The following is a 1,153,433-nucleotide window of genomic DNA, read 5'->3' as shown; positions in this document are numbered from 1 at the left end:
TGTGCGACGAGCAATAATAGTTATGCTGACAGGCAAATGAATCAGTCTGTAGTGAGTTTCTTTCTGGACCAACAGTTCTTTTGAGACCCAATATCAATGTCCACCAGTTCCCTATGAGTACATGTCGGCACTGACCCCTCAGCTCTGGATGGTGGACAAATGGTGGTAATGCAGGTCCGACTCCCTCTGGTTTGGTCTCGGCCGGACCCAGGGGCACTGCTTCACCCGGATCCAGGGGCCCACGGCCTCACCCGGACCCGGGGCCAGGCTCACCCGGATCCAGGGGCCCACGGCCTCACCCGGACCCGGGACCCAGGCTCACCCGGATCCAGGGACCCACGGCCTCACCCGGACCCGAGGCCAGGCTCACCCGGATCCAGGGGCCCACGGCCTCACCCGGACCCGAGGCCAGGCTCACCCGGATCCAGGGGCCCACGGCCTCACCCGGACCCGGGGCCAGGCTCGCCCGGATCCAGGGGCCCACGGCCTCACCCGGACCCGGGACCCAGGCTCACCCGGATCCAGGGACCCAGGCTCACCCGGATCCAGGGGCCCACGGCCTCACCCGGACCCGGGGCCAGGCTCACCCGGATCCAGGGGCCCGCGGCCTCACCCGGACCCGGGGCCAGGCTCACCCGGATCCAGGGGCCCGCGGCCTCACCCGGACCCGGGGCCAGGCTCACCCGGATCCAGGGGCCCGCGGCCTCACCCGGACCCAGGACCCAGGCTCACCCGGATCCAGGGGCCCGCGGCCTCACCCGGACCCGGGGCCAGGCTCACCCGGATCCAGGGGCCCACGGCCTCACCCGGACCCGGGACCCAGGCTCACCCGGATCCAGGGACCCAGGCTCACCCGGATCCAGGGGCCCACGGCCTCACCCGGACCCAGGGCCAGGCTCACCCGGATCCAGGGACCCAGGCTCACCCGGATCCAGGGGCCCGCGGCCTCACCCGGACCCGGGGCCAGGCTCACCCAGATCCAGGGGCCCACGGCCTCACCCGGACCCGGGACCCAGGCTCACCCGGATCCAGGGACCCAGGCTCACCCGGATCCAGGGGCCCACGGCCTCACCCGGACCCAGGGCCAGGCTCACCCGGATCCAGGGACCCAGGCTCACCCGGATCCAGGGGCCCACGGCCTCACCCGGACCCGGGGCCAGGCTCACCCGGATCCAGGGGCCCGCGGCCTCACCCGGACCCGGGGCCCAGGCTCACCCGGATCCAGGGACCCAGGCTCACCCGGATCCAGGGGCCCACGGCCTCACCCGGACCCGGGGCCAGGCTCACCCGGATCCAGGGGCCCGCGGCCTCACCCGGACCCGGGGCCAGGCTCACCCGGATCCAGGGGCCCGCGGCCTCACCCGGACCCGGGGCCAGGCTCACCCGGATCCAGGGGCCCGCGGCCTCACCCGGACCCAGGACCCAGGCTCACCCGGATCCAGGGGCCCGCGGCCTCACCCGGACCCGGGGCCAGGCTCACCCGGATCCAGGGGCCCACGGCCTCACCCGGACCCGGGACCCAGGCTCACCCGGATCCAGGGACCCAGGCTCACCCGGATCCAGGGGCCCACGGCCTCACCCGGACCCAGGGCCAGGCTCACCCGGATCCAGGGACCCAGGCTCACCCGGATGCAGGGGCCCGCGGCCTCACCCGGACCCGGGGCCAGGCTCACCCAGATCCAGGGGCCCACGGCCTCACCCGGACCCGGGACCCAGGCTCACCCGGATCCAGGGACCCAGGCTCACCCGGATCCAGGGGCCCACGGCCTCACCCGGACCCAGGGCCAGGCTCACCCGGATCCAGGGACCCAGGCTCACCCGGATCCAGGGGCCCGCGGCCTCACCCGGACCCGGGGCCAGGCTCACCCGGATCCAGGGGCCCGCGGCCTCACCCGGACCCGGGGCCAGGCTCACCCGGATCCAGGGGCCCGCGGCCTCACCCGGACCCGGGGCCCAGGCTCACCCGGATCCAGGGACCCAGGCTCACCCGGATCCAGGGGCCCACGGCCTCACCCGGACCCGGGACCCAGGCTCACCCGGATCCAGGGACCCAGGCTCACCCGGATCCAGGGGCCCACGGCCTCACCCGGACCCAGGGCCAGGCTCACCCGGATCCAGGGACCCAGGCTCACCCGGACCCGGGACCCAGGCTCACCCGGATCCAGGGACCCAGGCTCACCCGGATCCAGGGGCCCACGGCCTCACCCGGACCCAGGGCCAGGCTCACCCGGATCCAGGGACCCAGGCTCACCCGGATCCAGGGCCCCACGGCCTCACCCGGACCCGGGGCCAGGCTCACCCGGATCCAGGGGCCCGCGGCCTCACCCGGACCCAGGGCCAGGCTCACCCGGATCCAGGGGCCCGCGGCCTCACCCGGACCCGGGGCCCAGGCTCACCCGGATCCAGGGACCCAGGCTCACCCGGATCCAGGGGCCCACGGCCTCACCCGGGCCCAGGGCCAGGCTCACCCGGATCCAGGGACCCTGGCTCACCCGGATCCAGGGGCCCACGGCCTCACCCGGACCCGGGGCCAGGCTCACCCGGATCCAGGGGCCCGCGGCCTCACCCGGACCCGGGACCCAGGCTCACCCGGATCCAGGGGCCCGCGGCCTCACCCGGACCCGGGACCCAGGCTCACCCGGATCCAGGGGCCCGCGGCCTCACCCGGACCCGGGACCCAGGCTCACCCGGATCCAGGGGCCCGCGGCCTCACCCGGACCCGGGACCCAGGCTCACCCGGATCCAGGGGCCCGCGGCCTCACCCGGACCCGGGACCCAGGCTCACCCGGATCCAGGGGCCCGCGGCCTCACCCGGACCCGGGACCCAGGCTCACCCGGATCCAGGGGCCCGCGGCCTCACCCGGACCCGGGACCCAGGCTCACCCGGATCCAGGGGCCCGCGGCCTCACCCGGACCCGGGACCCAGGCTCACCCGGATCCAGGGGCCCGCGGCCTCACCCGGACCCGGGACCCAGGCTCACCCGGATCCAGGGGCCCGCGGCCTCACCCGGACCCGGGACCCAGGCTCACCCGGATCCAGGGGCCCGCGGCCTCACCCGGACCCGGGACCCAGGCTCACCCGGATCCAGGGGCCCGCGGCCTCACCCGGACCCGGGACCCAGGCTCACCCGGATCCAGGGGCCCGCGGCCTCACCCGGACCCGGGACCCAGGCTCACCCGGATCCAGGGGCCCGCGGCCTCACCCGGACCCGGGACCCAGGCTCACCCGGATCCAGGGGCCCGCGGCCTCACCCGGACCCGGGACCCAGGCTCACCCGGATCCAGGGGCCCGCGGCCTCACCCGGACCCGGGACCCATGCTCACCCGGATCCAGGGGCCCGCGGCCTCACCCGGACCCGGGGCCAGGCTCACCCGGATCCAGGGGCACACGGCCTCGCCCGGACCCAGGATTCAGCCTCACCCGGACCCAGGGGCGCATGGCCTCGCCCGGACCCAGGGGCACGTGGCCTCACCCGGACCCGGGGCCCAGCCTCACCCTGACCCAGTTCCCAGCCTCACCCGGACCCAGGGGCACGCGGCTTCACCCGGATCCAGGACCCAGCGGGGTTTCGTCTTCTTGATCCCAATTCCTGTTGGTCAATTCCCTCTCAGCAATTCCTTCGGCCATTTTCTCAGAGTTCCAGGGCAGCCACCGCAGAACTCGTTGGGCGGCGGGCTCGGCGAAGCTCCAGTGTGCCCGGTGCGCGGCGGCGGGCTGGTCCGGGGTGGCTGCGTCGGCCCTTGGGTCTGCAGCGGTGGCCGGTCGCCGAGCGTGCGCACCTGGCCGCTTCCGGGGCGTTGAGATTCTTGAAGGACTCGGAGGTCAGCCAGCGCGGAGTCTCCCACCCCATGACTCCCAGGGGCTCGTCTGTCCGTGCTCGGCAGCGAGTGAAGCCTTCCCCTCAGCCGGAGACCGCTGGGGGAACTGCGCCGAGCACGTTCCAGGCCGCCATTGTGTCGCCTGAGCCGTAGTTTTTAAAGTGTGGTCTTTGGGTCACCGGCATCAGCTTCATCCCGCGTACCCCTCTCTTTTATTCTAGTTGTATAGCATCCGCTCAGTTAGCCCTCCGGTGGTTCTGGATGGTGTCTGCTCTGCTCTCCCGTCGTAGTCTCAAAACCGTTGTGGTAGGCAGCAATCAGGCTTCTGCCCTATGCCTCCATCTTGGTCCTTGTTTGTATAGTTAAGTCTTGATTGTTGTTGGTGTCACTGGGAGGAATTGTCCTCCAGGCCTATTGGCCGTGCGGGCCCTCTGTGTCTATAACGGAAGAGTTGCTGTGCGGGAGACACACCTATGTGCCGGGTCTTGGTGCCACAGGGCTTCGGCTCTCACTGCGTCTGCCTCTTGAATGTGTCCCTTATGGGAGTGGTCGAAATCTGGAGTCATCTCACACCGACCACTAGATGCCCTCGTTTCTGGGTCTCCCATGGAGTGTAGGTCAGCTACTGCCTGTGGCCCCTCAGCAGGAATTACAGCATCCCTTATATTCGTGACCTGTTTCGGTGTCTTCCCCTTTTGGCTGCCTCCCTATCGCTCAGCTTCCCCAATCTCCCTAGGTGGTCGCTCTTGATACCCCCCTTTGTGGGCCGAGTGCAAAGTCTTGGTGTTGTTAAGCCTTGATTGCTGTTGGTACACTGGGAGGATGTGACCTCCAGTCCAATTGGCTGTGAGGATCAGCTGTGTCTATGCCGGGAGACAGCCCCATTCAACTAGACTTGCAAAATTGTAAAAGCCTCTGTGTTCAGCTTGGATGGGGCGGAGTTACAGGGCGGAGCCTACCGCCTTGGCTTCCCGTCAGCCCCGCCCTATGAGGTTCCTGTGTCCCTCTGTACTCCCAGCAAACACCTCTGAGAGAAAAGTGCCCTGGAGTTTCGCGCGCTGCCAAACAGTCTAGTCTCTCCCCCAATGAATCTGGATTCCCAGATTCTCTCCCAGAACTGGGTTTCCGTGTAGTCAGAATTGGGGCTCACCTCAGTCTGGCGCTTTTGTCTCCTTCCCTCCAGGGCGACTCAGCGGCACAGTCAACAGCCCATCCTCCGCGCACAATCCCGTGCGCGCCTCCGGTGCTCTGCTCTTCGCCGCCTCTCTGCATATCTGCCCCACAGCCCAGCTTTCCCCAGTATGAGCATGGCTTCCCCAGGTCTTTCCCGGAACTGGGGTTCAGTGCAGTTGGAACTGGGGTTCAGCACAGTCCGGAGTTTTTGTCTCCTTCCCGCTAGGGCAATCCAGCGGCACAGGCAACAGACCCTCCTCTGCGCACATTCCCGTGCGCGGCTCTGGCGCAGCTCCTCTGTGTCTCCGTCCCACAGCCCAGACTCCCCCAGCATGAACCCGGCTTCCCAGGGTTACGCCGGGAACTGGGGTTCAGTGCAGTCGGAGCTGGGGTTCAGCACAATCTGGCGCTTTTATCTCCTTCCCGCCAGAGAACGCCAGCCAGGCCGCCAGCCGCCCCTTCCTCTCCGGCTCTGTCTTCCCCGCACGCGCGCGGGCTCGTGTCTCCGCCTGTGTCTCCATACCTCAGGCTTTTACAGCTTCTCTGCTTTTCCTTGTGGTTTTCTTTTTCCTTCTAGTTGTGGGCATTTCAGTCAGCCAGCTTTCCTGTGGTTCTGGATGATGTCCGTTTTGACTTTTAGTTGTGTTTTTGATATTGTTGTGCCCGGCTGTAGGTTAGGTGTTTAACCTATGCCGCCATCTTGGTTTCTCACCAGGGATGACTATTAAAGGACAAGATGAAGCAGCAACCACAACACTCACTCTAAAATAGCCCGCCACTCTCTAGAAAATGGACCTTTTAGTCCCTGCATAGAACTGAGTGTAGCTTCACATTTATCTTGTTCATTTATTTATTTATTGTTGGATGTCCTCATGCAAAGGTAAGCCACATGAGTGTAAAGACCTTGCCCATTGCTTCCCTAGGCTATTCCCTGACACATAGTAGGTGCACAGTGAATATTTTTTAAGGAATTCATGCATGACTGTGCCCACATGCATGCCCATTCTGTCTGGGTACACTAAGAGTCATCTGATGACTCTTTATTACCCAGTGTGGTAGTTTTATATTAAACTCAATAAGCAGAAAAGTCCACCAAAACTAATCCATCACCACTTCAATGCCCATAACTTAGGGAGACAGCCACTAAGCTCATAGAACATGTCTTTCATGATTTCAGCAAATCTTTACAGGGGACTGAAAACAAAACAACACTTTTCTCCTAAATTTGGTCCTTCTCTAGTACTTTCTCATTCCATGATGATACCACTACCTGTTCAGATGCTCAAGACAGAACCTTAGGTATCTTCCCCACTGCCCCTCCTCCTTTATCTACACACACCCCAACATCCAACAGTCAAGTCCTGAAGGACTTGAAAATTCATCCCCTTCTCTCCATTTTAATGACATTGTTTTAGTTAGTGCTAAATAAACTCTAATATCTTTGTCAACTTAAATTCCTATGATACTTTTACTTCTATACCCTTATTTTCTAGGACCCAACATTAAAACACAGCTATCAGACAAGGATCAAGTTTATTATTATTTTGAATTACCATAATATAAAAAATATACTTCATTTTTGCTTTTTCCATCCTCAATTGGTTTACTTTTGAGAGGACAAGGAGGGAGAAAAGTTAGTGTTAACTATTACTTAACAGTGGCCATTTCTTAACAGTGGAGGGAAAACTAGAGCATAACTTAGAGTGTTCAGCTTGGTATTCAGCCATTTGTGCAGAGTCCAATCCTATAACAATTCATCAATATATAAAATAAATCAAACCAAGATAGGCCAACATTTTTATGACTCTGGGATGTTAGTCATGGAGACCTTTTTGCATTCAAACACATATCATAATTGTTGAGATGATGTTAAAGAAAATGTTTGTACAACCTGTGATACATTCCTTTGTCTCCCAATGGAAAAGTCCATCTAGGCTCTGAATTCCCAGAATGCTTGACGTCGTACATTCATTCTCATCCTCTCTAGTATGTGTTAAGTTATTTCTGACTTTATTATATTTCCCCAAATGATCTATGAGCTCTTTGAAGATAAAACCCAAGTGTATTAGGGAATCTTAACTCACTGGGGTCATATACATGAAACTATCATCCTCTTTTCCAACTGCTGCTTTTAACGATACTTTGTTGAGTCCCTCTCTTCCATCCCTTGTTAACATTTGAGCAGAATACATAACTTCAGGGTTACTTTCAGTAATTAAAAGTCCTTTGTATTTCAAAACTTCAACCTCATCACTGATACAGTTAACCTCCTCTGTCTCATGGGCTGGACGTATGGTTTGAGAGAATTTAAGAAGAGGGGGTGTTTAGTCTGAGTTTTCACTTACTCCCCCTTCTCCCTCAAGAAAGACTCTTAGCTCCTTAATAGCTGAGAATAGAGAGGATGACTGGGGTAATGGGAAGGGGCAAAGGTCTTCTTACTCGACTAGACATGATTGAATCCTGTCTTTACATTCACTGCTTTGGATCACTGATGCCCTTTATATGGCGGGCATCTATGTGCCAGCTCTCCTGAGTAGCTTCCTCTAGGGCCTGTGAAGTCTCCCCAAAGCACAGGTCCCTCCCAATGGGAATCTATATTGGCCTTTTCAGTCTCCCACTGATGTTGCAGTCAGTCTCTCCACCTAGTAAACAGCTCAAGTTGATCAATCCCAGTATGTTCTGTGGCATCCTTCTAACCTCCAGGAAAACCACCATTTGGGCCATGTCAAATGATGAGAGTGATGATTGCCCAATTTACAGCCTTTCTTAAGCTTTACCAACTCACTCCCATCCCCTTTCCTTTTACTCAAGAGGCAGATCCACTACTTAAGTATAGGTGTAACTAAGGACTAAGATGATCATCACTGCTCCTTATGGCTGGCCCCCATCATACAAGGGATTCTCTGTAGCCCCTATTAACTTGAGTTATCACCTTGACCTTGAGGGAACAAGGGTGAGGTAGTCACTTCTCACCTGAATGTTTTCCATCAGTCCAAGAACCTCAAAGACACTCTCCCTACTTCTACCCTGGTCTTCTCCTTTATAGACTGGGTGTGGAACCAAAAAGTGGTTATTTTGAGGGTCTCTCTTGCCCCTTAGAAAATGTTGGAAACTCTCTTTAGGTGGAGGCAATCATTGCCTCATTGCCCTCAACTCTGGGCTGTAGTTGCCTAATCTGCAGTCACAGGAAAATGTCCTGCTCAACATTCAACATTCTTTTCCACATGTATGTTTTCTATTGCTGCATAATCGATTGCCATAAAGTTAGCAGCTTAAAACTAAATACATATATATATACTAGCGTTCCCGTTGCAGGAAAAATCCTGCAATAGGATTTCCTGCTGCACTCTACCCCGCCTCCGCTCCCCCCTTGTCGCCTGCCCCGCCTTCTCGGCCAGCCCGCCGGCTTTTCCCTTCACCCCCGGCCCTGCCTTCGCTCCTCCCTTCTCCTCCCCACGGCTTGCTTGCTTCTCTGAAGCTTTACTCCCTTCTGCAGCTCTTGGGTTCTTTGACGCTGTCTTAATATGCAAATTAGCCGCCATCTTTGTTGGAGTGATTTGCATACTCGTCCTGATTGGTTGGTGGGCGTGGCTTGGTCGTAGCGAAGGTGCAGTCAATTTGCATATTTGTCTATTATTAGATTATATATATATATATATATATATATATATATATATAAAATCTCACAGTTTTCATGGGTCAGGAGTCCAGGCCCAATTTATCTTGATCCTTCAGTCATGGTCTACAGCCTCAATCAAGGTGTCAGCTGGGCTGCATTCATATCTGGAGATGGGACTGGGGAAGGATTCACTTTCAAGCCCACTTCAGTTGTTGCCGAATTCATTTCATTACAGATGTGTGACTCAGTTCTGTATTTTCTTATTTCAGCCAAGGTCTACTCTTAGCTTTTAGAGGCCACCCTCAGTTCCTTGACACATAGACACTCCTGCAAATTAAAGATCACCTTTTCAAAGCCAGCTGAAGTATCTCTCACTCCCCCATGCTAAGACAGGCTTATATAACTTAATGCAATAATGGGCATTGTCACATTACATTACATTTCCTGTTGTCCAGAAGCAAGTCATGGGTTCCACCCACTCTCCAAGGGAGGGGACATCCAATGGGGCCACCTTGGGGTATGTTCAATACACACAGAGGTTTTCCTCTTTCCTTCTATCTGTAGATGGCCTGGTATGTGCAAAACACACTAAATGAAACAAAAATGATGAAGACAAGCCCATCCCCAAGGTCATATACAAATGGAGAGACAGCTCTGTCAATGGCTAAATTGTAGCTTGTAGTAAATGCCCGAATCTAGTTATGTAAAGGCACCAGCCCAGAGCCAGAAGCCCTAATTTTACATGATGAAGATAAGAAGAGTTCCTGGAGGCAGCGCTGTTTGCCTAGGCTTTTGAAAGGAGAGGGACGGTAGAGGAGGGCCCACAACATTTAGCACAGTGCTTTACCTGTATCAGACACTCAGCAAATGTGCATTAATAGAAAGCTAATGAATGTAAACAAGGAACTAATTTTCCAAATGAGCAGTATAAAGACTTGGGGAGGCCTGACATGGCAGCAATCCCAACATAAAAATTAGTGCATGGATGGTGTTGAAGGCCTAACGGGTCACATACAGCACAGACCTCGAGAATTTGAAATGCTTCCAAAATCAATCTCTTTGTTGCATACCTGTGAAGCAGCTTAGGTGGTTCAAGAGAGCAGAGCAAAGAAATGAGGTCTCAGAGCCAAAAATAGGTGAGTGGAGGGATGGAGCTGAAGGCAAGCAGCTCGAAGCTGTGGGAGAAGAGGACAGAGCTGTCCCAGGACTGCACCTGGACAGGGGGTTCTGGGCCAGTGAGATACAGTCACCCACTTCCAAAATGTCTACTTTCAGACAACCTGCACTTTCGTACACCACATGCTGATACCATAAGCTGCCTTTGATAGACCCAAGAAAGACTTTCCTCCATGAACTGGTGAATGAACACTTTGAACTATTTAATAGTAGTGCCTGCTGAGATCCTTTCTGACAATATCACCACCTTGGGCAGTACAAAAGTGTTTAATGCACAAATATGAATATAATGTTGCAAAGATCTTTAAAAGGGGTTCTGGGAGGCCCCTGTGTCCCTCTCCATTATCATTGATATTGCTCCATTTCTATGTGTTGTAGATAAGAATCCTGGGAAGATTTTAGTTGAAGGGAATTCCACTGTGTGGTTATTTTTATTTCCCTCCAAAACCAGTTTTATTATATTTTGTCTTTTTTTAAATAAAAATGAGAAATTTAAAAAATGATAAAAGTTTTGACACAAGTGATAGGAACCATAAGCATATTTCAATCAAACATATCCTAACCAAACATATTGCATATGACAATATAAACATATTACAATCAAAATGAACATGGAAATCTTTAAGCACACCCAAAGCAGCAAAGCTCCACTTCAATGTTGAATGTTTAATGACCATAGCAATGGGTCAACCAGACACGCAATTAATTGTGAAGGGAAAGAAAGCTTAACATACCAAAAATATCAATAATATATAGTTGAAGATTGTGACTGAATTGAAATGTAATTAGGGATTTTATACTATTGTGAGCTCTCTGGAATGGAGTTCCCATCCTAACATGGATGTGTGTCATGCATTTGAGGTCAACTTTTAGGAATTTGTATGTACAGAACCAGATAATCTGTAAAAACAAAGTGTTTCCATTAAGTAACTCATGAGTTATTGACTGCCCCCAAAGTAAGTATTTTGAGTACATTCTCATCAGTATACACACCATATAACATATTCTTGCTTTTGGTTTTACTTTCACTTTCAATATCCATCTCACCTACACTTAGTTTCAATCCAAATCTGATTTCTTTTATTCTTCGTTCTGGCCTTTGCTTTTACTGAATTCTATCATTTTGCTAGCATTTTAACACAGTGAGGAAAAAAGCTTAAGAAAATCATGGCAAATATTTTTGAGACTGGTCCTGCCCTTCTTTCCTGCCTGCTTCATTTCAAATTATTCAAAGCACAGAGAGTTTCTGATCACCACAATGAGAAGCCAATAAAAGGGCCTTGTCATTAGGCAATACAGGTAATGGAGATCCACTTGACCTTGGCAGTGGCAAACCAAATATTAAAGCAAATAGAATCCCTATGCAGAGGCATGATCTCCCCCTGTAAACATTACAAGAATGAGAAAGTGAAGAAGCCTTAATGGGCAAATACTTTGATGGACAGCATTTTAAACCTACTCTCCAGATTTTCACTCTGTTCTTAGTGACTGTCTTGTTGCATTTCTTTATGTTCTGAATCCTTTCAGCAAATAGCCTTTCTCTCTGCAAATATTCAGCAATCCAACAACAAGCATGAAACACCCGTCATGGGTATTACACTGTCCTAAGTGCCGTGGAAGATACAGAATTGGGCTTATCTGGGAGTTTATAGTTTAGCAGGGGAGCTAATTCACATAATCTAACAACAAATAAATAAACAGGTGCTTAACGAGTGACAAAGGTGAGGCTGTTTGGAGAAGGCAGTATTTGAAATGGTTCTGAAAGATTGGTAAGACTTAGACACGCAAAAATGAAGGCATCCCTAGTAAGGGAACTCATGAAAAAAAACATGCCAAAATCATAAAGCATTAAATAGTTCGGAAAATAAAACCTAGAACTTGGGTTTGGGGGACTGAAAGACTCAGTTTCAAACACTAGCTGATTAAGCCAGTTCAAACATCTTCTCAGATGGCACAAAGGACTCTTTTGTCTGGGCTGTTGAAATGTGATATTGGTACATTGAGGCAACACAACCCCGCATGCCCCATTCTTTTCTCCTCTCTGCCACCTATCTCACCATGTTTGTGCTTAGTTACATAAAGCACCTGCCCCAGGGCACACACATTTCAGAGCCTGGATTTAAAGTGAAATCGCTCTCATTTCAAAGCACCCACTCAGGCAAGATCAGCTGCCTACATCCCCTCACCTCCCCCACTAGAAGCTGTCTCCTCCAGTTTTAACCATCCTGGGAGCCCAGCATACACGCATCCCACCCACACCTAGCTAGGCAACCAGCAGCATTAGAAAAAAGAAGCACAAGTTTAATTCCACCAATTGACCTTTGTTCTTACTACTTCTCTGAACCATTTAAAGTATTAAACAAATTAGTAGCCACTATATGCATTCATTGCCTGGGTCTAAGCTTGTCACACATGTTTATAATAACACATGGGAAATGCCAACTAGACAGCCAACATCTTGGGTACAGTAAACTAATGAAAAAAAGAAAGATATTTACTATCACAATGATCTACTTTGCTATGATGCATCACAATATTTTCAAGCTCCATTTAGGAAATATCTCCCCAGCCATGGTAGGAAAGAGAGAAGAGAAATGAGTAATAAGCTACTACATAGTGAGAGAAGTCATCTTCTGTGAATGCCTGTGAACCCATGAAGGCTGGGCCTTCCTAGGCATCATCAACATGATATCTTAGCCAGGGCTGCTGTAATAAATTACACACTGAGATCTTAAACAACAAATGCTTATTTCTCACAGTTCTAGAGGTTGGAAAGTCCAAGATCAGGATGCTGGCAGATCCATTGTCTGATGAGGGGCCACTTTCTGGTTTACAGATGTGTGTCTTCTGGGTGTATCTTCACATGGCAGAGAGGAGAGGGAGGGAGGGAGGGGGGAGGAGAGAGGGAGAGAGAGAGAGAGAGAGAGAGAGAGAGAGAGAGAGAGAGAGAGACCTATCTCTTCCACACCCTCAGAATCTAATTACCTCCCAAAGACCCCACCTCCTAACACTATCACTTGGGGGGTTAGAATCTTAACATATGAATTTTGGGGGTGGGGGGACACAAATATTCAATCTGTAATGCATGGTCTTTACCATTACTCTGCAATGAAGATTTTTTTTCATCCTGTTTACATGTGAGAACTCTCAGCTTTGTGACTCATTCAAAAGGAACCACAAACTCCTTGAGCATAACACATGGTGGGAGTTGATCTTCGCGTGAACAGTGGCTCAGTGGAAGCACAGCACTGGGCCTGCCCCTCACCCCCCAACGCTGCTGTAATGGAGGACGTGGGCTTTTGGAATCCCAATCAGCCACTTCTAACTAGTGGATACTGGGCTAATTATCTTAAATCCTCACAGCTTTAGTGTCTTCATCTGTAACAACCCATTGCCACAGCGATCACAAAAAGACCTGTTCTCACTTGGCAGGCATTGAGGAAGACAATGCAGGTTAGAGTTTGAGGACTTGACTCCACCTCTATGTAAACTAAATTCCCCAGCGCATCCCTCTCTCATCTACCTAGTGGGCAGATGCATCCTCTAAACAGATCTGAGGCCCCTGGAACCGCCCCTTCCCCCCACTGGTCTCACCACTCTCATCACACACTGCCATCCTCTCCCTCTGAGTTCACAGCAGTGACCTCTGCTTTGCCCCTTTTCCTTGCCTCTACCAATTTATTCTCCACTCTGATTCCAGATGGAGTGCTTTTAAAGTGCAAATCTATTCATATCACTTGACTACTTAAAATTCTTCCATCGTTTCCTCTTGCCCTCAGAATCAGTTCAAACTCCTTGGAGAGAATTACATGGCCTGGGTACTGTCACCCCTTCATTTCCTGCTCTCTAGTCACAGTGAACATCTCTTGGTTCCATTAAGGGGCCACACTCTCTTGCCTCAGGGTTCTCATGAGGTCTCTCTCTGTTCCTAGAATGGTCTTCTCCCCTGCCCATCCTCCACCCCCACTCACTCCTCATCTAGTTACCTCTTTCATGTCATTTAAATCTTAGCTTGAACCTCACTTTAAAAGATGAGCCTGTCCTCACCCCACATGCCAACCTAAGTCACCCAACAACAGGTGTCAAAGCTGCTTGTACCTTCGTGAGATTCAGCCCATTTGGAATGACTGATTTGGGAGATTTCTTGCTTCTAGACTGGAAGCCCCACTCAAGAAGGAACCACATCTGACTTGGATCCTGCTATTTCCTTGCACAAGGGGAACCAGAGGCAAGTCAAAAATTCTATTTATTCATCCACTCATTCATTCATTCATCAACTCTTTTTACTGTGGTGGATGGGCATTTCTCTTCTCTTTCCATCACCTTTTTTCCCTGCTACCTCCAAAGATGGCATCTGTAAGAGAGGGCTGTGCCTTGTCACCAAGAGAAGAGAAAGACTCTTAGATTCTTTAACCATAATCGCATAGCAGTTGACCCTCACAGTGCAAGAAGCTAAATGTCTCTGAGCCCTGAAGTCAGACCTTGGTGAGGACCTCTTCCAAAGCCTTCCCTACTTCTTCCGGCAGGATATGAAGCCCCTCGCTCTACCCCATATCCCTTCCCAGCAGTGGGACCAGGTGCAGCAGAGAATGACTAACAACACAAATTTAAGGCAAGACACTGGGAGAAAGCAGAAGCTTAAAGAAAGAAGCAACAGGATAAAAATGGGCAAGGGGTTGTGTGGGAGAAGAAGGGAGAAAAAACAAGTTCTGGGTGGGTCCTGAGAGACCAAGACTAAGCCTCCCCACCTATCATTGGACTAGAGAAGCCATGGGAACCTCTACCACCCCGTGGAGTCTGGATGAGTTGGAACATATGTATTGCTTAAGCCTGCAATAAAGAACTGATTAAATGTTTGCCCAAATTCCCTTGTATGCCTGTAAATGGATGATCGTTTTGTGTGCAGTCCTCCTTTGGCAAACACTGGTGGCTCTAAAAGTTGCAAACAAGAACTCCAAGCTTATGAACTCTCTTCAAACCCTAAGGGTCTATGGTTTCAAAGGTAAAGACATCAAACAGATGCCTGGCACACAGACAGAGCCAGGGCAGATAACACAGGGAAGCTGTCCCCATCAAACCTGTGCTGGGAGGAGGCAGCAAGGACATGTATAGAATGGAAAGGGAGTGAGGACATGGGAGCCCCTAGATTCTGAGAAGTGGGTGGGGAACAGGACAGGAAATGAGAGGCTTAGGAAGAGTAGTATTTTATCTTGCCTTTTTTTTTCTTTTTGCTTCGTTTACATTTGCACCTAATTCTTTTGCTTTATATTCTCCAGGAGATGGAGAAAAGAAAGGCACCCCAAATTCAATAGGACTTTGCTGAGCACTGACCCTCTGTCCAGCAATGAGCCACCAACGAGTGCTAGATCTCATCTTTATCCCCAGGGAACTCTAATGTGCAACAGGAAGTCTCACCTACAGTGGACTTTATAGTGGACTTGAGGGGAACCTCTGTGGGTGGATTCTGGACTCTCTGTTGTTTGAGCCTCTCCTTGAGTCACATTAAGACATTTAAATGAGACCACCTTGTGAAATGTCTTCCATCTAAAAGCAAATGTTTAAATTATGGGATCAGAGAAAAGCAAAAGCCTGAGAAACTAAATCAAACATGCAAATCCAATTAAAATATAGCAAAGAAAGCACTAGCTATGGAGGGTCATGGGGGAAAATGAAGTGTAGTTATCTATTAAATTGCTTTATTCATTTACTTATTTACGTGGCCACCTTGGTACAAGACAGGCTTTAGAAAAGAACCTGTGTGTCTGTAGGTGAATCAAGCACAGGAAATAGGATAGAATAAGGGGCTTACTAAACATTTGCTAAATCCCAATTGATTTTCCTAAGAGCTAACTCCTCTTTCTCTTACCCAACTATAATGCAACCTGCAGTTTTGAGCTCAAAGCACAGGCTTAGCCTGGGGCTACAGAAAGAGCAAGGTCAAGGTTAATTGGGATCAGTTAAAATTCCCATAATGATAGGATTATTCCATGGAAGAGAGAACAGGAGCCTCCAAAAAAACCCAAGAGCTTGCCCATGGCTTGGATGGAGGTGGTGGTGGTGGTGGTGGTGGTGGTGGTGGTGGTGGTGGTGGTGGTGGAAATGTTGATAGAATCAGTTAGGACAACCAGGTTTCTTGGGGAACTTTAGTTCTATGCCAAAGCATAGAATATTTACCTGGATTTTAAGATAAGAGCAAATCGGGAAACAACACTGACCACAGTTTCTTCAAATGCAGTGAGTTCTCCCTCCCTGTTCTGCAGTCCCTTCTCCCACTGGCCCGGCAGCAGAGGAGCACAGGGACAGTGACAGTGACAATCACCTGGCAATCAGCAGGATGTTTCCCCTGGAAGGGCTGGACACAGGCTGCTGAGACTCAGATCGTATCCAGACAAGATTACTCGTCGGATCGATAGCATCATTAGCAGGGGTCCCCTGAAGGAAGCTGCCTACCGCAAAGCCAGCATTTCATCTGTCTCAGATGGTTCCACGTACACTTGTAAAGAAGTCAGATCCAAAGAATGATGGGCCAGGAAAAGAGAGGGGGCTAGCCCCACCTGAGCAACAGGGAGGTGACACCAAAACTGTGGGAGTAATGGCAGCAGCCGGATCATGCAAGGGGGCTGTCAGGACTGTAACCTAAAGGAAAATTTGGTCCCTGCCCTTAGAGCCTCTGCAGACATCAGCTCTGACCTTCCAGTAACCACTGCCATGCTGTGTTCCCAGCTCTGTGGATAAGGTGGGAAACAGCACAGTCTTGGGAGAGTAGGGGCAGTTCCAGGAGCAGCTCTGTCATCTAACCCACAAGGCAGGATGCAAAGGTAAGTAGTTGCCCGTGCTAAGTAGTTTGAACTTTCTCCTGAGGGTAATGGGTAGCCATGGCGTTCAAAGCATAGGCGTTCCCTAGGTTTAGGGGATTTCTCTGGAGGCTGGGTAGAGCACAGATTAGCACAGTGGTTCTCCGAGTGAAGGCAGTCCCCGACCAGCTGTATCAATGACACCTGAGAATTTTTTAGAAATGCAAACTCATAGGCCCCACTCCAGGCCCAATAAATCAGAATCGGGCAGGGGCCTCACACTCCGTGTTTAATGAGTGTGGAAAACACTGGATTAGACACTAATCTAATTGATGGGGACATCCATTAGGACGCTTCTTCAGGGGCCCAAGAGGGTGCTGAGGAGACCTGAAGGTGGACGGTGGTGGTCCAGGGAGCGGAGAATGTGAGTAGCATTAAGAGGCCAGAGGAGCAAGTCACGGTGACATAGGGAGTAAGGGCAGAGGGGGCGCAGTATCCTTGGTTGCTAGGCTGGTGAGGAGGAGGTGCCATTTGCAGAGAAAGGAAACATGGAGGTGGCTGGGGGACAGGGGAGAGAAACAAGTTTGTATAGGGGGCTTCCCCACCCTGGCTCCCTAGGCCCTCATTCAGTTTCATCTCTGAGGAGCTCTAGATGACCTTGAGGAGCACAGGCAGGACCCCGGTGTCTGGGTAAGAAGTCATCCCGGGGAGGCTGCAGGCTGTGAACACTCAGGAGACGATCCTGCCCTAGAAATAAACATTTGAGACTTACCAGAGGGTGTGGTGATTACAGACCAAGCTGGGGAGCTGCCTTCCCGGACTCAGGATTTCTGGTCTACCATTGACAAGCAGTGCGACCTCGGGCATGTCTCTCAGCCTCCACTTCCGCATCTATAAACTGGGAACAGCAAGTAAAGGTCACCCGTTTTTAGACTATTGTGAGGACAAAATAAGTTAGTAGCATTCAGAACAGTTCCTGCAAGGCGGTATCAGTATAAATTATTAGTTACTATTATCGTCGCTATCATTTTTATTATCCCTCAAAGTGGAGAGATTTGAAGGAACAGATCAGGTCCTCTGAGATGGGAGGGCTAAAGGAATCCTTCCCCCGTCCTATGTTAGCAACCTCAATGCCAGTCCTGACTTAGGGGACCGGGGACAGGCGCTGCCCTCCTCCTTCTGTCTTATGTCCCATCCTTCCAACCCCCTTCTCTGCCTGCCTCCCCCTCCTCAGGGCTCTTCTCAGCTGCAGTCAGTTGAAACAAAGTGGGATCGGATCTAGGGCATATCCAGCAAATGGCTGGGCTGGAAGAGGAATCTTCAGGAGGAAAAAAAGAGCTTTAATCCACATGTGTGTTGTTCACCTTCAGGGCAAAAAAAAAGCAGGCCTGGGAAAGAGAGAGTCCCTGACCTCCAGGCCCTCCGGCTGGAGACTGAAATGTGAACGTATGAACAGACCATCAGTGCAGAATGAGAACAGCGAGGAGGGGGTACAGAAGGCTCCAAGGAGAAAGCTGTTATCTCTAACTGGAGTCCCCCCCTCCTCCCAGAGTCCACATAAAAATTTGTGTTCTTGCTCTGGAATTCTCCAAGCCCAAGAAATCTGCTATTGGGAAAGAAAATGCCAAGATAGCACCGACTCATCTTTTTAAAAAAATGCCCCATCTTTTCCAATCTGAGTTTTGGAAGCTGGGCCCGTTGGCAGCAGGAAAAGAAGCTACATCCAAGCTCAGAGCAGGCAGTTCTCCAGGGAGAATGCATTGTGGGAAACAGAAACCATCAGGGCCCCCCCCCACCCCACCCCCAAGGAGACAACAGGGGTAGACCTAGAGCTGCTGCCTCCAGTGGTGGGACTGACTGCAGTGCCTGGCTTCAACCGTGGTCAGTTGGATAGATGGCTGGACAAAAATAGAATCCTGGAATGGGGTCCGAGAACTAATAGAGAAAGGCCCGGAGATAGGACCCCCCAGAGATAGAAAGGTTGTGCAAAGAGGAGGAGAAACACCGAGAGGAAGAGAAAAAAGACCCCAAATGGGAAAACTTCCAAGGAGGAAGGGCCTACGGGACTGGTGAATGATGGAGAGAGCTCATAACGTCTTTTTCAGCTAGTCCAAGGGGGCAGAGAAATTTGATCAGGAAAACTGGTACAAGAAGCTCGGAGAAGGGTCAGGAGAAGATGGTATATCTGTGACCCAGCCTTAGGCATGGAAATACTTGATGATTCTCCCCAACACAGCACAGAGGTGTGTGACCCTGTGATTAGGAAAGAATGTGTTCTATCATCCCTGCAGGGCAACCAGCATTAGTTTTTTGTTTTTCCAAACTCTGCAAAACGATCCCCTCTCCCCACAGGTCCCATCACCCTCTCAAGTATCACTGGCGGCACAGGAAGGCTGTTTTCACTGAGACACATCTGGGCAAACCAGAGACTTCAACAGCATCTCATAACAGCACAGGCTCTTGATGTGGGAGAAATAATGAAACACCTTATTGGTGAAACAAATATCAAAGTGCAAAAGGAGTGCTCAGGCAGAGAACACAGGGAAATTGCTTCCTTCTGCATCCAGCCCCCAAGCACAAGTCCTTTCCAAATTGGGTGGGGGCTTCCTTTTTTGTCTTTTTTGTTTCTGTTGAGAATTTAATATGCACGATGGTTGGTAAATTTCAAAAGTAACATATGCTCCTACTATTGATGCAGAGTAACTAGTGAGTATGTCCCCAGATCAGCAAAAGGGACTTTCCTCCCTCATTCCCCTCACCTTAAAAGATAAAGTGTATATTTTACTTAAAAAGATAGCAATGCACACTATAGGAGAAAAAAAAAGAACAGAAGAAAAAAGGAACCAACCCTAATCCTACAACTCAAAGAAAATTGCTTATATCTTATTAAAATTCTTCCCAGTCTGTTTGTTCTTGTATACTCACTCTTCTCTTCCACTATTAAATTTCTTTCCTGAACAATCAGTCATCATAATAGAGATACAGTGAATTGTTTCTAAAGGACATAGTGGGCATGGGCTATTCTTGGCTGCCTAGCAGCTGTTTCACCTTTGATAATTGTGCCCATACTATCTTTTGGGTATTACTTTTCCATTGAATATACCTGGTGGGAATGTCACTTGGAATGTCCTGTGTTCCCCAACAGCAGAGAATGAATATGACTCAAGTCAGACCAATCAGATGCTCCCTTCCTGGACTTGGAATCTTGAATAAAGTGACGAGAGGAGAAAGAAAGAAAGAAAGAAAGAAAGAAAGAAAGAAAGAAAGAAAGAAAGAAAGAAAGAAAGAAAGAAAGAAAGAAAAGAAAAGAAAAGAAAAGAAGAGAGAAAAGAAGAAATCCCACTGCAATTTCTAAATAAGACTGTTGCATTGTTCTTGCCACCTCTTTGCCCCACCCTCCTCAAGAAATGCCTTGGTTCCTGAGCCTGCTTCTCCAACTTCTAGTCAATTTTATGAACTCCTCCATACCCTTTCAGCAAATTTCCTTTTTGCTTAATGCCAAAAGAATCTGTTTCTGTTGCTTGCAACCAAAGAATCCTGAATGAAAAATCAGTCATATCTCATTGAGCCCTTCTCATTTCAAATGATGTTCCTAGATGAGAAAGCCATCAAATGTGGAATATCTGGTTTCCAGATACATCTAACAAAACACATCAAAATATCCTGGAGAAACTGAAGGAGTGTGGGCCTGTGCATGTAGAACTTGGACACTTTATAATTAGTTAATTGTCAAGACCCAAAAATTCTTTTGGCCCATAGCTATAAGCTCTAAAGGCAGTCTCTGGTATGCCCTGGCCGGTGTGGTTCAGTTGGTTGAGCATCCTCCTGTGCACTTAGAGGTTGCCTGTTCAATTCCCAGTCAGGCCATATGCCTGGATTATGGGCTCAATCCCCAGTGCGGAAGGAGAGAAGGGGGAGCATGCGGGAGGCAGCCCATCTATGGCTCTCTCTGATTTATGTTTTTCTCTCTCCCTCTCCTTTCCCCTCTCTCTCTCTAAAACCAATAAAAACATATTTTAAAAAATAAAGGCAGTCTCTGGTATTGTACCCCCATGGGACAGCAGCCTCTTCAGGCCTGTTGCTGCTCTATATCAATGATTTGGATGACAACCAAGACAGTATTTCATCAAATGCATGGGGTTTTCAAAGATGGAATTCATAGGTGAGGTAAACTCTAAATCATTTTCCTGCCTACTCCCTTCAATAGCCACCTTCCTCTTATAAATGAAATGTTAGAGCCGTCTTCCTCTTCCTTCATGTATGCCTCTGAGTCAGCTCCCCCCATGCCAGTGTCATCGCTGGTGCTGAGAGGACCCTCTGGCTTACAGAACTTGGCTCCGCATTTATTCCCCAGAACACCACTCACAGGAGACAACTGTGTGTAGCCAATTTTTACTGAGGCTTTGGAGGTAGCAGAGGGCATTTGCATATTAGAACAGAAAACAACTTCAAATTAAAAATTAGATATTAAACCCCTAGAAATATATTTTCTTTTCCCAGCCACAGAGAATGCCTTCTGGCTTTGTGGCTCCTCCCTCTGCCCCAGCAGCCTGCCAAGTCACTCACATTCCTCCATGGCCCCTACTCTACATGCTGGGCCCCCATAACTTCGCGTCTTGATTGCAACTGGATATTCAAAATTCTGCTGCATAGGTAGATCTCTACTGACCTCATCTTTACCCATCTGTGTGCCTAGGGTGGGGTGTGAAAGAGGTAAGAGGGGGCTTGCCTTCTTCAACTAACAGGCCTACCAAGGAATTTTCCTAAACTATAGACTCATTTACAGAAGGGATAAATTTTGCCTAAAGCACACAGTGGGATTTGAAAGGTCTTCTCTGACTGGGATTCTATGATTCTGTGGTTTTCCTTGATTTGTCTTCAAATGGTTAAATGCTTAAGAAACAATGAGCACAAGCCACACACACCCCCAAAACACACACACACACACACACACACACACACACACACACGAAGGTTAAGGTCCACAGTTGTGTGGATCAAAGGTTCCTAGTATATGGTATTGACCAGCATGCATCTGCAAAACTCATTTCTTCATGCATTTATACAAACTTTAATATACTCTCATCTCCATTCAATAAACAGAAGCTTAAAAACCAGTAGAAGAAGGAAGCAGTGACAGAGGATGAAAGGCAGTAAAAATGGTTTGGAAGAAAAAAAATTTAAGCACTGATCTACAGCACAAAGAAATAAAATGTCCAGGCCAGAAAAAGGAGTGGACTAATAAGATTCAGGATTCAAGTACCAAAATATCCCTCTCTCCTTTTCCATCCTGTTCGGTGCTGGTGGGGAGCCACGAGCACTTGCAGCAGATATTTGCATGCTCTGAGTGTTCCGCTGGGGAAGTGGGAGTTAGATATCAAGACAGATGGCTCTAGTAAGTGTGGGTGAGTCTGACATCAAGCTTATGAGCCAAATGGTGTTTTCCAAGTTCTACGTCTCCAGATCCCACACATAACAGACCCACAAACTCACCATGCCCCGCCTTTGAAGCTCTCCTGCCCCTTCCATCACAGTCCATTTGCTTTCTTCTGATAATAACAAATGACTCCTGGAGGGTAAGCATGGGCTGCCCTGTGAAGCATTATGATTTAAGCATCATCTTCCACAGGTGTAGTTCCTTGAAGGCCACGTGACGGCCTTCTTCTCTCTGTATCCAGCCGACCCAGCATTTCTTCATTTACTCAGCACATACTTAACACCTGCATGTGCCAGGCAGTGTGCTTTGCCCTAGCGAACCAGCATTGTCCTAGAGAAGAGCAATAATATAGACATAAATAAAAAGAAGGAATCTAGCTCCTGGTTAAAAACCTATGTGTCATGATTTCTCAGGACCAACTGCAAAAAAAAAAAAAGGGTGGGAAACCTTGAAAACAAAGTTTTTCACTCTGAGTACTCAGTATTTTTCCACTCCTAGCCCTCCCTGTCATTCTCCCCCTGACCCCAAGGTTTATAAAACAGTTGGGACCTTTAGTTCTAGGTTTCCTCAATAACCAGACAACCCCCACAGCTGTGCTGACCACCTGACCTTCCCATAAAACCACAGTGCTCCTCCCTATCTCTGTTCGGTAGGACTTTAAGTCAAGCTTGAGCCTAGAAGTACAGAAAACACATTCAGTTGGACGAGGATCTGAAATTTTGACATTAAATTGGACTAGGCTATTTCATATCTAAAAACAAGATGATTTATTACTCAAAATTATTGTAAAAGCTACAAGATTTGCTTGCAATATCATCCTTGGCAAATCCTTCCCAAGTAGGTTTGAAGTTGTGATCGGTAAAAAAAAAAAAGTTATTTCCTGATCTGATCTTACCAAATATAGTTTGTTCAAATGCCAGTTAGTGAAACAAAAAGGAAGCTGAGAGGCAGACAGACCAGAATGAAATCTGCATTAGAAACTGGGAAAGCTGAGGAGGTAACTGGTAGTGAAAGAAGATATCTGTTCTGTGAAGAGAATGAGAAGTCATTTCAGGCTGAGGGAGGGTTATGTGCAAAGGCCCTGAGGCAGAAAAGAGGAAGCAGTAGAACTATGAGGTCAGCAGCAGGGCAGAACACACACACACACACACACACACACACACTTCCTCCCTCGACCACCAAAAAGTTCAAAACTTAATTTCATGTCCTAGTATGGTAATTTCTCACCTTTTTATCAGTTTCTAATCTCTCCTTTAACATATTTTCAACACAAGAATGTACTTTTTGGTTCTTCATGAGCCACTTCAAATCCATTTTAAAGATTTTTTTTTTGCACAGCCTGCCCCAAAAAGAAGAATGCGATTTCTTTCATAACAGTTTAGAAGTCAGGTTTTAAAAAATACTGCCAATTATCAAAAATGTTTCGATTCTTTTTCTCTGCAACAGTTACATGGAGCAATCCACCCTTTAGGACAGCTAACCTATACAGACTCACTGCCAGCCCATGAAGATAAGCTGCAAACACCGCCTAGGGTTTGAGACATTTCCCAAGAAACCTCACCACTCTATACATTTCAGACCAATTTTAATAGCTATTATACACTGAGCCCTTTGTTCTGTGCCAGGCACCATGCTAAGCACTTTACATATATTATAATAATCCATCATCACAAAAGCTGTTTAAGGTAAGAACTATTATTATATACTAGAAGCCCGGTGCACGAAATTCGTGCACGGGGGGGGGGGGGGGGGGTGTTATCCCTCAGCCCAGCCTGTACCCTCTCCAATCTGGGACTCCTGGAGGGATGTCCGACTGCCCGTGGGATCGGGCCTAAACGGGCAGTCGGACATCCCTCTCACAATCCAGGACTGCTGGCTCCCAACTGCTTGCCTGCCTGCCTTCCTGATTGCCCCTAACCACTTCTGCCTGCCAGCCTGATCACCCCCTAACCACTCCGCTGCCAGCCTGGTTGATGCTTAACTACTCCCCTGCCAGCCTGTTTGCCCCCAACTTCCCTCCTATGCCAGCCTGGTCACCCCTAACTGCCCTCTCCTGCAGGGTTGATAACCTCCAACTGCCCTCCCTTGCAAGCCTGGTCCCTCTCAACTGCCCTCCCTTGCAGGCCGGGTGCCTCCCAACTGCCCTCTCCTGCTGGCCATCTTGTGGTGGCCATCTTGTGTCCACATGGGGGCAGGATCTTTGACCACATGGGGGCAGCTATATTGTGTGTTGCAGTGATGACCAATCTGTATATTACTCTTTTATTAGATAGGATAGAGGCCTGGTACAGGGGTGGGGGCCAGCTGGTTTGCCCTGAAGGTTGTCCCGGATCAGGTGGGGTTCCCTTGGGGCGTGGAGCGGCCTGAGTGAGGGGCCTGTGGTGGTTTGCAGGCCGACCACGCCCCCTGGCAACCCAAGGGGAGGCCCTGGTATCTGGAATTTATTTTCCTTCTACAATTGAAACTTTGTAGCCTGGAGCGGAGCCAAGCCTGCTGCTCCCTCCGGGGCGGCAGCCATTTCTGTGGCAGTTAATTCACCTTCTACAATTGAAACTTTGTAGCCTTAAGCGGGTGAGCCCGGCCAGGGTGTGTGGAAAGCTTTGCTTCCCCTGTTGCCGCCGGCAACCCTGGCCTGCTCTCTCAAGCTCCATTCTGCCGCCATTTGTTTGAATTTGTTTACCTTCTATAATTGAAACTTTGTAGCTTGAGTGGAGGCTTAGGCCTGCAACGGCTATGGAAAGCTTGGCTTGCTCTGTTACCTGGGAAACCTTGCTCACTGTGGCTGTAGCCATCTTGGATTGGGGTTAATTTGCATACTCGCCCTGATTGGCTGGTGGGTGTGGTTTGGCTGGTGGGCGTGGCTTATGTAGCGGAGTGATGGTTAATTTGCATATTACCATTTTATTAGAGAGGATTCCTACTTTATAGCATAAGAAACTGAAGCAGAAGAGTGTTAGTAGCATATCCAAGGTCAACCAGATGGTCAATAGTGACACCAATGTTTTCACTCTAAATCTATCTGCTTCTGGTGCTAAACTTTTGTGATTGAGACCCTCACCTCAACTCCCACCACAGCCCCACCCTGATGGGGTGTTTGGCTATGTCCTCTCTAGCTCATGGGCCTTGTCTCTCTGCTATATGTACTAGCGTACCCCTTTGCCTACCCACCCACCATCACCTCCCATGGGAAATCTCAGGCTTGGTTCAGGCCCTAAATGACCACTGTTTCCTTGTAGGGGTAATGGAATCAAGACAGACAGTGCTGCGCTAGATCAACTTATAAAGGTTTATGGGAGCCAGTCATGTGCATTACCTCTCAATTATGCATTCAGTGATATCATATTGCTAGCTTGAAATCAGGCACAATGGGAGTATTTACACCACAGAAATTGGCAAACATCACAAAGATGTTTTGGGAAGGAGAGCCTCATTTACCAGCACGTCACTTGAGACAAACATTAGGGATAATAACAAAAGCACTCCTTAGACAGTCTTTTCTTCACAGCCCTTTATAAACAAATCATTCTGAACCCCCAATACCCCATCAAAAGAAACTCAGCTGAAATTGTACATGTCGGAGCCAGTTCTTCTTGCCCAGGATACAAATCTCCTTCCTCAGCCTGTGCTGCTTTCCTTGCTGAATTAAGAGAAACAGGCTAGGAAACTTTTTCATGCTTTCCTACATTCTGTTGAGCTTGCAGTCTTGCTGGAAGGAGGAAGCCAATCTCAGGTGCTGAACATCAAATTGGTTATTGGAACAGCTGCTGCTTTCAGCTGAGTAAGCAGGACATTCAGGGGTGGTGCTTTCTACCGATGGTGCTTCAGTCAGTGAAAAAATTAGTGTTGTGGATAGAAAATAAGAAACAAAAGGAAAACCATATGATGGTTTGATAGGAGCCATGTGTTTACACTTTTAAACACTGTAGCATGAAGGGAACGATGTGAACACTAAAATAAGAAAGACTTACATTTGAGCTTTCACCCTTCCACTTGCTACATGTTCTGATGGGACAAAAAGGTAGGAGAAGAGAAAGAAACGGTGTAATGAGTATAAGAGAGCCATCTGCAGTCTGAAGAAACAAAGACTCTGCTAGGACAGGAATCCGGTGATGATTCTAATACATCATCCATTCACTTGCTTATTCAATATTCATTGGGCACCTACTATGTGCCATGAGATATGCTAGATATCATTGTGACCAATAAAGACACAGCTCCTTCCCTCATGGAGCTTACAATCTACTGGCAAGTAGAAACATGAAACATGCAGTACTAAAAAAATGTAATGTTTGTCATGATAAAGAAAATAAATGAGCCATGGGAACATAACAGGGTGGAACTGTGGTTGACCTAGTCCAGGAACCAGAGAATCAAGTCCTACTCACCAAGTAGAAGGGCAAAGTGGCTTGAAAGCCAGAACACATGGGGTGACAGCATGACTGACCTCATCACCCTTGTAATGGTCTTGTAAGAGCTCCAGGGTGGGCCAGACACTATGGGTTTGGAAGTCAGAGACTTGGGTTCAAATCTGACTCTACTACTGACAGGCTGAACAGTTACTTAGCCTCAATGAGCTCTGGACCTTCATCATGTGTAGGGACATGAATACTCCTTACCTTCCAGACTTACTGTTTGGATTAAGTTAGTGGGGAGGGGGGTGGGGGTAATAGGACCCAGCATGGGGCATGGCCTACGGCAAATGCCCAATAAATGATAGCTATCCTATCTAATAAAGAGGGAATATTCTAATTGACTGTCACACCCTCACAAGTGGTGGTGCCCACAGCCAATAAAGAGGGAATACGCTAATTGACTATCATGCCCTCATAAGATGGCAGTGCCCACAGCCACAAGATGGTGGCCCCCAGTCCCCTCAGCCCCGCCTCATCCAGCCAGAGTCCCCCAGTCCCCTCAGTCCTGCCTCATCCAGCCATCATCCCCTAGTCCCCTCAGCCCCGCCTCATCCAGCCAGAGTCCCCCAGTCCCCTCAGCCCTGTCTCATCCAGCTGGAGTACTCCAGTCCCCTCAACCCCTCAGGGGAGGGCAGTTCGAGGCGATTGGGCTGGCAGGGGAGGGCAGTTGGAGATGATCATGCCATCAGGGGAGCAGTTAGGCATCAATCAGGCCAGTAGGGGAGCAGTTAGGAGGCTATAAGGCTGGTATGCAGAGTGGTTAAGGGCAATCAGGCAGGCAGGCAGGTGAGTGGTTAGGAACCAGCAGTCCTGGATTGTGAGAGGGATGTCCGACTGCCGGTTTAGGCCCAATCCCTGTGGGCAGTCAGACATCCCCTTGAAGGGTCCCAGATTGGAGAGGGTGCAGGCTGAGCTGAGGGACACCCCCATGCACAAATTTCATGCACCGGGCCTCTAGTATATATATATAAAGATTAATCAATGAGAATTGTATTTTAAAAATTGAGGATCTCTTAAACTGCACACATGGGCCACTGGGTGAGTAAATGCCTAAATATCTATCAGCAGAGAGATTTAATGAGGTTTCGCAGTCCTGTCCTGCACAGTAACCTGAGAGTTTGCACAGCAAGAGGCTTCGAAAGTGCGTGGATGAAACACATGCAGAGTAGTCAGCATTTGCTTTCAGCATCAGAAGCAACAGACACTCTCCTTTCCAACCCACCTTGTCTTGCTTTATCCAGCATGTAGTTCCCACCTGCAGTGACTCTATGCCTAGATATTCCCAGGTGAGTTTCCATTTCATTCTTTCCAATAAATAGCAATTGCATAAATGTGGTTTCATGTGTTTGCCTTTGTAAAGCCTTTCTTTTAAACAAATTCACGGATCCGGGGGAAAATCCATTGTCTAATGACGTGTGCCAACTTGATGGTAGAGAAAATATGGTCATTATAGAGATTTCTATAAGCCTCTTGAAAGTCTGAGTTGGAATAGATCAATTCAATTGCTACCAATAGCTTCCATGAAACGTGCTGCCTTGTTTTTCATCTCTCTGGTGAGGTATGTGAATTTTAAACATCTGCAATACTTCTGTATGCTATATTTGTTGCAGGGACGATGGGCTGCAATGCCTGGTCTCCCTTGCACCTTTGCTTGCCTTCAACATAAATTCTCAAAGAAGGTAACAAAATGCAAGTTGATCCGTCTCCCCATTTTAATTTAGCAAGACAGGTTCTAATGGCTTTGTTCCTGGGCCAGACATGCCAGGGAGCTGTTTTCATATATTAATGTGACATGACTTGGAGGGTCATAATAACTATGACAAGATAAAGGAATTAGTTAAAACTTAATTAAAACCACATGGATAACAAGTAGAACACTGTATGTTTAGTACCTTGAATTCTTTGTTGCTGGATTGGCAAGAAAAAAAAAAGTGTGTGGGGGGGCGGGGAGAAGATACTTCACAGCAAGCACAAGGGCCCCAATTAATAAAGAGCATTTCACCCTGGTCTGAAGTGACCCGATCAAAATCCGAATCAAAGGAAATGAAACTGGCGATTCTGATACCTGTCAGCCCTCTCTTGGCCCACGAGTGACAGGAGAAGAGGCCAGGGATAGAGTTCTCATCACACCAGAGATCAGAAACTCTATGTCAGAGGTTCCAGCACTTTAACATGCTTATAAAACTTGATTTGGGAATCTGCCCCAGACATTCTGATTTGCTGAGCCTGGTGTGGCAAACCTGAAATTTTCATTTTTAGCTCGCACATTTCAGTGTGAAAGTTACTTCTAATAAAAATGTATTTGGTTACAACAGGCTACGTGGGGAGATACTCTGAGATTAAGATTATGTAAAATCCTGCTCTTCATTAAACTATCACCCCCTAGTGTTAGCATCCATGGATGAACCCATTATTACTCTCACGGTTGCAAAACAGTGACTTTTCTAACTCCTACATTTAGAAGTGGGCATTTATTGTTTCTTCCTTCTATATCTATTAGCTGGGATATATTATTTCTTCATTGTTCCTTTCTACATTTATTAGTTGGGATTTTCCTATAGGAAAGAGCTCACTCATTGACTGAGGAAGATATTTATTTTCTTCCATGGGTGACTGATCCATTCCTGTGGTTTACTGGCAATGTTCATCTTGTCTCCCCAGCTGACCAGAGGTAGCCCCCTCAAACTGGTTCCTGGAAGCTTTCAAGCACTTTCTTACTTTCTGGGCAAGAAGATGTCCCAGGTTCATGGGTTCTCTCCCTGCCCAGCCTTAGGATCAGACATTCCTCTAAGGAGCCCTCGTTTCTCTAATTCTGGGGAACAATATCCTATATAATAAAGATATAATATGCAAATGGTCATTACGCCTTGAAGCGTAACGACCAACAGCGTAATGACCGGATCACGGATCAGCAGGAGGGTGGGGCAGTGAGCTACAAGCAGGTATCGGAGAGCTGCAGGAGAGGGCAGAGCAGCAAGCTATGAGCGGGAGGGGGGGGGGCTACAGGAGGGCAGGGCAGCAGGCGGAGAGCTACTGGAAGGCGGCACCAAGCTACTGGCGCATGAATTTGTGTGCAGGGCTACTAGTTTGAAAATAAATTGCTGTATTCAGAAAGAACCGGCAGCATTTCTGTGGCATTCCTGCCCAAAATGCATATCCTCAGCTGATAAAAAATAAACATCAGGCAAACCAAAATCAAGGGCTGTTCCACCAAAACAGAAACCTGTGCTCTTCAACAATGGCCATGCCCAGAAAGGCAGAGAGAAACTAAGGTAACATCCCAGATAAAAGGAGGCTCGAGAGGCACAAAAAGCAAAAGTAACCCATGATACTGGTTTAGATCTTGATCAGACTCTTTAAAAAGGCTATCTGAAGAACATTTGGGGGAGAACGGGTAAATTTTGAGTAAGGACTGTAGATTAGATAATATTGTACTAATACTAAATTTCCTGATTTTGAGAAAATGATAAATGTTGTACACAGCACATCCCATAGAAGTTTGTTCTTTCCTATGCCCTCACTTGCTCATTTTCTAAAGGGGAAGTTAGCTAAAAGGTACTGAGGAAAGCCAACCAAAAGCGGAACAAAAAGATAGTCTAATTCACAGCTCGACACTAGAGGTTCATTAGGGTCAAAAGAAGATATACTTAAGCCTAATTAAGATAAAGGATTCCTCATTAGGCTGAGAGAAACTCTACGAGTAAAACCTCAGAGGACACGTTGACTTCTGTCTGATCCCTGTCAGAAAAATGTTCCATCAAGGAAGCACACAGACAACATGAAGAGAGACAGTCCTGACTGTAATTCTGAAGGCATCTTTACTATTATAAAGCTCAGAAAACAATAGTACCGTCATACTGATCCATTGTTTTAAAGTTTATAAAACCCTTTGGCATGCACTAATGAATCCCATTCTCACTTCTTAATCTGCTATTGTTCTATTCAAATTGGAGGCTATGAACTCCTCCAGGGTAGGGGCCTTATTCATATGTGTATCCCCAACATTGGGCAGAGGTCTGGCATCTAGCAGGCATTCGACAGATACTTTGGTGAAAAGATTTTCCCCCCTGGTCCTCAAAGACATCATTTCCCCTTTCATTGAATGGAAGCTACCATCAATTATATGATACACTATTATTTTATGTATCTCAAAGAAAGAAAAAAAATGCTTCCTTTGAAACCTTGTGCACCATTGATTATAAGATTTATCCCAGTTTCAGAGATGTTACAATGTGGAGAAGAAATGTACTTTTAGAGTTGAGAGACTGCAGCAGGTGTAGTTTTCTAGAGGGTCACCTACCCAGAGCAGACAGAAAATGGTTAATGGCAAAACATTGGGATTGCTGAAGAAACCATGGGTAAGGAGGAAGACAAATAGGGACAGGGAGGTGTTTCTTTATAACATAACTAGAGGCCCAGTGCACGAAATTCATGCATGGGTAGGGTTCCTAGGCCTGGCCAACGATCAGGGCCAATCAGATTCCCTGCCTCCCCACCTCCCCGCCTCCTCCTTCCCTTGCACCCTCAGTTCCCCACTGCTGGTCATCCACCATGTTCCGTGCCACCCCCTGGTGGTCAGCACACATCATAGCGAGCGATCAAACTCCCGTTATCCCAGTCAAACTCCCAAGGGGACACTTTGCATATTAGCCTTTTATATATATAGATATGCATCATACTTTCAATGACTTTGGGTCAGGTGGGATCTCTGTCAGATTGCAGTCAAGTTGGCAGCCATCTTTTCTCAGGAAAAATACTAGTGGACCCTTGCCTTTAAAGGGAAAAGCACAGACCAAGGGAAGATCAGAATCCACAAGACAGTGTTGTAAAGCTAATGGTCCTTTAACAGAAAGCATCCTGAAGAAGTGGGAGGTGGAGGAGAAGGAAGAGGAGGAACAGAAGGGATGTCATTACTTTCTCAAGTGACACAAATCTTTGTAGAAGCAATCAGAGGTACCCAGAGCTATAGAAACCCAGTGAGTGAGGCTGCTTGGAGCAATTGCAGAGGAAATGACAAAGAATTCTCAGTCCCTGGTATAAATGCCTCCATTCAGAGCGGGCACTTTCTGCTATGGGTCAAGGAACCATATTTGTGTTGTCAAAAGAGGTTCTCTCAACAGATGATCATATTGAATGCTACACTCTAGGGCCCAGTGGGACAAATGAAGAAATCTGAATGGTCCCCCAGTTAGCTTTCCCTACCTGGGTGAGCTGCATGTCACCATAAACCAGAGTGACAGCAACACGCCATGTACTCTACAGCTGCCTTTATTTGAGCTGAAAGGACATTTGTGAAGGTCAAATTACTCTGTGCCTCAGCCTCCTCATCTATAAAATGGTGAGAGTCCTGGTTCTCACCTTCCCCTTGATATGAGGATGGAATAAGTTCATACATGAGCACCTTTGGAACAGTTTCTGATATAAGGCAATCCTTCAAAGGGTGTTACTTACTTTTACTCTTATGATCTGACATATAGTTGTTCTTAGATTAACACAATGACATGACTCACGGTTAGTGATCATGCAACAGGTCACATCGGCTGGCAGTGTTCCCATTGTTTAAAAAAAAAAAATCCCAAATTTAAAAAAAAAAAAATGTTGGACTTACACAGGCAACAGGAAAATGGCACGTGGGGAGGGGGAAGGGGATGCCTTCTAGAAAGAATCCAATTCCAGGAAACCAGGAGCCTGGCCTTCCAAGAACCAAGACTATGCCAATTCCCATGAAGCCGGCTTGCAGCTACGACAACACAGAGACCAGGCTGCTGGTGGCCCTGCCTCAGCCCCGTGTCTCCTCTCAGGATGCAGACCGTGTGCTGTGTAATCTGTCTTGGCCACAAAAACATTAACCTCTGGAATCAAATGTGTCTGTTAATAAACCAGCGCACCGCTCACGCCGCCAGCCCCTCGCGGGTCCCCGCTCTGGGGCCGCATGGCAGACACATCTCATGCGTCAGCTGGTTCAACTGCTTAGACACGATATAATTTGGAAATGTGAAAGATCCCAAATCATCTCATCCTGAGGTGACAAAGCAAGTACAGTGCCCACAAGCCCGGGCAGTTTACACACCAAACAAACAAGGCGCACCAGGAGCAAGGATATCAATCTCAGAACAGTTTAGGGAAAAAACAAGTTTCTCTCTTATCTGCAAGATTAATGAACCCGGCCGTAACCTCGCCTCTAATTGTGGCTGCAGAGAAATTAGGTGCTGTTTTTAATCTATTCTGCAGTAACATAATAATGCCATGTCCCAAAAGTTCATAAAGAGAAGGTCTACACTTACCTCTGGAATTATTTAAAATGCCCACAGTCTAGCCGCTCGTGTGAAATTAATAAAAATTTTCTCAGATATACTGCTGTTTTTAAGAAATTAGATGTGGGCAAACTAATAACAACATCTTCGTACTAAATAAGACTTTATTTTCCTACTCTAGACACAGCTATAAAGAATATTTATTTATATGGCATATTACGGGGATACTTAAGCTATTGCTATTGTATATCTTTCTGACACTTTGCTCAACCTCTTTGTTCCAGTAGCTCCTCAGTTTATTTCTGCCACTTGATTTTGAGTGAATATCTATGTTATCTGAATTTAACCAGGCCCACTCACCCTGATTCCACATCTGAGCTGGGACAGAAGCCCGTGAGAAGCTGGGGTGAGGAAGAAGGAGGAGAAGGCAGAAGTGATTGAGGAAAGCGAACTCAGAGTCCTTAGGACAGATACCCACCAGGGCAGACTGAGAGCTCCTGGAGGCTCAGGCACAAACTCCAATGCCTCTTCCATTCCCAAATTCTGCCCAAAACATTATACAGTTCATGGAACTTCACACGGTTAAAAATAGGCATAGCCAGTGAGCTTTTTTCCACATGGAATGTATTTTTCCTTAGAATTCCATATTCCACCAGCAAGACGCTGAGTGAGTACAAGGGAGAGACTCATTCTGAGGAAAAATCCAGTTTCTTAGAGAGGCAAGGGCAGGTAAAGCCTACAGAGAGGCAAAGGCGCCATTTCCCAGGAAACCCCCAACCCGGGAGATGGGCTGGAAGCGTGGGCCGTGGCTGCACTGCTGACTTGGGCAGTGGCATTAGGATTCAAGTTCAAGTGGGCTTGTCCTTGTTATACTCATGTGTAAACTGATTTGAAAGGAAAGTTATAATGAACCAACACTGAAGTTTGCTCACCTAACAGCCCAGGATGTTCTAGACTAGGCACATGCAAATGAAATGATCTTTTAGTGTGAGTGTGTGAGTGTGTGTGAGTGTGTATGTGTGTGCGCGTGTGTCTGTTTTCAATTGAGGTATTGTTTCACGTCTAAATTATCCAAGTTATGCATATTCAACACATAGTAAAACAGGCCTTTTTACTAAGGGGTAGATAATCAAATGACTAAAGGACATTTGATTTAAGAGAGAACAAAAAAACTAGAGTGGGAGGGAGGCAGCCCAGAACCCATTATTTCTTCTTTGTGACTACCTTACTTCTTTTTACTTTTATTGATTGATTTTTAAAAGTGATAGGAAGGAGGAGAAAGGGAGAGGGGACATCGATTTGTTGTTCTGCTTATTTATGCATTTATTGGTCAATTCTTGTATGTGTCCTAACCAGGGATCGAATGATGCTCTAACCACTTGGCTACCCAGACAGGGACCACCTCATTTCTTGTACCAGAGAAACCTTCAACAAGTGTAAGGAGACTGCACACCACAGGTTTCTGACTACCTCCCAAAGCTTCAGTCTGGGAACCCTTGTAATTCTGGGATGTTGCTAGATGCAGCTTTCTGGTCAAACATTTCTTAATCTTATGCTTGTTGGTGAAGGATACAAAGTCTGATTCTGCTACTGGGAACAGAGAAAAGCATTCAAGTACTGAATTCCCTCTGTTCATGGCCCTGAAATCTTCCCAGTGACTAGAAAGGCTTGAGAAATCCATGGAGTGGGCATATTCCTTTCTTCTCACCAATGATCAGATCCAGAGAACAGCCTCATTCCTCACTAATAATGACAATAAGGAGTAATATTTAGGACCAATATAAACACACTGGGATAAGTGCCTCCCTAAAAGAATAAGAAGACTTCACACAGCTTAATGGGAGGGAAGATCTGGAAGCAGGTAATTAAATACAGAGGGTTAAGTGTTAAACTCAGATAAATGAAAGTACTGTGTGACAGGAAGTCAAATGTTTACTACTGTGGTAAAAATGTAGAGAGAGGTATAAAAACAAAAGAAAATGTTATTCAAACATCTGGTACTAAAGTTTTTCTTAGCAGAGAAACTTTCTTTGGGGAAAATCACATATTGAGTTTGGGTGTACACTGATACTCTAACATGTGTATGGCAATGGCCCCCCAAACTTCAAAGAAGGAGAGTTAAGTGTTCTTATTCAAACAAGAAGATGAATTTTTTTGTTGCTGAGAAAGAGATAGACAGAGAGAGAGAGAGAATGGATGATTGAAGAGAGGCAGAGAGGCAGGCTGGGATGACAGGTGCTGAGTGGGCCTGGCCCACAAGAGGGACCTTGATCACAACATGAGCAACCTGGAGAACAGACCATGGTTTGTGGTGCACTGTCCCCATGAATTTCAGCTCTTAGATAATATTTTTGGTGGTGGGCGGGGGGGGGTCCTCAGGACTGATGATGAAGGGGCTAGAATTCATGTCTGGATTGACATGTCAGACAAGAAGCTGCCTGAATAGAAGCAGGAAGCAGGAGGCAACCAGTTTTTCCATGATTTCAAGGGGCAGGACAAGGATAAGCCGGCTCAAATCTGGGTTACCAAAAACCCTGAACACAACTTCACCCACTCCCCTGCCCGCCACCTTCCTCTTGGTATAGCTAAGATTGTCTCCTTTAGGATAAATTTCCAGAACTGGAATTACTGGAGAAAAGGTAAAATGATTTCTAGCAATTTGTAGTCCCACCTTTTTTAATGGGAAATTCTAAAGAATAAAGCAATGCTATTTGTAGAAATGGTTGTCTTAGATTACAAGTTCCAGTTCTTACACACTTTAGAAGTACACACACCATAAGCCCTTAATAAATGATACTTGAATTAAATTCCCACCATTCCTGGTGCTTAAAACTAGCCATTTTTAATATGGACATTTTCTGCCCATCTCTAAGAAGGCTGCTGTATGTCTTGATTTTTTAGATCATAAGTCCTTCATCCCAATACTTGCAAATATCCCTCGAGCTTTCAAACTCATGTGTGTTTTACAAGAATCTTGGTTGTGTGGATTTTCCAATTCTGTTAGTCTTGTTTTTTAAAGTTCTTAACACCTGTACTCCAGATTAGCATAATAAGCTCACAGTGCTTACCTAAATCTTTCTGGAATTTAAGTAAGATTTTGTCGTGTTTCATTTTCTAAAATGTGGCATTATTTTGAACCAGTACTTGTTATTTCTTTTTTTCTACCAAATTTGGTCCTCCTCTTTAATATTTGTTATTAAAAATTTAGGCAATATGCTGGGCAGAAATAAAAATAATAGAATAATAATTTCAGAATTTATCAGGGAGTCATTCTTTTAGACTCTGTTGAGCTTTCTATTTCTTAGAAAAAGAAATGGGCTCTGAGATAAAAAATAAATAAATTTAACCTGTACTAGCCATTTTACCCTCTATTTATACTTTATCAATACATTAAAGGGTGTGTTTTTTTTATCAAAATTGTTCTTTCTGCAATTGATCACTTGGCCTGATACATTAGTGGTTGGGTTAGAGTTTGACCATATAATGTTTTCAAGGGCACAGCAATGCCATGTTAGAAACTTATCCTACAGTTATACTCTCACAAAGATTTGCATACAAAAAGGTTTATTGTGACATTGTTTGTAATATCAAAATGCAGGAAACCGTGTAAATCTCTAACATTAGGGGACTAGTTAAATAAATTAGTTAAATTGCAGCCAATAAAAAAAGAATAAGACATAATTACATGTGTCAATACGAAATGAATTCTAAGATATATTTTTAAGTCAATAAGACAAACTACAAAACATTGTGTATAATATATGCTTTGTATGCTTAGAATATTTCTACTGGGTTACCCAAGAAATAATAATTGCTGTTTCTGGGGGAAGGCAGTGGGAGACATGGTTATGAGATGGAAGGAAAATTTCATTTCATTTTTTGTTGAAATGTTTTAATTTTTACCATGAGCATATATTAATTTTTAGCTAAAAGTAGATAGTAAAATGGGAAGAGGAGGAACCTTGGGTCTATATTTCACCCCAAAAAATCAAAATTCCTATCAATTTTAGTTGATGATAATCTATACAAATTGCAAATTACCTTCTATCAGCAGCATTTCAGCATCTCACCAAATCTTGCTAAGAGTTTTAAACACAGGCTGAACAGTCATTGGTATAGTCATTCATTCATTGAATCATTCAGTTCACTCTCACTGTGGACCTGTGCCATGCCAGGCCCTATACCAGGATGTAGGAACGCAGCATTGAGCAAGAATAAAGATAGTCCTGACCTCCTCGAGCTCATAGTCTAGCAGGAAAGACAACCTTCAATCTAAGTAACTGGAGAAATGTTGATGAGAGTGGGGGAGCACTGAGAGGAGCTTACATCAGTCTAGGCCTCAAGGAAGACCTCTAAGAAAGGAACATTTAAACTAATACCTGTAAGATATGCAGGACTTCCCAGGTGACAGAAAAGAGAAAGGCTGTTCTAAGAAGAAATGAGCAGCTATGCTGTACACATAAAACTAACATAATATTGAATGTTAACTGTAATTGAAATAAAAACATTTTTTTAATTAAAAGAAGAAGAAAAGAGGGGCAAATGGTCTCTAAGAAGAGATGGCTCCAGGGTAAGAGAGAGCTCTGCTTGGAGAAACTGAAGGACATGAAGTTCAGAGGAAAGGATGGGGAACAATGAGACTGGAGAGAACAGGAGGGAGCAGACCTAGAGGACTTGAGCAAGGTTACAAATCTGGACCTCACTCTGATGACAAGGAGAACCACAGCAGGATTTTGAGCAGAGAGGTATTAGTTTCCTAAAGCTGTGGTAACAAATTATCACAAACTGGATGGCTTAAAACAACTGAAACTTACTTCCTCATGGTTCTGGAGGCTAGAAGTCTGAAACCCAGGTGTCCTCTGGCCCATGCTTCCTCTCAACACTCTAGCCTCTTCCTAACTTCTGGACGTTGCCAGCAATCATTGGTGTTCCTTGGCTTGTGGACACGTCACTCCAATCTCTGCTTCTGACTCACATGGTCTTCTCCTCTCTGTGTCCAAATGTCCCTCTTCTTATAAGGATACTGGTCATATTGGATTTAGGGCCCACCCTAATCCAGTATGAATTTATCTTAATTTGATTACATCTGAAAGACCTTGTTTCCAAATAAGGTCATACTCCCAGAGTCCACATGAACGAACAGGAATTCTGGGAGGATACTATTCAACCCAGCATGGCAGGAAATGCATAATCTGATTTACATTTTAGAAAACTGCTCTGAAGATAAGAAGGTTAAAGACAGGAAGGGTTCAAGACTGAGAGGATAGAGATTAACTTTATATACATCTTTATTATTTTTGAAACGTGAGGTTTCTCTTGAGGTCCTACAGCATCGGACATTGAACTAAAAGCTATTTCCATGATATATCATCACTTAGTCCTCACATGCCCTGTGAGAAAGAGAGGTGACTTTACTGTCCACAGTCATGCAGTACAGCTTCAAACCCGGGTCTCACGGACTCTGGAACCCCTCAACTTTCCATCCCAGGCCCAAAACTGAAGATTTGATGGAGGCAGGGGGAATCCTTTGACTCATCGCCAGGAGGTGGAAATTACCAAGCACATTCCTTATGTAAAGCCAGGGCAAAAGGTGAACAGCTAACATGTCTTAAAAAGCAGCCCGGTTGCAATGCCAGGAAATCTGACGGTTCCAATCACACTACGCCGGGTCTGGTGATTCAACGCTAGGTCAAAAATGGTTCTTAGAAAAAAAAGACCTCAGTAAAATTCGTGCTTCACAAACACAACCTCATATGAAAACAAGCCTTCTTTTTATAAGATGAACAAACTTGAAGCTATTATCTGAAAATTCAGACAACAGAAATGAATTTAGGGAAAAGAAGTTAATTGGTGGGAGTCATTCAAACTGATAGCTGTTATTGATCAGAAACAGAGAGCTGGACCCTTTTCCCTGCTTTGCTCCAAAACCCAAAATTTTATTTTATTTTTAATATATTTTTATTGGTTTCAGAGAGGAAGGAAGAGGGAGAGAGAGAGATAGAAACATCAATGATGAGAGAGAATCATTGATTGGCTGCCTCCTGCATGCCCCCCACTGGGGATCGAGCCCACAACCCAGGCATGTGCCCTTGACCGGAATCGAACCTGGGACCCTTTAGTCCGCAGGCCGATGCTCTATCCACTGAGCCAAACCAGCCAGGGCCAAAACCCACAATTTTAAAGGTGGATTGAAATTTTAAGAAAAGACAATGAAGACCAAGGTTATTCTCTCTTGATCTCGGTATTGGGGGGGGGGGGGGGGCAGGGAGAAGATGAGTATTCTGGTGTAGGCTACAGCTTTCATTACCTATCAGAATTTTGGAATCTCAAAAATCTGACCAGAGCACTCAACTTTCAATTGTTGCTTTTTAGTCCATGTCTTTTCCCTGTGATATTAAGCAAGGAAGTAAGAGAGGGAAGGAGGAATGGAGGGAGGGAGTGAAAAAAAAGAAAAGAAAATGGAAAAAGAAGAAAGTAAAGAGGAGTCCAAAGGGGAGGAAAAAAAACAATGGTCTGATCAATTATTCTGATATCTATTACTAGTTAAAAACAATAAGAAGAAAAAGCAAAACTGTAAATCAAGGTTCTACTTTGAAAACTGCTTCCTAAAAATAAAGAATAAATGTGTTAAAAAGCAATTAATAAGCAATTTTTATCTAGGAGTGAGTGGTTTTGTGCAAAGGAGGCGGGGGGCGGCGGGGGGGGGGGGGGGGAGAAAGGCTTCAGGCTTTGCCCGTCTCCTAGAAGTATCCCATATTCTTAGATGTGACGTTGCCTTGGTAACCACAACTTGGTGATCTCGTTATTTCAACCTAATCCCGCTTTGAAATTATAGTTGCTCCACCCTTTTGCCTGGCTAGCCTGATAACATAATCATTGTAAATGAGGATGGGGAAAACCCAGCAGGACACAGTCCCTCCAGTGACATGGGACCAGTCTCACCTTCTCACGGAAATAGACCAACAATTAAGCGGCATGAATCTAAAACCCTAAAAGTGGATTTTCTTCTCTTTTTTTTTACAGGGTTTGTTATGCTTATTTTCGAAACCTACTGGTTGACTCAGCGTAGCAGGGTATCTGGATATTACTGTATGAAAATGGAAATTTCCTGTTTATGTTAAAAGAAAAAAATAAAGGAGAGCTAACCTGTCAAAGGTGACGTTCTTAATTATGCATTCGTTTTGCCCAACAGCGAAGAGAAACAGGGATCAGAATATAATTTTTTAACAAATAGAATGGCAGGATCCAGGTTTGTTTGCCCGGCTTAACGTCCTCTGGCTAAAGCCCCACAAATCCTGTGTCATCTTGAATTTGGATTCCTCTCATAAGGAAGGGGTCTTAGGAGACAGTACTGCTTAAATTCCGAATGCTGCAAGTGTAAATACAGTTTTAAAGGACATGTAATGAACTCATTTGTTTCCATTTTAATCTAGGTGCTTTGAGATCTCTGTTCTGCTGGGAAAGAGAGGGAAAATCTATTCTCTTTCTCACTCATTTCTCCTCCTCCTCCTCCTCCTCCTCCTCCTCCTCCTCCTCCTCCTCCTCCTCCTCCTCCTCCTCTATTCCAAAATGACCAGGGTAGAGGAGTGCTGGGTTCAGCTCTCAATAAAATTTCATACTGCATCCAGTTCATACAATCTGGATAACTGTGCGACCCTGTCTCTTAGGATCCTGAGCTCCCAAGCATCCCCTCTAGAAGTCCCTCCCTATCTCTGACTACCACACACCAGCTTGTCTAGTGTCTTTCCAAGAGATCCCCAAGTGTTGCACTTGGGGGGAGGGGAGTTGTGTGACTTGGCTATACCCCCACCACTTACTAGCTGTATCACTTGGGTGTTACTTAATGTCTCTGTGCCTCAGTTTCCTCATCTGCAATACGAGGTAATACTCATTTTACAAGATAGGTGTGAGGGTTAAATCAGTTCATATATGCAAACTATTTAGAACAGGGTGAGTACATGTGAGTGTCACATGAGTTGACCACTATTATCCTTTTTCAGGATGTAAAAGGGTAAACTCAATGAAGAAGGGGAAGTAGAGAAAGCAGGGAGGACAGATAACCTGCAGAGAGAGGGAAGAATGGCAAAGGGCTCTAAGTTGCCAAGTGAGTCGGTCAGCAGGCTCTCTGCATTGGTCCATGAGTGATGGGGGAGGATTCATAGTGCCTGGCACTGCCCGATGGGTTAAGGACAGACCCAGAAGAATTAGATGATGTGGCCTCTATCCCCTAAGACATTAGATTCAACAAGACTAAACACAAGAGCCCTAACCAGTTTGGCTCAGTGGATAGAGCGTCAGCCTGCAGACTCAAGGGTCCCAGGTTTGATTCCAGTCAAGGGCATGTACCTTGATTGCGGGCACATCCCCAGTAGGGGGTGTGCAGGAGGCAGCTGATGGATGTTTCTCTCTCATTGATGTTTCTAACTCTCTATCCCTCCCCCTTCCTCTCTGTAAAAAATCAATAAAATATATTTTTTTAGAAGACTAAACACAAGAAAGAATTTAAGAAGTATCCAAGACAGCATGTAACTAGTGCAGACCTAGTGCGGACTAGTGCCAGACTCCAGTGATAAGACCAAGGAAAATATAAATGACGTTATCTGTGTGTTTACAATGTGCCAGCCACAGGGCTTATCACTTTATATGTTTTTCTGGCTCCGTTTCAGTTTACAAATATTTGTTATGTGACTTTCTTCAATGACAAAACCTCCAGGAGATTTCAAAGAATGAAGAGAGTGGCCAGAGGGCCTCATGAAGGCAGTATAGCTTGAGCTAGGCCTCGAAGGTAGGAAGGAATTTGAATAGAGAGATGGGTGAATTAGGGACAGGGCAGGGTTCATCTGATGGAAATGTAATGGGAGCCACAAATACAAGCCACATGTATACTTTCAAATTTTAATAGCCACCTTTTTAAAATTAAAAGGAAACAGATGAAATTAATTTTTTAAATGTGTTTAACCCAACATATGTGAAGACATCATTTCAACATGTAGATGGTATAAGAAATTATTAATGAGATATTTTAAATTCTTCTGCCCTTAAAAAAAGTCTTTGAAATTTGATGTGTTTTTCACACTTACAGCACTTACCAGTTGCAAGTAGCCATGCGGCCTGTATCCAATAGCCACATGTGGCTGATGGCTACCATCTTGGACAGCACAGGTCATGAGGGAATAAATAACTGGCACCCCCCTGGATTCAGAGGAGGGGAGGAAAACAAACAAACAAACAAACAAACCTTTCCCTCTCCAGATAAATAGAAATTGAAGCTCTAACACTGCTTCTAACAGCAAAGCTACAAAGGCATTGCAGGAGGCATATATTTAACTTGTGTTGCAGGAATGAGTAGGATGATGAAACATGTGGGGCTTCTCAGGCAGGGGAGCAGGGCTCCCTTACACCTTTCTCAGGCTCAATTTTGTCATCAATTACTGTTTCTAAAACTATTAGGTGGGGGGGAAAGGGGAGAGTATAAAGAGAATGAACGGTAATTTATGATCTGCAAAGGGACAGCAGGAGTTTGAAATCTGTCTCCATTAGGACCTTTTCCCTGTGCTCACTGGACCCCCACGCCACAGCATCCTGTGGGAAAAGGATGTTGATACTCGCTCCTGGCAGGAGAGACGCTTGCTTTTCCTTGTGCCCAGAGGGCAAGTTCAACCCACTTTCTGCTGAGGGGCCTGCCTGTGCTGAGCATGCTGCAGGGACCCTATTCCCAGTGTGGGAGAGATACTGAGCTTTTTGCATTTTTGTTTTATTTTAGTTCTTGTTCAATGATCCTTCCCCAATGTCTACGGGGGGGCCTCCAAGCCTGACCATCGCCCACCTCAACCATCAGCAAAGCCCAGCAAGAAAACTGCCCAGAGACACACTGGTTGTCAGCTCTTCAGTGGGAATGTTTTCATGCTTCTGTCTTCCACAGTTCCAGATTCTTCCAGACAAAGGGTTACTCTACCATTGAAGGCGTGTTATGCCATGCAAGTTCACTTTGCAGCACCCACTTTTCAAGTCAAGGAATTGCAAAGCCACAATATGTAGCAACTTGAGTTGGAGTCCCAAAGGAGAGCCAGCTGCACCCCAGAATTGTTGTTCCTGTCTTCTTCTTTTCTTTTTTGGGGGGTGGATATTAGGATGTTGTGGCCCTGCTCTGGCTCTGAACACTGCCTCTGGTCCACTCAGGTTAATGATGTGATCAAATCTTTGGTTAAATTCTGGCGCTAAAGGGAGAGGACAAAAAGAAAATTTCATAAACCACCCCCGGAATCCGTTAGCTGGAGCACATTTTCTTTTTTTTTCTTTTCTTTTTTTTTTTCTTCACCAGCCAGTCTCTTAGATCACTAGCGACCCCAAGTGGCCGACTTAAAATAATGGTAATTTTTTTTCTGCAGAAAAGAAATGTGTACTTCAAGATGTTTCATTTCCAAATCCTTGTAGAATTTAAAAACTACAGAGCTGGAAGGACCATTAATGCTACCTGACCCAACCACCTGGTTTTACAGGAAGCACAGGTTCAGGGAGGTAAAGGGGGATGCTAAAGGTCGCACAGCATGTTAGGGGCAAGTTAAGAAGCAGTACAAGGAATGGCTCTGAGAGTTCCTTAATGGGAAAAAAATTTCCCCAGCCCACAAAAGAAATATGGCTATTACAGAAGAATCACTGTAATTGGCATGTTCCAACAGATCCAGCATCCCATCAGGTACGCATCCACTGCACACACTCCTTTCTTCCTCTTCTATGTCCAAACTGACAGGGTGCATTAAATTGAATCACGTCCATTCTGATGCCAGCATGGCAGAAAAGGGGTCGTCAGCATTTGGCAAATGTGGAGTAGATGCTTGTTCACAAACCCTGGGCCTTGAGTAGAGAGAAAGTTTGAGTTTGGTTCCCACCCTCATAAGCACCATTATTCCCATTTTAGACAAGAAAACCCAGGCTCAGGGAAATTAACTAACTTGCCCAAGATCAGTCAGCTACTAAATTGCAAAGTCAACACTCTGCATGACTTTGCTTATGAAGGCCTTGATTTGTCCATCCATCAAATGGCATCATAAAGTCAGCCTATAGAATTAGATAATGGTGATGTAGAAAGCGCCCTCAGAGGAGCGTTTCTTCAAGCAAAATGGACCTCCCAGTTGATAAAATAGACAAAAAATGATTACTGTCTACTAGTATTTATGATAAAATCAAATCAAAGAGAGCATGGGTGTTGTTGTCATGAGCACCAGAAATCCCACTCCTCCTAAAACAAGACGAGACTCTCCAAGGTTTCACTCCAGGTCAAATCTCTACTCTTCCCCCATCTGTCACCTTCCCCTTGAGGTGTCCCCCTCGGTCTCCTCCTGCCCTCAGGAAGCTGGACCCAAGCAGGACACTGCTGTCACTTGGCAGCTCTGTCCCGAGCATGGAGGGAGTTCCTTTTGCTGCCGGCGTTGAGCACCATGGAGACAGTCTGGAATTTCCCCAGTGCTGTTCCTAAAATTGCTGCAGAAGAATAGAAGGTGCATAAACAGAGGGGGAGAAGCCTAAAATCGGTCAGATTTACAAAGCATGAAATTCTGACTTCTCCAGAGCTAGCAGATCCCGCTCCTCTCCGGGAAGGGCCGCATTTAGAAAGTAAATTGTTCCCTCCCCTCAGAAAAGGAACGCGGCACCGCGTTCCAGGATCTGTGAGGCATTCCTACCCGTGAGCCCGGTAATTCCACTCGTAGCAATCCACTTGAGTGAAATAATGAGAGTGCAGGCAGTAACATATACACAGATGATCATCACTAACTTGCTTATAATTATAAAAAAAGGAGGAGCAAATTGTACAACAATAGGGCTTATAATGTAACCAGAGAATAGAAGATTACATGACCATTCAAAATTATATTTTCGGCCTGGCTAGTGTGGCATTGACCTATGAACCAGGAGGTCATGGTTCCATAGGGGGCATGCAGGAGGCAGCGTATTGATGATTCTCTCTCATCATTGATATTTCCATCTCTCTCTCCCTCTCCTTTCTCTGAAATCAATAAAAATATTTTTTAATTATGTTTTCAAAGCATTTTTTATGACACTAAATTTAAAAAAAAAACATTTTAAGTGACAGTAAGTGGGGGGGGGGGAAGCAGGGTGCAATACTGGTACACCTTATGTGATCAGATATTTTAAACCATAACAAGAGAAATGTGAATATGTAGAGAGAAAAAAAAGGAGAGAAATGTTTACTCTCCAAAATGTTCACAGTAGGTATGACCAAATGTTGAGATCAATGTTAATTTCTTTTATAATTATATTTTGCTTTAGTTTTACAATGGGATTGCATTAATTTTTAATCTGAAAATAAAATAATTTTTTTAAGATATTGATCCTGTCGCCCAAAATGCTGATGCGTTCCTCAGTCCACACCCTCCTTACGGCTGCTCTGTGCCCAACTTGCTGCTCCACCTTGGCGCCTTCTCCACCCGCCTCGCCTCTGCCCTCCTTTCTGCTTGTCCATTCATGACCCAGCAGTGATGTGACCCATTAAGGGACCCCTCGGGTCACATTTGTCCAGATGCTAGTGCCCCTTCTCAATTTTGTACCATTAAACAGGGGAATCCAGTGGGACCTACATTCCCTGGTCGTCTTAGAATGCTGTTTTCCTTCCCCCTGGTTGAAAGGCAGGGTCTGTGTTAATTTGGAATTCACTCAACTGCTGTTTCTTGAGTGTCTGCTATGTGCCAGGCTCTGTTCTAGCAGAAGGCGAGAGACCAGGCCCCTACCCTCAAGGAGCTGGACAGGTAACAAGTAATGGTGCAAATGGAAGCAGGATCAGCTCCGAGATGCCAGGCCAGGAGTGACTGGGCGGCTCCCTGAGATGGCTGCGCATCAGATCTGTGAAGGCAAAGGCGGGAGGGAGCATTCAGGATGCACCTGGAGGCCACGATGTCTGGAGAAGCCCCCCTTCTCCAGGGCTGGGCATTGGTGGTGAGTGTTAGACGAGGCTAAGAACTGGCGAGAAGAGAGCTGCAGGAGACTTGGGAAGGCAGACGTGTGCGCAGATGTACACTGGGGGTGCCAGCTGACTACTCCTGCTTTCTGCTGATACTCCCCCTGCCCCTGGCATTTGATGAGGTTAGGAGAGAGCCTGGAGAGGACTGTGAAGGGGTGTTTGAGGCTTCAATGTCCATGCCTTGAATGTCCTGGAAATGGCTATAGGTACCCTATTGCTTACTTCTCCTATGAGTTGTTGTTGTTTACCAAGGAATAACAGAAGTTTTAAAATCACTATTATTGCCTGGCAAGCGTGGCTCAGTGGTTGAGTGTTGACCTATGAACACCTATGAACCAGGATATTATGGTTCGATTCCTGGTCAGGGCACATACCCAGGTTGCAGGTTTGATCCCCAATGTGGGGGGTGCAGGAGGCAGCCAATCAATGATTCTCTCTCATCATTGATGTTTCTATCTCTCTCTCCCTCCCCTTTCCTCTCTGAAATCAATAAAAAATATATATTTTTTTAAATCACTGTTGTCATAATAGCTTCATCTTCATTAAGTTTCATCAGTGACTACCTTAGAGTCTGAGGTCCTATGTACAACAGATACAAGAAACCGGAGAAAGTAGTACAATGACAGTCCAAAGAGGAGAGAGAATCTCCAACTCACTTCTGCTTTCCCAACACCACACTGCAACACACACACACACTCACACATACTCACACATATTCACTCACTTAGTCATACTCACACACACACTCTCTCACACACAACTCACATTCACACACACTCACTCATTCACACACACATACACACTCTCACTCATACACACACACACACACACACACACACTCATTCATACACACTCACTCACACCTGTCCACCAATCCAGATCATCTATGGTGTCACCTAGCCTCCATTCAGAAATTTTTCCAACTTTTCTGTAATTTACATAACACTTCTTTCTGGACACAAACAGGGATTTCCACTGGGCAGAAAGCCATCACTAAATCACCAAAATACTCATCAAGCAGCAAACAACAGAGCGGGAAGTGGCTTGAAGCTGATCGTAAGAGATTAAGGCAAAAGGTTCCGTCCTGAGGAATCGCTGTTTCAACAGGAAATCAAATGACCGAGGTGATTGCTGGGAGAGGGAGCGGACAGGCATAAATCAAGGCAACAGCCCAAACCCTGCTGCTCTCGGGCCTGTGGAAAATTTTTAGAGAAAACTCAAGCAGATGAAAATGGAACCAGCCCCAAATATATCCCAGATGTCCACTCCCCACTCCCAAGAAGCGGGAAGGGGAAGGGGAATGACCGTGCTCCAGCTCTCCTAAAAATATTTAAAATGCAAAGGGGCCCCTGGAATCTGTGCCCACTACGCTGGCCTCCAGAATTACCTCCTCTAATTGCTGAAACCAAATAGCAAATTGACACAAGCTGATGCTGCTTTGTTCTCGAAATGGGTCAGTGTCTGCTGTTTCTGCTGCTGCCTTAATGGGCCTTGAGGGTAGAGCCAACGTTTGCACTCACCGTGGCTGCTAGGAGGTGTCCAATAGGTACTTATTGATTGACTGAATGACAAACCTTTAAGATGTGGGGGTCTATAGATACATATTACCTGTTAATAAAAGGCACTCAAGCAGCCAGACTCTGTGGAGAAAGTGTTTATGAAGCTATTGGCAATCACAATAATGGTAAATAAATACCTCTTTCCCGTTTACAAAGCACTTGCATAAACTTTATCTCTTAACTCCCAAAGCAGCCATGTGAGATAGTATTGAGGTTAATTCTCCAGCCCCAGCACCTTTCCGAGAATATAACCAGATGGCCTAATTACTCAGTTCATAAAAGAATATGCCCACTCCACCCCCAGGAATCCCCGATAGAGCTGTGTTAGCAGAAGCGGACGGCAGTGAGCCTTCTCGCACATCCTCACAAAGACACAGTCTGGGCAGCAGCTATAAACGGCACAATGCATTCACCTGGGAAGGGAGACTGGGGACTTCATGTTTCATGTTTCTACCATCGTGGGCTCATTTTTTATTTGTGGGGATGTCTTTGTTTTATTTCCTTTTTTAACATAACTTTTGATCAGCATAACCCCTTGCCCCCCAAATACCTAACACTCAAATAAACAAATAAATAAATACACTAAAATGGGCTGGCGGAAGAAAAACTAGAGAATAGTTCATGCATCTACCTACTCCAGCTCGATTTACTTTATTTTAACAACAAATCCATAGCTTGAACCAAGAAACTCATTAATAAACCTATTATTACATTTCTACACCAATTTTCCAATTTCTAAAGGCTTTGAAAAGTGAGTTCAGGATTGTACGGTCCTCCAAATTTTTCAGACTTTTCATGTTATAATACCTATAATTTATATTAAAGTGTATCAGTATAGGAAATGTAGTGTGTGTGTGTGTGTGTGTGTGTGTGTGTAAATTAGTTTTCATCTACCACATAGAATAGGTTAGTTAATACTTGAGGAACCCTTACCAGAAATATGTATCCCAGGAGTGTTAATTAACATTTGAAAGATCCTAATTAGAAGTCCTAACCCCAGAATCAGGAGCTCCATGACAATCACTTCAAATATCAAATTCTTAGTCTGTAATTTAGGGTTTATTCAGTGAGCATAAGGAATATTTGAAATAATTTCTCACTGTTGAAATGCATAGTGTTCAAACACACAGATTGGGTTGAAATGCCACACAGGTATCTCCACTACAGCATGATGGAGCATAAACGTCTGAGGAGCCCAACACTCGACATCAGTGGGACACCCTGGCTTGCTCTACCTTTCATACTGTATTGCACCACTTGCCAGAGAATTCTATTGCCTGGTCCAGCTGGAAAGCTGGCTAATCCGACCTTTAGATGGGATATTGCTACATCTGCCTACAGTATACCTTTCTTGCAACGTGCTTTTAAGAGTGTCAAAGAGTAAAGAATCAGAACGCCCCCAAGATTATAAGCTCAGACCCATGACTACTGGGTATCCTGCTTTTAATTTGTTTGCACAGGCAGCAGAATTCAATGCCACCTCATGGTAAGATATCACCTGATAGCAAGGTTATGGGTGAGGGGACTGTGTCTCTGCCTACCTATGATTCTTGGAGGCAACCAATATCCACCAAAACATGTCAATTCTGAACAGCCAATTTGACTTAGGAGAGTCGACATAGCTCAGCTTAACTAACCCTATGTGAAATATGTTAGGAATAGAACAGTGGTTATGCTTCTCTACCTTCCTTGCAGCTCTCTCTCTCTCTCTCTCTCTCTCTCACACACACACACACACACACACACACACACACACACACACACACATACACACGCGTCTCAAGGTTCACATTTAGGCCTAAGCTATGTTCTCCAATCCATCTTTCATGAAAGATGGGTTCTTGGGAGCTTGCCTGAGCATCGCTTCATAAAACAGACCTTCATTCATCATCGGCTATTGATCCCTAGGTGTATATTCCACTGGTCAGAAACTCAGAGAAGAGGGAAGATGTGTAGCACTGCAAATCCCTACCAGAATGCTCTACACCCATCAAAATCAATTTTTTCTAATAATATATTTACAATATTGTAAGAAAAAAAGCTTAGGGCTCAAGAGGATGTGGAGTATGGTTTCAGTTTTGTTTTATATATGAAAGGATAATGGACAAAAAATCTCCAAAATGCTTATCTGCCTATCTCAGAGAGATGACACTGTTGAAGATTTCTATTTTTGAGCATGTTGTCAAAATGCTTTATAATAAGCAAAAATATTCATATTCAGTTAAATATATATAATTTACTATAGCCCTGGCTGGGTGGCTCAGTTGGCTGCAGTATCACCCTGTACACCAAACGGTTGCAGGTTCGATCCGCCATTGGGCCACATATGGGAGGCAGCTGATCAATGTTTCTCTCTCTCTCTTTCTCTCTGTCTCTCTTTCTCTCCCTTCCTCTTTCTCTAAAATCAATAAACATATCCTCAGATGAGGATAAAAATATATGTATATATTCACTGTAACAACTTAAATATTTGCTCTTACCAGGGAACATGTTATACCAGTGAAGTCCAACAAGAATATAATACAAGCCACAGATGGTTTTTAAGTTTTCTACCAGGTATGTTTTAAAAGTACAAAGAAAAAGGTAAAGTTAACTTTAATAATACATTTTATTTTGCCCAATATACTAAAATACTATCATTTGAATGTTATATTATCATTTATATTACATATAAAAATTATTAGTAAAATAGTTTTTGAACTAAGCCTTCAAACAAAATGTTGGGTATAGTGTACACTTAGAGCACCAGCTGTATTTCAGACTGGCCATGTTTCAGGGCCTCAATAAGACACATGTGGCTAGTGGCTCCAGAAATGGACAGCACAGCTCTGTACACTAGCAACAGAAGAATCAACATGGAAAGCACGATCCTGGGAGAATCAAGGTCTCCCCTAGTGTGCTCTGGACCTTGACATTCTCATGTCGCCATATTTTAAAGTTGGGACTATAAAGGCCCCTGTTTAGAAAGTAAACATTCATCCTTTCCTCATCTATTGCTCACTGAGCCATCACCACAGGTCAGGCACTTGGCTGGTGGCTAAAGATGATGAGGTGAAAGAAAGAGAGCCTCACTCCTCTGGTAGCCCACTGCCCTGTGGGAGAGATGGACCGTGAATAGATGATAACGATGGCACATGTAAATATGATGATTACACACCATGTGTGATGGGGAGATGATGACAATGGCATTGATGGAGCACAGGTACTGACAGGAGAGGAAAGCTAAGTTTGTCCAGAAGATGAATGGAGAGCCTTGACAGAGGCAATAGCGGGGGCAATGGGCACAGATGCATAAAGGGGCAGGCATCTATCCAGGAACCGGGTGAGGTCAGGGGTGGCTGGGTTGCAGGCTGCATTGGGAACAATGGTGGAGCTGGGAGCAGAGAGAGGGTAGATGCCTTGGGTGGGAAATAAATAAGGGACACATGATTAGCTTTTTGTTCTAGAAAGACCACTTAGGCTGCTAAATTGAAGCCAAAGAGAGACTGGCGATGTGAAGACCAAATAAGGAAAAGAACTATGGCCAGAGGAGAGCAGAAGGTGCCTGGACCACATAGTGGCAATAGGGAATGGAGATAAGTGAACAGGGGTAAAATTAACATAACGTGGCAAGCAACATGAGATGGGGATGAAGGAGACAGGAGAAGGTTTCAGTAAAGGTTTACTTCTCTTGTCCAAGTTTGGCTCCGTTGGTGCACAGTCATGACTGTAAACCGTGGGAACTGTGTTATCTGCATACAGGATACTGGGGACCCCTGGGGATCAGCAACCCCTGCCCAGGACATGGACCCAACCCAAGGAAGAGGAATGAGCTTGAGCCTCTCTCCACCACCACGCAGCCACCCCGGCAGGGTCCGGTGCTCCTCGGGACTGGGCCCCACCCTGACCCCTTGCCTTGACTTGGAGATCCCCTGTGGCCTAACCCACCTCACCAGTCCCTGCCCTAGTGCTCCTGGGTGGACAGAACCACAACTGACTATCCACCCATCTGCCTTCTTGAATTTTCTCTCCTACCAGGAGGGGAGGAAGGAGTCATTCCCAGTCATTCCCCTTAAATATTCTTTCTTCTCAAATTTAATGTCAGACTGACTAGAAAAAGTAATTTAGCAATACCAAAACACTCATTTTCCATCTAGTGCCCAAAACATTTTCCAGGCAATGAAATTCCTTATACTAAGTACCAATGTCCAGCATATGCCAAAAAATATCAGTAATGTTATTCGTTTTAGAGCACTTTTCATTTCCAAAGCTCTCCATTGGCTCCCCATTTACTCTCAAAGCAATGTCCCAATCCCTGTCTGTGACATGCCAGGCTCTTCATGACCTCACCCGCTCCTCTCTCACTGGCCCCTCTCTCACTGCCCTGCTTCCCAATCACACCCACAGCTCCTGGACTGCTTCACACACACTCTCTCTCACCTCTGTTTGCACCTCTGCCTGTGCTATACCTTCTACCTGGAAAGCCTGCCCCCACCTCGTTCACCTCGTTCATCTCTTTTCTACCTACACTTTCAAGCCCATCCCAGCCCCACCCAAGGCAGAGTTAGGAGCCCCCTCCCTTGGGCTCCTTAGCAACTCTCACACACCCTGCCCTAGGCCTGGCCACACTGGATCCGAAGGGCCTGCCTGCATCTCCATCTGCCTCAGGCCCACTAGACTGTGAGCAATATGTGGCCACGTCCCATGTCTTATTCATCCTCTTATTCTCCTTGCACAGAGTCTAGCACAGAGTTGAATGGATGAACACTATCTTATTCTCACTCTTGGTAATAAGAGCATACTAGGTTAAACAGTGACTCCCCAGAAGACACATTCAACATCTAACCCCTTTATCTGTGAATGTGACCTTATTTGGGAATAGGCCTTTACAGGTGTAATGAAGGGTCTCTAGATGAGATCATCCTGGATTTTGGTGTCCTTATGAGATGAGGAGCAGCCACACAGATACAGAGAGAAGGCCACAGGATGATGGCGCAGAGATTGGAGTGATAAGTCCACAAGCCAAGGACACCAGAGATGACTGGGCACTCGTCCTACCTCGTGAAAGGTAGGAAGAGACAGAAAGGATGCTCCCTCAGAGCCTTTGGAGCGAGCACGGCCCTGCCGACATTCTGACTTGGGCTTCTGGCTTCCAGAACTGTGAGAGAATAAACGTCTGTGTGATAAGCTACCACATTTGCGGTGGTGAGTTACAGCAGCAAATGTGGTTCCTGTAGGAAACCAATACAAGGAATCACTATGAAATGGAAGATGAACACACATGTGATGCTAAATGCTTGAGCAAAAAAATTGCCTGTTTATGATATGGTTTGATTTTGGAAATTTCCATAAATGTCTAACCTGCTTCACCCTCCACACCCCACCCCACCCCTGCCAGCAAATCATCCTTCTAGAAATAAGCAAGTTCATTTTCTTCACTCTACTTTCCTGTTCTTCCTCTCCCCACACTCCATCACACAACACATCCAACAGTGGAGCCCAATTGGAATCTGTGACCCTGTGTAGCCCTGGCCCCCGTCACAGCTTTTCTTTCACCCCCCGTCTTCAACTGCTGGGTCTGCTTTCTGACACCAAGTGCTACAGGGTCTTCCTCTGGGCCATACTCCTCCCCTAGGACAAGTTCCAACATCACCCCATTCCAACCTTGAACTTGCCTCTCTCCCAGGTCTGTACGCCACGCATGGCGGACTCCTAAACACAGAACCCGTGAGCGTGTAATGAGCCAACACATCTTCCACAGTTTCCATGCACCATCAATGCACAGATAACAGTGGTAATTGCTACTTTAGAGCAGCATTAATTAAAGAAGGAGGATCTTTTCTTGTCTACCTACAACACATTTTCAGCTTCAAAATCATACATGTTTTCTTTAAGGATGCCATTGGTCCTCAAGGTGTGTTCTTATTTACTCTTTCCGCTGAAACTTAGGAGCTGTCTGACTAAGTAGGAAGGTATGCTGGCCTCCACAAACAGAATCTCTGTGATACATGGTTTTAAAAAGTCAATATCTAATCCTGCCATAATTTAGTGGCTAATTGTACGAAGGTAGGTAATAGTCCTACTCATTGACTCAGCCACCCCCTATACCCCCAAAAAATTAGATTTCAAAAATGCAGTGCCAGCAAAGCAAATGGAGAGAGTCCCATTCCTGGAACACAGCAGGGGCTTTGTTATCAGGAACAGGTCTGGGTGCAGAGAAGGGGCGCAGCGAGAAGCAACATTAGCCGGTCTCTCCGTGATGCGGGAAAGGCACCGTTGAGGAGTCCAGGATTTATTTTTGTAATTTTGACACAATTCAGTAATTTTCCAGAAGGTCAGAGGGCCTGAAGCAGATGGCTGGTTCCCTCTGATTTGCAACAGTAACGTCCTTCCTGGCCGGTCTTCTCACCCTGGTTCAGCGCCTCGTTGTCTGCCCTCCGGCTATTTCTAAAGCCTCCAGCCTGGCCATTCTGCCCCTTCCGACAGCCTCTCGGGCCCTTAGTCCTGAGATACCAGGGCGCCTGTCCAAAGTATGTATTTAAACTTGCCGTGTCCTCTCACCGTGGCCTTCGGGATAAAATCTGATTTCTTGGCAGGTGTCCGAGGGTCCCCTTGACCCCCCACCTGCAGCCACTGCAGCCTCGCCCTTCCTCTGGCAGCAAGAGGCACCTGAGCGCCAACCACATTGGAGGCGTTTGAATTTCTGGATCACTTCTCTCAACGCCAATTTACAGTATTTCCTAAACTAAAGGGGTGGTTTTGTGGTTATCGGGCACGAAGCGCTCTATTTCATTTACGTTTGAACTCTTCAGTCACCTTCGCTTCAAATTTGGTTACAATTTAAACTATTTACTTTCCTTTGTCTTATTTTTATTGTCTTTAAAATCCCAAAAAGACCAAAAGAAATAATAAGTTCCTCACAAAGGCAACAGCATGTTAAAGGCAAAAGCAAGTGTGCTAATGGTCTTGTGGCTACATAGTAGAATGTCCTCATTCTCAGGAGCCCCCTGTAGGAAAGTTAGGCTAAGGTGTCACGTGTCTGCAACATTTCCTCAAATGATTCAGTTACACAAAAAACGTGAATATGAGAGGGTGAAAATTTTTCGAAATAAAACGTTGGGCCCTAGTTGGTTTGGCTCAGTGGATAGAGTGTCAGCCTGCAGACTGAAGGATCCCAATTCAATTCCGGTCAGGGCACATGCCCAGGTTGCAGGCTCGATCCCCAGTAGGGGGCATGCAGGAGGCAGCCTATCAATGATTCTCTCTCATCATTGATGTTTCTATCTCTCTCTCACTCTCCCTTCAATCAATATATTTTTATTGATTTCCTCTCTGAAATAAATAAAAATATATTTTTTAAAAACTATTTTTTAAAAATTTGGAGGGGGGGAAGTAGGTTGACTTTTAAATTCAGCTGGTTATGGGACGAATGAAGCCTAAATGAGCTGGCTTAGGGTAAAGCAACTGTGACCTCTAAACGTCCTTCACACCCCATTCTGCTCCCTGCACCTGAAGCCCTTGGAAAGTCCCCAGGTCAAACACTTGCTCCTCCATGCTCACTCCATTACAATAATGCTCTGTTGTGAATTCTCTTCTTTCCCATAATGGCTGCATTTGGGGTTGCAGTCAGCTTCCCGTGAGGAATTTGAGAGCTCCTAGTGCCTAGGACGAGGCACACAGAGGGGCTCAAACATGTTTTCCTAGAGAGGCAGTGAAGAGGGGAGGAGATGAGTGCAAAGATACCGTCTATTTTGTACAGAACTATACTGTATTCTTTTAACACCACCACCCCCTTCAGGGCACTTGGATAAATGAGGTCATAGGAAATTCACTGGGCTCATAGAGCTTAGATGTTAGGAAGCCAGAGGATTTGAGAGCCTGTGAGAGAATCAGGTTGTAGGAATCGAGTTTGTTGCTGTGTTGGGATGAGCAACATCCCAGCACCAAGCAGTGGGGACAAGTTCTCAGGATGTGGGGGTACCAACACTGGGCACCAGCTGTGGGGCTGTTCTCAGCCCAGCCAGCCATGTCAGGTGTGTCTAGAGGAGCTGGCTTCAGCCAATCCAGCCCAGGTGATTGGTTAAGCAACCCCTGAGGCCATGGCTACTAGTCCTCTTTTCTCTGTGGACCCACTACATTCACAGGGAGCTCCTCAGAGCACTTTCCCATGTCAAGTTCACATGCACACGTTACAGCAAACCCGTGACAAAGAACAGGGCTCGCACAGCCGAGATCGTCGGCAGCCCTGAAATGAGAGAAGGTGTGGAAATGCAATCTCCACCCTCCGGGGGAGCCCGGGGGAGCGGATTTTCCAGCCCCTCACCACAGACCATCCACTCACCTACTCTGTTCACGCCATCTTTACACCATCACTCCCTCCAATGACATCTCTTCTCCACTGTGGAACCCCAACACATCATAATTCAAAACACTTCGGACCTTAAATTGGCTTTAAAAAAGCATTTCCAAATTCCACAGTATCTTTCTTATTGTATAACCTATGGAGTGTATGTACATCACTTTCCATGTCTTAAGAATCCCCATCTGCCTTCAAATTTTTAAACTATTTTTTAATGTGAGGTTTTGGGAACTGAATCATAATCTGGATTTTTACTAAACCCTTCTGTACATCTACGGAAGACATAGGGGAGTGAAAAGCCCACAGCCCTTGCAGACAGACCAAACTATGTGACTTTTATAACCGTCCGTTATCTCTCAAAATGCCAGATTCCTCTATTCCAATAGCAGCAATTATTTCAACCTCAAAGATGACCTGAATTGTCAATGACATAACAAATGCTGATTGCCCAGCCTGATGCGTGATACTCAGATTCCAGTTCCCTTCCCCCCCATTACAACAATAATAAGAGCTGGTGTTTACTGAGCACTTACTCTGTGCTTTATGTGTAGTAAGTCATTAGTCCTCACAGCAACCCCATGAAACAGGTGTTATTTTATAGAGGAAACTTGAGGGGGGCAAAAGTTGAAAGTGGCAAAGGTGAGCGCTGTAGAGCTAAGGAATGGAGACACAGCCAAGGTGATTCTATCTCAACAGAAGAACCTTGAGCAATCACACTAAAATCATTTTCAAAAGATTCGAAAAAGGCACTGAGGTCAAAGAAATAGCAACAGGTGAGAGGGCCGAAGCCCTGGGCTCCTGTCCTGACTCCATCAATGACCAGGTCTGTGACTCTTGTGGGCAACCCTCCGAAGGCCCAGAATGGGGTGTGAAACCATTGTGTTTCTCCTTCTCCTGGGCATAGTGGACTTGCTAGAGGGGGCCATTGAGCTTGAAAGCAAGGATTTCCCCGGTCCTGCATCTCTTCCTGAAAGACACGCTACACATCTGCAGTGGGAGAGGAAAATAAATAACATCTGCAAATGTCCTGCCTCAAGAACCCCTTTGTTTAGAAAGCTGGCTTGCTTACATGTGTCCCCAGAAAGGCAAACTGTAAGTTCCAATCAGATGTTGACTTGGGCTCACAATTTATGATCTTAGGGGGGAAAACTTAAAGGGCAGCTGTATAGCTCCTACCCTTGTAGGGCCAGTCCCTCCAAGGTCTTGGGTGTAGGCTTCAGGCAAGATCCCACTGATGCTCTCCTTACAGCCCCCACACTGAGCCACTGTGGGACTAGGAAGCATTTGACATGGGAAGATCACACCCCCACCCCTGAAAGAGTTAATAACTGGATACTATAGTGTGGCACTGTATCCATAAGGCCCTTTGACCAGCCTCCACCTCTCAGCAATCAAAATAACTAATCAAGGTCTAGTACAGGGAAGAGAGATTTGAACTAGGCTTGGTAGGCCCTGGGACAATGACTTTGAATTGAGTGACTTAAGTTTAGCAAATCTTGAGTTTCTTCTCCAAAAACATGACAATATCACATCTATCATGACTTTTTCAAAGCCCATTGTGAATATTAAATTTAGGAGGCAACTGGACAAAATGGTGAAGAGCTCAGATTAGAAAGCCAGACTACCTGAGTTCAAACCCCAGCTCTGCCACCTACTAGGTGCATGACCTTGCGCAAGCAATTTAACTTGTGCAAGCCTCAGATTCCTTATTTGAAACCGGAAAAATCAAAGTTCTCACATCAGAAGGTTGTTGTGAGGATTAAATGGGATAATACATGTACAGCATTTAGAGTGGTGTTTGCCATATAAGTAGTTTGGCTTATGTTACCTGGTAGTTATTATTATGTGAAAGAACAAAAAGCAAAAGCAGTCATCCAAAGATACTGGTGCACTGTGGAATGGGCTTTACCCACCAGCTTTCTGTTAACTTCCTAACGAGAGCCTAGAACAGTGATGGCGAACCTATGACACACGTGTCAGCACTGACACGCGTAGCCATTTCTGATGACACGCGGCCGCTGAGGCGGCCGCATGCCCAGGATGAAACATTTGCTGCTCCTGAGGATGAAACATTTGCGAAATAATGTTTTTTCCTCAAAGTGACACACTACCCGAGTTATGCTCAGTTTTTTGGCGAAGTTTGACACACCAAGCTCAAAAGGTTGCCCATCACTGGCCTAGAAGTTGGCTTTTAGAGCATTTCAAAATATCCCTTACCCAAGTCACCAAGTCCCTGGCAGGCCCCCGCCCTGCTTTCTGGCACCCTCAAGCACCCACTTTAATTAAGCTAGAACGGACTTCTTAAGGATGGTGATGAGGACTGGAACCACATGGGATCATTGGATAGCATTTTACAGCAGTGGAAGCATTAACCCTTCAATGACCACAACCAATTCACAGATCATCATTCTCTACTGCCCCCTCTTAGAGACAGACGTTAAAAAGTCTAGATCATAGAAACCACATGCCAGTGATACAAAGAACCTCCACTATTTCTGAAAAATTACTGTGACGTTCATCCCCAAACCCTCACTGAATCAGTTCCTAGGACTCAACATCTAATTATTCTATCAATTGTGACCTGTCTCAACAAGTTAATGGCTTAAACTCCAAGACACACACACAGAGACAAGCCATGCGTGTACAAATCTTACTGGATGATGTAATGGGGGAGACACGGGTTAGCAACTGTCTCAGACACCGGATGGACATTTGATCATCGCATCTGTAGGTCACATAGCACATTACCTAACATGCATACCGTGAACACGTTAGAGTTGGGGTTTCCGAAGCATCTTCACATAAATCACATGGCTTTTCAACCTCAAACCACTCTTCACAATAGGCATTTTCACTTACACTCAACTCACTTCACAGTTAGTGAACTTCACCATGAAGTGCCTAATGGTTCCAGGATTTGCCCAAAATGACACCACATTTAATAAACGACCCAAATGAAACCCATTCCTTCATCTCCCGATCCAAGGCTAGTGTGTGCAATGCTGCTGGATAAGTATAAAGAGTTCAGAAGCCACATGGCACTGGAATTTGTTTAGATTAGAAGGCCACACACGCACACACACACACACACACGCACACACACACACACGCACACACACATGCACACACCCCTATAGACCTTACCATGACATATGCAGTTGTAGCAAAAATACATTTTTTGGACTTCAATCAAAATGTGGCAGTATACCCGAGAAGGCTGACAATATGCTAGCAGCCAGCACACTGAGAACCTTTGTCTCAAGAGGGAGATTTGTCAGGAAAGGGAGAGGGTAAGCGGGGTTCCAGGAGGAATAAAGGCAGTAGGAGGTAAGCATGTGAGCCCTCCTCCTCCCCCCCTTTGAGAAGCCCTGCCTCCATCGGGGCTCCCTCCAGGCGCTCCCTTTCCTTTCACTTCCTCACTTCTCTGAGGTCGTGCTGCCTCTCCGCCCCCTCACCTCCCACTCACTTCAATCTGCTTCCCAGCACCGCTTACAAAACTGTTCTCTCTGGTGCAAAAGAATCATTTCCCTTCATTTATGAACAACGTTAGTATGACAGAACATAACCACTGCTCTGTCCTTTTGTTATTTCAATAAATAACTAGTTTGTATTCATGATTAACTGGAAAAATAGATATGAAAATTTAAAATTATTTAATTTTTATATCACCCAGAATTCCACAACTAGAAGATAATTACTGTTAATATGTTGGTGTATATCTTCCCAGATTTTTCCCAGCATATTAACATATATTCTTACAAAACAATACCATAATATGACTATTTTAAAACCTGTTTGTGTTTTTTACTCAACAAGCTATCATGCACAACTTTTCATGTTAATGCATAAAAACAGGTAAGCATCATCATGATTTGGGCATAAACTATTTAATTAGTTCTCTATTGATGAACATTTAGGTGGTTTCCAAATTTTGATATTTTAGGCAACACTTATATGAGCACTATTAAATATATGTCTTTGGACACCTGATTTATTATTTCTTTAGGATAAATGCTAACAAGTATCTAATTAGCTCACTTATCATTAGGAGATTTTTAATGGCTTGATTTTCTAGAATAAATTTTGATTTTTAGGATAAAGTACAAATGCATTAGCTTAGCCCACTCTTAGTCTTACATCCCTCCGTCCCTTCCTTTCCTCACATCCACTGTTGGTACCGTCTGCTGTTTTTGACCTTCTGTTCCTATCCTCCACTTCACTTATTCTTTCTCTCTTCTTTCTCCATCTTTAAAATTCAAATGAAATATCACCGTCTCCTAGAAGTTTTCCGTCATCCTGGTCCTTCATCAGTACAATTAAAATTTTACTTCTACCACTAGTCATCACCATCATCATCATTACATACTTGAAGTACATATTTTGTGCCAGACAATATTCTAAGCATGTTACATATACATCATTTCATCCTTTCAATAAATCTATGAGGCAATTACTGATACCCCACTTTTACAGATAAACAAATGGAGAATCAGATGCTATGTTAGAATTTCTGAAACTATGAGTACTTATGCACAATTTTAAAGTACATAAACATATGTGTATGTGTGCTGCTCTAACTAAAGCTATAACTTTAGCTATCTATGTTGATGAATAAATTCTTTTTCAGAAACACATAAAACTGGTGTCATTTATCTAGAGGAAAGAACTATAAGATGCAATTAAAGAAAACTATGCAGGGGGCTGGGTGGAGCTGGGCAAAGGGGGAGGGGAAAGTCGAAGACATCTGCAATAGGGTCAATATTAGAAATTTTTAATTAAAACAATATGCAACTGAAGGTGAAGCTATTTGGATAAAAAATAAGAGATGAAGGTGAATTATGAGTTTTCTAGATTAAAACTCAAGCCCCAGAATCTGGTGAACACTTTAGTTGCCTTTGCACATCAATGAGAATTGGGGGAAATACAACCTATGTGCACCATTTCAGTATAAGTATTGGACCATTTTGTCGGGTAGTTAACATCCTACAATAGAAATCAATGTTATTACTTTATTTTACCTAGTTGGGCAAAAAGAAAACTGGAACCCCTACCCCTAAGAAAATAAAATTCAAAACAACACCACATTATAGTTAAGCATTTATATAAAGCACATTCCTTCTTTGAAGTATTTGATAAGTAATTAGTTGAACCTAAAATTAGATTTGTTTTTATCATCATAATGCGCAAGTCAACCTACTACTGAATAAGTTATTCAACTATTAACCCTTGACAACCCCAAAAAATTTATTAATTGTTTAAACTGCTATAAAATGAAAACTTTTTTTTTCTTTCCAATCAGCTAGCGAGGCCTGTGTGGCACCCACTAATTCACTTAGTTTCTCACTGAGTGTGTAAAGTAATACACACTCAGTGGAGAGGCTGGTCGTGCCTGTCAAAAGGGGGCGGAGCCTCTGAACTGAGGGCTCTGTGTCTGGTGATGTGAGAACGCGTGATAGACGGAATCAATCTTCCCAGGGCATCCATTTTTCTAATGATGTGAGAAGATAAACATATATTTATTCCAAAATGAGCACAGTTACACGATGAAATCAAACAAAATTGCATGAATTTTGAAAATAAAAAATTATCATCTACTTAAATACCTTCGTTTTCCCTTTACAACAAATATGCCTTCTGCACCATTATAATATGTGACCTCTTAGAAAAGTGAACTTTTTAAAGCTATAACATTGGAAAAATAATTCAGAAAAACTTAAATAATTGTTCTTGGCACACCTGAATTGGTGGAGAATTCCCATCTGCTATGCCTGTGTGTTATCGGTGGGGTAGCCTCCGTGTCCCCACTTGTCACTGGTGGAAGTGAGCTGCTTGGGGTGCCGTAGGAACAATAATTTCCTGAGGCCCCCATGGGAGGATGATGTATCGTGGAAAGCTTTATTTCTGTGGAATTAAACCCCTCAGCTCCCAAGGTCTCATCTCCCTCCGTCGCAGCATGGAAAAGTCCCCTTTTGTCTTCAGCAGAGCTAGGATCGAAGCCACTGCCCAGAGTCCACTCCATATTTGCACAGTGCAGTCCACACCAGGCTAGGTCAGCTTGTGCCCCCAGCAGCCGTCCAATGCGTGTGGGGTCCCCATGGCCATGGGCCCTGAAGCTTCTAGGGCCATATGGCAGGCTACTGCAGGTCATGGAACAAGCAAGAGCAAGGAAACAGGAACACAAGAGCAAATAAGCAAGAGAGAGAATTCTTGGTTTCTGGGACTTTAACTAGGAGCTTATCCAAGGAATCCTTCGGGATTTTGCGTGCTTGCAGTGGCTCCATCCCCTCTAGCCAGTTATCTTTTTCCCAGGCTAGACTGACAGGCAAGCACCTTCCCTACATCACCCCAACTTCACTGGGCATGTGTCCATCTTCCCCTTTGTTGGACCTCTTCCCCCCGCCCCCCCCCCCCCGCCCCCGTGATCTGCAGGAATGGACCTGTGGCTCCCTGTAGAGTGTAAAGTTGCAGCTTCCTGGTGCAGCTGCCCAAAAGGCCATGCTTACAATGTCTGGCCTTCCCTTTGCTCTCTTCCTATTAATAGTATTAGCCAGATAGTTATGACAGTAACATGTACAACTGCAAAGATTGTCCCTGCCCAAAATATGTATATTAATCTCTCTCTGTCTCACAACACTTGTAGTATTTCTTAAGGTATCCACAGAAGAATTGCCAATAGCCAAAATAAGCAAAACTATCCACCCTCTCTTCACTCCAAAGACATGACCCAGAGGAGCCACTGGAGATACTAAACTATTTTTTTACTAAATATTTTTGAAGTCTTGGTTTTTTTTCTTTATGTCTACTAATTTGCTTTTTTAATTTATGTTTGGTGTGTTTAGCTTTTTCTTGACAATTTAAATTCATTTGAATAGTTCAAAAAATTCTTAACAAGAATAGATATAAACTTTTCCCCTTCCCCCTCAGTCCCCATCACCCCATTTCCCTCCCTGAAGTCACCATTGTTGAGAGCTCCTGTGACCCCCTCCAGAGTTCTCCTTAAATCTGACCCTGCCCCCGTCACACCAGGCTGGGAGAGTGTAATCTTAGCCATGTTAAAGGATACACTTTTGGAAAAGGTATAAACATGCCTCCCATACAAATACAAAATGAATATATGTGAATATTTTATAGAACTCATAAGGAGAGAGCCAGTAAGGTGTTAGAACCAGGCTAGCAAGCACGTGGATGGGAGAGCGTTGGCTGGCCCCGGAGACTCTGAAACCTGTATCCGAACCTTCGTGCCCCTCACAGCCTCCCTCCTCTGGGGTCCTGCCACCGCTGGTCCCAGGTGCTGTGAAGGGACAGGACATGACTCACGACCCATCAACCCCTGTCCCTTTCTAGTCCCCGGCCTGTCCTCTTAGAGAGCTGATCTCCCTACTCCCAAAGGCACCCTCTTCTCCCTCTAATTCCTGGTGAGACTACCCAAAACCAAAGGCTCAATACCGTGGCGCCTTCCATGGACATGGACGCACGTTTCCCTGGAAGAATGGGAAGCAGAAGGCGCGATTGCCTTCTGGAAACAGAGAGAGAAAGCAAGAACACACACAAGCTCGAGTCTCAAACTTTACCCTGCGTGCAGGCACTCGGCTCCGAGCTGTTTGGGGAGAAGGAATGGTGAAAATACGGCACCCCTCTCAGCTACTGAGATCTGATGGGTTCTGCTCAAGACTCCCCCGCCCCCGTGTTTGGAAGGCAGGTATTTCCCACATTGTCCCTTCCTCCCCAGCCCAGAGCCAGAGTTGGCAGATTCTCCTCCACCCAGGACTGTGAAGAGGTAGTTATACCTCCTGCCTTATCCGCACATTTCACGTTCTCATTATTTTAAAGTTAGTTTACTCTTCTCTAGTCTACGATGAGAAATGAGAGGAAAAACCACCACAACCCTGCCTCCTAAGACCCATTTTAGGATGAGAACACTGAGGTCCAGAGAGGTTAAGAACTGTCCCCAAGGTCACAGAGCTCCAGTAGGAACCAGGGTTCAAACCTAATCCATCTGACATTTCCCACTAGACCACGGCAGGTACTTCCTCTATTAAATCTTAACCGGCTTTCATCCCTTCCAGGCTAAAAGTTTATGAGATGACGAAAACAATGGAATTTCCCCTCCATCTTTTCAAATCCTAGTCAGGGAAGGTTTGAGATCCTCAAGGATGATGGTGACAAATAGAAAATAAAGCTTAAGAAAATTTATTGCGTCTGTTAGTGGACATCAAAGTCAATCTGCCATGTTCCGGGAAGTCACCTTCTGCCACGTGAGTCACATGTTAACGTGACACTCTTGGTAAGAACAGTCTCCGGCGGCCTTCAGCGGGCCGCACAATGGCTCGCACCATGAAACAGTATTTCACCTGTTTCCTCTTATGCTCATGGGAGGAAGTGATCATAGTGAAGAGGTCAGAGGTGTGGCTGACAGAGCAACCGAGGATGAACAACGCGACCCTGACAAGCCCTGCATGCATTCGGCCCGTGCTTACTGCACACCTGCTATGTACCAGGCTCTGCGGGGCAAATGGCCCCGACCCACAGAAACCATGACACCTTCAATGTGTGTTGCCTTAAGCGAGTTGGTGGCAGTTTGTTCCGTGAAAATAGTAAACTATACCAAAACCGGTTTGGCTCAGTAGATGGAGCATCGGCCTTCGGACTGAGGGGTCCCAGGTTCGATTCCAGTCAAGGGCATGTACCTTGGTTGCAGGCACATCCCCAGTAGGGAGTGTGCAGGAGGCAGCTGATCGATGTTTCTCTCTCATTGATGTTTCTTAACTCTCTATCTCTCTCCCTTCCTCTCTGTAAAAAATCAATAAAAAATATTTTTAAAAAAGGAAAATAGTAAGCTAACACAAAGCACAGGATGCTTGGAGGGAGCCCGGGAGAGACTGCTGAGACTAAGTGGTGAGAACAGGCCTCTCTGAAGAGCCACATTTTTTTGTTGTTGTTGTTAATCCTCACCTGAGGATATTTTTTCCATTGATTTTTAGAGTGGAATGGAGGGTGGGAGAGAGGGGGGAAAGAGAGAGAAACATCGATGTGAGAGAGACACATTGATTGGTTGCCTGCTGCATGCACCCTGAGGGGGCTGGGGATCGAACCTGCAACCCAGGTATATGCCCTTGACCAGGAATTTAACCCTCGACCTTTCAGTGGGCAACACTGGCCAGGACTCTGAGGGGCCAATTTAAGCAGAGGCCTGAACGAGGACCAGGAGCCAGCCAGGGATGGTGGGGGAAGAGAACTCCAGGTCCCTTAACCTTAGCTGAGCCCCAAGATTTTCAGATGGAAAATGAGAATTTTCTCTAGGTGCCCACCAACAACTGCCTACCTCTGACAGCTGTTCTGATGACTAAGTAGATAATGTGTGTAATGTGCTTTGGGTGGTGCAAACAACAAACCCAATTACAGCGACGGGGGATGGGGGTGTCATTACAATCAGTGTTTTCTGAAGAAAGTACTATGACTGAATGGCACCCAATGCTCAAAAACTACAAGAATGAGCATTTCCTGCCCACAGATTATATACTTTGTGAAGTTCCTCTGGCTGCACGTGCCCTTGCCAGCAGGCAGGGGGAGGAGGCTGGGGAAGCCCGCTCCCTAACCATTTTGCAGATGCCTTCATTTCTCTGTTGCAAACCACTGTGGCACGGCTGGCTGGCTCTCCTCCCAGCAAATAGCAAATAATTCCACACGTGGCTCTGGCAGCCCTGCCTTCTGATTCCGTTCACCCCCATCTACCTAATGAAAATGCGCTCCCAAAGGCGGGGTTGTAGCATACGCCCCTTTATGTTTTAATCCCATCCCCACCGCCTCCTCCCCCCACACCAATGTCCAATGGACCAGTTGCTAATAACCCTGCAAACCCCAGCTCAGAAGTCGCAGCCCCTGAGAAACCATCTTTCCCCTCCCCCGGTGATGGAATTAATCATCTCGCTCCTCTGGACCTTGAACCTGCTTCTATCATTGCACTGATCAGAATGTATTGTGATTGATTTATGGGTGTTATCTCCTCAACTAGTAGCTTCTTGAGCTCTGGCAGCATATTTTAGAGCCTACTGTGTGCCAGCAGCAGGGGATACAGTAATGAACCCAGCCTGTCCTATAGGGAAGGCAATAATGAACCCAACACAGCCTGCCCGGGAGGGGAGGAGGATGTAAACAAGGGGGCTGAACATAATAGGGCTAGTGCTCCAATCCATGTGAATCCAGGTGCTTTCAATCTGAAAGGGCAGGAGCTGAGTCCTTGACCAGCCCCCTAACCCCCAGAGAATCTAGAAAGGCTTCCTGAAGAAAGCAGCGGGGGATCTGAACTCTGAAGGATGGGAAAACTTTGGGCAATGCTATGGACTGAATTGTGCCACACGCACACACATGCATACATACACACACACACACACACACACACACACACACACACACACACAGACAAATTAATATGTTGAAATCCTAAACCCCAGTGTGATGGTACTTGGAGATGGGGGTTTGAGGAAGTAATTAGAGCTAGATGAGGTCGTGAGGGCGGAGCTCTCACAATGGGATTAGAGCCCTTCAAAGAAGAGACACAAGAGAGCTTGCTCTCTCTCCCTGCCATTTGAGGACACAGTAAAAAGGAGGTTGCCTGCAAACCAGGAAGAGTCTTCACCAGAAACCATGCTTGCACCCTGATCTTGGATGTTCCCACCTCTAAAACTATGAGAACTAAGTTTCTGCACTTTAAGCCACTCAGTATGGCACTTCTTTGTGTGTGTTTGGTTAGGGGATGAAGAGTTAGAGATTTATAACAAAGGTATTTTCCTGTATGAATTTCATTAATAAAGGCATAATTTTAGTTGTATAGACATTTTATAAAGGCAAAAATGATAAATTAATTTTTTAAATGAACAAAAACAAATCTAAACATCACCCAAAGTCACCACCTTTTTTAGACATTCTGATGATAACTCAAATTATAGAGTTTGAGTTTGGAGGTTTAAAGATGATCCTAGCTCAGTCATCTCAAAGAACAAAAGTGAAACAGACTTAGAGAAATTGAGTGCTCAAGACCAGAATCTAAACTGTAAACCAGACTCTGCCTCTCCCTCATGGGTACCATCCTCTCTCCGCCCTGGGATTGGAAAGGTGTTGATAAGAACAGAGTTGGTAAGATGATAACCCAAACCAACTCATGTCAAAGCTGACAAAAATCCATTGGGCTATTTGACTTTTATCATTGGTTTATTAAAAGAAGATTTCCCTTAATCTCGATGAAAGAGGACATTTCCCAGAAAGAAAAGGAACGTCAAGGTATGCGTTACCTTGGCAGAGCCCAGTTCGAGCACTTCAATAGTCCACAACCAGATGTGCGTTTAGAGAAACCATCTGCTCCATTCAGGATACAAAATAAACGGCAAAAAAGGGAACTCTCACTCCCAATCCCTCTCTGAATGGGAAGAAATAATCGGGCGAACCATAAACAGAAGTTGAGAGGTAGATAGGTAATTAGATGAGTAATAACACAGTGAGAATTGCATTAGAGGGCAACAGAAGTAGGTGCTTGATAAAAGTTGGCAGACAAAACAGGTGTTCAGACTGTGGTTCCATGTGCTTCAGGTAGAACATTTTCAGTAAGTGAGGCTTGGGGGAAAGTCTGGCAGGACGGAAGCTTTCACCCACAGTCATGTTCACTCCACAGACACCTACTTCAGTATTTTTTGGCCTATTGACTTCACATTCTAGCTCTCTCTTACTCCCTATTATTGCTAAAAAGTGTAGTCTTTATTTAAACAAAAATTCACCTTGTTTGTAGCTTGTTCAGGGAAATAAATACCAGAGAAGCTGCATTTGGCTTGATAGGAAAGCTGCTTTTGGAAAGCTCTCACCACACCAGCACTCTGTTTAGACCTCTTTCCATTTTGATTTTATGCTGGTCCACTGGAGTATGGCTTCAACAACTCAGTATTCACCATGTGGAAAGTTCTCTTGATACCTGATGAACTCAATGTAGCTATGAATCCACATCCAAGAATGGGGAACAGATTTAGTTTTTTGCTCAAAATCCCATTTCCCACAAACGTGTCTCAATGGAAAGATGGCAATATGATGACTAGTTTCCTGAGGAATTACAAGAACTCTCTTCCACTGTTTTGATGGTGTGTAGGCAACCATCCATGCATTCTTTCAATCAACATTTACTAAGCACCCACTTTGTGCTGTACCCTGGGTTCAATGAAGAAGATACCTAAATTATTCATAGTCACATCCACAGCTCCTGTCTCCAGAACTCATCAATTAATACAGGGCTGGTGTAATAGGTAGACCCTAAGGCCATCGTCTGCCCCCCATGACCCTCACCTTCTGTAATATATATAAAATACCATAGGTACTATATGTATTATATTACATATTGTATAATCTCCTGCCCTTGAATGCAGGCAGGATCTGTGACTTGCTTCTAATCAATACAATATGTACAATATGGCAAAGCTGATAGGCTGTCACGCCCTACGATTAGATTGCATTTCATAAGACTCCTCCTTTCTGGCTTGATGCAGCCACGTTGAGGAAGCCCACATAGCAAGCAACTGCAGCTGACAGTCAGCAAAGTCAGGGGCTTCGGTCATACAGGAATTGAATTTTGCCAACAACCTAGCAAGTAGATTCTTGCCTAGTCAAGCCTTCTGAAGGAAACATAGCCTGGCTGACATCTTGACTGTAGGCTTTTAAGACTCTAAGTAGAGGAGCCAGCTAAGCAATGCCTGACCTCCTGAACCACAGAAACTGCGAATTAATAAATAGGTGTTATTTTCAGAGGCTAAGTTTGTGATGATTTGTCACACAGCACTGGAAAACTAACACAGCAAATGACAGCCCAGGGGCCAGCTCTGTTCTGCTACCTGTTTTTGTATGGCCTAAGAATGCTAAGAGCAATTTTTTGCATTTTTAAGTGGTAAAAGAAAATCACAAGAAGAATATGTTACAACATATGAAAATTATAAGAAATTCACATTTCCGTGTCCATAAATAAAGTTTTAGTGGAAAACAATCAAATCCATTCATTTATGCATCCTCCAGGGCTGCTTATGCACTACAATGTCACAGTTCAGTAGGTGTGACAGAGACCAGATAAACTGAAAAACCTATAATATTTACTATCTGTCCCTTTTTAGGAAAAAAAAATATATATGTGTGTGTGCTGGGCCTTGATGTAATGGAAGGGACAGATATATAAACAGATGACATACAAGCCAAATGGATAAAGCTCAAAAGAGGAGCGGGGTCCTGATACTAAGAATTTTCCAGATGGAAAGTCAAGGAAGGATGTCCCAGAGGAGGAGTCAGCAGTGGCAAGGCTATGGAGATAGGGCAGGGCTCCATCATCCGGAAGCGGGGAGGAACTCCCAAACGCCTGGAGTCCCACCCACCATTCTACAACACTGTAGCGTTCTGGAGACCCACCCGAGTGCCATCAGATCCAACGTCAAGCTTTGGGAAGTTATTGCCTATAACAATATCAGCAATTTAATCCATATCTCTAAACTGTTCCTGTGGTTCGCCTGGAGCTCTTGGCCACATCGTGTCACACATGCTCCTGCCTAAATGAGTTGGGTGATACAGCTGCCTCCCCACTTCCAAGGGCCATAAAATCCACACAGTGTTGGTTTTCAAATCGGAAAGCATTACTATTGTACTGCCATCTTTGTTTGGTGTGGGGGGTGGAGAGAAACACATCTCTTCGGCTTAGTAGCTACAGATCCTAATCTGTTACTGGGTTATTTAAGGGATTGAGTTTCACCTCATTTCCTTGAGTGTTCTACTCCTGTCTTCTCCAAGACTCACGTCACTTCATGTGTAGGTGCCACTGAAGTTTGCAAAATAAAAAGCAGGAGGTGAGAGCATCGCGTGGGGCAGATCGGCCAGCTGGCTCCAAGAGACCTCATGAGGCGAATCAGTCAGGATCTGGCCTGCAGCTTCTCGGGCCCAGAATCTCTTCATTAGAGCTCTCTTTCTGTCACCGATGTTGTCGTTATTGCTACCACCATGACTCTCTGATTTTATCAGCGGGTATGCCACTGTGTGACTCCAACCTACATGACCCCAAACCACTGAATATTTTGTGACTGAATATTATGAATTTTCTGTCCCCTTCGAGTACTTGGGATGGGCGGCACCTCTCCATTGACTGCCTATCAGTAGCCTCCACACTGTCCATTTCCAATTGCTGAGAGCTTAAGAAGAGATAACATAGGTCTTTAAATTATGTGTAAAACAGCCTAGTTGGTATGGCTCAGTGGTTGGGCATTGACCTATGAACCAGGAGGTCACGGTTGGATTCCAGGTCAGGGCACATGCAGGAGGCAACCAATCTATGATTCTCTCTCATCATTGATGTTTCTATCTCTCTCTCCCTTTTCCTTCCTCTCTGAAATCAATAAAAATATATTTTTAAAGGAATATGGGGCTCACCATATTTTAAATAAATAAATAAATAAAATTGTGTGTAAAACCATCTATAGGCAAAGAGTAGAGCCCTAAAGAGCTCCACAATTACCTAAACTGCATGACTGCAATATATTCCATTGGTGCCCCCTCTTTGGCTGCTCAGAAGCCCATTTTCCTACCACTGGGGTATCCATTGCATTCCAGGCAGCAAAGTTCAGTATAAGTTAGCAGTTACCACTTTGCTCTTAAAACACTCATGGACAATAGAGTATGCACGGCAAGAAAAAGCAAAACTCTATCATGCAAAATATTTATTTATATTCATTCACTGGGTACATAGCTGTCTACAGATCAAACTATCTACATTATATATTGTCAGAATTTCTCCTTAATGTCCTTTCGCCTAGACCTAAGTTTGAGGAATTCAGAAAATTGATTAAACTAATCAGTGGCCTCCATCCTGCCAGGGCTGTGGGACATTTTCAGCGGCTCAGCAGTTACTTACATAGAACAGAATCAGGGCTGTCTAGTTGCTAGTGTCTTCAGAGGGTCACCCTCCTTCTCCCTCCCATTTCTCCCCCTGGGCCCAGCACAATGAAACTGCCCTTGTTCTGGAGACAGAAACTAACAAGATCTCACTAATTCGTTTAAAAATATGGGAAGTAGGACAGAAAAGGGGCAGGACATTCTGTTCAAACAAATATGGCAGTAGTGAGCCACTGTCCTAACAGGCCCTCAACTGGGGGTGCTCCCAGGATGTGGGAATTTCAATGCTAAAAGTGGGAAGAATCCAGGCAAACTGGGATAAGTTGACCACCTTCTACAGTGTATTCATTGTGGCTATGGTTTTCTTACAAACCCATAACTGAACTGAAAAGGGAAAAGGAAGATGAATAACCAGCAGAAGTCAAAAGAAGGCACAGTAAGAAGCTCCTGGTGTTCCCACTGATGGCAGTTTATCTGTGAGCATGGGTTCCTCTTGGCTGTGTTTCATCAGAGGTGAGGCAACGGTAGGCACAAAAGCCAAAGCTGTTTTTGTTTCCAAGTCCTCTTCAATTCATTTATCCAAACAAATGTTAAATACCTCCTAATTGCCATACACTCCTTTGCCGTGCACTTTGCATATACAGAGGGATGGATAAGTGACAGTCCCCCACTCGTAAGGAGCTCGTGATTAATGGGAAATGCAGATATATGCAGAATTAATTATGATGCCCTCTATTAGGTATAATTATTAAGATGTTCACAGAGCATCAGTATGCCACTGACATAGAAAACAAAGGCAAAGCCTCTAACGTAGCAGAAATGGTACTTCATCAGCCGGTCCCTGGCTGCTAGCCGGCCCCATGCTTCTCTTTACCCGATGAAACTCAGCCCCACACAATTCTCTTCAACTTCTGAGCACTTAACTTAGGATAGCACTTCTGAGTACTTAGGTAGGATAGCACTTAATTACTATCCTACCCAGCTTGGGTAGGATAGTAATTAAGGACAAATTCTAGAGTCCAGTAATCCAAATTCCAATCCAGGTATTTTTCCACCTCTTACTAAGCTCTATAACCTCGGACCATTCATTTAACATACATAAGTGTGTTTCCTTAATGGGCAAAATAAAGGTAGTAATAGTACTTACCATATAAATATATATGTGTATATGTGTGTGTGTGTGTGTGTGTGTGTGTGTGTGTGTGTGTTATTTATTACATGCCAGGCAATAAAGGTACAATTCAGATCAAAATAAAGTTTCTTATGTGTTAACAAATGGAGACAGACAATAAATATTCAACCGACAAATACTATAATTCCAGATAATGGTAAGTGGTACAAAGAAAATACACTGGGGCATTGAGAGAGCATGATGGGTAGGTGGGATAACCTTAGATAAAACCCTATATAATAAAAGCCTAATATGCTAAGTGTCTGGTCGTCCAGTCGTCCGGTTGTCCGTTCAACCAATCAAAGTGTAATATGCTAATGATATGCTAAGGCCACTCAACCACTCTCTATGACATGCACTAACCACCAGGGGACAGACACTCCAACCAGTAGGTTAGCTTGCTGCTGGATCCAGCCAATCGGAACTAAGTAAAACTGGCCGGGCAAGCCCTGGAGCCCTCCCGCAGTCCCTCCCCGGCTGGCCAACCTCCCACGTTCCTCCCCGGCCCCCATCGTGCTTCAGTGGGGTCCCTCGGCCTGACCTGTGCCCTCTCACAATCCTGGACCCCTTGGAGGATGTTGGAGAGCCGGTTTCGGCCTGATTCCACAGGCCAGGCCGAGGGACCACAGTGATGCACAAATTCATGCACTGGGCCTCTAGTTGCAAATAAAAGCCTCATTGAGGAGGTTAAACTTAATCTCCTAAACTACAGAGAGTTTTGTGAAGATAAAACAAAATAAATGCATGTAAATTTCTGAAAAGTGAATATAAATATTGCAAATATTCTATAGTTACTGTTGCTATTACAGGGAATCCCCACTAGAGGGCACAACCATTCATTGAGTACTTGCTGTGTGCATGGCTCAGGGCTCATCATTTTACATGTAATTTTCATTTAGCCTCTCCACAGATACAACTTGAAGCACAGGTATTATTGGCTCCATTTTCCATTTTCCAGAGAAACTGGCCCTCCAGTCACACAGCTGATAAGTGGCAGAACCACGCAGGTCTGTGCGACATCAAACCTGTGCTTTCTCAGTTAAACCACGCTGCCTCTTTCTTCGTACCACTGACTTTCCTCAAAGACAAAGAGAAGAGCGCAGCAGTTGAAGATCAATAAGTAGGAGGGGGAAGGAGAAAGATCTAAGGAAGTTCATGGTTCACAATCTGGGGTCAAAAGCACGGGCAAGCCACAGAATGAGCATGCCACTTACATCAAGGGGGAATTCTTCAAAATGCTTTCAGAGAAAGTCCAGCTTCCCGCCCCATCCTGGGGCTTCAGAACTCCGAGAGGCCCATGAAATCAAAGCTTAAAGTGACACTTCGCAGCCATGAAACAAGGACAGAGACCCTTCCCCCAACCCCCCTAAAGGCAGAGGGGGTGGGAAATTTCACACCGTGAACCCAAAAGATTTTGCTCTGTAAACAACTTTCTGGGTTTCCCTCCTGACATACAAAGACTCCGCTCAGAGAAGCAGATAAAGGGTCCCACATGCTCTATTTCAGAAATTTGGAATGTAAGGAGGCACCTAGAATTCAATCAATGTCAGATTTTACAGAGCCAGCCGGTAGAGAGCCCGGGGCAAGAAATGGCAGGAGAGCTCTGCTTCGAGGATAAATTAAAACCTGTGTCATGAACACAACCAGTCCACACTAACTTTGGGGATCAGACTATAAAAAATGGTTCATTCAGTCCCCCAAACATTAACCACTAACATTGTGTCGGTCTAAGAAGGACATTATTATTCACACTGTTACTTTATTTGCCTTTTGGCTAAGAATAAACCCAATTGTACAATATTTATTGTAAAAATACATTCTGCATTTTCTAATTAAAATCAACACTGGTGTGCTGATAAAGGTTTACCAGCTGTCCCTGTAGGAGTGGGTGTTAGGAAGCCTGATTGTTAAGATTCGCCCATTCCCCTGGTGTAAATATTTCCACCAAGGCCAGTTTTAAGCTATCACTGGGAAACCACTGAAATGAGGAGTTGGGAAGAGATGCAAGAGCCAGTGTGAGCCAGTGTGAGCCAGTGTGAGCCAGTGCCAGCACACCAGGGGCTAAGAGACATTCAATAGAACGGGATTGAGGCAGCCAAACTCCCTTTACTAGTGGCAGCAAAGACACGCAGACAGTGAAATAGCTCCCAAGCCTCAGAAGGAAGTTGGTGAGATTATGTGGCTTCTGTGTTGCTTTTCTTTACCCCCGAGTTTGATGCCAGCCACCAGGAGTTCAGGAACCCAGTCTAAAGCCCAGTCAGCAACCTTGTTTTAAAAATACTTGGGGAAAAAAATGTAAATTAGAATTTATTCCCAAAGGAAAAGATGATCACTTTAAAGTGACTGCATGTTTAGCCAATTCTTTCTAAGGAAACTGCATCCTGACTCTTAGAAGTGAGATGTAGTCTGAGAACAAAGACACAGCTCGAATACTTGGTGCTGTTGGCTCCGCCTCAGAGAAAGAGAAGCTTCCAGCAAAGTAAATGAAGGTGAAGACATGTGCGAAATAAAATTAGCAAGGGGAGATGAAAACAAATTAGGGAAGTCAGTTTAGAGTTTGTTTTTTTATTTACGTACCACACTTATGTTTAATCATTTTAATCATTAATTAATCATTATTAATGGTTTTCACCTCCCATGGTCCTAGACAAGATCCATGTGCCTTCCCTTGTCTTGCCATAATATTTAGCGATAGGGAAAGGAAAGCCATTCTTCGCAGGGGTAAAACTAGGAATTTACCTAGTTCTTTCTAATATTTATTCCCACTTAATAAGAATTGAGAGGTATTTGCATGAGTATCTCAGCTAACCTACAATAGATTGGCATTCTTCCAAATGTAAGCTTTCTTATAAAACGTCTAAAAAACAGCAATGAAGGAAAAAGAGTACTGATGGTCCCTTCCCTCAGGAAAAAAAATAAAAGATTAAATAACACATCATGGAGAAACATGTCACCAAGGAAAACCATGTGCCTTTGTTTCTACATTAAGCACAAGATCCTTACGTGAGTCCATTTCCTGCTCGGACCTACTGAAGCACGCTGTCTTGGATGGAAGTTCTTTCTATTGAAATCAAGATCAAGAAACAAATGGCTCTGAGATATATACAGTATAAAACTTACAGGTTCTTCCGCCACAAAGGCCAATGTTGGGGGCAGGTCCTGGGCTGGCGGTCCCTTCCTGTGGGGGTATCTCCACGTTGTTCTTGGAAGCAGGCTGCTTTCTTTACTACTTCCATTTGAAGCAGCGTCCTATTAGCATCCGCCACAGTCAGAAGGGAGCATTTTGGCCCTCCCATTCATCACACCAACAAGCCACAAGGGGCACAGATCATTAAAGGAATTACAGAATGGTGTTAAGTGAGCTGATTATGGAGGCAAACTGTGTGGGTTTGAATCCTATTAGCAGCTGTGGGATTTCAGGAAACTAACTTAACCACTCTGGTCCTCAGTTTTCCTATGTAAAAGTTTGCAGGACAGTAATACTCATCTTAATATTCATCTTATGGTTATTAAATGGCTCAATTTATTCAAAACACTTGGACCAGTGTCGGCACTATGTAATCATTTCTGATCACAATTCTTTCTTTTTTTTATTTTTTTTAATTTCTTTATTGATTAAGGTGTCACATATTTGTCCTCATCCCCCCATTCCCATCTCACACCCCTCCCCATGCATGCCCCCACCCCCCTGTTGTCCTTAACCACTGGTTAGGCTCATATGCATGCACACAAGTCCTTTGGTTGATCTCTCCCCTATATTCCCACCCTCCCCTAAATTCTTTCTTTTTCTACTGCAGGAAAGAGACTAAATGCTTGTTGATCGGCCCATTGACACGATAGGGGACACAGTAAATTATTAAAGAACTAAGGTTCCCATGATCTTACATACATGCCCAGTCTCACGTCTGTGCTCCACCCTAGCTGAGCCTCCTTCAGTTTCTTAAACTCTCCGTGTTCTCCTTACATTTGACCTTGCACCTGATGTGCTTCTTCTTGGAAGGCTGACACCCACCTCCCCCACCACGGATCACCTCACTGCCTCCAAGAAGCCTGCCTTGACCCCTGCATTAGTTCCATTAAGGATGTCTCCTTATGAAATGGGAGTGTTCCTTAAAGTGACCTGGTTCCAGCTAGAATCACACTTTCTGTCTGACTGACACGGAGTTGAGAATTTGTAACACTCATCAGTATACTACAATGTCCCACTTGGCTACTATAATGTTCAATTTATTTGATTTCTTAACTGATTTCACACTTACTAGAAATTTCACATTATGGTCACACTGTTTCTATTAATAATCTCCCTATAATACCAGGACAGATAGGGGGAAATAGATTTTTGCCAGAGACTTTTTTTTTATTGCAAAATACAGATTTTTATGGTATCTTATCACATCTCTTTCTCTCTCTCTCTCTCTCTCTCTCTCTCTCTCTCTCTCTCTCTCTTTCTCTCTCTCTCTCTCTCTCTCTCTCTCTCTCTCTCTCTCTCTCTGTGTGTGTCTCTCTCTCACACACACACACATGCTCTCCTATAAAACTAAAGCCATCTTATTTTGATATATAAATATATCACATAATTTGTATCTTTAATCAACACATTTAATTTGACTAATGCACAGGGTGACTGGGTGTCTCTGTGCTAATACCAGTGTCTGAGTGCAAAAGGCTGGGGAATGCTAAACCCCCTGAGAACAGACTTGGATTAGCTATGAGCACTTGCCTCTTAGCTTTCCTAGAACTGTTAGGTTTCACCTCCATATAACCTTGACGTTTATAAACCAAACCTAAAGACTTGACAAATAGGGACCCGACTTAAACACAAAGCAGAATGCCAAAAATCCCACATATATTCCCCCAAGAGCATAAAAGGCAAACCTGAATGAAACCATCTTCATTTAATATCTTGTACTTTGTCCTCATCAAGTAAAGATGATTCAAGAATCAAATAGTCCTCTATTAAAAGGAGTTCTTGGTGGGTAAAAGAATGAGGAGTACTTGATTACCATAAAACTATTCAAGGACTTCTGTCCTTGAAGAAATGATAAATGTCACATTTACCAAGTGTTCTAAGTAACATCATCCAGCACAATTCTGGATGAATGTAGAGTTCTATTTTCTAATAAGTTGAGAATAAATAAATTATTGAGTATATTATAGCCCCACCCACCTCTGAGTTTCACATTATGGATCTCTATCTTAAAGGCTCAAAAAACTTTCACAGCAGAGAAACCTAGTGATATTTGGTTCATCTATTGTTGTCTACATTGATTTGCTCATAGTATCATTTTTTTAGCAACAAAATTTTGGGATGTTAGTTAAATGAAAAATAACGGGTTGGGGGGCGGGGTTGAGGGGATCAGGACACTTAAAAGCTAAGGGTAGCTCTCCTTTAGTTAACTATACAACCTGGGGCAAGTCATTTCCGTTTAGTTCATGCTTTGAGAAAATGAAAGGGTTGGGCTAGATGAGCTCTGAGGTCTCCTCCAGCTCATAAATTAAATGATCCAGAGACAGTCTAATGAAAACGAAGTTCAGAGGCTGAAAAAATATTAGACATCACTTCAAGGACTGGGAAAAAGGAGGTGAGAAGAACGACCAGGTGGGTCAAAGGTATGAACTTGGGCAAAGTCATTCCCAAAGACTTCAGCAAGCAACTTGGGGGAAGGTCCAGATCCTCATCAAAACATGTCCAAGTCAGACACAGGAAGATAAGACCTTGCAACAGCAAGTAAGTGAGAAAAAGATAGAAAGCAAAACTCAGCCAGAAGCATGGATGGGGTGTCCGTTGTATATGGGATGAAAGGAGGTTCATGGACTAGTTCAAGGTGAGGGGTTCAAAAGTGAGACCAAGAGCAGAGACTTGGCAAGATGCCACCTTTTTTATAGATGCACAATATTCTGGGACTAACCTGGACAAAAGCAGCCACAATAGACTGGACAAAAATTCAAATATAGGTCACCTTTTCTGCAACAGTAAGTTGGTTCTTTAGAGCTTTTGATACATTTTGAATGAAATTTACAATTTAGTAAACAAACAAACAAAAATACTGCGGTTAAATAAGACCAAAGTTTTCCAACCTGGAGTCCCTGGGTTGTTACAGTTTGCAAGGGTCATAAAGGGGGTCCAAGTCACCCCTTTGTAAAGAGAAGTGGGATGAACCCTAGCCGGTTTGGCTTAGTGGATAGAGCATCGACCTACAGACGGAAGGGCCCCGGGTTTGATTCCCTGCCAGGGCACATGCCCAGTTGCAGGCTGGATCCCCAGTAAGGGGTGTGCAGGAGGCAGCTGGTCAATGATTCTCTCTCATCATTGATGTTTCTCTCTCTCTCACCCTCACCATTCCTCTCTGAAGTCAATAAAAACATATTTTTAAAGCTGCTTTCTCAGGATGCTGGTCCAGAGGCCATTGCCTGGGGTTGGAGTCCAAGGGGATGCAAGTAGGGCAAGAGGTTAACATTGGTTAGGGAAACGCAAAAATACAAATGCTAAGACCAGAAGAACAAGGCAGAACAGAAGCTCGGGTTGAATGGCCAAGACAAAGCAACAAGCAGCACACCTCTATTTCACATTCCATAATTTTTTAAAATTGAATATAACAGATACCTGCACTGTTTGCAAATTTTATATGTATAAAGCTGTACTGTCATATGCATTACAAAGTACACACAGAAAAGTTTAACCAATGAGAGAACAATAAAGCTCTAACACTACATCATTCCTGGAGTGAAAGCCGCCACTTTGGAGAGTCTGATAGGCAGATGAGAACAAGAGGAGAGAGATGCAGTGAGAAGGGGACCCGCCAAGGTGATGGCTGCAGACAACAGTGGGGGGCTCACTCTGGGGGAGTCTTCAGGCTGGTTTAAAGAACTAGAAGAAGGAATGGCAATCGGACCTGAAAGTCCTGCTCAGAAATTGAAGACTTAGAATGTAAAATATACCCTTACCTGTGATAAGGTTACCAAAACTAAAAATAAATCATAATAATTGTTTTCTTTTAATCAGCTTTATCAAGCTAAATTACATTTTAAAAATTAGCAATTTTATGGTATACATTTCTCTGCGTTTGACAAATGTATATGCTACAGCACATTTCCACTGCCCCTCAAAGCGTCCTTGTTCCCTGGGTGGTCATTGCGGACCCCAGACCCTGGCCCCTGGCGACCACTGAACTTTCTATGGCTACACATTTGCCTTTTCTAGCTTTCATATAAAAATTAAGAATAATTTTTAAATTTTGTCTAGGATTGTATCAACTCAATGCAGTCCTATTTTACCTCCTAACAGGTGGCATCCCATTTGTTTATGCCTTAAATTAGCAAGTGAGGGGAGATAGAGTCTATTATTTAATAAAAACCCTGTAAAACAGAACTTTTTCAAATCAGAAAATATACATAGGTTCTTAGAAGTAAAAATGTTGGGATTACTGGGCTAGAGTGTCTCTGATTCTATGATTTTTGAGGTCACCAATGTGGCCACTTTCCTTTACCAAAACTATGCTCAAACTGGAGAACCATCTAGATCAGCGCTGTCCCGCAGAACTGCCTATAGTGATGGGAATGCGGCAGCCCCTAGCCACCTGTGACCACTGAGCACTTGAGGTGTGGCTAGTGGGACAGACAAACCGAATTTTTCATTTTATTTCATCTTAATTTAATTTAAATAGTTACGTGTGGCTAGTAGCTACTGTATCCAATGGTACAGTTCCAAAATAAAGTACCAAACAAATACATAACCATCAGTTACCAATAGCAACCAACATCGTTCATGAAGATTTGGGCAGACTTGCTAAAAGTCCACTATATAGCCCTAGCTGGTTTGGCTCAGTGGCTAGAGCATTGGCCTGCAGACTGAAGGGTCCTAGGATAGATTCTGGATCAAGGGCACATAGCAGGTTGCAGGCCCGATGCCTAGTAGGGGGCATGCAGGAGGCAGCAGATCAGTGATTCTCTCTCATCATTGATGTTTCTATCTCTCCCTCTCCCTTCCTCTCTGAAAGCAATAAAAATATTTTTTTAAAAAAGAACAAAAAGAAAAGGGGAAGTTCAATAACTCTAAATCCATTTTGTTAAATCCACTATATAATTTGTCAAGTTGACTCAAACCACAAAATCAAGGATGCATGTGTAATAGGAATTAAATATAAGATATTAGACTGTAAACCAAAACAACGAAAACCTACAGGTACAAGAAGGTCGAGGACCTACATAGACACAGAAAGAGAATAAAGCCCACAGAACCACAATGGACACAAATGGAATGAGTCAGAAGTGTGTCTGTGAAGATCAGAGGGGCCGAGCTGAGCCATAGGGCTATGACAGGGCCGGTGAGGAGTCCTTCCTTGGAACCTGGCTCACAGTTTTTAGCCTCCTGCAGGTACAGAAGGATGAGGGGGGGAAATGGAAAAGATCCAAGGAAGAACAAAATGATTCAATTGTTGGATCACAGAAGCACAATGGGGCAATATTGGATGTACTGTGGCTTTTTAATCCAGAGAAATCGAATTTCAGGGTAACGATATCTGCCTTCAGGTACCAGAAGAGACACAATAAGTGGCATTTGCCAGATGGTCCCACGCACACGGAGAGGAAAATGACACTTAATACACATCAGGAAGATATTTCATTTAGCCAGAAGTGGGACGTCTATTGAGAGGTAATGGTTTAACAAGAAAGCAGTTTCACTTGATCAGGGATATGGAGCGGTGGGGTGTGCTGGCACAAAGCCCACAACAGAGACAAGACATGCGCCCAGAGCACCAGGAGCCCCATCTGGGAAGGTGGGGAAAGGATCCGCTGCCTTACGCTACCACAAAACTCTGAGATGTGCTCCTTAGGAAGTGGGCTGTTGAATCTACACTCCTGCCTCCCTCCCCTCTCCACAGAGGGAGCTGTACACTCAAGCCACCAGGAGAAAACAAAGCACGCCATTATTAATAGAAGGGAAAGCAGCTGGAATCACGTAACACCTCACGCTCAGATAAACGCTGCATTGGAAAAGTTGGTTCCTTGCCCTGAATCTTGGATGGCAGGGTCTGTGGGACAGAGCATCCCCAGCTTATCCTCTCAGGTGCCGGGGCCCAGGCAGGACCAAAAGATGTGGCAAGCCCTGTGCAGGTAAGTTTGCCACCTAGAAAAGAATGCACAAAGAGTGTGGTACCCTCAAGGGGTCTTGCTGCTAGTGAGTCCTGATGGGGGTGACCACCTGGTGGCTAAGGGGGTGGCCATGTGGTAATTAATCAGGGCTGTCCCGGGAAAACTGGACATAGGGTCACCCTCCCCTTAAGGCACTGTACTCTCACTTTGCCCAATCAAGGCTGAAACTCTACCCAATCAGAACAGCATCTCTCTTGGGGAGAATGAGTGAAGGCTCCTGCTAACTATTGCAATTATATCACAAATACAATCGAGCACTAATAAGAAATCAGAAAAGGGAATAACATAAAAGGCAATTGCATATTATGCGACATTAAATTAATTTGAAAGTCTGTGATATTAATAAAGTCCCAACTTATACACAAAATTTGAAATTATGCAATTTTCAAACTGTTGTTTAATTCATCAAGAATTGTTTATTCTCAATGCTATTATGCCAATGAATTGTAGGCAGTGTTTACACCATTACTACTTGAGCTGGTAAACAGAAATACCTGCCATCAGAAATAGTTTTGTCAGATTTGTGAGAAAATGAATCTTTAATTATGTTTGTTTTGAATTATGTAAATTCTTTTTAAAAAATCTATCCCTCATAAAAAATGTCACCTCTGTGTATGAGAGCAGCAGAAAGACAATTCAGGAAGAGATAAAAATGATTTGCAAATACACAAAGGCAAGAAAGAATTAAAGGAAGGGAGGGAGAAAGGGAAGGAAAGCAGCAAGCAAGGAAGAGGGCTTGGAATATTCCAAAAACAAAACCGTGAGAAGTGGGGGAGGGAAAAATGACCCTGGAAAAGATTAGTTGTGAGCCTATGATTCCCAAAAGCCAGTCTTCATTCCAGTATCAGTCCATGATGGAGTTTTCATAGACCCACAGTGAAATGAGGAAAACATGGACTTTTCTATAAAGCTAAATACATAAAGTATTTATCCAACTTTTCAAATTATACTTTATTATATCCTCCTTAATTTGTTGGCATTAAAGTAACCTATCTGTTATGAATGATGGCAATGGAAAGTAACAGATAACAAGTAGGGTTGTTGTTTTTTAATGTCCTTATCCTATCTAATAAAAGAGTAATATGCAGATTGATGATCACTGCAACACACAATATAGCTGCCCCCATGTGGTCAAAGATCCTGCCCCCATGTGGACACAAGATGACCAGCAGGAGAAGGCAGTTGGGAGGCACCCGGCCTGCAAGAGAGGGCAGTTGGGAGGCACCCTGCCTGCAAGGGAGGGCTGTTGAGAGGGACCAGGCTTGCAAGGGAGGGCAGTTGGAGGTGATCAACCCTGCAGGAGAGGGCAGTTAGGGGTGACCAGGCTGGCAGAGGAGGGAAGTTGGGGGCAAACAGGCTGGCAGCAGAGTGGTTAGGGGGTGATCAGGCTGGCAGGCAGAAGCGGTTAGGGGCAATCAGGAAGGCAGGCAGGCAAGCAGTTGGGAGCCAGCAGTCCTGGATTGTGAGAGGGATGTCCGACTGCCCGTTTAGGCCCAATCCCACCAGGATCGGGCCTAAACGGGCAGTCGGACATCTCTTGAGGGGTCCCATATTGGAGAGGGTACAGGCTGGGCTGAGGGACAACCCCCCTCCATGCACGAATTTCGTGCACCGGGCCTCTAGTTTAAAAAATAAAATTTGACAAGCCTGTATAGACCCACAGTTTATTTTTCAGAAATATTACTGTTTCATAAAATGCAAGAGACCAGGAACCACAGCCCCATGGTAACAAGTTTAGGTAATTTAACACAGTAGCAGATTAAGCACATCCTATCTAATAAAAGAGTAATATACAGATTGATCATCACTGCAACACACAATATAGCTGCCCCCATGTGGTCAAAGATCCTGCCCCCATGTGGACACAAGATGGCCACCACAAGATGGCCAGCAGGAGAGGGCAGTTGGGAGGCACCCGGCCTGCAAGGGAGGGCAGTTGAGAGGGACCAGGCCTGCAAGGGAGGGCAGTTGGAGGTGATCAACCCTGCAGGAGAGGGCAGTTAGGGGTGACCAGGCCAGCAGAGGAGGGCAGTTGGAGGTGATCAACCCTGCAGGAGAGGGCAGTTAGGGGTGACCAGGCTGGCAGAGGAGGGAAGTTGGGGGCAAACAGGCTGGCAGGGGAGCAGTTAAGCATCAACCAGGCTAGCAGCGGAGTGGTTAGGGGGTGATCAGGCTGGCAGGCAGAAGCGGTTAGGGGCAATCAGGAAGGCAGGCAGGCAAGCAGTTGGGAGCCAGCAGTCCTGGATTGTGAGAGGGATGTCCGACTGCCCGTTTAGGCCCGATCCCAGGATCGGGCCTAAACGGGCAGTCGGACATCCCTCCAGGAGTCCCAGATTGGAGAGGGTACAGGCTGGGTTGAGGGACAACCCCCTGCTGTGCACGAATTTCGTGCACCGGGCTTCTAGTTGAAAATAATTCTAGATGTTGATTTTTATATATTTTAAATGTACTAGTATATCAATAATTTCTAAAACCTACTAGAAGAATAAAAATTGCATGCTTGTATTCCAAAGAACTAGAGAAAAAAGTGTAACAAAAACATTATAAATGCAACAAAGGGAAGAAAGAAAAATAAACTAAGAGAGTATAAAATAAGATAGCAAGAATAAGCCCAAATATATCATAAATCACAACAAATAAACTTGGGTTATAGTCATCACACAGAAACTCCCAGATTGGTCATGAAAACCAAACCAAACTGAACAAACAATAAAACCTATCTGTATGCTTTTTATAAGAATCACATTAAAATAAGACCTTGGAAGTTTAAGAATAAGGTGTTGGAAAAAGATAAATCAGACAAATGCTCGGTACTATTCCCCAATCTGTCCTCCTCAAAAGAAAACAGTATCACAATGTTAATTTCAGGTATAATAAAATTCAATGGGGTGGAACATTAAGGGAGACACAAAATGTTTTATGTTGATAAAAATTAAAATCCACCAAATATCTAACAACATAATTATGTACTTAACAACATAATTTCAAAATATATAAAGTAAAGTTGTTAGAAAAACAAGCAGAAACTGACTAATCCATAGAAGCACTAGGATGGATTAATAGATAATCTCTTTAAAATTATTGTATTTCTATATGGAAGTGGAGAACTGAATTTCACAATTGATGGGTTTAATCAAATCACAACAGATAATATACATTTTTAAACACTTATGAAACATTTAAATATAAAAGTGACACTCAAAATCTCAGTAAGTTTTAAAACAATTCAATGGCAATATATATTTACATCAAAAGAAACCAGCAGCATCCAACCGCAAAATAACTATTTGGAAATTTTAAAGAGCTCTTTTCAATAACTTCTGAGTAAAGGTAGATATCAATATCAAAATTATAGATAATTTCAAAATTAACACCAATGACAACACTATACAACAGTGTCCCAGTTTCCTTGTCTGTAAAATAGAGAAACCAAAACCTACTCTCAAGTGACATAATCAACAGGAAAAGATGTGGTTGGCTCTTAAACACACACACACACACACACACACACACCAGGGTTGAAGAAGCCCTCAATGCTTTCGTAAGAGAATTCAGCCTCATGTTGAGAAAGTCTTTCAATATCAATCCTTTCTGTCCTTTGTTAGCATTTGGTTTCTTGGAGGAAAGACAGCAGTTCGAGCACAATCATGAGAAATCCAAATGGCTTTATAGATTCAAGCTTTTAATAAAAGCGATATTTTCATATCTTTTTTAAAAATTGGCCTAGATTGTCTTTCTGAAATCAATATGCTGCATTCACAGAGACACTTTAGGAAAAGAGAAGTGGCTTTTCTAGGATCGATAGTAAGTGACTTGATTCTTACCCAGGCAATGAACTCACCAGGTGATCTCCTGGGAGCTGGGAGAAGTCATCCTAAAACCCACGCTTGCCCGGTCTTGCTCATCCCTGGAGGCCCAGCTTCTTTGCCACTTTTAATGGCATCAGGTGGAAACGTTTCCAGCACTTTTTAACTCTGTGCTCTGGAGCAAGTTGCTCAACCTCTTTAAGCCTACACTTCCTAATTTGTAAAATGGATTTAATAAAATATCAAAAAACACAGGTTGTGGTTTGGATTTTTTTTTCATGTGTCTTAGGTCAGGTTTCCCATCTGAGACTCTAAGACAAAGACTGTGGGCAGAGAGTTTTTAGAGAGTGCTACCCAAAGCAACGCCTGTGGGGTAGTGAGGGATGCAGGATTGATTGACAGGGGGGAAGAATGAAGTCACAACAGAGCCCTCAGCTGATCCCTCAGGGAGCTCTGGAGCTGGGATAGCCCCTCCCAGTTGTCTGGAATTGAGACAAAGGATTGGTCCTTTGTACCGTTCATCTACTAATCCCTGGAAGCAGGCTGCCCCCAGGAGGGAGAATAACACTACATAAGGTGGGGTTCTTTAGCCAAGGACCATTCCTGTGGGCCAGCAGCTGTCAACGCTGGCCAGGAATGAGTGCCCGTTCCCGCAGGGGTTCTGAGTGGCACAAGGCAACACCCACTATCACATATGAAAGAAGTTAGCCCACCAGATTGCAAACACCACAAAAGTAACCGCCTTCTCTGCAATTTGCTGCCTCTTCCTAATGTCTAGAATAGTTCCCATCATATAGTTTGTGCTCAATAAATATTGGTTGAGTGCAGAGAATGATGAGTGTTAGCTACTATTATGATAAATAAGCCTTCCCTGATTCTTCTTAATAGAAGGTCTCCTGTACCCTCATCACCTTAGTCCTGTTGTGCCCATTCGCTTACTTTATCCTACCTTGCTACCCCACCTAATTTTTTTATTTAATCATTAGTATCCCACACCATTCTGCAAAAGATCAGCCCTTAATTTTATCATATCAGGTATTATCTGTCACTCTTCAGCTGAAAGAGAGAAGGCGTAAGACTCTTAAGTGAACTATGGGTGGGAGGAAACCAGATTTCTAACCCATCTCTTCAGGGAGCGAGGGAGATAACACCTGTGTCTGTGTAAGAGGTCTTGGAGATGAAAACTTTGGCCAAGCCGAGACCGGTTTGGCTCAGTGGATAGAGCGTCGGCCTGTGGACTCAAGGGTCCCAGGTTCGATTCCGGTCAAGGGCATGTGCCTTGGTTGCGGGCACATCCCCAGTGGGGGGTGTGCAAGAGGCAGCTGATCGATGTTTCTCTCTCATCGATGTTTCTAACTCTCTATCCCTCTCTCTTCCTCTCTGTGGAAAATCAATAAAATATATTTTAAAAAAAAAAAACTTTGGCCAAGAGTGGAAACATGTTTCGGGGAATGGATCCCTTCCTTTGCCCCTCACGAACTCCTAAGAGGTGAAGTCCCCGTTGTACCTCCACTGAAACAATCCTCCCAACACTCAGCACTCTTGGAGGTGCCCCTCTGTTGTGAGGTCTCCCACTAGACTACAAGTGAGTGGGACCCGGGACCATCTGATGCCGCATCTGGGGCCCAGACCAAGTCAATGCGCACACATATGTGCACACGAACTACATACAGCAGGCGTCCTTTCTGCTTGGCCTGTTCAGTTCTGAATGCTCAGTATCCATTCCATAGCAGTTGTCAAGAATTTGAAAATCACCCTTTCTTTTACTTGCAGGACTTAACACGAATCCTGACACACAGTGGGTGCCTATTATACGCTGAATTGTGTGTCCCCCATAAAATCCGTATGTTGAAGTCCTAACTCGCAGGACCTCAGAATGTGACTGTATTTTGAGATAGGGCCTTTACAGAGTTGATTAAGTTAAAACTAGGTCGCTGGGACTCAGAGCGAGAGGGAGATGCCAGGCAAGGGCAGGATGGTCATGTAAAGAATCCCATGTTTCGGGGCTGCCCCACTGGGTGTAATGCTTGATACAGATGGCCCATTATCCCTAAGGCCAGGTGCATGGGCCCCAGACCATAAGGGACAAATAGAACTTGGCCTTGCCCAGATCTGTCTTTTCCGACCCCTCTGTCCCTAGGCTCCCATTATCTGGGGACAATGAGAAGATTTGTAGTGCTCTTGGTCATTTAAAGCTTTAAAAAGGTCATGCAGCACAGGAACAGCGCTCCGCAAATGATCAAGCAAATTGAACAGAGCGTCCAGTTGACACTGAAAAAGCACAGGCAACAAATCCGGTTGCCTTGGTAACAAGGCCAATGAAGGAAACTGGACATAAAGGCAGCATTTGGCAATTAGCTTAGGAAAGGGGCTTGGAAGAAGTCTGGGAGTGGGTGTGCAGGGGCAAAGCATGGGGTGAGGAGCAAACAAACTTGCTTGTCAGTATCAGCACTGTATCGAGGTCCATGAGTTTGAGAACTTCTTAGGTTCCACAATGCCTCTTCCGTTGACAAGGTTGCCGTGAGTGTAAGTAACTTAAATGCCTGTGAGCCCAGAGCTCCTCAGGGCTTTCCCACCACCACCACCACAGCAAGCAAGAAAACTCCGAAGCCTGAGCCAGAGAATCCCTGCCCCCAGGGGGTGTTTGCAGATAGGCCTGAGTTACTCATTGCTGCATTGATTAAACTCCCATCCCTGCACCCATTCCAGAATGCTGAACCCACCGAAGGAATTTAGGGTGCATATAAGGAGAACCTAAAAGTTCTCTCAGCTTAGAAAACACATTCCCCAGGTTCCCCTAAAACCAAGAGACCCTCGCCAGCTACTGTTTCCGTTTCAATTTTAAATAATTCTCTCTTTTCTTATAAAATGATTCTTATATTTAAGACTCAACCCCTGTAATCTTTTAAAGATAAAAGCTAAAGCTAGAGCAAATGACAATTTATACGCTTCACCTAAACATTTTTCTGATCAAAGCTTCCCTTCTCTTTCCAGCCTATCCCCAGAATGACTTTTCCTTATACCTTAATTCAATGTTTCTGTTATAAAGTAAATAAGTGGACACAGGCCAAGCTCCTGAGCATGTCAAGAACCAATGATAGAGCTCAGCAGGAAATAGCTCACAGGTAAAATATATGAGCCACACATGTTAGGAAGGACTTTGAGCTAAAAATCTGCCCAACGCCTTCCTTCCCTGAAGTCAAGAAAATTAATAAAACAGCCATGCATGAGAGTGCTCCATTAGGAAGAAGGGAAACTTAGTGCAAACATATAACCTGAAGGTTTGCAAAGAGTCAAAGCAACACAAAACCAAACAGTAATGTCAAGTCCTAAGACATTTGTATTCCACTGGCTGCCGTGAAGCGAGTGCACCCCCGTTAATTAAGTCACTAAAGTGCATGGTTCCCTCTCAGCATGCAACCTTAAGGAAGTCTTCTGTTTAATCTGGCTTTCCCAATCTTACTGATTGGGGTCATGACAAAACCAATAGAGGTTGAGGAAACTGGTTAGCTAGATCTCTAAGAGAGGCAACGTGGTATGATTTTGAGGATGTAGGCTTTGAAGTCAAACAGATCGATGTTCAAGTCTCCTGGCCTGTCCCTCACTTTGTGACTTAGTATACGATGCTTAAGCACTCTGAGATGCAGGTGCCTCGCTGCTGAGTGGAAATAAGAATGTCTGGTTTGCAGTGTTGTAAGAGTTAAATAAGATTATACCTCTAAAGCCCGGGTCCGGGCGAGGCCGCGGGCCCCTGGATCCGGGTGAGCCTGGGTCCCGGGTCCGGGCGAGGCCGCGGGCCCCTGGATCCGGGTGAGCCTGGGTCCCGGGTCCGGGCGAGGCCGCGGGCCCCTGGCTCCGGGTGAGCTTGGGTCCCGGGTCCGGGTGAGCCTGGCCCCGGGTCCAGGTGAGGCCGTGGGCCCCAGATCCGGGTGAGCCTGGCCCCGGGTCCGGGTGAGGCCGTGGGCCCCTGGATCCGGGTGAGCCTGGGTCCCGGGTCCGGGTGAGACCGCGGGCCCCTGGATCCGGGTGAGCCTGGGTCCCGGGTCCGGGTGAGGCCGTGGGCCCCTGGATCCGGGTGAGCCTGGGTCCCGGGTCCGGGTGAGGCCGCGGGCCCCTGGATCCGGGTGAGCCTGGGTCCCGGGTCCGGGTGGGGCCGCGGGCCCCTGGATCCGGGTGGGCCTGGCCCCGGGTCCGGGTGGGGCCGCGGGCCCCTGGATCCGGGTGGGCCTGGCCCCGGGTCCGGGGGGGGCCGCGGGCCCCTGGATCCGGGTGGGCCTGGCCCCGGGTCCGGGGGGGGCCGCGGGCCCCTGGATCCGGGTGAGCCTGGCCCCGGGTCCGGGTGAGGCCGTGGGCCCCTGGATCCGGGTGAGCCTGGCCCCGGGTCCGGGTGAGGCCGTGGGCCCCTGGATCCGGGTGAGCCTGGCCCCGGGTCCGGTTGAGGCCGTGGGCCCCTGGATCCGGGTGAAGCCATGCCCCTGGGTCCGGCCGAGACCAAACCAGAGGGAGTCGGACCTGCATTACCACCATTTGTCCACCATCCAGAGCTGAGGGGTCAGTGCCGACATGTACTCATAGGGAACTGGTGGACATTGATATTGGGTCTCAAAAGAACTGTTGGTCCAGAAAGAAACTCACTACAGACTGATTCATTTGCCTGTCAGCATAACTATTATTGCTCGTCGCACATTCAATTCTTATAAGTATATCTCTAGTGACACATGATTTCGCTCATCTAGGGGAAATGATGAACAACATAGACTGATGAACAAGAACAGAACCAGAAACAAGGAGGCATCGATCGGACTATCGGGCCTCAGAGGGAGGATAGGGGAGGGTGGGGGGGAGGGGGGAGAGATCAACCAAAGGTCTTGTGTGCATGCATATGAGCCTAACCAATGCTTAAGTTCAACAGAGGGTTGGGGCATCCAAGGGGAGGGGTGTGGGATGGGAATGGGGGGATGAGGACAAATATGTGACACCTTAATCAATAAAGAAATTTAAAAAAAAAAAAAAAAAAGATTATACCTCTAAAGTACCTGACATAGCATTGGACAGAGATGACTCCTGGGGAGTGTTAGGAAGGATGATCCTAACAATGGCAATAACGACCACCGTGATGGTGATGGTGATGGTGATGGTGATGGTGATGGTGATGGTGATGGTGATGGTGATGATGATGGTGAGGATGAGGATGGTGATGCTGAGAGAAGTTCATCTGCACACTCCCACTGAACTGGCTCCTCAACTCATAGAGTTAAAAAAAAAAAGAGTAAGCATGTGCCAAACAGTCACCGATCCCCACCCAGAGTCAGGACAGGAGGGAGATCAGAGAGGGACACATCATGCACATACATGGCAATGAGAACTTCACCTCCAGTAAGTCCATCTTCTCGGGCAATGCCCCCAGCACGATGCATTCATGGGTCAGAGCTTCTAACCATGGGCTCACTCCATGGACCTGTCTACACCACAAGGCAGGCATCATGTGCCTGGACTCCCATCTCGTTTCAGCCCAGATTGGAAACTGTCGGTGATTTCCCAGCCGCCTGAGCCATGGAAATCTACCTCAATAATTGTAAAAATGAATCTTTGTCACCTGATTCTTACTTTTTAGTGTTAACAAATGAAAACAGGACTGGGGCTCTTATTAAATACAAGACTCCATGGAGGATGAGGGGTGGAAGATGAAGGGTGAGCTTCACTATGAGGGGGTGGGGGTAAGTAAACATCACCAAGTAGGAAATATTCTAGCTCTATTCCCAGAAACCAGAGACAGTGCTCAAGGCAGAAAAAATGACAGTAACGCCTTCACTCAGAACTGTCAGCATGCATACATTGGAGCATTGAGCCCTACCTGTAGACCCGCTTTCAGATCTCATTTCAGCAGCCTCCTTCTGGGAGCTGGGATCCCCTCCTTATGCCTAGAGGCTAAAGGTAAATTCTGCCTCTGCAAAAGGTAATTCTTTTCAGACTTTCCCTCGAGTTGCACACAAGCTTTTCAAGTCGACCTGGTGAGTTACCAGCCACAGGGAGGACTGAAGGGCAGACAGTGTCTGGCTCAGGGCCTCTCTGCTTCCAGTGGTTATTGTGTGTGTGATGTCTCCCCACTCCCCACCCCCAGACCCGGCACATGCCAACCTGGGCTTAAATCATAAACCTGTGCAAACCACTGCTCAAGCTATTCCAAGTCACTAAGCTGGCCTCCTCCGTCACGCTGGCTTTAGGACTTCATTGGCAGAGCGTGCTGGTGTATGTGCGTATCTAGGAAAATGCATTCCAACTTTGTCGTACTGAAGGAGGGGACTGGGCTGTGTCCAGGAAAGCTCAGTCTCATAGTGCAAATGCTAAAGAGACAGAAAGGCATTTTAAAAAGTGTCATACTTTTGAAAGACAAACTATAAACAGTCTTTTACACTGTGGAGTGAATTTTAAACTTTTGGATTTGGTAACAATCAAAACATTAGAAGGATCTAATGTTTGAAGGATCTTAGTATTCCCAAGTTTTAAGTCATAGCAATAGAAGAAAAAAACTATTCAGGGAGACCTTCGCTGCTCAGAGGACACTCTGAACATTGTCATCCTCTGAACTTGCATGTAGAGACTCAGTGACCAGGCAGTGGCTGGTGATGGGGAAGGCTGGGGGAGGGGGGGTGCGACAGAGAAGAAGCATGAGCAACAGGCCCATCCCTCCCTTATGATGGCCCCTCTCAAAGTCCCAGCACAACTCCCAACATCCTGCAAGAGTATGACAACACTCAGAAACTTGAACGAAGATGAAATAGAGTAAAGGAATCAAGAAGAGTAAGTTAGCCCTGACTGGTTTGGCTCAGTGGCTAGAGCGTCGGCCTGTGGACTGAAAGGTCCCAGGTTCGATTCCGGTTAAGGGCATGTACCTTGGTTGCGGGCACATCCCCAGTAAGGGGTGTGCAGGAGGCAGCTGATAGATGTTTCTCTCTCATTGATGTTTCTACCTCTATCCCTCTCCCTTCCTCTCTGTAAAAAAATCAATAAAATATATTTTTTTTTAAAAAAGAAGAGTAAGTTGTGGAATATGTCACAATTCCATTCATCCCGACATAGTGTCAATATCATGATTTGTTCAAGATTAAGACCAAAAATAAACATAAACCAAGTGCACCATCTCATAGAGAGATAGGCCTTCATCAGACTGGCTCCTAACCCAGCTGTCAAGAGGCCATTTTCTCAAGGACACCTTTGCCCAGCGCGACCTCACAGCTTAAGGGACATGTGAGGAACACACGTTCATTCTCCCCTCCTTAAGCCCCCACACAGGGGAGAGATGCCCAACGTCCCCTCAGGGTTCTCCGGAGAAATAGAACCAATGGCATAAACATAGACATGCAGGAAGAGGTTCATTTATGAAATTGGCTCGCGTGATTATGGAGGCTATGTCCCAAATCTGCCTTCTGCAAGGTGGAGACCCAGGAAGGCCAGGGGGCAGTTCAAAGGCCTGAAACCCAAAGAACCAATGGTGTAAATCCCACTCTGAGTCTGAAGGCCAAGGACCAGGAGTGCCAAGGACAAGAGATCAGTCTTGTAGAATGGTGCCCTTAACCCTTGGGTTCTGGCACTATCACCAGGTAGGCAGTTGAGTTGTAAGACACCCAGTCAGAGAATTGATTGCTGGCATGAGGAAGAGAGGGGGCGGGAATCCCCACACTGGAATTGCTGTCTGAATCCTATTCCCAAAGGTACCCTGGCTGCCTCTCTGCCGGAAGGACTCATGTCCTTCCATGTTTCCAATGCACATCTGAATTCTGGCCCTGTCTGCTCCCAAAGGCCCTTGTCCTTGCTCCGGGGTCTCTTTGATGAAGGGTGAGCTTCACTATGAGGGGGTGGGGGTAAATAACCATCACCAAGTGGGAAATAGGAAGACTTTGCGAGACTTCCTGCCTCTTTCAGTCCCAGTTCCTTCCAAGGGTCTTCGTGGTCATTTATGCAGAGACCAAGGAAACCACACCTTCGCACACAAGGTCTTTCCCTCCTGGCTGAAGCTGTGCAGCCAGCCAGACAATCTGTCTTTGAGAAAAAAATGCTGAACTCCTCCAAACCACATGAAATCTAGGGCTAAAATCCCGACAGTAGGGAACACAACATTCCACAGTAATTATTATCACTCAGTGCTTTTTTGAACATCGAAAGTGCCATTCTCTGGTGAAGCTGCAAGTCCTTTACTGACACCACCACACATGCCTGACATCAAAGGCCGCAAACATTCTTCCTGATCAACGTTTTCCAGCAGGGACGCCAGGAGCTTCTGCGGCTGTTTGGTGAGTGACTTTGCCAGGATTGGGAAACACCTCAAAAGAATTACACACAAAACATGAAGATTAAGAGCAGGCAAAAATAGTTTTATCCTGCAGGGACAGTGTACCACACATTTAATGGCTTAAACAACACAATGTATAATCTTACTGTTCTGGAGGTCATAAGTCTAACACAGCCTCCCTGGGCTGAGGTCAAGGTGTTGGCAGAGCTGCGTCCCCCTCCAGAAGGTCCAGGGGAGAATATGTTTCCTTGCCTTTTCCAGCTTCTAGAGGCTGCCTGCATGACTTGGCTCCCTCCTCCATCTCTGAAGGCAGCAATGTTGCATTTCTCCAACTGTTCTTCCATGACTACGCTGCCCTCTCTCTTTTCTCTCCCACTTATAGGACACTTGTGCTGACATTGGCCCACCCAGACGATCTAGGGTGGTCTCCCCATTTTAAGGTCAGATAAATAGTAACCTTGTCCCTTTGCCAGGTAATCTAACGTATTCGCAGATTCCAAGCGTTAGGACATGGACATGATTCTGCCTTCCACAGGAAGATATCATGTAGGAGTAAAACAGACCAGACACGAGCTGAAAAGGGGATGCTAATTTTTTTTTAATACATTTTATTGATTTTTCACAGAGAGGAAGAGAGAGGGATAGAGAGTTAGAAACATCGATCAGCTGCCTCCTGCACACCCCCCACTGGGGATGCGCCCGCAACCAAGGCACACGCCCCTGACCGGAATCGAACCTGGGACCCTTGAGTCCGCAGGCCGACGCTCTATCCACTGAGCCAAACCGGTTTCGGCAGGGATGCTAATTTTTATGTGAAATATTTTGCTTCTTGAACTTTAGCTGCTAAGTCAAGCTTAACCCCAAACAAACTCTGTCCACATCAAAGTCATCTATAGGCCACGTTCGCCTGTGGTCTGTAGTATACAACTTCTGCCTTATATTATGGAGCAGTGACCACTTACCTCTTTTTTTTTTTTTTTTACCACCAAAAGCCCCATTTTGATTTCTCCTACTTAGATCCCAGGTTTTGATAGATTCAAACTAGTAAATGAATTCTGTTTGTGAAGTAATGGCTCATTTTCCAAAGTTTTAGACAAAGACAGAGATAAATATTGATCCTCTGTAAGAAGAGCATAAGGTAAGGCTGATAAATAATGAGACCAGTGTGAAATGAGCACCCATTAACTGCCTTGTGCTATGCTAAGTGACTTCTATGCATTGATTCCCTGAGTCCTCACAACAATTCTATAAGATCAGGACTATTATTTCTCCCATTTTATCAATGAGAAAAATCAACGCTCAAAAAGCTATGCCCCCAAAGTCACACAGACAATGAGTGGCCGAGTCATTCAAACCTAAATCTGATTTCAGGAGCCATATTTTTTAAACATGTTTTTATTTATTTCAGAGAGAAGAAGGGAGAGGGAGAGATAGAAACATCAATGATGAGAGAGGATCATTGATCAGGTGCCTCCTGCCCGCCCCCTACTGGGGATCAAGCCTGCAGCTCAGTCATGTGCCCTGACTGGGAATCAAGCCATGACCTCCTGATTCATGGATCAATGCTCAAACACTGAGCCACACCGGCCAGGGCAGGAGCCATATTTTTTATCGTTATGTTATTCTGCTGATACATTTCTAACAAGAGAAAGTAAATTTTATGGTCTTGTGTGTCTGCACCACCTAAGGGTAGACTATGGACATGAGTTTCTTTGAGGTGTTGAGAATAATATGGTTTTGTGCCTCTATTGCTTCCTTTGGTGACTCCTGAGGACCACCCAGCAGTGGGGTTTGAAATAATTCAAGCAATAGAGTGGTGACACACAGATCCCCTTCTATCAGATGAAGCAGTCACCAAGATAATCTGAAAATTATCACTTCAAAGCAACAAGAATGCATAATAGATTGGGCATCACACACAGGAGACTCCAGCCATGCAAACAAAAAATCTTGAAAAGAAATCTGATTTCCTGAGAGACTTTCCACACAGTTTGAATTTCCTTTTGAACAACTGACTTCCTGGCAGCTCAGCTGCCCCTCCCCAGCCTGGAGCAGTCCTGGAGACCACTGCACCTGGAGCAGGTGCACCTCATCAATCTTAGAGTTACACGATGCACAGCATGATTGAAAATGTGGTACAACACTGTATGGTCAAGCACAAGCACAGTCATTAATCACCCTCAGCCTCCCTGGACAAATGCAGCCTGGTCCAGATGTTACACTTTCTGAATTTAGAGTGTGGAACCAAAACAAAGTCCAGTTCCCCAGTTGTCTCTGGGACTCTTGGTCAAGGCTTAGACCTACTCTGGCCTCTAACACCAATCCTGAAGACAAATGGGAGGGAGGGAGGGAGGGAGGGAGGGAGGGAGGGAGGGAGGGAGGGAGGGAGAGAAAGAAAGGAAGGAGGGTGAGAAGAAAGGAAGGAAGGAAGGAAGGAAGGAAGGAAGGAAGGAAGGAAGGAAGGAAGGAAGGAAGGGAGGGAGGGAGGAAGGAGAGAGGAGGGGAGGGGAGGGGAAGGAATAGGAGGGGAGGGAGGGGAGGGAAGGGGAGGGAAGGGGGAGGGAGGGGAGGAGAGGAGAGGAAGAGAGTGAGAAAGGATCTTACTCCAGAAATACAATGTGTGTCTCATATCCAGGTTTCTTCTAATTATAGAAGGATCACATTTTCTTACTGTCTTTGTAGGTAGGTGAGATCATGTGACAAGTCTGCTTTGAAGCATAAGTGTTTGATGGCTGGTGCAGTTCCTCTTTGTTCTCTTCCTCTCCTGGGGTGATCATACGGAAATCGAAGGTCATGTGATGCGATAGAAGTGACACAACACTGACAACTTTGTCTTGGAGAATTGTCCACATGTTCAGTGGACTTGAGTGAACAAGAAATAAACTTTGGCTTCTTAAGCCAAAGAGGTTGGGGTATTTTAGCTGCACACTGGCTAGGACTTAATCGGGGCTCAATAAATACTTGTTGAATATTATATGAAGGGTTTCCTCAACCACTAATTAGTGATGCCTTATCTCGTATGCATAATATTCTTCCTGCTACTCTCCACCCCTCACCTTCCATCTTCCTGTGCTTTAATGACTGTCTCAGAGGATTGTGAAGATTCTGTGAGATGATCCATCTAAAGAGCTTTCAACAGTATTAGCACCTTATGAGTACTCAACCAATGTTAGCTACTGGTGTTGTTAGTGTCTTGTGACTCCTCCCAAACTTCATCCTCACTTACACTTTTCATTTGATCCTTTTCTCTTCCCTCCCCCAAATCCCTGTGCTCATGGACAGTTGGCCACCTGAGCAAAGCTGTCCACCCTGTGCACTGGGCCCCAGGACCTTCATCTCTCCCTCTTGGCCCCAATGCACTTGAAGACTTGGTGTTCTATTTTAGCCAGTTTGTGCAGTTCTAGGAAGTAGATGTTGTTACGCCCACTTTATAGAAAAGGAAACTAAGACCCAGAGATGTGAAGTCACTCAGAGAAGTCACATAGCCCCAGAGTGGCAAAGTCAAGACTCCACCCCAGGCCAATGCTGCTGAGTCCACCGTTCTCTTGGTGCACATGGTTTTCCTTTGGAACATGAGCCAGGCACATCTCCCTCTCTAGAAATCAGGAAATGCGTCTCTAGCTCTCTTTGAAGATGCTCTGCTGAACCCTTCAGGAATTAACATCTCAAGTGTCTGAGTAACCGCCACTGGGGATATGCAATCTTTATTAAATTAGCAAAGGGCCAACCCAATAAAAGCCTGATCAAAGTGGTTCATAATGGGCCTTCTGCTTTCCATAATGACATTTCATGTGTCCCTTCCTGGAGAAAGCTTGTGTCCGGGTAAGAGGTGGCCAGACTCACTTGTGTTTTTCCCCCAGGAAGACCCACTTAATACAATAAAATCTCAGACCTGTCAGAGTCTGAGTCCTGCTTCCTGGAAGGATTTTTTTTTAAGTTCTATTTACATTAAAATAACCTCCACCCCAACTCTCAAGGTTACTTCTCACTGCAATTGATCAGGGGGCTAGAGATATACCCCAACAAAAAGAAATCAGAACGCATCTGGCTGATGTTAATCTCCCACCTGTATACTTGCCCTCAGGGGAGAAAAAGATAAAGCTGCTTTTTATACTCCACTATTGTCAAGTTTGAATACGTGCACAGTCGTCTTGGCTTCATACATATTAACAAAACATCCTGGAAGGAACATTTCAGACACTCTATCCCCCTCACTTTCCTGGAATTCAGTTAAACCCCTTACATTGAGTATTCATGATTGGAGGCTAGAACCATCTCACACATTAAGTAAATGAAATCCCCATAATCATAAACACTTTTCACTCCTCCTCATTCATTTCCCTAATTTCACTGCATTTCTTACTCCTTAGGCTTGAATAAAAGCAAATATTATTTTTTCAACTCTATCTCTATTTTTGGTCCTTTAATAACTTCTGGGCTCGACCCTGTGTGATCAGAAGTCAGACATCGATGGTCCCGCTCACTGGGGCCGGGCTGACTTACCTACAGGTCCTCTACAGGTGCTGGGCTCACTCTTGCCTTCAGTCCTTAACCACTGCTCCTCCTTCCGCCTAAAACAGGACTTTCCACCTCCCTCCTCCCAATGTGACTTCGCTAATGCCTGCTCACCTGGCAATTTCTATTCAAGGCGCCTTCCGGAGCCTCCCTCCTGCTCTCAGGGAATGGTGTCCCCACAGCACCCGCGCTTCCCTCCCTGGTGGCACCATGAGAACAGTAGGCACACGGTGTCTAGGATGGCTACTGCGGATTCAACAAAGACAAATTCCCTTCTGTCATGTTCTCTGGTTATAAAGTTGCCTTGGGTAACTGCTACCATGGCTCTTTGGGAGAGTCATAGTGGAGTTAACAAGGCAGAGGAAGGAGGTGAATCCTTCATCCGGGTCTAAAACTACATTTATGGAGCATTTGCTACATGGTAGGGCTTGTGCTACTGCTTAATACAGCATTTTATCAGATCTTCAAACCACACCAGGAGGGAGGCGTGGCTGTGCCCTTTTCACATGGGGAAACCTCGTCTGTGAGGTGAGGCATCTGCCCTCAGCCAGCAGAGATGGAGCTGGCTTCAAGCTGGGGTTCAACTCCAAAGCTCGCACACACCTTCCATATGACTGCCTGCAGATTCATTAGTCACAAGAACCCCCCTACACATTTGGAATTGGTTTGTTATATTATTTAAGACATTCAATTCTGCTAGAGAAAATCAGAAGCACAATGAGAAAAATAAGTATAGAAGCAAATAGCTTGGGAAACACAAGCAGAATTCATTAGATGTTATAAACTAGTGACCTGTGCATGAAATTCATGCACGGGGGCGGGGGTGGGGGGTTCCCTCAGACCAACCTGCACCCTCTCCAATCTGGACCCCTCAGGGGATCGGGCCTAAACCGGCAGTCGGACATCCCTCTCGCAATCCAGGACCGCTGGCTCCTAACTGCTCACCTGCCTGCCTGCCTGATTGTCCCTAACCACTCTGCCTGCCAGCCTGATCACCCCCAACTGTCCCCCCTACCAGCCTTCTTGCCCCCAACTGCCCTTCCCTGCCCGCCTGATCACCCCTAACCACCTCTGCCTTGGCCCCGCCACCATGGCTTTGTCTGGAAGGATGTCCGGAAGGTCTCCCGGAAAGTCTCCCAATCTAATTAGCATATTACCCTTTTATTAATATAGATAAGTTGGTTACATATGGAGACATGTTAGCATGGACAAAGGAAGTAGAGCATGTGTGTGCTGAACATAGAAAGGAATAAAAGACGAAGAGGCAACAAATATTCATGACTCACTAAATATACATGAGGCACCTGAGGTTCCAAATCATCATAAAACATGTAATATACATGAGGCACTCGACCTGTATGAGTTCTTAAATCAGCCACCCAGTGGTGACTCCCAGTCCAGCCCAAGCCCTCTGCCAAGTGAAACCCAAGCTGCTCCTCAGGGTAACTGCTGAGTTACAATTAGGGGCCAGACCTAACGGCCCCTGCATCTCTCCCCTAGAGCCAGTACACCATGTTGACCCCAGGACCTTTCAGCTGCCAAGACCCTTCTTCCACCTCAACTCTGCCCCTTGTCCTCTCTCCATCGTCAGGGAATACGGATGTAGCAGACAGGGGGCGCACAGGAGCTTTGCATAAGCCAGGGTCCAGGCAGTGCGGTCCTTGTCCCCTGCTTGTGCCTGATCCTCAGTGCACCAGCTACCCCAGCCCCCATCCCTCCGGCTTTGCACTGTGTGCTGTCCATCTCTACACTAAACCATGCGAGTCGAGCATCTTAACTTGTTCCTTGAGCTTTTCTGTTACAAGAGCTTTGCGGTAGCCTTCCTTCCAGTTAGCATTGTATCAAGATAATTTCCCATGGGGCTCCCTTGGGCAATTCTTTTCTCCTCCAAGGATGCCCTTGACGTGGTGGTATAAGGAAGCAAGCGGTGGATTTGGAGTCAGGCTCCTGGATTTAATTTAACATTGCCTCAGCCACGCTCCAGCTCTTTATGCTTTCATCCTCTCCAGATCTGTCAAGTGAGAATGGTAATCCTTCTCTCACAGGGCTGTTCTTAAGATTGAATGATGGTATTTGTAAAAATATTTTGCAAAACCGTGAAACCTGGATGACTTTTTCTTTGACACTCTGATCGAATGTGTCTTACTTGGTATCTCAGCATCGATGCGAATCTTAATCCCAGTCTTTGGGTGGGCGGGCTTATCCTCACGTGGATGTGTGAGGGTCCCAGGGCCTTAGCAGGAAACTAAGAGGCCCCCGAGATGCTCACTCTTCGAGCCAGCATGGTGTGACGGGAGGTGGACATCTCTACTGCCCATAGGACTCACACCCTTGGCACCAGACTCAGTTCTCGGACCTTTGCTGAGGCTGGCTCAAGGCTGCATGCTGGGTGTCCAGTACCTAGACGGTCTGTGTGCTGTTTGGGGGAAGGGCCACAGAGTCCCCACCTCTTTATTGCCCAGATCCAACTCTCCCTGGGGTGGAGTTCTCTCCCCTTCATCACCCTGAACATCGCCTTCCCTGCAACCAGCCCCAGCTCCGCCATCTGGTGCAATGCACACAGACGGGGGTGAAGGGTCACAGGACAGTGTCAGGGTCCAGAGCAGAAGGACAGTGCCGGTCCTGGCCTTGTCACTGCATGGCCTTAGGCAAGTTATGATTTAACCTCTCTGTGCATTGATATCAGTAAAATGGGTTTAATGATAGAACTCAGCTCATTGAATTGCCATGAGGATGAAACAAATTTAAAAATGCTTAGAATTGGGGAAGGGAAATGACTAGGAAGAGAACAGAGGATTTTTAGAGTAGTAAAAAAAAACATAAAAATAAAAATTAAAAATAAAACAAGTACCAGAATGATTGATAGATGCCATTACACATTTACCCAAACCCATGGAGTGTACACTAAGCATGACTCCCACTATAAACTATGGAGATGTATGATGTATCAATGTAGGTTCATCAGTTGTAACAAAAGTACCATCCTGGTGGGGGATGTGGATAATGGGGGAGACGTTGTGTGGGAGGGGCAGGGAATACATGGGAATTCTCTGCATCTTCACCTCAAGTTTTTAAAATATATTTTTATTGATTTCAGAGAAAGGAAGGGAGAGGAGGAGAGAGATAGAAACATCAATGATGAGAGCGAATCTTCTATCGGCTGCCTCCTGCACGACCCCTACTGGGGATGGAGCCCATAACCCAGGCATGTGCCTGGTGGGAATCGAATTCCTGGTTCGTGGGTCAATGCTCAACCCCTGAGCCACACCAGCTGGGCTTCACCTCAATTTTGCTGCGAACCTAAAACTGTTCTTATAAAAAAAAACAATTTAACTAAAAAATCCTTGGAACAATGCCCAGCATAAGGTATGCATTCAGAGCTAGCCATTACTTATTATTATTATTAACTTTTCTATACTCAAAGAAAATAAAACACAACTCACTTCTTTCCCTTTTAAAGTATAATTTACATACAATAAAGTGTGCAAACCTTAACTGTACCAGGAGACCATCAGGCTCAGGGCAGACATTTCCACGTCCCCAGAGAATCCCCCACCTTTTCCCAGCCAACACCCCACCCACCCAGATAACACTGTTCTGACTTTATCAGCGTAAAATAGTGTTGCCACTTCTTGGATTTAATGCTTCATTTCTAAACCAGGTTATCCTGTCGTGTGATAACAGGCTTCTCAGGGGCTACATTTCCTGCGATCACGTGTTTCCACGGGATGTACTCAGAGAAGCATCGTGAGAGAATGGGGAGGGTTGTCAGTGTGACTTGACGTGCCCGCAGCCCCGCTCTCCAGACCCCCTGCTCCTGGCTCGGCCCAGCAGGGCACGAACAGGGGCAGAAGCCACAGCAGAGCTGAGCTGAGATAGCTAAGAAAGATGACCGCCCCAACCAGGGTGTGATCAATAATTGATTCCCAAAAATAAAAAAATAAAAAATAATTGATTCCCAGACTATGATTTTAAGGGGGATGGAGCTGTGGTGTGCGGACCTGAATCCCGGCGTCCTGCACCAGGCCGTGCAGCCTCAGGCGATAGCCCAACGCAGGCCTGTCAATAATTTTAACTCATGTCACGTGCACAGCTTGTTTCACCCCCAAATAAATTAATTATGGAGGCTTTAAAGGATTTTCAGAGGGAATCTCATTACTCTCTGCACATTCCGCCCTACCAATCAATAGTCCTTTCATTTTTACATAGCAAGTGGGAGAGAAAAAAAGGGTTTAGAAAAGGAAAACTTCTTCCAATTTCTCATCTCATCATCTCCAGCCTTGGCGCTTAATGAGTGCTCTGCAACATGCTCAAACTCCCAGTCTCCGCTGTGGCACCTGGAGCAACTTAATTAACCTCTCTGAGCCTCACCTTTAAAACACCTTTGCTTTTTTCCCTCCACCTTGAATGCTCGTCATGCTTGTTGGCCACGTGAGAAACTCCTATTCATTCTACAAAACCCTATTGCATTCATTATGGGCAGGATTCGGCGTGGTGATAAGAAGACCAAAGGTTAGAGTGAGACAGTCCTGGATTCCAATGCCACTCCAGCACTTACTAGCTAGGGTGACTGTGGGCAAGGGACTCGAGCCCCAGTCTCCTGATCTGTAAAATGGTGCCAGTACACATGCCTCACCGGTGGTTAGGTGGAATAAGTGATAGAATGCACAGGGCTGACCACATAATAGGTACTAAGTACCCATTGGCTCTCATCATTATGCAGATGTTTACGCCACATCTATCTGTGGGAAGTCTACTATGTGACGTCCCTGTGTTGGGACAGAAGACTTCCATGAGCCACTGCCCCATCTAAACAACCTCTGTGGACTGCGCATGGCTCCCCTGCTTTGTGCTCCCCCGTTACCCTGTGGGTCACATTCCATATTAGATTTGTGGGTCAGCGGGTCAGCTCTTAGAGGGCAGGCACCAGTCTCACTTGGCTGTGCACCCTCGGCGTTTAGCATCGTGTGTGGGGCACACAGGAGGTGCTCAATACTAGATGAACTGTTGGCATTTAAAGCCCCGTATACAGGCGGGTCCACGGTGCTACAGGAGCACCAGGGAGAAAGGGCATGACATGTCTTGAGAGGCGGAAAAATGCGCTAGGGACGGTGCCAGCTGAGCCAAGTCTGGGAGGATGAGCTGGGGTCAGGCAAGATAAAGGAGAGGAACTGCTTGGCCACCGAGGTCCCGGAGATGCTGCCATGAGCCCTGCCTGTGGGTCAGCTCTCAGCTCCAGCTCTCGGTGTCCAGGAGAGAAAAGCTGCAGAACGGGCCACTGGAACCCCGGTGCCAGCCCACAGCACCCCGCAGGGCCCCCGGCGGCAGACACTGCCTGACTCTGGCCTGGAGATGGCCCAGGGCTGGAGGAACCCGAACTTGCAGGACTTGGTGCATGCTAAGGAGCAATGAAGTTTTGGGAGGAGGGGTGCTCCTAGAGGGTTCCAAGGAGAAACATGTGCTCACACCGACTTTCCGAAACAGATGCACTGGGCAGCCAGGAGGACCGGCCTGCGGGAGAGTCGCTGAGGCTGGAGGAGCCGTGCAAGAGGCCCACGGCTGATTCCGCTCGTGGCCATACCCCCAAGGTCTGGCACCTGGGAGATGCTGGGTAAATAGGCTCTGCAGGAACAAGGAAGCATAGCTCCGAACCTGGAGGTCACTCCGGAGATGGCAGTGGGTGGAGAAGGAGAACCTGCGCCCTCGCCGGTTTGGCTCAGTGGATAGAGTGCCGGGCCTGCAGACTGAAGGGTCCCGGGTTCGATTCCCGTCAAGGGCACGTACTGTGGTTGCAGGCTCCTGGCCCTGGTTGTGGGCATGCAAGAGGCAACCAATCGATGTGTCTCACATCAATGTTTCTCTCTCTGTGTGTCTCTCCTTCCCCTCTTCTCTCTTTAAAAATCAATGGGAAAATATCCTCAAGTGAGCATTATGGAGAAGGAGGAGGAGGAGGAGGAGGAGGAGGAGGAGGAGGAGGAGGAGGAGGAGGAGAAGGAGAAGGAGAAGGAGAAGCTGGACCAGTGCTGTCCAGGAGCACTTTCAGTGATGATGGAAATGTCCTGTCACCAAGCTGCCACGTGGTGGCCCAGCCATTGAGGAGCTAAATTTCATTTTAATTAATTTAGATTTAAATAGACACCTATGCACCTATGTCTATCACCGTGCAGCCCCATAGTAGGAAAAGGACGGCATGAATGGCGAGGCATGAATGGCGAGGAGTATCCCCTGTGGTTCCCCTGCTTTGAAATGTCTACACTCCCAAGCTGTGTGTAAGCAACATTTCTTTTTACACATGTTTGTTACTCACAATGCCAATTAGGGCTTCTGACCGGCATAGTGTAATTCCCAATGAAGCTGGGCCCTGCAGGCGGGGAGGGGTAACGGTGCGTTTCTGAGGAACCGCCGCAGGCCCAGGCGCAGGAGCGGCTGGGGCCCGCGACCTCAGGATGGAGCCAGGCGGCCTGGGCTTGAGAGCCGGCCCTGACAAGACAAATTCCGTTTCCTTCTCTGTGAAATGATAGCTCCTCTTTCAGGAGATTGTGACAAGGATTCAGTTGGTTCGTACCCATTTTTAAAAGCCTGGCGCCTACGTGCTTAATGACACAGGTGAGCTATGTTCGTGCCTTTTACACACGTTGCCTCCACAACCCTCTCAATGACCCTGCGAGGCGGCTGTCATCATGCCCATTCTGCAGGTGGAGCAAGGCGCCCAGTGAGGGGAAGCAATGGGCAGGTTTCCAGTGTCGCCCTGGTGGCAGCACCGGGGCCAGGAATCAAACCCAGGTTTATTACCTCCGCAGCCCTGAGCTAAAGCAGCCGGACACCCCTGGGAAATGACAGTTTTCCTGGCCACCAGGTGCGTCAGAAAGGGGAAACCAGCAGGGGGAGCCCTGTAGCTGCCCCAGCTTACCCCTGGGGGAGACTTTCCAGGCTGCCTGCAGGAAGGGAGAGAGGGGAGAAGGCCAGCAGTGTCTGAGTTGACTGGATAAAGCTGGGAGTCAGAGGGCGGGGGATGGGCAAGGGAGCCTGAGTTGGCAGGTCAGAAAGGAGAGGGCTTCACACACAGAGACAGTGACAGAGACACAGACAGAGACAGAGACACAGACACAGACAGAGACACAGACAGAGACACAAGAGAGGAGAAAGAGAGGGAGAGAGAGTTCCAAAGACCTGCGGGCACTTCTTGTTCACAGAAGCTCAACTCGAGCTCACTTCCCCTCGAAGGGCTATTTTAACCATTCTTTTCTCTAGGGCCTCGGGAGATCTCTTTGAAGTGGTATCAGAGGAATAACTTGCAATTAATACTGAACAAGTAGAATGGGACTGCTGGAGATCGATCCCCTTTTCCTCCCTTACCTTACCTTATCATTAATGGAGTGACTACTTTGCTTTGGCAACCACAGCTTACTACCGGGGTTGGGGGGGGGGGGGGGGGGCAGAGTGGGAGTGAAATATACCAGTTATAGATGAAGCATTTTGGAGTCTCTTCTCGTTTTTCCGGAGGCTTTGTTTGGACTCCGTTTTTACTCCCGTTGCTGAGAACCATGCTTGAAGCATAGGAATCTGCTTTGCAGTGAATTGAGACATGTGCTTGTTGTAGCTTTTAGAAATGTTTAAAGAAGAAACACACCTCTCCGCTGCTGGCTGGCACGAAAGGGAGCCGTGCTCTTTGGAGCTGCCCTGAGGGCCATGGGGAGGAGATGTTCTACCCTAAAAGAGTGGGGGGTAAGGAAAGTGAAATTCGGTCCCAGAACATCACAGTCAGAAAACAGGAGTCCCCGCCCCTGGCCACCATGGCTCAGTGGTTGAGCATTGACCTGTGAACCAGGAGGTCACAGTTAGATTCCCGGTCGGTCAGGGTACATTCCTGGGTTGTGGGCTCAATCCCCAGTGGAAGCGGGGGGGGGGGGGGGCAGGGGAGCATGCAGGAGGCAGCCAATAAAATGATTCTCTCTCATCGTTGATGTTTCTCTCTCTCTCTCTCCCCCTTCCTCTCTGAAATCAATAAAAATTTAAAAAATAAAGAAAGAAAAGAAAACAGGAGTCCTGACCTAGGACTTAAGGACATGTCGCTGGTTTTGCCTACATAGCATCCATTCTTACTAGTATTTCCCTGTGGGGAGACCCTCATCGCTCAATCTCCTTGTTGGATTCCCAGGGGACTGAACCCTCCCACCCTAGAATGGCCTTATAATTTACCCTTCAAACTATGGCCTCCTTTTAGAGTAAAAAACTTTTTAAATTAAAATTGTATGATTTTTTGACAGGGGGTAGGGGAGGCTGGGGGAAGGTCAATGGGGAAAAAAAGGAGATATATGTACTAATATATGTAATATTTTAAATATTTAAAAAAAAATTTAAATTGTACGATTTTTAAAATATATCTTTACTAACCAACAAATTGGTCTCATTAAATTGGTTGACCTATAAAATAGTTCTATTCAGAAACAGCTTTCAAAAGTAAGTCTTTTCACCCTAGCTGGTTTGGCTCAGTGGATAGCGCATCGGTCTGCGGACTAAAGGGTCCCGTGTTCAATTCCAGTCAAGGACACATACCAGGGCTGTGGGCTAAGTCCCCAGTAGGGGGCGTGTAGGAGGCAGCCAAACAATGATTCTCTCTCATCATTGATGTTTTTCTCTCCCTCTCCCTTCCTCTCTGAAATCAATAAAAATACATTTTTTAAAATAATAAAAAAAATTTAAGTAAGTCTTTTCTTTTAAAAAAAATATCGATGACCATTAGAACAAAATGGGAGGAAATTTTCTTTATATTGATCTTCTGAACATTAAAATAACACACAGAATAATTATACATCAAATACTTCAATTTATACATCAAATACTTCAATTTATCTGTCTATAGTACAATTTCAAACGTATTTTCTAAAGAATTAACGGTTTTATCATTTTTAATGTTTTCATAAAATTGCCTACACTGTTCTTTCAAATTGCATTTGATGTTGAATAAATTTGAAATTGTCGAGAACTTCGACGGACTCTTTATAAACTCCAACATTTTTAATACCTGATTATTAGTAGACAGCCTAAGACAAAAAGCCATGATGGAGGGGTTGTGTTTTTTGGTTGTTGTTTTTTAATCCTCACCTGATGATATGTTTTTATTGATTTTTAGCGAGAGAGAAAAGAAAAGAGAGAGAAACATCTATCGGTTGCCTCCCATACGTGCCCCCACTGGGGATCGAACTGCAGCCTTTTGGTGTGCGGGATGAAGCCCCAACCAACCGAGCCACCTGGCCAGAGCTAGAGAATTTTTTTTAACCCAACATTAGCTTAACCACAAACATTTTGTAGTTCAGTTACTCAAACTACATATGTATAAAAAATTGTATACAATTTGACAGGGAAAGCTCTATGTTAATTAAAGTATCACAATTTGCAAATTATATGCACAATACAACCAATTCCAAGTTCAACTTTACTCCATGGGTTTCATAATTTAGTAAAAATACTGTTTTACCTTTACACTGTGTGGCACCCAAAATTATATTTGTACTCTTATGTTCAGACTAATTTTATCTCCAGTGTTGAACTTTTTAACTTCATTGACAACATGCACCATAATGTCAGATGTTTTCCCTTCAACCGAATGAATTTCCAAATTTCTTTTGTTTCCAATAGTTGGGTGGAAAACTCGAATCATTATAGAAATTAAATAATTTTCTCTCTGAAGCATCTCAGGACATGGCTCTAAACCCAGCCCCATTTCACTGTTTGCAAAGTTCTTCTTCATGGAGAACTCTAAACAATGCCCCAGGGCCAAGAAGGAGGACCCAAGTCAGGACCCAATCAAAGGGCCCCACCCAAGGCAGGATCCAGAGAAAAAAGTGTGTCTGTAACTTAGTAAATAGCCAAGAAGAGCGGAGGGTTGCTAAGGCTGGTCCATGGTCTCCGGATAAGCAGGAAGTACCGAGGGGTGGGCGATGGGGTTGTCTAGGCAGCGACAGCCCCGGTGCCCGTGTCCACATTAGGGGGACTGTGGGGCAGGGGTGGGGGTGGGGGGCGGAAGGGGCTGGGCCAGGACTGTGAGCTCGCTAAAGAAAAGCCTGCGCTGAGCTTCCAACTGGGGCTGAGTGTTGACAAAGGTGCAGCCGAAGCAAAAAGGAACCAACACGCCCTAACCTGTTTGGCTCAGTGGATAGAGCATCAGCCTGCGGACTGAGGGGTCCCAGGTCCCATTCCCGTCAAGAGCACGTACCTTGGTTGCGGGCACATCCCCAGTAGGAGGCGTGCAGGACGATGTTTCTAACTCTCTATCCCTCTCCCTTCTTCTCTGTAAAAAATCAATAAAATATATTTTTTTATAAAAAAGAAGGAACCAACACAGCAATCTGTTCCCAGGAAGAGCATCCTGTCCTCCTGCAATGTCCCTCTAGCGCCCCCTCCTGACAAAGCTTAATATGTTCGCTGTGAAAGCTGAACAGCTCCGTGATGGAGCCAGTACTGTCCTCAGGAGCGAATTTGGGACTCGGAGGTAATAAATTGATAGCTGGCATGCTGATTGAAAACACAGCACATAAAGCTTTTTTAAAAATATTGCATCTATTTATATTTCAAATAATGTTCTGGGGCCCACAGTTTAAGAGACGCTGGTCTTTGTGTAGCAGAGAGGATTTGCTCAGGGGCTTTTATCCCCCTTAGATGCATTCGTTGTTGTTGAATTCCAAAATGTGTTATGTCAACAACCACATCTGTGAAACACACTCCGCTTAGGAAGGCTGCCAAGGGCCAGGCTGGGTGCGTATGTGTGTGGGTTAAATTCTGCAGCGAGGATTTTTTAATGCAGGAAGCAAAAAGATTCAATGAATCATTAATCAGAGCAATTTAGCAAAATACATCAACAAGTTCTTGCATTCAGTGACAATGTTATGACTACCTTCCCATTAGCCCAGATCTCTGGTTACATGGGCTTTGAAAATGCCCAAATAACACATCTCCTGAGCTAGCACGGAAATAAAAATCCGAAAGGCTAGAGATAGGACTCTGGCTGCTTTTCACACCCACAGAAAATCCTCAAGTTCTTTCTTGTCTTTCAAGTACCAGCTCAAGCGTAGACTCTCCCCAGCAACCCCCAAATCAGAATGAGTCTCTCCCTCCTGCGTGGCCTGGTTTTTTGTTTGTGCCTCTATAGAAGCGCTTCCCCGGGCTAACTTGTGGAGCTAGTTATGCCTGCATCTTTCTTTCTCTCGAGGGGAGGGCGCATGCCTCATTCATCTTTGTATCCCAGAGCCAAGCACACGACTTGAAGTGGGAAGCCCCCATCCGTACATGTTGACCCAAATGTGTTCACTTGGAGTGAAGGAAGAACATAGCTTGAAGTCTCGTGATTTTCCGTCCCAGCTTGCAAAGGAGCTCGGCCACGGGCAGGCACCTACTAATTAGCTGCTTTCTGCTGTGAGCTGTCTTCAAAGCATCTGGCAAACACTGGTCTTGAGGGGGGCTCTTTTGAGATCGAGTGGAAAATTTATTTGAGAAGTCTGGAATCCAGAAAGTTTACAAGCTAATTCAAGTTCCAGAAAAAGTCATCAGACATTATTTTCTACTAGAGGCCCAGTGCACAAAATTTGTGCACAGGGGAGGGGGTATCCCTCAGCCCAGCCTGCACCCTCTCCAATCCAGGATTGCTGGCTCCCAACTGCTCCCCTGCTAGCCTGTTTGCCCCTAACTGCCCTCCTCTGCAGGCCTGGTCTCCCCCAACTGCTCTCCCCTGCAGGCCTGGGTCCCCCCCAACTGCCCTTCCCTGCAAGCCCGGTCGCCCCCAACTTCCCTCGTCTGCCGGCCTGGTCACCCCTAACTGCCCTCCCCTGCAGGATTGATCACCCCCAACTGCCCTCCCTTGCAGGCCTGGTCCCTCCAAATGTCCTCCACTGCTGGCCTGATCGCCCACAACTGCCCTCCCTTGCAGGCCTGGTCTCTCCCAACTGCCCTCCCCTGCTGGCCATCTGGTGGTGGCCATCTTGTGTCCACATGGGGGCAGCCATCTTTGACCACATGTGGGCAGCCATCTTGTGTGTTGGAGTGACAGTCAATTTGCATATTACTCTTTTATTGGATAGGATGACAATTCTATTGCAGCTCACCTCGATTCGTTGCTTGCCTTCTCCTCACCTCTCACTTCAAGTCTTGCTCCTGCACAATGTAAGACAGGACCACTTGTCTGGCACAGTCTGAAGATATTTAGTGGGTGGCATGGAATACTCTACCCCACTCCAACCCTCCCTGAAGAGGTCAGATCCACTAGATTAGAGGCAGTAACCAACAGCCCTATGTTCCAGTGCCTTCATGCTATAATAGTTTGTTTCTTACTTTTGCAAAGTCCACTGTGGGTCTAAGCAGCCCTTCAGGGCCACTGTGCCCAGGGCAGTAGCTCAGTGTTTCAGGTGACTCTCACCTGGTGCCTCTGACACCTCAAGACGAGGTGATGAAGAAGAGAGAGCCGAGGATCTCAACTCTGCGTGGCAAGTGCTATGGCTCAGAAGTGACATGTACTGCATGAGCCACAGCAACTCTGGCCAAAACCAGACGGGATCCCCACTCGTGGGTAAGGAGATGAATATGCATGCATCCAGAGTAACAAATCTTAGGCTTCAAACAGGTACTCATGGGACTGAACGTGATCAATTGTGTGTTCAGTTATGGGAGAGCAAAGACAAATTGAGCAGAAACATCCTGAACTGGCAATGTATTGGCAAAACTACAACTAAAAGGCAAGATGTAAGTAGAAGTTTTATAGTATTTTTAGCTCTTTGAGAACAGGCCTTCCCTTATATAAATAAGCCTAATGTTTAGACTCTTACATTTGATTTTTCTCCACATTTTCAGGACACATTAACACACAACATCAGAATAATGCCAGTGTGGGTTGTTGTTTTTTTTTACAATAGGTCTAATTTGTTCACTGTATCTCCAGCATCCAAATCAGTGTCTGGCATACAGTAGGCTCTCAGGAGGTATTTGCTGAACAAATAAATGCCCAGGTCTACATCACTAATATACATGGCAATGAGCGGAAGAAACGTTCCAAAAGCTAGACCTGAAGACATGAACTCTTTGTCGGGAGAGAACTGCTTTTTTTTGGGTAGTAATTGATGGGACTTTTATGTCTGGAAGGATGACAGACCAGGTACTCTGAACCACCTTTTCGTTGAAGAGTCACTAAAATACTAAAAGAATTTTTTTAAGTATCTTCAAAATGCATCACTAAATAAGCTGGTACAAGTTTAAGGAGCGTTCAGAGGCAAAAACAAACAAGTAAAATTGTCTCCATACAGAAAAGCTCATGAACAAATAGCTCAATTAATTCACACAAGGTGAACACATCTAAATCACCGCTACCCGGATCAAGAAATAGGCTGTTACTGGAAGTCCTTGCTGCTTTGGCTGTTTTCTGATGCCTCCAAGCAGCTGTTTTGTCATTTTTCCAACTTGTATATTGTTGTCATTGGACAGGGTTGGTCTATTCCCAGCCATCCCCTTCCTCCTCCTTAAACAGAAGTTTATTATATTCTACTGAATTCTCACAAATGCTGTGAGGAGACATTATTATTCTAATTTTCCAGATGAGGATGTTGAGTCTCAGAAGTACATACTCTGCAGAAGAATACCAGCTGGTAAGTAGCAGAGATAAGTGCCGGAAGCCAATTCCAGCATGTCAGCAAGGGCTGAATCATCTGGGATGGCTAAAGGCATTTCCCCAAACCTGGAAGGGATGATTGCTTGCTGCCAGACAGCTCAGGGCATCTCAGTCTACATGTTATTGCCTCCTGTTGGCCAAACACCTGAACAGCCAAAGGCAATTCCCCATTCTGTCCATGGATTCCATACCTAACCCTACCCTTTGATGTGTATATCTCCACCTTGCCTTAGGACAAATTGTGTTAATAAAAAGCAAGGGGTCCCGAGACAAGGAGACCTTGGTTTCTTTAGCCAGGCTCCTCTGTCCACCCCCCCCCCCCCAAATGCCTTTCAAAATTATGTTTTATCTCTGGACTCTTATTTAATTTATGCACAGCCCCTTCTCCAGATTTCAGAACCCTTCTAGATGCCAGATCAAGACCACCGGCGTTAGATAAGGTTTAAACTCCCAGGTTAACACCAAGCTCACCCACTTCACCAGGATGCTACATCCCTTGTCTACTAGACATGGCCCTGTGCATAAAGAGTTTACCATCTATAATATATATGATAATATTATATGTAAATCTGGGTACCAACCCTTTTATATATTATTTATACATGTGTATTATATATATACAATATACAGATGAGGAACCTGAGAATCCCATTTTACAGATGAGGAACCTGAGAATTACAGGGTGAAGTAATGTCTCCCAGGTCACATAGATAGAAACTAAAAGACCTGTGATGCGGGATCTCTATCCACTTCTCAGTCACCCTCAATTGTGGACCTTCCCCAGTCTTCTGGAACCTCAGAGCCTCGAGGCTATAACTGTCTTGCATGACCAGGGTACTCCTTGGTGCCGGCACACAGGACTCCATCGGAACCAGTGACTAGATCCCTGATGTTCAAGGCTAGCATCATGCCACCTCCCTAGCAGCTCACTTCCCATCCTGAGATGACTCTTGATCTGTTTGTCCTCTTGATAAGTACTCGCTGCTTCGAACTCAAAGTTCGCCCATTTTTTATCCTTCTGCCCATTGGGAAAGGCCACTCATTTCCTGGCTCAGACAGCCGGTTTAGGGAATCCGTACAGAGGAAACAGGAACAACTTGTCCATGGAACTGCCAACGGGGAACACACGTTCTATTGGAATTCTCCGCACAGGAAAATGCCCAGCCTGCTTACAAAGCAAGGGAGAGGCCCGGGAAAAACCAAATCCAACGTAGTCCTTTTCTTGTGCTGACTCCCTCATTTACATTCTCACCATCTTAATTCTCTTTGTTTCATCCTTAACTGAAGCAGGAAAGGCTCTCGGGCAGTGCAATTCACCTGTATTAGACAGCCCCAACATGGCTCAATGCTCCTAATTCCATCTGCTGATAAAAGGCAATTTGACACCAACCCTAAGCTGTTATTTTTCAAATAACAATGGTAGCATTTCATTAGAACTTAACCTGGTGCTTGTTTCCACATAACAACGCACAGCACACTAACACTAATAATTTCCTGACTAAAGGAAGGACCGACGTCCAGCGCAGTTGCCACATTTTAAACGAGCTGCACGCGAGGGGTGTCTAATTATGCATAACACTTTGTCGTTAATTGTTTGTATTTCAAGCGGCTGGAAGGGTCAGCTGGTCTTTAGTCCTTCCGAGTAGGACAGCAGGTTAGGTTAAGTCTCTGTCGGGCTATCACAATTGGTTTGTAAAGATGACGTGTATAGCCCGGCCGGTGTGGCTCAGTAGTTGAGTGTCCACCTATGAACCAGGAGGTCATGGTTCAATTCCCATTCAGGGCACATGCCCACGTTGTAGGCTCGATCCCCTGTGGGGGTTGTGCAGGAGGCAGCTGATCAATGATTCTCTCTCATCATTGATGTTTCTATTTCTCTCTCCCTCTCCCTTCCTCTCTGAAATCAATAAAATATATTTTTAAAAGAGAGAAAAAATATTTTCTTATTTCATTAAATAGTTCAAAATACTGTTTGTTTAAAACAATTAGAATATCTGATTCTAAAGTAAATTTTTTTAAGTTGTGGCATTTAAATCACTTGGATTTTACACATTATTTTGATAGTAATTAACTTTTCCTTATTGTTCAAAATGTTATTGACAAGTATCTAATGTCGTATGTTAGTTCAATTTGTTGTGGAAATGTTACCTATATTAAAAGTTAAATACTTGTAAAAATAAATAAATAAAGTGAAAAATAATAAAAAGAGAGAGAGAAAAGCTGCTTCACATTTGCCCTCCTCCACATTGGTGACCCTCCATCATCCTCACACGGAAATGGCAGGAAAGCTAGCAATCCAGTGTGGTTTAAGGCGGGAATGCTGGAGTTCAAGTCCAAGCTCTGGCTTAAATGATGGCTCTGTGACCCGACAATATCGTGACCTTCGCCTCTGTGAGGCTCAAGTGCCTTATTGTAAACTAGTAGCCCTGCGCATGAATCCGTGTACCAGGAGCTTGCCAGTAGCTCACTGCCGCCCTCCAGTAGCTCTCCGCCCACTGCCCTGCCCTCCTGTAGCTCCCTCCACCCCCCCAACTCCCCTCATGTCCGACTGCCCCCTCCTGTAGCTCTCCGCTGCCCGCTTGTAGCTCGCTGCCCCACCCTCCTGCTGATCCGTGATCAGGTCGTTATGCTTCACAGAGTAACAATCATTTGCATATTACCTCTTTATTATATAGGATAGGGAAGCACTTTCCTACCTCTAAGTAGTAGTGTGAAGATTCAGGGAAATAACTATGCTCAACTTCCAGCACCATGCCCGACACAGCAGGAATCCAGTCAAGGCTAGTGAGGCCTCCATTGCCGTCAATAACCATCTCCTGGTATGCAGGGCGCTGGCACCTTTGCAGGGACTCTGGCATAGAGACAGGGATAGACCTTTCCCAGTGGCTGTTGTACATTCTAGTGGTCTAAACTGTGGTGGTGGTGGCAGTGGTGGTGGTGGTGGTGGTGGTGGTGGTGGTGGTGGTGGTGTTTTTGTGTGTGTGGTCATCTGTTTGCATGTGGATTGGGCTTTAACAATGTTGCAAGCTTGATAATGTTTGGGAAGCATCTACCACTTTTCTGAACCGACTTTCCATTTCAGTGAAGAAAGGAAACAAGAGGAATGCGAGGGGAAAAGGGTGAGAGGAAAGGAGGGAGAGAGAAAAAATGAGAATGAACAGCGGCAGGTCTCCAATGCTTGAGGTTACTGATCGATCTTAGAGCTACTCAGAGAGCTGAGCAGAGGCCCCAGGAGGCAAAGAAAACTGAACCAAGTTTCTGCACGCTAGCTGGCTTTCCACACCGCTTTTCTCATCCATTGCCAACGCCTGCCCCCTTGTGGACAGTCCTCAGGTGCTTGTATTTTCTAAAATACCGGGAAACGGAAAGGCTCACAAGGAGAAAATGTGTTAGGCTTTCAGAAGTTCCCCGTTGCCTGCAGGGTAAAAATTCCTAGACAGAGATCCTTCGTGATCCGTCCCCTGCAAACCAAGACAACTCCTCACCGTGCCAGCACTTTATGCTCCAATAATAAGCTTCTCTAGTCCCCCAACAATAGCGTTGATAAGAGACCAACCGGGTGATGGGGCCAGAGGTCAAAACCCGACTTCTTTTCTCCCTAGCTGTGTGACTCTGGGTAAGTTACCTAACCTCTCTCGGCTTGTACCTCATTTGCAAAGTGAGGATAACAGCCCCTCTCCTAGAGTTGTAGAGGTGATTGAGATAAAACATGAGAAACATCTCACAGATGCAACACCCTTCACCTGCTATTTGTGAGCTCATAGTGTTCTTTCCATTTAATGAGCATTTATTATGAACTATGTGAATGACAAGGCACGGCTTTTAAAGACCTTATAGTCAGCTGGAAGAGAAATAACTAAAGATACATAATTATTCTATTTTTTTTATTGTGGTAAAGGCAGTAGTAAAGTTGAAGATAGTTGGAGATTCCCCCCAAAAGCAAATCTAAGAGAAGGGATCATAGGCTTTATTTTGGGAAGTAGTCCTTGAATGCCACCTCCTGCCTGTGACAGAGACGAGATCCGGGAGAGAGTACGGGAGAGCTGGACTTTTCCCCTCTCCCTTCCCTCTCAGAGAAGGGGCGGGAGGGGAGGCAGAGGCGTGTGCTTGCCTACAGGCCAGATGGGGCCCAGGTGGGAAGGAGCCAACCTCGAGCCACCCTGAAAGGGACATTGGCCAGCAGAGTGACCTAGAAGGACCAGTGACCCCGCACAGGTTTACACCTGCCAGAGGAGAAAACTGATGTTCAGGGTTGTGGGCAGTCCCCCAGGTGATGAATTCTTTGGAACTAGACAGGGCTGGTGGTGACGGATCACGAACATACCAAATGCCACTGACTTTTTCACTTTAAAATGATTAATTTTATGTGATGTGATTTCATCTCAATTTTTTTTTATTTTTTTTTTTAAAGAATCAAAAAAGAGCCTGGCCAGAGTGACTCAGTGGTTGAATGTCGACCTATGAACCAGGTCATGGTTCACATCCCGGTCAGGGCACATGTCCAGGTTGCGTGCCCAATCCCCAGTGTGGGCGTGCAGGAGACAGCCAATCAGTGATTCTCTCTCATCATTGATGTTTCTCTCTTGTCATTGATGTTTCTCCCTCTCCCCCTCCCTTTCTGAAATCAGTAAAAACATATTTTAAAAAAAGAAAATCCGTGGTACAGGTCTTTATGGACAGCAGTCTGGTGCCCAGGGTTCTGGGCTCAGTTCTGCCACCTACTGGCAATGAAGATGCTACGTCAACTCGGTTTCCTCCTGTGTAAAATGAAGGGCAGGGTCCATCACTGGTTCTGTGAGGAGCAGCCTGTATCGTCACGTGGAGTGCCGCTTCCAAAGGTAAGGGCCAACCGGCCGGCCACCCTCAGATTCCGACGCGCCCAAGGGAGGGTCACGCCTGTCGCTGTGTTGAAAAACGTACTTCAGGCCCTGCCCGGGTAGCTCAGTTGGTTACAGCAGTGGTCACCAACTGGAGGTCCGTAAGGTCTGTAAGGTTGGTGACCACTTGGTTAGAGCACTATCCCGATATTCCAATGTTGTGGGTTCGATCCTCAGTCAGGGCACATATAAGAAGCAACCAATGAATGCATAAGTGGAACAACTAATCGATGTTTCTCTCTCTCTCCCCCCACCTGTCTTTCTAATATAAAAAAACAAAACAAAATGCATTTCAGGGTTTGAGTCTACCCCCTTGCGAATACAGCAGACTAAAGCCACTAGCAGCCCATGATTCTAGTATGTAACTGTGTATAAGACATGCTTTGATTAGAGAAGATAACAAAGTGCATTTATTAAGAAGATAACTCCAAGTAATCACGAGTGGTTCTCGCCCACACTTGGCGACCGCACAGGGAAAAGATGCCGGACAGAGTCCATGGATTTTGCTTACACCACAAAAGGAGTTTTAAGGCAGTTTAATTCAACGCTGCAAAAACTACATCTGTGACAGAAACGTAACACTCAAAAATAACTCGGGGCCCCAAATGTCCCCAATACCAACAAATCTCTGAACCAGTCAAGCCGACAGCCACCTGTAGGCCTCCCCACACACAGTTTTATTTCACATGAACATTTTACATTTACATTTTGTCCTAGGAGAGCAAATGCACATTAAGGTGAGAGAAAAACAGGTGTCGCTATCTCGAACCACAAACAGGATTACAGAAAGCACGAGGCCAGACGCAGCTACACTGAGATACGTTGACTTTTCTGGCAGGCACTGAGATGAAGCTTAAAAATACGCAGGGGTAAGTTCCGTCTTTCCCTCTGTCGTCACCACCTGGATTAGGCTCCCTGAGCTTGGCCGGTTTTTCTCTGTGATCCAGTCATGGAAGGTTCTAGAACAAACAAGAAAAGTGTTACATTTTAAAAGCAAAAAATCTGACATGTGCTTATATTCCCATCGATGGCTCGGGAGCCACCGTGAAAAGCCACTAAGGCATCACGGACACATAACCAGGTCCCCATGATGTCAGCACTTCACTCCTTCCACTTTCCGAGTGGCAGGAGCTGGCGAGATGTGAACGTTCACTTTTGTATTTTCCTGCATTGTTGGAATATGTTATAACACAGTGGTATGATTTCACATAATTTTAAAAAAGCAGTTTAGTTCATTCTAAAAGATAGGCACATGTGTAACAATACTTCATACGCTGCTATATTACCTTCCCAGAAATTTGAAATAGAGAAAGAAGAAACTCATTCTTTTTTTTTTTTTTTATAGCAAACATGTATGGAACACCTACAGCTGTATCAGGCAATGGAAAAAAAAGTACAAAAAATAGACTTTTACAATAAAATACATTAAATGCTAGAATAGGGGCATTTACTAACTCTGTGTGGGGAGGGGCAACCAACCCTCCTTGAGGGCGGCAGGGAGAAAAGGCTTAAGAAACCCAGGAGGGCCCTAACCGGTTTGGCTCAGTGGCTAGAGCGTCGGCCTGCAGACTCAAGGGTCCCAGGTTCGATTCCGGTCAAGGGCATGTACCTTGGTTGCAGGCACATCCCCAGTAGGGAGTGTGCAGGAGGCAGCTGATCAATGATTCTCTCTCATCATTGATGTTTCTAACACTCTATCCCTCTCCCTTCTTCTCTGTAAAAAATCAATAAAATATATATATATTTTAAAAAGAAACCCAGGAGGTTGAACACATAGCTGATGCTTTTTGAAACCTCTCCTTCAGCTGTTGAGTACACCACCCCTCTAACCGTCCCCCAGCCGGGACTCTGCACCCCCTTTAACCGGACGGCACTCAGAGTTCCGGGGACATTCCTGAGTGCCAGGCTGTGCCTTCCGGACCAGAACTGAGGTTCAAATGCCACATCTCCGGAGCTCCGCCCGAGTGTCCAACAAGCCCGGGGGGTTGGGGGGACGGGACAGGATCCAAAAGCCCAGCGCCGCTGAAACTCCCTAACCTGCTGCCATAGGTCATGACCCCGTCTCCAGGGGCAGGGCTGGGGACACTCTCCCGGCCCATGCGCCCCCCCCCCCCCCCCCCCCCACCATATGAGATTCACACTGACGTACCACGTACACTCAGAGGCCAGTGAGCTCCCAGGCCACCTGTGTGGCTGTGTGCGCGTCCCCCAGCCCGGGGCACCGCGAGGGGCTGGAGCCGCCGGGCACTGGCATTGGTATCTGTGATACTCACTGCACGAGGAACTCCAAGGGCGTCCAGGAGCTGAAGTCGGCCTCGGGCATGGACTTCCTGTTCATCGGGGTGTCGAGGGTAATCCTGCGGTGCAGAGGTAAGCCTGTCATGTGTGTCTCCCCTCGGCAGCCCGGCCTCCTCGGCCAGGAAAACACACCGAGGGCCTCCGGCACCACGGGTGGCAGCATCGCACGTGGAGAGATCACGTGGACAATCAGAGCAAGGCCAGGAAGCCGCTGCACACAGAGGTCAAGTCCGAGTGTAATTCAGGGAGGCGCTTTGTGACCCCCCCCCCTCCCCCCCCCCGTTACGCAGACAGGAACCAAATGAAAGAGCCACATTTTGCTTTTTTTTTTTTAAATACAGTCTTGCCCAACTGGCATGGCTCAGTGGTTGAGCACTGAGTATTGACCTATGAGCCAGGAGGTCACAGTCAGGTCAATTCCTGGTCAGGGCACGTGCCCAGGTTGCGGCTCAATCCCCCGTAGGGGGTGTGCAGGAGGCAGCCAATCAATGATTCTCTTTCTTTCTTTTTTTAAATACATTTTTATTGATTTCAGAGAGGAAGGGAGAGGGAGAGAGAAACATCAATGATGAGTAAGAATCATTGATCTGCTGCCTCCTGCACACCCCCTACTGAGGATGGAGCCCACAACCTGGGCATGTGCCCTTGACTGGAATCGAACCTGGGACCTTTCAGTCCGCAGACCAACACTCTATCCACTGAACTAAACCAGCTAGGGCCGATGATTCTCTTTCATCATTGATGTTTCTCTCTTTCCCTCTTCCTTCCTCTCTGAAATCAATAAAAATATTGTTGTTTTTTTAAAAAAAGACAGAACTACAAGTGTTCAAATAAAATGTGTGGACTAAGCTTAATCAGGGAGAAGGGGGAAACAGATGGGAGGAAGGAAAAAAAATAAAACAAGAAAGAGGCAAGACAGACCCACCCATCAGCCAGTCCACCACTCTGGCCGCCAGGCTCACCCAGCACCGGAAAAAGGCTCTTCAGGGCCAGGGGTGAATTGTGGAGCCAAGGTCCCTGGGAAACAGCTCTAGGCCACGGGGACTCTGGGCAGAGGGGGCAGAGGAGACAGAGGGGGCAGAGCACTTACGGCAGCACCGCGATGGCCGCAGCCCCGGGCGGCATGCCGCTGTTCTTCCCCGCGAGGCTCTGGCAGAGCTGATGGACGGCGCCCTTGGCCATGCCGTAGCCGATCATCCCTGGGAAATGGAGAGGAAACAGTTCAGTGAGCACTGGCCACCGCTGGCGTGTCCGAAGACCACCACCCAGGGACCAGAGGAGGCCGGGAAGAAGGGCAGGATGGGCATCTATGGAGAGAGCGTGGAAGGCACGTAACATTGCAAGCGCACCTACTGCCACCTGACCGTTAACGTTTATCACAAAAGCTGTAAGCTGAGCCTATTTTTATTTTTATCGTTGAGAACATCAAGGCTCAGACAGGGTGACACGCCCAAGCTCACACACACACACACATTGCACTGAGCCCTCCCGCCCCCAGAGGTGAAGGGTCAGGAAAGAGCTGGGTTCTGAACCCCCGGATTGTTAATTACCTGTGAGCAAAATGGAGCTGTCATTTGGAGTCAGGCTGCACCGGTTCAAATCCGAGCTCTTCCACTTACCACTAAAGAAATCCTGAGCTAGTTCTCATTGCCCTGCTAACCTGTGACCCCATCGGTAAAATGGGAATGAAGTACTTACTTCTGAGCTCAGCACACAGTAGGTGCTCAACAAATGTTTCCCATCAAATTCAAAGAAGTAACACGCCCAGGAGTCCATCTCCCTGGGTAAAGTGTGAGCAATGCTGACATATGTACACAACGCTGCCCACTAGTCTTCCTTTGCCCCCACTGATCAGGGAATGCTTGCTGAATGAGCAAGGCGTGCCTTTTCTCAGGACAGGTGTCTGCCTGCTCTGCAGACAGGTGGCAGGAACAGGGTCTCTCCCCTCCACAGTCCACCACACACCTAGCTGTGGATGCTCACTAAATGCTGTAAACACCTCTCCTCCTCCACACAACTTCTTCAGGAGTCAGCAGCCTCTTTAAAAGCTCCCGGCAAGCATGCTCTTTAAAGCAAAACAGCTGAGGAGGCAGCAAAGGTCCAGAGGGAGGTGGGGATCACAGCCCAGGCGAGGGACCAATCACTGAACCGCTTCCACAGCAACCTCAGATTGCAAAAGCAGGTCAAGGTCTCAAGTGGTCATTTAGAAGCATAAGCAGAATATTTCACCATCCCAGCCTTCTCTGTTTAAACAGGGGCCGGGGGCCACCAGTGGCAGAAAGATCAGACAAACTCTGCAGGGGTTCAAAGAAACCAGCTTATGAATCTCATCCATCCAGCCCCGACCCAGCACACTCCAGGGCTCACTCTTCATTCCAATCAAACAACATGAGACAGGATCTGATGAAGAAAGAAACAAGCACCCAGCTGGTGTGGCTCAGTGGTTGAGTGTCGACCTATGAACCAGGAGGTCATGGTTTGATTCCCAGTCAAGGGCACATGCCCGGGTTGTGGGCTCGATCCCCAGTAGTGGGCATGCAGAAGGCAGCCTATCGATGATTCTCTCTCATCACTGTTTTTCTCTCCCTCTCCCTTCCTCCTGAAATCAATAAAAATATATTTTTTGAAACAAGCAACCCGCAACCCTAATGGTTTAATTTTTTTTAAAATATATTTTATTGATTTTTTACAGAGAGGAAGGGAGAGGGATAGAGAGTTAGAAACATCGATGAGAGAGAAACATCGATCAGCTGCCTCCTGCACACCCCCCACTGGGGATGTGCCCGCAACCAATTACATGCCCTTGACCGGAATCGAACCTGGGACCCTTCAGTCCACAGACCGATGCTCTATCCACTGAGCCAAACCAGTTTCGGCCCTAATGGTTTAATTCTATAAAATTCTACACAATGCAAGTAAGGAGATCATTTGCAAGAAATGGGAGGGAAAAAAAGTATTTTATAAGAAGCTAAGTACTTTCTTCCCAATTATAAAATGATCAAGGTAGTCCCTCAAGACTGCTTTCCAAACACAGCGAAACCAAAGTGGTCACTAGCATTTAATACAGTTTATCCTCCAGAAAGTGACTTACAAATACAACCTTGGAAATAAGAGGGTGGGGTTTTCTCAGTATGTTTTCCTTTTGAACAACTTTTCTCGGGTTTGAAGGACTACTAAGCCTCCTCGTCATTTACTTTCAAATTATACATAGAATTCCCCAGGTTTTTCTAGGGTCTGAACCAAAGCTGAAAGATTTCATGACTCAAACAAATTTAACAATACCTAACTAAGACCTTAAAAATGAGCACAGCTATGAGCATCTACAGCAAAAGTAGCTGAGCAAGAGTAAGTCTGAAATAATCATGCCAGCTCACATTTACTACTGACTCTGTCACTCCTTTCTAAGCCACTTGCATCCATTGAGATGTTTGCAAGTCCTAACTGCCATACAGAATATTTTATTGTTTATCCCCATTTTACAGATGACACTACTGGGCCTTAGAGAGGTTAAGTAACTTGCCAAATATCACACACTAGGTGGCAAAACCACCACAGACACCCAACCGGTGTAGTCCCAGAGCCTGCGCTCTTAACCAGTATCCAAAACTATGAACAAAGAGATATTTTTGTCCTTCAGAAAAATTACTCTTTCAGGTCCTGGGGTTTTCTTTTTTAAATGCCAAGCTGTTACTCATTTCTCTACTTACTTCTGCTCTCCGTCACCTTTAATAAAAATCAGAAGTCAACCAAGCTAGCACCTGACATTTACACAGCTTTAATGATTGCAATAGACACGGACGGGTAAGATCATAGGCTCTGAGACGCGTAGTAAAAAAATAAGAGGCAAGAAACTGTTGATTCGCAAGAGCCTCGCAGTTCAGCGAGTTGCATTCAAAAGGAAAAAGGTGCTCAAGCTCTCCAGCACACCAAAGAGGCCGAAAAGCAGCACCCCCTTTTATTAAAGAAGAGTTCCACTTAGGTAGTAGAGGTGGACACTTCCTGCCTCTGTGCTGTACCCCCCAAACCACCACTTACATTCCTTTAACCCTACCTGAAAGGGAGTGTTTTGGGTTGAATTGTGCCCCCCAAATTCATATGTTAACGTCCTAAACCCCCGTACCTCAGAATGTGACTGTACTTGGAGATGGGGTCTTTAAAGGGGTGATCACGTTAAAATGAGGTCATCAGGGTGGGTGCTACCATAATGGGACTGGTGTCCTTATAAGAAGAGGAGACTGAGACCCAGACTGGCACAGAGGGCCGACCGTGCGCGGACACAGGCGAAGACAGCCATTGACAAGCCGAGGAAAGAGGCACCAGGAAGAAATCCTGCTGACACCCGGATCTTGAACTTCCGGCCTCTAGAATCATGAGACGAATGTCTGTTGTCTGAGCTGCAGGGGTTCTTGGTTACGGCAGCCCTAGCACACTAACACCAGGAGCAAAAAACGCCAAGGGAACTTGGATCCGCCTGAGATCCTGGGAAAAGCGCACAGTTTAGAAGTGACGGGGGCTCTGGTTCACAGTAAGGCTACAACTTACTTGCTGCGGAAACCCGGGCAAGCGAGGTAACCGCGCTACGTCCTAGCTCCCTGACCTATAGCCTGAGAAAGATCACGAATGCCCTCGGCCCCAGGTGCCCTGAGAACACACAGAGGTGCAGTGGCCCATGAGGAACGGGCCCTGAGCTGGGCGCCTCGCACGTGGTAAGGCCTCCAGCGCTTACAGCTGCTCCTCAAGGCAGACGCTGCTGTCACTGGTTACAGGGACTCGGGCAGAAGTGTGGTCGGGTACGTGATCTGTTCCAGGCCACCCGTCTGGGACGAAGAAGGCACCCCAGCCTCTCTCAGTCTATCACCCACACTATTCTCGGCGGCCGAGCTGCTTCCCCGGGACACACGAGCACAACGTGATGGTGACCATACACGTTTATTATCTAATTTGTACCTATTCCAGCACCCTTCATGCCCAGAGTGGATCGTGGGCAAATAAACCAGATTGGAGGGGGGGTCAAGGGGCAGATGGCAGCATTCCTTAGCCACCAGGAAGATGAGGAATTCAGGCCTAAAGGAAGCAAAACCCACCCACACAAAGCACCCCAGAAGGGAAAAGGCTTCAACATTCCCCGTCTCACCGAAGTGCCCCGCAGCCCCCGCGAGCAAGCATTAGCAGCGCTCCCATTTCACAGACGGGGAAGTGGAGGCTTACCAGGAGTCCCGTCCAGGGCGGCCTTGGCCCCCGCCAAGGTCAGGAGGCCTCCTTCCTTGAGGTGCTTGGTGGCCAGGTGGCTGGAGATGGTGGACGTCCACATGCTCTGCTTCCACATGAGGTCGCAGTTTTTGAAGAGAGCTGCGGGGGGAACAGGTGGGCTCAGCCTCCGCGGGAGGAGCCCACAGCCGGGTCCCTCGGGGTGCGGACACCGGGGAGGCACCAGCCCCGACGGCAGGGTCTGGTACGAGCAGCGAGGGCTCTGAGGTCAGAGACGCGGGTTCGAATCCAGGCCGCCAGTCCCAGCCTGCTCACCTGCAAACCGGCCACAGTTCAGCCAGGACGTGCGGACTGTGACCAGTCCGCGGGCCGGTCCGTCAGAGAGGGGCCTGCTTTGTGAGGGCGTTAGATTTGTAAGGGAACCTGCATGTCTAAGTCAGGTTTGACTGATGATAAGCCGAGGGACCGTTACCACAAGGACACAGAGGGCTTTTACAAAGCTGCATTTTCAAGGCCAAAAGTTTAACGCTGGCTTTAAAGACCCTTTAGAAGAAAGCTGAGCCCTGGCCGGTGTGGCGCCATAGTTAGAGCATCGGCCCACACACCGAAGGGTTGTGGGTTCGATTCCGGTCAAGGGTATGTACTTGGGTTGCAGGTGCGCTTCCCCCCCCCCTCCCCCCCCCCGTCCCCCCACCCCCCCTGTTGGGAGGCAACCAGTCGATGTGTCTCTCTCACATGGATGTTTCTTTCTCTCTCTCCATCCCTCCCTCTATTCCACTCTCTCTGAAAAGCAACAGAAAAAATATCCTCGGGTGAGGATTCACAAAAACAAAAAAAGCTGAAATGACAACATTTCACACTTATTTTAACTCTCTGGCCTCGCTAAAAACGCAAGAAGAAACGAGTGGTGACTTTGGCAGCTGGGCAGCCGTCCCCTCCCCCCTCACAAGGCACAAAGACCCCAGTGAGGCTGCGCCCATGACCAGGAAGAAAGCCCCCATCCAGCAGGGGGTCACCCCCCAGGGACAACCAGGGATCGCGTTTCCCTGCAGAAAAGGACTGGAAAAACACTGACGGAGCACGCTGACCACGTCTTGTTCCCAAAATACACAAAAGGCCATCGGGGTGTTCTGCCAAAACCCCACAAAATATCAGTTTCACATTCGAGTGTGGTTCACAGAAAATCGATTCCTTTTTACAAGGCTTTGGCTAATCCATGGAGAAGGAATGACAGAATTAGGAAACTCCATTCTCCAACCCCCACGGCGATCACTGACTCAGGCAGGGATCATCCATGGATGCCTGACACCCTTAGGCTACAGAAACCTGGGATTCTCAAGGTGTTTGGGAAGAGGATATGCACGCACAATGCAAAGCACCGTCCCACGGGTCGCTTACTAATTGCAAACAGAAAACAGACCTTTACAATGGAAGCCTATCGGCTACCCCCTTAACCCATCGGCAAACGGGGCATCACCGGGGGCGGTAGGGCCATCTGACACGGCGACAGTCCCACTGGGATTAGTAAGAAGTACACACGACTCAGGAGGAATTCTCGCCTCCAAGATACTTAACCTGATCCTAAGCAAGTCCCAGACCTAAATTCCAGTGCACTGGAAACACGCGGGCTAGATGAACCAGGTGAAGACAGAAACAGTGAAATACATTCATATGAAAACTGCCCTGCCTCACCAAGTCTATCAGGGAGGGGGGATTCTGCATTAAGAGACTAAAAACAATAAAATGAGGCATAAACTCTGATGCTTAGGGGGAAAAGAACTCTAAAAGCTCTGGAATAAATTGGGGAATTTGAACGTGGGTTGGATCTTATTCCTCTTACAGAATGACCATTACTTTCCTTAGCTATGGTAACAGTATGATGACGATGTGGGGAAATGAGCATATTCTTTGGAGATGCATGCTGAAATCAGCAAAGGGCTAAGTGGCTAACAGAAAAATGCCCACACAGGGCACCCCTGCAGAGAGCGAGGACAGCAATGTCAGCAGTTGCCGAATCCAGAAGGAGGGGGCGGGTGCTCCCTGAACTCTTCTCCCAGCTTTTCCGGGTGTTTGCAAATGTTCTTAATAAAAAGTTGGAAAATGTACTCGGCATTGCTAAAAGCTCAATGTTGAGTCCTTTTGACCCGCGGAGCGATCTCTCCATGTCATACGCATCACCCGATCCCCAGGAATGAGCCCTGTGAGATTAGGGCTGGAACAATGCTGCTTCCATCCTGCCTTGACACCTCAAGCTCAATGTCCCCTCCTCTAACCCCGTGTATGGGAAGCTGTTTCCTCAGCTGTGAAATGGGGTGGCCGTCCCCACCTCACAGAGCTCCTGTACAGAGCCTGGGACACACGCAGGAAAACATCTGGCCTGGCACACAGAACCGGCCTGGTCCCTGCCCCCCGGACAAAGAGCAGAGCCGAGTGAATGATCAACTCAGAAAAGGACTCACACTTGGACTTGGCATTGCCCCCGGCCCAGCCTCCAGCCACACAAAGGATAGCGTCCACCTTCTCTTCACCCAGGAGCTTCCCGACCTCAGCCGTCACCTGAACCGAAAAGGACGAAAAGAGGCATAAATCGGCGGGGAAACCTCAACAGGACGACGCCTTCGGACACTTCAGTTTATTTTTCACTTTCCTGGAAGACGGGTAACGGCACCTGGCAAGGAACACTCTGACAACTAAATGTAGGACGAACCTACGATGACCATTTGGGTTAGGAAAGCCCACCTACACTTCAATGCGATTTTTATAAAGTAATCTAGAATCTTCTCTTTAATTTTTATTTTTATTGATTTCAGAGAGGAAGGGAGAGGGAGAGATAGAAACATCAATGATGAGAGAGAATCATTGATCGGCTGCCTCCTGCACGCCCCCTACTGGTGATCGAGCCGAAACCCCAGCATGTGCCCTGGCCAGCAATCAAACTGTGACCTCCTGGTTCATTGGTCAATGCTCAACCACTGAGCCACACCGGCTGGGCCCTCCCTTCATTCTTCAGCCACGTCCTGTTGCCAAGAGCCCAGAGCCCAGCTGCCGGAAGTTGGATCACCTCCCCTGACATCTGTTCTACTTTTTAGGAAAGCAGGGAGCCCACAGCAACAATGAAACTGTTTGACTTTAGTTTTTTTTTTTTTACATCTACGCATTTTTTAATTCCTCCCCCTTAAATGTTGCTTTCTGCCCAATAGTTTTCTATAAATGTCATGCCTTCCTGGCTTCTGCATCTCTTCACTGTCACTAGTGAACTGCCGCCCAGGGGGCCAATTTCATATGTATTAGGGTTGAATTTCCTCTTCTAGAGCTTTACAAACAAAAACTGGATGTTGAGCTATTGTCCAGAAAATTCCTAATTGGGGGGGGGGGGTGGAGGGGGAGAGAGGAGAAGTTAAAGAGATTAAAAGTTCTGTATAGCCAAGTCTCAGATACAAGCAACTTCACATTCAAAAAGCACATAGACATCAGCACCGGCAACCAACAAGAGCAGCAGACACTGACTGCAGGAACCTCTGCCCGCGGCTCTCAGAGCCCGGGGCTCCCCTGCACGTAATTCCAGCTTCGGTTACTTTATTCGCACGGAGCTGCTTTGCTGCAAGGCAGCTTAGCATGCAGTAAGGAGAGCAGGCATCCAACCCCCACTGCCCAGTTCAAATCCTGGCTGTGCCACCTCCCACCTGTTTGACCTTGAGCAAATACCAGGGCCTCTCTGTGCCTCAGACTCCCCATTTCTAAAAGGAAGATAAATTAGAAACTTTGTTCTGGGGTGTTACAGACATTCAGCAAGTTAATGTGAATAAAGCACTTAGAATGATGCCTGATACATAACAATGCCATGTCCATTAAAGCCAATAATGCAGGAAACTTCGGGACCATATTATGACAAGTTAAGAACAGAGGCCTTGGCCGGTGTGGCTCAGTCGGTTGAGTGTTGTCCCAGGCACCTAATGGTCACTGGTTAAATTCCCAGTCAGGGCACATACCCAGGTTGTGTGTTCAACCCCTGCATACAGGAGGCAGCCCATCAATGCTCCTCTCTCACATCAATGTTTCTCCTTCCCCCTCCTCTCTGTCCAAATTCAATCAAATCAAATAAAGACGTATTTAAAAAAGAGAAAAGTAAGAGCAACAAAAATCTACCTTCTGGAATAAGGCAGCTGGCTTTTTATATTCTAGCCTATGTCAAACTGATGCTTTAGAAATGAGCAGGACAGTATGCTCATAGGTGTTTTTTGGTTTTTTTAATTTATACATGTGCATGTCTGGAGGAATGGACTGAAAGGAAATCTCACAACATATTAACTGCATAATGGGACTGGACACCATTGCCCCCTTCTTTTTATTTTACTCTATTTCCTACATCATACATGCATCACTTAGAACAGTGGTCAGCAAACTCATTAGTCAACAGAGCCAAATATCAACAGTACAACGATGGACATTTCTTTTGAGAGCCACATTTTTGAAACTTAAACTCTATAGGTAGGTACACTGTTATTAACTTAATTAGGGTACTCCTAAGCTGGTCTTTGCTAAAAACTCAAGGGGCCAAAGAGCCGCCTGTGGCTCGCGAGCCGCAGTTTGCCGACCACTGACTTAAATAACATTTTTAAATGTGGTATGAAAAATCGCTAAGGACCACAAAACCTTGGGGCCCCAACCGTGTTTAGATTACCAGGGGGAGGGCAACTAAACAAAAAAACGGGGCCTGGACTTATTCAAGTTGTTCATGAGGCGTTAGCAAGTGTCTTGTTAGGCGATTCATGCTCCCCCCCCCCACCCCCCCGCCGCCACCAAACAGCTTCTTAGTGTCTGAAACTCAGTCCCCTGGCTATAAATGGGGCTGCCACCCCGGCCGCCTGCCTCCCAGGGTGCCTGTGTAAACACAGCCCCTCACACAAAGAAGGAGGTCACTTCCTGGGGGATGTGGGCCGGAGCGCTGGCGCCAGGACCCCAGGAAGCGTGTCCTTCAGGCAGTCTGTGGGAGCCACTTACCAGCATCTCAGCTACTGATACCTACACACCCACCGAGCTGTTAAGAGAGCTTCCTGCTGGGGAGGGGCACTGTCTTGGGGTCACGGGGGGATTGCACCACTGACTGAAATATTTACAGAGTTTTTGTTTGATTTCTTGTATTACGATAAGCACGTCATCTTATTGTAAGATGAAACAGAGGGCCGGAGACCATGGGATACCAGGACACAGGCTTTATTGGAGATCACCCTGCCAGCGGCCTTCCAGAGGGGAAAAGGGAAGAGAGAGAAAGAGAGAGAGAGAGAGAGAGAGAGAGAGAGCGCGAGAGAGAGAGAGAGAGAGCGCGCGCACGTGCCGGGGTGAGAGTGCCTTTTAAGGGGAGGAAAAGAGGGGACGGGGCTTAGGGCACTCAGCACACGCTGACTGGTGGTTTCATGTAAGGCACATGATTAGGCACCTAGGGACTTAGGAATCGGGGACTTAGGAATCGGGGGCTTAGGGTATTTGGCAGGTGCTGATTGGGGGTTCAATGTACAGTCCATATAAGGTGTTCAGGAATGTCCGGCTGCAGGTGGAGTTTACGTCATACTCCATCCATCAGTTGGGGGTAGGGAGGATCTATCACTTATAATTCAAAATAACCTGTTTCACTGGTATTCCTGCTTTGAGCTAGGGATCGCCACTTGTTTAGAAGGCACCCTAAATAAATATTCGGGGATGGGGACAACGACGATCGCCACTTGTTAATAGTAAAAGTAAAAAACTGCAAAAAAGTTAAATGTACACGTGGAAACTAAGAAAATTGTGGCCAACCCACAATATTAAAAATTACATGTTGACACAGAGGGTTTTTATTTTTAAGAGACTGAAGAAGTACTGAAATCAAACAAAATTTTATTTAAAATTTTTAAAAGCTGATCATAAAATATAAAACACAGGATTATTTCAACCTGTAACGCTAATAGTATCCACAGGAAAGACTAGAAAATCGGCCAAAATGTGAATGCTCAGCTAGCTAAAACAGATTATGGGTAATATATCTTCATTATATTTTTTCCACTTTTTCCAAATTTCCCTCAATGGGCACACATGGCTTTCATAATGAGAGAAATAATACTCGAAAAGGGGAAGAACACATGGCCAGTGGAGACCTCTCCCTAGGGCTCTCCCCCACAGGCTTGGCGGTGGGGGGGGGGGGGGGGGGTGCGGGGGGCCTTTTCTGGAATTACCTGGTCAGCCTGCTCCGTAAACGAGTCTGTCATTCTAACGACGACACTCGCGCTGGCCTCTTCATTCTCCACCACGTCGATGCTGGCCACCCACTGGAGTGAAGAAGGAAACAGCTTTGGTCAAGAGATAATAGTTGTGATTCCCTTAAAGATCTATGCCCAGAAATGGGGGCGGGTGAGGGGCGGGGGTGGGGGGGCAGGTGACAGGCTCGGAGGAAAACCCACTAGAGAAAGGATCTAGCTACTGACCTCTCCCACTTACAGGAAGGTTTGACCTGAGCCAGTCTACCCCAGCCCAGCCCATTCCGCCTCCAAACTCCTCATCTTCCTCTTCTTCCACTCTCACCTCTGAAAGCCAAACCCTGAACTTCCAGAGGACCCCTGCCCCAACCAGGGTCCACAAACTTTTTCTGTAAAGGGCCAGAGAGGAAATATTTTAGCCTGTGCTGGCCCTATGGTCTCCGGTGCAACTGCTCAACTCCGCTGTTAGAACGGGAGAACAGCCACAGGCCACAGGCGAACGCATGAGCGTGCCTGTATTCCAATAAAACTTCAAGTGCCAAAGTATGAATTTCATGTGATTTTCACACGTCACATGATATTCCTCTCATAACCTCTTTTCAACCATTTAACAATGTGAAACCAGTCGTAGCTCTTGGGCTGTACAAAAACAGACGGCAGGCTGGATTAGGCCCGTGCAGGGCGAGAGTTTTGGACCCCTGCCCCCAGCACAGCGGGTTTGAATCCTGCCTCTGCCATGCAGTGGCTTTCTCGAGCTCATGCTCTGCAGAGGGTCCTCGCCTGCCCCGTGGGGTTAGCAATAAACACGGTTAGCGTGAGAATTAAATGAAACAGAGGAGACCCTAACCCGTTTGGCTCAGTGGATAGAACGTCAGCCTGCGGACTGAAAGGTCCCAGGTTCAATTCCAGTCAAGGGCATGTACCTTGGTTGTGGGCACATCCCCAGTAGGAGGTGTGCAGGAGGCAGCTGGTCGATGTTTCTAGCTCTCTATTCCTCTCCCTTCCTCTCTGAAATCAATAAAAAATATTTTTTTAAAAAAGAAAGAAAGAAAGAGAGGAGGCTGCAGCTGCCAGCCCAGGTGACATATGGATCTTACTCGGAAAGGGCCAGGGCCCTGAGCTCTGAAGGCCCAGAGATAAAGACCTCTGCCAAGCTTTGAAGAACACAGCCTCCATTCAGGAACGCTCACTACTTCTGTCACCAGCCATGGGAGAGACTGAGACAAAGAAAAGGTTCCATTCCAGAGCTCCCAGGAATGAAGGGGGTGGGGACAGTCCAAGGTAAATCAGTTCACAAATCAAAGGTAAAGTAAAGTCCCCCCCCCCCCCCCCCCGCCAAGGGAAACCACAGTCCTCGCATCTGTAACATGTGGATACCAACAGGACTCTGTAGTAAAATGATCGCGTAGAGTAAAAGAAACAAAGAGTACGTAAGAGATCTGGTATGCAGGAACACAGTGCCTGGCCCGGCTGGAATCCTTAAACTTGACAATGGCCACCACCTCCCATCGATGCAGACTTCCTAGCTTCCAGAGCAGGCGTGCGGCAGGAAGGGGTGGTGTGTTTAGAATTCCTTAGAAGCGTACTCCTATGCCAGAGTCTGAGCCAGAAGAAAACCCTGGGACCCTCTCTCTCTGGGCCCAGGGCACCCTCACCCAGCAGCTGCTGCTGCTGCGCTAACGGATCCCTCAGGAAAACTCCCGAGCTCCAGCGTGGACTTTGAGCAAGTGACAGCTGCAGCAGGAAGACACAGGGCAGAGTCTCCTCCGGGAACGCACTGATCCCCGCTGGGAGGCTGGGGTCAGGGTTCCTGGCCTGCGCCCAGCTCAGTTCCTACATGGCCACCTTCAGGGAGTGACCCTGATTATGCAAAGTAGCTGAAATCGTCTTCTAATCAAAGAAGCCTCCAGTATTACATTGGAGTATCAGGTCCAAAGGAGGCTAAAGGAACAGGAGTCTAGATCCGTATCTCAATAACAGGGGAGAGAGAAACTGCTCTACCCTTCTAGATTCTTCCAGCTGGCCTGGTAATGAAATCAACATGAGAGATTAACAAGGGAAAACAACTAAATTGAATTGCATAGGTACATGTGGGAGCCCCACACAGATAAGGTCAGAGGCAGAACGTTAAAATGAAGCATAAGTTAGATTCTGAGCTAAGGATGAGGTAAGGCACCTTGGGGCCCCAGAGGGGAGAAAGGTCATTCAAAGGACATAAGGAAAGCAGATGTTCAGTAATTAGTTTGCACTGCCCTACACATAGGTCCTAAAAGTATTTTTCTGGTGGTGACTCTTATTACGGGCAAGACCCCTAATTTAAAATTTTTAAGGGAGAGGTAAAAGTGTCTCTTGAACCCACAGGGTCTCCAGCCTTTGGTTCAACATAATTCACGTGCCAAAGTGACATACCTTGGGGAAGCCTCTTGCGAACCCCTTCAATATACAAAATAAACATATCAATAATAGCTAACATTGAGACATCTTTTACCTGGAGTCAGGTAATTTACACGCGAGGACACCAATGACCCCATGTCATCCTCACAACTCCCCTAAGGGGCAGAGACTAGCATTATCCCCATTTTACAGACGTGGAAACGGGTTCGTGGAAGTGAAGCAATCAGTTCACGGTGGCAGGACTAGTAACCAGAGTCAGGCGGTGTATTTCCCAATCCTTCCTCCTTCTCTCTCCCTGGCCCCCCACCTGCGCTCCTCTTCCTCCGGCTCTGCTGTTCTCCCCTGAGTCATGCCGGGCTTCCCGGCCCGGCGGCGGCGGAGACCCAGGGGCAGCCGCCCCCTCCCGCTTTGAGCAAAGGCCGAACCCAAGGCCCGGGTGGGCGCGCACGCGGAGGCAGGAGCAGACATGCAGACTCGCGTGTGCACTTTCAAGCACCCGTGTGCGGGGTGCACATGGATCCCCAGCTTCCTCCAGACCGGCCTCCCAGGATGCACCGGAAGGCCCCCTGCACCCCCATCACCATCGCCCCGGCCCTCCACCCAGGCCGCCCCTCCAGGCACAGCCCCGGCGCCCCGCCCGCGCACTCACCCAGTCGCGGGCCCGGAACGCCTGCACGCAGCGGGAGCCCAGCGCGCCCCGGCCGCCGTACACCAGCACCCGGCGCGCCTCGCCCGCCGCCGCCGCCATCCTGCGCCTCCCGCTGGTCCCGCTGCACCGATCGCCCAGCCCGCACGCTGCGCCCCCGCGCGCCCCGGCCCGGCCCGGCCGGCCAACCAGCCGAGAGGAACCGCGCCCGCGCGCCCCGCCCCGGCCCACCCGGCCAACCAGCCCTGAGGAACCGCCCCCGCGCGCCCCGCCCCTGCCCGGCCGGCCAACCAGCCCAGAGGAACCGCCCCCTCGCGCCCCGCCCCGGCCCGGCCGGCCAACCAGCCCAGAGGAACCGCCCCCGCGCGCCCCGCCCCTGCCCGGCCGGCCAACCAGCCCAGAGGAACCGCCCCCTCGCGCCCCGCCCCGGCCCGGCCGGCCAACCAGCCCAGAGGAACTGCCCCCTCGCGCCCCGCCCCGCCCCGCCCCGCCCCGCCCGGCCAACCAGCCGAGAGGAGTCGCGCGCGGCCGCGCCCGCGTTGCGCCCGCTGCTGCCGCCTAGCGCGCGGCCCGGCTCGGGGAGGAAGGAGACCCAGAGGGGCGGGCACTCTCGGCCGCGCCCCCAACCTGGCGGGCCCGCCCCGGGACGGTGAGTCTGCTGAGCCCTGCAGCCTGCCCCTAGGTACGGGGTTCGGGCGTATAGGGCGCGGGGCTAAGGCTGGAGCGGTGGAGAAGAGCAGGAGTGCGGGAGTGGGGATGGCCCGGCCATCATCTCAGCATCAGAGAATGGGAGTCTATTGGCGAGAAAAGACAAACCACGAGTGAGAACTTATGAAATACCTTCATCAGTAAAGAAAGAAGAAGAAAAAAAGTACAAATTGACAGTTACAAAACAGTCATGAGGATGTAAATAAAGTACATCATAAGAAATATAGTCAATGATATTGTAACAGCTATGTTGTACACCTGAAACCAATAGAATATTGTATGTCAACTGTAATTAAAATTTTAAAAATTGAATTAAAAACTCAAAAAAAAAAAGACAAACCACTAGTAATATAATTTTTCTCTAAATAGGAGTGAAGGCTACTGCCTGGCCACCCTGTTGAATAGCCTCAATCTCCTCGCCAGTGAAAGGGGAATACTAAGCTGCCTATGGCTTCGGAAAGGGTTTTAAAAGCTAATTCTAGAGCTGTGTGGCTCTAAATAGTAGTAGGAGTTCAATAAATGCCGATTGAGCATTATTAATATTGACATTTTTGCCAATACTTACGTTACAATTCATTGGGCCTCTTAGAGATTGTGAGTTCCAGGCTTCTTGCATTTTGGGAGTGGGGGGGGGGGATATTTTAATACCATTTGGGGGGGGGCATATTTAAGCATTGACATTTACCAAACCAACGATACAAAAATTGTAGCATACTGTAGTTTACGTGTTTGTATCTCCCAAATTAATGCTTTTAATGAAAATAAATACTGCTTGCTTAAAAATATGAGTACATAACAGGCCTCTGGTCTGGTAGGAACACAAGTTCAATGGTGTCAAGTCCTATAATACTGTCCTTGGACCTCTGTAACCGTGTGTAAGCCCCCACCAAACGGTACCACCTGCCTCACCAATAGAGCCTGGCACTTTCTCTCTTGCAAATAGTTCACTCTGCGCATGGCCTGTGCCCCTCATACAGGGTTTCTCAATCACAGCACTGTCCGTTCTGTGCAGGCCATGGGGGGGGGGGGGGAGCGGGGTCCTGTGCCTTCTAAGATGCTTACAGCATCTCTGGTCTCTACCTCCTAGATGCCAGGCGCAGCGCCTCACACATAGTCACCACAATCAAAAATATCACCAGATATTTCCAAATGTTCCCAGGATGGGGAGGCAACATCACCCTTGGTCGAGAACCGCTGTCCTAACACTGTTGTAAGCTTGCCAGCAGGATCCCATATCACACATCTTTGTGTCACCCTCCACCCAAACACAGGGCCTTGTCCCCAGCACACACACAAGCTTAGGCAGACACGGCATGCAGGAATACGTCATGAGAGAACAGGCTGCATCCTGCAACTCATGTTATTATCAGACGCTTCATTACCAGAAATAGAATTACTAGGAGACTGCGGGGGAGAACACCGGTTAAATAGGGCCCTCTATATGCCACGCACGTGCTAAGGGATCTGCGTGGGCCATTTCATGTTACCTCGCACCGCAGTCCTGTGACAGGTTAGGAAACGGAGTCATGCGAGTCCCAGACACGCGCCCAGAAGAGTGGGAATTTGAACCCAGGTCTTTAATGGGCCTGCTCAAGCTCATCTCCAGTGTCATGCCAAGGGCTTGTGGGGAATCAGTTGTTTCCCAGAGAGTTTTTCCAAACGTAATTGCTTCACCTCTGAAACATCCAAAGTTGACGTAGGTACATCATTTGGGGCCAAAATGTGATACAAAAGTATTGCACATGCCCTGCCTCTCAAAGCATGCTTCATGTTAAAACAGAATGTCATTATTGGCAAAGTATTCATGTGCCAAGAACTCTTTTTATTTTATTTTATTTTATTTTCCAATTACAGTTCACTTTCAATATTATTCTGTATTAGTTTCAGGTGTACAGCATAGTTTACCAAGTGTTCCTCCCGATATTTCCAGTACCCACCTGGCACCGTACAGAGCTGTTACAGTATTATTGACTGTGTTCCCTATGCTGTACTTTGCATCCTCATCACAATTTTCTAGCTACCAATTTGTGTTTTTTTATTTTTTTAAATATATTTTATTGATTTTTTACAGAGAGGAAGAGAGAGGGATAGAGAGTTAGAAACATCGATGAGAGAGAAACATCGATCAGCCGCCTCCTGCACACCCCCTACTGGGGATGTGCCCGGAACCAAGGTACATGCCCTTGACCGGAATCGAACCTGGGACCCTTCAGTCCGCAGGCCGACGCTCTATCCACTGAGCCAAACTGGTTTCCCAATTTGTGTTTTTTTAATAAATCTTTATTGTTGAAAGTATTACATATGTCCCCTTTTCCCCCCATTAACCCCCTCCAGTCCGCCCCTGCCCCCCCCCAGCACTCTTTTATATGTAATTTGTTATTTATTATCAGAAAAACACTATTTTAAGGTCATTGTGATAAAGATGAGCTATTTCAGGTCAGAGACCTGACCCCCAGTGTTCTCAGGAGAGAAATGGCTGGAATAGTCAGTACATCCCCCGCCCCGCCCCACCCCCATCCCCGCCTCCCACAGAGGGTTACGGAGCATCAGGGGGGAAGCCCAGGGAAAGCCCTCTGCCGGTGGTGGAGCTCTGCAGAAGCTTGGGGGGGGGGGGGGCTCTTCTTTGTGTTCGTTGTGGAGACACCACAGACGTGAACCCCAGTTATAGGGAAGGAACCTGGCTTTCCATTCCCCTGTCTGCTTCCCCCTCGGCACTCTCCAGCTGAGGTCCCTGAACCTCCTGTTGGTTAGCAAGGAACCCTGGGGACCCCCCTCCAGACTTCTGTGACCCAAAAAGGAATTTTTCCGTGACCCTTCTGCCCAATCTTGCTCCCCAAAGCCATTGCCAGTCTTACAAGATGTTAAGGTGGCATTTAGGCAATAGACCACAAGTCAGCATTTTTTTAAAATATATGTTATTGATTTTTTACAGAGAGGAAGGGAGAGGATAGAGAGCTAGAAACATCGATGAAAGAGAAACATCGACCAGCTGCCTCCTGCACACCCCCCACCGGGGATGTGCCTGCAACCAAGGTACATGCCCTTAACCGGACTCAAACCTGGGACCTTTTCAGTCCGCAGGCTGACGCTCTATCCACTGAGCCAAACCGGTTTCGGCACAAGTCAGCATTTTTAAAGCCACAGTATAAGATGGAAATAAGGGACTGTTTCATTTCTAGTGGCTGCAGATTAAAAGAAAAAAAGAGGAAGAGCCGGTGGGGGGTGGGGGGATGGGGGGCGGGGGGAGCATTATTTGCTAACACGTTGGAAAATCACGTTCCTTTCCCATTTCAGTGATGCTACAGGCAGGGGGCAGCAGATTCACCCAGGGAGAAATCCAGGAGCCACCGTCAAGCCCTGTTCACACACTTCAGTTAAAAGCCTTCAGCACAGAAGTCATCTCACGGTATTTCTGACAGCGGTGACATCTCAGAGAGAAAAGCGCCCTGCCCGCATCAGAGTGATCAACATTCGACACCATGCATTGTTGGCGATATTCAAGTGCCAATCATTCCACTTTTTTCCTTCCACCCTACGCGTTTTGGGTGATTGTTGGTGTCTCTGTAAAGTCAGATCTGCCTGGTTTTGCCTGCCAATAACATCTTCGTCATGAGGTGGTCCACACCAGGGTTATTTAAATACTTGAAACGGGGAACAATTAAGCCCTGGGCTGAAACATTAGTCTAGAGGGAGGTGTAGGGTTACTTCCTTCAGTAACACACTCGTCTACCCTGTCAGGTGGAGACCTCTCTCAGAGGCTTAGGGACGTGGTTGTAAACACCGGCCCTGGACGCAGGCGCTGAGGGAGGACCGGGGGATGGACTTGGGAGCTTGAAATGGTGGGTTTCGAAGAGCCGGCCTTGGGCCAGAGGGTCGCCCAGTGCCCGGAAGATGTCAATGGCCCCCCCTGCGGCTCAGACGCCTGGGGGATGACCCGCACCCACTAGGATGCCCGGATGGTTCAAGAAGGTGTGGTACGGGCTAGCATCTCTGCTCAGCTTCTCCTCCTTCATCCTCATCATCGTTGCCCTGGTGCTGCCCCACTGGCTGAGCGGGAAGATCCTTTGTCAGACAGGAGTGGACCTGGTCAACGCCACCGACCCAGAGCTGGTCAAATTCATCGGGGACATTTACTACGGGCTCTTCCGAGGGTGCAAGGTGCGGCAGTGCGGGCTCGGGGGCCGCGAGTCCCAGTTCACGAGTGAGTATGTTTGGGGCAGGAAAGATGCTTTAGATCCTAACACTTATTTTTCCAAATCTGGAAGGGTGCTTTATGTCTACATGTGGAGTTTGACTTCTGCCTCGCCCTGAGGCACAATGACCAAGTCCACACTCACCCAGGGGTTCTTGTTCAGCACTAAGAAGAGACCTTTTTCCCCCTGTGAAGGCTCGTAGAGACATTAGAAATAGGGATTTGTATTCCTTTTCGTTTACCACTATTAACAATAGCCACTAAAATATTGAGTGGCTTACACATGCCAGACATTCTGCTTGTGTTTCACACGGCTGGTCTCTTAAGCCTTACAACAAATTCATAAAGAAGGAATTATTAACGATCCCATTTTGCAGAAGACTACACTGAGGCTCAGAGAGGTTGCATAACTAGCCTGAGGTCTCCCAGCCAGGAAACAGCAGAGCAGGGAGGGACTTCATGGCCACGCCCCCCGCCTCGGGCACTCTCAGCCAGTCCACAGGCAGGTGCAGGAGGCTGCAAGCAGAAACCAGCCATCAGGGAGCGTGGCAACTGCTTCCACTGCTGTTTATATAAAAGCTTGGTGTCTGCCCGGCTGGTGTGGCTCAGTGGTTGAGTGTTGACCCATGATCCGGGAGGTCCTGGTTCAATTCCTGGGCAGGGCATGTGCCCAGGTTACAGGCTTGATCCCCAGTGAGGGGCATGCAGGAGGCAGCCGATCAATGATTCTCTCATCATTGATGTTTCTATCCCTCTCTCCTTCTCTTCCTCTCTGAAATCAATTTTAAAAAAATTTAAACTTCGTAGTCTGAGAAAAGCAAATGGGCTCTGTGCTGGGCTCTGGAATCAGACTAGCCCGGTTCAAAGCCCAGCTTGCATGTTTGCTGGCGGGAGACCTCAGGCAAGGCTGCTGGCCTTGAACGTGGGCAGGCACGAGCATCGGCTGACAGGCACAAGTGTTGGCTGGCATCCAGTGTCACATCAGAGCTGCTCTGGATGTAAGGAGAGTAGGACTCCAAGACTGGTCTTCTGGAAAGAAAAAACAAAAACAAACAAGACAATATCCTGCAAGCCTTTGTAGTCAGGTCGCCGGTGAGAACAGCGTTCTACAAAATCAAAATTACTCAACATATTGCTGAGAATAAGGAATTTTATTCATTATTTGATTTTATAGTTCAGAATTGTAGTTCTTAAGAACTTGACCAGGGTTAGTATCTTACTAAATGTATAAAGACAGAAGCTGGGCCGTTGACAAATACTCTAATGCAAATTGACATCATTTAAATACATGAAAAAAATACATATTTTGTTATGTGTATTCAAGAAAATAGGAATAGTTGCATTTACCCGGCAATTAAATTAGAATGGGATATTGAAGATATTGGAATATATAGCTCTATTAAAAACATAACAGCCCTGGCCAGGTGGCTCAATTGGTTGGCGTGTCATCATGTACAACAAAAGATCAGGGGTTCGATTCTAGGTCAGGGCACATACCTAGGTTTCAAGTTCGAGCCTCAGTCTGAGCACGTATGGGAGACAACTGATTGATGTTTCTCTCTCTCAAAATCAATTTTAAAAAAACATATCCTCGGGTGAGGATTAAAAAAAAACATAACATAAAAGGCTGAACACACACACATATGAACAATGAAATAAAAATAAAGGACAAGTTAAAAGGAAACACCCCAGAGAATCAATTTCCAAACCAATCATAGAGAAAATCAAAGAACTATACGGTTAACCCTGGAACAACATGGGGGTTAGAGGTGCCAGTACCCCACAACTGTAAGTTTATGCCATCTGTTTATAAGATGAAAATGATCAGCATGCAAGTGCACCTGTGAAGTTCAAATCCATGTTGTTCAAGAATTAACTGTAGCCCTGACTGGGTGGCTCAGTTGGTTAGAGCCACGTCCTGATACGCCGAGGTTGTGGGTTCCAATCCCAGTAGGGGGCACATACAATAATCAACCAATGAATGCATAAATGAGAAGAACAACAAATTGATTTTTCTGTCTATCTCTCTCTCTCTCTAAAATCAATCAATCAATAAAAATTTAGGGGAGAAAAGTCAACTGTACATAACAACCAGTTAAGATCCTTTTTCATACCTGAGGACACATGACTAACAATTTCATCTTTTGGTTTTGGAATGAATATCCAATATATACAGCTTTGAACATATGTGGGTGTGCTCTCGTGAAATCGCTTTGATAGAGTTACCAAATTACCCTCTCAGGAGAGTATATGAATTAATATTCTACACAGTTTGACACCTTTATCAACACAGTGTATTAGCAAACTTTTTTGTCTTTGCCAATCACATAGTGATTCTTTCCTATTTTAAGTGTTTGGTGAGGATTGCGATGCTAGTGTGTTCTCATGAGTGCATTTCAAGAAAAGGGATAATGAGCCCAGCCAGCGTGGCTCAGTGGTTGAATGTCAACCTATGAACCAGGAGGTCACAGTTCGATTCCCAGTTGGGGTATATGCCCAGGTTGCGGGCTCGATCCCCAGTGTGGGGTGTGCAGGTGGCAGCTCATCGGTGATTCTCTCTCATCATTGATATTTCTATCTCTCTCTCCCTCTCTCTTCCTCTCTGAAATCAGTAAAAATATATTTTAAAAAGGAAGAAAGGGATAATGAAACAAGTAGGTCACCAGGCAAAGCTACTATGTTTGGAATAAAAAGGGGCTGAAAGTGTGAAAAGAAAACAAATGTATATTAGGACACTGAGATGAGAGGGAAGAAAAGGAAGCGAGAAGCCTTACGCAGGAAAATTCCTTGGAAAGGAGTTTATTTTCCAGGGTCAAGTTTCCAGTGCTGATGTGATAACTGGTGGAGATAACTATAAATGGAAACACTTCCAGACAGGAAGTTAGATCAAAACTAAGGACATAGACACGGAGTGTCTGGAAACTTCTGAGTGGAAAGGACCCCTTAAAGGAAGACGGGCCAAAAACGCTCGCCCTCAGGCGTGGGAGACACCCACCTTCCATGAATAAAGGGAGGCCGTGAGCCAGCAAAGGCCCAGAGGGGAAAGGATTGGGGGTTGTGGGGTGAGTGGACCCAGGAGAGCTTTGAGTCCTGCATCCTGAGGGGGACAAAGAGGTGCTGGTCAGTGGTATCAAATGATGAAGGAGGGACTTTGGAGTTCAAAGACGGACCCCAATTTGACCAGGAGGTGTTCAGTGGAAACCCTGGAATAGCTGCAGAAGAGTGAGTATGCCCATCTCTAGTTTTCCATCATTTTAAAGGCTTCATTTATAACTACTGAACATAGTGATCTAAACTCTGTACGCTATAGAGGACTATAATCCTATGTGTAGAGTTCAGGGTCACCTTACCCAAAGATAAGGGAGGTAATGTCCCCAAACCTGTGGGGAAAAGGGGTTCATAAAGTCAACCTCCTATCCCTGTCACAAGGGTTAAAGGAGAGAACAAATGTAAAATGCTCGGCCACTGACTATGCTCAGTAAATGCTGACTACCCCCAACTCACACACTATGCAGGTAGCATTATCCCCATTACACTGATGAGGAGACTGAGGGTCTGCGAAGTCAGAGAGTAAAAATAGTAACAGAAACAACCACAGCCACCCTTTTGAGGAACTGACTTTTTCCCAGGCAATATTTAAAATACTCTCTTATGATATATCATTTAATCTTCACCGCTAGAACATGGTGGCAAATATAGAGAAAACAAATACCAATGAATATTTCACTCAATTATCCCGCCACATGTATATGGATATTTTCAAAGAGTATTGTGCAACATAAGGATTGAGTGTCCACCAGGCACAGGGAAATAATGTCTACCTTGCTGAGTCGTTATGAGGGATGCACAAGGATGCTCCTTGCTTCCCATAGTGCCCAGTAGTGGGCGCTATTACCATCCTTACACACTTCACTTGATCCACTGGACAACCTTGTAAGATGGGTATGAAGGGCAGGGTTTAGATGCAGGGGTCCTCAAACTTTTTAAACAGGGGGCCAGTTCACTGTCCCTCAGACCGTTGGAGGGCCGGACTATAGTTTAAAAAAAAAAAACTATGAACAAATTCCTATGCATACTGCACATATCTTATTTTGAAGTAAAAAAACAAAACGGCAAAAACACCCGCATGTGGCCCGCGGGCCGTAGTTTGAGGACGCTTGGTTTAGAGGATCCTACTTGACAGTTGTGGCAAATGAGCAAAGCTGGGATTTGAACCCAGATCTTTGGGTGCCAGATCTAGGCTTCACTCGGCTACATCCTGCTACCCTGTTCACAGATATGCCTGAGACCAATCCTGATTTAATGAAGGCAACTCTCTTAACACATATTCAAGCTTTGCGATCGTCCTTCTTTCACTGACTCTCTTGCCAACCTCTTTTGCCAAAGAGATGCCATCTGCCCAGCCAGTGTGGCTCAGTGCTTGAGCATCGACCCATGAACCAGGAGGTCACGGTTCAATTCTTGGTCAGGACACATGCCCAGGTTTCGGGCTTAATTCTCTCTCATCATTGATGTTTCTATCTCTCTCCCTCTCCCTTCCTCTCTGGGTTTATATGCACCAGCTCACACCAGACCCCAGAACTGTGCAGTCAATGCACTTTAAATTGCCAACAGGACACATTTAGATGTTGCATTCTTCCCGAGGAAGAGAGGATGGTTGGGCAACCAACAAGTGGCAGACGCGGGGGCCATGACTTTACCTCTGGAAGGCTCCAGCTCTTTGAAAGCCCAGCACTTGCTGCCCAGCCCTCACACCCTCTAGTAAAGCTTCCATGGTGAGCAAGCGTGGGCCCTAGGAACTTGAGCCAAGCTCTGACGTTGAAGTAACAGCCGTGTCCCCTCCGCAGTCTTCCCACAGCTGGTGAAGGAGCTCAACGCGGGCCTGCACGTGATGATCCTACTGCTCCTCTTCCTGGCCTTGGCCCTGGCCCTGGTCAGCATGGGCTTTGCCATCCTCAACATGATCCAGGTTCCCTACAAGGCGGTCAATGGCCCCGGGGGCATCTGCCTCTGGAACGTCCTGGCAGGTAAGGAGAGCCTCTGCGGGCGGGGGGGGGGGCAACTCATGCCCTCGCCATCACTAGGCTGAATTTCAAGAAACTAAGTGGAGGGTGTGAGGGAATTAACGTGCCGCCTCCGCCTTCACTTCCCTGGGTCTATAGCCTTCCCGACAGGCCCGGATGTCCTCCTTACTAAACGAGGCAGAGTCTCTGTCACAATAAAGGGCCAAATGGTTAGTGCGCATGAGTAGGGGCTGCTGCTGGGAGGAGCCCTCACGGATGACAGAAGAGAAGAAACCTGGGGATTTCAGCTGCCTGTTTTGTTTAAACCTCACAGCCTCCATATAAGGGATATGAAGTGTTATTAGCCCCCTATTTACAGATGAGGAGCCCGAAGCTCACACAAGGTCACACAGCAGCGAGTAGCAGAGGTGGGATTCGGACCCGGGTAAAGCTGAGTCCAAGCCCTTTGCCTTTTCATTAATCCTTGGTCTCATTGATGACCATGGCGCTCTATTTTCCAAGCCAGACCAGGGCCTGGGCCAGGGAGGAGCCTACAATGGAAGTGGATGCCCTTGACCGGAATCGAGCCCGGGAGGGACCCTTCGGTCTGCAGGCCAAGGCTCTATCCACTGAGCCAAACCAGCTAGGGCATGTAAGATGTTCTTATATCTCCCCACATCCCCCTCAGGGTCTACATCCTAATCCCAAACGATTTAGAAATTGGACTAATCCAGATGTGCACACCCTAGAAAAGACGGCACTGGACAGGGGGCAAATTAGAGGGGTCAAGGGTGAAAGCCCATCCGATCTGAAGCTTATCCTCTTTCTGCAACACCTCTCACCCCTCACACCGTGTGGGCTATCGGCCGCTTTAAGAAAGCAATTTAAAATTTGTGTCTCCCTAAGGGCTTTTTTAAACCCAAAGCGAGCGTGTTGCCTGTGCCACAGAAATGCCACCTCCCGTAAAGTCGTTACAGCTGACGGAAGGCGCTGTGAGTGAGGGCCGCCTTTCTGGGTTGCAGGTGGCGTCGTGGCCTTGGCCATCAGCAGCTTCATGGCCGCCGTGAGATTCCACGACCTGACGGAGCGCATCGCCAACTTCCAGGAGAGGCTCTTCCGCTTCGTGGTGGTGGAAGAACAGTACGAAGAGTCCTTCTGGATCTGCGTGGCCAGCGCCTCCGCCCACGCTGCCAACTTGGTGGTGGTGGCCATCAGTCAGATTCCCCTCCCAGAGATTAAGACCAAAATAGAAGAGGCCACGGTCACGGCCGAGGATATCTTGTATTAATAGCCTTCTCCTGGCCACACCCTCTCCTAAGTCAGCCTGGTGCGGGAATGGAGGCCTCGTCTTGGTTGCAGGCTTCGCCATCCAGAATGGCCATGATTTTGGCAATGAGAAGAAGGCGACGGGAGGAGGGAGGCTGGTACCTGGGCCAGAAGAGAAAACCGTTCCCGGATTCCTGGCATCTCTGTCCTTCTCTCTCCATGGCCTTGGACTTGGAGTTGGAGTTGGAGACTTTGCACTTGCCAGCTGTGTGACATTGGACAATTCATTTCACATCTACTTCTCAGTTCCCTCCTCTGTAAAATGGGGATAAGAATGACCTCACATGATGTAATGGGCTGTCATGTTGCCAGGCTTTGGCTATTGTAGAGCATTCCACGAATATAAGACACTGAACACTCCAATAGAAGCCTATAGACCCTGGTCTATTCCATGCATTATGGTGGGGGGGGAGGTTTGCTGATGTCCCTGCCCTCCGGAAACACTGAATCTTTCCACCTGGCACAGGAACCAGAGAGCAACAGTAACATTAAGGATGAAAATAACTGCCTTTTTAAAGTGATTACTACATGTAGAAAGTTGTTCTTAGAGTTATAGGTACATTAGGTTCTCACTACAACCATAGATTGTCAGTACAACTCTCTATTTCCATTTTATAGATGAAACTAAGGCACGGAGAGGTTGGGTAACTTGTGAGGTTGTTGGGGGACTTGAACCGTGGAAGCTGGAGCCAGGGTTTGCATTGGTAAGCACTTTGCTAGTCTGTTGTCTGATGCGTAAGCAGTTGCAGCGCAGTGTGTGTGATCAGCGCTGTGACAGCACAGACGTAGAGGGGCGAGGAAGGAATGAGTTCTTCGGGAAGGGAGGAAGGGACGTGGGATTAAAGAACGTGTCACACCGGTGACATTGGATCTGAACTCCGAAAGGTGAGCAGTTTTTCCAGTGGTGAAGGAAGCAGGGTTAGGCAAGGGCCTTCCAGGATGTGTCCATGATGAGGGGAGGCACAAGGTATGAAATGACAAGGAGGGCTTGGAAGCCTGGGGATAAGCCAGTGGGATTAGAACTAATCCACCCGGTTGGAGAAGCCCAGCTGTTTTGTGTTGGGCTTGGACTTTTCCTAAGTGGCATTGTGATGGTTAATTTTATGCGTTGACTTGGCTAGGCCACGGGACCCAGATGTTTGCTCAAACACTATTCCAGATTTTTTTGTGAAGGTATTTTGGGGATGGGATTTACATTTAAATTAGTAGACTCTGAATAAAGCAGATTGCTCTGCATATGTGGGTGGGCCTCATCCGATCAGTTGAAGGCCTTAAGGAAAAGACTTTCCAGTCCCAAGGGAGAGGGAATTCTGCCAACAATTGCCATTGAACTTAAAATGCACCTCTTTCCTGGAACCAGCTTACCCTGCAGATTTTGGTCTTGCCAGTCTCCACAATCTTGTGAGCCAATTTCTTAAAATAAACCTCTCTCTCTCTCTCTCTCTCTCTCTCTCTCTCTCTCTCTCTCTCTCTCTCCATATTTATATAATGCACATACATTCTACTGGTTCTATTCCTCTGGAGAACCCTCTCTCACTCAGTCGTATTAATTTATTAATTCCTGGAGTGGATCTTCTCCCAGGTCTCCTGTCTTCATGCCAAGTAAACATTATCTAATCCCCCAAATTAGCTCCTTCTTACATGACACCCGATTTGGACTCTCTCTGCCTTTGCTTAATGCGAAGTGTCCATGGCATTGTTCTGTCCTAATTGCTTATGACCCCCGTGGGGCCCATCTGTCTCTTCCAGCCCTCTACCCCCATCCCAGACACAGCTGCAGTCCTAGTTAGTGGACTGATGTCACTCATCAAATATGCAGATGGCACATGGCTGGAGGGGATAGTTAACTCGATAGGCGATGGATCCAAAAGATAGTGGCAGACTGGAGCGCTGTCTCAAACACATGGAAATGTCAGTGTCCCACTAAGTTTAACATGAAGTCCTGCTGACAGTTAAAAACAATCAATAACATAAATACGGGAGACTCGGGCAACAGGTTATATGAATAACATCTGAGGATCTGGGCACATTTATTCATTCAACAAGTATTGGAACTGATCGGGTGCTGGGAGTAGAGCAATGAGCAAACAGACAAAAATCCCTGCCCTGCAGAGATTCCGGTCTCCCAGCGGCTGGGGATGACGTGCTGAGAAAGCGAGTGATGGAGCCACGAAACCCTTAGCCCAGCCAGACTCTCAGCCTGATGCTGACCTCAGGTATGTGCAGACGGTCACGAAGGGACAGGGTGGGTTTGCTTCTGCTCCCAATAGCAGAATTACCTTATCAAGATGGTAACCTTGGTCGGATGGAGGTGTTCCAAGGAGCCGAAGGGCAGGCTTTCGTTTTGTGCGTATTTCTGGCGAGAGAGTTCACAGCTTTCGGAAGAGTTTCAGAAGTGTCTGTAGCACCTTAGGAGTTTTAAACCACGACCCATCAGGGCCCGCTGCAAGGTCGCTGGAGCTAATCAGGTCAACGCAGTTCACTCGCATGGTCACCCAAGTGTGGAGAGAAAGTGTAGCTCCTTCAGTTTGACTATAGCTAATGACCTGGTCATTCATACGATCTCTCCAGGGAATGCTAAGCCTCCCCGGGATACAGCGGCTGCTCGTCACTCGCCTTCTCCTGAAGGTGACTCTCAGGTGATGGAAGAGGAAGGCACCCACACACATACTCCTGGCCTCCTGCTGGCTCGGGGGGAGTGGGGGGAAGCTAGGTTCCTGGCCCCCTGACTGCCGCTTGCCCTGCCAGCCTCCCCAGCGCTGTCTGAGGCTGGAATAATTCGTGAAACGTTCTTTCAACTGGTCCGAGTCCAGTCACTGCTGGAAGGCTTGTCCTCATCTTGGATCCTGCGGGCCAGGGGACCCCTGAGTGGCCAGCAAGTCCTCGCTCGCTCCAGCTCACCTGTCTGCTGTTCCACGCCCAGGCTCTGCTGCAGTCACCCACCTGCCTCAGCAGCCCAGGAGCCCTGCCTGGTGTCAATTCAGCATCCTGTCCCCAGGCATGGGGGTGGGGAGGGGAGAGGGGGTCGTCCTGGGCTAATCTCATTTCCTCTTACAAAGTAATTAAGGTGATTCACAGACTATTAATCTCCCCTCAAATTGCACTTAAGTTTCCTGCTGCTAATATGATATAGTCAAATATGAAATAAATTCTGTTTTAAAAATTAAGTCTCCAGACTTAATTAAAAATGTAAAAGTTAAATCACAGAATAGTCTGTAATTGGTATGGAATAGTATATAATTGGTATGAAAGTAAAATCTCACCCTAACCGGTTTGGCTCAGTGGATAGAGAGCGTCAGCCTTCGGACTCAAGGATCCAGGTTCAATTCTGGTCAAGGGCATGTACCTTGGTTGCGGGCACAGACCCAGTGGGGATTGTGCAGGAGGCAGCTGATCAATGTTTCTCTCTCATCGATGTTTCTGACTCTCTATCCCTCTCCCTTCCTCTCTGTAAAAAATCAATAAAATATTTTTTTTAAAAAAAAGAAAGTAAAATCTCACACTCAGAGCCCATTGAGATGGTTATATTCCCCCCACACCTGGAAAAAACATCACGGAACTCACTTCCTCCCTAGTGCTTCAAGCGGCCTTGACACTGGCCGCAGGTTGATGGGGGAACATGACTCTGTGCCTTAGGTGCCGCCCAGCCCTTTCGAGGTCACCATTTCCTCATTCGGAGAATGAAAAAGTTGGACTGCGTGCTAACGACCACCTAGTGTACTTGACGTACTTCCTTCCTATGTCTGACAACAATTACTGAAGATACATAATACTGCCTTTATTTTACAGACTCCAGAGAACTTAAGTAGCTTGCTCAAGTCGCATTACTACTAAAGAATGGAGGAAGGGTTCAACCCCCATCTGCATAGTGTCAAGACCACCATTCTCCCACTACCCCATGCTTGCCTTTCCTTGTTACAGAAGACCGGAGAAAACCCAAGCGACGCTTAGAGAAATGGAGTTACACTGCTTTATTACACCGACGGTCTCAGTGGAGTCACCTCCCAAAAAATCTGAGCAAAGCAATATGGTGGGAGCTTTCCTTTATGTTCTGTTGGTCTCTTTGTCCCCCAAATATGGGTTTTTCCGGGCCTTTAGCAGTCTTTACAAAGAGCCCCATGTAGATATTTTGCAGGCAGCTTGTAACCTTGAGCACAGCACAACTTAGTGGATAACTAACAGGCACCTGGTATGGGGGTGAGTAGAAACAGCAGCAGAGCGGCTTGCAAGGTCAGACAGTTGAATTCACAGGACAAAGGACTATTTGTACATAGTGGAAATTCAAACAGCAGTTTTTACAAATAGAGGTTACTACATTATAGAGAGAATTAGCCTTTAGCCTTCTCATCCTGAAAGACTCGGGGGGCTCCTTCCAGGGTTTCTGCAGATGGCCGTGCAAGTTGCACCCAACCAAGGGGTATCTGCTCAAATCTAGTCCATGTTCCCCTGGCTTGTCACAGCCTGAACGCTCAGGGATGCTCCCACCCAGAGAGGGAGTCTCTTCCTTATGCTCACCAAGGTGTCTACTAGGCTCACAGTGCTTCATCCCCGTCCATGTAAAGTCCAAATGTTCATGATAATATTAGTTTATGACATGGATTATAGCATGATAACGATGATTACTTTTCATATGTCCCTTAAAGGTATCACATCATTGATAGCTTATCCCTTCTCCTCCTCCTCCTCCTCCTCCTCCTCCTCCTCCTCCCCCTCCTCCTCCTCCTCCTCCTCCCCCTCCTCCTCCTCATTTTCCTTTTAGCTGTGCTTGTTAAAATAGGAGTAGGGCTTCAGAAGAAACCTGTGTTACCATGACCTACATGAAATTATTGCCGAATAAATGAGGGTTTATGCTCTCCCTTGCTCAACTGCAAGGCACCAGTGAGCCAGCAGGTCACATGCCAGGCTTTGTGCTGAGTTCTCCACACGAATCATCTCATTTCATCCTCACAAAAACCTGAGCAGTTACTCTGATCACCAGCTACTGAGTTAAAGAATTAGAAACCTAGTTTTCTCCCTTGTAAAATAACCAACTTGAATAAGATGATCTCTGATTTTGCTTTTCACTCTAAAATGTTTTTTAATCTTATTTTAAAAACTGATTTTAGAGAGAGAAAGGGGGAGAGAAAAGGGAGGGAGAGGGGGAGAGAGGGAGAGAGAGAGCTGAGTCCTTTGCCTTGAGGGCTTCCATCCAATTGCCAAAGGCGGGGACCCTAGGGTGCATCCCAGGGGAGGATATTCATCAATAGAATAGTCATCATCTTTTCAGGTGTGTCCTCTCAGGGTCATGGTCAGGGGGTCATTAGTCAGTGCAGCTGGCTCTGAGGTCAGCCACTAGGACCTAGATGCACTCAGAGGACAGACCTTGTGGAGATCCAGGCCGTCTCCAAGCCAAGGAGGCAGGCCTCAGAGAAACCAGCCCTGCTGACACTTTGGACTCAGACTTCCAACCCCTAGAACTGTGAGACATAAATTTCTGGTGTTTAGAAACTGATTCTGAGGCTGAATGACTTTTCAAAAACTGAAGCGCTGTGATCGCTTTTCACCACTAGGGGGAAGCAGTCCACCGGCTCTCATCGCATTGTGTCCTGGGCTGTGACCATTGGCTGGACAGGGGACCTTGAATGGTTCTTCCAACTCAGATTCAGTCTGATCCTAATATGCAATTCCAAATTTCAATCAGATAGGAAAAGCCCATTTATATCCTATCTAATAAAAGAGTAATATGCAGATTGATCATCACTCCAACACACAATATAGCTGCCCCCATGTGGTCAAAGATCCTGCCCCCATGTGGACACAAGATGGCCACCACAAGATGGCCAGCAGGAGAGGGCAGTTGGGAGGCACCCGGCCTGCAAGGGAGGGCAGTTGAGAAGGACCAGGCCTGCAAGGGAGGGCAGTTGGAGGTGATCAACCCTGCAGGAGAGGGCAGTTAGGGGTGACCAGGCCGGCAGAGGAGGGAAGTTGGGGGCAAACAGGCTGGCAGTGGAGTGGTTAGGGGGTGATCAGGCTGGCAGGCAGAAGCGGTTAGGGGCAATTAGGAAGGCAGGCAGGCAAGCAGTTGGGAGCCAGCAGTCATGGATTGTGAGAGGGATGTCTGACTGCCCGTTTAGGCCTGATCCCACTAAACGGGCAGTCAGACATCCCTTGAGGGGTCCCAGATTGGAGAGGGTACAGGCTGGGCTGAGGGACAACCCCCCTCCGTGCACGAATTTTGTGCACCGGGCCTCTAGTTTTATATAAAATTGCTGGCTAATTATTATGGGTGTCATTTCTCAGGGGGGTATGGCAGGACCCGTGAGGACAGAAACTGCTAGAATGTTAGGTCTTCTATCTTCTAAGTCATCTGTAAAGTCACGGCCACAAAAGGTTTTCTTTTTAGTCGTCTGGGGGGACAACAATAAAATACTTGGTTAACTGATAACTCGTCAAGTATAAAAAGAAACGGGGCAACCCTGATTGGATCCATTTTTTTTTAATCCGTAAAGGTTCACTCTTTAAAAGTTATTATCATTATAATAACACACACCAAGAAAATTTGGAAAACACAAAACTATGAGAAAGAAGATAAATATTAACCCAATATGGATATTTTAATTTATTTTCTTAAATGATTGATATCTTAAATCTTTTCTGGAATAAGGAAAGCAGATGGATGGATGGGTAGATGTATGGATGTATGGATGTATGGATAGATGATTACACAGGAAACATCTCAATAGTTTATAAACCTGAGCTTTAAAAAACTAAGTAAGAATCTACTGGGGCTGGGGAGGAAAGAGGATAGTAGATTCCTGTGTGTGTGTGTGTGTGTGTGTGTGTGTGTGTGTGTAAATGTGTGCTCTGAGTTCTCCAGTTGAAAGTTCAGACTTGGCATTTGGGAACTACTGATGTACTCAAGTTTGTGGGTGGTGCCACAGAAAATATTCAGGGCCTGCAAGGTTAAGTTCTTAAATTTCACTAACCCAAATTGTGGAGGCCAAATTGGAATTAAAGTAGTTGTCAAAAAAAGAAATGATTTTGCAATAGGAAAAATTGCTGAAAGCATGTATTTGACATGTTGACACCTAATGATATTTCCTTTTTTAAGTCAGTAATATTTCATCAGAGGAAGGAGTTTATCTGAAACCGCCACTGCTCAGAACAGTTTTTCACTGAGGTATAAAGAGAACAAACTGCTGAACAAGGAATGAGCGCTATCGCTCTCTAATGACCTTCGTTCACATTACAAGGAAGATTATTCTCCAAGAAGATCAAGTTCGGGGATTATTGAAGGTGGATCCCAGACCTGATAGTGGTGAGAATAAGAGAAGAGGATTCAGAGATGCAAATCAAAATGACAATGCGGTAGCATCTCACACCTGTCAGAATGGCTATCATCAACAAATCAACAAAAGACAAGTGCTGGCGATGATGGGGGGGGGGGGGGGCGGAAAGGAACCCTCGTGCACTGCTGGTGGGAATGCAGACTGGTGCAGCCACTGTGGAGAACAGTATGGAGTTTCCTTAAAAAACTAAAAATGGAATTCCCATTTGACCCAGTAATCCCACTTCTAGGAATATCTCCCAAGAAACTAGAAACACCAATCAGAAAGGATATATGCACCCCTATGTTCATAGCAGCACAATTCACCATAGCTAATATTTGGAAACAGCCTAAATGCCCATCAGCAGATGAGTGGATTAGAAAACTGTGGTATATCTACACAATGGAATACTACGCTGCTATAAAAAAGAAGGAATTTTTACCATTTGCAGCAGCATGGATGGTCCTGGAGAGCATTATGTTAAGTGAAATAAGCCAGGCAATTAAAGAAAAATACCACATGATCTCACTCATTTATGGAAAATAAAGAACATTATAACCTGATGAACAAAAAGATCGATACAGAGGCAGTAAAGCACAGAACAGACTGTCAAATTACAGCGGGAAGGCTGGGGAGTGTTGGGAAGGTGGGGAAAGAGATCAACCAAAGGACTTGTATGCATTCATATAAGAATAACCAATGGACACAAGACACTGGGGGGGGTGGGATGAGGGCATGAGACTGGGGGCGTGGGATGAGGGCATGTGACAGGGGGTGGGATGAGGGCATGCGACAGGCAAACTCCTTCCTCTAATAAAATATTACTGACTTAAAAAAAGGTTTCAGATAAACTCCTTCCTCTAGTAAAATATTACTGACTTAAAAAAGGAAGTATCATTAGGTGTCAACATGTCAAATACATGCTTTCAGCAATTTTTCCTATTGCAAAATCATTTCTTTTTTTGACAACTACTTTAATTCCAATTTGGCCTCCACAATTTGGGTTAGTGAAATTTAAGAACTTAACCTTGCAGGCCCTGAATATTTTCTGTGGCACCACCCACAAACTTGAGTACATCAGTAGTTCCCAAATGCCAAGTCTAAACTTTCAACTGGAGAACTCAGAGCACACATTTACACACACACACACACACACACACACACACACACACAGGAATCTACTATCCTCTCTCCTCCCCAACCCCAGTAGATTCTTACTTAGTTTTTTAAAGCTCATGTTTATAAACTATTGAGATGTTTCCTGTGTAATCATCTATCCATCCATCCATCCACCCATTCACCCACCCATCCATCTGCTTTCCTTATTCCAGAAAAGATTTAAGGTGTCAATCATTTAAGAAAGTAAATTAAAATATCCATATTGGGTTAATATTTATCTTCTTTCTCATAGTTTTGTGTTTTCCAAATTTTCTTGGTGTGTATTATTATAATGATAATAACTTTTAAAGAGTGAACCTTTACGGATTAAAAAAAAAAATTGATCCAATCAGGGTTGCCCCATTTCTGGGGGAAGGTCAATGGAAGAAAAAAAAAAGGAGATATATGTACTACTATATGTAATACTTTAAACAATAAAAAAAAGAGAGAGAGAGAGAGAAGAGGATTCATCTTTACTCTTTGCTCATGGAGGCAGGACAATGCAAGAAAACTCTTTAAAAGGCATGTGGGCACACCTTCAAGTATAACGACCTTGAGATTCAGGTCTTGTAAGCAGGACTAGATTCCCTTAAGGCTGGATGACAGGGGAGCTGGGAGGGGGAGGCCAGTCACCCCAGGTAGATTCCTGCCAAAAAAGCTGATTAAGACCAGAAATGTCATCCGGCTAGCGTGGTTCAGTGGTTGAACATCGACCCATGAACCGAGAAGTCATTGGTTCAATTCCTGGTCAGGACACATGCCCAGTTTTCAGGCCAATTCCCAGTAGGGGGCGTGCAGGAGTCAGCCAGTCAATGGGGTTTCTCTCTCATCGACGTTTCTATCTCTCTATCCCTCTCCCTTCCTCTCTCTCTAAAAATCAATGAAAAAATTTTAAAAAGATCCGAGGGACAGAAAGTTCAAGTGGGCTTGAAAGCTAAGACAAGAACTAGCTGAGGTCACAGCTGAGACCTGAGTCAGGTAAAGCAGTGAGTCAGGTATGGGAGGGAGAGGACTGTTATGATTCACTGGCAGCCAACATGGCATTCACATCAGCAGCTGCTGGGAGCAAAGTCCACGTGGGCTGTCCCCCTGCCTGAGCCAGCAGCCTGGCTCAGAGGAACCCAGGGACCACGGGGCCTCAGAAAAGCCTCTCTGGAGGTCAGAAGTGAGACGGTGCTTCTGAAGCGAGTCTGCTGCTCACTGTGGTTCACGGGCCAGCATCATCAGCATCACCGGAGAGCTGGTTAGAAAGGCAGAATCTCAGCCCTACTCCAGACCCACTGAGTCAGAAAGTGCGCTTTTACAGGACCCTGGGGCCATTCTACATACTCGAGGTTAGGCGTTCTAGACCACCCAACCGTAGTAGCGGTGAGTCAATGGCACCAAGAGTGGCCACGGCAGACTCATTCATTCATTAACTTAGGAAGACGCCCAGCCCGAGGGGTCCTGATGTAAGTGCAGAATTAGCAGAATCAATAGGTTAAAGGCTACCCTCCCTGCAGATAAGAAGAGTATGCGGATCTTAAACAGACTGCTCAAGGTACAGAAGTGTAGCGTTACATCTATATTCACTGGTAGAATTGATCAAAATGAAACAAATCTATTTTTTGTGTATTTCACTTCTCAAAGGCAAGGCAAAATATTGCCTTAACTCCAGGAAAATCACGACTACGGGTGTTGCAGGCTCACCATGCTTTGGGCATTTTCTCTCGCACTTCACAAATCTCTTCCTCGCATTCAGTCCCTACATAGATTGAACTGGCCTCCACTTCCCCAAACTGCATTCCGCTGCAATTACTGGGCAATTTTTTAACTCTGGAACTAGATTCTATGGGACTCAAAAACACACATTTCGACTGTTCTCAAATTTCAGAATCAGCCGGTTAGCTTTTGAAAAATACAAACTTTCAACTCACCCGCTTCGAGATTCTGAGTCAGAATGTCTGGGGTGAAACCCGGAGCCCCCCGTCCCTAGAAGCACCCCAGGGAAATCTTACACACATGGGCCACAACCGCACCCTGAGAAACATGGGTCTAGTGATTGATGATCGCTTCCTACCCTGAGGCCTCCACTTCCCCAGAGGTGAAGAGGGGTTAACTAGAGCAGCCCCAGAGATGCGCTGGCTTTACAAGCGCTTCTGTAACACCAGTGATGCCAATGAAACCGGGTTGAAACAGGGCAGAACTTGGACTGACTTGCCTGGCGATGCTTCCCTGGCAGAACGGGGTGCCTAGAACTTGAGCCTCTGCCATCCGGAGAGAGAACAGTGACTCACAGGTGAAGCCTAAGAGGTTAGGGATTTTGTATTCTCCAGTAATTCCCTCAGAAAACTGTCCCAATATAATCCCGCTAGAAGCAGCGGATTGCACAATGATAATTTTTATTTATTTTTATTTTTAAAATATATTTTTATTGATTTCAGAGCGGAAGGGAGAGGGAGAAAGAGAGAAACATCAATAATGAGAGAGAGTCATTGATCGGCTGCCTCTTGCACACCTCACACTGGGAATTGAGACCACAACCAGGGCATGTGCCCTGACCGGGAATCGAACCGTGACCTCCTGGTTCATAGGTTGAGGCTCAACCACGGAGCCATGCCTGTGGGGCGATGCTGTGATTGTTATGTAAGGGGATTAGAAAGGTGTCAATATTGTTGGGTGAAGGAGAGTACAGCCACGATCCTTGCAGGTCGGTCAGGCAAGAATGCCTCACGGTTACTATGGGAGGGCCGGGTCCTATTTAATGGGGAGGCACCTCACACTGGCACGCGTGGTCTCTGCACTAGGAAATGCGATGGCAGGTACATCTGCGACAGCCACTCTGATGAGGAAAGTATCTAACTTCTCTGCATCAAGCATTCACCTTTGCAAATTCAGGGGACACAGAAGAATTACTAGCCTTGGTTGGACCCTGTCGATGTATAAACGCTCCACTCAAAGTAGTTATCTGTACTGATTAATTCTCCCAACAGCCCTTAGAGGTGGGTACACGGAGGAAGCAGGCAGGGAAGCATTGCATAATGTGCCCTAAGTCACAGCATCAGGTGGCTCTGAGGTGAGCAGTCTGGCGCTCGAGCCCAGTTTACTACGACAGTGTCTGCCTGCAACTCATTTACGGTATTTATTTGTTCTGGATACAAATCCTTTGCTGATTCCATGGACTGCAAATACCTTCTCCTAAACTCCGGTTTGCTTTTCCACTTGATATCTTTTTCTTGAACAGACGTTCTCCATTGTAATGGAATTGGGTTTAGATCTTTTTCTTTCTTGTAGTGGTTTTTGGTTCCCTATTTAAGACAGCTTGGCCTACCTCAGCTTCACCAAGATCATCTCCTGTGTTAGCTCCTACACACTGACTTGGAAATGAGTTTTGTGTTTGATGTGAGGTAAGGGTTGAAACTCTCTTTCCCCCTCATGGATATCCAGTACAACCAGCTTCATTTATTTAAAAAGACTGCAATAACACCGCTCTGCAATACTACCTTTACAATAAATCAAGTGTTCAGATAAGAATGCTAACTCACTTTTCAATATCAGTTTGGCAATAACTAGTGCACAAAATAAATGATATTGGAATACTTTTTCAATTTCAGGAGATTTTACTAAATATCTGATCACGATACTCTAATCCCACCTGTATTTAAATTTAGATGTATGCCTCCACTGGTGAAATTCCATGAAGGTTTAATGCAGCTCTATCCTAGCCCAGAGCTTTCCAACGTTGTGTGAGGAGAACATTGTTCTCTGGGGGTGGGGGGCGGAGGGTAAGGGAGAGCTTAGAAATAAATGCAGAGAGGAAACATATGAATCCTCCACCACATAAACTCATTTGTTCAGGCCAAAGAAAATCACCAGTTTCTTTCCCCGCCTGGGATTTTTCTGGACTTGTAATGTGCTAACACCTAGGGAGCTGCATTAAGAAGCATTTCCCCACCTCGTCAGACCATTAAGTCTTTTGATCTCAGAGCACAGGGCCTCCATTCTGTTTAATGAGGAGAAGAGAAGCCGTTCTGTTCCTGCCCCAAACCTGTAAAGTCACCTGCGTCTGACCTCACTCTTTCCCTCCTCCTCCATTCCTGGGGCTCACCCTCCAGCCTAGGGGCGTCCCCTCCCTCCTGCTTGTTGTACACTAGGGAGAGCTTGTACTATGTGGTGGCTGAAGCAAAGGAGAGAGGCAGAGAATCCCCATGCTGTTAGAGGTGGAATGAAGATGACTTGGTGATGGGCTGCATTCAAGAGTGAGGGAAAGTGAAGATTTAAAGGTGACTCCTCAATATCTAGCTTGAGCAACAAAGTAGATGTCCTGCTTTAAAAAATATTTTTTAATGTTTGTTTTTAAATATATTTTTATTGATTTCAGAGAGAAAGGGAGAGAGAGATTGAACCATCAATGATGAGAGAGAATCATCGATTGGCTGCCTCCTGCAAGCCCACTATTGGGGACTGAGCCCACAACCCAGGCCTGTGCCCTTGACCGGAATCGAACCTGGGACCCTTCAGTCCATAGGTTGACGCTCTATCCACTGAGCCAAACCAGCTAGGGCTGCTTGTGTGTTTTTTTTAATTGATTTGAGAGAGAGAGGAATGGAGAGGGAGAGAGAGAGAAACATTGATGTGAGAGAGAAACATTGATCAGTTGCCTCCTGTATGTATATATTTAGATGAATGTATTTAAATGCATGCCTCCACTGGTGAAATTCTATGAAGGTTTAATGCAGCTCTATTCTATCCCAGAGCTTCCCAACGTTGTGTGAGGAGGTAGACAGACACCTGGGTATGTGCCCTGACTGGGAATTGAACCTGCAACCCTTTGGTGTATGGAGGACACCCCAACCCCCTGAGCCACATTGTCCAGGGCAGATATGTCCTGCTTTTAACTGAGATGGAGGACACAGAAGCAGAAGCCGCCCTGGTCGGGATTAAGGAAAGAGGCCGCAGAACAAAACAGTTCCTTTGTACACGAGTGGAGTTTGAAGGACTTTGAAACACCCAAGGGGAAATGGGCACTAGGCAGCTGGATGTATGGGTCTGGAGCTTGGCTGAGTCATCCTGGCTAATGATACCGATTTTGCCAGCAAAAGCATATAGCTGGAATGGAACTAGGGGAATGATAAGATTGGCAAGTAGGGTATTTATGCTTGGATGATATGAGGGCCATTGGATGATATGAGCGCCACACACCTAATCTTGATGAAGGCCTACCAGGAAAAGAGACTGGAAAGGTGTGGCCTCAGAGGTAGGAGATAAAGATACTTGTTAGAGGACAAGAGTGGTCAACAATGCATATAAGCATAACCAATGGACGCAAGACACTGGGGGGTGAGGGCATGTATGGGAGTGGGGGGGGGCAATGGGAAGATATGTACACATGTAATACCTTAATAAAAAAATGGAAAAAAAAGTGGTCAACAAGCTAAAATGCTGTTGAAAGGCCAGTGAGCAAGAATAAGGACTGAGGAGAGTCCAGTGGATTCTGCAAAGCGGAGATTATTTACCTTGGCAAGAGCAATTTCAAAGGTCTTTTCCATCTTCTTGTAAAAATGGAAGTTAGTCATGTCACTCCTCTGCTTTTCGGATTTACAATGTCTGAGAAGGGATCTGGTCTCTCCACTTCCAACCAGTCATCTCCTGAGCTCCTGTCCTACAATTCTCTGCTCCTTTCACACTTGGCTCCTTGTTGTGTCTTTAAAAAGCCAGGAAGGCTCCTGCCACAGGGCCTGTGCTCTTGCTGTTTGCTCTGCCAGAAGGGATGCTCCCAGATTTCTGTCACACTCACCCCTTTGCTTCCTTCAGGTCTTTGCTCAAATGTTACCTTTCAGTGAGGCCTTACTTGACACTCCATGTAAATCACTTTTGTTTCCACTCAAGCCCTTTCCCTATTTCCTACTTTATTTTTCTTCATAGCATTCATCTCCATTGACATACTACCTATTTAATTGACTTACTTTACTGTCTGTCATCCTGTCCTCCTTCAAAAGTCAGTTATATGAGGGAAGAGATTCTGTCCACTTGTGTGTCCCCAGAACCTAGAACAGCACATATAACATAATGGGCACCTACAAATATTTGATGAGTAAATTAATGCACTAAAGTTTTCAGCTGATGAAACTGGTTTATCCTGATATCCCTGAGGGACCTTTCAGGAAAGGTTGGTGGACTGAGGGCTGCTCATTTCTTTTGAGCAAAATAAAGAAGAGCTGCCACCATTTTCTTCCATGATCTTGGTTCAAACACCTCTCCCTCTTCGTATGTCACCAGGACCTGCCCATCCATGGTCTGCGAAGTTGCACATTGTGTCTCTGCACCCCCTCCTTTCCTTTCTTGCTGTTACTACCCCGTTTCAGATTCATGAATGGAGTAATGATGCAGGAAAAGGTAGATTTGGAGAACATAAGCCAGAGAAAATGCTTCAAATAAGTTTGGCTATAAAGAAGCAGAGAAAGAGGCGATTCCTGGAGGGGACTGTGGACACCAGCTGAGATGTTTTTGTTTATTTGCTTGTTTGGTACACTCTACCATTTTTCCTTTTTTTCTTAGCTTTTTACTTTTAAAAAAGTATTGCTTCACAGAAAATTGGAAAGAACGTACTACGAGGTTCTGTTTGCTCATCACTTGGTTTTCCTACAAATACATAACCTCAGCACAATATCAAAACCAGGAGATCAATGGTGTGTAACCTGCGTGTATAGCTCCCTGCTACTCTGTGACATGGGCAGAGGGCAGTTTGCTCATCAGATCAGTCATAGGCAGGACTAGGGCATTGTTTCTGGAAGTTCTTTTCTCCAGCCCTCATGCCTCCCTTTTAATACACCCTTCTGCTGAATCAGCCATGGTTGGCTTCTGCTGCTAACAGCAGCCTCTGTTAGCCTTTCAAAATCTTCCTTTATCCAGCATCACTGTCTTTTATGACCACCTTTTATTCCAGGCCTGACCCTTCACCCCAAGCCAAGCCAACACCTTCCCACACACCCCTCCATGTCCTGATGTCCTCCTTAATCATCTGCATCCTTTTCATCCTACTGGCTCGCTTCACGCTTTTTAATATTTTGCATTTATTAACTGAAGTGGGACCTATCCTGTTCTTTAATTATCAATGCTACATCTAGTAGGCCTTGATCATGCATTCATTCAAACATTTTATGAACGCCGTGTGTGTGTGTGTGTGTGTGTGTGTGTGTGTGTGTGTGTGTGCGCGCCAGCCACAGTCTAGATTCTAAGTGTCATTTAGAGATGAAAGTCTGGGCTCCCAAGAGGCCTCAGGGTAACAAACAATGAGCACACAGGTGATTAGCACTTTGAGACAGGCTGCTCTGGGGGCAAAGGGAGGGCACGTAACCCAGATGTGGAATATCAGTGAAGGTTTCCTGGAGGGCATGGCATAGACCAAAATCTTGGTCAAACAGAGAAGGGGGCAGAAAGAATTGGAGCATACACACAGGTGACTGTATGAACACTGTCGGGTTTTTTATCTCTTTATAGTCATCCTATATCTGGTCTCTACTAGATCATAAAGTCTTTGAGGCCAGGGACACAAATTCTGTTGTATCCCACGGTTTCCCACAGAAAAATACAGTGAATACTTTGTAGTTAGAGTTTGATGGATGACTTTTACATCCCAAAGTGGACAATATACTCGTAATGCTGTTCAGTAAGGACAAAAGTTTTTTGGAGGCTGTGAAATCTCTTTCTCCCATACCCTGTTAGGCACATGGAAATGCACATGCTGTGCAAATGAGGATGTGCCAGGAAGCAAGTTATTTCTTGTGGGAGCAGCAGAGAAGTAAAATGAAGGGAACCAACTCAGTTGAGTGGAGATAGTAACAACTCTGCATCGTGGTCGACTCTGAAGTTCACAGACAAGGTTGGGAGACAGGTTTTAGCACTTAATTTTTGGTTGTGGAAACTGCAGCTTGATCTCATTGAAACAAGAATAGAGTTCTAAAGTGTTTACAACGATTTCTCTCTTTTTAAAGAGAATATAGATGAATTCTGGAGAGTTTACGGAGTTTATGATGCAACTCTTCTTTAGCTATCTAAAGGAGGTGGAAGCCAAAGAGGACTATCTTCACCGACTCTCGTCAAATCTCTGCGCGGCCAGCCCTCTTAATAGACAGTCTCCTTTCTGAGACTCAGACCAAGGCAGAGAGTGCGCACTTGGGTTGTGTATACCGCCTACCCGCCCGCCCTGAGCTAGAACCAAAGACCCAGTTAAAACTAGGATCAGGTGTAACATGTAGGATGGCTTTCATATGCCTCCTTGAGCTTCCCATGTTCTCTGAATTGCCTTCAACCGTGTACTTTTTTACCACACAATATTTTAAACACCTTTTAAAAAATAAAATATATTAAAACATTGAGCACTATTCACAAAGCTCTGTTGTGGAGCGAACGCGAGTGAACGACCACTGGAGTCCAGACCAAATAAAATTTAGGGAGCCTTTATTAGCCGGCCGGCCAGCCAGCCGGCAACTGCTCTGCCTTTCTCCACACAGGGAGTCCAGAGAGCAGCAGCAACCCTTTGTGTAGGACCACTTTTAAGCACATTTACCACATCCTGTTTTTGCAGAACAAGCAATCCAAGACAAAACAGTTTTTCCCAAGCAACGTCAAAGTCATGCCATTGACGACCATGTTATTTACAGGGTCATCCTGTTCTTCAGAAAGCTGACAGTGTTCTATGAAAGAAGGCCTACGTGCTGGGAAGGGGCCATGAGACAGTATCCCAAGGCCTGGCCTGGTGTCAGCACTGACAACTCTATCTGGGGCATAGTCCACAGCCTCAGTAGTGCTCAAAAATTCCCACTCTCTAACAGCTCCTATCTTCAAAACAGTATTTGGGTTAACCGCCCTACAAAGTTACACCTTTGGACCAGATGTAAGTTCCAAAAAACTGAAGAAAACCAATAAAAGGGCAGGAACTAAAAACAAAAACAACTCTGTAGGAGCCTCGCTCCTACAATAAGACCTCTACTGTAGAGCCAGGAGCATTTTCTATTTCCGGGTGTTCCCCAGAGCCCCGCCCCCATCCCCGCGCCTCATTACGTGATAGCCGAGACCCCACCCTCGCTAGGGAGCTTGGACCAGAGCCCCGCCTTTCCGATCCCCACGGCACGTGCACGCGCCCATGGCAACCTGAGTCCCAGCCACAGCCTCGTGCCCATCCCCCGCCCTCCCTCCCTCCCCATCACCCAGGCTTTCGGGGCCGAAACGCTAGCCCCGCCCCTACGTACCCGCCCCGCCCCTAAGGCGCGTCCTCGCCGGCCGGCATTCTAAAGCCCCGCCCCCAAACGCCCTCCTGCCCCGCCCACTCTTTGGTATCTGCCCCGCCCGCCGCCCCGAAAGCCCCGCCCCCACCGCTCTCCTGCCCCGCCCCTGGCGCCCGCCCGGCCCGCTCATTGGTAGCTGCCCCGCCTCCCGGGCGCGCGCCCGCCGCCCCGAAAGCCCCGCCCCCAGCCGCGCGCCCGCCCTCCATTCGCCACGTGCTCGCTGAAGGGCGGCGCTGGGGGCCGAGCCGAGAAGATGTTCTTGCTGCCTCTTCCGGCCGTGGGGCGAGTCGCCATCCGACGTCTGGGGGTGAAGCGGTTCTGGAGCCGAGGTTTCGGCACCGCAGACATGACGAAGGTGAGAGGCGGCGGCGGCGGGGACCGGGGCCGCCCCAGGAGCCCTGCCCGCGGGCGACGGGGGCTGCGGGGTGGGTCGAGGTCGCGGTGACCCCGGCTTCTGCACCGAGTTGCCAAAATGGGCACAAAAGAAGAGGTCCCTCCCTGGGCACGGCGGGGGGATGGGGGCTGCCGAGCACCCCGCGCATCTCCAGGCTGCCATGGAAGCGGGCTAGGGTCCGAACTCCGGGCGGGCGGGCGGGAATGGCCACAGCTGCCATTTCCTGGGCTCCCACTGTGTCTTGCCCTGCCTTCATTATGGGGTGTAGTCCTCGCAGTACCCCCGGGAAGCACGGTGCCGGTGTTGTTCCCCCCTCAGTTGCACCCAGGAGGGAACCCAAGTTCGCTGAAGTGAAAGGTCATCTAAGGCCCCGGAGTTGGTCAGGAGGGCTCCCCACCCCACCGGGTCCTCCTCTGCCGAATTTGGCCGGGAAAGCCTTGGGTAAACTGCCCGAGGGGGTTTGTACGGTGACCCAATGCCTCTGGGGAAAAGGGCTTTGCAGAGACACCCATCTCTGCGGGAGATTAAAAGGAGAGTGTTTCCCGGGAAGAAAAGCCTTCTTCACCTAATTGAACTCCAAAAAATTATGAGGATCAGTTGGGCTGTGGAGGACCAGGGAAGGGGAATGGCTGGGTGGAAGGTGCACAAGATTGGGAGTCATGCTTGAGGACCAGAAACAAGCGACTGTCCCTGGCGAGGACTGTTCTAGAAGGGCTTGGGCTCAGGGCTCAGGCTGTGTCAGAGGGCAGGGGGACCAGACGCCCGTCCATGCGCTGCCCAGGACCCCGCGCCGTCCTCCCCAGGTAACATCCCCGTCCCGGCTGCAGTTCCCCACTTGGTCCCATGGAATCCCAGGAACAGCCGTCTTAGGAAAGCTAGAACCCGGAAAGGTTACAGCACCCAGGAAGCCCATTTTCTCTGATGCAAAGGACACGATTTGGTCGAAGTGCCAGTGTGGTTTTGTAGAGAGGAGGGAGGGCTGCGAGGAAGGTGTCAGGATTCTCGCAGAGCTCAGTTGCACCCAGGCTCGTATGTCGGACCAGGTTTTTGGTTTCCTCATCGGTCAGGTGAGGAGACCGCACATTCTTTCCATCTCTCAGAGTTGCCTTCAGGCAGAAAACGTGTGTCAAGTCCTAACTTGCCGGGCAAAGGCAGATAGTGATTTCTGTGTGTACGTCCTTATTTCACTTCCCTGAGGCCCTAGGGGGCGAGTCGCTCAGTGTGGGGCAGGATGCTCTGCTCCGGCCCCTCTTTGAGAAGTTGCATCCTTTCCTCTTTTTCCAGTCTATGAGCTGGGCCGGAGTTCTTATTCGTATTGGCAGGTGCAGCCACTGGCTTTCCTGGGACAGCACCCCCGCATATCTGAGATTTGCCTTTGAAGGTCGTAGGGGAGGAAAAACTTCCTTTTTGCTCTCCTGGATCCTGTGGCTGGACCGAAGAATTCAACAGACATAAGATGAACAGGAGAAAAGCATACAAGTTCTGTTTGGTATTTTAGTGGATATGGGAGTCTTCAAAAGGAAAATAAAGACTCCAAAGCCTTTAGGCCCCAACATGGACATACCTTTTTAAACAGAGGATGAAACATTGTGGGACAGTGATAGACGAAGTGGCTTGGGCTAGGGCAGTGGTCGGCAAACTCATTAGTCAACAGAGCCAAATATCAACAGTACAACGATTGACATTTCTTGGGAGAGCCACATTTTTTCAACTTAAACTTCTTCTAACGCCACTTCTTCAAAATAGACTCGCCCAGGCCGTGGTATTTTGTGGAAGAGCCACACTCAAGGGGCCAAAGAGCCGCATGTGGCTCGCGAGCCGCAGTTTGCCGACCCTGGGGCTAGGGCAGTAAATTGTGACATGGTGACTAGGAACTATGTGGGAGAGAAGGGTAATTTCAGTAGGTTTGTTCATACAGGTCCATTTTGCTGTCGACTCCCAGTCTCTGGTGATAACAACGTCCTCTTTGCTAGTAAAGGGAGAGCACCTTTCTCCTGGGAAATTTCATGACCTGCTTTTGGGTCGGAAGCGGGAGGTCAGAGAGCCCTTCCTAAGTCTGTCTCCCGGCACCTGCAGCTCAAAGTTCGGCATATTGTGGAGCGGCGTGTTCTGAACCCCTCTGACCTGGTTACAGATGAAATTGGGTTTTTTAAACAAAAAACCTTTCTGCTCTTACTTGAACATAAAGGAAGGCCCTTACATTGTGAGAACCTTTGGGAAAGGACCACGAAGCCCCAGGATATGCAGTAATTCCCGGCTTGCTTAGGCAGGAATTGGAAACATGAGGGCAGGATATGAGTGTAGCGGACTCCCAGCACCTGCATTTTTGGCTTTGTTCTCTCTGATGGGGACACGGTTTGCGTGGAATTATTTGCTCCTTCCGGAATTTGGGGACTCAGATTATATTCTTTTGTTTCCCCCCTGCTTATTCTCAGGGACTTGTTTTAGGAATCTACAGCAGAGAAAAAGAAAATGATGTGCCACAGTTTACAAGTGCAGGAGAGAATTTTGATAAACTGGTGTCTGGGAAGCTGAGAGAAATTCTGAACATGTAAGTATTTGCCTACGGGTTCCAGGTTTTAAAACGCCTTGAGATAAAATGGAATATTTCTTCTGTGCTCTATTGTTAGCAGATGAAAATTCTCGGAAGCGTGCGGGGCACTGTCTGCCCAGTGAAAGTGAAAGCGTGCCTCAGTATGGGTGGGTCCCCAGTTCTGGGAAGTCAGGCCACTTCAGCCACATCACAGAGTTATTGTGACAGACTGACCCAGAAGGGTTTGGAAAGTACCCGGTTTCCTCAGTTGACCCTCCGGCCTCAGATTCATTTCCTCTCACCCTCATCCTACCCACCAGATCGCCTCCCCACAGCCTCTCTTTCTTCCTTTAATTCCCCTTTGCTTATGGGAGACCTGGGTTGCTGGACTAGGTCAGAGCAGCCTAAGGGGGCTGCACCCTGCATTGCTTCTCTGGAGTTCTAGGGCTTCTCGAATGTCACAGTACATGCAGGTCACCTGAGGGCGCGGCAAGAATGCAGGTTCTCACTCAGTAAACCAGGTGGTCCTGAGATTTTGGCCTCCCTTGGGTTAGCCAGCGTCTAGAGAAGGTGGGGAAACACTGGGGTTCCCTAGTCCTGAGCTGCAGGAATAGAAGTATCAGCATAAGCCTCTGCAACTACATCTTGTTCAGATGACAGATAATTTCTTGGGTCTAATACATGTAGTCTTAATAATGATAGAAATCGTCTGATCATGGGATAACAGAATTCGCACCTCCACTTAATTTTTAGCAATCATCCACTAGCGGACAGCCTTCCCCTGGGCCTTGATTAATTCATTAATCCCAAAACTGACCTGTTAGAGCGCAGAATAGCCTGGCCTTCCTGACCGATAACTCTCAGCATTGCCACCTGGTTGGTTTGGAAATTGCCTGGTATCCCATTTGCAGATTAGCCCCCATAAGTGACCTCCCACCAAACACGCTGCAGTCAGCCCCGCCCCTGAGGTTGATGTCTTTATTAAAAAGAATTAGTGTTCTGCTCCAGTGCTCCGCTCTCCTCTGCAGCCACGCACTGTCCATCCGTGGCATTGCTTTCTGTGTTTGTTTTCAGGTAAGTTTGTGTTCAGTCTAATCTGTGTGCTAAGTAGTTTTGGAGCTAGAATTAGAAGCGCTGCATCTGAGAAATCTGGCCTGAGAAAATTCTGTATTTTGATAAAAACGTAAGTGCAGCAAATTCACAGAAGCAGCAGAGTATTTTTTTTTTTAATTTAAATTTTTTTTATTTTTAGCAGCAGAATATTTTAATAATGCTAAATGTATGCAGATGAAAATTCTCGGAAGCATGCTGGGCACTGTATATATCACTTCTCAAAGGAACAGAGCAAACTCATATTTTAAACAACTATTTCTTGTTTCAGATCTGGACCTCCGCTGAAAGCAGGCAAAACCCGAACCTTTTATGGTCTGCATGAGGTATGAGATGAAGATAGGTTTGGCAAACCCTTAGTGAGCACCTACTAGATGCCAAGGACTGTGATTCATGGCCGGGCAGAAAATGTATCGGATTGTGTGCATTGTTCTGTCCTAGTATTAAGCCTTACGTATTGTTTAAGATTGTATAGAGGTGACTTGCTGTCAGAAAGTATCGCCTCTCTTGTATCGCTTAAATCTGTAGGGTTTTTTTGTTCGGTTGTGGGAGTTGGGGCACTCTTACGTAGAATTATTTGCAGGATTATCCTCAGCCTCTACTTTTCAAACACACATTATAAAATTCAAAGTACAAGACTCAAAAAACCCAGCAACCAAATTTGATGCTGATTTTGCCATGTGCTAAGGTTATGGTAGTTGACCTCAGAGAGCATTCCCTGTGGTTTAAAGATATAATGAATGCTTTAAAGATATAAAGTGCTGATTTTGTGTGTTTCCGGAACAGGACTTCTCCAGTGTGGTGGTGGTTGGCCTCGGCAAAAAGGGGGTTGGCGTGGATGACCAGGAAAACTGGCATGAAGGCAAAGAAAACATCAGAGCGGCAGTTGCAGGTTATTTTCCTTTTGAGGTTTAACATTGGTGGAGATTTCTAAGGATCTACTCTTTAAGATTACTCTGTCTTCCCTCTTTTGGTCCCCTGCGGAGCTGAGCGTCAGGACGAGGCCCCGCCGCAGACGCTGTGAGCAGCATTGCCGGGGCGGGAGAATTGGCTCCATCAGTCTTTGGCCCCCCGTGTATCATATATGCTTGTTCAATTTACTTTCAAAGTTCATGGTGACTGATGATGTCATACCTTTGATTTGGGGGTTTTTGCTGACCTGGTCTTAATAATAGACTTCGCCCAGTCCCTGGATAGAATTTCCATCTCATCATTTGGTCATTTTTAATCTGGCAAGTTCCTGGTGATTAGGACACTTGGCTTCACCAGGAAATCCTGGTGTTTCAGAAGTAATACTAGTTAGTAATCAGAGTAGCTCTGTGAGGAGCCAGACCAGTCATTTTATCCGTCAGCCTGTCCTTTCTGACCTTTAAGGTGTGTGTGCACACCCTCATTTTATCTCAGAGGCAATGGAGGCTCACAAAGGTCAAGTGTCAGAGCTGGGATTCGAGGCCCAGTCCTGCTCTTTTCTCGGCACACCGCACCGTGCCTCTGCTATTCAAGTTGTCTCTGACTGACTCCGATTTCCTGGTTCCTCTGTCCTTACGAAGCGGGGTGCAGGCAGTTTCAAGACCTGGAGATCTCTTCCGTGGAGGTGGATCCCTGTGGCGACGCCCAGGCGGCTGCGGAAGGGGCAGTGCTCGGTCTCTATGAGTACGACGACCTGAAGCAGAAGAAGAAGGTGGTCGTATCGGCGAAGCTGCATGGAAGGTGAGGGAACAAACCAAGATCGGGGTTGCATTCCCAGTGTTCTGACAGCGGGGCCTCTTGGATAGGAGCTGCCTGCCCTTCAGTATCAGGCGCTGCTGTGTGGCCTGTCTGCAATCTCCGCCGTCACCGTGGCCATTTTAAGAGTCTGGTGCCCGTCCCCGCGTTCTGCTCCTGGCTTTCGTCATATGCGTGTCCCCCCCATGACTCCCTGGGCCCCTCCATCCTTGCTGGTTACTAGGAAACCACTCCAGGTTGGCTCCCCAAAGAGAGAGGGAACAAGAGGCCAGGTCCCAGCGGGTTCCCATTTCACCAGCACCTGCTGGCACTGTGCTCAACACCAGAGCTACACACATGAAGGGAGGCAGTCCTGGCCCTCATCTCCTGGAAAAACTCGCCTTTCAGGAGATTTATTGAGAACCTTCCACCTTCCAGCTCTGTTGTGGGTTTTGGGGAACAAGGTCCCTGCGGTCAGGAACAGACCCTGTGAGCCCTTCAAGGGATGGTGCTGTGGAGTGGGGATCCTGCTGGTTGGCAGCTATGCTGTCGCGGTTAAGAGTGAGGGGTCTGCAACCCATCAGCCTGGCTCCCCCACTTACTGGCTGGCACCTCCGTTAAGTGCCCGAAGTCTCGGTGCTCCGTGCTCACTTGCTTAGTGGCATCGTGATTCCGATTTCATAGGGCTCACGACGATCGAAAGGCACAGCTGGCGAGTAAACCCAATCGATGAGCTCTTGTTCTAGCCATGCTGCTCACGTGCATTCCTGCTGTGCACAGGAAGAGCTGGGGTCGAAACATGGCCACATCTTTTCTCTGTCAGAGCTGATTCTTGCCCTCTGGAGGGCTGGCGGTCAGAGGTTCAGAGCCCTTCCCAGGCAAAAATTGGGCAGATGGGCCTTCAGCTCCCCATCAGCATTGAGCGGTACGCCCTCTACAGTTAGCCCTCGGGGCGGCGTCACTCCTGATGCAGAGGAGGGGGACAGAATGGCTTTGCTGTGGAAACCTCTGTCATCAGCTTGTGTGGTGGATCAGGGCCTCCAGAGTCCTTAGTCCAACCCCTTTTTTATGCTGAGGATCCTGGGGTGACCTGCTCGCCCGGATCTCCCAGCTCGCACAGTGGAGGCTGTGTTTTCTAGCTCTTTGCACCACACCGCGGCCCCTGTGGGTCAGACCCCGGACAGTGAGTCCGGTCCCCCGGGTCCACCGTCTGTGCAGGCTTCCTCTTTCTTTTACAAGCTGCGACATGTCAGTGTCTCCAGAGGTTGTCTGACAGTGACCCCGTGCTTCCTTCCGCCAGCGGCGACCTGGAGGCCTGGCAGAAAGGGGTCCTCTTTGCTTCCGGGCAGAACCTGGCACGCCAGTTGATGGAGACTCCTGCCAATGAGATGACGCCAACCAGATTTGCTGAAGTCATCGAGAAGAATCTCAAAAGTGCTAGTAGTAAGACAGAAGTCCACATCAGGTAATTCAGGATGATGTCTCAGACTCATGGGACGCTACAGCCAGGAGGAGCAGGGGTGCAGAGACCCCCCGGGAAACCACAAGGCTTGTGGCGGAGCAAAGGGCAGCCGGCAGGGGCAGGTGGGCGTAGTCTGACCCATCAAACTAGACACTGCGCCAGACCCGGTCGGGTGCAGGCGTGTACACAGTGCTTCCAGAGGGCAGCACTTTCATAAAACATCCACGGCTGAGTCTGTGATTAAAAGTCCCCACGTGATGCAGCCTTGCTGCTTTTGAAGTGATTTTTTTATTGCCATACCTCCCATTTTTATATTCTTTAATATATTGGTATTGATTTCAGAGAGGAAGGGAGAAGGAGAGATAGAAATATCAGTGATGATAGAGAATCATTGATGGGCTGCCTCCTGCACGCCCCCTATTGGGGATTGAGCCCACAACCCGAGCGTGTGCCCTGATCCGGAATTGAACCTTGACCTCCTGGTTCATAGGTCGACGCTCAACCACAGAGCCACACTGGCTGGGCCATTTTTATGTTCTTTTCCCTCTGAAATTCAGTGGCCACCTCTCCATAACGCAGTCCTACTTTAATAGTTTCAACAAGTAGATAAGCAGTCAAGAGGAGCGTTCCTTGGATGTGGCGGCTCTGGTCGGCCTGAAGGAGTGTAGGATTTCTCGGCCTAGTTACGGTGGACAGAAGGCAGCACAGAGCCCTTTTGTGCCCCAGCCCAGAAGAATAGCGATGCGGCCTCTGTGGTCTGATTGGCACGCAGGACTGTTCCCATTCCCTTACCCTGTGGGTCCTGTGCTTGGGAAGTAATAAGTAATTAGTTTCTCTGCTGCAATCAGACATCTGGAACTGGGATTGAAACCGTGAGAAATAGTGTGATGACATGGAAAAGACTGGATTCCAGCAATTGTAAAAACACAAAGAGAGAGGATATATTTATATAAACAGAAAACAATAAAGTATAGCTTTGCTGTTGTGGGGGTGTTTTTTTTTTGTTTTGTTTTTTTGTTATTGTTGGTTGATTGTTTTTGTCTTTTTTTAGAAATACCAAAAAGTAAAGCAGTGGACCTCTTAACTATCTTTAAGCACCCTTTATGGTCTCAGAGCCTTATCTTTACACTAAAACTTTAAAAATATGTGAGTAGGTTAGGGGGGTGGAAATCAAGTAATTATTTATTGACTATGCATTATTATCTGACATTATATTATGTACCAGGGATGAATTCCCTTAGTAATTCTGTAGCTAATCTTTTGATGGAGGTATAATTGACCTAATTTTATAGATGAGGAAACAGACTCAAACAAGTAATTTGCCAAAAAATGAGAGCAACTAGGACATGGTAATCGAAGCACTGATGTACGCTTATTTTAACAGCTTATACATTAGACTTTGTTAAACTTGGATGAGCTTTTTCTGAGTTATTTTGAAATAGAGACAACAAAGTGTATTTACCTTTTTCCCTTTCTACCCTGTAGACCCAAGTCTTGGATTGAGGAACAGGAAATGGGATCATTCCTAAGTGTGGCCAAAGGGTCCGATGAGCCTCCAGTCTTCCTGGAAATCCACTACAGAGGCAGCCCCAATGCAGGCGACGCACCTGTGGTGTTTGTTGGGAAGGGAATTACCTTCGACAGGTAGGTCTTCACTGTATCTGTGCTTTGTGTTTTGGTGAATGCTTTGCATGCACTGGTGTTATTTGGTGTATGGTTCGCTTCAGAAGCATAGTGTTTGGTCATCTCGTATCTGTTCACTTTCTTTTTCTGTTTATTTTTTATATTTTTTTCATATATGTTCACTTTGAATGTGTCAAGCTGCCATTTATAAAATGTTTACTGTGTATTAGAGACTCTGTGAGGCATTTTACATATATTAGCCCTGACCTTACCTCTAGGAGGGAAGGCACTGTGAACCTTCTGCAGGTAAGAAATGTGCTTATTGTCCTAACTGGCTTGGCTCAGTGGATAGAGCATCGGCCTGTGGACTGAAAGGTCCCAGGTTCGATACCGGTCAAGGGCATGTACATTGGTTATGGGCACATCCCCAGTAGGAGATGTGCAGGAGGCGGCTGATCGATGTTTCTCTCTCATCGATGTTTCTAACTCTATCCCTCTCCCTTCCTCTCTGTAAAAAAAATCAATAAAATACATTGGGGGAAAAAAAAGAAATGTGCTTATTGGCCATTGGTATGTCTTCAGTGCAGTGTTTGTCAAATATTTTGCTCTTCTTAGAAACGTTTTTTAATAAGTTTTTAAAATTGTATTCTAGATACAAGTTCTTTCTCAGATATATACATATTGAAAATACAGTTTTCCTATTCTGAGGCATGCCTTTTCATTTTTCTAAGTGGAATCTTTCAAAGAGCAGTTTTAAATTTTGATGAAGTGTAATTTATCCATTTTCAGTTGTATAGTTCCTACTTCTTTTTCCGTTTAAGAAAAGATTGCCTATGCCAAAGTCTGTGTGTGTGTTTCTGTAAGTCTACGGTTTTAGCTTTTCGGCTATGAGCCATTTTGAATTTCTGTGTATGGTGTGAATGCATTGAGGCTCTTTTCTCCCTTTTTTCTTTCTACATGGATATCCATTTGTTTCAACACCATTTGTTGAAAAGACTATCCTTTCCCTGTTGAACTCTGCTGGTACCATTGGTGAATCAGTTGACCATATAGTGGTTGATCTCTCTCTGTTCTGTGTCCTTCCATCAGGACCTTGTGACCAAGTATCTTGATTACTGCTGCCCTGTCCTGAAGTCTAGTAATGGAGTCCCTCCAGCTTTGCTCCGATATTTCAAAATTACGCTGGCTGTGTCCTTGGCAATTTGCATATCAGTTTTAGAATCTACCATTTTTTTATACACATCCGCTGGGATTTTGATTGAGATAGACTTTTTTTATTTTATAAAAACATGGTAGTTGTGTGGGTAATGAAATGAGAGGATAAGACTGATATAAGGAGACCTGAGTATGGAGGGCCATAGCACACATCTGAATGACAGGCAATGGTAGCCTCAACTAGGATGGATGCAGTAGCAAAGAAGTGGATGCATTCCAGAGAGATCTAGAAGATGAGCAAAGATAACTGCTGATCTTTGACTGGTTACTTTATTTTTTCATTTTTAAAAAATATTTTTTATTAATTTCAGAGAAGAAAGGAAAGGGAGAGAGAGAGAAACATCAGTGATGAGAGAAAATCATTGATTGGCTGCCTCTTGAACGTCCCCTACTGGAGATTGAGCCTGAAATCCTGGGCTGGGAATCGAACCATGACCTCCTGGTTCATAGGTTGATGTTCAACCACTGAGCCACACTGGCTGGGCTGACAGGTTACTTTAGAATGAGAGTCCTACAAATAGAGAGTGGAACTCCCAGACCAGAAGTTGCCTTGAGAAAAAAGTGGCAAGTAGGTAGGACACCCTGATGAACCAGCGTGCTCCCTTTGCCCCCAGGGGGCTACTCCTGGACTTCTTGGACCAAGAATGTGGTTCTTATTCTGAGTCAGTGGGTAATCATTAATTCTAGGTGTAAGTGACAGCCATCTAACTGTCGAGTGTTTCTGCGGTGAGTGAGAATTAGGACCTGATTTGTTAGGAAAGAGACCTCCATGCAGGGAGTAGACTGTCCAGAGTCACTAGGACAAGTCAGCAGCAGATCCCAGAACTCAAAGTCAAAACCCCAACTCTGCCCAGCGTGCAAAGCAAGTGCTTTCTGAGTTCTTACATCCAAAGTAGAAAGTCACTAGTTCCTTATAGAAGTCTATTTGGGGAGTGGTTTCAGTTTCTTGCTGGTTGAAACCCTTGTCAGCTCTCATGTGTGAGCGCTGTCCCTGAGGCTTTGGGTCAGCATGTTCCTTGAGCTGGTGCCTGGTTCCAGTTGTATTTTGCCATCAGCAGGACCTAGCACACCTCGGGGCGTTGGAGGGAATTGTTCTCCCGTCCTTCTGTGGGATAAAATCCTCCCCGTCTTCTATCAGTTTGTCGGCTCTCCTTAATAGTGTGACTTTCAGGGTCAGTGAATTGATTTGAGTCATAAAATTTACTGAAGAGACAGATCTATGTGGGGCCAGGAGTTAATGAGCCAATATTGAGGTGGAACTTGTGCTGCATTGATTTACACGACATAGTAGTGTTTTAGGGGCACCGCTTAAATTTCATTCAAATAGAAACAAAATGAGCTAAGAGACCCTTCTGTAGTTTTATAAAGACTGCAATATCATCTTTTAAAATGTTGAAGTAATTCAGATTCTCGATTTAGAAATTTGAATTTTCTCTGCCAGGTAGATGGTGCTTTTGTGTGTTAGCTAACCCTCTGTGTATGTACTCTTCTTTAAGACAGTGGCCCTCTTCTTTGTGTTAACATTGCACGTTGTCCTTTCCCCCCATAGTGGTGGCATCTCCATCAAGCCTTCCGCAAATATGGACCTCATGAGGGCTGACATGGGAGGAGCTGCCACCATCTGCTCAGCCATCGTGTCCGCCGCCAAGCTCAGCCTGCCCATTAACCTCATCGGTGAGTGGGCAGGGTGGAGGGGGTGAAGGGCGGTGTCCTGGAAACCAGTCAGTGGTAGAACTGACATAACACACATGGTTTCCTCGTAGCCAAACACATCAAGAAACGGTTTTGAAATAGCTTTTCATCAAGCAGAAGCTATTTAGCTGGAGTAAGTCTTACCTGAACTGATTGAGTTAACTGTATTTTGCAATCATGGGCTGTAACTAGAATTGATCTGTTTTACTTCTGCACAAAGTGGGTAGCAGTCAGGGGCACATCAGGTCAAGTTTGTGCTTTCCTCCAGCAGAAAGTGCCCAGTCGTCAGGGTGGAAGGACATGGATGAATCATTTAGTGATTACAACATAGGGTTGTGGCTGATTAAATGCCACGATACACAGAAAATGCTTGAAACTGGAAAAGGGCTCTGTGCACGCAGCTCTTTGTGCAGTACAGGATGCCGGAAACAATGCTGGGAGTCTGCCGTGTTTCAGGGAAGGGGAGGAGGGGAGACCTGCCCAGTGTATCACCTCCATAGCACAGAAGTTAGAATGGGGATCCAGGTCTGTCTGACATCTCCCAGCCCCCTTTAATATCATAGTCGCCTTTTTTTTTTTTTTTCCAAACTGTAAGTAGCAGACATCCTGACTTGTCACCCCTGAATACTTCAGCATGTGTCTCTCAACAAGGACATTCTATGTAATGACAATATCATTATTTCCAAAGATTGATACAGCAACCTAATTCAAATTTCCCAGTTGTCTAAAAAATGTTCATTGTGTGTGTGTGTATATATATACATACACCTATTTATTTCTATTTATTTTTTGAAAACTAGGAGCTAGAGAAGGCTCACACATTGCCTGTGGTTGCCATGTCTCTTTAGTTTTCTTTAATCTAGAACCCTAACCTGCCCTTTGTCCCCTCTTTCATGACATTGTCGTTTTGAAGGGTCCAGGCTTGTCTCATGACATTCCAGGATTTGGGTTAATTTGGTTGTTTCATGATAGAGTCAGGGTAGGTGATGTGTTCTTCTGTTGCTGATGCGTATGTCACTTGGGTCATGGGTGATGCTACATTTGATCACTTGGTTAAGGAGATATGACCTCCTTAGAAGCCTGCAAGTTAGAGTAGATCAGAGTCCTTTTCATGGGTTTTTCTAAAGATATAATTTACCTGCAAATACATCAAAGTAACGGCTGTAGATGAATGACAGAATTTAAGAGTGGCATGGCATGCCTCCGATGGCCCACCAGGGGCATCCCTCCTGTGGGTGGCATATTTAGACCCAGCACATTCCACGGTCCTTCATTTATTTTTTTCCCAATAGGTTTGGCCCCTCTTTGTGAAAACATGCCCAGTGGTAAGGCCAACAAGCCTGGAGATGTCGTTAGAGCCAAGAATGGAAAGACCATTCAGGTTTGTAAATGGAAGACACAGCCCTCCCCATTCTGGCGTTCCTAAAGGAACCCCCAGCAGCCACACAAACACACCGTGAATGGGTGCAGAGTGCAGACTCCATGTAGCGGGGAGGTGTCTTCATTTCAAGAGGCTTTTCATGCAAATTGAAAAGTATTTCTTTACGGGAATTCTAAGAATGTTTTCCTACCTTATTCCTTCTACATCCTGTCAACTATACACACAAATTACCATGAATTTGCAGCGAGCCCCACAGAGCACAGCAGAGCAGTGAAAGTGTGGCTGTTTTTTAATGCACCTGTGCCATGATCAACTCTCTCCATGTAGGTGTGTGTGTGGGGGGGGGAAGAGCAGGGGAAGACACTGTCCTGAGTCACAGGCACTGCACTCCTGGGCACATGGGTGTACACACACTAACCATAACCATCAGGCCTTTTTGAAAGAGGGAAACCTGGTGTATGTAAAGTTGCTGAAGCAGCAGAGTTCTCGGGTTTGGAGGTTCAGGCTGCCACCTCGCTGTAATTTTCTTAAAAACTTCAGCTTATTTGTTTTCGGAAATCCTGAAATCTTTACCCCTTCTGTTAGAAACTGGTTGATATATCGGACCAGACACTTTGTATTGATTTCAGCTTCCAAAGTCATCAGCTCTGGTACAGGGGTTATTAACTTACTAGAGGCCTGGTGCACGAAATTCGTGCAGGGGGGGGTGTCCCTCAGCCCAGCCTGCACCCTCTCCAGTCTGGGACCCCTCTCACAATCCGGGACTGCTGGCTCCCAACTACTCGCCTGCCTGCCTGCCTGCCTGCCAGCCTGATTACCCCCTAACCACTCCCCTGCCAGCCTGATCGATTCCTAACTGCTCCCCTTCCGGCCCGATCCCCCCAACTGCCCTCTGCTGCTGGCCCGATTGCCCCAAACTGCCCTCCCCTGCCAGCCATCTTGTAGTGACCATCTTGTGACCACATGGGGGTGGCCATCTTGTGCAAGGGCGTGATGGTCAATTTGCATATTACCTCTTTATTATATAGGATATTTGCTCTTCAGATTAATCATATGCCTTATTCTAACTGAAGTAGAAGCATGTTTTTGATGCTCAGTGAAAAGCATTGCACCAGCTCTTTCTCACTTTTGATGTGAGTGTCTAGGTTTGATTCGTACTTGTGCTAGCTAACTCTCTTTTACCTTCCTCTTTGCAGGTGGATAACACCGATGCTGAGGGGAGACTCATCCTGGCCGACGCGCTCTGTTACGCGCACACCTTTAACCCAAAGCTAATCATCAATGCCGCCACCCTAACAGGTCAGACAGCCTGCTCTCCCTGCCTTTGTGTGAAGAACGTCTCCTGTGTTGATGCAGAGCACACGCTGTGCTCAGGGCAGGGTTTGCTGAAGTTTGCATTCAGAGATCTTCCACCAGCGCAGTTGTGTGGCAGTTGTAAACTGCTTTAAACATGCCAGACTGTAGCTTTAAAACAAGAAATAACAAGTGGGTCAGATCAGCCCTTCCAGAGTGACATCTAAAAATGATACTAAGAGTCGTTTTGTTATGATGACCATTTGATACAGATCTGAAAAGATAAATCCCAAAATCAATAGTTTTTTTGAAATTAATCATGATGTATCTGATGGCACTGAGCTCTCTGAACTTTTTGTACTAGAGGTTATACGGAAATAAAGACATTGTGTGTGTGTGGGGGGGGGTGCGGGTAGCAAGATCCTCATTTAACAGAGGCAGGGCTGCGTGTTGTGAAGCAGGTTGGCTTTAAGGCCAACCCAGGGTGACTCCCAGCTGTGCCCCTTACTAGGCCGTCAGCCTTGGGCAAGTTACTTGACCCCTTGAGCATCAATACCTGAGGGCACGTTTGTTTGCGGAATTGTGAAGGATCAATACCTGGGGGCCCGTCTGTTTGCAGAATTGTGAAGACTGGAGGGAGTTTTGGGCAAGCCCCTTTAATATAGTGCCCGCAGAGTGGGTAAATTCCTGAGGGGCTGACAGCGGGCCTGGCCTTATTGCAAAAACCCTGTGTTCATAATCTTTTCATCCAACAGTTCTCTTTCTGGGGATTCATTCCATCTGTGCCTCTTTTAGGATTAACATTCAGATCATTTTTCATCCTTTGTTCTTGTTCTTCCCCTGGTCACGTGAGCCTTTACTTTAGCAGAGCTCTTCACCATCTGTGTGCGTCTGGCAGTGGTGCACGGATGTACTGCCGAGTCCTTTTTAAAGCTGGCATTATATTATGTAACTTCCTGGTCTTTGTTTCCCTGTTCAGTTCAGCCAACACTTCAAGCTGAATGATGGAGGTGCTGGGGTGGGAGTTTGGAGGCCGTGATGAGGTGGGTGGTAATACATCTTCCTGTAAATGAGGAATCACAGCCCCCCTTTTTTCCAGCCTGAGGGTTTGAGAAGGTTTGAAAGTTGGCCCCAGGTAACTAAGGGCAACCTAATGGGTGAGCCCTCAGATCTCCCTGGCCATTGCCTTGGCTGAAGGCTGTATAATTCACTTCAGTGCCCCAAGTACTCACTGAGCTCCTTGTAAGTTTGAACTGGGGTCAAAGGGGAGAATGAGAAACAGTTTCCAACCCCGAGTTCATGGCAGAAGGAAGTACATAGTCTTTAGAGAGAGAGAATCTGATTTTTAAACTTGCTCTCTTCTTAATAGCATGCAACTTTGGACAGTTACTTCATCTGTAGAAGAGGTATAATAGCCCCTTGTTCATAGAGGGGTTTATGAAGTATATCTAAAATCATCTTTAGAGTCCTGGTCCCAGTTGGATCATCCTATGTATTAAAGAGCTAATATGCTAATTAAACCTAACAGCAGAAGAACTGTCTGGACGACCTTCCGGATGAAGCTGGGGCTGCAAGGGCCAGGCGAGGCAGCCAGGGCTGGGAGGGCCGAGCCCCTTGCACGAATTTCATGCATTGGGCCTCTAGTATTAAATATCAAGTTATCGTTTTCTATTCCTTTAAGAAAACATATCATGTTCTTGTTTGAGGTTAGTGCTTATCTTTCTTTTTATTTTTGCTTTTTAAAAAAAAATATTTACTTTTCAAATATATTTTTATTGGCTTCAGAGAGGAAGGGAGAGGAAGAGAGAGCTACAAACATCAATGATGAAAAAGAATTATTGATCGGCTGCCTTCCGCACACCCCACTTGATCCTGGGACCTTGGGTCCTCTCACCCTGGCATGTGCCCTGACCAGGAATTGAACCTTGACCTCCTGGTTCACAGGTTGATGCTCAACCACCAAGCCACACCAGCCGGGTGAACATTTATTACAGTATATGGTTTAATTGTTCTATTTTATTATTAGTTACTGTTCTTAATCTCTTACTATGCTTGATTTATTAATTAGACTTTGAAATAGGTATGTACATATAGGAGAAAACATAGTATATATAAGATTTGATACTATCCATGATTTCAGGCATTCAGTGGGTGTCTTAGAATGTCTCCCCTCAGATAAGGGGGGAGGATGCATGGATCTAGGTGGGGAGGATAAGAGCATAGTGCTTATCTTTCTCTGAGACATTTAAACACTGATGCAAAACTTTTGGGGTGGATAGGAATGTTTTGAGGACAAATGTATAAGTATGGAAAAACCACTGACTTCGAAACTAAAGCATTAATGAGTGTGTGTGCCCAAGTCACGTAGGCAGAGATTAGCCAACACCTGTCATAGTAACGGGCATGCAGCGGGTACATATTTAACTGTTAGTGGCTGGGGTTAGCGGTGGGTCAGAGCAGATGGGAGGCGGCTGGGAGTGGCAGTCACAGTTCCTCTCACTGACAACTGAAGTTGCAGGTGCCCAGCATAAGCAGTGGAGTTAAAAGGGGCGTGGGAGCCTGTGCAGCTGGGGATTTGGAGGGCTGGGAGGTCAGGCACCTTGTCTGAGAAGCACTGGGATCTGACGGAGGCGGCATCACCGAGTGGAAGAGGGAGGGAAGGAAGCGCTCCCAGCAGCTAAGGGCACATGTGTGTGGGGGCTCACGGGGAGCAGCGGTGAATGGGATGGAGAAGAGCACATTTTGGCTGGGGCGTGCGGTGGGTGACCCATGAGGCCGACGTGTTGGTAGGTGCCAGACCCAGGCTGGCCTTGGCGTGTTGCAGGGTTCTGTCCTGAGCCAGTGCAGCAGGAAGTACGGAGAGTGTTACACATGCAGACAGTAAGGTCATGTTTGTGCCATGAAAGGGACCCTCCCTGCAGTGTCAGAGCGGACTGGAGAGGGCCAGTAGGCTGGTGAGCCGTGTGTAGTTGACTTTGGTGGATGTGTAAGTGTGTGAGTTAAGGATGAATATTACAGTATCTACGATTGCCTTCAAAATCTGTTGGGTATGGGGTGTAGATGAAACAAGTCTGCTTATGAGTTGATGATGTTGATGCTAGCTAATGGGTAATCTAGAGGTATATGATGGTCGCAGTCGTGGTGGAGAGAAGTGAACATAGGTTTGAGAGAATTGGGAGGTAAAGAGTAACAAACCCGAAAGAACAAATGACCCAAACAGACGCAAGTTGAAAGTGTCCTGCAGAATCTCAGGTTTTTGCATAGGGTCACCACGTCAAAATAGTGATTTGTTTTAAATTGTCGATTGTTTGCAATTTCCTCTATGAACTAATTAGTAATGTAATTTACTTGTGATTTCTTCGAACAAATGTACAATCCAACATCCTGAAGGCACAGGGGTATCTGACACTGAAGGGCTGCTTGCTTCCCTGGAGACGGTTTAATCACTGTGGTGCTGTGTGGTCAGTGACAGTAACCACATTCACAAAGTGAAATGATGGCTCTAAACTTTATTTCTGAAATCAGCCAATGGGACATAGCATTGTTGGAGGAAAAAACAAAGATGAAACGAATGAATATGACAAAATAATAACAGACTTCTTAAAAAGATGCATCAAACTCCTATAGCAGATACTTACTGCGATGTGGTTTGAAATACTGAAAAATTAGATGCCTAAGTACCCAAGAATAAGTAAATTTTGATATTTCTACCCAGTGGACTTTTGAAATCATTAAAACTACTTTCAAACATTTGTTTATAAAAGGAATGAATGTTTAAAGCATAAAAGGAAGAACATGTATTTGGACATAGACAGTGTGGTCTTAATTATGGTTTTCTTTAAGTTTAGAAAAAGTCTGAAAGGAAGTATTAAAAAATGTGACTGTTATCCCTGAGTGGGGTTATTGGTGATATTTAATATTATTTCCTTTTTTGCATTTTTCTCTAATAATTGAAGGTGAATTATGGCTTGAGAAACTGGATAGTGTAAGGATTTCCTAAGGTTATCTATTTTTGGAAATGAGGGAGACATTTAATAGGGTTAGAGCTAAAGTTTTGGTGGGAATAGCAGAGAGACCCATCGTGTGTGAAGAGACAGAACACTGATCCAAAGTGTGTGTCTTACAGGTGCCATGGACATAGCTTTGGGCTCTGGCGCCACTGGGGTCTTTACCAATTCATCCTGGCTGTGGAACAAACTATTTGAGGTAGGAATAATACACAGAGACTTAAATTGTGGAGATGGTTACTCTAGCCTTAGAATGATCAAGTTCTTCAACCACTGTGTTAGAGTGATTTTTATGCTGTAGATTTGCCTTTGAATCGAAAATTGGATTCATTGTGCTTTGGGTTTTCTATAAATGTCTCAAAATAATGGGTATGATACCACCCTCATCCTCTCCTCCAGTAGCCTCACAATGATGTGACAGTGACTCCCAAAATACCATGGCCATAGAGTCTCTGAGGTAGAAAAGGTAATGAGGGCAGCTTTGTAAAGGAAGGCGTGGCCTTTAATGAATGTCATGAGCAAGGCAGGCAAGCATATAAACAGGGCTCGCCTGGCCCATGAGTCGGGGTGATAAGGATGCCTCCAGCTGCGGTGTCTGTGCCTCCTCTGTGCCCTTCACAGCCAGCCTCTCCCAACAGCTGTCTCCTGTCACCACCAACCCCGTCCGGCCCCAGGCTTTCACTCACTGCCATCAGCTTTCCCTGCCAGCCCACTCTGTTAGCCTCGCTTAGACTGTGTAGAGGCCGCATGTGACTGACCTTTTGGTGACACCCATCTTGGCTTCTGTGATCATCTCTGGTCCCTTTCTTCACTCACTTCTTTTTCAGCCTCCTTTGCCAGTGTTTTCCTTGGTCTACCCCTTTGGTGGGTGTACAGTCACGGGCCACCTGCCCTTCTTACTGTTCACAGTCCGAACTGGAAGCTCATCTATTCCGTGGCTTCAGCTCGCCCCTTCGCTGCTTAGTCCCCTCTCCCCCCTGAACTCCAGGCCCTGCATCCACTTGGCTACCAGACAGCTCTATGTGGCACCTCATTCTTTCAACAAGTAGCTGTGCCAGTAGGGAGCAAATACAAATGTCCCTGACTACATTCTTGATGTTGGTTTAAGGTCCTAAACTTTTCACCCTAAACTGCTCCCTTTCTATCTCTGTCTTCTCCCCATTTGTGAATTCCCCCCCACCCCCCACCCCCGTGATATCAGCTCAGTTGCCTCCTTCCAGGCTGGGCCATGGGCCTCCCCTCTAGCCTCCTATGCATCCAGTGTCTCTATCTTAGCACCCACAACACTGTCAGGTTTTTTAAAATATGTAGGCAGTTTTGAAAAGAATCGAAGTGGTATGTGCAACATTATCTAAATAACTGAGACCCTTAATATTAGTTTGATATTAGCAAATGCCCTACAAATTTGTGGGGTTGTTTTATAGCATACTTGTTTCTTCTTATAATTCTTAAGTAAATGTCTTAATTAATAACAAAATGATTCTGGAACTTGCTATGTAGCTTGATGCTTTAGAGTAATAGGTCAGAACAGCTCTTTTCTTCCTGCATTGAACATCCCACATTGAGAGCCATGTTTACCCAAACCCTTACTTCATCCACTCTTCCAACTCTTGTGTCTGTTCCTTCTTTAGGCCAGTGTTGAAACAGGGGACCGTGTCTGGAGGATGCCTCTCTATGAACATTATACAAGACAGGTTGTAGACTGCCAGCTTGCTGATGTGAATAACATTGGAAAATACAGGTATGTAAATAAGCTATAAAAGTGCATTAAAAAAAAAAAGTGCATTGTCCCCATTTTCAATTTTAGTTCTGTTCACAAAAGGTTTAACTCTCCAATTTTCTTTGGCAGTAGTGCTCATAAGCACTAATTTCTAATGTCTTTAATTTTAAGGCATTTCCCAATTGGCTCTCAAAATTTTGCATATTTTCAAATCTAAAGGTCATTTTTGACAAATGATAAGGGAAAGAGTTGGATAATATAGGAACTCTTTACCTTGGGAAAAAGGGAATCAGGAATTTACCCTTTACTGCTTAAAGCTATATCGAAAGCCCTGGCCGATGTGGCTCAGTTGGTTGGAGTGTCATCCTTACACCAAAAGGTTGCAGGTGCGATTCCTGGTCAGGGCACATACCTAGGTTTCAGGTTTGGCCCTCGGTTGGGGCACATTTGAGAGGCAACCAGTCAGTGTTTTATCACTTGGATGTTACTCTCTCTCTGTTGCTCTCTCTCCCTTCCTCTCTATAAAATCTATAAACATATCCTCAGGTGAGGATTTAAAAAAATTAAAGCTATGTTTGAAGATAAATATCTGGAAGTGATTTCTGGGTTAACTTCTGAATAGGTCTCATAAGCTTGACTTTTGCTCTCTGGTCATAGACTCTACTTAGTAGCAAGAATGGAGGATCTTAATAAAATGTTCTGTGCACATTTAGATGAGGTAACAACCATTTCTGTCTTTTCAGATCCGCAGGAGCATGCACAGCTGCAGCGTTCCTGAAAGAATTTGTGACTCATTCGAAGTGGGCGCATTTAGACATAGCAGGTGTGATGACCAACAAAGATGAGATCTCGTATCTGCGGAAAGGCATGACCGGGAGGCCCACGAGGACCCTGATAGAGTTCCTGGTTCGGTTCAGTCAAGACAGTGCTTAGTTCAGATACTGTAAAACTCCTTCATTCCATCTTACATGGGCAGTTGAGCTTCAAAATATTCTGCAATGGATGAAAATCCTTTAAAAGGAAAAAAGGATGATGTTTAAAAATGTAGAACAAAATGAAATTTGTATGCCTTGATTTGTTTTCTCATTTTTATGCAGAGATTTAAAATTGTAAAGCTAGTATCTTGCTTGGAAAACATTTTTAAAATATCCTATATATGATGATTGAATTTTTAAAAAACTACCTAATCACTTTTCAGAGTATATGTTTTTAATTGAGGAGCAAAATTGTATTTCAGATTTGTGATGCCAGGAACATGAGTTACTGTGAAGTTGTCAGAAACAATAAATCTAGCTTTTTGTGCTCCTTGGTGTGGCTCTGGTGTTTCTTTATGTGTTACTGCTATAAACCCAGTGATGACTGTAACATAACCCATCTCTTTGGGCTTTGTTATGTGAACTAAGTAAGTTGAGGCACAGTGAAAAAGGTATTATCTCAATGTGAATCATCACTTTAGGGTACTCAGTGGTGAGCTTGTCAGTTTGTGATGAGGTACTATCATCCCCATAGAACAGATGAGGAAAACGAGGCACAGAGAGTGTTAGTAACATGCCAACGAGGTCACAAGCTAGGAAGTGGGGAAGCAGAGATTAAAACCCAGGCAGAATGCTTTCTTTCAGTTCAGTGATTTGAATGAATGTGGAATTCATTTGAAATACTGAAATGAGAAACAAGACCATAAAAGGGACTGTCAATAGTGTGGACGAAAGGAGCCACAGGCTAACCTGACAAGCTCAGGGGAGGCCTGCGTGGCAGTCTTGCAAACTCAGAGACCTGGAATAACCACAAAGGATGGTTTGAAAATTAAATATTTAACTACAAACAGGTTATAGTGGGCAGTCATTCCTAAGCTGATACCTTCCCTGACAAAGATCAACTTAGATCTTCTTTCCTGAGCCCATTTGCCTTTTTGCCTCTGAGATAACATATCTGTGAGATGTCTGGGTAACTTGTAACTTCCTTCTTTTGCTGGAGCCCCTGGGGCACAACCAAATGTGGTAGGCGCCAGGACAGATGCCTCAAATTCCTTCATTATCATGTTAACTGTTCCTGCACCCACCTAAGTATGTGTCCATCATTTTACTTTTTGTCCAATCCCAGGGGTTTCCCACCATTTGACTTTATCCAATGAATTTCATGTAGCCCACCTATGTCCCTCCTTTGATGGCAATGCATAAATACAGATGTAACCCACCATTCTTCGGAGCATAATCTCAATTCATTGAGGTTCTGCTTCCCGGCATATGTCGACAGTTTGGCTCAAATAAACTCACTAAAATTCTTTACAGGTTTCAATGGTTTTTTTTCGTTAACAATAGGTAAACTATGTGCTTACGACCTGGGACTGCAGCCAATCAAAAACATCCCATTTGTGCAGATTTTGAAGACAGCTTTCCTGTTTTATTTTGGCAGGAGGTGAATCAAATTACCATGAATAGGATGTGTGCTTTTTTTTTTTTTTAAGACTTTGAGAAGTTTGTCAGGAAAAGCTGTTTATGGAGTTATTTTTAGTATTTTAAAAACTTGACATCTAAGGTGAAGTTATGCGTCTAAACTGGTTTGCAGACAGGGAATAGAAATGGCCATGCATAGTCATGCTATTAGAATTAAAACCAGGCAGTAAAGGTCTTCCACCAGGTATCCATGTCCAGAAAGGTGAAACTGAAAGGTAGAACTACTGGTTTGTGAAAAGAAACTAAAATCATTTAGATTCCTTCTGGGTGATTCAGAAGGCCAGGCAGCGATATGATGGAAGGCTTTCTATCAAAGGCCTTTTAGAAATAAAAGAACAATGGAACTCCTGTGTTTACTACAGCGTGGGATACAAAAGGCTAGGCATAGCCCTGGATTCATGGGCTTATCTAATCTGGTTGATGCCCATGCATCTAGCTGCCAGGTATTTCACAGACCCTTGGCTGATCCTCAGAGCCACGATCGGAGGCAGGTGGTATCTGAATCGGTTTCAGCGAGGACTAGGCATGGCTGTGGAGAGCAGCAAATCCAAAGCAGCAGTGGTTTAGAACAATAGTGTTAAAAGGTGGTTGAAAAAGGGAATCCAAAACTCAAGCAGCCCCACAGGCTGGAATTGTGCGTCACCCCCACGGCCTCAAGCTCCCTCAGTCCCAGGTGGCTGCTGGGACTGAAGGCTGCATGAAGATGAGGAAAGGGGTGGGAGGAGCAGGGATGAACATATTTTAAGGAGCTTTCACTCAAGTCCCACATAACATGCTTAGATCATCAACCAGAGTAAGTGATGTTATGCCAGGGATTTGGGGAGATGAAGATTAGCTGATGAAGGAAGGGGAAAAGAGGACAAGAGACTGGTAACTAAGTCTCTGTGACACCATTGCAGAGATGAGGAAACTACATCTAGTGACTTGCTAATGTTTGTGAACTAGAAAGTAGAAAAAAAGGTTAGAACCCAGATCGATGGATCTGCAAAGCCCAGCATCTGCAACCCAGCACGTGGCCTTGAAAACAAGAAACCATTACTGAATATAGTGCAGTATCTAAGCCCTTGCTATAAAGGGACAGTGCACATTGTAAGTGCAGTAAGGGCAGGTACCAGGTCTCTATTACTGTATCTCTGCTTATAGTACAGGAGTGTCAATATTGGTTGAATGGTTGAGAAAGGACAATGGTATGATAAATGAACTTGATAAAATCTTGGCAGTTAAAAGGTTTTAAGATTACAGTGGAGTAAATCAAAAATGCCCTTAACCTGCATGGCTACAGAAACAGGAAGTGTTGCTGTTTTGAAGAATTTGATCCAGCAAACGTTTACCCTGTGCTTAACCAGCTTAACATTGTAGAAGGTGGTTGGGATAGCAAAGTAGACAAGATGTAGTTCCAGTCCTTAGAAAAATCACAATCTAGCCTGGCTGCGGTGGCTCAGTGGTTGAGCGTTGACCCATGAACCAGGAGATCACAGTTCGATTCCCGGTCAGGTCACATGCCCAGGTTGTGACCTGACCCCAATAGGGGGCATGCAGGAGGCAGTCGATCCATGATTCTCATCATCACTGATGTTTCCGCCTCTCCCTCTCCCTTTTTGAAATCGATAAAAATATATTTAAAAAAAAAAATCATAGTCTAGGACAGTGATGGGCAACCTTTTGAGCTTGGTGTGTCAAACTTCGCCAAAAAACTGAGCATAACTCGGGTAGTGTGTCACTTTGAGGAAAAAACTAACTCCAAGACTCTAGTCGGAAATGTTTCATCCTCAGGAGCAGCAAATGGTTCATCCTCGGCATGCGGCCGCGTGTCATCAGAAATGGCTACGCGTGTCAGTGCTGACATGAGTGTCATAGGTTCGCCATCACTGGTCTAGGGCTTAAAGAAATCACTTGGTATGTCAGTTAGTATTGGGCTGGCCACTTCCTTGGGCCCTTTCTCTACTGCCCGCCATATTCTTGAACTTTGGGCTGGCTACTCCCTTTCGTCACGATCCTGGGGAAATGTTAGCCTAAACCCTGATACTGTACAAATCACACTAGTCTCTCTGTGTGTGGATTACCAGTTTACTCTTAGATTACGGCCTGGTTAGTCCTGCCTCCATTTGCTTACCTCTGCTTCTATACTGGGGAGAGATTATTTTTAAATGAATTATATCATTTCACTTGTCTTTTCTCACTGGTACTCAATCTATGCCAAGCACTGTATTCAACTCCCTACACACATTATCTCTTCTCAGTAATCTTTCCAAGGTAGTGTTCTCCCATTTTTTTAAACGAGGAAATGTGTTTTCAACAAAATCCAAATGTGCTCTATTCTGAGGTGAATCCAAGAGAGGTACCACTAACCACTGAGGCAACTTACTCATGGTTAGGTAAACAATGGGTACAGTCTTTTGAGCCAGACATTCAAGGATTTGCAAAAAATTAAAATGCTGCCACTCTTCTCACTAATTCATTTTTGGTTCTGGAAAATATTTATATTTTTAATTAAAATAATATTTATGTTACCCAGCTGTGGCTCAGTGGTTGAGTATTGACCTCTGAACCAGGAGATCAAGGTTCAATTCCTAATCAGGCCACATGCCCAGGTTGTGGGCTCGATCCCCAGAAAGGAGCATGCAGAAGGCAGCCAATCAATGATTCTCTCTCATCGCTGACATTTCTATCTCTCTCTCCCTCTCCCTTCCTCTCTGAAATCAATAAAAATATATTTTAAAAATATTTGTTAATATGTGATGTTTTTAAATAAAATTTTTAATTTTCCGTTTTAATAGGTAAATATTTTACCTATTCTCAATTTGAATAGGTAAATATTGGCCAACATAATCCATATAAACAAAAACATTTGGAGTCCCCAATAAAATTTTGGAATGTAAAGAAAAGGATCCTGAGACCCAAAAAGTCTGAGAACTGCTGAAGTAGACTATTTCCCTCCTGGCATTCTATTTTTGTTCATTCAATCAACAAATATTTATTACTAGTGGCCCAGTGCATGAAATTCATGCAGGGGGGGAGCAGGGGGGGTTGTTCCTCAGCCCGGCCTGCACCCTCTCCAATCTGGGACCCTTCGAAGGATGTCCTACTGCCAGTTTACAGGGATCGGACCTAAACCGGCAGTCAGACATCCCTCTCGAAATCTGGGACTGCTGGCTCCTAACCGCTCACCTGCCTGCCTGCCTGATTGTCCTTAACCACTCTGCCTGCCGGCCTGCTCTCCCCCACTGCCCCCCTACCAGCCTGCTCACCCCCAACTGCCCCCCTGCTGGCCTGCTCACTCCAAACTACTCCCCGCGCCCCGCTGTCCTGATCATCCCCAACTGACCTCCACTGACGGCCTGCTTGCCCCCAACTGGCCCCCCTGCTGGTCTGCTCACCCCCAACTGCCCCCTTCTCCCCCCCCCCCCCCCCCGCCAGCCTGATCACCCACAACTGCCCTCCCCTCTTGGCCTCTAACCGCCTCTACCTCGGCCCCGCCACCATGGCTTTGTCCAGAATGTCCGGAAGGTCTCCTGGAAGGTCTCCCAGTCTAATTAGCATATTACCCTTTTATTAGTATAGATGTCTATTTTATGCCAGACACAGTTCCAGGTGTTGGGAATACATGTGAAGATAGGCAGGCCCTGATTTCATGGCACTTGCATTCCAGTTGGTGTGTGTATGTGTGTAAGGCAACTTAGTCAATGAAGAAGAAAACAGGTGATTGCAGATGATGTTTAAGTGTTGTGAAGAAAGTTAAATGGTAAAGTGTCTGAGAGTGTGGGTCTAAGATTGAGGCTAGGAAGAGGACCTCTGACCTGAGACTGATTGGCAAAGAGAAGCGCCTACTTTTTCTCTGACCATTTCTGTCCTGCCTCACTCACTCTGGCCCTGCTGGCTTTTCTGTGATTCCTTAAATATGCCAGGCAGGTTCCTTCTTCAGGGACCCCTCTGCTTGAAAGTTTCCTGGCTGAATTTTCTCTCCAGTCACTACAGTCCACTTCTCCCTGGAGAGGCCTCTTCCAACCACCTATCTCAAATCCATCACTAGCCATCTCCTGACCAGGATACATGTTTTGCCTCAGCATTTATCTCGACATGATATTGCTATATATACGTATGTGTTTATTTGTGTCTCTCTCCCACAAAAACAACAGTAAACTCCCCAAGGGCAGAGACTTGGAGTGATTGCTATAACATGCAGACCATCAAATGGTACCTAGGACATGGAGGGCTCCATAAATGTGTTGTATGATCACATATATAACTAAAATTAAACAATAAAAATAGATTTACCTTCTGAAAAAAATGAACAAACAGCTGTTAAAAGCAAGTTATTAAAATCTTAGCACAGTGACTTTCTCTCTGATATAACAACAATTATCTAACGGAACAGTGCCAGGCACATAGATAGGGAACCTCAACAATGTTAGTCATTTTTGTTACCTGTCTCTCTCCTCAGAAAGAGCTGTCCTCAGTATATCCACAGAGGCTGGATTAGTAGCTGGTGCACAGTAAGCTCTCAGTAAATGTTTGTGGAAGGAATGGTACCTCCAGCTGTTTGCAGCGGGTAAACAGAGCCCGAAGACTCTCGGCCAAAGTTACTCCAAAAGTTAAGGGCAAAGTCCGGCCCCGCCCCGCAGCATCCAGACTTCCGCGGGAGGGCTCGGTCCAACGAATTTAATCTCTTCACACAACTGTGTCAAATGAGGTCAAAGCCCTCGATTCTCCAGAAGAAAAAAAAAAAAAAAAAAAAAGGAAAAGCCAGACGCCATGCGCGGAAGGAAGGAGGAAGAGACCAAATCCCAAACAGCCGGTTTCCCTGACGCCCAACGAACAACTGCCGGCGCTGGGAACTGCCACGTGATCGGGGCGTCACGTGATCCGCGGACCAGCTGCTGCGCAGGCGCAATAGGCATCTTCCTGTCCTTTCAGAAATGGCGGCTCCGCTGGGAGGTATGTTCTCCGGGCAGCCACCCGGTGCTCCGCCCCCGCCGCCGGGACTCCCGGGCCAGGCCTCGCTTCTTCAGGCCGCGCCAGGTGCTCCGAGGTCTTCTCCGAGTACCTTGGTGGATGAGTTGGAGTCATCTTTCGAGGTAAGAGGAGACGTGGGGGCGGAGGGGCGCCTAGGTTCCCATCCTCCCTCCAGGCCTGAAATGTAAGCTGCGCATGCGTCAGCGATTCCCGCACCCCGCTTACCAACGGGGAAACTGGCTCAGAGCCTGTCAGTCACTTGCCTTCGTCTCCACAGTGAGTGGTGGCCAGTGTTCTACTCAGGGCTGCTGGCGGAGACGCGTAAACGAGACGTCTCTGGTGGCACGTGGGCTTGAAGTTTGCCCAGCCCCAACTTGAGGGCCCTTCCAGGTTCCCACCAACTGATCCCGTCCCACCCGGTTCCATTTCCCTGGAGCGCCCTTTCCCGCATCCCTGCGTGTTTAGTACGGGGGCGCCCCGTTACGCCGGCCACGTCCTGCGCCCTTCCCGCTGGGCCCCACCTCTCAGCGATGCTGAAGTAATGGGGCCCGTGGAACTGAAATGGACTTATTGAAAGGTGTGCGGAGCTCCATACTAGGGTCGAGGAAGGAGGGAAGCTGGGGGTTAAGGAGGGAGGGACCCTGGCAGAGATGACCCCAAATGGGAGTTTGGCCCAAGGAGGACCCTGGAGCCCCCAAATCCAACAGGAGTCATCATTCAAAATGTCCCGCGGAACGGGGAGTCTTTTTCTGATTTATTAAACGGTTACAGGGATTTGCCTGAGGGAATATTGTGATTTTTCTCTATTAAATCAAATGGTGGCAACTGCAGGCAGAAGGGCCCTCCCATCTCGTCAATGGCCTAAATCTGGGCCCAGGTCTACCTGCCTCATACCAAGGGCGTTTGCTTCGTGCTGGCAGGGCTCTGCTCTCCTGAGGTTGGAGGGTTCCTTTCTGACCCCTGGTCCCCCCACCTCCCATCCCGTTCTCTTTCTGGCCCCGCTGCTGTGTTAGGCCTTCTAAGGTCATAGAACTGCCTGGCTGAGTCACATACACAGCTGGATCGTGGTCCCTTTAGGGAGAACTCCTTCTTTGGGACTTGTTTTTCCACGTGAACCAACCTGGTTCTTCTCTTGGGCCCTCCAGTCCGTCATTAGCTCGAGTTTATTGAGCATCCACTTTGTGCCAAGCAGAATTCCTGCACTGGGCGCATAGTGAACAAGGCGGACCTCCCACCTGCTAGTAGGGGGCAGCAAATAATGGACTAAAAGCATGGATTAATGTCATCGAAAAACAATACTGCTGGGCTTGGTGATAGAGGGCAAACAGGAGGGATGGCACTTCAGAAGAGTAGAGGGAGAGGGTCTCTCTGAGGAGGTGATGGTTCACCTGAGTCCTGAATGGGTGGTGCGGGTCATGTGAGCATAGGAGGGAGCAGCTGTGGGTAGGACTGGAGTAGGGTTCCGGGCCCTGGTGTGGAATGAGATAGTGGGGAGAGGAGTGCGTGGCAGGAGAGAGAGCAGATGGGGTGCTGACAGATTCCAGCCGCCTCACCCACTGGCTCTTCCTCCGTGGGTCTAATGGAGTCAGTCAGTTTACTACATGTCTTCATTGGCATCATTGATGTCTTGTCGGGTGTGCAAACCAGATGCTATCAACTCATTGAATGACTTCAGGAGGAGCCATATCTTACCCTAAAGTAGGATTTTTGATGTGTGAATGACATTTTTTTTTCTTTTGTGATATGTTTTGGTCACACAGGCTTGCTTTGCTTCTCTGGTGAGTCAGGACTATGTCAATGGCACGGATCAGGAGGAAATTCGGACTGGTAAGCATGCCCTCTTTTTAGACCTGGTTCTGATGGCTGATTTTACACTTGATGTGTTCCAGTCCTGCTAGTACCCTCAGAGAACCTTTATGGGGAAGAAGACTTATGCAAATTGTTCGTATACTGCTGGTTCTCTGTTCCGTTTATTACTTGACATCTTGTGTCATTCATGGTGAACTTTTCATAGCGGCATTAGGACAAAGACCAATAGTGTGTACTGCTTTTAAAGTAAGTTTTGTTTAGTTTTTGAATAGGTGTAAGTAACAGTCTCTTGTGCTTCCTTCTCCTTGCCCAAGTTCTGTCCTCAGAGGTAACCAGTGGTTCTGGTTTCTTTGTACTATATTTTAAATGTTACGTTTTAATTGGAATCATGCTGGAACTCTGGATTGTTTTCCTTCAGAAGAAGTGTGCTGTAGTAGGTCTCTTATTCACCTGATAAAAGTACAAATTTATCTACTATCTAATGTTGGCTAACACATGGAAGGCTGGGGGGTCAATATCATTGCTGTGGCCAAATTTAAAATCCCAAATTACATCTAAGAGAAGGTGATGTTTTGATATTCTGACTGTTCATATGTGAGGGAGATTTTTATGTCGAATATTTTTCTTGATTTAATATTTCTTTTTTTTTAAGGTGTTGATCAGTGTATCCAGAAATTTCTGGATATTGCAAGACAAACAGAATGTTTTTTTCTACAAAAAAGATTGCAGTTATCTGTCCAGAAGCCAGAGCAGGTTATCAAAGAGGTATGAGCTCCGTTATCTCCTCAGCTTTAGGAAGAGCACATGTTGTCAGGGTTCCATCTCTGCTTTAAATGAAAACCCTTGTCCATTTGCTATAGTAGGACTTTACAGATTGAGTACGAATGTTGCGAGTTGTCAACGTTCATGACAACCTGGACAAGTAGTAGAGGAAAGGGGGTGGGGAATAGGGCTTCAAACAGAGCATTTTCATATGCTGGCTGTCATGGAAGATGTTTCTTAAAGGAAAGGTACTGTTGCTTGAAAAAGGTTGAAAAGCCAGTCATGGAACTCACTTTGGACAGGAGCTGCGATCTGTGCATCCCCAGGCACCTTACCCAGTGCCTGTACACAGGAAGGGCTTTGTCCAGCTTTGTTCAAGGAACCCAGAATTAGTGTTCCAGCCCCGGCTCCTCCCAGCTCAGGACTTCATCATCTCAGTCGTGTGAAGCGGGGGCATTTGAAGTGTGTGGGGGTTGCCAGGATGACTGGAGAGCTGCCGTGGCATTTCATGTGTTGGGCCAGGACCTGCCCCCTGCAGTGTGGAAGAGGGAAGAATCGTCCGCCCAACGGCCAGGGGTGCCTCTAATGAGAAACACTAAATTGAGATGAACGTTTTGTGGGCAGTGTTTGAAGTAACTACTTCCACAAGCTGACCAGTTAAAATATTTTTGTTCAGTATCCCTGTTGAGAAGGTGAATGGTGAGGTGATCCTCTCATAGTTCATTACATCAGATCAGTTCCTGATTTGAATACTTCAGTAGTAACATAGGGGTGTTCAAGGCCAGGTCTTTTTTTTTTTTAATATATTTTTATTGGTTTCAGAGAGGAAGGAAGAGGGAGAGAGAGATAGAAACATCCATAATGAGAGAGAATCATGGATCGGCTGCCTCCTGCAAGTCTCCCACTGGGGATCGAGCCCACAACCCTGGCATGTGCCCTTGACCAGAATCGAACCTGGGACCTTTCAGTTTGCAGGCCGACGCTCCATCCACTGAGCTAAACCGGCTAGGGCATCAAGGCTAGGTCTTGATAAAGAATTACAATGCTAGTATTCATTAGAAAAACTCTTGAAAAAGAGATCCTAACACTTCATAATATGAAATGTTAGAACAGCGATTGTGGATTCTTTTAAATAGTTGTTACCATGTGTTTCAGATTCTCACTGTTTTTTAGGTTCTCAGCAGTAGCCTTTGGACAGAAAGGTTGAACCAGGGTGGGAAAGAGATTGATTTCTTTTTGGCTGCTCTTTGATACTTTGGAATATTATAACTTGGGAATTACTTACTAAAAGAAAATGGATTAAAAATAAAAACTCTCCATGTTAGGCAGACATTTGCCATTGGAAGAGTTGCTTTGGGTTATTCAGATAGTGGAGCCAAGCAGCGTAATGATTGGGCTTAGTGTGGTTTAACGGATTTTCTTTGTTTTGAATTTACTTAGTGCTCTTAATTATTCAGGAACTGCATTTGCTTCTCACGAGGTTGCTCTGACTTGGTCACCTTCACTTGCAGGATGTCTCGGAGCTGCGGAACGAGCTGCAGCGGAAAGACGCTCTGGTCCAGAAGCACCTGACCAAGCTGCGGCATTGGCAGCAGGTGCTGGAGGACATCAACGGGCAGCACAAGAAGCCCGCCGACATCCCGCAGGGCTCCCTGGCCTACCTCGAGCAGGCGTCTGCTAACATCCCCGCGCCTATGAAGCAGAACTGAGTCAAAGCCGCAGGAAAGGGTCGCTTCTCGGTGGCATGACATTTTGGAAGAACTCTGCCAGAGAACGAGACGATCTTAGTTGCATGCTCCCACCTAAAATGTTCCCCGTTTTGTTTTTGTTTTTCTTGTTTTTTTTAAAAAATATATTTTATTGATTTTTTTACAGAGAAGAAGAGATAGGAATAGATAGTCAGAAACATTGATGAGAGAGAAATATCAGTCAACAGCCTCCTGCACACCACCCACTGGGGATGTGCCCGTAACCAAAGTACATGCCCTTGACCGGAATCGAACCTAGGACCTTTCAGTCCGCAGGCCAACGCTCTATCCACTGAGCCAAATCGGTCAGGGCTCCCCGTTTTTTATAAGCTCTTACTTTATAACTTTATAAAATGTTCATCACTTTGGTAAACCAAGTAAATATTCTTGTTTTTAGCAAAATTTAGACTGTTAGTGTGATGCCACTAACATTGCTTTTTATGTTTCTCTTTTTGCTTATTTTTTATGTTTGTGTAACTTTTAATCTGTTTGTGTTTCCAGTTTTAGATTAGTTTGTATCATGAGGGGAAAACTGTCTGGTCTGATCTGTGAATCAAAGGATGAGGATTTGGGTTGTAGACCTTTTATCTTAATTAACCCCCAGTGGCAGTAGGTAAAAATATGTAAATTTGCCACGTTTCTAGACTTTGAACTACCTCAAGAAGAGGAATCTAATACAGCAATGTTTGTAATGCGTCCAGAGCTCTCAGAATGAGATCTTTTGTAAATACTCGGAAAAGGATTGTCGTAGCCTAGGTTAGTGCAGTGATATTACAGTAGGATCCTTAAGTTGATGTTGACTTTTATTTGTGGTAAGTTTATATTTTGTGTGATGCTTGTGTACTTTTTGGGTTGGAAGGCTGCAGGAGGAGCAGTGACATGTAAATTTTGTCACATTCTGCAGTGAAGAATCAGTCTCAATAGCAGACCCTGTTCCCACTAGCACGATGGGCAGAGGTGAAGTGTGAGGGTTAGTCTCTTTTTGTTTTGAGTTTTGTTTGTGTTGTTTATGTTTTGCTTTTGTGGAGCAGAAATTTCCCATTAAGGAAGGTTCTTGCTAATGGGTGGTGTCGATTCCAGGGGACGGGGCCTCGGGGTGGGGAGCGGCCTGCAGGGTGACTGACCCTCGGTGACTTACTCTCCACAAAGAGCCTCAGCATTTGGGAAGGTGGTTTACCCTCTCGGTGGTCACACAGGCCAACACGATTCTTGATGGATCTGCTGCTGCTGAGAAATACAGACGGGTGCTGTGTCTGGCTGTCCCTGAACGAGGCTTTCCTTTCTGGGTTGTTTAGTCTCTGGCTGGATTACATCCCTTTACCCCAAACAAGCACCACTGTCTCCTGAAGAGGCAGTGCCTCTGGGGCTCGATATCTTGACTTGTTTTGTTTTTTCCAGCCTTGAAGGCCCCTCCCCATAAGCACTGACATCTGCTCGTGGTGCCTGGATGCTCCCTAAAGCCTCCAAATGCCCTCCCTGCCTTCCCCCTCCCCCCCCCCCCCCCCCCCCCCCAGGACACAGCACTTCCTGTCTCCTATCAGCCTTGCTTGGTGCTCTCTTGAGGGTTAGTAATTTGTATGTGTCTCTGTGCCCCTCATGAGAATTAGGCATTATTTTCCTCTGAACATACAGAGATCATGTATTATTGATCTCTTCTGCATAGAACTTACTACCCATTGTTGTTTGTGCATGTATGGTATACAGCTTGAGGCCACTTAGTCCCCTCACTGAACATGTGTGAGTTAAACAAAGCTTCAAAAAAAATTTTTGTTTCAGATAACATGACTTCAGGGTTGTTAACCTGGCCATCTCATGCTAATTAGAATCTCTGATTGGCAGCTTTGGATTTCTTCATTAAAAACCCAAATAAACTGATTTAGGCATCTTTCAATAATAAAGCGGTTCTTGGTGAAAAGTTCAGGAACTGTCCTTGGTGCTTAGTGAAAAGACTTTGAATTAATGTATATATCAGTTATTGCCATTTTTTATTAAGTTCAAAAAATTTCTAGCAAATAAATAATTTTTCAATCTTCTCTGTTTGTAAATATCATTTTCCTTTTAACGACATCTTGCTGGTTGGTTGATGATCATAGAAATCCCTCCTTCAATGAGAAATAAGCCATCAGCTGGGAGTTCCCTTGTCTCCTCACTCCCATGATGATAGAAGCTTGCAAAGACTTAGTTAACATGTATGTAATGATTGGGTAGGATCTAGAAATTTAACAAGATCTTTCACTCACCTGCAATAAGAAGGGAGTCCAAACAGATGCAGAGTCTTGAGTACAATCCTGTCCCTACAGCAGGTGTTGCACTGAGGTAGGGGACAGCAGAATGAAGGGAATCCTGCTTTGCTAGTCAGGAGCTGCAGGGTGGTGGGAAAAGATTTCAGTCAACAAAAGTAGAACTGGTTGCAGTGTTTAAAACAAGATATAAAGTCCTATAGTGCTCACTAAGCAGGAAGCAAAAGACAACTACAAAATACTTGATACTGAAAAATAACACGGCGTGCTACAGGTATGGTAACAAGTATTAGCAGTTAAAAAATCGGGGCCATGTGTTTTGATTAGATAGTAAATTTACCTTTAAGTTAGGAGTTTTGAGATGTAATGCATTTCTCTCAAAAGGACATAAGTATGCAAGAGGCCACTTTTTATTTGAAGATGATCCGATTGAGGTCAATGTGAACTTTCCATTTCCAAGTTCAGTCTTTATCAAATTTCACCCTTCTTTTGGAAAATCAATACAAGTCACAACCATTTTTATCACCCAGTTGTTTAAAGTTTTATTCAAAGAGCAAAGATTTGACAGTGCATAGAATAAACAACTGTTCGTGGGCCACCTTGCTGGGCCAGCACCAGAGGACTGAGAATACATTTTGCCCATTAAAAGATGTATTACGTTTTGTCAAATCACACTGCTCCTTCAGAGGGTCCAACAGTTCAGTGTGGGCTGAGCAAGGTCAGCACCGTGGATGGCCACGACCTGTCCCCTTTAACCTACCAAGCATCCATGCAACGGGGAAGCAATGCATCATGAGGCAAATGGCCCAAACCCAGAGACCAGAGGTTCAGTAGATCTTTGACTTGAAAGAACAGATAATCTAGAAACCTTCACAAATGGCCAAGTTGACATTGCAGATTGAAACAGAGGTATGGCGGGGCGGGGCTCAGTTATCCACAAATCCTGGCAGTGCTTAATTCGAATGTGTGATTGGGATCATTACCATAAGTTGCTTAATCCTCATAAAGCCCCATTTTGAGGTAGGTGTTATCCCTCTATTGGCTACTTCATGTCCAGAATTAGGAAGTCCAAGTGTCAAGGTCTTTGGCTGTTCGGTCCTAGTAGCTTCAATTTGCTTGTTTTGTGTTTAAATCGGCTTTCCTGGTTATTCGGACCTTTGTTTTATTCCTCTTCTTAATGAGGTTAGATGTGCATCTTAAATTATATCACTGACATAGAAACACTTTTCAAGTGGATTTGAGTTGCATCCTGGAAAATGAAATCCCGTTAAAAGTAGACTGCGGAAACCACAAAGCGGAGCGCAATCTATGGGCACAAAATACTACAGGCAGGTCATCAGTAACATTAACAACATTTTCCTATGATGTTTTCAGGTAACACGGGTTCCTTTTACCCTAACGTCAAGGATTTGTCATGAACGGTGCCACAATGAAACAGTATGAAATGTCAGTGCTGAAATTCGTTTAGCTATTGGATGCAAATCCTATTACAAAGCAGGTTATTTGGTTGATTGGTTTTGTGGTTCATTCCCTCAGTCAGATGTTTTAAAAGAAATGTTTTTCAAATGTCCTTTCTGTGATGGACCCCAAGGATCACTTTAGAAAGAAAAGTATTTGGTGAACCATTCCTGGTGGGCAGAGCCCTGTTTCTGCTGCACCTCTTTGGGTTGGGCTGTTTCACCATCTTGTGTCCTAAACAAAAAACAACAACAACAAGGATTAGATGGTTTTGAGGTTTTGAAAATTACTCAGAAAACATCTTAAGCCCTAACCGGTTTGGCTCAGTGGATAGAGCATCAGCCTGCGGACTCAAGGGTCCCAGGTTCCATTCCAGTCAAGGGCATGTACCTTGGTTGCGGGCACATCCCCAGTGGGGAGTGTGCAGGAGGCAGCTGATTGATGTTTCTCTCTCATCAATGTTTCTAACTCTATCCCTCTCCCTTCCTCTCTATAAAAAAAATCAATAAAATATATTTTAAAAAAAAAGAAAACATCTTAATACCCCACCATCTTTTCAGGGAAAGAGAACTGCTTCTTTACCCTTTCAAAAGTGCTGGAACGTGACTGGCCAACATTAGCATCTGGAAACCAGTTGTGAAGGTCAGGGGTTAAGGGAATGTCTAATTCCAGATTTGAAAACCAAAGGTTCTCCATTGTTTCACATAAGATCATGAGGCATATTTGCAACATTTATTCCAGGAACAAATATATATATATATATATATATATATATATATATATATATATATATATATATCCTATCTAATAATAGAGTAATATGCAAATTAGCCATCACTCCGCGACAAAAATGGCGGCCCCCATAGCCACAAGATGGCTGCCCCCAGTCACCTCAGAGCGGGGAAAGCAGGGCATGGCGGCTTCCGGATCGCGGCAGCCGGGAAGCCCCAGGCCCTGCAGACAGAGCGGGGAGAGCAGGGCATGGCGGCTTCTCGATCGCGGCAGCCGGGAAGCCCCAGGCCCTGCAGACAGAGCGGGGAGAGCAGGGCATGGCGGCTTCCCGATCGCAGCAGCCGGGAAGCCCCAGGCCCTGCAGACAGAGCGGGGAGAGCAGGGCATGGCGGCTTCCCGATCACGGCAGCCGGGAAGCCCCAGGCCCTGCAGACAGAGCGGGGAGAGCAGGGCATGGCGGCTTCCCGATCGCGGCAGCCGGGAAGCCCCAGGCCCTGCAGACAGAGAGGGGAAATGGCGGCTTCCGGATCACAGCAGCCGGGAAGCCCCAGGCCCTGCAGACAGAGCAGGGAGAGCAGGGCATGGCGGCTTCCCGATCGCGGCAGCCGGGAAGCCCCAGGCCCCGCAGACAGAGCGGGGAGAGCAGGGCATGGCGGCTTCCGGATCGCGGCAGCCGGGAAGCCCCAGGCCCTGCAGACAGAGCAGGGAGAACAGGGCATGGCGGCTTCCCGATCGCGGCAGCCGGGAAGCCCCAGGCCCCGCAGACAGAGCGGGGAGAGCAGGGCATGGCGGCTTCCGGATCGCGGCAGCCGGGAAGCCCCAGGCCCTGCAGACAGAGCGGGGAGAGCAGGGCATGGCGGCTTCCCGATCGCGGCAGCCGGGAAGCCCCAGGCCCTGCAGACAGAGCGGGGAGAGCAGGGCATGGCGGCTTCCGGATCGCGGCAGCCGGGAAGCCCCAGGCCCTGCAGACAGAGCGGGGAGAACGGCATGACAGCTTCCTGATGGCGGCCTCAGGCTCTGCAGACAGAGCCCCGAGAGGAGGGCATGGCGGCTTCCGGATCACGGCAGCCGGGAAGCCCTAGGCCTGCAGACAGAGCCCATAGAGCAGGGCATGGTGGCTTTCTTAGAGCAGAGGTGGCAGGAACACCCCAGGTCCAGCAGACAGAGCCCAGAAAGCAGGGCTTGGGGGCTTCCTTAGCAAGATGACAGTGGGAACACCCCCAGGCTCTGCAGACAGAGCCCAGACAGCAGGGCATGGGGACTTCATCTCCATGGCTGCAGGGAAACCTCCAGGCCCTGCAGAGAGCAGAGAACCATGGGGAGTGGGCCTAAGCCATCAGTAGACAACCCTGAGAGCTCCTGGATTGTAGAGGGTGCAGGTTGGGCTGAGGGACCTCCGTGCACGAATTTCGTGCACCGGGCCTCTAGTATATATATATATATATCCTCTCTAATAAAATGGTAATATGCAAATTAACCATCACTCCGCTACATAAGCCATGCCCACCAGCCAAGCCACGCCCACCAGCCAATCAGGGCGAGTATGCAAATTAACCCCAATCCAAGATGGCTACAGCCACAGAGAACAAGGTTTCCCAGGTAACAGAGCAAGCCAAGCTTTTCATAGCCGTTGCAGGCCTAAGCCTCCACTCAAGCTACAAAGTTTCAATTATAGAAGGTAAACAAATTCAAACAAATGGCGGCAGAATGGAGCTTGAGAGAGCAGGCCAGGGTTGCTGCCGGCAACAGGGGAAGCAAAGCTTTCCACACTCCCTGGCCGGGCTCACCCGCTTAAGGCAACAAAGTTTCAATTGTAGAAGGTGAATTAACTGCCACAGAAATGGCTGCCGCCCCAGGCTACAAAGTTTCAATTGTAGAAGGAAAATAAATTCCAGATACCAGGGCCTCCCCTTGGGTTGCCAGGAGGCATGGCCGGCCTACAAACCACCACAGGCCCCTCGCTCAGGCCACCCCACGCCCCAAGGGAACCCCACCCTGATCCGGGACACCCTTCAGGGCAAACCAGCTGGCCCCCACCTGTGCACCAGGCCTCTATCCTATCTAATAAAAGAGTAATATACAGATTGATCATCACTGAAACACACAATATAGCTGCCCCCATGTGGTCTAAGATCCTGCCCCCATGTGGACACAAGATGGCCACTACAAGATGGCCATCAGGAGAGGGCAGTTGGGAGGCACCCGGCCTGCAAGGGAGGGCAGTTGTGAGGGACCAGGCCTGCAAGGGAGGGCAGTTGGGAGGCACCAGGCTTGCAAGGGAGGGCAGTTGGAGGTGATCAACCCTGCAGGAGAGGGCAGTTAGGGGTGACCAGGCTGGCAGAGGAGGGAAGTTGGGGGCAAACAGGCTGGCAGGGGAGCAGTTAAGCATCAACCAGGCTGGCAGCGGAGTGGTTAGGGGGTGATCAGGCTGGCAGGCAGAAGCGGTTAGGGGCAATCAGGAAGGCAGGCAGGCAAGCAGTTGGGAGCCAGCAGTCCTGGATTGTAAGAGGGATGTCCGACTGCCTGTTTAGGCCTGATCCCACCAGGATCGGGCCTAAACGGGCAGTCGGACATCCCTCCAGGAGTCCCATATTGGAGAGGGTACAGGCTGGGCTGAGGGACAACCCCCTGCCGTGCACGAATTTCGTGCACCGGGCTTCTAGTATATATGTATATCCTAATATGAAAATAGACTGAACGGCCGAACAACCGAACAACCGGTCACTATGACATGTGCTGACCACCACGGGGCACACGCGGAACATGGTGGGCATCACCAGCTGGCAGCAGAGTGCGGAACATGGTGGGCATCAGCTGTGGCGGGATGGTGGAGCAAGTGAGGGGGGGTGCCAGACCAAGGCGGGGCACTGGCCACTATCGTTGGGGTGAGCCTCTGGTGGTTACTGAAAATTCTTTGCTCCCACGTGCCATGGTCCGACCCAGTGCTCACACCTGCTGCTAGTGCTGGAGCTGCTGCTTGCACCCACTGCCGGCGCCGGCCCCACTCACACCCGCTGCCGGCGCCCAGCACCGATCCCGATCTCTTAGAGCCATCAGCGGGTGCGAGCGGTGACTGCCTGTTCTGATCACCCCTGAAGGCTTCTCCACCTCCCCCTGCTCCTGAGGGGTGATTGTGGGCAGTAGCCACCGCTTGTACCCACTGACAGCGCTGGCCCTCGCACGTACTGCTGGCGCCAGCCACAATGGCTCCGCGCCATAAGCGGGTGCAAGCGTGGCCGGCGCCGTCAGCATGTGGGAACAGCGGCAGCAGGGTTAGGGCTGCCAGCAGACAGGAGCCGTGGTGTGGGAGGGGCCAGGCAGGGGCGCGAAGGATGGGCCAAGTCCCGCCCCTGTGCCCACCGCAGCCTCGCAGCCCATAGTTCCTTTCAAGGTACATGAATTCGTGCACTGGGCCCCTAGTTAATAAACCCCATAATAAAGGTAAAAGAGGAGCATTTGAGATCTTGCTCCCTGGCATATGTTGTCAGTTTGGTTCAAACAAACTCATAAAAATTCTCTACAGAGAAGAAAGAAATAAAAGAAGAAAGAAAGAAATGGTTGATCAACACAGCATTACAATTTATGGCTTTTTTAAAAGTTATCTACTGTGTTCCAGCATCACAATGAGGCTGTGAAATTAGCCTCATGAATTGAAAAGGGGAAATAGTTAACAAGCAAGTATGGTGTATACTGGATGAATGGTCTCTATCTGCAATTTTGGAGCTTCATATACAGCAACTAGAGGCCTGGTGCACAAATTCGTGCACATTGAAAGGAAATTAATTATAAGAAATATTTTAATATTGCTACTTGCCCTTTCTCCATAATAGAAGTGTCAACCAAATTCACGATAGACAATGACAGATGGAAACACATGCATGCGATTGGCGCCAGCGAGAGCTTTATATATATAGATAAACTTGCTTAATGAGACCTGCTTTCTGATTTAGCTAAACTCTTTCCAGCCCAGTGAAGCACCCCAACTTCTCTTTCAGGTAATTGTCAGCAACACAGCAGTAAATATCAAGATGAAGCAGATTATTATTGTAGATCATGCAGGAGAACAAAGGGTCAAATATTTAACTGCAGCAGTGTTTGACTATATTCTGCGCAGTGAGAAAACCTGAAGTCATTTTCAAGTTCCACCATTTCTTACTTCTTTTCAGTTGGGTCAAATTTCTAAGCTTTCTAAATCTTCACTTTCCAGCTAATGAAAAGAAAATAGGATTCCACCGAGTCTCCTATCTACTTACTCCAGGACTTCTGTGAGGATCAAATGAGATGAAGCATGGGAAAATGCTTCACAGACATTTGGTTAAAGTGTGAAATGTTTGTACCTGGCTATAAAGCAAGTCGTGTTCCCGGGCTGAAGAAACTCCAAGGAGGCTAGTTGCTAGGGAGAGGAAGCCGGGCGCTATGTGACATCATTACCCGGTGCCCATAGTGACCGTTTCCAGGCTAGGCTGGGCTGGGCTGTGGGCCACATTTTGCACCCTGGGGTCTCGGCAGCATTGGCTGCGATTTGGTGGGCTGTTCCTCCGGGGTGGTGGCGGGGCCTGTGTCCCACTTGGGGGAAGCTGAGTGTTGCTTTGTGGGCGCCAGGTCCGCAGTGCCGTTTCTCTGTAAATGGCCAGTGCGCATCATGGCAGCTCCTGCGCTGAGTGTCTGCCCCCTGGTGGTCAGTGCGTGTCATAGAAACTAGTCGGACGGTCGGACACTTAACATATTAGCTTTTTATATATATAGATGGGAAGATAGCCTTAAACAGAGGTATACAAGTATGAGATGAACCCGAGAGCTGGCTCTAGCAGTTAATACAGGGATGTGCTGGGGGCTCCAGGCCTAGGTTCCTTAGCTGTGAAACAAGGGCTGGACTCATTCAATGACTGATCACCAGGGGTTCCTTGCACCCCAACACTCATCAAGATGTATGCCGCTCCATTTGACCAAACAGCCGCGGGTAGGCAGGGCCTTAGGAAAAGGAACATTTTAGGAGTGGCCCTTTCTGAAATGCAAACTTCAAAGCCCAGAATTAAAAATGTTGCCTCTGAATGGATTCAATGCCTCTTGTCTAACCATGAAAAAAAAAGGGGCGGGGGGTGGGTGGAGGGGAGCTTCCTGGAATGTGGTACCAGGAATAGTCCCCCTTCTAAAGAATGGCACATTTCTCTGCTCTTACACAATCTTCCGTTTGGCGGGACTGCTGTTTTCCCAGGCAGGGTTTGACCTGCTGCTCTTTGTATCCGTCCCAGTGCCGGGGATTGCACAGGTGCCAGAACGGAATTCCAGTTTTCCTCCTATTACAGGAAAAGGAATCACAGCGCCTGCCCCTACCTGGTGGCCGCTTTCACATCTAGAGACTGGGTGGGCTTGTAAGGCCGGCCACCCCCGGGGCTTGGGTCCAAGCTGGGGGACTTAGTGATTGGCGGGGCGTTGATCCTGGAGCTCAGGTCACCGCTCAGAAAGTTCTTTGCATAGGAGGCGAGGTTGGGCACGCTGACCACTCGGCTGGGCACATCCTCCATCTTCTTTTTCTGATCGTGTTAAAGGACAGGCCTCTTAGCATCGCCCCAAAGAGGTGTTATTGTAAAAGTAAATAAGACCCACCCACCCGAAACCATGCGCGTGAGGAGGCAGTGCTTTTATTTACGTACTTCCATATTATTTTTCAGAGCATTTTCCCCTCTAATCTATTTTGTGTTTAAAAAACACACACATATGTCCACAATCTCTTATCTGAAATTCCTGGGGACAGATGTGTAATTCAAAGATCTTTGTTTCGATTTCAAAAGGCCACATAACACCCCCAGCAGGGGCTGGACCCATCTTGTCCTCAAATGCATGACTATTTCTGAAGTGAAACTTACATTTTGTCACAGTAAGAAGGATATATAAAAATCATAAATGATCTTATATCGGTTCAGCTGAGATTAGGTTTATTGTTCTGCGAGCTATTAAAAAATACTAATTTTTTTGAGCTTTTAGGATTTGTGATAGCAAATGAGAGATTTGGTGAATATTCTTATTGTAACAAATTCCATAAGTATATAAGGAAAAAAATGTTAAGAAGTGGAAGATTCCTGCTCTTCTCACCTTTCTTCCTATCACCAATTATTGTTAGCGCCACTATTAATAATGACACATTTATTTACAGAAAATTTGGAAAAGACAAAAAAAAAACATAAAAAATAAAAATACACATCGTCTTCCTAGCCAGATAGAAACACTGTTTAAGCACTTGGGTTCTTTTCTGTGGGTCTTAGTGAGCATCCTTTTGACTGTCTCCCAGTCGTTGGTAAATACGCTGCAGGTGCCTTAGGCAAACGAAACCAGTAGATCGTGCGATGTACCAAACCCAGCAGAACCGACCTACCTTCATGGAAGGGGTCAAATACCCTGGGTGCGGGTTGAAGGAGAAGGACCGATTCCGATGGGACATGGCGCTGGGGAATGCTGCGTAGTGAAATCTCCTCTCCTCCTGGCAAAACAGCACAACTGCGTCTAAATGAGCCTAACCACATGGCACTGGGTGGCTGTGTGAGGGTGGGAGACAGAGAGAAGGAACGTCCTGGGGAGGGAGGGAAGCCGGGGGGGGGGGGGGGGGGGGGAACCGAGCTGCCATCCAGGGAAGCTGGGAGGAAGCATCTTTACTCCTGGGGTCTTTGTGTCCCCATCCCCCCTCGTAAAGCAATGGGCCAGCTTATTTGGAATGCCTAGGGAGGTTAGAGATCCAGGTGCTCTCAGCCTCTGAGAAGGGTACTTGCAGACAGTTAACAATTAAGGTGCAGAGTGTTAATAAGGAGGCAAAGCAAGCAGACCCCCAGGTGCAATCCCTATCTGGCTAATGCTCTTAATGTGTGCCACTTTTTCTTGCCTTCTGCATTATCCTATATAATAAAAGCATAAAATGCAAATCGACTGAACAGCGGAACAACTGGTCGCTATGACACGCACTGACCACCAAGGGGCAGACACTCAACGCCGGAGCTGTCCCCTGGTGGTAAGTGCACTTGCACAGGAAGAGCGCGGCTCAGCTAGCAGCCAGGCTCACGGCTGGCAAGTGCCGTGGCGGTGGTGGGAGCTTCTCCCGCCTCTGCTACAGGCGGGCGGTAAGGAGCGAGGGGTCCCGGACTGCGAGAGCCCCAGACTGCAAGAGGGATGTCTGACATCCCCCGAGGGGTCCGGGACTGCAAGAGGGCTCAGGCCGGGCTGAGGGGCCCCCCCACTAGTGCACGAATCTTGTGCACCGGGCCTCTAGTTTTTAAATAAATGGTTACCAGGCCTTGGTGGGTGCCTGATACAAGAAGCAGAGAAGAAAACTTTTCTCTTTAAGGGCCCCGGGGGTGGCTTTGCTAACTGGAAAGCAGGTGGCCATTTTTACAGAAGATCGATATAGAGTAATTGGCTTGCTTGAATCTACTGAAATTCAAACGTAAGGCGAGCCATTCTAGATCTTCCCAAATTCTGTTGGCTAATAAAAAACAGAGTGATATCAGCCATGGGCAGATACTGTGGGGCCTGGGAGCAGAGAGACTTCTTTGCCTTCTATTTTCCTGTGTTAATTTTTTTAAGTGAGTATGAATTCTTGTGTACAATCGAAAAATAACCAAGGCTCTTTTGTAAGGTTGTTTTATGGTTATCAGCCTTGAAACTTGAGGTGCCCAGTGAAACGCCAGGTGCAAGTGAATGCCGCTTTCCCTCCCCCCTCCCCCCTCCTTCTTTCCCCTCCCCCCTCCCCCCAAGGAACTCCCAGGCACCCACGCAGGGCCCCCTGGTAGCCAACAGCCTCACCGTGAGCTGCTTGATGATCTCCTCTCTCTCCTTCAAGCGGGTCTGCAGGCGGCCTATGAGCTGCACGTCCTCCGGCCTGGACGCCCCCTTCCCTGGCTTCTCTCCAGACTCCTTCAGTCTGTTTCAAGCAGACATGCAGTGAGCCCCTCCCTGCGACTACTCAACCACGAGCAGGGAGAAGAGGTGATGGCGTGGTAGGGACGCCACTGGTGGTCAGCCTGGCCAGCCACTCTCTCTGTGCACAAAAGGGGAAACTGAGGCCCAGAGAGCTTGCCCAAGGTCACCCAGTGAGTTGGCTGCAGAGCTCGGGGTGCAGCCCAGGACCCCAACTCCCAGTGTGACCTTTGTCAGTCCCCTCAGGGCTGCACGGCCCAGGAACCAATGGTGAAGGTATGCACACAGATGCTGCCCTCAGTGGGGCTTCCAGAACCAGGGATGTTTGGGAGAGGAGGCCTCAGCAGGTAAGTGCCCCCACCTGGCAATGCCCAAGGCTCTGCTAATACCGATGTGGCTTTGGCGCCATCTGCTGGCCGACACGGTGTGTGGCATGTGCAGAGCAGTGAGGGCAGCTGGTACCCACAGCTCTTTCAGCCTGAAGCTCTTTCTGCCTGATTGCCCCTCCGACATCCCCTAAGGGGTCCCGGATTGCAAGAAGGTGCAGGCTACGCTGAGGGACCCTACCCATGCATGAATCCGTGCACCAGGCCTCTAGTCTGTCCATAGGAATAATAATTTCCACCTTGCAGGACTGCTGTGAAGATTAAATGAGATGACGTGTGTTGGAAGAGGGCCAATGCTAATAAGAAAGGTAGCCTTGATCCTTCTGATTTCTTCCCAGTGTGAGAACCAAACCAAGCCCATGAGGCAGTCTCGCTCCTCACCGATTCCCAGGGCCCTGCACGAAGGAGGACTGTAGTGTCATAACATGACAGGCGACCAACCATCCCAGTTCCTCCGGGGCTGAGGTGCTTCCTGGAACTCAGGGTTTCTCGTTTTAAAACTAGGAGAGTCCCCTCATAAAATGGCACCTCTACTCTTCCCCGCTAACGTGGGGCAGAGGCCTCACTTACTCGGTTTCCAGGGCAGCCAGCTGGGCCTGGAGCCGGGCTTGAGCGCTGCTGAAGTCGGCCACCATGGCCTGCATCTCCTTCCGATGTTCCTGGCGTAGCTTCTCCACCTCCCGGGCCTGCTGGGCTTGCTGGTCCTCCTCCAGCTGCCTGCAGTGGATGGAAGCACAACTGGGCTGACCCAGCTCTAGGGACCCACCTTTTGGGCACTGGGGTTTCCCCCCACTTCCGCTGGGTGGCCAGGTTTGGAGACAATGGGTCCAGGTAGGTTATGCATCTGAGGTCAGGACACCGTGGGAAGGAGCGTGTGAGGTGTGGGGTTCAGGATAAGCCCCCTTGGGGAGCCCCTTCTCAGCACTCCCACCCCAGCATTCCATGAGCGAGAAACCTCCTCATTCTGTGAAGAACAGCCTCCAGGGGGCAGGAGTCGGGGGCAGCTCTGGAGGGAAGCCCTGGGAAGCATTCCCTCTCGGGGCAGGTGGGGAGGCCTGGATGCAGAGCTTCTGAGGCAGAATTACTGACAGTTGGACTCCGAGACCTGGGAGATCCCCAGTCCAGGAGGAAAGGCGGGGTGGGTGGGGTCAGGAGAGCAGCGTGTAGAGCCAGGGTGCCATGTCCGTCTGCTGCCGCGTCCGTCACTTCCCATCTGTGTGGCCTTGGGCAAGGTATGCCCGGCTCAGTGTCTTCATCTGTTAAGTGGGGGCGACCACTGTGGCCACCTTACAGGGCTATTGCAGGAATGACCCTGTTCAGACATGTCCGGAACAGGTGTCTGTAGCCCAAAGCAGGTGTCCAGCCATCAGCCATCACTTTGCTTAAACCTAGGTGTGGGGCCCTACGGGGCCTACAGACAAGCCACAGGGGTGTGTCACGCTCAGAAAGTAGGCGCATGTGTTTGTGTGACTACATTCTTCTCCCAGGGGAGGGACCCCCGTTTTCCGAACTGGAGGGGGCTGTCCCCCAGAATGGTGAGGAGTCCTTACCCTGCTCCCACCTCCTTATTCAGTGTCGCGGGGCGAGTCCCTAACTGAAATGGAGGTGTCCCACCTTGGCCAGGTGGGCTCATAGCTGCTCTCAGATGAGCGTTTCACTGGCACAACTACTCTCACTGGAACAACTGCGATAAAACGGACAAAACCCTTGGAAGACAATGAACTGCCCAAGCTCCCTCGAGAAGAAACAGCCCGGAAAGTCGTACAGCTATTAATGAAGTTAAAATTGTACTCATGAACTTTCCGAGAAGAGGCGGGGAGGGGAGGGCTGTGAATTCAGGACTGATAAGGAGCTGTCCAATCGGGAGTAGGTAATGGTAATGCACAGTCTGTGAGTGCTCCCCCATGCCAGGGGCCTCTCACACACATTCCCCTGCCGTCCCAGCAGCCCTGCGAGGCGGTACCATCCCCACTACAGAAGAGGACAGTCTGGGAGAGGTCAGCGGACTCACCCAAACACAGCTGGTTAAGGGCCCACAGCTCTGTCTCCCTAAGGCTGGTTTTGAGGACACCTTTGGTATCGGTTAGGTCTGATTCCATGAATGCCCTGATTTGCAGAGGAATTGGGTTCCTGCCTCTATTTCAGGGCTAATCCCTGCGTCAAGGTGAAGTGCTAGCGGGTTAGGGAGTATTTTCTTTGGGAAGGTGCTCTGGGGGGATCCGAGGCTCCCCAAGCGGCCGTGGAGGGAGGGGAGGGAGGGAGGGAAGCTCTGAGGCCCGCAGACAGACCTGCGCTGGTCGCGGAGCTGCAGCGCCTCCTGCTGGTGCTGTTCCACCTCGGCCTGCAGCTGCCGCACCGTGTCCTTGAGCTGGGAGTTCTCCCAGAGGAGGCACCCCTCGCTGGGAGTCTGCTCAGCGGTGCCCTTCGGGGAGCCTGCGGGGCCCGCGCCGTCCCCGCCCTGGGGAGAAGGAAGCCAGGAGAGATGTTTTCAGGAGGCGCAAAGGCGGACACGGCCCAGATGCGCCCCTCCCAGCCTCCGGCCTCCACAGCAGCGGGGAGCCACGGAGGGAGGGCGATGTGCCAATGCACTTTGTGAGTTCCTGAAGCAGGGCTGGGGCGAGAGGCCTGCGCTCCTAGGAGCTCACTGTGCTGCCCGGCTCGGTGGGAATCACGGATGAGCAAGCAGGGGCCCATGGCCATGTCTGACCAGGACGCTCATGGAGAGTGGGCTCTGAGCTGGGGTGAGCAGGGAGGTCTAGACGGGGAGAGGAGCTCAGAGACATAGCCCTGCAGACCCGAAGGCGGGGAGGGGAGGGGAAGGGCGCAGACTGGCCGCCTCTAAGCCCTGACTGATACCAGCACCCTGAGAGGCTGCTGTGTCTGAATTAAAAACAACATGTAGAACTCGAAGCCTGTGTTTTGCTTTGCAAAGAGGGGAGTCTGCAGGGTCGCCAGAGACCCCCTAGCGGAAACAGAAGGGTCCTCCCCATTTCAGACAAGTACCCGGCCTCTCCTTTAGGAGTTTCCGGTAGCCTTCACCGCTTGGAGAGGGCTGGGGTGGGGGCCAGGGCGCTGACCTCTGTGGTGCTGGCGTGGCCCTCGCTGTCCCCTGCACACGGGGTGATGGGCTGCCGCCTGTCAGAGCTGCCCAGGGCCCTCAGCTCGGCCTGCAACGCCTCCAAGTCCTTCTGGTGCTCAGAGCAGGCGGCCTTCTGCGCCCACAGCTCCTGCCTGAGGGACTCTGCAGAGGAAGAGCAGCAAAGGTCAGGTGTGCGCAGTGAAGGTCCGTGAAGGTCAGGGGCACTCAGCAAAGGTCAGGCGCACGGGGAGGCTGACGACTGTCCTGGGGTAGGCGCTGCGGAAGGCTTTGGGTCAAGTTCTCCAAACTTATTTCACGATGACAGTAACAGGAGTTCCATTTGCGGCGCTAAACCCCGGCGAACTGTTCACGGAAGCCCTACAACCATCCTATCCAGCACTACCCCTCCCCTTTTTATGGTGTGGAAGCTGGGCCTCAGAGAGGTTGAGCGAGGAGCCCAGAGCCACACAGCGAGGAAGTTGTGGAGTCAGGATTCCACGTGTCCCGTGGTTCTTCCCTCTGCACCACCTCGGAGACACTGCCGGGTGTTAGGAAGGTGGCGGGTTCGGGCGGGGCAGCCTGAACCAGCACTGAGCCCCGAGGCAACGCTGGGCCTCAGCCCCAAGTCCACGGACCAAGAGGAGGACAGGGAGTTATCAATGACCAGGGGCCTCTTCTGGGGTTGCAGGTCGCCAAGTCTGAAACTTTGACATTTATGCCAACACTTAAGGGGATAGAACATGGGTTCCCCTTCCTCTGGGTGTCAGGTCTTGGCTGGGATGTGGGGGCAAGAGATGGCACATTATCCCAACAGAACCAAGTAAAACCAGAACCACCCGAAGAAACAGACATGCCCTCCTCCACTCAGGGCAGGCACAGCCAGGAACTCCCATGTCTCCCCTGAGGGTGCTGGTTTCTAGGGGTGCGCTGCTGTGATTGAAAGTCAAAGGAAGCAATCCTTTCCAAATGACTATTTTTGGATAGAGTGCACGCTATTCAGTGACCTATTTATTTTTTTAAAAAGAAGGTAATTTTTAAGGACTAGCAAATTTAATACTTTTCTGTTATGCACTTTTGAGACTATATTTTAGTTATTGCAAGTGACTTTTGAAATATTGTTCCAATAACTCCATAATCTATAAGATAAGCACCGGCATGGGCCTCAGTACATAGCAAGTGCTCAGCATAAACTTGTGAAATAAACGAATGATGTTTAGAATGAAAGTCAATGATATTGTGAAAGTGTATTAGTTGTGAAAGGTTTCCCGTATGCCTACTAAGCGTCTCTCAAAGGTATAGTATATTAAACACATATAAGAGCTTAATATATTCTGATGACATTATGCTGAAAAACTTACCTGGTCATGTTTTCTCCTCAATAGAATTTTAATAAAGCAACTTCTATAGCTTTTCTTAAAAGAAAAAAAATCCAGACACTGCCCCATTTTTTGAAATCCATTATCACAAAACGGCAATAAAACCCTTTAGCAAAGCATGAACTGTAGTGTATTCATTACCTTCCCCTCTTCTCCCACCCCTCACCCAACCATCCACTTATTCATCCATCCATCTGCCCATCCATCCATCCGTCTATAAACCCAGTTATCCATCTATCTGTCCGTCTGTCCATCTATCCCCCACCCATCCATCCATAGATCCACTCATCCATCCATCCACCCACCTATCCAGCATGTCTGGGTCCCCACCCCAGTGTATCACTCACCCTCTCACCCCTCGCCCACTGACCTCTACTGCAGGCCAGGTGTGTCTCACACAGACAGGGAAGGCCTCAGCCCCCCAAGTTTGCAGAAATCTTCAGAATGGAATGAGAGGTTGAGGCAATCCCAGAAAGTCCAGATATGTTCAATAACCATGAGAATGATCATTCACTGGGCTCATGCTGTATGTTAGGTGTTCTATATGTAATATCTCACCAAATCCACATTACACCCCTCTGAGGTAGGGCAATGGTAACTCCATTTTATGAAAAAGGAAGATGAGGCTGAGGGCGACCCACCCCAGGTCCCCAGGTCCCCAGGTCTCACAATAGCTACTGGCAGAGCCAGGAGAGTTGCCCTGGCCTGTGTGCCTCCTCCACCCCCTCGTACCACGCCCCCCCCCCCGGCCTCCCGCTGCCCCTGGCTCCCCATGCGGACCCCTTAGGGGTGTGGCTGGTGTGTACCTAGCAGCAGAGCCTGCTGAGCCTGCATCCTCGCCTGCTCCCCCTGGACCTCTTGTCGGACCTTCTCCTCCAAGGCCTGGCGCTCCAGCCGGAGTGCCTGCTGCTGGATCTGGAGGCCGTGGCCGGATTCCTTTTCCAAGAGCTCTTCTGTGGCCTGTGGGGAAAAGCGGGAGGAAGGAAGCATAACATTGGGCACAGCAGGGGGGACCTGTCCCGTCTGCCAAGTTCCTCCTCCGAGCTGGCACCGGCTGAGCACTCACCACTCCCTGGTGGGGGGCGTACCAGTCTCCTCTCCAACCTGCCTGGGATGGCAGCGATGGCCTGGCCCAGCAGCCATTCTGGACCATGTGAGCCCCACCCTGGTGCACAGCTGATTGGACTAGAGGGCCCCTGTTCCAAGCCGGACCGGTCAATGGGAATTTGGTGTTAGGAGGCAGGAGGAGAGAGAACAAGAGAAAGAAACACACACACACTGACTAGATGCCTTCAAAGTTGACAATCTCAGGAAAACAGCCCCACCAGCACCTGATGTGAGGACTTCTGCCCTCCAGAACCGTAGGATAAGAGCGGTATTGTGCTAAGCCACCCCGTTTGTGGTCATTTGTTACAGCAGCAATAGGAGACCAGTGGAGTTTCTTTCTCTTTTTGTGGCAACAGAGAGTTCCAGCTAATACGTTTTAAAATGAGAAACTGAGGCTAGAAGAGATAAATTCGCGTTTCCAAGGTCACATAGAAAAGATGCAGGACTCCTCATCCCCCCGGCCTCTCCTTTTCTTTTTACAGAGGAGGACACGGACTCAGGAAGGTGAGGTGGCCTGACTGAAGATAGGTGGGCGGGGTGGTGGAGCAGGACATGGTGGAGGCAGGAGGGGTAGCCATGGGCTGCAGTGTCCACTCCCTCATGCAGCCTCTGGGAAAAGTGAGAAACGGGATTTCACCAAACGCACGAGGCTCCCCTGAGAGGGGCCAGAGCCCTCCTGGAGCCTGAGCCAGCTGACTGAGTGCCGCAGCGCCTGGCTTTGCCCATCCCGAGCAAATGGGGAGACGCGGTCTTACTCCTCCCAGGGGAGACTCGGTCCTCTGGGGTGAGTTTACTGAATAAGGCAACAAAGACTCCCACTATTCAAACTCCGATTGTTCCTCCTCTTGCTGCAAGACTCACAGGACTCCAACTGGTGACATTCCCATCCCCTTTGAAACAGGAATGGAGAGGTGGAAGCAAAGCTTTGCAAAAGACCTTGTTGGACAAGCTGATGACGGCAGCTCGCTGGTGGAGGCCATCTCTGGGCTGTGTGAGCCAGAGCTGGTCCCCAGTTACTGGAGAAGCAGGAAGAAGCCTCCACAGTACAGGTGAGCCCAGGTGGGTGGTGGGAAAAGCCCCGGCCAGTGTGGCTTTCGGGCTCAAAGGCTTGGAGAGAGAAAGAGCTGACGTGCAAATTGACACACAAGACAAGAAAAATTAATTTTGAAATGATGGGGGGAAGCCAGGGAAAAGCTTAACTGTAGTAGTTAAGTTCCACTGAGTCTCTGTTCCCAGCTGCCTTTTATTTACTAGAAGACACCATTGCCTTTCAGGAATGCAAACAGACATATCAATGGTAATGTTTAGTCATCAGTAAGATTATCAGGTTAGGGGGGAGTTTGCTTTAGGCCACTGAGTCAGCAGTAGGGAATAAAATGCAAATTCACCCTGTGAATATCAAAGGAGTCCAAACTCAGCCTTCTGGTGGACTTCTCACATTTATATTCATTACTGTTGATCTTGGTTTCCAGCAGGGTGGTGCTCAGAGAGCATGGAGCACCAATGCGGGCCTGAGGGCTGGAAGGTGGGCTGTCATCAGAGACCTCCAGGAAGGTAGTCATTGAGTTTGGACCAGGACTCTGAGGTCACCGTGAGGTCACCGAGGCAGAATATAACCTGGTGTCACACATCACTGTACAACTGTGCAGCAGAAGCCAGAACCAAAGCTAAACGTAGCCGCCAGAACCAGGAAGAGAAGCCTTCTTCCTCCCACACGGTGCCCCCAGCCCTCTCCTGACAAAGCTTACACTGTGCTCTTTGCAAAGGAGAAATGCTTCAGGGTCCAGATCATGATGGCAGGACAGGCGCTGAAGGGTGAGTGGGGGTCTGAGAGGCAGTAAATTGAGAACAGAAGGCAAATCTTCTGGTATTGGATATGTCTGATGACTTTTACTTCCTAGTATTTGATGTCTGATGACTTCTATTTAATTCTCACACCGTGTTGGCACGACCGCCTGCTGCCAGAATCAAGGCCTCGCTGGGTGTGATTTCACACCGTGTTGTTACAAACGTGCTGCTGAGAAGCATGTACACAACCAACACTCAAAGCCAACCTGAGAGATGAAGGCTGTTTGCCATGTCACCAGGGAGGTGGACTCAGGAATCCCGTTTCTATTCATTTGTTTCCAGCCGCCAGGACACAGAGACAGGGGCATTCTTCTCGAAGAAGGAGACGAATTCCCTCTCCCCAAAGTAGTTAGGGACCCCAATGTTCTTCCTCCAGCCAAAGCACACGTTTGAAGGAGTTCCTCATCTAACCTTCTAACCACCAGGACTCAGAGGGGTGTCTCCGTCTATTTGTGCAGCTGTCATGTCAAGTATCAGTTTATGTACATGAGGAAGTGCTAAACATCAGCCACATGCAGGCATGTGAGGGGCAGGAAGGATAAAGATTAATAAAAAACAGTTATTTTAACAAACTTATGGTTCAGTATGGGGGACCAACAGGCCACATAAATGACAAAAACATCCCTCTCCTCTCTCTCTCCTACACATTGTTTACCTGGCATTTTGGACCAAAGCACAGCATTCAAAAGGAGCTGGGTGCTATTTAAGTATTTCGCAACGGCCCTAGTCGGTTTGGCTCAGTGAATAGAGCATTGGCCTGTGGACTGAAGGGTCCCAGGTTCGATTCCAGTCAAGCACATGCCCGGGTTTTGGGCTCAATCCCCAGTAGAGGGCTGTGCAGGAGGCAGCCAATCAATGATGCTCTCATCACTGATGTTTCCATCTCTCTCTCCCTGCCACTCTGAAATCAATAATATATATATTTAAAAAGAAATAAATAAGTAAATGCTTCACAAACAGGCTTGACCATGGAGATGAAGAGTTGGCTAAAAGGCTTTCAAGCCCATCAATCCTTATTTCAAATGTGCACTCCGCTCTGAATTCCAAATGGAACAGTCCGTCTAGCTGCCCCTCTTCTGGTTATTTGCCTGGGACCCTCCCAGTGAGCTCTCCCCCCTGACCTCCCCCAGGGCCAACACTGGGTGTCTCCTGAGTCACCCACCCCTAATCCACACTCTTGGGTCCCCTCCCTCCACCCCCACCCCAGGCATTTTCTCAGGTTCCGCTCAGTGCTGGTAAAGTGACCTGGGTGTAAACTGCACAGAAAAATACAGAGTGCTGCTCCTGCTCCAGCCACCCACTGCAAAAGCCTCCTCCTGCTCCTCCTGAGCAAAGGGCGGGTTATTTTCAACCTGTGTTCACATTGGTCTTCCTCTTCCAGGCAGCTCACCTCTTCCGATTGCTTCTATTTTAAAGGAACACCCACACCCAGGAAATCCCCTGGAAGGGAGCATTCAAAGTCATTCATTCTCAAGGGCAGCTGACCACCTTTCAAAGGTGCATGATGTACATCTTAAAATAGAACACCCAATGCACTGGGGTTTGGCTGAGAGGATTACAGGGGACTGTAATAGATACTATAAAGTCACTTACATTTATAGAATGTTTAATAGTTTTGAGAAGTGCCTTCATGTGCTTGGAATCTCCCCAAGGAATGCATCTCCAGGGCAGCCTACCGTGTTCCCTGCTGGATGGGACCGGACCCCTCAGGCCACACCTGAGAGAGGGTAGCAGTCCCGTGTGGTCTAGGGACACTCAGGGTGTCAGTGGTTAAGGGCTCAGTGATCATTTGTCTGTTGACTCCCAGGACACTGCCGCCCTCGATTCATATGATCCTCCAGGTGTGGTTCAGGGTCTTCCCGTGAGCAGGGGGCGCTTCTCAGGCCTGGGGGAGTTTTGGGGAGCCCTTGGCTCCCTTCCCACTGGCCTCAGGGTTTTCGCCGCGGGACCTTTCACTGTGTCCTCCCCTTCCTTGTCCGTTCCTGGTGAAGTCACATGCTCCCTCCGTGGCCAGGCAGGTGGCAGCAGATGTCACTGAGACTTCTGGATTCCCTGGATAGAACTTCCCTCTCCCACTCCAGCCACACAGCATCTTCCTGTCAGTATTAAGCATCTGTCACACAGGTTATTAAGGACACCCATTCCCCCACTTGACATCGAGCTCTCCAAGGCCCAGGCCCAGGCCCAGGCCCAGGCCTCATTCCCCCGGCATCCAGCCCCTGCCTCGCAGAGTAGCAGCTCACACCCGTGCCCAGGTGAAATGGGGTGAATGATCATTAGAACAAACGACTCCCCTTTTCCTCTGGAGCCGGGGCAAACAGGGGGATCTAGGAAAACATCTACCTCCTTTGCCCCGAGTTCAGTGTGACCAGGCACCAGAGGAGTCCTCCAGAGAAAAGTTTCCCTTCGGAATTACCAAGGCTGGACCGGCTTTCTGGGAACCAGTGAATAAAACGATGACCCCAAGAGAATCAAGGAGATGAGACAGCAGAGACCAGGACAAAAGGCTCAGGGAAGTCGCCGCTGACTCTGGTGGGACCGAGACACACCCAGGCTTGCAGCCTGCCCTGGGCGTGTGCTGAGAGCCGAGTGAGAAGTCTGCTCTCAGTTGGCGTCATTACTTAAATCCTTTTTGACTCACGAAAATGCTGTGGCAGAACAGCTGAGGGCCTCAACACAAACTCCCGAGTCTTGAGGAAGCTTTAATGTCATGGCGCCCGATCCAGCAAGACTGTCACTGGGAAGCTGTCCTTTTACACCCTGTTCTGATGTCCGTTTCCACCCCCAGATCAGCCATGGGTTGTTCAAACCCCACTCAGCCTCCTCCTTTCAGACTGGCCTGCCCTTTGCGATGCCCGGGGTCGGGCTGCTCACACATCATCCGGTGACCCTGGGAACTTCTCTAGGACTCTGCATTTCCAGGGCCCAGGCAAAGCTTCGGCTCACTGGGCTGGCATATCTTTGGCTTGTCACCAATATTTTTTTTTAATATTTTTGTATTGATTTCAGAGAGGAAAGGAGAGGGAGAGAGAGATAGAAACATCAATGATGAGAGAGAATCTCTGACCGGCTGCCTCCTGCACACCCCCTATTGGGGCTCAAGCCCACAACCTGGGCATGTGCCCTGATGGGGAATCAAACTGTGACCTCCTGGTTCATGGATGAACGCTCAACCACTGAACCACACCGGCCGGGCTTGTCACCAATATTTGAAGAAATTATTGGGACCCTCCGATAATGGGATCCTCCGATTGGCCAAGCTCAGAAAGTTTTGTAGCTCAGTGTTGGCAAGGTTGTGGGGCAACAGCACGCCAGAAGGCAGTGTGGCAGGCCTATCGAAGTTAAAAATGCACGCACCCCACCTGGAAGTAACACTTGGTAATACTGAATGTCAGCTCTAACTGACAAAGAAAAGCACCCACGTGCATCGGACCCAGCAAGTGCTACCACTGAAAGAATTAGCACCTGCTGAGCATTTGCAGGTGTAGATGCTGCCTCCAACACGGCAGCAGGTTAATTCACTTAGTCCTCACAGAACCCTCAGAGGCAGGCGGAGCATCCGCCCCATCTCACAGACGAGGCAGCTCAAGCCAGGGGCCTTCAAACCACGTGTCCAAGGCTCCCCCGCCAGTAAGAACACAGGGGCCTGGTTCGGGGGTGAGCTCGCGTAACTACTGCACTGCCCTATACCCCTCCACAGTTCTGTACTGTCTATTACCATCGAAGTATTTATTGTCTATAATAGAGAAAAACTAGGATGGCCTACATAGCCAGCATAAGGGAAGGTTAAATATCTTGTGGTTTTTCTGTTCAAGGGAAGACCAGACAATTGTTGTTGTTTTTTTAAAGAAAACCATAAGGTTGATATTTGACATGGAAGTGTACTGATGTGTTACAACCTTGAAGCTATAACAGTGTAAGTTAGAAAAAGCAGAGTGCAGGAGAGCATACTACCATTTGTGGGGGGAAATGCCCGCATAGGCACGGTATGGCTCTGCCAGTAGAAATCAAAGTAAAGAAGTCATTTTACAAAGCAAAACAAGTAGGCAGGGCACTAGGGGGAGGGGCGTGCTTTTCGCTGTACACCTGCTACACCTGTTGAACTCTGCACTGTGTATGTGGATTACCTGTTTGAAAAGAACAAAACAAAACTGATTTTTTAAAAGCACAAATGACAGCTGCAAAGTGCGTCCTCGTGGCCTAATAGAAAACACAGCACTGGAGGGTTAACTCTATCGCTGAATGTCCACATCTCGTTAACACTGCCTGTTTATGCGGATTCCTTCCCTGTGCCGTCTGCTCAGAGGTGCCAGCCTAGGACTCCACAACCGACTGGGGAAGGAAGGAATGAATAGCGTGATGCGAAGTTGAACCGAGTGGACCTGACATTCATGAGGTTCCCCGCAGCCCTGAGGAGCCCAGCGGTCTGTGCCTCCCTCTGGAAACGGAGCTCCGAGAGGGAGGAGCGGGGAGAGGCGTGGAGCAGGACCTCCCTCGGAGCCCCAGGAGGAACCAGCCCTGCTGATGACGCCTTGATTTCGGGCTTCTGGCCTCTGAAAGTGTGAGACACCACGTTTCTGTCTGTGCTCTAAGCCACCAAGTGTGTGATGGTTCACGATGACAAACCAGGAAGGGTATACAGCCACCGGAGCCGAACAGAGACACCAACAGGCACCAGTTTCAGCCCTGGAGCAGCATCCCTAAAAGGGCAGCGAGTGAGCAGGCTAGCCTGGAGCAGCTGATGACAGGGAGGCGGAGGGAGGCGGCCTGGGCTGGGCATGTTCTGACTCTTAGGCTTCGTGCTGAGCAGAACCAAAGGCCCTCTGGGTCCAGGGCCCCTTTTTCCACCGCCGCCGGCAGGCTGCTCTCAGCAGGAGAGAAGACTCATCTGACAAGCCTGCTCTTTTCCAGAGAATTGCTTAGGACTCTATTTTGTTCATGGCTTTCGCAGAGGGACTTTGTAGTGATTTATGTTTTCCCAGGCGTTTTGGCAGCTCTGAGGGGGACAGTAAAAAAGCCCATTAACGCCAGCGTGTGCCACCGGGGACGCTGCAGTGCCGACACAGAGAGACACCCTTAATTAAAGCGGAAGGAGCCGGGGCTCACCTGGGTCTCCAAGTCGCCGCGCGGCGGGTAGTCCGGCTCCGGGGGCCCGTCCTCGCCTCTCCGGGGACATCCCTTATTCTGTTGGATGAATTCTTCCAGCCTTAAGACCTAAAAGAGAGGAACAGAAATGCTTGGCATTGACACGTGTCTCCTGGACGTGGCCGTTAATCTGGGAGTTTCTTCTCCTGGCCCCTTGGTTCTGGGGACAGTGCCCCATTACACAAACGCAAACATGCTTCCAGAAAGGCCATTTCTTTTTTTTAAAATACTTTTATTGATTTCAGGATGGAAGGGAGAGGGAGAGATTGAGCCCGAAACCCGGGCATGTGCTCTGACTGGGAATCGAACCAGGACCTCGTGGTTCCTGGGTGGAGGCTCAACCACTGAGGCACACCGGCTGGGCCAGAAAGGCCATTCCTAGCCAGCTGGCTGTGTAGTGGTCCCAGAAGAAGCCGAGCCTGCAGGTTTGCAGGGGTCCACACCTCCCTCACATTACTTACACACGCCTGGCTATCCTGGGGCTGCTTTTCACTGGCTTCCACACCATTTCACACGATTTCTTTTCTTTTTTTAAAGTTAATTGGTAAAGAAAAGAAACACTATGTAATAATTACACAGATAAATTGAGAGAAGAGTAGCTGGGAGGTGCTATTACATTGTAAAGCCTTAATTATGATAATTATTATCCACCAACTAATTGTCAAGTGTCAGTTTAGCAGGCTGGCGTCCCTGCCTCAGACTCTGAGAAGAACGAGGCCAATAACCATCAAGGAAACTCAGACACGGCTAACAGGTCTTTGTAGAAAACCGAAGACTCCGCGGGCTCCGTGCTAGGTATGTGGAGGGGAGAGGAAGGGAGTGAGTGAGAGCAAAATGGTAAAAAAAATATCATCCCTGCTGTCAAGCTGTCATCTTACAGCAAAGGCAGATACATGTTTCTAATCACAGCACATGTACAAAATAATAATAGTACCATTAATGGTGTGTTGGCTCTGTGCCAGGTCAGGACCTAAGCACTTTACAGTATCAGCTCTTCTAATCTTCACAACTACTATAAGGTAGGTACTACTGGGTACTGTTCCCAAGAACTTACAACAATACACTCTGTCCGGGGGAGTCCAGGGCAGCCTTGGGGGCAGTGAAGGATGAATAGGAGTCCGTTAGTGGCAAGGGTGAGAAAAGGCATTCCGAGCAGCAAAGATCGCAGGTGTAGGGGTGGAGGGTGGGTAGGATGTGTGTGAGGACTGAAGGAAGGTTCCATGTCAGAAGGCCTCGTACAGCCCTGGCCGGTTTGGCTCAGTGGATAGAGCTTCGGCCTGCGGACTGAAAGGTCCCAGGTTCAATTCTGGTCAGGGACATGTACCTTGGTTGCAGGCACATCCCCAGTGGGAGATGTGCAGGAGGCAGCTGATCGATGTTTCTCTTTCATTGATGTTTCTGACTCTCTATCCCTCTCCCTTCCTCTCTGTAAAAAAATCAATAAAATATATTAAAAAAAAAAAAAAAAAGAAGGCCTTGTATGAAGTAGACAGGAGGGGGAAGAGTCCTAGAGGACAGTGATGGTAAGTCTGAACTGTGAAAAACATGGGAATTAAAGATTTTAGGGGCCTGGCTGGTATGGCTCAGTGATTGAGAGTCAACCCATGAATCAGGAGGTCGTGGTTCAATTCCCCTTTGGGGGCTCAATCCCCAGCGGGGTAATGCAGGAGGCAGTCAATCAGTGTTTCTCTCTCAACGTTGATGTTTCTATCTCTCTCTCCCTCTTCCTCCCTCTCTCTGAAATAAATAAAAACATAGCCTACTAATATGCAAATTGACTGAACAGTGGAACAACCAGTTGCTATAATGCGCACTGACCACCAGGGGGCAGACACTCAATGTAGGAGCTGCCCCCTGGTGGTCAGTGCACTCAGCCAGAAGCTGGGCTCACGGTTGGCAAGCGCAGCAGCAGTGGCGGGAGGCTCTCCCGCCTCCACGGCAGTGCTAAGGACCCTTTAGTGGATGTCAGCCTGACGGCTTAGGCCCACTCCCCCAGGGGCTCCTGGACATCCCCAGAGGGCTCCTGGATTACTAGAGGGTGCAGGCCAAGCTGAGGGACCCCTCACCCCAGAGCACGAATTTCGTGCACCGGGCCTCTAGTTTTTAACAAAGATTTTAGGGAAAGAGGAGTAGACCTTGAGCAGACTAGGGTTTTGGAGCACTATTCTGGAATCGGCTGACCTGGGAGAATGGGGAGGCGGGCCTACAGGGCAGGCTCTCAGGAGACTCTGGAGACCATCCCAGAAGAACTGCAAGGCCATCAGAATGTCTTCTCGGCTTTACATGATGAATATTTGGGGAAGGGATATTTAAAGACTATGAAACCACTTACACTGCATCTTGCTAAGGCTTATGAAATATTTAAGTGAGCTCTGTGAGATTTGTGTACAAGCAGGTAAAGAGAAAGGAGCCTGGGTGAGCCATTCTGAGGGTCTTGACCAAGGCATTGGTGTAGAGAGGGGAGAGGACCTAGGGGCTTTCGTGGAAGGACCCATAGGACTTGATAACCTGATTGGATATGATGGTGGGGCAGGGTGGGGACTCAGGCTGAGGACAGCAGAGCAGGAGAGTGGATGCGGTCAAGGGTGACCCTTCCATTGCTGGCTTTGGTAGGCGGGTGGATAATGACACCATTACGGTGGCAGAAGAAATGGAGGCTGAAGATCAGCCTGAGGCACTCTGTCCACGGTCAATCTCCAGGCCATGCCCAGCTGTCTGTAAACACTCATGTTCTGAATGATGCTCGGTCATCACAGAGGCCACATGCTACACTAGAGGAAGGGTTAGCATAGTGGTTAACAGTGGGGTCTTCAGAGCCCCATCACCTGGGATGAATCCCAGATCCACTACTTGTTACCTGTGTGACTTTGAGGAAGTGATTTACCTTCTCTGTTCCTCAGTTTTCTCATTTGTAAACCAGAGATACTAATAGTACAATGGTTGTAAGGTTTACAGTTAGCAGTGTAAACTGCTTAGACAGTATCTTAACTGAGTAGGTGTTTAACACAGGTTCACCATTGTTATTTTAAACAGAGAGGTTCTTAGGGGACCATTAGGTGATGGTCCAGGTGTCCAAGTCAGAAGCAGAACGGGGCTGGTCCCACACACATATGTGAAACCCTCCCGAGCTCTGCAGGGCGGGGTGGTCCAGATCCCATATGAAGATGGCAGTATAGGTCAACAGGGAGGAGGGAGGAGAGGAAGAAAGGGAGTGAGTGAGGAAGAGAGAAAAGGAGGAGAAAGGAAGAGAGAGAGATGGGCCTCTTTGCTGGACAGCCCACCTTGGGCTGAGATGGAACAGAAATCTCTATAGCAGAGACTTCCACCAAGACCTCACCTCTAGAGCCCCTGACATACCAAGTCATGGCATGCTCATCTTTTTAAAAATATGCCAATTTGTGAGATAGAAAAACGGTTAGAGCCCGGCTGGTGTGGCTCAGTTGGTTACTGGTTCAATTCCTGGTCAGGGCACGTGCCCAGGTTATGGACTCGATCCCCAGTAGGGGGCAGTTGATTGATGTTTCTCTCTTATCCATGTCTGTCTGTCTGTCTCTGTCTCTGTCTCTGTCTCTCTCTCTCTCTCTCTCTCTCTCTCTCTCTCTCCCTCTCCCTCCTTCTCTCTCTAAAAAAAAATCAATAAAACATAGTTTTTAAAAAAGAAAAAGGTCAGAGAAGAACAAAGTGTGTGCTCCTCACTCGGCTGTAGGAACAACACCTCACAAACACAGAGGCAGCTCCCGTGTTTCTCCTGCCCATCAGCCTTGCTCCCTTCTAGAACTAACCACTGCTCAAGTCTGGTTGCGTCCTTCTCATGTGTGTCTCTGAACTGAACTCCATCACATGTATCCTGAACATCATTATGGTTTTGGACATGGCTCTGGATTCTTCAAAGCTCCCCCAGGAGGCTGTGATGCCCGGCCTGGGCTGAGGAACCAATTTCACGGGCTCCTGTGGGGTGGTGGGCGCAGGGCTCCCCTGGAGGGTGTGAGGGAGGGCAGCGGAAGGAAGGAACCCTCTTCACAGTTTGGTTTTTGTCTAATCAGGCTCAGGGGTGACCTCTGTTTCCAGCCCCTTCTCCTTAGTAACATGGCAACAGCTCTTTGAAACTTGGGCCTTGGTCTCTGGGTGGTCTGGACAGAGGGGTGGGCCCATGAAGCAAACTGTTGTTCATCTGGTCTACATCCAATGCCTGCCCCTTTCTCCCTCGCCTGCCTCCACCATGGAGGCCTGACAGCTGAATCCATGCTTTCCCAGGCTGGCCACGTGGCACAGGTGTTACCCACGGAGGCAGGAGTCCGCTGGGTGCTGCGATCGCTCTCTGCTGCCGCCTGCTGAAGCGAGCAGGCCTGGTCACCACTGCTCCCCCCGCTTCCTGGTTTAAATTTGGACCCGACAACCGGTGTGGCAACAGACACCAGGAATCTGAGCCGACTTCTCCATTCGAGGCAGCAGGCTCAGTGCCCGGGGCCCACGATATTTTTAGGGGCCATGAAAATATTTCAATTTCTTTCATAATCACAAGAAAAAAAATACAGCCTGGCTATATTCATCTTTATAGGGATGCTGTCATAAAAATAATTTTTAATTTTTGATAAAGGAAAGGAGCCACGACAGCAAGCGTGTCTAATGCCCACAGAAGTGATAACGAAGCCGGGGTGAAGGAGCGATCAGAACCGCAGATGGACCAGCTTGGTATCATTTAGCCACATAACCAACACCAGCAGCCTCCTGCCTCCTTCTCTCACGTGAGACAGTAAGTGCCTCTTTGATAAGCCTCCATAAATCAGGCTCTCTGCTAGTTGCGGCTAAATTTATTGTTGTGCTGAAGTCCTTTTGTTTCTTCCGAGAATGCTGAATGTGATAAAGTCGGGGCAGTTCCCTGAGATTCCTAGCATCTCAGTTAACCAGCAACTCCCACACCCTGCATTGATTTGAGACTTACCTGGAGCAGAGAATTCTGGAGCTTCACATTTAGGGCCGCTTTCTCTTCTTCTAGCTGCTTTATTTCATTTTCTGATTTCTTCTTCACTTCTTCCAACTGTTCTTCTACTTCCTAAATGGTGATGAGGAGAGTTAGCCACACAAGGCACAAAAACATGGACTGGAGAACCATCACTCTGCTACACCCACAAGCCACGCCCACCAGCCACGCCCACCAGCCACGCCCACCAGCCAATCAGAGCGAGTATGCAAATAAACCCAACCAAGATGGCTACAGCCACAGAGAGCAGGAGGGAGGCTTGGGTTTCCCAGGCAATGGAGGAAGCCAAGCTTTCTGCCTGCCCTTGCCAGCCTAAGCCTCCACTCAAGGCTACAAAGTTTCAATTATAGAAGGTAAACAAATCCAAACAGAAATGGCGGCAGCCACGGAGCTGGAAAGAGCGGGAAGCTAGGGTTGCCCCTGGCAATGGAAGAAGCAAAACTTTCTGCACACCCTGGCCGGCCCAGGCCTCTGCTTAAGGCTACAAAGTTTCAATTGTAGAAGGTAAATAAATTCCAGATACCAGGGCCTCTGCTTGGGTCGCCGGGGGGCGTGGCTGGCCTGCAAACCACCACAGGCCCCTCGCTCAGGCCACCCCATGCCCCAAGGGAACCCCCACCCTGATCCGGGACACCCTTCAGGGCAAACCAGCTGCCCCCCACCCGTGCACCAGGCCTCTATCCTAACTAATAAAAGAGTAATATGCAGATTGACCATCACTCCAACACAAATTATGGCTGCCCCCATGTGGTCAAAGATCCTGCCCCCATGTGGACACAAGATGGACACCACAAGATGGCCAGCAGGGGAGGGCAGTTGGGAGGCACCAGGCCTGCAAGGGAGGACAGTTGGAGGCAATCAACCCTGCAGGGGAGGGCAGTTAGGGGTGACCAGGCCAGCAGAGGAGGGAAATTGGGGGCAAACAGGCTGGCAGGGGAGTAGTTAGACATCAATCAGGCTGGCATGGGAGTGGTTAGGGGGTGATCATGCTGGCAGGCAGAAGCGGTTAGGGGCAATCAGGAAGGCAGGCAGGCGAGCAGTTGGGAGCCAGCAGTCCTGGATTGTGAGAGGGATGTCCGACTGAATCGGGTCTAAACGGGCAGTTGGACATCCCTCGAGGGGTCCCAGATTGGAGAGGGTGCAGGCTGGGCTGAGGGAAACCCCCCACCCCCGTGCACGAATTTCGTGCACTGGGCCTCTAGTGAGAGTCATAAAATACTGAAAGGAAGAACAGCAAGATGGTAGACAATGATAATTACATTAAATGTAAATGGTCTAAATGACCTCCAAAAGTCCGAGGCCAAAATGAATTAAAGAGTAAGACCCAGCTATACCATCAAAGCTCTTTGAATACAAAGACATAGGTAGATGAAAAGTAAAGAAAAGGATTGAAACAGACCACGAAACACTGACTATAAAAACAATAGAATGACTATATTTGTATCAAAGTAGACTTCAGGACAGCAGTATTTCACAAGTGATTAAAGGGCCAATTCATTCAAAAGACGTAATAATCTTTATCTAATAAATAAGTCTGAATTTGTATAAAGCAAAAGCTAAGGAGAACTATAAAATGTGACAGTTTAAATGTGATATTTCAGTACTCCTTTCTCAGTAATCAACAGAACAAGTAGAGAAAAATTAATGGGGAAATAAAATACTTGAGCAAGACTATCAACCAACACAACCTAATCAGCACTTATAGAACACCCATCAGCAGCAGATCCATATTCTTTTCAAGTGCACAAGAACCATCCGTCAAGACAGACCATGTTTGAGCCATAAACAAGATGAATAATTGAAAAGGTATGAAATTATAGAATCCATTCTTTGACCACAAGGGAAATGAATTAGAAATCAACAGGAAAGATCCCAATATTAAGCAACATATTTCTAAACAACCAAGAGTATTTTTGGAGTTGATAGAAATAAAAAGTATCACACTACATGACTTCAAATTAGAAAAAAAAATTTCCAGCAATAAAACAATTTGTTTTAAATCATGTCCCATTCTGAGTAGTGGGATGAAATCCCACACCATCTCACTCTGTTCTGCTGGGATGGAACTCACCCCTTGGTCTAGCGTCTCCACACTGTACAAGCTCCCCGCCCACCAGTCACTTAGCAGCTGTCTGGGTCATTAGATCCACTGCCATGGTGTCACAGTGCTTGTGTTCTGAGTCCCCTTTATTGTACCTAATAATGACCCCAGAGCTATCCACATAACTTTTATTACAATACTAGAGGCCCATTGCACGAAGATTCATGCAATAGGCCTTCCTTCCCCTGGCTGCAGGCACTGGTTTTCCTCCGGCACCTGGGACCCAGGCCTTTGCTCTGGCCACCACCTTCCGTCTTCGCTCCAGCCAGAGCGCCGCTCCTATAGCTCCCTCCACCCCCCGCATGGCCCCTCATAGCAGGTGTCCTGCCCCACCTGGCCGCTCCGCGCCTGCATGTGTGCTGCCCAGAGGCCCAGAGCGGCTGGGGGGCGGGCCACTGCCAGCTTTGTTGAGTTAATTTGCATACTCACTCCTGATTGGCTGGTGGATGTCATGAAGTGATGGTCAATTTGCATGTTTCTCTTTTATTAGTGTAGATATTGTTGACTTGTTCTGTTTTATTATTAGTTATTGTTGTTAATCTCTATCAGGTCTAATTTATACATTAAATTTTATCTTTGGTATGTGTGCATAGGAAGAAACATAGTGTATATAGGGTCTCAGGCATCCACTGGGGGCCTTGGGATGTGTCCCTCATGGATTAGGGTGATGACTGTAATTAAAGCTCCACCTATGTTCACAATAATACTTATCGTCTTCTAAAACATTCATGTAGGTTATTTGCTTTCCCAGCAAATGGGAGAAATGAGGCTTTGTGTTCCTCCTTAGCAGAAAGCCTCCCCTTTGCTGGGAGGTCGGAACAGTACCCAGAGGCTGAGAATCTCGCACACTGCCAGACCTCCATGAAGTGCCTGCACCCACGCAGTGCTTATGCAGCCCCAGGCACGAGCATATGCTTTGTTTTTTTCACATGGATTACCTCATTTAATCCTCATACTCTATGGGGTGCTATTTTCATCATGTTTTATACACGAGGAAGCTGAGGCTGGCAGAATTTCTCTCTGAGGGGGCCCAGGTTAAATAACGGCTCTGGCCACAGAGCTAGAGGGTGGCAGGGTTGGGATGTCAGCCAGGCCTGAGTGTTTGCTTCATGTTATTTCTCTCTGTTTTTGCTGAGTAGAGTTGAATTTGCCTGTTAAACGCTCAGATGACACAATTCTAGCCCATGTCAATGGCTCCAGGCCCATGGTCTTAGGGTGTGATAGGGAGGACTTACAATCTGCAGATAGAGCACCTGTATTAGTCTGAAAAGTAATCATATTATTTTAAATCTTAGAACACATATACATATGTAAATAGGGGGTTAAGTTTTTCTTAAAATTTCCTCTTCATGTTTTTTAAAAAATATTTTTTTTATTCAATTCAGAAAGGAAGGGAGAGGGAGAGAAACATCAATGATGAGAAAGATTCATTGATTGGCTGCCTCCCGCATACCCACCACTGGAGATCGAGCCTGCAACCTGGGCATGTGCCCTGACCAGGAATTGAACCAGTGACCTCTTGGTTTTTGGGCTGATGCTCAACCGCTGAGCCACACTCGGCTGGGCTTAAAGTTTCCTTTTCAAGGCCTGTGTGAAGCGATTGACTCAGCTGTGAATTCAGCAAGCAGAGCCCATAACCATGGTCAGGCCGTCGACCCACCAGGAGTCAAAACATATCATCTTATCAACATCATCTCATCGGCATCATCTCATCGCCTGATGACTAATTACAATAGCGGACGTGTGCGGACCCCCAGGCCTGCACGTAGCTGCACTCCTCACCCCAGCCCCTTCCCCTTTATAACCCTGTCCCCTGAATCTAGCTGGAAGGCAGGGTTTGATGCTTGTAAACGCCCTGTCTTCTTGGTTGGTTGGCCTTCTCAATAAACGCCTAATATGATTCAACCCTGCCTTCGTTATTGGACACAGCGACAGGCAGCCCGAGCCCAACCGGGGGTTTCCCGGTAACAGGTGTCGTCCCCATGCCCTCCAAAAGACCCTGAACCTCCTTGGGATGGAGACCTAGCTCAGATCTGCACACGGCAGGAGCTCAGTCAATGTCTGAGGAAGGAAAGGGGAAATAAAAGAGGAAAGAGGGGGGGAAAGAAGAGCACACGGAAGAGCATCCGTGAGAGCGACCTCACCATCCGCAGCCGCTTCCTGTCGGCCTCCGCGGCCGAGCGCACCGACTTGATTTCCGCCTTGTGCGTCTTCACCAGGTCCTCCAGGCGCCGCACCAGCTGCTCCTTCAGATGCTGCTTCTCCTCCTCCGCCTGCTGTTTGAGTTTACGAAGGTCCTGTTCGTACTGTTGCTTCAGGTATTCCGTCTCCACACCCGCCTCTTTCTCGGTCTATAAAAAGAGGGCCCTGTAAACCTGCGAAGCGGGGTGACGAGCAGGGGACCGCCGTTTCTTTTTTGTGCAACTTTTACAATGTTGATGTACTGGTTTTACAGCCTGTTTCACAAGGTGCAATAAAGTTTATAAGACTGTATATTTGATATTTGTAAGAGACTTGACTTTATGCACCATCGGGAAAGGGCTCTTTGGAATAATAGTGTGTCTACTGTCACAGGATCAGATAGTCAGGCCCACACTATAGAGCAGGGGTGGGGACCATCCGGCCCAAGGGCGGTATGAGGCCCGCGAAACCATTGGGTCTGGCCCTGCCAAGGCATTAGGGGTGAGTTAATTAAATGTTTGACCAAATATAGCAGGCTGGTTTTTAAGCTGATAATTTTGTATGGCCCACGAATGATGTTATAAATATCCCAATGGCCCTTGGCAGGAAAAAGGTTCCCCACCCCTGCTTACAGGTTCCTAAGTCAGTGGTCGGCAAACTCATTAGTCAGCAGAGCCAAATATCAACAGTACAACGACTGAAATTTCTTTTGAGAGCCAAATTTTTTCAACTTAAACTTCCTCTAACGCCACTTCTTCAAAATAGACTCGCCCAGGCCATGGTATTTTGTGGAAGAGCCTCACTCAAGGGGCCAAAGAGCCGCATGTGGCTCGCGAGCCGCAGTTTGCCGACCACTGTCCTAAAGAATGCTTTCTTTGTTTGAACGAGGAACATACAGAGGGGGCACTAAGCAAGTTTCCAGTTTCCCAGGAGTCCATGATAAGGAGTTTGGAAAATTCTGCTACATTCTCAGTCTCCTAGTTTCAAACGCCATGAAGTCGGTGGGAAGTTAGCTGGAATCCAGACCCACATGTCCACCCCTGGAGCCATGGCGCCTGCTGCTTCCAGGTGGATCGTCGTAGCTGGGGACTGAGGTCTACCTGAAGTTCATTCTAGCAAAGCCCCATGTCCCCACCCCGGGGCCGGGTCACACACACCTGCGTATCTGTGCCTCCTTTCGTACACGGACACTCCTTGGGAAGGTTCTGATCCTGCTGAGGATGGGGACTGCGGGCTTCCACGTCGTTGGCTTTCCCTAAGACTTCATTCTCCGAAATGCGCTCTGTCTTCATGTCATCTACGAGCAAAAGGTTCAACATCGTTTGGAATGCCCTTGGCCTTGACCGCAGTCTGAGGCCTTCCGCCATTGAGTGCCCATGCTGCTATTCAACAGTTTTGCCCACCACTCCCTATATAATCCCTGCTCGGTGGCCTCCTGACCCTCAAGCATGGTCAAGGTGGTGACTGCCATCTTTGCTCAAGCAGCACCCTGAGTTCAAACAGTTGTCCTGCTCTCCATTCTTAAACTACTCATCTTTAATTTTTGTGATTGTTTTCCGTAAGTTACAAAAATTGAACATGTTCCTGAGTATATGTACATTCAAAGGTTTTAAGCTAAAAGGAATTTAAAGGATAAGACTAAAAATAAATATAACTAAAATTGCTCATTTTCTCCCCCTATTCCCCTAGGTACTCATTCCCTACTTTAGAGACCACCGCACTCTAAACCCTCCACACCCTCAGGTTCCCACTGAGACCTCTCCTCCTCTGCACCTTTCCAGGCCTCCGGGATTTCTCCTTTCCCTGACACTGCATCCTCCTCGGCCTGGGCCATGCCCCTGAAACCAAAGCTGTGGGCTGGAATGTAACTGTCCTCGATGCCCGCTGCAGGCAGAGCCCCTGCTATGTGCCTTCGTTGTCTCTCCCAGTCAAGCTGGTCACACTGCAGGTATTAGAGAACTTTCTGATGAGGGGGCCCAGTGGGAGGCACGTAGGAATCAGATATTCTTAGACACAAGCACCAGCTCTATCACCAGCCAGTCTGGCTGGCCTTGACCTAGACATGTTCCCTTGCTCAGACTCAGTTCCTCAGCTGTGATGCTGACACCACCCAGCTCACAGAATTATGGGGAAGACTCAATAAGGTCACGGTGTGAGATAATGTTAAACGTGTAGTGTGTGTGGTGGTTACCAGAAGAGAAAGGGGGTTGGGGGAGGATGAAGAGGAGAAAGGAAGATGAAGAGGGAAAAGGGGGCCAAATATATGGTGACAGAAGGAAACTAGACTTCAGGTGTTGAGCACACAATAAAGCAGGGGTCCTCAAACTTTTTAAACAGGGGGCCAGTTCACTATCCCTCAGACGGTTGGAGGGCTGGACTATAGTTTAAAAAAAAAACTATGAACAAATTCCTATGCACACTGCTAAGTCAGCTGCTAAGCAGGACAGGCAGCAGCGGCAAAAACACCCGGCGGGCCGGATAAATGTCCTCGGTGGGCCGCATGTGGCCCGCGGGCTGTAGTTTGAGGACCCCTACAATAGAGTATACATATGCATTAATGAAGTTGTACAACTGAAATTTATATAATGTTATTAACCAACTAGAGGCCCAGTGCATGAAAATTCATGCACTGGAGCGGGTGTCCCTCAGCCTGGCCTTCCCCCTCTCACAGTCTGGGAGCCCTCAGGGGCAGGAGGCGACCCAGTGATCAGGAGAAGGCGACACCCCATCACACCTCTGCTGCTGCCACTGCTGGCAGCACAAGCCTCAGCCGGCCCTGGTTACCTGAGCCTTGGGCGACCCTGAGTGGCTGGGCAGCCGCCATCCAAGGCTTGTCTGCGCCTCGGGCTGGCCCTGGCCGACTGGGGCGCTGAGAGAACTGGGGGACTCCGGAGGCAGGCACGCGGAGTGGCTGGGCCCGCCTGGGGGTGGGCCTGGCCTTGCCGCGCACCTGCCACCCTGGGGGGGCTGTGGAGACTGGGCACTGTCATCTTGTGGCTGTGAGCACCGCCATCTTTGAGGGTGTGGCAATCAATTAGCATATTCCCTCCTTATTGGCTGTGGGCACCGCCATCTTTGAGAGCGGGGCAGTCAATTAGCATATTCCCTCTATATTGGCTATGGGTACTGCCATCTTTGAGGGCAGGGCAGTCAATTAGCATATTTCCTCCTTATTGGCTGTGGGCGCCACCATCTTTGCGATGGCGCGAGAGTCAATTAGCATATCCCCTTTTTATTAGGTAGGAGGATATCACCTCAACAAATTAAGATATTAAAAAGTACATAGTGTTGTCTAAGTGTGGGGGCAAAGCCAGTGCTGAGAGGTGTGGGCCTGGTGGTGGGCTGGTGGGGCAATATTTGGGAGCAAGGGGTCCTTTTGTTTTGTTATTTTTGTTTTTTTAAAATGTATTTTATTGACTTTTTACGGAGAGGAAGGGAGAGGGACAGAGAGCCAGAAACATCGATGAGAGAGAAACATCGACCAGCTGCCTCCTGCACACCCCCTATTGGGGATGTGCCCGCAACCAGGGTACATGCCCTTGACTGGAATCGAACCCGGGACCCTTCAGTCCACAGGCCATCGCTGTAGCCACTGAGCGAAACCAGTTAGGGCCAAGGGGTCCTTTTGATTCACACCTTTTAGAGGTCTGGCCTGCAGCAGCGCAAGGTGCTGGCTCACCTGTGTTTTCCCTGGACCGGACTGGCCCACCAGGTGGGGCAGATCAAACAGCCCTGCCCCTCCACTCTGCTCCCAACCAGGCGGCTAACCTTCCCCCTGCAAGTAATCGTTGTAGGGCCTCACCTGTTTTCTGTGCCACGTGGCACTCCTGCAGTATTAGTCTGTCTTTGGCCACGGCCAGCTTCTCCCCAAGTTTCTTTGCAGTGCTTTTCAACTCAGAGTTCTCCTGTCGAGCCTCCTTGAGCTGCACATCCAGGTCCTAAACAGACAGAAGGTCTCATGTCTCTGGTTACAGTTCTGGGTAGAGACACCCTCTGCACACAGAACCCACATCAGGTCTGAATGGTGGGGAAGCCCTTAGTCTCTGGAATTCAGTGGCCCAGGGCTCATTAAATCCCTACTCATCCTCTGATTGGCTGTGTGACCTTGGGCAAGTTACTTAACCTTTCTGTAGTGAGGATCAAAAGAGATGAAGTGTCTGGGACAGAAAAAATGCTCGGGGAGTATTAGGAATATCAGCCATTGCTACTTGTAGGGATAGGGGCCTGTAAGTCTGTGGGGCTCCCATAACTGATTTAGTGGTCTGGCTCCCTACAAATACAAAGCCCCAAGGATTTTAGGATAGGCAAGTTGTTCTGGAATGAGCAGGGTCTTTAGAATTAGGCTGACCTGAGTTCAAAAACATATTAGCCGTGTGCCCAGCTAGGCCAGCCCTTAAGATTCTCAATTTCAGTCTTATCATCTGTACACTGGAAGTCTAAGCTCTCTGAAGTCAGGGGCCAACATGAGCTCACCACGTGTCTCCTGCCCATAGCCCTGGCCTGGCACATAGTAGGTGTTCAATAAATACTTGCTAAATACATGTGGTTGGACTCAGTGGAGATAATAAAGCTCATTTCAGTATTAGTCGAGTGCTTCTCACAGTGCCTGACACATAGTAGGTGTGCAAAACTAGGGGCCACGTTTGTGATCCCCTTGGGAAGGTGGGAAGGGATCTTGCTCTACCTGAATCCTTTCCTTCAGCTTCTGGGCGTACTTCTTCAGGTCACTGATCTTGCGGCCTCTGTGCTCCAGGTCCCCTTCCAGCTTCCTGACCTGGGCCTGCAGGGCCGACTCCTGCACCTGGAAGTTCTTGCGCAGGTCGGTCTCCTTCTCCTGCCACTGCCACAGGGCCTCGCTCACCGACTGCTGCATGGCCTGCCGGATGGCCTCGTTCTCCCGCTCGTAGGTGGCCTGCAGCTCCTCGGCCTTGCGGGCGTAGTCCTTGCTCAGCTGCTGGTTCTCCCCCCGCAGCCGCTCCACCTCCAGCAGCACCTCCCGCATCTCGGGCCCGGAGCCGGGCTCCGCCTGGGGGTCAGGGCCCTCCTGCGGGAGCCGGCCCCACGGGGGCGCCTCCTGGCTCACCAGGCGCCGCAGCCGCTTCTCGTAGTCGGCCTTGAGCTCCAGCATCTCCTTGGACAGGGAGAGCACCCGCTCGGCGTGCTCGGCCTCCGCGCGCAGCTCCCGCTCCTTGGTCTCCAGCCGGCACGAGGCCGACTGCGCCAGCGCCTCCTGCGTCAGCCGCCGCTGCAGCTCCAGGGCGCCCTCCAGCGCCCGCACGCGCTGCCGCAGCGCCTCCTCCTCCGCGCGGCCCTGCTCCTGCAGCAGCCGGGCCTCGGCGTCCGCCACCGCCTGGCGGAGCTCCGCCTGGTGGGCTTCCCGCAGCGCCTCCATGCCGGCCTCGGCCTCGTCCTGGCGGGTGTTCAGGGCGTAGATCACCTGCGGGAGGAGCCGCAGAGCCAGTCAGTGTGTGTGCGGGCGACCCCTAGAGTAGCACCTGAGAAGGGGGTGGGTGTGGAAGTGATTTATTAGAAATCGGGTCCAGCCCTAGCTCAGTGGACAGAGCGTGGGGCAGCGACTGAAGGGTCCCAGGTTGGATTCCGGTCAAGGGCATGCCCCGGTTTCAGGTGTAGGAGACAGCCAATCACAATCAATGATTCTCTCTCATCACTGATGTTTCTATCTCTTTTTCTCTCTCCCTTCCCCTCTGAAATCAATAACATATACACTGAGTGGCCAGATTATTATGATCTCTGAACGCATAATAATCTGGCCACTCAGTGTGTGTGTGTGTGTGTGTGTGTGTGTGTGTGTGTGTGTGTATTAGAGGCCCGGTGCATGAATTCGTGCATGGGTGGGGTCCGGCCAGCCTGGCCAGGGGGAGGGGACATGGGTGGTTGGCCGGCCTGCCTGCTGGTCGAACTCCTGGTCGAGGGGACAATTTGCATATTAGCCTTTTATTATATAGGATATACACTGAGTATATAAGGGAGCAGGGGCGTGGGACAGGGTGGAAGCAAGAAGGGGGTGATATAACAGAAAGGGTGTCCATGGCAGTGTTCCCTAGGGACTTCCCAGTGCTGTGGGAATCAGCGAGGGGTTCAAAGCTCTAATTTGTTCAGAAAGAACACTTTGGGGTGCAAAATACAGAACATAGAATTCAGCTATACATAGAAAGAATTCTACCCCAGGATCAAGGGGGGAATGCACCTCATACACCACAGTAGGTACTCATGCACAATAGGTACTCATACATATTAGGTACTCATTTCCCAGTAAGGTACTCAATCACAGTAGGTACTCATACACGATAGGTATTCATACACCTCATACACTACAGTAGGTACTCATATATAGAAGGTACTCATACACAGTAGGTAGACCTGCCACATGAACATCCAACTCATGTGTTTATAAAAAATCTTATATTGTTTATAAAAAATCTCCATTTGGATACATAACGTGCATCTCAAATTTAATTATGGATTTTTCCTTCAAAACCTGCTCTTCCTACAATATTCTCCATGGCAACTTCATGGCAACTCACTTCTTCCAGTTGCTTAGCTCAAATTTTAGAGGGGACCAATAAGCATGTGAAAAGATGCTCGGCACCACTCATCAATGGAACTACAGTGAGATACCACTTCACGTCCATTTGGATAGTTATTGTAAAAAAGTAATAAAATCAGCCTGATGAGGATGTGGAGAAATTAGAACCCTGTGCACTGCTGGTGGGAATGAGCAATGGTGCAGCTGCTGTGGAAGTGATATGATGAGTCCTCATAAAATTAACCACAGGATTGCCAGTAATCCAGCACCTCCACTTCTGGAATTTCAGTTCCCAAACAACTGAAAGAAGGGACTCGAATAGATATCTGTACACGCATGTTCACAGCATGATTCACACTAGCCAATAGGTGGGAACAACTCAAGTGTTCATCAACAGATGAACGGATAAACAAAATGTGATATGTACACACAATGGAATATTATCCAGCCTTTAAGAGAAAGAAATTCAGACACATGCCACTACACGGATGAACCTTGAAGACATCATACAAGTGAAATAAACCAGTTACAAATGGACAAATATCATGATTCCACTTATATGTCCCTACAGCAGTACCATTCACAGAAACAGAAAGGAGGATGGTGGTTGCCAGGGTCTGCAGGGAGGAGGGAATGGGGAGTTCATGTTTAATGGGTATAGTTTCCCTTTAAAGGTGAAAAAGTTCTAGAAATGGTGGTAATGGTTGCATAACAATGTGAATGTAACTAACGCCACAGAACTGTATGCTTAAAAATGGTACATTTTATGTAATTTTATCACAATAAAAAATGATCTAAAAATTTATTCAAGTCACCTGTCTCTCACACCCGACATCCACTCCATCAGCGTTCCACACTCCCCTTAATCTGGGCCATGAGCGCCTCTGACCCGGACCACAATGGCCTCTTCATCCTGTTTCTGTCTTGCCACCTCGAGTCCGCTTAAAGTCAGTCACCTTGTGTCCTGTCAAAACCTCCTGATGGCTGCCCAGTGCACTCAGGAACAGCCAGCGCCCTGGGCTGGGGGGTGGAAATGCCCGGGAAGGGCAAAGGTCACGTGGTTGCTGTCCCTTCCTTTATGGAAATGGCTCGGAACCGGGCCCACACGAGGCTGGGCTCCTGCAAGCAAATGGGCTTGGAATGGATTTCTAGATGGAGTCCAAGACGCTAATTAAAAGCTCACATCACCCATCAGAGAGCTGTTGCTAGGCGCCTGGCTGCACAAGGCATTGAGCTGTGAGGCATTAGCTTCTGAGTAATTGAAGCCCAACTGTCTCCCAAACCAATTTCGATGGAGATGTAGCTGGAAGGTAGGGGCTGTCTCTCCACAAGGCTCTTCACTAGAGCCCCTCCTCTTACTAGCCCAGGCGGACACTCACACAGACACAGGCCGGCCTGCCTTCCAGCGAGTTTCAGCAGCAGCTTCAGATGAGGGACCTGGAATGATCTCGAATGACTTGTTTCAGCTTTTGGAAGACCAAGACTAGCGATAGCTCCCTTGGTTAGCCAATCTGATCAATAGCTATGCATGTCGAAACCGGTTTGGCTCAGTGGCTAGAGCGTCGGCCTGCGGACTGAAGGGTCCCAGGTTCGATTCCGGTCAAGGGCATGTACCTTGGTTGCGGGCACACCCCCAGTGGGGGGTGTGCAGGAGGCAGCTGGTCGATGCTTCTCTCTCATCGATGTTTCTAACTATCTATCCCTCTCTCTTCCTCTCTGTAAAAAAATCAATAAAATATATTAAAAAAAAAAAAAAGCTATGCATGTGTGTTAGTGATACTTCTTCTGTGAATAAAACCAGTACAGAGGAATCTTAATGCCACTCACAGAAAATATTTTAACAGGGAAGTAACCCAGGTAGGAGCCGCAAAATCCGGGAAGGCAGGCCGGCCTGTGTCTGTGTGAGTGTTTGCCTGGGCCAGTAAGAGGAGGGGCTCTAAGGAAGAGCCTTGTGGTTGAACATCAACCTATGAACCCAGAGGTCACGGTTCAATTCCAGGTCAGGGCACATGCCGGGGTTACCATCTGGATCCTCAGTGGGGGGGCATGCAGGAGGCAGCTGATCAAGGATTCTCACTCATCATTGATGTTTCTATTTCTCTCTCCCTCTCTCTCTTCCTCTCTGAAATAATTTAAAAAAAAAATTGCATGAACTCAAAAGCAGAAATAGCCACTCCTCAAGTTTACCAGGCTGGCCTCCATGTTCTGGTCACACCAGACAGACAATTAAACAATAATTGGGTTTGCCCCAACAGTTGGCCACTGAGTTCCTTTATTATTATTATTATTATGCACCAAATTTGTGCAAGGGGCTTGGCCCTCACAGCCCAGGCTTCGGCCGAAGCTCGTCCGGAAGGACGTCTGGAAGGTTGTTCGGCTGTCTGGTCTAATTAGCATATTATGCTTTTATTATTATAGATGATTATTATTATGCCAGTTAATATCCCTCATCATTTATTTTGGGATGTGCTAGGCCCAGGAGAACAAATGACGAAGGAGCTCAGGGCTTCCAGCCCCTTCTATGGGCAGTCAGTGCAGGCAGGTCCTGCGGGTGGACGGGGTGTGCACTAGGCAGAGCGAGGAAGAGTTCTGGGAAGACCTGGACCGAGGTGTGCGGGGGAGCAAAGGATGCCATGAGAGAATTGGGAGAACTACTGATTTAAGCCTCAGAGAGCAGATCTCAGCATGCTAGTGTAGTTAATTTTAGGTGGTCAAATTAGAGGGGATTTTAATTGTTAAAATTTTTATTTTACTGTTTTGCATTTTCTAGCTTCCTACAAAATATGTATTACTTGTTAAATTAAGATGATCAAAGAAAAGGGAAATTATAAAATATTTTTTAAACCCCAAAATGATATGAACGATTTAACCATGAGACTTTTTTAATTTATTTATTTATTTTTATTTTTGATTAAGGTATTACATATGTGTTCTTATCCTCTCATTGCCCCTTCCCCCCCCCCACTCATGCCCTCATCCCCTGGTGTCTGTGTCCATTGGTTAGGCTTATATGCGTGCATACAAGTCCTTTGGTTAATCTCTCCCCCTCTCCGCCCTCCCCTACCTTCCCTCTGAGGTTTGATGGTCTGATCGATGCTTCTCTGTCACCATGAGACTTTTCTATATTTATTATTGTATTTGTTAAAAGGGAAACTTATTCGCATGAATAATAACTTCGAAGGCTTCTTCCTTAGATGCCTGTCATTGGCATTCTTTTAATAATCAAGGAGTAAATGTAAGGATGACAGCTATAAAAAATAAACCGTTCTCAACTCAATGTTTTATCTTCCCTCATTGCTCCTGATCTCAGTTCAGGTGCTCCGGCCCCAGAGAGAATGCTGAACTTGCAAAACCAGGGGCGCAGCGAATGCCACGCTCAGTCAACCTGCAGATGACGTTACAAGCAGCACAGATGCAAAGGCAGCAGGTGTCCATAGGACACAGACCCATGCAGGCTGCTGAACTCATCGTATTGTCAGAGGCACAGAGAGTCCCAGAGCACTGAATTCAGGATGAATTCGGAGCGCTGTATAAGGATGACTATTGTTATAGTTTCCAAAATCTGGGATACTCAGCAGCCACTTTGAAAAGGGCATAAATAGCCGTAGATGGTTTGGCTCAGTGGACAGAGCGTAGGCCTGCGGACCAAAGGGTCCTGGGTTCGATTCCAGTCAAGAGCATGTACCTTGGTTACAGGCTCCTCCCCAGCCCGGGCCCTGGTCAGGGCTCACGCAGGAGGCAACCAATCAATGTGTTTCTCTCACATCCATGTTTCTGTCTTTCCCTCTCTCTCCCACTCTCCCTAAAATCAATGGCAAAATATCCTCGGGTGATGATTAACAAAAAATCCTACATAATAAAAGGGCAATATGCAAATTGCATCACTCCGCTACGCCCACGATTGGGCCGGCTGGAGGCGCGGGGGGCGGGACTCAGGGTGGCCGATTGGCTGGCAGTAGGAGCGGGGGGGGGGGGGGGGCGGGGACTCGCGAGTCCCCGTTCCCCGCTCCTCCTGCAGGCCTAAACGGCTGGTGCTGCGGGCGGCAGAAGACGCCGGTGGCGGTGGTGGCCGATTGCGTGGCTGCCAGCACCAGTTTTCCGCCAGCACCAGTTTTCCTCTGGCCACCGCCCCCCATCGGAGTGCCTCCCGAGTCCCGCCCTCAGCCTTCAGGAGGCGCTTCGATCAGGGGTGGCCAGACGAAAACTGGTGCTGGCGGAAAACTGGTGCTGGCAGCCAGGTGAAGGAAAGTCTATTGCACGAAACTTCGTGCAACGGGCTTCTAGTAAATAAATAAAAGGACGTAACTAGACGATAATGATGGTGCTGACAGAGAGGATGATCCTGATAATACTGGTAATGGCAACTTCCTTGGAATTTACAAGATGCCAGGCACTAGGCTCACAGCTTAATACACCCTTTCTCATCTGATTCTCACAATAACCCCATAGCAGGTAAGTCTCATCATTGCCCAGTTTTACAGATTGGCAAACCAAGGCATGGAGTGGTTGGGTAATGTGACTGAGGTTATGGGGCTGGTTAGCAACTAAACCAGAACTCGTTTCCATGATCACTCTAGAGCCTGTGTTCTTAACCACCATGTAAACCATCGAAGGAAAACAGGAGTACCAAATAAGTAAAAGTAAATCCTAATGTTGTGATTGGTAGGATCTAGGCTAAGCTGATACAAAAGACTCCCCCAAGTACAGAGGGTTAAATAAGGTGGAATTTATTTTTCTCTTTCTCATAATAGTCTCACAGCTGGTGGTGGTCAGATGTGGGTGGGAGGCTCTGGTCTCTGATCACTCAGCTCTGCCACCTTCCACCTTCATCAGTCCTCAACCTGCAGGTTCTGTTCTCTGGGCCACTGTCATGTTTGTTGACTTTCCCATCAATAAGAAAGGGAGATAGAGGAGGTCCAAGGTAAGCAGCTTGTGCTTAGGCTGGGTATGAACTGGTGCATACATCACCCTTCTCACCTCCCATTGACCTGCACTTAATTCCATAGCTGCAAGGGAGGCTGGAAGATGCAGTCTCTGACTGGGCTGCCATTTGACCAGTGAAAGCATAGATGGTTCTATTACTAAAAAGAAAAAGGGAGACAGGCTGTTCCCCCCATTCCAGTGCCTTAAAAAGTTAAAGCTAGATCTTGCCGTTCACCCAATCTACACCAGCTGTGTGTGTGTGTGTGTGTGTGTGTGTGTGTGTGTGTGTGTGTGTGTGTTTAAAATATATTTTTATTGATTTCAGAGAGGAAAGAAGAGAGAGAGACAGAAACAACCATGATGAGAGAGAATCATTGATCAGCTACCTCCCACAAGTCCCCCACTGGGGATTGAGCTCACAACCTGGGCATGTGTCCCTGACCGGAATCAAACCTGGGACCTTTCAGTTTGCAGGCTGACGCTCTATCCACTGAGCCAAACCGGCTAGGGCTACACCAGCTGTGTTATGTGTAAATGAGGAAGCTGAGGCTCAGAGAGTTTAAGCAATATCCTTCATCTCCTCAGGGCAGAACTGAATCTAGAGCGTGTCCCCTGATTTCTAGTCCAATGTTCTTTTATTCTAAATTGAGTCTTCAGATTAAGTTGAAAAGGTTACCATCACATTTCTAACTCATGCCAGTAAAACGCAATGACCTTTAAAAAATGATACATGACTGTGACATTGCTCGAACGTTGAGCTGAGTTTCAAAAGGAGTCAAGAAATGTTGAAAAGGAAGATGAATATATTCACAGAATTTTAAGATTGTAAGCACAATATCACCAAGACCATATCTTCCTCATTTCATAAATAAGGCAACTTTGGCCCCAGGAGTCTACTGATTTCTACACGGTCACACAGCTTCTGCGAAAGAGCCACAATTGGGCCTTTATCTCTTCATTTTTGGCATTCCCTCCACTGAACCTCAAAGTCCCTCATGAGAAGGATAAAGGGCCTCAGAACACCCTACAATTGGAGCCCCTAAGACTCCCACGAAATCCCACTTCTATCTCCTTGGGCGTTAGCTACAGAATCTTTTGTCCTTTGAACTGGTTCATATTCAGAAACCAGCTAGTTTCAATTCAAGGAGATTCTTCCCTTCATCAAGTACCATGCTAGGGGCAGAGGGATGCGGAGATACAAAAGCCCTGGTCCTTGCCCTGGGAGCTTACAATTTAGTGGCAAATACATAAAAACAACCATGAAGAGGAGTGAAATGACATAGTGCCCAGATCTTGCATGGTGGCTACTGTATTTATTTTCCCAGGAAACACTAATCCATACACCATCATTGATGGACTCTCTGTCCACAGGGTAAGTAGGTATTCTTGGCTGGGCTGGTGATAGAACCCCAACCAAAGTGATTGACACCTGATGGCTATATGATCCAAGCCAAGCCAAGCAGAGTCCTCCCTGGGACTTTATTTATTCAGTTTGGAGAGAATCTCTCTAGCTGATTGGGTCTGAAGGTGGGAAGGATGTGAATTCAGAGTGACCTGTCATCTTCTTTTCTATAATATGGTAAAAGCCAATTAATAGGAAAGAATGAATGACTCTGCTATACAGACCAATGCAGAGAGATGAGTGGGAGAAAGAGTTAAAGATATCTGTCTAAGAGCAAGAAATATCTAGGTCCTTGTGTATCATCCTTATCTCCACATCCTCATTATCACCACCACCACCATCAGCATCATCACCATCATCACATCCTTATTATCACCACCACCACCACCACCACCACCATCATCATCATCATCATCATCACCATCATCACATCCTCATTATCACCACCACCATCACCACCTTCATCAGCATCAGCATCATCATCATCTCCATCTTCATCATCATCACCATCATCACATCCTCATTATCACCACCACCAACACCTTCCTCCTCATCATCATTATCAGAATTAACATTTGTAGTGTTTGCTTTATGCCAGGAATGGTAATGGCTCACAGCACTGCCTGGGGGGCTCCCCACTGCCCACTGGATAACAGGGTGCTCCTTCAGCCCCACATTCAAGGCTCCACACAAGCCAGTATCAAATCCTGCCACCATCCTCTCAGACCCCAATGATGGCGACATTGGCTTACACGCTGACGCCTAAACAAACCCCACTTTCAGACCCTTCCACTTCCGCTCACACTTCTCCCTCTGTCTGCCCCCCCCCCCCCGCCCCCCATGCCATTCTCTCCCTGGTGAAATCCTCTTCAAGTTCCAGATCCAATGTCACCTGTTTTCCAAAGCTCCTCCCCGAGCGTTCATTCATTTACCGAGTCCCTCAGCACGCAGCTGGGCACCATGAATTAGCCCTCCTAACCTGAGGACAGGTCTCCTAACCAGCAGACAGGGACAGAGATGAGCATTCTCTTCTTGGTATTTCTTTCTTTTCCCAAAGAGGTTGGCGTAAATTTAGACCTCCTTCTCTGCCTCCCCATGTCCATTCCTCTTTGGAGCCTCCTGTGGCACCAGATCCTGTTCTGTGGCAGAGACCACTCATGCTGGAAAGGCAGTCTCATGCATGCAGTCTTTCCATCCCTGTTCGACGCCTAAGATAGGGCCTTGGGCCTGGAACACCTCCTTACCTAAAGACCAAGGGCCCACATAGCCTGGGCAGGGCTTCTCACCTGTGTAAACAGGTCTCTCCCGGTTTAGGTTTAGGATCCATGGGGGCTCGTTAGTTCTGCTGAAGCTGTGTGTCCATAGCCCTCAGGCATGCTCCCAGCTGTCAGTATTCCCGACTCCAGGAGGGAGGGAGGGAGGGATCCTCCCAGGCTGCACAATGGCCATGCTGGCAGCTGGAGCATTCGCTGGACTGGAGACCCACACACACTGTTGGAGCTGATCTTTCTCACTAAAGCATTGGCTGTCCGATGCAGTGCTTGATTGAGCTGTGTTTTCCTTGGCAACTCCAACCACAGGACTTTGTGGGTAGAAGTGTTTGGACTTCTACGCCTGGTAGCTGGCAGAGTGAGGATCTTCTTTTCTCCACAGAGTGGGAGTCCTCCCTGGCATTGGTAACCAGTGAACGGCATTCTGCTCCACAAGCTGCCTAGCCCTAGAAGCTCAACTTTTAGTTGATGTCCTGCTAATATACTCCATTTTCTAGAGTCTCTGGCAGCTGGTTGTGGCCACATGGCTGGGTTTCTACTTAAGAAAATCTTAGCAAGAGTATTCTGTGGGCCTCCAAGAGGCCTCCTTGGGTGGGAGGGATGGTGTACCCTTCTTCCCCCCACTTGTCCCAGCAGAGTGGAGAGTGGGTGCCATGGCCAGCAGTTCTCTTGGACCATGAGGTGACCTTGAGGAGGAAGCCTTGCAGCTGCCACAGCAGAGCAGAGAGATAGAAAAGCAGGAATCCTCCACCCGGTAACTGGGCACCTCTTACACGTAAGAGAGGAACGCACTTTCATTTGTTTGGGTTTTTCTGTTGTACGTGGCTGAGCCTGACGTGAGATAATAAAAAGTCCATGTTTTGTCTTGCTCACTTTTGTATCTCCTGTACCTTGCACGGTGTTTGGCACAACAGAGAACTGTCTGATCAGCCGTAAACCAATTGGGTATGTGTTTAATAGCCCACACCACAAAGACAATAGGAAATGGATATTATGCCTGAGTATATAAAGCATATGTAGGTATTTCTAGTTCAGGGAACATTTAGGGGGTAGCTAACTGTTCCACTGTGGCTCTTAGGACCCAGCTGGGCTGTTGTTCACACACTTCGCTTCTTGAGATAACACACACCTTGCTTTCCGGGGCGCCCTGCTGCCAGGCGGGCCTCAGTCAGGTCACACCAGATGGACAGGAGTGGTGGCAGGAAGCTGCCTGGGGGAGGTGAGGGAGTGGTTTCAGGATGATCCTTATTTAATTGTTACAGAAGATAACTGTCACCAGGAGCCAACCACCAGGCCCCTGGGTGCTTTGTAACACAGATAAAAAACCTGCGTTTTACATCATGTGTTTCTTTTCCAACAAAGTGGGCTCCACTGTTGACTCCGCATGCACAGCCGGCTGTGAAACCACGTTGTCCCCTGCCCTGCAGTTTTGCAGCTAGTGGGAACAAACAGCCAACTGACGGTTTTTCTTAAAAAATATATTTCCACCACCAATTTCTTTTAAGGAGAAATTGCTCTTAGGCAGTGAAATACACTGAGTGGCCAGATTATTACGATCTCTGAACCCATAACAATCTGGCCACTCAGTGTATATCCTATATAATAAAAGGCTAATGTGCAAATTGTCCCCTCAACCAGGAGTTCGACCAGCAGGCAGGCAGGCCAACTACCCATGTCCCCTCCCCCTGGCCAGGCTGGCCGGACCCCACCCATGCATGAATTTATGCATCAGGCCTCTAATATATATATATATATATATATATATATATATATATATATATATATATATATATATATATAATCTGGCCACTCAGTGTATATCTCTCCTTATGCATACATTCCCCTTTCATTCACCCATTTAGAGAATATTTGGAAGAGCCTACGATATGCCAGGCACAGTTCACGGTAGTGAGGGTACCAGCATGCTAAACACAGACCCAAATCCTTGTGCCCATGAAGCTTAGCATTCTGGTGAGTCAGACAATCCGCATGTGAAATAAGTAAAATAAACGATTTGTTAGGTAGTGATAAGTGCTAAATAAAAGAATAAAGCAAAGAAGGAATGTTTAGGGGGTGGAGTTAGCATTTTATATGGGGCACTGAAGGAAGGCTTCATGAAGAAATTAATGTGTGAATGAGGGCTGATGAAAATGAAAGAGTGAAGATGAGGCGTCCAAGGGAAGAGCACTCCAGGCAGAGGAGAAAGAGTCCTAGAGGTGTGTGTGTGTTGGGGGGAGGGGGGGAGGTGTCGGTTCCTGGATCATCAAGGAGGCCAGTGTGGCTGGGTCAGAGTGAGCACTGGGAGAGCAGCAGAAGTGAGAGAGGTGGGGCCAGGTCATGGAGGTCCCATAGATCATCGAAGAACTTCGGTTTTTACCTCTGGGAAATGGGAAGCTAATGCCGAGGGTCTTAATCCAGCATCTTGAAGGGTTCAGGAATCTGGAAAAGGGGCTGCTGTCAATTATTAAAAAGTCTAGAGATGAGCCGAAACCGGTTTGGCTCAGTGGATAGAGTGTCGGTCTGCGGACTGAAAGGTCCCAGGTTCGATTCCGGTCAAGGGCATGTACATTGGTTGCGGGCACATCCCCGGTAGGCAGCTGGTCGATGTTTCTCTCTCATCGATGTTTCTAGCTCTCTATCCCTCTCCCTTCCTCTCTGTAAAAAATCAATAAAATATATTTTTAAAAAAAGTCTAGAGATGAAACATAATTTTGGAAGGCATTTTGGGGAGCCAGAGAAGATTTAGCTAAAGGAACCAAATCCTCCTGGTCTCAGGACCCCTTGCTTTTTATTAACATAAACACAAATTGTCCTAAGGCAAAGTAGATATACAGATCAAAGGCAAGGTTTAGTATACAGAATCCATTGTCAGATTTGGGGAACTGCCTTCGGCTGTCCAGGTGTTTGGCCAGCAGGAGGCAATAACATGTAGATTGAAATGCCCTCAGCTGTCTGGCAGCAAGCAATCATTTATGCATCCTTTTCAGGTTTGGGGAAATGCCCTTAGCCATTTCCAACAGGCAATAATGTGTATTTTCCAGCCCTTGCTGAAGGCTCAAGGTCCACCAACCTTTTAATGAACTCCTTGCATTTATGTCCTGTTGGGATTAGCTTCCAGCAGGAGCCCTAGAGAACTCAGAGCAGGGCAACATGATCTGATCCCCATTTTCTAAAGATCACTCAGCTGCTGTGTTGAGAATGGGTCCACCTTCTACCAGCCATTTCCCACATTCTCCGTCTTCATTCCTTTGTGGATCTTTTCCCCAGGCCACTGCAGAGCCGAGAGCCATCTTGTGCTCCTTCTTGAGCTCCGCATCAAAATGCATTTTTGGACTGTGTATGCCTGGTGTCTCTGAAGCTGAGATGGCAGCCAAGCACCCCCTCTCTGAAGAGTGTAGGGTTGCCAATAATCACCTGGCATCTTATGAGCTGCACATCAGGGATGCTTATTCATCTATGGCCCGTTATCACATGGAAGACTCAGTAGGTCCGCTTTTTGCCACATTCTTTGAAAAGCAAGCTGAGGTGAAGAGGGGCCATGGAAGCAATTTCTAAGATACCTAAGAGGATGTGAGAGTAAAATCTGCCTTCTGGTGATTAAGAGGCCTGACAGAGGTAACCGGGGAACCGGTATTCAAGCTCTAGAGTCTGTCCTGGAGTTGGAGAACCAGCTAAGCAAGCTCCTGCTAGACCTGAAGACCACAGCTTCTGCCAACCAAGTACCTGGCTGAACAGAAGAATGAAATAAACCACCTGCAGTGCCAACTTGCATGTCAGAAGGAATTAGAAAAGCAGGCCCGGGAGGAGGAAGACCCGTTGAAAAAGCCTGCGGAAGTGTTAGGTAAATAGACCCAACACCTGAAGGCAGCAAAGCAAGTCTTCCCATTGCAGTAGGTCCCCAAATCAGCTACTTAAGAACTTTAATTGTCTCCATTTGACAGAAGACTGCTTTCCTTGGTTGGTGTGTGTACAAATAAATCCTTTTTTGCATTTAAAAAAATACACTTTTGGATTCTTCCATCATAGTCAGCAACAGATGGCATTGGGAACAGATTCATTTTTAAAAAAATATATTTTATTGATTTTTTACAGAGAAGAAGAGAGAGGGATAGAGAGTTAGAAACATCGATGAGAGAGAAATATCAGTCAGCTGCCTCTTGCACACCCCCTACTGGGTATGTGCCCGCAACCAAGGTACATGCCCTTGACTGAAATCGAACCTGGGACCCTTGAGTCCGCAGGCCGACGCTCTATCCACTGAGCCAAACCGGTTTCGGCATGGGAACAGATTCATACCCAAGAAAGCAGACTAGGTTGTGGACATTCTCTTTGTTATTCTGTCTCCCCACAACTATCCAACAGCTCTTCCTTCCCTTTTTCTTTTTCTTTTTTTTTAAAAAAGTATTTTGATTGATTTCAGAGAGAAAGGGAGAGGGAGAGAAATATAGAAACATCAATGATGAATGAGAATCATTGATTGGCTGCCTCCTGCACATCCACACCGGAGATCGAGCCCACAACCCGGGCATGTGCCCTGACCGGAAATCGAACCGTGACCTCCTGGTTCATAGGTCAATGCTCAACCACTGAGCCATGCCGGCCGGGCCTTCCTTCTTCGTTCTTAAGAGAACCCCAGTTATGTTCAAGCAGCTGCTCCCCCGCACAGTCTGGGAGACTCCGGGTAAGCTGACCCCATGCCCAGCTCCTCCAGCAATGGGTCTCCGTGGGCTTTGGCCATTTGATACAGAGCAAACACAACCCGAGACTCAGCTCTAACCTCCTCATATTTACTGAGGCTGTCGCCGGACAACTTGATAGGCTTCCTCAGGACACACGGGCCCTGCTCCAGGGGCTGGGACAGGAATGGCAAGTCTGGACGGACACACGCTGGCAGCCCGAGGAGGAAAGCTTTGCGAGATGAATGGCGCAGTGTCGCTGGCTCTTCCTGCTGGATTAACTTCTCCTTTAGAAGAAAGCTGACCCATTTTTCCAGCCCACGGCTCTAATGGGCTTTTTATTCAGAGGCTATCCTTCCCGCATAAAGACCTGCATTGTATTTAATGATAAGCCTTTTAATGGAATTTGCTATTTCTGGGTCTCTGGGAAAGTGCCGTTAACGAGCTTGCAAGAGCAAGGGATGGCAGAGGTTGGAGGGGCACGCTTCTCCAGGGCGGGCTACCCCGGCAGGAAAATGAACAAAACCCAGAAGCAGGTTCTTTTTTCACTTCTTGGAACTGGTTTGACTTAACTGCAATTGTGATGTGGACACACTTTCAAAGACAGATTGATCTCCCCACAGCAGGTCTCCTCACCTCACACTCCAGTTTCTTAACAGGCACTGGCCCACGGCAGGTTGTAGGGTGACCGATGGTAGCCTGCTCGGTTTGCCCAGTGTCTTGGCCCAGCTGTGCGCTCCGCTGATGACTTCACTCGGACTGGGGTACCGGGAGCATTTGTGGATGACAGCCCAGTAGGAGCATGCACGGAGGACGCTGGGGGAGGGGGTGTAGCATGAAGAGCGCTACATACCCTGCACCATACTCTTTCTTTCTGTCTTTTCAATATATTTTTATTGATTTCAGAGAGGAAGGGAGGGAGAGGTAGAAACATCAATGATGAGAGAGAAGCATTGATCAGCTGCTTCCTGGATGCCCCACAATGGGGATCAAGCCTGCAACCTGGGCATGAGCCCTGACCAGGAATCGAACCGTGACCTCCTGGTTCTTAGGTCTCCGCTCAACCACTGAGCCACGCTGGCCTTACTCTTTCTTTTATTGCTTGGAGCAATACAGCTCTGCCCCAAACCTAGCAAGACAGAAGCTTTCTGGTTAACCAGTGGTGCCCTCCTTCACAAAATACTTTGTTGCTCATCTTGTTACTTCACAAGGTCCTTCCAAGTGGCACCTCCATCTGGGAATGGCTCATGGAACCACATGGAGTACTTAAGGTGGGTTCTGCAATTTCGGCATCATCCCTGGGCATTTGCTGTGATGCACTGGCATCCAGCAATTTGTTAGCATCCTTATAGATGCAACTTTGCTGGCCCACCCAGCATTTAATATGGGTGGGCCAGCAAAGTTGCATCTATAAGGATTTAATATGTCTCCTAATGGCACCTCCCTGTTTCCTGGCACTAATGGAGGTGCTAAGATATATAAATAAGGTACAAGGTGAGGTCCTTGTCCTCAAGGATTTAACAGTTCAAATTAATCCAGCTCATATTATTGAATGTTAATGGGAACAGGGTGCTAGGTGAGAAGCCCTTAAAAGTTCAGAAACGAGGAAGACAAAATAGAATCCAGATTATCTTTTCTTTGTTGTTAATTCTCACCCATGGATATGTTTCTATTGATTTATTTTTAAGTTTTATTTTTAAAACATATTTTTATTGAATTCAGAGAGGAAAGGAGACAGAGAGAGAGATAGAAACATCAATGATGAGAATCATCGATTGGCTGCCTCTTGCACGCCCCCTACTGGGGATCAAGCCCACAACCCGGGCATGTGCCTTCGACTGGAATCAAACCTGGGACCCTTCAGTCTGCAGGCCGACGCTCTATCCACTGAGCCAAACCAGCTAGGGCTCTATTGATTTTTTAAAAAATATATTTTTTATTGAATTTTTAGAGAGAGAGGAAGGGAGAGGGAGAGAGAGAGAAACATCAATGTGAGAGAGAAACACTGATCAGTTGCCTCCCATACCTACCCCGAATGGGGATTGAACTTGCAACCTGGATATGTGCCCTGACTGGGAATTGAACCCACTGAGAACTTTCAGCAAGGGCTGATGGTCCAAGCAACTGAGCCACAAGGCCCAGGGCAGGTCCCAATTCGGCCTGCTCAGACTGGAGTCCGCAGCACCACCTGCACTTGTTTAGAATGCAAATTCTCAGGCCCCACCCCTGACTGACTGAATGACAAATGCTGCAGGTGGACCTAGCCATTTGTGTTTAATAACATTTGAGCAGAACAGGCCCACAGAACTTCTAGTAAAGTAGAGGGAATAAGACAAACACACGGTCTCTCAGCTACCCGATGGGGTGATGGACCAGGACCTAGCACACACACCACGCAAGGGCCAGGGGCCTGCGACAAGAGTTTTCGGCTAAAGTCACGGTCACCAGTGGAGTTTTGAAAACGCATAGTTGCCTCAGCTCCACCCAAAGGTTTGAATTCACTGGTTTTAATCCCTGTTAAAACTGCTCCCAAGCTGACTGACAGTTATCAGAGGAGAGCACCCCAGTAGGAGTCTGAGAAGGAAGAAGCGTGTGGTGAAGGTCTGAGGATGTTGTGATAGAAAGTCAGCGTATGTGATTCCTGTGGATGTCATAACAATTCTCCACACATGCATGGTTTACAGCAACAGAACGGGACTCTCTCACAGTCCCGGAGGTCGGAAGTTCAAAGGCAGGGTGGCTGCCAGGCCTGAGGCCCGGGGGGAGCACTTGTTCTTTTCCTCTTCCAGCTTCTGGTGGCTCCAGGTTCCGTGGCTTGTGGCCGCATCACTCCAATGTCTCTCTGCTTTGGTCTTCACACAGCCGTGGCCTCTTCTGTGTCTTCTCTTCTGTCCCAAATCGCCCTCTGCCTTCCTCGTAGAAGTATAAGCACAACCAGGTAACACGAGCAATGTCATCCACACACGTAACTCAGTCATCTCTGCAAAGACCCTTTCCCAAAGAAGGCAGCACTCACAGGTTGGAGGGATTCAATAACTTTGGGGGTTGGGGGGTGGTGGCGGGGGGTTGGTGGTCTCCCACAGCGACGATCAAGAGAAGACAGCATCTGCCAAGCGCACAGTTAGCACGAAGCAGTGAGAGGCTGAGCAGTCTCCTGGGCTTTGGCATTTTAAGAAAACAAGAGCGAGGAGTAAAAGTATTATGCTAGCTGTTCAGGATGCGCAGGCAGGGCCACATCTTTTCAGGAAGATCTGACACCCATCCTGCCTCAGAAGACGGGGCACACCACTATTTCTGAGGATGATGTCAAAGGTTCGCGGCAGGTCTTTCTGCTTGGAGTGCTGCAGGTTGCACAGCTAAGGAAAAAGCTTCCTCGTGAGACAGGGACGAGACGGCGTGCTGTTGGGTCCCCCAGACCCTGAGCTGGGGGAGAGCTGCCCGTCTAGCTGATGCCTTGAGCAACCTGGGAGCATTTCCCAGCGACATCCTCCTGCCCGGAGGCTCAGAATACAGCAGTAGCTTCAAATAGGTCCATTACACAGTCCTAATGGGAGCTGACAGCCTGAGCCTGGGATTATGTCACTGCAGTTTGAAAATAATTACCCCATTGTCTCCTTAACGATGAGAGTTCCTCCCACAAAACCGTGCCAGTGTTTGGATTGTAGGAGAAAAGCTTGTAGTAAAAGCCTTTTAAGACGGCAAGCTTTGTAGTTCACAGCTCAGGACCTCTGTTCATCTTGTCTGTGAGGCTGTTTTCAACGGGTCGCTAAACACTCCTCTCTCCAGGTCTCTCTCCTCCAATCTCCCTGATACTCTTTCTCGAGAGTCTGTCTACCTGTAACAAAGGTGAGTGCTGCGCACGGAAACTGATCTGAAGGAAATAATCTAGCAAGTGTGCAGGGATGCCGCCTCAAGAATGCCAGCACCATCCTGTATAATAAAAGCGTAGAATGCAAATTGTCCCCTCGACTGGAAGTTTGTCCGGGAGTTCAACCAGGGGGCAGGGCCAGCCGGGGAAAGAGAGGGAGGCCCCAGCCAACAGCCGGCAGTCGCTAGGGACCCTACCAGTGCACAGATTTCATGCACTGGGCCTCCAGTGCTGATTATAATAATGGAAAACTGGAATCAATCAAAATGCCCACCAGTAACTGTCCCTGCCTATCTCAGGGAACCTTCCTTGATCCCTCCGATTGTTCAATGTGTTTGTACTTCTCGCTTGGCAGCACATCAATATGGCAATTCACTTTTTTTTTTTTAAATCCTTACTTGAGGATATTTTTTCCCATTGATTTTCAGATAGAGTGGAAGGGAGGAGAAAGGTGGAAAGAGAAGGGGGGAAGAGAGAGAGAGAGAGAGAGAGAGAGAGAGAGAGAGACATCAACGTGAGAGAGGCACATTGAGTTGTTGCCCTTCTCATGTGCTGCGACCAGGCCAGGGATTGAACCCGCAACCGAGGTATGTGCCCTAGACTGGAATCAAACCCGAAACCCTTTGGTCTTTGGGCCTACGCTCTAACCACTAAGCAAATCGGCCAGGGCAGTAATTCACTTTTTGTATTAAAACAGTAGAAGCTCTTGTAACCAGTCTCCATTCAACCAACATGTGGATAATTTAATACCCTTCCTCCTTTTGCTGGAAAACTACCACAAGTCTGCTCACATTAATGATCCCCTGTTAATGCCAGTGGTATTGCTATTGTAATTATGTAACTCAACACCGTACTACATCAATTATATATGAATGTCAAAGTAAGGTGCTGTTCCTATGGAAACTGGTGTGAATGCTTTGGAAAGACTCAGTAAAGGTGTTACTAAAGAAAAAAACATAGTACCAAATTAGGTGTGATAGAGAAGGGAAAGTTTTAAAGGTTCGGAAGGATTCAGAACTCAGGTTTGAATTACATATGACTTTCACATGTAACAAAATATTATTCTTCTTTTTGATATTTTTTCAAGCATTTAAAATTGTAAAAACTGTTCTTGATTCACAGTCATACAAAAACAGGCTGTGGTCTGGATTTGGCCTGTGGGCTGTAGTTTGCTGACCCTGTTTTACATTAAGAATATATATATTACGTTTTGTATGTGTTAGGTTTTTCTTTTATGATTTTCATTTATAATTATTCAAAATGTTCAAATAACATTAAACAAGAAGGCTGCTATTTTGTTTGGTCTTATTCTTTCTATTTCTCTTGCTTATAAGATCCAGCCATGATAAGGGTTTTTACCTGGCACACAATAGGTACTCCAGAAATGTTTCCTAAATGAATGAAGTGAAATTATTCAATATTCATACAATGGAGTACTAACACCACCATTAAAAATTATGTCAGAGAGTTCAAGATTCATTGTGAAGGGAGAAAAAAAACACAGGTCACACAATAATACTGCATAATATAAGCCTATTTAAGAAAGCTCTATGTCTATATATGTCTGGGAAATAGTACAGTAGAATATATTAAAATGTTATTAGTTATAGAACTACTAGAGGCCCAGTGCATGATTGAATCATGCACGTGTAGGGTCCCCTACACGCTTTCGCTTTCAATCGCAGTGGAGCTGGGTGCCTGTCCGCTGGTGCACCAGGCCTTTCGGAAGTCTCCGCTGAGCTGGAGGCTTCTGAAAGGCCTGGTGCCAGAGCAGACAGGCACCCAGCTCCCCCGCTTTTGATGGTCCGCGGCGGGACGTGAGCTCGCTGCCCCAGAGGCCCCTTCTGTTCCGCAGTACAGCCATGGCGCAGACGCTGAGCTCGAGCCGCCACTGGCAACGCAAGCTCAGCGTCCTGCCGGCCCAATCGGCTACCCCGGCCACCCCGAGTCCCGCCCCCTGCGCCTCCCTCTGGCCCAATCCTGGGCGTAGCAGAGTGATGGTAATTTACATATTACCATTTTATTAGGTAGGATAGTTACCATAGGTTTGGGGATGCTTTAGGGTCTTTTTCTTTTTCCTTACCGTATATTTGATTTTTCTTAGATAGGTATTTTCTGTGTATAACTGGTCACTGTTATTTTTTTTCCTTATAACGCTGGTGTCCTGAAGGAATTTGCATCTGACCAAATGGAAGCTCCAGTTTGGCCAAGCCCTGCGTCTGTGGTCAGGGGCTGGGTGACCAAGTCCGATGTTGGCCTGGGAGGGGATGGGGGAAGCCACCTGCTTGCCACATAGGTCCTTCTCCACTGCGCTCAGAAAACCAGGAACTCCTGAGCCCTGGCCTGAGCAAGGGGCTCCCCACTCTCCCAGGAGATGACCGTGCGCAGCCACGGTTAAAGTGGCGTTTTACCCGAGGAGAAGCAGGAAGTCCCGGAAGTGTTTTGTTCATTAGCCTCTCAATGAGCTGGGTAGCAACCTCTAACCAGGCCCCGTGCTGGGAAATGGAGGTTCAGGAGCGAACAAAGCAGACAGAAACCCCTGCCCTCATGGAACTTCCTCTGGGGAGAGGAGAAAGCAGTAACCAGGTAGCGGGGCAACGGGGACAGCAGGGGCACCGAGGGAGCCTCAGAGGGCAGGGGGCCCCGTCTGAAGAGACGTGAGCCAGGCCCAGTCGGCAGAGCCAGCATCCCACATGCTGGAAGCCGCCCATTGTCTTCACTAGCAGAGAGGTGTGGACAAGGAACCCGGAAGGCTGCTGACCCTTGAGCTCTGACAAAGGTCAGGGCTGTGCACCCACTGTTTAGTCGAGACAATGGTAGCTGAAGCAACTTCCTCACCAGACAGTCATGTAAATCCTTACTGATAAGATAGCCTGCCTGTTCCTGGAAATCGCCTGCCTAAGGGCTATAGGTATATCCCAAACTGAATAAAGGGATGGCAGGGCTGGAGCCCAAGCTGAGTCCTTCCTCTTGAGCTGGGCTCCCGCCTGGTCCCCCAATTTTTCCAAATTATTGTTTCTTGTCTCTTTCATTTGTGTGCCGCCCCTCTTCCAGAGCCCGAACCCTGAACCACGTGGGACGTGGGACCTTCACACCGGCAGAAGAAACCAGGAGGACAAGGTCCAAGCAGCACAAGCCAGCCACACGCAGGCCTGAAGGAAGGCAGGTGTGACCCGGAGATGATGCCAAGAAGCGGACAGCAGCCACCCCGAGGGACCAGGGCAGAGCATTCTCTCCAGGTGAACAGCGGCATCCAGGTGGCATGGCGGCCATGGTGGCTTTAAACAGGAAAGTGAGATGCTCTGGCTTACAGTGTAAAAGATCGTTCTCGTCCCTGTGCGAGAGGGCAGGGGTGGCCCACCGGGCCGTCAGGGCCACAGCAGGGGGGAGGGGGCCTGGACAGGATGGCTGTGCAAATGGGGGAGGGAAGGGGGGCTGGTGTATGAAACCACCAGACGTGTTTCAGAGCTGGATTTAAACAGGAGCAAGACAAGATTCAGCCTGTTTATTTCATTTTAAATTTTACCTACATAATTTTTATATCTGTACATTACCGTTGGCCCAGTTACTGTGTACAAGTCAACGTTTATTCCCAGAGTTGTATAGCCATCGCTGCAGCTGACTTTAGAATATTCTCATTACCCGCCAAAACCCTGCATCCCCTAACCCCGTGGTCGGCAAACTGCAGCTCGCGAGCCACATGCGGCTCTTTGGCCCCTTGAGTGTGGCTCTTCCACAAAATACCACGGCCTGGGTGAGTCTGTTTTGAAGAAGTGGCATTAGAAGAAGTTTAAGTTTAAAAAATTTGGCTCTCAAAAGAAATTTCAATCATTGTACTGTTGATATTTGGCTCTGTTGACTAATGAGTTTGCCGATCACTGCCCTAATTACTCTCCCCACTGTACTTTCTACCACAGTTATGTACCCATTCAACGGATGGACATTTAGTTTACTTCCATTTTGGGGGCTGTTATGGATAATGTTGCTGTGGAAACTGTGTAGCAGTGTTTGTGTAGGTGTATGCTTTAATTTCTCTAGGGTGTGTACCTAGGCATGGAGTTGTTGGTTTCTATGACAACTCTCTGTTTTACGTCTTGAGGAACGGCCACACTGTTTTCCAAAGCGGCTGCAACGTGGTACATCCCCACCGGCAGTGTCTGAAGGTTCGAGTCAGGTTTGTTGTTGTTTTAATGTTTTTATTGATTTCAGAGAGAGGAAGGGAGAGGGAGAGATAGAAACTTTGACGAGAAACATTGATCAGCTGCCTCCTGCATGCCCCCTTCTAGGGAGGGAGCCCACAACCCGGGCATGTGCCTTGACCAGGATTTGAACCTGGCGACCTCCTGGTGCATAGGATGACGCTCCCACCAACTGAGCCACACCAGCCAGAGGGAGTCAGTTTTAAGACCACACTGGCTGCTGTGAGGAGAACGGATTGGAGGAAGGCCGTGTGGGCGTGGGGGGAATGCAGAGACCGGAATGGGTATGCAAAAGTGGTGGCATTTTCGTAGGATTCAGAGATACCCCACTTACGGTGTTCTTCATGCTGTTTATGGCAAACATATTTTTAGCTAGATAGTCATCTTTGCATCATGAATCACATTGTTAAATTAACAGATTCCAACGGAGAGGACTTGTTAAAACAGATCTGCAGTTTTCAAATCTAGAATCCTAAGGCAAACTGGTACAGAACGGCTTACACATCTCCCCGAACAAGCTCCTGCAAGCAGCTGAGGGAGTCGGGGTGCAATAAAACCTCCACACCCCCAAGCCACGAAAACACGGGGCGCGAGCGGCCCCCACTGCTGAGGACTCCAGCGGCGACAGGGAGGGGCTGGCCTCGCTCTAGGCTGCTGGTTTTGACAACCGGGCCGCTTTCTGTCCCTTGTAAGTTCCTCCACGTCAGGAAGCAAAGGCACACCAGCATCCGCCAAGCTCACCGTGTGCCGGCCCTGGGTGAAGGGCCCCACGTCCACGCCTTAAGTCTGCGAAACCTCACGGCAAGTCCCCGAGGAAGGAAGAATGATTGTTCCCGATTACAAGGAGAGCCAAGTGGGTCCCTTTGGACGGAAGGTGATAAAGGCCTCTCTGAAGAGATGGCATCTTAGCTGAGACCAGTCATGTGAGGACCAGGAGGAGGAGCATTTCAAGGTCAACCCCAAAATCGTTCATTAGCTTTCCAGGCGTCTTCACTCTTATTCACAGTTAATTTCTTAAAAATACATCTTTATTGATTTCAGAGAGGAAGGGAGAGGGAGAGAGAGATAGAAACATCAGTGATGAGAGAGAATCATTGATCGGCTGCCTCCTGCACGCCCCACACTGGGGATCGAGCCCACAACCCAGGAATGTGCCCTTGACCGGAATCGAACCCAGGACCCTTCAGTTTGCAGGCCCACGCTCTATCCACTGAGCCAAACTGGCTAGGGCCACAGTTAATTCTAAATCTATATGTTTAGAACAAATAAGAGTAAGAAGTATCCCTCTAGAAATAAGTCAAGTTTAAATTCATTTAAGAGATAACTTTCAAGCCCAGCCAGAGCGGCTCAGTGGTTGAGCGCCATCCTGTGCACGGAAAGGGTGCCAGTTCAATTCCAGGTCAGGGCACATACTTAGGTTGTGGTTTTGATCCCCAGTTGGGGCAGGTACGGAAGGCAAGTGATGGATGCCTGTCTTTCACACCGATATTTCTCTCTTTCTCCCTCTCTCCCTTCCTCTCTAAGCATGTGCTTGGGTGAGGATTTAAAAAACAAACAAAAAAGGTAACTTCTAGTAGAGAGTATAAATCTTTTTCCTTATTATTTATAACTAGAGGCCCGGTGCATGAAAATTCATGCACTGGAGGTGGGGTCCCTCAGCCCAGCCTGCCCCCTCTCACAGTCTGGAAGCCCTCAGGGGCAGGAGACGACCCAGTGATCAGGGGAAGGTGATGCCCCATCACACCTCTGCTGCTGCCACTGCCGGCAGCACAAGCCTTGGCTGGCCCTGGTTACCTGAGCCTCAGGTGGCCCTGGGTGGCTGGGCAGCCGCCATCCGAGGCTTGTCTGTGCCTCGGGCCGGCCCTGGGTGGCTGGGGGGCTGAGGGGACTGGGTGCCGCCATCTTGTGGGTGTGAGCACCACCATCTTTGAGGGCATGGCAGTCAATTAGCATATTCCCTCCTTATTGGCTGTGGGTGCCGCCATATTTGAGGGCGTGGCATTCAATTAGCATATTCCCTCATTGGCTATGGACTCCAGCATCTTTGAGGGTGTGACAGTGAATTAGTATATTCCCTCCTTATTGGCTGTGGGTGCTGCCAGCTTTGTGATGGTGTGAGGGTCAATTAGCATATTCACTCTTTATTAGATAGGATTTTATACTCAATGCCTGTTCTTCATAACAATATCCCCCCACCCCATCTCTACCACCTCCCTATACCATTGTTTCTGCTTATTATGTGTCTTAGTAGACTTTGGTGAGGTTCTGGGACATGGCAGACACAGCTCCCTTGATCTGGTTGTGCTGGAAACAATGGCTTTGACCTCTAGAACTCCCCATGAAAACAAAAGTATCTATGGATACAGGAGTCCCCCCTTATCCATGGGGGTTACGTTCCAAGACCTCCTGTGAATGTCTGAGACTGCGGACAATACCAAAACCTGTATGTACTATGTTTCTTCCTATGCATGCATACCTGTGATGAAGTTTAACTTATAAATTAGGCACAGTCAGAGATCAACAACAGTAACATAATAAAGTAGGACAATTGTAACCACAGACTGTAATACAGGTGTGGGAATGGCTTTGGGGTCACCATTAAGTGAAATCAGGGTGACCTGAACACCAGCAGTGGCAGGTCAGTCGACCTCATAGCCTGGACTGCTCCTAAGTGGCTAGCGGGTGGGGATGGATCTGGAACCTCCTGTTGTCCTAAATGACTCCTCTGTGCCCACTTTACAGCTTACAGCTTCAGTTGTTCTGAAACAGTGGTTCTTACGCTGTGTTAACGTTAAGAGCTCTTTAGGGGCTTTGGAAAAACAGGAATGCCTGCCACCACTCTCCCTCTCCCTCTAAGATGGGGCCTGGGCCTTACATGCTTTTGTTTTTTAGAAATATTTTAAAACATGGCGGGGGGCGGGGGGTGGGGTGGGGGGAGGATGCGAGAAAAAAAAATAGTACAATGAACATCCACATACCCTTTACCCAGATTCATCTATTTTTAATACCTGGTTCCATTTGTTTTATCATTTGCTCTCCTTCTATATTTTATTTTTTCTATTTTGTTTATGAAATGCTTTGAGAGTAAGACATCATATGCACCTCCTTAAAAGACATTTTCAACGTCCATTTCTTCACAATAAAGACATTTTCTGACCTCGCCGGTTTGACTCATTGGATAGAGCTGTGGTCGGCAAACTGTGGCTCGCGAGCCACATGTGGCTCTTTGGCCCCTTGAGTGTGGCTCTTCCACAAAATACCGCGGCCTGGGTGAGTCTATTTTGAAGAAGTGGCGTTAGAAGAAGTTTAAGTTTAAAAAATTTGGCTCTCAAAAGAAATTTCAATCGTTGTACGGTTGATATTTGGCTCTGTTGACTAATGAGTTTGCCGACCACTGGGATAGAGCATTGGCCTGCAGACTGAAGGGTCCCGGGTTCGATTCTAGTCAAGGGCACTTACCTCAGTTGCAGGCTCCTCCCAGGTCTGGGCCCTGGTTAGGACGAGTGAAGGAGACAACCCATTGTGTTTCTCTCACATCAAAATTTCTCTCTGTCTTTCCCTCTCTCTTCCCTCTCTCTAAAAATAAAAAATTTCCTTGGGTGAGAATTAAAAAAAAAAAAAAAGACATTTTCTTACATAGCCACAGTATAGTTGTCAATGCCAGGAAGTTTAACATGGACACAAACACTTGTATTTTCTCTATCATCATATTCCAATTTCTCAGTTGACCCGGTAGCATTTTTCCATCTAAGATAGAATCCAGTCTGGGATTAGACATTAAGTGCAGTTGCTGTCTCACTCGTGTGCTTTCCAAAGCTCTCCAGGAGGATTTAACGTGTGTCCTGCTATTTATTTACTTGCATGTGGTAAACATGTATTAGCTGTTACCACGTGCAAAGTATCATGAATAAATTAAGGAGTTTCTTATTTTAAGGGCTATACTATATACCAGCAGTTTTCAACCTTTTTTGCCTATCAGAGATACAAGTAAAATAAAACTTATAGAAAGAATAAATATGAAGAGATGAAAAATATGCGATAAGTAATCAGTAGCCAAAAGAAAGGGGGTGTTTCAATAACATTATCAAACACGTCTAATCTAAACAATTAGCATGAAAACGGTGAAAAGAGGCACAACAGAGTAAGAATCAACTGTGATTTCCAATGCAGAACAGACTTTGAGACATGCTGCCTCCTACGTGCTAGGGACCATGCCTGCTTTCTTCAGTGCTTGGCACATAGTAGGTGTGCCATCAATATTAATGAGTGAACTGATTGCATTATATTAAAATGCTCTGTTTATGTTTGTCATACCACAAGGATAGGACCTGGCCCTATCTTACTCAGTTTTATGCCATCACTACTCAGCACATAGTATGCATTCCCTAAATTCACTAAATTCAAGGCTCACTTCCCCCACAAAACCTCTCTGCACTGCTCTTACCATAGCGACCTGGTTTCTACTTCTATAGAACTGATCATTTGAAATGTCCAATTTAGCAACTGATTATATAGTAGTGTCTTTCAGTTTTTTTATTGTCTGAAGTTTTACACATGTCTCCTTTTTCCCCGATTGACCCCCTCCTGTGTCTTTTAGCTTTTGATCCAACCTTGTTTCTCCAAAAATATTTTAGAGATGATGGCTTACACTTTTTTAAAAAAAGGTTATTTATTTATTTTTTAAAAATACATTTTTGATTTCAGAGAGGAAGGGAGAGGGGGGAGAGAGAGAGAGAGAGAGAGAGAGAGAGAGAGAGAGAGAGAGAGAGAAACATCATTGCCAGAGTGAAACATGGATCGGCCGCCTCCAGCACACGCCCCCGTGGGGATCCAGCCCGCATGTGGCCCTGCCTGGGAATGGAACCGGTACCCTTTCAGGACACAGGAAGATGCCCAAGCAACTCAACCATGATGGCCAGGGAGCCTTATCCTGTTTATGGTACCTTGAGTCAAGAATATCAATACTGCCCTAGCTGGTTTGGCTCAGTGGATAGAGCATCAGCCTGCAGACTGAAGGGTCCCAGGTTTGATTCCGGTCAAGGGCACATGCCCGGGTTGCAGGCTCGGTCTCCAGTGGGGGGCGTGCAGGCGGCAGCCGATCAATGATTCTCTCTCATCATTGATGTTTCTATCTCTCTCCCTCTCCCTTCCTCTCTGAAATCAATAAAAATATATTAAAAAAACCAATATCAATACTTTTTGGAGGTTGATATCACTACTTGATGAATGTAGGTTAGATCAGTGGTGCCAAGGACTATCTCCATCCCCCTTTTCCATCCTTGACTAAAGAGATCACTATTTACAGACAGGCACGTGTGTAAGAATGTGGAGAAGGTACCATGGGAGTTGGGGGTGGGGGAGAGAAGGCAGCTAACCGTCCAATTCCTGATCTCTGTGCTCTCCCGCTCCTGGCAATATGGGAAGGAAAATGCCTGCAATCCTACAAAAAAGTGGGTGTGGGAAGTGGGAGGGAAACAGTCAGGGAGGAGGGCAGAACCTAGAGTTTATGATGAGATCAAAAGGAAACTCCAGGGGAAACAACTAAATCCAGGCTCTGGGGGCCTTGGGTAGAAGGCAGAGAGGGATGTTGCTCATCTACCACAAGGCACAGCAGGGGGACCTACCACCAGGAGCTCCTAATTGGGAAGCCACAGGGGTTACTGAAGGGCAGAGTGGGATCTCCTTGCTGGTCTTAAGGAAGGCACCCCAGTCCGTGGAGGTCAATCAGGGCCCTGGGGTGAGGTGAGGAGATGGGTTGGCTGACCTCCCAACGTCCTCTGTAATCCCACAATTAAACGGTGAATCCTGCACTTGCTTATTTATGCTCCCACTCACGTCCGCACCCAGTTTGATAGTAAGTCCCCTGGGCTGCCTTCCAGGTTTAGTTACGGCGCCACGCAAGCTACTGGCAGTCAACAAGCGACTCAAATATTTGTTGAAAGAAAGAAAAAAAATGAATCAAGTGTTTAAATAGAGCGCACATGACCTCCCCGACTGTAAAGTCCGGCGATGAATAAAATCACAACATTCCGGGCACGATCACTTGAGCAGAGCGGGCAAAGGGAACACACACACACACACACACACACACACACACACACACACACACACACCAGCACTGATTCAACTGGATCCGCATCCCCACCTTGGGAGCAGACCACCTGCTCAGCGCGCAGGCGGTAGGAGTTTCCTTGCCAAGGGACCTCTCTCGCAGCTGCTCTAGGTTGGTGCCTCCAGAAGGTCAAGTCCCCAAGATTTCGGACCGCTTCCCTCGCAGGGTGGCCTCCGAGACAAAGTTTCAACCTGGATGGGGGCCTGGCCCTCCCCTGGGCGCGCCCGCACTCCCCCCGGACCCGGGGAACCCCTGGAGCGCAGCCCGCCTGCTGGCAGCGGCGCCCCTTACCTTGGTGAGCTGGGCGATCTTCTTGCACATTTTCACGTGCATCTCGGGGTCGCAGTCCATTCCCCCGCGGGCGCCCCCGTGGGCGTCAGCGTTGGAGCCCGGGCCAGCCCCGGGCGCGTGGATTTTGCTGTTGGCCGCAGAAGCCATCGCTGAAACGCGTCCGGCGCCCCCGGGCCCCCCGCTCGTGTGCTCGCGGCCCACGGTGTGCACGTGCGTGCGCGCGCGGGCGTGGGAGCGTGTGTGGGCTTTATCGGGAGAGGGGGCACTGCAGCCCGGCGGCCCGCCCCGCCGCGTGGCCCCCGCCCCTGGGTGGCCGCCTGCCAGCCACCCGCGCGCCCACTGGCCGGCTCTGCGGGCACCCGCCCCCTGCGGCGAGGCGCCGAGGACCCGCACGGGCCGCTCGCGATCTGCGCGCTGCTCCCGGGCCGTGCGGGTTTTGCTGGCAATGGTAGAGCTGACGCCAGCGGGAGACACTGGCCTCGGAGAGGTTTGCGCTGGCGGGGCGCGGCGCTCTCGGGCACGTGGGTGGTGCCCGGCTCTAGACCCCGCCCGCGGTGGGCATCCCCGGCCAAGAAGGGAGAAGAGCCGGCCTCAGCCTCGGGCAGCCGGTGCGCACGGTTAGCGAGGAGCCCCTGACGGTGTGCTGCTGGGTGAACGGGGTGACGGGGACCCCGGTACCTTCCCCAGCTTACTCAGCCGGCGGCTTTGGGGCCTCGGACCTCGTCTGAGGGCGGAGGTGGGGGGCGGGATGCCCAGAGAGGGGCAGGGAGGTGAGAGCGAATATCTGGGACGAGAGGAGACGCGGGGGAGCGGGGTGCACAGGGTGGCCCCCACAGGAGATGCAAATGGGAGTCCCCAGCTCCCCCATCTTGGGGAGGAGCCCGGGCGTTGCGGGAGGATTGCCAGGGATCACCAAACAAAGGGGCGGCGGAGGAGCTGGTGACTGAAACCGGGACGCACAGTGCGGGAGGCAGGCGGAGCGCAGAGAAAGTAAACGGGAAGGTAGGAAGGACGGTGGGAAAGGGGGAGGTGAAGAGGAATGGAGGAACTGCGTATCAGATGGAGCTGAAAGCCTAAGTAAATCAAGCCCAGCGAGAGTGAAGTGGCTCGTCCTGATCCTTGATCCTGGATTACGAATTTGTTTGGGGAGTGGAGAGGGGAGGGGACCAGTGGCTCGCGTTCTCTGGTTACAAACCGTGGGCTTTTAGGGAAGCGACAACACCCCATCCAGATTCTCCGAAAGTGTGAATAATAGCGTCATCATCATAATAAGCAATTAGCATGGTTAATATAGTTCCTTTTACAAACTGCCTTAGACCAAGAGTTTTAATCTCGACAAAGCAAGCAAGCTTCAGAGTCTCAGAAACCACAACCCCATGGCTTTGCATTTCTGTGAAACATCTATATAATTTTATTTCTGAAAACTACAGTTTTCTGTTAAACATCTCTTTTTTTTGAGTGAACAATTCAAGAAATGAATACACAGTTTAAATAGACACTATGCCTTTATTGTAATCCTAACACACATGAACTAGTGCTGGGGTTGCCGTAATGGTATATCAGGCCTTCCATCTCATCTCCAAGGAGGAAAATAAACATGAAACATACCAGCATGGGCACTGTGGTTATAGTATATCGACATGATACCATGGAACATGACATTTTGGAATACAATGTTTTGTGGAAAATTATAGCCAGATTATAGTAAACATTAATATAATCACCATGAGCTCCATAATGCGAGTCTAAGAACTCTAGCATTGACAGTCTTTTTTTTTTTTTTCCTTTCATATTCCTACCTAAAATTGTTAGTGGTAACAAAGGTGCGAAACACAGGGATGAAAGGGGGAGTACATGGCTAAGAGCCACGGCACAAGCAGTCTTTCCAATACCTGAAACATTTAATAACCAATTTGCACAGGACATTAGATTTCAGCTTGGGCTAAACAGGCAGGGAATGAATCTGGCAGCTCAATACTGTTGTCCCTCAGGTCTTTTTCTAGAGTTCAGAGGTGATAAATCATAGAATTCTCCAACATTCAAAAACGAATGGAACAAAGCTTTTAAATTCTGTTTATTACAAAGCAAGAGTATTCTGTACTTAGTAGTAACCTCAAATGGTTTTAACTGAATTAAGTTTGGTAATATGGATGACCTATGTATGGTTGAATATTTCAACAAAGCCATTTCTCAATTTCCCTTTCTGGAATTGACCACTGCTCTCTTTTTTAAAATTTTAAATCACTTATGGTGCTCATGCAATACAAATTTAAGTATTGTCCACGGAGCTAGAACTTCTCAAATTTTGCTAAACATAAAAATTATCGGGAGCTTGTTAAAAATATTTATGACTCACCACATCAGACATTTTGATTTAGTGCATCTGGGTAAGGCATTTTAAACAATCGCTTCAGTGATGCTGTTGTGGATGGTACCAGATCCCACCTTGAGAAATGCTTTAATAGTGCAACCAAGCTTTGTCATGTCCCTCTATGTATTTTTGCTTTATAATCTACGTTATGACACGGCAATTTGACTCCTAGATATTATACCCAAGAGGAATGAGTACACACACCCACCAAAAACACAGGTATAAGAATACTTATTGCAGCTTTATATATAATAGCCAAAAATTGGAAAGAACCCGAATGCTATCAACAGGTGAATAAATGAATTATGGCCTATTCACACAATGGAATAGTCAACAGCAATGAAAATATGGACCACTGATACATGCAAACACCTGGATGAATCACATATGTTACATTGATGAAAAGCTAAGCATAAAACAATAATGATCTCATTCATATGAAGTTGAGAACAAGCACAACTGATTGCTATTTAAGAGAAGAGTGGCTATTTCTGGGGGAGGTGCAGATTGGGAAAGGGCGCTAGTAAAAAAGAAACTTTTTGTTCTTTGATTTCAGTGTATACATCATGATATGAGTGTATCCATATGTGAAAAGCCATCATGTACACTTAGGATTAGCGTACTTCATGTACTTCACTGTAGATTTATTATTCCTTACTTTAAAAAAAGGGCAGATGGACAAATTGGTCTGGCATGGTTTCCTTAATGGATTTTTGTTGTTGTTAATTCTCACCTGAGGATATTTTTCCATTGATTTTTTTAGAGAGAGTAGAAGGGAGAGAGAGAGAGGAGAGAAACATCGATGTGAGAAAGATTAGTTGCCTCCTGCACCCACCCCAACCAGGGCCAGGGAATCTGCAACCGAGGTACATGTCCTTGATCGAAATCAAACCCGGGACTCTTCAGTCTGCGGGCTGACGCTCTATCCACTGAGCCAACCATCTAGGGCTCCTTAATGGATTTGATGACAAAGAAAAAAACATCACCACACAATCATGTGCAATTAAATAAAAATTTATTCCAAGAATACATAAGCCTCTGTAATAATAAAAGGGTAATATGCTAATTAGACCAGCTGTCTTCTGGACATCATTCCGGATGTCCTTCCTGATGAAGCCGGGGCCAGGGGAAACCCAGCCCCAGTCCCGGATGCCTGCGGGTAGCCTGGGGAAGCAAGCCTGGGTCCCATGTGCCTGCTGGTGGCCAGAGGAGGGAAGCCCAGATCCCAGGTGCCGGAGGAAAGCCGGTGCCAGCAGCCTGGGTCTCGGCAGCCGGGGGAAGGAAGGCCTACTCTTGCATGAATTTTCGTGCATCGGGCCTCTAGTATATAATAAAAGCCTAATATGCTAAGTATCCGGTTGTTTGTTCAACAAATCAAGGCATAATATGCTAATGATATGCTAAGACTGCACAACCACTCGCTATGACGTGCACTGAGCACCAGGGGCAGATGCTCCAACCAGTAGGTTAGCTTGCTGCTGGGATCTGGCTGATTGGGACTGAGCGAGACAGGCTGGACACGCCCTGGAGCCCTCCTGTGGTCCCTCCCTGGCTGGCCAATCTCCCACATCCTTTCCCAGCCCCGCTCATGCACCCATGAGGTCCCTCTTCCTGAGTGCATGAATTTCGTGCACCGGGCCTCTAGTAATAATATAAACAAAGTATAGAAAAAAACCTCAAACATAAAACTCATAGGAAAATATCTAAAGTGCTACATAGGAATATATTATGAATCTGTCACTGGATTTAACTATATTTTGATGGCAAAAATAGTATGGAAGATAAAAAATCACAAAATTTCAAATTATTATTTTTAAAGTCAGAGATAATTCATTATGCTTTTGAGCCCACAAAGGTAAAATTGAAATGAAAAACTTGTTGAAATGACTGCTGTAGATTATAGATCTTTTTAAAAAATATATATTTTATTGATTTTTTACAGAGAGGAAGGGAGAGGGATAGAGAGTTAGAAACATCAATGGGAGAGAAACATCGATCAGCTGCCTCCAAGGTACACGCCCTTGACTGGAATCGAACCTGGGACCCTTCAGTCCGCAAGCCGACGCTCTATCCACTGAGCCAAACCAGTTAGGGCTGGATCATTTTTATAAATAAAAATTTTTGAGACTTGCCTAAGCAAGGGACAGTTTCTTTTACAAAATAAATTATTAAATAATATTTTCTGAAAAAAATTTCTGCAGTGCACACCTTATTGGAAAGTGAGGACCTTTTGCAATTGTGTTGTATGATGCCTGAGGATCAATTTGCTCACAACACTACATCTGTATTTTAAAGTGTCTACTAAGTCTTACTACTAAAACTGTAATAATTACATTTAAAAAATAAAAATTTCAGACTTACTTTTGTGATACAGTGACACTCATCCAAAAATGTGTATTTGGTATACTTCTAATTGTCTCATTTTATTACTAACCTAGTTTTCTATGTAATTATCTTCTTTTCCCCTAATTTCCCAATATCTGTCTCATTCTTTTCTACATTTTCCATATACTCACTTTGTCCCAAGTTTTCTAGAGACCTACTTCCTGAAACCCCTATCCTACTTACTTGACACAGTAGTCATCCTGGGATTTTTCCTTCGTTGTATTCCTTTGTGAGATCTTATGTTTTCAGGATCCCACGCCTTCTTACTTAGATTACTCCTTTGTTTTGGTGAAGCACATCCTCCAGTAGCCTCCTAAGAAAGGGTACATGGTAAGGTAAAATTTTGAGACCATGCAAGTCTGACCTTTATTTTAGCCCCATACTTGGTTGGATTGGCTGGATATAGAATTCTAGATCAGAATTTTTAAATTTGAAGGCCTTGCTTTCATAGTTGTCTAACATCCAGTGTTGCTACCAAAAAGTCCAAATGCCATTCTGAAAATACCCTTTTCTGTAAACCTTGTTTTCCCCCTTGGGAAACCTTTAGGATCTTTTAACCCTGGGATCCTGAAATATCATGATGTGCTTTTGTATTTTTTAGTTCATTGTGACGGGCAATCAGTAGATCCTGTTAGTTTAGGAGACTCATGTCCTGTTTTGGGAAATCTTTTTTTCTCTCTTCACTTCCTTTCTCTGTTCTCTCATTTTGAGGCTCTTATTAATCAGATGATGCATCCCATTCCGATCTTATTTTCCTATTTTTCATCTGTCTTTTTATTCTACTTTCAGAAATTTCTTCAACTTATCTTCCAACACATCTACTGAATGTTTAATTTTGGCTTCCTTATTTTTCCCAATACTTTTATTTTCTGATTCTTTTTTTTTTTTTATAACATCCTGTTATTTCATGGATGCAATATATTCTCCTAAGTTTCTGAGAATATTATAGCTTCTTTGGGAGTTTTATGTTCCCTGCACTATTTCCCGTTTTCCCCCCCAGGTTCTTTTGTTTTGGTTCTCATCTTTCATTGTTGAAGGTATCCTCAAATGTCTAATGATTCTTAGCTATCAGTTCATGGTGAGTTCAAGTGACTGAAAGCCGTGTCTGAATGAGCAGGATTTCACTGCAACAAATAATCAAGTGGCCAGCTGGGTGTGTTTTTTTTTTTTAATTGTTCATCTTTCTGGATTGGGTGGACAGGGCTGGGTATAAGCCTGGCTGCCAGATTATGTAGCTGGTGGACAACAGGGACTGATGGATCATAATGTTCAGAATACAGACATTCTCTCATCCTGTTTTCAGGATAGTATCTCACTACCACTCTCCCCCAGGTCTCAGTTCTTAGTCTTACTGGAACTTTGGTTCAGTTTCTCCAGAAATAAGCCTCCAATCTTTGGCTAGAAAGAGGTATAGTCACCTGGCTACAAAAGGAGGGCACAAATAAACTTTTCAAATAATCCCCTTGCTTCCAACTCTGCTCCTCAAACTCACCTTCCAGGGTACTTTGTGCTTCTAATCCTTGTCTTTTGGGGGCTCTGGAAGGAAGAGATAGGTGATCCAAATTTGTGGACCTTTCCTGAAATGAAGAAGAGCTGCCAGAACTGTGCTACTTATCAAGTAATAGAATTAAAAAGTAATACTTGGGCAGAACCATTCTGTTCTGTGGGAACAACTACATGACTACAACCCAAGCTGTATCAATGCTATGAGTACATGTATAGTGCTGCTAGTTAAATTTAAATCTCAGAAAAATCACTTTTTTTCTAGTATATCCCATATTTCACTGTTTATCTAAAATTGAAATTTATTTGGGTGTCTTGCATCTTTATTTGCTAAACCTGTCAACCCAACACATTTAAAGAAATAACGTGTCATAACCAGGCATGACCAACATTAAAAAAGAAGAAAAGCCCGTATTCACAGAAGGAAATTGGGATCTGAACCAAAGCATTCAAGTCACTGGGAAATTCCACATTACTTCCAGGCAGGTAGCCAGGGCCAACACCATATAACCCACTTTGCGGTTAAGTACTCACAGAATGCATAGGCTGTGCATTAATGCTTTCAGTTTATACAGAAATTTAATTCTCTGGCTTGTGATTGGCCTCTAAATGGTGTCATCAGAACCCTTGCCACCTTACCAAGTCATTCTGCTTGCTCAGGGTGCAATCATAAAGCCGATCCAGGGTCTTTTTTGATGGAACATGGCCATACCCCTGGAGTGTTCCAATTGTCTGGGGACCTTCCAAAGGAGGTTGCCCCTCCCTAATGGACAGTCTCCCATGTTCTAATCAATACATTGTAAAACACTAGTTGATATATTGGAGCATCAGGTTCCACAGCTGAAGCTATGTCTGGAAAGGTAACATTGATCAAGGGTTTAGCAGCTAACCTAATTTCCCCCACATACGAAGACATTACCAGATCCTTAATTTACAAACTGTAGGACTCTTCCATCTGGTTTCTGTTGAAATCTAATTGGACACGATGCCAGTTTGGATTTTCTGTGTATACTAGAAAACTCAGTTTTAATCTTGCTTGGCTGATCAGGATCCCGAGTCTCCTAGATCAGAGGTCGGCAAACCGCGGCTTGCGAGCCACATGCGGCTCTTTGGCCCTTTGAGTGTGGCTCTTCCACAAAATACCACGGCCTGGGCGAGTCTATTTTGAAGAAGTGGCGTTAGAAGAAGTTTAAGTTTTAAAAACTTGGCTCTCAAAAGAAATTTCAATCGTTGTACTGTTGATATTTGGCTCTGTTGACTAATGAGTTTGCCGACCACTGTCCTAGATGATTGCTATGTCCTACTCCAGGGAATAGGGCATCACTTTCCAAATGATCCCAGGGATTTTCATGTCATGTATTAGGGTCATCTATGTCTTCCCAAATACTAGTAAATTGCCCAAACGCTAGTCAACTGTTTTATAATTCAACCCTCAACTGTTGATAACATTTTAACACCTGACTCTCTTTGTAAGCACCAACTCTGTACCATCTGCCTCCCACACCACTTTAAAAATCAGGCAATCCTTTCCCATGTCTCACCGAAAAGAATTTGTCACCGCTCTCACAGCACAGGTGCTGAGTAGCTAGCAAGTGTCAGGTCATTGTGGTACCCTTTTCCTTCCATTTTCTTGGTTCACTTCAAAAACTTTTATATAATCCCAGAGCTGCCACCAGTCGAAAGAACATGGGAGACTGTATACAATGGTCACTCATACACAAAGCCATTAACTTTGTTTAAAATGGCAGAAATAACAGATTTCCCTTTTGATAACAGCAAGTCGACACAGAAGAAATACCTAGTAGTTTATCACCTAGTATAGCTCCCTCAATTTTCCCTCAGGCTAATGGATATTGCTCATTGGTGGACTCATATGCTGGTGGCTTGCACAAAGTTGTCTCATGAAGTCAGAAGTTACCCACTTTCTGGATCTCTCTCTTTCTATATATAGATATCCCAGCCATATGAGCAAAATACTTCTGGCCTGTCCTTTGTATGCCATTGTCTTGTGAACTTAGCATACACAACTTAAATCTGTGTAAAATATCTATTTACTTGATATCCTTGCTGATTTTCCTTTGTGGGGCTTAATTGTTGGAGTGTACCTTCCACATGAATTTATACATTTGTACGGCTGCCCTACACTAAGATATTTAAGGGCCAGTATAAGGATTAAGCTTATCCTACCTAATAAAAGAGTAATATGCAAATTGACCCTAACTCTGCTACACCCACAAGCCACGTCCATCAGCCAATCAGGAGCAAATATGCAAATAAACCCAACCATGATGGCTACAGCCACAGAGAGCAGGAGGGAGGCTTGGGTTTCCCCGGCAACAGAGGAAGACAAGCTTTCTGCCTGCCCTTACCGGCCTAAGCCTCCACTCAAGGCTACAAAGTTTCAATTATAGAAGGTAAACAAATCCAAACAGAAATGGTGGCAGCTACGGAGCTGGAAAGAGTAGGAGGCAAGGGTTTCCCCCGGTAATGGAGGAAGCAAAGCTTCTGCAGCCCTGGCTGGCCTAGGCCCCCGCTCCAGGCTACAAAGTTTCAATTATAGAAGGTATATCAATCCCAAGAGAAATGGCTGCCGGCCACGGAGCGAGCAGGAGGCTTGGCTCCGCTCCAGGCTACAAAGTTTCAATTGTAGAAGATACATAAATCCCAGATACCAGGGCCTCCACTTGGGTCGCCAGGGGACGTGGCCGGCCTGCTAACCACCACAGGCCCTTCACCCAGGCCGCCCCACAGCCCAAGGGAACCCCCACCCTGATCCGGGACACCCTTCAGGGCAAACCAGCTGGCCCCCACCCCTGTACCAGGCCTCTATCCTATCTAATAAAAGAGTAATATGCAGATTGACCATCACTCCAACACACAATATGGCTGCCCCCATGTGGTCAAAGATCCTGCCCCCATGTGGACACAAGATGGCCACCACAAGATGGCCACCAGGGGAGGGCAGCTGGGAGGGACCAGGCCTGCAAGGGAGGGCAAACAGGCTGGCAGGGGAGCAGTTAGACATCAATCAGGCTGGCAGCGGAGTGGTTAGAGGGTGATCAGGCTGGCAGGCAGAAGCGGTTAGGGGCAATCAGGAAGGCAGGCAGGCGAGCAGTTGGGAGCCAGCAGTCCTGGATTGTGAAAGGGATGTCCGAATACCCGTTTAGGCCCGATCCCAGGGATCAGGCCTAAACGGGCAGTTGGACATCCCTCAAGGGGTCCCAGATTGGAGAGGGTGCAGGCTGGGTTGAGGGACAGCCCCCCTCCGTGCATGAATTTCATGCACTGGGCCTCTAGTTTAATATGATCAGAGAACAGAAATAGTATCAATAGCCAAAAGATTTGGGATAATTTATCTTGGGTCAATATATTTTAAAATTAATCTTTTATGTATATAGTATCTTATTTAATTTTGCACTCCCCGTATCTGGATTATAATCCCTAACATTATTAGATAAATGACTAAATTTCTAACTAGAGTTATTTAAAACTAATAGGCTGCCCCATATACATTATGCATATATGTATAACCCACGGACACAGACAAGTGTGGTGAAGGCCTGGGGTGGGCTAGAAGGGGTCAATGGGGGAAAAAGGAGACATATGTAATACTTTCAACAATAAAGACAATAAAAAATAATAAAGTATTTATGTATCAATAAAAAAATAACCCAAGTGACTTCTAAGGTCCATAAATTGCTCTAACAATCTACTCTAATATTAACACTGTTTTCATCAGAGCAGTTTTTTAGGTAGATAGCTGTGATAGGAACTCTGGAGGATAACCCCCCGAAGCTGACCTAACATCTGTCCTCCTCCTGCAATGCATTGATGTTTTTTTCTTAGGAAGCTGATGGGTTTAAAATACATGATGTGGTCTTCTGGGCTCAAGGTATCTGGACGTCAACAAAAAGGAGGCGGCTTATCTGTTCTGTGAGAGAATACCTTTAACATTAATGTCCATTGGTTGTTTAGAAATCCTGTTTCCTTAGTCCTTTGATAAGTATTTCTACAGAGAATAAATGTGCCCTTCTTTGTCCTAATTATGGTGACTGTACTTGACCAAAGGCCCATGTAGGTTAAGTATGAAAGTGGTAAATTCACCCCTACCCCCACATCCACGACACACACAAAGAAGTGAAGGATTAAGGCTTATTCAGGTGCCTATCCTTTTGTGCAACCTGGGATTACTTAATGTGCAAACAAATGGGTTCAAATGTGGGTCTTGACATCTCACATTATCTTCTTCAAGTATGTTTCTTTCCTAGAGTTGCCAAGTCACCTCCTATCAGAGACACTGTATAGACATAGACACTACATCTACTGATTTTACTTAGCACTTGGTGAATGTTGAATATGCCTTAAGCACAGCAGGATCTATTGCATTTGTTGAGAATAAATGACCATACTCTGTTCAGCATGTACAAAGCTGTTGGTTTATTCAGCTGCAAAGTTGGGGAAAGGCTTCCCTTAGAAGTGAATAGCAAAAATGGGTTTATGAGCAAGCCATTTTTACACATACACGCACACACACAACACACACACACAGAGAAAAAGGAACATATTATAGTTACATAAACAACATATTTTAATTTTTTGATTTCCCTATCTTTCCCATCTCCCCTTAAAAAAACAGGTTGGAACATTTAAAAAATCAGTTTCACAGAAAACATCTACATAGGAACAGTTTCTGATACATTCAGTTACACTAACAGTGTGATACGGGTTCAGTTCAATCATTTTCTACCAACAAACATTTTTTCTACCAGTTACAATCCCATCCTTTTTTTCTTTAAGACAACTAAGGCTCAGCAGAAATACCCATTAGGTTATAAACATCCTTCTCTCTCCTAAAGTTGCTACACATTTATAGAATTTGTGATTCTTTTAATGCTTTAAGGTTTTGATGCCACATTGTAGACAGCACTTAGTTATGGAGAATAGGAAAAAGCAAAACTAAAATAAGGGGGTATAAGATAAATCTTTAACAATCTATTTTCTGAATCCTTTAGATGCCGTCAACCAGGATCATAGACAGGTTTCAGTCTTTATGGTGTGAAAAGATCTAACGGTCTCATGCATTTTATTTATGTTGACTTCTACATTTTGACTCATCTAAATAAACACTGCAAGACCCATTTACAAGAGTACATATACTTCCTTGTTCAGATAGATCTAAAGCTAATCTATGTAGGAAAACAATGATACTAAAAAACTCTAACTTCAGGTTATATTAGGCTGACTTTCCATACTAAGGTTCTTTACATTTAGAAGCGATCCTGGAAAGTTTGCAATGGATGGGAAAGTGCATTAAGTGCTGTACCAGGAAACATACAGACTGAAATACTTTAATCCACTAGCAGTTAGTATAGAAAACATAAATGCTCTCTTAATAATCCTTTCTCTTTGGTCTTTTGGAATGTATTTCATTTCCTCTTGACTAAAGTCTGGGTGCCAAGATGCAGGAAATATATTCCTTATAGAACAGGTGCCTGTTTAATGCCATATGCAGCCCTATCCATATAAAAGCTGTGAGATAAATCATATTCCCACCATTTTCTTTTTTGTCAAATTACTCAATTTTAACTACCTCCCTAAAAATGAATGTCAGAGAAGAGCATGCTTAGGAAGGTACTATTGGGAGTAGCTAACCTCCCCCTTTCCACAATGGCTGCTGTGAAGGCTGGGTAAGAAAAGAGTTGCCTGCCCTGTCCTTCCCATTAGTCATTAGATACCTAGAGTTAGAGTCTATTCAGTTAGGCAGAGTAAGTTGGGGGGGAGAACTGAAGGTGGAGAATAGCCAATTTATTTTTTGCAACACTGTTCCTTTTGACGAATTCTCTATGAAGTTCTTGTTTTATCCACAGGGTCTATCAAAGTGAGTGCTCACAAAGCATGTTTTCTGTAGTTGATTGATGGGCCTCTTAGATATTCAGCTTGTCAGGACAGGGCAGTTTGGTTGAGAAGGCTTTCCTTTCTCAGCTCTGGGCTGTGTAACTTGTATTACTTTCTCAATCAGAAACATAGGAGATACCAGAGCAAATGGTGAATCTTTACAGTGATGCAGTTAGGAGTTTGTTAACTGCCTTTTGGAAGTCAGTGTAAGAGTAAGTGGTGTTGATGGGTTCAGTGCGGGTTGTTTCCTTAACTGTTTTAGTTAACCAGCCACAGCAACAACCAGAAACACATGAATTAGGGATCTGTTTTAGGAATTCAGGGATGGGAGTGGCTCTACTCAAGGTTCGGCTTAACTGTTTGGTGGCAAATTGCAGTGCTCCATTTAGAGTGGCGTGATCTCTGGAAAGCCGGCTGGGACTTGTCAGCGGCTTTTGAAAAGGTGGGACTCCACAAGAAGCCAGAGGTGGCCACTCAGGAATTGGTTCCAGTTTGGGTACACAATGGGAGCAATGGGAGAGTCTTAGACCTATCTCTCGAAGTATATGGACCGGTGTGCTTGGATCTAAGAGTTTAGCATGATATAACCAGGAATTAGGATTTAAAGGTCTCCATGTAGTTGAATATTTTAAAAGGCACTTAACCTGCCAGGCAAGACTCTCCAGAGGTGTCAGGTTGGGCACCACAGGGTCCTCTTCTTCAGAGGAATCCCACTCTTCCCCAGAACTCTCATTTAGGTAGTTAGCGTTTTCTTCTTCCTCACTTTCTGATTCTGATAAGGGACCAGGAGAGGGGTTTCTGGGACCCATAAGAATAGAAAAGAAGGAACCAGAAAAAGGTAACAATTGAAGACAGCAAAACACTAACACTGGCAAATAGAACAAAAGATGAAAAATCCTTTCAACAAGATTAACTTGCCTGTTTCTGAGTCCATTACACACACAGTATGCCTCTGGCTTGCACCACTATGCAGTTCTTCGAGATTATGTTGTATAGTCTTCACTTACAAAGAAGACATCTCGGTTCTCAGGACCAGTTCAGGTGTAAAAGTTAGTCACTTACCAGCGGCACAGGTCAGAGTCTCTCCTTTAAATCCTGGCTACCCAAGAAGAGAAGGAGTCTTCATATAGGCAAGCTGATTTTCTTAGCGTGGTCTCAACTGGCCGTGATGCTGTGAAGAGACACTTGTGTCCTCTGTTTTGTTGTCAGGGATATTATATCTACTTGGTAATGAAAAGAAGCTCAGTGGTTGGCTTCATAGTCTGCTGGTGCAGCAAATGTTGTGCAGGGGATGGTGGGATGAGTTGTCAAGGACATCTGGTGTGCACGGATCCGACGTTTTCCATAAGTGGTGCAAATGCCCTTGGAAAATGGTGACTTGGCTGTTGGACTATCTGGAAAGGTAGCCTTAACCTGTAAATGAGAAGACTAGACACATGATACTAAAGCCTGAAAGCACTAGGTAACATTATTGTCTATCTATGAATATCCAAGAACATGGATGCTGAACAAGTAATCTTCTTGACTTTCCCATCTCTATTTCATAGGCTTAGGCAGATTTTCCTGTTGGGAATGGCTCCTAAAATCATAAAATTGGGAAGGAGAGCCTGGGCCCATTTTAATCCTTTGTTGGTACATATCTGGGCCAGTTTGTTTTTACATATGCAGTTCTAGCCCAGAAAATTACTTCCACAAAGCAGATCCCAAACTCCAAGTAGAGAGCTATAAAAACTATTTTATTTATATCTTTTTTACCTTTAGATATGCTTGGTGGGATTAGTTTTAAGAGACTTGTGTCCTGCTTGTAGAGCTGCTAGATATTAGGACTTTTGGTGGGACCCAGAGGTGGTGGTCATATGACCCCACTCTACAGGTAGTTGAAGATGTCAGGTATAAATCTTAATACAATAGGAATTACACTGAATGTAAACAGGTTAAGCTCACAATTAAAAGGCAGATACTCAGACTGAATTAAAAAAACAAAACAAGATTCAATAATATGTCGTTAACAAAAGACATCTTAAAGCAAACAAAAACAACAAAAAACAACATAGAAAGGTAAAAGAAAAAAAATGATGAAAAAAGATAGCAATTTTAACATACAACAACAATAACAAAAAGATTTTAAGCCAAAATTTATAAGGGACAGAGATGGAAGTGACCCTGAATGAAACAATGTTATTCGATGTTATTTGAGGATTTGCTGTTCTTATCATATATTCACCTGAAAACACATACTCAAATTTTCTCAAATAACCACTGATAGAACTGAAGGGGAAAATATAAGCAGGGATACAAAAAGCATGAAAAACAGTTAAAATATTAATATATTTTGAGTATTACATGAGTAAACAGAACAATACCACACACACAAAGAGATCACGCATAAGGTTATAAAGTATAACTAGGGCCATTTCATTCAGACTAAATCTCTGACCACAATGCAATAAAAGTAGGTATTAAGTGTTACTTAAAAGTAATCCCCTGGGAAGGGCGGGTTCGGGGTAGAGGTCAATGGGAAAAAACCACCACAAAAGGGACATCTGTAATACTTTCAATAACAAAGATAAATTAAAAAGAAAAAATAATCCTATGCTGAGACATAAATGATTCAGGGATTAAAATGGAAAGTATAAAGATTATTAAAAATATTAACACCGAATAATAATATTAGACTACCTGCAAGGCATAATTTATGGGACATGGCCAAACAAGTACATAAAAGAAATGCATAGCTTTGAATACACTGATGAGAAAACAAGGAAATTTAAATATCCACAAGCTTAAAAAATAAAATAAAGACCCACAAGTTAAGAATTCAATTCAAGATAATACAAAAGAGCAATAGCAAAATAAGGCAGGAAAGAAATAATAAAGGCAAGAATGAAATTAGTATATAAAACAGTAATGAAGACTGATAAAACTAAAATATTTTCTGAAAATATGAAATAAAAACAAAACTGGTGAGACTTATCAAAAAGGTTTAAAAATAACAAAGACTAAAAAAACCCACAGGACAAACATGCTAAAATAGGAAATTCTAAATGAAATGGCTAAATTCCAGAAGAACATAAAACATTGAAATTCATACAGGAAGAAAGAGATAACTTCAATAGAATAGATTAGTAAGTATTAAAAAAAGGTAAACACTACCTATTAAAATATCAAGACCCTATGGTTTTATAACTGAGTCCCACAACTTCCTAGAAGATTCATATCTATTTTACATAAGTTGTTCCATAAAAAAAGAAAAATGTGTAATAAACCGACTAACTCCTTTAATGAGGATAATAAAATATTAATTCCAAATCTAGATATAAACCAAATAAGTATAGGCTCGTTTCACTTGCAAAAATTCCAAATATCACCCAACAAGACTAAAAGTGTATCAAAGAAAAGAAAAATATGTTATAATCAGCTTATCCAAGGAAAAGAATATACCAGCTTAGAAAAATTTCTAAAATGAGTCAATAAAGCAAATAAACAACAGATGAATTTATCAACTGTGGATATTTAATCTTTGTTAGTTCCTGATCAACACCTATTAATGCTTTAAAAAACAAAGTAAAACATTCTTACCAAACTAGCAAAAGTTACTTTCTCAACTTGGTAAAGGTTATTTACCAAAATCTTCCAGCAAATATCCTAAATGAGAAACTTTAGATATATTCTGTTAAAAAAAATGAAATTAGATAAGGATGATGATTGATAATGACTAAGAACCAAAAGTTCTAAACAATCCTACCTAATAATAGACAAATATGCAAATTGACCGTACCTTCGCCATGCCCACGATTGGCCAGGAGGTGCGGAGGGGCGGGACTCGGGGTGGCTGATTGGGCCGTCTGCACCATGGCTGTGCTGCGGCACAGAAGGGGCCTCTGGGGCAGCGAGCCCACGACCCGCTGCGGACCATCAAAAGCGGGTGAGCTGGGTGCCTGTCCGCTCCGGCACCAGGCCTTTCAGAGGCCTCTGAAAGGCCTGGTGCACCAGAGGACAGACACCAAGCTCCCCCGCGATCGAAAGCAGGGAGCTGTGTGCCCGCTCCGGCACCAGTGGACCCCCTGCCATCAAAAACGGGGAGCAGGCTGCTAGCAGTGTCCGCGGAGCGTGCTAGGCTTTGCGGGGCAGCAGATATAGCCTGGATGGCAGGTTAGGCCTAGGGGACCCTACACGTGCATGATTTAATCATGCACTGGGCCTCTAGTGTTATAATAAGTTATAAAAAAGACTAACATGTAAATAATTAAAGCTAATTAAGAGCTCAACAAAGTTTCTGGATCTGAGATTAACCAGGTATTGAATAGTCATTAATTTATTTATATAGCACTTATTATTTGCTAGGTACTATTCTAGAAACTGCTTAAATGTTAACTCGTTTTAAAATCTCCTACAAACCCTATAAGATAGGTACTTTCATTGTCCCCATTTACACAAGGCTTAAGCTACTTGGCCAAGGTCACACATCTACTGATAGTCAGAATTTGAACCCAGGGCACTCTTAACTTCTATACCAGTAATACTAACTAGAAAATGCATTACAGAAATACCTTTCACAAGGTAAATTACAAGGTCAAAAAAAAAGATGAATTCGATCACATCAAAATTAATTATTTCTTGACTGAACTAAAGACATTAAGAACAAAGTTCACAAATCAACAATAAGAAGTAGCAGCCTCAGTAAAGAAATGGGCAAAGGACAAAAATATCCAATTTACAGAAGGGAAAAGCCACAAGCTATTAGCCATCTGAGTAAAGGGATACCACATTATTCCATTAGCTTGGCAAAAAATTAGAAAGCTGGACAATGTCAGTGTTAGTGAGGAGACCAAAGGAACCCCTTTAGAAACCAACAATTATAGACTGGGAGAACCTTTCTGAAGAGCAATTGGCAGCACTACTTAGCCAAACTATTTGCACACCTCACCATCTAGCAATTCTACTCTTGGGTAAATAAAGCAAAGGAATTCTCTTAAGACCAACATGCATTCTGATGCTACATCTTTGATGGTAAAGAATTAGAAGCGTTCTAGGTTTCCATCACTGGAGGAGTGGCTAGGTAAAATGTGGTGAAAGCACATTAGAAGTATACATTGCAAATGACTAGACTAAAAACATAGCTCTAAATGGAAAAAGCAAAATCCAAAATAGCAAATCCCATTTATGCCATTCTGTAGGAGTGATTTTAAAAATGAGTCAGCAAGCATCTCTAGTTTCAAATACACACTGAGTTGTAGTAATAAGGTCATATAGTATGGCTTCATGTCAGTATTAGTCCTCTAAAAAATATTTCTCTGTCTTCTATACATTCTATTTATCTAATTCAGAACCCATCAGTGTCTGGCACATATTAGGGACTTAGCAAGCTTTTTGAAAAAATTGATGAGGGAATGATGAAGGCCTGCTGTAATTATACAAATGTGTTCTATTTTTATTTGAGGGAGCTAAAAATTCCCAAATTATACTTAACTGACTTGGTAATATGTTGGTCAAAGACACATTAAACAGTTTTTTAAAGCAAGATCAATAAAGATGATGCTACTAAAGCAATATAAAAGGAATTGCTTATAATTTCATCTTTAAGAGAAACAAAGCAAATAGTTTTAAGTTTATAATATTATTACCTAGTTCAATCTGAAAAAGAAAATTCAAAACATACCGTAAATCTTTATTTTATTGAGACAGGAGAAGCTGTTCGCTTTTAATTCTTCTGTCCTCTTACATTTTTATTATTTTTCTTTCAACCAAATTCCATCTGCAAGATCGAGTACATTTCAGTTACTGTATTACTCAAAACATGCTGTAAAAGGCTCACTCAAGTAGAAATAAGACAAAGTCGTTTTGCAGGCATATGTAAATTCTAGAATGAACCCATTACTGTTTTTTTTATATCCCATGTGAAGTTTTCCCATATCAAAACTGAATTACCACACCTATTTTATATATGCTCATGTATAATTTACCTTTAAAGAATGTGTTTTCTGTAATTTTGGAACTAAACAGCCTTACCATACAAATTCTTTAGTTCTGTTATTTCTTCAACTAAGTTTCCCAAGGACAGGAAAAGATTTATTCCCAAAGTTGCTATTATTTGTTCTTTTCCCCCATAGCAAAAAAGTAAAATTCAAGAAATAGGCTAAGCTTCAAGACAGTGAAAATATGGTGTTTAAATTGTAATGCAGCATCTTTTTTTTTTTTTTTTTTTGGTTTACCAGCTTTATTCAAGTATAATTGACAAATGAGATATTTGAACATGTATGATGTGATATTTTGATATATGTATTCACTACAATTACCACAAACTAATTAACATTATCACCTCAGTTACCATTTTTTGTGGGTGGTGAGAACACTTGAGATCTACCCTTCTCAAGTTTCAAGTATACATACTATTAACTATAGTTACCATGCTGTACATTAAATCTCCAGAACTTACTTATCACTGAAAGTCTGTGCCCTCTGACCAGGATCTCTACATTCCCTCCACCTTCCAGCTACTGGTAACTTCCATTCTACTGTTAAGACTTTGACTTTTTTAGATTCCACATGTAGTGGGATCATGCAGTATTTGTCTTTTTGTGTTTGCATTATTTCATTTAGCAAAATGTACTCCCAAATGACCCATGTTTTTGAAAATTGCAGGATTTCCTTCTTTTTAAAAGACTGCATATTCCATTGCATGTATGTCACATCTTTATCCATGCATCCATTGATGGACACTTAGGCTGTTCCCACATATTAGCTACTGTGACTAATGCTGCAATAAATGTGGGAGTGCAAATATATCTTTGAGATAGTGACTATATTTCCTTTCAACATATACCCACACGTGAGATTGCTGGATCACATGCTTGTTCTATTGTTAATTTTGAGGAACTTTCATACCGTTTTCTATAACGGCTGTACCAATTTACATTCCCACCAACAGGTATAAAGTTTCCTTTCCCCACACATCTTTGCCAACAGTTTTCTTTTGACTTTTTGATAATAGCCATCCTAACAGGTGCCAGGTATTATCCTATTGTAGTTTTAATTTGCATTTGCCTGATAGTGATGCTGAACATTTCAAATACCTGTTGGCCATTAATACATCTTTTTTGGAAAAATGTCTATTCGGATCTTTTGCTCCCATTATAATTTTTTTTTTTTAATATTGAGTTGTATGAGTTCCTTATATATTTTGGATGTTAACCCCCTTTGAAATAAATGGTTTGCAAATATTTTGTCCCACTGCAAAGGTTACCTTTTCATTTTGCAGTATATTATCTTTTAAAAACTTTTCCAGCCGAAACCGGTTTGGCTCAGTGGATAGAGCGTCGGTCTGCGGACTGAAAGGTCCCAGGTTCGATTCCGGTCAAGGGCACGTACATTGGTTGCGGGCACATCCCCAGTAGGGGGTGTGCAGGAGGCAGCTGGTCGATGTTTCTCTCTCATCGGTTTCTAGCTCTCTATCCCTCTCCCTTCCTCTCTGTAAAAAAATCAATAAAATATATTAAAAAAAAACTTTTCCAGATTATAATGTTCAAAAAGTACCAAAAATGTTATTAATCCTAAAAATAAAATAAAATAAATAAAATATAGTTAGGCGGACGTCTGGTGGCCAGATGCCTCATTCTTTGGTAACTGACAAAATTGTATGAAGTTGCCCTAGCTAGTTTGGCTCAGGGGATAAGTGTACACCAGCGGACTGAATGGTCCCTCAGACTGAATGGTCCCAGGTTCAATTCCGGTCAAGGACAAGTACCTTGGTTGCAGCCTTGTTCCCAGCCCTGGTTGGGAGACAAGCCATTGATGTGTCTCTCGCACACTGATGTTTCTCTCTGTCTCGCCTCCTCCCTCCCACTCTCTTTAAAAATCAATGGAAAAATATCCTCGGGTGAGGATTAACAACAAATAAAGTCATTTCTCATTTGTGGCGAGATAGCCAACTAAAACACAGTAAAGGAAATAATATTGTTAGAAACTTGAAACAAAGCTACGAAGGTAGCAGGCACCCAAAGCATGAAGAGAGCTGAGCAAGTAAAGGCCATAAAAGAAGAAAATGCCTCCAAATATTAGTTTGTTCTAGTTAGTTAGTTTACCAGTTGATTGACTTTACATAAAAAACAAATGGTACATATAGAGGTTCTCAAAGTAAGAATAGTTCTGTACTATCCGATACTGTATTCACTCCCTTTAGGTGTCTACTGAGCATCTGAAATGTGGTTAGTGTACAATAATGCCCAATTTCAGACTTAGCAGAAAAAAAATTATCTCATTAATTATTTATGTTAACATGTTGAAACGTTGTAGGTATATTTGGTTAAAAAGTGAATGCCCTTTCTAGGCTTCTTTCACCACAGCTGTCTGGGCAGTCTACATTTGAGCTACAGTGAGTTCATAATGTTATCAGTATCTTCCATGCATTCTGAGGCCTCCACACGTTTTCTCTAACTTATTAAAAACTAGAGGCCCAGTGCATGATTTAATCATGCACCTGGTGCACCAGCGGGCTGGCTGTCCGCTGGTGCACCAGGCCTTCCGAAAGCCTCCGGCGCAGCAGAGGCTGCCGGAGCAGACAGACAGCCAGCTCCCCTGCTTTGGCTTTTGACCGCGGGGGAGCTGGCTGTCTATCCGCTGGTGCACCAGGCCTTTCGAAAGCCTCCGGCGCAGCCATGGCACAGAGGCTGAGCTCTCGGCGCCACTGGCGCCGCGAGCTCAGCGTCCTGCTGGCCCAATCAGCTACCCCGGCCACCCTGAGTCCCGCCCCCTGCTGGCCCAATTGTGGGCGTAGCGGAGTGATGGTAATTTACATATTACCATTTTATTATGTAGGATGCTTTGTCAGAACGTAGACATCTTGATCATTTTGAAATTATGGGCAACCCAAAGGCTTTCACATTAATTACTTTGAATACCTAAAATGTTTAAGGAATTAGGAATATGAAGAGAATGGGTGAATAAATTATGGCATATTTATATAACTATAGCAATACTATAGCAACCTGTGCCTCAGTTTCCTCATCTTAAAAGAAGATAAGTTACTTCACAGGGGTTGTTTGTAAAGATTAAATGAAGTAAAGTGCTCACACCCGTGTCTGGCACCTAAGTGTCCACAGATATAAGTTATTAGGAAAATATCAATATGCGTAAACCTCAAAAAACGGTACTGATTGAAAAAGGGAAATTGTATATTTGAATATTCATATTAGAACATGGGAACAATAGAGTATACTTATTCAGAGATGTATTTATAAATTATTAAATATATAAAAATTAACAGTGAATTCAGAAAATTCATTACAACTGGCTCTGACAGTAAAGTGCTCAAACCAGTGTCTGGCACATAAAGGTCCACAGATGTAAGTTATTATTATGAAAATACCAACATGAATAATCCTCCCTCAAAAACAATACTGATTGAAAAAAGGAAATTAAAAACTTGACTTTTCATATTAGAACACAAAACAATCGAGTATATTTATTCAGAGATGTATTATCTATTATTAATACATAAAAATTAAGTGAATTGAGAAAATCCGTTACGCTAGGGAGGGAAGGTGATTCAATAGGAAAAAAGATATACGAGCCTGTAATCTACACACACACACACACACACACACACACACACACACACACATATATTTTTCATTGATTTCAGAGAGGGAGGGAGGAGAGGGAGAGAATCACTGACTGGCTGTTTCCTTCACGCCCCCTACTGTGGATTGAGCCGGCAACCTGGGCATGTGCCCTGACCCAAATGGAACCCTGATCTCCTGGTTCATAGGTCGAGGCCGGGCTGTAATCTATTTCTTTAGATGGCTGTGAGTACTGAGATGCTCACTCTGGTCTGACATAATTAATTCCATTAAAAAAAAAGTTGAAAGGCTTAGTTCCCCCTGAAGGCAGCACTCCACATTTCTTCACCTTGACTCCCCTGTGAACTTTGGTGTCAGTCCGTTCTCCGTTGAGCACACGGTCGTCCCGCACCTGTTACCGAGGCCTCGAAAGGAGGCACACTAGAGCAGGCTGTATCCACACTGAAGAGTGCCTCTCTGCGCGGAGGGGCCCCGCCTGCTCCCCTCCTTCGCAGACCTTCCACCAGCCCAGGCCCCGGGCTGACAAAGACAGCGGCCGCCTCCATCTGGAGACCTCGGGACGGTGGCCTCGGCCGACCCGCAACGTCTCCCTCCGCGGCAGCAGCCAGGCCGCGGCCCTGCCCTCAGCACCCGCTCTCTTTCCCTTCTCTACGAGCTCCAAACGAACCCCTCCTCCCAGGCTGCCCTGCTCCCCTTCCGCTGGATTCCCCGTTCTCACCCAGGGAGAAGTTTCTTTTCTTCGCCTCACGCCCTGCCGCACGTCCAGGCTAAGCCCAGCGCCGCCACTCGACTCGCCCTCTCCGTCCGGTACTACTTCCGGGCGAGCCTTCGCCCCGCCTCTTCTTAGAAACGCCACTTCCTACCCGACAACGGCTGGACAAACCCTTGGCGCATGCGCCCAAACCGCAATGTTGGAGGTGGGTGGTCTTCCCGCCCCGGTCTCGGCAGTCTCGCGATAATAGCCTCTCCCGCGGGAGTTATTTAAACGCTCGGGCGGTAATCGCGCCCTGCGAGCTCCGAGGCCCGCAGAAGGGAGTCAGAGAGGACTCTGTGAGTTCGGCTTGTGTTCCGTGGGTCGAGCTGCAGCCGAGCGCTGACAGGACTTGTCCTCGCGGAGTCCGCCACCATGGGGGCCGAGAAGAGGCTGCTGCCCATTAAGGAGGCCTTCCAGCTGGCGCAGCAGCCGCACCAGAACCAGGCGAAGCTGGTGGTGGCGCTGAGCCGCACCTACCGCACGGTAAGCGCGCCCGACCCCGAGGCCCCCCTGGCGGCCGCTGCCCCTAGCCCTCCCGTAAGCCTCCGGACTCGGCGCACTTCCGACCCAGCCTCCTCCAACCTCCCGACCTGCGGGAGGTCGCCGCCCCCCGCCCCCCTCCCCCCTCCCCCCCCAGCGGCCTCCGGTGCGGACCGTTATCCTTTGGAGGCGCTGAACTCGGAGAGAAACGTTTATGGGCACCGAGGCGACCTGGCACAGTGTTGGGTGGATCCGAGCTGTGGTCCACACCGCCGGCCGTCAGCCCACCCGTTCTCACCCCTCCCCGTGGTTAAATGGAGTCAAATCACCAAAGAGCGAGTTAATTATCAGGACCTGGCTCTTCCTGTAAACGTAAACACTGTTTGTTTTGAATGGAGCCGTGAAAAGACTAGGACCATGAATTTCGGGGAAATCAAGTATTCTGGCGTCCAAGAAACATTGTAAGTCCGTATAATACGAGTTGAAGATAGGAGACAGGTGTGAAAGTTATAGCAAAAGGAAGTTTCTGTGCAACAGAAAGGCTAAGTATGACGAAGTATTAAAGCCACTGGTGATCTTGAGTTCATGAAGCATACTTTTACTAAACTGGTACCCAGGCATATTGAGAATGAAAGGATGTTGAGGGGAAAAAAAAGAATCCTTTCATTGTCAGAATTCATGCCCCCCCCCTCCAGGAGAAATTAATATCTCAGGAGAGAAATTTATGCAAATTTTATTTCCCTTTTGATGGTTTGGATAATTCAGTTTTCTAAATGACTTTAGTTTGTCTGCGTTATGGCTAATGCATTCAGCATTCTTAGAGTAATGCTGGTAAAACAAGTATTTTATCTGTGCAGTTTGTGAAGGTTTCGTTTGTGTTTCAGATGGATAAAGCAATGTTTCACGAGGAGTTCGTTCATTACCTTAAATATGCGATGGTGGTCTATAAACGTGAACCTGTCGTGGAGAGGGTAATAGAATTTGCAGCGAAGTTTGTTACTTCATTTCACCAATCAGATGTGGAAGACAATGATGAGGAAGACGGCGGACTTTTAAATTATTTTGTGTACTTTTCTGTTAAAGGTATGATGAAAACTAGAACTTGGGGGGCGTAATTGCAGAACATTTATATATATATAAATTTTTTTTTAAAATATATTTTATTGATTTTTTTACAGAGAGCAAGAGAGAGGGATAGAGAGTTAGAAAACATCGATGAGAGAGAAACATCGATCAGCTGCCTCCTGCACACCCCCCACTGGGGATGTGCCCGCAACCAAGGTAATGCCCCTGACCGGAATCGAACCTGGGACCTTTCAGTCCGCAGGCCGACGCTCTATCTACTGAGCCAAACCGGTTTCGGCACATTTTACTATAATAAAAGGGCCAGGGGAGTTTGTATATTTTAGAGATTGAAATACCTGGTAAATGACAAAATGTCTGTGAATGAATCTGCTTTTTATAGGAAACATTGAAACTGTCATTAAGATAAAAAGGTGGATCTTTTTTAAATTTTTATTTTATTATGTTGGGGTGATACAGGTTAACAAAATTATACAGGTTTCAGGTGCACAGTTGTGCAACACAAAATCTGTACACTGCGCCCTAACCAGTTTGGCTCGGTGGGTAGAGCTTTGGCCTGCGGACTTAAGGGTCCCAGGTTCCATTCTGGTCAGGAGTATGCACCTTGGTTGCGGGCGCATGCCCAGTGGGGAGTGTGCAGGAGGCAGCTGATCGATGTTTCTCTCTCATGGATGTTTCTAACTCTATCCCTCTCCATTCCTCTCTGTAAAAAATCAATAAAATATATATATATTTTTAAAATCTGTACACTGCATTATGTGTTCACCACCCCAAATCATGTCCCCATCCATCATCATCCCTCCCCATGCCCTATAAAAGGTGGACTTTTAAAATAACATCAGATTTAAATTTTTAATGACCTCTCTAAACCAGTTCTTCCATATATTTAACTCGCTTGCTTTTTTCTCGATTCCTTTATTCTACTCGGGATTTAATTTTTAAAATACCCCAGATTTTACAAAGCACGGCAGTAGAATAAAAAACTGGAGTTTCTTTTCATACAAACTTATTTATTTGGATTTTTTTATATTTCAAATTATTCATTCAAAGAGTAATTTTAATCTCTATAATTTTTCATGGTGTGATATTTTTTGAAACATTCACCCACATGAAGACCTGGTTTACATTCACATGTTTCGCAAATATAAATCGTCTCTCTTCTTCCTCCTTTGATTTTTCTGTTAGAACAAACAACACAATCTTTGTGTTTTTTGTTAGGGTGAGGTGTGATTATATGGAGCTTTCCATCTAAACGTTGCTCTGAGTTAGTGGATAATAATCTACCCCTGGAAGTTAGTGTACCATCTCTGAATTCTCCAACAAGATCATGTACTAGTTCCCTAATAAATTTCACATGCGTTATCGGTTTTTCATTTTTTCTTTTTTGGCATTCTTTGTACAATATATAGGAATTTACAACACTGACATCAAGCCCCCAGAAAAACAATTTACGCCACCATTTTAGAGTCTTCCTCATAAAACAGTATGTGCCTGTGTAGTGATCAGCTATATCAACACCCCTCATAAACTTTGTATAGTTGGTCACGACCTTGGGTTTGAGAACTATTTCCTTCCCACCACCACGCACTCTCCTTTCCACAGACTCAGTCTCTGAAGTGTCCCATGTACTGAGCATTGTGACTATCCTCTTGTCTTTCCACGCAAGAAGCACTACATTTTCATCCCTGAAAGCCACCACCTCTCCTTTCATTAGCTTTGGATGTTTGATAACAGGTGGATTATCTTTCCTATTGGGCATTAATGTCCCTGTCAAGTGTGTTTTTTCCTTGAACAATTCCTTTGCAAGAGTGACACTAGTGTAATACCTGTCAGTGAAGAAATGATAACCTTGAGAACCAGGTACTGAGTTCTTCAATCTTTCATGAAGCTCTAAAACTATTCTGCTAGTAAAAGGGAGATCAGGTCTCACCAACGTTTCAGATGTTATTCCTCCATAATAAGGGACAAATGAATGTATGTAACCACATTTTGAATCTGAGAGGACATATAAACGAATACCCCATTTTGTTGGCTTTTTAGGATTATATGTGATGAAGTGTATCTTTCCCTTGAAACCAACAACAGCCTCATCAACAGCAATCTCTCTTCCAGGACAGAATCTCTCCCTAAATTTCATTTCAAGGTATGACAAGAAGCAGTTTACCTTCTCGGTTCTTGTTCTCAAATCTTTACTTGACTTTTGGTCATGTTTCAAGTGTAACATCCAAAATATTTGCAAGAACCTTTCTCTTTTGAAAACAGATCGAAAAAATGGTATATGAGACTCAAAATCCATGGACCAATAACTCTGCAAGTTGGGGTGATTCAAAACACCCATATTTAGTATTACACCAAGAAAAGCCTTCATTTCCTCTATCGTCACATCTTTCCAATTATTCCAAGTGGATCGCTGGGATAGTTCTTTCTGGCTAATTTTATGCCTAGCATACTCATTTGTCTCATCCGTTATATTTTTTATCAACGTCTCAGTAAAAAACAACTGAAAAAAGTCTATTGGTGTGGCACATCCAGAAGGAACTTGAGGTCCAGCATGTAACTGACCAGTGGAGAAAGGGATTCTGCTAGGCTCTTTGTCATTCACAGATGTAGATGTCCACTTTTCTTTTTCCTGTTTTCCCCTAGAAACGTAACTTTCACTGGGTCTTATACCCGATTTCTCAATGATGTCACCTATATCTCCATCACTCTCATTCGAATAAACAATTGTGCGTCTTCGTTTTGCCTTTATGAATTCAATGTCACTGTCAGTACTTTCAGCCAGATCTTTGGGCAAAGCAAGGGACTTTTTCCTTTCTGTCGTTCCACTAGGACCAGCGATTTGTTCATCATCTCCACTCGCATCCTTGGAGAACTCACTTTCATCACTATTACATTTTTCACTTTTTTCTTCGTTTTCGAAGTAAAATTCATCATCGCTGCTTTCTATGTCTTTGGAAAACTTATCCATCCTGAGGAGGGGAAATTCACTCAGAACGTGCGACTGCTAGGGGGCAAACCAATCATCCAACTAAACCCTGTGTCATGAGACAACATCTGTGATATGCTAATAGAAACCTAAACAAACCTAGGAGAAGAAAAGATAAGGAAGGTTCTTTACCAAGGGAAGATGATGCAAGGACTCATGCCTTAGACCCTCCAACTCAAGATTGCTGCCTATGCAAAAGATAAGCTTAGGTGGTGGCATCAGTTGAGATGGCATTTACATTTTACTTGTCCTTTCATGCTAATGAAAACAAGAAAAGATACTGGAAAAATAGACAAAAATCCCTTCTCCCAGCAGTGAAACTACTTGTCTCTGTATCCACTGAGGCAAACCGACTAGGGCCATTGTGAAATATTTAAATAGCACCCAGCTCCTTTTGAATGATGTACTTTGGTCCAAAATGCCAGGTGAACATTTTGGACCTGTGTAGGAGAGAGGAGTGGGATGTTTTGTTATTTACATGGCCTGATGGTCCCCCGCACTGAACCATAAGTTCGTTAAAATAAAGAACTGTTTTTTATTAATCTTTATCCTTCCTGCCCCTCACATACCTGCATGTGGTTATGTTTAGCACTTCCTCATATACATAAACTGATACTTGACATGACAGCTGCACAAATAGACGGAGACACCCCTCTGAGTCCTGGTGGTTAGAAGGTTAGATGAGGAACTCCTTCAAAAGTGTGCTTTGGCTGGAGGAAGAACACTGGGGTCCCTAACTACTTTGGGGAGAAGGGATTCGTCTCCTTCTTTGAGAAGAATGCCCTGTCTCTGTGTCCTGGCGGCTGGAAACAAGTGAATAGAAACGGGATTCCTGAGTCCACCTCCCTGGTGACATGGCAAACAGCCTTCATCTCTCAGGTTGGCTTTGAGTGTTGGTTGTGTACATGCTTCTCAGCAGCACGTTTGTAACAACACGGTGTGAAATCACAACCAGCGAGGCCTTGATTCTGGCAGCAGGCGGTCTTGCCAACACGTGTGAGAATTAACCTTTTGCACTCGGATGTCGAGTGTGACTTGACATGGTTAGCATTGGTAGCAGCTCGTATGTCGAATTGTATTGAATGTATCAATAATTTGAAATATAAAAAAATTCAAATAAATAAGTTTGTATGAAAAGAAACTCCAGTTTTTTATTCTACTGCCGCGCTTTGTAAAATCTGGGGTATTTAAAAAATTAAATCCCGAGTAGAATAAAGGAATCGAGAAAAAAACAAGCGAGTGCAAAGGGTTAAAGTCATAAGACATCAAATACTAGGAAGTAAAAGTCATCAGACATATCCAATACCAGAAGATTTGCCTTCTGTTCTCAATTTACTGCCTCTCAGACCCCCACTCATCCTTCAGCGCCTGTCCTGCCATCATGATCTGGACCCTGAAGCATTTCTCCTTTGCAAAGAGCACAGTGTAAGCTTTGTCAGGAGAGGGCTGGGGGCACCGTGCGGGAGGAAGGAGGCTTCTCTTCCTGGTTCTGGCGGCTACGTTTTGCTTTGGTTCTGGCTTCTGCTGCACAGTTGTACAGTGATGTGTGACACCAGGTTATATTCTGCCTCGGTGACCTCACGGTGACCTCAGAGTCCTGGCCCAAACTCAATGACTACCTTCCTGGAGGTCTCTGATGACAGCCCACCTTCCAGCCCTCATGCCCGCATGGGTGCTCCATGCTCTCTGAGCACCACCCTGCTGGAAACCAAGATCAACAGTAATGAATATAAATGTGAGAAGTCCACCAGAAGGCTGAGTTTGGACTCCTTTGATATTCACAGGGTGAATTTGCATTTTATTCCCTACTGCTGACTCAGTGGCCTAAAGCAAACTCCCCCCTAACCTGATAATCTTACTGTTGACTAAACATTACCATTGATATGTCTGTTTGCATTCCTGAAAGGCAATGGTGTCTTCTAGTAAATAAAAGGCAGATGGGAACGGAGACTCAGTGGAACTTAACTACTACAGTTAAGCTTTTCCCTGGCTTCCCCCCATCATTTCAAAATTAATTTTTCTTGTCTTGTGTGTCAATTTGCACGTCAGCTCTTTCTCTCTCCAAGCCTTTGTGCCCGAAAGCCACGCTGGCCGGGACTTTCCCCACCACCCACCTGGGGCTCACCTGTACTGTGGAGGCTTCTTCCTGCTTCTCCAGTAACTGGGGACCAGCTCTGGCTCACACAGCCCAGAGATGGCCTCCACCAGCGAGCTGCCGTCATCAGCTTCTCCAACAAGGTCTTTTGCAAAGCTTTGCTTCCACCTCTCCATTCCTGTTTCAAAGGGGATGGGAATGTCACCAGTTGGAGTCCTGTGAGTCTTGCAGCAAGAGGAGGAACAATCGGAGTTTGAATAGTGGGAGCCTTTGCTGCCTTATTCAGTAAACTCACCCCAGAGGACTGAGTCTCCCCTGGGAGGAGTAAGACCGTGTCTCCCCATTTGCTGGGGATCGGCAAAGCCAGGCGCTGCGGCACTCAGCTGCCTCAGCCTCCAGGAGGGCTCTGTCCCCTGTGAGGGGAGAAATGTGAGTTTCTGGCTGTGCCTGCCCTGAGTGGAGGAGGGCATGTCTGTTTCTTCGGGTGATTCTGGTTTTACTTGGTTCTGTTGGGATAATGTGCCATCTCTTGCCCCCACATCCCAGCCAAGACCTGACACCCAGAGGAAGGGGAACCCATGTTCTATCCCCTTAAGTGTTGGCATAAATGTCAAAATTTCAGACTTGGAGACTTGCAACCCCAGAAGAGGCCCCTGGTCATTGATAATTCCCTGTCCTCCTCTTGGTCTATGACAGTGGTCGGCAAACTCATCCGTCAACAGAGCCAAATATCAACAGTACAACGATTGAAATTTCTTTTGAGAGCCAAATTTTTTAAACTTAAACTGTATAGGTAGATACATTGTTATTAACTCAATTAGTGTACCCCTAAGCTGGCCTTTGCTAAAAATGTCCTCAATCTGAGTGAGGTACGTTCGCTGAGGTCGACCCCTTCCAACTCTCCCATCCACACTTGTCTTGTATACTTGTTTCGTCTATCTCCTGTCGTTCATCCTCTCTATATGTCCAAACCATCTCAACATACCTGTCTCAATCCTCGACAACGTTCCCTAAAATTAACTTAATAAACTTTACTTAAAATTTTAAGTCTTAAACTATAGGTACGTTGAATAAAACTTGATATCATACTTAATAACGATATTATTTATTGATAAAATTAAATTCCTTACAATTTACCTTACAATATACATAACATTAAATCATGACAATGACTGACAAACACTAATGTGAACAATGGCCTTGCATCTCCTTGGAAAGTTTGGGTAAGTCAGGTTTGTATGTTGTTGTTTTTAATTTTACACGCGATTCCAGGTTCTCATCAATAAGACGACTTCTCAATTTACTCTTGATAAGGTTCATGCTTGAAAATGATTGTTCGCATAAATATGTAGACCCAAATAAGGAAAGAACAGCAAACGCTAGTTTTTTCAGTTGATTATATGAGTCAGGAATACTATTCCAGGTGTTAAAAATCAACATATCTTCCTTCTCCAGGTCTTTCAAAGCAGACCACTTGTGCTGTGAACTAAGTTCACATTTGTTTTTCTCCAATATTTCTATATCAGCACAAAGACGTTCAAATTTCGAGCTCCACAATTCTTTGTTTTTTAAATCCAGCAGTTGCATTTCAAAGTTGCCAATGTCAATATTAAAGGGAGAAAAATTTAATTCTGTTACAGTAGCATTAAGAGGTTTTTTAACAAAGGCTAACGTTGCTTTGCTGTTTCTTAATTCCTGAAACCTGTTGAGAAAAGCTTCCCTCATATTTAAAAGTGTTGTTTTGAAATAGCAAATGTCAATATCAGAATTATTTTCTTGGCGATGTTTCAACAGGCTTGGAAAGTGAATCAAAGTTTCTCTTTCAAAATCTTTAGCAAAAAGAGATAATTTATTTTCAAATGAAATAACTTCTTCTAACATCGAAAAAATTGTGTTTCCTTCCCCCTGTAGTTTACGATTAAGCTGATTTAGATGAGATGTAAAGTCTACCATGAAATAAAATTTTTGGATCCACTGATCATTCGTTAGTTCTGGATAGTGAACACCCTTCTCAAGGAGAAATGCTTTAATTTCTGTTAATAAGGAAGCGAAATGTTTCAAAACGTTTCCTCTTGACAACCAACGAACCTTGTTATGCAGCAGAAGATCTGCGTACTCACTCTCCATTTCAACTAAAAATTCTTTAAATTGGCGATGATTAAAAGCTTTAGCTATAATGGAGTTGATAATGTTAATCACCAATTCCATAACTTTGCAAATTTCTTCTGGAAATGTCTGCGCACAAAGCGCTTCTTGATGAATCATGCAATGGTAAGTAAGTATCTCGTGATTAATTTTTTCTTTCAAAATAGCAACAAACCCGTTTCTTACACCAGTCATACTTTTCGTCCCATCTGTTGAAATTGAGACAATTTTATCGAGTGGAATATGATGTTTTTCAATGCACTCTATTACAGCATTTGCTATATCCTCTCCACGTGTGTGACCTTTGAGTGGCAATAATCCTAAAAGTTCTTCTTTAGGACCTATAGATGAAATAAATCGTACAAAAAGTGAAACTTGCGCTGTATCATTTATGTCACAAGACTCGTCAACTGCTATTGATAAAGCTGAAACCAATTTAAGATCTTCAACTTGCTGGTCGGTTATATTGGAAGACATTTTGACTGTTCTATCTTTCACTGTTTTAGCAGACAATGGTAACTCTTTAATTTTTTTTAGAATATCTCCTTTGTTCTTAAAGTCCTGAAATAGCTTTTCGGATACATTTATAAAACAACTTTTTATGTATTCGCCGTCTGTATATGGTTTTCCTCTCTTAGCAATCTCTTGACTAACCACAAAACTTGCAATATTAACATTGTTGGAAGATTGAATCCCATAATTAAATACAGAACTTGATTTTTCTTGACTCTTCTGAAGTTCCTCAACTGCCTTCTTCCTTGCATCACCGACAGGATATTTAGTACTAAATGACACGTGTTTGGTTGTAAAGTGTCTCTCCAAATTTGATTTCTTGTTATGTGCCAATTTTTCCTGACAAATAAGACAGGTCGGAAGGCCATTTAAGTTTTGAATAAACGCGAAAGTCTCGGTCCATTCAACTTTAAATTCACGGTTTTCGTCTTCCGTTTTTCTTTGCTTCTTCTTTGTAGCCATGTCAAACAGGGCACCTAAAAAAAAGTTTCATTTTATAATAATAAAGCCACCAACACAAAATAATTACAATTCTTAAATTGATGACAAAAATACCTGTAGGATTTGCAGATGGTTGGAAAAATACAGGTAACTTTATGCTTCAAGTAGCTACTTTTGTCACTCGTGTGCGATTTGCGGATGGGACCAGCACTAACCACTGCACAATGAGACTGCTGGCTGACCAGCTCACTGAACTCGTGCATGAATCGCGCCAGCCTCCCCCGCACTGCGTATCCCGCGGCCCGCCAGCTCCGCGTCTCCCCTCGCCCAACCGACCGACACCCCCACTTCTTTTAACACCACTTCTTCAAAATAGACTCGACCAGACTGAAAACTGACTTCTGCGCATGGGCCACGAAGTTTCAATCGCACTGTATGTGCGTGCCCGCACGTGGTATTTTGTCGAAGAGCCACATTCAAGGGGCCAAAGAGCCGCATGTGGCTCCCGTGCCTTGGTTTGCCGACCACTGGACTAGATAAACAGGAATTAAAAAGAACACTGACATTTTAATGTCAAGTAAGCATACTCATGCTACCAAAGAAATAGCTGATAAATGCTATTAACTTATTCTAAGGATAGTGTTACAATGTAATATGTCTATCACTTATTTAACATGAAAGAACATTTGAAGTCTTGAGAACAGCAACAAAATTAGGAAGACCAGAAGCATAAAAAATGTATACCAACATTACCTTTCTTTCGAAAGAGTGCATTTAGGTAATTTTCTGCTTGGCATTCAATCTTTTCAGTGTTGGACTGGCCCTGAGATGATAATTCCTCTGTTGGTGTTGGCTGTGAAGAATCAAGAGATGGTATACAATCCTAAAATTATATATAAAACAAAAACACACCAACATTAAAAAAAATCACCTTCTAACTGTGGGATTCCATTAAAAATGGCAAAAAAAAAATAAAAAAATTTAACTCTCTAAATGCTCATTTGTTCTATCTTTTAAATATATAAAATTATACAGAGAATATTACATTTGAAACAGGAGTCAGGAAAAAAGAAATTTAGCTCTGATAGAGGGCCAAATTAGCCTTATTCTTTAGCAAAACTATAAGAGCAGCCGAGGCCGGTTTGGCTCAGTGGATAGAGCGTCGGTCTGCAGACTGAGGGGTCCCAGGTTTGATTCCGGTCAAGGGCATGTACCTTGGTTGCGGGCACATCCCCGGTGGGGGGTGTGCAGGAAGCAGCTGGTCGATGTTTCTTTCTCATCGATGTTTCTAGCTCTCTGTCCCTCTCCCTTCCTCTCTGTAAAAAATCAATAAAATATATTTAAGAAAAAACAACAACTATAAGAGCAGGTAAGATATATTGCTGAATAATTTCACTATATAACATGCCAGCAATGAGAATTTTAAACAAAGCAGTTATGTTTACCTACTAATCTAACCAAAATAGGTACAGGTTCTTGAGTTCTCATTTCCTCTCAGACCTCTCACAACAGTACACAAAGAATTAGGATCCCACCATACAAGAAGATGCTGCTTGTCTAGTTTATACCCTGTCTACAGTAGACACCAATATTTAATAATTTACACAGGAGAAAATTACGATATCAAAGACTTCAAGAGAAAGAAAAAAGTTAAAACGTAGTACCACATTATCCTCCAACTACTGATTCCTAAGAAATCAGCCTGTAGGATGGTCTTAGACCAAACCAGGCCTCCAAGATCATCAGCCTTGTCTATGTAATACAAAACAGATCTGAACTGATTTCATGAGTCAGGGAGCTATGAGAAAGAAATGTGAAATAAGCAAAAAAGATGAGTGGTTTGGGATTTCCACCTACTAGATAAGCTAAATGTTAGACTTCTAACATGAGACTTTAATATTCTTCTCAGTACCAAAATCAAGTATTTATATTCTACTGTAAGTCACAAAACTTCAAAACAAATTAAGTTTAAAAATTGTGTTACAATTGTGCAAATAGTTTAGAAATAATTTCATAGCACTAAAACTTACACTGACTGCTTCTCTTTGTAGGTTACAAAATGAACATTTTTCATCCATAGACCAGTCAGTCAGTTCTTCTGGTTCACAGTCTTTAAAAAAGGGAAAAATATTCATTAAATACACTAACTTTATTAAAACAAATAAAAATATCACTCTCCAGAGCAATGGCTCATATATATATAAAAAAAAACTAACAGGGAAAACACCTAGAAACAGAGAAGGCTGTAAGGAGAGTATTTTTGCACTATTATGGGACAAAGTAGCAAGAAAAATGAGCTGGTTATAAATTAATTTTCTAACTATAGAGTTCATCTGGCCTTCTGAAAGACTCTATCATTGCCTATTAATTTTTTATTTTCACTATGAAATAAATCAGAACAGAGAGATATGGGAAGAAAGGAATAAATTTTGCATATTATGAAAGAGAACATAAAACGGAGAAATGAAGTAAAGCACCAGAAAAGCCAACAGATTTGAGAACATGGAATGCTGTCCAAGAAAAAAGTAGAAATCCACAGCTGAGGGACCCCCCTCTAGTGCATGAATTTTCATGCACCAGGCCTCTTGTTTAGCAATAAAAAAAAAAAGAGCTATGAAGCCATGAAAATACAGCGAGGAAACTTAAATGCATATTGCTCATTGAAAGAAGTATAAAAAGGCTACACACTGTATGATTCCAAGTATATGACATTTTGGAAAAGAAAAAACTATAGAGACAGTGAAAAGATCAGTGTTTGACATGGTATAGGAACAAAGGAGAGGACTGAAAAGGTGAATACAGGTGATTTTTAGGGCAGTCAAACTATTGTGTATGATACTCTAATGGTGAATACATGACATTGTATGTTTGGCAAAACCGAAACAAATGTATAACACACATAGAGTAACCTAGTAAAAATTATGGAGGCTTTAGTTAATGCATCAATATTAGTTCATCAATTTTAACAAATGTAACACTAATGAAAGATGTTAATATGGGGGTACCTAAGACAAGGGGAAGAGGGAGTAGATGAGAACTCTTCATACTTTCTACTAGATTTTTCTGTAAATTTAAAACTGCTCTCAAAAATACTATTTATTTTAAAAATGAGAATCATATTATGCACATGCTTATTTATCACAAATACTTTCCATCTCAAATATACTTCTATATCATTTTTAAAAGATAAATATAGTCCATCGAAGAGATGCATTTAACTTATTTAATCAACATCCTATTGTTGGCTAATTAAGCTTGCTTCTCTAATCTTGGCATTATAAACACCATGATGAATACATTTGGAGACATGTTTTTGTACACATTGACAGGAGCTAATAATATAATTTATATAAGTAACTTTAAAATAGTATTAGATTCTCAATTTATATTAGAAAACTACCAAATTTTGACAATACAAGGCCATGAGTTCCTAGTAGGAAGAGATCCTATTTATTCTTCTTTCCTCATTGCTTATCACAGTTCCTAACACAAATTAAGCATTTCAAATAGTCCACACAATAAATTTTATTAAAAGTTGGTTTTGATGTCTACATCATCATAGTGTTAACACTTAGAAAAAAATTAAGCCAAAAAGATTAAATTTCAGTCAGTGGTATAAGCCAGGAGTCAGCAAACCTTTTCTACAAACCACGAGTCAGAAAATATCTTAGGTTTTGCAGTCCATGCAGTCACAACCATTCAACCCTACTGCTGTAGTACAAAAGCAGTCAACAGATAAAGCATTATTAACTGGATAATTAAATTTGAACATTTTATAATATTCACCTTGTGAAATATTAATCTTTAGATTTTTTTCAACTATTTAAAAATGTAAAACCCATTCTTAGCTCAGAGTTCTTCCAAAAACAGTCAAAGAGCTTGATTTGACCCACATGCTATAGCTTGCAGACAGCTGATACAATCACCCTTTGAAATGTGGACACACAGAAAAAAAACAAACCAAAACAAAACACAGTAAGGATCTTAACAGCCAGTTTACATAGGCCTATTGCAGTCTTAATATTTTTGTAAAATATCCATAGTCAGGCAATTAAATGAGATGATCCCATGGATGAAATAAGCTGGCGCATCAATAAGATAAGAAAAAGAATTGACTAAAATTCCAGTGACAGCAGGAAAAGTGAGTTTTGAGGAGATGGAGGAGAAAGAAAGGCAGAACACAGAGAACTTTTCTAGGAGTACATAAAATTGGGAAGTTTATGACATTCAAATTTTCTTTGGAGACTTTACTTCAAAAAGAAAAAAGGTATGTTTTCCTCAAAAGGACAAAAAGTCATGACAACAAATCAAAGAACAGAGAAAGCTATTTTGTTTCCAACAAAATAAAAATTAGCAGTACTCGAAAGCTTTTTTCAAAACCATTTAATCTGAAGGTAGATCTGAATCAAATTAAAATATAAATCTCTCAAAACACCATTATATGATACAAAAGTATTAACACACTGTTTGCCAATGTTGGTTTTTAAGGTAGCAGTATGAAATTTAGAGTATTTTTTGCATAGAAAATAATAGCAGGTTTGTGATGTGGTTCATTTAACTTAAATGTATTATAAAACTTAAATAATATGCATTTAATTTTATAAAAAATTTAGAGTAATATAGAAGAATCCTTTGCTATCCAGTTTACTTGGTTCCTGAGTTTGGAAGTAAACGGGTTCAGATGTCCAATGATTTAAAAACATACACTAATCTATTTGATTCCTGCAAACAGATATGTATAGTGAGAAATACCTATACTTGTAGTCCTAGCATCTAAATATGAAACCATTTTTAACAATGGTAACAACAAAGAAAGCACACTTATTTAAAAGAGGGTAAGAAGTTGGAGCTATAATAGATAGCATCTACATGGCTTTTCAAAAGGCTCTACACTTTGATAACACTGGTTTAATTTTCCTTAAAAACATAGCTGTCTTCATCCTTACAAGATACAGATTTATTACAATAATGAAATTCATGCACGGTGTGGTCCCTAGGCCTGGCCGGCGATCGAAGCGCGAGTGTGTGGCGTGGAAGGGCATGTCCCAGCTGACCTCTGGGCCCTGGGCAGTCCCTGGGCCTCGTGTGCCTCCCTCCCCTCTGCCTGAGTCACTGTGCCCAAGTCCCCATGTGGAGATGGGGTGAGTGTGGCCAAAGGCCATGGGCCGGGGCGCAGTGTGGGCCTTGGGGCCGCCCAGCGGTGCTACACAGAAGCCAGGCGGGCAGCGGGCTCTCTCCTGGCCAGCCTCGCAGACCAGCTCCTGCGCGAACCCACAGGGAGCCTGACAGGCCCCTGCAGTCCCGGCCCAGCTCACCCAGAGGAGGCTGTGCGGATGCGGGGCAGGCTCCTCACAGGCGCCCCGCAATTGGAGCCTGAGTTGGGGACAATTTGCATATTAGACTTTTATTACATGGGATTAGTGCAATCATACTTAAGCAACTTTAATTAGAAGTCTTTTTAATGAAAAAAAAGAAAAAAGAATTTTCCAATTAAACTTGGAAAAAAGCTAGAACATTAGGGATGAAAAAGGGCAACGAAATTATGTGCCTATATAAGAGAAAAAGATTGAGTTCCAAAGCTTAGCTCATTTTATAAATACCCTACCAAAAAAAAAAAAAAAAAAAAAGAAAAAGAAAAACAAATACAAAAGTGGAGATAAAGTACAAAATCTATTGGAATTAAAAAATAAATGGAATAAGATATATAGCAGTGGAGTATGAAATTAACTAGTAAGTTAAATCTGTTATAATAGATCCACAATGTAATACTGTGCAGCCATTTAGAATAATGATCAAGAACTTTATATACCCAAATGATATACTAGTGAACAAACATAGTAGGTATAAAAACTATATACTATATATGTAGTATATACTACTTTAAATACAAACATATTTTAAACTTATATATAGAAATGTTAAAAGTTATCTGTGGGGCATGGATTAATTTTTTACTTTTCGGCTCATTTATCTTTTATAATTTCCTAAAATAAACATGTGTTACTTGTACACAAAAGAAATAATAGTCAAAAAATAAAATATGGGTATTTATTTCCTTAGAACATTCTGCTCTTTGTATAATAACTAATTTCTGAAGGAGCATAAATACATACATATATTCATAACTGTATATGTAAACTAGAGGCCTGGTGCACGAAATTCGTGCATGGGGGGTGGTGGTGGTGTCCCTCAGCCCAGCCTGCACCCTCTCCAATCTAGGAACCCTTGAGGAATGTCTGGCTGCCCAGTAGGATCGGGCCTAAATGGGCAGCCGGATATCCCTCTCACAATCCAGGACTGCTTGTCCCAACTGCTCGCCTGCCTGCCTTCCTGATTGCCCCTAACCACTTCTGCCCGCCAGCCTGATCACCCGCTAACCACTCCCCTGCCAGCCTGATTGATGCCTAACTGCTCCCCTGCCAGCCTGATTGCCCCTAAATGCCCTCCCCTGCAGGCCTGGTCACACCTAACTGTCCTCCCCTGTGGGTCTGGTCGCCCCCAACTGCTCTCCCCTGCAAGCCTGGGTCCCCCCCCAAGTGCCCTTCCCTGTAAGCCCGATCGCCCCCAACTTCCCTCCTCTGCCACTCTGCCAGCCTGGTCTCCCCTAACTGCCCTCCCCTGCAGGCTTGATCACCCCCAACTGCCCTCCCTTGTAGGCCTGGTCCCTCCCAACTGCCCTCCCCTGCTGGCCATCTTGTGTCCACATGGGGCAGCCATCTTGTATGTTGGAGTGATGGTCAATTTGCATATTACTCTTTTATTAGATAGGATAATTGAAAGCAAGAGACTACAAATCACAAGCTGGACTTTGGGTTATCAGAAGGCAATTAAGTATAATGCTGCCTTCTGACATGAATGAAAAACAGCAGGCTGAAGAAATACCAAGCATAGGTTAAACTCTTATTTCTTTAGATTTTTCCTTTATTTATAAGCTCAGAAAAAAAGGTGAAACTATAGTTTTGCTTAAAAGTATAACAGGTAAAAATATTTAATTTAGTGTTAAGCTATGACACAGTGAGAGATGTTGAAAGTTTAATAAAAGATAGAAGATAAAGATCTTAGCCATAACAATGATACAACATTGGAACGGGTATATTTTGGAGTCTTGGTCCTTATTGTCATATTCTGCATGGATATCATTCATCTGATTGAAGATGGGTGGTTGGGACAAATGATCTTGCATAGATACTGTCAGCTCTATGATTCATAGCTCAATAATCCTCAACATTAACAAAGAATGAGCAGGAAACTTCTGACTACTCCAACTATCACCATAACTACCTCAACTCAAAAGACTTACATACACAGAGAGAAGGACTTTTAAGTCTATTAGATAGGACTTTGGACTTAGTAGAATGGAAGGTACCAGAGTAGGGCAGAAGGTAAAAGAGTCAGCATTAAAAAGTGACAAGATACAGAAATAATTCAATCAAAATCAAAGTAGAAAATCTATTCTAGCATTACCCATTTTGTAAATGAACTGCACTATAAAATTTCACATGCCTACAAAAATGCTCTCTCCTAGTGCTCTATGTTTCCAAGCAAGCAGTAAAACAGCTAAACTATGCTACCACAGCAATTATATCACAGATCAGAATCTTACAGCAGCATTTATACAACAACATTTGGAAGGGTGGGCTATAATAAATAGAGGAGGCTATACATAAATAGAAAACTCTGAACACATATGGCAGGATTTCTCAGTGACAATCTGAGTTTTAGACTGCCTGTATCATAAGCAACAGGCAACCTGAACCCCTTTAAGTCCTCTTTAAGAATAAGTCAGGGAATGTAATGTATAAAATGACAAAAACCAAATTTTACCACTGAGCCAAAACAAACTTCATTTTCAATTTTGATCAGTGTACTAAATTTTTTGAAGATTATAACATCATTTAATAATAGGAATATTTGGATCACTTTATGTATTCATTTAAAATATTTTCTAATTAAACAATGACACAAATTCACGTTTAGTATAAAGTTAGCGCAGAACAACCATTTCTCATTTGTTAAATGGGAGAGAAGGTTAAAATTTTGAAATAAAACATTACCTTCAAATAAACTGAGGTCTCTTCGTAGCCGTGGTCCATAAAGCCCTTCTAAAATACTCTCAAAACCTGTGTTATTAAAGAAAAAAAAGAATATTAACTATGAAACAAAGCTCAATTTTACAACAAAAAAACCATAAACTCTATAGGAATCAGCAAATTTAACACTATAAGGTGTACTTTCTCCTATAGTTAAGTTAATTTGAACTAGGCAATACATAACATAAGCCATACTATAATTATCAGAAATTATATGATTATAAAGAAATATTCAAATGTAAATATTCACTACTAAAAGAGATAAACATTTTTGTCATTTAGAAATATCCCCAGGTTAAATTATTACAGGCAGATTTCTTTTGTAATAATTTTGTAGAGAAGAGAATAACTAGAAAAGATGTATAATTCTGTTTATATCTGTAACAACGTATGTTAGCTTACAAAAAATAGCATCTTTAACCTCAATTACCAGAATGAGTAAATGAGTGTCAATGGGGAGAAATTCTTGCTATGAAAAGTATGATGGCCCGGCCAGGTGGCTCAGTTGGTTGGAGCGCCGTCCAGGGCACCAAAAAAGGCTGCAGTTCAATTCCAGGTTGGGACACATAACTAGGTTGCGGGTTTGATCCCTGTGGTGGCACCTACGGGAGGCAATCAAGTGATGTTTCTCTTTCACACCCATGTTCCCCCATCTGTCTCCCCCCACTCCCCTGTCCTCTCTCTTTCTAAAATCAACAAACATATCCTCGGGTGAGGACTAAAAAAAAATATGAGGTATAAAATGTTAATCTACTTGTAAAAATCATGACATAATAATTTATTCATGGGTATGGACTGTTTTAAAAAATAATGAAAAAACCTTGTCAAGTTAAAAACCTCGTTCACGAACTTACATAGTGTTCTACTTTCTGGATATACTAATTTTAACATTTTGCAATTTTCTTTTTGAAATCTGTATTATATTAAATTTTGAGCAGATTTTTGATAAACTACAAGGCATCCAAGGGAAAATGATCAGAATGGCAAAATAACTGGGAAATTAAGAAAAGGAACTATTTAACGAATGCTTACATTAGGGAGGGAAAATATTAAAGGTAGAATGATAGATCTGAAAAATGAAAGGCAAAGGATAGTTTCTCAGTGATATTCCTAAATTGTAAAAATGCAGAAACACTACTCTAGAAATGTTCCATAAATCATGCTTTAAAAAGACATGTTAACATCTCTATAATCAAGATGCATATTCAAGTCAATGATGTGTCATAGTAAAAAAAAAGTAACATTTTTTTCACATAGAACATGAAGAAATGATGCATCTTATCCTATATAATAAAAGGCTAATATGCAAATAGACCGAATGGTGGAACAAGTGGTACAACCGAACAACCAAACAACCGGTCGCTATGACATGCGCTGACCACCAGGGGGCGTGCGTGGAACATGGCGGGTGTTGGGCGCGGCGGGATTGTGGAGCAGGTGAGCAGGGGTGCCAGACCGAGGTGGGGCACCGGTCGCTGTCGTCAGGGCGAACCTCTGGTGGTTACTGAAGATTCTTTACTCCTGTCCTCCATGGTCCCGCCCGGCACTTGCACCTGCTGCCGGCGCCCATCACTGGCCCCAATCATTCGGCGCCATCAGCGGAAGCAAGGAGCAGCTGCCAGCACCAAGAGCCCCTCAGGGCTTCTCCACTTTACCCCTCCTTCTGAGGGGAGATCAGGGTTGGCAGCCACCTCTCGCACCGGCTGCCAGCGATGGCCCCACTCACACCCAGTGCCAGCGATGGCCCCACTCACACCCACAGCTGGAGCTGCTCCTTGCACCCATTGCTGGCGCCAGTCCTGATCGCTCAGCACCATCAGTGGGTGCGAAGGGCCGCTGCTGGCCCCAAAAGCCCCTGAGGGCTTCTCCACCTCCCCCTGCTCCTGAGGGGTGATCGGGCCAGCAGCTGCCGCTTGCACCTGCTGCTGGCTCCAGCCCCAATTGTTCGTGCCTTCAGGTGTGAGCAAGGCTGGCGCCATCAGTGTGTGGGAGCGGGGCTGCGGGCAGACAGTTGACTGGGGCTGCGGCGGGAGGGGGCGTGGAGGATGGGCCGAGACCCGACCTTGTGCCTACTGCAGCCTTGAGGCCCACAGTTCCTTTCAAGGTGCACGGTTTTGTGCACTGGGCCCCTAGTAACTTATGATGTCTTGGATTGGACATAGTAGTTATCATGGAACTTAGAAAATATGCACTTAATAAAATCTTTGTGAAATGATTCAGTACTAGTTCCTATGAGTGGACGTTTCAGGCAGAAAAGTGAATGAACTAGAACCTGAGAGTGCTTTCAAGAACACTATCGAAAAGACTTTCCTACTGGACAAAACCTCAGACTGAACAAGCCCCAAATCTCTTTCTATTACTAAGATAATCTAATTCTATTTTCCTATGATCAATGGTCTCTAAAAATTAACCATGCAAACAAACTATTTTAGGATGTCATTCTATTGAACAAAATATATAGCCTCTCCCTATATAAGTTTCCTAAACTGGATTTCTCATAAATTGCTGGTGGGATGCAAAGTGGCACAACCATTTTATTTTTAAAATATATTTTATTTATTTTTTACAGAGAGGAAGGGAGAGGGATAGAGAGTTAGAAACATCGATGAGAGAGAAACATCGATCAGCGGCCTCCTGCATATCTCCTACTGGGGATGTGCCCGAAACCAAGGTACATGCCCTTTACCGGAATCAAACCTAGGACCTTTCAGTCCGCAGACCGATGCTCTATCCACTGAGCCAAACCGGTTAGGGTTGGCACAACCATTTCAGAAAAGTTTGACAAGCTCTACTAATTTAAACAGGCACTACCACATGATCAAACAATCCCACTCCTAAATATTTACCAATATTTACCAAACAGAAATGAAAACTACATTTACACAAATACACAAGTATTCATAGAGTTTCATTCACATTTACCGCAAACTGGAAACAATCCTTAAACCATTGAATGAAAAAACAAACTGGTACAATAGAATACTACATAGCAAACGGAACAAACTACTGATACATGCAGCAACATGGATATATCTCAAAAGCATATTGTTAAATAAAAAAAGCCATACTCAAAAGCATATACTTTATGATTTCACTTATTATTCTCTAGGAAAAGCAAAACTACAGTGTCAGAGCAGACCAATGGTTGCTAGTACCAGGTTACCTATGTAAGGAAATAACTACGAAGAATCACAAAACAACTTTTAGGGATAATGGAACTGTTTTCTATCTTGTATATTGAGGAGTTGGTTATCCAATTGTTTGTGTGTCAAAACTCATGGAACTGTATTCTGTAAATTTTATCTTAATAAACCTTGCTAAAAATAATTTTTTTTAAGAAAGGCGGAAGAGATGGTTTCTGCAGCAGAGAAAGGTGAAGGTCAGTAGATGACTTGATGGGTTATCCTTAAGAAACAAACAAGCAAACTAAAGTCAATCATGAATAATAGGGTTTAGAGTAAAGATGGAAGACTAAAATTTAGGTGTCAAAGTCATCAGTAAATGTAATAGAGAAAGGTAATTACAGACACATGAAAACATGATCAAAGTCACTAATTATCCGAGAGATGCAAATCAAAACAACAATGAGGTACCATCTCACACCTGTCAGAATGGCTATCAACAAATCAACAAATGACAAGTGCTGGCGAGGATGTGGAGAAAAAGGAACCCTCACGCAATGCTGGTGGGAATGCAGACTGGTGCAGCCACTTGGAGAACAGTATGGAGTTTCCTCAAAAAACTAAAAATGGAACTCCCATTTGACTCAGTGATCCCACTTCAAGGAATATATCCCAAGAAACTAGAAACACCGATCAGAAAGGATATATGCACCCCTATGTTCATAGCAGCACAATTTACCATAGCTAAGATTTGGAAACCGCCTAAGTGCCCATCAGCAGATGAATGGATTAAAACACTGTGGTACATCCACACAATGGAATACTACGCTGTGGTAAAAAAAAAAAGGAATTCTTACCATTTGCAACACCATGGATAGAACTGGAGAGTATTATGCTAAGCGAAATAAGCTAGTCAGAGAAAGATAAATATCACATGATCTCACTCATTTGTGGAATATAATGAACAACATAAACTGATGAACAAAAACAGATCCAGAGACAGAGAAGCATTGATCAGACCGTCAAACCTCAGAGGGAAGGCAGGGGAGGGCGGAGAGGGGGAGAGATCAACCAAAGGACTTGTATGCATGCATATAAGCCTAACCAATGGACACAGACACCAGGGGGGTGAGGGCATGAGTGGGGTGAGGCGTGGGGGGGGGGCAATGGGGGGATAAGAACAAATTAGTAATACTAATCAGTAAAGAAATAAAAAGTAAAAAATATAAAACCATTTAGCTCTATAAAAAAAAAAAGGTAATTAGCTGTCTATATGCTCACAGCATTACTAAAAATTCCATGATCCTCAAAAATAAAGAGCTTTTTTAAAAAAAATAAAAAAGAGCCGAAACTGGTTTGGCTTGGTGGATGGAGCGTAGGCCTGCGGACTAGAGGGTTCCCGGGTTCGATTCCGGTCAAGGGCGTGTGCCTGGGTTGCGGGCATATCCCCAATAGGGGGTGTGCAGGAGGCAGCTGATCGATGTTTCTAACTCTCTCTCTCCCTTTCTCTCTGTAAAAAATCAATAAAATATATTTAAAAGAATAAAAAAAGAGCTTTTTGTATCGGATAGAACAATGATTTGAAAGCAAAATCATGATACAGATTACACAGAAAAACTGTATTTGGAAAAAAAAAGCTTTTGAGACTAAAAGGATAAAAAGACAAACATAAGGAAAATGTGATATGTTCATATATATATATATGTGAGATTTATAGAAGAGTTTATCAGATGATCTTAATCCCCTCCCTGATAGGGGAAATCAACTTCTGTATGTACAGGTAGAAATTAGAAGAAAATCAGAAGAAATACTATTTGTAAAAATGAAAGACTAAAAAGATAATTTTTGAGGTTATTCCACTTTACATAGCCAAGCCTCTTTTACCACTAGTCAACCCTCTACCTTGTTCTAAGAACAACCCATATTTGTGTCTTGCTCAGTTTAGTGCTTTTTCTATTTCTTAAAATCTCAAACACTTTACTTTTAGTCTAACTTCCTCTTTCTTTTTTCTTTCTTTAATAAATCTTTATTGTTCAGATTTTAACAATTGTTCCTCCTTTTTCCCCCCATAGTTCCCCTCCACCCGGTTCCCACCTCACCCCACCCTCTGCCCTTACTCCCGCTGACTGTCCTCATCCATAGGTGGACCATTTTTGTCCAGTCTCTTCCCGCACCTCCCACACCCCTTTCCCCCAGAGAGAATTCTCAGTCCACTCCCTTTCTATGCCCCTGATTCTATTATATTCACCAGTTTATTCTGTTCATCAGATTTTTTATTCACTTGATTTTTAGATTTACTTGTTGATATTTATTTGTTGTTCATAATTTTTATCTTTACCTTTTTCTTCTTCCTCTTTTTAAAGAATACCTTTCAGCATACTATCTAATAAAAGAGTAATATGCAAATTTACCATCACTCCAACTCACAAGATGGCTGCCCCCATGTGGATACAAGATGGCCACCACAAGATGGCCAGCAGGGGAGGGCAGTTGGGAGGGACCAGGCCTGCAAGGAAGGGCAGTTGTGGGCGATCAGGCCAGCAGGGGAGGGCAGTTGACAGGGCCTGGGCCAGCAGAGGAGGGAAGTTGGGGGCGACCGGGCCTGCAGGGAAGGGCAGTTGGGGGGGAGGGGGAAACTAGGCCTGCAGGGGAGGGCAGTTAGGGGCAAACAGGCTGGCAGGGGAGCAGTTAGCGGGTGGTCAGGCTGGCAGGCAGAAGTGGTTAGGGGCAATCAGGAAGGCAGGCAGGCGAGCAGTTGAGAGCCAGCAGTCCTGGATTGTGAGAGGGATGTCCGACTGCCCGATAAAGCCTGATCCTACCAGGCCTCTATTCTAATTCCTACCAGGATTGGGCCTAAACGGAAAGTCGGACATCCCTTGAGGGGTCCCATATTGGAGAGGGTGCACGCTGGGCTGAGGAACAAGGCCCCCTGTCCCCCTACCCCCCCCCCCCCCCCGTGTACGAATTTCGTGCACCGGGCCTCTAGTACTGTAATAACTACGTATAATGCCAGATGGGTACCAGACTTATCAGGGTGATCACTGTGTTAAGGCATATAAATGTCTAATCAATATGTTGTATACCTGAAATTAATATAACACTGCACTATCAACTACAATTGAAAAACAAAATTTTAAAAATTCAATATGTGACAACTTTTGAGGGAATAGCTTGTAATTTTCTCAAGGTTACACAGTTAATAAGTGACAACTATAATATAAGGTACTCAAATTCACAATCCACTACAAAATCTCAATTCAATATATTTTATATAATTGTAACTTTAAGCACACAAATGGCAACAGTACATTCCCTTCAACTTCACTAAAATTAAACTAAAGTACTTATTTTTTTAAAAGTCTCCTGGAATTATCAAAATTGTTATTACTAAAGGCAACTTACACAAGTGTGTGTATCCACATAAAATCTAGGTATCTATGAAGATATATCTATCATTCTGTTTTCTAAAATTCAGATTTTCCAAGAGAAATTTATTTGATATGGGTTTTTATTTTTTATTTTATTTTTTAAATATATTTTATTGATTTTTTACAGAGAGGAAGGGAGAGGGATAGAGAGTTAGAAACCTCGATCAGCTGCCTCCTGCACACCCCCTACTGGGGATGTGCCCACAACCAAGGTACATGCCCTTGACCGGAATTGAACCTGAGACCTTTCAGTCTGCAGGCCAACGTTCTATCCCCTGAGCCAAACTGGTCAGGGAGCATCTAATTTTTTTGACTCAATATTTTTTTACTATCAAGTCTCAGTTTAAGTAAACATGAAATATCATGAATAGTATTGAGTCAAAAAACGATTCCTCATATTACCTAGCATTGTAAATGGTATCTCCCATCTAAAAAAAAAACCACCCACAAACATTCCTAGACCCAAGAACCTTTCAATTACTACTCCATTAATCTATTCTTGCTCAAAATGTAGATTCTCAAATGAGTAATCTACTTCAAATGTCATCTTTACTTATACACTTAGTTACTTTCTAACCTATTACAATAAGGCTTCCATATTCCCACCACTCTGCTGAAATTTATAAGATCACCTAGAATTTCATGTTGCCAAAAAAACTATCCACTTCCCTGTTTCATATTAAGTGACACCTCATCAACACATAACAATCCCTCCTTATTATAACACTAGGGGCCCAGTGCACGAATTCGTGCACCTTGAAAGGAACTTGGAGCTGGGAGGTTCTGGCGGCACAGGGGTGGGTCTCGGCCCATTGTCAGCCCTCTCGGCCCATCGTCAGCCCCCCCGGCCCCTGTCTGCTGGAAGCCCCGCTTCCACCGCTGCTGCTCCCACATGCTGACGGCATCAGTACCGCTTGCACCCACTGATGGGCTGACGGTGTGGAGCGATTGGGGCCGGTGGCTGCAGTGGGTGCTAGCAGCGGCTGCTGCCCCGAATGCCCCTCAGGAGCAGCGGGAGGTGGAGAAACCCGCAGGGGCGATTAGGGCCGGCAGTTCCCGCTTGCACCCGCTGATGGCACCAAGCTATTGGGACCGGTGCCGGGTGCTGGCAGCAGATGCGAGCGACGGCTCCAGTGCCAGCTGTGGGTGTGAGCGGGGACAGTGCCAGCAGCGTGTGCAAGCACTGGGTGGGATCATGGCACGCAGGAGCAAAGAATTTTCAGGAATCACCAGAGGCTCACCCCAATGACAGTGACCAGCGCCTTTCCTTCGTCTGGCGCTCCTGCTCACCTGCTCCACCATCCCAGTGCAGGCAACGCCTGCCATGTTCTGCGCTCTGCCACCTGCTGCCAACGCCCACCGTGCTCATTGCATGCCCCCTGGTGGTCAGCGCACGTCATAGCAACCGGTTGTTCCACTGTTAGGTCTATTTGCATATTAGCCTTTTATTACATAGGATACTTCTCTCTTCTTAGATTTGGTGATACTACTCTCCCCTGCTCTTCTATTTAGCCAATAGACTTATTTTCCAGTGTAAAAATTCAGCGGCCTTACTGAGTAGTTTTCTACTTAGCCAATAGGCATATTTTCCAGTGTAAAAGTTCAGCAGCCTTACTCATCCTTTGCCCCCAAAATGTTAAGATTACTTAAAGCATGGAACTTTACTTCTGTCATTATACTGTCTTTTACCCCTGTGTGATCTCATCTATTTCCATGGATTTAAACATCATCTTTATGTTGATAATTCCCTATCTTATATGTTCAGCAGAGAAACCACAACTATGTAAGTATTACAGCTCCTTTCATTAAAAACAAAATGTAGTGAACACATGAGGACCAATATTATTCTAGTTTCAGATTTCCATCTGTGGAAGGTGAAATGACTTGTGCCTAAGGTTATGATGATGGAGTGTAAGAAAGGAACTATGCTCTTTCAATTCTTTATTCTACCATTTAGTCCCTTGTTTATTTAAATACCAGAGGCCCAGTGCACAAAATTAGTGCAGTTTGGGGGGGGGGTCCCTTAACCCAGCCTGGGAGCCCCCGGAGGATGTCCAACTGCGGTCTTAGGTGGAGGCAGGCCTAAGTCGGCAGTCGGACATCCTTAGTGCTGCCGCAGAGGCAGGAAAGGCTCCTGCCACCACCGCTGCACTCACTAGCCGTAAGCCTGGTTCAGGGCTTCTGGCTGAGCAGCGCTCCCCCAGTGGGAGTGCACTGACCACAAGGGGCAGTTCCTACATTGAGCGTTGCCCCCTGGTGGTCAGTGCGTGTCATAGCAACTGGTTGTTCCACTGTTCAGTCGATTTGCATATTAGCCTTTTATTATATAGGATGAAGTCTATTGCACAAAGTTACTTCTTATCTACACACACCATACACATATCCATCAAAAAAGAATTGGATTTGAATTAATGGAGAAAAAAAATCTCAAACTTGTTTTTCAATAAATACTCAGGACTCCAGATTACAACTGAATTATAAAGGTGAGTATGTAGGTTAGGAGATACGACTAAAAAGATACTCAAAATTTTGGGGCAATGGGTATAATAGAGATGTAAAAGTAGATGCAAATGGTTGGACTTTCTAAAGAAGAAACTAGAAAAACAAATAGGGAAGAGTGGACTATGATCAACTAATTGAAAATGGTTAGGAGCCTTACTTGATGAAAAAGAACAAATGGGAGATAGTACTGCTTTGTAAAGTATAAAATCAAAGCAGTTATTCCAAATAATGATTTAATGTAGGGTTATAAGCTAGACTGAAAGACAGTAAAACCAGCAATGCAGATACTGATATACACCAGAATCTTACCTGAATTTGCTCAAGTGCACTTACTCTATTAGAAAAACTGAATCCAAGAGATATTTTAAAGAAAGTAATAATATTTGTATTTGTAACAATACTTTCTTTAAAATAATGTGGCAACAATATTAGGGTAAAGAAAAAAAAAAGAAGCAAATATAAGTAAGCAGGATAGGGTTGTTGCCAATTAGGAAAAACTATGAATGGAAAGGAAAGGAAATGAGATGTTTAGAAAAGGGATTCCAGTCTGGACAGTGTGACTCAATGGTTGAGCGTCAACCTATGAACCATGAGGTTATGGTTCCATTCCTGGGCAGGGCACATGCAGGAGACAGCTGATTGATGATTCTCTGTCATCACTGATGTTTCTTTCTCTCTCTCTCCTTCTCCCTTCCTCTCGCTGAAGTCAATAAGAAAACATTTTTTTTTTTTAAAGTGATTCCTCATAAGTTTTATTGTCTAGAAAACACAAAAAAATCTGAAAGCAACATTTTTATTTAGCTTTAATTGAAAACAAAGTGCCATTATTCAAATACAAATATGATATTGTTACCTTAGTTTCCTAATGGAAGCAGTAGGTTGGTCTGAGCCTATTCACATTCTCCTATCTATATTCTGTGGTGGGAAAAAAACAACAACCTTTTGAATGAATTACTTGATAATACGGTACATTCAAACCCAGTATGGACTCTCATAATACAAAAGTTAAGTGGGTCTCCAAAATGTTGAATCTATGAATTTGGTGCTCAAACCAACTGTTATCTATCACCCATGAATGCTGGCCATTTGATAAGGATTATTATCAAAAAAGAAACTCCACACATAAAAAAATGTAGGTTATTATTATTGAAAGACTGGATTTACTAATAAGGAAAAAGAAATTAATATCCAAATATCAGCATGTCTTTGTTGCTCCTCCCAGGACAGCACTGTGATAGAACCACCAGGGTTCAAAGTCATACAAGTCAGGGGAACATACAGGACACAATAAACACCAACTTGTCACTGTGCAAAGCCGAACAGGAAGGTATACATGCATGCAGTCAGCCAAGGAAAGCAGCATGAGCATGAAGAGACAGCTCCACGCTATACTATGCTCCAACCAGCCTGTAGCCCGAATCTAATATCTTCAAAAACACAAAATTCACACAGGTGGCAGAATTTTACACTTCCAAGTATAAAATAATTCAGGAGTACTCAGAATTTTAAATCTTGCATGCAAAATTCATTGATAACTTATTTTACAGAGATATTTGGATGTATATCTTAACCATCCAACTACTTCTGAGTCCATTTGTCTAATGCATGCTATTAGGAAGTGTCATATATTACATCTTTTTAAGTGGATAAAAAACTTGCTAGTGCTTGAAAAAATAGTTGTATAGCCAAGGTTTTAGGGTAGTTGGCCCACCATACCAGTCCTTACCAAATCCAGATTTCTAAGTGAATCCACGCTTCTGGGATTTATATTGCAACAGTGACAGATGAGCTAGACATTAGTGGAAAGTCAAAAGAGGAGAAAGCCAGAAGCAGTCAGAAAGAGGTATTAGGTTGATTATCTAGAATTTTATTTATGGCCTATTCAATGGTTAAGTATACAGCTCTAGGAAGTACTCTTATATAACTTCTTCAGAGGTTAAAAAAAAAAAGGAAATGAACATTCTCTGACATTGATATTGCTGATTAAAGATGGGCCAGGTAGTTTGGAAGAAAGTCCATTCTACAAACACTTGCGGAGTGCAGATCTCTAAGACAGTTATGAGGTTACCAGGAAAGTTACTTAGAATGTAAGGCATCAAATGTCTTTTGGTCTCATATACCAAAAGCTAGGGTTCGGCTAAGTGAAACACTGTGATTCTTAAACTATGACTCTGACACCATAGAAAACAGATCATTCAAGCCCTTACCATCTTTTCCTCTAACATGCCTCATGATCTTTTTATTGTTCATCAGCATTCCCACCAGAAAGAATCTACTGGCAAAACTGTAAAGCTCAAACCTGCTAATATCCTGTGTAAATCAACAATAATAATAGCAAAATTTATGGAATGCTATGTGCAGACACATATTAACTTATATATTTCCCCCAAATTACATATTGATTACAAAGGGTAAGTGATGACTTTCAAGGAGAAATATGGGGAATAATGCTTTAACCAAATTTTCAAAGCTACCAACATGAAGCTCAAGATATGATGTACTAGTATTAAGAAGCACAGAACATCTCTTCAGAGGTATTACTGGCAAAAAAAAAAAAAAAAAAAGGATAACCAATCTCATCATAAGAAAATAACAGACAAATTCAAATGGGGAGACATTCTTCAAAATAACTATCCTGTACTTTTCAAAAATGTCAAGGTCAAAAAATACAAGAGAAGCTGAGAAAGTGTTGCAGATTAAAAGAGACCAAAGGGATGTGACAACAAAATGCAATGCATGATCCCGGACTAAGGAAAGGAGAGCTTACAGATAAAATAGAGAAATACATAAAATTTGAATTTGGTTATGATTGAGATAACAGTATTATGTCAATATTAAATATCCTGGTTTTAATAACTACACTGTGGTTAGGAAAGCACAATGCCTTTGATTTTAGAAAATATACACTGAAGAATTTAGGAGTAAAGAGGTACAATAGCTGCCAACTACCCTCAAATTATTTCAAAAGAAGATAGAAGGATGAATGGATGGATAGATAGAGAGGTAGACAGAATGATATGGATATAAAGCAAGAATGTTAAAGCAAATGCAGCAAAGTGTAATATAATTAGTGAATGTGGATAAACATATATGAGTTCCTTGTACTATTCTTCCAAATTTTTGTGTAAGTTTGAAATTATATCAAAATTAAAAGTAAAAAAATAAAAACAATAAAAATAAAAAAACTTGGCCTATCTCCCAGATCAAATATCCTAACAGACTATACAAGTTCTGATAATATTTAAAATTTTATTAATGCATTTCTTTTCTCCTGGTCTTTACTGTGTTTTCAATTTTGTAACTTATCAGTTACTAATGATATATATGCTACAAGATTCAGGACTATATGTTATGCCTCGATACTATACCGAGCACTAAGATACTGTTTACTGTATCCAATAAGCACTAAAACATTTGTTAGATGAGCATACTCAAAATTATAGCACAGCATATGATGATTACAGAAAAATAATTAAATTATAAAAAGTACCACATTGCAAATAGAGGTATTGAGACATAGGATATATAGGACAACTCTTAAATTATAAAAAAAGAATAAATCATAATCATAAATCTAAAAAGATGAGTTCCACAAATAGAGACAAGTAAACATCATTTTCCTTATCAAGAGTTATACATCTTAGCTAACAGCAAGGATGATGAACTTTCTCCTCATAAAAGTAGATTATATATGTTATAAAAAACTGAATCAAATTAAAGACTTTAGGAATTGAGATTTAAAACATTACTACTGGGTTAATACTAACTTGTGGCACAACCCTAAGACATTGCTTACAATTTCCTTATTTAAAAATAATGCTTTTGAATAATTTTCTTCCCCAAAGGCAGAAAGGATAATATTTTACATAAACGATTTCAAGTCGTAATAGCACTGGATATGCAATACAAAAATTTATATATACGCATATAGTATATTCACAAACATGCAAAGGAAAAAGAATGTCGGTTTACAAAGTGAAATATTGAATGTAAGCACATTAACAGCAAAAGATAAATTAAAAGAAGTACACAAACTACATGTAATCCCAATTCACACTATGAATGGATACTTCCCATACAGGGTACTGGAAAAAAAAAACAAAACCCAACCAACAAGTGTATATCCGGTTTAAAAGAGTTTCATTGTTTATTTAAAAATAAGGACAAAAACAAAAGTATGAGATGGGTCTTACTAGGTCTCCTGACTAGGACTGGGACTGTGGGGGGAAATTCACAATATAGTTAGAGCCTCCCCGCCGTCCAGACTTCCAAAGAGGGAGGAAGAACTTCAAATCCCAACCGTCTGCGCTCCAGCGGCTCCTTCTTAAAGGGGTACACACAGCGCCGCCGCCGAGCGCGAGAGGGCAGAGTAGGGCGCCGCCCCCGCTGCCCCGAGGCCCCGGCCCGCGAGCGCCTGGAGGTGGGGGGGGTGTCGCCCGGGATGCCCTCCTCTGGAACTCGGTGGCGGCGGCCGGCCCGGCCCCCGGCGGCGAGAAGGGGGTGTGTGTGCGCCCGGTGGGGGCGCGGACCAGCCCGCCTTTCTCCCGCCGGCTCCCCTCCGCCCGGACGCCGGCCGCTGGGCCGCTTCCTCCCTCTTGACAGGGCGGACGCCGGGCGGCGAGAGGCGCCGAGGAGTTTGGGGGACAGCGCGAGCGAGCGGTTCCGCCCGGGGCTGGGCGAGCGGGTCCGAACTAACAGTTCACGGGGAGCCCAACAGCTCCGAAGGGGAAGGGGCGCGGACCGCGCCGGGCCAGGAGCCCCCAGACAAAAGGCGAGCCCGGGCCGCCGCGCCGCCGCCGCTCCCAGCTCGCTCCCCCATTGAACTGACCCGAACGGGAGATTCAACTCAGCCCCTCAGCCCCAAACTCCTCGGGTCGCGGCGGACGGCGCCGCGCGGAGCCGCGGCCCCAGCCCGTGTCTCTCTTACCTACACAGTGCATGAGGCGGTGGCGCCAGGAGTCGAGTTCCCGCCGGAATCCTCTCCTCTCCGCCGCGCACCGAGGGCTCCGGCACTGAGCGGCGGCGGCGGCGACAGCGGCCATTCCCTCTCTTCCCTACTCCATCTGCGTCTCGCGTCACGCGCCCTCATTTACATACGAGCGCCGCTAACACCACGCAGGGGCGCGCGCCCCCCGGAGTGGGGTTCCTTGACGCGTGTCAGTACCTTCCCTCGGCCCTGCCTTCCCCCTCCCACCGCTGCCTCCGGGGAAGGCGGGGGGGGGGGTGGGGGAGGAGGGAGGGGGCGCGAGGAGAAGGAAGCAACCTGCCGCTTCCGCCGACGCCGCCTCCCCCCGGAGTTTACTCAAGCGAGCCATACTGCTCCCGCCGCCCGCGAAATCCCTCAGCGAAAGCGAGAGGCTCCGAGCCCGGCCAGGAACCCGCGTGCGATGGAGCGGACTAACAACTCCTCCCTTCAGCCTTCCCAAAGCGACTTGGGCTGCACGGAGACTTCACTTCCCAGGCTCCGTTGCGCCGGAGTCCCAGAGCGGAGCTGGACGCCGCGGCGCCATGCATGCTGGTCCTTGTAGTCCAGCAGGGATGGCCGCTCTTCACTCCTCCCTGCACACTGGAGCTTAGTCCTTGGACTCCTTTGCGCTGCGCCTCCGGTGGACTTGGCCTCCAAAGCCCTGCGCCCAGGACTGCTCTACTCTCATTGCCCGGTCTGATCGAGACTCAACTTCTTTAGGTTCTACTATAGAAGGGCGGTGAAAACCGCAAGAGTAGACCGCTCCTTGATGGTTCAAGCTACACTTAGTGCTTTAAGTGCTGGAAATTTTAGGGGGTCGCTGTCATCCCACCACTGCAGGGAAAAAGCAGGCTGGTCATTGGGCTGCATCCCAAATAACTGCAACATATCCAGAGAGATCCCGCCCTAACATATGTTTCCTGGGCGAAGAGATTTCGGAAACTGTGAATATGTTTAAGGCTAAAGATGCGGGGCTTTTCACCGAAAAAGGAGGGCATTGAGTGTGACTGGATGAAAAACTCTCAAAGAGGAAACTTTTTATCCTTTGCAAAATGTAAACTCCTGGAGGACAGCGACCCATTGAGACTTCTGTACTGTGACATCTTTCACTTACCTGACCCTACTACAGCGAGTGGCGTGGCACTTTATAATTATGGAATGAATTCTACGCTATGCTAGAGAAAATATTTTTTTCTTCAGAATGAGCTTTTCATTTAAAATAAACTTCAGTGACACTTTCGACTTTTGCATCACAGCAATTGTGCATGTGTTTCTGTATATGTGCAGGGGGCCAAACCCAAAATTTACTAAGAAGTTCTGGTGTATTACTGAAAATTTATGCACAAGTATGTGGGAAATATGTGTTAATTCTTCCTGGAAACTCCTATGAATTCTGAGTTCAGTGCTACCCTCCCTGTTTTGTAGTTTATCCTTATCCATCTTTCCTTGCTTTTTTTATTTCCTACAAGGAAGTATTTCATTGCTCATCACTACCTCTCAACAGTGAAGATACATTTCTACATTTTCACAGATTAAGAAAACGAAGTTTTGCCCTGGCTGGTTTGGCTCAGGGCATAGAGCGTCGGACTGTGGACTGAAAGGTCCTGGGTTCGATTCCGGTTGTAGGTTCAATCCCCAGTGGGGGATGTGCAGGAGGCAGCCAGTCAGTGATTCTCTCTCATCATTGATGTTTCCATCTCTCTCTTCCTCTCCTTTCCTCCCTGAAATCAATAATATATTAAAAAAAAAAAAAGAAAAAAAAGAAAACGAAGTTTGAAATCTCAAAATCACCTTTCTAGAATGGTCACAATTGGAGAAATAAAATCTCTTGTGAAGGTGCTTTAGGAATTATCAGTAGATAGTTTCAATTACTGATCCCACTTATAATTGCCAGTGATCAGCATTTGTAGTTTTCTGATCACTTTTACAGTAATTGACATTAGTTAGGATGGTCTAGTTTATGGTGCAGCAATAAGCCCTAAGAAAGGGTCCAAAATTTTGGGGGTGGAGCTTCAGAGCAGGTCCTTGTCACCAAGCAACCTGATCATTTAGGAGAGACCCAATCATTGTAACTTCCCCACTTGCATGATAGGTCCAAGAAAGATGAATGACAAATTGGTTCTTCCTGAAAGTGATACAAGTCAATTCCACTCACGTTTCTTTGATAAAAGCAAATTATACAGGCATGCCTCTTTTTCAAGGGAGCTCAGAAGGGCAATCCTCCTATTTTTCCAGAAGGAAGATAACCAGAATTTACTAGTGAAGAGCACCAATGATTACTGCAATCCATCTTTCTAGTCACCAATTTACAGTTCACTCTCTTTACACTACAAAATATATTCACCCCGATCACAAGTGAGACAATCCAAAAGTTCTATTCAGTAATGGCATTTATCTCAGTCTAGCATCTCTGGGTGATTGCTGATGGTCCCTATATTAGAACAGGAATGAGCTTCTATTGTTAGAAGGACCTCAAAAGACAAAGAATCATCCCTCTCTGCTTTTACACACACACACACACACACACACACACACACACACACACACACACACAGACACAGACACGCACTCAATGTACAGTGGTGGGACAGAGTCAGGATAACCACAGTAAAGGTGAAGAATGGAAGACTCACATATTTTACCACAGCTAACACGGATTACTATCTTTCCAGCCTCTAACAGTTTCCTTGCCACCACCCATTGAGCCTCTAAGTCACAGCCAAATAGTTTAGGTTCTCCATTGTCATAACTCTACTCCTTTCTATATAGTCAGAATGGGCTAGATCAGTGGTTGGCAAACTCATTAGTCAACAGAGCCAAATAGCAACAGTATAACGCTTCAAATTTATTTTGAGAGCCAAATTTTGTAAACTTAAACTTCTTCTAACGCCACTTCTTCAAAATAGACTCGCCCAGGCCGTGGTATTTTGTGGAAGAGCCACACTCAAGGGGCCAAAGAGGCGATCTGCGGTTTGCCGACCACTGGACTACATTATTCTCTAGTAATGGAGACTCAAAACCTCAGTAGCTTAAAACAAAGATTTCGTTTTAACTTAAACTCTGTGTCCTTCAAAACTCAGTGTGAAGGAGGGTGGGGAAAACTGTTCCATGTCCATTCAGGGACCCAGGTTTATGGAGCACCACCACCTGGAACCTCCTCAGTCACCATGACAAGAAAAAGATGTGAAATCCCTGTCCAGCTTAAATTAGTCTGAAAACTTGACTACTATTTTACTGTCAAATTTAATACTCTATAACAACAATCTTATTTTACCCTGTAATTATTAGTGAAAAGGATTATTTGCCTTCTTGAGTAGGCCTGAGCATTCCTGGTACTAGGTTGGATTTAGATATCAAAAACCCACTTTTCCACACCATGGGTACAAGACAACTCAAACAAGTCTTGTTGCAGTTCAATAATTCCCAACTATATGGTAATTACTCCTTTCTGTGCTCTTAAGACATTTTATTTATATATCTCCCCATTGCTCTTCCAGTCTTCTATGTATTATAATTGCTGTCTTTGTGAATGTACTTTATTGTTTCATTCTCCAACCTTGAAGATTGTGAAGTCAAGGCCTGAGGATTCATCATTTCTGTATGCCTGCATTCTACAGTTATGTGGTAACAAAGACACTTTTGTTGGATTAAAATGAAAGGGATTTTTACAATAAAATAAGAAAGATATAGGTCTCTCACCCATATACCCACCATCATTCTATTCATAAATCTAAACTTATTTTTCATCCCTGATGTTAAGACAATGACAAAAATAGATGTCATGTTTATAATTTACAGAAATTATGTTCCAAACCAGAAATTAACATTATTTGGCCTTTCTACTTGTTGAAATTCCTAATATAAAACAAACCACAATGTCTTATATAAATAAAGCACATGATTTTACTTACTAAAACATTTTAGGGAAAAGAAATATAAACAATTCATGAATTTTAAAATGGTTTTCCATGCTATTGATAATCTTTGGGTTTGGTCATAAAGTGTTCAAAGAGAATGATAAATACACATAATGTAGTCCACCAGTCATTTGAAGCATTTAAAAAATTATACATTTCAAAGCAAAATATAACCTATGTGGTGCTAACATTTATTTGAATGTTATATGGTGAGCCCTGTGATAAACACTCTATGTATATTACTGTATGTGAAATAGATATTTTCTGCCTTGTGTGTATAAAGATACTGAAACTAAGTGAAATGAAGTAATATACCTGTGTTCCCATGACCAAGTTTCACACCTGGGATAGAAACAGGTTTGTATGATTCCAGAGGTCATGTCCTTAATCATGCCACTAAGTGGAGTGGCGTGGCAACATGACTGTTTGAATGGTGACCTCAAAGCTGAGCTTGCCATTGATATAACACACTAATCTCTCATCCATTTGCTATTGAATCATTCGCACCTTGCACCATTTTACAGTTTCATGCTACTGGATCTTTGCCACTTACAAATGCAGTCAGATAGGGCTCTGTTTATGTTTACACTGTGATTATGTTTAGAATCTTTGGAATAGAATGATTCTTAGTACCAGAAAGTTTATAGAACTTTTGTAAAACATGGAAACCTCTCCCCTCATAATTCGGTTGTTTCAATTTAAACAAACTTGTACACTGCTTTCAACAAATTTCCAGAAACTAGACCAGAAAATTGATAAAAATCATGTATGCAATGATTTATGTGGCTGTACATGTTTACATATATGCAAAATACATCTTTATCTTTAATGCATTTTAAAAAATATATATTTTATTGATTTTTTACAGAGAGAAAGGGAGAAGGATAGTTAGAAACATCGATGAGAGAGAAATATCAATCAGCTGCCTCCTGCACACCCCCTACTGGCTATGTGCCCACAACCAAGGTACACGCCCTTGACCGAAATCGAACCTGGGACCCTTCAGTCCACAGGCAGACGCTCTATCCACTAAGCCAAACCGGTTTTGGCTTTAATACATTTTAAGTCTACAAAAAAGAAAAAAAACCATTCAGAAGTCATCATTTCCCCTCTCCATAATAATTAGTTTTGGACCTGTTAGACCTCTTGGGTCTAACATTCTTGGCTGTATAACTTAAGTGTTTGGCCTTAGGCAAAATATTCAACTACTTTAAGCCCCCGTTTTCTCTCTGCAGTGAAGATTATAATTGTACTTTATTGAGTTCCTAAAGAGATAGGTCTGGAGGTGCTGACGGGCATAGGAACTGATCAATCAGAACCAAAGGTGGGTACTGTGGGGAACCAATGGCTGCCTAGGAGGCGGAGCTTCTGACACTGACTGGCATAGGAACTGACCAATGAGAAACACAGCACCCACCTTTGTTTCTCATTGGTCGGTTCCTATGCCAGTGAGCGTCAAAAGCTCTGCCTCCCAGACAGCCATTGGTCCCCCATAGCACCCAGATTTGGCTCTGATTGGTCGGTTCCTATGCCAGTCAGCGTCCAAAGCTCTGCTCCTAGGCAGCCATTGGCTCCCCACAGCAGCCACCTCTGGGTCTGATTGGTCGGCTCCTATGGCAGTCAATGTCAAAAGCTCCGCCTCCTAGGCAGCCATTGGGTCCCCACAGCACCCACCTTTTTTTCTCATTGGTCTGTTTCTATGCCAGTCAGCATCTTCAGGCCTATCTCTGGCCTGACCAAAGAGGCAGGGCTTAACTGCAGCCCTCTTGGAGGCAGGGAGAGAAAGAAAAATCTGGCTGCTGGCGAAGATCAGAAAGAAAGAGGGAGAGAAAGATACAGGTAAGTACACTGAAGAACAGCTTCCACTGAGGCTGCAGATCAGACCCTGACTCACTTTTGGGGGTCTCAGCCAACTGGGCAGTCAGTGCTGGGTTGACAGGCTGCAGCTAGGCCGGATGGTCTGCGTTTGGTCTGCATTTCGTCGCAGGCTCAGTCCCTTCCCAAGCCTCAGACTTTAGGTTTGGGAAGTGCGCGCCCCGCCCCCCGCTCTGCCCCTCCAATCGCAGGCTCGGCCCCTCCCTCCATGGCCGGCCGGGAGTGACCTGGGTGCCGAGGAGGTTCCCAGGACCCAGGTATGTATGCAAATTAACCTCCATCTTTGTTTGGTTAATCTGCATACGCACTGATTGGTTGTGGGCATAGCGAAGGTACGGTCGATTTACATGTTTCTCTATTATTAGGTAAGATGGAATAAGACTGCCAGCGAACAAACAACCACATCCCGAGTCTGGGATACGCTTCGGCAAGTGCTTAACCTACTTCCCTATACCTTTAAGGAATACAAACCCCACACCGACAGCATCAAAATGCCAGGCAGGCTGGGCCCCCAAAGGCTCCTTTTCCAAAACCTCTGGAAGCCACGGTTGAATGTGCCATGACCCTCTCCCTCTCTGGATGGCACTATCATTGAAGCTGGCATCATCGGAGTCTCTTGTTCTGTTGGCGTGCTACCTGGAAGATTCTTCTGTCCTGAACAAGAGGAATTGGAAGAGCATTTTATGTTTTAAGAACAGGCTGACAAATAGCAGCTACGACATCAGCTTAGATCACTTAATAAATGGTGCTAAACTATAAAAAAAAAGATGCTATTTTGATAAATATAATGTAATCTCATTTAAGAAGGTAATTAACTCATACCTTGTCTGTTGTTATGCATTTCCTTCAACCATCATATGGAATGTCTATTATTATTGTTTCTTTTTTAAAAAATATATTCTTACTGATTTCGAAAAGGGTGAGGGAGAGACAGACAGAAACATCAATGATGAGAGAGAATCACTGATCAGCTGCCTCCTGCACACTCCACACTGGGGATCAAGTCCAAAACCCGGGCATATGCCTTGACTGGGATGTGACTTCCTGCTTCATAGGTCAACGCTCAACCACTGAGCCACGCCAACCTGGCATTGTTATTATTTCTAAATTGGAAAAGGAATCTTTGCTGCCTACTCCTTCAGAAGGGAAATTATCAATTATTTAAGTAAAATGCAAATCAATCCACTGAAAACACTACAAAGAAAGCTAGTTTGCTTCTTCTCTCTCTTTTCTTTCTTCCTTTTTAAATTTCTTATTCTTTTTTATTTTTAAATTAAACCTGCAGGTGGCTAATGCTTTGGAAGCCCGTGGTTTCTTTGTAGCTTAACACACTACTTTTAGTCTGCACCCCAAGGTCTGGAATTCTCATATTGACCCAGATGACCAAATTTTCCTTTTGACTAAGCTGTTAATGAGACAGGATACAGAATTCTGTTTCTACCTTTCTCTTTGCAATTGCTCTTGTGAGATATTAAGTATCTATAAATAGGTGATCCAGAAAACAACAACAAAAATCACCTTATGATGTTATAACAGATTAAACAAGTAACTGGTTCTGCTACTGTTACATAAAATATTTCCATTTAAATCGTCAATAAAAAAGGCACAGCTTTTAAAAAAAAATGTTTTATTGATTTTTTACAGAAGGAAGGAAGAGGGATAGAGAGATAGAAACATCGATCAGTTGCCTCCTGCATACCCCCTACTGGGGATGTGCCTACAACCAAGCTACATCCCCTTGATTGGAATCAAACCTGGGACCCTTCAGTCTGCAGGCCGACATTCTATCCACTGAGCCAAACAGGTCAGGGCGAAAAAAGTGCAGCTTTTAATTGGGGTTTTAAAAAATATGTATTATCTGGGGCCAGAAAAAAACAATGGCAGACTACAGGGAAGAAAACCACACAGGAAAACGGAGAAATAGGAAAGAGAATCATACCAGCCCTCTTTCTACTCCCATTTGCCACATGGCCCTCATTACGAGGACACTTTGCAGATGAAAATTAATATTGAGTTGTATGAGTTCCTTATATATTTTGGATGTTAACCCCCTTTGAAATAAATGGTTTGCAAATATTTTGTCCCACTGCAAAGGTTACCTTTTCATTTTGCAGTATATTATCTTTTAAAAACTTTTCCAGATTATAATGTTCAAAAAGCACCAAAAATGTTATTAATCCTAAAAAATAAAAAAATAAAATTAAAATATAGTTAGGCTGACCTCTGGTGGCCAGATGCCTCATCCTTTGGTAACTGACAAAATTGTATGAAGTTGCCCTGGCTAGTTTGGCTCAGGGGATAAGTGTACACCTGCGGACTGAATGGTTCCAGGTTCAATTCCGGTCAAGGACAAGTACCTTGGTTGCAGGCTTGATCCCAGCCCTGGTTGGGAGACAAACCATTGATGTGTCTCTCTCACACTGATGCTTCTCTCTGTCTCGCCTCCTCTCTCCCACTCTCTTTAAAAATCAATGGAAAAATATCCTCGGGTGAGGATTAACAACAAATAAAGTCATTTCTCATTTGTGGCAAGATGGCCAACTAAAATACAGTACAGGAAATAATATTGTTAGAAACTTAAAACAAAGCTACGAAGGTAGCAGGCACCCAAAGCATGAAGAGAGCTGAGCAAGTAAAGGCCATAAAAGAAGAAAATGCCTCCAAATATTAGTTTGTTCTAGTTAGTTAGTTTACCAGTTGATTGACTTTACATAAAAAACAAATGGTACATATAGAGGTTCTCAAAGTAAGAATAGTTCTGTACTATCCGATACTGTATTCACTCCCTTTAGGTGTCTACTGAGCATCTGAAATGTGGTTAGTGTACAATAATGCCCAATTTCAGACTTAGCAGAAAAAAAAAAATTATCTCATTAATTATGTTAACATGTTGAAACGTTGTAGGTATATTTGGTTAAAAAGTGAATGCCCTTTCTAGGCTTCTTTCACCACAGCTGTCTGGGCAGTCTACATTTAAGCTACAGTGAGTTTATAATGTTATCAGTATCTTCCATGCATTCTGAGGCCTCCACACGTTTCCTCTAACTTATTAAAACTGCTTTGTCAGAACTTAGACATCTTTTTTTTTTTTATATTTTATTGATTTTTTACAGAGAGGAAGAGAGAGGGATAGAGAGCTAGAAACATCGATCAGCTGCCTCTTGCACACCCCCTACTGGGGATGTGCCCGCAACCAAGGTACATGCCCTTGACCGGAATCGAACCTGGGACCCTTGAGTCCGCAGGCCGACGCTCTGAGCCAAACCGGTTTCGGCAGAACTTAGACATCTTGATCATTTTGAAATTATGGGCAACCCAAAGGCTTTCACATTAATTACTTTGAATACCTAAAATGTTTAAGGAATTAGGAATATGAAGAGAATGGATGAATAAATTATGGCATATTTATATAACTATAGCAATACTATAGCAACCTGTGCCTCAGTTTCTTCATCTTAAAAGAAGATAAGTTACTTCACAGGGGTGGTCTGTAAAGATTAAATGAAGTAAAGTGCTCACACCCGTGTCTGGCACCTAAGTGTCCACAGATATAAGTTATTATGAAACTATCAATGAGTAAACCTCAAAAAAACAGTACTGATTCAAAAAGGGAAATTGTATATTTGAATATTCATATTAGAACATGGGAACAATCGAGTATACTTATCCAGACATATATTTATAAATTATTAATATATAAAAATTAACAGTGAATTCAGAAAATTCACTGCTACTGGCTCTAACAGTAAAGTGTTCAAACCAGAGTCTGGCACATAAAGGTCCACAGATGTAAGTTATTATTATGAAAATATCTTCATGAATAAACCTGATTGAAAAAAGGAAATCAAAAACTTGATTTTTCATATTAGAACACAAAACAATCGAGTATACTTATTCAGAGATGTATTACCTATTATTAATACATAAAAATTAAGTGAATTCAGAAAATCAGTTACTGCTAGGGAGGGAAGGCGATTCAATAGGAAAAAAGATATACGGGCAGCTCTGTAATCTACTTCTTTCTTTATATATATATTTTTCATTGATTTCAGAGAGGGAGTGGGGGCGGGGGGAAGAGAGAGACAGAGAGGGGCAGGCTTAGTTCCCCCTGAAGGCAGCACTCCACATTTCTTCACCTTGACTCCCCTGTGAACTTTGGTGCCAGTCCGTTCTCCGTTGAGCACACGGTCGTCCCGCACCTGTTACCGAGGCCTCGAAAGGAGGCACACTAGAGCAGGCTGTATCCACACTGAAGAGTGCCTCTCTGCGCGGAGGGGCCCCGCCTGCTCCCCTCCTTCGCAGACCTTCCACCAGCCCAGGCCCCGGGCTGACAAAGACAGCGGCCGCCTCCATCTGGAGACCTCGGGACGGTGGCCTCGGCCGACCCGCAACGTCTCCCTCCGCGGCAGCAGCCAGGCCGCGGCCCTGCCCTCAGCACCCGCTCTCTTTCCCTTCTCCACGAGCTCCAAACGAACCCCTCCTCCCAGGCTGCCCTGCTCCCCTTCCGCTGGATTCCCCGTTCTCACCCAGGGAGAAGTTTCTTTTCTTCGCCTCACGCCCTGCCGCACGTCCAGGCTAAGCCCAGCGCCGCCACTCGACTCGCCCTCTCCGTCCGGTACTACTTCCGGGCGAGCCTTCGCCCCGCCTCTTCTTAGAAACGCCACTTCCTACCCGACAACGGCTGGACAAACCCTTGGCGCATGCGCCCAAACCGCAATGTTGGAGGTGGGTGGTCTTCCCGCCCACCCGCCTCTCGCCTCCCGCCCCGGTCTCGGCAGTCTCGCGATAATTGCCTCTCCCGCGGGAGTTATTTAAACGCTCGGGCGGTAATCACGCCCTGCGAGCTCCGAGGCCCGCAGAAGGGAGTCAGAGAGGACTCTGCGAGTTCGGCTTGTGTTCCGTGGGTCGAGCTGCAGCCGAGCGCTGACAGGACTTGTCCTCGCGGAGTCCGCCACCATGGGGGCCGAGAAGAGGCTGCTGCCCATTAAGGAGGCCTTCCAGCTGGCGCAGCAGCCGCACCAGAACCAGGCGAAGCTGGTGGTGGCGCTGAGCCGCACCTACCGCACGGTAAGCGCGCCCGACCCCGAGGCCCCCCTGGCGGCCGCTGCCCCTAGCCCTCCCGTAAGCCTCCGGACTCGGCGCACTTCCGACCCAGCCTCCTCCAACCTCCCGACCTGCGGGAGGTCGCCGCCCCCCCCCCGCCTCCCCCCTCTCCCCCCAGCGGCCTCCGGTGCGGACCGTTATCCTTTGGAGGCGCTGAACTCGGAGAGAAACGTTTATGGGCACCGAGGCGACCTGGCACAGTGTTGGGTGGATCCGAGCTGTGGTCCACACCGCCGGCCGTCAGCCCACCCGTTCTCACCCCTCCCCGTTGTTAAATGGAATCAAATCACCAAAGAGCGAGTTAATTATCAGGACCTGGCTCTTCCTGTAAACGTAAACACTGTTTGTTTTGAATGGAGCCGTGAGATGACTAGGACCATGAATTTCGGGGAAATCAAGTATTCTGGCGTCCAAGAAACACTGTAAGTCCGTATAATACGAGTTGAAGATAGGAGACAGGTGTGAAAGTTATAGCAAAAGGAAGTTTCTGTGCAACAGAAAGGCTAAGTATGACGAAGTATTAAAGCCACTGGTGATCTTGAGTTCATGAAGCATACTTTTACTAAACTGGTACCCAGGCATATTGAGAACGAAAGGATGTCGAGGGAAAAAAAGAATCCTTTCATTGTCAGAATTCATGCCCCCCCCCCCCCCCCCGGAGAAATTAATATCTCAGGAGAGAAATTTATGCAAATTTTATTTCCCTTTTGATGGTTTGGATAATTCAGTTTTCTAAATGACTTTAGTTTGTCTGAATTATGGCTAATGCATTCAGCATTCTTAGAGTAATGTTGGTAAAACAAGGATTTTATCTGTGCAGTTTGTGAAGGTTTCGTTTGTGTTTCAGGTGGAGGATAAAGCAATTTTTCATGAGGAATTCGTTCATTACCTTAAATATGCCATGGTGGTCTATAAACGTGAACCTGTCGTGGAGAGGGTAATAGAATTTGCAGCAAAGTTTGTTACTTCATTTCACCAATCAGATGTGGAAGACAATGAAGAGGAAGACGGCGGACTTTTAAATTATTTGTGTACTTTTCTGTTAAAGGTATGATGAAAACTAGAACTTGGGGGAAGTAATTGCAGAACATTTTACTATAATAAAAGGGCCAGGGGAGTTTGTATATTTTAGATTGAAATACCTCGGAAATGACAAAATGTCTGAATGAATCTGCTTTTTATAGGAAACATTGAAACTGTCGTTAAGATAAAAAGGTGGATCTTTTTAAAATTTTTATTTTATTATGTTGGGGTGATGGTGGTTAACAAAATTATACAGGTTTCAGGTGCACAGTTGTGCAACACAAAATCTGTACACTGCATTATGTGTTCACACCCCAAATCATGTCCCCATCCATCATCATCCCTCCCCATGCCCTATAAAAGGTGGACTTTTAAAATAACAGCAGCATTAAATCTTTAATGACCTCTCTAAACCAGTTTTTCCATATATTTAAAGGAGTTCTCTACTTTAGAAGTAAAGTAAGAGTTCCTACAAAGAGGAATATGCTCTTGTAATTCAACAAATACTTCAGACTGTTTTTTTGAGAACTTATGTGATATATTTTTAGTATGCATGTATCCTTTGTAGGCGGTGAACTTGGGAGAGAAGTGTTTAGGGGAACCGAGGCGACCTGGCACCGGTGTTGGGTGGGGAGGGGGCACGTCGGGTGGTTTAAGGAGGTTGGCTTGGCAGTGCGCAAGATCAAGAGAACATAGTTTTTCTGTAAGTATTGAATTACTGTTGTAATTTTTTGAATTCTAAACATACAGAATTGAATGATATGTAATTATTTAGTAATGGAATGTGACTACATTTTGGTTTGTATCCATTTCAGTCTCATGAAGCCAACAGCAATGCTGTTAGATTTAGAGTATGCCAGCTCATAAACAAACTCTTGGGAAGTATGCCAGAAAATGCCCAGATTGATGATGATTTGTTTGATAAGATTAATGAAGCCATGCTTATTAGATTGAAAGATAAAATTCCAAATGTGAGGATACAGGCAGTTCTGGCTCTTTCAAGACTTCAGGATCCCAAAGATGATGAATGCCCAGTGGCTAATGGTATGTGTTGCTACTAAATCCTTTTTCAGTTTTGTTGACTTTGTTAAATTATCAGTAGATGAATTTTTTATTATGAACTATATATATATGTGGAAGTATATACACACACATATATAAATATATATATGTATATGTATATACATATGTATATGTATATATGTATATGTATGTGTATATATATATATATGTATATATATATATATGTATTTATATAAATGATTAAAAAAAAAACGTCCTCGCTGGTTTGGCTCAGGGGACTGAAGGGTCCCAGGTTCGATTATGACCAAGACACATGCCTGGGTTGCGCGCTCGATCCCCAGTAGGGGGCGTGCAGGAGGCAGCCAATCAATGATTCTCATCATTAATGTTTTTATCTTTCTATCCCTCTCCCTCTCTAAAATCAATAAAAATATATTTTAAAAAAACCCAAGGAGATACCACCCAACTTAAAAAAATAGAGCATTATCAATAACTTTGGAACCTAACTTACATCACACCCACTTACATCACTCTCTCAGAGATAATGATTATCCTGAAATTTTTGTTAATTTTCCTGTCTTTTTGTTTAAACAATTAACTACATGTGCATATCTAAATAGTGTTAAACTTTGCCTATCGTTTTGTATGCTATTTGTGTCATAAGTATATTTTTATGTGCTTTCAACATTATTTTTAATTGTAACATTCATTCATGTTGAGCTATATATTTACTGTTTTATAGAATTCTGTGATATGAACATAACACAATTTATTATTTCTAATACTAATGGACCTTCTGGTTTTTGGTTATTTTGCTTTAAAAAAACTGTTTCTATGAACTTACACGTGGTTTTTAGTAGACAGATTAGAATTTTTCTAGGCTATATATGGCATTCAGCTTTACTAGATAAGATACAAGTGTTCTGTAAAATAGTTTACCAATTAATAGTCCTAATAAAAGTCTTCATTGGTCTATATTCTCTCCAATGTTTAGTATTGTCAGATTTTAAATGTTTTATTTATCTGGGTGTATGATATACTAGTATGTCATTGGGTCCCATATTGGAGAGGGTGCATACAGTTGGGCTGAGGGACCCCCCTTCCTCCCCCCCCTGCATGAATTTCAAGTACATGTTTATTAAACACTAGAGGCCCCGGGCCTCTAGTGTTTAATAAACATGTACTTGATTATGAACCTGGGGAAAATTTGAGATGTAGAGGTAAATACATATTTAAACTCAGGAATGGATTTTGTTTAGGTGAGTAAAACCAGAAGTTATTTCTTTTTAGAACTCATTAAAAATCAAAATAGTAATGGCTCTTCATAAAGCCATATCAGTTTAAAAGTAAACTGCCTGCTATACTAGACATTCTTCTAAATCTTGAAGAGTAGCAGCTTCATAATCCTGATGGTGGATTTTCCATGATCTTTAAGGCTGTTTGTTTTTGCTTTAGCCTTCATGCTCAATCCATTGAGTAATTTCCATTCTGTCCTTACTAAGGGAAGTTGACAGAAGAAAATCTTCAGCTAGAATAAATATGTCAGACTAAAAGGTGATATTTTTATCATTTTAAAGATACTATTAAATATCAAAATGTGTGATCTTATGACTATGGTTAAAGAAATATTTATTTAATGTACTAAAATATATTGTTCTATTTTTAGCATATGTTACTTTGATTGAAAATGATTCAAATCCAGAAGTTAGGAGGGCAGTGCTATCATGTATTATACCATCAGGAAAGACTTTGTCAAAAATTGTAGGACGCACCAAGGATGTGAAAGAGGCTGTTAGAAAGCTGGCTTATCAGGTAAATAAGTTCAATATCTTGTGTAGGCATATTCTTAAAAGACAAAAAGCCATAATTTTAAAATGCTTTGAAAAATATTTGGCAAATAATAATGATTTCTTTAATTGAGATTTTTTTGTTCAGAGAGCATAGGTAATTTAAGTAGAATCTTATTGCATTAACTGTGTTACCAGATATTAATTTTTTTGGAGATTTTGGGTCATTTTCTTAGATGAAGGTGTTATTGCTAGTTATGAATTGTAAACTATGTTGAGTTTAATGACCATTTTAATATTATCTCTTTAAGGTTTTAGGTGAAAAGGTTCATATGAGAGCCATGTCCATTGCTCAGAGAGTAATGCTCCTTCAACAAGGTCTTAATGACAGAGCAGGTAAGATAGACATCTTCATATACAAAACTTTTGTAGGTTTTGAGTTCAGACTTAAAAAATTTAGGAAACAGGTGTCCTAAATTAAGTCAAATAAGCCTATTATTCCACAGCCTGTAAAAATTCATCTTGGTGTATTGTATAGAAAACATTTTCTAAAGTTAGAGCTCTTGATACTTAAAAGGAACAGAGTTGGTTTCAATTTTCCTGTGTTTTACAGATGGGAAGGTTATAGAGCTAATTTACATCAGAAATAGGGCATGATCTCTTTTTCAACTCTCCTTTATTAAAATGCTATCTTGCCCTGGCCTGTTGGCTCAGTTGGGTGGAGCATCCTCCTATACACAAAAAGGGTTGTCATTGGATTCCCAGTCAGGGCACATATCTAGGTTGTGAGTTCTCCAGGGAGTGGGGGGTTGAGGTGGGGAAGCAACCAATTGATATTTCTCTGTCTGTCTCCCTCCCTCCTTCCCTCCCTTCCTCTAAAAACCTAATGAAATCATATCCTGGGGTGAGGATAAAGTAACAATGCTATTTATCCTCTTTGTGTGTATCTTTTTTTTTTTTTTAAATATATTTTTATTGATTTTTTACAGAGAGGAAGGGACAGGGATAGAGAGTTAGAAACATTGATGAGAGAGAAACATGGATCAGCTGCCTCCTGCACACCCCCCACTGGGGATGTGCCCGCAACCAAGGTACATGCCCTTGACCAGAATCGAACCTGGGACCCTTCAGTCCACAGGCCGACGCTCTATCCACTGAGCCAAACCAGTCAGGGCCTTTGTGTGTATCTTGATATGAATGTTTTCTGTGCTTTAGAAACAACAGTCAGGAATGGTCATCCTATATAATAAAAGCCTAATATGCTAAGTTTCCGACTGTTCGACTGTTTGACCATTCAACCAGTCGCTGTGATGTGCACTGATCACCAGGGGGCAGATGCTCCAACCAGTAGGTTAGCTTGCTGTTGGGGTCCGGCCATTTGGGACTGGGCTAGACCGGCTGGACACACCCTGGAGCCCTTCTGCGGTCCCTCTCTGGCCCCATTTGGCCCCGATCGGGATTGGGCGAGATGGGCTGGACACATCCTGGAGTCCTCCTACAGTCCTCCCCGGGCGGCCAGCCCAGATTGGGACTGGGCAAGACAGGCCGAACATGCCCTGGAGCCCTCCTGCAGTCCCTTCCTGACCCCAATCATGCACTGGTGGGGTCCCTCGGCCTGGCCTGCACTCTCTTGCAATCGGGGACCCCTTGGTTTTGGCCCAATCCCTGCAGGCCAGGCCGAGGGACCCCACTGGTACACAAATCCATGTACTGGGCCTCTAGTACTAGTATAATTTTCTTAGTTTTTTTTTGTTGTTTGTTTTTTTCTCTTCCTCTTAAAACTAGAGAATCTGTTTATAGGAATGATGAGGAATAATCTAGTTTAAATTTCCAATCTGTATGAGAAGGCTAAGGTAGCTTAATTTTGCTCTAGCAAGAAAATCTGAGTTTGAAAACATTTATGTCACAGGACTAATGATTAGGGTGACTTTAAAAATAAATAGGTTTGTTCAGTGATATATGCTTGTATGATTCACTACTGCAAATAGCAGCATGTGTAATAGATAAGTCAGTCAACAAGTGAAATAATAGGTAGTATTATGTAGTCTAGACTAAGACCTGAAGTTCACTGAACCCAGGGAAGAAAGAATACAAGATTGTGATAGTGGTTGTGTATTTGATTCTAACCTTTTTCATTTTATTCAGAAATGAGCATCATAGTGATTATCGCAATATCATTGTACTTGTGTTTTTTTCATTGGCATGCTTTATTCTGCCTCTTAGTTTCTTTCTATTTTTATTGTAAATGTCAACTTTATGTTAACACTGATCTGGTAAATTAATTAAAATAGACAAAATACAGGAAATGGAAGCTAGAGGGAGCCTCTGTTCACCTGTGTTTCAAATGACTTAACAGAGGCTGTGAAACAAGCAACACAAAAGCATCTTCTCCAAGGCTGGCTGCGTTTCAGTGAAGGAAATATATTAGAGTTGCTTCATCGGTTGGATGTGGAAAATTCTTCTGAAGTGGCAGTCTCTGTTCTCAATGCCTTATTTTCAGTGACTCCTCTTAATGAACTGGCAGAAATCTGTAAAAATAACGATGACAGGTATATAAAGTATTCATTGTTTGAAATGTGAGACTGATAAACTTCTATAATAAAAATTAGTCCTCTCTCCCCCATTACTTCAAATTGCATCAATACTTTTTAATCCCTCTTATTTATTTATTTATTTTTTACTCTGGTGGACATCCCCCCCTCCCCTTTTTCCTCCCTTGTGTAAGAACTCACTACTTTTTCATAGACTACTTTAGCTGCATTTAAAAATTTTTCCCCCTTTATTGATTAAGGTATTACATATGTGTCCTTATCCCCCCATTGCTCTCCACACCCCCACTCATGCCCTCAACCCCCTGGTGTCTGTGTCCATTGGATAGGCTCATATGCATTTTAGCTGCATTTTTTATTGTTTTATTTTGTTACTTGATTTTTGCATTAACCTACCATGGAAAGTTGAACAACATGCATCCTATAGTTTGCTCATTTTATTTTTATTTACTTATTTATTTTTGTCTAAATATTTTCATTCTTTTTTTGTAATAACTTAATGATTTTGCAGTTTAAAAGGATGGTGGTTTTAAATCAAGTTTGCTCCTTATTATTATTTTTATATTTAGTTCAAAATTTTAATTGAGAATTAAGATCATGCTTCCTTTTATTTTCTCCCTTTCAAATGAAGGAAATTGATTCCAATGGAAACATTAACTCCTGAAAATGCTTTGTATTGGCGTGTCCTTTGTGAATATTTGAGGTCAAAAGGAGATGAAGGTGAAGAATTTTTAGAGCAGATTTTGCCAGAGCCTGTGATATTTGCAGAGTATTTACTGAGGTAAAATTTTTTCCTTTGGTTTGGAATGTACTTGTGTTGCCATCCATGTTAGTCTTTCAGCTCCCTCCCTCAAAGACAGGCTTGATTGGGAATAAGTTGAAAACCATATTTTTGGATAGACAGAGATAAATAGGTATGCACATTGAGTCTTTCTGAAGAAAGAGTAAAGTCAATATGTTTAGGGATATTTCCTGAAAACTTAAGATGTGATTATGTACATTTCTCCATGAAATTGATGATGATGTGTTATTCTGAAATTGGTTAGAAATCTTAGTTCTAAGTGCCAGATAGCAAATATATGAGAGTCTGTGGGCTGTCCTGTCTCTGTCACAATGACTCAATTCACTGTGAATAAGTGTTAACACTTTCATCGATTTTATGGATGCTGAAATTTGAATTTCATGTGATTTTCACATGTATATATTTACACATGTATATATTTTCACGTATATATTTTAAACTACTATTTAAAAATGTAAAAATCTTAGCTTGCAAGCTATAGAAAAACAGCCAGTAGGCTGTATCTGGTGCATGGGCCATAGTTTTCCAACTGACAGGGTAGACATTTGTGGCCAGTACTTAAAACTGTTACTGTTTGGCTTTTTATTTTCAATTTATTTTCTTAAATTATTTGAATTAGTCTAATTTTTACTTATTTTGCTTTAAAATTATACAAATAAAATATGAATTAATTCTTGTCAAAATTCCAATACAGAGATATGTAGAATAACAATGTGGAATTTCCTCTTTTATCTGCTAATTCCTCAATTAGTGATTTCCTTGGGTTAACAATTAAACAATTTGGGGTGTATACTTTCAAACCTTTCTCTACATTTACATACATGTATACTAAATGCAGAAATGCTTTTTTAAAATATAGTGCACTATACATAATTGTTTATTTGGTTTTTTTAACTACTGGTGTCTGAGATCATTATATGTGGGTGCATATAAATATATCACAGTCTTAACAGTTTATAGTGTGGTAGTGTTGTTTGAATTTACTCCTCTGTTGATGGACATTTTAGGTGTTTACGATTTTCACTGATGTTATAAGTGTGTTAAACTTCCTTGTACATTTTTATGTATGTTTGAGATTTTGTGGGGTTGATTCCCAGGGTGGAATTGCTGTGCCAAAGATTATATATATTTTCAGAGATATTGATGTGTAGATTTTTAACTTTATGTTTTTGATTCATTTATAAAAGCTTCTATATAATATGGATTATAGGCCTGAATTTTCTTTGCATAAAACATACTATTCTGCTTTTGCTTATAAAGGTCTCACATAGAAATTAGGGAACAAAGCTCTAAATGAATTTGAATTTCACATGGAAAATATTAAATACAGGATAAATATCTTAAATGTGAGCCAATATGAAAACTGAACAGTTTGAGCTCATAATAACATTATGAAAAACATGTGTAAATTTACTAAGTGTTTTAATGGTAATTATTTCAGGCTTTAACATTTAGTTAGAATATCCTAGCTAATAAAGAGGGAATATGCTAATTGACCGCCATGCCCTCACAAGATGGTGACACCCAAGCCAATAAAGAGGGAATATGCTAATTGACTGCCACACCTTCACAAAGATGGCAGTGCCTGGTCCCCTCATCCCCGCCTCATCCAGCCTCAGTCCTCCAGTCTCCTCAGCCCTGCAGGGGAAGGCAGTTGGGAGCAATCGGGCCAGCAGGGGAGGGCAGTTGATGATCATGCTGGCAGGGGAGCGGTTAGAGTGGTTAGGGGAAATAAGGCAGGCAGGCAGGCAGGCAGGTGAGTAGTTAGGAGCCAGCAGTCCCAGATTGTGAGAGGGATGTCCCAGATTGGAGAGGGTGCAGGCTGGGCTGAGGGACACGCCTCCCCCATCCCCCCCATTCATGAATTTTATGCACCGGGCCTCTAGTCTAATACTAATAATAGAGGAATTTTCAAATTGGCTGGAACACCATCACGTAATGACCAATCAGGACAGGGGCGGGGCCGCGGCGGAGAGCTCTCAGCACGCCTGTGCCAGGGGTCCAAAGGGCATGGAGAAGAAGGGAGAGCAGATAGACATTTAGGGTGATCAGGCAAGGAGGGGAGAGCAGATGGGAAGTTAAGGGGATGAGGCCAGGAGGGGAGCGCAGATAAGCATTTAGGGGGATCAGGACAGGAGAGGAGAGCAGATAGGGCAATCAGGCTAGGAGGGGAGAGCAGATAGGCAGTTAGGGGGGATCAGGCCAGGAGGGGAGAGCAGTTAGGCAGTTAGGGGCATCAGGCAGGCAGGCAGCTGAGCGGTTAGGAGCCAGTGGTTCTGGATTGTGAGAGGGATCCCAGATTGGAGAGGGTGCAGGCTGGGCGCAGGGACCCCCCCCCCCCCCGCCCCTTGTGCATGAATTTCATTCATAGTGCCTCTAGTTCATTATAATGCTGTTTGGGTCATGTTGAAATGTTTCCAAAAGAAATGGGTTTGATGTAATGCTTAGTAATATATATTAATATAGAAGTAATAAATGCTTATAAAAGATAGAGAAAATATTAAAAATATGAGGAAATGTTAAATATTTAAATAACATAGAGGGGAAACCTCTTATCAAAGACTGCTTCACAAATTGATTCTTAGTTAATATTGACATGTATAGAACGTGGTTACTTATGCTTATATTTCCTTTGTCATTTAATCTGTGAGTTTTATAATAACTTTAATCAACTTGTTTTTTTATACCTACAGAGAAGAAAACTTTAAAAATTGTATTTTAATTATTATTGAAAGAATACTTAAGAAATAGAATGCTTTTCTTTTTGGAGCAAAATTACTAGGTAGGATTAATATACTCAAGTAAAGAAACAAAATTAAGTGGAAAATTGTTTCATGATACTCTCAGGAATATATTTTCAGGCATTTTGTAGCAAGAAGAGTTAATTACTCAAGGGTAGTTGATGGTGCTACTCAATAGCACCTACACTAAAATAAGAACAATACAGAGATTAATAGAGCTCCTAAGCAAAGATAATACAAATTAATGAAGCTATCTGTTTTCCTGATTTTTAAAAGGTCATTGTATTCATGGATTACTTGTGTAATCACTATTATTATTACTACTTTTCTTTTAAACAAAATAGTGGTTAATTAGAGATGATGATGGAAGACTAGCTCTTTATGAAACTGGATTTTGGAAAATGGATTCAGAACTTTAAAATTGAGAATACTAGTGACATATACCTGAAACAAATATAAAATACTGAATATCAAGTGTAATAGAAAAATAAAAAGATTAAAAATAGGAGAATACTATTGACATTGAAATAGTTATCAGTTTGAGAGCACTAAATATGTACCTCTTGAAAATTTCCCATAGTAAATTTGAATCTTCACTGAAAATGTTTTTCAAATTTTTTTGATTCAAGTCAATAAATTTTTGTGCAAAAAAGTTCAGGATGATAGCGTAGAATTTACTCTGTAAATCAACTGAGTACCACATGGTATAAACATCTATATATTTGTATTACTGTGAACTGAAAAAAGACTCTTTTGTCACCTAATGGGGAGCTGTTTAATGTTTCTTAAAACATCCTACATTTATTCATTTTCTTGTTTTAGTTATATTCAGAGCATTCCAGTTGTTGATGATGAACACAGAAATGATTTTTCTTACATTGAACATTTGATGACAAAAGAGTTCATAGGTCAACAATTGATTCTAATAATCAAGTCTTTGGATACTAATGAAGAAGGAGGAAGGTATGTCTAAATGTTAACCCTAGTTCTAATTTGTTCTAATTCTATATTGAAATATAGTCTTGTTATATAGAGTGGGCAATTAAATATACAGAGTGGGCAAAAGTAGGTTTACAGTTGTTCCTATGGAAAATAATAGAATAATTAGTAAAAACACAAGAATAAACTATTTCATGTACTCAAAATTGTAAACCTACTTTATCCACCCCTGTATTTAACCTAGTTCTCTAACATGTTATAAAAAGTATTCTCTCTCCTCATATATATGTAATATTTAAAAGGAAACATACCCTTCCCTTCCTCCCTTCCCCCCCTCCCCCGGAGTGTGTGTGCATATAAAATATATGAGGTCTTTTTTTTTTCATGAGGATTCTTTATTTTTCTTTATTTTTTGTTTACTTTTAAATTTTATGAGGTCTTAATTCAATTTCTTTAGAATAAATCAATGAAATTGCAGGTTTATGCATAAAAATATATTTGTCTTCATGACAGGGCTAGTAATTCTATCTAAAAGGTTTTATTCACTTCTGGTATTTTGTCATTTCATTATGTTGATTTATAAAAGATTATAAGGCCATTTATAATTTTTTTTTTGCAGAGCATAAATTTTTGACCTAAAATCTCTTCATATATTTTTTTGCCTATAGTGATAAATATAACAAAGAACTGAGATAAATGTGATTTAAGTCTGCAGAAGAGGAGAAATGTTAGAGATAAAATGTGTTTCTGCTGTCATATTTAAATTAAAATAGTTCTTTTTGAATGCAGGAAACGACTGCTGGCTATTTTACAGGAGATTCTTACTATACCCACAACCCCAATGTCCCTAATTTCTTTTCTTGTTGAAAGACTGCTCCACATCATTATAGATGATAATAAGAGAACACAAATTGTAAGTAATTTTCTTCATTGTTGATAAAGTTAAGAGGTTTTGGTCAATGACTGAGGATTGTCTTTTTTTTTTCAATACTTTTGCTTTGTCTTTAACTTTTAATTTAGTCTCTATCAAGTTTTTAAATTTAAAACCAAATCTCTCTCTCTCTCTCTCTCTCTCTCTCTCTCTCTCTCTCTCTCTCTCTCTCAAGAGGTTTTGGTCAGTGATTGAGGATTGTCTTTTTTTTTTTTTAATACCTTTGCTTTGTCTTTAACTTTTAATTTAGTCTCTATCAAGTTTTTAAATTTAAAACCAAATCTCTCTCTCTCTCTCTCTTTCACACACACACACACACACACACACACACACACACACAAAATATCTCCTCCTCTTAGATACTTACCATTGTGTTGTATCAATTTGAAATGGAGCCAGTTAAGGAAGAGGTGACATTGGGCATGGTCACTAGAGTATTTGAGAGCTGGCTCAAGTTATACATACCTGGGTTCAAACCCCCTCTGACATTTTCTGGCTTTGTGATTTTGAGCAAGTTATTTAATTAAGATTTTTTACTTGTCTGCAAAATAGAATAACAATAAAATCTACCTTTCAGCCGAAACCGGTTTGGCTCAGTGGATAGAGCGTCGGCCTGTGGACTGAAAGGTCCCAGGTTCGATTCCGGTCAAGGGCACGTACATTGGTTGTGGGCACATCCCCGGTAGGGGGTGTGCAGGAGGCAGCTGGTCGATGTTTCTCTCTCATCGATGTTTCTAGCTCTCTATCCCTCTCCCTTCCTCTCTGTAAAAAATCAATAAAATATATTTAAAAAAAAATCTACCTTTCATTATTTAATGAAATAATGTTCATGAACTGCTTTGTAAATACAGAAATAAATGTTAGTATAATATTACTGTTGCTAAGTGTTATTTTCTCTGGGGTAGCCAAAAAAGACAGACCTTTATCATTGCTTTTCGTGTAAAATCATAAGTTAATTCGCAGGTTGTCTTTTCCAACCCCTCCTTATAAATACATACTTATACATAAGTCCAATTCTATGACATTCCTAGTTAGTGGCTATCCAGTGTCTGCTTAAGTACCCTCATTTAGGATGTAGCCTTTTCCTGAATTGGCTAACTCCAGTAGCTCTGAAAGGAAAGTCTTTAGTTATGCTTTTATTATTTATGCATTGTATATCCAGAAGAACAATAAAGAATATTCTATTTCTTAAATTTAGCTCCCATGGAGCTGAATAAGGGAGGGAGGTGAAAATTTTAAGCAGAGAATTTTAGTTTTATGGTACCTGAGGTTAAGCACTATATTCATTTTTTCTGTTTCTCAAGCAATATTTGAGAACTTATCTTTAGTATCTATGTGCCTGTTATCTTCCATAATATTAGTTTTTGTCAGATGTATTTGGTAATTTTTTTCTAAACTTGTCTAGCAAATAGAATGTGTACCATTTTTACTTGTATATTTTGCTTTATTTTTCAAGAGATACTAATGAGTTGTATATAGCAGTTTAATGTCATTTTCTGAAATAAAGCATATATGACAGCATGTTTGCTGAATTATAACTTTACTTACCAGGTTACAGAAATTATCTCAGAGATTCGGGCACCCATTGTTACTGTTGGTGTTAAAATTGATCCAGCTGATGCAAGAAAGAAAGAACTCAAGGTAAATCTCTTCTGAATTAAAGAAATACTTGAATATAATGTAGTTCTGCAAGTCTTTTATTCCCCCTTGCTGTACATTTTCAGAATTGTTCTCACCAGGTTAAATTATTGATTACTGAGTGAAGCACCCAGCCTGTTCTGTCTTCCGGATGGAAAGTATAGTGTCAGTCACTGGTGACTGACATGGGGTTTAACATGTTAACTATCTATACTAATAAAAGGGTAATATGCTAGTTAGACCGGACATCTTCGGGACATCCTTCTGGTCATCCTTCTGGACAAAGCCACGGTAGAGAGGCCAAGGTAGAGGCAGTTAGGGGTGATCAGGTTGGCAGGGGAGCTGTTAGGGGCAATCGGGCCAGCAGGTGAAGAGCAGTTGGGGGCACTCAGGCAGGCAGGCAGAGGTGGTTAGGGGTGATCAAGCAGGCAGGCAGGTGAGTGGTTAGAAGCTAGCGGTCCTGCATTGCAAGAGGGATGTCCCGGATTGGAGAGGGTGCAGGCTGGGCTGAGGGACCCCCCGCCACCCGTACAAGAATTTGTGCACCAGGCCTCTAGTCCTATATAATAAAAGACTAATATGCAAATCCACTGAACGGCAGAACGACCAGTTGCTATGACGTGCACTGACCACCAGGGGCCAGACGTTCAATGCAGGAGATGCCCCCTGGTGGTCAGTGTGCTCCCATGGGGGAACGCCGCTCAGCCAGAAGCGCTGGGCACATGGCTGGCAAACACAGTGGTGGTGGCGGGAGCCTCTCCTTCCTCTGTGGCAGAGCTAAGCCATCAGTTGGACAACCCCCAAGGGGTCCTAGACTGCAAGAGGGCGCAGGCCGGGCTGAGGGATTCCCCCCCCCCCGCCCCCGAATGAGTGCACGAATTTTGTGCACCGGGCCTCTAGTTAAGCTATAAAAGTATCTAAAATGTTGTCAGATTATGTCAATGAGAAAGATTTTTGCAGGTCTCTTTTTCAGGAAGACTACAACTTTGTATATGCCTGGCTGATTAACTTCTGGGACATTGAGATGTTATATTGTACTCTTCAGTTTGCTACAGATTTTCATATTAATAGTTTTTGTTTGGTATTTACACTATCAATTTATATCTTTCCTAGATGGCTGAGATAAAAGTTAAACTTATTGAGACAAAAGAAGCTTTGGAAAATTGCATTACCCTACAGGATTTTAAGCAAGCATCAGAGTTAAAAGAAGAAATAAAAACATTAGAAGATGCCAGAGTAAACCTATTGAAAGAGACAGAGCAGCTTGAAATTAAAGAAGTCCATGTAGAAAAGGTATAGATAACTTCTTTATACAAAATTTCAGCTGATATTTATCTCAACTAAATCTGGTGTTTTTAAACCCAGAAAGCTGCCAAAATATATTTACTTTGGAGGGCTTTTTCATAGTACCATGAATTAATATGAAAATACTTTTCCTCTCCACTTCCTTTCTATTTTGGACTTTGAGAGGCCTTAATTAACTTTAATTATTGTAGCTAGGATTTTATTTGCCCCCTTATGTGCTAAAGTCTTCTGCCCTGGCTGGTGTGGCTCAGTTGGTTGGAGCGTTGTCTCGTACACTCAAAGGTTGTGGGTTCTATTCCCGGTCATGGCACGTACTAATGCTGAATATTTTGTGTTTCATTTTTAGAATGATGCTGAGACATTACAGAAGTGTCTTATTTTGTGTTATGAACTGTTGAAACAGATGTCCACTTCAACAGGGATAAGTGCAACCATGAACGGCATCATTGAGTCTTTGGTATGTTGGTGGCCTTTGAAGCTTTATTTTAGTGCACTCCTTCCTCACTTTATAAGTAAGATTTTCTCTGGGATTCAAAAGAATGAAAAGATGACCATTTTAAATATCTGGTAAATATAAATGGTAAAAAAATGCAATGGCTACAATCATATTATGAAGATTAAATTGATGATAATGCATGTAAAGGACCTGGTATATAGTAGTTATTCCTTTAAACATTGTGAAAAATTAATTTATGCTGGAAAGAGATATTGAATATTTTCATTCCTTTAAGTACTGGAATCTTGCTATATAGTAAGAGTAGGAAAAGATACATGGTGAGCCCTGTATATATATATATATTACTATATATTTAAGAGACTTTTTACTAAAGTAGCCCTTCATAGGTAATCTCCATTTTACTGAGCTTAGGGACATAAATACTGTAAGACTCCAGAGCAGCATTGTCTGATAGAAATATCATACAAACCTCATGTGACTTTAAATTTTCTAGTAGCCACATTTAAAAAATAAAAAAGGAACAGGTGAAATTAATTTTAATATCTTTAACCCGATCTACCCAAAATATTATAACTTCATCATTTACTCAATATTAAAACTATTGAGATAGTTTAAATTCTGTTCTGACATACCAAGTCTAAGAGCACATCTCAGTCCAAACTAGAGACATTTCAAGTGTTCAGTAGTCATATGTGGTTAGCGGCTACTGTCTTAGACATTGCAGCTGTGGAGTCTTCTTTTTTAGTTGTGTACTCATCCAAAGCAAATTTTGAATGTGTTTACGTTCTTCCAGGATTCTCCCAGAATTGTTTTTACTTGGGATTACTGAAAAACAGCTAATGAATGTGATCTAAAATTTACATTTTGGGTTGTCATGAGTTTCTTAATTCAGTAAAGAAGACCAATTATCCTATATAATAAAAGCCTAATAGGCAAATTGACTGAATGGTGGAATGACCAGTCGCTATGATGCGCACTGACCACCAAGGGGCAGATGCTCAACGCAGGAGCTGCCCCCTGATGGTCAGTGAGCTCCCACAGGGGGAGAGCTGGTCAGCCAGAATCCGGGCTCACAGCTGGCGAGTGCAGTGGCGGTGGCGGGAGCCTCTCCCACCTCCAAGGCAGTGGTGAGGAGAAGTGAGCCAAGCAGTAAGGAACAGCGAGTAGGCGGGCGGTAAGGAGCGAGGGGTCCCAGATGGCGAGAGGAATGTCCAAATGTTGTCTTAGGGCTGATCCCCGTGGAGAGCGGGCCTAAGCCGGCAGGCGGACATCCTCCAAGGGCTCCAAGACTGCTAGAGGGCAAAGGCCAGGCTGAGAGACCCCCACTCCCCCCCAGTGCATGAATTTCATGCACCGGGCCTCTAGTTGTTAATAACGGCTTAGAGCTTTTGATTAAAACTAGATTCTATTAAACCATTGGTTCTCAACCTTTCTAATGCCACGACTCTTTAATACAGTTCCTCATGTTGTGGTGACCCCCAACCATAAAATTATTTTCGTTGCTACTTCATAACTGTAATTTTGCTACTGTTAATGAATCGTAATGTAAGTATCTGTGTTTTCCGATGGTCTTAGGCTCTACAGCAGCGGTTCTCAATCTGTGGGTCGGGACCCACAGGTTGAGAACCGCTAGCAGGGTCGCTCTATCCACTGAGCCAAACCGGTTAGGGCAGAATGTAGTATTATTTTGAGTGAAGCAGATGTAATCAGTGAAAAGAGATGCTTTTAAAGTTCTGTTTGCATACTTCATGTCTAGTAGTAATTGAAGTAGTAAATACATACAATGTTGAGGGAAGAAAGAACACAAAATTGAATGGTCATAATGATTTTAAGTATATAAAAACTATCTAAAAACTGTCTAAAGATTGAAAGAGACTATAGAAGGATGTAAATGAGTAAGATATTTAGATACAAAATTTAGAATATTTTTATGAAATTACTATTTTTTACATAAAATAAATTAATTGAGCAAATATTTAGTGAACCTCCATTATGTACTAAATACTGGGGATAGAGTATACATGGTATACGAAGCATATGTAGACTGCCCTCATGGAAACATCAATCAAATAAGAAAGTAGAAGCTTATACTGTTGATAATGGCTATAAATAAGAGCTGTATGAGCATATGTAAACTTACAGTAGTAGAATTTGATGTGTTCATGGAAGGTGACTTTGGTCTGATATTTGAATAGACATTAACTATGTGCATGAGGGAGGAAGAATGTTCTAGATCTGCTCTCCAGTACAGTAACCACCAGCTACATGTGGTTATTAAAAACTAGTTTAAACTGAGAGGTGCTATTAGTATAAAAATATTGGGTTTTGAAGACTGTAAATTACCTTAAATTTTAAGTATTGATTACATGATTTATGATATTTGGGTTATATTGACTAAAATATACTAAGATTAGTTTCACTTTAATATGACTATTAGAAAATTAAAAATGACATACGTGGCCTGCATGTTCTACTGGACAGCACTGAGTGGGAGGCATCACAATCAGGCCAATTAAGTGAGAACAAGGGATAGCATAATATAGGATGATACTGGGAAGGAGTTCACAGTGAGAAATTTGTCATATTAAGGCATTTTCTCTTTGTTCTATGAGCATTGGGAAGCCATTGAGAAAGTTTCAGCAGGTGGAAGAGGAGTCTCATGATCAGATTATTTCACTCGGGCTGTATTCTTCTGTTTAGCAATTTAATACTTACCTTTTTAATTGAAAATTGAATTACTTGAGTTAATAGATAATATGGAAATGCTGGTATACAAAAATTATTTTGAACATATTTTTAATATAATATTGTAAACTTCTTTCCTGGTAAAAATTATAACCTCTAATTCATTTTAGATTCTTCCTGGAATAATAAGTGTTCATCCTGTAGTAAGAAATCTGGCTGTTTTATGTTTGGGATGCTGTGGACTACAGAATCAGAATTTTGCAAGTAAACACTTCGTATTGCTCTTACAGGTATGATTTATCTTGTGACAAAATCTTGATTGTTTTTTCTAATATACTCAGAAGCTGTGATGATAATGCTAGTACTCTAAATTTAATATTATTGAAAATGATGATTATCATGACTTTGAGACAATTTTTATTTTTTGACTTTTCTTATTCAAACATCTCTGTAGAAAAGGGGTGAAATGTCAGTTATTTAAGGATTTTTAAAATTAATCAAACAGTAAATATTTATTGAGTGCATATTATATGCCCAGTATTATTCTAGGCTTAGAAAAAAATAAGATAGGACGGTACATTTTAGAAGAGAAAGTACAATGAAAAATAAACAATATATAGTATGGTAGGCATCAGTGATTCTGCTAGTAATTCTAAAGGAAGTTCTTGTTTACTATTGTGAAATGTAATGGCTTTTAGGTGATCAGGAAATAAAATCCTCCATTTTCAAAGAGATTTTGCTAAAAAATTAGAACAGAAAGTTCTTGACTTGTTTCCTATATTTCTAGAAGTTTAAGGTCTTGAAGTGTCAGACTGACCCTGGTTATTACTTTTATTTTATTTTTAATAATTAAAAAATTTTATTGGGGTGACATTGATTAATAAAATTATATAGGTTTCAGGTGTGCAGTTCTATGATATAGCATCTGTATATTGCATTGTGTGCCCACCACCCGAAGTCACATCTTTTGTTACCAGATATTTGACCCCATTTACCCATTACCTAAGCTCCCCAACCCCTTTTCCTCTGGTAACAACTACACTGTTGTCTGTGTCTATAAATTTTTGTTTGTTTTTCTTGTGTTCATTTGTTGCTTTCAGTTTTATATCCCACAATTGAGTGAAATCATGGTTTTTTTACTTTTTCTGAGTTATTTCACTTAAGCATGATATTCTCAAGATCCATTCACGTTGTTGCAAATGGCAGTGTTTCATCTCTTCTTATGGCTAAGTAGCATTCTATTGTATATATGTACCACATTTTCTTTATCCAGTTGTCTATTGAAGGACACTTGGGTTGTTTCCATGTCTTGGCCACTGTGAATAGTGCTAGAGTGAACAAATGGGTACATGTACTTTGGAAATGAATGTTTTCAAATTTTTCGGATAGATACCCAGAAGAGGGGCTGCATTTTCTTTTTTTTTTAAGTGTAAGGAAAAAAAAATCTTAGTAGAATATTTGATAGTGAAGGGTTCATTTATGTCTAGCTTACTAAATAGTTCTTTTTGGCTCTAAAACTGAGGTAAAATATTCTTTAAAATTCCTATATACCGTTGTGAATGCTGCTGAAAAATTATAAGTTGTTGTAGTCAAGTTGGAACTCTGACAGAGGAGATTGACAGTTATGTAAAGTTTCTAGTACGGCAGCAAAGGCAATACCATTGAATTCTTTTAAAAATATTTATGTTCACTTGACCTTTATAGAGGAAATGTGAATTTTAATCCTTTTAACTTTTGCTGACATAATATCAGTAATAATAATATGGTTTGGTCATTTCAGACAGAAGAAATGCAATATGAATTTAATGTTCAAGAGTGTCCTGGAGCATTTTGAAGTGATATAATACTAAGTCACCCCTATGAGAGAGAGAGAGGGAGGGAGGGAGGGAGATGCCCTGTGGGAGCCTTGGTACTGTTCGTTCCTAAGGACTTGTCAAAGTCAAGTTGATGTGGAAGATAAACAAATATTTCTTATCAAGACTATTCCACAACTTTACCTTCTTTGAAATCAAACCAGTCAAGAGCAGCCTAGTCATGGAATTAAAGTTATAAAGAATTATGTTTATTTATTTTTTTAGTTTAAACAACTTTGATCTCTAAACTTACTTTTTTCAGGCATTTGCTATTAATATTTGCTTGAATAAAATAACTATTTTTTAAAATTAAAAATGTTTGTGAATGCTAGATTCAAATGAAATAAAGTGAGTTAGTTACATGTGGAATTTTGTGCACTCTAAAAGTAATCAATATAGTCTAGTAGTTTATCACTCACCAAAACTTAAGTCATTAAAGATTATAGTAAATCTCTATAATAGAAATATTCAGCTCTATTTTTTTCATGGTTGTGAGGTTTGCTGTGCAGGAATTCAGTTTTCTTATATGAGGATAGATCACACAAATTGCTGGGCTTTCCAGATCACCTCCAGTCCAGTTCACTGAAAATGGAATTCACTGTTAATGAAATCTGAACTTAGCTAAGAAGAGAAAATCAGAGTTGAACATTTTTTTTTTAAATAAAAAAGAACAAGTAATATAATTCAGCCTAACACTACTTCCAGACTTTTTGATTGAAGATGAACTTCTTCTGAAGGAAATATAACTGTTATGGTACAAATAAATAAAAACAATAACTAAAAAATAGAAATTTCAGTTGGTTTTGAAAAATGTTTTATGTAGGCTTGACACTGTTATGAAATTAGACTGAGAAAATAAGATACATGTTAATTTTATGCAGCATAACCAAAGTTTACTGAATTCCCTTTTTTTGTTGGGGGATGTTTTAATTTAGGTTTTGCAAATTGATGATGTGACAATAAAAATGAGTGCTTTAAAGGCAATTTTTGACCAACTGATGACATTTGGGATTGAACCATTTACAACTAAGAACGTGAAAGCCGTTCAAAGTGAAGGTGCAGAAATAAACACTGATGAAGAGCAAGAGTCAAAAGAAGCTGAAGAAGTGACTGCTACAGCCAAGAATGTTCTGAAACTTCTCTCTGATTTCTTAGATAGTGAGGTACGAAATCACAGCCCTGCTATTCCGAAATGTCCTTTTTAGCATGTATGTTTATGTTCCTTATAATATTTAGGCTACAGTTTAAACTTGGCTGACATTTAAACATTTTGCCTTTTGACTATCGTAATTAAATTCTACTTTCACTTCCAGTATATCTAGTTCCTTGCTATCAAATTTTATGTTCCGAGAATTGCAGTGTAACAAAAATGAAATGACTATTGGAAGGGGTTCCTATCATATTTTCATCTTTTTCCCTGTCTTTGTGATTTATGACTTAAAATACTTTTCCCCCAAGAGTCTTAAGAAATAATTTTACATTGGGTGGGTGGAAGATGTAAGATATGGTATGGAGTTGCATGTTTTTTCTTAAGGTATTCTTGAACTACATTTTCCAGCATATGTAAACATTTAATTAAATTTTTTAATATTGATTTTTTTTACTAAGGTAAAATTGACATAACATGAACTAGCAATTTTAAATTGAACTATTTATTGGCATTTAGTACATTCACAATATAGTACAAGCATCACCTCTAATTTTAAAAAATGTTTACATTATCCCAAAAGGAAAGTTAACCCATTAAGCAGTTAGTCTATTTCCCTTCCCGCCAGCCCCTGACAACCATGAATCTGCATTTTGTCTCTACAGATGTAACTATTCTAGATATTTCATATAAATGGAATTATATACAGTGTGTGACTTGGTGTCTTTCACTTAGCTTGTCTTTGAGTATCATCCATGTAGTAGCTTGCATCAGTACTTTATTTCTTCTTATAGCAGAACAATATTCCACTTTATATACATACCACCATGTGTTTAGCTGTTCACTACCTTTTGGTTATTGTGATTTGATAGTTCTGCCTTTAACAAATTCATAATAACATGAATGATATTGGATAGTTCATATAAAAATATTGTAGGACAGGCTACATTTTAAGGCTTAAAAAGGAAATACAAATAAAACATTTCTTTTAATGAAAGTCATTTTCATTAGGTGTCTGAACTCAGGACAGGAGCTGCAGAAGGACTAGCCAAGCTGATGTTCTCTGGGCTGCTGGTCAGCAGCAGGATTTTGTCTCGTCTTATCTTGTTATGGTACAATCCTGTGACGGAAGAGGATGTTCGACTTCGACATTGTCTAGGCGTGTTCTTCCCCATGTTTGCTTATGCAAGCAGGTATTTATTTAGCCATATCAATGAATCAGAATCTGATTTGAAGTTAAATTCACACTCCCCAGGATCATATCTGTAGTATTGTTTTGTTTATTCTTTTTCTTCAGTGTTAAGTGGTGAAATAAGAAATTAGAGTTTATCTACCTGAATTATTTTTTTCCCAGATGAAAATGTACTGTGTCTTGATGGGATGAATTTTATACATACTAGAGGCCTAGTGCACGGTGCGGGGAGGCACTCAGCCTGGCCTGCCCCCTCTCACAATCCGGGAACCCTCGGGGAATACCCGACTGCCGGTTTAGGCCCCATCCCCGCAGGCCTAAACTGGCAGTTGGACATCCCCCAGGGGATGTAGCAGTGCACCAAGTGGCAGGTTGCTAGGGAGGAGCCCGAGCCGAGCCGGGGTCAGGCGCTGCACTGCTTGTGCTCATCTCGGCCTGCTGCACCTGCTGCCACTGCTCAGTAGTGCTGCTGCTGTGTCGGGAGAGGCTCCTGACCCCGCACTGCGCTCATCAGCCCTGAGCCTGGCTTCTGGCTGAGGGGCACTCCCCCTGTGGGAGCGCGACCACCAGGGGGCAGCTCCTGTGTTTTGCTTAGGCTTTTATATAGACACATTTTTAAGAATCATGTGCTTTTTCTTTGACAGTATACTTTCAAATTGTTTTTCAATAGGACTAATCAGGAATGTTTTGAAGAAGCCTTTTTCCCAACTCTGCAAACACTGGCCAATGCCCCTGCGTCTTCTCCTTTAGCTGAAATAGATGTCACTAATGTTACTGAGTTACTGGTAGATTTGACAAGACCAAGTGGATTGCATCCTAAGGCCAAGAATTCCCAAGATTTTCAGGTGGGTGTGAATATGTCAGCCTATGGATGGCAGGGCTGATTAGGATGCAGGTCACTGTTTTTTGTTTTTTTAAAATAATCCCTCTGAGAGATTCCTTGAAATAAAAGATACATTTTGATTTTGAGATTTCTGGGAAGAAATACGTTAATAGGTTTTAGACATTTTGCATTTGGGATGAAGGCAGATAGTTGGAAATGTTTGTTAGATGTGTAGGACTGTAGTATAATCATACCATTTTCAATTTTCAAAGATTTTTCTCTTGCTTTTCCAGGCCTTAACAGTTCATGACAATTTGGCTATAAAAATTTGCAATGAGATCTTAAGATGTCCATGTTCACCAGAAATTCGGGTCTATACAAAAGCCTTGAGTTCTTTAGAACTCAGTACCAATCTTGCTAAAGATCTTTTGGTTCTGTTGAATGAGATTCTGGAGGTAAAGTAGTTTCTAATTACTCTTATTATGTATATATTCTTATCAAAGTAGAATTTACATGGCTGTATTAAATTATACATGTTAGCATACTGTGACTTTGCTCATTTTAAGTAAATATTTCCTTCATAAGTCTAATAAAATTTTAGAATCTTTAAACAACTTGATATCAGAGTACAGCTCTTTTGCAAAATTAGAAAATCCTGTATTTAAAAAATGTTAATGTTTTCTATTATAGCAAGTAAAAGATAGGATATGTCTGAGAGCTTTGGAGAAAATCAAGATGCAGTTAGAAAAAGGAAATAAAGACTGTGGTGAGCAAGCTGTGGCAGCACAGGATGCCAGCACGACCACGACTGTGTGTGGAAACGAAGAGGGTAACAGCAAACTAACCTGAATAAAATTATTTCCTTCTCATCTTTACTGAGACACATTTTTTCTCCTGTAACATGTGGTTGGGTTTCAGAAATGAAAAGGAAATTTTTCTAATTAATCCCTTTGGGAAAGCATATAACTGCTAAGTGTTTATTCTAATTTTATAATTTTTTGGTGTACATTTCTCACCATAGGACTGGGAGTTTTGCTTACTTACTTGCCAGTATTCACATTTTTGGAACACTGATTTATGATAAATTTTCAATAGCTGCTAATGGGACTAGTTGTGATTATGAAAAATTGACTTAGACCATTTAAAATATTTCGTGAGGCTATTTTTTATTTACATTGTTGCATTATTTCCTGTAATAGAAAAGAATAAAGAAGTATGTGTAACTCCTCTCAAGGATGTAAAAGCAACCGGAGCGTCAAAATCCACTCAGCGAAAGCCTGTCAGAGGTAGTGCTTGGATTGACTAGTTTTATAATACAACTTTCCAAGTTTGTTTTCCAGTGAACTACTTACTTTGCAAGTTTCCTTATCTTTGTTTCCATAGGGAAAAATGTCTTAGGTATTCTTTACTTTTTAATTCTTTCAGCTGATAATTAGGTTTTGCTGTGTTTTCTAAAAGATGGTCGGTGTTGCTCCAAGTGCTTTGGTTTGAAATATGATGCAAAAGATCATATTGCAAAGGATTATTTGGGTTAAATGGATTTTTATCAGCAAATGATCAGTGATGATTTTATATTATTAGTTATGTTGTAGTCTTTCTATGGTTAAGCAATTTTATCCCTTTTATTTGCCTAGTATTTTCCTGGGTTTCTGTTTTCCTTTTTTTCCATTTTATTTCATATTTCCCCAACATAATTTATTTCCCAAGGGATACCAATAGGGGACTTGTTGGAATAATGTAAATGTTGACTATCAGGGGATCACTTGGGAAAAAATCTGTAATTCAAGACTTTTTTTATTGTTTTATTTTCTTATTACAAAAGAAATGCATGCTTATTACAGAAAATCAGGAAATACATCCAAGCATACCAATATAAAGAACACTAATAATACCATCAATGAGCCAACAATTATTTTAATCCTTGAAAATGTTTTTGAGGTCTTTTTCTTATGCATTTTATGTTTTTGTAAATAAAATCTACCCATATTTTGTAGCTAGTCAGTTAATTAAGTGCTAATTGCTGGATGTCCCAAATTAGTCCCATAATATTGGGTATTTTCTTGGGGATAGTTACATTAGAAGTTTAAAAGTAAATATGTAAGGATTATTGGTGAATTACCAACAAGTCTCACATGAAAAAGTTTACAAATTTCAACCAAATGATCATATGAACAATATAGCTTTGATAAGATTGCTTTTAGTTAGATACTATCCATTAGACCACCACCTTTTTTTTTTGATAGCTCAAACTTTTAAAATCTATTTTGTTTTATTTGTTACCGTAAATGGGGAGCATCCCAGGCTAAACTGTCTTTTTAACCTTGTAAATTTCTAGCAAGTAGAATTTTTGCAACTTCCAAAAATAACATATAAAGACTAATTTTTATACTGAAATATGTTTTAGAACATATTTGGATTGGCCATGTATATGTTTGAATATTTCCTAAGAAGCCATTACTTTCTTGATTCAAGTTCTGTTTCTTTAGGATCTGTTTATGGGCTTAACCTACCTACCTTTCTGCTTTAATTTTCATTAGCTTCTCCATACACTGTACTATAACCACTTTACATAGCATGTTTTTCACATGCTTCTTTCCTAATATTTAACTGAAATTTGCCTATTTATAACTTAGTATCCCTATTTTCCCTTGCCTATTATCAGAGCTTACAAAAGAAATTAATAAATTTTTAATCTGCTTAAGTTCCTTTTCTCTGTGGTATTGAAATTGGTATCAAGGAGGAAATGTGTTAAAGAGGGAAAATAAAGGACTTAGGTAGCCCAGAAATAGATTAAAAACAATAAGCAATTGATAATTTTGATAACAAACTGTCTTTAAGGACGGAGAAAAGTGACAGCTTCAGCCAGGATTAGCAGGAGACGACAGACTTCTGAGGCTGACTCGGAAAGGTATGTTATGCATGTATAGTGTATGTGGAGGTCTACTTTTTTTTTTTTTTTTGGTCTAGAAGTAGAAAAAATTGTATGGTGCTTCTACTGGGACAGAAAAACTCAATATATAACAAGATAAGCAGTGAAAACCATACATGGCTATGTCTTGGATTCCACTGTAAAGAGCATTTGACTTCCTATGGCTTATTTGCTTTTCCCATTAGTTGGCATGGCCTTTACTATTAGGTAGTCATCTTTAGTATGTTCCTTCAATTTATATTTCCGGGTATTCTTCTAATTACATGGTCGTGTGTGTATGGCTCCTCTAATTTTGAATTAGCAACTCTTGAGATTTAGGTTTGGGTTCTCTACATTTATAGTTACAGAATAATTCTGCCTATAATTAGGGTATATTAGTGGTATAGTGTTTGTATTTGGTTTCTGCCAATAGGCACTGTTGGAAGCTGACAGTTGTAGCTCCTTGCATTCATTTTCGTTGTTAAAAATGTATACTTTCAGCACATACCTTTAGATTAAGTTTTGACTAAATTTAAAAATCTTTTGGGGAAACATGCTGTTTATAGTGTTTTAGGATTTTATTGCCTTTTTCCTTCCATTTCTTAAAATTCTCCAAAAAAACTCTTTTGGGCAGTTGTTATGGTCCCTGTTTAATGACAACCTTCATTACAAAAGTTTTTTTTCTTTCTTATGTATAACACTAGGTTCCACATAGATATAAAAAGAAATTAGCTAGGTTTCCCATGCTTTCAATTTGCTGGAGAGCCAGTCAAAGTGTTTTGGTTTTGGTTGAGATTTTAGTTTTAAGCTTAGTGGAATCAGGTTATCAATTACACACTATCAGAAACAAAAAACGTTTTATTTATAAATAAACTGTGGTTTTAAAGCTTGTATTTAAATTGATGTATTTTCAAAATCTGTTTAGTGATCATGAAATTCCAGAGCCAGAATCAGAAATGAAGATGAGATTACCAAGACGAGCCAAAACAGCAGCACTAGCAAAAAGTAAACTGAACTTGGAGCAACTTCTCAATGAAGAAATGAATTAGGGGAAGAGATGATGGAGGTGGAGTCCTTTTACAAATGTCTTTTACAATTATTTTTAGTCCTTTGCCTTAATAAACTTAACCCTTGTGTCAACATTAGAAAAATTTTGCCTGATGTCTTATAGGACTTTCTGCCAAGTGGTTCCACGTGACTTTGGCCTGTATGAAAGCATCAGGACACGTCTGTCAATGCGCTCCGCAAGCCATCTGCATCAGTCACGGGGATTGCATCAGAATCTAAAGTGGGCCCAGGAACCTGGTTTTTAAACTGGCTTTCCAGATGATGCCTATGAGCTCTATGCTTAAATCACGACATTGTGGGCAACTTTTAAGTGTAACTAGATAGTAGTTTGCATTTGAGAAGCATATGGCAGATCAAACACAAATGAACACATTTCCAATCTCAGAACACATTTAAAAAACAACACCCCAAGGGCAAGTGAAGTACCACAAACTTGCTAGAAATGAGTTCACTTTCAGAGCGGACTAGTAAAATGAACCAGAGTACTCAGCGTCCAAGTTAAACAGTTCTCATTTTGATTTTGTTTTGCATTTCTTATATTAAAAACATTTTTGATATGCTATCTGAATGGTAATTTTTTTTTCCTAAAATGATGCTGTTCCCTGGCCTGGGCTGGGGAGATGTTCATATGTACATATTAATCATGGACTTGCTTTCTATTTTTTTGGCATAATAAAATACTTATGGTGGATAAAAAATACTAGTGGGAAAATAATGTGACAGGAAGTCCTCTATATACTAATTTATGGGCACTATTTTTTCATTATCAACTTCACTTATTCTCTGAAATTGGCATTTACCTGACTTATGAAACATGTACTGTATGAAATCAGTCCCCTTTCCTCAGGCAACACCCAACAAAACACCTTTTCTTATCCATCTGATAATTGCCTTTTCTCTTTATTATTCATAATAGAAATGCCCTAACTTTGGATCTGTTTTAATAATTGTGCTTTATTTAACAGAGGCCATTTACTTAGTGATGTTCTAAGATGGAGCTAAAGATTGTTGTGCTTTTAGAACCAAATTGCTATATTACATACATATAAATGCACTTTATAAAACTCAAAAATATAAAAGGAGCCTGAAAGTTACACAATAAGAATGCTTATTAAGCAAAAAGAAAAGGCAGATATGGTGGTGATATAAGCAATGAAAAATAGGTGAGTTCCATTCTGTTGGATCTGTCTTTTTCTGTGCTTCAAATTCTTTAAGTCTTCTTTTGTTAAATCCCTGTTTAAAAAAAATTTGAGGGGGGGGGGGTGGAGTAGGGAGAAATAAGGACTTAAAATGTCCACAAACTAAATTCCATTTACCTCATAACCAGGCTATCCAAAGAGACTACCATACTTACATGGACCACCATATCAAAGCTTTCTTTATCTGTCTGGGAAAAACAAATTAAGCACCAAACCTTTAGTATTCTTACTGTTCCAAGTTTTAGACACGATCACATAAGCCATTGCTGAAATTATGCTTTTGCACTGTTAAGAGTTAAAGGTAAGGAATATCTTGATTAAAAAAAAAATCCCTTTACACTTTAAAATAAATGGCTAAAATACAATAAAATCAGTAGATGTAAATCCATTTACCGTTTTTTTTTTTCCCAAAACTGATAACTTACAGAAACCAAATAGTATTGTCTGTAAGAGGCACAAATTTGCTGAAGAGTAAACATGCAGTTGTGCTATTGTTCTCACAGACTTGAAAGGTTTAAAAATACAGAGAAAGAGAACTGATCAGCTCAAATTCTATGAATGGAAACATGCTACTTGATAAACTGTGATCAAATTTTCTCTCTATAACTTTGAAAATAATATACTTCTAAGAGATACCTTTGCCTTTCACCAATTCGAGGTAGTTGGTATCCACCAGCTTAAAACTGTTCATGGGTCAGGTCATCATCACAAATCTTTACACTTCCAAATCACGCAGTATGTCATATATTAAAACTTTGTGCACAGAAATAAAATTGGGGACAACTATGTATTTAAACGTAGGGCATACAAATTTCACAAAATACCATTAAAGAGAGAAACATCAAAATCCATTGTACTGCAAAATTCCACAATGGTCTGATGTAAGACATGTAAAAAACATACAAAGAATATAATCAAAGTGATTAATGCTAATGATATAAAGACAAATCACAGGACTAGAAATATTTCAAGATCAATTGGTAAATGCTTATTGTTCAGCAGAATATTGACGTACAAAATAAGGATAGTGCAAGAAGAACTGCAATCTATTTCTCTTCACTTGTGAGATTTTGGTTTTGAACTGTACAGCTTGCTAGAGATGCTGTCAAATTCAGATTCCATTCAGTGGGATGATTAAGGCACATCTTAATGGGACTCAAAGGGCTACTTGCTGTATTCCCATCAGACAAATTCAGTTTCTCATCATTTTTCATTTGTAGCATGCTGGAAAAAAAAAGTGTAAAGCATTTCAGTTTTACTTCAGTTTCAAAGAAATTATCAACCTTGTAAAAGAAAATTTAGTTTTATTATTGGGACCTCTAAACATTAGAGTGGATAGAGCATGTATTATCCTGAAAGTATAAGTATTTTTTTGTTTATAACTCCTGCCTCCTTACTGAACTGAATACACAATAAGCCAGGTACTTGAGCAGCCAGTCACTCAGATACCACTGGATAAAGAGCACTGCATTTACAGATTTCATCAGTATATCTCAGAACTGCACTTGGCAGGGTTCGTCCCTTTGAACTTGTCCTTCAGCCTACCAATAATCAGAGCCACTTTGAGACAAGAAGGAATTAACCTTTGTTGAATGCCTACTAGGCACATTCACATGTATTATCTCATCTAAATTTCATAACAAGCAAGGTTATTATATTTATCCTCATGAGAAATGATAAAAATGAGTCTTGGAGACTTACGTACAAATATGCCCGAGGTTATAGTCACTGGGCTGGAATTGGACTACAGTCCCTGCTCTGCCCTTATGCCTGCCTATTAGCTCTCTGATGAAAATCTTTACACTCAGAAACTTGAGCGTCCACTCGACATGCAATGCACATGTAATCCTGACCCTTAATGAGAGTCAGTTCACATCTTCAGATGTGACCATTGTTTATAAACTAACAGCTCGCTATACATTAGCTCAGTTGATATTTCCTAAGCTTTATGTAACCACACAGGTCTATGATCCCATTAGTAAAGAGGAAAATGAACTGTGTAACTAGAATTAAGTGACTTGGAGTTGGTAAATGGCAGCAGCATCCAGACTTCAGTAGCATTTCGTGATCCTTGCATCCTCAACGAAATGTCTCATTTGCTATTCAATAATAAGCCAGAGATTAACCTGTTATACCATAATTTAACATTGTGTTCTGAGTTCTCCCCAGGCAAACAGTCCCAGTTCCAGCGAATGATATGGTTTCTATGTATATGAAACAAACTGTAAACTAGCTTAAAAGATTACTCATTTAAAAATAGTAAATCAGTGTTGGTGAAAGTCAGGTGGGGTGAGAGCCTGGTGGAGGGGGAGGAAAGGGAGAAAATGGGGGACATCTGTACTATTCTTAACAATAAAAATAAAAAAATAAAAACAAATAGTAAATAACTTAAGCCAAAACAGATGTGAATAATAGGATTCTATTTAAAGTAAATCATGGCCTGATATGTGACAAATCAGAGATCCAAAACAACATTTTGATTCATATTAGAAATTTTAACTGATTTTTGATAATATTTACATTGGTTACTATTAGACTGGTGTGTCCGCATGGATCTCAAATTCTTTTATTTTTCAAGCTGGCAAAGCTCAGATAAAGCAGTAATGTTTTCCTTTCCTCCAAGGACTCTAGTCTTCAAGTTTTTGTGTTTACAAAACAAATCTGATGTACACTTCTTTGAGAAACTCTAAGGCAGGCCATGAAAATACAATTATATTAATTGTGGTGGATAAGTACAGCAAGTATCCAACAAATCATGGTCATAAAAAACTTGTTTTCCATAAGTTAATCGATTGACAAAGGTGTATTCATTACAGAAGAATACTTTAATAAAATAACCACATGATTCTTCGCGATACTGTAAAGACAGTTTTTTAAAGAAAACTTTTCTAGAGAGTATAGTCTAAATTTGGGCACACAAACTCCAGGGAGGCACAAAACTACACATGCATAGGAAAAAAACAAAAAATAAATGTTGGCACTAATACAGATTAACATGTATAATTAACAAATATACACTTAAACCTAGGATTCTATAAAAAACTCAGCAATAGTGTATACAGTAGCATTCTTGAGAGTAAAGATTTAGGGGAAAGAATGTAAAGACCTGGATTCTAATTCTGACACTAATAATAATCAGCCTTATTGACCTTGGACAAGTAACCTTAGTCCCCTTCAGTTTAATTTTCCTCATCTGTAAGAAAAGAAAATGACAACTTCCTTGCTTACCTTCTATATTCCTGATGATCTAATGAGAGCCCATTAACATGCTCTAAAAACCACACAGAGCTATAGAGAAATGCAAAGGGTTAGTTAACACTTCATATTTTGGTGAAAGGAGGAAGAAGCTGGAAGAGAGGCTTTTACTGTAAACTGATGGTAGGTGAAAACTGAACAAGGGCAAGGGGTGAAATGATTATCTCAACATCTATTTTTAATATTTCAGGGTTTTAATCTACCCTAAATGACAGCTTCTATACCATTTGAATGGAAGCTTATAGAATACTAAGGCCCGGTGCACGGATTCATGCACTGGTGGGGTCTCTCGGCCTGGCCTGTGGGGATTGGGGCCCAAACGGCTCTCCAATATTCCCTGAGGGGTCCCAGATTGCGAGAGGGCAGTTCTCGGGTGATGTACCCCAGAATCGGGCTCCCTCCTTTCTTGTTCCAGGTGCAGCACCTGGAAACAGCAGCTGCCAAGTCACCGCAGCTCAGCAGCTCCTGCATTGAGTGTGTTCCCCCTGGTGGTCAGTGCATGTCATAGCTACTGGTCGGAGTGTCTGCCCCCTGGTGCTCATTGTGCATCATAGTTACCAGTCAGACGGTTGCTTAGGCTTTTACATATATAGATATGCATTTGCAAAGTATGAGATGAAAATCTTTTGTGGGTCATAGAAATACAGTTATCATTTGTGACTTAATGGTTACTGGTAATTCTAACAAAAATAATGTTTTAAAAATCCAGCTCTAATAACTTAAACTTGCTTTATTACTGGAAAAATGTTATGGTTCATTTCTGTCATACAGACAACACACTTTAATGCAAGCTAGCAACTGTAGGAAACAATAAAATTTAGTGTGATTAAGGTCTGAAAATAATTATGGAGCAGTTGCTATATGTCAGGCACTATGCTAAAAGTCTTTTTTACATTACCTCATTCAATTCTAACAACAACACATTGAAGCTCAAAGAAGTAAAATGACTTATCCAGGTCACAGAACATAAAGTAGAAGTTTTCAGGGCCTATGATCTATGACTACCCTGCATACTAACCTAACTCTTGGGTTGTAATTTTGTCATGATTCTCCATGTCAATATCCATTTATATAATACTTAAAATCCGATGTGTCTGATCTGCAGATTTTAGACAGAAAGGTATCTCAAAGGGCTACAGCAATAACTATCTAGGAGAGGTGTATATTTAGAGCATGAAGTTTCCTCATATTTAACTAAATAAGGAGCTGCTAGTCATATCTTTCAATTTCTCAAAGCACAGAAAGTGTTAAGGCATAAACTGATATTTTTGAGAGCTACCATTTAGATTGGGTTTCACAAACATATTGATCTTTTCAAAGGGAGAAAGAAGTCAGCTGTATGGGAGGAGAAACTGAATTTTGTGTTGGGATTTGGAATTGCAATAGCTACTCTAAAGTAACTGAAACCATTGAATTTGAACTCATCCATTTTAACTTCAAATTCTGGAGTTAGGTTACTTTGATGAGTTACTCTATACTTTTGCTATCACCATTTTCTTCTCTCTTATTCCTAACCCACTCCAATCTGGCTTCTAGGTCTTCACTCCATAGAAATAGCACTTACTAAAGTCACCAATGATGTCTAAGGTATGATGTTTAATTTTCAACTTTTTTGCCTTCCTAAAAACATTAAACACAGTTGACCATTTCTTCTACTATGGACTTAACTGTGTTTATATGTTCAAGCCCTAACTCCCTATATGAAAAAATACAGGGCCTTTAGGAGGTATTTAAGGTGAACTGAGGTCAGAGGGTGCGTCACTGATCTGATGGTATTGGTGTGTCTCTAAGTAGAGGAGACACCAAAGAACAGAAAGGTGGTCATCTGCAAGCCAGGATGAGCGCTCTTACTAGAAACGGAACCCTCCAGACCTTGATTTGGATTTTCCAGCCTCCCAAACTGTGAGAAAATAAATTTCTGTTGCTTGCCATACAATAGATTGTTTTATTTATTAAATAATTTACTACTTTTTTTTTATGGCACCCCAAGCAGAATAAGACATCCTCTTTCTTAAAATTTTTTTTTTTTTCCTTTTGAGACAAAACACAATTATTGGCTCTCCTCTGCCTCTTCTTTCTACTGCATGTCCTGCTCCCTCTGGCTAATGAATGTTGGAATTTCTCAAGGCTGACTCCCAGGCCTTCTTTTTTTCTTATTCCACTCCACCACCGCTATGCAATACTTCTTCAGAAAGCATTTTCCTGAGCACTCAACCTAAACAGCTCCCCCAAGAAATTCCTTATATCTTCTAATTTCATTACCAGAATTTACCACTGTCTTGTGTTTTCTATTTTATTTTTTCTTCCCACTAAAACAGAAATTTGGTGAAAGTAAAGATTCTTGCTGGTCATATTATTTTCAGCACCTAGCATATAGAAACTGGATATTTATAAAAAAATAAATCTGGGACTTCCAGCCACGAAGAAGAACTGAATTTTATTTAAGCAACTTACAAAACCAGACACAATATAGAAAACACTGTTCTTTTTTTAAGACTGGGTGACAGAAATTGCACGATGACAGTGATCCCTGAAAGGAGGGGCGCGAGGGTGTAAGTGCTGAATTTTCTCTGGCTACTGTTTGGCGAGTTTCCAGGCCCCAGTCTAGGGAGAGGAACCCAAAACAGCTTAGCTTGGAAATCCTCCTGAAATGAGAAGACACACTTTGGAGGTGAGGGAGTCCACATCTGCTAGATTTTGTGGGGCAGAGCACAGGGGAGAGAGCTGCACAGAGAGCTCCAGAGATCTGTGTAGGGTTCCCCTGGCTCCTGTAGATGATTGTTTCCCAAGGCTTTGAAAAAGACTACTGAAAAGGACCAGGCAGAAAAATCCCTAGATAGAGACCGTATAGGATTAGACACAATCTGTGTTCCCACCAGCAAGAATGGAAAGACCTAATACATGGGCAGGATACAGTCTTCAGGTATTGGACTTGCCTACCTAGTGGTGTAAAATTAGTCCTAGGACAGGGTTTCTCAACATTGGAACTACTTATATTTGGAGTCAGATGATTCTTTATTGTGGGGGCTATTTTATTATACATTGTAGAATGTTCAGCAGCAACCCTGGCCTCTACCCTTTAGGTGTGGCAATAAAAAATGTTTGCATACATTGTCAAATATCCTCTGCAGGGCAAAATCGCCAGTTGAGAAACACTGTACTAGACTAAAGGCTATTCGGGCTCTGTCTAAGAATGCTCAAAAGCAACATTTGAAAGAAAAAAAATGTTTCTCAAAAGTTAATGATGCCCAGAATAGAGCCCAAATACATTGAAGGCATTGCAAAAAAATAATAAAAAAAAAAATCCAGCATACAATGTAAAAGTGACAATGGTTAGCATCTAATCCAAAATTTCTAGGCATGCAAAAAAACAGGAAAACATAGTCTATAATGAGGAGAAAAGTCAATCACTAGAAACTGACAACACATATTGTAAAATCAGCACACAAGGAAGTTAATGCAGGTTATTTTAAATAGACTCCACACAGCAAGAAATTGAGGAAAGCACAAATATGAGGAGGATGTATATGGCAGATACAAAGAATACTAAATCTAAATTTCTGGAGGTGAAAATACAAATGTATGAAATGAAAAGTACCCTGGAATTTATCAACAGCAGATTAGACAATGCTAGAGGAAAGGTTAATAAACTTAAAAACATAGAAATAGTATAATCCAAAGTAAAACAAAAAAATTGTACAAAGCATATTTAACAACTGTAACTGAATTAAATTATAAATCAGGAGACATTTTTGAAAGAATAAGTTAATGGGGTCTAAATTTCTATATTTATATAACATAAAAACAAAGTTAGAAACAAATAAATTTTCTAGGTTGCCTGGAATTGGAATTGGGGGGAGGGAGAAGCCAAGGTTTTGTTTAAAATTAAACAAACGAACAGAAAAACAAGATAAAACCTGGCAGGATGAAATTATTCAGATACCTACTCTGCTTTTATTTTTGTAATTAAATGACAGGCACATTCAGCAGACTTAACATAGTAATCACAGAATGCTCAGCTCCACCACAAAGAAAACTGTATAATGCCTAGGAAAATGAAGTGGGGAGGGATGATAGCCAGTAGAGCTGAACTAAAATTTTGAATTCCTATGTGAAGAAATAGAAAAACAAAAATGGGGAGGCGGGTAGAAAAAGAGAGAACACTTGGGGCAGGAACATAAGGTGTGAATCACCAAGATCAATATCTTTCCAAGAGGTGGTAGGGCCTGGTTAAGGAAAAGAAGGATGACCCTTGAACTTACCTCATATAGACAAAGCAGGACTGGAGGCTGCAGGGAGAGAATAAAGATTTACAAAACAATAAAACTGGCACTCATGGCTCCCCCAGCATCACTCTGCTGGATGCAGACAAGTCTGGTCCCACAGAGAAGACACCACGACCTGTCAGAAATGCACTGCACTGTATGGGAGGAGGGAATGGACAATGGGAGGGAGTGGAGGGTGTTGGGTATGAACTGGATGTAATAATATTAATCTACTAAAAAAAAATCCAATGACTTTTTTTCTAGCCACTCCATATAAAAATTCTATTGATATGAAAAGGGGTGAGCACACTTTTCCTGCAAAGGGCCAGGTGAATATTTTAGGCTTTGGGGGCTCTATATGATCTTTGTCGCAATTACTCAGCTCAGCTCCTGTGGCACAACACAGCCACAGAAGACATGTCCATGAAAGGGCACGGTGGTGCTCCAACAGAGCTTCACTTACAAGTGCGCCATGGGCTAGCCTCCTGATTTAGGGAATTAATATTATCTTTAAAAATAATTTTATACTCCATACCCACTGGTATGGAAAATCAGCCAAATTATCTTTCTTCAATTTATACTTAATTATGTTGCCAAAGTAAAAACAATTTGAAATATTTGTTGATTAAAGGGAATGGTTTTCAGTGAAAGACTGGGCAATTAGTGAAGCAGGATATCCTAAAAAAACTCAATAATGGTTGACAAAGTAATGGGATATAAAATATTAAAGAAGTCTAGAAAAAACATCAAGACAAGGGATTCTCAAAGTAGCTGATTTATCCTCCTATCTAATAAAAGAGTAATATGCAAATTAACCATCACTCTGTTACACCCACAAGCCACGCCCACCAGTCAATCAGGAGCGAGTATACAAATTAACCCAACCAAGAAGGCTGCAGCCACGGAGAGAGCAGGAGGGAGGCTTGGGTTTCCCCGGTGATGGATGAAGTCAAACTATCCGCACACCCTGGCCGCCCCAGGCCTCCACTCTAGGCTACAAAGTTTCAATTATAGAAGATAAATAAATCCCAACAAAAATGGCTGCCGCCACGGAGCGAGCAGAAGGCTTGGCTCCACTCCAGGCTACAAAGTTTCAATTGTAGAAGATAAATAAATCCCAGATACCAGGGCCTCTGCTTGGGTCGCCGGGGGCCATGACCAGCCTGCAAACCACCACAGGCCCCTCGCCCAGGCCGCCCCATGCCCCAAGGGAACCCCCACCCTGATCCAGGACACCCTTCAGGGCACACCAGCTGGCCCTCACCCATGCACCAGGCCTCTATCCTATCTAATAAAAGAGTAATATGATTGACCATCACTTCAACACACAAGATGGCTGCCCCCATGTGGTCAAAGATGGTTGCCCCCATGTGGACACAAGATGGCCAGCAGGGGAGGGCAGTTGGGAGGGACCAGGCCTGCAAGTGAGGGCAGTTGGGGGCGATTAAGCCTGCAGGGGAGGGCAGTTAGGGGTGACCAGGCTGGCAGAGGAGGGAAGTTGGGGGTGACTGGGCCTGCAGGGAAGGGCAGTTAGGGGTGACTAGGCCTGCAGGGGAGGGCAGTTAGGGGTGGCCAGGCCTGCAGGGAAGGGAAGTTAGGGGCCAACAGGCTAGCAGGGGAGCAGTTAGGCATCAATCAGGCTGGCAGGGGAGTGGTTAGGGGATGATCAGGCTGGCAGGCAGAAGCAGTTAGGGGCAATCAGGAAGGCAGGCAGGCAAGCAGTTGGGAGACAGCAGTTATGGATTGTGAGAGGGATGTCCGACTGCCCCTTTAGGCCCTACGGGATAGGGCCTAAATGGGCAATCGGACATCCATTGAGGGGTCCTAGATTGGAGAGGGTGCAGGCTGGGCTGAGGGACACCACCACCCCCCCGTGCACAAATTTCATGCACCAGGCCTCTAGTCTATATATAAAAGCCTAAATGATCGTTACAACCACTTGACCAAACACTATGATGCACACTGACCACCAGGGGGCAGAAGCTCAATGCAGGAGCTGCCTCCTGGTGGTCAGTGAACTCCTATAGCCAATCTCCTGTGGCCAGCTAACTTCCCGCGGATCCTCCCCCCTGCCATCCCCGATCGGCCCCTATGGGGTCTGGCCGAGATGGCCTGATTGCCGGCCAGGCTGAGGGACCCCACCCATGCATGAATTTGTGTACCGGGCCTCTAGTAGTTTAATAAGTATTATGGTAAAAATCAGAGGCTTTTCAAGACCTAAAATTCTTTACTCAGTTCCTATGAAAATGACAATAGGGACAAAATTAAATTGTAAAGAGAATAACTTCTTAAAAATTCCTGATTTCATTATAAAACTTTAAATAGTTTTACCTAAGGCACTGGCCATTAGCAAAGTGGTAATATGAAGCCCATATAAAAATGAATGTCAATGAATTTACTAATTTTTACATTAAAATATCTATCTTCCTTTCATCTAGTTCTGACTAAATTAAAATTGTGGATTGAGTTGAAGAGTCACTGATCTCGTATTTATTTAAAAAAAAAAAATATATATATATATATTTCTTTATTGATTTCAGAGAGGAAGGGAGAAGGAGAGATAGAAACATCAATGATGAGAGAGAATCACTGATCAGCTGCCTCCTGCACACCCCCTACTGGGGATCGAGCCCGCAACCCAGGCATGTGACCTTAGCCAGAATCGAACCTGGGGCTCTTCAGGCCGCAGGCTGACGCTCTATCCACTGAGCCTAGCCGGCTAGGGCTGATCTCGTATTTAAATTCACAAATTTTCTCATGATTTGCAATACTGATAGTAAAGCCACCTGAATGCACTGCTACCACACTCTGCCTTTAACTCAGCATGAAATAAAATCTAGTATATAAAAATGAAACTTACAAAATAGATTGACCAGAATGTGATCATCTTTGGCTTATAGGTATTTACCAGAGTCCTTTTAATAGTGAATCTTAATAAGGCACTTGCAATTTTGATGACTCTAACTTAATTTATATACAAGAATAAATCTAGTTTGTAAACTAAGTTACATTTTTATAGTCATTGCATTCTTTCTGGAAATATCACAATAAATAAAGAGAAACCCTATTAGGAAACCCTGTTAGGAAACTATGTAGAGCAACATTTTCCAGTTTTCGTTCCGCAATAGGATATAAAAATTTGCATAAACATAAAGGTTGCAGAATACAGTCTAACAAGCTAATGGGGCACTCACTGTGATTTCAGAAGCACAGGAAAGAGAACAGAGCATCCTCAGTGTTGTGATACCATGGGATCCTCTGCACACAGAACACCTTGGAAGACTAGTATTTCTTAGGGTGACTGTGAACCATTTGAAAACTGTATTTTCTGATCAAAATGAGATTTAGAAAATCATCTATTCTAGCTTCATAGTTTTTCCATTAAATGATAATAATGATACTGAATAATGGCACATGAAGAAACTCTGAACTTTAAATTGTATTAAAAATGTTTAAGAATATTCTGTGTCAAGGGTTGCCTCAATCACACAAATTTAAAAGAAAATCTTGAGTTAGGATTCAAAAGATGTGGTAAAATATTCAAAAGCAAGACCAGAGGATATATGGTTCATTAGTCTGGGTTTCAGCTTGTTGAAGAATATACTGTTAATTAAAATCACCTATCAGTTATATACCTGTGTGAAAACCAGCATTTGAAAAGAAAAATGTATATATTCAGTCATTTTTAAGGATAGATGACAAAACAGGAGAAGCTGACAAACTGAACATTTTTCAGTCATCTCAGAATGCAATTCAAAGTGCCACCTTGAATTCTGAACTTTTATGGGAAAATTCAACGTTTTAGAATGAGAAACATTAATTTAGTAGCTTCAAGTCCACATCAGGTTATTCTAGTTTTAAAATTTCCTCAAAGGTGTCCAAAGTCAGTTTATTTATATCCACATATCTATCAATTAGGAAAAGGCAACACATTTGCTTTGGGAACTCAAAAGAAAATACTTGATATTTAAAAAGCCTACATTATTATTTCCAATAGTCATACTCCATTATCACATCAAAAATCATGTCTTGTAACTAGCCCTTCACATACCCCATTTTGTGGTACCCCTCAAATCTATACTGCATGCTACTATTCGAAAATACTCTGTAGAATTACATCTTGATCATATAGTTTCTCATTATTCACTGAATGAATTCTTGGCTTGATCTCTTTGTCCTTCTATTATACCCACTTGGTGATTCCAATAACTATAAAACCTAAGGTCCCATCTTTCTCCATGCTTACACTCTGGCTGCAGAGATAAAATCACAAAACTGTTCAATCCTGTTATTTCTTGAGACAGTATTTTTAAATCTTAATCACATTATCAACATTCGCTATAGAACTCTTGATTTATAGAAAATAGACTCTAATAACCTCAACATTTTGCCTATCCTATATAATAAAAGCCTAATATGCTAAGTGTCTGGTCGTCCGGTTATCCATTCAACCAATCAAAGAGTAATATGCTAAGGCCGCCCAAATGCTCGCTATGATGTGCACTGACCACCGAGGGGGGGGCAGACAGTCGACCGGTCAACCAGACGTTATGACGTGCACTGACCACCAGGGGGCAGACGCTCCAACCGGTAGGTTAGCTTGCTGCTGGGGTCTGGCCAATCGGGATTGAGCAAGATGGGCCAGACATGCCTTGGAGCCCCCCCGTGGTCCCTCCCCGGGTGGCCAACTTCCCGTGTCCCTCCCCGGCTGGCCAGCCCTGATCAGCCCCAATCGGGACTAGGTGAGACAGGGCTGGACACGCCCTGGAGCCCTCCCGCGGTCCCTCCCTGGCCCCGATCATGCACTGGTAGGGTCCCTCAGACTGGCCTGTGCCCTCTCACAATCTGGGACCCCTTGGGGGATTTTGGAGAGCCAGTTTCGGCCTGATCTCACCAGCCAAGCTGAGGGACCCCACTGGTGCACAAATTCGTGCACCGGGACTCTAGTGAATTTATGAAGTGATTTGTGTCCTCATATATACCACACTCTTCTTATGTTTTAGGAAAGAAGTGACCCTTATGGCCAAGGCTAATCTTGCTAATGATGCCTCATAATATCTAATCATCAACTCAGGGGCTTCACCCCAACTTTCACTGCTTGCCATCTCATTTTTGTATCTTCAATCTTTCATTTTCCACTGATCTTCCTATTAGCATCTAACATTTTTAAAAAAACCTGCCATAAACAGGGCTTCCCTTTCTTTTTTTCTAAATATACATTTTTTCTTTATTGATTAAGGTATTACATATGTGTCCTTATCGCCCCATCCCCCCCCCCCCTCCAGTCATGCCCTCACCCCCCTGTTGTGTATGTCCCAGGGCTTCCCTTTCATTACCTCTCTCTCTCCTCTCCAATCATAGCCATTTATAGTTTTCTGTGCTAATTTCCTTCATTTCTTCTTCCTGCATGTATTCAATCATTAGGTTCCTTGCTCTGTTCGCCCACCAAAACTGCTCTTTCCAAACCAACTATAATTGATCTGTTATCAACAGTTCACACTGCTATTTTCCCCACTGTTGTGACACATTTCCTTTTCACCACCCTCCCCTGGTGCCCTTTCACCTCCTGACTAATCTCATCAGTCTCCTATTGTACACATCTTTTCTTTTCTCCATATTTTGGGGCTCTGAGATGTTAGGCTCTTCCCATTTCACCTGAATGATCTCTCTCACTCTCATGGCTTCAATGACTTGCTGAAACCCAAATCTTTTATCTCTAGCTCAGCCCTCTCTCCTGAGCAAAAAGGTCCTATTAACTAATTGCTTCCTAAACACTCTTTCTTGGATATCTCACTGAATACCTCAAATTCCTTATGTCTAAAACCGAATACCCAGAGTGTTCTTATACCTCAGTGCATATTACTACCATTTGCCCAGATACTTAAGCCAAAAACCTGGATGTCATCCTTTAATTCCTCTACTCTCTACGATGTATTGATTCTACTTCACAGAATTTTCTCTCAAATATATCTATTCTTCTCCATTAATGTCACTTTAGGGCTCAAACCATTTTTTTTTTTTTCATGAACGTACAATTTGGGCAAAGTTTCCCTAGGTAGCTTTATCTTTGCCATTTCTCCATTCACTCCCTGCCCCATCCTTAATCCCTATTTTATGACTCAGCTATTTGGACAAAATTGCTTACTGTTTTTAACAAGCCTTCTTTTTGTCACCCTGATTTTCCACATGCAATTTGCTCTGCTGAAATACTCTCCCAACTTCTTTCAGCACCCTTCCAATCTCAGCTTAGATGTAACCATATAGGAATCCTTGCCCAATTCTCCAAACCTGGGTTCAATTTCCTTCCCATTGCTCCTACAATTCACCTTCCCCTGCAATCACAGCACTCATCTTTCCACTGGAGTTGCCTATTCTCTGTCCCCCAAGAGATGATGAGCTCCGTGAAAGCACAAACCATGGCTTTAACCCTTTAGCCATTAAAACATATACTATCCCTCTTAAAACATAAAATACACTGTATTTGTTGGATAAATAAATGATGTAGGTCTTGTTTATTTACTTAAGTAGAAAGAGAACTTTTTGAACCTTCTACATGCCTAAGAGCATAGTGTAGGCATTCATTAAATATTTGTTGAACTAAGAATAGAATGGAATTGTATTTCTTCTTCCTCCTTCCCATAACTACAGATACATAGTAATACAAATGTAGTAAAGTATAAATCTTAAAACTCCTATGTATTAAACTATATCTGAACAGTTAATTTTAAAATGTACAAAAATAAGACATTCATTCATGGTAGAAGCAAAACTTTCCATCAATAGAAATATTCTATACTACATTATATACACTGAACTAGAATCTTTCTAGAAAATCCTATTGTTAAAAGTCTCTCAAGTCTCCACTCACTAATTATTCTATGAAAATAAGAACACATATAAAACTAATAATGAATTTTAGTGTCATTTCCAAAAAGGCAAAAAGAAATATGAAATACCAAGTATCATGAGAAAAAAAAATAACACCTCAAGAAACATTTAAAAATTAGACAAATATAATATTGTTTCAAATACAACTTTACAAAAATGTCCTTGATTAAAAAAAAGAATGTTAAAAAATAAAGAAGGAAAGTTATCAGTAAAAGATAAATAAAACTTTAAGCAGAACAGGAAAATAGTACTAATAATTTTTATCTACTGAGCCAAACCGGTCAGGGCCAATACTAATAATTTTTAAAATGTAAAAACAAATCTTGCTCTGATACTAATTTTTTTTTTCTTTTACATAACACAAAATGATTTTGAACTTAATTTGAAAAGTAATAATTAGGCATCTTCCATCTTATTTTTCTAGGGTAACCTAATATTTAGTGCGATGAAGAATCATATTAAAGTAAGTTTTATATTTAGACCTTAGGAAGATACAATGGCTAAGAAGCTGATAAGACAAAATACAGTTCTGTTGTAAAATGAATTAATGCAAACTACCTTTGGTAAACTCAAAAAGCATGAAATGAGGATGTTATGAAGAATTAAAAATGAAAGACTACACTTTATTCTCCACTCATGACAGTCTTTTAAAAAGATGTGTGTATATTTAGGTGACTTGTGTTGTTGTTTTTAAATCACTATCAAGCTTCCCTTTTTTTCCTGACATACTATTTGTTATAATGTTATTTTTAGTTATCCTGAAGGTAGAAAACAAAAAGTATAATTTTAGATTTGATCCTTGTTTCAGAATGGGAAATAATTTAAAAATTTTAATCATTGAATTTTGTTAACATTTTTAATCACTGCATGTTAGGTATTATTGAAACAAGTATTTTAAAGTTACCTCTTTAGTTAAATAATAGAATATAGGGGGCCAGAAAACTCAAGTTTATTACTGCTTTTAATATTTTAATGTAAGATCTGATAGTACTTTTTTAACTTACAAAAAATGTTTTAAAAGGTAAAAATAAAGCCACCAATACCTCCCTAACCCCAGAAAAGTCCCCTAAAATATACAATGTAACAATGCAATTATATGAAAAAAATCCTTAAATTTCCAGTGTAATCTGGCACTCTTTTGTGTCAGGAAAGAAATCTACAAGCACTACCATACTTCTACTTATCTTATCAATAAGCAGAGTTAGAAATGGCTACATTGGCAGCGACAGTGTTCATAGCCTATTTCCGCTAGGTTCTAAGATAACAGTTTCCCTGAGGCACCAATGTCAGGTTAGTATAACAGAGGAAAGCATACAACTGCTTGACAAAGTAATTTCAGTTTGCATTACCTTAAAATTATCTATATACGACTTTCTTCCTAGATAGGCTATGGATTATCTTTGGAAAGAAATCCTTATCTTTATATCCATGCAATCTAGTTCAGAGTCTAATAGAAATAAATCTATTCAACAAGTTTGATTTGTTGAAAAAAATTTTTGTTCCTTGACACTATTTAAATAAGCTGAGTATTAAAGTGGTTCGCGAAGCAGTACCAAAGGGCAAAATGACTTAAGGGTGAATGTGAGACTGATATCCTAGAATAATTATATATGTTATAGCCTTTATTAATTTAGTAATGAGACAGAGTCTTTACTTCTTTTCCACACGTCTGGTCTCAAAGCCATTATCAGATGATAAACATATATTAGTCTGTAGTATAGTCAAGTTTTAGATTGTTACTTGGGCATATTTATCGAATTGTTTTCTGTATTTTAATATTAGATTATATTAGATAAAATGCAAAAGTAGATAATATAACTTTTATATTAATGGTACATGTTTAGAGGCTTTCTATGTCTCTACTAAACATATTTTAATTTGCTTGAAATACTGGACACATTATATGTGGGGAAGTGCACTGGTACATTTAGCAGCACCTAATTTCACGAGTTTCATACTAGGTGCCAAGAAATTAGGTTGTCCAAATATTTTGGAAATAAATGAAAACTCAATCAGCTGTTTCTTTTCTACCCATTATCTTATACTTTACTCAAGGCACCTACAATGAAACTTTAAAATTAAGTAGAGAAAAACTTACCTAGTTGGGATTTTGAATAATAGTTTGCCATTTGTCCACTGTTGCAAGACTGTCGTTTATGTCTTTTTGTTGAAATTTCTGTGGTCTTCCATGGTGGTCTTTTTCTTTTCTTCAATTTGCTAAGAACTTCAGAACCATCAGAAGGAGTCTTGTCATAATTAACACATTTATTTAATTTACTACTGTCAAGTTGGCCAGGAAATTGATCAGCTGCAGGACTATTTGCCTTAGCATTTTCTAATTCTTTAGATTGCTTTTTAAAAGAATTTTGCTTAGCAGAATGGGATCTTAAGGTAAAGCGCTTTGATTCTTCCATATGAGTCTGATGATTATTTCCACTGTTAACAGATTCAGGAGAGTAAATGATTGTATTTAGCTTAAAAGTATTTCTGTGTTCAAGGTAGTTGATCTTTCTCAAAAATATTCTACAATCTTTTAAGGTTTTTGACCTCCAATTACTTGGACATACATTCCCTAGTCTTGGTCCCTTTTCAAAATCTTTTTGGCTGCAATTTGTTCCATTTTCCTTTGCTTCTGACTTATATTTATTCTCTAAACTAGCATGTGTTTTAACATCAGACACTGCCACCCTCTGTTGCAAAAAGTCATCCCTGATCTCAGGTGGCAAAATAAACTGGTTACCTACTGCATTTTTTCCTTGGAGTGGGATGTCAGCATTTGGTCCTCCCTCACTCTTACTTAAAAATTGGTTCTGGCAGAAAAATCTCAGGTTCCTCCTTTTAGAGATCCAATTAACCTTTCCGTGGTTGTGCAGCTTTCCCTCTCTTCTCCACCTTTCATGTCGCAATCTCTTAAACTCAGTTCTTTTGAATCTACCTAGTGTTAAATTATTTTTCACATTTAAGAGTGGAGAGCTAACCATTTTATGCAGTATATGCAACTTCCCTGATTTTGAAGGAGAAGATAGTGCAAATTTTTTAAAGTGCTTTCTGAAGGGGCTGGTAGTAAAATCAGAGTATTTGGTCCCTAATTTAATTCCTTTGGTATTTATTACTTCCAAAGGGTTTCGAGCATTTGCTTTTCTAACTAGTGAAAGAGACTGTGTTTCTGTCGTTTGCATAAACCAGGTACAGAGTTCATTCAAATCATATTTTTTCCGAAAAAGCATTTTTACAGGTGAAACTTCAAGTTCTACAAGACAGGTTTCCAAAGGGTTTGCTATTTTGAAATTACTTTTAGTGTCTTCCCTTTTTGTATGAACATAATTTTCAGCTTCATCTCCACTGACTTGCACCCAAGCATTTGTAATTTGCTCAAATCTATTGTTTAACGCCTCTAATAAGGAATCGTTTGAAGCAGAAGCAGCCCACCACCTGAGCAAAGGGTTTGATGAAATTATAGGGTCCAAAGATACTTCAGAAATGGGTATTAATTTATCTTCCAAACATTTTTTTGCATTCCTTAAATTTCGAGTTCCTGGTGTACCTTTGGGAGCTATTTTTAACCTTGACTGCCTATTTTTTTCCTTCTGACTTTTGCCTTTCTGCAAATGGAGTTTATATGATTTATGAAGCAGAGTATTTCTATAAATAAGTGAGCTAGAAGATGCTAATGAATGTAAGAAATGCAGAGATGGTTTTCTGTCCCTAATGGAATGTCTCAAAGGTATAGCAGCAACCATACTTTTTGATCCATTCTTGAATATGTCAGCTTCAGCGTGCGTTGTATCCATTTTATTGCATTGAGAAGCATGTTTTTCTTCAGGCAAACTTTTTTCTAACATAGTCTCTTTTTCTAAAGGAGGTAAACAGCTGCTAATACTCACTGCTCTCTCCTGAGGTGAAATTCTATTAATAGTTACAGATATACCAGAGATTTTCACTTTTGCAGGTCTACCAGGCTTCCTAATTATTGCCAAAGGCTTCTGATTTGGTCGAACAATGTTCTTAGAAGGTTGAGGTATCACAGACTTGTTCTTGATAGGTCTAACATATTCAAAGCCCAAGATCTCACTTTCAGTTGTCAAACTTGAAATGGCACTTATTCTTTCACTCGAGTCAAGTTCAAATTCTCTAATATTTCTGAGACTATTACATTCAGTCGGAAAGTCAGTAACCTTACTGTTTAAAGATGTAACATTGCTTATGCTTACACTTCCTTCAGAAACATGCCTTTTAGTTCTTCTTGACCTTCCATAAATAACAGTTACAGTAATAGTCTTTTTATAAATACCTTCCTTTTCTTCAGATAGGGGAGATTCTGGGCTTTTCTTTCCAGCACTAAAGGACTCATTTTGACAAATGGTAATGTCTGTTTGATCAGTTTTCGGTTTGGGTGGTCTTCCAATTGGTCGCTTAATCTGTTTCACAACCTGGGGACCTATTTTTTTAGGTCTACCTGGTTTTCTTTTAAAAGATGAATCAATTGCACTGTTTGAATTTTCCATAGGTTCTTCCTGTGGCTTATCACTATTTGTATCATCGATAAACATTTCAGAAGATTCTGCTGTTTCTTTTGCACAATTTAATTTGTTTAGTTCTTTTTGAAGGGTGTCACTATCATTAAGATTAGAACTAACATTTTCCAAGTTAGCATTTGGAATGTCCTCATTTGTTTCTGTTATTTTTTCAATTATATTATGGTTTGGCTGTTTTTCAGAAGAAGGAAAATCAATGTTTGATTCAGAATTGTTGACTGAAGTTAAAGTATATTTGACTCCTTCACTGCTTTTAACCTCAGATAAAAACATGAGTTTGATAGGACTAGAATAATTGGAAAAAGAAGTGCTTTTGGCGGCTTCATATTTTGTTGGTATATTCTCAACAGAGGAAATCAAGCTACCTGTCTCTAAAACAGATGACTTTTTCAGATTATCAAGTCTTTTGTTATTCAAATCTATTGGCGGTATATGACTGCTTTGGATATTATTGGATACTGCCACAGATTTTGATAAACTCTGCTCTTTGCATGTCATTCTACTTACAGTAAGAGTTATATTTCCACCAGTATTTGGATCTTTACCATCAACTTCTTTCAATTTTTTGGATGCTTTATATCCTTCCAATAATGACTGATTATTCCAAGACTTCTTGGCCATATTTATTGTATCTTCCAAACGCTCCACAATAACTTGTAAATTAGAATTCATTGCAATTTTACTTAGATCTATACTGTGTGAGCTTTCAGTTTGAGTATTTTTCACCTGATCTTTTTTTTTTGTAGATTCAGAAACCTTTTTGGCCTTAGGGGATTTTTTGAGAACATAATTATTTGTTACATATATAGAATACCATCCTGGAGGCACAATATTTCGTTTAGTTCTGTTCAAAAGTCCAGGAACATCACATTTCAAAGGAGTTTGAGTATTTTCTAGTTTTGAATTTTCATGATTTTGCAAAAAAATTTTTCCAGCTGCAGATTTCTCCTGTGAATTTCTTATGCCCATTTTCTCAGGGGTAGTTGTTTTGAAGCTTTCTGAAAATGTGTCAAAAGCCAAGTTAGTATCTAAATTATGAAGGGGTAGTTGCAAGGATTGCAATGCATAATCTTGTGAAAATGATATTTCTGCATGATTGCTGTCTTGAAGGCTTTTAGAATTTTGTAAAGAAGGTCCTTGGCAATTATAGAATTCTTCTTTGTCTGTTGAAAGTATCACATTATTGCATACCAATTTCCTTGAAAATTTTTCACTGCATTTTTTTCTTACGAAGTTTTCATCAAGACTAGCAAGTTCTCTTTTTATCTGTAAAGCCTGCCTTCTAAACATGGGTGAATCAGGAGAGTGGTGCATTGCAAATAATGTTTCTTGACGCTTTCGAAATCTTGTCTGAATAATTTTATTTTCTAGCTTTTTATCATGTTGACTCAGTAATTCCATAAAACTGTAATCACTGGCCTTTGCATTATGCAAGAGGGAGGTTATTAAATCTCTAAATTTTAAATCATTATCTGTATTACAATCACTGCTAGACAATTTTATAAGGTTTGTTTTATCTGTAGTTTCTATTGATTTTAATTTTTCATTAATACGGTCCATTAAATCTTGAAAAATTACAGTAGTCTCACCTTTTTCATAATTTGTAGTACAATTATTGTTGCCTTCCAAGAGCAAAGAATCAGAGTTACTGGATAGTTTGGTTTTATGTATTTTACCTTCATGATCATCTTTGTCATTACTTATTTCTGCTGGTGTGAGGAATGGAGGTTGGTTAATATTTGTTTCAAGTCTGTTATTTTCTAAGGCTGAAAGCTCTGAGATGACATCTTTCAATTTTTCAAATCCTTCAGTCTGTACAGGTGATAATGGTGGGGGTGAGGGACTTCGAGATCTACAAATATCTTCAAGACTGACTGAAACATCACTGAGTACTTCCCTTGATGAAAAAGGAGTATGAAAGGCCGATTTTGTAGAGTGAATGTTTGGAAACAGTCCAGAACAGCACCTGTGAGAAGTATAACTGTTTGCAATTCCTCTATTCACTACTGTCTTAATGTGTTCAATAGTTACAGTTTGGCAAGACAAACAATGTAAATCTTTAATACAGACTGGCAGAGGCACAAAACCAGGGCTTTGTCTTTCATTTTGTAAATACCCTCTTTCTGCCAGCCTATATTCACAATGACAGAATAGACCATGTATATCATCTTCAATTAGAGGCTTTTGAGATTCTGAAGACACAGTATAAGATGTATTACAACAGCAAAGAGAAGCAGCATTCTGCTCTTGGACTAAAAATTTCAACATAGCCAAAACTTGTTGCTGGTGATGTATGCACAAAGATTCCAAAACTTTGCTTAATGCTGATTTTCCTTTTTCCATTTTAGTAGCTTCCTCTGATTTTGCATCAACAGTTGAACTAAAAATAAAAATCAAACAAAAAATGAATTACAGTAAAAATATCAATATTATAAGGAGTTATAATTTTAACAGAGTTTGAACAAAAGATATTTTGATATTGCTGGACTCCTAATTCCTATAGAGCTGCAATAATGGCATCTTGATTATTGTATAGCAAAAATATAATGAAGCACTGATGATAATTTCCTACGACAAATATGAGTCAAAACAAAGCCCAAATTTTGGGATATAAAAGCTGATGATTATAGATATGATTATATTTACAGATTGCTAATGTTTAGTTCTTTGAATATATTAAGAATATTTAATGGAAAGTGCTTCACCAGGAGTTAAATTTTTTGTAAACATTTTGTTATTTTGATAATTATCAGTCTGTATTACTGCAAATAAGAAAAATAAGATGTACGAGTAAAAGCTTATCTTTATTTAAATATATATTTTTTCAAGGTAGTGAAAATAAAATTATTAATAAAAGCTTTGCCACAAGAAAAATTAAGGGATTTAGATTTCATAAATAACAAAATATCTTTTCTAAGTTTAAGCTGCAGGCATTTTAACCTATTAAGAAAATAAATAATTTAAGCTATTTAAAAATGAAATCTATTTTTAATTGATTTTAAATACTAAAGTAATTACATTGAAACTAAAGGCATTACTTACCTAATTATTTAATTTCAAATGGAAAATGTCCACTTCAGAAACTAATATACATCTAATTTTAGCTAAGACTCATTATTACTTAGAAACCAATGTATAAGTCTAAAAATTTTTTTAAAATCCGACTACCAGCAGTAAGAAGATAAAATATATAAAAGAATTCTGTTTCAGAAAAGTATCCACTTAAATTAAACATATCACCAAACTCTGTACATGAAAATAGCCTCCTACTCCTGACTTCTTATATTTGTTATTGCTAGTAGCTCCTGGTTTGTAAAAATTTAGGGTTGGAATTGGAATATGCTGATTATGAATTGCTACAGAAGAATGTACTTTATTTAATAAAAGGTTATGTTCATATATATTACAAATTAGAGAATTTTTCTTTTAAAATAAAAAGTGACATTTTTTATTTTGTTCCCTAAATATCACTTAATTTGTTTCAGTTAAGTATGCAATATTTTATCAACAATTTTATAAAAATTGTTATTCAAATAGGAAAAATACCAAAGCAAATTTTGAACATTTGATCAATTTTTTCAAGGAAAAACAACAACACTTTATTAGATTCAACCAATATTTCACTAAAACTAGCATATGATTTAACATAAAGTAGTTATCAAAGTGAGAATAGATATGAAATTACAATAAAACTTCTTAAATCCACTGCCACCTCTAGACAGATGAAAACAGGACATGACCCCTGTAACTTTTCCTTTCTGAAAATAAATTTTCATAAGTTTTATCATGGTTGGGAGTGTAAAATGATGCAACCAACTCCCAAGATTCAATATTAGATCATTTAAAAAATATATGTAGGGAATAAAGGCAGGAGAAAATGTTAGCTATCAAATATAAATAAAATTATGATCTTTTTCAGCAAATTAAAAATTATAATTTTCACATAAGCAAAAAAAAAACCCACAACAAAAACCCACAAAAGTTCTGATAGGCACACTTCAACAGTTTCTTTAGTTATGTTACGGCCTATTAAACATATCTGTGACTAAACAGATTTTATATGGTTCTAAAGAAAATATATTACACTGTATTTTAAATATTAATATGCTTGCCTAACAGTTCCTGAAATGCTTAAGTGATTTTTTCTATTAGTAAAGTCAAGTAAAATGTAGAAATAATAAAAACTAATGACTAGTGTTAACTATTCTGAAAACCACCACAAGATTTTTGTATTTCTCTTCTGACATTCTAAGGAAATCTATCTTTGAAAAGAGTTTCTTATTCAGTTTATTACTTCTATTAATGACATTAAAAAAATACCACAGTGGCTAGTAATTTCCACCTAATGCTATATGAAGAATAGCTTCATAAAGTTCCTAATTATTCAGATATTAGATTAGATTCAGTTATTAGATAACTCGGTTCTCAAATCATAAAACTACACAATATGCTAACTTGTCTTCAAAATTCTTTTCCATATTTAATGCATGTTAAAATCTCAAAGAAAAACCTAATATATGAAACCTAATATAAAAAATAGTTGAATACACGTAAGTCTACAATCTAGAATTTATTCCCAAATGATTACATAAAGGTTCTAAGATTGTACCTCTCATAGATGCCTTTTTTTGAATGCTAAAAAAGTTTTTAACCTTTTCCTATTTGATTTAGAAACCAAATACCCTGCCTATTCTTTGTATGTTACTATCCGTTTTGCCCATTACAAGTTTTGTTGTTGAGATAGTTTTGGAGAAAGTCAATTTCTAATATTTAATATTAATAAAACTGCTTCCTAAAATGAATTAAAGAAGTCAGTGTAGTCAGTCTTTTTCTTTTCTTTTCTTTTTTTTTCTTTTACTGAATGAGTAAATCAATCACACACAAACAGTGTTGTAAATTTAAGTGCAAAAGCATTGAAGTGCTTTACTACAAATTACAACCTAGAAACACGTTAACTGAACAATTAAAATTCATACAATCAGATTTAGATATATAACAACACAAAGTAGAACAGAATTACAGTACATTACAACACAAGACAGATACATGAATTCATTAGAAAATATTGTAATAAATAATTCATGAATTATAGTGCAATTGATTTATGCATAAATATAACTAATTGCCTAACAATCAGTTTATATTAACAAAATCTGTCAAAATCAAGGCAGCACAGAGTTTTACTAAATTACTGCGACAATGAAAATACTGCAATTAAAAAACAAATACAAGTATTTGTACTGTAAACAACTAAAAAAATCAGTCTCACTAAAGTTAGTATACAATTTAATATAAAATTGTCATTAGCTACCAGAAGTGGTTTAAACAACTTTACTGAACAGTAGTTTTCTAAAAACAGAGGCACTGTTTTTTTCTTTTCCTTCTTTTTTTTTTTTTAAATATAAAATACTTGAGGAACATTCAAATAAGTAGAAAGCACATAAGGTTTGCTTTCACCTTCATTAAAAGTCTGCTGAAACTGGATATTTCAGAAAATTGTTGATTGATAAATAGTAACTGGTAACTAAATTCATAAAGTACTTTGAAAGTTTAACATAAAGAACATTTTAATAGAATCACTGGGGAGAAGGGGAACCCATAAATTTCCCTGCCTTTCCTAGTTTGTATAATCAAAAGTTAACTCAATAATTAGAAACACTTTGTTTCTTTTAAAAGTCATGGGTTATTACCTATAAACTATCAAAAAATATTTAATTTACTATTTCTGACCAAAAATAAATAATACAAGTACTAAAATGCTGCAAATTAACTATAATATTACCTATAAAACTACTGATCACTGTGAAGTCAATAGCAAAATGATCCCTGATTTTATGAATCCTGTAAAGTTTTTGGTCAGGTCATCTTTTAAATGATATAAAAGAGTTCTGTTAAGTATCCGTTTACTATAAACTTCTCAATCAATTTGTTAATGTAAATATACTGTGAGGAATAAAAAAGCTCAATACAATACAAATATTATGTAATGCATTCAAGCCCCCAAATTTTTGCAAGTAAAATTCTGTATAAAGAGGTCAATAAAATTGTGTTGAAACATTACTTTAACTTTGTTTTTTAGTAGGGAGTGGGGTAATAGATTAAATAATCCAAGTTCTGGCCCTCACAAAATATGGCTTAATTCTTTAAAAAGAAAGATGACCCTGACATCTGCTGTTTTGCAATCTATTATGTATACTTTCTTGGAAAAGAAAAGAGCAAGAGGATTCATCATACCCTACTATGCAGGTAACATTAATAGCTAAAGAGTGTTCAATATAGATCTAAGAGACCAAATAGCTACTTGTTTAGTTCCCACTCTTCAGTTTCTTTAAACATATGTAAGCAGTTTTTAAATGTAATAGCTGAAAATCTCTTTAGTATTACATGTATATGTGATTATTAGATACACACAAACACAAGTGTAAAAACACAAGTATTTGACAAGGTGCACTTTTTTTTTAAATTCAGCTTTTGGATTTACGAAAAGTGGCTTAGGGAAATGATTACAACCTGAATTTTAACAGAGAAAAGGGGCACTCAGAGAATTTTGAATATATGAAGCAAATCCCCATTCTTTAAATGGAGGCACATGCTTTATAATATTTTACTACTAAAACGGCATACTCCATAAAACCAACATGGATACTCTGAACCACATTTTAAAACTGCTATATAAAAATTACTGGTCTCTCTATGAGTCTGGTAAAAGTTAAAATGCACTGCCCAGCTTCTAACTACCCAATTAGTAGAGTTTACATTACTGAAAGTTCAAAACAGCTTCAGTGTTAAATATTTGTAAATCTACTCAAAACCCTGAACAAACTGCAAATTTGGTTATTAGCAAAATGATAATGTTTCGCCCACCAAAATGAAATCTGTAATTCATTTTGATAAACTGAAAATGTTTTGAAATGTCACAGCAGCAAATATATTAAAGTTACACTGAGGTTTTTCAATAGTAGGAGTGTGTCACAATCCTTAAAATTTAAAGTAGTCATAACATCAACTAACCAGCACATTTAAACCAAAATTATCATTCTCAAGCTTTTTCTGTGCATATTATAAACATGCTCTAAGCTGCATTCCAACTTTCTTTTCTAACTTTACAAATTAGCTTATTTTTCAAATAAAACACAAAATTAAATTATTTTAATAATTAAATTTAAATTACTTTTTGTTCTTAGTATTCCACCTTATATTAAAGAATTCTATAGCTGCTGGGGTTAACCATGTGTCAGTTTTTAAAAAAAAAGCATATATCTTATAAACCCCAACGTCCTGCTAAATCAACTATTAAATGATAAATATTGAATTTCATTATATATATAATTTAAGGTTTTCTTTTCAATTCCTGGTGGATGCACTTGAGTGCATTTCGTATTTCATAGAATGCACTACAGTGTACTAATACTGTATATATTAATTTTTCTTAGCATGGAGATAGCTGTCTATTTAAACTTTGATTGGTTGTTTGACATACTTAAAATAATTGTAAGTATGTTATATTAAAATGTTTACAAACGATTAGTATCATCTTTCCATTATAAGATGGTTCAACTGAATGGCTGGAGTGGTCTTTCACCAATAAAAATGTTTCACTTGACAATTACTTGTTTTCCCACAACGCTTTATGCTATTGACTACTAAAGAAAACCTGAATCTTTTTCACCTATTTATACAAGGATTAAATACAAACTATCAGAAGTAAGCAACTATATAATCTGTCCACAGTGAAAACCCTGAATAAAACTTTTTTTCAAAAGGCATGTAAGTGGTTTTTGAACTGTAAAATTTCATGTCTCCTGTCAGAGTGAGCATCTGTAATTCCCACGTGTGTGTATATAGACATACAAATACACACCTGTGCACATACACACACGCAAACACACACACCCACACACGCACACACATTTTCCTAACAAGTAATCTACACAGGCTTGCTGCTGGTTTTGCAGCTGCCAGTCCCTGAATCTGTCATATTATATAACCCAGTGTCTGGTAATCGGAGTTTCTTCTTCGGAGGAGTCTTCAGTGTTCCAGATCTTTCTTTTACCTTGTATTCTAAAGTGCTGTGAGGTACCCCATAAATTCCTTGTGCTTTGGAAACACTCATTTTTCCACTCATTACCATTGCAATAGCCTCTTCCATTATTTCATGATCATATTGCCGATAACGGCCACGTTTTTTCCTGGGTTGCTTATTATCTTTTCGATCCAATCCATCTTCAGTATTTTCAGAGGTTCCATCAACTGTTCCATTTTTAGAATTAAGACACAAAGGAGAGAGGTCCCCATGTATAAAATAAGAGTCAACACTTGAGTGAGTTATGGACCCAGAACATTCTATTTTGTTCTGTTTAGGGAGTATATTTTTCAGTTTTTGGAGAGCTGATCCTTCAAGGACTGGAGAGGTTTTGGAAACTTGATACACAACATCCAGCAGACCAGGACCATCAGGTTGTGGTTTTGAAACAGAGCTTACTCGTAGCTGAGGAATTTTTAACTGTACAGTAGGATGTGAAGTTTCATATTGTAGGCTTTCATTTTTTTCTTTAAATTGAGTAACCATTTTCTGTAGAGTTAACTGATGGAGGTAACTGGAAGCTGTTGGGAATTTTAATTCTGAGGTTTCAAGTAGATTGAGTTTACTTTTTTCTGTGCGCTCTGCTTGAGCTCTTGCCCACAAGGCTACTTTCTGCAGCACTGCACAAGTTTCTTTACTGTCTTTATATGAATAACTATCATTGAAATCTCGAGTTTTGTTTTTAAAAGATGCAGGCTTCCCTGCTGGTAAGGCTTCTAAGTGGAGAAGTAAAGTTTTTTGAGGTATGCCATAAAGTATGCCTGCTTTATTTATGTCCAGTGCTCCAGACTGAATGTCTTTCAAAGCTTTTGAGAGCAAACCATCTGCAAACTCAGCACTTCTTTCCACATAGTCCTCTCTGTTTCTGTGTAGTCTCCTGGATGGATGGAATGAAACGATGGTAAACTGATGCATGAGAGACTCTCACACAGCTATGGAAGGGGAGGGTCCACTCCTTTATTATACTCCTTGCTTAGGTAACATCACTGCTTATACACTTTTAAGTCTGTGAGATGTAGTAGTTACTCCTTATCAAAGCAAACGCTACAGTCCTGGTAGGACAATGTGTCAATCATACGGTGGCCTCAACAGGCAGACCTTCCAAGAACATAAAATCCTAATTCAGTATTTGTAAAAATATTCTCATGATGTTGCTATTCCTGACAGATGCTTGCAGAGCAACACTTAAGATTTTTTACTTGTACAATTAGAGTTCCATTATTAAAAAAACAAAAAACAAAAAAAAAAAACCAACTCAAATCCTAAAGGAGTTTTTGTTAGTAGAAACGTGACGTTACCACTAAACAAGTAATAAAAGAGTCAACCCCTTTAAAGGAAATTTGTAGCAGTAAGAATATTTCCAAACACAATATCTCATATTTCCACAAGACCCATTTTTCTCTAGACAAAAACTTAAAATTGGAAACAAATAGATAAGTTATATTTGGGTAAAATAATTTTAGATTTTATAAATGTTTTTTCTATTTCCAATGTATCATTGTAATTTCAAAGTTTCTCAAACAGAAAGCTTAATTTACTTCATGAGTCAAAACCTACTACAGCTTTAGTTTAAACAAATTACACTCTACATCTAAGATTTAAATGTGACAAAAAAGCTTTCTGTGTAGTTTGTTAATGGGAAGATGCAAGTTACAAAAAAGATAAAAAAATCCAACAGAACAGCATTTCGCTACTAATTACCTATTAATTTAGTAACAGATTTTAATCAAAGCATAGAAGGACTTTTTGTGGTGATTACTAGATATATTACATAGTCTGCCACCATGCCTAAAGCATAATGGAAAAACACACAAACACTATAAACTAACTATAAAAATTAGTAAGTACAGTACTTTTAAAATTTATTGTTTTAAAAAATTAAATAGTGACATTACATATTTCCCTTAAATTTGACTCCTGAATCTGAATTAAAATTCTCTTTACTTGTCCTGCTTCTTAGTTTGTATTCTATGTTTAAGTTGGTAGTTCATTTTAGTAACATGAACTAAAGTTTGGTGATTGTTCTGATAACTTTTCTTTAACAGAAAGAATAAAAAAGAAAGAGGAAGGACAAAATGGAAGGTATGAGAGACAAACACTTATGAGTGACAAAGCCTCTGGAGGAAACTATATATGTCAATCTACTCAGAGTAGCATTACGAGTTCTCTGAAGAGATAATTTTATATTAATATTAAGTTATATTTCCTGGATATTGCTTACCCAGCCATTGAATTTTCAGAAGGATCACATATGGATGACTCTTCAGATTTTATGCTGATTTTCTTTGTAGAGAGATCTAACACTCCATCCCCTATAAGTTTTGCAAGAGAAAAAACTTTATATTTGTAACAGATTAATAAAACAAACAGGCTATGATATAAAACCTGTTTAAAATCAACCCTTGGTCACCTTTCCCACTGTTTGCAGTGCACAGCCATCTGACTGCTCATCCATGACTGTTTCTATTCAAGGCTGCCCAGATGATGCTTTGGGAAAGTAGGAATGATGTCAATTGCACAAAAGAGAGCATAGAAAATATAATAATAAGTAAGAACAATAATTAGCATTTACTAGAACTAACAATATGTGGAACATATACTTTAGGTAAACTGTGACTCTGCATAACCATTGTGTTTTCAGAAATTACAGTATAAAATTTTTACTGTTTTAAACAACTGAAATGAACAACAGTTAAGTCAGTGCCTATGGTTATATACGTGATTGAATGAAGATATAACTTATAACAATATAACACTTTAGGAAAAATAGCACTTAGAAAACACTGCCCAAGTATTTGTTATTAAAAGATAGTTATTTTTATGACTGTTATAATAGTGAATTTACATAAATAAGATTTCAACGATTCAGACATATTGTTAATAGGACAACTTCAGGATCAAGGAGAATAAAAATAAACTAAGAATTTATAACACATCAATAAACAATATTGTTAATATTACTATATCTTTACTGACAGCTAAAAATTAAAAATTTAAACTGTAAGAAAGGAGTCATTATAAAAAACATGCTTAATATACTCAAAAATACTGCTGGGTTTTTTAAAAACAATCAAGTGGGTTTTACTATTATCATACAAATCTACTTAATACTTACATGCCCTAGCAAGACACAAAGATGAAAAAAATAACATATCCCACCCATAACATACTATGCATAATTCAATAATAATTTTATTGAGTGCTTAGTATGTGCAAAGCACTATTTTAAGAATTTGGAGAGCAGCTGTAAAAGTGGCATACAAAGTACCTATTCTCATGGTTCTTAGGACCTAGTGAGATAGTCATACATACATACACCACCACCATCACCACCCAACATATTTTAGATTGAGGATAAGGGCTCCTTAAAAACAAACGAACAAAGAAGAGTAAGCTGATATTGTTCTGGCTTCAAGGATTGATAAGAATTTCCCTAACTTGTGTTAACAAAAGCTACTTGTTCTATCTTTTTGAGTCAAACACTTATTCGGCATCCTCTACAAGCATTTAAAAGGCCCTTGCCCCCTTTCCTCTGTAAATTATGGCTCTTCTTTCAATAAACTATTAGATAAATCCAATATAGCTCTCATCATTCAGGCTCTTATGAAAAACAGATTTCTATATAGTAAAGTACAAGATTACATTATATTTATCACATTTTTTTTAAACATATATTACCTTTTCTTTTTCCCCAGTTACATCAACAATTGAAGATAAATCAATTTCTTTTTATTTTTCAACTAAGTGTAAAAAACTGAACAGGAAGTGTTTACTAAATGTTCTCAGCTGAATATTTAAAAAAAATAATTTTTATCATATACATCTCTTTATTTGTATACTTTGCTTTTAAGTTGCTTTTTAGGATTCTCTTACCATATACTTCATTATGAAAAGAGATTGAGAGCAACTAAAATTTCTTTTTTTATAAACAAAAGTCCAATGCAATACAAAAGCTCAAATTTAGCCCTTCTTGTTAGTCCATATTACATAGGCTAATCACAAGTAATATTACTTCTAAAGTTTATCTATAAATATAATATTACATATATTTAAGAATATTAAAACATAAAACTACATATTACACAAACACAAAAAAAATCTTACCTTGCTGAGTATTTTGTTCTTGCATTCGATTCACAGTGAGGTCTAAGGGGCCTTCCTGTTCTTCCTGAAGGGAGTTTTCTGCTTGATTCATTTGGATACTTTTACATATTAGACTTGGTCCAATTGAACCATTTCTATTCTCTTGAATTTTACCACTTTTTGAAATATACTCAATTGCAAACTGACGTATCATCTTTTTCATTAATTCCTGAGCAACTAGGGGAATGTTAGGATCACAGTTCTGAGGAAGATCTAGAGAAGAAATAAGTATAATAAGCATTAAAAACTGAAATGCAAAATACCCATATTTAAACTTATCATATTTTTATTACAAATTAATAATTTCAGAAGTCTTTTTAGTGTCAGTCTGTAATTGCCAATGGTTCCTAGGACTTTGCAATAAAAACCCTGTAGATTTAATTAGTATTATGATATCAACCTCAAACTTGGCACATTTAACCATTTCTTCAAAATAACATTTTTGTTCACAAACTAAAATAGAGGTAAGAAATTAAGACATAGGGAGCTCAGTACTATGTCTAATTTTTAGAGTTTTAAATGTGTTCTACTAGATATTAAAACACTTTAGTATGTGAATATAAACTATATATAGCCAAACAAATTTTAACTTAATATACTAAGTGCATGCATTAACTATTAAAGAAAACATCTCAACTTTCATGATTGTTAATTACCATTTAATTCTTCAATTATGTCAAATATGCATTTCCTATACAGTTTAAACGTCATCATCAAGGATTTTTTCTTTTTTCTCTTTTTAAATATATTTTTATTGATTTCAGAGAGGAAGGGAGAGAGAAAAACATCAATGATGAGAGAGAATCATTGATCAGCTCCCTCCTGCATGCACTCTTCTGGGGATCGAGCCCACAACCCCAGCAGCATGTGTGCTTGACTGAAATCGAACCCAGGACCCTTCAGTCTGCAGGCCGACGCTCTATCCACTGAGCCAAGCTGGTTAGGGCTGGATTTTTTTTCTTTCTTCAAATTTTTATATTTAGAAATTTAAATCAGAAACAATAAAATAAAGAACAGTATAATAACACAGACAGCTTCGACCAAGATTCAAGAATTGTTAGTATTCTGCCACACTCACTTTCTTTTAACTTTTTTTGGTTTGCAGAACTACTAAAAGTAAATTTCATAATTATGACATTTTACTCCTACATGTTTCAGCAAACATCTACTAAGATTCTCCTATAAAAATGGCAGTATCATTATAAAGTGCCTTAATTAATCCTTGATCCCCAAACATATTGATCAGCTACAACTATAATGATCAGCAATTGATATTCAGTTCTACTTGAAACTTGTACAAGAGGTCAAAACATTTGAATGGTTTTACAGTGAGAGGTACAGAATAAGGACAGACCAGTTATGAACGCAGCATATAACAGTGATAAAGTTTTGGTATTAGGGAGGGGGGGTTGTTGGTGGCTTTTCACATAACTTCTGGCCTCAATCCAACGCTTTTATTTACTCTGTTCCTTTGAAGGTAGAATGGCTGGTAAATTGGAAAGGATGAGTAATCATACTTGGTTAGGCTCCACAGAAGTGGTCCTACTTCTTGAGAGACTAGTTCAATGCTCCTTAAATGCCTCAACTCTTACCCAGGCAGATCAGTATTATGTTAATAGGTCTGCATTGGTCCAGGGCTGTTTGAGACAGAAGGGTCAACTCTCTTTAGTTTGAGGGTTCAATATTAGCTGGAGAACTTGCCTAAGACACGTGAAGGAAAGTCTTTTAACTAGCATTTATTGTTACAGATCCCTGATTCTAAAATGCAAGAAGGCTTGAAAACACACTATTTGGAGGTGAGAAGAGGCAACAAACACCTCCACTATGATCAATCCCATATTTGGTAGCAAAAGGTGACCTATGATAGCATGAATCTATTTATGGTCCTTGCAGAAATATAAATATATTTGATCATATGGTGCTGTTTTGAACCGGCTGGAGATGTTACATAATAAACATTTTCATTATATTAAATCTTTAAAAAATATTTTAAGTTCAGAAGAAACATCTGAGAAAAGGGACTGTGGGCCTATTTTAAAAAGTAAAATTTTAGCCTTTACATTTCTTCTTTTTTAAAAAAAATATATTTTATTGATTTTTTACAGAGAGGAAGAGAGAGGGATAGAGAGTTAGAAACATCAATGAGAGAGAAACATTGATCAGCTGCCTCTTGCACACCCCCTACTGGGGATGTGCCCGCAACCAAGGTACATGCCCTTGACCGGAATCGAACCTGGGACCCTTGAGTCCGCAGGCCGACGCTCTATCCACTGAGCCAAACCGGTTTCGGCTACATTTATTCTTTGACCCAGTAGGAAAGAGAGGCAGTATTGGTTTGGGGGTACTGGAAAAAAATAGACTTTGCTTATCTCCTCCATTTTATAGTTTCTTTGTTCACAAAAATGGAAATGATAACAGAACCTTGAAAATCATAATAGGACTTGCTCATAGCATATTTTAAGGTTATATGAGATTGCAGATCAAATACTTGACATGTTTACACTGTGGTAAACATTAGTGCTTAATTATAGTGGAAATAACAAGATAAAAAGATGCAAGCTAATCAATTATATTTTATTTAAATCACAAATAAGTAAAAATATTAAGGCAAATATAAAATTATTAACTGGGGGGGGGGGGGAGAAAAAGGACATAATATCTAAGCCCATTTTTTGGTATAGCCCATTAGCACATGTAACCTAAATAAAGTGATTTATCAAAACAAAAAAGTTTCATGTTGCCCATAAGGATTCCAGTTTATACCATTTCTCAATTATTACCTCCAGGAATCTTTGAAGGTTTCTGTGAACAATCTTCTTCACCTTTTTTCAAACCTAATTTTACATTATGTGTTAAAAGGAAATACTGAATGTACTTCTAGGTATTTTGGTTAACTGTTCTGTAATTTACTGACCAATATCACCTTATAAATTTAAAATAATTAAATTTTCCAAAAAGAGCAAAAACATACTTTATGATTGAGTTTAGAGCTAAGTTTAAAGCAGAATAGATATCACTTCTCTATTCAATTAACCTACTCAGATTTTGTCCCTTTATATTGGGAAATAAGTCTATGTGTGAAACCAAAGGACTTGGCAAAAAATAAATTAAAAAATAAGATAAAAAAGAGAAAAAGAGAGACAATAAAAATGCTGCTCAGTTGCTAATTAGCTAATGAATCTTCTGAATTACATGTACAAGTTCTTATAATTACAAAAAGCAAATAAGCTGATTAAAGATCTATGCCAGGGATTAAACTCAAGTGTTTTGAAAGATCAGGCAAATAATAAATATTTGGCTAGAAGATAAAACGTTGCCACTTGGAAATGGTGTCTGGCCTTAAGAAGATAGAAGACATCACGATTTGATTCCCAGGCAGGGCACATGTCTGAGTTATGGGCTCAAATCCCCAGGAGGGGTTGTACAGGAGGCAGTCGATCAATGATTCTCTCTCATCATTGATGTTTCTATCTCTCTCCCTCTCTCTCTTCCTCTCTGAAATCAATACAAAATATATTTAAAAAAAAAAGACAGAAGAAATTTATTTTTGCCCTATCTTTTCATTTCTCAAATTTAACTAATTCAAAGTTTAACATGCTATTTGTGGTAGCTAGTATAAAGATCGTCCTCAATGATTTCCACATCTTGGTTTCCTACTGCTGTGTAGTTCCTTCCACACTGTATCAGGGGTGGTATGTGTGATTAATAGCATAGCACAGAAATGTACCTCATTTCTGATATTAGGTTATATAGGTATGTGGTTTCTATCTTGGATACTCCTGAATACTGATGTTCGCTGCCTCTTCTCTGCTCCCACCCCTACTTGTTCCTTGCATCTCTCTCTCTTTCACTACCTATTCTAGAGGAAGCCATACTGTAAACAACCCTATAGTGAGGCTCATAAGAGTTTGACGTTCTTGGAGAAATCAAGATGGCGGCATAGGTAAACACCTGAACTTGCTGCCTCGCACAACCACTTTAAAACTACAACTAAAAGATAAATTGGACATCATCCAGAACCACAGGAAGGCTGGCTAAGTGGAAATTCTACAACTAGAAGGGAAGAGAAAAGCACACTGAGATTCACAGGAGCTGCAGATGTAAAGTGCAGAGGTACGAAGGAGCGTGCACGGAGAGGGATGGCAACTGAGTACGCAGCTGTCTTTTTCAAGCGGGAGGGAGACACAAGCTCCCGACTACTCTGAACTCCAGTTCCGGGCGAGACTCTGGGGACTCAGACTCATACGGGGAGAAACTGGACTGTCTGGCAGCGGGCGAAACTCGAGGGCGGCTTTCTCTCAGAGGTGCTTGCAGCGATTACCGCAGGACACTGAGACCCGTGGCCTCTTAAAGGCAGGGCTGACAGGAAGCCATTACTGTTTGCTCCGCCCTGAGACCCCACCCCACCCAAGCTGTGCGCAGAGGCTTTTGCATATGAATGGCCTGGTCCTTTGAAATCTAAACTTACCTAACAAACTGCTGCTGAGTCAGAGAGACCCAGCACATCCAAAAGAAGGCCCAAGGCCCCACAGCAACTTGAATTGCTTCACAGCTGGGCCTCTCTGGGCACCTCCAAAACACAAACAAAGAAGAAGAATCTGTAGATCTCTCCATAGCTCCTACTGGGTGGCCTCAGGCGGAGGCTAAATTAGCACCTCCTTGGAGATCCAAGAGCCAGTGTACCCAGGGGTCAGAGTAGGACCATCCAGATAACAACTCCTCAGATCCATAAGGGACATGCTCAGGGGGCAGACTCAGTGAGCACCAAAGCCCCACTGAAGCAAGTCTTGCCTCATAAGGCTGTCTCCAGCACAGAAGTTCTCCCATCATAGACACAGCTGATCCTCACAGCCAATTGGCCTGGAGGTCAATTCCTCCCAGTGATACATACCAACAACAATCAAGGCTTAACTACAACAAGACTGTGCACACAGCCCACAAAGAAGTGCACCAAGAGTGTCCACCTCAGTTAAATGGAGATGCTGAGCCACTGGGCCCTATAGGACACCTAGCACACAAAGCCACTCTATCAACTCAGGGAAGCAGCCAAAATGCGGAGACCAAGAAACAGGTCACAAATGAAAGAAATGGAGGAAAACAAACGACTGGATATAGACTTCAAAACCACGGTTATAAGGTTTTTCAAGAATTTTCTAGAAGAGGCCGATAAATTTAGCGAGACCCTCGAGAATATGAAAAAGGATCAACTAGAAATTAAGCATACACTGACTGAAATAAAAAATAATATACAGAGATCCAACAGCAGACTAGAGGAATGCAAGAATCAAGTCAAAGATTTGAAATACAAAGAAGCAAAAAACACCCAACCGGAAAAGCAAAAAGCAAAAAGAATAAAAAAATATGAAGATAGGGTAAGTAACCTCTGGGACAACTTCAAGAGTACCAACATCCGAATTATGGGGGTGCCAGAAGAAGAGAGAGAGCAAGATACTGAAAACCTATTTGAAGAAATAATGACTGAAAACTTCTCCCACCTGGTGAAAGAAATAGACTTCCAAGTCCAGGAAGTGCAGAGAACCCCAAACAAAAGGAATCCAAAGAGGACCACACCAAGACACATCATAATTAAAATGCCAAGAGCAAAAGACAAAGAATATTAAAAGCAGCAAGAAAAAAACAGTTAGTTAACTACAAGGGAGCTGATTGACATGCGATTGTCAGCTGATTTCTCAACAGAAACTATGCAGCAAAGCTATCATTCAGAATTGAAGTCAGATAAAGAGCTTCACAGATAAGAAAAAGCTAAAGGAGTTCATCACTGCCAAACCAGTATTATATGAAATGCTGAAAGGTATTCTTTAAGAAGAGGAAGAAGAAGAACAAGGTAAAGATAAAAATGATGAACAACAAATACATATCAACAAGTGAATCTAAAAATCAAGTGAATAAAAAATCTGATGAACAGAATAACCTGGTGAATATAATAGAATCAGGGATATAGAAAGGGAGTGGACTGACAATCCTCGGGGGGAAAGTGGTGTGAGGGATGCGGGAAGAGACTGGACAAAAATTGTACACCTATAGATGAGGACAGTGGCGGGGGGGGGGGGGGGGAGGGTAAGGGCATGAAGTGGGGTGGGAACCAGGTGGAGGGGAGCTATGTGGGGAAAAAAGAGGAACAACTGTAATAATCTGAGCAATAAAGATTAAAAAAAAAAGAGTTTGATGTTCTTGAGCCATATGAATGAAACTGAAAGAAGGTACTCCATATCAATCAAATGCCATGTGATTGCAAACCTATCTGACCCCTTGATTATTGCCAAATGAAGGACTGTACCAGAAACATCCAGCTGAGCCTCTCTCAGATTTCTGGCTCAAAGGAAATATGAGATGATGTTTGCTATTTTAAGCTGCTAAATTTTGGAGGTAATTTGTTAAATAGTAAAAAAAAAAATAATATTATGGTATACATTGGTGGGATGCTGCTGTATTAAAACCTAAAATGTACATGTCGCTTTAAAACTAGACAGTGGACTTTGAGGAGAGTGTTAAATATAAGCCTGATGTACATTGAAGAAATTGTGAATAGAAGCCTCCTGGTCTTTGATAAAGCTGGAGTGTGAAGACTTGTAGAAAAATGAGGTAAATGTTACTAGGAAGTGAAGGAAATAATATACTTATGTAGTGGCAGAAAGACAACACTTGTTTGCAGTAAGTTGGAAAGTAAAAAATGTGCCTAATGAGTTGGGTCATCTGTCTAGGGAAATTTCTAAGCAAAGTGTTGACATGCCTTTTGATTTCCTCTTGCTAATTATCTATACTAATTAACCTTTTGCACTCGGATGTCGAGTGTGACTCGACACAGCATCGGTAGCTAAATTATTGAATGTATCAATAATTTGAAATATAAATAAATCCAAATAAGTAAGTTTGTATGAAAAGAAACTCCAGTTTTTTATTCTACTGCCGCGCTTTGTAAAATCTGGGGTATTTAAAAAATTAAATCCCGAGTAGAATAAAGGAATCGAGAAAAAAGCGAGTACAAAGGGTTAAAGCCTAGGTGTTCCTCGCGCCCTTGCGTGCAATGCCACCACAAAGATGGCCGCCACAAGATGGCTGTACGCACAGCAGAGGTGGGGCCTCGTGGCCGTTCCACATGGTGAGGCCTAGGGGTCCCGCGGCTCCATGTGGCGCAGAGGCGGCCAGTTCCGATGTCTGGCAGAGGAAACGAGTTGTGGCAGGGGAGGGCGGTAGTGGCAGGGGAGGGCAGTTGTGGGCGATTGGGCTGCCAGGGGAGGGCAGTTGTGGGTGATCAGGCTGTCAGGGGAGGGCAGTTGGGGGTGATCAGACCAGCAGGGGAGGGCAGTTAGGGGTGATCCAGCTGGCAGGGGAGCAGTTAGGCGTCAATCAGGCTGGCAGGGGATCGTTTAGGGGTTGATCAGGCTGGCAGGCAGGCGAGTGGTTAGAAGCCAGTGGTCCCGGTATGTGAGAGGGATGTCCAACTGCTCGTTTAGGGATTGGGCCTAAACCAGCAGTTGGACATCCTCCGGGGCGTCCCAGATTAGAGAGGGTGCAGGCCGGGATGAGGGACACTGCCCCCCTGCCTGCCGCCGTGCACTAATTTCGTGCACCGGGCCTCTAATAGTAAAATATAAGGAGAAAGATATACCGATTAAACAAACAAAAAAACAGGTCTTGATTGTTTTGAAAATTTTCAGTCAATGCAGATAGTCTAAATGAATCTAAAATTAAGACAGGTTGAGAGCCCTAGCTGGTTTGGCTCAGTGGATAGAACATCGGGCTGCAGATTGAAGGGTCCTGGGTTCGATTCTGATCAAGGGCATCTACCTTGGTTGCAGGCTCAATCCCCATGCAGGAGGCAATTAATCGATGTGTCTCTCTCACATTGATGTTTCTCTCTCTCTGTCTCTCCACCTCCACTCTCTGAAAAATCAATGAAAAAATATCCACAGGTGACAATTAATAAAAAAGAATGGTTGAGCAAAGGCTAAACCAGGGGAACAATCAGGAAAATATGCTTCAGAAAGCTGATTGGTTTTCTCCAAATTTGACCTTCTTAATAATGTTGTGGGTATCATTTGAATTTTTCATTTTCATTTTTTTTTATGGGAGGAATTTCACTCCACTCTTCTAAACAAAGAACTCTGGAAGTAATCAAAATCTTTTGAGAAAGTGTCTATTCAAGAACACTGGTTAAATCTCTGTAAAAACAACAAGCTGTATAGCATTTCCAATTGCCCTATTCCCATCCTCCCATTATAGTTCTGAGGTAGCCTTCCCCAACACACTCACAGTTCCTAAGCAAAGACAGAATCTCATGGTTCTAGAAATCTAAGGAAATCTCTGTTCAATCAGTTGACAACTACCTAAGAAATGTCAGTGGCCACAAAAAAAAAAAAAAGTGACTTCACAAATCAGTCCAAGAGAGTCACTAAACAAATAAATGACAATAACACACAGCAACAACAACAAACTCTGAGGTGGGGGATAACCTGATTTCCATGACTGTCACATTGTATTATTTAAAACACCCAGTTTTGGAAACAAAACATTATGAGAAATGCAAAGTAAGAAGTATAGCCTATACCTAGGAAGAAAAAAGTCAATAGAAAATGTCTCTGAGGAAGTGGAGATATTGGACCTACTGGATAAAAAGTTTAAATTAGCCATTTTAAATATGTCCAAAGAACTAAAAGAAACCATGTGTAAAGGAATAAAGGAAAGCATCAGAAGAACATCTCACTAAATAAAAAATATAAATAAACACAAGTTTTTAAAAAGAACCACACAGAAATTCTGGAGTTGAAAAGTAAACTAACTAAAATGCAAAATTCATTAGATGGATATAAGAGCAGATTTCAATTGACAAAAAAATAATCAGTGAACTTGAAAGTAGGCCAACTGAGTTTACCCACTCTCAGGGGAGAAAGGAAAGAAGAAAGAAGAAAGGAATAAAGGAAGAAAATCAGGCAGGCAGGAAGATAGGTAGAAAGGAAGAAGGGAGGAGAAGGAAGGAGGAAAAAACAAAAAAAGACAACAGCCAAGTTCTCTTTTAAAAAAGAAAGAAAACTAAACAGAGCCTCAGAGATCTGTGAAGTATACCAACATACACAAATGGTAGTCCCAGAAGGAGATAAAAGAGGCAAAATATTAGAAAAAATGTCCCAAATTTTATGAAAAACATGTATTAACATATCCGAAAAGCCCAATGAACTCCAAGAGGAATGAAAGAGAAGTCACATTTGGATGTACCTAGACACATTTAGATGCATTAATCGATCAAAAACCAAAGACAGAGTCAATCTTGAAAGCAACAAGAAAAAATATCAATTCATCACAAACAAGGGACCCTCAATGAGATTACAGCCAATATCACATCAGAAGTCCAGATGTCACAGTGGGATGACATATTCAAGGAATTGAAAAAGACTGTCAATCAAGAATTCTATTTTCAGAAAAACTATCCTTCATTAAAAAAAAAAGAAATTTAGACATTCTCAAATAAAACAGATTTTTTTTTTTTTTATTTTTTTTTTTGGCTAGCAGACTTGATCTCATGAAAGAACACTAGATAGTAAAGCAAATTCACACAAAGAAATAATAACCACCAGTAAAGTAACTGCACAGGTAAAATATAGTATAAATGTATTTGTAAATTATAAATGTATTTTTTTGGTTAATCCTCACCAGAGGACATTTTTTCCATTGATTTGTAGAGAGTGGAAGGGAGGGGGAGAGACAGAAAAACATCAGTGTGAGAGAGACACATCGATTGGTTGCCTCCAAGGGCAAGGGGTTGAGCCTGCAACCAAGGTATGTGCCCTTGACCAGAACTGAACCACAACCCTTCAGTCCATGGGCCAACACTCTAACCACTGAGCCAAACGGGCTAGGGCTATAAATGTATTTTTTGTTTGTAATGTTTTCCCTATTTAATTTAGATGATAACTGCACAAACCAATAATTACGAATCTGTCTTTGTGGACAAAGAATACCTAAAGATGTAACAGAAAGGACAATACAACATAAAGGAGGAGAAATGGAATGGACACATGTAGAATCAAGGTTTTTGTATACTACTGATACTAAGTAGGTATGAAGCTGAACTAGATTGCTGTTTATTAAGATGTTAATTATAATTCCAAGGCAACCACTAAGAAAGTAACTGAAAACCATATAGTAAAAGAAACAAACAATTAAAATGGTACACTAGAAAATTGTTATTTAACACAAAAGGAAGTAATAATGGAGAGGTAGAGAAAACAAAATATATATAAAACACTAAAAATAAACAGTAAAATGACAAATGGAAATCCTACCTTATTAGTAATTACATTAAATGTAAATAAAAAGGAAAAGGTTGGCAAAATGGATTAAAAGAATAATCTAATCATATGCTGCCAAAAGAGACACTTTAAATTTAAAGACACAATCATATTAAAAGAAAGGATGAAAATACAGTCAAATCTCATATCTTGAACATCTCTCATCTAGAATGATTTGGTTCTCGACCAAGTTGTTCACAGAAAAAATGTCTGGGTTGTAGAACCAAACTCTGGTTTTTGAGCTGACAACCCTTTCATGCTAATACCTCAGCATGACACAAAGCTTCTCTCAGGTAACAACCAAAGGAGAGAATGCTTTTGTTGCTAGTGAAATCAATGATAGCACAATTTTAAAACATAAAGAGGCCATCAAGAGTGCTAATGTTGCTAAGGGTCTGAAAGAAGCAATGATCACAGGGAATTGTTGATTTGGATAAACAAAAGCAGTAAGCCAGTGACAGCATTTCGGAGGTAGTGATGTATGTAGTGATGCATGCTAACCTGAAAGACTCCCCTGGAACGATTGCCAAAAGTGGTTCCTTTAAGGCTAGTAGGAGGTAGTTTGATAAATTTAAGAAAAAAAGTGTTTATTTGTAGGTTAAACAGTATATATTAGAGATGCACTGTATATAAGAAAGGTTAACAGGGAATCATTTAGTGGGGGGGGGGGTCTGGAACAGATTAATTAAATTTACATTATTTCTAATGGGAATCACATAGTAGTAGCCTTCTCAGATTGACTTCTTTCAGTTACTAATATGCATTTAAGGTTCGTCTGTGTCTTTTCATGTCTTGATTACTCATTTCTTTTTAATGCTGAATAATATTGCATTGTCCAGATGTAGCATGTAAATAGTAACCAAAAGAATGCTAGGGTGACAGAAATACAAAGGATTGTAAAAAAAATACTATAAACAACTCTATTCCAACAAACTGGTCAACCTAGAAGACATGGACACATTCCTAGAAAAATACAACCTTCCAAAACTCAATCAGGAAGAATAAAAAAATCTGAATAGGTCAATAACTATGGGTGAAATTGAAGCAGTAATTTAAAAACTTCCAGCAAAGAAAAGCCCGGGGCCAGACGGCTTCACAGGAGAGTTTTGCCAAACATTCAAAGAAGAACTAAAACCTATCTTCCTCAGACTATTCCACAAAATTCAATAGGGAGGAACACTTCCAAGCTTTTTCTGAAGCCAGCATTACCCTAATCCCAAAACCAGATAAAGACACTACAAAGAGAATTACAGGCCAATATCTCTGATGAACAAAGATGCTAAAATCCTCAACAAAATCCTAGGAAATCAGAGCCATCATTACATTAGAAAGATCATACACCATGACCAAGTGGGATTTATTCTGGGGATGCAAAAATGGTATAATATCTACATATCAATAAACGTGATACATCACATAAACAAATTGAGAGGTAAAAATCACAATCATATTAATTGATGCAGAAAAAGCATCTGACAAAATCCAACATTCTCTCTTGATAAAAACTCTCAGCAAAGTGGAAATAGAGGGATCATACCTCAACATAATAAAAGCCTTATATGACAAACCTACAGCCAACATCATACTTAATGGGCAAAAACTAAAACCATTTCCCCTAAGAACAAGAACAAGACAGGGATACCCACTTTCACCACTCCTGTTTGACACAGTACTGGAGGTGCTAGCCATAGTGATCAGACAAGAAGAAATAAAAGGCATCCTAATTGGAAAAGAAGTAGTAAAGATGTCATTATTCGTAGATGCCATGATATTGTACATAGAAAACCCTAAAGACTCTATCAAAAAACTACTAGATTTATTAAATGAATTTGGCAATGTAGCAGGATACAAAATTAACACTCAGAAATCTATGGGTTTTTTATAAACCAATAATGAACTCACAGAAAGAGAAACAAACAAACAAACAAACAATCCCATTTACCATTACAACAAAAAAATTAAGATACCTAGGAATAAACTTAACTAAGGAGGTAAAAGACCTGTACTCGAAAAACTACAGGACATTGAAAAAAGAGATAGAGGAAGACATAAACAAATGGAAGAATATACCGTGGTCATGGATTGGTAGAATCAACATCATTAAAAAGTCCATACTACCCAAAACAATCTATACATTCAATACAATCTCCATTAAAACACCAACGGCATATTTCACAGACCTAGAACAAACTCTCCAAAAATTCATATGGAATAAAAAAAGAACCTGAATACCTGCAGCTATCTTAAGAAAGAAGAACAAAGTTGGAGGGATCACAATACCAGATATCAAGCTGTATTACAAAGCCACTGTTCTCAAAACTGCCTGGTATTGGCACAAGAACAGACATATAGATGAATGGAACAGAACAGAAAACCCAGAAATCGACCCAAGCCATTATGCTCAATTAATATTTGACAAAGGAGGCAAGAGCATACAATGGAGTCAAGACAATCTCTTCAATAAATGGTGCTGGGAAAATTGAACAGATACATGCAAAAAAATGAAACTAGACCACCAACTCACACCATACACAAAAATAAACTCAAAATGGATAAAGGACTTAAACGTAAGACGGGAAACCATAAAGATCGAAGAAGAATCCATAGGCAGCAAAATATCAGACATATGTCATATCAATATCTTTACCACTACAGCTCCTAGGGCAATGGAAACTAAGGAGAAAATAAACAAATGGGACTGCATCAAAAATAAAAAGCTTCTTCACAGCAAAAGAAACGATCAACAAAACAAGAAAGCCCACTGCATGGGAGAACATATTTGCCAATGTTATATCTAATAAGGGCCTAATCTCTAAAATTTATAGGGAACTCAAACATCTTAGAAGGGAGATAAACAATCCAATCAAAAAATGGTCAAAGGACTTAAAGATACACTTTTTGAAAGTGGACATACAGAAGATCAAGAGACATATGAAAACATGCTCAAAGTCACTAATCACCTGAGAGATGCAAATCAAAACTACAATGAGATACCATCTCACACCTGTCAGAATGGCTATCGTCAACAAATGACAAGTGCTGGTGAGAATGCTGAGAAAAAGGAACCCTCGTGACTGCTGGTGGGAATGTAGACTGGTGCACCCATTGTGGAAAACAATATGGAGTTTCCTCAAAAAATTAAAAATGGAACTCCCATTTGACCCAGTGATCTCATTTCTAGGAATATATCCCAAGAAATCAGAAAGGACATTGCACCCCTATGTTCATAGCAGCACAATTTACAATAGCTAAGATTTGGAAACAGCCTAAGTGCCCATCAACAGATGAGTGGATTAAAAAACACTGGTGTATCTACACAATGGAATACTATGCTTCTGTAAAAAAGAAAGAACTCTTACCATTTGCAACAGCATGGATGGACATGGAGAGCATTATGCTAAGCGAAATAAACCAGCCGGAGAAAGATAAATATCACATGATCTCACTCATTTGTGGAATATAATGAACAACATAAACTGATGAACAAGAATAGATCCAGAGATAGAGAAGCATAGATCAGACCATCAAACTTCAGAGGGAAGGTGGGGAGGGGGTGGAGTGTGTGTGTGTGGGGAGAGATCAATCAAAGGACTTGTATGCATGCATATAAGCATAATCAATGCATAAAGACATTAGGGAGAGTGAGGGTATGTGCTGGGGGGCGGGGGTGGCTTGGGAGAGGTCAATGGGGGGGGGAAGGAAATATATGTAATACTATATGTAATACTTTAAACAATAAAGAATTAAAAAAGAATGCTAGGGTGGTTATACAATATCAGACAAAATCTATTCTAAGACAAAACTGCCATTAGAAAAAGGTCATTTTATAATGAAAAATCCAAAATAGAAGAAGAAACTAACACATTTAAAGGAAGAAATAGAATATTCAATAGTAATAGTTGGACACTTCAATAAACTACTTCTAATAATGAATAAAAAAGTAGACAAAAGATCAACAAGCAGAAGACTATATATATAAACCAACTATACCTAACAGACATATATATAGCACTCTACACCAAACAATAGAATATATTATTTTGTAAAGTACACATGAAAATTCTCCAAGACAGACCATGTTATATCACAAAATAAGTCTCGATCAAATTAAAAAAATTAAAAAAAATACAAAATGTTTTTCAAAATTAAAGAAATGAGAAAAATCAGTAACACAATGAAATTTGGGAAAATAACAAATGTGAAAATAGAAAAACATACCTAAATATCTAATAGATAAAACATGGAGTCACAAGAGTTATTAGAATACACTAAAAGTTGAATGAACAGGAAAACACTACATACTAAAAGGTATGAGATACAGCTAATAAAGCAGTGCTTAGAGGACAATTGATAGCTGTAAACACGTATAGTTAAAATTTTTTTCACATTTAATGACCCAATAACCTAACCTTTCAACTTATGAGAAAATGAATTAAAAACTAAACCCAAAGCAAGTATAAAGAAATAAAAAATTAGAAAAGAAAAAATAGAGCATGGAAAAACAACAGAGAAGATCAATGAAACCAAAAGATGATTCTTTGAAAAGATTGAAAATTTATAAAACTTTAGACTATCAGAAAAAAAACACTAGAGAAGATTTAAATTGTGAAAATCATGAATGATGGAAAACACATCACCATTATCATTAAAGAAACACAAAAGATAAATACCATTAAAAATACATTAACTAATTAGATCTTCTAGATGAAATGGAAAAATTTCTAGAAAGACAAACCAAACTGATTCAAGAAGTAATATAAAATGTAGCCCGGCCGGCACTGCTCAATGGTTGAGCGTCGACCTATGAACCAGGAGGTCATGGCTTGATTTCTAATCAGGGTACATGCCCAGGTTTCATGCTCAATCCCCAGTAGGGGGTGTGCAGGATGCAGCTGATCAATGATTCTCTCTCATCATTGATGTTTCTCTCCCCGCCAGCCCCCTCCGTAACAAGAGCTTGAATCAATAACCAAAAACTTGCCGCAACGAAAAGCCCAGGGACAGACAGATTAACTGGTGTATACTGTTAGACTTAATGAAGAACTGACACTGATCCTTCAAAAATTCGAAGAAACACTTTCCAACTCATTCTATGAGGCCAATAAGTAGCCTGATATTAAAAATAGACCAAAAAACAACAACAAAAAACCACAAGAAAAACACCAAAAAAAGTGCATGAAAAGAAAACTACCCAACCAAATAAAAAATATCCTTTATGAATAAAAAAGTCTAAACAAAATACTATCAAACAGAATCCAGCAACATAAAGAATACAAGGTTAGTTCAACAAATAAAAACCAATCAGTCAGTGTCTTGTTTTTGAAAACTTCCTTATTTTGGGACATATAAAAATATTCTATATCCACTTTCTACTTTCCTGTCCCTGGTGTAGTTAGAATCACCAGTATTTCAAATATCCAACTTTTCCTTCATTTGGGAGGGATTCTATTTAGGCGTTAAGTGTGGTTCTTGTTACTTTAGTGTCACTGCTTATAGAATCTTATGGCAGGCAAATCTTATAAATGCCACACACATTTTTTCCCATGTTCTGTATTATCGATATGATAATACATCTTTCACAAAAATTAACTCAAAATAGGTAATACACCTAAATGTAAAGTACAACTATAAAGTCAATAGAAGATAACACAGAGGAGAAAATCTTGGTGACGTGGGTTTGACAATGACTTTTTATTTTTATTTTATTATTATTTTTTTATGGAAATATTTTTAAAATATATTTTATTGATTTTTTACAGAGAGGAAAAGAGAGGGAGAGAGAGTTAGAAACACCGATGAGAGAGAAACATTGATCAGCTGCCTCCTGCACACCCCCTACTGGGGATGTGCCCGCAACCAAGGTACATGCCCTTGACCGGAATCGAACCTGGGACCCTTCAGTCTGCAGGCCAACGCTCTATCCACTGAGCCACACCGGTCAGGGCGAAAATGACTTTTTAGAAAACAAAACATAATGCATTAAAAATATTAAGAATACATTAAAATTTAAGAATTTCTGGTCTGTGAAAGACTGTTAAGAGAATGAAAATGCAAGCCACAGACTGAAAGAAAATATTTGCATAATCTGATAAAGGGGTCTTATGTCCAAAATACACAAAGACCTCTTAAAATCAACAATGAGAAAATGAATAACCCAATGCAAATGGGTTATAAATGTGCAAAAGATCTGAATAGTTAACTGACCCAAAAAGACATGCAATATAGCAAATAAGCATATGAAAAGGTGCTCAATATCATATGTCATAAAGGAATTGAAAATTAAAACAATACTGAGATACACCTATTAGAATGGCTAAAATCCAAAACATTGACAACAACAAATTCTGACAAGGATGGGGAGCTATAAGAATTCTCTTTCATTGCTGGTGGGAATGCAAAATGGTACAGCCACAGTGGAAGATAATATGGCAGTTTCTTACAAAGCCCAATAGTCTTATCATAGGACACAGGAATTGTACCCTTAAGATATTTATGCAAATGAACTGAAAATATAGCTACACATAAACTAGTAAATATTTATAATTGCTAAATTTAGAAAAAGCCAAAATGTCCTTTAATAGGTGAATGGATGAGTAAACTGTGGTATATGCATAGCATGGAATATTATTCAGTAATGAAAAGAAATAAGCTATCAAGCCACACCAAGAAAAAAAAAAAGGAACCTAAAAAGGCTACATACTATAGCATACCAAGTATATAACATTTTGGAAAAAAGCAAAACCATGGAGACAGTAATATCAGTGTTTGACACAGGTTGGGGGCAAGAGGTGGAGGGACGAATAGGTGGAGTAGAGGAAATTTTTAAGGCAGTGAAACTATTGTGTATGACGCTGTAATGGTGGATACATGAAATTGTACATTTGGCAAAACTCACACAACTGTACAAGACACAGGGTGAACCTAAGGTAAAGTACAAGCTCCATTTAATAATAATGTATCAATAGTAATTAATCAACTGTAAGAAATGTAGGGGGTAGGAGGGAACTCGAATATATGGTAATGGGAGATTTGACTTTGGGTGGTGGGCACACAGTATACAGATCCAGTAACATAGTCAGGATCTGTATATTATACTGAAACCTGTATGTTCATGTTAACCAATGTCACCCCAATAAATTTATTTTTAAAAAAGAAATGCAACACACTAATGAAAGATTGTTAATAACAGGGAACACTGAGGGGGGAAGATGAATTTTCCACACTTTCTGCTCCATTTTTCTGTACATCTAAAAGTGCTCTAAAAAATAATCTCTATTAATCTAAAAAACAAAACATAAAACTGGATTAAGTGAAAAATTCATCTGATTTCATATACTTTTCTTCCTTTGAAAACTATTCAGTAGATGGCACCAGAGAACCTTTATAATAAGAAATTACAAGATAGCATTGCACAATTCATAAAGACTAGTTTTGATGTTGATACATGCTTTCAGACTGTATTGAGTCATTAAAAATATTATAGTCACCACTTTTGAAAAAAAAATGATGTGTTACAGACTAAATTTAGATGCCAATTATATAATTCCAGAAGATGGTAAATAATCATGGAACTCTAGGAAAGCAGATCTGAAGAATTACATTGCAAGAGTGACTCTACATTATCTATCCTATCTAATAAAAGAGTAATATGCAAATTGACTGTACATCCACAAGCCATGCCCACCAGCCAATCAGGAGCAAGTATGCAAATTAACCCAATGAAGATGGCTGCAGTCACGGAGAGAGCAAGAGGCTTAGGTTGCGCCCGGCAATGGAGGAAGCCAAGCTTTCCGCCTGCCCTGCCGGGCCCAGGCCTCTGCTCAAGGCTTCAAAGTTTCATTACAGAAGATAAATAAATCCCAACAAAAATGGCTGTGGCCACGGAGCAAGCAGGTGGCTTGGCTCCGCTCAAGGCTACTAAGTTTCAATTATAGAAGATAAATAAATCCCAGATCCCAGGGCCTCTGGTTGGGTCATGAGGGGGAGTGGCCGGCCTGCAAACCACCACAGAACCCTCGCCCAGGCCGCCCCACGCCCCAAGGGAACCCCACCCTGATCCGGGACACCCTTCAGGGCAAACCAGCTGGCCCCCACCCGTGCACCAGGCCTCTATCCTATATAAGCCTATCTAATAAAAGGATAATATGCAAATTGACCATCACTCCAACCAACAAGCTGGCTGCCCTCATGTGGTCAAATATGACTGCCCCCATGTGGACATAAGATGGCCAGCAGGGGAGGGCAGGTAAGAGGGACCAGGTCTGCAAGGGAGGGCAGTTAGGGGCGATCAGCCTGGCAGGGGAGCAGTTAGGCATCAATCAGGCTGGCAGGGGAGTGGTTAGGGAGTGATCAGGGTGGCAGGCAGAAGTGGTTAGGGGCAATCAGGAAGGCAGGCAGGCGAGCAGTTGGGAGCCAGCAGTTATGGATTGTGAGAGGGATGTCCGACAGCCCGATAAGGTGGGATCGGGCCTAAATGGGCAGTCGGACATCCCTCAAGGGGTCCCATATTGAAGAGGGTGCAGGCTGGGCTGAGGGACACCCCCCCTGTGCATGAATTTTGTGCACCAGGCCTCTAGTATATATATATATAAAAGCCTAAGTGACCATTGTGACTGAATAACTGGAATGATGGGAATGACTGGTAGACCAGTCACTATGACGTGCACTGACCACCAGGGGGCAGACGCTCAATGCAGGTGCTGCCCCCTGATGGTCAGTGCACTCCCACAGCCAATCTCCTGCAGCTGGCCAACCTCCTGTGGACTTCCCCTGCAGCCAGCCAGCCCACCCCATTCAGCCCCAATCGGGGGGGCAGCTGACCAACCTCCCACAGCCCCCCTGGCTGGTCGCCCCCAGAATCAGCCCCAATCAGGGGAGTCAGCCGGCCAACCTCCCGTGGCCACTCCCCCCTGCTGGCCGGCCCCCCCGATAGGCCCTGATCAGGGGCTGGCTAGCCAACCTTCTGGGGCTCCTCCCCCCAGCTGGCCAGCCGCCAAATAGGCCTCGATCACCGGCCAGGCTGAGGGACCCCATTCGTGCACCAGGCCTCTAGTAAATAAAAAAGGTACACTATGAAGCTATTTAAAAACCAAATCCTAACTCACATTTTGACTACTACATAACATATCCATCTGACACTTCTTGCCTACTAGTGAGCAAGTATCCTTTTAGTAAATTGTCTTTCTTCACAGGCTAAAAGCATTCACTAAATGTGGCATCAGGGAATTTAAAAATTCTTTTTATATTCAGGCTAGGATAGAAAAAGTATTATCTTTCTAAAAAGCAGAGGGTAAAAACATACCCACCAAGCAACCACTGCTTATCCACCCACTAACTTTTAGACTGACAAAGCAAATATACAGTTTTATAGAGAACAAATGAGGTAGCCTTGACTTACAAAAATTATTTCTTTCCCCATATCCTTATTTATTTCCCTTTAAAGTGATACTACTGAGAAACCAAAATGGCGGCATAGATAAACACCTAAACTGCTGCCTCGCACAACAATTTCAAAACTACAACTAACAGACAAAACGTCTATCACCACGGGAAAGCTGGCTGAGTGGAAGTTCTACAACTAGAAGGAAAGAGAAAGAAGCATTGAGACGTGCACAAGCGCTGAAAGCTGAGGTACGGAGGTGCGTGAATCGGGCTGGCGGTGGGCGACTGGGTGCGCTGCTTCTTTCAACCTGAAGGGAGACAAGCTCCCAATTATTCTGAACTCCAGTTTCTGGGGAGACGCTGGGGACCCAAACTCCTACGGAGAGAAGCTGGACTGTCTGCCATCGGGTCAAAAAGTGAGGGTGACTTTCTTGCAGAGGTGCGTGCAGCAATTGTTTACTGCACTGGGGCGTGGGATGCGGGGAGTTGGAAACGCAGAGACACAGAGATGGCTGACTGGCAGCCATCGCTGTTTGCCACGCCCTAGCCTAGTGACTCCCTGAGACCCTGCTCCACATAATCTACAAACCCACCCAAGCTCTATGCAGTGGCTTTTACATACAAATGGCCTACCCTATTGCAGCTTAACGTAACAAAGTGCAGCTCTGGTAAGACAGTTCCATAACCTCCAAACCCTAAGCAAAGAGGGGAAAACTGTAGTTCTCGCTGTAGCTCCTGCTGGGTGGCCCCAGACAGTAGCTGACCTACACCCCATTGGAGATCCGGAAGCTAGTGTATCTAGTGGTCAGTGTGAGACAACACCAGATCTCAACTACTCACATCCATAAGTGACACATTCAAGAGACAGACTCAGTGCGCTCCAAAGCCCCACTGAAACAAGTCCTGCCCCATAAGCGTGTCTCCAGCACAGCAGTTATTCCATTATAGACACAGCGGGTCCTCACAGCCAATTGGCCTGGAGATCAATTCCTCCGAGTTACACCAACAACAATCAGACTTAACGACAACAAGGCTATACACATAGTCTACAAAGGGGTGCACCAAGAGTGTCCACCTCAGGTAACTGGGAGGCTGACCCACTGGCCCATATAGGACACCTAGCACACAAAGCCACCCTAACAACTCAGGGAAGCAGCGAAAATGCAGAGACAAAGAAACAGATCAAAAACGAAAGAAATGGAGGAAAACAAACGACTGGATCTAGAGTTCAAAACCATGGTTATAAGGTTTTTCAAGAATTTTCTAGAAAAGGCCGATAAATTTAATGAGACCCTCGAGGATATGAAAAAGGACCAATTAGAAATTAAACATACACTGACTGAAATAAAAAATATTATACAGAGACCCAACAGCAGACTAGAGGAATGCAAGAATCAAGTCAAAGATGTGAAATACAAAGAAGCAAAAAACACTCAACCGGAAAGCAAAAAGAAAAAAGAATCCAAAAATTTGAAGATAGTGTAAGAAACCTCTGGGACAACTTCAAGTCCAGGAAGCGCACAGAACCCCAAACAAAAGTAATCCAAAGAGGACCACACCAAGACACATCATAATTAAAATGTCAAGGGCAAAAGACAAAGAGAGAATTTTAAAATCAGCAAGAGAAAAACAGTTAATTACCTACAAGGAGCACCCATACAATTGTCAGCTGATTTCTCAAAAGAAACTATGCAGGCCAGACAGGAGTGGCAAGAAATATTCAAAGTGATGAATAGCAAGAACCTACAACTATAGATTATTCTACCCAGCAAAGTTATCACTCAGAATTGAAGGTCAGATAAAGAGCTTCACAGATAAGAAAAAGCTAAAGGAGTTCATCACCACCAAACCAGTATTATATAAAATGCTGAAAGGTATTCTTTAAGAAGAGGAAGAAGAAAAAAGTGAAGATAAAAATTATGAACAACAAATACATATCTATCAACAAGTGAATCTAAGAATCAAGTGAATAAAAAATCTGATCAACAGAATAAACTGGTGAATATAATAGAGTCAGGGGCATAGAAAGGGAGTAGATTGATAATTCTCAGGGGATAAAGGGGTGTGGGGGTGCAGGAAGAGACTGGACAAAAATTGTACACCTATGGATGAGGACAGTGGTGGGGAGGTAAGGGCAGAGGGTAGGGTGGGAACCGGGTGGAGGGGAGTTATGGGGGGAAAAAGGAGAAACAATTGTAATAATCTAAATAATAAGGATTTATTAAATTTTAACAAAAAGAAATAAGAAGTTACAAAAAAATAATAAAGTGATACTATTATACAGGTATCCAGATTTTCTGTACTTTATCCATTAATGAAAACCAAACACTATATACTGCCACTTTGGTGGGGATAGAAGAGAAAAAGGTAGAAGAAAGAAGGAATCAAAGAAGTATTTGGGGAAAAAAGTAAAATGTATTTTTACTTTTCCAAGTTTATACTTCAATTCTCAAAAAACAAATTATCTAAGTTAGTAATATAAACAAGTACATTAACCTTTGATTACCATTATAGACTTCTGTATACTCGTGAATTACTATTTAACATTTATTTCCACGAAAAAAAATACTACTTAGAGTTCCAAACAAATTAATAAATTTTTGGAACATAGTTAAACTGCAGTTGTAGAACAATAGAAATGAAATAAATTACACCAGGAATATTCTTTTCAAAAAAATTTCTTTATTGATTAAGTTATTACATATGTGTCCTTATCCCGCCATTACTCCCCCATCACCCCCACTCATGCCCTCACCCCCCGTTGTCTGTGTCCATTGGTTAGGCCTATATGCATGCATACAAGTCCTTTGGTTGATCTCTCCCTCTTACCCGCCCCCCCCCCCCATCTTCCCTCTCAGATTTGACGGTATGATCGATGTTTCTCTGTCTATGGATCTGTTTTTGTTCATCAGTTTATGTTGTTCATTATATTCCACAAATGAGTGAGATCATGTGATATTTATCTTTCTCTGACTGGCTTATTTCACTTAGCATAATGCTCTCCAGTTCCATCCATGCTGTTGCAAATGGTAAGAACTCCTTTTTTACCACAGCATAGTATTCTATTGTGTAGATGTACCACTGTTTTTTAATCCATTCATCTACTGATGGGCACTTAGGCTGTTTCCATATCTTAGCTATGGTGAATTGTGCTGCTATGAACATAGGGGTGCATATATCCTTTCTAATTGGTGTTTCTAGTTTATTGGGCTATATTCCTAGAAATGGGATCACTGGGTCAAATGGGAGTTCCATTTTTAGTTTTTTGAGGAAACTCCATACTGTTCTCCACAGTGGCTGCACCAGTCTGCATTCCTACCAGCAGTGCACGAGGGTTCCTTTTTCTCCACATCCTCACCAGCACTTGTTGTTTGTTGATTTGTTGATAGCCATTTTGAAATGTGTGAGGTGGTACCGCATTGTCATTTTGATTTGCATCTCTTGGATGATCGGTGACTTTGAGCATGTTTTCATATGTCTCTTGGCCTTCCTTCTGTCTTCTTTTAAAAAGTATCTATTTAGGTCCATTGCCCATTTTTTTTATTGGGTTGTTTATCTTTCTTTTGCTAAGTTGTATGAGTTCCCTGTAAATGTTGGAGATTAAACCCTTATCGGTGATAACACTGGCTAATATGTTCTCCCATGTTTTGTTGATGGGCTTTCTTGTTTTGTTGATGGGTTCTTTTGCTGTGCAAAAGCTTTTTATTTTGATGTAGTCCCATTTGTTTATTTTCTCTTTAGTTTCCATTGTCCTAGGAGCAGTATCGGTGAAGAAATTGCTTCGGCATATGTCTGACATTTTGCTACCTGTGGATTCCTCTAGTACCGTGGTTGGCAAACTGCGGCTCGCGAGCCACATGCGGCTCTTTGGCCCCTTGAGTGTGGCTCTTCCACAAAATACCTCGGCCTGGGCAAGTCTATTTTGAAGTGGTGTTAGAAGAAGTTTAAGTTTAAAAAATTTGGCTCTCAAAAGAAATATCAATCGTTTTACTGTTGATATTTGGCTCTGTTGACTAATGAGTTTGCCGACCACTGCTCTGGTATTTTTATGTTTTCCTGTCTTATGTTTAAGTCCTTTATCCATTTTGAGTTTATTTTTCTGTATGGTGTAAGTTGGTGGTCTAGTTTCATTTTTTTCCATGTATCTGTCCAATTTTCCCAACACCATTTATTGAAGAGGCTGTCTTGACTCCATTGTATGTTCATGCCTCCTTTGTCAAATATTGAGCATAGTGGTTTGGGTCGATTTCTGGGTTCTCTATTCTATTCCATTGATCTATGTCTGTTATTATGCCAGTACCAGGCTGTTTGGGAACAGTGGCTTTGTAATACAGCTTGATATCTGTTATTGAGATCCCACCTACTTTGTTCTTCTTTCTCAGGATTGCTACAGCTATTCAGGGTCTTTTTTATTCCAGATGAATTTTTGGAGAGTTTATTCTAGCTCTGTGAAATATGCTGTTGGTATTTTAATGGGGAGTACATTGAATCTATAGATTGCTTTGGGTAGTATGGACAATTTGATGATGTTGATTCTACCAATCCATGAACACAGTATGTTCTTCCATCTGTTTATGTCTTCCTCTATCTCTTTTTTCAGTGTCCCAGCAGGAATACTCTTGCCCCCAAAATTAAGAGGTATAGCTAAGCCATATAAAAAGGAGGTTCTTCTTTATTTTTTCTCAAATATATTTTTATTGATTTCAGACAGGAAGGGAGAAGAGGAGATAGAAATATCAATGATGAGAGAGAATCACTGATTGGCTGCCTCCCACATACCCCCTCTACTGGGGATCAAGCCCACAACCCGGGCATGTGCCCTTGACCTGAATCGAACCCAGGACCCCTGAGTCCACAGGCCCATGCTCTATCCACTGAGCCAAGCCGGCTAGGGCAAAAGGAAGTTCTTACATCATATTAATTATCAATTTATCCACTGAAAAGCCTACCTACATATCTATATATATATAAAAGAGTAATATGTAAATCAACAGAATGGTGGAATGACCGCTTGACCAGTCGCTATGAGGCACACTGACTACCTCCTGGTCCCTCCTGCAAGCCGGCAGGCTCCGATCTCCCGATGGCAGATGGGGAACCGAGGGTGGGTGGTGGCAGGGGGTGTGGGTGGTGGCAGGGGGTGGGGCCGGCTGCCGGCAGCCTGGAAAGGTGGCCCTGATCACATGCCAGGCCTAGCGACCATACCCACACATAAATTTCCTGTGCTGGGCCTCTAGTTTCTCAAATAAAAAGAACTCAAGAACAATAAAGAGGAACAAATCTGGTCTAGTTTTATATCTAGCATAAAAGTAGCCAGGAGTCCTTTGATCTGGGCCTCACATTTAAAAATATGCCACATATTTATAATAAGACTAGCGTTCCCGTTGCAGGAAAAATCCTGCAATAGGGTTTCCTGCTGTACTCTACCCCGCCCTGCCTGCTCTCCTCCCTTGTCCCCCGCCCCACCTTCTCCGCCAGCCCGCCTGCTTTTCTCCCTTCTCCGCCAGCCCGCTCTCCTTCCTTCTCCCCTGGCCCCGCCTCCGCTCCTCCCTTCTCCTCCCCCCGGCTTGCTTGCTTCTCCGCAGCTTTGCTCCCTTCTGCAGCTCTTCGCTTCTTTCTACGCTGTTTTGATATGCAAATTAGCCGCCATATTTGTTGGGGTAATTTGCATACTCGTTCTGATTGGTTGGTGGGCGTGGCTTGGCTGGTGGGAGTGGCTTGGGCGTAGTGAAGGTGTGGTCAATTTACATATTTGTCTATTATTAGGTAGGATTATATTTTATGCAGGATTGAGAAAAGGCTATAACCTTACAATTTCAAATTTACAGCCACCTACTGGACTACCTGGATAGATCTAATAATGATCTCGTGAATACAATTTTATTTCAATTTGTAAATGTGTTTAAAGTTAATTTGTTATAGAAAACATTTAAAATATACATCAGTTTTAAAGCCCATCTTAAAAAATATAAACTTGCCAAGATTCTCAACTTTTCAGAGATCCCCTTTTTATTTTCTTAGGTATTAGCTTAGTTTCGTCCATGTGTCTAGTTTCTTTAGCTACCACATGGAAGATATTGGAACTTTATTTTCAACTTCACAAAGCACTTCAACAAGATTAAAGCACTATTCAACAAAAATACAAAACATTACTAATGATCTAATAAAGTACGTGCATACAAAATTTACAAAAATCACATACATATCAATAATTGAAGGCAAACAACCCAATTAAAAATGTGTCAATAATGTCTATATATATAAAAGCCTAAGTGACCTTTAAGACCAGTCAACTGAACGACCCTGAACGACCAACCCTGAACGACCGGTACTATGATGATGTACTGACCACCAGGGGGCAGACGCTCAATGCAGGAGCTGCCCCCTGGTGGTCAGTGTGCTCCCACAGTCATCCTCCTGTGACTGGCCAACCTCCCGCGGTCCCTCCCCAAGGCTGGCTGGCCCTGATGGGCCCCATCACCCCGATTGCCAGCCAGGCCAAGGGACCCCACTCATGCATGAATTCATGCACCGGGCCTCTAGTACTCGAATAACTATGTATGGTGTCAGATGGGTATAAGATTTATAAAGATGATCACATAGCAAGTTATATAATGTCTAATCATTGGGGTGTACATCATAAACTAATATAATATTGTATGTCAACTGTAAGTGAAAAGCAATAAATGATTTAAAATGGGCAAATGACTTGAACAGATTCTTTTAAAAAATGTTTTTATTGATTTCACAGAGGAAGGGAGAGGGAGAGAGGGACAGAAACATCAATGATAAGAGAGAATCATGTACTGAGACAGACTGATAGCTGTCAGAGGGGAAGGGGGTTAGGGGGCTTGGTGGAAAAGGTGAAGGGATTAAGTAAAGAAAAAAAATCCCACAGACACAGGCAACAATATGGCGATTACCAGAGGGTGAGGGAATAAATGGGATGGAAGGAGACTTGATTTGGGATGGTGAACACACAATATAATATACAGATGATGTATCATAGAATTGTACACCTGAAACTTACATAATTTTATTAATCAATATCACCCCAATAAATTCAATAAAAATAAAAAATCAAAGAAATAAAAAAAAAAGAGAGAGAGAGAATCATGGATCGGCTGCCTCCTGCACGCCCCCCACTGGGGATTGAGCCCACAACCAAGGCATGTGCCCTTGACTGGAACTGAACCCGCGACCCCCCAGTCCGCAGGCTGACACTCTATCCACTGAGCCAAACCAGCCAGGGCTTGAACAGATTCTTTAAAAAAAATATAGAAATCACCTATAAGAATCTGAAAAAGCGCTCAATATATGTTACCAGGGAAATGCTATTTAAAGCAAAATGAGATAGCATTTCAAACACAATAGAATTAGCTAGTAACAAAAACTGGTAACAGTAGTTGCTGACAGGAATCTGGAGCAACTAGAACTCTCATGCATTTCTAATGAGTTTTGGCAGTTTCTAATATATTTTAAATATACATTAACACTATGTCCTATGGATTTTCCTAAAAATAAAAAAACAGTATCCAAAAAAGTATCAGAATGTTCATAGCAGCCTTATTAATAATCTCTGGTGACTTAATAATAACCCCTGGTAACTTATTAATAACCCCTTTCAGATAAAAAAATGATTCTTGCACTTTAATCCTCTGTGAGTGCAAAGGTGTCAATGGCACTGATTAATAAGAAATGCAGGAGGAAAAAGAATATCTTTAAAAGTAAAATAGGTTTAGCATAGACTCATTGAACTTATTTAAAGTTCCTCCCCCAACATATATATGGAGATGTCTAGAAAATAGCATGGAACTTGGAGAGAGGTTAAATGTTGAAGCCAAAAGAGGGAATGAGATGGGAGTGGAGAATGCATATATGTACATAAATATACATATATATGTGTATATAAATTCTAAGGACACAGTCCTTAAGGTATAACATTCTGGGGACAGCATAACGACCAAACAGTAAAGGAGGTGGATAGGATTCTTACCCCTTTTTGTGAAATGGCTCCTTTGATAGTATGGAGAAAACCATGACTTATGTTTACAATGCTCAAATATATAGGATTAGGAAAAAACCCCAAGTATATTCAAATATAATTGTAAAAATATATTTTTAATTGAGATACAGGGATATGTGCTTTTTTCTTATGTGCTTTAATTTTCTTAATAATTAAAATATAAAACCTAGTAGAGTTTAAGTTTACTATGTACCATAATTTCAAAGCAGTGAGAATGTAAGTAATAAGATATAATATGACATGAAAATATCTGATTATTTACTGCTAGACCAGGTATTACTAATGTTACTACTGCTTGTTGTCAATATTTATAATTTGAAGAAAATGTTAAATTTCAGCTAAGTGTTAATGAAAATAAAGGTATCATTTTTTCCCCATTTAATTTCATGGACCCAAGAAAAGCCTACACATGAACTTGTTGGGAAGTATTCTAGGTTAGAACCCCTGAGCGAGGAAGTAAAATTAAAGAGAAAGAAAAACTTGACAAAACAGTATCTTGGAAATTATGGCAGCAAAATGGAATGCTATTTTTAAACAGCCATGATAAAATACTATACCCACTGCTTCATTTCTTACCACTGTGAAATAGAATGAGAAGTCAGAGAACAGCACGTTAAGCAAGTTTCTGAATATTTTCAGAAAAATAAATCACAACTGTATTTAGACTTATAAAAATGTATCCCCATTAGGAATCACCACCACAGACTGTCAATACAATGATCATTCTATGTACCAGACATTCTACTTCCAATCTGCTTCATCCACCTTCTATTTTTTATACAATCTACTTTTATATTCTGCCATGCAAGCTAGGGTCAGAACAGATGAATAATAATGGCACAAGTCTTTCATCTGGCCTAACTGCCACCCTAGAGATAGGAAACAATCTAACAGGATACTGAATAGGAGGGGTGAACCATTTTCCTCTTACAGGGATGCAGTCAGGCAAGTTACTCTAGATACACTACACTATCTGTATGCTCATATTTATTTCTCTATACGATAGTCTGTGTTATAGTAAAAATTTGACTAGAATTTGGAATGCTGAGACATTTCCCATGACAGGCTTTCTTTCTGTCTCCTCAGTGGCTATGACACTTGCTATTAAGTAGGATCAATCTCTGACCCAACAAAGTAGTTGTTTAGATAAAGCCTTTCTTATACCACAGCCATCTTCAACAGAGCTTAGAAGTATCGGTCCAGAGGATATTGTGGGGAATTATGGCTGGCAGGGACACAAGTGTTTGTAGAACACACCCACTTGTAGAACATACCCACTGTAACCAATGTGGCACTCAGAGAGATACTAGTATCTCCAGACAAGCATTTAGATCTGCTAAAGCTGGGGCATTCCTGGGAATAATTGGAAAACAAAGTAAAAGTGTTAAAAGGAGACTCCCTACCAAAGAAAATCTAATACAATAGAGTAAAACCCAAATAATGTTAAAAAAATCTATTCTAAACAAGTTAAGTTTGATAAAAACTACCATGAACTACTATAGGATTTAAATGTACTATTCTCTGGGCATGACAAAATCATTTAGAATCTCTAATTGCCACAGTAATGTGCAGAAAGATAAACTGAGGAATGAGGCTTAATACTCAACTGACCAGGTGAGAGAAACAAAGAGAACACAGAACCATAGGATCTCTGCCTTTATAACATTTTAGAATTGTGTGTGTTTCTTTTTTTGGGGGGGGGGGGGAAAGGGCTGATGGTTAGGAAGATAGAACCACATTATCATAAGAATTCATACAATTATTATGAAAGAAAACTCTTGCTGCACCCCAGTTATACTTCCATGTTTCATTTCTTACAGCCTACTTGAGGTTTTAATAAAAGCCATGACCTACCACAGCTTAATGTAACTATTTATCTATATGGTTTTCCTTAAAAAAAAAAAAAAAGAATATGAACATGATATTCTCTTTTAGACCTAAATCATTTTGCCCCTCCTCACCCTTCATGCTCCCTATGCTTTTTGTCTCTGTAAAGCCATGATCTACCACTGTATTAGTCAACTCCTGTGACTACAACTTTTCCTATTAGACCTTTAGCAATTAAATATTCTTTGTAAATCAGCTCACCGATTCTGAACTCTGAAGAATCAGTCAGTCTCTAAAATCTTCAGAGTAGTTCTTCAAATTTTGTTGAACATTCATCTCATCAATTAACAAAATTGATAATGTACCTTAAAATATGTATATTATATATAAACTAGAGGCCCAGTGCACAAAATTCGTGCAGGGGGCAGGGGGAGGCGGTATACCTCAGCCCGGCCTGCACCCTCTCCAATATGGGACCCTTTGGACATCCCTCTCACAATCCGGGACCGCTGGCTCCTAACCGCTCACCTGCCTGATTGCCCCTAACTGCTTCTGCCTGCCAGCCTGATCGCCCCCTAACACTCCCCTGACGGCCTGACTGACACCTAACTGCTCCCTTGCCGTCCTGAGTGCCCCCAACTGCCCTCTTCTGCCGGCGTGATTGCCCACAAATTCCCTCCCCTGCCGCAACCCACCTCCTCCACCAGGACCAGCCTCCTCCGCACTGCGCAAGGCTGCGGGACCCCCAAGCCTCACCTTGCGGAGTGGCCACCAGGCCCCACCTCCACTGTGCATGCAGCCATCTTGTGATGACATGAGGGCATGACACCACCTAGGCTATTATTAGTATAGATTACATAGACATTCTTATTATGAACCACATATTTCAAGGCACAGCATATACTTGGACGAGGTTTGTCATTGATAGTACCTTCTAAACCCTATTTTTCAGACTTAATTCAGTAACTACAAAGTAGAATATGTATATCCATGTTACCTTGGCCATGTAAATTACAATATATCACAACACTCAGAACACAAACCAAAGAATGAGCCTATTAGAAATATGGCACTAAGCTAATGTTTCATTTACATTACATTAATCTTCACAGTGATATATCACTCAGTAACCTGATCAACATAACAGCTATTTAATTAAAAAAAAGAAGCTAGCAACACATCTAGTTTTGACTCTGTAGCCCATATTCTTTTTTCCACCAGAAGCTACTATAGAACACGGTATACCTATCGATGATTAAAACACTGAAATCTAACTAATATCTTGTTTTAATAAATTTTTTTTTTTTGGTGGGTAACTATAGACAACAGAGTATAATGCCACTTCTCTATCTGAGAAAACTAAGTCACAAAAAGGGTAAACAGTTTGTCAGAATCACATCTAATATATGGTGGGGCACAATTTGAGTCCACATTTGTTCAATGGCAAAGCTTATGCTTTGCCCGTTCTACAGAGAATATAAACATTTTATAAGACTTCACTCAAAACACTTTAAGGAGAAAAAGACACATACAAATGTAAGTTCCTATGGAGAAAGGCATGGTTGCTACTTAGTACTAACAAATCAATGAATTCTAATCAATAAATAAACTTTATAAAACCATCTGTACAGGCTTGGATATAATGTAATTAGCTAATAGCAAATAGTCAACTGTAGCTGACAGTTCATAATTATATGTAAACTAAAAATAGTGAGATGATAATTTATAAAACTAATTTATCACATTTTATATCCTCTGCTAGAGTCCTGGACTCCTTATATCTCAGTAAGTGACATTAAGAATTCATCAGCCACTGGGGTTCCAAAGTAACAGAGAATAGGTAATTCTTTAAAACAACTTTAACTATATCATATTAAATCAAAAAGGAAAGCATGTGTGTTAGAGTATATTTAACAAACAGCTATTTCTATAAAAAGTGGATTTTTAAAAATGATCTTTTTTTGTGAGAACAAGAAATGAAATTATAAGACAAAACCTTTTATAAAAGAGTTGAGACGTAGCTGGTTTATAACTCAGGTGCTTTTTTGTTTTGTTTTTACACTGTAATTTATCATTCATAAAACTAAAATATATGAAAAAAATTATCTGGGAAAAAATAGGTGACCAGAAACATCTCTCCCTCTCCCTTTTTATTTTATTACACATGAAATACTTCCATCCTTGACCATTAAAAGTTCTCTTTTTTTTCTTATAAGGCCTTGATCCTGAGATTCTAATATTACCCAATTTAAAAGGTGAAAGATTTATGCGATCTGAAGAGAAACCAGAGTATTAATATTATCCAATTTAATATGTTAGGCTGTCTTAAATTTGCAGGCAGACTACAATCAGGTTTAAAGTTTTATAGCTGAAAACTAAGAAGAAATACTTTTAAGAATTCTAAATTAGACTTGTGGGGGATGGGTGTAGGTGGAAGAGGGCACAGAGATAAATAGTGACAAAAAACATAAAAAATAGGTTAAGAGTTGCACATGTATTACTTACAAGGGCAATGAAAGTTTTGTGTATTTATGCTTTATAATGTACAATTAGCCAACAGCAAATAGTAAACTAGTAAATCTTTGGGAAAAAGTAGGCAAATTAATTGTCTAAAGTCATCTAACAACCTGATCTTTTAGGTACAGAATAACAGATAACACTGTTTTTAAAGTATACAAACTAATAAATGTTGTGGTTTAATTTTAAAAATTTAAAATACCATGAATTTGAAAACCTGATGCAGAATTTAAAAAAAAACATCAGAGAAAATCTCCTCTAAGGCATGTAGGTTTTCCAAGAAGTTTTAAAAACACCAAAGCCTTATTTTCACAGCATCTAATGAACACAAAATCTGTGGCAGGGGAACTGAATGAATGTGTAAACACCAGTTCTCATAAAAGTAAAAACAAAACCCATCGTTTAAAAAAATATTGTTGAAAGTATTACATATGTCCCACTTCTCCCCCCACCACCCACCACTGACCCTTTCTAGCCCACTCCTGCCCGCTGCCTTCACCACACTATTGGCTGTGTTGATGGGTTATGCATAGATGTATACAAGTTCTTTGATATCTTCCCAGCCACCCACCCCAGCCTTCCTTCTGAGATTCCCCAGTCTGTTACATGCTTCTGTCTCGCCAGTTTATTTTGTGCATTAGATTCCACATATGACTGATATCATGTGATACTTGTCTTTCTCTGACTGGCTTATTTCACTTAGCATAATACTCTCCAGGTTCCTCCATGCTGTCTCAAAGGGTAAGAGATCCTTCTTTTTCACTGCAGTATAGTATTCCATGGTGTAAATGTACCACAGCTTTTACTTTACCCACTTACCTACCTAAGGGCACTTGGGCTATTTCCAGATCTTAGCTATTGTAAATTGCACTGCTATGAGCATAGGAGTGCATATATTATTTCTGACTGGTGTTTCGGGTTTCTTAGGATACATTCCTAGAAGTGGAATCACTGGGTCAAATGGCAGTTTCATATTTAATTTTTTGAGGAAACTCCATACTGTTTTCCATAGTGGCTACCTCAGTCTGCATTTTCAACAGCAGTCTACTAGGGTTCCCTCCTCTCCACATCCTCGCCAGCACTTGTCATTTGTTGATTTGTGCATGATAGCTTGTTATTTTAATTTGTATCTCTCTGATTAGTTACTTTGAGCATTTTTTCATGTCTCTTGGCCATCTGTATATCCACATTGGGGAAGCATCAAATATTTAGGTCCTTTAACCCATCTTAAAACATTATTTTATAGAACAAAATTTTAGGACACCTGAATATATTGCAACCGAGAAGGTGAATGCTTACCAGGAAACTGCTTTTGCATCAATTTTTTTCTCTCTTTATTGTTGAAAGGATTATAGATGTCTCATTATTTCCCCCATTGACCACCTCTCCACCCAGATTCCCACCCCAGGTCTTCCCCACACTATTGTCTGTGTCCATGGGTTGTGCATATGTGCATTTAAATTCTTTGCTTAATCTCTTCCCACCCCTGCTCCCCTCCGCCCCCCTTTCCTCTGAGATTTGTCAGTCTGTTTCATGCTTCCATTTTCTCTGGATCTATTTTGTTCGTCAGTTTATTTTGTTCATTTTGGAGTAGGCTCTTCGTGTAATTGCTTAGCCTCTTGGCAAAACTCCTGAACCACATTGCTGTATGACATCCTAAAACGTGTTAGGCAACTGAGACATATTATTCCACCACACATGCATGCAGTGTGCATGAACATGCATTTTTTAAAGATTCCATTTTTTATTACTTTATATCTAAAATGAATATTTCCTAAACTGAGTGTCAAATATCAACCATATGTTGAAGAATGTCTTCTATGTTTTGTTTTTTTTTACATCTTTGACCAAAACTCTATTCAAGGAACTGAAAAGATAAAAGTTAAGATATTCTTTGTCTCCGAGGAGTCCAAAATCTACTAAAATCAATACTCCTGAGGGCATATGATAAAATTTTATTTAAAACAGATAAAGGTAAAATCATTTTGTAGAATCAAAATTATTCTTAAAAATGTGTTAAATAACCCATAAGTGCAGTATATACATCAGTTATGGTCTGCAGTCCCACACATTATTATTTATATACTAGAGGCCCGATGCACGAAGATTCGTGCAAGAATAGGCCTTCCTTCCCTTGGCTGTTGGCACCGCCTTTGCTCCAGCCTGGAGTCGCCTTTCTGCCTTCGCTCCGGCCCGGAGCTGCCTTTCCACCTTCCCATGCTGCCCAGAGGCCTGGAGCGGCTGGGGCGGTGCGGAACGCCTGCGTCCAGTCCCCAGCCGCTTGGCGCCTGTGTATGCAAATTAACCTGCCATATTTGTTGGGTTGATTTGCATACTCACTCCTGATTGGCTGGTGGGAATCACGAAGGGATGGTCAATTTGAATCTTTCTCTTTTATTAGTGTATATGTAAAACCCTAGTATGCAAATAGACCGAATGGCAAAACAACCGAACAACCGGTCGCTATGACCACCAGGGGCGTGCGCGGAACATGACGGGCGTAGGCCACAGCGGGATGGTAGAGCAGGTGAGTGAGGGCGCCAGACCAAGGCGGGGTGCCAGTCACTGTCATGGAGGTGAGCCTCTGGTGGCTACTGAAAATTCTTTGCTCCTGCGTGCTGCGGTCCCACCTGGCGCTCACACCCACAGCTGGAGCCGCTGCTTACACACACTGCCAGTTCCCAGTGCCAGTCCCAATCGCTCAGCACCATCAGTGGGTGCGAGCAGGAGCTGCCGGCCCCAATCACCCCTGAGGGCTTCTCCACCACCCCTGCTCCTGAGGGGCAATCGGGGAAGCAGCCACCACTCGCACCCTCTGATGGCACTGGCACCGCTCAAACCCGCTGCTGGCGCTGGCCCCAATCGCTCTGCACTGTCAGCAGATGCAAGCAAGGCCAGCGCTGTCAGTGCATGAGAGTAGCGGTGGCGGGAGCAGGGCTACCAGCAGAGAGCGGACCAGGGGGGCTGCAGCCAGAAGGGCCAGGTAGGGGCACGGAGGATGGGCCGAGACCTGCCCCTGTGCCCAACCAAGCCTTGCAGTCCACAGTTCCTTTCAAGATGCACAAATTCGTGCACTGGGCCCCTAGTTTATTATAAAACAACATTTAAACAAGAGAATCACACTCTATTTGCAGAGCTGCTTTAAAGCACAGGAGGCATGTAGAAACTAAGAGCTATTGGAAAGATAGTAAATTCATTTATTTCCCATCTTATGGTCCCTAGGGGGTGTATTTTGACTAAGTAGAAGATTGGATAGATATACCCACATGACTCAGATTATTTTTCACACTCAATGTGAAATATCTTCTGCTATGGTATGCTTATGCATTTGACACTTGTAGATGTAGGATTTATGAAATCATTTTTATAAAAAGACTAGAGGACCGCTACACGAAATTCATGCACGGTTGGTGGGATCCCCTCAGCCCGGCCTGCACCCTCTCCAATCCAGGACCCCTTGAGCGATGTCTGACTGCTGGTTTAGGCCCAATCCCAGGGACTGCTGGCTCCTAACCTCTCACAATCCGGGACCACTGGGTCCTAACTGCTCACCTGCATGACTGCTTGGTTATTCCTAACTGCCCCCCCCACCTCCCCGCTGGCCTGGTTGCCCCTCACTGCCTCTGCATGCCGGCCTGATCACCCCTAACTGCCCCCCCACACTGGCCTGGTAGCCTCTTACTACCACCCTGCCGGCCTGGTTGTCCCCAACTGCCCCCACCCCCCGCTGGCCTGGTCGTCCCCAACTGCCTCCCCTGCTGGCCTGGTCACCTCACACAGCCAGCTTGTTCAGTCGTTTGGTCGTTCCTCACTAACCCCCCTGCCGGCCTGGTTGTAGGCAGCCATCTTGTGAGAGCGTGAGGGTTAATTTGCATATTAACTCTTATTGTAATTCACTCAGGCTTGGGTAAAAGGATCACAAAAAAACAATGAATAGAGTATGAAGGAAATGTTGACTGTAAAGTTAAAAGTCTTACAACTTGCTAAGGGAGCCTTGCTAAGGATTTAATGAAGTGAAAGTTGAAAAAATTAAAGAACTGCTAACATCACATAGTGATGATTCACAAGTACTTGATATCATATCTTTAAAGGAAATTTCAGAACATGTGTCTGAATATGTTGTTACAAGTAAGTTTGGTTATGGAATGAGAAGTCTCCTCACATTAAAAAAATGAAGCTGCAAGCAAAATATGGGTGACCAGGAGCTGAAAAACTGCAAGTAAAAGGAACTTAAATAGTTCATCCATTTGCTAGCTTCATTTTATTATTTTTTAAATCCCACTGTCTTTTTTATAACTTTAGCTGATGGTTCAGAACTAGTAACATGGATGAACCTTAAACATTTAAGACTCCCATTCACTATTTTATGACCCTCCTTTGGTTTAGCATTACTAACCACCAAAGAGCAACAGAAACTAAAGCCTCCATCTCTTAACATCATTCTTGAGGTGGGCAACTCTATAATCTATTAAACATTTTTTAAACTTTGTTTTTATTGTTTACACTATTACAGATGTCCCCATTTCCCACCTGCTTTGCCCACCTCCACCCAGCCTCACCCCCCCTTCCATATGGCCATTACCACACTGTTTGTCTGTGGGTTATACATAATTAAAAAATTTTAAATGCCTTTAAAAAATTTTTTTACTATATGCTACTGGCAATCATTAATTTTCTTACATTTTTTCATTATTTATTGCATTATAGTATATGTTTATTGGTCAAATTATATTTAACTAATATTTCTTTGTATGTAAAGAAACAGACAAATAATCCCCTACCTGCTTTAAAATTTTATAATTTTAGATTGGTCTTAAAAGGAATATAAGTAACCTATAAAACTGAGGAATAAGAGTGGCAATCATCTACCACATGCCTCACCTATAATTTTTTAAAACTGATATTTTTATCTTAAAACTTATTTCCCCTAGGATTTCTGTAGTTTGCTATCTTAATATTTTTAAAATATATATTTGCTTAAATGTATCTCACTATTATAAATTTTTATAAAATTTCAATCACCACCTCTTTTCTGGCAGTCCCCAGGCTCCTCTCCCCATTTGTTTCCATAGCATTTATATAAAGGTGGGGCAAAAGTAGATTTACAGTTGTTCATATGGAAAACAATCTACACTAATAATAGAGAAACATGCAAATTACCATCACTCCGCTACGCCAAATCAGAGCGAGTATGCAAATTAAACCGAAAACATGGCGCCAGCCCCGCCCCCCAGCCACTCAGGGCCTGTGGGAGTCAGAGAAGTCAGGGGCCAGTGCCTGAGGCTGGCTGCAGCCAGGGAGACCAAGAAGCCGCCTGCCCTGTGATCCCAGGCTGCAGCCAGCAGCAGAAACCTCAAGTCCGCCTGCCCCACGTCCTGGGGGAGACTAAGAAACCTGGCCCCAGCGCCTGCAGCTGGATGCGACCTGGGAGACGAAGAAGCCGCCTGCCCCGTGACCTCAGGCCTCAGCCAGCTGGAGAAGCCGCCCACCCCACGTCCTGAGGGAGACAAGAAACCGGGTGCCAGTGCCTGAGGCTGGCTGCAGCCTGGGAGATGAAGAAGCCGCCTGCCCTGTGATCCCAGGCCGCAGCCAGCCGGAGAAGTTGCCCCCACTGCATCCGAGGGAAGCAGCCCGCCTGCGGTCCAGGCGCCAGCACCTGCAGCTGGCTACAGCCTGGTAGACGGAGAAGCTGCCCACCCCGCGGTCCCGGGCGCCAGCACCTACGGCTGGCTGTGGCCTGGGAGACAGAGAAGCCGCCCACCCTGCGGTCCCGGGTGCCAGCACTTGCGGTTGCAGCACAGGCGAAGCCACCCGCCCACCATCCCCTGCGGCTGGCCTGGGCACCTATGGCTGACCAGAGGGAGAGAAGCCCAGATCCTGGGTGCCTGTGGTCGGCTGGAGGAGGAAATCCTGGGTTCCGGGTGCAGGGCCAAGGCAGAGGTGGTTAGGGGCAATCAAGCCAGCAGGGGAGCAGTTAGAGACGATCAGGCTGGCAAGCAGAAGCAGTTAAAGGCAATCAGGCAGGCAGGCAAGCGGTTAGGAGCCAGCAGTTCTGGATTGTGAGAGGAATGTCCGACTGCCGGTTATCCCACGAGGGGTCCCAGTTTGGAGAGGGTGCAGGCCAGGTTGAGGGACACCCTCCTCGCCGCCCCCCGTGCACGAATTTCATGCACCGGGCCTCTAGTATAGCAAATAATAATCTATACTAATAAAAGGGTAATATGCTAATTAGACCAGGAGACCTTCCAGACATTGTTCCGGACAAAGCCATGGTGGTGGGGCCGAGGCAGAGGCGGTTAGGGGCGACCAGGCGAGGAGAAGAGGGCAGTTGGGGGTAATCAGGCCAGTGAGAGGGGCAGTTGGGGGGCAATCAGGCTGGCAGGGGGGGCCAGTTGGGGGTGAGAAGGCCGGCAGAGGGGGGCAGTTGGGGGCCAGAAGGCCAGCAGTGGGGGGCAGTTGGGAGTGATCAGGTCAGCGGGGGGTGAAGTTGGGGGCAAGCAGGCCAGCAAGGAGGATAGTTGGGGGTGAGCAGGTAGGCAGTGTGGGGGCAGTTGGGGCGAGCAGGCCAGCAGCGGGGGCAGTTGAGAACAATCAGGCCAGCAAAGCGGGGCAGTTGGGGGTGAGAAGGCCTGCAGGAGGGGGCAGTTGGGGGCGATCAGGCCAGCAGCAGAGTGGTTAGGGGCGATTAGGCAGGCAGGCAGGTGAGCGATTAGGTGCTAGCGGTCCCGGATTGTGAGAGGGATGTCCGACTGCCGGTTTAGGCCCAATCCTGGTCCCAGATTGGAGAGGGTGCAGGCCAGGCTGAGGGACACCCCTCACCCCCATGCACAAATTTCATGCACCGGGCCACCAATCCTACCTAATAATAGACAAATATGCAAATTGACCACACCTCCAACACACCCACAAGCCACGCCCACCATCCAATCAGAGCAAGTATGCAAATTAACCCAACCAAGATGGCTACAGCCACAGAGAGCAAGGTTTCCTAGGTAACAGAGGAAGCCAAGCTTTCCGCCTGCCCTTGCCAGACCTAAGCCTCCACTCAAGCTACAAAGTCTCAATTATAGAAGGTAAACAAATTCAAACAGAAATGGCGGCAGAATGGAGCTTGAGAGAGCAGGCCAGGGTTGTCCCCGGCAACAGGGGAAGCAAAGCTTTCTGCACACCCTGGCTGGGCTCACCTGCTTAAGGCTACAAAGTTTCAATTATAACCCCAACAGAAATGGCTGCCGGCCGTGGAGGGAGCCCCAGGCTTGGCTCCGCTCCAGGCTACAAAGTTTCAATTGTAGAAGGAGAATAAATTCCAGATACCAGGGCATCCGCTTGGGTTGCCAGGGGGCATGGCCAGCCTGCAAACCACCACAGGCCCCTCGCTCAGGCCGCCCCACGCCCCAAGGGAACCCCACCCTGATCCGGGACACCCTTCAGGGCAAACCAGCTGGCCCCCACCCCTGTACCAGGCCTCTATCCTATCTAATAAAAGAGTAATATGCAGATTGATCATCACTGCAACACACAATATAGCTGCCCCCATGTGGTCAAAGATCCTGCCCCCATGTGGACACAATATGGCCACCACAAGATGGCCAGCAGGAGAGGGCAGTTGGGAGGCACCCAGCCTACAAGGGAGGGCAGTTGAGAAGGACCAGGCCTGCAAGGGAGGGTAGTTGAGAGGGACCAGGCTTGCAAGGGAGGGCAGTTGGAGGTGATCAACCCTGCAGGAGAGGGCAGTTAGGGGTGACCAGGCCAGCAGAGGAGGGAAGTTGGGGGCAAACAGGCCGGCAGTGGAGTGGTTAGGGGGTGATCAGGCTGGCAGGCAGAAGCGATTAGGGGCAATCAGGAAGGCAGGCAGGCAAGCAGTTGGGAGCCAGCAGTCCTGGATTGTGAGAGGGGTCCCAGATTGGAGAGGGTACAGGCTAGGCTGAGGGACAACCCCCCTCCATGCACGAATTTCGTGCACCGGGCCTCTAGTATAAGAATAAAGTCTGTGTTTTGCATACTCACAAATGTAAACCTACTTCTGCCTCACCCTGTATTCATAAATATCCAGCAAGAGTGTGAGAGGTGTGTGTACATATATATAACCACAAATATAACTTACTTGTTTACTGTCTGCCTCCCCTCACTAGAACATAAAGGCCCATGAGGACAGGGATGTTTTTTACCTTTTGTTCCTGGAACAGTTCCTAACATGTAGATCCATTAGTGGATCTTTGTAGAATGAATGAACTTCTTTAATCATGGACCAAAAATATGTTTTATAAAGCCCAACATACTAGTGTTGATTCAGGACAGTCATACTCAGGGAAAGAAAAAGAGAGGGCTACAAAAGCATCTTTTATGAATACAGAGGTTTTAACTGACTGTGTACAATCAATTGTGATAACTCACTACCTCCGGACCAGCTTATGAATACAGAGGTTTTAGTTCAGCAATAAAACAAAGGGAAAATTAAGAGAAAAGACTGAGGACATAGGGGATTTTGCTGATCAAAGACCACAAATTCCAGAAGACACAAAAAGAATTTGGATGCTTGTAAAGGGTAGATGACTGGGTCACATTAAAGAATAAAAAAGACAAAAGGAGGTAAGAATCTAGGTCAGTGATGGGCAACCTTTTGAGCTTGGTGTGTCAAACTTCGCCAAAAAACTGAGCATAACTCGGGTAGTGTGTCACTTTGAGGAAAAAACTAACTCCAAGACTCTAGTCGCAAATGTTTCATCCTCAGGAGCAGCAAATGTTTCATCCTCGGCAAGCGGCCGCGTGTCATCAGAAATGGCTACGCGTGTCAGTGCTGACACGCGTGTCATAGGTTCGCCATCACTGATCTAGGTGATAATGAATGACCTGGTAGTTGGCCTTTAACTCCTGCTATGGATGATGTTGCAGGTAGAAAGGTGATTTTCCCCAAATGCAAAAACCTTAAATTCAGTTCTAATTATAGGTGTGTTCTTACAATTTCATTCATGTCCTCAAAGTACATGGTAAAAGAAGAAAAATCTTTTTATGAAAACCTCTGAATGTAGTTCCTAATGTTTTGTAAATTATTTTATGGCACTAACATACAGTTCCCTGAGCGTTCCAAAAAGGCAAGCAGTAAAAGAAATTCAATATATGACCACAACTGTATCACAAAGGCACATTAAACACTTAGGACTTGAATGAATCAGGTCAAATTTACAGTTACTCAAGGATGCCTGCATTTAGAGAAAGGTAATCTAAAAAATTAATACTCCTGTTTCTAAGAAGTAAAATGCTTTATCATCAGTCATAAGGGATTAGTGAGCAGTATGAATATCTATTACAATGCTATAGTATAAAGCTTAAAAATTAAGAGTTTAGCAGACAAAAGATCTGTGTTCAGAAAAGGCTTGGAAAACTTTATATAAAACCTGGCTATCAATTAATTTAAGGGGGAAGAGTGGATTAATAGCAGCTTTCAACTAAATGCATCAAATACAACAAGAAAGCCTTTGGAGCCCTGGCCAGTTTGGCTCAGTGGATAGAGCGTTGGCCTGCGAACTGAAGGGTCCTGGGTTTGATTCCGGTCAGGGGCACATGCCCGGGTTGTGGGCTCGAACCCCAGTGCAGGGTGTGCAGGAGGCAGCCAATCGATGATTCTCTCTCATCATCGATTTTTCTATCTCTCCCTCTTCCTTCCTCTCTGAAATCATTAAAAAAAAATTTAAAAAATTAAGCCTTTGGAAATAGAAGGCCAGGCCCGGCCAGCATGGCTCAGTGGTTGAACATTGAACCAAGAGGTCACGTTTGATTACTGGTCAGGGCAATTCCCAGTGCAGGGTGTGTGGCAGGCAGCTGATCAATGATTCTCTCTCTCATCATTGATATTTTTGTCCATCTCCTTCTCCCTTCCTCTCTCTGAAATCAATAAAAACATAACTGGAAAAAATAGTATCTATACTAGTATATATAAAAGGCTAAGTGACCGACTGTACGTCCGACCGACTGACCGGTACATATGACGCGCACTGGTAACTTAAAAATAAACGTTGACTCGCACATGCGTGATACATCTAAAGCTCTCGCTGGTGCCAATCGCATGCATGTGTTTCGATCTGCCAGTGATATTAAATTATTTCTTCTAATTAATTTCCTTTCAATGTGCATGAATCTGTGCACTGGGCCACTAGTCTATATATATAAAAGGATAATATGCTAAGTGTTCCTCCCTCCATTCGACTGGTCACTAAGACGTGCATTGACCACCAGGGGGCAGACGCTCAATGCAGGAGCTGCCATGACACGCACAGAGAAACGGCACCGCGGACCTGGTGCCCACAAAGCAACACTCGGCTTCCCCCAAATGGGACACAGGCCCCGCTACCACCCCAGAACGACAGCCCACCAAATCACAGCTGACGTTGCCGAGACCCCATGGTGCAAAATGCAGCCCACAGCCCAGCCTAGCGACCTTGCAGTTTCTTCAGCCCAGGAATACAACTTGCTTTATAGCCAGGTGCAAACATTTCACACTTTAACCAAATGTCTGTGAAGCATTTTCCATGCCTCATCTCTTTGATCGTCACAGAAGTGGAATCCTGTTTTCATTAGCTGGAAAACAGAGATTTACAAAGCTTAGAAACTTGACTCGACTGAAAAGAAATGGTGGACCTTGAAAATGATTTCAGGTTTTCTCACTGTGCAGAATATAGTCAAAACACTGCTGCAGTTAAATGTTCTACCCTTTGTTCTCTCTGTGTGATCTACAATAATAATCTGCTTCATGTTGATATTTAATGCTGTGTTGCTGACAATTACCTGAAAGCAGGTCTAATTAAGCAAGTTTATTCTATATCTATAAAAGGCTAAGTTGACTCGTGCATGCATGATACATATAAAGCTCTCACTGGCGCCAATTGTACATGTGTGTTTCCATCTGTCATTGTCGATTGTGAATTTGGTTGACACTTCTACTGTAGAGAAAGGGTGAATAGCGATGTTAAAATATTTCTTCTAATTAATTTACTTTCAATGTGCACAAATTCGTGCAACAGGCCACTGGTTAGAAAATAAAAGGCCAGAATAGTAGTTACATGAATGCTAATATGTTGGGGGTAAAAGATAAAGCAGGAAAAACATTATATTTTGATTAAGGATGGTTTCATTTTATTGCATATTTAGCAGTACGATGCATTCAGCTACTATGTGCATACTGTCTGTCCAATTAAGTCAAATCAAGTAGCCTTCAAATCAAGAGGAGACATTTTCCTGAATAACAAACCAGTGACTTACACTGCTTCAGTTGATCAGAGAATGTGAAGTTAAAATAAAAATAATTTAGTGCACACCTCATGGGGATGGCTTTGTAAAAGACCTATCTATATGCTTATGTTTATCACATTATAAAACAAATAAGATGACTGATATTTAAACTATATACAGTAATTAAGTACAAAGTAGAGAAAGGTAAACTATATATACATGATAAATAATTTTCTTCTTTAAACAGAACAAATAAAACTGGAGTATGTAGAGAAACTGGAAAATATATAGACAGTTTATCTTAGTATTCACTCATTCATTCATGCATTCATTCATTTATTCATTCAAGAAAGTTACTGAAATCCAGGATTATGACAAGTACTGTTCTAGATACTGAGGATTCTGCAATTAACAAAACAAAGTCCCTGCTATCAAGACACTTTCACTCTACTCTAGCATTCTAGACAATTTTAGGATTAACTTCTAGAAGAAAATTCAATTGTGAATAATTTCTAAAGTAAAGAAGAAGCAAAACTAGTTAAGTTTACTGCTGTACTAAAATTTCCCTTTCCTCCCTGATTCTATTTATCAACCTGTAAGATTATTTTTGAATAGCTCCCAATTACATGGGATCATCCAAATTGTATGTAGCTTAAATAAGTTTCCTCAGTTCTATCTCTAAACACTGTAAGGTAGTGATTTTCAACTGTTGTACTGCAAGAATTTTTAAAATATGTAATACCTGACTAATCAGCAGCATTGACCTCTTTTCTCTTAGATTATAAAAAAAATAAAATGACAACAGCCAGCACAACAGCTGTCTGGTGTGAATCAAAATTACACCTATTTTTTTTTTTGTCAGATTGACAAAAATATATTTTATTTTATATAAATGTTTGTTGCAGGATTTTAGTCATTAGTTTATGTGTGCTATGAGATGAAAAAGGTTGAAAATCATTACTATTAAAGGAACTAATCACTAAACCTGTTCAGTTCATATAAAAGAAAAATAGAAACCCATGAGAAATATAGAGTATTTCTCACAGGTCCTCTCTCTAGTCTAATTCAATTAAAAGAATTCTAGTCCTAGGCTGCTAAGTAGCAGAGAATAGGGTTTCTCTACTTAGTGCTTAAAAGGATCTAGATGCTCCTCACAGAGGACATCTTATACCTGTTAAAATTTATTCTTGAGGACTCACATATTCATAACACAGAACTAAAAGACACTTAACTTCTCTGTACTTCATTGTCTCTGCCTGTTAATAAAGATAACAGTACCTACCTCTTAACATTGTTTAACTAAATGAGATAAGGTACAAAATGGGCTTAGTGCTCAATCATAATTGATGACATCAATCATCATTATCCTGAGTTGTGAGTTCTTAATAATAATAGCATATAATTATCATCATCATCATCATCATCATCATCCACAAAACCACTGTTAGAAAAGATAATAAGCAAGCTACAATAAGGATATTAACTGATTTCTTATATTTTGGCAAGATGATCAACATGCATATGTTCCTCAAACAAGTAACAGATTTAAAGCGTCAGTAACACTAATGTTATTAATACCCAGTAACTAAAATGTTCAAGTTTTGGAAATTTTCAGGAATCAAATAAAAAGTTAACCAGTAAGATGTGCTATCAACATATTATTTGCTACTCCAAAGACTCAGAAGTACTTACTGTCTTTTAAAACATTTTTTGGCCTTTTATTTCAAAGTAGAGTTAATAGAACAAACTAACTAAACAAATGAAAATGCTGAGACTATTTACAAGATATTATTATTATAGCCTAATCCTACTCTGAACATATTGGAAATCTCTAAAATGATTTTATTCAAAGAAAATTAAAAAACAAACAATTGCCTGGCTCATGTGGCTCAGTTGTTGAGCATCAACCCATGAACCAGGAGGTCATGGTTTGCTTCCCAACCAGGGCACATTCCCTGGGCTGTGGGCTCAATACCCACTAGGGGGCATGTAGGAGGCAGCCGATCAATGATTCTCTCTCATCTTTGATATTTCTACCTCCCTCTCCCTTCCTATCTCTGAAATGAATACTAGTAAAAACATATTTAAAAAAACAACACAAAACAAAAACAACAAAAAACGCAAGTAAACAAATAGAAAAACTGTTATGTTTAATTAAATCTGGAAAGTTATGATGGATTACAAATAAAAAGATTAACAAATATAAGACCAAAGGTAAAGCATAAATACTAATAAGAATCTTTCATTTAAAAACTCTATGATCCTTCAAAAACCGTGAAGCCAAAAATCCCCAAATGGAGAGGTCACTAAATATCTATGACTACTCACCAACTAGATCCAGATGCTTGAATCCACCAAAATAGTAACAAGTTTTTACTGATTACTATAATAGTGCAATGGAGCACAAGTTAACTCCATACTATCCCAAATTAAAGGTTATTATTACTGATAACTCCAGCTACCATTACAAATTACTCAAAGAAAAAGGAGACTGAATAATGAGTTCCAAGGTGAGTGAAACTTACTGTGTGCATGTGTGTAAATGTGTGCATTTCCTCCAGTTCTCTTAGTGATATAAATCTGAAAATATAATTCTTGTAAGTGTAAATATATTGGCAGAATAAAATTTTTAAAACTAATGCTTTAAAATTTTTAAAGAAAGCATGTAAACTATTTTTCATATTGGTTCAGATATAAATTTGAGAAAAGAATTTGTTGTTTAAAGACAATGCCTGGAGAAACCAAGAGGGCGGCATAGGTAAACACCTAAACTGCTGCCTCGCACAACAATTTCAAAACTAAAACTAAAAGACAAAATGTATATCACCCAGAACCACGGGAAAGCTGGCTGAGTGGAAGTTCTACAACTAGAAGGGAAGAGAAAAGAGCACTGAGATGTGCACAAGCACTGAAAAGTTGAGGTACGGAGGCGCGTGAATCAGGCTGGCGGCGGGTGACTGGGTGCGCTGCTTCTTTCAACCCGAAGGGAGACAAGCTCCCAATTACTCTGAACTCCAGTTTCTGGGGAGACGCTGGGGACCCAAACTCCTACGGGGAGAAGCTAGACTGTCTGCCATCGGGTTGGAAAGTGAGGGTGGCTTTCTTGCATAGGTGCGCCCAGCAATTATTGTTTACTGCACTGGGGCGTGGGATGCGGGGAGTTGGAAATGCGGAGACACAGAGATGGCTGACTGGCAGCCATCGCTATTTGCCATGCCCTAGCCTAGTGACTCCCTGAGACCCTGCCCCGCACAATCTACAAACCCACCCAAGCTCCCACGCAGCAGCTTTTGCATATAAATGGCCTGCTCTATCGCAGCTTAACCAAACAAACTGCAGCTCTGGTCAGACAGCTCCAAAACCTCCAAACACCAAGCAAAGAGGAGAAAACTGTAGTTCTCGCTGTAGGTCCTGCTGGGTGGCCTCAGACAGTAGCTGACCTGCACTCGATTGGAGATCTGGAAGCTAGTGTATCTAGTGGTCAGTGTGAGACAACACCAGATTTCAACTCCTCACATCCATAAGTGACACATTCAAGAGGCAGACTCAGTGAGCTCCAAAGCCCCACTGAAGCAAGTCCTGCCCCATAAGCATGTCTCCAGCACAGCAGTTATTCCATTATAGACACAGCGGGTCCTCACAGCCAATTGGCCTGGAGGTCAATTCCTCCCAGTGACACCAACGACAATCAAGACTTAACTACAACAAGGCTGTACACACAGCCCACAAATGGGTGCACCAAGAGTGTCCACCTCAGGTAACTGGGAGGCCGACCCACTGGCCCATACAGGACACCTAGCATACAAAGCCACCCTAACAACTCAGGGAAGCAGTGAGAATGCGTAGACAAAGAAACAGATCACAAACGAAAGAAATGGAGGAAAACAAATGACTGGATATAGAGTTCAAAACCATGGTTATAAGGTTTTTCAAGAATTTCCTAGAAAAGGCCAATAAATTCAACAAGACCCTTGAGGATATGAAAAAGGACCAACTAGAAATTAAACATACACTGACTGAAATAAAAAAAAAATATTATACAGAGACCCAACAGCAGACTAGAGGAACGCAAGAATCAAGTCAAAGATTTGAAATACAAAGAAGCAAAAAACACTCAACCGGAAAGCAAAAAGAAAAAAGAATCCAAAAATTTGAAGATAGTGTAAGAAGCCTCTGGGACAATTTCAAGCGTACCAACATCCGAATTATGGGGGTGCCAGAAGAGAGAGAGAGCAAGACACTGAAAACCTACTGGAAGAAATAATGACTGAAAACTTCCCCCACCTGGTGAAAGAAATAGACTTACAAGTCCAGGAAGCGCACAGAACCCCAAACAAAAGGAATCCAAAGAGGACCACACCAAGACACATCATAATTAAAATGCCAAGGGTAAAAGACAAAGAGAGAATATTAAAAGCAGCAAGAGAAAAACAGTTAATTACCTACAAGGGAGCACCCATATGATTGTCAGCTGATTTATCAAAAGAAACTATGCAGGCCAGACGCGAGTGGCAAGAAATATTCAAAGTGATGAATAGGAAGAACCTACAACCATAGATTACTCTACCCAGCAAAGCTATCATTCAGAATTGAAGGTCAGATAAAGAGCTTCACAGACAAGAAAAGCTAAAGGAGTTCATCACCACCAAACCAGTATTATATGAAATGCTGAAAGGTATTCTTTAAGAAGAGGAAAAAGAAGAAAAAAGTAAAGATAAAAAGTATGAACAACAAATACATATCTATCAACAAGTGAATCTAAAAATCAAGTGAATAAAAAATCTGATGAACAGAATAAACTGGTGAATATAATAGAATCAGGGCATAGAATGGGAGTGGATTGATAATTCTCGGGGGAAAGGGGTATGGTGGGTACAGGAAGAGACTGGACAAAAATCATACACCTATGAATGAGGACAGTGGGGGGGAGGTAAGGGCAGAGGGTGGGGTGGGAACCAGGTGGAGGGGAGCTATGGGGGGAAAAAGGAGAAACAATTGTAATAATCTGAACAATAAAGATTTATTAAATTAAAAAAAAATAAAGACAATGCCAATTTCTCAACACAGTATGTCAGTAACACAGAAAAGATTTTCAGTCCCCTGCATTAAAAAAAAAAAATTCTTATGTTAGGCCTTTAAATATACTAGTGATTCTTCCAATCAGAAAATTCTCATATTTCAACACATAAAAGAGCTCATTACACTTAAGATTAAACAAAAGCCTTCTTTCTTAAAGGTGAGGACTGTTTTAAATATTATTGATTAAAACTTGAAAGTTAACAATTTAACAGAAAATATTTGATATTACCTAATTTCAAATAGGAGTAAAAGTAAAAGAGGGTCAACACCTAGATAAGAAGACAGTAATGTTGTTTTCAATCTCTGGAAGTTGGCAGGTTAGAAGGATCCCCCTCCCATCCTGTATTCCTCCACACCATGACTTACTATGTGGTAAAAATTAAGACACTCTACTACTGTAGAAATTGCCAAGAACAAAAAATGGAAGGTCCTATATTTCTATATTTTCCCCAGGTAACAACGATATAAAAGCTACTTCTGCCTGATAATATATATCAAGTAAAGTAATAAATGAAACAAGCTTCATTTGGTTTATATAGTCTAGAAATAGAAATTAAAAAGAACACTGACATTTTAATGTCAAGTAAGCATACTCATGCTACCAAAGAAATAGCTGATAAATGCTATTAACTTATTCTAATAGTTTTATAATGTAATATATCTATCACTTATTAAACATGAAAGAACATTTGAAGTCTTGAGAACAGCAACAAAATAAGGAAGACCAGAAGCATAAAAAATGTATACCAACATTACCTTTCTTTCGAAAGAGTGCATTTAGGTAATTTTCTGCTTGGCATTCAATCTTTTCAGTGTTGGACTGGCCCTGAGATGATAATTCCTCTGTTGGTGTTGACTGTGAAGAATCAAGAGATGGTATACAATCCTAAAATTATATATAAAAAAAAACACACCAACATTAAAAAAAATCACCTTCTAACTGTGGGATTCCATTAAAAATGGCAAAAAAAAAAAATTAACTCTCTAAATGCTCATTTGTTCAAAATTTTAAATATATCAAATTATATAGAGAATATTAAATTTGAAACAGGAGTCAGGAAAAAAGAAATTTAGCTCTGATAGAGGGCCGAATTAGCCTTATTCCTTAGCAAAATTATAATAAAAAAAGAGAGAAGAGCAGGTAAGATATATTGCTGAATAATTTCACTATATAACATGCCAGCAATGAGAATTTTAAACAAAGCAGTTATGTTTACCTACTAATCTAACCAAAATAGGTACAGGTTCTTGAGTTCTCATTTCCTCTCAGACCTCTCACAACAGTACACAAAGAATTAGGATCCCACCATACAAGAAGATGCTGCTTGTCTAGTTTATACCCTGTCTACAGTAGACACTAATATTTAATAATTTACACAGGAGAAAATTACGATATCAAAGACTTCAAGAGAAAGAAAAAAGTTAAAACGTAGTACTACATTATCCTCCAACTACTGATTCCTAAGAAATCAGCCTGTAGGATGGTCTTAGACCAAACCAGGCCTCCAAGATCATCAGCCTTGTCTATGTAAATACAAAACAGATCTGAACTGATTTCATGAGTCAGGGAGCTATGAGAAAGAAATGTGAAATAAGCAAAAAAGATGAGTGGTTTGGGATTTCCACCTACTAGATAAGCTAAATGTTAGACTTCTAACATGAGACTTTAATATTCTTCTCAGTACCAAAATCAAGTATTTATATTCTACTATAAGTCACAAAATTTCAAAACAAATTAAGTTTAAAAATTGTGTTACAATTGTGCAAATAGTTTAGAAATAATTTCATAGCACTAAAACTTACACTGACTGCTTCTCTTTGTAGGTTACAAAATGAACATTTTTCATCCATAGACCAGTCAGTCAGTTCTTCTGGTTCACAGTCTTTAAAAGAGGGAAAAATATTCATTAAATACACTAACTTTATTAAAACAAATAAAAATACCACTCTCCAGAGCAATGGCTCATATAAAAAATAAAAAAAAACTAACTACTAACAGTAAGGGGAAAACACCTAAATTAAATGGTGACATCTAGAAAGAAAGAAACAGAGAAGGCTGTAAGGAGAGTATTTTTGCACTATTATGGGACAAAGTAGCAAGAACAATGAGCTGGTTATAAATTAATCTTCTAACAATAGGGTTCATCTAGCCTTCTGAAAGACTCAATTTATCATTGCCTATTAATTTTTTATTTTCACTATGATATTAATCAGAACAGAGAGATATGAGGGGAAAGGAATAAATTTTGCATATTATGAAAGACAACATAAAACAGAGAAATGAAATAAAACACCAGAAAAGCCCATAGATTTGAGAACATGGAATGCTGTCCAATAAAAAAGTAGAAATCCACAGCTTAAAAGTCAGACCAGATTTTATTACATTGTTTAAAGGCTTTGTTGCAAGAGTTAGAGCAAAAACCAGGTAAACAAGTTATATTATTCAATATACAACATGATTTTCAGAAGAATGTTCCTTATAATTCAACTACTGTAATATAGAGTATTTGTGGAAAACAAACATTGCGTAATGAAAGATTTTCTGAAGATATAACATTGTCATCCCAACTATACTTGGTATAGATAGTGATTTTTGAAACTCACTCCCGGTAACAGAACTACCCCTCACCCCCGCCAATTTCTTTTCCCAAATAACTTCATATGTAGAGCCTCAAACCATAAAGCAACTATTATCAATCTGAGGCAGTTACACTAGGACTAATTTGAAAAGCACTGGTTACCATAGTAATTTACTCTCATACTTTTGAAATACATAATGAAGTTGAATATGTTTCTGGTAAACTACCCAGAAAATACCCTTATCTGTTTTTGAAATGATTATGAGTAAAATTTAGTTAGAATCAGCCCTTAGGATACTCTTGTATCAATCCAAACATACATTTGAAGATAATACATAGAAGATAATATAATTTTTGGAATATAAAGTGTAGTGATAGCTTCCTTTGATTTTTTGGCAGTGGTCCAGAAATATTCCTGATATTTATCTGGACTTTGAAAAGGCAGCAAATAGGAACATAAGATCCAGTACAGAATAAAGGAAAGATAACTGTATTTGAAGTCTATGAAAATCTAGGATTTGAACTTACTAGCTCTAACTAGTCTAGCCATAAAGTTTTTTTTTTAAATTTCTACACCTATAAAATAAGGATCCCACCATCACTTAACTTATTTGTGGATCAAATGAAAAAAAAAGTGAAATACTTTATAAACTACAAACATCATACAAAAGCTATTAGCAAGGTAGAATTACCAGTCTATTTTAACTCCTGTACTATCACACTTATATTTAATAAGGTTAGTTTGCAAAGGCAGATAATTTTAATTTAATATCTGCTTAAGATATTAAACATGCTTTTGTAAACAACCTGACAAATAAAGTTTATGCAATCTATACAATTAAAAACCCAGAAGTGTAGTTATATATATTTATAATTTTTTTCAACCTTTCACTCTGTCACTGGAACAGAATCACACATTCATTCACACTCTTGAATGCAGGATCATGTGGTGTCTTACTAGGGGGCCAGAGCTCTCTGACCAATGGGATGAATATGGAGAAGTGACAGTTTACCATTCCAAACAGAAGAATAAAAATGCATGGAGAGTTCCCCCAGTTCTCCTGAGCTTCCACCATCCAACATGTGAAGAACTTGCTTCATATAATCATTACTCCTTTAGTCTATGACCTGTAGTCATGAGGTGATGTGATCCCCATCCACAGCCTGGAGTTCAGTGAATCTGATCACGCATAAGCATGAAACAAATTTTGGAGCTGTTTGTTACGCAACTTTAGTGTAGCAAAAACTTGACTCATGTGCTAACCAGAAGATAATTTTGATAGATCAATGAAATCTAAACTGCTTTTTTATTATAACTGCATGAATAGGGAATATGAAAGCAATCAGCATTGTGATTTTTGAAAACTAGGTGGTAGGCTAGGGAAGGGGTATATCTGAAAAATCATTGTAAAATTTCATGAAGCTTCAGTGATAAATATGTTGATTCAAAGGATAACTTTGGATTAATTAAAACCATTACCAGTTGTAAAAAAAATTGGGCATGCTGAGATTATCTTCATTTACTTCAGAAGTTCTTCAAGGAAATGTTAATTAAAATAAATGTCTACATAGTTAAATAAAGAGCAATGACTAATCAATGATTACATAAAGGCCAGTAAATTTTGCTGGGTTCAAAAAATCTATGACTTTACAAATATTTAAAAATTACTCTTTCTCCAGCAACTTTTGATTTTTGAGTCCAAATAAATGATGGTAGGATTTTATACACACACACACACACACACACACACACACGTGTGTGTGTGTGTGTGTGTGTAAACAGATTTTGAAAAATCAACTGTAGGCCCAATTTCTCCCTCTGTACAGGTTGTCTTTTTATGTCATAAAAATTAAATAACTAAATAAAAACAGAACATAATCATTTTCTCTCTCAAATACACTTTGACAATGAATCAGATACCTTCTTTAAAATAAGTTGTCTCTCATTTTGAAAATTTTAATACATGATTGTATAAGTTCAAAAGGGTCAAATTGTGTACTTTACAGGAACAACCTTATTAATGTCATGCCCTAGCCGGTATGCTCAGTGGATATAGGGTTGGCCTGTGGACTGAAGGGTCCCAGGTTGGATTCCAGTCAAGGGCACATGACCAGGTTGTGGGTTCTATCCCCAGTAGGGGGTGTGCAGGAGGCAGCCAATCCATGATTCTTTCTCATCATTGATGTTTCTACCTCTCTCTCCCTTCTCCTTTCTTGGAAATCAATAAAAATATATATTTTTAAAAAAGGGCAATGTCATAATGAAAACTGATACTAAATGAATGACCATCCTTTCCACTGTGGGCAAGTACTCTTGTGGTCAGTTTCCCTCCAATCATTTAACCCCGTGGTCGGCAAACTGCAGCTCCCGAGCCATATGCGGCTCTTTGGCCCCTTGAGTGTGGCTCTTCCACAAAATACCACGGCCTGGGCGAGTCTATTTTGAAGAAGTGGCGTTAGAAGAAGTTTAAGTTTAAAAAAATTGGCTCTCAAAAGAAATTTCAAGCGTTGTACTGTTGATATTTGGCTCTGTTGACTAATGAGTTTGCCGACCACTGATTTAACCTAATCTATCTTGGAAAGGTAACAGACTTGGAAATTAGAAAACCTTGGCACTGAACCATGGGTTTTCCACATTCCAGATGTTGCATTGGGCAAATTACTTTCTCTGTGCTTTGGTTTCCCTCTCTGTAAAATGATGACAATAACTGCAGCTTAAGGCTGTAGTAAAAATTAAATAAAAATATGCAAAACACCTAATAAGCCCTAATAAGATATTACTTTTACTTTATTTTAAATAATAACACTTATTTTGAATGTCTTTATTCTATTCAGTAGCCTTTAACCATAAGAAATAAATCTGGAGTTCCCAAAGACAAAACCCAATGAAAAGTGAAAAAATAATACAAAACTAGATTTTTCATGAAGGTCATGAAAAAGTGATTATCACTATGCTGATTTTGAGGTAAGATACTGAAGAGTGGGCAATTTTAAAATAATTTTCCAAGGAGTTAGGAGGAGGGGGCTGTAAAGGGGGGAAATAGGAGATATCTGTAATACTATCATTAATAAAAAAAAGAATTTACATAATTTAGCCTGTAAAAAATAGTAAGATAAAATAATTTTCCATTATGGAACTACATATTAACTATATTGAAAAGTTCAAAGAAAAACTATTCTTAATCCCATCAGTCAGAGATAATAATTAATGCTTACAATATGTCCTTCCAATTTATCTATGCCTTTTTAAAAATTAGAATCAGCTGATTTGAGAAGATCAATAAAATTGGGGATAAATCTCTAGCCAGAATAATCAAGAAAAAAAAAAAGAGAGAGAAAACAATGGAAAATAAATGATGAGCCATTACTATTGGTCCTATGCATATTAAAAGAATATTGTGAACAACATTAGTTGCCCACAAATTTTATAACTTTAGATGAAATGGATGAATTACTTAAGAGACACAATCTACCAAATTGCACACAAGAATAAATAAAGAAGCTCAACAGGCCATTTCTATTAAAAATTTAAAATCAATAATTACTAACCTCCCAAAACAGAAAGCACCAGCCCAGATGGTTACTCTACAATCTGCTCCAGAAAAAAAAAAGTATTTCTTCACTTACTCTGATTCCATCATTACCCAAATAACAAAACCTGTCTGAATAGATACCTCAACCAAGAAGATATGCAGAGAACAAATTAAGCAAATGAAAAGGCACTCAACATCATATTCCATTAGAGAATTGCAAATTAGGACAAGAAACCACTACACACCTAACAGTATGGTTTAAGTCCAATACACTGACAACATAAAATGCTGGTGAGGATGTAGAACTAAAAGAAATGGTGGGAACACAAAATACTATGGCCACTTTCGAAGATAGTCTGGCAGTTTCTTCCAAAGCTAACCATAGTCTTCCCCATGCCATGGTGCTCCTCAGTATTTTCTCAAATGAGGTGAAAACATGTCCACGTAGAAACCTGCACACAAATGTTTATAGCTGCTTTATTCATAATTGCCAAAACTTGAAAGTGACTAAGATGTCTTTCAAAAGGATAAATGATTTAAGCAAATTGCGGGACATCTATATAAGGCAGTATTATCCTATCTAATAAAGAGGGAATATGCTAATTGACCATCATGCCCTCACAAAGATGGCAGCGCCCACAGCCAATAAGGAGGGAATATGCTAATTGACTGCCATGCCATCAAAGATGGCGGTGCCCACAGCCACAAGAGGGTGGTGCCGAGTCCCCTCAGCCCCGCCGGTGCGCCTGCCTCCAGAGTCCCACAATCCCCTCATCCCCCCCACCCCCCGCCTCCCAGGGCCAGTGGAGGCGCAGGCAAGCCTTGGATGTCGGCTGCCCAGCTGCCCAGGGCCGGCCCAAGGCACAGTCAAGCCTCAGATGGCGACTGCCCAGCTGCCAGGGCAATCCTGAGGCGCAGGCAAGCCTTGGATGTCGGCTGCCCAGCCACCCAGGGCTGGCCCGAGGCACAGGTAACCAGGTCCAGCCAAGGCTTGCGCTGCCGGCAGTGGCAGCAGCAGAGGTGTGATGGGGGTGTCGCCTTCCCCTGATTGCCGGGTGGCCTCCCGCCCCTGAGGGCTCCTGGACTGTGAGAGGGGGCAGGCCAGGCTGAAGGACGCCCCCTCTAGTGCATGAATTTTCATGCACCAGGCCTCTTGTTTAGCAATAAAAAAAAAATGAGCCATGAAGCCATGAAAATACAGCGAGGAAACTTAAATGCATATTGCTCAGTGAAAGAAGTATAAAAAGGCTACACACTGTATGATTCCAAGTATATGATATTTTGGAAAAGAAAAAACTATAGAGACAGTGAAAAGATCAGTGTTTGACATGGTATAGGAACAAGGGAGAGGACTGAAAAGGTGAATACAGGTGATTTTTAGGGCAGTCAAACTATTGTGTATGATACTCTAATGGTGATACATGACATTGTATATTTGGCAAAACCTACACAAATGTACAACACACATAGAGTAACCTAGTAAAAATTATGGAGGCTTTATTTAATGCATCAATATTAGTTCATCAATTTTAACAAATGTACCACTAATGAAAGATGTTAATATGGGGGTACCTAAGACAAGGGGAAGAGGGAGTAGATGGGAACTCTTCATACTTTCTACTAGATTTTTCTGTAAATTTAAAACTGCTCTCAAAAATACTATTTATTTTAAAAATGAGAATCATATTATGCACATGCTTATTTATCACAAATACTTTCCATCTCTAATATACTTCTATATCATTTTTAAAAGATAAATATAGTCCATCGAAGAGATGCATTGAACTTATTTAATCAACATCCTATTGTTGGCTAATTAAGCTTGCTTCTCTAATCTTGGCATTATAAACACCATGATGAATACATTTGGAGACATGTTTTTGTACACATTGACAGGAGCTAATAATATAATTTATATAAGTAACTTTAAAATAGTATTAGATTCTCAATTCATATTGGAAAACTACCAAATTTTGACAATACTAGGCCATGAGTTCCTAGTAGGAAGAGATCCTATTTATTCTTCTTTCCTCATTGCTTATCACAGTTCCTAACACAAACTAAGCATTTCAAATAGTCCACGCAATAAATTTTATTAAAAGTTAGTTTTGATGTCTCCATCATCATAGTGTTAACACTTGGAAAAAAATTAAGCCAAAAAGATTAAATTTAGTCAGTGGTATAAGCCAGGAGTCAGCAAACCTTTTCTATAAAGCACGTGATAAAAATATCTTAGATTTTGCAGGCCATGCAGTCACAACCATTCAACCCTACTGCTATAGTACAAAAGCAGTCAACAGATAAAGCATTATTAACTGGATAATTAAATTTGAACATTTTATAATTTTCACCTTGTGAAATATTAATCTTTAGATTTTTTTCAACTATTTAAAAATGTAAAACCCATTCTTAGCTCAGAGGTCTTCCAAAAACAGTCAAAGAGCTTGATTTGACCCACATGCTATAGCTTGCAGACAGCTGATATAATCACCCTTTGAAATGTGGACACACAGAAAAAAAACAAACCAAAACAAAACACAGTAAGGATCTTAACAGCCAGTTTACATAGGCCTACTGCAGTCTTAATATTTTTGTAAAATATCCATAGTCAGGCAATTAAATGAGATGATCCCATGGATGAAATAAGCTGGCCCATCAATAAGATAAGAAAAAGAATTGACTAAAATTCCAGTGACAGCAGGAAAAGTGAGTTTTGAGGAGATGGAGGAGAAATGCAGAATACAGAGAACTTTTCTAGGAGTACATAAAATTGGGAAGTTTATGACATTCAACTTTTCTTTGGAGACTTTACTTAAAAAAAAAATAGTTATGTTTTCCTCAAAAGGACAAAAAGTCATGACAACAGAACAAAGAACAGAGAAAGCTATTTTGTTTCCAACAACAACAAAAAATTAGCAGTATTCAAAAAGTTTTTTTCAAAACCATTTAATCTGAAAGTAGATCTGAATCAAATTAAAATATAGATCTCTCAAAACACCATTATATGATACAAAAGTATTAACACACTGTTTGCCAATGTTGGTTTTTAAGGTAGCAGTATGAAATTTAGAGTATTTTCTGCATAGAAAATAGAAGCAGGTTTGTGATGTGGTTCATTTAACTTAAATGTATTATAAAATTTAAATAATATGCATTTAATTTTATAAAACATTTAGAGTAATATAGAACATTTAGAGTAATATAGAAGAATCCTTTGCTATCCAGTTTACTTGGTTCCTGAGTTTGGAAGTAAACGGGCTCAGATGTCCAATGATTTAAAAACATACACTAATCTATTTGATTCCTGCAAACAGATATGTATAGTGAGAAATACCTATACTTGTAGTCCTAGCATCTAAATATGAAACCATTTTTAACAATGGTAACAACAAAGAAAGCACACTTATTTAAAAGAGGGTAAGAAGTTGGAGCTATAATAGATAGCATCTACATGGCTTTTCAAAAGGCTCTACACTTTGATAACACTGGTTTAATTTTCCTTAAAAACATAGCTGTCTTCATCCTTACAAGATACAGATTTATTACAATAATGAAATTCATGCACGGTGTGGTCCCTAGGCCTGGCCGGCGATCGAAGCGCGAGTGTGTGGCGTGGAAGGGCATGTCCCAGCTGACCTCTGGGCCCTGGGCAGTCCCTGGGCCTCGTGTGCCTCCCCTCTGCCTGAGTCACTGTGCGCAAGTCCCCATGTGGAGATGCGGTGAGCGTGGCCAAAGGCCGTGGGCCGGGGCGCAGTGTGGGCCTTGGGGCCGCCCAGCGGTTCTACACAGAAGCCAGGTGGGCAGCGGGCTCTCTCCTGGCCAGCCTCGCAGACCAGCTCCTGCGCGAATCCACAGGGAGACTGACCAGCCCCTGCAGTCCCGGCCCAGCTCACCCAGAGGAGGCTGTGCGGATGCGGGGCAGGCTCCTCACAGGCGCCCAGCAACTGGCACCTGAGTGCCCACTGCCAACGGTGCATTGCCAATGCCCACCATGTTCTGCCCCGCCCTCTGGTGGTTCAGCGCATGTCATAGCGAGCAAGCGAGCGATCGAATGACCAACTGCGGGAGGGGACAATTTGCATATTAGGCTTTTATTACATGGGATTAGTGCAATCATACTTAAGCAACTTTAATTAGAAGTCTTTTTAATTAAAAAAAGAAAAAAAATTTTTCCTATGAAATTTGGAAAAAAGCTAGAACATTAGGGATGAGAAAGGGCAATGAAATTATGTGCCTATATAAGAGAAAAAGATTGAGTTCCAAAGCTTAGCTAATTTTATAAATATCCTACCAAAAATAAAAAGTATAAAAGTGGAGATAAAGTAAAAAATCTATTGGAATTAAAAAATAAATGGAATAAGATATACAGCAGTGAGGTATGAAATTAACTAATTAGTTAAATCTGTTATAACTGATCCACAATGTAATACTGTGCAGCCATTTAGAATAATGATCAAGAACTTTATATACCCAAATGATATACTAGTGAACAAACACAGTAGGTACAAAAACTATATACTATATGTACAGTATATACTACTTTAATAAATCAATAAATACATACAAACATATTTTAAACTTATATATAAAAATGTTAAAGGTTATCAGTGGGGCATGGACTAATTTTTTACTTTTGGGCTCATTTATATTTTATAATTTCCTAAAATAAACATGTGTTACTTGTACACAAAAGAAATAATAGTCAAAAAATAAAATACGGGTATTTATTTCCTTAGAACATTCTGCCCTTTGTATAATAACTAATTTCTGAAGGAGCATAAATAAATACATATATTCATAACTATATATGTAAATAATTGAAAGCAAGAGGCTAAAAATCACAAGCTGGACTTTGGGTTATCAGAAAGCAATTAAGTATAATGCTGCCTTCTGACATGAATGAAAAACAGCAGGATGAAGAAATACCAAGCATAGGTTAAACTCTTATTTCTTTAGATTTTTCCTTTATAAGCTCAGAAAAAAAGCTGCAACTATAATTAGTCAGTTTTGCTTATAACAGGTAAAAATATTTAATTTAGTGTTAAGCTGTGACATAGTGAGAGATGTTGAAAGTTTAAAAGCTAGAAGATAAAGATCTTAGCCATAAGAATGATAAAACATTGGAATGGGTATATTTTGGAGTCTTGGTCCTTATTGTCATATTCTGCATGGATATCATTCATCTGATTGAAGATGGGTGGTTGGGACAAATGATCTTGCATAGATACTGTCAGCTCTATGATTCATAGCTCAATAATCCTCCTCAACATTAACAAAGAATGAGCAGAAAACTTCTGACTACTCCAACTATCACTGTAACTACCTCAACTCAAAAGACTTACATACACAAGGAGAAGGGCCTTTAAGTCTATTAGATAGGACTTTGGACTTAGTAGAATGGAAGGTACCAGAGTAGGGCAGAAGGTAAAAGAGTCAGCATTAAAAAGTGACAAGATACAGAAATAATTCAATCAAAATCAAAGTAGAAAATCTATTCTAGCATTACCCATTTTGTAAATGAACTGTACTATAAAATTTCACATGCCTACAAAAATGCTCTCTCCTAGTGCTCTATGTTTCCAAGCAAGCAGTAAAACAGCTAAACTATGCTACCACAGCAATTATATCACAGATCAGAATCTTACAGCAGCATTTATGCAACAACATTTGGAAGGGTGGGCTATAATAAATAGAGGAGGCTATACATAAATAGAAAACTCTGAACACATATGGCAGGATTTCTCAGTGACAATCTGAGTTTTAGACTGCCTGTATCATAAGCAACAGGCAACCTGAACCCATTTAAGTCCTCTTTAAGAATAAGTCAGGGAATATAATGTATAAAATGACAAAAACCAAATTTTACCACTGAGCCAAAACAAACTTCATTTTCAATTTTGATCAGTGTACTAAATTTTTTGAAGATTATAACATCATTTAATAATAGGAATATTTGGATCACTTTATGTATTCATTTAAAATATTTTCTAATTAAACAATAACACAAATTCACGTTTAGTATAAAGTTAGTGCAGAACAACCATTTCTCATTTGTTAAATGGGAGAGAAGGTTAAAATTTTGAAATAAAACATTACCTTCAAATAAACTGAGGTCTCTTCGTAGCCGTGGTCCATAAAGCCCTTCTAAAATACTCTCAAAACCTGTGTTATTAAAGAAAGAAAAGAATATTAACTATGAAAGAAAGCTTAATTTTACAACAAAAAAACATAAACTCTACAGGAATCAGCAAATTTAACACTATAAGGTGTAATTTTTCCTATAGTTAAATTAATTTGAACTAGGCAATACATAACATAACAGTCATACAATAATTATCAGAAATTACATGATTATAAAGAAATATTCAAATGTAAATATTCACTACTAAAAGGACAAACATTTTTGTCATTTAGAAATATTCCCAGGTTAAATTATTACGGGCAGATTTCTTTTGTAATAATTTTGTAGAGAGGAGAATAACTAGAAAGATGTATAATTCTGTTTATATCTGTAAAAACATATGTTAGCTTACAAAAAATAGCATCTTTAACCTCAATTACCAGAATGAGTAAATGAGTGTCAATGGGGAGAAATTCTTGCTATGAAAAGTATGATGGCCCGGCCAGGTGGCTCAGTTGGTTGGAGCGCCGTCCAGGGCACCAAAAAAGGCTGCAGTTCAATTCCAGGTTGGGACACATAACTAGGTTGCGGGTTTGATCCCTGTGGTGGCACCTATGGGAGGCAATCAAGTGATGTTTCTCTTTCACACCCATGTTCCCCCATCTGTCTCCCCCCACTCCCCTTTCCTCTCTCTTTCTAAAATCAACAAACATATCCTCGGGTGAGGATTAAAAAATATATGAGGTATAAAATGTCAATCTACTTGTAAAAATCATGACATAATAATTTATTCATGGGTATGGACTGTTTTAAAAATTATTAAAAACCTTGTCAAGTTAAAAACCTCGTTCACAAACTTACATAGTGTTCTACTTTCTGGATATACTAATTTTAACATTTTGCAATTTTCTTTTTGAAATCTGTATTATATTAAATTTTAAGCAGTTTTATGATAAACTACAAGGCATCCAAAGGAAAATGATCAGAATGGCAAAATAACTGGGAAATTAAGAAAAGGAACTATTTAACGAATGCTTACATAAGGGAGGGAAAATATTAAAGGTAGAATGATAGATCTGAAAAATGAAAGGCAAAGGATAGTTTCTCAGTGATATTCCTAAATTGCAAAAACGCAGAAACACTACTCTAGAAATGTTCCATAAATCATGCTTTAAAAAGACATGTTAACATCTCTATAATCAAGATGCATATTCAAGTCAATGATGTGTCATAGTAAAAAAAAAAAAGTAACATTTTTTCACATAGAACATGAAGAAATGATGCATCTTTTCCTATATAATAAAGGCTAATATGCAAATAGACCGAATGGTGGTACAACCGAACAACCAAACAACCGGTCGCTATGACATGCGCTGACCACCAGGGGGTGTGTGTGGAACATGGCGGGTGTTGGGCGCGGCGGGATGGCGGAGCAGGTGAGCAGGGGTGCCAGACCGAGGTGGGGCACTGGTTGCTGTCATCAGGGCGAACCTCTGGTGGTTACTGAAAATTCTTTACTCCTGTCCTCCATGGTCCCGCCCGGCACTTGCACCTACTGCTGACGCCCAGCACTGGCCCCAATCACTCGGCGCCATCAGCGGAAGGAAGCAGCAGCTGCCAGCACCAATCGCCCCTCAGGGCTTCTCCACCTCCCCCTGCTTCTGAGGGGAGATCAGGGTTGGCAGCCACCTCTCACACCCACTGCCAGCGATGGCCCCGCTCACACCCAGTGCCAGCGTCGGCCTCGCTCACACCAACAGCTGGAGCTGCTGCTTGCACCTATAGTTGGCGCCGATCCTGATTGCTCGGCGCCATCAGTGGGTGTGACGGGCGGCTGCTGGCCCTGAAAACCCCTGAGGGCTTCTCCACCTCCCCCTGCTCCTGAGGGGTGATCGGGGCACCAGCTGCCACTCACACCCCTACTGGCGCCAGCCCTAATTGCTTCACGCCTTCAGCAAGTGTGAGCAGGGCTGGCGCCTTCAGAGTGTGGGATCGGGGCTGCGGGCAGACAGGCAACTGGGGCCGCGGCGGAAGGGGCCGGGTGGGGGTGTGGAGGATGGGCTGAGACCTGACCCTGTGCCTACCTCAGCCTCAAGGCCCACAGTTCCTTTCAAGGTGCACGAATTCGTGCACTGGGCCCCTAGTAACTTATGATGTCTTGGATTGGACAAAGTAGTTATCATGGAACTTAGAAAATATGCACTTAATAAAATCTTTGTGAAATGATTCAGTACTAGTTCCCATGAGTGGACATTTCAGGCAGAAAAGTGAATGAACTAGAACCTGAGAGTGCTTTCAAGAACACTATCGAAAAGACTTTCCTACTGGGTAAAACCTCAGACTGAACAAGCCCCAAATCTCTTTCTATTACTAAGATAATCTAATTCTATTTTGCTGTGATCAATGGACTCCAAAAATTAACCATGCAAACAAACTATTTTAGGATGTCATTCTATTGAACAAAATATATAGCCTCTCCCTATATAAGTTTACTAAACTAGATTTCTCATAAATTGCTGGTGGGGAGCAAAATGGCACAACTATTTTAGAAAAGTTTGACAAGCTCTACTAATTTAAACAGGCACTACCACATGATCAAACAATCCCACTCCTAAATATTTACCAATATTTACCAAACAGAAATGAAAAATACATTTACACAAATATACAAGTATTCATAGAGTTTCATTCACATTTACCCCAAACTGGAAACAATCCAATGTCCTTCAACCATTGAATTAAAAAACAAACTGGTACAATACTACATAGCAAACGGAACAAACTACTGATACATGCAGCAACATGGATATATCTCAAAAGCATATTGTTAAATGAAAAAAGCCCTACTCAAAAGCATATACTTTATGATTTCACTTATTATTCTCTCTAGGAAAAGCAAAACTACAGTGTCAGAGCAGACCAATGGTTGCTAGTACCAGGTTACCTATGTAAGGAAATAACTATGAAGAATCACAAAACAACTTTTAGGGATAATGGAACTGTTTTATATCTTGTATATTGAGGAGTTGGTTATCCAATTGTTTGTGTGTCAAAACTCAAGGAACTGTATTCTATAAATTATATCTTAATAAACCTTGCTAAAAATAATTTTTTTTAAGAAAGGCGGAAGAGATGGTTTCTGCAGCAGAAAAAGGTGAAGGTCAGTAGATGACTTGATGGGTTATCCTTAAGAAACAAACAAGCAAACTAAAGTCAATCATGAATAATGGTCAGGGTTTAGAGTAAAGACGGAAGACTAAAATTTAGGTGTCAAAGTCATCAGTAAATTTAATAGGGAAAGGTAATTAGAGACATATGAAAACATGCTCAAAGTCACTGATCATCCAAGAGATGCAAATCAAAATGACAATGCGGTACCACCTCACACCTTTCAAAATGGCTATCAACAAATCAACAAACAACAAGTGCTGGCGAGGATGTGGAGAAAAAGGAACCCTCGTGCACTGCTGGTGGGAATGCAAACTGTTGCAGCCACTTGGAGAACAGTATGGAGTTTCCTCAAAAAACTAAAAATGGAACTCCCATTTGACTCAGTGATCCCACTTCAAGGAATATATCCCAAGAAACTAGAAACACCGATCAGAAAGGATATATGCACCCCTATGTTCATAGCAGCACAATTTACCATAGCTAAGATTTGGAAACAGCCTAAGTGCCCATCAGCAGATGAATGGATTAAAACACTGTGGTACATCTACACAATGGAATACTACGCTGTGGTAAAAAAAAAAAAGGAATTCTTACCATTTGCAACAGCATGGATAGAACTGAAGAGCATTATGCTAAGCGAAATAAGCCAGTCAGAGAAAGATAAATATCACATGATCTCACTCGTTTGTGGAATAAAATGAACAACATAAACTGATGAACAAAAACAGATTCAGAGACAGAGAAGCATTGATCAGACCGTCAAACATCAGAGGGAAGGTAGGGGAGGGCGGAGAGGGGGAGAGATTAACCAAAGGAGTTGTATGCATGCATATAAGCCTAACCCAGTGGTCCACAAACTCATTAGTCAACAGAGTCAAATATCAACAGTACAACGATTGAAATTTCATTTGAGAGCCAAATTTTTTAAACTTACACTTCTTCTAAGGACACTTCTTCAAAATAGACTCGCCCAGGCCGTGGTATTTTGTGGAAGAGCCACACTCAAGGGGCCAAAAAGCCGCATGTGGCTCGCGAACTGCAGTTTGCCGACCACGGGCCTAACCAATAGACACAGACACCAGGGGGGTGAGGGCATGAGTGGGGTAGGGTATAGGGGGACAATGGGGGGATAAGGACAAATATGTAATACCTTAATCAATAAAGAAATAAAAAGTAAAGAAATAAAACCATTTAGCTCTATTTTTTTTTAAAAAAAAAGAAAGGTAATTAGCTATTACATGCTCACAGCATACTAAAAATTCCATGATCCTCAAAAATAAAGAGCTTTTTGTATCAGATAGAAAAATGAATTGAAAGGAAAATCAAATCAGACTACACAGAAAAATTATATTTGGGGAAAAAAAGCTTTTGAGACTAAAAGGATAAAAAGACAAATATAAGGAAAATGTGATATGTTCATATATATATATATATATATATCTCCTCTCTAATAAAATGGTAATATGCAAATTAACCATCACTCTGCTACATAAGCCACACCCACCAGCCAATCAGGACGAGTATGCAAATTAACCCAATCCAAGATGGCTACAGCCACAGAGAGCAAGGTTTCCCAGGTAACAGAGCAAGCCAAGCTTTCCATAGCCGTTGCAGGCCTAAGCCTCCACTCAAGCTACAAAGTTTCAATTATAGAAGGTAAACAAATTCAAACAAATGGCGGCAGAATGGAGCTTGAGAGAGCAGGCCAGGGTTGCCAGCGGCAACAGGGGAAGCAAAGCTTTCCGCACACCCTGGCCGGGCTCACCCGCTTAAGGCTACAAAGTTTCAATTGTAGAAGGTGAATTAACTGCCACAGAAATGGCTGCCGCCCCAGAAATGGCTGCTTCCCCAAGCTACAAAGTTTCAATTGTAGAAAGAAAATAAATTCCAGATACCAGGGCCTCCCCTTGGGTTGCCAGGAGGCGTGGCCGGCCTGCAAACCACCACAGGCCCCTCGCTCAGGCCGCCCCACACCCCAAGGGAACCCCCACCCTTATCTGTGACACCCTTCAGGGCAAACCAGCTGGCCCCCACCCGTGCACCAGGCCTCTATCCTATCTAATAAAAGAGTAATATACAGATTGATCATCACTGCAACACACAATATAGCTGCCCCCATGTGGTCAAAGATCCTGCCCCCATGTGGACACAAGATGGCCACTACAAGATGGCCAGCAGGAGAGGGCAGTTGGGAGGCACCCGGCCTGCAAGGGAGGGCAGTTGAGAGGGACCAGGCTTGCAAGGGAGGGCAGTTGGAGGTGATCAACCCTGCAGGAGAGGGCAGTTAGGGGTGACCAGGCTGGCAGAGGAGGGAAGTTGGGGGCAAACAGGCTGGCAGGGGAGCAGTTAAGCATCAACCAGGCTGGCAGTGGAGTGGTTAGGGGGTGATCAGGCTGGCAGGCAGAAGCGGTTAGGGGCAATCAGGAAGGCAGGCAAGCAAGCAGTTGGGAGCCAGCAGTCCTGGATTGTGAGAGCGATGTCCGACTGCCCGTTTAGGCCCGATCCCACCAGGATCGGGCCTAAACGGGCAGTCGGACATCCCTCCAGGAGTCCCAGATTGGAGAGGGTACAGGCTGGGCTGAGGGACAACCCCCCGCCGTGCACGAATTTCGTGCACCGGGCTTCTAGTATATATATGTATATATATATATGAAATTTATAGAAGAGTCTATCAGATGATCTTAATCCCCTCCCTGATAGGGGAAATCAACTTCTATATGTACAGGTAGAAATTAGAAGAAAATCAGAAGAAATGCTATTTGTAAAAATGAGAGACTAAAAAAATAACTTTTGAGGTTATTCCACTTTACATAGCCAAGCCTCTTTTACCACTAGTCAATCCTCTACTCCAGTAAGGTGTTCTTATCCTGTCTCAACCCTATTCCCAAAACACTCTGTTCATTCCTTTTTCTTTGCCTCTATAGGCCTCTACTTCTTGTCCTTCTCCATTCCTTCTTTTGCCTGGCTCAAAAATTCTAGGTTTTCTAAGAAAGCACCCGTAATAATACCATTCCGCATTAATATCTATTTGTTTTTAAATGTCTGGGGTACTGTACCACACAACTGAAGTATCTTAAGCTCTATCACTGAAGCCTTTCCAACTACAAGTGTGGCTAACTCAACTGAATTCAGAAATGTGGTGTTTTGGTAGTTATACATTTCAAATTTGAATATTTGAAATCAGAAATATATTGGGAAATCGATTGTTTTCATAAGCCATAAAGTGCCATTCTAATATTTGGCATCTAAGTCTATCCCATGATAGCCTCATTTAGCTGGGTAGATTAACAAACCCCCAACCAAACAAGAAGAATGTGTCTTTTATCCCTTTCCTAGGACAAAAGACCAACCCTATGCAAAAATTTGGTCTTCTCCAACAACCACCAAAAAATCATATTTTTCTTTATCTTCTCTTTGGCCCACTAATAATACAACTTCTGAAGGCCTAAACTTATGCTGAATCGAATCTCTCCTTTTCCTGGTCAAACCAGGTAATGGTGAGATACAGGCAGTAGTGGGTAACTACTATAAAGTAGAGCAGTGGTAAAACTTGTTGATAATAAGTATCCATATTATAAACTCCAGAGTAGTTTTCCATACTGATACTTTCTGCATTCCCCACTTTGCTTATCATAATGCTAATGATTAAAGTTGAACTGATGGTTACAAATTAAATGCTAAATTTCTGTAATGAAAATACATCTGATGCAATGCTTTTCTACGTATAAATTTACCTTCAGATAGATTCTTGAGTTGCTAGATTCAATTCTATGTTTTAAAATCTGATTAAATGTATGCAATTATCATTCAAGTAGCAAATCTGGTAACTTTAACCTACATAACTAGCTGTCTTTTCCTACAGTCACAATTACTTACTGAAGTGCTTCTTCAGTTAGTATTCAAATAATAAATTCATTTAAATGTGTCTTTACTTCTATGGTGGTGAATCTATGCACTATCCTATCTAATAAAAGAATAATATGCAAATTGACCATCACTTAAACACACAAGATGGCCACCCCCATGTGGCCAAAGATGGCTGCCCCCATGTGGACACAATATGGCCACCACAAGATGGCCACCACAAGATGGCCACCACAAGATGGCCGGCAGAGGAGGGCAGTTGGGAGGGACCAGGCCTGCAAAGGAGGGAAGTTGGGGGCAATCAGGCCTGCAAGGGAGGGCAGTTGGGAGAGACCAGGCCTGCAAGGGAGGGCAGTTGGGGGTGATCAAGCCTCCAGGGGAGGGCAGTTGGGGGTGACCAGGCCGGCAGAGGAGGGAAGTTGGGGACGACCGGTCCTGCAGGGAAGGGCAGTTGGGGGGACCCAGGCCAGCAGGGGAAGGCAGTTGGGGGCGACCAGGCCTGCAGGGGAGGGCAGTTGGGGGTGACCAGGCCAGCAGGGGAGGGCAGTTAGGGGCGACCAGGCTGGCAAGGGAGGGAAGTTAGGGGCAATCGGGCCGGCAGGGGAGCAGTTAGGCGTCGATCAGGCTGGCATGGGAGTGGTTAGGGGGTGATCAGGCTGGCAGGCAGAAGCGGTTAGGGGCAATCAGGCAGGCAGGCAGGCAAGTGGTTGGGTGTCAGCAGTCCTGGATTGTGAGAGGGCAGTCGGACATCCCTCGTGGGGTCCCCGATTGGAGAGGGTACAGGCTGGGCTGAGGGACACACCCTCCCAGTGCACGAAATTCGTGCACTGGGCCTCTAGTACTTAATAAAAAACTTTACAGACTGAAACTAAAATTAGTACACAAATTTCAATACTTTGTATCTTCTATAATCTTGTTATTAAAAAACCGATTCTTGTATTTAAATACAACAGACATTAAGGCAAAAGGCAAGAGTTCAGATTTTGGGGATGGGCGACAGGAAAAGATAGTGTCAGGGAAGGTTTTCCAGAAATAATTTTATCCAAACTGAGTCTTAGTGAAAGAATGAGAGTCAGCTAGACAAAACATGGAAGATCACATTACACATTTAGAAAAGGAGAACATCATGTATAAAGTCATAGGGAAAAGAGAGCTCAATATATTCAAGAACAGCACTTCACAATATAACTTTGTGTAATGATGGAATTTATCTGAATCTGTGCTCTCCAATACAGGGTGGGGCAAAAGTAAGTTTATGATTGTTTCTATGGAAAATAATAGAATAATTAGTAAATAATAATACAAGAATAAACAGTGTTTCACATACAACTGTAAACCTACTTTTGCCCCTCCCTATTTGGAGTTGAAAAACTTATTTTTACATTTTATTTAGTTTTGTCAATTTAAATTTGAACAGCCATGTCAAGAAACTAAAAAAGTATGGCGAAAATAAAGAATGTGATGTGAAGGAAGGGCAGCATAAAAGGCTGAAGAGATGTGCACAATATGGATCTTGAAAGGGCTAGTATGTTTTGCCAAGCAGTTAATTTTTAACCTCAGAGCAATGGTAGGCCTTTAAGTAGTCAAGAGACAGGATTAGTTTTGCATTCAGAAAAGATCACTCAAGCAGCAGTGCAAACAGACTAAAATGGGAAAAGAATAAAGACAGAATGGTTAGAACACTTGAAGAAATACAGCAATAGAAACAGAACATAAATTTAGACAGAAGTTTACTTAAGAGAAATAGGATAACTTTTAGTGATATAATATAATTAAATGGAATAATAATGATATCATAGTTTCATTATTTTAAGGTGGGCATGCGAGAAGTAAATACTTCACCACCGTAGAAGTAAAGACACACTTAAATGGACTTATCATTTGAATACTAACTGAAGAAGCACTTCAGTAAATAATTGTGACTCTAGGGAAAGACAGCCAGTTATGTAAGTCAAAGTTATCAGATTTTCTACTTAAATGATAATTGCATACATTAACTACAATATTAAGTGGTGCAGTATAGAAGAAAACTCGTTATGTCATCAGATACCAGACTACCTCCTACCCCCCACTCTTGCCAATACTCAAACCCTAAAAAACGCCACACCGTATCCCACCTCAGGCATCCACACAAAGCTGTTCTGTCAGCCTACTACACACATTCCAACCCCTATTCCCACCCCCAAACATATCTGGATAAATCCTACTCAGTCTTAAAAAAAATTATGGTTTTAAGAATCACTGAAACTGTAACATTCCTAGAAAAAGTACAGAAAAAAAGATTATTCACACTGGTCTTGGCAATGCTTTTTTTGTATATATCAAAAGCACAGGCAACATAGTAAAAAGAAACATGTGGGACAACATCAAACTAAAAAGCTTCTCCACAGCAAAATAAACTAGCAACAAAATAAATAGGCAACCTACAGAAAATATTTGCAGCCTTGAACTTGATAAGAGGTTAATATCCAAAATATATAAAGAACTCATACTACTCAACAGCAAAAAGCAAACAATCTGATTTAAAAAATGGCAGAGCAACTGTATAGACATTTTTACAAAGAAGAAATACAAATGGCCAACAGGTTCCTGAACAAGGTGCCCAAGGCAATCAAATAAAAACCACAATGAGCTCAGCCAGCGTGGCTCAGTGGTTCAGCGTCAACCTATGAATCAGAAGGTCACGGTTCAATTCCTGGTCAGGGCACATGCCCGGATTGTGGGCTCGATTCCCAGTGTGAGACTTGCAGGAGGTAGTCAATCAATGATTCTCTCGCAACACTGATGTTTCTGATGTTTTTATCTCTCTCCCCCTCTCCCTTCCTCTCTGAAATCAATAAAAATATATTAAACAAACAAATAAAAAATCACAATGAGATATCACACCTATTAGGATAGCTGTCATAAAAAAGCAAAGAGTAAGTGTTGGTGAGGATGTGGAGAAAAAAGGAACCCTTGTGCACTGTAGGTGAGAATGTAAATTGGTGTAGCCACTATGGAAAACATTATGGAGGTTCCTCAAAAAATTAAACATAAACTATCATATAATCCAGTAATTCCACTTGTGGGTATACATCTGAAGGAACAAAACCATCTCAAAAAGACATAACCCTATGTTCACTTCAGCATTATTTACAACCAGAGGCCCGGTGCACGAAATTCTTGCGGGGGTGGGGAGGGGAGGGGTGTCCCTCAGCCCAACCTGCACCCTCTCCAATCTGGGACCCCTTGGAGAACGTCCGACTGTTGGTTTAGGCCTGATCCCTCTCACAATCCAGGACTGCTGGCTCCCAACCGTTCGCCTGCTTTCCTGCATGATCACTCCCTAACCACTCCCCTGCAAGCCTGATTGGCACCTAACGGCTCCCCTGATGGCCCGATTGCTCCCAACTGCCCTCCCCTGCAGGCTCGGTCGCCCCCCAACTGCCCTCCCCTGCAGGCCTGGTTGCCCCCAACTGCCCTCCCCTGCAGGCCTGGGTCCCCCCCCAACTGCCCTCCCCTGCAGGCCTGGGTTCCCCCCCAACTGCCCTCCCTTGCTGGCCTGGTCTCCCCCAACTGCCCTCCTCTTCTGGCCCGGTCACCCCTAACTGCCCTCTCTGCTGTCCTGATCACCCCCAACTGCCTTACCCTGCAGGCCTGGTTGCCCCCAACTGTCCTCCCCTGCTGGCCTGGTCGCCCCTAACTGCCCTCCCTTGCTGGCCTGATCACACACAACTACCCTCCCCTCCTGGCCATCTTGTGGCGGCCATCTTTGACCACATGGAGGCAGCCATCTTGTGCAAGGGCGTGAGGGTCAATTGTGCATATTACCTCTTTATTATATACGATAACCAAGGCATAGAAATTACTAAAGTATCCACTGATGGATGAATGGATAAAGATGTGGTATGTACAGACAATGGTATGTACAGGCAATGTACTCAGACACAAGAAAGAAGGAAATTCTGCTATTTACAACAACATAAATGAATCTAGAGCAGTGATGGCGAACCTATGACATGCGTGTCAGCACCGACACACGTAGCCATTTCTGATGACACGCGGCCGCATGCCGAGGATGAAACATTTGCGAAATAATGTTTTTTCCTCAAAGTGACACACTACCCGAGTTATGCTCAGTTTTTTGGCGAAGTTTGACACACCAAGCTCAAAAGGTTGCCCATCACTGATCTAGAGGATACTATGCTAAATGAAATTAGCCAGAGACAAATACCATATGATCTCACTTATATGTGGAATCTGGGGGTGCGAGGGGAGTCAAACTCATAGAAACAAAGAGTAGAATGGTGGCTACCAGGGGCTAAGGGTTGGAGAAGATGGCAAGATGCTAGTAAAAGAATACAAGCCTTGCATTATAGGATGAACAAGCTCTGGTGATCTAATGTACAGCTTAGAAATTATAGTTAGTAATACTGTGTTGTGTACTTGAAATTTGCTAAGGGAGATTTTTAGCTTTCCTCTCTCTCTCTCTCTCTCTCTCTCTCTCTCTCAACTATGAGGTGACAGATGTGTTAACTTGTTGTAATCATTGCACAACATATAGATATGTCAAACCACGCTGTACACTTTAAATATACATGCTGTTATTTGTCAATTATGCATCAATAAAACGTGGGAAAAAGAATCACTGCCTTAAAGTTTCATCTAATTTAATTTAGACTAGAATAGACCTATTGTTACATGTTGTATATTATATAATACCTTGCATTATTCCCTTTGAAGCACTTACCAAAGTTCCATTTAATCATATGCAATTTGTAAAATTCCTCTTCCCAAGTAATCAATTATTCATTTAACAAATATTTTTATGTCTACCAGATGTTCTTGAAGCTGGGATACATTGGTGATTAAAAAGAGTCAAAAATTTTCCACCAACTCAAACTGGGGAAAAGGAGTGATAAGGGGGAAAAAAATCAAATAAGTTTTTATTTGATATTTTCACTTAATAAATGCCACCACATTTTCCTGTCATCTTGCTTACTATGGTAGCCCCAGTACTGGCCCATATTAGGCACTCAAATATTTGTTTGAGGGAAAAATATCACTTTGAAAGCAAAGACATTCATTCTCAAAATAACTTTTAGAGTACATCCCAATTTGTAAGTTAAAAACTGTTAATAACTAGAAGCCTGGTGCACGAAATTCGTGCAAAGTAGGGTCCCTAGGCCTGGCCTCCCCTCCTCCCCCTTCCCTCACTCCCTCAGCACCCTGCTGCCACCGATGGTTGCCCACCATTTTCCACGCCGCCCCCTAGTGGTCAGCACATGTCATAGCTAGCAATCGAACTGAGCAGACAATATGCATATTAGCCTTATATATATATAGATTATCTTTCTTCACATTGAGTATCATTCTGAAATTCACAGCTATTTCTTCACTTACAGCCTACCTTGTTCTAAGAACAACCCATATTAGTATCTTGCTTGGTTTAGTGCTTTTTCTATTTCTTAAAATCTAAAACACTTTAGTTTTAGTCTAACAACTGCCTCTTTCTCTTTTTTTAAATAAATCTTTATTGTTCCGATTATTACAATTGTTCCTCTCCCCCCCCCCCCATAGCTCCTCTCCACCTGGTTCCCACCCCACCCTCTGCCCTTACCTCCCCCCACTGTCCTCATCCATACGTGTACGATTTTTGTTCAGTCTCTTCCTGCACCCCACACCCATTTCCCCCCAAGAATTGTCAGTCCACTCCCTTTCTATGCCTCTGATTCTATTATATTCACCAGTTTATTCTGTTCATCAGATTTTTTATTCACTTGATTTTTAGATTCACTTGTTGATATGTATTTGTTGTTCATAATTTTTATCTTTACCTTTTTCTTCTTCTTCCTATTCTTAAAGAATACCTTTCAGCATTTCATATAATAGTGATTTAGCAGTGATGAACTCCTTTAGCTTTTTCTTACCTGTGAAGCTCTTTATCTGACCTTCAATTCTGAATGATAGCTTTGCTGGGTAATCTTGGTTGTAGGTTCTTGCTATTCATCACTTTGAATATTTCTTGCCACTCCCTTCTGGCCTGCATAGTTTCTGTTCAGAAATCAGCTGACAATCGTATGGGTGCTCCCTTGTAGGTAATTAACTGTTTTTCTCTTGCTGCTTTTAATATTCTTTGTCTTTTACCCTTGGCATTTTAATTATGATGTGTCTTGGTGTGGTCCTCTTTGGATTCCTTTTGTTTGGGGTTCTGTGCGCTTCCTGGACTTGTAAGTCTATTTCTTTCACCAGGTGGGGGAAGTTTTCAGTCATTATTTCTTTAAATAGGTTTTCAGTATCTTGCTCTCTTTCTTCTTCTGGCACCCCCATAATTCGGATGTTGGTACTCTTGAAGTTGTCCCAGAGGCTCCTTACACTATTTTCATATTTTTGGATTCTTTTTTCTTTTTGCTTTTCCGGTTGGGTGTTTTTTGCTTCTTTGTATTTCAAATCTTTGACTTGATTCTTGCATTCCTCTAGTCTGCTGTTGGATCTCTGTATATTATTTTTTATTTCAGTCAGTGTATGCTTAATTTCTAGTTGGTCCTTTTTCATACTCTCGAGAATCTCGCTAAATTTATCGGCCTTTTCTGGAAAATTCTTAAAAAACCTTGTAACCGTGGTTTTGAACTCTATATCCAGTCGTTTGTTTTCCTCCATTTCTTTCATTTGTGACCTGTTTCTTTGTCTTCGCATTTTGGCTGCTTCCCTGAGTTGATAGAGTGGCTTTGTGTGCTAGGTGTCCTATAGGGCCCAGTGGCTCAGCCTCCCCAGTTACCTGAGGTGGACACTCTTGGTACACCCCTTTGTGGGCTGTGTGCACAGTCTTGTTGTAGTTAAGCCTTGATTATTGTTGGTATCACTGGGAGGAATTGACCTCCAGGCCAATTGGCTGTGAGGATCAGCTGTGTCTACGCTGAGAGAACTTCTGTGCTGGAGACACCCTTATGAGACAAGACTTGCAAAAGCCTCTGTGCTCAGCTTGGATGGGGCGGCATCTCAAGGCAGAGCAGACTGCAATGTCTTCCCATCAGCCCTGCCCTAAGAGGCCCTTGGGTCTCAGTGTCCCACGGTAATCGCTGCAAGCACCTCTGAAAGAAAGCCACCCTCGAGTTTCGCCCGCTGCCAGTCAGTCCAGTTTCTCCCCGAATGAGTCTGGGTCCCCAGAGTCTCGCCTGGAACTGGAGTTCAGAGCAGTTGGGAGCTTTTGCCTTCCTCCCAATTGAGAAAGCCAGCTATGTACTCAGTTGCCAGCCCTCTCCGCACGTGCTCCTCCATACCTCTGCCTTCTGCAGCTCCTCTGAGTCTTAGTGTGCTTTTCTCTTTCCTTCTAGTTGTAGAATTTCCACTAAGCCAACCTTCCTGTGGTTCTGGATGATGTCTGTTTTATCTTTTAGTTGTAGTTTTGTAATTTGTTGTGCAAGGCAACAGTTTAGGTGTTTACCTATGCCGCCATCTTGGTTTCTCCTCACAACTGTCTCTTTCTTAAGTGTTTTCTACTATTCTGTCTTTTCTGTGAGCATATGTCAAATATATTTTCCATTTTGACTGAAGGGTTGTAGTACCTCAATTAATAAAGGTGTCTCTGCTACAAGCTTTTGTAATCTCCATAATCTCTACACATGAGCATACATATGGAACGATTGGTTATCTACTGGCATCATGGATGCTGCTAAACACCCTATAATGCATAGGACAACTCCTCTCAACAAAGAACTGCTGAGCCTAAAATGTCAATAGTGCCCAGATTAGTTCAAAAGTCAGTATTAAGGAATTAGATCAAATGTCTGAATAGGTGTTAAATAAAAGGAAACACAAAGAATACCTTAATTATACACCTTTCTCTCTATATATACTTACATAACAAGTGGAAACCAAATTGGTCATAAAGAATTACTGAGGAAAAGCACATGTGTAAGATAAATGGTTACCCTGTTCAAAACCTAAACACAATAGATTTGATAGTTGGATAATTATTTCACTGTATTTGAATGCTTCTCAGTTACTGCACGAAACTAGATATATATAATTCTGGTGTCTGAATCAGATTTTACTCCTGAGTCCACAGGCACAAATTCAGGAAATAGAGTACGACCAGGCTGTGTTTACATTATTTCCCTTTATCTTTTACTAAGTTTGTAAGTTACTCTTACAAGGTTATAATATGACAATGTTCATATTTTATAGCATTAATTTTTAAGCAAACCTAATAAATAAACCAACTAGATTTATATACAAACTAGAGGCCCTGCACTGATAGGGCCCCTAGCGGCTGCTGGCTGGGTACTCCCTCCCTTTCCCTGGCCGCCTGCCGCTGCCACTGGCCAGGGCCTCCGTCTATTCCCCCAGCCAACCCACCTCCTGGTCGAACTCTAGGAAGAACTCCGGTCGAGGGGACAATTTGCATACTACGCTTTTATTATATAGGATAAAAAGACAAAAGAAGGAGTAATTAATATGTTTTAGGGAGAAAACATACTGGTATTAATATAAGCTTTGTTAAGCATTTAAAATTAAACGGAAAAAGTCAATATTCAATTTCTTCGAAAGACACCTAGTACACAAAGTATATCTGACTCTAACACTGAAATAACTTATAGAATGGGACTGGCAAATGATAGATGAGAATTTCAATTCCATCTGTCATGATTTACTCCGTTAAGATGCACATTATATTACTTGGTAAATTTGTTTGAAGTTTGATTTAATCAGTTCATAAATGAAAAAAAGTTTTATAATTCCAAACTGTAAATTTGTTACCTTAAAGATTCACCTGTATTGAACATTATTTTCAGCAGTACAGAAAATATGAAGTTTACTGGAATACCTCTCTGATTACCAAGGCTCTTATAATGGATATTGAAATCATTGTTCTTTTTTTTTTAAAGTTTTATTTATTTATTTTTATTTACTTATTTGTTAATCCTCACCCGAGGATATTTTTTCATTGATATTTAGGGAAAATGGAAGAGAGAGGGAAAGACAGAGAGAAACACAGATGTGAGAGAAAACACATTAATTGTATGCCTCCTGCCCGAGCCCTTACCAGGACAGGGTGGGGGAGGAGCCCGCAACCAAGGTACATGCCCTTGATGGGAATCAAACCCGGGGCCCTTTGGCCCATAAGCCAACGCTCTATCCACTAAGCCAAACCAGCTAGGGCTGGAATCATTGTTCTAATCAACTTTCACTATCTAAAATAGCATAAAAATATATTAATTCTGCTTAAAATTCTCCAATGGGTCTCCACTGCTTATAGGAGGTTCTAAAATAGCATACACAGCCTTTTCTGAACTAGCCCCTGCCTATTCTCCAACCTCATTTTGCATCACTTCATAAGTAAATTTCATGCCACTTATAAGAACAATTAACTCATTACACTGTTTACACATCTGAGCTTTCTTTGTTCACAGTTAAGTGTCACATCTTCCAAACTAACCTAAAACATTTTCTTTCAGCTTTCCAACTAGCTGAGTAATTAACTATATTAAGTAGCAGTTTGTTCATGTGTAAAATACACAGATCTGGTATACAACAAGTACTATTTGAATGGCATCAAAAAGACTTTTCCAATCTTATTTGACAGTATTCATTATTATCAGCATCACATTCTCCAAATATGTTTACATCCTAATTTAAGACATTTTCTTTCTTCCCCCCCGCCCCCCTTCTCTTGTTCCCTTTTGATTGAGGAAAGGGAGCTAGAATGTTAAGGTACTCAACAACAGAATATTATTGCTTCTGTATTATCCCTAAGTCTTGTCATAGTGATTCTCCTAATAAATGTGGTTGAATTTCATGGCCTGACAGAGGATTTGGCTAAAGGGAGAGAGGGACCATCTTTTCCCAATAAAGAGGCAGAAGAATTTTTAAATAATAAGAAAGATGACTAATGTAAAAATGAGCATTTGTGGGAAATGAGAATACTTTAGAAAAGATTAAAATAGGTGACAAAGTCTTTATACGATCAAAAACATTTTTGTTAAACTCCTAATAAACACCTGCCTGATCGTCATAGTTTAGTGAGGAAGAAAGACAAGCTCAAGAAATATTATATAGAATGCCTGAGATGAGCAAGAATGGAGAGATCAAGCCTAAGATACAGTGGGAGAAATAAGATGGTAGAAGGTACACTATTACTATTATTTAATTGGAGGGTAGGGGCAGGCACGAATGTTAACAACAGGCATATTGTTAAAGCAAAGATGAATATGTTAATTTCAGAGAAGACAAATTCATAATAAAAAAGGAAACACTCTTATAAATTAAATTATCTCAAGTATAAATTAAGTATGACATAAATAACTTGTAAAAGTGACCAGTTTGGAAAGCACAAGAAACTCAAAAGCACAATATACTATAAGCTTTGGCCTGGTATCTCAGTTGGCTGTCCTGATACACCAAGGTTGTAGGTTCAATTCTTGGTCAGGGCACATACAAGAATCAACCAATGGATAAATAAATAAGTAGAATAACAAACTGATGTCCTTCCCCTCCCTCTCTTCTCTCTAAAATCAATCAATAAAAATTTTTTTTAAAGCACAGCATACTATAAACTCTGGCTTATTTCAGTGGCTTAACTCTACCTGAATTCAGTGACTTAATTCTATAAAAGGAAAGTTTTTAAAGCCACAAGGGCATGAGGCAAGGAGGAGAATCTATATATCTTGAAATCTCACTTTTGGTAGTTTATCATTGATAAAATTCCCTTTTGGGCTCCAAATCTTTTGGCTATTTCCAAAAATTCAAGACCACTCTCAAAGGACAAACAATATTTTTTGCCACAAAAAAAGTTATGTATTAAATGTGTCACAAATTATTTTTTAAAATTCCAAAAATACTTAATACAATAGCTGCATGGTAAAATAAAATTACAAAAGGGACAACAGAGATGCCTGACATATTTAAAAATGTTAACATAACTTGATAATAATCCTCTTTTTTATCCTTGCCCGAGGATATGTTCATTGATTTTTAGAGAGAGAGAGCGAGAGAGAAAGAGAGAAAGAGAGAGAGAGAGAAAGGAACATCAATGAGAGAGAGAAACAGATTGGTTTCCTTATGCGCCCTAATAGGGGATGGAACCTGCAACCTAGGTATGTGTCCTGATCAGAAATCGAACCCACAACCTTTTGGTGTATGGGACAATGGTCCAAACAATTGAGCCACCTGAACAGGGCACTAATCCATTTTAAAGTAACTAACTCTGCACATCTAACTAAAGAGAATAAAATAAAGGCAGAGAGCAATTAAGTATATTAACCAATTTCCATTATACAAGGGTGGACAAAAGTAGGTTTATAGTTATGAGTACATGAAACAGAGTTTACTCTCATATTATTATTTATTGTACTATTTTCCATACAAACAACTATACACCTAACTCTTGTCTACCCCTATAATTATAATTTTTTTTTTAGCAATGAAAGAGTAAATGTATTACAAAACTCATTCACTCAACATTTAAATACACAGTGTGTGCCAAGGTGACAAGGAAGGAGAAAACATGGTTTTATCTTTACACACACACACACACACACACACACACACACACACACACACTCTGAACTTTAGGAAATGGATTGTTATTTCCACACTCTGTGGAAAATATAGGATAAAAGTTTATGACAGAAGAAGAGAGTGACATCAGTGCATACAGAATCCAAACCCAAACCTGGAGAGATTAGGAAAGTTTTCCTGCAAAAAGTGAAATTTAGTTAGCTAAAGTAAGGCTGAAAAATATTACAGTAGTTAAATTAAAAGAAAAAATGTATAATGTATAAGAATGTCAACTGTATTGTTTGTAATAATGTAAACTGGAAATAACCCATATATCTTTCAAAACAAGAATAGATAAAAAAGCTATTACATATTTACATATTAGAATATTATAAAGCAATGAAAATGAATAAATTATATCTATAGGCAACAACATGAATGATTTTCACAAATATAATACTGAGTTAAAGAAGCTAGACACAAAAGAATAAATGCTACAAAATTCAATTGAAATAAACTTTCCCAAAATAGGCAAAAATAATCCAAGGTATTAAGAAGTCAGAATACTATTCACATTTGGGGAGGAGGGACAATTTATTGACTAGGCAGAGGTAAGAGAGGACTTCTTAATCTGTGGTGGTTATAAGAACAGGTTAATTTTGTTGAATGAAGTTTATGATCTGCATACTTTTTTTCTATGTAGTAATGCTTTTAAAAAATGTTTACAAAAAGAAGTAACGAAGAACAGTTATTGGTAATCCAGAAAAATAAAACAAATATGGAAAAGCCCAGAGGTACAGTGCTTGAGGATCCAAAAGGGTTAATTGTGACTCCTCTGTAAAATACTAACTACAATACCTATGCTCAAGATTATTTTGAGGATTAAAAGGTAGACTACATGTAAAGCACATACCTAGCACAAGTACTAATAGATGCTCAGCAAATGTTAGCTGCTATTATCACCATACTACTATTACTGTGACACTGATGCAGGTGCTTGATGGTAGTGCCCAAGGTAGAATGATAAAGCCATATTATGAATTAAGACTTTATGCTAAGATCAGTGGGGAACAAAAGAAGATTTTTACACAGAGAACAATATGATTACATTTGAGTTTAGAAAAATTGTAGATAAGAAAAATGTAAAGCTTTTTTTGAAAGATGTCAAGAAGAAACTGTCAACAAATCTTATAAAGAAGTCCAATATAGAGAAAGGAAGAATGAAAAACACACACACTGATTTGAAAATCGAGATGATTAGTGATGTTGAGCAACTTTTCAAATATCTGTTGGCCATCTGTATGTGCTCCTTGGGGAAATGTCTATTCAGGTCCTCTGTCCATTTTTTTAAATTGGATTGTTGTTTTCTTTTTTTTTTTTTTTTTTGGGGGGGGGTTAAGTTATATGAACTCCTTATATATTTTGGATATTAATTAACCCCTATCTTCTCCCATTGAGTTGTCTTTCATTTAGTTTGCAAAGTAAACTGTGCAAACTTTTTAGTTTGATACAGTCATATTTCATTTTTTCTTTTGTTTCCCTTGCCTGAGGAGACATATCCAAAAGAAAAAATACTGCTATGCGTGATGTCAAAGAGTTTACTGCCTATATTTTCTTCTAGGTGTTTTATGGTTTCACATCTTACATTTAAGTCTTTATTCCCTTTTGACTTTATTCTTAAGTATTGTATAAGAAAGTGGTCTAGTTTCATTTTTTTTTGCAGGTATCTGTCCAGTTTTCCTAATACCATTTAATGAAGAAACTGTCTTTATCCCACTGTACATTCTTGCCTCCTTTGTTATGGATTAACTGACCGTACAGGTGTAGATTTATTTATGAGCTCTCTATTCTGTTCTATTTTCTTTTTATCTGTTTTCATGCTAGTACCATGATGTTTTGATTAATACAGCCTTGCAGTATAGTTTGATATCAGGTAGCTCCAACATTTCTCTTCCTTTTCATAATTGCTTTGGAAAATCAGTGTCTTTTGTGGTTCCACATAAATTTTAGAACTGTTCAAGTTCTGTGAAAAATGCCATTGATATTTTGATAGGGATTAAACTGAATCTGTAGACTGCTTTGGGTAGTACGACTATTTTAATAATGTTAATTCCTACTAATTATCAGGACAATGTAAATTAAAACCACAATGAGATATTACCTCAGACCTGTCAGAATGGCTATCATCAATAAACAAACATCAGTGTTTCGAGGATGTAGAGAAAAAGAAACCCTACCACACTGTTGGTGGGATTGTAAACTGGTACAACCACTATGGAAAACAGTGTGGAGGTTCCTTGAAAATTTAAAAACAGAACTAGCATATGACCCAGCAATTCCACTTCTGAGTATTTATCTGAAAAAATCCAGAACACTAATTAAATAAGATATATGTACTCCTACATTCACTGCAGCATTATTTATAACAGCCAAGATTTAGAAGTAACCTAAGTGTCCATCAACAGAAGAATGGATAAAGGAGATGTGTATGATACATATATATATAATGGGAGGATTTATTGATCTACTTGCCATTTATGACAACATGGACAGACCTCAAGGGTATTATGGTAAGTGAATAAGTAAGACACAGAAAGACCAATACCATATAATTTCACTCATATGTGGACTCTAAAAATCAAAATAAACAAATAAACAAAACAGAAAAACTCATAGATACAGAAAAGTAATTGATGGCTGTTAGATGGGAGGGGGGTAGGGGGACTGAGTGAAAAAGGTGAAAGGGATTAAGTACAAATCACCAGTTATAAAAATAGTCACAGGGATAAAGTACAGAACAGGAAATATAGTCAATGATCCTATCTAATAAAAGAGTAATATGCAAGTTAATCATCACTCTGCTACACCCACAAGCCACGCCCACCAGCCAATAAGGAGCGAGTATGCAAATTAACCCAACCAAGATGGCTGCGGGCACAGAGTGAGCAGGAGGCTTGGGTTTCCCCGGCGATGGAGGAAGCCAAGCTGTCTGCATACTCTGGCAGGCCCAGGTCTCCACTCAAGGCTACAAAGTTTCAATTATAGAAGATAAATAAATCCCAACAAAAATGGCTGTGGCCACGGAGCAAGCAGGAGGCTTGGCTCCGCTCAAGGCTACAAAATTTCAATTATAGAAGATAAATAAATCCCAGATACCACTGCCTCTGCTTGGGTTGCCGGGGGTGTGGCTGGCCTACAAACCATGACAGGCCCATCGCCCAGGCCGCCCCATGCCCCAAGGGAACCCCCAACCTGATCCAGGACATCCTTCAGGGCAAACCAGCTGGCCCCCACCTGTGCACCAGGCCTCTATTCTATCTAATAAAAAGTAATATGCAAATTGACCATCACTCCAACACACAAGATGGCTGCCCCCCTGTGGACACAAGATGGCCACCACAAGATGGCCAGCAGGGGAGGGCAGTTGGGAGGGACCAGGCCTGCAAGGGAGGGCAGTTGTGGGCGATCAGGCCAGCAGGGGAGGGCAGTTGGGAGGGACCAGGCTGGCAGAGGAGAGAAGTTGGGGGTGACCGGGCCTGCAGGGAAGGGCAGTTGGAGTGGACCCAGGCCTGCAGGGGAGAGCAGTTGGGGTGACCAGGCCTGCAGGGGAAGGCAGTTAGGGTTGACCAGGCCTACAGGGGAGGGCAGTTAGGGGCAAACAGGCTGGCAAGGGAGCAGTTAGGCATCAATCAGGCTGGCAGGGGAGTAGTTAGGGGGGGTGATCAGGCTGGCAGGCAGAAGCGGTTAGGGGCAATCAGGAAGGCAGGCAGGCAAGCAGTTGGGAGCCAGCAGTCCTGGATTCTGAGAGGGATGTCTGACTGCCCGTTTAGGCCCGATCCTACCAGGCCTCTAATCTATCTAATTCCTACCAGGATCGGGCGTAAACGGGAAGTCGGACATCCCTCGAGGGATCCCAGATTGGAGAGGGTGCAGGCTGGGCTGAGGGACAACCCCCTCCCCCATGCATGAATTTCGTGCACCGGGCCTCTAGTACTGTAATAACTATGTATAATGCCAGATGGGTACCAGACTTATCAGGGTGATTACTTTGTTAAGGCATATAAATGTCTAATCAATATGTTGTATACCTGAAATTAATATAACACTGCACTGTCAAATATAATTGAAAAACAAAATTTTAAAAATTCAATATGTAACAACTTTTGAGGGAATAGCTTGTAATTTTCTCAAGGTTACACAGTTAATAAGTGACAAACTAGAATATAAGGTACTCAAAATTCACAATCTACTATAAAATCTCAATTTAATATATTTTATATAATTGTAACTTTAAGCACACAAATGGCAACAGTACATTCTCTTCAACTTCACTAAAATTAAACTAAAAGTACTTATTTTATTAAAAGTCTCCTGGAATTATCAAGATTGTTATTACTAAAGGCAACTTACATATGTGTGTGTATCTGCATATAATCTAGATATCTATAAAGATATATCTATCATTCTATATTTTCTAAAATTCAGATTTTCCAAGGCATAAATTTATTTGGTATGTGTTTTTAATAAACACCCAAGACATTAAGTACTACCAAATTATCATAAGTGCTGTCCAGTATAAGATTAATGTGAAAATATTTTTAGTAAATTAGTGTTATATGAACAGCAATCAAATAAGATGAATGATCTAAGGGATTTTGACACATTAGTTATAAGAAGGGAGAGAGGAAGATAAGAGTGGCGGGAAGGGAGAGAAAGAGGAATAGAGGGGGAGAAGAGAAGAAAGGAAAAAACAAAGAGAGAAAGAATAGGCTTCTGGAGACTAGAGCTCAACTTTTTTGGCTTAAAACTATACCATATGCAACCCAAAATTGCTTATATTAAACCTAAATGCAAGCAGTAAAATATCATGAACATCATAATATATATATATATATATATATATATATATATATATATATATATATATATATTCCCCTTTAGGGAGAGTGGGAGAGAGAGGGAAAGACAGAGAGAAAAATCGATGTGAGAGAAACACATTGACTGGTTGCCTCCTGCACGCGCCCGACCAGGGAGGAGCCTGCAACCAAGGTAAGTGCCCTTGATTTGAATTGAACCCGGGACTCGTGGGTCCACAGGCTGACGCTCTATCCACTGAGCCAACCCGGCTAGGGCAATCATCATAATATTTTTCACAACTCTGGCATAAATCCACAACTACTGCAACAAAATGTGTAATCTGGGTTCATTCACGTTACTAGACATAGAATGGATTATAGCATTCAGACAACCAACATAAAATTTTTGTTCCGATGGAAAACTTTAATATCAAACACTAGGTCAGAACTTGTAATACTGTTAAAGTTGGATCACATGAATATGGAGATTCATTATGCTTTCTTCCACATTTGTACATATTTGAAATTTCCCATAATGGATTTTACAAATTGCGCCCAGTTTTTCAAACAGTCTCTCAGGAAAGCTACTTTTGATTTCCCCAAAGAGTAATCAGGGTTTGAATAGGGTTGGTATAAAACAGAAAACTGAAACACTAAATTCACTGGATACATTGTGTAAAGAGGCATTCCTATGAACCTCCCCACTTAAAAATAAGCGAACAAAAATGTCACTTGAATCCCAATTAAACATCAGAGTAAGCATAATTCCTCCAACTTTGTTCTTTTTCAAGATCACTGTTGCTATTCAGGGTTCCATATAAAATTATGGAATATGTGTTCTAGTTCTGTGAAATACGTCCCTGGTATTTTGATTGGAATTGTGCTGAATCTATAGATTGCTTTGGGTAGTATGGACATTTTAATGATGTTAATTCTTCCTGTCCATGAACACAGAATATGCTTTCAACTTATTTGTATCTTCTTCAGTTTCTTTCCTCAATGTCTTATAATTTTCAGAGTACAGGTCTCTTACATCCTTGGTTAAGTTTATTCCTAGGTATGTATGTTATTCTTGTTGCAGCAATTGTGAATGGGATCATTTTTTAGTTTCCCTTTCTGATAGTTCATTACTGGTATATAAAAATGCAACTAGTGCTGGGACCGGTTTGGCTCAGTGGATAGAGCGTCGGCCTTTGGACTCAAGGGTCCCGGGTTCGATTCCGGTCGGGGGCATGTGCCTTGGTTTCGGGCACGTCCCCAGTGGGGGGTGTGCAGGAGGCGGCTGATCGATGTTTCTCTCTCATCGATGTTTCTGGCTCTCTGTCCCTCTCTCTTCCTCTCTGTGGAAAATTAATAAAATATAAAAAAAAAATGCAACTAGTTTCTGGATATTTATTTTGAATCCTGCTACTTTACTGAATGCATTTATCAGTTCTAGTAGTTTTTGATGGAATCTTCAGGGTTCTCTAATAGATAGCATCATGTTATCTACAATAATGACAGTTTTACTTCTTCCTTTACAATTTGGATGCATTTTATTTATTCTTGTTAGCTAAAGACAGTCTATTCAATAAATTGTGTTTGGAAAATTGGACAAATACATATAAAAAAACACACTAGTCCATCTTCTTACATGTACACAAGAATAAATTCAAAATGGATTAAAGACTTAAATGGTAGACTTGAAACCATAAAAATCCTAGAAGAAAATATAAGCAGTAAAATCTCAGACATTTTTCATAGCAATAGTTTTTTTCTGATATATCTCCTCGGGCAAGGGAAACAAAAGAAAAAAATAAACAAATGGGACTACATCAAACTAAAGAGTTTTTGCACAGCAAAAGAAATCATCAACGGAATGAAAAGACAATCCACTGAATGGGAGTACATATTTGCCAACGATACATCTGATAAGGGTTAATATCCAACATTTATAAAGAACTTACAAAACTCAACACCAAATAAACAACCAATCCAATTAAAAAATGGACAAAGGACGTGAAAAGACACTTCTCCAAAGAGGACATAGTATATAAAAAGATGCTCAAAGTCACTAATCACAAGGGGATATCACCTCACACCTATTAGAATGGCTATCATCAATAAATCAGCAAACAAATGTTGGCAAGGATGCAAAGGGAACCCTTGTGCATTGTTGGTGGGAATGCAGATTGGTGCAGCGACTGTGGGAAGCAGTATGGAGTTATCTCAAAAAATTAAAAACAGAACTCCCATCTGACCCAGGGATTCCACTTCTAGGAAGATATCTGAAGAAACCCAAAACACTAATTCAAAAGAATATTATACACCCCTACGTTCGTTTCAGCATTATTTAAAACTAGAGGCCCGGTGCACAAAATTCGTGCACTCGGGGGGCGGAGGGTCCCTCAGTCCGGCAGCACCCTCTCGCAGTTCGGGAGCCCTTGGGGGATGCAGGCCTAAGCTAGCAGTCAGACATCCTGAGCGCTGCTCCTGTGTTGAGCGTCTGCCCCCTGGTGGTCAGTGCGTGTCATAGTGACCAGTCATTCCACCATTCAGTCTATTTGCATATTAGCCTTTTATTATATAGGATAGCCAAGATTTGGAAGCAGCCCAAGCATCCATCAGTAAATGAGCGAATAAGACAGCTATAGTACATTTATATAATGTAATATTACTCAGCTATGAAAAGGAAGAAAATTTTACCCTTTTCAATGGCATAGATGGACCTGAAGAACACTATGCTAAGTAAAATATGCCACAGAGAAAACTGAACCAGCAAGCAAAATAGAGACAGATTCGTAGAGAGCAGGCAGACAGCTCTGGTGGGGATGCTGGGGGTGGGTGGGGAGTGATGGTGGTGGGATTGAGCAAAAAAACACACACAAAGACCTCATGGACATAAACAGTCTGGTGATTGTTGGAGGGTGGTGGAGGTGCAAAAAGGTATAGGGGGATAAATGATGATGGAGAAAAAATTAAGTAAATAATAAATAAATACCAGAATAAGGACTAATTCCTTAGGACAATATTTTTTTTTAAATTTCACAACTTGGCCTTAAGCCAATAATTAAAAAAAAACCCACAAACAATGTTATATTTTCATGCTTTTGTCTCTGATGCAAAAGGAAGTCATTGCTGGATTGAGAGTGGAGCAAATATGTCATCAGATTTTTGTTTGTAGCACAGAAGACTAAACTAAAGAAAAATCAGAGCATAAAAGGGGAAATCATAAAGAATTTTTGCAGTCGTCCTGGCAAAAAAAAAAAAAAAAAGACAGCCAGACTGGAGTGGAAATGGAGGAAAAGAATGGACTTAAGATATATGTGGAAGCATAACCAATAATAATTGGTGGCTGGGTGTAAGAGATGAGAAGGAAGGTAAATGAAAGGTAACTTCTAGTTCTCTGACTTGTGAAACTAGATGTATTGAGATGAAGAACACCATAGGAACAGATTTGTTATTTGATAGAAGGAAATCAAGAGTTCATTCTTAGATATATTAATATTTAGGATATCTGAAAGACATACAAGTAAGTGGAGAGAGATCAAGTAAATCAAATATTGAGATAGGCTAGTGACTGGAAGGAGATAGAAAAAAATAAAGGTCAAGGAAGTGTTTGGGTTTTGTTTAAAGACAGAATCATATGTCAAATCTATGGGGATCTAAAACCTAACCCTAACCCTAACCCTAACCACCGCCCTCCCCCCCGCTAAGGTATACAAATGTGTTTTTTTAATGTTTTTATTAATTTTAGACAAAGAGAAAGGGAATGGGAGAAACAGAAACATTGATGAGAAACATCAATATTGATAGGCTGCCTCCTGCATGCCCCCCAGCACATGCCCTGACCGAAATGAAACCAGTGACCTCCTGGTGCAAGGGAAGATGCTCGACCACTGAGCCACACAGGCCGGGCCATAGAAAATGTGTTTTAACTGTTATTGGTAAGGCTCTGAACAACAACAGGCTATTTGTAGTTAGCTTTTTGGGGAGTCAAAATTTATGTGGATTTTTGACTGCACAAAGGGTCAGCACTCCTAACCCCCAAATTATTAAAAGGTTAACTGTATATAGGCACACACATTTACTTCTATATTTCTGTATCTTTCTCTACAGATAAAATGAAAATCAGGATTTCACACTAATATCTCCAATTTCTAACCCAACACTATAGAGAGCATTTAAATTTTCTCCATTATCATATTTATATCACTTCTCAGACAGTGGAAGCATGGTTCCCATTATTCTTAATATTTGTTAATTTGACCAGTCTCCCTGTTGTAACCAATCTCCCATGTGGCTGCCTTCCCCTCCCCACACAGATGCTCTCTTTATCCCTCCCTAACTGGCCCAACACTTTCACACCTCTTCCATGAGTATAACCCTCTCACTTTGTTCAGGCCTTTATTCCTCATGCTTGGCACCCCTCCTACAAAAATACTCTTCTCATCCTGCTCAAGCTCTAACATCCCATACTGAGCTGACCCTTCAATGGATACCTTCTTCTTCCCACCCTTGGGCTCTTGTATTAGAATGCTTCCATGCATGGATTCCATCCTCACCCCAGTTGAACCTCAGTATATCCACACCAGTCTACCCTCCTGCATGTGGATGCCTTTCTACACCCTCACACCACCAGCCCCTCCACATAGATTCAGAATATATCATCATTTAGACTTCTATACCTTTGCTTATTCTATCTCTTTGCCTGTCCCCTCCAAGCTACTCTCCTACTGGATCATTTAATTAACTTAGGGATCAGCAAACTGTGGACTGTAGGCCAAATCCACCTATTTTTTATTTTTTACTGGAACACAACCATGCTCATTCATTTATGTAATGCTTACATGCTACAATAGAGACCATGTGGCCTTCAAGTCTAAAATATTTATTATCCAGCCCTTACAAAAAAAGTTTGCCAAGCCCTACCTTCACACAGGATTTTGTAGCCTAGTAATTTCAGATCCTTCAAATCAAAATTAAATGCTCCCTCCTCTGCCTTTCCATTATATTATACCAACTCTAATGCTTAACATTCCCGATAATTGTAAGCTCTTTAAAAGCAAAGTCTAAACCCTATTCCTAATGTAGACAATAATTTTTTTTGTCCAATCCGCAGTTCCTACCTTTCCCAACACTTACCACATTCTTGGGATAAGTATTTTAGAAGAAACGTCTGTCCTTTTTCTCTACCCCTTATTCAGTCCTCCCAAAGGAAAGATGAATGACTAATACTGGCAACATCCTGATAGTGGGATAGATTAATGTTTTAACCTTTTGCACTTGGATGTCGAGTGTGACTCGACACGGTTAGCATCGGTAGCAGCTCGTATGTCGAGCCACACTCGACACGTAGTTTCACCGCGGGGGGGAAGGGAGATTTTTGTCTATTTTTCCAGTATCTTTTCTTGTTTTCATTAGCATGAAAGGACAAGTAAAATGTAAATGCCGTCTCAACTGATGCCAAAAAAGAAAAAATGAAAAACCGATAACGCATGTGAAATTTATTAGGAAACTAGTACATGATCTTGTTGGAGAATTCAGAGATGGTACACTAACTTCCAGGGGTAGATTATTATCCACTAACTTAGAGCAACGTTTAGATGGAAAGCTCCATATAATCACACCTCACCCTAACAAAAAACACAAAGATTGTGTTGTTTGTTCTAACAGAAAAATCAGAGGAAGAAGAGAGACGATTTATATTTGCAAAACATGTGAATGTAAACCATGTCTTCATGTGGGTGAATGTTTCAAAAAATATCACACCATGAAAAATTAGAGATTAAAATTACTCTTTGAGTGTATCAATAATTTGAAATATAAAAAAATCCAAATAAATAAGTTTGTATGAAAAGAAACTCCAGTTTTTTATTCTACTGCCACGCTTTGTAAAATCTGGGGTATTTAAAAAATTAAATCCCGAGTAGAATAAAGGAATCAAGAAAAAAATCAAGTGAGTGCAAAGGGTTAAAGGTCATTTTTCATGCATGACCTCCTGCTCACTTTGTCTAGTTATACCTACTAATAAGTAAATCACATGGTAAATTCACCAGGGTAGAACTTATTTTACCTGTATTTCAGAAGAGGCCCACAGCTTCAGCTGCTCTGTCTTTGATAGACTGGTAAATTCAATCCAGGAGGATAGGAAGCAAAAAAGTCCAATGTCTAATTTTGGTCTCAGTCCAAGTCAAGTTCTTCAATACAAACTTGTCATTTAGAAAACTAGTATTTTTTAACCAAGCTCACAGACACAGAGAACATATTGGTGGTTGCCAGATGTAGGGAATTGGGGGGCAGGTGAAATGGTTCAAAAGGTACAAATGTCTAATTATAAAATAAATAAGTCACGGGGATGTAATGTATAGTGTGGTAACTATAGTGAATAATACTGGATTGCATAATTGAAAGTTGCTAAGAGAGTAAATATTAAAAGTCCTCATGAAAAACACCCAATCAGCTAACACAGTAAACTCAAAATGTCTGATGATTGACAACTGTAAATTATTTGAAAAAAATCATTCCTTTAAAATGTATAACCCACTAATGCCACACACACCATATCTTACTGATAAACTTAATTGGGAAAATGTTCTTTGAAGAAAAAGAAGAGATACATTTAGAGTCCACATTCAGTGATTCAAACTAACCCCATCCTATTATTCATCTAATTTTTCTTTTCTTAAAAAATATATTTTATTGATTTTTTTACAGAGAGGAAGGGAGAGGGATAGAGAGTTAGAAACATCGATGAGAAAGAAACATCGATCAGCTGCCTCCTGCACACCTCCTACTGGGGATGTGCCCACAACCAAGGTACATGCCCTTGACTGGAATCGAACCTGGGACCTTTCAGTCCGCAGGCCGACGTTCTATCTACTGAGCCAAACCGGTCAGGGAGCATCTAATTTTTCTGACTCATTATTTTGTTACTATCAAGTCTCAGCTTAAGTAAACATGAAATATCATGAATAGTATTGACTCAAAAAACTATTCCTCATATTACGTAGTATTGTAAATGGTATCTCGCATCTAAAAAAAACCCCACAAACATTCCTAGACCTCAGATCCTTTCAATTACTACTCCATTGATCTAGTCTTCCTCAAAATGTAGCTTCTCAAATGAGTAATCTACAAATGTCATCTTTACTTATACACTTAGTTACTTTCTAACCTATTACAATAAGGCTTCCATATTCCCACCACTCTGCGGAAATTTATGTAGTCAAGATCACCTAGAATCTCCATGTTGCCAAAAAACCTATACACTTCCCTGTTTCATGGTAAGTGACATCTCATCAACATAACAATCCCTCCTTATTATAACACTAGGGGCCAAGTGCACGAATTCGTGCACCTTGAAAGGAACTGTGGGTTGCGAGGCTGTGGGGGCACAGGGGCGGGTCTCGGCCCATCGTCAGGCCCTCCCGCTTCCCCCCGGCCCTCCCGTCCCCTGTCTGCCGACAGCCCCGCTCCCACCGCTGCTGCTCCCACATGCTGACAGCACCTGCCCCGATCGCCCTTCAGGAGCAGAGGGAGGTGGAGAAGTCCACAGGGGCGATTTGGGCCGGCAGCCGCCGCTCGCACCCGCTGACAGCACCAACATGATGGCGCCAAGCTATTGGGACTGGTGCCGGGCGCTGGCAGCAGATGCAAGTGGTGGCTCCAGTGCCGGCTGCGGGTGTGAGCAGGGCCGGCGCTGGCAGTGGGTGCGAGCAGCAGCTCCAGTGCTGGCAGTGGGTGCGAGTAGCAGCTCCAGTGCTGGCAGAGAGTGCGAGTGGGGCCATCGCCAGCAGCAGGTGTGAAAGGCGGCTGCGGGCCCCGATTGCCCCTCAGGAGCAAGGGGAGGTGGAAAAGCCCTGAGGGGCCATCAGGGTCAGTAGCCACTGCTCACACCGGCTGATGGCACTGAGCGAATGGGGCCGGCGCCGGGCACCGACAGCGGGTACAAGCAGGGACAGTGCCAGCAGCGGGTGCGAGCACTGGGTGGGATCATGGTACACGGGAGCAAAGAATTTTCAGGAACCACCAGAGGCTCGCCCCGATGACAGTGACCAGCGCCCTGCCTTGGTCTGGCGCTCCTGCTCACCTGCTCCACCATCCCAGAGCATGCCCCCTGGTGGTCAGTGCACGTCATAGCGACAGGTTGTTCGGTTGTTCCGCCGTTCGGTCTATTTGCATATTAGCCTTTTATTACATAGGATACTTCTCTCTTCTTAGATTTGGTGATACTACTCTCCCCTGCTCTTCTATTTAGCCAATAGACTTATTTTCCAGTGTAAAAATTCAGCGGCCTTACTGAATAGTTTTCTACTTAGCCAATAGGCATATTTTCCAGTGTAAAAGTTCAGCAGCCTTACTCATCCTTTGCCCCCAAAATGTTAAGATTACTTAAAGCATGGAACTTTACTTCTGTCGTCATACTATCTTTTACCCCTGTGTGATCTCATCTATTTCCATGGATTTAAACATCATCTTTATGTTGATAATTCCCTAACATATATTCAGCAGAGAAACCACAACTATGTAAGTATTACAGCATCTTTCATTAAAAACAAAATGTAGTGAACACATGAGGACCAATACTATCCTAGTTTCAGATTTCCATCTGTGGAAGGTGAAATGACTTGTGCCTAAGGTTATGATGACGGAGGTTAAGAAAGGAACTGTGCTCTTTCAATTCTTCATTCTTTCTATAATTTAGCCCCTTGTTTATTTAAATACTAGAGGCCCAGTGCACAAAATTCGTGCAGTTTTTTGGGGGGGGGGGTCCCTTAACCCGGCCTGGGAGCCCCGGGGGATGTCCAACTGCTGGCTTAGGTGGGGGCAGGCCTAAGTTGGCAGTCGGACATCCTTAATGCTGCCACAGAGGCGGGAAAGGCTCCTGCCACCACCGCTGCACTCACTAGCTGTAAGCCCGGCTCAGGGCTTCTGGCTGAGCAGCGCTACCCCTGTGGGAACGCACTGACCACCAGGGGGCAGTTCCTGCATTGAGCGTTGCCCCCTGGTGGTCAGTGCATGTCATGGCAACTGGTCGTTCCAACGTTCAGTCGATTTGCATATTAGCCTTTTATTATATAGGATGAAGTCTATTGGACAAAGTTACTTATCTACAAACACCATACACATATCCATCAGAAAAGAATTGGATTTGAATTAATGGAGAAAAAATCTCAAACTTGTTTTTCAATAAATACTTAAGAAAAGACTCCAGATTACAACTGAATTATAAAGGTGAGTATGTAGGGTAGGAGATATGACTAAAAAGATACCCAAATTTTGGGGCAATGGGTATAATAGAGAAGTAAAAGTAGATGCAAATGGTTGGGCTGTCTAAAGAAAAAACTAGAAAAACAAATAGGGAAGAGTGGACTATGATCAACTAATTGAAAATGGTTAGGAGCCTTACTTGATGAAAAAGAACAAATGGGAGACAGTACTGCTTTGTAAACTATAAAATCAAAGCAGCTATTTCAAATAATGATTAGATGTAGGGTTATAAGCTAGACTGAAAGACAGTAAAACCAGCAATGCAGATACTGATATACACCAGAATCTTACCTGAATCTGCTCAAGTGCACTTACTCTATTAGAAAAACTGAATCCAGGAGATATTTTAAAGAAAGTAATAATATTTGTATTTGTAACAATACTTTCTTTAAAATAATGTGGCAACAATATTAGGGTAAAGAAAAAAAAAGAAGCAAATATAAGTAAGCAGGATAGGGTTGTTGCCAATTAGGAAAAACTATGAATGGAAAGGAAAGGAAATGAGATGTTTAGAAAAGTGATTCCAGTCTGGACAGTGTGACTCAGTGGTTGAGCGTCAACCTATGAACCAGGAGGTTATGGTTCCATTCCTGGGCAGGGCACATGCAGGAGACAGCTGATTGATGATTCTCTGTCATCACTGATGTTTCTCTCTCTCTCTCTCCTTCTCCCTTCCTCTCGCTGAAGTCAATAAGAAAACATTTTTTTTTAAAGTGATTCCTCATAAGTTTTATTTTCTAGAAAACACAAAAAATCTGAAAGCAACATTTTTATTTAGCTTTAATTGAAAACAAAGTGCCATTATTCAAATACAAATATGATATTGTTACCTTAGTTTCCTAATGGAAGCAGTAGGTTGGTCTGAGCCTATTCACATTCTCCTATCTATATTCTGTGGTGGGAAAAAAACAACAACCTTTTGAATGAATTACTTGATAATACGGTACATTCAAACCCAGTATGGACTCTCATAATACAAAAGTTAAATGGGTCTCCAAAATGTTGAATCTATGAATTTGGTGCTCAAACCAACTGTTATCTATCACCCATGAATGCTGGCCATTTGATAAGGATTATTATCAAAAAAGAAACTCCACACATAAAAAAATGTAGGTTATTATTATTGAAAGACTGGATTTACTAATAAGGAAAAAGAAATTAATATCCAAATATCAGCATGTCTTTGTTGCTCCTCCCAGGACAGCACTGTGATAGAACCACCAGGGTTCAAAGTCATACAAGTCAGGGGAACATACAGGACACAATAAACACCAACTTGTCACTGTGCAAAGCCGAACAGGAAGGTGTGCATGCATGCAGTCAGCCAAGGAAAGCAGCATGAGCATGAAGAGACAGCTCCACGCTATACTATGCTCCAACCAGCCTGTAGCCCGAATCTAATATCTTCAAAAACACAAAATTCACACAGGTGGCAGAATTTTACACTTCCAAGTATAAAATAATTCAGGAGTACTCAGAATTTTAAATCTTGCATGCAAAATTCATTGATAACTTATTTTACAGAGATATTTGGATGTATATCTTAACCATCCAACTACTTCTAAGTCCATTTGTCTAATGCATGCTATTAGGCAGTGTCATATATTACATCTTTTTAAGTGGATAAAAAACTTGCTAGTGCTTGAAAAAATAGTTGTATAGCCAAGGTTTTAGGGTAGTTGGCCCACCATACCAGTCCTTACCAAATCCAGATTTCTAAGTGAATCCACTCTTCTGGGATTTATATTGCAACAGTGACAGATGAGCTAGACATTAGTGGAAAGTCAAAAGAGGAGAAAGCCAGAAGCAGTCAGAAAGAGGTATTAGGTTGATTATCTAGAATTTTATTTATGGCCTATTCAATGGTTAAGTATACAGCTCTAGGAAGTACTCTTATATAACTTCTTCAGAGGTTAAAAAAAAAAAAGGAAATGAACATTCTCTGACATTGATATTGCTGATTAAAGATGGGCCAGGTAGTTTGGAAGAAAGTCCATTCTACAAACACTTGCGGAGTGCAGATCTCTAAGACAGTTATGAGGTTACCAGGAAAATTACTTAGAATGTAAGGCATCAAATGTCTTTTGGTCTCATATACCAAAAGCTAGGGTTCGGCTAAGTGAAACACTGTGATTCTTAAACTATGACTCTGACACCATAGAAAACAGATCATTCAAGCCCTTACCATCTTTTCCTCTAACATGCCTCATGATCTTTTTATTGTTCATCAGCATTCCCACCAGAAAGAATCTACTGGCAAAACTGTAAAGCTCAAACCTGCTAATATCCTGTGTAAATCAACAATAATAATAGCAAAATTTATGGAATGCTATGTGCAGACACATATTAACTTATATATTTCCCCCAAATTACATATTGATTACAAAGGGTAAGTGATGACTTTCAAGGAGAAATATGGGGAATAATGCTTTAACCAAATTTTCAAAGCTACCAACATGAAGCTCAAGATATGATGTACTAGTATTAAGAAGCACAGAACATCTCTTCAGAGGTATTACTGGCAAAAAAAAAAAAAAAGCATAACCAATCTCATCATAAGAAAATAACAGACAAATTCAAATGGGGAGACATTCTTCAAAATAACTATCCTGTACTTTTCAAAAATGTCAAGGTCAAAAAATACAAGAGAAGCTGAGAAAGTGTTGCAGATTAAAAGAGACCAAAGGGATGTGACAACAAAATGCAATGCATGATCCCGGACTAAGGAAAGGAGAGCTTACAGATAAAATAGAGAAATAGATAAAATTTGAATTTGGTTATGATTGAGATAACAGTATTATGTCAATATTAAATCTCCCGGTTTTAATAACTACACTGTGGTTAGGTAAGCACAATGCCTTTGATTTCAGAAAATATACACTAAAGAATTTAGGAGTAAAGAGGTACAATAGCTGCCAACTACCCTCAAATTATTTCAAAAGAAGATAGAAGGATGAATGGATGGATAGATAGAGAGGTAGACAGATAGAATGATATGGATATAAAGCAAGAATGATAAAGCAAATGCAACAAAGTATAATACAATTAGTAGATGTGGATAAGCATGTATGAGTTCCTTGTACTATTCTTCCAACTTTTTGTGTAAGTTTGAAATTATATCAAAATTAAAAGTAAAAAAATAAAAACAACAAAAATAAAAAAAACTTGGCCTATCTCCCAGATCAAATATCCTAACAGACTATACAAGTCTGATAATATTTAAAATTATATTAATATATTTCTTTTCTCCTGGACTTTAATTTGTTTTAAATTTTGTAACTTCTCAGTTACTAATGATATTATATATGCCACAAGATTCAGGACTGTATGTTATACCTCAATATTATACCGAGCACTAAGATACTGTTTACTGTATCCAATTAGCACTAAAACATTTGTTAGATGAGCATACTCAAAATTATAGCACAGCATATGATGATTACAGAAAAATAATTAAATTATAAAAAGTACCACATTGCAAATAGAGGTATTGAGACATAGGATATATAGGACAACTCTTAAATTATAAAAAAAGAATAAATCATAATCATAAATCTAAAGAGATAGTTCCACAAATAGAGAAAAGTAAACATCATTTTTCTTATCAAGAGTTATACATCTTAGCTAACTACAAGGATGATGAACTTTCTCCCCATAAAAGTAGAATATTATATATGTTATAAAAAAGTGAATCAAATTAAAGACTTTAGGAAATGAGATTTAAAACATTACTACTGGGTTAATACTAACTTATGGCACAACCCTAAGACATTGCTTAAAATTTCCTTATTTAAAAATAATGCTTTTGAATAATATTCTTCCCCAAAGGCAGAAAGGATAATATTTTATAAAAAGGATTTCAAGTCGTAAGAGCACTGCATATGCAATACAAAAATTTATATATACGCATATAGTATATTCACACACAAACAAACATGCAAAGGAAAAAGAATGTCGGTTTGCAAATGTTTACAAAGTGAAATATTGAATGTAAGCACATTAATAGCAAAAGATAAATTAAAAGAAGTACACAAACTACATGTAATCCCAATTCACACTATGAATAGATGCTTTACATACAGGGTACTGGAAAAAAACAAAACCCAACCAACAAGTGTATATCCGGTTTAAAAGAGTTTCATTGTTTATTTAAAAATAACAAGGACAAAAACAAAAGTATGAGATGGGTCTTACTAGGTTTCCTGACTAGGACTGGGACTGTGGGGAAAAATTCACAATATAGTTAGAGCGCAGTTAAAAATTTCCTTTCAAATACGATATAATTATATATTACATTAAAATGTAATATAGAGATTGCATATTAGACATAACAGCATGAACTCAATTTTCAATGTTTCCCAATCCTACTTCAGTATCCAAGTAGGTAAGGCAGAAAGTCCTTTTTCCCATGAAATCCAATTAATTTTGTATTTAATTAAAATTTGACTTTTTTTCAAAATCACATATATTTTTTTAGATACAGAGCTTACTTAATGTACCCAAATAAGCGAAAAGATGAGGGGATAAAAACCTTAAAGGATTCAAAAACTTAAAATTGACCAAAAACATCGTAAAATCACTGCGTGCCTCGGGGAAAACTTGACACAATAAAGTCTCCAGCCAGTGTTACAATGCCTTTATCCTGATCCTAATTCAAGGAACCCAATTTCGAAACAGGTTGTCAGTAGAAGAGATCTTTACAATAAAAACGGGTCCATTTTGTATTCTGGAAGCACTAATAACACTTAGCTTTAAAATTTTATATAAAAGAATGCCGTGTGGGTTTTCTACACTTTTTTTTTTAAAGAACTAAAATCACTTATGAGAACTCGATTCAAGCTATTTTCCAGAATGTCTCCTTAGACAAGACCAAAAATATTTGATAAGGGTCAACAGTCAATTGCTTAAACATAAAAATGCCCCTAGTTCCTATGTCCACCGTATTCTGCAGTGCACGCTTCGGAGTTGAAGTCGTACTAGTTCATCCTACTAGGATCTCCTGTTCCCTAGCGAAAAACAAGGATCTTCATCCGGGCGCGAAACGAAAAAACCTGGGGGAAGGGAAGGGGAAGGGGAGGGGGGGTGGGCTCGAGGTGGCGCAAGAACAGATGGAAACAAGGTAAGAGAAGGTTAGTGCCTCGACTCCCGGTGCCAAGATTTAATCGCCCGCCGAGCCAGCTGCTCCCACGATCCACTCTTCTTCCCTTCCTCTCTCTCTCTCTCTCTCTCTCACCCCAAATCCCCTTCCGAGGCAAACACGCACAGCACACCTCGTCCCGTTACCCGCGTCGTCCCCTTCCTGCCCGCTAAACCCACCTGCGGGGTAACAGCTCCCTGCACACGTCCCACTCAGACAAAAAAAAGCGAGCGACAGCGGCGAAGGTCCGGCGGTCCCACCACCTCCCGCCGCCCCGGGCAACCCGCAGAATGACAGCTCCGAGCCCAGAAGTTTGAAAAGCACCAACGCCGCCGACCCCACCAACGGGCTGTCAGAGGGACGGGAATGGGAGGTGGGGAGGGAGATGTGCGGCTAAGTGCAGGGACGGGTCCATCACATGACAGGGAAAGAGGACCAGAGTCGCCGGGGCGTCCGCACAGAGAAGGGGGGGGGGGCGAGGGTGTCATCTCTATGGCAACAGCCCCCCCCCCATCCCCACCTCCCCGCCGTCCAGACTTCCAAAGAGGGAGGAAGAACTTCAAATCCCAACCGTCAGCGCTCCAGCGGCTCCTTCTTAAAGGGGTACACACAGCGCCGCCGCCGAGCGCGAGAGGGCAGAGTAGGGCGCCCCCGCCCCTCGGTCGCCGCCCCCGCTGCCCCGAGCCCCCCGCCGGCCCACCCGAGGCCCCGGCCCGCGAGCGCCTGGAGGTGGTGGGGGGGGGGGGGTCGCCCGGGATGCCCTCCTCTGGAACTCGGTGGCGGCGGCCGGCCCGGCCCCCGGCGGCGAGAAGGGGGTGTGTGTGCGCCCGGTGGGGGCGCGGACCAGCCCGCCTTTCTCCCGCCGGCTCCCCTCCGCCCGGACGCCGGCCGCTGGGCCGCTTCCTCCCTCTTGACAGGGCGGACGCCGGGCGGCGAGAGGCGCCGAGGAGTTTGGGGGACAGCGCGAGCGAGCGGTTCCGCCCGGGGCTGGGCGAGCGGGTCCGAACTAACAGTTCACGGGGAGCCCAACAGCTCCGAAGGGGAAGGGGCGCGGACCGCGCCGGGCCAGGAGCCCCCAGACAAAAGGCGAGCCCGGGCCGCCGCGCCGCCGCCGCTCCCTGCTCGCTCCCCCATTGAACTGACCCGAACGGGAGATTCAACTCAGCCCCTCAGCCCCAAACTCCTCGGGTCGCGGCGGACGGCGCCGCGCGGAGCCGCGGCCCCAGCCCGTGTCTCTCTTACCTACACAGTGCATGAGGCGGTGGCGCCAGGAGTCGAGTTCCCGCCGGAATCCTCTCCTCTCCGCCGCGCACCGAGGGCTCCGGCACTGAGCGGCGGCGGCGGCGGCAGCAGCGGCGGCGGCAGCGGCCATTCTCTCTCTTCCCTTGTCCATCTGCGTCCCGCGTCACGCGCCCTCATTTACATACGAGCGGCGCAGGCACGAGGCAGGGGCGCGAGCCCTCGGCGCGAGCCCCGCAGCGCGCGCCCCCCGGAGGGGGGTTGATTGACACGTGTCACTACCTTCCCTCGGCCCTGCCTTCCCCCCCTCCCACCGCTCCCTCCGGGAGAGGCGGGGGGTGGGCGGGGGAGGGAGGGAGCGCGAGGAGAAGGAAGCAACCTGCCGCTTCCGCTGACCCCGCCTCCCCATCCACTCGCCGACGCCGCCTCCCCCCGGAGTTTACTCAAGCGAGCCATACTGCTCCCGCCGCCCGCGAAATCCCTGAGCGAAAGCGAGAGGCTCCGAGCCCGGCCAGGAACCCGCGTGCGATGGAGCGGACTAACAACTCCTCCCTTCAGCCTTCCCAAAGCGACTTGGGCTGCACGGAGACTTCACTTCCCAGGCTCCGTTGCGCCGGAGTCCCAGAGCGGAGCTGGACGCCGCGGCGCCATGCATGCTGGTCCTTGTAGTCCAGCAGGGATGACCACTCTTCAGTCCTCCTTGCACACTTGAGCTTAGTCCTTGGACTCCTTTGCGCTGCGCCTCCGGTGGACTTGGCCTCCAACGCCCTGAGCCCAGGACTGCTCTACTCGCATTGCCGGGTCTGATCGAGCCTCCTCAACTTCTTTAGGTTCTACTATAGAAGGGCGGTGAAAACCGCAAGAGTTGACGGCTCCTTGATGGTTCAAGCTACACTTAGTGCTTTAAGTGCTGGAAATTTTGGGGGGTCGCTGTCATCCCACCACTGCAGGGAAAAAGCAGGCTGGTCATTGGGCCGCATCCCAAATAACTGCGAAATATCCAGAGAGATCCCGCCCTAACATACGTTTCCTGGGCGAAGAGATTTCGGAAACTGTGAATATGTGTAAGGCTTAAGGAAAAAATGCAGGGCTTTTCACCGAAATTTATTTACGGAGGGCATTGGGTGTGACTGGATGAAAAACCCCAAAAGAGGAAACTTTTTATCCTCTGCAAAATGTAAACTCCTGGAGGACAGTGACCCATTGAGACTTCTGTACCGTGACATCTTTCACTTGCCTGACCCTTCTACAGCGAGTGGCGTGGTATTTAGCACTTTACAAATGTTATGGAATGAATTCTACCCTATGGTAGAGAAAATATTTTTTCTTCTTCAGAATGAGCTTTTCATTTAAAATAAACTTCAGTGACACTTTCGACTTTTGCATCACAGCAATTGTGCATGTGTTTCTGTGTATGTGCAGGGGGCCAAACCCCAAATTTACTAAGAAGTTCTGTGTATTACTGAAAATTTATGCACAAGTATGTGGGAAATATGTGTTAATTCTTCCTGGAAACTCCTATGAATTCTGAGTTCAGTGCTACCCTCCCTGTTTTGTAGTTTATCCTTATCCATCTTTCCTTGCTTTTTTTTTTCCTACAAGGAAGTATTTCATTGCTCATCACTACCTCTCAACAGTGAAGATATAGTTCTACATTTTCACAGATTAAGAAAACGAAGTTTGAAATCTCAAAATCACCTTTCTAGAATGGTCACGATTGGAGAAGTAAAGAAAATCTCTTGTGAAGGTGCTTTAGGAATTATCAGTGGATAGTTTCAATTACTGATCCCACTTATAATTGCCAGCGATCAGCATTTGTAGCTTTCTGATCACTTTTACAGTAATTGACATTAGTTAGGATGGTCTAGTTTATGGCGCAGCAATAAGCCCTAACAAAGGGTCCAAAATTTTGGGGGTGGTGGGGGTGGAGCTTCAGAGCAGGTCCTTGTCACCAAGCAACCTGATCATTTAGGAGAGCCCCAATCTTTGTAACTTCCCCACTTGCATGATAGGTCCAAGGAAGATGAATGACAAATTGGTTCTTCCTGAAAGTGATACAAGTCAATTCCACTCACGTTTCTTTGATAAAAGCAAATTATACAGGCATGCCTCTTTTTCAAGGGAGCTCAGAAGTGCAATCCTCCTATTTTTCCAGAAGGAAGATAACCAGAATTTACTGGTGAAGAGCACCAATGATTACTGCAATCCATCTTTCTAGTCACCAATTTACAGTTCACTCTCTTTACACTACAAAATATATTCACCCCGATCACAAGTGAGACAATCCAAAAGTTCTATTCAGTAATGGCATGTATCAGTCTAGCATCTCTGCGTGATGGCTGATGGTCCCTATATTAGAACAGGAATGAGCTTCTATTGTTAGAGGGACCTCAAAAGACAAAGAATCATCCCTCTCTGCTTACACACACACACACACACACACACACACACACACACACACACACACTCAATGTACAGTGATGGAACAGAGTCAGGATAACCACAGTAAAGGTGAAGAATGGAAGACTCACATATTTTACCACAGCTAACACGGATTACTAATTTTCCAGCCTCTAACAGTTTCCTTGCTACCACTCATTGAGCCTCTAAAGTCACAGCCACATATTTTAGGTTTTCCATTGTCATAACTCTATTCCTTTCTACATAGCCAGAATGGGCTAGATTATCTAATTCTCTAGTAATAGAGACTCAAAACACCAGTAGCTTAGAACAAAGATTTCGTTTTAACTTAAACTCTGTGTCCTCCAAAAATCAGTGTGAAGGAGGGTGGGGAGAACTGTTCCATGTCCATTCAGGGACCCAGGTTTATGGAGCACCACCACCTGGAACCTCCCCAGTCACCATGACAAGAAAAACATGTTAAATCACTGTCCAGCTCTTAAAGGCTTCTGCCAGAAGTGACATATTTCACTGGGTAAAGCAAATTATATGGTCATGCCTAACTTTAAGAGAGTAATATATCAGACCAGAGGCCTGGTGCACAAATTTGTGTACAGGTGGGGTCTGGCTGGCCCACCCCGATGGGGGCCAATCAGGCCGGGCCGGTGCGGGGGAAGGGATGCAGGAGGTTGGCCAGCCTCACCCTCCCCCCCCCCCATCGGGGTAGAGGGGAGCTGATCAGAGGTGGGGCAGGCTGGGGGGAGGGGCCACAGGTGGTTGGGGGGGGGGCCGATTGGGGCCCTGATTGGGCTGGTTGGCTGCCACAGTATGTGTCATAGTGACTGATCGTTTCGGTCATTCTGGTTGTTCTGGTCACTTGGCTTTTATATATATAGACTAAAGGCCCGAGGCATGAAATTTGTGCAAGGGGCTCGGCCCTTGCAGCCCCGGCTGTCCTGGCTGCCTCAGCCCTCGAAGCCCCGGCTTCATCTGCATCTGGAAGGTCGTCCAGACGGTTGTTCTGCTGTTCAGTCTAATTAGCATATTAGCTCTTTATAATATAGGATAGCTTTGCAGGTATAACCAACCACCCCCAAACTTAATAGCTTAAAACTTCAACAGTTGATTTAGCTTATGATTCCATGGAATGGCAATTTGTTTGGTCTCAGCTGGATAGTTCAACTTACCTGGGTTGTGCTCACTCAGATGTTTGTGATTAGCTTCCTGTTAGAGAGGCAACTCTGTTTCTGAGGGTGAGTTGAGTGTCATCTGGAACAACAGACCAAGCAGGCCAATAGTCCCTTATCATCAAGAGGCTAGCCTTGGCTTGTTCACGTGGATTTCAAGGTCAGTAAAAGAGCAAGCCCTAATGCACAGGCACTTTTAAAGCTTTGGCTTGGGTCACATTTGCTCCAGTCCAAATGGCTAAAGCAATCATATGGCCAAGCCCAGAGTTAATGAAGGTAAGTACCTTTTAACAAGAAGAGTTGCAAGTCACATTGCAGAAGGGTGTGGATAGAGGGAAAAAAAATAATCTGTGGCCACTTTTGTAATCAACTGCAGATGGGAAAGTGTAATATTACCATGTTCCCTAAAAGAAGGGGGAATAGAAATATTAATGAACAAAATTAATGAATATAGTATCTCTAGAATTTCTAGGCCAGATATCCACAAATCTAAGGATAGAAGAGGGTCATATTCAAGATTGTCTCCTACTCTGGAAACCTAGTTACTCTCAAAGGAAATGTTAATGTTCTTTGGAAAGATGTTTTTGTTCTGCAATCTATTTCCTATATATAGTGTATCATTTGTTTACTAGAGGCCTGGTGCATGACATTTGTGCACTGGGCGGGGAGGGGGTGGGGGGGGGGAAGGGGGGGAGGGGTCCCTCAGCCGGGCCTGCACCCTCTCGCAGCTCGGGAGCCCTTGGGGGATGTCCAACTGATGGCTTAGGCTCGCTCCCCCTAAGCCAGTCGGACATCCTTAGTGCTGCTGCGGAGGCAGGAGAGGTTCCCAGCGGTGGCCGCTGCACTTGCCAGCATGAGCCCAGCTCAGGGCTTCTGGCTGAGCGGCACTCCCCTGTGGGAGCACACTGACCACGAGGGGGCAGCTCTTGCATTGAGTGTCTGTCCCCTGGTGGTCAGTGCTTGTCACAGCAACCAGTTGTTCTGCTGTTCTGTCTATTTGCATATTATCCTTTTATTATATAGGATTGCTGTGTAACAAGCCAATCCATAACCTAGCGGCTTAAAAGATTATTGCTGGAAAGTCTATGGGTCAGATGGGCAGTTCTGCTGATCTGGCAAGGTCCTGCTGATCTTGGCTGGGATTGTTAATGCTGGAAACTGCATGATCTAGGAAGGCTTCACTCTGGTCTGGAGTTTGGTTCCTATGTGCTGAAATATTGGGAATGACTGAGCCATGTGTCTCATCACTCAGAGGCTAGCTAGAGCTTATTTACATAGTGGAACATGTCAAACACAGCAAGAGCATAAGCACTAATGTGCAAGTGCTTTTTAAGTCTTTGCTTCCTTATATGTGCTTGCTGCTGTCCCATTGACCAAAGCAAATCAGATGACCAAATCCAAAGTCTGGAGGACACTAACCAATGGCATGGATACAGAAAGGTGTGAGCAAATTGGGGTCATTACTTCAAAGACACCACAATAATATCCATCAAGTTCACTATTATTTACCTAAAATCGATACACATCTATAGAGCTCTTATACAGTACTAAGTATAGATATACATTGCTGGGCAAATTAACAGTTTCATAATTTATTTGACCATTTGGAAGTCAAAAAGCTATTCTTTTACTTTACAACAAAAATAAGCAATCCAATATACTAGTAGGGTTGTAAAATACCGATTCAATTACAAATTATCAACATATAACAAAAGTAATATACATTTTCTAATTTAATATTCTAAATAATTTTGTATGAATTAGATATTTGTAATTGAAGTCATAATGATTAGATGCCTTAATTAACTATAAAATGATACATAATGCTGAAAAGCCATTTTTGAGTAAATTTATTACCTGCTTTAAAAATATCACACTTTACTATATTTTCTTTAGTCCTGAACTGTAATGCACTACAGTTCAAAAAATCAGATAAATTTGATCAACCAGTTATTTAGGACATGAAACATAGCCCCCTTCCAGAAAATTTCTGATTAGTTACATTATCATTATGTTAAATTATAGCAAAAATCTTAGATTCCTCCATGTTTATGAGCCAGAGATTTCTCAGTATTATTTTTCTTATGGGAGTTGGGACTCTAAGGACATCATCATCATCTCAGATGTACATGCTGATGCATTTCATTTCAACAGTGCAGTCAAATTTTAGAGATACCTAAAATATATGAATGATTTTGTCTTCTTGATACATTTCCAAATATCATCATCATCTTTTTTGTACATTTGTTAGGGAACAAAAATAAAGTTTCATAGGAGGGAATAAAAATTGAAGAAACAGAAATGTAATGGTGATATATTTCGTTTCTTAAACTGTAATATCCACTGATTTTCTATTCCAAGACTGCCTTTACAGTACAAAAAATGGGCAAGATAGTTGATCTAATACTGACCCTCATCTCAGGGTGGTATCTCAGATTTTTGTTTTTTATGTCCTTTGTTTATTTTAATCATTGGGTATTTTTAGAACCTTACTATTACACCCTATTACTGTCTTTATATTAAATATATTCTAGTTGGCTCTGGCTGGTGTGGCTCAGTTGGTTGTCATTCTTTGCACCAAAGGGTCACCGGTTCGATTCTGAGTCAGGGCACATGTCCAGGTTCTGGGTTCCATCCCCCATCAGGGTGTGTGCAAGAGGCAGCTGATTTATATTTCTCTCTCTCTCTTAAAAAATATCAATAAAAACATATTTTTAGTCCAGCCAGTGCAGCTCAGTGGTTGAGCCTCACCTTATGAACCAGGAGGTCATGGTTCTATTCCTGATCAGGGCACATGCCAGGTTTCTGTGTTCAATCCCCAGTTGTGGGCTTGCAGGAAGCAGCTGATCTATGATACTCTTTCATCATTGATGTTTCTCTCCCACTCTATTTCTCTCTGAAATCAATAAAGATATACAATTTTGGTTACAGTTTTCACTGCATTAGTAATACTCAGGTCCTAAACTGTCAAGATAGCCAATTAATAGGGTGAGCATTTTTAAAAATAATATTATACATCTTTGAATTTGGCATCTGACTTTTTAAAAAATACCATTCACCATCTATTTTCTCTTACATTCAGGCAGATGATAATAGAACCTGATCTATCACTACTCTTTTGGTGTCCACTTGAAATCACTCTCCCAGCCTAACTCATTATCATTTTCAGCTTTTTAATAAAATTTCAATGTATTATATGCTTACATTGGTGGTTTTTTCCATTTAATCCAATTGCATAGTTCCGTATCAAAGTCAAATATAAATGTTGTCTATAGCACTCACACCACCACAGTTTAGAGAGAGTACAGATCATCTAGGTCAGTGGTCGGCAAACTCATTAGTCAACAGAGCCAAATATCAACAGTACAATGATTGAATTTTCTAAACTTAAACTTTTTTAAACTTAAACTTCTTCTAACGCTACTTCTTCAAAATAGACTCGCCCAAGCTGTGGTATTTTGTGGAAGAGCCACACTCAAGGGGCCAAAGAGCCCCATGCGGCTCACGAGCCGCAGTTTGCCGACCACTGATCTAGGTCAATGCCCTATTTTTGCAGATAGGGAAATTGAGGCCCAGACATGATAAGCAATTTATGTAGGCTATACAGTTTATAACCAGTAGTACCCAAACTAAAGATCACATTTCCTGATTCCTAATCTTGACTCTTTTTGCTGTAATTAAGCCATCATTGTTAAACACTGACATACATTATTAATTCATTTAATCTTTATCATAACTATATACAATAAGTACTACTATTGGTATCCCCATATCACAGGGAAGGAATTAACAAATTGGCCCAGAGAAATTAACTTGTCCAACATCTCACAGCTAATTTGTGGTAGAACTGTATTTTAAATTCCTGTCTTTCCAAATGTAACTATTTCTGTACACTGGAAAGCATATTTCAAGGTGACAAAGCTGTCTTGAAAGGAATCAGAAATGAAGGAACTTGGACTTTATCTGATTTTCATGAGGTACAGTGATATTTGGGGGGAAGACAATGACACAAACACAAAAGCATGGCCCCACAGTATTCAATCTATCACCCAGCCACACTGGGGTTTTTGCTGCTCCCCATCTGATACTTCAATGCTATTCTACTCTCATGGAAATTGTTCAATAATTCCCAACTATATGATAATTACTCCTTTCTGTGCTCTTAAAACATTTTATTTATGTATTTCCCCATTGCTCTTACAGTCTTCTATGTATTTTAATTGCTGTATTTGTGAAAGTATTTTATTGTTTCACTCTCCCACCTTGAAGATTGTGAAGTCAAGGCCTGAGTATTCATCATTTCTGTATGCCTGCATTCTACGGTTATGTGGTAGCAAAGACACTTTTGTTGGATTAAAATGAAAGGGATTTTTACAATAAAATATGAAAGATATAGGTCTCTCACCCACATACCCACCATCATTCTATTCATAAATCTAAACTTATTTTTCATCCCTGATGTTAAGACAATGACAAAAATAGATGGCATGTTTATAATTTACAGGAATTATGTTCCAAACCAGAAATTAACATCATTTGGCCTTTCTACTTGTTGAAACTCCTAATATAAAACAAACTACAATGTCTTATATAAATAAAGCATATCATTTTACTTACTAAAACATTTTAGGGAAAAAATATAAACAATTCATGAATTTTAAAATGGTTTTCCATGCTATTGATAATCTTTGGGTTTGGTCTTCAGTTACAACATATAGAAAATGTTTATTTTGATATGAAAATAGTACAAAATACCAATATTTGGTAAAGAAACCCAATAATAAAGCTCTGAAGTGAAATCCAGTGAATTGAATACCTTCATTTAAAATTATTATCATAAAGAAGGTTTATTAAAACAATGAAGTATGATAAGGATCTATATTAATACCAACCTAGAGAATAGAGGTGAAATAAAGATAGAAAAGAATGAAGCAATTCAATTATACTATGATTTAGCCTTATAAAATAGAAGAGATAGAAATTAACTACTAGCATGACGTTGGTATAGTGTTAGTACCTTTTAACTTAGTGGTCAATATGTCAAGGTCATATAATATTTGAAGATTTAAATTACAATAATAATCTTATACTAATAATACGATTTAAATTATAATTAATAATCACTTATGCAACAGTGAAAGGTAAAGAAAAGTTTAATATTATCCTATTATAGGCTTTCAAATTTAATAAGCAAAATTACCTGATATATTCTTATAAACTAAAGTCATTAATCTCTAAACTGAACACTTGAAAGAAAAAGAAATCTAAATATAAAACTCAGCAACTATTTTGAATATCATTGGTCTCCAATCCCTGTTTCTGCATTGTTCACAGAAATTAGAATTTCAAGACAAAAGTTAGAGGTGAGAGCATGGCTGAAAGCCTAGGGCTTGGTTGAAAGATTGTGTAAGAAGCTGTGAGAACCATCCACCTTCTCCTCTAGACTCCCTCTCCAGCCAGGCATTTTTATCCCAACTTTTTTTTTTTATTGTTTAAAGTATAACATATGTCTCCCTTTTCACCAATTGACACCCCCTGTCACTCCCGCTCCCCAGGACAAGCCCCCACTGCCCCAGTGTCCCTGTCCATTGGTTATGCTAACATGCATGCATATAAGTCCTTTGGTTGGCCTCTTTCCCTCCCCACCCCCCACCTCCCCTGCCTTCTCTCTGAGGTTGGGCTGTCTGTTCAGTGTTTCTTAGTCTCTGGATCTATTTTGGTTCATCAGTTTATGTTTATCCCAACTTTTGCAACACATCGGCAGAAGTTTATTTTCTGGAGAAATTGGGCTGGAGATATTGTGGATTTGAGCACACTAAACACAGTAGAGGGAGGGGCCAAACTTGCAGACTGAGTTTGCTCAATCTATCTTACTTTGCTCATAGGACACCTATAACCAGATTTATACCTTTTAGCAGGATATTGGAGATCCTTCTCAAGCGAATCTTTCATCAATTTCTAAGGCAATTATTTTGGCCAGGAGAATGGAATATTTTGATTGGTTAAGCCTGGATCACGTGACCAACTCGAGCATGAATCATGGGTCATTCTTATCCACACAGAAAGAGAGGATCAGAGAGAGAGATGATTTCTCAAAGGAACACCAGGCCACTATTACCAGAAAAGGGAATATAGATATGCAGACAGGCCAAAACAAAGAGCCGTTTATTGAAAAAAAAAAAAAATCAGCTGCTTTACCCTGACCTCTTTTTGAGAGAAGAATATTCCTCCAAATAAGCCTTTCAAAACAGAAAATAACATTTGAGAATGCTAGTCACATAAACTTTACACCTTATATATCTCATCTCTGACCATTCTTACTTTCTGGTGTGTTACTTGTGGACCAGCTCTGTTTAATGGAAATATAATGTGAGGCACAAATACAAACAAGCTATCTATATCATTTAAAATTTTCTAGTAGTTGCATTTAAAACATAAAAGTGAAATGAATTTTAAGAATATATTTTATACTTTTACACATCCAAAACATTATCAACATATAATCAATATAAAAGTTATTAATGAGATATTTTACATTGTTTTTTCCATTACCATCTTTGAAATTTGAAGTGTATTTTACACTTCCAGCACATTTCAATTCGGATTACCCACATTTCATAGTCACAAGTGAACAGAGGCTACAAATTTGGCTGAATATTTCTGGACTATGAAAGCTTTTATATGCTACTAGAGGCCCGGTGCACGAAATTTGTGCACTGGAGGGGGTGTCCCTCAGCCCAGCCTGCACCCTTTCCAATCTAGGACCCCTTGGGGGATGTCCAACAGCCGGTTTAGGCCCGATCCTACAGAGAATGGGCCTAAATTGGCAGTCGAACATCCCTCTCATAATCCGGGACTCCTGGCTCCCAACTGCTCGCCTGCCTGCCTGCCTGATTGCCCCTAACCACTTCTGCCTGCCAGCCTGATCACCCCCTAACCACTCCCCTGCTAGCCTGATCAATGCCTAACTGCTCCCCTGTTGGCCCGATTGCTCCCAACTGCCCTCCCTGCCAGCTCAATTGCCCCCAACTGCCCTCCCCTGCAGGCCTGGTTGCTCCCAACTGCCCTCTCCTGCAGGCCTGGTCTCCCCCAACTGCCCTCCCCTGCCGGCCTGGATGCCCCTAACTGCCCTCCCCTCCAGGCCTGGTCCCACACAACTGCCCTCCCTCCCCTGCAGGCCTGGTCGCCCCCAATGGCCCTCCCCTGTTGGCCTGGTCACCCCTAACTGCCCTCCCCTGCCAGCCATCTTGTGCGAGGGTGTGACAGTCAATTTGCATATTGCCGCTTTATTATATAGGAGGATTAAGTAGCGTTTAGTCTCCCAACCAATTTCCTGTCTTAAAAACCTTCTTTTCATTCTAGTCATCTTTCTTCCTTCAATCAAATAGTATAATGCATCAAACAGGACAATGTTAATTTATTCACAGTCTTATGATTTGGAAAAGGGAATAAGAATAAGTCACATATTTTTTATTTTTCAAGAGTAAGAGCTGAAATGAAATGGCAAATCACACTGGTGCTATCATTCAGCATGAGTTAAAGCCATATGAAACAGATGATCACATCTTGATGACAATTATGGTACTATTTGGCAGGAAAAAAGTGAAGAAAGAATTTGGCCTGGTAGCATTAAATAGCTGCCCAAATAGGTTCTACAAGGAATAGGGAGAGTGAGAAGAATCAAGTTACCCACATGCAGCTAATGAAATAGTTGCATCATGCTGTTGGGGGAATCTCAATTGCTAAGATAGAATGTCTGTTAGCACACATTCATTCCTAAAAGAGGTCTTTTTTGCACATACAGTACTCACTTTAGAGAATAAATCTTCAGATGTATTTCCTTGTATGTTAAAAAAGTAGGCTCTTTTTCTGTTATGAATCCCTTGATCCAAAAGTTTATTTTGGCACCTGGAGGATTATGTAAAATTTATTGCCGAAGCAGCATTTTCTGTTAAAGCATTGGTTTCCAAGCACTTTTTAAGAAAGATTAAATATAAAATAGAATAAAAAGCCCTCCAAAATGTCAACTACTTTGGGGTGAATTTTTAATTATATTTTCAATTTAAACAAAACTGCAGTATATATAAAAATGTGACAGAATTTTGTTTTGCAAATTCAGTATCATTAGAATTTATATACAGTTATAAAAATACTGTTCATTTTTATGGAAATACCTTAACTTGCATTTGTATAAACTGAGTGATTTAATTTTCAGATGTCAATATTTAAGATATTTACCATATCATAAAATATATCTTTTAGTCAGAAAACAATACCCCACACATAAAAATTCAGTGAACATTTTGGGCACCTAACTTTAGTCAGATACTGCTCCAAGTGCAGGGTCTTTGGTGTTGTTACAGTATCTAAAATTGTTAAATTATTTATTTGTTTAAGGCCTGATTCCATACAGTAAAACTCAAGGTACATGCAGGCAGGACCTTGTCTGTCTTCTTCATAGCTTTATTCACACACAGCACTGAGAACATAACTCATAGTAAATAAGTATTTGACAACTACATGGGGTTTGATAATGAGGCCAATGCTATGAAACAGAGCTCACAAAAGGAGAGAGAAACCAAGTTCTATAAAGAGCTCTGTCTAAAGCCAATAACCTTGGACTAAAGGATGATAAGAGAGTAAAACAAATGAAAGGCAATGAGTTGAGGGGAAGGGGGATGGAGTTTAGAAGGGGAAAGAACATTCCAGCCAGATAATATGAGACTAAAGGCAAATATAGCATGATGAAGGGTTAGTTTGGAGAGGACATAAAATGACAATAGATAGACTCTGTTTTAAGTATTTTTAAAATAGATCATCTTAATGTATACCTCACAATAACTACAATTTGCTTACAGTTTACTCAGGTGATAAGTGATAGAGCCAGAATTTGAACCAAGTAAATTTAATTCCTGAATTTATCCCCTTAATCTCAATCCTATATTAACTCCAGGAACATATGTTCAGGCAACCAGTTGCTTCTATAAAACAATGAAGCCAATTACTTAACATATAATAAGTACTCAGTGAGTGTTCTTCAAATCCCCACTTTTTAAAGTTGTACATCTTTGAAAGACTTTGGCTACTAAAAGTTTTTTTTAAAGGTTTAAGATATGTCATCAATGAAGGACCATGACCAAAGCTTGGAAGGCAATTCTAGACTAATTATGTCTCAAAAATGTCTTCTTGCAGTATGAAAAAATGATTATACCGGGTTTTAATTTTTTCTTAGTCAGAGTTTCTTTATTTGCAAGTAACAGAAACCCACACAAAATAGCTTAACAGAAGGGGCAATTTATTTTAAGTAATCAAAGCTATCTTGGGGAAATCCAACTATCAGAAGTAGAATTGTGTTTTGCAAATCTAGCAGGATTTGACCGGTGATCCAACTCTACTCTTTATCTCTCTCTTCTCTCCCTGGAACTGCAAAGTCAATTATAGTTTGTATATCTGCATCATTATTTCTCATCCCCCCCTCCTTCTATAGTTGCTCAGCTTCTCTGTGTACAAGGCAATGGAGAATAAGGGAGCAGATGGCTAATCCAAAAATGGAGTCCCAGTTCTCAGTATACAAGCTCAGCACCTGCAGATAACTGATGTGTGCTCCTTATCCCAGGTTCTCAATGACACATTCCCAGTAGAGAGAGTTCAGTAGTCCACCTGGGTTTAGTGTTAACCCTTGTCTAATTGATTATGGTTAGGCCACAGAATGGACTCAGTAAAAAGGCCCAATAAATTAGGTGAAGTGGGTATGGGAGATGTCCTCAGAGAAGGGGAACAGGAATTGGGCATATGTACCAGACGTGTTTACTATGTCTTTCAAGGTGACAATCTTAGGGGAGATGGTCATTTAAAATTATTATAAATTCTTGAGTATTTGCTTTAGAAAGCCAGTTTAATTTCTTTATAGTCACCTTGTCTTTACAATTTGTGGAATTCTGGCAGAGTTAATGTGCAAATAATTCATAGTTGACTGTAAGAGGGTAGGATAAATTAAGTATATGGAGATGAAACCTTACAAAATCATAACAGTAGGTACAGATTAATCATTTTGTAATATTAGAAACAGGAGAATTTTCATTATCACATTCCAAATAAGAGAGTTCAGAAAGGTAACCAATAAAAATTTCAAATTAATCAATTTATTTTTCATACAATTACTGAAATAAGGAGAAGGAAAAATGGAATAAGAAATAGACCTAAGAGTAATGTTAACAAGAGAGTGTAATATCCAGGAAACTATGAAACTTTGCTGAGAGATAATAAAAAGAAGACTTAAAAAGAGATACCATGTTCATGGATAAGATGGGTAGAGTAGATACAAATTTGGAAGGCATGCAGATGAGTGCATATATCCAAGCCTGGGCCAAATGTAGTACTTCATTTCTCTTGTTAGAGTAGCTAGTCCAAAAGTCAACTGCTCAAACCAAACCGGGGCTTTCAGATACCATCTTGATATTTCTAAAAATTAAAGCAAGAGATATATTCTACTGGCTATTAGGTCTTGGAACTGAAAGAATAAATCTGGGTCTTCTGGAAGTCATGTGCCCTACCATTTGGAGAAAATCTATCTGTGGTAGCAGAGAATAAAGCCCAGAGAGACAAGCAGTGATGAGACTTAAAAGTCAGCAATGTCCTGGAGGCGTCAGCCCCCTGGTTCTAGTCTCTGAGCTCCCCAGAGCTACTTTAATCCTTATTTTATTATTTATTTATTTCTGTGACTACTTTAGTAACCTTCCAGGAAATCCTTAAATCTTTTAAAAAATATTTTGCAACATTTATTGAATATCTAGAAGATTTGAAGTATGATAGAGATTATTCTATCTGAGGGAGATTCTCCTTTGCTGATTTTGCAGAAATATGGGCAGCCTCTGGGAGCTAAGAGTAGCCCTCAGCTGACAGTAAATGTAGACTTCAGTTCTACTACCAAAAGGACCTAAATTCTGCCAACAATCTGAATGAGCTTGGAAGCAGATTCTTTTCTAGAACCACCTGAAAGAAAGGCTGCCCTACTAATACCCTGATTTCAGCTATTCCAGATCCTGAGCAAAGAACTCAGTCACATCATGATCTCCCCTGCGGGACTGGGCCTAAACTGGCAGTTGGAGATCCACTAAGGGATCCCAGATTGTGAGAGGGTGCACGCTGGGCTGAGGGACCCCGCACTGTGCCCAAATTTTGTGCACCGGGCCTCTAGTCAGCTAATAAATGGGTACTGTTTTAGGCTGCTAAGTTTGCGGTAATGTATTATGCTGCAATAGAAAACCAACATATTAACTTTTTGGAAAAAAGTAAACATGTTCAGCCTTTGTATTATATTTGGTCAATATTTGTATTCCAAGAGGAAGCATGTGATGGTGTATCTTGGGTCATGGATATGCTATTGGGAGTTGGAGTTCAGATCACCTTGATTAACAGTTCCAGACACAACAAAGGAGAGGTAATTATGTACAAGAAAATTGGGGCACTGTTACTAAAAGAGCAAATGTCCACAACAAACGTGTAAGGGGAGAACCTAGAGAACGGATCCAGTGAGAAGATTATTTCAAAAGGACCATATGGGGCGAAGAGATATTAGAGTAGGATGAAGGAGATACTTACTATAAGGAAACAGATACACGGATTGATGATTCGGGGGATGCACGTAGTGATTTGAGGGTGGTGACATGGCCAGCAGTAAACTGGTTTTATAGGAAGGTGTAGAAATGTATGTTGTTTTTGGTTTCCCAGCACCCAAACGTTTTTTATATTTTGGAAGAACCCCAAATAGGAATCCCACCTTCCACTATGGGAACCAGAAGTGTGTGCAGGAAGTCATGTGTCCTACCATTTGGAGAAAAGCTATCTGTGGTGGCAGAGAATAAAGCCCAGAGAGACAAGCAGTGATGAGACTTAAAGACTCTCTCTCCAAACTTCTACATACAGTAGCTAAAGCGAAGGTATGTCACGTAGGCTGGGCTCATCAGATGCTTCCATCTGGAGCTTTGGTTCTTGCAGGAATCATGGATTGGGGTAGGGAATGGTTAAAGATTGTTATTTTGTGGCAGAGCTGTGAGTCCAGAAGGATGAGAGTGTTTGTTGGTGATAACGCAGGGACAGCATCTCTAGCTGCCTGGGTCTGTGGCTGTGACTTGGACCTCCTTAGTTTCTGCCTATTTTCTGAGGCTGGTTCTCCAGCCCTTCCATGGATCCTGTGAGCTAGTCCACATAGACTTCCAATCAATTAATTTTCTACTTAAGCCAAGAATTTGTTCCTTTGGTTTGGAAAGATGGATGATGATGTACAGAGGCCATAATAGGGTTGACAGTGATTGCCATTTTAGTCATGACAAGTGAAAGCAAATAGCATAACAGTCACATAGAAATGTCTGGACTCAGCTGGATATGTGCAAGGAGTGCATGCATGGAATCAGTGGTGGAGGTGGAGTCGGTTGTTATCTACCGAGGTGTGATTAAGGCAATTATGACAGTGGATGAGTTTGCTGGAGAGAGAGAGAAAGCGAGTATGAAGAGAAAAAGAATACCAAGGGCTAATCTTTAGGTACCCCACAGTGAAAAAATAGAAGAAAGGAATAAAAAAGAGTAATCAGTGAGGTGGGTGGAAAGACAATACAGTTCAATCATATATATTTAGGAAGAAGAGAAGTTCAAGGAGAAGTTGAAGGGTCAAGTGGGTCATGAAGTGTTCAAAGAGAATGATAAACACGTATAATGTAGTCCATCAGTCATTTGAAGCATTTAAAAAATTATACATATCAAAGCAAAATATAACCTATGTGATGCTACCATTTATTTGAATGTTATATGGTGGGCCCTGTGATAAACACTCTATGTATATTATTGTATGTGAAATAGATAATATTATCTGCCTTGTATGTATAAAGAAACTGAAACTAATTGAAATGAAGTAATATACCTGTGTTCCCATGACCAAGTTTCACATCTAGGATAGAAACAGGTTTGTATGATTCCAGAGGTCATGTCCTTAATCATGCCACTAAATGGAGTGGCAACATGACTGTGTTTGAATGGTGACCTCAAAGCTGAGCTTGCCATTGATATAACACACTAATCTCTCATCCCCTTTGCTATTGATTCATTTGCACCTTGCACCATTTTACAGTTTCATGCTACTGGATCTTTGCCACTTACAAATGCAGTCAGATAGGGCTCTGTTTATGTTTGGACTGTGATTATGCTTAGAATCTTTGGAATAGAATGATTCTTAGTACCGGAAAGTTTATAGAACTTTTGTAAAATATGGAAATCTCTCCCCTCATAATTCGGTTGTTTCAATTTAAACAAACAAACTTGTACACTGCTTTCAACAATTTCCAGAAAATAGACCAGAAAATTGATAAAAATCATGTATGCAATGATTTATGTGGCTGTACATATGTTTACATATATGCAAAATACATCTTTATCTTTAATACAACATTTTAAGTCTACAAAAAAAGAAAAAAACCATTCAGAAGTCATCATTTCCCCTCTCCATAATAATTAGTTTTAGACCTAATATTAGACCTCTTGGGTTTAACATTCTTGGCTGTATAACTTACTGGTTGCCTAAGGGCAAAATATTCAACTACTTTGAGCCTCCATTTTCTCTCTGGAGTGAAGATTATAATTGTACTTTATTGAGTTCCTGTGAGAACTTAAAGAGATACGTTGGGTAGAACTAAGAATAGTGCCTGATACATACTGAGTCCTCATTCAATGTTATCATTATTCCAGGTTGCTTCAATCTCCTTTGCAGGAAAACTTGTTTGTTAATCTTGGTATGTAGTTTATTTAGAGCCTTCAAATGTCTGCAGCCACCTCTCTCTCCCACCTGCTGCTTTCTCCTTTCCATCTTTCCATGTTTCCCATTTCCTCACAATAAGATTTAAAAGTATTCTTGTGTGGCCATCCTGACTAACCTTATGAATATAACCATATCATTCACTCAGGAGTTTTCTCAACTCCTAAGTCAATTGTTTCTCACAGCTTATAGTTCCTTTGTACATCAAGTTTTATGTGTATTCAAGTTATTGTTCCCACTTCTATTTTTTGTGGTTATGATGGGTTGGAAAGATAGCTGGACTAGTGTTGTGAGAACTTAAGTGATAATGCCTCATCTGATACTCACTAGTGGTGTTGCTTTGGACAAATCCTTTAGGCTGCCTGGGTCTCATTTTTAACTTCAGGAAAATAGGGATTGGGCTAAGAATAAAAGCTAACATTGACTGATTTCTGTAAGCCAGACACTGTTCCATCAGTTTTACAATAATCTATAAAGTAAAATGTCTAATTATGACCATCTTACAATGACACAACTGAGGCTCAGACCGCTAACTAGTTTGCTTTAGCTGAGCCAGATTTATTTAACATTTGAGTTTGTACTTTTATATTTATGATCATCCTAGAAAGTAATAAATCTCTTGGCATATAGACTGATATTTTGTTTGTTCTTTTCTTTGTATTTTAAAAAATATAATTTTTGTATAAATCAGGGAACCAGGTATCTTGATTACCTACCCATCCACTTGAAAACTAAAAGTATTTAGGTCTACTTTGAGGAACTGAAGCTAACCAAATTTTGGGCAAGTTAACACACACACACACACACACACACACACACACACACCCCTGATATAGGTGGAAGAGCATTACCAACATTTTTGAAAGAATGTAACTCACTTTTTTAACCGTTGGTTTCAAAAAGATTTTAAAAAATATAAAACTTAGACTTTTGAATTCAAAATTCATTGGAGATTTTTAGTTCTTTTTATGTGTGTAGAACTAGGTCACTCAGTAATGTTCAGATTTTTTTTTTGGTTGTTAACCTTTAAGAAATTATGTTGACTTTGGGATAAAGAGTTGTATTTTTATCTCAAAAAATATGATAAAGATGGTAAATTGGTGTTTACACAGTCTGAGAAAAATAGACCATTAGAGAACCCAGAGCTGGGCTATATTCTACAATCAAGCTGGTTAATTTTCCCATAATGTCAGGAAACTAAGTAAAATTTAAGAGATTTTAAGGCCTCTCCATCCTTCTTGAATGCTCCTCTCTAATAGGAATTATTCAGACCACTGAATAAGAATATGATTGCCTGCCCGTGCTAGTCAAGATTCTAGAGAATTCAAGCAAAATGTTCCTTAACCTTTAGAGCAAACTGGGTTTTCTTTAGCTTGATTTACTCTGCCCATCAGCATTTTCCAGAATGTTATCCACCAAACACTATTTCTTTGAAAAAAATTCTGTGTTTAGATATATTTGAGTAATTCTGGGGGAAGCAAAACTGAAAAAAAAAGTTTAAATTGTACTTTTTCTTAGAGTATTTAGTATTAAAAATACATATAAATTTTGATCAACAAATATTTTTTGAACACTTTCTATGGACTAGACACTGTACTACTGGCCTTTAGGGTATAGTAGATGCATCATTTCTGTCCTTAGGAAAGTAAGGGCTGGTATTCAGTTCTTATACTTATTTTTGGCCATAAGAATATTTTCTTTTTCTCTTTCTTCCATCATTCCTTTCTTCTTTATCCTCTCTCTCTCTCTCTCTCTCTCTCTCTCTCTCTCTCTCTCTCCCTCTCTCTCTCTCTCTCTCTTGGCCTTCCCTCCTTCCTTCTTCTTCTTTTTTTTTTGGTGTGTGTGTGTGTGTGTGTGTGTGTGTGTGTGTGTGTGTGTGTGAGCGTAGCATCTCTGGAGACTATTTTTCTGAGGAATGTGCTTTGGGAAATGCAGGACTACAGTTATTAATTGACTCCCTGGATATTACTTTTCTCAGTGATTTCTCTAGAAGTCCAGATGCTAGAGAACAAAGCCAGGATGAGCAAGCAATGAGGCAGATTCAACTGAAGACTTTAGTCTTCTCTGAGTCCACCCAGCCATGGTGAGACCAGCACTGGGAGCATAGGGACAAGGTGGGAAACAAGTACTTGAAGCAGTAAAATCTTTCAATGGTTTAATGTCAACAGAGATGCTGATGGACAATACTTATATTTGGAAGTTTTCAAAATATCGATTACCAATTTGAATTCTAATCAGTGATTCTGGGGGTGCAGTATTTTTTTTTCCTGCCTGGGGGTAGGAAGGTGCCACCAGTAGACTACTCTGTGCTCATAGGGTTAAAGGACTCCGGTTATCTTTTCTTTGTGAAGAAGAACCAAGGAGGCAAGGGTTTTTAGATGGTGAGAGCAATGTGGTTGGATAGGAGAAGGACATGAGTCAGTAATGCAAGAGGTTGGGGAACTGATATTACTTCCAACCTGAGGCCAACTAACTTAAATCTTACATAAAACTGTAGACCTGCTGTCCATAGAACCCTGACCACTGCTTTACAAAATGAGTGACTAGTTTATGGTAATAGGGTGGCATCAGGAAAGAAATGTTTTCAACGTTAGATAGACCTGGATTTGAAACTAAGCTGCTTAATTTTTTTATTGGGTACCTGTGACTTATAATTATTATGCCCTCAACTATGTGCAAAAGCCCTGTGAAGAAGTTACAAAGATGGAACAAACAGGAACTTTGTCCTCGAAGAGCTTATGATTTGAATGGGAGATAAGGCCTTTGAACCCTATATTTTCCATTTAAATTTCATTGTTTGAAATAATAAGGGACTTTCTAGCATCTGAATATTGTATCACTGTGAATCCAATTTCTTAAGAAAAAAGTATTTTGTTGTCAAACATATCAAAATCACATCTATCTACCTCCACTTTGGTTGCATTTCTAGCAAGTTTTGCTTTTATTTGTTAAAATTAGTCATTAGTTAAACAGTTAATTTTAGTTCTACTAATAAATAATTTGAATAATGTATAGTACTTTCTAACTTTCAACCTGCTTTCATATCTATTTTCTCATTTATTCCTTCTAACAGTTAGATGTGGTAAGAAGGATGTGGCACTCCTATTTGACAGATGAGGAAAGTGAAGCACAAAGTCGTTGGGTGACTTACCTAAGTTCAGCAAATCCTATATAATAAAAGCCTAATATGCTAAGTGTCTGGTCGACTGGTTGGCCATTCAACCAATCAAAGCATAATATGCTAATGATATGCTAAGGCTGCTCAACTGCTCACTATGACGTGCACTGACCACCAGGGGGCAGACATTCTGACCAGTAGGTTAGCTTGCTGTTGGGGTCCAGCTGATCGGGACTGAGAGGGATGGGCCAGACATGCCCTGGAGCCCTCCTGTGGTCCTTCCCTGGCTGGCCAACCTCCAGCGTCTCTCCCCAGCTCAGAATGTGCACTGGTGGGGCCCCTCAGTCTGGCCTGCGCCCTCTTTCAATCCAGGACCCCTCAGGGGATGTCAGAGAGCCAGTTTTGGCCTGATCCCACAGGCCAGGCCCAGAGACCCCACTGGTGCACGAATTCATGCACTAGGCCTCTACTGAGGTAATAAAACCAAACACAGGAATTGGAACCAGTAACCAAAATTTACTGGTTCCAATTCCTGTGTTTTTTCTTCCAGATTGTGGTTTCCCAGCTTTTGGGCTTCAGAATCTCAGAAAAGCTACAAATTTATTGCAAGAGTTTAGTGAATCCAAACATACATTAAAAATGAATGGTAGTCTAAAGAAATACATTCTCACGCATATATTCATTATTATTTCTCCATGCAATTAAGATGCTATTGTGAGACTCCGTGAGGCAGTTGGGATGGCAAGAGAATAAACAACAAGTTCGAGGAATTGAAAGATGATGACAGTGGTGACCATGATCAGGATGAAGAAAACAGCACACAGAAAGATGGCGAGAAGGAAAAAATGGAACGGGACAAAAGTCAGAGCAGCAGCAAGAGGAAGGCTGCTGTCCCGGGACCAGCAGAGCATCCCCTGCAGTACAACTACACTTTCTGGTACTCCAGGAGAACCCCCGGCCGACCCACCAGCTCACAGAGCTATGAACAGAATATCCAACACATTGGCACCTTTGCTTCTGTGGAGCAATCCTGAGGTTTACAGCCACATGGTATGTCTTGGGGACCTGATAGGCCACAGTGACTTCCATCTCTTCAAAGAAGGAATTAAACCCATGTGGGAGGATGATGCAAATAAAAATGGTGGCAAGTGCATTATGGGCTGTGGAAGGGCTTGGCATCGCGTTGCTGGGAGAATCTCATCTTGGCCATGTGGGGGGAACAGTTCATGGTTGGGGAGGAGATCTGTGGGGCTGTGGTCTCTGTCCGGTTTCAGGAGGACATTATTTCAATATGGAATAAGACTGCCAGTGACCAAGCAACCACAGCCCGAATCTGGGATACGATTCGGCAAGTGCTTAACCTACCTCCCTACACCATTATGGAATACAAACCCCACACCGACGGCATCAAAATGCCAGGCAGGCTGGGCCCCCAAAGGCTCCTTTTCCAAAACCTCTGGAAGCTGCGGTTGAATGTGCCATGACCCTCTCCCTCTCTGGATGGCACCATCACTGAAGCTGGCATCATCGGAGTCTCTTGTTCTGTTGGCGTGCTACCTGGAAGATTCTTCTGTCCTGGACAAGAGGAATTGGAAGAGCATTTTATGTTTTAAGAACAGGCTGACACACAGCAGCTACGACAACAGCTGAGATCACTTAATAAATGGTGCTAAACTAAAAAAAAAAAAAAAGAAGATGCTATTATGATAAATATGTAATCTCCTTTTTGAAGGTAATTAACTCATACATTGTCTGTCGTTATGCATTTTCTTCAACCATTATATGGAATGTCTATTAGTATTGTTAATGTTTCTTTTTTAAAAAATATATTCTTATTGGTTTCGAAGAGGAAGGGAAAGGGAGAGAGAGATAGAAACATCAATGATGAGAGAGAATCATTGATCAGCTGCCTCCTGCACATCCCATACTGGGAATCGAGTCTAAAACCTGGGCATATGCCCTGATGGGGAATCGAACTGTGACCTCCTGGTTCATAGGTCGACACTCAATCACTGAGCCACGCCGGCCTGGCATTGTTGTTATTATTTCTAAATTGGAAAAGGAATCCTTGCTGCCTACTCCTCCAGAAGGGAAATTATCAATTATTTTAAGTAAAATGAAAATCAATTCACTGAAAACACTACAAAGAAAGCTAGTTTGCTTCTTCTCTTTATTTCTTCCTTTCTCTCTCTTTCTCTCTCTTTTTCTTTCCTTCCTTCCTTCCTTCCTTCCTTCCTTCCTTCCTTCCTTCCTTCCTTCCTTCCTTTCTTTCTTTTCTTTCTTTCTTTCTTTCTTTCTTTCTTTCTTTCTTTCTTTCTTTCTTTCTTTCTTTCTTTCTTTCTTTCTTTCTTTCTTTCTTTCTTTCTTATTCTTTTTTATTTTTAAAAGAAACTTCCAGCTGGTTAATGCTTTGGAAGCCTGTGGTTTCTTTGTAGTCTAATGAGCTATTTTTAGTCTGCACCCCAAGGTCTGGAATTCTCATATTGACCCAGATGACCAAATTTTCCTTTTGACTAAGCTGTTGATGAGACAGGATACAGAATTCTGTTTCTACCTTTCTCTTTGCAATTGCTCTTGTGAGATATTAAGTATCTATAAATAGATGATCCAGAAAAACAACAACAACAAAAATCACCTTATAATGTTATATCAGATTAAATAAATAACTGGTTCTCTACTGTTACATAAAATGATAAAATATTTCCATTTAAATCCTCAATAAAAAAGGCACAGCTTTTAATTGGGGTTTTAAAAAATATGTATTATCCGGGGCCAGAAAAAAACAATGGCAGACTACAGGGAAGAAAACCACACCGAAAAATGGTGAAGTAGGAAAGAGAATCATACCAGCCCCCTCTCTACTCCCATTTGCCACATGGCCCTCATTGCGAGGACACTTTGCAGATGAAAAGAAGCACTATTAAGAATTATGCTGGTATATCCTGGACAGTATCCCCCTAGCAAACTTGGAACCATGGTCTTCTTGCTTATCACCACAGACACAAACAATTAGGAATTGGCTTCTGTAAGGTACATTTTAAAACAGTTGAAAAATTTTAGAATTCCTTTTCCACTCTCTCATACTTGAACTTTGAGTCCCTGTAATAGCAAAATGGTATGCAAGCTTAGTTGCTTTATTGTTCAGAGATGCTCAGATTAGAAATGCCTTCAAAATAGGTTAGAGTGATACCACTATTTATCCTTCTCTGTTCTTTTATAAGTTTTAGTACTACAGATAAGAGGCTGAAAGAAGCAAATCTTACCAAACATGCAAATGAAGGAGAATATTTACAGTAAAAGGTTATTTCCATTAAAAATGTCTTCTATTTTCTAAGGAAGCAAAAAATTAATTTAAAATTTGTTGCAAGAATTAATATGAATATAAAGTTCCAGTTATCCTTCATTAAGCTCACTGCTTTTTGTATTCCACTTTTTGTTCTATTAATTTCATTTGTTTGTTCGTTGCCACTTGTTGCTGGTTATTGGCTAATTTATAAGAAAATGATGGAAATGGTTGACTATTCTAAAGATAACAGAGAGTTCCCTCTGGAAAGTGGAAGATGTACCGAGACTCCTACAGAAATTACAAAAGTATCCAAAAAAATTATTTATAATAATTTTTAAATAAAGAGAAAACACAATGTGCTTTCATACCCAGAAAAGATGGCTGATGCAATCACATAAATACTCTGACATCTTTTCAGGAATTTAAGGAGGCCAGAACATTATGATTAGAACCTGTTTGATATTAAGAGAAGAGAGGAAGCAGCTGGTAAAGCTGAAAGACTATACCTAGCTGGATTTTGTTTCAGGCTTTTAGATAGTTTATATTTTATTCATGCAAAATTCTATATTAAAAAAATTGTGCTGCGCTTGAGAGAAAACAATATTCAGTTGCTTTTCATGATTTATGGTGGTTATTTCTGTAAAGTCACCATGAACACTGAGTTATCTGCTCCTGGGGAAAATGCAGGGTTAGGGTCCCATGGAAGCTCTGATCACATTTCCAGCATTGATCAATACATAACCTTGTTTTTAATGTGAGTCTCTGTTTAAAGCCACCTCATTTGACATATATTGTTGATTCATTAACATTGACCTCATGGCCATCAGCACTGTAACCCATGCCTGAACAAAGCTTACCTAAGACATATCACAGACTTCTTGTGCTTAAGAACACTAGACAGCACTACAGCACTATGCGTGGGGACCATTTTAACAGCGAAATCACCTGCCCGGTTTCCCCACCCCCCACCCCAAGAAAAAGAGCACAAAAATGAGGAAACTACATCATGAAACAGACATTTGTTTACTATGAGAGCTGTCTTCCTTTTTGACCTCAGTGGGAACGTGCACTAAATTTTTCTAACCGGTGCATGCCTACAGATGACCATGGAAGCCCTGTGACTGGATTTGAGGGTTGCAAACAAATTGTACTGAGGAGGCAAATTTGTAAATACAGAATCCATGAGTAAGGAGAATGGACTATAACATATTCACCTTTGTGTCATCTTTCTGTCACTGGTAAGTTCAATGTTGCTCAATCCATACATGCTACATAAATGGAAATAGTGTCCCTTAATTTTTAAATCCTAATTGTATTGTCCTAGTCTGCTTTATGCTCTTAAGGAGTTTGTGGTACGCTAACTTTGTAAAGGTGAACATTTTAGAAGAATATGAATGCCTGTTTGTTAGGCTCACAATCTTTGCCCTTTGGTACTTAGAGATATTGCTCCCTTATCTCTGGCATCTAAAATTAATGACAATTCTGATGCCAATCTAAATTTCATTCCTTTGTAATATATCTGGTAATTTTCTCTCCCCACAGCCCCCAGTTGGAAGCCGTTAGGATTTTAAAATTTTCCTTGGAATACTGAAAATTCATATGTATTTAAATTCTTTGAATTGGAACATCTCTATCTTTCTTTGGTTCTGGCAAATTTTCTGCTTTTATTTCATTTGTTATCTCTTTTCCTCTATTCTCTCTTCTATTATTTACAGAAATCCAGTTAAATGAGTTCAAAACTCATGAATCTAGTCAACGTAACTAAGTTTCTTTTATACATTCCCTCTGTGTCCTTTCTTACTGCGTTCTGGAAGCACACATTGGCTTAAATTTACAACTCACATGTTTGTCTTCAGTCTTATACATTATTCTCCTCAGTTAATGTGTTGAGTTGTTTTTTTGAAAATTGCATGTATATTTTTTTGAGTTAACTTTCATTTATCATAAAAGGGGTAAGGTACAATCTCACTTTTTCTGCATGTGAATATCCAGTTGTTCCAGCACCATTTGTTTAAATGATTATTCTTTCTCATAGAATCATCCTGTACGCTTGTTAAAAATTAGTGGACCATAAATGCAAAGGTTACTTTCTGGACTCTCAATCCTATATCATTGATATATATGTCTATTCTTATATCAGTATCACATTGTCTTTTAAAATATATATATATTTTTATTTATTTCAGAGAGGAAAGGAGAGGGAGAGCGAGATAGAAACATCAATGCTGAGAGAGAATCATTGATCGGCTGCCTCCTGCACACCCTAAACTGGGAATCTAGCCCACAACTCGGGCATATGCTCTGACTAGGGATTGAACTATGACCTCCTGGTTCATAGGTCAATGCTCAACCACTGAGCCACACCGGCCGGGCAGTATCACACTGTCTTGATTACTGTAGCTTTGTATTAAGTTTTAAAATAAATAAGAATTCTTTGTGGTTTTTTTCCCCCCAAGATGATTTGGCTTTTCTGTATCCCTTGCATTTCCTAAGGAGCTTTAGAATCAACTTGTCAGATTCTGTAAAAACTGCAGCTGGGATTTTGATAGGGATTGTACTGAATCTGTAGATCAACATGGGGCATATAACAATGTTAACAATACCAATTCCAATACCAAGTTCAAGTCCATCAACCTGAGATGTCTTTCTGTGTGTTTGGATCTTCTTTAAATGCCTTCAGCAATATTTTGCAGTTCTCAGTGTACAAATATTACACTTCTTTCCAGAATGAAATGAGGAGCTATTAGGCAATTTCAAGCAGAAGAGTGAGGTGATATGATTTATGTTTTAAAAGGATTCATGTGATTTATGTTTACTGAACAGGTCTGGCTTGGAAGGCCAAAAGTTTCATTTTATCCATCTTAAGTTTGAGATGCCTGACATCTCCAGTAGAAATATTGAGCAGGCAAATTGGATATAGAGTCTGGAGTCCAAGGGAGAGGTCTGAGCTGGAGATATAAATTTGGAAATTGTCAGCACATAGATGGTATTTAAAGTAATACGTGTGCATGAAAGCCCTAGAGAATGAGCAGACATGAGGAAGAGGTCCAAAGATGAAAACGTGGGGCTCCAGCGTGAAGAGAAACCCACAAAGGAGCGTGAGAATGAGTATCTGAGAGGTAAGAAGATGACCAGGACAATGCGGTGTCCCAGGAGCCAAGAGAATGAAGTGTTGAAAAGAGAAGAAGAGTCAACTGCGTAAAATAATCCAGAACTGGTGTGCACAGGGGGGAGAGGGGAGAGAGAACTATTTGGGGATTTGTCCCTTTGTTTCAGCTCAGAACGTTTTCTTCCTCCCCAAATCCTCTGTAAGTTCAGCCATGTGGTGATGTAAGGTGATGGGCTGGGTTGGGCGCCATGGTTGACTTGTTTTTGGTATGTGTAATCCCCCTGTCCCTCTTCTGCCTTGATTACTGATGATCCTGGCGAGGAACATTTCCATGGGGATGTGTGCATTTGCTATGCCTGGCGTGTAGACAAGTAAATACAAATGCTGCTTTATCAATTTACAGTACAATTGCTCCGTGGCCAAAAGCAGAGTTGGAAGTCTGCCTCCAACTGCCTCCAGGATAGAGGCCAAACTCCTTAGCATGCCATATCAGTCTCCATCAGATGGCTTCATTTCTTGCCATCCTCCTACTTCTCCACCTCCTCTACCTTCCCCCACGTCTCCTCCGCCCACCACATACCCCCATGCTCCACTCACTCTGGACCTCTTGCTCTCCTCTAGGCACACTGTGCTCTTCTATGCCTCTGCCCCTTAGGTTGGCAGTGCCCTTCCCTGCTTTTGTGCTCAGGAAGGCACTGCTGGTCCTTGGAAGCCCTGCTCATGTGGAGTTTCCACTGTTCAGGCTTTCTGACCCGTAGGCTGCAGGACTTAGTCCTCTCTCTGCTGCCCGCTCTCCTGTTGCATTCCCACATTGTACTGAAATGGTTTATATGTCTGACATTTCCACTGGATTTTATAGTCCTCAAAGTCAAGGATCTTACTTTTCTCAGTATCTCTTGCTCTGCCTGGCACATAGTAGGTATTTCATGATAATAACAGCGAACTTAAGAAAACAACTTAACAACATGCTTATCTCTGTGCTAAGTGCTTTTGCATGTATTTTTTTTTCCAGTTTATCCTAATAAAGATAAGGTTCCCTATTTTCCCCACGTGATAGATGAAAATGTGAGGTTCAAAGTGGTTATAAACTCGCTGAAGGTTATATAACTTATATTTCAAATCCAGTTGATTGCAGGCTCAAGTACTTAAATTCTGTTCTATAGCCTTAAATAAAGGAGAAAGACAGGAAGGGTTATGATTCAAAGTTCTTTTTTCGTTTTTTGGTCCAAAAACGCCCATATTTTATCTCGTATTCATTTTTAAATGTGCTTTTAATGTGCTCTGCATCTTCTCTCTTTCAAAATGATTATGTGGCATTCTTTCCTTCTTCACATGTATTACAATAGTCCTATTTCTTTATCCAGGAAACGTTAAGTAGGGATCTGTGCACTGGGCGTGCCCACACAGGCAACTCAAACCCTGCCTGAGTCCGGGCAAAGGCTCCGCATAATCAGGAGTGGGAGAGGGGGGAAATTAGTGAAGAAGCAGGCCTCCCACATTGCACAATTCCTGGAGGAATCTATCTCATTGTGATCTTTCCTGAGTGGTGTACTTGGGATAGATGGCTGAAAGAGATGGATGAGTGTGATGATCAATTGTATGTGTCAATGTGACGAGGCTATACCTTACAATTATTAAACACTCATCTGGGTGTTTCTGTGAAGGTCTTTTGTGAATCTGATTACTAGCTACGATCACTTGACTCTAAGCAAGGGGAGATTATCCTGAAAAAATCTGGGTGGGCCTGATCCAATCAGTTGAAAGACGTTAGGAACAAACTGAGGTTTTCCTGAGGAAGAAGAAATTTTACCTCTGGACTGCAGCATCATCTCAGGCAGGAGAGTTTCCAGTCTGCCCTTTCCAGCAACCTGCCCTAAGGATTTCAGACCTGCCTAGCCAGCACCTACAATTGTGTAAGCCAATTCTTTGCAATAAATCTCTCTCTCTTTCTCCATATATATATATATATATATATATACTAGAGGCCCAGTGCACAAAATTTGTGCGGGGTGGGGGGGGGGGTGGGGGTGGGTCCCTCAGCCCGGCCTGCACCCTCTCCAATCCGGGACTCTTTGGGAGATGTCCAACTGCTGGTTTAGGCCCGATCCCACAGAGATCGGGCCTAAACTGGAAGATGGACATCCCTCTTGCAACCTGGGACCATTGGCTCCTAATTGCTTGCCTGCTGGCCTGATTGCCCCTAACTGCTCCCCTGCTGGCCCGATCACCACTAAGCGCCTCTGCCTGCCAGCCTGATCGCCCCTGACTGCCTCTGCCTGCTGACCTGATCAAACCTAACCACTTCTGCCCTGCTGGCCTGATTGCCCCTAACTGCCCTCCCCTGCTGGCCTGATTGCCCTAACTGCCTCCCCTGCTGGCCTGATTGCCCCTAACTGCTCTCCCCTGCCGGCCTGATTGCCCCTAACCACCTCTGCCTCAGCCCCCGCCACCATGGCTTTGTCCAGAAGGACGTCCGGAAGACGTCCGGTCTAATTAGCATGTTACCCTTTTATTAGTATACATATATACTAGAGGCCCACTGCGTGAAATCACGAGAGACCCAGACCTGGCGTGCCGAGGGACCCAGCATCAAGTCCCCTCCCACCCTCGCGTGCCTTGCTGCAGCCCCACCCACCTTGAAGACAGTTGTGGACAGAGATAAGAGTAATTTCCTGCCCTAACCTTTCCTTCTCAGGAGCACTTAAATTGACCTTCATTGGAAGATGAGAATTGAACAGAGCAACACTTACTTGTTCCCATGAAGAAATCATATGACATTCAGCAGGTGCCTTTTGGTGTTTGGTTGTTACGGTGTCATGGCATCATGGCCACAGGGTTTTTATAATATATATATATATATATATATATATATATATATATATATATATATATAAAATCTCTTTATCTCTTTATCTATATCGTACTGGTGGTTGTGTTTTTTTTTTTGTGAAACCTTGACTGAGACAGTGAGCAAGTAAAAAAGGGGTCTATAAGAGAAGCCAAAGCGGGGGGGGGGGAGGGGGGGAATAACCAAGTAAGGAAAGAGAAGAATATAATCCTCTCTAATAAAATGGCAATATGCAAATTAACCATCACTCCGCTACATAAGCCACGCCCACCAGCCAAGCCATGCCCACCAGCCAATCAGGGCGAGTATGCAAATTAACCCCCATCCAAGATGGCTACAGCCACAGAGAGCAAGGTTTCCCAGGTAACAGAGGAAGCCAAGCTTTCCCATAGCCGTTGCAGGCCTAAGCCTCCACTCAAGCTACAAAGTTTCAATAATAGAAGGTAAACAAATTCAAACAAATGGTGGCAGAATGGAGCTTGAGAGAGCAGGCCAGGGTTGCCGGCGGCAACAGGGGAAGCAAAGCTTTCCGCACACCCTGGCCGGGCTCACCCACTTAAGGCTACAAAGTTTCAATTGTAGAAGGTGAATTAACTGCCACAGAAATGGCTGCCGCCCCGGAGGGAACAGCAGGCTTGGCTCTGCTCCAGGCTACAAAGTTTCAATTGTAGAAGGAAAATAAATTCCAGATATCAGGGCCTCTGCTTGGGTTGCCAGGGGGCGTGGCCGGCCTGCAAACCACCACAGACCCCTCGCTCAGGCCGCCCCAAGCCCCAAGGGAACCCCACCCTGATCCGGGACACCCTTCAGGGCAAACCAGCTGGCCCCCACCCCTGTACCAGGCCTCTATCCTATCTAATAAAAGAGTAATATACAGATTGATCATCATTGCAACACACAATATAGCTGCCCCCATGTGGTCAAAGATCCTGCCCCTATGTGGACACAAGATGGCCACTACAAGATGGCCAGCAGGGGAGGGCAGTTGGGAGGCACCCGGCCTGTAAGGGAGGGCAGTTGTGAGGGACCAGGCCTGCAAGGGAGGGCAGTTGAGAGGGACCAGGCTTGCAAGGGAGGGCAGTTGGAGGTGATCAACCCTGCTGGAGAGGGCAGTTAGGGGTGACCAGGCTGGCAGAGGAGGGAAGTTGGGGGCAAACAGGCTGGCAGGGGAGCAGTTAAGCATCAACCAGGCTGGCAACGCAGTGGTTAGGGGGTGATCAGATGGCAGGCAGAAGCGGTTAGGGGCAATCAGGAAGGCAGGCAGGCAAGCAGTTGGGAGCCAGCAGTCCTGGATTGTGAGAGGGATGTCCGACTGCCCGTTTAGGCCCGATCCCAGCCAGGATCGGGCCTAAACGGGCAGTCAGACATCCCTCTAGGAGTCCCAGATTGGAGAGGGTACAGGCTGGGCTGAGGGACAACCCCCCGCCGTGCACGAATTTCGTGCACTGGGCTTCTAGTACAGTATAATAGATATGTGAAGAGGGGCCAAGGAGTGGAATTGGAGGATTGACTGTCATCCTTTAAGACTCTGCCTCGATGCTTCCTCATCCACACTGCCTTCCTCTGCCTCCTGGCCTAGGCAGTTGTTCTTATTCTGCCTCACCTATTGTCAATGATACGATAATTTCATGCTGGTTTGTTTGTGATTCCCCACTCTCCTTTCCCATCCCTAGTATGCGAGTTTTGAAACCTCAGGATACAATTCATCTCTTTATCTCTAGCACTTAGCTCAATGCTTGACTCATAATAGGAGCTGAGTAAGCATTTATTGATGAGTGAAAGAGAGTTCACAGCCTTTTTTGTTTTTTTTTGAGAGTTCACAGCCTTAGGTGCTCAGAGATGCCCAGCCCAAGCCAGACCACAGACCAAAGAGGGCTTTCCTGAGGAAGCAGTCTCTGAGGACCATTGGAAGGGAAACTGCAGCCAGTTGTTCTGGCTCTCTTTCCCTCCATCCACGTCCTGGTGCCTTCAGGAGCACACAGTTCACTGGGTCCCTTCTCTGCAAGGTGGTCTCACCAATAGACTTCTGGTGCCTCTAGGAAATGGCAGGCAGTGCTTCTTACTTGATACTGCTTCATCGGAAGACTCAATGGCCACCTCGCACTCAGGCAACTCTCACAGGGCATCTTGGTATCTTGAGAGGCCTGTGGATATTTCCATCTTTACCAGTGACTTTCCCTGGGCTCCGTTCATTCTTCTCTTTGGTGACACCAGAGCTTGAACCATTTCTGGAGGACACAGGTGTGCTGGATGGGTGTCTTTGCAAGGTGAGATGCAAGGGCCCTCCCTGAAGGAAAAAGAGAGCACAGGTTCTTCTAGAAATAGAGCACCCACCCTAGGGATGCTCTGATGGGGTTCAGGGAGGGACTTCCTTCTGCACATGGACCTTCCTCTCAGACAGTCTGGATGTATGAATCACTTCCTGGAAATATACAAAAAGGAAGAAGAGAAGCCCTTTCTTTCTTCTTCTTTTAGGGATCTATATCTTTTGAACTTATTTTGTTATGTCTGCTGCCTATGTCTTCTTTGTTGTAAGCAAAAAATGACAGAACCTCATGCATATTTATTGAATAAAGAATTGTCGAATGAACTAAAATTGATAGTAAACATGAAAATAAAATTGGAGAAATGGCTGATTCTAGGATTGGGGCAGGAAATGACATAAGATGAGCCTGTGCATCTTGCAGTGCCCCAAAGTAAGGAAATGCTAAGAGATCAACCCAAGAACTTGCATGCATATATGCATAACTTTGTGGACACGGACAATAGGGTGGTAATAACCTGGGGTGGAAGAGGGGTGCGGGTGTGAGCTAGAAGGGGTCAGTGGGAGAAAAAAAGAGCACTTTCAACAATAAAGATTAAAAAAATAATTGAGGAAGTGCTGAAAAGAAAAACTAAATAAATAGAAACCCACATTGATGTGTGTATGCCAAAGGGACATCAGAGTCAATTGAAAGAGCTGCCACTAGCCACAGCTGGAACAATGCAAGCAAAAAATAAAGTAGTTTTGGATTATAACCCAAAGTATAAAATAAATATCCATGAGTTCACACTGATAGAGACAAATGATCGAATGAAAAAATAAATGGGGAGAAGAGACAAGTCTCCCATGTAAAAGTCTAAATAAGTTGCATAGATGCTGCACTCTAAAGGAAGGGAGACTAACGCCTCACTCCTTAGGTGTAGGCTGACACAGTGAAACTACTTACAAAATGTAATTGGTGCAGAAAGGGATAAAATGTAATTTTATAATGGCTAAAGCTGACAAACACCACTTCAGCCAGGTGGTCAAGTTCAACATCAATAATAATTAGTTACGTTGATCTATGTACCCTTGATATGATGTGGCAAAGATAGCCCTTTATCTCTGTGATCTTCCTCCCCAAACCCATAACCTTAGACTAAACATGAGAAAAACATTAGACAAACTCCAATAGAGGGACATCCTACAATTTACCTGACCAGAACTCCTGAAAAATGTCAAATCATTAAAAACAAGGAGAGTCTGAGATTGTCACAGCCAAGAAGAGCTTAAAGGGCCATGACTACTAAATATAATGAATGTAGTATCCTGGATGCATTTCTGTAACAGGAAAAATGACATCAAGTAAAAACTAAGAACATCTTAATAAACTATGAACTTTATTTAATAACTAGAAGCCTGGGTGCATGAAATTCATGTGCTGGAGGGGGGTGTCTCTCAGCCCAGCCTGCATCCTCTCCAATCTGGGACCCCCTGTCCGACTGCCGGTTTAGGCCCAATCCCTGCGGACTCAAATGGGTACTAGAGTTTTTGGACATCCCTCTCATAATCCGGGACTGCTGGCTCCTAACCACTCGCCTGCCTGCCTGCCTGATTGCCCCTAACCGCTCCCCTACTGGCCTGATTGATGCCTAACTGCTCCCCGGCTGGCATGATTGCCCCCAACTACCCTCCCCTGTCAGCCCAATCACCCCCAACTGCCCTCCCCTGCAGGCCTGGTCACCCCCAATTGCCCTCCCCTGCCAGCCATCTTGTGACAATGTGGGGGCGGCCATCTTGTGGCAACCTGGGGGCGGCCATCTTGTGGCAACCTGGGGGCGGCCATCTTGTGATGTGAGGGCATTAGGGTCAATTTGCATATTACCTCTTTATTATATAAGATAATGTACTGGTACTGGCTCATTAATTGTAACAAATGTACTATATAAATGTAAGAAATTAGTAATAGGGTATACTGTTTGGTGGAGGGTATATTGAAACTCTCTGTACTACTTCCTAAAATTTTCTGCAAATCTAAAACTGTTCTAAAATTTATTAAAAACTAATGAGAAAAAAGGGAAAAATGTATAAGAGCCTGCTATGGTTGTAGAGGTATACAGAATTAAGTGTGTGCACACACACAGACATGCACATACACACACACAGTTTAACACCTTACTACAATCTGCTAAAATGAAGGCTCAGATATTGCATAGTAATTATGTATCACCTGCCTTTTAAGTCACACATTTTCCTAGTAAGTCTTTGGCCTTGGAACTGGTTATTGATTCTCATGACCATGATATCTTGGAGAGAGAAGGAAAGATAGAGGAAAGGAGGTGCTATGCCTACTTGAAATACTTTCCCACTTTATTAACATTTCCTATTGTTTAAAGTTCTATTTATTATGGTTAAAATAATATGAAGAAAGAGTGAAGGAGAGAGTAAGTAGCTCACAGGCTGAACTTTTATGTTCTTCTAACCCTCACTCTTTAAACTCTGCCTTGGATGAAAAGGAGAGTAGATACTCAGTTGAAGGCAAATACCATTCCATATGAAGTTTAATATGCTTTCTTGACGTATCTTATGAAGTATGGTCTGGCAATGGTTCCAAACCCTCAAGAATGTTAAACTGAATTACTGAAAAGAACAAAAATTTGATAAAATGTTCCAAAAAAGAAAAAAGAAGAAGGAAAATATGAAAGAGGATTTCTTGGGATTTTAGGTTCAGGGTCAACTGTGCCTAAATTGAAAATTAAGAGGGATTGAGGGATTTTTGAAGAATATACCAGAAAATAAGTAAGTCATTTATATTTACACATATTTTCCAATCTAAAGTCAGGACACAGTTTACAGGGACAAAGGGAAGAACATTCTCAACTGAAGCTGCTTTGGGAAATCTGGGTCACAGAACCAGTGAAAAGTGAAGAGGGTGGGAAAAGGCAAAAGTAGATGAATAGGTAAAGGGTAGATAAGCTGTTGATCCTACCAGTCCTGCTTATCTTTTGTGATGGATATTCATAATAGCTAAACTAATATTTGTTCTTTTTGTCACACTAAATGAACCCTTATTTTGTTGTGTGTAAATATGCCTCGCTCCAAAGGGCATTTCCCAGCCTCCCTTTCAGCCGTGACTAGCCACATAACATAGTTCTGGACAATGAGATGTAAGCAGAAGTTGCTGAGAAGAGATTCTGAGAAAATTCTTTGAAAGGAAGAGAATTAGCTGCCATTTATCTTTCCCCTCTTTTCAATGAGAGGATGGACTCAACATTTAATATGAAGAAACAGTCTTGCCACAAAGAGGCAGCATGAGAATAGGAGACACCTTGAAGGAAGAATGATGGAGCGGAAAATCAGAAAGAACCTAGGTCTTTGAGAGCATCAGAATGTTACCATACATTCTTGGACTGTCAAACGGTGGACTTGTTTTTCATGAGAAAAATAAACCTCCTAAATTGTCTGGGTTATTATTTTAATGGTTTCTTGTTACTTCCAGCTGACCCCCAACTTCAATAGATAGACCTCTTAATTAGAGCATTTTCTGAGCATGCCCAAAATTCTTTTAAGCAATGACTAAGAGCAAGAACTGCAAGAACTAATAGGATCTCTATACCAGTAAGAATGTAAATCTTCATAGGGACTCAGATGGGTACTAGAGTTTTCTGGATAATAACTTTGTAAGTTATATAAATGTCTAATGACTATATCGTATCCCCAATATTGTATGTCAACTGTAAGTGAAAAAAAAATTAAAAAAAGGATATACACTTTGGCATATAAATCTTTCCTGAGTAGACCTCAAATGAAGTTGGTGCTGACACTTTGGTTTCTTTCTTAACTCATAGCCCTGTGGCTAAGCAGTGGCACGATGAAATGAAGTCAGAGGCCTTATGTTTAAGAATTATGTAGTTGCCATCAGTCTATGTAATCTTTGACCACTCTCTTAACGTTTTTTGTACCCTCTGTTCATTCATACATAAAATGGGGCTGACAATACCTATCTTGTAGGATTGTTGTGAAAATGGAATGAGATCTGCTGTATATAAAATTTAGCATAGTTCTCAGCATGTTGTAAATGATTTCCTCAGTAGTAAATGATGATTGTTATTTCAAATACATTTTTAAAAGCTTTACAAATTGCAAAGAGTATACAAGTGTAAAGGATTAGTCTTCTGATTATAACTGTGCCAGTTATTAAGTTACCTTTCAACTCCAAACCCTCCTTTCTAGACCCAGCTCCGCAATGTTGGGGCTAGGACTCAGCAAATGCCATTGGGATTGCAACCATTCCACTCCTCTTCCATCAGGCGGCAGAAGAGAGAGACTGGGAGCCTGGGGGAGGAAAGGGGCGGGGTCCTTTCCGTCTGCTTCCTGTTCTGTGAGTTGTGCTCCAGGAGCTCTACCCGGATGGCTATTTCTTCCCATAGTCAGAATTGACTCCAGGTTACAGCTTCTCTGACTCTTGTAAATATTGTTCCCCCTTCAGAGTCACCAGCCACACATCCATTTTGTTAATTGTATTTATTATGCATTTATTTATTTTCCAAACGTGAACAGATTTGTCTTTTTGAAAGGGATAGATTTTGACGAGAAAAACCATGGAGCAGAGAGGTATGGAATAGAAAAATACAAATGCAGCTGTTTTGCTAATTGTTTTATAACCACAAGAAATTAAGTGCAGAGAATGCCCTGTAGGAAACAACATAATAAAAGTTCAAAGGTCTATCTAGGTGTCCCTTAGGAAAGGCTGAACATGGCAGTCTCTGGTGTTTGGAATTTAGGCTGCAAGTCTTGTTTTGGGGTGGATCATGGGGTGTGTAGCACAGTCCATGCTTTCAACCAGATCTGAACGGAAGAATGGCCACTTGGCCCAGGTAGAGGAAGTGTTTGGTTTTACGTGTCATGTAACTACCGAAGTTCCGAAGTTTGGGTCATGATATCCTCCTCTATGTTATATTTTTCCAGCGCCTGAGCAGCACACTCCATGGAGTCCTGTTGCATCCTCCCTAACATATCTGCATGCTTGGTCATGGCCTCTCGGTCATGGCTCGTGGTTCCCTTGGAGCAGGGGCTGGCTGCCCTTCTGCAAAGGTCTCCTTCCCAGAGGGGCTGGCGAGGCTCAGCTTTGCCCCACACCTCCTTTTCAGAAGTGCCTTCTTCTCAGGGTCTCAGGCCCATGGACCTCCTTTCCCTCCACCAACACCAGCTGATCCCCATTCCCTTAGATCTTTGCTTCAGCTCTGCAAGGCTCCTCCTCCAAGCTTCTAAATTTTGATTAATTTCAGCTTCTCTGTTCCTAAACCCTCGGGGTATTAGCTGTTTCCTGCAGTTGCTATCTCTGAGCTAGAGCCAGCCCATCCATATTGGCTTTCTAGAGTTGATTGCTAAATTTTCAGGAATTTTGCAAGTTCATTGTTAAATAATTGGTGGCTAGAAATCTGCCATGGTGGGAGTATATACATCAGGGAAATTGGCCAATGCTATAAATTAGGTTTCTCCCACCACAGAACTGGTTGAACTGAGAGCAGCTCACCACTACAATAAAGTTCTCCTTTTACTCCTTCAGTGACTTAGTTAATCACTTTATATCGAATTAGGAAGACTTGGCATTCATTTCTCTCTGTCCAACTAACTAGTGTGGTTTCTGTATCCTGAATGGACCCTGAATGTAGAGCTGTGCCTCTACCAACCCAGAGGAACTCCAGGAAAACTGGTAAGTGTGTGCAGTTTTTTGTTTTGTTTTGTTTTGTTTTGTTTTGTTTTGTTTTGTTTTGACAAATACCTTTTTGTAAAAAGTGTCTGACACTTAGAATTTTTATAAATATCCAATTAATCTTAGTTGTCTTACTAACATTTGTTAACATTGATAACATGAGTTGATGCTGGCTCAGAGCCTCCTGTTTTAGGATATAGTTGGTAATTCTTTTCTTTATATAGAGAGGAATGAGATACAGCCACTAACCATATTTTTGCTGAGCAAGGAGGATGGCATGTTTCTTGGGGGTGGGGGGAAAAAAAGAAACAAGTCAAATCATTTTAAAACATGTTAGGGTACATTGGGTCATAGGAATCTTATTATAAATCCTTTGTAAATGAAATATTCATTCCCTATTCTGGCACTCGTATAGATTTGATTTCACAGTCAGGTTTCTAAAAAGCAAGGGATACTTGTTATCTCTCATTCCTTAAGATATGTACTCTAGCTCTTGGTAAGGATACACTTTCTGTTAAGGCCTTTGATCTCAATTTTAACAGCATAATTTTGCTTATTAGACTTGGAGAAACCTGTCGTTGGCTCTCCAAATCTTTGATCTTGCTCAGCATGTCTATGAGGTTCCACAAGGTTATATTCTGGAAAGAGATGCCAACATTCTAACATGATTATCAAAATAACTTGTAAGAAAAAGCAAACTTTTCACACAACTGCTATATTTAAAGATGCCTTACTTCCAATAACATTCATTAAGCGACCATCTGTTTGCCTTTGATTATCATCTGGACCACTAATAAGCGAGTTTAATCTGAGCAATGTTATTTGCACGCTACTTCTAAATTTAGTGCTTTTCAAAGAAGTTGCAAGGCTGGCCTCCAGGAAATATTGGCTTTGATGTAACATCTGGTTTTCAGGGAGTTTCTGTGTAGTGCCCAACTGGGGGTGGACCAAAGGGCAAAGGGAAATCAAGTGACTTGCCCGGAGTCATGCAATTAGTTAACGACTTAACCTGGATTACCTGTGGTTTCTGTCTGTGGCTACAGTCCTAACCTGTGTCTGTTTCCATTTCTATATGTTGCATGAATGTGTGCTGTATATGCAGACATACTCACCCCCAACCAAATATTCACAAGCAGATAAATGTGTGGATCTGAAAGACTAATTATATATAGATTTATTTATTTGAGTCTTTCCTTTCCATATTTTAAGAAGGAAGGAATTTTTCTGCTTTATCCTGTCCTTTATAAACAATTATTTGAAAAGAACTGTAAACTGTAATTGCCTGCACAAACTTCTCTACAAGTGAACTGATCTTGTTCCTTGCAAGGTAAATGGTGGGGTCAAGTGAGTGGACTACTCACTCGATTGAGGGTGATTGGAAGGCATCATCAAGATTTAACCTTTTTCCCTTCTCAATTGTTTTCTCCATCTCTTCTCTCCTTTCTCCTTCCCTGGGCCGGACATCACAGAGCTGTCTACGCCTAAAATGCATAATTATAAAGAAAGTTGACGGTTATGATGCTTTTATTATAAAAGCAATTCTTTTTTGTTACTTTGCTAGGTCAATATGTTTTATAGTCAATATGTGATTTTAATATCCTTGTACTAATTATAACAATACATTCAATCCAATTAGTGCTTTTAGCTTTAAAGGTATTTGCACAATTATGGCTTAATTTAATCTTGTCAGGCTTTTATTATAAAACAGTTTGCACATTATGTATGCTTAGAATTGTTTTCCCATTACCTAGAGGGCCACTCCAATTTTTGTACAGCAAAGTATACCTTAATATCTTATGAATTAAGAAAATTAAAATTCTAATCTGACAAATTGGGGCTTAAGTCCCAGCTTTACCAGCTGTGTGACCTTGGGAAAATTATTAGATCTTTCTAACCTTCAGTGTCTTCATCTGTGAAAATACCTATCTCCTAACATTGAGAGAATGAAATGTGATTTTATGTAGAGCTGTTAGCACAGTGCTGTGGCACACACTGAAAGGTTAGGAAATAAGTGTTCAGTTTTTTTCCTGTTCTTTTCTCTTTTCTTTTATAAATTATATTAGCGTCCTGGACTGGTTCCTGCTCGACTCCTAGAGATTTTATGAAAATCTGGTCACATAGTGAGGTGAAAGGTGGAGATCTTGGAAGTCTTAGGAACCTTAGAAACCTCAATTAAAAAATTAAATGAAATGGTGTGTTAGGGACTTTTGTATCTGGCTGGACAAGATCTATTCCCTTTGCTTTGGGTGATGCTAACCTGATTCCCTTTAAGGAAGTTCCTTTTGCTCTTTTCTGTGCAGTCTTGGGAATGCTGTCAGAACAAGGACATGCCCTCCCTTAGCCAAGGGCAGGGCATGAGACGCAAGCCATTTCCCACATCATTCTAATTGGGCCTCCTCTCCTGGGAAATTGAATCCTGGAGAAATAACACAAGGCAGGAAAATGGTTGTGGTCACTTGGGGCCCTACAGTGACTGCCCACCAAGGAGGTCATGTAGCACAGTGTCTCAGATCAGATTCGGGCACCAGAGAGCATGGGTTCAAACCCCTTGCTAAGCTAAGTGACCATAATTGGGCAAGTTATTTAACTTCTCAGCTTCCTTATCTCTAAAATGGAGTCATTAATAGTACCCAACTCACAAGGTTTTTGTGAGAATTAAATAATCTAGAATATCTAAAGAGTTAGGATGTGCCTGGTGCATATTAAATACATTATACTTTATAACTGCAGCTGTTAATACTTGTACTACTATAACTCTGTTCTTGCCATGATACCTTAGTTCATGTGGTTCTTAATCCTGGCTCTCTAAACTTCCTTTCAGTTTGGAGAGGTACCCAATATCCCTTTTATACACTTCTTTATTCCCTAAGGTAGCCAGAATTGGTTTCTGTTGCCTATAACCATATGATCTTAAGCAATAAGGACATAATAAACCATGACATCCCATCCACTGTTTTTATAGTTTTTGAAAAAAAATATAGATTAGAAAACTGGGTAAAATCTCTTCATTGATATTGCTTAGCATATAAGTGTCAGTATTTGGATTAGAGTCTGACTATTCTGACCACTACTCATGGACTCTCTTTACTGAACTAAGAGTATGCTTATTTTGTCTTTACTTTCTCTCTCTCTCTCTTTTTAAAAAAACAACTCCACTCCCAGCTCCTTGCATTCAGTCTTCACTTCCTTTGTTTAATTGTGCCTTGCCCCTCATTTGACAGACAAATGCAGTTATAATTGGGTCTCACTGCTATTTAGGGATTCAATTGAGACAGATGCTTGGTCCTTGCCCAATACTCCTTTCTAGTAGTCACACTCCTGTGTTTTCACTTTGAAAAAATTTATCAATTGGTTCATTCATTAGTTAGCTTATTCATTTATATACTTATTCAATCAGTAAATACTTACTGAACATCTATAACATTCTAGGAATTATTCTAGATGCTTGAGATATGGCAATAAACAAGATGATGTTCTTTACAGCAAGGAGTTTACATCCCCAGTAGATTTATAGACAAATAAAGAAAATTATAGTAGTATGTTACACAATGATACAAATGATCAAGGGTAAGAAGGTGGAGAGGAAGGGTTTCTGTGTCATATAGGATATTGAGGAAGCAACGTTTGAGCAGACACTTCGATGAAGTGAGGATGCAAACTCTGCAAATATCTGTAGGAGGAACATTCACTGAGATGTACATATGCTTGAATGCTTGAGGAATGACGAAGAGGCCAGTGTGTCTGGAGAAGAGTGAATAAGAAAAGTAGTGAGATCGGAGAGGTAGGAGGGACAGACTGTGAAGGGCTTTGAATTCATGATAAGGGCTCTGGATATTTTTCTAAGTGTGGTGAGAATGGTGATGTCCTGGATACTATTTCCACTACTCATGAGATCAGACTACTAGCATCTCTTCCCATCCCTGTGTTTGGCGATGTCACGCAGGTTGTTAAGTGTTGACCCATACCACTGGATGGGACATTCTTGGAGGGTTAAGAGGAGGAGAGTGGCACAATCCCATTTATCTTTTAGAAAGATCACTCTGTTGGCTCTGTGGAGAACAGCTCATAGGAGGCCAAGAGTGAAAGCAGGGAGCCAGTTAGAAGTTTGTTGCAGTAGTCCTGGGAGTGTGATGCTCAGAGTTGTGGAGTAGTGGAAAGCTATGCATGAACTAGTGGAATGTAGAATATATTTTGGAAATAGAGTGACAGTATATGCTGATGAATTAAAAGAAGGGTATGGGTGAAAGAGAGGAGTCAAAAATAACTCCAAATTTGGGTTCTGAGCATCTGGGCTAATGGGGGTGCTGATTACGGAGACTGGGAAGACTAGGAAGTGGCAGATTGGAGAGGGAACTTACCGTATTTTTCCATGTGTAAGACGTCCCCATGTATAAGATGCCCCCCCACTTTTCCAACCCAAAATTAAGAAATCAACATTTTAAACACTTTGCTGGTTTTCTTCTTAAGACCTTCTTCTTTTTTTGGCATCTCAAGGAGCTGTTCTTCCTGTTTTCTCCACTGTCTGATCATACACTCAGTGGGAGGAAGTCCAAATTGTCTCTCTGCAGCTCTATTTCCATGTTCTTTTGCATAGCTGATTACATTCAGTTTGCATTTTGCAGAGTAAGACAATCGCTTACCGGTGTTTATCTTTTTCTTTTTTGACATCTTTATGGGCTCAGAATGCTTTGGTCCCTGTTGTATCTGCGCACTCTCCACCTCCACCTCCAATTACGGCATCAGATGATGTCAGTAACAATAAAGCATGTGATTGGAGGAAGCCTGTTTGATGAAGTATGGGCAGCTAGGCACCATCCACCTGGCTCCCTCCTCAACTGACTTCCGTGTATGAGACGCCCCTCAATTTTCAGTCTAACAATTTTAGAAAAAAATAGCGTCCTATACACAGAAAAATATGGTCTATTCAAAGGTTTTAGTTTGGATTTCTGTTTCCAGGGTAAGGAACAGAATTGGCCAGCTTATTGTTGAAAATGAAGAACTGGAATTGAAACCTTTGAGGGCAGGTATTAGCCTATTAGATAAAGAGTTGGTCACTTTTTTATTAAAGTATAAATAAGTTTCTACCTAGAAAAATATACCTCTTGCATGAACACCTTGAACAAACATAGATGCAGAAAATAAAAACATTTGACTGTTTTAATAAAATTAATTATTAATTAATATTTTAATTAAGTATTTTCTAAGCTTCAGCCAGATTCTCTCCAATGTCTCAAGACATTTTGATTACTATAAGGTTTCTACTGAGCAATTTTAGGCTACACTATTACACTGGCAAAAGTATGGAACAACAGTTAAGAGAGAGGTTCTGGAGCTCAAATGCTTGGATGCAAATCACAGCTCAATTGATCACTGTATGATGGGATGAATTGATAGAGCAGTCTCTTTGTGCAACTTGCAGGTCTCACAGCAGTGGGGAAATACATATGGCTAACCATGTGTTAATTCTTAAAGTCTCTTTTCAAATGTGACTAATGTGAATTTAGTTCACATTTCATTGGCCAAAAGCAGTTATGTGGTCAAGCCTGACATCAACAGGGTAGGGATATTTTAATCTTTTTTTTTTTAAATATATTTTATTGATTTTTTACAGAGAGGAAGAGAGAGGGACAGAGAGCCAGAAACATCGATGAGAGAGAAACATCGATCAGCTGCCTCTTGCACACCCCCTACTGGGGATGTGCCCGCAACCAAGGTACATGCCCCTGACTGGAATCGAACCTGGGACCCTTCAGTCCGCAGGCCGACACTCTATCCACTGAGCCAAACCGGTTTCGGCGATATTTTAATCTTTTCACAGCCACAAGACCAAGCCTGATTTCAGTCCTCTTCAGGAAGTAACAGTACATAGTTTGAACAATAATACAGACTTTTTTTTTTTTTTTAATACAGACTTCTTGAAACTAATATAGGTATAGGGTAATACATGGACCTCATCATAAATCTAATGATATATGATCTTAAAGCTGTGAGTCCATGTTTATTATTACTGGCAGTATCAATATTCTCTTTAAAAAATGAAAACTTCTCATTAACCCCTAGGAGGAACAGACCAGAGAATTAATTCGTGGCTGCTAATTAGAAGAGAATGGCTTTCCAATCTTAGGGTTTTAGATGGTGCTTTAATAGTAATTTCTTTCGGAATTACTGTGTTTCTGTGGTTTAATGCCTGGATTTTAGAATTGCTAGCTACTGCTTGGGTTTCTTCCCTGGCTGCCCACAGATGTCGTGCAGAAACTCTGTCCCTCATCTCATCCCCTGGGCCTCATCATGTTTCTGTGAAACAAGGTAGACCAGTTGTCATCCACTTGACTCACAGTCATGTTGTGAGGACTAATGAGTTAAGGTTTGTAAAATGTCTTCAGCTCTGAAAGGTGATAAATAGAAGGCATCATTATTGGTATTTTCTCATCTTTATTTAGACTTGAAAGGCCTTTCTAGTCACCTTTGCAATTTTGACATGAGCCAGCTACTGTGGTGAATTTCATTTGTTTTACTCTCTTCTGTTTGACATTTTTTTCTACCCTCATCCCATCACAGTGACTTACTTTAAAGAAGAAATGTCAACCTTAACCTTTCATGTCTCCATCTGTTGAGATCTTTGGCTCGTCTTATTGTTATTTTGTATATTTTATTCTACCATTTACAAGAATATGCTCTCAGATCTATGCTATTAGCTAAGTAACACAGAGGCATAAAGGATAAACTGTAGTCACCTCTTTATTCTGTATAGTGCCTGGTAAGTTTATAGGATGGTTCAGTGATTAACCAAGATTATTCACAAATAAAGGCTTCCAAGATTATTCACAAATAAAGAGCTCTTGATTGGAAGTCTCATTCCTAATTTAAAGTAGAGTTCAAAGCAAATGCTTATTATTAACACATTCAGTGCATTAATGTATAGTCTCCATCCCTGGCTTTGACCAGATAGCATACAGAGAGAGGTGAGTTGAGAGAGGAATATTCTATGTAGAAGTTGTCATTTCAGGGATGTCATTTTAATCAGCATTACTGTGTCCACTAGGATTTTTCCTTTGGGGTACAAAAATAAAATATAATGTTTCTCCATCCAGGCAAATTTGTTTTCTCTCAAGAATATGCAAATATATGGCTTCCATTTTCACATTTTCATTCATTGCCAGTGTAAGAGCAGACCTTTCTGCAGGTTGTCATTTCTCTTTTAAAACTTGCCTATCCTTTAAAGCTGACTCTCATTAGACACATCCAATTCCAATCATTAGTTATTTGACTTTCCTTTACCATCAGTGGAGGGAGGGTGGTATGGTAGATAATACTACTGGAGAGGGAGAGAGAAATAGAATATCAATGATGAGAGAGAATCATTGATCGGCTGCCTCCTGCATGCTCCCTACAATCTGCAACCTGGGCATGTGCCCTGACTGGGAATCAAACTGTGACCTCCTGGTTTATAGATTGCCGCTCAACTACTGAGCAACACTCGCTGGCCTTAACAAATGTATTTTTTTAACAAACATTTCTAAAGTGCATACTAGATGTGGGACTGTCTATCACACCATCCAGTATTATATATCATTACCAGTGAGTCCTTGATTCATAGCAGTTCATTCAATATGTGGTGACTGAGTACAGGAATGGGAGAAACCAGGGACTGCTTTTGTCAGTGATCTTTACATGGTGTGTGCAAATAATAAACTGGCCATGGAGTAGGCCTTCCTGGAAGGGAGTAATTCAATATATGCTAATTTCTACCTCACAAGCATTTTTTGAGAGTTAGAAATTAGATGCATGATTGTAACTGTTTCCTTAGGCTGACTAACTGCTTTTATTTTTTGTTTGGAGGACTTGTTTAAATGCTGAACAATGTTAATGACAACGAGTATCATTAATCATTACTCAGATTTAATTAAGCAAGCATTCTAAATTGCTCAATGCTTTATTCTATTTATGCTTCTAAAATCCTCTGTGATTGATTTTGGGCAAGTTACATTCTAGTTTCTTTACCCAGGCAGTATGAATGATCTTGGTTACCTTTCCGGATTGTTCTGAGGGCTAAATGAAGCTATGTGGCCCTCAGACAAATATTTACTGAGTGCCTCCTAGGGGTGAGGCATGAGCCAGCTCCTGGTGGAAGAGCCATGAAGCAAATATGACATTGTCCCTGCTCTCACATAGATTACAGTCTAGGGAGGGAAACCTATGAAATGGTATGGATTGCTATTTAATTCCAGTTGTGATCAGTGCTGCAAAGAAAAAATCAGGGGGTGCCCTGAGGGAGTATTTCTGGGAAACTGACTAAGAATGTGGAGTCAGGGAAGAAAGTCTCCCTTGGGAAGGAGACATAAGCTAAGACCTGAGGATGAGTAGGAGTGAGAGATGGGGAGACTCAGGGAAGAACATTCAGAAAGAGGAAATAATCTCTGGTGGAGGAAAGTGATGTAAGGTTGTGGTTGGCTTTCAGTGAGCAAGAGAGAAAAGGATGCCTGTGAGCTGGGGGTCATTAGGGATCTGAGGTGCAGGGCTTTGTAGGCTACGGTAAAGAATTTTAACTCATTTCATTTAGCATAATGCTCATAAGTTTCCTCCATGTTAGAGCATGGCTAAATAATATCCTGTCATATTACATACCGCATTTTCTTTACCCAGTCATCCATTGATGGACATTTAGGTTGTATCTTAATAAAATTGGAAAAAAATATTTGGAATCTACTTCATGTGTTATAGAAACCGTTGAAACATATTATGTACATTTTTATTGACTTTTTACTTGACTCTGATAGCATTGGGAGAAAAGTGTAGAAGAACCTTTCAGGGAAACCATTAAGGGGCTACGGTAGTTGTCCAGATAAGAAATGCTGGTGCTCTGGGTCCAGGGAGGTGTCCACGGGGATAGAGAGAACGGATGTACTGGATGTAGGTTAGGGAGAGAGAGGAGTTAAGGATAACACCCAAATTTTCTGATATGGGATACTGAGTGAAAGGTGTTAGAGGTGTCTTTATTGAGAGATGAGACACTGGAGGAGGAGAAGATTTGGGGTAGATAGAATACTAGGTTCATTTTCAGGCATGTTAAGTTGGAGGTGCCTGAGAGACCTCTGAGTGAAGACAGTAGGTACAGAAGTGCACATATAAAGGTTTAAAACTCAGAAAAGAAGTGGGATGGAGAATAGATTTTGATGTAGAAGGGATGGTAATTATAGTCATGAAATGGATGAGGTAGCTTAGGGAAAAGGTGCAAAGTAAGAAGCATAGAGCATCTAGGACCATGCTGTAAGGACTATCAGTATTTAAAAGTTAAATGGAGTTTTGCGTCCATTGGTTATGTTTATATGCATGCATACAAGTCCTTTGGTTGATCTCTTATCTTCCCCACCTCTCCCTAACCTTCCCGCTGTAATTTGACAGACTGTTTGATGCTTTACTGCCTTTGTATCTATCTTTTTTTTTTGTTCAAGTTTATAATGTTCTTTATTATCCATAAATGAGTGAGATCATGTGGTATTTTTCTTTCATTGACTGGCTTATTTCACTCAGCATAAAACTCTGGGGGGTGAGGGCGTATATGGGAGTGGGGTGGGGGGGCAATGGTAAGATATGTACACATATAATACCTTAATAAAAAATTGAAAAAATTAATAAAAGTTAAATGGAGTAGGAGGGATAGGCCAAGAAGGCTCCCAAAGAATGGCAAAAAAGACAACAGGGAATTTAAGAGTGTGCTGTCACAGGACCAAGCAAAGGGAGCTTTTAAGGAAGAAGGCATGAATGGGGCCAAAGGATCTTCTTAGAATGATGGAAATGTTCTCAAATTGGACTGTGGTGATGATTGCATGATTCTGTGAATTTACTAAAAAGAATTAAAGTTTACACTTACAGTAGACGAATGTTATGGCAATTATGCCTCAATAAACTGTGCTGAAAGAAAAAAGAAAGAAGGCATGGTAATCGTGTTGACAGTTGAAGAGCGATTGAGACAGGTGAAGACCAAGAAGTATCTTTTTTTCCCCCAGGAAAAGGAGACCATTAGAAAGATGGAAGGGTGTTTGGAAGGAGTTGAGGAGTGAAGATAGTGCGTGCTGACAGCTCTTTAGAGACACTAAATTGCTTTGAAAACTATAGATCACATTATATTATGCTGCGATTTTACTTTTCTAAAGCATAACCAACTCTTTCCTTAGAACAGTGATTTCCAAAGTGGTGTGCAAGGAAAAATATTAGAATTGGTAGGTATTAATCTCATCTAATAATAAGAAAAATTAACTTAACTACCAATTTGTAATATATGGATGGACAGTGGCTCTCTCCCTTGGTTCACATGCCATTTTCATGAACAGTACAGACGGTGGGGGAAAAGGTGGGAGGGTGGGCACAAAGTGGAGGGTGGACAGTGGTCCTGGCCTTGTTAGCTTGTTCACTTTCAGTGAAATGTACATTCCAGTTCATGTTTGGGGAAGACGCTTCGAAGTTATATTATCAGGCTGTCATGAAACAAACTTTAAAAAAGTGGCCATTTCTTTAAAATGTTCCTGTAGTTAAACCACACTATTAAAGAGAATTCTAATAATTTAACTACAAGGAACAAGAATGCTCCCTCCCCTTCTAGTATAAGTTCTCTGTCAGACACATTATAATCTCGAAACAATGTTTTGAACTGGCCAGAAGTTGGCCAAAACACTTGAAACAATTCACAATCAATTGAAATATGAATCTCATCTATTGTTGTTACTGAAGGTAGTTCCGCTTATTTTCTATTGTGTTCAGCGTGCCTTTGCAAGCCCTATTCTCCAGCAATACAAATAGCTATACATCCATTGAAACCAAATACTGAAATAAACTGAACTCAGGAGCAATCTTTGAATTGCTGTGCCACAAAGTATTAAGCCAAGGCTTTGGAAAAAAACCAAGCATAATCAAGGCATTACTGGCATCAACATTAATATTAATTATTTTGTCGAGGGCAAAATAATGTAGTTAAAAATATGTATATGCTGCCCCTGCAACCCTCTTGTTTCCCACCGTGGCCAGTCCAGGACAAACACTGAAGAAAGTAAAGTCTGTTTTCATATTCCCCTCCCTAGTTCCCATCAGTGCCCTTTCCTCTAATCCGGTGGTCGGCAAACCGCGGCTCGCGAGCCACATGCAGCTCTTTGGCCCCTTGAGTGTGGCTCTTCCACAAAATACCACGGCCTGGGAGAGTCTATTTTGAAGAAGTGGCGTTAGAAGAAGTTTAAGTTTAAAAAATTTGGCTCTCAAAAGAAATTTCAATCGTTGTACGGTTGATATTTGGCTCTGTTGACTAATGAGTTTGCCGACCACTGCTCTAATCTAACCTCCTTTGCGTATGCTCTTCCTAATCCATCCTATGTGAGATTACTCCTGAGGTCAGTCCTACATATTCTCTGGGCAATAGTGGTAGCTCTAGGTGCCACTCCTAAAGCCTTTCTTCTCCTGCCCTTTCTGGGAGGGTGTAACTGGACAGTGCATACAGACATTCTTAAAACTCTGCTTAGCCACTGACCCAAAAATTTCACGTCTAGGAATTTACCTTAAGGACATTTTCAGAGCATCCCACAAGATTTAGCTTTAGCCCTAACCGGGTTGGCTCAGTGGATAGAGCCGTCGGTTTGCGGACTGAAAGGTCCCAGGTTCGATTCCGGTCAAGGGCATGTACCTTGGTTGCGGGCACATCCCCAGTAGGAGGTGTGCAGGAGGCAGCTGATCGATGTTTCTTTCTCATCGATGTTTCTAACTCTCTATCCCTCTCCCTCCCTCTCTGTAAAAAAAAAAAAAAAAAAAAATCAATAAAATATATATTAAAAAAAGATTTAGCTTTAAAGATGTCACATTGCTGATAATACAAAAAAATTAGAAACATTTAAATGCCCATTAGACAGGGTTATATTGTAGTACTTCCATTCAATGAATATTCCTGTCATCAGAAATGGGATATACAACTGGGATATACAACATTTAGTGAAAAAAGCAGGGTACAGAAATATGTATTTGATTCCAGTATTAGAAAAAAAAAGATTATGAACAGAAAAAAGACTGGAAGGATATGCATGAAAAAATTAAGAATCATTACCTTTTGATTAGGGCCGTGGTCGGCAAACTGCGGCTCGCGAGCCACATGCAGCTCTTTGGCCCCTTGAGTGTGGCTCTTCCACAAAATACCATGGCCTGGGCGAGTCTATTTTGAAGAAGTGGCATTAGAAGAAGTTTAAGTTTAAAAAATTTGGCTCTTAAAAGAAATTTCAATCGTTGTACTGTTGATATTTGGCTGTGTTGACTAATGAGTTTGCCGACCACTGGATTAGGGTATTATGGGTGATTTTTAATTTATTCTTCGTGCTTATTTAGATTCTCTGTATTTTCTAGAAGGAACATAACATGTGTTACTTTTGTAATGGGGAAAAATAAGTTATTGAAAAAATTTGCCTATTGCTTTTCTTCCCCATCACTTCCAACGAATGGACATTTGAGATGATTAGGAATATCAGAGTTTCCAGTGAGAACATTATTGCTTACAAATGGCCTCTCTGATATTCAGGACCCTTCCTGTAACCCAGCACCTCTTTTCAGAGCAGAGGGAAGGGCAGTGAGCATGGAAGCATCAGTCACAGTCACTGTGCACCTATCTCTGCTGAGCATCCATCTGGGCTCTTGGAACACGGCAACAAGCAATATGATGCTCTGGCCTCGGGAATTTTACCTTATAGTGAGCAAATACAGTCAATTAATAAATAGGCCAACAAATCTATGTGTCTATGGAAAAATATAGGTAAGAAGGTAGAGTATGATTGGCATGTGTGTGTGTGTGTGTTTATGTATGTACTTGAAGGCTACATTACATCCTATATAATAAAAGCCTAATATGCTAAGTGTCCAATCATCCAGTCGTCCGTTCAACCAATCAAAGTGTAATATGCTAATAATATGCTAAGGTCGCCCAACTGCTCTCTCTGATGTGCATTGACCACCAGGGGGCAGACGCTCTGCCCAGTAGGTTAGCTTGCTGCTGGGGTCTGGCCAATCGGGACTGAGCTAGATGGGCCTGACATGCCCTGGAGCCCTCCTGCAGTCCCTCCCTGGCTGGCCAACCTCCTGCGTCCCTCCCCGGCCCTGATCATGCACCAGTGGGGTCCCTCGGCCTGGCCTGCACCTTCTTGCAGTCTGGGACCCTTCGGGGGACGTTGGAGAGCCAGTTTTGGCCTGATCCCATTCAACACAGGAGCTGTCCCCTGGTGGTCAGGATGCTCCCACAGGGGGAGCGCCGCTCAACCAGAAGCCAGGCTTATGGCTTGGCGAGCACAGCGGCGGTGGTGGGAGCCTCTCCCACCTTCGTGGAAGTGCTAAGGATGTCTGACTGCCGGCTTAGGCCTACCTTCTGTGGAGAGTGGGCCTAAGATGTCAGTTGGATATTCCCAGAAGGCTCTCGGACTGCGAGAGGGTGCAGGCCAGGCTGAGAAATGCCCCCTCCGACTGCATGAATTTTGTGCACCAGGCCCCTAGTAGGAATATAAGGAAGGCAACTCTAGTAAGGTTATATTTGTGCTGAGACCTCAAAGAAATAATGGATGGACTCAGGTGCTTATCTGTTTTTTCTAGGCCGTGGAAACAGTCAAGAAAAGGTCCTGAGGTAGAAATATGCATGTCAGGTTTGAGGAACAAAAGTGAATTAGCATATGATCCAGCAATTCCATTTCTAGATCCATGCCCAAAAGAGTCAAAAGCAGCACTCAAACAGATACTTGTATGCCAAGGTTAATAGCAGCATTATTCAGAATAACCAAAAGTTTGATACAACCCAAACACCCATCAACAGGTGAATGGATAAACCAAGTGTGGTATAGACATATAATGGAATATTATTCAGCCTTAGAAAGGAAGATGACATTCTGATACATGCTTCAATGTGGATGAACCTTTAAAATGGGCTAAGTGAAATAAACCAGACATAAAAACACAAATATTGTGTGACTTCATTTCTATGAAGTACCTAGGAGAATCTGATTCATGGAGAGAGAAAGTGGAATAGCGATTATCAGGTGGAGATGCAGAGTTATTGTTTAATGGGTACAGAATTGTTTGGGATGATAAAAGAAAGTTCCAGAAATGGATAGTGATGATGGTTGCTCAACATTGTGAATGTACTTGATTCCACAGAATTGTGTGCTTAAAAACAGTTAACATGGCAAATTTTACATATATTTTACCACAATTAAAAAAATGATAGTGGCTTGAACTAAGAGGCAGAGGAGGTGATGGGAAGTGTAGGATTTTGGATATATTTTGAATGTTAACCAATGGGATTTTCTGATGGGTTTGATTTCTGTGTGTCAGAACGAGAAAGAGAATCAGGGATAATATCAAGTTTGTGGGCCTGAGAGCAACTGGAAGCACTGAGTTACGATTTCCTGAGATGGGAGGCCGTGGGGTGAGAAGGTAAGGGAATCAAGGAGAAGTTTTTAGATGTGCTGTATTATAAAGCATCCAAGTGAAGCCCGGCCGCAGTGGCTCAGTTGCTTAAGTGTTGCCCGTGCACTGGAAAGTTGCTGGTTCGATTCCTGGTCAGGGCACATGCCTGGGTTTGGATTTGATCTCCAGTTGGAGAGCTTATGGAAGGCAACTGATTGATGCTTCTCCCCTCCCTCGCCCCTTCCTCTGTCTGAGCATGGCCTCGGGTGAGGATTTAAAAAAAACCACAAAAAACATACAAGTGAAGATGGTGAGTTATCCCTGTGCTCATCACTGGTCCATCCAGCCAGGCCTTCCCTTTGGAAATCCATTAGGACCTTATAGGGCCTGTTATTTAAGTGTACCAGTGCCCGACTGGCGTGGCTCAGTGGCTGAGAGTTGACCTATGAACCAGGAGGTCCCGATTCAATTCCCAGATGGGGCACAGGGTTGTGGGCTCAATTCCTAGTGTGGAGCATGCAGGAGGTAGCCGATTATTCTCATCATTGATCTCTCTCTCCTCCCTTCCTCTCTGAAATCAATAAAAATATGAAAAAATATCAGTTACCAAAATTATCGGTCAGATTTTATTTGAATGTATCCTGTGAAACAAATAAACACATAGACAGATAAATAAATATGTGACTAAAATAAATCAAACCATCTCTCTAGGATGAAAGAGATGTGGTGTTCTGGTGATTATCCTTAATGTAAAATTTGTGGCTGTGTAATCTGAGGCTAATTGCATTTTTGAAATCAGTACATCTTGTTCATTATCTTTTATCATGAAGTGTCCCTAATTCACTTGGTGCTTCAGATAAAGTTTAATGGAAGAATCTCAGAGTCACCCTGATCTTCCTTACCTGACAAATTAAGGTAATAAAATACTCAAATCTAACCCGAGATCAAAGTTGTTAAATAGTTTAATTTTCATCTGTGTTTTGTGTTGGAAAATAATTTTACTATTAAAGGACAGCTGTAGACTGCTAATGACTTGAATACAGTTTGACTGTTTTCATGAAGTGCTCTGTGGGATGTCAGAATATTTAATTCAGGATGTTAAAAACATCCCAAAATGTCACAATAATTATATCACAGCAGGCAATTAAAACACTGGAAAATGCCAACTGACTAAGAGTGTTCCTTGTTATTTAGGAAACTATTAAGAACCTGACATCTAAAGTAAAAATGCTGGTTATAACTTTCTATTTCGATAGACAGTTTCATCATCATATATGAAACTGAAGCTTGATACAGTCAGGGTCACACTAAAAATACAGCCCAAGGAAGAACTAAGGAAGAGATCTCCACTTGATCTTAAACTTTATAATATCTATATTCACACATTATAAAAAAACATTGTTTGGTCTTATATATCATACCATATGTGCTGCAATATCCTACATACAATGGTTGTGTTAATTATGTCATATGTTGGCAGCCTTAATTGATCTGATTTTGCCATCCTGAATAATGGGCAATGGGATTATGCCCTTGTTTTTCAAAGTGTACTTTTGTAAATCCTAGTGGATTAACAATGTAATGCTGAAAACCAGGGGCAGTGTTTGCTTAATCCCTGAGGATTAGAGTGTCATTCTCAGTGGGGATGTTAAGAATTGACTACATGTGCTGGAAGGGAATATATTCAGGGAAGGTGAGGGACAGAAAGCAGAGTGTGTCCAAGTCCCAAGAGTTTAAATGCAATTACTGACAGTTGGTTATCTTGGGTATAGGTGAACAGCTTGCCCATGGAAGTCCAATCTTTGGAAAACGGTGTTAATGAACAAAGAATCCATGGTTAACCTGAAGCTGCATTTTTGGGAGCTATGTCTGAATTTAAAATGGGTCACCTGAAAGGTTGAATGTTATCTTTAATCAACACACTTAACAAGGACTGGATAAGATGTATAGTTAGCACCATAGCATTTATAGAGAGCCAGAATTATTACAATCAGCATTATTTTTGATTTTGGTAAATGTTAGGGAAAACAATCACCCTGCCTTCAAGAAATGGATATGACTCAATGAGGTAATGTCATAAGCATCTAATGTGATGTTCGGCAGAGTGTAGTTGTTGAAACATTTTAGTTTCTTCTTTCCTGTGTGAAAACACAAAGAACTATGGCATAGAGGTAGCATTTGGGCTGAGTATTGAAGGATAAATAGGCTAGAGAGAAGAGGAAGACAATGTTTTGGAATAATGTCCAAACTCAGGGCAGATTTCAGTGTGTATACAATTTTGGGGGACCTCTTTCAGAACAACACAAAATTATTAACACAAAAATCAGGAACAAAAGTAATTATTTAAGAATGAGAAAAGAAAAACAGCAAATTACACATTAAAAAATCTGACAAATACCACAAATATCCTAAAATTGAAAAAGATATTTTATGTTTTTAAATGATCTACCTGCACCACTAGAATACAGGATGTGGCAAAAGTAAGTTTACAGTTGTGGGTACATGAAACACAGAGTTTATTCCTGTATTATTATTACTTATTAACTTTTATATTATTTTCCAAATGAACAACTGTAGACCTACTTTTGCCCTATACTTTCTTTATTTTTTTTAGCTGTGTACTACTTGATCATCTTTCATATGACAATGATTTTATAATATCTTCTATAGAGAGTATAAGTTGATAATTCAATGTTTTCTTTAGCATGGTAATTTAATCAAGCTATGATTTTTAAAAGAAACATTATTGATATTTTTAGAGAAGTTTTAAAGAAAAGTTTTCTTTTTAGAAAAGCTTCATGACCTATTATTTATATGACTGTTGTCAAATTTGGGGAAACATCTATTAAATTCTTCCAAATGTATGTTGTAAGATTTCAGGACATTTCAAATTTTCTTGTTTGGTGTAATCTTTAGTGCCAGTAGTGTTTATGACACACATTAAACAATTTGTCATTGATATCCTCGCTGAAGTGGAGAAGTAAGGGTTAACAGTCATCTTTGTTGATTTAAGTATTTCAGGTCAAATTAGCAATAAATTTAAGTCTTTTCCCAATGTGCTCATATAACTTATTCCTCTTCATTAATTAGGTTATCGAAATATTCAAGAACCTACTCATTATGTCTTTTAACCTATTCATTATGTCTTTTCAAAATTTATTTCTCCCTCTTAATCATTTCACTTGGTATGATCTGAAAGGTTGTTACAATTTGATTTTCAGAGTCAGAATAAATTTTATTGATTTCATTCCTTTATTGCTTTATTTCATATTTCCTTATTTTAATCTGAAATTTATTAGTTATTTAAAAATAATTTAAAAGTGATAAAAGAAAATACCTATCATATGCCCCCAAGTTAGGAGTATGTAATTACTCACTTGTTTTATGGATATGTTTTCTAAATGGCAATTAAAAATTGTGTATCTAAACTTTATCAAGTGTGCCATTCTCATAAAAAAAGGAAAACACCTTTCTTACACAGAGATGGCTTGCAATAAGTTCATCATATTTGGAAATGATTATGAGCAATAAATCCAAAGTTAACATATAGTCAACTGCACTTCCCTTAGGTAGATCCCCTAAAAATGTCCTAACCACTCCAATGCCACCTGACACCAGAGCAAAATTGCTGGCCGGGAAATCAGAGCGGAATAGACAGCTGTCATCATCAATTTCAGTGGGCGTGTCTTTCTTTTGCAAAAATTTCAAAACCCTATGACTTTATGAATCCCTTTCGAGGGCCCTTCCCAGGGCCTTGGAACTTAAGATTAATTAGCTTTAAGGTAATTCTGCCTTTGTCTAAACTTCTTAATATAGCTATTTATGAACTGGCTTCTGCTCACTTCTCCAGCTCAGTCTCTCATCATTTTCTCCCCTTGCTTTCTCTGCCTGAGCCTTATTCGGTCTCTCTCAGTTCCTGACTCTGACATGCTCTCTCTTCCCCCACCGCATTCATTAGTACTATTCTTTGTCTGTCTAAATGTTTGTTCTCCACATGCCATTTGAGAAGTCCCTTAGCTTTCCCTGGCTACCCAAGTCTAAGATAAATGCCTCCTGTGTTTGCTCTCATGGTATAGTATGTTAACAAGAAAAACAACAATAGCCAGTAATGAATAATTCCATGGTGTAATGTAATAAATGCAATAATTAAAATCTGTATCATATCTATTTAGTATGCACTTGTTTTCTCACCTGTATCTGCCGTTAGAGATAAGTTATGTGAGAGAAGAGACCTGTCTTTCTTCTTATCTATTGACACTTCATTTCCAGGCCCAGGTCCTGGAGCATACAGTAAATATTTACTGAAATGTGAAAGGTGGAATATTCCAGGCTGAATAGTATCAAAAGAAATAGAAGCGTTAAAGATAGTATAGAATAGTAGTTGGGAGAATACGTTCTGGACCCAGATATCTGTTGTTTAAACCTCAGGCCCATCAGCTCCACGACCATGAGCAAATGACTTAACATTTCTATGCCTCAGTTTCCTCACCTGTGAAATGAGCATAATGGTAGTACCTACCTCATATAGACTCTGAAAATTAATAGGTTAAGACATGTAAGGTGCTGCCGAAACTGGTTTGGCTCAGCGGATAGAGCATCGGCCTTCGGACTGAAAGGTCCCAGGTTTGATTCCTGTCAAGGGCATGTTCCTTGGTTGCGGGCACATACCCAGTAGGGGGTGTGCAGGAGGCAGCTGATTGATGTTTCTCTCTCATGGATGTTTCTGGCTCTCTATCCCTCTCCCTTCCTCTCTGTAAAAAAAAAAAAAAAAAAAAAAAAAAAAAAAAAAAAAAAAAAAAGACATGTAAGGTGCTTAGGACAACGCCTGATACATAATAATCACCTAATAAGTATTACTTATTATAACATTCATAGCTTAACCCCAGTGAAAAAGTTTACTGATTTTAAAGTCATCACCCTTCAGCTTTCAAATCAACCTGCCATTTACAAGCGGTCACTTTTGAGCTAGTAGACTTTAGAGATCATCGATCTTACCTCTTCATTTTACAAAGAAGGAAAATGTAGTGCAGGAAAGCCAGACTAGAATCCAGGTCCTGACTGATCAAGCTGATGGCCATGGTTAATTCAGAACCAGAGGCTTACAGTGAATTGGGAGGTAAAGGCGTTTGAGCTGTCCGCCTAAAGATGGTGGTTGTGCTTTGATGCTGTGGAAGCTGTTGTCTACTTTAAGGACCTATATTACCCATTACTTTGACCAATGTGGGCATCAGACTCCGGAAGAGCAATGAAAAGGGTCACAATAGACTTCTGACTTGTAATCCAGTTGCTTGACTTGGATGTGATAAAGGCCAGTGCTGTGGGTAGAACATCACCAAGATGATTCTGGATTCTGGCTCTTAGCCTCCAAATCAAAAAGCTGCATTAATGTATCTCCCCTGAGTGTATGTTCTGTTTACTTCTACATGCCAACACCCTCCAAGCAGGAGGAGGCTGTTCCTCTGTGGAATTTGGCCCAGAGGCATATGAGTTCTAGGAGAATGGAGTATCTCAGATGTTAGAGCTCTTGTGCTTAGAGAGACACCACATATACAGAGTTACAAAGAAGATATTCCACCCCCTCTCTAAAATCTTTGACTTAGGTGGCTGGCTTTGAAATTCATTGCACTATATTGTCACTATTTTGCATGCCCTATAAGATGTTGCTCAGACAAATAGCAGGACTCCCTAGTCATATGTAATTTTGTTAGGAAGACTGTTTATCACTTCTGTTCAAACGAAGTAATAGGATCTTATCTAAAACATGGATATGGTCTACTGGATTCTGCTATCTCTCTTTAACAATAACTGGAAAAGGCCCCAATTGAGCTCAGGACTTGGAAATATAAAAGATTGGTTGAGAAACATAGAATGGACAATAAGGGATGAACTATGCTTATTTTACTAAGCTCATGTACTGCAATACTGCAAATAGTACAAAGATAACTAGATATAGAGATTAGATAGAGAGATAAATAGATAGATAGATAGAATGGACCAGAATAGGTTTGGGTCTGGTTTTAACCTATCTTCGGGGTGCTTGTAGGTCCGCAATGCCTTTGTCAGATTACAGTGTCTGTTATTTGTCCAATATATTTAAAAAATATTTATTAAACTCTTCCTATGTGATGGAAGCTGTGCTATTATCATGTACATGCAGTTCTCATCTTTTGAAAGAGGCTGGTGGAGGTCCTGTGACCTGAGCCAGTTAGGGATCATTATTATTTCTTTTTATTGTCCTTTCTTGTTCATGTTCATTCCTCCACTGGGCATCCTCCATGGGACTAATTGCTTCTTGGTATGAGAGTGTTTTTCCTCAGCTTAGAGCAACTTCAGTTGGTTAAAGTTCAACCTTTCACTATCAATTAGAATTCAACTACTATATGTTTATTGCCTTAGCTCTTTTCATTTCGACTTGCTATTGTACAAATTTAAGCAATGCAGGAAATACCACAATGAAAAGAGTCTCTGACTGATGCTTTTTTTTTTGCCTATGATTGCTGAGGTGGGAAGAAGTTTATGGTTCATTTTGGTTTGGAGCAGGAAAAAAATGATGTATTCAAGGCTGGGTGTTGCCTAGAAGATTACTTGCTGTCCCTCTCAAGTCCTTTCCTTTAGTCCTGTTTCCTGTCTCCTACAAGCAGTTAAATTCCCTCAGAATAGATAACATTTAGAACTAAGAGCTGTTCCTTGTGAAAAAAGTGCAATGCTCCTGGCTCTTCCTGTTTAAAACCTCATCTATTCTCTGTGTGAGTAATACTTAAATAAAGGTGTGTGAAGGCTGATTCATGACTATAAAGACTAGGTCATTAATTTGGTTCGCTTATAATCTCAAGTATTTTTACAAAATTTCCACATTTATACCATGTCTCTCTGTGTGTACATTGTTCAGATTTAAATCTTACGATTTTATCTTATGTAAATATTTTTACCCTTTAGAGAGAACTTTGCTATCATTCTCTTCTGATCTTCAAATCTGCCCAGTGAGTGATACAGCAGGAGTGTGTGAGATGACTACCCAATGACACGTTAGGAGACTAAAGCTCAAATAATTGAGTAGTGTAAAGTAAGGAGTGGAAATTGCCTACTTAGGTGTTTTTCTCCTTAGAATCTTTCCCCTTCCTTTCATCAATATTTTCATGTTTCTCTTGGAGACCCATGCCTTCCCCATCTTCTGTCTGTGTAGACCAAATGGGACTCTGCTCATTGTTTCAGGGATGTATCTTGCCCCAAAGGTCTAAGACAATCGCATCTTCATTGTCTGGCCGAGTGATGAGTTCAGAGTAAGCAAGGGACCGACTCAGGCCCATCAGAAGAAATACTAGTCTTTGGGGGAGAGGCATGGAATCCTCTTTTCCTCTGGGTTTGGTATTGGGAGGAGATGGGGTTGGAGTCTTAGAGGAGGCCAATGAGCAGAAGGCAATGCCAGATAAGGAGAAAAGGGAAACCATGTGCTGGTTACACCACTGATGTAGGTAAGCACCTAAACCAGCCACACCTCAAAGTCAGCCTTATCTTTGGACTTTTTAGTTATGTGAAAAGTTGTTTTTTGCTTCAGCCTGATTGGGTTTGCTTTTCATTCTCAGCTACAGGTATAACTCTGTAGGTGAACAAGCGACAATTCTAGTTTTCAATGATCACAACGTCCCAGTCTGAAAAATGGAAGTGCTTCTCTAGCCTGTGGCAGCTCTGGGGCCATTATTCCATCATGATCCTCGGATGCTCATCAAAGCAGCTTCCTGAGAGGCAGCACATCCTCTCTGGTGTCTGACGATTTGAGTTTACGCTTGGGTGTAGTGTTTCTTTCCCTTTGGGAAATAGTTAATTTTCCCCAGGCTAATAGAGCCTAGGAAAGATTTATTGTAAGTAAAGATTACTATTCAGAAATGGCTATGGTGTCATCCTTTAAAATATTAATAAAAACATGGAAGAAATCAGTCGAAAGTCAACACCAGCTAGACTATAACCAGTCTTACAGAAATCTATGCACTAAATCTCTGCATTATTTTGGCATTAAATAATTTGTGTCTTAGTATATAAAGAGAGTAATTTCCTTTCATGACAATAAATGTGGCCCCCAGAATGTAGTCATGAAAATGTGGTGCTCTGTTGTTTAAGGGTAAGCAAAAATGATATTTGCATCAGACACTGAACTGAAGAAGGGCTGGGTGACGGGGGAAGAGTCACCTTTAAAACCACTCCTTGTCCTCACAGAAGAGAACCAACTCTTCAGAGTCGCCAGGTGGGGATGCTGAATGGAGCACAGGAGCAAACTGCCAATGGCTTCATGGCCCTATTTGTTGCATTGTGAAGTTTTTGATCAAATGGCATAAATACCTTATTTAAATCCTCAGGACAAATGAAATGTTTGGGAAAGGGTTCTAGAAAGAGATTTCTTATGGTGCCCTGAACACCAGGGTGTTTCAGGTTTCCATACTCTTGCATGTGCGGTTCCCCCAGCCTTAAATGCCATTCCTTGCCTTGTCCACCGAATGAGTCCTCAGACCTTTCAAGAAATAGTTGAAGAGCTTTGTTTTTTTTTCTGGCTTTTCCTCTAGGCATTTGATTGCTATATCCATGTTTCCATGACTGCACCTTGTCTATCTATGGTTGTTAGAATTGGTCAAAATCTATTGAGTTATTTCTCTGCTCCCTGTCTCTGCCAGTGGACTTTGAGGACCTTGCATTCAAAGACTTGCCTGACCCTGCAAGTGCCCAATACAGGTTTGCTGGATGGATAACCTGAGTGGCCCTCATTTGAGCGAAGCTTCTAACCACAATGATGATGGCTACCCATTTTGAACACCTAATCATGGCCAGACAATTTATATGCACTGCAGTTAATGACAATTAACTAATCATTTAATTTAAACGAATTATAACTTTATTATAACTAACAATATAATTTAAAGATACCATCTTTAATCCTGCAGAGTGCATGTTCTCTCTCTCCCCATTTTGTAGATGAGAAAGCCGAGGCTCAGAAAGGTTTAGAGGGTTGCCCGAGATGTCCCCATTAAGTGGTAGTGCGGAGATTCAAAGTCTGTGCTCTTTCCTCCACATAACGTCTCCAACTCTGCTTGAAATAGTTATTTTAAAAAAATTTAAAAAATGCTTCCTTTTCAGCATTCCCTGAATATTCCCTTGAGGGCTCTGTTTCCTGCTAGATTTCGTGCTACCTGCTTCCGTCTGCGAAATCAAATAAGCTACTTTGTGCAGCTCCTTCCTCAGGAAATCTGGAAAACGGAGCTGCTCTTTCTAGGAACGCTAACAATTCATCTTCATTTACTGGCCTGGCTTATGATGTTCAGCTTAACCCGTTGTGGCGCGTGGCCCTGGGCCGGGGTTGTTAGCCTCAGCCGTCTAAACTAGTTTTGATTCCCGGCAAACAGAATCAGGAAGTGGGAGCAGATTTTTGGGGAAGACTGGTTAAGAAAGAAGTGTGTGTTTTTTTTTTTTTTTTCAGTAATAGAAGCCAAACAAACATTTTGATTCAGATGATCTAATTCCAATCCGTGGCTCTACTCTGGCGGTGTAGATCTGGCCCGCACCTGTTATAACCCGCAGCGCCCTTTGCCCCGGTGATTGCCACATGCCAGTTTGTGAATTGGACCTGCTCCGGGTTTGGGTGAGGTTTTCATCAGTTGGGAGAGAAATCAGAAACAAAGCGAGAGTATTAAGAGGAAATGAGAACTATGCCTCTGAATTTATATGTACATATGCACATCACACACAAACACTTTCACAATCCCTTTTTGGTAAGGATTGTTTTTATTTTTTTTTATTCTGAGATTATTTCTTTTGACCACCTTTTGGCATTAAAATACCCTTTCTCTTAAGAACATGGTATGACTAGAGGATACTTTTCTTAATGCCTTAACCCGCCTGACAAAATAAAAATGTCATAGAAAGCCCTGTCCACCTTGATTTGGAAACACATTTTATGAGGCCACGACATTTCCGAGTCTCGGAGCCACGTCTCCCTTCCTTTCCCCTGCTTCGCTGGTTGGCCACAGATAACAAACCTGCTCCCAAAGAAGGAAGACTCATGTTTGCAAAGTGGATTCTCCTCTGGACTCTAGTCTCACCGACTGTCTTTTCCCTTCATTGGCAGTTAGAATTTGATGCCTTGTTTCATTCATATAGACTTAGGTCCTAGCTAATAAAACAAATCCTAACCATGCCTACCCGAGATAGGAAGTATCTCTTTCTAGTTAGGTATCGCAAAAATGTACACATCATAGATGCTCAGCTGTTTTAAAAATAGATTCAACGTCAGGAACTTGGGGGAGAGGTGCTGGAAATTAATAAGATAATGATGCCAATAGATTACAATGAATATTTATTAAGTGCTTTCTATACACTAAGCACCACTTTAAGCATTCCACATGTATGATGCATTTAATTCTCTCAATAGTAAAAACTAAGGTTTTATTGTCATTGCCTTGGTTTTACAAGGGAGGGAAACTGAGGCAACAGAGGGTTAAGTAACTTGGCTAGAGACATGGCTTTTTCTTGACGTGGTGGGATTTGAACCCAATAGCTTTAGCCTGAGACCTGGATATTACTGGCCACCACACCATGCTGCTTCTTGCAAGGACAGTCCTGACCGCTGCATCTGGAGAAGAATGACAGCAACAGCAGCAGCGATCGCAACAGCTAGGATGAGGAGGGGCCCAGGGCGGCCTGTGGGCTAAGGGCTTCAGGGGGATTATCTCCCGCCCACAACAACCCAATGCAATCTGGGCTCCTTTATCACCCTTTACAGATGAGGAAGCTGAGGCACAGAGGTCTTGAGTGCTATGCCCAAACTGGGTAGTGGCAGAACCTGAAACTCAAGCATACGTTTGTCTGAATCCACACCCCTTGAGCTATGATGGTGAACTTGGATGGGCGTAGGATAGGGGGCAGGAAAATTCCATCTCTAGGCTCTGCAGCAGCTGAGCAGCCATGGCCAGGTCCCTGGGCTCCCGAGATTATTTCATCATCTATAAGGAGGAGGACATCTGTGTGAGATGCTTAATAAACTGCAATGTGCTACTTAAATGTCATTTATTTAAATATGTGGCAGCGGCTTGTTCCGTTTCCTGTTCCTCTGAGCATCTCTGGGGATTCAGAGAGCTCACTGCCTTTCCTCTTGCTCCCCTTGCTAGCCTTCCCTCTCAGCAGGCACCTCAGGAAGATTTGGGCTCCTGTTGCTGAGTAGCTCTAGGAAGTGCATTTCGAGGTACCAGTCACCTAGAGCCACAGAAAGACAATCCAGACTGACAAGCACCATGCTCATTAGGCAGACACTCAGCTCTATGCAGTCATAAAGATATTAAGAAATGATATTTATAGCTGACCTTTCAAGATTAATAATTCCTGTGAAGGAGAAACCGTGGTATTCAATGTAATTAAAAAAACCTTGAGTGTTGAAGGAAATAATTATTTTACTGTTTGTAGTACAGTTTGCTACATTTATTAAAAATTTAATAAAACGCACATGCAAATCTATCAAACTTAAAAGACAGTGATAACGGAAAACCAGTTTGCTTCTTTTAAATCAGATGTGTGGTATTCTTATGACTCCTAATTATTTTCATATTTTCTTAAAAGTATGTGTATTAATCTTGTGTTTTGAAAAGTAAAATTCCATAACGATCAGTTAGTAAGAAATTTAAAAAATGGATCTGTAAGTCACACTAAAGTCAATTGCTAAAGCATTCATGATTTAAATGCTAGGAAATAAAAATAGAAAAACGTGAAATATTAACATGTTCCTTTTCCTTAGTTTTTGATCTTCCCTTGTTCTCCCTTTTGACTCCACCTTAGATTTGACAAGTAATATCATGCTCAGATATTATGTGTCTGGTGAAGATCTTCCTGGCTTATCTTATTGTCAGGAAAAGGCAAGAATTAGGAGGGTCCATTTTGTCTCCAAATAACTGCATTCTCATTGAGGCAATGTCAGTTGAAAATCCTTATACTACATGTAATTAACTGCTTTGTGCTTTGATCATAAAACATGCCATACACTTAGTGCAAGACCCCCACAACCTTTCTAAATGGGGTGGGAGTGAGTGGCGATTCTGAGGTGAGGAGACGGAAGGTAGAGGCTGATAGGACACAGTGTTTGGGAATATTTGCTTGAGTACTTGATGCTTTTGGGTTGTTGTTCTGGTAGAGATAAAAGGTTGTTACAAATTAAACAGAAAAACAATTGAAATAGTTTCATAAACATAAAAAGCATTTTCTGAATAGAAACACTTCATCCTTTCTTTTTAAAATTATCAATTATTATAAAAAGATTTCAGAGAGATTACTAGAAAATAATCGCCATGAACACACCAAATAGCCATTTTATTTGTGCATATTACTTTAAAGTCCTTGTTCACATCTATAATAATAAAAGCATAATATGCTAATTAGACCAGACAGCTGAACGACCTTCCGGACACCCTTCCGGATGACCTTCTGGATAAAGCTGGGCTGTGAGGGCCGAGGCACGTCTCTGTGGCTGTGAGGGCTGAGCCCCTTGCACAAATTTCGTGCATCGGGCCTCTAGTATGATAATAAGACTTTTCAATTTTATGGTACTTAAAAATTTTAACTGACATTACACTGACTTCATTATTATCATTATTAAAGTCATCATAGTGCCTTGATTTGGTCACTACTTATTTAACCATTACCTTATTTTTTGATAATTAGATGTTTTGTTCATTTATTTTGCTTTTCTAGAAGTGGCAACTATACATTTTAGATTTTCTAAATATTTCCATTATTCCTACAATTGTCTTTGTATTTTTGTATCCTGCTTTTTGCTTTAAAAAGTATGTTCTTGGCTGTAGCTGGTTTGGCTCAATGGATAGAGCATTGGCCTGTGAACTGAAGGGTCCCCGGTTCTATTCTGGTCAAGGGCACGTACCTGGGTTGCAGGTTTGAACCCTGGGTACATGGGGGAGGCAACCAATCATTGTGTCTCTCTCACAGCTCACCTCAATGTTTCTCTCTGTCTGACTCCCCCCCCTCCCTTCTAGTCTCTCTAAAATAATCAGTGGAAAAAATATCCTTGGCTGAGGATTAACAATAATAAAAAAAGTATGGTCTTGAGAACCATAGTTAATATTTAAGCAATAGCCTAAATATTGCTTATATAGATTTTTTTTCCTGTGGTGAGTTATTTCTTTTGTTCAAATTTTCTTCCCTCTGCCAGAGTTACTTCCTCCTCCCCCGTATTCTCATGATGAAGACCTATTGATTATTTAATACCCAGCTTTAATATTTTCTTGCTGCGCCTTTCATAGATACTGTCAAGCAGTGTTTATCCTTTAAACATTACTTCTTTATAGCAGGGAGTACATTGTAGCACAACAATGTTTAATTTCAAGAATATACTGCTCCTGCTCCACTATGCTTTTGTTGAGAATGGTCCCTAGGCACATTTTGTACATCTACCCCAGCTTCACAGAACAGTTTTGAACAAATTCAATATTGATTGTATAACTGAATGAGTTAAATAAAAGAGCTGACAAGGGCCTAGGTTTATGTATTAGAGGAGTTCAGGGAAGGAGAGACCTAAAGGACTGGAGGAGGAGGAGAAGGAGTAGGGGAAAGGCAGGAAACCTGTTTCTATTGAGCTTTGTTATGTTCCAGGCACTATGCCAGGTACTTTACACACCTTATCTCATTGAACGCCGAGAGCAATTCTTGAAGTAGGTCCTGTCACTGTCATATTGCATATTGCAGATAAAAACATTAATGTTCATAGAGATTGAGAAATTGCATAAGTTCACTCCATTAACAAGTGCCAGAGCTGGAGGAGAGAGAGAAGAAAGGGCATTTTTCTAAGTTCAAAAGAAGGAATGGTTGGGTGGATTCTGTGTAGGCCTACGCACAAACGCAGATGGCAGTGACCAGCTGGCATTTATAGGTTACCGGGGCGGCCAACCCGGCTGACCTACAGAGTTTGAATGGGGGTGGGTAGTCGGTGTTCATGGTGTCACATGCCTAACATTAGTAAGTCATTAAGGCCTCTGACAGAGTAGAAGGGGTTAAGGTTCTGCTGAAGGGTGTGTCTGTATAAATAATGATTACAGGCAGGTTGGCCTGGGCAACTCCTGATACCCAAGGCAGGTTCTATTCTCACTACTGCTCTGTTACTAGATGATTATGCTTGGGCCCATAGGAGTTAATTCACATTCATTGCCACGAGCCTTTGGGAATGCCCAGCTGAGAGTTTTAATGAAACAAAAGAGATAGTTGAACTAAGGACATTAGTTTAAGATTGAAAAAAGGCTCTGCTAATTGAAGGATTACATTAAAAATCAAAATGTATTATTTAAAAGGAAAAAAAGATTAACAAAATTTGTTATTAAGTCTTCATTTTTCTTCTGTAAAGGAGCGCTTGTAAAATAAAATACAATTTTTAGGCATGGGCAGTGTCTTAGTCTGTTCAGGCTTCCATAACAACAATACCATAGACTGGGTGGTTTATAAACAACAGAAATTTATTTAACTTATTTCTCACACGTCTGGAGGCTGGGAGGTCCAACAGCATTGCCCCGGCAGATTTGGTGTCTGGCGAGGGCCCCACTTTCTGGTTCACAGGTGGCCATCTTCTTGCCATAATCTCACAGGACAGAAGGGCTGTGTTATAAGGAGATGGCAAGAGTGGAAATCAAACATTTGGGGATGAGGTGAGCAATGAGTCAGATGCAATGCCCCATGTTGATCATTTCTGGAAAAAAAAATCTAGATGAGCTTGATTGCCTTAATCAAGGTCCCAGGCTTATATATGCTTATACTCAAACTGCCTAAGCAAGGTGGGCTAGAAAAAAGGAATTTTGAATTCTATCTTTGAGAGGTGAGAGTCATAATTTAGGGCTTTCCTCAAACATATGAAAACTGTTCAGAAGATGCTGGGAGAGCCAAAATATCATAGGCCCACTACAGATAGAAATCCTCTTTGAATCCATTTCCATCTCTTTTTTTCTGGATTAGAGAGATCCATGAAAATAGTGCCTAGGGCCACTGTGTAAAGACGTATTGGCTGTGCACTGCACGACTTCTCAGCGTGTGCTATTCTTGTAGACTCTGCTATGAATGGCTCCTCTAGACCCAAGCAACTTGGAAGCCCTCAGTGAGACCCTTACAGTTACAATATTAATTAATAAGAAAAGAATTATTGAGTGACTGGCATGACTCAGGGATCCTCCTACCACAGGACAGTGGAACAGTCCAGAGCATGGGATTGAATTTCACGTCTGCCACTTATTAGTCGTGTGGTATGGACAAGTTATTTAAATTCTTAGAATCTTATTTTCTTTGTAAAGTGAAGGTGCCTTTACTTACACGATTAAGTTGTTATACACGCCTAACCCACTGTGAACATGCCAGGAAATGGCAGATATAATTATGATTCACAGGCATTTTTCATATAATTCCATTACAGTGTTATAATTTAGCTCTAATTCATGGGGAAACTGAGGTTCAGAGAACATAAGACCTACCCAAGATGAGATAGCTGTGGGGTGGCAGAGCATGGATTCCTCCTCAGATTTGGGAGCCTGAGTTCATGCTACACTGACGAGTTGATTTTTACCCACATCCAAGGATGAATCTTCAATCTAAAGTCCTTTTCCTCTGAGCCTCTCTTGCCATGTTCAACATAAATATTAATGCAGCGACCATCTGCCACCCTGCAAAAACACTTGGTCAAATCTATTTTAGCAAATGAAGCAAAATTGCCTTTTATTTGGTTTAATATATGTATGTGTTATGCTTTCTTTTGACCATCCAGTCCGTTTTTGAAGTGGAGTTTGGTTACCAAGGAAACGAGTATATAGCACTAGTCTTTTTTTTTTTTTTTTTTAATTAGATTCAAGTTCAAAGTTGTTAGAATTGTTGGCTGAATTTCAACTGGTGACCACTTATTGACTGGAAAGTAACATAATTTCACTTTTTTTGTATAAAAATAAAACTTAAAGTGAGAGAAAATGAAAGGAATTTATGAGAATTGGTGAAAAATAAGAATCTTTAAGTTGCAGACATTCGGCTTGCAGCCGGAAGCTAGCTAATCGATATCTTTACTTCAGATTGTATAATCCGCACATAAGTCTTACTGCTTTGGGAAATGTTTTATATGTTTTTAAATGGAAATAAATTTCACATGCCATGTTTTAGGAGATTTATAGCCATTAATGGTTTTATATTCCTTTCTGGAGTGGTACTATATAAAGTCTATGGGATCTTGCCTCTCCCTAGACTCATCTCTCTTTTTCAATAAGCCTGGGTTTAAGTTCAGTGATTCACAACTCTCAAAATGCAACAAATGTTCTTATAAAAATAATTAAAATTAAAAATGAAATAAAAATTCCCCAGAGTCCCTTCCTCCACCTCCAGGGTTACAAACAAGGTCAGGGCCGAGAGATCCAAGCTGAAGTGACACAGGATTTGGGGAACTAAAGGCATGAGTCAAAGCAATGTTTGCCTGAGAACTGTGAGGCTCCTACCCCAAGGAGTATACCGTGAGAGCCATTCTGAAGGATTGTAGGGATAGAAATACGAAGATTCAGAATGAAGAGTTGGGAGACAGGTAAAGACTCAAAGGTTACGAAGCTGATTTGCGAATGAATGAGGGAAAGTTGGATACTATTTGTTTTACTTTAATGGCGGCAGGTCCAAAGAACATACATGCATAGTCCATGGACACAGACAGCAGTGTGGTAATGGTTAAGGGGGAGACAAAGGAGGAGAGAATGGGGGGTATCTGTAACAGTGTCAACAATAAAAGTGAAAACAAACAAAAACAAAACAAAACCCTCACTAAAAACAAAAACAAATACAGAAGCAAAACAAAACAAAAGAAACTTGGGTTGGTCAGACTACATTAAGAGCCCAGGGTTAGGCAAACATGTCCTCACAGAGCATGCGTTTTAGTTTTTGTTATCTTTTATATTAACCAGAATTAAGTTGGGCCATGAGGGACTGTCTTCAGTCTGGCTTCCTAAAAGCACTGCCTGAGAATATGGAGTCAAGGGAGGTATGTTAAGTGGTCCAGAGCTGAGTTTGGAACTGAGAGCCAAGTATATAACTACCAATATGTTAATTTAATGGGTTTGGGAAGAGAGATGACCAATTATGTCTGGAAGTTAGAGACACCAAAACAGAACATGCAGGATGGTAATAAAGGCAGGAGGTGCCCTGAAGTGCTGGATGTAGCCACAGAGGCAGTTCCTAATGTGCCTGTGGCCTGGTCTGTTAGTGCTAGATGGGAAGTTCTTACGGGCTCTCAACCAGTTTTGACTAATTGGACCTTAAAGGATGGGTAGGGTCTGATGGAGAGATATAAGGGGGAGGACATTGCAGTGGAAATGTGCCCAGGATGAGCCAATATGGGGGAAATGCCTGAAGAGTTTCATACATCTCTTGAACCTATGCCCCTCAGCTGTGTGACACCAACATTACACCGTTTAAGATTCACTCTTTTGGTATATCTGGACCCTTTTAGTTGAGCCCTGACCTTAGCAAATACTGAGATCATAAAACCAGCTGTTGGAGATGTCATGAGTTAGAAGGGTAGTCATTAACATTGTTCTAAAGAGTCTCCCTCACACTCATAACAATGCCATTCTCTGATTGATGGGGAAATATCATCAAAAACAAAGTGGCCTTGGCCTGTCCTCTAAAGACACTCAGACTGAAAAGATGAGGACTTTTCAGGATGTTCACTGGAAGGCCAAGTGTTCTCAACCTGGAAAGGGCAGTGGCAGTGAAGTCCGATGCCTAGGCTGAGCAAATGCAGAAGAGAGAAAAGTGTGCAAGGCCAGTAATTAGAGGAGAAGGAGCAGGTGAGCTTCCAAGAAGTATTCTTGGGAGCAGGAAAGCCTGAATAATGCAACAAAGAAGTGCAGAATAAAGATAATGAGAGTGTGAAAGCTGCAACCCACACAAGATGACCAAAGGAGAAGAGGCCACGGGCAGAGGGAGCAGTCACTCACTGACCGGCCATGTCCAGGGGAGTGTGTGGACCAGCTCTCGGTGGGAGGGGGGACTGGTGGTCAAAACTAAAGCACAGGTGATTCATGTGCATGCAACGTGTATCTTCTTTAATATTTTAGAAAAATAATTTAGTATGTATAATGTTATTCTCAAGCACATTCGTTATTAAAAATTACTAGCTCCAGTGGAGAATACTAATATCTTAGTGAAATAATTCAATTTGGGTGGATTTTTACCAGCCTCCTGTCCCCTGGATTAATACCCAGACTGGACAGTCTTTCGCAGTTTGAGTCTACCTATGTCTTTATTCTCCTGATAGGAATGAAAGGACTTTGGGTACTTACTTGTGTACTTAAAATAAAGGATCTTTGAGTAATGGAGTTGGGTATAAGTGTAGACAAGCTGCCTACGCTTACAAACACATTTTGCAAGTGCAGCAAGGTGTAAATTTAATGACAAATTCAAACAAATAAGTCACTCCATATGCACTTGCCAATGTGTGCATATACAATGTGTCAGAAACAAATAGAAATGGACTAAAATGTATATAGGGACATGTAAATTTTTCATTTGAAAAATATGACCAAGAACATTAAAATATTCAGAGAGGCCCCTTTTCAAAACAGTTGACTTCAGACTCTTTCCACCTGCAACAGACTATTGAAATGTAAGAGGAGAACTAGAGAAATCTACATAGTGGTCCCCAACAACAGGTGCCAAGGCTAGTGCTCTGGTGGAGGACAGTTCTGAGCGAATTGTTGGTAAATTATAAGCCTTCTGGAAGCCCTCAATTATTAGATTTAAAAGAGCAGGCATGCATAGTCGTCAAGTAAATGCTATATAATCTAGTTATAGTTACATATGGTGCTGTTTGAGAATGTAAAAAGCATGGCATGGAGGCATAAAAATGCACCTTTGAATAAGATGCACAGAAGAGTAAATCTTGGCTTTATTGGCTTTAATACTTGTGGTTTTTTACTATTTCTGAGTGACCCTGGAAATCCATGAACTATAATCCTTTGCCATTTTGCTGAGGCGTGTGTAGTATAGAGCTTACATTAATCACAGAATTTATGTTCATAAGTTTGTACATTACTTTGTTTCTGTCCCTGTAGAATCTGTATACTGCATTGGAAGGGGTCAGTTGAAAATTTTCAGTTATGTTTATTCCACATTTATGGGAGAAATTATGTATTGCAGTGACATTTTAAAATATTTCTCCTGGATGTTAAGGGTCTGGGGTATGCATCAAACTGTTAGAAATATGTTTCCATGTATAATAGAAATTCCGAGGGGGAACAGAACCTGACAACTATGAGTTAGAGCACACGTGTGAGTGGTCGATGCGTAATGATAGAAGTTATGTGATTTGCTGTCTATAGCTGTTCTCTACTATTGCTTGTTTAATTCCTAAAGAAAACTGTTTCAAGGAGATAGCAAGGCCAAAACTGTAGGTCAAGTTCAAAGAGCATGGCAAGGATTGAGGGCATTTGGCAGCCAAGAGAGTAAGGGTATGTAGGACAGGGATTGAAGAATGAGCAGAAGTTCACAGGAGCAAATGTAAGCAATGTAAAAGAGAAAGACTAGAGATTGTCATATTGCCTGGAATTGCAATCTCCAGCTTTCTTACTAGGTGGTTATTTAATCTGTTTAATTTCTTTTTGATTACTGCTTTAGAGATGAGACATTCTGTTTGGCAGTAGCTCTAACATTCTAAAAGTTATCTTCTTTTATATAATGATACAAATCTAATTTTTTATGCATTGGCATTAAATAATTCCAGATACCTTATGATTCCTTTTTAAAAAATATATATTTTTATTGATTTCAGAGAGGAAGGGAGCGGAAGAGAGAGATAGAAACATCAATGATGATAGAAAATCATTGATTGGCTGCCTCTTGCACACCCCCACTGGAGTTCAAGCCCACACACTGGGCATGTGCCCTGACTGGGAATCAAACCATTACCTCCTGGTTCATAGGTCAACACTCAACCACTGAACCATACCAGTCAGGCCATGATTCCTTCTTTAAATAAATATTTAGTGAGGCCCTGCTTTGTGTAGGCACTGTTATTGGTATTGGGTATACAGTGTTAACAAAAAAAACAAGAGTTAAACACATGGAGCTTACATTTTAGTGAGGGCAGACAAAAAATATGCAAGGAAATAGTGAACACAAACAAAAATATCAGAGAGTGACAAGTAGTGTGCAGAGAACTAAACAGGGTGACATCATATGGAGTGACTGGGAGGCCAAGAGAAGAATTCTGAAATGGTAACTTGCAAACAATGCAAAGATTGGATTGGGTCAGGTAGGGTGGGTGGGGAGCAGAACTTCATTGTGTTAGAGGAGCTTAAGCAAGGCTTTTATGGCCAAGTGTAGGGTATGAGGCAGAAAGTAGCCCAAGATGTGAATGGAGAGAAAAACAAGGGGCAGGCCACCTAGGACTTTGCGAGCCAGGAAAGAACTTGGCTTTTATTTTCATTGTGATGGAAAGTCATTAGAAGTTTTAAACAGCGGGGAAAGGCCATGCTATGTACATTAGAGAAGTGACTTTGAGCATGTTTTCATATGTCTCTTGGCCTTCTGTATGTCCACTTTTGAGAAGTGTCTATTTAGGTCCTTTGCCTATTTTTTGATTGGATTGTTTATCTTCCTTTTGTTAAGTTGTATGAGTTCCCTGTAAATGTTGGAGATTAAACCCTTATTGGAGATAACATTGGCAAATATGTTCTCCCATGCAGTGGGCTTTCTTGTTGTTTTGTTGATGGTTTCTTTTGCTGTGAAGAAGCTTTTTATTTTGATGAAGTCCCATTTGTTTATTTTCTTCTTAGTTTCCATTGCCCTAGGAGCTGTATCGGTAAAGATATTGCTACAACATATGTCTGCTATTTTGCTGCCTATGGCTTCTTCTAAGATTGTTATGGTTTCCGGTCTTACGTTTAAGTCCTTTATCCATTTTGAATTTATTTTTGTGTATGGTGTAAGTTGGTGGTCTAGCTTTATTTTTTTGCATGTATCTGTCCAATTTCCCCAACACCATTTATGGAAGAGTCTGTCTTGACTCCATTGTATGCTCTTGCCTCCTTTGTCAAATATTAATTGAGCATACTGGCTTGGGTCGATTTCTGGGTTCTCTGTTTCCCATAGTTCTTTTTAGTTGTTCCAGCTCCATTTATTGAAAAGACTTTTCTGTTCCCATTTATATCTTGGTATGTTCATTGAAAATCAATATATTGTACATGTACAAGTTTTTTTCTGAATTTGATATTGTGTTACATTGATCTATATATCTTTGTCTGTATTTCATTCTATAGAAAGGGTGAAAGGGGAAATGGAAGGTCTGAAGCTTCCTTTTAAGGATGTGAATTAGAAGTTGCACACACCAATTCCCACTTCTCCTGTCCCCCCAGTCAGAACACAGACATTCCAACTGCCTTAGCTTGGGCTGCTATAACAAAATACCACAGACTGGGCAGCTTATACATAGCAGAAATGTATTGCTCACAGTTCTGGAGGTTGGAAGTCCAGGATCATAGTGCCAGTATGGTCAAGTGAAGGCCTCTTCTGGTTGCAGAATTCTCCTTTAATCGTGTAAAAGAAGATACCCTAGGGATGGTGGAACAACTAGATAGAAAGATCCTGGAACTTTGGTTTACCACGTAGAGCAGAGCTGCCTACCTGCCAAGACTGAACAGCAGCTCTTACAGAGGGAAAAATAAGCCATTTTGTTTAAACACCATTATTGTCAAAGCAATGTACTATTTTAAAAATTCCTTTTTAAACTTAATATCATGTTGAAAAATGCTTTATTTACCATTAAACATTTTAATGGCTAAATAATATTCATGGTGCAGTTATATCATTATTTAACTAAGCCCATATCATTGGGCATTTAGGTTGTTTCAATTTTCTATGTTATAAATAATACTGGAATGAAAATTCTAATTCTATAAATCCTATCTAATAAGAGAGTAACATGCAAATTGACCGTACATCCACTACACCCACAAGCCACGCTCACCAGCCAATCAGGAGCGAGTATGCAAATTAACCCAACCAAGATGGCTGTGGCCATGGAGTGAGCAGGAGGCTTGGGTTTCCCTGGCAATGGAGGAAGCCAAGCTTTCCGTACACCCTGGCTGGCCCAGGCCTCCATTCAAGGCTACAAAGTTTCAATTATAGAAGATAAATAAATCCCAGATACCAGAGCCTCCACTTGGGTTGCTGGGGGGTGTGGCCAGCCTGAAAACCATCACAGGCCCCTCACCCAGGCCACCTCACACCCCAAGGGAACCCCCAACCTGATCTGGGATACCCTTCAGGGCAAACCAGCTGGCCCCCACCCGTGCACCAGGCCTCTATCCCATCTAATAAAAGAGTAATATGCAAATTGACCATCATTCCAACATACAAGATGGCTGCCCCCATGTGGTCAAAGATGGCTGCCCTCATGTGGACACAAGATGGCTGCCACAAGATGGCCAGCAGGGGAGGCCAGTTGGGAGGGACCAGGTCTACAAGGGAGGGCAGTTGTGGGCAATCAGGCCAGCAGGGGAGGGCAGTTGGGGGGAACCCAGGCCTGCAGGGGAGGGCAGTTAGGGGTGACCAGGCCTGCAGGGAGGGCAGTTAGGGGCAAACAGGCTGGCAGGGGAGCAGTTAGGCATCAATCAGGCTAGCAGGGTAGTGGTTAGGACTGGTTAGGAGGTGATCAGGCTGGCAGGCAGAAGTGGTTAGGGGCAATCAGGAAGGCAGGCAGGTGTGCAGTTGGGAGCCAGCAGTCCTGGATTGTGAGAGGGATGTCCGACTAATAAGATTGGGCCTAAACGGGCAGTCGGACATCCCTCAAGGGGTCCCAGATTGGAGAGGGTGCAGGCTGGGCTGAGGGACCCCCCCTCCCCCCGTGCATGAATTTCGTGCACCGGGCCTCTAGTATTTATATATGTACATATGTATTTACATGTATGCACATGCATATAACCACATAGTAAACCCACATATATGTATACCATGTATGTAGGTGCACAAAGAGATCTCTGATTGTTTCTCTAAAATAAATTACTATAAATAGAATTACTTGATTAAAGGCCTTTCACATTTTTAAGGCTTTTAAGATTGGCAAGTTGACTGCTTATACTTCTGCACTAATTTACCCTTCCACTAGGAATATATATAGATTGCTATCCAATGTTGAATTCTAAAATACTTTTGAGATATAATTTGCATATTGTAAAATCCACAGATCTTAAGAGCTTAATCTCATATGTTTTAACAATTGTATACCTCCATGTAACTGCTACACTAAAAAAGACAGAGAACATTTCCATTACCCAGAAAGTTATATTGTGCCTCTTCCCTTCATCCCTACCCCACAGAAGCAAGTGCTGTTTTAACTTCTAACTTTGCATATTTTTTGGACTTCATATAGATGAAATCATACCATAGGTATTCTTTTGTTTCTAGCTTCTTTGCTTTCATTTTTGAGATTCATCCATTTTGTTGCAAATAGCAGAGTTCTTCTGTATGAAATTACTACATTAAAAAAGTCTGTTCTGTTGATAAATATTTGTGTTATTTCCAGTTTTGGGCTATTATGAATGTGACTTTTTGTAAACATATGTTTTTCATTTAGTTACTCTTCAGTAAATACCTAAGAGTGGGATTGCTGGGTCATAGGGTAGATGCATATTTAACTTTCAAAGAAACTGACATTTAGCTCTCAAAAATGATTGTACAACGTTATGTCAGTCTTTTAGATTTTAGTCATTCTAGTGGCTGTGGGAATGTTGTTAGATTTTCTTTTTTCCTGATGATGTTGACTGAGTTCCTTTGTATATACTTAATGACTGCATGTATCCTTTGTATATACTTAATGACTATTTGTATATCTTTTGTAAATGTTTGTTAAAGTTTTTTTGTCCATTTTTACAAATTGAATTTTCTTTTTATTATTGATTTATAGGCGTTTTTAAAAAAATATATTCTGGGTACAGGTTCTTCATCAGATATATGTTAGAATTTTTTTTTTCTTCTAGAGAGTAACTTATGAGCAGAAATTTCAATTAGGAAGAAGTACAGTGGATCACTTTTTAGTTTTATACTCAGTTGTTTCTTGTGTATTCTAAGTTTTTGTGTATCATAAGTTTACAAAGATATTATCCTATGTTTTCTTTTAGGAATATTTTGGTTGTAATTTTTCCAATACAGTAAATGATCCATTTCAAATTAACTCTGTTATTAGAATGAGGTAAGGGACAAGTTTCATTTATTTTCCATTTTTTATAACAGGTTTTCTATTACATTGGTTAAAATAACTCTATTTTAGATTTTGCCAATGATAAGTACAAATGGCATTTTATTGTTTATGACTTGATGAATCTTGACTTTGAATACTTCCCTGAGTTTTCGTGTTCCTACAACTTTGAGTCAGAGGTATTCCAATAGCAACCCCAAAGGGCAGACTTCTTGACTTCAGCAAAAGCTCTCCTTTTCTTTTTGAAAGGTGTGAAATTGTCTCAGGACTGATCTAGTGACATCTGTGTCAATGAAGATTAGAAAATACTCAGAAGAATTATTGCCAACCATCAATCTATTTTAAATTAATAAGGATTTAGACTGACTCATGAAGCATTAAGAAGGCCATACTTATATGATGTTGTTCAACTGGAAGAGGCTGAAATTTTCAATATAAATTAACACCTAGGAAAAGATTAATTGTACCAAATACGAAGAATAATATAATAACTGTTAAATCTGAAAAGTACGGGCTATGCTTCCCAGGGAAATAAATGAAACCTGTTTAAAATATATTTAATGAATACATTAAAGAAGAACAGAGAATACATTTCAAAGAAGCCATTTATGCTGACAAGTTAAACCATATTACTTTGGCGATTTTGCCCTTAGCTTTCCATGACCTACAAAATATAGGAGCCATCCACATGCTGTCAAAATCTGAGTTTCTCAGAAAAGGGTAAGTCTCAACCCCGTTGAGTTTGATTATACTGTACATAGATGGGCTAGAGCTCTGAGGAGAGTCAAACATTCACATTCATTTTGGAGAGTTAAGGTCTGTGAAAAGTGACTAGCTAAGCAGCTATAATAATTCCAATAGAGAGTACATTTACATTTTTCTAATAATACAATTCATATAATTCTTTATGTAAATCTTTCACACTTCCAGATATTTGGCTTCCATATGCTCTATAAAAGCTCTAAAATGAGCTCAAATTTTTTATCAGTTAATTTCTTTCCATGACCTCTAGTAGTTATGTTGTATCATAATTTTTCCTCAATTTTCTCCATCTTTCCCCCTCCTGACAAATGTAAAGATTATTATCTTAAAATATTTCTCACATATATTCTATCATAGTTTGCATTTTGTGACTCACTACATCTTTATTTCTTATTAGAGGCCCGGTGCACGAAATTTGTGCATGGGGGGGCAGTGTCCCTCAGCCCGGCCTATGCCCTTTTGTAATCCGAGACACCTTGGATAGGGTCCCTCGTCCTGGCCGGTGATCAGGGCCTATCGGGGCTTTCCTTCCCCTGGCTGCCGGCAGCTGGCCCCGCCCCCGCCACTGCCACTGCTTGCCATCTGTGCGAGACTTCTCCCCTCCCTCCACACTGGTTGCCTCTCTCTGTGGGCAATAGGCCTGGGGTACGATTGCTTGGCTGGCTTGGGCCTCCCTCTGTGGGGTGATCACTGGCTGGGACTGCACACCCGCCACAGCATTGCTGGCTGGTGGCCTGGGCTTCCCTCTGTGGGGCGATCAATCGCAGGTCCCCCAAATCGATCACCCCGCAGAGGGAGGCCCTGCCCACCCTCCACAGTGCCACTGGCCTGGTAGCCTGGGCCTCCTTCTTTCAGGCAATCATGGCCCCCCGACTCCGCATCAATCACCCCGCTGACCACTGGCCTGGGCCTCCCTCTGTGGGGCGACCAATCACGGAGCCCCCCCATTCAATTACCAACCAATCGCATTGCACCCACCTTGGCTGGCCTGGCGCCAGTGCGTGTCATAGTGTGGTTGTCCGGACGGTCGTTCTGCTGTTTGGTTGTTCGGTCAATTTGCATATTATGCTTTTATTATTATAGATTTTCTATTTGGTGACTTAAAAAAATAAGGCAAGGCTTTAATACAAAGGCAAGTAATTGCCACAAGGTGACCATTGTCACAATTTCCCCCAAGGAGCTCCATCTTGTTAACTGTTTAAAATCGCCTAGCACATTTTTCTTAAGGGATTTAGCATTTATTTATTTTTCAGTGCTTTTATGATGCTGACAAACTACTTTATGTTTGAGTAGAGTTCTCATAATATCTGTGACAGAAGTTCTGTCAAAACACTTGAAAAGTGTGCTCACTCATTATGGAAATTTTGAAAGCCCATGTCCTTTCAAAAATAATGTTTTGCTTTGGAAGCTATGCAAAACAGTCCAAATTTGGGAACAGCATTGGGAACAGTCCTCAGAGAAACCATTTTCGTTTTCTAATTGAAGAATCCAGGACAATGTTAGTGAAACCAGTGGACACAACATCACTGTGTCTAAGACAGTTCTAACAACGCCTTCTAAAAGGTCCTAACAATGTGTCCGCAGCTTAAAGCGTTGCAGCGCCTGAAATGCAAAGCGTTGGGAATCCAAAGGCTGAGTTGAATCTTCCTGACAGAGGACAAAGGCCAACAAGCCAACCCCAAATGGTCTGATAGAAGCCCTGCGTAATTAACAGCCATCTGTGTGTCTTGTGTGGCCCTTTCTGTATGTGAAATAGGGCCAGCACTATGTGAGTACTTAAAAGCTCCTTTCAAAAAATTTAAAATTCTTATTGAGACATTCCCCTGCAGTACAGAGAATAAGACAAACCAAAGTATTCATGGCCAGCCCCTCCCCCTTCTTATTTTCTTATAATATGTATGCGTGATTTACAACCAAATTGACATGATGCCATACCAGCACACTAGAAATGTTTATTGTAGATTTAAAAATATTCCATAATTCATGAAAAGAAGTTCAGCTCTAGGAGCTAAGAAAACAATGTTGTGTGTCTCCATCAAGATGATAGTCCTAAATTTATTCTGAAATCTAAAGGAGTCTACTCCTACAAATGCTAATTCCCAAGGCCTCAGATTCAGAAGTTTTATTATTTCTTCTTTAGGATAAACAATTTCTAAGCAGATATTTAATGTGTGTGGGTTTTTTTTTCAACTAGGAAATAACTGGTAAAGTTACCTATCCATTAATTTTTGTAATAGGCATGAGTCTTATAACCAGGTGATACTCCCTTTAACTCTGGATGATAGCATGGCTAGTTTAAGAGAACATATGTGTTTTAGAAGATTACACAGATCACCAGTAGTGTCTAAGAGCACATTTTCTTGTGTCCTTATGGTTTGGGGTGTTATATAAGGAAATCTGGATTATTATAGAGGGGAAACTGGTCCTGATACCTTCAGAAGTCCTTTCTAGCTCTTAGATTCCATGATTTTATGAGTTTTATTTATTTTATTTTTCAATTACAGTTAACACTCAATATTATATTAGTTTCAGATGTATAGCATAGTGGTGAGACATTTATATAACTTACAAAGTGATCCCCCCAATAAATCTAGTACCCACCTGGCATAATACATGGTTATTACAGTATAATTGACTATATTCCCTATGCTGTACTTCACATCCCTGTGTCTGTTTTGTAACTGCTAATTTGTACTTCTTTCACCCTGCCCCCAAGCCCCCAAGTCCCCTGAGTTTTAGTTTTAAAACGCTGTATGCAACAGTCAGTGAAAATATATAAAGTTATTCTTTACATTCATATAAGAATATTCAAAGATCTAGAATTTAAAAAGTTTATATATACATTAAAAATTTCTTTAATGATTTTGCTTCCTACATATTGCACCTGTAGAATTTATATCACTACTCTATACTCTCTCTAATTCCCACAACAGAGAATCCTTTCTTTTGAGATTTCAAACCTAACTTCTCACAGGTTTAATTTAATACTTCTTCCCAAATGTATCTGGTGTCTTCAGGTTGGTGTACAAATAATTGATATTCCCAAATGCAACATTCTGAATTCCCACAGGCTTGTATATTAGCAGATAATCCATCCAATATTGCCTTAGAGATTCTGCTGATAGCCCTATAATCCCCCGGGGCTTACTGGCATCTAATTGGTCACTTCTGTTTTTTTCTGGGTTACTCACAAAAGCAGTCAGAACTCACTCTTTGGTTCTTTTGAGGTCAGAGGACTTGGTAATCCCAGAATATCATCCCTTGTCTGTGTTGCTCTTGTTTTTCATGCCATAAAACCCACTGTGGTTCTCCTTGGCCGGGGGCTTCAGTACCTGAAATGTGCCAGGCCTCTCTGGAGCTCAGTGTCTGTGTCCAGTGGTTTTAGCTCTAGAGAGAGGAAGAAGTCTTTCTATCTTCCAGTCTTCAGACTACATTTTCTGGTTTAGGATTACTCTTTTCATGGATGATTGAGAGGAAAGATGTATTCCCTGCAGGGAAGTCCTCATTTTCCACCTCGGAACATGGTCTGGCCTCAATGGACTTGACAAGACAATTAGTAACTAACCTGACATGAATCATTAAGGGTTATGGGGTCATTTTCACTGTCAACTTCTTAAGCACGGACAGTCTAATGAAGGGATTTACTGAGTTGATATGTACATGGAATTTATGGGGAAGGAAATGAAAGTGTATTAAAGTCTCATTTTTTCCCCCTATTCAAGACTACACTTTCTAATTTTTAAAAATCCCAGTACCTCAAAATTTTAGACCGCCATAATGACTCCCAATTCTGGAATACTCTCTGTTTAACAATGATTATTATAAATTGTACACAGGTTTGGAATTTATTCACCAATAGTTGTGTGGTCCTGCTCACTGAAATAATATATATGTGGTATCACATTTCATTAAGACCATAAATATTTATATCATGTCTACAGTGTGTCATCAGAGTTATAGATCCCTGGAGACCATGAAGAGTAGGAGACAACTCTGAAAAAAGCTGTTTACCTTTGAAAACCTGGAGTACAGTGGTCATAATAATTAATCACAATACAAAATCAAGAGATACAACAATAATAAATATGAAACCGTCTATTAAATATTGTTTTCAAAGAAGTATAATAAAATTCTATGGAAATATAGATAAAATTGACAATGATTTTAGCAGCTATGAAAATTAGTATGACAAAGAATTTGAACACTATTGCTTATACAAAAGAAGAAAACAGATTTCTGAGAGAATTTCTGCTTTCCTCTTGGCTATGGCAAAATGTTGCTGCCTTGCCTTCTTTTCTTATTTTCCCCAAGCTGTAGTATGAAAACATTCCTTTTATTAAAAGAACTAGAAATGTTTTGATGCAGTAGTTCAAGCTGATGAAGCAAGATCTATGGATTCATTGTTTAAGTGGTGTTTTACATAATTGGAAGGTACAGTTTCAAGGATGTTGATACTGAAATAAAATTTAATTACTGATTTCATTTACATACATGACTACTGACATGGAAGGATTAATTCTTTTGTTTCAAAAGTAGAGGTTTGTTGCTTTTTAAATCGTGCTTTGAAACATAAATTAGAGATTTTATTTGATTTCATGCCACTACCAGAAATGACAGGGAACTAATATATTTTTTTTAAAGTCATGTAGTACTTTATGAAGACACTTTCCATGCATTCCCTCACTTAATTTTCACAACTCTAGGGGAAGCTCCTCTCTATTCATCTATCCACTCATGGACATACCCAACACATGTTTATTGAATGTTTACCGTACATAATAATGGGAATAATAACAAAAGGTGTGCCTTGGGAGTAAAGGGAGAAGTCTGTGTCCATGATTTCAGTGATTGGAAAGGAAGAGGGCTGGTCCTGGACTTAACATGTCACTGGTGCTAAAATCCCTGCTGATCCCAGTCTCAGGGGAACTATTGTAGAAGACTGCAGTGAAGACAATGATCAGGAATTTCCCAGGATGCTGCGGTTTATTGTCGATGCCATATGGACAGTCAATATCAGGAAAGAAGTCCTTTTGCACAGGCTGATGATATTCTCTCACAATGGCAAATGGGATGGTTGCTGTGGACAGAGAAAGCAGCACTTGTAATCTGAGGGCATACCTAGGAATTAGCATGGACTGAGAGTCACAGCATGGGATTTGAGATGTACTAATTAAAAACATTTTTTTTCAGTCACTCAGAGCCTTTATTTATTTATTTATTTATTTATTTATTTAATGTGTTTGTGTTTTTTTTTTAATTGATTTTTTAAAAAGAGAGAGTGGAAGGGAGAGGAAGAGAGAGAGGGAGAGAGGGAAACATTGATTTTCTGCCTCCTGCACAACCCCCACTGGGGATCAAGCCTGAAACCAGAGCATGTGCCATGACAGGGAATGGAACCTGCAACCTCTCAGTACACAGGATGACACTCAACTGAGCCACACCAGCCAGAGTGAGAAGTACTAATTTAGATTAAAAGAGCGACATCTCTGTGTACCCCAGGATAATAAGGTTGGATGAAAGGGTTATATAAATGTGAAGAAAGTGAAGCTTTGAAAAGTCATTCATTGATAAGCAAAAAAACTGGGATTCAAATCCTGGTTTGTACTACTTTCTTGGGCAACATTATTTTAATTTATTTTTTAAATTTAAGTATAGTTACTATACAATCATACATCGGTAATATTAGTTTCAAGTGTACAATATAGTGATCCAACATTTTTATACCTTATAATGTGATCACCCTACTCATTCTTATAATCATCTGCCACCATGTAAACTTACCACAATATGATTGGCTATATTCCCCTTCCCCTTTCCCCCCAACTCTCCAACTTCTCCCTTCTGGTAAACATCCCTTTGGTCTTTGTTTTTATGACTCTATTTTTGTTTTGTTTAGTTTGGCAACTTTTTAAACCATTTGTAGACACTTATTTGAAATGCTTTCCTTGGAATTTGCTTTTGATACTGCATGAAAAAAATCTGTATAAAGTGGAGTATATTTTTGTAACAGCAAAATAGTAAGTCATTCCAAGTTGTACTCTGACTCTCTGTCCTTTGTTCATATTGTACTATTCATATATTAAGGGACAGAATGTCTCTATGACTTAATTATGATGAGTATAATAATTGAAAGTAGGTGATTATATTGTGCCAGAGGAGATAATTAAAAAAGGAATTGCACTATTAGCTTGGCTTTTAGTACCATGCATTACCCTTATGAAGGATGTTGTTATGATTACAACTATACGTTGCTCAGATAAAATTATATATAGAGAGTCAACACCAGATCAGAGGGCATTAAGATGTACATTAGATATAGAGGCACCCCAGAGATATTAATACTTCGGAAATTTTACAAACGTAAATACAGGTCCCATTGACTTTGTTTTTGACCAGTAGTTTTATTGTCAGTAGGAATGGCAATTCTTCCTGTACCTACAATTTCATCAACTGACCATATCTGTGTAACCAGCACCCAGATGAAGAAACAGAATATACTTGGTCCCAGAAACTGCTTTGTGCAAATACATATCCTGATTTTCACTCCATTGCAATCTTTAGAGTACAATTTTTAAATTTGTCTCTCATGTTCTTGATTACTTCTCCCACTTTTGCTAATTTTCTTTCCACCAGAAAGGAAAATACCTCCACATTATAATTTTTTTTGCCCTATTACTTCTTAACAACTTGAAGTCGTGAACTGAAGAGAGAATTTAAAACTACATCCAGCCCAGCAACATGAAGCTAACACAACAGCATCCTATAGGATGGCAGTATTCTTTTTCCCTAATGAGACAGAACATAACGCTAAGAAATAACATAGTATTTCACTTTAAATAGATTTGAGAGTATGGTGCTTTGTATCTTCAAGGTAGCTTATACACAATCTAATGACAAAGTTGCTATGGAAACTATTGAATGATAGAAAAAAAAACACTTGCATAACATTTGTATAATTCATGGATTTCTGAGAATTTTCAGCTCTATAATTATAATACACAGAACTTCTTGCCCAGTGGGCCAATTTGGTATTTGGTAAACATCTCTTTTTGTCTATAAGTGCTGAAATACTTCTTCTGTTGATTGAATTACTCTGGAAAACCTGCCTGGAATTATCAAAATTCTGTGTTGAAGGTTTAAAATTGTTAACTATACCATTTTTGTATAGAAATGCATACACACATATTTTTCACTTATTTAAAGAATCAATGAAGTCCCATAGATAATTTATATTATAATATAAAGGTGTTGTTTAGTCCTTTAGAAATTTGACAGGGATAGATGAGCTGTGGAAAACAAGAAGACATAATTTAGAAATTAACACATTATACATACTAATTTTTGACTGCAAACTGGAATTAAAAACAGTTTAGAAAAGATGGTAGGATTCTATGTCCTAGGACACAGCTATTTTCACTCTTCTTTTCAAAAGAACAGGAAGCATGAATTCATTAACTCAAGAAGCATTTATTAAAAACCTTCTTTGTTTTAGTATTCTTCAGGCACTAGGGTATAGCTGAAAACATGACCATAGGAGCAAAATTCCTGTTCTCACAAGGCTTACATTCGAGCAGTGTTAGATGATAAATAAACAAAAACACTAGCTAGTCATAAGTGCTAAGATTAGATTTAAATAGAAGGGCTATTTATTTTGCTAGTGGGTGGTCACAAAGGGTCTCACCAGGAGATTCCATTTGGTCTGAATCATAAATGGCTAGAAGGGGGCAGGTGGATGAAGACTGGGGGAACAGCATCCACAGAGAGAAAAGGCTAAGGTAATATTCTAGGATATGGTGAGCTCATTTCTTTCTCCCAAGAACTGTATGTTGCTTTTGGTGCCTGGTACCCACATCCACATGAAATTCAGGGATCACCCCATTGTTGGACCTTTGGATATGCCTTTAAAAGGGGAGAATCATTTTGCCTTTTTTGTTGACTAACCTTCTCTGCAGGCATAGATGATACTTTGAAGTGATCTCCCCCTCCTCTCCCACAGAAACAAAAGATCCAACAGCTCTGCATGCAGTCTTTTCCTTATATATCTTTTCTTTTTCTTTTCCTTTCCATCCTCCTCCTTGCTGGCTAGTGTTCCCTTCTTTCTTCCCTCCCCTCCTTCTGCCCTTCCTTCTTTCCTCCTTCCCTGCCTTTCTTCCTTCCTAGATTCCACAAACATCTGTGAAATGCCCAGGGTGTGTGCACACGAGGCAGGCACAATGAAAGAAGTTTCATGGGAACATATTCATCCGTTGGAATTCACCAAGAACAGGTGGTCCCCATCCAAGAAATTCAAACACACAGCTTGCTTCAGCTTTGGCTGATTTTCTGAGGCAGAATTTGAAAGGCCCAGATCCCCAAATTTCAAAACACAATAACCTCTTCTGTTTGTTTCACTTATTACAGCAAATGTCTCTCATTTGTGAGATCAACATTTTTGGCGTGTGCATTTTGAGGTGGGAGTGTGGGGGAAAGTGTTATGCCAACAGTCAGGGAAAAGGAAACTCTGTTCTTTATGTAGGAAAATAGTGACTAATTCCTTTACATCAGGTTGGCCTTTGGGATATTGGTTATGAAAACTTAACTCATTGGTGGGGGGAAAAGACAACAGACATGCAAGTGAAGCCATAAAGAAGTACAAAGGGTAGCATGTGATAAGGATAAATGTTAAGACCTATCATAGCATGGAGCACATTGAGACAGGAATATGTTTTAAGCATTTTTTATAGAAATTGTGTAAGTGGGTAGGGAAGAGTTACTTAATCTGTTTGACCCACTCTGGACTTGCATTTCCTGGCCTCTGCTCTTCACCAGTGTTCCTTGGTGTTCCTTGACTTGCAGGTGCATCACTCCAGTGACAGGGCCATGCTCTTCTTGTGTGTCTTCACACCGTCTTGCCTCTAAGTCTGTCTCTGTGTACAGATCCATCCTTTTTATAAGTCATATCCATCCTTTTTTTAAGTTACACCAGTCATATCAGATTAGAGCCCATTTTAAATTTATTACCTCTGTAAAGACTGTTTCCAAATGAGGCTACATTCTGAGGTCCTGGGAGTTATGACTTCAACATAATTCAAACCATAATAACCACATAATATGGATATTTTTGTTCAATGGGCAGCTTTCCTATCCATGATGATTTAGGAACCAGACTCCTCCCACTTTGTGGCTCTGCCGTCCCTCAGACTTTGACATCATGTGTCTCCAGCTGATGAAAGCAGAGAGTGAGGGTGCATTACCTCATTTCCAGGGTGGCCCAGAGGTGGAGCACATCCTTTCTCCTCACTTACCGCTGGGGAGGACTTGTCCCAAGGCTCCACCCAGATGCAAGGAGAATGTGAAATGCATTCTGCTGGGAAAGACTTCTTAAGCCATTTGTGGTGAAGAGCTGGTGTTTCTCTGAGCACGTCATCACAGACCAGTATTTTATACACTCATTAAAATGTATTATATTTAAAAGTGAATTTTAAAACATACCAAGGAAAAGATATTTTTTATCATTAAAATGTAACAGACATAAAAAATTACTCAAGTTCTGTGTTTATAAAGACTTAAACTCCCCATTTCCATGCTTACTAGTACTCTCACTATGGACCACTGACAGCTGGCAGATGGGCTCACACTTTGAAAAACATTGCCTTACACTGTGAAGGGGAGTGGTCTTAGTCACTTTAGGCTGCTATAACAAAACAGTGCAGACGGGGTGGCTTACCCAGCAGCTGTTAGTTCTGGAGGCTGGGAAGTGAGGACTCTTCCCAGCCAGAGAGCCAGCCAGGTCCCATCTCATCCTCTTCTTACAAGGGCACTAGTTCCATCAAAGGGGCTCTACTCTCATGACCTCATCCAAACCTAATTGCCTCCCAAAGGTTCCACCTCCAAGCACCATCACATTGAGGAGGGGGGTAGAGCTTCAATATGAATTGGAGGAGGGTACAGAAGTATTGTATTTATTGCACAGATGATTATTTCTGCCTTACTCTGATAACCCCTGGTTCTTACTCCACCCCTGCCTTAACACTTTATTATATTAGAATTATTTGTTTGGCATTTGTTTTTTCTATTCATCCCCTGGACTCCAAGTTCTGTGAGGGCAGGAACCACATTTGTCTTGTTCCCGCTGTGTCCTCAGCACTCAGTATAAAGTTGGAGATTATTAAATAGTTGTCAAGATTCTGTTTCTGGTCTGTACCTGGAGTAATCCCTAGGAAAATATGTTTACCTAAAATTTGTGAAATTAATTCATGAAACAGAAGCTCTGTTATTTTAAATGTTGTCCTCATGTCTTGTTGATCCAACACTGGTGCTCTATGCCTACACAATGAAGACAAGAGGGCTTTCCTTGGAAGAATGAGCTTAATGACATGACAAGCAGATGGTCAGGCTGTGTGGTTGTCGTGGGTTAGGGCAAGGAGAGTGGCAATAGTTGTCAGAACTCGGACTGCACTCAGGAAGAATAATTTTGTAAGCAAAAATAAGAATATTCTGCTAAAGAAGTAAATATTTAGAAAAAAGGAAAAGGCCCAGGTAGTGGCAATGAGAACTCTCCTAGGAAGATAGAAAAATAAAAATTATAGATAACTGATGCTAAAAACATGTAGCCGTGGAGAATGGGATGCCATTGAGTTCTGAAAAGGATAAATTTTGTGAGTTTTCTAAATGCCAAATTCAGATGTGGCCCCATTAGTCAAGCAAGAATCTAATAAAAGACCCGAGTAGAATTATTTACAATATTTTTCTCCAGCAGCTGGAAATTATTGTTCTTCAGGAGAGAACTTGGGTGGACTTTTTTCTAATTTGTATCTTAGAGTCTTTCTCAAGAGTCTGGTTGCTACATACAGAAAGGAATGTATTAGCATACACACAAATAGCTACCATTTACCGAGCGAGAGCTTACTTCTGTCAGGTACTGAACTACGTACTTTATATGCTTTGTTCATTTAACTTCCACAACAGTTCTACAAGGGAGATTCTATTATTTTCTCCATTTCATTGGTAAAATAACTAAATCTATAAAAAGTTACGTGATTTGCCAAAGTCCCAGAGCTTGTAAGTAAGGAATATATACCCAGTGGTTAATAACTTCTTATTTTAATACCAAATGCAATCATCCAAAAGTCATGCTTTCCTCTAAGGAAAAATAACCATAGATGTCTTTTTTTAAAAAAACAATATATTTTTATTGATTTCAGAGAGAGGAAGGAAGAGGGAGAGATAGAAACGTCAACGATGAGAGAGAATCATTGATCATCTGCCTCTTGCACGCCCCCTAGTGGGGATCGATCCTGCAACCCAGGCATGTGCCCAGACCAGGAATTGAACCATCACCTCTCGGTTCATGGGTCAACACTCAACCATTGAGCCACACCAGCTGAGCAACCATAGATAATCTTTTAGTTTTTTTAAAAAATGACATTCTCTGTAAACATATTTTTTCTTATTGAAACTCTTTATATTATGTTTTGTGATCTTATATTAGGTTATGTTGTATTATACCATATTGTGTTGTTAATTTTTGGTCATAATGATTTTCTTAACTGGTCACTGTTTGAATATGACATCACATCACATTTTCCGAGTCAGGGGAAGGAAGAGATTTAGATTAACATCGCCCAAGATTTCATAGGCAACCCACTGCTCTCACATAGCACCCTCAGGAGAAGCTCTTGAGCAACAGAGAAAAAAGTTAAACTCCAGTGACAATAACTCAGCAAAATACTATGTTAAAAGAATGTCTGTGGAAGATGGAATTCTGATGGAATAAAAGTTATTGCTGCAAGAAAGGAGACAATAGCAACTTTCAGTAACTCAATTTCTTTCCAGCAGTTAACATATGTTTTAAATTCATACGTTTTGTTGTGTTATTACTTGAGTTTCCTGTTTAGCAATCGCGTTGATTTAGTGTGGTATGGCCTTCCCTTCCTCCTTTAAAGTGAGAACTAACTCAGGTCGTGTGTTCCTTTCCTTCCTTTCCTTCATATCCTCGGTGTGTGACAGATGTGCACCCCACTCGCGTGGCAGGCATCCTGGGAAGAGAGCCTGGAAGGTACCTTGCTTGGCCTAGTGTCTGGGATACAGTAAACTGAGATACAATATGCTGTGCACCCTGTAAGTATTAGTGTAGCTTGCTCTGGATTCACAGATGAGGGAATTAGTTGTATTTATGTGGGTGAGGGAAGGCTTAACACAGGAGGAGAAACTGAAGCTGTATTTTTGAATGCACCAGACCAGCAGTTCCATGAAGACAAAGCGTAAATCTATTTTTACCACCATATTACCCAGAACTTATGACCATTCTTTATACACAACAAGCACAAAATAAATATTTGCCAAAAGAATGAATAAATGGATAAACGATGGAGAAACCACTGTGGCATAGAGGAAAGATATACGGACTGTGGAGTTGAATATTCTAGGTTTGCTTTCTTTCTGGGTTTGCTCCTGACCAGCAATGTGGTCTTGGCGAAGTTACCTAACCTGAATATTAGCTTCCCCCACTGTGAAATGGAGAGAGTAAAGCCAATGTTCAGATACCATTGTGAATGTCAAATGAAGTCAAATATATCAAGTACAACAAAATTAGGAAATTAATATATTTCAGGGTTTGTTTTTTCAATCCTGAATTTATAAAGATTTATTTAATAATATACCTTTAAGCATCCTACATTTTACAGTGGCTCTTTTAGATTTTCCAATTACCATTTCAATAAATCTTTAAAGCAAAAATAAACTTAGACACCACTTATTATTATATAGTTAGTGATATTATATAAAAATATTTTCTCTCATAAGGACAGATGTCCTTTTTTTTTTTGCTCTGCATAGGCAATTTTGATAAATCTAAAAATGTGAAATCATTTTCTAAATACAAATATTGATATTTTTCCTTATAGTTGTCTGTATTTATTTGAAAGGATTGTTCAGTGAGTCTAATATTATGATATATGAAACTAGATTTTCAGAGACACAAAGAGCTGATCATAAGGTATCCAGCCTTTTCCATGATTTAAGACCTAGTGCCCATCCAATCTCCCTTTCATAAACACTGAGACCCAGCATTTGGTGTTCTAGCTGTGTTAATAAAACACAATCTGACAAATAAATTTAAGTAAAAAGGAAGGGAGAGGGATATAAAATCGAGCCCACTCGGCAAGGAACTATGGGCAACCTGTAGACATTGAGAGTGGTTCCCAGCTACTGACAGCTAGCAAGAAAATGTGGACTTTTCAGTCCTCCAACCACAGTTCTATCTTTTCATGATTAAAACATGTTCACAATCCTTCTGGTATTTTGGGGATAGAAATAGGGTCAGTCCAATCCTGGAGATGCATTACTTGAAATTCTTATGTCAATCAGACTAATCCTCTAGCATCTCTCACCATTATGTAGCATAACAGCAAACAGACCCTTTGGTTGAAGTGCCCTTTAATCTTTCCTAGGTCCCTGTCAGGCTTTTATGGAAGTCCTTGTGTTCGGTGTTAATCTCAGGCTACTGATGGTGATGCTGTCTTGCTGTCTGCTCGGAATGCCTGCGGGCACTCACCTTGGCCTGCACTGCTTGTGGACGGTCCCCACTGACATTTCTCCATCTGGAGCCAATGTTGTGGCTAGAGCAGCCCTTCCGGTTCTTACTCTGATTGAAAGATTCACCTCAGCAACAACGATCAGGGACATTGAAAAAACAAGGTTTAATACTCAACTCTGGAGGGTACTTGCACACCCAGGATGACAGAGCAAGGTCAAGGGGGCGGGTGGAGAGAGAGAGAAAGAGAGAGAGAGAGAGAGAGAGAGAGAGAGAGAGAGAGAGAGAGAGAGAGGTGTCTCTTAAACCTGAGGTTTGGGTGCATAGGGTTTCTTGGGTTCACTCTTTATCTATTAATTTAAAACATAAGATTGGAGATTAAAGTGGAAGGAAAATGCAGGGTCAGTTAAGCAGTCATTTATCTAAGTCACCCAGTGCTTTCTAAAAAGGGAACTTCACAGCTGGGTTGGGTTGGCCTGGCTGTTTACTTAGTAGCTGGCAATGTGTTTATTAGAGATGGATGTGTCTGAAATAGATACCTCAGCAATCAAAAGCTTAATGACAGGCACTTATACTATAATAAAAAACGCTAAATGTCAGACACTTACACTACAAATTGTCATTGTCTCTGTTGCTTTAGTTGTTTGTTTTATCCACTAGATTGTGATTCCCGGAAGATGAAGATTTGGTTTAGTATTTCTCTGAATTCCCAGTTCCTGGAATAGGGCCTAATAAGCAAAAGGCATCCAATTGATGTTTTCTGAACAAATGAATGAACGTAATAATGTCGAATGGTTGTGGGAAATTGGAAGGGAATAATGGGACTGTAGACTAAACATAGAACTGAGAACTAGAAGTTTGGAAAGAAACTTGAAGAGATTATTTCCAAAGTTCTCATTAGTTACATAGTTGGTTAGTCACAAACCCAGAATGTGAATATGTTGGCTGACTTCTAGTTTCTGCTTTTACTACACCAATGTAGCTACAACTATATCTGAATTAGGAGGTGTTTAGGAAGGACATCTTAATTTTTATTGATTGATTGATTTTTTTGGGGTGGGGAGAGAGAGAGAGAGAGAGAGAGAGAGAGAGAGAGAGAGAGAGAGAGAGAGAGCGCGATCCATTTTGTTGTTCCACTTACTTATGCATTTTTATGCATTCATTGTTGATTCTTGTATGTACCCTGACGGGATCAAACCCACAACCTTGGTGTATCTGGATGATGCTTTAACCAACTGAGCTCCTTGGCCAGGTCTAGGAAGGACATCTGAAGGAGAGGTGACAGACAGGAGCAGGAGACAAAATAGAATAGGAAATTCCAACTGAACTCCCCTCTGGGGAGGGGAGAGGGGCTGGAGGCTGAATGAATCACCAGCGGCCAATGATTTAATCAATCATTACTACACACTGTAGCCTCCATAAAAACGCTGAAGTATGGGGTTCAGAGAGCTTTGGGGTTGGTGCTGGGAGAGTGCACACCTGGAGAGGGCACGGAAGCTCTGTGCCACTTCCCCCATACCTTGCCTTATTGCATCTTTTCCATCTGGCTGTTCCTGAAATTTATAATAAATCGGTAGTCTAGTAAGTAAACTGTTTCCTAAATTCTGTGAGGTGATCTAGCAAATTATCAAGCTTAAGTGTGTGTGTGGGGGGGGATGAGAACCTCTGATTTATAACTGGTGGGATATACGCGCAGGTGACAACCTGTCTGAAGTGGGACTGAGTGCTTACCCTGTGGGCTCTATCTCCAGGTAGTGTCAGAATTGAATTGTAAGACACCCAGCTGGTGTAAGAGAATTTCTGGGCTGGGGAAATCTCCCATACATCTCGTGTCAGAACTATTGGAAATAAAGTATGGATTTCAGTAGGGTTCATTAATGGCCCTAATTCTTCACTTCTCCATATATACAGGGTGGAGCAAATGTAAGTTTACAGTTGTTCATATGGAAAATAATACAATAACTAACAAATAATAATACAAGAATAAACTCTGTTTTGCATATTCATAACTGTAAACCTACCTTTGCCTCACCCTGTACACACCCATTGCTAAGTGACTGTGGTTTACCCCATGAAAGAGGCAGAGTGTATTTCCCTACTCCTTGGTTTTGTGTTCAGACACATGCTTTTACCAGCAGAATGTTAACAGGCATGACATACCAAAGGCTTGAAACAAGCCTGCATGATTGAGTTTGTTCCTGTTACCAGGAGCAGGATGATAGACAAGCGGAGCAGAGGCTAGCTTCTACAGTTGAGCCCATTCTAGGGCCTTCTGACTTACTGACAACCTTTGGATGTGTGTGAGCCAAGGTGAGGGCAGTAAAACCGCTCTACTGAGCCCAGTGCAAATCAGTCTACCCGCAACAATGAGACGAATACTGGTAAGTCTTTATTATTGTCTGTTGCTGAGATTGTTATATAGCACTATTGTAGCCATAATTAACTTGTAAGGGATTATAGCCAGAAATAGGAAATACAGATGATGGGGAGGGATGTTGGCAAAGTTTCCTTGAAAAGGAATTGTGGGAGTTCAGGATTGCATTTCAGTGGTAGGGCAAAGCCAGTGAAATGCCACATTTGCATGTTAGACTTATAGTGGTGTCCTTTGACACATATTTCAGTTTTAGATGGCAATATTTCATTCTAAAAGTGATTAAATTATTTTCATTTTACAAGGACCAAAGAATCATGAACCAGAACATTTCCTGAAGTATGCTATGCAGACTAGATAGGGATAAGTGGGAAATAAGATAAATATGTTTCTGACTCTTAATTATTTCTGTATAGTTGAAAAATTAGAGGAAAATCCACTTTATTAAAAGATGGAGAGCTCAAAGTCATTTGTGATATTTGCACAATAAAGGGCATTTGCTTTATGGGGAGAGATGCCACTTTACTCCATCAACACATTTGCCTGTATAATTAGAGAACTCACCGCTGCCAAAATACATTATTGACTTTAAATTATGGGAGAAAATTGAAATGCTCTTGGCTGGGAATTTTTCAAATTTCTCTTGATTTAAATTGAGAGGCTCAATCCTGGGCAATCGCTCCTTTCTTCCGTCTCTCCTTCTGTAGCCAAGTCCTCTACCTCTATCATTCTTAGATCTCTTTTCTTTCATTTCTTTGCCTCTGGCTAGGAATTTCCTTCCTTCACCTTCACTATGATCACATTCTTTTTTTAAAAAAAATATTTTATTGATTTTTCACAGAGAGGAAGGGAGAGGGATAGAGAGAAACATCAATGAGAGAGAAACATCGATCAGCTGCCTCCTGCACGCCCCCTAACTGGGGATGTGCCCGCAACCAAGGTACATGCCCTTGACCAGAATCGAACCTGGGACCCTTCATTCCGCAGGCCGACGCTCTATCCACTGAGCCAAACTGGTTAGGGCTGATCTCATTCTTATTCTTCTTATTCATAATTCTCTCATCTCTTTTGTTCCAAAAAAATATACTGAATCTAGGTGGGTAAAAGCAAGGATTCCCAACTATTTGAGAAAAAACCAAGCTGCTATAACAAAGAAACCCCAAACTAGAGGCTCAAATAAAAGAGAAATTTATTTCTCTCTCATTTAATGTTCCAGATAGAAGGAGTAGTCTAAGACAGGAAAATGTCTCTGCCTTGCCAAGTCAGCCGGGATCCAGTTGCTTCAATCATGTTGCCCTGCTACTGACTAGGGTGTTGTCCACATCTGCATTTTTGATGCTGGCATTTTATGGCCACATTGATGTTTCAGCGTTTAAGAAGAGGAAAAAGGAAAAGCAGAGGGAAAGTGATTCCCATTTAAGAAAATGATAAAAAAGCTGCATGCATCACTCCTCTTTATATTCCATTGCTAATAACTTAGTCACATTGCCATATTTAACTGCAAGGCAGTCTGGGAAATGTTTTAGCCAACTGATTGGCCATTTTGGTGGGGATGGGATGTTGAAAGGAAAGGAGAGACTGGACATTCAGGTCACTTAGCAGGCTCTGTCACAGGGACTCTTCAATTCCCTAGAAGCGCACACATGTTTACTAGTATTGCAGGAGTGCTTTTCTGTAATAGCAAGATTCTGGGGCTGGACCCATCAACTAGGCAGTAAATGGCCCCCTTCTTTAACTGAACCTGTCAACTAACTACTTAGAACAAAAAAAATGAAGACATTGCATACCTATAAAATATATTGGACAAAATTATGGAATATATTTTTTTCCTTTAGAAATACCGATTTGAACAAAAAGTTCAAGTAAAAGTTTGTCAAAGCATATTAATATATTTTCTTATCTCTAACTAGAGGCTGGATGCATGAAATTCGTGCAAGGGTAGGCCCTCGCAGCCCTGGCTGCCTCGCGGCTCTGCGGCCCCGCAGCACACACCCCCCGCCCCCCACCCGCCCACTAGTCATTCTGCCTTCTGGTCTAATTAGCATATTAGCTCTTTATTATATAGGATTCTGTGCCACCAAATGCTAAAGCATCGTGGAGTTGTTTTTTCTTTATATAATTGCAACAAAGATCCTCAAATAATTTTCTAGTTTATCTGGAAAAGCTTTGGTGTGGGGGGGGGGGGCGGATTTGAAAGGGATGGAACCTTTTCATTGCATTCTGTTCCATCTATTTCTTTTTTTCTCTGTTCTATTTAATTCCACACTACTGAGTTCCTCCCTCCATCCCTTCCTTTTATCATCCCTCCCTGCCTTCCTCCTTTCCTTCTTTAGCTTCTGTTATAGCAATCAAGGTTCAGTCAGGAAGCATGAGTTATTCAATTATTTATTATTAAACAAATCTATTGAAGTATAATTGATTTACAGTAAACTGTGCATATTTAATGTGTAAAATTTGATGTTTTGACATATGCATACACCTGCAAAAACATCACCACAATCAGGATAATGAGCATCTTAATCACCTTCAATAGTTTCCTGTGCCCCTTTATAGTCTCTCCTCCCCAGCCTCATCCTCAGGTAAGCACTGGTCTGCTTTTTGTCACTGTTGATCAATTTGCATTTCCTAAAACTCTATATAGATGAAACAATGCAGTATGAGTTCCTTTTTTTCTGTCTTCTTTCATACATCATAATTGTTTTGATTTCATCCATTTATAGCATGTATCAATAGTTCATTCTTTTATATTGCTGAATAGTTTTCACATGCAGATGTATCACAGTTTATTTAATCACCTGTTGAGGGACATTTGGGTTGTTTCCAGTTTTGGGCTATCCTATCTAATAAAGAGGGAATATGCTAATTGATCGTCACACCCTCATGAAGATGGTGGTGCCCACAACCAATAAGGAGGGAATATGCTAATTGATTGCCACGCCTTCAAAGATGGTGGCGCCTACAGCCACAAGATGGCAGTGCCCAGTCCCCTTAGCCCCACCAGGGCGACAGGCGGGTGGCACGGCCGGGCCTGCCCCCAGGTGGACCTGGCCACTCCACGTGCCTGCCTCTCGAGTCCCCCATTCCCCTCAGCCCCCTAGTCACCTAGGGCTGGCCTGAGGCGCAGGCAAGCCTTGGATGGCGGCTGTCCAGCCGCCCAGGGCTGCCTGAGGCTCAGGTAACCAGGGCCGGCTGAGGCTTGTGCTGCCGGCAGTGGCAGCAGCAGAGGTGTGATGGGGGCGTCGCCTTCCCCTGATCGCTGGGTCACCTCCTGCCCCTGAGGGCTTCTGGACTGTGAGAGGGGGCAGGCTGGGCTGAGGGACCCTCCCTCCAGTGCATGAATTTTCATGCACCGGGCCTCTAGTTATAAATAAAGCTTCAGTGAGCATGCATGTACTGGTCTTTAAATGGATATATACTTTTATTTCTTTTGAGTAAATACCTAGGCTGGAATAACTGGATTATATGGTAGGCATAGATCTAATGTTTTAAGAAACTGTAAAATGTTTTCCAAAGTGATTATACCAGTCTTTTTTAACTTTTGCCTCTCTAATAGTGGTATCTAGTAGTATCTCACTGTGGATACAATGACTAATGTTACTGTACTTTCACTGTATGTATTATTTGGTAAAGTGTCTTTTTTATTGATTTTTGGTTGGGTTTTGTTTTCATTTTTTTCCAAATGTTGCTTTTTGTTTATTGATCAGACATAGTGGCTTTGATTTCTGGACGTGTTTTCTTATTATTTAGCTTTGAGGTTTTGGGATTTTTAAAATATATTCTAGATACAGTTTTTTTTTAGATGTATGATTTACAAATATTTTCTCTCATTATGTTGCTCATCTTATTCTTGTAGCAGTGTCTTTCAAAGAGCAGAAGTTTTAAATTCAAATGGAGTCCAATTTATAATTTTTTTCTTTTATTGACTAAGAAAAAGGTATTGTATCTGAGAAATCTTTGCTTAACTAAAGGTTCCAAAGATTTTTCTACTGAAGTTCTATAGTTTTCGGTTTTACATTTAAGTCTATGATCAATTTTGAATTAATTTTTGCATTTGGTGTTGTTCCAATACCATTTGTTGAAAATAATATATTTTTTCTCCACTGAACTGAATTTGTATTTGTGTTGAAAATTAATTTTCTATACATTTGTGGGTCTATTTCTTTATTCTGTTTTATTTGTGTATCATTATGTCAACACCACACTCTCTTGATCACTGCAGCTTTATGTCATGAAATCAAACAGTGCTTGTTTTCCAACTTTGTCCTCCATTTTCAAAGTTGCTTTTATTATTATAGGTCTTTTGCATTTTTACATGAATTCTAGAATAAACTTGTCAATTTTTTTGTAAAATATTCTATTTAAATTTTGATTGTGATTGCTTTGAGTCCATAGATTAACTAAGGGAGAATTAACATGTTAACAAAGTGGAATCTTCTGTTTCATGAACATAGTATGTCTTTCCATTTATGTCATACTCAATTTTTTAAAGTAATGTTTTGTAATTTTTATTGTATAGGTTTTTCATATATTTTGTCCCATTTATCTCTAGATATTTCACATATTTTGAATCTATTGTAAACTGATTATTTTTAATTTCTGATTATTTATTGCTAGTGTATAGAAATATAATTGCTTTTACTTGATTTATCTAGTATATTAAAACTTGCTAAATTCACTGATTGATTATAGCAACTTTTTATAGATTTACTAGAGGTCTGATGCATGAAATTCATCCAAGAGTAGGCCTTCCTGCTGGCACCAGCTTCCCTCTGGTACCTGGGACCCAGGTTTCCCTTGCAGAGGGAGGCCCTGCCCACCCGTCACAGCCCCGTCGGTCACTGGTCAGTCAGTGATAATGTGGCTTTTATCAATCTCCCTCATTCAACCTTCCCACACAGCACTAGGCAGACAATCTAATTTATGTTTCTATAGATTTGCCTTTTCTATACATTTCATTTATTAAACCATACAATATATTGTCTTTTGGCTTCTTATACTTTGCATATTGTTTTTGAAGCTCAGCTATTTTGTAGCATGTGCCAGTTCATTATATAGATATACCACATTTATTTATCTAGACAAATGTTGATGGGCATATTAATTGGTCTTATTTTCTAGCTATTATGATTAATGTTGCTATAAGAATCTGTATGCACATTTTTGTATGGATATATATTTCATTCCTTTTGTGTAGATACTTTGAAGCAGAATTGCTGGATTATACACTGAGTGGCCAGATTATTATGACCACCCTATCAGTACTTCAATGGGACACCTTTTGCCTTCAATACTGTGGCGATTCTTCTTGGCATTGACTCCATGAGATGTTGAAAGATGATGTGAGGAATTTGACACCATGCCTGATGAATAGCACTGTCTAGTTCTGTGATATTTGATGGTTGTGGAACCAACTGCCTGATGGCTCTTTTAACTTTGTCCCACAAATGCTCAATTGGATTGGGATCTGGTGATTGTGGGGCCACCTAAGCAAAGAAAAGTCTCCCTCATGTTCTTGAAACCACTCCTGCACAATATGAGCACCGTGGCATGGTGCATTGTCTTGTTGGAAGAAGCCATTTCTATTGGGATACGCCATCAACATGATAGGATGAACTTGATCAGCAACGATACTTAGGTATGTTGTGCTATTCAGATGTTGTTCCACACAATTTAAAGGGCCCAAATCATGCCAGGAAAACATGCCCCAAACCACAACACTGCCCCCACCAGCTTGAAGGGTTGTACTCATGCATGTGGGGTGCATGCTTTCATGCTGTTTCTGCAAAATTTTCACTCTGCCATCTGCATGATGCAACTGGAAACATGATTCATCGGACCACATGACTTTTTTCCAATGCTCGACTGTCCAATCCTTGTGTTCCTGTGTGAATTGGAGACGTTTTATCTTGGTAACTGCAGACAGCAAAGGTGTTCGAACAGGCCTTCGTCTTCCATAACCCATATGATGCAGTGTACGGCTAATTTGCCTACAAATGTCAGGTGGTCATAATAATCTGGCCACTCAGTGTATAGTAACTATGTTTAACATTTAGAGCAACTAAAAACTATTCTCCAAAGTGGCTGCTCCATTTTAAATCCCCACTAGTAATGTATGAAGGGTTGATTGGATAAAATTTATTCAGAATGTATTCATCTATGCTCACGAAGCGTTATCAGTTGTTTTCTTGTAATGTCCTGTCTGGTTTTGGTATCAGGGTAATTATAGCCTCATGGTCTGAGTTAAGAAATAGTCTCTCCTTCTCAATTTTCTGGAGGAATTTGTGAAGATTGGCATTATTTCAGATTAGCTATTTCTTCATATGTAAAATCTGATAATTTTATCTTTTAAGGAATTTGATCATTTCATCTAATTTGAATTTATCGGCACATAACTGTTCCATCTTCTCAAAGAACAAATTTTTGTGGTGTTCTCCATTTATTTTCTACTTAATTGATTTCCACTTAAATCTTTATTATTATTATTATTATTATTATTATTATTACTTTTCTTCTACGTACTTTGGGTTCAGTTTGCCCTTATTTTCTAGTTTTTTTTAAAAATATATTTTTAATGGTTTCAGAGAGGAAAGGACAGGGAGAGAGGGATAGAAACATCAATGATGAGAGAGAATCATTGATCGGCTGCTTCCTGCACGCCCCTACTGGGGATCGAGCCAGCAACCAAGGTACATGCTCTTGACCGGAATCGAACCTGGGACCCTTCAGTCCACAGGCTGACACTCTATCCACTGAGCCAAACCAGCTAGGGCTATTTTCTAGTTTTTTTAATGTGCAAAGTTTATTTATTTGATGTCTTCTGTCTTTTTTAAAGATAGGCATTCAGTGTTATAAATTACTAAGTTAATGGCATCCCTCAAACTTTGATATATGAGGTTTTCATTTTCTTCCAACACAGTCAAAACACTTCCTAATTTCCCCTTTGAAAAATTTCTTTGATCCATGGGTATTAGAAATGTGTTATTTACATTTCAAATATTTAGGCATTTTTCAGAAATGTTTTTGTTCCTGAATTCTAATAAAATTCCATTGTGGTCAGAGAACATATTTCTAAATTCATTGAAAAATTTTAATGACCCAGAGATATGACATATCCTGATAAATATTCAGTGTGCATTTTAAAAACATGTTTATTCTGCTGTTGTTGCCTGGAGTGTTCTATAAATGTCAATTAAATCAAGTTGGTTGAAAGTGTTGCTTAAATCTATGTCCTTTACTGCTTTCCATTCTACTGATTATTGCTATGGGCTGAATTGTGTCACCCACAAACTCATATGTTGAAGCCCTAACCCCCAGTGGGGTGGTATTTGAAGACACCAGAGAGCTTGCATGCCCCCTTGTTCTCTCTCTTCCAGGTGAGGACACAGCACGTAACATTATTATATTTAAAATTATTTTCTTGAAATATTAATGTTTATTGCATGTAACATTATTGTATTTAAAGTAGTTTTTTTGAAATGCTAATGTTTATTGCATGTAACATTAAAAATAATAATGAAATATATAGGTTTTTATATTAAAAAAACACTCATGCAAACCCAGTGGAATGACTAAAATTACAAGGCTGATCACACCAAGTGCTGGTGGTGATGTGGAGTAACTGGAACTTGCAAACACTGCTGATGGGAATATAAAATGGTACAACCTATTCAAAACAGGTTGAAAGTTTCTTATAAAGCTAAGTGTGCAACTACCAAATGACTCACCAATTTCACTACTAGGTGTTTATTCAAAACAAATGACAACAAATGTCCATTCAATGACCTGTATGTGAATGTCATAGCAGTTTTATTTATATTGTCCCCAAACTAGAAACAGCCATATGTCCAATGGCAGGTGAATAGATAAATGAGCTATAGTGCATTAATGCAAAGAAGTAGTTATCAGCATTAAAAAGAAAATTGCTGATTCTTATAACTACATGGAAAAATCTTAATGACAGTATCCTGAATGAATGAAGCCAGACATAGAAAAGTACATACAGTATATGTTCAATTTCATGAGATAATTCTAGTAAAGGCAAAATTAGAAATGAGAAAACAGATTATTTGGTTTCCGAGACCTTGTTTGGGGAGAGGTATTTATTGCAAAGGAGCACAAAGTTACTTTTTGGGTGATGAAATTATTTGTATTTTAATGGAATGATAATTAGTATATGTTAACCTTTTGCACTCGGATGTCGAGTGTGACTCGACACGGTTAGCATTAGAATAAAGGAATTGAGAAAAAAGCAAGAGAGTGCAAAGGGTTAAAACTCATAAAACTGTGCAATTAAAATGGTAACATTTTATTTTACATAAATCAAACTTAATAAAGTTGATTAGAAAGAAAAATTAGAGGAGCATTTTGGAATGGATTTAAATCTTTGACCTCAGTGGAGGGGCCCCAATTGCCTGCTATTGGTGTCGCTGGGGCTGCTTCTACCAGGGTGGGAAAAAAACACACCCCAATATGGATGCTGCTGCTGTACCATGAATAGCATGGCCAGAGGTGCATTCTTAAGGTGCTGTTCCTCTAGGAATAGGGAACAGACAGGATGTCCCCAGGAAGCAAACAGGAATGCACAATTGCCAGCTTCCTCCTCTAGCCCTGTGTTCTCCCGTTAGTGACCCCTGGAGCAGAAGGTGGGTACAGGCCCAGCCTCATGCGGTAAGAGCAAGAGTGGGTTTGGAGCTGAGAGGCATTGGCCTAAGAACGGCACACTGGTCAGTGGAATTATTCCTGTGATCCTAAAAAAATGGCTATATACGAAAGCCGATTATATTTAATACATTAGGTTTTTGTTCTTCATTAGCTGATCCTCCATTAATAAAATATTTATTGAATAGCTAGCAAAAACAACCAATCAGTACAGCACAGTTTATCTCGGTTATAATTACTTCATTGAGTGTAAATAAGAACTCTTTCATTGAGGTTTCTCATTTGCAGTGGGTTCCTGAAAGGTTTTATGAACTTGATGTCACTGAATATTATTATCAACTAGAGGCCCGATGCATGAAATTTGCATCGACCCTGGCTGCCTTGCCGCCCCACGGCCCCACCCCCCACCCACTGGTTGTTCTGGAAGGTCGTTCCACCGTCTGGTCTAATTAGCATATTAGCTCTTTATTATATAAGATAGGATTCTTGGGAGACACAGGTTAATGTGATGCTGCATGGGAGAAGGAGACATTCAAGTTGTTTTTCAAGGTCATATCTACTCTCTTTGAATGACAGACACAGGTAATATGCCATAATTCTAAAAGGTGCTGGATCACTGTTTCACCAGGTCACAGTTTCATCATCCGGTGGCTAGTGTCTAAAGATTTGCAACTGCAGCAGAGACATTGAAATGAAAAACAAACAAAAACTGGCACGTTTGCTTATCTGTAAAGCAGTATGCTGAGTTTTATAGGATGGAAAAGGGTGGAGAGGTGAGCGTTTGCCTTCAAGGAGATTACAGTTTTGCGGGGAAGGTAAAGACTGTGCGTCCATAGCTCTAACAAAGATGAAGATGAGCTATGGCTATTCTAGGATGATGAGAACAAAATGCTGAGGGTGGTCAGATGGAGGATGAATCATTTCAGTTGGGGTTTGATCTTCTTTGGGGAAGTGGTATTTTGACTGGTAACCACCTATTCTTCTTTTCTGAGTCCTCTGAAAGGCTTCCTCTTTTGGGGAAAGCTTCCCTGAGCCCCAAAGCAAATGGGTGGATGGTCCTTCTGCTCTGTTTCTGTGAACTCAGACCTAAGCCTCATTGAACACTATTATTATGGGCGCGACAGGCACTGGCCTAAGTCCCAATGTAGGCATTATTGCTTGTAACCTTCACAGTAACCCTGTGAAGTTGGTCCTGTTATCCCCCATGGTACCAAGGAGGAAGGGGAGGATAAGTAAGTTGCTTATTGATGGAAAAAATGCCTCAGATTCCAATCTAGGTGACCAGACTGTGCACTGACTTATCACCACTGACTGCTTTTTGCCCTCTTTCCCTGTGAGTGAGCCTGAGCTAGCCTTCTGGATAATGGGAAGCCACGTGGATGAGAACCCTGGTGACTGTGGGCACGCAAAGGAGGCCCAGCTGAGATCAGATGAGCTGAGCCCAAATCTCTGACCTACAGTTTTATGAACAAAATAAATTGTTGTTGTTTTAAGACATTAACCTTTGGGGTAGTTTGTAAGGCAGCAAAGCTAACTGATAGATAATCCCAGATCTGCTCCTTACTAGCTATGTAACTTGGTGCAAATCATTTAATCAATAAATTCACTTTCTTTCCTTGTGACATGGGGATGATAATAACATATTATAGGACAATTGGGAAGATTTAATGAAATAATGTGCATAAAACCGAGCCACGGTGCTAGTTACATAGCAAGGGCTCAATAAACTGTAGCTATTACGATGACAATTTCAGGCCTTCCAGCTTGTCCGCTTTGTCTAATTGTTGATTCTATGTGAAAAAAAAAATGGTGAGGAGGTTATTGCTTAACAGGGCACGGATGTTTCATTAAGGATCTGTCTTAATTTTGCTGCTGGCATGATGCCTCATGCAGGGGGCAGATATTTTGTTAATTAAAAATTTAAAAGTACGTAGTCGCCTCTTTGGAATAAGGCTACATGTAACTCTGCAAAGCTGAAGCTTTGAGACAGAGGATATCCACAAAGGTGTGGCTTGAATAACAATTGTGACTCACGCACAATGTACGTTGTATTAGAGATGTTGTGGATGAGATTATGTCAAAAAGTGCAGGATAATAAATGGCTGAATCTCATCAGTTCACATAAAATCGATGTGCGGGGCCATATTCCAGATGCTTGATTGCCGTTCTTTAATATAACGAGCTGCCAATTCCTTCCTCTAGCGCAGGACTGACAGACTGCAATGCAATCTGTTGGTGCTGTTTGACGGTGATTCTCAGGCATTGCCTCCACCGCTAAGGAGTGGAAACCTAAGCACGAGGTTTTGCAGGGGGACCTGGGTGTCAGTGTTGGGTGTCAGGGCCATTCCCATTGATATTAGGAAATATAAACTATCAGTCAAAGAGTGGGATTTCAGGAGCTTCACAAAGAAGCAGAAGCTGGCTAAGAATATTACACAGAGCAGCCGACAATTAAATTACAGTGTGTATTTTACCGAACAAGATGCCATCGTCGGAGACAAAGGGAAGCTGATAAAAATGAATTATAGGGAGATTAAAAGACCATAAAACCTCAGGTTTGATGAAGCCTGTATCTTTAAATCTTTGGGCAGAGATGAGGAGGGGGAGGAGAGGTTTGGTGTGGCTAGGAAGGTAAGCTTGCCTTTGGAGTATGTAAGAACAAACACAGGGGAGGAAAAAGCTCACAAGTCATAATGCTACTGATTTCTGGTTAGTAAATATAGTTGCTTTAAGTTGATATTTAGATCTTATTTTATTTACTCAAATTATAAAAATAGTACATGTACACAGTTGGTAGTATAGTACAGTGGTTAAGATTTGGAGTTGGCCTACCTGTGCTCAAATCTTTCATAGCTGTGGGATTTGAGAAAGGTTATTTCATCTCTTTAAGACTTATGTATATAATTAGGGATAATAGTATACTTCATATGCTTGTTTTGAGAATAAAATGAAATAAAGCATGGAAAGTGCTTAAAACAGATATTAACTATTGCAGAAAATTTGGAAAAGAGTAAAGATGATAAATAAGAAAAAATACCACCCATCATCTAGAAAAGCATTTACCATCAGTTTTTTGATGTATTTCCTCTTGGAGTTTATGTCTTTTTAAAAATGATATTGGTGAACTCAGGAAAACTCAGAGAAGATGGCATCTCTATTAGAAAGTTTCTTTAGAGAGAAAATGGAAAATAAAATTGGTTAATTCAAAATGAATGAAAATATGTATATTAGAGCAGGTAGGTTTTAAAAAAGAATATAAATTCAGAAGATGCACTGGGATTGAAGAATATTTGACTATGCAGAAATCAGAAATAGTGAGATATCTATATATAATGACTTCATAAAAATATCATGACATAGGTGACAAAGGCCAGTTGCAGGAAAATGCCTACAACATTTATGTTACAAATAAAAAAAAATTTCTACAAGTAGATAATATGAGATGGAATAGGAAAAAACTCAAATGATTCAAACTAAACTGGGTGGTGGAGGTGGGGAATGGGGACTCACTTTATCTGTACTGTTTGAATAATGTATAAGAACGAGACAGTCATGTATTGTTTTGTATGATTATTAATAAATTGAAAAGATAAAAAATTTGCATAAACTTTGGTATAAATTTATAGGATTTTATAGCAAAGGAATGGTACTTTTGATTGTTTGGACATACTTAATTTAGTAAAAGGCATTGTAAAACATATTCAGCACAATTAAGCAAGTTCATTTATGAACAGAAACATACCCAAATATAAAATAGGTTTTTCAGCTTTGATTCAGACATTCAACTCTATCTTCATTAAGAAGATCAAACATTTTTTTAAAGGATCAGAATTGCTGGCTTGCTTACCTTTTTCAGGAGGAGGATTTTCAAGATTTTGATGACAGTTATTTAGAGGTTCAGCATGTGGTGACCTCTTCCTTGAGAAGTTAGTACAAGGGACTCAGGTCATTTGCAGCTTGAATCTTGCCTTGCTCACCTGGTTTGCCAGTTTCTTTCAGGAAATTCTAGGAATCCATTACCAGGGGTAGGGAACCTTTTTCCTGCCAAGGGCCATTTGGATATTTATAATATCACTTGCGGCCATATAAAATTATCAACTTAAAAATTAGCCTGCTATATTTGGTCAACATTTAATTAACTCTCCCCTAATGCCTTGGCAGGGCCAGACAAATGATTTTTCAGACCTTATAAGGCCCACGGGCCAGACGTTACCCACCCCATGCACTGGACCAATGGCTCTTTTCCCCCCTCAGCTTTATTGAGATATATTTGACATATAAATTTGTGTAACTTTAAGTGCAACAGTGTGTGCTTCTTAAATCTTTGCCCAAGGACATGCTTAGAGAGAGGAAGGGGGGCTGGGAGAGATAGATATATAGATAAACATCAATTGATTGCCTTCCATATGTGCCCCGACTTGGGATCAAACCAGCAACCCAAGTATGTTCCCTGACCAGGAATCGAACTGGCAACCTTTTGGTACAAAGGACGATGCTCAACCAACTGAGCCACGCCAGCTGGCAAGGTACACTACATGTTGATTTGAAATAATTATATACTGCAAAATGATTACCACCATAATGTTAGTTAGCACCTGCATCACGTCACAGAATCATCATTCTGTGTTTTTTTTCTTTTTTTTTTTTTGTGGGGAGGAATTTAAGGCCTACTCTTTTAGCAACTTTCAAGTATATAATACAATATTTTAACTATAACCACCATGCTATACACTAGATCCCAAGAACTTATTCATCTTATAATTCAAAGTTTGTACTTCCCTTGTCTCCCTACTCCCTGGCCACTGGTAATCACCATTCTGATATGTTTCTGTGAGTTTGGCTATTTTTAGATTCCTCACGTAAGTGAAGTCATACACTATTTGTCTTCCTCTGTGTTATTATTTCACTTAGAATAATGTCCTCAAGTTCCATCCATGTCGTGACAAATGACAGGATGCCTTTCCTTATGGCTGAATAATATTCATATAACTGAATAATATTTTCTTGTTTCTGATGTTAAGTTTAGAAAAATAGGAGTTTCTGGTGGGCTGAATTTGAATGGTTAATTCGTTGGCCTATTCAATAAATTATAGATTTATATGTTATTACATATTGCTTCTAGGAAGGCAGTAAAGGTTCAATAAAATTGACAGATTTTTAAACGCCGATTTGACAATGTCACTCTCCTGTTTCAAGTTTTTATGAGCTAAGTGCCCACTTTTACTATAATTTTGAGCATTTGAATTTAGAGGTACAAACTTACCTTCAATTATTCATGTATTCACTTCCCCCCTGCAAGTATATATTGAGAATTTACATGTACCAGTCAAATAATAATTTTTAAATGTGAATAACTGTCCTCAAACTGCTGAACATAAAAAATGTAAATGCTATCTATTAAAATCCTTCTTAGCCTCAAGTGAAATTGCTCACTCATATAATCAGTCCCATTAGGCGGTGAAGATTTGATGGTTATTTAATAAATTTCAGTCATAAGGTCAAATGGACAGCTGATGCTGCAGAGCTAGTTTCCTGGATCAAATGATCTGGTTTTGTTAGCCACAAAGACCAAGTTAATCGAGAATTTGCAGATATCGACTTCATTTTGTGTTGGGTGGACACAGCAGAGACGGGAAGCTGAGTTTTAAAAGGCAGGATGATTCCAAAGAAAGGATAACACTGTGGGAATGAACACAGTGTCATGTGGAAGAGCATTGATTATACAAAGCCAGATGGCGCTGGGTGATGGACCAGGAGGACCAGGTATCTGAGGCTCAAGGAGAGTCAAGGGGTCTCCCGGAAAGTGGCATAGAGGGCACCTGCCCAATGCTTAGTCTTTGGGGAAAAGTCTGAGGTGTGCTGGTGAAACAGGAAGATTCAGTGTAAGATGGAGTGAGCAGATCTCTGAGTCTTCTCTGATCTCAGATTTGGTACTTTTTATTGTTGCCTAGAGTTGGTGACTGGGAAGCCTAGCTATGGATTTTGGGATGGAGCATCCAGGACAGTCTTTAGGTGTAGAGATGGGTCAGAAATCCTAGATTGTTCAGGATTTCAGGCTGTGATCCTTAGGCGCAGGGTCTATGTCTAGCTCACCTTTGTATCCTGGGGCCAAGTCCTGACCCCAGATCTAAGAGAGTCACTAAAAGTGGTTGGATGCCTGCATCTTTTGTTTCCCTTATTACTTTTCAGATAAAGGTCCCTCCTGGGTAAACTCTCCCCATAATTGAAAAGAACAAGAATATCTGAGGAAAGACATTTGTTTCAGCAGAGATATCTTACCCTGGAACATCACCTTTAAAATTGAATAACAAATACCTGATCATGGTGCAATAGGTTTAAAGAACTTTAATATATTTTATTGATTTTTTACAGAGAGGAAGGGAGAGGGATAGAGAGTTAGAAACATTGATGAGAGAGAAACATCGACCAGCTGCCTCCTGCACACCCCCCACCGGGGATGTGCCCGCAACCAATGTACATGCCCTTGACCGGAATCTAACCTGGGACCCTTCAGTCCGCAGACCGACGCTCTATCCACTGCGCCAGACCGGTTTCGGCGGTTTAAAGAACTTTAAAGAGTTTAATTTTTTTTTGTTACAAATATAACTTCTTGCACTGTACATACTGATTTATTTAATATATATTAAAGTCATCATTATTTTTTAAAAATTTCAAAAAAATTGGGAAAAGTATCTTGACTAGATCATATAAGCCTGATACCCCCCCTACCCCCCCCACCCCCCGCTGCCCCGCCAACATCCATATGCCAGCTTGGAGTGTGGGATGGGGGAGAAAAATCTGAAAGACTGAACATTTTTTTGAATCATCCAAGAAGACACTAAGATACCTAAAGGAAATATCAAACACAAATCTCTCTCAATCTTTTAATGATGGGGAGGGAAACTGGCCTTTGCTCCCTGGATGGGCTTGAGTCAGTTGGGTAGGAGGTTTGTCTTTGTTTCTGCCAGCCTGAGCTCCTCATCTTTATCTCTGTGCCCTTGTCCACTTCTGAAAGACCAGACTAATGAGGTATGGGGGTTGCAATAGGTCCTTAACTTCATGCAGCTGACTATACTTGTGCCATCTCAGTTAGGTAGGGTTAAAAAACTGCCTGCTCCTTCTCCTTTGCCTTCTATACCTTCTTCTTCAAGACAGCTCATATGTTACTTGCTCTCAAGTTCCTCACTTCCCTAGGCAGGATTTCCCTTCTGGGCACATTGTATTGTAATGATTTGCTTTATGTCTATCTCCATGGCTAAGCTGTGAGTCGGTAAAGAGAGCACTTTCTGATTTACTGTTGTATCTCCAGTGACAAGTAAGGGCTTGACCTATAGAAAGCGTTCAATAAACTGAGTGACTAAATTACTTAGACTTTGAAGTCTCTGCATTGGGAACCTGTGGCTTTTCAGCTTTGACTGTGAAAGGGACATTCTAAGGTCAGAATGAAAAATCCATGTATTGAGCCCAACAACTGAAGACACTGAGTGGAGTTCAGGCTAGTGTAAAGAGCTCCACAAAAGGTCTGACCAACTGCTCTGAAAGAAGACTAATCAAAGTGATTCTACCATCCCACATGCAGAAAAGACACTGCTTCTGGCCACTGCCCCATTATCTTAGGGTAGTCAAGTAAAAAATCTAATTACTTAGATTTATACAGTGCTTCATAGCTTATAAGTACTTTTTCTAATTGATTTCACTTGATACTTATAAAATACTGTGAAGTAGGTATAGATTTCGATTCCCATTTTAGAGATGTAAAAAGTGAGGGTCAGTGATGATAAATAATTCACCTGGGTCACATAAACAGTGCTTTCTTCATTCCACTGTGGCTCTAAGGAGATGCTATCTTCATTAAGAGCCAGCTGTCCCAGATTGTGAGAGGGATTGGAGAGTGGACCAATGGGGATAAAATTGCTGACATATAAGCAGAAGTCTTCTTGGAAGTGGAAGTTTTGGAAAATTTCTCACTTCCAAATATAAATGTCATTCCTTCCTTCTTTTGCCTTCTGCCTTCTTCTTCCTACCTGAATGTAGACAAGAGGACAGAAAATAACAGCCATCCTGTTACCACGAAGCAGCCATGAAGATGACAGTCAAGGATGGCAGAGCGAAAACACAGGAGGAGGCAGGGTGGTAGCAGCCTCAGGTGATCCCAACAACTGAAGACACTGAGTGGAGTTCAGGCTAGTGCAGTGGTCGGCAAGCTGCGGCTTGCGAGCCACATGCGGCTCTTTGGCCCCTTGAGTGTGGCTCTTCCACAAAATACCACGTGTGGGTGCGCACGTACAGTGCGATTGAAACTTCGTGGCCCAGGCGCAGAAGTCGGTTTTCGGCCTGGGCGAGTCTATTTTGAAGTGGCATTAGAAGAAGTTTAAGTTTAAAAAATTTGGCTCTCAAAAGAAATTTCAATCGTTGTACTGTTGATATTTGGCTCTGTTGACTAATGAGTTTGCCGACCACTGGGCTAGTGTAAAGAGCTCCACAAAAGGTTTGACCAACTGCTCTGAAAGAAGACTAATCAAGGTGATTCTACCATCCCACATGCAGAAAGATTGGTCCACTCTTCAATCTTTTCCATCTCTTCTGCCCTTGAAGTCTGTCTGAGCAGAACTCATGTGGTGGAATAATAAGAACTACCATTTATCAAATGGCCATTTTGTGTCAGATGCTGGGTCAAACACTGTGCATTGACTCATTTAATGCTCACCAAATGCACTGCTATTATTCCCATTTCATAGATGTGGAAACTAAGGCATAGAGAAGTTAATCAACTTGTGCACAGCCACACAACTGCTAGGCAGCAGTGCTGAATGTAGAATTCAGGCAGTCTGAGTTCAAAGAACACATTCCTAACCACTCTAGTACACTGTCTTGCAAGAATACAGGTTCTAAAATTAGATTACCATGTTTAGAATACTGGCTGCTACTCTTGCTAACTGGGTAGCCTTGGCCAGTTTTCTGATTTATAAAATGAAGTTAAAAATAAAGCCAGGAATAAAAGAATGAAATATGCCAACATGCCTGACACATAATAAATGTTCAACAAATGTTAGTTGTTATTTTGGCAGCAGATATTCTTTTATCCATTCCTAGATGACTTGATGGTAGGCAGTGATGGGAAGTCAATTCTTGGAACGATGAGTATTTGATTAATGAAATCAGAACATAACAGATGAGAACAGAGCCATGAAATTCACTCTAAAGAGACAATGACGTCCTAGCAGTTTGGCTCAGTGGATAGAATCTCAGCCTGTGTACTGAAGGGTCCCGGGTTCGATTCTGATCAAGGGCACATGCCCAGGTTGTAGGTTTGGTCCCCAGTAGGGGGCGTACAGGAGGCAGCTGAATGGTGATTCTCTCTCATCACTGATGTTTCTATCTCTCTCTCCCTCTCTGAAATCAATAAAAAATATATTTAAAAAAAAATAAACAATGACTCCCAGGTTCCCAAAACCTGATCAAAGCTTAACCTATAGGATGTGAAAGAGTATGAGAATGGGAGAGCAAAGCTCAGCATGGAAACCCATAAAAATGTTTAGAGAGGCCACAATGGGGTGTATGCATCCAACACTGTTAGGGGAGAGAGTGACCCAACCAGGCTATGCTCCTATCTGGTTACTTGGAGGGTATATCAATTTGAGGTTAAGCATGAATCTGACTCCCATGGATTAATCTGATGGAGCATTTACTTTTCTCACATTAAGTCTGGAAGTCTGGCAACAGATCACCTGAGGCTGCTACCACCCGAGACCCTGCCTCCTCTTGTGTTTTCGCTCTGCCATCCTTGACTGTCATCTTCATGGCTGCTTCGTGGTAACAGGATGGCTGTTATTTTCTGTCCTCTTGTCTACATTCAGGTAGGAAGAAGAAGGCAGAAGGCAAAAGAAGGAAGGAATGACATTTATATTTGGAAGTGAGAAATTTTCCAAAACTTCCACTTCCAAGAAGACTTCTGCTTATATGTCATTGGCCAAAACTGTGTCATGAAGAGCTATTGAAAAAGAAAAGTGCATGGGAAATAGATGTTGCTTAAGCAATTGTGCAGCAATTTTATCCCCATTGGTCCACTCTCCAATCTTTTCCATCTCTTCTGCCCTATAAGGTTCGGATATGGTTTTTATCATCAAGGCCTTTGTCTTTCAATTGGGTTTGGCCAGTGGAGCCCAGGCAGGAGACAGAAGGGAATTAAGAGAAGGAGATCAGGGCATATTTCCTCAGCTCCCTCCTTGAAGGATTATCCAGAGGTGGTGTGCCCTTGACCAAAAATCACAGCTCCTCTATGGAATCCTTTCTTCGTGATCTAAGGGGCTATTCCTCCCCAATCTCTTTATGCTTATAGAGTTGTAACAATCCCAGCATCATGCATTTCCCCTACACCATACCCACACTTTTGTAAATAATCCTTTTATTAAATCCTCTTTAAATCATCCCAATTTGTATGTGTGCTATTAGTTATTTGATGGGAAATGACTGATAGAGAAGTCATCAGTACCTACCACTCAGCGCATATTCCTATATTACTATGGAGAAATGGATACATTCAAGCATTGTAGTGAATGACATCATTTACTTAGCCAGCATTTATTGAGTACCTATAATATGGCAGAATATGATGGTAGATAAAAATCCATTTCTTGCCCTCAAGTAGCTCACAGTTATTTAAACATTTATATCACCCAATTTATTCTCCTTGTTTCCAAGCTTGTCAAGTCATCTCTAAATTACAATTTGGCTTTCTGTGTAACTTTTCCACAGGGGTCAAATTCACTTTTCATGTTATCTCAAGACACAGTTGACTAATAATTATATATTCTTATTGAAAATGAAGACATATAGAATGATGCTTGAAAGCAAGGATTTTGGAGTCAGATGAGCATTCAAAAGTCACCAGATGTTTAGCCTTGGGCAGTTACATAATCTCTGTGGACCTGAATAGTATTATGTGTAGATGGACTATATTGCATTTACTCCCTCTGATTGCTGTAAAGACTAAAGGAGTTCATGTCTTACTTTCTTGTATGTTTGTTACAAGCAATCTGTAGATGATTGGTCATCTCCTGAGAGACTAAAGTTTCCTGACCTGCAAAACTTAGGAACAGACCCTGGTCTGTGATGAAGTCATTCACCCAGAAGATATTGCCAAGGAAGGTTCTCTCTGGGTAGCCTGCAAGTTAGTCTCTAGCCTTTGCTTTGCTTGAGGATGCAATCCACAAGAAAGTTCCAGTCCTTGGAAGGCTGGAGTCTGGAGACTAGATTTAATTCCAACAGATAAGAAAGAAGGTATGTGATATTTTTAAAAAAATATTTTTTATTGATTTCATAGAGGAAGGGAGAGAGAGATAGAAACATCAATGATGAGAGAGAATCATGGATCGGCTGCCTCCTGCATGCCCCTGGGGATCAAGCCTGCCACACAGGCATGTGCCCTGATTGGGGAATTGAATCATGACCTCCTGGTTCATAGGTCGACGCCCACCTGCTGAGCGGAAAGTATGTGATTTTAGCTAGAGGAACAGATTTGAGAAGATATAGCTAGTCTGATCAAAGCAGGGAGAGAAAGTTTAGAAATTCCAGAATTTCTCCCACTAAGACCTTGATTAGTTAAGACTCTAATTTGAAAGAATCTTGAAAGAATTTCATCCTGTTTGACTATTGAATTCCCATAACCAAAAGCTTCAAATAAGCCCAAGAGGCTCTCAGCATTAAGAATCCACAGAATAAACAGCATTATACTGCTACTTTCTTATGTGGTTCTGATTACACATTGTTTTTTAACTTAATAATACTTTATGGTTCCATATCACATGATAGTTTTCAAAATATTTTTACTAGAATCAAATAATGTAATCCTTATAACAACACTATAAGGCAGTCATGATGATCACTCAGTGGTAAATTCAGTTCGGCTAAATTCCATTAAACATTTATTGAGCACCTACTATGTGCTGGCCTTCTGCTAGGTACTGAAGTTTAACTTCCTTCACACATAAATGAAGACCACCCAAATGAGAACAAGCAAAGGTAATTTATCCAGAGCTTGCTATGGCAAAATGTCAGCCACCATCACTTGTGTTTGGAAGGGCTCAAAGGCAGGAAGAGGAGTGGGAAAGCTTTATAGTGAACAAAGAAGAAAGTTTAAGTTATGCCCTTATTGGGGGCTATTGCTATGGAGAAGTTGGAGGTGAGCTGTCTAGATGATGGTCAGCCAGATTTATGAGTTAGGGAAGCATAATTGGTCAGTTCTAGTGAACCTGAATTGGGAATGGGGAGATAATTAGCGAAGCTCTGTTGTTGATCAAGTCCTGGCTATTGTGGATGGATTGCTACAGAGGTTGTGGTTTTGTTTCTTGGACTGGTTGCTGCAGATGTTGTGGGTCAGAGTTCTATTTCTATAGGTGGTCTGGCTATTTTCTGTGTGCATATTCAATCTCTCAGTAGTGTGGGTGACAAATACATAACAACACGAATGGGCCACGAAGTAGGACATGAAGAGGAAGTGAAGCTATGGGCAGGGAGGTTAACAGACTTTCCTGAAGTCACAAACAAAGGGGAATGAAGCAGCAGAATTTAAACTGTGTTTTTCAACTATGCTCAATGCTTTTCATGGTCAGAGGTTTAGGAGTTTAAATTTAGTTTAGGGAAGATGTGAGCAGAGACTTTCTTTTATTACAGGAACAGTATACTTCTGAGCACGAGTAAAATTTCCTCCTTACATGTGTTGGCATGCCTGAAGATGGTGATCAGTGAAACACCTTTGTTATTTGCCCTCAAAGTTTGACAAGAAAAGCCTGGTGTGATAGCAGAGACGCTGCAGACCCAACATAAGGCCCCCAGTTTACCAGCTCTAGGCCTCCTTTTGGGGACTACGTGACCGTTTTCTGTTCTCCTGAGGATTATCACCATTGTTTGGTAACCTCCCAGAGTCTCATTTCCTTTTTGGTTTTAACATCTGCTTTCCATCTTATTGTACACCACATCTCCCTCAGCCATCCTTGGAAAGTTTGACAACCATGCTGACCACCCTTGCCATGTTACGGTTTCACACATTCTATCTTTATTTTCCCCTCACTAAACAAAAACTTACTAGGCAACGATTAAATGACAGGGACTCTTCTAGGAGTGGGGAACACAGAGGGGAAAAGACAGTAGAATCCCTGCCTTTGTGGTGCTTATACTTTAGTGGAGAAGCGGACAAGATACCGATAAGTAAATGAATAAATATACTTGTGTTAGGTCAGGTGGTGATAAGTGCTATGAAAAAGGTCAAAGGAAGTAGAGTATGGTGTGTGTGTGTGTGTGTGTGTGTGTGTGTGTGTGTGTGTGTGTGTGTTGTGGGGGAAGTTGCTTTAGATAAGGTGATCAGGAATGATCTCTCCAAGGAGGTGACTTTTAAGCCCAAGCTTGAATGGAAAGAGGGAGTGAGCCATGGAAGTTCTAAAATAATATCATTCCATTATTGAGAATAGCAAGTGCAGTTCCTGGAGGCATTGGTATATCTGAGGAATAGCAAGAAGTCCTGCCAGGCTAGGGTGGATTAGAGAAGGACCTTGTGAAGCTATAGTTTAATAACTAAATTTTTCACCCGAGGAAGAAATGTCAGTAAAGGCAGAAAGAGAACATTTGTTTGCTAATCATATTGGTTAAAGGAACACAGACAACTGATGCTCATTGTTATTTTGTTTTTTTAGTATTAAGGATGTATGTGGCTTTCCAGCCCATTGCACCTTCTCATCAGGAATACTGTGATGTGATTTTGCCTTATAAACTTTGAGAAGAGTCATTATTTATTTTTGTTTTATTGTATTGTTTTGATGTGCACATCCTTGGCCTTCACCTGAACATGTATAATGCTCATGCACCTGCAATTGTACAGTCAACAGAGAAAGAGTGAGGGGCACAGGAAGGAACATGGCATGAGTGTGGAACATTCAGTAGATACTGTTGGGTTGCCTTCCCACCACCACTTCTTCCTTCTCTAATAGCCCTACTCTCCCCTTTCATCTAAGAGGTGCTCTTTGCTCCACATCAACTATGGACTTTGAATAAGAGCTTCCATCTTTTTGTGGAGGTTTCCCCCACCTCCAACCTCCCAATGTCATATTGACTCCTTAGCACAGTTGATGATACCACGATGGACAGTTGACTTACACTGAGCCAATTAGAGAATTTTCCTAGTTTTTTTGGGGGCTGGAGCTAGAGAAAAGGACTTATACCCTCTTGGAGTATAACTCCTACAGGTGGGTTGGGGATTGAAATCTGTTGGTAACTATGTTCTTTGCTTTATGTACTTTGTCAGGATGAAGCAGACATATCAATGCAATAGTAAAGATGGAGGGGGTGTCTGGTGGCATTTTATCTCTGGGTTCCATTAATCTTTGAAGCATGGCTGTGTTTATTCTTCCCTTGGTTAGCTGAAATTTCAAAAACCTTTCTCTTTTTAATTTAAGCAGATTTGAGTTGCCACTTTCAATGGAAAGTGTTCTGACAAATGCAAAATACATTTAAAAATATACCATTTTGAGCTTGGGTACATTATTTTTTGCATTAAAAATTATGGTTACAAGTGATCCTACAATTGCTTGATCTAATGCTTAGAGTCAACTAGAGCAATGTTTTTCATACTTTAAAGTGCATACAATTCACCAGGGAATCTTGTAAGAATGCAGATTCCAATTCAGTAGGTCAGGGTGTGTCTAGAGAGTTCGAATTCCCAGGGAGCTCCCAGAGGACACTGCAAGTTTGAAACGCATGGAACTAGACAGTGTGCATGTAAAGCATCCAGCACGCAGGTATGGTGGTCGCAGATGTCAGCTGTTAAGTACATACCTTACTGAGCTGAGTGAAAACTTTCGCATCCACATTGGTCTATTGAGGCTCAATAATGAAATGATGTTGTCAGTTGAGAGAACAGTTTATTTAATACTTGGCATTGTGAGGTTTACTCTCTAGAAAAACACACTCCTATATCTTTTTAAGATTTGAAATTGTGCTTAACACATTAAAAAGTCTTTGACAACCTGGAACTTAGAGAGATTCCCTGGTTCCGTGGCAGGAGTGATCATTCCCGGAGCCACACAGCCTGGGGCTGGAAACATGCTCCGTTCATTTCCAATCGTGTGTACCAAGAATGTTCTAGTTCTTTCATCTGTATGTAGTGGGTAATTTTATGGTCAAATGTGCAAATATGAAATTTTCTTTGTCTCTCTATTAACTGAGCTAAGTATATCTTTTAAGCCTGTGTCCCTTAAGAGCAGAAAATCCAATCTTACTAACTCTTGGCAAACTCAAGCACATTTTCCTTAGTGTCTTTTGGATAAAATTTACTCATTTCAAGAGTCCTCCACCTACTTCTATTCTTATTATCTTCAAGGACATTTCAGTCCTGGAGGGCTCCTGCATGGTCCAGATGTGGCCTTTACTTCTCATCCTTGGTCTTTCTAATTTCTGTGCTGGCACATTTGTTCTTTGGCAATCTCTTTCTAGACCTTATCTGTTAAATTATCTACTGCCCCTAGTCTCTAGGTTATTGCAGACCATTTTGCATCATTTTTGTTCACTGAATAACCTCTCTAGGTCAAGTGACCAATTCTCAGGCACTTCTGAACCCTTCTTGGGGGGCATGGGAAACATTTAGAAACTCTCCAGTTTCTTAAAGATGCATCTTATCCATCTTTTATGTGATTACTCAGTAAATATCAAGTGTATCCTGTGTAACAAGCACAGTGCTGGACACTAGCACCATTATTCTCAAGCCAAACTTAGTGCTTAGCATATAATAGATGCTTAATAAAAGTTTACTGAACAAATGGATATTTCCTAATATGAAAAAATTTTTAGGAAGAAATGAAAGTATTTAGATAGATGTTTTCAAAAATAACAACCAGTCATTCATGAGAATAAATAGAAATGTTTCAGAATACTTTATCTAATACAATCTAATCTCCCTGAGGGTGGAGTGAAAATGTCCTTTGATATCATAAACAGGACACTGAATATATTTGATGTTCTACAGATGTCAGACTACAGGCAAAATGTTCCATAGTGCTCTGTTGTGGTATCATTGATTTATTTAATTGAATTCTTGATTTACTTAAACCTTAACTTGTTTTTTTAAAGTGTCACTAATTCCAATACTTGATTTTTCATGACCGTGACAGTTCCTTACTCCGGCTCATTTCCCATCCGCCTCGCTCCTACTTGGGTTACATCAGTTCCTGTGTGTGCATTTTGTGGATTAGCAGCATTACTGATGGACAGCATGCCAGGGGACATCAGACACATTTACAAATATGGAACATGTCTAATTGTGTTGTTCTGACATCTCTGTCCTATGTTATTCTTGGCTCTTGGAGGCTTTTGTAGGTGAGGAGGATTGGAGCTACTTAAGTTGTGTGTGTGTGTGTGTGTGTGTGTGTGTGTGTTTAAATTTGTTTTGTTTTGCCTAAGCATGGGCTTTCAACTCTATGATGAGTTGGTAGTATATAACTGATGTTGGGGAATGTGATGGTTTAAGAAGAGGCTTATAGATTACCTTTGCTTAGGAAACACCTAAACCTACATGGAGTTTTACCAGCTTTCCTTGTGCTTTGGCTGGAGGTAGGCAAAAGGATCCCTTAGGTAGCCACTACCAACAATCAAGTCTTATTACTTCTAATTTTCTCCCTCCACTAGTTTTTTTTTGAAATTTAATGTCTTTTTGTTGAGGGTTAAAAAAGCTTGTACAATATAATTTATTCTTTCCTATTCTAAGTTGACATAGCTTTCTTATCTAAGTCTTCAAGCCATTAGTTTTTTTACCAAATTCAATTTCCTTTCTTTTTAAGCCTAGCTTTAACATAGACAACTTTAGATTTCAAGACTATTTTCTGAGCTTTGGGTTAAAACCAAACCAAACCAAACCAAAAATCTATTCAGAGACTCCTTTGCCTTCCTGGTTTTTATCTGCATTTGCCCTCCCTGCAGGGTGATGAAATCTCCCACTCAAAACCTAGTGGGTCACTGGGCAACAGGAAGACAGAGAGGGAGAGAAAAAACACACACATCGTTCACAATGCTAGAATTTTATTCCTTTGCATGTAAAAGGGGCAAAGCATCAAGAGAGAGGCAGACAAGGAACAAGATGATCTTCTCCAACAGGAACATTGGTACCTCTTGGGTTCTCAGAAATGTGCCACAAAGTATGGAGAGGAAAGAATAAAGGCAGCAGTTACAGATATAAGCAGACAATCAATTTTACTGACTGATAAATAATTTAAAACGTGAATATTTTTATAGTAAACCAAATGTTTTACATATATACATGTACATAGAACACAAAATTTTCTTTGAGTTTTAATAAAGCACCCATAATTAAAATATCCAGCTTGTAGGGGACTACTTAAGCCTTTCCCCTTAGCCCCTGAGGGTACCTGTTGGTGCTTTGCTGCCATTAGGTGTATGGTCACTGCATAACCAGAGGCGCTGGGGGAAGGGAATTGTTCTAAACTGCTTGGCTGTGTATTAAGATAATTCTCCCCTTCCCCTCAAAGGAAATCGTCAATCTTTATCAAATGGCTAAAGCCCAATCTGTCTAAGAGAGGGAGCTGGCCGTGCTACAAGAATCCACATTTCTATCCTCCCAAGTCCCATCTGTGCCCTGGATGTCACCTGGAGAGATGGTTTTTGGAAGAGCAGAACAGGGACCGGCCAAGGACAAAACGTGGGTGAGTCAGTCCTTGCCTTCTTGCATTGTTCCCGATGTTGAGTTGTTTATTTTAACTCTCCTGTGCCTTTCAAGGCTGCTTTCTGAGATTCCAAAAGCTTCCTGAGACCATTAGCATTGCTGCCTTGTTACTTATCTCTGAACTCTTTTGAGGTAGAACCCTGAGATATTTGCTTCTCTTCCCATGATTATATTTCTAATTTTAAGGTTATTTCTAATGGAGCATGGCTGAGAAGAAACACAGAAAATAGTAATTTGTCATGGAGTTCCCTTCCCCCTGCTAACACACACACACACACACACACACACACACACACACACACACACACCCTGCAAATGGGAAAAATGTTTGAAATAGAGGCAGACTAATTATCTAGGTTGGAACAGGGCCAGAATATTGGTCATTGGATTCTCTCTCTCCCCTCCCCAGTTTCTTTTCCTCTCCCTTCTGTCATCTTTCCCCAACCATCAGGTGGGTGGGTGGGTTGCTGGCTGGCTGCTGGTTGGCAAACAGAAATAGTTTAGGAGCAAGTGTTCTTGGGGTATGTTCACTGAAGGATGAACCAGAGCAACAAAGAATGATTTTTCTCTCCACGTTCGGCCTATTTACATCCAGGGAGAGCAGGTGGGGCGATGTAATTTGTAAAGGACTGAAGACATAGAAATATAAATCTGAGTAAGTGAAAAGATGGAATGTAGAAGTTAAATAATCTTGAAGAAACGTGAGTGGGGTGGGAAGTATTTTAGCCAAAGAGCAATAAATAAGGGCTGTACATATCCGCCACAGCAGACAATAAATTACTCCATTCCCGAGGGATGCGAGGCTGAATGTTGACAACTTGAAAGAATGGATTTCACTATGAAATGGGCATGAGGGTAATTAAAACCCATGAAGTTGAAGGCACCAGAAGAGGAGCAACTTAAATGGCCCGGTGTGTTTAATGAACTAGTCTTTTCCTGGCTGGTGAAATGTCCTTCTATTAGCAGCATCATATAGTTCATACCAGGAAACTGTGCTCACCGATTAATTCATTCTTAAGATACGCCCAATGAGTGCTACAATTTGTAATCTGGGTTTCAAAGCTGCAGTCTGTTGATGCTCAGACAGTTTAAGAGGATTTGTTCAATAAGCAGAGATTTGTCTTGCAACAAGACTGTCTGGGCCACCTACAGAAGAAAGCAAGCTGAACTTCGCAGACTCGCCTTTGAAGCTCTTTAGTAACAGCTACTCCAGATCTTCCTCTCCATGTCTACTGCTGGCTTCTTTTGGGCTACACGGTCCCTTTGCTCTACCCAGGCTGGGTCCTTACCACCAAAAGCACCTGTGTGGCTGATTCTGGGCAGCGTATCTTGTCTGATGCTCTTTCTTTCATCAAAAAGACTTTTTCTTCTCCGTGGCCAATCTGGGTACATTTTTTTGTGGGGCAGGGGGTTTTCTCCTACTAGATGAAAATCTTATAAAATACCTTCATTCTGTGATGACAGAGCCTCCTGGTTGGGAGAGAGGGATATTGAACATTACCTACTGGAGTCAGTCCTCATTGCATAGTGTGGTGGGAAGGACACAGCCTTGCAGCCTGAGCTCCATTTGGTAACAGTTGCTATTTCCTTTAGATCTTGCATTAAGTAATTACAGTCACTATTTCATTTATTTCTCTTAGCAATCCAAACTGAGAAAAGTGAAGCACAGAAAGATTAAATAACTTGCCAGGGTGATACATTGAATAAGGAGTCAATTTGGAATTAATAACCCAAATCTCTCTGATTCCCATGCCTGATGCATACTGCTATTATGATGTCTCTGGCCTGGGCAAGGGATTTGCATTTCCAGTGCTTTCCAGGCCACATTTATCAATAGTAGACAAGGATTCGAGATTAAACACTTACTATAACGGCTGACAATATTAAGTGCTTCCTAAATGCTAACTAGGTTCTTATTAGTAATCATGTGGTTGTTTCACCCCTTGCTATTTAGAGTTTGGTCTGAGCACTGGAGCATCAACTTCACCTGGGAGCCTGTTAGAAATCTTGGCAGAATCTTGGTCTGACCCTAGACCTTCTGAATCAGAAACTGCATTTTAACAAGATCCCTAGGTAGCTGATCTGTATGTACTTTATATTTTGAGAAACACTGGACTACCCCATGCATACCCATTGAGAACAATCCTTGTTATCTTTTATTTCTTTTCTCTTTATTTAGACATTAGTGACCTGGTGCATGAAATTCGTGCACATTAAAAGGGAATTAATTAGAGGAAATATTTTAATATTGCTATTTGCCCTTTCTCTATAATACAAGTGTCAGAGATGAAAGAAAATTAGTAAAATGTATATGAAAATCTTCCTCCTGTCAGAGTTTGGGGTATGCCATGGTAACCAGAGTCAAGTCCCCACCCACCCATGTGCACCTAGAAATTGCGCGAGACCCAGACCCAGCTGGCCCCACCCCCGTCAAGCCCCGCCGAGTGGGGGACGCAGCCTCAGGTCACCTGGCCCGGTGCTGGAATGGGGGGCATGGCCTGAGGTTCCCCGTCAAGCCCCACATGGCAGGGGGCATGGCCTGAGGTCCCCTATCCTGGCACCGGGGTATGGGGGGTGTAGCCTCCGGTCCCCCATTAAGCCCTGCTGGGTGGGGGGCACGGCCTCAGGTACCCTGGCCTGGTGCTGGGGCGGGGGGCATGACCTGAGGTCCCCCCTCATCAAGCCCTGCCAGGTGGGGGGTGCAGCCTGAGGTCCCCCAGCCTGATGCCGGGGCGGGGTGTGTGGCTTGCGGTCCTCTGTCAAGTCCCACCAGGCAGGGGGCGCAGCCTCAGATCCCTGCTGATTGCTCCTAAAGTCTCATTACGGGAACTCGGCCTCCACTGTGGGCACAGCCAGCTTGTGTTACGGGACCCCTGCCTCTGCTGTGGGCACAGCCATTTTTGTTATGGCGTGATGGTCAATTTGCATATTCCTCTTTATTAAAAAGGATATTTTCACGCTTAAAGAAATATAACAACAATAGTACAAAGGACTCTGGTTCCCTTTAGTAGAGAATGGTATTTAGAAATTAAGATCCATGTGCCAGGTGTGCTCAAAACCATAGGATTCCTCCCAGCTTTCCTCTTTTTTGTATTTGTAACTCAATTCTCTGATGGTGAAAAGACTGGAGCCATTATCCCTAGTATGTTTATGAATTTGTCTCCCTCCCCTTGTGTGTAGCCCATTTCCTGATTGGCTGAGCTTCCAATTTGCAGGGGTCCTGACCCCTGCCAGCTCACCACTGGACCTGGTGGTGTTACTGAACTAAGGGGGTCCATTTGCCTGCACACATCAAAGCCCAATAAGACACAAATGAGTTTGCAGCAAAGAAAGTAAGGGTTTGTTTTTAGGAAGTTGCCCAGCCTAGAGACACAGATGAGCTAATGCTCAAAGACCTGACTCCCCAGTGGCTTCCAGGGGATTTGTTATATAGGGGGAAATCACTAATCATGGTGACTAAGGGAGTTAAGGTCATGGTATCTACTGATTGGCCATCACTAGTGTCAGGGTTGGGGTCCTTGATTTGTACATCTGGTCCTGATGTCAGATATGGTGTTGCTTCATCTGGTTTGGCTGCTCTTCTGGATCTGGAGCTGAAACACAACTGAGGCCTAGATATTATCTCTAGTTTGACTGAATCTCTGTGTCTGTGGTCAACAGACCCAAGGCTCTGTTCCTAAGATTATTTGATGTTGATCAGAAGGCTATGATTAAGAGAATGGTCCTGCAAGGGAGAAGGAGGCAGGTGACTCAGGGTGCTGGATGAGGCCAGTTTGAATTAAAAGGAAAGAAAGGATAAAAGGTCATATTAAAGAAATAAAGTTTCTACATGGTTACTGTGGCCTATTATTTCCTGAGGCAGATCCATATCATGCAGAAGAGGTCTTATCAAAATAAGGTTCTTTCTTATATTGAACTAAAGCCATATCTTCCTCTCCCCTCTTTTCCTACTTGGGTGTTGGAAGGAGGTCTTATCAAAATAAGGTTCTTTCTTATATTGAACTAAAGCCATATCTTCCTCTCCCCTCTTTTCCTACTTGGGTGTTGGAAGTGTAAATGTTCTCAGATCTCATCATGAGACATTTTCTCCCTGCCAGAACTGCTCAAGTTGTGTTATCTCCCATTGCTTCAGTTTTTCCATTTGCAAAACTAGGGACAACATACCTACTTGCAGGTGATTGAGGACCAAATGGAATAAGAATATGAATGGCTTAGCTGAGTGCTTGGTCCATATTAATGATAAAATAAAATGTCCTTCCTTCCTTCCTTCCTTCCTTCCTTCCTTCCTTCCTTCCTTCCTTCCTTCCTTCCTCCCTCCCTCCCTCCCTCCCTTCCTTCCTTCCTTCCTTCCTTCCTTCCTTCCTTCCTTCCTTCCTTCCTTCCTTCCTTCCTTTAATACAACATTGCTAAGTACCTAATATATGTTGCATGTCAGTGGAAAAAAAATATGGATTTTTCCTCTCACAGAACTTACAGGATAGATGGTAAATAGGCATTAAAAAAATCACCTAAATATGCAATTAGAAACTGTGATAAGTATGTGCTATACATGTGGGGATACAGGAATGCACTAGATAGAGAAGAGCCCTGCTCTCATGGAGCTTATATTCTAGGGATGAGAAAAATAATAAACAAGAAACAAATAAATACATGTATAAGTTAAATTCAGATAATGGTGACTGCTGTGAAGAAGCAAAGGCAGAATGATGTGATTATAATGGGGCCAGGGGAGCCTTTTTGGACTGGGTGGTGGTGGGAGGCCTCTCTGATGAGGTGGCCTTTGAATAAAACCCTGGAAGTCAAGTAGTCAGCCAAATGAAGATAGGAGGAAGAATGTCCTGGGAAAATGGAATGGCTGGACAGAATGAATTTGTGTGTTTGAGGAGTAGAGAGAAGGCTCATGTGACTGGAGCTCAGTGAGTGATGGATGGATGATCTGAGACAGGGCTGGAAAGGGAGGTCCAGCTGCTTCATGTGCATGGGAGGGAACGTCTGGCCTTTGGGCTGTATAAGGCCTGTGAAATCATTTGGTCTGGCCCTGTCAAGGCATTAGTGGTGAGTTAAATTAAGTGTTTGACCAAATATAGCAGGCTAAATTTTAAGTTGATACTTTCATATGGCCCACGAATGATGTTATAAATATCCATATGGTCCTTGGCAGAATAAAGGTTCCGCATCCCTGATATTGCATGTGTTGGAGGCCACAGTGGGCTGTTCTGTGCCCTGTCACTATAAACAAGAAGTTCATTCTTTTTTTTTCTTTTTAAAAAAGTATGTTTTATTGATTTTTTACAGAGAGGAAGGGAGAGGAGATAGAGAGTTAGAAACATTGATGAGAGAGAAACATCGATCAGCTGCCTCCTGCACACCTCCTACTGGGGATGTGCCCGCAACCCAGGTACATGCCCTTGACCGGAATCGAACCTGGGACCTTTCAGTCCGCAGGCTGACGCTCTATCCACTGAGTCAAACCAATTAGGGCAGAAGTTCATTCTTTTGATGGCTTAGTTTCCCTGCCTGAAAAAGGCGGGTGGGGGTGTGTGTGCACTAATATTCTTCAAGCTAACTTCATGAGGTTTGTTGTGACTATAAATAATAAGAAAATAAAAGAATTTTGTAAATCACAATGTGATTGTTGTCATGTCTAGTAGGCCTTCCATAAAACTCTTCGTGACTGAAGAGACCAACAAAAGAATAAGATAACAAAGGAGCAAAAGATAGCCAACTATGCAGTCTGTCTTTCTCATTCCTAAGAGGAAAGAACAAGAGGTGCTTGGAAAAGGGCTTCAGACTTGAGATCACAAGAGAAAAAGCTTTTTTAGCAAAGATATAAATTTTTAGGATGCATTGTCAGCCAAGCAGACAGACAGCATTTCAATGGCTTGACAAAAACATTTTCTTTAAAATGCACAAGTAGGAAGGTTAACAATTTGAATCTATCTTGACATTTCTGAGTGTAGTCTCAGGGCTGTTTTCTTCCTTGCTTAGGATAATCACTTTTCATATATGATTGAGATTGCTATTTCCTGGCTGGACCACCAACCCCGGAGTGGAGGCTGAGTGTGAATGTCAGTGGGGGCAGTCATTGGGCAGCATCCACACCATTGTGCTTTTCTCCCCTCTACCCTTCACCTCCTCATCCCAGGTTCATGTGACCTGGTCATCATGTGGGTCATGGTGGTCTAACCCCATATTATCATGGCCTGGTGATCATGTGGACCATTGTGAGTTTGGACTGGAGCCTATCCTTACACATGCCAGAAAACACTCGCTAGATTGAATAGATCCTGTGTTCCATAGACACTCACATTGCTCTCCGAGGATCTTGGAAAATCAGTACATCCAGTGATCTTGATGAGTTGGTTTGCTTTTAGGGAAAACTGTAAGAAGGCATATGATTTTGCCCTGTTTTTCTTTTCTTTTTTAAATTAGTGCAGTGGTGGATATCTTCCTTTTATTCCTCCTGATTTCCTCTCTGTTCTCTTTTCCCTACTCTTTGAGTAGGCTGACTTACAATGAGTGGCCAGATTTTTTATTTACATTTGCAAATAAAATGCAAATGTAGCCCTGTCGATAGAGCCCATATACACTGAGTAGCCAGATTATTATGATCTCTGAACGCATAATAATCTGGCCACTCAGTGTATTTGTAACTCAAATGGGTACCAAAAGTATTCTAAACTTTTGCTGGAGATCAACCACCTATTTGCCCTGAGCTTTCTATCAGCCAGTGCAAAGGAGAAAACTGATCAGGTGCACGACTTATAGTATCTTTGATATCAAATAAATGAGGTACTCAAGAGAAGTACACTGAGTGGCCAGATTATTATGCATTCAGAGATCATAATAATCTGGCCACTCAGTGTATATGGGCTATATTGACAGGGCTACATTTGCATTTTATTTGGGAGCAATGGGCCCCTGGCAGGAGATGGAGGGCAAGAGAAGAGTATTATTGGGATATTTTTACCTTTCCAACAAGTTCTCTTTGGACTGAATGTACCCCTGACAAGGTCATTGCCTTTCACGAGAGGGTTAACCCCAGGGGCTGACCTAACATTACCTCCTCCTCTGGAGATTCTGGTGATCATACCCTCTCTTTCCTCTTTGGGCCTCTGAGTGCTAACAGCTCAGTTGCGTGGTTGGCTCCAGGTTATTACACTAACCCTTATGGTTCCCATTCACCCCACTTTTGTTACCAGCCCCTTTGTAAATAAACCCTTTTCAAATCATCTTGTTGTGAGTATCCCATTTGTGTGGGACCCTGACTAATATCAGTGTTATAGGCTGGCTGATGTGGGACCCTAATATCAGTTTTTTGGGCTGGCTGATAAAGCCTGCAAACATGGCCTGTGCTTGGAGGCAACACAATGTAGTGGAAAGAGCTTTGAGTTTCTCTGGACAGTGTTTGAATTTAGTTTTGTTAATTCTAAGTTTGTAACTGTTGGCACATTTTATGTCTCTGAACGCAATGATAAAAATAGGATAACAAGACCTCTCTACAGAGTTGTTTTGATGCTTGTAAAAAATGTCTGCACATAGTAGAGCCTCAGTAATTGCTGGTTTGTCCCTACCCTCACAAGTGTTTGTTCATATTACAAAAAAAAGCCAAATGATATTAGGAGAGCAACAGGAAAGCTGGTGAAAAGTTGAGTTAGGCTGATGCCTGAAAATCTCTTCACCCAATCTCAGCACTTGCTTGTTTTCCCAGCAGCCCCCTCTGCAGAATGGGGTGCTGAAGGGGGCTGCGTTTCTCCTCAGGTCAGTGACACACTGGCTCTGATTGGAGAAGTTTTCAATGGCCACACAGAGTAGAATTCAGCCAGCCCAGATGCTGTCTCCAGGTAGGGAGAGCCTTGGCCCTTGTGCTCAGCAATGATGACAGGGCAAATGCTGCTGGTGGGTGGTTTATGAATGAGTCCAAAAATGCCTCCTAGACTTGGAATCTTGTTGAACTTCATCTGGCCTCCTTTTGGATGCCACTCTTACACTTTTTTGTTCAACTCTTTCTCACTCTGCTTCCATTTTTGGCCTCACAGATCTACTCTCCACGGTAACCAAACGTCTACCTTTTAAGAGCAGAGCCAAGGGATACTTAGAGTAGGGACAGACTTCCACCACATTCTAGATCTATCTATAAATCCATTCCATATCAATACATAATTTAAGAAAAACTGAAGTCTTAGGCAAATTCAATACACATTTTGTAGCATTAAGTGTGCTGTCCCTCAGTGATTCCCACAGGGAAATTCTGGAGCCCCCGCTCCCCCATGCTGCTCTCTACTATCTCTCATTTTATACCACTGACCCCCGCCCTGTATTCCTTCAATCTCCCTAATTTAAATGCAATCACTGAAATAATAGTAGTGAGTGTCTGATAGATACAGAGCAGATATATCATTTCTCACTTTCCTGGGAGCTTCCAGAAAGCTACGCACAGGTTCATATCTAGGATCCATCACGTACTAGCTGTAGGACTTTGGGAAAATTACTGACCTCCTCTGTTTTTGTTTTCTTATCTGCAAATGAAAGTATCTATAGTGATATCTGGAGTTGTAGGGATTTATGGTGCCTGTCATGTACAAGCCCCCCATGAAGTTTGTGTTTTAAGCCCATGGACAAGGATTAAGTGATGGCCAATACTACCTCCCAAGCACAACTCTAAAGCCCTTCTATGTATTGAAGCCTTCACAACCACCTTATAAATAGGAACTATATTACCATGTTTATTTTAATGAGGATGAAATGAAGACACAGAAAGTCTAGGTAACCTGCCTAAGATAACACAGCTAACATGTGCCCAAGTTGGACTTTGAACCTGGCTCATTGGGTACAGAGTCTGCTCTCTTCATTACTCTATACTTTTAAGGTGCTGGGCCTTCGATCAGTTAAAACAGGCTTTGGACTATTTGTACCTGTTCTCTTTTCAGTCAGGAAACATGAGAAAGCACATTAGTGAACATAACCTCAGCATTTTTTATTTTGACCTCCCTATGACCTTACCCTTTTCCTCACAGAGCAGACCTATTGGGACCCTCACTGAGGGGTTCAAGGGCTCTGAGTCCATGTTCAGTGAAGAAAGGCAATTGGACAGATTCAAATAAAAGTGCACAGCGCTTGCATCTTGTTGGTTTTTCCACCTCATGTTTCCCTCTGGGATAATTTCATGTCCCTGTGACGGTATTTCCTCATCATTAGTGTGAATTCGAGAGCGCTGGGGTGTGTAGATCTGTCCCTCTCTCCTCCCTGCATGAAAGGGGCAAAGCCATTTTCATCTCATATTGCAGGGACATTCTCCTTATTCCTGCCACATACACAGGTCTTCAGTGACCTTTGCATTTCCTATCACCTCCAAAGGAATCTGTCTTTGGAGGAAAAGTGACATGAGCTGCATGCATTATACATAAAAGTGAGGATGCCCCATTGACTTATGTTACAGCTATATGGCATTTTTCATATTTCTACTCATTTCTTAATACAGTCTAATTTATGCACTTTTTGACCACTGCCATGCATTCAACAAATATCTCTATTGGGCTGTCCATAACAATGCCTAGATCTGCTTCCTGTGAGGTGGTAATTAATTCGATATGTCGGCACATGAGAGCACTCTACAGTCTCCTCTCCAAGGTTCTCCTCTCCAAATGGGAATGTGAAATATTAACACATTTAATCAGTAGACACTACATCCATTTGTTCCTGAGGCTGTCTGTTCAAAAGGGAGATAAGCATTTTACAAGATGTAATTCTAATTGTGGGATGAGAATTTTAATGATATTTCTTTATAATGTACATAGGCATGGTATGGCAGTTTGGAATGGTATTATTTCATAAAGCAATTCTACAAGAATGCATTATAAATAGATCAAATAGTCTCTGCCTATCTATCTTTACCCCTCTGTCACACACATGTAATACATATATAGGGGTGAGGCAAAGGTAGGTTTACAGTTGTTCATATGGAAAATACAATAATTAATAAATACTAGTAGTAATACAAGGATAAAGTCTGTGTTGCGTGTACTCACAACTGTAAACCTACGTTTGCCCTCCCATTTACATATACATTACATCTATCTATCTATCTATCTATCTATCTATCTATCTATCTATCTATCTATAAAGTCAGACATACCTTTTATAGTATGCAATGATACACACACTCATTCCCATACTTACACTCACACAGCACTATGGCTCCATAGGGTGGGTGTCATTTTCTACCCCTGTTGATAGAATTGTATTGGTTTAGCCTACCACTGTTCCTGGTTGCTGTGATCACCTCTCTTTGGACTATCTTTCCTTTTTCTCTCTCCTTGTAGAGGTCCTTTCCTTCTGAAAGCCCATGTCAAATCCCACCTCATCCACAAAGCCTTCCCTGATTTTTCCAGCCCACTCGTTCTCTCTCCCTTGTTTCTATTCATGTAGGATTCATGGTCACAGCGTACAATTGGGTATCACAGTTATTGTCTAATTTCTTCAGGTGAACTGTGTTCCTCAGATAAGATTAAGGACCCATGAAGAACTCTGATGATATGTAACTACCAGTGCCTAGAAGAGTGTAGGTTTTCTAGAACATTTTGAATTAAAATTTAGTTATTAAATGAAAATTTAAAATTTACATTAAAATGAAAACTTTGTTGCTTCCAATGTTGAATACTAAAATCTTGTGCGTTCTTCATAAACTTCAATGCAACACCGGAGCAATGTAGCTGATGCCAATAAAGAGTTCTTTATGTGATACATTGATAAGGAAGGACACAACCTGCAGTAAAAGAGTAATCTTTTTTTTCCAATTTTTTTTATTAAGCTATTATATGTGTACATATCTTACCATTGCCCCCCCCTACTCTCATATATGCCCTCACCCCCCAGGGTTTTGTGTCCATTGGTTATGCTTATATGCATGCATACAAGTCCTTTGATTGATCTCTTATCTTCCCCACCTCTCCCTAACCTTCCTGCTGTAATTTGACAGACTGTTTGATGCTTTACTGCCTCTGTATCTATCTAAAAGAGTAACCTTAAAAACACCAGAACATGGAACATGTGTAGCCCCAGACAATTGCCCCACCCTCCCCCGCCCCAGCATAGAACAGCTAATTTTTCATCAGTGTAGTTTTCATGAAGCTACATGGGCAGGAGTAGCCTTTGGGGGGTATTTAGAAAAATATCTGTCTCCCAGGAACTCTTAGAAAGCTGGCTTGCAGTCAATACTGCTTCTGGACCACCCTTAGCGGAGCAGGGAGAAGCTGATGAATGCAAAGCAAGTGCAGGAGCCTGCGGATTGCTGTCCCGGTGTGAAGACTGTCTTTTCAGTGGCTAGGGTACTGCCTGGCCCCCCAGGAGGGACTCGATGAATATTTATCGGATTCATTTAGATATACTTCACAAATACTGATGTCAAGCAAGTTTTGTGATTTCTTAGTCTGTTGATCACCAATATTCATGCCAGACAATGTTTCTGGAAGGAATTATAGCAGTGCAATACAAAGCCCAAGGCAGTCTTTGCATAGCCAGCTGGCCACGTTTTTGGTGTTAAGCACTGACATGCCCTATAGATCACTCAAGGGGCCAAATGGTTCACTTTCCCAGTTTCAGGACCAGTTAGGAACTTGAGTAAAATGTGCCAGAATCAGACCTGTCTCTCCCGATCAGCTGGTGATTCCTGTTTCTTGCTTCCATGATTTTCCGTTTTGCCAGGAGAAAAGGCTTAGAATGCAGGGAAGCTTGAAACAGGTGTAGTGTATGTTCTTGTTTTTCCTGGGCGCAGATGGTACTGAAAGAAGATCATCTCTGTGGGGCCATTACAGGATAATGCACAGGAATAAATAAGCACAGCGATAGGTCTCCGCAAAGATAGCCGGTCTCAGGGTCGCCCCCACATTTACAAATGGTACATATACACTGAGCAGGTTTATCTATGAGCTCAGGAAGTCCGATTTAAAACTCTAGCTCTTTTCCTTTTATTTTCCTTCTTAAACAACCCCCCACCCTCCAGCCCCCCCACACACATTCAAACCAGCCTGCTTCTCGGTGGAATTATAGGTAGCGTATTAACAAGGAGCTAAATAAAGTGAAGTTCTTTGCTACAGAGCTTGGTACTAAAAGGGAGGAGGTAATTTTCATTGGAGATCCTTCCCAGCCCCCAACAATTTCTGTTTTTATTTTAATGGGTTGGATGGGGCTTGGTCTTTGATCTTGGCCTCTTAAAATCCAAAGAAGCAGAGGAAGGTTAATTTCAGCAATTCTGCCCTAATGCATGCCTGCTGTTCTGCATGCAGGACACTGCATGAATGTCATTTAACCTGGTGTTGGACTGAAGATATGATTATGTTCTTTTGTGCAAAGGTAATTCTTATCTTTCCTGGAAAACAATTAACCCCCATGGGCATTCGTTTTATATACGTTCATATATTTGTGTATTCACATATATGCATATATACGTATATTCGGCAGGTTATAATTTCTCATATTTAAATACCTGTTCAAATTGGACAATGCCAGAGCAGTGTTTCAGCAGGACCTATGCTCATCTTCTCCTCGTTTAAATTTTATTTCCTAATATCCCAGCCTCAGCTGTATTTGAAGAATATTGTTCCCTTGGCCTAATGCAATTTTTTCCACATGATGTATTCTTAGTCTGCCCCTTATCTTCCCTTCACTTGCTGACACCACTGTTTAGTCCATTTGGGGCTGAAATGCATTGAAAGCAAATAATACTATTTTAACATTCTGCCTGATTCTTGTTCATTAGCAAGAGATTCTGTCTAGCAGTTTGGTTAAATGGCCTTTACCCTTTTAAGAAAAAAAAAAGGCAAAGAATTCTGTTATGTCTTTGACAAGAGAGGTGATGCACAGATACAAGCTTTATCAAAAATAATAACATTTTCCAAAGCATCTGACTGTGTATGTGTGTGTATATGCGTGTGTGTGTTTGTGTGTGTGCACATGTGTGTGGGTTTATACATATAATCGTGTATCCATAACTAGATTAATTTTTTTTAAATTTCTCGGCACCGTAATCACTGATGCTTTCTGAAATCTCATTAAGCCTCTAGATCTAAGACCTACTGATGTGTTTCCTTTCCTATATTTAAAAATATACACTGAATGTAAGTATTTAAAATATGGTTTTGTATGGTTGAACTGTACATAAACATAGGCGTTTGAACTATGGTTAACCTCTGCAGTGCAAATGTCTGTGGGCCCCAGGGGGTTAATCTTTGATTGCTTGCTCTCCCTGCATCCTTGGAATTGAAAGAAGCCTGCACAAGGAAGAACAAAAACAGACGGTCTTTGTGATGTCACGTGCATCTGCCTCTAAATTCCAGCATGGAACATAAATGCAACAAGAATTGAAAGAGAAAACAGGAGAGAGATGGCTCTTGAACTGGGCTGATTTTATTGTAAAGCTCTAAATTAATTATCTCTTCAGTTTTGCAATTTCTCAAACATGGGGTGCAAGTACGGGTGGTGATGGCGTGTGCAGGGCAAAAGAGGACTCACAAACATTGGCTACTAGTAAATCTGAAGAAACCTCGTGTCATTCCCCTATCCTCTGATTTGGCTAAATTGCCAAACAATCATTGGGGTATAAACCAAGATAAGAGGATGATATGGTATATATATATTTTTTCAAGATCTGTGTCTAATAGTAATGAACGTGTAGAGAAGGCAAAGTTATTATAGTGAGGATCATATTCACTGAGCTTATTAAATAAAAACAGCCCATTCTATAACTGAGAATCACATAAAAAAATCTTCGCTTTAGTTAGATAACGTAATATGAATTTCTCTTATCATTTACCATGTCTAATTAGCCTTAGCTTCATTTCATAGGCAATCTTTAATTATTGGGATTTTTAATTTACTTTAAAAAAATATTATCATCTTACCTTGAGTGCAATTATCCATTCCTGTCTAGTGGGAGTAAATTTGCTCAGGAGTTACTGCAAGGTAAACATGGCTTAGAGACCATAATTTTGCTATTGTACTTGTCTAGTTAATAAAGGGAGGCATTTTATTTCCCCCTGGTTACCACTTGCACTTTGTTCAGTAATTAAGGAAGTAAGTCGGTGCGCCCACATTTTAGCCTTTCTATAACCCCTGCAGGTTTGTCCAGAAGGCTGCGGCCGGTTTTGTTATGGTGTTGGCTAGTTATGGAAAAGCCTGGGATGAAAGCAGAGAGGATTCTAATAGCGATACCTTAAATTAGTATCAATAATTTGATCAGTGTCTAACACATAAAGGATATTCTACCTGAGAATAATCTGCAGGTTCCTTTGCAGCATGTATGTTACAGAGTTCTCAGAAACAGCTCCTCCACCCACGATGCAACACATTAAAACATGCGCATCATCTCTGTGTATTTTTATGTATCCATTTGCTTAGAGGAGAAGCTGCATTTTGCTGTCAGATGAGGGTTTGAATCCTAGCTCTACCACTAATTAGCTGCATGCTCTTAAGCAAGTTACTTAACTCTTGAAGGTTTTGTTTTCTCATGTATAGAGTGAGGATAACGATATTGCTTACTTCATAGGATCAGTGAGAGGGTTAAATGAGGCAATGCGTATAAAATGCTAGGTATGGTGCTGGACAAATACTAAGAGGGTGCAGTAATATTGTAGTTATTCCTATTGTTTAAAATGTTTTATATATAGAGGTGTGTTGGACTATAAGTTGCGTGCTGATTTTTGAACGAAGTTCGTGAAATTATTCTACTCATTTTTCACCTTGTCAGTACAAAGCACGGTTTTAAGCATTCCTTGTGAAGTCCACTTTTCTGTCTTGTTCCACTCACACTTCGAGTCTCCACCCAGATGTTCCCTCTTCCTGGAAGCTCTTCACCCACTCCCTCCAGCTGGGACCCTTATTCCGTGTGGCACAGCCTCTAACCCACCTCCCCGAAGGCTCGGTCATTCTACGCGTGCTGTGACTGTTGCTTTGCGCGGCTTCCTCTCCAGGAGGTGCGCTTACGTCTGTTTACCTTGGCATCCTCACCGCTTTGAGCACATGTGGTCATCGCAAGAAATCAATAACGGTTTCTTGAATAAAAAATTGAGATATAAAATACTGTTATTTATGTATGCAAACACCGATTTTTTTCAGTGATATTGTTCTTCCTTATATGATTTCCCCCTTTAACCATGGTTTTGTTTCTAATTCAAGTCATCTTTGGAACTTGTGACATACCCTTTTAAAATGGGATACCATGAAGCATGTAGAATTATGTGTCATTTTACTTATTCCCTCATTTAGGTAGAAATTTAGCTGAGTGGGGAAGCAAACTTGTCCAAAACCATTACATTTTTAAAAATCTGTTTTAGTCAGTTTAGTCCATTGTTAAGGTTAAAATGAAAAGAAACTAGCAGAAGCGACACGAAAGTGAAATTGTCATCCAGGGATGGCATTGTTTATGGAATTTGATTTGCTACTTACTAATTGCTTGGTCTTTGCCTAGTGTCTATGTCAGCAAGCTATGTTGCTCAAGTTTCTGGAAAAGTCTGGAATCTTATAGAATGTAGCTCAAACTAGGCAGTTACCTTAGGCTTCTCTGTTCCGACTAATATATGAAACCAAGAAGGAATTATTTTTTTAACTACATGTGAGTCTTTAATGAATGTGCACATTAAGACTTAAAAGATGAACCTACCTGAAAGTTAAAAAAAGATACACACAACTAATGGTAACTGACGAGCTATCTCAGTGGCAAGGAGAAAAACAAATGCTTCCCAGTAAAGGCAGATTTTATGTAATTTGTGTAACATTGATTATTTTTACTTTATATTTCTTTGAATAACTCACCCAGAACAGTTGAAAACAACCCCTTTCTTCCACTGAGGAAATATATTTCCTTGTTTGTGGAAGGACTTGCTAGATTGCTACCATATTGTAGGTGATATTTTGTGTGATGACAAAATCATGTGAAACTCTAAGTACATGACACTTTGGAAATTAGCTGCAAATAAAAAACACTATTTTACTTTTATAGAGATAACATCAATAACTATCATATTAAGAGCTAAAAGTGCAATCTGGGTTTAGCAGTGAGGTTAATATTTGTTTTTACTTAGCATGCCCTCATTTACCTCTGTTATGGACTAGGCACATGGAACACAGAGATGATTGGGGCATGGGCCATGTGTCAAACACCTTATGAATACAGTACAGGAGAAAATAAAACTACCCAAATCACCATGGTGAGCACCCTAAGGCAGGGACTGAGCTGTAGGCATGTTGGGAGCCCTGTATGTCTGGGAGAGTTTGTGAAGGCCTCTTGGAGACCTTGGTCTTAGAACCAGCCCACAAAATATGGGTAGGTCTTTGCCAGAAAGAGAAGGGCAGAAAGAAAGAGGAGGACATTTCAGGCAGAGGAAATGGTGTGAGCCAGTTGTGAAAAGGGACACTGTGTGGTAGGGTTCGCAGCACAGGACATATGGACTTGGCTAGAGTAAGAGATACATATAGGGGAGGAGTGGGAGAAACGCCTGAAATTATGGGTTCATCCCTGATCATGAAGCACTTGACCACATGGCTAAGGGAAAGAATTTGTTCTGAAGGTATAATTACTAGATGTGCCGTCACAGAGAAGTGGCAGGATGGGCCATGCTTCAGGAAGACTCCTCTGGCAGGATGCGCAGGTCCTCCATTGATGTTGGGAGGAATTCCCAAATCCTTAACATGTCCTATCAGTCCCTGCACGAACCAGCCCCTACTGTCTCTCCAGTCTCCTCTCCTGCCATTGGCCCCCTTGCTCTCCAGGCCCACTTGGGTTCACTTAGCTTGGGGGTGAAAGTACCCCATGCTTCCTGCTTCTCCCACACACTTCCATAGCCCGCTAATAACTACTTCTTTCACAACTTAGCTAAATGTCACATCCTTAGGGAAGATATCCATGACCACCAAGCATCTTTTCCTTTTCCTTTCTATTTATCACTTATCCCAATGGTGGGGGAGTTACTAGATTTAAAAATTTAACAGAATCAGAAAGTATTTACCCCAGAATAAATAAAGAGAAATATTTTATGTATCTAGTTGATTTTATGCAATGATTTATTGTTTGCAGTTCTTGGATTAGAAAATATCAATATGTCCTCTTCCATAATAACTAGCCATTATGTGGAGGTTTGTAATGTTCATGTTCACATCAATATGATCTTCATATCTCACACGACTTCAAAACACCCCTGGGGAATGTGCAGAGCAGGTGTTACCTGGTTTTACAGAGTCAGATTAGGGCAGAGAGGGTAACAATCTGGGACTTAATCCCTTCTGACTTTGAATCCTGGTCTTAAAAATTTTTTAAAAATTATAGTTTCCATTCAATATTATTTTGTATTAGTTTCAGGTGTATAGCATGTTAATTAGACAATCATATACTTTACAAAGTGTTCCCCCCAATATTCTAAGCACCCAACTGGCACCATTCATAGTTATTACAATATTATTGATTCTATTCTCTATGCTGTACTTTACATGCTCCTGACTATTTTGTAACTACCAATCTGTACTTTTCATTCCCTTCACCTTTTTTCACCCAGTCTCCCAACCCTCTTCCCTCTGGCAACCATCAGTTTGTTCTCTATATCTAGAAGTCTATTTCTGCTTTGTTTGTTCATTTATATTGTTCTTTAGATTCCACATATAAGTGAAGTCATATGGTATTTGTCTTTCTCTGATGCAAATGGTAAATTTCCTTCTTTTTTATGGCCGAGTAATATTGCATTGTATATATGTACCACAGCTTTTTATCCACTCAGCTATTGATGGGCACTTGGATTGTTTCCACAGCTGGCTATTGTAAAAATCACTGCAATGAACATAGGCATCCATATATTCTTTCAAATTAGTGTTTTGGGTTTCTTTGGATGTATTCCCAGAAGTGGAATTGCTGGATCATAAGGCAGTCCCATTTTAACGTTTTGAGGTAACTCCATACTGCTTTCCACAGTGGCTGCACCAATCTGCATTCCCACCAACAGTGCACAAGGGTTCCCTTTTCTCCACATCCTCTCCGACGTGTTGTTTGTTGATTTATTGATGATAGCCATTCTGACAGATGTTAGATGATATATCATTGTAATTTTAATGTGCATTTTTCTGATGATTAGCATCATTGAGCATCTTTTCATATGTCTATTGGCCATCTGTATGTCCTCTTTGGAGAAGTGTCTATTTCTGTCCTTTGCCCATTTTTAAAAATTGGATTGTCTGCTTTATTTGGTGTCGAGTTGTATGAGTTCTTTATAAATTTTGGATGTTAACCCCTTATCAGATGTATTATTGGCAAATATGTTCTCCCATTCAGTGGGTTGTTTTTGAGTCCTGTTTTTTCGACTGGATTGTTTTTCCTCTCAAACAGAATATCATGAAGATAAATTAATATGTGTAAAAAGTGCTGTGTAAGTGTAGCATAAGCAGTCAATATTCAATTAACATATGGAGAAATGGTGGAAGAATAGCGAGTACACAAAAACAACAGAGTGGAATAAGATAAAGGCTTCGACTCATATCCAACTTGTTCGAGAGCCACAATTCTGTTGGTCAATTTGAAAGATTATCCAGGAGCAAAGTATTTACATTTTGCCTACATGACCTCAATTTCTATCAGTAAATTACTAGTCTTCTTTGCAATTAGTCATCCAGCTTTTCAACCATATGAGCAGAGGATTTATTTTGTGTTGCAGGCAGTTCTGTTAAGAAGATGGGCAACACATTATAACCTGGCTATGCCTCCAGGTAATATGGGGGAGGGTTGGTAGGGAAGGGGTGAGGCAGAAGCTGGGATTATCATCTCAAGAAGTTTTCTTATTGTCCAGTCAACCAAGTTGATATTTAGGCTTTGTCTTAAAATTTAGTTTAAATGCACTGTTTGGAAGTTGAGAGATTTCTTTCTATTGGTATGTCTGGCTCAAGGCCAGATGGACAGAGGGAAAAGCAGAGTGTGTCCTAGAAAGCATCAAGGGAGTGATGTTTAGTTCATCATTTGCAAGGTGGGATCCTGAGTGGCATCCAGATTTAATTACTTGGAGATCACTAGAAGGTGCTGTGATCTGAAGCAGGAAGGAGCCATGGACCAGAGCCTGGGGAAACAGAGAAACCAGAGACCAAAATGTAGGAAGAAGTGGACATGGAGCAATGACTGATCCTGCCAGAGGATGTTGCTATTGCCCAGGGTTATGCTCACTGGATTGTCCCATGGATATGCCTTCTTGACCAGATAGTTCTAAGTTGCCATTAGCATCACAACTCAAGCTCCCTACTCTACTTCCTCCTAAGACATTGTTCAGTAGTACCACCAAACCTAGACATCATATGCAGCAAATTTTCTATGGGCAATATAGTCAAGATTTCAATTTGGTCTTTCATTTTAGATTAATGTTTAGCTTCCTAACTGGTCTTCCTGTTCTACCCTTGATTTGCTTCAGGAATATCCCAATATGGAAGTTAGAGCGATCCTGTTAAACTATGTAAAATCCTGTATTTTTGTTCAAAACCCTTAGATGGCTTTTCATTTCACTCAGAGTAAAAGCCAGAGTTCATAAGGTATTTACTCCTCATCCTTACTTATAGGATCTTGCCCATTGCCCTAACCTCACTCACCTGCTTTGGCCTGATTGGTGTCTTTGCAGCTACTCAAACGTGCCAGGCATACTCCTATACAAGGCCTGTGCACTTGCTCTCTCACTTCTTAGACTCTCTTCTGTCCTGCATGTGTCTCCTCTGCATGACCTTCAGATCTTGGTGAGCAATCATCTTATCAGAGTCCTTTCCCAACAGCCCTACTTAAAACTGCACCTCTTGCCCTTGCCATCCTTCTTCCATGTTTTATTTTTTTTTAACTTGCCATATCCTTTTCTTAATACATTTATTTATTATCTGTTCCTCCCTATGGTAAAGTTCCATCAGGGCAGGGATTTTTGTCTTTAAAAAAATTTTGTTAACTCTTGTATTCCCAGTGCCTAGAATTATTCCAGGTGCATAATAGACATTCAATAAATACTTCAATATATAAATAACCTTACATTTGGCTGAGTTCTCTGCTCGGTTATTTTCCATCCATCCATCCATCCATCCATCCATCCATCCATCCATCCATCTAATCATTTATGACCCAATCACTCATCATGACCTTTGATGCTACTCTCCCTTTTGTTTATTATTCTCCAAGTTTATTTGCTTTCTTGTAGCTTCCTAATCAGTCTAAATTGGTTTCCTCCTGAAAGACTTTGAACTTTCCCTCCCTTTTGTCTTGAAAGCTCTTCCTCCAGATCATCTCAGATCACTCAGATCTCACCTCCTTTGAGAAGTCTTTCCTGACCACTCTACCTAAATTCTCCCTTGTTTCCAACCCCAACAACTCTGATCACTATCATGTTACCCTATTTTAGTATAATTTTGGGGATAAAATAGCACCATTCAGAATTGTTAATGTATTTATTTACTTGTGTACTGCCTTTGTCTCCTTCTGTATGTCCCCTGGTAGGATGTTAAGTTTCTTTAGAGCAGGGACCTGGTGATTTTGTTTCCCATTGTACACCCAGTATCTAGACCAAAGCCTGGAACATGTTTGATGCTTAATAAGTATTTGTTGGTTGTTGTTAGGGATATGTTTTCTGGAGTTCAATGTCAGCTTTACCATTGACTATCCCTCTGACTTGGGGACAGTGTTAACTTTCCTATGCTTCAGTTTCTTATCTATAGATGAGTTTTGTAATAGTAAATCCCTCATGTGATTGTTGTGGGGAATAATTAATGATAATAATTGTAGTTACTAAGAGATGGAAAAGGGATTGAAGCCCAGGCAGGTTGGCTACAGAGCCTGTGCTTTTATATGTCCTCAGAACATAGTAATTACTCCATAAATGCCAGCCATTATTATTATTAACTATGCAACATTACAAATGAATACACTGTAATACCTATTATTTCCCCCAAAGATGTCCTCTGTGAAACAGGCAGCTTCATTTTAGATTCCAGGAAAAGCAAGAGGAAATTCACACTGATGCTAGAATATAATTTGAAAATACCATCCTGTTTTTTTACTTAGGGAGTAATTAAAATACATATAAATAAATTTATTTTATTTAATTTGATCATTAACTTTTATTGAAAATATAACATGTGCTATATTATACTGGCAAGTGACATCTGTTAAAACAAGCTTCCAGAATGCCAGTTTGGCTTAAGTAATTCTGTGAAAGAGGTTCAATATCTGAGTTCTGGATAATTCCCCAATACAAATTTCTTGGCAAATTAGAGCATACAGGCTTTCAAATTTGCTTTTAAATAGTTAAAACTAAACTGCAAATTCTCAAATGTCAAGGGAATACTATGATTTTGGTTTTATACTTGTAACTTGCATTATGGACATTTATATATACTTACCAATATTTATTAAGCTGCATTTTTTTTTTGCAAGCAGGTAGTAATTTTCCTAATTTTTTCTTACTATACTTATGCTAGAGCCTTGAATTTTATAGGGAGTAAGCAGTTTTTACCAATCTTAGATAACCATTGTTAACTTGTACATATCTGGGACTTATATTTCATATTCAGGGAAATTGTTTTTTTCTGGAATTACATCATGACATTGAGTGATTAAGTGTCTATACATGTCAACTGTGTTTTATAGGAGATACAGCACCTCTGTTCAAATGGAAGATTTGTATTTAGATTTTTGATAAGGGCAGTGGGTCTCCCTAGTGAAGGCATTTAGAGAATGACAGAATTTTAGAGCTGGAAAGAACTTTGGGACCCTATAACCCAATTTTTTCCTTTTACAAATGAGGAAACTGGAAACCCGGGAGTGTAAGTGACTTCTCTAAAATCTCAGCTAGCTTCTATCAGAACTGGAGCTTGGACCCAGGTCTCTTCATTCCTGTTTCGATGCTTTGCCAGAGCAAAGAGATAAAATGCTCCAGGAATTTTGCTCTCTTGTCACAGACAGGAGAACTTAGAAAATCTAGATGAATGGATAGTTAATGTGCTCGTGACACCATCTGTCTCAATAACAAATGTATTTAGCGAAGTTTTCATGCATCTTGTAACTGAACCTGTTAATAAGAGTCTCTAGTGAATAGAGTTATATATTTTAGTTTCACTAAAAATAATAAATTTATCTGATTAAAACTAAATCCACAAATTGGGAAAGGCTATTTTAATACATAAAATAGGTAAGGTATTAGATTCCAGGTGAATAAATGATAAAATAACTCCTAAACTTCAATGAGTAAAGACAAGACAATAGGAAAAAAGAGCAAGAGACTCAAGTGTAATTTCACAGAATAGAACACAAGAATGACTGTGAAATATGTGAGATGTTAAACCTCACCAATAATCAGAGAAATGCAAGTTAAAATCACAACTAAATGACATATTTTGTATCTAACAGAGGCAATAAAAAACTGTGCGCCAGTAACAAATATTGATGAGGATGTAAAAGACCAAGCACTTTCAATTATTGAAGGTGGGGAAATAAATTGATACAACCACTTAGGAAAACAATTTGGGATTATGTTGTATGATTTAAAACACATGGGGTAAATGGACTCTATGCTGATTCCCAAGGATCTCCACCTCCTGGAATTTACACCATGTAAGTTCCCTCCTGGAGCAGGTCTGTGACATGCTTCAGTAGACTATGGCACAAGTGATGGAATGTCCCTCCTGTGAATAGATCGCATAAAATTCTGACTTCCATGTTGCTAGCAGATGCTCTGTCTTGCTGGCTTTGATGATACAAGCTGCCACATTCTCAGTTGCTCTGTGCCGAAGTCCAAATAACAAGCAGCTGCGGGTGGAAAGCAAGTAAGGAAGTGAAGTCGCTGGTCCAGCAGCTCACATGGAATTGAATGCCACCAAAAACTACATGAACTTGGAAGCAGCTTCTTCCCAATTGAACAGTCCAATGAGACCCCCACCGTGGCTCACATCTTGATTGCAGCCTGGTCAAAGACCCTTGAAGCTGAGGATCCAGCTAAGCTGTGTTGGGATTTCTGATCCAAGAAAATGTGAGATAATAAACATGCCTTTCTATGTTGCTACACTTTTGTGGTAACATCATCCCACAGCAGTAGATAACTAAAATAAATTTCCTAGGACTCAGCGATTCCACTCTTAATTATAAACCTCAAGAAACTCTTTCACTTCTTCAGGAGGTAGGTACAAGACTATGTGTGGCATTATTATTTGTAAAACTAAAGGTATAAACATTATATAAGAGTCCATAAATAGTAAATAGTAAGTGGAATAGACATAGGAATAGTAAATGGGAATAGTCAGTGGAATACTAAAAAACAGCGAAACAAATGAACTGCAACTATATACATGAACCTGATGAAATTCACAGACACAATATTTTGCAAGACAGGCAAGACACTGAAGAGTGCAAACAGAATGGTTCCATTTACAGATAAACAGGAGAAAGCTGAAAAATATATTGTTTGAGGATGCACACTTTTCCGAAAGGGAATTATAAACAAAATTGAGATAGTTATTTTTGGTGAGGATATTATAGGAATGAGTATTTCTAGAAGACTTAGATTGGGGAAGTGAACATACTTGGAGCTATTGATAGCATTCTCTTTCTTAAGCAGGATTGTAGATACCCTGATTATTTTTATAATTATACTTCATTCATTAACGTTTATTTTGTATATGTTCTTTAGTCTATATATAATATTGCACAAAAAATGGATTCAACACTGTTTCTATCCTAAAAACATTTTGTAGAGAACTACTAATGGTGACCCTTTCATTTGATTTAACTGAAAAAATGTAGCTCTAACTACTGAAAAAATTGACAAATTCTTGACCTCCCCATCGGTACTTCATTGGTAGTGGATACCTTTATCTTCTAGTCTAGAGATTGGACTTGGGAACATAGCATCTCCAAGTCTTGTAGGGGTTTTTCTGGATTGCCTGTAGTTCTCTTTTCCTGAGACCATTACCAAAATGATAGAATACAACTGTCTAATAATAATTCAAGGTAGAGAGATCTGAAAAGATGTGAAAAGGGAGAGTGGCTGGGGAATTTTTAGACTCAAAAGACATGAATTCTCAGATTCAGGAAATACAAAATATCCCAATCAGATTAAATTAGACTCAGTTTTTCATAATGAAATTGTGGAACACCAGAAAAAAAAAAGATCTGAAAAGTAATCAGAGAGAAAAATCAAATTACATATAAAGGAAATATTAGCATGAGAGCTATTTCGGTAGCAATAATAGAAACTGGCAAATGAAAGGATATCTTCTCAAAGGTGAGCCTTAAAGGTTCTTAGAGAAGAGGCCAGTATATATTATTAGTTTAACAATAAATATAAGTCAAAGAAGTCTGTGGTATAAAACTCTGGGACAAAAGAGTCCTTGTTTTACATTTATGACCTGTTAAGACTATTAGAGCAATTTATTAGTATCTTATTGCTATGATAACACGTGACCACAAATTTAGTAGCTTAAAACAACACAAATTTATTATCTCAAGTTTCTGGGGCTGAGAAGTCTGAAGTAAGTTTTATTGGGTTAAGTTCAAGGTTTTGGCAGGAGACTTGAAGAGTGTGTTTCCTTACAGTTTCCACGAGGCTGCCTCTTCCTCCATCTTCAAAGCCAGCAATGTCCGGTTGAGATTTTCTCATGCCCTGTCACTTTGACACTCCTTTTCTGTGGTCAAATCTCATTCTGTCTCCCTCTTATAAGAACATTTGTGTGTGTTTTTAATTGGGCCTACCTGAATAATCCAGGATAACCTCTCATCACATCTGCAAATATCCTTTTACCATATAAAGTAACATGTTCATAGAAACCGGAATTCAGAGGTTGACATCCTTGGGAAACCATTATTCAGCGAACCACAAGCAGAAAGGAACCTTCAAGGTCATTCAGTCTTAATATTATTCTGTGAAGAATTCTAGATTAGCAGTGAATCCATGGACATTTGTTTTGCTTTGTCATTAACAACCAGAGTGACCTTAGGCAGGTCCCTTCATCTCTCTGAGCCTCTGATTCTTCCTTCTTTCCTTCATATATTTATTCAAGAGCCATTTTTTAGTATTTCCTATATACCAGGTGCTATTGTAGGTTCTATAAAAGTGGCGCTTATCCTAAAACTAGAGGCCTGGTGCACAAATTCATGCACAGATGGAATCCCTTGGAGTGGCCTGCGGGGATCGTGCCCCAGCTCGCACCCCCAGCCTAGCAGCCCCACAGCCTCACCATGGCCTGGCACCACCCCCTCACCTACTCCACCATCCCACCTGCGGGGTGATCAATCTGGGCCGTCCTCCCAGCCCCGCTGCCACTGGTCACTGTCTGCAGGGTGATTGGGCCCCTGCTTGCACCCACCTTGGCCTGGCCCTGCCCGCTCACCTGCTCCACCATCCCACTGTGGTCCCACTCTCATTGAGGCCCATCAGGGCAGGCAGCGCCTCCACTGTTGCCTGCTGCCAGTGCTGTGTCACTGATGCCTGCTATGTTTTGCGCCACCCCCTGGTGGTCAGCACACATCATAGCGAGTGGTCGAACTCCCGAGGGGACAATTTGCATATTAGGCTTTCATTATATCTATATGTATATAGAGGTAATATCAAATTAGGCTGGGACGCCATAATAGGTCACGACCAGACAGGAGAAGGTTGTGCGCAGGTAAGGCCTGGAGCGGAGACAGAGACAGAGACAGAGATAGGGGGGCCTGCCCAAGCCAGCGCAGTGGCTCCAGCAGCCTGGAGTGGACACAGGCGGGGGGTGGGGGGGTGGGGGGAGGGGAGCCTGGGGCTGGCTGAGCCACCATGTCGACTCGAGCAGCCCCAGAGCAGACACAGGCAAGGTGTCAGGGGGGGCCTGGGGCAGAAGTCAAGTGCAGGTCCTGGCTACCCATGGCACCAGTCAGGCCTGACTCTTGTGGTGCCGGTCCGGCCTGACTCCTGCAGCGACCCGTGGGGTGCCTCCTTGCACTGTGGGAGGTAGGGCACCTCCTCGCATGATTTCAATCGCGCACTGGACCTCTAGTCCTAATATATAAAAACTCTGGGTCTGTCACATCTGCAATGACCGGAGACTTGACCTAATGCCCAGGCTGCGCGCGTAGCAGGCTCTGGTGGGTGGGGACTTGTGGCAGCGGAGATGGGGACGGGGGAGGTGGGGCCGGCACTCACACTTACAACCGCACCCACGCACAGATACACACAGCGCCCACCAGCTCACAGCCTTTCTTTCCCTCCCTCCCAGCTTGCTCTTGGAGCCTCTCTCAGAATAAGGAAATAAAACAGACTGGACCTGAAGAGGCCTGGATGGAAGGGAGGGTGGGCAGAGGGTGGAGCAGCCCCTGCTGGCCCCGCCCCCTCCCAGCCGGGAAAGAGGAAGAGGGACACAGGGAGGCCTGGAGGACTGCTGAGAAAAACAAAGAGAGACAGAGTCTGGGTGAGATCAGGCCAGCAGGGGAGGGCAGTTGGGGGCAACCAGGCCAGCAGGGGAGGGCAGTTAGGGGCGATCAGTCAGGCAGGCAGAGAGGTTAGGGATGATCAGGCAGGCAGGCAAAGGGGTTAGGTGCAATCAGGCAGGCAGGCAGAGGCAGTTAGGGGCAATCAGGCAGGCAGGCAGGTGAGTGGTTAGGAGCCAATGGTCCCAGATTGTGAGAGGGATGTCCGACTGCCGGTTTAGGCCCGATTCCACAGAGATTGGGTCTAAACCGGCAGTTGGACATCCTTCCCAAGGGGTCCCTGATTGGAGAGGGTGCAGGCTGGACTGAGGGAACGCCACCCCCTCATGCATGAATTTCGTGTACCGGGCCACTAGTAGGATAATAAGAAATAATGTGAATCAGTTCTCGGCCTTTTGGGTAAGATCAAGCGCAGTATCTGTTCTTATCAGTTTAATATCTGATTCGTCCTCTATCCGAGGACATTATATTAAATATATTTTTGGAGCAGGGAGAGAGAATAGGAGCTTGTTCCGTCCACTCCACACATTGACCAGGTATTACAGTAGCTCCAGGAATGGTGCACAACAAGAAAAAGAAAAAATTAAAAGAAATAATGTGCTTAAAGCATCTAGTAAGATTCCTGGCATATAGTGAGAATTTAATAAATGAAAACCATTATTATGGATTGAAATAAAAAATTCAGACATTTAAATGACAATTATATCTTCAGAAGTGGAGTCCACGAGGGCGAACATTCACTCACTATTTGTGCAATGCCCACCACGTGCTTTGTGCTAGGTATTGGCAATACAAAGATGTATGAGCCCTCTTCCCTGCTCCTGAAGAGAATGTATGGGCACGAGGAACTCTGTACGAGTCCTGTGAGCACAGAGATGGAATTACAGAAACAGCATCCTAGACTAATTCTGGTCTGACTCCCAGAGGTGGAATTCTTGTTTTCACAAAATGAATTATTCTCAGGAAAGACCAGTTAAAGGTGTGTGTGTCCTACATTCTCTTTGTCTTTTGTGCTCTTGCCACTCCCAAGCCTCACCTTCTTTGGCTCCCCCATTACCACCATAATCCCATGTGTGGAATTACCCTCCTTTTGTGTTATTTCTCTCTCAGTCTGTGATCAGGGATTTCACTCTGCCCTTTGATATTTAGATCCAATTGACTACAGCTCTGCTTTTATGGTCCTAGGGAAGCACAATTCTGTCTCCTTGGGGTCTTTATAGCAATGCAAACAAATCAAGATAGGCTATTATTCATGTCTGATTTTGAGTCCTTTGGCAAATTTAACATATTGGTTCACTCCACAAGGTCCAGTTATTAGTTGTGTTGCTCTATTCTCTCTTCTCTGCTTTTCACTACCACTTAAATTTCTTTTTGTTTCCAAGGCAGAGAGGATTGGTATTCTCTTAATGCCTCTTTCCAATGCTTGCTTGCTAGGCAAACTTTATCAGAATACTTTCATAATCAAAGACAGTTTTCTCCCTAAGAGAAACCTGATATCAGCCACTCATTCATCATCATTCACTCCAATGTCACTTCTGATAAATCTTTTCTTATCTTCCTAGACAATATATGCCTCCTTCCACTGTGTGCCCATAGCTTGTAGAACTTGTTATACCATGGTTATTTTGCCTTTGCCACTTAATCTGTGAGCAACACTAGGGAGGGACCAGATTTTATTATTTGTTAAATGAATGTGATTTTTCATTCATGCTTGGTCCAAGAGTGATTATCAACTATTGATTGTTGAATGAATGCATGCCTTCAGGATCAAAGCAGTATCTCGAGACAATTAGAGGACCCACAGACTTGGTCTGATTCCTTTCCTCAAAACTCAGAGATCCTCAAATTTAGGACTATACCCAGGTAGTCAGTCTTGCTTGTTCTTTTTGGCATTCAGGCCCATGTGTATTTATTTAATAAACATATGTGTCATGAGCTTTATGTGTTATTTCCTATCATCCTTCAGACAACTCATTTATGGGAACATCAGGATCCTTGTTTTAAAGATGTCAAAGCTGAAGCTAAGTAACTTGCTTGAGATAATACAGTTGCAGAATGGTAGAACCAGGGTTGAAACCCAGGCCTGTCCCTGAAGCTCAGGCTCATTCCACTGCATCACATTGTCCACCCATATGAGCTCTGCAGCCATGGTGTGACCACTCGGCTTCCTTTGGGGCGTAGACTGGGGGACAAGGAAACTCAGTTATGATACCATCAGGGTTTTGTCCCATGATGTTTAAGAATTCCTGATGACTGCTGCTGCCAAGATGACTGGTGACCACTCTGAACAAAGGCCAACATGCCTTTTGGGATAGCAGAATTTGGCTTTTTCCTAAAATAGCACAGCAAGTTTGCTTATTTGAAGTGGTTCTTTGGCATATGTCTTTATAGCCTCCCTTCTGTCTACCTTGCCTATGACTTCCGACTCTCAATGGTCATTCAGTGATATTTTAGACATCCCATAATGGTCAGAGCAACACTGGGTCCTATCTACCTGGAGGATATTGTCAGTTTTTTCCACTGGCTTAATCCAGGGTGAGAACAGTGTCAGAAGGGCTAAGAAAGTGGTGGGAGACTGATTCCAACCAAGTAGGAGTGACAGATAGATTGGTGTCTCTCATTGAGGGTTTCAGGCCTCTAGGAAAGGAGATGTGGGTTAGGAGGAAAAAGACAGCATTGGGAGAAGAGGCTTTGGAATCACATGAACCTGAGTTGAATGCTAGCTTTGTGCTATTTTGTGACTCTGTGATTTGATCTCTCAGGGCCTCAGATTCCCTTTAAAAATTTTTTAAGAGTAATGATGACCTCATGATGTTGTGAGGATTAAATGAGATAAAGTATAATGTGTCCCAAACAGAGCAGATACGTAGTAAATTCTATAGCTGATTTCCATATTCAGGCTCTTAAATGAGGAAAGAAAGTACTTAAAGACAATCATTGCTTCCTCAAATTTTCTGAAATACTCCAAATGCCCCAATTTTTCCCACTGACATGGGAGACAAGTTTGAGAGCCATTCTCGTCACCTAGAATTACAGAGGTCGTTCATCTTTATTTCAATTAAGAAAAAGTTATCTTGCAGAGATAGAGCAATTGCCCCCTTACCCAAGTGACCAACTTTAGTACCAGTAACACTGGGAGCACCCTGACATCAAGAATCTCCTGATGTGATGTGTCACCTACAAGTGTTCTTACTAAAAAAGTGTAAATGGAATCTAATAAAGTCTCTATACCTAACTTCCAGCTTACAGGAAATAGGATAGAGGATCAAGATAAATGACATTGTAAGAAAATAGTCTAGAATGTGGAATGTTCTATAAGACAACTGGTTTGGAGTCTTTAAAAAGTCAACATTATGAGAAAAGGTAGAGACTGTCCTAGATTTAAAAAGTTAGCAGAGGCTTGCAATTAAATTCAAGGAGTGGATCCTAACTGGGTCCTCAACTGGAAAATAAAACAGGTGCCAAATATATTTTGCTAAAATTTAGACAGTTGGTAAAATTTGAATATTTATATATTAAATGTTTGAAAATATGTTTGACACCCCACCTTCCCACACTTATACAACCCTCATTTCTCCTCCACCTTGCCATTCCATATTCTGAATCAGTCATTTAGTTGGTCTGTGATGGGGCCAGGGCATCAATATCTAGTAAAAATTCCCCAGGTTAAAAAAAAATGAGAACCACACTCTTGCACCTGTGCACCAAGAGACACATACAAGCTAGTTCACAGCAGCATTGCTTGTAAAATGGAAACCACCCACATGCCCATCACCAGTAGGATGAGTAAATGGTGCTGCTTATGACGAAGGAAAACAATTGCTTTAAGGCCTATGAATACCTGGTAGTTAACTTTCTGGTCTCTTAAGCTGAATTCTCAGTTTTCATTTATTCTGTCCTCTTTTACTCCAGCATTAGTTGTATATTATAATAAGGACATTGCTATAAGAGCTGACTTTAACCCTTCATTTCTGCAAATTTCACTCACTGGTTATCAATTTCTCCAGAGTGAAGTATGTCATTCTGCTCAGATATCGAATTCCCAGTTTCCAGTTTGTGGCTTTTGGAGAAAGGGAACTGGCTTGCTTCTTTAAAAGCCACTTGCCTGCCTGGAGTTTAAAATTTTATGGCTTATTCCATTAGTCCATGTGATATTGCCCCATCTGAATTTAGCTAACCGAGCTGCTGCCTAATTAACATTTCTCTCCACTCCTACCTTTGCCTCCCTAATGAGTTGGGAATTATGTTTTCACAGTGTGTACCAGGAAGGCAGACATGTCTGGGATGACTTTCTGAGCTGATATTTTTCTCTCTCTTCCCTGTAAAATCCCGCTTTACTATTTTAGTTATTGTTAAAAAAAAGATGCCCTATAGCTGATGGAAATATTATTATTAAATAAGCTAACCAGGTTTGTGGTTCTTCATAAACCTGAGTTTCAGCATTCTGACTTGCACTATCAACTTAATTAACTGGGCCTCTCCGAATGAAAGCAACAGTGTTGTTTTGTTTCTTACTGTTGACATGTGTTAATGACTCATCAGCAGGGTATTAATGTTCATTTTCATCCAACAAGGACTGAAGATACAGCTTTCACAGTTTATTAATTTTAAGGTTCCCTGGATCAGAATCATCTGTGAGGGTCTGAAGTCTCTTAAAAATTGTAATGCACTTACCTGGTGCATTTATGATCGTTGGAGCCCATGTTTGTTTTGACAAAGGGAAGTATATTAGTTCATGGAGGGATAATGGTGTGTGATCAAAGTAAACACCTTTGGGAGATTCCACGATAATTTCTGAAGCTGTCACTAATTAAAAACCAAGATTCAGGTGCATTTGCCACTACTAGAAAGGGAATCTGTGATATGAACCTTTGGATTTCATTTTTAAAACATTAGAGGAAATAATATTGTGGCCTAAAAGAACATTAAATATAGAAACCAAGAGATCTGAATTTTTCTTGAGGTTTTTTTTTTTTTCTTTCACAGAGCACAGTGTCAAGATTATTCAATTATTAGGTATATCAGTTAGCTTTTGCTTCATAATAAACCATGCTAACATTTAGTGGTTTAAGTGACAACCATTCCTTTAGTTCACAGTTCTATGGGTTGGCAATTTGGGTTGGGCTCAGCTGGGCCATTCTTTTGCTGGTCTCCGTTGGACCTCACTCATATGTTATTGGTCAGAGACAGGTTGGTCTAGGAGAGACCTCAGATGGAATGGCTGTTCTCTGCTCCATGCTTTCTCACATCTTCCAGGAGTTTAGCCCACCCTGGATTTTAGTGCTGGGAGCCTGACCACACTCAGGCTTCCTGGCTGAGGCGGGAGGAGCCCTTTGTTACATATCATGTTACTCTGAGTGTCAGCTCAAGACCTGGAGCAGGCGGAGGCCTCCTGGTAAAGGTAGACAAACCTGTGAGGATCCAGGGACAGCAGAGACGGGGAAAGGTGAAGTGGAGGGATTTTCTACATTCCTCCAAGCAGGCCAGGATGTTTCATGGTTTCCCTTCTATAGATAGAATTAGCTCCTCCCCTCTTCCATGTCCTCCCCTGTTCTGTATATGTTTCTCTAACCTGTAACACTTTATTGCACATCAGTGTATATGTAACTGTAGAAGGCACCTGCAGTTTTTATCTGGCCAGCTTCCATTTCTCTTTTGTTTGGTAAGAACACCTTGGTTTTTAAATTCATGTTCTCAGTTTATGTGGTTTAAGTGGAGCTGACCACCCTCCCTGCTTGGTGAGGAGACAGGGGTAACTGACCTTCCCTGACCAGTGGTTGGTTTAGAAAAGGATGCATATCACAGGCCTGATGAGTCAAGCCCAGTACTTTTGCTGGAATTATTGGAAAAGACCTTTCCATTGGTTTTGCAAGACCAATCCTACCTAATAATAGACAAATATGCAAATTGACCGTACCTTCACTATGCCCACGATTGGCCAGGAGGCGCAGGGGAGCGGGACTCGGGGTGGCCGGGGTGGCTGATTGGGCCGGCGGAACTCTGACCTTCTGAAAGGCCTGGTGCACCAGCAGACAGGCACCCAGCTCCCCCGCGATCCAAAGCGGGGAGCTGTGTGTCTGCTCCGGCACCAGAGGACCCCCTGCCATCAAAAACGGGGAGCAGGCTGCTAGCAGTGTCCACGGAGCGTGCTAGGCTTTGCGGGGCAGTGGATATGGCCTGGATGGCAGGTTAGGCCTAGGGGACCCTACACGTGCATGATTTAATCATGCACTGGGCCTCTAGTAGAATATAAGCCTGATTGGCTGGAGGGGATTTTGCCACCAAAAGTGTAGAAGTTGACAGTAAAGAAATCAACATGAAAGAAAGCAGAGTGTTGTTGTTTTTTAAAATGTATTTTTATTGATTTCAGAGAGAAAGGGAAAGGGAGAGAGAGAGAGAGAGAGAGAAACAACAATGATGAGAGAGAATCACTGCTCTGCTGCCTCCTGCACGCCCCTTACTGGGGATCGAGCCCACAATCCAGACATGTGCCCTGATCTGGAATCGAACCGTGACCTCCTGGTTCATAGATTGATGCTCAATGACTGAGCCATGCCTGCCGGGCGAAAGCAGAGTTTTTGATGGAGACAGAATTCTGTGGATTATTTGAATATCTGCATTCAGAGGTGCCTAAAGCAACTGGACACTTCCAATGACATAACCACTTCTCTTTTTCATTTAAGTCAGTTTGTGTTAGCCTCCCTTATAATCAGAGTCCTGGCTAATGCAATGTGTGTTTGTGTGTGTGTGTGTGTGTGTGTGTGTGTGTGTGTGTGTGTGTGTGTGTTTTTCCTCACCACCAGAGTGGGAACTTCTGAGAGCTGGGACTGTCTCTTTATCATCTTGGCATTCCACTCTCAGCTCAGTATCTGTCTCCTGACTCCGCTTGTGTGATTTAAATGAATTAGTGAATGAGCTTAGTAGACAATGGGTCACATCTTTAATGGTAAACTCAGGATTTGGGATTTTTGTCTTTCCTGGCTTGCTCACACAATTCACTATGTTCTGACCCCATATCAGCAACTGGAAATATTTTGTCCTTGTGTCTTTAAAATGTCTATTAGCTTGTCTCACTGTCATTTGATTCTTTGTGCTGAGATGCAGGGGAAACAAATTCCCTTTAATTGAGGGTTCCTGTTATGAGGACTTACATTATTGCTTGGTTTTAACAAACAGAATATTATAGAAACTGGTGATTATTGTGATGGGAAGGAGCGAACATGCTACATGAGTCATTACATCAGCCCCAGCATGTTTAATGGTCTGTTATGCTGAGCAGAGAGCAGCAGGAGCCTGCTGGGGAAAAGACAAGGCTCAGAGACTAATTTTTTTCTCAAACTGTCTAACTTATAAGCAGAGAGCTATCACCATTCTTCCAACTGCAAAGGAAGCAACAATTCAGAGGAATTTCTTTTTTCCCCCTATGACCAATGAGTATGGGATGTAATTGACCCATGTTGTTCAGGAATGTTCATGATGATGGTAGTGATAATTGACTCTTATGACCAGATAAACTCAGTAATGCCGTAACATCTGCTTTCATGCCTGGAAAAAGGAAAAGTAAGAGATGCCCAGTTTAAAAAGTCATATGAAAACACATTGGCTTGTGAAAAGGTTTGTCTTTTAGAGGGAAAACATAATAACCAAAGTACAAAAGCACTGTACTGGGAGTCAGGAGTCCTGGTTTTAGTTTTGGTTGAGCTTCTGTTTGGAGAACCGACTTGGGCAAGATAATTAACATTTTGAGCCTTGATCTTCTCATCTGCCCAAATGGCTTAGCACTTTTATATATCACAGAGTGGTGAGTATTGAGAAAAGATTGGTGAAATGTGAGCAACCACACAGGTAAGAAAGTTTGATCAAGTAGTATTATTATTGATAACAATACTGCAGGTCACATGAAATATACCTTATGTATTTTAACTAAACAAAAACCCTTCAATGTTACATAGTTCCTACAAAGGTAATGTGGCCATTGGTAGCAGTATTGGAGAGCTAACATTCACAGTGAATCAGAAGGTGCTTCTACTCTACCTTGGGCTGCTCAGTCCATTTCTGGAATATTATATTCAGTTTTGGAGGCCACAAGTGAACAATAACACACATAACCTTGAGAATATTAACAGGAGAGTATCAAAAAATGGTAAAGCAATTTGAAGCCATTGATAAAGAGAAACTTTTCAAGGAATTGGGGATGTTCATTGAGAAGAGAGACTTTGTGTTTGTTGGAGTATTGGGGGAGGCGCATAATGTGCAAAGGCTGTCATATGAAGGAAGGGTTAGTTTTCTTTACATTATACCAAGTAATAGAACTGGAATTAATGGAAGTAGATGAGGAGGTCAAGGGGTTGATAAGCTTTGTGTTGAATAGAAATGTGTGGAACAGCCTTGCAATAAGTATTGAATAGAGTGGCACACTTCCATCACACATAAAGGAAGACCTTTGGAATTATTAGTTTTTCCCAAGTTGAAAGAGGCTGCCTCAATTCAATACCTCTGGAGGTTTATAAGTGGAGGTTTAGCTTCACTATCTAATGGACCACTGGACTAAATGGATACATGTCTCTTTAATCTCTGAAAACCAATAGTTATGTTGAGGATGAGGGTCTGGCTGTATCAGTTTCCTCAGGCTCTCAGGATGAGGGATAGGGGTGAGGGAATAGCAATGGCTGCCAACTCCATGCATTCACAACTGTTGTCTTATCTCTACTAGAAGGCAAGAGGGATTAGGGAACTGGAGTGTTCATGAATGTCTCTACTTGCCCTCTGTTGTTGGGCTGCATGAGCTATGACCTGTGCTGAACGGGTTATGGGAAGAAAGAAGACAGAGCTGTGCACCCTGGAGCAGACTGGTCCCAGGATGATCTTCATAGATCTCTCCCATCATTTAAAAATGAAGAATCCTTAGAGGCCAGTTTCCCAGGAGACTTCTGGGAATGACAGTGGCTTCTCAGAGGTAGGAGTTCCTGAAATGATAGAACAGTCTTGAATAAAAAAACAGTACTATATTTTTAATATAATTTAAACATGAACACAATTATTTTAATGCTAGTCAATTTTCCTACTACTCCTGTCTTGTGGAATATAGGATACCTATAAAGACACAGTCCCCATATGCTTAACAATACCAACATCTTGTGTCTTTAAAAATATTTGCCTGATTTTATGAAATTTTCCTAGTTTCTGGCAGCCCCCTCAAACCACATTTTACCCAAGGGAACTACAGAGGGGATGTAGAGATTTTTTTTTTCTCCTCTCTGGGCTCTGGAAATAACACATTGTTCTACAAAAGATGGAATTGAGTTCATTGTCCGCTGCTGAAGGGATCAGCCATTTCTTTCCAAGAGCTGCCGCGATGACATATTTCCCCTCATTTACACTGGAAAGTGGGGCATTTGCTTGCGAGACAGGTTGAAAACAATTTATGTGGCATTTCAAGAAGGTGGAAAATGAACCAGCCTCCCCCCTCCCTCCCTCCCTCCCTTTCCCCTCCCTTCTCCCTGCTTTTTGACAGTTTGCATGTAGGTAAAGAATATTATAGCAGTAGGGAGGCCAATTAAAACCAATTACAGCCTGACTGACCTGTCACCACAATCAAATTACCAAAAGAACAGTGTAGCATATTTGGAAAACAGTTTCTTCCAGACCCTGATTGGGTGGCATTTTATTGTAGGGATCTCAGCACGATAATCACTTAGCTGCAATACTAGTTGTCCCTCATCTCTTCTGTATTCATTTTTTTCACTATTGGATCCTACTCTTTAGAAAACCTAAAAGGAGCTCTAGCTGATTTGGCTCAGTGGATAAAGCATTGGCCTGAGGACCGAAGGGTCTGGGTTCTATTCAGGTCAAGGGCACGTACCTTGGTTGCAAGCTCCTTCCCAGCCCAGGCCCTGGTCCTGATCAGGGCTCATGCAGGAGGCAACCAGTTGATGTGTTTCTCTCTCATTGATGTTTCTCCCTAAAAATCAATGGGAAAATATTCTCAGGTGAGGATTAACAAAAAAAGGAAAAGAAAACAAAAAAAAAAAAAAAGAGAAAATCTAAAAGGAAGTGAGGAAGACATAAGAAACAAATGGGAAGGTAAGATAGGGACATCAGAGTTACCTTGGATTAATTGAGATAGCGTAGCTTTCTGCAGGGCTTACCTTTCCTTATTATTCTTTTTACCATATAGTTGGTAGAGCCTTCAAACACATTAGCACAGGGTAGGGTGGTCCATGTTGTCTCACTGGAACATATTTCTCCAGCCTCATTACTCTATCACATAATTCACTCCAGTCACACTAATATTATATTAGTTCATAAGAATTCTCCCAATCCTCAATAACTGGAAGAGCTCTGAGCTCTGTTTCATTCTTCTTGATGGCTGCATAATATTCCATGATGTCAATGCACCATAATTTATTCAAGTATTCTCTTGTTAATGAGTGCTTTACGTTGCTCTCAGATTTTGTCACTACAAACAAAACTGTGGGAAGCATTCTTCTACACAGATTGTTATGCATTTGTGGTTGTTATGCAATTCCAGGAGTGGGGTTTCTGGGTATAGAAAATGTAAATTTTTAATCTTAATAGATGTTATCAGCTTGCTTCCCAAAACATAGGAATATTTCATGTAGCACTAATTTAAGTACAATTTCCCTTACATTACCACCAAAAATAAGTATTATAGCTATTTTCAATTTTTTTTATTGTTGATAATATTACAGATATCTCCCATTTTACCCCCTTTAACTGCCCTTCTCCCAACCCCTACCCACCCCCCCAGGTCTTCACTACCCTATTTCCCATATCCATGGGCTATGCATATCAGTATATAAGCTCTTTGGTTTTTCTCTTCTCGTCCTCCCATCTCCACCTAGAGGTATGTCAATCTGTTTCATGCCTCCATGTTTCGGGTCTTATTTTGTTGGTCAATTCATTTTGTTCATTAGATTCCACAAATAAGTGAGATCATGTGATATTTGTCTTTCTCAGTTTGGCTTATTTCACTTAACATGATATTTTTCAGGTCCATCCGTGCTGTCCCAAAGTATTTTCAATTTTTGTCTGCTTTATGAGGGTATAAGCTGAATTTAATTTATTTATATTTTCCTAGGTATTAGAAAATTTGAATATTTTCTAATATTTGAGGGGGCATTTGAATTTGATTTTTAATGAAATGCCTATTTAAGTCTATTGCCTGTTTTTGTATTGAATTTTCTTTTTCTTGTCAGTTTACAAGAAATATTTATATACAGGAGTGGACAAAAGTAGATTAACTCACCAGCTGTCATCACCTAAAAGATAATTCATGAGTATGGATATAAGACAATAATAATAACCATAGTAATAAGACAAGTAATATAATAATAAATAAATAATAAGAATAAACTTTGTGTTTCATGTACTCACAACTGTAAACCTACTTTTGCCCAACCCTCTATGATAGCTATTACTTACCTATGTTACATAATTTTCCAGTCATTTGTCAATTGGTTGTTTGTATTATCTTTTGCCATATCTATATTTTAAAAAGACCTTTGTATAGACAAATACCTCTGTCTTTTTTTATTTTAAAAGTATCTTGTTGCTTCCCAATCTTGATTAAAAGGCTTTCTTTACTTTTGATTAGTAGTTTCCTAGACATTCTTGCAACGATTTTTGTCTTCTTAGCCAATTTTATTTTTTAGACAGGATATATTATCTCCATTGAATTGAGCTACTGTATTTGTCATATGCTAAACATTTATATATCCTGGGATTATTCTCTATTTCCATGCTAGTGTGTCATCCTGATTTGATTAAAGGCTTTATGATATGTTCTGATATCTGACTGGGTCAGTCCTCTCAATGTTAAGTACATTACATTTACATATTAATTTTAAAGTGCTTAATGATTTTATTTCTGATATATCTTTTCTGGATTTTATTTTAAACAGTTTCTAGGAAGAAACATCTCACAGATATGAAAAAGTATATCATCAGTTCAATTCAAGAGGTTATTTTTAAATAAGCAGCTAACATGATACATTATCAGAGAAGGTTGTTATTGAAATTACAGAATCTCAGAGTTGGAAGATGGTTAGACAATTTACATCCACTGTGCTAGGAAGACTCTTTCTCAAATTAGTCATAATTGATCCAGCAAGTACAGTTATATATTTATAAACATTTTCTGTTGCTGTGTAACAGATAATGGCAAATTTAGCGGCTTAAAACAACACCTATTTATCATCTCACAGTTGCGTAGGTCAGAAGTCTGGCAACAGTGCAACTGGATTCTGTACTTAGAGTCTCATTGGGCTACAGTTCTGACCTGAGGCTAAGATTCTCTTCCTGAGAGAGGCTGGTAGGATTCATTTCCTTGTGGGTGTAGGACTGAGCTCCATTGTCTGCTAGCTGTCAGTCAAGAATGACTCTCAGCTCCTAGAGCCAGCCCTGAGGTCTTGCTCCCAGATAGTCTTCTTTTTGGCTATATCATTCAATTTTTAAAAGTTCATCTCTATTTTTGAATTATATCTGTCTGTCTTTTGGTCATCAGTTCTATCAATTTATAAGTGCACAAAGAGAGATGTAAGTAAAAGGATTAAAAAAGATAGAGCATGGAAAGTGCAAGCACGGGAAAGTGAGTGTGGCCTTATCAATACCAGACAAAATAGATTTCAGCCCAAAGAAATGCCAGAGCTAAAGGGGACATTATCAGAATGAGACAGGTGCCCCCCCGCCCCCTACTATCTGACAGGTGATGGATATTTTGTTTTCTGATCTATATTTCTGATCTGATCTTTGACTGAAGATGGAGTCCAATCTACATGCCCTGCTTTATGCAGGCCTCGGGTTTATTGTATGGAAGGTCCCTTCTCCGTGTGACCATCAGTCCTGGTTTCCCTTGGCTTCCCATCACTACCTTCTGCCAGCCGAGAAGCTGTATTTTATTCCCACTTCCTTTACAATATGAGGCTAATTTTTTTGGTCTCTGGGGATTTCTATTGCTTTCTGTTGAGCTCAGAAACGGCCTTTTCAACCCTATTGGTCGTAATTGATATAGCATCTAGATAGTTTTCAGTAGGAGGGATTTTTCAGAATAGCTAGTCTAGTGTACTGCCAACGGGAAAGCCCTATCTTGTTCCATCATTTAGCAGTGACTTTAGGCAAATTAATCTCTATGATCCTCAACTTCTTCACTGATAAAAGGAGGTAGTAATCTGTACCTCACAGTTTTATGTCAAGTAAGCTATTATAGTTTATATTAAATTAAATGTTTAGAAAGTGTCTGACACATAGAAGCACCCTATCAGTGGTAGCGATTCTTTTTTTTTTTTTTTTACTATGGTTTACATTATTAGTAAACATGATGTGATCTTTACTGAATAATGTGGAATCATAAAGCTTTTGCTGCAGGAGTTGGTAAATGACGGCTTGCAGGCTGGGCACTTGTGTTTGTAAATAAAGTTTTATTGGAACATAGCCATGCCCATTTGTTTGTGCATTGTCTATCACTGCTGTTGCGTATTGAATTGTTGCAACAGAGACCAAAGCAAGCTTAAAATACTATCTGGCTTTTGAAGAACAAGTTCGCTTGTCTCTGTTGTAGTTTATAGGAGCAATGCATTTCAAGACTGAGCTGAATGCTAAGCTTCCTGAGGATTTGTACAAGATCTGGATTGGACTTTCCTTTGTACTATGTGGCATTTAGTCTTTAAAGCAATTCCCTTAATTACTTCCCCTTCATGCCCTCATTAGCTTTAAACTTTCCACTATCTTAAACCCTTAATGTCCCACTGACTCCTCAAATGAAATATTTCCTCAACTATCCTTTTAATGTCTTCCACTATTAATCTTTTTTTTGGCTATATTCCTTCTTTTTTATTGTCTCATTATTTTCATGTCTCTTTTATACCCTCATCTGAGGATATGTTTTTATTGATTTTTAGAAGAGAAGAAGGGGAGAGAGGAAGAGAGAGAGAGAGAGAGAGAGAGAGAGAGAGAGAGAGCGAGCTATCGGTTGCCTCCTGTCCGGGGACTGAACCCACAATCTAGGTATATGCCCTGACTAGAAATTGAACCAACAACCTTTTGGTGTAAGGGACAACAACACTCCAAGCAACTGGGCCACCTAAGTCAGGGCTATTTTCATATCTTTTATTGCTTCTCCTATATTTCACCTTTTTGCTTCACACAAAACCAAAAACCAAAAAATAAAATAATAAATGCATTCAATCAGATTTCTAATTGTGACAGTTCTTTTCGAAGTTGACTGTCATCCTTGAGTCTGTTGACCTTCCTTTTCATTTTAATTGCTCCTGCCCTGGCTTATGCCTTTGTTTCTTCATGTCTGAATAATTTTCCTGATCTGGGCTCATCTTTCCATTCCATCCTCATCTCCCACTATAATCTTCATATACCTTAACTTCAATATTCTTGAGGTGTTTAAAAAGCCTTCCATATGTTCTTGACTTTGTTTGTATGATTGGACCTGGAAGGCTGTCAACCTCTTCATTTCTCCACCCATCATTACATTCCAGTTCACCTTTCAAGGCTTAACTCAAATTCTCTCTCTTCCTAGAATTATTCCACTGTCTCCCCAAGCACGGTCTCCTTCCTGCTTTCAATAGCGCTTGCTCCTCCATTACGTTAGAGTGTTGAACATCTTTAGCATGAATTGTATTATTATTCTTTCTTTAAACATCCCTCTGCCATTAGATTATAATCTACTTTAAGTGTGGCTTCTCATTTATCTTTGTGTTTGCTCACTCCCCAAAGGAAGCAAGCTCAATAAAATTTTGTTAAATAAAGGAGAAAATTTAAACAGGTTCTAAATAATTTTCATCAAATTGTGAATAATTGCTCAGACTTACTTTTTTGGGCTTTGATAACACAGAAAAACAACCACAACCTCCTACACAAACACTGTTGGACTGAGCTATTGCCGACCTTGGATGGCACATTTTTACATCCATAAATAATCCTGAGCAAGCTGCTCTGTGAAAATTTATTTTCCCTTTAGGGAGTGAGCAAGCCAAAGATGTTAATTATGAGAATGAAGAGAAAAGTCATAATCTGTAGAATTATAGCTTAGAAATCTTGAACTTCGGCTAAAAATAAGTTTATTTAGACAGGTCTCTTCTACTCAAGTTGAACAGTATGAAAGCCTCATGACCAAAGGTTCAACTACTCATTGTCCCCTGAACAGTACCTGGCATTTGGACACATATCACATATCACCTTTACAGGGAAGGCGTCTATAAACACCATTTCATAGGTGGGTCAGTCTGATGCTCATAAAGCTTCCCAGGAAAGGTGAGCCTAATCTAGGGTGTGTGTGTAGAGCACACCACAAAGCCGAGGTAACTTAGAATACATGGATGAGCTTCCACTGGAGCTGGATCTGAACTCAGTGTGGACTGCAACCAGTAACTGCAATAGTATGATTAAGTATTAAAGTAGAATCATTTAGAAAGTGCAGTGAGATTGCTAACATTAATTTGCAGATGAGGAAATGAAGGCTGAGTATCTTTCCAAGGTCATCTAGCTAATAAATGACTGAGTCAGGATTTGAACACAGTTGTGTTTTACTCATATGTGTGTATTTTTTTTTAGAGAGAATAGAAGAGAGATAGAAGGGAAGAGAGAGAGAGAAATATAGACGTGAGAGAGGCACATTGATTGGTTGCCTCCTTCACGCACCTCGACTGGGGTTAGGGATTGAACCTGCAACCAAAGAACTTGTGTTTGAGCAGGAATTGAACCTGTGACCCTTCAGCCTCCACAGACTAACCCTCTAACCACTGATCAAAACCAGCCAGGGCATATGTGTGTATTTTTAATCACTATGAGTCCACATTTCTGATATATACATACACATACACATATGTGTTTATGTATATACACACACATGCACATACTAGTATATGTATACATTTTTGGCAATATGTGGTAAACATTTAAGTGGCTCACCACACATGGGTAAATTAGGAATCTTGATTTCTGTTTGTTTGACTATTGCTGTGTAACAAATGATCCCAAAACTTGTGGCTTAAAACAGCAACCACTTATTATTTCATACTTTGTGTGGGTCAGTAAGCTGGGAATGGCTTATTTGGATTCTTATAGCTCGAAATTTCTCACGAGGTCGCAGTTCATCTGTTGAATGGGCTTATGGTCTCATATAGAGTATAGACTGGGAGGGGGCTCTGCTTTCAGCTCAGTCATGTGGTTGTTGGCCAGCCTGTCTCTCACCACGAGGCTCTCTTCACAGGGCTGCTTCACAACACAGCAGTTGACTTCTCCCAGGGCAAGCAATCTGAGAGCAAGCAAGCAAGAGGCCCTCAAGACAGAAGCCACGGTCTATTATAATCTAATCTTTACAAGTGACATACCATTACTCCTTCCATGGTCTATTCATTAGTAGTGAGTCACTGAGTCCAGTCCTCACTCAAAAAGAGGATAGTTACTTAAGGGCATGAATACCTGGAGATGTGAATCATTAGGCTATCTTGTCTGCTTAACACAGGAATGTTTCTTAGTCTTTTTTATTATTAGCCTCTTCTAAAACCATGTTCAGTTTTCAGGCTCAGCAGCACTCGTGATTAGAGTACTGCCTAATCACTACTGCAGGCATCAGACAGAAATCACTACAACATGGCATCACATGTTATTCTGAGCAATCCTCACAGCTAGTATTTCTTGATGACAGATCTGTAGGTGGTAAAGCATTCTGTTCAGATCAGTAAATTAGGTTATCATTATTAAAAATGTCTTTGGCAAGACCAGAGGCTCAATAATATTTAACTATTCATTACACTCAATGACGTATTAAATAATATGTATCCATATGTCCAATAGGTATAGTTAAGAGCAAAATTTACGCTAAGAAAATAGGTAGTGTGGCATGGGTTAGGAGGCTGGGACCTAGTCCTTGTCCTAGATGTGTGGACATGTTATTTAATCTCGCTGGTTCTCAGTGTTTTTATCTGTAAACCTAGGTTGTTGAACAAGAGTAGGGGTTGACAATGTCAAAGCCTGCAGGGATCAGGCTAGTAATATGAGAGAGTGAAGTGTATTCGGTATAAGATAGAGATGAGTGGTGGGACTGTGACAACAAGAGAGAGCACAGACAATTCCCAGAGGGGCCATTATTGCCATGGGGAGGTATGGGCACGGTATTGCCATCTTTTGAGTTTTCAAAATAAGTTAGAAATTGAGCCCTTTTTGTTAATCCTAATATTCATTTTAGTATTTTGTTAATACTAACGTTTTCCTATTTTTAAAACTCTGTATAGACCAAATAGTATCCTGTAGGTGGTCAGTTTGAAATCCTTGAATGAACACATTTTTAAGACCTTTCCAGTAAAAATATATAGGGTTTCTTCCAAAAATGTATACACACTTTAACAGCTGATAGCTCAATTTTGAAAATGGAATATATTATAATAAACACTGCCTTTATAATTACTCAAAGTGCTTGTATACATTTTTCTGGGATACTTTATATGTTTCTGTTTTTCATTTAAAAATATAAACTTAAGAATACTGTAATGTAGAACATACTGCATACATTGGAAAACATCTCATTTATAGCATTATTGTTGTAGGGTCACATAAAAACATTCTTTTTCTTCCTTTAGGTTGTTTGTTTTCCCAACACTCCAATTGCTTTGGAAAGATCTACATTTCTGCTCCAAGGAATCAATAAAGAACAGTTAATGTGAGAGACACTTTCTCTCATTTCATTTATATTTGACCCTTTGTGCTGTGAGGGAAACAGAATAGGAATTACAAAATGAGAAATTTAAATGAATCTTGATGCTACCTGATAGGAAATCTTCACCACCTCAGGTCATGGACTCTGTGATAACATCCATCTAATACTTGTTAAAATTAAGTCATAAATTATATTCATAAAGATTTTTATAAATAACCTCACGCAGGGTCAATGTCAACAGAAGAAATTAAAAAAGCAATTGAGAAGCCCTGATGAATGAGCTCATGGGCCCCACAATTGACTGCTTGATTGTCAGGACCCAATTTTTACCCAATAAACACACAAATTCCAGTGTTAATATTGACGCAGGGAAGTTAAGTGGCGATACTCTTTCTGATAAAATGTCATTTTGGAAGAATTAATATGAAGATCATGCAAACAGACTTGCAATAGAAAATTCTGGGCCCTGAAAGTCGTGGAAGTGTTAATTGGGAGGGAACTATTTCTAGGAGATTCTATGCATCTTTTTAATTGGTTCGGTGAAAGGGACTTCTATTGTACTAATTGCAGGGAAACTATTGTCATCATTGATTTCAGGCTTCAGAGAAAGGACATCGAACCCGAGTGAAATATGCTGCCCTTTCTGCCTTTGCATCAGCAGCAGACACTGACTTCTAGCTCTGCAGGGAGGAGACTGCCCAGCATAGACCTAGTGACTTGTGCTCCAGGGTTAAGTTTGCTAATCCTCCTGCAATCTGACTCCTAGCAAACTCATTAGACAGCACTGTTGGTGTTGCAGCCTTCTAGCAAAGATATCCTCAGCATGAACTTTGCACTGAGACCTCCTGGGTTTGCCTCCTGCTTAGGTGCCCTCCTTATTAGCTCTGTGACCTTGGGCAAGCTACTTAACCCCTCTCTCTGCCCTGACTTTCCCATCTATCAAATGGGGATAATTCTTATACATGAAATTAAGGATTAAATTAGTTGATGCATATAAAATATAAAAGTATTCATAACACACAATAAGCATTCAGTCAATTTCAGCTATTACTTTTATTGTGGTTTCCACCCCACCATGCCTTTGTCAAACTCATAGGACTACTCCCCTTGCTTGTCATGCCTACTGTGGCTACTACCAATTTCTGGTGCTAAACTTACTTCAAGGTTTGTATTCATGATTTGGAGAGGTTCTGTCTAGTCATCCCCTTCAAAATCATCAGTGGGTCAGAATTTCTTACAGATGGCAGGAACCTGTGTTGTACTTAATAGAAGAAAGGACTCCTGGATGTGTTTTAGGGAACTGGCCTACTGCAGAGCTCTGAATGTGGGCCCAAGATTCTGGTGATAGGATACCACCTCTGCCATGGATGTTAATATTAAAAATTCTATGGTAAAGTTCAATCTCTCTCTCTCTCTTTCTCTCTCTCTCTCTCTCTCTCTCGCGCTCTCTCACTCTCTCTCTATAATAAAGCAGCAGTGCTCACTTCTCTTTCTAGATTTAGCTCATGTTTCACAATCTTTTAAAATGTTTTGAGAGCCATTGTTGCCCACATAGAATCAAACACTTCCTCTTTGGTGCTGTCACTGTGTCCTGCACCAACTTTTATCCTGGGAACCACAACATTTTACTAGTAGTTTAACTTCTGTCCATGTTTGATCTTCTCTACTTGTGAGTCCCTTGAAGGTATCTCAAATACTCAACACAGGCCTAACATAGAATAGACCTTAAAAAATGCACCTTGAGTAAAGATGAAGTAAGGTAGGTTGCCAGGAAAATGGCTCTGTTAGTGAGTTGTTGTTTTTTTTTTTTAAAGAGAGGAAGGGAGAGAGAAAGAGAAACATTGATGTGAGAGTGAAACATTGATTGACTGCCACCCACACATACCTCAAAAGGGGATTTAACCTGCAACCTAGGTATGTGCCCTGTCGGGGAATCGAACCCTTGACATTTGGGTATACAGGATGATGATCCAACCACTGAGAAACACTGGCCAGAGCAGTGAGGGCTTTTGATGGCATTTGTGTCTGAATACAAAGAAAGTGATTATTAGGGAAGTTACTGTCACCTAGACTTGGTACAGCTACATTTAAAAATACTTGATGAGGGTCATCCAACTCAAGACTTTGTCAAGGCAATTAAAGGATTTTATGTTTGAGGATGTAGCTCCAATTGTAGAAGAATGAACTTGTGCTATTATTAATATTCAGTGGAAGTATAAACTCACACACACACACACACACACACACACACACACACATCTCATGTACAGGAGTATTGGGGTATGGCATTAAATGACCAAACTTTTACCATACTATAGTGCACTGAATACCTTAACTAGGAAGGTAGTATTTCTTCTGGCCTTATTAGAGTGTTCTCATCTTTGGAGTCCCTGGTTTTGGGTCTCCAACTCATTTGAACCCCTTTAGAATCTCATGTTGACCTTCTGGTCTGGAATCTTCCTTGCATCTGAGTTAATGTTTTCACTGTGAACAGGTCTAGGCTACTGGTCAATAATATTTGAATGTAAATTCTTCTAGGTTTTCTGAATTGATTATAATCTGAGTATAGCAACCACATTTAAATGGTCATTGCTATTTCCGTATCCAATTGTTATTACAGAATTAAGTTAAACTAGTTAAAGAACAGTGACTCTTTCTTAAGCCTCCAAATGACCTCAGTTGAAAAATATACCTTTTGAAGTGGTTGTGATTTTAGTTGGGGATAAAGAATTTTTTCCAGGTTGACGGATACCTTTAAGATTGTTTCCATTATTCAAATACTCTTCCCCCCCACTCTGTTCTGTCTGTCACTACAAATGCATCATGATGACAGTAGCTGAGGTCAAAGCCATCTGCTAAGGTGTCTGTTACAGTAAATATTGGCTGTGCCAGCCACATGTAGTAACAAAATTTTGGTCTAGATTTGCCAACTAACCAGACAATTTTCCATGGCCAGATTTCACTATTTGAGTGGAACAAGGATAGTAACAGAAAAAAGTGGAAAGGCAGCATGGAGCTGTGGAAAGAGTGGCTTTGGAGTCAGGCAGACCTGGCTTTGAATTCCAGGCCCAGCATTTCCAAACCATGTCACATTGGACAAGTTACTTATCCTCTATGAGCCTCAGGGTTCTCATCGACAATGAGTGATTAATAAGTAGTGCCCATCTCATAGGGTTGTTGTATTAAATGAGATTATAGAAATCTCAATAAATGTTAGCTTAAAAATTAAAACTCTGTCAATCATTGAGGTCTTTGAGTTAGATGATTAAATCCTTTCTGCTCTGAGTTTGAAGTGGATTTGAATAAGGAGACAAGTGGAAGAAAAGTCTAGAGACTGCAGGAGGATTGAATGGCAGAGAGGACTTTAGGACAGGGAGTGCCGTGACAAGAAAGGGAAGATAATAGGACATTGGTACCGTGTTGTAGACCCAGAGCTAGACAGTTTACCCATGTGGTCTTTTTTCCAATTTTAAAATCTTTTGAGTTGTACATTCAGACCATTATAAAAAATGAGAAAAATGGGGCTCTCTCAAAGAGGGGGAGGGACTTGGGAATATGTAGCAGAGAAGTGACAAAATACGACTGATGGAATAGAGATTGATCTAAAGTTTATGGGTTGGGCCATAGTTTTCCTCCAGGGAAAGAAGTGAGGGGATATAATTTTAGAGATATTAGTCTGCATGTAGTGATGTGATAGCATTTGTCTCCAAGAAAAAGAGTCCAAAGAAAAATTCCTACAATCTTTCCAAGTGTTTTACAAAACAGATGATTTCGTAGATAATTTAAGAGCCAATGTATCATTGGTTTCTAGGCTTTTTATTTCTTTGTTCAAAATTGGCCAAAAGGAAAATGTCAGGCTAAAATGTACTTAGGCACTTGGTCCTTGATGCCAGCCCCACCATCTACCAGAACGCCATCGGAATGAATGAGTTTCTGCTACGTGCCAAGCACTGTGCCAGGCCCTGGAAATATACAGGTGAACAAGGCAACATAGTCGTTGCTGCATAGTAGTCTCACCCTAGGTGCAAGACAGACCTTAAATAATTACACAGATAACTCTGTAATTACAGTAATGAGAACAGCTATGGAAGAAGAGTGAAGGTTATTAAGGTAATTATAAGGGGAGGAATAACTACATGGAGGTGAGGAGGGAATTTTCATCAGAAGCGGTCCCAGGGCTATGATATTTCAGCGGAGATCTGCAAGATGAGTTGAATTTATCCATTTGAAGAGGAAAGAGCTCTCCAGGCAAAGCATGTAACTTGTCTGTCATCTGGCATGTCAACTCCTGATTTTTTTCGAACACCTGCTTATCCTTTAAACTTGGTACCAATCTCACTATACTCTGGGCATATTCCATTGAGGATAGGAGCTAATTGGCTTGGGCTTCAACCAGTCACTATTCTTTGCCTCTGTCACTGTCTTTGGAGCTGGTTCACAGCTTCTTCTATATTGCCTTCTCTATGCCTCTTGGGTTTTGCTTTCTTCTGTCTGCTTTCTGCTTGCACATTAACAACGAAGAGGAAGAGATTTTAGAAAAATACATTTTTTTTTCATTTTTAGAAAATGCTAGTTCTATTGAAGAGTGGTTCCCTGAGAGGCAGAGCAAATTTAAATTGCATCTCTTATTTGATATGACTGCTGGTGAACATAAGAAAATAGCATCCATTTATTAAGGAAGCCATGTGCAAATGCAGGGCATGTTTGCAAAGGCTTATTATAGTACAAGAGGCAATTGCTGCTTTGTTTATTTGGTTTGTGGCTAAGTCATTACAGTGCTCCTCTTCTATAAAAGAAAATGTACGTAGACTGAGATGTCTCTGGCAGCATAATTGCTTCCATTTTATTTAAAGATAATCCAAATTTCGAAAACCATTGTTGCAGTGCACATTGCTTATTTTGGTCTGTCCAGCATCTATTTGCCCTACTGTTGGAGACATCACTCCACTATTCTTTGTAGTATTGTGTTAGTTAAAGTAATGCTTACTGTTGCAATGTCTAAACATTATAAAGGTGTTTCTCACTCATGTCATGGTCTCATATGGGTGTGTCTGGCTTCCACTTTCTCATTCAGATATTTCTGCTTCTTCCACCTTCTTGACTCTGATCTCCTCTAAATTTCAAGAGTCTTCTCCTTTTAGTTGACAGGTGGGGGGAAAAGAGAGAGAATTAAATGTGGGATGATGTCATAGGCAAGGTTTTCATGCTGTTTGTTACAACTCAGATAGCATGAATGCACCTAGTTACAGCTATCTATCTCGTCCTCATGTTTCAGAGGATGCTGACTCCACCCCAGAAAAGATTAATCATGTGGCTCAGCCCTCGCCTTTTCTGCTCAGGGATGGACACATGCCTTCAGCTAGTTCAATCCAACTTGGATTCCAGACTTTTGTTGAGTGGTTGGGTAGCATATTCTTCCGTGATGTAGATAAACAAGGGAACCATCTTGAAATGAGAAGAGAGGTATGGAGGTGCCTTAGAGATCGAAGCCAACAACTAAAAGTGAACCCAGAAATAACACAGAGAATCCAGATTTTGGTCATTGTTTTAGTGGCTTGATGAAGCATTTCCTGAAGCCATATTTAGTTTTCCAGTCAGAGTGAGTTAGCTCCCTTTTAAAATTTAATTCAGTTTGAGTTATAGTTTCTGTTCTTGAAAATTTACCGACTTGCAGATTACATCATAAGTGATACAACCATACACAGAGTTAGGGAATATACACTATGTGACTCTATATGGTACATGATTGAATTGGAGAAATTGGATGTTTCTTAATTTCAGGTATTATAATAACATCTGATTATACACTGGCTATTTCAACAAAGGCTTTATATCATGTGCCTGTTTTGCTTTTTAACCTCACTTGGGGCAGGTCCCATTATAAACACCGAGTTCCTTGATGGCCACCATTTTGACTTCTGTATTCTTGGCAATATTTCAGTGATGGCACGCTTTTCAACTCATATTTACACTCATAAACTCAAGTTAAAATTGGGTTTTAAACAAAAGCCAACGTAGGCCTGGGCTCAGACTTCTCCCCATGGTTACACACATATAGGTGATAGTATTTAGTGTTTTCATTTAACACTTCATAATATCTAACAATTAGTGCAATGGTGTATCCAAATACGTTTATAAATGCTTAGGTAAAGCACAGAACTCCAAATGTATAATGTTATGGTAACAAAGGGATCTTTCAGGTTTCTTTGTGACTGAAGAGTAAGCAACCAGCCAGAGGATGTGTGGCCCACTTTATTAATTAGGATATAGGTTCACCTATAACTAAATAGAAGGTTTGAAACAAAATGGAAGTTTAATTCTCTTTCACAGATAAGGTAGTATGGCTTTGCTCTATGAATTCTTCAGTAACCCAGGTTCTTTCCATTTTGTTGCTCTTGTATCACTAGGATGTTGTTCAAGGATTCAAGCAGCAGTCTGCATATTAGCTAGGGTGAATACGGAGAGGAGAAGGGAAGGAAGTATTGGTTGTTATAGTTTGGAAAATATTAGTGGCTTATTTTTGTTTGTGTGATGTGTTTTTTTATGGGTTACTAGGGGTTTTGTTTCATGTTTCTCACACTCAGGAATACCAGATGATGGACATGCATCATCTGAAGCATAGGTAGGGACTGTAGCAAGAGAAGGGCAGCTGGAGAGTCTTGTATCAGAAGTTAAATTACTTTGTCCTTCACCTATTAACCAGAAATGATCCCAGGGCCACATTTTACACCAGAGTCAGGCAGAACAACTCTACAGTAAATGTAAGGAAATAGTCCTAATGACTACCATACAGGGTGTGCTCCTTCAAAGTTGCACACATCAGTTCTTCTCACATCCTATCAGTAAAAACTCAGGCTTCACCTAGCCAAAAAGAAAGTTGGTAAATACTAGTCTTCATTTCTGTGATAGTGGTTATAATGTCTGGCATTTCCATTTGAGTCTTTCTTAGAGTTTCCATCTCTCTGCTTACATGCTCTGCTTTTGTCATTAGAGCCTTAGCATATTAATCCTGGTTATTTTACCTGGTCTAAGGAGATGTTATATTTACAGAGATGTTAGCTGGGTCTCCAGCTGTCATTTTGGGCCATGAAGACAGGGGAGGAATGTCACACTTTAGGTTTGGGGGAGCGGTGGGCTAGAAAGATCCCAAGATCCTGAGGAACAAGAAGTTGCAATACCATCCTGGACATTTCAGCCCGAGGCTTTTTTAATGATGTAAATAAACTTCTATCTTATTTAAGCCACTTACCAGTACTTTCAGGATTTCCATTTTTCCTAATAAAACCTAATTCTAACTGCTATAAAACCTATCCAAGATTATATGCAGGGGGGGAAATGGGTTCACGGGGCAGCTTTGCAGGTCTGCAGCAGAGAGAAAGAATAAACTTGATTTCTTTATTGTCTAGCTCCTTCACTAAACCAGTGACAAAATAAGAAACTCACAGCTGAGCAAGTTCTCCTACCTAAACAAAGAAAGCAGAGGGGAACTGTGTGAGTTCAGGTCCTTTAAGAAGCAGACATCAACATGAGATTAAATACGTAAGGATTTTATTAGGAGAAACACCCGAATGAGAGAAATTAATGAGGGAGCCAGGGAAGACTGGAAAGGCCATCAGACTGCTGTGCAAATATGACCGCATGTGAAGAGAGAAGGGGATAGTGGTGGATGTAAGCTGTGCAGTTGAAGGAAGGTTAGTCAAAGCCATCAGGGGGTCCTGGAGCCCAAGCTAACCCTGGGAGGAATCCTGTATCTCCCAGAGATGGGCCTGTCTTACTATCCCTGATGGTGCCACACTCAGGCCTTGGCCGGGGCCGCCCAGGCAAGGCAGGGCCTCACACAAGCCCTGCTGAGAGTTTCAGCGAGATCCCTGTCAATTACACTCAGTAAGCTGAGTGCTCTTGTGAAGTGCATTATTATGGTCATCACAGACGCTAAGAGGAGGCAGTTCCAGACAATAGGTACGTGGATGTGCACAGTGTGCCTCTGTGCAAGGGGAATACGCTCATGCCAGAGTGGCAGACTCAGCCTGCAGCCAGCAGTCAGGTGCCACCATCAGGGTTTCCTGGGGGAGGTGAGGGAACAAGGTAAGGTGCGACCTTGAAGCAGATGCCAAAAGACCTTGATGTTGATGAAAACATGGACTAATGGGCCGGAGGCAGAGGTCGAATTGCACTCAACAGCAGCTGCAGTACAAGGCTCTGGGCAGGCCGGCTTAGTGCCAGGTAAGACATCCACAGCTTCGCTGGGTTTGCTGAGATTTTACTTGGACAAGGGAGAGTTCCACCTTACAGGGTGAGATTAGTTTAAAAGTCACCCGAGAGTTTTCCCAGTGCGGTATGTATAGCAGCGGTAATATATGATATTAGGAGATTCATAGATAAAATTATTATCATTTTTTATTAATCCTCACCAGAGAATATTTTTTCCATTGATTTTTAGCAGAGGTAGAAGGGAAATAAAGAGAGGAGAGAGTGAGAGAAACATTGATGTGAGAGAGACACATCGATTGGTTGCCTCCCACACAGGGGCTGGAGATTGAACTTGCCACCCAGGTACGTGCCCTTAACCAAGAATTGAACCCGAGACCCTCTAGTGTGCAGGCCAACACTCAAACCACTGAATAACACTGGCCAGGGCGATATAATTATTTTTAATAGTTATGTTTAAGATTCATGGATGGTAAGACATTTCTGATTACATGGTGCTTTAAAATTTATCATTAAAATTTTAGTTTTAAATTTTATTTAAATTTAAAGAAAAGTATTCAACACATGCAAATGCTTATGGATATGGCAAACACGATGAAGTGAGGACGTTAGGTTAGGTTCACAAGTGGGCCAATGACAGGACAATGGCTAGAACCAAGGCCTGACCCTTTCTGAGGCATTTTGTTGGCTCTTCCAGAAGGACTGGCTTCCAGAAGAGGAGAGCTGTCCACAGCAGGATCTGGGTGACAGGCCTTTCAGAGAAACAGACCCGCTGGAGAGTCATAGCAAAGGTTAAAGAGTGTCCCAACTGCCACTTCTGTGTGCATAGTCAGACAAATCAAATGTGAGGAGGGGAAATGAGTTTCAAATAATATCCAAAGGAAAACTGGCATTGAAATGTACACAGGCTGTGGAAAGCACTTTCTAGGAAGTAGGCCTGAGTCTAGAGGCATCAGAACGGAGCTAGTAGGTTCAGAGAAGATAGAGAACAATAGATGGAATCCTGCAGGGACTCCTTCCTGTTGGACATCTTGAACTTGTCAGTGGCTGTGAGAGGGAGCTTTTTAGGGGACAAAGCCACTTCTGACAGGGACAGTCACATTGGTAGAAGGCTTGAAAGGTTTCTTTTGTATTTACACTTTAAACTTGAGAAGGTACATAGAAAAATTAAGACTGTATTTTAAGCAAGATGACTACTGGTGGGTAGGAGTCGTGTCTTCTTGAACTTGCTATGCACACAGTGGTTGTGTAATAAATGTTCAGAACGTTTGACATCATTACTCATCAACAAGCAAAAATAAACACTTCGGGAACCTCTCTCTTTGTCATATAATTTCTTTCCTCCTTGTGTTCTTTAAGCTCAGCTATGATGCTCCATGAAAAAGAATGACCTAGTGGCTTAAGAAATGCCTGGGTTGAATGTTGTAGAAATCAGCAGAGAGGGCATAGTTCAGAGGAGAGCAGGAGGATAGTGACAAGAAGGGAAATAGGTCCAGCACTGTCAGATAGTCTCATTATTTAGGATTGCCCAATAATTTAGAACCTTATCTTATTACTGAATGCCTGCTGCCCGATGTTTTGCCCTTGTAAAGGAACCTAGGGATTGAGATGTTAATGACGTGCATGCTGTTCTTAATTTTATTTCTGCCAGGACAGGAGGTTTGTTAGTCAGGCTTGCTTTCCAGGCAGCATGTTGGGCAAATGGTGTACAGATAGCACCGATTCTCAGATACCCACACCCCTCTCAACTGGGATATGCTGTGTATCTGCTCCAAGAATTCTGGCAGTTATATCATAGCAAGCGTACAATAGAAATAAAGGAAAATATTACCACAAAACACTGATTTAACTCTATGTTAAATACTAAAAGTATTTGGCCCATTCTAGATATTTAGTAACTACCTATTAATTAACTAAAAAAGTAAATATTTATTACTCGAACTGTTATAAATTGATTTAACATTAAGTATCTCCCTGCAGTTTGTCAATTTCTTAGAAGGCAAGGACTGTACAATAAATCCAAAGTAACATACTCTATGGTTAAAGCGTAAACACTAGAGGAGACATCATGAAATCCAAGTTCTACTCTTGGTTCTATCAAGAGTAGTTATGATTAATATTTATTGCATGCTTATAATATGCTAGGAACTTTTCACATACTATCTTACTTAGTCCTCACAATGAAGGTATGTGGAAAGTACAGCAGGGTGCCTAGTTTTCCTCTGGGACTCACTGTGGAGTTTCCTCTCCCGTGCTCACTGCTAGACCATATTTCCAGCCCTCTTGCTTGTGGGAGTAGATCTACAACTAGTTCTAGCAATGGAGTGGGGATGTGAGTGAAGTGAGTTCTTTCTGGGTCAAGGTGAATAAGAGCTCATGTGTTTTCTCCACACACTCTCTACATCCACTGCCTGGAGCAGAGATGGGGGTCCTAAAAATAGCAGAGCCTTGTGGTGAAAGTTATCATTCTTAGCTCCAGTTCACAAGGGAAGAAACTGAGGCGATAGAGATCAAGTAACTTACATGGAGTAGGCAGGTGGCCATGCTGGGATTTGGTGGAGTAGATTAACGTCTTCATAACCACAAAGTGGACAGCTCTCTAAGCCTCAATTTCCTCAGTTATAAACAGAGATATTAAGATTTTCTTATAGGCATGTTATGGGGATTAATGAGTTAACATGTGGAAAACCCTAGAGAAAACAGAGCACAAAATAACTTAAAATAATAAGAGTGTGTGTGTGTGTGTGTGTGTGCGCGCGCGCGCACGCGTGCACGCACACCCCTGAACATATTTGGAATTTGGTCACATCAAGGCTGCTTTCTTATAAAGGATCCATGGCTGAAGCCTCAGAATCTTCTCATCACCCGAGGATTTCTGTTCTGTGACATTTGTTAGGTAGGATTTGACCTGTTGTATGAATTATGCCTTTCATCTAAGGAGACTGTTTAGATACAAATTTGCTCTCTTGCTCCTAAGCAACCAGGAGTAGGGAGAGGGTCAGGCAGCTCTCAAGCTGTGTCAGGACAGCGTGGGTTACTGGGTCCTAAAGGAAGCTGTGTTCGTCCCTCCTGAAGAGGAGGAAGGGCAGCCAGCCTCAGGATGGCAAGGTGGCTGGTGAGCAAATTCCCAGAAGTGCAGCACTCTCCTGAGCACCAGGAAAGCACAGTCAAGGTGCTAATTCAGGAATAAGAATGCTTTGATTTTTTTAAAACATATTTTTATTAATTTCAGAGAGGCAGGGAGAGGGAGAGAGAAATAGAAACATCAATGATGAGAATCATTGATCAACCTGGGCATGTGCCCTGACCGGGAATTGAACTGTGACCTTCTGGTTCATAGGTTGATGCTCAACCATTGAGCCATGCCGGCTGGGCTTGATTTTTATTTTGAATAAAAACATTTTGAGGCAGCATGATGTAGAGGACAAAGAGTCAGAATAGTAGGATTTGAGCCTTTCCTTTAGTTTATTTTTGGACTTTGGTGTGCTTAACAATTGCTAAGAATTTAGTTTCCTGTCTGTAAAATGGGGATAACACTGGCTCTGATGACCTTCTTAGAATTGGTGTGAAGCCAAAAGGCAGTCATGCTTGTGGAATGTACAAATGTAAGTCCTTGTAGTTGCTGTGACATTCTTGTGATCTCGAGGGTTCATATCTAAAAGAAGAAACCCCACACTTTCAATATGGAAGAAATGATGCATCTGCCCACCAGCCCTGTCTGATTGTTCGCTCACTGCATGCTTGTCAGAAAACTCTTCTGTCTTCATGGCAAATGGTTCTGTATGGAGGCCAGGCCCATGATGGTGCAGATAGTACCCTGTGAACTTAATTAGAAAGGACAGCAAAGATGGGAAAGAGCACTGACTAATTTATTAGTTAGTCTGCTTGTTTGTTAAGTCAGCATTTACTAAGAGCCTGATAAATGTGCTGGGTATGAGGACAAAAAATGGAATAAGACAGAGTCTTGATCTTGCTGCCAATTTACTCATAATAGAGTGGGAAAAACAGACACCTCGGTGGATATTCTATACAGTGATGTAGTAGAGGCAGTGAGAGAATTGATTTCAAGGGACTCTGGAAGAACAGAGAAGGGGTCCTTAATATATTCTGCAGGTTGGATGTGGAGACCAGGGAAGGCTTCCTGCAAAGGGTGATACCTTGAGTCTTGGAGCATAAACAGGAAATACTCAGGTAAAATAGTCTTAGAAAGGTAAGAAAAAAAGGACATTCTGGGTACAGAGACTACCATGATCAAAATTACAGAGATAAGAAAGAGCACAGTGTGAGTTGGTACTTCTGGAATATAACTCTGTGTGCACAGAGGTTGGGCAATGGGGGTGGGTGGAACTTGTTAGGGAAATTTTATCCTGAATGGAAACATCAAAGAGTTTTCAGCAGGTGGTGGTTGGGGGTGAGGTGGGAATTGGCAGTGATGTCAGGAGAAATCCTGTTGTAATTTATGTGAGTGATGGTAGAAATCTGAACTATGACTGTGGCAGTTGTGACTGAATTTTTAAAAAGGCAATCAAGACATAATCCTGGGTGGAAAAATAAGCAATTCTGAGAGAGGCAAGAGTTACAGTTGAATTCTCGGTTTCTAGTTTGGGTAATGGGTTGATGATTTTACCACCAACTGAGATGGAGAATGCAGGAAGCAAATCAGATTTAGGAGAAGACAGTAAATTCCGTATTGCATTTATTTAGTGTGAAAGGATTCGGGGTTCACCCAGGTGGGATGGTAGCAGGCATTTGGAAGCTGGACAGTGCCCAGTCAGAGGGAGCTTTTGGCTCCACCCCCCATGTGCTATTAGAACTTCCTGGGCGTGTGTGGGGCGAGTTCCGTATGTTTAGGAGCAGTTTAGTTGTAACTAAGTTGAGGAGTTTTCATTCTTTGGAGCAGACACTGCTTCTTGCTTTCCATGGTGGCTGTAACCCAGATTTGTCTTCTCTCAAACTCTCTCCCCTTAATTTCTGGTAGTGTCCCTGGGACTCTCCTGGATGAAAAGTAAAAAATCAAATGTAAGATTCTGCATCCCATGGCAGCAAAGAGCTCTGGGCAGGGAGTTGGGATTCTCAGGTTCAAGCCACTTTTCTGCCTCTAATTTGGTATGTCAGTTCACCTGTTGGGCCTCTCCTTCCTTATCTTTTAAAGGATGACATGCAAATTGTTGCCTTGCAAATTTCATTCATGTCTTGAGGCTCTGTGAACTATCTACACTGTTTTTCTGTTTTACGATGCTGACTTTTAATTTTGAAATTGGTAAAATATTGAGCAATAGACTATCTCAAATTAAAAAAAAATAAAGGTGCGAAATCTCCTAAATTACTGAGTTCCTGGAAATTGGTCATAAATCTGTACCCAGCACCCCTCTGCTACCTGGATTTCCATTAACCCAGAGCTCTATTAACCAGCCCTGCACATGCAGTGCAATCTCAGAGTGGGACTCTGAGTGTATGCCCTCGGTATGCTGATGATTGATATTCATCGTGGGTGCCTTAAGGCAATGTGAGAATCCAAAGTCATCAAAGACAGAGGAAATTATGTCCAGCCTAGTTTCAAAGGTGAACTGTATTGCTTTCTCGTGATTTGAAAGTCATTAATCTATGTGTGGTGTATATCACGGCTCCCTGACCTTTTTGTGGAGAGAATTTTTTAATTTCCGTGAGGCAGATTCTTTGATTAACCAGAATTTCCTTTTCCCCTGAATATATTAGATAAGAGGATTTCATATTTACTCATGAGATCCATTGCTATATTCAGCTTAATTTTGTGCTCATGTGATGTTAAACACAAGTGAAGATGAATCTGATCTTTGAGGTACAGTGGGAAGATCTCTATATTAAAAGTCAGGAAACTCAAGTTTAAGTCTTAGCTCTGTCACTAATGAACTGGGTGACCTTGGACAAACCACTTCATTCTCTGGGCTTTGGTTTCACCATCTGTAAAATTAGAGGGTTGTAATAGGTAAATTCTAAGGCCCTTGAGGTTCTAAATTGGCATACACATCGATTTTCCACATGCTTTAGTTAAATTGGACATTGACTATACTATAGTGTTTTGCATACAAGATCTTATCTAATCAACATAATGTTAGCCCTATTTTCTAACTAAGGAAAGGAATTGAAACCTACAAAGTTTGAATTCCAGTATTGACTTTCAATCTCGGTCGGAGCATGCTCTGCTGTGCTCTCTCATAGAGGAACACACTGGGCGCTTGGAGGAGAAGAGGCTTTGCCTGTCCTTGTCTCCTGAGAGGATGATGTGTATTTCACTGTCTTTCTCAGTTTAAGAAATGCTCGACACTGATTTTTTCCTAGCTTCTGATTGTTGCTTTCAATCTTTCTTGGATCAGAGCATGTCTCTTGGCAGCTGCGATGCTATAATATGAGGATCAGATCTGCCTGCCTGTCTCAATAGCTGGCAATTTATCTCTGGGTATTTTTAGGTGCCTCAGATAAAAGTAATATAAATATAATGAAAAAATGGATTTCTTTCTGACACTTTGTGGCATTTGTATAAAAGAATTAAAATCTCCTTTAAAAATATTGTTTTTCTCCAAATGTGTTCTCTGGATGGAACTTGGTGTTACAAAACTATAAAAGCATTTTAGTGACCAAATGAATTTAGGAAACTTTTCTTAATATAGTGGGAATTCTCAGAGTCTTTAAAACAATAATGTTAATTGTGAATTTAAAGGAGGGAAAAAGCATATTTTTTTCCCCAACCTTTGTTAACTATAGAATCTCCCCCATCCTGTCTCCTGGCCCCAACAGCAGAATGCTACAGGGCTAGTTTTTGGAAGAAGTGACTTTGAAAATAATATTTTCAAGTGTTGTGTGCTAAAAGGGGGGGTGATCATCATTTATTAAACACCTGCTATGTGCCAAGTACTTTTATAAATGTTAGTTTATTTACTTTTCCAACTCTTTGGGTGGTCTTTTCATCCATGTTTATCTGATGGAGAACTTGAGACTCAGATAGGTTAAGAAACACAGTTCATGGCATCATAGTCTGGATTCAAGCCTACATCTAACTGTCAAGTCCCAATCGCTCACCACACTCACTGTGTGTGTTAGGGTAATGCAGTGACAGTCCAAACGCTTGGGCTGAGGGAGCAATGTTCTTTCCTGTGGGTCACTCTAACTGCAGAGACTCGTGCCAGCCAGCTGGAGGCAACGTGGTGGCTTCTCTCTAATGAGAGTGTTTCTATACCTTGCTATTTTCTCTCCCTCTCTTGGGATTTCTGCAATAGTCTCCTCAATATTCTGGGAAAGGGTTGTTTCTGGGTTTGTGGGGCTTCCATTTTTTGGGGATGGGGGAGGCCTGATTCAGAACACTATAGCTTCCATTATTTGATTCCACCTTTGGAACGGGACATTTCTTAGCAGAAAGGAGAAATCTTAAATATGTGGCAAAAGTTATAGGCAGTTGCTATTTATGTCCACATCTTGGATTCATTTTTATGATATCTGATTTATGTGGAGTGTTTGTTTATGCTGTTCATTCTGTGACAGCATCAGTGGGGTCATCTGGAAAGAAGGGGGCACTGGAGTCTGACAGTCCTTGGGGTGAATTCCAGCTCCAGCACTTAGGTGCTCTGAGGCCCTGGATGTGTTACTTTATGTTTCTGATCCTCACCTACCCTGCACGGCTCTAGGAGGGATAAATTTGGCAGTGCATGGAGGATCACTGGCACATGGTAGAACACATGGTAGATCACTGGATGGTAACAGTTATCACTATCAGTGGTAGAACCTACATACCTGAGCCCTTTATGTCTCAGGCTAGCTATTCTTTGCTGTCCCTGGTGAAATGGAGATCAAAGGACTATTTCTCATGATTATTCATGGTGGGGAGAGTCATCTGGTGGTCTGTAATCTTTTCTGGATCACTTCTCTCCACAAGGGAAGGAAAAGTTCTTAACCAGTTGATACAGGGCAGGAGGCATTCCTGACACTGTCCTTCCATGGACTGAGCACAACTGAAGTATGGTGTAGTTATAAGCTCTTCTACCAAAGGGTGCAAATGAGTAACCTACAATCAGTTTCAAGGAGCAGACTTATGGCTTAACCTAGCTAATCTGTTTCCTGTACCTCAGATAATACAGGGTGAAATATGGGGGGCAGGGAGGTTAAGAAAAGATCTCATATTTTAGGATATCCCATGGAAACTATCTCATCCCTTTAATTTTCTATCTTCTTACTAGTACCTTCTATAGTCCCAATGTAAAAATCAAAACAAATGGGAAATCTATAATAATAAAGGCATAATATGCTAATTAGGCCGTCCGTCCCTCTGGATGACCTTCCGGACAAAGCTGGCGCTGTGAGGGAAGCCCGAGTCCCGGGTGCCAGAGGGAAGCTGGTGCTGGCAACCGGAGGAAGGAAGGCCTACTCTTGCACGAATTTCATGCGTCAGGCCTCTAGTGAGGAAATAAGAGACTTAAAGATAGATTTATGAGACTTGGGTTGACACTTCAGAAGAGGAACAAAGAAACAAATCAACACTGAAAGGGATCCCTAGGTTGTAGGGTGAAATATTAAGATAATAATCAATATTTTAAAAGAAGGGAAGATGAGGAGAAGAGGAATAAGGGTACAGAATCAGCCTCAATTCCTCTTTCTTTCTGAAAATTAGATTGATGATTATATTACACATTGGGGATATGTAATATAAATGACAAATAATGGGTATTAAAAGAGGAGACACATACTGATTTATTGTAAGGAAAAATCAAATAATTATCTAGAATTAAAAGCAATAATCTGGATCCTGGGATGGAGGAAAGGAGGAGATAAAATGCTGATTTGGGTGGAGCAAAGGGAGGGGATAAAAGGCCTTGGTGGAGGAAATAGTTGGTATATGGTTTTCTCAAAGGAATAAATGATTTTGTGATTATGAGAACAAGGAAAAAGAAGGTGGTCACCATGACATGCAAATAATAGAACTCCCAAATTAACAAGGTAAAAAATAGAATATCAATTTGATCTAAACAGCCAACACAAAAGAAAATGAAAAAAATAGTAAAGTAAAATAAGGAATCAAAATTATCATGAAAAGAAGAAATTAAGTCATACAGAATATGAGCACTCTTAGTTTTCCCCTTTAAAGGACAAAGATTTTCAGTTGTATTAAAATATAAAACTAGTATATGCCTTAAAAACTATATTTATTTCTATGTTTATATCTGTATATCTATATCTGTACTTAAAAAGTGATAAAGATAGAAAATTAAGGTGGGTCTAGGAGTTACAAAAACAAAAAGGCAAATGCAAACAGAAAGAAAGCAGGCATTATTTTATGACATACATGATTTCAATGTTAAATGCATTGACTAAAACAAGGGATATTATGTAAGTGCAACAATTTAGGAAGGAAATATACTTATTTTTATTTGTCCATCAAATATTTACAAAAATCAATCACTTACTTGATTATAAATTAAACCTTCAAATTAAAAAAAATAATTTTATAAGATATATTCTCATCATAATTATTTTATTTATTTTTTAATTTTGGTTAAAACATTATTTTATTCTCCTAAGTCAATAAAAATTAAAATAAGTAATTAAAAGTTGAAAAAAGTTTTATCTTTTTGGAAACTATAGAAAACTCTAATAAACTTGAAACAAAAGGGATTTTAAAAGACAAATTATAAGCTGCAAAAAATCCCCACAAAACTTAATACCCAAACCTATGGGACATAGAATGATACATAGAGAAAATTTGAGAATCAATAAGTATCTCCATTATATCTTTATCAGTAAAGAAAAAGAAAAAAATAACACTTACTTTAATAAATTAGTAAAATAAAAATAAGCAATAAAGAAAATAGGAAGAAGAAATTAATGAAGATTAAAATGAAATAAAATAAAAATAAACATAATATAAATAATGAATCAATCCAAAAGCTGATGGCTAAAAAGCCCACTAAAAGTAGATACACCCACTGTAAATCTAATTGAGAAAAAAATAAATTAAATATTGAAGAGGAAGTAGACATAAGCAAAGATGAAAAGAGCAATTAGAGAATACTACACACAACCTCTAGTGGGCACTGTGGTATGTTACCCAGGTATTCCTACAGGAAGACTCATTTCCTCATTGTGTGAGCTTTGGTGGCTGATGGCTCACAGCCTCTCTCTCTACAGGAATTGCTTTTTGCCAAGGGGGCTGTCTTGCCCAAGTTACCATTCAGTGTATATGGTCCATTATGTTTTGGGGACAGCTCACATCTCAAAGCTGGTTGATACAGAAATATAAAATCCCTGCCACCTTCTCTCATTTTTAGACAGCTCTGAAGAGCCTTAGCTCCTAGTGGAATAGCCGCGGCCAATGTTGCTTCACAGTTCAATTTTCCATTTGCTCAATCACAACTCCCCTACCTTCTTACAGGTGCTTTCCTGCGTGCACTTTCCAGTGGAACTCCTTCACATGAATCTTCATTTCAGAGTCTGTTTCAAGGGCACCCAATTTAAGATATAGCCCTATGACAAGAAAATGAAAATCTAGGAAACATGAACTGTTTCCTATGAAAAATAAATTACCGGAAAGGGATGCTTATTTTCACCATTCTCATGTTTTCAAATATGACACTTTACTGAGGCATAATTTACATGAAAATAATTGCATCCATTTTAAGTGCACAGATTGATGAGTTTTGACAAATATGTACATTCTTGTAACTATCACCACAATCAAGTATACAGTATTTCCGTCACCCCAAAAGGTTCCCTTGTTTTTTCCAGCCAACTCTCAACTTCTCATGTCCAGTTTAAAATAACCACTGATGCGCTGTCTATCATCATAGAGTAGGTTTCTAGAATATGTACAGTGTGTACTCTTTAGTATCATACAGTTGAGTTGTTAGTGCATTTTTGAGATGTGTTCCTATTTGTCACAGGGCTTTCTTCCTCTCTTTTCCTTCTTTCAAAGATCATAGTCCTGTAGATCATTCTCTATTTACTTAAACAGCTGTTTCAGGTATTTTTTTTTCTAATTTTGTAGTTCTTTAAAACATGACAATGAATCTGGTGTCTATACTATTTATGGCCAGGAGTGAAAGCTCTCCCCATTCTTATTTAATATATTTTAGGCTAATTTTATTATTTTATTAAAATTATTTCCTTCATTACCTTTTTAATTTTTTTATTGAATTTAGTGGGGTGACATTGGTTAATAAAATTATATAGGTTTCAGGTGTATAAATCTATAATACATCACCCATATATTGTACTGTATGCTCACCATCCCAAGGAAAGTCTCCTTCCACCACCATTTATCCCCTTTTATCCTTTCTACCTAATATTTTCCAAAATTCTGTAGAAAAAGCATTATAAGAGAAAAGGAATTAAGTAATTTAGATGTAGGCAAAAGGAAATAAAGCTGTCTTCATTTGCTGATGTTTATTTCATTTATCTACAAAACTCTAGGGACCTACTAACAATATTTTATAATAATAACAGAATTTTGCATGAATATAAGATGAAAATATAACATTAATTTGTTTTATTGGCCTAGTTATAAGCAACTAGACAGAGAAACAGGGAAAATATACTATTTTTAGTAGCAAAAATATCTATAAACATTTTAAGAGTAAATTTTATTTATATGCAAAACCCAAAATTATTATTAGTAGATTTGAAAAAAATAGCTAAGCACTTACTTTATTTTTATCACTATTCCAAATGCTTTACATGCATTAACTCATTTAACTTTCCCAGAAACCTTGCAAGGATATTATTATTATTACTAGAGGCCTGGTGCACGAATTCATGCACTGGTGGGGTCCCTTGGCCTGGCCTGTGCCCTCTCACAATCCAGGACCCCTTGGGGGATGTCAGACTGCTGGTTTCAGCCCAGTCCCCACAGGCCAGGCTGAGGGATCCCCACCAGTGCACAAATCCATGCACCGGGCCTTTAGTATGCATATAAGATCTTTGGTTAATCTCTTCCTGCCCTCCCCCCTCCCTCCTTCCCTCTGAGATTCATCAGTCTGTTCCATGTTTCCATGCCTGTGCATTGAGCATCTGCCCCCTGGTGGTCAGTGCACATCATAGCTACTAGTTGAATGGTCGCTTAGGCTTTTATATATATAGATTCTCATTCCATGGCTGAGATAACTGAGATATAGAAAGATTATGCAACTTCCCCAAGCACATCCTGCGTGCAAGTCATAGAGCCAATATTTGAAACCAGGGCTGACCAAATGGAAAGACATATCCTGTACATCCATGAGGTTGCTTAATATAAAAATATCTTTCTAAAATATAAATATGATCATGCCACTTTCCTACTTCAAGCTCTTTATTCACTGTCTGTTGCTCTTAGGATGCTCCCTTAAACATCTAAACAACTTCTCTAGTTCACCCCTTTCATCCATCACTACTATGTGCATCTAGGAGTTGCTATGGGAGCTCCTTTTATATTTTAGTTTGCTATTCAGTAATTGCTATTTCTGTTCTAGTTCAGACCCTCATCATCCATTTATCTATCTACCATTCATTCATTCATTCATTCATGCATTCATTCAAATACTGGATGTTTTGGTGTCATTGTAAAGGACAGGTTTGAGGGTTCCAGGACAGATAGGAGTGAGCCTGGTTGTGAGACTTTCACAGAACAGGCAGAAAATGATAAGACATCTAGGAATAGATTTATTGATTTCTGTTAATAAGAGGTGGGTTGGATATGAGACTTAGCTCATAGTCCTGAGTGATTTGACTTGTCTTTTACTGCTTTTCCTATATCACTTCTCTCTCTACTCCACCTGTACCCCAGGACTCATCAATTTGACCACTCTCTTTCAGCATCTTCCACTCTTTGGGTTCCTTGGCTTGCTCAGTAGACACACAATCTTGGATCTAAACAACAACTAGCTTTTTCTGTTGTTACATCCTAGTGGCAGAAACCTTTGTAGAAAAATCACATATTGGCAGAGGTGATGACCCAATAAACTCTTGATTTCCATCTTTATCTGGGACTAACTATGCTGACACACACTTCTCTTATGTACGTTTCATCGGTGCTTTTTCCTGTCCCCAGGGAAGCTCTTACACCTGTATAGTTCCTTCCCCAGGTTCTCTTCCTACCACTTCCTCTCTCTCCCTCTCTCTCTCTCTCTCCCTCTCTCTCTCTTTCTCTTTCTGATGATGAACTGCACACAGAGAAGAGAAAATAGAGGCCTTATGAACATATTCCTCACCACCATGCCTCCTTTTTCTCTATCAATTCTCATCTTCAATGTTTCCCTCTTGTTTGAAAGGAAGTGATTTCTTGCCTCTTCCCCTTCCTCCTGTTTAAGGTCAATCCCTCCACCTATGCCCTTGATCCTCGCCCCTCTTGCTTTTCCAGGCTCTTGCTTCATCAATTAATTAGTTTCTTTCCCGACTCATTAACACTTTCCTCTCTACTGGCCATTCCTTTCAGTATAAAATAAGATGCAAATATTGTCTATTGTGAAAAATCAATTCTATTTCTCTCTCTTGCCATAGGATGATGAATTGAACATTTTGACTGAGACAACCTGATCTAGAAATGGTTAGTTGACTGACTTTCAACCAATTGTGAATATGTTACCAGCCCAAATGGGGAGAGCTTCCATGGAGCTCACAGGAGTATAAGAGCTGGGTGAAACTGAGCAAACAGTGTGGAGGAAACCTGACTCCAAAACCTTAGGCTGGAGCCTGGGTCCCACAAGTTTAGCTTGGCCCAGAATTTGCAGTTGGACTAAAACCTGTGAGCAAGAAATAAAGCTCAGTATTTTGGGGTGGTTAGTCATACACTATTACTGCAGCAATAGCTGATTACCGTATTTTCCGGCGTATAAGACGACTGGGCGTATAAGATTTTCCTGGGTTAAAAAGTCGTCTTATACGCCGGAAAATACGGTATTTCCATCTTAGAGGTGAAGTGACTTGTGCTCAAAGCTGCATAGATATTTACCGTATTTTCCGGCTTATATAAGATGACTTTTTAACCCAGGAAAATCTTAAACGCCCAGTCGTCTTATACACCGGAAAATACGGTACTATAAGTGGGCACTTAAAAAGTAGAGAAACAAGAGTCAAATGGTGGAAAAGAGATTGGCTCCTCAACCTCCCATGCCCAGAAGGTCATATTTCTGCCACCCTTCTGGTTGCCAAGGGAAGAAATTAATCAACCACAATAATGTTTACCTTAATTCAGTGAAGTCCTTCTTTTCTAGTTTGTTTTCTTTGCCTTCATCTTTCTTCCTTTCTTCTTTTCTTCTTTAAGCTACTTTCACTATTAAACCCACATAGTTTATTAGGCACTAAGAATGCAAAATAAGTAAGATCCACTTCTGGTTTAACACATTAAGCGCCCAGCCTGAATGGAAAGTATAGTGTCAGTCACTGGTGACTGACTGGGTGCTTAACATGTTAAATGGGAAAATGTACTGTAAACAAATAATTGATCTGTATGCAAAATACATTGTCTATAGAAGGTAGAAAAAAAGGGAGAGGTCGACTCTGAAAATTGCTGCTGACAGTCACTGAACGCTTGTGTCAAGCCCTTTGCTAGAAGCATAGTCGAACAAGGACACAGTCCCTGCCCTTGCTTCTTCCCAGCCTTGTGGAGTGTAGTAGTTCCCTTCTGTGATTGCACCACATTCTCTCTCCTCTGGGTTCTTCACACACGTTACTCCCTCTTTGGGAAATCTCTTCCTCTTCAGCTAGCCATCAGCTTTGGGTCCTTTTCCAAGGGAGGCCTTCCTTACATCCAGGAGTAGGTTGATTTCCTTTCCAGAGGCATTCAAAGCAGTGGGTGTCTATCCCAGTAATATCTATCATACATGAATTACCATTTGAATGCCTGTTTTCACTGCTAGCCAACTAGTCCAAAACAAGTCTGTCTAGTCTATTGCCTATTTCCAACAACTAGCTTAGTGTAGGACACTAGAGGGGACTTGGTAAATATTAAGTGAATTAGAATTAGGTGGAATTGAATTTCTAAAGGTTTATTATGTGTGTGAGACAATAGGCACAGGGGCAGGAAGAGGGTTTGCAGGAAGTACCTAATGATCAGTTCTCTTCCTAGGCCCTCAAATACCCAAATTGCTACCCAAGTTGCTCCCTGAAGTTGGGGAAAAAGAGAGAGAGAGAGAAAAAAAAGAGAAATTCAATTTGGGTCTCCAAGGAGCTCAACAGCACTTTGCATTGCCGAGAACTCTTCAACACATAGAAAATTCCACTCCTGAGCAGCTGGCCCCGCTCATGGCTCATGACGCAGGCAGTGTTTGGCGATAACATTTCCTGGAATTGATGTGTATCTGTAGCGTGTGCTGCCGGGAGACTTCGTCTTATTCACAGGAATACAAACCCATGAATCCCGCAAATCCCAGCAGTGGGAGGCAGTGTGGGAGGACACAGTGGGAGGCGGCACCAGAGACCACACTTGTCCACCCAAGCAGCTTGCCCCTAGCCTGGGGCACAGGAGCCCGGGCAGGTCCAGCCTGCTCTGACCCTGACCTTTGTCTTATTGTTGAGAGGCTGCTGCCTGTGCTCTGTTCTTTATTTGGTGAAATCATTCAATTCCTTCTCCTCTTTGTTTGTTGCAAACAATAAAAACACAAAAACCTTTACCTCCTGGCAACCAGACTTCCTGCGGTATCTATCCACCAAATTGAAAAGGTTTTTCAGTATGAAAGGAATCTTTTGTGCACTCGGGTTCATCTCCATAGCCTCAAGAAGTTTTTAGTGCTCATGGCCCGGTGGCCATGTGGACTCCTGCATAATGCGGCCCATGATGGCGGGGTTTTCTTCAACCCCACTTGCCACCATGCGTGGAGAGCAGCGCTTTGCTAAGACAGCAGGAGTGGGCCAATGGCCTGCACTGGTACAGCCCTCAAGCTAAGAACAGTTTTTACATTTTTAAATGGTGGTGTTAACGAAAAAAACCATTGAAACCTGTAAAGAATTTTAGTGAGTTTATTTGAGCCAAACTGTCGACATATGCCGGGAAGCAGAACCTCAACGAATTGAGATTATGCTCCGAAGAATGGTGGGTTACATCTGTATTTATGCATTGCCATCAAAGGAGGGACATAGGTGGGCTACATGAAATTCATTGGATAAAGTCAAATGGTGGGAAACCCCTGGGATTGGACAAAAAGTAAAATGATGGACACATACTTAGGTGGGTACAGGAACAATTAACATGATAATGAAGGAATTTGAGGCATCTGTCCTGGCGCCTACCACATTTGGTTGTACCCCAGGGGCTCCAGCAAAAGAAGGAAGTTACAAGTTACCCAGACATCTCACAGATATGTTATCTCAGAGGCAAAAAGGCAAATGGGCTCAGTAAAGAAGATCCAAGTTGATCTTTGTCAGGGAAGATAGCAGCCTAGGAATGACTGCCCACCATAACCTGTTTGTAGTTAAATATTTAATTTTCAAACCATCCTTTGTGGTTATTCCAGGTCTCTGAGTTTGCAAGACTGCCACGCAGGCCTCCCCTGAGCTTGTCAGGTTAGCATGTGGCTCCTTTCGTCCACAGTGGGTAGGGGGAGTCAAAAGAAATAAATAGTATTTCTCAGAAGGGAAAATTAGATAAAATTGAAATTTCAATGCCCATTCATAAAGTTTTACTGGAACACGACCATGCCCATTTGTAGAGGGTTTTTAAGGGCCGCTTTCCTGCTGCAAGAGCAGAGTTGAGTAGTTGTGACATAGACCAGGCCTGATATTTACTGTCTAGCCTTTGATAGAAGAAGTTAGCTGACCCGTGCACTGGAGGGAGATGGATTTTTTCATTGATCCATCCTAAATCTCCCAGAGACTTGCTCAAGGGCCCATTTTGTGTTTCCAGTCGACCGAACTTATATTCACCCTCCGAGAAAAGATGTGTGGTCGCAGATGGTTCTGTTTGCTCTTCAGCTACCCTTCTGTACCCTCCTCCATGTTATGGGGGTGGGGGATGACATCACAACCCAGAGAACCGCCTGCCCAGGCAGGGACCATCATGGTTTAGCAGGGGAGGTGGACGTAGGGCGTAGATCTCTACCTGCACATCCAGCGAGGCCTCGCTCTTCTGATGAGGTCCTGGGATGCAGGGAAACCCAAGGAGTTCTCTCGTTCCTCCTTTAAAGGCAGTCACACCTCTGGGAAGACTTGTGTCTAGATTGTCTCGGCACCCCTTCAATAGTTCCTATTGCCCTTGGCTGGTCTCCTGCGCTCTGTTTTTTTCCTCCGCTGTGGCATCTCCATGCACAGAATTATGACATCATCGGTCCCTTCTAGACTGTGACTTCCTTTAACACAGGTTTTCTATATCACTGTAGCATGAGCATCTGGCAAGGGCTACGCATAGGAGACATACACAGGGTGTCCAAGGAATAAGCAAAGTCTGTCCTGCTTCTCACACAGTCACAGATCTGGGAGCTTGTGCTGGTGTGACAGGAAGCAGCTGAATCCACAGGTTAATTGTGACCTCACCTTCTGGGTATTTGAAGGTCTATGGTAAAAATCATGAGTTTTATATTTAAAGGAGCATGGCTACATTACAGAGTAAATACTCAATGTTTAAAGACAGAGCACAGACTTCAAAGAACTTGACCTGATGGTGGTGGCCATTTGGGGATCTGCCTCAGGTTTCTGGAATGGGCAAGAGAGTGGCAGGTAATGATCTTCTTTGCTCTCAGGCTGGGGGACTTAACCATTTAGGATTATTCCCTGGAATGTGACTCAGGCCTTAGTGATATGGGGAAGGGTGGAAAGTAAATGTTTAGTGGGACATATGGTCTGGGTTGTTATCCTAGATGACACGTGCTTGATTTCTCCTGGTCTTTGGTGGTTTCTCCAGCAGGTCTCTCACTTCCGTCTGTTCTTCCCTTTCTCTATTCTGATCATTTTGTTCCTTTTAGGTTCTTTTTGCTCCTTCTCTAATCTCTGCTCCACTGGGTCATTTAGAACCTGGAGCCAACTAACCTGTTACTTCCTCACTTCGCTGTTACTCTTGGGGGGCATCGGGGATCATGTAACATACTCCAAGCTTTTACATACAATTCCATTGTGTTCATGGATCTCAGGGTAATAACCTATGTCCAAGTCCTACGTTTAAAAAATGAGATCTACTATTATCAGAGTAAATTGAGGCGGGAGAGAGAGGATGAGATGAGCAGGAGGTTCTCTCTTGTCTGAATTGCCAGTGAAGGGAAAGGAAGGGAGAGAAGTTCATGGGCACCAGCGTGTACAGCATCACTGGCAGCAGGCAGCAGCTAGCATCCAATCTTAGCCACATGCCCGCTGTACTGTGTAATTCTAGAGCTCTTTTGGCAGTGCTTTCGGGCACGCTCTCCCTGAGTGCTATTGATTTCTTGGGGAAAGGAGATCAAAAACAAGTGTTATACTTGGTGTCGTGTGTTTTCTGGGGGAAGTAAATAAATTAGCCAAATTGGACAGACAAGATCAGAGCAAAGAGAGAGAAGGCTCCCTGGAATGGGATCTCTCAAAGTGATCCACAAGGGAAAGGAAATGATCAGGCCGGGCAGGGATTTGTCCTGTCCTCAGCTCGAATGTCACATTTCACGTCCGTCTCAGCTTCGTGTCCTGGGACTCAAAGGCCTCTGCCCTCCACTGGATTGCTGGTTGATACCAGCAACTCTGCTTACCTATATCCTGACCACTTCCATCCCTTAAGCTGCAGGGCTAACTGTCACCTTATGTGTCTGGAGATTCTAGAGCAGCACTGTCCACTGAAATGTTTTGTGATGATGTAAATGTTTGAACAGTTCTTGCCTATTAAACCCAGAGCCACTGGCCTCATGTGGCTTTAGAGCACAAGAAATGTGGCTCGTAAGACCCTGGAGCTAGATTTTACCTTTTACTTCATTTCAGTTAATTGACATGGAAATAGCCACCTGTAGCTATTTGCTATAATCGTGGGCAGTGCAGCTTTAGACTCCCGCAATGCTGTCAGTGTCAACCAGCAGCATCCACGCTACCCGGCATTGGGAGACTATCAGAAATGTAGTATCACCCAGATCTACTGAACCGGAATCGATATTTTAACTATATCTCCAGGTAGTAGAGTGCACGGTAGGGTTTAAGAAGCAGTGCTTGGAAGGACTCCTACATGAAGGTTCTGCAGGTAGAAGAGTCTCAGGAAGAGATGTGCTATCCATTGGGGTAAGCTGGGTTATGCTGCGGTAACAAACAAGCCCCAAATCCTAGCGGCTTAAAAGAAACAAGTTTTACTTCATTCGTTGTGGACCAGAGTGGACACTGTTCTACATCATTCTCACTCCAGTCCCCAGGCATACAGGCCAGTGCTCTCTGGGTCAGTTTTCATTGCTGTGGCAGGAAGACAAACAGACAATGTGATGAATCCTGTCACCTAACAGGATTCATGGGCCAAAGCCTGCCATGCGACCACACCTAACTCTATGGGGCAAGGAAGTGCAGTCCTATCATATACCCAGAAGGGGGAGAAACAGAATATTTGGCGAACAGCACTAATGACTACCACACACAACAAGCATCATGAGAACTTTTTTCTTTTTTTAAAGCAGCCACTTCTGAGCATCATCATTTAAAGCCTGGACCTGCAATAGCTTTCTAATTCTGCCTCTGCTGTCCTCCCATCCGTTACATCACTACCACATTAATCCTCTGAAGGCAGAGCTCCAAATATGTCATTTCTCTGCTCAAAACCCTTCAGTGACACCTCATTGTCCACCTACTTAAGTAAACTTCCTTTAGCATGATGTAGTGGAAAGAACGCTACTATGTTATCTGTGTGACCTTGGACAGGGTCCAGTTTAAGCAAACTCTCTGGATCTCAGTTTTCTCATCATTTAACTTGGAGATAAAACTACCTACCTTCAAGGGATGCGATGGATCTTAAGGGAAAAAATGTGTACAAAGTGCCTAATGCATGTAGTAAACAAGAGCGTAATCATTATCACGGGCCCCTGGAGCACGTTATGCATATCTGTATCACAATGTTTGCCGCAAACATATTGAGACATCCATTGCATGTCTGTTTCTCTTGGCAGACTTGAGTTCCTTTAAGGATAGGGACTGTACCTTCGACTTGACAACGACTGACTCTAGCAGAAGGTCCTGCAGGTAAAAGCTTCTCAGTAAATGATTTTTAACTGCTGGTCAAACAGTTAGAGCTCTCCCTAGCACGGCTGTCTTCTGTGTGTACCTGCTGGTAAAAGCAAGCAGGGCCACTTGCTGTTCCTCAAATAAATAGCACATTTCTCACCTCTGGGCCTTTGCACATGATGTTTCAGTTTCTGATATATATATACATACTTTTTCCTTCCTTTACCTTAGCCTTTCAAAAGCATGCCCATCACATAAACCCCATTCTAAAATGGCACCTCTGCAACTAATATTTTTCTAACTCCTGCACCTGAAAGCAATGCCTCTATTTTTTGAACATCCACGGTGCTCAGAGAGAACGTCACCTAGGAGGCCCTGATCGGGGATTCCTTGGGGAAGTGATGACAAGAGATTCCCATTGGGAAGGCAAGGTCGAGAGCAGGAGGCAGGGAGGGCGTTCCAGATTGACCAGGGAGGGTTTACCCATTTTCAGATGGTGGAGTGGGGGAGTTCGGGGAAAGAAGACAGAGACAAGGCCGGAGAGACAGGCAGGTGTGAGAGGAGACTGGCCTTGCCAGCCATGGTTGAGTAGTTTAAATTTTTATCCTGAGCCAATGGCGATGGCAGGAAACTGGTAGCCTCTGCTAGCCCGTGTGACTCAAGCCTTCGTTATAATACATTTGTGTTTTGCAGACTTTATGCTTCCACAAGTGCACACTTGCCAAGAGTCCCATCCTACCAAGTCCCCAGGTAGCTGTTTGTCTTCTTATACTAGATGTCAATTTCAATGTATGTACCACTTATACTTTCTGCCTTAATGTGCGTCTACTGGTCCTGAATTTGAAGATCCTTGGTCAGATTCCATTCTCTTTAACCTTAACCTTTCATCCTCCATGTCAACAAAGGAGAGGAAAACCACGAGGTACCATGGAAACTGAAGGCAGAAGCCCAGACAAGCCTCAGTTAGTACGCAGTGAGATGAGGAATGCATTATTTTCTTTGCCACATTTAACTTGTTCCAAAGGTGCCCTGTTTGGATGGCTTGTTGTCAACTTTGCATCTCTGTGACCCCTTTCTAAGGTTTTCATATAATACTATTCATATAGCCACGAAAGTATATTATTTTACACTAGAGGCCTGGTGCATGAAAATTCGTACACTTGAGGCAGGGGAGGGCAGGGGGTCCCTCAGCGCGGCCTGTGTCCTCTCGCAGTCTGGGACCCCTTGGGGGATGTCCACCTCTCTGGGGGATCAGGCCTACGCTGTTATTCGACATCCTTAGCACTGCTGTGGAGGCAGGAGAGGCTCCTGCCACCGCCACTGCGCTGGCTAGCCACGAGCCAGCTTCTGGCTGAGCAGTGCTCCCCCTGTGGAAGCACACTGACCACCAGAGGGCAGCTCCTGCTTTGAGCGTCTGCCCCCTGGTGGTCAGTGCGCATCATAGTGACCGGTCGTTCCCAGTTGTTCCGCTGTTAGGGTCAATTTGCATATTACCCTTTTATTACATAGGATTGCAAACATCACTTAAAACTACATATGTGAATATCCTATATAATAAATGGCTAATATGCAAATCAACCAAACAGCTGAATGACTGGTTGCTATTATGCACACTGACCACCAGGGGGCAGATGCTCAATGTAGGAGCTGCACCCTGGTGGTCAGTGTGCTTCCACAGGGGGAGTGCTGCTCAGCCAGAATCCAGGCTCATGGCTGGCAAGAACAATGGCGGTGGCGGGAGCCTCTCCCACCTCCACAGCAGCACTGAGGATGTCCGACTGCCGGCGGCTTAGGCCCACTCCCCATGGGGAAGGGCCTAAGCTGACAGTCAGACATCCCCCGAGGGCTCCCAGACTGTGAAAGGGTGCAGGCCGGGCTGAGGGACCCCCCCCCCTCGAGTGCACAAATTTTGTGCACCGGGCCTCTAGTTAAAATATATAGAGTAATTCTATTTTGTATAATTATATATTATAATTCATAACATATTATGTCTTATAAGTATATTTCTCTCACCCTCCTGAAGATTGAGTTCTCAGAGTACTAGATACTTAATACCTATCATGTTAGTGACATCGTGACAGGAAGGTCTCTCACTTTGCTCTGTAACAATGTCTTAGGCGTCAATGGGTGGGGGTAGGGTGGGGTGAGAGGAGGGGTGGTTATGGGATAAAAAAGTGAGGGGGGGTTGCTCCAAGCCTTGTGGGACTCCAACCTGAGTTCCCAACCATGCACCTACTGCAGCTACAGAGCTCAGCTTCCATTAACTGACACATGAGTGATACACCCAAGTTGTTATTTGACCAGAAGTGTTTCACTGCTTAAAAGTAAAGTTGAGTTCTACCTTAAAACCATGGATTTGAGCTGTGTATTACAAGTCTCAGCTCCTCCATGTGACCATGGGCACGTTGTGAAAACTTTCTGAGTTCAGCTTCCTCAGAGGGGTACAGTAATGCCAGTGTCAAAGTGTTGCTGAGAAGATTAAAAGCAACAGTGCCCATAAAGTCGAAGGGCCGTATCAGTCTGGGGTAAGGCTCTCAAATGCCTGTAGGGTTAGGCCAGGGATGGAAGTGAATGAGAGAGGTCAGTGTGAATGAGGAAGGGTATGTTCCAGTGAAAAGGGCATCCTCCACTTACTGTTTATTAACATATGGGAATGAGATTAGATCTTTCCTTTTTTGAAGCAAACCTAGAAATAAGGATTTTTGGAAGGGATTCTCAGGACTTTAAATGTTGATACTAACAACTTCTAAAAGACAAGCAAAACACATTTGTTTATTTGTGGGTCTCCGGGTGTAACCTTAAAATATCATTTTTAATGGGCCGTGGAAGTTATTTTTTTAAAATCTTTTTCTAAGAGCCTGCTTATCTCTTTGCTTCTGGTAATACACCTTTGCTCTTTGGCCAGGTCTGTCCAATCAGTTCCCCCTGTAACTGGTAGGCATTTGAGTGAGGTAGGGCTAATCAGGTTCTTTCAATGGATCGATGTATGAGTCTCAGTGGAATTAGACTACCACTTCTCATTCGTGTTGCTCAACTGCTCTGATGTAGGCCTAGAGGGTTCAATGTCCATATTCCTTAGTTATAGGATGGAAATCCAGGTATGGGAGAGAATGAGCCAAAGAGGCAAGCAGAGATCAAGGAGACCAAGAGAGTTCTTGCAGCCCCAAGTCAGGGAGGCCTTCATTCTTATAGCTCTTCCTTTAATCTTGCGAGTTACTAAAAATTACACCTCTTAGCCATGGGAGTCAGTGAATTCTCTTTTGGCTTGCTTATGGTAATTTAAATCGGATTTTTTAAAATAGCATTCAACCCAAAAGATTACTACTATTAGTAGTAATAGTAAGAAGTCAAATTTCATGATCCATCAACTACTTTAGAAACAAGGCAAAAGTAAATTTGGGGATCTTGAAGAACTTTCCTTGGAATTAAATTATTTTCGAAGAGTTTAAGAACTATAGTAAGAGACTTGGTATTTGAATGGTGGAAAGAATAAGCACAAAATGAGACTTTTTCTCCTCGCAGGCTGTGGTGTGTATACTGGCCCTTCAGATATCCCCTGTCATCTTCTTAGCTTCCTGGTACCATTGTGTGAAGAGTTAATAGAGTTATAATCTCCCAGAGCAGAACCCAAGAGCACAAGTCTAGAAGAAACGTTTTAGTAGGCACTGCCATTATCTGCTGGGATAAATACCGACTTGAGAAAATAAAAATAATGCCTCAAACGGAGCACTTTCCTAGATGTTATGTGTGATATGCAAAACTAAATAGATATGTCTGTCTTTTGCTAAATATAATTTAATAGCTCTTAAAACCAAGCCATGAGGGAGAGAAATAGAAGACAAAGAATAAGATGTAGGATTCATATATGAGATTAATATATAGGCTTTGAAATGCCCTTCACTTTAGTGTGATAAGAGTTTTGGCCTGGGAGGTTAAAGAGTTAGTATTGGTGGTAGGAAAAATTACATATTAACTTTATATCACCCCATAAACATGTAATGACTTCTGAATGTGTGTGGTTACTTTAAATACTGTCAAATTGATCAGATATTTTATAGAGAAAGCATCTTCCCCAGAGATAGGAGAGCATCACACCAGGAACACAGTTGCCCAAATATTCCTTTGAGCTGGAGGAAATCTTGGTAATGTGCTCCGTGAGCATCTTTTAAGGTGCCTCAAGCTCCTTCTTCATTCAAGCCCATGGTGTTTTGAAATCTTGAGCCTTTACTGTAGAGGAAATCTTAGATGTCACAACAGAGTTGAAACTGAAATCTGTGGGTTTTGGGGTTAAAAAAGAATCTCTCAAAATACAGCTCCCTAATTGGGATTATTTTTGTGAATTTAGTCACATTAATGCCTGTCTCAGTTAATTATGCAATAACATTTACATGCGTGGAGGCAAATTTACAATTTTTGCTCTGACTTTACTGGAAATGTGTGGTTACATTCTGAAAACAGTGCCAAGATATTAACTGTAAATCGAATTTGGGGTGGGGGTTACAATTCCTGATCTGGCTCTACATCATCTTAGAATACTGGGGAGTGATCCCTGCTGTTCTATCCATTCATGATACTAGACTGAATTTTCTACTAAAGTTTCAAATTGTGTCTGCTGACTTCATTATGTAAAAGTTCCTTTACTCTTGCCTGTGAGATAGAGGTGTAAAAATTTCAGCCTAGGTTCAATATTCTTGTTTTACCACCAGAGACTATGCCTCATGCTGGGCCAGTGACCCTCCCAATGCTGATGAAGGAGTTTGATAACCACATGCCTGGAGTCTGAGCTATAGAGTGAGATCTCCACTTCACTGAGCTACTGGTGGCCAGATGGAGAGTTAAGGTGTTTTTAAAAAATATATTTTTTATTGATTTCAGAGAGGAAGGGAGAGGGCAAGAGATATAGAAACATCAATGATAAGAGAGAATCATTGGTTGGCTGCCTCCTGCATGCCTCCCCACTGGGGATCGAGCCTGCAACCTGGGCATGTGCCCTGACCAGAAATTGAATCATGACCTCCTGATTCATAGGTTGACATTAAACCACTGAGCCATGCTGGCCAGGCAAGTTAAGTTCTTTTCTTTTTTTTTTTTTTTTCCGTTTCTAAGTCTTTCCTTTCAGAGTCTTGAGCTTATTGGTTATGTAAGATGAGATATAAACTATGCCTACACATTCCCCAAAGGTTGCTGGTTATGCTATTAACTTTGTCTACTATTAATTAAAATCACACACATTTCTATGATAATATATTTTGATTTGTCATAATCAAAAGAGTCAGAAGATTATTGGAAAGTCAGAAGATTACTGACCCTGGGAGGAGAAGAATTTTTAACTCATTCAGCCTCCAACCCAAGGCACAAGCCTCTTCTGACATGTCTTGAATGAATCCACTTAGCTGGGAAACATTATTAAATGCCTACAGTGATTCAGGGACTGTGCCAGGTTTTGTGAAAGGCTCAGAGATGAGAAGATATGCTTTGTTCTCACAGTCTCATAGCAATTATGCTACATGTTTATAAGTATACTAGCTGACAGACTGGGACAGGTAGCTTGATAGAACTGGTGATAGAATGCTAGGGGAGTGTGAGGGTAGGTAGGGGAGATTACTTTTGGCTGATGGAATAAAAATAGTATTGAAGAAAGTGGCTTTTTAGCTGAGGCATCAAGAAGTGTAGTAAGGGTTGAGTTTGCAGGATGGGAAAGAAAGAAATTTTAGTCAGAAGTATAATGTGAGAAAATGAGGGTATACAAAAGGGACATGGAGAAATTAGGTGTGGTTGCACCATAGGACATGATTAGCAGGGAGACTGGTTGGAAGCCTGGTTTGAAGGATACGTAAAGCGAATGTTGGCCAGGTCACTGAGTCTTTTGAAAGGCAGCCAATATATGTTGTGTGTTACTCTGCAGGAACTGAGGAGGCACAGGCAGTTTTCAAGCACGTTTTTAAGCAAGGAAATGACATGATCAAACTGTACTACAGGAAGATGACGATGGGGGATGAATGTCAGGAGGACTGGGGAGCAGGGGAACTAGAGTCAGGAAAACGAGCTTGAGCACATGGCGCAGGTAGGAGGTGACTGGAGTTTAGACTAGAGAAGTAGCTGGAGTAACCATGAGAAGGTGATAGGGGTCGAACCTATGGGATTTCATGATTGACTCCTGGTTGGAGGGCAGGGAAAGAAAGAGGTAGAAGTTACCTTAGCATTTTTTACCCCAGTGCCTGGAAAAGTGGTGATGCTGAGGAGGAAGAACGGATCTGGTGGAGGCAACAGTGGGAGTCGGGAGGAATACACATCAGAGGCTGTCAGTGGAGAAGCTGGAGATGCCCAGAAAACAACGGGAAATGGGAGAGTGAAACTAGGAAGGAATGTCAGCAGCATGAGCAGAGAATTGGGAGTCTCTCAAGTGTGGAACTGCTTGCTAAAAGTTCAGTAAGTCACCTAAGGAAAGAATGTAGAGAGGAGGAAAAGAGGGACAGAGTCAGAGATTTATTTGGGGGAATTCATACACTCAGGGAGTGGGAGCTCAACGAGAGTAGGAACCAGAGAAGGAGCAGTTACAGAGGAAGGGAGCTAATCAGGAAGACACAGGATGCTGGGAAACAGGTGAGGTGAGAGATTCTCAGACCGAGGGATGTGCCCATTATGAGATGTCCCAAGGTCAACAGGGGTAAAGGCTGAGAAGGCCAGTATCTCTCAGGTGAAGTAGCTAGAGGGTCATGTAAGAGAACCCTTTTGGAGAGCGTTGTTGCCTCGAACAAGCTGGTAAGGGCTGAGGAAAATAGCCGGGACATCTGTTGGAGATGGGGCAATGAGTTCATGCTGTGTAAATACCTTTTGTTGTTGTTGTTCCAGTGCACAATAACAGATTTTAAAAAGTAGAAAAAGGATATAAAAGACTTAGTGGGAGGTTCTAAATGCAAGGCCAGTAAAAACACGGTGTTGGTGACAGCTGCAGCCCAGACCTTCCGGGCTTTCTATTCTGAAGTAGGGAGTGGATGTGGGAGCTGAGTTTCTGCAAACGTGCTCCTCCTGGACACGGGAGCAGAGCCATGCCATTGACTAAAGTTGCTTGGGCTCTCCTCTGGGAAGGAGAGTAGAATAAACAATGCCTCATGATGTGTAATTGGTGATTGGCTTAAAAAAGCACCAAAAAACTGTGGGCTGCCCGGCTGGTGTTGCCCAGTAATAAGTGCTAACCCATGAATCCAGGAGGTCATAGTTTGATTCCTGGTCAGGGCACATGCCCGAGTTGCGGGCTTGATCACTAGAAGGGTTTATACCGGAGGCAGCCGATCAATGATTCTCTCAGTATTGATATTTCTATTTGTTTCTCTCTCTTCCTCCCTCTCTCTGAAATCAATAAAAAAAACCCCACAAAAATACATTTAAAAAACAACAAAAGCTGTAGGTTGTGAAGTGGGGAGGAGTTTGGAAAGTGGAGGTGGGAGCAGGAATTCAGGAGGGACAGAAACAGCGTCTCATGGGTAGGACCTAGGTTCCAGCTGCCAGCTGGCTTTGTACCTGGAACCGTGTCATTCTCATAGTGGAACCAGCCTGGACCTGGACTTGGAGACCAGGCTGAGGGGACGAAACAACTGCAAACTTCTAGAAGAAAAGATATGATGTGAAAAATGAAAACAACACATATACTAAGATAGCACTAAAACAATCCATCCACTCAAAACAAGCTTGGAAACAGAATTCTTAAACTCATGAAAAATTAATGCAGTGAATAAAATTTAAAAATATCAGAACATGAATCAATCCCGATGAAATTGTTTTTCAGAAACCAATATGACAAAGAGTTTTGTGTAAGTGTATTTAAGACATTCAAAACAAATAAATGGATGTACCTTCTATTAACAATGGAGTGTTACAGACAAGAGGAGCCAAAGAACCTGAGGATAAAATGGTACCATATAATTTCCATTTTATAAAGTTTAAGAACTGGTAAGACTTGTGATTTTAGAAGTTGCAATAAGGATAGCGTTATTTTAGGAGGAGTGAGAGAAAGGGTACAAGGGGTATGTATGCGGGAACATTTGAGGGACTTTGAAATGATAATATCATTTTATTCATAACGAGGTACTAATCATTCATGAAGGTATATGTACTTATAATTTATGTTATTTTCTGCATGTATGTTATAATAAAAAGTGTTTTTTTAAAAATGGAAAAAATAATAAAGCAAGGCAGAAATAAGAACACATGACTTTATAAGTAAATGTTGGGAATTGAAAGTATAATCGCAAACTGACTAAGAAGTCAAAAATTATGTGGGGGTTTGTGGTTCCATAGATAACACCTTTCTTTATGCCAATGAATTTGAAACCAGTTGAGAGCAATTCAAAATACAGATAGAGAGTAAAGTGAGCTTTATTGAAGTGAAGAAGCCAGAGAAAGAAAGCCCACATCTTTAATAATTTCATTTTAAATAAATGACCAGAATAGTCAAATCCACAGAGACAGAAAGTAGATTAGTGGTTTCCAGGGGCTGGGGTGGGGTAGGGTGAGGTGTGACAGCTAATAATATCAAGGTTTGTTTTTGGCGTAACGAAAATGTTCTGGAACTAAGTAGTGTGGTTGCACAACTTTGTGGCTAAAAACGAACAAATAGTACACTTTATTTTTATATATTTTACTAGAGGCCCAGTGCACAAAATTTGTGCACTGTCAGTGGGGGGATGCAGGAATCCCTCAGCCTGGCCTATGCCCTCTTGCAGTCCAGGAACCCTGGGGGGATTTCCGACTGAAGGCTTAGGCCCACTAAGCCATCAGTCAGACATCCTTAGCATTGCCACGAAGGCGGAAGAGGCTCCCACCACTGCCCCTGTGCTCGCCAGCCGTGAGCTTGGCTTCTGGCTGAGCAGCACTTTCACTGTGGGAGCACACTGACCACCAGGGGGCAGCTCCTGCGTTGAGTGTCTGCCCCCTGGTGGTCAGTGCACATCATAGTAACTGGTCATTCCACCATTCGGTCATTTGCATATTAGCCTTTTATTATATAAGATACTCACCTGAGGAGAGAGAGAAACATCAATTGGTTGCCTCTCCCATGGGCTCCAACCAGGGATCGAACCTGAAACCTGGGCATGTGCCCTGATGAAAATCGAACCCACAACATTTTGATGTATGGGACAATGCTCCAACCCACTGAGCCACCTGGCCAGAGCCAAATAGTACACTATAAAGGGGTGAATATTATGGTATGTGAATTATATCTCAATTTTTAAAAAGTAAAAAGTGAGTTTTATCACTGATACAAAAGCTGTGTTGGAGGATGAGGTCAAACTATTCAACGAAGTGCCAAACACATTTGCTGATATTTCCTGCCCCACCTCTAGCTTATCCCTACACTGAAGGTTGGATCCATCCCATGGAAAATTTGGGGATGGCAGACACATACAGAATTGCTGGCTCACACCAGTTCAGAATGCAGAAGGAGAAAGAGACTGAATTCCCAGAGTTTAAAGCTTTTATAATGAATTAGCTCCTTCCCTTCAAAAGCTGTGAAGTAATGGCTGTCCCCCAGCCATCTGGTGGGAGGAGTATGCAGGGGTGGAGCAAAAGAAAGGAATGTCACTTTCTCATGGACAGTCCTCCATATAGATACCTGAACAGTGGGGGATAAGTCTTCCTCTCTAAGAAAATCATCTCTGGACTGGACACGAAGTGAGAATTCATGAATTAAAGACAGTACCTGGAACTCATTCTGTGTTTAACACTGTTTTCTTATTGTAGGGAAACTGCAAAATATCAGCGAGAAGGGAGAATTGACAGAGAAAAGACAGACTGCCTACAAAGAAACAGCAATCAAACTCACAATAGACATATTTTAATTGCCACTCAAGTGCTGGTGAGGAGGCCTTGGGTCTGTGAAATGTAAAAAGTTGGAACTGAGACCCCTGTATTAGTCCAGGGATGCTTGGAGGGCTACACCCTCACTGAAAAGGAAATCTTAAAAAAAATTCCCCTTGGCACCAGGATGTGTTAAAAGGAATTTTGTGTCTTGTATAGTACATTTATACTAAATGCAATATCGTGTTTTCAGGAAATAAACCATCAATGTTTTTAGCACCATTGTTTGTTTTTAATAAAAAATTTTTTAATGTTGACATTATTGCAAGAGTCTTCCCCCCCCACCTTTGCCCACCTCCCCCCTCCCCCACCAACCCCTTCCTTGACCTTTACCAAATTATTGTCTGTGTCCATGGAGTATGCATATGTGTTCTTTAGCCATTTCCTTCACCTTCTTTTTCCAGTCCCCCCACTCTCTTCCCTTGGGCACCAGCCAGTCTGTTCCATGTATCCATGCTTCTGGTTCCATATTGTTTGTCAGTTTATGTTGTTCATTAGATTCCACATGTTAGTGAGATCATATGGTATTTACCTTTCTCTGACAGGCTTATTTCACTTAGCATAATACTCTCCAGTCCGTCCATGTTGTCGCAAAGGGTAAGACGTCCTTCTTTTTTTACAGGCAAGTAGTATTCCATTGTGTAAATATTCCACAGTTTTTTATCCACTCATCTACTGATGGGCACTTGGGCTGTTTCCAGATCATAGTTATCTATATATATAAAAGCCTAAGTGACCATTACGACTGGACGACCAGATGACCAGCTGGTAGCTATGATGTACACTATGACGCTTAATGCAGTAGCTGCCCCCTGGTGGTCAGTGTGTTCCCACAGCCAACCTCCCGCAGCCGGCCAATCTCCCATGGTCCCTCCCCCCGGCTGGCCATCCCCAATTGGCCCCAATTGAGACTGGGCAAGATGGCCCCTATTGGCCCCAGTCGCCAGCCAGGCAGAGGGACCTCACCCGTGCACAAATTTGTGCACTGGGCCTCCAGTTGTAAATAATGCTTCTATGAACATAGGGGTGCATATATTCCTTCTGATTGGTGTTTTGGGAATCTTAGGATATATTCCCAGAAGTAGGATTGCTTAATAATGGTTAGTTATTTAGTTTGGAATATAAGGTTAAAAGTCAATGCTATAGCTCGCATGCGCTGTCTTGTGTGGTTTGGGAGGAACACTGCTGTTGCTCATTAAGTTATTGTCTTTTGGCTCCACACCCTGATTGTGTTCACCTACCTGCTGCTATGCTGGGACTCTGCAAATTTCAGTTCTCCTTTGCCAGCTGGATCCCTGTACGGTTCTACTATTGGAGGGCCCAGAGGAAGACGAGAAGGATGGAGGAGGGAAAGGGACACACTTCTCACTCTTTGCATTCTCTTCCAATTAGCATTGCCCCCAAAAGGCACTTAGGTTCCAGTCCACGGCTTCTCCCAACAATCCCAGAAGCAGCCTCAGTGGTCCCTCTCAGAGGTCTCAGTGCCAGGAGGACACCACCCCCTCCCGGGTCCCTCCTGGGTTCCTGACTGGATTCTGGCTGGAAGCACCTCCTTAGAGGTCTAAGTCCCAGCTGATGGGCTCCTCCTCTGAGCCGGGAGGTTCTGAATTTCTAGACCTCTTTCCTTTTATCCCCCAGTCCTACACGTACTACCTCTGTGCTCTCAGTGTGTCCTTTCTGCACCTCCAATCCTCCAACCTGTTTAAACAATTCCCTATATTAAATTGTCTTTGTTGAAATATCTAGGGTGCTATTTGTTTTTCCTTCTGCACCCCGAGCAATACAGATCACTTCTTGGCTTTCCTCTCTCTAGAATGCTGAGTAGAGCACAAACCTCATTGCTCTAGTAACCGCTGAAAAGATCAAGTTTTATATTTGGAGAAACTGAGGCTCCGGGAAATTCTGTAAACTGCCAAAGGTAAAATTACAGAGAGGCGTTTCTAACTCAGGTACATATGATTCCCAATTGTCTTCTCTCATTGTCTCATATTGACTTCCGGGAAGTTCTTTTTCCCTCTTGTTTTTTTCTTCACTGTGAAACTCCAGTGCATATTAATTTGGTTCTGCATACATTTTCTAAACTGCAAGAATGTGAGGTGACTATGTATACATTTCCAGTCTTTCAGCAGAACAGGAATAAAGGTTATCTAACAATGAAGTTCTGGGAGGAAGCCACATAAAATAAATTCAGGTCTTGAAATACATGAGTCACTGTTGGTGAGGAGGAAGTGGAGGTGAGTGTATGAGTGGCTGACAGAGCCAACCACGCCTTAGTCTTAAACATCAGCTACTACCCAGGAAAGCACCAGGCCCTGGGATACTTCTTTATACATTTTATCACATTTAATACCATGACACACGGTAGGTGGAGCAGAATTGCATCATACAATTCTACATGCATTTAACTTGGGTGCATTTACACTCGAATGGGAGGAGAGGAAGAGGGAGAATGGGAAGAGGAAAAGAGAAAGAGGAGGAAAACAAGGGGGAGGTAAGAGTAGAAAGGAAGGAGTTTGCACGGCCTGTATTTAAATAGTGCATTCAATTCTGGTCAGCTCTACTAGTCAGTGTTTGGCTTGGAGTAACCTGAGATGGGCACATGAAACCATTATTCCCAGAAATGGTCTTCATTTCAAAGGCTCATTTTGTTACTATCGGCTGTGCTGAATGCAATTCTAATGTTTAAATCTAAACAGTTCCCATTCAACAGGGCCCTCAAATGCAAGCCAACGGCGTCATCTGGTCCTTAAATGAAGCAGCAGTTACCTTTTCCAACCGTAGAGGAAATGCTGGCTCTGCTGATCTTAAAGAAACATACAGCAGCACCCAGACTCCCAAGTAGTAGCCTTCTTAGAGATTTAAAAAAAAACCTGCCTGCATGACTTGAGCCTCACAATCTGGCTAGTGTCAAACTGAATGTTCCCCATTGGTATTTTCCCTAATCCTAAAATGTGGAAATGGATGCCTAGAAAGGAATAGCCACTTCCCCAAGGTCATACAGAGAATGAGGGCTGAGTTGGGCTGGGCTGGGATTTGAGCCCAAGTTTCTCTTCCTCCAAAGCTCTGCCCCTGTTTGATCCCTGGCCTCTTGCAGGTGGCAGGAGAGCAGAGGTTGGCAGGTGTATTGTGAGTGCCAGAGAGAGGAGACACAATGCGAAGGTCTTCCTGGGGTCTGAGCAGCAAGGTGCTGGAGCGACCTAACCGTGCCGGCTTCCCAACCAACACCACTGTATGCGAAACGCTGAGCTTTAATTTCTGCAAAACCATCGGTTTCGTCTGATAATGCTATTGTCTTGATGAAGTAGCTTCCAAGGGCATGCTTCTCTTTTCTGTGGGGGGGGGGGGGTGTAGTGTATTCCCTAGAAATAAAATGGGTCCATTTGTCACTGGAAATGACCTGGTGACTTAGAGTCGCAGCGCTTATTTCTGCAATTTGTCTTTCCCATGGTCATCTGGGTTTAATATCCTGGGTGGCGGGAAAGGAAAGGCAGTGTGTATTTTTCCTTGAGATTTTCAAATTTGAATTTCCTGCTGTGAGTGCTTTTGCCGCTGAGTTGAAATTAGAGCAGGATGAACTTCTTGAACTGCCACCAACTTGGCCACAGGCTGACTCCAGGACCTCCTGCAGGGAAAGCTCCCTGAGGGGACAGCAGGAAATGTCTCTGCAGGAGAGATTAAATGGTTTAATAATGTCCTATTAAACCCACAGCTTTCAAACAAAACTGTGCCCTTCAATACCACTTACCACCCCAAAGCTCCTACTCAAGTGATTTGAATCTCAGATGAGGATTTTACCTGTAGGATGGAAGACACTGGCCACACTCACACTTACAGCCTTTTGTTGAGGTGAGGGAGGGCGAGCTTTTGCCAAAATCTCACAGGCATGTTAGAATGGCTGCTTATGTGGATAGGAGGAGAAAGGAGTGAGCTTTGTAAAGAGGAATAAATGCTAATCAAATATAAGAGAGGAGTGAATCAAGCACTAATAATAACAATATGCCAGGAACTGACAAGTTTGATTGCCTCAACTCTGTCCAGAAAGAAACAGAACCAGACAAAACAAGGAAACAAACCAGATCCCACTGCAGTAGAGTCTAAAGTCTCCTCAAATGCACCCTTAGAACATTTTTGTTCTTCCAGCTGTTCTATTTGGATAGATTCTGTTCATTCCTCATCTCTGGATTTTTGGGAATCATATAATTCCACCACCTGCTATTTGGGCCTGAGGTACAGCTGCTGGGATACATTATATGGCAGCAGCCTCATTATCCTGAGAGACAGTGGTGTTAGACCCACTTGGTAGTATAAGGACCCATGTCAATAAATCAGGAAGAAGTTTATCTCTTCTCTTGTTCTTCATGTGCAAGAGCTACAAATCTTACTCACCCATCCCCAGGATCAGCGATGACTCTATATCCCAGTGGTTTGGCTCCTGCAGGTCAAAAGAATGAGAGAGATCATCTGGTCCCCAAGGTAAACTCATATGGGTACAGCCAGCTTCTTTGCCCAAGGATCCTTAGATCTTCCAGGCAAGGCTCTTTCCAGAATTTATCCTGTAGGCTCTTCACCTCAGAACAGACACTCAGCCTCTCATCTGTCCTGGAGCATAAAAATTCCCCCCTATAGCTCAACTCTCTCCTTATGGATCTCAGATAGCTAAGAAATGGTTTGCTGAAGAACCCCCACTTCCATTAGCTGATGGGCTTAGGAAAGTTAGGTCTAGTACTTGGATTTTCAAATAGGTGGTCATGAAAAGCTTTCCCAGGGCAGACAGACAGATGTTGGGAAGGAGTGTGCCATATTGTGACATATAATAAGAAATGTCTATATATATAAAACCCTAACATGCAAATAGACCGAACAGCAGAAAAACCAAACAACTGAACAGCCAGTTGCTATGACGTGTGCTGACCACCAAGGGGTGCTTATGGAACATGGCGGGCATCAGCTGCAGTGGGATGGTGGAGCAGGTGAGCGGGGGCGCCAGACCAAGGTGGGATGCCGGTTGCTGTCATCGGGGTGAACCTCTGGAGGTTACTGAAAATTCTTTGCTCCTGTGTGCCACAGTTCTGCCTGGCACTCGCACCCACTGCCGGCACCTGGTGCTGGCCCTGATCACTCGGCACCATCAGCAGGTGTGAGCAGTGGCTGCTGGCTCTGACTGCCCCTCAGGGCTTCTCCACCACCCCCTGCTCCTGAGGGGTGGTCAGGGCTGGCAGCTGCCTCTCGCACCTGCTGCTGGCAATGGCCCTGCTCATACCCAATCGCTCCGCACCGTCAGCAGGTGTGAGCGAGCCTGGTGCCATCAGCATGTGGGACCAGTGGAGGCAGGAGTGGAGTTGTAGGCAGACAGGGGACTGGTGGCCATGGCGGGAGAAGCTGGGTGGGGGTGTAAAGAATGGGTCGAGACCCACCCCTGTGCCTACCACAGCCTCACAGCCCACAGTTCCTTTCAAGGTGCATGAATTTGTGCACTGGGCCCCTAGTGTATATCTTACTCCTCATTTCAGACACAAAGCTCCTAAAACCCTTGGAATTTCCTAAGTGATGAGCCATAAAGCTGTCTTTTGTTATGTTAATGAGGTGGTTTGGGGGCCTAAGGCTAGGAACTGATTGCTAGGAAAAACAATACTGTGATTAGAAGGTGTTGGCTTACAACTTTGGAAATTCCCCTTATGAAATCTGAAACTGGTTTCCCATACATTGAGGGTAAGGGTAGGTAGCACTTTTAATAAGCAAGGCTTGTTTTGGGTGGCCACAGACAAGTTGATCACCATACCTACTTGACAGAATCTTAAACATTTATATAGAGGTCTTAACTGGGTTCAGTCAGTATTCAGTCCAGAAGGTCTCCATAATTCCTTGCTTTCTCAAGGTTGAACTCTAGTGTGGGAATGGTGGGGGGAACATACAAGTCCATGGACAGGGGAGGGGGTGAAGAGCCTGATTGCGGATCAACTGGCAGGCATGACCTCCTCCAACAGAAGGTTGGAACCTTGAGTCCCACCCCCTGACCTCAAGGGAGTGGAGAGGGATTGGAGATTGAGTCAGTTGCCAATGGCCAATGATTTAATCAATCAAGCTTAAGTAATGAAGCCTTCAAAAAACCCAAAAGGACAGGATCCAGAGAGCGTCTGGGTTGGTGAACAGATGGAGGTGCTGGAGGAGTGGTGTACCTGGAGAGGACATAGAAGGTCTGCCTCTTCCCGCACACCTTGCCACATCTCTTTCATCGGACTGTTCCTGAGTTCTGTCCTTTCACAGTAAAAACAGTGATCTAGTAAGTGAAATGTTTCTCTGAGTTCTGTGAGTTGCTCTAGCAAATTACTTGAACCTGAAGAGGGGGGTCACTGAATCTCTGATGTCAGTCAGTTTTCATTGGTGATTGAAGTGTGTGTGCATAGGGGTTTATCCTTAAGGACTGAACTCTTATCCTATGGGATCTGATGCTATTTCTGGGTGAATAAAGTCAGAATTGAGTTGCATTATAGGAAACTCAGCTGACATGTGGAGAATTAATTGTTGTATGGAAATATCCCCTCATCTATTGGAATTGGATCCCTAGATCTATAAAGAAAGTGGGAAGGACATTTCAGGACAGGGAAAACACACGAGCCAAGATAGGGAAAATCAAAGGTATGTCCTGGGAAAAGGAATAAATAAAATTTGCTGTAACCAAGGCTCCTACACTCATAAAATCATCGTTGATCTGTTGCACAAAATACATCATGAGGAACAGCTACTTTGAAAATTTTTTATATATTACCTAATTATCCTATACTAGAGGCCCAGTGCATGAAATTCGAGCATGGGTGCAGTCCCTAGACCTGGCTGGCGATCAAAGTGTGAGCGTCTGGCATGGAAGGGCAGATCTCAGCTGACCGCTGGGCCCCCTGGGCAGCACCTGGGCCCCCAGATTCCCACGCTCCCTGCTCTGCCTGAGTCATTGGGCCCCCGCCTGGCTCCCTCAGCACCTGGGAGCCGGGCGGCGCCCCGGCCCCACTGCTGCTGCTGATTGCCATCTATGGGACAAATGGCAGAGCGATCGGGCCCTGCTTGCACCCGCGTTGGCCTGGCGCTGCCCGCTCGCCTGCTCCATCATCCCGCCACGGTGGTCCCACTCTCGCTGGGGCCCATCGGGGCCGGCAGCACCTCCACTGCCGCCCGCTGCCAGCATCACATCGCCGACACCCACCATGTTCCGTGCCGCCCCCTGGTGGTCAGCGTACATCATAGCAAGCAGTTGAACTCCTGGTCGTGCGGACAATTTGCATGTTAGGGTTTTATTATATAGGATAATAAAGAGGTAATATGCAAATTGACCCTCATGCCCTCACAAGATGGCTGCCTACGACCAGGCTGGCAGGGAGCTTAGTGAGGAATGACCAAATGACTGAAGAAGCAGGCTGTGTGGGGTGACCAGGCTGGCAGGGGGCTTAGTGAGGGTTGACCAAACAACTGAACAAGCAGGCTGAATGGGGCTACCAGGCCGGTAGGGGTGTTAGTGAGGGATGACCAAACAACTGAACAGCAGGCTGCATGGGGCAACCAGGCTGGTAGGGAGGGGGCAGCTGGGGGCGACCTGGCCGGCGGGGGGGGGGGGGGCAGTTAGGGGCAATCAGGCTGGCATGCAGAGGCAGTGAGGGGTGATCAGGCCGGCGGGGGCGGGGGGCAGTTAGGGGTGACCAGGCAGGCAGGCAGGTGAGCGATTAGGAGCCAGCGGTCCAGGATTGTGAGAGGGATGTCCCCAAGGGGTCCCGGATTGGAGAGGATGCAGGCTGAGCTGAGAGAACCCTCCTCCCCCATGCATGAATTTCATGCACCAGACCTCTAGTAAATATATAAGTATGCATTTATTATTCACATAAATTTATATTATATATGAAAGTTTCCATAAAGTTCTTGTGTAGTTTGAATTTGTAATAAGTTTACTCCTACATAGGATGCAAGCAATCTGCAAAATGTGACAGAGAGAGGATTTACACAGATTTAAAATATTGAAATGTCAATTTTCAACAATTCTGCCATCATCTAGGATTCATTTGGATTTAGCAATTATTATACATAGAGTTTATTACCTACAGAGTGGAGTAAAAATATTAAAACAAGCTAACAGTTTATTTAAATATTGAATAATATTCTCTGCTTATCTTACAAATTATTTTGTATGTTACACAGACATAATTTGTTTACTATTCAAACTGAACCAGGACTTTATATATAGCTTATACTTATAGGATACACACATACACACTCACACACAGACACACACACCCGTTTTCAAATATGAGTGTGAATCAGAATTACCTAGATGGCTTGTTAGAAAACAGGTTTCTGGGTTCCACTATCAGCAAGAGATTCTGATTTAGTTGAACTTGTGTAGGACCCAAGAATTTGTCTCTCAGGTGATGCTCCTGCTGCCAGTAGTGAGCCACATTGAGATTTACAAAGTCCATTGAGCAAAATATACTGAGGGTGATTGGAAAAAAAAGACCCTTCCTTCCTCCCTCCCTCCCTCCCTCCCTCCCTCCCTCCCTCCCTCCCTCCCTCCCTCCCTCCCTCCCTTCCTTCCTTCCTTCCTTCCTTCCTTCCTTCCTTCCTTCCTTCCTTCCTTCCTTCCTCCTCTCCCCATTGCTCTCCTACTTTCCTACATATGCATGTATATATGTATATGTGTATGCATGTGTGTATGTTATGTATGTATGTACATATGTATTTCAACCTTCCGGGGTAGGACTGATTTGGCACACCAGTCATTTCCAGTATTTGGTGATCCTAGCTAACAGGAAAGAATGATGTGATCGCTTATCATCTCTCACCCAGCCTGTTGCCATGGTCTCTTTACCTGTTTCCTTGCCTCCCAACTCTGTTTGTCTGATTCTTTCACTTCACAGCTGCCAGTTGTTGTCTGAAAACAGGTCACTTCTCAAAACCCTAGTGACTTCCTCTGATACTCACGGTGGAGCAGGAATTCAGACTCAACTTGGGCTAATTTAGAAGCAAGTAGTGCTTTCAGCTAACACAATATCCTGTCTTCTTCACTTGTGTGAATGGAACGCTTAATTAAAACCTAAGTCTTCCCATCTTAGGTAATAATTTCAACATTATTCCTCATTAAGCTCTTAAATTCTAACCAATATAGAAATTATTTGGTTTAAATCCACCAACATTTAATAAACCTCTGGGAAGGACCTGACACTGTGTGCATGGAGGTGTCTTTCCTATTCCCTGTTCTCTTTGGGTTTGAATGATGGCATGCTCAAATAAACAAAAAAAATCCAATGGATAAGCCCCCTTCCCCCAAGTCCTCCAGGAAACCAAAAGGCAGAACACAAGGGAGATGGGACAATTATTCTCTGAGAAGGTAAGGAGTAAATTCTTTATAAAAACACCTCATGAATTCTGTTTCTGAAAACCCAGGCATACATATCCAAGCAGAAACTCGGGCGAACTAGAAATTATATTATGATAGAAATAACCTGAGTTCTAGTGCCCACTCTTAGAAAAATAGTCTGTGTGTCTTTGAGTCACTTCATTGCTCTCTTCCTTCATCTGTACAATGAGGCTGGGCCCAGGTGATCTCCGGAGTTCCTTCCAGTGCAATATGCTAGGATCGCCACGTTCGGTGGACAAACACACAGAGCAGTCTTTAATTATAAGTTTGCAAAGGCATCTAGGGGGCCAGCTCCATCTGCTCCTGACGTCTTAAACCTTTATTAATTACTTGCTGTTGGGAGGGGGCAGAGAAGCAGAGAAATCCCTTGGATCGCAAGCCTTCCACTTCTGGTTTCTCGCTGCACAATATTCCCCAGGACTTGGGAGCCAGATGGCAACATTTTTGAAGATGCACTAAGGATTTGAGTTCTGGTTTGTATTAAATATCACATGTTAATTATTAATCTGTGGCAGATGCAAATGTATATTATTACACTACATTAAATATTAATGTTGCAAAGACCAGGCTGTGGACCACATGGAGCTGCTGAGGAAACACCATTGGTCCTTCGACTGACATCCAGATTTTGAATCCAGGTAAACTAAGCAAAACTCTTTAGAAAGAATATTCATTACTATTGTGGTATATGAAGAATATGAACATTGTTTCAACGTAAGTGATAATAGTATTGATGGAGATTTTATTATATGCAGTAGTCATCCAAGTGTTTGACAGAGACTGATCAATTTAACCTTCCTAACAACTCTATAAGGTAGGCATTGCTACTTATTGTTAGGGCACAACCTTTATTAAGCACCAACTATGTATTGGGAACTGTTCTAGATAGTCGGGGTACGGTGATGGAGTAAGACATTGTCATGATTTTTATGGAACTTACTTTCTGGTGACAATATACCCCCAAACCAGTAGATGAACAAAGTAATTTCAGATAAGTACCGTGAAATAAATGCGGCAGTGATGTGGTTGCCGGGGGCTGGGAGGGGGTCATTAGAGCTCCACCGACCTGGAGAGTCCTCTCTGAGGAGGAAACTTGGGGCTAAAGGTTCTAGGTCAAATGGGCTAATAACCATTTCCTAAGAACAATTGGGCAAACATGCATTCTTCAAATGACCAGTGTGTTAAAATATCAACTTGTCAAAAACTTGTTTTAATCATGTACCTATCAATGTCAAAGCATTTCATGTTTCTCCAAGGTCACCAAATAGACAGCATATTTTTAGGACAGTTTCCTGAGTATTGTGAATTTTAGCTGTTCTTCATGCCATTGATGTCAAGAATATTATAAACAGTAGTGTGGGTTTCTGTTTCCCAAAGCATTTTCTATCCAGCCTACAGCTGCTTATTTCTTCACTTACCTTACATCTCTGACTGGATTTTCCATTTTTTAAGTTTGCCTCAGCTTGTGTATGAATGGCTGGAAATAGTTTGTGGAGAGATAAGCTGGACTGCCCAGTGTAAAAATGGACATACATTAAACAGAGTAGGTATACTGTCTAGAACTGGCTACTGTCACTCTAACCTGTCTTCAAGTTGGTCCATCCTCTCTTCTCCTAGGACACCACCGGCAGCCAGGAGAATGGCTTTGTTATTATCTTTTGAATGGCACCATCTTTGAAGCCCTCTCTCCTATTTGGTGGAAATTCTTCTCTTTTATCCCCTTTACTGCCTTAGAAGTCAGTTAAGCCTCTGTTTCAGGCCTTCTCAATTTTTATCCCCATTTCCTTCTAACTACTAAAGACCAAAAGTTGTATGTTTGTCGCCTCAAAACACACGATGCAATTTACAGATGATATATCGTAGAATTGTACACTTGAAACCTATATAATTTTATTAACCAATGTCACCCTGATAAATTTAATTTAAAAAATCTCATTCCAGTCCACTTGGAAACTGCTTTCCTATATTACAGAGCCTAGGGAGCCGAAATGACTTTGCTTCAGCTACTTTGTAGTTCGCACGTAGACACATGACCAATCAGAGCTGACAGTGAAAAGGCTCCCATATATGGAGGGGAAAATAAGCCTAGGGAAGGGCAGAACGCCCCAGAGAGACCAACATTTCTGACAAGTGTGGTGGGAGGTGTGGAGGCAACTTCGGTGTATTTCCAGCATCCCGTCCAGGATGTGATAGACATAGGAGAGCAGTGGTGGTTTCTCCAGCGTGGTCCCATGGTGGGCTTGAAGGCTTTGTCTAGATGCATTTTACCTAGCTGCATCTACCCTGGATTATGTGGAATCAATCTGGTAATTTGGGTCTCACAGAGATTGTAATGAACACGTCATATCTTTGATTAAATTACTTTTATGCTTAAACTAACTGAAGTGGATTCAGTTGTCTTTGACTAAAAGCTCTGATCAACACACCTGATACCTTTATAGTTTATTGAGATACTTGATGATGGTGTCTTAGTCTGTTTGGGCTGCTAATACAAAATAACACTAACTGGGTGGTTAGTAAACAACAAGTGCATACTTATGGTTTCTGGAGGCTGGGAAGTCCAAGTTCATGGCATCAAAAGATTCCATATCTGGCAGCATCTTTCTTCCCAGATGGCTGTCTTCTTGCTATGTGCTCACGGGGTGGTAGTGGCAAGGGAGTTTTCTAGGTCTTTTCTTTAATAAGGGCACTAATCCCGATCATGATGGCTTTGTCACAACCTAATCACCTCCCAAAGACCTGACCTCTTAGTATCCTCACCTTCGTGATTAAGATTCAACATAGGAGCTTTAGGGGGAACACAAATGTTCAGACATTAGCAAGTGGAGAAGTATCAAAGGAAGGGTGTCATAATGGTGGAATGACTAGTACTGAACTCACTTGGAGGATCGAATTCATATCATGTTGGGGCTCACTCAGCCTTTCTCTTCATCAATCAAGTTGCCTTTTCATTCTTTCCTTGACTATGAAATGAGAATCATAACTGTAATTATCTTAAAGGTTTGTTATTGTAAGTTAAATAAACTTACTAGAATTGTATGTTGTGCCACGCAATTTTAATAGTAAACATTGGCTAGCACTTTTGTTAGTATTAGGGTGGACTAACTCATTTTGGCAGGGATAGCACTAGAATTGATGTCTTCAAACAAAGAACAGAAGGTGTGGGAGAAAGGAACAGGGAGAGGGAACATATCCCAAGTGGGATGCACAGAAGAGCATAGCACATTCAGGGAGCCAGAGGGGTCTGCCAGAGAAAGTTCCCCAGGGGAGGGCGGGGACTGTAGGAGTGTACTGCTGGGATGAGTGGCCTGGAGAGTTAGGCAGGGGCTGGATCATGGCAAACATTACAGGCCCCTTTCATAACGGACAGTCCTGGTCTCAGCCCCTTCATCCCAGTCCAGTTGGAAGGACTTCCTCCTTCCTTCTTCCCCAACATTCACTCACTCGATCACCTCCAATTTTCAGCCATGTGCATATCCCCCTTGTTGCCACCTGGGGGCAAGATCCTGATCTTAAGTCCATGGAATCCATCGCTCCAAAACATGGAGGAGATTGGGCTAAATGTTTGCTGAGGCTATGGCAGAGATAGGAAGACTTATTTTTACAACTCTTTGGTATGTAAATATATGCTTGAAAAATTATGGTTAACTGAGGATCACTCTGTGTTCTGGTAAATTCCCTCTAGTAAAAAAAAATGCTAACACACTTTGGGAGAAACTATGAATTCTATAACCAAACTGAATCTTTCTGATACCAGAGTCTACAGGGCTCGCAGGGCCATTTTTTTCACTCAATAATGCATTGATTTGGTATAATATTTTTAGAATTTCATCCCTTTTTCTTTTCCCTATCTTCCTCTACCTCTTCCCCTCTCCCTTCTTCTTAGTTAAACAAAAATTCTCTGTTAAGGTTTAGAATTGATATCTTGGTGTTTAATCTAGAATGGCCTCTGTCTTTTTCTGGAAATAGTCTTTATTTCAGATGATTTGCTGCTTTTTTTCTGAGGCCTGCCTTGTAACACCAGCCCATTTCCTGCAGCTTCTCAAGTACTATTAGTACAAGGAATGATTATTTCATATAAAATAATCAGAAAAAGTTAATAGCATTAGGTCAGTGACAGGAAAAGCGGTTATTATTACAGACCAGGGCAAATCCAGCCATAATTTTTTGTTTTATTTTGTTCTGTCAAAAACATTTTTGTTAAAACTGAAAACATATTTTGCCCACCACCTCCTCCCTTGCCTTTTTGAAAGCCCATATGTTCTTCAGGGGAAAATTGAATTTGGCTTCGTGTCTTTGTGAAATTTTAAAAGAGCCATTTGATGTGCGAGATTTCTAGGTCTTTAGAAATCAGACCTGAAGTCAATTGCTTGGACTAAGTTGAACTTGCATTTTTCTAACACTTTGAAAAAAAACAACATTTGGGTCAGATTCAAGAGTTCAATTTTCTTCCACTTCTTGGAAGTCAACTCCTACACCGCCAGGGCGTATTCACACGTTGCTTATTTTTCAATAGACTTGAGAAGGTCATAAATTTTGTCCACATTCTCTATTCTATTGTCCACATTCACATTCAATAAACATGTTTGGCTTTGAACTAGCATCTGGGTGTAGTAGCTTTTGAGATTTTCCTCTCTCCCGGGTGGAGTGGGTTCATTTTCTCAGCTGGAGAATATATTGCTCTATGTGCGTCAAGCAACTTGGAGATAAAATAACCAATTGAGGGTTGTCAGAAGGATATAAGCCTCCCACAGTCTATGTACACCTGCTCTGGATTGGACAGGAACCTGGTTATCACAAGTGTTTGAGTTCAGATTAGGGCCTCATTCAGCAGGGTGAGGCAGGTGTGCTGAGCTGGAGGTTAGGAGGAAGTTGATTCTAATCCTTGGCTTTCTTACCACCTGGCTGTGTGATCCCATGACGGCATTTTTTTTTTCTCCTTGGACATGAGTTCCTCATTCTAAAACAAGGCAATAGGGCAAAGCAGTGTTTTCAAACTGGGCTCTTCAAAGCCCTGGGGTTCCAAAGAACTGTGTCGGGAGCTGCCTGGCTTTTACAGGTGAAGATTTGCAGAAAACTGTTTTAGATTAAAAGGAATTTGTTGCTACGAAACAAAGATGGAGCAATCCTCAACTCTAGTGTTTTAGATTTTTAAGTTTGTTTTATTTTCAGTTGTTTAACTTATGCCTCGTTATGGTTTTCAAATGATTTAGAGGAAATTATACCTGGGTCTGAGCTGAGGAAATGTAAATTTGGTTACATTTGTTGACACTGATCTCTCACATCCTAAGGTACACAAGCCTAGGGTTGTTTCTTTGCTGTTTGAAACAGACTGCTGGGATCTCTCTCATCTTTGACTAAGTACGACTAGGTACATGTTTGACAGGCTAGGGAAAGAACCACTGGGAAGCAATAGACTGAAACATTTCTGAGCTCACACAGGACTGATAACTGTGTTTCCACATGCCATAGCTTGTTATTCTAGGGCATTTAGTAGAGTCAGCCCCACTTTTCTGGGCGAGTGGTGGCCAGAGGCATGATGGCACCCTTTTTGGCATCCTCTTTGGCAGGCAGGGAGGTGGACGGCAGGTTGAGAGGGAACAATGAGATGTGGTAAAGACCAGATGCTATTACAGACCAGACGGGGTAGCTGGTATGGAATGAAGTTGTCAAACATCACCCATGACCAAGGTAGACAGGAGCTGATGAGAGTACTGATTCAAAAGGGACTTTCAACGTGGGGCTCGGAGGGACTCCTATTTGGAGGAGTAGGTAGCCCTGGTGACTCTTTGTAGGGTTCCTATGGTTTAACTCTGTGCCAGGGGAATTTAGAAGTACACCTTCAATTCTGGGAGATGCAAACTATCTCGTGGGGATAGAGAGAGGATTAGTGGCTGTCTGGGGGTGGTGGTGGGTAGGCAGGGAAAGAGTGGAGGGAAGGATTTCAAAGAGACACGAAAATACGTAGGGGGCAGATAAGTATGTTTATTATCTTGATTGTGGTGATGGTTTTACAGATAAATACATGGGTCAAACTTACCAAGTTGTACACTTTAAATGTACAGAATATTATATGTGAATTATACCTCAAGGTAGCTGTTTGCTTTCTTATCCTACTTGCTTAACCCATTCATATTACAGAGCTGGCTGTTTATGCTTTCATTTCATCTTAGTACAAAGTCTTCTCTTCTGGAGTTAGAGTTGGTATCATATTTAAATTTGCAGGCATTTGAGATGTTTTGATCGACACAAAGGCAACTCAGGAATTCATTTCAGAGATGCTAGCAAGCTCCAAAAGGTGAGGGGTAGGTCAGTTTTAGATGTGTTCGTGGAGAGAGGCAGCTTCTCTCATCCAATTTTCGGCTCAGGACAGTTTGGGTACCCACAATCTCATGTTTCCAGCATCTTGCTGACTGGATCTCACCTCCCAGTTTCTACCCCTTGTTGACCTAGAATGAACATATGTAAATCACATGCAAATAAAGAATGTTCACACATTTAATTATTTTCCAGTGAAATATTGGATTGTTTGGTTTTTGAAAAGCTATGTTTATTGCAGTGATAAAATTCTCAGATTTGAATTTGAAATTTGTTACTTGCCAGAATAATCTCTTATTATTGAAGCATTTATTCAAACAAAAATGAGATTTTTTAAAATTATATTTTTTAATCCTCACTCGAGGATATTTTTCCCCCATTGCTTTTTTTTTTTTTTTTAGAGAGGGTGGAGAGGAGGAGGAGAGACACACAGAGAGAGAAACATCAATGTGAGACACATGGATTGGTTGCATGCAACCGAGGTATATGCCCTTGACCAGAATCGAACCCGAGACCCTTCAGTCTGAGGCGGACACTCTAAACATTGCGCAAACCAGCTAGGGCGAGAATGGGATTATTCTTAAAAATTAATATTCCTTGGTCCTTAAGAATGTGAAACATTGGAGAAGGCAGGGACTTTTAAATCAAATTAGGTAGCCTTAAGTTCAAATCTCTCACAGATGCAATCTATAACAGTAAGTTTAAATTTTTACCCTGCAGCTTCCTTCAGTGTAAACCCAGATAATAAGAGCTTTCTTGTAGGATGTGTGTGAGGATTAGACATGCTGTTTGCAAAGGGCCGAGCATAATGCCTGAATAGACACACAATAAACAATGGCGGACTTTTAATTTGTAAACACAACTAGATTTTGTGACTTTTTAAAAATCACTTTTTGATGATAAAATTAGGGCCAGGTATATTTATTTTGCTCCCCACACTCCCCGAGGACATACATTCACTTCTATATGCCTACCTATTACAATTTCCTCCATCCTTTTTCAGTTTTAACTTTCCTGAAGTTAGTCCCTTTGGGGTGAATTCTTTCCCCGTCTCCCGCCCCCTCCCGTCCCCCCCCCCCCCCCCCGCTCCCCGCCCCCCAAACACACACACACAGGTCTCCCTTTCCTTTGTTTCTGAGCAAAGACAAAAATGTTGGTATGGGAAGTATTTATCGCGTGCCATTTAGACAAATCTAAGAATCTGACTGAATACTCTCCACAACTGTCGGTTGAAACTAAACACGACGTTGCCATGGATACTGGTTGCTTGGCCTCTGCTCCAATGCCTTAGAGCCTGTTTAGTTCAACAATGTGCAAACCACAGACGTTGCCATGCATTGTATTCACAAACAGTGGATCTGTTAGCACCGGTTGCTTTAGCAGAGAAGGATGCACATGCTCAGGAGCAAACAGAATGCCCTGTTGCCCTCCCCTGTGCTCCAGGTAGAGGCAGTGCCCTGGGCGGGTATCCCTTTCCCCTTTTCCCTCTGCTTCTGTTAATCTAGATAGACTATCCATCTTTTGATATTTATTTGGAAATAAAAATCTCTACTGCATATTTGGTCAAAGACCACGGAGTCATCTGCTAGGAAAACTGCACGCTGCTTTGGGTATAAGGACTTAAAACAAGGTGCCATCGAAGGAGAGAGAATACAAGAAAATCCAGGTTTTATTTGAGAGCTGGAGTGACAGCAGAGAGACTCCAGGTGGATAAAAAAAAATTCCTGGATTTGCCATTCACTGTGTGTCCTTGGGCAAATTAAACACTGTAAGCCTGAGTTTCCTCATGCCATGGCTCTTCCGCTTGTACGGACCCTTGTGATCACGCTGGCCCACCTGGATCACTCAGGGTAATTTCCATATTTTCAGGCCAGTGGATTGTCAACCTTAATTCCATCTGCAGCCTTAATTTCTCTTTGCCATGTAAGATGCACAGGTTCTGGGATCCAAAGATGTGTATTTGGGAGGGGAGCATTATTCTGTAATGCGGTAGTGCGAAAGAAATGTTGCTTTCTTTATTGCCCATAAATGTCTACATCTTGTTTATGAGTTCCCTTTCCACTGTTAGAAAAAGGAGGCAATTTTAACTATCGGTTCTAGGCTTTACTCAGCCTTTTTTTTTTTCTTCATTTTGAAATATATTTTGTATTGTTGGTAGTATTACAGATATCTCCCATTTTCCGCCCCTTTTTTGATAAACTACTCAGTTTAATTCTCATCCAGGACTTCTCATCTCCCTTCATAGATTCAGTTCTTTCTCTTCTCCCTCCCAAGTTGGTATCTGGGCACTTAAAAGCTCATGTGACTGTGTGATGATGGCATGGGCAGGAGAGAGACAGTGCTGAAGGGGGCTGGGGAGTGCTCTCCCCACTTTCTCTGTTCAAATACCCAACTCCTACCTTTACTCTGCTGAGGCCGCCTAAACTTATTACAAGTGAGAAGCCCGCTTTCCTCAAATGCACATGGAGTGTAAAAGCTACGTTAGATTACTGGGCATCAGCTCCTAAAAATGCTTCCAGAAATAATATGCTCTTATCAGCAAGGCACTGAACTCCGAAATATTTTGTGGAGGAAATATTTCTCTTGCCCACTCCCATCCAGTAGGAGGTCGATGCCTGACGTCCACAATTACAGTCTTGTTGCCCTAAACTTGCTCTAAATCACTGGATCTTTCATGGCAAAAGCAAGGATATCATTTTCCACCTTGCTGCTACAGTACACAATTAGGCAAACACAATTCTAAGCTGAACAGTATTTACAGGAAAAATGGATGGTTCTCCTAAAGAAATGTTTGTGGTTATTATAAAAAGAAGGGACATCCAATTCCCTCCACTGAAGTGAAGTGATCACAAGCCTACTGAAACAGCACAATCCAAACATCTCCTCTTCCCACAAATTTCTGGCCGTCAAGGGTAATTACAAGTGAGAGAGCTGCTTCAATAGCACTGTGAACAACTCTCATTTGGTTTTTCTTCCCTGTCGAGCTGCTTCATTGTGCCTAGTGCATCATTTATTCTTAGCCATAGGCACAGTGCATGGTGGAGGAGAGGTAAACAGAAATTGAATTTGTGAGCCAGCCCAGGGAAAAAGATGTGGTGAGCCACGTTTTGTGATGGGTGACTCAGGCTCTCCTACTCTGGCCCCCCCCAAGGATGAGACAATTGTATGATTTGAAGAAGAAAATGTAATTATTGATGTTAGCCCTGGAACAGAGTGGCAGTGATGATGGTGGAGGTAGAGGGGAGAGGAGGATGGGAGCTTGACTGAACCCCGAGAGTGTGATGTGTTAATAAGCTTTATTGATCCTCTCTTCAGTTCTGAGCTGGTAGAAGTATATGAAGACAGGTAGTAACTGACTCTTTTCTTACTTCCCACACTCATCTATTGGAAGTTATCATGATGCATGCATATTTCTCCTTGTGTCATTATAGTTTAAGCCACTGGTAACTCTGAAAGCCTGCAACTACTCTTTGAACAGTTCTCTTTCCCTCTGCTGCCATTCCTTGCCCTTTCAAACTGTTCACACATACTCAAAAGCATAAACTATATCAGGTCATGCCCTAATTAAATGTTACCAAAGTTTTTTAAAAGAACGTAGAATAAAATAACACATTAGTCCAGATGGGTTAATCTTGTGGGATGACAAAAAATGTTTATTTTTTTTTGCATGTTACATATCCATTGGGAGTCTGTTTTATAGACTGAATTGTGTTCCCTTGAAGTTCATATATGGAAGCCCTAACCCCAAAGTGATGGTGTTTGGAGAAGGGAGCTTAGACAGGTAATGAGGTTTAGAAGAGTTCCTGAGTATGGGGTCCCCAGGATGAGAGTAGTGGTCTTACAGGAAGAGATATTAGATAGCTTACTTTCTCTCCCCCGATTGTGTGAGGACATGGTGCTAAAGCAGTCATCTACAAGGCAGGAAGAGTCCTCACCAGGAACTGAATCAGTGGGAACCTTGATCTTAGACTTTGCAGCCTCTGGAATGATGAAAAATACATATTTATTGTTTCAGTTCCTCAGACTGTGGTATTTTATGTTATGGCAGCCCGAGCAGGTTAATATAGTCTGTAGAGGAGCCCCTGTTGTCATAGGCACTAAGGACCTAGGCTGATGGAGGCTCTATTTTATCCTAGGCTTCCATAATCACAGAGACAAGGCAAACAGTGAATCCAAGGCTGCCGGCTCTTCAACCTTCTGTGACCCATTTTTCTGGGAAGTAACTCATTTCTTTGGCTTCGCAGCTTTTATTGGTCTGAGCAAGCAATATGGCCTTACTTGCGTTTAGCTGGGTAGAAAACAGTATCATGTCACATTTCACTAAATGAGAGAACCAAAACATTGTGAACATTCCAGATGATCACCGCAGATGTAAACCTCTATGAACATTGACCAAGGTGTGTTTGATTTGATGTTTTTTACTTTTTGGATTTCATCTCTGTTCATCATTCATGTCGCTTGTTCTGTGTTAAGCATTTTCATCAGCTGTTCCCTCTGCTTGGAATGCTCTTTCCCTCAGTTCTCTTCTTAGCTATCTCCTACTGCTCAATGAAATCTCAGTCAAAATGTTACATGTTTAGATGATCCAATGCTAACAGCTTTCTCTCCTTTGTCTAAATCCTTACCATTATATTACCTATTTTTGTTTTCTTTGTTTTTCCTTTATAAATGATTATTATTATTATTATTATTATTATATGCAATGTGGCCTTTTATAATTCCTCAAGTATTATATTCTTTTTTTTTTTAGTTTGTTCACTTATTCATTCATTTATTTATTTTTGATTCTGGAGATGTAAAGACAAATGACACTATATCTACTCTATGGAATTCACAGTGGTGGGGGGAGAGACAGACATAAACACAAATTATTAAAACCTGGTAATATAAGCACTAAGCATAAGTACATAAAATGATGCTCTATATCATTAGTCATTAAGAAAATGCCAACCGAAATAATAAGATACCACTTCACACCTACTACAATGGCTACAATAATAATTATGGACAATGGCAAGGGTCAGTGAGAATGTGGAGAAATTTGAATCTTCTTGTATTGCTTGTGAAGATGTAAAATGGTCCAGCCATTTTAGAAAAGTTTGTCAGTTTCTTAAAAAGTTAAACATAGAGTTTCCCTATGCTCCATCAATTCCACTCTCAGGTATATATCTAAGAGACATAAGACAATATATTCACACAAGGATTTGTACCTAGCAGCATTTTTCATAGTAGCCAAAAAGTGGAAACAAGCCAAATTCCTATCAACTGGTGAAAAGAAAAGTACATTGTGGCCTATCCATACAATGGGATGTTATTCACCGTGAAAAGATGACATGCTGGTTCGTGCCAGAGCATGGGCGAACCTTGAAAACTCTCTGCCCTGTGGAAGAAGTCTGACACCAAAGGCCATGTGGTATATGATCCCACTGATATGAAGTGTCCAGAAAACACAAATCCCTGGAAACATAAAAGAGATTAGTGGTTGCCAGGAGCTGGGGTGAGATAGGAATAGGGAGTGATTGCTGATGGGCACTAGGTTTCCTTTTGACATGATGAAAATGTCCTGGGATTACATGGCATGATGGTTACTGTGGGAGGAGGTCAGGGAGAGTGTGTGACTCCCTGTTGACCTGTGAGCTGGACCCGGGCAATTGGAGTCTCCTCACCCCCTTCCCCGTCCTTGGAGTATACATCCTGCCCACTGTTCCCACGCTGAGAGCGTTTTCAAGGACACAGTCTTGAGAGAGCCATGTGTCGCTGAAATCTCCTGGGTAGTATACATGACTGAACCCAGCCTCGGCCCCAGGGATAAACGTTGAGATTCTATGGGTGGGCACAGGGATTTACTAGCCCAGTGGTAGGTTCCCTTGCTTAGTAACCTGCCATCCACTAAACCGAGTGGCCTGCCTCTTCCTTTGGTCTGTCTTTGTCCTCCATGTACCTGTGCATGGGGGCCAGTTTATGAACCAACAGTTGCATACTTTGTGAAAATACTAAAAACCACTGACTATAGACTGTAAAAAAGCACGTTTTAATGACACGTGCCTGACATCTCACTAATAAACAAACTATTTTAAAAGTATGAGAAGAGGCAGGAGCAGAGTTCCTTATCCCCTGCAGGCTGAGTGCACCAGAAAACATCTTGCACTTCGGGAAACTATTTGTATTTATGTGTTGGCACAATATTTCCTCTCCTGGGACTCTCTCCTCTAACAACACTTTGGGAAATAGTCCTATGCAAAAATATTAGCTTCACTTTAATTTAAAGAACGTAGTATTTGCATTAGAGTAGTAGGCGGTTTCTGTTATTTCATTTTCCATTAATTTTTCATGAGGTTAGAAAACTTTTATAATAAAAATGAACACAATTAAAAGGAAAAATCTCCAAGTGCTGCCCTGGCCGGTTTTTCTCAGTGGTTAGAGCATCTGCCCCTCGGACCAAAGGGTCTCGGGTTTGACTCCCCGGTTAAGGGCATGTACCTCGGTTGCAGGCTTGATTCCCAGTCCCTGTTTGGGACATGTGGGGGAGGCAATCAATCAATGTGACTCTCACACCTAGATGTTTCTTCTTCTCTTTCTCTCTCTTCCCCTCTCTCTAAAAAAAAAAAAAAATCAATGAAAAAAAATTCTCTGGTGAGGATTTAAAAAAATCTCAAAGTGCAGAATGGAATCATTGGACCTCAGAGTATCAGGACAGAGATGGCATTCGGTCAGAATTGTAGAGGGTAGGACTTGCCTCGTGGGACTAAAAGAGGTAGGAGGCAGAATGGTGCTCCAGGCAGAGAGACCAGCATGTGTGAAGGCCCATAGGCGGGAAGGGCCACCGTGTAAATGAGACCTGAATACAGTCTTATATAATTGACAGGCAGACTGTGAGAGAGAGGTGCCAGCCAGGCCAGTGGGAAATTAAGTCATCTGGTCACCGGTTGGCTCGCTCAGCCTATGAGTGGTGGCGCTTGGAGGGGAAGGAAAGAACGTGTGGTCAGGAGGTTACTGTAAAACATGAAAACATTCTGTTTTCTACCCTCCAGGGGCCTCTCATTACCCTTAGAGCAAAATCCAAACTTCTTACTCTGCCTACCAGGCTTGGGAGTGGTGACAGTTGCACAATTTTGTGACAACACTCAAATCCACCTATTAATATACTTTAAAGGGTGAATGATTTTTAAGGGCCAGTGAATGCTTTTATTGTGTGCTTGGAAATGACAAAGATAAAAACAAACAGTGCAAAATTGTGCCCTTGGTTTGTGAACTTTCACTAAAAGAACTTGAAAAATAAATAATGAGGCATCAGTATTGTGTTACCACTACCATGGTAATTATGTTGTAATATATAAGTGCACCAAATCAACACCTTGTATACTTTAAAGTTATACAATATTATATGTCAACTATATCTCATTAGAGTTGGGGGGGGGGAAGCAAGGAGATACTTACTTTAAATTTTTAATCCCCCCCATATCTAATAGCTCAACCCAAAACTAATGTAAAATGTTGAAGTGGAATTTTTCCTATCTCTATATAGAAAGTAATCATTATATTGATACTCAGGCTAAATCTTTCCTTTAGGAGGTGTTCGATGTAAACGCCCTTTGGCAGTGTGTGCTTTAGGATAGTGGGATGTTATGTTCCCGTTTTACTTTTTACCTGATGGTATGTTGTCATCAGATGCAGTGCTGCCTGTCCCCAACCTCAGCCCCTCCCACTCTCTCCTCACACTGCCCTGCAGCTGCCCTGGCTTTCGTTCTGTTCCTCTGCCCTCCCAGCAGGTCTTCTGGGTTGGGCCCTTCCTGCAGGCCCCTCCTGTCAGAAGGCTTCTTGTGGTTCAGGACCTGGTACCAGTGTCACCTCCCCGGGGAGGCCCTCAAGAGCTCTGCATGGGTTTGTCAGCTGCCCTTCTCCCCTACTCTTTGGCCCCTCAGTCTGTTCTTTATAGCACTTGTCATCACCTGCAATGATCCTGTTCATTGGTTCACGTATTGATTTTCCCATCTGCTCTAACAAGAAAGTTGGAGGAGGGCAGAGGTTTTGCCTTTCTTGTTTACTCCTGGATCTCCAGAATCTTCAAAGTCACCAGCCCTTCGGAAGTCTCAATAAATATATGTGGATGGAATTATTGAATAAATTCAGTTAAGAGTATGTGCTTTTTAAAATAGATAGACATGGGCTTCAGTCCCCTGTTTTACCAATTACTTGATGTGAGACCCTCACCCTTAACCAATAACTTAAGCTCCCTGTGACTCAGTTTTTTTCTATTTAAAATGGGCACAAGAACACTGCTATTATGCATTTTTAAATATTGACTTTTTATGGTGCACTTTTGAAAGAATAGTGTACTGTAAATTGCTTAGTACTGCACTTCACAAAGAAGAAACTTTCAGTAATCTATATGGTAAATAGTGTTATCATTATGTCATCTCATTATTACTTTTAGTTGTGACCAGTGGGACGTCTTGTTCAGCTTTGTAAGGAGCCATAATTCACATATAAAGTATAATTTTGCCAAAAGTCCATATGATTCTAAAATTACCTTTAAAATATTCCCTTACCATAAAAACTTTTACTTTAGTTTTGAGCAAAGTTATTTAATTTAATTACTATTCTGGTGAAATCAAAAGCAATTAAAATACTAGATATATGTGTTTACTAATTAGCTTTATCAAAGTTATTTTAACACCTAAAATTTTCCAGCTTGAAATAAATCTCTGAGAGCAGACCCATGCCAAGATAGTGATGAACACCTTTTAACATATGGTTGTCTAGTTTTACAGATTTTTAATACTTGAAGCATTTCTTGGAAGGAATCATGAGATGGGAGATATTTTGAGTGGAAATAGAAATTCAAATTAACACATATTAATCATTTCCCTCTAAATAAATAATGAAGAGGAGGTAATAGATGCACAAGGAAGAATCAAGTTGTTGTGAATGAGAAAAAGAAAATGGAAGAGAAGACAAGTGGGATCTGAGTACCCAGGAGATTTATCTGGGTGGAATCATATTCAAGTTCAACACCAGGAAGACATATAGCATGCTGACAGGACAATGAACAGGGCTTCGAAGGATGTGAATCTAGTTCAGCTTTGTCACCAGCTGCATTGTGACCATGGGCAGCTCTGCATAACCTCTCTGTCATAGGGATCCCATACTAAGTAGGCTCAATCTTATTTACTTACTCCTGGGGTTGTGATCATAAAGTAAAATTATTAAAGGATTTTGGAAAAAGATAATGCACTTCATAGATACAAAATACATCTGCTACAAGTTCTAATATTTGGAATAAAACTAACATTTATGGATTCAAAGTTGGTTACTGCTCATTTAATCTATACAATCCTATGAGATAGACATAATTAGCTCCCTTTTACAGATGGTAAAACAGAGGCTCTGACAGAAGAAGCAACTCATGGCAGCTCTAAATGGCTGAGTCAGGAATGAAGTCGAGGTCTGCCTGACCTCAAGGCTCATGCTCTTTCCATGATGTTATTCAGCCTCAAAAGGAAACATCGGGAGGTGGAGCTGAGCCCTCTGTATCTGAGCTCCAGTCCTGCGTGGGTGGGCATCACTGCTGCGTTCTGGAGGGAAAGTACAGTCACATTATGAACTTATTTTCCTCATGTATATAAAAAATAAGAATTAAAATCGATGATCTAATAATTTTGACAATTTAATAAAGTTACCTAGTTTTCTCAGGGCACATACTGTATGTAGCTGGATTCTGGTTTGGCGTACAAAGGGAGGATAATATCTCATTCCTTTATTTCTAAACTCTTTCTGATGCAGCTTGGAAATTGCCCATCTTTTGGCCTTTGTTGGTAATTGGATTTTTTTCCTACAGGAAGATGTAAACATCTCCCATTTCTCAGGTGTTGCATTTGTATCTTTTCTCTGAGCGTCTTCCCCTAAGTTATTTTCATGAATCTATGGATCACAGTGATATTTTGTACTTGGATAAAGAATCCTATATTGAGTGACAGCACCCCTCAGGCAAGGAAGTCCTACTTTGCCCAGTGGGTAAATGTTAAGACTGCATTAATAAGGCCACACAAAAATAGAAATTCTTGAATGCAGACCTGGGGAAACACGTTATTAATAGAGCACTAAGGAAAAGGAGAGATGCTGGAGACATGCCCAGCTAAGGTGGCTCTCAATGGAAGACAACACCTTTGTCTGTCCAGTGGTTGTAATCCCGTTGGGCCCAGAGCAGAATTTCTTATTATCCTATATAATAAAAGGCTAATAGGCAAATAGACGGAACGGCAGAACAACCGGTCGCTATGACGTGCATTGACCACCAGGGGGCAGATGCTCAACGCAGGCACTGCCCCCCATGGTGGTCAGTGCGCTCCCACAGGGGGAGCGCTGCTCAGCCACAAGCCTCAGAGGCAGCACTAAAGATTTTGGCTGATGTCTGAGGCCCGCTCCCAGTGGGAGTGCCCTGTCCGGCCTAAGTCATCAGACAGACATTCCCCGAGGGTTCCCGGACTGCGAGAGGGTGCAGGCCAGGCTGAGGGACCGCCCCCCCCCCCCAGTGCACGAATTTTGTGCACTGGGCCTCTAGTCTTTAATAATCATAATGGAACCCAGCCAGTGTGGCAAAATGGTTGAGTGTGGATCCATGAACCAAGAGGTCTACTGGTTCAATTCTCAATCAGGGCACATGCTTGGGTTATGGGCTTGATCCCCAGTAGGGGGCATACAGGAGGCAGCCAATCAATGTTTCTCTCTATTCCTCCTCCTTTCTCTCTCTCTCAAATCAATAAAAACATAAAAATAGTAATAATCATAGTGGATGCAAGAATAAACATGAATCAGCAAGGCAGTGTGTGTGTGTAAAATCTGGGTAGGTAATATAAGATATGATGAGAAATGTCCTGTGTTAGGAATCCAAAGACCGGGTTTCAGCCTTTGTTTCTGTCTATTATCTTGGAAAGCTAGTTAATTTTCCCCAAGTTCTCATTTGTAAAATAAAAATAACTCTACTTTATTTAGTGCATATTTGAGGGCAGGTACTGTGCAAAGTTCTCATAATAGCCCCATGAAGCCAATACTTTCACTATTCCCATTTTACAGATGGAGAAAATGAGGCACACAGAGATTAAGTAATTTTCTCTGAGATACTCAGTTAATAGGCAGCCACACAAAGATTCTAGCCCGGCTTTTATTTTTAAATCTTTATGCTTTACTATTTTACCCTGCCCAGAGGGTTGAGGAAACATTTTTTTTTTTATAATGGTGTATGAAAGATTTTTAGATGTGAAATTCAAACTATAATTGTCTAGTCCCATATGAATAAAAATGGTTAAAATGTTAAGAAATAAAGTTCACAATCAGTAATTTCCATTATTGTTTTTTAATGTCATCAGCTGGCAGGAAAGAAAACTCTCCAGGGAGGGGGCAGAGCCCTTTTAGATTGGCATCGCCCTCAGGTCAAACCGATCTCCATTGGTGCTTGGCAAATAGGAATCATAAATATTCATGGTGCAGGGAGCTTGAGCATCTCCAGGGCAGTGAGGTTCAACAGCACAGAGACCATAAGGCACAGCCTCCTCATTCAAGGGCAGGGTGCAGCTTCTGCAGCTGTGGGCAATGAGCCACCAGAGCATGCATGCCCACAGGAGACAACGCTTTTGCTCTGTATGGGGCACACAGAAGCAGAGGAGGCACCCTGCCTTGTATTCACAGAGGAAAAAGGAGACCCCGATTTTATTTCTCATCACTCTCTTTTCCTCTGGTATTGGTTCACAAGTTTCTTTTCTGATCAGCTATTCCGTTCAGCCCTGGGCCCTATGGTTAACCCAATTTACAAGGGAACCAGCTATGGAATGTAAAGATCAAGCCAGACAGGGCCTCACCACTTAGAAGATGCATAATCCTTGAGAAAGGCCCTGCATTTACCCGAGACCCAGTGTCCTCCATGAATATTTATGATTCCTATTTGCCAAGCACCAGTGGAGATTGGTTTGACCTGAGCGTGATGCCAACCTAAAAGAGTTCTGGGCCCTCCCTGGAGAGTTTTAGTATGGGCGTGATAACACCTCATCTTCCCAGGTGGTTATGAGGATCAAATGAAGGGAGATATAAAATGTATCCCACACATGGACTGCACCCAGTAGCTAGTCACAGTAGAGAATTGATATTTCTGCTGCTCAGAATCTAATCCTCCTTTCTATTTTGGGAAGCACCCCACACATTTATCACTGCCCATGGAATCCAGAAGGAATATTGGCCCTCCTTCCATTACTTGGTACCTGGGGCTTGGGCAGGTAACCTAGTCCAAGATAATCTGATGCTTCCATCCAGTACATGGAATTGGGAGCAAGTGTTGTAAAGGCCAGGAGACCCTGGGAGACATCCAGGATGTCATGGTGGTACTCAGGTGGCAGAATAGATGATTTTGGAGAAATGGTGTTTGTGTTCTTGATCCTGTGAAGCTTCCTTCTTTCACATGTTCAAGAAAAACTGTCCAGATACTTGTTAAAAGGATGAGGAAGACTTTATTCAAGATTATTGTTTAGGGGTCATGACTACTGCAGTAGGGGAGAGACATGGGGCTCAACTCTGAATACAAGGACAGCTGGGGATTTATAGCCAAGAGGGGTTCTGAGTGGGTCAGTGGAGAGAATATTAATAAGAGGTGACATTAAGGGTAGGGATTTTTTTTTTTCTAAACTGACCTAGCAGGATTCCCAATTTACAAGAGAGCCAGCTGAATGGCATGAAAAGATCAAGCCAGACATGAATCTCACCACTTAGAAGATGCATAATCCTCAAGAAAGGCCCTGTGTTTACCTGAGCCCCAGTTTCCTCCTCTGTAGCCTGGGCACAATAACACTTCATGCTCCCAGGAGGTTATGGGGATCAAGTGAAGGGAGATAAAACTGACCTAGCCGGATTCTAGCTAAAGGCAGGCCAAAGACTTCTACATCAAAGATGAAGGGTGAGGAACTTGAAGTCAAGGGTGACCGGATGTCAAGTGGGGGATTCTCACAAACTGACCATGCAGGATTTTTGCCCAAACTGGGCTAAGCAGGCCAAAGGCAGGCCAGGAACCAAGGTCCAGGCCTTGTTGGTGATGTGCTCAGAGGAACCTTATAGAAGTTTGATCAAGGAGAGAGTCTTTGTCACTCACCTGCCACATCTGAAGTTTGGCTTCTTAAGCCTCTTCAATTCTGTGCTCCCTTGGTAAAGTTTTAATACATCTTTTCATTTATTTATTTATTTATTTATTTATTTATTTATTTATTTATTTATTTATTTTTGAAGATAGCCAGTTGCTTTCTGCCGAGAATACAGATTAGATACACTCTACTCTCTAATAGGGTTACCTGGAGCAGTGGTCGGCAAACTCATTAGTCAACAGAGCCAAATATCAATAGTACAACGATTGAAATTTCTTTTGAGAGCCGAAAACCGACTTCTGCGCACGGGCCACGAAGTTTCAATCGCACTGTACATGCGCGCCCGCACGTGGTATTTTGTGGAAGAGCCACACTCAAGGGGCCAAAGAGCCGCATGTGGCTCGCGAGCCGCGGTTTGCCGACCACTGACCTAAAGTAAACTGCAGCCCAACTATTGGGGATATTTAATGAATCAAAAAATGCATTTTCTCCACTATGTAGTTTGGTTCATTTTGAATAGACGATTAACTGATGATAAAAAGAAAATTCCATTCCCCGATTTTACTTAAGCATTATTGTTATTTAATAAACTGCCATCAGGGTAATTAATCTTGCTTTGAGTGTCCATTCAGTGAAATACCTTTGTCTGAGGATCCTCCGGTGTGTTTGAAATACATGTAGACTGGTGCCTATCCTCATCCTAAGAGGCGGGTCCTCAATTATCTCCTTTATTGAGAGACGGAGTTCCAGAGCTTGGGAGACTGGGCCAGAGTCCTGCAGTTTGTCGTGGAGCTGGGATTCAAACCCAGGTTTCCTACTGGCAAACCCCAATGCCAAATCTACAACTGAAACGAAGGCTTGATTTTTTGTTTAATCAGGGCCATTCGTTCCCCTCAGCATACTAGTTCGTGGAGAACCCTTTTTCTCTTTAATACCATCTACTGAGGAGTGTGTCTAGTGCATTGTAAAGCTTTCACCCCGGCTCACATAAGGACCACCTAAGACTGGAGTATGGACCTGGTCCTTGTCTTAAACTGTGTGACTGTCAACTTAGACAGACTGAGTCAGCCTGCTGAAACGTGTGCTGAAGCTAATAGTTGACTGATGGCTTTCCACCCCCACCCCACCCCCCACCCCCCACCATTAACCCTGCCTGGGGGAATTTGCTCCTGGAGCTACAAATAAGTGACTGGCAGGCTGGGGAATAAAATGGAGACATCCGCAGAAACAGGCACCACCAGGTAATTTTTCTCCCCACGACATGATTCTGTGACAGGTGCAGGGGGGTGTGTTTTCATCTCAATAATCTCCTAGTGACATTCTGCTCTGCAGAGAGAAAATGCCAGACGTACACGCTCCTCTGTGGCAGGCGTGCAGGATGGCAAAACCAGGTTAACTGTTCCCTAAGATTTGGGTGTCAGGGTAACTCTGTCATTTGAGTTGAGCTGGAGAGAAATCCCTAGTGGTGCTCTTGTTAATTCCAGCTAATCCCTCCCCGGCAGAACCAAAGGCAGGCTTGTTCCCGTGGCGTTCGTCTTGGATCCTTAAACGCTTGTGATTTCAAGTCCTAATGAGCCCAAGGAAATCTTCCCCATTCAGTTTAACCTGCGGCTTCTTAAATGACAACCCTCAGGGTCTTTCCTTCACGTTCAATCTCTGATAAGCTATTTTAAAATCTCCCAATGATAGTTCAGTTGAGTCTCCTCGTTAGTGTAGTTACCCAATTTTCTCCCAATAATTCTACCTTTAGAAACGTCTGATGAGGAGGTCGCTGGCTTGCCACCTCCAGCAATCCCCCTGGGGAGGGTGTATGTGTGTGTGTATGTGTGTGTGTGTGTGTGTGTGTGTGTGTGTGTGTAAATGAAATGATTTTTAAAACAAAAAAAAAAAGGAAAGGAGGAGAGGGAATCATTTTTTTTAAAGTTCATCTCTAAGTGCAGGACTGCATCCCAGGATTTTATGCTGTTAATGAAAAGTCAGACGGCAGGTGACATTTACCCTGCTAAATGTTGATGATTAAGAAGGAAAAGGTTATCCCCTGCTTTCTTCCTCCGGAGCTTCAGTGCGAGGGGGTCAACACGAGTGTCTGCACAAAAGGAATTGCCTGTTTGTGAACCGCGGAGCCCAACTCCAGCCTGGTGGCAATTGCTCTTGATGATGGTAATTACTTTGTGTCCCCCCCCCACCCCCATCCCCGGGTATTCCCTTTTCTGAATCTGGCTGGTTGAAAGCCTTGCTCCATCCTCCTAGCCTCCATGGCCAGCTCCCTCTTGGACACATGCCAGCAGCCCATAATTAAAGTGTTTCTGGGGGGAGTGTCTCTGTGTACTTCCCATTGTGAATAATGTCCTTGGAGTCCGGCTATTGTAATTGAAAAGAAATGAGACCTTTCCAATTTGTCCCTCTCTCGGCAGCCCCTGCCCCGCCCCTTTCCCAGGGCAGAAACATTGTGAAATGCCACACAAGAGGGAAGAATTCCTTGCTGTGAATTTAAAAACTACAGCATAGCACGCCCCTCCCCCCACCCCAAGAGCGGATGTTTCCAGTGTAACCTTCCTATTACCATTATTTCTCGCAAGATTAAATAGAAACTGTCCCTGTTATGCTTTGTTGATGGATTAAATGTTCCAATGAGACATTAGACTATTGTAATGAAGCGTTTCTGGAGCGTCAAATTATAAATTAGGTGTGTCTTTGAAGATTACCTTCAGTGAGACTTGCTTATGTGACTGTTATTGCTACAGAATAAACATTACCAGCATTTTTATTTATAACATCTTATTTGATATTGATGATTATTTTAGGAGGGAGTTAGCACCACTATTATAAATCCATTTCTCACACGTGAGAAAAACCTCATCTCAGAGAAGTTAAATAGCTTCCCCTATGTCCTCCAGTTTGTAAGTGGAACTGAGACAGGAATCCAGATTTCTTGATTTTCCAAAGTGAGGTTCTATTCACCACACATTTTGATGATTTATAAAAACAACGTACAGAAAGTGTATTTTGATTTTCACAAAATTCTACAAATGTATCTCCAAATGTATCTCTTAGAGTCTAGGAGAAATTACATTGAAAATTATAATGTTTTTCCGAAGATAGTTTTGGTTGAGTTATATACTCTCTCCGACCATGGGGCCCAAACTCACAGAGGGAGAACAATTATATTATAAAACCCCATTCTCAACAATGCAACTCATATACAAAACTTGGAAGGAAATTAAAGAGTCGTGTTGGCTTCTGTTCCACAATAAACATGGGAAAAGAGATCAGTGTTTGCTTAATGGAAACCTTCATTCCAGTTTCTAATTGAATATAATGAACAAAGAAGAATGTCCCAAATGCTGAGAACTGTAAACAGTACAGTGTTCTCTTAATGATTCTACACTGGTTATGAATCTGAATTACGTGGGTCCAAATGCTGCTGTGGGAGGTATAGCTCCTTCTTTGTTTTTCCAATAAGCTCTGAGCTGTTTTGGCAAGGGATGTGAGCGCAGGAGGTTTCTTGCTAGCTGGCATCCTGATAGAGTTGCCAGATAAGAGGACAGTCACTTTTCAAAGCATTATCCTTAAGGAGAACCTAAGTATGACCCTAAGTTAAGGATACTGGTTTTGATACTTATTTATTGGAAATAAGTGTAGTTTCTGTTTAAGTGAATAGTTTCTAGAGATTAAGCCACCAATTCTAAAGGTGCTCAAGATTATTTTTGGAACCTACACTGGGGGTCATGTATAGAGTTTATATCAACTTCCTTTAACTTCCTCAGCAGTTGCATTCTTTGTCCATAGGAGACAACTTGATTTTGAAAAAAAAAGTAATAATGTTAGAATCAGACCAGATCTGAAGAATTAAATGAGGGGATAAGTTGGGGGCAGGGCCATTTGGGGTCTAAATAAAGTGTAAAAAGTTTAGGTGGCAGAGTCAGAAGGCTTAAGTTCAAATCCCAACTTTGCAATTTCTTAGCTCTGTGATTTTGGCCAAATTACTCAAACTCTCTCAATCTCTGTTTTAACGTTTATAAAATGGAATTAAAAGTTGTGCTAACCTAATTGGGTAATTGTTCATTTGTTTCTTCTGCGTTTATTCATTCGTTCAACAAATGTTTATTGAGCACCTTAAATGTTTATTAAGTCCTGGGAACGAAAGAGGAGTGAAGACAGTATGAGTCCTACAACTCAACGAATGTACTAGAAAGAAGGCATAGATAAAAACCTTACAAATAAATTATAATATGTAATATATAAGGTGCTTACATCAGTCCCTATGTGTTTTAATTCTCAGAAGGCAATGTCAAGAGGGCCAGATAATGTCTGCACACACACACACACACACACACACACACACACACACACACACACAGAGTGGTTTGCATTCTAGGAAAAAAAAAATGAGCTTGAGGGATCCTCTTGTTTTATAATGGACAGTAAGTCTGTCTGAACTTTGCCCGGAGAGAGACAGTATCTTTGTTATGCAGGACAGTAAAACAAGCCTGCTTTGTACTATCTCCATTTTCTAAAGTTCTTCACTGTACAAACATCCCTGAAAAGTAGTGCAGAATAAAGGACACCAGTGCCTCTGTTTGCAAGGTATAAAGTGCGAGAGACTCTTGGAGAATTGTCTCACAGCACTTGTCAGAAATGCATGTTCTTAGGCCCACCTAGACCTCCTGCATCTAAAACTGTGGGGGTAGGGGCGGAGCAGTTTGTGTTTTCCTGGGCATCCAGGTGATTCGGATGCAGCTGAAGTTGGAGAGCCACTATCTAGGGAACTGACTGAACACTGACCTAGGAATTTGGGTCGAAGTGGATGGCGCACCAATGGGACTGTCTCCTAGGGCAGTGCCTGCAGGGGACAGATGAGCAGTGCCTGGCTCCTCTTCATGGTGATGCCACATGGAGCAGAGAGATTGGGGGTAGGGCCTGGAGAGGCATAACAAACTGATCTAGAAACCAGGTTACTGGGTTCCCACCTTTATTTTTGCCAGGTAAACCTGAGCAAATAATCTAGTTTTAAAGACTTTTGTAAATCTGAAAAAGGCTTTGAAGATCACCTAGTCCTCAGGTTCCAATTAGGGATTTTCTCCTGTGACAACTCTAATCTGCTCCACAGGCTTTAGAGGGATTTGCAGGGGTTGGCCATGGTGCTGATGGGATGCGGGGACTCGTGCAGCTCACATCACCAATCTGCCCAAATGCCTTATTTTTCTCTAAGAAGAGAGGGGACAAATGACCTCTCCTTTAATATTTGCTCATCCTCTGCCCTCTGTGTTCTTATCAGGGACCACCACAGTGCTCACTTTCTTTCACAAGCTTAATTTCTGTCTTTATTTTTCATTGCTTGGGTGACTCATCATTGAGTAGCTGGAAAAGTGTGGGGCATTTGGGTCCCTGGGCTGTGTGCTTTGCACTAAAAATCAGCCCAGTTGAACAACTTCTGAGGAAACACTCTTTGTCAGGTTACTTTGTTTGAAGTGTTGCTTGTTCCAGAACCAAATGGATTTTTTTGAGCATGTTTTAGTGTGCCTGCGATCAGCAATGAGAGAGAGAGAGAGAGAGAGAGAGAGAGAGAGAGATGTATTTTGAAGTACTTTCTTGGAAAACAGTTCAAAGGTTTAACAAGTTGGATATGTTATGAACCACCATGTGAATTCTCAAATACAGCTTTGAAACTCTCAGAATTTTTGTCTGTTTTCACATTTTTTTTAATTAAATATTTTTACTCAGCCAAGCTCACTGGAAAAAAATAAAATTTTGATTTGAGTCATAGCAATTTCCTTAAGATGGATCTTGGATTTTAAATGTGACTAATACTTCAAAATGGAATTAAGCAACATTAGTGGGTAATGGTATTGAGCTGTTTCCAAGAAAAAATATAATTCATAGCTACAGATTTGTTAGAGTATTAATGAATTATTATACCAACAAGCACAATATTGAGAAGAATGAAGAAATATGAAATAGTAGTAGCATTAGCAGGGGAGAAGAAAAGGGAAGACCAGACAGGACAGAGGAAAGAGGAGAGAAAAGGAATAAGGAGAGAAAAAGGGGAGGGTTGAGAGCAAGAGCGAGAGAGAAGGAAGGAAGAGTAGGAACATATGAAAGGCACTTGTCTGCCTCTGCTCCCTCTACCCAATCCTTGTTAAAATTGTGTCATTTCCAAAAGATGAGCATCTACTTTTCAGTTTTAAGCTAATGCTTTCCCAGAAAAATGTTTTCTTTGCTCCCTAAATTATTGATTGGGCCATTAAGGGTCTAAAATGAAATTTTAATTCATTGTTAGTCTTCCCAAAGTGTGACCTCCTGGAAAGCACTGATGGAGTTGCTGAACTGCCATCTGACTAATTGAAGAGAGGATAGATGTGCCTGAGAGCAGAGAGTGTATGTCCGTGCACAGCCCCAGGGTACCTCTGCAGGCTGGTTCCGTGGGGCGGGCAAGAAACCAATGGGAGGTGGGGATTGTTCTTCACTAACTTCCCTAAGAAAGGAGTTTAGGATCTTTTTGTCAGTCCCTTTTAGCAGGGTTGAAACTGTCACTGGGCTCTCAGCTTAGGGGTCAAGAGCATCTACCCCAACCCATGTGTCACACCTGACCATTGAGAAATTGGTGATTCACATAGAGACAGACGGTACCCAGTCATGAACCCAACAAGGCATGGAAACATTCCGAGGGTCTCAGAGGTGCAGGGGGGTAGCTGTGGAGAGGGCAGTATTTGGCATCATCAAACCCTGGGCTTAAATTCTTTCATGGCAGTAATCTTGGAAAAGGTAATTAGTGTCTCTGATTCTCAGTGTTCTCATCTGTAAATGGAGATGCTGATAAAGTGGTGGGGCCAATATATGGAGAAAAAGATGTAATGTAAATAAAAAGCTTTGCTTCCTGCCTGGTAAGCATCTCCATAAATGTTAACTGTCATTATTTTTACAATTTCAGGTATGTTCATGTTATCATCATTCCCGTCATTGTCAAGGCAGGATGAGAAGAGTCAGATTGGGGTGTTCACCAGATCAGGAATAAGTCAAAGGACCTGGGAATAGGGGTGTGTAGGGAGAGAAATCAACCAGATCTTGGGGAAAAGATAGAGTATACTAATACTTAACTAGTATATTACTAATACTAGTACCTATCATTTACTGCTTAGCTGCCAAGTGCTATTTTCATCTATTACACTATTGTTTCTAATCCCCATATCTACACTACAAAAAGGAAAGTATCATTTTCTTGTCTTAACTGGTGAGAAAAAAAGAGCTCAGAACATTTACATAGCAATTGAGAACCCATGTTTTTATTCCAAGGCCTGTTGTCTTTCCATTGCGCCCACACTTCAGTTGAATGCTCTCTGGAACATTGGAAATATCTGTGGGTTCCAGCCTCCTTTTTCCTTCTGAATTGCAATGGCTAGAATATTTGACCCCAAAGAAAAAATTCAGAGGTCTGCTAGTCACCCACGTCTTTCTCCTATCATCTCTCTTTAATTTTCTGCTCCTGTTTTATTTTTGTGTTGTTGGGAGGGTCTTATTGTATCTCTGATTTTTGTTGTTGTTGTTGTTAATTCTCACCCAAAAATATTTTTTCCATTGATTTTTAGAGAGAGTGGAAAGGAGGGGGAGAGACACAGAGAGAGAAACGTTGATGTGTGCGTGATACATCATTGGTTGCCTCCCACACGTACCCTGACCAGAAATTGAGCCTGCAACAAAGGTGCATGCCCTTGATGAGAACTGAATCCGGGACTCTTCAGTCCTCGAGCCGATGCTTTAACCACTGAGCCAAATCAGCCAGGGCTGTACCTCTGATTGTATTATACAAAAAACATTTTGAAGTAAAGACTATATCAGTTAGACATTGTGTGAAACAAGTGAATCCTAAACAATAACCATTCATTGTTTCTCACAGTCTGTGAGTTGATTGGGAGTTGGTTGGTCTGGGCTGGACTTGGCTGCTGGTGGCTATTCTCCATGCATCTCTCTCCTCCTGCTTCAGCCAGCCCAGGTATGTTCTTGGCATGGCAATGACAGAGAAGCAGGAGAGCAAGTGGAAGCACACAAGACCACTTAAAGCCTACATTCAACATCAGCACACCACCTTTCCTTCTCAATCCCTTGATTAAAGCAAATCGCAAGGCTGAGCCCAAAGTCAAGAGGTGGGGAGTGCCCTCACCTACAGTGGACACCACCAAAGTATATGGAACTAGGGTGGGGCCGAGAATTGGGGCCACTGATGCAATTTATCAGAGACCTGTCAACCAAGCAGTCCTTTTTCGACCTACAGTTGCCTGTTGGTTTCTCTTCCTCTTTCTGTCTCTGACTTGCATGTTAGCTCTCTTCCAAGTCCTGACAACCATGGGAATCAGATGCCTCCCTTGGGTGTGGTTGACACTGAGGGTTGCTTTCTTTCTAGTGTCTCACTGGGCTCCCTCTCCCCTGTGCAATTGTAAGCTCCAGAGAAGAAACCGTATCTTCAAACTCTTGCATCACCAAGTAGGACACATTTGTGAAGTAACAGTGTTTTTTGTTTTTTTTTAATTGGAATACCCATACATCTTCCTTAAAAGCTTCTTTTTCCTTCAGTAACTTTAGGGGTAACACAAGGTGGTTCATTTACACTAAAATCTGGTATTATTGGTTTTGACTGGTATCATATCTCTGTAACCCTTTTCCTGGTATTATTTCATTTTTATGAAACTTTGTAAGCCATAATACCTTTTGTTTGATAATTGTGGATTTTTAAGCAAGAAATATGCACATTGGGTAAAGAGGGGATTTGAAAATGAAATTACCTCCTGTACCTGGGCATGAATCCTGATTACTGCGCAGAATGGGTGTTCAAATGCAATACTGATGAATAAAACTCTTATTTTTGCTCTGCAAAAGTCTACCCTTCCAAGATAGAAAACTGAAATTTTTTGACCTAGTTCTTGGGAAGGGTTATAACTCCCATTTAAATCAATATTAACCTGGCCTCCAAGTATCTGTAACTATTGTAAAGTATGGATATTGAGAACTATAAAGCTTCCAAAAACTAGCCAACAATTCCATTGCTCTCCTTGTCTTTAGAAATTAATGGACACCCATCTCTGTTTCCTTGCACATTTGATTTATTCTCTCCTCCTACCCCACCACCACTGTCAAAAGCTAGTTTTCTCTGTTTGTTTCTTAGCACATGTGACCCTAAGATTGACAATCTCAAAATGGGAGACTTAATTCTTGAGTCTATTTGATGTTATAATATGGATTCTGTAGCTGGTTAACCCAGACTCTCTCTGATCCTTGGGTTGGTATCCTTCCATAGTCCAATTAATAATGACTGTTGGCAGGTGAAGATGATGTCAGACAGTAGTAAGTAGTCCTGCCTCTAGGGAACACAGAGAAGGAATTGATAAGCATCTTCATCACATTAGCCTTTCCTAGCACTGGCTTAAATGACCAATAATATGGGTCCTGAGAAGAGGAATTAGACATCATCTTCCCAAATAGTGGAACATTGGGAAAGCCCAATGTTCTTTCGTCTTCTCTTTTCCAGATGACCTCTGAATTCTACCTTATAATTTTATCTCTTTAATATTAAGATTTAAAATTCAGTTAAATTTAACATTTTCTCCCCTAATCACTCCTTATATTATTGTCAACTAATTAAATAATGACTTAGTTAAACAAATACTGAGTGTCTATTACAGAGGGGGTATATTTTGTGTTGGATATAACCCAAAGGAACTGCCTTCAAATTGCTTACAACCAAGTGTTGACGGGTTTATGTAAATTGAGATTCTAAGAGCAGGTTTCCAGGGCCAACTACTCACAGACACCTGAGGTCAGAGGAAAGCAAAATGACTTTTATGGAATGTCCATTATGAACCATACACCATGTGCTGGGCCCTTTATGAGTAATTTTGCATAAGTCCTTACATTACATTAACAGAGATAGACATCATCATTCTAATTTAAAGAGAAGCGAGATTAAAGGTCAGGCGTCCCAGATTCCAAAGTCTGTTTTTCTTCCTAGGTCAAGCTGCCTCTAAGAATGAGGTGGTGATGGAGGCCAGAGTTTGCTAAACTGGGTAGGTTTTGACTCTGTTCACTCTCTTTCCAGCTTGTAGCCTTGTAGCATTACCTTTACAACTTTCTTCTAAATCACTTTAGGAAAAAAACTTGCTTCCCATGGTCAATAAATAACTGGGTGGTTTTTTACTTGGGTTCTTTGTTAATTATTATATTTATGTTCAAATCCAAGTAAAGCTTCATGATAAGATGAAGGGGCCGAGTGAATATGGGTTGATCATTAAAGCTGGAAGTGATGATTTCTGACACTGTCATGGTGGGAAATCAATTCTTATCAGAAACTGAGTTAACAATTGACCAGGGTGTCCCTGTCTGACTACTCTTCATGAGGAGGCGGACCCTTCAGGAGGATGTGAGGCCTGTTCATACTGTTTTCATCACAGCGTTCTTCTTATTGTCTGTTCCATTTCAGAGGCTAATCCAGCAGTTTATTAAATGGTGTCGCCTTGGCCTCAAAGAGCTCTGTCTTCTTCTAGAAGCTCCCATTTCATTCCGGGAAAACTGCTCAAGTCCTGGTGGAATACTGCAAACTGTAAAAGCTTCTCGACTTCCTCTCTGCTCTAAAACACATCACTAACAATCAATAAATTAAGGAGAAACACAGTGGAATGGTGGGAAAAGCAGGAAGCCAGGCAGACCCACATTTGAATCCTGGCTCCTCTCTTTAGTAATAATGCAGACCTGGGTAAGTTATTTAACCTCATCGATAGTATCCAGACCTGGGTCAAAGAGGGCAACAAAATCTACCCTCAGAGGCTTGTTGCAGGAACGAAATGAGGTAAAGCATGTAGAGAACATACAATAATGTATAGAGGCCATGAGTGAGTCTGTACACTGAGCTCTGCATGCCATTTACATGTGCTAAGTACAGTGCAGTGAACAAACTCATAGGCACCCTACTGAAGCACTAGGCATACTGCCCAATGCAAAGAACAGATTTTTAAAAAGGCAGTCATTGTCATTATTATTACCACTCCTATGAATTTTCATACTGGGAACTTCCTCTTGCCTTCTTTTGGATCACTGGTTGAATTGGGCATCCTCCCTAACTTTGGTTTGTTTTTACTGCAGCTGGACATTGCTTCTTCAGTCACCTTCTTTTATTTTGGACATAACAGACAGTAGGCAGATTCTGACCTGGACTCCTGGGATAGTTTTCTCTATCCTGGCCCAGAGCTTTGCTTTTCTGTTCACCTAGGACAGTGGTCAGCAAACTCATTAGTTAAGAGAGCCAAATATCAACAGTACAACGATTGAAATTTCTTTTGAGAGCCAACTTTTTTAAACTTAAACTTCTTCTAACGCCACTTCTTCAAAATAGACTCACCCAGGCCGTGGTATTTTGTGGAAGAGCCACACTCAAGGGGCCAAAGAGCCGCATGTGGCTTGTGAGCTGCAGTTTGCCGACCACTGACCAAGGAGATGGCATCAGCGATCTTGGGCAGAAAAACATGCTGAGTGTAGGGGACAGAGAACTGGTTTGGTGGATGAGGGTGGTAATTTTGGACTTTCGAACTTGAACTTGGAAATTGCAGTATCTTCTTGGATATCTGTTTTACAGACACAGAAGTACAAAAGGGCCTTCGATCTGTGGGAGACATAATTTATAATTGGATTGTCAAGCATTAACTTTTTGCACTCGGATGTCGAGTGTGACTCGACACGGTTAGCATTAGAATAAAGGAATCGAGAAAAAAGCAAGTGAGTGCAAAGGGTTAATACCAATTTATGAATGCTGAACTTTAGGTGCAAGTGAATCCCTTCTTTCCTTATTTCTTCCTTTCTTTCCATTATCCTCCTCTCTCCCTCCCCCCTTAAACAAATGCTGATTAAATCCTAGTGTCAAAAAGTAGAATGTTGAACTAAAGACATCTTTGCTAACCTCAAATTGCCCACAATCTAGCATATGTTGTGAAAAAAGAAAAACAGAAAAAAAAGCAGAAGTTTTACTCAGATCTGAGAAGGAAAGTAACAATTGTGGGCAATTATGGTTACCATAATTGTTCTGTTTTGTTTTTTTTTTTACATAATATGTCTCATTTTATCCATTAGGCTACTCTATAAACTAGGTATTCATATATCAATTAGTAGATTAAGAAAAGAAGGCTCAGACTGTCAGATAATTTTCTCAGTTACACTGCTAAGGTGTTCCTGAACTCGGATTTGAATCCTCATTCTTGGAGTTTTGATTGCAAAGCCTGTGGTCATTTCTCTGCTCATTGTGACTGTTCCATTACTTTTCAGCCAATGTCCTCTCAGAAAATGACACATAGTCCCTGTATTATTTAGTTTTTGCTTGAATAATGCTTCATAACAAACAACCCCCAAATTCATTGGCTTAAAACAAGCATTCATTTATTTTTTCCCCTTATGGGTCTGCAAGTTGTCTGGTCTTTGGCTGATCTTAGGTAGACCTGGACAAATTGATCTGGGTTTGGCTACCCATACAGGTTAAATTCAGTCTATTCCAAATGTCTTTTCAAACACTTTCTACCAGATGCTTGGGCCTCCTCTCACAGTGAATGATAGGAGTTCAAGAGAGCCCTTCTGCTTCCATGTTCATTAACATTTCATTGGCCAAAGCAAGTTATAGTACGTGGCCAGCCAGACATCAAGAAAACTGGCAATTATAGCCCACATATAGTGAGAGGGGAAAAAGTGATATGGTAAAGGATTCAGATGCATAATTCTATAACAGACAGCAGGTAAAACACTGGGAACAATAATTCAGTCTACCACAGTCCCAAACCAGCAACATGACTTTAGGTGTATGTCAATGATTTAGTGGCATTTAGAGTTTGTGGTCCTGGCTTTGTCACTTCTTGACCATGAAGCATTGGGCCAATAACCCAACCCTTCTGAGCCCTCCCCTGTGCTACAATGGTCATCATTTCCTGTTTGCCCTTCCTCAGTGAGATCTAAGAGAGCAAATGTGAGCTTCTTTATACATTTTACTGCCATATTCAAAGTGAATTGTTATATTATTCTTTATTGTTTTTATCAGCATCATGACCACCTTAATTATTCTTGAAGTCTTTTGGGGGACCACCTGGTAATCCACAGTTGGAGAATCAGGTGCTCTGTGGGCTGTGGCATTAGTGCTTGATTATTTCATTATTAAGTCTATGGTTTGGTTTCTGGTATTAAGTCATTTGTTTATGTTATTTAATAAAAGCAGACATTGTCTCATCTGCAGCCCATCAGAGGCAGTACCAGCCTTTCATTTCCTGGGGTGTGGTTTCATTTGGGGCTGCCCCCCATGGGAATGAGGGTGGTTGGTGGTTCGTGGGCATCCTCTGTTTCGCCAAAGTGGTCTGCTGTCTGCAGGAGCTTGAGAGCCCTGCTTCCCAGAAGTACACCGACTCTTGAGCTGAAAGCATTCACACGATTTCTATTGCTTTGTAATGGGCTGACTCCTCTTTACCAGACACACACAAAGAGTGCTTGAGGTGAGCAAGAAAAGGCAGGAGGTAACGTCTGCCAGAAGCAACTGGCTGTAAGTGTGGATGCAAAATTATATTTCCCTGAAGAAACCATAGAGATGAAGGGAGAAGGAGGAGGAGGAGGAGGAGGAGGAGGAGGAGGAGGAGGAGGAGGAGGAGGAGGCAGACGTTGCCATTATAAACCAAATATAAAGTTCCTAAGATAAACCTAAACATATTTTTACAAGGCTTGTATGTTTGCTCAGTTCAGCTCAAATCTCTGAAATTCAATTCTCTACAACTCAGTTTAATCAATATTTACGGACACTATAGTACTAACAATGCAGGGATAGTCTCTAACTAAGAGAGGAATAAAATATAAACCCTGCCCTTAAGAAACTCCAGCTAGTGGTGAACACCACACACACACACACACACAAAAAAAAAAAAAATTAGGGGGGAAGGAGCTAGGGTTTGGCAGTCTGGCAGAACTCGGTTACAATCCTGAACAAAATCTTGACCTTGTTAAGTATTAATTTCCTCATCTGTAAAAGGGAACAATAATGAATATCACATAGAATTCATCCAAGATTCATTTATTTATTTAAATATATTAATTAGCCTCTGTTTTGAGTCAGGGGATAAGGCAGCCTTCAAGGAGCCAATAGATGTACAGGGAAGCAGATATTAAACAGAGCAATGATGTAACAATAATGTTGAAAAGTTCTGCAAAAACTTTTATCTTCAATTCAGGATACGTGGGGAATGAGGAAATGGACGAGTAGGGGACATAACTGAGTCTAGATCTTCATGTGCTGCTTCCCTTTTAAACACGAGGAAGGATGCTGTGACTTAAGGCATATGCATGTGTGCATACATGCACACACACAGCTCATGTGTTGGGGTTGAGGAGGCAGAATGGTACAGGGAGAAGGAATGACATATGAAAGGATATTTTAGTGGCCGGGAGAAGAGCACCCCAGGAAGTAAGAGAAGGCCATTATTATGGTGGGAGTGGAGTGAGAGGGTTGAAGAGACAGACAAGCGGACATGTGGGTAGAAATCATATTAAGGGCTTGGGCTTTGTTCCATAAGAAATGTGAAGCTATCACAGGGATCTAAGTGGGGTGGCGGCAGCGGCTAGGATTAGCTGTGCTTCGGTGTGGGCGGTGGTTGGGAGGAAGGCAAAGATGGATCTGCAAGGCCAGTTCTAAGTCAATTGCCATCTTCCAGGAGAAAGGGGCTATTGGCCTCCTAGGTAACGGGAGTAAAGAGGAAGAAAAAGACAGTCTAGAAACAATCTTAGGAGGTCACCAATGTCAAAGTCACTATTGATCTCCATGTTGTCATAGCCAATGGTCACTCACTGCCCTCGTCTTGTTCTGCATTTGACACAAATTGGTCCTATCAATCATGCCCTTCTTAAATGATCATGGTCCCTTTGTTTCTGGGAGGCCACCCTCTCTTGGATCCCCACTGATGTACTGGTCACATCTTAGCCTGCTTCACTGCATCTCTCTAATTTTCAAGGCCTATAAATTATTTTACTTCCTGCAACAGACTAAATACTTGTGTCCTGTCCCCCCCGCCCCCCCCCCAACCCCAGATTCATGTGAAACCCAAACCTGGAATGTGATGGTATTAGGAGATGGGGCCTTTGGGAGGTGATTAATGTGGATCCTTATGAATGTGGATCCTTATGAATGTGGATGAAGGTGGATCCCTTATGAATGGTATTAATGCTCTTATAAATTGGACCCCAGAAAATTATCTTGCCCTCTATCTGCCACATGGGGATATGAAGCCTGCAAACAGGGAAGAGGGCTCTCACCAGAACCTAGCACCTTGATCTCAGATTTTCAGCTTCCAGTACTGCATTGAATAAATTCATGTTATTTACTAGAGGCCCGGTGCATGAAATCGTGCACAGGAAGGGTCCCCAGGCCTGAGTGGTGTTCAGGGCCAATTGGGGCCTTCCTCCCCCTGGCTGCTGGCTGCCAGCTGGGGCCTTCCTTCATTCTGTGCTGCCCCCTGGTGGTCAATGCACATCATAGTGGGCAGTTGAATTCCTGGGCAGTCGAACTCCCGAGGGGACAATTTAATATAGGATAAGCCATCCAGTCTAAGGCACTATATTATAGCAGCCCAAACTGACTAAGACATCTTTCCAAAGTATTATTTCAGCCGAACTCCCCCCGGACTTGGATATTCAGCTGATATCACCACTTGGATGTCTAATAGTCTTGCAGGTATTACTAGTAAATCCAAAATGGAAATGTTGTCTACCCCCTGCCTTTATATTTTAGGACTCTATTCTTCTAGTTATTTAGAGCAAAAGTACTTGGAGTCATCCATGACTCCTCCCTTTTTTCATAATTCATGTCCAGTCCCTCAGCACATCCTAGACACTTGTTGTAAGCTGACTGCCTTAATGAGCTCAGTTAATGGCGCCCTTGTATCCACATCCTTTGCAATGTGGCTTTGTAGCTTCTCCCATAACAACATAGAGTCTATTTTTCCAGCCTCGAATATGAACTAATGTTGTGACTTGCTTTGTCAACAAAATGAGAGACTGAATGCAACTGGACCATGGCCAGACTCTACGTAAAAACAGACTGACCTGCAACCTGCAGCAACAAGCCCAGGAAGCCCACTACCTGTGGTAACCAGGAAGTCAGACCATGGTCTGCAGCAGTGAGTCCGTGAAGCCAAGCCATAACCTCGCTAACAAGTGGCCCCAAATGGCCAGGACTTGATGAATAACTGTCAGTTTTCCTAATGTTCACTCCCATTTCCAGAATAGAACCAACCAGGGAAAGCTATGTGCACTCCTAACCACTCACATGGGGTTTCCCTCTTCTAGTTAGCCCACCACAGCTTCCCCACGCCAACAGCCTCCAATCAGGACAGACCTGAAACCCTCCCTTTCCCCACTACAATGCTTTCCTCCCGCTCTACCTGCCTTGGAGTCTGACCAGTGCCTCCCTTGCTATATCAATTAGCCTTTGCTTGCTCTCACTTGGGTGGTCTTCATTTATTTCCACAAGAATATGGAAGAAGTACCCTGTGGCCATTCTATGTCTCTGTCTCAGGTGGCCTTTGACAATTCTTCCCTCTCATGCCTTTCTGCTGTCACCATGAGAACGAGCCTGGACTAGGCTTTGCTACAGCTTGCAAGGCTGTGGAGCAGAGCTCAGGTGTTCTTTGGAGATGTAGTATACTTTGCAATGGGCTGCCTGAAAGTAAGAAGCCAATAAGGAAGCAGAAAAAACTTCGTGATTGAAGGGTTATTTGGACGATAGGAGGAGAGAGGAAGGATTTCGCTTTCCAGTCAAGTAACAAATAAGCTGGCTGGGAACGTTGCTAACATGGGTTGTTCTTGGGTGCGTAGGGGAAGTTGATTGGAGGAGGTGGGTCATTCCAGGAGGATGAGCTGTGATGCTCCTCCCAGTCACGGCTTGGGTCGGAGCTGCTGCTGCAGCCCCAGCCAATCAGCTTCTATTTCATGCTGACCTTTTGAGGGCAGACACCTCTGAGAGCAGCAGAAGGACAGTGCTGCATTTCCCGGGGCGTCTCCAAACATGGCTTGGGTAAGAAACCCTTTTTATAGAGCTGCGAGTGAAGCCTTTGTGTGTTTATGAGTTCTTAACAAGTATGATGAAGAAGAAAAGCAGGTATACATGTAGCCTGGAAAAGCTGCTAGGTGTGATGAGTTTAACAGCCTTGGTGGGGGGTTTTGTTGGGGGGAGGTGATATGAATGAGCCCTCTCAGAATTTTGCAACTGTGGCCACAGTTTGCATTAACTAGATCACAGTTTACACCTTCCCAAGAGCACAACAACCAAAGAGATATTAATGAAATGGAATTTGAACCACGCGGCCTAGTTTTTCAGCTGCTCGCGTTTTTCTTTCCTTTCCCCCCCTTCCTTTGTACAAAGGATGCTTTGATTTCTTCCATGGCATTTCTTTTGCTTTGCAATTTGCCGCAGACACGGGTGCCATATACATGTCCTCGGTGTGGGGTCCCAGAGTTTCTATCTCCTTCTAAGTCAGACCCAGAGGACAGTGCAGGAGCTTCCCCTCCCCTCCTCCCCCCAAGAAGTTCATTAAGGACATTTGCTGAAACGGACACCAGCCCTCAGCAGATGTCATCTATGCTCATCCATTCCTCCATTCATTCAAACAGTTACATAAAGTTTGGCTTTGGGCCAGGCACTATGCTCGACCAAGTGAGATACAGAGATGAAGTGGACACGGGCCTCGTTCACCGGGCCTGAGAGTTTAGCAGAGAAGTGAAACTGTGTGTCTAATTAGCTCTCAGGCGAAGTAAGGTGTGACAGGTGGAGAGGCATAACACTCTCCCAGCATTGCCAAGGGAGAATAATGGACTGAGAAGATGAGGCCGGCTTGAGAAATGTCAAACTTTTCAACTTGGCCGGGGCATAATGTGCTTCACTAATATTCCTAATTACCAGTTATCAAACATTTAGTATGTCCCAGACAACGTGCTATACTTTATATACTCTAGTCCAGCAGTTTTCAACCTTTTTCTTCTCATGGCACACAAACTCATTATGAAAATTCTATGGCACACCAAAAATATATATTTTTTGCCAGTCTCACAAAAAATAGGTATAATTTTGATTCACTCACATCAGACAGCTATTATTGTGTTGGCTATTGTCATTTTTTAAAAAAAAATTGACAATCTAAGAGAAGAGAGGTCAGTGCTCCTGACTAAGTAGTCAGTATTGCATATTTTAAAGTCTTGCAATTCACCAGTTGAAAATCGCTGTTCTAGTCCATTCAATCAGAACAACTATGTAGTAGATATTAACAATCTTTTTTTTTTTTTTTTTTACAAATGAGCAAACTCTAATGATGAAAAGTCAATTAATAGTTCAAGGCCAAATAGGAAGTGAGTGATAGCCAGCCTTTAATTCATTAAGTCAATGAGTGTTGGTGGCTCACTGGCTGTGTAAGCAGGCTCTGTGCTGTGTGCTTCAGCCGACTCCCATGCTGGGTGTGTGAGGGAGCCGGGCGCTGAATGATCTCTTAGGCCCCTCCACCAGGCAACAGGGAACCCCAGAGGATGGAGAGAGAGTGTCACCTTTCTGGTCAGCATTAGGCTTTGGGGAAAGATGGAGTTTATGAAGTATTTGAAAGGGGCCCATTTATTAGAGGGAGGCTCTACCTTATCAAATGAAAGGTGAGAGAAGATGAGGGTGGATACTTAAATATAAGAAGAGATCAGGTGAAGCTCCTTGTAAACAAAGCATTTCTGTAGCTGACAGGCTGTGGTTGAGAAGGGGTGTCTGCCCTGGCCGACAGTGGCTGTCAGGCAGCTATAACAAAACACCATAGACTGGGTGCCTTAAATAACACATGTGATTTCTCACAGTTCTAGAGGCTGGGAATTCCAAGTTAGGGTGCAAGTAGATTCACTTTTTGGTGAGGGCCCTCTTCCCTGGCTTGTAGACGGCTACCTTCTCCCTGTGTCCTCCCGTGGCAGAGAGAGGGAGCTCGTGAGTCTTCCTCTTCTTATAAGGGCATGAATCTCACCATGACCTCATCTACACTGCTTACTTCTCAGAAGCCCCAGCTCTTGATACCATCACATTGGGGGTTAGAATTTCAATGTAGGGATTTGGGGGATCAGAAACACCCAGTCAATAACAGTGGCTCCGTCTTTTAGGTTTGTAGGAACACCAGGCAAGTATGTTCCACTTAGACTTCCTCAGAGGCTGGTTTGTTATTTATTTGGATTTTGAAGATCATGAGGAAGGTTGTTGGGCTGTGGGGGTTGATTCAGATTGCAATTCAGCCAAGATGGCAATAAGTAGTTTATATTTATTTAGCTTTTTATGTCTAATGAAACACTTTTACACATGATACTTAAGATCCATTTTACAGAAGAGAAAGCTGAGGCTCTGAGAGATTATGTAAATTTCCCAAGGTCACATAGCTACGAAGAAGCTGGAAAGGAAACTGAATCCAGATTTTACGGTTGAATCTTGCATTCCTTCCAGGCTATCAGGAACTTCTCAGATAACCCCAAAGTCCAAATGGACTGACCAGTATCCCTAAATCATAAAATGTTTGAGCTACAGGGAATGTAAGGACCATCTATCCCCAACTCATTGTGTTAAGGTCCAGAAAAATGAAGCAATTTGATAGATCCCAAATTTAGGACATAGTAGAGAAGTTAAAATGAGAACTTCTATTGTTTAATTGATGATTCAAGATCCCGCTGACCCTGGAATATGTTTACCAATTTTTATTCTGCCAAGCACCTTCCTTTAAATTACTACCTTTACTTATTAGAACAGTCTTGTAAGAAAACACAGATGTCAGCCCATTTTACTGATGACAAAACAGAGGCTTTGGAAGATTAGGTAACTTGTCTCATATTGTCTGATTGGTAAAAGGTGAGCTAGGTATTATAACCTCCTTTCACTGACGAGTGAACGAATTTCAGACCGGTTAAGCAAAATGTCCATGAAGCCAGACCTTATGATTGCAAGTCAAGTGCAATTTCACCCCTTTTTCTCTGTGCTCCTCTTTTCCCCTAAGGCAGAGAGAGGGTGTTGCTTCCAGGTTTTGCCTGTCTTTGAGCCCGATTTCTTGCCTGGAGTTGTCATGACAGCTGTGGCTGCAAGCCTGCTCTCCCCATCCTCAGATACTTGTTGACCCTCTGAACTTCCCCACAGATTTGCTCCATGGATCCCCTGCTGTCCAGAAAACCTGTCTCTAAAGGGAGGCCCTCTCCATATTGTTTGCATCATGAACGGCTGGCTATATCCCATCTTCCCTCATTTCTCATCTGTCATGTGGGCTTGTGTTAGAAGCAGGGTCAATTAACTTCCTACAGAGATGTTAACTTGGCAGGCACAACTTGATTGATTTGTTTTAATCTGACCCAGTTTTGCGATGAGCTTTCCAGGTAGGAGGGATAGCCAAGCGTGGGAGCTGGGGTGAATGTCAAGATTGATTGCTCTTTTATTTTAGAAGAAACACAAAGCAAATGTGGACAGATGGCAGATTTGTCTGATAGATTGGTGTTATCAAAAGCCTGAATGGATTGCTTTCTCCTGTAGTATTCCTGCTTGACAACATCAGCCGCCACTTCTTCCTGTCATCATCTTTCTCTTTCAACAGCATCTGCTCTGTCTTGGTTACTGTCCTCACTCTTCCTCTAATGGCCCAATCCAGAAACTAATAATCATCCTATCAACCTCCTTGCCCTCACCTAACCTAGGTGGTCATGACTCCATGTTGGTTCTACCTCTGAAATATTCTCAATTCCATAGCTTCTGCTACCTCATAACCCACATAATCTTACTTGATACTACCCATCTCTTCTCCAGTTATCATTGCCATCACCTCCTAATAGGGCCTTAACATTTCCAATGTTGTCTCCAACAAAGTTTTGATTGGAGAGCAAGTTTGGTTAGGTTACCTCCCTGCTTAAAAGTCTCATGGCTCTCACTGCCCACAGAATGAAGTCACAACATTTATGCATTTAATATAAAGCTCTCCATTGTATGACCCTGGCACACCTCTCCAGTTTGATGTCCACTTATTCCTCTCTTGATCAATGCTAAACTCTGCTTTTCCAGAAATTTGTTACAATGTTTCATATAATTGTATTTTTGCACATACTCCTTTTAAAAATATGTATAGGTTTTTATCCATTTTAGAGAGAGAGGGGGAGAGAGAGAAACATCTATGAGAGAGAAACAATTGGCTGCCTCCTGCATGCCCCCTGCTGGGAATCGAGCTCACAACCAGGTCATGTGCCCTGACCTGGAATTGAACCAGCAACGTCGTTGTTCATGGGTCAGTGTTCAACCACTGAACCACACCGGCTGGGCATGCTCCTTTTGTCTGAAAAAAATCTTTCCTTTTATGTCCCATGGGCAACTCCTATTCATCTTTAAGACCCAGTTCAAATAGCACATCTTTAGACCAGCCATCCCTTATCCCCAGGTTGAATTGAGTGGCTCTACTGTACCCTGCATCATGCCTCTATTACAGCAAGTGTCCTACTGACTGACAATCCTGTATTCATTGGAACCCTTCAGGAAGAGGAACCATGTCTTATGTATCATTCTATCCCTGTCACTTTGCAAGGTGGTGGTGCATAATAAATTCTCAGTAAATGTTTTGGAATTATATGCAACGATTGGACTGCAAATCCCACTTCCAGCAAAGACTTAATGAGAGCTCTTTTTTTTTTTCTGTAGAGCACAGTTACTCCGTTGGCTGTGATATTTTTTATCTTTGACCTTTTGCACATGTTCTCTTTGCTTCGAAGTGACATTGTCATATTGTTGCCTAAAACAACTGTATGTCCTTAACTCTCAGCTTAAACATCACTGCATCCTTGGAGATTTTCCTTACTTCTCCAGGGAAAAACTAATCACACCTTCCTTGGAGTTCTCACAGTTGGAACTACTATATAGGGTAGGGCAAAAGTAGGTTTACAGTTCTTCATATGGAAAATAATACAATAATTAATAAGTTATAATAAGGTATAAAACTCTGTGTTTCACTCAAGATTGTCTTATTTTCCATATGAACAACTATAAACCTACTTCTGCCCCACCCTGTACATGTCATGCTTTCCTTTATTGTAGTTAGCTGAATGTGTTTCTAAATATCCTTTGAAAAATTATTAATAAGCAAACAAATGGCCATCCCTCCACCCGACCAGAATGAGCTGTGGCTTCTGTTTTATTTTCATAGCATCTGTTTCTAATTCTGCCACAGCATTTGTGTTAGAGTAGAAAAGTTACTTTTTATATCTATGTGATTTTAAGATCCTTGAGGGAAGGGTTGTGCTTTATTTTTCTTGTTTTCTCTATTGCCCAGCAGAGAACCCGGCACATAGGTGCTAAACAATTGTATATGAAATTGAATTGAAATGAACCAAAGTTTGAGTTTTTTTAAGGATAGTGATTTTTATCTTACTCCTTCTTGATTTTATCAAAGTAGCCACTGGGGGAAAATGAAACAAAAGAAAACACTTCTGGTTGTATGTACAGACAATCCAAAACATTTTTAGAACACACACACACACACACACACACACACACACACACACACACACATACACACACACACATACACACACACACAGAGCTGTATTACTATTTATCTGTCCCTAGAAAGACACCAAAGTTTTGATAAATAAATTTCCTTATAATATGGCTCCTGTGCTTGAGCTCCATACTGCCCTTGTTGGGAATGTACAGATAGACTGACCCTGCTTACACATTTCTTGGGAAGTGAATTGATGGCTATGAAAACATAATTCTGAGTTCAAAAATTCAGGCTGATTCCCTCAGACTGCAGAATACCGAAGAGGTGATCTGAATGTATCAAGTCCAAACTATCCTGGGTCTCTTTTAACTTCAGAATTGTCCAAAATGGCCGAAACCGGTTTGGCTCTGTAGATAGAGCATCGGCCTTCGGACTGAAAGGTCCCAGGTTCGATTCCGGTCAAGGGCATGTACCTTGGTTGCGGGCACATCCCCAGGAGGGGGTGTGCAAGAGGCAGCTGATCCATGTTTCTCTCTCATCGATGTTTCTAACTCTCTATCCCTCTCTCTTCCTCTCTGTAAAAAATCAATAAAATATATTAAAAAAAAAAGAATTGTCCAAAATGTTCAGTATCCCATCAAGAACCACCATAATTTAGGGCCAGGCATGATTCATAAAGCAAGATCATAGCCGATTATTGCCACAAAGAGACAGCCTAGCATAGTGGTCAGGAGCATGGGCCCTGGAAGTGAGCTCCGTGTTCAAATCCCAGTGCTGCTGCTTTCTAGCAGACTCAGCTTTGAACGTCACTTAACCACTTTTCTCCGTCTGCAAAAAAGGGTGGCTTTAGTGGGTTGGCGTGAAGCTTATGTGAATTAAGCTTTGAAGAGTCCTTTAAACATACTAAGTGCTATATAAGTACTTATTTAATAATTTCCTGCCTCTGAGGTTGTTCTTTTTTTTTGGACTGCTTCTTCTGTCTGAAATGTTTTTTTCTTCCTCTTTCTCTTCTTAAGGGCTCGTTTCTAGTTCCATTTCTATTTCAACCTTGAAGACTTTGGTGACCCAACCCTGTCCTCAGTCACATCTCCCACCTTCGAGCTGTACTCTAAATCCATGGTGAACTTCTTCAGACTCTTCAGCCCATAACTGTCTGTTGACTGCCCAATAGGAGCCGGGGTGTAGCATTGGGTGCTTAGCTGTGTGTCAAGTCAAACACATGAAATTTTCTGACTTAAAATCTTATGTGCAGAGAAGTTCTGTAGGCAATTGGTTCACACACAAGACAGAACTTAAAAAATGCCACAAGAGAGTGTCAAATCTCATGCTACGGATGTAGGTGTATGTTCAATCCTCACCGATCCACAGTGTCTGGCAGGCAGTGGGAGCGCAGTAATAATAAAGGGACATCCAAGGTAGCTTTGGATTATAAAAGGAGTTTTGTTCAAGAATCTCATATGGACTTTATCTAAGGCAATGAAGGCAAAATAACCATGCATTTCGGTGGATTGCCAAAGGCCCCGGTGGCCTAGTGTGGAGAGGAGAGATGTTGTCTGAATGTAGTGGCAGGACGCGGCTGTGACTTAGAAGGTGTGCTGTCTAGTTGTCCTGTGTGAGTCGGCCTCCACAGAGCAGGGCATATGATATCCTTTAGCTTTATGTTTACAGTTTATATTCTTTCAAACTGCACTGCCCTTTATATTAGCCACTGACCACAGTGGCTAGGGAGCACTTGAGATGTGGCCATTTCCAGTTGAGATATGTTGCAAGTGTAAAAGATACACTAGGTTTTAAAGACTTAGCTGAAAGAAAGAAGGCGGAACATATCATTAACACGTTTAATACCACTTACATGGGAAATTAAGAATATTGCAGATACTATGGATTAAATAAAAAATTATTAAAATGAATTTTGTTTGCTTATTTTTATCTTTTTAGAGTGGTTACTAGAAAATTGCCCATGTGGCTCCCATTATATTTCTGTTGGACAGCATTATCTTAGACTATGGTTTCGAAAGGGCAGTCACACATACTTATTGAGCACATGTGATGTGCTGGGCCTTGCGCACGTTTCTGGTGATTAAAAGGTTAATGAGATGAAACTCACAGTCCAAAGGAAGAAACATCTCTATAACCACCTATCTTTGATAGAGTAATGAGTCTCATACTTGGGTAGTAATGTTGTGTGCAAAAAAGATAATATTAGGTTTGGGTCATATTGGGCTGAATTTGAGTTCTAATTCCTCTGTTTGCCACTTGAATTATTCTGTTTGTTTGCATCTCAGATTCTCAGTCTTCTTATCTGCATAATGGTAACCGTTATATGTACTTTATTTATTGTAGTTAGTGTTTGCATCGCTCATAGTAGGCAATAAATAAAATGATATGATCAAAATCCTATGATGGTATGAGAGAGGAGAAAACGAAGTGTCTATTATGCCTAATAGTGAGAAAGTGGGAGATGTGAGGCTTATAGAAAAATTTCACATGACTAGAGTGACTAAGATTACTAAGAGTTTGCCAAGTAGAGAAGGGATAGCGAAGTCAATAATAAAAACTAATACTTTTATACAGCTCACTAAGTACCAGGCACTGCTGTAAGCACTGTACCTGTGATAGCTCATTTAAGCTTTTCAGAAATGCTGTGTGGTAGGCACTTTAATTATATTCCCATTTTAAAGAGGAGAAGACTTGGCACAAATAAGTTAAGTAACTTCTCCAAGGTCACAAAGCTAAGAAGAGGCACAGCTGAGGTTGGATCTAGGCTCTTAGCATTTACAGTCCATTATTCTAAACACTGTACTCTGCTGCCCACAGAGAACCCATCAAGAGCAGGTCTGTGGGAGAACCCTGTGGGCCATCTATCATATGGATGTGATGAGAGAGAGAGAGAGAGAGAGAGAGAGAGAGAGAGAGAGAGAGAGAGAGAGAAAATAAACACAGACAAGCTGGGAGAATGGAAGAATGAGGTTTTAGTGAGGGGCTTTAGTTGTCATGCTAAGGAATCTGGTCTTCATTCTATAAACAGTGCATAGCCATGGAGGATTTCTAAGTTGGGGAGTGATATGATCAGAGTTTTACTTTAGAAAGATAATTCTAATGGCAGAGTGGGGAGTTAATGGGAGCAGATAGAACTTGGAACAAGAATAATATTTAGGAGAATACAAGGGTACTACACAAGTCCCAGCAAAACATGTTGCTGGCTTGAGGTAGGGCAGCAAGGATGGACCAAGGAGGTAGAGTCCATGGACTTGATGGTAGAAATCACATTGTGTAGGTCATTAAAATATTTTATTATTTTATTCTCAGTTGCCTATGCTTATTTTTAGCTGATATGTACTCCTAGTTTGTCCAGATTGAGGTTTTTCTTTTTCTTTTTTCCCTTTCTCTCAAATAGTCTTTACACTGTTATTTATACTCTGGAGTTTATAGCACATGATAATTATTATGCTTCAGGTTACAGCTCCATGTAAAATACAGTGTGATTATTGTTCATCTGTATTTTTTCCTTAATGCTTAATAGTATATTTTTACTGGGCACCAATAATCATCTAATTGCTATGTAGTTATTGAAATCAGATACAATGCCCGGTTAAAGATTACCCTAATTAAGAGGCAAGGTTATTAAATCCTTTCTTTGCCTGTAGTAGATACTCTCCTAGTTTTAGGCCTCTAGAATTTTCAAACAGTAAAAGGTTCAATAGACATTGAAATCTTAATATTCTACCAGTCAGTACCCCTCTCATTTGGCTATTAAGGAAGCAAACAGGCAGATTCTGGTCACACTTGCTGCTTTGATGAGATTGGGCCGCACGGGAACTTGTAGTCATGCTAGGAAAACCATTGTTGCCTAAAATGAGGACTGTCTGATAGGATATAAGAGACTTGTTCTTTCAATCAGAAAAATATTTCCTCTTCTCCATTCACTATTTCTGTGTTTTTACTTAAATACACACCCTATGTGTTTATTAAAAAATAAAAAAAAATTAATTAGATTTTTGTTAATGCTTCTGGCTCTAAAAATGATAGCAACAGTTTAACCTTACTTTCATTCAGTGGAAATTTGAATGTAACTTCACTACTGAAAAATGTAACTGTCCAGAAGAATCAATTTGAGAATAGGCATGCAAAGAATTATAATACAGTTTCTGTGGATGGGGTACAAGGTGTATTCAAAATTAGTGTTAAATTGTACCATTTACCCATTCCAATTCACTTACAAGGCCATGGTCACATGGGAAGCATGCATTATAGTGTCACAGATCACACATTTGGAAGGAAAAAGAAATATGTGGGCTCTCAGATTAAGGATATCAAAGGATCCTGATAAGCTAAGGCAATGACCTTAAACTAAGATGTCACTTTAAGATGCCTTTACTTGTTCCAAAAAAATAATCACAAAAGTATACTTCTGGAGAGGAGTCTTAGATGCTATGTGCAAGAGAAAGATACAAATCCAAACCTTAGAGTTATAGTGGAGATGGCAATTTTAGTTGCCCCGTTGACTAGTATTTTAAGGAATTGGTTGGTAAGGAACGTGAAAAAGAAGTGTCCTTGGGCTTCTTCAGAGAAGGGCATTCACCTGCCTTCCCCATCTTCCCTGGAAGCATAGAGCTGTGGCTGCAGGCTGAGGGGAGAGAGCTGTTGGACACTGTGAGCTCTAAGATGCTGGGAAAAGGATAGAATCTGATTATTTGTTCCATTGGATGGTCGTAAGGACAAGTGGGGATGAAAGAGAATGGGATTAAGACCATAGCTGGAAGGATTAGCCTGGGAACAGGTGAAGGATACATACTCTTCTGAGATAAGAGGGCAGAGATAAACTTGAGTAAACACAAAACCATCTTAAAGTTATGAGGATGGTGTGGTGTTAGGGGCAGAAGGGATGAAGATATAACAACACTGGGAAGCTTCAACCTTCTTTGAAATAGTAGATAAAGTCATCTGTTAAGTGTAGAAAGGAGCCATTTGGAGCTGAAGACCTGTAAAAAAAATGAACTGCAGATGTCATAAATGTCAAGGCAGGATGAGAGATAACTTGAAGTTTAAATACATGGGGTGTTGGTGTCACCTAGTTAAATAAAAATTGGATCCTGTCACTGTCCCGATTTACATTCTACAGTGGCTGCCATTGCTCTTTGGGATGAAGATCACCATTCTTAACATGGCGCACAGTCCCTCCATGATCCTGCCTGCCTTCCTTGGCAGCCTGATCTTGTGCAGGTCTTCACTGCATTAATGCCCTTTGTTTAGTCCTGCTAAACAGAATGTGCTTCCCCCAGCTCTTGGCCTCGTTAGTATCCACTCAGCCTTCAGAACCCAGAGGAAATCTGCTTTCCTAAGAAGGCTTCTCTTGCTCCTCTAACTACACACTCTCCCAGCACTCCTTGTTCCCTTTATAATATTTTCCCCCAAGAGTAATTCCATAAATCATCGCAAAAATAAATCAAGAGAAGGCTGGTTTGATGTTAGAATGGATTTATGTGAGTTTAGGACTGGTAGTATGATTTGTGGGGCCCAGTGCAAAATACAAATGCAGACACCGTGTTAAAAAATTATTAAGAATTTCAAGACAGTGACAGCAGAACATTAAACCAAGTACAGGGTCCTTCTGAACATGTGACTGCATAAGTCACCCACCCCTGAAGCTGCCCTGTGTGAGTTTCTCCCTCAGGGACAGGGACTGTGAAGTCTGGATTTATTAGTCCCATAGGAGTGTGAGGGGTGACACTAGTGCTAGCAAGGGCAGTATTGGAGTGATGAACCGCTGTATTTAGAACTGAATGGGCTACAAAAAGAAGTCAGAATGAGGCTGATAGACTGGCTATGTACTATGTCAGTGCAGTGGAGTTTTGGTGTGATGGATAACACAATAGAATGTCCATGCATTATTTATTAATGCGTCAAGTCAACATTTAATTCTTTAGCTCCTACTTAGTGTTTGTGGGAGGAGTACTTGAATTTTTCATTCTCCCCAAAAGAAATACCTTGAGAAATTTTAGAGAGGAAGGCATGTAGTCTAAATGATTGGAAGAACAGGTTATAGATCCAGATAGCTGGTGTTTAAGCTCAAGTTTACCAGTTATAAGCTCTGCGACCTTGATAGTTACTAACTTCTCTGTGCTTTAGATTTTTTTTTTTTAGGGGGGGTGATGGTATACAATTAGGATACTGTTAATATCTCCTGTGATTATTTAAGGAACAAATGAGTTATTTAATAGTGTCTGGATCATAGTTAGTTCTTATTATAATTTCACACTAGTGAACTCTTAGTTTCCTTTTCAATTCTGTTTTCCTTTGGTGAGATCGTTGAACTCAGTTATAGTATTGCCATATATCATAAACAGCTAAATGTCATTATTGGACTTAGGTGGATGCAAAGAATGTACTCACATGCTTTGTGAAACTTGTAATGGGATCCATTTAAGCAGAAAGAACATAATATATAAGATAACTCATCTTCATTATAGTGCAGTAAGTGCCGAACACATATCTAGAACATATTAGCATATTAATGTGCAATATATTTCCATGAACTCCAGCATTTCATATTTGTATTTCTTGAGTCAGAAAGCCTCCTTTTCGGCACACAAAGATGATAATCAAGTGTTACAAACTGTGAACAACAAACAGTATTTTGTACTGGACTATGGTCTTGTCTTCTGTTTTGCTCATCTGTATAACAAGGTCATCTGTGGGTGGACCATATAATCAACAATGGGTTCTCAATCTGCATCTCCAGTCTTCCTCTCTCTCATGATTTATAGATATGAATCTACCATTATTCTCTTAACATTTTTTCCTGGATATCCCCCAACACCTCAAACTCCACTTATCTTAAGCCAAATTTATCATCTTTTCTGAAAACCCAGCTGCTTCTCATAAATAACTTATTTTTTTGGCTCACTCCTATAAAAAGATCCCCCAGTGATGTAGAGTCTACCAGCTTAGTAATTCCTGAATCTATACTTATATTTTTGTTCCTTTTGCCATTGACCTAGTTTAGGCTCTTATCATGTTTGTCTTTGACCACTGTGGTAGCCTGTCAACCACCTCTTCCTTCCCAGTCTTCTTTTCCTTGAGTCTACTCTTCTCACATATTAATGAGAATAATTTTTCTAAACTGCAAATATGATCATTCAGTTATTTCCCTGTTGTTCACTAGGCAAATTTCAAATCTTTTAGCATGAAATGCTAATACTTGCACAACTATACCTAATAACTATGACTTTTTTTTTCACCCACATCTCCTACCACTTCACTGATCTTAGAGGGTTTCATTGGATATGTCAGAACACATCAAAAGGGCACCTCACATCTGGGAAGGAGTCTTCTTGGAAGAGATGACATCTGTGTTGAGTTAGCCAGGTAAACACGCGAGAACCCCTGTTAATGAGATGTTTACAAGTAATTTTAATTATTTGTTTACATGGATAAATAGCATCTATATTAGGAAGCCTCAAAATTTCCAGCTTTATTAAAGTACTAGAGGCCCGGTGCACGAAATTCATGCACTTGGTAGGGGAGTCCCTCAGCCCGGCCTGTGCCCTCTCACAGCCCAGGAGCCCTCAGAGGATGTCCGGCTGCTATCAGTCAGACATCCTTAGCACTTCTGTGGAGGCAGAAGAGGCTCCCGCCACCACTGCTGCACTCACCAGCTGTGAGTCTGCCTCTGGCTAAGCAGTGCTCCCCCTGTGGGAGTGCATTGACCACTAGGGAGCAGCTCCTGCATTGAATGGGATCAGGCCAAAACCGGCTCTCTGATATCCCCCAAGGGGTCCCAGGCCAGACACAGGGACCCCACCAGTGCACAAATGGGGTCAGGGAGGGATGTGGGAGGTTAGCCACCTGGGAGTGACCCCGGGAGGGCTCCAGGGTGGGTCTGGCCTGTCTTGCTCAGTCCTGATCAGCCAGACCCCAGCAACAAGCTAATCTACAGGTTGGAGCATCTGCTCCCTGGTGGTCAGTGCATGTCATAACAATTGGTCGACCAGTTGACTGTCTGCCCCCTCGTGGTCAGCGCACGTCATAGTGAGTGGTTGAGCGGCCTTAGCATATCATTAGCACATTACACTTTGATTGGTTGAACCAACGACTGGACAACTTAGCATATTAGGCTTTTATTATAAAGGATAATTAGTATATAAAAATGCATATAATAAATGTACACAATTTTGTGAGTTTGGACACAAGTACATACCCATGTTACCGTCACCACAATCAAGGTACTAAATGTATCCATCACCTCCAAAAGTTTTTCTGTGTCCCTTTTTTATTTTTATTTTTTGCGTGAGTGTGTGTTAAGAATCCTGAGATCTATCTTAAATTTTGGAGTACACAATACCTTATTTATTGCTTAACTATAGGCAACATATTGGACAGCAGATCAGATCTCTGGAACGTATTTTTCTGGTATAACTGTACCAGTAACTTTACATCCATTGAAAAACACCTCATATCTTCTTCTCCATCCCCTGCTAACTACCATTCTGTTGTCTACTTCCATACGTTTGACTATTTTATATGCCTCATATAAGAGGAATCATGTCCTAATGTGACTGACTGGTAGAGAAATTAGAACCCTTACACACTGGTGTTGGGAATGTAAAATGGTACAACCATAATAGAAAACAGTATGGAGGTTCCTAAAAAAATAATAGAAATACCATATGATTTGGCAATCCCACTTCTGAGTATATATTTAAAAAATTGAAATCAGAATCTCAAAGAGATATCTACACTTATATGTTCATTGCAGTAGTCTTCACAATGGCCAAGATGTGAAAACAAACCAAGTGTCCATCAACAGGTGAATGGATAAAAAAAATATGGTATATACATAAAAAAGAAGGAAATCCTACCTTTTGTAACAACATGGATGAATCTGGAAGGAAGCCTCACTTTTGTAATATTTTCTAAGTTTCATACATATTCATTTTGTTTACTCATACTCTCTGGCTGTTAGACTGTTCCTATTTGACCTGCTTAGAAATTCTCTCTAGTCTAGTGGAACTCTCCTTATGGGACACAGGTCTTTACTGGTAGAGTTCAAGTTGTGTTATCTATGCATTCGACCTATAGTTGCTGAGTATTTAAAAGTGCTAAGCACTGTGCCACTTGCCAAGAATATAATGGAGGAAAGTGCTGATATGGTCTCTGCCTATATTGAGGAGGCTATGAAGGGCCCCAGGTAAAGAATGCTAGGAGATTACAAACTTTACCTGACATGGTAGAAATGGGGGGCTCCTCTAAAGAGGAGACATTGAAGCTGAGATCTGAAGAATGAGAATGATAAGTGGAGAGAAACATTCCAACTGTGGGGATTAACACATAAGGTTTTGGGAGAGGAAAGAGTATGTGCTTGAAGAGGAATGGAAGGAGCCAGCATGACGAGTTATGGTTAGCAAGAGGAAGAAAGGCAGAAAATTGAGGTTTGGGAGAAAAGTCTAGGTCAGTAGACCATTGCCTGGTAAGAAATTTCGACTTTGTTTTCAGAGCAATGGAAAGCCAACAAGAGGTTTTAAGCAAGCATGATGGTAGAGGGTGGGGCGGAAGAGGGAGATGCAGTGGGGAAATGTTGGTGGAATGATCATCAGTTTTAGAAGCTTTCTGGCTGCTGCATTCAGAATAGAGAAGTGGAAAGCTAGCATGGTAATAGGGAGGTCAGTTAGAAGGTTGTTGTAATTGTCTAGGATAAAGTTGATAGTGGACTGGATTATTCAGTCATTAATAAAGCAATGAGCACCTACTTTGTCCAGACCTTTTGCTAGGTAGGAATTGAAATATCATCATTACTAAAGCAAATAGGAGAAAAAGATTCAAAATCATCTCGTAAGATTGGCACATGGCATATTATCAGTATAAAAATGAACTGAGGCAACGCAGAGAAGGGGATGATCTTCCTGCTCTAGCTGTGATCAGTAAGCTTCACACAGGAGACAGCAGTAGCTGTGAGGAAAGTTCACAGTTGGTAAAGGGATATGAAGAGCATTTCCTGCTGTTGTCTTTTGTGGTAGGCAGCCGGAATTGAGGGTAAGGTCTCAGATCTCGGTTTTGGACTGAAGAACTGGAAACAGGGAACAAAAAAGTATGCAAAATGCAACCAGTTGTATGTCTTTCACCGTCTAGTTCTTATGAACTTCAGGAGTAACAACTTTTGCCTGCCTTCTGATCTTTTCCATTTTCCTTACTTGACATAGACATTGTCAAAGACACTATTGCTAATGAAGTCGAGCCTACTGCATAACCCCTGATGATTTGGCATGCTGTTTTATGGTTGAAGTTTCCACTTGGATTGGATGAGATCCAAAACAAAGAATTGACTACTTCTGGTGATTAAAAGCTCCCTTGACGATTTTTTAAAGGGATTGTTCAAAGCTTTTAGTTCCACTAAGGAGGGAATTACACTTTGCTTCCCTAAAACCATCCAGCTTTTGCACATGGACATGGTAGTCTTTCTTTCCTGTGGCACACTACAGAGAATTTTTTTTAAAGGGTAGCAGCCTTTTAGTAGGAGGTTAAGTGGTCCATGTATATATAATTGATAAAGCACTTGGAGCTTTACGTATGAAAGCACATTAGAAAAGTGAAATTATTATTACTTATATTGTAATTAGCTTATTTTTCTCCTGTTCTTATATGAAACATTGGCTTTTGAAATAAGAATTTAGAGAGAAACTGATCATAGAAATAAGAAAGAATATATCGAACAACCCTAAACATTTGGGACAGTTAAATCAGTTAAGGATGAACAGTGTATAATGTTTGCTTTTCCTGGAATGATATTTTTGATTTGTATGTAACATTTTCCCCCCTAGGTTTTTAGATAGAATCCTGAGAATAGTGATTTATAGGTGTGCACTTCCACAGACACACCCATGAGCACACACTTGCACTCGTGCACACACACACACATATCTAAACCTTGAAATTATTTGAAACATTTATTTTACTCTGTCTCCATAGACCTGACAAATAAATAGCTGAATTACGTAACTAGAATTGCAATGCTTTTAGATTAAGATACAGAAAATAAAATAATGAACTTTTACCTCTGTGATTTCTATCAAAGAGCTTGTCCTAGATATTGGCACCTTAATATGCCCAGGGGGTAGGAATGGATATGGAAGCACAATATAAAGTTTGATTAATGTTTCAATCCCTCTAGGATAAAAAAAAATCACAGATTAAGTCAATCCATTAGTAAGTCAAGTTAATTAAACTATTCTAAGGTTATATATATATCCTATATAATAAAGAGGTAATATGCAAATTGACCCTCATGCCCTCACAAGATGGCCACCCCATGTCATCACAAGATGGCCGTCCCCACATCATCGCAAGATGGCCACCACAAAGATGGCTGCCCCCACGTCATCACAAGATGACCACCACAAGATGGCTACCCCCATGTCATCACAAGATGACCACCACAAGATGGCCTCCCTGCATCATCACAGGATGGCCGCCTCCACGTTGTCACAAGATGGCCACCACAAGATGTCTGCTACAAGATTGGCCTAAAATAAGTCGCATAATCAGCCAGCTGAAAGAGAGTCTGGGAAATATAGTTTTTGTTCAGTGCACCCAGCTAAATACTTACTTTTCTGTTACTAAGGAAGATAAGAAGATTGGTTATCAGAAGTCATTTTGGAGTTTCTGCCACATACTTACTTCAGCCTGATTTGATTCTTTTTTTTTTTTTTTTTGAAGATGGAAAATTTGACTTGGTTTAAGTTGGTTGGTTTTGTTGGGTGTAATGGGTGTTGTGAGGTGCAGTGGAATGAGCATGGATTACAAGATTCTAATTCCAGTTTAATATTGTTAGGCATCTGTACATCACCTGGAATAAGGAATTTGTTTTACAGACCCTCTAGGAATTCTTTAAATTATTATTCTCTTATATGGTTCCTGAGGTTTTACAAAAAAAAGGTAGGTATGTATATTTATACACATATATAATTAGAGGGTACATAATTAGAAAATCTATTTCTGCCCTAGCCAGTTTGGCTCAGTGGATAGAGTCTTTTCTTTAGAAATAAAACATGTACACATATAACCATGTTAGCAGAGAGTGAAATGATTCATATTTTTCAATTTTCAATTCCTTGCTTTTAATGAAAAGAATTGAATCTGGAGTGAAAATTGAAATGGTGAGAGATTGAAGATAGGACATAACTGTTTTCTTTTAAATTGAAAGTCAACTTTTCATCCCAAATATACACCCTTCTCCCATTTTTCTGGTTCCCATTACTGTTGTGTTTTAATCATCACTTTCTGTAGAAAGCCATGACCTGGCAGAATCAGGATTTGGGTCCTCAAATATGCGATGTGACTGAGTCCTTGGCACTCTGGGACTCCTGTGATGTGAATGCTGGTCTTCCTGGAAAATAGCACTAGGGGAAATTGCACGATCTGTCTCCTGTTTCCTACTCCATGTCAGTGGGTCGTGGTTCTTTGTCTTGGGCAGCTGTTATGCAGTGCTAGGTAAGACTTTCCATTTTTCTTTTCCATTCAGGGGAAATTAGCTTGTGCTGCTTTGTGGCTGCACCGGCCACATGAGGTTTCTCCTTTTGGGGCCCCAGGAAGCTGTGCCCTTTCTTAAGTGTCCTAGTATGTTGTTGTTGTTTTTGTTTTTTTAGAATTATCAAAACATTTACCTAGTATAGTTTTAACAGATAAGCTGATTCTGAAGGCACAAATGATTCCAAAGGGAGCTAGTGGAATGAAGTGAAACAATAACAAAAGACTATTACTTGCATTTTCTTCTTCACTTTTATAGGTTTTGATCTTAAGGGGGGAAAACTATAAAATGCCACCACCCCTCTCACATCTTATATGAAATGAGATGAAGGTACAAACAAACAAAGAAAATGGATAAAATCACGTTTATATGATGTAGAAGCAAAAAATTATTGACCAGTTAGATGGTTTAGGTTGAACCATTTGAAACTGCTGTTTATGTAGTCAAAGGAGGTCCAATACAGACACTGTCCAATGGTTCAACACGATACTAGTTTCTATTCTAGCTACACAATACAAATTGTTAACCTTAAAACTAACACCATTTGAAGTTACTCCTTAGCTACATGTTTTGACTGTAAAAGCATTTGGCTATTAGATGATATTTTGAAATTCAAGGAAGTATATATTTAATATTGGCATTAAAGCTATGTTTTTGAAAAATATTCCACCCACGATCCTGCTTTCCTTACATATCTTTTCTGTTTTTTTTCTCAACTTTATCCATATATCATAACTGATGTTTTCCAAGGTGAAAAATAAAAAAGTATAAATCATACTTCAGACTGCATAGAGTAAAACCTCAAAGGAAGTTCCCCTGGTACTTGAAATTCTGAATCCATAAATGAACACAGAATGCAATGGAGCTCAAACAAAGCCTTTGCATAATGAAACCTGTGAGGAACTTTACCAGTATAGTGGAAAATAATGCTTTCTGATAGCCTATAGTACTCTCCAAAGGCAAAAATATACTTTTACAAATTACCTTAACAAGCTGAGGGACATATGTTTCCATAAGGAATGATTTAACATCCACGCAGTCAAACCAGAACAATTCAGGAAAAAACAAGATTCCTCCCCTGCTCACTCTCTCTTCTTGGAGATGACAGCCTCCAGTGCCCCTGTCCATGGTTCAGAAGTCGCCCCAGTAATTCTTCCGGTTGGTCAACTCTCTCCAGGCTCAAGGAAGATAAGGGCACAGTACAAGAAGTGACAGGCAGGGGCAAGATGGAATAATTGTGGGGCTCATTGTGACTTGTTATTTCTTGGCACACTGGGGAACATGGCTGGTCCTAATTTCTTTTGGTGTGGAAGTCTGAAACCCTCAGCTAGCTACCTGCTGGCCTCCAGGGTGCTAACACCTTATAAGGTAAATGCCAAGTGCCCCATGTAGCCAATTCCTGACCTGCCTGGTTACTAAGGAACTATTTGCCCAGCAGGTTATTAAGCCAGAGAGGAGGAAAGAGGAAGAAAACCCAGCACAGAATGCAGATCCCCTCCCCCTTCACTCTGGCTTCATTTTACTTTAACATCTTAGATTTCCACCTGAGAAGAGAAGCAATTTCCTAAAACCTAGGGATCCTCTGATGTAAATCAAAGGTCCTGAATGGCATTTTAGTTTCCCCTCTATTCATATGCAAATTTCTAATTTACTTAAAGCACACTGTCATGCATTATAATAAAGTCTAATACATGCTTCCATGTAATTATGTGTAATAACCAGTGATCAGTGGGAGGAGGGAAGTGGAGAATGGAATTGTGTCTCCAGCTGGCCCTCCACACCTGCAAATAACAGACAACTCCTTTCAGTGTAGAGGAAACAAGATAATGACAGGATGGTATTAAATGCAAACATTAATTCTTAGGGACAAAACATAAGAAAGAGATCTATCAATTAAAATGTGTGATAGTGAGCAACTTAAATTATGTTCCACACTGTCTTACAGAAAAATAAGGACCAACCATAATGAAAACCTTAATTGGCTATTTACTGTGATACTTCTGGTGCCATTAGTTTTATTTTCGTTTTTAAAGAAAGCTTTATCTGGGATACTGAAATCTTATGTCCATTTGGTTTGTTTTAAGAACCAATAACATATTTATTCTCTCTCTCTCTCTCTCTCTCTCTCTCTCTCTCTCTCTCTCTCAAAGGATAAGTCAGGTCTTTGAGAGGAAATCTGAAAAGCCCAATGGAATCTCGAGCTGTAAGGAAACAAAACAATATAAGAATATGCTTTGTGAGCAGGAAAGTGCAACCCTTATGTCAGGGACTGTTATTGTCTTGGCTGCTGTCAATGCAAGTTTTGTTGTATGAGAGGTGTGTTCCTGTAAAGTCATCAGCAGAATTAATTTGATAACATTTGAACATGTATTTTCATGTGTGAGGCAGTTGAACATAGTAATTAGGATCTTCGGAGTGTTTCTGACCTGGTTTTGAGTTATAGCTCTGTTAATAATTACCTGTGTGATCTTGGGCAGGTTTCTTAAGCCTCTCTAAGTCTCGGTTTTCTGTAAAATGGGAATGAAAATCGCTACTCTGATTTGATAACATTTTTGTGGGAATCAAATAAAATAACATACCTATTGTATACCAGGCTTATTTCCTAGAGTCCTTGTAAATAAATAGTCTATTTGTAAATAAACAACTAATTTTTTTACAACAGTAATCATTTATATCAGAATATAAGTTCTCCACATATAAGTTGCTTTATATGTATCAAAAGAAATGGTGGGCTATACATCAACAGAACCCATGGATAGAAAAGGTGTCTGATAAATGCTTTGCACATATTGTCATCCAGAGTAGTCACATAGGGCAGGAGAGGAACAAGGCAGTCAAGAGTTCAACTCTGTTTCTGTTTAGTAACTCTATGATCTTGGGCAAGTTGGTTAACTCATCTGGGTTACTCAGAGAAGACTGTGCCTTTGCAGTATGTATCTGATATACACTGGATGTATCAGATGCACATGCTGTCTTTTACTTCTCTCGACTTATATGGGAAAGAAAACACAGCCACCTTCCAGTTCCTGGGACAGTAGACAGGCACTTATTTCCCCAGGTTCCATTCCTCCTTAGAGCTGCAGAGAGCAGCAGGATATTTTGTATGACTACCTGGGAAACAATTAAGCTCCATTGGGGTGGGGGGAATGGGAGCCTTTTTAATATTGTAGGGTGCATAAGAGAGGGGGCATAGGCAGGGAGGACATCAGGATGAAGGAAGGTGAAAAGAGGGATGGAGATGTAGAAACTAAAACTCTGTAGAGCCAGGTCTCTTAAAGGGCTGAGGCCAGTGGACCAGGGATAGTGCTACCAGGAGTGTATTGTGGGATTGGGATTCTGAATGTTACCCAGCATCATAGTCCAGGGAACAGGTCATTTAAGGTGTAATCCATTGCTTTGCTTAAAGGACTTCACTATTAATGTCTTGACATCAGAGTAAATTGCATCTGTGGATGTGCTTCCCATCCTATCCCACAAGCCTTTGATGACAGAATAGGAAACAACTCAGCACCCAGGACAGCTCCTGGGCATTTGGCAACCAAAAGGGATGGGAAAGAGGAACTGCAGCACAATTCTTCCTAGATTAATGGCTTCTCTAGTGTTGCTAAATAAAATTTAAAGTAAGGCTTGGGGGGGGGGGGGGTCAAAGAATTTCAGTGTAACTTGACTGGGTCCCAGAATAAAACTAAAAAACTAAAAAAAAAAAAAATGACAACGCCCATCACCCAACAATGCAAAATTCACAGTCTGGATTCAATAAAAAATTACATGGAATTTCAAGAGCAAGAAATACAAACTATAATGAAGATAAAAATCAATGACTCCCAAATTCTATGGATGACAGGATTAGGAAACATTAAAACAGTTAAAACAGGAAACAGGTCCTTTTGCGATGTCACAAGAAAAGAATTTCATGGGCACTCACGTAGGAGGAGTGGCAAGATTTTATTAAAGTGAAAAAGTGATAGTACACTCTCAGAGAGGCAGAGAGCGGGCAGGCTGGAGGGTAATGGCTGCCCTGAGGTCCTTCCAAGGCTTCCCTGTATTTCCTTGGGTTTGGGAAAGAGCAGGCTTTCTTTCAAACAATCCAATCTCTTTCCTGGCTTTCCCCAGGCTTGTGCCTGTGCCATACCCCATCCAACCTCTTTCTTGGATTTTCCACTGCCTGTGCCCTTATCCTATCTGATCTTTTCCCAGGCTTTGCCCTGGCCATTGTATGGTCACCTATTTTGGCTCCTACTGCACATGCCTCATAGTTCTGCTTCGTCATTTGCCTTCTGCACATGCACTTAGTAAAAGGTATGCCCCTCACACCATCTTGGCTTCTACTGTACATGAACTCAGTAAAAAGAATTTCCCCTGGCCATTTTCTCCCTCCCCCCTTAATCCTGTGGATTATGACCCTTATCCCCCTCCCCCAACCCCAGGTGGCTGTAGGGCTATCTTTTATGTCTAGTCAACTAGACAGGATGTTTTGCGCCATTTGGCAGAACACTGCCATTTACTCCCCAGGGTGACTGTTCCGTCTGCTCCTTCCTCTTTTTTTTTTTGGTGCTAATTTTAAATAGTTTTATTTAAGACATCGCATTTTCCACTTTACAGTACAATTATAAAGTGGATTATTTTCTTTCCCTGTGCACAGTCCGTATTCAAGAATGTCCAGTTATTTACTATACAGCATTTCAACTTTTAAAACTGCCCATGGAATTTGCTAAAAATTTGGGTCCTTCTATTTTGTGTGGCACAATGCTAGATCTATGCTCAAAGCTGGCTTAATCAACCTCTTCAATGGTGGGCCCAGAGGAGGCACCACCATATGGAGGGGCTCCGCCACCAGGGAAGCCCCCAGGCATTCCTCCTGCCATGCCTCCTGCACTCTGGTACAGCTTGGTAATGATGGGGTTGCAGACATTTTCCAACTCTTTCTGCTGATGTTCAAATTCTTCCTTTTCTGCAGTCTGGTTCTTATCAAGCCAGTTGATGATTTCATGGCATTTGTCAAGAATCTTCTTTTTGTCCTCATCATTGATCTTGCCTTGAAGTTTTTCATCTTCAACAGTTGCTTTCATGTTGAATGCATAGGACTCAAGTGAATTCTTGGAAGACACCTTGTCCTGCTGCTTCTCATCTTCGGCTTTGTACTTCTCAGCTTCTTGGACTATGCGCTCAATGTCTTCCTTGTTCAGATGACCCTTGTCGTTAGTGATGGTAATCTTGCTCTCTTTTCCTGTACTCTTATCCACAGCAGAGACATTGGGGATGCCATTCGCATCAATATCAAAAGTAACTTCAATCTGAGGAACACCACGAGGTGCAGGTGGTATGCCTGTGAGTTCAAACTTGCCAAGCAGGTTGTTATCCTTGATCATGGCATGCTCACCTTCATAAATCTGGATGAGCATACCCAGTTGGTTGTCGGAGGAGGTGGTGAAAGTCTGTGTCTGCTTGGTGGGGATGATGGTGTTGTGCTTGATGAGGGCTGTCATGATGCCACCAGCCGTCTCAATGCCGAGTGAAAGAGGAGTGACATCCAGCAGCAGCAGATCTTGGACATTTTCAGATTTGTCTCCAGAGAGAATGGCTCCCTGGAAAGCTGTACCATAAGTGACACCTCATCAGGGTTGATGCTCTTATTAAATTCTTTTCCATTGAAGAAGTTCTGTAGGAATTTCTGAATCTTGGGGATATGGGTGGAGCCACCCACCAGGACAATATCATGGATCTGGGACTTGTCAAGCTTGGCATCCTGAAGGGCTTTCTATACAGGGTCCAGGGTACCACGGAAAAGGTCAGCATTCAATTCTTCAAATCAAGTATGGGTGATAGAGGTATAGAAATCAATTCCTTCATAGAGCGAATCAATCTCAATATGGGCCTGGGTGCTGGAAGAGAGAGTATGCTTAGTACATTCACAAGCAGTATGAAGGCGACGAACAGCCCTCTTTTTTCTCACTGATATCCTTCTTATGCTTGCGTTTGAATTCTGCAATGAAATGGTTGACCATTTGGTTGTCAAACCCTTCTCCACCTAAGTGGGTGTCCCTAGCTGTAGATTTGACCTCAAAGAGTCCATCTTCAGTTGTGAGGGTTCACACATCGAAAGTGCCACCTCCCAAGTCAGAGATCAGCATGTTTCTTTCAGCTCCAACCTTTTTGTCTAAACCAGTGGTCGGCAAACTCATTAGTCAACAGAGAAGCAAACCGCGGCTCACGAGCCACAGTTTGCCGACCACTGGTCTAAACCATCAGCAATAGCAGCAGCATTGGATCATTGATGATTCTCAGTACATTGAGACCAGCAATAGTTCCAGCATCTTTGGTGGCCTAACGCTGAGAGTCATTGAAGTAAGCAGGTACTGTGACAACAGCATTGGTAACAGTCTTCTCAAGGTAGGTTTCTGTGATTTCCTTCATCTTTGTCAAAACCATGGATGACAACTCTTCTGGATTAAAGCTTTTTGTCTCTCCCTTGGACCTTGGAGCTGCCAACATCATTCGCCATCATGAAAGGCCAATGCTTCATGTCAGACTGGACAGCAGCATCATCAAATCTACATCCAATCAAGCACTTGGCATCAAAGACTGTGTGGGTAGGATTCATTGCTACTAGTAGTTGATTCTTTGTAGCACCACCGATCAATTGCTCAGAATCAGTAAAAGCAACATAACTCAGGATGGTTCAGTTTCCCTGATTGTTGGCAATTATTTCCACTTTTCCATGCTGGAATACATCCACACAAGAGTAGGTGGTGCCAAGATCAATGCCAACTGCAGGTCCCTTAGACATGGTTGCTGGTGTGTGCACACGGCTTGCACAGACCCGACTGGAACTGATATCCCTGCATTCAATGAGGCCCTCTTTTGTTAATTATCTAACCAACTGCCACCTCTAACAGAACTATATTCTATGTTTAAGAAGGTACAATAATTCTAAGCAATTTAAGGAGAAGCATGGAAGATGTTAAAAAGATACAAACTTCTAGAGGTGGTAAAACAATTTCTGAGATGAAAAATACAGTGAATGGAATTAATAGATTAGAAACTATAGAAGAAATGTTTAATGAACTTAAAATCACAGTAAAAGAAACTATCCAAAATGAAACACACAGAGAGAAAAAGAAGACTCTAAATAATGAACAGAACACTGGTAAACTAAGGGGAAAATCTTAACAGCCTAATATACATAAGCTTGAGTCCCCAAAGAAGAGAAGGGAAAGAAGGAAGGAAGAAAAAAAACCCTTTTTTTTTTATAAAGCCAGAAATATTTCTTAATGTGATGAAAAATTAACTCACAGATCTAAGAATCTTAATAAACATCAAGCAAAACCCTCAACAAGGCACACAATTACCAAATTGCTTAGAACCAGTGATAAAGAGAAAATCTTAAAGCAGCCACAGAAAAAGACATTATGTGCAGAGCTTTAAGGATAGCAGCATCTCTGCAGGAAACAATACAGGCACGAAGACAGTGGAACACCTTTAGTACTGAAAAACCAAACCCCATACAAAACATTAACCTAGAATTCTTAGTGAAAGTGCATTTCAAAAGAGAAGGGAAAAAAAGACTTTTTTCATACATACAAAAAATAAAAGGTTTTATTACCAGCAGTCCTGTATTATAAAAAATAATAAAGAAAATCTCTCAGGCAGAAGAACAAGATCAACAGAAATCTGGATCTACAAAATGTAATGAAGAGCACCTGAAAGCATAAATATGTGGTAAATATAAAATATTTTCTTCTTGTACCTTAAATCACTCTAAAAGAAAATGGACCATTTTAAGCAAAAGTCATTACAATGTACTGTGGTGTTTATAACCAATGTATAATGTACAACACATTTACAAAATCAGAAAGACAGGAGTGGAAATAGAAGTGTAGTATTTCCAATACTACATGTGAAGTGACATAGTATTATTCAAAGGCACATTATGATAAGTTTAATTTGTATGATAAAAACAGCAAAGTACTGCAGAAAAAATTACTACAGACACTATGAACATTAAATGGATAATTAGAAATTTTTATTAACTTCATCCTAACAAATCTGATAACAGATAAAATAATCAAATTCTTTGAAAGACCAAAACTTAAACACTAAAACTTACTCAAGAAGATTTTTGATGACATGAATATTCTTATATGTAGTAAACAGTTTGTATTTTCTGGTAAAATCTTCCCAGGAAGAAATTCAAGCTCAAATAGCTTCATGAGTGAATTTAACTACACACTTAATTATGAAATGACAGAAAGTCTACATAAAGTGTTCCAAAAAAATTAATAAAATAAATACAGTTCATGAACACAGACACATGGAAAAAATTAACAAAATTTGAACAAAGTGAACCCAGCAATAAATTAAAAGGATAACATATCATGACCAAGTCTGGCTTAACCCAGGAATAAAATCCTGGTTCAGTATTCTAAAATCAATCAACATAATTCACATCAACAGATAAAGAACAAAAAGACGCATATGATCATTGAAGAAATGCAGAAAAATCATTTAACATAATCAACTTCTGCTCAGGAAAGAAACTTTTAGCAGACTAGGAACAGAAGGGAACTTCCCTAATCTGATTTAGGACATCTACCAAGAGCCTTCAGGTAACTTATTAGTGAACTTATCTCTACTTTTTACTGCATACAAAACTTAACTCAAAATGGATATCATGCAAAATGCAAACAATATAAAATGTAAAATTATTTAACTCATAGAAGAAAACCAAAGGGAAATTCTTGGGTTCAGCAAAGATGGCTTAAGACACCAAAAGTATGATCTATGAAAGAAAATATTTTTATATTGGATTTTATTAAAATTAAATCCTGCTCTCAGACAAAGTTTTAAGATACTAATTTAACAAACCACAGACTGGGGAAAATATTTGAAAATACCACATCTGATAAAGTTATTGCTATTCAAAATATATAAAGAACTCTAAAAATTCAGTAATAAGACAACAATAGACACTTCACTTAAAAAGGTATGTGGATATAAAGTGAACATATGAAAGGTTTTCAACCCTTTAGTCATTAGGGAAATGCAAATTAAAAACCACAATGAGATACCGCTATATACCTATTAGAATAGATACAATTTCCAAAAGAAAACTGAAACTGAAAATGCCAAGTACTGGTAAGGATTCATTATTGGAGGAATTGCAAAATAGTATGGCTATTTTGGAAAACAGCAGTTTCTTATAAAATTAAACTTTCATTTATCATACAATTCAGAGGTCCCATTCTTAGGAGTTTACCTAAGTGAAATGTTTATACAAAAACCTGCACACAAAAGTTTATTTTTGTAATTGCCTTAAACTGGAAAGAACCCAAATGTCTTTCAATTGGTGAATGACTATAGACAAATTGTGTTATGTCCATCAAATGAATAGTAATGAACTACTGATTCAACCCGACTAAGCCTCAGATGCCTTATGGTCACTAATGGAAGCCTGATTTAAAGGCTGTATATATTATAGGATTCCACTTACCTGACTTTATTTTTTTAAGCAAAAATATAGGGACAGGAAACAGCTCAGTTGTTTCTGGAGGTGATGGGTGGGTGCAGGGTCAGCAGCAAAGGGTCATGGGGAAATTTGGGGGCATGATAGAACTGGTTTATAATGTGCCTGCGGTGATGGTTACGTTACTCTATATGCTCATCAAAATGTGCAGAACTCTACTATAAAAAGGGTAAGTTTAACTGTATATAAATTTTACCTTAATTAAAAAATTATTCTTAATTCTGAAATGGGGGTTGTACAAAGTATTAGAAAATTCCTTCTTTATTAAGGGTGGAGGGGACCAAAACCATAAATAAAATAGTCCTATTTCACAAGTCAGGGCACGATGGGGCACAGAAAATGGGTCCCCACCCTCCTGAGAAAAGTGAGAGTGGGTATTCTGAAGGCTTTTTGGAGGAAAAGATGGTAACTAGTGTGACTCGCATTTATTAGAAATCCCTCCATATCCCTCGGTTATTTAAAATGCTGTGGCTTATTCTTCACCATCAGCCTGAAAGGAAATAACTCTCCTGCTACCTTTTTCACAGACCAAGAAAATGACTTCCTTTTCGTCCTTCCATGAAGGTTCCTGCTCCTCTTCCATCCAGTCTGATTCAGGATTTTCATAAGGGAGTCTGCCAGGAACCCGAAGGATCTGAGACAGTGTGTTGACATTGGTAAAGACTGATTTTGACATATCCTTCTGACAACCTTTTGGTTAATTTTCTGCTTTATTAAAACCCTTAATTAAATTAATATGGGCTGGAGCAATATTCTTGACAGATTCTGTGTATTAGCAAACAAGGCCTCAGATTTCAAAGTCAGTGGCGGAGCGGGGCTCCAGAAGCCAGTAGTTTCCTGGGAGCCTGTGGTCATGAACGGACTGAACGTATTGCTCATCCAAAAGCCCAGTGGATTCAACTTGGGCTGTGATGCAAACAGAGAGGAAGTCCTGTGTATGCCGGCCTTCCCATGCTGAGCCCCCCGTCTTCACTGTTGTCCGTCCTCCATTCACCTCCCCCTTGCCTTAATATGTTTTTATTTCAGACCAACCTCACAATGGAAAATAGTTAAACTCTGGAGCAGCTAATTCATCCTGCCACGTTTAACCCTTGATGTGTCCCCTTAATACTCACAGACCCGGCTTCATAGGTGTGCTTTGTATGTGAGGGTTGACAAATGAGGTGCCAGGACTCATATCTTGAAAAATTCTAAAAATGATAAATGGATCATTTTTAATGTTCCTCTTTCACATCCCCCCATATGTTGGATTTAGCAGCCCATATGTCCCCATTGGCACCAAATCTATTCCTGCCTTGTGGAGAACTTCCAACGTGAGGGTGGGGGAAGGTGATCAAAATCAAAGGTCCATCAGAGCATGGAAATGATTAACACATACATCCATACATTTATTGCCTCAAGTCAAATGGTTTTTTTAAATGAAATATATTGAAATTCAAATGTCATAGAAAAAATTTAATTTTCCACCAGGTTCTTTTTAAATATAACAACCTGACAGAGGCAGGTTGTGGGCTGCTTGCAGTCTCAGTATTGGTGTGTGCATGGAACTCACACCCTTTGCACCACTGTAATCACTGACACGTGCTCCATGCAGGCTTACAGATGTTTTGATACCCAAGGAAAGTTTACCACTTTTCTTCACTTAGTAGCATCAAAATACAATGCAATGTATGCTTCCTACCTTTTGCAAGAGTGTCTTGTGGGTTTGTTTATGAATCTCCATGTGAACGTACCTGTTTCAAATTAGTTTAGCTGTGTTTTATCCATCTGTTTAGTCATTCCACATAGGAGAATTTAGGGCCTACTATGTGCCAAGTATGACATGGAAATACAAAGATGTAAAACACAGTTTCTAATCTCAAAGATGTCACAAGTCAGTGCACCAAGTATACTGACTGAGGTTAGCACATGGGCATATGGTCATGTTTAGGAAACCAGATTCAACAGGGTTGGGGAGGAGGCCAACAAAATCATCCTGAATCCCAAATGCTGATGCTGAGTCTTGATGGATGAGAAAAAGATATTTGAGTTGACAAGCCATGGTCAACCATTGGGGAAATATCATAAAGAAGGGTATCATGCAAAGATGTAGCTATATGCAAAGCATAGAGATGCAAAGCAGCAAGTGAGGGTGGGGAGTGAAGGCCCTGCAGTTTAGGAGAATTGTTCAAGATACAGCTACAGAGGAAAGCAAAAACAGTTCATGAAGGCTCATGTGCAGCAAGCTAAGAAATGTGAACTGGGAACTTTGGAGAGTTACTGGAATATTTTAGGGAAGGAGGTGGTCTGCTTGGCTTCTGCTTGTCATAAAGGCATTACTGGTGGCGGTGTAGAAGAGTGAGATAAATTTGGGCATGTAGAGTTCGAGACAGGAAGCAGTGGGCTGAGGTAGGAAGAGGTTGAAAAAAATATCCAAGTTGGAAAGGAGAGCTTGAACTAGGAGGAAAAAGAGGAGGGCAATGCTTGATAAAAGCTGTTGAATTTAAGCAAATGAATAAAAGGAGAGCTGCTGTCAGCACTAGTCAAGGATATAGAACTCATGAAAAGGCTTTTAGAAAACTATATCTCCTACAGATAAAATATCAACCGTCTCCATGGTTACAGCACATAGCCTTGTATTGGGTGATCCATATCTCAGAACGTATTGCTTTACCTTGAACACTTTATTTTTATACACACTCGAGTTGTTTGGTGGGAGAGAGAGCAGAGCATCTATAGAAGGGATCTAAAGCATGTTTTGTTTCTGTGTGGGAGATGTTAGATGCTGCACTAAGAATGGGGCCCTGGGCATTAACTCTTTCAATTATGACAAAAGTCCTTTGAAACAGTATTCTTGTCAATGCTGGTAATGATTAAGGAGACTCAGGCACAGAGAGATTAAGAAACTTGACTGAGATCACACAACTAGTGAAAGAAAGAACCAGAATTCAATCCCAGCCTTCTCTCCTCTTTTTTTACCACCTCCTCTGATGATGCTTTGCTGTCTTTTTTTCATGTTCTTCCACTGGTCTTCTGACTTCACAATTCTGTATCTGCATCCTGAATAATAAAGCAGATCTAAAACATACCATTTAAAAAATATATTTTTATTGATTTCAGAGAAGAAGGGAGAGGGATAGAGAGATAGAAACATCAATGATGAGAGAGAATCATTGATTGGCTGCCTCCTGCACACCCCATGTTGGTGATGGAGCCTGCAACCCAGGCATGTGCCCTGACCTGAATCAAACCATGACCTCCTGGTTCCTAGGTAGACGCTCAACCACTGAGCCACACCAACTGGGCTAAAACAGATCTTCGAAGAATCAGCATGGCATAGTGATTATGAGCAGGGGTCTTGAAACCTGAACTCCTGAGCTTATATTCTGCCTCCAGCTTCTACTAACTGGGCAATTGTGGGTTCTATGCCCCAGATAAGTCATCTATAAAGTGTAAGTAACAGTGTCTTCATTTTGTGTGTTGTTGTTTTTTAAAGGAGGATTAAATGAGTTTATAGATGCAAAACATGTATAACAGTGCCAGTGAAAAATAATCTTCACTCCCTCAAGATATAGTATAATACATTTGTTTTTTCTCTGGAGTTTTATTGGAAATATAACATTAGAAAATTGTCAACAATCTATTCTTACAGATGCTTTACTGGGCTAAACTTTTTGTGGCAACGTGGCATCTGCTTTATCTTTTACTTTGGTGTCTTATTTCCTGGGTTTTAGGTTTAGCCACAGGAGACAACTTTAAACATCTGATAAGATGTGCAGAACAGACGTCTCTGGTACTCTGGTAATGACTTTTAACCTAGAGATACGGAGGAAATATTAGAAGCATTATGCACTTAAAATTGGTTAATATTAAATGATTGCAGATAGCACATTCATTACGTTGCGGTACAGTGAATACTTTTCCCTTAGAAATTAGCTAATTGTGTATATCAATTTTTATAATTTTAACACATTTTCTTTCTTGGAATTTAATAAGGATTTTTTTTAACAAATGCATAACCTCATCACATACGATAATTGCTTAAAATAGATTAAAGCCAACAACAGAACAACACGCAGCATGAAAACAATTCAAAACAGCCTTCTTTTGAAGAAAACTTGTAGAAACATTTATGGAAGCTATTAATCTCATTATAACTCAGGATAATTCATTCAACCTTTCACAACCTTTTTTTTTTCCTTCTTTTTTTGGTCTGTAAAATGGAGGAAATAATACAAAGATTAGGTGGAATTATTTATATGAAAATATTAAGCACAATGGATGACAAAACGGGGGCTTTTTTCAACTTCATTCCCTCCTTCCATTCTCCTGTTCTTTCCATTACCCGTTTCTTCCTCTTTTTTCTTTTTTCACTCCTCTTAATACCTTCAAGAAGTCTTTGGATACACGACAGAGCAGGGAGAAGAAAACAGAGGAGGAGAAAACGCAATGAAGCTTATTTTGATAAGACTGGAGTTCCATTGGGAATTCTTTTTTTTTTTTTAAATATATTTTTATTGATTTCAGAGAGGAAGAGAGAAGGAGAGAGAGATAGAAACATCAATGATAGAGAGAATCATTGGTCAGCTGCCTCCTGCATGCCCCCCACTGGGGATCAAGCCTGCAATCCATTGGGAATTCTTAAGTGTAGATGCTCCTTAGCAATTTCAGCACCAGAAAGAAGAGAGATAGATCTTATAGAGGAAGCATCACTGTGCTTAGGATTCTGTGTGATGCTGGATTTATTCTCAGTTTAGATTCCCAACAAGACTTCTTTGCCTGGAAGAATTACATCATTATCTAACCATAACAGGCTTATTAATACTGGTAATGCCCAAAAGAAAAGAGATTGAAACAATGCAGATGGTTAAGTAATGAGGTAGAGTACTAAAGCCATTTTTGTTAAATGGCATTAAGCAGTACATACTGGAAGGAGGCACATTCTTTCATAAAATAACTCCATGAAGACTCAGACCCCAAAGACTACTTTGAACAGGTACATAATAAAAATCATGGAGTTTTTAACTCAAAGTGTGGGGCTCTTAGCAAATGACAGTGTGAACTATAAAATCAATCCTGTACCAGAAATATTCCCTTAGCCCCCTGCATTATTATTTTTTATTGCTGTATAATTAATTACCACAGATTAGCTGCTTGAAACAACACACAGTTACTATCTTGAAGTTTCCATGGTGTCAGCTTAGCTGGGTCTTCTGCTCAGTCTCAAAAAGGCTCTAATCAAGACAGGAGTTGGGCTGCATTCTCATGTGGAGGCTTGACTGGGGAATAATCTGCTTCTCATCTCATCTAGGTTGTTGGCAGTATGAACTTCCCTGTGGTTTATGACTGAGGACCCCATTGTCAGCTGTATGGAGGCTGGAGGCTGCCCTTAGGTACCAGAGGAGTCACATGGACTTCCTCAACATGGCTGCTTACCTCCTCAAGCCAGCAAAAATAATATCTGCCTGAGGAAGGGCCCGGTCTCTCTTACCTGATTAAGGACTCTTACCTGATTAAGTCAGACCTACCTAGACAGTGTCCCTTTCTATGAATTCAAAATAAATTTATTTGGGAGTTTAGTTACCTCTGTAAATCTCTTTACCTTTGCCATATAATGTAACCTATAAAGGAGTGATGCCCCCTCACTTTTGTCATAGTTCCTTGGTGACAAATAAGTCAGCGGTTCCATCCATACTGGAGGAGAAGGGATTATATAGAGCATGAATTCCAGGGCATTATAAACATGAGGGCTGCAAGAGAATCTGTTCACAACAGCCACATTAGTTGAGCTTTACTGCTGGTTAAGAGCAATTAGAAGTAGGCATAAGAATTATACAGGAATTCTTCACATCTGTATAATTTCATTCAGTATACTGTATAACATGTAATTTTACTCAACACACTGTGTCTGGTAAACCACATATAGCATAGGCTTGCTCATTACCCATTAATTCTTTTCTTCTCTTTACACAGACTTAAATTATGGGAGCCCATTAAAGATCTTACATATTCATTTATTCAACAAATATTTATTGACTTCCGACATGACCCAGGCACTATTTAGATGCTGGAAGCATTGAGGCAACAAAAAAGATTTAAAATAATTCATGCCCTCTGAACTTTACATATTAGAGGAGCAGAGAGACAATAAACAAGACGAATTAGTAAAATCTATATTATGTTTGCTAGTGGTAAGTGCTAAGCAAAGTGCTAAGAGGGTAATGTGGGAGTAAAGACCTAAAGAAGTAAGGGAGTAAATCATGTGTGCATTTAGGGGATGAGCTTTTGAGGCAGAGAGAGGCAGGTGCAAGGCCCTGACATTGAAAATGAGCACAACAAAGAGGATGAGTGGCTGCAGCTGAGTGAGACTGGAAAGACAAGGAGATGGAGAGAGGAGATAGGAGACTGGATCTAACTGGTTGTGTAGGTCTTTGTGCAAAATTTATTGTTTACTCCGGGAAGGGAACCACTGGCACATTTTGAGCAGAATGACATGGTTTGACTTATGTTTTAACAGGGTCACTCTGGCTGCTGTGTGAAGAAAAATAGAATGAAGGGAGTCAAGGGTGAAACAGAGAGACCACTAAGCCGATGACTGCGATGATTCAGGTGAGAAATGGTGGTAACGTAAACCACCAACGGAGGTTAAAATGAATTTATCTGAAGGTAAAACTGAAAGACACTTCAGATGTGGGTTGTACAAGAAGGGGAGACATCAAAGATCACTAGTCAATTCCATATCTGTATATATATTTATAGCTTACTAATTAACTACCCAACTACTATATGCCCTTTGTGAATAGATGTACATACATATGTGTATATGGTGGGGCTTCGTTTAATATACTCTTAATTCAACTGTGTTTAGTAAAATATACTTTGACTACTAATTCCTTATATATATTATGTGATTATGAAATACATTACACATTCACATACACATGTTACTTTGTTGAGTCAAATAAATAAAACAATATATACTGTGCTTTATAGACAATTGAAGAGATTTTTCAAGCCTAATTTTTGTAACATGCAATTTCATCTTGCAAGCTGATTTTAGAATCCTACTCCTGAGAGAGAAGTGGCTTGACTTGAAACCTGAACTGAGTGACCCTTCCCTGATTTTAGTGTCTACAATTCTGCTGCCCAGAACATAACCACACCACAGCAGTTCTTTGAGGACTGTCAGCATGGGGTTTGTTCAGTCTCTCTGTGTGCTGCAGAGCATTGTCTGGAAGGAGGGCCACTTCCCAGGTCAGTCTTTTCTGACCACCTTGTTTGGTGCTGCTAATATCAGAGGAACCCATTCCATTCTAGTGACTCTTGGGGGGAAAGTTGATTTTAAACTCAAGATTTCACAAAGAAAATAAAGCATCCTACTTCAAATTCACTGGTTATACTGGCGATATAAAATTTATAAATAATCATATTGACAATATGCCAATGTACGCATAAATAAATGTATATTTATATGTAATCGATCCTAAGTACCATACCCTTGTACCAGCTGTATTGTCTTGTTCCTAAAGCTGGACTCTCCTCATTCTATCTATTAGCACATCACCAAGAAGTGTGGCCTTTGGAGTGCATTAGAGTCATCTACCAGGTAGAAATATTTCAATTGCAAGGGAGAGAACATTTAGCCTAAATGGCTTAAACAAGAAAGGGAAATTTACTGGCCCATGTAATTGGTCAGTGCAGAGGTAGGACTGACCGCAGGCACCATTTATGGTCTTATTTTTCAGTAGTCTCTGCTTTCGGGCATGATCCTGGGCTCTGACTTCCAGCTTGTGTAACTTGTCCTCCTGTGGCCTTGTCCATAAGAAAAGCAAGGGCGGCAGTGTTCCAGACTGTGCCCTACGCCACTGCAACCCTAGGCAGAGAAGTCCGTGTTCCAGTACTTCCAGAACAAACATTGGGGCGTTCTAATTGGATCAGTGCAGGTCACATGACCTAGAATGGTTCCTGGATAGCCAGAGGATCAATGCATTGGTTAGCTTGGGTCTGAATCTTGTCCATCTATGAAAGAAAAACTGTCACTAGGGAGTTGGGATAGGTTATTAGAACCTAGCCAATTCAGGCCCAGCCTGGAGCTGTGGAGAATGGGGCCAATTCCCTGTACACCACATGGTAGGGGGAGCTGGTACCTGAATGTAAATCAAGGGGAAACTGTTCAGTAGATATCTAGATCATGTAAACATTCAAATGTTGCCCAGCCAGTGTTGCTCAGTGGTTGAGCATCAATTCATGAACCAAGAGGTTGCTGGTTTGATTCCCAGTCAGGGCACATGCCCAGGTTGTGGGCTCAATCCCAGTAGGGGCTGTGCAGGAGACAGCTGATCGATGATGTTTCTCTCTCATCGATGTTTCTATCTCTCTATCCCTCCCCCTACCTCTCTCTCTAAAATCAATAAAACATATTTTTAAAAATTTCAAGTTTTTTACATCTTGCTTGGCTTGGCCAAAAGAGAAGGCTGTGCAGTGAGTGCTATGAGGCTCACATTCCTAACAGCCCTTCTTTCCAATGTGCGGTTTTGTTCCTGTGTCCATGACACCGTCTACATCCTAAAACATATGTGTACAGCTCATTCTTTGTCTAATTGAAGAACTGCCTGATGACAGTCATGGAGGGGAAGGGTCTGCCTTTGAGAACAGGAATTTATCCAGGCATTGTGAGGTTTTTGCTAGGACCCTAGCACAGGGCTCTGTGTCCTTTTTATCAATTAGCCATTTGTACTAAAATGTGGGAGTTTCATTGTTTCAGCAATTAGCTGTCTTTTTAAAATTCTCTCAAGTATTGGTTTTCTATTGCTGTCATAACAATTTATCTTATACCTAGTGGCTTAAAGCGACACACATTTACTATGTTTTAAGTTTGTTGGTTAGAATTCCGTCACTGGTCTCATTGCACTTATAGTCAGGTGCTGGCGGGGCTGTGTTTCCTTCTGAAAGCTCTGGGAACCATCTGTTTTCTTGCTCATTCAGGTTGTGGGCAGAATTTCATTTCCAATGGTGGGGTGACTCTCAGCTGGTATCATTCCTGGCTTTTAGAGGCCACCACATTCCTTCACTTGGGGCTTTCTTCCTCCATTGTCAAAGCCAACTGCAGCAGATTGAGTCCTTCTCAGTCACGTTGCTCTGCCCCCCGCCCCTCCCCCGGCCTAAAGGTTCTCCACTCTTAAGGTATTGTTGACTAGATAAGACCTATCTGAATAATCAAGGGAAATCTTGTCTTTTTAACAACCAGCTGTTTAGCAGCATTAATTCTGTCTTCAACATAATTTTGCCATGTAACATAACATATTCATATATTCATGAGTTTGGGGATTGGAATGTGGACATCTTTGGGGGGGGGTTATTCTTTCTACCACCCCCACACACAACTGGCTCACATTTATTTATTTATTTGATATATTTTTATTGATTTCAGAGAGGAAGGGAGAGAAAGAGAGAGCTAGAAACATCAGTGATGAGAAAGAATCATTCATCAGCTGCCTCCTGCACAACCCTCACTGGGGATCAAGCCAGCAACCTGGGCATGTGACCTTACCTGGAATGGAACCATGATCTCTTGGTTTATAGGTTGACACTCAACTGCTGAGCCACGCCGGCTGGGCGACAGCATGTACTCTTAATGTAGTGAAATGACAATTTACTTCTATGATGTTCATCCCTAAAACACATAGCCCCAGTCTAATCATGAGGAAAACATCAGACAAATTTTAATGAAGGGACATTCTACTAAGCAGCTGATCAGTACTCCTCCAAACCGTCAAGGTTATCAAAACCAAGAGGATCCTAAGGTGAAATGACACCTAAATTTAACTGAATAGAATCCAGAAAACAAAAAAATAACATTAAGTAGAAAACTTAGAAAATCTGAAAAAAAGGTATAAACTTTAGTTAGTAATAATGTATAGCATTGGTTCATTAATTGTAACAAATGTACCATAGTAATTCATTAGTACAATGGGAAACTGGTTGTCGGGGTACAGGAAAACTCTTTGTTCTATCTTCAGCACTCTTCTGTAAATGTAACTATCTAAAATACAACATTTAATAAAATATAAAGTTAGTGGTTTTCTCACCAGCATCCTGAGACCTTTGACTTGACAGCTTGTGTTCACTGAGTGTGAATCCCGATATTTTTATTCAGAAGCTGGTTTTCCAGGCCTTTCCCTTTCAGGGGACTTGTAGGAACTGATACCATTTCCGAATAGCAGGGCTGTGTTCACTCTCTTGAACCTTTTGGTAGGCTTTTTTTGGAAGAAAGATGAGAATTAGGGCCTCCAGAAGGAAGTTAAAGGAAGGTAGACTTTAGTTCTTTGGAAGACAATATATACCAGTGATTGGAATGGGGCGCAGATGAAATGGCCTGCCTGAAGTGGGCTTCTCATGTCTGGAAAAGTTTTAAACAGAGACATCGTTTCAGATTATTATGCGTGAGGAGCACAGAAAATGCTAAGAATTTGGAATAGTCCCTTTTTACTATGATATTCTGGGTCCCTACTGAGTTAACAACATGCTTCAGTAACCCAGGCTCACTTTGATTCACTCATCGATTCATCCAGCAAATATTTGCAAATCACCTACCTATATCTCAGCTGATGCCTCCCCAAGATCTAGGTATATGCCATGGAACAAACAGATGGATGCCCTTCCCTAGTGCACTTAGAGCAAAGTTTTCTTCTGTGGAACAGCTCAGGGATGGTTCCTAAAAGCCCTTTGTCAGTTAGTTTCAAAACCACTATTATTTCCTGCAGAATAGAATCATCTAGGACAGTGGTCGGCAAACTCATTAGTCAACAGAGCCAAATATCAACAGTTGAAATTTCTTTTGAGAGCCAAATTTTTTAAACTTAAACTTCTTCTAACGCCACTTCTTCAAAATAGACTCGCCCAGGCCGTGGTATTTTGTGGAAGAGCCACACTCAAGGGGCCAAAGAGCCGCATGTGGCTCATGAGCCACAGTTTGCTGACCACAGATCTAGGAGGAAGTAAATCTTAAGAGTTACTGACTATAAACTCTATGAACATACTTCAAGGACACACTTTAATATTATTAAACTTTTTTTTTCATGAGGGGCAGGATGAATATGGTTTTGTTGGGCAGTATCTTCCTTTGCCTAACCTAGGTCATCATTCTCCCCAAGATAGATATAAGAAACTGAACTACTGTGCTGAAGATGAAAATGTGTATATAATTTAAGGAGCAGTGGGTGATTTAAAATTCTCATCTTCCTTATGACTATAAAGTATCATGTAATGTAGGGAAAATAATTCCTTTTAGTTCTGCTTTGGGGCAATAATTCCCCTTTACAAATAACCACAGATGTTCTCAAAGGAAACTGTTATGTAAAGTTCAAATTAATGCAGGAATTTAGAGAGATTTGCTTAGATATTCATTAATTTAGGGGTCAGAAAGAGGTCAACCCATCTCAGGAAGGGAGGCAATATTTTATCCAATGCCTACAATGGAAACTTTTCATTTATTATTTAATTCATTACCTTCAACAACCCTTGGAATCTCAGACTTTAAATAATTTACTCAGTCTAACTCACTGAACTATTGAGTGGAAGAGGGAGGCACTATTTGGAAACCTCAGAGTTCTTTGCCTACAATGAGATTTCTTTGCCCACAATCAGACTTCTAGATATGATGGAAGACATCAGGAGCTCTATTTTACAAGTTCCCTTCACCTTCTCAGATAGATTCATTTATTTTCTCTAAAAATATTTCTTGGGCCCTGGTCAGTGTGGCTTACTTGGTTGAGCATCATCCTATGCCCCAAGAAGTAACCGGTTCGATTCCGGTCAGGTCACATGCCCAGGCTGTGGGCTGGATGCCCAATAGGGGGACTGTGGTAGGCAGCTAATCAATGTTTCTCTCTCATTGATGTTTCAATCTCTCTCCCTCTGCCTTCCTCTCTTTAAAATCAATAAAAACATATTAAAATATTTCTTGGGCCCTAGCTGGTTTGGCTCAGTGGATAGAGCGTCGGTCTGTGGACTAGAGGGTCCGGGGTTCAATACTGGTCAAGGGCACATGCCAGGGTTGTGGGCTCCATCCCCAGTAGGGGGTGTGCAGGAGGCAGCCGATCAATGATTCTTTCTCATCATTGATGTTTCTATATATATCTCTCTCTCCCTTCCTCTCTGAAATCAATAAATATATATATTAAAAAAATTGCTTGGAACATCTGCCATGTTCCCAATATCATGTTGGATGGTTGGGTACATTCCTGAGTGAAACAGACATGGTTCATGTGCATGTGGAACTCAGAGTCTATGGGAGAGTCAAACAGCAAACAAACAAATACATTTAATAAAACTAAGCAATAATAAATTAAGACATTAGGGATATAAGTAAAAGTCAACATTTGCATTTAAAATTATTTGATCAAGACTCAGTGACTTTTTAAAAATTTAAATTGACCTTAATCTCTTGTATGGATTATGTACAACTAGAAAATTCAAATGCTCAAGTGTTGCTCAAATCACTCAATATTCAATTTTCAGCTTTAAAAATAGTTGACAATGTCAAAATGTTTAGTGCTAAATAAATTTGCCAAGTTCTTAGTTTTTCAATGGCTTTGCTAACAAACTGGCTTTATTCTCACTCAGTGTGTCTGTTTTCATGTCAGAGGTATTGTCACTTTGACTAGCCATTTGCATATATAGTGTTTGTGTCATGCTTATATCTATGTGTCTGAAAATTTCCTATCCTATCTGAAAAATTTCCCAGGTAGCTAGGGCAGGATTTCTCACTTTATACAACAACAACAAACAATAACAACAACACTGGTTACAATGCTAATGGGGCAAATGATTTTTGAATATTAATGCTAATTGTATAGTAATATTGCCCTACTATAATTGAATCATGAATTGTATTGCCTCTTTCTAAACTACTGTATGTAATTAATAGTAATTGCTTTTCTCTTTCTAGTATTTTGATCCCCACCCCACAACCTACATTTAACTTAAGCTGGAAGATACCACAATAAAATTCTTTTTTTCTTAAATCCTCACCCAAGGATATGTTTATTGGTTTGAAAGAGAGAGAGAGAGAGAGAGAGAGAGAGAGAGAGAGAGAGAGATATCTCAATCGGTTGCTTCCCATACACACCCTGACTGGGGATCAAACCTGCATTCTAAGTATGTGTCCTGACTGAGAATTTAGCCCACAATCTTATAGTATATGGGATGACATTCCAACCAACTGAGTCACCCAGCCAGGGCAGCACAAAATTCTTTTGTCTTATATCTCCATTCTGTTTGCTGAGGCCAGAAAATGACTAAGTGGACAGGGACCCAGTGAGCTCAAGGGAGTCATTTTGTAATGTCTTCTTTCTGTTCCAAATGACGAATGGAGCACCCCTTTGAGGAAAACATAGATTTAAAGTATGTCAGAGCCATAACAAAACTTTTAAATTATATTATTAATACTACAATTATTCTTTATGTTACACATCCTATCTAATAAAGAAGGAATAAGGTAATTGACCCTCATGCTGTCGCAAAGATAGCAGTGCCCACAGCCAATAAGGAGGGAATATGCTAATTGACTGCCCGCCTTCAGGATGGTGGTGCTCACAGCCAATAAGGAGGGAATATACTAATTGACTGCCCCGCTCTCAAAGATGGTGGCGTCCACAGTCACAAGATGGTGGTGCCAAGTCCCCTTGGCCCCCCAGCCACCCAGGGCTGGCCCAAGGCACAGGCAAGTCTCAGGTGGTGGCTGCCCAGCCACCCAGGGCCAGCCTGAGGCTCAGGTAACCAGGGCCAGCTGAGGCTTGCACTGCTGGAGGTGGCAGCAGCAGAGGTGTTCTGGGGCATTGCCTTCCCCTGATCGCTGAGTCACCTCCCACCCCTGAGGGCTCCCGGACTGTGAGAGGGGGCAGGCAGGCTGAGGGACCCCGACTCCAGTGCATGAATTTTCATGCACCGGGCCTCTAGTCTATATAATAAAGAGGTAATATGCAAATTGTCTATTATGGTGTCACAATAATGACCATTCAACAGGCTGCATGCACAGCAGGGGGACTTGCATGAGGCTTGCTTCCCTGCCCCTGGTACTGGGCCGGGGAAGTGAGGCTGCATCCCCCGCCTGGCGCTGGAGTCTTGTTTTTCTCCCATGTGCACATGCCTCACAAACACCCCCACAACACTGCACCCCATCCAAGAGCACTCTGCCGGGGGATGCCACCTGAGGTGGGAGGGCGGCTGAGAGGCAATACTGCATGGCAGAAGGCCGGTTCTTGGGGCACAGTCAGCAGACACCAACTGGGGGTGCAAGTGTTGGCAGTTACCCCTGGGAGAGTTGTGTACGCAAATTGAGAGGGTGTGGACCCTACATGAAGGAAGGGCCTGGGTGTGATGACAGAGAGTGGACATCAAGGTAAGGCACCGGACCTGGACGGGCCACTGGGTAAGCAATGCAGGGATCCCACCACCACAGACACACAGGGTGGCTCCGCGATGCCTGGGATGGTAGTTGATCCTCCCAAGAGCACAACCTCAAAGCCTCCTCCCGCTGTGTGGACCTGGCCCCGCCACTGTGGAGACCACAAGCGACCCTCACACCACAGGGAAGCTGCCGAGGCTTTCTCCAGCCATCCATCCATTCATCTGTCCAGTTCGACCTGGATGGGGGCTTGCATCCTGGGCGGAACGTTCCCCGAGGACAAGCTGGGCCCTGACTGTGCCTGTGCAAGCACACCGGTTGCCTGTGAATTTGGGACGGGAGAGGATGGAGAGCCACTTGAGGTGTAGGAAAAAGCATGCTGGGGACGTGAAAGGCCTTCGCGTCCCCCACTTTGGCATGCAATGGGAGAAAAGCCTCGTGTATGCACACAAATGTACATGAGCATGCATGTAATGCAGTGGTCCCCGCAATGGATCCTGGCCCCAGCCTGGCGGAACTCTCCCCTGAATCAGAGGGGGGAGGCGTGGGCCATGGTAGGCAAGACACAGCTGTGTCATCGCTTGGCCCCTCAAAACCAGTGTGAGAGGGACCCGAGTGCCCAAACAGAGGTGGCTACAGGTCCCAGGGAGGAAAGAATTTAGTACTAAGACAGGACAAAAAGCATAGAATTTTTAATTAGCCTGTAAAAAGAGTAAATGAGTGAGGGAGGAGAAGGGAAGATGGGGAAGAAGGGAAGGAGGGAGGGAAGAACTTTATAAAGGAGTCAGTAGACAGCAGAGTTAAAGAAGGAAAAAGAATGTATGAGTGAGCTGTAGGAGCTATAATGAAAATCAAGTATAGTTGTGTACTGGGGACAGATTTTAAAAGTAGGAGTCAGAAGAGAAAAAAGACAAATGATAGTGAATAATTGGGCAGGTAGATAGATATTAAAATATTGGATGTAAGTAGAGAAGAATGTATGGGAAAGTTAGGATGAGAGAGAAAGAGGGAGGGGAGAAAAGTTTTAAAGGGGAGCTGGCAGAGCTTAAAAGGAGAATGGGAAGAAGGAAGAAATGGGGGAGGGAGCAAAGCAGGTTGAGGGAGGAAGTGAAGAAAAAAATTAAGGTGGGAAAGAAGGAAAAGGGGAGGGAGGACAGGGGTAAAGATAAAGGAAAGAAGGAATGTGGGGAGGGAGGAAGGGTAGGAGAAAGACGGGAAGAAGGATAATGGAACAGAAGTAGGAAATAAGGAGGAAAGGAAAGTTTATAAATGATGAGTCAGTAGGAAAAAGTGTTACATAAAGGAGAGAGAAAAATTGTGTGAGAGGGAGAAGCCAATAACGAAGTCAAATACAATTGTGTGTGAAGGGGATAAGATTAAAAAAAAAAAGTTAATAGGGGCGACCAGGCGGGCAGGGGGGGGCAGTTAGGGGGATCAGGCAGGCAGGCAGAGTGGTTAGGAAGGCAGGCAGGTGAGCGGTTAGGAGCCAGAGGTCCCGGATTGCGAGAGGGATGTCCATCAAGCCTAAACTGGCAGTTGGAAATCCCCCAAGGGCTCCCACATAAGAGAGGGTGCAGGTCGGGCTGAGGAACCCCCCCCCCATGCATGAATTTCATGAACCAGGCCTCTAGTTCTATATATATTATTGCACGTAATGCAACCATTTGCACAATTATTATCATCCTCACTCTATAGAAGAGAATATTGAAGCTCAGATGGGTTAAATGATTTTCTAAGCTTATACTATGGATGTACATTTGAACCCTATCTCCCTGGTCCCAAATTCCACACTCTTGCCCATTATAGTATACCACCTCTCCAAACCTTATACCTTTATTTTAATAAGTGAGGAAAGCGAGACATGGAGGTAGAGGCTGAGTTATCTAGGGTCTCAATATTTCATTCATTTATTACTTAGTAAATGTTTAATACATACTATTTGCATGGGGTGGTGCTAATCACTGAAATGTACATAGGCAAAGATGAATAATATGTGATCTGTTCTCACTGTCTAAACACTAATTTGTCATTTTATTGAGGAATGTAAATGAACATGAAATAGGGAGACAATATGAATGAAGTAGGAGGAGTGGAGAAATTCCTGGTGTGGGTTGAATACAGCAAAAATCCAACTCTCCAAATAAGAAAAGCAGGCCATTGTGTGTTCTATGATTTAATCCCTATCACAATGGTGGCACTGTGGCAATCTTAAAGGTCACCCCAGGTTGGGGTAGCTAAGCCTACAGACAAAGGGGTTTCTCTTACATCTGTTCTTCATAGCCGGATTAAAAGTAAAACAGGTCAGGGGCAGTGAATTCAAACTAACTCTCAAACTCATGCTCCTGACCCATCAAACCTGCACTTTTACAAATATGCTTTCTTATTGTAATAAATAGGACCAAAGATATTAGTTAGCGGGCAACTCTAACCTCAATATGAGCTTGAGAAAACTAGAAATATCCTCCAAATCATGCCAAAGAAAATCTCTAAATTTGTTGATAATTTAAAGGTATGGGAAAATACCTTCATGGGTAGCAAAATAATACAAAGACATTTTTTTTTTCTGGAGGGGTACATATTGGTAACCAAATTAATCTCTATTAACAATTGCTGAGTGGAACTGTGATATTTCTCTGATTACAAACTACTTTATCTTAGTTGGAACAATAAAAAAAATGTAGTCACTATAGCAACAAAGAATTAAGCTATACAGTAGTTTTGGAGGGTTTTTTTTTTCATTAGTAGTTTAACTCATTAATAGTTTAATTCCACCCATTAAATCTATTTCCAACCTTCAAATGCTTTGCTGTGTGCATGTTCTTTGGTTTAGCTATACTTGATTCTGTGCAAATATGAAAAGAGCTCAGTTTTTTATTGTAAAAGCTAATTCTTCTGACTGCAGAGTTCATGCTCTGCCTCCTTTGCTCCACTGTCTCATTTCATAACTGAGGAGGAGTTGTGCCCACTTTGCGCATTCCATCTCTGTGGGTCTCCTGAAGGCAGAGCGAGTTTTCTCGAAGCACAGCTTGCTCCGGGCCAGCTTATTTGTGGTTCTATTTGCTGTGGCCAAAAGGCTGTTTTCCAACAAAAATCGATAAGAAGGTGTTTGAAAAGTCAACCTTATGAATAATTCCATTTTTTTTCTTGTGCTGATGGGGCTCTTGGCATTTCTGTGCAAAGTATCAGCTGGTGACCTTACTTCCATTTACTGTACATTTATCTTGTCTACAGTATTTTGATCTTTTTAGCCTGAATGTGAAAAAAAAAGTCTTCCTAGCAAAACACTCTCTCACACTAGAGGCTGATTTGATTTCAAGTTCCTGGGAAGGATTTTTTCTCTCAGCATTGATGGAGGGCTCTGTGAACTTCCTATTCCTAGTTGGTACTCATAGGCTATTTTACAATCCATGGTTAGCATGGAAAGTAGATGATCTAGAAAAAATATATTTTTTAATCTTTTTGAAATTAATGTTCTGTAACTTTAGAAGATTTATACCAGAAAAAGTATTTACAGAGATTTAATCAAAAGGTAATGTTGAAAGGTTTAAGGCAACTGGTGGGCAAACAACATGAGTACTGGTTTCCAGACAGAGTCACTTGAAAGTTGTCTTGGAGAACATCAGTGGGATTTGTGTCCTAGCTCTGCTGCATACCAGCTGTGTGACCTTGGGCAAAACACTTCACCTCTCTGAGCCTAGGGAACATTTTGAGAAAGAAGCGCTTGCCTGACCAACCTCAGGAGGTAGCTGAGAAATTCGGGTGAGTTAACCAATGTGAAATGCCAAGTTGATTATAAATTGCTTTGAAAATCAAAAGGTAAGATTAACATGAAATTTAATATAAATATATCAGATGTATCAATATGGGACCCAAATAGAATAGGTTTGACAAACTACTAATTATTTATAACTCCAGCAGGATAATAATATTGGGGTTGGATGTTATTGAGATAATAATAAAACTTCTCCCCTTTTCTTTCACTATTGTTCTTGTCAAACAAATTCTTTAAAAGTGACATTTTATTTTATATGTGGATGCCTTTGTTCATCTCCTGACTCAAACCTTGATTTTTTTCTAAAGATATGGCAGGGTGAAGACAAGCATACTTTCGAGACCGAAGCAAAAATAGGAAGAGTGGTAGAGTCAAAAGCAGGTGATGGGGGAAGGAGATCAGGGCCCCAGACCCAAGTATTTTCATTGTAACCAAACAAACATAAATGACATCTCTCAAATGAATTTAAACATTAACAGAAAAGACAGGTGTTTCAGTTTGATAAGCAACAGACCAGGTAAGTTAATTATTAGCCTGGGAAAGGCTTTTAATATTTTTAGTCATACCAAACTTTAATAGTTGATTTATAGACAAATTAACTGCCCACCCCCAAATTATAATAATGATTTAAAAACATATATGACCTTTATGATCACATATTTATCTTGTTTTTCACAACAAGCCTGTAAGGTGGGCAAGGGGAACAGAAGGTGGTCAGAGACTGGCCTGAAGACACATAGAAGACAGGAGTCCTGTGTCTTCCTGTAGAAAGAATATGTATTGGATTCAAGAAAGTATAAAAATTGGATGTAGCTAAACATCTTCATTACACTGGCTTTGTTTTAAAAGAAATGGAAATTCTAACTTATAAAAACCATAATAGGAAGAACAATGAATTTTTAAAAAAATCATAAGTTGAGAACTCAGAAAGTTTTATTACCACATCTATTGTCATGGAATCTTGATTATAAATAAATTTGCTAAAATTGCAGTAGCAGATTTCTTCCTATAAATACCCCCCCCCACCTTTCCTAGTTATTCTGAATCCAGCATAATTCAACAGTTCAAAAATATTAACTGAGCATCTGTTGTATGCTCTGTCTGATGATGTGATTTGGCACTGAAATTTGAGTTGTCTGTTCTGCTCTGGCCTCATTAATGACCTGGGTTCACAGCTTCTCGTGAGCGGATTCTTTTCACTCTTTGGGACCTCAGTGAAGAAAGAATTTATGTAAGAATCAAGTGAAATCTATTTTTTAACCAGAATTTTATTCTTTATTGGATATTTCCTCTTCTTTTGAACAAGTATACATGCCTATAATAAAGTTTAATTTATAAATTAGGCACAGTAAGAGACTAACAACTAATAATAAAATAGATTATAACAATATACTGTAATTAAAGTTGAGTGACTGAAGTCTCTCTCTCTCTCAAAATATCTTATTGTACTGGACTCACCTTCTTCTTGTGATGATGTGAGGTGATAAAGTGAGGTGAATGAGACAGATATAATTAGTGAAATAAGGGTCACTTGAATATAAGTACCACAATACCACTACAGTCAATCCGATAACTAAGACAGCTACTAAGTGATTAATTGTCAGAGAGTGTATGCAGTGTGGAGGTGCCGGACAAAGGGATGATTCATGTTCAGGTGGGAAGGATCAGAAGACATGAGATTTCATCTGCTACTCAGAATGGTGTGCAATTTAAAACTTACTATTGTTTATTTCTGGAATTTTTCTTTCTTTTTCTTTTTTTGTTGTTAATCCTCGCCAGAGGATATTTTTCCATTGATTTTTAGGGATAATGGAAGAGAAAGGGAAAGACAGAGAGAAACAACCATGTGAGATAAATACATAGATTTGTTACCTGCTGCATGAGCCCTGACCAGGGCCCAGGCTGGGGAGGAACCTGAAACCAAGTTACATGCCCTTGACTGGCATCAAACCCAGGACCCTTTGGTCCACAGGCCAACACTCTATTGAGCCAAACTGGCTAGAGTTGGAATTTTTCACTTAATATTTTCAGACCACATTTGACTCTGGTAACGGAAACTACAAAAAGTGAAACCATGAATAAGGGGGACTATTATAGTTATTCTGAAGGGAAATAGAGTTTCCCAGAGTTTAGGGATGCTTTAATCTCAGGAGATGTCAATGATCAGTGAAGTCAAAGCACCAAGAGGTGGATAACTCTGTCTTCTCTCTTAGCTTCCAGGAAATTGAACTAAACACTGAAGCTGCCTTTCAATTTTTCAGACAGATGTTTCATGCCAAAACAAGATGTCATTTATTTGAATACACTCTTTTCCCACCTTAGAAATGTGGGCTTATGATGCCTAAATCCCCATCAAAGAGGGAGAATGAGTTTTACACAAGAAATGTAGAGAGCATGCAATAGTTAAGTTTTTGGGAAAAGAGCTTTATCAGAAGTCAGGAGTTATGTAAGCGAGGGATTCTGCCATGAAAATAGTCTGAAGCTTGGGGTATTGAATCGCCTGGCCTTCAGGTTTATGCCCTGACTGACATATTTAGGTTGAAATGATATTTCAGGTGTTAAATTTCCATTTTTATGTGTATAGCACTTTTTAATTTTAGAGCTTCCCCATGTAATTTTCTTCTGCCTGGGATGCTCTTCCCCAGATATCCACAATGGTAACCTCTCCACCCCCTTTAAGACTTTGTTAATGTCACCTTAATGAGTCGTCTCTTGGACCCTCTGAAAATTGCACCTTCACCTCTTCTTCACTCACCACTTCCTTTCCCTTTCTTTATTTCGCCATAACACTTACTACCTTATAATGTACTTTACAGTGTCCTTATTTACTATGCTTGTGGTCTGTCTCCCCAGCCTGGAATGTTAGTGTCCAGATGGCAGTCATTTTGACACTTTGGTTTACACCTACAATAAACTGGATACATAGCAGAGTCTTAATATTTGTTGAATATATATATATATATATCTATATATATATATATATATAGATATATATATATATAAGCTTAAGCGATATATATATATATATATATATATATATATATATATATATATAAGCTTAAGCGATGGCACAGCCGAACAACCAGTCACTATGACATGCACTGACCATCAGCGGGCAGGTACTGAACACAAGAGCTGCCCCCTGGTGGTCAGTGTGCTCCCACAGCAGGAGCACCGCTCAGCTGACCAACCTGTCCAGGGGCCCACCAGCCAGGTAGCAGCCACTCATTCCCTCAGTAGTCCTGCAGGTCCAATCATCGGAGAACGGGCCAGGCACTGATGGACTGGTGCTGCTGGCACAAACCCAACAGTGCCGCCAGCCTCCTGGAAGTCGGCCTCGGGCACCACAGTCACTTCCCTCCCTAGATGCTCCACAAGGAAGAAATGATATAAAAGTGGCCACCAGTTGGCTTCCGACATCCAGTGCGAAAGTCAGCTGGAGGGATCTGAATTCCTGGGCCACCAAGGCTACCTGAGCTGGGCTCCCTTCTGAGGTCAGGCTTATTTTTTAGGCTTGGTTAGCCTCAGCAAAGATAGGGATGTAGCCCTAGCCAGTTTGGCTCAGTGGATAGAGCGTCAGCCTGTGGACTGTAAGGTCCCAGGTTTGATTTCCATCAAGGGCACATGCCCTGGTTGCAAGAGGCAGCCGATCAAAGATTCTCTCTCATCATTGATGTTTCTATTTCTCTTTCCCTCTCCCTTCCTCTCTGAAATCAATAAAAATACATTAAAAAAAAAAAAGGATGGGGATGTAAAACAGTGCTGGGTCCAGGGAATAGTGAGCTACTCATTGTGTAAGGGGTACAGCAGAGAGCAATGGGAGTGCAACCTGGAGCAGTTGTAGTGCACATGAAGAACTCTGAAAGATCATGCTTATGCTGTTTGTAAGTTGACCTTCTGGATGAGGGGCATGCATGGTCCATTAATTTACATGTAGAGTTTTAATGGGGAATCCAATTAGGCTGGGTGCCTAATTGCTGTGCTTTGAGATACTCAAATCACTGGAGTATTGAAAAGTGTCATTTCGCTCTCACACGCGTACACAAACTCTGAGGCCTTGGAAGCAAATGCCTTTGTACTGATTAAATAAATAGCCCTCTTTATATTTCAAGGTCACTGTTTCTACATGTTGACTTTGACTGTCTTTTAATTAACTTTTATTTTACTGATGAATTTTAAAAAATAACTTATTCTACGTGGTGTCTTAATGGAAGACTCAACTTTTTAGTCAAGTAGACCTGGTCAAGCTACTTAGTATATATGAGCCCCTGCGGAAAATGGAGCTAATATACCTAATATTGTTGCGTTTAGTAAATGAGAAAATGAATGCATATAAATGCCCAATTAAAATAAGGCATTCAATAGATAGTGTCATTGTTGGTTTAATTTCTGTAAAACCTCTCTTATGCTATGCTATTAAGACTAGAAGGATATGTCTTTGATTTATTGGCATATTCATTCATTATTCATCCATTGAACATATATTTACTGAATATTTTCTATGTGCCAAACACTGTTCTAAGTTTCAGTGGTAAAGCAGAAAATATAACAATGTTTTTGTCTTCACTGAACTCCTGCTCTGTCAAGGGACATGTACTGGTTTACAATGGTTACAAACTCCCACAGTGTTAGTGGCTTAAAGCAACACCAACTCTTTTAGCTTATGGTCTCTAAGTCAGAAGTCTGACATGGATCTTATTGGACTAAAATCAAGGTGTCAGCAAGGCTGCCTTCCTTTCTAGTAGCTCTAGGGAAGAGTTGACTTTCATGCCTTTTCCATCTTCTACATGTTGTTCCCATTTCTTGGCTCATGACCCACTTCCATTTTCAAAGCCAGCCATGTGACATCTTTCTGACTTCTTCTGTTGCCACATTTTTTTTTCTTACCCTGACCTCGAATAAGAAAAGGTTCTTGTAAGGACTCATGTAATTCAGACCCATCTGGCTACTCTAGATACTCTCCCCATTTCAAGGTCTTTAATCTTCATCACATCTCTAAAGTCCCCTTTGCCATGTAAGGCAACATAGTCCCAGGATCCAGGGATTAGGATGAGACCTCATTAGGGGAGCATTATTCTGACTACCACAGACAGAATACACATCGAAAATAAAACAACATAAGCAAATACATGTGAATATGTAGTGGGATTTATTGTTAAGGGTGAGGTACTAAAATAAAACAGGAGTAAGGGATTAGGGAATGCCGGGGAAGGGAACGGGCAGGAAAAATTCTTGCTGATAAGGTGATATTTGAATTTATTAAAAGCAGAAATTCTTTAACAAATAAGCATCCATTTTAAGCATTTTTCTTAATGTAAAATGCATAAAGTGTATCTGTTCATTAAACATTCGATAAGGAGCCAAGGATTTTCTAAGCACATATGCCTTCAGATGAGACACTGATCAGATATTGTCTAAGATTTCCCATTTCATTGTCTTTCAAGTGGCACAAGAACATACAGACATCTACCAAAGTAATTTAAATTCATCAATCTTCTGGTTTTGACAATTTCCTCCCAATGTTTTATTGTTTCAATGGCAATTTTTTATTAACTTGCCACTTTTCTCACTTATTTTATAGATTTATATAAATATTTAAGTGAATTATATCATGATAAATGACAGGTATGCCTGTAAATTGGAGAATAGGGTCATTGACTTCTGATGGAAGAAGTATGAGTGTACTAGAGACTGAGGCACCACAGGCTCAGACAGTTTAAGTAGGAAATGGGGAGTGTCACTGTTTCATCTAATATGTCAATGAAATGCTGCTTTTTTTAAGAAAGCGCCTCTGGTATGACCAACTAACCTGAATTTAGTCAGGGATCATATCCAATAATGTCATGATTTTGAAATTATGGTGAGACTATTTAGAAAACATTAGAGCTAGAGATCAGAGTTTGTGTAGTGCAAAGCTAGATCAAGCCACAGGATCAGATTCATTCACTATTTATTCCAAGAAACATTCGATTGAAGTGGTTCGGATGATGTCCAATATGACTAGAATGCCCAGATTCATTGTCTGCTCTCCCACTGAATCACTGAGCTTGGTGCAAGTTCCTTACTCTCTCTGTTCCTCAGTTTTCTTATCTGGAAATTGGGAATAATAGTTGAACCTATCTCATAGGGTTGTAATGAATTTCTCAAGTAGGTTAATTTCTGTGAAGAGTTTAGAAAAGTACCTGGCACATAGTAACCCAGCAGTGTAGCTATTATTAATAATTGAACTGACATTTTAAAAATTATTGGGTTTTCAGACTATGAAAAATATTGTGAACATAGAGATCAAACAAAAGGTCTATCTCCCTCGTTCAGTCAAAGTTGAGTGCTGTGTTTGTACTGAGATCTTGTGGGTATCATATAGCATGAGAGCTATCTGAGAAGTTCCAGAAAAATACAGACATTATCCATCTGAAAATACCGATTTAATAGCAGTGGAGAGCGCTAAAGGAAACATCATTTTTAATAAGCACCCTGGTGGTCAGAGGGCTACTCTTGAGAGACAATCTAAGCATCCATAGATTATAGTTGAACAGCATGCTCATTTTGCATGTATGAATGTATATTTCCATTTCTTTGTAGGGTGTGGTTATTAGTGGCAGCCTACAGTTTCCAATACAACTGGCAAAAGCCAAAAATGGTTTTAATAGAAAGAAAAACTTTGAAGACATCAGCCATTAGAGGAAGAACTGAGAAATAAATGAACCAAAATTCCAGAGGGGGTTAATTATTCCAAGGTGAGATGCCCTCTTTTTCCCTTAGAGCATTTGCCAATTCTAGGTGTGTGAGCACTAGGCTGGCCAGTCAGAGACACTTTGTGGGGAAGAGAAGCTAATCAAGTTTTTAGGGTCTTGCAGGGCAGGAGTGATGAACTGGGACCTGGGACAACTACTGAGGAGGAGGGCCATGCGGAAGGCTGGGGGAATGGGACATGAAGGCAAAACCAAAAGCTCGTCAAGGCAGAATGAAAGTTCCCACAATGTTGCAGTACTTAGGAGAGATCCTGATGCCAGACACAACGGGTCACCCTCTTAGGAGCTGCTTTGGTGAGGGCTGTTAAGATCATTGGAGAGTGGAATTATTTTCTCTACAGTTTTTCGGCCATAGAAAGGGTGGGAGGCAGGGAGGGAGATAGAGATAGAGAGAGAGAATAATGATAAAAAAAACAAAACAAAAAACGAATATGCAAAAACTAACCAAGGAAAAGCTGATACAGTTATAAAATAGTCAAATAAACTATAGGTAAGGAGCACCATTAGAGAATATTTAGAATGTGAGAAATACAAAAGAATATTTTAAAATAAAAAGGGATTCAATCCAACAGTATGATATCCATGTCATAAATCTGTATACACTAATAATATAACTTTAAAATAAATGAAGCAAAAATTAATAGCACTGAAAGAACAGAGAAATCCACAGTTATAATTGAAATTTTTAATTTTTTAAATTGATTTCAGAGAGGAAGGGATAGGGAGAGAGAGATAGAAACATCAATGATGAGAGAGAATCATTGATTGGCTGCCTCCTGCACGCCCCCTACTGGAGGATCAAGCCTGCAACCCTGGCATGTGTCCTTGACCATAATTGAACCCGGGATTCTTCAGTCCATAGGTTAACGCTCTATCCACTGAGGCAAACCAGCTTGGACCAGCTTCTTGTTAAATGCTTTTTTATGACAGGACACTCACTATTTTTTGAATTAGCCCAATCCATTTCCAGAGAGCACTGGTCTAACTAGTGATTTAGATTTTACTAGACAGTAGTTTCTGGAAACCAAGGCACAACAATAAATAGTATATGTTTTTCCTAAGAAAATCTAATCAGTTAGTATCAGATCTGGGTCATGAATCCTGGTCTCAAGACTCATAAGTCAATTACATTTCTTCTAAATGAATGATAAATCTTATCTGACTGGATTAACCACCACTTGAGGGTAGGGGCTTTCTCTTGCCCTTTTTACAACGTATATCTTTAGATAACTCACAGGTCACTGAGCACCTGGGGTGGAGGGGAAGAGGACTGGTATTGTGGAGAAGGGATAACAGGTCAAAAACCACTGTCTTTGTACCCAGATGTCAGTCAAAGCACTACTGACAGACTCTGCGGCTCTAGGACACCCACCCAAACTCCCTGAGCCTCACTTTTTTCAATTTAAATATAGAAAATCCATGTGGGATTTTGTTCTGAGGCCAAAAAGCTACATTCTGTTTCAGAGCCAGTATAGTGCAGGGATGTAATAATTGGTAAATACATAATGCTTGATGAATTCTTATTGTTTAATTAAGATGCATATGAAGGGTTACTGATTTAATTATCTAATGAAAAAGGCTTTGAAACCTTTCAATGAGGATGACCAGACAAGCCTATATTTCAAGCTAAAGTTAGATTAATGATAAATTTGACTCCTTATTTGTTAGACAACAGCACCCAGCTTCGTAGCAGTAGCCCGTTACAAACATAATACACTTTGTATCTAAATGGTTTTTAAGATGACCTTTATGTGTGTGTGTGTGTGTGTGTGTGTGTGTGTGTGTGTGTGTGTGTGTGTGTTTTAATGCAATAAAATTCTCCTCTTACTTATTCAAAGTTAGAATGGCTCATGACAAGCCCATTAATAAATATTTCCCTTTGCGAGAGTGATTTTTTCACTCTTCCTGTCCAGAAAGCGGAGACCGATATGATAATAAGTGGCAACACAAACATATTCTCTTTATGGTATCTCTGGTCAAAGGACAGGCTCATTAATGTTGTCATGGCAACCATCCCCTCACAGGTTACATACTTGTAAGCTTCTACTAAGATGCAAATGTAGCTTAAACAAAGCAAACATTCTCAAATGGCATGTCAACTTCCATGGGGGCTGGTGGCATTCCCAAGGATTTTATTTTTCCATATTCAATGTACTATTTAAAGAGCTCACGTCCTTGCGTTGTCTTAGACATTAATTTTATTTTGTCCAAAAGAGAAAAGATAAGTTAAAATGGAATATAAATAGAAGCTCCCCTTTCACATTTATTTGCTTCCTGATAGCACCTTTCCTATCATCCCTTGACGAGTCAATGCAGATGACAATGTTCAGATGTGAATCTAAAAAAAAAAAAAAAAAAAAAAAAAAAAAAAAAAATCAACACAAACTCACTCTGGAAGCTTTTTTCCCCATCTTGGTTCCACCCATTTTTCCTCTTGTCTATGCTTTGCCAAGTCGAGTACATTGCTATAAGATCCTAGAAAAAGCCAGGCTCAGATTCTGAAGCATGGTGACAGCTCCAGTATAACCCTACCTTGTAGGACTCTACCTGAGTTCTCTTTCACGACTTTCCAGCCAGCATAACATTTCGTATTGGTGTGCTATGAATGGATAACAAATGTCTTGTGTTATCAATTCTCTGACCTCCATCCAGGCAGCTGAACAGGTCCCCGGGGGGTAGCTAACGTTCCTGAAATAGTTGTCATCATTCAAAAACAGCCTGATCCATTTACGTTATTGTGCCATACAAATATTTTTAGTTATTATATGTGTCACGGTGTAAAATAGTTTGGGAAGAAACACTCTATTTCTCTTTAGATGTAACAATCCTATATGTGAAGTGAATGACACATATAGTAAATCCCATTAGAAAATTAATGCTTAAGTCCAGGCTTAATAAATTGTTGAAGAGTGAGCTAATTCTTGGCAAACAAGGAAGATTTAGTATATTAGGAAGCAGAAGAAAAAAACAGAAAAAAAGTGAGGTTGTGGAACACCTACGTTTACTGGCTGTGATAGTCAGGGTACTACCTGATGTGGTGGCTTGACTGTGTTTGTTTCTGACTCATACTAAATCTGGTGTAAATTAGGTAGCCCTCCTCTACCTTGTAGCCATGCCACCTGGGACATGTGGCCTTCAAAGTTGCATGTGCATTGAAGAGAGGGTTGGAGGATACCAGGGAATATGTAAATGGCTAGGCCTACTTAGGTCATTTCTGCCACACCCCATTGGCCACAGCTCATTCATATAGCATCAATCTAACTCCATGGGAGGTTGGAAAATATAGACTTCCTATGTGATCAGTAAGAAAAAGTAGTGCTTGAACACATAACATTGTCTCTGACATAATAATTTTTAGGGACGACTGCTTAGGAATCTTATTTATGAGCAAGTATTGATTGAGGAGCAAGTTATGAGAGATAGAATGATCTGGGGAGTCTCAATGCTAAATCTATAAATTAATGCAGCCTAATGTAGACTTTGCCCTTAAAGGGCATAAAAGATGAGAACCTATATATCAGCTGGGCAAGGCCATGATGGAAGAACTTGACAGTTTTGATTGGTTCCCACTACTGGTTCTTGACTCTGCTGGTCATCTATAGTCTCTATCTAAGCCCCATCATATTTATGCCCTTAATTAAGGTGGGGATTGGTGTCTTAGAAATTCTGGATACTAGGAGCCTCCTCAAGAGAATATCAGGTATTCTTGGAGAACCTTTCTGAAGCATTCCTTTATAAGAGTCAAGGCAGATGGCTGAAAGAGTAGTTGATATCTTGATTGTGAAGGGACAAAACTACATGTCCAGCTAAAGTGTATAATTTTCATTGTTAGACTGTGGGAGTCACTAAAAAATTGGGAGCAGGGTTTTCACCTTGTTTATCAAACTATGCCTTACATAGATTAATCTGGCTTTTCCTGATGCCCACTGCAAGCTCGATTAAGACATCCTTTTTCTGTTATTCCATTTCTCTCTGTATTTCTGTCTACAATTTCACATATTACTTTCTTGTGCTAAGTTCTGTTTTGTGTTCCCCTCATCCAGTCTAATGAGCTCGTCCTGGACTCAGACTAGCCTGATTTGTTTTCCTATCTGTGTTTCACATGTTGCCTGATAGAGTAGATGGCAACCCATTTATGGAGCACAAATTCTCAAAAGCTACTTATAAGGTCACGTCCCCCACCCTCCTCATAAAACCACGCTGGTTAATTGGCATCAACTTTTCTGTGAAATGGATATTCCCAAACCAAAACCCCCAAAGAAGCTAAGTAACCTCTGAATAACCAGAAATTCAATTATATACTCAACCTGCATTTTAGTGATTGAAATGTTGGTTGCATAAACTTATTTGGAAAGTTATTTCTCTGTGTAAAGGATATTTTATTATTAAGTAGGACATCTATTGCTGAGCTATCACTATCTTTTTATGTTGATTTAAATCATGTGTTTGAGCAGGTGAGCAGGCAAACAGAGAAACCAAATAAGTTTCGGTAGTTTTATGAATGTTTAGTACATATTTACAAATAAATATGGATTATGAAGACTGAACATACATCCTTTCTCTAGGAGTAAAATAAAACTTACTGGATTCCAGTGAGATATGGAAAGGAACAAAAATCTTTTGAGCAGCTGAAATAGTCTAAGAAGTATGATGGGCATTTTAGATATATTTTCCCTTTTAAATATCCTAACAACCTGCAGAGTTGGCACTGATATCACCATTTTACAGGTGAGGAAATGAAAGCTCATATGGATAAATCTGTTTCCCAAAGCAGCATCCAGTCAATGATTTGGCCGTGAAAACAGATCTGAGTCTTTAGTATGGTTAAGACATCTTTTGAAAATATCTGAAACTAACTTAGTCAATTTTCTGCTCTCCCTTCCTTCCCAGTCTGATTCCTCCACACTGTTCTAATTAATTGGAATTGCTCAGAATACATCCCTTGGGGATTTGTCTCACCTTAGGTGACCTGTATGCAAAGCACCTCTCAGCAGAGAAAAATCAACTTATAAACATTTCTATGGCAACCACTGAATTCCAGAGACTACTTAGCACCTCCTTTGACCATGCATCTGAAAGCCAGCAAAATAGATGCTTTTAAAAGTTTTATTTTAAAGCAGAGTCCACTTAACCAATGATCAGCTCCTATTTTTCTAAAAGTATAATCAATTATGCAATCCCTGTGGATTGTGGCCAATGTAAATCAAGCAGCTTTGAGCTGTTCTTTTCTTCCCTCAACACCTAGCTCCCTGGCCAACAGATATTTTTTCACTTTATTTTCTCATAGAGGGCTCTACTGGCATGGTTTTTGTATGCAATTGAAAAAATAAAATAAAATGATGTATGTTAAATAAATTCATATTATCACTAAGACTTGCCATATATTTGTCCCAATAATCAGAATATTTTGTGTAGTAACCAATGCTGCGTGACATAATAAGCCATATTTTTGCTTTCAAAATTTTTTTTGGAAAAGAAAATTGGAAAACATTTTAAAACCACTGTTTCTCTCCTTTCATTTGACCAAATAATATAATGCTTATCTAATGGGAGATTCATGAAGCATTTGCATTCAAAATATCCAACAACTTGAAACTTTCTTGTTCTGATAATGATATTAAAAGACAATGATCATATTTTTCTGTACAAAATATTGTCAACGCTCAACGAATTGACACATGGCGTGACATTGAAAGAAAATGTTGGCAATGAGGGTTGTATAGGAAAATCTCATGAGTAGGGTTGTTATTCTCTAATTGGAGAAGATAGAAGAGATGATCATAAGCTCTGAAGCAACTTTGTGGAATAATTATAAAGAGACACAGGCAGGTGATAAGCCTTCATGAACTCATTACACATCCCCTTCTATGGTCTCAGCCTTATGCTACCTGCTGTGGATATTAAAAAGTGAATCTGAAAAACAGTATTGTCTTTGAGAAATTTACAGTCGACTTGAGGACTCAAGGTGGGCACACCTAAAGCAATCAGTGAACTATGAACAACAGAGGAGAGTGAGTAATTAGGACCAATACTACAATGTCCTCCAAATGAATCTGCTGTAGGGGGAACAACTGAACCTAATTTACTTTACCCAGTGGCAGAGATTTTGATATTTTCCATCAATCCTACATTTTCTCAGTCATTTCAGGCCTTTCTCTGTCATTTCAGTTTTTCTTTTTCTTTTCCTCCTTCTCATCTTCTCCCTAATTGCATTAAGAGGGGCCTTTTGTAAAATCATGACACAGAAGGAGTGTAGGAGAAGAAGACTGATCTGCTTGACTGCAGGGCAGAGTGGGCATCTATCAGGTTATGCTACCTTGTCTGTTCTTGGCTGTCATATCCCTGCCTCCCCCCCCCCCCCAATGCTTGCATTTGCCAGCGTGGCCAAAGTATGTTTGGCTTCTGGTCAAGTTATTTATGCAGCTTTTATGTATATTTCCACTGACAAACAGTTTTCAGAGTGAATGTCTCTCTCCCTCTCTGTGTCTCCCTCCCTCTCTCCCTCTCTCTCTCCAGCCATGTGAGAGTAAAAGACTCCAAACTTGCACTAGGAAAATAGGACGATGACATAAAATAACTGTCTTCAGACATTTGGCAACAGGCAGCAAAGGACCAGGATCCCTGACGGAAGAAAAACATATAAAATAAACTCTGCCATTCCCTAGCTTTCTGCCTAGAGGGAATTTTCAGAATGTAGTGCAGGCAGGGTAACCCAAGTGGAACACAATGATCTTGTTGAGTTGAGGAGACGGATGTTTGGAGTTTGAGAAGGCCTAGGTGAATATAATTTTCAGGGCAGAAAGACTTAACAAAGAAAGACTTCCAAAAAATATGCATAGGAGTCTTCTTGAGTCTTTAATTCAATACTAGTCTATGCAGATATTGGATGAAATTCCACAAGTATGGCCATAAAACAACATCTGGGGAAGGAAAGATTTTCTGAGGGCTGTAAGCTGAATAATTCCCAGATTCACTCAGGGCTGGAACACATTTGACCGTCACACCCACAATGGAGAGAACTTGTTAAATGAAGTGGACAATTATTAGCAATCCTAGAAGAGTCATGTCTTAGTAGTGATACTAAATTCTACATAGGTTTGTCACTGATAGGTTATCATTAAAATAGCTTGCAAACAATGCTTAAAAGGAACAAATTTAAAGCAAATAAAGTGCTTGCTATAACAAAGTCTAAAACTCTTTCAAAAACTATATCAAAATTTAGCGCTCAACCATGTAGAATTCACAATGTCTGCATCCTATCAAAAAGTGCCAGACATGTGAAGAAGCAAGAAATTGTGATTCATAACCAGGAGAAAAGTAAGACAATAGAAATAGGTCCATAAATAACAGAGATGAAATAATTAGTAGACAAGGATCTTAAAGAGCTTTTATGAATATGCTCAAGCTTTTAAAGAAACATGAACCTAAAGAGGAAAGACATGGGAGAAATGTTTCATAAATGAGTGAAGGCTCTAGAGATATAAAATAAAATATCTGAAATAAAATTTTTACCAAATGTCTTTAAAACAGATTGGACCTTCAGAAGAAAAGATCAGTGAACTTGAAACATAGCAACAAAAATTACCTAAAATGAAGAAGAGAGGGAAATATAAACAAAACAAAAGCAAAAATAAAGCCTAAGTAACCTGGGGGGTAGGGGGGGGGGGACACAGCCTTCTAACACACATACCCTGTAACTGTCCTCTCAGAATATAAATTTTTCTGTAAATCTAAAACTGTTCCAAAAAATAACGTAATTAAAGGATGGAATGAGATATTTCATGATAACACTAGAAAGTTGGGATGGGCTACATTAATATCAGACACGGTATCTGCACACTGACTCTTGCTAGAGATAGTGACATTTTATAATGATAAAAATATGGTTTCATTATGAAAACATAGCCAACCTAAATTTGTATGAACCTCATAGCAGATATTAAAAACACATGAAGCAAAAATTGACAAACCTTTAAGGAGAAATAGAGAAATTCATAGATGTAGTTAAAAATTCCATTACTTCCCTCGCACGAATATATTAGTAGTCAGAAAATCAGCAGAGATATAGAAAACAAACATACAATGCCCTTGTCACCAACTTGACCAAATTGAAGTTTATAGAACTCTCTGCCAACCAGCTGAAGAATTCACATTCTCTTATTTACAGTGTATCTTATGCTGTAAAACAAGTCTCAGTTCTCCAACACACAGTAGGATTGACTTAGAAATCAGCAACAGAAAAATATCTGACAAATTCCCATGGATCTGGAAATTAAACAAAATGTTTCTAAATAACCCAGGGGTTAAAAGTCTTGGCTCTTAGACACCATATTACAGTGCCCTATGTAATATGAACTTGATTACCTGTTGTCCAAAATCGAGAAGAAGGACCATGTTGCTTTCAGCTTGGTATCTCCAGTATCTGACATAATATCTTATTAATAATATTTGTTCAATAACTATTGACTAATTAATTCATAATTTCCCCTTTCCAATTCAAAATGATAAGGTAGTGAGAAGATAAACCTAAGTCAACAACATAGAACAACACGGGGAAGGCCAGTGGAAAGGGTACAACATTCAGAATCAGGAAATTCATCTCTTAATTATGTTACTCTACACAAATTTGTGTGCTTCATTTGTGGAATGGATGCAACACAAATAATGAATATTAACCTTTTGCACTCGGATGTCGAGATTAAAATTACTCTTTGAATGTATCAATAATTTGAAATATAAAAAAATCCAAATAAATAAGTTTGTATGAAAAGAAACTCCAGTTTTTTATTCTACTGCCGCGCTTTGTAAAATCTGGGGTATTTAAAAAATTAAATCCCGAGTAGAATAAAGGAATCGAGAAAAAAGCAAGCAAGCGCAAAGGGTTAATAAGAAATTTGGGGTCCCCATTCACTAAAAATGATTTCATTGATTTGGATTTGGTTTGGCCCAATCAACTCTTGCTCTATTCCACATTAGAATTGTGCAATGTCCCATGTGTGTCTCTTCATGTACTATCCAAGAAGTCACCCTGCTTTTGTGTTATCTTTGAACTGTCTTTTCAGCCTAAATCACTAGACACAAACTCCTTGAGGTCAGGTACAATGACTTTTCATCTCTGTCTTCCTTGAACCTAGCAGGTTCCTGGCATAGAGAAGGGCATAATAAATCATTGTTGAATAGTGAGGTAGAAGTAGGAGAGATATCATAAACTACTAAGAAAAGAAAAATTGCTAATACTTCATTCCTAGAAGAAGCTAACAGAGGATCCACTGCCCAACAGCTCTAATTTCTCCATGTAACACTTGTCACTTGAAATGCCAAAGATTAGGTTAAATATTTGGTTCGGTGCAGACTTGTGCCAGGACCTCACTGATACCAGACTCCAAATTGTTTTCAGACTATTTGGCAAATCTGTACTCTTTTCTGTAAGCATTGGAGAGCTTTTCCCTCTGGCTCACAGTTTCCATAGAGTGCTTTCTTCATCAACTAAGACTTATGGAATTTGTCCATGCTTTCAAAGTGAAATACAAACAGTGAACAGAGAAAAGGAAAACTGTAAACTTGACTGCAAACTAGCACAAGGTAAAAAACTATGAAGCTGGAAGTTTTGAAAGTCAGTCCTCAGTCAAGTTACAAGACTTTGTCAACAGACATCTCTCTCTGTCAACACTGAAACCATCCCTCCAGGCCCCATACTAATACCGATATTACCCACTGCCCTCTCCTTTATCTGAATTCCTGTAGCATTTATAAAAGGTGACACAAAATCCAGCACCTATTTAAAATCTGCTCTGTAAAACTATTTATGTTTCTAATGCACTGTATTTGAAATGCTTTCATATTTGTCTCTTTGGTCTTTGCAATTATTTGAAGAAGGTATTGATGTCATTGCACCCATTTTATGGGTCAGAGTCAGAGAGCCTCAGGGACTTATATGAAGTTATGTACCTAAGAGGCAATTTTTCTGACTTCAAACATGTCCACTGGCCTTTCTGAATGTTTCATGTGGTTTACGCATGCTTGCATTATCTTCTCCATCTCTAAACTAAGCACCAAATATCTGGCCAACAGAGCCTGGTGGAATACTAGGCACAAAGCCAACACACTTAATGATTGCTCTTTGTCGTCGTCAGAGAATAGGTTGTTGCAAACTTCCCATTTGTCCTACTGCATTATATTCCAGTCTTTTGTTATGTTAAACATTTCTTGTTTCAGATTTTAAGTAGGCTTCTCTAGTATTTATCTACAATGAGGCCTAGAATAACAGAAAACAAAAAAACTATCTGTGAAGAAACTTGAGTTCATTTAAGCTACTACTCTTCTTTTCCAGCCCAGTATCAATTCTTCCTTCTGCTAACAAATCCACTGACTTTCCTGGGAACACATTCCACATGTCTCAGTTGGTGGTGGGCTCTTCCTTCCTCTTTAGCACCCATAGAGCTGGGCATATGACCTAGGTCTGGACAAACATACAATGCCCTTGTCAAGGTTATTGGTTCAGCACCAGGCACATGATCCAAGCACAGCCAATCAGAGTTCTCCCTGAGATCTTATTTTCTTTTCTCTTTTTGCCAGTGCTATAGGAGAAGGGACTATTCTGGTGGTAGGATATGGTTCTGGATTATGAACTTCCATCACACCCATGACACAGAGAGAGTCTATCTGAGAGAAATGGAGCCCTTACATCATTTGAATCCTTTATCCTAGTTGTGCCTAAACTTGACACTAAACCTGGTCTCTTTTGTTGAGTTAATCATTCTCTTTTATGCATAAACTAGTTTGCATTATTTTGTTACTTAACAATTGAAGAGTGTAAACTACATACCTATCACACTTCAGAAGAGAAAATTCAAGCCTAGAAATGACATACTGAAAGTCACATAGTTAGTGATAGTGTCTGAAAATAAATACGCAGATCACTATCATTTACTCTAAGGCTTTTTCTAGTTTACCAAATTGTAGTGAACTTTTTAGTTTTCTGGGTCATAATATGCAATATCACTGCCTCTTTGCCACAAGAGTGCAGACATATATGGCCACAATTACATTTCTGAATTTCAATAAATTTTAATACCCAGGATTAAGTCCATTCTTGTTCTAAAGTTCTGAGTTTATCGGTTGCATTGATGTCTGTCATTCATGGGTTATGCATGGTATGTGTTTGGTAAATGTTTAGAATACATTTTAGAACTGTACTGGTAACAGTGGGTCAGAGGAGCTGTATAAATTGCTGGGTTGAAGAGGAAGAAAGAAACAAAGTTAGTATTAAAATTCAGTTCTATTTGACTCTAATGTAAGATCTTTTTTCTGTACCAGAGACCTTGAAGCTTCTCTGCTTTTATCTGAGCTTGTCATTTTAATGATTAGAAATCTGAAGCTCAGAAAGTTTTACCACTTGTCCAAGCTCATCCAATGGCAGAGCTGGAATTTATTCATCCAACACCTCAAACCTGGACAATGCTGTGAGTGCTGAAGATAAGTACTTGCGGATACTACTTGGCTTTGATATAACCAGAATATGAGCCAGCAGTGGAATGACTCGCTTCCCATTATAAGGAGTTGATATTGCTAGTTTTAGTATCCAAATCCTCAGGCTCATGAGCTTTGAAGAAAATGCCTTTTAAATTCATAGATGGTCCACTGTCTGATAATGAGTAAATTAGTCAAGTTTCTTCAGAGAAATAACCAATAGGATAGACAGAGATAGAGATAGATAGAGATACATAGAAAGAGATTTATAATGAGGAATTGGCTCACATGATTATTTAGTCTGAGAAGTTCTGCAACCTGCCATCTGCAAGCTGGAGGCTCAGAAAGGCCAATGGTATAGTTCTAGTCCAAACCCAAAGGCTCGAGAACCAGGGAAGCCAGTGCATGGTGTGAGTCCCAGTTAAAGATCAAAAGCCCCAGAACCAGGATCGCTGATGTCCAAGGGCAGGAAAAGATGGATATACTAGCTCAAGTGCGAACAAATTCTCCTTTGCTCTGCCTTTATGTCAATTCAGGTTTTCAACGAATTGGATGATTCCCTCCCCTGCTGGGGTGGATGGATCTTTACTCAAGTCTACTGATTCAAATACCAATCTGTCCCAGAATCTCTCTCATAGACACACCCAGAAATGATGCTTTGCCAGCTATCTGGGCATCCCTTAGCACAGGCAAGGTGACTAAAGAAATTGACCATCACGAGAGGGTAGGATTTCTTAGCAAGCGTGCTTTCCTTGTGGGTCTGGGCCAGGCAGAAGGGGAAGCCCAGGTGGCCACCAGGGCAACAGCCAGGAGAGGCTTCAGAAGGCAGGTATAAAAGCATGTCAAGAGACTTCTGGTGGTTAAATTAAAGAAGCCAAATCCGTTGTCATGTCCCAAGGACAACAAGAAGCTGAGGATGAAAGGGACACCTGAGGGGTGAAGATCTAAGCAGCACAGGAATATACTGGGCGCTAAAGAACATAGGTAAGGATGAGACGAGAGACTCTAGGTTTTTCACCTCACACAGGGCAGGGATGCTGATGTGATTATTGGTCTACACTGCCTGGGGCTTTGATAGATACAACCTAAATCATAGGAAAATGTTATGGGCCATTTTTAGGAGGATTTAGGAATTCCTTTTTAAAACATCTACAGTGTGGAAGCTGCCTAGCTGTTGGGGAAGAATAGTGGATGTTTTTGCTGTTTGGATCCATTGCAAAACTGCTCTTTTCCCACCTCACATAAGCTCCACATTGAAGTACTTACAGATTGAAAGCAATTCCTGAAAGCACTTGGAACACTTCACAGTTTTCATTCTTTAATTCTTATATATAGGTACACTTAAAAATATTATGAAAAACGACTCCACGCAGAATGGAAGGAAGCCTAAGAAATACAGAGAAGTTTTCTTATGTTGATTTTAAGACCATTTGTGTATAATTACTTGGAGAATTCAGACTTGACGTTTTTTTCACTTGAGATAAGGCAAATGACCATTGGACACCATAAAGAGAAAGAGCAAATCCGGCTGGGAACGTTGTCTTGTTTGGAAGCAAAGCTGGTTTCTTTTAGAGAGTTAGGGTTTCACTTCTCACTCTTTGGCCGCAAGTATTTTATGTTGAAGTTGGCAACTCCTTACAGAGAGGAAGCTGTTTTTTGGTCAGTGTAGTAATTTCCCTTTTCTGCTTTTGAACCCCAGAAATTTGATGCTCACGTTTTCATATTTCCTTTGATTTTCTTTATTCAAATGAAGGATGGCCCTTTTTGAACCTGATGAAAGTATACATTCAACCTCCAAACGATGTATTATTTATTGATTTTATTTTGTTTCAAGTAATGATATAAGTTAGTTTTAGCAAATTTGGAATATACAGTAAAGCATACCAAAAAACAAGCTTAATTCCACCACCCTGAAATAATTAATGTTCCCATGTCTGTCTATTCAGATATTTTTTGTGTTAAGTGATGTTTTATGATAATAACTCATGCTTTATACACTAAATCATAATCTAGGTTTTATCTTTTTCCATAATAAAATGGACCCTCTTAAATGGGTGTAACATCATTTATTGAACCAATCCCCACTAGAAGGTATATAGGTTGCTTCTACATCTTCCCTACCATAGACAACGTTGGGATAAACATTCTTATAGATAAATCTATGTGTATATCCATGATGATTTCTCACTATCAATACAATTCTATAATTGAAATGTTTTCCTGGGTCCCAGAGTAATATCTTGGCATTTTACCTCTTTAATATTGTTTTAACTTACTTTTAAGGGGTCAAGGGTAAGCCTAGTTGGTTGATAGACAAGTAGGCCAATCTTAAGGCTGCATCTTAATTGGATGTGGTAGTGATTGGGGTAAACTGAGGAAGCTCAGTTGGTTATGTGGAGATAAGATTGTGATTTAGAAGTGCCCCTGTGACTGAACACCATGCTTCCTATAGTACACACAAGTCGTCTAATCTTGATAAGCCTCTATGGCAGGAATTCCCACCATTATTTTTAAAACACAGCAACTGAGGTTCAGGGAATTTAGCTAAGCACCTTTCCTAAGGTCATCTCTCTTGGTCAGGGTCTTTTAACCTCTGTTCTATTGACCTTTTGGGCTAGATAATTGTTTGTTGTGGGGGGTTGTCATGTACATTGTAGGATGACTAGAAGCATCCTTGTCCTCTACTCAGTAGCACCCCCACCTCAGCTATGATAACCCCAAATGTTTCCAGATATTGCTAAATGTCCCTTGGAATGCAGTGGAGGGTGGGCAAAATCATCCCTGGCTATGATTCACCACCTCTGTAGCTACTATTAAAGATAAAATTCAAAATTTAATCTGTGTGATTTCAAAGTGTATATTCGGTTCCCTATAGCATTTCCTGGAAGCACTTGGAATTATATCTCTCAGGAATCAAGATCTGCTCTGGGATCCTGGCTGGTACCAGACCCAATTTCTCCTGGAGGTTCTTGGTGGCTTTTCCACTCTCTTAAATTTTTATGGCCCCTCTCTCAGAAGATAATTTATCCTGCATTTGATGAAAAGATTGAAGTCATTCAATATTTCTTCATCTTCCCTTTTTGTTCCCCACTCTTTCCCCATACCACTCCAAAACACTTGATATATTTATCCAATCATGCCTCTCTTCACTTGTTTGAGATGGATAAAGCTAGGCTGTGGAGTAGTAAAGCTCTGGGTTTGAACCTTAGACTCCTATACTTACCAGCTGGGTGACCTTCTATATGCTACTTCCCCACTCTAAGCCTACTGTTCTTCATACATAAAATGGGGATTTAAATTACAAAAAACATGTACAGTGATATTTTGAGGACTAAATAAACTAGGATACTACAAACTACCTAACAGAGTGATGGCACATAGAAGACAATCTAAGAACCTTCTGATCCTCATTTCCCCCCTCACAGGTAAACCTGTTAGCTGGACCCATCCATTCCCTTCTCTTCCAGGAGACTGCTTCACTTACACTATTTCTCTTTCATTGTCTCTCTCAAAACAGTATAAATCAGAGCAGAATTATGTATTTAGAGTTTAAAAAAATAAGAGGGAAGTCAATGAGAATCCTACCATCTTTGAAAACCTTTAGTTTTCTACCAAATGTGTAGGAGGTACTTTTTGTGATCATGTACATGTATATTTTTGCCCTGCCCTCTTCACTTAAAGTTTTATCTATGCACCATAGACACACTCCTATGTAGCATCCTTCTCATATTATAAAACAACACAATTGAAAGTCTCATCATGTATTTAACTATTCATCTACATCCCAATAGTTGGATTGCTTTTGATTTGGAACTGTTATCAGCAATATAGACATGCACATTCTGGGCACATAACTTTTTTTTTTTTGACTTGTTCCTCAGAATAAACTTCTGTGCTAAATCAAAGGAAATGCACATTTCTATGGCTTTTATATATTTGACTAGAGGCCTGGTGCACAAAATTCGTGCACGGGGGGGGAGGTCCCCTCAGCCCAGCCTGCATCCTCTCCAATCCGAGACCCCTCGGGGAATGGCCAACTGCTGGTCTAGACCGGCAGTCAGACATTCCTCTCACAATCCTGGACCGCTGGCTTCTAATCGCTCACCTGCCTGCCTGCCTGGTCTCCCCTAACTGCCACCCCCTGCCAGCTTGATTGCCCCTCACTGTCTCTGCGTGTCAGCCTGATCGCCCCTAACTGCCCCCCCTGCTGGCCTGGTTGTCCCTAACTGCCCCCTGCTGCCAGCCAGGTCACCCCCAACTGCCCCTCCCCGCCGGCCTAGTCACCCCTCACTGCTCCCCTGCCAGTCTAATTGCCCCCAACTGTCCCCCCTGCTGGCCTGGTTGCCCCCAACTGCACCCCTGCCCGCCAGCCTGGTCGCCCCCAACTGCCCCCCCAACCAGCCTGGTCACCCTCAACTGCCCCCCCCGACAGCCTGATCACCCCTCACGGCTCCCCCCACAGGCCTGGTCACCCCATGCAGCCTGCTGTTCAGTCATTTGGTCATCCCTCACTAACCCCCCTGAAGGCCTGGTCACCCTACGCAGCCTGCTTGTTCAGTTGTTTGGTCATCCCTCAGGCCAGCCCTGGGTGGCTGGGCAGCTGACATCCAAAGCTTGCCTGTGCCTCGGGCCAGCCCTGGACAGCTGGGGTCTAAGGGGACTAGGGGACTCCAGAGGCACCTGCTGCCCTGGCAGGGCTGAGGGGACTGGGTGCTGCCATCTTGTGGCTGTGGGCACTGCCATCTTTGAGGGTGTGACAGTCAATTAGCATATTCCTTTCTTATTGGCTATGGGCACTGCCATCTTTGCAATGGTGTGAGGGTCAATTAGCATATTTCCTCTTTATTAGATAGGATACCTAGTTTCCAAAATGGTAGTTCTAGTTTGTATCAGTGCTAGCAGCAAACTTGTACAAAGCTTTGACCATAAGGTTATTGGGAATTTGATTTCCCTTCCCTCCACTGTACACATATAGTCATCAACTTTCTAGGCACTGCTTTAATTGATGAAATGACTTTATTATCACTTAATTTGCATTGTTATTTTATTTATGGCTTATTGAGTAAGTCATACTATTTTTGCATGTTTATTGATTATATTTTCTTATACTGTTCTCTATATTTTGATAGTTAATCATTTTATCACCTTAGTTAATCATTTTATCACCTTAGTCTACAAATGAAAACCAAGTTTTAACTTTCTTAAAATGAACCTTCCTTTGAGTTTTCTCATTAAACTCTAAGATGTTTTTGCTTTTAATTATTTTCTAAATTAAAAAAAAATTTTTTTTTGTTAATCCTCACCCCAAGATATTTACCCATTGATTTCTTAGAGAGAATGGAAGAGAGAGGGAAATACAGAGAGAAACATTGATGAGAGAGAAACGCATCACTTGATAGCCTCCTGCACGTGCCTGACCAGGGCCCCGCGCTGGGGAGGAACCTGAAACCAAGGTACATGCCCTTGACTGGAATCGAACCTGGGACCTTTGGTCTGTAGGCCAATGCTCTATCCACAAAAATGAAAATAGTAAAAATGTTAAAGAAAAACACTGAAAAATAACAATTTCTTTAAATGTAACCACCATGCAATAATTAATTTTAAAATTTATTATATTACCATAAATTTGTATTACATCAGTATATACAAAATTAGCCCTGGCCTGGTGGCTCAGTTGGGTAGAGTGTTGTCCTGTACATCAAGAGGTTGCAGGGTTCAATCCTCAGTCAGTGCATATCTGAGGCAACTGATCAATGTTTCTCTCTCACATCGATGTTTCTCTCTCTCTCTCTCTCTCCCTCCATCCCTCTCTCTATAAAAAAATCAATAAAAAACATACCCTTAGGTGAGGATTAAAACAAACAAACAAACATATAAAATTAGGCTAATTTTGAATGTGGTTTAATATTCTATTTTTTTACTCAGTGTTATATCAGTATTTTCTGATATCCTTAGTCTTTCAGAACATTAATATAAGTGGTCAAACTATATTTCATAAAAGGGTTATATAATGTATTTTACTGTTGCCTGATTATACACTTAGGCTAGAAACATGTTTCCTGCCATTATTGTTAATATTTCATTGAGGATCCTTATACATGAATATGTGTACTCATGTTTGACTGTTCAGGATATATTTCTGGAAGATTACTGATTCTACAGATATAAATCTTCTAAAGACTCAATTCACATCATCAAATTGCATTTCAATTAAGTTGTGCCAACTTATCCTTTCTTATCATAATGTATGAGTGTCTGTCTAATGCATCCTTGCCAACACTAGGATTATCTTTGAAAAAATCTTTGCTACTTTAATACTTGAAAAATATTCTCCATTAAATTCACATTTTCTTGATTATTAAAGAAGTTGATCATTTTTTATATGTCCACATTTGTGATTTTACTTACATGAATTACTTCTTTCCTTTGCCTATTTTTGTTTTGAGATTTGAGTGATATTTTTATTGGTTTGTAAACATTCTTTATAGATTAAGAATATTTTCTTATTATCAGTATATATTTTTATAAATAGTTTTCTTGGCAAGAAATTTTTATTGAAAGTTTTATATGATCATGATTGGTGTAGAGATGTCTTTTTGATTCATTACATTTAGTCTTAGAAAGCTTTTCTCTATCACAAAATCCTTAAGACCCTTGAAGTACTACTTACCAGTTTCTTTTCTTTCTTTCTTTTATGCCCTGCCCTCTTCACTTAATCTATCTTCCCTCCCTCCCTCCCTCCCTCCCTCCCTCCCTCCCTCCCTCCCTCCCTCCCCCCCTCCCTCCCTCCCTTCCTCCCTTCCTTCCTTCCTTCCTTCCTTCCTTCCTTCCTTCCTTCCTTCCTTCCTTCCTTCCTTCTTTCCTTCCTCCTTCCTTCTCCCTATCTATATGTCTGTCTATCTATCTATCTATCTATCTATCTATCTATCTATCTATCTATCATCTATCTATCTACCTACCTATCATCTATCTATCTACCTACCTACCTACCTATCATCTATCTATCACCAAAATTTAGCAAATAAATTAATCTGTACTTTGTTGTATTTTATGGTGTGTAATAAAAAGCCAAAAAATCTTTTGTTATTGTTCTATAGAAAATTTCCTTAGTATTATTTGTTGAATAATCCACCCATTTACTGTGTTATCATTTTATCCCAGTTTTCCTAAGTTTAACCAAAAATCTAAGTGATTACTAGTAAACCTAGCACTGCAGATAAGTGGCAGAGCTGGGATGTGAACTCTGCAGTGTGGCCTCAGATTCCCTGCTTTTGGCCACTGTTCAGGACATGACCTCTTGACATAAGTAGGCACATGTACCTTTCTTTAGTCACTGGGCCTGCAAACCCTTAGAAATCAGGCTGCCCAAGTGCTCCATTTTACAAGCGAGGACCAGAGAAGTAACTGTGAATGAATGCCAAAACTGGGACGAAAATCCTGGTCTTCTCAGTTCATTTTCCAGCTCTTGCAAGTAGAAGGGCCTTCCAATAGCTCTACTTTGGAACACACTGGGCTTACCCTCAAGCTTTTGGGTGGCCTTCAAGTCTTGTAAAGTGACAAGCAACATTTATCTGCCTTCCATAATTTCTTTCAACCAATTTAAAGAAAACCATTTCCTTAAGTCAGAGATAATGATTTCAAAGGCTTTCATTATAAAACTTTGTGGATCTTCATGATGGTATTGCAAGTGAATTATGTTATTATGTTTTTAAACACAAAAGAAAGCATGGCTGAAAAGCAAAATCTGAACAAACAATTAAAAGAAAACATCTATGCATAAAGAGGGGTGGGCGAAAGTAGGTTTACAGTCATTTGCATGGAAAATAATACAATAAATAATAATACAAAAACAAACTCTGTGTTTCACATACACACAACTGTAAACCTACTTTTGCTCACCCTGTAATTCTTAAAAGTTTACTTAAGATGCCAAAATGAATGCAGTCCTAAATAATGTGGATATAGCAACATGTACAACACTGATCCCCGTTTGCTAACTAAGTAATGTGAAAATATCAGCAATGTGGGGTTGGGGAACCTTCCTCAGTGGACTTAGCTGATCATATTTGATGAAGAATGAGTTGGGAACTTAGGTCCTAGGGATGTTATCTATTCACAGTTTACTGTTGGAGGTCTTCATGATGATGTCTTTGTTCTCTGTAATTTCCATATACTTATGGAGCTCCAGCAATGATTTTCTGGCTGCTCTTTCACCTGTTGTGGCACTGACCCTGACTGAACTAACATCACCCATATCTCTGAAGGCCACTTTATAGCACTTGTCATGACCTCTTGTTTTCTACTTGATAGTGGATCTGAAAAAAATTTTGTGCTCATCATGGGCAGCCTCTGGAAAGGTTGAGTAATAGCAGGTACCAAACGATGGTATTGCCTTTTCTGTTTAATGGGACTGAGGCATTCTTTAGTAAGCATTTCCAGTAGCCACAGTCCCAAGCACCTACTTTCCCAGTGTTCAGTTCTCTCCCATGGAGGCTGGTAGCAGCAATGAGAAGATAGTGATGTCATTCAACAGACTGCATTGAATCCCTTGGGATCTTCTCTTGGGGCCTGAGGGGGGGGGGGGGGAGAGTCCTAACTCCTGAGTATGACATTTCAAACAATTCACAAATGTTATGCATCCTAATATGTCCCCCAGTTCCCTACCTGCCAGCCACACCAAGGACACTCACTGCTCCTGAACACGCCTGTTCTCTCACCCCTCCACGCCTTCACTTCTGCCATTGCTTCTGTCTGAGTTGTTTTTCTCCTTCCTCTGCGTCCAGACAGATCGACACCTCCTCATAAGTTATACTTTAAAGGTTCCCAGTGCTCTCCAATGCCTTCCCCCGATTCTGACTCTTTCTTCTTAGCACCTTTCCACCTTCACTTCTGCCCTACAGGAGACAGGGGAGATTTGCTCTTTTGGGCTCCATATGTGTCAGAGATTTTTATGTATTAGAATTGCATTCAGCTATGAATACAGGAACTTTCTAAAAATGTCTCTAACCTATTATGAGTTGTATTTTTCTCCTTAAATGTGTGTCTGGAGGTTGACATTCCAGGGCTAATAGGATGGTGGCTCTGCCAGAGACTAGGCTCTTTCTATTTTTCGGATGATCTATCCTTGGCATTGCATCCTGACCCAGGGAATGTTTATTTCTGGGAGGTCCTCAAGGGCAGGGCCTATATCATTAATTCATTTGGCATTTTTAAATTATTCATATCCTTCAGGGAACATAGAATAGTGCCTGGAACATAGTGACTATGCAATAAATGCCCGTCAAATGAATGATAAATAAATGAAAAGTGAGATAATTTCTCACTTGGAGAAAAAGGGGAAATGCGTATTTGATCAGAATAAACACAACCTCAGAGCCATGACCTATAACATCTAAGAAGAACATTCAGTGTGTTTCCATATTTGCCTCAGATATCATACTTTGGTTTGTCTGAGAAAACATCCATTTTCAGGACTTTAGTGCATGGATCTGAAAAATGAACTTAAAATATAGGCAGCCTCCAAGTTAGATTATAATGTATTCCTAAAAACTAAGGTTATAAATTGGAATGTGCTTCTTATGGAAACAATATTATAATTGACACTTATATTTTCAACCAAGGATTTGTCAACAAATAAATCACAGAAATGATGATTAGTATGTCAGAAAACACAAAGCCACATTAATTTAAAACTGCATAATTATGTCTCATGTCTTAGAAAACGAACATACGCTTACAGTAAATATTTATGAAATAAGGGATCCAAATGTACTATAAATTGTATGTATTACACATAAAATGTAACTCTATTGTGCCGTACTCATGACTTAAAATTAGCATGCTAGTGATAATAATCTTTTAAAGCTTTGGACTTTGGGGCTGACCACAGTGCTTATCACATAGCAGATACTCAACAAATGCTTGTGGCCTGAATTAAACTGAACCTATGTAGACTGCACAAAGCCCTTTCACATCCATTGTGGAATGATGGCTTTTACTCTTTTCAAATTTCTTTCTCCATGTTTAAGAGTGTAGAGTATCCCAATTTACAGGTAAACGAAGGCTCATAACAATTAAGTGACTTGTTTTCTCAAGGTCAGAAATTTAACTTGTAGTTCTAAATCTCTTCATTTTTCCAACCAAGTGCAAAATGTTTCACTGTTACTTCATACAAGCATTAATGATTCACATGGACCAGCTATGCAGATAGAAGTTTGAATACCCATGTCCTTTTATTCTTTTTTTTAAATTTTTCATTTCTTATTGACAATATTACAGATGCCCCCCTCCCCATTCCACTCACCCCTGCTTTCTCCACTCTACCCAGCAGACCCTGCCCCACCCCAGGCCTTCCCTACACTATTGTTTGTGTCCATGGGTTATGTATATATGTTCTTTGGTTCATCACCTCCATTCCCTCCATACCCTCCCCACTGAGATATGTCATTCTGTTCCATGCATCCATGCCTCTGAACCTATTTTATTCGTTAGTTTATTTTGTTCATTAGCTTTCACATGTCAGTCAGATTATGTGATATTTGTCTTTCTCTAACAGGCTCATTTCACTAAGTTTCCTTTTTTTTTTTAAATGTATTTTATTGATTTTTTACAGAGAGGAAGGGAGAGGGAGAGAGAGTTAGAAACATTGGTGAGAGAGAAACATCCATCAGCTGCCTCCTGCACACCCCCTACTGGGGATGTGCCCGCAACCAAGGTACATGCCCTTGACCGGAATCGAACCCGGGACCCTTCAGTCCACAGGCCGACGCTCTATCCACTGAGCCAAACCGGTTAGGGCTCACTAAGTTTCCTTGAAATAGAGACATTCAAAGCCATTTTATTTGCCTTAGTTCTGTCTTAATGTAGAAGAATACTTGAGAAGAGTGGGTTTGCTATTGATAAGAGGATGGAAGTTCCCCTCACCACATGATAGTTTTGACAGGAAAGGCTGGCCTAAAATTTATCCTGGTTCTTTATGCCAATTATTATTATTATTGTTATTATTGTTATTATTACAATAATTATCATTATTATTTTAATCCTCAATGGGTATATATTTTTATTGAATTTTAGAGAGAGAAGAAGGGAGGGATGGGAAGAGAGAGAGAAAGTAAGAGAGAAAGAGAGAGAAACCTGTACAAGAGAGAAACTTCTATCGGCTGCCTCCCATATGCATCTGATTAGGGGTCGAACCAGCAACCCAGGTATGTGCCTTGACTGAGAATCACACTCATGACCCTTTAAAAAAATTATTGATTTTAGAGAAGAACAGAGAAGGAGAGAGAGAGATAGAGAAACATCAATGATGAGAGAGAATCTTTGATGGGCTGCCTCACACTACGAAGCAAGCCTGCAACCTGGGCATATGCCCTGACTGGGAATCAAATCATGACCTCCTGGTTCATAGGTTGACACTCAACCACTGAGCCACTCTGGCCAGGCAAACTCATGACATTTTGGTGTATGAGACAACACTCTAACAAACTGAGCCACCCAGCTGGGGCTAGGCTAATTATTTTTATTAATAGTTCTGTCACTTTACCATCAGGACAAAGGAAGGCCACATAATATTAGTCAGTGACTTTATCCACCTGGCCTCAGTGTGTGGGACCCAAAGTGACTCCCATTTCATGGAAAGCTTGACACAGCAATTACCAGTGAAATAGCTAATAATTTTATACAGCGCCCCAGTGCATCTGTCAAGGATTGCTGAAACAGAAAACAGTGGTGTGCTGCGAGAACGTCCCTTTTTGCACAGTGGGTGTGTTGCAGTGTTCAAAATCATGACTTTTTTGATGCTGAACTCTGCCTGTTCCAGTCCCCTCTCTGCTTCTTATTAGAAGAGTGATCTTAACAAGTTAGTGAGCCCTCTCTCTTTTGTAGTTTTCTAATCTGAAAAATTGGGGATAAGAGCAGTGCTTACCTCATATGATTTTTTTGTGAAGGTTAAATGTATAAAAATAAGTGAAGCATTGATAACAATGCTTGGCAGGAAGCAAGTATTTAATGAATGGTAGCAAGTACTGGTATTGGTTTTATATTTTTGAACAATGGTGGGAAGTTCTCATTATCTGCCTAAAATGTGCTGAGATTTAGAAGAGCAGATAATTATGCTTATTGTGGACATTAGTAAAATACAAAGTAATGGTAGCTGCCTGTAGATTGAGCAACTATCATACACAGACAGAAGTGTTAGCTCTTCAGTTTATAATAATTCTGAAATTCACAATTGGAGTCAAAGCCATGTTACTACTAGATGGTAAACTGTAAAAAGGAGGAGATCCTCTCTCTGTTTTTCAAATAATTAGCACATTGTAGGTGCTCAATGAATATTTCCAGAATGAATGAATGAATACATAAATGGATAAAACAATTAGTAGCATTTAGAAAAGTCCAACTTGTGATTAAGTTGCCCTCTAGCTACCCAATGTGTTAGTAAGTAACCCCTGTGTAAGGAAACCATCTTGAGTCTACTACAGAATGTGTTAACTTGCCATGTAAATGTACTCCCGTGAAATACAGTTCTTCTGGAGTTTATGAAGAGATGGATGCACTATTAATTTTATCAGTGCTAATTGTTAGTCTCCAAATTATTGCAATCCCAATATTTCCACATCATCTTTAGTCTCTTAATTACATTAACCATAATAGAAGAAAGAGACTATAATTCAGTGCATTTAAATTTGCCATGATGGAAAGATTATCCATGACTGTTAAGTAGGAACTAAGTGTTAAAAAATGTATTTAAATGTGATCTTTGCAAAGTGTAATAAATTTTGTGACTAGAGAGGCTTCATATTTTGTGTTCCATCTTTGTCTTGAAGATTTTGTTGCTGACCAACCATTAATCATTCACAAGTAGCTTCTTAAGGAATGGTGTGTGTGCGCATTATTTTGTGGGGTGCCCCTCTGTCTGGTTTGCTGACTTTAGGGAAGATTAAAGAAGTATTTTTTTCCCTTCCTGAGGGCTTGATGAGGCTTGGGAACTACTTTTATGACCTAGAGATGTTGAAACTTCTGTTACAATATGGATACAAAGGAAGTGAACCACTATATTAGTTTCAATCACATGTTGACAGTATAATTCTGTTTGTGTTGGCATATCCTGTGAACATACAATGCTCCCAAGGCTTCAAGTGTGATTTGTGTATTGGCTGTTGGGAACTTTATACTTTTCCCATAAGCAGGGTTAGCAAATGAGCTTGAGAAGCCCCTCTTTCCCTCTTTATCCCCCATCCCTGCATTGCAACCAGTGTGTCTGTGGAAAATCTCATTCTAAATTCCAGCTCCTCTTGGTGCCTGCTTCTGTGCTTAGTAGGAAGCAGGTACTCATTAAACATTGTACTAACAAGTGATGCTCAGAAGGTTTCTCTGGAGCAGCCCTAGAACTGGAGCTGCCATCGCCATCGGAGCCTGTCTTTTTGGCCTCAAATGTCAAGGAAACATTTTGGATGCATCAGCATCTACAGTAGAAGAACAGGCAAGAAGAATCTCCTAAATCCCAAGCATCTGTCTGTGGGTTGAAAGTAGGATTAAACATATTAACATTCTTGGTAATGGAAGCTACCCTTTATGGAATACTCATTGTATATCAGGAAATGTGCAAAACTCCTTATACATATCATCTCATTTAATTCTCAGATGCTCCTTTTATGAGTGAGGAGCCTAAGGATGAGCGTAAGTAGCATGTCTAAGATCAGAGGGTTACAAGTGCTCCCAAACAAGAGTATTCTGGCCCCTGTTTTCATTTCTTTCTCTCTCCCTGCTCAGCCCCCAAAACTATTCTGCTTTGGTGACTGGCCTGTTCTCATAGAAATGTTCAGACACAGTTCTGCTACCCTGTGGAGACTTGGTAAGTTCTACAGAGGAAAGAGAATTAGGAAGGTCACTGTTTATGGGTTCAAGCCACGGTAATCTCATCCCCCAAATACATTGTTTTCTACCTATGATGCCTATGTTTATTCCTAACTTTTTTTTTTTAAATTTGAGGAGGAAAAGATATGCTTAATTATCAATCTTCAAACCCCAGTTTGGGGAATGAATATGATTAATCATCAGCCTGCAAACCTAGTGTAGGCATAATGTTGTGATGCTATTTTGTATTTGTTGGTTTGTTTCCTTTGGTTTGGCTGGTGTTTAGAAATCCTCTTTTATGCCCTCAAGATCCTTCTATGAGCAGCACTGTATGAACAAGAAGATCAATTAAAATACACAGAAAAACCCCAGAACCCCAACCTTTGACCACAGGAACATTGCCTTGGATATCTACATGCATGCCCTCCTTAAGCCACCCTTCCAGTGGGCAGGCTGGGGAAAGGAAAGTGACATTTACACAGAAATGCCCTGCAGGCGAAAGAAGCAAGAACTGAAACCAAGCCACCCTAAACATTGCGGCTCATAAACCTGGAAGGGAAGGGCGACCTTTCCAAAGGCTAGAAATGCACTTTTCTGCCTTTAAAATTCAAATCATTTTTGGTGTCAACATCTCAAGGTCAAAGTTTTTGTTTTCATAAATATGACTGAGTTGAAAATGTTGTAGCTGAGACTTCAGGTCTTCAAAAGGTTCCAACACAGGGTCTGACTTCTCTGGAGGGGTGTAGCCTGGCTAATGGACCTTTCTGAAAGTCCTTTGCTACCGTCTTTTTACATTGGACATACGGAGAATTCTAGACATTTATATCCAGCCCTTTTGACCTTTGCTCTCTGAAAGGCTCCCTTCAGTGCCATTGTGCAATCAGGAGGTTAAACCTTCCTAAAGTACCACTTTCTTCGAGACATGGTAGAATAGCAACAATTCAGTATCACACAGGTCTCACAAGGTTTAGGTGCGAACTTGGTGCCAAGAGAACTAGAAAAGGTTAGTGGAAAGACAGGAGACTTGGAGAAGTGAAGGTGTCTGCAACGGCATGAAGGTATCTGATGAGGAAGAGGGTGTAGTGGACTCTTGTTCTCCTTCTGATTTGCTCATACCCCTTTAGCATTTCTGTGATCTCTCTTCTGAGTTCTGTGTGCTTTTGCTTTCAAAGGCTCACACCTGAAATCTTCCTTCAGAGAACTGTTCTCAGGCTGCCGAAGTGCTTTCACGCAGACCGACAGAAATGCAGAGGTTTAGGTCCCCAGAGTGGCCCTGTGGTGGATGACTTTCCTGGTGTAGTATGAAAGCCAAGCTTCCTTGTCCCCAATGAGGACAAAATTGGGAGATGTAACTTATACTCTAGGGAGCTCCCCTGCAGGGTCTGGCTGAAGGTACCCTCCCTCCAAGGGACTTAGCTTGTCATTGAATCTTGACTGACTTCTTCCCTTTTTCTGTCCTCCTCCCCCCACTCTTTGACAAGTTCTTCTGGGAGCATTTCCATATAAATCATGGGCACAAAAATCCTACTCAATGTCTGCTTCTGGGTAAGATTTATTCTATTAATTCTGGAAAACAGGATTAGGATAATGGATAACAGTTAGAGGGAAGCAGATTTTGAATCAATACAAGAAAAAAAAACTTTTACAAATTGAATATCTCAAATATGATTTGTGAGAAGCTATCCAGAAAGATTTAAATGGAGGCTGGATGAGTAATTATTGATACTGTGGTTTGCAAGATAGAGTTCATGCTTTAACTCTGAGGTTGCTTTTAAGATCCCATACCAGTGCCTTACCACTGGAATGTCATGGTATGCAAATGAGCCTCACACATTCACAGGTGAACTGTCAAATGTGCACAGTATTTCACATGGATTTTCACAATGCAGGTGTATTTTTCTGTTTGTTTGAGGGCTCTCCATGTCAAGCAGGGAATGTAGCTGAGTGGGCTGCACTGTCAGTGAGGACAACTGCTAAGGAGGAGAGGCATAATGCCAAATTGGCTTCCAGTTAAAAATTTCAATGAAAACCTCACCTTATAAGAATATGAAATACTGATTAAAGCAGAAAACATGCCAGAAAAACAAAAACAAAAACAACACAGAGAAGTGACTGATAACTGAATGAATGGTACACTGCAGCAGAAAATGGCAACAGAGTGATTGTTCAGACATCAGATATCACAGGTGCCTGATGGACTGTGGCAATAACTGAGTTGAATTTTTGTTGAATTAGCTAGTGAGGTTTTAGATCCTTTAACCTCTGCAGGGTGGCTAGCAAATTATACTGTCTGACTTCCACTGTTGGAAACAAACAAACAAAAATCAACTGTTTCTCAACATCAACCCCCACAGCCCCTAACCCTCCATGGCTTCCCTCTGCCTAGTTATAGCCTCCATTTAGTGGCTGGGCAGGCAGAGGTTCTCACTTAGTCCTGGGAACAAGTTTGATGGTATCATAGAGGAGTTTTGGTCTTATCTGCATCTAGAGGGAGGGGAAGAAGAGGTCTCGTTTGGACATAGTTCAAATACAACAAGAAAGTAGTGTTGTTTTAGGGGAGGGTGAGAGGCAGGTCAGAGAGTGCAATAGTAAAGAGAGAAGCAAAAGATCATGAGAAGCCAAGTTAAGAAAAAAATGCTAAAACTAAAAAGTTGAAAAGGAATAGTACAGTTGCACTAAAGTGAGATAGAGGTGGGTGTGAAATATTTCACAGAACAGAGCTGAGGAAATTTCTGCCAAATGGCGCCTTCCCAGAAGTACTGGGTGGTTGGGAACTTTGATACCTTCACTTTCTGGCCTCAGTCTAACTACATAAAATCTAGATTTATTTCTAATCACTTTGTATGGCTCCATTTTCTCTGGTTTACTCCAAGTCATTTATTCATTGATTTTATTCATGTAAGTATCCCTATTTCAGCCAAACCAAATCCTATTCATCCCTAATGGCCCAGTATTGGACTCTTCTCCATTATAGAGTTTCCCATAGTCCTTCCAACCTACAGAACTCTTAATATCTGTGGAAACCAAAGCATATTACTCAGACCATTTATTTGACCTTTGTCATGTAATGCATCTTTCATCTTGGATATTTATATATTTATCTCTTGCATGACATATTAAATTGCTTATGCTTTGACTCCCAAAGTAGATCTCAGTCCAGAGAGTTATCCACCATTTTTGCACATTATATCCACTTGGGTTCTAAAATTTGCACATGAGAAAATAAATGCTCTGGGTTGAGAGTTTAGGAAAGATTGCTGGCAACTGGTGTGTGGTAGAAAGCCTGGATGGAGGCTGGAGAAACGAACTCAGCAGTTGAAGGATGTAATCTTCAGAGTAAAAAACTTTCAACATTATTGTGTAGCCTCTGTAGAAGAAAATCTATAGTAACAGGAATAATTGGTAGTGTTTATTGAACTCTGTGATAAATGCTTTTTTATCTATATTATCTATACTTAATCCTTCAACAATAAATTTTATTTTTATGGTATGTGTTATCATTCTTATTATAAAGATGAGAAAATTGAGAATTAAAAATAATAATTAATTTGCCCAAATTCTCACACCCCATCGAGTAGGAGTAACTACATTCCAAACTTGTTTTTATTAATCATGTTAGACTTTGTCTCAACAACGATGGGATTATGTATGACATTTGCATTTTCACAGGAATGTGAAAATACGTTTCTTGAGCTTTACCTGCTCTGTCAGGAAGCCTCTGGAACAACACAACAAAAAATCCAGATGGGACAGAAATCATAATTTATTATGTAACTGCTCAATTTTGTTTCTTATTTTCATGTCGTGTTCAGGCATTATGCAGCCTCTCCAAATGTTCATGTGTTAGATGTTTCTTTAGAATATCATTGACCACTTGTCGAAGGGCTTCTTTGAGTAACTTGGAATAATGGAAAGGAACCTGGGGACAGAAATCTAGTTTTCCTACTACCTAGAATCACGGGCCACCGTGATTGAATATCCGGCTTTATCGGTGCTGCTTAATTATGTAAAAAAGCATAGAGCTATACTGCATGATACATTGTTGATAATTATGAGTTAAAATCCTGAGAAACAGAAGCATTTATTACATTATTCTCTATACTTTTCACAATTTTATTTAATAAAATGATGTATGTTTTTAATTATGGTATTTACTAGAGAGTTGCTATGCTTTTCTTATTTTGCCAAGTGAAAATAAAATAAAAGGAAACAAAACTATAATACTTTAGCTCTACTATAATGACATAAAAGAGAGGATATTTTAACACGAATAGAATACAGAGGATATAATTTCAGAATTAAGATGAGTTATGTAGGTTCAGAAAAACTCACTTCATCCTCTTGATTTTCTGCTTGTTTTTCTGGTGTGCTGAGAACTTGTCATAACTCATACTCACTCACTGGCTTTGGGGACCCATTGAAGTGGACAATGCTGACCTTACCCATACCCTCCAATTGTGTCTGTGAAACATGTGGGCTATTTGCATATAGACAAAGCAAAGAGAAGAATTTAGGAACTTGAATGCTTCAAGGAAAGCATCACTACACATTTGGCCTGTATTTTGTTTTGCGCTTATGTTCAATTTCTCCACCGATTCACATAAAGATTTCTGCCTCAGTTCTCTAGCTCCTCTCACGTTCGGTGCATCAATCACACATGAAAGTCATTATACAAATATGACTGACACAACCAGTTCACATAGAAATATGTAGTGATCCATGTACTCAGTGTCCTAGGGGTTTGTTGCAGTGGGAATAATGTTGGGGTCAACTTTGTTGACACCTCTCATGCCATGAAGTCTTTAGCTCATAAACTTTCTGCAAGATTGCATCTCCCCACTATAACTTGATCTTTCTGATGGCTTTCAAAGCAAATCAAGTTTCAGGTAGCATGTTTTGTTCAGATGGGATTCTCTGTTGTGAGCTTTTCCCATTGCTATCCATCACACTTAGGGCTTGGCAATTGTTAGGAATGATGGCACAAAGCAGTGACTCCCTGTGGTTCATTGGGGAAAGTAGGACTTGGTAACTAAAGGACAAAGTGGGGGATCTGGTGGTGACTCTGAAATCTGTGGAGATTTATCGTTGTGAGTTAGTGCTGTCAAGTTTGGTTCTGTTGCCATGGTGTTTGGCTAGTTGGATTGTTTGTTTTAGCTTTTGTAAATGTGCCCAGATATGGGATGTGCATTCGGTCAACTGAAAGGAGACTGAAGAAGCAGGGTGGAAAAGGAAATAATTACACTCTGGTTTGGGAATGAGTCAGAATCCCAAGGTATTATTTATTGCTTGGGTTCATATAATTGTGCTCCTTAGCTTCCTTTTCAGAAATGAATTTCTGCTTTCATTTCATGGTAATCAATATTTACAGCTCCAGTCCCTGCAATCAAACATGAAACTCAGATTAACATTCAAACTAAGAATATTTAAACAGGAAATTTGAACTTGATATGTGGATTACAGTCTTTACCCTTCAAATAAGACAAGGTTTACATTATGGGCTTTCATAATATTTTTTGCCAGAGTCTGACATTTCTCCTGGTTTTGGCCTTTCCATTTTCAATGTGATGTTCTGAGCAAAAATTAATACCATAGAAACAACTATTTTCCCCTTTTCTTCATCTACACTTTGTACAAGATGAGTTGCTCCTCTGTTTTCTAACCAGAAGCCTATGTGGATTCAGTGAAATTAATGGGGCTTCCCTGTACCTCTGTGAGCCCTGACTGTTCCTAATTGCCTAAAATCCCCCGTGAAGGACTTCAGAATCCTGACTGCTCAGTTTTCCCATAGAGCGAATTTCAACAAACTGGATGAACCAATTAAGTGTCCTGGTATAGATGGCCAGTGCAGATCTTCATTTATTTATTCATTCATGTATTCTTTCATTCTTGCTTTCATACATTTCCTAATGCACATATTAATTTATTATGCATTTAACAAAAATTGGATGGTACTTGAAGGAACACACATGATATTGGAAGAAAGACATAAGCCATCTAGTAATAGTGTGATGTATGACATGCCTTACCAGAGATAGGAGTGAAATGTCACAGCTCTGAAAAAGAAGTGGCTCATTTAGACTTCAATGTTGATGAAGATGATTAGAATAGGCTTTGTGGAGGAGACAGACATTCAATTTGAACTTGGTGATGATTTGGTTTTGTCTGGGAGACAAACCAGTTGTGGGGAATTCCAGGTTGAGGAAATAATTGGACACAGGTAATGATTTGTAATAAAAAATGATTGGGGTAGACATTGTACAAGTTGAGATTCATTCATGTCCCTTTTAGTTTTTATTTAAGTGATGCCTAATAACTGGCTAGAATGAATATTTCACTGGCCAACTGGTAGCCTCAGCCCATTGTAGACAAAGCCACTGGAGTACTAAGTGGCCTATTACCTCTCTCTACTTTTAAAATCTTGGATTCCTTGTGGAACTAAAGTATAACCCACATTTTCTGACTCATAGAATTCATATGTTCTCATTCTTTTCAAGTGAATAATAGTCTCTGCAAGTTTTAGTTTGTGTTAGATAGGAAGTCATTCCAAAAATTACCTTTAACATAATATGTTGCTTTATGAGTTTCAGAAATCAATGAAATTTTAATGACTCCTAACACCATATCCCAGATGCTCTCCTTTGTACATCCTGAACTGCTTCCTAAACATCTCCCCAGAAATGTGCCACTGAAACCACACATTTTCAAAGCTAACAGTACATCTTCTCTCTTGTACCTGCTCCTATTTTCTATCTTAAATTCACCACCAGTAATGCATGGCAGAAACATCAGTTACTATAGTTTTTCTCTGCTTTTCACTTTGACCACCTTATGCTATATCTTTGCCTCTAGTCTCAACCCATCCAGTCCACCTTTCCTGCAAATTTGATTATGTCCCTCTCCACAGTTAAAGCCTGCAGTCGCTCACAGTGAATAGTCTTAGAGCTTAATGGGTATCCAGGAAAGGTTATGAAAAGAAGGAAGAAGAGAGGAAGGATTGAGGAAGGAATGTATATGTGTGTGTGTGGGAAAAGGGGGACAGGTTTTTTCCATGATAAAATGACAATGTTAGGTTGAACCATGTTACAGACTTTTTTATTCTCCAAGATTTATCTGAGTTTTAACATCTAGTGCTTCTGAATCTCTCAAATGGCAACTATAGTACTCACCATTTCCAAAGCTCACTTGACTACAAAACCCATGTTTCTGAAGAATGCTGATTAATATCTTGTGGGACACTCATGTTTAGGGAAAGCTGCTGTTCCACACGGACTCTTTATCAAGGTGCTCAGAGCCTTCTTATTTACCATAGTCTCTGAATCCTGGGATGTTGATATTTTCAAACTAAGTCAACTTGTTGTTCCCCCCAAACACCATCTCTTTATTTCTAATATGTTTCATTCTCTTTCCTTTCCCCTGGCAAATAGACCAGAAAGGCCTCCTTTGTGATTCCTGCTACAACACCCTCACAAAGGTTTTTCTCAGCTACTTTGTTTGACTCACATGTTGTCTGTACTATGATGGGAAAACTTGAAATGACAACCAGCATTTTATTTATGAGAAATTATTTCTTGTTCATCTTGTGTCTCCTCAAATGATTAATGCAATGCTTGGGATAATTTGGTGTGAACAATTGCAAAGTCTATGGTAATCTTTTTTCTGGCTAGTACACATTGCCTTGAATGCAAGAAGATGCCACAGGAATCCTCAGGGAGAAGAAACCTACATTTGAGAAATTGTAAAGTAGGGCATCTTCTAAATCAGCTCTTATTCTACCCTGTGCATGTTGAGTCAGTATAGACTTCCTTTGGGAGGAGTGGAAACTAGCTTACATTCAATAAAACCAATTCCAGAAAAGATAAGTTAATGCATGGTTCAAACATTCGTGACTTCTAGACTCTCTTTTTGTACTGCTTACTCAAAAAATCAGAGTTAAGCCTATTCTAATCAGTGTCTTGGAGATGGTTTATACTGGAGATCTTTTTAAAATGAAATAATACCAGAAGCATTACATATTATTGTCACTACTGACTCTGAAAGTTACCATATTCCAAATCTTTTATTTCAAAGTTAAAAAAGAAACTAGATTGAAGTCATTAAAAAACTAAAAAACATTTTTTAAATCAACTTGTGCTACTTAATGATTTAATTCTGACTTTTTGAGAGCCTGATGTTGGACCCAGGCCTTGTTGACTTTAATGGAGTCAATCTCAAATCTCATCTCTACAGGAATCAAGGGAAATTTCTGCTGTAGTCTTATTTGGCAAGGCTTCTCCGCCTCCATTTTCTCCTTTGTCAAATGAGCATTAGCTGTGAAGAAGTTTCTAGAAAAAATTGTTATTAATTTAATGTACACTTATTAGTCACATAGATAATGGGAAAGTTTGGATGCAGATTCAATTATTAAGTCCCCCTAAACTTTCAACAGTATCTAAATCAAGAAGGATGGTCCATTAATTACCTGTATTGGCAGGGAAGTCACTTGGGATACTTTGGAACAAAAGGAGTATTCATTAGTGGAAAAAGAAAATGGATGGAGCTTGAATCCTTTATTTCTCGGTTCCATGCCAACTTTGAAAATGGTCTAGCTGCAACTCTTAGCAATGGATTCCTGTAATTGTAGAGGATTTAATGATGTGTTTGGAACACCAGGATATTACTTGCATTATCACCCACTAATGCAGCTACTGGTGTGATTTTTGATGCAAGGTACCCTTTCTTGAGCTAGGAAAACTTGTACCTCTTGAAGTTACTTTCTGATCCAATTTCTTTGTAAGTGCTGAAACCCAAGGCTAGTGGGGAAGCAGAAAAAGTTGTCACCCTTGGGCCTGTGCTACACAACTATCTCCTTTGGGTATCCAAGGCCTTCCATGCAGTACAGGTGCTTACCTGGCTTACGGTGAGTTTTTTTATATTAATGAAGGATGATCTTTCCAATATGTGGTGGTTTCTGGAATGGCCTCAGAATGCTGAAGTTCTTAACATCATATAGTTCATGCCATATGCTTTGATTTATGAAAGCTTTCAACAAGGTCAAGGTTTCTTATTCTATCAATCTTTCACTTTTCAAATATTTATTTTGAAATAAATATTTTGAGCGTGTCAGGCATCAGGACACAACAAGTATAAGACATGTGCTGACTCCAAAATACTTAAAATATAAGAGACAGAGGCAGGTAAAAACACTGGTGCTAGACTTTGAAATATTGTGGTCTGATTGTACAGTGCAGAATCTTACCAAGTTATAAACGTATTCCACTTATTGCACCTCATAGGGTTGTTTAGAGGAATAAAAGAAATAGCCCATGTAAAGTTACATAGCAGTTGTCATATGTTAAATGCTCACTAAATGTTAACTGACATGATTGTTATTTTTATTACCATCATCCTATCACTCCATGTTGGAAGAACATAGTGGTTAAGCATGTTCTGTGGCTTACAGACTGTAATCAAATCCTGACTTGGATACTAAAAATGTGTGTGAACTTTGGCAGGATACATAACTCCCTCATACCTCCATTTCCCGGAAAATGGAGATTATAGTGGTAGCTCTCAGTGGAAAGTAACCTTCAAGAGAGCAAGGATGTTTTCTGTCTTATCTTTGCTGTAACCTTAGCTAATAGCTCTCTGCCTGCACATATTGAGGACACAATAAAATTTTTCTTCTTAATATGGTTGTTTAAATTAATGCATTTTTCCATATTAAAAGCTCTTTGAACTCCTTTCATGAATTCCTATTCCCAATAAATTATTGAAATACATTGTTTGATTCTTCTTCCTAGTATTTTATTTCAGAATTTGCATCTATATTCATAAATATGATTGGCTATAATTTTCCCCCTTTTTTGCTCTGTTATTTACCAGGCTTATAATGGCCTCATAGCATACTTTGAGGAATTTACCTTCTTTTTATTTTCTGGTACATAGTATGTAATACTAGAGGCCCAGCACATGAAATTCATGTGTGGGTACAGTCCCTAGGCAATCAGGGCCATATTCCCCGGCTGCCCGGTTCCCCATTCACCATCGGGTGATTGGTGCCTGATGGCTGGGGGAAGGAACCAAGAGGTTGGCTGTTCCCACATGATCACTGGCCCTGCCCCCACCGCAGGTCACCCTCTGTGTGAGGGGTGACCAGTGAGGCAGGGGCCTTGGCCTGACACTACCTGCCTCCCCTGCCACCCACCCCCGGTTCCCCATTCACCATCAGGTGATTGGAGCCTGCCAGGTGGGGAAAGGGACTGAGAGGTGGTCAGTGTGCCTCACAGTGACTGGTCTAGTGGTTGTTTCAATCATTCCGCCATTAGGGTCAATTTGCATATTACCCTTTATTATATAGGATAGAGGCTTGTTGCACAGGTGGGGGCTGGCTGGCCTGCCCTGATGGGGGCCCCTGATTGGGGTAGGTGTCCCCACTAGGGGTCGGGGCTGGCCTGGGTGAGGTGCCATGGCCCAGATTGGTGTGTGGATCCCCACTGGGGGGCATGGCCAGCCAGGGTGAGGGGCCATGGGTGGTCTGCAGGCCGGCCATGCCCTCGATTGGGGTGGAGGTCCCTGCTGGGGGGTACGGGTCCCTGCTGTGGGGAGGGGATGACCTGAGTGAGGGGCTGCCAGAGGTTTGCAGGCCGGCCATGCCCCTGATCAGAGTGGGGGTCCCCGCTGGGGGGTGGGGCCAGCCTGGTTGAGGGGCTGCTAGGGATTTGTAGGCTGGCCATGCCCACCGATTGGAATGGGGGTCACCACTGGGGGGTGGGGTCAGCCTGGGCAAGAGGCCATGGTCATTCTGGTCTCTGGTTGTTCTGGTCATTCTGCCATTTCAGTCTCTGGGCTTTTATTATATAGCATAAACTTCACTTATTTCCTGAATAGTTAAAATAACTCATCTGTAAAACTCTGTGTGTATGTGTTTGAATTTTAACTACTGATATAATTTATTTAAAGGTTGGATTTTAAAATTAGTTTTAACAAGTTTTTTCTTAAAGATCTTTTTAGGTGTTTGTCCTTTCCTTCTTATATGTATATGTGTGCGCACGCATGTGAGCGTGTGTGTGTGTGTGTGTGTGTGTGCGCACGCGTGTGTGTGTGCTCATGCATATGAGTGAAATCAGCTGTTAATCTAATAATAATTTGTGCACGTAATCTGTCTTTTATTTCATGTTTCTCTGACAATCATTGATTATCAATTATGCTTTTAATATTTGACATTTTCCTTACAGAGTATCTAGATATTGATTCATTGATTCTTCATGAAACTTAATGTGTGTTTTTTTTCCAATCTGAAGACTTTTAGCTTTCTTTAACTCTTTAATCTTTCAGTACCATCTCCTCTTCTCTTCCACTGTTAGCTAATGGCACTTCTTATTTCTCTCAGAAAACAGAAGCAATCAGCAGATACTTTTTTATCCTTCCACTGTCAAACTTCCTTGGTCCCCATTTATACTATCTTCTCTTATGATGAAAAAACCCTTTGGGTTTTATTGTCCCTTGTTTCCTTGATCCCATTTCCTATTGCCTGTTCAAAATCATTCCTCCTGGAATTGTTCTCTCTCTTTCCTGTACCATCTATGTCTATGTCTGTTGGTGAATTCTTATCAGGTGCAAACATGCTATAACATTCTCACAGTCCCAGCTCTCAAAGAATTTACAACTTAATTCTGCATATAGGGGCAGAGTGTGATATTTATCACTAAATATCCACATATCCTATCCTCAGTTTGAGTGGGGTCAGTATTACTAATTCTTGCCAACTCTTAACTCTTTTGAGACAAATAAGAATGGTGTGGAATCTCCATGGTCTGATCTCTCTCTCTCTCTCTCCCTCACTCTCTCCCTCCCTCCCTCCATATCTCCACCCCCATTCTCCTATGCATTTAGCTTAAAGCAAAAAATTCTATTCTGAATGAATGAATCAATTCTATCAACTATCAGAACAGTGGTATGTTACTAAGCATGTCTGCAAAGGGTTTCTGATTAATCAAACCTTTGAAAATATGTCATTGTGTTTGGGTTGGTCATAGGGGCTAGGACTTTTTTAAATTTATATTCTTTATTGTTTAAAGTATTACATAAGTCTCCTTTTCCCCCCATTGACCTCTCCCCAGCCGCTCCCATCCCTCAGTACATGCCCTTATCCCCCTACTGTCTGTGTCCATTGGTTATGTTCATATGCCTGCATATAAGTCCTTCGGTTGACTTCTTACCCCCTAACCCCCGCCTTCCCTCTTAGATTGGATGGTTTGTTCGATTCTTCTGTGTCTCTGGCTCTATTTTTGTTTATCAGTTTATGTTGTTCATTATATTCTACAATGAGTGAGATCATGTGATATGATCTCCAACTGGCTTACTTTACTTAGCATAATGCTCTCCAGGTCCATCCATGCTGTTGCAAATGGTAAGAGTTCCTTCTTTTTCATAGCAGGCAGTATCCCATTGTGTAGATGTACCACTGTTTTTAATTCACTCATCTGCTGATGAGCACTTAGGCTGTTTCCAATTCTTAGCTATGGTAAATTGTGCTGCTATGAACATAGGGGTGCATATATCCTTTCTGATTGGTGTTCCTGTTTTCTTGGGATATATTCCCAGAAGTAGAATTATTGGGACAAATGGAAGTTCCCTTTTTAATTTTTTGAGGAAACTTCATCCTATTTTCCACAGTGGCTGCACCAGTCTGCATTCCCACCAGCAGTGCATGAGAGTTCCTTTTTCTCGGCATCCTCACCAGCACTTGTTGTATGTCGATTTTTTGATGATAGCCACTCTGACAGGTGTGGGATGGTACCTTATTGTCATTTTGATTTGCATCTCTCAGATGATTGGTGACTGAGCATGTTTTCATATGTCTCTTGGCCTTCTGTATGTCCTCTTTCAAGAAGTGTCTATTTAGGTCCTTTGCCCATTTTTTGATTGGGTTGTTTATCTTCCTTTTGTTAAGTTGTATGAGTTCCCTGTAAATTTAGGAGATTAGACCCTTATTAGAGATAACATTGGCAAATATGGTCTCCCATGCAGGAGGCTAGGACTTTTTAAACAGCTCCATATGTTCTGATTGTGGGTAATGACCAGAAATGAAATCCTGCCTTCTCGCATGTCTCATACCATGGCATTGTAGCAGTGCTACCCATCAGCCTCTTCTCCTTGGTGTTTATATTCCTGGAGCCTGACAGTATTTCCATTTCACAGACTTCACAACAACAGAGGAAGCCAGAGCCAGAGAAGGTGATTAGAAGCAAAACTAGGAGAGAGAACAAAGGTGTTTGCTTGTGTCTGGAAGACTCACAAGGTCACAGACTGGGGGGTAAGGGTGGGCAGGGAGAGAGTCTGAAGGCGAACTGGCCCAGTGACAGCAGTGACTGAATGATTCAGAAGTAAATCCATGCTAACCTGGGTAAACACCTGAAAGGAAACAACTGCCGGGGAAGGGACATTTTTTATTTTGGATGGAAAACATTGGAAAGAGAACTTAAACATCCTCAGCATCTCAATCTTAGCGCAATGGTAGAACCTGGTCATCACATTAACACATTAAAGGTCATTTATTCAAATTTACCAATTCTCCCACAAAAGAAATGAAGATCTTATTAAAAAGAAGGAAGCTTCAGAGGTTTGTTTCAACACTTGAAGAGCCAACACGAGTGCTCTTTTAATTGCTTCCCATGTTTTTCCTGATGGATGTTAAATACTCATAATCAAGTCAAATCCATTTTTTTTTTTCCTGGTGAGACGTGCTCTCTATCTAAGCAATGACAGATAGTATTAGGTGTAACATGCTTTGCAAAGGTTGCCATGGTACGAGTTCATCTGTTTTTCACCTCCTATTTTTCCATAAATAACAGCGTGGAAGAGTGCAGAAAGTCCACATAGGAAAGATGTCTGGGGCTAGAGCAATCACTCAGTGTTCTGCCATGCAGGAGAGCCACCAGGCTTTACGTTAGTGTATTTCCTACTAAAAGCTCCTTCTTTCTCTCTCTCTTTCTGGTTTGGGTGTCTTCAGTATTACCTTTGATTTTCAATATTAGACAGATGCAAGCATCAGCACCAAACACTGGCAGTTTTAATTGGTTTAATGAGATGGCAATGTGGTGTGTGTGTGTGTGTGTGTGTGTGTGTGTGTGTGCAGCTGAATTTCAGTAGCAGCTCACTCCTTGTCAATGCCGACTGCCTTAATTACCTCAGATTTAGTAGTCATCAGATTTTTACAACAGGACAATGGGGTTTCAAACACAGCTTTATTTTTCCTTTCCAAGACGGAAAACTCAGCCATCCCTTGTATGTCCACTGAAAATTTTTAATGCGTACGCATGGATTTCTTAAGCAATTCTCTCTTTTGGAGAACAGTCACTCTGAGGTGACTTGAAAATATCCCCCTCCTCCTCTGAACAGAGCAACCTTTAATGTTCAATTTAGAAAATGCCCATTTAGTGACTGTTCTGTGTTCTGAAATGTTCTGGGGAATCAGAGCTGATTAGGGTGTGGTCCTTGTCCTCCAGGCGTTATTCTGCTGGTTAATTTTCAGAACTTTAGTTTGGGTTCTCACTATGAAACAGTTTGCTAAACAACTAATCTCTGGCAGATGCCTCAATGTGCTCGTTGAAAGCTATGTAGGTGGAGTCCCCAGGTCTGGGCGGCTTAGAAGGGAGTGAGACTGACTGACTCCGTTATCCCACAGCAGGGTGGTAGGAGGGGCACTGTTCTTGCTTAGTCAGTCCTCAGTACTTACCAGGGGACCCAGGCGGAGGTCAGAGCAGCAGGAGAGGCTTGTGGCCACAGTTATTTTGTCTCTCACTTAGAGGCTTTTGCTGCCTTTTAAGTCAGAGCAGCTCTTAAGTTTCTGCTCAACTCCGTCATTTTTAGTAAGGCCCTCATTCCTACCACCCCTCTGCTTTGGGATAACTGAGTCAGTCATGTGCTAGACTTAAAGAGCAGTTGTTGACTTGGGACAACACAGTGTCTCTGACACAAACATTCACTTTGAATATTCAGGGTGTTGGCCAACTGCCTGGCCAATCACAGGCAAGTGATTAGAATAGCACTTTATCTCAAAATATGGCACACAAGATTATTGTTCAATAAACTTTAAAAATGGTTTTGATTTTATTTTCATGTAACAGAAAAAAATATTAGCCAGTACATCAAATCCACAGTAGAGGTTAAAGTTAATTTCCCCATGATAAATAATTTTTAAAAAATGTAAATGCGTTTAAATAAAAATATTAAGTATAAATTATTTATTATGTAGTCAGGAGAGACTGGCTGCTGTAACAAATAACTCCTGAATCTCAAAGACTTAATTTAATAATGCTTTTTGTGCATATCACGATCCAATGTGAGATGGCATCATTGCTCTGCTCAATGCGGTCATGGGAGCCCTAGTCTCTTTCCAACCACTGAGCCTCAGGGTCCTCCACTAAATCATCTGAATATGGTCCCGAGATGTGGTCATAGGGAGAGCTTGGCGGATTACTAGGGAGTCATAATGGGCCAGGTCTGGGGGCTGAGGTTATCACTCCCACTACATTCCATTGGCCAGGTTTCCATCATGTGGCCACACGACTTGAAAGGAGGCTGGAAACTAGTCTTGCTATGAAACAGTTTGTAAACAACTAATCTCTAACTATTTAACAAAGTTATGAAGGTTAAGCATGAATGACTAGCTTATGCGAATGCTGATGGAAGATGAAAAGAATGAACTCTGGGGGTTTGGTTTTTAAATTTTAGTCATAACACTGATTTTTTTTATGTCTCAACACTATCATTTATAAGGTCATACACACTTTACCCAATTTCTCTGGGGCACAAAGGCTCTTCATGCCAAGTAAGGTCACCCTCCTTGGTAGACCCTGAGGTAGTGCTTCGCAATTGGTGGAGGTAAGGTTTCAACCCTAGCTGGTTGACTCCAAAAGTTCTTACTGCTCTATTCTCCTGACTCTGGAAACATTCCTTTGGAATCATAAAATTAGGGGGAATGCTAGGAGCTCCTACAGGTTTAGTGTCATTCACGATACTTGCCTTGAGTAAGTGCTCACCATATGTGAATTCCTTCCCCTCCGGTATCCCTTTCCTCTTCAGATTTCTCTTTAAAAATTTGGAAAGAGACCTTTGTCATAGAGGCAACCTTGTCAGTAATTTAAGTGATGAAATACTCCTCCCCCCTACCCCCCCAGGGAGAAGGGTGTCTTCTCTTTTCCTGTATTGACATGCTTTCCATTTCATAACATATTTTAAATTATGCCCACATAAGAATTTTAAATTATCAACTTTTTTTTTTTAAATACACATACCAATTACATTTGATCAGGCTAGATTAAACTAAAAAGAGTTAAATTAAGACGTCATAATAAAACCATGTCTACAGTGGCCCCAAATAATATCTTTGGTGGGTTGGAAAACCTTGTTTTTAACCATGTCTATTGGGTTGGCACTTTCTATGCAGGCTTTTCCTTTGACATTTAGTTAGGACAATGATAAGACATAAAGTCACATAAAGGGGGCAATTGCTCTTTAATTTTGCCTTCAACCTGAGGCAAGAATTTTTGAAGCCATTTCAGGTTTGTAGGATTAAGTTTTACATTCATTTGCACATTTTCTTATTCAGCCACAGTCATTAAATTCCCTTAACCTATTGAGAAGTTCCTACTGTAACTTAAAAAGATCTCATCCTAAAATAGATTCTAAAACTAATGAAACATAGCAAATCTATACAGTAACCAAATAATATTCTCCTCTCAATGAGCACAGGAAAATTCCATTGTATTGTGAATGGGGAAAGTCTATGACTAGTCGGGAGGGAAATTAATCATAACACAAGCACAAGCCATTAGTGCCTTACATTTTCCCCACTGAGACATCTGCTGGGGAATTTGATCTTCCCTAAGACAGAAATCTCATAGGTAACAGTGATACCCCAACATTTCTGAGTCAGTTTAAAATTTCTCGTGGACTGAGAAATTACAGAAATGTGTGTTAATGTTAGTAAAAAGAGGGTGATGGAGGACATGGGTAATAATGTCAATAATTTAAAAAAAGCCACTCATTTACTTGGAACATGCTAGACCCTGAGGTAGTGCTTTGCAATTGGTGGAGGTAAGGTTTCAACCCTAGCTGGTTGACTCCAAAAGTTCTTACTGCTCTATTATCCTGACTCTGGAAACATTCCTTTGGAATCATAAAATTTGGAATTACAAAGAAGAATTCACAGTAGTGTTATGCCCACTTCCTATGAGACTAAAAAATTCAATTATTCTCTCTCATTTGGAAAACCAAGATTAAAACACTTGGCAAAATAATAGTTTTCCTCTCTGTGTAGGTTATTATGCGAACTACAGGTTCATTTGGGGCACTAGAGAAACTGAATGGCTTAATGGTCTTTGAAAATAGATCATTTGGCTCAGATATAGTTCCTCTGTCTTAATGAACCAGGTCAATTGTTAGTGAGGTTGAACGCCATTTGGAATTCATTCCATTTCATTCCATGAGTTATAGATTAATCTAACCTAACAATTACTGAGCACTACAGTGGGCAAAAGCACATTCCAATGTTTCATAGGAGCTGCAAATATAAATAAGCTGTGGTCTTGGTCAGCTGGAAATTCTTGACAGCAGGTGATAGAAACTTAAGAAGGAGAAAAGGAGGAGGAGGGGAAGGAGGATAAATGGATTGCAAATCGAGGGGTATTCTTCCAAGTGGTGAATGATGCCATCAGGAGTTGGTTTCTCCCCATTTCTCAGCTACTGCTATCCTTGAGTAGGGTGTCTTTGTAGGTAAGATGGTGTCCTGTAGCTCTGAATTCAGAGCTTTCTAGTTTAAGAACTCCAGTGTAAAAGGAAAAAAAAATTTCTGAATAGTTCTGTACCAATCCCCAGTGAAATTCTCATCAACCTAGATTGAGTAGTAAACCTACCCCCGAATCAATCCCTAAAATGAAGGGATGCCACACTCTCCTGGACCTGTACTAAGTTCTCTTGTACCCATTCATGGCCAAGGAGTGCCATCTGCAGCTATACCAGAAGAGATATAGAGAAGAGGTTGTTTCTTAAAGGAACATGAATTTAAGCAAAAAACTGGATGTCCACAATAGATAGCATTTGCCTGGGCCATGAAGGAAATTCAGGGCGTGGACACAGAGAGAGGAAGATGGGATGTATTCCAGGTGGAGAATCCAGAATGAATGTGATGGTTAATTTTATGTGTCAACTTGACTAACCTAAAGGATTGCTGGTAAAACATTACTTGTGGGTGTATCTATGAGGGTGTCTCGGAAAGAGGTTAGCATTTGAATCTGCAGACCAAGTAAAGATTACCCTCACCAATGTGGGTGGGCATTATCCAATCCATTGTGGACCACGTAGAACAAAAAGGTGGAGGAAGAGAGAATTGAGATGGGACATTCATCTTCCCCTGCCCTCAGACATTGGTGCTCCTGGTTCTTAGGCCTTTGGACTCAGATTGAATTATATCATTGGGTTTCTTGGTTCTCCATTTTACAGATGGCAGATTATAGACCTTCTTGGTCATGTGAGATAATTCCTTTAATAAATCTCCTTCTATTGATTATGCTTTTCTGAAGAACCACAATTAATTCAATGAATAATGACACAAACATAGGAAATTTAGTTTGATTAAAGACATAGATTGCATTAGGAGGTTTAGTAGGTGATAGGGTGGGGTCATATTGTAGAGGATTTTGGATTCCAAAAAAAGAACTTGATCATATTTGGAAACAGACATATGAAATAAGATATTTCTCATTACTTTAGAGTCAACACATACAGTGCCTAGTATATAGCTGGATCTCATTAATTAATTGCTGAAGGAACATCAATTTTGTCATCAAATGTCTAATCATAGTTCACATAGTTCACTCTGTTGGGTGCTTCTGTACATTAGACACTATGAAAAGTGCTTTGTAGGTATCTCATGGGTCATCAAGAAACCATATGAGGGAAATGTTTTGTGTATTCATTTTATAGATGAGAACTGTGTCATTATAAAGGTCAGGTGGTAGAACCAGGGCTTAAACTGAGGTCTGTGCCTTCAATTCACGTACTTACATCATAGCAGTGTGTCTCCATGTAATTTGTGCAACACCTGAAAGAATGTCAAGAGCTTTGCATATATACACTGTGTTACTCGGGCCTCACTATAATGTATTTCCAGGAGGTAGATATTATCATTTCCATTTTATGGCTGATAAAATGAAATTACAAGAGAAGAAGTAACTCAACCAGAATCTCAGAGCCAGTAAATTGAGGTGATTGACTTATATTCAGCAACTCTGTGTCCAAAATCTACTCACTTTTCCTCATACCAATCAGTTTCCCAGCAGCTACCAGGCCATCAAGTGAGCATGGTGAGGAAGATGATCTGTTGGGTTTGTGTGTGCACTAATTCTAACATTCAGAGATTCTAATATACCAACAAAATATTGAACGTGCATGGACCTTGTCTCATTTCTTTCAAATATTACAAAATGTGAGCCATGCAGGCTGAAATGTCTAGGTCACTGGGATAAGATCATGACTTTAGTTGATGTGTTGCTGTTTAAATCTCATGAAAATGGGTCTTGGTTAGCTTTCTTTGTGTTGTTTTTCTTCTTCATGCAAATATCCACATATTCTCTGCATTAGAGATCCTTGTACATTCCACTGAACATCAAGTATGAATTGGCCTATTCAGGGAGAGCCACCAGAGGCACTTGGGAAAGTCACTGGCTTGTAAACTGCTTTGAGTTTGTAAGTCAACATATGCAAATATGACATATTCAAAGCATTTCATAGGATCAAACCCCTGAACAAATTAGGGATGGAGATACTGACCTATTTTTGTTTCATTTGACTGTGGAAGTCAAAAGATAACAAGGATCTCTTTTTGAACTTGGTGCATTTACTCCTAGGATGGTTACAGTGAGGTGATAACTTGACAATTACCATGATAGAAACAACTATAAAAACACCTAACATCAATTAAAGGCTTGTTGTGTTCCAGGCACTGTAGCAACTAGTGTATATGAGAATCTGCCTTTTAGTGTGGAGACTTGACTTGCTTTTAGGTCAGAGAAGACTTTGTTGGGTCTTTTAATTTTATTGACACAAGACAAACACATCTACTGTTCTTGACAAGGACCCAAATGACTGAAGTTATTCAAATGCCCATGCTGCTGATGGCAGTATTAAGTCATCTGTTTAGTGATTTAAATTGAACATATATTTTGCATCCATGAAAATATTAAATTTTTTTCCAAAATTTTGGTTTAAATTCTTCTATGTCTAAACATTATTTTTTGTTTTAGGACAATTTTTTTCATGTTTTCTTGGCTAAGCATTTGCTCCCAGGAGATCAGAGTGGAAGGCAGACCACACATGAGGTACATGTTGGCTTGATCTTTGCCTCACCTGGCATTAAAGGAAAGGCTGAGAAAAATATTTGGGATGAGCTTGCATAGAACAGTCCTGGCGGGACCACTAATATCTACAGACAGAGTTGACTAGCCCTAAATTAACAAGTATTTTAGAAATAGACTGCTAGATCATTGTGATGATCAGACCCTGGGACTACATCACACCTTGTGGGTGGGGATGGAATTCCCAGGGATGGGAAAGGATATTGTCCCTGCTAGGAGCTGTGGGGGGAGTCTAGTCCCAAGCCAGGATATATGATAGAGCTTAAAGAGTAGAGAGGTAGCACTTAATACATTCTATTTTATCCTTTCTCTCTGAGGCTGGTAAGGTGAGAGGGCTTGGTGATTAGGTGGGATAGTTAAATTTGTGGAGATGGACATTAATTCCAAGTGGAGTTGTGCCAGGAATTATGCAAGAATTCAGGGGCAGATTTGGGTTTGAGTAGCCACTTCTACTGAAAGAGTAGTTGCTTCTAGGTAGCCATTAAAGAAATAACATAGGGCAAATTAATGATTCAGCTGTCTCTCCAAGAGAGAAAAATTGACAAGTCAATTGTTGAAAGAGGCCAGTCTCCAGCCAGGATGAAGAGCATAATAATAACAGGGATATAAACAAACCTTTGTTGAACCTTCATTGAAGTACTGTGTTTCATTCACTATGGTAAGCCCTAGCTTCAAGCCAAGTGACTTCTAGTCTGTGAGATGCTCACACTTCGAGAGGCAGAGAAGAACTGGGACTAAATATGAGAACAGAAGATTCACACCTCCCTTCTCACCAAGAGAGAGTTACCAGTTATTGAAAGTGTAATTTCACATACTGGTCAACATACTGTTGAACTCTAAGTTCTTCTCTTTGGATTGCTTTCTCTGGACAAGAATTTTACAGCTGAAATCATATAAGTTAAATGTGAGTGCTGGGTACTATACTTGCATTATCTTATTTAATCTTTCTAACACTCTTACAAGGTAGATAGGTAGCAGCTATTATTTTACTCATGTTATACCTAGATAAGCAGGATAGTGAGGTTGAGAGACTTGCCCAAAGTCATATAGCAACAAGTGGGGTGTCTGACACTTAGGTCCCAGGAGGAGGAAGGTAAAAATAACAGCACAAGCTCTGTGTCCCTTTGCCCATGTCCAAGGCCATAATTCACTGTCAAGAGTTTCATGACTTCTTGATGGGACTATTGGAAAAACCCACCAGTTGGTTTTACAGGCTAAATTCTCTAATCCATTCTCTGTCATTTTTTCTTTCCTATCTTGTTGATCCTCTGCTATAGACTGATGTTTCTGTTCCTCCAAAATTCATATGTTTAAACTGATTCTACAGTGTGATGGTATTAGGAGGTAGGGCCTCTGGGGCAGGAATTAAGCCAGGGGCAGAATTCTCATGAATGGGATTAGTGCCTATGACAGAGACCCCAGAGAGCTCCCTTGCTACTCCTTCCATGTGAGGACACAATGAGAAGACAGTCTTCTGTGAACCCGGAAGTGATTCCTCACCAGACACTGAATCTGCCAGGGCCTTGATCTTGGACTTCCCATTGTTCATAAGTATGATAAATAAATGTCTGGTGTTCTAAGTCTATGATATTCTGTTACAGCACCCAGAACAGACAAAGACATCCTAGAGGCCCAGTGCATGAAATTCGTGCACTGGGGTGGGGGGGATTTTCCTCAGCCCAGTTTTCACCCTCTCCAATCTGGAACCCCTGGAGGGATGTCCGACTGCCCATTTAGGATCCAGTGATCCTAAACGGGCAGTTGGACATCCCTCTCACAATCCAGGACTGCTGGCTCCCAACTGCTCGCCTGCCTGCCTTCCTGATTGCCCCTAAGCACTTCCCCTGCCAGCCTGATTGATGCCTAACTGCTCCCCTGCCAGCCTGATTGCCCCTAACTTCCCTCCCCTGCAGGCCTGGTCCCCCCCAACTGTTCTCCCCTGCAGGCCTGGGTACCCCCCAACTGCCCTTCCCTGCAGGCCCGGTCGCCCCCAACTTCCCTCCTCTGCCAGCCTGATCACCCCTAACTGCCCTCCCCTACAGGCTTGATCGCCCCCAACTGCCCTCCCTTGCAGGCCTGGTCCCTCCCAACTGCCCTCCCCTGCTGGCCTGATCGCCCACAACTGCCCTCCCCTGCTGGCCATCTTGTGGTGGCCATCTTGTGTCCACATGGGGGAAGCCATCTTGTGTGTTGGAGAGATGGTCAATTTGCATATTACTCTTTTATTAGATAGGATGCTTATTATCCTAAAGCATAATAGCCCCTTTCAGATCTCTTTTGCCTTTACATCTCTTGTCCTTGTTGCCTAGGGTATCCTTATCTCTTAAAAATCAGGCCAGCATTAAGTCTTCCAGAAAAAACAGCATAGCAGAGTGGTTAAAATCATGGGCCCTTACTCGGCCACTTAGCATCTTTGAGAATTCACTAAGCTTGTTTTTGTTCTCATCTCCAAAATGGAGCCAGCACTATTACCTACATTATAGGATTATTAAAAGTCTTAGACATAAAGGGCTTTGCATAGTGCGTACTGAATAAATATTGCTAGTCTCCAGGAAGACACCCCTGATTCTTCAAGTGTAATTTATCACCTCAGATGGGCTATAGAGAAGATATTATTCATATCTCTCTTATAGACTTCATGTTACCTTGCAATTATCTGTCTAAATATCTCTTCTTGTACAACCCTATTTCCCATCAATAATAGCATAAAAGCCTTCTGCCTCAACCTCTGCCTTCTGGAAACTCCAGGCTATAGCAATTGGGACCAGAGAAAGTCCTAGAAAGCAGACCCGAAGAATCTGTTTTGGAGCTGGGTTACTTGATGATTGGATGGCAAAGTGGGGCCTGTACTGGTGGTGGTTAGTTGAGTAAGAACCCCTGGCAGGCAGTGGCATTCCCATTACTGGTGTTTTCACCTCCTGCAGTAATTCAGATGAAGTATTAGGAGTAGGTGAGATGTTATTTTATGCAAAGTCTCTGCTGAATCAACAGTATGGGGAAAATGATAATTATGAGGACATTGGAGTGGATTCATTGCATTGCGATCCTTGGTGAAAGAAAATGACGGACTCAGAGCCCTGAGGCATGAACTGCTTGAGGCATGCTGTGCAAGTCAGAGGGGACTTGCGGCTGATTGGCAGAGCAGTGGTGTATGGTGTGGCTGGGGAACGGCCTCTGTAGAGAAGCAGGAGGCAGAGCTGCACGTAGACCCAGCGCACGGCCACTGGCATGTTCCCTCTGTTAGGACCTCCATAGAGAAAGAGGAGGGGCCTCGAAACTGGCCAGGGGACAACTGGGTGGAGGGCCCTGAGGATCTGGACCCCTGAGGTCCCCTCAAATGTCTCACAGGAAGGAGCAGGCACCTCCCTCTTGCCAGCCTGTCTTTGCCTGGAGACCATGTGAGGCTCTCCCCTGAGACAGGGCCTCACAGAGCCTAATTTTAAATTAAACTTCATCATTGGTCTGTATGTATAAGAAAGAACAGTATAGGCAGGGTTCTGTGCCATCCATGGTTTCAGGCATCCACAGGGGGCCCTGTACCCTAACCCCCGCAGGTAAGGCTGCTGTGTAAGTATCAATGTAAAAATGTAAATGTGTATTTATTTATTCCCTGGCAGTGGCAAATGGCTTGACTGGAAGGAGGTTTTCTACGCTCATGGGGAACCGGTGATTGGACCTGTGATGTCAGCTGGCCTGTCTCTAGTGCTGCTTGCCACAGCCTTCAGGTGACTGATCAACAACACTGTCATACAATAGTTTCCAAACCATAAAAAATAAGGGTTCTCTTTATTTTACAAGTTCCCTTCTAACCTAACCACCCTTTAACCATATTCAATCTTTGTTGTTGCTAAGATGTGCTTTTTAAACTAAAAAGGATACTAACCATCCATGTTTCTTCGTTAAGATCACAGAAAGACAAAAAGAAACTACAGGTATCAGTTAATTATGATTCTTTCTTGCTATGGAATACTTTAACTCCATTAAAACAAAACGAAATGAAACAACAACAAAGAAAAAACACCAGCCTGCATGAGTAGAGGAGATCTCCAAGAAAGATAGATGTTTAAAGAGGAAAAATAAGCCAAAAGGAAAAATTCAGAATACTGTGAGGACTAAGATCCCTTTAGCATAAATAAAAAATAAATATTTGGCTATATAGCAACATTGAATGATTTGATTGATTAATTGGTTTAATACTTTTAAAGTGCTTCAAACTGGCTGGCCCATGGTACAGGCTCTGTAAGTTCTAGCTTATATTATATATACCATCATGTCTTATACACGTATTTTAACTTGGTTACTATTTATTAGTGGTGGTGTGGTAATGCTTGCGGAGGTGGGGGATGGGTGTGGGTCATAGACAAGTTTTTACCTTTCATTCTGTTCCTCTGTGTATGGTTGTTTTTCTAATCAGATTCACATGTTATACTCTTCCTCCTTTTCTCTTTAAAGACTCAAGGTTCATTTGGGCAATGAGGTTATCAGCTATTTCTTGTTTTCTCCCTGAGACTTCTTTATTTTAAAATATAAAAATAAATATGGATAACGACAAAGTAAAAAACACACACACTCACCCAGATATTAATTTAAAAGGAGGAAATGTTTATTCTGAATGTGAAACAAGAAAAATTGTGGGTTTGTGTCAGATAAATCAGGTTCTGCTCACGTGGGAACTTGAGTCAGTTCAGTTAGCTTTTCTTGACGTTGCTTTCCCTATCTGTAAAATGACAGCTATTATGCAGAATTGTTGTGAGGATTAAGTGAGGTAGTCCTTTCAATATACCAGGAAAAACATCTGTATGTATATATCAGTATATGTGTGAGAGGTGGTTAGCTCCATAACAGAATTGTATGTGAGAGTAACCGAATGCAATATTCTGAATGCAGAGGTTTGCAAGTTGGAAATTCCCAACAAACATCTCTTTCCTGTTTCTTTGTTGGAAAGACAAATAAAGAGAAAAGAGAAGACATTTTAAGTCCAGGGACACATCCTAAGCTCATGCTTTGCCTAAAATTCTAGTCTTGTGAGGCTTTCTTTCTCATGGACGCACCGTTCCCCAAGTCCCTAAGTGTTCTTGTGCCACTCAGCGTAATTGGCTCATTAGGCTGCAGTGTTGCCCCTCATCCCGCACCCACATCTCCCCGGTTATGCTGGACAGAGATACAGAGCTCTCTATTCAGGGACTAAGTCAAAGGAGAGGACACAAAAGGATGTTTTCCTGAGTTAATTGGCTGTATGCTCTCCTCCTGAACTGATGGGTATGGAAGCCTTTCAAGGCCATGTTAATACTGCCCCCATGTGGTCAAATTTAGAAAGTTCCTCCCAAATCCTTCAGTCGGAGAGGAAAAACCTAGTTTGCAAAGTATGGCCCCAAAGGGGCTTAAAGACCTTTGTAGGGTGTTGGTTTCGTAGGAAAAACTACTGTGATTGTTTAGATGGAACAGTTAATCAAGTCTTGCATAGGGAGGGAGAGTATCCTTGATTTTGGAATTAGCTGCTAAGTGTAACTACAGTTTTAAAATTCAGAATCTTTGAGGTTTCTGCTCTGGAAAGGCAGGGTGAAAATCCCTCCCCTCCCTATATCACGGGGTTTGTGAAATAGAGTAAAACAGGCTTTAAATGCTTTGGAATTCTGGATGTGATGTTGATGAGAATGTGTGAGAGCAAAGTGGAACTTGCCAGCAAAAGCACTGTCCCTTGAATGCTGTCCCTTTTTAGGACATGCGCTGAACCAAGTTTTTAAATTTCCCGAGTCCATGCTTCCGTGTTCTGAAGAAGTGCTGTGAACACTTGCCTTACACTGGGCTGTTCCAGTATATGACTTGTTAGTTGAAAATCGCTTTATGGGATGTAAAATGCAATATTAATCTTAGCTTGCATAATTATGAAATATTTGAAAATAAACTTCTGAGCTCCTATGGTGAAGGGTCCCCCTGGTTCTGACTTGCTCACTGACTTTCTAGGTAAAATTGGACAAGGCAGGTGTCCAGGTCGGAGGGCATCCGTTTTCTCATCTCTCACACGTGGAAAATAGCTTTACTTTGCTCATCACTTTGAAAATATTATTGCCACCAGCCTTTTGGGGAGAAATTGTAAAGACTATGTGTTGAGTGTGTTGCTGGGATATGCTTTTCCTTTCATGCCAATTACAACTACTTTTTTCCTTCTGTTAACCCTTAATAGGGTCACCCACAGGTCACAGATTCACTTCAAAGTACGTACATAATCCCTATGAAGTCATGCCTCATTTACTCTGAGTTCTGGAGGCAAGAGCTAGGATCCCCCTAGCCCCGAGGCCTGGAGAGCTGAAAGTCTTCAGCTGGAGAATACAGCGTGGCTTCCTTGTGGCAGGTGGCGCTTCACACAAATGCACGCCTGCAGATCCCTGGCTTTACTGTGCCTGTCCAAATGCATTTGCTGAGTAACGTGGATGAAGAGAGTGAATAATTTACAAAGAAAACTTTCCATCCTCCCTCCAACATTAGCAATAAGGGCACACTCTGTTTTCCTTTCCCCGTTTCTCCGTTAAAAGGATGTTTTGCATCAGAAAATGCAGTTCTGTTCCAACTGGCGTTAACTGAGGTCACGCTACGTAGAATAGAACCTCCCCTGAGTCTAGTATGACGACAGCCACCCACCTGTACACACCTCTCTGGCAGCTCTTCCCGGAACAGAGGATCAGCACTGCGGACGTGGGGTGTCTGTGCTGCTGGGGCCCTCAGAGCAGCTTCACTTTAAGGGAATGGAGGAAACACTTACACACACACACTATTTCTGCAAGAATACACTGAGACCTTAAAAGAGTTTAGCTTTGGGGAGTGAGAATGTGAGTGGATAGTTGTGGGAGGATTCGGGCACATCCATTGCTACTTTTCAAGTTTAATGCTATTTTTCTTACGATGAACATGTGACTGTATATCACTTATCCTATGTAATAAAAGGCTAATATGCAAATAGACCGAACAGTGGAACAACTGGAACAACCAAACAACTGGTTGCTATCATGGTGGTCAGTGCACACCAGGGGACATGTGCAGACCATGGCGGGCGTTGGCCATGGCAGGATGGTGGAACAGGTGAGTGGGGGCGCCAGACCAAGGCGGGGCACTGGTCGCTGTCATTGGGGCGAGCCTCTGGTGGTTACTGAAAATTATTTGCTCCTGCATGCCATGGTCCTACCCTGTGCTCACATCTATAGCTGGCGCTGGAGCCACCGTTCCCACCCGCTGCCGGTGCCCGGTGCCAGTCCTGATCACTCAGTGCCATCAGTGGGTGCGAGTGGTGGCTGCCAGCCCTGATCGCCCCTGAGGGCTTCTCCACATCCCCCTGCTCCTGAGGAGCGATCAGGGCAGCAGCCGCTGCTCGCACCCACTGATTGTGCTGGCCCCAATTGCTCCGCCCTGTCAGTGGGTGCGAGCAGGTCCAGTGCATCCATGCATGGGAGTGACAGTGGGAGTGGCGGCAGATAAGGGACCAGGGGCCACGGTGGGAGGGGTCGGGTGGGAGCGCGGAGGATGGGTTGAGACCCACTCCTGTGCCTTCCATCCTCTCAGTCTACAGTTCCTTTCAAGGTGCACAAATTCATGCACTGGGCCCCTAGTATATTATATAAAGGATACCATGTACATATTAAACAGAATGGTGGAGTTCTATATGTACAGATAGCACAGGCATTTTAAGGTACTATCAATGAAAAAATGAAGTTGCAGAATAATCCATGTAGAGATATTTATATGTAATACATATGCATGTATATATTTAGAAAACTATGAGTCGATAAAACCATATAGTTAAAATTATTATCTACAGAAAACATAGATAACATTAATTTTTTTTTCTTCCATATTCCCACTTTTTTATTTGTTTTTTTTATATCAAACATGCATTTATAGCACTTACATAATTGGATGTTTTTGTACAGATCGATCAGATTAGGTGATTGTTTCCTGGGCTTTTTTTGACAGTCTCTGCCCAGGCCTCATTCACTCCAGCCTGGGCCTACTTACCCAGGGCTGGTTAGGGGGCCTGCATCGTCCAACCATAACATTCTGACATAAATGTTTATTAAATGGATAGATAAATGGGATGAAGAAGGGAAGGATAAATATTCAGAAGAGAGATGGTCCAATTAGAGCTTAATAGAGAACAAAGGTGTATGAGTTTTTATTCAGCTATAAGGAAGAAAGGATTCCAGTCTCATAGAGGCAGATCTCCATAGGGGACAAGGATTTTTCACTGGGTTTGCCATGTTGTTCTTATAATCTCTTTTATATGCACCAGAAAAGACAATTAGAACATATGCACAAGTAAAAATTAAAATCCCATGTATAATAATAAACATTTTAATGTGTGGGAACAAATCAAAGAATTATGTAGGAACTATATAAAGGAAACCACGAAAATTTACTAAAGGACATGAAAAAGTACCGGAATAAATAAGAGACATTTAATGTTACTGGGTAGGAATACACAATAATGAAGTTATGCTAATTATCCATAACTTATCTATATGATGCAATTACAGTGAAAATTCCAATAGAGTTGCTTCCTTCCCTTTTCTTCCCTCTCCTTCCCTTCCCTCTTCTACACTGGCATTTTATTTTTTAGATTCTAGAGTGCTTAACCTCTCCCCAGGTTCAGAAATATTGCATCTTCTGTTCTTTATGCAGAATTTCTCTTTTATGAGATCTTTAGGAGGCTGCCTCTTTCTGTCAACACAAATCTCAGTCCACATATCTCTAAGAAATCTGTGAACCACACAACTTAAAGTAGTAACTTAAAAGTCACCCTCTATTACATTACCTGCTGTCTTCCTCATCACATGTGCTATAATCTAAAAATCTGTGTGTATATATTTTCATGCATATTATTTATTTTTTCCCCACTAGAAAGTAAAGTCATGAGAGCAGGGGCATTCCCTGACTTAATTCCACTACATTTATACCCCCCTCCCCTAAAATATTGCCAGGCACAAGGAAGGAAAAGTTGCTTAACTTTTCCCAGCCTCAACGTCCTCATCTGTAAAATGGGGATAAGGAGAGGACCAAATTATAGATTTCTTGTGACTAATAAATGAGTTAATAGATAATGATACCTTCAAACATTGTCTGGCCTACAGTAAACTCTCAATAAATGTGAGTTGTTATCTTTTATTAACTCTACAACATTATTTTCATATCTGAAGTCCTGACATGGAGGCTCCTTTACTTATGAGCATCTGGTTTCTGAAAGGCTTTTCATAAGTTATTTGCTTGTAAGTCTGAAGTGACACTCCAAGGGTTAGTGTGAGTGCCTTGGTGTGACATTTGATTTCACAAGAGAACTATGCAGGTTGATGATATTAGTTTTAATGATGTCATTTGCAAAAGTAGCATTACTAATTTTCTTACCAACTATTTTTTAAATTTATCTTCCTTTTACTATCAAAATTTTAGGGCTTGTCTTTTAAGCACTTTTGCTGCATTTTAAAGCAGACAACAGCATAACCACATGACTGGAGATGGGCTCTATGGCGGTTGGCATAGTTGAAGGCTTTGCTCCAGCAAATAACTGTTCCTATCTCTTTATTGACTGCTGCTTACCTTGTACCAGGCACTGTTGTAGTCTCAGGGAATGAGCAGGGCAGACTGGTTCCTGTCCCTTATAATTTACATTTGTGTGCTTATGGAAGGGCGCATATTAAAATTTTTAGGTAGAAGACTGTGCATTTCCAGATGGGATTTGGCTGTGTAAAGATTCTGCATCTCACTGTCTGCTAGGATTGTTTCCTCGTTAGTAGAACACCGCCCTTGCTTTCAGCGTTAGATATGGATGCGCCATATGCTAAGTGGTTTGACATTTCAGTCTGATTTAAACCGATTGGCGTTGACAGCTTCATGCCAAAGCGTGTTAATTCTTAATCAGAAACAATATCCCCTTGGACCAATGAATGTATTTAGCATTAATTGGCAGTGGCTGCCTGAAAGCTTTCTATAGGGAGCTAAGGACAGAAAGCAGGACTCATTTTAGGGGAAAATGTGTATTTTTGAAGCAGCCACGTAAAAGACAATTTACTATCCCTTTGTATAATCTACAGTGTATTCACTGACCGTTCGTGCCTCCATTCCAGGAGCATTCAAGACCACTCACACGCATACTAGGGGCTCTGGGGATACAAGGACACCGTGGCCTTCACGGAATTCATGGTCTGATGGTGGAATCATATAAGGAAACACATAATTAGATCTGTTCCTTTATGGTCTACAAGATGACATGGTGCCACCTCCTTTGGTCCAGTTGAACTAATTCTGTAGGAGATGGCTAGTTGTTTGGCACAGGAACTAGAAATGGATGTCTCTGCATAGAGTGCCCCCCCCGCCCCCCTATCTGCAGGGATATGTTCCAAAGCCCCCAGTGGGTGCCTGAAACCATGGATAGTATCAAACACTATATGCTTTCTTTTTTCCTGTACCATACACACCTCTAATAAAGCCTAATTTATACGTTAGGCAGTTTCACGGATGGGAGATTTGTTCTCACTATAGATCTTAGCAACCTCAGCATACAATTATTTTTCCTGTCAATAACTTTTACCTTTTCACTTACAACCTCAGCATACAATTATTTTTCTTAAGTCAATAACTTTTACCTTTTCACTTACAAAAGCACTTTACATTCTTTCCAGCATATCCGAATTGCTAATATCACCACTCTTGTGCTTCAGGACCCTTATTTAGTAAAATAATGGTCACTTGAGCACAAGGACTGTGATCTTACTGCAGGCGATCTGATAACTGATGGTTCCTCAGTGACCAGCGTGTGGGTAGCTTACACAGTGTGGATCCTCAGTACAAAGGGAGGATTTGCATCCTGGGTGGTGGTGGTGTGGGGGGGCAGGGGGGGAGGAGGCGGTGGAGCAGGGCAGTGTGAGATTTCATCACGCTACTCAGAAGGGCACGCAATTTGAAGTGTGTGAATTGTTTATTTCTGGGAATTATCATTTCATATTTTTGTGCCGTGATTGACCATGGGTAACTGAAACTATGTATTGGTGAAATCATTGTTTGTTCTATAATTCAAATTCTCTGTCAGGACTCTCCCTATCAAGATATATTCAAAGCCTCCATTGTCACAGAACTAAAAAAATTTTAGTAGATTTCATGGGAGAATACAGCGGCCAACGTGCATAGGAGGGTCACAGGGAGCCCAGGGGGAAAGATTGCTGGATACCATGGTTCTCCCAGTTTCTCACACCAGATACCTGGGTGCTATCCTTGACTTCTTTCTGTCAATCACTACATCCAATCAGTCACCAAGATCTGCCAGTCTTCTCTCTCCTACACATCTTCCTGGTATAGAAATATCTTTCTGGTCTACTTTTAATTAGTCTGCGTTGCAGCTTTGGCATCAGCGGCATTAAAGTTCTCTCTGGTGGTTCTAGGCATGACAAAGTTTGAGAACCACCGGCTTGAAAATAAATCAGAATCTTCCAGGGTGAGGCTCAGGCATGGATATTTTACTAAGGCTTCCCAGATGACACCAGTGTGGCTGCCCCCCCCCGCCCCCCGCTGTAGTCCTATAGTAGCACATCTGTGACGTCAGTGTCCATACACATCACTGGGGAACCTGTGAAAATGTGGATCATGATTCAGTATGTCTAGGATGGCACCGAGATTCTGCATTTCTGCAAACCTTCCTGGTGATACCCATGTTGCAGGTCCGAGGGCCACACTGTGAGCTGCAAGTAGAGTCGAGTCCTGCAGGTGCCTCATTATGGCCCATGTGCATCCCAACCACTGCCCCTCTGATTCACATGGGATGTTGCAGCCATGGTGATCTTCCTGCCATGACATCACTGCTTCCCTTAAACATCATCTTCCAGTTACTAATTCTGAAGTTCCAAACTTCATATGAAGGTTTATAAGTCCCTCTAAGCTCCTGCCCCAACTAACTAACCAGTTTTACCTCCAGTCACCCCCTCCACTGAACATTGCACCCATGCCTAGATGCCTAAATTTTAAGACAGCACCTTGCTCCCTCTGGCCTCTAGGGCTTGTGCATGCTGTTCCCTCAGCTGGAGCATCCTTTATCATATCCTGACAAAAGTGTGTTTACTTTAGCTTACATATCACCACCTTTAACTTCTCTGCCCTGCCCCTTCTTCCGCCCTGATCAGGGACACCTTCAATATGCTCATAGTTACCCAACATGTGATAATTTCCTAGGCACTTGTATGTCTCACTCATGAAGGGTAAGGCGTGTCTCCCTTATTCACTTAATTTCCTAGTACAGTATTTAACACATGATAGATGTTCAGTGATTATTTATTAAATAGATGAACAGGTACAGTAAATATTTATTAAATTAATAAACAAATGGCATCAATATTTGGTGACTCTACAACTTTGGTAGAAATACATTAGAAAATATTGTGAGTAAGGGCATAACATGGGCTAAGACATACTAATAAGGCTTCATACAGAAAGTACATCATCTCACCAATGAAAATATGGGACCTTTCATGAGATCCTTGGTTGTTGTGGAAATGACTCTTCTCTTAACCACTTCCCATCCTGCCTCCCCCCACACACTCAAACACACTCAATTAAGAATTATTTCTATCCCAGCCAGTGTGGCTTAGTGGTTGAGTGTCGACCTATGAATCAAGAGGTCACAGTTCCATTCCCTTGTCAGGGCACATGCCCAGGATTGCGGGCTTGATCCCCAGTGTGGGGTGTGCAGGAGGCAGCTGATTAATTACTTTCTCTCATCAGTGATGTTTCTATCGCTCTCTCCTTCTACCTTCCTCTCTAAAATCAATACAAATATATTTTAAAAAAGAATTATTTCTAGTTTTCATGTGTAAAGGAACTAGAGACAAAAAACCCACTGATTGTTCTTCATAATTCCTTGTATATAGCATATCAAATAAACTTTATGTCCAAAACATCACTGCCAAGACCAATATTAAGTAGTTTTTTCCCTATGATTTCTTCTAGGAGTTTTATGAGTTCAGGTTTTACATTTAACTCTTTAATCCCTTTTGAGTTAATTTTTGTTGGTGGTGTGAGTTGAGCTCCATTTTCATTCTTTTGCATGTGGATCCCCAGCTTTTCCAGCACCATTTATTGGACAGACTACCCTTTCCTCATTGTGTGTTCTTGGCACCCTTCTCCAAGATTATATATGCATAGGTTTATTTCTAGGCTTCATATTCTGTTTAATTGGTCCATATGTCTGTTTTTAAGCCAGTGCCATACTGTTTTAATTACTATAGCCTTGTAATATAGTTTAAAATTAGGAAGTTTGATGCCTCCAGCTTTGTTCTTTCTCAATATTGCTTAGGAAATTTTGGGTCTTTTGTGGTTTTATACTAATTTTAGAATTGTGTTGTTGTTTTTTTTCCATTTCTTTGAGAAAAATGCCTCTGGAATTTTGATAGGAATTCCATTGAATACTTAGATTGCTTTGGGTTTATAGACATTTTAACATTATTAATTCTTCCAACACAAAAACATGGGATAGTTTTATTTGTGCCTTCTTCAGTTTTTTAGTTAATATCTTTTAGTTTTCAGTGGAGAGTTCTGTCATCTCCCTGGTTAAATTTATTCCTAAGTATGTTATTGTTTTTGACACTAGTTTAAATGGGATTCTAAATGTAATTTTTCAGGTAGTTTGTTGTTAGTGTATAGAAAAGTACAGGCAGCAGAAGCAAAAATTAACAAGTGGGATAATATTTAAAAAAGCTTCTGCACAGCAAATGAAGCAATCAACAATATTAAAAAGGCAATCTATAAAATGGGATACAACTTTTACAAAACACATATTCAACAATATTTAATATACTAGTGGCCCAGTGCATGAAATTCGTGCATGGGGGTATGTGTCCCTCAGCCCAGCCTGCACCCTCTCCAATCTGGAACCCCTCGAGGGATGTCCGACTGCCCGTTTAGGATCGGGCCTAAACAGGCAGTTGGACATCCCTCTCACAATCCAGGACTGCTGGCTCCCAACTGCTCGCCTGCCTGCCTTCCTGATTGCCCCTAACCACTTCTGCCTGCCAGTCTGATCACCCCCTAACCACTCCCCTCCCAGCCTGATTGATGCCTAACCACTCCCCTGCCAGCCTGATTGCCCCTAACTGCCCTCCCCTGCAGGCCTGGTTGCCCCCAACTGTCCTCCTCTGCAGGCCTGGTCGCCCCCAACTGCCCTCCTCTGCCAGTTCGGTCACCCCTAACTGTCCTCCCTGCAGGCCTGATCACCCCAAACTGCCCTCCCTTGCAGGCCTGGTCACTCCCAACTGCCCTCCCCTGCTGGCCTGATCACCCACAACTGCCCTCCCCTGATGGCCATCTTTTGGTGGCCATCTTGTGTCCACATGGGGGAGTTCATCTTTGACCACATGGGGGCAGCCATCTTATGTGTTGGAGTGATGGTCAATTTGCATATTACTTCTTTATTATATAGGATGTGTATACATTTTTTTGGGGGGGGCACTCCATATTCCCTATGCTGTACTTTATATCCCATGACTATTTTGTAACTACCAATTTGTATTTCTTTTTTTTTTTAATCCTCACCTGAGAATATTTTTTTCCATTGATTTTTAGAGAGAATGGAAGGGAGGGGAGAGACAAAGAGAAAGACACATTGATGTGAGAGAGACACATTGCCTCACATAGGCGCCCCGATCAAGGCCAGGGATTGAGCCTGCAACCGAGATAAGTGCTCTTGATTGATTGAACCCTGGACCCTTCAGTCCATGGGCTGGCATTTGAACCACTGAGCCAAAACGATTAGGGCCAATTGATACTTCTTAATCCCTTTACCTTTTTCATAAAGATCCCACCCACCTCTGGGCTCTGGCAGCCATCAGTCTGTTCTCTGCAATTATGAGTCTGTACATTTTAAATGTATGCAATTTTATTTGTCAATTATACCTCAATAAAGCTGGAGAAAAACCCCACATATACAGGAGATATGCCAAGTTCTATAAAACCATCAATTGCAGTTCATTTGTTTCATATTTTATTATATTTTTTCAATAAAAGAATATTTGAAAAATATTAAAAATTAACCTATATAGGTTATTTTATAGAGGTTGGCTTTAAGAATTGTTAAGCTTTATTGTCATATTTTTTGTCATCATCATAAAATTTTGAAATATGATTTATAAAACTCATTCAGAGTCTATTATATGTGTCTCTATATGAACAGATACATATGCAAATGAAATATATCTGAATTGGATAAGTTCCCAATTGGATGGATGCCCAAAGTTGGAAAAAACAGTTTATCAAAGAGCACTTTTTCCAAACTCTTCTGGCCTCTGAACTTTGCAGATTCTGATTCCTTAGCTAGAAAGTCTGGGAGTGAAATATGTCACACTAAGTTGGAGGCGTTCAACCAATGGTCTAGGTAGTTAGTTCCCTAAATAGTCTTTAGGGAACTAATTTCCTCCCTCCCTCCCTCCCTCCCTTTCTTCCTTCCTTTTTTCCTTCCTTCCTTCCTTCCTTCCTTCCTTCCTTCCTTCCTTCCTTCCTTCCTTCCTTCCTCCCTCCCTCCCTCCCTCCCTCCCTCCCTCCCTCCCTCCCGTCCTTCTTTCATTTATTCTTTTCTCTCTCTTTCCATCCAACTGTTAGAGTGTTTATGAATCTCTAATGAGATCGTTTATGTAAAGTACTGCCTGACATCTATTCGGCCATCAATAAAAAATAGCTGCTATCATAATTCTTATCTTAACAATGGTCCCATTTCTAGCCCTCCTCCAGGATTTCCTTAGATAAACTGCTCACAGGAACAACTGTTATAAAGTAACTTTGGAAGGATGTCAAGTAAGAGCTTGATTAGGCAAGTTCAAAAGCAGCATTAAAGCTGAGATGATGTTTGCTTCATTCAGAGCATGATGCAAGATTAAATTTGACTCCAAAGGTCTGTGATCTATGACCTTGAGAAGAAAGATCCTTTTAAGGAAAAGAGAAATACATCTTCTGGCTTTGATACAATCAGGAATTACCAAGAGAGTTGTCACTTGTGCCGTTTTCACCCTTAGGCACCCTGTTCTGAACGGAATATCAGTTGCTACAGTAGCACCTACTTTAGTGGTATTGTTCTGCAGGTATATGGCTTTGTAAAAAATAGTAGCAGAGTGGCCACGGGTAAAATATCCCTTTTAAATTTTAATTTGCATCTCATTTTGGGTCTTGAATAATATTTTAGGTGTGAGCAGTCAAGAAATCCATATGTGAATATTAGAAAAGATTTGTTGATATAAAAACAGAATATTTTCTTCTTTTAAAAATCTGGTTATAACAGCTGTTTATAGTGACAAGAGTAGAAAAACTTGGAGAATTTGTTGCCCCAGAATATTTTTTTCAGAATTTTAGAAAGAGAAAATAAATCAAAGAAGTGATTTATGGAATAATAGATATGGCAGAATGTCAATATTTCTTAGAACTAGATCAAACTCTGAGAGCATTGTCAAATATCCCAGAAAGAGTGTTGTGTTATATAGTTTATTCAGGAATAAGTCTCTTATTCCTGGAGCCATTTTCATAATACTAAAGGAAACTAGGAAAAGTGTATGGGTATGGTGTAACTAACGACCGGGATTTCCACAGACTCTTTGGAAGACAGAAAGTAGACAGGACGAGGGGAGTCGCTGCTGCATAGGACACTTGTCACGAGGTGTGAGGACCCGTCTGGCCCACACAGATCCCAGCAGGTCTTGGCTAATTCTTTTTCTTTTTTTAAAAAAATATATTTTATTGATTTTCCACAGAGAGGAAGGGAGAGGGATAGAGAGTTAGAAACATCGATGGGAGAGAAACATCGATCAGCTGCCTCCTGCACACCCCCCACTGGGGATGTGCCCGCAACCAAGGTACATGCCCTTGACCGGAATCAAACCTGGGACCCTTGAGTCCGCAGGCCGACGCTCTATCCACTGAGCCAAACCGGTCTCGGCAAGGTCTTGGCTAATTCTTAACGATTACCAACAGGACATGTAGGGCTAAAATTGGCACGATAAATTGAAGAACTATTAGTAGGACAATTGCACCAACTGGTGGCACTACCATCCTCTCCAATGCCTGTGAAAACTGTGGCGGAGTAGAAAGGTACTTGGGCACAACTTGGACCCTCACGCTTCTATCTTTCTCAAGGTGGATCTGTGCAGGCACTGAAATTCTGAGCTGCCATTTGTGGGACATTGCAATTCCCAATTTGTTTCCCGTCAGAAATATGGTCATATGTTGCTTAACAAGGGAATGTGTTCTGAGAAATATATCATTGGGTGATTTTTGTCATAGAGTGAACTTACACAAACCTAGATAGATAGTATAGCCTACTCCACACCTAGTCTTTTTTGTATATCCTATTGCTTCTAGGCTACAAACCTGTACAGCGTATTACTGTACTGAGTACTGTAGGTAATTGTAACACAATAGTATTTGTGTACCTAAACATATCTAAACATAGAAAAGGTACAGTAAAATGTGGTATAAAATAAAAGATAATAAATGGTACATCTGTGTAGAGCAAGCATGTCCAACTTGCGGCCCATGGGCCGCATGCCTCGCTTATTTGGCCCGTGTTAGCCTTTGAGTTTGACACGCTTGGTGTAGAGCACTTACCTTGAATGGAGCTCGCAGGAGGGGAAGGTGCTCTGGGTGAGTCAGAGCAGGCCTGGGGCATACTGTACACTAGCGTGCACTTTGTAAACACTGTTCTGCAAACCCTTCCTCTGTTTCCTTCTGATGGGGTCAGAAATGGAACACGGGGCTGTAAGTGTTGCTCCACAAACAAGGATGTGGGCTGGATTGATTACAAATATGGAGAGGAAACTGGCTGGGTAAAACATAGATCACCCTAGTAGTGATTGTCAAGAGGAGGTCCAGATTTGCCTGAGGATCAGTAGGAATAAGAAATCAAAAGGAAGAGATAAAGGGACACAGGGGATTCTCATGGCAATATGGTTTTGGCTATTGTAAGTTGGAGCAGTGGTCAGAGTAAAGAACTTTGTGGAATTCATTTTAAAAAAAAGAGGGTGCTTAACATGGAATGAGTGTAAAACTGAGGACTGTATTTTGACTTTGGAGATTGGCTTTTGTTTCTGTTGGCCTTGTCAAAGGGCTCTGGCATTGAATTGAGGAAGAAGTAAACTTATCTATGCTTTACATCATTACAACCTGAGAACATTCCCAAGTACAGGGGCAGACTGGCTCCCCGTGACCGCAGAAAGCTTTCACTAATATGGCCCTTAATACTTATTTTTTAAAATATATTTTATTGATTTTTTTACAGAGAGGAAGGGAGAGGGACAGAGAGTTAGAAACATCAATGAGAGAGAAACCTCGATCAGCTGCCTCCTGCACACCCCCTACTGGGGATGTGCCCGCAACCAAGGTACATGCCCTTGACTGGAATCGAGCCTGGGACCCTTCAGTCCGCAGGCCGACGCTCTATCCACTGAGCCAAACCGGTTAGGGCAGCCCTTAGTACTTATTAAGGTGGCCCCTGTGGATCTGTGTCCTTGCACAGGACCTTGGGTCCTCAGATAGAACTTACAGCCATGTGCTCTGAGGAACCTGAGCAGGATCAGGGGGGGCTCTGGTGCCCTCTGAATGTGGAGCGCTGAGGCCACGTTCCTCTGTGCAGAAACAGGCCAGCAGCTGACTGGCTGGGATGTAACCTGTGCACTTAAAACTGAGGTGCTGTAAGAGGGGATCTAGCTCCAAGCCCCACAGATATTGTTCCCATCAGAGAAAAAAATCTTCCTGAACCCCATATGCCTCCATTTCTATAGGAAAGTCAGTTTTATTATAATCTTATGGGACTACTGTTGTATATGCTGTCCAATGTTGACCAAAACATCATTATGTGGTGCATGACTGTACATATGCAAACACACACACACACACACACACACACACACACACACACACACACGGGGGGGGGGAGAGAGAGAGAGAGAGAGAGAGCGAGAGAGAGAGAGAGAGAGAGAGAGAGCATTGTATAGGAGTATAGTTTAGATACAGATATTAATTTATAAATCAGGTACATGTACTACCTTCATTGCTAATACACCTGGCTATCCTATTCATAGAGAGTAAGGGTCATTGTTAATGACCATGGATATCAGAGTCTTCTTAATAATGTGAGGTTTGGATATCTGACTTCTATTAGATTTTGAGCTGATTGTTAATTTTACTAATAACTTGTAATAAGAATAGGAGGAATAACAGGTTACTTTTGTTGTTGTTTATTTGTATTTATATTTTGGGCTTTACTTTTTAGTAATATCTTCAGTCAATGACATAATTGAAGGACATTTTTTTCAAGTTATGGCTCCACTTTATGAGTGAGAGTTGCAGATATCACTCTTCTTCTCTGATAGCTGGCTTCCTCTGCTTCCAGATGTCCTGGAGGATGTGTTTGCTCCTTTGTGGTTAGATGTGGCCCTATGGCTATTTATGGCCCATGTGACTGGGCAAAAGTGACATGTGTTACTTCTGCAGCAGAGGATTGAAATGTTGGTGTGAAACCTCCTGTTCTTGCTTGTCACTGTTGTGACCAGGGCCTTTTCAAATTTCAAAGTATAAATAGAAGTCACAATAATTTTATTTCCATTTCTGAAAAGCTAATTGTGACTGTGTAGGATAATTCAGTCTTCAGAAAACAAATCTAAACAAAGTTATAGAATTATAGGATGATTGGACTTCCTGTGGAAAACAGTAGAGGGCAGCAAGTTCTGTTTCCTGCTTACCCTGGGCCAAATTCCCACAGATGAATGGTAACTCTTATGGGAGTAAGAGATTTTAAATTTATTTATTTATTGGCGTCTTTATTCTTTGTAAAAAACCAAATAAAAAAAATCCGAAGCTCTAAAGCTACTCTATAGTGTAATAAGTGAGCCATAGTGTGCTGTAGTTAGAAATGTCACGGAGTCTTTGTCTTTTAACAAATTCATAAGCTATAATGTTAAAAAGACATACATTCTTCCAGGGAATAGTCACAAATCCCTATTAGAACACAGAAGTGGCTTGTCCAAATTTGGAAGAGGCAGTTTGTCTTGAGAAGCATATTGTAGAAGAAATGGCTTGTCTCAGTGATTTTAAAGTAACCTGTGAGTTTCTGTTCGAGTGTGTTGACCTTTAGCTTAAGACAATTTCTTGTAGGGAATTGGTTTTCACGGGTCCCTCCGGAGGTTCCAAAAGTAGGAGGTCCCAAAAGTAGCCTCTGATACTGTGGCTTTTGAGATAAGAAAAGTGGTATACATCTGGAAGGTGGTCAGTGTCTAAAAAGGGATTTAAAAAAAAAAAACTGTGTTGAAAAGCAATTTTTTAATGGTGTCCAGTCAATATAATGATTAAAGATAGACATTGAAGTGGCTCATTACAATTATTCACCTATCATTTATTCACAATGCATTTGCTGAGAGTTTATTTCATCTCCTACATCTAGGTGCTGGATTGCAAAGGCAGAAAAGACTGATTCTGTTCTGGAGGGTGCATAAACGGGTGAAGCAGACAGAAAATGCATCAATTATGGAAGACTGGAGAGCAAAGTATAGCAGCAGGGCTCCTTGTTTTGGGGAAGTGGGGGGAGATAAAGGGAAGGCTTGGGACATGAAAGTACCTGCATATTCCAAGATTTACAGCTCCTTTTGTGCTAACTAGATCAGGCTGAGTTAAACTCACTAGCAACCCAGAATCTGAAAACATGCCCTCATTAATATAACTGCCTATTCCCTTCCTCCAGTCTATCATCCTAACTAATAAAAGAGTAATACGCAAATTAACCACCACTCCGCTACATCCACAAGCCATGCCTACCAGCCAATCATGAGTGAGTAGGCAAATTAACCCCCACCAAGATGGCTGCAGCCACTGAGCGAGCAGGAGGCTTGGGTTTCCTTGGCAATGGAAGAAGCCAAGCTTTCTGCACACACTGGTGGGCCCAGACCTCTATTCAAGGCTACAAAGTTTCAATTATAGAAGATAAATAAATCCCAACAAAAATGGCGGTAGCCACGAAGCTGGAGAGAGCAAGAGGCTTGGATTTCCCTGGCGATGGAGGAAGCCAAACTTTCTGGCATGCCTTGGCCTGTGCTCAAGGCTACAAAGTTTCAATTATAGAAATAAATAAATCCCAACAAAAATGGCTGTGGCCATGGAGTAAGCAGGAGGCTTGGCTCCGCTCCAGGCTACAAAGTTTCAATTATAGATGATAAATAAATCCCAGAACCAAGGCCTCCGATTGGGTCACTGGGGTGTGTGGCCAGCCTGCAAACCACCACAGGCTCCTTGCCCAAGCCACCCCACACCCCAAGGGAACCCCCACCCTGATCTGGGACACCCTTCAGGGCAAACCAGCCAGCCCCCACCCATGTACCAGGCCTCTATCCTGTCTAATAAAAGAGTAATATGCAAATTGACTGTCACTCCAATACACAAGATGGCTGCCCCTGTGTGATCAATGATCCTGCCCCCATGTGGACACAAGATGTCCACCACAAGATGGCCAGCAGGGGAGGGCAGTTGGGAGGAACCAGACCTGCAAGGGAGGGTAGTTGGGGTTGATCAAGCCTTCAGGGGAGGGCAATTAGGGGTGACCAGGCTGGCAGAGGAGGGAAGTTGGGGGTGACTGGGCCTGTAGGGAAGGGCAGTTGGGGGGGGACCCAGGTATGCAGGGGAGAGCAGTTAGGGGGGACCAGGCCTGCAGGGGAGGGCAGTTAGGGGCAATCAGACTGGCAGGGGAGCAGTTAGGCATCAATCAGGATGGCAGGGGAGTGGTTAGGGGTGATCAGGCTGGCAGGCAGAAGCAGTTAGGGGCAATCAGAAAGGCAAGCAGGCAAGCAGTTGGGAGCCAGCAGTCCTGGATTGTGAGAGGGATGTCCGACTGCCCGTTTAGGCCCGATCCCAGTAGGATCGGGCCTAAACGGGCAGTTGGACATCCCTCGAGGGGTCCCAGATTGGAGAGAGTGCAGGCTGGGCTGAGGAACACCTCCCCCACCACTCCCCCGTGCACAAATTTCATGCAACTGGCCTCTAGTTATATTATAATTACTTGTTATGTATGTTTTTTCTTTCTGACGAAAGTGTGAACAGAGAGGGGTCATTTGTCACCATCTTTGTATCCCATCGTGCTTTCAATACATGGCAAATGAGAGACATCTAAATGCCATGGAAAGGCTAGAGAATGCATGTCACCTTGCTGAACAGGAGTCAGGAGGCCCTATTTCTAGGTTGACTGCCCCTTGCTAGCTGTGTGGCTTCTGACAAGGCACTGTGTGAATCGGCACCTTGGTTTCCTCATGTGTATAGCGAACATCTTAGACTAGATGCTCTATAAGATCCTTGTACTGAGTTTGGATAAGCCTGTTCTTCTTCCTAATTAAGCTGTAGAACTTCAATGAGGTTCAGAAATGAGGGTTGCTTTTATAAACTTTCAGCTTATCGCTATTTAACATTGGAGTGTGTGCTTTGAAGACAGAAAGTCTTAATTCCCAATTCTGGCTCTGCCTAACTTTCATCAAACTTGGCTTTTTACTTTGTAACATGAAAAAAAAAATATTATCATTATACAGAGTTATTTTGAAGATGAAGTAAGGTAATTTTTTTTTAAAGTGTCAAATATATTGCCCAGCACTTAGGCGTTAGAAAATGTTAGCTCTCTTCTCTAGTTTATATGAAGTTATTGCTCAGTAGATGTTTCTTTTGCCTTAGATATTAGCCCAAAGCAAAAGGAGATGATAAATTTAGGCACACTCTGCAGTCTTCTCTCACTCTGGCTTACCTGAGAGGAGAAAGCTGAAAGGGTTGACATCTTCATATTCACACACCCCTTCCTAGTTCCAAATTTTCATTATGTATTTCACAAAACAAATTCACTGGCTATCTACTCTGTGACAGTCACTGTGTTAGATTTTTTAGTATAAGAAGTCTGCCTAATATACTGAGAAGGGAATGAACACAGTTTGAGATTCAGTTTTTTTGAAACTCAAATCAGGAAATATGCCCTGACAAATATCCATACGCTTTGGGAGATGTTGAGCTAGACTGTTTGAAATTGATTGTCATAGAAATGACAACGGCATATATATGAGGGTAATTTTCTTCCCAGGTTCCTGTGACATCCACTTCACTAACCAATTCCTCCTCCTTGATCAAATACAAGTTATCTCCTCTACCTATTGGGACATGAAATTGTCAGGTACATATAAATACCTTCAATATCAGAGTTAAAGTGATACATACACAAGGAGAGGTGCTAGACATATTCCTATAGGAATTCAGCAACAAAGAAGGTATCTGCACTTGGCTCATCCCTAAACCCTTACTACTCAGGGTTCAGGCAACATGTGCTTTCTCAGGAGTTGGAGTATAAGTTAGAGCAGTGATTTTCAACCTTTTTCCTCTCATGACACCATAAACTAATTACTAAAATTCTGCACATACCAAAATATATGTTATATTTTTTGCCAATCTGACAAAAAATAGGTATACTTTAGATTGATTTACAAAAAATAATAATAATTACTTATCCTTTTTGCTCCAAACTGACTCTTAAAAAAATCAAATGCCTATACTTGTATATAAGGATTTCTGGTACCAAGAATTAACTAATCCGATGCAACTTGATTATGAGATGTGACCAATAAGATGCAACTCTATTATGTGACCTATATATTTATGGTCCAAGACAGGGTATTTACAATGGGTGGCTATTGTGTTGGTTGTTGTCATTTTTTAATTTGACAATCTAAGGGTAAAGACTAAGTAGTCAGGTATTGCATGCTTTAAAACTTCTTGTGGCATGCCAGTTAAAAATTGTTGAGTTAGAGCAAGGTCAGAGAAAAATCAGTAAACAACACTGTAGATTGGAAGTGGTATTGCTTTTACAATTTGTCACTTCTTATTAATGTTTGATTTACGAGCAAATGTTGTTAAAGAAGTTGTCTCTTTCTCTGTAGTTTTCTAGTAAGTAAACATATTTATTGAATGCAAAAGCATTCTAATTGAACATTTGATAATTTCACACATGCCACAGCATTCCTCATTTTAAGTTAATCAAAATTTTAAATTAATCTGCTTTCTGAGCTGGTCTGTAGTATTTGCTCAAAGGACAAATATTTATCAGATATATGCGAAATTGAGGATTTTTTTTTTCAGACCTATAACATACACAGAAAATGCAGCATAGGACTTCCTTGGATCAAAGGTCACATTGAATAGTTACTTTGTTCCTGCTGTGGATGGAATTATGTCCCCACAAAATCTATATATTAAAGCTCAATGTGATGGTGTATGAAGATGAGGCTTTGAGGGATAATTAGATTTAAATGAATTCTGAGGATGGGGCCCCGTGATGGGATTAGTGTCCTAATATGAAAATCCTAGAGGCCTGGTGCATGAAATTCATGCATGAGGAGGGTGTGTACCTCTGCCCAGCCTGCACCCTCTCCAATCTGGGACCCCTTGACCGGGATCGGGCCTAAACAGGCAGTTGGACATCCCTCTCACAATCCAGGACTGCTGGCTCCCAACTGCTCGCCTGCCTGCCTTCCTGATTGCCCCTAATTGCTTCTTCCTGCCAGCCTGATCACCCCAACCACTCCCCTGCCAGCCTAATTGATGCCTAACTGCTCCCCTGCCAGCCTGATTGCCCCTAACTGCTCTCCCCTGCAGGCCTGGGCACCCCTAACTGCCCTCCCATGCAGGCCTGGTCCCCCACAACTGCTCTCCCCTGCAGGCCTGGGTCCCCTTCAACTGCCCTTCCCTGCAGGCCCAGTCGCCCCCAACTTCCCTCCTCTGCCAGCCTGGTCACCCCTAACTGCCCTCCTCTGCAGGCTTGATCACCCCCAACTGCCCTCCTTGCAGGCCTGGTCCCTCCCCTGCTGGCCATCTTGTGACAGCCATCTTGTGTCCACATGGGGGCAGCCGTCTTGTGTGTTGGAGTGATGGTCAATTTGCATATTACTCTTTTATTAGATAGGATACCAGAGAGCTTGAGAAGGTGACCAACTTATCACCAGAACATTAATATTCTGGCTCCTTGATCTCAGACTTCCAGCCTCCAGAATTGTGAGAACATGCATTTTTGTTGCTGAAGCCACCCAGTCTCTGGTATTCTGAGCTGGTGGATGCAGTCACATCTTCCCTTTATGTACATATTTTAAATTTCAAACTTGGAAATTGAGCATGGGACTCTGTGGTTGAGTTATTTTCCAGAGAGAATTATGGGCCAGTACTGCCATTTTTTTGTCCTGCTTTCCTGTTTACCTGAGCAAATGTGACTTAGTGTATCCTGGAGGAGATGGGTGGAAACAGTACATCCTCTCCCCATGGCTGGAGTAGAATGGTTTCCCTTCAGAGTGGAATTGAAATAGCTCTGAGCACTGTGCCAGGACTCAGCAGGATTCCACTAGAAGAAGATGCTGATTTCTCATAGCACATGGGCAGATCCAGGATTTGTTTGTCTCTTTCCTTCCCACCAAACTTTAGTCTCTAAACTAAAACAAATGATAGAGAGAAACAAACCAGTAGCTACTGAGATCTATTCAGTGCCTGTGTTGTCAATTAAGTACAATATCTCATGCATTTTCCCTCTGTTCAGAGTTGTGCAGGGTGAAGCTTATGAAGAGAGGTCAATTAAATAGCCTAGTATCATAAGTGAGTAAGGGTGGGGCTGGAACTTCTATCCAGGGGCATCTCTTATTTATGTCATGCCATGTGCCAGTTGTAGCACCAGCCTCAAGACCATTTTACTTAATTGAGGTAAGAAGAGGTCTTGTATCCAATGGGAAGACCCACTGTAGTTAGCAAAGCCATGGTGCTGAAGAAAGAATTTGTGTCTCACCTCACCTGTTTTTCCTGTCTTTTTTTGTGGTGGAAATAGGAGAGGCTTATTGACAGGATTTGCTGTTTCATGGAAGATATTTTCCTCTTCTCCTGCATCCTTGGAAATTACTCAAAGCACAACCTTGTAAGAAGTTTAACAGGAAATGGTGGATGGGTAGATAATATGCTGACACAAAGATGTAGAAAGCAGAACTTGACAGAGAGAAATTGAGTTTTTCCACATTACAGTGAGTGGTTTTTAACAGTAATTGATAAAAATAGATCATTAATCAACACGATTAAGTCTTATCTAAGGGACATACATAGGTTCCTGCATTTAAAAATCAGAGAATACATATTCTTCATACAGATTAGTTATAATAATTAACCATGCACTTGACTGTGAAGCAAGCCTCAAATTTCAAAGACTTGGAAATATTCATACCATTTGCACAGGCTACAAAGCAATTGAGTTAGGAATCAGTAACAAGAATATAGCATAATTCTACCAATTTAGAAAATAAAAAAAAATCCTCTCTATATAATTAATAGAAAATTATTTTAGGCATTTGATATTCTTTAGAGCAGGGGTGTGGGACCTCTTTTCTGTAAGGACCACTTGGGTATTTATAACACCATTCACAGGCCATACAAAACTATCAACTTAAAAATTAGCCTGCTAATATTTAGTCAAACACTTAATTAACTCACCCCAAATGCCTAGGGAGGGCCAGACCAAATGATTTCCTTATACAGTCCACAGGCTGGATATTCCCCACCCCTGCTTTAGAGCTTAATAATAAAGAAAATACTACCTATTCAAACTTATGGATATTTTGAGAATTATATGAATAAAAGTATATAGAATTAAAAGGAAAAAAATCCTGAAAATTAATAGACTAAATGTCTAAACCAAATAAGTTAGGAAAATAAATACAAAAGGAAGTCAAAGAGAATAGAAGAGATAAAAATATGAGAAATTAATGGAATAAGAAAAATATACAATAGTAAAATCAAAAGTTCTTTCTTTGAAGTAATGAATGAAATAATAAAACCTTTGTAGCAATCAATCTAGAAAAGAACGAAAGCACAAATAAATAACATTTGAAATGAATTTTAAAAAAGATCCTGATCACAAATAGAATCAATATTTAAAAGATAAAAAATGTAACTAATTATTTTTGGATTATGGATTTTTTTATTTTCTTGATTTTTCTTATTAAAGTTCTTTATTTAAAAAATGAGAACCTCACACTGAAACACAAATAATGAAAACATACTGGTGTGCTTGGAATTAGGGACTTAGACTTTTGTTGTTAAAATATACTGCAAAGATGGAGTGTCTGAAGAATAGAAATCCACTTTATTTGAGATACGATTGCCAAGTGGGCCTCTCCCTATGCTGTCTATATTTGCACATCATGCCTTTGGCGAGGAGGCTTGATAATGAAGGATAAAAAATTACACCGGTTGGTGGCAATGTTGTTTTCACAGCCATGGTCACTTAGTTAAATCCACAAAGCTATGCTTCTTTCCCCCTTACTCACTCTGTTATTTTCAGTTTCTCATTTGTGCTACAAGTTATTTCTGGCCTGAAAATGAAGCCAGGTTTTCTATAACCCCCAAATATTTATCTTGTTATCTTTACATCTTTTTCATTACCGAAGGCAAACTAAACATGAAATAATAAAAAGCAGGACTGTGTGGGCTGAAAAAGCAAATTCTGAAGACCGCAGGAAACTATGTCAAACATTGCCTTGCCTCATCAAGAAATTAGACATCCATGCAGTGGAGAGCAGTTTTGGGTTCTGGTTCTCAAATGCCTTTCATCTGGTATTCTGTTTTAGGACTTATTACTTAATAGGCAGAATATGTGATGTTTAGTGAAAACTTCCCTGAACATCCATTTTTGCTCACTCAAATCAGCAAACCTTCCAAGATAAGCAATTGATAAGGTCTAACTGTCTAAATGTATTTCATATGTAGCATGGACAGATGGGATACAAGCATACATCTGGTGGTTGGAAACTGAGCAAATACATTCATTGGCCTAAACTTGTGCTAGAATTCTTCACTCTCTGGCTCAAATTTCAACCTGTCAGAGAAATCTTTCCAAATCACATCCCGATTTGAATTAATATTTCTACTTCAACTGTTACTGACTTCTAAAATGCCTTATTCATATCTGTACTGTTGTACTGATTCACTTGATTTATTTGTGTGCACATTACTTGCATTAGATATGAATTTAATTCAACAGAGCTTACTGAATGCCAACCATGTGTTAGCCACACGCTGGATATCAGTATCCTGAACTTTGCAAAGTCAGTGGCTTAGTCTTGTTCAATTTTGTATCCCTCATTACTCCTAGCATCATGGAACATCAATAGGTGTTTGTTGACTTTGAGCCTTCATCTTTAAGGGATAATGCTGGTTTACTTGTTTCTTGAGTAATGCAAGTGAGCAAATCTAGTGTCAAAAAACAAAAAAGATCAGCCAATTAAAAGGGACTCAAAACGATGGAGATAAAACAATGGAGGAACAGCAAAACAGAGCAAGAGGAGGGCGGTTTGCAGAAAAGACAGAGTTGTGAAGACAATAATGGTATTAATAACAGAAACAACTACCACCACATTTATTGAGCTAGGAACCATGCTGTGTGCTTCCTGTGAACTGACTCATTTAAACCTACCAATATTCCAGGTGTACATTATTATTACGATTATTCTCCTCTTACAGCTGAGGAACCTTGTAAAAGTATTATTAACTGCCTACCTTAATTCTGTTTCCCTTCTATCCATATCCTGATTCAGCTCAGATATTCACCCCTTCCAAGCACATTCCAAATACTTCTCTGGAAACTGATGCTATCCCCAGCTCTAGGTGAAGATCTGATTGGCTTAATGGCAACTCCATCCGTTGCCAATGATTTATTCAGGAACTCAGGCCTAAGCTATTTAGTCCATGGCACTGCCTGGCCCTAGGAACTACTTCAGGAATAGGCATGTGACCCAATTCAGACCAAAGGCTTGCTGGGGGAAAGATCTTTCTCTCTGTGGAGACCTTTCATTTCCTCTCAATATTATAGTGAACAGATATGTAGTTAGACACTGCTACAGACATTTTGCCACCCTGACACAACCAGGGAGGAGTTCCGGTTTGATGAGCTAATGCATTTACTCTCTTTAAATGTCAACCTGGGTCAAAATTTTTGTCTTGCCCAGTGATCCCACTTCTAGGAATATATCCTAAGAAACCCAAAACACAATCAGAAAAGAATATATGAACTCCTATGTTCATAGCAATGCAACTTACAATAGCTAAGATTTGGAAATAGCTCAGGTGCCCATGAGCAGATGAGTGGATAAAAAAGCTTTGGTACATTTACACAATGGAATACTACACAGCAGTAAAAAAGAAGAAACTCTTATCATTTGCAACAGCATGGATGGACCTGGGGAGTATTATGCAGAGCAGAATAAGCCAGTCAAAGAAGGATAAGTATCACATGATCTCACACATATGTGGAATATAATGAACCAAATAAACTGATGATCAAAGTAGATCTAGAGACATAGAAGCATGGAACAGACTGACAAATTTCAAAGGGAAGGCAGGGGTGCAGGTGAGAGAGAGAGATTAATCAGGGCACTTACATGCATATATGCATAGCCCATGGACACAGACAATAGTGTGAGTGGTAAAGGCTTGGGAGGGGCAGGTGCAGGGTGGAGGGGGTCGGTGGGGGAAAAAAACCAAAGGGGATATCTGTAATACTTTCAACAATAAAGATTAATTTAAAAAATTTTGTCTTGCCCTAACTGGTTTTGCTCAGTGGATAGAACATCGGCCTATGAACTGAAAGGTCCAAGGTTCGATTCCGGTCAAGGGCATGTACTTTCATTGCGGGCACATACCCAGTAGGAGGTGTGCAGGAGGCGGCTGATCAATGTTTCTGACTCTCTGTCCCTCTCTCTTCCTCTCTGTAAAAATCAATAAAATATATTAAAAAAAAATTTTTGTCTTGATTGTTGCTGCTGAAAGCATCCCAATTGTCATAAACCTGAGGCATAAGAGAGGTGAAGTGACTTTTCTCAAGTCATACATATGGTAAATAAAAGAACCAGCTTTAAAGTCAGGTCCATTTGACCTGAAGTCTGTGCTCTAAACTCTTTTCTGCATTCCTTCCTTGTGGCAGCCTGGGGTAATTATACATTAGTCTTCTGAGAGTGCATCTGTATTTGAGTGAGCTCATTTGGACTTCCTTAACAGGTTTCAGTTTATGTTGCTATTACGGACAACTTCTCTCCAATGTTGAGGTTCTTTCCTTGGGGCCCTTCTATTGGCCCACTATCTATGGCCAGTTTCTTTCCCTCACTTCCAGTGATCAGAGCCACATTCTTAAACTCCTGGCCAATGAGTGCAAGGCTGCTTCGTCAGATGAATCTCTCAGGATTTGAAAGGATACACCCACCTGTGAATCCCTTTGTTCAGCCATCCCTGTGGTCACATGGACCCAGTAGCTCAGCCTCCTAAGAAATGCTGTAGCAGTCTTGATTTGGCTAAGTGTTCAGGCTTCCTCGAGATGTTGTGGTTTGGGCTGATGCCTTTCTTTTTCTTAGTCCTTAATGCACCAGATTCCAGAATGTTCTTTCTCTTGCCAAGCAGCCTGAAGATTTTTATGTCTTGCGATTGAAGTGGGACTTGGCTGGGAAGTATATTTATTAAGGTCAAAGATGACCCATGTGTACCATTGACTATCATAGAAGGCACTGTGTGATTAAAGAACTATAATTGATCTCCAAGAAAATTCACGGGGTGTACAGAGTAGATTAATCCAAATCTCATTGACAGAAAGGAGAAATGACAAGAAAAAGAAATTAAAACAATGGATGGGAAAGTCATATCTTATTTTAAACAAGCTTCTAAGAACCCACAATAGTTATGTTCTCCCTCTGGCATGACTCCTAACTCCATGTCCTAAAGGGTTGTGCTGGGTAAATTTGAAAAATGGAGACACAAATAGCTGGTATATTGAATTGCCTAAGGACATAATGAAGTTACCTTGGCAGATGAATCACATGATAGTTCTGAAGCAAAAATCAGGAAAATAATCCATTGTTTATACAGTATTGCCAAGAGTCACATCTTTTAACATTTCAAAGGAGAAACTAACCGCCTGGAAACCTTGATAAATGTATGTTGACATCCTAAGAAAGAGTGGCCATTCAATTACTTCCATACTATATCAACTGAACCAGGAGATGAAAAGCATATGGCTAGAAAATGACCCCAAGTTCATGGGGCTTTTGACTGTTTCTAAAATATTTGATATTAATATTGTTTTTGAGTTCCTCTCAAAGTATTTCCTTTCAAAGAAGAAATCTGAAGGGGGGAGGATTGGCCCAACTTATGAGTCAATTCAGAGCAAATACACAAATTCATTCATTCATTCATTCATTCATTCAGTTCATCATAAACTTTGAAAATATTTATTGGGCACTGACTTTATTACAGACTCAGTGTTGGGCTCTAAATCTACCAAAATGCATGAGAAAGGTGTTGTTTAAGAAACTCACAGTGTAGTAGGGTATGGAAAAAGGGATTATTAACACTTTACAAAAGCTTATCAAACTCATTGTGACTGGCTTGTGCCCTCCCAGCGGCTGGGAAGATGATGTGGGAGCAAGGAGGGTGAGTTAAACACTCTAGGAAAGAAGACAACAAGAAAATGACACAGGGACAGAGACACACAGGACAAGCATGTATTCACATACAGAGAAAGAAGGAAGGAAACATAAGATAGAAGAAAGAGGTGTGGAGGCATGAAGCAGCATGTAGGACTTTGCCAATACTGGCTCAGTGGGCACTAGAGGAAGGGACAGTAAGAGAGGCTGGAAAGATCGATGAAGCCAGATCAGAAAGTGCCATGGGTTCAGACATTGGATTTTATACTCGGAGTCACTGAAAGAGCTTGTTTTAATGAAAGATTCTTTAGAAAATTTGCTTGGCAGTAGAAGAGAGGAAGGGAAGGAGAAGAGGCTATGTATTCATAATAACTAGAGTGAGCATATCATTTTGTCTTAGTAGATATTTTCTTCAGGTATGGTCTATTTTTATAGAACCATGTCTTTAGTATTTTTCATGTATATGATCCAGAGAATGACTTCACCCTCTGGATCTGGGGGAGAACATGAGACCCAGGGCTGGCCAGCACCACACAGTCTGTATAAGTTATAGAAAATCATTTTATTACTGAGTGCCAGTGCCCTCCACTGAGAAAGGGGAACATACTTTTCCATTCTTCACAATTTGTTTTGAAGATAAAAGAGGATAATTAAAATAAAATAGCAGAATATATAGTGGGTCTGTATAGATACTAGTTGAATTTAATTCTCTTATATTCACCGTGATGATGTATATAAAATGCTTTTATACAGAGATACTCAAATGTTAATTTTTTCTAGGTAGGATTAATGTCAGAGGAAGAAAAGTGAGTAAGAAGGGAATGCAGAGATTATCTGGATAAATCTCAACTTTTTGATTAGCATATTCACTTATAGCTTAACCCATCTCAAATATGAAATTGCATCATTTATAATTAAAGAAACTGAGGCTCTGAGGGAAGATGGTCTCAAGTAAACAGGGTTTGCTATTCAGAGAACAATATATCTGCCTCCTCTTAACCCAGGGTATTGAACTTTCTCCCATACTTTCTTCTTTTAGATGAAATTGTTATGGTAAAGTATTTGGATAAAATAATCTGAGTTGACTATTAGAAAAACAATCAAAGTTAGATTTCACTTGTATTACTTTCTGCTTGTGAACATTTGAAGTGAGTGTGGATCACACATGTATGCATGTACACACACATATAATATTCAGATATCTTCCATCCAAACAGGTTATAATACCTCCAACCTTATAGGTAAATTTAAATATACTTAGTTTAAAACACTGTTAATGTAGGAAGGAATAAGGGTAAAAATCATGATTCATTGAGCAATTGCAATATGCCATGCGTTTAATGCCTATGAATTAAATACTATAGCCATTTACAGATGAAAAGACTGAGGCACAGAGAGGCTAACACACTGGTCTACATTTATATAGCTATTTACTGGTAAAGTTAGGTTTGAATCCAAGAGGTCTGATCCCAGGCTTCTCCTTCACTTCTAATATAAAGAAAACAAGAAATAGCATCAGCCTGTGAATATCGGCTAGGATTCTGATTCTAAGATAATTCCGAGAATAAATTCAATAGTCTCACCCAGAGCTTTCCCCGACAACCCTTAAACTCACCTCTAAAAGCATCAAGGTCCTACTTGGATCTCTTTAGTAATGTTTAAGCCATGAAGGGAAGGGGAAGGGTGATTTAGCTTGGCTGTCTACCAAAGTTCACAGGTGACCTTGAACTGGAGGGGCATGGCTAAGGAGTGTTTCACTCCTCAGACACAAAGCTCAAAGCCACCCACATTCTCGACTCCTTTTCTTACTCTTTTAATCTAGCCTCATCTGTCCACAGATAGTGTCTTTCAGACACACTGTCAGACAGGCAGAAGGCATAGGAAACTGGAATGTGATGGAGAACAGGCAAAGCAAAAAGCATTGTGGAGGTGTTCAGCTAACCTAAGAATTGTCCTTGACTATAATGAAGGAATAACCTAGGATATGAAAGTATGGGGACTTGAGATTTTTTGATGAGCACACACTTCCTTCCTTTGTGTGTTGGAGGGAAGGGGGCAGACAGCTGAATCTCCTTTCTCTGTGCCATTCACCAATATCCCCTCATCCATTTGAAAGGTCTATATTGATCTTAAGGAGTAACAGAGGAGCCAAGGTTTCAAGGTATCTTTTCTGAATGGAGGCCAGTAAATCCTCTGGGCAGTCCAGTTCACCAATATTTTCATCTCTAGAGCAGTGACCCAAGAAATACACAGAGAATTTTATATTTAACAGGAGACCTTATTATATCCATTTAATTTCAAACCAAAAGAATCACACCGATCCCTGCAACATAATGGAAATTCAGCCTCTAACATTGCCGTATACCACACTCCTGACAATATGACAAAAAGAAATGTGTATGCAAGTCTTCCAAGAGTCACTTTTGTGTCCACTCTTCATTCATTTTAAATATCTTTTATACTCCCTTTGTAAGTAATGAATGTTCTTTGTGCTTTCTCAGACAAATGGACAGAAAACATTTGCTGAGTAGCCCGTGATAATAGCTGTCAGGAGTGGTGGCGAATGCCTTTCTCACCTAGTTTACGCAGCCGTGGAAGAAATTAGATATGCATGTCATACTGCGAGCATCTCATTTTGAGACTTAACTCGTGCTTATGAAACAATACTAATTTTCTAATTAGAGTCTGTGCAGACCATGGAGCTCTTTATGAATGAAAATCAGGCATGGGTTGCATTCAAATGCATTCCATGAAGCAGGATTAACAATGCTAGCGTGAAGGAAACCGATACCAGCTGTAGTCTTTTATAGACTTTTACAGCCAGAATTGAAGATCATTTAACCAAATTCCTCACTTTATAAAGAGAGGGATGGAGATGCAGAAAAGGAAATGTTTCCCTAATGTTGGCTTCTAACACAGTATTCATGCCCATCCCCAGCAAATCTGTGTTTGGATTTGTATATATTCTTCCTTGTGGAGTTGATGTCAGTGTTCCATTGCACATCGATATTTATTGATTTGCTGTAATGGCATCACATTTCTTTTTTTAAAATATGTTTTTATTGATTTTAGAGAGAGGAAGGGAGAGGGAGAGAGAGATAGAAACATCAATGATGATAGAGAATCACTGACTGACTGCCTCCTGCATGTCCCACAACCTAAGCATGTGCCCTGACCAGGAATCAAACCGTGACCTCTGGTTCATAGGTCAAAGTTCAACCAATGAGCAATCCTGGCTGGGCGGCATCACATATTTTTGATGTTCTTGTTTTGCAGCTGCAATGGTTTATTTTTATTAGCTCATTACTTTTATTTCAGATTTTTTTATTTCAGTGATTTCCTTCCAATTTAACAAAATGTATTTATCACTAAATGGTGAACTGGAGATTGAATGCAAAATCTACTTTTATACCACTTGTATTTTTTTGGATAGGCTTAAAGACTGGGGTATTATATTACAAAAAGGGGAAAAGCATGACAGAATGGTCAGGCTTTGTATATTTCTCTAAATAATTCCAGGTGAAAGGGTTACTTAGGAATTAACTAAGCCCTACCAACAGTATTTTACAGTGAGAAAATTTAGACTTGGTTAATTTAAACCAGGAGTCACACATTCAGATATTTACATCATATAGAGAGGGACCCTGGCATAATACAATAGGACTAAACTATGCACATTTCAACCAAACTTAGGCGATTTCACATTCCATTTAAAAATTTTGAGTAATCACTAAGGTACCATTGGAAGGCGGTGTACCAAAAAGGCTTCCCGATTTTGACCCTGATTCACATCCAGTGTCTGATACATTAGCTGCTCTTTTCACCTCATGGTATAGCTTTGCCCATTTTCTAACTTACCTGGCTGCTCCTTTATTTTAGTCACATCATTTGTATTGGTGAGAACATAGTACATTGAAAAGTTTTTGTTGTGAGCTGCAGTCAGGCAATAATAAAAGTATTTGGAGAATTTTTTTTTAATTTTTCATCTCAAGTGTGTATGTTTGTGTATATGTGTGAGAGTGTGTCTCTGTATGTGTCAGTGTGCATGTGTGTCTACATGTGCATATATGTGTATCAGTGTGTGCGTATATGTCTGTGTATTGGTTGTCATCATGGCTGACAGACTGGACTTCTTGCCTGAGTTACCCTGCTTGATTGCGAGGACACAGGTTAGTATGCTGCTCTAGCTCCCATGTCCATATGCTCTGGGTTGGTTCTTTTCCAATAGAGGCATTCCCTACTTATCACAACCTGCATAAAACAGTGCAGTTTCTTGGAGCCCTTCTTTAACACTAGCTTGGCCCAGGGATATTTTCAGAAGGGGCAGACTGTAGCGATTGGTAAAACCAATGTCACCATTTCCCCCTGATTTCTCACCAATGCCCAATCTAAAACTTTTAGATCCTTCCCTAGTAGACCCCAATGAAATTCTGTCTGTTATTTTATTTTATTTTTTTAAAATATATTTTATTGATTTCTTTACAGAGAGGAAGGGAGAGGGATAGGGAGTTAGAAACATCGATGGGAGAGAAACATTGATCAGCTGCCTCCTGCACACCCCCCACTGGGGATGTGCCCACAACCAAGGTACATGCCCTTGACCGGAATCGAACCTGGGACCCTTCAGTCCGCAGGCCGACGCTCTATCCACTGAGCCAACCCGGCCAGGGCTTGGCTGTTATTTTGTGACTAGAGGCCCGGTGCACGAAATTTGTGCACGGGGGGAGGGCTTGTCCCTCAGGCCAGCCTGCACCCTCTCCAATCTGGGACCCCTCGAGGGATGTCCGACTGCCCATTTAGGCCTGATCCTACCAGGGATTGGTCAGTCGGACGGGCTGTCAGACATCCCTCTCACAATCCAGGACTGCTGGCTCCCAACTGCTCGCCTGCCTGCCTTCCTGATTGCCCCTAACTGCTTCTGCCTGCCAGCCTGATCACCCCCTAACCACTCCCCTGCCAGTGTAATTGATGCCTAACTGCTCCCCTGCCAGCCTGATTGCCCCTAACTGCCCTCCCCTGCAGGCCAGGTCACCCCTAACTGCCCTCCCATGCAGGCCTGGTCCCCCCCCAACTGCTCTCCCCTGCAGGCCTGGGTCCCACCCAACTGCCCTTCCCTGCAGGCTGGTCACCCCCAACTTCCCTCCTCTGCTGGCCTGGTCACCCCTAACTGCCCTCCCCTGCAGGCTTGATTGCCCCCAACTGCCCTCCCTTGCAGGCCTGGTCCCTCCCAACGGCCCTCCCCTGCTGGACATCTTGTGGTGGCCATCTTGTGTCCACATGGGGGCAGGATCTTTGACCACATGGGGGCGGTCATCTTGTGTGTTGGAGTGATGGTCAATCTGCATATTACTCTTTTATTAGATAGGATGCCTTTCTTTTCTTTCTTTTTTTTTGGTCAAATAGCCACAGGTTAGTTTTGATGTTATTTAATGACTTTCACCCGAACTGTAATGAAAGATACTTTCATGAGAAGGAACCAGGATGCACCAAAGACACGCCATGCTTTTCTTCTTGTGTGAGAAAAGCTGTTTGAACAGCCCTTGTCCCAGAACTAGTCTATAATCTCCCAGGATTCCAGAGAAAGCATCAAAACCCAAAGAAGAAAGTGTTTATAAACTGGGCCTTTGCAGAGGGAATTTGTAAGATCTTAAAACTCAAAGAAGGGGGGAAGAAAACAGCCTCATCTTTGCAGAGAGAAATTCACCGTATTCTTTGGAGAGCATTCACTGGCAGTTGAAAGTGAAATCTATGTGTGTGTTGTAATGTTAATTGTTTAGTGCAGTCAAGCAATAGTGTTTTTTTTAATGTTTTTGAACTTGAGCTATAAATAAATAAACCTTATTTAAATCCTAGTCAGGGAAATTCCCAGTTATTGAAACTAACTGAGTATTGGCTGTATCAAAACAAAAATGCCACAAGTGAGCAAGAGACTTATTGGTGCCCAAAGCAGAACGGTCAATCCTCCAGTGTATTCTACACCCTGCCCCGTTTACATGGCAGAAAGGAAAGGCAGCAGAGGCTCCTTACTGGATGTGCCAGGTTACGCTGATACATTTCCCACAATAAAATTACAGTTGCAGACACTCCGCTTACTCTTTCCTCTACTTTCTACCAAGAATCAATAACTACAGTTTCTATAAAGTTTTGTCATTGATAAAGCTCCTTCATATATACTAGGATAGCTTTTCCTACCAACTACCATGCAGGTGTGGTCATCCCTACCTTACAACTGAAAAGGAAAAAGATCGTGAAAGTGGGAGTATGAAAAACAAAGGTTTTTCCCTGGTGCTTAAGGATCCAGAATCAGAAATGTGTCAGTGATGATCACAATTTCCTGGAAAAGCAAAGCTTGGTAGGGGCAAAGCTAGAAGTGTATTAATGGTTTTCTGGTCCCCAAACTGGTACCCTTGCTGTGATTCAGTCAGTAAACCTTCATTGAATATTTTTGGATGACAGTCACTATCTTGGTTGCTGAGGCTACAAAGGTAAATTGGACATGGTTCTTGATTCCAAGGATCTCAAATCCAGAGGGGAAGACAGTCGAATGTGCAAGCTATTGCAATATCTAGTGTGCTGAGTGCTTTGAGAGATCCAAGTTCAGGAAGCCGGGGAGTAGAGAGAAGACGCGCCTGGCACAGACTCGGGGAGTAGTGACCACTTTGGAGAGGAACCACGGTTATCTAAGTTCTGAAGGGCATATTGATATTGTCTAAAAGGAGCCAGATTCAGAAAGGCCTTCGGAACAGCAGGGAGTGCGTGGGGGAGGACCCAGAGGTGAGAAAGAATGCGAACAAGAAACAGAATGAGTGAATATGTCAACTTGGCGACCTGGGTGAAATTCAATCTCACTGGAGCAGAGACTGAGAAGTACACAGTGATGAGAGATCAGGCTGGAGATATTGGCAGGGGGCCTTGTTTGCTGTACTTCTTCTCTTTCCAGCACATTTGGTTACATCGATGAGCACATAAGTCAGGCGCCCCACGTTTCTAATTAGGAAAGCCCTGCTGTTCTTGATGCCTGAATGCAGCCAGAGCTGCTAATGGGCCTCACTTTGACCTTTGGTTTTTTGGGGAAAGGCAGTCAGAGTCTTGAAGTCTGTCAGGGGAGTCATCCACTTTGACCTACAGAGAATCACAATTAGTGAGGCCTGGGCACTTGGTACTGAGTTTGCCAAAACAGAAATCCCTCTGCCTTTAGGCATTAGATCCTGGAAGGTGAAATAACCCATCAGGGTATCCTGGTAACTCAGTATTAGGTACAGTCATGGTAATCCATTTCCGGGCTTATTTTATTGAGACAAGCTTGCATTATGAAAGGGATACACTTTCTAATATTTCTGTGGCCTAACTTAAAACTCACATTTTCTAATTCTCTCAGCTAGAGTCAATCAGACACAGTAATCTGGCTGATTAAATACAAGGTTGAGCTCTATATATTACCTTAAATTGGCTATCTCTCTGAGTTCCCAAGAATTCTACATGTAGTTGCACAAACCACCTTTGGCAATTACATAGTTCCTATTAAATGGAAACTACATTTGGGTTATAATATTTAAGACAGTTATTGAAACACTTTTGTGGGTAGCCCTCTGGTTCACTATGGAATATGAATGATACAAGAAATTCCAAGGATAAATTATTTATTTCAGGAAATATTTTCACCTAAGATCAGGGAGACTCCCTTCTTGTCAGGCCACAGATTAGTTAATATTTTCTTATAAAATGCGGTAAATAAAAGTTTCAGTTCTTTACGTCAAATGTTAAAGTTTTAAAAAAGTACATTTCATTTGTCTTCTGTTTAAAAAATAGTAAAAATAAGATTTCACTTGTAGTAGTTTCATTTTCTGGTGAGATCCTCTTTAAGCTTAAATGGTGTTATGGGTTGGCGTGTGTCCCTCAAAAAGATACTTTGGAGTCTAACTCTTAAAACCTCAGAATGTGACCTTATTTGGAAATAGTGTTATAGCAAATATAATTAATTAAGATGAGATAATACTGGAGTAAGGTAGGCCTTAACCCCAGTATAAATGGCCATTATAAACTGAATGTTTGTGTCCCCTCCAAAATTCATGGGTTGCAATCCTTATCCCAGCATGATGGAATTAGGAGGTGGGGTCTTGAGGAGGTTTAGGTCATGAGGACAGAGCTCTCATGAAAGGATCAGGGCCCTTATAAGAAGAGACAGATGAGCTTGCTGCAGCTCTCTGCTCTCCACCAGGTGAGGACACAAGGAGAATGGAGCCACCTGCAAGTTAAGAAGCAGGGTCTCACTAGATACCAGCTCTACCAGGACCTTGATCTTGAACTCCTAGCCTCCCAAGCTGTGATAAATAAATGTCTGTGGTTTATGTCACCCAGTCTGTGGGCTTCTTATTGTTGCTGTTATAGCAGTGTGAGCTGGCTGAGACAAAAGCATATTTTTCAAAGGATGATGCTAAGGTTGCTAGCAATATTATGTTTATGATTGGAGAGTTTTTAATTTTTGAGCTTTACAATTTGTATGTTTTCTCTCCCAATTATTGAGTTTTTGTTTTTATTAAATCTTGCTTGCAATATGGAGATTACGGGTAGAGCATCGTTGAGTGATTATGATGCTGCCTTCATGCATCATACAATGGGGAATTTGAAATCAGAAAGCATTCGTTTGAATCCAACTCTGCTATTTTCTAAGTGTGTGTCCTTGGGAACGTTAACCTTTGTGTGTTTGGTTTTTCTTTATGTGCCGAAGTTTGCTAGAATAAAAACTTGGTTAACTGGAATCCAAGTTCCTAGTACTGGATCCAATTTCTCAGTTCTGCCTGGGGTAAGTAGTAATAACCAGAAGCAGCAGGATATAGCACTGACCTTTATTACAGATAAGAACTATGAAAACTATCTTCTATTGCAAGGAAGGCAGACATCAGAAAGGGTCAAAATCAAAGGGTACTTAAGGGCAGTAAAATTGTTCTCTGGCATAGAAAACCCTATGTTTTAAGACATAACATTTATTTCCTAAAAAAAGTGGGACTATAATGACACAGTAGGAAACATACTTTTTCACATATTTTTCATAAACCAGTGATGCATATGATTCAGACAGGTTTACTGCTTGTCTTCCATAACACTACTGTTCCCTGGTATCATATCTACCCACTGAGTCTCTGTTGCTCCTTTTGTATGCTTGTGAGTTTGTTTTCCTTTAACTGGCCAGTATATGGTAGAGTTCCTTAGACCTCAACCTGTATCTTATTCTTACCCCGTGGAAAACCTCGCTTTCAACCACAGCTTTTATCATCACCAGATGTCAAGAACTCCTAAATATAAAATCCCAACCCATGCCCTTATGTTTGAGATTCAGCGCTGGGTATCCAATTGTCTCCATTTAAATGCCTCAAAGTCACCTCAAATTCAACATGTCCAAAGACAAAAGCCTGGTTGTCATGTGTACTCCCTCAATGTCATGCACCTTTCTTTCATAGAACTTGTTAGAGGTTTAATTTTATACTTATTTTTCCTCTGATTTTTTTTTATTTTATTAATGCCTGACTCCCTTGTGCAGCTGTCAGCCCTGGTGGATCTAGCACAATGCATGGCACATGACAGGTGTTTGCACAGTGTTTGTCAAATGAATGCATTATTATATTAGAGTGTGTAAGCGAAAAGGAAAAAAAAATTGAAAGGATGACACGTAAGTTTTATTTAAACCAGCCTTCTAAATCTTGGGAAGAAAATGAGCCCTCTTCAATTGCTACATACCAAACCAGAAGTTGACCCTTACAGCTTAATGAATGGAATGAACAGTTGTGCAAATAAGTAGAACTTAATTTTCAGAGGCAGAGCTGGGTAGGATTTGGTAAAGAACGTTCTTACTGGAAAAGGTGTCATGAAACATTTAAAAATTATAGTTCTGTCCTTTGGTTTAGGTTTTCCGGGAAGAAATCAGCCAAATAATTGCAACACTACTGAGTACTTTCTAGAGGTTTCCTGTGGCCCCCAGGTCTTTCTTTGATATTGATTTGTCAAAGTGTAAACACTTCTGTTGCTAAAGGAAATCATTAAAGGCAGACTAGTGACTTTTAGGTTGCAGTTGAAGTGGGGTATTTGAAGCATTTCTAGACGTCAAATTCAAGAGTCTTCCAGAGAGGGTTCCTGAGAAATTGGTCTTCCCCTGTGTCTCAGAGGGAACCTGAGACTTGGCATGCTCTTTCACTATGTGCCTTGGTAGAATAGGGAAAGCTGAGATGCAAGCACAATAGCACTTCAAGCCTTCAGGTATTAGGGACTTAACTTATAAGACTTCTTTTTGAGAATAGTGAGTTGCATGGGGGATTATATTAGTGAAATATGAATCTATCACCTGTCATTTGTGGCTCAAATTCCACTTGTGTAGGAAGTAAATGGAATATATTTCATTGACTGATATATTTTAAAGGGTGTATGTGAAACATATTGGGGGTTTTCATCCAAATCCCTGAAACTATATATCACCAGTTAAATGGGTATTATGGCCACCAACATAATTTAGTATGAATTAATTTTATGTCATGCTATGTTCATATTCTTTTAATATTATTTTTTAGCCTAATGGGTTAATGAACAGCATAATAATAGTCTTAGTATTTCAAGACTATCAGAGGGAAGGGCAGTTGGGGGGTTGGGTGAAAAAAGGTAGAGGAATTAAGGAAAAAGGAAAAAAATCATAGATACAAACAATAAATAGTATAGGGATTACTTGAGGGAGAGGGGGTGGGGGAAGGCAGAAGAGGGTAAAGGGGGGATGAATGGGTGATGGAAGGAGACTTGAATTTGGATGGTGAACACACAATACAATATACAGGATGGCCTGACCAGTGTGGTTCAGTGGTTGAGCATCAGCCTATGAACCAAGAGGTCACAGTTCGATTCTCAGTCAGGGCAGAAGCCTGGGTTGCTGGCTTGATCTCTAGTGGGGGACATGCAGGAGGCAGCCAATCAATTATTCTCTCTCTCTCTCTCTCTGCCTCCTTCTCTGAAATCAATAAAATATATACAGATGATATATTATAGAATTGTTCACCTGAGACCTATATAATTTTATTAACTAATGTCACCACAACAAATTCAATTAAAAAATTAAGAATAGGTCAAATCCAACTGCCCACCAGTAGGGGATTGTGCCCAGATAGTGAGCAATCTGCAGTTATGAAAACATCCCAGAAACCTGTCTGTGAACTCTCATGGGAAATTTCCCAACTATATTAAGTGGAAAAAAGGAAGATATGAAACAGTATTATAAAATGTTATATTTGGTTTTAAAAACAAGGTGCACATAAGAATATGTCTGAATTTGTTTGTGTATGTGTCAGAAACCACGGAAGTAGCTATTAGATATTACTTACCTGTGGGAGGAGGGGGCAGGCACTGAGCAGTTGGGATAACTTTGCTGCATATTTGTCCATATAGTGACTATGTTATCTATTCAAATCATTAAACCAAAAGAAAATGAACCAAATTTATATTAAAGAGAAACCAACAAAATAAACAAACAAGCAAACAAAAGAAACTGGGAATGACTAGATATCATTTTTTACACACCAAAATTGTGAATCAGAGTCTTTTGAAATCACCAGATTTTTTAAGTATTGTCAACAAATTCAAATTAAATAACACTCTGCAGATTTTACAAAGAATATCTGTGGGCTACACATATCTCTTTGGACTATGGAGAGGCCTCTGATTGAATACATTTCTCTTCCCAATTGAGTCTAAAGGGTAGCAGGACTCGGAATGCATGTAGAGGGCAGAACGAGGTAGGATTTTAATCTTTCTCATCTGCAGGTGGCATAATGTGGTACAGAGGGGCTCCACTGGAATTCGTTGGCATAGTTATCCTGGTAAAGAAAAACAAAATAAAACAGACGCAAAAAAAGAAAACAAAAAGTAATACCCTAGGTATCAAAGATGGGATCAGCAGGGACCAGTCTAACTGATCAGCTATCCATGGTCCTCGGGATTAAGGGAGGCTGAGAAAACTTACTTGTTCTGTTCCCCTGAAGTATGAGAATTTAGATAGTAAAAGCCCAAACTGCCTTTATATCCATTCCTTATTGTGATTGGAGATCTTAATATCCTGCCTTAATTGTTTCTCAATTTTCTAGGTTTAAATGCTGCTGAAACATAGGTGACTATTATCATTATCCACAATAGCAAAAAGGGCTGAAAAAAATGGGGACTGGTGAATAAGGCGAAATGTAAAAAATTTAGCTCTTAGAGTTATGTTGTCTGGTAGAGTTGCCACTAGATACCTTTGCTTATGTCCATAATGAAGCTGTGGTTTGAAGTAGCCACAAGCCACATGTAGCTACTGACCACTTGGAATGTGGCCAGTCCAAATGGAGATGTGCTGTGAGTGTAGGTGCATACAGATTTCACAGATGTATTACAAAAAACCCAGAGAAGGTAAAAATATCATTAATATTTTCATGATGATTATATTTTGATATAAGAATATTTTGCATGCATAGAGTTAAGTAAAATACATTATGGAAATTATTTTCATCAATTTACTTTTATTATTTTTAATGTCATTACAACATTTAAAATTGCATGTGTGCCCTGTATTTGTGGCTCGTGTTTATTTTGTTTGGACCACACTGCATCAAAAATTTGAGTTTCTTGCTAATGTTTTGCTTTATAGGTGAATAAGATAATGTCAGGTAGACCAAAGCAGTGCTTATTTTTCAGAAATTAGGCAAATAACATGACCTCATGAACATTCCTTTTACATGACAGGTATTTCTTGCAAATATTTGTTCCAAGTACTTTGGGTCAAATGCAAGAACATGAAGCATCTGATGGATGTCTGTGAAAACAATCTTCGCTTAGATGGAAAAGTATAATTCTAAATCGTCACAAAAATTATAGTTTACACGCTGAATTAGCCATCGTAATCTGCATAGTATATTTTCTATAATGAGTCTGCATGTAATAACAAGTCCAGATGTAGCATTTAGATGATCAGTAAGCTTTTAGATCAATTTATTATGAATAAAAGAGGCATTAATCTCTTCCTCACACAATGTAATTTGCATTCTCTTTCTAGAAATCTTAAAAGCCCTATAGAGGAAACTGTAATGGACATTAAACCAATTCAAAGTAGTAAGCACTTCATTTCCTCATGTAACACGGTTGTCTTTGGAATACAAATGGAGGCATTAATTTGGAAAGAAAGTATAAATTTTTGCTTGGTGATAAAGGGAATATTCAAGTTTATGCTATTCAGGCAAATGAAGAATCATTCATCAGAAAATTATTGTTTCTAACAAGAAATTCAAACATTGTCCATTTGAATTTAAATTATAGGAAGGATTGCTATATCCATTGAGGAAGACAGGAGTTTAAATGTATAACATTAGTAAGACATGCATAATATTTCTAGCATATATATATGTTGGTGTGTGTGTCTGTGTGTGTGTGTGTGTGTGTGTGTGTGTGTAATTGTTATGATCCAATGGTATTTGTTAAATGTCCTTTATGTGCATTAGATTGTATTAAAATAATAGAATTATAAACTTTTAGGACTGGCATGAAAACTACGTGCAGCCCAGTCCTCTGCCCAAAGCATGTAGTCCACACTGAAATCATGTTCAGAGGACTACTACCTGCATGCCTCTGCTTCAGATCTCTAGCAATTAGGAGTTCACAACCTCATAAAGCACATTCACATGTTCCCACCTCTTGAGATTTTTAGCCATTTCTTTCAACAGTTTTAATTCTTCTCCCCTAAAAATTGTATGTGTAGGGAGTATCTCTTGCTGCTAGGTGTTCTTCCTTCCTAGCAGTTCATGGGCACACTCAATACACACTTTTGGATGAATAATATTAAAATATCATAGAAATTCATTCTCTTCCATATCACCCTACCTATTCAACTAGTGCAATATTATGCTCTGTTGTGCAATATTCTACTGGCTTGAGAAGGGTTTATAATATGAGCTTGCGTAGTAGGTAAGCATTTGGGTATGGAGTAGAGGGTATTAGATTAAAATCTTCCAGCATTTACATTGGTTCATTGACCTGCGTCAAATTATTCAACTTCACTCAGAGAATCTCTGCTTTTATGTATTCCATGCATTGGCACCTGGAGTCAGACATCGTTTAGTACAAGACTTATTATAATTTTAAATATTTGGAAGGTAATAATCCACACTCTTCAGTTCGCCAAAATAGCCAACTCCACAAGATCTACAGAAGGTAAACAAAAAGACAAACTACTTACTTTCAGGGAGCCTGTCATTAGCTGAGAAGGTAAAAGAAGATATTCACTTGGAGGAATGACTGATTGGCTTGTAGCAGAGGATGTTAGAGAGGCAGGGAGGATGGTGGTTAAGAGCATGGGCTCCAGAGCTGGGCTGCCTGAGTTCATGCCCCCATTCCATCACTTGCTACCTGTGTGTCTGGGGCAAACCACTTAATTTCATTGAGCCTCATCTGTAAAATGGGGATGATAAAAGTAAGGTATTGTGAGAATTAAATAATATATGTGAAGTTTGAACAGTGCTGGTTGTGTAGTAGGCACTCACTAATATATATCACAAACACACATTTATAAGCACCTATAGAGGGAGAGAGGGAAAATAATTTTAAGCAGTGAAGAGCATGTATAAAGGAAGTAAACATTCCAAGCATACTTAATAAATTGTCCAGATCCCTGTGGATAGCCACTGTATTTATGTCAATCTTGAGGCAGCCCTCTATTCTTTGATCCATCCCAGACACACTTGTTCCCATATAATATACGAGAGGCACGATGCATGAAGATTTGTGCAAGAATGGGCCTTCCTTCCCCTGGCTGCCTGCACCGCCTTCGCTCCGGCATGAGCCGCCTTTTCCCTCTGGCCAGGAGCTGCCTTTCCGCCTTCCCACACTGCCCAGAGGCCCAGAGCAGCCAGGAGCAGGGCAGAATGCCTGCGTTGTCGCCATCTTTGTTGGGTTAATTTGCATACCCACTCCTGATTGGCTGGTGGGTGTTGTGAAGGTACAGTCAATTTGCATCTTACTCTTTTATTAGTGTAGATAAGCAAGAAATGGATGTTTTCTAAAGATATCATGGCAAAATTCAAAAGAGGGTTCATGATACATCATATAACCAAACATCATGAATCTCCCTTTGAGCCACTCTGTCATTTTCCTAAAATTTCTTTTCAGATGCTAACCACCTTATCTCTAACCATCCACTCTTCCCCGAGACTAACCCTCCATAGCTTCTCTAGCAATGCTGCTTCTATCATTATCCTCCTAGTAGACTCCTAGTAGCATCCTGCCCCAACCCAGAGCCCCAATACCCTCCCTGTTTGTAGCTCCACACTCACCATCCTGCTCAGCAATGAAAGAATCTGCCTCAAGAACTCCTCTCTTTGGACAGCGAGGAGGCTGCTAGAACATTCACCCCCTATGAAAAGCAAGTCAGTGGAGGAAAGCTTGATCCCACCTATCAAGAAATGTCAGAGGACTGATGTTGCATAAGAATACCTGACAAAGATGATTGGGCTTTCTTTAGCAGGGGCAAGAAACTACAGCAAGAGTTTGGGTCAGGGAGATAAGGGAATAAGCACCATGTTTCTGAAGAGACCTGAATTTCTGTGATTTGACCTTGAGAAAATTACTCTTTGTTTCAATTTATTTTATCCCTCTTCGCAATGTGGAGAAAGGTTTGAGTTCAAAGGTGATTTATTCTTTCCAGACCAGAAATTCCAAATATTCAACAGCACACCAGATGTCATGCTATTCATTAGAGCCAGAGCTGAGATAAAATGTATAAGTCTCTGGAGCCTGGAGGGCCCAGAGAACATGCTCAAGAGGGAAAGTCTTTCATTTCTGAACTGACATTTTCATGAATAGCTAGAGTGATGAGGATCTTCATGATTTTTCCTTCACGGTGTGCCAATCAAGATTGAATTCAGTCTGTTGCTCTTTAATGCAAGACTTTTATGGGATTTTCTCCTTCCTTGGAAGTCTGACCTTCGTCTTACTGTCTTCTTTGCAAGCATTCTTGCCTTTCTAGGGAAGGGAACTGGGACAAAGAAGAGCATGCATGAGTACCTTCTCTATGCTGAGTCAGGTCCACACACACATAAACATACCTTGAAGATAAATGAGTGTGTCAAATCACTAGGGTAGAATTTGGAGAATGGTGTGACATCTGGTGTGCTGTTGAAATAATTTTTCTAATTCCTGGAGAAATGGCTGAATCCAAGTCTAGAAATGCTCATTTGGATAATTTAACCATTTTTTAAAATATAGGGAAGTAATTACTGTAAAAGTCAATATAATACAAGGTGTCCCCAAAAGATGCATACACACTTTGAATGAGTATAAAGTTAGTGTTTATTAATATACAGTTCATTTTCAAAATTTAGTAGAATCTACAGAAATGAATAATTTATTGTTTTGGCAATGCCTGTTTTCAAACTGATGACCATTCTGGTCCAGGCACAGCTGATAACGCGAAGCAATGAAATTGCAAACATCAAGTATCCTTTTGTTCGGTATTTGTGCACCTTCTATTTGTCAACTGTTGCTGGTTTTGTACCATAAACTTTATCTTTTATGTATCCCCATAAAAAAAGTCTAGTGGCACTTTAGGGTAAATTTTCTTTGTCAAAGCTTAGTCTGGCTTTGCCCATTATTTCAAATCAGTTAAAACTGAAAAGGAGTAAAAATTAAGTGAGTTATCAGCTATTGAAGTATGTATACATATTTTGGGGACACCCTATAGTTAGAGAAAGATGAAAAGAGGAAGAGGATATGATAGGGATGGGGCCCATGGAAGGGACTCTTCAAATAGGGAGCAAACGGCTATTTCTTGTCCTGGGTGGTTTCCCTGTGATAATAATTAAGCCACATCTTTTATTTAGGTGATTATCTGAATTTATTTTTAAATTTTATAATGGAAAGATTCATCAGGATCTTAATGCTGTAGGTAGGATTCAAACCCGATGATGATCCTACAAGAACTCAGAAGTCCTGTGCCAGACCCTGCAGTAAAAAGCTGTGGCTAATTACTATAAACTTTGGCCAATGTCAGTTCAAGAAAACTTCATAAAGGCTCTCTCTAACCCTCTGCAATTTCTAATTTGATTTCAGAGATGTAACATAAAAAAGAATCTTACAGAGAATGAGTAGTAAGTCTACTAAATTATGCACCTTGTACACACATTTGAAAATAAACAAAAAATGCCATATGCTAGAAATTGCTTTTTTAGTAAAATGACAAATAATATTCAATCATAGCTCAATAGCATTGGTCCTCATTGGCCTAACAAGTTAAACTTTCGATTTACATTCTGCTGGGTCTTTGTTACTTCATGATAAAGAGATCGAAGCGGCTTACACGCCTTTCTTCTGGGCTGTCATATCTTTTCTTTCACAGTAAACTCGTGCCAAGACCTTTATTTCATTTCTACACTATACAGGCTAAAAGTCAAGAATAGACTTCACATTCTGTTGCAATTCACGAGTGCCTTGCTGTTTAAAAAACATTTTTAATATAGGAGACCATTAATTACTAGGATTCTGATTGTAATTGCCTGCTCTCAGAATTGATGAACAAAGCCATTTTGGAAAGCAATCAATTTGAAATCTAATTTGTTGGCGAAATGAACCATATAAACAAAATGCCACTTGCAGTTTGTCTAAAATGAGATGTGCTTAACGAGCCCGTCAGCGTCCGCGATCTTCATCACCGTGGGTCGCAGCTACCTCAAATGTCATCGGTGGGACGTAGCGTGCAGGGAGCTGAAACAGAGCACTGCCCGTGAGCAGCGCGCAATGCGAAACAGATGGCTCCGCGGGTCCCCACAGGGTGACTTTGGGGGGCCGCTCTGGGGTGAAAGTGGAGTGGCTCCCAAGATGAACTAAATGCAGAAACACATTTATCTGCCCCGTGTCGTGCACCCAAAATAGCTGGGGTTGTTTTAGGTATCTCATTTCACTCACATGTATTCAGAATACAAAACACTGAAGTGCAGGAAACTGGTTTGGGGAAAATACACACACACACACACACACACACACACACACACACACGCACACACGCATGCATGCACATACACACGTATAAAACACACATATATTACATATGTAAAACATGTGGCACTTAGCAGCGGTGATACGTTTTGAGAACTGTCATTGTGTGAACAGCGTAGAATGCACTTACACAAGCCTAGATGGTATAAGCTACTACACACCTAGGCTATAGGATATAGCCTCTTGCTCCCGGCTACAAGCTATTTAACATATTCCTGTACAAAAGGATATGAGATTAAATCAAACACAAGAGAACATGGTGCCATCAAGAGACACAGTAAACCCAAGATGTGTGAGGCTGCTGCCGGCACAATACAACATGCTGTTTTATAGCAACCTTGTTTTTAATACTAAGTAGAAAGGGTACACTCTAAAATAAATGATAAAAAATATAGTACACTAACTGCATCAAGCAATCACATGATCGTTTATTATCAAGTCCAGTTGACGCTGGAACAATATGGGTTTGAACTGCCAGGGGCCACTTATATACAGGCATTTTTTCACTAAGTGTAGTAGGCCCTTTGTATATGTGGGTTTTGCACCTGCAGATTCAACCAACTACTCATCAAAAGAGTATTTTTGCATCCCGGCCTCAGATTCCCAACTACAAATTGAAAACAGTATTATTGATCTATTATTGATTGAACCTGCAGATGCAAAGGCCTACTGTACAGTCTAAAGTTATACTGGATCTTGGACTGTGTGAGGTTGGCATCCCTAACCCCTGCATTGTTCAAGGGTCAACTGTATTATGTACTGTACCTAATTGTATATTTGATACTGTTACTCATCGGCACCTCAGTAGTTTTATACTAGCATCACCACAAACACATGAATAATGTGTTGTGCTATGACATTATGATGGCTACAATGTCAATAAGCCATAGGAATTTTTCAATCCTTTATGATCTTATGGAACCACTGTCATTTTGCAGTTCCTTGTTGGCCAAAACATCATTATATAACTCATGACCATATTCAGAGAGAGGGAAACAGTGATAGAGAGCTGGAAACCAAAGGTATCTGGCTATGTTGTAGAATCAGTTCTTTTGTACCAAGTTTTACCTAGCATTCACTTGCTCTTTATTAAAGGGAGATTTCCTTTGAAAAATGCCTAATAATCTTTGATGACTTATTATTGCATGATTCTCAGACATTGTAAGTTGTTAAAATGAATAATAAAAAAACACAAAACCTGTGAGCATGTATGTGTTGAAGTTAAACTTGTTACCTGATTATTTTAAATTTGATAGACTGTGGAGCATGTATGTGTTGAAGTTAAACTTGTTACCTGATTATTTTAAATTTGATAGACTGTGGAGCATTTATGTGTTGAAGTTAAACTTGTTACCTGATTATTTTAAATTTGATAGACTGTGGATATTTTGGAGCTTATTTATTTATACAGTTTCATGCATCTTGCATAAATAAACTAGGAATTTCTTGAAAATACAGTAATCTTAGGGCACTGTAAAACTGAAATCAACATAAATGTATGCTTTTTTATTAATACACTAGAAGCCTGGTGCACAAAATTTGAGCATGGGTAGGGTTCCTAGGTCTGGCTGGCGATCAGGGCTGATCTGTGGGACAATTGGTGGGGCGATCAGGGGACCCCCGCTGGCACCCACCTTGACCAGCCTGGGGCCTGTGGGCTGGGGGCAGCTCCTGTGTTGAGTGTCTGCCCCCTGGTGTTTAGTGCATGTCATAGTGACCAGTTGTTCTGCTGGTCGATTTGCATATTAGGCTTTTATTTTATAGGCTTAAAAAACTCACTTTCTGCCTATTATTACAGTCATTGAGTTTTTTAACTCAATCTTTCCAATGTATTTGTAACTTTAGAAGTTATGTACTTTATTTTTAGCATTTTATTATTTACCTGAATAATTTGATGTTCATATTTAATTGAAATCAAATGTAAACAGACTACTTAATATCATTATCGCTCCATGAGTGAATCTTCTTTCTCCTGAACAATACATGATTTTGGATTGCTTTAACTCCAGGCACATTTTCTGTCTTACATGGTACAAATAACTAACATTTTAGTTCTGTCTCATTTTTTAATCCCCTAAATTAGATGTAGTTAACTTTGTATTATGCAGTCATTGTTTAAAATTTATTTATGTGTTTACCAGTTTTTGTTTTTTTGTGTTTTTTTTTTACTCACCGTTAATTTTTTACATTTTGGAAATTATTAATGGGAATCATTTACCTTCTTCCTGGTAGTACATTCTTCATGCTTTTTAGGCAGTAATCTCTCAGTTTATTTTTCCTGACTGCAAAACAATAATTTAGTTGGTATACAGTTTTAGATTTACAAATATTTTCTCTCATCATTTCCAGTGTTGTCATTGAGAAATCATCTATTTCTCTTCTTTTGTAGGCAATCACCTTTTTTTCTGGTTGCTTTAAGTCATTTTTAAATGGTATTATATAAATATATTAAGATGTGTTTAGTAGTAGAATTCTATTTATTTCTCCTTCTGGTATTTTTTTTTGTACAATGCTTTTTTAATTTTTTATATCATTAGCAATTCTTAAAATTTCTCAGCTATGATCTCTTCCAGTATTCCTTCTCTTTCATTCTTTCTAGTCTCTTTTGGAATTCCAATTGGATGCATGTTATTTAAAAATTCCTCTGTGCTTGTCTCTCCTTTACATATTTCATATCTTTACCCTGTAGCTTCTTTAGATGTGTCTTACTTATATTTTGAATTTGACCTGTTACTTATTTAACTATTTCAAATATAGTTACTTTACATCCAGATCTGGTAATTAGACTATTTGGAATCTTCTATGATTTTTTTTTTACTTGTGATAACTTGTTTCTCATGAATTATCAAAGTTTAGGCTGTAAACTCACATTTATGTGAGTTTAATGTGCAGAAATCTGTACGGGTCTAGGTTAGGGACAAACTCTTCCATAGGGGATGTGTATTTCTTTCTGCCTAGCAACTAGAGGCACCGCTACCTTTGGACTACATTGAGGCATTTTTTGGCATGGGTTTTCAAACACTAGTGTAATTCTATTTGAAGGCAAAACTAATGGTTAGTAATTTTCCTTTGAGTGCCAATCTTCTGTTCTTTGCAATGTCAATGCTAATATCAACACACATTTTCCCTGTTTCCCTTTGACAATAGGAGACTTAGAAGGTCCAGACTTTATAAGGGGATCTCCATTCTAACTCTACTTTGCCCAGGCCAAAGTACTCACACACCACAATAAATCACTAGGTTTTATGTTTCTGATATCAGCCAATACCCCTGGGCACATGTGGTTACATCCTTACTGTACCATTCTCCTTTACTTTCTGGTTACTTTTGGTTTCTGGTTATTTCTTCAGCTCCAATTCAGGATGACTTTATCACATTAGGAGTCTTTAAGATAAGGAGGCCCATTCTCATTTTTAAAAGCACATATAAATGTTTGCATTTACATATATTTTAAAACAACATCTTTTTGGTTTCTTACCCTTGTTTTACCTGTAATAATATTCAAGCACTCTTCTAGGTACCGCAGAGTCTTTAAAGAACAGCATAAAGCTTTGTCTTTGAGGAATGCATTAGAGGAATCATATTGCACTGTAATGCAAGGTAGAAATTCAAGTTCCATAAAAAGAGCCCAGATGAAATGGAATCAAGGGGATGAGTGGTCTAAGATATGACATTTGAGGATCAGGACATGGAGAATTTGAAAAGCTGTCACTACTTCCCTCTTCTTTAGAACAGTGAAGCCTCTGCCAATGACATCTTCTCTCTTTGTGTGACTGGCTCCTCCCTCACTCCTGTCTAGTTAAAGCCATTCTGCCCTCAGATCTTGGCTCAGTCATCACTTTTTTTTTTTCCAGTCATCACTTTTAAAGGGAAGCCTTTTGTAACATCCTTGAAAGGTCAAAGTCCTTGTTACTTACTCCTAGTATATGTGCCCCTCATTCACAGAACCGAACAGATCTCAATTCTAATTCTTACAATTTTAGATTTATCTATATGCTTAATTTTAATTTTCCTTATAGAGTGTACAGTCTAAGAAGGCAGTCATAATATATGCTTTTTGTTCATTGTTAAATTCCTAGCACCTGGCATTGTGCCTGTGAAATATTTGATTCTCAATATATATATTTTTTGAGTAAATGAATGAATTCCTCCAATTTTATGTAATTTACTGATTATATAGGCCTTTTGCTTGCAGCTCTGTCCAGTTCATTGCTTAGCATATTGATTAGTCAAACACATAGTCTTTTGTTAGACACAAGACAGTTTCACTGGCCACATTTCTGGTAGCTGTGGGAACTGAGTGACCCAAGTTCAGGCAACCTTGGAGGCTCTGGGGTTTATGGGATTGGGATAGTCTTGTGCTTTCTCCCTTCTCTGGTCTGCAGTAACCCACTGTTCTTGCCTCCACCTTGATTGAATTTAAAGCTACAGAAAATAATGGGATACATATTTAGATTTTAGAGTAGTTAGATATAAAAACAAAGACAAAGCATTATCCTGTTCTAGACTATACAAGAGGCCCTCAAGAGAGCTCAGAAAATAGATTTTGGATTCTACCATGAGGGTATTATATCAGGTTTTATTCTATTTGTAGTTTCATCAGTTTTATATATAGACACAATACTTATAAGACAAAATGGGAAATCAAAATAAGCAAAAATACGTCAAGATTTAGAAGTAAAACTATACAAGTAGGTTGTCAGATGGTAGGTCAGAGATAACATGGACTGGGTTCATTTTAACAGTTTCTCAGGATAGGTGTGTAGAAGGAGATTAATGCTGTCTTTGGAAGAACAAATAGTTTTCCCTAGGCTTATGAAGCCTGTAGCTAGGGTGTGCACAATGAGAGTCTGCAAGGCTGGCCACAGGGCATAATTTGGCCATCAAGAGGATAGCATCAAACCTGAGGCATTGTTCAGAGGTCTCCATTGAATGGAGAAGAAAAGGGATCCACTGGGAAGCTTTAACTATTGACGTGATATGCGAAAAATGGCAGCCAGGAGAGCAACTCTGGAAGTATTAGGTTGAGCTTTTGTCTCTGGGATAAGGGTCTTCCTGATTCTCCTGGATCATCTACAAAGCCTTCCCCAGACTTCCCACTGCTGCCAAGGCCATTGAAGACTGCGTCTGGGGAGGGAGACTGAATACGAGGCAGTTATGTCAAACAGAGCTCTCCCTCCCTATGGGGTTGACTGTGCCAGGCTCTCAGAAGACATAATGCGCTTGTTAAGGTTTGGTGAATAGCACAGTCTTCTCAGAGGGCGATTTGGGTTCCCATAGAGAAGTCATCAACACAGGGTAAGAATTCAGCCAATTATGCCTCACTTCATCAGTCCTATTTAGATGGCAACCCCATGGGGCATGGACCATGTCTTTCCTTGTGTATTGTACAGTGTTGAGGAAACATTTGGCACTCAATAAATACCAATCCAGAGCTTGTTTCTTGTCCCCCTCAGCCTCCCACTGAGCTGATCTGAGGAAGGAATTCCCTTTGAAGTGCCTTGTCCCTATGTTTTTGATAAACAAGGCCAAGGCACAGAGAAAGATGAAGCATCTACACAGCTCTGAAACTTTCTGGTATCCATAGATGATAAATGCTACCTCTGCAGTGATATAGCTGGGGGGCGAGGGGCATATTTAGTGGGACCAGACAGTGAAAAAAAGCTCCTCTTTCATAAACATTGTCTTACTTCTTACCTCTCACAGATTCATGATTTGTGTTTCCAAACACCCATTAATAACACTGCCAAGCTGTTGCTGAGCTGGGAGGTAGAGCCCTTATAAATGTGGTTCAATTTAATTGTTCTTGAGTTTTACCATGTACACAGAGAAAAACAAAGTATATATAAGTGGGTAAAAAATTAGAAGAGACATTTAAAAAAAATAAACATCATAAGAATAAAAAAAAGAACATATATGCATACCCCATGGACACAAACAAAATGTGGTTATGGCCAGAGGGAGGGGAGAGCGGGTTCTGGGTGAAGGGGGCAAAGAGGAGGGAAATGAGGGACATTTGTAATATTTTCAACAATGAAAAATATATATTTAAAAGATAACCTGTGATAACTTTAATAAGCCCTGGCCCAGAGTTACTTATAGCATTGATGTGTCTCTATTAAAAAATAGCTTTGTTTTTTATATTGTAAAAATTTTACATTGTTTTTTGCATCAGAAAAAATATTTACAAATCTTTTTATAAAGATTGAGATTCAAATAACAACAAAAAAAAACAACAACAGAAAATAATATGGTATAATAAAATACCTTGTAGGCATCTGAATTAACATATGCATATATATTACCAAAGGGATATACAAGTTTTTTTTGTTTTTTTTTTTACATATTGGAAAAATCTCTCAAAGTATTGTCTAACTACTGAGGCCAAGACATTTAATGTCATGAAAGACAGGAACTAATGAAGTTAAGTAAACCCTAGAAGATGTGGCCAGGTGGTGAAATGATAGCAGCTCTTACAATTTTTATATATTCATAATTTCAGCTTTCTTTCTTTCTTTTCTCTCTTTTCTTCTCTTTTATATCTCCTGTTTCCCTTTCTTTATGTCTCTATTTCTATCTCTCTTTTTCTTTCCTCTCCCTTCCCCTGCCCATTTGAGTATTTTAATTATAAAACCTATTCCATCTTACAAAACTTACAAGGATGAAGGTTTATCTTGAACTTTGACTCATTAATTTAATGTCTCTTAACCTTGAATGACATACAGAATGAGAATAAGGCATCATGCAGCCAAGATTTTAAAGATAAATGGCTTGCCTACTCACATTTCTTTTGAGCATAAAGTAAAATAACTAAATTAGCCCTATGTGGTTTGACTCAGTGGATACAGCATTGGCCTGTGGACTGAAGGGACCCAGTTAGATTCCAGTCAAGGGTACATGCCTGGGTTGCAGGCTCGATCTCCAGTAGGGGACGTGCAGAAGGCAGCTGATCAATGATTCTCTTATCATTGATGTTTCTATCTCTCTCCCCCTTCCTCTCTGAAATCAATAAAAATATATTTAAAACACACACACACACACACACACACACACACACACACACACCACAACTAAATAATGCCCTGAAAGATGTTACAGTTCTAAAAAGAATGAGAAATTAGAAATATATTGACCCAAAGGTAATAGAGATTGGAAGATTTTCTTTTTTTACAAATTTCCCATTTTGTAGTTGGTTTACTAAATTTAATCTATCCCTAAATTAAGGGCAAGGCATTAAAATTGTAGTAACTAAAATAAGTGGGAAATCACTCAATACACTGGATATTTTCTCACCTTTGGTTGTGATAATGAGGTCACAGGTTGAAATCATAGAGTTTAGTGTGTCTAATGAAGGTTGATTCTCCTCCTCCCTGTAGGAGATTCAGATCATACCCAGGGGACTGTGTTCATTCAGTATTCAACACCATAAGAACTCACGAGAGTGACTGGCATACAAAAGGGATTGAAACCCAGGATATTAATGAAAGGTTGAAGAAAGTGAAGTCTTCATCTGTACCGAGAGGGCTGAGAGAGTGAGTGCTGTGGAAAATCCTATGGATATAAGTCATTTTAGTTTTAAGCTTATTTTTAAAATAAAATATATTTTATTGATTTCAGAGAGGATGGGTGAGTGAGAGAGAAAGAGAAACATCAATGATGAGAGAGAATCATTGATAGGCTGCCTCCTGCACACCCCACACTGGGGATCAAGCCCGCAACCTGGGCATCTGCCCTCACTGGGAATCGAACCATGACCTGGTTCATGGGCCGACACTCAAACACTGAGCCACACTAGCCAGGCTAAACCTATTTTTAAAGCAACAGATTGGGGCTGGGAGTCAGTGATGAAAGTTTGCCATAGCTGCTAAGGTATAGGTGATGATATGAGCAGGGTGTTCTCGTGTGAATGTTGCTATTTAGTTGAAACCAAATAGCAGTTAATGCCCCAAATCAGATCCATTCATTCAGTTAGTCTTTCAGTAAATAATTATAGAGCTCATGTACTAGGTAAGACACTGATAGCTACTAGGGAACTGGGATTGACTGTGAATGATATACTACCTGAACCTATGAACTTTAGTTCCTAGAAAGGCGGACTTTAATCAACCAGCTACAGATCTGGTATTGAAATATATTGTGGTGAGAACTATAGAGGAGAAATATAGGGTGCTAAGCAGCATATGGCAGAAGGGATCAGAGCTTTCCTCATGGTGGGGGTGATGTGATCATGAAAGTTTTAGCAAAAGAAATTATATTATTCTGGTATGTGAATATCAGGAGAACAAAACAGAGAATGGGCCAGGTAGAGAGAAGAGCAAGTGTGAATAAGGACCTGGGGAAAACGTCCGAGGGAAAAAGCAGCATGTTACATTTCGGTGGGTGATAAGACATCTCTGTGATGGGAACTCAGAAAGGGAGAGGGTAAGTGTCCTGCAGTGAGAAAGGTGAGGACCTTTGCAGGCTTTGATAAGGACTTAGGGATTTATTCTAAGAACAAGGAGAATACATGAAAAAGCATTAGGTAGGGGATTAGTATCATAAGACTCACATATTTGCAAGATCATGTTGATAGAAGTCTGGGGAATTGTTTGAAAGGCTTCAAGGTCAGATCTGGGGAGGTTTTTTAGAAGGATATTTAGTAGATTTCTATTCATAATGGCCTAAACCATTTTTTCAAGATCCCTAAGGAAGGTGTATGTTTCAAGAACAAGAGCAGGCAGATATTTGTATTCATTTTCACATTCTAGTCTGTTCTCTGATCCTGGCAAACCAGGTTGTACACATCATGAAAATCTCAAGAATACCCAATTCCCATTGTTTTCCTCTCAGACCTGTTATGGACCCCAATGAAAGTGTGTACTACCAAGCTCCCATTTCTTAGCCACCATCTCAGGTGTTAGGCAACCCCAAGGGTCCCCTTCCCCAGGTATATCTTTCTATTATAGGCTGATGAAAAACAGAGAATCTATCCAAAGAGAACTCCAAAGGGCATTCATCACTAGCAGCAGGAGCCTATAACCTCTTTTCATCAGGTTCCTTCTGCATAAACCACGGCCCCCAAACACTGGTTTTGTCACTTGTTGGAACTCCTCCTGCATGTGAAAGGACAGACTTTCATTTATCCTCAGGTTGGAATATACCTCTCACTGAACATCACCAAAACCTTGTGGGACAGCATCGTTATCATCCCCTGTCCCTTTGGGAGATAGTCCACAATTGGACTGAAAGGAAAAAAATTGCAATTTTCCCATCAGGTATGAATCTGTCTTCTAATTTTTAAATAGAATGGTATTTGGAGTTTTTGTTCTATTTTTAAAGTTCTTTATGCACTTTTATTTCTGCTGTTATAGGCCCCATTTGTAATATGTTGCTAGATAGCAAATGATGCTCAATTCTGGTTGAATTTTCATGAATATATTACCAGTTGGTTGAATGGATATAGATAGTTAAGTCCTTTCATTGGGGCCCAGTTAAAATTATGCCTTTGGATGGCTATCTTCATAACTTGCATTAGTTGTCTTTTAATATTCTTTGCATTAGTAGGTACATTTTCCTCCAAATTTATTGTGGTATAAATTGACAATTTAAAATTGTATGTATTTAAGGTGTAAAATTTGATGATTTGATATATGTATATATTGTGAAATATTCACCACAACCAAGCTTATTAGCATATATGTCACCTCAAAAAGTTACAATTTTTGTGTGTAGTGAGAACACTTAAGATTTACCCTCAGCAAATGTCAAGTATGTTATACAATATTGTGACATTGGTCACATCGTTATACATAGATCTCCAGAACTTATTCATCTTGCATAACTGAAATTTTATATTCCTTGGCCAACATTTTCCCCATTTGTTCTCCCCAGCTCCTGACAACTAGCATTCTACTTAGCTTCTATGGTTTTGAATGTTTTAGGCTCTACATGTAAATGAGATTATGTAGTATTTGTCTTTCTGCATCTGGTTTATTTCAATGTTCTCCAAGTTAATCTATGTCACAAGTGTTAGGATTTTCTTCTTTTTTATGGCTGAATACTATTCCATTATATGTACATATACACCACAATTTCTATTTCCATTTCTCTGTTGGTGGAACCATTTAGGCTGTTTCCATATCTTGACTATTATGAATAGTGCTGAAGTGAACATGAGTGCACAAATAACTCTTTGAGAACCTGATTTTATTTCCTTTGACTCTCTCCAGGAGTGGGGTTGTTGGATCACATGGTAGTTTTATTTTTAATATTTTGATGAACCATACTATTTTCCATAATGACTATACCAATTTATATCCCCACCAACATGTATAGGGTTCCCTTTTCTCCATGTTCTCTCTAAAATTAATTATCTTTTGCAATAACAGCTCTCCTAACAGATATGAGATGACATCTCTTTACGGTCTTGATTTATATTTCCTTGATAATTAGTGATATTCTTTATCACTTTTCATATACCTATAGCTCATTGGTATATATTCTTTTGAGAAATATCTATTCAGATCTTCTGCCCATTTTTAAATTATATTATTTGTGTTTTGTTTGTTTTTTTGCTATTGAATTTTATGAACTCCTTATATATTTTGGATATTGTGATTTACCATAAGAAATATATAGTTGATCTTTCTCCTTTTTCTGGGATAGAGCTTTTAAAACCCTTGGGATTTCTTAAGAGATGAGAGTAATAAAGCTGTCTCTTGATATGTTAATTAGGTGACTTTTGGACTGCTTCCAGATCAACAAAAAATGAAGGCTGAGCACCAGAGAAATCAACCATGTGCTTAGAGGGTTGGAATGTTCAGTCCTGTCCCCCTGACCTCCAGGTGGGGAGAGAGGCTGGAGGTTGAATCAGTTGCCAGTGACCAATAATTTAATTATTCATGCCTAAGTAATGAAGCCTCCATAAAACCCCACAGGCCAGGGTTCCATGAGCTTTGGGGTTGGTGAACATGTGGATACTGGGGAGAGTGGCTGCCTGGAGAGGGCTTGGAAGCTCCATGCTTTTCTCCCATGCCCTTTCCCCATACCTTGTCCTAACATCTCTTTCATCTGGCTATCCATGAGTTATATTATTTTATAATAGACTGGTAGTTTAGTAAGTAAATGTTCTGTGAGCCACTCTAGTAAATTAATCAAACCTAAGGAAAAGGAATGAGGATGCGGGGGGGGGGGGGAGGGGGGGGGGCGGGGAAGGTATCTGTAACTTATAGCTAGTTGGTCAGAAGTACAGGTAACAGCCTAGACTTTCAATTGGCCTTCTGAATAGGAGGGGGGTCTTTGGAACCTCCAATTTGTAGCCAGTGGGTACAAAGCCTAGATAACAGCCTGGACTCAGGATCGGAGTCTGAAGTGGGAGTCAGGGCAGTGTTTTGTGTTTGAGCCCTCCGTCCGTGGAATCTGACACTATCTCATGGTAATGTCAGATTGATTTAAAATATTGGACACCCTGCTGGTGTCTGAGAACTGCTTGACATTGTGTGGGAAGTTGTCCCTTGCCCTAAATATGCAGTTGGAATTGGGTCTGGGGACCTAAAAGAGATAACAACTTTATTCTATTTTTTTATTCATCCACTAAATATTTATTAGTACTGTCTATATACTAGTTGCGTGTGTGTGTGTGTGTGTGTGTGTGTGTGTGTGTGTGTGTGTGTGTATGTGCGCATGTGCGTGCGTGCTTAAGGGAGCAATGGTAAAGAAAATCAATATTATGTCTGAATAGAGTTTATAGGCATTAAACAAACATGTGTCATCATTCAATGGATATCTATTAACTGCTGATGAAGTACAAGGACTGCATTAGGTACTGCATATATAGAGCTAACCTAAATAGATATTATCTCTACTTCTGTGAAATTCATATGGGCCAGTGGTAGAGAGAGATGATAGTAGTTAGGCAAGCAGAATTATAAGTACAAATTTCAGAGGAACATGAGAGAAAATGATGGAGATTGGTGATCAAAGAAACCCATCTGAGTTGAGAGTTGAATAACGACAGGGATTAGCCACAGTATGTATTTTTTATTTTGTATTCACTTTTATTTTACATTTACTTTTTAAGGTGTTTAGAGAATTTATGAGAATTTTACATTTTTGACTTGAGAAGCATATAATCAATTTGAATGTTGTGGGATATTTAATTTGTTAAATCCACAGTTTTGAGTTATGAGTTATATAAGAAGTGTGTGATGTTTAGAGAATTAGTAACTATAAAATAATAATTTGAACTTAGGAAAGAATAGTGACTTTTACACCTGAAAGTTGCTTCAACATTAACATGAAAGTCATCTTTAAAGAGTTTACTAAGAGAGAAGTCCTTCTCCTAGGACAATGGTCAGCAAACTCATTAGTCAACAGAGCCAAATATCAACAGTACAACGATTGAAATTTCTTTTGAGAGCCAAATTTTTTAAACTTAAACTTCTTCTAACGCCACTTCTTCAAAATAGACTTGCCCAGGCCGTGGTATTTTGTGGAAGAGCCACACTCAAGGGGCCAAAGAGCCGCATGTGGCTCGCGAGCCGCAGTTTGCCGACCACGGTCTTAGGAGATCGTACTCGTCTTCACAGCCAACATCAAGAAGTACATATTGCCTTCTGTAGCCATTCAGTTCTGTATATCCATTAATTGATTGGCTCTCTGTTATGTATTTGCCCATTTATTCATATTTTCATTAAGCATCCATCGAGTGCCTACTTTAAGCCAGGTACAATGATGGCACTAAATATAGAAAACCAAGCAAGACAGGGTCCCTGCTTTCAAGGAGCATTTACACCAGAGTAGCCTGGAGATACATTAATCTGATATCACAGAGAGTGCAGCAAGTTCAGTAACAGAGGTAACCCAGAAGGGCACGGGAGCACAATTGAGGGGCATCTCAATCAACCGAAAGGAACAGAGAAGGCCTTCTGGAGGAAGGTTTCCTTAAACCAAATTGTCCTTAAGAACATCGCCGGGAGAGGCAAACGCATAGCCAAGGACTCTTGACAGAGCACCAGTATGGGCCCTTCATGAAATAACAAAGAGGTTAGCTTTATTGGAGCAGAGGTTTATTTATTCCAAGTCATCAGCACCTCCTGTGTGCAGCATCCTCTGGAAGGATTCAGTGCTGCTGAAGAAAGATGTTGACCCCGTCCTCTTGAAGTTTAAAGATTATTAGGGAATAACAAACGATGATGGGATCAAATTAGGAAAGACCTTATGTGTTAAGGTAAAGTATCTACATTTCATCCAGCAAAAGTAAGGGAATGACAAGGTCAATTACACTTTATTTACAAAAGATCGACTTGATTGTAGTGTAGAGGACGGATTGAGGAGATGAAGGTATTCAAGATTTGACAAAAGAAGACTAATTATGAGGCATTTTAAGGATTAAGACAAGAACTGATGGATTACTGAACTGAGGCAAGCGGATGTTGTGGATGAGATTAATTCAGAGTATATAGGAGGTAGAATCTATACAACTTTGGTATTCTGGCTTGGGAGGCTGTGAGACTGTTGTAATTCATCAAGACTAGGAATGCTGGAAGCCCAGGTGTTAGAATGAATCCATATCTTCTACATTTATGTATTATGTTCACACAAAATTAAGAGTTCCTTGTAGATAAGAAGCATTATTTAAACCTTCCTTGTAGCTTTATATCTTCCCATGCCCTGAGCAGTCTTCTTTTCTGTATTGGAAACTCAATAAATAAGCATTTAGTCAGTTGAGAACTAGATTTGTCATCCCCTGGAGAGAAAAATTTACATGTTTCTTTATATACATTGAATGTAAAAAGTGGTAATTTGAGACTTATTTTTTACTGAGAAAAGGAAATCTAGAATATAAGCGAGAAGCAGATAAAGTTGTTTTATCTCTGAGTTACATATCCTAGAAAAGTATAAAATACCTTTCAAATTTTAAAATAAACATTGCTTTATATATATTTTTCTAAAATACAAATTTCAAAAGGTTCCTGAGTATTTAAAAAGTAACCCTATTCTACATCATGATCCATAACCTACACCTATACTTTAGTGATCCATGAACTAGAGGGGCAGTGCCTCTCAGGAAATCACCTCTCAAGGAATGATGAAAAGGTGTACCAGTGTCCAGGTAATCCACATGAAGTGCTCTAGAGAAGGTTGTATATGGAAGAGTCTAGATGCTCTCTAATGGGAAGTCAATGTGAGTCATGGATGTTTCACTGATATCCAATGTCCCTTATGGAGTGCCTATGCTGAGTCTCCCCACCACCTCGAGGCACATCCCAACTTTGGTTGAACTCTTCATCTCCCTCCCATACCCTTCCTCTAATTAGGCCAGTGGAGGAGACACACACTCAGGTTGAGAAGAGCTAGAGTCCTGTTTGGCAGCAAATTCACAGTAAAACAAATAAATGTTCAGGGAGCTTGAGTCTAAAGGGAGCTCACATCAACCGACTAATATTTCTTGAATTTTAGATCTAGGTAGAGCTATGCATTTGTGAGGAGAAAGAAAACAGATTTGAGGCAGAGGAATTACCTTCAAGGTGCTTGCAGAGTAAAACTGAGCACTAACAATGGAAGAATGTCTAGTAAATGATCTTTGGAATCATTCTTACAAAACCATTATATAGCAATCTTCTCTCCCACAGAGCTTAGTTGCCTAGCCCAATGACAATGATTATTTTTCTATTTAAAAAAAAGTTCTGTAAGAGTTGGAAGTGAAGAATTTCAAAATTATAGGGAAGATACTGAATATCAAAATAGGATTGCTTAAAGCTTTTCTTTAGCGTAACATCATATGATAAAGCATGTACCACAGCAGCCCATTTGATGTCACGGGGGAACAAAATTTGCTCTTTTTATTCATCTAGAAATAAGCACTGTGGCATGTGTTGCATTTATAAGAATGACTTTCAGTGAAAGGGTATTTGAATAGACAGCTTAAGGCAAAAGAGCACTATTTGATTTGGTGGCCCCAAGATAAGAGGAAACATCAAAAGGTCCCAAATCTAGGCACAGCTGGACACTTGCTATGCTCTTCACTGACTGGGTGATGCCTGCAAAAGTGCATCAAGGGCATTTTTGCACACATGTCCAGCCTTTCCTCATTGAAGGTTTATGGGGCTTGTAATGTCAAGATTCATGAATTTCAGGGACTGTACTTGTCCTTGGAAGCAGCTTTTGATCAGTGAACTGAAACAATTAATTATAATAAATAATGCTAGTAGGAGTCCTCGCACAGTCAGCTGAAGGAGGAGGGGAGCCAAAGCAATAAAGCTCATCTCTGGCACAGCCATATCCTCCAGCTGCTGGGATCAGATCCTGTGTGGGAACAGCACCCACAGCTTACGAAGCCACTGCTGAAAAGCACAGTTGCTTTATCTCATCCAGGGGACAGTGTCAAGTTCTGGTGGGTAGTGGGGGGTGGTGCTAGAAGGAGGTCAAAAGAATCAGCCAGGAATGCACAATTTCTTTATATTCATCTGTGTTTGATTGCTTTGTGCCCTGGAGCACATGATTTAATTATTTTCATCATTGCCTCAGCTTCCTCAGCTACCAATCTCATTGAGGGCAATAAAATTGTTCAGCCTTTACAAAAAATGCAGCCATAATAATTTTTGACTCAATGAATAGTTAAGGCTATAAAATCAGCTCTTGAATGACCACGTCCAATTGAAAACAAAACCTAGGGTTTTCTCAGCAGTTAAAGTAAAACATAAGCTTACATGAGATGGAAGTACCTTGCTCGTGATTTTCAGAATATATAGCTGTTATTCGATGCCTACAACCTGTGTTCGTCATCGCTAATCCACACAAGAATTCTTGGTGCAGGTGTTAATATCCCCAGCCTAAAATGAGGAAAGTAACATTCAGAGACCTTGACATTAGTTGGTGTCTTCCAAGGGAGTTCAAGAAAGCCCTGAGTTAGAATTGACATTGTCAGGTGTGTGGGGAAGGTGCAGAGCTGGGCTGGAAGGAGGCCCGGAATGAGAACTTGAGGTCTAGACCAAAGCAAATCAAAGGACAAAGCAGGGACAGGAAACACTAAAAATGGAGAGGAATAGTCTCCCACACCCAGACCAAAAATCATGAAGGAGAGGTGGGAGAGATGCTAGAAATGAACTAGAAGATCTTGGGCCTCCTCTGAAAGTATACTTTCTTTTCAAGACCGCAGAAGGAAGTTCTGTCTGGTACTCTGAGAGTCTTCAACCTGAGTTTGTATGGGTGAGTGTATATATACGTGTACTAGTATATCTTAATTTGACCTCCTCCATTTTGGTGATTTCTTTCTTTAAAAGTGCTTACTGGTATAAGATCCAAATCTTTTGCTCATTGTAAACTTGAGCTCATTGTAATCCTAAGGCTCACTTTTCTCATTGGAAATGGGGACAATAAAAGTACTATTTCATAAAGTTGTGGGATGGAATACATGGGTGTGCAGCACTTAGCACAGTGCCTGTTTAAAGTAAAGTGAGGAGGTAGGAATTGTCAATAATTATTTATTTTCTTACCTAGCCTCATTCTTTCCTTTGCTCTTGCTCACTCACTCACTTCCTTAAACCTAACATGTTGCAAGGTCTCAGGTAATGTGTCAGGACCCATCGTGCAGGAAGGATTGTGTTGGAGTGACAGAGAACGGAGTTGCATGCATAATGTGGGTGAGTGGGAATGGGGAGCAGGTCCTCTTGAAGATGTTGAACTAGTGTAACAGCAGAGCTGTTCAAAAAATGGAGTGTCTATCCTATCTAATAAAAGAGTAATATGCAAAGCATCACTCCGCTACACGCCCAAGCCATGCCCACCAGCCACGCCCCAGCCATGCCCACCAGCCAATCAGAAGCGAATATACAAATACACCCAACCAAGATGGCTGCAGCCTTGGAGAGCGGCTGTGGTAGGAACTGGGCGATTGGAGCCAAATATCAGAGGGGAAGAGTGGAGCCAGCTGGGATCCCCTGCAGGCGATCGGAGCCAGCTGGGGGTCCCTGCCCAGGGCCCAAGCCTCAGCCAGAGGCTTGAGGCCTTGGCTGGGGGCGGAGCTGGGTGATCAGAGCCAGCTGGGGGCCCCTGCCCAGAGCCCGAGCCTTTGCCAGAGGTTTGCGGCCTTGGCTGTGGGTGGAGCCTGGCGATTGCGCCAGCTGGGGGTCCCTGCGGGTGATTGGAGCCAGCTGGGGGTCTCTGCCCAGGGCCCGAGCCTCAAACAGAGGCTTGCGGCCTTGGCTGGGAGCAGAGCCTGGCCATCAGAGCCAGCTGGGGTCCCCTGTGGGCGATCGGAGCGAGCTGGGGGGTCCCTGCCCAGGGCCCGAGCCTCAGACAGAGGCTTGCGGCCTTGGCTGGGGGTGGAGCAGGGCAATTGAGCCAGCTGGGGGTCCCTGCCCAGGGCTCGAGCCTCAAACAGAGGCTTGAGGCCTTGGCCAGGGGTGGAGCCGGAGATCGGAGGAGATAGGTGTGAACTACAGAGGAAACACCTTTTCTGACCACTCATTGGCTAAGCTCCCTGTATGCCACTGGTAATATTCTTAGTAACTTGGGTATAAGAATCCAAAAAGGTGATCTAGGGCTTTTCCACCACACTCCTGGGGAAAAAAAATGAAGGTCTGCTGCTGGAGGGCTAAGAAATGTCATAACCTGCCCTACACGGTTTGGCTCAGTGGATAATGCCTAGGTTTGCTAACCGCAGAGTCCAGGTTAGATTCTGATCAAGGGCATGTACCGAAGTTGCAGGCTCCTCCCTGGCTGGGGCCCAGGTCAGGGCTCATGCAGGAGGCAACCAATCCAAGTATTCCTCTCACTTTGATGTTTCTCTCTGTCTTTCCCTTTCTCTTCCACATTCTCTAAAAGTCAATGGAAACATATCCTCAGGTGAGGATAAAGAAAGAAAGAAAGAAAGAAAGAAAGAAATGTCATATCCTATGAAAGACACATCTTGAAAATGCCTAAAGAAAGTTGTCATTTTTTCATGGTGAAGGGACTGGAGTCTGTGTTGATGAAAACACCTTGGTGGCTGCGGTGACTGGCAGTGGCTGCAGCAGCGGGGTGATGGGGCTGGTGCCTTTCCCTGATCAGCCCGGTTGTCTCCCACAAAGGGAAGCCAGAATGCGGCATAGGCCCGCTCCCTATGGGGAGCAGGCCTAAGCTGTCAGTAGGACATCCCCTGAGGGCTCCCAGTATGTGAGAGGGGGCAGGCTGGGCTGAGGAGACCCCCCCCCCCAGTGCACGAATTTCATGCACCAGGCCCCTAGTCTAATAATATTTCATTACCATATAAGAACATATAAGGTGGATACAGGTTGTCAGGGTGGTAACCAGCAGAGACCTGAAAGAATTAGTGTCTTTGCCCAAACCGTGAGCTGGTTGAATTGTGGTTGAAGTGTGGCTGGTTTGTTTTGCCCAGAGTCATGGATGGTGTTTTTTTTTCTGTTAAATATCTGACTAGAGAGGCATGGTAGATCAATTATTTAAACTGAAGGATTTTAAGTTCTTTTATGACTTTTATGTCATTAGTTCTTCCCTTGTGTATATTTGCTCTAATAGAAAATGCATTCTCTGTCACCCACCACCAAAGTATTAACAACTGTCACCCTATGATTTCACCATCTTTCAGAGTTTATAGAGTGTCTTGCTAGGGGGTCCATTAATATCTCAGTCTTATTGAGCTGCTGAGAGGGAGTGATGAAAAGGACAGAGGATAGGTTTTGGGCAAATAACTTGATCTTACTGACCCCAAATTTCCCTATCTTATAGAATTAATATCCATCTCCCAGAGGTGCTGTGGAGATTAAATGGGGTGAAGCACATTCAATGTCCATCACAGTGTCTGGATCAGAAAAAAAAATGCATCATCAATGTGAACCCAATTGCCAAATCCCCCAAGAAATGAAGGGCACATTTAAGCCTTGGTTAGGAGGTTGGATAATATGATCTTTAAGTAACTGTCCAAACCTTAGATTCTATGACACCAAGGTGACAGGCTATGTGGGAACACCGAGAAGTAATGCCTTCAATGGCAGGGATGCTGCCTGCTCCTGTCTTTCCCTGTAAATCATTGCATGACTGGGAACACCAGTCACCTGACCTCTTAGGGCTTGACATTTTTCAAGTGTTAATGGGATGTTCTGATTTATTTGATAACAGTGAAACAATGATTGCTGATATTTAAAATAAAGGGCACTATGTGTTCATGAGCAATTAATCAAGGTGGTTTGCCACATGAGAATGGATTGAGATGACAGTGGAAGACTTCCCCACAATCACAATGGTTACAATATGCCGTCTGTACCTGTATTTGTAACTCAACTTTTGGCCGGTTGTTAGTCAACAGGATCATGTGCTTTCCTTTGCAGAGTTAGTTCCTGCCTCCTTATCACTCTCTGAGCATGTTTTATTCACTAGTACAGTGTAGAACAATGTTCTCAGTCGGTGGATGCTATGAACAGGCTTGCTTCTTTAAAAAAATAAATAAATATTTTATTGATTTCAAAGAGGAAGGGAGAGGGAGAGAGAGATATAGAAACATTAACAATGAGGGAGAATCATTAATTAGCTGCCTCCCACAACATCGGGGGTTGAGCCTGCAACCTGGGCACATGCCCTGCCTGGGAATCGAACCGTGATCTCCTGGTTCATAGGTCAACGCTCAACCACTGAGCCACTGCAGCTAGGCAACCAGGCTTGATTCTATGAGAAATGTTGCAGACCACGTCTTCCCACTTTGTCACGGTAATCATTTGCCTATCAACTTCTTCACACTCTCTGTTGCTACTACTGGTCTGTAAAGGATATTAAAATACAATCCACAAATTTTAAATACTCTCACCATGAATCCAGGATCATTGTCAATACTAATTAAATCCTGAGGTTCACTCCCTGCAAAGAAGTTCTGTAACATGCCTGCTCTTGACTATGCTCAGCCTTTCAGTTCTGCTGCCTAAAATAAAGACTGTGTAGCTTTCTCAGTCCCACTGACACTTGACAAAGAATTATACTGCTTCAGTTATCAGGTTAAATGATAAAATGTGACTTTTTTTTTGGTAGTTCAAATGGTTGATGTTAAGAATTTTACATGTATCAACTTAAGGCTATTGTTCTTATCATAGAGTGAACTGCACTTTCTAATTAGAGTGTAAGCTAAAATGAACTCCCACCACTGGCCAGAGATATTGGTCTAGTTAGAGTGGACAGTGATGGAGTGTATTGTGTATTGTAATGAAATATCCATCTCTTTCAGCTTTAACTGCAATAACTTTAATCACTGTTTAATCATTGTATACTCAATAATATGTATGTAATTTACATATTAACATACAGCCAGTTTAGTAATTAGGTACTATATAGTATCTGCAATACACTTTCATGCATTAATGCCAACCTAAACATATGAAAGCATGCATTTTTAGAAGCACATAGTAGATTAAAAAATATGAGAGGGGCAGGGGTAAATTCTAGGGAAGCATATAGAGTCTGTTCACTAACTCATTCTAGAAGAGTAAAGGCAGATTTAGCAGACTGTTACGTGAATGGCTCCACTTTGTCACTCATCCTGTATCCACATCCGTTGCAAAGTCACTCACTTTGCAGCTCCTCCCCTCAGACGGTGGGATCTGCTTGTTCACTCCTGGAGTTTGGGCTGGCCTTGCAACTTGTTTTGGTCTGTAGAAGACAGCAGGAGTTGTATTGTATCAGGTTTGGACCCAGGCTCTATGTGGCCTTTCCCACACCCTCAAAGCAGAACACCTTGGCATGTTGGAAAGTTAAAATGAAGGAGTTTGAGGAAACAGCAGACAGGAAGGTCACTTTGACCTCCTCCCCTCCTCTCCCTTTTTCTCTGAAAAAGGCCATAAACCCCTCATAGGAGAGGTCCCCTCCCTATACTCAGAATAAAGGAGCATCCTTTTCTCCCAAGACAAAGGGGCATCAAGAAGAGTCCTGACAAACAGGTCTTGCTAAGTTTCCCCTAGTTTACTACAGTCACCTCATATTATTTAACCTGCTCTTCAATGTCCACTCTTCATCATACCTGGCACGAAGTACACAGATCTAATAACCATTTCTTGGGGCTTCATTTTGTTAGGAAGGCTCTGGTGTCAGGGAAAACTTACTTTCAATAAATATGTATGCTTCCCTCTTTTAAGATGCCTTTGTAAACTTACTTTCAGACCCAGCTAGGGACCCTAAGTTGGTGGAAGAAAACTTCCTCTTCCACAATTTCACAGAATCTTACTCAGTTTCCCTTTACACAGCGCAGCCTGACCTGCTGAAAGATGAGAAACGAAGTGAAGTATAACTGAGCTATCCCAGCCCAGCCCCGGGCGACCTGGCAGCCACCTGCAGATACACAAGCCAGCCCCATCAGCTAGCTGAGCCCCACCCAAACTGCTGACCCACAGAATCATGAGCCCAGTGAGCTCCCAAGTTTTGAGGGTAGTTTGCTAAATAAAAATGATTGCTGATAAGTCTCAGAGAGGAAGTTAGATTTGAGCTAGTTCTTGAAATTAAAAAAGAGACTGCCAGATTTAAAAAAGGGGGAGAGGGATAGGAAATTCCAAGCAGGGAAAGCATTATACAGACATGCTTAACTTCATGGAAAGGTTTCTTTTATTCCAAGAAAGTGAGAAATCCAGTAAGTCCGGTCATACTGATGAATATGATATAGAATATAGAATGTGTGTGCGGGTGTGGGCTGTGAGCATGATAATGCATGTTTGGAAAATTGGTGGGATATGATGGAAATGAATCTGGAAAAGCAGGTAGGAACAAGACTGAAAAAAGCACACAAACAAAAACCTTGTAAGCCAAGCTGATAACATGAGTTTTATCTGGAAGGTTTCCCTTGCTTATCTGTAAACTCTTTGATTTGGGCTGGGGATAAAGAATTAGAGAGAAGGATTAGTCTTTGAGAGACAGCTGCATGGCAAACACTCTGATGGGCGCTTTATCCGCCCGTCATCTCTAACATCCTTCCATTGCTTTTAGGGATACTGTGCCAATTTATGGAAAAAGAAACAGTTTTAGAAGTTGGGGGACTACATTCCCTGCTTTGCCAGGACAGTCTTGACTTACACCCGTTGTCTCAGCAGACAAGAGTGTCCCTTTCACTGCCAGGAAGTCTGCCTTTGATGACAAGTTATATTGTTCTACTTAGAAGTAATATACATTTCCTGATTTTTGCTAAATTTAGGAAGTTGCAGACCTGGGGTTTGAATATTCATTACTGTATTCACGTGACATTGCCCCTCACTATGCTTGGTATGTTAAATGTTTGCTTAATATTTTACTCTTATAAAAAATTTGGGAATGAACATTTTTACTCTGTGGGATGTTCCTCTGGAATGATAATTTGAGTTGAGAGAAAGTTTGCCTCAATTTATAGAAATCAAATGGCAATAAAAATGCATTTTTTTAAGCAAAGTCAGATTCACCTATATTGACACAAAAAAGAAACTTTTAAAAACAAAAGCACATGAAAAATGCACACAGATATGTGTGGTGTGGGTGAAGGGGCAGAAAGTTCAACCATTTCCCCTCATCTCCCAATCTTATTTGAAGACTGAGGTTAAATCAGGAGATTTGGCATTGACTTTGTTCTTGAATGGTATCATGTCTGCCTTTCGCTGCCAACCACCACAATTACCAAATATATACACTTGATTTAAGCCAACCAAAGCACAATTCTGACTCAAAAATTTAAAGAGTTGTCATGGTACCCGACTGAAGTTTTGAAAATAGATCACATTCCCCAGCTGGGCTCGTGTGTACCTCTCAGCAAACTTGATGCTAATTGCTTTGTTCTAGAGTAGGTCAAGTGTGCTGTCACTTCTTCCTGATTATATATTTCCTGGAGCTTTTTAGCATTCAAACTTGTCTTGCTCTATCACACACAATCGATGTTATACATGATCAGCAAATTAACACACTGCCCAAACAATTTCCTGTGTGGTTATTAGGCAGTCTGATCAGAAGCTGCTCAAAAGCTTCACCACAAATGAGTATGTGTAATTCGAAAACTATATATTAAAAAAAAAATACATGAAGCAAAGCTTAGAATATAATGCTCCCTCTATAGGGAGGACGTGTTGGACATTGCCTGGGTGTGTTTACACAAAGGATTGCAATGTTGGGAGCTGTGACCCTTAACCACATGGGTCGAAAGGAAAGTGTACACAGAAGGGCTCTGGATTGGGTTTAAGAATATTCGCTGAGCATCTGCTACTGACCATGCTGCAGGTCTGAGAATCAGAAGTGATTCTTGCCCACATGCTAGCGAAAGTAGCACCAACTCAAACTGCTCTGAGTTCAAATCCTATACTCCAAACTTATCCAGGGCAATTTATTGATTGGCTTTTGAAGACTACATTTTTGTTTTTCAGATTATAAAAGGAATACATTTAGAAATCTGAAATTTTTTTTAAAATTTAGAAAAGAACACGGAAAAGGAATAACCATCAGGCTTGGCAGCTATTAAAATATTATTTATTTCCTTTAAATCTTTTTCCTCTGTTTATACATATCTGTCTAATTATATCACACTTGTATTTACATAGGTATCTACTATTTATATCTTGCTTTTTAATCCTTAGTGATAACAAAATATATGAATTTTCTAAGCTATCAATGTTCTTTGAAAACATTTCACTGGCTTCATGCTTTACAAAGTTATGGATGTACCAGAGTTTATTTAATCTATCCCTTGCTATGGATATTAGCTTATTTTCAATCTTTGTTATTGACTCTCTGAGGAGCATCTTAATACATTATCAGGCACAGAATAAGAAAGACTGGAAAGTCTAGTCCCTAAAGCCGAGCCATTTTTGCCTCGCTTCCTGCCCTGGCTGTTCACGTGTCGTCATTAACAGCAAAACAATGCAGCCCCCATCACTTTTGTCCCTCCCGTGTCGTTTACTCATATCATTAAATCCTCACTGCAAGGAAGGTACTTTTCCTCTCGTTCTAGTCACACCAGAGGAGCTCTGGTACCATCACTAAAGCAAAAAGACCGTGATGGAATACGCATGGAAGAAGGCCAAGTGTGAATGCAGAAAGGAAACAAGCGAAATAGAGGCAGATGACTCAGAGAGTCCTGTGTGGGGCCGACCTGTGAAAACTGTGGAGAATACGGTTATGTGTCTTACTGACCCAGCTAAGGACGAGATTAGCTAAATTTAAAGAAAGAAGATATATGTTTATCTCTATTTCCAGAGATAGACATTTCATTGAAGGAATTGTCTCCTGCAATTGGTTGTCCATAGCATTTTAATTTCATAACCTTGAGGTGCTTATAGGCTTAGATTTTGGGTTGCTTCATATAAGCTGCCATGGCATTAGCGCCAGCCACCTCAATCTACTGGCGTCCTGGTTTAATGAATTCAGCACCACCTCTGAACACATACTCAGATCACGCTAAGCTTTTCCTCTTCCTGACCACATCAAGACACTGCACAGTCTGACCTTCATCCATGCTGTTCCTCCTGACCAAATGCCCTACCTACTCACCACACGGGAGAGCCTTCCACTGGCCCTTCTGGGCAGATCAGGTGTCTCGCTCCCTCTGGGAAACCTTCCCAGGTCCACATGACTCCAGAGCTCACCAGTTCCTGCTGTGGGCTCTGTAAGTGCTTCTGTCAGAGCATGCGTGACACATACGATTGTTCATCCGTATGTTGGCCCATCCTGGTACCCAGGCGCTCTTGAGGACAGGAAGTGCCGCATGCCCTTCATTGTGGGGTCCCCATGTTTAACACCTAATAGGGACCCAAAACACATTTACTGAATAAACAGGCAAATGAGAGTCCTTAACACTGGAAGATGATATTTTAATATAATAGGACAATCATTTTTATTTTCCATTTGGGTGGTTCTCCCTCGTAAAGTTATAGTCCTCCAACAATTTGTTAGAAAAAAATTTTAAAATAAGATTTATGAAAATGAATTTTAACACACACAGTGCTATGATTTTTTTTTTTTTTTAAACATGTCAACTGTTAATGAGGAAACTCAACAGAAAAGTTAAAAACTCAGTGGAGTATAAAAATGAGTCCGGATATCATTACCTAGCTTGGGATTATTTTTCCATGAGAAAAAATGAAAAGCATAAATAAAACAAAAGGAAAGAGCACTGTTTTGTGAGTCACTGAATTTTACCTCCAGGCAAAGGAATAATTTACCCAGTAAATAATATAGAATTTGTTCCATAGATTAATTGTGAATTATCAAAAAGGTTTCCATTGGATACACAGCAATACAATTTGCAAAATTGTTGGACAAAATGTAATAGCATTAATCTTGTTTATTGAGAAATAAAATATTCTATTTGAGAGGCTGTTACCTATTTCCAAAAATGATGAGACGTGCTACCCAAACTAACCACTAGATGGCAGGGTTACCATTTCCAAAGAAGCACTATTTTTCTTGTTCCAGAATAAGAACTTCCAACAAACAAATTGAAATGTGTTTATTTGTACAGCTATAAATATGGCACATCTGATCCAGTTTTCCACTGGGTTTCATGTTTTTCAGTGATTTGCAGCCATTTTTTTTTAAAAAAGTCAAATTTATGAAGTTATTTGATATGTAGCTGCATTCTTTCCAAATAATCAAAGTTAATCCCCATTTTTTCTTTTTTAATCAGATATTGCATGTTCAGAGTGTCATTCGCTTAAAAAAACCTGTGGAGCCATTCATGAAGAAGTGTGCTATCTTTGAACCGTTTCACAGAGCTCTCAGCACACGTCAGCATGAGCATCTCTGGAATTTCTTCCCAGTTCCAGAAAGCCAAAGCAACACCTGCTAAATTTCATTAGATTCCAGACAGGGTGATCACTGCTGTTTAAAAACCACTCCGACCCTGCCCAGTTGTGACTGGCAGAGACCAACCTTTGTAAAGGTAAACTGAACTGAATTTTCAGACAAGTGGAAGTGCTTTGATCAAGGATGGGAATGTGTGTGGCTAATCTTTGAAAAGCAAATGGCATGCATACAAACGAAACTAGTTGTAGCATTATCAGTTATCCTGATTAGTACTGTTGCTAACTTTTTTATTGCTAAAACCTCCGGAGGAGTGTTTTCCAAGAAACAGGAGTCAAGAAGAGAAATGCGTTTCTTTCCAATCTAACAGAGCAGACCAAAAGTGTTTCAACCAAAATAAATTTTTTCTACTTGCAAAGTTCATGCTGAGTAACGCTCTGTTAAAGAGAAAAGGGAATCATCCAGAGGTCTCTGAATATTCCAGAGTTTCTCATTCCTAATATTTTTTTCTGAAGTACTTGGAGCTAGAATTCCCAGCTCAAACAAATGAAAATTACCCCAGGCCGCGTTACCTGAAGCATGTGTAACCCTGCCTTCCTATTGACAGAGCAACACTGCACACTAAAAAGAGTCCCTCTTCACATAAAACAAAGTGATACATCTTAGCAAGTCTGTGGGGTAAAATATGAAACATACAGAAAAAAGACCTCCCGCCTTCCATTAAAAAACAAAACAAACAAACCCAAAACAACAAAACCAGGTTATTCTAGAAACCCCCTCCCTCCTGGCTATGAACAATAGGGTTTTTAAATCTCAATCCAGCCTCCGGGCAGTGTTTGGACACAAAGTATTTTCATATATCATGAGATCTGTCTTCCTGCCTAACCCCACTGTATCATGATGCCTCATAGCACAATGGAGATGCGTGCACGCCTAATTTCCATAAATTACACAGCCCCATGTTTTCATAAAGACAAATTCCAATTGTAACGATTAAACCTAATTCGGACTCCTTTGATGTCTGAGAAAGACTGGGGAAGTTTAAGCATTCCCACATGGGAATGTGCTCCTGAGTAGGTGAAGGGAAAGGAGGGAGGTACTATTTTGCCCCTAATCTCTTCATTAACTTGGACGTGTTCTTTTGACATTGAAGTTAGTGCCTTTAAAGAAAAAAAAAAAATCCTACATGCTGGGGACAAAGTCACATATATCACTTCTCCCCAAAGCGAGCCTTTAACTCTGAACCAAGAGAAAGTCTCTTTATCTGAGCCCCTGACTCGATTTCTCCCTTTTAGGTGCAAGTCCAGGCTAGCTGCCGCGACGCAAGAATCGTATTGGTTTATTTAATATTTATTCATTTTTTCTTTGTTTCTAAACTCCTTCTAAGCTTCCTTGTAACCAGGTCCTTAGATCAAAGCAAATGCCATTCAGGCCTCTCCAGTCAGGTGCCATCACATTTTCATCATTTCCTGGTGGAATTTCCTCCACAGATCTCACTCCGGGCCTCCTGTTGACATAATTTAACATCCAGGTTACAAAGGATTCGGTGGACCTGCTCCCTTCCTGTTGACTTTCCCTCCTCCAGGGAGCGCCTACTGCTCCAAAGCGGCTCTTTTCAATCTGCAAGCCCCGCGGCCTCCCCCTCAAAGCGGGAAAGGTGTGAAAAGCAAACAGGGGAAAGCAAATACGGTGGCCTTTCACCAGCTCCTCCGCCTCCCTGCAGTCTGAGCGGTGATTCAGGGAGTGAGAAGTCTGAGCAGGAGGCAGGATGGGGACCCGGGCTGCATGTCTGGGTCCCGCTGCGTTAGGCCTTCACAGGGTGGCTTTGTTGTGAGATGTGAAGTGTGATGATGAATTCCTGGAACCCCCCCTTCTCCCCCGCCCCCCAAACCAGTATGCAAATGGCAGTGCATTTAGATTTTGGTTAAGGGCACTTGCATTTAGACACCAGAGAAGGCGCTTCCTTTCAGGGCCACTCACTGGACTCAGTCCTGGAAGGACTCCTGGTGGGATAATCCACGCGCACCTCTGGGAAGAGGACCTTTCCCCCACGTGTGTAAACCCTGGCTGCAAGTCCCTGGGGCCAGGCCAGAAATCTCCATGTGGGTAGTCTCAGATCCGAGGGAGGGCAAATGTCCTAACAGAGAAGGAGCGCCAAGAAGTCCTATAACAGCCACGTGAGCTCTGTAAGCACCACGCAGAGCGGCTGCTGCTGGTGGCCTGTGCAATGCGGGGGGTGTGAGCCTGAGGTGTTGGTGGGCGGGCGGGATGGAGGTGGGCCGGCTGCCAGGGGGGCTGCAGGAACCCTGCAAGCAAGGAGCGGCCCCTTTACTGCACTGGCTACCAGGGAAGGGACCGGGACCGATTTCAGGGCAGGCAGGGTGACTTTCTCAGTGCCCTCGCACCCTGCAGTTTTTCTGAAAGCCGAGATGACAAGCTATCAGCAGCAGAAAGGCAGGCCTCTGGACCAAGGAAGGGCAGGTGTGAATCAGAGCCCTGCCCACATGCTGGGCTGCTGGCACAAAGCTTCAGCAAACCGTAGTGTGGCAATTCAACTCACGTCTTTCTTCGTAAATTCACCTTTAAAAAAATTAAATTTTACCTGACAGTTTTTGAAATTCGCAACAGTAAAAGGAAAACTTCAGCATGGTTTTATTCTGCTTCTTTGAACCCAAATCCCAGTTTTCATTGAAATTATCTGGAGTTTTAAACCCAAATTTATGCCCTAGCCAGTTTGGCTCAGTGGATAGAGCTTCGGCCTGTGGACTTAAGGGTACCGGTTTTGATTTTGGTTAAGGGCACTTGCCTGGTTGCGGGGTCAAACCCCAATGGGGGGCAAGCAGGAGGCAGCCAATCAATGATTCTCTCTCATCATTGATGTTTCTATCTCTCCCTCTCCCTTCCTCTCTGAAATAAATAAAAATATATTTTAAAAGATAAATGAAATAAGTTTAAAAACCCAAATTTATAATAAATGTGTACTTTAAATTATGCAATTATAATAATATTAATATAAGTATGTAACTTTTAAAATTTGTATTATATTTGTAATACTTTGCAAAAAGTGTTTCCTCAATTACTTTAAGTGTATAAAATTCATCAGTAATTGCTTAAACTTATTATACACTTAGTTTCATTTCCATGACCAGTTGTTTTTAATACCTGATGCCCCCTCATATCTTGATGTCTGTTCTTTTATTCATTTCTCAGGGAACTGTCATGCAAATTTGAATGTGTTTTTCACAGACAGCGTGGGAGCAAAGTATACATTCTGAATTCGCTTATGAGGAGGTCTCACTGTTTTTCTCATACCTGGACAAAAATATGACTGGCTGCAGAATTTTTGTGTCAAAAATTTGTCTTCTTTAAACATTGAAATTTCATTTATTTAAACTACTTATTGAGGACCTACTATCTACTGGTGTTATTGGTGGGAGTGGAGTGCTTGGGGTGCCATAGGGAAAAGAATTTGCTGAGGTCCCCCACAGGAGGATGGGGCTGCATGGAACACTTTATTGATGATAAAAAATTAAGGGGGTCCCCTTCAAAGTCCTATCTTCTTCCATCTACCATGGGAAAAAAAAAATCCAATGTTATATTTAGCAGAGCTAGAATTAAGGGCTCTACACAAAGTTTCTGTTCCATATTAAAGTCCAATCCAGTCCAGCTTAGCTTGTGTTCTCAGCTGCAGCTCATTGAGTGTGGGGTCCACATGGTCATGGGCTCTGTGACTGCTTAAGGCCACATGGCATGGACAAGCACAGGTCCTGGAGCAGGAGAGTGAGAGGGAACAAGGACTAGCAAACAAGAGAGAGGGAACTCCTTGTCTGGGGACTTACCCTTCCAAGATTTTGTGCACTTGCAGTGGTTTGACCCTCTACCAGTGATGGCGAACCTATGACACACGTGTCAGCACTGACACGCGTAGCCATTTCTGATGACACATGGCCACATGCCGAGGATGAAACATTTGCTGCTCCTGAGGATGAAACATTTGCGACTAGAGTCTTGGAGTTAGTTTTTTCCTCAAAGTGACACACTACCCGAGTTATGCTCAGTTTTTTGGCGAAGTTTGACACACCAAGCTTAAAAGGTTGCCCATCACTGCTAGCCAATCCATTGTTCTGACAAGCAAGCACCTTCCCTACATCACCCTGACTTCACCACTCACGTGCCCATCACCCCTTTGCTTGATTTCTTCCCCCAGTGATCTGCAGGGAATGGACCCGTGGTTCCCCGGGAACTGTGAAGTTGCAGCTTCCTGGTGAAGCTGCCCAGATGACCATGCACATAATGTCTGGCCTCCCCTTTGCTCACTTCCTGTTATTAATATTAATAAACTAGCTAATTACAACAATAACACTGGCATCTCCTGGGTGCTGCAGACAAGTGAACAAGACTACAGAGTCTCTGGCATTTTTGAACTTGTATTTATTGGAGGTTAAATGACATTATCTTTTATTTTCTTTCTCCCTTCCTCCCTTCTTTCTCTTCTTCCTTCCTTTGAGTAGGTGCATATGGGTATTTTTCTCCTTCATTTTTGAGATTGAAAAGTGTTGTTGAGTTATATCTGAGAATGTGTCTCTTTTTGTTAATTATTCTTAGTCTGTACAGGAACTTTTGAAATGTACAGGGTTATGTTAAACACGTTGAACACTCTTGCACCTTCATTTTTTTAAAATAAATATATTTTTATTGATTTCAGAGAGAGGGAGGGAGAGGAAGATAGGGAGAGAAACATCAACGATGAAAGAGAATTATCAAATGGCTGCCTCCTGCATGCCCCACTGGGGATCAAGCCTGCAACCCATGTGCCCTGACTGAGAATTGAACCATGACTTCCTGGTTCACAGCTCGACACTCAACCACTGAGCCACACTTGCCAGGCACACCTTCATGTTTTATTTTAATCTTTCTCTTTGTTTTTGTCTCTTTGTTTTTTATTGTGATACCTAGAATAATTTGTTAGCCTAGTTCTTTTCTTCACTAAATTGTTCTTCCATTGTGTTCAGTACTCTGTACATTACAGTTTTTAATTCAGCAATTCTGCTTCACCCCTGAATATTCCTTCTGGTCTTAGGTCACACGATCTTCATCACTGCTTATTCTAGTTGTTTTGTGATGCATGCGTTTTAAAAACGTAATAGAGATATTGTCAAAAATATTACTTCTTGCAGCAAATCTATTCCACTGGCATCCATGCCTCTTCCCCAGACTGTTCTCTTTCTTCTGAGACAGTGTCTTTCAGATGTCTGAGCAGTTCCCTTTTTGTTCATCTTCACAAAGAGCTCCGCTGGTTTTGTGTAGATTGTACGGGTCGAAATGAGTCCTGTCAGTGAGGTTTTCTGTCTGAGTCTTACAGATTCTTTAAGAAGGATAAAGGAAAAGTTTTAATTTACTCTACATTCACTTAGCCATTTTCTGAGATACAAAAAAAGGGGACTAGGTGGATAGTGGGGATTAAAAAGGGAGCTGAGCCATAACTTCCTCTGGCCCAGGTAATTGCTTTGCCATTTTGTTGAAACACCCTCCTGGATACATACATCTCTTTTCTTTGACACCCACAGTTGCTGCTGTGGACTCTTTGAACTCTGTGGCCTTTGCATCAGAAGTGCCAACACCTTTACCAGCGGTCCTTGAGGCTTACACAATTCTTCTCACCTTCTCTGCTAGGTGTTCCAATTTTAGTAGGAGTGGTTTTGTCAAGTTCTTGCCCCCCGCCCCCCCATTTCCCCCCAGGACACAATACAACCCCTTCATACAAAAGCAGTTCCTATCCCTTTTACATTAACCTGATTTTGTCCAAGCTATATTTCAGCACAGACTGTTAGCTCTTCCCTAATAACTCCTTTTATCTGATGACACAGCTGACCAGCTAAATACATCATTTACTAGCCTTTCTTCCAGTGTGATTGGATTTGGGCAAATAGTAGGGAAATAGATGTGTTATTGTTATCGGTGGGGTGTCCTCTGTGTCCCCATCTGTTACCAGTGGAAGTGGAAGTGGAGTTCTTGCGCTGTCGCAAGGAATGGGATTTCCTGAGACACGTGTTAGGATGAGTGATTTTTGTTTCCATGCAATTAAAACCCTGGGTTTCCAATATCACATTTCCCTCTTTCCTGCCGTGGAAAAAGTCCAGCCTTGTCTTCAGCAGGGCAAGAATTAAGGCCACTGCCCAGAGTCTCTGCTCCATATTAAAGCACAGTCCAGTCCAGCATCTGGCTGGCTTAGCTTGTGTTCCCAGGTGTAGAACAACACTGTGTGGTGGGTCCCCATGGCCATGGGCCATGCGGCTGCTTAAGGTCACATGGCACAGGCGAGTGCAGGTCATGGAGCAGGAGAGCTCAAGAGGAAGCAAGAGGACAAGAGCAGGAACTTTCTTTGGGGATTTTAACCTTCCGAGTTTTGCAGGCTTGCACTGGAGTCCACACTCCTAGCCAATGATCTTTGGTCAGGCTAGACTGACAGATGAGCACCTTCCCTGCATTACCCCAACTTCACTGTGCACATGTCCACCATCCCCTTTCGTTCTATCCCTTCCCCCAGTGATCTACAGGGAGGGACCGGTGGTTCCCTGGGGAGCGTGAAGTTGTAGCTTCCTAGTGAAACTGCCCGGATGACCATGCTTATCATGTCTTGCCTCTCCTTTGCTCTCTTCCTTTATTATTAATAATCATAACTAGTTAATGATGGTAACATTATGTGCGACATCATGCATTTGAAAGGAAAGGAATATAAAATATATAGTCTTTTTGTTTTCTCTGTCTGCTCAATGGAATGTGCATGGGGTTGAAGGAGATAAGACAGTCATCTTAGACGTGAGATGGGAACTGCATGTTAAGGATGGCAGAACAGTAAAACAGAAAAAGCCTGGGCTCAACATTATGCAACTGAAGACCTGGAATGGGTACATTTAAATTTTATGCAAATGAGACATAAAGCTCTCCATTGTCTAAGTACTTTACTATTGCCCTTTATCACATCTGACAGAAATTTCTGTGCATGTCACCTTGCCCTGGCTTCCATTAGTGAGGTAGGTCTTTTCCAGTCATTTTCCTGGAATCCAAGAAGAGGAGACATCACCACCTGTTCCCATTCTTGAAATGATTTAAAAGACTGGTAGAATTTTACCTTTAGATGATGTCACTTTACCTGTGATTGGTTTCCCCTCCCTTCCTGCTTTCTGTGATACTGTTATTACTCTACCTAGAAGTAGTGCTTTCATTTTTTTATGAAACACATTATTTAGAACCTACTACTAACCAGCCTCCGCTGAGCATGAGAATACTTCATTTAATAGAGAGAAGTTGTAACCACTAGTCATATTGAGAAATGGCTTTAACTGGTTGTGTAACTCGGGAAATACCTATTACTAACATACAGGATCCCTTACCTTCTCAATGCCTACACCAGAAGATTTCCTTGTTATACATTTTGCTATAAATTATCTACTTAAGATAGGGCATGGAACTCTCAGTGCTAAGCCAGTGTCAGATAAGCAATATAATCAATGATTATTTGTTGAGCAACTGCTCTCCAGGTGTTAGGGCTTTGCTTATCATTGTGTGTGAAAACAGTTCAAGTCTCCAGAGTAGGAAAGAGAGGTGTTCACACAAGGATAGCACTGGGTCCAAGAACAAGGTATGGAAGCAGGAGGAGCCCTATTTGCCCTCACCCGCAATGACCCTCAGCTTACTGTCTCCTCAACTCTGAGCTCTGCTGGGTTAGAGTTTCTAGTCTTAAAAGAGACCAACAGATAAAGCAAGGGGACCATTGAATTACAATTTATAGCTGCCGCCAGGGCACTTTAGATTCTTTGTGCCCAGAGAAAGCAGGGAAAAAGAGGTGCTAGCATACCGGCAGGGGCAGTGGACCCTCATCAAGGGGAAAAGACAGGGCTGCTTAGACACAATGTGGTGGGGAGGGAAGGAGTAAATGAGGAACTCAGGTGACCTCCTTGGGTGCTTCCTGGTATGCCCTGCCCCATTGTAACTGAGAATGGGTATGTGCAACAACTCTGAGTTGAGGAGAAGATGACTATGAAGTGGTCCAAGTAGGTATTAATCTATCGGGGTAAGCCACCACCATGTGCCAAGATGGTAGCTGAGGGTGAGGGGAATTTAGGATGCCTCATGGAGGAGGGAGAAGATGAGTGCCCGGTGAGCTCTGCAATCAGCTTCTGTCCCAGGGGCTGTCGTGCATCCTATTAAACTGCTTTTTCCAAACCCATGTGGGGATGGTCACTTTGTAATGTGCTAGTTATACTGTTGTTTTTTCTTTATGCCCCTGAAAACTTTAAATTTTGTCAAGGCTGTGATGAGAGCTGTATACCCATGTAGATTATAGTCTCTTCCAATTTGAGTTAGTCCTTCTGAAAGAGCATCCTGAAAGTTAAGAATTTATGGGAAAGATAAATAATCCTTACAACCCCCCCTATTACAACCTGTGACTAGCACTTCATGGTGGCAATAATGTAAACATATTTAAACATGTTGGAGAGTAGAGGGTAATAAAAAAAGGTGTGAATGTATGGGAGTGTGTGTGTGTGTGTGTGTGTGTGTGTATGCCGGAGGCTGACAAAAGAAATATGGCTAAATCTTCATCTTCCCTGGAGAAGACAATAGGTGAAACCTAAAACTGAAAAAGCAAGTAAGGGTAGTAAATAAAAGCACAGCATAGCGTGATGAGAAGGCAAATGAGAATATTCAGCTCAGAGAATTGGGAATGATTGCTCTGGGGAGAGGAAACTGTGGTCAAGTGAGATTGCTGTTTGTTTTAAAAGGAGAGGTATTCTTTCTTAAATATGTGCTTGCCTATTTATGAGTGAAAACATGAAAAATAACAAGAGGAACTCTGATTGTCCAATGAGTAATATGAATACTTTAAGATGATTTTATTTCTTCTTCATCCTCCACCCTACTTCTTCTTCAATGAACAATTTAGAATTTTCAATTCAGTATTAGCATTAAATTATATATTGTAATATAATTTATCTTCTGTTTTATGTTTAACTTTATATTTGTAATGATTTTATAATTTACATTAATAACATTTTAAATTCAGCTATATTTCAGTGGTCTCCATCCCTCCCTCCTTTCTTTTTTCCCCCAAATTTAATTTTGTCAAAAATTTACGTCTGGATATTGCTGTTGGAGAAAATAGTTTCAGTATTTATTTGGGGCCATAATGAGAAAGCAAGTCGAAAGCAGGTAACCCCCACCCCCTTTTGTCTGCATCACCATAACCATGCCCCTGTCTTCTGTACTCAATTGCTTCTTAGCAGATGGACAGTGAGAAGCAGGGGAGATGTGCTTGCGTGTGCACCTGGCACTTTCTGCCCATGGTTTGGGGACTTCTCCCTAGGTGCAGACAAGGAACCGAGTCCTCCATGTGTAGCCTAGGCAACAAGCCTTCAGTGGGAACTGCAACGGGTGTGGAAAGCCCGCAAAATACCCAGAAGCTTAGCATGTAACTTAGAAAGAATGTCTAGAATGTGTATGTATGCCATATATGGGAGACAAAGAACCTAGGGAATATAAGGCCAAACCCTGCCGCATTTGGTGCTCAGCCTCTGGAGGTGACTCCTCTGGGCCAGCACCAGTGCGAATAAACAGTCCTTTTCTGAACCTCCGAGTGCATATGGTTTGTCACTTCCCACTGACCTGATTTTTGCCATAACAATAGGGTATTGACTACTCAAGTTTCGAACGACCCACAGAGTTAAATCTTCACTGTGCAGATGAGCGAACCAAGGCTTGGAAAGCTAACTTATGCTCAGTGTCACATAGCTATTAGAGAGGGGAGGTGGGGAAAATGCAGTTGTGACTCACACCCAAACTCTTAAGTCATCTTAGTATTATCTATGCCATTCCTTTCTTTGGGGGCAGTAGTGTAAAATCTGAGCTAGGGATGGGAAAGGCTGGGCAGACGGGGACCACGTGTAGGACAGTCTTAGGTTGAAGATTGCAGTGAGGGATTTGGGTAAGAAGGGCAGAACTCCAAAGAGGTCAGCACTCAAATGAGGGGTGCGTGGTAAAAGACAGCACATCTGTAGGCAGGTATTATTTTTCTTGTCATTTTCTCATAAAACAATCCTTGCCAAGACTTCCACCTGTTTGACACCTGTCTTTTCTGTAATTAACTAGAAGTCTCCTGTTCCTTCATCAAGGCCTTTTCAAGTTTCTGCTCTGTTGGAGTGCTGTCTCCAACCTACCTACTCCTTCCTCTGAGCTGCACTATATGCATATCTATTATTATCATCATCATAATCCAGTAACTATTATGGCAATTATTAATTGCAAGTCTAGCTCCACACTGGATTGTAAGCTCCTTGAGGTCAGTGTTTAAGATTTGTAAAGGTATTTCTCTGCACAGCCTAGCTGACTGAGTATCTGGAACATAACATGTGATCAATAGTAGAGCTGGGGTTTGAACCCAGCTCTGGTTATTACATGAATAAATGAATGAACAAATGATAAACAGATTCTCTTGTAGGTTTATGTGGGCAATGGGATTTGGGAGAACATTTGAAATGATTTTTCCTTGTTTTGATATTTTTATCCTGCAGGAAAAAAAGTTGTGATGTTTCACAGAATGGTAGATCACATTTCAAAACTCCAGAGATAATTTAATGTATGGTCACCAATCATTCAGTAACTTGTTTTCAGAGCTATTTGAGTTTTATCATCTTGAATATTTGCATATTACATTGAGAACATGAGCAATGGAGATCCTAGGATGGAGCATACAGAATGAGCAGCATGTGGTCATGTGGGAGGGAGAGAACATCCCTGTCCATTTCTCCCCCATGAGATACTGATGGAAATTTATATGGCTCCTACTTTGTAAGCTCTTAAAATTACAGAACCAACTTTCTTATTGGACACCTTGACATAACTGAGTGAAAAAGAAGTAATTTTGCTAAGATGATAGAAAATGAGCCCCAGTCTACTCTATAGAAATGCGTGTTGTGAATTGTCAGGGGGTCCTAGTGCTCCCAGTTGTTCTTTGGTCAATCAATCTGATGGAGAAGACAGAGTGTACTTGGCAGACTGTTTTTCAGAAGAACTGACTGCTTAGATGTTTGATAACCAGGGCAGGGGTAGGCTGCTGTCCCCCGGATGTGCTGTTCTTCCCATGGGCAGACATTTTTATTCATGTTATAGAGCACAAGCACAGAATCTAAAGGATTTGTTCTAGGGAGTTATGACTGCAGCAAACCAACCTTTCTATGCTCTGCTGTAGGGACATCTAAACATGCTTTTTATCCCTCACACCTAGTCTATGCAAAGGATCTCTGTCCTTGGGAGCTTGTCTGTGTTTTAATGAATTTGCTTCAATGACAAGTAAATGTGGTAGGTGTTTCAGAAAGCATACATAGCAGTTCATCCAGGGGTCATTTAAAATTCTCTCGTATGTGTAATATCTCTGAGCCCAACATTTTGGTTGACATGTGTAGACTATATTTCCCTTTTCATCCCTTTCCCCCTGAAACATTGTCTTCCTAACTTATCATGGACCTCATTGTTGGACTAGAAGTGAGGGGAAATTTTGGTGGCCTTTGCCAAAAAATAGCCATTTGACGTTGTAAATGTCAGGAAACTTCTCCATGCCTCAGATTTTGAACTTATAAAACGAGTTGGTGGCAGTTGGGAGAGAGGGTTTGATGAGATAATCTCTCCATGGTTTCAAATACCACTTCTTTGCTAAGAATGTACTCATATGGTCCCCAGCCCAATTTTTGAAACATAAATGGATGTTTCAATCAAATATTTCACAAATACATCAAGGCCAGCATGTAAAAGTGAGTCTGATGCCTTAATAGTTTCCCTATTGTCCTTTGTGATAGTGAATAATGCTACCAGCTTTCGGGTTACACAGGAAACACCTAGAATTCATCTTTGGTATCACAACTACATTACCTGGCACATGCAAGTCTGCCTGAGTATTTGAAGTAAATTGCCCCTCATTCATGGTCCCTGTGTTAGATTGGTCTTGGTGAATTTAAAGATGGATAATTGTTTAATAAAAACAATATTTTTGTAATACTTCTTGACATAGTTTTCCATCAAATAGCTACACTTTTTGCTGTTAAGACTAGATCATGAGACTGAAGAAAGACTGACATATATAGATACAGAAGAGAGAAAAGGGGGACATAAGAATCTCTCTTCTGGGTTGGATGTCAGATAGGGAAAGGGGACTTGAAGGGCAAGGGGTAAGGATATCCATGCACTGTTTCCCACCCATTTCTTTCAAAGAATCATTATTCTTCACTCATTAGAGCATAGCCTTAGGCAATTCCAACTTTGTATTTAGCAAGACATCAAGGTATTATGATGCATAGGAAGTAGTTTACATACACTTGAAGAGGCACCTTGATGGATTTAGTAACCTCCCCCCAAAAAAGGAAGACTAGGTTTGGTATGAGGAAGTCAGAGGGACAGGGACAGGCAAGGATTTCTGTCTTTTTTTGTTGTTGTTTATTATTGTGTATTTCCAGAACCAAGAACACAGCCTAGTATAATATACTAGGTGTATAATAAATATTTATTGAGTAAATAGGTGTGACAAGATACCCAAAAAATCAGACACTGTTGTAGACATTATTACAGGCTATCGAGAGACCAGGCAGCATGAGGAATGTCTTTGGGAGACAGAAGAAACCTCCGATGTCTACTCATGGATTCAACACATGGATTCAAAGCTGATGCCAAGTTGGTATATAAGTTCCCCACTCCCACCTCAAAACTCAGCTCTTAAGGGCAGAGGAAGGGACAACAACATTCCTGAATTATTTTTACTTCACTGAATAACAGAGATTTAAGAAATATAGAAGAGAATTAATTGTCCTAAATTACAATTTTGTTTTTCTTCTGTCTCTTGAGGGAATATGACAGTTACAGAAAAGAATATTATGAGCTTGTCATGAGCAAGGGAGCATTTCCAAAAGGAGTCACTCACATACATTTGTGTCTTTCCCCAGTGCCAGGTTTATCAGGGGAGACTCTCCATTGAGCCATTAGAGTCACACGCAGGTTACACACAGAGAAGGGGAGCACATGAGCTAGAAGGGAGCAGATCTAGTAGTGGATGTGAAGTTTGGTTCACTACATCTGCAAGCGAAGAGGCAGGCATTGGTCTGAAGCCAGGGGGCTGCACGGTGGCAGGTGTCCTATGGAGTAGAAGTCCAGCAGGGCTCCAAGCATGACCCCTAGTACAACCCAGCTTGAGTGTTGGGTGGTCGGAGCTCTGAGTTCTTTCAGCCCACCAGGGATTGCGATCCCACTTATATCGATGTCCAGATGGAGTCTTTACCCAAGTATCCAGACTTGTGGTTTTGTGCATTTTGGGCCTCTCCCAAGGTCCTTGCCAACACACCCCATTACCTCAGGATTTGGCATGTTGCCCCTTGACATAACTGTCGTGGCTGACAGTGACTATGTACTGGGTTGTCAATGTACTGGGTTGACTATATACTGAGATTCTTCTCTGCTCCCAGTTTTGTTTATCTGTAAAACTCTTTAATGGCTTCACATAATGTGGGAGAAAGTTGAGCATTCAGACTTTCTATGGTTGAACATTCATGGCTTCACTATGTCCCCAATCTTTCTTATGGTCTCCTGTATATCTCCTCTGCTTTCTCTATGTCAAGGCCATCATTTTAGGCATCTGGTTTAGAGGTGAGTGACTGGAAAATCTAGTCCACACAAGGGCATCTTTCTCTAATTCACATCAAGATGTTATATGGGCTAGTGATGGTCAGCCTTGCATTGCCAGTATCTGTACACCAAACACATTCTCTCCCTCTCCTCTCCTCTCCTCTCCTCTCCTCTCCTCTCCTCTCCTCTCCTCTCCTCTCCTCTCCTCTCCTCTCCTCTCCTCTCCTCTCCTCTCCTCTCCTCTCCTCTCCTCTCCTCTCCTCTCCTCTTCTCTTCTCTCCTCTTCTTTCCTTCTCTCTCTCTTTGTGTGTGTGTTTTTCCTCTTAGCACATACAGGAAATCCCAAGTCATGAGGAACTATTTTTAGTTTCCCCAGTGTCACCAAAGCCTTTAGTTATGCCAGTTCTCTAAACACTCACCACTCCTTTCTTCTCCCTGCCATTTTAAGGAACATATACATTTTAAAAATTCCAACTAAAGTGTTACCTCCTCTGTGAATCCCTCCCTTCTCTATTTTTTTGTATACTTAATACAAAAAATTAAGTATTTTTGCCTTTGTTTCAATTTCTACCCTGCACATACTTCTGCCCCAGCAATCATAACACTTTATTTCCTTTGGTTGTGCATATCGATAGCATTGTAATCAGTCATTTAGAGCCATGGGTTGTGTCTTAATCATCTTTGTATCTCTCAGACCCAGTATGCTTTCTGGTTCATAACAGAACAAAATAATGTTTCTTCACTGAAATTTCTCTGCAGTTTCTTCCACCTCTGATGAGCTAAGATTAAAAGAATAATGGATTTTTAAGATTAGAAACAACTGGATTGAGTTACTAAAGAAACATCCTAGACCTCAGGTCTTACCTGATATATGGAAACTTCTCTTAGCATTTTCTAGGTTTCAGATAAGTCAAATAAAGCTCCAACATAAAGAGATGATACAATGGGCAGGATAAGACTAGATTTGAGTGTTGACTCTCATTTTGGCCATACACTAGCTATGCAACCTTGGAAAAATCATTGGATGCATTTGACATCAATTTCTTCTTTAATTTAAGGAAAGCCAATAGCTATCTTCAAATGGTGGTTATACATAAAAAAGATGTGCTAACATAAGTATTGCTGCTCTTTGGAATTGTATTGTTTCTCAGGATCATGCCTTTTGGGAAGTTCTTTGTCTCCTCTTTACTCCTTCAACTGAGAAGCAGTAAAACAAATCCTAGAATAAGAGTTGGAAGCTATTGATTGGGCGAATAAAATAAGAAACACTTTTGTAATAAGTAGTGCTGCAATCACAGCTAAGATTGGCTCTCATTTGATAATGAAACATGATTCCGTGAAATAGTAGTTAGCTAAATGTCAAATGAAGGTTATTCCGTTAAAATGCTGTTTTAGTTCAATCAAGCAAAGACGAGCTCATGCCTTTCCTTGCTATTACAGAGAACAGCTATTAGTGATTTTTTTGTATTTATGCAATTTCCTTCGGCTGGAGGAATTTCTGACATTCTTTAATTCAGTTCTTCTACAGTGTAACAGTTTGACTGGAAATCTTTATGTTAATGAAAAATTACACATTGCAATATATAATATATATTAAAGTAACTCTATAGTGTGTGTGTGTGTGTGTGTAATTCTAATCTGTTATTTTAAAACAGACCACGTGGTAAGGAATTGAAACATGCATTGCTTTGTCTGAATATGGAGGTTTGACAAAATGCATATGCTCTCAGGCAAGAAGAACTAGCTTTACAATCAGAAGCTAAATACAGGGTGGGACAAAAGTAGGTTTACAGTTGTTCATATGGAAACTAATACAATGATTAATAAATAATGATACTAGCACTCACCCTGTGTTTGATGTACTCAACACGGTAAACCTACTTTTGCCCCACCCTGTACTACGGTACTACACTTAACAAATCAATTTGGGCAAATAATTTAAACTCTTTGAGGCTTAGTTTGCTTATCTATGAAATTAAAGTTATAATTCCTCAACCTTGTTATCTCTTACCTGTAATGTGCAAAATAAGTAGATAACTTTAACATTGAAAGGCAAAGCATCAGATAAAGTAAGGAATACTACCGTGAAGCCCAGAGCATTGTCCTTGGGGCAGACATACTGGGCTCATTTTGTGTCTATCAATTACTGACTGATGACCTTAGGCCAATTACTTAGGACTCAGTCTTCTGTGGCTCCATCTGTCAAAAAGGGGGAAAGGGATTTGCCTTAAAGAGTTGTGAGGAACCCAGGGGTTGGCATTTGGGAAAGGCTTGCCTATGACAGATATTCAAATACCAGTAGTCTCAGGGTCGTCCCTTCAACAATGCCTCTGTCTAAAGAAATCAAGCTTTTTCTTTCCTTTTTTTTCCCTGACAAAGTTAGTTGAATATATTCTCACTTGTAATGCCCATAACTTGTTTTTTGATCATAGTTATGGCAGTTCTTCCCCCGCCCCACCCCAAGAAAACAAGGCACCTGTGCTCAAATTGTGCTAAGTCATGGAATATCTCTCCCACTCATTCTTGTTCTCTTGTCACATTGACTTGACAAATGAGTAAGTGCAGGTAAGTCGCATGCTAATATCCTTTCCCGGAAAATGCCTTTATAAAAAAAAAAAGAGAAAAGGCTGCTTTACTTAGGAAGAATCTAGGGGTTAGAAGAATCTGACAAGATAATGGACATGATAGAAAATATATTTGTTGCTAATCCATCACGTGTTAGCTCTGTGCTCCATGTTGAGAGTATGGGGTGATGGCTTCAGCAGCAGAATAGTGATAAATATCTTCCAATGGGCCCATTTCCTTAGTTTTCTCAGCCCATAAAAGGAAAAATCTCTTTATTTCAACTGAATGGTGTTAGCTGCACTTCTACCACATCTCTTTGTCTTTTTTATTCATTCATTTTACTCCTTTACAGCTTTCATTTCTTGCATATTTCATAATACATATACAGACAAATAGGTGTATATGTGTGCACATATGTATGTGTGCATATGTGCATAAATACATATATAGGTGGATATATGTGCTTATAGGCACATATATATGTATATATTTATACATGTGAATATGTACATAGGTATATATGTGGATATGTGTGTGTGTCTATGTGTGTATCTCCTGAGAACCACTACTCGTTATAATTCAAGATCTCACAACACAATTCTAGAAATGTAGACTTGACAGGACTATTGGTAGCTGTCATTTTCTTCTTTCACAAATAACCTTTTCAGAATTTCTTCTAAAACAGCCCACTAGTAAGTGTAAACCCTGCTTCATTCCCAGCCACCATGGCAAATGACTCTGTTGATGGTATGTAATGGGATTTCCTTCTTCACTTTTTCTTGTTTGAAGAAACATCATATATGGGATCTAAACTGCCGATGGAAGGGTACAAGATGGACCTAGACATTTCCAGTGACACAGAGAGGGTCTCGGTTTACCATCACTTCAGAGTTCAGAGCAGGAAATAGGGGCACTTGAGACTTTCAGTGGTATGGCCAATGGATGGAGAATCCCAGAGTTCCAATCCAGTGTGGCCAGAAATGATTATTTAAAAAAACACACACACACACACAAAAGCTTTTATTTTGTAATTTTACTACTGGTAGATATTCTGAATATTTTTAAATGAAAATGTTTGCAGCAGATAACAAGCCAATATTTTAATCAAATCTTATTCTAAATGTCATAAAAGTGTACATTAATAGAAATATTATCTTATTAGTTATATGAGGATGTGATCATTCAGCCAACCACACACACACATTGAAGAGCTAGCATAAGTACAAATCTATGCTAGGCTTGTGAATGAATGGAATGATGCAGGCTTAGTCCATTCCCTGAAAGTATTCACAGCTTCCTTGCTGCTAAAAGACAACCATAGAACGGGCTGTAGTTCAGGGTAAAATGCAGTAAGTGTCTTGAGAGAGGCATGTTAATTACCATTGGGATATAGATAAGGAAACATTACTTTTAGCTGGGGCTCAGCCTAAGTGAGAAGAATGCCTTGAAACAAATACTAAATGGGGGAGATAGTCAATTCTGAGGACAAACGAGGTAAACATACAAAGAGAGAGAGAAAATAAATAATAAAGAATGAAGAATGTTGGAGGATTTCATGCACAAAGGAGGTAATGAGAGGTAAAGCCAGAGAAGTAGTATTGGACTTGATCTTGAAGACACTGAATGCTAGGGCGTAGAGTTTTATTATGAGGCAGAGGTGGGTCATTGATTGTTCCATGCAGAATGGCTTGAGGAGAAAAATGAGTCAATGAAAATGACTCTTCCTGGGGGAGAAGTATCACTCTACCAGCTGAGGGAGTAGGAAATTTTAAATAAAAGGTAGTAAACAAAGACTTTGAATGAAGTTGGTATGATGAAAACACACACAACACACACACACAAACATTAGAGTAAGTGACTAGAATGAGACATTTGAGACTATCGTTAATTGAGTGATTGTGTTGGAAGCAGTTTGAGTAGACCAGGTTGTGTGAAGAAGTGACTAAATGGTCTCTTAAGTAGTAGATGGAGAAATCTTGATAAATATTTTGAGAAATTTGCCAGTGTTCTCCCACTAGTGTCTACCATGGTGCCTACCACATCATAAGCACTCAGTTAATATTTGTGGGATAGATAAATGAAAGATATAGAAATCTAACAAGCCACATGTTTTCTGTGGAATTAGCTATAGCTACCCTTAACACACACATAGAACCAACCATCTGGTTCATTAAGAAAAAACACAAATCTGCATGTCTGACAATTTGAAAATGTATATCTGAATTTGAAAATATTTACAGGTATTATAAAAATGTATGTATGAAGGAGAGAGGAGTCAGATTACCTGAGTTTTAATATGTGCTCTGCCTTTGACAAGTTCTATAACTGCCTCAGTTTCCTCCATTTTACAGAATGGAGATGATAAAGTAGGTAGCTCTTTGCCATGTGATGAGCATTTTGCATTTCCACATGAGAAGTGTTTAGAAGAGACTGAAACATGGCACACACTATGTTAATATTTGCATATTATTATTCAATAATGTATTTTTTAGAATTTGCATGATCCCTTTATAGTTTGTATTTCACCTTAAAATTTCCAAACCACGTTCACATACAATATCTTAATTTGTTCATCCATTCCACACCCATCCCTTCCATGTTGTCAGTGAAGAAAATTAAAATGTCCTGCCTACAATGGTACAACTGAGTCACAAACCTAGATCTTCTAGTGAATGGGCATTATTTCTAAATGGCATTGTGTTTTTTAAGTACACTTTTATTAATTTCATAGAGGAAGGGAGAAGGAGAGATAGATAGAAATATCAATGATGAGAGAGAATCATAGATTGGTTGCCTCCTGTTTGCCCCAGACTGGGGATCGAGCCAGCGTCTTGGGTGTGTGCCCTGACAGGGAATCAAACCGTGATCTCCTGGTTCAACCACTGAGCCTGACGGCTGGGCTAAATGGAATTGTTTTAAGTAGTAGATGGAGAAATCAAAATAATCTCATTTGATCATCATTAAGCTAGAAGAGGTCACAGAATCAGAGAGGTTAAATGCATTACCTAAAGTCACACAGCTAGCAAGTCTTGGGGAGATAGGTAGAACATGAAGTCAGTCCCGTGTCTTCAGAGCCCTGTCTCTTGGTCAGAAGTGATGCGTGTGCAAGGCAGAGTGTGAGCACTTGGAAAAGGTGGAGCAAAGGCATCGCTAAGTGTGTCAGTGGGCGACTCTTCTCCACCTCCCTGGGGTCTCGGTCCAGCTGATGCCTTTCCTGATTCTGACACGTGAGAGCTCAGTTTCTTCCCTCCACCTTCCTTTCGGAGGCCCATCTCTTTGACTCCCCCGGCCCCACTCTGCCTGGGCTTTGAGTAAACAGCCGTAGCCATAAACCCTTCATGTAGGTGCAGAGAAGAGCTGTTTTTCATCAGGTCACTGTAGGCAGCAGGGGCTGCCAACTTCCCATCAAAGCCTCATAAACCCTTTTATGAGGCCCATAAAATGCTGCCTACTCCTGTTAGGGGAGAAGAGGACGGCCATCAGACTCAAATCCCGCTGCTTTCAATTGCTTCATGTCCATACATCAGACTCCTTAGAAAAGCAAGCTCAGGCCACAGCCGAATAATAAAGTGGTCTTTGTGTTCCTGCGGTGTTCCTTTACCCAGCCGCCCATGCCCTGTGGTCCACAGCAGTGCTTGATTACCCTGGAGAGCAGTCCTGGGTGGTGGAGTCAGCAGCAAAGATTGCTGGGAATCTTGTCTTCGGAGCTGAGCTGGGAAAGTATTGGCTGCAGAATGTTCCTCCCTGGGAACTTGAGAGAGAAGTCCACTTCCTGACAACCTCTCAGGATTTACCCACTACAGTTGTGCCCCTATATATATTCATGTTCCTGGCATGGACTGTGGCTGCCCCCCCCCAAAAAAAAAAATAATTAAAAAGGTAACTATCTTGAGAGTTAGGTTCATGGAACTGCCCAGTCTCCAAGGTTTTCTTATGTCTCACATAATACTTCATCTTCTCTGCTCTGTCTTAGAGAAGCAGCCAATTTTAGAACTCAGGGTTGGAGTAGAGTTGGATGGCAATTTGCAGGTTACCTGATTCTCCAGTTAGTAGGTATTTTCATCCCACTATACTGTAAGCACCTTTAGCAACAGGCATTGCTTCTATTTCTCTATTTGTAAGAGTCTACTCTTGTGCCTGGTTTATATAGAAAGAGTGAAAAGCTGTTCATTAAATGAATTTATTATTACATGTATCGGTCAGTATATACTAGGTTATGCGTGGTAACAAACACAACATTGGAAGCTTATTTCTCACTCTTGCTGTAAGTCCACCTCAAGTTGCTTGTTTCATGACATCTTTACTCTAAGATGCAAACTAATGGAATGGTTTCTATCTGAAAAATTCTGAGTCTTTTGGCAGAGGGGAAAGAGGACAGTGGTATGAACCACATGTTGGTTCAAAAGTTTCGCTTCAGAGTTAGATACCTTAATCCTACTCACATTCATACATCATTGACCAATTCAAATGAAAACCAGGTCTGACTTCAACAGGCTGGGAGATGATAATTCTCCCACAAACTATCACTTTATTAATTTCCTTTATGCTTTGCCAGAGTTTAATATTTACTTTCATTTGATGCCCCTAAGATATACCTTAGAGAACATAATATTTCACTGTCATATCATAGTGGGGGCTGGCACAACTAATCTGAAAATTTCAAGAGAAGATATGTTTTTTTAGCATTTGAAGATGAAGCCAGTGACAAGACAACAAACCAATAATGATGGTTTTTAATGGAAAAGCTTCATTCAGGTTGTGTTCTGTGCTCAGCACCACATCTACAGGACGAAGGCACAGTGCCCAGAACAGTGATGTCTCTAGCACCAGAATGATCTTGTCATATAGACAAATTCTGTTATGACTGTCAGCTTGCAGTTACTAAGGCAAAGCAAAAGTTTGATACATTTTTAGGAAGATTTACAAGAAAAATTAATTGAAACGAACAAACAAACATAAAAAGGTTTTCTGTTGAAATCGCTTTCCTTTTCTTGTAGGAGGATAGAGCAAAAGAATATTACGTTCAGGATGGCTTTATTCTACTTCTTAGATTATTCAGTATAAAATCCATTTCTCCAAGTAAATGACCTCAGTAGGATTATCACTGAGGTTCACAGAGTTTGCTAATAGACTAGAAAGGAAAAGAGACACATTAAATTAAATTAAATCAAATTAAAGATACAAATGAAATCATTAGCAATAAAAAATAAGGTATTCTGAGAAGGACTACACTTGGGGTTTAAGTCAATTTTAAGGATTGTGGAGGAAAGAAATGAATGTCGATTGATTTGACGTTTGCAAAACATTGTACTGCATGCTGTTTACATATGGGATTTTGTAAAAAACGACTCATTACAAGAGTTATTCCTATGAGAAATCTCTCCCTTTACCCTCCAAAATTAATTGATTAAATATAGTAGCAGCTAATATGTGTTGAACCTATTTACTAAGTACTATACAGCTTGTTTTCAATAAGCAGTGTGCTTTTGCACCCAGAAGACATCTGGCAATGTGTAGAAATGTTTTTGGCTCTCACACATGATGGGGAAGAGTGGAAAGCGTTGTGCTACTGGCATCTGGTGTGTCGAGAACAGGGATGCTATAAACATACAAAGCACAGGCAGCCCCCTTACAAAAAATGATCTAGCTCGCAGTGTCAGCAGTGCTGAGGTTGAAAAATCCTATGTAGATAAAGTTGTAAGGGTTTAGGATACAAATATCAGATAGCTAATTTAATTAACTAAGTTTGTGCTAATTCTGTATTTATGGAGCCCATATTATGGAGGATATATGGTATATAGTTGTTGCCCCATGAATATATTTTTGAATAAGTGAATGGATGAATATTCAATTATTTATGAACTTTAATTGTTTATTAAGTATTACTAATAAAAAGAAATTTTTATTATGTACAGGTATTGTTAAAGTTTTTTACACATATTTAATTATTTAATCCTCACAACAACCCTGTGTAGTAGGTTACTATTTTTAACTCCATTTTAAAAATGAGGCCATGGGCACAGAGAGATTAACAACTTGTCAAAGTCTACAGAGCTAATCAATTTAAAGCTGAGATTTAATTCTCGGCTGTTTGGCTTCAGAATCTGAGATATTCACAAACAATTCTAAGATGCTTATCAATGTGATAAGTGACATCAAGGAGAAATACTGGGAATTATGTGAGGGGGTTGACCTCGCCTATGGCATCAAGGAGGGTTTGTAATTAACTAGGAAAAGAGACTGAAAAATATTTTAAAAGGAAGAACTTTGGGGAATTCTAGTGAAAAGCCTAAGGTACATTTCTGTTAGTCCGTGAATACTAGATAAATGGATTATTTACATCAAACTTTAATATTGAAAGGAGTTTAAAGACCCAGAAATCTGGTTATCCCAGATTGGAACACTGAAGGATGACAATTGCTACTTTACTGCTTTCATAGCCACATGGGAAAAGGGAAAACAAAATATAAACAAATGAAAACACCTTTTCATTCTCCTAGTACTGGGTTTGAAAACAGTCCACAGGTCAAATATGGCAGTCATGGTTTTTGTAAATAAAGCTTTATTGGAGCACAGTCACACTCATTTGTTTATGTATTGCCTATGGCTGCTTCCTCATTACAAGAGCAGAGCTGAATACCTGTGACAGAGACCACATGGCATGCCAAGCCTAGATGTTCACTCTCTGGATATTTTCAGAAAACATTCTCTGACCTCTGCCACAGAACAAAGCTGCCAATACTTGAAAAATAATATTTTTGTCAATTACATGGTACTGTAATTTTTTTCCAGGAGTAATCTCCAGATCTATTTTGTTGGCTTTGTAAAGTATAACCTTGGCAGTTGAGCTCTTGTTTGCAGAGAGATGATCTGAATGACTGTGGCTGTGGCCTGATAAATCAATACACCCGCTTTACTGAATAAGTGGAAGGCTTTGTGGAAGCACAATAATATGACTATTTACTTTTATCCATAAGGAAAATGCTGAAAAAATTCTAGGCGGTTTAATTTCTACCAGAGTTCCCATGACAAATAAACCAACATATATTTCAAGCAGTATGCTAACCAACCTGAAAGAGAGCTATAATTATTGTTACTGCACATAAATTGCAGCACAAATACACCAAGGTGACCAGAGTTCATTGCTAGTGTTTGTCTCCAAAATACATATTTTTGTTCATATGTTTTTAGATAATTTTTTAAACCTTAGTATTATCTAGATCCTTTTAACTTGTTTTAGTGAACAATTCTTTAAAATATACAGTAATTTTAATGACTTAGTCGTATTGGCTTTTAAAAACTAGTAGTGAGTATAGAAAACGAATGTACATAGATGCCATTTTTACACCTTGGTATTGAAGTGTAACATATGTATAGAATATTGCACACACTGTATGTCCAGTTCAATGTATTCTCACAAGTTACACATATCTGTGTGAACAGCACTTAGATTGATAAGCAGAGCATCTCCGTAGCCTTCTAATGCTGGTTCTGAGTCAAAACCTCATTTCTAACATGATTTGTTAGTTTTGCCTACTTTTATTTACTCTTTTGTGGCTTTCGATCAACTTGAGATCTGTAAGATTCATCCACATTGTTACACGTAGAGTGGTAATTTTTTCATTCTCATGCCTGTAAAATATTCCATTGGGTGGATATATACTTTTATTTATTTTTCTGTTGAGGAGGGTTTGGGTTGTTCCCAGATGGAGGCTATTTATTACAAATAGTGCTCCAATGAACATTCTTTTTCCATGACATTTGTTGAACACATAAATACACTTCTCCTCTTTGTACTGAAGAAATATATATATATATATATATATATATATATATATATATATATATACACACACACACACACACACACACACACATACACATACTGAGTGGCCAGATTATTATGATCTCTGAACACATAATAACCTGGTCACTCAGTATATATATATTAGAGGCCCGGTGCATGAATTCGTGCAGGGGTGGGGTCTGGCCAGCCTGTCCAGGGGGAGGGGACATGGGCAGTTGGCTGGCCTGCCTGCTGGTCGAACTCCTGGTAGAGGGGACAATTTGCATATTAGCCTTTTATTATATAGGATATACACTGAGTGGCCAGATTATTATGCGTTCAGAGATCATAATAATCTGGCCACTCAGTATATATATATATATATATATATATATATATATATATATATATCCTGTGTAAAATGAATTATCTTCCTTTGCTATATTATTTCTTGCCCAGACTAAAAGAGACTAATAATTAATTTGAAATCATTCTTGACAGTGAATTAAAAAATCCATTGTCATAGAACCATTAAATCTCACATTTGAAAGAACTTCAGGGGTCGTCTCTAGGTTATCTCCAGGGTTAATCTGATGGTTGTGTCACTTCTCTGATATTCTCAAAAAATAGGCAACTATCTTCAGTTTATTTACCTTCAAGTAAAAGAAACTCAATTTCTGAAGAGGAAGTTGCTTCAATTTTTACAAAGCTTAAATATTTAGAAAGTTTTCTCAAAAGTCAGAGAGATTTGAGCTTAATTCCTCTTCTGTGTGGTGATCTTGGAGATATTGAAAGATAGTCATTGCGCTTTTGAAAAAAGCCTTTTCCCCTCTTTTTTGTATTGATAATTATTTCTGGATTCTCCATCATCATGTAAACATTGCATTGACACAGTCTAGTCCATCACAATGTCTTCTAAATATTGATGCTCATTAAAAAAAAAGAGAGAGAGAGGGAGAGAGAGTAGAAAACTTATAAAAAAATCAATGAATGTTATTTCTAGATACGAGGAAAACAGATAATTTAAATTCCTTTGGCTTATATTTTTCCTAGGAGGTGTAGAATGAACCAAGAAACTTTTCTGGGGGAAAAGGGGGGCTTAAACAATATGGTGTCAAAAGCTGAGCAAAATCCCTAGAGAATCACCAGTCCAGTGCAGCATGGAAAACAATTGTTTCTCTTTTATATTGAACCCAAGTTTTCTATGCATACAGTTTAATTATGTTAGTTATTTTGGGGAATACATTTAATTATCATATCATTTGTGATCCATGATCCATGAACATCTCATGATAACCTTCACTTATTAAACAATTACTTATCAAACATCGGTTGATCAAATAACACGAGGTATCTGAGTCTCTGTTCTTAAGGAGCTTGCAGCTGGAGAGGGGCATAGACTTGTATACCACCCAGTATAAAATATATGATAATAGCTGCAACACAGTTGACTACAAAGGAGCACCCGCCCATTGAACAGACTAGTTTCAGGAGCTCTGGAGTGAAGATGCCCAAGGTTTCAGGAGAGTAGGACCAGTACTATATCTACAGCGTGCTCGGAAGGGAGGAGTATGGGTGTCCTGGGCTCCTGAGGCGGGTTAGGGAAGTGAGATAAATGTCAGTTTAGGGAAGAGTCTAAGATTCTCAAAGGCTTTTTGAAAGTTACCCCAAATTCAGCAGGGCATCAGTAAAATATTTAAGCAGTGAGGTGACATGATCAGAGTGGGTGTTTTAAAAACAAACAAACTCACTTTGCCTGCGCCATTTTCACAGGGCCGTGCATTCATCCTTCGCAATTACAGTTTAGGTGGCAGTTTTGTCATTTAATAAATAGCATTTATTCAATACTTAGTTGATCTTTAATGGCCGGGGAGGAAACTAATGAAGCCGATGTTATTTTCCTCCTAAACCAGATTTGAAATTTTCATTTTTCCTGGCTCTCTCGTAGATGTTAGCTGCAGACTTCAAATATTTATTTAATTTTACGGGTGTTGGTGGATTTACTATCTTTGAAAAGCAAGTGTGACATAACTTTATTTCATATTAATAACGCTGTCTGAGCCCGGCTTCCATGCCTTTTGGATACTGTTTCGAATATAAAGGCGATCCTCTGGATGCAGGACAGGGCCCGCGCAGCTGTGCTTGTGTTAAGCGGTTTCAGTCCAAAAATAATCATGCCCGGTGTTACCGCAGGGCGCTGGGCTTTCTTTCTTTTGTGTTCAACTTCGATTTGGATCTGTAAAATTTAGTATGCCAAGTTTGTCATCAAAACCCTTGGAACGCAGGAGAGGGAAAGGGGTTTGAGGTTAGTTTTGCAGAAACGGAACTTTTTATTAATATTGGAAAACAGCCACCTTGATTTCAGGAAGGGTGGAAAAGCAGGACGGTGTCTCTTTCAGTTTGAAACAACATGCAACCTCTTGCTACGTGCTTTACCCCAAAGAGCTGAGCGTGCGCAGTGTTGGGCTGCCTGAAAATCAGCGCTGGCGGGAGGAGGCATGACTGAATAATGTCTTTCCTCCCCAAATTGTCAAGGTCTTCGCTGAGCAGGCTCCTTTGCCCACTGCTCTTTGGCATCCATCAAATCCAGCCCTTTAACATCAGTCAGATTGTCCAGGTGACAAGCACAGAACTTGGCCGATTGCTCTGTGCCTGCGTTTCCCCATTTGGTCTGGCTGGCCTGTGTTCCCTCAGCAGGCTGTCATTGAAATTACTGAAACAGTAAAGCAAGAGATTGTGTCCACACAGAACCTGGGCTCAAAATTACCTTCAGCTTTCAAACCAGCGCACACTATCTGAAATGAGAGGACCTTAGATGACCCAGCCTCTCCCTGCAAAATTCCTGCCTGGTTGGCACCTTCCTTCTAGTGATTATGTTACTCGGTGTTATGAATTGAATTGTGCTCCTCTCCGAGCGCCCCCCTTTGCCCCCCCCCCCCGCCCTTACCTTCCAAGATGTTGACTTCTTAACCTTCACTACATCAAGGCTAAAGTCTTAACCCCTATTGCTTCAGAATGTGCCCTTATTTGAAAATAGGGTGTTAATAGATGTAGTTAGTTCAGATGAGGTCATCCTGCAGTAGCATGGGCCCATAATACAACATGACTACACCCTAATCAGAAGGGGACATTTGGACACAAAGACACACTCTGTGTGAAGACTGGAGCTTTGTTGCCACAAACCAAGAACAAGCTTATGGCAAGAAGCTAGGAGAGAGGCCTGAAAGTGACCTTTGATCCCTGGCTTGTAGCCTTCAGATCTGTGAGACAATCAATTCTTACTCTTTAAACCACTCAGTTTGTGGTCCTTTGTTACAGCAATCCTAGGAAACTAAAACATTCTGATTACTCATCTCTCTCTCCCTCTTTTTCTTATATCATCTATCTATCTATCTATCTATCTATCTATCTATCTATCATCTATCTATCTATCTATCTATCTATCATCTATCTATATCATCTATCTATCAATCATCTATCTATCTATCTTCTATCATCTATCTATTTTATGGATCTTACACTGAGTATTTTGAACATATTCATTCAACAAGTTCTTTTGTGAGCTTCTCTTCTGTCAATTTAAGGTTTATAAAACATTTAATGTGGTTTCTTTAGTATATTTATAACTACTCCAACATATCTATATCTATATCTATATCTATATCTATATCTATATCTATATCTATATCTATATCTATATCTATATCTATATCTATATCTATATCTATATCTATATCATCTATATTTACATTGTCTATATCTATATCTATATTCCCTCAATTCAAATTACTATAGGTGGATTATTATTTAAAAGGCTATTTTGTAAGGAGAGTCTTCAGAGCAAAATAACAACAGTAACAGCAATGAGAGTTAGAATTCACTGAATCACGAATAGGGTCCAGCAAAGTTTCTCACTCGCAATAGTGTCTCATCAACATTTATGGATTTGACTATAGGATTTTCTTCATATTAAAGAGTTCTTAGATTAATTTTGGAAAGCATTCCCAGAAATAAGGAATAAGGGAACTAAAGAAAGCTTCTATTTTCAATTCAGCACTTACTAATCATCAAAAATAATGAAGAGAATTCCTATCTAGGAATCCACTGGGAAGCAAACAGGAGCTATGGGCACTGCAGTCCTTCCCAATGGACTCCGACAGGAAGCCAAATGATCCTGTGGCGAAACTGCCTCTCTGTGTGGCATTAAACGGTGCTGCAGATGACCCTGGACAGATATCAGCATACATTCCAGTGTCTTGGCACTTTTAATTACCTTGGGGAAAATCTGCGTCTGCGGTGACATCTATATATATAAAAGCCAAGCAACTGGAATGACTAGAATGACCAGAACGACCAGAATGATCGGTCGCTCGCTATGATGCACATCGTGGCCAGCCAATCTTCTGTAGCCCCTCCCCCTGGCCAGCCTGGCTTCCGATCACCCTCCCCACCCCGATCGGGGGCAGGGCTGGCTGGCCATCCTCCTGTGGCCCCTCTCCCTGGCAAGCCTGGCCCCGATCGGCCCTGATTGGGCAGGCCTGCTAGAACCCACCTGTGCACAAATTTGTGCACTGGGCCTCTAGTTTTATACAAAGACAGACATAACTGGGCAAACAAAGGTGAGAACAGGATAAGAAACAGTGGTCATACATGTATGACATGATGTGGCTACAAGAACAAATAAACTCACACTGCATTTCCCTGTAGGGTTCACAGTGCAGGGGTGAAGAAGAAACTTAAAAAGTCTAGATCAGAAGATTGTTTAAACAGCAATATGAGCACATACTGATATCCAAGATGAATATATTTTTTATTATATACCAAAAGATGTGTATTGTTTTATTTTTTAAATTACATTTTTTTATTGATTTCAGAGAAGAAGGGAGAAGAAGAGAGATAGAAACATCAATGATGAGAGAGAATCATTGACCAAGCTACCTACTACATGCCCCTTCCTGAGGATTAAGCCTGTAACCCAGGCATGTGCCTGACCTCTGGGTTCATAGGTCAATGCTCAACTGCTGAGCAACACTGGCTGGCTGGGCTGGTTTTTAAATTAAATTTATTGGGCTTACTTTAGTTCTCCCCTTTTAATTAATTAATTAGTTAATTAATTAAAACTTTGTTTCATGAGCATACCCACTAAACTGAAGGTGCATTGGACATCCTGTCATCCTGGCCTGAAGAGCAGTCTGGGTTTTTTCTTCCAGTTGCTTTGCCTTGAGCTGTTCTCCTATAATTGCTCTACTTAAATCCAGCACCAACGCCCAGACTCCTTGCCAACCAGCTCAGTGGCCGTCTAGCCCAGTTTGTCCTAGATGCCCAGTGGAAGTGTGTATCCCTCCAAGGTCCAGCTGTAGGCCACAGTGGCAGAGCCGCCCTCATGTCAGGCTTGACAGACCATGTTAACAACACTTGTGGCAGAGCCTTAAAATGACTCCCACCAGCCAAACTAGTGTCATAATTCATTTTTAGTACATAGGTCCTTTATGCTATCCATAACTCTGGAAATGAAATTTGCCAACTTGGAATGTTAGACTTATTTTAGAAGTGGCTTTCGAATTATCAAGGTAATTTAAGATGAGGTTAACCATACTTCTCTTTGGAAGAAGTAGGGTAACCAATTTACAATCTTTGCAAAACTCTTTCTATGGCTTAGTCAATAGACATATTTGAATATTAATCATCTGTAGCGCATTGTGTGAAAGTCACAAAAGTGAATGTCTAAAAAGTGAGCTCCTCTGTATGTCCAACTTAATAAATAGTAAGTGAGAATAAATTGGGAGTTTTAACTCATTTAACAATGAATTATTTGAAATTTACCTAGTGCCCAGCACTAAGCTGTACTCTGTAGATACAGTGATGGGTAAGATAAAATGTGCCCTGCTCTCCTTCTAGTGCTCAAGGAATATGTCATCTAGACAGGAGTCAAGTTCCAAAATAACTATATTGAAATCAGATGTAAATAGAGACTTGAGTGCTAGGTGAATTTCTACGAGCAAATAGCAGTGAAAACAAATGCAGTTATACAATGAAAAGTGAAGTGGGACAAGTCCCTGGAATATTAATTCAAAGCAAGATTAGCATTGTATCAAAGGAGGTGCTTAGACCTACATTCTAGCAAATTGTAAAATGAGGCCACTACTACTATTCTTCTGCCCTTTTTACCCCCCTCCCCCAATTCCTTCCCCTTCTCCCCTCTCCCACCTTTGTAATCTCAGGAGCAGACTCTTTGCATACCATGCTTATTAAATTTATAATGACACAGGCAGCGGAAGAAGGTTATTTGAAAATTTCTGATTTTCTAATAATACACAAAAAACACAACTATATGCTTTTGCTATACAGTGGAGGGGCGAGTGGGTGGACATGGTCATGTTTATTTTTTTTATTACTGATGCTCAGGGGAAAGGGAGGGAATTTTCATTTATTTGAGGGAATCTGCTCCATACTGTGTGATATTTTCATTAAAATTGCTAGTCTTAATCACTTTAGAGATAGAGTCAGTTTGGAGACAACATTCTAAAATGGAAAAAAAAAATCTATTTTTTTCAAGAGTTAAATTTCTCTAGATGTCCATGGAGATAATTACCCCCAGTGGTCCATTTAACAGGGAATAATATACAGAAGTAGGGATTAAACGTATCTAGGGAGCTTGAAGTCCCGGGCTCTGGTTTCTGTTGTGCCACCAACTTTCTGTGTAGTCCTAGATAAAACACATCTCTCTCAGAGCATTATTTTTATTATCTGTTGAATCAAGAGGATTGGCCTGGCTGTTCAGTAAGGTTCCTTTCAGCATTGAGATTCCATCTTACACAATCAGCTCATACAGAGCAAGAGGCCCATGCTGTACATGTCTCTGATTTTCTATGGCTGGATACTGGCCAGCTGTTCTTGCCTGCATATGGCTTCGCCATCTCCAATAATGTAAGCTATTGGGGAAATGGCTAATCACAACAGGGGACCTTGTTCCAGACATTTTGTCAAGGGACTTGCTGTCTCTATTGTGTGATCACCAGGGCAAAGGTGCTTGCACTACCCACATTTTATAGATGAGAAGAGTACTCTGGGCCATTCAGTTGGGAAGTGAAGACCAGATTTGCACCCAGGTGTACCTGACTCCAGAGGCTGGGCTCTGGAGCTCAAGGCTGAGTCAGTAGGTTGAATGGTGACTTCCCAAAAGATATATCCTACCCCTGGAACCTGTGAATATGACTGACCTTATTTGGAAAAAAGCTCTTTGTGATTGTAATTAAGCATCTTGAGATAGGATTATGCTGGGTTTAGGTAGACTCTCATTCCTTCTAAGAAACAGAAGAAGGGGACACACAGACACACAAGAGTGAAGGCCACTTGACAGGAAGAGTGTGGAATAATGCGCCCTAGAAATGCAATTTGGGTAAAAATCAACCTTGTTTTCTCTTTATAAAATTAGAATCTACCAGTTTTTGACAAACCTCTAGGAAAAGAGGGCTTTATTTCTGGAAAATCTCACAGAAACTTAGGATATAAGTATTGTGAGAATATAAATCTACATATGTCATAGTCAATAAAATAATCTCAGAGATACAGTTTTCTAGTCTGTAAGAAGATAATGGAAATGACACCTAACCTGTAGGAATCTTTGCAAGAGAACTTTGAGAATATGATGACACCTAATGCAGTGCTTGGCACAGGTAGGCGTGGCTCATATTGTTTTAATTTTTGCTAGTGTCTTTTAATGGATTTAAGATAGACTTTTCTCTTTCAATCTCATCTGCTTTATGTTTTCCTAAGTACCTGTTTATTACAAATAGCAGGAAGTTATTCTAGAGTATTTAATATTTAATATACTTTCAGGAATTTTTGTTAGGTGTTTATTTAGAAAAGATGTGCAATCATTGTTTAAAGGAATAATAATAAAGGTGATTCTCTAATTAAGGAAAGATAATTCACGATGATTAAGTAATAATTTTATCACCCCACATGCTTGATTAAATCAAGAATACTTTTATTGGGTTACACTGAAGAGAAATGGACCTTCTTTCTTTTGAATCTCAAGGACTAAAAGCAATTGAATATTATTCTTGATTTTTCTCATTTCACTGAGCTCTTCAGTAGAGTATTTTGTTTGGGTTTAGGGAAAGGAGTTGTTCCCAAGGAAAGACAGATTTTTAAAATTTATATTTTGCCTTGTTTTATGGTAAGATTAACACTTAATTAGTTAAGGATTTGCAAAAAAACCCAGCTTTTCCTCTCTTCTAATAGCTTTCTCTCTTTAAAACATGTTTTCATAAGAAGTTTGTTTTTGTTTTGTTTGTTTTGGTTTTTAGAGAGAGAGGAAGGGAGGGTGACAGAGAGATAGAAACATCTATGAGAAACATCATCAATCTGCTGCCTCCTATATGCCCGCTTGTGCCCTGAATGGGAATCAAACAGGCAATCTTGGTGCATGGGTTGATGCTCAACCACAGCCAGGACTAAATCCTTCTTAAAGGTTGGTTTGGTGTGAAAACAAAGGTTACCCTTTGGAAAACAAGCACATACGAACACATAATTGAACTTCTCTAGCATGTTCAGTAAGGTGCTATTTGCTGTGCAGACAGAACTAAACATGATAGAGACCCTGCCTTCATAGAGGCCACAATCATCATTTAAGCATATCTTGTAAATCTCAGAGTGTGTTACTAGTAAACCTGATCATAGAATTATTGATAAAAGTGCCTTGAAAAAGATTCCTTGATTAAAGAGCTTTGGAAAATGCTGCACGCTCTAACTCCTCTTGGAGATTCCCAAAGCTCTCTAGTACACTAAAGACTCAGAAGTCGGTAATTAAAAATGCTCACTGCCACATGTACTTATTTAACGTTGTTTAAACCAGTCTTCCCCCAAAGTATTTGCTAGTAGAACTCATTCTTTAAAGAACACTCCTGCTATCTCCTCTTGGACAATGTTCCCTGGGAAAATCTCATTTGGAAAATACAACTTTAGCAGGAAAAATAAAATTCACAGTGCTGTTTTTGTAAGGGGGCCTGGAAGTACTCTGAAGCACTTGGAGGATGACAACCTCCACTAGGTCATTGTATTAGTTATGGTTAGCAACACGAGCTGCTGTAACAAACATCTCTCAATCTCAGTGACTGAGCATCAGAAGTTTATTTCTTGCTTATCTTATAGTCACAGTGCTGGTTGGCAGGGAGCTTTGCTCTGTGGAGTCATTTAGAGAGTCAGGCTTCCTTCAGCAGGTGGCACATGTTCTAAGTTATCCAGTGAGTCAGGCTTCTTGCAACCATATTCTGAAGCTTCAGAGGCCTTCAGTGGATCCTGTGCATTCAGTTAGCATATGAGGAAAAGAGATGGGTCACAGAGAATTACGCGGATAGTTTTGGGGTCAGGCCTATACTCTGCCCACATTTCTTTGTCTGGAAATTGGTCATATGGCCTCAGGTCTATTATTGTGCCCAGCAGGAAGGGGAAAACACAGGTGGGGCTGAACATTTGCAATTCCTGTCACAAATTTTGAAAAAAAAAGTTTAGAAGTTTTCTAGTGGAACAAAGTAGGTAAGAACATTTTGGGTACAGGGAGACGCATGAATAAAGGCCATGGATTCACACAGTGGAAGGGGGTTTTCAAGAAGTTAGAATTCCAGGTGGCAGATGAGTCTGGAGAGAGTTTTGGAATAGACTATAAAAATGTTCAAGCCATAGAAAGGATTTTGCAATTTATATTATAAATGATTTGGAATCAATGGGTGCATGAGCATATTCATTTTATATGGGCATCTCTGGTAAGAATGTACAAGATGGACTGGAGAGAGGAAGGACTTGTGGAAATAGAGGATAGGAAGCTGTTGCACCTGGAAGAGAGGTTTCAGACTCATTTTGGGGATTGTATTGGAGGTGAAGAGGATAAGCCAAATCGGACAGATAATTTCTTGGAAACATCAGCAAGATTTGATGCAGTGTTTGTTCTGACAGAGGGCTGGAAGAGAGAAATAATTTTAAAGTTTCTGGTTTTTGAGCTTGAGATGATGGTGTCATAATTTATCAAATATTATTTGGAGCTGGAGCAGATTTGGAGATAACATTTTTTCACATTGAGTTTAGTGTGATTGTTGGAGGTACATGGCTAGAGTTTGAAAGTGAGTAAACTATTTCTTGGAGAAGAATAAGCACTTAGACTGAACTTGAAACATTGGGAATAGGTGAGGTCACCCATGAATAACAATTAGGGGGGAAAAATGGAAAGAGAGCCAAGGAGAGAACTCCACACAAATCTGAGAGTTCAGTGATAGGTAGAGAAATAAAAACACTACGAAGCTGCCTTAGTGATCAGAAATGAAAGTGTATCTAGGTCAGGGTGGTGTCCATGGGAAAAATACCCTTTCATAAAGCATGATATTGAAGAGTTTTAGATATCATGCTTTATGAAAGGGTAGTACAGACGTTTTTGTCAAGGTCAAATAGAAAAATAAGATGTGTTGCTATTAGGAGTAAAGAAGCAAGTCTCCATGACCATTACTTAAAACATGTTTCTGAACTTGTTGCCTAGCTAATAGAAAATTTTTGTTGTTGAAAATAGGGAAGATTATATCACTTTTTCCATGCTATCAATGATTTGTAAACACCAGATTTTATTGGAAAAAGAAGGGAAAACAATAAGTGACAGCATGGGAAGTCAGAATGCTCCAGTAATCTTGACCACTGACGCTGGCATGCTGAATTAGTAGGAAGATAGAAATAATTGTCACATTTTTATTTACTGAGAGAAAGAAATATGAAATGAGTTCCATGAAAATGCATGCCCAAGGGATATTACTGTGCCGGAGAAAGGAAATAGCTGCTAAGTGGATCTGGGTTTGGGGCATAATCAAAACTTGACCATTTCCATACTTATTTATTTGTGAACAATTCTTTTGTGAACCTTTAAATGAATATTTATAGAAGGTCTGGTATTTTTGACAAGGGAAATGCATAAAGAATGTGGTGCCATTTTGGACTGTGAATAAGCCATAATGTAAAAATACATTAGTCTACACTTTTTCTTCGTTCAGTTAAGCATAGCCATTTTATTAAATTAGGGCTCTCTACATATCTGTGCATTATCCAACCAGATGCATGTGCTGTGTGTGCCTCTTTGCTCCAAACATTATTGTCTTCCTCTTGTTGTCTCCCTTGCTTCTAGACAAAGTGAACCAGCAGTGTTCCAAATTGATTGATATGTAATAGAGGAAATGTGGAGAGAATTTCATCTCTGCTTTCTGCACAACACAGCCAAACTTCTCCCAAAATTTGCTATAGTCATAGTTCACTTCCCTTCCCTCTGGCTTAGACACTGTCCTACTCCTACATTCCATCAGAACAATGCTGAGCAAGGCTGCCAACAATCTCTCCCAACAGTGGACTCAGTACAAGATGCTGTATGCATCCACCCCATTGACAGCTCACTCCTTTTGCTGCTTTGGCCTCCATGGAGTCATTCACTCCCGGTTCTTTTCTTATTGTATGGACACCCTGCTTTTTTTGGTTCCACACCTCGGTAGCACACTCAGGTGTGGTTTGTTCTGAATTCTCTTCTTTAAGGCTCCGTTCCGCTGATCTGTGCCACATCCCTAATTTTCTAATATATAGGGGCTCATGGCATTACAGAGTTAGAGAATTGAGTTTGGAGATTAGACTCAAATGGATTAACAGACTAAAAACAACATTAAAAAGTCATCAATTATGACACAGTTAGCTTAAGGACATTTCATGATTCAAGAAAAATCCACAGTCATTACACTGCTTGAATGGGCTCCCTCAACACAAGTTAGGTAAGGTTGTTGTGATTGTATGTTCTCACCGACTAACCAGAAAAACTGCTAACACATTTCAGCAATCCCTGGTTATTCTTTGGCACTAGCTTGACATTATAATATACCTGTCCTAGTGGTGTATGGTGGTACAATGTACATAATCCATTGTACACGGTATATGTCACCATCCACAAAATATCACACAGTTGTTTGAGTTCAGAGTCCTGCCTCTTAGAATATTCCACTGCAATCAAATAGGCTTTATACAACTGCAGCAAACCTGTGGTGGTGTTTTTTGGGTTCATGTATTTCCCGGGACCCCCTGCTTGATTGCCATGCTCCTGCTGGCCCCATTATCAGCAGTCCCCAGGGACTTACGCTTCCTTTTAATTACCAGTGACTCTTAAAGAGTATTGCCATCTGCCTAGGTAGAATTTCTAAGTGATAGTTTTACACCCCCATCAGACAAAGCTGGGTCCTTGCTTTTTACCACTCCCCTATCACACACACCTGCCAGTATTCCTTATCCAGTTTATAGCACCACTGTCCAGCTAAGTGAGCAATGAGAAATTGGGTTCTCATTTTAATCCTCTTCATATTTTTTAATAACCCTTCTGATTTTTACTTCCCTCATTACCCAGCTCACCCTCTGCCTAATCATGTACCAGTTAATAGTTTTTTTTTTCAATTGTGCCCTATAAATAGTTCTTAATTAAGCGCCCTGGTTTCTATTCACCATATATTCTACAGTTAACTGACAATTAGTATTTTATGAGAGCAATAAGAAATTATACCTAGGAGCTTCCTCACATTTTCCAACCTCCCTTGTGGTCAGATTATAGGCACAGGACAGTTCTGGCCAATGGACTTTGAGTGACAGCAGTGTGTATCTCTCTTACCCTAAGAAAATTAAAAGTAAATTAATTTTCTCCATGCTTTATTGTTGCCCTGCCCAAGTCACCATTGAAACCAGATGTTCCAGATGCTGTAGCTTCATGATGGCTGAGGACAGTCTGCCATGGATCAGAGTTGATGAGAACAAGCTCTGAGATTCCAGAGTTTGTTACCACAGCATAGCTTAGCCCATTCTGACTAATACACTGGTAACTCTTCTTCTGAATGCCAGTGTTTTTCCTTTTCAGTTCACTCTCTGCACCATTACCAGCTATTTTTCTAAATGCATCTCATCCTAGGTCCTTTTTATCATGTAATTTATTGGTCCCTCATGTCTATAAAGTCTATATGTTCTAATAGCACATAAAAGGTCCTTCAGGCCCTGCTGGCACGACTCAGTGGTTGAGCATCAACCAATGAACCAGGAGGTCACAGTTAGATTCCCCGTCAGTGCATATGCCCGGGTTGCAGGTTCGATCCCCAGTGGGGGGCAGGTAGGAGGCAGCCAATCAATGATTCTCTCTCATCATTGATGTTTCTATCTCTCTCTCCCTCTCCCTTCTTCTGTGAAATCATTTATTTAATCTTCACAATAGTATTTATAGATAAGAATAAATAGAGCCATTTGTAGATGAAATTGTAGAACATGGTAAAAATTGAGGATAGAGGGATTGATAAAGACTCATTATAAAAAGTCTTATAGATATTGTTACAGATAGTTTTATAAAGATGAGAATGAATCTGTGATATATACAAATCAGGTAAATGGAAACAGGTGCAGAGGGCCATGTACAAAAAAATGTAAACCCACGCAAACCCAGAAACAGGCATACACACACATCATGTCCCACACTGATTCTGCTCATAGGCAAACTCTGTACTGATCTCAAATCCATACCATTTTACAGTATAAAGGTATTAGAACTTAATTATCGAAAACAAATGAACAGAAGTTCCAAGGAATTTCTAACCTTAATTCTTCCTTGAATATCAATTTTGATCAAGGTTTAGCAAATCTTCTCAGGAAAACATTTATTTCAAACCTGTACATATCATGTTTTTCCTCTTAGGTGATGAAAACCCTAAGAATTTGAAATACAGGATTAAAGTGGATATGGGAAACAATTAAGCAAGTCTTATAAGTCTTGTATTGTTGATTCTGATGTCTCCATTTTACCACTTCCTTTCAACCTGAATCAACCCTCCTCCCCCAACCGAAGTTGATATTTCTAAAATTTAGATCTCTCACCCTGGCTGGCGTGGCTCAATTGGATGGAGTGTCATCCTGTGCACCAAAAGGTTGTCAGTTCCATTCCAGGTCAGGGTACATGCCTGGGTTGTGGGCTTGATCCCCAGTAGGGGGTGTGCAGGAGGCAGAAGATCAATGTTTCTCACATATTGATGTTTCTATCATCTATCTATCTATCTATCTATCTATCTATCTATCTATCTATCTATCTATCTATCTCATCTATCATCTATCCCCCTCTTCTTTCCTATCTCTCCAAAATCAATACAAATACTAAAAAAATTTAGATCTCATATGTCTCTCATTTCTTTAAAAGGCTTCAAAGACTTACCATAGTTAATCAGTCTGAGCAAGAGCAGATGCTTTTTGTTATCCAGGAAATGATTTTCTGAACCATAAATCTGAAGACATGATTTGGATCTGCTAGGTTTTCCTTTGGAACCACTGCCTGGAACAGTGCTTGGTGTAGAGCAGTGCTTGGTGTAGAGTAGTTGATTTCTTAATATCTTTACTGTCATAAATAACACTGACATCCCTCTTCCAAGCACATCTCTCACTTCACAATTTGCATACTGAGTTTTGCTGTTTCTTACATGACTTGAGCATTTGTTCATTTGCCTACCTGTTTATTTTGCTAGTTCCTTCTCTTCCACTGAACTCCAAGGCTTGCTCTCTTTCTGTCCTGTGCACTACATTCTCTACATTAATGTTTTAGTCATATCTTCCCTCCATGAAAGTGACACCTAAAATTGGAAGCAGATTGGATTCCTTCCCCACAAATCACTTCAATGACTACCTTGAGAAGATAATCCTTCAGAGGAGTCAATCTGAGGAGTAAAGTTATGATTAGGCACAGTTAGCAATAGCAAAATAGCCAACATTTATTGCCTATAATTTGTCTGCTTTGTGTGAAATTAGGACTGAGACTTTTGTCTTCAGAATAGGGTTCTAGTCAGATTCAGCATTCCTCTCAGCAGTTAGAGCTTGGCCAGTTAGCTAACAAGTGAGAGTCTTTCTAGACTCTCTTGGAGACCCTCTTGTTTCTATGCTGCTGGTCCTTGATTCAAATCTCCCATTCGCTTCAGATATGTTGTTGAACCAAACATGGAGAGAAAATTAATCCCAAGGGCTCTCTGGGAATCAGCAAAGCATGTTTATGAGCCCATTATACATTCTTCAGCAACATTCAGGAGGTTAGCACCATTAGAAAGAAAATTCAGATTATCCGCCTTCCTATGTATTTTTAAATTTACTTTAACTAAATAAAGCCAATGTTACAACTGGTTCTCATTATGGACTAATTACTTGGTAAATTTGATTCAGAAGAACAAAGAACTTTTGGGTTATTCAAGGACAAAAAAAAAAGACTGCACTCCTCAAAAATATACATTTTTTACATTCCTATGACTCAAAAATAGCTAATACATTTTTCTTCATGTTTGAGGGGAAAATCTCCCAGGCTAAGGAATTTGTTCCAAGTTTTTTCAAGGAAAGAATTTATGCTCTAATTTGGTGCCTTAAAATAGAAGAAGGTTGCAATAAGGCTATCTCCTTGGTTCTAAAATTTCTTTACTTAATGGTATTTTTAGCATGATTTTAACTTTGACTTTCTAGTGTGATTTTTATTTTCCCAACGTGTTGTAACTCTTGAAAATCTAGTAGCATCAATCTTTTATTTTATTTATTTTTACTAAATGTTTATGGAAAACTTCTCATGCTGCGCACCTTCTTTGAAATCTGCAATATCAGTAGCATATTGAAAGTTCTGGCATGTCCTGTAAAGACAGCCTCCCTGTCCTCTGACCAAACTTTGTTTTGTGAAAAGAAACTTGCTTTCTAAATATGTTCAGCCTATTCTGTGCTTTTGTATCTTTCCTTAGACATTCTTTCTGTAAAAGCACACTTCTGCTTGTTCTCTTGCTAACATCATCTCTTTCTTTCAAAGTAACATCAATGTGCTTCTAGTACATTTGAATTTCTGGCATTTATATTGTTTACTATTCCCTTTTTATCTAGCATAGTGCTATGATAGACTCCATACATATTTTTTAAAAACTTGACTGAAGAAGAAGATAGAAATGTGTAAAAAAATTCTGCTTCACTTCCCTACATGAAATGTGATATTTCTCATGTTGCTTTGGATTTTTCTGTTGACATGTGACTTGTTTAGACTAGGCTGTAATAGGATGGTTTTGGGACAGCAACATAGACTTGGGAAAAACATGGTTATTGACGATGATATGCTTTTCAAGGTCTAGAGGACCTAGTTCTGATTAGGTTGTACTATAACTTTACTATATTTACATATTTGTTTGTCTTCCCTGCTAGACTGTAAATCCTTGAGAATATGAGCTTTGTAACTTTCTCTATCTATCTATCTATCTCAAATACATCCTCACAGCCTAGCACAGTGACTGACAGAAATACTAAATGGATATTCAGTTAATGTGCGGTTCAGCTTGCTATTTTCATAGAGGAAGAAGCCCTACTTGTTCTAACCCATCTAATGCACTTACATTGGCAAGTTCTTTGTTTTGAGGACTTGGATCCAGGTGGTATCTGCAGCGTCATACCACCTGGATCCATGTCCATGATCAGGCTGGGAATTTTCCAGATTTACAATTTGCATTATCCATATAATTTTAAAAACTTTTAATTTCATAGGTCCCCTTGTATTAACGGAGGGTTTATTTCCCAGAGTCTATTGCTACACAGACTATTGTAGTTTGAAAATTTTGAGATGGAAGTATAAGATTAACCACATAACTAAGGGGATTATATACTTTGTCTAAGGCCTCTCTTTGAAAATTGTCTTTCGTCCAATACTCTTTCCTATAGTTTTACATTTCTAAGACTTGCTCTCTCCCATATTTCTTCGACAGCATCTTTTAGGAATATCACCCACATTGCCCATGTGGCATGAAAATAGGCTAATCCACTTCAGGGACCAGGGACAAAAGAGGAGTTCTAGTAGTAGAGCAGTTATGGGCATGGCCCCTGTTATGTCAATGAAATTCCACATCATATCAATTTTTCCAGTGTATTCCTGTGATGTTTTCCAACGGAAGAAATATTTCTGGCTGCCCCACTGGTTGCTGCTCTTTAGCTCAACTAGGTGTTTTTCTTATTGGTTGTATATGAACTGTGGGTTATGGTTTAGAATGAAGCCACTGGAGCAACTATGAGCACATTCCAGTGCACGCAATCATTACTAGTGACACATTGCTAAAATCACCCTTTCAGTTTTATCTTTTTAATTAAATATAATTAATAAAAGTTGGGAACTGCTCTCTGGAAAAATATAGCAATTCTGAGAACATTTTTTGCTAATGTTTTTATTTTCTCTGACTACATTCTACATTTTAAGTAAACTTGTAAGTTCCTGGCATGCTCTCACTTATAATAACATAATTCATATAAAAAGTGGAATTTTAGTATTGCCTTATGGCAATATTTAAAAGTCAGAATACCTTACATTCCTGGTCCCTGAAATCTCCAGAGAAGACTGATTCCCACATTGATTTGATCATCACATAGTTGATGCCCAAAGTAGACCCATCATTATCAAAGAAATGGGGAAAGAGAAGGGAAATGAAAGGATGTTAAAACATTTGCTTCTTTGACTTCTGAAATGGTGGGGAAAGCATGGAATTTGAGGATGGGCACATGGGATGGAAAAAAAAGTTCCATCTTTTCTTTATCTTTAAAACTGGGAATAATGAAACTTATTCTTCAGGGTTGAAAAGAACCTAAGATGGTGCCTCGGACTCTTGAGGCATGCTATAAATGGAAACTATATTTTGTAGTTATATATGAGAATTATTATTCCACAGGTATTACAGTGCAGCTTTTAAGTTCCTACATTAAAGTTAGCCTTTTAATGTGCTACATTCAAATCCCATAGAATGTGCAATTTTAATTTCTTCCTTGAACTTTCTTCTCCACACTACCGCTGTAATTGGAACCATTAAGGGACTTACATGTTGGGCTTAGGCTCCCAAGGCTAATATGTACAACTTTATACAAAAATATCAGTAAGCTTCTTGAGGGCCCATGTCATCTGGTATCCTGATTTTGTGATTTTGGTTGAAATTGGGGGAATGTGTTAAGTGATTTTGTAATCATGAGATAGATTATCCTATATCCCTAATGAACCAGAATATATACTGCCTAGGGGAAAAAGAATGATCACCAAAGTACACATATTGTTGTCAACATTGAAAGATGGCAACTGATAGAATTTCTCATCTGTGGATATTAGTCAATGTATTTATAGCATTAGTTATTTATGGTTTAAATTCCTTTCATCATTTTTAAAGTGGAGGTAACACTGATATCAATGGTTAAGAGCATGGGCTTTGGGCACCACAGTTAGCTTTAATTATTTGAGGAAGTATAAATGTTAAATAACCTCATATTGGAGATGAACTTTAAAAGTGCAAGTTGAATTTAGATAAAAGTCACTGTTGTTGTAATATATAAAGAGCCATATTGTGTGTGTGTGTGTGGGGGGGGGTGGGGGGGGCTTGGCTGACTTTTAGTTCTTACATTAAACTTCCCAAATGTTTAGGGTACTAGTAAAAATTGTACCCAAACCAGAAACCTATTCTACCACATGTAATAATTTAATATGTTACATTGAAGGTATACACTGATGCCTTTCATTTCTCCCCATCCATGGAGAAATGAAAGAGTTCTTGATATTTGCACAACTGGCAAGTTATTTGAAACAATAGCTGATTTATTTTCTTATCTATAGGGAGCATTTGCCATTTTTTGGCAACTCAACATCTTTTGAACACCCAAGTGTTGTTTGGAGAACTTCCCACATTATAAATTCTGCCTTTCCAAAGTCACCGTTTAGAACTGTTTCCCAGCCTCCTTTAAAGGTAAATCGGACCATGTGAGCTGGGCTTTAGAAATTATATCTGCTAGCTCATGACTCAGCTCTTAAAGTAGTACATGAGGAAGTGGGCGATGCTTCAACTCCTTCTTTTGGTAGGGATGGTGGCAAAATCATCTTTTTCTTTGTTTGTAATCATGATCCCTGACTGATACATTATCTGACTCTATGTACCAGAAACCAACCAAACAAAAAAACTTCAGATGGATGAAAAGGTTACATTTTAAAATATAGATTTTTCAAAAGCATATACAAAAAGTAAAAGTAAATCAAATCTAGAAATGAAAAAGCATTTTAATTTAAAAAAAGAAGAAATCACAAAAACAACATTAATATATAAAAACTAAATTATTTCTGTCTCTATAAATTTATGCAACAAATACAACCTGCAATACATTAATTGCTTTATTATATTATAAACTCATAACAGACCTTTGACAACACAAATATTGTTACTGAAATCTTGAATTAAATAACAAAGACAGAAGAAAAGAGAATTATAAAGTAAAAAGACAAATATTTGAGTAAAATGTTCAAACTCCTTGAAAATGAAAGAAATTTAAATTATATTCATGATAAAAGATAATCCATTGCCTGTACAATTGGCAATACTTTTCTTTTTTAATAGAAATAGCTCATGCTGAGGAGTGTATACAATACTGATGTACTGCTATATGAGTGGAGAGAGCACAACTTGATATAACTTTTTTGGGAAACATTTTAGAAATATATATCAAAATATTAATATTTTATGAACTAGTAGTTTCCTCCAAGGAATATTTTGTTAAGAAAATAAACTGAAATACCCACAAAACTTTATGCACAGGATGCTTATAGAGCATTAATTATTAAAGGACCAAAATTTCAAAATTAAAGGACAAAAGCAACTTAAATATCTATCTAGCAATAGAGAAATGGCTAAGTACATTATGGATGATTAATATAAATGAATATTACAAACATTTTTAAATGGTTAAAATTATAAAATTCTGTTTTGGAAGAGTTTCCAATACCAGAAAAATACACATGATAAATTAAAGGAATACTGAGATAAAAATAATTGTCTAATGGTCTGAGCTTAACTTTGTAAAATAGAGGGGGGAAAAAGGTGGGAAGGATGTTAGCAATCGATTCCTCTGGGGATGATTTGGTATAATTTTTTCCATGTTTTATATATTTATACTTGCAAATTAAATTTTTTGAAATTAAGAAAAGTGTCCTCTAAAATGATTTTGTCCACAAAAACAACTGCTTTGACTAAATTTGGTTTAAAAATAAAATGTTAAACAGCCCTTGTTGGAAATAACTTGTTTGATGGAAAAATTTGTTTTTCACTTTTCTGCTGCCAAGATAATTTCTTTTAGACAATGCTTTTATCTTGTGCCCTTTTAAGAAACCTCACTGGCTCCCTGTTTCTTATGGCTTCAAGTATAAATCTATTTGACGGCTTTCAAGGCCTTCCATAATGTTGCTCCATTGAAAATTATTTCCTCTTACTCTGCCTTCTTCTTCTCTAGATTCTAACATGTATTGAAATCACCCTTGACATCCCATACTTGCTCATAAAACACACACACACACACACACACACACACACACACACACACACACACTGCTCAGTAGTCTGACAACAATAATATTAACCATTCATTCATTCATTCATTCATTCAACAAATATCTGAATCTTTCCCATGGACCAGGTACTGGGGATACAGAGTTGAAAAGGATCAAGAGTCTGCTTCCCATTGAAATTTTTGCCCAGAGGAAAATTTATTTAGCATTAAATCTCTAAAGGCCATGAGGGAGACAGACTCTTCTACAAATTTAAGGTCTAGACTTAGACCTTAACTGTGGCACCAGAATTCTGCATATTGGCTCAAATTAATCCTGGTACTTTGGAGTAAAGAAGACCTTCACTTATTTCAACCTTGGTTACCGCATCTCCCCCAATATTTACAAGAAATTACTACATAAAATCTACTATTGTATGTGTTATAAAGAAAATGCTATTGAGAGCATTATTCTTTTATCCCGATCTGTTCTACCTTGTAAGTTTTATGTGCCAATCTTATTTTATAACTACAGGCCTGTTGCACAAAATTCGTGCACGGTGTGTGTGTGTGTGTGTGTGTGTGTGTGTGTGTGTGTGTGTGTCCCTCAGCCCAGCCTACACCCTCTCCAATCTGGGACCCCTTGAGGATGGGGCCTAAATGGGCAGTCAGAAATCCCTCTCACAATCTAGGACTACTGGCTCCCAAGGGCTAGACTGCCTGCCTGCCTGATTGCCCCTAAGCACTTCTGCCTGCCAGCCTGATCACCCCCTAACCACTCCCCTTCCAGCTTGATTGATGCCTAACTGCTCCCCTGTCAGCCCAATTGCCCCTAACTGCCCTCCCCTACAGGCCTGGTCCCCCCCCAACTGTCCTTCCCTGCAGAGCTGGTCACCCCCAACTGCCCTCCCCTGCAGGCCTGGTCCCCTCCAACTGCCCTCCTCTGCAGGCCTGGGTCCCCCCCAACTGTCCTCCCCTGCAGGCCTGGTCCCCCCACAACTGCCCTCCCCTAGAGGGCTGGTCCCCCAAACTGCCCTTCCTGCAGGCCTGGGTCGCCCCCCTAACTGCCCTCTCCTGCAGGCCTGGTTCCCCACAACTGCCCTTCCCTACTGGCCTGGTCACTCCTAACTGCTCTCCCCTGCAGACCTGGTTCCCCCCAACTGCTCTCCCCTGCAGGCCTGATCCCTCTCAATTGCCCTTCCCTGCAGACCTGAATCCCCCAACTGCTTAGAATGGTGGTAGCCAATGGCTGTCAACTGTGTCTCTTTTTGGTAATTGCCCTCAGTCAAAAAGAGCCTCCTTCCTAAGGCTATGTCCCCATCACTGGGACAGCCCACATCCAACACCTGGTTGAGTGAGGCAGGAATATAAAGACCTTAAATCCTTTTTTCTCAAGGGAGGATAATGCTGAAGGCCCTCCCAGTTGGCATTGTAGTTCATCTTCCTCAGCCCAACCCTGCACCTCTTACCCTCACAGGTGTGGTCCCTAGAGGATTCATCAATACATCTCATTCTTGCAAATTCTGTCTCAGTATCTGTTTCCTAGGATAGCATACCTACAATAACTATAATGGTAATATTTCCTATTTGTTGTCATAAGTACCCTCTACTGAGTCAGGTCAATAGCCTGGCTACCTCCAACCCCAGATGTCACATTATATCTATGAGGACACCATTGGTTATTGATCTCCATTTTGCCATGACGTTCCAAGAATTGGAACCACATTTCTTAGTACTTAATTCTTTATTGACTTCTGTTATTTACCATTGTTTCAGAATGTTATAGCCATATGGTTGTACTTGACACCCCTTCTCACTGATCCACACCTTTTTTTTTTTTGCATTCATGATAAGCTCTCAAGTATTAGAAATATTGGCAATGACTTTGGAGAGATTAGTTGCCCTTATAACTATTGTGCTACTTACTCCTTCACTTTTTGCTTGTATCATTGCAGAAAATAATGATTTCATTGTCTGGAAATTTTAATCTTATATTTATAAGAGGCAAAACTCTAGTCTGTACATGGCCATTTGTGGGGTAGCTTGAGAATTATGATCTCCATTGTGCCTATAAATAGAATCAAGGTTGTTCAGTTGCTAGGGCTTCCAAAACAAAGTAGCCTTAATTTGGTAGCTTACGATAACAAACATTTATTCTCCCACGGTTCTGGAGGCCAAAAGTCCAAAATCAAGGGGTTGGCAGAGCCTTGCTCTCTCTGAGGTCTCCAGGGAAGAATCCTTCTGTGCTTCTCCCTAGTTTCTCGTGGTTGCTGGCAATCCTTGGAGTTCCTTGACTTGTGAAACAAACCATCACTCCCAATTTCTGCATCTATGATCAAATGGCTTTCTCCCAGGTGTCTCTGTGTCCACATTTCTCTCTTCTTGTAAAGATACTGGTCATATTGAATCAGGACCCACCCTAATCCAGTATGACCACATCTAAGCCTGATCACATCATTAAAGATCCTTTTGCCAAATAAGGTCATATTCACAGGTATCAGAAGTTAGGAATTGAACATATCTTTTTGAAGGACACAGTTCAACCCACAACAAAGGTGTTCCTTGCTCTGCTCTTAGCTTCCTGACCCAACAAGACCAATATGACAGAAGCTAACATAACACTAAGCATCTTCAGTTGAGTCAAGTTAATTTTATTTCTTTATTGAGATATGGCACCATGCCTAGGAAAAGTTCACAGCGTGGCATATTAAATACCAATAGAACCACAGCTATAGGTATTGGGCATGCCATCTCTGTTTATTTGATGTTCTCCTCATCTATATCTCTGCCTGTGCCTGGCCTTCCTTTGCCTACAGTGTGTAGGGTACAACATTTGGCAAAACTCTATAATCTCCTCTCACCAATTGTACCTTTTATCTTTCTTTCCTGTCATCAAACTTTCATGTCCTACGTATCAATGTTCATGACTGAGCAAAATGATGAGAGTCCTTCTGATGGCTCCTCGCCTTCTAAAATAAAGTAAATGGGGGACATTAATTCTGGAAGATAAAAAGAGATATTTTTTTAAAGTATAGAATGAAAGTGCTCCACAGAAAAATACATTTAGAAAATATTGTATACTAAGCTTCCTCTTCCAAATTTGCAAGGTATCTAGAAAATTTAGGTTATGAGAATTCCCACAAGCAAACAAAAGTAAACCAACAAAACATATTTATCTTGGTTTAAATCAGCATTCCAAAATGTATTTAATCACCAAACACACTGAGGAGAGCCACAGTGTGGAACATTTTCATCGTCTTTCTCTGGGGAATGAAATACAATTGTCATCATCTTGCTATTTCTCTTCAGAAGGCTTTTCTAGATTAGCCTGTCACCCAAACTGATTTGAGGCAATAAGGAGAATCTCAGAGGATACCACTGGTGTCTAAGGGAAATGATCATCTTCTAGGAGTATGTTATTGCAGATACAAATCAAAATAAATAAAATGAAATAGGATTATATAACATCATAGAAAGAGTCTTTAAATTTGGGTGTTTATTGAAAGGTCTTTCTGTGGTAGTAACCTTTGTATTGAGACTAGAATGACAGGAAGGAGTGAATCATGTCAAGAACCCTGGGTATCTTTGTCACAGCAGCAGTTGAAATTTGAATGTAAGAAGTGTAGCTTTGTCCTAGCCAGTTTGGCTCAGTGGATAGAACGTCAGCCTGCAGACTAAAGGGTCCCAGATTCCATTTTGGTCAAGGGCACATGCCTGGGTTGCAGGGTCCATCTCCAGTATGGGGCGTTCAGGAGGCAGCCGATCAATGATTCTCTCTCATCATTGATGTTTCTACCTCCCTCTCACTCTCTCTCTCCCTTCCTCTCTGAAATCTGAGTTCCTTGACTTGTGAAACCATCACTCCAATTTCTGCATCTATGATCAAATGGCATCTAGAAATGACCCCTAGAACAATCCTATATAATAAAAAGCTAATATGCAAACTGTCCCCTCAGGGGTTTGACCGACTGCGAGTTCCACCACCAGCTATGATGTGCGCTGAACACCAGGGCGTGGTGTGGAATGAAGGAAGGCCCTGGCCAGCAGCTGACAGCCAGCAGCCGGCAGAAGGAAGGCCTCAATTGGCCCTGATCCTAGGCCAGGCCTAGGGACTCTACCCATGCACTAATTTCGTGCACCAGGCCTCTAGTATATATATATAAAAAGAAGTGTGGCTTTACTAAAGCTACATTATACTCCTTCATGGTATGGGGAATGGACCACTGAGGATCTTCACACTGCTCAGGCACTGGAAAGATGATGACTTTATGAATAATATACTTTTAGTATGTCTCCTAACCTCTCTTCCTGTTATAGAGGAAAGTTATTGATCTGTATATTTATTTTGCAATTGGGTAACTTACTGAGTTCACTTATTAGTTGTAATAGCTTTTCAGTGATGCTCTCAGAGTTTTCTAGGTGTACAATTGCAGCATCTATAAATAAGAACACTTTTTCTTCCTTTATTCCTATTGTTATACCCCATAAAGGTTTCCTGCTTTGTTACATTGAGTATAATGTAGGTCTTATTACAAATTCATTGAAATGATGAAATGTTGTAGCATTTTGGAGACTCTATAAGAATCTAAAAAGTTTTTTCAGGTATAGAATAATAATGGTTTGGTCTAAATAATGGCATGAGAAAATCAATATCTATTAGAGGGGGATTTTATATTAAAAATTGACTAAACTTGGGGATATGGCCTGGGAAAACTAAAAGGTTTTGAATTGGAAGCATACAAGTCTAATTGATAATGAACAGGAAATTGATTATATTTTAATAGCTGTGGAATTCCACTAATCTATTAATCTGAAAAAAAAGGTTGCTAGAAAAGAACATAACTAGGATCTTCCACTTATAAACAGCTCTAAGAATGTGTCTTTAAGAAATATATATGCATACATATGTACATGTATATTATTTTTACAGTTTCTTAATAGACTATTTGCTCTACTTAGACAATATATTATATAAAGATAGAATAATGCTTATCCAATTCATAAATTAAATTGAAAAACAATATACTGACCCATTTAGCCTTTTAAAACACTGAGAAGGATTATATACTAGTTTTTCAAATCTGTACACTTCAAAATCCTAAGAATTGCTCCCAAGGATGTGTTAGTAGGGGGTTCTTGATTTAGTTAGTCTGGAGTGGAGCCTAGGGGTTTATATTTTTAGCTCTTAGTCCAGGTAATTCTAATGAATTGGTCTACAAGCTACACTTCTTTTTTTTAAAGAACTTTACATTTTATTTTTCAATTACACTTTACATTTAATATTGTTTCATATTAGTTTCAGGTATACAGCATAGTGGTTGGACAATCATATACTTTACCAAGTGTTTCCCCTGATATTTTTAGTATCCACTTGGCACCGTATATAGTTATTACAATATCATTGAGTATATTTCCTATGCTGTACTTTACATTCCCATCTCTATTTTGTAACTACCAATCCATACTTATCAATACGTTCACCTTTTCCACCAGCCGCCTTCCACTCTGACAGCCATCAGTCTGTTCTCTGGGTTTGTGACCACAGACTACATACACTATATGAAATCTTGGTCTTGGTCTTTCTAGTTTGCGCCAGTCCTTTGAATTTGTGTGTTGCATTTGGTACACATATCAGTGTCATTCATGTACCACATCTCAACACCTTCTAATGTTTACATGAACATTGCATATTGGTAAATTTATCCATCTCTTTGTCCATGTGGCTTTGACTTCTGAGAGTGTCCTCATTTGCCTATCAGATTAACAGCCAAGTTATCCTTCTAAACTCTATTCAGGCTCAGGGGAGTCTTGGTTCTCTCTTCCCAGGGTGGTGAGGATGAGGATTTGCATGCCCTTCACCAGTAGAGGATGCAGCCAAGTCACTCTTTCAGCTCTAGTGGAGTTGAGCTGAAGCACTACAGGTGAGGCAGCTTTTCTATTCATATCTGCAGTCCACAGCCTATGGAAATACCCTATTCTTTGGTGAGATTGCTGTCACAACCAAATGAAGATAAAACAAAAGAAAAAAATAAAGAAAAAAAATTCAAAAGTAGTTCTATCACACCTACTTACTAGTGTTTTGCTTAGCCTAAAGGAGGAGTCAGAAAAAATGTTTAGTATGGTCTATTGTATAAAAATAGCAGAAGATACTATATACACATGAGCATTAGGAAATAAAAATTATTAATGTTCAGAGCTTTTATCTACCTCCAATACTTATAAAGAAAAGGGGGAAGAATAAAAATACTCTACCAGTGAGAATGATGGTCAACCTGTTTCTGGAATCTGGGACAGATTTCCAGTGAATGCAAGAGCAATGGGGATGGATTTAAAAAAAACACACACACACAAAACACAAAACCAGTGAATCAGAAATACAATGCTACCAAAGAGCTTGGGCTTGTTTACTTGAAAGTACTTAGAAGTATCCTGTCTATCTCTTATTCAAAACCCAAGTTGCCTAAAACTCAGGACTGATTAGCCAGCCTCTGAGATACCTGGAAAGGAAGGGAAGACTGGAACTAAATCTCCCACAAATAAACCTCTGGGGTTGGAACTGAAACATAAATCCAGGTCACAGAAGTCATTGGTGAATTCAGTCTTGACTTTCTGCTTCTGCATGCATGCCACACAATCAAGGATTGGCTCAAGAAGAGCCCTCACAGGACCAGATACTCGGAATTCAACCACGGGCTCTGCATCACACATTATCATAATGACCAGTTTCAAGAATAAAACAAACTACATAAATATAGCCTGCCACACAGACCAACCAGCCAGCTGAAACACTGCAGAACAAGACAAAGAAAATAGCATCCTGAAGATAACCCTCAAAGAAGCTATCCCAAGCTGCGTCAATCATTGGCAGCATCTTTGGGGTAAGTTTACAGTTCTTGGACCCGTTATGATGGAGGCCGAACTCAATTGAATGGAGAAGGTCCAATGATCTGTTTAGAAAACTCTCAGCATATTACCACTTACATAATTTGGAAGGTATTTTTGCAATATATCTTTGTGTGTGTGTGTGTGTGTGTGTGTGTGTGTGTGTGTGTGTGTGTGTGTGTGTGTGAAAGAAGGGAAGGGCCCCATCTCTTCTTATCCCTCCTGGGTGGTCCTGTTGTTCCTCCTTAGGAGCAGAAAGGGTACAGTTGTTTTCTTCTTGCCGAAATCCTAAGTGGAAGCTATTGCTCTGCCTTTATTGTCTATTGCAAACTCAGCACAGCCCCACTCCTACTAGTTTGTGTAAGAGCCCAGCGAGGGGATTTCATTATCTTTCTTCTAAGTGTTGCATTCCTTGCTTTTCCCTTTTGTTTCTTTTCTCTCTTAAGGGATCTTCATTTTCATTTTACTAGGATGTTGCTTTGAAAAGGAAAAAAAAGTGGTATAGTCCTTTAAATGTTTATCTCATTCAGAACACAGAGAGATTAATACACTGAGAGGAAGGACATGAATTGAGGAAGTTACAACTTGAAAAACTGCAATTGTGGGCTAGAAAAGAGGGAGAGAATGGTAGATAGTGTGAAACAATCCAAGGCAGAACCCTGAAAACCTCTATTCAGATGCAACAAATTGGAAATTCTCTTTAGTCTGTCAATCTTCTGTTTTTAGTTCTTATATACCATCTCTTTTTCCTGATGCTCAGGCTGAAGTATTTCCTCTCATGAAAAGAATGGAGTTTTTCAAACTCAAGAGCCTAATTAGGAACAAGGTTTTCCATCCTTTCACTGTTGCCTTGTAAGTTCAGCTTCTCTTCTCTGCGCTATTTACAATAGAGGCATTGATGATGAAGGGTATCACAGCAGGACACTGCCATCATTGGGAATATCGAAATGAGAACTGTGGAAAGGAGACACAAGTTCAAGTACCATGGTGTCCATTCTTTGTAAGTGTTTTAGTCTAATGAAATAGCAAGCAGGCTCATGCCATATTGGAACTGCACTTAGTGGATTGTGTAACATCTTAGCACTGTCATTAAATTGCTGTGGCCATATGGAATGCGCCTCCACTTTGGTATTGGAAAAATGGTCCCAAGTTCCAAATTTTGACACCATTCTTACAGGCTATTTCTGTATATATTTTAAGCAGGAGCAGAACTAGAAATAGAGAAGTTAGAGATGGCTGGAAGAAAAGAAGAATTCTCATGGGAGACAGGTGTTGAATATTAGCTTAAATACATAAAATAGTATTTCTGAGATTTTAGTGTGCCTGCAGATGAACTGGAGGGCAAAATTCTTCAACATTGACACCAGATGTTCTGCAAAGGAGCCCAGTGATTTGCATTTTTTAAAATATATTTTATTGATTTTTTACAGAGAGGAAGGGAGAGGGATAGAGAGTTAGAAACATCGACGAGAGAGAAACATCGATCAGCTGCCTCCTGCACACTCCTTACTGGGTATGTACCCGCAACCAAGGTACATGCCCTTGACTGGAATCAAACCTGGGACCCTTGAGTCTGCAGGCCTATACTCTCTCCACTGAGCCAAACCAGTTAGGGCATGATTTGCATTTTTAATATACTTCCTGGTGATGCCATTTCTTCAAGCAAATAGTGGATCACACTTTGAGTAGCAAGGACCCAAGGCACAATGTTTTTAGGGAGAATAATAAAAATAGGAGGTCTCTGAAATCTTGAAATTATTCTTGACTCTTTTTAAAACTACGTTTTTATTGATTTTAGAGAGAGAGAGAGGAAGGAAGAGTGGTAGAGAGATAGAAACAGCGATGAGAGATATACGTACATCTATCGCTGCCTCCTATAGGCCCCTTAATGGGGATTGAGCCCGCAACCTGTGCATGTGCCCTGACTGGGAATTGAACTGGGCACCTCTTAGTTTATAGGTTGATGATCAACCACTGAGCCACACTGGCTGGGTCTTGACTCTTTCTTTTACATATATGCTACTCCCTTGAACTCTCTCACCTTCTGCCACAATTTCCAATCACTTGTAGACTGGTCTTGTGGATTCTACCCTCCAATTACCTCTTTAGTTTACCCCCCTCCTCAACCCCCTGAAATTACCAATTCCTACTTTAATTCAAACCCTGAATACTTTTTTTGCTTGGGTCTTCAATGTATCTTGAGTGAGTCCCCCAGTCTCCAGTCTTATCTCAATTTAATTTAGCATCATGTAACTTGCTTTTTAAAATAAAATCTGATCAAAATTTTCTTCTGATTAAAATGGGACAAAGGCCTTCAATTCTCTTCAGAGTGAAGTCCAATCTTCTTAGCATCACATATTAGGCCTTCCTGATCTCTCCCTCATCCATCTGTCCAGTTTTCTCTCCAACAAATCCCCATCCCATCCCCTCAAAACAATGTTTGCTATCTGACAGCCATGTTGAGCTACTCATGGATTCCTGATGGGTTGGAATTTCCATTCATCCTTCAAAATCCAACTCAGGCATAACTCCTCTGTGAAATTTTCCAAGACTCTGCAGATAGCCAACTGCAAGAAACCCACCTGCTCTATGGCGACATGTCAACTTATAATAATCATTTGTTTATTTTCTTCTCTAAAATATTGTGATTTCTTTGCAAGCAGGGTTCAAAATGCTACAGCATCCAGAACAATGATGTTTGCTCAACTTGATTTTAAGAGAGATTAAATGACATTTGAAGATTTCTATTTTTCACATATGGAGGGAAGAGAGGAACGATAAAGAAATTATGTCAAAGCCTCTAAAATAGAAATTATGTCAAAGCCTCTAAAATTCTCTCATTTTAGCAAAGACATGTCTTTGCTAAAATGAGAGAATTCAGTCAAATAGGATTTCAGGCTTGTTCAGAGGCTTATGCCGCTCACTGTAAGGACCAGGGACATTTTCAAACCAATGGGTGTGTCTATCTGTGTTTCAAGCCTTATGCCTAAATTTGTTTAAATACTCAGTACAGTCTCTCTTTCTGTAAGTTTGTTATTGGTGTTCAGAAATGCCATAGATTTCTTGGCATTAATTTTGTATCCTGCTACTCTGCCGAATTCATTTATTAAGCCTAATAATTTTTTGATGGAGTCTTTAGGGTTTTCTATGTACAGTACCATGTCATCTGCAAATAAGGACAGTTTTACTTCTTCCAAAAATAAATAAATAAATAAATAAATAAATAAATAAATACTCAGTACAAATATCACCAGTTGCATATAGAGCATGCAAATTGCGAATACATGAGTTATTTTATTCCAGCTATGCAATGCTTTAAAAAGGGGCTGAATATCCTTTACCTCATTAAACATGAAGCCTGGAGCGAGTCTGAAGATTTATAAAGTATCTTTGTTCTTATTTGCCAGGAGGAAAACGGAAACGGTGAAGCACAACATGACAGACATTTCCTCTTTCCTCTTTTCCCATTTCCTATATGTACACATCAGCCAGAGTCATGGAAACCTAGGTGACCGTAAAGCTCCAGTATATTCTTTCCCCTCTCAAAGTCCACGGGCACCTCTTAAAGATTTCAGCTTTAGCGGAGAATAAGAGTTAAAGCCAAACAGTGCTGGCTCCACACACTACATGAATGAGCCAAGGAAAATCCATTGGGGTTGGTAACATGGATTTAAAATGACAAGAGTAGGAAAGCAGTAGACCCTGAAAGAGCCCCAAGACAGGTAGGTAAGGTGGTGCTTTGACAAATGCTAGTTTCAGAAATGTGTGAGCAGAAATTTTGGTTCTTCGTATGGCTCCAAGGCAATCTATGGGAGTCTCCCAGCACACATGCCATTTATTTTTATATTTTATTATAACCCAAATTGTTATAAAAGAATGACTCACTTAATCTCTCTATCTGCCTTCTGTCTATTAAAGCACATTGCTTGCTGCATGGGCTCAGATCTGAGAGGGCCAGAAAGGAAGAGGGAGTTTTTGAGCTGATTCTGGGCTCTGATTTCCTACAAAGCTCAGGTATGGGCTAGCCATGCCAACACTTCTCAATGTAATTGGGAGGTATCCCATTTCCTCAGGTTGATTTTACCCAAATCCTCTTTCTAAACCTACTTCTCCTGATCTTGACTTTCAAATATACTCAGGAACAAATTCACACCTCTTGGGGCATTTTTGACCCAAAGGGTCCTTAAGGTAGCAAGGTCCTTCCCATTGGTGAATATACCAACAGTTGTAACCTTTGAAAGTATACTGATCTCATGGTTGCTAGGGAAATCAAGAGAACAGAGCACACCCAGTTCAATTTTGTTGTCTGTTTCAGGAACTATAACATCCAGATGGTAAAGCAGGGCTCAAAATGCAATGTGTATAGCATCTAGACAATGATGTTGCTCAATTAAATTGATGTGAACAGAGATTGCATCACATTTGAAGATTTCCATTTGTGTTTTTACATGTGGCTCCAGGGGCCGTGGGTCATTTATATGATTCTTGCCAAGAGTGGGCTATGCAGGCCCAGCAAGGACAGGGGCCACGGTGAAGGCCTAGTTGACAAGAGGGCTCAGAGGAGCCTGACTAAAGTTGGGTCAAGGAAAGAATCTTTGTCAGTGGTATATAAACATGTTATATTACTCAGTCTTACAAAGAAAGGAAATTCTCATACATCAACATAGATGAACATTGAGGTCATTATGCTCAGTGAAAAAAAGCCATTATTTTTTTTTAAAAAGACAACTACTGTATGATTCCACTTTTATGAAATAGAGTAGTAAAATTCATGAAGACAGAGGTAGAATGCTGGTTCTCAGGGCCTGGGAAAGAGGAAACAGGAGTTGTTATTTAACATGCATAGATTTTCATTTTTGCAAAATGAAATAATTCTATAGATTGGTACATGCACAAGAGTGTGAATGTATTTATCACTATTGAATTGTATATTTAAAATGGTTAAGATGGTAAATTGTGTTATTTTTATTTTATCCTAATTTCAAATACATTTAAAAATTTATCAGCAGTGTACACACTGCTCATTGCTACCCATCACCAATGAGATTTCAGAAAAGTTTGAGCCTTAAAACAGCTCCTGTGAAAGTCATCAATGTAACCTACATTGTTTCTGAAATGTATTTACTTTAATTGAATTTTATAAATTCTGGATGCTTTTTTAAAATAAAAATCTGTTGGAATACTTTAATCAAGTAAATGAAATCCACAAAGCTTCAGATTGACAGTTTTATTGAATTATAATTATTGAAAACAAAACTTGCAAATGAGAAATCATTGACATTAATTGAAACAAAATCAAAATAGGAATTTAGCAAATTAAATAACGTGGGCTCAAATAATATGTAGGATGTAATTTTAAATTACCTATTTGTGCTTTGGAACACCTTAAGTTGGTAAAAGACTATGCAATAAAGTTGTCATTGTTCCTTGCTTACATTGATATTTAATAACAATAAAATTAAATTGATGAGGCATAATTTTGCAGCACCTAATTTAAAACATTAAAATGTGAATAGAGAAATTACTTGATGAGTCTGAATGCATCAAAATTATTTGTTGAAGAAAATATACTCCGAATGGAGAAATAAAGAACCTGTAAGAATATTTGAGTTTAAATTTATACAACATAATCTAGAAAAATAGATTTGCAAAAATTTTTTATTTAGCAGAATTTTCTGAGTTTACCAGTTATCTCAGTGTGTATAGAAAGAATAGTCTCTCAAATATAATTTATTATGGCCTACACAGAATAAGCTATGTTATCAACTGAATAGTTTAATGGGAAAATCATGATGTTTTTTCAAACTCTAAAATGTATTTTGGGAGATACTATTATCCTAAGTGCTTCTATCATATTTTTATCTAAATCCTTAGCTGTCCTCTGCTGTGTCATTTACCAGGTTTAAATTTTGGGTAAGTGATTTAATTAAAATAAGACTCAATTTATTCTTCTTAAAAATGTTTTTAAATTACCTTGAAATTTAGGTGTGTTGCTTAGAAATGATTTATATGTACTACTTATTTAGTGGGTCTCAAACTTAAATGCAGGACTGTTTGATTCTAAGAACTCCCACCCCACACTACATATAAAAGCTTATTTATTATAATGTAATTCCTAGATTGTATTAAAAAAATGTTATTTATTGTCATAGAAATTTGAATTTAACATAATTTTCACATGATGCAAGATATATTTTTTAAATTTTGTCCACGATTTAAAAACATAGGTCAGCAAATGATATTGCTAAATTGTACTGCTTTGTTATTGGAGTGGAAGTGAGGGATAATGGGTATAAATGAGATATGATAAATGCTGGCTGGGGGAGGGAGAGGAACAGAGAGAGATAGTGATAGATGTGATAGACACAGAGAAAAGAGGCATGTACACTCAAAGAAAGAAAAGGGAAGAGAGAAGGAAAGAGAGAGAGAAGACTATGGCCTTTGGCTTTCTTCCTCTTGGAAAAGTAGTCCAAGACAATTAGGTCTAAAAGCAAAATAAAATAACTCTAGCTGACACTTATGGATACACACACACACACACACACACACACACACACACACACACACACATGCAAATTGATCCTATAATTCTGTCACTAACTGGAGTTAGTGTGCATTAGGAGTCAACAGACTGCAGACCTTGACCAAATCCAACCTGCCACCTGTTTTTGAATGGCCTGTAAGATAAGAATATTTTCACATCTTTAAATTGCTGATAAAATTCAAAGAAGAATAACATTTGTGGCATGTGAAAATTAAATGAAATTCAAATTTCCATGATTATACATGAACTTTTTGGCAGCACAACCACACCAATTTGTTTACATGTTTGTTTTGGCTGCTTTTGTGCCACAGGGCAGTTATGTAGTTGTGACAGAGACTGTGTGGTCTGTAAAGCCTAAAATACTCAGAGGCTGGCCCTGGTGTTTGGTGTGTCCTGGACCATAACCATACTCTTTTTTTATGATTCAAACTATGCTTTAGACTTTTCACAGACTTTGGACACATGCGACTCATTTCTAGTATTCAGGGAGAGGCTTTGAAGGAAAGTGCTGGAGTTTCTTTCTGAGAAGTGACATCAATAAAGTTGTTTCAGCGTCAGCAGCTCTAGGCACACAGTCTCCTGTTTCCCACTCGGGCCAAATTAACAAACATCTAAATAGGTTGCACTATGTCCTGCTTTGTGCCTACAACATCTTGGTAATTATCAAATAGCCTCATTAAGCACATTTGTTCCCTATAATACACTTCCAGCTTCTTATTAATTGTAGTCTCACTTGTCTGCACTAAGCAGTTCTGGGGATTCCTCTTCTTATCTTGTTATATCTAATGTCTTGCTGAGCTGTACCTGGAGGTTAACACTGAGCTGAACAGCAGGGTAGGTCAAACATAATTTCAAAAGAAACCCTGTAGCAGTGATTTTTCACGGAGCTATGGGATCTTCATTCAACCCATTGCTATATCCCAAAGAAGGCTTTCTTTCTTTCTAAGAATTTGTCCTTTTTGCTGAATTCAGCATTCAGTTATCTTCTGTGTTTTTTTTTCTTTTCTTTTTATTGATCTCCTTGGTTACTACTTAGTATGTCCCTTCTTAGTCTTTTTTAAAAAAAATATACTTTTATTGATTTCAGAGAGAAAGGGAGAGGGAAAGAGAGATAGAAACATCAATGATGGGAGAGAATCATTGATTGGCTGCCTTCTGCATGCCCCACACTGGGGATTGAGCCTGCAACCCAGGCATATGCCCTGATGGGAATCGAATCGAACCATGACGCTCTGGTTCATAGGTTGATGTTCAACCACTGAGACACACCAGCCAGGCCCTTCTTAGTCTTTATAAAAACAAACAAACAAACAAACAAACCAGTAAAAAATAATTTTAACTGATTTAATTTTAAAGAGTGTTATTGAGGTATAACAGACATACAAAAGACTACACCCATTTAATGTACACAACTTGATGAGTTGGACATCTGCAAACACCTGTGAGAGCCTAACCACTATCAAGGTAGGAGACAGGTAACAAGTGCAGAGTTTCCAGGTGTCTCTTGGTTTTTGCATTTTTTCATGGGGACTTGTTATTCCATGGATATGAAGTTACAGTTATGGTAGATGAATAAGGTCTAGAGATCTGTTCAACATAGTGAGCATGGTTAACAGTGCAGTTATGTGCACTTCAAAATTGGTTAAGAGGGTAGATCTCATGGTAAGTGCTTTGAGCACACACACACACACACACACACACACACACACACACACACACACACACCTACCTCCTGAGATATATGTTTAAACTCAGTAGGGTGAAAGGAAGAAGCTTATAATCCAATTTTCTATTGTAATGACTAGGGTGAGCACCTCACCCTCATGATAGTTTATACTTCAACACAGGTGTCTATATTTTGCTTGCATTGGCTCACAACTTCTCATCTGCACCCTTAATAAAGGCAGCATCTGCACAGCTCACCGTCAAGTAGAGACTCGGTATTATGAAACGCTGAATTAGAGAAATCATGGAAGAATAATTTCCCTCTAGCTAATTCTCAGCTGCATTTTGTCCTGCTTCACATTTTTATGGACCTGACTGTCCAATGAAATTCATGCCTCCACGCGTTTGCCTTAAGTGTGTGAGAAAGACAGGAGGCAGGGCTCGTCCAGCTGACAGCATCCTGAAACAGTGCCATCAGTTGTTTTGACTACTTTTGGTCAAGTCAGTTTGTTCTGATCCTGATATTAGTTGACATCACGTGTGATTATATCATGGGGGGGGGGTAGAGTTCACAAGCTGATACAGTCCTGATCCAGAAACTTCTCTAGGAGAATAATTCCAGGTGAATCCATCTGTTGTGACTTTGCTCAGCCTTAGGAGTAAATGTATTGACATGTACATGTTTGTTCGAACATTTACTGAGCACCAGCGATAAGTTAAGGTCTCAGATACAATTAAGACATCTTTAATCCCCTCAAATGTCCAGAGTCTAGTACAGAGACAGGCTTATAAATCACTCTACAAGCAGATGTACCACATGCTATGACCTGTGTGCCCTGTTTGTCAATTTGGCTCAAAGCACTTTACGTGAATTCTTTAGTCCATGAGTTATGTCTAATTATCCCCATTTTATAAATGAGGCACAGAATAACTCACTCAAAGTAATCGTAAGTAGCGGTGTCAGGATTCACACCCACTGAATCCAACCTCAGTCTGTTCTCTTAACCACTACCCTATATGCTCCCTCACGTGTGTCTTAACTCGATCTCCTTTACTGCTGGCAGGAAAGACCCATGTAGATTTTGCTTTTCCCCACCTCCCTATATGAAGTGTAGCAACACTGAATAATACTTCTGATAGCTGTCAGAGAGAGTAACCAATTAAAATGGAAGAAAATGTCAGTTTCCACTTGGCAGAGGAGATCCTTAAAATAACATTTAATCTCACATCTCTGACTTTGCATTTAAAGAGGCAGGCCAGACATCTGGAAAGAGGTTAGTCTTTTTTAAGGCATCTTTAGTTAGGTGTTCACATCTTGTGTTTCCAGGAGACTTTCTCCTGCCCCCACAGCCCTACCCAGAGCCATTTAATGGACATCTAACAACTTGGACAATTGACCTGTTCCTGAGTTGCATTCAGCATATCTCATAGCAGAGAGGCCAGACTTCCTAAGCATGTGAAGGTCCATTCATGTTATCACAAATAGCTATATGTTCTTTTTATGATAGAGTAATATTCTTTGTATATATGTACCACATCTTCTTTATCCAGCTATCTACTGATGGGCACTTAAGTTGCTTCCAAAGATAATACTGATTCTGTCTTAAAGTTGAAGAAACCGACTCAGACCTTTTATGATTAAGCCTTCAGAGTGGTATGGTTATGACTTAGATTTGTGTCTTCTTACAATTAAGTTTAAATTACAGAGGTCAGGAGCATGGGGCAGGAATTCAGATGATGGGGGATTACACTCAGACTCTAATGCTTTGTAGCTCTGAGGCTATCAACATTCCTGTTCAGCACTTCAGATTTTTCATCTGTGAAATGGAGTAATAATTCCTGTGACAAATCATTACTCACGTGAAATGTTAGTACAGTATAGGGCAATTTGCAAATGTTCTCCAAATGGTCATTACTAATTTCTATGGTCAGCTATCTCTCCATTGTCTATAAGTAAGTTAAATTTCCAGTTCATCCTGGAATTAAAGTATATTAATCTGAAATGACAAACGTGAAATACTCTTTAAAAGTGATACCCATTTCCTTTCGTTATTTCAGCATTGAGTAAATTCCCCTAGGCCTTTCATTGGCTCTAAAATATTGAGGTTTTGTATTTTATTTTATTCTAAGAGATGCAGATTTACATCAGGATTGAATTGGGGGTCATAAGAGGTTATTTTATGATCAATGGTGACATGCACCCTCTCCCTTGCTTTACCACATGATTTTATGGAAGCTGGTCATATTTAATATTAGTAACAATAAATCTTTGATTTACCATGTGGGGCAAACTTGAAAAGAGTAATTCAATGGTACCTGTTTTTATGTAAGTTCCCTTTATATCTTAACAGTGCTTAAAAAGCCTACTGTATATTTTGGTGGTCATTAATGGTATTTACTTCTGTGTTTTTGAAAGACTTCCTCTAGACTAGAGCATGTATAAGAATCACTTGGGGTCTTGTGATATTGCAGATTCTGATTTTGTAGGTTTGCCTGAAATTTTGCATTTCTAACAGGTACCCAAACATTGAGTAACAAGACTTATAATTCCTTAAATAGAGAGCTTTTAAAATGTATGCATTCCTGGGCCCTACTCTTAGAGATTCTTATTTAGTAAGACTGAGATCAGATGTGTACATTTTTAATACCTGCATAAGTAATTTTGTTAATATGCCTTATTTTGGAACTGCCAAAATATATTCTTATTGTGAATGTTTTGATCAATATGGGCCCAGTCTATCTTTGTGGTCTACCCTTATATGCTCTGTTCTTTGTCTATACTGCAGGTACTTACAATTCCCTGGGTATGCCATCTCTTCATATGCTGTTTCCTTTTCTTTAGAAAAACTTTTATTCTATTTATTGAGGAAAGGACTACTTACAATTAGAGATCTAGTTCTGGTGTAACCTTATCTTTGTAACCTTCTCTGATGTTCTAGTCCAGTGGTCCTGAGATGAGGGTGATTTTGTCTTTCTGCCCCTTTAAAGATAATTGATGATGTCAGAAGGTATTTTTGGTTGTCATAATTTTGGGGGGTGCTGTTGGTATCTACTGGGTAGAGGTCAGTGATGATGGTAAACATTCTATAATACATACAACAGCCCTTACCACAAGGAATCTTCTAGCTCAAAATGTCAGTAGCTGAGATTGTGAAACCCGGTTCTGAGCTGAGTTAGATGTTTCTCTTTTATTTTCCTTTTGAATGATTAAATCTATTACTTATCAAGCTTAACTTTTTATTATCTACTAGAGGCCTGATGCACGAAAACGGTGCAAGGTAGGCCCTCACAGCCCTCGCTGCCTCGGCCTGGCTGCCTTGCACTACCTTCCCCCCTCCCCCCCCCCCGCACCTCCTGCAGTCATTCAGAAAGATTGTTCCGCCTTCTGGTCTAATTAGCGTATTAGCTCTTTATTATATAGGTTTTTTCTATCACCCCAGTAAACTGTTATGTCTGTGGACAACTATCTCCTTTTCATCTCTATTTCTTCATAACTAGTATATTGGTACTTTGTGTGTGTGTGTGTGTGTGTGTGTGTGTGTGTGTGTGTGTACATTGGTAAATGTCTCTTTGAACTTATAACTGAATTTACAAATACACTCACATGCAGTGTTTTGTGGTAGGCAGGTGGGCTAACCCAAGATCTAGATAGATTCATGGATCCTGGTTGGGGTGAGATGTACCCCAGCCTGAAAAGCATAATATCAAGTCATCAATCACCAACTGCAGAGTCAACCTTCTGAGAAAAACACACACACCCCATTTATCGTTTGCCAATTGGAAGGAATACAATTGACTAGAACCAGCTGGCTTTGGCCTCTCCAAGAGGCTGTGACCCATTTAATCAGTTTGGAATGTGTTCATAACTTTGAAGGTGGATCAGGAAGGATGGCAAGCATGGACTAAGTCAGCTAAGATGAGCAATCTCCCCATTTTAAGTGTTTGATGTAAGAGACACAATGATTAAAAAAGAAAAAGCTATGTGAGTGGGGTCAGGGGTCAGGGTAGGAAGATGGTTCATTCTTTATGATTTTGAAAACTGACAAACTATGTTTAGTTTGGAAAGACCTGAAAAACCTCACATAACTCAGCCTGTGCCTCATTTCATCAACAGTGTGGGGAAATAGTGAAATCTGCAGTTTCTGCTTTCTATCTGTCATCTAAGCCATTCCAGGGACAGTAATCCTGGGTAGTGTCTTTCAGTTGCAGCCATTTCCCTGGAGAGATGGAATATTAATAAGACATACATTGAAAGCTCATATACTTTCTCCTACCTGTTTTTCATTTTTCCTCTTCCTAATGCAATTTCACCAATCTCTTGGAAACTAGACAAACAAGGGAAGTTCTTCACTGCTTACGCTTTCCAAATGTGCTCCCAAAATTGAAATGCTATACTATGTGCAAAATTCAGGTCCAGAGGATTAGAAATAATCTCTTATATTTGTATGGGATATTATTTCTGAAGAACAAATACTGCATTTGTGTTATTTTATACTTATCTCCCTTTAATGATTCACTTTCTTTTTCATTACCTAAATGGCAATTGGTCCACATAATTTTCATTTCAAGAATTGTCTTTATTCTGCTGCTTTTAGTGCTCATTCCCATGAATACCTCAATTTAATATTTCCAGAAGCCCACTGAGACTTAAGATCCACTGATACTTCATCTTACTGTTTCTCTTCCCCTTTTAATTAGCACTGATTCCAAAATCCATCACTCAGCCCTTTATCCCCCCTCAACCCCTCTCCATTTCTTTTCCTTTATCCTGTTGGCCTGGCTGAACACCCACCCTGGTTAATTGCAACTCTCTTTCTCTTCTAGTCTTGTACCTGAACATTTGAAGATGTATGGAGACAATTTCCCCATCTCTCCACCTCCACACACAGTCACATTTATATTTATTAATCTCTTTAAATATATGACCAAGATCGTGTGACCCTTAACACTCTTTCAAAATCCAACTCAACTCTCTAGACCAGGGTAGAAAGTATTTTAAGCTTTGGGGGCCATACGGTCTCTGTCACCATTCAGTCATCTTGCAGCCATAGATAGCGCACATATGAATGGATGTGGCTGTCCTCCAACCAAAGTGTTTACAAAAACAAGCAGTCGGGTGGATTTGGCCCACTAGGGGTAGTTCCATCAACCAGCTCTAGACCATTTATCTTCTATCCAAGATGACCATTTTATACTTTCTCGCTTTCCTAAGCCTTTTACACTCACTCCCCACCCCATGTCTTTGTTATTAAATGTGCTCTCTGTTTTATGAAAACATCAAAAGGAATCAGAAAGAAAGATTCAGCCCTTCTGTTTCCTCTGGATGCGAGCCCATTCTACTCTGCATTCCCTCCCACCACTGTGGATGGAACATCCATATTTCTCTTTGAGGCCAACCCCACCCTTGTGCACTGGATCCCATCCCATCTCCTCTACTTTAGGGAAAGTTCCAACAATCCTGTCCTCATTTTCCTGTACTATTAATCTTTTCCTCTTTGCTGGGTTGTTTATATCAGCATATAAATATGTTATAATAGATGCAATCTTTAAAAAAAAGGAAAACTTTACTAATCCTTAGGAAAATGCAAATCAAAACCACAGTGAGATGTCACCTCCCACCTGTTCATATGGCTGTTATGAAAAAGACAAGAAATAACAAATATTGGTAAGGATGTGGAAAAAGGGATCCTTGTACACGATTGGTGGGAATGTAAATTGGTACAGCCATTATGGAAAACAGTATGGAGGTTCCTAAAAAAATTTAAAACTATAACTACCGCATGATGCAGCAATCCCACTTCTGGGTATACATCCAAAAGAAATTAAATTGGTATCTGGAGGAGCTATATGCACACCCTGACCCTGTTCATTATTCACAGTACTCATAACAAAAGAACCTAAATGTCCTTTGATGGATAGATGGAGAAAGAAAATGTGGCAACTTCAGCTTTTAAACATAGGAGCCTGGACCACCTGCTCCTAAGGCTGCTTCATTCCAATAACTGTGCTCTTAACTACTATGTCATTCTCAGTAATTTTGAAGGAAGGAAGGAAAAAAACAAGCAAACAGAAAAACGAATAAAATACCACATCTATCTTGCATCATCTGAGCTAGACTGGCCGTCTGGAAAAACAGAGAATGATTCTGTAAATATTGAGCTGTAATCCTACCAGATCTCTTCTGCAGAATCATCTCATTGTCTTGGCCACCGCTATACTGAATGACTTCCAGCTGGTTGGTAGTTCCAGACCTATGCAATGTCCAAAGGGGCCACCATGAGCTGAGGTGTGTGATCTGACTGCACTGGGTCTGAGGTTGAAGAGCGTAGCGCTGGTGACCAAGAGCTTGAGTGGTGTTGAACGATTCTGGCTCCAGCACCCACTAGCTGTCTGTTTTGCTCTCAGTGACTTAACCTCTAAGCCAATCAGTTTCATCTGTAAAATGGGGTTAATAATGTGCCTCAAGGATTGTTAATATGATTAAACTACTTAATAGAAGTGAAGTGCCTGGTGCATGGTAAACTTTAATGAACTAGTTGCTAAATAAAGCTGATTCCTCCCTGCCTGTCTTGCATCAGACTTCAGCAATGCAGCAAATATGGCAATGAGCTTTGTGGTGGGTGATTTTTAACGTTTTCTTGGAAAGAGCACAGAGAAACAATTATGCTTTGTTTACTTGGGACTGGCAATTTCTTCTGACTGATATGACCTGTCAATTCAGAGAAGCAAAAGGAAAATGCTACTGAACACTTGGTCATTCCGTAACACATCACTTTAGCCACTTATTTTATGGATTGATTTGACTGGCAGTAATTTCTAACTGACTGAGTGAAAGATGCCCAGAGTTTAGAAGAGTACCAGCCATGAAGCCAGGGTGGGCAGGAGGACTGACCAGGTGTGGCAGAAAGCTTTGCAGTGTGGCGAACACATCTGACCAAGAGTGCCTGACCTAGAAGCGATCCTGTCGGGAACTTTATGCACCAAACTGCATTCTAATTCTTTTCCTTCTCCTATTTCTCTCACCCTGACCTGTCATATGTTTCTAAGCATCTATTTAATTTTTTCATTGGTCATATAACAATAATAATAATAGCTAATTTAAAAGCTGTCATGAGGATTAAATGAAAAAAATACCTGTAGAGTGTTCCATGACAACACCTGGAGCAATAAATATCAACAGCCCAATCGATAACCTTGATTTAAGGACAGGAAGAAGGCTACCCTGGCTGAAGCCTTGTGGATGAAGGGGCGAGAGGGAAGTGTCATAGTGGTAGATGAGGAAGTCAGAGGCCAGATCCTGTAGTTTTTGTAGGGCAGGACTGTTTGGATTTTAAATATAATGAAAAGTAACTGGCAAGTTTTAAGCCAAAGTATGACATGATCTGATTTATGCTTTAGAAAGATCAGTCTGCCTTGCAGAGAGAATGGAGTATGAGAGGTAAGGGTCAAGGCTGAGAGACAAGGTGTTAGATGTCCAGGTGTCAGATGATGGAGCTTAGACTAGGGTTTTACGGTGATGATGGACACAGGTAGTTAGATACAGGCCATATTATGGAGACAGTGTTCCCAGGGTTTGCTGAGAGGTTGCTGAGCTGCAGGAAAGGAAGAAAGGAATCAAGGATGACTCTCGGGCTTAACTTAATGAGTGAGTGTATGGGGTGCCATTTACAAAAATGTGGACACTTTAAAGAACAGGTTTCGGGAAGCTAATCAGTGTTCTTGTTTAGGCATACAATGTGAATGTGTATTAGATGCATACAAAGCAATATTGGGAAAGCACAGAGGCTGAAGCTCAGAGAGCAGCTCAGCACTTGTGATTCCACATGTAGGATTCATGAACACTTAGATTAATGCCATGCAGCTGGAGGACATTTCCTAAAATGAGAGTATGGAGAAGAGATTGCCTCTCAGTGAATTATTGCACATGAGGGCACCAAGAAGTGGATGCTGTAGGGGGGATTGTACCCCTTAAGGCAGCACCTGAGGATGTGCAGCACCTGAGAGAAACTGCCCAAGACAGATCTTACGTCCAGGACTCCCAACTAAGTCAAAGATTTCTGCAATGGACATGGCAGACGAACCACACTGCTGGTGACAGGTCAGCACTGAGTAAGTCCCCATTCTTGGCACAACCTCTAGGGGTAGAATTTGCCCTTCAGGTGCCCTCAGCTCTCCAAGAACTTCCGAAGAACATCTGAAATTCCCATGAGCCAGACAAGGAATCAGACACTCAACAACCAAAACCAAGTTGATCTAAAGAAAATAATGAAATAAGATTTGCTTCACGCAGCCTGAGATTTGCACCCAATTACATTCTGATTCTAATCTCTGATCATGTAAATGCACTTCTCTGCCTAATGGAGAGTTTTTTGCTCATCATTTATCTGTTCCCAGGGAATGCTTACATTTGCCTAGTCGACCAGTTTGAAAGGATGATCTTTTAAAGAAATATATTTTCTGCATAGTGATGAGTTAAGGAAGCATCTCGCTCTGCCTGGAGTCCTGAACCTGACACAGTTAACATGGTGAAGCTGGCTGTACATTTAATCAGAGGTAGTTAATTTGATTTTCTAAAATTAGGCAGAGCATCGGTTTGTCATTAGGTCTGAGAATTGCTGCATTTCTGAAGTCACTCTGCATACCCCAAAAGGGCTTTATGGGATGTGAATAGTAACAACCTATGGATATATTGATGATAATGAGCATCTAAGTGTTCTGTGAGGGGAAAAGGAAGAAAAAAAATCCCTGACGAGCATGAGTGGTGACTCAAGATGACCAGAATTTTTAAAATTTATGATCATTACAACATGAAAAAATACTTACGAATAATAAAAATCTGTTACAATAATTAGCTGTAATGAATGCTCATGGTGAGTTAAATGAACTGGAACAATTTAAGGCAATAGTACATAATTTGAATTTTGTGTTTTGTCAGATCATTTTATCATTAGACAGAGAAACAGGCAGAAGAGAGAAAGATAAAGAGACAGGAGACTTAAAAGGAGCCAGTGGATAGAAACTAAAATAAACAATAAACTGTTCGGCTTACTGTATTCTTGTCTTCTAAAAAACTGAAAAATGTTGCGTTCTTAAAATCTTTACATCAGTTTTTGCAGTCATTAAGCTGCTTCTGTGAAGGTATCCATAGTGTGAGAAAGTAAATGATTATCAATGAAGTAATTGTTCAAATCTGACAAACTTGAGTTTGAACCTCCACCTGCCTTTGTACATAACATAGGCACCTTCTTTAACTGCCCCAAGTCTCAGTTAAATTCTTAAAATGGAATAAAAACAGATACTGCCTAATGTTATGGAGAGGAGTGGATATATCACAGTAACAGCAAATTCTTAGTCAATGCTCATTATGTACCTGGCATTCTCCTAGATACCTTCACATGAACTAAGTCATTTCATTCTCCTGACAACCCAAATCAGTAAGGGCTATAATTATCTCTTTTACAGCTGAGAAAATGGAGACACAAAGTGATGGAATATAAGTAGTAAGTGATGGTGTGGAATTTGGTACCCAGGCAGTTGGTCTCCAGAACTCACGACTGCTCCAAGCAGCCTCCACATCAGCACAGTACCTGGGACAAGATCAATAAAGCCAGGTATGTCTATTTTTCATATTGCCTTTGTGGCACATGATAGAGCCTGTATTTACATATGTGAGTGATCCTTGTTGTAATTGATTCAACTCTTCAGGCTGAAGGACAACTTTTGGGGATGGTTTCCAAGTTTCCCCAGTGTAACCAGTCCTATCCAGTAGGGAGCCCTGTTTGTGAGATGCAAGGTTACTGAAAGTGACTTCTTCAGTTGGAGGTAATGAGTAGCCCCTAGAAGCAGGTTCTTCCTGACATTGAGCAGGATCAGAGGGTCATCCCTCATCAACTCCTCATCTAGGCTACCTGGCATGACTCCCACCCAACGAATCCCCACAGAGGACTCTCTTTGACTCAGATGGTGAGACTTTCCGGTACTCTGGTACTCAGATTCAGGGCTCTGGATAGGGCCATTATGGTAATAAGGGGTGAAGGAAGGTGTCCTGATTTGCTCAAGTCTCCTTTTCTTTTCTTGGGCGTTATTTGCAAGTGAAATTGCATATGCACTTCCAATTGTGCCTGACCTGGGGTGCGCTTTGATAATATGGGGAGAGATACTCATTTTATCTCTTCATTTTTAAAAGTGAGCATTGAAATTAGAATCTCATTCTCATAATCCTGTTTTGTTACTTCTTAACTTTTTAGTATATATGGAGCCTTGTCAGTTAGGAGTGTCTTGGACTTTCTATGCCCTGGGAGGAAGCTGTCATGGTTTACACTGAGTTAAAGGTATGGGAACTATCCTGATGCGGATGGGCTGACCCTCTCCTTTGTGTGGAGACATAAAGTAATTTCAAAACCAAAACATAGAATGAGCAACATTAAGTGGGATTCCTTGCCCTGAGCATCGGCCCCCTTTCCTGGATGCTCATTTTTTTTCTTTAGAAAGGAATGCACTGGCTGGGAACCCCAGCCCTGTACCCAGGTCCCACCTCTTTCTTGCTTCCCCCAGGTCCCCTTGCAGGCTCACCACCTCCCATGCTTCTGTTTGTACTCTGGTGGTCTGTCTGCTGGAATTTAGCAAATGACTGTGCACACAAATGGAGCTTCCCTCTTCTGCACCCCCCAGTTAGTTCCTAATCTCCTCCTGGGGACCCCCACACCTGCCCTGCACCCTGGGGGAAGCAGGTGGTTTATTTCCCTCCTTCCCCCTTTGGAGGATGTGCCTCCACCTTTCAGACAAATGCCTCTAGGCTGTACTGGAGCCCACAGGAATTTGCTTCTGAAGAAAAGAGAGAACAGAGAGGCATGAGGGAGAAAAGTTCTCTTCCTGCAGCGTTTTCCTTTAGGCCAACTACTCCCCCCACAAAAAAAAAAAAAAAAATTCCCTGGGCAGAGCCGCAGGGCTGAGTTTACAGCACCATATCACCTGAATCTATTGATATCAAGTCAGATAGGAAACTTGCCTAGGATTCACTGAAAGGGCATATTTGTTACCCAGTGGTTGCTCAGGTCTTACATATGAAATGTTGTGTTGGTTTGATTATAATCAGAAAGGATTGGGTTTCTTTAGCATGCATAGGGGTCCTTGCTCATAGTTGGAGTTAGCTTCAGGCAAAACAGAAATATGGGAAAAAAGATAGCCCTGGGTAGCCAATTATTTCATGTCTCTAAAAAGAATTATTTTGCTCTAATTTTCTTGTCAATTGCTTTGTTAGAGAGAAGGAGAGAGAGAGAGAGAGAGAGAGAGAGAGAGAGAGAGAGAGAGAGAGAGAGAGAGATTCAGCTAATTGATTAACATTTGTAATCAAGCAAGATATTCAGTTAATTGCTTAAAATTTTTAGTCAAGCAACGAGGGCATTTGTCTTTGCAGAAGCAATGGATTTTAGTGGAGTTCCAGGGACCAAAAGAATATTCGAAATTCAACTTCCAGTTTTGCTATTTTCTCAGAAAACCTAGTGAAACCATTTTATTCCTAGTTTACAAATTGGGGCTTCTTTAAAAAGCAATACATGGTCAGGTTGTTTGAACTGACCTTAATCAAAGGGTTCAAAGTCCCCTATTCCAAGGTCTAGATTTGTTGTTTTTACATTAATTGTGTGTGTTTGTCATTTCTGGGTCAAAGTGAATTTTTGTCTAAACCAAATACTTTCATGTAAGGCAAGGACAGTCGGACATCAAAGTACAGTATATATTCCCCCAGGAGTGGCTTCAAACTACTTCTTTTGATAACATTTTGCCTGACATGTTCAGTGCACCCATCACATCAAAGCTGGTTCTGTCTTAAAAATAAAAAATATATATAAAAACAAAACAAAGCAACAACAGCAAAACAAAGGAAGAAGTTCTTTAATTTGTTTTTCTTAGAAAATGCATCTTTCACTTTTCTCTCCATGTGTATTTTTAAAACCACGGATGCACTTTCAAAAGAGGATTTTTCAATAACCTTGAGTAGAAATACAGAGCATACAATTCTTAGTTTGAACCCATAGAACCTGACAGGTTTAGGGAAAGTTGTTAGAGGAGGTCCCTTTGGGGCATTTCTATAAACTGTTTACTGCTGACCTCGGTGGCCATGCTCGGGATAAAAGCCTTCAAACTGCCTTCTCTTTTTGGACAGTGATGAGCTGACACAGTACTCAGAGTGCATCTTCTTCTTTTTTTTAAATCCTCACCTGAGGATATTTTCCCATTGATTTTTAGAGAGAGTGGAAGGGAAGGGGAGAGACACAGAGAGAGGAACATCGATCTGAGAGACACATCAATTGGTTGCCTCCTGCAGGAGCCCTGACCAGAGCTTGGGCTGGGGAGGAGCCTGCAATCAAGGTAGGTGCCCTTGACCGGAATGGAACCCAGGACCCTTTGGTCCACAGGCTGATGCTCTATCCACTGAGCCAAACTGGCTATGGCAGCACCTGCGTTTTTATGATCATGGCCAAACCCCTGGGTTCTGGCTTTCTGGTGTATCTGCGCCATCATGTGAAGTCTCCTATTGCTTAAGAGATGGATCACTGAAATCAGAAGCAAATGACCTTTTTGGAAGCATCCATAAAATACTGATGAAAATGTTTTCATTAATGGAAACACATTATGGATGAAAAATCCATAGGTGGAATGTAGGTTTATGGCCCTTCATACTTTGAAATGCTTTTTAGAAGGACAGCTTGAAAGTGGAATTTTAGGGTTGCCAAAATATTTGAACTTTGATGGAACTGGTGATAATAGCTATGGTAAAATAAATAGCACACTTCTGAGATTTCATGTGCTTCTTTATATCATAATGGTTTTTGAGCATCCAGCAAATTCCAGATGAATAGTGGGTATATTGGCATGAATAATTACTATCCTCCCGGTGCAAAAAATCTACTGGGACAGGCAGAGAAGAAATCCTAAACTGTTCTAGTAGAGATACATGCTCAAAGGATGCACATTCAAATAAGAGAGGAGTAATCAGGAGGGCTTCGTGGAAGGGGAAACTGTTGAGTTTTCTTTTACCTCTGAAGTATATTTGGGGAAAGCAATATGCAGTGTGAGGCAGAAGTAGATTTACAGTTGTTCATGTGGAAAATAATACAATAATTAATTAATAATAATATAATAATAAACTCTGTGTTGTACATGTTCACAACTATAACCCTACTTTTGCCCCACACTGTATTGAAAACTTGATAATGTTGGTTAGTGTCAACAAGTTTGCTTAACAAGCTGTTTTCACCCTGTCAGCTAAATGTCCCTTACTTTAGCATGCAATCAGGGAAAGAGGACTGTGTGTGTGTGCGCGCGCGCACGTGTGTGTGTGTGTGTGTGTGTGTGTGTGTGTGTGTGTGTGTGTGATGGCCTATTTGAAGGAGGAATGACCCAAGACCCAGGACCTGTCATTGTTGAAAAGCTTTTCAGCTTGCTCCTTGGCCCCTTTCGTTCTCCCTCTCTGTTTTCTGCCCAGGTTGCCTCTTCTCACCAATGCTGCCTGTCATTGGTTGTCTCCAGGTGGCACACAAATATCTCCAGACCATACTTTTTCTCTGAATTCCAGATAGATACAGCCTAACATCTTGTCTACATCTTTTCTTTTCTAGAAAATCTTGGAGGAATCTTGGAAATCAAACAGAACTCACTTTGATGAGTGCCACTATAATCCAATTAGGCTTAAAGGGGAAATGCCACGGTTTTACCTAACTCACTCATTCCTAAATTCCCTCCACATCTAATTCACCATCTAATTGTGCTGATTTTACTTTTGTGCCTTGCATGGTAATACTTTAGTGAGTGCCAAATCCCCACGGCAGTGAGAGAGAAAGAAAGGAAGGGGAGGAGGCAAAATGGAAATAGGGGGCCTGTTACCAAGCTGGCTACAGCATGAAAAGAAAAGATAGGTGCTCTCTTGGTCACATGAGACGTCTCTGGACAGAATTTACAGAACCACTGTGCCTTGGATTAGTCCATCGCGTGGAAGAAGATGAAGGGAGAATAATGTTTTGGTTGGCACCTTCCTGCCTCCTACTATTCATTGGTAAAGATTAAGCCATGAGGATTTTCTGTTTTCCTTTTATTGCAAATTGGCTTACTGGCATGAGGAGCCAAAAGTGAGCTGGTGGTGGCAATTTTTCTTAATATCTATCACCAAGAATCTTCAAACTACTATAAACCCTTGCTGGTTTGATTACAAAATTATGTCTTAGTCCCTTGTATCAGAATTATCAGGATTCTTCAGAGAAATATACATATATTTACTTATTTTAAGTAATTGGCTTACATAATTGTGAGGCTTGGCAAGTCTGACACTCATAGGGAAGGTCAGGTAGCAGGCTGGAAGCTCAAGCAGTGTTGATGTTGAAGTCTTGCCTCTGAAATCTGTGGGGAAGGCCATCAGGGTAGAAACTTAGGCAGTATTTCTATGTACCAGTTTGGAGGAAAAATTCCTTATTCTCTAGGAAACCTCAGTTCTTCCTCTTACGGTTTGCAACTGATTAAGTGAGACCCATACACATAGGGGAGGGTAATCTCCTTTACTTAAAATCAACAGATTATAGATGTTCATCACATCTACAGAATACCCTCAGAGCAACACCTAGACTATGATGTAGGTGTGGACACTAACTGGACACCACATCCCCACCAAGTTAACGCATCAGATTTAACCATCACACTTCAAATCCCTTCCAATTCCTTCTCAGTACTGCAGCCAGAGTTAAGTTTTCAAAGCATAAATTGGATGGCGTCATTGTTAACTTACACCTTAAAAACTTTAAATGTTAAAAGTACTCTTCCTGTTCTGCAAAGTACAGCAAGGCTAAGTCCAGCTGAGCTATACCTTTATTTCCCACATGCTTATGCTCTGTGGCCAGTCCCAGTGGCTTTTTGTATTTCTTTGGTTGAACCTGCTACAGGGATTTTATAGATTTTTTTCCTTGTAAATGGAATCTTTTTCCTCTCCGTGTTGGGTTCCTTCTATGCATCCATATTATAACTCAATTGCTCCATGTTCAATAATATTTTTCTGACTTCCTTGACAAGGTCAAGCGTGTAAGATGCTCTTACAGTGCTATGAACTTCTTTGTAGTGTGTTCTAATATCTATCTATTCATGTTAGTGTGATTACTTGATTAAAGTCTGACCCACCTCTAAACAGTAAACTAATAGTTCCTTAAGAACAGAGAGTATATGTTTCTGTTTATGATGGTATCCTCTGCATTTGCGCACTGCTAGGTTAATAGTGGATACTCTACACTTACTGAAAGAAAGAAGAAATTAATATGAATGAATAATTTATTGGGCAGCTTTTTTACAATAAACATTGCTTTTTTGTGTGACCCTCTCTTGTTTTGCTATTTTATCACCATGCCCAACATTTTACTAGGAATGTGAAAATTTTCCCCTTGAGAAATTTAGCTTAGAGATATTGATGCAATAATCATTAAATGGCTGGCCCTAAGACCAAGAGTTCAGTTAATAGAGTTATAGTTGTTGATTATGTATTGCCTCTAACAAGGCAATACAATTAGTGAGGCAGCTGTTGGAGGAGAGATGAGTTGGGTACCTATTATGAAAGAGATCCTGTGGCCCCTAAAAGTGAAGATAGTGGTTTCAGTTGCCACATTTTTTTTTTCTTTGCTTTAAGTCTGGAAATACCTTTACTTAATCCTTGGATTCTAATAAATTTCTGTACCCATGTAATAAATCGCAACTCTACTCTTCTCTTTTAATATTTAGGTTAATTATTTTGGAGCTTTTACTCCAAAGGAACTCTGAATTAACCACATGCCTCTAGTGGATGCTCTGTCAGAATTACTCACTATCTGCCTTTTTTTTAAAAAAATATATCTCTATGGATTTCAGAGAGGAAAGGAGGAAACAGAGATAGAAACATCAACAATGGGAGAGAATCATTGATCGGCTGCCTCCTGCACATCCTCTACTGGCGATAGAGCCCGCAACCCAGGCATGTGCCCTTGACCGGAATCAAACCCATGACCTTTCAGTCCACCGGCCAATGCTCTATCCACCGAGCCAAACCAGCTAGGGCACCTACCTGCCTTTCTTGACCTTTCCCTCCTGCCCCTTTCTCTCTTCACTGTTCTCACACTATAAAAAACAACGGTAAAGGGAAAATGTTGCTGGCCCATTCTAAGAGTGAATAAAACACTCTGGTGTAGTTGATTAAGTAAAATAGAAAAAAAAAAAACATGCAAGGGAATGAACACACAAAGCAAAAATAACCAGATTAGAAGATTTGAACCTGCAGAGTACTTCTAACTAATTATAAAAAGACCTTAAGTTATGTAAAATTTTATATAATGTTACAATTTTATACTTTGAGTCAAAGATCAATAGACTCAATTGTTTTTGTAGTAGTAACTACTGAAAGTTACAAACACTTTTAGAGATGGAACCAAATATATAATGACCCTGTTCTGATGATAATTGCAGTTTCTAATATGTCTATCTATATTTGCCAATAAATGTTAAATTCTTACAGAACAAGGAGTATGTCAATTTTTCATTTTTATTCTCAGGGCCCAGTACACAGTAACTCCTCAATAAGTCTTAATTGTTTTTAATTAAATTAAAAAGAGATGGAATTTATTAGAATGAAATAATCTTTGAATTATAAATTACAAACCAAAACAAGTTAATATTTAAAATATGAAAATAGAAATTATTTCTAAATTGATCTCATAAAAGCCATATATCAAAACTGTAGAATCTCTAATATTTTTATTTTTAAGCAAGCAACAGCCATGCAAACTGTTTCTAAATGTTAAGAACATATTTGTGTAGGGTAAGTAATTTACCATGTCTGACATTAAACAGTAGTTTAACTGACCCCTTACCCTTCAAACATCTGGTATGTCTCCAATAAATAGGGCAGCATAAAAGGTAATATAGAAGAAAAACTTGCTCAGGGGTTTAGGGATATACATTTCTTGGGATTATGGATGTATATGCTTTTAATCATGAAAGATTATGAACATATAATCAGAACTCTTTATTAAAAAATATAAATAGCTTCTGCACAACCATTGGAATTAGAAGTTGAATCCATGATCACCAAGGGCAATCAATTTTCGTAACAATAACAGCCTCCATTCTAGGAGAAGTTTGTTTTTTTTAAACGAGACTTCTAAAAAATATATTTTATTAGTTTTTTATAGAGAGAAAGGGAAAGGGATAGAGAGTTAGAAACATCGATGAGAGAGAAACATCGATCAGCTGCCTCCTGCACACTCCCCACTGGGTATGTGCCCGCAACCAAGGTACATGCTCTTGACCAGAATCAAACCTGGGACCCTTGAGTCCACAGGACAACGCTCTATCCACTGAGCCAAACCGGTTAGGGCTCGAGGAGAAGTTTTATTTCTCCAGGCATGGTGACAGGCAAATAGAGTTCATTACCTTTCATCCTTAAAGTCATCTTAAAAAATAGGTATGGTCCTCCATTTAACTATTAAAAAAACTGAAGTGCTAAGAGTTGAACACACTGGCTGCAGGACACAGATCAGAAACTAGTATAAGAAGCTTTGACTTCAGGTCTGACAGATGCTAAGGCACATGCTCTCTTTGCTACCTACCTCGTAGAGTTGTAGAGAGACTGAGATGATGATAATCTGAACACTTTAGATGTGTTAACATATTTAATCCTTTCAGCAACCATATGAGAAAATTGAGCAGAGAAGTTATATGACTTAGCCAAAGGCTAACAGCTGACCTGTGAGACATAGCTCTTAAGCATAGAGCTACTGAACATAGTTTTTCTTGAAATAAGATACATTATGGATGGCTCTTAGCTCAATGCATGACACATTTTAGGCACCAAATAAATATAAAATCCTCTCTTTCCATATTTCTAATGCCTTCCATAGAGTGAACACACTATTTTGTTAAATGAATCATGAAAATGATATTACATGTACATTAAGTATAGATATATTTAAAAACAACCCAAATACTTCGCCAACCCTAGGTAGGTGAAGGATATAGCCCCTCAGACTATTGCTTTATTTGACATTTCAGCCTTTCCATTTATAAGAGAGTTATGATTTTCTGTCTTTAGTTTTATAAAAATATCTGGCACAGTCATCACTTTTGGGTTATGTCTGTTCCATAAACTCTTGGAGTTGGGGCATTTTCATCTACATGCCAGGCAATTTATGATTACTCTTTGTTTTATGACCTTTCAGTTAGTATGCAATCTATTTGACAGTGCTCATCCAACACCTATAGCAATTTTGCCTAATACGAAAGCAAGTTTTCCGGAGACACTAAGTTGGGTCTGAATAAATCAAATATAATCCAATACTTCTGCAATGCTTCCTTAATCGAGTTATCTTCAAATGGTACTACAAAAAGAGTCATGTTTTCTGGTATGATTTGTTTCTTTGGAAATCTATGCTAATTCCAGCTCACGGTCTATTGCTTTTTCTGTACTAGACCATTTTTATGAATAGGTAGTTCATCATTCTAGTGAAGTTAGAAATAAATATGCTTATGTAGAGAAGAGTTTTCACGCCATCATCATATGGCAGATCATTGTACTTCATCATTTACCTTCATTTAATTTAGATAAAATTGGTATTGAGACCATTTAGGGGATTTTTTAAAATTTGGGTTTTAGTTATTTTCTGTCCCTCTCACAAACACATACAATTTAGCATTCATGTGTATATTCTTTGCTTCCCTTTACATAGAATATCTGTTTCTGAGGGCTAGAGGTAATGATTTTTATAACTATTCTATTACTGTCTGTGCCTAGTACAATAAGAAGCATATAGTAGCTGCTCAGCAATTTTAGTTGGTTCATGTTCTCAGACAAGTGAACCAAGCAAAAAGCCCTTCTTTTCAACATGAACTACTTATATGCCTCTCTGTATCCCAATAATATATACTTAAAACTTTTTCTGTTGGAGGAGTATATCTCTCTCTCTCTCTTTGTGTGTGTATATGTACGTGCGTGTGTGTGTGTGCATGTGTGTGAGTGTGTGTGTGTGTGTGTCTGTGTGTGCTTAATTTGGCAACTTTTTTCACAGTGTTAGTGGAAAAGTTATTTAACTATTGAGTTCTAAGGTCTTCATCTATAAAATAGGATAGTTATTCCTGATTCACCAACAATAAAAAGGTTGAACCCTGATTACTTTTAGTTTAGATTCTTGCCCTGAATTATGATGACTCTAATATGCAAGCAATTTCTGTGTTTGGGAAATACCATGGCTGCCTATGGTCTCTGTATTGCATACTTTATGTATTGGATAACTTAGGATTTGGCTTGACTGTTTCAATAAGATAAAGGGTCTTTTCTTCTTAAAGTAAAATCTCACTAAAATAAGTAGGTCACAGTCTCAATTCAATGACATTTTTAGGTACCCACATTCCTTTTCACTTGTTTCTCTGTCATTCCCTGGGGTGTTTCCTTGTCTGCTTTCCCAATGGCCACATCCCAGTCCTTGAGAAAGAAGGAAGAGGACAGAGAGAACAAGAAACTTCCTTGTAAGGACATCACCTAGGAGTTTAACATATCACTCCCATCACAATTCACTAGCCGGAACTTAGTCAAAGGGTATTAACTAGTTGTTAGGGGGTCTGGCATATATATTCGTTAACCAGAAGGCTATGTACTCAGCTTATTTATTTATTTATTTATTTATTTATTTATTTATTTATTTTTATATATTTTATTTTTATTGTTGATCTTATTACAGATGTCTTCCCTCCACCCCCTTTGCCCACTTCCACCCAGACCCCGCCCTCCTCTCCCTCTTACCCACAGACACTGTTGTCTGTGTCCGTGGGCTATGCATATATGTTCTTTGGCTATTCTCTTTACCTTCTTTCATCTCATCCATCCCACCCACCTCCCCTCTGACATCTGTTAGTCTTTTCCATGTACTTATGCCTCTGGTTCTATTTTGATCTTCAGTTTATTTTGTTCATTAGAGGCTCAGTTATTTAAAAGAAGAGATGAAGAATGGATATTAGGGAGTAATTAGCAGTCTGTATCATATGCATGCCATTCAATAATTCTCTATGGATGACCTTAGTGTTCATCTTCAATGGATAAAACAGTTGAAATTTCAAGAGAGAAAATTACTTGTAAAAAGTCACCTAAATGTGTAGATTGAGGAGGAAGGATGATTACAATCAAGTCAGCTCTGCACCAGGCTTTCAGTTCTAAACAGAAGGGAAAAAATTGCTACTTAGTGTTGCTTGCAACCCATCATAAAATAGGCAGCTACAGTATGCATGAGCTATTGGCAAGCTTATATTTTAGAGGCAATCTTGTGTGAGATGACATAACAGAAAGAAAATTAAATCATTGAAAGTAGTAGCTAGAGTTAAGCCATTAGGAGGTGAGGGGGAAATCCAAAAGCATGATTATTTTTTCAATTACTTGATTACACAAGTCTTAACATTTCTCCTCTATGCCCTGAATAGTTGAAATCTCCATTCTTTTAAAACATCAGCTTTAGTTGAATTTATTGTTTGAGAGAACAATCCTGGAAACACAAATAATATAAAGTTATATGCAAAACAAACTCAACCCTGAAAATGTTAGGATGACAAGATAAGAAAAAAATGTAGTAGCAAAAAGATTGGACAAAGCCTATCAGTTTGCCAAAATGTGGCAGTCAGATGTCCACACACCATGAAATTGTTTAACAATTGTTCTGGATAAATAAATACCTGTTTGGAAGGATTGCTTACACAATGATTTGGGAGCTTTGTTTCTATGAAAATTACAAGAAAATTTAGGTGAGAGGAAAAATTCTTTAGGGCCACTTACAACTAGAGTACTAGGGAATATATCCATGCTTGAAGATGACTTATTCAGCAGTACATAATCACGGCCCTTACTCCCCCCCATTCATGGGAAGAAGTTTCTAAGCAACCCCAAATACTTAAAAATAATCTTAAGTACTTCTTTTAGGCATTAAATTTTTTCAATCAACCATCTAACTTTATTTTAGAGTTCTTGCTTTTTATTTTTGTTTTTGCGTTTTTACAATGTTAGCAAGACTCAATTAGATTCCACTGGGGTTGACACTCTTATTTTACCTACAGCCCCTTAAAGAAAGTTTGCCTATATGCTTCAGTAGGTAACACTGGAAAGAAGAAAGGAGGTTATGGTTGGAGGCAACAAATATTCCACACGAAGAACTAGAATTTGAAAATAAAAGATGTTCTTACAAACATCATGGCTTGAAAATCTGATTTGATTTCTTTGGTGCAATTCCTTGATTAACAGCAGAGACAACAAAAATAATAATATGACCTCACCATCTCAAGTTACAGTCATCACCTCTATTCTCATCCTATGAATGCCCCCACACACCAATGAATACATTCACAATCCTAGTCTAAGTGGCCTTTGGAAGTTTTTCTTTCCTTGGTCATCAGTCAATATTTGAGTAATAACACTCAACAGGCCATGTAATATGTTAATTTTCTTCTGTGCACAGTATGCAGAATTAAGCAAAACATTTAGCTATGATGATGGAAAAGTGGATTTAGACTTTATAAGATTAATTTTAGTGATTTATAAAATGGGCATTGGAATAGGTATATTTATCTTTTCTTTGAGGATATCTGAAGTTCCCACCATTTTATCCAGTATGTTGGGTAAGGCTGTGCATTCGTGTGTTTGAGCTGCCGTGGCAGAACACCACAGACTGGCCTGCTTAAACAACAGAAATACTATTTTTCCTCAGTCCTGGAGGCTGAAAGTCCAATATCAATCAAGGTGCCAGCAGGGTTGGTATCTCTGGATTGCAGACAGCTGCCTTGTTACTGCATCCTCACATGGCCTTACCCATTGTGTGCACATGGAAAGAGGGAGGGAGGGAAGGAGAGAGGGAGGGAGAGAGAGAGAGAGAGAAACAAAAAGAGAAAGAGAGAGAGAGAGAGAGAGAGAGAGAGAGAGAGAGAGAGGAGAGAGAGAGAGAGAGAAAGAGAGAGAGAGAGAGAGAGAGAGAGAGAGAGAGAGAGAGAGAGAGAGAGAATATGTCTTTTTATAAGGGTACTAGTCCTATCAAATTGGGCTCTACCCTTATGGCCTCATTTAAACTTAACCAAATGTTAAATGTCCTATTTCCAAAAATAGTCACATTGAGGTTTAGGAGCTTCAACATATGAATGTTGAGGGGAAGGATTTCAGTCCACAACAAACTGTGTTCCCCCAAAACACTTTGAGAAAACAAATCTATATCTTGAATGAAGCCAGAGACTTGAAAATTATCTACTTAACGTGAGCAGTTTTATCATATTTATTAGCTGTCATTTTAAAAATCACAAAGCAGCCCTAACCAGTTTGGCTCAGTGGATAGAGCTTTGGCCTGAGGACTGAAAGGTTCCAGGTTTGATTCCGGTCAAGGGCATGTACCTTGGTTGCGGGCACATCCCCAGTAGGAGGTGTGCAGGAGGTAGCTGATCGATGTTTCTCTCTCATCGATGTTTCTAACTCTCTATCCCTCTCCCTTCCTCTTTGTAAAAAAAATCAATAAAATAAATTAAAAAAAATAAAAAATAAATCACAAAGCAGGATTTTGGTAGTATGGTTCACATGACAAAGCTTTTCTTTTTTTTTGTAATATATTTTATTGATTTTTTACAGAGAGGAAGGGAGAGGGATAGAGAGTCAGAAACATCGATGAGAGAGAAACATCGATCAGCTGCCTCCTGCGCACCCCCTATTGGGGATGTGACCGCAACCAAGGTACATGCCCTTGACTGGAATCAAACCTGGGACCTTTTAGTCTGCAGGCCGACGCTCTATCCACTGAGCAAAACCAGTCAGGGCAACAAAGCTTTTTTGATGGAGGTGGTATAATAGTTTCAGAAAATACATTACACCATTTGTAGGAAGAAACAGTCTCATAGGGACACAGCTAGTAGAGATTAGGAACAGGATGCAGAAATGAACTATAGGAACCAGGTTTGACCCATTCTTGCTTCTTCGGCATAATCCATCTGCCTTTTTACTCCTTGGCTAACATGGATAGAGTAAATTCCTAAATAAATATATGTTTGGAAGGATTGCTTACACAATGATTTGGGAGCTTTCTTTCTAGGAAAATTACAAGAAAATTTAGGTTAGAGGAGAAACTTTGCCACTTTTTTGATCCCCTCCTTGGGTCTCATTGTTGGTATCCTCAGTATTCTTGATCTCTGACATTTGATCCTAATAAACATTGTTCTAATTTCTTGGGCATGTTCACTGAAATTTCTATTAGATATAACATTAAAAATAATAACTTAATATGCTCATTTAAATATAACAGTTGATAATATTATTCCAACCACTCCTATATAAAGACATTAGCTGACCTTCCCTAAGAACTTACAATGTCTTAAGTGCTTTCTATTCATCTTTTCATTATATTCTAAACATTAAATTCTTTATTATCTCCATGGTTTTCTGGCAGTGAACCTAGATTGCCTACATTTCGCCAGTATCCTTTGTTATTTTGCCAGGTTCTTGTCTCAGAAAAACAGGTAGTACCTATCCTAAAGGATATAATTTAGCTTATAAAATTGCAGAGACACAGAATGGAAGAATGCTTCAGATATTAGTCCTCACAACACAATGGCACCACAGCAGGTGGCCAGTTCAACAGAAAACATCCATCAGACTCATTTGTTTGGTGCTAAGTAATAAAGACAACTGCTTGATGGGGTGGATTTTCCACTTGACATTAGGTCGCTCTTGTTTATCGCTGTAAGGAGGAATGCATGTGTGTGTTCCTGTAGACCTGCCGGCTCCTCTAAGGGCACCTCACACCTGCACAGTGCAGGCTGCTCATCTGTTTTAACATTGCTATACATCAAGGGCTCCCTTTTGTTTGAGTACCCAGGAATTTTACTGATAAACATACCTGCTTAGAGCAAAAGGGTATTTTGGACATATAATTCTGCCTTCAGATTCTTAATCTCTTCAGAACATATTTCATTGCTCATTTAATATAGCTTGAATTATATTATTTAGAAGTTGGTTCAATGAAATGTAATCTACAAATCATTTTCAGCAACTATTATATTACATTATATTAATGTATGGTATGTATGTTGAATGAGTGCCTAATATGTGTCTGACATTACACTAAGATGATAAACTATCCTAATATATAAAAACCCAGTGTCTGTAATGTCTAAAATGACCAAAGCCTCAAATGACCAGAAGTCAGTCCTGCAGTCAGTGCTGGATTGCTGTGGCGATCCAGCACTGATTGCCGAGGGGGCTGTGGATCAGGCCAGGAGAGAGATCTGGAGAGAGAAGCAGGGTCTGATCCATAGCCTCTGTAGCCTCATGAGAGCTGTTGATCAGCTCTTGCCTCTCTCTTTCTCTCTGGGCCTGGCTAGCAACCATGCCTCTCTTTCTCTCCAGGCCTCCACGGGGGCTGCTGATCAGCCCTACCTCTCTGATCAGGCCTAGAGATAGGCCCAGAGACACTGACTGGCATAGAAATTGACCAATCAGAACCCAATCTGGGTGAACTGCAAAGGCAGAACCTAAGGTGGGGGCTGAGGAGGGGTTTTAAAGGCAACAGCTATTTTGTGTAAGATGTAAGAAAGCAGTTCAATTTTTTAATGACCAGTTTGGCAGTATAGTGCATATGGCTGGCTATCAGTCCAGATATAGGGATTTATGTATTTTTGTCTGCCAAGAGCATCTCCTCCTGGTGAAAAAAGGCTTCCCCCCATTTAAGCAATCCTACCCTATATAATCTATCTATACTAATAAAAGGGTAATATGCTAATTAAACCGTGTCGACTGGCCATCTTCTGGACATCCGACTTCCTTTCGGACAAAGCCATGGTGGTGAGGGCCAGGGAAGAGGCCATTAGGGGCAACAAGGTCAGCAGGGGAGGGCAGGTGGGGGCAACCAGACTGGCAGGGAGGGGAGTTGGGGGTGAGATCAGGCCAGCAGGGGAGGGCAGTTGGGGGCGAGATCAGGCCAGCAGGGGAGGGCCAATGGGGGCGAGATCAGGCCGGCAGGGGAGGGCAGTTGGGGGTGAGATCAGGCCAGCAGGGGAGGGCCATTGGGGGCAAGATCAGGCCAGCAGGGGAGGGCTGTTGGGGGCAACCAGGCCAGCAGGGGAGGGCAGTTGGGGCAACCAGACTGGCAGGAGAGGGCAGTTGGGGGCGAGATCAGGCAAGCAGGGGAGGGCAGTTAGGGGCAATCAGGCAGGCAGACAGAGGCAGTTAGGGGCAATCAGGCAGGCCAATGGTCCCAGATTGAAAGGTGAGTGGTTAGGGGCCAACGGTCCCAGATTGAAAGAGGGATGTCCCTGCCACAGGGATCGGGCTTAAACTGGCAGTCGGACATCCCCTAAGGGGTCCCCGATTGGAGAGGGCTAAGGGAATCCCCTCCCCCACCCCGTGCACTAATTCCATGCACCGAGCTACTAGTGTAATGATAAAGTGATGGGCTACGTCATGCAATCTGAATAGTAAATATTTGTTACCTTCATTTAAAGATGCAGAGACATGCATGCACATACCCATGTCTTTTCCAGGGTGAAGGAGCTCATATATGGCAGTTGGTGCTGGGATTTAAAGACAGGGCTGACAGACAACAGTTTTGATAGGTTTTACCATATTCTATGGTTTCTCAAATGATTTAGGCTTTTCCAAGTTATGAAATGTGGTCACAGGTGACCTCAGCCACTATGCTTAATTTCAATTCTGGTGTATAAAAAGTTTGATTATTTGTTCCCTTTATGGTTTCCTCTATTTTCTAATAACAGGTCCAAATTGCTTTATATGTTTATGATAGAAGTAAAAAAAAAAGCATGTCTTCTTTCTATGGATAAGAAAATTTCCTTGTCTTGTATAAAAGGACACCAGAGCAAAATTCTGATTAGAATTTTCTTGAATCATGTTAAAGGAAAATTGAAGATATTAATTTTTGTCATTTAAGTTTATGCTCTTGAAGATTAGGGATTTGGATTAAACTCTTGCCCCAGCTTTTCATTCCCAGACATATCAGAATGACTGTGCATGCAAATTTCATGAATGATCATGTTTGGATGTTCTTGCAAGTATGCTTTTAGGTTTATGGACTTTATATTTGTCTTTCTAAATGAATGTGCATTTCTGTATGAGTATCTGTTTTATTTATTTTTTCCTCCAGAGAGATTATCTTATTTCCTCTGAGGTCTGAAATGCAGTACGGGTACCTTCTAATATTTAAGAAAATTGAAATCCTGTTTCAAGAGAATTAACATTAACCCTCCTGTTTGTCGATATTCTACCAACCTCAGGTCCCTCTGCCCACTTGTTGTTGGTTTTTGTGTGTGTGCATTTTTTTGTTTGTTTATTTTTATTTATTTTTACCCAAACCAGAAGCACCCTCAGAGCCAGTTTTCAGAAATTTTACTTGGAAATTTTTATTTGATCAGCAGCCTCAAGATCTGAAAGGGATTATATCCCCTCCCCCTTTTCTTGTTTCTCGAACTAGCATAAATAATCCTCTTTGTGATAATACCATCTCCCAGAGCGCTTGTTTATCATAAGGGGACTCTTGTTTCCATGGACTAATGCACTCAGAAGCTTGGCTGACTTTCTGATGCAAATGTCAGGCAGGAACCATGTCTTTGCGTTTCCAGCCAAATTGCTTCATTTTTACAACACTGTGCTTGATTTATAGGGGTCTTTGAAATATTGAAATTGCCCCCTGCACTAAAGAAGTGCAACGTGTAGGCATTTTAGTATAGAAACATTAATAAGAATAATTTATAGGGGAAATGGGTTTCAGGGTTTTGGAAAATGCTCAACTCTTTGAGCAAAATATGGCAGCGTCGATGCACAACACTGACATTCTAGCGGGAGGTGCATATATTGCGGGATAACCAGAGGCAATCCCAAGAGAATGTCATAATTTCCTCATTTGGATTTAAATAACTGTTATAGAAATAGAGGGGGGAAAAGAAACATAAGTAGTCAATTTATTTTTGTTTTTCTTGCAGTATGCTTCATTTTTAAATTGACAAATGGTTCACAGTGATCATCAACCATGTGCTTACTCAGAAATAGGGTTTGTATCTCAGTCAGGCATTTAACTGGGGACCACAGCTCTGTCTACATAGGAAGTGGGGAGGATGGAGAATGGAACTAATTTATTGTATATATTCAATATGCCAGAAACAGATACAGACAGCTTACATGTCTTTTAAAATTTCATCCCCTCCATGTAATGGGAGAAATGGATGTATGTGTGTTAGCATTCATATGTCATTGCTAGAAGTCAAGAGAGGCAAAATGACATGCCTAATGTTTCATGGTTAGTAAACCTTGGGTTGAAAATGCAATTCAGAAAGTATGTTGGTGAAAAGAAAATAGAGTAAAATAATAGATTAGTTAGAAAAATATTTATTTTATAGGTAGTTTTAAACCACCAAAATATTACTCCAACCAGGAAGTTAAAAATTATGATTTTCCAAATACATGACATTATCTCAATCCCGATTGGTATGTTGCTGTTGTGGAGATAGGGCGTGGGTTCTGGGAACATGATTTTCATTCCTCTTCAGAGTAGTTTCATATGGTATTAGGTATCACTTTAACAGTTTTATGACCATTTAAACATTATAGGGGTTCTTTCAAGATGCTTTAATCAAGGACTGTGTTTGACAAGAGACACATGGCAATAAAAACTCAAGTAGAAGGTAGAAAGGAGAGTAAGAAAAAAGTAGAAATGTAATGGAAGAAGAAGAACAACAACAATAACAAACAAAAAGGAAAATGGAGGAACAGGAGGGGAGAATGTTGATTACATCCAGTGCCCCAAAGACCCAGACTGCTGCTGCTTCTGGATAATTTTATTTTACTTTCATTATTTTTTAATGCTTTCTATGTACCAGCCTTTGTTCTGAATAATGGAGATACAGAGTTCCATGACCTCAAGGATCTTATAGCCTACTAAGTATGCCAAGATGGGGATAATTAGAAGTTACCATGGGGGAACCACAGAGGACCTCCTAACCCAAAGCTAAAAGGTCTGGAAGGTTTCTAAAAGGAAGTGACCATTAAACTGCATTGAGAAGAGTTAAACTCAGTAAATAAAAGTTAGGCAAGAATAAAGAGCTTTGGGCAGGGGACAGAAAAGTGTTGCGGGCACATTCTCTCATGTGCAGTAGCCCATGACTGAGAGTGAAGTGGGACAGTCAGGGAGATGTGAGTAGTTTGGATTTCCTGGGGTGCCACGTGAGAGGACAGAGGAAGTAGGAGGTAGGACTAATGGATAGACTAAGATGCTATGCATTCACTCTTTCATTAAAGCAGACATTGTTATCACCATTGCAACCATTATGCCATGTATTTATTTACTATTCAGAAACATTGCTTATACCACTAATGTGAGTGTTTTATAATGAAAGTTATTATTTTATAAGTTCCTAGAAGAGTTTGGGAAAACAATCCTGCATTTCTCCTTTACTTAAACACTCAATAAAACTTCTGACATCAGAGGTGTGGGTTTTCCACACATCAACTAATCCTCTGTGACACCAACTGGATGTCCTATGTATGGTTCAATTGAATTCTGACACTATCTACCTGAAGCTAGCATCATGTCCCACAAGTGAAGTGCTCAGATCCACAATTCAAATGTCAGTTGTAAGTCCCAGGTTGTCACCTGTACTTCTGATTGACTATAAACCAGAGTTCCCATGACCCCCTCCTTGGATTCAGAATGGCTCACAGAACTCAGGGAAACACTTACTTACACTTACTGGTTTACTATCCTATATAATAAAAGGCTAATATGCACATTGTCCCCTCGGGAATTCGACCAACTGGGAGTTCAACCACTCGCTATGATGTGCACTGACCACCAGGGGGTGGCATGGAATGAAGGAAGGCCCCAGCAGGCAGCCAAAAGGCCCCGATTGGTCCTGATTGCTGGCCAGGCCTAGGGACTCTACCCATTCATGAATTTCGTGCATCGGGCCTCTAGTAAAAGACATAATAAAGAACACAGAGGGACAGTTCCATGAAGTGAGACATAGGGCATGTCTTTTAATATTGTGGTAGTTCTTTTTCTCTAACTAAAACCTTGTCAGAATAGACTTAACATGAAATTTAATTGCTTTGGATATAATTAAAATTTATGTCTGTCTATTATCTATCTATATTTTGCATATATGTTTATATATTTGCATATACACCAATATGCTTATAGAGTAGTAAAGTTTCTTGTAAAAAATTGTATGGTTAAAACTTTGAAATAAAGATGAATGAATGCATGCCCGGCCTCTAGAATATATTGTCAGTAGATAAGGAAGCACGTTTTCCCAGCTGCATTAATTTGTCACTTTTGCTGACAGACTGGGTACAATAAATTTCCATGCAGAGCAAATCACTCAGAGGCTCATCTCATGCAGAAAATGTCCGAAATTCTTTCTTTTTATACATAGTATATGCTATGACTTGAAGGAGAGATTTTGGGTGATATTTGCATCTTCAATTGGAGTCTTTTTTCTCTTGACTTTCTTTAAAAGAGAAGTGCAATGAGAGAGTAGGTAGAGGCTGGAAAGAGACAGAAAGTATTAATGCTCCAAGCATCATTGAGTATGAATGGGGTAGGGCAGGATATCCACTTTGAGAAGAGCAAAACCTGTAAAAGTAAAAGGCCTGTGTATCATGAAGCCACACACCTGATAATAACCTTTTAGGGAAATAATGTGCACAGTTCTATGTATTAATCATATTGTGGGAATCATCAGCTGGATTTGTTTTTATTGGTAAGCCTGGTTTATACATAGCAAAATGATAGCTCATGCTGAGAATTCTGTGTGGGCTATTAAATGAAATAGTAAAATGAACTCAACTTTTTTCTTTACTTGAAAATTCCTTTTATTTTTTACGATTTTATTGTATTTATTGGAGTGACATTGGTTAATAAAATTATATAGGTTTTAGTGTAGTGTATTCACACCATGTAATACTACTCAGCCATAAAAAAAGAAGGAAATCTCACCCTTTGTGACAGCATAGATAGACCTGGAGAGCATTATACTAAGTGAAATAAGGCAGTCAGAGAAAGACAAGTACCATGTGATTTCACTCCCATGTGGAATTGAATGAAATCAACTGTTGTAGGTGTGTGGAGTGTCATTCTTAGTTGAGGCACACAGACTGGTAAAAAAAAAAATTCCCCGTGTCTCTAAGTTACTCTACATCTTTGAGTGTATGCCTTTTGCAATCCTATCTAATAAAAGAGTAATATGCAAATTGACCATTACTCCAACACACAAGATGGCTGCCCCCATGTGGTCAAAGATGGCTGCCCCCATGTGGACACAAGATGGCCAGCAGGGAAGGGCAGTTGGGAGGGACCAGGCCTGCAAGGGAGGGCAGTTGTGGGCTATCAGGCCAGCAGGGGAGGGCAGTTAGGGGTGACCAGGCTGGCAGAGGAGGGAAGTTGGGGGTGACCGGGCCTGCAGGGAAAGGCAGTTGGGGGTGACTGGGTCAGCAGGAGAGGGCAGTTGGGGGGGACCAGGCCTGCAGGGGAGGGCAGTTAGGAGTGACCAGGATGGCAGGGGAGGGCAGTTAGGGGTGACCAGGCCGGCAGGGGAGGGCAATTTGGGGAAATCGGACTGGCAGGGGAGCAGTTAGACATCAATCAGGCTGGTGGGGGCATGGTTAGGGGGTGAGCAGGCTGGCAGGCAGAAGCGGTTAGGGATTATCAGGAAGGCAGGCAGGCAAGCGGTTGGGAGCCAGCAGTCCTGGATTGTGAGAGGGATGTCCTACTGCCCACCAGAATCAGGCCTAAACGGGCAGTCGGACTTCCCTTGAGGGGTCCCAGATTGCAGAGGGAGCAGGCTGGGCTGAGGGGCACACCCCCCTGTGCACGAATTTCGTGTACCGGGCCTCTAGTGAGAATATAAGGACTAACTAATGTGCATGTCCCTCTTTTCTGAACATTGTCATGTTATAAAACTCTTCTAGAAATTAAAGATTTGACATTCGGTGATGTAATTAAGTGGATTTTTGGTCCAAGTTGAGAACCCCAATCTTAATTTTTAAAAATTACAATATATAAATTTAAAAATTATATACAATTAAAATGACAATAACTATGCTATCTTACAAAAATGAACTTTTAACTGTTTTCATGAAAATCTTTATCATGATAAGATGTTTGTAGATTCATCATTCAGAGGGCTAAAAGGTCCATCTTTCAACCTGAATTTTATAACCAAATTCTGCCTCTGAAAACCAGACTGACTCAAATTGATACTTCACCTGGATTTGCATTTTGTTTATATATAGGGGAAAGCCTTGGATTCCATCCTAAAGTTGTATTTTATTCCATTGACAGGCAGCTGGGAACAGCGGATAGAGCAGGCTTCATAGACTTTGTTTAACATCCAAGTTCTTCTCTTTCCTTCTGTGTTATTCTGTCTTACTTCCCTGATCCACAGCTTTTTGTTCTAAGTGAAATGTCATATCTACCGTATTGAGTTCTTTGTGATTTAGAGAATACTGTTTGTCATGGTGCCTTGCTCAGTAAATAGTTTCTATTGTTGAATTTGTATAGCATGCTACAGCCAGAAAAGACTTAAAGACTCTTTCCAGATAAATTCAGTGAAACAAAGGGATACATATATTATAATCTCATTCATATGGAAGGGGAATTGGACTCTCAAGAGTAGTGTGATTTTTCTTGAGTTCACGGCTTATAAGAACAGAGGTTAGACTTGAATCTATATTTTTGATGTTAAAATCTTTCAACTAATATGCTGTTTTTCCTAAAGCCTCCTGTATTGTTAAAGTCCACAATACATGATATTGATGTGTATCAATTCCAGGTGATTTCAAAGCAGATTGCAAATACTTTTATTTTCAAATATATCTAAGAAAGGGGAAAAGACAATATAATACTGGTTACCCTGGTCTTCTTGCATTTACAATGTAATTTAATATATCATATCTTTGAGTTGCATTTATCTATGGCATTCTTTTCATATCCAAGTCCAATATTGTATGTGTAGATTAAAAAATTCCATGGATCTATGTATGTATGAAATGCTAACTAATAATAATATTGTCAGCATGATTATCATTTTATGATGAAATTATTTTAAACCTTTACTCAGCATAGTAGTTTGCACAAACTAAAAGATAAACACCCTTTAGGTAACTTATTCAATGTGAATTCTTTCCCTTGACCTTTGCATCTTAAGTTCACCTGGAAAATTCATTTCAATGGACTTAACCCATAGCACTCCCCTGGAAATCAGAACTTCTCACAATATCCAATTTTGGCTTCAAGTTTAATACATTAAAAAAATATATGTGTGTGACTGAATAATAGTCATTTGACCTTCTAAACATTTGTAAGTAGGATCCAGAGACATCTAAGCCTTTATTTCCTCCAAAGGGACCTTAACACTCTCAAGTAGTTATAAAATGTCTAAATTTCCTATATGAAATCCATATATCTTGTTTAACAGCTAACTGATCTATCAATTATTTTAAATAGCCTAGGCTTTGGGTGAAAACTCTTTTCTAAAACAAACAACGAAAAGATACTTTTGAAGTGGTAATCGTGTGAATCATATTGAAAAGTTTACACTTCAGATGTGAGCATTCGTGTTGTTTTTATTTTTTATTTTGAAGTTATATCTATTACATTCTTAAATGTTATTGCACTTATCTCCTTAACTAGAGGCCCAGTACACAAATTCATGCACCAGTGGGGTCCCTGGGCCTGGCCTGTGGGATTATGCCAAAGTTGGCTCTCCGACATCCCCCGAGGTGTCCCAGATTGTGAGAGACCAGGCCCTTAGAGGTTAGAGGCACCTGTGTGCAATCAGGGCCCGGGAGGGATGCGGGAAGTTGGCCAGTCAGGGAGGGACTGTGGGAGGGCTCCAATGCATGTCTGGCCTGTCTCACTCAGAACTGATCCGGCCGGACCCCAGCAGCAAGCTATCCTCCTGGTCGGAGCATCTGCCCCCTGGTGGTCAGTGCACATCATAGTGACTGGTCAACCAGGCAACTGTCTGCCCCCTGGTGGTCAGTGCACATCATAGCGAGTAGTTGAGCGGCCTTAGCATATCATTAGCATATTCTGCTTTGACTGGTTGACTGGATGACTGGACACTTAGCATATTAAGCTTTTATTAGATAGGATATTTTTAACTAGCAGTTTTCTTTATAGGAAGATCCTGTAGGTAGTGTAATAGTTCTCATACTTCAACATAAATAGTTCTGATAATCTGTCAAATATGTAATCTTTGAACCTTGTCTGAATGACTTATGGAATCTAAATATATTCAATCCTATTTGTGGGAAGCTGCATAGTGGTCCCCAAAGATGTCCTTATCTCTGAACCTATGTTATCTTATATGTCAAAAGAGACCTTGCAGTTGTGATTGAGAGTTTTAAAATATGAAGATGATCGTGGATTATTCAGTGGGTCCAATATAATCACAAATGTCTTTAATAGAGGGAAGTGGAGGGAGGTGGAGGGAGATTTCACCACATATGAAGAAGATGATGGAAATCGAGGCTGTAGTGATTGCACTTTAAGATGGAGAAAATGGCCATGAGTCAAGAAATGTAGGCATTCTTAGAAGGTACAACAAACAAGGAAACATAGTCTCCTCCTGAAACCTCCAGAAGGAATGCAGCCAACACCCTAATATTAGACTTCTGACCTCCAGAACTATGATAATAAATTTGAGTTGTTTTAAGCCAATACATTTGTGGCAATAGGAAAATGAATATACCACTGAGGTGAATAGCTAAAATTATACATGTTTTCTGTCCTTCATCCTTTAAATAAAATATTAGTTGATCCAATGACAAATCTGGAATTTGGCAGTTTTCCGAGAAAGCAACTAAAGAATTTTATCTTTATAATAGTTGTGATACTCTGCTCTTTGGAAATAGGTTAAGAGAAAAAGTGGAGGGGATGAAGTGAGAACATCCTACTTATCTGGTGGCTACTTAGTGGAATTGTCTTAACAAACAAGGTGATCAATGCCTCCCTTTGCAAAAGCGACTGACTGTTGCAGCTGCTATTAATAAATAATATTGGCAATGATACTGTATCATTTTTTCATGTCCTTTCCAATCTTCACATTCTCCACATTTTAGATCTTGTCATTCATTCATGAACACTGCCTAATGCACCAGAACATTGCATTAAGTGGCTATCTGGCTCTCCATGTAAGCACTAAAATAAAAGAGTCATCAGGAAGGGAAAAAAGATTATAGTAGAAAGAAAGGCCTTTTGTAAATTGCTTTCCAAAAGCTAGGCGCCATTCCAGGAAAATGAAGGGCACTTTTCAATGGATTTTAACCTTCTCCCTTTGGTGGTATTAAAAATCCTTCCTTGGGACATTATACAAGGCAATGGTGAATATTTTGCCAGAAATTTTCCATTAAAATTATAATAATTTAATACTTAGAGGTTAGCCAAGAAGATTTTATTATATAGAAAGTGATCTTAAAATTTGCACTTTAAGTTAATTACTATTAACAGAACAAGCTTGTCAAATATTTCTCCTTCTGGGAATCATCCAACTATATGATATATTTTTCCATATATTTGTGCCAAAATATCAAAAATTCCCAATGAGGAAAAGAAATAAGTAGTTCTTTTAAGAGGAAACCTATGTTTTCAATACTCTGATTTTGTGGAAAAATAAATATTCCTGACAGGTAAAAAGTGATAGAAATTTAGACATGTGAACCTAAACATTTCATATGCCTTGCCTATCATGAGCACTTAAAATTCAACAAAATGAAACATGAAAATATTTTTAGTAAGGGATAAAGTGAAATACAAAGGGAGATACGTAAAATATATGATTATATCATACTTATTAATGAATTACTGGGACAGAACCACATTAGGTAAGTTTATGTATAGGTTAAACAATACTCTGTGATCACTCTAGTCATCTCATTCTTTCACTAATAATTTATGTGCAATATGGTTTAGAAAAGAAAGAGTAAGCTTGCATATTTACTATCTGTCTTGTGCATGTGTATAGTATATATCTCATTTACACCATTTAGGTTAACCTCATTTCATAAACTATGGGAAAAGAGAAGTCCTGAGAGGGTATGTCACTTAGGATTTTGTGTGTAATATGTGACAGAGATAACATGGGCGCTTAAGTCTTTTGATGCAGAGACTATACTTTTTTCCCAAGTGGGGGGAATTCTGAAAAAAAAAAAAAAAGAGAAAGAGAGAGTATCAAAAGGAGAAAAGGAATGCTTAATTTGATGTTTATTGGTTGAGTAGATGTAGAAGGGATGGTGTTTTGAAGTTTGTTGAATTATTGTATGAGTCTTTGTTCTTTGTGCCTGTGTGTACATTCGTGCATGTAACAACTGGTAGCTCATCTGCATCTGTTATGGGAGCTATTCATCCTCCAAAGCTTCCTTTTCACAATCCCCTGAAATAGATTTGCAAAGAAGAAATAATTAAAATGGACCTGTGGATGCAATGAAAGTGGATGTAGGTTGACAGCCTGACATTTACAGAAACACAGACTTATAAGTAAATCTCATATATATTATTTTTGTTAGTTGCTATCTGACCTTATCTGGGAGGAAAGTCATGTAAATGTCATTTTAGCCCAGAAATATATTTACTGACCTATGGAGACAATAGAGTGAACTGAAAATAGAGAAATAATGTTAGAAAACATTCAAAAGGTGCTATGTGCCAGGTAAACTTCTAACTTCTTTAATGCTTGCCAGCGTAATCCTTACATTTACCTTGTGAAGTAGTTGAAGTGTGGTGTCCATTTCACAGATTGAGGAACTGGGAACACTAAGGTAAAATGACCTGAACAGAGTGTCACTCAGATAATAAGGGCACAATTGAAATTCAACTCCAGGTAGCACATGACATGAGCTCCAGAACTCATATGCCTAAGTATTTAATTTCTTATAGGAATTGAATGGATTGCCTTAAAACACTTAAAAATGTAGGAAAAGTGGAGGAATAAAACAAAATCCTAGAGACAAATTGTAATGTGAATCATCATCACAAAAAGAGTCCATGAAGGATTGAGCAGGATGAATGGAAAATGCCCACTCAGGCACATCCCTTAGGAAATTTCAGAACATGAAAGATATTTTAAAAGATTCCAAAATATGCATACACAAAAATGAGCAAGTTACTTACAAAGAAATGAGAATTAGATTGGCATCTGTCTTCTCGTCAGCAAAACTGAATGATGGGGGCGGGGGGGAAGAGGGGCAGAGATTCTAGGTTACAAAGGAAAAAGCTATTCCATGCCAAAATATCAAGGGCAAGTGCAATAACAAGAGAAAAGTTCTGAGATGTCCTCAATTAAGTAACATCTGGACGGAGAATGGGAGAGAGAGAGACAAGTGAAATTAATCAGTTAACAAGGCCACTGGCTGAAACCAACAAAAGACTTGCTCACATTTCTGAACGTATGTTGAAACTTTGAGTCAGCTTCTAGGTGACTATTTCAACTCTTACCTAGAGAGAATAGCTGATCACCAGATACCACTCCATCTGGCTTATGCATGAATTTTCTGGGCTGTTGCCCATAGCCAACAGAAAAGAAGCAATACTTCTTCCTCATGGACTATGAGAACTCTCTTTGCTTCATCTTCTCCTGTCCCCTTTATAGCCAATATAAATTCTTTCTGAACAACGTACAACTTTCTTCTCCAAACTCACTGTGTAAAAGAGCCCTTTCAGTCCCAGGAAGGCAGCCATGTTTTTCTTCTCCCTCCAGCTCTCCCTCTGGTGGTGTAGCTGCAAGCCTCAGGATCTGGTCCTTTTCTGACTAGCATATGGCTCAAGATACCCTTTCAGAAAAAAAAAAAAAATCAGACTTGGATATTTCTATTTAATAGCAGCCTCAACACATATTTAGATATGCATAGATTCAGAAACTGTACCACTCACCTCCTATAGTGATTTTTCTAGAATGCCCTCCAGCAAATTTAAGACAAAATACAGGAAAAAATGGAAGATATGAGTTTCAAAAAACATCATGTAAAGCTTGAGTAAAATTTTAAAACCCAGCTGTTAACTGTGCAGTTGTCTTAGAAAATGAATAACTAAAGTAGAGCAGGAAGTCAAAAGTTTTAAGATAAAAGACATTAAAGAAGAAAAATTATTTATGGTAACAATTAAACTGATATAGAAGTTAGATGACTTTGATGCCGTTTTTTCAATCTTGGCACTATTGTCATTTTGAGTTAGATAATTTCTTGGTATGGGGGAGGCTGTTCTGTGAATTACAGGATATTTAGCAGCAACTTGAAAAATAATGAAATGCTGTAATCTTTGTGTAATAGCCTATCTAATAAAAGAGTAATATGCATATTGACTGTCACTCCAACATACAAGATGGCTGCCCCCATGTGGTCAAAGATGGCTGTCCCCATGTGGACACAAGATGGCCACCACAAGATGGCCAGCAGGGGAGGGCAGTTGTGGGTGATCAGGCCAGCAGGGGAGGGCAGTTGGGAGGGACCAGGCCTGCAAGAGAGGGCTGTTGGAGGGGATCCAGGCCTGTAGGGGAGGGCAGTTGGGGGGAACCAGGCCTGCAGGGGATGGCAGTTGAGGGGGAACAGGCCTGCAGGGGAGGGCAGTTGAGGGCAACGAGGCCTGCAGGGGAGGGCAGTTTGGGGTGACCAGGCCTGCAGGGGAGGGCAGTTAAGCGTGACCAGGCTGGCAAGGGAAGGCAGTTAGGGGTTACTGGGCCAGCAGGGGAGGGCAGTTGGGGGCGACCAGGCCTGCGGGGAGGACAGTTAGGGGTGACCAGGCTGGCAGGGAAGGGCAGTTAGGGGTGACCAAGCTGGCAGAGGAAGGCAGTTAGGGGCAATTGGGCTGGTAGGGGTGCAGTTAGGTGTCAATCAGGCTGGCAGGGGAGTGGTTAGGAGGTGATCAGGCTGGCAGGCAGAAGCAGTTCTCTAGGGGCAACCAGGCAGGCAGGCACCAGTCCTGGATTGTGAGAGGGTTCCCAGATTGGAGAGGGTGCAGGCTGGGCTGAGGGACACCTCCCCCCCTCCCCAATGCACAAATTTCATGCACCGGGACTCTAGTGTGTTCAATAAATATGTATTAACTGAACTAAGTTTACAGAAATAAAAAGAAATAAATGTCAACAATATTTATGAGAAAAATAATGGTGAATAAAATATAGGAGAAGACGGTGCATTATATTAACTTACATCATGAAAAATCAGAAAAATAATGTCTTAAGTTGATAGGTTATAAAATAAAATTAAGTAAATATGCAAATCTACGTAGATAATGAATAGGAAAGTTGAAAATAAAATTTGGTATAATTTGAGAAGAATGGGTATATGAAAAATACAACAGAATTGAGTTATGACCATGATATTTTTTATTACAATGACAATATTGTATCAAGTTCAAAATAAAGAATAGATATATGAACACTTTGTGTTTAGTTTGGGGGATAATTTTAAATATGATTAAAATATTTAAAAAAACAAATGAAATAATACAAAAATACAAATAAACAGAAACCAGCATATTAATGAGATAAGAGTCAGCAGTGCAGAAAGAGAATTAATTTGTGTTTTTTATTTTCTTCTATTGCTTAATTAACACATTAATTTACTTTTTTAAAACAAAATTATACATTTTACAGAAGAGTTTTGGGAAAATAACAGAATGATCTCACCATGTAATGGGCTCATTTCATATAAAATCTAATATTCTCTCAGAATAATTGAATGAAGAATGAGAAATTGGTAGATGAATAGTAAGGAGATGCCCCATAGAAAATTCCAGACCCAGGAATGGTGCAATAAGACTTACTTTTTAAAAATAGCACTTACATGGCTGAGTGGATGATGGGTCAAAGAGGTAATAGAAATATGAAAGCAGTTAGGGATTTATTCTCAATTAGAAGTTGAGAAGTAATGATGGCTTGAAGTCAGGAGCATCTTTGATTTTGGAGAGAGGGCTAACAGACTGATGTGAAACTTGGGAAAGGGGGGGCAGGCATTGAAGACTAATCATCATATGAGACAAAGGAAGAGAAATGTCTAGGATAACCTCGGTGGTGTTCCACTGGAAGATTAAGTGATTTTGGAGTCATTCATTAGAAAGGTAATATAGAAGAAAGAGTTTTATTTGGGAAAAAGAAAAATGAATGTAATTTTGAAAAATGTTGGCTATGAGAGCATGTTGTTCATATATGAAGATATTGGAAATACCAGACTGAGGCCTCAGAGGAGCGTATTGGAGATATATATTTGTAAAAACTCCAGCCTGGTGCTATTGTTTTCAAGAGAATATCGTCAAGGTGGGAACTGGTGTGCTAATATGCCAGTCACGCTCTGGCACTTACTTCTGTTAGCTTGGCGAAATTATGTCTTTTCCACACCAACAAAATGGGGCAAAAGTAGGATAAGATGATGTTAAAGATATCTTGAGATTTGGGGAAATTTGTCAAGCCTGCTTCTTGAAATGAGTTGAATATTGATGGTTAGGTTTGTAATATCAAGGCAGTTTTAGTGGGTTTGCAAATACTGAGTTGCAATCTGTGTTTCAGAGCAATGTGCACTCTAATTAGCTCCCCTCCATATTTGATGTTCTCCATGACCCTGGGAAGAAGGTGAATGATGTACCGAGGCAGGAATTTTCACAGCTGCAAGTGTCTGACTTAATGTCACTCGTTTTCTGTTTTATTATTGTGCTCATGGATGATATCTTATGCAGTGATGCCTAATATGTTTCTGATTTAAAACAAAGCATTTCTCTTATTTATTTTCAGCCCATTTATAATAATCATTTTGTTGTTAATTTAAAATAATATCGTCAGGGAAGATGGTTGTGCTCTGAGATTCTGGGGGATCTTTCAAAGATAATGTACATGTTTCTGGTTAGAGAAATGCTATTTTGGCCTGAGTAAATTTTTGTGGTTCAGACTGATGAGATCTTGTTCAGTTTATATTTCCTGAGTTTATCCTGATTGTCCAAAACACAGTTAATTTTTTCCCTTGTTCTTTCTCTGCCTCTCTGTATTAGAATGAAACTGTGACTTCTCTAAGTGTTTCAGAAATAACCCAATATAAAATTCCTTCATCAAATCCTATGTACAGCATTTCCCTGGGGAAAATGCCAAAATTGATACTTATGCCAGATAGGAAAACCTCAGCAGGCTTCCCAAATTTAAACACTAGGATTCTTCAACAAAGGTCTTTGAAAGCCAAGATATATGAGTTTTCATATTTTGCTTTACAGTACTTAAACTGAAACTTGATTCACCTTGCTTTTCATTAACTACCAGGAAGATAATAAAATAGGATTTCCTAGAATTCAACATAACCTGCTTCCAACTATATTCTGTGAATATGAAATCATTTCAAATGATTAAAAAATAACCTTGGATCTGTAATTCAGCACAGTGTACATAATCACAGCTGACCTAAATCTCATATGCTATCTTATAGATAAAGAACTCTGTAGTGAGTAGAGGGGAGACTTTTAGATTTATAAAATTGAATATTAAAAATGAGCAAGTTCCAGGTTATATTGTAAAGCTTAGGTTTTGGACAAAATGCTTTCAACTTAATGCTTATTGGCTTATACAGAGTAGCACATATTAAACTAGTTGAAGGATTTGTTCTTTGAGTTAGTAGTCTTGTTTGATTATATTTTTAAAATATATCTTAATTGATTTTAGAGTGAGTGGAAGGCAGAGGTAGAGAGAGAAACATCCATGGCTGCCCCCACACGCCCTCTTTTGAGGATTGAGCCTGCAACCCTGGCATGTGCCCTGACTAGGAATGAAATAGGGACTTTTTGGCACACAATATGGTGCCCAACAAACTAATCCACATCATGGCAGACTTGGGTTTTTTGTTGTTGTTTGTTTTTTCAGTAATACTATTACAACTAAATATTTTAGTCTATGTTAGAATTCACATTATTAATGTTATAGATTAATTGAAATGTAAATAATTTTATCACCCATTATTCCTATCAAGTTTGAAAACTTTACATAACATACAAATTGGTCTCTTGAAGAGAGGGATGTGACTAGCTTGTGGTCTGTCACACAAATTAAATGTGTTTGCATTTTCTTTGGTGTACCAGGGAAGCTATTTTAATGAAATCTAGGAAATCCAAAAGAGAAAGGAGCTAATAGACTATTGTGTTAGGTAAACATCAGAATAAGCCCCAGAACATTGAATTACTTCTTGGACAATAAGTGTATACAATTTTTGAGCTTAATTTACCTATCCTTCACAATTACCATGTATTTTTAAAAAACAGTTTAGCAAAACTAAACTTATATTGATCACAATTGTATGTACTACTAAAAAGTGAACAAGTATAGTATAATTTGGATTCATTGCTCTAAATATATCTTAAGATAAATAGCACTTGAAAAGTATTTTTCTAATGGACATATTTCCTTTCTCTTTTAATTGAATTTTATGTGCTGTAGTAGTGACAAAAATAAATATCCGGTTTACATAGTAGTTCATGGTGTAATATTTAGATAGCACAGGAACTCCTCCAAAAAAATAGATATAGCCACTAAGATAACATGTCAGAAGTATCACAAGCAACATCCACAAAATTATATGACCAGCTATTCCCGCGTATGTGAAGTCTAATAAAAAACAGCCATCAGAACTCTATGGCTTCAACAACTCTGCAAGAAAAGGAAGAAACAGGGAATAAATAAGAACCCAGAAATTTCCCCAATTGTTTTGGAAACATGATGGGCAAATCTTGAAGAGTCCAAATAAGAGTGTCTACAGAGGCTTAACTTTGTAAGAAAAGTAATTCTGACCATGAGCAGCACTTTCAGACAATGTTGAGGTGGTCGAATAACTAAAAATTATTGCAACTAATGAAATGGAACTTACTTTGGAATAAAGCATCAGATGTAGGTAAAATTGCTGTGTACAGAATCTACACGGAACAGAAAAATAGACTTAAGTTACCACAAATGGATATAGTTCATATAAAGGTCTGCAAAGAAAATGTAGTCAATATATCTCAGAAAATTCAAGGCCACATGTTCAAATCTTATATGGAAACAATAGAGAATATTGCTATAGAGTCATGTAGTTAAATAATATTTAGACTTCCCTATCCTTCTAAGAGTCCAGGATTTTTATTCTCTTAGATATAAAAAATTGAAACATATTGCAATTGAACCTTGTATTAAATTTCTTTAAGAAAAGAATAAAATGAACAAAGTAACATACTTGTAGACATTTAGGACATTCCAGAAAAATATGCACAAAAAGAGATGTCTATAAGCTATTATTTCAAAGCAGCCAAAAGGAATAAAGGAATCAATAGAAATTAGAATTAGAAAACCTTGACAGTTGACTCAACATATGAGAATGAATAAAGAAGTAACATAAATCATAAAGTAATTAAAAATGAAAGAAAAATAGATAATCTTAGAACTAAAGTTTAAACAAGAATTAAGGCCACAGATAATGTCATAAGGGACACAGGTAATGGAAAGACAAAAATGAAAGAAAGAAAGAAAGAAAGAAAGAAAGAAAGAAAGAAAGAAAGAAAGAAAGAAAGAAAGAGAAAGAAAGAAGATATAAAGAGAAAAAAAGGATTTTTTGAGAATGATATAAAAATAGGTAATGATGATGCAATGTATGCATAATGGTACTGCAGAAGAATAATAGCAAGACAATAGAGTGGATCAAATGCTAGTAAATAAAATCAAGCACAATTTCTTTAAATAAAAAAGACTTAAAACTGCATATTAAAGTAATACTACAATACTGTGAAAATTGACCCAGAAAGATTAATTTCTTGCACAATTAAATTTTTGTTAGAGAAACAAAAATTTTCTAGGCATCATTCCCAAAAGATGGAGTCATTTATTAAAAAAGAACATGAGGCTGTTATCAGAACTTAATAAATTAACATTTTATGCCAGAAGACAATGTAAGAAAGAAAATGTAAGCCAACAATTGCATATCTTGCCAAATTGATGTTTAAATGTAAAGACATTTTTACATAATATGGACACACTGTTATAAATAGGCATGATGTCAGTTAATATTTTTTTATGAGTCATTCATAAGAGATATGCTAAAGAAGAACCTGATGATAAGAGAAAACCCCTAAAGATACAGTCATATATATTTAAAGTAAGCACGGAATGTAATTTTATCAACAGAAGTTAATATAAGTTTAGGGAAAATGTGAAAAGAAAAAGGAAAGCAGACGGAGTTACTGAATGCCTTATGGATATAAACTGGGAGTTGAAGTATATCACCTCAAATTAAGTCCAAGCAGCAAGACAGAAAGAAAAAGAAGAGCTTCTACCTAATAAACCAGCTTACAGTACAAAACAAGCACTACCAAAAAAAGAGGAAAAAAAGATTAAATTAATAGTATTATGCAAAGAAATTAATATAAATGTAAACCATTACAAAAATATGGACTTGTATAAATACTAAAAATATGCAGGTGGAACAAGAGTGAGGGCAAGGATGAAAGAGGGGAGAGAGAGAGACAGAAAGAGAGACAGAAATAGACACTACAGCAAAGTGATAATCAAGGGTAAATATAAGATGGAAAATATTGCAGAATTCAAGAGGCCAAATTAGTCAATGTATAGTCAGGGAGACAGAAGCCACTAAATATTCAGGTATAATCTATATATATAAAAGGCTAAGTGACTGTCCGACCAGCTGGTAGGTATGATGCGCACTGACCACCAGGGGGCAGGTGCTCAATGCAGGAGTTGCAGAGCTGCAGTGACTTGGCAGCCGTGGTTCTCGGGTGATGCACCCCGGAACCAGAGAGGAGTGAGCCCGATTCCTCGTGGGGCCATGCGATTCCACCTTCGGCCATGGGTTATGTTATTGCTGAGGCACTGTCGGCCCAGAATCTGGTTTACTGCACAGTTGCTTTTGCATTCTACACCCTGTACAACAGCAACTTTGCAGAGTGCCCTCTCATACTCCGGGACCCCTTGGGGGATGTTGGAGAGCTGGTTTGGCCGGATCCCCACAGGCCAGGCTGAGGGACCACACCTGCTAGAGGAACCCCACTCACTCCACAGACGCCCTTCGAGCCGCTGGGGAGGAACCATGGGAGGATGGCTCCAGGGTGTGTCTGGCCCTTCTTGCCCAGTCCCGCTGGCCACCTTCTAATTAATTTCCTTTCAATGTGCATGAATCTATGCACTGGGCCACTAGTTGTTTTATAAGGAGCTTAAATATCTATTTGAAAAGCTGGAGGGGCAGAGATCAGAGAAGCTACTACTGAAAGAGAGAACATCTCCTGAAAACTGGAAGTTAACACTGAAGTCTCAATCAAAGGACCAAAGTAGGTAATTTTCAAAACTGGGAGCTGCTGCAATTCTTGGGAATCTGAGAATTTCCCTCCAAATATCTCAACCTGTAGTGGAGAAGCTGGTAATTCTTAGAAGTTGAAAGGAATTTCTTCAGAGCCACTATGTCTGGCTGGAACAATCTCAAGTGAATATATAATATCTTCTCTTTCATTTTGATCCTTTAAATTAATGCAAGTTCCCTTATTGGCAAACTTTTACCCATCACCATACAGAGGGAGATATGGAAAAGCTTTGCTGAAAACTTATCCAAGATTGATGCTGACTTGACAACATGTAATCCATCACAGTTAGCAAAGAAAGTCACACAGTATGCTGTATTCCGGAAATACAACCCAAAACAATAAAATAGTGGACACAGATATGCTGGCAATTCCTAATTAAAAAGAAAAAATTAGGAGTCATGATTTTGGACAAAGTTGAATTGAGGCCAAGAAACATAAAAAGAGACAAATAGGAATACTTTATAATAATAAAGCCATATTTAATAATAAAGATGTAAGAGTGACAAATATGCATGCATCCAATAACAAGGTGATGACTCATAAAAATAAACTATAGAAAGTACTAGGAAAAATAGACGGTATAAAAATAATATAAGAACATTCCCTCAACATACATATTAATAATAATATTATAAAAGACATCATATGGATAGTATATCTTAGAATTGTTACTATTGCAAGCAAACATATTATATTTTAATTTTATATATTTTATGCATAAAATTATACATACTTTAAATTTATTTATAAATCTAAACTTTTGTTTATGCCTTTTGTGCATTCTATCTGTTCATTTTTTTTGTCTTTTAACAAAAGGTTTATAGGAGATTTGTATTATTGCATGCTGATGATCTTTGCTATGGTCTAAATATATTAGAAAATTGTATCATGGAATTCAAGCAGCTACATATATCTAGTTGAGTCTACTTGAGCCATAGTTGAATATATTTAGCTTGTTCTTATAATTGAGTTCTGGCTGCTGTGTAAATGGGCCACTCCATTCCTAAGGCTTCTGGCTAGAATTAATTTTGCAATCTAATGCATTATATATCCCTTCTAGATGTATTTCATTTATCACCATTGCTTAATATTTACAACCAAGGTTGCAGCTAATTCCCTTCATCTCTTGATTTGCGTCAGCCTGTGTTTTTACTGCCTCACTGGATTCTTTATGGTTTTCAGATTTTTCTATCTGGCTCTAGGCTTCAATTTTATTGTAATTTTATCGGCACTGTTTAATTTATTTCAGAATAATTTCCACACTGGTAGAATATATGTTTCTAAATGTATGAACTTCAGCTTCCATAAATAGCCCATTATGTGAATCTCATTCCTCACTGAGAGTGAAAAAATGTGTTTATGGAATGGGTGAGTTTGGTCCTGACCACATTTCTATTTCTTTCCCTTAAGCAAGGATAATCAGTGAAAAAAAAACACAAACCTATAAACAAAATGTTCAATTATTTTGTTAGATAGATTTAAGCCTCAAATTCCTCTCTCTTTTTATGCCTCTTTCAAAGATATAGAGAATACATTGGTTGAAAGGAATTTCTTCAGAGCCACTGTGTCTTTTCTCTCTTTCTGTTCTTCCTCTCCAGGAAGCCAAGTTTTGTCTTAGAAGTCTGGTCAAATGTCTAGGGCTCTCCAATACCAGAAACAAATCTCCTGGATGATAACTTATCTAACAGATCCCCCTCCCTGAAACCTATAAAATTTTATTAGCCAATGTCAACCTAATAAATTCAATAAAAACATACACACACAACAGATTCTTGATTCATTCTGATGTGAGGTTGTTTTGACACCATACCCTGGTTACCTAACTATAATTTTCCAATCATCTTGTCCTCCATAGTTAAACATGATTCAGGGAAGACATTATTTCTATCTTCTCCTTTTAACCACACAAATTTATCTCTCAACTCTCATTCCATAGCTATTCTATATTTGGCCTTGATGTTATGCTTTAATTATTCCATGCTAAAGTTTCCTTTTTAGGATATGAGAAGAGCATTCGGGTTTCAAATTCTAAAAGAAAGGGGGATCTTGAAGGATGAGGAGGGTCCAGACAGCAGGGAGGACGGAATCAATATTCACTGAGCATAAAACAGTTCTAAATTAGGTATGGGTGCTAGTATATACAGTAATTCATACATAATATAAATATCCTATTTATTTCATTTTACCTTCTATTATTGTCTGTGATAAAGCAATTAAAATTTGAAATCATAGGTCATATAATTACATAAGACACATAGTTTATCATAAGGAGTTCTGAATGACAATATCATTGATTCATGATTGTATTTTCTTCGAACCCTTGTCTAGCAACTGAAAGATCAGGTTAAGAAAAGACTCTGGAAACAGATTACTTGAGTTTGGATTGTGTTTCTACTACTTTATTACAGTATAGTGTTGGTCAAGTTACTTGACCTTTCTCTGTTTCATTTGGCTCATAAAAAGGTACTCGTATGCCATGCCTATCTCCTTATGGATGTTGTAATGATTAAATGAGTATGTATATGTTAATGTTTTACAACAGTGCCAGGCATCATAGTGAGGGGTATGAAACCATAAAACTTGGGCAGGAGGCAGATAGCAGACACGGACTAGGGCTGTTTCAAACTATCTTTAAATAATTAATTGCTTTGTTACTTTCATTTCCATTTCTGGTCCTGTCTCTGACATCTGAGATTGCCTATGTCTCAACGTAGCAAGGATGTTCTAAAATATAAACTGGGAACTAATATTTGCAGATGAAAACAAAGTCTGAACATTTCCTCTTTCTATAGCTTACGGGCAACTATTCTTGATTGTCCAATGAGAGTTTATGGAGCCTCTCTACAAAATAAATCATAAGCCAGATAATCAATGCCCTAAAAATTTAACTGTCTCATAAAACTGAAGATAATTTCAGAGGGAGTTAAATTGGCTTAGCCAAGAAAAGATTAAAAGAGAAAAACCTCCTGTTTTAATTAATGACTCAAGAAAATATGGTCTAGTTGGCTCAAAGTACTTCATTTGTTTTCACCCTGCTTGATTCATTATCCAGAACTCTTCAAATACTTAAGCACTGTATTTGGAATAAGATATCAGGCACTTATTTCAGCAATTTTAATATTAATATTTATCTTTGATGAAAGCTATATTTGTATACAACAACATTTACAGAGATTAAAGAGACTTTTCATGTCTTTGAGGATTTATGCTATGTAACCAAATTAAGAGAACATTAAGCAGGCATTTAAATGCCAAAGAGGTCTGTTATTATAAGAAAAAACATTTCTGTTAGCTAATGTAATGTGCTCCTAGTTGTACTTTAAGTACTGAAGATAAAGTTGATAAAAATGAATGAACTGACAATTAGAAAATGGAACAGAATAGAAATACCAAAGTAGTTCTACATAAATGGTCAATTGATTTTTTACAAAGGTGTGTAAAAACCATTGAAAAGAGAAATAATTACCTTTCAAAAATTAGTATCAAAACAATTGGTCATTTACTTGCAAGAAAAAAGAAAAAGAAACTCAACCTCTAGTTCTTTCTATAGCTATAAACTCAAGATGGACCTAAATGTAAAAGTATTAGAATTTTAGAATAAAACATAAGAGAAAATTTTTTTGACCTCGGGGTAGGCAGAGTTCTTAGATATTACACCAAATGTATAATTTATCAAGAATATTGATTATTTGCACTTGGTAAAAATTCAAAACTTTTGGTATGTAAAATATTTCATTAAGAAAATGAAGAGACAGGCTACAAACTAGGAGAAGGTATTTGTAAATATCCAACAAGACTTGTAACCAGAATATATAAAGAATTCTCAAATTTCAGCTATAAGTCAACTAATGATCCTATAAATTTGGAGGAAATATTTGAACTGACTCATCACAAAAAATGATCTATTGATGGCAAATAAGCATATGGAAATATAGCATCAAATTAAAATGCAAATTAAAACATTGAAGTACCCTGGCACAAATACTAGAATGGCTACAAGAGAAAATAAATAGAATAAATAATACCAATTGCCAGCTAGGCTGTGGAACAACTCAAATTCTTAGCCACTCTGTAAAATGATTTGAAAATTGCTTACAAACATATATCTATGGCTCAGCATACACTATTTACCCTGGTATTTACCCTAAACAAAAGGAATCAAGATGACCCAAAAACCTAAACACAAATGTTTATAGCAGCTTTATTTCTCATCTCCCAATACTGGAAATAATCCATATGTTCTTTGACATATAACACAGTATCAGTTTTAGTGTACAATGTGTTGATTTGATTCACTTATATACTGCAAAATGATTACCACCATAGTGTTATCTGCATCTGCTCACATAATTACCATTTCTTTTATTTTTTTTGTAATAAGAACATTTAAGGTCTATTCTCTTAGCAACTTTCAAGTACATAATACAGTATTATTATCTCTCATTACTATGCTGTGCAATAGATTGCCACAGCATATTTATCTTAACGCTGGAAGTTTGGTCAGAGCACATGGATGATTTATCTCCTGACTGTTTCTGTTTCGTCAGTGGAAAGAAACCTATGCCATAAGCTAGGACTAGGGATGGTTGAGGAGGTGCTGGAAGTCTGAGGAGAGAGAAGTTATAAAATAGTTATTTGGGAGAACAGTAAAGAGAATACATTTGTACTAGAGTTTCTGGGCCTCCATAATTGGCCTGTGTGAAGTTAGAGTTCAGGCATTTAAAGTGAGTCTGCTAAGCATGGCTTTCTTGAATCAAATTTAGTTACATAAGTCCAGGTGCCATGTACCTAGAGAGCTGGAGTTTTATCAGATAAGAGCAATACAGGGAAAGAGGGGCGAGGGGGCTCATTGGATAGACAAGAGTGTCATTAAAATCTTGGGCCTTGTTTGAGGGTAAATTGGCAAATGCTCTGTTGCATGTACCCCAAATCAGACCTTGGTCCATGGTACAAAGCTTCCAATACAAAGACTTGCATCATTGTCATTGTGGCATCAGTATCATTATAGATGAACATGCATTAAAATGTACCTATGTCTGTCATTGTTTCTAACTAGAGAAACACTCACTTTGATTCCTGCTACTTTTACGTCTCAGAGAGCATCTAGTGATACCTTATGGGGAGTGATACTTTATGATGAGGGAGTTGAAGTCAGGGAGAATTGTCTTGCCCAACCCCCCCTCCCACCCCACCCCCGCCCCCTGAGACAGTGGCTGAGCTGGGATCAGACCTCTTGTATCCTTTCACATGGACCTTGCTCTGCCTGATGCAGCCGCTGCCTCAGCCTGTGCCTCCGGCCATAATTTAATTCCATGTTAGTTTTACTTCTGGTTTGGAATAACTGTTATCTGTCTTGCAATTTCCTTTGTACTTAGTAGTGAAAAGGTCAAAAGTTTTGACTGTAACCAAAACTCACCTCCAGTAAATGACAGGCCTTCTTTTTAACTTCCCTCAGTTTCAAAGCAGTAGGATATGAAATTGCAAAAGCCTGTCCTTATGCAACACAAGTTGCATTACAGAACTGGAAAAGTTTGGGAAACTAAATCTCAAAGGCAAATAAAGGTAATTAAATAACTTATTTTCAGGGTCAGTTTCTATTTTCCCCTAAAGTGTGGCTTACTCAAGGATAAAAAAGTAAGAAAATAGCTTTTATCAAAACACTAAGTGGAAATGTAATTTTAAAAGGAAGAGGTGGCTCTGTTTTTCACCATGGAGGCTGAGATCGGAGAATTTGCTCTGCCGAATCCCTGATGTGTTTCTTATACACGCTCTAGCTTCTAATAAAAAAAAAAATACACAAAGAGAGGCATTTGTCTGCACTTTGCTCATAATAAACCACTTAGAAATAAGTTTACTTTGATTTGTAGCTACTGAAGCTCAGTTATTACAATGTTAAGAATAAGCTGTTTTGTAATGTGCTGACATCTGTTTAGTATACCAGTGTAGGAACTTTCTCATTCATGCTCACATGGCATTCCATGAGAGTTGCAAACGAGGGCATTTTATGTGTGTTGACATCCAACTCCACACCTACCATGCAATGGCATATTCCACAAACATCTGAAGTGGAACATATTAATATTAATATTATATATTTCTCTCCCATCAAGCAGCACCCTGCCTAGTTATTGTTGGCAACTATTAAGGAGTCTAGGCGAGATATCTAGAAATTGCCTTAGGCCCCTTTGGTAAGAATTCAGTCTCTGGAGCTAGGCAGACATGCATTCAAATCTTGACTGTGAATTTTATTAAGGCTACTCTAACTACAAATACCATATTGCTCATCTTTAAAAATATAAATATTTACAGATCCCCTATTATCCAGCATTGTGTGGATATGCAAGTGAGCAAAATATGTAAGGTTAATTCTTTAATAGACTAAACATTCTAGTTTGGAAAACAGATATTAAATCAACACATCATTAAACAAGCAAGATTATATCAAGTAATAAATGCCACAATAAAAATGAAAGTGAATGACATGATATTTTGTCATTAGAATGTCAGGAGAGGCAAGAGCTTTGCAGGAAGGTGAAAATAGAAACCAAGCTATGTAGGGGTCTGGTACAGAGGATTTCAGGGGAAGGGAGCAATTATTGCAAAAGCATTAAAATCAGATTGGTGTTCTTAAGACATATCCAACAACAGAAAATAGGTCAATATCATCAGAGATGAATGAAAAAGAAACTGAAAGGTACAGATAAAATCAGAGTGATTGGCAGAAAACAGATAATATAGCATTTGAACACTTCAAAATCAATGGCAATAAAATAACATGATAAGATTTATAGGGTTAAGATAAAGTAGTGCTTAGGGGGAAATCTGCATTTTTAAGTGCTTATATTTGAAAAAGAGAAAGATATAAAATTAAAGACATAAAGTTTACCTGAAAACCATAGAAAAAAAGTATCCAAATAAAATAGAAGAAAAACAAATATAAAGAGCAGAAATCAAGAAACAAGAAACAGAAAAACAATGGAGAAAATTTACAAAGCCAATACATCATTATTTTAAAACTGGAGGCCCGATGCACAAAAGTCGTGCACTGGGGGGGTGTCCCTCAGCCCGGCCTGTGCCCTCCAGGAGCCTTACGATCAGATCACCCCAAAGAGGTAGGCACTGCCCACTGGGCCAGGGCTCCATGATGGATCGCCCCCCAGAGGGAGGCCTTGCCCACCTGCTGCAGCCAGCAGGTCGGTGGCCTAGGCCTCCCACTTTGGGGCAATCGTGGTGCCCCCAATTGATCCCTCCGCCAGCTGATTGCCTGGGCCTCCTTCTGCAGGGCGATCATGCAATCAATCGCACCCCACAAAGGGAGGCCCTGCCCACCAGCCTCAGCCTGTAGGTTGGTGGCCTGGGCCTCCCTCTTTGGGGCAATCGTGGAGCCCCCCCCCCCCCCCCCCCCGCCGATTGATTGATGACCCCGCTGGCTGGTGGTCTGGGCCTCCCTCTACAGGGCGATCATGGAGCGATGGCCAGGCCCCCAACCAATCACATTGCACCTGCCTTGGCTGGCCTGGCGCCAGTCTGTGTCATAGCATGGTCCTTTGGAAGGTCATTCAGAAGGTCGTTCTGCTGTTCGGTGGTTCAGTCTATTTACATATTATGCTTTTATTATTATAGAGATCAAAATTTTAATTAACTTTTGGTTATACTGATTAGAAGAGTCATAGAGAGTTGGTAGGTGTGGAGATGGGGTAGAGAAACACATCACAAATATCAGGAATGAAAAAGAAGTTTTTATATCAGATCTTAGACATAAAGAAAATGATAAGAGAATACTGTGAACAAATTTATGTGAATAAATTTGACAACTTGGATGATTCATAAAATGCTATTGAATAATATAATATATCAAAATAGATTTTAAAAATCTGATATCTCTATTACTATTAAATAATTCAGTTGTATAATTTTTAAAAAATTATCAAAAGTAAGTCTCCAGGCCCAGATACTTCACTGTTGAAATTTATCAAACATATAATGAAAAAATAACACAAATTTTACACATATATTTTTAGACTGTAGAGCAGAGGTCAGTACCCAAATCATTTTATCTGGTCAATGTAAGTCCAATACCTAAACACAAACAAACAAATACAATTTACACAAAGAAAGACCAAGATTCCTCATGAACATAGATGATAATTTCTTAGAAACATATTAGAAAATCAGTTGTGACAATAGGAAAAATTGTACATCATGAACAAGTAAGATTTATCCAAGATATGTGAGATTGATTTATTCTTTGTAAATCAGTAAGTCTAATTCGCCATATTAACAAAAGAAGGATGAGCATTTGAAAAAATATATAATTGCTCTTAGCCAGTTATCTCAGTGGTTAGAGCATGAGCCAATGGACTGAAGGGTCCCAGGTTCAATTCCAGTCAAGGGCATGTACCTTGGTTGCATGCTTAATCCCCAGGCCTGGTTGGAGTGTGCAGAAGGAATCTAATTGATGTGTCTCTCTCACATTGATGTTTCTCTCTCTGTCTCTCCTCCTTCTTCCACCCTCTACAAAAATCAATGGAAAAATGTCCTCCAGTAAGGATTAAAAAAATTTATATAATTGAAATGTAAAAATAAAATATAATTATATCAATCTATAATAATAAAAGCATAATATGCTAATTAGACCAGGCAGCTGAACGACCTTCCGGAAGTCCTTCTGGACGAAGTCATGGCAGTGGAGGCCAAGGCAGAGGTGGTTAGGGGTGATAAGGCAGGCAGGCAGAGTGGTTAGTGGTGATGAGGCAGGCAGGTGAGCAGTTAGGGGTGATCAGGCAGGTAGGCAAAGTGGTTAGGGGTGATGAGGCAGGCAGGCAGAGTGGTTAGGGGTGATGAGGCAGGCAGGCAGAGTGGTTAGGGGCAATCAGGCTGGCAGGCAGGTGGGCAGTTAGGAGCCAGCTGTCCCAGATTGCAAGAGGGATGTCTGACTGCTGGCAGTCAGACATCCCCCAAGGGGTCCCAGATTTCAAGAGGGTGCAGACTGGGCTGAGGGACCTCCCCCACCATGCACGAATTTCGTGCACTGGGCCTCTAGTTGTTGAATAAAAACAATTGGCAAAATTGAACAGCCATTCAATATAAAAATTATCAACAAATTAAAAATACTGTGAAAGTTTCTCAATGGTAAAGGGTATCTATGAAATTTCACAGCCTATATTATACATGCTAATGAAAAACTTAATTTCTTCTCCTTAAGATAAGAAACAAGACAAGGATGCCCACTATTGCCATGACTAGTCAACATTGTACTGGAGGTACTAAGCATAGCAATAAGGCAAGAAAAAGAAATAGAAAATGCTAAGTTTGAAAAGGAAGACAATAAACCCTATTTGCAGGGACTTACAGAAAATCCCAGAGAACTCACAAATCAATGCTAAGACAAACAAATTAAATTTAGCAAGTTTTCAGATACAAGGTTAATATAAAATATAAACTGTATTGTATATACTACAAACAAAGTATTGGAAATTCAAATTTTAAAAATGACTTTTACAATGGCACCAAAAGCACAAAATACCTAGAAACATATCTAACAAAACATGATAAAGCCTTCTACAGTGAAAACTATAAAACATTAATAAAATCAAAGAAGACCTTAATAAATGTGTAGATCTAAGGATTCTATAGAATTTATAGGTTTCAAATCCATGAATTGGAATGTTCATAATTAAGATGACAAATATTTAAATTATTCTAAATATTCAATAAATGACAGTTTCAGCACTTAAATTTTTCTTTTATAAATTGACAAGCTCTTTCTAAAAAATACTGAAATGTATATGATTTAGAATAACCAGAACAAATTGAAGGCCTTATTATAACTGAGTTGGAAATGAATTATAGACCCAATTGTAAATAAAGAAGAATTAAATGATGAGAGGAAAACAAGAGAAAAAAATTAAGTTTGCTACTGCAACATTGGCTAGGGTGTCAGACAGAATACAAAAATCATGAAGCTTAATATAAAAAATTAGTTTGATCTCACTAAAATTTAAAAAATGCCATTGAAATACTTAACAACATATAAATGAAAGATAAATACTGGTAGAAATTATTACAACACAATATGAGATGAAGGACTTATCCCAGAATATATAAGAACCAGTGCGTGAGTTTGTGCATCCATGGGGCCCTTCAGCCTGGCCAGCGATCGGGACTGATAGGGTCTGTCTCACTCAATCCTAATGGAGACCCGCTGACTGGGGAGGGACAGCCAGAGGGCTCCAGGGTTTGTCCTGGCCATCTCGCACACTCTTGATTGGCTGGACAATAGCAGCTAGCTAACTAACCTACCAGTGGGAGCGTCTGCCCCCTGGTGGTCAGTGTACGTCATAGCCAGCAGTTGAGCAGTCTTAGCATATTATTAGTATACTAGAAGCCCGGTGCACGAAATTCGTGCACGGCGGGGGGTTGTCCCCTCAGCCCAGCCTGTACACTCTCCAATCTGGGACTCCTGGTGGGATCGGGCCTAAACAGGCAGTCAGACATCCCTCTCACAATCCAGGACTGCTGGCTCCCAACTGCTTGCCTGCCTGCCTTCCTGATTGCCCCTAAAAGCTTCTGTCTGCTAGCCTGATCACCCCCTAACCACTCCGCTGCCAGCCCGGTTGATGCTTAACTGCTCCCCTGCCAGCCTGTTTGCCCCCAACTTCCCTCCTCTGCCAGCCTGGTCACCCCTAACTGCCCTCTCCTGCAGGGTTGATCACCTCCAACTGCCTTCCCTTGCAAGCCTGATCCCTCTCAACTGCCCTTCCTTGCAGGCCGGGTGCCTCCCAACTGCCCTCTCCTGCTGGCCATCTTGTGGTGGCCATCTTGTGTCCACATGGGGGCAGGATCTTTGGCCACATGGGGGCAGCTATATTGTGTGTTGCAGTGATGACCAATCTGCATAGTACTCTTTTATTAGATAGGATAGAGGCCTGGTGCACGGGTGGGGGCCAGCTGGTTTGCCCTGAAGGGTGTCACAGATAAGGGTGGGGTTCCCTTGGGGCGTGGAGCGTCCTGAGCGAGGGGCCTGTGGTGGTTTGCAGGCAGGCCACGCCCCTGGCAATGCAAGCGGAGGCCCTGGTATCTGGAATTTATTTTCCTTCTACAATTGAAACTTTGTAGCCTGCAGCAGCAGCCATTTCTGGGGCGGCAGCCATCTCTGTGGCAGTTAATTCACCTTCTACAATTGAAACTTTGTAGCCTTAAGCGGGTGAGCTCGGCCAGGGTGTGCAGAAAGCTTTGCTTCCCCTGTTGCCGCTGGCAACCCTGGCCTGCTCTCTCAAGCTCCATTCTGCCACCATTTGTTTGAATTTGTTTACCTTCTATAATTGAAACTTTGTAGCTTGAGTGGAGGCTTAGGCCTGCAATGGCTATGGAAAGCTTGGCTTGCTCTATTACCTGGGAAACCATGCTCACTGTGGCTGTAGACATCTTGGATTGGGGTTAATTTGCATATTCGTCCTGATTGGCTGGTGGGCGTGGCTTGGCTGGTGGGCGTGGCTTATGTAGCGGAGTGATGGTTAATTTGCATATTACCATTTTATTAGAGAGGATTACGCTTTGATTAGTTGAATGGCCAACCGGACAACCAGACACTTAGCATATTAGACTTTTATTATATAGGATCCTTACAACTTGATAATAAGATAAAACATCCAATGTCAATTGGGCAAAAGATTTGAGCATTTTACAAAAAAAGAGATTGAAATGTCAAATAATCATATAAAAAGATACTCAATATCATTAATTATCAGGGAAATGCAAATTAAATTATAATTAGATATCCCTACACATTCATTTCATTTTAGTTTTAATAAAATAAAATAGAATAAGCATACTGAGTATTGGTGAGGATTTGGAATGACTGGAACTTTCATATACTGCTGGTGGGAATATAAAATAGTACTACTACTTTCCAAATAGTTTGTTTCATAAAATATTAAATGTACACCTAGGTTGTGAATTGGCCGTTCTCTCTCTCATTCTTTATCATGAGAAAGAAAAACAAAAACATATATATGAATAGTGACTTGTATATGAATGTTCCTTGCAGATTTATTTGTAAGGGGAGAGGAGTGGGAATGACTGAATAAAAAAAGTGAAGAGATTAGCAAAAGAACATATATACAAATCCCAAGGACATGGGCAATAGTTTGTTGAAGGCCCAGGAAGGGGGAAACAGGAGTGGGTGGAGGTGGGCAAAGGTTGGGGAAAGGGTGAATACCTGAAATTATGTCTATATTTTTAAATTTTTTAATTAAAAATAATAATTTATATTTTCAGAGAGCAGGTCATTTTTTTCCCCCTGGAGACAGGGAGGGGTAGAATGGAGAATGCATTGCATATGGGCACAAGGGAACTTTTGGTTATGATAAAAGTGTTCATTATTTTGATTCAGTGGTTGATTTCATATGTATATTCAAGTGTCAAAACCATTCAAATTGTAATATTCAAATATATGTTATTTACTTTAAAGATATCTCAATAATGTCATCAAATTTTTAAAAATCTGACAGTAACAAACATTTGGGGAAATAGGGTATCATCCTCAGCTGCTGAGAATTTAAGTAGACACTCTTTGAAACTAACCTGACATATTCTGATAAAATTGTAAATAAGCATCTCCAAACTCATATATTCCAATTCTGTAAAAGAAAACTTTCCTGTTTTTACACAGAAATATCCAGGATGAGTTGTACGCAGCATCATTTATAAAACTAAGAAAATATTTATCAGTAGGTGGATGATTGAATAAAATGTGGTACAGTTAAGTTATATAGGACACTATACGATGCTTTTATACAAATAAACGAAATCCTAAATGAAAATATGGATTGATGTACATCATAATCAAGTGAAAAAAGGAACATGATAGAGTATTATATTATTATGAAAATTAAACAAACATAAAAATATATTTTATGTACTTTTGTATGTACATTTATAAATTGGATGTACAGTAAGTATATATTAGAGATATAAGTAGATCTATATATTTATTATATGCAAATGCCCAAAACTCATTATGTGTTTTTTCTTTTTGAAGGTATGGGGGTCCTCTTGTTGCATCCAGCATGGCTAGAGAGTAAACGAGTCCTGAGTAGGGGCAACTTGGGATTGAGAAAGAGAAAGAGACAGACACAGAGACAGTAGATTGCGGGGCCTGAACGTGGCGGGGGCCAAACATGGCGGGGATCTCCCTCTTCCGCGTCCTGCACAGAAAGAGAGATGAACGAACCGGTTCTAAGTGGAGGTGGCCAGGGATTGAGAAATAATAGAAATAAAGAGAGCAAGACGCAGAAATAGATTCACAAAGCTGGGGGCTGGGTGAGACGTCATTTTCTCTGATGGAGAGGCAGCATGAGGACGACCCTGAGCCACACAGCAGGTTTATTTTATATCCCCAAAATCCAGGAAGTAACACCAAAATTTAGGATCAAAGGAGCTTATTTGCATTCTTAACTAGGCCCTAGCATTACTGGATTTACATATCTAGACCCACCCCTGCTGACACCTGGGCTGCTTTGAAGTCAGAACTGATTAACATGTCCAGCCTTATTGGGGAAGCATGTTCCTAGGGCGTGGCTCTGTCTACGCCCTGAGTTCAGCTGACGATAATTAAAAGAAATGCCCAGGTGCCTCCCAGGCAGCCCTCTACAGTAGATAAAGCTGGGACCAGGTGGGACACTATTCTCAGATGGAGAGACAGTGACCCAGAGCTAGTACAGCGCGTTTATTATATACAACATGATATCAGGAAGTTTTACTAGAGTTTAAGACAATAGAAATTATGTAAAGTAATGGTTTAAAGATCAAGCTGCATTCTTCATTCTTGTGGCTTCTCATAATTGCGTCCACCCCTGGCACCCGGCTGAACTTAGATAATGACACCCATCCCCTGGCGCCTGAGCTAAAGGTCAGGACTGACAACATTCCTGCCTTTGGCGAGGTATGTTTCCAGGACATGGCTTTGCTGACACTGCTGCACTCAGCTGACAATCTTTGCTCAGGTGCTCTCCCAGGCACTCTCTACAGAAGTAAAAGCTAGTATAGAGAGTAATGATATTTGAGGCATCTCAGAGCTTAGGAGACTTTACCTTTGTCTATAATATATCATCACCTGAAAAACCTTGAACAAATATTATATTAACTAGAGGCCTAGTGCGTGAAATCGCATAAGACCCAGACCCGGTGCACTGCGGGACCCAGTGTCAAATCCCACTGGCACCACAGGATCCATCAATGCACCTCCTGGTGACCGGTCTTTGGTTGTTAGGGCTTTATGACCACTGGGTTTTTATTATATAGATAGCTGTTGATTCTGGATGATTGGGATGTGAGTATTTGTTATATTATTCTTGATCACTTCAAAGCTTTTAAAATGCACAAACAACACTTTGTACATATATGTGTTTATGTATGTAAATGTGTGTGTGTGTGTGTGTGTGTGTGTGTGTGTGTAAATGCCTAATACTTAGATTGGAAAGGAAACAAATAAAAGTTCTATTAGTTATTAGTTTAGAAAAAGAGAATGGGATTTAGGATGGGCAATGTATAGTGAGTGTGTGGGGCCAGTTTGTCAGCAGGGTTTTTGCCTTTATCTGTGTTGTTTGAATTTTGACAATGAAAATATATTTGTGTTTTGCTTATGTATGTGAAATGAATACTTTATGAAACTAAGTTAATGAAAAAAATGGCAACACGCTGGGCCCAGTGGTGTGATAGAGGCAAATATATTTTGCCTTCAGAGTATTGAGAAAAGGTGGTTGTTGATGTAGAGAATGGTTCCTAAACACTTCTGAGAAGGTGAATCCTATATAATAAAAACCTAATATGCAAATCGACTGAATGGGGGAACCACCAGTCGGTATGATGCGCACTGACTACCTGGGGGCAGATGCTCAATGCAGGAATTGCCCCCTGGTGGTCAGTGCACTCCCACACGGGGAGCCCTGCTCTGCCAGAAGTTGGATTCACAGCTGGTGAGCTCAGCAGCAGTGGCGAAAGCCTCTCCCCCCTCTGCAACATGCTAAGGAGCAGCGAGCAGGCGGGCAGTAAGGGGCAAGGGCTCCCAGACTGCAAGAGGATGCAGGCTGGACTGAAGGACCCCCCATCGAGTGCATGATATTTGTGCACTGGGCCTCTAGATGTGAATAAAACGAACAATTTAACCTGGGTATTAAATTCAGGAGTCTGTGGGGAAAAAATGTACATTTTTTACTTTACTAGCATCTAACAGAAATTTAGCATTTCCATTAACTAAGAATGAGAGCATCAGACCTCATTGGTATAGACAGGCCTGTGACTTTGTGACCAATAAAAGCCATGATATTTTTTTATTTCATTTTAGTTATCATATATCAAAATATCATTAACTCATCACTAATTGAAAATTATAGTAGTAATTAGATTTCCTTCAGGGTATTACTATTTAATGTGTTTATATAAAGGACATATTGCTATTTTTTAAACTTTAATAATTGGCTTCCTTTGTTTTCATATATATATATATATATATATATATATATATATATATATTATGGTTTTAGAAAATATTGTCCTGAGATGAGATAAATAAGCTTCACTACACTTCCAAATGAGTTTATGACATATGTAAAAATGTTAAGAACCTCAGTGTAGAAGAATACATCAAGCAAGAATTGGTGATAGGTGGATGGACCGGCATGATGGGTGAAGAAAGGGGGCAGAGTAGGTGAAAAAGCTAAATGTGGGGCATGAGAGCATGATTGGATATGGCATCATAAGGCTCAGCTCATCAATGACTTTTTAAAAAATTATCTTTATTATGGAAAGTATTACAAAGATCTCCTTCCCTCACCCCCCCATTGACCCCTTTCACCTCGCACCTGACTTTTTATGTTGCAAATACAATTTTTCTTCCATAGCTACCCTGAGGAAAATAAAATTACAAACTTATCTATATAATCAGCCGGTGGTTTGATTCAGGAAGTGAATAACTTCGGAGCATGAAAGCATATCATGAAAAACAAATACTTCTCGGTTCCTAATCTTCACCCCACTTTACATGAGAAAGTTATTATCCTCAGAGTCATTATCCTATGAGTTTGTAGTATGTAATTAATTACTACAAAACACACTGTTAAAAAACCCTCTGAGATGCCTAGGATAAACCTGATCTTATTATCAAATACGGTTGTCCCATGATTACCAACATCCACATGGAAAATGCATTTTGTCTAGATTATTCAAATAATTGTCTTCAACTAGAATTTTACTTGGAAATATAATATGTAAAACTAAAAGCAAAACTGCTCTGCTTGGTGAGGAATCGAGAAAGCAGGAACTCGGCCTATTGCTCGACCACCTTGTCTATCCTAATGGCACAGGAGGCTACTGTGCAGCAGCCTAAGGCTCCACATCCATCCCCATCTAGACATTTGGAAGCATCCATTTTTGCCCCCTGGAATTGTTCATTTTCATCTGTACTTTTGACAATGTGTGGCCTCCACTCTGCTTTTAAAACATTATCATCACCTTGTATTTTATATCTGTCTATACATCTAAAATGTTAGATTTTCAATCGTGGCATTGTGAGTTGCATCTCTTCAGTGTCGGTTGGGACACTGTTTAGAGGAGGAGGGAGGTAAGAATCCTGTCTGTTCCCCTTTCTATTCGTTTTACTTTCTGGCTCTGACAAAGGTCTTAGAGTGCTTTGATAAGTGTGTCCTCAATTTCCATAATATTTTGCTTAGTTTATTACTACTCTACCATAGAATGGGTTTTCCTCAACTTCAATACCTTCAACTCTTGAATAATTATTCCTTTTGTACTTTAGAGATTGACACCTCTAATTGGACTTTCTATATTGAATTCCCACCTTGCTAACACAAATAACCAGTGAAAATTTCAAAATATTTAATGATGGCATTAGCTGTCACTCATAGTTCTACTTTGGCAACTTCACAAGAGATATATTTAATTGTGTAGCCTTAATTCTACATTTTATTATATTTTGCTTTATTATTTTATAAAAACAATTGGGAGAAAAACAAAGGATTTCGATTGTGCTAAAATGAATTACAGTTATAAGTATTTTGTAGAAACATCAAAGGCACAGCTCTCATTGTTCTGGATTGGCTGGGTATTCATTGAAGATAAGCCTTTTATATAACTTCAATTACAACAGAAAGACCATTTTTATGAACTAGTAGAATGAAATGGTATTATTAAAGATATTTAATTAGGAACACAAAACTTTTCCTTATCCCTCACTCCACAGCACATGTATTACTTGATTTAACAAATTCTACTTTAAAAATATTTTTATTTATTTCAGAGAGGATGGGAAAGAGAAAGAGATATAGAAACCAATGATGAGAGAGAATCATTGATCGGCCGCCTCCTGCACACCCCACACCTGCAACCCAGGCCTGTGTCCCAACTGGGAATCGAACTGTGACTTCCTGGTTCATAGTTCGATGTTCAACCACTGAGTTATGCCGTCTGAGCAACAAATTCTTCTTTTTTCACACATTTTTAGAGAGAGCAGAGTGAGAAGGTGCAGTTTCTGTTTCTGTGCAGTTTCTGTTTCTGGCAGTCTGGGCCCAATACTGGTCCTGCTCGCTGATAGTGCGTTAAGCTCTGTAACTCTGAGCAAATACTTAAACCTTCTAAACCTGTTCCTTCATTCATGAAATGTAAAGGGTTTGACTAGCTGATCTCTGAAGTCCCTTCCAGAGACACTGTTATAAGATTTAATACTTCCTGGATTGAGGCAAGATCTAGGCCTGGCCTTCCCCCAGCCATTGTGTAAGCCTGGAATTAACCCACACCTCCAGCTCTCTGTGACTCCTGTACACCATATTTCAGTGAATCTATTGGATGAGAGCCTTTTCAAACTAAGACATCCGGTGACCTGCTTCTTTTATGCCACAAGTTATTTTTACTTTGATGTTTTAAAAGTCGTACATTCTCTTTAGATAAAGTATAAACTTATTTTATTATACCTGAAAAATTCTGACATTAAAGTAAACAGATTTCAGAATAGAATCAATAGGTGTCAACTTTCCTTCAACACAATGCTTTAAATTAAATGCCAAGTGGTCATTTCGTCCCAGATCTCTTCACGACTTTACCATAGCTGAAAGGACCTTCGGCTGATATTTTTTCCCAGCTAGGAAATAGATGTCATACATTACATCTAAGTAGCCTCAGTCTGTGCACTATTAGTAAACTGGCTAAGGAAGTCTCCAGTCTGTGCTACATTAATTAAGATAAGCTTGAAATTTGTTAGCATAATAGTGAAGTAATAGTTTGTCTAATTTAATCTGGACACAGTGATATGTGACACTTCCATAATAGCTAATGTGACCTTAAAGGTTAATGATGGCATCACTCATTTAAAGTGACTGACAGCTTCAAGTTCTGCTGCAGTCGATCTCAATTCTTTTTTTTTTCTCTCTCTCTTTATTAGGTTACCGGCATAGTAATGAAGCTTTAGTGAACTGTTATGTAGAATTGCAAACTTGGCCAAATTAGTTCCGGAGGTCACATGATGAGACATTTCATTGTAAAAGGCAATGGCAGCACTGTTATGACAGTGGACACGAGGAGGCAGATGTGTTGCTACATGGATCTCAAGCTCACAGAAGTCTTCAGAGATGCTTTGGTGCATGGGCCTTTCTCAGCTATGAACAGGGATGAAGCGTTCTCAGACTCTTGTACTATGTCATCCATCCCATTCTCTCACTTTGTGCACAAGCATGCATGTGGCTGCTGCCCTGCATAAAACATAGTGCTTGGCGATGTGAAGAGGACTGAGATGAACCTGAGTATGTTCCAGGCTGTAGTGAGTTTAAGATCTTCTCAAGGAAAGACAACAGATAGACAAATCACTGTAATAGAAGGTACAGTTGAGCACAATGGCCTTAAGAGAGAAAAACAAATACAGTGCCTTTTGATTGCTAGGAGGGCAGGAGAAATTTCTCCCAGTAGAGGCCTAAGGAAAGCATTTCCTAGGTCAGCCTCAGAAGCAGGGAAATTCGGAAATGTTCCTCTTACTAGTAAAGCACACTTTACTCTTTCTGCAGCCTTCCCCACCTTATGTGCCTTCTCTTACTCTACTGTGGTGACACTGGGGGTGGGGGTGGGGGAGAGAATATGATGAATATAGATGGATGGGATAGGGTGCTGAAAGGTAGGTAGTTTTGGGGCATCAAGATATAGAGGAACTAGCTTCTTCAAAAATATTGTTGTTTAGCCCTGACCGGTTTTCTCAGTGGTTAGAGCATTGGCCCTTGGATTGAAGGGATTCAGGTTTGATTCTGGTCATGGGCTTGTATCTAGATTGCAGGTTGGATCCCTGGCTCTGGTTGGGGCACATGTGGTAGACAATGGATCAATGTGCCTCTGTGGCATCGATGTTTCTCTCTCTCTGTCTCTCCCCCTCCCTTCCACTCTCTCTAAAAATCAATGAAAAAAGTATCCTTGGATGAGGATTAACAAAAATAACAACAAAATATATGTGGTTGTCTATGTAACTTGAAAAATGAAATCCAGGTGACTGATCTTGAATGTTGAGGCCTGTGTGTAGATTTCTCTGATCCATATATAGGTGATGTAATAAAGAGTGATAGAATTTCTTCAGTGTGAGAATTTTAGAAATCCATGGAAAATCAGATAAATTATATGCCTCAGATACCCTCTAAGGCAGTGGTTCTCAACCTTTCTAATGCCTCGACCCTTTAATACAGTTCCTCATGTTGTGGTGACCCCCAACCATAAAATTACTTTCGTTGCTACTTCATAACTATAATTTTGCTACTGTTAATGAATCGTAATGTAAATATCTGCATTTTCCAATGGTCTTAGGCGACCCTACTAGTGGTTCTCAACCTGTGGGTCGCAGAGCCTAAGGCCATCGGAAAACACAGATATTTACATTATGATTCATTAACAGTAGCAAAATTACAGTTATGAAGTAGCAACGAAAATAATTTTATGATTGGAGGTCACCACAACATGAGGAACTGTATTAAAGGGTCGCGGCATTAGAAAGGTTGAGAACCATTGCTCTAAAGTGATCTCTTTTTTGAACTCTTCTAAAATTCAGCTTGTTTCTTTAATATTAAGAAAGCCAAGCAAGGATTTGTCTTAGGTCAGGAAACAATGTATAGTGTTCCCCCCTTTATTAGCATGTGATCAACTGTGGTCCAAAAATATGAAATGAAAATTTCTAAAAATAAACAATTTATAAGTTAAAAATTGTGGACTGTTCTGAGTAGCATGATGAAATCACGCACCATCTCTTCTATCCTGCTTGGACTTGACTTGTTCTTTTGCCCAGGGTATGCATGCTGTACCTATAGTATCTATATATATAAAGAGGTAATATGCTAATTGGTCCTAACGGTGACCCGTCAAAGGTGTGTGTGCACAGGAGCTGGTGGGTGGGGACTTGCGCCACCGGGACATGAGGCTGGAGGGGGGCATCAAGATGGGCTGTGGCGGCCCCCCCCCCAGCAGAAGCGTGTGCAGACCCGCTGCTCTGTCTGGCCTGAGGGGGGCATCAGGATGGGGCGGGGCCTCTGCAGAGAGCTCTCAGCACTCTTGCTCTGGGGTCTGAAGGTGTGGAGAGGAAGGGGGAGCACATAGGCAGTTAGGGGGTTTAGGCCAGGAAGGGAGTGCAGATAGTCAGTTAGGGGGATCAGGTCAGGGGGGAGAGCAGATAGGCAGTTAGGGGGATCAGACAAGGAGGGGAAAGCAATTAGGGCCATTAGGCTGGCAGAGGAGCAGTTAGGGGCATCAGGCAGGCAGGCAGGTGAGTGCTTAGGAGCCAGTGGTTCTAGATTGTGAGAGGGATCCCAGGTTGGAGAGGGTGCAGGCCAGGGTGAGGGACTCCCCACCCCCATGCATGAATTTCAGCATCGGGCCACTAGTCTATAAAAATAAAAGCATAATATGCTAATTACACCTCCTTTTGGACAATCCGGACAGAGCCTGGGCTGCGAGGGAAGCCCAGGTCCCAGGTGCCTGCTGGTGGCCAGAGGGAAGCTCAGGTCCTAGGTGCCAGAGGGAAGCCTGTGCCAGCAGCTGGGGGAAGGAAGGCGTACTTCTGCATGAATTTCGTGCATTGGGCCTCTAGTAATAAGATATTTTGAGAGATGGAGAGAGACCACATTTATATAACTTTTATTATAGTAGATTGTTACAGTAGATTGTTATAATTGTTCTATTTTTATTATTAGGTATTGTTGTTAATCTCCTTCTGTGCCTAATTTACAAGTTGAACTTTATCACAGGTGTGTATGTATAGGACGAAACAGTATACATAGAGTTTGGTTTCAGGCATCCACTGGGGGTCTTAGAACATATCTCCACAGTTATGTGGAGGGGGAGCTACTGTATCTTAAGTCTGCCACTCTGTTTGTTGGTCAGATTTGGGAAGGCACTTCCCTGCAGGACCAAGACCCCAGTTACCCATTTTTGCATTCCTCTCACATTCCTCCCCAACCTTCTTTAAGTGCCTGGATAATTGAAAGCATCCAAAATGGCCTCAGTTAAAGAGAAATGAATTGATCGGATTAAATTATTCCTAGTGGCTGCCATGTGACTTTCAAGCCATTGTTGAATATATTTTTGTAGAGAATTCAGTTCATTTATATAAGGTATCAGCTCCCCCTTGTGACTATCCAGCAGCCAGTTTAACAAAGAGGGAATAAAGACACCTTTTCCTTATCTACTTCCATTTCCTTAGTTCGCTGTTTAGGAGAGAGTTGTTGCTCAGAGATAATCACACTCTCATTCAAAGAAAAACCCAAGTCTTTGAAATTAGTGCAACTAGGACTCCAAAGGCATGTTCTTACCCACATGCTTCATTCTGTAAAGGCCTCATATAATTGTTAGTAGAATGGATGCCCTATCAACCTGTAGACACTAGGTGCATAATACAGCTCAGATGCTAGCAGTTGAGCTCTCATAAATATTATCTCAATTATACTATGACATGTCATTTACTTTCCAATGCTAATATCTTCCAGAGCCCATTAAGACCACCTAAAGTGATTTTCTCTAAACACCCAAAATAAAATAAAAATAATAGAAAAGCAATCAACTCTTGCTCTCATTCCTTATCATCTGAATCTGTCTTTTAAATCCATCTACTCATTGCATCTTAAATGAACTCTAATCCATTCTATTTTGCTAAATAACTGTAGCTACTTTTGTAGCTTTTAAATTGCTTTCTTATGCCTTTTCTCATTTGTCTTCCCTTTATTTGGCCTTGGAGGTAGATATTATTTCATTCTCCTTTGGCATAGGCAGGGGCTATGGAAGTAGGAACCTCAGGAAAGTTCATTCTCAAGTAGCAAATGGGAAGCTGAACTTGAGTCCCATAATTTTCTTTTTAGGACCAGCCTTTTTCATTTATACAACTGTTTCCAAGGAATTTAAAGACCCAGCTGCTACTATCCACAGTAAGGTCACCCGGGCACTTACAAACTGTAGAATCAGGTGCCCACCCAACCTTATTAAATCAGAACCTCTGGCCTCTGATGCTGTCTCTAACCCATTTGCTTTCTGTATATATGTTATCCACATCTTCATCTCGTTCCCCTTCTCTTAAAAAATAATCCTTAAACTAAGTTTAATGCCATTATTAAATATTAATCCATGTAGCTATGTTATAAATATTTACTGAATTCCTACTACGTGCCACACGCAGAGCCCCAAGATGCCGTGACAGATGAATGAGTTATAATAGTTGACATCCTAGCTTGCGTTGTCACTGGGGAAATCAGCCATCGGACTGATTAGTCTTACCTTTGGCTTTGGGCATGCAGGAGGCATTGAAATTGAGAGTAGTGATTCAATCCATTTCAAAATAGACAAGTCTCTAAAAGAGAGAGTGAAAAGAACAGAAGGGAGAAACTTGTATTCATAACCCAGTGAGAAGTGGGAGGAAGACCTCAGATCGTCCTGATCCAACACTTAGGGGAGCTATAGCGGAAAGAAGACCTGTCTAAAATCCGCTGCAAACCATCTCACTGTGTGTCCAACCACCCAGCCTACTCCCTTCAGCCACCACTGGTTTCCTTTGAAAGGAACTGAACCTGTAAGGAGGTGAGGGAATTTGTGACAGAGCATGATCAAAAGCAAATTGGGTGAGCGAGGGAAAGCAATTACACAGGGAGATCATTAATTGGAGGGCTTATCTCTTCAGTGCCTTTGGAATGTGTAAGCTGCAGTGCTGTGAATTGAATGTCATGCACTCCCATTGTTTGCGAGGAGCTGGCTGTGTGTGGCAGGTGCTGAGTGATTTGCCAAAAGTGTAGGAGCACCAGCAATCAAAAAGCCAGTGGGCTCTGCAAAGCCGGGAATTGAGTGAAGATGAAAAGGCATGAAGGCTGAAGTGAATTGGGACTTGTTACTGCAATAGAGCTTGAAACTGAGGAAGTAGAGTCAGTAATAAAAGGTCGTAAAGAGAAAGGCAGGGCAGAGGGGATTGGAAAAGTTCTTGCCAAGATCTCTTCCATCAATCAAATTTAGACATCTGATGGAACAAGGTCTACCTGTGCCTGGGGTAAAAGGGACATTGAAGTTCATAAAGCTTATAAAAAAGGCCTGTGAGGAGTCATACACGTATATTGTGGGGAAATGAGAAGACATTTTAAATCATTCCCATATCTAGACAGAATGAGCACAAGGAAGCAGAGGGTCCGCTAATTGAGACACTCATATTCCATTCCTTTTACGTGTGTGTGTTACCTGCTCAGAAATCCCAATCCCTTACCATTCTTCCTGCAAGCCATGCCTCCTCTGCCCTCTGTTTCTTTTGCCTGGATTCAACTTTCAAGTCCTAGCTCTGATATTAATTCCTCTTTGAAATGGCTCCGGTTAAGAACACTTCATGTATCATCCATCATAACACTGCCTCTGGCCCCTGCCTACACTCAGCAGCTTAACCTCCTGTTTTCTACCTCTTTAGTTTCTTCAGTCCATGCACCTTGACACATGCTGTGATGTCTTTCTCAAAGGTTGTGAATCCCTCTTCAGCCTGCAGAACTTTCTTCAAATGTCAGTTCCTCAGGGTAACCTTTTCTGATCCTTATGTTAGATAGACACAGCTGCCTGCACCTCTCATTGGAAACACTGATTTATTTTTATTTTTTATTTTAATTTTTTAGAATGAGAGGAAGGGAGAAGGAGAAGGGGGTGGGGAGGGAGAGAGAGAGAAAGAGAGAGAGAGAGAGAGAGAGAGAGAGAGAGAGAGAGAGAGAGAAACATCAATGAGAGAGAAACATCAATGAGAGAGAAACATTGATTGGCTCCCTCCTGCACACCCCCACTGGGGATTGAGCCTGAAACTCAGGCATGTGCCTTGACTGGGAATCGAACCAGCGAACCAGTGATCTCTTGGTGCAGGGATCAATGCTCAACCACTGAGCCACACCAGCAATGCAAAAGCAGATTTTTTTATCTATCTTCTGGCATAAGTGGACGCTCAGTGAGACCTGCATTGGCCTCTGCTGTGGTCCTGCTCTCCAGCACAGTGCCTGGCATTTCTGAGGCCCCACAATTATCTGCTGTCTTTATTCCACCTTCTCATTGGCGTGTGAAATCCATGAGGTCAAGGACTCTGCCTTAGATTTGTTTCCTTAGGTTAGAATAAACCTGATATTAAATGTGTGTTAAATGAATAAAAGCTAGAAGAAAATATCCAGGATGGAGTTGCTCAATCTGGGCACTACTGGCATTTTGGGCCGTATGGCTCTTCGTTGTGGAGGCATTTGTGCTGTGTAGGATCTTTAGCAGCACCCCTGGCTTCTACCCACCAGATCTCAGTAGCACCCCTCACAGTTGTGAGGAGCAAAAACGTCTCTGGACATTGTTAGATATTCCTGGTGGAGGTGAGACAGTGGGGGTGGGATGCAACATCACCCCAGGCTGGCAAACACTGATCTAGAGTACACACTTTTTATTATTTTGTTGTTGTTTTGTGTTGGTTTTTTTTTTAAATCTTTATTGTTGAAAGTATTACGTATGTTCCCCTTTTCCCCCCATTGACCTCTTCTAGTCCACCCCCAGCTCCCACTCTAGGCCGTCACAGTTTTTAAATCAACCAAATTTCCAGCTTTTGAGAAGAAAAAAATAAAGTGACCTATGAGGTACAGATAACAATTATAATATTTATGTAGGATTATTTGAAGTTTTTTTTTGTTTTTGTTTTTTTTTCATTGAGGCAGGCGATCAACTAAGCTGTTTAGGGAGTTAACTTTTAAGTAGACAGATAAAAGAGTTATTAAACTTTCTGAGGATATTCTTATAAGGATGAAATTAGATAATGTGCATAGAAATATCCTAGATTAGTGCCCAGCTCATGGTAGCACTTCCTTGAATGTTATTTCTCTTTCCTTCATCTAATTAGAGCATTTGTTTTTAAATGATCACAGCTAACAATGAAATCTTGGGAAGATTTTAGCCAAATGAAAACACATACACACAGTCAATTTAGTTAAAAATTTTTTTAAAGGCTCAACTTTTGACCATTTGATTGACTGAGTTCTTTGTTAGGAGATGGGTGTGTTGCTACAGAGAGCTGGGTAAGTTTCTTTCCTGCTGGGAAACACTAAATTACATCCCACCAACTTCTGCTGCCTGGAGTGACTCAAACAGTGGTTGACTTTAGAGTTCACTGAAGGTGAGGGTTTGGGCTACATGAGGTCAGGTTTTCTCCATGAAGCAGGACAAACACAAATTTATAATGCCAGGCTTCTTGCTATAATTTCCCCAAGTTGAAGGCCACTCTTTTCCCCTTTCCCCACCCCTTTCCTGGAAAGAAAATATAGGAATCATCCCCAGAGGCTACTGGAAGAAGGAGAGTTTCTGCACCAGCAGATTGTTTCTTTTCTTTCATACGCAGGGGGATTCTTGGCTGGCGGAGTAGTAAATTCACTGTCAGTGTTTCAGCTCCCAAATAAAGAAGTAATAAGAGAAGCTCTGCCTGTGCATTGCCCAAAGTGGAAAAAGGACAATAAGCAACAGGAGTTTGTAAGAAAACACATCCTACCTGAAAACATGTGATTGCTATTTTGGAAAGAATTGCAAAATTGGAAAGCGCAGGAAAGTGTAGATATCATGTACTTTAAATTGAGGCAAACGTTGAATACAGCAATTTATGAAATGAGATTTGCAAGAACAAACAGTCAATTTAGATTGCAATGTGGTTACAAGCCTGGGAGAGAGTGAGGATATTGAGGTAGGGAAGGGAGGTCTGTAGATATGTCTGGAGAACACCTAGGATTATTATTGCTTTAAATCGGTGATTTAGTTTTACATTTGGGCTTGGGCTAAAATTGTTTGCTTGGCCAAATCTTCCCTAATGTGAAAAACTTTGTATGCTATGTAGAAAATCCTCAATACATCTTAGTTCCCTGTGATTTTGTGCATGCATTTTCTTTATGATTTCTAAATTGAACACCAGAATTTCCATACTTCTTTACCATTTCCTTTCCTGTAAGACACATGCACATAAATATAAAGTAACCACTCGGGCCTCAGTTTCCTTATTTGGAGAAGGAAAGACTGGGCACATTCAGCAAAGTATGAATTCTTCCCCTTGACTCCTTTCTGCTTGAAATAAAATCCACTTTCTCCTGCTTACTTTATTTTAACCCTTTGCACTCGCTTGCTTTTTTCTCGATTCCTTTATTCTACTCGGGATTTAACTTTTTAAATACCCCAGATTTTACAAAGCACGGCAGTAGAATAAAAAACTGGAGTTTCTTTTCATACAAACTTATTTATTTGGATTTTTTTATATTTCAAATTATTGATACATTCAAAGAGTAATTTTAATCTCGATGCTAACCGTGTCGAGTCACACTCGACATCCGAGTGCAAAAGGTTAAGGTGAAAGCAGACAGAAAAATAGGTGTTTGGGCTTCCCTGGGATAGCCCCAATCTGGTTATGTCTTAGAATCTAATTAAAGGGCACAGATTCCTACATCATGGGCAAGATATATTGGAGATCAATGTCAACCCAAAGCCAGGAACTTATGAACTAACATCAGAGAGATGTAAACAGGACCACACAGGCAAGGAAGCTAGGGAAAACAAGGAGGTGTCTACTATTTATTGGCTCTTTGACCTTGGACAACTTACTCCCTTTCTTCACCTTCTTTAGCTATACATCTTTTTTTCATACAAGTTTTCTAGAAATATGCAAGAGTCTGAGTCTATAAAATAAGGAGAGGTTCTGGAAGCTGCTCAGAATAATTCCTCTTCTGTATCTGGGAATATTGTGTAGATTTATCTCATCCCAATTAGTCTGGTTCATTGGTCAGATGGCTAATTGTGCATAACATTGCAGCAGCCCCTCTGTGACTTGACTATTGAATTATGTACAAACTAATTACCACCTGTCCCTTTACCAGGCTGTATTAGTTTGCTCAGGCTGCCATAACAAAATACCAGATTGGGTGACTTAAGCAACAGAAATTTGTTTTGTTATGGTTCTGGAAGCTAGAAGTCCAAAATGCACGTGCCAGCAGGGTTATCTTCTAATGAAGTCATTGTCCTTGAGTTGTAGATGTTCTTGGTATGTCTTCACATGGTCTTTCCTCTTTCCCTGCAGAAAGAGAGAGAGAGAGAGAGAGAGAGAGAGAGAGAGAGAGAGAAGAGAGAGAATTGAACCTGGGACCCTTCAGTCCGCAGACCGATGCTCTATCCACTGAGCCAAACCGGTTTCGGCCTTTCCTTTTTCTTTCTTTCTCTTTCTTTCTTCCTTTCTTTCTTTCTTTCTTTCTTTCTTTCTTTCTTTCTTTCTTTCTTTCTTTCTTTCTTTCTTTCTTTCTTTCTTTCTTTCTTTCTTTCTTTCTCCTTCCCTCCCTCCTTCCTTCCTTCCTTCCTTCCTTCCTTCCTTCCTTCCTTCCTTCCTTCCTTCCTTCCTTCCTTCCTTCTTTCCTTCCTTCCTTCCTTCCATTCTTTCTTTCTTTCTACATTACCTTTGTTTTCTTTATTGGATTTATGAAATTCCACACTGGAATTCTGTAATTTGTTTATTTGCTTGTGTAATCTCTTTCTTCCCCATTAGACTATGCACTCTATGAGGGGAGGAACTGTGTGTCTTTTGTGCAACACTATTTGAAGCACAGAACAGTCCTTGGGATAAACATAAGAACTCAATAACCATCCATTGATTGAATAAATGCAAGAATAGATGAGCAGAGGATGGCCAGCCCCCAGGGAGCCAGTGAAAAGAGGGCACAAGAACAGCTAACAAGTAATATATATTTGGGATTATTTCTCTATTCAAAATGCTTTGATCTTCTGCTCTGCACATGTTTTTATTTCTTTTTTTTCTATAAGCAACATTTTGTAGATGAGAAAAGACCCAGAGGTAAGTCCCTCTTCTAGAGATAAATAAATAATACATAGTGGAATGAAAGCTCATAGTCAGGTTTATTTTGACCCAAATCCTCTACTTTTCCAAGAATTATAACAGTAGCTCAAGGGACTACAGAGATTGCTGCTGTCACCATTCATTTCCTCTTGGGGAAACAAATACTTTACTGCTCCAATGTATCTTACAAGCAACAACATGCCCAGGACTCAGAGAGATGGATAATGAATTCATGTTGTTTTCTTTTAAGTCCAATAGACCCTTTCATTTCTGCCACTGGAATCCCTCCTCCTATTTTAATGTTCACAATATTCTGTTTTACATTGCTTTGTCCCATATTCATATGAGAAATATTAAATTTATAATAAAATCTTGCATCTCTATGCACTTTGCATATTCTGCATCAATTGCTTTGTTCACTATTAATTCTTTGCTTCATCAGAGTTCATTCTTTTAATAACAACCACAGGCTTTCAAAGCTCTGTCTAGCCAACATCTCCTAATTTCTTCTTCCCATCCCCATTATGTGTTATTGAATTCTCTAAGTGAATTATTTCACTTTGCATAGCATTTCAGGATGTGATTTGCATGAAACATGTTGTACAACCTAAAAACATATCATATTAAAATGTTGTAACTGCTTGAAGGAAATGCTCACGGGGAATGCACTGTGCTATATATATAATAGCTGTGGGGGAATGTTGAGTTCTAATGTGACAGGAACGGGAAACAAACAAGCAAAAAGTGACAGAGTCACATGCAAAGATTTGACTTCCATATAAACAGATAAAATGTGTTTATGTACCAACTGAGCTTTGGTTTTGTTTTAAAATTCCTTTTCCCCTTTCACCTCAAATGTAATGGAAAGAGAGGAAAGGGATTTTCTGACTTAATTAATCTCTACAACAATTTTATGGGGCGGGCATTATTATATCCTTGTTATAAATAAACCAAAGATTATCTATAATAGAAGTCAAAGATGATGGTTGACTTAAAGGTCTTTCTCTTTTTTTGGTTAATCCTCAGCCCAGGATATTTTTTTCCATTGATTTTTCGAGAGAGTGGAAGAGAGGGAAAAGGGGTTGGGGGGGGGGGGAGAGAGAGAGAGAGAGAGAGAGAGAGAGCGAGAGAGAGATTGATGTGAGACAGACACATGGATTGGTTGCCTCCCACACGCTCCCCAAATGGGGCTGGGGATAAAACCCACAATTGAGGTACCTGCCCTTGATCGGGAATCAAACCTGCAACCGTTAGATCCTCAGGCTGATGCTCTAACCATTGAGAAACTGGCCAGGGCTTAAAAGTCTTTCTGATTCCAAAGTCTCTGGCCTTTCTGTAGATTCTGCTAATTAAGAGAGTATGTGACAGAAGATATAGTGTAAGTGAGTGAATTGAACTCTGTTATCAATGACTTCGGTCACAGAGCTGAGTAAGGGATGGGTTAGGGAGTTTCAAGGGAGCAGATGTGTTGGGCAAGTCAGACAGTGTTTTATTCTAGAATTTGATGCCTGAAAGTCAGGGCCTTCTAATTATACCACCTCCCTCAAAGAGATAGCAGCTCTGGCTGTTGCCAAATGTTTATATCTAAATCAATTTGCTTGACTAAAAAAGCCCTTGGTAATCTGGACTTCAACCTAATTCCAATGTTTTTCTCATTTTTCTCTAGTTCAAGGACTTATCACTATCTTTGAAACATTCTTCTTTCAGAACCACTTACACATATTTCTAGATAGTGGAATGAGTTGGCACATACGCCTCATCCCATTTTATTAGAAGGATTTGGGGCAAGGAAGAATAGAAAGACCTGCTCCAGCAAAGCTGATGGCATTCTTCCAGAGAAGCAGAGACCACCTGGATGGCAAATGTAGATCAGGCTACTATAACAAAAAAGCACAAATTAGTTAATTTGTCAGCAACAGAAAGTTATTTCTCATAGTCCTAGAGGCTGAAAGTCCAACATGAAGGTACCGGCAGATTCAGTGTCTGGTGTCTGCCTGCTTCCTGGTGCTTAGATGGCTGTCTCCTTGCTGGGTCTTCAACACCGTGGAGAGACAGGGAGCCAACTCTCTCGTGACTCTTATAAAGGCACTCATCCCATGCATGAGGGCTCTAATCTCATGACCTCATCTAGTCCCAATTACTTTACCCAAGCCCCACCTCCTAATACCAAAATATGGATTTTGAGGGAACTCAGGCATTTAGTCTGTGATAGTGTTTCATTGCCTCTAAGCCATCGAATAAATCCCAGGTAGTAAAATAATTGCCTTTTCATCATGTGGGGTTGAACTGTGTTTGCTCAGAGGGAAATTCGGGTTTATCTTAACATAGTTTTCTCATCTCAGAGGAGCTATGGTTAGCTGGTGTGGAAGGCCCATATTCAGACCAGTTCATGGTATTAGAACATGTTTCTTCTCCAGGAACTGGGACATAGATTGCACAAGCCTGTAATAATACTTGAGTTTGCAAATCAAGAGGAATCAAGGGATGAAAACTCCTCCTGTGGGGAGAGAAGTTGAAAGTGAGACAGAGGGCCTGGCCGGTGTGGCTCAGTGGTTAAGCTTCTACCTATAAACCAGGAGGTGAAGGTTCAATTCTGGGTCAGGGCACATGCCTGGGTTGCATGCTCTCGATCCCCAGTGTGGGGTGTGCAGGAGCCAGCCGATCAATGATACTCTCTCATCATTGATGTTTCTATCTATCCCTCTCCCTTCCTCTCAGAAATCAATAAAAATATATATAAAAATTAAAGAAAGAAAGTGAGACAGAGGGCCTTCACTGATATAGAAACTTGACCTGAGTTTTCAAAAGGCAGGAGCACAAAGTTTGGAGTTTGGGGAAAGAGTAGAGATGATGCTGAAACCAAGCAATGGATGAAGGGAGAATTCTTGCAGGAAAAATCTCAGGATAAATTCACTTGTTCTTCTGTGAATATATATCACAGAGATGAGAGTGTTCAATCTGATGAAGGCAGGTGGCTCTGAATGCCTGTGGAGGGTCAAGAATGAACCAATATTAGGAAAATAACTTTCAACCAAGGTGGTACATAGATGATTCCAGACTCTACTGTAGAGGGCCCCCTGGGAAGGCATATGGACATTCTTTAAATTGTTGTCAGCTGAGTCCGAGGCCACTGGAAGAGCTTCGTCTCGGATACACATTGCCCAAGAAGGCGGAAAGTGTTATTCAGTACTGGCTTTTACCTTTGTCCAGGCATCAGGGATTTGTGACCTTGATATGTAAATCCAGTCAAGCACCAGGAATGCTCGGGCCTACTCAAGAATGCAAATAAGCTCCTTTGACCCTAAGTTTTGGTGATACTTCTTGGTATTTGGGGATATAAAATAAATGCGCTGTGTGTGCTCAGGGTCCTGTCCCTCCATCAGAGTGGCAGCGTCCCACCCGGCTACCAGCTTTGTTTCTATCTTTCTATCTGCTCTCTTTCTTTCTTTTATTTCTTAATCCCCAGCTCCTCCACTCAGGAAACCGGATCCGTTCCTTTTCTGTGCTGGACGCGGAAAAGAGAGAAACACCTCTACACTCTACAGAAGCAACATTGATTTTTATACCATTCTACATAGGTTCATATTGTGTGTTAGAGGTGATCTCTAGGGGAATAAAATGGAGAGGATTATATTACCATTAAAATTTTGCCACATGAATTATGTTAGCTTTTAAAACCTATGTGAAATGTCAATGCTTCTTAAAGTAGTTCTACTATGCTGTAGCCAGGAACCAGCATTTTGTTATTTTTTAACTTTGTCATCATTTACATGTAATTCACTGAAGATGTACTTTATGTCAAGAAATGTGTGGGGCTTTAAATATGTTGAAATGAGCAGGCTGAAATGAGTGCATATGGAAACATGGAAACATGAACAGTTATTGTCACAACAGCCCTGTGGGATTGGTACTGATTTTAATCCCACATTAGTAAAGAGAAAAGTGACTAGGCACCTTCAGTTTTCATCCTAGTTTTGTGGTATTTTGGGCACAAAATGACTTGAGTTTGCAAAATGCAATTCAAAATGTTTTCTTTAGCAAAAATTTCACTCAACTGCTTAAGGAAGACTTTTGTAATATACGATTTCACTGATCTGGGGAGAAACTGAATGCTATTAGGTATTATCAGGAATGAATCCTGCTTTGCAATCTTGGCCCCCAAATCTTTATTCTGATAGCCATATTGACATTTCAAAACTAATATAAAAATAACACTTGGGCATTAGTTTATCCTGTGTTTGAGAAACGTATTGTGAAAACTGCATTATAAAAAACCAATAGATTTTCCAATGTGGAGGTATGGTTTAAGATGTTTAAATTCTCATCAAAAAAATCCAAATCATTCTGCAGAGATTTCCATTTAAAGGTTTTTAAAAATAGAATATAAATGCTTAGCTATAAAATCTTAAGATGGCTAAAAAAATTCAGAATTTTATTGTGTCTTACTCTTGACCATTCTAATGATATTACAGTACTTAGAATCACTAACACCATCATTTGATTATCCTATATGCAAATTCACCAAATGGCGGAACAACCAGAATGACCGGCCGCTATGATGCGCACTGACCACCAGGGGGCAGATGCTCAATGCAGAAGCCAGGCTCATGTCTGGCGAGTGCAGTGGTGGTGGTGGGAGCCTCTCCCACTTCCACAGCAGCTCTAAGGAGGGAGCAGGTAGGCAGTAAGGAGCGAGGGGTCCTAGACTGCTGAGGGACACCCCTTCCCCCCAGTGCATGCATTTTGTGCACTGGGTCTCTAGTTACTTATATATATCCATATAATTCTATCATCTTTATCTCCCAGTGTTATAATAAACAATGAATAAAACCACTAAATCATTGATCACTAGGAGCAAGTTCTTTATGATCATGTTGCTGGTTTGTAACTATTACCAGCATGATATGCAGCATGTTCTCAAAAACAAGGACAACTGACATTATTGAAGTCTTACTCTTTTCTAGATACCTTATAAGCATCTTTATGCAAAATACTTAACTTATTGTCACAACAGCCCTGTGGGATTGGTACTGATTTTAATCCCACATTAGTAAAGAGAAAAGTGGCTTCCAATAAACAAATATCTGCATTGGGAATTGTGTCCTGGTAATGGTATCTCCACAGCCCATGGTCTTAACCAGTTTATCTTGCTAGTGCCCCTCATTAATTGATGGCATTTTGTAGAATTACCTTACTTTATCAAGACACTGTGGTTGTGGGAGAAATTAGTACATTTTGCTATATAATAAATTTGAACATTGTAGTTTACATAAAATAAATATGTATGTTAATGGGGTTCTGTTATAAACTTCCAATTACTTCTTGCACAAGTATTGATGACAATTTTGACAAAATGTGTCTAGGACACACATCTATTTTGTGGCTTCAATAACTTTTCTCTCCTCCACTGATTCTGATTATCTTTTTCTGTTTATTTCACAATTTCTGCTCTGTATTGCCTACTTCTTGCTTCGGTACTGTTGTTATAAAAAACAGAAATATACATTCTGTTCATGCACTAGTACAAATTGTATTATTTAAATACCATTTCTTTATTAGATGGTAGTTGTTTTCTAAGGGCTTTGCTTCCTGAGAATGGGCCATGCATAATGCTGGCAGTTTACTTGCCTTGTTGATTAAGAAATGCAGACATATGTTGCAATCCTCTTTTACCTGAATACTCCAGGCTGGGATTTTTTATTTATATCAGTTATTTATTTATTGCCAGTGCCTAAAGGAGGAAAATTTTTAAACTTTTAAAAAAGATACAAACTCTTTCAAACTGTAGTCTCAGCTAAAATGGATTTTCCCATGAGTTAGCACCATGACCTAACCTATGCAATAAAACTTAATATTATATTACTCTCAGGGAGTTGTACTTCAAGCTATGACAACTTATCATGTGTCCAATATCATGTGGATTATCATTCCACTTATAATTCAATGGATCAAATAGAGATCTGCGATCAGATAGGTTCAATCCAGCTGTATGGCTGTAAATAAGTTACTTAACCTCCTTAAAACTCAGTTTATTAACCTTTAGCATGTGACTTGGACCTACGTCATCCCAAAGCACCTGCAACAGAAAGAGAGCTGTATAAATGTGAGATTTCCATGATTAAGTTGAGGACATTCCCTTTTCTTCCTAATTTGCTGGGGGTTTCATCACGCACGAATGGATGTTAAATTTTGTCCAATGCTATGTTCTGTATCAGCTGACTAGATCACATGCTTGTCTTCTTTAGGCTGTGAGAGTGGTACAGTAGCTGAGGTTCTACATGATCTACCTATCTACCTTTCAGCTCACACTCCAACATGATCTACTACTGTTCTGTTTCTTGGACACTTTATACTTTTGGACCTTTTCACTTGTCATCTAGACTTCTCCCAAGAAATCCACATGATTAGTATCTTCACTTTCTTGAATTCTCAGATTTTATTTTCTTAATGAGTCATACTCTGACCATTCTATTCAGAACCTGGGACTTCTTTGAACACCCTTAATCTGGCAAGTATTTTTTTTATGGGACATTTATTACCTTGTAATATATTATATAATTTACTTTTGGTTGTGTTTATTGAATATTTTCCTGTCCCTCTAGTAAATTCTCCCTCTTTCTCTCTAGCTACCTCCTCTACAAAAATGTAAACTCCATGCATTTTTATTTTTTTTAATGTACTCCAAGTACCTAGAACTGGATCTTAGTATTTTATGTCTCTTTTATTAAATTACTAGAGGCCTGGTGTAAGAATTCGTGCACCAGTGGGGTCCTTTGGCCTGGCCTGTGGTATTGGGCCGAAACCAGCTCTCCGACATCCCCTGAGGGGTTCAGGATTGCGAGAGGGTGCAGGCCAGGCCAAGGGACCCCACCGGTACACAATCAAGGCCGGGGAGGGATGCGGGAGGTTGGCCAGCTGGGAGGTTGGGAGTGGGGGGGACTGTGAGAGGGGTCCAGGGTGTGTCCAGCCCATCTCACTCAGTCCCAATTGGCTGGACCCCAAAAGCAAGCTAACCTACCAGTTGGAGCATCTGCCCCTTTGGTCAGTGCACATCGTAGTGAATGTTTGAGCAGCCTTAGCATATCATTAGCATATTATGCTTTGATTGGTTGAAAGGATGACCAGACGACCAGATGCACGGACACTTAGCATATTAGGCTTTTATTATATAGGATTGATTGATTAAGAGAACAAATACTTGAATGAAGTTTGCTTTCCTCTTTGTTAGCTTCATTCTCACCTATTAGAGGTAGGTTTCCCATGTGACTCAGGAAGAAGTGAGGTATGGTCCTGGGGAGTACCATTGTTACATCATATCACCTTAGGAAATCCAGAGGAAAGAAAGATGCAGGATAGATAGATGATAGATAGATAGCCAGGTGATATGTAGATGATGATAGATAGATAGATCATAGATAGATAGATAGATAGATAGATAGATAGATAGATAGATGAGAGATAGAATTATAAGAATTGTGATTGGCCAAGCTTGGCTAGTGTTTCTAAACCTATTGTCAGGGGTAAAATGAGAATAAGGATTTCTCCCCAGAATCAGAACCATGTGGATCTTGGTTTGGGGTGGAGGTCCAATCATTTACTCAGAGGAAGCAATGTACTTCACTGGAAAAAAGGAGTGAGGAGATGTGGGGCAAAGAAAATCTACAGGTGTCCACCACTGTCTTTATTTCAATGTGACACCTCCAATACACATTTTTATTTGACTAAAAGATCCAAGTGACCAGATATGCCAGTCTACCTTAAATTATCTTGAAGTGGGAGTCACTTGAAATACTGGCATAGATAAGTCTTCCAAGTTAGTTCCTTAACTGTTAAAATGCAGAAAATATTGTTTACATTGTTCTTGCTCCTAAATCTTTTCAACTTACCACATTGTTAGCTCTTTCTAAATACACATAACGAGGGCTCTCGGGTAGCCACAAAGTTTATGTTTATTTTAAAGCAAGTTGCTTTAGTCAGCAAAGATAACTTTTTCATATTGGCAAAGCTCTCCACAACTTAGAGCCATTATGGACTGATACAGAATTGAGAAAGGATACCACAAATGAAAACAAACATGAAATTTTATAATGTGTGGAAATAGTAATGTCAATAAAACATCTTGAAAGGAAAGTTATACAAAATATTAAATTCTATACATCATCTTATATTTGCCTGTATCTGGGAAATAAATCCTGTAAAGTGAAACAAAATACCAATTATATTATATATTTTATTTAATATTATTTAACATTTAATCAATATTTTATTTAATATTACTTAATGCTTAATATAGTATTTAATACTCATCACAACACTAAGAGATGAAAATTACTTTCCCATTTTAAAAATGAGAGAACAAATCTCTCAATAGTTTGAGTGTTGTTTGTTTGTTTTTTGATATCCACAATGCAAAGTGGAGAATAAGACTAACCTAGGATTATCTGTTCCTAAAGTTTAATTTTCTACACTGGACACCAACAATACTCTCCAAATAGACCTGCGACTTCTTTCTTCTAAATCATAATATCATACAGTTTACTAAACTGGTATACATAAGATTGACGCTGCAATATTGAAACAGGCTCATTAGGTTCAAAAACTCTGTGTATTATTTTTGTATAAATCTAAGATTCAAACTATTGAAATGAAGGGAAGTTCATATATATATTCTTTTGATTATTATTTTCACAAGCCCAGGGTTAAGAATAGAAGCTAATTAGTGAAATGCAGAAAGGAAAAAAAGCCTATGTATATTTATGCCAATCTGTATTATTGGGAGTTTGTTCCTTATAGTAAGAAAGATTAATTACTACTCAACCAAGTATTCCAGATGAAAAGCATTTTATTGACTAAGCTATAACTATAACATCATGTGGTGAACCCAGAACTTCTATTATACTGTAATTTACAGTAAAGATTTCAAGAAATTAAAAACTGAGTTTATTTTTACAACAATAAAATGTTCAAGAAGAATGTTCTTATTTTCTGTTACTTGAACTAAAAATAATACCAGAGACCATAAGGCCCAATAAAGTAAAAAGAAACAAGTAATGTATTATTTTTGAAGAATGAACATATATTTAAAAAAGGAGAACTACTCCTATGGTATCTGTCTATATTGAGATGTCTATTAACATGTTCACCTCTGTTGCTAAGTTGGATATTGAAAATTACAGATAAGCTACTTATTAGAGGTCCTATTGGCTGATACCTCCACTAAGTTATCTGGTGAACTTGGGCAAGTCATTTAACTTCTTTGAGTCATTGTGCCTTTATTTGCTAAATGTGGACATTATCATCAGCTTTACAACTATTTTATTAGAATACTAGAAGCCCGGTGCACGAAATTCGTGCACGGCGGGGGGTTGTCCCTCAGCCCAGCCTGTACCCTCTCCAATCTGGGATTCCTGGAGGGATGTCCGACTGACCGTTTAGGCCTGATCCTGGTGGGATCGGGCCTAAACGGGCAGTCGGACATCCCTCTCACAATCCAGGACTGCTGGCTCCCAACTGCTTGCCTGCCTGCCTTCCTGATTGCCCCTAACCACTTCTGCCTGCCAGCCTGATCACCCCCTATCCACTCCGCTGCCAGCCTGGTTGATGCTTAACTGCTCCCCTGCCAGCCTGTTTGCCCCCAACTTCCCTCCTCTGCCAGCCTGGTCACCCCTAACTGCCCTCTCCTGCAGGGTTGATCACCTCCAACTGCCCTCCCTCGCAGGCCGGGTGCCTCCCAACTGCCCTCTCCTGCTGGTCATCTTGCAGTGACCATCTTGTGTCCACATGGGGGCAGGATCTTTGACCACATGGGGGCAGCTATATTGTGTGTTGCAGTGATGATCAATCTGTATATTACTCTTTTATTAGATAGGATAGAGGCCTGGTGCACGGGTGGGGGCCAGCTGGTTTGCCTTGAAGGGTGTCACAGATAAGGGTGGGGGTTCCCTTGGGGTGTGGGGCGGCCTGAGCGAGGGGCCTGTGGTGGTTTGCAGGCCGGCCACACCCCCTGGCAACCCAAGGGGAGGCCCTGGTATCTGGAATTTATTTTCCTTCTACAATTGAAACTTTGTAGCCTGGGGCGGAGCCAAGCCTGCTGCTCCCTCCGGGGTGGCAGCCATTTATGTGGCAGTTAATTCACCTTCTACAATTGAAACTTTGTAGCCTTAAGCAGGTGAGCCCAGCCAGGGTGTGTGGAAAGCTTTGCTTCCCCTGTTGCCGCCGGCAACCCTGGCTTGCTCTCTCAAGCTCCATTCTGCCGCCATTTGTTTGAATTTGTTTACCTTCTATAATTGAAACTTTGTAGCTTGAGTGGAGGCTTAGGCCTGCAACGGCTATGGAAAGCTTGGCTTCCTCTGTTACCTAGGAAACCTTGCTCTCTGTGGCTGTAGCCATCTTGGATTGGCGTTAATTTGCATACTCTCCCTGATTGGCTGGTGGGCGTGGCTTGGCTGGTGGGCGTGGCTTATGTAGCGGAGTGATGGTTAATTTGCATATTACCGTTTTATTAGAGAGGATAGTAGGATTACACACAAACAAATACACAACAAATGGCAAACTCCTAAACATATGTAAGGGATTGTTCTTCCATGCATTATTTACCCTCTAAAATTTCCTTTCAGTAGTTTGTCATTGTTGTCATTGACCAAAAGTTCTTGTAATCAAACCTTATCTTACTAAATAGAAAGCTAAGGTGGGGGGGGGGTGAGGAGGCAGTTATTTGTATAATAAATGTTTTTGCTAGTTAAAAACCTGAACAACTACTTTTATAGATATAATATTCTTATCCTATATAATAAAAGCCTAGGTGGTGTTGCGTGACATCGCCATAAGATGGCCACCACAAGATGGCCACCCTCACATCGTCACAAGATGGCTGCCACAAGATGGCCACCAAAAGATGGCTGGCAGGGGAGGGCAGTTGGGAGGGACCAGGCTTGCAGGGGGGGAAGTTAGGGGCAACCAGGATGTCAGGGGAGGGCAATTAGGGGCGACCAGGCTGGCAGGGGAGGGCAGTTGGAGGTGACCAGGCCTGCAGGGGAGGGCAGTTGGGGGTGACCAGGTTGGCAGGGGAGGGCAGTTGGAGGCAAGATCAGGCCAGCAGAGGAGGGCAGTTGGAGATGTTCAGGCCTGCAGGGGAGGGCAGTTGGGGGCGATCAGGACAGCAGGGGAGCGGTTAGGGAGCGATCATGCTGGCAGATCATTTAGGAGCCAGCAGTCCTGGATTGTGAGAGGGATGTCCAACTGCTGGTGGGATCAGGCCTAAACCTGCAGTGGGACATCCCCCAAGGGGTCCCTGATTGGAGAGGGTGCAGGCTGGGCTGAGGGACACCCCCCTCCATTCACGAATTTCATGCACTGGACCTCTAGTCTATACTAATAAAAGCTTATGTGGTTGTCATGCCCTCATCCTGTGATGCCCTCACTCTGTAACAATCCATCACCAGGGGGCTGCATGTGCAGTGGGCACATGCGGGTGGGCAGGACTGCATGCATGGTGAGGCGCATGCAGGTGGGCAGGGACTTGATGCTGCATGTGCGGTGCAAAGGCAGGTCCCACAGCTCCACGCGATGTGGTGACAGGTCCCGGTGGCTCCGTGTGGTGAGGCTGGGGGTCCCGTGGCTCCATGCGGAGCAGAGGTGCAACCCCCGGCTCTGGCCTACCTTTTTGGTGCAATCCATCAAGGAGCCCTGGATGGGTGGGCGGGGCCTACCTCTTTGGGGAGATAGATTGCTGGGCATCCACACTGTGAGAGGGCACAGGCTAGGCTGGGGAACCCCTCCACCCCGAGTGCACAAATTTCATGCACCGGGCCTCTAGTCTATATAATAAAAGCATAATATGCTAATTAGACCGGGTGTCCTTACTTCCAGACAAAGCCGTAGCGGGCAAGGGCTGCAGCAGAGGTGGCAGAGGCTGTGGTGGTGGCAGGCAGGGGCCGGGGCCAAGGCCCTTGAACGAATTTTGTGCATCGGGCCTCCAGTAGTTAATAAGAGCATTATATGTCTCTCTGTGTGTGAGTGAGTGTATTTTAAGAGAAAGGTTGGTAATAGAAAGAAATGTATACCTGGAGCAGTGCGAGTTTTATTATAAAGTTAGTAATCAGAAAATATGCAACAATAATTTATTTTCTAAGTGAACCTTGAGAAGTATATTCAAAGTTTATTTAAAGAAGTAGTTGCCATGGCATCCTTGCAGAAAGATGTACCAGTACCTGAAAACAAACAAAAAAGCAATTTTAGTATTGTTCTTTAGACTGAAAAGTATATATATATATATATATATATATATATATATATATATATATATATGTGTGTGTGTGTGTGTGTGTGTGTGTGTATTAGCAGTGTGTGTGTGTGTGTATTAGCAGTTGTGGTTAATATTATAAAAGTGTGAGTATGTATGTCTTAGAACATATATTCCAATTGGGAGACATTTTCAGAAGAAAGTGAGTTCAATAAACGGCTTTTAAAATATATCACTTTTATTTATGTAACTAGGTAATTACATTTGAGTGAGATGTTTTCAGAATAAAATTTCATGTCCCTTCAGAAGCTGTCTTATTCTCTTTTCTCTTATGAGTCCCCTTCAGTTCTGTGGCCTCTGACTTGCCACATTACTTGTATTTCTCAGAATGTGAATTCCCTCACAGCCCAAGTTCTTTCCTGGGTTTTTATTTTGTAGAGTGACTCCATTTGGCTTAAATTCCCTCCCTACTTCCCACAACACCTCTTCTCCATGCACTCTGCTCTATTCTTTACCATGTAGCTGAAAGTTTTCATATTTTGAATTTTTCTCTATTACCTACTGAAATCAAGGGCTTCTTTGTGACTTTATAATGCAACATAACTGGAGTTTCCATGTCTTATTGGTCTAACATAAACTTCTTTTTTTTTTTTAATTCTCAATGGAGGATATTTTTCCATTGATTTTTAGAGAGAGTAGAAGGTAGAGGGAAAGACAAAGAGAAATATCGATGTGAGAGGAACACATCAATTGGTTGCCTCCTGCATTCGCCCCAACCAGGGCCCGGGCCGAAGAGAAGCCTGCAACCAAGGTACATGTCCTTGACCAGAATCAAACCCAGGACCATTAGGTCCACAGGCTGGCTCTATCTGCTGAGCCAAACCAGCTAGGGTGAACATAAACTTCTTAAGAGAAAGGTTCAACAAAGAAAAATATTAATAGACTTAGGTTTATTTGTTTATGTTTATCACTCTTCATTTCAACAAATATTTATGGTGCATTTACCATATGTCAGCTAAGCAACCATCAATGAAAATTCACACAATCCTTGCCTTCACAAGGTAGACATTTATCAAACAACCTCACAAACAAGTTCACATTACATCCATGATAAAATCTGTGAAGGTGATGACATAGTGCTAGGGTACCTATGTCAGGGCAATTTGGTCCAATCCAGCAGATCACAAATGGCATCCCTAAGGAAAGATTTTGATGGGTTATAAAACCAATCTGAGGCTGAGACGGATGAAATTGAGAGAGCACAGGGGAACCTTGCAGGAGGTGAGCCAAGGGAAAGGTGAAAGAGCCAGACCATTTGGAGCCCTGCCTCCATTCCAAGAGCAATAGGAAATGGCTAGCAGGTTTAAAGGGAGGTGGCAGCATCAGCAAAGAACAAAATCATACTGTCTTCAGTTTGGGTGAGTCAACTGTCAAATGTCACATGATGTTCAGATGAGAGATGACGGTAATTTAGATTAGATGGAAAGAACAAGCCAGGTTTGGGATATCTTTAGCAGGTGACACTAGTGAGACTTTTTGGTAGATTGAAAGGTTGGGGGGTTCAAGGAAGCACCAGATACCAAGGATGCCATCTAACTTTCTGGCTTGACCCCCACCGGCTGCTCATTTTAGATGAGGAGCTGTTGGAAGCAGAAGGTGGCTTCTTCAAAGTCCTTGCTCAGTGCTTTGAACATTGTATTGAATTTTTGCTTATTTTAGTGTTTAAAACAATTACTATGTTCATGACACTATACAGGTGTTTTTTTATTTGTTTGTTTGTTGGTTGGTTTTTCAAGTTAAAAGTAAGGCAGAATTCCTTCCCTTGAAATGGTTACTATGATTCAGTTAGGTACAGGATGATCATATACAGGGTGAGGCAAAAATAAGTTTACAGTTGTGAGTACCTGAAACACAGAGTTTATTCTTGTACTATTATTTATTCATTTTGTATTATTTCCATATGAACAACTCTAAACCTACTTTTGCCCCACCCTGTGTACATAGTCTTTTATTTTCTCATGGAGCACGCTTCCAGGTATGATGAATAAAGGAGGAATATTGGGGATCACAAAGGCATGAGTAAAGTACAACAAATAGAAAAATGTAAGAAGACAAAATATAATGGAAGTAGTGAATTCAAATAATGCTTTATGAGGTGAGTATGATTTTAAAAGGCAGCTATGGATATTCTGGTGGAGGAAACATCTTGAACAATGGCATGGATGGGAGAATATTGGGGGGTACATGGAAATAATGAGCATCTGGTTTGGTGGGGATACCAAGTGTTTAAGATAAAAAGACAAGATCACTAGAAAGATTGATCTGGGTTTTGACTGCCTCATTTTAGTAAGCGAAAAGGTTTTTTGAGATAGAAACAATAATTAGTAAGAATTTTAGTGGAGGAGACACAGGATTCTGGGAGATACTTGATAATTATAAAAATATTTAGTTGGTATGTGGTCAATATACTTTATATTTGACTGGATTTGAAACATGAGAGCCAGAGAGGAAGAAAGGGTTGACATATTAGCAAAAGCAATGTTAGATTCTCTAACAAATAACTCCAAAATTCGTCTAGTTTGGTCAAATAGAGCTTTATTTCTCACACAACTTTCCAAAGCAGATGTTCCTGGCAGGTGAGAATCTTTCCTCCATGGGTGACGGATAGACTTCAAATGCATCACCTTGTGGCTCCACCCTGCCTGGTGCCTGGGAGTCCTTCCATCCAGCTGGCTGAAATAGAGCACGAAGGAGGAAGAGAGATTTTCTGAGAGCTCCAGCCTGAAAATTACACTTATAACTTCCACTTACATTGTATGGCCTCTTAGTTACATAGGCAAATTAGAATGCAAAGCAGGCAGGAACATATAATTGTTTCGTATCCAGGCAAAGAAATGGGAAACAGGTTCTAAGAGACAGCTAGCTCTCTCTTCCACAGATGATTTCAAGGATTCTAGTGCGCGATTGTGCTTGGGTGTTGGTATCACTAATACAAACAATATATAGTGAGAAGAATGATTCTAGGATACTACTAGTAAACATGTTCAATGTGAAGTTTTGTAGGACATTGTATTGGAGATTTCTAGCAGAAATTTAGTTTATAAGTCTGAAACTTGGTGAAAACATTTGGGTTGCCTTTTTAAAAGACATTTAAAAATTTTATTGATTTTTTTAACACTTATTTATTATTATTTTCTAGAGAGAGGAAGAGAGAGGGATAGAGAGAAACATCGATGAGAGAGAAACATCACCAACTGCCTCCTGCATACCCCCTACTGGGGTTGGAATTGAGCCCAAAACCTGAGCATGTGCCCTGACCAGTAACGGAACCAGTTACCTCTTGGTTCACGGGTCGAGGCTCAACCACTCTGCAACACTGGCCAGGCTGGGTTGCTTTTTGAACATGGGCGAGAATTTATAGGCTAAGCTGACTATTGTAGAATTTTTCAATCAGTAAAAATATATTGGTGCTAGAAATATGATGGTGAAATATATATGGTCCCTTCTCTTTAGTGAAAGAGAAAGGGAATTTGGAAATTGACAAGAGACTAAGTATGATTCAGCAATATCTCTGTGATAGAAGGCTCTGTGATGATGGCTATTTCTCTATCTGTTCTGTTCTGTATAGTAGCCACAGGCCTGTGGAATGTGGCCAGTGTGACTGAAGAACCAAATACTTAATTTTTAATTAATCTAAATAGATTGAAACTCCTTATGGACAAAGATTATATTTTAACTTCTTAAAATAACAATAAAAAAACAATGATGGCAAATACCTCTGGAACACTTACCGTATGTCAAGTGCAATTCAAAGCACTTTGCATGTATAAACCAACTTAACCTTCATAACAACCCAGTAAGGTTAGTAGTAGTGTTATAATTAACATTTCCTTTTCTGACAGAAAAGTAAGGCACACAGTTGTGAAATATATTTCCTGCTTGTAGAAAACATACAGTACAATTCAGGAACTAGACAAATAAATTCTGTTGCAATGGTGCTAAGAGTGGTGAAAGTAACTGGAATTCACCCAGTGAAAGATATGGAGAGGCTAAGATGGAAAATGGAATATGCCAGTTATGAACTAAGACAGAGTGGCAAAGCTGGCTGCATAAGTTATCTTTTATAAACACCCAGTCAGCCCTAGCTGGTTTACTCAGTGGTTAGAGCACCAGCTTGGGGACTAAAAGGTGACAAGTTCAATTCCGGTCACTGGCACGTATCCCCATTGCAGGCTCAATCCCAGGCCTGGTGTACGTGCTGGACACAACCAATCAATGTGTCTCTCTCACACCTATGTGTCTCTGTCTCTTCCACTCTAAAAATCAGTGGGGAAAAAATATCCTTGGGTGAGGATTAACAAAAAAATAAAAATAAGAAATGAAATTAAACACCTGGTAAGTATTCTCCCTTCCTTCTTTTCTCTACCCTAGAGTTAAAGAACGTTCAGATTAATCCCTTTCCCACCTGATAATACCCAGTTATCTTTCACTTTAATCCTATCTTAGATTATAACCCTGAAAATGTGGAAATTTTGAAATATTGGAGCATAAAGTGGTTCTTTCCCCTCCCCTGCCCTCTGCTGTCAGTGATCTGAGTCTTGGTCTGCAGAAGCTGGACGTGGCTGTGTGGCCTGTCTGCTCGGCCTCCGAGGTCAGCCTGCCTGAAGCTGAGCTCAGCCCATTTCCATGCATCATTAAGGCTAGGGAATGATTAGCTAACATATTCCTTCCGAGCCTAATGAGCTGTGAGGTGATACATTTGTAGTTCAGTCGAAAAGATATAAAAGTAGACAAAGTTTTTGTCCAGAAAAAAATCTTCCTCTAAAAACCATCTACTGGGTCCTCCTTTGTCATCCTAAAGAAATGTGGCCATGTGGTAACCCAAGTCATGTAGGGAACTATTACCAGCTTTGAGATGATAATGGGCATTTCCTTCATCTACATGTGATATTAGATGTGGGAATTCATGTCTGTGAAAGTGTGACGATGCAGGCTCATGGATGTTTCTCAGTTGGGTAATTGGTAACCATCTTTTTGCTGCTGCTTGCTTTTTTTCACTTTCTCTTTGAATTAGTTCTTTTTCATACCTTGCTGATACATTTAATACAGATATGTCTTCTATCTAAATTTATGTGATATGTTTCTGAAAAGCTAGAATCCCATCTTTGGAAACAAATGAAGAAACGGGTTGAAAGAGTTGTGTGTGCACCATCATGTGAGACTGGTTTAAATCTGCTGAGGTAGAGTTCGACTTAGTTTCAAGAAAGTCAACAACTGCATTTATTAACCTCACATTTTGTGCCAGAAACTCTCTGTGTTTGTTAGGGCAGGTTCAACTATGGGAAGAAAGTGTCAGTGGCTTGTTGTCATATCTCTTCCTCACGTGACTGTCCTGGGAAGTTGTTCCAGTAAGTAGAGCAGCTCTTGGTCCCTGGGTCATCCTGGGACCCAGTCTCCCTCTAGCTGATGGCTATTGTAAATTGTGCTGCTATGAACCTAGGCGTGCTTATATTCTTTCTGATTGGTGTTTCGGGATTCTTAGAACATATTCCTAGAAGTGAGATCACTGGGACAAATGGCAGTTTCATATTTAATTTTTTGAGGGCACTCCACTCTATTTTTCCTAGTGGTTATACCAGTCTGCATTCCCACCAGCAGTGCACAAGGGTTCCTTTTTCTCCACATATTCTCCAGCACTTGTCATTTATTGATTTGTTGGCGATAGCCATTCTGACAGGTGTGAGGTGATACCTCATTGTCGCTTTAATTTGCTTCTCTCTGATGATTAGTGACTTTGAGCATTTATTCATGTGTCTGTTGGCCATCTATATTTAGTTTATGTGTGCCATGAGATGAAAAATGTTGAAAAATCACTGCTGTAGCAAGTAACCTCAAATTTAGTAGCTTACGACTAGACAGATTTATCTTATAAGTCCTGGAGATCAGAACTTCAGATAGGTCTCACTGAGCTAAAATCAAGGTGTTGGCCTATCTGTGTTTCCTTCTTGAGGCTGAAAGAGAGAATTCATTTTCTTGCTTTTCCAGTTTTTAGAGGCGGCCTATATTCCTTGGCTTGTGGCCTCTTTCCTCCATCTTCAAAACATGTAGTTCCATCACTCTAACCTTGCTTCTTTTCTCATCTCTTCCTCTGGCTATCTCTAGTGATTACATTGAGACCCTCAGATAATCTAGGATACTTTCCCTATCTTAAAGACGATTGGCTAGTGACAGTATGTCTAGCTACAACCCTTTTGCTATGAAAACTGACATAGTCACCTGATCTGGGGATTAGAATGTAGATACACATGAGAGGGGGCCTTAGTCTGCCTGCTATACCATGTTTTCCTCTCTCCAGATTCCTGCTTATTATTTCTCCCTTTTTATCCTTCCCCATCCAAGTATGTTTTCTCTAAGCCACTTTACCCTTTGAAACCCTACACATCTTCCATCTCCAAAATTCATCTTAAACTCAACTTCCTCTTCTAATTCTACTCATTGGAAATCATTCATCCTTTCCTTGTATTTTGTCACTTTTTAAACACACCGCCTGCTTTATTTTATTTTTTTAAAAAAAGATTGCATTTTGAGTTATCTCTGTGGGTTGATTGCAGTCTTCCAGAAGGACAGACATTATTATTTGTTCACTTTTTCTAGCTTCCATAGACTTTAAGAATGACCTTAAACATAATAACCACACGTCTAATTTTTGTTGTGTTGAATAGAATTTACCCAGTTATCACCGGCAACCAAGGGGCATAGTAGCATAATAATTCTTTAAGAGCAGGCAACCCACAACTAACTTGTATGTGTTTTAGGAATGTTTCTTATGTGGCTTTTGCATGAGATGTCTAGTTACATTTTTCTCCTCAAACTGATTTTACTTTATATAGCTTCTCTCCTGTGTGGACCCAAGAGTAAACATGAAGATATCATCTTTGGCAGCATGCTTACCCACACTGATCACATTTATTGGCCGCCCCAACATGAATTCTCTGGTGAAATGGGATTTAAACATTTCTCTGAAGATTTTCTCACAACAGAAATACTTATAAAGTTTCCCTCGTGTGAATTTTATGATGAATGACAAAGTTGATTTCTAAACTCATTTTTTTCTATAAGTTTTCAAAGTATAGATTTTCTTCCCATGAGGCCCCCTTGGTTGGCCTTTGACAAGCTAGAGAAGTATTTGTCTTATACTTTGATAGAATGTTGACCTAGGAGATTATTTACATCTTGTTTTCAGGTATAGTATTTAATTATTTTTCTTTGCTTGAGGGCTTTCCTGTAAATACTAGCTTTCTGTATCTTTTATGTTTTAAGGCTATACATCATGCCTTTCTTTAACTGAAGTGCTACTGGACCTCTACTTAAAGAAGGTGGGCTTTTGGGTCTACAATTAAATCTCACATTGACCATCATATAACATCATTAGGGAATGTTTTGTGAACCCAGTTCCTGTTTCTTGTTTTCGTGGGATAGGGGCTGTGGAATATATAGTCTAAGTAGTATCAATTGGGCTAGGTCAGTGGTCGGCAAACTCATTAGTCAACAGAGCCAAATATCAACAGTACAACTATTGAAATTTCTTTTGAGAACCAAATTTTTTAAACTTAAACTTCTTCTAATGCCACTTCTTCAAAATAGACTCACCCAGGCTGTGGTATTTTGTGGAAGAGCCACACTCAAGGGGCCAAAGACCTGCATGTGGCTTGTAAGCCACAGTTTGCCGACCATGGGGCTAGGTGAATGATTCTCCGAAATGAGCTTGTATCACATACATCAAAGTCACGTGGACTACTTGTCAAACCAGAGATTTCTGGCTCATTCTCGGAGTTTCTGGAATGGGCTGATAATTTGCATTTCTATTAAATTCTTGGGTGATATCAACGCTGCAGGTTGGGGACTGCACTTTAAGAATCACTTCATAGGAATACTCCATAGGAAGAGCAATATAAAGAAGAGTTAATAAGTCATTAACTTATTAGTCATTTACTCATTAACTTATTCATTCATTTAGCAAATGCTTATTGTGAGCCTACTATATCTGATTCTAATGTTTACATTATTCCTTTCTTTATATTCATTTAACCTATTTAGGAGGAGATATGGAAGTGGTTTCTTTTCTTTGAAACTAAATTAGATGACTCACCATCCAAAAACCCAAGATCAGTAGCTGTGTGCCTGTGCACATGCATGTATGGGTGTGTACATACACATACCCACTCAAGTGTTGCCTTTTGGCTCTTGGCAGTATACATATTTCTTTCTTATAATGGGTGTATTCATAATTTTGTATTTTGATTTTCACTTATTATATTATAAATTATTTTCCATTTAGTATAGTCTTTAGAATTACCTAGATGACTCCATAAATTTTTAGATAAAATTGCACAGCATTTCCATTCATTTTTACATAAAAATATTTTTATTTAACATAGAAAAATGTTTGAATATCATTGTTATGAAATATTTCTAGTAGAGAGTTCTGTGATCAAAGTTATAAATATTTTTATGACTTTAAAAGAAAATCTTCTTAATATATAATGTAGATAGTAGGATATGACTTTTAAGTTTATCATCATTGGGGATTTATGATTTTTAGTCATTTGATAGATATTAAATGGGTTTTTTTGTTTTTAATTCACCTGCATTTTATTACCAGTGAATTTAATCATTCTGCTGTGTCCATTTATGATTTTCCTTTCCTGTTTTTGTCTATACAAGTCATTTGAATTAGTAAAATATGCTTTTTATTTTGGATTAGTCAGTTTGGTTTTTTTTTACTTTGGCCCCTGAGCGTAAACCATAAGGTTAATGCAAGTTTCTATAAGCATGAAATAAAAAGTTCACATTTAATTAAAATAAAAGGAAACTGCATTTTAAAAGAAAATTAACATTTCTCTCATCCACCTTTTAGAATTGAATCAAAACAAACAAACACAAAAATATCCATAATTTGAACATACCAAAAAAGATTTCACTTTGGTAGTAATATAAGAAATTATCAAGTAGCTTTTAGAAGGTAAAAATGAATGTAGAGTAATATTACCATACAATATTTTATTGTCCCTTAGATGACTTGAAAAAACTCCTGTAAGAATGCTTGAAAAATAAGTATTTTTAACTATATTAATTCTATAGACTGAATTGTGTCCCCCAAATCCATATGGTGAAACTCTAATCCCCCCCAAATGTAACTGTAAACAGCAATAGGACTTTCGGGAAGTAATTAAGGTTAAATAAGGTTATAAAGGGAAGGCCTGGACACGATAGGGTTTATGTCCTCTAAGAAGAGAACTGTCTCCCCCACCCCACCCCCACCTAGACACCAAGGCGAGGCCATGCGAGGATGCAGTGAGAAGGGTCTGCTCTCCAGGAAAAGACCTCTCCTCAGCCACTGCCCATGCTGGAACCCTGATCTGAGACTTCTAGCCTCCAGACTGTGAGAAAATAAATTTCTGTGGTTTATGCCACTTAGTTCATGGTGTTTTGTTATGGCACCCTGAGCAAACTAAGACATATAAATAATAATTATATTCACATGATTATAATGGAGGTGTCCCCCAAAATGTATAAACACTTTGTATAATTATAAAGACAATGTATATTAAAATACATTTCATTTTCAAAATGTAATGGAATCAGCTGTGAAAATGTGTATACATTTTTTGGGAGACCCTATATATATTATATATAGTATAATTATTTATATACTTATATGAATAAATATTTCCTCCTCAGGGCAAATATGTTCACTGGAGACTAATGCAGAATTTTGTTTTAGAACAGCTCAGAAAGTGTGATTTCAAGATCTGCAAGCATTTTCCCAGTTGTGTAATAGAAATGATAATATCTGCCATATATAAATTTACCACCAAAGGTCACTATGCTATTTTATAAGAAAGTGGTTTGCGCCCTAACCCGTTTGGCTCAGTGTATAGAGCATCGGCCTATGGACTGAAAGGTCCCAGGTTCAATTCTGGTCAAGGGCATGTATCTTGGTTGCGGGCACATCCCCATTAGGAGGTGTGCAGGAGGCAGCTGATGGATGTTTCTCTCTCATCGATGTTTCTAACTTTCTATCCCTTTCCCTTCCTCTCTGTGGAAAATCAATAAAATATATTTAAAAAAAAAGAAAGAAAGTGGTTTGCAAGCAGAAAAACACTCTGCAAATAAAAGGTAACTTTTAATTATAAAACCTATAGTTATCTAATTAGCATCCACTATATTGCTTAGACTGCCACAATTCACATCATCAGAATCATCTGCTTTAATATAACTTACAGCATAATCACAGAAAAAGTAAGTGGGTTTTGGATACATCCAGGAGGAGCAACTTCACGGTCAGAAGGGGTCTGAAGTTCTAATCTCTTTCTTAAATTGAGGAACCTGGCATCTTAAAAAACACCTCGCTTCTGAATATACTTGTAGACACTCCATTGCCCTTATCACACGGTGTGGGGGAATGCACTCAAAGGCACCTTTTGGAAAATGATGACTTGTTTATAACTTGTTCTATTTGTAGGCAGGAGGGTGGGTTCGTTCATCTGAATCATCACTCTGCTCCATGCCTGACACAGAACTACAGGAAACTTGCAAAGCACACAAGTTTTTCACCTTCTCCACCCCTCACAGCCTCTCCGCACATGCTGTCAACTGTGCTGTATAAATAAACTCAGCAAAGTATGTAATTGCTGGGGAAGTTTGTTATCTAAAATGAAGAAAAAAATTATCAGCTAAACTAAGGACAAAAAACATACAGCATTACTCCTAGATTTATGGTCCTGAATCACTACCAACCACAATTTTGTCTGCATTAGCAAGATTTCATGTCCCTGGAGGTAAAAGGCTGTGGTGAATATTTATTATGGCCAAGGGTCTTGTTCCCATTTTTTTTTTTTTACTCCAGTTCATTTTTGTTCCTCTTATATAACTGGGAAACTTTGCTGTGATAAACAACCAGGCCACGACACCAGGCATATGGCGGGCTCTTAAGACCTATTTGTTAAACCAAATGTGTTTTCTTGTTATCAAACTTTAGATAAAATCCTGGAGTTACTTATAGATGAACATGGTACCCTTGTCCCAGTTACTGTTCTCTGAATCTCATCTGACAAATGGGCATAATGACAGAGATCTAAGTTCGATGTGAAGATTTGTAATTAAGTATAAAATAATAGTTGTAAAGTGAATGCCCTGTGTCTGGAATATATTAGTTACTCCCTTCGTGGTACACATCCTATCCTATCCCTCCTATTTTAAAAAGAGAACTAAAGAAGGTTTTATTGCCATTTTTGTTAAATCATTGCATTCTGAAGCTTTTGAGAGCCAAAGAGAAATTCCACAAAATTAAAAAATGGGGGCTTTTAAAATTTATTCCTAACATCTATGGAAAATTTGGAATAAGAATCAATTATATTTTCTTTCTACTACCTAGATAAGTGCCTTAGGTAAGAGTTTGTATTTTATTTTTTTAAATATATCATTTTTTATTTCAGAGAGGAAAATGAGAGGGGAAGAGATAGAAACATCAATGATGAGAGAGAACCATTGATCGGCTGCCTCCTGCACGTCCCCTAATGGGGATCAAGCCCGCAACCCAGGAATGTGCCCTTGACTGGAATCGAACCTGGGACCCTTCAGACCGCAGGCTGATGCTCTATTCACTGAGCCAAACCAGCTAGGGTAAGAGTTTGTATTTTCATAATGCACTACACTTTTTCATAGAATGGTAGTACTTGGAAGATAAAACATTTATCAGTTCTGTCTTACAAATTTGAAAATATAATAAAGCTAAGTAAATACCTGATTTGAAGAGGCTCTGTCTTACCCCCAAAACTTGTTCTGCTACGCTATTTACCATCTCAGTTAATCGTAGCTATGTAATTAATTAAGAATACAGCCCAGCAGGTATCTTTCCTACTTTTCTTCTCCCCCTCTCCCATTCGGTGCATCTGCCAGTACCATAGCCCCAGGTTGTAAGATATGTTGTGAATCCAACAAGCTTTTTGCATTGTTGTTTCATTCCCTTAATCATCACCACAACTATATGTTACTGAGTGCTGTTGTGGGGATACAATGAAGTTGGAAAAAATTAACTGAAAAGTTGAAAACAAATGTAAGTTATGTTTCATTATTGATGTTTTAGGATTTCAATAAATAATACCCCCTTTTCTCTACCTGAGTTCTTAACCAGCGGGAAGAGAGAGAGTAATTTGGCAGACAGAGATAAAAATATCACTGTTATCACTTCCCTGAATTCTGTTCAATATTTTTCATTTGTTTATTAATAGAACGCATGACCCTTCTCTCGGTGGATCCATAGCTTCAGTGTGAGAAATCTCTTTTAACCCATCCATAAGCCAGTCTGTTCTAAATTTGCCTCTCCATTTGATTCTCTCTGAAGCTGTGAACAACCAGGGTAGAGTTATTCTACTTGATATTAATTGGAGGGCTGCAGGCAAATAACTGACAAACCAAGACGGAGCCTACCATGCCGACTTTCCCAGTCATGAACTCCCAGCCAGTGTCTCTGCCTTTCTCTCCTGACTTTGAGGATGACTACAAGTCAAACTTTTCAGTCTCATGCTTTTCCACCTTAGCAACGTGTTACACTGCCTCGCTGATGTCGGCAGAGGTCAAACCACACTCTTGAAGTTCAAGGTCCAGCTGCACCTTTACATGGTCAAGGCCAACACACGCTGCTCAGTAAGGCAGAGCTGTCCAAGTTTGCGAAGGTCCTTGCAAGGCTTGTTTGCTAAAGATCTACATTTTTCTATGAGCTCTGCCTGCTAAAAATAGCTCTCCCCATATCAATAAAGCCACTTGCCTGTGAACAAAGGTGCCATAAACCATAATGACTCACCAAGGACAAACTTCCACTTAGGCCACACTTACTAAAGCCTTAAGACTAAAGCTATCAGCCATTCTCTCTCTGTGGTATTTTGTTCCCCAATGCTACTTCTGGCCTTCTCTCAAGGTTCCTAACCAATGCATGCACATAACAAAATTTGGGGGACCTTAACACACAATAACCTGATTCCTAACCTTAGTTCAGAATAATGTGAAATCCAGGAGACAGAGATATGGAAATACAGGGCATCTGCTTTATTGACATTAAGGTGCTAGTAAATGCCGGAAGCCAATTCCAGCATGTCAGCAGGGCTGAATCATCTGGAAATGGCTGAGGGCATTTCCCCAAACCTGAAAAGGATGCATTAAATGATTGATTGCTGCCAGACAGCTCAGGGCATCTCAATTTACATGTTATTGCCTCCTACTGGCCAAACACCTGAACAGCCATAGGCAATTCCCCAATCTGACAATGGACTCTGTAGACTAACCCCAGCCTTTGATGTGTATATCTCCACCTTGCCTTAGGACAAATTGTGTTAATAAAAAGTAAGGGGTCCTGAGACAAGGAAAACTTAGTTCCTTTATCTAAGTCTCCTCTGACTCCCCATGATGCCTTTCAAAATTATGTTTTGTCTCTGGACTCTTGATTAATTTATGCACAGCCCTTCTCCAGTTTCCTGAATCCTTCTAGATGCCTGATCAAGACCACCAGGATTAAGTAAAGGTAATCCCTGTCTGTGTATCTCTAGTACATGAGCTTGCTAATACTTTACTCCTGAATTGAGCAGTATTGCATTCCTGAAGACTTTGCCTAACATGTCAGGGCCCACCTCCTAAAATATTTACTCCATGAAAGAGCAGGATGCAGCTCTATGTGAGCAAGAAGACCCCAGAGAGAACACAAGAACAACAGAGGGAGAGACTGAGGCAGGAATGCTCAACTTCTGTTCCTAACCACTCCAGTCAGCTGGCTGACTTCTCCCATTACTGGGAAGATTGGAAGAGTGGGGACAGAGCCATTTCCTTCAGATGAAGTTTCTTCACCCATGAGGAGGAGAACATTACTGCTCGGCTATAAGCAAATAGTATCGTGATTCTAAACTTCATTTCTTAGATGAAAAAATAAGCACTGAAAACTTAAATGAGCTGAGAAACTAATGTTCATTAATTGCATACTAATATCAAAGCGAGAAAGAGATGCTCTTATAAATATTCAGCTGGCAAGGTTTTTCTCCATCCACTTATTTTAATGGTGATGATGATGATTAGAATATACTGCTTGCTTAGGATATTAAACAGAACCTACCCTATGAAGCACTATCTTTTAAAAAGCCCGTGTTTTTGAACCAGTGCTTTTAAGTGTGTGTTAGTAAAGAGTATGTTCACATACCAGAATGAGGGAAAGTTAAAGGTTCTTTTCAGAATAAGTTGCTTGTATTGAGATTCTGATACTCAACTCCATGTCCAGCTAAGAATCTCTTCTCAAGTGAGCTACCAGAGCAGTGGTTTCAGAAATCCGAGTTGTTTTGTTCCTGAGGTCACTGGCCTGAGAAGATTAGGACACCATTGCCTCTGAGTCATATTAATGTCCAATCACTATGCCCACTTGTGACCCCACCAGGCTCTCCATTGATCTGACATTGGAACCCTTACTCATCATCTTGTCATTACCCTCTAGCTATTACCTCATATGAATCTTTCCTTCCATACTATTCCCTCTTCATATTCCAACCCACATGAGGATACTATGGCCATCCTAGTAGAAAAGGTGCCTGACTTGTAACCTTTATCATAGAGGAAGGCTTTCAAATGACAGTCTTTCATATACCCATTTCTCCCTTAAATAGTTATGTGCCAGACACTGCACAAGGGCTCAGGATCCCAAGGTGAGGAAGACACAAAAATAGCCATGAAGAATCCTAGGTTGCAGTCAGGTACTTTATTTCCCCCGAAATGCCATTCTTAGAACCCTGCAACTCAAAGTGTGGTTGCCATGCCATTGTGTTAGGTATGTTGACTCTTAGGCCCCACTCCTGACTTATTGAATCAAAATCATTTTAGCAAGAACCACAGGTGATGGGTACATGCATTAAACTTTGAGATTAATTGCCTTAAGATACACATTTTGTTATATCCTTCATGACAGTCTGCCAGGCTACTGTAACAAAATACCATGGAGTGGATGGCTTCAATAACAGACATTTATTTCTCACCATTATGGAGGCTGGGAAGTCCCAGATCAGGGTACCAGCATGGTTGATTTTTGGTGAGAGCTCCCTTCTTCTCATGCAAATGGCTATCTTCTTACTGTGCCCTCAGATGGTGCAGAGAAAGAGAGCAAGCTCTTTGGTCTCTACTTATAAGGGCAGAATGGTTACAAGAATGATATAGACTTCTTTCATGCTTTATGTTGATTCCAGATAATGACAAATAGATGGAGAGGAAGTTATATATTTCTATAAACTAATGGATTCTCATATAATTAGAAAAAAGTATATTTATTTAAAATATTGGTTATATAGGAGTACTTATAGATCAGGAGAAAGTCCAGTAAACATAGCATAATTCACAAAGATTAAAAATGGGATGTAAATCTTTATTTTGCTAAGCAATAGGAGGCCGTCTCTCTTGATCTAGTTGGGGAGGTAGGAGTTAATATGGTTCAGGGATTAAGTCCTTAGACTTTGAAGTCAAAGTTCCTGGACTTACACCTGGTTCTACGCAGCCTACTTTTGTGACCTTAGGCAAGTTGCTTAGCTTAGCTGAGATTCAGTTTCTTGCCCGTAAAATGGAGCTAATTATGTAAACATCTAATAGGGTTGTTATGATGATTAATTAATTTAATACAAGTGCTTAACAACTATGGCTATTAAGTAGTAAACACTCGATAAACTTAAGCTGCTATGATTATTATCATTTTCCTTCTGCAGTTGCTGCTACCATCATGTACTGTAATTATTCCAGGTCTCCCCCTGCCCAAACTGCCTCTCTTACTGGTCCCATTAACATCAATGATGAGCCATAAACTTCAAACAGGGGTTTGCAGTGACCTTTAATTAATAGACTACAGTGGCTATAACCAATGATAACCTAGAGTGATACCTGAGCTGTCAAATTCTGCCTCTAATTCTAAGAATTGGGCTAATTCTGCCTATTATAATCTAAAATGTGGTTTTATCTGAGTATCTTTCAGCCTTTTAAGCTAGAGGTATTCCAGGCAAGGAATCACTTTGAAAACATAAATTGGTGACACATTCAATCTTTGTATCTTACCTTCATGTAGTTACTCAGTGGAAGAATGTTAGACATTTGAAGCAGTAAGATATAAAGACAGTTGGGGGTTCGTGGGCCTGAGCACATCCGACTGAGGTTTAAGTCCTTTGGGCACGTCATCCCTAAAACGAGTCCAGTTATCACAGCCAACTTCAGCACATTTCCCTCCATCTGCCCAGAGTTGGAGCGTTTCATAGGTCTGTGCCCTTTCTTCAGCTGGTTGAACTGCCCCATCACTGCTGACTTTAAAATATTCAAACCTCTAATGTCATATGCAGCACCTGCAAAGGCTGTGAAGTATTAGTGCGGCGGTAATGAGAATTGACGGCAGGTATAATGACAACAGGTGAAATTATTCACCGCTGCTCATGTGGCGGGCTTGAGATATAAACTCCATGAACATAAATGGAATAAGTTCATGACAAATATGAAAATAGCCCAAACTGCTAAAGTAATAAAAGTAAATACAATAAATCTTTTCTTCAAATAGAATACTGTCCCTAACTGCAAATGTAATAAAACCTATCAACAGCTGCAATATATTTGGGACATATTATACAGCTTTACAAAGAATTATACCCCCTGCTGGTATAGCCTCAACAATGTCAGGCTTTGTCTTTTTCCAGGGAGTCCAGATCTAGGGGACTACATGTTGCCTGGTATATATTGAGTATGACAGAGCGTTAACGCAACCAGGTTTGAATTGAACATGAAATGCTCAATCCAGATGTGCTCTTTGGCCGTTCTGCAAGCAGAGCCAAAGGCTGTGGGTCTCCCACCAGGGGCTGAAATGCAGCCAGAAAAACCAAGCTTGGGAGGTGAGGAATTGATAAATGGCTGGATAACTGTTTCTGCTGCTGGGGTGTGGTATAGGAATCAGGAAAGTGAACAATACCCAGGACTAAGGGAATGGGGGAAGAAGGTTGGAGTGTGAAAAAGGGATGTGGGGCTGATGACATCTGTAAGGATTATGCACATGCTAAGCACTGTGCTAGGTATTTTGTATCTTCCCACCATTCCTCACTCTTTTACTTCTGTCTTCCCACAACACATACTTTTTTGAATCCCTACTAGGTTTGTTTGTTGTTGTTTTGTTTTTAATCTTCACCCAAAGATATTTTTCCATTGATTTTTAGGGAGAGTGGAAGAGGGAGGGAAAGAAAGAGAAAAACATTGATGTGAGAGAAACACATTGATCGGTTGCCTCCTGCACTCACCCCGACCAGGACCTTGGCCAAGGAGAAAACTGCAACCAAGGTATGCAACCTAGACAGAAATCGAACCCAGGACCCTTTGGTCTGCAGGCCAACACTCTATGTACTGAGCCAAACCAGCTAGGGCTGAACCCCTACTAGTTTATAACTACTAATTATATACAGGGAACAAAGACATCTCTGGCCACATGAGGCCTCAAGTGCTGGGGGAGAATCAGAAAGCAACAAGGTAATACAATGCACTACATACATCTTTGGGCAAGAGAAGAGGATGGGACAGAGGTGAGAAATAGTAACATTTAAAGGGTGGTCAGTTTTCTCAAATTTCCATCTCATATTCAGCCAATTTCCATTTAGTTTTATGCTGTTTATTAAAAACAATGCTAAGAACTTACCAACGATAGCAACAAGACATCATGGCTATAAATCCCAAAGCTGGCAAACCTACAGACTCTTCTAAACTGAATGTTCATTTTTTTCTAAATTATTATTCTGTTCTCAAAACGTTTTAAAAATGAGTTTATTACAATTATTGAGGCGATTCAACCTCCCACCTACCCCATGTCTCCCAGCCTAGAGTAACCAAGGTTAACATATTGGTTTGTCTGGTACCAGGAATAGCCCGTTGCTCCTGCAAGATCAGATGCATATATGTAAGGGTGCTGCAGTTTTCCTATAGAGACATTTCTTTTCCTCTTTCTTTACTCTATAATACAGGATGCATCATTTAAATTAGAAAATGGTAAATACTCCAAGTAGAATAGGGTTTTTTCTTTCAACCAGTTAGAATGAAAAGTAAAGGTCCTGATTATAAAAGTGATGTTAAATGACACAATACTTACCAAAAAATTTCAGAACTTGTATAAGACTCTCCGATGAATAGAACAACAAATGTGATTGGATCCCTATCATTGTACACAGTTACTGGCAAATGACAGTTCCTAAGTAAACTATTATTGGATAAAATAACAATCATTTAATTGAGTGATTAATAAGTACAACCCAACTTGAAATTAAGTGGAGAAAACACCTGTAGAGACTTCTGAGTACATGTTCCACTAAAATGTTGTTCCTTGCTGCAGGTTATCTTGCATCATAGATCTGTGTATTCTTTTGTAGTCTAGCACTTTTGTTGGATTCTTTCCAAAGCCCAGTGTAATTGGCATTACAGGTATATTTCCCTGAACCCAAAGGTCAGAAAGTTTAAGTAACTTGTATATCATAGAGGTACTTTATGTCAGAATTAGGGCAAGATCCCAAACTTAACTCCAGTGCTCTTTGCATTATTTACAAGCTGTCTTAAACTTCCTATTTTAATACATTTTTCAGTGGAATGAAGTATCTTGTATTATTTATATTCCAGGTATTAGGTTGTGTCTCCCCAGCAAGATCATGAGTTTTATTGTGGGTGACACTTGGTATTATGTCTCTATTCTAGGTAACATGGAACTTTATCAGTCCTCAATAAATAGGCACTGAAGGAGCATAAATGACATTTCACCTGTGACTCAGCTGTCCATGTACTCACACCTTCGAACATCTCAATTCCCTCATCCACCTTCAGGCATAGACATTATGCAGCTGAATTTGATATTAGACTATTCTAATGATGGGAAACATGAAAAGTACAGCCTTTGCAATCTCCCAATGACAGAGCAGAAATGGATGGGTCACGCTTTGATTTGTGCAGTGCCTTTGGCTAGACCATACATGCTATCTTTCTAAGTACCTAGATTATAAAACACAGGCATGGAAAATTCAGAGACAGCCATATATCAGTGAGGATGGCTATACTTCCCTGGAGGACCAGTAAAAAGAAAATACATCTATTATACTCTCTCATGCACTTACCTTAGTGACTTTATGGGAGGTCACATTTCTTATATGATTTTTTGGTTAAATATCGCATTTCAATGTCTTCATCATCATTCTTACATATTTGAAAGTGAATCATCATTTTTTTATGATATATCATTGTGAATGAAATGAACATGGGATTTTACTTCCTTTTGGGTGCAGGGGAATAAATACATATTTTCCAGGGATCATGGAAGATATAAGGTTGGAGAAGGCATTTGAACAAGCTGAAACAGCACATTCAGTGATGTACAGATATGGTCAGGGAAATTTAAGAAATTAAGAAAAATTGAGATAGAGGAGGGAATAAGTAACCATCTTGAAAGGCACACCAAGGAGACTAAACCTCTACAAAAGGCCAAGTGGGCCATGGAAAGCCAGGAGAATGACATAATAATCCCTGGGTGGTGGGTATAATTGAAATTAGAAGCAAAAGTATCTGTTAATAAGTTGAAGAGTTTTTTTGTGAAAGGTAGACATGAGAAAGAGGGCTAATGCAGTGGTAGGTCATATTTGAATTTGAGTGCATCAGAATCCATCAGCAACTGTACTTATATCAGAACTTTTGTTTATAAGTCTGTAAAATGAAAACAGCATCTTTTTGAAAATGTAATTATGGTGATGAAATATAAATGTGTATAATCATGTGGGAATACCATAGGCACTCAGTAACTGATATCATTACTGTTATTGTTGCTACTTAGCATGGCACAGAAGATTCAATCTTATAGCCAGGCCTTTGCTAATTCTATTTTCTCTGGAATTTTTTCTCTGTGGTGTTTCCTCCTCATCCTGAAGTCTCACCACAGGATTTTAATCCATCAGGAAGATTTGCCAGCTGTCCCCTCTGCTCTTCATATGCGTGTTGTGTGCATTTTTAAACATACCTTGTATTAAAATGATCTCTCCTTAATTTTATTTTTTTCATTGCCATTTATCCCACTATACCCTCATCTGCCTCCACCCATACCCTCGCCCCAAAATAACCACATTGTTGTTCATGTCCATGAGATTTTTCTCTTTTTTTTTCTTTTTTAACTCAATCCTTCCATCCTCTCAACCCCATTAAGATTGGGAACAAGACAGGGATGTCCGCTTTCACTACTCTTATTCAACATAGTACTAGAAGTCCTAGCCATAGCAATCAGACAAGAAGAAGAAATAAAAGGCATCCAAATTAGAAAGGAAGAAGTAAAACCATCATTATTTGCAGATGGCATGATACTGTATATAGAGAACCCTAAAGACTCCACCAAAAACTATTAGAACTGACAAAGGTCTCTATCTCTTCCACCAGATATGATCTCGCTGGAGTCTGTGGCCCTGTCACATTTATTGTTGTATCCCCAACACTTAGAATATACCTTCAGGTAACTGCCAATGTTTGCTGAATTTAAAATGTAGATGATTATTTAATAAAAACTGGCTATATCCATTGTCCAGACTAAAGAGAAAAATGCAGTTCATTAAGTCAATATTACCAGAGATGAAGAGGAAGCAACAGCTTTAACAAACACCCAGCAGATAGAATAGAGAACTATGGTGATTCATTCAATATTGTAGTGAACAAAGAGGGAAAAAGCGAGTTGGAGAGAGAGTTACTCACTCACAGTGCCATTGCCCACGATGGGGAATCCAGGTGGAAATGCACATGTGCATGTACAGGGCTGCCCATGAGAGAAGCTTGGGAGACATCTGAGAGAGTACAAGATGTAGATGGAAATGCTTCATGATCAGAGTGCAGTAATGGGATCAGCATTCACTTTCATTCTGCCCACAAAGTCCTTCTTTCCATTCTTCATCTTGGTAATTGCTGCCTGTTTTCAAAATCTGACCCAGGTCCCTATCCTCTGGGGAGCTTTGTCTCACCTGCGGGTTGGACGAAGGTTCTCTCCTGCCAGCCCATCTCATTCTCTCTGGGCATAGGATGTCTCCCACTGTCTCTGAGGGGATGCTCAACACTTACTCATTTATTTTTAATGAAGACTTATGGAATCAATTAGACTGGTCTCTTTTAAAAATAAAATAAATTGTTTAGTTCCACAGCACTAAAACGTAGCCCTCACTCTAAAAATGTACAAGAAAATATACCCCAACAACCCAGAAGGCTCACATCTTTATTAAGGCCAGATGGATTTTTCCCCCTCAAATCAAGGCCTGCCACAGCACAACATTAGAGAAGATAGCATTTGACTTTTAATTTGTGTTCCCCACTTCAGAATCCCGAGAGTTAAGTCTTCAGATTGTTTTGCATTAATTTTTCAATACAGGTTCTTGCTTTGTTGGCTGGAAGGAAATTCAGGACTACAAATCGTTGTAAATCTTCCAACACTGAGGAAACAGTGGTGCTTCTGTAAAAACAAATGTGAGATATATATATATAATTTCAGAGAGGAAAAGAGAGATAGAAACATCAATGATGTGAGAGAATCATTGATCGGCTGCCTCCTGTACACTCCCTACTGGGGATTGAGCTGGCTGGTAATCTGGGCATGTGCTATTAACCTGAATTGAACCCAAGACTCTTCAGTCTACAGGCCGATGCTCTATCCACTGAGCCAAACTGGCTAGGGCATGAACAGTTTTAAAGAGAATTATGTCAGGTGGCCCTCACTTTAGGATATGAACCTTCTAGAGAGAATCTGAAATAAAACTCTTCAAGTACCACTCAGTGAGAGATGGTGCCTGAACATTTCAGTCATGGTCTTGTATGAATCTATCTGGTTTTAGTATCTCTCTGTAATAGGTAGGAGGTGTTCAAAGGGGCTTCAGGAAGATATAGGCTTACTTAAGAAAAACATTTAAACTATATACAGTTCACTGAGCATCTAGGTAGAAAAATGAGTATATGCATACCAGCTGTAAGGAATATGTTACAGGGATTTGAGGCAAATATCAGTTTTTTGAAACTTTCATTAAATATAGTGATTATTCTGCAATGATTCATTTTTTCCCTTTTCTTTCATCTTTGTGTATCCTATTGAGGGTGATTCAGGCATTATCCACCAATACTTTTGTGGTAACAATGAGAAACATATAATTCAAATAATAAAAATCAAATATATCACATATTGTAGTGCCCGGCCTAAAGTAGGTGTTCAGCAAATATTATTTTCTACACTTTTTTTTGCTTCATATCTTGATGATACAATAGTGACTGCTTTGTGAATGCGATAAAGCGTTAATGTAGCTTTTAGTAAGTAGGTTTCATACATCAGTTTTTCTTTCATTTCAGTATCACAATAAAATATAAGTGAGAGGATTTAAGCTGTAGCCACTATGGAGGTCTATATATCTGCTAGCTATTGATCCAGCTTAGGAAAGGCACAGGGAGCCTACATTGTGCTGAGCAAGTGGATTTTTTTAAAGGCAATTGCATCTCTTTGACTAGGGGCTCTGGTACAGTAATTACTTTTCTTCAAAAGAAACTTCTTAGCCCATCACACTGGCAACAGACCTAATAAAGCCAAATAGAGCCCCGAAGTTATTGGAGCTGATCTTCTAGCTGATAGAAGCTATTTCCTTTAGTGGGAAAAGGAACACATCTGTGTCCTTTACCTTCTTCTTATAAAATTCAAATAAAGTATTTGGTAGCATTTTGCTCCCTGCATGCTCTGTCTCTTTCAAGCAGTTCTAAGGGCACTTACAAGCTCTTTGATTTTAGTGTAAATTGCCCACTGAACTTTAATTTGTCTTCATTGTTGTTTAGGGGAGTGAAATGTCTTAGACTACCTTATACATTGAATGGGATTGAGTATAAGGTATATGGGAATCTTGCTACCACGTTGTTGACAATGGCAGTGTTGAAAATGCCCATACCTCTGGGCTCAGGAAATCCACTTGCTATAGAGGCTAATAATGGAAAAAGAACTTGGCAAATGAGACCCAAGTTTGAAAGTTTTGTCAGGTTTATTAGGGCTAAGACTAAAGTAAAGCACTTGTTTAAGAGCTGCTCCCTCTCAGTTCCCCACTTGCTTTACCCCAGTCCATAGCCTATTATCAAGATTTTTAAATTTTTTGTGTGATTCTGGCAAATGGTGATGGTGAGCCTTCCAACCTAGAGTTTATAAAAATAAAAATTCATATTCATTTATATGTTCACTATAAAGAAATATCTCCCCTAAGTGTTTTTTTTTTATGATCTCATTTTATCCTCTCTATAACACTATGAGGAAATAATAGTATCTCCATTTTAAAGATGAAGAATATGAGGAACAGAGAAATAAAGTAATGTTTCCAAGGTCCCACAATCAGTTTAAGAAAGAGCTAGGATAAAATATAGACCCAGCACATTGGAGAGCTGGGATTCAAACCAGGTTGGAGGACCTTTCCTATGCAAGGAGGAGGCTAGAGTGACCCTGGTTACCTTGGGCTTAGTGTCAGATTAGGAGAAGGCTGGTCTGTGATAGCTGAGGGTGTAACTGAAAAAAAAAGGAAAAAAAAAAGGAAAAGACCACTGTGAAGAAGGTGGAACTGAGGTTGCTTTAGTTGCTAGGGTTGCCATAACAAAATACCACAGGTTGGGTGTCTTAACCAGCAGAAAATTATTTTCCCACAATTCTGGAGGCTGAAAGTTCAAGATGAAGGTGTGGACAGGTGTGATTTCTACTGAGGCCTCGTTTGGCTCACAGATAGTGGCCTTTATCCTGTGCCTTCACATGGCCATGTGGGCTTTCCTGTTTGTGCACATCCCTGGTAACTCTTCCAATACGGACACCAGTCCTATTGGGTTAGGGCTCTACCCTTAGGGCCTTATTTGACCTTAATAACCTCTCTAAAGGCCCTATCCCCAAATATAATCACATTGGTGGTTAGAGCCTATGAATTTTGGATGTGCACAATACAATTCATAAGACATACTTAGAGGCAACTTGACTCCTGTTGTACAATGGGAAAGCATCAGCCAGGATAAGCTAGGATTCGATGCTGTAACAACCTTGAAATCTAGTGAGTTAATACAATAAACATTTGTTTCTTGGTCATGCTGTAGGCACAGTGTGTCTTGATAGAAGCTTTTCATTTGTTCTCTTAGGGACCCAGTATGTCAGAGCCTTATATTTTTAAAATAATTAAGTAATTAATTTTAAATTAAATTTATTGTGATGACATTGGTAAATAAAATGTTATAGGGTTCAAGTGTACAATTCTAAGATACATCATCTGTATATTGCATCCTGTCAGAGCCTTATCTTGACACATGTAGCCAAAAGGGAAGTTGGAGAATTGTACATAGGTTTTTAAAGCTTTCTCTGCCCGCAATTTACATAACGTCTATTCACATTTCTTTTTTTTAACTTTTTATATTTTTATCTTAAAAGTTTTTTTGATGTTGACATTATTGCAGGTGTCCCCCTTCCTTTGCCCACCTTCACCCACCCCTACATGCCTCTCCCTTGGCCTTCACCAGACTATTCTCCATGTCCATGGGGTATGCATATGTATTCTTTAGTTAATCCCTTCTCCTTCTTTATCCAGTCATCCCCAACCCCTCCCCTCTGGCACCTGCCAGTGTGTTCCATGTGTTCATGTTTCTGGTTCCATTTTGTTCATCAGTTTATTTTGTTCATAAGATTCCACATATTAGTGAGATCATATGCTATTTGTCTTTCTCTGACTGGATTATTTCACTTAACATAATACTCTCCAGGTCCACCCATGCTGTTGCAAAGATTCCACTCACATTTTAATGGTCCAGACAAACCATGCAGCGGTGCTTAAATTGTAAGGTGGTAGAAGCTACAATCTTACTATCTATGCCTGGAAGGAGCACTAGGGCAGAGGCTGAGAAGCCAGAATCAGATCTGAAGCAAATGTCTGTTGTTTCCTTGGTGGGAAGGTAGCTTTAAGGATGGAGATTATTTCAGATATTTTTCATGTGTTTATTTGGTTTGCTTTGGGTTTTGGATTACATGGATAATTTAATTCTCTACTTTGTATTGCAAGATATTTAACATTCCTGGCCATGCCCAATAAAAGCCAACAATTCCTTCTCACCTCATTATGAGGATGAAAAACAACCCCTAAATTTCCAACCTCCTCTCCCGCCCCCCACCTCCCCCAGGGAGGGAGTTGTGGGCAGGAAGAAGCAACTACTGGGATACAATGTGTTGTCATTTGGGAATGTTCACTAACACCCAAGGCTCACTCCTCAAGTCCCAGATCTTGGGTCTGTTTGTCAGTAAAAGCAACAAAAAATTCACTTGCTCACAAATCTTGCTCATTTTCAGAGCACACAAAATGGGAATGGAGTGAAGACACTGAAATATGTTCACCAAGAGTCAGGCTTTAGGTCATTACTAATTCCATAAGCGATACGATGTCAGGGAAAGGGAGGGTAAAAAGAGCAAAGGAAAGGAAGGAGGAGTTGGTCTAGTCCTGACATCTGCAGAATTTGCAGGGAGGAATTTGCCTAAATACCTGTGATGTTTGGACTCAAGAAGTGAACCCAAATATTAATTGTAACAAATCATAAAAACAATAATTTGTAGAAATGAAGTGGAAACACTCAGTTGGGTCTGCATACATAAGTAGGGAAACATATTGGTATTGCAGACTAAGGCCAAAATCAAAATTAGTGAAAGTACAGATTTTAATACCTCATTTCACTGTTGTTTTGCAGCAGTAAAATACTTTTACAATTATGTAGCTTCAAGAATTTCTTATGGAAAATTACTTTTTCTTAACAAAATAACCATTTAAGTTGTGCTAATACTTCATTTTAATTTCAAAACCATTTATACCAATTACTGTTTAGAACTTTTATTTTATGGCCTATTATTTTCTACACTTTTATTATATAAGTACTTTCCACTTAATATTATTTTTTTAAATGATGCTGTTATAAGTATATCAAAGGAGGAGGTGAAATTAGTATCTTTTGTGTTTTTCTAGTTTTAAAACACATGACAATAAACAGAAATGATTAGGAAAGTTAAGGAAACTTATTTGGTTAATTTAAACATTAATATATAAAATATTAGCAGATATGGATCATAATCGAAGCGAAAGTATCATACAGTATAGTGATAAACAAGTGAACATTCCTAAATTACTACATTTAATCATGTATAAATATGCATGATTTATACAAAGATAACATTTTTTACAATTTTATTGAGCAGCATACATGAAGTCTTAAGTAACTGAACATCCTTGTATTAGAAGACTCAGTATAGTAAATGTTTAAATACATGCAAACTTTATTTATGGGAGCTCAGTGCAATCCGAATTAGAACACAAAAACATTTCATTGAAAATAAACATGGGATGATAGCTGGAAAAGAATGAAAAAAGGAGAATAATAAGGATAATTCATCCAACCAGGCACTGAGTCTGGTTATAAAGCTACGGTGATTAAAACAGTTTTCCACGGATGAGTGTATCAATCAGGATGGATTAGGATGTACTGTAGTAGCAAACAAGCTCAAGATCTTCATGACCTACATTGCTCATTTTACAGTCCATGGTGGAACATCAAACCTCTGTCCACAGCCCTGCACTCTAGGATTCAAGCTGATAAAACAGCATCATTCTGCGCATTATAGGTTCCCATGGTGGAGAGGCAAACGAGAGTTAAAGTGTCTTGCATTAATATTGAAATAATTCAGCACTTACCACTTCTGTTCAATATTCATTGGTCAGAAATGGCTCCATCTAGCTACAGGGGGGCCCGAGAAATGGAATCATGTCCTGTGCCTGGAGGACTAGGAGCCAGAAATAATTGGTGATCAGCAGTAATGACTAGTACAATTAGAAGTAAGCAGATAAATAAAGCAGACAGAAGCATTGAAGGTAGATTGTATAAGAATTAAGTTCCTAATAAGGTTTAAAATACAATATTGAAATTGCATGTTTGTGTGTGTGTGTGTGTGTGTGTGTGTGTGTGTGTGTGTGTGTTCTTTACTAAAAAGTTAACCATTTATTCAAGAAAGCCTTACCTTTTTGCCTTGTGCCTATACTATGCTAGGTACTGTTACAGATCTTGGGGGTATACCAAACAATGAAACAGACAAAATATGCCTGCTTTGACTTTATTTTTGAAAATTCAGATCTGAGGGATACATGACCCATGCCCTCACGGATTACAATCTATCCTTAGAAAAAAGTAGATGTCACTGATACCATATGTAATTTTACATGAATATTTTAATCACATATTGCTACTAGATTGTTTGGATACTTGTTTTAATTCTTCATTTCCCTTTAGACTTTCATATCCAAGTCCCATTAATCTATTTCTCTTTAATACAGAAAACTATGCTCTCTATTTTATTTGTTTATTTTTGATTTTTTAGGCCACAGGCAATAAATCAAGTGGTTATGTTTATACAGTTAATCTAAAAATTATGATAATACTTTCACACAAAATACATAATTATGTGCATTAATTGCAAAAACATTTAATAAATCACTAAACTAAAAAGAAGAAAACAATTTCTTATAATATACCAGCTGTAGATATCCACTTTCAACATTTTGTTGTATTTTATTCCTCTGTTCTATATGTATCTACCATGTAGGAACTACCTGTTCCTTTAAGGTTTGACAAAACCTAGTAAAAAAAAAAAAACCTGCGACCTCTCTTGAGTTTTAATCTTACTCTCAAAAGCTTCTTTGATAACCTGTTCAAGTTATCCCTATGTATTTTTCTATTATGGCCTATTTTTTTCTCCTTGGATACATTTTGTTACATATTGCCTTTGAAATGATCAATTTTGTGAATACATAAAATTTATAATATCTTCCATATCAGTCGCATCTTTTGTTTCTTTTAAAATACTCTGAGTTTAGAGTAGTTTTAAATTCACAATAAAATTAAGAAGAAAGGGTAGAGTTCCCCATACATCCTCCGCTCCCACGCATGCACAGACTCCTTCATTTCAACATCACCACTAGAGTGGTACATGTTACAATCAATGAACCTACACTGACACATCATTGTCACTCAAAATCTGCAGTTTATATTAGGGTTCATTTTTGGTGTTGTATATTGCATGGGTTTTGAGAAATGTATCACACAGAATAGTTTCACTTTCCTAAAAATTCTTCTACTTATCCCTGTCTCCTCCCCAGCCCCTGTATCCACTGAGATAGTAGCATGTGGCACTTTCTGTATGACATCTTGCTTGACTAGGGTAGGATACTTTTGTGGGGGTAGAATTTATAGGCTCATATGGAACTAGGTTGGTGAAAGGCAGAGTACAGGTCCACAAGAAGACACTTAATATAAGAAAGCCATTATGTTGATCAGTTTTGTCTCCCAAATTTATCTTTAGGTAGCAATGGTCCAGTTGTATATATATGGAGAATGAATATACATAACAGGAAGAGAGTTGTCTGGGTTTTTTATTTACATATCTTCTTGAGGATGCAATGCCTCTCAACAGATTTTTAAAACAAAGACTGAGCACCTTAGAGGGTGATTTGATAGTTTTGTTTATATCCAAAAAAAAATGGGGGAAGGGAGGGAATTATAGACAAAATTTATGGAAAAGTATTTAATTTTAGGATTAATTGCATTTTCAGGATGATATCCTCTCTAATAAAAGAGTAATATACAAATTAACCATCACTTTGCTACATAAGCCACGCCCACCAGCCAAGCCACACCTACCAGCCAATCAGGCCAAGTATGCAAATTAACCCCAACCAAGATGGCTACCACAAGGGAGGCTTGGGTTTCCCTGGCAACAGAGGAAGCCAAGTTTTCCACACACTCTGGCGGGCCCAGGCCTCCACTCAAGGATACAAAGTTTCAATTGTAGAAGGTAAATAAATTCCAGATACCAGGGCCTCTGCTTGAGTCGCCAGGGGCGTGACTGTCCTACAAACCACCACAGGCCCCTCGCCCAGGCCTCTCCATGCCCCAAGGGAACCCCACCTTGATCCAGGACACACTTCAGGGCAAACCAGCTGGTCCCCACCCATGCACCAGGCCTCTATCCTATCTAATACAAAAGTAATATGGAGATTGACCATCACTCTTAACACACAAGATCAAGATAGCTGCCCCTATGTGGTCAAAGATCCTGCCCCCATGTGGACACAAGATGGCCACCACAAGATGGCCAGCAGGGGAGGGCAGTTGGGAGGGACCAGGCCTGCAAGGGAAGGCAGTTGAGAGGGACCATGCCTGCAAGGGAGGGCAGTTGGAGGCAATCAACCCTGCAGAGGAGGGCAGTTAGGGGTGACCAGGCCGGCAGAGGAGGGAAGTTGGGGGCAAGCAGGCTGGTAGGGGAGCAGTTAGACATCAATCAGGCTGGCATAGGCTGGCATGGATGGGAGTGGTTAGGGGTTGATCAGGCTGGCAGGCAGAAGCAGTTAGGGGAAATCAGGAAGACAGGCAGGTGAGCAGTTGGGAGACAGCAGTCCTGGATTGTCAGAGGGATGTCCTGTGGGATCGAGCCTAAACGGGCAGTCGGACATCCCTCGAGGGGTCCCAGATTGGAGAGGGTGCAAGCTGCGCTGAGGGACACACACACACACACACACACACACACACACACACACCCGCCCCCGTGCACGAATTTCGTGCACCGGGCCTCTAGTTTTATTATAAAGTAAAATGCCATAAAAAAGAAATATGATAAGCAGGCCATATAAACTACATTATTTGAGTCCTTCCCAAAAGGAAGATTTTCTCAAATAGGTGGCCACTTTGGTAAGGCCCCACTTCCCTCACCACAATGCTGATTTGTGAGTACCTCTAGTTTGTATCTTCATTTATCTTAAGAGGTTTTGGAACATTTTTTAAAATGGTTGAGAGAATTGATTTGAAGTAACTTTAATTTACAAAATAAATAAATGAAAGATAGCAATTTTAGGAGATGCTAGGTTATAACATTCAGTTAAACAAACAGAAAAATCAGATAACCACAGAACCAAGCAACATGAACTCAAAGAACAATAGACAGTGTTTACTGGAGATTAAAAAAAATTCTTGTAACATACTGATTCAAACTCTCTTTGTAAAATCAGAGTACTTCCTGTCTCTTTGGTTATTTTGCCAAAAATATCCAGTCTTGTTACATTATTGTATTGTTGTTGTCTTGCCATTTAACTCCTGGATACCTAACAACTCCTGAGATAATAAAATCTTGTTTTAAGAGTTAGTTTCCGACTCCCTGAGACAAGGGTCAAATTTTTTATATGCACAATTTCTCCAGCAATTAAATGTAATAAAACACTAATTATAGTGGGGAGACCTGATATTCATCCTGGATACTATGTACAATCCCCTTTATTTGCTTACATCATGACCCCTCTGTGGGGGTTTCCTTGTGCGAAAGGGATAAACAAGAAACCAAGATCTGTTGCTTCATGGAGTTGACATACTCACAGAGAAGTTGGACCCCACCCAAGTACACAAATAGATAACATTTTCATAAGTAATGATTAAGCTTTAAGGGGAAGAAAACAAACTGGAGCAATGTAGTGTTATAGTGACAGGAGGAAGAGAGGGCAACTGCAAAAGGTGTGTGCAAGAGGGCTGAGATCCAACTAATAAAAGGAGCCAGCCTCAAGAACAGGAAGAAATGTCTCAGGCACAATGAATAGTGTGTGAAGTCCCTGAGGCAAGAACCAGCTCTGCCTGCTCCCAAATATGGCCAAAGTTTGCTGTGGCTTAAATATGGTTCACCAGGGCCTGGGGCAGCTGTTGGATGCTGTGTAGGAGAGATGTATTGGATGGCATTCGAAGGTTTTCAATAGGAAGTAAAATGGCCTGATTTTCACTTTGAAGGATAATTTGAGCTGCTATGCAGAAAATTGATGTTAGAATGCCAAAAGTGAAAATGCAGAGACCATGGGTGGGAGAATGCTGTTAAGAGACTTGACTCAAAATAAAGATGACTTGAATGTCAGTGATTTTAGTAGGTTTGAAGCAAAGTGGATGGGTCCAAGACATCTTTTAGAGGGAAAAAAACTTTTTAAAAAATCAAATATATTTTTATTAATTTCAGAGAGGAAGAGAGAACTAGAAAAATCAATGATGAGAATCATTGATTGGCTGCCTTCTGAATGCCCCCTACTGGGGATTGAGCCCACAACCCTGGAAATGTGTCCTTAATCAGAATGCAACCTGGGACCCTTCAGTCCATAGGCTGATGCTCTATCCATTGAGCCAAACCAGTTAGGGTGGAAAAAAAGCTTTTTAAATCTTACTGCAATGTGGAAATGTAATGCACTATTATTATAGTTACTAATTAATTTTTATTTTTAATAAATTAATATCAACAACTAGAGGCCCAGTGCACGAAATTTGTGCACGGGGGTGGGGTGTCCCTCAGCCCAGCCTGCACCCTCTTCAATCTGGGACCCCTCAAGGGATGTCCGACTGCCCTAAACGGGTAGTCGGACATCTCTCTCACAATCCAGGATTGCTGGCTCCGAACTGCTTGCCTGCCTACCTTCCTGATTGCCCCTAACCACTTCTGCCTGCCAGCCTGATCACCCCCTAACCACTCTCCTGACAGCCTGATCAATGCCTAACTGTTCCCCTGCCGGCCTAGTCGTCCCCAACTGCCTTCCCCTGACAGCCCGGTCACCCCCAAATGCTCTCCCCTCCATATTACCTCTTTAGTAGATGATCTCAGAGGGGCCGGGGTGGGGGGATGGGGAGGGAGGTGTATAGGCAGCTCCTGGGTCTCCCAGGCCCACAGCCCAGGCTGGGACAGGCAGCAGATGGCTCCGGCCCTGCACAGGCACCTCGCAGGCCCAATGCCCGGGCTGCTGTGGGCAGCTGATCGCGCCGGCCTTGCGCAGTCGCCTCCCAGACCCACAGCCCGGGCCTCCGGGGGCAGCTGATCTTGCCTGCCAGTACTGGCGCCTCCCAGACCCACGACCGGGGCCTCGGCAGGCAGCTGATTGTGCACGCCTTGCGCAGGCGCCTCCCAGACCCACGGCCCGGGCCTCCTTGGGCAGCTGATCTAGCAAGCCCAGTGCAGGCGCCTCCCAGACCCACAGCCCAGGTCGCAGAGGGCACCTAATGGAGGCGGCCATGTTCAAGCGCCTCCCAGACCCATGGCCCAGTTCGCGGAGGGCAGCTGATCGCGCCAGCCGAGCGTGGGCGCCTCCCAGACCCACTGCCCCGGTCGCGGAGGGCAGCTGATTGTGCCGGCCATGAGCAAGCGCCTCCCAGACCCACGTCCCGGGTCAGAGCGGGCAGCTAATCATGGCGGCTGTGCATGGGTGCCTCCCAGACCCACGGCCCAGGTCACGGAGGGCAACTGATTGCGCCAGCCCAGTACTGGCGCCTCCCAGATCCACGGTCCAGGTCACGGAGGGCAGCTGATCATGGTGGCCATGTGCAAGCACCTCCCAGACCCACCTCCCGGGTCAGGGCGGGCAGCTGATCATGGCGGCTGTGCAAGGGCGCCTCCTAGACCCATGGCCAGGTTCAGGGCTAGGAGAGGATCTGGCCAGAGGGCAAAGCTGCCTCCTAGGCCAACAGGCTGGGCTGCTCGCTGCCTGCTCTCAGCTGAAGCCTTCCCTGGGACTGGGGGACTCCTGCGGGCCTGAGAGGACTGGGCACCACCATCTTGTGTCTATGGGCACCGCCATTTTTGTCGCGGAGTGATGGTTAATTTGCATATTACTCTTTTATTAGATAGGATAAATTATCTAAACTCTTCCCCCCCCCCCTTTTTTTTTTAAAAAAAAAACAAAGCTCACTACTAAGCATTTTGCTATATGCTATGCCAATCTTTGTTTTCCTGGTCGTTTTGGAATACAAAAGTCAAAATGTTCTGACAAAATAAGATCCAGGCACATAGTTGCTACTTGATAAATATTTGCCATATTAATGACTGCATAAATAAAATATGACAGACTTGCTTCAAGGCTACTGGGTCAAGGAGATATTTGAATGAATGAAACATAAGTTGAAGAAGTTTATTGCTACAAGTTGAAATCAGTTGACAGTCTCTTCATTTCAGGATGGGATTTTATAAGGTCAGTGACCCTGGGATATTTTTTTAAATGAATTTTCTTGGCAGCATTAACTTACTCTGGTAGCATGAAATAATGTATATAAATGAGTTTTGAAAGAACAAAGCTCTGTGTCAATAATAGTAAGAATTGCTATCATTTATTTTCTGACCCCTATGTGTCAGATCTCATGCTAGGCATTTCCACATACATTATTCGGTTTAAGTCTCACACAAATCACAGAGGAAATACATTATCCCTTTGTTTTAAAAGTTAGGGATCTGCTTCTCAGAAGTGTTATTTAACAGTTGGACAAAGCATGTGGCTTTCATATTCTGATCTGACTCATTCCATGGCCTCAGTAAAGGGAGGTAGCATTACTATATTGATTTAGGAATAAATATTAACACACAAATATCTATTAAATTGTTGATTTCTTTGTAGATAAATTATGCTACATATACTTCTAGATAAAATTTCAGAATTTAGAGCTTTAGAAATAGATCTATAAGTGACCAGATAGCTCTTCATTTGTAATGCAATTCCTTGCCTGACTTTCACATGCTCAAGGTCATTGGAAAGCAAAGCTAGGATTCAAATCCAATTTGGTGTTCTTCAGACCATAGCACACTGATTCAGAGTCTGACATTTTGTTCATCTCTATGATTGTAAGAAGACTAAGATAAAAGACCCAGAGAAATCTATGTGAGGGCTCATGTTGCCATCGGTTAAAAGGATGTGTGGTTTACTTGAAAGAAAAAGAGGCGATGATAGAAGTAACAAATACACTGAGTGGCCAGATTATTATGATCTCTGAACGCATAATAATCTGGCCACTCAGTGTATATCCTATTAATAAAAGGCTAATATGCAAATGGTCCCCTCGACCAGGAGTTCGACCAGCAGGCAGGCCGGCCAACTGCCCATGTCCCTTCCCCCTGGCCAGGCTGGCCGGACCCCACCCATGCATGAATTCATGCACCGGGCCTCTAGTATATATATACTGAGTGGCCAGATTATTATGTATTCAGAGATCATAATAATCTGGCCACTCAGTGTAGATTTGACTTTAAAAATAGTATGTCCTGCAAAATTCTTAAAATAATGAGCAATAGTGCTTAGCATTATCATGATAGTGCAGGGCTCCAACATAGAGAAATACAGAGATGAAGTGGAAGTTGTTGGATGTCAAAGCAAATGTTGCCAATGTCAGCAGTGTCAGTGGCAGAAACATCTGGAATGCCTGGCAAGGGAAGTGGGAAACTGCTAAACAACAGAATGATTACTGCATGGAGCATTCTAGAGATTTCTCAACTGGAGAAGAGAGTTTCATATCCCTGATTCCTTCAGCTCAAAATGGCCCAAAGTAGCAAACACCCAGGCTTCATTTTCCTCCCCTGCTTCCCACTCTGTGACCTCTGAGTCTAAATGAACACCTACACAGAAGCATAAGCCCAGGGAGTGAGTCATCCATTAAGGATGCATGGCCACTCTAAATGTTTACTCTGAACCCATCCTTAATAGCAAACCCAGAATGTTCCCCACACCAGTCACATATCTCAGAAGAGACTAAATTTTATACTCTGTAATTAAGACAACTGATTTTTAAAAAATGTGATTGTATTGAGTTCACCCAGTTACAATTTCTTTTAAATGAGCATTAGTTCTTACCTTTCTCAGGTAAACAAAACCCCAGTTTTGTCATGGGTTTGAATAAAACCGAATCCAGAGTATTCATTAACATCCAGAAGCTCTGGATATTGATCAATTTAAGGATAGTATAAAATAATGGGATGATGAAATATGAGAAATAAGGTCATTTAGATAGGCTGTAATCTATTATGGGCTACAGCATTAGGACTAAGCTAGAACTGTAAGTTGGAGTGCCTTTTTTGGCACGCTACTTGTCATATAGATGGTTAAAAGTAAATTGCAGTTCCTAGGTTGGAAGTGGGATAGATCAACCCACTGTGAGAGGAAATGTAAAGATGTCTTTAAGTAAGAGAACTTACACACACACACACACACACACACACACACACACACTCAAATATGAGCTGGGGAAAAAATAAGGAAGAACTAAAGCTGGGGTTTTCACTGGAAGATATATCTGAATCATCTTGGGGTGCTGCCCCTCAAACCATTTTATAATTCCCTATGCCTATTCTATGGCAGGACATATCCTACTACTGATCTGTGTGGCTACCATCACATTGTGATTAAGTAATTTACTAGTATATATACCATATATATATATATATATATATATATATATATATATATATACATACATACATATACACACATACACACAAACTAGGGGCCCAGTGCATGAATTCGTGCACCTTGAAAGGAACTGTGGTCCGCGAGGCTGCAGTAGGCACAGGGGCAGGTCTTGGCCCATCCTCTATGCCCCCACCCAGCCCCTCCCACCTTGGCCCCAGGTCCCCTGTCTGCTGGAAGCCCTGCTCCTGCTGCCACCATTCCCACCTGCTGATGGCACTGGCCCCATTCGCACCCGCTTATGGCACGGAGCTATTGGGGCCAGCGCCAGCAGCGGGTGCAAGCAGGACTGGTGCCAGCAGCAGGTATGAGCGCAGGGCAGGACTGCAGAACGCAGGAGCAAAGAATTTTCAGTAACTACCAGAGGCTTGCCCCAATGACAGCGACCGGTACCTCGCCTTGGTCTGGCACCCCTGCTCACCTGCTCCACCATCCCGCCACGACCAACACCCACTATGTTCCACACACGCCCCCTGGTGGTCAGCGCACATCATAGCGACCAGTTGTTCGGTTGTTCTGCTGTTCGGTCTATTTGCATATTAGCCTTTTATTATACTAGAGGCCCAGTGCACAAAATTTGTGCATGGGTGGCGTCCCTAGTGGCTGCCAGCTGCCAGCCGGGGCCTCCCTTTCCCCAACTGCCTGCCGCCACCACTGGCAGAACCTCCCTTCCTCCTGCAGCCAGCCCCACTCCCTGGTTGAACTTCCAGTTGAGCTCCCGGTTGAGGGGACAATTTGCATATTAGGCTTTTATTATATAGGATGTTTTTGCTTGATATCAGAGCCAATTCTAGGTTATAAGAAACTTTAGAGAAGAACTTGTGTCTATTTTTGTTTTTCCATCAGAATGCATCACCTAGTGAGACCCTTCACACATAGGTGATAGTAGTAGATACTTATTGAATGAATGCATGAATGAATTAATGCATATTCCTGTACTTTGCTCTCCAAATTGTATATTCTTGATACTGAGTTTAGGTAAGTGTAATTATATACATATTTTCATTTTTGCTAAGCTTTACTGGCCTAGAGGTTTTTCATTTCAACTTGGTCTCCATGCCCTGATTTGGCTAAGCTTCTGCCTGTAAGATCAGGGCTGGATCATTCTTTGCCTAAACTTGACAGTGCCAAAGTATATGTAATAAATTCATCATTCTCATCTTCATATCTTTTAAAAAAATATTTATTGGCACTTACTGTCCCATGCTTGGCATAGATGCACATGATCAGTGATCTGGACCTTTGATACACGGACCTCTGGTCTGTCTGGTGGATGACAAAGATGAACAGATGCTCTGTAGTTAACACTGTAGCCACTAGAGAAGGACACAGGCCTTCTGGGGACACAGAGGTGAGCACCTAGTCCAGCCTTGCAGGTCCATCACTTTTGAGATATCTTCTACCCTTCCTCCCATCCCCCACCATACTTTTGTGGTAGTGCTTGGGGTGCACTATTTCCTGGCCCAATCCTGAGTCTTAGGTGTCTATGCTCTTCTTCTACCTGCCTCCCCACCCCAGGACTCAGGTATAAACCATACAAGGTATCTCTTTTGATAAGATTCCAGTTTATCCTGTATCTTATCAGAGACTAGTCTCCTCTAGGCCTCTTGTTTGTCTCACCCTAAACTCCTCCTACTTGGCTAGTTCTCTAATCCCTCTGCTTCATCTAACTGTTTAATAAAAATGTATTTTTCAGAACACTGACTTTCCAGTGTACAGCTGCCTAGATTCTTGTGCAGGAACACATTCTTGAAAGCCAATTTATCCCATCCTTCTAGTCTTAGGAACTTTGAGCTTACTCTATCAAAAGTTACACCTGTCCTAGCTGGTTTGGCTCAGTGGATAGAGCATCGGCCTGTGGACTAAAGGGTCCCAGTTTCAATTCTGGTCAAGGGCACATGCTTCAGTTGCGGGCTCCTGGTCCTGGTTGAGGCACGTGTGGGTGGCAACCAATTGATGTGTCTCTCTCACATTGATGTTTCCCTCTGTGTGTGTCTCCCCCTCTCTGCCACCCTCTCTAAAAATCAATGGGAAAATATGGCTAATATCAATACTTCTTTAGGAAGAAACTATTTGGAAAAAGAAAATATTATTAAATATTTCCCCTATGAATCTGTCTCATGTTTCCCTTTATTTTATTTATTTATTTTAAAATATATCTTTATTGATTTAAGAGCAGAAGGGAGAGAGAGAGAGAGAAACATCAATGATGAGAGAGAATCACTAATTGTTTGCCTCCTGCATGATCACTACTGGGGATTGAGCCCAAAACCCTGGCATGTGCCCTTGACTAGAACAAACCTGGGACCCTTAGTCCATAGGCCAGTGCTCTATCCATAGAGCCAAACAGGCTAGGACTCATGTTTTTCTTTAAAAACATAGCAAATATTTTTTTCTATAGTTCCAGTTGACCTACTAATAGTGTTCCCTTCATTGTGACTGACAAAAAATTAGCCTTCAGGAGATGAGACCTATGCTTGTTTCTTCCCATAAAAATCTCTTAAAATCCTTACTTCTCTCCTGTAAATTAATTGTTATGATTATCCTCATACAGCTAGGGAGGTGCAGAGTGGGAGCTATGACTTCAGAACTGACTCTTTCACAAAGATCCTGCTCTTCAGAAAATAGAATCAATTGGCGAGAAACATGCAACTCAGATCCAGATGCTATAGTTGCAGGCCCCTGGCTTCCGCAGCAGATTATGGCATTTCCCTAAGCACCAGTTTTATTATCAATAAAGTAGGAATAAAAATGACTACATGAATAATGAGCTATTGAATGTCTACACAGATCATATTATTAAGTACGAAGTCATTTAATAATAATCATGTGAGTAGGGGCAAATATTATGCCCATTTTACAGTCCCAGAAATGGGGGCATACAAGTTTAAGATATTTTTTGCCAAAAGTTTTACAGCCAGAAATTGAAGAACAGAGGTTTGAACCCAGGCAAACTAGCTCTATGATCTTATTAAACTGTATTACATAGGTTGCATTACTGTACGTTTTGTCATATATTAAGACATAGTAAACCCTCCCAAACTGTTAGACTCTCTTAATCTATGTGTTGCTATAGATTTCAAGCAAGAAATATGGCACTTTGACATCAACTTTCATAAACTAGCATAATGCTGGCTTTAAGACTACAGCAAATAGCAAGTGAAATGAAGATAGTCAATCGATATTGATGGATTAGAAATCAGTAAAATGTTCTAACTCCTGGAATTTGGGCATTCACGGTGTATTTTTATTTATTTGGTGATCCCCCACCCCCCTATCCCCAAATGCTTTTTAGTGTGCAAAAGTAATAGCAATCACTATTTGTGTAGCCCAATATCTTGCATCAAAACGCAAGTTCCTCCTAACTCTCACTGTCCTACGTTGAGGAAATCCATACTTTAAAATCTAGTTTCTCCTGCTCCTTGATTCATGTATTTTAAAAGCTTTTGGTGAGCTCTGATTGCAGTAAGTTATTTGGAGGGTCCTATGGAGCCATGGCAAATGGGGATGACCCGAGGACCATTCCATGGTGAGTCTCCCAGGAGTGACAGCTTGAGATATATCATGTCCTTGGTTTTGAGGGACAGCAGACTGTGTTTTTGACGTTATTATTTAAGAATGCCAGGGCATTACAGGGACCTGACTGTTAACAATAGAGTCTGCCATTGTTTTGCTGTTATTTTTTTCCCAGAGCCTGTCTGAGTGACAGTCCCTGGGGCAGTGAATTATCATACTTAACTTGTAACTTAACTGCTTCTTTTGTCATTCTGCATAATTGCTGTCACCCAGGTAAAACTAAATGGTTTTTCTCTCTGGTGAATTCTCCCACACTCAGCTTGGAGCCCTTCAGGCAAGACAGGCAGTGGGGAACCTGGGCAGATAATGTGGGGATGAAATGACTCCTGGGAGGGAAGTCTTTGAAAGGCTTTGTCTGTGAAAAGAAACTCCAAGCACAGGGAAGACACTGGTTTAAATAACCATCTAGCGATTGCAAAAAGTAGGTATTCAAACAGCATGTACCACATAAAGTAGTCCTGAAGATTAAATTTCTTAATCCACAAAAAGTGCCTGGTCCCATGTGTGGCATTAAGTAAGAGCCCAGGAAGTGTTAGGTTAGCTTTTATTACTTTGGGACATTATGCATTTAATCATTTCAACTATCTTTCAAGGTAGTTATTAGTCATCCCATTTTACAGATGAGAAAACTGAACTTTATTTGAGCTGGAATTTAGAAGTAAATTGGCTTAACTCTAAAGCCGATGTGCTTAATTTCCAAAATGGCTCTCTGCTTCCCTCAGTGACTGTGTCTAGTGAGATATCAGATAGTTGGTCACGCCGGGGGGGGGGGGGGGGGGGCATCGAGGGGGTGGAATGAACAGTCTTTGGGGCTGATTTTATAGGTTATCAGGTTTACCATTTAGTCCCATTATTTTTGTGAATTCTTTCATTTTTTTCATAAAGCTATATTGTCATAATACTAATGTAATCAGTTAGTATAATAATCTATTTTGAAAAATAACTGCTTTAATTTTGTTTTCATGAAGGACTTGAGACTGATAACAGATATTGATAGTAATTACCATGCTAATAATAATCACCATAACAACAACTATAATACCTGCCATTTATTTAACACTTAACAATACGTGCCAAGAATTGTCCTAAGAACTAACCATCAATTATCTCATTTTATTTAATCTTCATTAGGCAGATGCTATTATTATCTCTAATTTATATTTTATAAAGCCGAGACTCGAGAGGTAAGGTCACATACTGACACTCCTGGTTACTGACTGGATGAGACAGGGTCTGAATCCAGGAAGTCAGATTTCTGAATTGTGCTCTTTTGCACAAGTAGTAATAAATTGAGACTCAAACCCAACAGTCCCTTCCTCCCATGCTCACACTCTTTCTTCTCATTCAGATTCATCCTGAGCATGAATGTCTATCGAAACCACCTTCTGCTATATTCAGATTTGCTTTGCTTTGCTTTAAAACTTAGCAGAACACACACACATTTGATTTTAGAAAGCAACATTTTTTAGACTTTAGTATGATGCATATTGGAAATGCCCAAATAAATAAACCAGAGTAAATCCTATAGAATAAAAGGCTAATATGCGAATCAACTGAACAGCAGAACTACCGGTCGCTATGATGCACACTGACCACCAGGGGGCAGATGCTCAATGCAGGAGCTGCCTCCTGGTGGTCAGTGCACTCCCACATGGGAAGCATCACTTTGCCAGAAGCCGGGCTTACGGCTGGCGAGTGACGGTGGTAGGAGCTTCTCCCACCTCTGCGGCAGCACTAAGGATGTCTGACTGCCAGCTTAGGCCTGATCCCCATGGGCCTAAGCCGTCAGTTGGACTTCCCCAAGGGCTCCTGGACTGTGAGAGGGCGCAGGCTAGGTTGAGAGACTCTCCCACCCCTGAGTACACAAATTTCATGCACCAGGCCTCTAGTATAAAATAGGGGCTGGTCACTGACTCTATAGATGATCCTCAGTCAGGTTTGGGTGTGGCATAGGAATTGTGGTAGGGATGGGGGTTGGTGCCTGGGCATTGAAGGAAGTCTCTTTGGAACCATGTTAGTGTTTCTGAAAAAGGGAATATATATGTTGAAAAGCACATTCTTATTACCATTGTTTTCATTTTATAGAACTACGGAAAGTAAAAACTCCACAAATCTTTGCTGGTAGGTGTAGGTCATGAGATAAAAAGAGAGGCTGAATGACATTGAACTACCTAAAAGTGTGTCTAATTTTTACTAACACATGCCTTAGGTTCAGGCAGCCCTGTGCTTAAAGACTAATTACACTTTTGACCAAGTACCTATAACTGAACCTCAACTTCATCATCTTTATAACAAGAATTCTGATACTTCTCTTGCAGATATAGTGTCTAGCACATGCCAGGAACTCTATAACTGGAACCTATTATATTATTATCAGGATCATCTATTTTAATAACAAAGTTACAGTCATAATCTTCATTCAGTGGCAAAGGATCAGTAGCTTTGATAATTTTCAAATCCACATTAGTTTTATTCTTGATGCCCATAACCTACTTAATATCTCTTTCTATAAGTGGTGAGCATTGTATATATACTCCACTTTCTACTCTATTTCTCTATCTCACACTTTTTTCAGGATCTCTCTGACTCTCCTCTTCAGTTCATGCTTCATGACTTTTGTCTCTAAAGTACTTGAAATAAGAGATTCCATTTTTCACAGCTACAGAGTATATTTTGAGTTAAAACACTAAACAGAGAACAATTTTAACTCCTGACCAATCAGGAATTGCGATCTATTCTTTCCTTTATGAAATTTCTCAAAAGGGGACATACTAGCAATATGTACAGAGGCTTGGTGCATATTCTATGGACTTTTAAAAATGATGTGAAGACCAGCGACCTGTCCCCTCTGGAGATGCACTGAGTTGCACATTCCAGCTACATTCTTGGAGGGGTTAACATGTCCCTGAGAACAAATCACCCCTATGAGCAGTCAATGATGGTTCTGCCACTTTCTCATGGTCTGGACCTTGGTCTCCAAGGTCAGATATGTTGCAGCTGCCCTGGCAGGTGCAGGGCGGTGTTGATATTTAACCTGAGACATCAACCAAGAATTATCTGTCAAAACACTTTCACTGTAAGTCAGTGTATCTGGACCTGCTGAGCCTGAGACTGACTGCCTGTCTGACATCCCGGAGGAAGATCTTAAGATAATTTCTCTAAAGGCAGGAAAGGGCAGCTTCATGGCCAAAACTAAGAGATGAAAAGACAAGTGAGGCACAGTTGTGCTCCTCTCTTCATGCCACTAAAAACAAACAAGCGTCCTTTGACTTTGGAGAGCACTGTCTCCACAAGCAGCAACATTGAACTTTGAGTCTGGAGAAGCATCTTCTTCCTTTTGCGAGCCTCTCACAGGAACTTGGAATTTCAAAAGTTGGCTTCCAGCCTGACCAGTGTGGCTCAATGGTTGAACATCAACCTATGAACCAGGAGGTCATGGTTTGATTCCCGGTTGAGGGTTCAATCCCTGGGTGGGCTGCTGTGCAGGAAGCAGCTGATCAATGATTCTCTCTCATCATTGATGTTACTATCTGTTCCTCTCCCTTCTCTCTGAAATCAATAATTTATAATAATAAAAGCATAATATGCTAATTAGACCAGACAGCCAAATGACCTTCTGGATGTCAATCTGGACATCCTTCTGGACGAAGCTGTGATGGCAAGGGCTGAGGCAGAGGCAGTTAGGGATGATCAGGCAGGTAGGCAGAGGGGTTAGGGGTGATCAGGCAGGCAGGCAGAGTGGTTAGGGGCAATCAGGCAGGCAGGCAAGTGGCTAGGGGCAATCAAGCAGGCAGGCAGAGGGGTTAGGAGCAATCAGGCAGGCAGGCAGGCATGTGAGTGGTTAGGAGCCAGCGGATCCAGATTGCGAGAGGGATGTCCGACTGCCCGTTTAGGCCCTATCCCGCAGGCATCCCTGCAGGATCGGGTCTAAACTGGCAGTTGGATATCCCCCAAAGGGTCCTGGATTGCAAGAGGGTGCAGGCTGGGCTGAGGGACCACCCCCCTCTGTGCACTAATTTTGTGCACTCTGCCTCTAGTGTGTATATCCTATATAATAATAGAGGAATACGCAAATTAGCCCAGATGCCGTAACGTCACGACCAGTCAGCAGGAGGCATGCACAACAGGAGTTGGTGGGCAGGAACTTCTGTCACCAGGAGGGCCTCCATGCAGCCTGGGGAGACCCCCCCGGCAGAGGCGGCCCCCACATGGCCCAGCCCAAAGGCCGCCAGCCCAGGGGCGGAACCCAGCGGTGGCCCGCCGCACTGCCTGGCCAGAGGCTGGCTGTCCCGGAGGCTGTCCAGCCCAGGGGCAGCCCTCGGCTCTGCTATCTTGAGTTTGTGGTTTCCAAGGAAACAGCCAGAGGGATGATAAACCCTCTGCAAACAGTTCAGCCAATGCCTATCTAAGAGGCGGCTTCATTTAAATCAAGCCTTTCCCACAGTGAATGACCCCAACCCTCCCTGGATCAGGCAGGTTCCCATGGAGTGCAATCTCCACGAAATACAATGGGGCCCCAGTTTTGTCCCTTGTGATCTCATGTACGTTAGCTTGGGGCAGTGGGGAAGGGAGGGAAAAGGCATCATGTGGGGCAGCTCTGGCGAGCAAGCTGAAGGAAACCATGTCTGGCAGACACTCCCCTGCCACCCCCTTCAATGTGTAAGAAGAATCAAATAAACCAATACAAACACCCCTCCCCCACCCTGGGAGAGATCTAGGACTGAGGGATGTCCCACCCAGGCATTGCATACCTGCTTCCCACCCCCTTCATCCAAATGGACAGGTTAGGGGGTTAGGGGAGGAGGAGAAGCCTCACAGGAAGGGGATCCCTGGAACCACACCCCTGCCCTCCCTCTGGATCTGACCTCTCAGAGGGCAGGGCCTGACCCCACCCCCAGCAGATTTGCATATCCCAGACCTTCCGGTGCTTCCAGGCACTGGGCATTCCCCCATCTTCCCTGCCTCCCAGTGGCTGACCCTCACTGTCTCCTACCCCAGAAGCACTCTGTCCTCTCCAACTTTCAGTCTTTATAGCCTAAATGCATGGTGGGTGTAGGTGCTTCTCCATGGATTTTATTTGATAAGAACCCAGCGAAGTCGCTAAGCAACTGAGCTGCTCATACTTCATCAGGGACAATGAATGACACACCTTCCTTGGCTTTGATAGCAAAGCAATCTTATTCTTTTATCTTTTTAAATAGATTTTTATTGATTTCAGAGAGGAAGGGAGAGGGAGAGAGATAGAAACATCAATGATGAGAGAGAATCATTGATTAGCTGCCTCCTGCACGTGCCCTACTGGGGATCAAGCCCGCAACCCAGGCAGGTGCCCTTGACCAGAATCAAACCAGGGACCCATCAGTCCTCAGGCTGAAGCTCTAGCCACTGAGCCAAACCAGCTAGGGCAAGCAATCCTATTCTTAAAGACTTGATTTTTGTCATAAACAAGTGGATTTGAATCATATCAAACCAATATACATTTTTTATGCAATATCTCTTCATTTCTACTAATGCAATTCTACCTTAAAGCTTATGTTGTATAATCTATACTAATAAAAGGGTAATATGCTAATTAGACCAGACATCTTCCGGACATCCATCCGGACGTCCTTCCACACAAAGCCACAGTGGCAGGGGCTGAGGCACAGGTGGTTAGGGGTAATCAGGCCAGCAGGGGAGGGCAGTTATGGGTGACCAGGCTAGCAGGCAGGTGAGCAGTTAGGAGCCAGCAGTCCCGGATTGTGAGAGGAATGTCCGACTGCTGGTTTAGGCCCGATCCCATAAGGCTGAGGGACACACCCTCCTGTGCATGAATTTTGTGCACCAGGCCTCTAATATATATATATATATATTTGTATATGTATATATATGTAAAAAGTTGGCTTCCAAACACCTGGTTTTCTAGGAGTTTGAAATGTGTCAAAATGACTTAACTCAAACTGGCCTGGATCCCTCTCAAGTGTGGGAAGGTGACCTTTCCCGGGGCACCTTCCATGTTCTTTTCATGCTCTGATCCCCTGAGCTGCAGCCCAGACAGGGCCTGCTGCTCCTCGCAGTCTCTAAACCCCTCAGCTCAAAGGGCCCAATGGGGTGACATGTGGTTTGCAGAAGTTAGCAGCATTAGGCTTGCCTTTGATTCCATTCTGTTAAAGTGTTCCTGGAGCACAGGTTTGTTTAGGGGAGAAAGGAGAAAGAAAAAGGAACCCTGGTGTGTGTGGGAAGGGGTGAGTGTGTGTGTGTGTGTGTGTGTGTGTGTGTGTGTGTATGGGGGGATGTTTGTGGTGGAAGGTGGAGGATACCCTTACATACCTGCTGATAAGAAACAGAAGCTATTTGTAAGCATATTAAGGTTTTATTTTTCAACCATATGACAGTGCTGAGGGGTTTGACTGCTGGGAATAAAGAGGGCACATTTGTCAGACTTTTCACTTCACTGTGTGCTTGTGGAGCTGGTAAATCAAATATCTGAGCAGATGTGAATTACTCTGGTGTCCAGTGGCTCGAGGGCCAAGGGTTTACCTTATGGTATTGCAAGTCCTCCCTCTGGCTTTGTAGTGGGGGAAGATATTTGAGACCCATTACCCTATAGAAAAGCAGCTGAAAAATCAATTTGCCAACTGAGAAGTAAACTCACAGGTGTGGGGAGAAAAATTCAGTCAATGTCAATATGTGCATTGCAGAGAAATTTGTTGTTGGTGCCTACTATGTGAGTTCAGTGCAATTTCTAGTACATAGTAGGTATTTGATGATTGACTGTGGGATGAATTCACATACTATGTTATGTTTATATAGCACGTTAGATGGTAGTTTACTGTTCTGCTCTTGATCTCAGTAATAGCTCAGTAATGGATCTGTTTGATATTAAAAAAAAGAGAAATAAAGCCAGTTAGAAAGGATTCCAGTTCAAATTAGGTAAGTGTTTAATACATGTTGATTGGATAAATTAAAAGTCCACTACTGAAAAATATCACCAGGAAAGTAATTTTATGTTGCCTGTCATTTCCTTCAAAGCTAGGGGGACCCCAAACACAAACAGAACGTACATTAAACATATATTTATGGTAAACTCTTGCCGTATCTTTTTAGAGGAAAGAATTCCTGTGGCAACATATTCCTGGATTTGTCCAGAACAGTTGTTGAAGTCATAATTAAAATGTTTTTCTTGGTTTGGAAGGGAAGAGGAACTGAGCCCGGGGCTGTCCAGCTGAGAGAAACAGCCCTTCATGAGGAAGGAGGTGACATTCTTTCCGCCCATAAATCAGTGGCTTAATCCTTAGCAACAGCCTAATCATGGCTTCAGGCTTTCCAGTTGAGTTAAACCAACATCGTGAGATGAGGACCCTTAAGGAAATATCTTAATGTTCATCTATTGATTCAATCCTATACATCATCACCCAGTTTTTAAGGTGAAAATTAATAGATATTAGAAAACTCTCCCAGCAGCCTCAAATGACTAAATGTTTAATTATTCAGAGAAAGACTAGCCTGGGTTGACTGCTAAACACGCAGCCTGATGTGTCTGTTTAACGGTCCCTTATCTTACCTTGAACAGCAGCGTCCCTTACAATGAATTCCATTTTTAGCAAAGAGCTCCTGGGGAATATTTGCTACTCTTGAGTAACATCAGTTGATTTCCTTTTGATGAGACCATGGTATCTGTGCATTTAATGATGTGTTCCTCCTTACTTCGGCTTAGAAGGAGCAACAGGGTCAAATTTCTTGCTCTCCTAAAGAACAAGGATTCTTCATACAATTTATTCCCTCTTGCTTACTGGAAGTTTCATATGTATAACATTTAAACACTACTTTCCCCTTTCTATTTTAACAGTCTTGTGTGTGTGTGTGTGTGTGTGTGTGTGTGTGTGTGTGTGTGTGTGTTGTAAACCATAGGACACTTCTTTTTGTACTATGTGATCTATAAAAGGTATTATTTTGCATTTTAAATTAAACTTCAGCTAAACTAAAATCATTACTGCTGTGCCATCTTTGACAAGTTTCAAAACTCTTCTATGTTTTTATTGTCTTATCTGTAAAATGGGGGTAATAATATTTATCTTATAGTGTTGTAATGAGGATGAAATGAATTAATACTGCAAAGTATGGATTAAGTACAACCTTTACCTTTGACTTTAGGCTCCATGAGACCATAGGAAGTAATTTAACTGATTTTAGATTCCCAGGGCCTCAGGCCACACCTGGAATTCATCTCAATACCTTTGGTCACAAGGTCTTCTATGCCGGAAATGACCTGTATCTCTCTCAAATACCTACTTACCTTCACGTTTACAACATCTTCCTGCTTCCTGCCAACCTCAATAGAACTGATTCCTTAGCCCTTGTTGTTACCCTGCTATTCTGGATATACAAACACATCTCAGTCTTGGTATTATTGACATTTGGGGCTGGATAATTCTCTGTTGTGGCTGTCTGTCCTGTTCATTTTTAGGGTATTTATAAGCATCCCTAACAACTACCCATTAGATCCCAGTGTGACAACCAAACATGTCTTCAGGGATTGCCCCATGTCCACTGGTGGGAAAACTTTCCTGTTGTTATACCTCTGATATACTGCCTATAGCACTTCATGGTGCTTATTTAATAAACATTCATATATCCCATAAAATATGTGAGATTTTTTTTTCTAAAAAAGCAGTGCATTTGTCAATATTAACACTTAAGAGTTAGGTGCTAGTCTCATATCCAGTTTAGCACTGAGGAAACTGAGACTCTGCGAGTTTAGAGCTGAGGAAATCGAGGCACTGAGATGCTAAATGACTTGTCTAAGCTAAGAAATGGACAGTGGGAATCCACACTCAGGCAGCTTGGGTCCGGGGCCTGTGCTCCTAACCACTAGGCTGTGCTATTTGTCTTGTGAGTGAATTTGTCTCTACCTTGGATTATGTAAGCCCAGGAAGGTGAGGGAGTGAGGATGGCACTCAGAGGCTGTAATTATCTTTGATTCCAGAGAATGAAGCACAGATAAAAGTTAAGCAAGATGAATAAGGGCCTACCTATAATTCCACCTCTTTAGTAAGGAATGTTTTACATCCCAGAGGGAAGGTAAAGATTTCGGTCTAATGTAAGTAATTTCTAGATGAGGAAACTGAGACATAGGGAACGTAAATGAATTCCCCAAGTCACCAGGCTGGTGAGTGGCAGAGGCAGGCCTGGATTCCAGTTCTCCCCATACGCTTCAATGGTCTTTCATCATTTCCATGTCCTTTCCCTTGCTGTGGCTACTCAAAGCTATCAAAACCATCATCTTCTTCATCTTCATCATCAGCATTAACATCCATGCTTAATTGCCTATTTAGCCTTTCCTTAAACTATTTTGACTATTCATTATAATCCCACAGTGTATGGCTTATTTACTATACTTTTTTTTCCTATCCATGTCAGAGCGTTTCAAAGCTCAAAATGTTTAGCATCTGTAACAATTATCTTTCCAATAGCACCATTCTTCAAATCATTCTTGTCAATTATATCTCAACAAAGCTGAAAAAACATTCTGATCTCTTCAGTTCTGATCACTAGATTTTCTTCCTTTTAAAGTAAACTTTCTTGAAATCCTGCATAAATGATGTTAGGAATTATCAATGGATGCTACTTAGGATGTCAGAATAATGGAGGAACTCTTCTAGAACGATTAGAGCTTTCCAATTCTCCTTTTCTGTTCTGGTAACTGTCCCCTGGTCTGACAATGGTCATGATGACAGAAGGTGATGTTACTGCTACTGTTCTTGCCCACAATTACTGGAGCAAGAAAAGAGTCTGAAGTTATTTAAGAATTTAAATATGCCTAATATTACTAACAAGGCAGGGTCATAACTGGTATTTTGACAATTTTGTCAAAAAAAATCTTTCATGCAAATAGGCATCCTTCACCCAAATTTTATGTGATTTTCAGAGCATCCAGAAGGTTCTTTTGCTTTCTCCAATATCTACTTACTCAAAGCCTATAATATCTTAAATTCTAGCATCAATGAACAAGTCCTTTTACTTGCTATGCTCTTTTAAAAGCCAACAGGCCTGGGAAGGAAGTGCCAATTAAAATTAATTTACACCAAGACATTAAAAGCAGGGCATGGTTGAGAAAATTTCTAGACACAGTTAAAAGTCTGCTACCTTGCCTTGCCACTTTACACACGTCACTTAACCTCCCTCAGCTTGAGTTTCTTCATCTGGAAAACAGAAATGATGAAACTGACCCACAGATTACTACTGTGAACATTAAGTAGTGTAGTGCAAGTGGAAAAACACATTTTAAAGAGTAATAATATTGCTATTTTTCCAGATTTTGTGACATTCTTGTAACTAAAAGCCCAGGACACAAGACCATTGAACGCTTAAGATGGAGACATTTAAAATGGACTTCAAAGCTTTAGCCACAGTAATTCCTATGTGTGTGTTCTGGTTTTTTTAATAAATAAGTTTGCAGGATTTCTGGAATATGTGAGAGAAAATTGAAACCCAACTGACTAATAATGGAACTGCAAAAAGATTTCATAAATGACCAGCTGTTTTCTGGTATTACACCCCCTAACAATTGCCCATGACCCTTCCAGACTTCTAGCTGCCCCCTTTGCATTTGACAAAATAAGGAGACATTATTCAGGTTCTGATCTGACTTTTTAAACCCAAAATGAAGTTATGTTACTATATCAACTCAGGAAAGTGCTATGGAAAACCATCTATTACACTGATAAAGCTAATGTGTAATATCAACCTTGTAAGTGGAGGGAGCTACTGAAGCTATAGAGTGAAGTGTGTAGGGTTCAGATATAGAGCTGAGATCCTATTTTTTTTCTGTTTTTTGCTTTAGGTAAGCACTTTTGCATGTCACACACAAGAGGATAAATGAAACTTAGCATATTGCATGGTCAAGCCCTACCAATACTTTAAAACACAGCACAAATGGCAGATTTTATATCTAACTTGAAATTAAAATTCCATTCTCTGAACCCACCACTCCTTATTTAGACCTCTTACTGCTTCTATTATCTTATTAACTTTAGAACTATTCATGAGCATCTCCCCCACTCAAATTAATGTTGTAGAATTTTTGACAATTTCAAGCTTTTCATCTTTCCATCATTCATTCTTCCCATGTTCTGAGCCCCAGCTACACAGAAATAAATAATATGGGCATGGCCCAGTGATTCTCACACCAACTTTTATTTAATGAAAGAAATGCAATCTTCTTTGGCTATTTTAGTTACTTCCCCAAATCCCTGGAGATATAAATTATCCTTTCATACCTCTTCACTCACACATGTTCTTTATTTTAGGATTTTCCCCCACCCCACCAAATATGTATTTTTAACATGTGATACTCAAGGTCTGGGAAATAAGTTCTCACGTGGTAGAACCTCTTGTCACCTATTTCAAAGACAAAAACCACGTTTCTTTTTCATCTGACTTTTGCTTTTAGAGCCATAAACTTGTCCATATTCATTATAATCATGGTTTCTGACAAAGATAATCAGCCCAGTATGTGAAGGGATTTTTCAGAACAAGAGTTCCCTGGGTGAAAGTTACCCAGGTCCACATAAAATTATTGTGCTTACATTTTATGCATTGTCAAGCTTTTACCCTCTAAATTTTTTGCTCCTGTGAAAACAGCATTCACACACCCTACCTTCTGTTTCGTTTTCTAATATTTATGCCATTGTTTTTTTTAAAAATAAGTTTTATACTACTTTGGGATTTACAGAAAAGTTGAAAAGCTACAAAGATAAAATATAAAGTTTCCATATACATGTCATCCAGTTTTCTCTATCGTCAACACCTTATATTTCCATGGTTACATTGAACAAAACTAAGAAGTTGGTATTGGTGCATTACTACTACCTAAAGTCCAGACTTAATTTTGATTTTAACCAGTTTTCCCCAAAATGCCCTCTTTCCCAGGATCCAATTCAGGGTACTAGATGCATTCAACTGTCATATCACACAGACTTCTGGTCTATAATAGTCTTTTCCTGTTTTTAATACTTAAGGGTTATTGGCTAGATATCTTGTAGAATTTTCCTCAGCTGGGTTTGTCTGATTTTTTTTTCTCTCAATTTGACTGGGGATATAGGTTTGGAAAAAAATTTCACATAAGTGAAGTGCCCTTCTCACTACATTATATCAGGGATACATGACATCCACATGACATTGCTGTGATATTAACCTTCATCAGTTGGCTAAAGTAGTGTTTTGGGGGCTTCTTTACTGTACAGTTATTATATTTTGTTGTAAAACAACATGGAAAAAAGTATAAAAAAATAATACAAGTAAAACTCTGTAGAATAGGAGCCCAATGAACAGTGGGGTTTTGCTTGGCTCACTGCTGGGTCTTCAATAATTAGAAAAATGTCTAACACTTAGTAAGCAGTTCATAACTATTTGTGAACTTGGCATTTAGGAACACTGTATCCGTATCCCCTTAAATTGCTTTATGAAAACTACTTCCTCTTATAACTCTATTATCTTTATTTGTCCTTTCTTAGTTAATTTTCATCACCCAAATGTACGTGTATGTGCAAACACCCCTGCACATGTAGATATGTATAACTCTAATGAGGCAGATAGTCAGTTTTCACTTCCTGCCACTCCTTCTCTCATCTTTCCATCATTTATTTTCAGAATCCTTAGTCTAGTCTTTTACACATTTTCCCCATCCTATCTCCATTATTTTCATTCTTCAGTAATCACTGCTCATGGAGGAGACCATTGACAAAGTTAAGACTGTATCTCTTAGAAATATATAGGTCTGATTGTACGAAAAGGATGATACAGATACTAATAGATAAAATAGTGAATTCCATTTTTGTCAAATAGTTGAAAATAGAATATACCTTTAAATATATAGGCACTCCCATAAAAATACTTTCTCTTATTTATTGGCTCATTCATTTATCCAACATAAGTTGAGTGCCTACCAAGCACTATGAATTGTTAAGTTGCAAAAGCAGGCTCAGCCTCCTGTGAGATCCCTCCAAGAAATCTGTAGGATTGTTTCCAAATTAAGGTTATCATAATCATTAATTGTACATAATTAAATTTCTTTAAGATTGTTGAGTGACTTTTTAATAATGTAGCTGGAAACTTCTTTCCCAGTGGACAGCAAGTAATGGTCTTTCTTCTGCATTCCTGCTCCCCACCAGCCTCCAAGGAACATTTTCTTCACACCTTATTTTATTTAGTCAATAAAACTAGAAGCCTCAACTATTTCAAAAGTCCCTTCAACCAAAAAAATTCTATTTTCTAATGGGAAGAAATCATGTTGAATCAATAGACTTTAAATTCTGATCTCATTATTTTAGGCAAGTTATCTAACATCTCTGAGACTCAGTTTCCTCATTATTAGACATTGATTGAATATAAGGACTTCTCAGATGTTTTTAAAATATATAAAATTTCTAGTTAAATATGCCTTCAATAAGGCCATTTTCCTCCTTGGCTTTAGATTTCTCACAGTCTATAGATCAATTTGAAGTAATAACTTTTATCTTAATATCTGACTTTTTTGGCAAATAATTTAACTTCTCTGAGATCCAGTTTACTCACCTATAAAAATAGGGGTGATGTAATGATTTCATTATCATTTCTTGATGATCAAATGAGTTTAGGAAATATCTCATTTAAATATGTCATCAGTATATACTGGTTCTTTCCTCTTTTGAGACCCCATATTGATTGTTTGTTTGTTTTCTTCCCTCAAAGAAAAAGATAGTATTAAGACAAAAATATGTTCCTCTGGCGAGAACATGAACTTTGGAGTCAAGGAGACTCAGAAGTAAACCCTGATGGAACCATCCATTAATGCTTCCAAGGTACCTGCAGGCTTCCCCAGGTTGCTCATTTGTAAAATAGTCAAATAGTCTTGGGAGGATTGAACCAGGTCATGCATTCAAAAATAGTGTTTATTTTTTTGAGGTAAGACTGCTAAAAAAGTATACTGCTTTTAATTCATAAGTAGAGTGAATCAAATTTTTGGATCATTATAGGAATGCTATTTTGAATATATATTTCTGAAACTATAACCTGATTAACTTTATTCTTGAAGTATATCTCTGAATAATCATTAGGAAAAATGTTCTATGTGATAATGGCATTTAGCTCCTGTATTGTTAGTCCCTTATTCATTTGTTCAATTAATATTCATTTCTTTACTCATGATGTGTTTGTGTCTCTCCTGGTTGCTATTTTATTTTAGCAACATTTGAAAACATTTCTCTCATATAATTTAAGATGATGTCAACAAAAAAGTCATCAAGCTAAGTAAGTAAGTGATTTTTAACATTTTATCATAAAGAACCCATAAAAATAAAGAAAACACAACACAACAACAATTTAAATAGAAAAATGAATAAAAGACCCAAGCAGACATGTCACAGAAGAAGAAACACAAGTGATTGTTAAATATATAGTAACATTTTGAGCTTCACCAATAACCTGGAAAATGCAAATAAAACAATAATGAGATATCATTTTACCTGTTGGATTGGCAATTTTTAAAAAAAGTCTGACAATATTAAATACTGGTAACATATGGAGAAGATCTCCACATGCTTTAGTCTCTCATCCATGGTGGCGACAGAATAAATCAGTACAACTACTTTGGAAAACAATTGGTCATGAACCAGTAAGGCTGAAGGGACCTATACACTAGAGGAACTATTTTAGTAAAATAGAGAATATGAAGATGATTGACATTTTTTATTACCATCTATATGCCCAGGGCTTTACGACGTCTGTTCTTCTCTCAGACATTCTGTAAATGTGGCTCTTAACTCCAGATAAAATATTCATGGGGCACAATCCTTGCAGATAATACTCTAGAGTACCATTTATAATTTCATGATTTAATTAAGTACTGGCCCGTGTGCAGACATATGTACAATGTGTCAGCTATTTATACAGGGGACTGATCAGACACCCTTGTCAGAAGGACAGGGCAGGAAATATCAGCTTTGCATCCGTTCTCAGGTCTAAATGAAACTCAAGTTTTAGGCTGTGCTGTAACTTAGCCACTGGTTGGCCTTTCCAGCAAGGTTCATAAATTATACTTCAAATAAACTTGATTCATCACTCACATGTTTTTAAATTGTATATTTTGGGACTTTTACTCCAGATCCCAGGCATTTTTTTTCTACCTTTCTTTGCAAGATTTCATTCTACTTGGTGATAGGAGATGAATATATATATAAAATTATGAATAATGTGCTACCATATATTTCCACAATAAAATACTTTAAAACAAACTCTCTTAGCAAGCTCCACACAGTTGAGTCACCAGAAAAATGGAAATCCCCCTTCCTGGTGTAAGACACATTGACATCCATAACACTTTCAGTACTCAGGGTCTGAAAGCATCCTTTCTCATTTGTTGATGTCCTAGCACTCAAACTTGTTGCACTTAGGCAGAGTCAGTTTTGTTTATTCCCAGTTCAATTATATCAATATTCCTTGTCATTATACCTCTGTAATTTTATTAAATATGACATACACTAGTTAAGTAAAAGTGTAAAAGAGTTCATGCTAAGCAAAATAAGCCAGTCAGAGAAAGATAAATATCACATGATCTCACTCATTTCTGGAATATAATGAACAACACAAACTGATGAACAAAAACAGATCCAGAGACAGAGAAGCATCGATCAGACTGTCAAACCTCAGAGGGAAGGTAGGGGACAGTGGGGTAGGGGGAAGAGATCAACCAAAGGACTTGTATGCATGCATATGAGCCTAACCAATGGACACAGACACCAGGGGGGTGAGGGCATGACTGGGGGTGGGGGTGGGAGGCAATGGGGGGATAAAGACACATATGTGATACCTTAATCAATCAAGAAAAGCAAAAAAGAGTAGGTGACCTTTAAAAGGCAAAAATAAACAAACAAACAAACAAAAGAAATTGGAATTGGAAATTGTACAAGATGCATTATGGTGAAATTTATGTAAGAAAGATAAAGGGAATACAAAGGTGGACATAGGCATGCTATCTTTATAGTTTTTTAAGTTAATATATTGCTTTCCTGCTGTATCTAACCTTTTCAATTCACTGATCAATTGCTCATCCTGATCAGGGTTGATAAAAGGGATTCTACAGTAGTGATAGCTTCAATATCTAATGCAGAAAAATAGAAAAAAGAACAGCCAACTTTTCTGTGGTATTGTATGTGCAGAAAGTAAACAATGTTATTTTCTCAGCAAATTCTAAAATAATGAATAGCTGTAGTAATGCAGAGCCCCACTGCTGGAGGTGATTTAAACTAGGTGGCCATCCATCCAGGTTGCTGGGGAGTTATCCCGGCTTTTGTTTGGGGATGAGACTTGATATATTCAAAGGTCAATAAAAATTAGTTCATCTGGCCCTAGTCAGCATGGCGCAGTTCCATTCTTGGTCAGGGCACAGGCCCAGGTTGTGGGTTCCATCCTTGATCAGGGTACTTACCAGAGGCAACCAATTGGTGTTTCTCTCTCACATTGATGTTTTTATCCCTCTTCTCTCTTCTCTTTCTAAAATAAAATTAATATTTTTAGAAAATGTAGTTTACCTGAAAACCCAAATTCAAGAACTCTAAATAAAACACCCGGGTGTCATAGGCCCAGTGTTAAAGATTATGGCTTCACTTGGATGGCTTTTCTGCGTTAAAATAATAGTGCGGGCTGTGACAAGTGATTCCTCAGAGCCTTCTTGTGGGTTCCTCGGGGTATTCAGAAGTGGGATGGAGAAAGGGTCTTTCTCTCTAGCTATAGGAGGTGAATCATGCACTGACTACCTAATTCAGGCTACCACTGAGATAATACTGACTGTGGCCACCAATTATCCTTGTCAAGTTAAATATGGTGCCCACAGAAACTCTTACTCATCCTTGGCATTTGCTCTCCTGTTGCCATGTTGGGCTGATTAGCAGCTCTGCTCTTTTAAAAAGACCTTCTTCCAACCTTCTAGGTTCTTGGGCTGAGACACTCACTCCCTATGTAAAAGACAGATTATCAGGAGGAGAACACAGAAGTTTTGTAGACCTCCTGTACACTAGTACATGAGAGATACCCCTTAACTCCCTGAAATGATCCTGGTCACCACTTTTTATACCATCTCCAGATAAAGGCAAAAGAAGATGTTAGGGGTTGGGGAAGCCAGTTATGGGAGGTTATCAGACAAAGCACAATAAACAAGGGTATGGATGTAAATGCAAATTTAAGTTCTTGCCTTTTCCACTGATAAAAGTTTCTAGAGATTTAGTCATTTTTCTCTTCCTGGTATAGAGGAGACATCCTTACAATAGGATATTTTTCATAAAATGTAAATGTGTCCTACAAAAAGTAACTTTAACCTGGTTTTCAGAGCTTTTCATGTGTCTGCTCTTTCTTAAAATTAATCAGCCTAGCCTGGCCAGTGTGGCCCAGTGATTGAGCATATATCTATGAAACAGGAGGTCACAGTTTGATTCACAGTCAGGGCACATGCTTGGGCTGCAGACTTGATCCCCAGTGTAAGGCATGTAGGAGACAGCTGATTAATGAGTCTCTCTCATCATTGATGTTTCTATCTCTCTCTCTCCCTCTTCCTTCCTCTGTGAAATCAATAAAAAATATTTAAAAAATAATAATCAGCCTAAAATAATCCTTATGCCAAAGAGACATATTTTGAGGTAGTGATTTCCGCTCTACTTTATTGTTTTCTATTTCAGCAAAAGAAGCAGAGGGATGAAATCCTAGTAGCATATCTGGTGATCTAAAGGTTAGGTTTTCAGACTAAGGTTGCCAGGGTTTGTGAATAGTAGCTGAGCCACTGGCAACATCCCAGAATCTCAGCAGGACTGGAGGTCTGAATAGACAATATTACTTTGTTGAATTCTTCAAACTAAAATTAATCATGGCTTGGCATTGTTTAAAAATTGTCTGCGTGTATGCAATCCAGTAATTGACTTGTTTACACATGGACACCTTGATTTTGTTGCCAATGGATTTCCTTGATGGGTTGATTTTATTTCTCTTTGTGTATGCCAAGGGACAGTATGGTCAAATTATACCTATTATGTGTTTCTTGAAGCCATATTACTTTATTCTTTCAGAAATATATACCTGTAACCTATAGGAAGTTGGGGTAATGGGATGTCTTATGACTTCTAGTTAAGCTTCACTTTGAAAACCAGCTCATCTTGTGCCTGCATTGGCTTCTCAAATATTACATTTTTCTCTTTTTTTAAGCAAAATTCATACCACTACCAAGTGCTGGTAAGGAAGTTTATTAGTATGATGTGTATGGTGAACTCTACCTACATTTAAATATATATATATATTTGCCTGAGGGGAAATACGAGAGAGAGAGAGAGAGAGAGAGAGAGAGAGAGAGAAAGAGAGAGAGAGAGAGAGAGAAAGAGCGAGAAGAGAGAAACATTGATCGGTTGCCTTCCATATGTGCCCACCCAAGCCTGGGATGGAATCTGCAACCCAGATATGTGCCCTGACCAGGAATCAAACCTGCAACCTTTTAGTGCACAGGACAGGACTAAACCAACTGAGCCACATCAGCCAGGGCAACCACAGTTTGTTTTTTGTTTTTTGTTTGTTTGTTTTATCCACTGCCTACTGTTGTGCACTTGGGCTATTTCCAGATTTTGGCTATTGTAAATAATGCTGCTATGGACATAGGGATGCATATATTCTTCATAACAGGTGTTTAAGGATTCTTAAGATGTATACCAGAAGTGGGGTCACTGGGTCAAAAGGCAGTTCCATGTTTAATATTTTGAGGAAACTCCTCAGTGACTGCACCAGTCTGCATTCCCACTAACAGTACATAAGGGGTTCCCTTTTCTCTACATTCTCGCCAGCACTTGTTTTTTGATTTATTGATGGTAGCCATTATGACAGGTGTGAGGTAATATCTCATTGTGATTTTAATTTGGATCTCTGATTGATTTCAGTGTGGAAGGGAGATGGAGAGAGAGATAGAAACATCAATGATGAGAGAGAGAATCATTGATTGGCTGCCTCCTGCATGTCCCACATTGGAGATTGAACCAACAATCCAGACATGTGCCCATACCGAGAATGGAACTGTGACCTCCTGGTTCATAGGTCGACACTCAACCACTGAGTCACTCAGTTGAGTGGTCAAATATTAATTGACCATAGAGGCATGGGTTGATTTCTGGGGTCTCTGTTCTCTTACATTGATCTAGATCCCTGTTCTTATGCCAGGATGTTTTGATTACAATGGTCTTATAGTATAGTTTGATATCTGGTATTGTGCTTCCACCAACTTTATTATTCTTTTTCAATATTGCTGAGGATTTTGGAGGTCCTTTTTAGTTCCATATACATTTTAAAAATATTTGGTCTATTCATACCAAATATGGCATTGGTATTTTTATGAAAATTGTGTTGAATCTATAGATTGCATTGGGTAGTATGGGCATTTTAATGATGTTAACTCTTCCAATCCATGAACGGTATATTCTTCCACTTATTTGTATCTTCCTCACTTTCTTCCTTCTATGGCCTCTAGTTTTCTGAGCACAGGTCTTTACCTCTTTGCTTAAATTTTTTCCTAAGTACCTTATTATTTTTGTTGCAATAGTAAAATGGGATTGCTTTCTTTTTCTCTTTCTGATAGTTCATTATTGCTATATAAAAATGCACTGATTTCTGAATATTAATTTTGTATCCTGCTACTTTGCTGAAATTATTTATTTGATGTAACAGTTGGTAGTCTATAGGGCTTTCTATATATAATATCATGTCATCTGAAATAATGATAGTTTTACTTCTTCCTTTCAAATTTGGTTGTCTTTTATTTCTTCTTCTTGAATGATCACTATGGCTAGGACTTCCAGGAATATCTATTATAATAAAAGCATAATATGCTAATTAGACCGGACCGCCGAAAGACCTTCTGGATGTCATTCTGGACGTCCTTCTGGATGAAGCCGTGGCAACGGGGGCCGAGGCAGAGGCGGTTAGGGTTGATCAGGCAGGGAGGCGAGCAGTGAGGGGCGATCAGGCAGGCAGGCAGAATGGTTAGGGGCAATCAGTCAGGCAGGCAGAGGTAATTAGAGGTGGTTAGGGGCGAGCAGGCAGACAGACGAGTGGTTAGGGGTGATTAGCCAGGCAGGCAGAGGCGATTAGAGGTGGTTAGGGGCGATCAGGAAAGCAGGCAGAGTGGTTAGGGGTGGTCAGGCAAGTGGCAGGTGAGTGGTTAGGAGCCAGTAGCCCTGGATTGCAAGAGGGTTTTCCAACTGTCGGTTTAGGCCTGATCCCGCAGGGGTCCCTGCAGAATCGGGCCTAAACCAGCAGTTGGACATCCCCCAAGGGGTCCTGGATTGTGAGAGGGTGCAGGCTGGGCTGAGGGACCCCCCCCTACCATGCACGAATTTCATACACTGGGCCTCTAGTGTTGAATAAGAGTGGTGAAAGCAGATATCTCTGTCTTGTTCCTGATCTTAAGGATAATGCTTTTAGTTTTTGACTATAGAGCATGAAATTGGCTGTAGGTTTGTTATATATTACCTTTATTATGTTGAGATATATTCCTTCTATTGCTACTTTGCTGAGAGTTCTTTTTTTTTTATCATAAATGGTTGCTGGATTTTATCAAAAGCTTTATCTGTAACTATTGATAACATCATGTAATTTTTATCTTTCATTTTTATGTAATATATCACATTTATTGATTTACTAGAGGCCCAGTGCACAAAATTCATGCATGAGGAGGAGTGTTCCTCAGCCTGGCCTGTATCCTCTCCAATCTAGGACCCTTCGGGGGATTTCTGACTGACGGTTTAGGTGTGATCCCTGGGATCGGGCCTAAACCGGCAGCCAGACATCCCTCTCACAATCCAGGACCACTGGCTCCTAACCACTCACCTGCCTGCATGCCTAATGCCCCAAACTGCCCTCCCCTGCCAGCCTGGTTGTCCTCAACTGCCCTCCTCTGCCAGCCTGGTCACCCGCAACTGGCTTGGTTGCCCCCAATGGCCCTCCCCTGCTGGCCTGGTCGCCTCCAATGGCTTTCCCCTGCTGGCCTGATCTCACCCAAAATGGCCCTCCTCTGTCAGCCAGTTTGCCCCCACCTGCCCTCCCCTGCCAGCCTGGTTACCCCTAACCACCTGCCAGCCTGATCTTGCCCCTAACTGCTTGCCCCTGCTGGCCTGATTGCTGCTAACTGCCTCTGCCTTGGCCCCCACCACCATGGCTTTGTCCAGAAGGAAGTCGGATGTCCGGAAGATGGCTGGTCAACTTGGCATAATTAGCATATTACCCTTTTATAGTATAGATTGATTATATAGGATAGGGTTGCTTAAATGGGGGGGAAAGCCTTTTTTGGCAAGAGGAGATGCTCTTGGCAGACGAAAATACATAACCCCTATATCTGGACTGATAGCCATCCATATGCACTATATTAACAAATTGGTTATTAAAAAAATTGAACCACTTTCTTACACCTTACACCAAATAGCTGTTGCCCTTAAAACCCTTCCTCAGCCCCCACCTTAGGTTCTGCCTTCACAGTTCACCCAGATTAGGTTCTGATTGATAGGTTTCTATGCCAGTCAGCATCAAAAGCTCCGCCTCCTAGGCAGCCATTCGCTCCTCTGGGAAATCCAGAATAGCCCTGCCTTCATGTTGGCACCAGCCCTTTAGTCACACCCCCAGTCTGCTACTGGGTGTATCTCTGGCCGCTCTGAGAAGCAGCACCTTGGGTCTGTGCTGGTGGCAATTTTGAATTCTCATCCATGACCTAACCTTCTTACAGTGTGAGCTCCATGAAGGCAAACATTTGTCTTGTTCATTCTTAGTTCACTCATACACTTTACCTGTGTTTATGCATCTATGCTAGCACTGCATAGTGACCAGTCAAACGGTTGTTTCAGTCGTTGTGGTCACTGCCTTTATATATATATATATATATATATATGACTATTGTACCAACCTTGTATCCCCGGAATAATGTATTGCTATATCTGATTTGCTAATATTTTCTTGAAGATTTACCATCTATTCATTTGGAATACTAGCTTATAATTTTCTTTCTTTGTAATGTCTTTATCTGGTTTTGGAATTAGGATCATGCTGGCCTCATAAAAAGAGCTTGGAAGTCTTCCCTCCTCTTGAATTTCTTGGAATAGTTTGAGGATGATAGTCCTTCTTTGAATGTTTGGTAAAACTCCCCTGAGAAGTCATCTGGTCTAGAACTTTTGTTTGCTGGGAGTATTTTTTTAAAATTAATTTTATTATTACTGCTTTAATTTTATTAGTTGTTATTAGCCTATTCAGGTTATAGCTTTATCAGCAAGATGAGAGCCCAATGGTATAAAGTAGAAATTAAAGTTAGTGTTGAATATCTATTTAAATATTACTTCCTTCTAATATTTAAAGAAGATTCAATGATAATGAAAGCAATCTTTAAAGGTACCTTTTAAGTATATAATGTTGTCTATGCTTCTCTCTAATTCATAAATCTGTGACTCACAAGTTTGTACAAATATTCAAAATACCATAGTTTTGTTAACGGTGCTTGAGTCAGTGTCCCAGTAAACATAATATCTCCCACAATGCAGAAAATAGCATAGTAATATATTTTCAGCCAAACAGGTTTCCTAGCTGGAGTCAACGTCTTTTCCAATGAAATGAAACTCCTAAATGTCAATATGAATAAATTACTAACACAAGCTCTTCACTTATCTTTAATGCATTGCCAAAGACCAACTTGATTGAAAACCTGATATTTAGTAGAAAGAAGAAAGAGGGTATCTTGAGGAAGAATCAAACTAACAAGGGTAGTAGGATAGAGCATTTCTGTGTCAAATTCCATCTGAACAATCCTGTGTTTTTTTAAAAGTTGGAAGCCCATACATACTTGGAATTTTTGCTCTCTGCCTTTGATTTAAAGTGCAAAATCAAAAGCCTGTTCTATGAAAAGAAATGCACTTGAGCAACCCAGGAATGTGCTGAGGCCTTTCTACAAATTAATCTCTTCTTTGGTGAAGTGAAACATCAGGACTATTCAGGGACAGTGGGAGGGGTTTGGGGCTTGAATTTGAGCCAGGCTTAATGAGAAGGAGTTGGAGGCAACATAGAATTGAGCTGTACATTGTTAACTGGTGAAAGCTGTGAGTGAGGTGGACTTACTGGCCAAGAATTCTTTCCCTTTGTTGCAATTAACTACAGTGTATATTCTGAGGTAGTTTTCATGATCTCTAAAGATCATAGTATATTTTAAAAATGGTATCTGTTTTTAAAATCTTAAAATAATTATCCTAATTCTGATTTTTATATTTCCCACTGCCTTGAAGACACAAAAGTTCATGTTCCAGTAAACATTTGTTTTTTATTTGGCCATTTTATTAGGAATCTATATTGGTAGCCTCTGTGTAAGGTGCTGGGGAAAAAGCAATGATAATATACCTGGCCCAGAGTGACTCACATTCCAGTGAGAGATGCTGGAATCTCTCCATCCCAACAGCAAAGGCAGAAACCAAGATGCGAAGCAGGCATCAGGCATTTAGCTTAAGTTCTCTGAACAAATAATTTCTTGTAGGGACCATGACATATCTTTCCAGAGAGACCATGTTGTGGTGAAGTGCTGGTTCATTCCATAAATTTCTTGTACAAAAATTTTACTAAGCAGAAAGTCCGGTATCTTGGGAACAAATGTTCAACTAGAACTCAGGAAACCTGGGGTTTAGGGCAGAGAAAAATCATCTTGAACTAGTTACTAAAATGTTCTATGCCTGAGTTTCCTATTTGGTGCAATGGAGATGAGCTCTCCTTCACAGAGCTATTATGAAACTATTGCTGACCATACTTAGCAAGAGCTTAACCTGTTTCTCAAGGGCCAGTGATTCATTTAGCACCTTCTGGTCATTCAGAAAATCCTGGTTGTGGTGTTCTCTCTTAACAGTCTGACTGCTGAAATGTTTATGGGGTAGAATAAAAGTGTGTCCAGAATGGCCATTGGATTGAGGGGGTCTCCAGAGTGAAGTGAGTCAGTTGTGCACTGGGTGGGGAGAAAATATCCATTTATGTTTGTCTTATTGCATCTGTTATTACTTTCCAATTTTACATATTTCATAATGCAACAATATATAATATAGAGTGGTTGAGATACACTTTATTAGTAAGTACACATATATTAGGAGTGCGTGCTCTTTTTTGTTGACAGAGTTTATAGTCAAAAACGTTTGGCTATTTCTATTTTAAAGGAGAAACAACTAAACTAATGGGAATATATTTCTCTTTAGTCAAAAGTGATCAAGTGGCCCTAGCTGATTTTGTTCAGTGGATAGAGCATCGGCCTGTGGACTGAAGGGCCTTTAGGTTTGATTCCGGTCAAAGGCACATGCCTGGGTTGCAGGCCCATCCCCAGTAGGGGGCATGCAGGAAGCAGCCTATCAATGATTCTCTTTCATCATTGATGTTTCTATCTCTCTCTCTCTCTCCCTTCCTCTCTGAAATCAATAAAAGTATATTGTAAAAAAATTATAGTGTCCAAAGCCAATTTAATTCAAATTATCTTTAATATAAACCTAGAAAATCATCTAGATAAAATATAAAACTCCTTTTTTTTTTAAATTTTAAAATGTTTACAATCTGTGAAACTCTAATTTGGAGAGGTTCTTTGAGATCTGGAAGCCTGTTTTGAAACGTCAGGTTTCTGGATTGTTTTACAGCTTGGGAGAGGCTACGGAAGTGAAATACATCAATGTGTTTACAGAGTGTTTCTTGACTTTGCAGAGTACCGGCATCTCCAGATCCACTTTCATCTCCTCCCACCTTATTCTAAGTTCTTGGCAAGCTGACAGCAGTGACTGCATTATCTAGATTTTTAGCTTCTGGCTTCGGTTTGCATTTGGCCAGTGAGACGCCCTGGCAGGGTATGGAGAGAAGAAGAGAAAGGATGGGGCACGTATTACCTCTGTTTCCTCTTGACAAGGTGGCCTGTTGGCAGTTCCTGAATGGCTATGGGATCTATCCAAAAAACTTCTACAAGCACAGCTTGCCTGCGCTTCTGGTGCTGGTACCTCCCTTTTATTCGGGTTGAGAGAAGTTATGAACAGTCTTGCCATATAGTCAGTCTCTTGTTGGTTTTCTGAAGCCTGTCCCGAGATTGTAAATATACCTATCATTAGATTCTCCTTAATTGCCCCTTTTGGTTGACATCAATGTTCTATCAAGAACTTGTCTCCAATTCAATTCAACTCATATTTCTCACTAAACTGCTGAAGATACAGATGGATGGCATACAGACCAGAGTCGGCTACATCCCAAGCTTATTATTCTTAGGGTGTTTGATGTTGTTCCTGGTAAAGCAGAGGTTTGGGATTGTTTGTTTTGTTGTTTTAAACAACATATGTGCAAGTAATCTTTTAGCAGAGAATATTATGTCCATGTTTTTTTTTATTACCTGATATAAACACATCACTAGAAAAGGGTGTATATGCTTAGAAAATTGCCTGTTAGCATAACAGACACTAAGCAAGGATATTACCATGTAAAGAAAAAGTATCACACAGAGGGGTAATATGACTTATAATAAAATAAGAAAGTGACTTTCATTGGAAACAACTGCTACACTTGTCCTGGTGGAGGGAGCTGACTCCAGGGAACACACACAGTTTTTTGCATTGTTATTGAGATGAATAGAGATATAAGTTTGAAGAAAAACATGACAAGTTTAAATTTTGAAAGAATCAAATAGTGTTACTACTACTGGCAATAATACTTAACTTTTGTTGAGTATTTATTATGCATTTTACATGTATTAACAAACTTAATTCTCATAATAACCCATAAAGTTGGTATTATTATTAACCTTTTTTGGGGGGGTCAAAGAATAGAGAAAGAATTCACCCAAGATAGGAACCTATACAATCTAGCTCCACATATAAGTGTTGATTGTATATGCTCAGAAGGAAAAAATAATGTTGACTTGAAAACTATTTTGTGAATGAGAATAGCTTTTTTCTTTCTCCCAACAATGCATTACATTTGCCTCATAATTAGAATAATTCAAAAAGAGTGTTACTTCTAGACTTCCTCTTTTATTCTAGGAAGTCCTTTGTAGCATAACAAATGGATTATTTCAGAAAGAGAGAAAAAAATCTGCAGTTCATGTGAGATATTTCAAAGGGATACATTTTTTTTAAAGAGAGGTTTTAGCTTTTCAATGTTAGAACATTAGTGTGTAAGTCATTTTTTTGAAGCAAATAAAAGTGCTCTTTTAAAGAAAATACCCAATTGTCCAAAGCATCTCCAGGTTGGTCACATGTCAGCATACTATATATCAACCAATAGACTGGGGTGCTTAAGGAGCAGAGACAAATATTTCAACCTAAGTTTACAATTGGAAATCAACTTGGAAATTGACTCCCTTTGAGAAGCTGTGAAATCTCCTGGATGTTTAAAATATGTCATGTTGGCTGTTTTTTATCACTTAACTGTGAGTTTCTCTTAGGAGGAAACAGATCTAGTTGGCAAACCATGGCCCCACCCGTGGTTGGGATGTGTGATTTATCCTGCATGGAGCAACTGAGGAGGGAGCGTGGTCTGCGTTCTGGTCTGTTCTGATGCTGAGCAGGACCTGGACTTGTTCGGAAATTTGGCTGTTGATGTCTTCGGGCCTGGCTCTATTGTAGATGAAATACATTCCATCAGAAGATCTCTCACTAACCTCCTAGGATTACCCTGCATTTCTGAGACTGAAGTTCAGGCTCTGTAGAAATAGCATGTCCCATAGAGTGTGGAGTGTAAGATCTATCAAAAGAGTGAAACACACACATGCACATACACACACACACACACACACACACACACACACACACACACCAGGAATGCATGTCACGTGACATTATTATTAGGAAGGAGAACACTTTCTGATGGAAAATTCCAAGTTCCCTTTGAACAACTGCCTTGGGGAATGTCCTTGGGAAATAGAGGCCTCACCTCTATTATGCCATTAACTGTGCTTATGATTTCCTTGGAGTGTTTATAGGTGGGAGTCCGGGTGTGGAATGTACAAATATTGCACAAAAAATTACAGGAGAGTGATTACTTCCTTTGCCAAGCCGCTCTCCAGAAAGCCATGAAACACAGCAGTGGCGTCTCTGGTATGCACGGAAACTTAAGCTCTCACCTTTGTTTAACCTCATAAGCTAGGTCTGACCCAGAGCCTGTACTGTATGCATATTAAGGCAAGCATTTTGAGTGAATTTGGAAATGTGGGACACTGGTGTGTGGGCAAGTTTAACATCTCTCTGTTCCAGAGAAATCTTTCTCAGCTTTACTCATGCTTGACAAAAAGGAGGAGATATTATCTGTGCTAAAGAAGCCAAAACTAATGTCAAGTTGGCCCCTGGGCCGTGCTCCTCATGCGCCAATTCCAGTTTGTCCACTGAAGCTGTGGAGCAGTTGTGTGCTGAATTGGTGAAAGTCCAACACTAATGGGGCCAAAGGTCACTGGTCTGGTTTCTCTCTGGGGGCTGTCATAGCTCCACCCATCAGGCACAGTCATGCCCTTCTCCGGCAGGGTTATGGGGCTCTCAGAGCCCACATGGGGCCCGGAGGAGCGGAGCCTGATGCTCCAATCAAGTGATTGAACGTTCATGTCACCTTGGCTGCTCCTTGCTCTGGCACCTCAAGTAACATGTTCCAGTTCTATCTTGAACTCATTTACATTTTCCAAAGGGATTTTGATAATATTTATTGTAATTTCACCAGCTAAATTCTTAGCCCACTAATGCTAGGGAATACAGTTTACAATTCTTCTCTTTCCCATGCAGTTCCTACATGCTGCCAGATATAAAGGCAAAACTTAAAAAAAAAAAAACCTTATTAGTTGGTACTGAGCCACCAGTATAGACTGGATGGTGGCAAATGTCTTCTCTACATAATATCAAATAATGATGATAGTAGTAATAGTAGTAATGGAAGCAGCAGTAGTAGCTCTAGTAATAGTAATGGTAGTAGCAGGAGAGCAGTTAACACATGCCAACTATATGCCATTTCACTAAAGGTTACTCATTCAGCCCTCTAATACAGGTACTAATAATGTATCCAATTTATTGCTGAGAGAACCAGTAGAGTTCATGACCCCAACTTCTTTAGCCACCATGACTAATGATTTTCCCCTATACCAGTGGTCAGCAAACTCATTAGTCAACAGAGCGGCAAACCGCGGCTCGTGAGCTGCAGTTTGCTGACCACTGCCCTATACATATAACCCACCCCTGGAAATCATCAGGGAGCCAGGTCTTTTGAGCATTAGCTTACCTATGACTCAGGGGTTGTCACCATTTCCTCAACTAATAAACCTTTACTTTTTTGGCTGAAAAAAATTTTAAAAAAAGAAACAAGAAACTGAGAATAAGAGCATTCAAGTTACTCAACCAAGATCAATAGCAAAGACATAAGAGAACCAGGAATTGCTTAAAGTTGGTTCCAAACTTAACGCCATTTAACCTGGACTTGGACATAGAGGCATTGCTAATGAATACAACCATTTATCTATTCAATCTGTCTACTGCTATAGACTATTCATCACATGCAGGTTTGTCTAGTTTAGAACATTCTAAGGTAAATAACTGAAGAGTATAGGAAGAAGAGATGGAGTATGGTTTCTATTTGACTGTTTTCCTTATCACTAGCCTCTTATGAGTTTCAGAAACTGAGGAAAGTTAAGGCTTTCCAGCATCTGTTTGTTTGGTTTCCTTTACAAACAAAATAAATCCGATTGACATTGGTTTACTTACCTTCTTGTGGAAAAGATCTAATTTGCTGTCTTCAGATTTTTGGATTAAAGTTGGTAACTAACCAAAGGTAGATTGGTAAATTCACCCACCAAAACTGCAAGCAACCCTCAAACTAAGAGCACTCTTGAGTGACAGCATAGATACTTCTAGCTCCTTTCATTTGGTAAAGATCAGTGTCATCTGTGGTTCTTCATAGCTTTAGGACATTTTAATTCAGCTTCCTGTTCCACCAGATTTTTACTCAAAGCTGCCTAAATAAAAACAACAATAATGAAACAAACAATCAAAAAATAATTTTCCATCTGTCCCTATAACTTAAATACAAAAAAGAAGGGAGGCACTGTTTTTGGAAACTATAGTAATTTTATAGACTTCTTTTATTTTTATTTCGTGTTAATCCTCACCCGAGGATATTTTTCCATTGATCTTTTAGAGAGATTGGAGGAGAGAGGGAAAGACCGAGAGAAACATCGATGTGAGAGACATACATAGATTGGTTGCCTCTTGCACCGGCCCTGACCAGGGCCCAGGCCGAGGAGGAGCCTGAAACGGAGGTGTGTGCCCTTGACCAGAATCAAACCCGGTACACTTTGGTCAGCAGGCCAATGCTTTAATCACTGAGCAAAACTGGTTCAGGCATAGACATCTTTTAAATCAGTAGTATTGATATTATGGACCAAATTTTGCCCCTCCCCCCATTATGTTGAAGCCATAATCTCCTATATGACTGTATTTGGAGATACATCTTTTAGGATTTAATACAGGTTAAATTAGGTCATAAGGATGGGGCCTTAATCCCATAGCATTGGTACATTTATAAGATGAGATCTTTCCTGTTCTTCCCTCTTCCCCCAACCCCTCTCTTTTTCTCCCCTTTTCTGTCTCCTGCACCTCCTTCCCCCCCTCCCCGCCCCGCAGCTTCTTTTCTGTACACACCTGAGAAAGGCCGTGGAGAAATCCCAGCCCTATGCAAACCAGAAAGAGAACCTTTACCAATACCTGATCATACCCAGATCTAGGACTTCAAGCCTTCAGTACTGTGAGAAAATACATTTCTGTGTTTTGAGCCATATATCTGTGATACTTTATTATGACAGCTTTGGAAAACTGATAGATTCTCTTAGGCACCTGGAACATTGAGGTGTGTGATGGGTAACATTTTTTATAAAATAAAGTCTTCTTGCTAACTTTAATATCACATCAATAAACCACAATCTACTCAGAGTTTTGATGGGCAAGTTGGTTTTATTCTAATTTTTTAAAAATGTATTTTTATTGATTTCAGAGAGGAATGAAGAGGGAGAGAGAGATAGACACATCAATGATGAGAGAAAGTCATTGATCGGCTGTCCCCTGCATGTGCCATACTGGGATCAAACCCACAGCCCAGGTATATTCTCCAACTGGGAATTAAACCATGATTGATGCTAAACCACTGAGCCATGCCAGCTGGGAGGGGGGTGTTATTCTAGTTTTGTTTAGAATAATAGCATCATACCAACTTTAGATATTATCTGTTCCAATCTCCTAATATTATACATGAGGAAAGTGAGACATGGATGGGGAAACTGACTTGCCCAAGGTCCCATATTTGTTAGTTACAAAGTCTGTGCTGTTCAAATATTTCAATTTTCATTTCTCTGTTCCTGCTACCATATCAAACAGTTTATCTTAATTTATATTTTTACTATTAATTTACTTGTATATTTTTGTTTCCCAACCTTCAATGTCCATGTGGTTACCTTTTCAAAATATTCTGTTGATTTCTTTAAGTGTTTATTTTCTCTACCTGTTTTTACTAGCACTGCCTTATAAACATGAGTTTTCAGAGAGAGACTACACTAACACGATTTTCCATTTCTTGTATGCTTTACTCAGTTAATAAATTGCAGTGGTTTTCACTTATGCTTTCCAGCTCCATTAAAGTTGACTTTGCTGAAATGAACATGCAAAGTTTTCTTTATTAAATGTCCTGAATTTGTGATTACAGACCTTGATTAGATTATGGCCATTGTCCTTGAATTTATTTTACTCCTGTATTACTAGACTTCCCCCCCTCCTCTTTAACATAAAATAAGGTTCTGGCTGTTTCCATCTTTAATTCTTCTTTCTTGAGCAACAAAAGAGCTTTTGTTATGCCCTCACAGGGAGTGTTGGTGCCTTGAGAAGTCTAAGGATGGTTTTGTCAGATCGAATCTTGGCACAGCCTCAAATAAGTACTCAGTCTTCATATGTTGAAGCTATGTATAGACCTGTGTTGTACTTTGTAGGTGTTCTGATATTTTTAAAATAAGGTAGTTTAATCCCAACATCATATTGAAGTGATGCAGAATCCTCTTTTCAATGGTTACTAGTAAAGTGGATTTTAATCAAAGTGCTATCATGATGATGAAAGCAATTGTTTCTAGGGGACCTAAAAGTTTTCAAAGGGCTTTCATATACATGATTCTACCAACCCTTCACAGTAAGCATGTGGGAAGTTTATAGTATGAATAATGTTGCGTCCATTTTGCAGGTGATGAAATGGTTACTTACTCATGGACAAACCATTTCTGAGACTTCAAATCCATGCTTTTTGTCTCCAGTTTCTCCCTTTTTACCCTATAGGTTCTTCCTTGCATGCTGCATCTATACATCATTAGGGTATTATTTTATTTAAAAAAAGCATTTTGCTGAGATTCTTCTAGGCTATAAGGATACAAAATTAAACTTTTATAAGTTTAATAAAATTAAACTTTAAATAAAATTTAGTTGTTAGCTTCAGCTATGAATCAGATATTTTTAAATCACTAGTTTTTAACTCAATTCCACGTTCAAACTTATTTTTATTATTGGCTATAGCTTCAGCTTACCACGACTAGACTTGTTTAAGCCCAATTTTTACCTATAGGGCTCTACTTGGTAAAAATATGTCACTCACAGCATACTTAGCCTCTGTTATGTGTATGAGGATCCATTTGACAATATGATCCAGCTTAGAAACTTATAGAGACTGATATTATAGAGAGGTTAATAGCTTTTTAGACCTGGATTTGTACCTTGTCTTTAACATGTTAGGCAAGACACTTAACTTCTGTAAGCCTCATTTTCTTAATGTGGAAAAAGTGAAAATAATTAGAGTATCTATACCAAGAGTTTGTTAGAAACATTTAATAAAATCATATATGAAAATCCCTTTGCACAGCGTGACACCTTGCTCCCAGGAGTTTATCTTCCTAAAATCAAAAGTAACCAAAATCAAAATTTCTAATGTTTCTTATCCCCATCACAAAATCCACATTTTTAGCTTGATACTCAAAAGCCTTTATAACCTCTATCCATTTTACTATTCCAACTCCCTCCCCTCCATTTCCACCTAACTTTTATTCCAGCCATACTGAAATGACCACCATCCTTTGCCATCCCCTCTGCTCTATTCTTCCTGTTTCAATAAATGTTTGAGTTTTCTTTATCTTGCCGAAACCGGTTTGGCTCAGTGGATAGAGCGTCGGTCTGCAGACTGAAAGGTCCCAGGTTCGATTCCGGTCAAGGGCATGTACATTGGTTGCGGGCACATCCCCGGTAGGGGGTGTGCAAGAGGCAGCTGGTCGATGTTTCTCTCTCATCGATGTTTCTAGCTCTCTGTCCCTCTCCTTTCCTCTCTGTAAAAAATCAATAAAATATATTTTAAAAAAAGAGTTTTCTTTATCTTAATGCAATTTTTTGGTAGGTCCTTTTCCTCTTCCTAGAAAAGTCCCACACTCCTTCAAGGTAAAGCACATCAAGAGTTTATTGCTCATCCCTCTGTTTCCAAGGTACTTTCTCCCTTGTATCTATAGCAATGCTCTCTGTACTTAAGAGCCCTGACTCTTTTGTTAGATTTCAAGGTCCTCAGAGAACGTGCCTCTTTTGATTTATCTCTGCATTTTCATATCAGGCAGAGAGCAGAGAGTCAATCATGGTTAGACTGAATTGAATTGATCAATTAATTTATAAATTATGATAGACTATTTACTATACTACGTAGCTGGAAGAATGCTTTGGACCACAAAGCTTTGTCCATAAAATATTTCAAGTTCAGTGAGTAAAAACTTGGAAGATAAAATACTTAGTAAGCTTTTGCTTAATTAAATGAGATGATTACTATGAAGTACTCCACACAATGCCTAGACTATAATAGGTGCTCACAAACAAATCCTTTCGCCTACAGGAGGAAATGTGATCAAATCAGACATGATGGCAGCAGTGCCTTCTCTTAGTGCAAAAGTGTTTTGAAATTGTTGAGAAACTGTACAGTCCACCTAAAATAGTATCCAGGCAAATAGCTTGTTCACTATTACAGTGATTTTAATGTCCTCTGAAAAAGTTTGGAAATAAATTTTAAGTTAGACATTTTCCAGAGAATCCAGCCAATCCATATCCTGACTAGCCTTCAATTCACGGATAAATAATAACATCAGTTTTAATTCTGTTTGCAATTTGAGTTATTCCAACAAATTAATAAATATGGAAGCGCAATTAGAGAATATACTCAAAATATGTTAGGTATAAATAATTCCTTACTTGCATAATTTTTCTCTACTTAGAGAATACATTTTGAATCTTACTAAAATAAAATGTGTAAGATTAAATAGTTCATTGGAACCTATTCTTCCATCACTTTTAAGTAACTAAGATGCAAAAAATGGTTATGACTCTTTTCTTTTCATTTTAATTAGATATCCTACACTTACCAAACTGAAATTTTCCTTATGTTCTTTATTTTGGAATTCATAACAACCCATCCAACTCTATACATTGGTATTAGTGTGCGAGAGGACACCGTTTTAGGTAATCTATCATATCTATTAGTAAGATTACTCAGGAAAAGAGCAGTATTCTTTTGGATATCAGCTTATAAAATCCAGATCTGAGAAAAAGTGAATTGTATCTCAATAGCCCTAAAGCAAAACTAAATTCCTGTCCTTTGGAAGGAAGAATGGAAATACTTTTTTATATTTATTAAGATGGAATGTATGAGAACAAGTAAGAGATAAATATCTGGGATCGGGGTTTCTGATCATCTGCCATCATTCCACTGTGGACTAATGTCCTCATCACTGACAGATATCCCCAAAAGAAATAGAATAAAAAAGACTAGACAAAAGAATATTTCCCTATTTAACCTCTTTGAGCTTCAGTTTTCATGTGTAAAATGAGGATAATTTTAATCTTGGTCTCATAGATTGAGATAATTAAATCAGGCCATTAGTGTAACCAAGTGCATGCTTGGGAAGAGTTAGCTATTAATATTAAACCTAGACCTTTAACTTCAAACTTCGAATCAATCTCCTGTTAATATTTAATCTTAATTTATGTTAATTCTAATCATAATCATGCATCGTTTTCATAAAACACATGATTTAAATCAGTGATAAGGCATTTATAAGAAGATTGGCAAAGAAATAGCCTTTGGGAAGAACGTGGAGACCTATGCAATTATTCATGTACCCTCCTGTCCATCCATGAGTCCACCCAAATTGCCATCCATTTACTCAATATATATTATATTTTTAACTCTGTCGTGCCAAAAATTATGTTGGCTTTGGAAATGTGGCAACTTGCTAAGCTGAACTTCATTTTGCAGAATTCCTGCTCCTGTATGTTTTCCATCAGTGTGGGCCACAAGCGAGATTCTCGTGTGAGGTTTATAGGGAGCAAGTGATGCAGTAGGCATTGTGTAGCCCACCCACAGTGTCTTCTCTACTAATGCACACATGGTTGTAAGGCAGTGGCCATGCCCGCAACTACACCACCGCCCCCAGGTCTATGTTCAGCTTCTCTGCTTGCTGCACTAGGAGTGTGTGTTTGGCTCTGTGACAATGGGTGCTGGCTTCTGCAAGACACCTGAGACATAAAGGTCAGATTCAGCGAGAATGAACATGGGCTTCAGTCTGCCCTCCTGGACTCCAGGTGTTGCCTGTGGTTTTCAGCTTCTTCTTCTTCTCTCATACTTGATATTATCTTCCCTTCCCAATTACATGCCCTGCAAACTTCAAGCTTTAGCATCAGGCATGAATTCAATACCCTTACTGAAACTGATTAACCTGCTCCCACAATTGCATTTGGTCAAGTCTCTATAATAATTCCTTCATAAAAATGTATATGGTAGAGGTTCTGCTTCTCTGATTGAACCTGGACTCATAACTGAACCTATTATAGATCTGCCATCGTTAAATCACATCGTAGCCTTCTATGTGATTTAGAGAACCTAACCAGCATTTTCACATACACATTTTAATTTTCTTATAGGATATATCATTCTGAGACTGCTTCTAGATTGCTTTTTCCTGCTCACATGGTTTTATCTTTCTCCTTCTAGAATGTAAATTCTCTGATGTTAAAAATCGGTCTTCTTTACCAACACATAAGACGGTGCCTGGCAAGTTGAGTTCACTTAAGTAATTTGTGTTGCATGAGAATAGTTACTCTAGAGACAGAGTAAAGAATGGTTTCAAGAGGGGCAAGCATAGATACAAGAGTGTCTGAAAGGCTTTTTTTTTAGAGAATACTTCTTCCTTTGCCCATTGTTCTGGTGTAGTCTGCAACTCTGTCAGGCACTTCTGTATATACTGGTAGCATGCTACCTCAAGCACCTTACTGATCTCAGCTCTTCTGTCTCAGGACATATTTGCAGATTATCACAGAAGTTTAGAAGAATTAACACTATTTGGACTACCCTTTCAACTGCAAGGGAAAGGGAGCCAGGGGATAAAGAGACACTTTCATCCTTTAGAAGAAAAATTCTGAGGTGCCATTGAATTCCATTACTCACAGTGGGAAACAGCACAGTAACATACCTTTGATTACCTTTTATTCTTCCCCAGCTCACTCTTTAGTTCCTTCTCCCTGGCATCACCTTGCCAATCAACTATTTGCACCCAAGTTGCTGTTTCAGATTTTGCTGTCACAGGAAACTCACACTAACATTAGCCTTTTGTATTAATCTGTGCACTGAGGATAGCTATATCACTACTTTGAAGCATCAACTACACTGCTTACCCAGTTTAGTAGTTACTCTGAAGATGCATAACACAAGAGTGATTGTCAGTTTTTTCAAGGACATTGTGATGTAGATGCTGTACTGATCAGGCATAATAACTATATAAACATGCAAACATACATACAGCTATAGTGTATTCTCATAATAGCTGAATATGTGATCCAGGTTTTATTGATTGAAATAGAGAAAAAGACGAGAGAGAGAGAGAGAGAGAGAGAGAGAGAGAGAGAGAGAGAGAGAGAGAATATTGTCCAAAACTTAACATTGAGAGAAAGGCAAACAAAGCAAAGACACATGTTCACTCAGTACTTCATTCACCAATATTCTCTGAGAACCACTATATGTCAGACACTGTTCTATATACAGAAAATGTAATTTTAAAAGGACGCATAAAATTATTTCTCTTCATTCAGTTAGGGTATTAATAGTACATATCCTCTTTACGTTAATTCAGCTTTTTTAGAAAGACACAATTAAGGAACAGTCCATTTGTTCAAGCACCAGATTTGAAACCGTTTTCCTTTAATAGATAAAAAGACAAAGTAAACCAAGATAGTTTGTTACGCACAGGAACTATGACCACATGGTCAGTTTTATTTACCTCTATTCATACTTAATAAGAATTGAAAAGTGTTTTTAATGTGGGAATTTTAGAGAAAAAAAACACACAGTAAAAACAATTTTCAAATGATGTTTTCTAAAAATTTAGTTTGTTGCCAAGCATGACTCTAATATAAATCCTCACAAATAGCTTTAATTTCATAACCAGTCCCAGTCTACTAGAAATTGAAACAAAAGGAGAATTGTCAGCTCAAGTGGGTGGAAATGTTTTAAGCACAACCTTGAAGCTCATCTCTATTTTCTTCTCCTTTTCTCTCTTCTCTATCTCTCTTTCCTTTCCTGTCCAGATTACTCTTCAGTATCTGGAAGGCTTTTTCTTTCTCTGGAAGTTTGTCCTCTGTGAAGACTCTCTGATTGCATCGGCACAAACATCACTAATTGCTCTGAGGGAAAATTCACTCATAACTTGATTCCGCTTATGTTTATCTAACCTAATTGCTATCTCTCTGGTACTTGATACTGTTTACCACTTTCTCTTTCATAAAATTCTCATCTTCTATTAACAACACTGTTATTTCTTGTTCTCCTTTCATTCATATTCCTTCTCAATCTATTATTTATTTAACCACATCTTAAATCTTTATATCGTCCATGCTCTTTAATTCTGTCTCTTTGCTACTCATCAATGAAACCTGGTTTCAAGATGTTTAGCTGCCAAAAGGGAATCTATAGTGTGGAGCTGAGGAATCCACTCTGTTATAAATTAATTCCTTAAATCTTTAATAAAATGATCCTTTCCTATATATGGTAATTCCTGGTCCAACATGTGGCCTCATTATTCTACCACTCTATTGGGAAAGAATGAAAATTAAAGTATCACAGCGGTATTATAAGCATACTAAAATTCAGTGGGTGACAAATAACAGAAACCACTCTACTCCATTTAAAAAAAGAAAGAGAGAAAGGACTAATTGAAATAATAGTGTGGCAGTTCAAAGAATCCAATGGTAGGGGCTAGTTGGGCCTTGGGAGCAAATTGGAACCAGATATTGAAATATCATGGTTTCTGTCTGTATTAGTGGGCTATTGCCACAATAGTGCTGAACAAAAACCCATTTCAAGAGAGCATGTAACACAAACATTTATTTTTCTTGCTCATAGAGATGCAGGTTAGCTTGGAAACCTTGCTTCAGGCTGTGGCTTTGCTGGGCTCGGTTGGGATTCCCTTCAGGCTATGGATTGGATATAGGTGCACTCCATGTGCTTCCTCATTCTCTTTGGATCAAACACTACCTGGAACATACATTTCCCCTAATGCATTCCTGGAGTACATGAGTCCAAGCAAAAATAAGGGATGCCTATTAAAATTTCAGCTGCAACTGGCATAATGATACTTTGACCCAAATTCCATTGGCCAAAGCAATCACATGGCCAAGCCCAACACCAATGGGACAAGGAAAGATGCTCTACCTCCAGTGGGCGGCACTGTAAGGCCACCTGGAAAAGGGTGGGGATATATATGAGATGATCATAAATAATTAGGGAATAGTGATCCAACCTACCATACTCCCTCGTTCTGTTCATTCATCCTGAATTATGTTTTATTATTAAGGGCATCACAAATCACTCAGTCTTCCAGGGCAAAAGTCTCAGAAATGCCAAAAGAAAGTGCCTTATGGATTCAAATGTAGCCCTCCAGAATTTCCAACAGGCTACAGCAGGTAATCTTGGTGTATTATAGTTCATTTTTTTTATCTCATTTTCTTCCTGTTGTAAAAATGACTCAGTTCTGCTTGGAGAATTTCCCTACATCTAGTAAATCATGAAGTTTCATGTGTTCTTCTCTCACTACCATCTCTTCTTTCGTTTTTATCATTATTGCTTGATTTTAGGTTTTTCTTTTTTTAAATATATTTTTATTGATTTCAGAGAGGAGGGGAGAGGGAGAGATAGAAACATCAATGATGAGAGAGAATCATTGATCGGCTGCCTCCTGCATGCCCTGTACTGTGTGTGGATTGACTGAGAATCGAACAGTGACCCCCTTGTTCATGGGCCAAAGCTCAGCCACTGAGCCACACCAGCCGGGAGATTTTGGGTTTTATATTATTCTATCAATGTAAGTTTTATTGTGTCTATATTATTATACAAATTTATATTATTGAATATTAATGTAAGCATAATTTATACATACATATAAATATAACTTAAATATAAATATTAGTGATAGATAATTTCTGTTTTCTAAACTGGTTGTCCTGCCCCCAGCTTCTCTATACTGCTATCCATTCTCTACACAGCACCTAGAGTTCTACATTTCACATTCTAAAGTACAGTTCTGGAACTGTATCCCTCTTCTGAAGGCTCTTTAATTATTTCTCATTTTCTGAGATTAAAATATTCTTGGTTGTGAAATAGAAGTCCATTCATAATCTTCTCCCAATTACTTTTTCAAGTTTTGTTTCCTTTTTTACAAAATTTCTATTTATTGTTGAAAGTACTACAGATGTACATCCCCTTTTATTCCTCATTGACCCCCTCCAGCCCACTCCTGCCACCCATTTTCTTCTATTACCCAGCATAAAGCCACATTCCAATCACAACTTATCACATGTCCTGCCTGTATAGTTCTATGTATATGAATCTCACTTTTAGAACTTTCTGTCACCTCTTCTTAAATATCACCTATGATTGTTTTCTTTAGACACTAATTCATACCTACTAGAAGCCTTAGCTGAATTATCCTTTCTTGCCTCTGTTTTACCATAATACTTCATTTGTCTAACATATTATTTGCCACATTACTTACATGCTTACTGTTAAGCATTTTATATACTACCTGATTTTCTTCTCTGCTTTGAACCCCTGGAGGTGGGCATTGTTATCTCCATTTTACTGGTAAAGAAATCAGGTTTCAGAAAACTTACGTAACCTGACCAAGGTCAATGTGCTCAGTAAGTGGAAAGGACAGTGTTCAAAGCCAAGTGCACTTGGCCTCATGAATGTGTTGTCAAATGTTACATTATAATGCCTCACAATGTATAATTACCGATTAGCATGTCTATTTAATTTTTTACTGGTATGATCGGATCAAACCAAGGGCCTAGTTTCATTCATTTCTGCATTACTACCTACCAGCCAGTGCTCTCATCCCAGATAGCTGTTGGACAGAGAATCACATAAAAAAATAAACACTAAAGAGAAGTGTAGTAAAGCAACAGATTATCCACTGACAGATACTTCCAAATGTGGCAGAAAAGCAAGGGAGACATATAAAGAAAACACTTGGAATTGGTTAGTGTAGAATCAAGAGAGAATCTGGAGGGGGAGGAATTGTAAACTTTTTACTAGCCAATGCCAAAGGAAATTGCCTTATGGATTCAAATGTAGCCCTCCAGAATTTCCAACAGGCTACAGAAGGTAATCTTGGTGTATTATAGTGCATGTTTTATCTCATTTTCTTCCTGTTGTAAAAATGACTCAGTTCTGCTTGGAGAGGGAAAGTGTTTACTTTGGCTTTTTGAATGATGTCCTGGGGAGAACAGCCATGTTTATTGGGGGAGGGGGTGGGAAACTGCAAAATTGGCTTTACTATGAAGAACATTTTGCTGTAAAGTAGCTTTCCTTTTAGAGGCCCGTTCCTACTCCTCTGACTGTAATTATTAACATAACCCTCCAGGCACTCCCTTGTCATCTCTACCTGAATGTCCTATCTTGTTTTATCTGTGATCTTTCTCCTGCTTTATTAGTTTAAAGAGCCCTTGGCTACTCTCTAATGAGAGGAAACCAGGTCACCCTCTATTGCTTGAAGGGAGAAAGAAGAAAGTTCACTGGAAGGTAAAGAGGGAATAAAAACAAAACAAAACAAAAAAACTGGCAGACCGAATCTCCTTAACATCTTTCTATAGCTACCAAGAACAACCTGCCCGAGACTGAATTTTTGTTTTTGCTTGACCAAAGTAAAAGAAAAGAATATATCATAAGGCTACAACATTTCCCTTGGGAGAATTAGCCTTATCTTGGTGTTCTCTATCTTCCCTGTGATCTCTAAATGCTGACAAATCTGCTGAACAGCAAGCCCTGGTGTTTCCTTCTGGACCCCCAAGTTCTCTTCTTGCAGCAGTTGGCCTGGGGTGAGATTTTGCAATCAGTGTCAGCTTCAAGCCAGCAGCCTGCATCCTACTGCAAAATTTATGGGGCATGCTGATGAGAACAATGTGGCTCCCTGGGAAGATGGCTGGGAATTGGCAGAGGAGGTTTTTTTTAGGTCTGAGCACTGCAGCTGGGCCATCGATTTTCCTTCCTCTGGTTGGACTTCAAAAGGTTGCACGCCTTGTTATCTGCTTTGTACCCCTAACCAAAAGCTACTCTGGGAGCACTAGACACATCTTAGAATACACTGGGGTATTTTCACAATGTCATCTCCTGTTTTGTGGGGATCACTCCTTATCCAAATTTCGAGAGTTTCTAGGCAGTAAAAAGGGGAGGGATGTGTTTGATTGGTCAGTTACCTGACCTGTCCCAAACACAAGTGCCCAGGAGTTAAGAGAATGAATGGGTTGTTGGAAGTTGTAGTGAAAGCACCTGGCACAGTGCCTGCCATGTGTAGTAAACACTGAATGAGCACTTGGAGAGGAAATTGAGCATAGACTCTGAAGCCAGCTTGCCTGGATTTAAAAAACTGGTCTCTTCCTTATCAGCTATACAAACACAAGCGGTTACTTACCTACCAGTGCCTCCCATAGTTCATCTACAGCATAAGGCATAATATGTATGCCTCCTAAGCGGGGTCTAAACACTGATGAGGAAATACATGCACATTCTTATATCTGGCTCTTAGCAGGTGCTAAATTGATGTCAATTATCCTATCTAATAAAAGAGTAATATGCAAATTGACCATCACTCCAACAGACAAGATGGCTTCTCCCATGTGGTCAAAGATGGCTGCCCCCATGTGGACACAAATAGGCCACCACAAGATGGCCAGCAGGGGAGGGCAATTGGGAGGGATCAGGCCTGCAAGGGAGGGCAGTTGTGGGCAATCAGGCAAGCAGGGGAGGACAGTTGGGAGGGACCAGGCCTGCAAGGGAAGGCAGTTGGGGGCAATCAAGCCTGCAGCAAGGGGGGCAGTTAGGGGTGACCAGGCCGGCAGAGGAGGGAAGTTGGGGGTGACCAGGCCGGCAGAGGAGGGAAGTTGGGGGTGACCAGGCCTGTAGGAGAGGGCAGCTATGGGCAATCAGGCTGGCAGGGGAGCAGTTAGGCATCAATCAGGCTGGCAGGGGAGTGGTTAAGGGGTGATTAGGCTGGCAGGCAGAAGCAGTTAGGGGCAATCAAGAAGGCAGGCAGGCTAGCATTTGGGAGCCAGCAGTTCTGGATTGTGAGAGGGATGTCCGACTGCCCGTTTAGGTGGGATAGGGCCCACTCGAGGGGTCTCAGATTGGAGAGGGTGCAGGCTGGGCTGTGGGACACACCCCCCCCCCCCCGTGCATGAATTTCATGCACCGGGCCTCTAGTATGTTGAATAAAAACAATAAGTAGAGAAAATGGATACCAGCAACATTCTAGGTCGACTTTTTCTCATTCTTCAAATAATATCTGAGATCTGGCTGAAAACAGCCACATTTTTTTTTCATAGGCATTGCATTTCTGAAAATAACTTGAAAAGAATTAACATATGTAATATTTATAAATATCATATCTTATACAATATATTGCATACTATGTACATTATATACTGTTGCATATTTGTGTGTTTATATACAAATCTTTATTCACTTATATATAATGCATTTAAATTGATTTATATAGAGAGGTTATATATAATACATTATATATAATCTTATTTTAAGCCCATTACTGATACTACTGCAAAATTTGAAATCAGTGTGTTTACTGAGATGAGAATGAATATTTTTAAAATCTGAGTGTCTAGATTGTGATTGTGTTTGTATTAGCTGCCTGAGAACTAATGTTTTGATTTGACTGGTTTTGAGAACATTTGTTTTATCATTTTTGGGGATACTATTTCATTTGAGCCAAAATAGTCTCCTTGGGAAAGTACATTCTGACCCACTGATCCAAGATGTCTGGTAATAACGTTGGGGGGATTTTACTTTGCAGTTTGTCTGGCTCATATTGCCACTCAGTGTGAGCTTCCATCTCATTTATTGGTTGATTTACTTAAATACAGTTTCTCCCAAAAAGAAACTGATGAAAAATCATGAAAGTTATTGATCTTCTCCAGTAAGTTATGCAAGACAGCAGTCCAAGGGACTGTCAGATGTGTCCAGATGCAGTCAATTCCAATTAGGGTCTGGATTTGGCCAAATTATAAATCAAAAGAGGTATCCAGATGTGGTGGAAAACCACAGGCATTTGGAATCAGAGGAAACTAGGTTTGATTCTTAACTTTACTACTTGCTTACTGGTGACACCAACATTTTATTTATTTATTAAATTTCTTTATTGATTAAGGTATCACATATTTGTCCTCATCCCCCCATTCCCATCCCACACCCCTCCCACACATGCCCCCACCCCCCTGTTGTCCTTAACCGCTGGTTAGGCTCGTATGCTTGCACACAAGTCCTTTGGTTAATCTCTCCCCTTTACCCCCATCCTCCCCTATCCTCCCTCTGAGGCCCGACAGTCTGATCCATGCCTCCTTGTTTCTGGGTCTGTTCTTGTTCATCAGTCTATGTTGTTCATTATTTCCCCTAGATGAGTGAGATCATGTGCTATTAGAAATACACTTATAAGAACCGAAAATGAGACAAGCAATAATGGTTATGGTGACAAGCAAATGAATCAGTCTGTAGTGAGTTTCTTTCTGGGCCAACAGTTCTTTTGAGACCCAATTTCAATGTCCAACAGTTCCTTATGTGTATATGTCAGACACCAACATTTTAGACTTCTGAGTGTCCTCATTCATGCTTAGACCCCCTCAGTATTATCCCTCTGAGCTTCACTTTGTATTCAGGGATATTTATACCTCCTTACTGATGAGTATTAAGTGGGTAGAGCTGGAGAATTCAGTCCTACAACCAACTTAACCGAGGTTTTTATAATGATTTTATATTTTGAGTGGTATAGATTCTATCCCTAATACAGTGTTAATTAGAATTGTCCAATCACAATCTAAGTATTGATAAGTTGAAAATAGCATAGATTTGAGGGGGAGGTACAAAGAGTTCCCATATAGCTCCATGTTTTCCCACAACCCTATCCTTCCCCATTTTCAATAGCCCCCACCAGAGTGGGACATTGTTACATTGATGAACCTACATGGACACATCATCATCACCCAGAGTCCATAGTTTACATTATGGTCACTCTTGTTGTTGTATATTCTATGCATTTGAAAAAAATGTATAGTGACCTTTATCCATTATTCTGGTATCATACGGAGTGTTTCCACTGCCTTAAAAATCCTCTTGTTCTGCCTATGTGTCCCTCCCTCTACCAAACTATGGCAACTACTGCTCTCTGTGCTATCTTTAAAATGTTGCCTTTTCCAGAGTGTCATACAGAATGTAGCCTTTTAATATTGGTTTCTTTCATGTAGTAATATGCATTTACTGTTAAGCCATGTCTTTTGTGCTTTGATAGCCGGTTTTCTCTTAGCACTGAATAATATTCCATTGTCCGGAGGTACCACAATTTACTTACCCATTCACCTACTGAAAGAAATCTTGGTTACCCCCAAGATTTTGGCAATTATGAAGAAAGCTGATATGAAGATCTGTGTTCAGGTTTTTGAGTGGACATAAACTTTTGTTTCAGGGATAAATACCAAGGAGCAAAATTACTGGAACATAAGTTAAGAGTATGTTTAGCCTAGCCAGTGTGGCTCAGTGGTTGAGTATCGACCTATCAACCAGGAGGTCACAGTTCGATTCCCATGCAGGGCACATGCCCGGGTTGTTGGCTCAGTCACCAGTGTGGGGCATGCAGGAGGAAGCCAATCAATGATTCTCTCTCTTCATTGATGTTTCTCTCTTTCTCCCTCTCCCTTCCTCTCTGAAATCAATACACACACACACACACACACACACACACACACACACACACACACACATTTTAAAAGAGTATGTTTAGTTTAGTAAGAAACTGCCTAACTGTCTTTCAGAATGACTGTACCATGTTGCACACCCACCAATAATGTATGAGAGTTTCTGTTGCTCTCCACCCTCTAATAAGCATTTGGAGTTGTCAGTGTTCTGTAGTTTTTATTTTTTAGTCTGATACTGCCAAGCAAGTTAATTCGTCTATACCATCTTAGTTTCTTCATTGGTAAAATATGGTGCACTGAACCTGGGAATGTACTAAGCTACATAGACTATTCAATATGCATTAATTTTCTCATTTCCTTCTTAAAATAGGAATTTTCTGTTTTTATTTTTTCTTAAAGCAAAGGAAATGAAACCCTAAGTCACTTATCTAGAGATGTCACAGGTTTGTGTTTTCAGAATATTGGCTCAGAATATTGTTCTTTCCTTTCTTCTTCCTTTTCTTTTGGCTCAGAATATTGTTCTTTCCTTTCTTCTCTTACCCAGTAAACCTTTATTCTTCTTTTAAAACCCATCTACACATTACAGGTGTGAAATATTACCCATCTCCATTCATATTCATATAATGAGGAACTGACATTTTGGGGAATATACTCTATCAGACATAATTTCAGCCATTTGCCTGGATTAATCTTTTTAATCTTCACATGAACATTTCCATGAAATTGGGGAAGAAAACTGATGAACTCAAGGCCACACCATCCATAGGTGACAGGGGAGTAGAGGGTCTGGGATTCTAATCCACATTTATGAAATCCTACTGTCCCAAGCAATTTTTTTCTCCAGTATCCCTCTACTCCCAGAGAACTTTGTGCTCATCTTTCTTCTAACACATATACCAATGCAGTAGAATCAATTTCACATGCTCACATTCCCTATTAAACTATAAGTACCTTAATGTCAGGGGCCTTACTTAGCCAGTTGACCATTACATTCTAACTCCCACAGCATCCTTTGGCAGATATTATATATTTTGTCAGTGTTTGACTTAATATGTGCACCAAATGTTGACATCCAGTTTCCCAATAATCAATTTATCACACAATGGAGTTATTATCAAACTGATCCATAGCAGGATGCAGCCCTTCCTGTGTCATTCAGAGGATTCCACAGGAGAACTGCTTTAGGAGAAATATGCCATTCTGAATATCAGTTATCAAAAACCCATAAGTATAAAAATTTTTTGTTTAAAGCAATACCTTTACCTTAGGAGAAATATGCCATTCTGAATATCAGTTATAAAAAACCCATAAGTATAAAAATGTTTTGTTTAAAGCAATACCTTTACCTTCAGTAACTGTCTGTAAATTTTCCAGTTATCTAGTGATAGTAACAGAGCTTGACAGCTGTCAGTATTTTCAGACCACACATGCTAATGCACATTATTCCTAAGTCTCCACAGAACAATTTGTAGAGAGAACAACAAAAATATGATTTGTGGGATTTGCATGAAAGAGTTTCAAAATTTTTTGACATAATCTGGTATTCTATCATTATGCAGAAAATTTATTAAATAGAATTAGTAAGGAGCCAGATTTTCCCATTAATGTTAGCCATTTAAAACTTTAAATATAAGACCTCTTCAAACACAGATAGAAAAAGCAAATTTTACTGACCTCATTTGATTGATTATCTATTTTTGTAAGTCCCCATAGTAGCAAACAATTACTCTTGTCAGTTTTTGTTACAGTCTTGGAAAGATCTAGGTCAGCCCTTTTTCTTTTTCATCATGTTTAAATGCAGACAACAAGGACATTCACAGGCTTATGCCAAAGACATCAATTGTTTTTTTAATGAGGCCATAACCCGAGTAGGTCATGGAATATTATAGATGAACATATCGCTGTCACTGGGGATGGGACTCTCTTGCCTGAAGAGTATCAGTGAGGAAACACAATACCAAGACACAATACATGAAATTGCCTACATTTCAAAAGGCTATTAATTAGTAGACGCTATAGGAATAGCCCTTGTCCACATATGTGGTACATGCAAGCTATGTCTGTGTCAATGAGAAAACTGTGCACTGCTCTTCTCAATGGAGGGCCAATTGGCAGAGACACATGGCCAGGCTTTATCTGTGCAGTCAATTGGGAGAATTAAAAGGTCAGTCATTCAGTAAGAAACATTTCCCTTTTCGTGGCCCCGTCTAGAAGGAGATTATCCTCATGAATGAGCGAGAATAAGAACAACAGTTTGTGAGGACCTAGACCCAATCAATAGGAATTCTAAGGGGAAGGAACAGTTGAATGAAAAGATAGGGTGTTACTATAATGACATTTAGGCTCTTCATTGTCAGCTCCTCATCTATTTCTCTAAACTCATCCTCTACTACTCACTACCACACGTTAGTGAAGAAGCAAAATGGAATTTTCCTGTTTATATCTATTCTATCTAACTGGCAGGCCATTACACACGTGGTTCAATCCACCCGAGACATCCTTCTTATCGATCATCCTGAATAATGCATGCTCATTATTCAAGTCTTGAGCCATGTGCCACCACTCCTGTGAAGGCCTTGTGACTCAGGCAGGCAGTGCTTGTCCCATCATGGACACCTGTGGCACAAATGGCTGCAACTACCCACCGAATTTCCATAACAAGGCGCTATCTCTGGGAAGCAGCTTTCCAGGTGAAAATTTCATTTTCCAAATTCACGGATGTCTAGATAGAATCCTCTCACTAGCTTTTGCTCTGGTCTATGGATGGAAAGGATGTATGTCACTTTCAAGTTAAGGTGTTTTAGAAGGGGTTGTGATCTGGTCTGGCTCACTTCCCACACCCTCCAGCTGGATCCAGAAACTGACAGGCCCTGGATGGCCAAGGAAGAAGATGGCTGGGTAACACGTGGAAGAAAACCACCTTTCCACCATATGGGAACACCTGAAGGGAGCTACTAAATTTTTGAATTTATTAATTACACCAACTAAGGTTCCCCTTAATAATGAAATATCCAAGAACTAGTTTGACTCTGTGCCATAGAACCTGCATTTAAAAACTCTAATTAGTTATATGTATAATAGTTATTTTTGCACATTATTGCTATATATTTAATATATTGAGATCAGTCTCAGTACATTTGTCTTGGTGTCTGGTGAACCAGTATTATCATCTGAGCTTTAATTGCATTCTTCCCAGGTACATAAACTTTTGCAGATGTCCTTCATGTCGACAAAAGTAATGATGGAATAATACCTGCTTTCTTGCCCAGGTCTATGCAACCTTATAATGCTACTAGTATTTCTGTACCCATAGAACAATCTTCCTCTTGCTTGGAGTCTAAAATTTAATTGCTCAACTGTTAAAATTCATAGAATAAAGTCAATCATTATAAACAATACTAGCTTGGAGCTAAACCTCTTCCTTATCTTTGTTTGCATGTCAGCTGGATTTCTCTGTAAGCATAAATCCCATCACTATCCATCCAAGGAAACAAGCTTGGAGAATAATTGAGAATGCATTAGGCAATAATCAAGGAAAGCTTTTTGTCCTTTCAGAATACATTTCAGGGAATGCATAGCAAATATGCCATTTGAACAGCTAAATGCAGAAGTTTATACAGTAGGGTAGACTACAGGAATGGACTGTTTTCATTAAATGCCAGTGAGGGTGACTCTAGTAGCTGCTGTTCTCTGGAGAAAACAATTTTTATATATATAAAACCCTAATATGCAAATAGACCGAATGGCAGAACAACAGAATAACTGAACAACCCGTCGCTATGACGTGTGCTGACCACCAGGGGCGCACACGGACCATGGTGGGCATCGGCAGCAGGTGGCAGAGTGTGGAACATGGCAGGCATCGACTAAGGCAGGATGGTGGAACAGGTGAGCGGGGGTGCCAGACCAAGGTGGGGTACCGGTCACTCATCGGGGCAAGCTTCTAGTGGTTACTGAAAATTCTTTGCTTCCACATGCCGTGGTCCTGCCTGCTGCTCGCACCTGCTGCTCGCACCTGCTGCCAGCTCCCGGCACTGCCCTGATCGTTCAGTGCCATCAGAGGGTGTGAGCGGCGGCTGCCGGCCCCAATCGCCCCTGAAGGCTTCTCCACCTCCCCCTGCTCCTGAGGGGTGATTGAGGCCAGAAGCCGCCTCTTGCACTCACTGCCAGCACCAGAGCCACTACTCGCACCCCCTGCTGGTGCCGGCCCCAATCACTCCGTGCCATCAGCAGGTGTGAGCAGTGGTGGCCAGAGTGGGGCTGCTGGCAGACAGGGGACCGCGGCCACAGTGGGAGGGACCCAGACCCTACACTGTGCCCACTGCAGCCTCATGGCCCACAGTTCCTTTCAAGGTGCACAGATTCATGCACTGGGCCCCTAGTATAACATAATTGCTCTGAGCACATCTTCTCAGTGGTTTTTCTCATAATCCTGCCTTTACCATTGGTGTAGTGTCTGTTCACACATTTCTTAACCTCTTTTTTTTTTTTTACTTAGTTTAATCATTGAGACTTAAATATGATAATGGATGTAAAGTTTTTAGCTACAGTGACTGGTGTATATGTAGTTAACAGTAAATCTTAACTTTATCTTATAATACTAATATATTATAAAATACAACCTGCCAGCAGATCTGAAATATATCAATGAGGTAGAGCAATGTGAGGAATCTTGCTATTGAACATCAAGTTTTAAATTTTCCCGAGACCTTTTTCCACAGTTCCTGAGTTTTACTTGATTCATGTGCTACTGCCATGGATGGAAGTTTTCCCAGTGGCTTTAAGGTTAGGGAACACTTGAGCATCCACAGTACAGGAAAGCAGGAGAGATTTGCCTTTCTACAGAATAATTCAATTCGTAGTTCTTATTTCAATAATATCAGAAACAATGTTTCCATTAACCATTCATCAACTTACAAGAAAAATTATTTGACATATTTTCTCTTTGCTCTTCTTTCCTTTACCAACCTCATATATAGCTAACTGCTTGAAAATGAAACAAAAAAAGTTAGTTTCTATTATTTGTTGTGAAACGATTCACAAATTATATCAATACTATCTATAACATCTTAATAGTGCCTTAAGATAAAATGTGCTTTAGACTATCAAAGAATGGTTCCCATTAATTTAAAATAATAATACCAGACAGAAAGAAAGATATAGAGTCAGAGAGAGGGAGAGAGAAATGGAGATGAGTAGGAGGTGGAGGAAAAGGCGGAGGAAAGGAGGGGGAAGAAATAGGAAGAGGAAAAGAAGGGAGGAGAGAAAGAAGAAAATAAAAATCTCACGTAAAAGATCTTTAAGCTATTTTTCCCCTCACCTAAAATTTTATTTGGTAAAAGTCAAATCATCATCTTTCTCAGGAAACGGTAAGCTTTTATTTTTAAAATGCTGATGCAGATAGGGAAGATTCTACAGATAATTAATGAACCCGCATGCATTCAATTTCCCGTGGGATAAAATATAATGTATGTTTGCATAGTGTAAAATTAAATAGAATGGATTTTGAATCACATTTAGGTTGGAATCCCAGCTTCAACCTATGAACTTGCCCCTGGAAACGTGATTTTAACTCTATCTTTTGTACATAATAGGGGAGGGGTCAACTTTCCTATTTTAAAGACTTGTTTTAAAGAAAAATCAGTCATATGAAACATTGAAGTCCAGGCACAAAGCAGATTTGTACTATATTTTAGTTTTATGTCTGCTTGCTTTCAAGAAACTTGGATGTTCCCAGGCACAAGACAACATGAGCATATGATATGGAGCAATAAGAGCTACTCAGATAGAAGATACACAGATAACTCAGACAAAGAACAAAGCTGGGACCAGAAGAGATTGGGGCTTACCCAGGGAATTCATAGGTTTAAGTTGAATTTCCAATATCAAATACTGACCATGAGGCTGAAAAATTAGTTTTAAGTGCCATCTATCATGCCTTGAGCATAGAGTATAGAGGAAAATTATGGAAAATGGGTCAACACCACCTATGGCTGTCAGAGAACAGCTCTGACAACTGGCGGTGAAAAGTGGGCGAGGTTTTAGGGTAACTCCTCTTCGGTCCCCTTCCTGCTGCCTTCTTGCTTTGTTTTCTCCCCAATAATTTTTTTTCTCCCCCCCCTCCTCCAAAAAAAAGAGAAGTGCAATAAGTTTTATATGATGAAGATGGAGATATGCTTTAACTATAAGCGACTTTAAAGCAGCAAACTAAATGTGTTGATCCTCACTGTGGTTGACAAACGAATTGACACAACTTCCACTTCTTTTTTATTTTATTTTATTTATTTAATTTTTTTCTTTATTGATTAAGGTATTACATATGTGTCTTTATCCCCCCATTACTCCCCCACTCATGTCCTCACCCCCCTGGTGTCTGGTGTCTGTGTCCATTGGTTAGGCTTATATGCATGCATACAAGTCCTTTGGTTGATCTCTCCCCCTTACCCCCACCCTCCCCTACCTTCCCTCTGAGGTTTGATGGTCTGATCAATGCTTCTCTGTCTCTGGATCTGTTTTTGTTCATCAGTTTATGTTGTTCATTATATTCCACAAATGAGTGAGATCATGTGATATTTATCTTTCTCTGACTGGCTTATTTCGCTTAGCATAATGCTCTCCAGTTCCATCCATGCTGTTGCAAATGGTAAGAATTCTTTCTGTTTTACCACAGCATAGTATTCCATTGTATAGATGTACCACAGTTTTTTAATCCACTCATCTGCTGATGGGCACTTACGCTGTTTCCAAATCTTAGCTATTGTAAATTGTGCTGCTATGAACATAGGGGTACATACCAGTATATCCTTTCTGATTGGTGTTTCTAGTTTCTTGGGATATATTCCTAGAAGTGGGATCACTGGGTCAAATGGGAGTTTCTTCCACTTCTTATATTACCCCCATACCTTCCTTTCTCAAATGAGTGAAGCAGAAAGACAAGATTACAAAAATAAAGACAAATAACTCTCTCTTTTCTCTGTTCTTTGTTGTAAAAACATTTGTTTGATATTGATTTTTAAAAAGTGTTTATATTTGCTTTCTTCCTAATCCATAAGGGCAAAAGAGGGTTTGGGGTTTTATGAACAGAGAATATTAACTTGTTGATATTTAACCAAAGCTTGAACAAATACATTTGGATCACTAATATATTGTACTCTTCTGAAAATCTCTTAAGATATGGATTTTCCTTGAAAGTACAAGTGCCTCTGGGTTACAAATAAAGCCACAAAATTTAAACTGAACACTTTTGGATTAAGACAGAAAATTACCAATTTACACTCCTCCTGAAAACAAACAAAATTAAAACTATATTCTATCATCTCCATAAAGAAATAGAGTAAATATAGACACACAAAAAATACACTGGCATACACTTATAGCATAAAAATTATAAACCATGGTGGCTTTTCTCCATAAAGGGAAATGTACATATGTTCCTTTTTACTTTATCCATTTATTACTGGAAAAATTTACTCAAGATATTTGATACACTTTCCCAAACTTCTCATTTCTAGCAGAATCTCCAATTTTTCTGTTTCTGGCTATATGCCCCTTGACATCACCTTTATGCCTTACTGTAGAAACTATGTCTATATTTTCCAAATAATATGACTTTCCCTTTGACATTTGACTTTGTCATTTGTCTCATTTGACATTTTCTTTGGCTTACACATTTTCTTCTTTTTGCCATCCATTCTGAAACTGCTCTTAAGAAGGCCATATTTATCTCACAGATGGATTATAAGTCTCATCTTTCAGTAATCTTTTTGTTTTTAATTTCTCCCTTTTACCAATCCTACTCACTGTACCAAATAATTTCCTAACTCACCCTTTTCTTACATCACTGTTCAAAAGCCTATTCCTTTCCCATGCTTGCTCCATCTATAATCATCCAGCAATGTATTTGATAGCAATTCCTGTCTATCATTTGAGTAAAATATTTCAGTCATCCTTAATTTTTGCCCTTTCCTCAAATCCATTTGCACATGAATCACCCAGATGATCTATTTTGTTTACATCAGTGGTACTGGAATCCAAATTCTTGTCACTTCTCATCTGCTACTTCCCTGTGGATTAAGCTTCATGTATCTCTAGCTGCATGGATAGCATCAAATTACTCCAAACTTTGTAATTTTAAGCAATGTTTTATTTTTCTCCATTATGCTCTAGATTGGGTGGGCTCAGCTGAGTGGTTTTCACTTCAGCTCTTTCACACATTCTCAGTGAAATGGCACATGAGACTGTATGTCGCAGATAAGCTTACTCACTCGGCTGTTGACTAGAACTCAAGTGGGCCTGTCAACTGGAACATCTATGTATGGACTTTCCATGCAGTTTGGGTGTCTCCTGGATGGTGGCCAGATTCTAAGCTGAAGCTTCTCGCAAGTGAGCTCCAGGGTAATTAGTTTGAAGATGCAGGACTTCTTATAAAGTCCATCCATTACTTCCATCTCATTTTATTACTTAAACAAGTCAATAAGTCCACCCCAGATTCTAGAATAGGGGAGTAAACCTCCACTCCTTAATGTTGAAGGAGTTGCAAGTGCATAATACTGGGAGGGAAGAAATTGAAGATAGCACCTTGAGGACTCTTCACCGTAGTTTCTTATGAGTCTGTTTCCATCGTTGCCCCACTTCACTCAATTATTGCTGAATCATCATGATTAATCTAATCTAAATACAAGTCAGATTACATCAGTCCTCTGCTCAGAACCCTGCAATGGCTTCCCATCTGACTTAGGGTAAAAGCCAAAGCACAATGACCTACAAAACCCTACATAATTTGGCTTTCTGCTACCTCTCTAAATTTGTTTTCTACAACCATTTCCAATGTTGCACTGCGTTCGCCACACTGGTGTCCTTATCGATTTTTCTTAAACACTTTAGGCATTTTCTGGACCTAGGACATTGGCACTGGCTCTTTCCACTGCCTAAAATATTCTTCACTCAGATAGCTACATGGTTACATCCCTCATGTGTTTCAAGTTTTTGTTTAAATATCACTTTCTCAATGAGGTCCCACTTCAATATCCAATTTAGAATTACAACCACAACCCAGTTTAGGGTTCTGCAGTCCATGGTAAGTGGCTTCATTCATTTCTGTTTTGATAGGGAACTTGATTTTTTTTTAATGGTCTGGTGCACTCTTGCTTCTCTACAATGCCATGGAGGTGAGTTTTGGAGAACAATAGTTCTGATCAGGATTTCGGAGAACATTTTCTTACTTGGAGGTGGATAGAAGTAGAATGAATCATTAAGTACCTGTACATGTCTTAGACTTTCCCCTAACTGAAGCACTGTGTCAACATTGCCACACCTCAAGAGAAATGGGTCTTCTAGAACAACCGATTCTACATTAGTCAAGAATTGTCTTTCCTTAATGATTTGCTCTTAATGTATCTAGTGTAAGAAGTGGCTAACAATATTTTCAGCATTTTATCTATTTTTAAATCTCAGCTTCTGTATCTGCTTCATCTCCTCCATGTCTGTCCATAGTCCACACTCTTACAGTAAACATAGTCACTTTCATGATGAGAATATCATTAAAGGTAGTGTTTTCAAAGTGTGGTCCTGGGTAGTTTCTGAGGCTCCTTTGAGAGGTCTTTTGGATCAGAAGCCTTTTTCAAATAAAACTAAGAACTTATTTGCCTTTTCACTCTCTTTTTTTCCTGCAAAATTGCAGCATTAACCCCATTTCTATTGATGAATTAGGTTCTGCAGTATAGCTCAGAATACTCTACCCTGTGGTTTCCAAATCACGTATGAAAAATAGAAAACAAAGCACAACCAAATTTTCCACAAAAGAAGGAGCAAGAGAAGAAAAAGAGCATAATTGAAAAATTGGGTTATAAAAAAAAGTATAATGGCAAAGTCAGGTAAAAAAGATCTAGTGTGAAACTCTGAGAAACAGACTACCAAAATGTTTGTTTCAGTCAAAGGAATTCCTAACCCTAATTATTAACACCTAATCATGATACCTCAGTTTTTCGGTGTGGTTCCTGATTGGTCCATTGTCAATGATATATGAGTTGTTAGACTGAGAACAAAGTTAAGACAAGGTGTCAACTACCACATCTGGAATGGATTGAACCTTCCTTCCAGCTCTATTGTTAACACCCTCTTAACACCCTTCTTTTTATACTGCCTAGGCCAGGAAGAGGTAAATTGGTGGAGAGGTAAGACAGTACAGCTGGAAGTACTTGTCGACTGTATATATAACCTTCTTCATGGGAAGAATTATTCCATGTTATAAATAGACTTGAATTCTGCTGGCCTTTCATCTGTTTAATTGACAGCTCACTGTTTTTTACACACACACACATCCCCAAATAATTCAAGAAAATAATTGACTAAAATAAAATACACTGTTTGAGTACCTAATCTATGTACTTAGAGATTCTATATTAACTACATATACTGAGGGATCAAACATAAACAGGACCTAGATTTTAATGGCTTTCCCAGAAAGAATAATGGAATTATATTGAGTAAGCCATATTTTCATTTGAAGTTCTCCTTGTAAATCAATTGTTCAAATTTGCAAGGCAGCTTCAGTGGTGTAAGAGGGGGTCTGAAATGTAAACAGAGAGAAAAACTCTACTCCCACCCTAGATGCCCTGATCCAGGGCTATAAAATAATGCAACATTTAGGGACTACGGAAAGAGCCTTGTTTCTAGGGGTAGCAAATCAGCAGACATAAGCTCAAATCCACATCCTGACATTGACCAGACAAAAATGCCCTTCGCTTCGCAGGTGCTATTTTCTTCAATGGTAAAATAAGAAAAACTCTAAGCCCCTATGCAGATCTGATAATCCTGTGGCTTTAAGTAATAGGTACTTTTAATGCCAGCTGCAGGCACTTGTCCTCCGAAGCACATCAGTTTGTGATGAGGGGTCTGTTTTGAGCGAAGTTGTCACTCTGATTTCTGACAATCTCCAAGGCCCTGTCCCCATAGTGACTCAAAGGACAGACCCACTCAACTGTGTAACACAAACCGAAGAGAAGTGACAGGCATGCAGAGGTCTCAGCCACCAACACGTGTTCTTGCAGGGCACTGTCATAAGCACTCAACCCTTGCAGCCACAAGGGCAGCGAACTAAGTCAAAGGAGGCAGATGCACCTACTTAAACAAAAATATCGCTGACTGACAGTTTTATAGGGAATCCTGAAGGGAAGAGAGCGACTCAGTGACCTAAAACAATGACTGAATGAATACCTAAGGGAACACATATTTATTGGATGTTTTGGTTTCCATATAGGACACTAATATTTCAGAATAAGTGGAAAATAATTGGAATGTACTCCCTTTATTATGTAATGAGTTCATATTAATCAAATTAATTCTTCACAATGCATTTTGACATAACCTGACCCCATAGAAACTTTATTGCAACTTGGCCTTCCCTTCAATGTTTGCACGCAATATGTGACTGATATTTTTAATCAGAACCACATTCATTTGTGTGTGTACCCCAAATCCCCTACAGCCCTCATTAAAAATGAAAAGTCTTCTGCCTAATAACTCCTGAGGCTGTTGAATTTCGCATACTCGGCATTACCCCTTCCTGAATTTTATTTTACTACTTGATCAACAGGAACTGTTTGTTGCATTTGGAGATTTCAGGTCTTATTTGTCCAGTGTAAAAGCTGGCACTGAATTCTAAGCTGGAGTTGCCACATATGCCTTATGGGGGAGATTCTGCGTGAAGTGAAATACTTTGCTAAGATAATACTCTCCGTTTATTAAATTGTCAAATGTGGACACAGTCTTTATTAACATTTGCTTGTCTTACTTTTCTTTTTTAACAGTCGGCAATAAAACTTTCTATCTTCAAAACACACATGTAAGATGATCATTATTTCTATTCTGATGGGAGGAAAAATTGTTTGGCTCAGACACATCTAAAGCATTCTTTTCAGAATATAAATACAGGGCATATAGAACATCCTTATCTCTGTGTGAAGGGTGTAAATTGGCTGACTGACTTCCTTTTAATATTCTGTATTTTCCCAACAATCGTCTCTTATAGATCGTTTACAGGGTTTTCTCTAGAGAAGTTTCCCAGACATTGGACACATTTATGTACTCCCATCACTAAAAAATTCCTCAAGTAGCAGTGGATAGTGCTCAGATAGTTTTGATTGTTGGCGTAGCTCTTCCCATGAGGCTGAGAGGGATGGCAGTACTTGGGATTCAGAGGTAAAAGAACTGGCAGTAAAGGCAACACTGACTATGATTTTCATGATTGGGAAATTCTTACCTCTTCCTTTGCCTTCCAACTCATAGCAGGTTAATGTCATGGCCTCCACAGGGAAGCCTCCGTCTGCCATCTCAACGGTTGGAAGGGTTAACTTGACTTTCAAGGGAAGCTACACAAGAGTACCAAGCAATCCAGAGCCTGGAGCCCAGGAATGAGAAATAATTAGAGATCACTTCATTAATGCTTAATGAGGCGGAGCAGGCCTACGGCAAAGCTGATGCTGTGCTCTGTCTTGGCCAGTGATGCTCAGGGGATGCCAATGTGGTGTTATAAATGCCTCTGCTCTGTAGGGTGTGGGTCAAGGAAGGCAGGAGATGAAATTACCTGGGGAACTTGGGATGACAGATTGGAGAGAAAGCAGGAAGTGACTAGTGTGGATCCCCCTGCCAATCTCAGGGCAGCTTGGGGAAATGTTATATACTTTTCATATTTGGTTTCTTAAGCCTAATTCCTAATAGGCCTGGTTAAATCCCACTGAGAATTTCTGTTCCTAATAATGCATTAAGCATCTCGGTTGGAAGGTCCCATAAAGCATTCCCTCCTGTTTTTTTCCTCTATCATACTGCAGTGAACAAGGATTAAAAAAACACAGCACAGGTGCAAGCTGCAGCTGTTGAGGGTAAATGCTGTTCTACTATATTAATTCATGTCCCACCAGGGGGATTGGGGAATAGTTCAGTTCCCATAACAAAATTGTCTTCATCAAAGAAGAAAGAACTTTCTTATCCAGAGCATAACATTGTTTCAGCCAAAGGGGTTTTTACAAATACAATTTTCTAACCTAGTCAAACAATTGCGGAAATGAAGAGGGAATTCCTTGGTTTTGGTTTAAAATTATTTATTTAAAGTTACATGTATACACACGAACATCATATATATGGTATACTATACATATATGAGTATGTATAGCACACTGATATATATATATATATATATAACCTCAAGAAGCCACCTTTTCATAAAAGTTTAAGCGAATAAAGTTAAATAAGTTAGACCTGTATAATCAGTGTTTTGTTGTACTTACTTGCTGGGGGCAGGAGGGAATTGATGATAAGACATAAGTTTATATTAGATATTTATTTCTGTAAATTGGGCCCTGGCCTGTGTTGCTAGGTGGTTAGAGTGCCCCCCACCCAACATGGAATCAATTCCCAACCAAGGGCACATACTTGAGTTGTAGGTTGGATCCCCTATCCCCATCTGGGCTCAGGTGGGAGGGAGGCAACCAATTAATGTGTCTCTCTCATATCTATGCTTCTCTCCTGTCTCTCTCTCTCTCTCTCTCTCTCTCTCTCTCTTTTTCCACCCTCCCTCTCTTCTACTCTTTCTAAAAATGATGGAAAATATTGAAAAATATCCTTGGGTGAGGATTAACAACATTAAAGTAAATCAGCTATGAAGGCATCCTTCCCATAGAAATGTGGCTTCATCATTTTTATTTCCTAGTGCTTCATCTATGGTTATGTACATTTATCACTTACATTTCAAACCATGACCTTTGATATACAGCTTTTTTATGTTTGAATTTTGAAAAAAATATTTATTGTTTAAAATATTTCATATGTCCCCTTTTTTACTCCCATTGACTCCTTTTAGCTCATCCCACCTCCACCCCAAACCTCTACCATCCTATTGTCTGTGTCCATGGGTTATGCATATATGCATACAACTTTATGGTTGATCTCTTTCCAACTATTAAATGAAGATTGACATATGCTCAGTGAGAAGAGAGAGAGAGAGAGAGAGAGAGAGAGAGAGAGAGAGAGAGAGAGAGAGAAGGAAGCAGGGAAGAAAGGAAGGAAGAAAGGAAGGGAGGGAGGGTGAGAGGGAAAGAAAAGGAGGAAGTGAAGAGGAAGAGGAGAAGAGAAGTGGAAGGAAAATGGGGTGGGAGAGGCCTGTTGACACATTTTTCCTCCCTGACTCTCTGGCTCGAGGGTAATTTTTAACTTCTAGAAGCCTCAGTTTCTTTCAAATGGATAATAATTTCTGACTTGCTTATCTTTCAGAATAGTCTTAGGAATCCTATATCATGGTCAAATATCTATTGTACTCTGTAAAGAAGTATATGATCATATAATAATGCTCATTGTAACCCAGATTACCCTGTCCTTTGATAAATTCAAAGAATCTTCTTGACTCTCCTATCAGGTCTCATAAAAAATGTGTTGCCTCTCCAAGATTTGTGTAACTTTTATATATTTATGGTCACTTGTAACTCTGTGTTTCAGCAAGCTTACACTACACTTTCTAATCTATTGGTGGCACTGCATCTGTGGCCATTCTCTTCTCTCTGACATGGCTCAGATTTTAGTTGAAATCCCTTCAAGTTCATGAAACACCAGTCACATGGGGAAGGTTTGCCACAGAAGTTGACATTGTGTGTATACAAATCCTGTGGCCTTCACTGTCGGGGAGAATTCCCACATTTCATATTTCTTTGTTCACCCCCCACTAAGTCATCTTTGATTCCCCCTCTTTCTCTTTTCTCTATTCTCACCTCACAACCACCCCTAATTGAATGTTATTTTTTTCTAGAGCCACATATCTGTCACTGATTTTTCTCATCTAAATAAGAACATGTGAGAAGATGAAGAATGTCTCAATTTTACCACCCAAAATGGCAAATAGAAGGAAGGCCATGCATTCTAGAAAGAAATAATTGCACCCCAGTTTGGATGGAAAAATTGATTTAAAGTACTACCTACACTAATAAAAGAGAAACATGCAAATTGACCATCACTTTACAATGCCCACCAGCCAATCAGGAGTGAGTATGCAAATTAACCCAACAAAAATGGCGGTGGCTCCCCCTCCCAGCCTCTCCAGGCCTCTGGGCAGCATGCATGCAGGTGTGGAGCAGCAGGGCAGGGGCGGGACGCCTGCTATGAGGGGGAGGGCGGGGGGCGGAGGGAGCTATAGGAGTAGCGCTCTGGCTGGAGCAAAGACTGAAGGCTCTGGCTGGAGTGAAGACTGAAGGCTCAGGCCAGAGCGAAGATGGAAGGCAGCGGCCAGAGTAAAGGCCTGGGTCCCGGGTGCCGGAGAAAAACCGGTGCCCGCAGCCAGGGGAAGGAAGGCCTAATGCATGAATCTTCGTGCACCAGGCCTCTAGTTTTATATAAAATTTACGTATACATTCCCAAACCTAAAAATCACAAGTATGTATTACTTATATTCCCATATTCCCCTACTAAACTCATGGCAGATGTTTCTAAACAAACATGACCATCTGTCTAGAATTCAGAAATAATATTAGAATCCTTGTCAGTAGGGAGCACTCACCAATCCCGGTAGACTGGAGTTGGCATAGCAGATTGGCATACTTCTTTTTCATCCATGCCTTAGAACAGTGGTTGGCAAACCACGGCTCGTGAGCCACATGTGGCTTGCGAGCCGCGGTTTGCCACTCTGTTGACTAATGAGTTTGCCGACCACTGCCTTAGAACATTTATACAAAGATAGGAAAGAAAAACATGGCATTAATTATTTTAATAAGTAAACACTATATGTTGGGTACTTTGATGATTGCTCAGAATACACAGATAATGGCTCCCATGGAGATGACACTCCAGTGGAAGAGACACCCAAGCAAATAAGTGAAGAGATATTCATCAGGTATATGATTGAAGTATGGTGGAGGCTTTGGGAGGATATACAAGGAGGGGTGCTCTGTGTACAACTGAGCATAGAGAAAACTTCACAAAGAAGGGAGCAGTTTAGAGCTGCCTTGAGAGAAATAGGTGAATAACTTAGAGTCCAAGAAAGGCATTCTATGTCTGTATATAATAATATGAATAGTACACACACACACACACACACACACACACACACACACATCATATTCACATATATATACATATACAAATGCAATAATAATAATTTTAGAAATAAGTATTTTAAAAATAAAATTTTTTTTTCTTTTTTAGTATTTTAAATTATATTACATGGTGATTTCTCTCTGGGGCCCATTCACCCAGTTCTTATACCACTCCAAAGGTATAGGAATTCTATGTTTATGTTTATTCTTGTGGAGCTTTTAGGAAATCACGTGCAATGTCTGAGGCTTCTTTTTTGTTTGGTATTTTGGTCAACTTTTTAAAGGTACAATTGGCATATAGGAAATGACATGTTTGTCATCTATAACTTCAAAACTCCTGACATACAGATGCAACCATCCCCACAATCAAGATAGTGAGCATGTCTGTCCTCTAAAGGAGCTTCCTTGCACCCCTTTGTAATCTCCCCTGCCACCCCTGCTTCCATCCCCAGGTAACCACTGGTCTGTGCTTATTACATATGAATTCATATCTTCCAAAGTTTTACATGCATTGAACAATATACAACTTGTACTCTTGTTTTGTCTGGATCCTTTCACGCAGCATAATTATTGTGAGCTTCATCCACAGTGGGGCATGTTCATTACTTTTAATTACTGAGTAATGTTCTGCATAACAGAGACTGGTTTGAGGGTTTTAAGCAATTGGATGAAATTGTCAATTTTCATGCATTAGGTTCCAAATGAGCTGAATCTAATTCTTCTCTAGACTAGTTTCCTACTACTCTGTGCTAGTCTTTATAGGAATATTATAATATTTTGTTCCATAATGTATTATTTTTAAAGGCCTTTTATCTTTCCATATGTTAGTCACTATGCTTAGAAAAAAATGCTCCTCATTTTTCATGTAATAAATGCCTATTTATTTTTAGGATCTTGGCATCATAGTATCTTCTAAAATGCCTCCTCTGTCCATGATAGGGTATTAACTTTCTCTGCTGCTATGTTGCTTCAGGATTGTGTGCCATCTCTTTTAGCATTTATCACATTCTATGCTAATTATTTGTTCCCATATGTTTATCTCCTATTACAATATGAGTTTTTCAAGGTCCATGCCATGTCTTGGCTATTATTTATTTTTAAAAATATATTTTTATTGATTTCAGAGAGGAAGGAAGAGGGAGAAAGAAATAGAATCATCAATGATGAGAGAGAATCATTGATTGGACGCCTCCTGCACGCCCCCACACTGGGGATGGCGCCCGCAACCAGAGCCTGTGCCCTGACTGGGAATCAAATCATGACCTCCTGGTTTATAAGTCAGTGTTCAACCACTGAGCCATGCTGGCTGGACTGGGTTATTATTTTATATGAACATTTAGTACAGTGCTGGAATTATAATTGGTATAAACATAATGTCACTGAACTTGCTTTGTGATCATAATAGGATTGAACTGAATGGAATGGAAATATTGGGATTGCCTATTTTTAATCCCTGAAATTAAGCGTGGAAGACAATAAAGATTACACACATTAGTGACTCATATCATGGTAATATCTAAACAGGTGGCTTTCTCTGGATGCCATTCTCAGAATGGGAGGATGAAGGCTGAGCCTGGCCATTTACCCCTGGCAGACAAATGTCTTCTGGAATCATGACTAAACATTATTGAATTGAAGAAATTTAAGTATTTTTTCTTAACTATACATGAAAAGCTTCTTTTTTAAAAGATAGCATTAGCTCATACAAGATTATTTAAGCAAATCTTATGGAATCAATATTACAATTCCTTAAACAAATATTTCACCACACATTTTATCAATAAAAAGAATACAGACATAACTAATGATTCTCAGCTGAAGGTGTTTCTGTACTGCTAAGGAGCATTTAATGGTCAAGGGCATTTTTCTTGCCTGGTGGGGTGGGTGGGGACTAGCTATTGGGTAGAGAGAAACCTTCCACAGTGCTTGAGACAGTCTCCGCAAGGAAGGCATTTTTGTCCTAAATCTTATAACAGTTCCATTGTGAAACTCTAATATTAAACAACCGGGGTGGTAATTAGCACAAAATGCTTACAAAAGGATCTTGGTCCTGGTTCTGTTCCATTGCCTGGTTCTGTTTCTAATGTGTATCTTCTCTGGGCCCCATGTACACATCTGACTCAGAGGCTGATGTACTGGGCCATTTCTTGTATCAATAGTCTTTTATTCAGAGAGTGTGTAAGCTCTCTATATGCAAATTATGCAAGTTCTATTTTGATGAATGCATCTTGTTCACTAGTATTCCTTTTCTCAAAGTATTTCTATTTTTTGTTATTAAACAAACTTGTGAAGATGCTGGAATTACTCCAGTCTTGCTGCTCTGTGAGTGTGCTGCCTAGGAATTTCTGTGTATTTCTTCCTTCCAGGCCTACAGCAATGATAAGATATTTTGGCAAGAAAGGACTACTGAATTTTCTCAATTTTAAGATGTATATTTAAAATGTATAGCCCTATCTGGTTTGGCTCAATGGATAGAGTGTTGGCCTGTGGACTCAAGGGTCCCAGGTTCCATTCCAGTCAAGGGCATGTACCTTGGTTGCGGGCACATCCCCAGTAGGAGGTGTGCAGGAGGCAGTTGATCGATGTCTCTCTCTCATTGATGTTTCTAACTCTCTATCTTTCTCCCTTCCTCTCTGTAAAAATTCAATAAAATATATATTAAAATAAAATAAAATGTATATATACTTAGTATATGCACACAGTTTCATATTTAATGTAGCGTCATACCACGTAGGGCATTTACTCTGATACATTCAGATATGTTTGAAACCCTTCTTAAGGCTATAAAACAGAGCATAGAAAAATAAACAGGAATTTACTTCACACTTACAAAAGGTGATAAGAAATATAAAGTATTATTTTCCTTTCAACACTTCAAATACATATTTTTAAATATTTCTTTTGGGATTTCATATTTACCCATATGTGGTAGTATTTTTTTCCATGCCAGAAACTTTAAAAAATATTACTAAGTTTGTATTTGTCGTAAAACAAATTCCGTTTGAGAATTAGAGAACTGCATTGCATCTGGGCTGAGTGTTGGCTATGAGAACATTCCCTTTAACCTCAACACATGGGATGTAGTACCTTGAATGCTCATCTAGAGCAGGTATGATTCAAAACTGTGCCCTTGGTGATTGCGAGTCAAAACACTTGGTAATAATTATGGGCATGAACTTTGCAGACAGACAGATTTAGTTCTAATTT

At 41.4% G+C, this 1,153,433-nt stretch overlaps 10 protein-coding genes and 2 pseudogenes across 44 annotated transcripts; 6 read left to right on the top strand and 6 right to left on the bottom strand.

Moving 5' to 3' along the window:
- Positions 1 to 116,439: 116,439 nt before the first annotated feature.
- On the bottom strand, positions 116,440 to 132,893 carry QDPR (quinoid dihydropteridine reductase). The gene is made up of 7 exons (XM_079771892.1): positions 132,698 to 132,893; positions 129,634 to 129,726; positions 125,884 to 125,980; positions 123,425 to 123,565; positions 119,307 to 119,415; positions 118,192 to 118,275; positions 116,440 to 116,877 (listed from the first exon to the last, which is right to left on the bottom strand). Exons 1-7 carry the CDS (start codon positions 132,794 to 132,796, stop codon positions 116,772 to 116,774), a joined length of 729 nt encoding a protein of 242 aa, XP_079628018.1. The 5' UTR covers positions 132,797 to 132,893; the 3' UTR covers positions 116,440 to 116,771.
- Positions 132,894 to 137,049: 4,156 nt separating this feature from the next.
- Positions 137,050 to 143,910, top strand: CLRN2 (clarin 2). The gene is made up of 3 exons (XM_079779417.1): positions 137,050 to 137,603; positions 142,442 to 142,621; positions 143,620 to 143,910. The coding sequence occupies exons 1-3, from the start codon at positions 137,351 to 137,353 to the stop codon at positions 143,883 to 143,885; spliced, it is 699 nt and encodes a 232-aa protein (XP_079635543.1). The 5' UTR covers positions 137,050 to 137,350; the 3' UTR covers positions 143,886 to 143,910.
- A 17,944-nt stretch (positions 143,911 to 161,854) lies between these two features.
- Positions 161,855 to 183,103, top strand: LAP3 (leucine aminopeptidase 3). The gene is made up of 13 exons (XM_079773556.1): positions 161,855 to 162,009; positions 164,484 to 164,599; positions 165,963 to 166,017; positions 166,478 to 166,583; positions 167,242 to 167,401; positions 168,696 to 168,860; positions 170,343 to 170,501; positions 173,245 to 173,369; positions 174,680 to 174,768; positions 175,965 to 176,067; positions 180,188 to 180,267; positions 181,700 to 181,809; positions 182,532 to 183,103. Exons 1-13 carry the CDS (start codon positions 161,908 to 161,910, stop codon positions 182,719 to 182,721), a joined length of 1,560 nt encoding a protein of 519 aa, XP_079629682.1. The 5' UTR covers positions 161,855 to 161,907; the 3' UTR covers positions 182,722 to 183,103.
- A 6,025-nt stretch (positions 183,104 to 189,128) lies between these two features.
- MED28 (mediator complex subunit 28) lies at positions 189,129 to 195,546 on the top strand. The gene is made up of 4 exons (XM_079771070.1): positions 189,129 to 189,316; positions 190,955 to 191,021; positions 191,656 to 191,768; positions 193,277 to 195,546. Exons 1-4 carry the CDS (start codon positions 189,158 to 189,160, stop codon positions 193,472 to 193,474), a joined length of 537 nt encoding a protein of 178 aa, XP_079627196.1. The 5' UTR covers positions 189,129 to 189,157; the 3' UTR covers positions 193,475 to 195,546.
- Positions 195,547 to 195,676: 130 nt separating this feature from the next.
- Positions 195,677 to 261,488, bottom strand: FAM184B (family with sequence similarity 184 member B; the record flags this gene model as incomplete). The annotated part of the gene is made up of 15 exons (XM_079765006.1): positions 195,677 to 197,445; positions 203,278 to 203,477; positions 204,317 to 204,421; positions 205,735 to 205,852; positions 206,805 to 206,951; positions 208,523 to 208,692; positions 209,312 to 209,475; positions 211,496 to 211,649; positions 218,751 to 218,858; positions 223,732 to 223,842; positions 228,016 to 228,222; positions 229,210 to 229,349; positions 231,855 to 231,990; positions 232,737 to 233,489; positions 261,342 to 261,488. The coding sequence occupies 15 exons, from the start codon at positions 261,486 to 261,488 to the stop codon at positions 197,352 to 197,354; spliced, it is 2,754 nt and encodes a 917-aa protein (XP_079621132.1). The 3' UTR covers positions 195,677 to 197,351.
- Positions 261,489 to 264,770: 3,282 nt separating this feature from the next.
- Positions 264,771 to 283,916, bottom strand: DCAF16 (DDB1 and CUL4 associated factor 16). Of its 6 annotated transcripts, none has more exons than XR_013813343.1 (4): positions 283,792 to 283,916; positions 279,155 to 279,250; positions 274,558 to 274,908; positions 264,771 to 266,410 (listed from the first exon to the last, which is right to left on the bottom strand). XR_013813343.1 is itself a non-coding variant. In XM_079767146.1 (4 exons), the coding sequence occupies exon 4, from the start codon at positions 274,302 to 274,304 to the stop codon at positions 273,654 to 273,656; it is 651 nt and encodes a 216-aa protein (XP_079623272.1). In that variant the 5' UTR covers positions 274,305 to 274,908; positions 277,274 to 277,400; positions 279,155 to 279,250; positions 283,792 to 283,916; the 3' UTR covers positions 272,018 to 273,653. The 6 variants fall into 6 exon arrangements, 5 of the variants coding, with proteins under 5 accessions (XP_079623272.1, XP_079623273.1, XP_079623271.1 ...); XM_079767146.1 differs by lacking the exon at positions 264,771 to 266,410 and adding an exon at positions 277,274 to 277,400 and having other exon boundaries at positions 272,018 to 274,908; XM_079767147.1 differs by lacking the exon at positions 264,771 to 266,410 and adding an exon at positions 277,075 to 277,165 and having other exon boundaries at positions 272,018 to 274,908.
- A 211-nt stretch (positions 283,917 to 284,127) lies between these two features.
- Positions 284,128 to 285,422, top strand: LOC307095568 (condensin complex subunit 3-like; the record flags this gene model as incomplete). Its single annotated transcript, XM_079764884.1, has 2 exons — positions 284,128 to 284,310; positions 285,192 to 285,422. The coding sequence occupies exons 1-2, from the start codon at positions 284,200 to 284,202 to the stop codon at positions 285,420 to 285,422; spliced, it is 342 nt and encodes a 113-aa protein (XP_079621010.1). The 5' UTR covers positions 284,128 to 284,199.
- On the top strand, positions 284,441 to 353,674 carry NCAPG (non-SMC condensin I complex subunit G). Of its 2 annotated transcripts, XM_079767006.1 has the most exons (22): positions 326,266 to 326,537; positions 327,421 to 327,621; positions 328,412 to 328,640; positions 330,286 to 330,431; positions 330,718 to 330,802; positions 332,763 to 332,955; positions 333,587 to 333,736; positions 337,321 to 337,461; positions 338,227 to 338,350; positions 339,920 to 340,009; positions 341,120 to 341,299; positions 341,658 to 341,768; positions 344,624 to 344,743; positions 347,242 to 347,469; positions 348,465 to 348,646; positions 349,316 to 349,490; positions 349,762 to 349,923; positions 350,159 to 350,297; positions 350,668 to 350,754; positions 352,307 to 352,376; positions 353,302 to 353,442; positions 353,548 to 353,674. In XM_079767006.1, the coding sequence occupies exons 1-21, from the start codon at positions 326,427 to 326,429 to the stop codon at positions 353,423 to 353,425; spliced, it is 3,048 nt and encodes a 1,015-aa protein (XP_079623132.1). In that variant the 5' UTR covers positions 326,266 to 326,426; the 3' UTR covers positions 353,426 to 353,442; positions 353,548 to 353,674. The 2 variants fall into 2 exon arrangements, with proteins under 2 accessions (XP_079623133.1, XP_079623132.1); XM_079767007.1 differs by lacking the exons at positions 326,266 to 326,537; positions 353,548 to 353,674 and adding an exon at positions 284,441 to 284,768 and having other exon boundaries at positions 353,302 to 353,440.
- On the bottom strand, positions 285,562 to 486,983 carry LOC307097099 (piggyBac transposable element-derived protein 4-like). Of its 13 annotated transcripts, none has more exons than XM_079767048.1 (8): positions 315,640 to 321,614; positions 311,566 to 311,627; positions 301,625 to 301,690; positions 295,601 to 295,680; positions 294,785 to 294,886; positions 294,324 to 294,453; positions 290,502 to 290,649; positions 285,589 to 288,359 (listed from the first exon to the last, which is right to left on the bottom strand). In XM_079767048.1, the coding sequence occupies exons 4-8, from the start codon at positions 295,646 to 295,648 to the stop codon at positions 286,448 to 286,450; spliced, it is 2,340 nt and encodes a 779-aa protein (XP_079623174.1). In that variant the 5' UTR covers positions 295,649 to 295,680; positions 301,625 to 301,690; positions 311,566 to 311,627; positions 315,640 to 321,614; the 3' UTR covers positions 285,589 to 286,447. The 13 variants fall into 13 exon arrangements, with proteins under 13 accessions (XP_079623168.1, XP_079623171.1, XP_079623170.1 ...); XM_079767049.1 differs by having other exon boundaries at positions 315,644 to 315,767; XM_079767043.1 differs by lacking the exon at positions 311,566 to 311,627 and adding an exon at positions 486,849 to 486,983 and having other exon boundaries at positions 285,590 to 288,359; positions 315,640 to 317,195.
- Positions 355,690 to 1,122,186, bottom strand: LOC307097029 (ligand-dependent nuclear receptor corepressor-like protein; the record flags this gene model as incomplete). 15 transcript variants are annotated; one of them, XM_079766899.1, is made up of 10 exons in its annotated part: positions 485,413 to 485,544; positions 479,860 to 479,921; positions 446,384 to 446,449; positions 435,979 to 436,058; positions 434,932 to 435,061; positions 385,774 to 386,025; positions 383,891 to 383,981; positions 371,150 to 375,966; positions 362,161 to 362,187; positions 355,875 to 360,543 (listed from the first exon to the last, which is right to left on the bottom strand). In XM_079766899.1, exons 4-9 carry the CDS (start codon positions 436,024 to 436,026, stop codon positions 362,162 to 362,164), a joined length of 5,364 nt encoding a protein of 1,787 aa, XP_079623025.1. In that variant the 5' UTR covers positions 436,027 to 436,058; positions 446,384 to 446,449; positions 479,860 to 479,921; positions 485,413 to 485,544. The 15 variants fall into 15 exon arrangements, with proteins under 15 accessions (XP_079623019.1, XP_079623021.1, XP_079623025.1 ...); XM_079766898.1 differs by having other exon boundaries at positions 485,409 to 485,526; XM_079766888.1 differs by lacking the exon at positions 479,860 to 479,921 and having other exon boundaries at positions 485,409 to 485,946.
- On the top strand, positions 504,827 to 507,542 carry LOC307102311 (eukaryotic translation initiation factor 4E type 2-like; annotated as a pseudogene). The gene is made up of 2 exons: positions 504,827 to 504,879; positions 506,648 to 507,542. The product of its transcript is annotated as a eukaryotic translation initiation factor 4E type 2-like (transcript).
- Positions 755,717 to 757,731, bottom strand: LOC307100981 (heat shock cognate 71 kDa protein-like; annotated as a pseudogene). Its single transcript has 3 exons — positions 757,326 to 757,731; positions 757,164 to 757,268; positions 755,717 to 757,101 (listed from the first exon to the last, which is right to left on the bottom strand). The product of its transcript is annotated as a heat shock cognate 71 kDa protein-like (transcript).
- Positions 1,122,187 to 1,153,433: the final 31,247 nt, after the last annotated feature.

Source organism: Cnephaeus nilssonii (genome assembly GCF_951640355.1).
Source record: "Cnephaeus nilssonii genome assembly, chromosome: 1".
NCBI lineage: Eukaryota > Metazoa > Chordata > Mammalia > Chiroptera > Vespertilionidae > Cnephaeus > Cnephaeus nilssonii.
Note: the sequence above shows the minus strand (reverse complement) of the source record. Positions and strands in the feature narration are given on the sequence as shown.

Excerpts from the sequence above, each read along its gene's own strand:
- DCAF16 (XM_079767146.1), bottom strand. The coding sequence starts at position 274,304 with ATGGGTCCCAGAAACCCCTCTCCTGGTCCCTTATCAGAATCAGAAAGT.
- NCAPG (XM_079767006.1), top strand. The coding sequence starts at position 326,427 with ATGGGGGCCGAGAAGAGGCTGCTGCCCATTAAGGAGGCCTTCCAGCTG. Across the intron at positions 327,622-328,411 it reads TGTGTACTTTTCTGTTAAAG|TCTCATGAAGCCAACAGCAA; the intron begins GTATGATGAAAA and ends TATCCATTTCAG. Across the intron at positions 328,641-330,285 it reads TGAATGCCCAGTGGCTAATG|CATATGTTACTTTGATTGAA; the intron begins GTATGTGTTGCT and ends TTCTATTTTTAG.
- CLRN2 (XM_079779417.1), top strand. The coding sequence starts at position 137,351 with ATGCCCGGATGGTTCAAGAAGGTGTGGTACGGGCTAGCATCTCTGCTC. Across the intron at positions 137,604-142,441 it reads CCGCGAGTCCCAGTTCACGA|TCTTCCCACAGCTGGTGAAG; the intron begins GTGAGTATGTTT and ends TCCCCTCCGCAG. Across the intron at positions 142,622-143,619 it reads CCTCTGGAACGTCCTGGCAG|GTGGCGTCGTGGCCTTGGCC; the intron begins GTAAGGAGAGCC and ends TCTGGGTTGCAG.
- QDPR (XM_079771892.1), bottom strand. The coding sequence starts at position 132,796 with ATGGCGGCGGCGGCGGGCGAGGCGCGCCGGGTGCTGGTGTACGGCGGC. Across the intron at positions 123,566-125,883 it reads GGGCAATGCCAAGTCCAAGT|CTCTCTTCAAAAACTGCGAC; the intron begins GTGAGTCCTTTT and ends TTCCCCCCGCAG. Across the intron at positions 116,878-118,191 it reads CCCTTGGAGTTCCTCGTGCA|AACCTTCCATGACTGGATCA; the intron begins GTGAGTATCACA and ends TGTTTGTTCTAG.
- LOC307097099 (XM_079767043.1), bottom strand. The coding sequence starts at position 315,754 with ATGGCCGCTGTCGCCGCCGCCGCCGCTCAGTGCCGGAGCCCTCGGTGC. Across the intron at positions 301,691-315,639 it reads CCGCCTCATGCACTGTGTAG|GTTTTGAGAGTATTTTAGAA; the intron begins GTAAGAGAGACA and ends TTAATAACACAG. Across the intron at positions 294,454-294,784 it reads GGGATGTGCCCGCAACCAAG|GATTGTATACCATCTCTTGA; the intron begins GTACATGCCCTT and ends ATATAATTTTAG.
- LAP3 (XM_079773556.1), top strand. The coding sequence starts at position 161,908 with ATGTTCTTGCTGCCTCTTCCGGCCGTGGGGCGAGTCGCCATCCGACGT. Across the intron at positions 166,584-167,241 it reads CATCAGAGCGGCAGTTGCAG|CGGGGTGCAGGCAGTTTCAA; the intron begins GTTATTTTCCTT and ends GTCCTTACGAAG. Across the intron at positions 167,402-168,695 it reads TCGGCGAAGCTGCATGGAAG|CGGCGACCTGGAGGCCTGGC; the intron begins GTGAGGGAACAA and ends TCCTTCCGCCAG.
- MED28 (XM_079771070.1), top strand. The coding sequence starts at position 189,158 with ATGGCGGCTCCGCTGGGAGGTATGTTCTCCGGGCAGCCACCCGGTGCT. Across the intron at positions 189,317-190,954 it reads AGTTGGAGTCATCTTTCGAG|GCTTGCTTTGCTTCTCTGGT; the intron begins GTAAGAGGAGAC and ends TTGGTCACACAG. Across the intron at positions 191,022-191,655 it reads TCAGGAGGAAATTCGGACTG|GTGTTGATCAGTGTATCCAG; the intron begins GTAAGCATGCCC and ends TTTTTTTTTAAG.